Raw genomic sequence first — 1,153,433 nt, 5'->3', positions numbered from 1 at the left:
TGGAATTCTATCACCTCCACTAGCTTTGTTTGTAGTGATGCTTTCTAAGACCCACTTTACTTCACATTCTAAGATGTCTGGTTCTAGATTAGTGATCACATCATCATGACTATCTGGGTCGTGAAGATCTTTTTTGTACAGTTCTTCCGTGTATTCTTGCCACCTCTTCTTAATATCTTCTATAAGCAGTTGTATCTTTTGAATTTTGAACCATTTAAATGTACTACTACTCAAAAAATTAAAAGAGAAAACTTAAAGTTAGTATGGAAAAGCAAAAAAAAAAAAAAAAAAAAAAAACCTTTATGAATGAGTTTCCCTAGTGGTTCAGTGGTAAAGAGTCAGCCTGCCAATGCAGGAGGCATGGGTTTGATCCCCAGTCCAAGAAGACTCCACATGCCCGGCAGCAACTAAGCCCATGTGCCAAAACTACTGAGCCTGTGCCCGGGAGCCAAGCTACCGAACCCACATGCTACAACTCCCGAAGCCTGGGTGCCCTAGAGCCCGTGCTCTGCAGAAGGGAAGCCGCTGCAATGAGAAGCCCTCATACCGCAGCTAGAGAGTAGCCCCCGCTCACTGCAGCTGGAGCAAAGCCCATGCAGCAACAAAGACCCGCACAACCAAAAGTAAATAAGAAAATAAATCAAGTTTTTTTAAAAGACCTGGCTCACATTTAAGAAAAGAACTTTATAAACTGACTGGTCGCTGTTTTTATAACCATGCTCTTAATCTAGCAACCTCTTTTCCTTCAACTACTATCCTCTGATTATGGAAAAGCTTTTTGTCATCTGGAAACTTCACAGATTGAGCAGAGCAAGGTCTTGTGTGCTGACATCAGCCTGCTTATAGCAAACACCCCTGCTGGCCTTGAAAAACTAATTTCCCCTCAAAAGGGTTCCCAAACAATGTTACTTAATACCTTGTAAGAAAGTTACAAAGACAAATAATGAGCCCTATTCTTTGTGTTTTCATTTTGGAAAACAGACTAGGGTATAGAATCGGCTTGATTCCAAGCCTCGTAAAACAGTCTAATATTGGGTCTGCAGGGAAGAAGATTCAGTCATCCTTCTGGGTTCAGCTAGGCTGGAGCCTCAGCAGGCTCTCAGTGGTCACTTTGTAGGTCTGTATGCAAGAGGAAAACAAAGCCAACAAACCCAGAGTTGCCTACCAATTACTCAGGACTAGTCCTTGCTTACAGATTTCCCCGTAGCTCAAATGGTAAAGAATCTACCTGCGAGGCAGGAGACCAGGGTTCAGTCCCTGGGTTGGGGAGTTCCTCTGGAGAAGGGAATGGCAATCCACTTCAGTATTCTTGCGTGGAGAATTCCATGGACAGAGAAGCCTGGTGGGCTACAGTCTGTGGGGTTGCAAAGAGTTGGACACGACTGAGTGACTAACACAGTCCTTGTTCTTTTTCTCAGATTTAGTGGCTATTTCTGACCGTTCCTAAAACCAAAGCAGCCAATGTCATCATTGGGGATATACAGATAAAAACTGACAATCCAAAGCAGCCAGATGGATGGACCTAGAGATTATCATACTAAGAGAAGTCAGAAAGAGACAAATACCATATGATATTACTTACTTGTGGAATCCAAAATATGACACAAAAGAACATATCTATGAAACAGAATCAGACTCACAGACATAGAGAACAGACTTGTGGCTGCCAAGGAGGGGAAGAGTGAAAGTTTTGGATCAGCAGAAGCAAACTAGTATATATAGGTTGGGTAAACAATAAGGCCCTACTATGCACAGGGAACTATTTTCAATATCTCGTGATAAACTGGAATGGAAAAGAATAATATATATTAATATATTTTATGTAATATATATATATTCCAGGTTCAGTTCAGTTCAGTTCAGTCGCTCAGTCATGTCAGACTCTTTGCAACCCCATGAATCGCAGCACGCCAGGCCTCCCTGTCCATCACCATCTCCCGGAGTTCACTCAGACTCATGTCCATCGAGTCCGTGATGCCATCCAGCCATCCCATCCTCGGTCGTCCCCTTCTCCTCCTGCCCCCAATCCCTCCCAGCATCAGAGTTTTTTCCAATGAGTCAGCTCTTCACATGAGGTGGCCAAAGTACTGGAGTTTCAGCTTCAGCATCATTCCCTCCAAAGAAATCCCAGGGTTGACCTCTTTCAGAATGGACTGGTTAGATCTCCTTGCAGTCCAAGGGACTCTTAAGTGTCTTCTCCAACACCACAGTTCAAAAGCATCAATTCTTCAGCGCTCAGCCTTCTTCACAGTCCAACTCTCACATCCATACATGACCACAGGAAAAACCATAGCCTTGACTAGCCAGACCTTAGTCGGCAAAGTAATGTCCCTGCTTTTGAATATGCTATCTAGGTTGGTCATAACTTTTCTTCCAAGGAGTAAGCATCTTTTAATTTCATGGCTTAATTTAATTTTAAAATCATCTGCGGTGATTTTAGAGCCCGAAAAAATAAAGTCTGACACTGTTTCCACTGTTTCCCGTCTATTTGCCATGAAGTGATGGGACCAGATGCCATGATCTTTGTTTTCTGAATGTTGAGCTTTAAGCCAACTTTTTCACTCTCCTCTTTCACTTTCATCAAGAGGCTTTTTAGTTCCTCTTCACTTTCTGCCATAAGGGTGGTGTCATCTGCACATCTGAGTTGATTGATATTTCTCCCGGCAATCTTGATTCCAGCTTGTGTTGCTTCCAGTCCTGCGTTTCTCATGATGTACTGTGCATAGAAGTTAAATAAGCAGGGTGACAATATACAGCCTTGATGTACACCTTTTCCTATTTGGAACCAGTCTGTTGTTCCATGTCCAGTTCTAACTGTTGCTTCCTGACCTGCATACAGATTTCTCAAGAGGCAGATCAGGTGGTCTGGTATTCCCATCTCTTTCAGAATTTTCTACAGTTTATTGTGATCCACACAGTCAAAGGCTTTGGCATAGTCAATAAAGCAGAAATAGATGTTTTTCTGGAACTCTCTTGCTTTTTCCATGATCCAGCGGATGTTGGCAATTTGATCTCTGGTTCCTCTGCCTTTTCTAAAACCAGCTTGAACAACAGGAAGTTCACGGTTCACGTATTGCTGAAGCCTGGCTTGGAGAATTTTGAGCATTACTTTACTAGCATGTGAGATGAATGCAATTGTGCAGTAGTTTGAGCATTCTTTGGCATTGCCTTTCTTTGGGATTGGAATGAAAACTGACCTTTTCCAGCCCTGTGGTCACTGCTGAGTTTTCCAAATTTGCTGGCATATTGAGTGCAGCGCTTTCACAGTGTCATCTTTCAGGATTTGAAACAGCTCGACTGGAATTCCATCACCTCCACTAGCTTTGTTCGTAATGATGCTTTCTAAGGCCCACTTGACTTCACATTCCAGGATGTCTGGCTCTAGATGAGTGATCACACCATCATGATTATCTGGGTTGTGAAGATCTTTTTTGTACAGTTCTTCCGTGTATTCTTGCCACCTGTTTTTAATATCTTCTGCTTCTGTTAGGTCCATACCATTTCTGTCCTTAATCGAGCCCATCTTTGCATGAAATGTTCCCTTGGTATCTCTAATTTTCTTGAAGAGATCTCTAGTCTTTCCCATTCTGTTCTTTTCCTCGATTTCTTTGCATTGATCTCTGAAGAAGGCTTTCTTATCTCTTCTTGCTATTCCTTGGAACTCTACATTCAGATGCTTATATCTTTCCTATTCTCCTTTGCTTTTTGCCTCTCTCCTTTTCACAGCTATTTGTAAGGCCTCCCCAGACAGCCATTTTGCTTTTTTTCATTTCTTTTCCATGGGCATGGTCTTGATCCCTGTCTCCTGTACAATGCCACGAACCTCATTCCATAGTTCATCAGGCACTCTATCTATCAGATCTAGTCCCTTAAATCTATTTCTCACTTCCACTGTATAATCATAGGGGATTTGATTTAGGTCATACCTGAATGGTCTAGCAGTTTTCCCTACTTTTCTTCAATTTGAGTCTGAATTTGGTAATAAGGAGTTCATATCTGAGCCACAGTCAGCTCCTGGTCTTGTTTTTGTTGACTGTATACAGCTTCTCCATCTTTGGCTGCAGAGAATATAATCAATCTGATTTCAGTGTTGACGATCTGGTGATGTGCATGTGTAGAGTCTTCTCTTTTGTTGTTGGAAGAGGGTGTTTGCTATGACCAGTGTGTGTATGTATATATAACTAAATAACTTGGCTGTATAGCACAAATTAACATTGTGAATAACTATATTTCAATAAAATTAAAAATAAATAAATAAAATGTTCATTACACACAAAAAAGCAATCAGCTGGAGACTGTATATTAGCAAGCACAAACGACAGAAGACAGAAACCCAGCATGGGCCAACAAATGGCAAATCATGCCCTGGGGTCAAAAATGGATCTAAGCACATGGGCTGAGAGAATGATGGTCTTCTCCTGGAGACATCCTTTCTCAGAACACAGAGCCCCTCAGATTCACGTATGTGTTTTTGATGATCCCTGCCATTGAGAGCACTGGAAGGGTCCCCTGTGGGAGCATACACCTTACAATGGGCAAATTTTAAGTGGTTTCAGCACTCTGAGGTGTCCAAAGTGCAGCCAACAGTTGCACCCCAAATCTTGGTGCACTTGGACCCACAAAGACCCCCATCCAAGTTAGGACACTCTGTCCTCACTTCTAATTCAGCCTTCAGACAGCCAGCTCCTCTCACTGACCACAACAAGGACAGTTGGTGTCATTTGTTGTCTTTAAGTGGATTTTAGTTCCATGTTTAAGCTATATATTTATGTGAACTCTCTTCATGCTCACCACCCAAAATTTACTTACTCAGTAATTTCTTTAGACCCGAGACTTAGAGACCATTGAATTCACATGGTTCAATTACTGAGTAATTCTTAAAATCTTATTACTAGAGTGTGACATATATATAAAATTAAATCTACAAAGGAAAAAAAAAAGATGCAGTGGTAATAAACTACTATTGAAATGGAATCGTAAAGCTAAATGTCAGACAATAGGGTATTGTAAATGATACCCTCCCAAAAAGGTTCTCTGATAGCCACAGCTAAGGAAAACATATGATAACAATAAATATGATTTCCACAACGCCGCAGTCCTTTCACCACTTGGTCCATGTGGGGATGATAAGCAATAGTTCTGCTCTGCATTTTGTGTTAAAAAAGAAATTCTTCTTCGCAAATAATAAATTTATAGCAAGAGACTGTCTTTGCAACTCAAGCTTCCATTTCTTTAATTTACTGCTTTTATGGATGTAAATTCTATTAGCCTACGCGTGGAAAGTTCGTTAGGGCAACTTGGGGTCGGTGGGAATTGTTGTTTCTTACAGTTTAAGAGGAAAACACACAATTCACCTTAGAGTCTTTTCAGCTCTCACAATATTCCTGGCCATTTCAACCCAATCTGTGAATTAACACTACTCAGTCAACACTGGATTAGGCAATGGTTCACAGTAATTCACTATATTTGGGTAAAGAAAGATCAATTTTTAAAAATGGCATACATGAATCTGTATATTATATCAGCTCTATATGTAGTTCAGATTACTATGCCCTTATTTACATTTCAGAAACTGTTCCATTCTTAAAACAATTTCAGTGTTAAAACAGATTCATTCGTCCAGTGTTTGAATGCAAACTGGATCCATATGATACCAGTGATATTCCATGTATATAGTTTATTTTACTTAAGCAAATACCTCAGTGATTTTTATAAATCAACAGTGCTCAGGCAATAAAATGTTTTCTTTTAAAAGAAAAGAATACATAATTACACAGTGAGACTAAATTATTTGAAAAATACCAGACTCAATCTCCCTGTCTATATTTCAAGGGTATGTTAATGACTCTGAACTAAAACAACCTAGACTGTTATCCATTTACTTTTCTACCTCTGCGTAGAGAACAGCTAGACTGGTGATACCTCTGAGCCAGACAGTGTTGGCCCCTGAGCTGACTGTCGTCACACTATGAGTGAAGCACAGAAATCAAGAGGAAGCATTTAGATATTAATACTTCTAGAGTTGGAGAAGGAAATGGCAACCCACTCCAGTATTCTTGCCTGGAGAATCCCATGGACAGAGGAGCCTGGTGGGCTACAGTCTATAGTGTCACAAAGAGTTGGACACGACTGAAGCTACTTAGCACGCACGCACACACTCTAGAGTAGTTTCGCAGGTAATTTTTTTTTTTGCCTATTAAATCTGACATTAGACATTAGAGGCTTGCATTTTGCTCTCTTTTGGAATATTTTTTAATTCAGTTTTTCTTGTAATACATTTTTGGTATATTTTACAAAAATATCAGTCATGACTGGCTGGAAATTCTCAAACTGGATCTTTGCCACACGTAGTTGGAAAAGCATTGTTTTAAACTACAGAGTGATCTGCATAGTCAGGTAACTGCCTTATGAGTTAAATGTGCAGTTTTCATATGGTATATGCATATATATATATATGTTTAAATGTGTATACACACAGGTTTTATCTATATGACAGAACAATCAACTCAGCAAAAACAAAGCTCAAAACCCTGTGAACTCATTTCCTCAGTCTTTCCAGATGTGCCACAGCTGAGTAGATTGTTCAGAAATAGGATGGTTTGACTAGATGATGAAAACAACTAGATTTGTGATGCCTTGATTCTTTTTGTTTCTTCCTCCCTCCCTCCCTCCCTTCTTCCCTCCCTTCTTTCTTTTCTATGTAGGGTCAGTATCATCATCGTCTCTCTCTTTAAAGAGTGAAATCAAGAGCCTGTGTTCCTATACGTCCATAAAGTATGTCAATAGTGTACGTCAATAACATTCACTGAGGTGGAAGAAGGAGGAAAAGACTGACTGCAGGGACATGTGAAGAAACAGAACTACATATGGGAAACACGGGTATGTTAGGATCCAGAGAAAAGCATCTACAACAAACGAAAGAAGCATTCCTCCACGAATCCCCCGGAGACTTTTCTTTTCTGAATTAAGCCACCTTTTACTAATATGTTTTAATTGTCTAGAAAAGAGATTTTCAATCTGAATTTTTGAAGAACCCTTCTTGGGCATTCACCCATGAAAATCCAAAGAAATTTCTTTTAAGTCACTAATAGACATTGCTTTAGACTCTCTTGGGAAGAGAACTGGGGAAGCCATTCGCTCTGCAGCTCTCTCACCCCTACTCTGCACCCTAGCTGAACTGCTGCAGACCACAGAACTTTTGTTGGACCCATGTCATTTCTCCTAGTTTCTGAGATATTGATGGTTAAAAATAGGACACCAAAACAACCACACTTCCTCCCATCACACTGCCCCTTTCTACGTACTCAAGACAATGCAGATTTGTTCTGCCTCACCTGTGTCTAATGTTAGACACATGCCCAAGAATCTCCGACAACTTTTGTGTTTCATTTCACAGTCAAGGAAATGTACTGGCCAGGCTCATGAGAGAACACAGAGAAATGAATCTAGATCCCTTAAGCTTTGCAATTCATTTTTCTTTGTCTGTTCTGAAAACTGAATTCCCTGGGTTGGAGTTTTATACTACAGTTTCGTTTTCTGCCCTTTTCTCTACTTTCCCCCCACTACTCCCCCAACACAGGGTCTTTGGCTCCAAATCAAAACAGCTTTCAAGTGGCCAGGACCAAGTTCCAAAGCTCCCATGTTTCCTAGAGATTTTCCTTCTTTCCCAGATTTTCCTAAGCCCCAGTCTTTGTAGGAGGGCATAACTCCAGGTGGGGCTTTGACTGTAAGTATTGTGCCTGGGCCCCCACCCTGACTGCAGAAGTTTATTTGAAGTATATACTCTTTGCCTGCTTCTTAACTTGAGGCCTGATAGTCTTACAATGTCATTTTTTTCCCCCTACTGTAATTCAAGAGACAGCTGTCTTTGGAATAAATTCCAAATAGTTGGTCTGGAAATGAACTTTGCCGTGGGTCCCTCCTCCATTCTGGCTGACATTTCCCCATTAATTTCTTTTTCTCTTTCATCCATTCATTGGCTGATGAGTCTATAAATACACCTCATCTGCTTTTACTTTGCTTTTTTAGAATAAACTGATACCAAACACACTGTCTTAATTACATCCACAGGCAAAAGCATAACAAGTTTAAATGTTGTCACAGTATAGTTTAAAAACTTGACATTGTTAATTATGCCAGCTGTGATATAACTGGCAAATGAAAATTCTCATTGGAATGTGTAAATGAGTAATTCAGCTGAAAAGGCATTTGTAACATTAATAAATGAAAATACCCAGAAACCTACTAAGCAAAAGAAGAGAACTGAACAGGAAACTGGCAAATGGATGAGTAAGGAAGCAGAAAAATATGGCCCCCATGTCTCTGGGTCACCACACTTCTGAAATTAGGCAAACCAGTCCTCCCAAATTCAAGTCAGACCAGAGAAACCATGGTCTCTGTTCCCTTAAGTGTCCACATTATAACGTGGCTCTTCATTCCTAAGTAACTGAATTCTAGCGGGACATCAGGAAGGCAGGCCCAGGACAGATCGGATTCATCCCCAGGAGACAGTACACTTTGAGATGCAGACCAAAAAAAAAAAAAAGATAAGATGAAAATCTTGGGAAGGTATTCCCAAAGGATCTGTCCTTTACCCAAGCCAGTGTCCCAAGCCATCTCCTTTGTGTGGTTATATTTCTTTCCTATTCTTTTTTGTTTGTTCAATTGCCTTCTATAAATTCACCTATGAAATTAGTATCTCTTTTTCTCTGCACCAGATGCAGAAAGGGGAGAAGGTCTCACCACCAGCCCAGAAGGAAAACTACTAATCTTTGATCTGGTTAAATAATTGTGGCTTATTGTATGAATTAACTATTTTTCACTCAAGTCAAATACCTTTCACATTATTGAACTCATCAGAATTTACTTCTTTTCAAAGTGTTCTGATATAAATAATGATCATAATAGCAAGAATCACTCATGTGTTGTTGATAGAAAATACTGGTTATGCTGGTGCGGCTGATAATTTTCAGATAACAGTAGCTCACTGCAAGAAATCTTTGTTTCCCTGATGTATTCTCACATAATATACATTCTTATTTTTGATAAAGAGTTTTGAAGAAATAAATATCCATTTTTGAATGGGAAATTAAAGTCCACGGAAAATTTTTCAGATATGAAATTATTATAATGCACCATTTTTCACACACAAAAAGACACAAGAAAATGGCAGTTAATATACTTTCAGTCACATGTGAAAACTAGCAGACATATCATAAGAGCTTTAAGTGAACCTAAAGAAGAAAAGACCTACAGATGGCCAAATGGCCTTGACATTGATGCAGAAGTGCAGGAAGAGTGATCATCAGATGTTACACTCTCCTCGAGGACAACTCAAAATGAACATGAGGAAACTGTAGAAAAATCAACCTATAAGATATTTCAGAGTAGCTGGAACCCGTTCATCACAATCTCTAAAAAAGATTGTGAGAGAATCTATTTTCTTTGAAATGAATATGTCCCTTCCTTGGGGGGCGGGGGGCGGTAGCGGTGGAAAAAGATATCTGAACTGGTAGTTCTTAAACTTCATTGCATCAGAATTACCTAGATGTATTTGTAAAAATACAGATTGTCGGCCCCACCCCAACTTTATGAGTCAGTAGTTCTGAAATGAAATCCAGTATTTCTGCCAAGTTCCAAGGTGATGCCAGTGATGCTGGTCTGGGTTCCTTACTGTGAGAAACACAGGTCAGTGTTAACTTGGTGCCATTTGCTGTCACTTAACTCTCTCCCAGACTCTTTGCAACTACTCCAAAGTAGATGTAACTACTTTGAGGTAGACATACAGATATTCCACAATGTTCATAAATTCAGCTCTCATATATCATGCACAAATGGTTATAAACTGCTAACTATATATGCAAACCACCCTCTTGTACATCAATTGATAAACAAACTTTTTGAGAGATGCTCTGCCTGCTATAGTTCAGTTTGGTTTAGCAATGCTGTCAGGCAGAGACACTGTGATGGGTTCACCAAACCGTTCTGCTTCTTTCCTGGGCAAAATGGGAAATGACATCTCTCATTCCTGTTGCGTCTAGATAGGATCTCATGAAAATTTATGGCCAATGAGATATGAGCAGATGTGATGTACATACTTACAGCCTTTAAAAAGACACTTGAGATGCTCCTTATTCTTACTCTTTGCATATCTATTGGCTGAATAAAACAGATTCAACAGAGGCCTCCCAAGGAGGCCCTAATGGGTAACAGAGCCACCTAGGGAAAATGCCAGGACCTTTGAGTCCCATCTTGAAGAACTGCTCAAGCAAGATCAACCCCATTTGATTCTATGTAAGTAAAAAAAAAAAAAAAAAAACGAACCAAGCCAGGAGATTTGGAAGTTCTTTGTAGCAACAGTTAACAGTAACCAACTATACCAACAAGTAACTTCTGTGGATGGAGCAATCCAAAGTTCAATATTTGTGCAGTTATTTGAATGGTTTTTTCAATTTATCATTATTTTCTATTAAAATGGTGAAAATAGAAAAATAAATATAATACTAGTATAGATACTAGATACTAGTAACTAATATGAAGATCACAAACTTAATATAATACAGAAAAGGATGAAAAATTACTCAGCATGTTAAAAAGGATCACTTTCTGACCTCAGCCAGATTCTCACTTAAACAGACAAACTACTTGCGCAGTTGCAAAGTAAAACAGAATCAAAGAACCTAGGTGAGATGTGATGTGAGAATTTAAATCATTAAAATATTGTGTCTAAGAAGTAAAACTTATATGGAAACAGGATCCCTCATCTATTAAATCCATTGTTTCACTATCTTACCATCAACTTGCATTTATGTTTTGAGGATCAAAAGTACAAAAGCACCTATTTCCTCATTTTTAAATATGAGAAAATTAAAAATCAGAGAGCTTGAAAAATTCCTTCAAAGTCATGTTAATAATTAATAGAACTAAAATTAATTCCAATATTTGGATCAGCCTACAGCCTAGCTTTTTTCATTATACCTTGCTGCCTCTCATCTCTGTAAAAATTTGGATGTCTGCCTATCTTTGAAGAAAATACATAAAATGACTTCATAGTGCCTCCTTTGAGCATTTTGATTCTATGATAAAGATATTCCCATAACTTCCTAATCTTGCTAATGTAAGCACTCTGTGAAAATGTCCCTCTGCTACTCAGGTGGATAAGTGCCCAGAGATATGGCTCTGGTTGGCTATGCCAGGCTGTCTCTATAAAACAACATTATTTCTATGAAGTGTTTATGCTCATTTAAAGTGGAAAATAAAGTTATAGCAACATCAATAGGTATCCTACAGTTTCATGCTCTACACTGTTGGCAGGAAACTTGGCTTCTGTCCCAGTATTCTGTCTCAACCACATCTCAGGAGGAAAGAATTCCTCCCATCACTCCTCAGCAGCCCCTTCTACTTAACTCAGACCCCTACAGATGACTGGTCAGGAAGACAAAGGCTTACAAAGAGAACTGGCAAACAAAAAGCTTGGAGACACCTTAGCTCTTGAAAAGACGAAAATTAACCATCATAATGGTGCTTTAAAGAATGTCATAAAAAGTGTCCTTTGTCACCAGTGCCATATCAAAGCAAATGTGAATGAAATACCTTAGCTGAAAAACATCATTTTTATTGACCATTCAACAACTTTGATTCACATAATATTTTGAGAGCCCACTTTCACAATAAATCAGTTCCACAGTGTCTTGGACACAATAAAATGTGTACGTACTGGTTAGAATTTTGCTTGTGAGTGGTACTGATGCAAAAATTAGCTTTAATAAAGTTACTAGCATCCATGTACCTTTGTATCCATAACTGCTTCCATACCTCTAGCTCTGCCAAGATTCTTGCTTCAGAGATATTTCCTGTAGGGTTCCCCTGCCCTCCTGTGCACAGTACTTCCCTACAACCTGCGCAGGGGCAAAAACAGGCACTGGGAGAACTTATTAGTTCGGTGGCCCTCCAGAGTCACTCAGAAGTTGGGGCCATATATTGTTCAGGGAATTAATGCCACAGGCAAGCCCAGTGGCCCACCTACTTCTCACAAGCCCCCTGGCCCACCTTGTTCACATCTTTGAGATGAGTCCAAGAGTGGAAAATGAAGCATGATGGTGGATGGGAATAAAGGAGAGTTCTTGGAGTGAGAATTTATATCAACACAATGGAAATCGACAAGCAAAAATCTTGCTGCTGAAATAACTCCTGACGAGCAAGTTGGATGCACCAAGAAGTGTGCTGGAGCTTTCAGCCACAGAGATCACGGGCACTATCAGGAATACCCAACAGGAAGTGGTGTAAATGTAGACCAATATTTCTCAAACTTTAACGTGCATCAAGTCACCTGGGATCATACTAAAATGCAGGTTCTGACTCAGCGGGTCTGGAGTGAGACCCAAGATGCTACCTTTCTAACAGACCTGAAGGTGATGATGCTTTGAGAAGCAAGGATACAACAAGTAAGAACACAAAGTCCAATTTCAGAACATATTAGCTATGAAACCTTGGGCTTCAGTCTTCTTATGTGTGAAAGGGAGATTATTGGGAGGATTAAATGACATGATATCGTCTACCTAGCATATAATGAGGACTCAGTGCATTGACTACCATCAATATTTTATTTTTACTCCTCTGAGTATTGGGACAGCTTCCAAGAAATGATGTTCATTGTCAACTTGTTTTTTTAATGGTGAGACCAAAACGTGCAGGGTGAAATGAAATGTATATATGCAGGGAGATTGGGTTGGTAGGTGGAGATGGTGGACTAAAAAGAAACCCTGGAGAGGAATAAAATGATAGATTTTATTCCTCCAATTTATTTCTGTACCTGCATTCATGCTTGCTGCTGCTGCTGCTAAGTCACTTCAGTCGTGTCCGACTCTGTGCGACCCCATAGACAGCAGCCCACTAGGCTCCTCTGTCTCTGGGATTCTCCAGGCAAGAATACTAGAGTGGGTTGCCATTTCCTTCTCCAATGCATGAAAGTGGAAAGTGAAAGCGAAGTCGCTTAGTCGTGCCCGACTCTTAGCGACCCCATGGACTGCAGCCTACCAGGCTCCTCCATGCATGGGATTTTCCAGGCAAGAGTACTGGAGTGGGGTGCCATTGCCTTCTCCGCATTCATGCTTAGATAGAAACTAACCCAGTAACAGGGGCTGCCCAGGTGGCACTATTGGTAAAGAACCTGCCTGCCTATGCAAGAGACATAAGAGACTCGGGTCTGATCCACGGGTCAGGAAGGTCCCTTAGAAGAGGGCACGCAACCCACTCCAGTATTCTTGCCTGGAAAATTCCATGGACAGAGGAGCCTAGCGGGCTACAGTCCATAGGGTTGCAAAGAGTTGGTTGGACATGACTGAAGTGACTGAGCATGATTTGCCAGTAGCAAATGCATCTCTATGAAACTACTTTAGGAGATGTATTCTTGGAGAAGATGAGGGACAAGCTTTGTGGTTTGTGTTTTTTATCCTAAAAGTAAAGGCTATGAAGTAAGACTACAGCTACCAAAATGCCAAATTGCTTTAATCTTCATATTCGTGTTTCTCACAGAACATTTCCACCGTGAGGGTAGCATAGCCTTCTCAACTGAATGAAACCAAGTAAACCAAATTATTTTGATGCATAATCCCCTGGAGGAGGGAACAGCAACCCACTCCAGTATCGTTGCCATAAAAATCCCATGGACAGGGGATGCTGGTGGGTTACAGTCCATAACAGTTGCCAAGAGTTGAACATACTGAAGCAACTGAGCACGCACATATACCCAGGGTACTATGCCAAAATTTTAGTCAAGTGCTTAACTCCTAAACCTGTCCTCAGTTCTCAGAAAGGCAGATAGTATGAGCTCATCTGTGGAAAAAAAAATATCAAAATGACCTCCAATTTAATTAGTATTTGGGAAGTGCTTCCTATGCCAGACTATGCACTAATCACTAGGCATATAAAAATAAATAAGACATGGTTCTTTCCCATAAACAGTTTTAATCTAGCTGCACATACATATATCAACAAAAGACATATACAAATATATATGAGTGAAGTCACTCAGTTGAGTCTGACTCTTTGTGACCCCATGGATGGTAGCCTACCAGGCTCCTCTGTCCATAGGATTTTCCAGGCAAGAGTACTGGAGTGGGTTGCCATTTCCTTCTCCAGGAGATCTTCCCAACCCAGGGACTGAACCCAGGTCTCCCACATTGTAGGCAGATGCTTTACCATCTGAGCCACCAGGGAAGAGCCCACATATCAACAAAAAATTATAATACATTTTAGTAAGTGTAACAGATACCCATTGAGTATTATGAGAGCACAGATGAAGGATATATAATATTGTAGTTGTATCCTGGTGGTCCAAGTCCAAACATAGCCCATGAGTATAATATATTAAGGCTTTTCAGCTTTGGTTGAGTTTGATTAGTTGACTACATTAAAATAAAGAAAAAGTTGTTCTCAATTTCCTCCCAACAAAAATCAGCCAAGCTGAGTAATAGATGTTCCTTTTAGATGAAACATACATTCTTGAGTTTATCACTGCCCTCATTGTTTCCTACAATCATGCACAGACTTCCTTCACTTACCTAATCAATCTGGCTCATATAGTGTGTTGAGTTTGACATATGAAGGGTTGGTAAAGAAGTATAGGGTTTCTTCTTAGAAGGATGGATAGGTGTGAAAAAGGTGAAAATGAGGGGGGAAAATATCTTAAAAAAATATTTGTCCACATATTTATCATTTGGATTGCTCTTCACCTTTCTCTGCAGATCCAAATTCCCATCTGGTATCATTTCCTTCTGCTCAAAGAAAAAGGGCATGTTTTAACATTTCTTATAGTGAAAGTCTCTTACCTTTTATTGACCTGAAAAGGTTTTTATTTTGCCTTCATTTAAAAAAAAAGTCTTTGCTGGGTATAGAATTCTAGGTTGGCAGTTTATTCTTCCAGTGCTTAAAAAAATAACAGTCCATTGCCTTTAGGCCTGCATGGTTTATGATGAGAAGTCTGCTATGGTTATTATTTTTATTCCTCTCTACATAACATGTCTTTTTCCCAGCTAGTTGCTATTTAGATTTTCTCTTTAGCATTGGTTTCAGAAATTTAATTATGATGTGCTTGAGTGTGGCTTTCTTTATGTTCCTTCTGTTTGGAGTTTGTTGAGGTTCTTGAATCTGTGGGTTTATATTTTTCACAAAATTTGGATAATTATCAGCCATCACTTCTTTTTTAAACTTTTAAATTTTATATTGGAATTGTTGTTCAGTCACCAAATCGTGTCTGACTCTTTGCTACCCCATGAACTGCAGCACACCAGGCTCCTCTGTCCTCCGCTCTCTCTCAGTGTTTTCTCAGATTCCTGTCCATTGAGTCGATGGTGCGATCTAACCATCTCACCCTCTAGTTGATTAACAATGTTGTCTTAGTTTCAGATGTGCAGCAAAGTGATTCAGTTACACATGGACATGTGTCCATTCTTTATCAAATTCAGCCATTATTTCCTCATATAATGTTTCCATTACCCCAACTGCCTCCAAGTAGTAAGCCGTGGCAATTGTCCGGTTCAACTTAGTTTTCTCCTTTGTAAAACAAGACCTTTTTAACCAGTTCTTAACCATTTTCAAGGCAAAGTTTTCATAACTGAGTTTAGTGGAGGTGGAGGACAGCTCAGGCTGAACTCTTTAAAGAATATAGACTATTAACAAATTGTGTTTATTGATCACCTACCACATGCCAAGATTTACGCTCAGAGTTTTAAATATATTATCTTTAATCCTTGCAACAATCCCATCTCACAGGTGAGAAAAAAAGAAAAATAAAACAGGTTAATAGCTTGTCAAATATTATATACCTAAAACTGGTGGAGAGAATCTGAACCCAAGTCTGGATAACTACATTTTGCAGGACCAAAGGTCTTTGAAGTTTTGCCTTTAAAGCTCCTTGGGTGATTCTAATGTGCATCCGGGGCCAAGAGCCATCTATTAGCAAAGTTAAAAGCAGGTTTGAGATATCTACCTTAATAACAAGTACCACCTTCCATTATGTTTCTCCTCCTCTGTTAACACCAATTCAGACCCACTGTGATTTTACTTATACTATACCCAACCCTGTAAGGGGATAGGAGGTAGGCAGAAGAGTAAAGCTTTAGTTTTGGGAAGAGGATGCATTAAAGTGGCAATATCTTCACGGATCCTCACAGTCCAATAAATGGTCAATTGCAGTATATAGTCTTCTTGGTGCTTTTTGAAACAACACAGATTGACTGAAAATATACTATTTATTAATGTTGGAGTAAATCGGCTTCATATTTTATGCAATTTAATTTTGGAGCATATTGATGGCATAAGGCAAGATTTTTACTATATTCATAGCAAACAACTGAAACCTAAGAAACCTTCTTAGGTTCTAGGAACCATGCTAAGCACTTCACTTGTATTACCTTGGTTAATTCTCACAATAATCTCATGAGGTAGGCACAGTGATTATTCCCACTTTACAGGAAACTGAGGCTCATATTTAAACAGCGGATTACTCAGAAATAAGGCCAAGCACTCTGGCTCCATAGGGACATATCTCAGACCTGCATCAGGCTGCTTGTTTCCTCACAATGGTGACCAGTGGGAGAGGTTCCTTATTTCTTTTTCAGCTGTAAATAGTGATATTAGGACAATCAAAAGTGTATAAAAGAATACTTCCCTACTGTCCTTTTAAAATGGGGACTAGAACAGAAAAGGAAACTCTTGATACCCTGAGCCCAAACTCTTACATTCTTCCGTCTATTGTAGGTAAAACCTCATTTTGGGCACATGGGTCACCGCTCAAAAGCAATGTGTGCCTTTATCTTTTTGATCTGTGTGTGGTCTTGGTAGTGTATGTGTGTTATGGGCCGTGCCACAAATCTGGCTCTCCCTTCATTGGCAAGGATTTTACTACACAGACCAGGTTAACAAAGAAAACTTGAAACAAAGAGGAACTTTCACTAGCAGCATTGTGTTCACAGCTAAATGGGCGACATGATGCATCACCCATTGATAAGAAATGATTATAAAACATTGTCTTTCAGTATGGGAATCACCAGCATCTACCTCAGAGATGAGTGCTTAATAGATCTAGGGAGGCAGGAAGCTGATAAGCACAAGTGTGTGTCCATATGAAGTTCTTTAATACGAAGCAAAATGCTTTCTGTAAAGCAGTTTTATCTGAGACACTCTTGATTATCCAGCAGGGTACCGGCTTCTGTGAACTTCCCCAAAGAACAAATAGGCATTTTTCCACCAGCATGTGAAATGACTTTCCATACTTCTAGAAGAAAAAAATAGGGGAAGGAGCTGCTTTCCTACTAATCAATCATAGCTTTTTTCCCCCCAGCATGATTGGTAGTGAAAACATTAACCATAAGAAAAATGAATAGATGACACTCTTGTTTAATTTAGATATAGTTCAACTTCCCTCAAACAAACAGAACTCTTTGATCAAGCTTATTTCAAAAATTGGAAAAATCCACGTATTATTCAACATGTACCCCAGCTCCATCTGGAGGAGCTAACAAAACCAGCAGAAAGGGAACCCTGATCCAGCATAATACCAAATCAGATATTAACCAAGAATAGTAGGTGATCAGCCTAATGTTTCTCTCATTTTTTTATTTAAGGAGGCTTCAACCCAGTGTAAAGATTCTTTAGTCTCTCAAACCCCGAAAGTAGTTCCTGCTCTGTCCCTGAGCATATTCAGTGTCAGGATTATAGAAGGGGTTTCCCCACTGGGCAGGAGAGTGGACTCAGTGATGCCAGATATTGAACAGCATGTGCTGAATTTGCTGATGATAAGACCCATCCAAGGACAGAGGGAAGCCTGGAAAGAGAGCTGCTGAAATAACCTGACACGTCTCCCTGTGGCCACTGGAGATAGGCTAGTTCCTTCTGAAGTGAGAATATCCTGCAGCCCCAGGGTACATGCCAGTGAACATGTGCTACATGGAAGAGCTGGTGGGGATGGGGTTTAAACTCCCCCAGAGACTGTACTGCAGCTTCTTTTCTTGCTCTCTGTGGTCTGCTGGCAAAGACCAAGTTCCTGGACTCCACTGATGCAACAACCTCTCCAGTAACACAAACTTTAAGTCCTGGTTTCCCACTCAATAACTGGGAGGTCTTTTCTGGGTCTCTATTCTATGGAGTCTGAGGCAAAGCAGTGTCCGCCCCCAGGAGAACACTGATGCTGCAGGCCCCAGAGAAGATGTCTCCACAGATGCTAGGCAGGATCCTACCTGCCTGCACCATTTTAACAGCAGGGATTTCCATGGCACTGTGTCCCACTTCCTACTGGAGATCAGGGCTTCCCTGGTGGCTCAGTGGTAAAGAATCTGTCTGCTAATGCAGGAGATGTGGGTTTGATCCCTGGTATGGGAAGATCCCCTGGAGAAGGAAATGGAAACCCACTCCAGTATTCTTTCCTGGAGAATTCCATGGACAGAGGAGCCTGGTGGGCTACAGTCCATGGGGGTCACAAAGAGTCAGCTCCAACTTTTCGAATGAGTATGAGCATAACTGGAGATCTGAGAAGACTGCCATCAGGATCAAATCAATTCAGATTTCCCAGTTTAAAATTTGCCAACCCCTTAATACAGTCATGCAAATATTTTCTTTTGGCCTGAAGTTTTTATAAACTCAAAATCATTACTAAAAGCCTAATAAGTGCTCTATTCCTCTAAACTGGAAGCTTGAGTTTTACAATTCATTCTATTATGAATGCAGGCTCTCCAAATCCTACCTGATCTCTCACTATGATCTGCAGAGAGCTTAGGACTTTGCTGCCGCCAGAGCACGGCTGGCAGCTGCAAGCAGAAGAGGACACAATTTATTCTCCTTTCCCTGTGCAGACAACACGCAGGACTGCAAGGAAAAGCAGTACGTGTCCAAGCCGATGATGAGAGCTTTCCTGTGCGTTTCATCAAAACTGAAGCCAAGTCCAAAGGGTTGTGTCAAGGAAATCACTTTAGACAGTGCCCTTTCAACATCTAAATGCCTGTGCTTTTAAAACACTGAATAGAATTGATGATTTTTTCCCCCCGAAGCTATTTGTTCTAAGTTCATAAGGAACACCAGAAAAACCATCTCTTTGCTCTTGTTTGTAAGAGGCGTTGGATGCAAAGGAAAGGCAGGAATCAGTCGGGGGGACGCACTGCTAGCAGACCAAATTGAGACAGCACAAAAGTAAATATGTTATGCTACTCTTTATTTCTGGCTGTCAGTGGTAGCAACTGGAAATAACAAAAATAAAATAAATTCAGTTGGTGGTGGTGAGAGTGGCTGAGGGCGGAGTGTGGAAGGAATTCTCTTTCAGATACTTTTCGATTGCTGAACAGAAACTGCTCAGAACACTGCTTCTGCCTGTCCTGGCCACCTCCTCTCTTATACAGGCAGGAGAGCGAGATGATTAAGGGAAAAGCCACTTCAGGCTTCAGAGAGACCTGAGTTCTAGGCTCGGCTCTGCTATCAGAGCTATTCATAGTTGTGCTTAAAACCTTGGACAGTAATAAAAATGTTAATACAAAACATTTCGGGAGGCTTCCCCGTGGCTCAGTGGTAAAGAGTCCACCTGTCAATGGAGGAGACACAGGTTAGATCCCTGGTCCAGGAAGATCCTACACGCAGAGGAGCAACTGGGCCCATGTGCCATGAGTATTGATCCTGTGCTCTAGATCCCAGGAACCGCAACTACTGAACCCTTGCACTGCAACTACAGAAGCCTGAGCAACCCAGAGCCTGTGCTACAAACAAGAGAAGCCGCTGAAAAGAGAAGCTCTCACACCACAAGAAAGAGTAGCCCCTGCTCTCCACAACTAGAGAAAAGCCTGCACAGCAATGAAGACATAAAATTCTTAAAAAAATAAACCTTTAGGGAATTCTCTGGTGGTCCAGTGGTTAGGACTCCACATTCCCACTTCAGGGGTCACAGGTTTGATCGCTAGTCGGGGAATTAAGATCCCATGTGCTGCACAGTGCTGCCAAAAAATGAATAAAATGAGATTAAAAAATAATTTAAAATGTTTTTTAAAATGTAGACCATAAACTTCTACATGGATGGTGTTAGTTAAATGAGATATTGTTTATACTAATCACCGGCCTGAAGCCCCTGGTGGCTCAGACGGTAAAGAATCTGCCTGCAGTGCAGGAGTCCTGGGTTTGACCCCTGGGTTGGGAAGATCCCCTGAAGGAAAGCATGGCAACCCACTCCAGTATTCTTGCCTGGTGAATCCCCATGGACTGAGGAGCCTGGCAGGCTACAGTCCATGGGGTCGCAAAGATGTGGACATGACTGAGTGACTAAGCACACAGGTCAACCACAGGCCTAGGGTATAGTAAGCAATCAAAAATGCCAGTTTTTATTTTTTGCTTTTCTTTTCTTCTCCTTTTAGCCCAGAGCCAAGAAGGTGGGACCAACAGAGAGGACTTGAAGAAATCATGTGGGTTTCTAGAAAAGAAACTCTCCATCCAGGGAGTCCTGTGTCTATATACTATTGTGCTACATTAACCAGTACTCACAGGCATAATAATGAGGTCATTGGGTACAACGAACATGTGGGGTATTACACAAAACCCATCCTTCTACAAAACCTGCTTGCTTCCAAACCTGTTCATTCTCTCCTGAGCGGGTTTAAGATTACTAGCAATATATCCATTGCGAACCCTTTTAGTTGACAGGTTCTGCTGCTGTGTCTTTAGGGTTTTGTCTCTGCAAGAATACAAGACTCTTTTATTTCAGCTGCAAGGGTGTTTGGGTAGCAGCCAGAGTCTGTAATATTTGGGGTCTTTAAGCCTTTATGCATCTGTTGTTTGGACATCACAACTGACTGCATTGACTTGGTTGAAATTACAACTCAATTTACACCCTATATTTTCCCTTTACTTATTCCACATCATACTGGTCTCGAGATTTAACAGTATTTTCTTGCCTTTCTGGCCTTCTCTCAAGACTTTATTTAATTTCTACAAGCCATATAACGGGGTCCTCGGCAGCCAAAAATAAGTCTTCAGCTGGACACTGTAACCAGGTTCTTTTCCTTGGCAAGAAGCTCTAGCAGCCTCCTCTTCTGTCCTGCAGGTAAAGAAAGACAGCTCCATTTTTAGAGTGAGGCAAAGGTGAGCTCAACAGGTGAAAGAAAGTCTACATTCATCAAAGTGGGAAGGGCAGTCCCCGCAAGAGAAAACTCTACTCCTGTAGGAACTTGATTCCTTAGGAAGCAATTAAGGCCAAGGCAATTGGCATCGAGTGTAGTTCCTGATGCTCACTTGTCACTTGATTTAAGGCAAGCCTGTTTGGGACTCAGTTTTCACATCTGTAGAATAATATTCTCTGGCATCCTTACCACAGAGCTTAAAGCAGTTTACCATATGTTATGTCTTTACTTCTCCTGTAGTCAGGCACAGAAACTCTGCTTCAGGACCTGAGAGGAAACAGAGGAGCGAAAACCTGCGGGGATCTGCCCACATGGCAATGGAGCTGGGACAGGAATTCACATTGTTTGTCTTAATGCTTAAGTGCTATTGTTTCCAGAAATGACTTTGCCACAAAACGGAATTCTTAACATAGAAATAAATCACCCTGCTTGAAAGTCACTTGAATTGAGGATTTAAATAAACTTAGGGGATTTGAAAACTCAATCTAATAGAAAACTCTAACGCTCAGCCAGGAAAAAATTTAAAAAAAAAAAGGTCCAACAGAGTTTCACACTGTAGAAATATTTCAATACTTGGGTCTACCACCTTGAAACACTGACTACTTAATCCTCACAATTACCTTGTGAAATACATTATTAGTCATTATTAGTTCCATTTTACAGCTGGAGGAACTAAGGAAGAGTGTTCAAATGGCTTCTCTGGGGCCTCAGAGGAAGTCAGTCCTGTCCAGGAGATATTCTTGTATTCGCTCTTTATCTCTCTTTCTTGTCCTCACGCAAATAGAGAAAACAGGCTGTCTGGAGAAGTCCTCACAGCTGAAATTGTTTCTTCAAACTAGAGGCACATTCACATCACACCAGCTTTTGGGTTACAGTAGCAGCTATAGGATTTCACCAATAGAAAAAAGAAATAAACATAAGCTCCATATTGGGAAAGCATCCTTGAAGCTGTTCCTTTAATTGGAGTCACTGGGCTGCCAAATACAGCCAGGAATTTGGGGGTATCCTCAGTCATTCGCAAACTAAGACACTCTCTTATTCCTGAACTAACTATGTATTTGTTAATTCTATTAAAAGCAGATAACTTCTTATGTGTTTCTTAACACAAAATATTGCCAGAGTTCCCATCAGTTTTTAAGATGTGGGGTATTTGTGTGTGGCGGTGAAGAGTGTGTGTGTGTGTGTGTGTGAGCATTAACTACATGTCAAGAAAAGTGCCTACTTGTTGGAAAATAGAAATAAAAATATTCCCTAAGGAATTTAAATTTTATGTAAGGAAACAAAACACAATAAAGTAGGCTCTGGTAAAACCTAAAGTTTAAATACCCGTTATTTTTCATTTTGCTGAACCCCACATTTCAACTTTTTGAATCCCAAGAAAACTTTTTTCAAGAAGCGCCTAATAATGACCCTCTATGTCATTCTTTCACATTTGAAAATTAATTTTTTAATCTTCCAATCAGTGTTCAGCTTTAGAATTTCCTACAGGGCTATTCATTGTACTTGAGCTCTCCTATAAAGTGATGATATTAAAATGCAAATATAAATGGCTTTGTTTACATTTGTATTCCATTATTTTAGGTTACAATTTAGGGGCTTTCAATGTGCCAGGCACTATGCTGTGCATTGAACATAAAGGAATCCAACGCAAGCTAGACTTGAGCGTACGGTGGGACAGAGGTAGGTAAACCGCTGATCACAGCTATAGTGAGGTGGATGTTGGTTGACAACACACAATATACGACCAGCGCCTGGAGATCAGCCACACTACCACATGGGGCGCATTGGGGCATGCTGGGGGAAGGGAGGCTTTATGGAGGAAGTGATGTGTGAGCGGCAAGCCCCCTAGAGGAGGATGAGGACTTTTCCAGGCAAAAGGAGAAGCATACGCAGAGGCGAAATGGCATGATTTGGGAGTCTCCTGGGGGTCTACTGATCAAGGGAAAAACCTCCTGAGAAGGTGGAGAAGTGGGGCAGCATTGTAGGGAGCTTTGCACAGCGAGCTGTCAGACAGCAGACTGCTTCAGCTAACAACATCTGCTGCCGACATCCTCTCCTCCCCACCGAACCTCACTGCTTGCAGTCTCCCAGACACCCCTAACTGCTCTCCTGTCTCCCCTTATTTTCCTGTCAAATAATGTAGGTGTCTGCTTCTAAATTCTCAAGCATATGATGGAAGACCTGAGCAACACCAGTGGGAAGACCAGATAAATAGCAGTAAGTTGGGTCCCCATTTTTGTCAGTCTCACAGCAAACAGCTTCCTCACACAACCATTTATAGTTTAAATCCCAAAGCCTGGTTGCTTAATGGGTATAAGTCATATTTTCAATAACTCTTCCTCTGTTGTCTACCATTTGGCTATTTTCACTGTTTGCTCACATTTATGCCCACAATGGGTTGTGTGGTTCCACTCTTTCAGCTACTGTTACTTCTTTTTTTCTCCATTAGTGAATTTATAAGATCCTAACAGCATAGCTTCAAAATGTATTATGTAAAAACCAATAAGATTAGAGGGAGAAACTGACAAACATCCAATCATAGTAGAAGACACTAACACATTCCTTTAGGACTAATAATTAATGGGTTAATAAGACTAAAAATGTTATGACAAGTAACAAATCTAACATAAAACTCTGACCTTCATACAAAGAATGTTCAGTATCTGACCCAAAAGAATGCCTCAACAAATACTTTTTTTAATAAGATCATTTACTTTTAAATATGTATGTATTTACTTACTTATGTTGGCCATACTGGGTCTCAGTTGTGGCACACAGGATCTTTAGCTGTGGCTTGTAAACCCTTAGCTGTGGCATGTGGGATCTAGTTCCCTGACCAGGAGCTGAACCCAGGCCCCCTGCATTTGGGAGTGCAGAGTCCACCACTGGACCACCAGGAAGTCCCTCAACAAATTCTGAGACAATTATATTATACAAATAATTTTCATGGACCACAATGCAATAAAATAAGAAATCAATCCAAAAAAACCAGCCAAACCTTCTATTTTGTCTCCTCATAGTACTGAAGATTTATTTTATAAATACTTATATAACACTATATGACATCAGCTTCTGTTACTTCTTAGGCTGATAAAGTTCCAATGGAGCACTGCAATAAAATTAGAAAATAATCTATGGACTTTCTGTTTTTGGTTTGACTTATTTCACAGAAAATCAAGACACTTGTTTTATTTTTATGAAAAAATAATAAAACTGTCAAAATGTTCTTTTTGGTGAACAATACTTTTAGCTAGTCTCCAAAATTGTTGGACAACTGTAATCCTGCTGAATTTCTTGAGCACTAGGACAAGTCCCTATAGCAAGCATAGCATTTTGAGTTTATTAGCAAGGGAGAGCACTGTCTAAAGATAATTGTGTTGTGACTAAAGACCTATCTTAGGCTAAAATCTTTAAATAAATAAGAGTCATAAGTATTTTTGTTTGAAGTTTTGTGGTGAAATAATCATTGGAAACTTATGTAGCTATGGCTTGATTGATACCTGTCTTAAAAATATTTTTAAAAGGCTAGGCATTTGCTAGATAATACAAAGTACACCTTAAAAATTCCATATTGGCTAAGGTTATATATATTCATTCAGCAAATGTTTGCTGAGTTGTTTCAATTGTACAGACACTGTCAGCTATACACGCTTGACAAGTCACTTTTTAAAAAAGTAATGGTTTTAATTATTCAAGCAGAACTTACAGTGACTACCATGGGCAAGGACAAAATCATAATATTATATTACTATGTACTGAGCTTTCCTGGTAGCTCAGCTGGTAAAGAATCTGCCTGCAACGCAGGAGACCCCAGTTTGATTCCTGGGTTGGGAAGTTCCCCTGGAGAAGGGATAGGCTACCCACTCCAGTTTTCTTGGGCTTCTCTGGTGGCTCAGACAGTAAAGATCCACCTGCAATGTGGGAGATCTGGTTTCAATGCCTGGGTTGGAAAGATTCCTTGGAGGAAGGGCGTGGTAACCCACTCCAGTATTCCTGCCTGGAGAAGCACAGCACATGTACTGAGCAGTTACTAAGTGTCAGCACTATACTAAGTGTTCAATGGAAATACCGCATTTAATCCTCTTGGTAACCATTTGGGGTAAGATTATTATCACCTCTTTTATAGGGAGAAATCTGAGGGAGAGATCAAGAAAATCTGTCAACGTTTATTAGAACTGACAACACACAGAGCCAAGTTTTGAACCCGGGAATGTCTAAATTCAAACACTGGTCTCTTAACCACCATCTCCCCATTGCCTTAGGTAATAAACATGCTAACTGGAGAGCTACTTATAGCAGATACTCATCCCTGTTTGGTAATATGGTAACATATCAGTTTACAGTTTGTTTTTACATATGTTAGAATTTGTAATCTAACAACAACATTTGAAGTAGGCAGTATTAATTACTCTTTTTAAGGGCTGAGTACACTGAGGCTCAAATAATTAAGGGACTTACCTAAAGTCATTTAACCACTAAAAGGAAGAAAGAAGACTGAAAAGCAGGTCTTCCTTTTGGTTTTAAATCCTATTATGCTCTGCTATAATAGGCAGAGAGAGAAGTGATGGAAATTTTGCTCTATACAAACATATGTGCTCAACAGATGAGGTATTACTATATCTCTTTGCACTGCTAAAATGATCACTTGAATGAAAACTCATCAATTTTTATTTTTTTACAAAAACTTAGTAGCAATTGAAACTGTTGCTGTGTGTGTGTCGCTAATTTGTGTCCGACCCTTTGCGGCTCCATGGACTGTAGCCCGCCAGACTCCTTTGCCCATGGAATTTTCCAGGCAAGAATACTGGAGTGAGGTGCCATTTCCTACTCCGGGGGGATCTTCTTGACCCAGGAATCCAAACCGATGTCTCCAATGTCTCCTGCATTGGCAGGCAGATTCTTTACTACCAGTGCCACCTTGTATCTCATTGTGCTGCTAAAATGATCATTTGAATTAAAACACATCAATTTTATTTTTTTACAGAAACTTGGTAAGTTGAAACTTTTAACAAGCCTAATAATAAAGGCCAAAAGGATCAAGTACTTATCAATTCTAATGAAAAGTTAAGCTTTCACTGATTATACAGTGGACTTTTCTTAGTTTGTTTATCTAATAAACTTTTGAAGACTAGAGACGTCTTTAAATTATAGATAATGATTTTAAATCTTCTTCATTGCAGGCAAAAAGCAACACCAACAAAAGAGGAGGAACTCTATCTACCTGTTTTAATCAGAAAGTGTGGGGGGGTGGGGGTGGGGGTGGGATTTCTTCTAAAATGAATTGCTAATGAAAACTCCAAACAGATAATGAGCCAGGAGACCTTTAGTTAGTTCTTGAAGTTGAAATTTTTACACTTAAAATGGAGAAGAAAGAGTAAAAATTTAGTCCTCCAAAGGATGCTTAGAGGATAATATCATTCAAAAAGTCGGTGCCAACAACAATTTATACACAGCATGAAGAGCAACAAATTCTGCTTCTGTGGTTTGTATCTGGAGAGCAAAACAAGTCAAAAGGAAAAATTCCAAAGAAGGTTCAAATTTATTCTCCAACCTCAGAGCCTAGTTCAGGTTTGCCTGTGTGGTTTTATTGCTTAGTTCACACACACAAATTAGCACTGGAGATCCTAAAAGCCAGCTTAGAAAAAAAAAGAAAGAAAATCTTTGGCTTCTGGTGCTGATGAAAGAAAACACTCTTTCTCAAAAATGTGATTATTTGGTTCCTCACAGTTCCACATGTGTGAAAAGAGAGAGGGGAGTTTCTTTAAAAGAACTTCCTTCGACCACATCTTAAAGAGTTGCTCTTTCCTCAGTGATGGGCAATCAGGGGCTTCTAAAAGCAAAGAAACATAATGGTATCTTTCAAATTAGTCAATAGGGAGCCTAGTGTCAAATTATGTATATAACCAGAATACTGTGAGGTTGCTTTCTGTAGTTACCTTTTTACAGGGGAAAAAATAACACAATAATTTACAATTCAAATCACTGGAATTTGAGTCACCTTTACTACAGTAAAATCTCATTGAAAAAAAATCTTGCTACAACATTCCCTCAAGAGTAAATTTTTATAGTTACAGCCAGATAAAATATGATTTGCTTGTAAGATGAAAGCTACTACTATGCCCTACCACCTGCATTACGTGTTACTGTGAGCTTATCTTGAAGTTCTATTGAAATAAGTATCAGAATAAGATCCATTGTCTAACCAAAGAAAACATTGACAAATCTAACAGTTTGAAAAAGGCTATGAGAAATGTAAGTTACAAAACGGAGAAGGCAATGGCACCCCACTCCAGTACTCTTGCCTGGGAAATCCCATGGACGGGGGAGCCTGGTGGGCTGCAGTCCATGGGGTCGCCAACTGTTGGGCACAACTGAACGACTTCACTTTCACTTTTCACTTTCATGCATTGGAGAAGGAAATGGCAACCCACTCCAGTGTTCTTGCCTGGAGAATCCCAGGGATGGGGGAGCCTGGTGGGCTGCCGTCTATGGGGTCGCACAGAGTCGGACACGACAGAAGTGACTTAGCAGCAGCTTAGCAGCAAGTTACAAAATGTGTATTTTGCTAAAGTCATTTAACACACTGATCAGGGAAGGGTGTGCAAATTGCCTAGAAGTCTAGGAGTTCAGTGTTCTGTGTTCAGCTCTGAGATGGGCAGATCCTTTCTGTTCTAGCATAAGCCTGTGGTCACTTGTGAACACACCAAGTGTATTAGTGTTTGAACTTTATCTAATACCTTTCAACACTTCAGGTGCCACTGCCAATCAAGCTAGTTGTTAAAAATACTTATTGACTCTTTTCTCAGTCAACTTGGTAAAGATCTTTTGTTGTTGTTTTGGCTTGGGTAATTTTGCATTTTGTGACATCCGTGGTGTTGCCTGAGTTTGAGATAGAAAATTTTAGAACTCATTTGTTTACTCCTTAAAAGAGTTTTTCAGTTCTTACTGTTTTATCTTAGCCTCCTTTTACATTTTGTAGATGAAAATTTTCCTCTTGACTTAACATTGTCAAATGATAGAACTTCTGTTATAATATATATGAGGATTTTGAAGCTGTTTCCTAAATTTTAAAGTATGATTTACATCCCTAAGAATGTACATTCTAAATGTTTTTTTTTAATTAAAAAACTCAGAAAAATCAACAGCTGCAAGATGCACCAATATGCCCATTTGAAGTCTTTTGAATAAATCCACTTTTTAGATGATTAAAATACCAAATCAAGTCCCTCTGGCTGAACCTTGTATGACCACCTACTCTGGGTAGATGTAATGAACTTGAGGTATTGGGGTACGACATCTGGCAAGGACTTGTGAATTACAATTTTCTTTTACAACTGAAAACCATATCCTGGTCAGGTCTCAGTGGGGTTTAATGCTTGTGTCAGAGCACGCAAGGTTTGTTTTGATCTGTTATGGGGTAACACACGTAGCTTTCAGTTCACACTAATAACATCCCCGTGTCTGGTATACACCGATCCAGAGGCTACTAATTAAAGGCTGGAATTAACCAAGCACAGTTTCACTACAAAACATGTGAAACTTATTAAAACTTAAAAGTGACTGCTGATTCTCAATACAGGCAGAACTAAAGAATGTGGGGGTCTTGTGAGGTTACTTCAGCAAGAATTTTAAAGCACATTCAAGATGCTTTGGGTCTGCGTATTCAGCACACAATGTGTTAACACAATAGAAAAATGTGCTAAACATTGAAATTACTGAAACCAAGGCATGAAAAGGATTCAGCAGGGAAACAGACCGTTTCCCTCACCAGGGTGAACCCCTACTCTGAGTCTTTGGTCTAACAAACAATTCTATATGCAGTTGTTGGAATAATTACCTTACCATTTTCTCATCAAAGAACTGTTTGCTGATTTGGAAATGAAAGGGGGAGGAGGAACCAGAGGATGATGACAGAGAGGAAGCGAGTAGCTAAGCTACATAAATCAGTATTGAAGACAGCAGCTTTATTTTGTCAAATATGGGTAATATACATACAGAAAAGTGCATATTTCATGAGTGTACACTTTCTGAGTTTTCACACACTGGATTTATCCACATAGCAAGTACTCAGATCAAGAAATCGACCATTCTCAGCACCCTTACAGAGTGTTTTAAACTGAGCAACGCACCTTCACCCACAGTGGCACTTAGGTCTTTCTCTTTATCATGATTGAAAGAATAGTGAATTCCTGAATCTGGAAAGCAATAGGGAATGACAGTAGCCAGCGCTGAGTTCCCTCTGCTTGTGGTTTTAACAGGGCTCCTGGGTCCCACCATGAGATGCATAATACGAATTGCTCAAGCTGGATCCAAGGAAGGCATGGAAGAGGAGGGAGACACTTCAGTTAAAGCTCTTTCTTTATGCATGCACGCGTGCTCAGTTACTCACTCATGTCCGATTCTCTGGAGCCTGTAGACTGTAGCCTGCCAGGTTTCTCTGTCCATGGGATTCTTCAGGCAAGAATACTGGAGTGGGTTGCCATTCCCTTCTCCAGGGGATCTTCCCAACCCAGGAATCAAACCGGTGTCACCTGCATTGGCTGGCGGATTCTTCACTACTCAACCATCTGGGGAGCACGTTTTCTTATGAAGCACTCTCAGAACTGAGGTTTATAAAAGCTGTGAAAGCGCTGTGGTTTAGGAGCTGAGGTCCCAGATTCTGAAATCAGAGATACCATCTCAGCTTACTTGAAGAAAGACCCAGTCCAAGTTATTTAATCTCTCTAAACCTCAGGGGTCTGATCAATAAAACAAAAATGTGCCTATTGCACTGAGTTTTTTGTTTTTTTTACCTTTTGGCTGCACTCCGAGGCAAGTGGGATCTTAGTTATCTGACCAGGGATGGAACCTGCACCCCCTGCATTAGAAGCTCGGAGTCTTAACCACTGGGCCGCCAGGGAATTCCCACTCTGAGTTATTGAGAGGATCAATTGAGAATCTCTACAGTTGCATGTGGACAGTCCTGAATGCAAAGAAGTAATCAAAAGATGACATTCATCATTCTTATTATTACAATGCCTGAAAAATTGATCTATCCATTGGAGAAGAGACCTCCTGACTTTCCCCTCTGTTGGGTATCAGTTCACCCTCTGCATGTGGCTTTTGTTATCTCTCAGCCTGTTAGAACCAAATTCAAGACTAAAGAGTGAGTGACCCCTATTGGTAAAAGAACCAGTGTATTTCATTCCATCCTTTCCTGTCTGGACTTGCTAAATCTTTAAACAAATACCTCTTATACTGGGTTTTCAAATTCTGGTATGCATAAACGTCACTGGATTTCTGGGGCATCATACCTAAATATTCTCTTTCAGTGGATCTGGGCAGGGCCCAGGAATCTGCATGTTAATCAGTATCCAGGCAATTCTGACATAGGTGGTCTCTGGGCCACCCTTTCAGAAACACAGCCCCTCTGAGTCTCAGGACCCCAAAGATTATAAAGAGCATCTGTTGAAGCAGAGGAACTTTCACTGATTCTATTTTCTACGCTGAGTAGACAGTATCCACAGTTGACACTCTCCAAACATTAAAGGAATTTTCCAAGGAATAAAAAGAAAATCTCCAAGTATGTGGGTTTCTGGCTTTCATTTCAGATAGATCATTTGCATATCATTAAAAGTTCTAAGCAGAAATGGGATGCTAATGCAATTTGTTGAGTCAAATCAATATAACTTTTAAAATTCATGGAAGCAAAAATAAGATTCCTGCTAATGTATAAATGTAACATTTTTCTCATTAAGTTTTTTTTTTATTCTTGAGCATATTTCTTGGCATCTGACAGTCTATTTTTTGGCATCTTCAGTTCCTCTTCTTTTTTCTAAAAATAAGTGTATCGGCACCATAGCTTGAGACATTTTTATTAAAAATTTCATTTTTACATACACACTTAGAGATGTATATATGTACGTACATATATATATACATACACATACATCGAGACAAGCGCAGTGCTTTGTTAAATAGATAATTCTTCCTAGCCTTCACGTTTTCCTTATTTTCCACTGTCACCATCATCATCACCTAATCCAGTGTATGTTAAATCATGTCCATATTGGCTTAAAAGATATGTATATTCCCTTAACTAAGTTCAGGTACAGTTCTTTCATGAAAACAATTTGATATTCTTAAGTCAGATTGCAGTCCAGATTAGAAATTTGGTTTTCTTTAGTTGCATTCAATAAGCACTTATATAGAACCTACCACGTGCCCAGTTCTATTAGGCAGGTTTGGTTATTTTCACAAGTTGATAGGGGAATGAAACACCCATCATAGCAGAGTAAGAGTTGGAATAAGGACAAGGTACCACTTTTCTCCACCAAAGAAGCCCTGGAGCACTGATCCTTCGACCCCCAAAGCATTTGACTTTGCTTTTATGGATCAGATCATTTTCATTTCCCTTCCTCCACACTCCACCCCCAAATTCCTGCCCAGAGAGCACAGTTGTTGGAAAGCCTTCCCTCATACAGCGCTAGTCTACCCAACCCTGGCCCAGGTTGTCTAACACTGTCAAATTTGCCTGCCTTTCTAAGAGGATCTGAGCCAATTCGTTTCTAATAAAGCACCTGCTGATGTGAAAAATGAGAGATGTGGGGCTAGATGAAAATATACCGACACCAGTACTTGTCCTCAGGAGAAGCAAGGATCATTCAGAGTACTTTTGTGTGTGTGTGTGTCATCCCAATTTTCCAGAATCAAGGTACTATTTTCATAATTGGAAAAAGTAACTTAGAAAAGGAATAAGGAAAGCGTATCTTAAACTGGGCTGTCCCACCATCAGAAAGTAGCATGGAGAGCCATTGTTACTGGTGCTATTATCAGATATGCTCATTTGTATTTCAGATTCAAATACATATTCAGTTCAAAATGTAGTCACTTTGAAAAAGGACCCTCAACAGCATTCACAATTGGCCTTTTTTTTGGATGTCAAGATTCCAGGCATGAGGAAGATTGAAGATGGTTTTGCTTTCTTCTTATTCCCCCCAAATTTTCTAAAATAAGCATGAATGACTTTTGTAATTAGAAACATACCAATAAATGCTATTATTTGGAAAGATGATTTTAGATTTGCTGAAGCCCATGGATATTTGCATGCATGCTAAGTCGCTTCAGTCATGTCCAACTCTTTGCAACTCTATGGATTGGAGCTTGCCAGGCTCCTCTGCCCATGGGATTCTCCAGGCAAGAATACTGGAGTGGGTTACCATGCCCTCCTCCAGAGGATCTTTCCAACCCAGGATCGAGCCCTCATCCCTTGAGTCTCCTGCATTGGTAAGTGGGTCTTTACCACTAGCGTCACCTGGTGTATTTAGGCTTTGTATTTCTACATGGGGGGAATTTGCTTAACTGCTTCCAGTGTGGTGGACAATTACTTAAAATAATATTCAATGAATTCATTTGCTTTAATGATTTTATAATAAGATATCTTATAAATATTCTTAATTGTTCTGCTGTGGGTATGAATTGAATCTAGGAAACTCCATAATTAAACAAAATTCAATCTCCTTTCAATATGGTGTTTTAAATAGGGAAGCATCAGATTTATAACGTGGGACTTGTGAAAATGTCTCATTACCTGGGATTATCATAATCCTGGAAATGACAAATTTTAAAATTTGTAGATTCATTTTAAGACCACAGAGAAGGCTGAAAGAAGGAGCCTATATTTATTGTGACCAGGTGTTCCTGGCCCTCTATCTTTAATAGCCGAGACCACATTGCTCTCTCCCCAGAGCACTGTTCAGGAAGGCATAAAAGATATGAACGTTGAAGAGGGCCTGGTAAACTCTTCACCCTAACTGCTCAAAGTGTACCTCGTTCTTGGGGTAGAACTTAGCAGCTTCCAACTAAAGGTGAGAAGTGCTGAGATTTCTGAAAACAGATGTTGCAGTCAGTAAACTCAGTGTATGTCTAAAACATCATCCCACTGGACCAGACAGGAGTATAAGAAATTGAATTCATTCGAACAAACAAATATGAGAAGGCAAACAGACACAAAAGACAAATGGCGGAATTGGCTAATCCTACCCTCAGTCTGAGTGGACTCATCATGGAAATCGTTTTTATTCTCATGTTTCCTCTTAGAGGCAATATTTAATATTGAAAAACAAGATTTAAGACATCTAATACTTTAAAATAATACCAATCAGAGAAAGGAGAAAGATGCAAACATCTGTCTGGTTTCATTTACAGGGTCCATGTTCGAAAGCCAAAAAAGGAGATTATATGTTTTAAATACAACCAAGGATGATTTTCTTCAGTGGAGCCTTCACTGAAAAGAAAGCTTTCCTATTATTTTATCCTGGAAGCAACTTTTTTTTTCATAAAGATTGAACTGATCTTTGAAAGTAATTATTTTAAGCATCAAAGCAATGAAATGTCCTCTAGCGAACAGCACATGGGCAGACCGTTCTCCAGCACTGAAACCCAGAGACCACGGTTGCCTTGCAAGGGTCTCCAATAACTTGCACAGTCCTTTGAGCTAGGTAGGCCCTCTCTGTGGTTCAGTTTGCACAGACTAGTACTTGAATGGCAGTGGAACATAGTAGTTAAGGGTTGACATCACTGTAGAGCCAGATACTTGGGCTCTGATCCCAGCTCCCCTATTTACTCTCTCATGACCTTGGGTGGTTTATTTCAATTCTTTCTGCCTCTGATTCCCTGTCTGTAGATAAGGATAATAATATTACTCTATCATAATACTATTGTAAGGTATCAATAAAGTTATTCCACAGAAAGTTCTTAGAGCAATGCCTAGAACACACTAAATTGGAAGTATTAAACTGTATTCCCAAATACAGTCAGTGTGAAACTACTCTATAACAGAGAAGTGAAGAAGGGAGAAAGAAGAATTGCCAAATAGTATTGTCAACATTGTTTCTGAAAAATTAGAAATTATATGCAAGTGCTTTCATGGTTTTGAGTTATGCTACAGTTGGGTGTTTCTTTTCTCTTACATCTGGGTGAAAGTTTCCAGGAAATATGAGGGGAGACTACTATATTATCATCTAAACTTTGCCATAAACAAAAACCAGTCTCTCACAAGACTGAGATTCAGTTTTTAACGAAACGGCAGTCACTTGTGAAACATTTTCACCTATAAAAGTAATGGTCCAAACCTGTTCTCAGTTTCACTTAGAACCCATTGTGTTAAGAAGTGAATCTCTTGGGGGAGCAAACATCAATTGCATGCTTGTAGAACAAGCATTTTTTAATCACACACAGCCAGTGGAAAATGGTACAGAAGAATGAGGAAGTAATCTAATGAACGGGAAGCACAATGACGAATCCAATTCAACAGATTTCTCAAAGGCCTTTCCAGCAGCTCTCACAGCAGCCAAATGAAGGGGAAGGTAACAGTGGATTATTACCTTTCACTCAACACTTCTCCCTCTGCCAAGAATTTTTTAAATGTCACAGGAATATAATTCACATGCTTCACAGATTGTGAACAATTTTTTCTAAACCTCCACCATGTATGTATCTAGCAGCACCCAAACTCCACATAATCTGAGCATGACAGCAAATGGCCAGCACACCAACAGTCCCACCATTCAAATGCACTGGGGGTCTGGTGGAGAGGGCTCCAGGGGGCTCTTGCCCACAGAGGAAGTAAACCCAACGCAGCTGGGGATGAGGCACGGCGAGCATAAAAGCAGCTCTGCCAAAATATTTGAAAAGCTGGGAGCCATAACAGAGAGACTCCCACTGATGCTCATTTTATCAGCTTTACTGGTTGTAGATGAGGAATGGTACTCTCAGGCATCACAGTGCCCATCATTCACAAGCTATGAACTTGCGAGAGTCAGGACCACCTCTTTTTAATCTTAAAACTCTGGATGGCCAGAGTTGAGTTTGACGCGGCTCCTGACACATCAGAATAAAGAAGATCCCTAACGTGGCTACAAATATTCATGAAGCAGCTATTGTATGTCAGGCCTGGAAGCATCAAGAAAGACTTCATTGTCAGGGTTTTAAGCTGAGATCTGAATAGAAAGTATGGAATATGAATGGAAATTTCCCTGGGGAAGGGGATTGGAGAGGTAACAGGTAGAAATGTTCCCAGCCATGGAACAGCACTTGACAGTGAGCATAAACGCCATGAGGCAGGAAGGAACTGGATATAGTAGGGGTATTTAATTATTAAATAATTGAGACATCATGAGTTGGCAACAGAGGAATATATTTCTGGAAACTGCCATATACATTGAGCACTAGAAAATCGGATACTGCAAGACAGATCAAGAAAAGTATTCAAACCCTAAACCATCACACCACTCACCATGGTGTAGGCAATTCTTTGAAACTAAAGCAACTCCTGCAGTATTTGTGAGTCTACCAAGAAGAGCCCATTGCCTCTCTCAGGCGCTGCCTGCCCCATCTCCCACCACACAGAATGAAAGAGAGAGTCCTACAGAAGAGTGTCTTCCAAAACCTTCATCTGATGCTCATTCAGGTCTCCCAGCAAAGCAAAGCAGGGTGGCAGCCGGCCCCACCGCATTTCCATTTTCTTCCCCCACACACTTCCTTCCCTGACTGCCTCCACCCACATCTCACTTAGACTTATGCAACTGCCAAAGCAAACAGAGATGCCTTAGAGAGAAAAAAAAAAAAAAGATGAGGAAGAATAAGGGGGAAAATAAATCCCTTCAGGATTTTTTGCACTTTGGGATTCACACAGCAAAACTATCTGAATGCCAACCTGACTCCTGTAGCTTTTCAAAGCACACAACAACCCGGTCATCCAGCTTAAGTGGTATAAAAAGTAGACCCACCAACTGATTGCATTCACAGTGTGTGGTCCAGAAAACCAATCCATTTGGAGGACAAAGCCCACACCTCTTCTTTGCAAGTTCATTAGGTTTCCTCACTTATTGTTTTCTCCAGGTAATGCCTGCAACCTAAGTAGGATCAGTAAAGTAAGTAGCCCTTGATAAAGTACAGGAAACATGGATGGGAGGGAGAAGATGGAGAGAGATGGGGTGGAGGGGAATTGGGGGAGGGGAACCTCCTTGATCCTAGGACCCAAGGGAAAGTGTGATCAGAGCCTTCAGATGCTGGAGTCCTCTCAACGGTATGGATAGCAGAGAGCTAAAAGTGACTAAATTGTTACACATAAATTAATAGAAAATCTCAGTTTATCAACACTCTTCGTTTTGAACCCGTAGAGACCTCTGACTAAAACACTCCCAATCTAACATGGAAATGGGGTAAGTGCCACCCAGCACACATGGGTTTTCCAATAATCTCAAATCTTTTTCTAGAGGCTGAGTGGGTATTTCATCTTGCCCACTTCTATGCACAGAATCACTCAGTGTTTATGACTGACTTTTAAAGGGGAATTCAGAACAAGCTATGCACTGTTTAAGCTTAGCCTTAGTTCTGTTTTGAGTTTCAAAGCAATCTTATTGTTCTTACCAAACAAAAAAGTTTTTGACTTGAGCAAAATAAATAAGGGTTACCTGAAAGGAAAAATAGATACCAGCTATAGAGCAAATTTTCTTCAGAAGATATCCTCTCTGTCCATAGTTCTTTTTTGTTATTATTATTAATTTGACTGCACAGGGTCTTAGTTTAAGCATGTGGGCTCTAGTTCCCTGTCCAGGGATCCAACCCAGGCCCCCTGCAGTGAGGGCTCAGAGTCTTAACCACTGGACAACAAGGGAAGTCCCTGTGTGTAGTTGTTAAAGGAGGAAAAGGCAAGGCCTGCTGGGTAATGCTTCCTTTTCATTTTATCCTCCCCTGAGTTTCCACAAGAGATAGAGCCAAGCTGCCAGGTTGTCCAACTTCAGAGCACCTAGTGTTTGTAAACCGCAGTGTGGAGGCCACAATGCGGAAGAGCTGTCACAAAGGTCTATCAAGGTGAGGGGTTGCAGAACATTCTAGAACATTAGCTGGATGTGCCTCAGCTTCCACACTTAACCAGTGCTTCTCCTCACCCCTCTCCAAAATTATTCTTTTTGTTATCGTTCCACGTGAGGGAGGAAATGGCAACCCACTCCAGTATTCTTGCCTGGGAAATCCCATGGACAGAAGAGCCTGGTGAGCGACGGCCCATGGGGTAGCAAAGAGCCAGACACGAATGAGTGATTAAACAAGGTAAACAAAGTACGTGGGGGAGGAAAAAGGGGGACTAGGAGAGGCAGGGCCAAGTGAAAAATGGGTTCATTAGAAACACACATTCAGCTAACCTGCTGAGCCATGAGGGCCCTGAAGAAGCCTAAAATCCATTCCTTCTTTGCCTCTCCTTCAAATGAAGTATTTCCCACGGAGTGCTGTTTCAGCCACCCTCTCTGTGAACATTCCATAAAGATTCACATGATGCTCAGAGCAGGTAACTACGGTTTGTTTCACAGTCGAGACCTTGAATTTCTAGTGTCAATGAGTTGGCCAAAAACTTCATTTGGGTCTCTCCAAAAGGCGTTATGGAATAGTTTCCTATCTCTCCTAAGTTTTTTCTCTTCAAAGAGGGACATCTCTAGGCAGCAGCTCAACTTCTATTGATAAAGTTAAACCAACCTTAGTGATACAGGGGAAAAGTGAAAGTGAAGTCCCTCAATCGTGTCCGACTCTTTGCAACCCCATGGACTGTAGACTACCAGGCTCCTCCATCCATGGAATTTTCCAGGCAAGAGTACTGGAGTGGGTTGCCATTTCCTTCTCCAGAGGATCTTCCTGACCCAGGAATCGAACCCAGGCCTCCCAAAATTGCAGGCAGATGCTTTACCATCTGAGCCACCAGGGAAGCCCGATATAGGGGGAACTGAACTTAAAGAGTTCAAACTAAACAAGATAAGGTAAGGTGCTTGGAAGGCTAATGGCTTGGCTTTTCGATGTTTAGTTCTCAGGCTATCCTCCCAGGAGTATCAGACTTCCAGGACACTTAATATGCTAGTGAAGGCCCACTGCCTCAGCAATGGGCTGTTTACTGTACAGGGAACCAGAGAAAAACAATTTTCCCTGGAAGCATCGGAGGATGCAAAGATATATTTATTAATGATATTCGATGGAGGTGGAGAAAGAGCTTTCTTTTTTTTTTTCCCTAGGAAAACTTTCTTTAGCACTACAAAATTAAAGGATTTTCTAACTCTGTCTTCTTTTCGACTTTCCCAGAGGAGGAAATTGTAAAGGCTGGCCCTTAAAAATAATATAGTAAAATCTAACTTTATTCCTCTAATCTCTTAATAATGCTGCAGCTGGCCATGATCTATTTAGCATAACACAAAAATAATGTATTTGTACCAAGCAATTTTGAAATGCTTTAAAACAGTGAAAGCTATTTGTTTGATTGATTAAGTTAAAGTGTTTACATAAAAGTGTCATATAGATATTTTGACATCAGTCATACAACACCACATCTGGTACTCCTAATTAAATTGTGTGAGAAAAGACGGTATTTTTTATTCAGTCACAACAATATGGCTAACGGGAAGTACAACTGTATTCGTCATGCCCAGAGTCTGGGATCTGCAGTATGGCATGTGGCTGCGAAAAGCCCCAGATTTGGATTTTGCAAAGCTTTCATAGCCTCCAACACATGTTTTGCCTGAACAAAGACTAAGAAACTGGGCCCCACCTCTGTGAGTCAACGGTTATTATTTTTTCTCCTTTGATTTAAACCTCTCCAAGCGCCATCAGTGAACTAAAATGTAATGAGAATTAGAATAAAGTTATCTTAAGGAATTGGTGCTCAGAGCCCAGGTAAGGCGCTTTGTTTTGTTAAGCTTTATTCATGCTGATTAGGAAATAAACCCAAGAAACTTTAATGGGGGGACAGGGGAGCGAAACTCTATTATTCATTTAGAGCAGGAGTTCATTTGTATCTATCTATGCTGAAGGGTGGAACCTGTACCTACCTTAAAAATGGTCTGTGCCTTACTGAAGCACTTGATTTAAACCACTGACATTTTTTTTCCTTCCAAAATTAAGATGAAATATTTTAAATATAACAAATAAAAGACAAAATGGCTTGGCTTGTTAAAGCATGCTTACTTTACTTTTAATATACAAATAATACTTCAAATCCTCTTCTTATTTTTTTAAGTTAAATTATGTCCACCCCATGTGCAGATTCAATTTACTGACTAAGTATACAACCAAATCTAGCCTCCCTGGGAACCATCCATTTGCTTAAGAAGGTGGAGGAGACACTGCTGTATTTTCTTAAAGAGATTCCTGGCATTTTTTTCCTCCTTCGTTTCTCCTTAAAGACTACCTTGAGAAATGTTGCCCAGCAGTAAAAGGAAAATGAGTTCAAGCTTCAAAATCAGGAAATTTGGGTAGTAAAAATGTAAGTTATAAAGTCAACGTTGATCGGAAAATAAACTGAGCTCTTTTAAATAAGTTAAGTGTCAGCCCTAAGAAGACCATCCGACTTCCTATAGAATTATTCATCCTTCCTCAGGCAAACGCCGCCTCCAAAAGGCTCTTAAGCTGCAAAAGGAGACATTGGGCCAAGATGGTAAAGCATTTGAATACGCATATGGGATACGCACTTATTTACCATGTACCATGTTCAATTTAAAAAAATAAACGTGGAGGCAGGAGCCATGAACAAATAGAAGGCACGGTTTCCTGTAATTGCTAGGAGGCTTAGGTAATGCTCTATGCGGTGTTTGATTTAAAATGTTAAAATATTAACAGAAGTTTTCTATAGCAGAGTGTTCCTATCACAGTGAAATGACTCATAAGAATGCTAAATTCAAACCAGATGGGCACAAACATTAACTAAAGAAAAAAAAAAAACTCAGATTTTTTAGGGGTCAGCATGGGTCTTCATAAAAATGAAGACCTTGTCTGGGTTAGTGAAAAATGAACTTTCAGTGATAAAAAAGAAAACAAGAGAAAATATTAGTGACTTTATTTTAATTAAACAAGCCACCGTCAATTAGAAGAACTAACATTTACAAAACTTTACATTGCCATTTTAATTTGAAAAAGATGACTATGGTTAATCATGAGACTTCAGATAAACAGGGACTTTAATGTCTCCTGTAAGGCCCAAGTCAGGGGCACATGAGTTCAGCTGTGTGCCATGCTAACACCAGACACGAATCTCTCTGCTTCCCACCAAGAAGTCACCCTCATTGAAGATTTGTGTGGTATAGAAACTTCCAACCGTCTGCCCATGGCATGATGCCAACCTGTGCTCTTCTTTCAGCAGACCACAAAGGAAAATTCTCATTGCCGGGTCAGACACCCCACCAAACCTCTTCTGCTCTCTTGTTGAAAAATATGTTCCCTTGCATTTCTTCCTTTTTGTTTTTTTCCTCCAGAGCTTTCTACCATTTGCAGACTGTCTGCAACATGTGCTATGTTTAAATGTGTACATACCCTACAAGAAGAAAAATATGTGGGCTCAGAATTAATATTGTTTTTGACTTATAGGGAAATTCCAGTTGTGTTTAACTTGGACTGTGGGATCCAGGAACTTTACTGAGAGGAGAAACGAATGTGTTTTGAGCAAAAAAATGTGTATGGGGAGTTCCCTACTGTTTTGTTGCTGGAATCTTGGACAACACAGGGAAAAATGACAAGCACATAATTCAGTCTGGCAGCCATACCACTTTGTGCTGGGAGCCTGTCAGTTCTTACTAGCTGAGTAAGGGCTGGGCTGCTTTGGTGCAAGGATGAGAGACCTCCCAGGAACAAGTAGGTACTTTCAGGAAATGGTGTTTCTCATTCAGTAGGTGGCCTTTCCTCTCCGGGTCTGTGTGAATCGATGCCCCGCGTGGTGTTGGGGGCACTGTGCTACACTGAGCTGTTTACCTTTTGGATGAAACCTAAAACCACAGACCTAACCATTTGTGGTCACCAGAGATCTTATGGCAGACTTTCTAAGAGCAGTTGTGTTAACTCCGGAATCCTGGCTGCAGTCCAACTAAAGTAATTACATTCTGCCTCCCGAAAATTCCCCCTGCAGTTTCAATTGAATATGATAGTCTCAACCCTCCACCTCCACGGCGTGGCTGGGCATGGTGGTTAGCATTCTGGGGAGGTGCAGCCTGTAATTCCCTGCTGGAAGAAGTGATTCCCAGGTCCTCACCAAGGTGTGATGACGCTTAATGAATTAGCGCTCATAAAAGCATGTGGACAACCTCAGTGTAAAAGTGATTCTAATACTCAAAGGAGCAGGAATGGTCACGTGCCCATTTGTCTGTAAGAGCTAGCGGTCAGTGTGCTATTAGACTCCTTTAATGGACATGGATTTGGGTGGACTCTGGGAGTTGGTGATGGACAGGGAGGCCCGGCGTGCTGCGGTTCATGGGGTCGCAAAGAGTCAGACACAACTGAGCGACTGAACTGAACTGAACTGAATGGAAGTACAAATTCAGGACAAGAGCAACAGAGTTCCCCTGCCTTCTGACCTAAAAATATCATATCTGGGTCAGTATATTCAATTCTGGAGATGCATGTAAGAGAGGCACCTTATCTAAGTGTAGCAAGTCTTCAGAAGCCCCCAGAATGAAGGGTCTAAAAATGATATTGCAATGTGCCTAAAAGAATAGGAGATGTTTAACCAAACCAAAAAAAGAAAAAAAAGAGGGAGAATGGGAGGGAGAGAGGAAGGAAGGGAGGGATAAAGGTAGAGTTGATATTCCAATTGCAAAAGGCACTTCCCTGGTAGCTTGGGCAGTAAAGAATCTGCCTTTGATGCAGGAGGCCTGGGTTCCATTCCTGGGTCAGGAAGATCCCCTGGAGAAGGGAATGGCAATCCACTCCAGTATTCTTGCCTGGGGAATCCCATGGACGGAGAAGCCTCATGGGCTACAGTCCACGGGGTCGCGAAGAGTTGGACACGATTGAATGACTAACACATACACATGGCCCCACAGAACAGAACCAGGGCCAGTGGCTTCTCACAGAGAAGCAGAGAAAAGCCTTTCCTCCCAGCCTTAGCCTAGAATATCTTTTCCCACTACCTATGGACATCAGTTCATCTCTTACTCATTCAACAACACTAAATATAGGTCTGTTGCCAGATGAAATTCATTCCACCAAAAATTCATCTAACACCAAACTCACTCAGTACTTACAATCTGTAGCACTAATTTGGCCCTTATCATGGGCTTTCAATGGATATCTTATTCATTCTAACTATCTTTCCTCATCAGTGTGTCTCTAAGTTTTATCACAGCAAGAAGCATTCGGTCAGTATATTTCTCCATATCTGTAGTAGTGGTAAACTAAGTACAGTCAACCTAGTTCTTCACAATAGCTACTTATTATGAGACTATGACATGTGTGCTAGGTATACAGAGATGAATGAGCAAACCAACCATCAAGGGTGAACTCCAACTCTATGCCATAAATTATTTTTTAAATAAAGAAAGAAAAAACATCAACTTGGAGGTTCAGGAAAGATTTTCAGGAGGAGGTGGACTTGGATGCAGCCCTTGACCAAAAGATGCCTTTTTAATAGGCCAAAGTGTCAGAGGGAATTTTGTCAGACATTTTAACAGGGAAACTACCTTAAAAGCAAGGACTGGAAGTGAGAAAACATGGGTTAGTTTCCTGGAAATAAGGTGCTTCTTCAAACAGGATGCGAGTGAAGGGAGAAGGAGGAAACAAAAGGAAAGGCTAGTTGGAAACATATTTTGGATCCGTCCATCCAGTGTTCAGTCGTGTCCAACTTTTGCAACCTCATGGACTGTAACCCAGCAGGCTTCTCTGTCCATGGGATTTTTCAGGCAAGAGTAACCCTCCTCCACAGAATCTTCCTGACCCAGGGAGTGAACCCTCATCTCCTGCATTGCAGGTGGATTCTTTACCACTTGAGCCATCAGGAAAGCCTCCATACTTTGGAAGACCATAAGAAATTAACTCAGTAAATAACATTGGGCTATTGAGGATTTTATCTTTGTTTTCATGGGGGAAATACTAAGATGAGACTTCTACTTTAAGGTATTGATATGATAGGGCTGTGTGAGATGGATTTCAGGGCTGAAGGCTGAAGTCTAAGCCAAGGTAATTACAAACCTAAATGGGCTATGGTGTAGAAGATGTGGGGGAGGGGAGAAGCAAAGGAGATAAAGAAGATCGATTTCACAGAACTTTAACAAGCTTACTATGGAGATATGAAAGGAGATCTCTAGGTTTGAAATTAGATGTTTGCTTTTTACAACAGAAATAAAGAAATCAGAAGGACCTGGTTTGCATAGGGAAATCATTAGTTTTCCACATATTAAGTTCAAGAACCTATACTGAATCCAGGTGAAGATTCTTAGCATATAGTCGGAAAGACAATACTAAGACCAAAGGAAAAGGGCACAGTAAGACAAATAGACACACAGAGATAAAGATATGGCCTCTATCCACATGCAGGAGTGGCCAAGTCACAGACTTACAGAAAAGAAGAATCCTCAAAAAGGAGAGGTGATCAGCCAGGTCAATACTGAGGTCAGATATGAAAAGATGGCATATGACTTAATAATTAGAAGGGCACCAGTGACCTTTAAGAGTAGATTTCAGAGATAATTAAAGGTGCAACATCTCTGGAGAAAGTAGAAATGTCTTTGGGGAGTGTATGGGGAGTTGTCTTTCCTGGTGGCTCAGACAGTGAAGAATCCACCTGCAATGCAGGAAACCTGGGTTCGATCTCTGGGTCAGGAAGAACCCCTGGAGGAAGGTGTAGCAATCCACACCAGTATGCTTGCCTGGAGAATCCCATGGACAGAAGAGCCTGGTGGGCTCCAGTCCACAGGGTTGAAAAGAGTGGGACATGACTGAAGTGACATAGCATGCATGCACCATAAAGCATATGATAAAAGTGATCAGCAAGAGATGGATTTTAAAATCCTGAGCATAGTAAGTGACCTTTGGAAGTTATCCAAAAGACACTGTACCTACCAAAAACAAAACAAAACACAAATGTAAAACACAGGCTAATGGTTTTCTTAGCAGTGCACTTCATCCTGTTAGTTCACTGAGAAGACAAGTAAGGGTTGATCTGGGTGTGGATCTGGTTATCCGGGAACCAAGAAGTACTGGTTGATAGCAGGCGCAATGTGAAATTAACTCCCAAGGATGGAATCCAACGAGGCTGGTGGTGAGTCTGGTCACATGATCAAGTTAAGTAGCATGAAGAAGAAGAAATCAGCAGACACATTCTCAGACATCTGCCCAGCACCCTGGGAAGCAGTAAGGGTACAGACATGGAGATGCGTGTATCTCTGAGAGAGTGTTCCAAGCGGAAGAGCGGCAAACACTTGCACTGATGATTATGTGCAAGAACGATAATCAAACTCAGACCCCACCACTTATTAGCCATGTCATCCTTAGTGAGTAGCTCAGCTTATTAGTTATATTATTCTAAGCAAGTAGTTTACCTTCTAAGCCCCAGTTTTTTAATCTGTAAAATGGGAGTGGCAACTTACCTCACAGGGTTTTTATGAGAATATCCATGTGCTTGGCTTAAAGTAAGTACCAAATGAAATTGATTTCATCAGCTTGCCATGTTCTCTTTAACTTGCTCCAGTCAGCACCCTTCTGATCTATCCCTTCCCCTCGGTTCTAGGTGACTCCATGGTGACTTACCAACCTCACCCTCTGTGAAGTCCACTCCCATCTCTAACAGGCTAATGGTGTGATGCACCCAGGGGAATACAGTAAGAATTATGAACCTCAGACCTACCAATTCTTGTTGAATTTCCCAGCCCTTTATCTCTGTCCCTCCAACCCACAGCAGAAGCTCAGATTAACAGCTGAGGGACCATACCTAAATTGGGATGGGGGAAGTGGATTCTCTCTCTAGCCGCTGGGCTTGGCTCCAAGATTTCTCTTTCCTCAGTGGAACACCTTAGGTATGAATCATTGCTCAGGACCATTTCCTCAGGGAAGTTGGTGAGGAAAGAACATGAGTAGCAAGCCCCTTAGAGCTGGCTATTGCCTAAGAATGGGAGAGGAGGAAGAGATCCATGCGTGGCAAGGGATCTGGGTCCCTCCACTTTATGCTTCTCTTGGGCTCAGAGACATTTCCTTTGCAAACAGTGCCATCTACACATCGGGCGGGTAAGAATAAAGTAGCTCACTACTTTACTTTGAGGAGACCACGGTGTATTTTGCCTTAAGGATAAATTCACTATTTTATCAACTTCACAATCTCTGCTTCACTTTCAATGCCATTTTTTTTCATTATCAAATAAAAAAATTTTAATTGAATGAAATCAAACTTTTCTATTTTTTTAGCATCAGTCATAACTTGTCCCAGTGATTAGGCAAATTACTCTCTCTAAATTTTAGGAAATTGTCTTTTTTCTGGAGATTATAGATAGCCCAAAGATACAACAATGTTTTATCAAGAGAAGACAGGGTGGTTGATGTAGAATAAAGGTCCTTCAAAGACGGTTCAAGACCAGGAAGAAAGATAACCCAAAGTTGCATTCTTTCTTATACCAATGCTTAAACAAGGCCAGCAGTAAACTTCTTAGAGAGACATGGGCAGGCTGGAAGGTCCCCTTATACCAAAACCTTCGCTTCACAGGTGAGAAGCATTAAAACTGAAATAAATTTTCTTAAGCTTCTTTATTAAAATAGATATGTAGGGAAAGATTAGGTATAAGACAACTTGTGTCATCCGAAGGGGTTAGTTCATTGAACCTGAGTTTTGTTGATCTACTAACTACAAACACAAACACACGAGGGACCAGCATACACCGAGCCCTTCAATGTGCAAAGGTATTTAATGACAATGAAAAGAGGATCTATCACACTGTTTGTCGTATCTCATTTCAGCCTCTTAGTATCCCTCTGAGAATGGTATCACTTATTTGCCTACAGTCACAAACTTAAAATGTTAAGTGAAATATATCTGGCTTCCAACTAAGCCCAATGTTTGTTTGTTTGTTGCTTTCCCATCAATCCTGGCTTTATATGTTAAAATTCCATTTATAATTTCATTTTAAGAATAGCTCACACCTTGAACCATGTAAGGGTCTTCACATGGCTTATCCTCAAAGAGCCATTACTTTTAACTTTTCTCATCTATTCCTGTCTGGGTACCACCAAATCCTTCCCCAAAAGGATCTACAAATCAGATCCAGGAGTGAGGAAAAGTGGACAGAGGGGAACTCATTCAACCTCACATTCCCCTACCAGATCAGGGCTCTACCTTTACCTACTTGGCCAAGGCAAAGATCATTTATCCTACTCCAAAATGAAGGTGAAACTTTTCATTCAAAAACCAGCTAAGTGTATCTTCTGGTATCTTTGAAAGAGAAGTTCAACCCAGAAATTCTCTAAGGTTTTCAGCTTCATTGGAGGCTGTCTCTTTTGTTGAGAACACAAAAGCAATGACAAAGAATGTCTTCTTCGAGGTGGCACAAATTGTTTTTAATGAAAATATACATCACAATATCCTCTGTGATTAGTGCACCCACTCATTCTTCAACAAATACTTCTTGAGTACTGTTTATGGATTAGACTCTATCAAACTTGCAATTTTGCCTCATAATTGAGATCTGAAATAAGCCATGATATAAGAACTCATCCCTCTCTAACTAGAAATGTAATCCTAGCATTAAGGTGTATGTTTCCATCCAGTATGGCAAATCGTTAGTCAGCCTTTTCATAAAAAAAGAAAAAAGGGATAAATTTTATTGTGGAAGCTGCTGCTGCTCCTGCTGCTAAGTCGCTTCAGTCATGTCTGACTCTGTGCGACCCCATAGACGGCAGCCTACCAGGCTCCCCCATCCCTGGGATTCTCCAGGCAAGAACACTGGAGTGAGTTGCCATTTCCTTCTCCAATGCATGAAAGTGAAAAGTGAAAGTGAAGTCGCTCAGTCGTGTCCAATTCCTATTTGATACTAGTTGAAGGAAGAGCATAGAACTTCTAACGAGATAACAATGTTCCAAGCATTTCTTGCTTCCCACACAAACATATATCTGGCCTCAAATATACAAACATGATCCTCCCACAGACTTCTGGCATTTCAGAGAAGGAAGCATGAAACAAGAAGGCCTCACCTCACGGTCTCTTTGTTTCCCAGCTAACATTCGGTAATGGGATCCTTTCTGATTTATTTTACTGGAAGCCCAATCAACTGCCCTCTAATGACATATATCCTTAAAACATAAAATAAAAAAAATATTTTCGTATTACTGCCTTAGATATAAAGAGCATCTTTCTTAGAAAAAGTTAGAGGTTTCTAACAGAGAAAGTGAAACTCCAATTATTAATTATTAATTAATTCACCCAATAGGACAGATGGTTTCTAAATAACAAAAGTAAAAATCAGATACTGTTGTTGGAACTGCTACAACTATTTTGAAAGTGAAAGTGTTAATCGCTCAGTTGTGTCTAACTCTGCAACCCCATGGACTATAGCCCATAAGGCTTCTCTGTCCATGGAATTCTCAAGGCAAGAATACTGGAGTGGATTGCCATTCCCTTCTCCAGGACAACTATTTTGGTTCGCAACAATTATGATCATACACATGTGCAAAGTACAAATACCAGAATGTTCATTGGTGTTAGAGAAAAGCTATACATGAGAAACTGTCTGAGTGTGTTTCCACAGGGAAATGGTTAAATAAATTAGGATACATCTACAAAATGGCAAATCAAGAGTTGCTTTAAAAAGAATGATTTAGGTCAAGGTAGGCTGATATGGAATGACCGACCATAATATATAAGCTCCTTCCATTCTAAGTTTAGTGTGCAGTATACCAGGCTGCCCATGTCAGTCAGGGTTTGACTTCAGGAAAGCAGAAGCCACGCTATGTATTTTAAGAAGGAGGGGCTTTCATAGAGTGACACGGAGGCTTATCCAACTGTTGGAAGGGCTGGGGGCGGGGGTCAGGGAGGCTATCACTGAAGATCTCAGAGAGCAGCACTATTGGCGGCCTCAGCCAGCACCAAAGCAAAAGCTTTTCCAAAAGCCACTTCCAATTTCATCAACGCTTAGAGTACCAACGCACGCAATAAGCAGGGGCTCACCTAGCAGCAGCTGTGAACCACTCATGTGTCCTCTGCACCCAGGTTTGCCTGAAACTACCTGTGGAGAGTAATGACCTTTCCCTCTTGTCTCCCTTCCAGACCTCACCCTTGGGCCTCACACTGACAGACTCAAGTCTAGAACAAATGGAGAAGGGAGTTCCGGAAAACGTGGTACAGAGGAGGCAAGGGAGGGGACAGCAAAGATGTGGGTTCTGCCTTTTACAATAGGAGCTGGCATATAAATCCTTTGACTAGTGGTCATAGGCATAACTGAAACACAATGTTACAACAAAAAAAATTAATTTATATACAGTTTCTCTAAACAACATCTTTAGGACATGTACCCAGTTTTCTCATGAAGGGAGGTGTCAGATCTCATAGAATTGAGAAGTCCAGAAACACTTCTAAGTTTCAAAAACTTTCATATCCTTTTCCAGAGTCCTAACAGTAGATAGAAGAATCTATAGAAAAGTCAAACTTTCTGTATAGATATGGAAATAAACCTGTCCACTGCTCATTTGGGCAAGAATCTGCCTGCAGTGCAGGAGACCCGGGTTTGGTCTCTGGGGTGGGAAGATCCCCTGGAGAAGGGAATGGCAACCCACTCCAGTATTCTTGCCTGAAGAGTTCCATGGACAGAGGAGTTTGGCAACAGTCCATGGGGTCGCAAAGAGTCGGACACGACTGGATGACTAACATTTCACTTCACTTTATGAATGATGTTTTCCTGCCATCGTCTAGTCCCTAAGGTAAGTGGTATTAGCCTCATTTCACAGATGGGGAAAATCAAGGGTGAGAACTTCCTCTACATCACACTGCAGCTGTTTTACAGAGCCTAGAACTGAACTCTGACACACTCTGAAATCCATGCTCTAAACCACTCTTTCTGAGGGGGAGAAATAATGTAAATCAAAAACTCTAAAATTTATGTTTTTTATGAAACGATTTAGGGAGCTGGGGCAGAGGGAGAAAAATGCCTCTTACTTGTTGAGGCACATATTTAATAAATCCTGGGTTTAAAGTAAAATATTTTATGCTTTTAAAAGTTTTCTAAGATATCTGAGCTATTGTTATTTAGGTGTCTATATTGCCAGTGGCAGCTAGTCACCCCATGAAAGATAGAATTCATAGTGCAGAAGAATTAAACTAATTTTTTCCTTAGCAACAAAGAAACAGAACTTCTCTAAATGCTTAAGCAATTATAAATACAGTTATAAATGTGGGCTCTGAAATTTCAAAAACAGTCAAAAACATGGACATTGAAGTCACTCAATTAAATATGATCACGCTGATAAGATTAAATTGTATAACAGAATAGTCCCTAGATGAGAAAAGACTTTCACTTACTGTACAGATTTGACTTACCCATTGAAACAATGACTTTATCTCTGCCCTGAGACAGTAAATTTATACTCAGTGGGAGACTTGCCTGGCCATCCAGTGGTTAAGACTCTGCGCTTCCATTACAGGAAACACTGGTTTGATCCCTGGTCAAGGAACTAAGATCCCACAAGCCGTAAGGCATAGCAAAAAAAAGAAAAAGTTGGGTAAAATCTTTAAACAAAAAAAATACTGATTTTAAAAATAGTAATAATAATAAAAACTCAGGGGAATGAGCAAGAAGGAAGAGAAGAGAAGCCCTTGGAAAGAGAGAAGTAGAGGGCTTCTAAGCAGAGTATAACAGTGTAGATTATTAAGGAAGAAAAAATAGATGAGGATGAAATGGTCGGATGGCATCACCGACTCATGTCAATGGACATGAGTTTGAGTAAAAGCCGGGAGTTGGTGATGGACAGGGGGACCTGGCATGCTGCAGTCCATGGGGTTGCAAAGAGTCGGACACGACTAAGTGACTGAACTGAACTCAGCATCTTTTTGCCCATCACCATCCCTGAAAGAGAAATCTGTATTACACTTCTTAGTCAACTGACCTTATAATACTGACTCCCCAACACTACTACCACCAGCCCTCACTCAGATTGGGGAATAAGTAGGAGTTTCTATAGATTATACTCCTTGGTGGCTCAGAGGTTAAAGCGTCTGCCTCCAATGCAGAAGACCTGAGTTCGATCCCTGGGTCGGGAAGATCCTCTGGAGAAGGAAATGGCAACCCACTCCAGTATTCTTGCCTGGAGAATCCCCTGGACGGAGGAGCCTGGTGGGCTACAGTCCACGGGGTCGCAAAGAGTCAGACACGACTGAGCGACTTCACCTTCGCCTTCACCTTCATACACACTGAAGATTAAACTGGGTAGCTCTTGGGGTGAAAGTGATGGAGCTGAGATCTTAGGGGAGTCTGAATTTCTCTGAGACTACAGAAGAGATGCAGGACAAAGTGGCTTCCCTTTATATAGAGGGATGGCTATGAGATGCTGAGTCTGTGGTTCGGGGGCAGGGGAGGTTACTGGCAGAAGTAAGTAGTGCCATAAGCCTGGCCAGAGCATCATGGTTGAAGAGGGAGATGGCAAAGCCTAGAACAAGACACCTGCATTGGACAACAGAGCGACAGTAAAGATGAAGTGCTCCCAGACTGCTGTCTATTCTTTTTGTTCTTACTTAAAACCAGGATTCTGGCCTAATAATAGAGCATGAAGGAAGAGACCTCCTAAACGACTGAGCACACATTTATGGCCAGTCTAACTCGTTACGGGTTGAAGCAGAATACATTTCTTTAAAAAAAAAAGGGGGGGGGGGCAAAAACTTCATTTATTTGGCTGCTTCAGACCTGAGTTGTAGCACTCAGGCTTAGTTGTTTCACAGCATGTAGGATCCTAGTTCCCTGATCAGGGATGGAACCTGCGTCCCCTGCTTTGCAAGGTAGACTTCCAACTCCCAGGACTTCCCTGGGAAATCCCAGAGAAGGGACTGGGAAGTCCCCAGAATAAGTTTCATATAGAAAAGTAAAGTAGGTTTCTGGATAAAGATGTTGTTGTTCAGTTGCTAAGTCGTGTCAAACTCTGCAACCCCATGGAGTGCAGATGGCAGTCCTTCACTATCCTTCACTATCTCCCAGAGTTTGCTCAAATTCTTGTCCACAGAGTCAGTGATTGTATCTAACCATCTCAGTCTCTGCTGCCCTCTTCTCCTATTGCCTTCAATCTGGTTAAAGAGAGCTTCTGGTTAAGATAGCAATGGCCATCTAAGGTCCAAGATAGTAGGGTGGGGAGACCCTGAACCCACCTCCTCCCATGGATACACCAAAGTCTACAGTTATATAAAGATCATTTCCCTTTGAAAAAGATCTGAAAACTAGGTGAACTGCTTCTTTACAACAAAGGATAGAAGGACCACAGTGAGACGGGTAGGAAAAGCAGACCTAGTCTCAGCAAAAATCGTATTCCCAGCATGCATGGCAATATGCATAGGAAGCGAATCTTACCAGTCTGGTGCTTCTCCCAAAAAACAGAGGAGCTAGTGCCCCATCAGGGCCCCCAGTCCCTGGGATCTGCACTAGAGAGACAAGCCCCCAAAATGTGAGGCTTAGAAAGCCAACAGGGCTGATGTCCAGGGACCCAAAATGACACAAGAAACTGGGATTCCCTTCCTACAGGGCTCATGCACACTCTCACTTGCCTCCAAGACCCAGTTAAAAAAAAAAAAAAAAAAAAGCAGAAGTTTGAAAAGTGTCCAGAGACTACTATATGAAGGAAATTGATTTGCTAATCTAAAAGAATATGCTGGAGGAGCAGAGGACAGGTGAAACTCTTCCTGGAGATGGAGGTATTGGTGGACAATACTACTGCATTCCCAGCTACCCTGCTAGCACCAGAATGCAGGTGGAAAAGCTCTTTAGAGCTTTGTCCCGTTACCGTCAGTAATGGCTTTAAGAAAACTTAGAAATAAGTTCACTGAATTTTAGTACTTGAAAGTATGGCTTTGTATCATCAAATCTGTACCCAATACTGATAAATTTGTAATCACTACTCAGTTCAGTTCAGTTCAGTCGCTCAGTCGTGTCCAACTCTTTGCGACCCCATGAATCGCAGCACGCCAGGCCTCCCTGTCCATCACCAACTCCCGGAGTTCACTCAGACTCACGTCCATCGAGTCAGTGATGCCATCCAGCCATCTCATCCTCTGTTGTCCCCTTGTCCTCCTGTCCCCAATCCCTCCCAGCATCAGAGTGTTTTCCAATGAGTAAATTCTTCTCATGAGGTGCTCAAAGTACTGGAGTTTCAGCTTTAGCCTCATTCCTTCCAAAGAAATCCCAGGGTTGATCTCCTTCAGAACAGACTGGTTGGATCTCCTTGCAGTCCAAGGGACTCTCAAGAGTCTTCTCCAACACCACAGTTCAAAAGCATCAATTCTTCGGTGCTTAGCTTTCTTCACAGTCCAACTCTCACATCCATGCATGACCACAGGAAAAACCATAGCCTTGACTAGACAGACCTTAGTCTGCAAAGTAATGTCTCTGCTTTTGAATATAGTATCTAGGTTGGTCATAACTTTTCTTCCAAGGAGTAAGCGTCTTTTAATTTCATGGCTGCAGTTACCACCTGCAGTGATTTTGGAGCCCCCAAAATAAAGTCTACACTGTTTCCACTGTTTCCCCATCTATTTGCCATGAAGTGATGGGACCAGATGCCATGATCTTCGTTTTCTGAATGTTGAGCTTTAAGCCAACTTTTTCACTCTCCTCTTTCACTTTCATCAAGAGGCTTTTTAGTTCCTCTTCACTTTCTGCCATAAGGGTGGTGTCATCTGCACATCTGAGGTTATTGATATTTCTCCCAGCAATCTTGATTCCAGCTTGTGTTTCTTCCAGTCCAGTGTTTCTCATGATGTACTCTGCATATAAGTTAAATAAGCAGGGTGACAATATACAATCTTGACGTACTCCTTTTCCTATTTGGAACCAGTCTGTTGTTCCATGTCCAGTTCTAACTGCTGCTTTCTGACCTGCATACAGATTTCTCAAGAGGCAGATCAGGTGGTCTGGTATTCCCATCTCTTTCAGAATTTTCCACTATCTCATAGCATCTGGCAGTTAATTGAAATATTTATTTATGTAGATTAGATTATTTTTCAAATGTCTCTCCACTCCATTGATGTTGGACTTGGACACATGACTGCTTTGGTCAGTGGAATGTGGGCTGCATGACAAGGCAACAGTTCCCAGCATAGGTTTTATAAGGCATCTCTAGTTTCCACACAACCCGCAGGAGCATCTGACTTCTGCCACGGGAAGAACATGTCTCCGACAGTAGACAAACACAAGGAACCATCTGTATCAGATGCAAGACAGACTGTGGTACTACCTTCCTCCAGTTTAACATCTTTCTTCAGCAATAATTCTTGGAACCAAGATAATTTATTTCATTATTCTAACTATTACTAATATACTATTACTGGTATACAGCTAGGGCCAATGAGAAAAAAACTGCCTAAGCAGAACAGGGAATGTTCTCTGTTGAGTAGCAGAACTTTACCTTACTTTTGTTTGAATTCCTCTCTCTGTCTCACTAATTAATTATTTCTGTTGACTAGAGTAGAAAGCCCAGTCCATACCACTGGCCTTTTCTGGTTGGAGGCAGTGGTTGGCAAAGGTTGAACCCCCAATTTAAGGAGAAGTTCCATCATAGGATGGGGCTTTCCTGGTGGCTCAGACAGTAAAGAACCTGCCTGAAATTCAGGAGACCCAGGTTTGATCCTGGGTCGGGAAGATCCATTCGCTCTGGAGAAGGGAATGGCTACCCACTCCAGTACTCTTGCCTGGAGTTTTCCATGGACAGAGGAGCCTGGTGGGCTGCAGTCCAAGGGGTTGCAAAGAGTCAGACACAACTCAGTAACTAACATTTTCACTTTCCATCAAAGGATGTTGAGCCAGAGTCTCTGCTAACAACCTGAAATCTATGACGTGTTTTGTTTTAGAATGTAGCAGAAGTGGGTCTAGAAGAACTTTAGAAAGAATAACAATGAAAACGCACAAGGGAAATCCAACAGTACATCTTTCCTTTCTTTCTATTTAAAATAATAGCAACTATCTTTACTGTGCTTTTGCTGAGGCAAGAATAAGCTCTGTGTTCAGCAGACTTTGCAAATTAGCTTTTGCACATTGCCTTTCTCAGTCTTTAGGGAAAAGAGCTTCTCCCCCATGACACGAAATTCTGAACTCATACCTAGGCCATAAATAATTATGGAAAAATGTAAACTGATGAGTTATACTTAGAATATAGTAGGCATTCAATAAATATCTATTAATATGAATGATAGTATTTCCATATTTACTAACATGCTTTTGTTTAATCTTTGCAGTAGATATGACTGGCGAACTAATAAGGCTCAGAGAAATTAAGCAGCTTCTTGAAAATCACACACTATTTGTTGGAGCATCAACTTGAAGCCAGATCTGATACCAAAGCTAGTACTAGACCATGATACTTCTTTGCTGAATGAACTGAATAAACTCCCAGACTCTCCAACATCTCCAGCTCCCCTGTGAAGTTGGAAAGAATCCCTTAGTTTGTTTTAGCCATTTAGAAGCAATTAGGTACATTTTCTCTCTGCACTTTCTCCCCTTAAAAGTCTTAAACATCCCTGTGGACACTACAACAATATTGCTCTCATGATTAACTGTTTGCTAGAACAATAGCCTGGTCCCTTTTTGTGTGTTTCAGGCAATTCCTCAATGGTCTTCATATTACTTTTTACGGTTTGCCATTTGAAATATCTTGGAAGACTGAAAATAAAACTGCTTTTCCCACAGACTAGTTTCTGTTTCCACTTGGTAAACTCTAACACTCCTTTCTCCTCAGATTTCGAATTCAAGTGAAGTTAACATGGCTTTGCTTTGGGCCTCTATTTTCATTCTGTGCATCAAGATCAATGAGCTTGTGAAAACCTGCCCACCTCAGGGAAGAGTGATACAAAGACTCCTAAAGCCAACTATGCTTGAATCTGTTTCAAATGCCACATGCAAAATTATTTCCCCCCAACAGGTCCTGGTGACACTTGAGACCTCTGTCACTGCAAACATCAGGTCTGGGGCATAATGCCTTTGACTAGGATTTCTCCTCTCCTACAGTTCCTACCTGTCTTTCTCTCCACTCAACTTTCTGATGTATTAGTTGCTCAGTCATATCCAACTCTTGCAAACCCATGGACTGTAGACAACCAGTTTCCTCTGTCCATGGAATTCTCCAGGCAAGAATTCTGGAGTGGGTACTCATTCCCTTCTCCAGGGGCTGTTCCCAACCCAGGGATCAAATCTGAGTCTCCTGCATTACAGGCAGATTCTTTACCATCTGAATCATCAACTTCCAGAAGGTTTTCCCCAAACCACTTCGCAACCCAAATGATAGAACTTCCTGTAGGAACCCAACATGAGCTCACCCTCTAGGACTTCCCCAGGATTCCTCCTCCCCCTCTGTCCAGGGTGCCTCCAAGAATGATTATTTTTTGCAAGATATAACTCTGTGTCAATGCTAGAAGTTAAGTAGGCTCTAAAATAATGATTGTGATCAGTATTTGTGATTAAGAAGTCAATGTCTATCAGATACTGTATGCAAAAGAAGGAAAAAAGTGTCATTTAAGAAGAGCAAAGAGACATCCTTGAAGGCAGATCTTGGATCTTCAAATAGAACAAAATTACAAGCAAGCAATATTGATCCCAGAAGCTAATCTTGTAACCCTGCTCACAGGTTCTAGTGACCACGTGTGCACCTTTCACCTTGAGTCTTGAATATTCCCAGTTACTTTTTTGACATGTGCCTCTGGAACTTTGTTGTCTCTTATAAATACCCTTCTGATCACTGACCCCAACTTTGCTTCTGTTTCAAAGGCAGTTTGGGCATTTGACTTCAATCTGCCCTATAGTCTTCATCTGTCTCCATGCTTTGTCTGACTGCTTACCAACAAGGAGAATATTCAAGAAGAGATATTGAAGGTTTTGTTCAGACTTCTGCTCAAGACAATGGCTTGTTTAGTTAAGGGATAATGTCTCTTCCAAATGTGACGCCAACAACTAAATTCTAAGAATCATCTCCTACTTTGAAACCTTCAGGTTTAGGGGTGGCATGGAGTCTGAGATGGATGTGACATTCTGATTCTAAACCATATCCATCTATTTCTTTCTAAAATTTTTTATTGAAGTATAGTTGATTTACAACATTGTGCCAATCTCTGCTGTACAGCAAAGTGACTCAATTATACACATATAGACATTCTTTTATTTCTTAATTTTGATTAAGTCGTACATGTTTGTGTGCATATCTTTATTATAGATGTATTCATTGGAATACAAACATTTATTTATGTCGCTTTAAAAAAAAACCACAATGTGTCACACTGCATTTCTATGAATGAGTTTCTTTCACAAAGGTATTAAATCTTGAAAAATATTCCCCTGAGTTTTACTGAGCAAAAGTATGACACATAACCACTAAACCTCATACTAAGAAAAAGTTAGCTTAAATAAGAAATTGAAAAATCTGCCTGCAAATAATACTGTAAAAGTTTACAGTCCATCCTAACCATCAAGGATACTTTCCATAACTTTAGGGTTTGATAGTAAAATATATACACACACATACGTATGTTTCTAATAACAAAGCACTAAAGTAAAATAAACCTGCTTGTCCAAATACGGTTGCGTTTCAGTCAAAGTTTTGCTTAATATTTTGAGAAGAGCTTTCAGAAGGTAAATATTCTCAGCCTTGGATCTGATATCAGATGTTCATGGTGCCATCTACCGGCCATTTGACTGAGAGGCCTGGATTTGGCAAGCTGCAGTTTCCACAGCATAAAGCAACTTTCGTATATGCACAGCACCAATATGGTCGCCCGATTTTACTTAAAATGCCCAGCTGTGCGGATTTCCTTCTTCACAGAAAAGACACCCAAATTGTTGAGAGTCACCAGAATGGTTAGGCATCTCGTTTTTGAATAGCAGTGTTTCTAACAAAACAAAGTTTAAGCTGACTTCTGCACTAGAACCATAGATGACCGTCTATGCCTTGCTCGGTCTGAGCATCGTCGTGAGGAGAGGGAGTTGACCTGGCCAAGTGTGTCTTCACGGAAACACCCTCTCAGGAGCACAGAATGTTCCCAGTAGAGTCAAGCTGATGAGAAAAGTGGAGGTGGTAGGTGTAAGTGCTAAAATGATCATCTCTCGGTAAAGAGAGAGCAGTGGACAGACCTTGGTCCTCCCTTCAGAGATCATGAGATTACCGCAGGCAACAGGGGACGACTCATCTTTGCCAGTGACTTTCTGAGCAAATTCACTCTTGAGGTCCAGTCCTGGAGGGCAGGTCCAGCGTTTTCTTCCTTTGTCGCCTCCCCCACTGAGTGCCTGCTCTTCTCGTGGCCTCTGTATACTTTTCAGAAGCTAACTTTGTCCTCCTCTTTCATGATTTCTGTGTCTCAGGCGCGGAAGGTCTTTGCGGATAATCCACACATCACTAATGAACCCAATTATCATCCTGCCTGGCCCCTAGTAGAGCTGCTCTGAGTTGGAAGCTCCCAGAGGCCTGAATGCTATTGAATGTACACCCACGGCAGCCACAGCAGGCAGGCTTCAGAGCTTTCCCAGCTCTTCAGTAAGCCTGGGACTGAGCAGCCTGGTCCTTTCACACAAATCAGGAAGTATCCTGTAGGTCTCTGTACGGAGACCACCTAATCAGACTCCTGAAGTCTTTTTTTGCTGTTGTTAAAGAATCTGTGAAGAAAGTGTTTTCCAGAAATTAAATTCCAAACCTGATGTATATTTTGAAGCTAGAATTCAAGATTCTGAGAGGAGGATAGGGTCCCTCTTGAATCAAATGTCAACTTGCCCCCTTTTAAATGCTATGCTTCCCAGGTGGCGCTAGTGGTAAAGAACCCGCCTGCCAGTGCAGGAGACATAAGAGTCGTGGGTTTGATCCCTGGGTTGGGAAGATGCCCTGGAGCAGGGCATGGCAACCCACTCTCGTATTCTTTCCTGGAGAATCCCATGGACAGAGGAGCCTGGTGGGCTACGATCCACAGGGTTGAAAAGAGTCAGACATGACTAAAGTGACTTAGCACAAATCCTATGGCTGAGGTCTCTAAAAAAGACAATGTGGAAAGTTTGGTAGAAATTAGGAATCAAAGACAATTTCTTCATCCTTTCACATCAAACACAGGTCTACCTGCATGTCCTAAAAATACTGAAAAGAGTTAACATAATAATATTGGATGCATATTGATGATTTTAGCAATCACCCCATCCTGAGAAACAAAAATGGAACCTTGAATGGATCCAAGTGTTTATAAGAGCACAAAGTATTAAATCCCAGACTACAACAAGAGTTTAAAACAACAGGTTCTACAAGCATGAGTGATTTTTAAAATAAAGGTTGTACCCAAACATTGCTTTATTTTCAAAGGCTAGTCTCACTTCATTTGGCACACTAAAGGAGCTTGGAAATAAAATGGTTGTTTTTGAAAGAAAATCTAAAGACATTCTTCTAAAATCCAACTGATATTCAGAAGATAAATGTAATGTTCAGGAGATAAATGGAAGATTTATTACTGGAAAGAAAACAGTTGTTTTTCTACCTACAATATCTGGGTTGTACATACAAGAAATCTTTTAGGAAGGGATAAGTCTTCAATAATTTAACTAAAAATGGTGGGATACTTCCCTGGCAGTCCAGTGGTTAAGACTCTGCACTTTCATTGCAGTGGCTGCTGCTGCTGCTAAGTCGCTTCAGTCGTGTCCGACTCTGTGTGACCCCACAGACGGCAGCCCACCAGGCTCCCTGTCCCTGGGAATCTCCAGGCAAGAACACTGGAGTGGGTTGCCATTTCCTTCTCCATCATTGCAGTGGGCAAGGGCTCAGTTCTTGGTTGGGGAACTAAGATCCTGCATGCTGCACAGCATGGCCAAAAAAAACAAATTTTTTTTTCAAATGGAAGTATACAAAATAGATTTGTATGCACAGAGAAAGAAAACAAGATAAAATAGTGACATCACTGACACTTTGGTAGGGGAAGCACACTGACTGAAACTGCCCTCCCTGGCCAGGCACCATAGTAACTATTGGCATGAGTTGTTTTACAACAGGAGGTCCTGGTAAGGGAAACGGAACTAATAAGCCACCACCAACCAGAAGAGTTCAGGACAGATCAAAAGGAGACACCACCGTGTCTGACCACATCCCAGAATCCCTCTCTCTGGCATCCATCTTGGCCGAGTGATGTGTGTACCACCAGGAAGGACACTTGAGTCAGAATGACTGGCCAAAGACTATCTGGAAATTAATCCCATCACCAGAAAAACCAAGACTGCGAGCCACGCTGCAGAGCAGTTCTGGGTTGCCTTACCCTACTGCTTGCTGCCTGGGCACCCTTTCCCAATAAAAGCTCTTGCTTTGTCAGCTCATTGTCTCCTCAGACAATTCATTTCCAAGTGCTAGACAAGAGCCCACTTTCAGGCCCTGGAAGGGGTCCCCTTCCTGCAACACATTCAGAGCCCAAATCCAGCTGATATAATTTGCGAATTTTCAATTTGATTTATTTGCAGAGAGATAATCTCTGTTTTTTTTGAGGATCAGTCTCTTGTTTCAAGTTTTCTAAATAAAACTACCAACTTGAAAGTGCTATTTTTACTATCGAAAGGAACCTGGATTATTCTAGAAGAGCACCCAAAACATGGCACACCCAAGAAAAACAGTCTCTATTGAATTAGAATCTCAATCATACTTGCAAAGACAATGGTGAGATTATCTGGCACCACAGAGAAACTGAGGTCATGTATTTTCAGCACATAAACTCCTAACTATCCCAAGCGTTGTGCCTCTCTCTCTTTTGAAAGAAATGTACCACACAGTGTGAATTTCCTTTGATCAATCCTGTTATTTTCCAAGGATCTACCTATACTTCAACAGATACAAACATGGTGTGCTCAATTCAAAGAAAGAAAGAAAAAGAAAAGGGTGAGGAAGAGAGGGAGAGAAGAGAACATTCAGAGAAAAGAGAGATGCAGAAAAGAGAGAGGGAGAAGGAGAAACAAGGAGAGATCAGAGGGGCTAGAGGAGGAGGCAGAGGATAAGACAGTGATGGGCAGAGATACGAAATCCAAAGAGGGAGGTGGGAAAGGTGGGAGAAGCAGGAAGGAGGGAGTACAGCACAAGGAAAGTGAGAAAGGTAAAAGAAAAAAAAAGCAAGAGAGAAAGGGTAGAAAAAGAGAGACAGGGAGAAAAAATTCCCATGGAATAGAGGAGAATGAGGGATTCCCAGGTGGCTCAGAGACCAACTGCCAATGCAGGAGACATAGGAGACAGAGATGTGAGTTTGATCCCTGGGTCGGGAAGATCCCCTGGAGAAGAGAATGGCAACCCCCTCCAGTATTCTTGCCTGGAGAATTCCTTGAACAGAGGAGCCTGGTGGGCTACAGTCTGAGGAGCTGGACAAGACTGAAAACAGGAGTACTTACACGCATTCTCTCTCTCTCTCTCTCTCTTTGAATGAGAGAGTCAAAGAAATGTAGTAACAGATGGATCCCTGGAGAGGCTGAGGAACAAAGATAATGACCTGGTTACCTAGCTGGTTAGAAACTCAGCAGGTCCGAGATGGAAGGAATATTATAGGACATCTCGTCCAACCCTTCAGAGTACACATTCGGAAATAGAGGGCAGGGGAAGTTAAATTACTAAACGTAAGTCACATACCTACATATCATTGTTGAAAATAAGTCACAGAAACAAAACAAACGGGCACTGCAGCTTTAGGATCATCATATAAACGCTTGAGCAGCTTCCTTGAGCTTCAGACGGCTGTTGGATTAGTCTTGAGAAATGGAACCGAGCATCCGCAGCGGAGGGTGGTCCGCGTGCCGAGAGGATGCAGAGGCAATCGTGATCCAGCCTCCTCTGAGGTCATCACTCGGCTCGAAGTGAATTCCCAGCGCAACCGACAGCTCCATAATCAAATAGAAGTATCAAAAACCAAGAGCAATAATAACAAAACTCTAATCCCTCTGGTATTTAGAGGAAGATAGGAGCTTGAACTCTAAGGTCAGACTGCCTCCGTGTGAATCCTCACTGAGCCCCTGTCCTGTGACTTTAGCGAACATTTTCTTTACCTCAGTCCCCTAGTCGGAAAATTCAGGTAATCACAGTATTTGCCAGCTCAGTGTTGCTATGAGGATTAATTAAAACAATCCGCGGAGCGTGCTGATGACAATACCTGGCACACCAAACACAAACGGTTTGGGATTCTTGTTGGACAGTTTCAGCTTCAGCGCCACCCAGCTGTATTTAAAGTATGGAACTGACTACTTCATTTTTGTAAAATACCTGGTTATGAAAACTCCTTTGGCATTTATTTTGAATGAATGAGGAGGGTGAGTACTAGGCTGGCATCAAGCCACTTTAAACCTCTTTCTTAGAAGACCTCTGAGGTGAGATTTTCCAAGCACTAGTTACCTAGTTTTGAGACTTCAATGTCCAATGTTATCCATTATGAAGGATAAACCTAATTCAGCATTTGACTTGATTGGCTGCAGACCTGCTGAAGGTGATTTGCTTTGAAATGAAAATGTAAACAAAGGCAGGACTTCTTAATTACAAACATTAATGTTGATCTGTTGCTTTTACTATTAAAATAGCCTTCTATCCATTTCGGCTGAGGTGCTGATCCCTTGGTGACCACCTCCACATCTTTAATGCCACTTCTGAGTGCTCTCTTATTACAGGAAGTGGGGCAAATCAGTGGGGAGGCTGATTGGAATCCCCTTTAGAGGCAAGTGGATAAAAATGAGATTAGGGAATGTGAGCGCATCTCTAAATCACTGCACTTGCCCAGACCAACTGTATTTAAATGTGGCTTCTCCTCCAGTCCAAAAGAGTGAGCAGTGATTCAGGAAAGAAGAGACCCAAACTGAGGTAAGGTATTGTCAGTCGCTTCACACACACACACACACACACACACACACACACACACACACACACACACACACACACACACACAGAGTATGCGTGACTTTCCTCAGATGAAGTGGTATTTTCCCTTTGTAACTTCTCCAGATGTTCTAGCTGTCCAATAACAATACTTCCTATTTATGGTGTACAGTTTTGGGTACTGGGCTGAAGTTTAAATGTGTAATTTCATTTGAGCATTGTAACAGATCTGTGATACGGATAGTGTTGCCCCTTTAAAGATGAGGAAATGAAAGCTCTGAGGATAAAAATATTAATAATAATAATTACTTTTTAAAAACACTAACATGTGCTAGATGGTTTTACACACACTGCTTCATCTAATCTTTAATGATTTTGTGAGACAGATTTTTGTCCCTGTTTTAAAGGTGAGGAGAATGTAGCTCATGATTATTTATAATAGCTACCACTATTACATACTAATTATGTACTGTATGTACTGTGATAATCACTGTCTCACATTTTTTTATATATTGTCTTTTAAATGTTTATGTATTTATTATTTTGGCTGCACTGGGTCTTCACTGCTGCTCGTGAGAGTCCTCTAGTTGTAGAGAGTAGGGGCTACTCTTCTTGTTGTGGTAGCTTCTCTGGCTGTGGAGAATAGACTCCAGAGCTTGAGGCCTCAGTAGTTGGGGCGCACAGGCTTAGTTGCCCCAAGGCATATGGAATCTTTCCGGATCCTAAATGGAACCTGTGTCCCCTGCATTGGCAGGCAGATTCTTAACCACTGGACCACCACCAGGGAAGTTCCCACAGTATCTTTTTAATTCTTACAACCCAGTAATGTAAATCTTATCATCAGTTCAGTTCAGCTGCTCAGTCGTGTCCAACTGTTTGCAACCCCATGGACTGCAGCATGCTAGACTTAATGATGGTACAGCAAGGCAGATGATTTGCTCAATATCATTCAACTAAGACAAGATGAAGCCAGGATTTTAACCAAGATTTAGGTAATTCTAAAGCCTAAATTCCATACTTAACCTATGCCATGCACTATCCCTACTTCATTGCTTTTCTAATTTTGCACTTATTTCCCCCATATTTCCATTTAATGTAATGTAAATGGCATTATAAAAGAAACTTCAGAGCTGGAAAACATGGATTCAAAACCAATTTGAAGGGGCTCCCACTGTCTAAATCTGGGACAATTTGAGCATCAAAATAAAAAATGACAGTAATGGATTATGATCCTTTTGATAAGAATTCATGAGTCCACGCTGATATGAATAAATAAATAAAGAGAAAGTTCTTCCTGAAAGTAGAAAAACTGTCAATAAATATAGAAAGAATGATGGAATTAGAAAACCACCATAGTGGCAATCACCACAGTAATAATTAACTCTCGTGAGAAACATCAGCAGATGTCAAAACTAGCGGGTGGAAGTGGAGTGAGGAATATAGTCTCAAAGTATCTCCCTACAAAGTATTTATTAATACAAGAGGGAAAATACTTTTACAATAGAGACACAAGGCAGACACCATAGTCTTAATCAAGAGGTCAAAGCTAATACCACCAGTCACAGGACACACACCACGTGACTCTCAATAAAATACAATAAAGAGAAAGCAGCATACATGATATCATAGCCAAAAATGCACCCTGGGGCCTAATCAGGAGAAAACATCAGAAAAATACAAATAGATGGACAGTTTACAAAATGACACGTGTATAATTCTTTAAAATGTCAAGATCATGAAAAGATTGATGACATGTTCCAGAATAAAGAGACGGAAAACACAACTGCGGATAACATGTGGCCCTGGATTAGAGTCTTTGTTATTCAAGACATCACTGGGGAAACTGGCAACATTTAAATGGCGTCTTTAGGTGAAGAACATACATTTCTTTTTACGTTTCTTGCAAATTTTCTTTAAGTTTGAAATCTGTCAAACAAAGTGAAAAGTGAAAGTGAAAATGAAGTCACTCAGTCGTGTCCGACTCTTTGTGACCCCGTGGACTGTAGCCTACCAAGCTCCTCTGTCCATGGGATTCTCCAGGCAAGAATACTGGAGTGGGTTGCCATTTCCTTCTCCAGGGGATCTTCCCGACCCAGGGATTGAACCTTGGTATTCTGGTATTCTTTAAAAAATTCAACCACTTTCCATGTGACCTTGGGCAAACCAGTGAACTTCCCCGAGTTTGTTTTTTGTTCTGTAAAAGTGGGAAGTAATTCAATAGTTTCATTGAGGCCACAAGTGAGATGGTATATGAAAAATATTGGGCATTTATCAAGGGAATCTATAAATACTTGTTTCCTTTTTTGGCCTGTAATACTTTGAACTTGACCTTTTAGGGGTGAGGGTTGAGAAGAAGAGCATGGCTTATGCTTTGTTTTACAAGGTGAACAAGTCACAGCATTAGAAACATTCCAGAAGTTCCAAGTCTGATGCTCCACCTTGGATGACCTTATCTGCTTGGGAACTATCATTCCATTGGAAAGTGCTTCCAAAATCGGGGTCCTTAGGTGTATTCTGGGAGACCCAGAGAGTTTTTTGGAGTAAATTTTGTGTTTTCATTTAAATTAATGTAAACTAATTAATTAAAATTAATATAATCTTATCAGCATGAGCTGATCATAGTTAATTAAGTGACTTTGAGTGCCCACGTTTGCAATTGTCTTTCAGATTTCAAGCCCACATTTACAACAGTGCTTACAACTGTTTAGAAACCAAACAGTCCCACTTTTGTTATCACAGGCTAGTGAGAAAAAGAAATGGGTTCTATCGGTAATTTATGAATTCACACCAAGTGAAGGCTGCTGCTAGCAAATACAGAGCACCATGTGACTACAAAAGAGATGTAAAGACATCTTATTTCCATCTATCCAACAAATTGTTCTCCTATAAACAATAAACACAATAAATTAGTAAATGACATACTGCTAGAAATTGATGTGTTATCGAAAAAGAAAAAATAGAGCAAACTGAAGAGAATCAGAAGCACTGGCTCAGGATCAGGGAGCGGTGTCAGGTTCAGTATTAAATTTACTGGCCTGGTACTTCCCTGGTGGTCCAGTGGCTAAGACTCCACACTTCCAGGGCAGGAGGCCTAGATTCAATCCCTGGTCAAGGAACCAGATCCCACATGCCACAACTAAGACCCCACAAAACCAAATAACCCTGAAGTCGTCAAAAGAGACCCTAAGATAGGTGAGAAGTGGCAAGATTCTGGGTCTCTTTGGAAAGTAGAACCAACTGAATTTGCTTAGAGATTGGAAAGGGATGTGAGAGAAAGAGAAGACTCATTGATGACTCCGAGGTTATCAACCTGAAAGTTGGATTTTCCCATCACTGAAAGAGACAAGGCTGAAAGTAGAGCAGTTTTAGAAAGGCGTACTGAGTTTCAGATGCCCGTTATGTATCCAAAAGGATATATGAATATGAAGCTCAGATCTGGCTAGCAATGAAAGTGGGGTGTCCTCGGTATAGAGAGCCCTAAGTCTACAAAGTGATAAAAAGGGAATATAAGCAAATAGAGAAGAATGCAAAAGAATGAGCCCAATGCTTGGGGAGAGAAGATCTACAAAAGAAATTTAGAAGAAATATTCAGGGCCGTGCCATGCTCAGTCACTCAGTCATTCAGCTCTTTTGAAACCCCAGGGACTGTAGCCCACCAGGCTCTTCTGTCCAGGGAATTTTCAGTCAAGAATACTGGAGTTGGGACAGGGGATCTTCCTGACCCGGGATCGAACCCGCGTCTCTTGTGTCTTCTTCACTGGCAGGCAGATTCTTTACCATTGTGCTACCAGGAAGGCCAATATCCAGTGAGGCAAGCAAATAATCATAAGATGTCTTGGAAGGCAGATGAAGACAAGGATTATTGATCCAGTTCTTCACTCACCTGTAATAGGACTATACGCCCATACTGTTTGCCATGTAGCTTTATAATGCCTGCAGGTGAGGGTACTTCCCACCTCCCCTGGGCCTGGGTACATGACTTATTTCCAACGGGTGTGAATGAAGCAGAGGCTTGAAGTGCGCTTGCGTGGTTTTTTCTATGTCTTGCATTCCTGGCATTTCCCATGAGAAGAACACGTTCTAGGTGGCTGCTGGTTGAATGAAAATCAAAGACTGGTGGAGCACACTTGAACCCAACCTATACCCCAGATCTGCACTATCTAACTTGCAGGTCTGTGAGCACAGGAAATAAATGTACTCTTGCAAGCCACTGACTTTGTGATACATCACTGAAGTGATCACTGACTATCATGACCACAGAGAAGTCCCCAGGAACACTTGTACAACCCAAAGAGACTTGTGTGATTTAGATAAATGATGTGACATTTCTTGCACCTGCATGATATGGTGTAAATTCATTCCTGCCAGTGTGTGTGATTGTGTGTGTGTGTGTGTTCTAATATTTCTCAGTTGATGTTCACGGCCAGGCCCAGGAACTGCTATACTAGGTGACCTCCAAGGTGTTTTCCAAATTCTCAAACTTCATGATTCAACATGATCCAGCTTGTGCCATTTATTCACTGTGTTATGTGTAGCCCCTCCATTCTGACAGCTTCTGCTTTAAGTCAGGCAGAGGTCACTGTGTGCCCCTATGCTTTGGTGCCATTACTTCTGAGATCCTTGGCAATCAGCAAATTCAAGAGGCCCCCAACTTTTTAGAGGTTTATGCACAGCCTTTAGATGATGAGGAAGGAGGTGCATACGAAGATGGAAGGGGGTGTGGCATGAGTTACTGCAGGATTCAGGGAGGAGCAGGGAAGATGGTTGGCACCGCACGATCCTGGGTTTCCAGGTCAAATGACTGCTTGTAATAAGTTGGGAGCGGGGAAATAGGTCAAATTTTGATTAATAGTACAAACGTGGAAAATAAAAATACCATATTGGAAATATTGGATAGACATTAGGAACTTCCCTGGCTGTCCAGGGATTAGGACTCCATGCTTCCAGTGCAGGAGATACGGGTTCAATTCATGGTCAGGGAACTAAGATCCTGTGTGCCAGGTGGCATGGCCAAAAATAAGTGCCGCCTCAATGGTCATATAGTGGTCTGTACCCTGTATTGCGGATAGATATGATCACTTACTAGATACTTGGTTGGTTTGTCACTTCAATAGAAGAACTTAGAGGAAAAATGAAACTATGTGGAATATTTGAAAGTCTCACCATCACAGATATTCCATTGATATACTGGAAATTCCTAGACAGGGCCTGACCTTAAATGTAGATAGATATTGGGAAAATAACTGCTGTGATATCTGTCTCTCTCTTTTTAAACAAGCTCCCTGTAACTTTTGGTGAGCAGATGAAGTTAGTGGGAGATAAATTCCACCTTTTGGGAAACTCTTAAGCACTTTTAAAGTTGCAGTTCATTTAAATAAGGCATCAACATAGAAAGGCAACTAGTATTCACATGAGCCTGGAGAGAATTCTTCCTATCTAAAGAGACTGAAGTTAGATTGTATTAGAAAGGCATTTCCCTCTTTATCTTTAGAGATTTTGGAATTCCTTCTTTTATTATTATTTCCTTCTCTTTCCCTCCTGGAAGGCTCATCTCTTCCGACTTTTTGACTGATCCATCTCAGCCTACTCCAAAGCAAGACAACTTAGGTTTACATAGATCACAGACTAAATTTCATTGTTCAACTACTGTAAGAGAGGCATAAGTATCCTAGAAGCACTGCTAACTTTTCTTAAACATTTTTAGTATCTTTCTTAGGTAACTTTTCATTGTAATCCAAGTGGTGTCTGGGTGTGCGTGTGTGTGTAGGCACGTCTGGAACTAAAAATATTATATATATATATATATTCATTTTTATTTTTTGGCTGAACTGTAAGGCTTGTGGGATCTTAGTTCCCTGACCAGGGACTGAACTTGAGCCCCCACTGCAGTGGAAGCTCAGAGTCTTAACCACTGGACCACCAGGGAAGTCCCAGTGACAACATATTTTTAAAACATAAAACAACTTTCTTCAAAAATATACCTGCTATTAAGTGACTCTAGGAGGCCATATGCGTATTTCAGCTTTGAGGTATTTGTTCATCAAGATATTTTTAAAGGCTGGCTACATTGACAGGAATATAGTCATTTGACAATATAATCTCTGTTTGGTTCATCAATCTCAGTTAAATAAACCAATTTAAGCTAAATAAAATTATGGTGCAAACATACAATGGAAAGTATTCCTGACTCAGCCGCTGTTAAAAAGAATTATTTAGCTCACCTCCAGGATACATTAATAAGTGAAAAAAGACAGATGCAACAGTGTACAGTGTGCTACCATTTATATGAGAGGAAAAAAGAATATATATGTATATGTTTATAAAAGCACAAAATATTTCTGAAAGGACACATAGGAAACTTTGACTGTGGTGGGTAGAGAGAGTGTGGCTGGGGGAAGAGGAATGGAAGGATAGAAACCTAAGCGTGCCTGTCTTTGGATTTATCATGCATATGACACCCACTCAACGAAAAGGCAAAATAATCAGAAAGAAGTCTCCGGGTCCCCTTTTGAGTTGTCATGTGGTAGAGTGCTCTGGTGCACTGGTGGCTCTAGTGGTAAAGAATCCACCTGCCAATGCAGGAGATCCAGGTTCAATCCCGGGGTAGGGAAGTTCCCCTGGAGAAGGAAATGGCAACTCCAGTCTTCTTGCCTGGAGAATCCCACTGACAGAGGAGCCTGGCAGGCTACAGCCCCTGGGGGTACAAGGAGTTGGACACGACTGAGCAACTGAGCACTGTGGAAGCACAAAGGCTCTGTTGACAGAAGGCCAAACTTTGCGGTGAGCCAGGTTGATTTGAATCCACATGTTAACTGAGAGACTTCCTGTAGGTCCCTTAACTTCCCTGAAGTTCTCTCCTCTGTGAAATGGCAGAAATGGTAACTACTTTAGGGAAGGAATGGAAAAACATAGTAGGCACTCAGAAAACCCTAACTCCAATTCCCTCCTAGCATGTAGGAAGGGACTTGCTTTGCTTATAATGACGTCCTTAATCATTTTTAAAGAGCTAATTGATTGCAGCCTGTCCCTTTTCATCCCTGCCACATTCAAAGGTTATAAAAAAGCCTTTAATGAGGAATGCCTCCCTGTGCCACAGGGAACAGACCTTGGTGCCTCAAAATCAAGATCCCGATTGAGGCATTACCGTGAGAGAAAAGGTGGGTTTGAAGGCAAAAGAGGGAAAGAAACTTTTACTACTTGTCTTGGTACATGAAATTTCACCATTAAACTTCTCTTTTATATCCCAGTGGCTAGTAAATCCCTAGCAGCCTTGGTATAGATGATACTTAAACCTCATCTGCTAACACTTTGCAGGGAATTAGTTTAAGCAATTAAAATCTTTTCCTTCCCCAAACACCGCCACCCATAAAACAGAGGACCAATGAAAGGGGAGGCCGAGGAGCCCCTAGCCCAGCACCAACTGCAAGTTAATTTTAAAAGTACCTTGCCTCAAGACCCTTTACCACCATCTGCTGGAAAACTGGAGGTATGAACTATCCAGGTTCATTGGAGACAATGGCACTCCAGGAATTGGGAGCCACAAAGCCTGCACAAATGGTAGCTCTAATAGCAAAGAATCTGCCTGCGAGGCAGGAAACCAGGGTTCGATCCCTGGCTTGGAAAGTTCCTCTGGAGAAGAGATGGCAATCCACTCCAGTATTCTTGCCTGGAGAAATATATGGACAGAGAAGCCTAACGGGCTACAGTCCGTGGGGTCACAAAGAGTCAGACACGACTGAGAGACTAACAACAGTCCAGAAACCTGCACGACGGTGAGCGACACCTCAAAACAAGCTTCATAGTATTGCCAAGGCACAACTCTTGCAGCACACACAATTGATGAGTGGCTGTCACCTTTAGGCATGGGTCTTAACATGAATTCTTCTCCGCAAGGACTCTCCTTGTGCACTGATGGTACTGGATTAAACATTGCTCCCTTTTCCCAGAGCCTCTAGACTGAGAATATCATTTTAAAGACCCTTCATCAGTCCATGACCTTCCCAGGTGAAAAAGTTTTTAAGGAGTGTGAATGCATCTTTCCATCATTGTTTGAGGCAGCACCATAAATTGTGACAGTCAAGTGAGGGCCAATGGAATGCAGCATCACACGCAAGCTCTGTGGATGGGAAACGGATCTGTCTAGGTGCCATCAAAGCATGGAACTGGCCATTAGTAACTCTGCTGAGGTCTCGGGTGCTGGGGAGCAGGAGGAGGAGAGCAGGGGGAAGTCCTGTGGGGCTCACATAGCCGGCCAGCTCCTCATCTCAAAGACAGAAATGAGGTTTGGCTGCATTTCAGCCCACTGATTGCTTTATTTCAAATTACCCTAACTACTTAGCATGGTAAATTAAGTTGAAACCCCCAAAAGTTTGCAGAGGATGTCATCTAATCTGATTAAAAGGAATATTCCCATCACAAGCAAGGGAGGAAATGGAAATTACGCTGAGTGCACTGCTATTAAATAATTTGCATAGACTTGCATATGCTCTACATCAGAAAAGCATATGCTCTTTAGATTTAACGAAATAATTTTCCTTCTCTAAAGACTGTTATAGTCTCTGTCCTTCCCTATCTGTCTTTTTCTTTTCTCATCTGTCTCTTCCTGAATGTTAAAATTATTTCATGGGAAGAGTACATGGTTATGCACAAATTACATGAAATATGCTAATAACCTTCCTGCTGGCAGGGCTGGGAGGTCTTGAAACTGCACTGTCAAACTTCCCATGTACCCTCCCCATTTCCCCAACTCCATCCTATCCCTTCATATAATTAAAGGCTCCCTTTACAGCCCTTAAAAGGTTGACTTAATTCATTTGGGGCTTCCATTGACGGGGGAGGGTGGTTATAACCAATCCTTTGACTCTACTTTCCAAGTCATGTTTTCCTAACCCTTAAGGAACAGCACCTAAATCAAAATGAAAATGAAAGGGAAAATCTCCAGCATGCTCATGTCATCTCTCTCTGTTGAGTCTATGATGCTGCCACTGTGGTTGCAAGTGTACAATAATCATCCTTGAAAGATTGCTGTACCTGCTCCGCTTTTCAAGGTTCAAAGCCCTTGATGAACGCTGGCTGCTTAACATTAAAGTGTCACCCCCATCTTTATCAATGGAGACAAGGAAGCCCAGATAGGTGAACATGATGCCTTAGTGGTGGTGGGGGGTGGAGGATGGGGGATGAAATCTATCTATTTTTGTATTCTCCGTGGATACGCACTAGTTTGGGGTAATATTTTAGCAGATCTCATGTTCAGTTGTAATGTAGCCAACAGAGGAATTCTAGTGAATTCCCCAACAAAATTACATTAGGATCAAATGTGATCGTTATAAACACTATCCAGATGTTGAGGATGGACTGGATATAACTCTTTAAGCCCCAAATTACAGTATAATAAATGCAAGCATGGGGATCTGCCAATACATCTGAATTTCGTGTCGGAAACCAGGTCTGACCTTAATTTAACTCTATAAGGAACTAAGAGTTTCCCCACTTGGATAGTTAGGATGAATCCAAAGATCTCCAAGTGCTATATTGTCACAAGTTTTATCACTTACTTGAAGAATGACTGTATCAGATTCTGGAGTCAGGCCAATCTTAGTGCAAGCGTTTTATTAACACATTTAGAAAGGAAACAGAATTGCAAATATAGAAATAACCATTGAGGTTATGAAGCAAACCTGTGAAATGAAATACAATGTAATATTAAAAATACATTTGTCCTTGGTAAATCTCACAGAGTTAAGATACTATAATAAGCACTAAAACATTTTATTATATAAACCAGGGTTGCAAACTAGCAGGGCTCACAGAGAAAGATGAAATTTAGCAAGGAAAAACTTTATTCTTTGTCCCTGAATTTTTCTTCTATATTCAGGGCTGATATAAATGGATAACTTTGTATTGTAGCTCAAGATCAGTACTGAATGTATCTTAATTAGAATGTTGGCGGTTATAGGGAAGATGAACATTTTAAATATTCTAATGTTGATATTTTTTAAAAAGCAGGCACTCTGGGAAGCTAGAATTCATAGACTAACCAAGCTGTTAAGCAGTAAACTATAGCATACTTACTAGCTGCATATTGTTGTGTTAATTTTTGCTGAAAGAAACAGAAAGTATTGGGCTGGCCAAAAAGTTCATTCATGGTTTTCCCTTAAGCTGTAACAAAACACCCAAGTGAACTTTTTGGCCAACCCATTTAAAAAACAAAAATGATTTAGGGAGTGCCAAGTATGCATCAATTTCTTAAAGAAATGTTTTTTGTCTGGATATATCAAACCATAGATTGGTCTCCTCCTGCAGAAACTTAAAATATAGTGCCAAAGACATGAGATTTGCAGCCCCCTAAATTCAGAAGTCAAATCCCAAACAAAATAATAGATGAGACAAGTAGAGTACAGCACTGAAGGGCACTGGGTGTCTCCTACCACCAGCTTGCCAAACAACAACACAAAAGCTATTTGTAGCAGTCAAAACATATTGATAAACACATGAAATCAGCTACCAAAAAAAACGTGCAACCTACAGCATTATAATTGTTAAATATAAGACTATTTTTTAAAAATCATACATTTGTTTGCAGCAAGAAATTAAAGATCTATGGTAAAGAATCTGCTTGCAATGTGGGAGACCTGGGTTCAATCCCTGAGTTGGAAAGATCCCCTGGAGAGGGGAACAGAAACCCACTCCAGTATTCTGGCCTGGAGAATCCCATGGGCAGAGGAGCCTGGCAAGCTACAGTCCATGGGGTTGAAGAGCGTCGGACATGACTGAGTGACTTTAACTTTCACCATCATATTTACATGGTCCGTCACCTCTCCCTCTGCTCCTTCTCAACCTTTGTCCTCAACAATTTTCTCACTCAGTGTATGACTCTGGGGCAGACAAAGTGTACAAAGGCGTTTCAAGAAGGGAAGGGTGGCTGAGAAAGAAGGACTTGGATGGGCCAGCACCATGGGCTTCAAAATATTCTCAACAGAACCATCTAAATGTCCATAGATAGATGAATGGATAAACAATTTGCGGTATATCCATACAATAGAATATTATTCAGCCATTAAAATCAAAGTCTGACACATGCTACAACCTTGAAAACATTATGCTAAGTGAAAGAAGCCAGTCACAGAAGAATGAACACTGTGTAATTCCATGTGTATGGGGTACACTTAGAACAAGCAAATTCGCAGAGACAGAAAGTCAAATAATGGTTACTGGAGGCTGAGAGGAGGGTGGAATGGGGAGTTTTTGTTTATGGGGACAGAGTTTCTGTTTCGGATGGTGGAAAAGCTTCTGGAAATGGATTGCGGTAATGGTTGCACCACAGCTTGAATGTACTTAAGACCAACTGAACTGTACACTAAAAAATGGATTAATTGGTAAATTTTATGTTATGTATATTCACCATTAAAGAAAAGATAGTCTCAGGGAAAAGACAATGGAAGCCAAGCTGCCTGGCAGAGTGTCTGGAGTACACAAGGGAAAGATGAGTGGGTGCTGGTAGAACAGGATTGCAGAAAATAGACTTCCTCCCAGGGTCAGGGGTAGAAAACGGGAGGGTGGAGGGAATTTACAAGTGTCTGACCGTCCTAAAGGCAATATTCAATCAAAAAACAAAGCAACCACTGCACCAAGCATCTTCTGGGCAAGGATGCCAGTTTTTCACTCCTGTCATCAGCCATCAATGTGATGTTAGAAATAAAATAAATGTTTACTATGGGGTTTCTCAAAATCACTGCAGATGGTGATTGCAGCCATAAAATTAAAAGACACTTACTCCTTGGAAGAAAAGTTATGAGCAACCTAGATAGTATATTCAAAAGCAGAGACATTACTTTGCCGACTAAGGTCCGTCTGGTCAAGGCTATGGTTTTCCAGTAGTCATGTATGGATGTGAGAGGCGGACTGTGAAGAAGGCTGAGCACCGAAGAATTGATGCTTTTGAACTGTGGTGTTGGAGAAGACTCTTGAGAGTCCCTTGGACTGTAAGGAGATCCAACCAGTCCATTCTGAAGGAGATCAGCCCTGGGATTTCTTTGGAAGGAATGAGGCTAAAGCTGAAACTCCAGTACTTTGGGCACCTCATGTGAAGAGTTGACTCATTGGAAAAGACTTTGATGCTGGGAGGGATTGAGGGCAGGAGAAGAAGGGGACGACCGAGGATGAGATGGCTGGATGGCATCACTGACTCGATGGACGCGAATCTGAGTGACCTCCGGGAGTTGGTGATGGACAGGGAGGTCTGGCGTGCTGCAATTCATGGGGTTGCAAAGAGTCGGACACGACTGAGCGACTGAACCGAACTGAACTGATGGGGTTTCTATTTCTAAGCTTATGCTACCAGAAACCGGAGCTAGAACTTGGGGAGTAGAGGAGAGAGAAGAGGAGATATGTAACAACAGGACAACTACCACCATTTATAGTAAACTTACTGCGTCCTACATAGGCACTGGAAGTGTTTTACATGCATTTTCTTATTTAATCCTCTCAAGCATCTGTGAGGTAGGAATTATATTTATCCCCATGTTACAGATGCAGAAACAGAGGCATAAAGAGGTTAGGTCTCTGGCAGGTAGACAAGTGGAAGAGCCAGCTGGTCATCTGGTTCCAATTTAGGGTCTCTGCCCTCAAGGCATAAAAAAGGGTAGACCAGTAATCCTCAAACTGGAACTCTTTTTCAAACATACAGGGTTCAGAGAGACATAAAGCTGTGAAAGTAAATGAGGATAAGGTAAAAAAAACTCATATATGTATTTGAGTGGAAAATGAAGGAAGAGCATGCAATGGGGCCTGAGGATTTGTTAGAGATGGGGGAAAATACCAAGAGTGTGAATGGCACCAAGTCAAAAGAAAAGAAGGTTTCAAGAATGTCAGTAATATCAAAGGCTCCAGAGAAAGATGGAACAAGATTAGGCTCGTACCACGAGGTGAGAGTGCTGTAGCAATCCACCCCAAACCTCAGGCTTTAGAAAACAAAGCTTTGCTCAAGATACATGCCCCTCACTGGATGGCTGGGAATTCCTCTCCACACTGATGTTCTTTCTCCAGGACCTGGCAGTCACCATCTGAAGCACTGCCCTTTGCATGGGAGAGAGGATAGGAGGGTGGCTGACTAAGGCCTAGCTCATAAAAGATTTCACATGTAAATGCACGTGTCGTTTCTGCTCATATCTCACTGGTGGAAGCCAGCAATTTGGCCAAATCCAAATGCAGGGGGTGGGGAAGTGAAGTTTTACCGTGAGCCTAAAAGAGATCAGAAATACTTGGTGGACAGCACTGCTAACTACCCATGAGGAGTCTCAGTTACAATACATCCCCAAATGTTTACAGTGCTCCCCAGATTAAAAACTTTTCTTACCTCTGTCATCTCACAGGAGACCCACAAATCAAGATATGTTTTATTATTTCCATTTTAAAGCCAAGGAAACAGGTTTAAAGAAATTAAGTTACTTAATTACCAATGTCACATACTACTAAGTGGCTCCTCAGTCCTTGGGAGTCTCCAGGCAAGCATACTGGAGTGGGTTGCCATTTCCTCCTCCAGGGGATCTTCCTGACCCAGGGATCGAACCTAAGTCTTCTGCGTCTCCTGAACTGGCAGGCAAATTCTTTATCACTGTGCCACCTGGAAAGCCCTTAAGACCAAATAGCAAGGCTGGGAATTGAACTCTAGTTTCCTGATACTTAGTCTAGTCTAGGGCTGTTTCCTGGATGCCTCTAGGCACATGGATGGGGGCAGATGCCAGATTCTGGTGGTTGAGAAATTAGTTGGAAGTGAAGAAATGGAAGAGCGTACACACTAAGATGCTTGGATTTGATCTTGCAGCCATGGGAAGTTTCCTAGCTGGAGAGTGACATATTGAAAGGAATGTTTTAAAAGCTTAATTTACAGCCCTTCCAGTATAACCCAGACAGGCAGTCACACGCTCCAGGAAGGATTAATTGTTTCAGCCTTTCAGGAAAGTGAGTTGGCAATATAGATCAGGAATCTTTTAAGAAAAGTTCATTCTCTTCTAAAACTCTTCTATAAGAATATATCAGATAAGGATTAGTAGGCCCATTATTATTACAGAGAAGCATTTTAATCACACACACAAAAAAATATTTCAGAAAAAATTTAAACACCCAAACATAGGCAAGTAAGAAAATGTAGTTAACCCACAAGATAGAATATGAGGCTACCTTTCAAAACATTTTGTGGTGTAGGGAAAATCCCCATAATGTAAAGTTAAAAAAACAGAATATAAAACTGTACAGTGTTGAGACAGTTATGAAGATATAGACACATATATTCTTTGGGTGGTTGGTTTATGGATGATTATATTTCATGTAGACTTCATTGGGTTTCCTAATTTTCTACAATACTTGCGTTACTTTTATGAGAAAAAAATAAGAAATTGATAACTACATAAGGTAATTAGAAGACAGTAGAAACAATGAAAAATCTAGCCTTTTATGGAGGCACAGGGCAAGAGGAGAAGTTTGTTATTGTGTTGTTTTATTTTAACTGAAAGATGTTACACTGTCTGTGAGGTCCAGAGGCACCACTGGAAAGCCTAGTTATTAACCACAGCAGGAATAGAGCTGCAGGAAAGACAATTTAATTACATACCATGGCTTCATCTAGCTGCCCCTCTTTTTTTAACTTTTTATTTTATGTTGGAGTATAACCAATTAACAATGTTGTGACAGTTTTGGGTGGACAGCAAAGGGACTCAGCTGTACATATACATGGATCTGTTTTCCCCGAAACTTTCTTCCACCCATGCTTTAGCAGTCCCTCTTTTTATACAGAGGAAGAGAATAGAATTAATCTTGACCTTAGTCAGAATGCTACATTTGTGTGGCCAGTTGTCACTCCCCTACAGTTTAGAAAAAGATTGTACTGAGAAGAGACCTGGGCTCTGAACTGAGTCATGAACTCCTAATACCTAGGGATCTCAATGGTTTCCTCATTTGTTAACAAGCACAGGGTTAAAACAGATGATCTTTAAAACATTTTTCAGCTTTAAGTCTTAAGACTATTTTAGTCCATATTAATTCATGTTAATGAAATCAACCTATAAGAATATTTGTGTGAAACATTTTCAGATAGACCGTCCAGCAAATAAAAGTAAACTGAAATGCTTTTCTATATGTGCCAGTACTCTAGGTGCCATATTAAATTTAAGAGTACTTTCTCCATCATCTAACATTCCCAAAAATGGTTCATTAACTTAAAAGTTAGCTGTGAGACTTTTGAAAAGCTTTACAATGGAATTATCCTCTGTTTCCCTCCAAGACTAAAGTGTGAAGTGAAAGTCATTCAGTCATGTCTGACTCTTTGAGGCTCCATGGACTATACAGTCCATGGAATTCTCCAGACCAGAATACTGGAGTGGGTAGCCTTTCCTTTCTCCAAGGGAATCTTCCCAACCCAGGGATTGAACCCAGGTCTCCCGCATTGCAGGCAGATTCTTTACCAGGGAAGCCCAAGAATACTGCAGTGGGTAGCCTGTCCCTTCTCCAGTGGATCTTCCCAACCCAGGAATCTAATTGGGAAAAGAGCCCAATTAGAGGTGAAAGATGTGGGAGACCTCTTAACACACAGACAAGAACACACCATAAAGGACTCTTTTTTGGTATTACCTACTTTGCTTTGATAGACAGTTAGCTTGTATTTTTCTTTTGGACACCAATACCATTAACTGAGAAATTTGGGGGAAATTTGCAAATATAAAACACAACTCAATTTCACCAAGGAGGGAGACGTAAGGGCTTCCCTGGTGGCTCAGATGGTAAAGAATCCACCTGCAGAGCCAGAGACCTGGGTTCGATCCCTGGATTGGGAAGATCCCCTGGAGGAGGGCATGGCAACCCACTGCAGTATTCTTGCCTGTAGAATCCCATGGACAGAGGGCTCTGCTGGGCTGCAGCTCATGGGGTAACAGAGTTGGACACGACTGAGCGACTAACACAGCACAGCACAGGGGGACACAAAATAGACCCAACTCATCTTAATCTCCAGATAAAGAACAAAAGCCTTCATTCAATAAGTACAGAAAGTATTTTACAGCAGGATTCAGCAAACTTTTTCTTAAAAGGCCAGATAGTAAATAATTTGGGATTTTCCGGCTAGAGAAGGGTCTCATTCGTAAATATTCAATTCTGCCTTTGTTTTACAAAAGCTTCCACAGACAATAATGCACATGAATGAGTGGGTGTGGCTATGTTTCAGTAAAACTTTATTCGTAAAAACAGATGGCCAGCCAATTGGCTTGACCCTGCTGTAAAGCACATCTTCTCTTTATGCATCCAGTTAAGCTTAAAAGATGAGGATAAAAAGGAAGAGGAAGAAAAATATAGTAAGCAGAAAAACTGAGATGAAAAGGGAAGAGCCAAGTGGAGAGGCAGAGAGAGAATGCAAGAAGAGTAGTGATTTGAGCCTAAGGAGGAAATTAAAATAATATCCATATAGAAAAAGAGGTCAGTGTAGAAAAAACAAAACATAACATTTTTAAGAGGGAAAAGGAAGAGAGAAAGACAAAGTGAAAAAGATAAGAAAAACAGCACAGAAGTAGGAAATCTATTTCAACTATTGTCAGTGGACAAATTTTCCACAAAGAAAAATGCCAGGAGTCATTTATAAACAAAAACACAACTAAACTTGATGGGATTTTTTCCCCCTAAGAAGTAAGTAAAGAATGTTTCACTCAGAGCTTGAAGTTTTAATTAATAAAAAAAAATTTTTTAACATTATATGCAAGAAAACCAGACCGAAGGAATACAGAGAAAAAGGAGGTGCAAAAGTGTATCAAACGGGGACAGGACAGGGTGGTGAGAGTCAGGAAAAAAAAAAAAGTGTAAACTTTCCCTGTCCTCTCAGTCTCTGCTCTCTGTAATTTAAAGTGCCAAATTTGATCTGCAACCCTCTGGTCTTGCTGGAGATTTCCCGGAAAAAAATTTTTGCTGGCACATGCCCAGCACAGCCCCTTCACTCATCCTAAACCCAAGCAGTTCCAGCCTACCACCGACTTGCCTTTCCAGAAACGGCTCAATGTCAAATTCCTTCCTGGCACTATGAACTCAGAGTGTAAACTGGTCTTAAATGACAAGGGTGGAAAATCAACCCTGGGCTGATTTCCTCATTCACTGGTCACACCTTAGCATTTCCTTTCAGTTAAGAATCACACCAAAAGGACCTCCAGACCTAGGGGTCCTCTGGATCTTTAGTTCTAACGACTAGAGTATACTCTTCAGGTCTGACCTTTCAAACTTCAAAACTGGAGAGGTACATGTGAGAAAAGAGAATAAAGAACTCATGACCACTGGGCAGAATTACACTTAAACCATCTTGATTAAGTGAGGGGCCTCCCACTCTCATACTCCCACTCTTCGACCCCTTCCATTCCTTTCTCTAGCCTGGTGGGCTGCAGTCCATGGGGTCGCTAAGAGTTGGACAGGACTGAGCGCCTTCACTTTAACGTTTCACTTTGATGCATTGGAGAAGGAAATGACAACCCAGTCCAGTGTTCTTGCCTGGAGAATCCCAGGGACGGGGGAGCCTGGTGGGCTGCCGTCTATGGGGTCGCACAGTCAGACGCGACTGAAGCGGCTTAGCAGCAGCAGCACACTCTTTCTCTCTCCTCAAGAGAGACAATTCAACAGCCTCTTCTCAATCCAAACCTGGCTTTAAATAACACTCACATTCAGGAAGTTCTTCTTTACATTTAGCCCAAATTCCTTCTGCTTCAGTTAAAACCCACTTCGTCAGTGGAGATTCAGAACAGCTGGTTCCCATTCTCTTTCTGGTGATTCTTCTTAAAGATTCATAGGCTTATAAAGGACAACCATACCAATTTCACCCAAGGCATACAGCTTCCCTGAGTATTTTCCATGAATATTTCATTATATTTATCAATAACCAATTGCCCAATAATCAATAACTGTGGAGACGTTACTCACTGAGCAAAGTTCTACAGATGAATAAAGACAACAGTCGCTATCCAATTACTCAAGGGACTCCTGCATTAGTAAATATCTATGCTTTTGTGAAGACGATACTAGTTTGAAGTTCAGACAGAACAAAGACTAAACCTAGAGCAGAGTGCTTATGTCTGCATAGGAAAGCATGTAGGAATGACCAATCTTTGGCCAACTGCCTACCGCTCTGCTCAAGAATATCACCTCTTTGTGTGAGCAAGATGAAGCATTTAAGAATTTTGAAAGATAGTACCCAACGTTGGTCTCCCACTGTAATTTTACCTCCCTGCCTCTCATCACATAGTATAGTTTCTTCTCTAAAGGATTAAAACAACAAAAAAATAAAAACAAACATAAAAATAAAACCCTGGAGCAATACAAAAGATCTTCAGCTGACTTTTGGGAGCAAACAACATATGTTCTTGAACATCTGTGTTCTTCCTAAGCTTTTTTTTTTTTTTTTTTTCCCATTATTGTCAAGAGAAAAGAAGTTTAGTGGAATGTTTCTCCACAGAGGCACAAGTCTGTAATACTCCCTGTTGATTACATATAAAAGACACAAAATATTAGTTTATTAAAAGCAGCTTCAACCATTGCTGTACAAAGCAGTTCTCTGATGGAACAGATTTATGAAGTAACAGCTGAAAGGTATGCAGATCACAAGATACATGACAAATGTACTTTATTACCCGGATCAGAAATACCATATGTACTAGCAGTTACTGTACAGTGATACACAACACCCAACTAAGACTATTTAAAGGTTTTGCTGATATTGAAAACTATAAAGACACAATGTGAGAGTGAGAAAGTGTTTCATAAGATAGCATAATGCCAAGACAAGTCATCGCTTTAGAAAATTAAATATACTCTGCATATTATAAACTTAATGTATTATAAAACAATGTCATTCTTTAAATTAAAATGTGAAGGATTTCACCCTATTCATTGTTTAAAGCAGATGTTTTAACGTTTTTCCATACTTTAAAGCAGAACTTGGAATGAATACCAGACTTAACGACATTAACAAATTTAAGAAGATTTCAGATTGTTATTTCCACCAAAAAGATACTTAAGTCTGCAATCATGGGGCGCCAAAAAACTAAAAAAGGGCTAAATAAGTACAGTACATTTCAAAGTGAACAACTTCCTGTAAGGCACTCCTTGGCTGGAAGACTTACCCAGCTTTCCACTGAAATTCCAAGTACAATATTTGGGTCCATTCTGCCACATTCCAACCAAGTGGCTGTCCAGCATTACCCCAACAGGACAGTCCTCCCAAGGCTACTTGTTTCACCTCCCAACAAACATCTTAGAAGGCTCTTCCTTAAGACTGAGTCGAAACCAGTCTCTAAAGCGTACCATCAGAGACATTCATTCTACACACCAGACAGTCTTGATCACAGTTTAATAGTTGCATAGCTTTGGGCAAGTTTACTTACCTCTCCAAAGTTGGTTCCTCCTCTGCAAACAGGGATTATAAGAGTATTGATCTCACAGTATTGACTTAGGGATTAAATGAAATAGTATAAGTAAAAAATTTAACACATTAAGCAATCTCTAAATGTTGGCTGTTATTACTAATATCTTAGGAAATGAGGCTTCCCAGGTGGTTCATGGGTAAGAATCTTCCTGCCAATGTAGGAGATGCCCGTTTGATCCCTGGGTTAGGAAGATGCCTAGGAGGAGGAAATGGCAACTCACTCCAGTATTCTTGCCTGGGAAATCCCATGGACAGAGGAGCCTGGTGGGCTACAGTCCATGGGGTTGCAGTCAGACACAACTAAGCACACACACACCTTTTATTCCTGCTCTAAAATATGTGCAGGAGATTCCTGGCATTCAACTGTGTAAACTTTAGAGGGGGTTGTAAGCAGGCACAAAGCTGGCCTTGGCCTTCCTGCTACCTGATGGGACCCCACGAACAACAGAGTGTCCTTAAACTGGCCTGAGGACTTAACAGTTCCCTAATACCCCTCATGGACAGAAGAGTTTGGCAGGTTACAGTCCATGGGGTCTCAAAAGAATCAGACATAATTTAGCAACTAAACAACAATCCCCCTAAACATTTTGTTAAACTGGTATGCACCTAATGCAATGGAGTTTTTATATTCTGGCAAATGCAGAGGGAAAGCATGATATTTTGTGCTTGGCGTGAATGTGAATGTGAATCACTCTGCCAAGTGGCATCAGAAGTCAGTCTCTCAGCTCGTAAGCTTAGTCAGCAACCCACCATCTGCATCTCAGTTGTAGTATTTAAATAGGTGGGAATTCCCTAAAGTCTCTTTAGATTCCTCCTATTTGTTCTATTTGTGGCTACCACTTCACTTCACTACTCCTACACACTACCTTCACCATCAACACACTCCAGATATTTAACACACATTTCAGATATTTAAAACAAGTCATTTATAGCCGATTACTACTTTCTCTAACTCCTAAAAATCATATTCCAGATATATTGACCCAAATTTTGAAAATATCCACATCTCCTCATAAGCAAATATATTCTGCTACCTATTTATTCTAGGCAGCATGTAAACTAGTAAAGGGAAGATGTATATAAAATGACATTAGAGGAAGAGATGTAGTCAAAACCACTGATTCTTAAAGCTTCAACTGCAGTTTACATTTCTTCTCTGATTAGCAGCTTGAGTACCAATGAATGTGTGCTATACCATTAGGATGGGGTCAACCCATTTTAAGGGTGTGCTACTAAAGGAATGCCACTAAAGGAACGCCAGTCTGGTTTGGGCCTGGAGATTTGAGATTTGAGAAGAGGTCTATACATCATTTCTCTATTGAAATCTGCTCTTTATCTGATCTTGAGTATCCCCAATGGACTGAACCAAAAGTATTCTATCCTAAAACTACTTTTTTTCTTAGCAAGTTTGCACACCCTTAAGAGGCAGAATGGCATTATAAGAGGATAGGCTCTGGTGCTTGACTGTCTGAATTTGAGTCCCAGCTATATGGCCTGTCTGCTTCAGTTTCCACTGGTGTATATAGAGATAACAGGATTGCTGAGAAGATTAAATGAGTTAATACTTGAAAGATTTTAGTGTTTGGGATCACATGTACACCCGTGGTGGATTCATGTCAATGTATGGCAAAACCAATATAGTATTGTAAAGTAAAAATAAAAATTTTAAATAAATAAATAAATAACAGAAAAAAAAAAAAAAAGATTTTAGGACTAAATGGAACAACAGACTGGTTCCAAATAGGAAAAGGAGTACGTCAAGGCTGTATCTTGTCACCCTGCTTACTCAACTTATATGCACAGTACATCATGAGAAACGCTGGGCTGGAAGAAGCACAAGCTGGAATCAAGATTCCTGGGAGAAATATCAATAACCTCAGATATGCAGATGACACCACCCTTATGGCAGAAAGTGAAGAGGAACTAAAAAGCCTCTTGATGAAAGTGAAAGAGGAGAGTGAAAAAGTTAGCTTAAAGCTCAACATTCAGAAAACAAAGATCATGGCATCTGGTCCCATCACTTCATGGGAAATAGATGGGGAAACAGAGGAAACAGTGTCAGACTTTTGGAGGGGGGGGGGGGCTCCAAAATCACTGCAGATGGTGATTGCAGCCATGAAATTAAGACACTTACTCCTTGGAAGGAAAGTTATGACCAACCTAAATAGCATATTCAAAAGCAAAGACATTACTTTGCAGACTAAGGTCCATCTAGTCAAGGCTATGGTTTTTCCTGTGGTCGTGTATGGATGTGAGAGTTGGACTGTGAAGAAAGCTGAGCACCGAAGAATTGATGCTTTTGAACCGTGGTGTTGGAGAAGACTCTTGAGAGTCCCTTGGACCGCAAGGAGATCCAACCAGTCCATTCTGAAGGAGATCAGCCCTGGGATTTCTTTGTAGGGAATGATGCTGAAGCTGAAACTCCAGTACTTTTGGGCACCTCATGCGAAGAGTTGACCGATTGGAAGACTCTGATGCTGGGAGGGATTGGGGGCAGGAGGAGAAGGGGACAACAGAGGATGAGATGGCTGGATGGCATCACTGACTCGATGGACACGAGTCTGAGTGAACTCCGGGAGTTGGTGATGGACAGGGAGGCCTGGCGTGCTGCGATTCATGGGGTCGCAAAGAGTCGGACATGACTGAGCGACTGAACTGAACTGAAGACTAAATGACTAAGGCCTGATATGGAATCAATAAATGAAAGCAATTTTTATTGTCATTAGATAATATTTTAAACTTGATTTTTTAAAAAACAAAAACAAAATGTCACATTAAATCCCTAACGTGATTTAGCCCACTCAATCTCATTCCAAAAAAAGGTTTGGTGCTTAGCTTGAGCTCCACCTGGTGGTTTTACAGAATTATCTGAAAGACATCAGTCAAAGAGATGACAAAAAGCTAGGCTAAATCATTTAAGGGATTAGAGGACTAATTTACAACCTTCAGGAAAAGCAATAAAGAAGTGATCATATGCTGTACTTATTTCAGAATGCTACAGTTCCCACCAAAAGTAGGTAGCAAAAATCCTGCTGACCACACAATTCAGGAACTCAGTGACCTTAGAGGCACCCATCACAAACTCTGCCAGCTTTTGATAGCCAACTTGTCAGAGGACACAGGACTCTTGAGAATTCTCAAATACATCTTTATATTATTTTGGTTCTGTTAACATTTATGTTAAATCCTGACTATACAAACTTGATGAGTAGACAAACATTAAGTGAATAGCCTAACATCACTGAAAGGTCCTGGATGAAAAAAAAGATACTGTCTACCATTGGGAGTCCAACTGGAGATTATCAGTCTCAAAAAACATGAACAAATACTTAGCACTGGCCTCTAACCTCCAACTTAAAGAAAATCTGCCCAAAAACATACCTGACAATGCTACTGAATTTTAAATAAACACCAAGTGTGTAACACCCTTGATGTAGACAATTCCTATGATGGGTGAAAAGAGCAAACAACTTAGCTGGTATATTTATGCTGATATTGTCATGGCTTAAATAGACAATGTTTGCGACTTTTTATTTCATGAATTAACATTATGTATTTCCTGTTCCTCACAAACTCTGTTGTTCAAAATTACACCAAAAGGCAAAAAAAGGCCATGAACTTTTTTGAACTTTTCAACTCACATCTTCTATTAGCTTAAGTATTTAAAAATAATCCACTTTTTGGTGAACTAACCACTAAGTAGATTGAGAAGTTTATTATATAAAATAATCCTAAGACTTTACTAGTGTTAAATTTCAGCTTCACCTCTCCTAAAAGATTTGGGTTGTGTCCTTTTCATTTCTATATTGTGTCCCAGCCTAGCAACATGCCCAGTACAACATTTGTGTCATGATTAAGTGATTATTCTAATAGGTCTCACTTTTAACTTGGTTTTCCTAAGAATCTAACAGCCTCTTCTGAGTTCACCCATGAGGGCGAACACCTTGCCTTGTTCCCTGGGTCCCTAACACCTGGAAGTCTGCTAGATTTCTACACGACCACACAGGCAGACCTCATTTTATATGCTTTGCATATAATTTTTTTTTTAACAAACTGAAGGTTTGTGGCAACCCTCTGTCAAATAAGCCTATCAGCGCCATTTTCCCAACAGCATTATTTTAAGTTATATATCTTTTTTTTTAACATAAAAGGCTGCTGCAAAATAGACTAATATAAACATAATTTTTACATGCACTAGGAAACCAAACAACTCATGTGGTTCTCTTTATTGTGGTGGTTTGGAATAATGTGCAGTATCTCCAAGATATGCTGTCCTAAGCTAATATTTTCTTTGAATCTTCAAGAATGTAGCACTTCCCAAACTGATGTGACCATGTAATGTATTTTTTTCACAACACATCCAGAAAATCTGAGAACTATACTCTGAGAATAATATGAAAACTGAAGAACATTAAACTAGTTCCCAGGATGTTTAAATCTTCTGAAAAGATGGAACACACTAATTTGTACATGTTAATATTCTACCTAAAAATTTAAGATTTTTAAAAATTGAAGTGAAGAATCTGGTCTTCTCTACTACTAGGAAACCTTAAGGATATATGAAAGAACAGATCTTTAGGATCTGATGTATCTTTTACTCTGAATTATACAAAATCAAAACTCCAAATAAGTACTGATTATATGATCCACTGACATATTTTTCAAGTGATACAATTTACTTTAAATCTGAGTTATCTTAAATTTGTCAGCATGATGTCATATTTTACTTTTTCTAAGACCGAACGATTACAACTGCATTAACGCTTGAGAGAATTCTGATGTCTGATAATCGCCGCATATAGGACAACATTCAATTGAAATATCAAGTGTACTTTTACTCATCAAATATTTTATTCAAGTTACCAAATTTGAGGAGTTATGTTGGGCTTGAAGAAAAGGGCCAAGTTGAAAAATGGAAATAAACTTTTCATTTGGTGGAAGCTGAAATCCATGTATACATTCTAATCAAAGACCTGTCCCATGTTGCATTTTTCAAGTTTTTAGAGTCTACCAGGTCAAACCCTTTGCTGCCTTCATGGCTTTTACTTTGCTTTTTCCCTTCTTTCTCTCTCGCTTTGCTTTCAGCCTTTTCCTTTGCCTCTGGTTCATCCATATGGGGTACTGCCCATGCTGGTCTAGAAGAGTCTTTTTGTTTCTCTTAATATCAGTCTCCATTTTCATGTCATCTGAATAAAAAATGGGAAAACTATTAATACTCGCAAATGAAGAAACAGCCCCATGATAAAGCACATTAATGTAATGAGGACATTGAATTTAAAAGTGGCATGCAACTACAAAAGCAAAAAAAACACACATCCTGTATTTGTGCAATGCTCTTTGACTAATACTCAAAGAACTCCTTACAGCACATTCAAGAGAATCACACACATGCCATGTGTTCCCACAACCATGAAAGACATAAAACATCTGTGAGGAACTAGAAACATCATCTATTTAATCACTGAGAAACTTTCTTAAGAAGGTTGATATGCAATCCAATCAAAAAATAGGCAAAGACTGAAAGAGACGTTTTTCCAAAGAGATACACATGACCAATAAGCACATGAAAAGATGTTCACATCGCTAATTATTAGAGAAATGCAGATCAAAACTACAGTGAGGTACCACCTCACACTGGTCAGAATGGTCATCATTAAAAAGTCTACAAATAACAATGCTAGAGGGTGTGTGGAGAAAAGGGAGCCCTCCTACATTGGTGGTAGGAATGTAGGTTGGTGCAGGCACTGTGGAAAACAGCATGGAGGTTCCTCAGAAAACTAAGAATAAGAATTACCATATAATCCAGCAATCCACTCCTGGGCATATGTCCAGACAAAACTATAATTCAAAAAGATACAAGCACCTCTATGTTTGTAGCAGCACTATTTACAGTAGCCAAGACATGGAAAGAACCTAAATGTCCATCAGCAGATGAATGGATAAAAAAGATGTGGTACATATATACAACTGAAAACTACTCAGCCACAAAAAAAGAATGAAATAATGCCATTTGCAGCAATATGGATGCAACCAGAGATTATCATACTAAGTGAAGTGTCAGATGGAGAAAGCCATATACGATATCACTCATGAGTGAACTCTAAAATATGACAAAAATGAATCTATCTATAAAACAGAAACAGAATCAGAGCTATTGAGAATAAACTGGTGGTTGCCAAGGGGGAGGGCAGTGAGAGAGGGCTAGATCGGGAATCTGGGATTAGCAGATACAAACACATATATATAGAATGGGTAACCAACAAGGTCCTACTGTATAGCATAGAGGATTATATTCAACATCCTGTGATAAACCACAAAGGAAAAGAATATGAATAAGAATGTATATATATATAACCTTTTTGCTATATAGCAGTAATTAACATGGCAACTAAACTATACTTCAACTATACTTCAGTAAAAAATAAATTAAAAACAAAGAGAACACTGTTACAATTATCCTTTTATGATAGTAAAAGTTAAATAGGAAACATTTAGGAGATATGGATTTGAATTACTGCCTTAGGGCTAAGTAAATGGTTCTGAAAACATGTGAGTTAAAAGAACACTTCTCAGATTAGTTGCTTTCTTGAGCTAACTAAAATAGTTGTGTCAATAAGAAGTACACTCAACCTTCTAACAGACAGGCCTTAAGAAGAACATAAACTATTAGGAATGACTGGTCACTTTCAATGAAGTGTACCTAGAAGAGGTACAGTAGCAAGCAGCAAGCTTCTGATGACAGAGCAGACCTGATACTCTGGGGCTGCCATACTTCTTTACCCAGGTCACACTCAAGGTATCCAGCTCTTCTAACAGGAAGCTCAGCACAGCAATGCTGTGGTCCATCTTTCATCAACCTTATCTGTTGTGGAGGACATGTCCAGAATGTCCTCCTCTGGGAACTCACCAGGGTGTACAGGTCTTCTGTGAACTGTGCTACCTGACATTAGTTCATTTGTCTGGTTTACTGTCTGTCTCCTCCAATGTGATGTGAATCTCATTAGGATGGAGACCATTTCTGTTATTCATCATTGTTGCCTCAAGACCTAGAACAGTGCCTGATATACATTAGCCATTCAATAACTGGTCAGTGAATGTTTATTCTGGGTGCTGTTCTAGGTTCTGTTCCAGTGGTCCAAATAAGCTTTGCCCTCATGGACTTCTCAATGGTCTGCTGAGGAGAGAATAACAAAGCAAACTTCAGCCTGTGGTTAGAGCCTTTTCAAAGAGAAGTGTTGGAATGAGATTAAGTAGGACGAGGCAGGCTGTGGTAAACACATGGAAAGATAATGAGGAGATTTAAGCATGGGAATGACATAATTGACTTATATCCTGAAAAGATCATACTGGGTGATGTGACAAAAACGAATCAGAAACGAGCAAATGCTGAGACAGAAGTAAAATGGCTACTACTGTGGTTCAGGCAAGAGACAACTGTCATTAAAGTAAAAGCGTGAAAGCAGAAGAAAAATGGATAGATTCTGAATGTATTTTGGGGATAGTCAAGATGTGCTGATGGTTTACAGGTGGGTGATAAAACAAAGAGAGACCAGGGATAATGACTACTATATAGAGACATTATATACATATATCAAACATAATATACATATAATATATATACATATTATATATACATATTATATAATGACACATTATATACAGCCTCCAACTTCAGACTATATTCAAACACAGAGCACCCAGAATCTGTCAAAATCAAATACAGGGAAACAGATCTTTAAGGTAGTAAGGACAGAGGACTCTCAGAATGGAACCTAGATCATGCAAAGGGTAAAATGAGGAGACCTACTTCTATCCTGCCTAGTTCTTGATGCCTGTGTACCCTTCCAACAACTGTGTGTCTGGGTTTGTCTATTCCCATAGTACTGTCTATTTCTGAGACACGTAGGCTATTGTAATGGCTTCCCTAGTGGCTCAGACAATAAAGCATCTGCCCACAATGTGGGCAGACCTGGGTTCAATACCTGGATTAGATCCCTGGGTTGGGAAGATCCCCTGGAGAAGGAAATGGCAACCCACTCCAGTACCCTTGCCTGGAAAATCCAATGGACAGGAGAGCCTGGTAGGCTACAGTCCAAGGGATCGCAAAGAGTCAGATCTAACTAAGTGACTTCACTTCACCTAGGCTATTGTATAGGCTCTGAATAATCCAAAACATGCTTACTCACATGAACTGGCTTTAAAATAGCTAAACACAGAATCTCCAGTAGCACCTACAAAGAATTATGTGGCATGGAAGGTTTGTAGAGGAGCAAGTGTGAGAAAATGGAAGATAGTTGAAAAGGAAAAAGTCACAAAGGGAAGTTTGATATAATTAAAAAGAAATTTTTTTAAACATAATCTCACCTGTTTCATCCTTCACCACACACTGCGTTTTCTCTTGACAATGTTTGGGTTCTACCACAGTTGCTATCTCTTGAACGTCTTTCATTAAAACATCACCATCTATTTTAAGAATATTTTTAAGTCTGCTGAGCTCCTTTGGGGCGTTCTTTTTTCTCTTTTCAGCACGCATCTTCCTTTTCCACTTACTCCGTAAACTTTTAGCCATATTTTACCTGGAAAGTTCACAAAATTACATTTTCAAAAGCAACTATTTACTATTAAAAAAAAAAAGGCAAATCTTTGGAAAACCAAGTCAAAAGGTATCTCTGCACCACATGAACAATTGGAAAGAAAACTCTTCACTCTGTTCATGGATTATGATGGCATAATGTGCAAATTATGCGAGGATCAATAAGGCATATACAGCCACTAAATAACAATTAAAAACACCAAATCCAACAGCCACTAAATAACACAAATAGCAAACCAAACTCCCTGTGGCCACTGGCACACTGTACTGTATGTCAGCCAATTCTGAAAGCTCCTGTAGTTTCCACACGAGATGTAGAAATTTAACCATACATGATGTAGAAATTTAATTTCCTCCAAAACACGAAGAGCACCGTTGCCTTACATTCATGTAACAACTTATAAAATATTTTATAAATCTTTTAACTGCATCTTGATTTCCCCCAAACCTACAGGTGATCTTACCCACCCCAATTTTCCTCATTATCCACCCTTGTAAGTCAATCTAGGTTATTTCAAGGGATTCCCTTGTAGCTCAGCTGATAGAGAGTCTGCCTGCAATGAAGGAGACACGGGTTTGATCCCTGGCTCAGGAAGATCCCCTGGAGAAGGAAATGGCAACCCACTCCAGTATTCTTGCCTGGAGAATCCCAAGGACAGAGGAGCATGGCAGTCTACAGTCCATGGGGTTGCAAGAATAGGACATGACTTAGTGACTAAACCAGCAGGTATTTCAAACTTGTATATTTCTATTCTTGATATCTCTCCACCCCTTAGTCCCAGCCTGTCCCCCATAGAGTAGTCAAAGTGAGCTTTTAAAAACTTGAAGGGCATATACAGTCTTTCTTGAAATTAACGATTTTCTGCCTCACATATTCAAGATCTACAAGGTTATTTGTGACCTGGCTCCTGCCTCCTTCAACTTCTATCTGCTATGCTCCACCCCTCCACAATTACATCTGAAAACAGCCCAATCAATGACAACCAAGGGACAGTGTGGGAATGTGATGAGAGCTGGGAAGTGATTGCAGGGGATTATTAAGAATTTAGAGGGAAACTTGTAGGTATGACCTACAACATCATCTTAATTGTGCCGACAGATTTACATTTGAATGTGTATATACAAAATATTCTATACACTTTAAATATGTGCAGTTTGTTGTGGTAATCACACATCAATAAAGCAGTTAAGTGACATTTGGGAAAGAAAAAAAAAAGAGAGAGAAATGTCCAAATGACGTTGAGTTCAGTATCTTTACATTTACCCTTCTTTTGCCTAGGAACTAATCCTTCAGTACCTCGGAAAGAGTTTTTCTGACCTCTGTAAGCTCGCCTCCTTTTATTCTCTACATTATTCTTTTCTTTCCTTCTTAATACGTTTTAAAATCTAAAATTAAGTTCATTTTCTGTCATTCCCGGTGGTCTGTGGGCTCCACGAAGGCAGTGGATAAATAGATCTTGTTCACTGCTGGATCCCCCAATGCCTAGCGCTGTGCACATAGTAAAGCTTAAGCAAACACTCGTTGAACGGATGACTGGCGGAGTTATCATCTCTGGAAGCCAGCACTCACAAACTAACTCTGTCTTCCTGTGTACAACTCAAGCCCTGCGAGGGGCTGGAAGAAAAAGGTTACGGAACACAACTCTGAGAGGCGAGGTTAACCTGAGCTGAGTTGAAGGAGGAATCCACTTCCCACAGAGCAATGGGAAGCCCGACCAGAGCCGCCAAGACAACGCGAGACCTAGGAGAGGCCTGCCTTTCTGGACAGGGCTCAAGCTTGCCCAGAGAGGGACAAGGTTTGAGAGGAGACTCTCCATTGGCGGCGGAATCAAGTACCACGGCCCATGCCTCACTGAAGCCATGCGGTAAAGAACCCACCTGCGAAAACCAAGGAATTCATATAACGCACGATGCTCACGCCGCCGGATTCCTCTGCACTTCCGCTTTCCGGCCAACCCGCTCCTTTGGCCCGCCCCTCCCGGGTGGCGCGCTGCTTGCCGGGAGCAAAAATGTCCCGGATGTCTTAGGTGGAGTCTTCTGGGGTTCCAAGCTGACGCGCTTCCTGATCTTTGGGTAAGTTGCGTACCTGGAGCTGGGCCCCTCCCAGATAGATTCTGAAGTTGGTTTAGGGGAGTGCGACGGAGTGCGCGAGTCAAGGGTTCTTGACACAAGCTAGTCCTGCGTCCTGAGCGTGAGCGGGATAGCCCTGAGACTAACCCACGGACGGATAACCGCCAGACGACTTTGCCCGTCAAGTAGGGAGCTCAGTGCCGACCTTTAGGTTTCCTGTCACGCCTCCCCGTTCGCAGGACCTTCACCACTGTCACCTGTTCTTCTAGATGCCAAATTAAGATCATCTTTATTTGCTGCCCTTAAACTTCCCCATCCCAGCTGATGGCTTCATCGTTGTACACGTCAAAACATGTCAAACTATATCCTTTAAATACGAGCAATACATTGTATGTCAGTTATACTTCAAAGCTGTTACCAAAAACAAAAACCCCCTTTTCACCCCAAATACAAGTTCAAAGGGTAAAATGATCAAACAAATTCAGTTCAACTCATGTGTACCTGACTAATCACTTACTGTATACCAGACACTGTGCTTAGCCTAGGACGCTTGGCATAGGTGGTGGTCACATTGATCACAACCACCACCAGTTCTTTTTGATTGCGTTACATGTGTTTGATAGTATTGGCTTTGGAACCATACAGGTCTGTGGTATTTATGCTTCTAACACTTCTTGTGAGTGACATGAATATCTCAGAGCCTGGACTTCCTTATTTATAGAATGAAACACAACCTAATAATCCAAGGTAGGGGATATAAGAGTTCAGCAAATGGCCACTCTTATCATTTTTAGATAATAAATTCAAACGTGCACAGGACTATTTGCAAGCAGTATTTTCTAGAGATTTACAACATATACCGTTTTAAAACCAGGAAATAAATTCTATAATCATAGCCTAGTAAACTCCTGTCCGGTTACTTGTAAGAGTTCTAAGAATTTATGGGTACCTTTTTTTCTTTAAATTTGCACCCTTGAAGAAACTGTGCATCATATGGAAGTTACTAAACTCCATATGAATACAGCAAGGTTTTTTTTTTTATGGAAGAGAAGCTGGAAAAAGCTCATAACATATGGTATTTTTTAAAAAAAACCTTGAAAAACTTGCTTTCTTTAGAGATTAAATGCCTTTACAACAACTGAATTTCTATTATAAAGTTAACTATATATTCGATCTTAGCCACCTCTCCCAAAAATAATGTTCACATTGCATTTTAAATTAGAGCTCACTTTCTGACAGTCCAAATTGACAGCATGTTGCTTAAAATACCAGGCCAAGACTTTTGAATAGATACTTGGCACAAAAAAGATTTGTAAAAAAGCCTATCTGTTATCAAAATGTCCTGGTGTTAAATATATGCCATAATTCTGCACAACTGGTTCTTTAAAAGGTTGAATCCTAGATTGCATTGGGTTTCCCTGGTGGCTTGGCTGGTAAAGAATCCGCCCACAATGTGAGAGACCTGGGTTTGATCCCTGGGTTGGGAAGATCCCCTGGAAAGGGAGCAGCTACCAGCTTCAGCATTCTGGTCTGGAAAATTCCATGGATTATCCACAGAGTCACAGGGACAGACATGACTGAAAGACTTTCACTTACACTAGACTGCATTGAGGGAAAAAATTTTTTTAACATGTTCCTCATCAGTTCATAGAAGAGCAGTTCCAACAGAAGAGTTAAATGGCCTTGGTATATTTAAAAATCCTTAATTCATTCCCTCATTCATATATTTCGGTATGAATTCTGTGACGGGCACTGTGTTCGCTATACAAAGATGCTGCTGCTGCTGCTAAGTCTCTTCAGTCGTGTCCGACTCTGTGAGACCCCATAGATGGCAGCCCACTAGGCTCCTCTGTCCCTGGGATTCTCCAGGCAAGAGTACTGGAGCGGGTTGCCATTTCCTTCTCCAGTGCAGGAAAGTGAAAAGTGAAAGTGAAGTTGCTCACTCGTGCCCGACCCTTAGCGACCCCATGGACTGTAGCCCACCAGGCTCCTCTGTCTATGGGATTTTCCAGGTAAGAGTATTGGAGTGGGGTGCCATTGCCCTCTTTGATACAAAGATGATGGGAACCAAACTCCTGTCTTTAGGAAACTATAACCCCTGATGTGATAATGCTTAAGGATCAAACTGGACATTGCTTCAGCTCCATTACAGAACCAGAAGGAGCCTATGGGATGGAAGGCACTTGAATACCTGGCAAGCAGAATGGTTTCCCATCTCAAAGCCATGCTACACCACCTAATGTTGCCTCTACAGTCAAACCTCACCCACGGAACTCTTGCTCAGTCATTTAGGAAGGACTAGGAAGACTAATCGGAGAAGGCAATGAAACCACACTCCAGTACTCTAGCCTGGAAAATCCCATGGATGGAGGAGCCTGGTGGGCTGCAGTCCATGGGGTCACTAACAGTCAGACACGACTGAGCGACTTCACTTTCACTTTTCACTTTCACGCATTGGAGAAGGAAATGGCAACCCACTCCAGTGTTCTTGCCTGGAGAATCCCAGGGACGGGGATACTGGGGGGATGCTGTCTATGGGGTCACACAGAGTCGGACACAACTGAAGCAACTTAGCAGCAGGAAGACTAATCGGAGAAGGCAATGGCAACCCACTCTAGTACTCTTGCCTGGAAAATCCCATGGATGGAGGAGCCTGGTAGGTTGCAGTTCATGGGGTCTCTAAGAGTCAAACACGACTGAGCAACTTCACTTTCACTTTTCACTTTCATGCATTGGAGAAGGAAATGGCAACCCACTCCAGTGTTCTTGCCTGGAGAATCCCAGGGACGGGGGAGCCTGGTGGGCTGCCATCTCTGGGGTCGCACAGAGTCGGACACGACTGAAGCGACTTAGCAGCAGCAGGAAGACTAATGGGATTCAGACGGTAACTCCTTGTTGCCCAGGCACTAGTTGACAGGGATTTCAAAACAAAGATTTACAAAGAGAACAAGCAGAAAGAACCTAACTTCCCAGCTGCTCCAAAAAGACCCACAACCGACTGCCTACACCACTAATCCCAAGAAGTGGATCAAGTGGATAAAATCCAGGTGTGAGATCTGGAGAAAAAAAATGAATGTGGGCAGAAGGGCCTATTGCACTTTTTCTCCCCAAATTATATTCAATAAAGAGTTCTCAGATACAGTTCTTTCCTATTTTCCTCCTACTTCCCTGCTGTACTTTGTACATTCAGGTGCCTGTCACTTTGTCAAAGTCCTGCTGATTCTACTTTCTTATTCTTTGTGCAGTCTGCTTATTTTCACCTTTACTTACAGTAATAAACTGAGGTTGCATATGCCCTTTTATCCAACAATTCTACTGCTAGGTATATTCCCTACCTAGGCAGACTCTCATATCTCTGCACATTGGGGGAAATACAGGGATGTACATGGCAGTACTGATTGTGATAGTAAAAAAAGGAGCCATATATAATTCATTGATGCAATAATATATGAATGATAGAGTGCCTGATGAACTATGGATGGACGTACATGACACTGTACAGGAGACAGGAATAAAGACCATCCCCAAGAAAAAGAAATGCAAAAAAAGCAAAATGGCCATCTGAGGAGGCCTTACAAGTAGCTGTGAAAAGAAGGGAAGTGAAAAGCAAAGGAGAAAAGGAAAGATATACCCATTTGAATGCAGAGTGCCAAAGAATAGCAAGGAGAAATAAGAAAGCCTTCCTCAGTGATCAATGAAAAGAAATAGAGGAAAACAATAGAATGGGAAAGACTAGAGATCTCTTCAAGAAAACTAGAGATACCAAGGGAACATTTCATGCAAAGATGGGCTCAATAAAGGACAGAAATGGTAGGGACCTAACAGAAGCAGAAGATATTAAGAGGTGGCAAGAATACACAGAACTGTACAAAAAGATCTTCATGACCAAGATAATTATGATGGTGTGATCACTCACCTAGAGCCAGACATCCTGGAATGTGAAGTCAAGTGGGTTTTAGGAAGCATCACTACGAACAAAGCTAGTGGAGGTGATGGAATTCCAGTTGAGCTGTTTCAAATCCTCAAAGATGACGCTGTGAAGGTGCTGCACTCAATATGCCAGCAAATTTGGAAAGCTCAGCAGTGGCCACAGGACTGGAAAAGGTCAGTGTTCACTCCAATCCCAAAGAAAGGCAATGCCAAAGAATGCTCAAACTACCACACAACTGCACTCATCTCACACGCTAGTAAAGTAATGCTTAAAATTCTCCAAGCCAGGCTTCAGCAATACATGAACCATGACCTTCCAGATGTTCAAGCTGGTTTTAGAAAAGGCAGAGGAACCAGAGATCAAATTGCCAACATCCACTGGATCATGGAAAAAGTGAAGAGAGTTCCAGAAAAACAACTATTTCTGCTTTATTGACTATGCCAAAGCCTTGACTGTATGGTTCGAAATTAACTGTGGAAAATTCTGAGAGATGGGAATTCCTGACCTGCCTCTTGAGAAACTGCTATGCAGGTCAGGAAGCAACAGTTAGAACTGGACATAGAACAACAGACTGGTTCCAAATAGGAAAAGGAGTACGTCAAGGCTGTATATTGTCCCCCTGTTTATTTAACTTCTATGCATAGTACATCTTGAGAAACGCGGGGCTGGAAGAAGCACAAGCTGGAATCAAGACTGCCGGGAGAAATATCAATAACCTCAGATATGCAGATGACACCACCCTTAATGCCGAAAGTGAAGAACTAAAGAGCCTCTTGATGAAAGTGAAAGAGGAGAGTGAAAAAGTTGGCTTAAAACTCATCATTCAGAAAACTAAGATCATGGCATCTGGTCCCATCACTTCATGGCAAATAGATGGGGAACAGTGGAAACAATCACTGACTTTATTTTTCTGGGCTCCAAAATCACTGCAGATGGTGATTGCAGCCATGATTAAGATACTTACTCCTTGGAAGGAAAGTTATGACCAACCTAGATAGCATATTCAAAAGCAGAGAATTTACTTTGCCAACAAAGGTCTGTCTAGTCAAGGCTATGGTTTTCCCAGTGGTCATGTATGGATGTGAGAGTTGGACTATAAAGCAAGCTGAGCACTGAAGAATTGATGCTTTTGAACTGTGGTGTTGGAGAAGACTCTTGAGAGTCCCTTGGACTGCAAGGAGATCCAACCAGTCCATCCTAAAGGAGATCAGTCCTTGGTGTTCATTGGAAGGACTGATGTTGAAGCTGAAACTCCAATACTTTAGCCACCTGATGTGAAGAGCTGACTCATTTGAAAGACCCTGATGCTGGGAAAGATTGAGGGCAGGAGGAGATGGGGACGACAGAGGATGAGATGGTTGGATGGCATCACCGACTTGATGGACGTGGGTTTGGGTAGACTCCGAGAGTTGGTGATGGACAGGGGGAGGCCTGGCGTGCTGCAGTTCACGGAGTCACAGAGTTGGACACAACTGAGCAACTGAACTGAACTGATGGTTGTTTTCACAAAATATAACTACACCAGTTGTTAAAACTGTTATTCCTGAACCAAACAATGATTTGCTGGGTAAAAAGAAAAAAGATGACCTTGTTACAGAGTGAAGAAAATGGTATTGTTACAGAGTGAAGTAAGTCAGAAAAACAAGTATTATTTTAATACATATATATGCAATCTATATGGTACTGGTACTGCTGAACCTATCAGCAGGGCAGGAATAAAGATGCACACATAGAGAATGCACTTGTGCAAACAATGGGGAAAGAGAGGGTGGGATGAATTGAGAGTAGTGCTGACATACACATTCCCATGTGTAAAAGAGATAGCTAGTAGGAAGCTGCTGTGTAACACGGGGAGCTCAGCTCAGTGCTCTGGGATGACCTACAGGGGTGGGAGGGAGGCTCAAGAGGGAGGGGATATATATATAGTTAGAGAAACCAACACAACATTGTAAAACAATTATCCTCCAATTAAAAATAAAAACGGACAACAACAAAAAATAAAAAATAAAAACGGTATTGTTTTACATTTTTAAAATGTCATTATCTGCATTTGCTTATTTATTATCTTTAGTCACAATTCAGTACATTCTCCCTTTGGACCGACAATAACAATAATAACAGCAGCTGACATTAATAAACACTTAGTTTATATGACATACTCATCTCACTTAATCCTTACAACAATCAATCAAGAAGGTGATGTTTTTCCTATCATAAAGATGAGGTAAAGACCTAAGGAAGGAAGGATAAGTAACGTGCAAGGTCAAATCACCAGTTGATTACACAGTAAGAATTCCAATCTAGATTCTCTTACCTACGATGCTATGTTAACTTGAGTATAGCATTATGCAACTGGATATTCAATAATTAATTGATAGTGATGGGAGTCAAATTTACATCTAAAACTCACCAAAGGCTGTATCCATATACTACTAGTATATTTCAGTTTAGTAGCTGGGAAACAATGCTTAGTGAGTGTTACAAACTGAGTTGTACCCGCTGAAAATTCAGATAATAAAGTCTGTCTTAATCTATTTGGGCAGCCAAAACAAAACACTATAGAGGCTGGGTGGTTTATAAACAACAAAAATTTACTTCTCACAGTTCTAAAGGCTGGGAAGTCCAAGATCAAGGTACAGGCATATTCAGTGTCTAGTTTAAAGGTCCTCTTCCTGGTTCATAGACTGTCTTTTCATCATTAGCTCATGGAGCAGAAAGGGTGAGGGGTGTCTGTGGGCTCTCTTATAAAAAGAACACTAATCCCACTTGTGAGAACTCCATCCTCATGACCTAAGCACATCCCAAAAGCCCTACCTCCTCATAGCATCCCAGGGGGCATTAGGTTTCAACAAATTTTTTAGTGAATGCAAACATTTACGACCAGTGCAAAGTCCCAATTCCTGGTACCTCAGAATGTGACTGTATTTGGAGACAGAATCTTTATTGAGGTCATTAAAGTAAAATGAAGTCATTAGGGTGAGCCCTAGTCCAATATGACTGGTATCCTTACAAGAAGAGGAAATCTGAATACAGACAAGTACAGAGAGAAGTCCATGTAAAGACACATGGAGATGACCATCATTCAGGCAAGAGAGAGACCTCAGAAGAAATCAACCCTACCTTGACCTCACACTTCCAACCTCCAAAACTTTAGAAAATAAATTTCTGTTTAATCCATGCAATCGGTGGTACTTTGTTATGGCACCCTAGCAAATGAATGCTGTCAGGAATTTGCTAAAGTTATATTGGTCACTGGTATACTGCTATAATTTTTAAATGAAACCTGTACTTTAAAAACTAAGAACATTAACTTTTATGTCAAAATACCTGACTTAAGCACACTTTTAATTTTTAATGCATCATACTGTAATGAAATGTAATTAACATTTTAATATAATTTTATTGTAATACTGAATAATTCCCTGTAATTTATCTTTCATACTTTTTCCTTTCTAAATAAGATTAAAATCTAGTCAAAGGAGATTTATACTTTATAATACACAGCATACAAATAAGATCTTAAAAGTATTTAACAATTATATCTCAAACTTTATTACTTAATGAATCAGTTTCTATATACTGCTTTCAATCACTTTTTATTGACTGCTTCCAAAACCCGTAACAGGTGCAAGAAGAGATTGATGATATCCAAGTAGAGGTTGATGGCAGCTAATACATACTCTTCAGGTGACAGCCTGTGCATCAGTGAGTGTGTGTCATAGATGATGAATCCGCAGAAAAGAAGGGCTCCCCCAGCGGCCAAGACCAACTCCACTGTCTCACTGTAAAAAAACAACTAAAGGCAAGAGATTACTGTAATAATTTTATATTTAAAGAACAGCATTAAGAATACTTAAGTTACTTATACTCTACATACATACTTAATAATTCTGTACAACTTTGAATACAAATGTTAAAAGTAGAAAAAGGCAGGGCAGGTCCACTTGTGTTGGATGAATGGGTGAAGGGAGGAACCAATGAATAACCTCCTTTCTATTAAATTACTCACCTGACTTTGAACAGTACCATTCCAAACATAAATTATTTAAAATCTATTTCTTACTCAGAATTACATGTGCCACTTGAAGATTAGCAATTGCAAGTGAGGACCTCTTTCTATTTCATTTAACTCATTTGTTCATCTTTCTTTCAACCAATACATAAGACCTTGATTTTTAAAATATCATTTAAAAATCATTCTACATACAAATGTTCCAGATAATTATAACCAAGTGTCCTACCATAACATGTCTCTTATAGCTTTTTGAGATTATTTATATTTCAAGTTACCATTCTAAAACAACTTACCCTCAAGATTCCTGACAAACACAAAATCCACAAACCAGCAAACAGTCTATAAAAACAAAAATTTTAATAATTTAGAATATTGTTCCTAACCAAAAACCTTTGTAAACTCATTTAGCATTTTCTGAATAAATAAATCCATCCTGATATTTGGCAAAGAATCACTGAAATGTAAGAATTCCTAAATGTACAATGAATATTATAGAATACCCAGAAATTGAGAGAACAGCTATCTATTCAACATTTGCTTTTATGGTGTATGAAACTAATTAAGAGTATGATTTTTAAAGTTTTCAATTGGAATATAAAGAAAATATTGACATAAGCAAAATATCATTAGAAATATCATTTAATTAAGAGAGCTATAAAACTTCTTAAAAATATATAAATTTACCAATGAAGCATAATTGCATCTTTAACCAAATAACAAATTATTCTGTGAACACGCATATCCATTAGAGTTCCCAATGTACAGTTTTATTCTGATGTATTAGAGAACTTAATTTATGCACATAAATTTGCCACTGCTATAATTTTATGAGTTATCAGTCATTATATATAAAATAAAATTATATATTATATATGTAAGATATAATTATATGACAAGGACATCTAGGAAGTCAGTCCTATTATCTTATGAGACTTGGAAGCCTGAATATACATCTGCTGCCTCAGGCCACAAGAAGTACACTGAACAAATTTATGCTCCCTCCTTAAATAAAAATGAGACAAATATACCAAACAACAGTTTTCAAACAACAAGCAGCACAGGACAATGACTCCTGAGATAAGGGAAACAAAGAAGGTGAGCTCTACAAATGACCCAGCTAGAGTTCCCAGGCAACAGTGCAGGGACAGGAATCCATATACAGCTTTGTGGTTTCCTTGAGTTGAAGAGACGAGAATTCAGAGGTGAGAGAAGCTAAAGTGGTAGACTCTGAAGGTCCAAGTTCTAGAGAAAAAAAGAGTTATACAGAGAGTTCTGGTGGCATGCAGAGGGTTCTCCTCCAGTCTTTAGCTGAGTACTTATCAATGCATATTTGTGAGGAAGTACCAAAGTCTGGAGAAAGAACCACCAGAGAGAACCAGGCAGAAAAATCCTCAGACACACTAAAGCCAGGAATAGTTTTGATTCACACCAGCCAGAGTGGAAAGACCTGAGACATGGGGCTTTGAGTAATCCTCAGAAGGATACTATCTCAAGAATGGGGCCAAATTAGCCCTAAACTAAAAGCTGTTCTGAATCCAGCTAACAGAGCTTAAAAACAAACCTCAAAAGATTCAGACAATTTCCAAAGAACTTAATTGCTTCCTAGAAGAACAGAACCTAACACATATGCAAAACAGGAAGCAAAAAAAAAAAATATATATATATATATATATATATGTGTGTGTGTGTGTGTATATATATATATATATATAGCTTCTCCTTAAACTCCATTCTAATACAACTGTTTATGCATCCTGCACAATTGTCAGTATTGGCTGACCAATTAATATTTTATCCCAGTAGAGACTTCTGATAATCTGGTTGTTGTTCAATTGCTAAGTCATGTCCAACTCCTTGTGACCCCATAGACTGCAGCACACCAGACCTCCCAGTCCCTTCACTATCTCCACTATCTGGAGTACCAGGAAAAAAGAGGGAGGAAAGAAAGTTTTACAAGACTAGACTGCTTGTTAATTTTTACTGCTTTAACAGGAAAAAAGAACAGAAAATGTTTGGGTGATTATATGCCAAAAGAAAGCCATTGTGAGCTTAGGAAAGATTCTATGAATTCTTACCAAGGTGAGGGCAACACAGTACCATCATCCTAATATAAAAAGGGTCATTCCTTATATTATTTTGAAGAAGGATACAGGTCAAACAGGATACAGGATCAAAAAGATTTAAAGTTCATGCAGGCTTCTCTAGCACCTGGGTCACAATTACCTTGCTTTTGCCACAAAGATGTGGATGGTAACATTTCTAACAGTTAATGTTAAGATCTAAATAATTCAGGTAAATTTCATACCATTTATAAAGCATGCAAGCCTACAGCCTCTCTAGAAAGCTTAAATTTTAGGGCATTCACTTCCCTTTCAATATAGAGGCAAAGCAAATAACTCAAAGCTACTTTCCATTTCCTATCATGTATGCTTCAGGAGAGTAAGGCCCTGGTACCCAAAGGGAGGACTTCTCATTACCTCCATTTTTAAAGTATCCAAAGCTAACAGTATAGCACCTCTCTCAAAACTAGGTAGTATTAAAGATACCTATCTATCATAGCCATGATAAATATATCACTTACCCTGCTCCAAATTTGCTGAAATCTCTCTTAGACTGTAAAGTATATACAGTCAAACCAAGAAATACTGCACAAGTCAGTATGAAAGCTTGCAGGACAACATACACATCATAGAAGGTAACTGTAAAATTACAAAACAATGATTAAAAATACATATAAACAATATAAAAGCTTTTTTTTCTGTCATATAATAGAAATGCCTTATTTTGTCCTATACTACTTCCCAATAAAAACAATTATGAAAAGATTCCTTATTCAGTCTTCAACTCTTATACAGTAAAACCACACCCATAGTGCAGTAAGCAGGCTCCAAAATATACAACATAAGATCACATCATTATGAAGTTAAAGAACTGGCTAGAAGACAATACACAGTTAGCTGGTTTAGGAGTTTAGGGAATATGGTGAAATGATTTTCACCCATTTCTATCCCAGCTACAGTTTATCACCATTTGTGGTGACTGTCAACTATGGCTTAAACAATCAATAGTGATGGTTCTGGGTCCTGTGGCTGGTTGGGAAATCCTAGGCAAGAAAAATATTGAGGCTGTCTGGGGCTGTCTGCCATTCACCAGCACTGTAGGGAATAGAAACCAACCACGAATTGCTTTATATCCAAGTCTGCATTATCCTGGAGTACGTTATTGGGGTTTACTGGATATATATCGAATTTACTTCAGAAATTTTAGAATGACCATCTAGACTGACTATAGCTATTGTAATAAAACTGCTCAACATTTTACAGAATACTGAATTATAACCTCTTAAAAGGTAATTGAGTGTTTTGAACTCAAATCCATTTAAGTAATTTTTAATTTGAGGGGGATAAATTATCGAAGTTCCTTCTGTTCCTAAGTAGACTTTTATTTATCCCATACAGGGTTAAGAAGATGAATGCAGAAAAGATAAAACATGAAATCACTTTTCCTGCTTCTCAGAAATTTCAGTGTAAGTTCGGGTGGATTCCATCTCTCTCCAACATCCTTTACAAATGGTGGGTGCCAGAGAGGACAGAGATAGACTTAATAACATAGTAGTAAGTAATAGATAATAACACTAATAATAAGTAAGTATTAATAATACTTCCTTTCCATGTTGAGAAATTTCAACCCTATTTAGTTTGGTGGTTATTAATTTTTTATATTCTGATTCTTTCATAAAAAGAAGAGATGAATTACCAAAAAACATATAGACAAAACAAAACCTAGCATGAAAAAGTTAAAAACAGTAATGACTAACAAGAGATAAATACATTAACAATAAGGACCACAATTTACTGCTATTGACAGTAACAGTAAATTCTGATCTTTTTTGGTACCCCAGATAAATAATTTTCAAACAATCAGAATTTTTATTGTTAATCACAAAATTTTTTACTTGAGATATTATTATATAGGGTACATCAAATAATTATAACAGATACTTTTAAATATTATATATATTTAACACAAAATACAAAAGAGAAATGACTATAGAGGATGTAATAAGGTACAGTTAAGTGCAGGCAATTTGAGATACTGAGCTCTTGTGATGAAAGAGCATGGTTCCAAACATGTTAGTTCTTTTAAGATCCCTTTAAACAAGGAAAAAGATTAGCTATAGTTGTCTTTTTTTATGTTTGACTGCGCTATGCAGCATGTGAGATTTTTAGTTCCCTGACCAGGGATTGAACCCATATCCTCTGCAGTGGAAGGGCAGAGTGATTAACCACTGGATTGCCAGGGAAGTATCTGATGTTGTCTTGTTGGATAAACAAAATGAATATTGTTCTCTGTTCCTATTGTTTTCCTAATTCTTTTCAACTTCCTCTAAACTCAGCTAAACTATAAAAACATTTACTTTTTGCTTATATTTTAGGAATTCTTCATTCTATTCCACATTTTTTAATATGACATTACATAATGTTAAGCTTTAGCCTCAAACACTTTTTTACCCAAAAGATTTATCCACTTTAAAAAGTTACGGTAATATACAGAAACACAATTATGGCTTACCAATGAAGGCCACAGTCAGAGATTCCAACAGTGTCTAAGAAAAAGAGACTGAAATTACATAGATGCATGTAAAATTTATACTGTTAAGTACATGTTCTGATTTCCAGGAATTCAAGGTGATTTCATACCCATGATCTCATTTTAGCTTCAGAGCAGCCTTTTGAAGTACATGGGACATATAATAAGCCCACCATAATAAAAATGAAACCTCAATGTAGTAAATGAAAATATTTAGATTCTTTTCTTTTTTTGACTGTGCTGCACAGTTTGTGGTATCTTAGTTCCCCAACCATAGGACAACAGGGTATTTCCATGAGAACAGATTCCAATTGTGATACCATTACTCCTTAAACTCAACTAGATTTTTCATATCTCTAACAGGGAGATTCTAGAAGTAATATAGAAAATTCTATTTTTCTCACTCTTTATAATGTAAATAAAGTTGAAACTGCAAATCACACGCATATTTAAAAAACCTCACTACCTCACACAAAAAAACATGGAAAGAATATAATATTTAGACAGTACTTTGGAGTGGCAGGACTGGTCTCCTTTAGGATGGACCGGCTGGATCTCCTTACAGTCCAAGGGACTCTCAAGAGTCTTCTCCAACACCACAGTTCAAAAGCATCAATTCTTCAGTGCTCAGCTTTCTTCACAGTCCGACTCTCACATCCATACATGACCAATGGAAAAACCATAGCCTTGACTAGACGGACCTTCGTCGGCAAAGTAATGTCTCTGCTTTTCAATATGCTGTCTATGTTGGTCCTAACTTTCCTTCTAAGGAGTAAGCGTCTTTTAATTTCATGGCTGCAATCACCATCTGCAGTGATTTTGGAGCCCCAAAAAATAGTCTGCCACTGTTTCCACTGTTTCCCCATCTATTTCCCATGAAGTGATGGGACCAGATGCCATGATCTTTGTTTTCTGAATGTTGAGCTTTAAGCCAACTTTTTCACTCTCCACTTTCACTTTCATCAAGAGGCTTTTTAGTTCCTCTTCACTTTCTGCCATAAGGGTGGTGTCATCTGCACATCTGAGGTTATTGATATTTCTCCTGGCAATCTTGATTCCAGCTTGTGCTTCTTCCAGCCCAGCGTTTCTCATGATGTACTGTGCATATAAGTTAAATAAGCAGGGTGACAAGATACAGCCTTGACGTACACCTTTTCCTATTTGGAACCAGTCTGTCGTTCCATGTCCAGTTCTACCAGTCCTGGGTGTTCACTGGAAGGACTGATGCTGAGGCTGAAACTCCAATGCTTTAGCCACCTCATGCGAAGAGTTGACTCATTGGAAAAGACCCTGATGTTGGGAAGGATTGGGGGCAGGAGAAGGGGACGACAGAGGATGAGATGGCTGGATGGCATCACCGACTCGACATTGAGTTTGGTTGAACTCCGGGAGCTGGTGATGGACAGGGAGGCCTGGCATGCTGCGATTCATGGGATCGCAAAGAGTTGAACACGACTGAGTGACTGAACTGAACTTGGTGTGGCAGAGTCTTGAAACTGTCTCCCAATATTCTTTTTTTCTTTCTTGGTAATAGAATTTTGCCTAAACATATACCCATTCAGATTAAGCATTACGTTTTCAGCTTCCCTTGCAGCTAGATCTGCAAGAATCTAGATCTAAAAGCTAGAATATAGTGTGACTATATTCTAGTCAATAGAATATGAATAGAGAGAATATAACTCTGAGAAGCAAAGAGGTTCGCTCTCTCCTTTCTCTTTTCATTTTTTAAATAGATAGAATGCAGGTATGGTAGTAAGCTATCTTATTCAATGCAACTTTAGAAATGTCTGAACTATAGCAGTGTCTAGGCCCCTACAACTTCACTAAACAGTCATTCAGATTTTCATATGAAAGAGACATACGCTGTCTTGTTTAAGCCATGTCAAAAGTAGCTGAACTCATATCCTAAATAAGAGTTAGGGATACTGAGCTTCATCCTCAAGCTTCTTTCCCCTTAATTACATCTTTGTTTTATTTGCTTACTCTAGTTAGATTTTATCTGATAGACAATTATCATAAAGGTAATGCCTTGATTTTTTAAACAACTCATTAATTTGGTTCTGCTATTGTTACATATATATATGCATTCAAATAAATAAATTTAAAATTCAGGAATAAATGTTAAGGGAACACATTGTCAAAGTACTTACAAATCCAAAAAGCAGGTATAGGTTAAGGGGATGCTTATGTCTGTTTACAGTCAAGGCTAAAATCAAACCCAAGGATCCAAGGGTCAACACCAAAATTAAGGCAGGACTGAAAGACAAAGAATTAAAAGCATTCTCAACTTTAAAAATACCATAAATAACATCCAATTTAATAATAAAATTTCTCTATGTGTTCATGAAAGTATAGGAAAAAAAAATTTGGAAGGACCTAAACCAATTGACCAAAGAAATTATTTTTCCATGGGGAAAATTTGAGGACTGTGAGATGGGAAGGAGCAGGAAGACAAAGAATCTTTCCCACAATGAATGTGGAAAATGTAACCTTTTTACTTCATGAATTTCTATTATATTGAATAATTTTTTCAATTAGCATACTGCCTTTCTTAAAAACTAAAACTCAAAAAAGAAAAACTATTAAATAATAAGCAAATTTTATACCTAACTACTTTTTTAGGGCATTTACTAGATAGCTGTAACTTACAGAATTTACTCCAAATAGCAAACTAATAGTTCAAGATTCCCCTTTTGTAAAGGGAAGATAGAAATTATCTACTTCAAAGAAAATATTCTTTACTTTCCCTTTTCTTTAATATAAAGTCTGTATTACTCTTACCCATGGAAATAATTATTTTGGAGGTCAAATCTTAAACAAATTTGGGAAGAACCATATGGAACTCCTCTGAAAGGTTTTCAGTGAAATTTTCCTAGCTGTGAACTAACACTAAGGTAAATTTAACTTTTCAAGCACTGTCTTAGGCTTTGGGGACAGGGCATAAGTCTAATAAAGATACACACAAAAATTTACATTCAATAAAAATTCTTAATGGAAATGAGGGGTTAACTCTATGAAACCAAGCTAAAAAGGTTAGTGGTAAATACCATATTGTAGATTATTTTTCTTGTAAAAATTTATTTACAAGAGTTAATTAATCTTTTTTACATTCTAACCTCAAAAATTAATAGAAAAAAACAAAACAAAACACTGTCTTTGCTCATCTTATGCCCTTTGAGTCACATGCAGTGGCTGAAAATGATTCAGAAGCAGGTCATTACCTTACCTTTCATGCACAAACGTCCGTATAGAATCAAAGTATAAAAAAATCGCTGATGTCACAGTAGTTAAGAGAACTTGCAAAGAAAGGATGCTGTAGACTTTTCTTAGAAAGGCTGAAAGAGGAAAAAGTTACACATGACTATTTTCTTAAGCATTTATCAGAGTATAGCAAGATCAGGTTTCTTCTTAGACACATTAAATTACTATGTAAATTCTTTCTTAATCTTAATCCAAATATCACAACTGTAACTAAAACTTTAAAAAAACCTCCTAGAAAATAAAAAATTTTGTTAACTATACTCCAGGAAGCATGAGCTTAAAAAAATTAAGTTAATGGGCCAGAATACAAACGTTTCCATCAAAATAAAACGAAACCATCAAATCCATATTTGTGCAACATACAACAAAGCAAAGGATTAAAACCAGAACATGTTTTAAATAATGAAGCTATCTTGAAAGTAAAAAGCAGGAATAAAAAGCATATGGTTAGATATAAAATTTTAAAAGAAATTTTAATTTCCAAGCAGTGCAAATGTTTCCCTAAAATGAAACTTCTCCATAAAAGGCAAATAATATATAAACTTACTTTCACTCACCTATTTTTATTTCTCACTTCTAGTACCTTTGCCTCTAGTTTCTATATAAGAAATTCTTACTTTCAAAATACTTTATTACCAACATCCGTAAATCAACTCCAAAGCGCAATGATCTAAAAGTATTTATAGAAGTCTTCTGATACATAAAAGACTTCCCAGGTGGCGCTAGTGGTAAAGGACACACCTGCTAATGCAGGAGATTAAGAGACATGGGTTCGATCCCTGACTCAGGAATCTCCTGCAGAAGGGCATGACAACCCACTCCAGTATTCTTGCCTGCAGAATGCCAGACAGAGGAGGCTGGTGGGCTACAGTCCATAGGGTCACCAAGAGTTCCTCATATTCCTGAAGGACCCTAAACAGACTTCTAAGCACTTTATTTTACAGTGATGTCTACTTGTCCTTCACTATTAGACTATGAAGACTCAAGAGCTCCCTAATAATAGGATAATAATATTCATTTTAAGCTTCCCATTTTAGGACACAACTCAGCATGAGTCCCTAGCACTCTGCCAGGGGATGGCACAGAATATTGTTTAATCGCTAACTCTGGTCCAACTCTCTGTGACCCTGTGGACTACAGCCTGCCAGGCCCCTCTGTCTGTGGGATTTTACAAACAAGAATACTGGAGTGGGTTGCCATTTCCCTCTCCAGGGGATTGTCCCAACCCAGGGATCAAACTCACATCTCATGCATCTCCTGCATTGGCAGGCAGATTCTTTACCTCTGAGCCATTTGGGAAGCCCTTGGCACAGAATAAATACTCGTTAAATTTTATTTGCTTTTAAATAAACTTATATTGAACTAATGAAAAGTAAATTTTGCCAGTCAGAGAAAAGGTGTTATTCTGACACAATAATGGAGCCACATAATTTCCATAGAGCACTGTTCTTAGGCAGCACCACCACTGTGGAATGATTTTTACCCAACAAAAGATGTGATACTGTCTCTTGACTCTCATGACAATATGCAGGCAATAAATGTTCTCTGAAAAAAATTCCTACTAAAGACCTCATTCCTCAAGGAATGATGAAGTACTTTGATGGCATATCTGCCAAATATCAAGTAGTAAAATAATATTTTGTAAGAATACGAGAATGTTCATAAATACTAAAGATTTAATCCTTAAAGGCCCTCCCATTACATCTTTTTTAAAATATAAGATTATCTGTTTATTTTCTGGTTGTGCTGGGTGTACAGTGCTGCAAGGGCTTTTCTCTATTTGCAGTGAGTGGGGGCTACTCTCTAGTTGCATGGGCTTCTCACTGCAGTGGCCACTCTCTAGGGCACACGGGCTTCAGGAGCTGTGGCTCCTGGGCTCTAGGGCACAGGCTCAAGAGTTGTGGCGCAGAGGCTTTAGTTGCTCCTCGGCATGTGGGATCTTCCAGGATCAGGATCAAACTGGTGTCCTCTGCATTTCAACATGGACTTTCAACCACTGGATGCCCAGGGAAGTCCTCTATACTCTTTAAAAATAGAACTTAAATCAAATCCTACAAAAAGTAACATTTGACACCCATTTTGAATAACTAATATTAAAAGTGGCAAAAGATATACATACACACCCACAGAAAAAAATAAAAGATCTGATAAGGAAACAAGTCAAACTGCAATCTTTCAGTTGTTGTTGTTTTGGGGTTTTTTTGTTTTTTTTTTTTGAGTCCTATTTCTGCCTTTCTACTTTTCTGCTTTCTACTTCTACTTCTCCCCTTTCTACTCAAACTTGACAGGCTGAAACATGAACTTTTCATTTCTCCCCAATCTGTAACCAGCACCAACCTCCCCCAAGCCAAAAATGTAGGAGTCACCTGATTCCCCTCTCTTTTCCCAATCCATCAACAACTACTGTACCTTCTACTTGCAGAGTCATCCACCTCTTTGGTCTCCTTTGCTACATTTCCAGTCAGTCTTATGATCTAGCACCTGCACTGTTACAGTAGCCTTCTAATTGGTCTGCATGCTTTCACTGGTCCCACCTATAGTCCCACAGCTGTTGACAGTTATCTTTTTGTAAAGTCATCCATATCATGTGACTCCCTGCTTAAATACTTTTAATGGTTTCCCTTCTGCTTACAATAAATTTTTGAAGTTTTTATGGGGCCTACAGGCCCTACATGACATGTGCATGCGTGCTCAGTCATGTCCGCCTCTTTGTGACCCCATAGACTGCAGCCCACCAGGCTCCTCTGTCCGTGGGCTTTCTCAGAAAAGAATTCTGGAGTGGGTTGCCATTTCCTTCTCCAGAGGACCTTTTGGACCCAGGGCTTGAACCTGTACCTCCTGTATCTCCTGCACTGGCAGATGGATTCTTTACCACTGAGCCAACTGGAAAGCCCGTGATTATCATAACTAGGTCATAAAAGACACGGTAGCTTCCTTAATGATCTCTCCTGGGTTGCATGCTCTTGAGAAGTCAGCTACCACGCCATGATGCTCAAGCAGCCAATGGAGAAGGTCACATGGCAAGGAATTAACACCTTGTATCAATATCTGCATGGGTGGGGTTTCCAGGAAGCAGATCTTCAACCCTGTCAAGTCTTCAGCTGACTGCAGTCTCAGCCCACACCTTGAGTGGACTCTCCTATGACACCCTGAGCCAGAACCACTTAGCTACACCTCTCCCAGATTTCTGATTCTCAGAAACTGTGTGAATAACTGTTTTAAGCTTCTAAAATTTGGAATAATTTTTAATAAACCAATAGATAATGAATACAACCTAGCTAGCTCCTTCTCAACAACACAACTGCCATCTCCTTTAAAAGTTCTTTCCTTGACCATTCCTTAACTAAAATAGCTACTAAGCTACTATTCTAGGCTCTAGTGTCTATTTCATCACTGTTTCTTTTCTTCAGAGACTTTAACACTGCTAGTAGTCTATTTATTTGCTTAACTCTTTAGGGTCTATCTCCCTTACCACTCCACACAAATAATAAATTTAGAGGACTCAAATATTATCTGATTACTGCTATATCCTTAATATCAGCAGGGAGCCCAATAAAGTTGTATAAACAAAAGAAAAATGTTCACCTTCACTAACCTGGCTAAAAAAATGTAGATTAAAACAAGATTACATTTTTTACCCACAACAAGAGGCAGTAAACTCTGGCTAAGGGCCAAACCCAGCACATCACCTGATTTTATAAGTAAAGTTTTCCTGGGCATAATCACAGCCATTTCTGTGTCCTCTATAGCTTCTTTTCTTGCCTGGATAACTCCACGGACAGAGGGGCCTGGCAAGCTACAATCCATGGGGTTGCAAAGAGTCAGACACAACTGAGTGACTAATTGTAACTGTATAGCTTCTTTTGCATGACAGTAGCAGAATTTTGTAACTGTGCCACAGAGTCCTTTATTATGACTCCACAAAGCTGAAAATATTTACTATCTGGCTCTTTGGAGAAAGTGTTTGCTAATCCCTGATCTACCATATTGCCAGATACTAAGAAGTTTGATGATCTCAGTGCCGGTGAGAGTGAAGTAAAAGGTACCCTCATGTATTGTTTGCTGGAGAGTCAACAGGTGCAGTCTCTTTGGGTAGCTGACAACATCAAATTTTAAATGCACATATTCTTTGGACCTATAATTTCATTGCTAAAAATTTATAAAACAATAATAGGAGAAATTCACAACCATATGGAAGAATGGCCCCTAAAGCTCTATTTGAAGGAGTAAAAAGAATGAAAAGTAACAATCTAAATACCTATCAAGAAAGGATGATTAAATAAATTATGGAACATACATACTATAGATGATCACCACAGTTAAAAATAATATGATAAAGCTATAAATATATGTACTGCTATTTTTCAATATGATACATTAAATAAAAATACAAAGTTGCAGAAATGTAAAATAATCATAACATTGTGCTTCTGAGTATAAAACAGTATGTCTTAGTGTTTCAAAAATACAAATATAGTAGACTGCTAAAACAGACTAGTTTAACAGACTATGTATATTACATCTGTAACAACTAATTATATAAACTAACTTAATGGTACTATAAAAGTGCTCAAGGTAGAGACTGTACTCAGCTTTCATTCTCACATCATTTTTCTGTAGCTTCATAATTTGTTGTTTTCTACCAATAAGCCTTGGCTATTTAAATATATAATATTCCAAAAGTATTTTCCAGAAGACGTACATATTACATTTTCAAAACAACCCCATTTTCCTTCATGTAAAAGCAGTGAGGAAATAAGTTTTGGAAGTCACAGTTGCTCCCCTTAAGACACTGGTTAGATCAGCAGGTTAATTTGCTTAAAAAATAGAGGTGGGGCATTTCCGTTTACCTTTTAATTCGTAAAAATTTTTGACAGACCAGATACCATTTTAAACTATAGATGCAGTCAGCTTAGTCACAGGTCCAATGACCATGACGCAGGGTTCCTTCCTGGTAATTTCTTGATAGGTGTGTGTTTTTTGTTCTACTGAGATCACACTGGGTGAATTCCTGGATGGGAGCTGTTACCAAAAAAGGAGCCATGATTATAATTTTCTAGGCTACAGTCCATGGGGTCGCAAAAACTCGGACACGACTGAGCGACTTCACTTTCACTTTCCTTTCAAATATATATCTAAAGCTGAGAATTTTCAGCCCCACACCCTATTCTCCTGAGAAGAAAGAAGGGCTGAAAATGGAGGTAATGATCAATCACGCCTTCATGAGGAAGCCACCATTAAACCCCAGGAGTACGGGGTATGCAGGGCTTCCAGACGGGCGAACACAGCCTCATACCAGGACACAGAAACTGCAAAGACAGACGAGGACATAGAATCAGCCCTTATATCAAAAACATAGCCTGCAATGCAGGAGACCTGGGTTCGATCCCTGGGTCAGGAAGATCCCCTGGAGAAGGAAATGGCAACCCACTCCAGTACGCTTGCCTGGAAAATCCCCATGGTCAGAGAAGCCTGGTAGACTACAGTCCATGGGATCGCAGAGTCGGACAAGACTGAGCGACTTCACTTTCATTTTCCTTTCAGATATACATCACAGTGATCATATAATAAACTTACTTTCACGGAAAAAAATAACCCAAGTTTCTCTTAACTGAAAGATGCCAAATTCAAGCTAGTGAGGTTTTCAACCCCTTCTCCACTGAAGACGATAGAATGGACTCAGTTTCACGTCTCTGGGCGTACCGCTGGGGAACCACCTCGCCTCTGCCTCTGAGCCCATGCGGAGGGAGAAAGCTCTTCTTCCCAGCCAGGGGCCGGAAGGAGGAGGGAAGGCTGCCCTCTGAACCCAAGAGACCGGCGGTATTCCCAGGGCCTGGTCGCGGAGAATGCTCGCCTCAGAAGCCGAAAACCAGCCCCCAGAGGCCGGCGACGCCGCGAGACCGCCAAGGGCGGGCCGGGAGGGACCCGGCGACGTACCCATTCGGATGTGCACGCTGGCGGAGGCCACGCAGCTGCCATAGTTGAAGTCGTCCTCGATGGAGGAGCAGGGGTAGCGGGGGTCAAGGTCCGCCATGTCCGCACAGCAACCCCCCCAGGCCCCCCGCGGAGCTAAGTTAACGACGCCACCACAACGGCCTCCAGGCCACTTCCTGAGGAAGCGATCCAGCCCCAACTAGCCGAGCGGCCGCGCCCGAGCCAAGCCCCAACCAATCGATGAGGTCGCCTCGAACGTTCAGTTAGTTCAGTTCCCTTCAGTTGCTCAGTCGTCTCCGACTGTTTGCGACCCCATGGACTGCAGCACGCCAGGTCTCCCTGTCCATCACCAACTCCCGGAGTTTACCCAAACCCATGTCCATTGAGTCGGTGATGCCATCCAAACATTTCATCCTCTGTCGTCCCCTTCTCCTCCTGCCCTCAATCTTTCCCAGCATCAGGATCTTTTCCAACGAATCAGTTCCTTTGCATCAGGTGGCCAAAGTACTGGAGTTTCAGCTTCAACATCAGTCCTTTCAATGAATATTCAGGACTGATTTCCTTTAGGATGGACCGGTTGGACCTCCTTGCAGTCCAAGGGACTCTCAAGAGTCTTCAACACCACAGTTCAAAAGCATCAGTTCTTCAGAGCTCAGCTTTCTTTGTAGTCCAACTCTCACATCCATACATGACTACTGGAAAAACCATAACTTTGACTAGACGGACCTTTGTTGGCAAAGTAATGTCTCTGCTTTTTTAAAATGTTTCAGTTAGGCTGGAAAAAGGAGTTTGCTTGAGGATGGGGGGGGAGAGAAAATGAGTTACATTTTCAGTGTCATGTGAAGTGAAAGCTTTCTCAGATTTTCCTCCATAAGTTTCTTAAATCCTCTGACCAGGAGAAGTTGCTAAAAGTGATAAAAATGAAGTCCCCTTTCATCCTTCCATTCAACAAATACCCATCTCATTCTTTCTTCTTGTAGTTTAGTTGCTCTTTGCGACCCCATGGACTGTAGCCTGCCAGGCTCCTCTGTTCATGGGATTTCCCAGGCAAGAATACCAGAGTGGGTTGCAATTTCCTTCTCCAGGGGATCTTCCCCACCCAGGAATGGCTCAAACCCGTGTCTCCTGCATTTGGCAGGTTGATTCTTTACCATTGAGCCACCAGGGAAGCCCCCATCTCATTCATTTACTCTGGCAATAATCACACTGAGGAGACACTTTTCATTAAATTATTATTTTTAAAAAATATTTATTTATTTGGCAGCACTGGGTCCTAGTTGCGGCATGTGAACTCGTGGTTTCAACATGTGAGAGCTAGTTCCCTGACCAGGGATCAAACCCAGGCCCTCTGCATTGGAAGTTCAGAATCTTAACCATTGGACCACCATGGAAGTCCCTACATTATTTTTACTGAAGTACAGTTGGTTTTAATTATACTACTTTCAATGATGGGCTTCTCTTGTGGCTCAACTGGTAAAGAATCTACCTGCAGTGTGGGACACCTGGGTTCAATCCCTGGGTTGGGAGATCTCCTGGAGAAGGGAAAGGCTACCCACTCCAGTAGTATGACCTTGAGAATTCCTATGGACTATAGAGTCGCAAAGAGTCGGACACGACTGAGTGACCTTCACTTCACTTTCAATAATAATCCCTAAAATTATCAATCACTTTCTAAAAACCCAGCTTTCTGAATAAGATAATGCTTAATACTGGCAAACATGTGCAGAGCCAACCAGAAAAGAGTGGAGTAATATAGGTAGGTTCTCAAGGGACCAACATCTGCAAAGCAGTAAGGGCACAAGGGGCAAAGCTCAGTTGGAGTAAGGGCACAGATAGCAAAGAATGAGGCACAATAAAGGCCAGATCACTGTATGCCAAATGTAGAATTTTGGAGAGAGTCATGACCACAGGCAGGGAAGAGGGGATGTTGCGCTCTACTAAAGAAAGAAATGATGGTGGCAAACACGATGGATCAAAGTGAATATTCCTGGTATTGCTGCTATTCCACTACAAAAACAACCTGTAGATATACCCAGAGTAATATCCCAGGATCCCCTGGATTTTATTTTTAACAAATTTACTTTGATCCCATGGACAGAGGAGCCTGGTGAGCTATAGTCCATGGGGTTGCAAAAGAGTCGGACATGACTGAGCGACTAACACTTTACTTTGATCCACCTACATTTGCCATCCTCACTTTAACCATAACACTCAAAAGACTTAGCAAGTAGAACTCAGCATAGTTGTGGAATTGTCTATTCTGAAATTAAATTCTTAAACTTGACTTTATTGGAAGCGTTTGTCTTTTTTTCATAATGACAAGCAAAAAGCTTATCTTTTTATGGTTTTATAAACATTTCAAAAACACATTACTCATTTTACTATCAGGTCATAATAGGATTTAGTATATAGAACTAACCAGATTGGACTGGGAATCCACTGTTTTATTGACTAAAAGTAGCATTTGATCTCCTACCTCTTACCAATTACAAAAAAAGGAAATTTCAGATGGATTTGGGACCTAAATGTGAAAGACAAAACAATAAGGCTTTGAGAAGATGATATATAGGAGAATATCTTTATGATCTGAGTAAAGAAAAGATTTCTGAAACCATGTATAAACTAGCAGTTAACCCCAAAGGAGAAGATTGACAAACTATATTAAAATGAAGAACTTTATAGTAGTCAAAGCATACTATAAGAGAATAAAAAGGAAGTCATAGAATGGGAGAAGATATTTACTACCCATGGAATGCACATAATGCTCCTTTCCAGAATATAAAAACAATTGTTACAAATCAAGAAATAAAAGAGAGAAAGAAATAGAAATAGTCAATAGAAAATAGACAATCAATAGAAAATAGACACACGCATGCACAATGACTAATAAACGTATAAAGATGCTTATCCTCACAACCATAATTTTTTTTTCCTTTCAGTCCATCCTTATCTGTAAGCAGAAGGTAGAGAGTGAAATACACAAGCATGTTCAGTTCAGTTCAGTCGCTCAGTCGTGTCCAACTCTTTGCGACCCCATGAACACACCAGGCCTCCCTGTCCATTACCAACTCCCAGAGTCTACCCAAACCCATGTCGGTGATGCCATCCAACCATCTCATCCTCTTTCGTCCCCTTCTCCTCCTGCCCTCAATCTTTCCCAGCATCAGGGTCTTTTCAAATGAGTCAGTTCTTCGCATCAGGTGGCCAAAGTACTGGAGTTTCAGCTTCAACATCAGTCCTTCCAATGAACACTCAGGACTGATCTCCTTTAGGATGGACTCCTTGCAGTCCAAGGAACTCTCAAGAGTCTTCTCCAACACCACACTTCAAAAGCATTAATTCTTCGGTGCTCAGCTTTCTTCACAGTCCAACTCTCACATCCATACATGACCACAGGAAAAACCAAAGCCTTGACTAGACGGACATTTGTTGGCAAAGTAATGTCTCTGCTTTTTAATATGCTCTCTAGGTTGGTCATAACTTTCCTTCCAAGGAGTAAGCGTCTTTTAATTTCATGGCTGCAGTCACCATCTGCAGTGATTTTGGAGCCCCCCAAAATAAAGTCAGCCATTGTTTCCACTGTTTCCCCATCTATTTGCCATGAAGTGATGGGACCAGATGCCATGATCTTAGTTTTCTGAATGTTGAGCTTTAAGCCAACTTTTTCACTCTCCTCTTTCACTTTCATCAAGAGGCTCTTTAGTTCTTCTTCACTTTCTGCCATAAGGGTGGTGTCATCTGCATGTAGCTGCTATGAAATACAAATTATGTAATTTTGGTTATTTCTCACATCAATTTGCATTTAAAACTGGCTTTGCACAATATAAAGATCGGTGGTAGGGACTTCCCTGGTGGTCCAGTGGTTAAGAACCTGCCTGCCAACGCAGGAGACACAGGTTCAAGAGGCAAGTAAGCTCCCGTGTGCCACAACAGCTGAAGTCCATACCCTATAGCCCTTGTTTGGCAACAAGAGAAGCCATCGCAATGAGAAGCCCAAGCTCCCACACAGCAACTAGAGAGTAGCCCCTGCTCACCAAAACTGGAAAAAGCCTGCTCACAGCCATGAAGACCTCATAAAAAGAAATAATAATAATCATAAAAATTCTTTTTAAAAAAAGATCAATAGTAAAATTTATGCTAATAGCTTTAAATGATATCTTAAAATTACATTAAATAGCAAGTTAAAAAATCATGGCAAGTCAAGAAACTGCAAAAGAAACGAAAAAGCTTTGTGTTTTAGCACTTTTAATGGGACTTCTCCCTGCATTTGAAACAAGGGGCCCCACATGTTTATTCTGCACTGGGCCCCACATATTATGTCGCTGGCTTTGCGAGTGCCACTGTAAACAGAGAACCGCTTTGGAAAACTGCCAGTGTCTACCAAAGCTGAACACACACAACAAGGTCTATGACTCAGCAATTCTACTCTGAGGTGGAGTACACACCCAACAGAAAAGCATGCATAGATTTGCAGAAGATGTCCAAAAATACACATAACAGCATTATTCATAATAGAGCAAAACTACAAACAACCCAACCATCCACTATTAGTAAAATGAACAAAACATTGTGGCATATTCATATAATTGCATGGTTTCTATAATGAAAATTTAAAAATCACTATTATTTGCAACATGAATGAACTTCACAAACATAAAGTTAAGCAAAAGAAACCAAATACAAAAGAATATATACTATGAGATTCTATGTAAAGTTAAAAAGCAAGCAAGAATAATCCATGGTCTTAAGACATCAGGAAATTATCTTTCAGGAGGAAGAAGGGATAATAATTGGGAGAAGGCACTTAGAAGGACTTCTGGAATTCTGATAATATTCTACTTTCTGGCTGATTACACATGTTTTCTTGTGATAATAGCAAGCTGCTTACACTAAGGGTTTGTGTACTGCTCTGTGTATTATACTAAAATTTTAAATTGTATTTTAAAAAGTGGAAAAAAAAAGTTATTTGCTACCTCTCAGTCTAGATAAGATAGTTATGACAATAAAGCGTTTACTTACAGATACGAAATCAATAACTCAGGATCCTTTATTTCTTTAAAGCTGCAATTTTAGAGAAGTACTTTGTAATAAAGTCACTAAAGAAATTTCAGTGGATTTATTCAGAATTGAAAGAGACATGTGTACCCCAATGTTAATCGAAACACTGTTTATAACAGCGAGGACATGGAAGCAATCTAGATGTCCATTGGCAGATGAATGGATAAGAAAGCTGTGGTACATAAACACAATGGAATACTACTCAGCTATTAAAAAGAATGCATTTGAATCAGTTCTAATGAGGTGGATGAAACTGGATCCTATTATATAGAGTGAAGTAAGTCAGAAAGAAAAACACGAATACAGCATATTAACGCGTATATATAGAATTTAGAAAGACGGTAATGATGACCCTATATGTGAGACAGCAAAAGAGACACAGATGTAAAGAACAGACTTTTGGACTCTGTGGGAGAAGAGGGTAGGATGATTTGAGAGAATAGCATTGAATCATGTATATTATCATATGTGAAACAGATCACCAGTCCAAGTTTGATGAGTGAGACAGGGTGCTCAAGGCCAGTACACTGGGATGACCCTGAGGGATGGGATGGGGAGGGAAGTGGGAGGGGGTTCAGGATAGGAAACATATGTACACCCATGGCTGATTCATGTCAATGTATGGCAAAAACCACTACAATATTGTAAAGTATTTAGCCTCCAATTAAATAAAATTTTAAAAGTAAATAAATAATAAAACAAAATTAAAAAGATATTTCGGTGGTTTTAAAGACCTATCTGCATCTCTCCTCTTCTCGCATCTTTCCTCTTCCTTCTGTCTCTTCATCTTTCTCCCCTCCTTTTCATTTGTTTGTTCTATCAACTCCAAGCTAAAATCTCTTCTAGATTATTCCCAGACTATAATAATTCTATCCTTATTCCTAGACTGAGAACATTTTTTTCCTTTTTTCTTCTAAATAATCTTTGGCATTTGACATTGAAGGAAGGAGGGACTTAACACTACTACTATCTTCAATTTTTTTTTTTTTAATAGAGTTTTATCTTTGGTGCAGAGGTTAAAGTGTCTGCCTGCAATGTGGGAGACCTGGGTTCGATCCCTGGGTCGGGAAGATCCCCTGGAGAAGGAAATGGCAACCCACTCCAGTATTCTTGCCTGGAGAATCCCATGGACAGAGGAGCTTGGTGGGCTACAGTCCATGGGTCGCAAAGTGTCGGACACAACTGAGCGACTTCACTTTCACTTTCACTTTATCTTTGACTCAAGTTTAGGGGCCAGAACAGTAGAGGTTCACAAATTTCAGGAATTACAGAAAAAGAGCATGGGCTTTTAGAGCTAAATAAATTTGAGTCTGAATCCTAGCTCACTCACTTACTAACTTTCAAGCAACCCAAACTTATATCTCCAGGCACAGAGTTTTTCTGCCCTAAGTTAAGAATTAGAACACTTAAACTGTGTTGCTGGAGTATTAAGATATGTCAAGTTGGAGACAACATAGAGAAAGCATTCAGCTCTGCGACAGTAGGTGCTCTACTGTCCCTCCCTCACTGAACCTAAATAGGTGGGATCTGATACTGAGGAATGGGAAGAAAGTCAGGAGGTAGAAAAAGCAAGCATTAACAATGGCCCGAGGTCAAAATAAACACAACCACCATGAAACAGACTTTAAAGAAACTTGAACAATAAAACTTTAGTATGTCATCGCAAGTCACTAAGGAAGTAATGTGATGAAATCTCTGTTTAAGGTAATTTGGAAACAAACTGGATTGGGAGAAAGCTGGGCTAGAGGCAGCACAGCTTTGAGGTTAAGTCTCAGTTTCCTCATCTGTAAGGTGCAGATGGCATTGATACCCACTTTAAGGAGTCCTTATGTGAATACTTATTGTTGTAGTGCTTAGTCACTAAGTCCTGTCCTATTCTTTGTGACCTCATGGACTGGAGCCCATCAGGCTCCTCTGTCCATGGGATTCTCCAGGCAATAACACAGGAGTGGGTTGCCATTTTCCTCCTCCAGGGGATCTTCTTGACCCAGGGATTGAACCCTCAACATCTCATGTGTCTCCCGTACTGCAGGCAGATGCTTTACCAGCCCATATATATATGTGTAGTATAATAAAAAATGTATTTTGTTTTTGTTACCGGTTCTTGGCACAGAGTTTCAAGAAGCCTTGGAATTTCTGTTCAGAGTATCCGTTGTTATTCACAGAGACCCCCTTTCCTCCATGTCTGAATGTATGCTAACTAACAAGGTGGCTTACAATGGGCCTTGAGAGAGCTCCAAGGAAGAGTCTGGCCATTCCGGAAAGAGAGGCTTGGAACTTTCAGCCGAACCCTCATAGATCTTGAATTCAATCAAGTGGTTGATGATTTAACCAATCATGCTTATGTGACGAAACCCTAGGTATAAACTTTGAAGCAGTGAGGCTCTGGGAGCATGTGCTGGGAGGATGATACACCTGGAGGCAGCAAGGAAGCTCAGGACCCTTCTAGACCTTGTCATGCTGTTCACCTCTACATCTTACTATTCATTTGCTCCCTTTATAATAAAATGGTCATCATGAGAATAGTACCTTCCTGACTTCTGTGAGTCATTCTAGTGAATTATCAAATTGGGACAAAGAGTGAATTCTGGGAATCCTCAAATACATAGCCAAATAGGCAGAAGAACAGGCAGCTTGGGGATACCTGAGACTTGAAACTGGCATCTGAAGTCATGCAGGACTGAGCCCTTAACTTAAAGGCCCTGTATTAACTCTGGGTAATTAGTGTCAGAAATGAAGGCCTTTGACCTTAACTTGTGAGGTCCACGCTAACTCTAGCAATGAATGTTAGAATTAGACTGATCAGTAAGACACTCAGTTGGGATAAGCATGTTGTAGTTGGAACACGGATGTAAATTACTGACACGGTGCCCAATACAGGCTATTGGTGCTCAATAAATGATAGCTGTAATTATTGGCAAGAGGCAAGGTCATTACTTTTTTCTTTCATTAGGCATTTATTGAGTAGTATGCAAAGTGCAAATTACCCAAAGATGACTAGAACTGCCCCACTACACCCCAACCCTCAACAAGCCCACAGGGAAATAACAACAACAAAAAAACATGATGATGGAAATAAGTGCTGAGTGTTATGGAACCAAAAAAGAACTGATTAACTTTAGGGAGATTATAAATGGCTTCACGGAGTAGCTTAGTTTGCTAGGGCTGCTGTAACAGATTACCACAAACTGGGGCTTAAAACAGTAGAAGTTTCTTGTCTCACAGTTCTGGAGGCCAATCAAGGTGTGCTCAGGGTTAATTCCTCTAGAGCAGGGGTCCCAACCCTTGGGGCTATGGACCAGTACTGATTCGTGGTCTGTTAGGAACGGGGCCACACAGCAGGAAGTGAATGGTGGGCAGGCAAGTGAGTGAAGTTTCATCTGTATTTACAGCTGCTCCCCATCACTCGCTGCACCAGATTCTCATAGGATCACGAACCCTACTGTGAATTGTGCATGTGAGTGAGTGAGATTGCAAGCTCCTTATGAGAATCATTTTGAAATTATCCCCCGCCACCCCAGTCCGTGGAAAAAATTGTTTTTCATGAAACTGGTCCCTGGCACCAAAAAGACTGGGGATCACTGCTCTGGAGGCTCGTAAAGAGAAATCTGTTCCGTGCCTCTGCATTGGTCCCTGGTATTTACCAACAACCCTTGGATTTTCCTGGCTTGTGGCTGTATCATTTCAGTCTCTGCCTTCATTGTCACTAGGCCCCCTACTTTCTGTATCTCTATGTCTAAATCTCCCTCTTCTTATAAGACACCAATCACTGGATTAAGGGGCTCACCTCATCTGGTATGACCCTGTCTTGACTGCATCTGCAAAGACTTTATTTCCGATTACAGTCACATTTAGAGGTATCAAGGTTTAAGATTTAAACACATATTTTGGGATTACACAAGTCAATTCACAACACAGAAGTGGTGATTTTTCTGTTGGTCTTATTGGATAAGTAGGGGTTCACCTGGCAGGAGATACTAAAAAACTGAAAAAATACAAACATGAAATAACTGGTAAAGACGAACTGAAAACAACACAGACACTTATGGGTGACATTACAGAAGCATACGATTTGAATATAGGCACAAAGCATGATGTCTGACACAGTAGATGCTGAGAAAATTCTTCTGAACAAATCAATCTAAATTATTAAGAGTTCCGTTGGCCTACTTCACCAGAAACAAGGAAATTGATTTTTCGGGAAGTGATCAGTTTGGGACACGCTGATTTGAGATGAAAGTACCCCCCCCCCAAAAAAAAATCACCAAAAACTGAAATGAAATAAATACTGGAGACAGGAGTGAGAAAGGAGTCTGCAGGATGGACCAGGACTGAAGACATAAATATGAGTGTGGTCTACATAGAGATAATAGATGAAAATGAGATTATATGAAATCTCTAAGACCTGGAACAAAAAGATCCAAGAATTCAGCCTGTGGGTACTATTACAGGCTACAGAAATGTCAGTTAGGAAAACAGAAGAAACCATCAAGAGTATACGAAGAAAATACCAAGCATCATCATATAGGGGAAAAAAGGCCAAAATTCAAGAAAGATGCTCTGATGAGGGACTGATGCTATGAAACTGTCAGAATAAGCACAGAAGCCATTTTATCTGGAAAATTACTAATATCTTTAGACCCAAATATGCTGGGTATTTCATATACAGACTTGTTATTGCTCTCATTATCAAGGCACCAGATTAAAATTCAAGCTTTTATTTTTCTTTCAAAAGTTCAGAACAATGAAATACATTCATAACAAAAGGAACTATGCCCACTGTGAAAGGCTAGGTGATGTGGATAACTAATTAATGGAGTGTTGTTAGGATGCGTACTCTGGAACCTGGGTGACATGATGTCATTTCTTATGTGAATTTATGTATAGAGAGTTTACTATGAACTGAAGTCTGTCATTCCCCCATCCCAATTTATATGTTGAAGGCCAAACCCCCAGTATGGCTGAGTTCAGAGAAGGAGTTTCTAAGGAAGTAATTAAGCTTAAATGAGGTCGTAAGTGTGTTGGAGAATGGAGGAGATGAAAAGTATCCACTGAGCTGAGAAGGCATCTTGAGACTGAAAAGTGAGTCAGGCAGCTTCACACAATTGATGGATGAGTTCATTACAGGGTAACTCACCCACAAGGTGGGATCAGTTGGACAACAATCTGAAAGTATTCAAAGCTGTACTCCACACAGTTGAGAGACCATTGAGACAGTTCTATAGGGCATGGGGGTAGATGCTTGGAAACAGCACGTGAACTCATAAATCAAGATTTATAAACAGGTAACTAGCCTTGTGGGCACAGAAAATAAGTCAGCAACAGTCCTCATCATTGTTTGGAGACTAACAGAGCATAGAGGCCATCTGGGCCTAATGATCACTAAACAATATCTATTAACTACAAAACTCTTGATGGCAGAAAAGAGAGTCACTACACAGTACAGCCCTAGGTAGGGTCAGTGGAAGGACAGGAGGAACTGCACAGGCCCAAGATGGCCCAGTTATACTAACCGTCATATAGGGTGGGGCCCTGATCAGATAGATTAATGTCTTTCTAAGAAGTGACACCAGAATGTCATCTCTCTCCCTTTCCCTCTTCCTCTCTGTGTATAAGCAAGAGCCCAGCAAAGGCTATCTATAAGCCAGGAGGAGCACTCTTACCAGAAATTGAACCCCTTGGACACGTTGATCTTGAACTTGTAGCCTGTGTAGCTGTGAGAAAATAAAGTTTCTGTTATTTAAACGACATAGTCTATGGTACTAAATGCCAGCTCAAACAGACTTCATAAAGGGATTCACTGGGGATAGTGAGGAAAAGGGAGCCACCTCTAGAGTGGGAAAAATAAACAAGATTTATGCTGTAACTTGACAAGGAAATTTTGGAAATCTCGAATGAGGCTGGGCTGGGGGCATTTTTTCAACAAATAGCCTCTAGGGTTCTTACATCCAGCAGCTGTTTTGCAGGAGTTGGGTTAGGATCTCTAAACTCTTTTCCAGTCTCAAATTGCAAACAATCTGAGCAGATATTTTACTGCAAGTGAAAAAATTTTGCCATGACCTCAGATTTTTTTCACGTTTGAGGTTCTTCTAAGGACAAATAAATGTTTCAGAAATAGAACATTAGCTAATATTGAAATTATCGTGAAAATCCCTTGACTGAAAACTATTCAATTATAAAATCAGACTTTTAGAAGTCAGTGGTGACTAGGCAAAAGTTATTACAGAAATATATTCTGGGATTAAAATACTATTAAAATGATTTTAAAATGAAATAGTCAAATAGGATAAATCATAAAAGTGTTGGAAGAGGGACTTATCTTCGTGGGTTCAGTGGCTAAGACTCTGTACTTCCAATGCAGGTGGTCTGGCTTTGGCCCCTGGTCAGGGAACTAGATCCCATCTGCTGCAACTAAAGATTACTCATACCACAACTAAGACCCAGTGCAGCCAAATAAACAAATAAATATTATTTTAAGTGCTGGAAGAAATTATTTTCTATAGTTGAGGGTCTTCTAATCACAGAAATAATACCTGCCAACTTTAATAAGTTTGGAAAACACAATGTAAGAGAATAAAATCCCCCAAATCCTTTCTGTCAACCCTAAAAGGATAATTGTTAAAATTTTAGTGTATATCATGTTGTGAAATAATAAATTTTTAGAAAAATGTTTTGATATTTTTTGAAAAGGCTGAGTTACATGACAATGTAAGCCTAATGTTCTTTAAAAATACAGAGAAAGAGAGAGAGAAATGAAACCTGGAGGACTAATTATTGCATGTTATTTTCATAAGGTCATTTTGATGAAAGCTCAAGAAACCACTGAACTTCCAGTTTTGAAAATTATCAAGTTAATATGCACTACAAACATTCCCACCCCATTACTGATCTTTACCCTATTCCTGAACCCTGGGGCACCTATGACCCTCTAGGATAAGGCTCAGGGATGGGATGAAGCTCAAACATGGGACAGATTAGTGATCTTTGTCTTAAAGTTCTGAAACCAGAAAATCCCCCATAACCCACAAGCCTGGGTGTCCTTTGAACATTCAACCCTAGAGATACTGAGCAAATAGCTGTCGCCAAGGTAGTTGTCTCATACATAGGAAGCGCTGCTATCTGCCTCACTCACTCTCTCTCTCACCTGTTGTTAGATTTCTGAGGTTTTGATGCCTGTGCTCACCTGGGGCCTCACCACTGATAACACCATGTACCTGTGCCACCGTCACTCTGGCCTTCAGGGTTTCCCTAGCATCTCTGTCTGCTCATCTGTGCAGCTCATTACTCTCTTACCTCCCGCTGCGGTGGAAACACTGTCTTCTTCTAACGTCCAAAACTTGAGGGAGAGGGTGGAGTTGGACAGCATTCTATGGCAAAGGGCTAGGTCACAGTGTGAGGCAGTTCAGAGGTTTCACCACAGTCCTCTCTTCACTAGAAAGCATGTATGCTGGCAGTAGGTCTGGGTCTGCCTGGATGTCACATGCACGTCTAGGACTTTATGTTACTTCCACCCCCACTGCCAGAATCATTCTTCGCTAACATTCACTTTCTCTCAGGGGCTCAGTGGTCTCTCTCTGCAATCCAGTTTCATGCTCATCTCACATTCCACAGATATAGCTGCATATGTCCATTTGAGCTCCAGTTTTGCACAGAGGTTAGAGGTTTTACAGGGCTTCAGCAAAATCAGGAAGTATTACCAAATGTCTGTCCAGTGAATCAATTAGGATGCATTTAGCTGCAAATGACAAGGTCCCTGGTATAAAAAGTGATCTAATAAGGGAATTTATGTCATATAAGTCCATGAGCAGGACATTCTCCAGGCATAGAACAAATGAGCTGGTTAATGACTTTATTAAGATCGTTCTCTCACCAGACCATCATCCCTAGGACTAACATCACTCTATCTCTGTGTGGTTGCAAAATGGTTCCAGAGACAACCAGAGCGGCCACCTGTCCTTATTTCAGGTCAAGAGTGGTCGAGAGAGAAATCTGAATGAGATTTTGGTCCCCCATGCCATAAATTGTTGGCAGCTCCAGTCACATGCCAGCCTAAATCTAAGTACAAGGACCAAAGCAATTTTAAATATGGGGGTCAGGGAAGAATATGGGAAGAGTATGCCAGGCAAGAGAATAGCAAGTACAAAGGAGGGCTCTAATGTGGGATTCTGCCTGCTGTGTTCAAGGACCAGCCAGGAATCAGTGTGGCTATGTAGAATGAACAAGGACACATGATCACAGGGTAACAGGGTGGAGGGGAGTGGGAGAGATAATGTAGCTCATAGGAAGAGTCTGATTTTTCTTCTGACTGAAAGTAGAAGCCATTGTTGGCTTCTGAACAGGGGAGAGACATAATCAGATTTGATTTAAAAGGATCAGGCTGGCTGCAGTGTTGAGGAAAGCCTGCAGGAAGCAATAGTGAAAACTACTTTCAGTTAGGAGACAACTACAGTGATCTGGACAAGACATCATGATGGCTCAAACTAGGGTGGCAGTTGTGAAAGTGGAAAAAATATATATTCTGAATTGAGTCAACAGGATCTGCTGGTGGACTGAACATGGGCTGTGAAGAAACAGAGGAGCCAAGGATGACTCTATAGTTTTTGGTTCAAGCAACTGGAAGGATGGTGTAATTTAGAGAAGGAACAGTATCGAATGGTAGGTTCAGGAGGCATGATCGAGGATTCAGTTTTGGACCTGAGTCTGAAGTCCAAGAGAGAGGTCTAGGCTAAACAAGTATATTTGGCAGACCTGGGTAGATAGTTGGTATTTAATGCCTCTGAACTGGCTGAGCTCACCAAGGGAGTGGGTGTCAATACAGAGAACTATGGACTGAGCCATGGGGTACTTACTAAGAGTTAAGAGAACATGGAAGCAACCAAGATGTCCATCAACAGATGAAACAATAAAGAATTGGTACATATATATACAATGGATAAAGAAGTTGTGGTACATATAAACAATGGATAGGGCTTCCCTGGTAGCTCAGCTGGTAAAGAATATGCCTGCAATGCAGGAGATCCTGTTTTAATTCCTGAGTCAGGAAGATCCCCTGAAGAAGGGATAGGCTACCCACTCGCGTATTTTTGGGCTTCCCTAGTGGCTCAGAAGGTAAAGAAGCAACCTGCAATGCAGGAGATATGGGTTCGATTCCTGGGTTGGGAAGATCTTCTGAAGGAGGGTATGGCAAGCCACTCCAGGACTCTTGCCTGGAGAATCCCCACGGACAGAGGAGCTTGGCAGGCTACAGTCCATAGGGTTGCACAGACTGAGCAACTAAGCAAAAGTATAGAGCCGATCCAGTAAACAGTGAGAAATTGCTGATTTTGTAGATCATGAGAACAGCTGTCTTTAATGCCTAGGAGTTCAGGAGAGGAGATAGGATCTATTGCCCAAGTGAAGGGATTAGATTTAGGAGCCTAGATAATTAATCCATGAAAAAGGTTGGCGAGAGGGGAGTGTACATTGCTACAGATGCTGGTAGGTAGGTAGGTATGTGGTAATGAGATTCTACGGAAGTTTTCTCCTGATGCATCAGTGCTCTCAAGCTCATTAGTTGAGCATGAGGATGGGAGAGAAGGTGACGGGATTGAGAAGAGAGATGGCATAAACCGGTTGCCAAGGAGTTCATCAGAGTAAAATAAAAGCACAGATGTGACTGTCTGGCAGCATAAAGAACCCACATGAGGCCAAGGCTTTGATTTTAAATTGTGTCCAACTAATAGGGTTTTTATTGCCCCTCCCCCTTCCAGCTACATTCAGGTGTATGTTGCTGCCGCTGCTAAGTCGCTTCAGTTGTGTCTGACTCTGTACAAGCAGCCCACCAGGCTCCCCCATCCCTGGGATTCTCCAGGCAAGAACACTGGAGTGGGTTGCCATTTCCTTCTCCAATGCAGGAAAGTGAAAAGTGAAAGTGAAGTTGCTTAGTTGTGTCCGACTCTTAGCGACCCCATGGACTGCAGCCTACCAGGCTCCTCTGTCCATAGGATTTTCCAGGCAAGAGTACTGGGGTGGGTTGCCATTGCCTTCTCCATCAGGTGAAGAATTTCCTGAATTTCCAAATTGGAAAACTGGATTCAATCGGGATGCTAGATTTGCCAAGGGAGTTCAACAAAGTGACGGGGGAGTAAGAGTAGAGAGAGCATGTGCAAGGGAGGGACTATAATAACAGTGTGAACTTTATGGCTAAAGAGAAAGGTGAGAACATCAAGAGGGTGGGGCCAGAGAAGAGGTGGCAAGATATTGGATTTGATATTCTGGTGAGGGTAGGGATTGTTGGGGTCAGAGTACTACAGGATAGGAGATGTAATCAGAGAACAGATTCTTGAAGTAGAATTTACAGACACGGTGCAATTATTGATAATGACAAGTTCTAGGGGATGAGTAAGTGGCTGAAATAGCGTGAAGGAGAAAATTACTGAGGGAGAAGACATATGAAGGAACTGAGAGTCCAGGGTACTAGAGATTATCATCTGTTCTACATATATTTTAAATCACCAAGGATTAAGAAGAAATTAGCATTGGAAAAAAACTACAGTAAGCAGGAGCTATCTAGTTGAAAAAGGAGGAGGAGAAATTGAGGTGGGGGAGAGCGGTGGATGATAGCAACAGCGAAGAGTAGTAGTCATACAACCTGATGAAATAAAAGTCAAAAGTCAAAGGCAGTTTTAAGAAATAGGGAAGGAGCGTGGTCTGATACTAACTGCCAATACTGAAAATAAAAGACATTTCACATAATCTATATCGATTTCCCATAATCCCGCTTTCACGTACAATTCTTGATTCTCTGTAAATTAGACGCTCTGGCAAAGCAGGCCTTGCAGACTGCTTCACTGAGCCATAGTAACTCCCTGGCTCCTTGGTGTATTTTAATTTGGCTCTTCGGTTCCAGCAATTCAAGAACTACTAGATACTTGACCGCCTCTACTAGCCACTGTTGCTGAGTTTATTCAGGTAATCCCTCAAGGAATATAGGGCTTCTTAAGTGTGTGCAGATTGACGGTACACAAACCCTTGCCCAAACGGTATATATATATTTTTTATGTTATTTATTTATTTATTTATTACCAATTTTCAAGTATATTTTGTGGAATACTTGAGCTGAGAACGACTTTGAAATTGAGGCAGCTACCAAACGATGGTGCATTATCACTGTTGACCCCTAGAGGGCGTCATTCCCAAAGAGACCAAATCAGAAAGGTTGCAAACAGATGCTGATCTTTTCCCGTGGAGGTTCAGTTCAGTTCAGTCGCTCAGTCGTGTCCGACTCTTTGCGACCCCATGAATTGCAGCACGCCAGGCCTCCCTGTCCATCACCAACTCCCGGAGTCCACTCAGCTCCACTGATCTCCAGTAGCATATTGGACACCTACTGACTTGCGGAGTTCCTCATTCAGTATCCTATTATTTTGCTGTTTCATACTGTTCATGGGGTTCTCAAGGCAAGAATACTGAAGTGGTTTGCCATTCCCTTCTCCAGGGGACCACATTCTGTCAGACCTCTCCACCATGACCCACTCTTCTTGGGTTGCTGCTCGGGCATGACTTGGATTCATTGAGTTAGACAAGGCTGTGGTCGTAGTGTGATTAGATTCACTAGTTTTCTGTGAGTGTGGTTTCAGTGTGTCTGCCCTCTGATGCCCTCCGTGGAGGTTCAGTGGTAAAGAAATCCTTGGCCAGTGCAGGAGACGCGGGTTGGGAAGATCCCCTGAAGAAGGAAATGGGGACCCACTGCAATATGCTTGCTGGGAAATCCAATGGACAGAGGAGACTGGCGGGCTACAGTTCATGGGGTCGCAGAGAATCGGACACGACTTAGCGACTAAACACGAATAAATTTTTCAATGGCCGTCGTCCACTCTTCGGTCCTTCAGGCTGGGATTTTTCTCACCATGTTCCAATGTTCCATGCTCTTTTTCTTTTTTTTGGCAGTAGCATTCGTATCAAGTCCATGGGGTCGCAAACAGTGGGACACGACTGAGCGACTAAGCACAGCATTCATATCATGCCTGCGGTGGGATATTATAGCAAAAATGGTAGAAGACTTCAGAACAATGTGTGATTTTACTTAAACTCCTTGTTGAAAGCTACAGGAAAATTCTGCGAAGCATTTTGAGGAAGGAAAAAGTGGTCGAACAGTATTTCATCAGGAAAATCCATGGACAAAAGACTGTAGTAAAACCAAATAGTTTGGAGAATGGACAACTTCATGAAGAAGACGGCCACAATTTCATCCCACTTCGTTCTCTCTTTTGTTTTTCTGTTGTCTGTATGCAGGTCCGTCTTTTCCAATAATCATTTCAGACAGGCCCATTTATCTAACTTGGGTAAAAGGTCGGAGGAAAATGTGCCAAACGTTTAGAGAGGTTGGTTGTCCTCAGCCGAGTGGGGCTATGAGTGATTATTTTCCACTTTCAATTTTTGTGGGTTTTTCCAAGTGTTTCCTCAAAGAAGAAGATCAAAAGATATAACTTTGTAAAAAGTCAGTACAGATCATCTCCCATCCATCCAGGCCAGGTCGAGGGGATGGCGGACTCTCCATCAGTTCTGCGCTTCTGGTCTTTCTCACCCCTCCCTCTTTTCTTGGCCTCTTCGGTCTCGCCTCAAAGCCGGAGGAACCGAAAGCCAACCAGCAAGGGAGAAGCTGGGACCTGGTGAGCCGCGGCGCACCAGACCGGGCGGCCGCAGGGGCCTCTCCGGGGAGCCGCGCAGTGCGTCACGGGGGGCCCGCCCTCGGCGCGGCCCGGGCTCCGGGCGGGCGGCCTCCTCGGCCGTCGTCGTGCTAGCAGGATTTCCGCGGTTGTGTAACGGCTCCGCATCCCTCCCAGGCGCGGTCCCTAGGCCCCCGCAGCGCAGCCATGGCCTGGACGGCGGGGGCGGCGGGGCGCGGTGGGACCCGCAGGGCGCTCTCGTCGCACACTCTGCTCTTCGACCTGCCGCCAGCGCTGCTGGGCGAGTTCTGCGCGGTCCTGGACAGCTGCGACGGCGCGCTCGGCTGGCGCGGCCTCGGTGAGCGCGGCGGGGGCGGCGGGGCGGCGGGGCGGCGGGGCGGCGGCGCGCGCTCCGTCAGACGGGCTGCGGCGCAGCGGGCCGGCCCTGGGTGCTCAGGGACCGCGAGGCCTCCCAGGCTCTGTTGCGGACATGCCCTTTCCTCATTCGCCCTGGGAGGGACGCAGATACTCCCGAGACCCACCCCAGAGCTCCCCCTTCGTCACAAAAACTTGGGGTGAGATTAAATGAGCGGAGCCCGTGGGGGAAACCAGCCACCCGCGTAAAACCATCTAACGTTTCGCCACGATTCCTGTCTTGCCTGGTTGGGAATATTTTAAAAAGACACGCCTGTGAAATGTCTCTTGTCATTGTAAAGGGACCACCAGAGTGTAATTTTCGTATGAAGATGTGTTTATACCTTTAAAATATTTATCAAGTAGTGTTTTCAATGCACTCCCCTTAATTACAATTCAGGTGAAATGCTAGAGTAAAAAATTATTTGTAACTAACGTGGCTTCCAGCGTTCTTAATTAAATATACCTTGCTTATTTACCCAATCTGGTGGAATGAAGGTTTAGGTTAGAGAATGGTTCTTGAATTTAGTAAGTTGCCTCCAAGACTCCATTTTATTCAGACTTCGGAAAGTTAAGCCATGGCCTATGGCCATGCGTTGAGTGTGATCAACAGAAATAATTCAGACAAAAATCTGTCAATACCTGCGTTTATGGTTCGATTTGATATTGCATGATGTCACATTTAATGTTAGTTGAAAATAAACACAAATATGTCAAAACAGTATAGCCTTAATTCTTTGAAATAGCTATCTATTTTTCTTACCCCAAATAGCAGAAAACAAAGGAGGAAAAAAATTTAATTTGTTGTTGATGAATAATATGGTCACACTTTATGAAATGTGGCATTATTGAGTTTCTAGTTGTATAAAGATTTTCTAGGTATTATAAGCTCTATAATTTTATATTATAGCCCTGCAGTAAAAAATCAGAAAACTCTGATTTCTGGAGACCGTGGACATTTCCAGTATGCATTTGAGAGTTAAGATCCCTCCCACACCATATCTTTTTGAAACGGATGATGGCATGTCAGTTTTTGCATCCCTTGGTTTCCTGGAGTTACCAAATTCGGAAGAGAAAAATGTCTGTAGTTCAGTCCATGGTTAAAGAATGTTAGAGCTGAGCAGGTATCATAAATGAGGGAAGTGGGTTGGTGTAGACCCACTTGAAACCCAAGGGAAGAACATGTCTCATCTAAAAGAGGCAGTTAGTACTCAGCCCCAGGCCACTGCTCCTTTTCAGGAAGTTCAGCTCAATGTTGCTGAATCTTGTCTCTCCCACTCCCCTCTCTCTTTCTCTCCCTCCTCATGAAACTCAGATATTCATTCATTATCTGGGTTGTCTCATAAACTCTTCCAGTATCCCTGTCAGGCCGGTGCTGTCATCATCAGTGTTTGAACAACTGAGGAAACTGGTGCAAGTTGGTTAAGTAACTTGTCCAGCCAACAAAGTAAAAAGTCCAAGGCCAGAAAGTGCAGAGCAAGAATTTGAAGCAGAGTATACAGAAAGGATAAAGTGTATGAGGACTGTTTATATTCTCTTCTGAATTTTTCTGTAAATTTAAAACTGTTCTAAACAATAAGGTCTATTTGAAATTAAAAAGAAATAAGACATGTAGACCTTGGAGTTTGATAACCTACCACTTCCCTCTATGACTTCCTCAGGGTCACAAACATTACTGTGTTCTTTCAGCTGCATCTCACAGCCTCCGTAAAGTACAGCCACTTCTGCCGTGAAAGAACCACTCAGTGAGCCATTTCAAACACATAGCCCTATTTTCCTAGCAGTGGAAATAAACGAAGGCCACCCAAATGAGAACAAGCAAAGGCTATTTATTCAAAGCAAGGGAGTCAGCCCCCATCGCTTGCATTTGACCGAGAGGCAAAGGCAAGCAGAGAAGTGGAAAAACTATAGCTCCAAAAGAGAAGGCTTCAGGTATGCCCCAAATGGAGGCTGTTGGCATGGGGAAGCTGCACATAGGCCACTAGAAGTGGGACATTATGTGTGATAAGGGTACATATTTGGCTTTCTCCAGTTGACTGTAAGTTGGAATTAGGGGCAAAAATTAGGAAAGCTGTCAGCTATTAATGAAGCCCTGGTCATTTGGGGCCAATTGCTGTAAGGGTTATTGTTTGGTTTCTGGAATAGTTGCTACTGATAGTAGTTTGACCTCCCAGACTGGTTACTCTAGATAGAACACTGGCTTCCTGGGCTAGCTGATGCACGTTGTAGGTCAGGGTTCTGTTTTATAGGTAGCCTAACCGTTGTTCCTTTGTAAATTTGTTCTCTCCTAGGGGGAGACTGTAAACTGTTATAGCTATAATTCATTGTGCAGGGGCCTATGCCCTTGACTGCCTGGACCATATTCTGAAATGAGACCAGGCATAGACCAGCTACTTCATGAATTGTTGGCTCAGCAGAAATGGAAGGCTGGATTGGTTCCTGGCTGTTGAGGGCAACTGCCCGTGTTCAATAGACCAAGTTTCCCCACTGGCACAGTGAAAGTAAGAAGTAAGGAGAGAGCTGCAGGGAGGGGAGACTTGACTTTGGAGGGCAGAGGGGAGAATGTCGGAGGACTGACTCAAGGAGATGGTTTCTATTATATATATAATTTAATTTATTTATTAATTTATTTTTGGCTGTGCAGAGTCTTCGTGGCTGCCAGGCTTTTCTCTAGTTGCGGCGAGTAGGGGCTACTCTCTAGGTGTGGTGTCCTGGCTGCTCTTGCTGCAGATCGCAGGCTCAACAGATCATGGGCTTCAGTAGGTGCGGCCCGTGGCTCACTAGTTGTGGCTCCCACGCTCCTGGATAAGGGATTGAACCCGTGTCTCCTGCATCTGCAGGCAGATTCTCTACCACCGAGCCTCCAGGGAAGCCCTGAGGAGACAGTATCTTTTATGCTCAGGACAGCTGAAAGCCTGAGGATGCAGAGGGTCCAAAATTCCATATAGAAAACAACTGTAATAGTGATAGGCAAGAGAAGAGAAAAGCAAAAGGGAAGATTAACTGAACTGAGTGTTGGTTCTCACTGGAACTGATCATGTTTGTTGATGGTGAATATCAAGCTGTATTTACAAAGGCAGTTCCAACAAAGGCCGATCTTATGGTGGCCTATATGATATGATCAATGTTTACTGATAAGGTAGACTGGACGTTGACAAATGGGAATCACTTGCAAAGTCTTTCAAAGCTGCAGATGCCCAGGTTCCACCCCTGCATAGGTCCAGCTTCTTTCTGTTTTCTGCCAAGCCCCAGGGTGAATCTGATGCACAGTCTGGTTTGGGAGTCATTTGCTTAGGCCAAATTCTCTTCTTTAACAGTATCTTAATATAGCAGTTATTTTACTGTAGTCTTTCACTACTCCACTTAATTCTTTCCATTTTTAAACACATCCTACACATTAATCTTTAAATCACTTTTACTTCATTGTTATTAAAATAGTGTAATCACAAGATAATTTATTCTGGTTGATGTTGATGATGTTATGGCTTTGTAATGAAAGTAGGAACTCAATTTATAAAATGAAAAAAAAATGCCATTTATCATATACTACTCAAAGACATCATATGTGCAGAGCCTCTGGTGACAACTGATTTCATTACATGGAACTAGTGTTTAAATTGTTTGGAGCAGCTTACTTTGCAAAACCTCTCAACACTTATGGTACAATGAGAGAAACCCTTCTTTCTTACAGATACTATGTAATAGGTTACATTCAACTTTCTTCCTCTCAACAAAGGAAAGAAAATTCCCATAGAAATTATTATTAATCTGTTTAAGACAAATTAACTGTAAAATCACATTAAATGTCCATTTGAATGTTTAGTAAAGATTTAAAGCAATAATATGATACTAATAGTTGCCACCATCTATTGAGCGCTTGCGCACGCATATTCAGTCGACTACTCAGTCATGTTGGACTCTTTGCGACACCGTGGACTATAGCCTGCCATGCTCCTCTGTCAATGGGATTTTTCCAGGCAAGAATACTAGGAGTGGGTTGCCATTGCCTACCCTAGAGGCACTTCCTGACTCAGGAATTCTTTTCCGCTGAGCCACCTGGGAAGCCCCTATTGAGTGCTTACTATTTGCCAGAGACTCTGTGCTAAGCACTGTCCCTGATTATTTCATTATTTATCACAAAAGCTCTCAGTTACTCGTATCTGAGAGGTATCATCCAGGTACTTGTCCTATTTCCATTCTGTAGACAGGAAAACTGACTCAGAGAATTTAGGTAATTTACCTCAAATCAGGGATTTCCCAGGTGGTGCTAATGGTAAAGAACCCTCCTGCCAATGCAAAAGATGTAAGAGACACGAGTTCAATCCCTGGTTTCGGAAGATCCCCTGGAGAAGGAAACGGCAACCCACTCCAGTATTCTTGCCTAGAAAATCTCGTGGACAGAGAACCCTGGTGGGCAGTAGTCCCTGCCATCCGCAGAGTCAGACATGACTGAAACGACTTAGCATGTACCTCAAATCATAGTCTAATGAGTTGCAGACTAGGATTCTAACCAGATGGTCAGATTCCAGAGTTTATGTTGTTTTTATTTAATTTTAAGTAGACTTGATTGCTTAGAGCAATTTTGAGTTTACAGAAAAATTTAGAAGATAGCACAAAGAGTCTTCATGTCTCTGTCCTTCCCATATACTCTGCACCCAGTTTCCCCTGTTATTAGCGTCTGACATTAGTATGGTACATTTGCTCTACTATTGATACACTATTATTAAATTGCATTCATACTTCATTCAGATTTCCTTCGTTTTTACCTAAAGTCTCTTCTGTTTTCCAGAATCCCACCCAGTATATCACATTTCATTTGGTTATCGTGTATCCTTTGGAGGCTTTTGGCAGTGATAATTTTTCTGACTTTTCTAGTTTTTGATGACCTTGACAGTTTTGAGGAGTACTGGTCACTACTGATCAGGACTGGTCTACTGTTTTGAAGAATGTCCCTCAACTAAGATTTGTCTGATACTGTTCTCATGACTAGACTGAGATTGTGGATTTCGGGGACCACAAGAGATAGAGTGCCCTTTTTATTACATCATATCAGGGGAGCACACTGTTTACAGGACTAATCCCTGTGGATGTTAACCATGGCTGGAGTAGAGTCTGTCAGGTTTCGACACTGTGAAACCACCTGCCCCACCCCCTTTCCATGTTATGCTCTTTGGAAGGAAGTCACTGTGGGGCCCAACTTAAGAAATAGAGTTAAGCTTCCCCTCCCTGAAGGTGGAGTAGAACCCATGTTCTTTGCCCACTATATCATTTCTCACATCTTACAGTGTTCTGTCTAGATCAGACTTTTAAGTTGCTACCTCTTTCTCTGTTCCCCTTTATGTAAAATTCCTCAAAAGGGCGCTTTATACTCCAGTTTTTCCATCCTCCCTTAAACCTGCTCCAGTCAGGTCTTCTCCCCACTGCCCCACTGCTCCATTGACGTTCCCTTTGTCCAAGGTCACTGTGGCTAAATCCAACAGTCAGTTCTCAGTGTTCGTCTTACTTGACACATTTGATCACTCCTTGCTCCTGAAAGCTTTGCTTCTAGAATACTACACTCTCTTCCTTCTCTTCTTACCTCGTATGCTCTGTCCTGATCTCTTAGGATACCACTGGGATCAGTCCATGGGCCTCTTCTCTGCTGTTTGTCTATCCTACCCACTGTCTTTGTCAGTACCATCTATGTGCTGATAGCTCCCAGATCTCTTGCCCGGGTCTCTGTCTTAAACATCAGCACCATCCATCTACTTGCCTACTTGACAGTCTTCTCCACAACAGTCCAGAAGTGTTCCACTCCTTCAGAGTTTTTCCCCGTCTCAGTGGCAACCCCATCCTTCATTTGTTCTGGCCAAAAGTTTAGTCTCCTGTGACGTCTTGCTTTCTCTCACAAACCACTTCCTGTCTCTCAGTAAATGCCATTGACTCTGCCTTCAGAATCTATCTAATTATCTGACCACTTCTTATTATCTCTGCCACCACAGCCATCCTGGGCCAAACCACCATCAGATCTCACCTGGATAATTCAGCAGTTTCCTAATTGGGCTCCTAGTCAGTCACCCTGCCTCACCTCGAGTTCCTTTCTTTATTTCTTTTTAAAATCGATTAATTGTTTACTTATTTTTGGCTGTGCTATGTTTCTAGAGTTGCGGCAAGTGGGAACTGCTCCTGGCTGTGGTGCTCTAGCTTCTCGTTGCGGTGGCTTCTTTTGTTGCAGAGCACAGGTTCTAGGTGCCTGGGCTTCAGTCATTGCAGCTTGCAAGCTCAGGAGTTGCAGCTCATGGACTGTAGAACATAGGCTTCAGTAGTTGTGGCATGTGGGCTTAGCTGCTCCAAGGTATGTGGAATCTTTCCAGATCAGGGATCAAACCTGCATCGGCAGGATCAAAGTCCCCTGCCTTGGCAGGTGGATTCTTATCCACTGTGCCACCAGGGAAGCCCCTTGAGTTTTTTTTCAACACAGCAGCCAGTAAGCTTGTTAAACATGTGAACTATCTTATGTGTGTGTGTGTGTGCGCTAAGTCACTTCAGTCATGACTGACTTTTTATGACCCTATGGACCGTAGCCCACCAGGCTCCTCAGTCCATGGAATTTTCCAGGCAAGAATACTGGAGTGGGTTGCCATGCCCTCCTCCAGGGGATCTTCCTGGCCCAGGGATCGAACCTGCATATCCTATGGCTCCTGCAGGAAGCCTAAAGTGTCTTATACCATTATCCTATTAAGAACCTTCCAGTAGCTTCCCATCTCATGCTAAGCTTCCCTTAGCATGCATGCATGCTAAGTTGCTTTAGTGGTGTCCAACTCTGTGCGACCCTATGGACTGTAGCCTGCTAGCTTCCCTATCCATGGGATTTTCCAGGCAAGAATACTGGAGTGGGTGGCCATGCCCTCCTCCAGGGGATCTTCCCAACCCAGAGACTGAATCCACATCTCAAATGTCTCCTCCATTGGCAGGCAAGTTCTTTACCACTAGTGCCACCTGGGAAGTCCCATCTCACAGTAAACACCAAAGCCCTACATTGCTTTTCTCATTTCCTTCTTCTTAATTGCTCAACTCCAAATTAATTGGCCTCCATGGACATTCAAGGAATTTTTTTCCTATAGGTAACCTTGAGTCTTCCTTCTTCACATCCTTCATGGATTTTGATGAACTATTATGTACCCTGACTATGCTTTTAAAATTCATACATGCTCCTATATGCTCCTTTGCTAAGTCACTTCAATAGACGGCAGCCCAACAGGCTCCCCCATCCCTGGAACCCTCCAGGCAAGGACACTGGAGTGGGTTGCCACTTCCTTCTCCAATGCATGAAACTGAAAAGTGAAAGTGCTGTTTTTCTCTATATCACTTATCATTCCTTGTATACTTTATATATATGCATATACATACATATATTTCTTTGTTTATTGTCCATCTAGAAATAAGCTTTATGAGGGCAGGGATTTTTTGTTTGCTTTGTTTCCTGCTTACTTCTCGAGCATCTAATATTGTACCTGGTATAGAGAAGACATTTCAGTAAATATCTGTTGATTGAATGAATTAAAGACTGTCTGTTAAATATCGAAAACCTTGTTGGGCAGAATCTTAAACAAAGCATTATACTAGATACAATGTCGTGGTCCCTGCTTGTAAGGATTTTCCAGTTTAACATAGGCAACAGACCAATATAGATCTATAGATTTTAACAAGAAGGAAGTATAGGAAAATCATACTGATCATTACCTGAGTGTGGAAGGATACAGCTTCTGAGTTCCAGACAGAAACACTGCTGTTGAAGGTGAAATGTTCTTCAATTATCTCCCCGAAGTCATTAATGTTAGATCCTTCCCTGGGTCAGGGATTGAGAGATCAGGACAGATGGAAGGATCCCTCATGCATAGGCCTTCCCATTTATGAAATATGAGTCCTACTCAGGTAGGAAATAAAAAGTACACATAAGTTTAAGTATGGACAAGTATTGTTTCTTGTAAAATGTATGAGTTAGTGGGTGTTAATGCTATCGTCTGGTAAGGGGAGTCAAGCTCACTTAATGCTTTTGAGTTTTGTTTTGCTTTTGGGAGGAATTAAAAATATCATTTCAATCTTAAAGTTTTTTTTTTTTTTGCCTAATTTGTTTGTGTGCTAGACTAGACTAGACTAGACTATTTGCTCAGTCGTGTCCGACTCTTTGAGACTCCGTGGTCTGTAGCCCACCAGGCTCTTCCATCCATGGGATCCTCCAGGCAAGAATACTGGAGTGGGTTGCTATTTCCTTCTCCAATTTGTTTGTGTGCTAGTGGGAAAAAAAAGAAAAAAGACATCTTTTCCTTTTCCCATTTTGTTATCTCAAAACAAACTTTGCAAGAATGTAGATAATTTCCTAGGGGTTTTGGCATGTGGTTACATGCAAATATAAAGATTCCAAATAGGGTATGTTGCATTATTCTAAAAAACCCCTTCAGAGACATATTTGCATGTGGAGAGTGATTTCTGCAGCTGAATTCCCCAGCGGTTAGCACTCCTAGATAGTTCTGCCCTTTCAAAACAGAGCCCTGACGACCTTTGAGCACTGAATAATAATTATCTTCAGATTAACTTCTTTCTGGACTTCTCAGGTACTTTTTGGCTTATATTATGCCAAGATGACTTTCAACCAAAAAAAAGAAATGCCTTGCAAAAAATGATTTAAAACAGTGTTTAACTACAGCATATTTTTCCAAATATATCTTTTTATTTAGAATGCTTTTCACTTTCACAACACTGTGGTCATTGAGAAATTCACTCTTCGTTTAGGACTGTTTAAATAAATAAATTTCTATGTTCTGGAACAAGTAAGGAAGGACTAGAGAAGACTTTGCATATTGAAGAACATAACAGGAATCAAGAATTTGTATTCTTGGGTACATGTATATGTACGTCTGAGTCCCTTCGCTTTTTTACCTGAAACTATTACAACATCATTAATCGGCTATGAAAAAGTGTAGCTGTTCAGTTGTCCAGCTCTTTGAGACCCCATGGACGGTAGCCTGACAGGCTCCTCTGTCTATGGAATTCTCGAGCCAAGAATACCAGGGTGGGTTGCCATTCCCTTCTCCAGGTAGTCTTCCCGACCCACAGATTGAATTTAGGTTGCCTGCATTGCAGGCAGATTCTTTGCCACCTGAGCCACCAGGGAGTCAGTCTCCTGTAGAAAATAAAAAGGTTTTAAAGAAATAAATTAATTAAAGAATTTGCATTCCTGTCACATCAAATTAATGTTGTCTTGCAGAATTTGATTTAAATGAATTATGCATTTTATGGATGCTAATAATATTCTTTTAGTAGTGTTTCTATTCCCAATGTGTCATCACTGGAGAAAAGCTATTAAGGTTATGCCATGAATCACCACTTACAGAAAGAGAATACATTTCATTTCCAGTCCTGGAAGCAACCCATGCTTTCAGGATTCACTGAGCTGGGTCAGTTTCAACACTGTCAACTATTTATTGTTAGAAAAACACCTTTAGCTTTCCTTAGACTTAATGCAAACTCAGAAACCTTTGCCCTAGGTCAGTGTTAGGGAACTGTAAGAACCTCAGCGCATTTGGCATCTGTTCATTCACCCTCCAGCTAAATCTCAACTCGAGGGAATCATGGCCTCTTGCACTTTTAAAAAGGAAATTCAGAAATTAACTGAAAGAAAAATAGGTAATAGAATTATATGGGAAAGCTGACATGCCCTGGAACTTGAAAAGTTAACTCCAGATTTCCTCAATAGTTATAAACTGTTGCTTTCCTACTATGAGAATTGTGAGCGATAAAAAGTTTATACCTTTTTATGTGCAAATACTGTCTATGAGACTCCTGCTGCTATTGGCACCAGATGGGTCTTCTGAAGACTAAAGCTTTCATCTCCTCATCACCTCCTCAGGAATCTTAAATTTGTCCCATTTACTTTCAGGATAAAGTTTTAAGTTACGCTAACACTCAGGGCCTCTGTCTGTCATTCAGCAAATATGCCCTGGACATGGACTATGTGCTAAGCACATTCCCACGAAGGTAATATGGACTTCATTGAGCTTACTCACCCTGTCTTTAACGTGAACCCTCTCCTGCAAGCATACTGGTCTCCTCTTGGCCCCTCATGTCCTTTTCTTCATTTCTGGAGCAGTTCTCCATCTGAGAGGCCTTAATCCCCCAACTGTTGCACAGTGAGCTGATGTCCCATGACCTCCTGCTTCTTCCTTCCCTGGCTCTGGCAGCCAGCATGGGCATCTTCTTTCTTCACCCCTGAGAAGTTGTGTGTAGGTCTTATCTCACACAGTTGAAGTGGAAAGAGAACTGTTTTATTAAGGAAAAAATAAAGTCCTGCTGTATGGTATATAAATAATGTTAATTTTTATGGTACCTGAGAGGCTTCCCTGTGGCTCAGTCAGTAAGGAGACTGCCTGCAATGCAGCAGACCTGGGCTCGATCCCTGGGCCAGGAAGATCCCCTGGAAAAGAAAATGGCAACCTACTCCAGTATTCTTGCCTGGAGAATCCCATGGACATAGGAGCCTGATGGGCTACAGTCCATGGGGATCATAAGGGTCAGACAATGACAGGGACTAAACCACACTTGGTGCATTATGCCTGATTCTTATGAATGTTAGCCAGTTGATTTACTAATAGACAAAGTGGAAATCTAAATTTTTCTTTTGCTGAAATTTGATATTTAGCATTCCCTTTTTGGAATGTTAATTTGGAGACTGGGAAGTGTTTTAAAGACTGAAAGTGTTTTAAAGTCCGTGCTTATATAAGGCAGGCCAGGGACTTCCTGGTGGTCCAGAGGCTAAGTTTCCGTGCTCCCAAAGCAGAGGACCGGGGTTCGATCCCTGGCCTGGGAACTAGATCCCCTGTGCCACAGCTAAGAGTTTGCATCCCACATGCAGTGAAGACTGATGATCCTGCTACAGTTAAGATTACGTGTAGCCAAATGAATACATAAAAATAATTTTTAAAAAATCAGCAGGCCAGTGAAGAACAACCAAATGTGGTATCTGTTTTTTGGGAGGGACTGTTTGTCAAAGGACATTAACTGATGAGCAATTTGAGATTGCTCAATGAGGCTGTGACTTGTCTGGAGTTGAACTGTAGGTTGGTGGCAGATCCGTCACTCAACCCACGTGTTCCTACATATATTCACTGGGCTACGATGATGTCTGAACTGGTGACTTTTCTCATTAAAAGAGAGTATAGCCCATGGGGCTCAGAGATCATTCTTTGGTCTTGTTTTCAGATTGGAACTTGAGTGATTTTTTTTTTTTCTCTCCAGGGTAGTATACTCTATCCAGTTATCCCTTAAGAATTGGCGTCTCTTTAGAAATACTAAATCTAATACTAATTTTAATCTTGACTCAGGCTCTGGAAACCGCTCCTCAAGGGAGCCCGTGGTGCCCCATCTTTAGTTAGGGACCTGTCTTCATGCTCCATGCACACTTGCTATGTGCAGTTACTGCACTGCTGACAGTCAGTAGATGCTCACCAGATGTTTGGATGACACTGATTTGTGGTATTGCTTCTAGGAACTTTTAGAAAGAGTTGAAGTGTTCATGTGATGAGTGAGTTGTGAGATGTGAGAGTTGGACCATAAAAAAGGCTGAGCACCAAAGAATCAGTGCTTTCTAATTGTGATACTGGAGAAGACTGTTGAGAGTCCCTTGGACAGTGAGGAGATCAAACTAGTCAGTCCTATAGGAAATCAACCTGAATATTCACTGGAAAGACTGATGCTGAAGCTGAAGCTCCAGTACCTTGGCCACGTGATGAACTGACTCATTGGAAAAGACCCTGATGCTGGAAAGATTGAGGGCAAGAGGAGAGGGGGCTACAGAGGATGAGATGGCTGGTTGGCATCACTGACTCAATGGACATGAGTCTGAGCAAACTCCAGGAGACAGTGAAGCACAGGGAAGCCTGGTGTGCTGCAGTCCATGGGGTTACAAAGAGTCGGACACGACTTAGTGACTGAACCACAAATGTTCATAAAATTGTGTCTCAATCAGATAGACAAATGACATCATCTAAAAACACATTAAAATAGAGTTAGCATGTCTTGCCAAATATTTTGCTTTGAAGGTACCTTTCTATTTTTTTTTTAGTGACATTTTGTCTCAAACTTTTATTGGCATTTGGATAGTCCCTGCTTCTCCATGAGACATCATCTGTTCAGAGATGTGAAGGGAAGATGTTCTTGCCAGAACCTAAAATATGGAAGAAGAGCAAGACGTTCTAACTAAATGAATGATGTTAGATATTGTGTAGTAACTCTTCCTCTCCCACCCCACCACTTAAGCTGAAGCATGCATGCATTCAGATTGAATGTTTCAACTTTATCTTCCTTTGTTTGATTGTACTCACTTCCTTTCACTCATTTCGGGTATAAGATGTGACCGAAATAAAACATTCAAGATAGGAACTTTGTATGTTATTAGTTGGGTTAGTCTAAATTATACTGCAGGTTAAAAAAAAAAAAAAAGCACAGCAGCTAAATCTCAGTGGTTAACCTAAGAGAGGGAGAAGGCAATGGCATCCCCTCCCCAGTACTCTTGCCTGGAAAATCCCATGGACGGAGGAGCCTGGTAGACTGCAGTCCATGGGATCGCTAAGACTCGGACACAACATTAGCAACTTCACTGTGACTTTTTCCCTTTCATGCACTGGAGAAGGAAATGGCAACCCACTCCAGGGTTCTTGCCTGGAGAATCCCAGGGATGGGGGAGCCTGGTGGGCTACCGTCTATGGGGTTGCAGAGTCGGACACGACTGAAGCGACTTAGCAGCAGCAGCAGCAGCAGCAACCTAAGAGAAGCTTCCTGTTTGCTTGTGGGAAGAGCACTGAGAGTCCAGGACAGCCACTGTCCATTGTGGCAGTGCAGCATCTCAGGGCACTCCTTTCTTGATATGTGCTTCTACCGTTGCTGCAGCAGGGCTGGGAGCCTGGAGAATTGCACCCTGGCTCTTCAGTGCTTCTGGCTGGAAGAGACACACAGGCATAACCACCAACCTAGAGCAGGAAACTCTTGTCCTCTGATGAGACTGAAGCTGGAAGTACTGGTGGGCACTAGGGCTATCTACCAGATCTGCTTTGTTTTCTCAGAAAGAGGGATAGCAGTGGTATCATTTAGGGCTTCCCACGTGGCACTAGTGGTAACAAACCCACCTGCCAAAGCAGGAGGCATAAGAGACGCTGGGTCAGGAGGATCCCCTGGAGGAGGGGGTGGCAACCCACTCCAGTATTCTCGCCTGGAGAATCTCGTGGACAGAAGAGCCTGGTGGGCTACAGTCCATGGGGTCCCAAGGAGTCAGACACAACTGAAGTGACTTAGCACAGCACAGTGGTATCATATTGTGATCTCTTTCAACTTTCAGGATTTGCTTATAATCTCAGCAGAAACATAAAACCGAAGGAAATTAACAGTCCCGCAAACCCGTGTCAGACTGAAAACATGGCGGAGGGATGCCATAGTACGCAGAAGATATTTACCTTTCTGATGTCTTGATTCAAATACTGTAACTCTTGTTTAGTCAGTTCAGTTCAGTCGCTCAGTCGTGTCCAACTCTTTGTGACCCCATAGTTCCTTAAGAAATTTTTAAAACCTGTGGAGTCTGAAGCAGACTGAAAACAAAGATAGTCACCTCGGGCTTACTGCTCTGCTCAGAGCTGAGAGCCTGTTCACCTTTTAAAAGGACATCAGCCTTTGGAGAACGTCTTTGGTGGCTGAGTCCTTCAGTGAGGTTGCCTCTGTTACTACTAGAGGGCAGCTTCCAAATTTGCATGTGTCAGAGGGAGAGGGGGCTGATTCCCACTGCCAGTTATGGTGAGGTGTTGAGGTTCCCCATGAGCACTTTCAGGTGGCAGTTGGATTTTGACCTATAGACCTGTATCTGACTTCCTGGAGTTTTAAGACTCTCTGGAGGATAAAGGTATGAAGGGTTGCTGCCATTACCATCACTGGCCATAAAACACATTGTTCATTTCAGTACTCAAGATGGTTGGACTAACCTGCGAGTACTGTCCCAGGGACGAGAAAACTACCTTTCCACCTGTCATTTGCTTGATTTCCCCACTCCTTTGCCTTAAAATACACTTTAAAATTTGGAATTTATGTGGAAAGTTTGTATAATTTTTTACCCAAAGAATCCTCTTATCTCATAGTGCCATAAAAAGTCATACTAAATCAACTATACTCCAATAAAACTTTCTTAAAAAGTCATATACTTTCATTTAAGATATTTATATGGGATCCTAAAAAAGTCATAGAGACTGTTTTAGAGTAATTAAAATCCTATTATCCACCAGAACATATTTCCCTGACCCTACTCAGACCCTACCCAGATAATAACTTTTAATTGTTCAAACATGTTCAGCAAGACAATCTAGAATAAAAATTTAAAACAGCATTTCATAAAAGTTTCAACAAATGAACCGAACTAGTGATATATTATCAGTGACCACACTGAAGAAAATGAGAAAGAAAAGAACTGACCTAAGTAACCTTGGAAAACACGCTCTTCCTGGAATAGTCAAGCTGAGGACAAAAACAAGTGTACACAAATGCTGTAATTTGGCTAGCTAATCTGTTCTTCACGGGGATTTGGGTTAGCCATTCTGAAAGTACTTTATGTACATAGTAGAAGGGAAGAAACAAGCAAAATAGTGTAGATAATGAGAGCAGTTTCTCACTGTGTGAGAATGAAAACTAGACATGAGACGGGACTAAAATGCACCAAATGGTATTGACTTGGATCAAAGGAATCAGTAGAAAAGCGTGGCTTTTCATGTGTGTACCGATAGAAAAATACAGATGTATGGGGAGAGAACCTACATGTATTATGTGTTTCCCAGCTCTGTTTGCTTAGAGGACCTCAGTTCAGTTCAGTTCAGTCGCTCAGTCGTGTCCCACACTTTGCGACACCATGAACTGCAGCACACCAGGCCTCCCTGTCCATCACCAACTCCCAGAGTCCACCCAAACCCATGTCCATTGAGTTGGTGATGCCATCCAACCATCTTATCCTCTGTTGTCCCCTTCTCCTCCTGCCCTCAATCTTTCCCAGCATCAGGGTCTTTTCTGATAAGTCAGCTCTTCACATCAGGTGGCCAAAGTATTGGAGTTTCAGCTTCAACATCAGTCCTTCCAATGAACACCCAGGACTGATCTCCTTTAGGATGGACTGGTTGGATCTCCTTGCAGTCCAACAGACTCTCAAGCGTCTTCTCCAACACCACAGTTCAAAAGCATCAATTCTTTGGTGCTCAGCTTTCTTTAGAGTCCAACTCTCACAGCCATACATGACTGCTGGAAAAACCATAGCCCTGACTAGACGGACCTTTGTTGACAAAGTAATGTCTCTCCTTTTAATATGCTGTCTAGGTTGGTCATAACTTTCCTAGCAACAGGGAATACCTCTAGCATCTAGTTATTGCTTTCTAAATACCATTATCCAAGAAAAGGAACTGGGACTCTTGGGAAGAGTAATTATCTTGAAGACTGGAGGAGAAAAAATGCAGAATGAACCTGGAGCAACTTGTATAGTCAGAAAATAAGGAACTGTTCCCAAAATGACAGGGCTTGTCAGAAGAATGCAGAAGCCAAACTGAATGGACAAAGCTGGAGCAATTTTAGCAGCAAAATAAATAATGATAGTATTGGACTTTAACTTGTAGAATAAAGTAAATATTCATGAGTCCACACTGATAATTACCTAAATAAATGGGGAAGAAGAGAACACTTTCTTACAGAATTACCAGTTAATGAACATAGATGGAAAAGCATGAAATAGAAGAAGACCATTAAGCAAATCTTGCAGTAATGATTATGATTAATAAGAACCACTGATAGTTGCAAATATTTGTAGGCAAAATCTGAGAAGCAAGATATTTCCATAGTCTCCAGTATCTCCCCCAACATAGTTATTAGTTTAAAATAATAATAATTTTATAGTGGAAAAACCTGAGACACTACCTTAGCCAGTGAATCAAGATTAATATAAGCAGTAATAAGACATGGGGATCACGAACCTCTTGATATTATGCACAGAGAAGTATACAAGTATTTCACTGTCTGAAAAACAAGGCAAGATTGAGGAACATCAGATTAATGGAAATCAGGGAGATATAATGAGTAATTGAAATGTGAGAAACTGGATAGGATCTTAGAACAGAAAAAAGACATCAATAGAAAAATGGGTGTAATTAGAATGAGGTTTGCAGCTTAGGCTTCCCTTGTGGCTCAGCTGGTAAAGAATGTGCTGCAATGCGGGAGACCTGGTTTCAATCCCTGGGTTGGGAAGATCCTCTGGAGAAGGGAAAGGCTACCCACGCCAGTATTCTGGCCTGGAGAATTCCATGGACTGGATAGTCCATGGGGTCGAAAAGAGTTGGACATGATTGAGTGACTTTTCATTTTCACTTGCAGCTTAGTAACCACTGGGTCTAATCATTGTCCTGTGGTTATATAAGGTCTTAACATTAGGGGAAGTTAAAGGAGTACATGCTAAAATTAGTTCAAAATGAAAATGTAAATAAAAGGTAATAAAATATACCAAGGACTCCAAAGTAAACTATTCTTTGGTTCTTCCTATTACAATTTCCACAGCGGAGCGGCTTTCAAGCAGCTGGCTGGATGTTCGTCACATTGAAAAATATGTAGACCAAGGTAAAAGTGGAACAAGAGAATTGCTTTGGTCCTGGGCTCAGAAAAACAAGACCATCGGTGACCTTTTACAGATCCTCCAGGAGATGGGACATCATCGGGCTATCCATTTAATTGCAAACTATGGTAAGCATTGATCCAGATGATATGGCTCTTGGTTCATTTTATATAAATTTTAACTTGTAAATATTGTATTTTATCCAAGACATTGACTGGTCATGTTGATATGTCAGTGATTCCTTACCTGCGGCTTTTACCTGAAGGGGAGTTTGCAGCTTCATCTTTTTGTGACACTTTCTTTTCTTATTGCCTAACTTATACAACAGACTCCTTTCCACCACTTTATAGTTGTTTTTTAAAATTTATTTACAAGCTATACTTCTTAAAATGTTCATTCTTACTTAGTTAAGAGAATCAGCTCTCTTTTCAAGGCTCTGAAACTGAGTCATAAACATGATCAGAACCACAATATGAGTAGAATGAAAATAATGCTATCATTTATTTTACCCTATGATAACAAGTTAAAAATAATTGCATTTCCCCCGTGTATTTTAGGGCTATCTTGGTGGCTCAGCGATAAAGAATTCTCCTGCAAATGCAGGAGACATGGGTTTGATCCCTGGGGCGGGAAGGTTCCCTGGAGGAGGAAATGGCCACCCACTCTAGTATTCTTGCCTGGAGAATCCCATGGGGAGAGGAGCCTGGTGAGCTACAGTCCATGGGGACACAAAGAGTTGGACATGACTTAGTGGCTAAACAGCAGCAACCATCTGTGTATTTTGGTGCAAATGATAACCTCCAGAATAACCCTGGAATTTCTCTGTTATCTTCACTGTTGAGTTTATGCCATGGCTTCTAACTGTGCTTTACCTGTTTACATCTATTTCACCATGTCCTGCTTCTTCCCTCTCTATGTCTTTTCTTTCTGATGCTGTGCTATTCCTTACATTTAGAGTTACCTGAGAAGTAAAATGTGTGAAGTTTTCCTTGTACAGTCTTTGTCAATAAAATAATCTCCTGATGTCCCTTGTTCTGTTTATTCCACTTTGGGTTCATTGACATCAACAAGAATGATCTTGAGTGATCTTGGATCTTAGGTTATGGACGCGGGACTCTTAGGTGGGAAACTCCTTTAGATCAGCAGCCTTATTCTTTGAATCTTTCATCCAGGCATATTTGTAGTTCTGTGTATTTGCACACATGCTGTTTGATAATATATTTAGTTCAGGCAAGCCACTATCTCATCACTTGAAGAAGCTTTGCACACATGAGAAGAAATCCTGAGAGATTTGTACCAGAAAACTGTAGCTTCAGACTGACTTTCATCTTGTAGGGTTTTCACATGAACTAGGGATTAGTTCCCATAGGTTTCTAGCATGATATTATCCTATTAGTGATATATGTATAACTTGGCTAATACCTTGTGTCTGCTGCTGCTGCTAAGTCGCTTCAGCCGTGTCCGACTCTGTGCGACCCCATAGACAGCAGCCCACCAGGCTCCCCCGTCCCTGGGATTCTCCAGGCAAGAACACTGGAGTGGGTTGCCATTTCCTTCTCCAATGCATGAAAGTGAAAAGTGAAAGTGAAGTTGCTCAGTTGTGTCCGACTCTTAGCGACCCCATGGACTGCAGCCCACCAGGCTCCTCCGCCCATGGGATTTTCCAGGCAAGAGTGCTGGAGTGGGGTGCCACTGCCTTCTCCGTACCTCGTGTCTATCGCACACTATTTCTTCACTGAGTTTTATACAGCAGAATGCTTCACTATGACACTGACTGATCTAGTAAAATGCCATTGAGTCTCTGGGAGCTGTAAAGTAATGCTTTTTCATTATTTGAGCCTTGTCCAGCCACCTTCACCACCCCTGCAACTTGTTCACAGCATAGATTCACACCAATATATTTTATACTTCAGTATATTTTATACTTTGGTTTTCTGGAATTAGTTGCAGAATGTCTTTTCACACTTTATGTTGTTTAATTATGCAATGGGGAATTATATGGACAAAAATTCCACATCTTTGGTTTGACTCCTAGGCTGTGGCACATGCAAAATTTCATTTTTTTTTTCTGAGTATATTTTTGATTCCTCCCTTGTTTTTGTTTATTTATTTTTGGCTGTGCTGGATCTCTGTTGCTCTAGTCGGGCTTTCTCTAGTTGCGGTGACCAGGGGCTGCTCTCTGGTTTTGGCTCACGGGCTTCTCACTTTGGTGGCTTCTTTTGCACGGCCTCTTGCGCAGGCTCCAAGTGCACAAGCGTCAGGAGTTGTAGCATGTGGACTCAGTAGTTGTGACTTGTGGGTGCTAGAGCATGGGCTCAGTGGTTGTGGCGCAAGGGCCCAGGTTCTCCGAGGCATGTGGGATCCCCCCAGACCAGGGATCAAACCTGTGTTCCCTGCATTGCACTGTGCCACCAGGGAAATCCCTTCATTTATTAAAATGTGAGATTAGTTGATTGGTGGAAAGACAATATACTGCCCTAATACCAGAAGATAGATAAATTTGACGTGATAAGGAGTGTTTTGTTCTGAATCCTTTGCTAGGGAAAATAACATTATTTAGTTGGAATTTATTGAGTAAATGCTTTAAATTATAATCTTATAAACATTAATTATATAGCTTATTAAAAGCAGCTAGGTGATGACTCCTGATATTTTTGGCCATATCAGGTCTTGGTCGAGGCATGTGGACTCTATAATTACAACTAAGCAATTATAGTCGTGGGCTTAGACACATGGGCTTAGTTGCCCGGTGGGCATATGGGGTCTCAGTTCCTTGACCAGGGATTGAATCCAAGTCTCCTGCACTGGAAGGTGGATTCTTAACCGCTGGATCACCAGGAAAGCCCCACTTTGGAAACATTTAAGCGTAATTTGCTACACTTGTGTTTCCTGTGACATCAACTCACTGAGTCAGGAGTTGGAGCTCCTAACTGAAAGTGCATAAAGAGTTAGTCTTTCTTTCTTGTTACCATGAACAGTTATCACTTATCCAAATAATCTATTTTTGTCTACTTTTCCTTAAAATTGTTTTATTTGGGGGAGTGATTTTCATGTTAGAGGGTTTTTTGGCATTGCATATTCCAATCTCCAGAGATCACTTTCTAGATTTGGGGTTTTTTTTGAGTAGTAAATTCCCTACATACCAAAGAGTTCCTTCCATTCCCAGAGTTCATTTGTAAATCCAGTTTGTTTGTAAGTCCAATAAAGTTGGCCTAGGTACCCAACTCACACTATCAGCTAAAAAGTATTGTACTTAATAGATTTATAATACTTTTCACACAAATAAAACATAAAAAGCAAACAAACACAAAAAATAAAGTATGTTTAATCTTATAGTATAGGACCTTGAAAGGTACAGCAGTCTAGTTCAGCAGCTGGCATATAGGGCCTGGCAGTGAGAGAACAGGCAAGAAGAGTCACTGACTGGAAGAGGGAGAGGAGGTAGGAGATGGTAGAGCTGAAGGATTGTTAGCAATAGGAAATGGACAGCAAGCTGCAATTAACACCTGAAATTGAGGGAACACGTTTGCATCTTTGGAAGTTCTCAACTTGAAGGCTGATATGTAGAGGACTTGACTGTGTTACAGTATTTCTTGTATTTCTTGTATTTCTTCGCAGGCATTGTTCCTGCAATTCAGGTGGCTGCCACTAGGTGGTGTCTTCACATCCATGAAACATGCCCTCAGATGTCAGGGCATAACCAAGTTGTTTAAGAAACTAGAATTTTTACTTGCTGTCATTATATTTCTGGCATGCATATCCTTACATGGGCTTCCCCTGTGGCTCAGTGGTAAAGAATCCACTGCAGTGCAGGAGACACAAGAGATGTGTGTTCAGTTCGTGGGTCAGGAAGATTCCCTGGAGGAGGACATGACGAACCACTCCAGTATTCTTACCTGGAGAATCCCACGGACAGAGGAGCCTGGCGGGCTACAGTCCATAGAGTCCCAAAGAGTCAGACATGACTGAAGTGACTTAGCATGCGTGCATATGTCCTTACATATCACATTGTGCATGTAAATCTCAATGATCATTGGTTGTCTTTTAATTTTCCTTTTTATAATTGTTTATTTTTTATGGCTGTGCTGGGTCTTGGTTGCTATGCGGGCTTTTCTCTAGTTGAGAGAGAGCTACTCTTTAGTTGCCGTGCACAGGCTTCTCACTGCAGTAGCTTCTCCTGTTGTGGAGCATGGACTCTAGGCACGTGGGTTTCAGCAGTTGCAGCACGTAGGCCCAGTGATTGTGGTGCACGGGCTTAGTGGGATCTTTCTGGACCAGAGATGGAACCAGTATCCCCTGCATTGGCAGGCGGACTCTACCTCTGAGCCACCAGCAAAGGCTGGTCTTTTAGTTTTGACATGAAATCCGCAGCTTTCTGCTGGCTTCTTAGGAGAACCATTTTGAATCTTCCGTTTTCTCCGACAATGAAGTCTTGTCTATTTATATGCAACAACAGGACAATGGCTTTTAGTGCCCTTGCAACCTGAACACTTCATATGTTATTCTATACAGCAATACCTTATTCAGAATGTTTGTTATTTATTTTTCTTGCCTAATTGTCCTGCTGGAAGCCTCTAGTATAACATTGAATAAAAGGTGGCCAGACAAGACCTTCTTTCTTGTTCCTGATCTAAGGGAAAAACATTTTCTTTCACCATTATGTATGATGTTCACTGCAGGTTTTTCACAGATGCCCTTTATCAAATTAAGGAAATTTTTTCTCTCTAGAGTTTTATCATGATAGCTTATTGAATTTTATGAGTTTTGTTCATTTTACGCATTGATTGATTTTCAGATATTAAGCTAGCCTTGGATTCCTGGGATGAATCCCACTTGGTCATAGTATCTCATCTTTCTTATTTGTTTCTGGATTTAATTTGCTAATATTTTGGTGAGCGTTTTTGCATCTATATTTATAAGGGTTATTGGTCTATAGTTTTCTTGTGCTGTTTTGTGTGGCATTGATTATTAGCCTCAAAGAGATTTGGGAGTTGTTTCCTCCTCTTCTATTTTGGAAAAATTAGTGAAGAACTGGTCTTAAGTCTTCTTTAAATGTTTGGTAGAGTTCACTTGTGAAGCCATTTGGACCTGGGCTTTTCCTTATGAGAAGTGTTAAAATATTAGTTAAATTTCTTCGCTTGTTACAGATCCATTCAGATTGCTTGTTTCTTCTTGACTTAGTTTTGGTAGTCTGTGTCTTTCTAGGAATCTGTCCATATCATTTATCTAGTTTTGGACAAATAGTTGTTCACAGTATTCCCTTATAATTCATTTTATTTCTGTAAGGTCAGTAGTTACGTCTTTTGTTCTTAATTATGATAATTTGAGTCTTCTTTTTTTCTTTTTTGGTCAGTCTAACTAATGGATTGTCAACTATGTTTATATTTTCAAAGAACCGACTTTGATTTCATCGATTTTTCTCTTTTGTTTTTCTATTCTGTTCTTCTGTTTCATTTATTTCCACTCCAATCTTAATTCTTCCTTTTTGCTTCCTTTGGTTTAGTTTTCTCTTCTTTTTTTATTCCCCAATGCAAAAGTTTAGGCTATTTATTTGATATCTTTCCTTTTTTTGAAGGAGAGCATTAACAGCAAAAAGATTTCCCTTTAAGCACTGCTTTTGCTGCATGCCATAAATCTTGGCATGTGGTGTTTTTGGTTTCATTTATCATAAAGTCTTTTCTAGTTTCCCTGTGATTTCTTCGACTCATTCATTATTTATGAATTTGGTGTTTAATGTTCATGTGTTTGTCAATTTCAAAAACTTCCTTTTGTTATTGCTTTCTACTTTACTTCCAGGTGGTCAGAGAATATACTTTGTATGATTTCATCCTTGCACGTTTATTGAGGCTCATTTTACTGCCTAAGGCATGATCTGTTCTGGAGAATGTTCAGTGTACAATTGCAAAGTATGAGTATATTGTGTTTTGGATGGAATGTTCTATAGAAGTCTGTCTGGTCTAAGGTTTGTAGTTTTGTTCAAGGTTTGTTATTGTGTTTTGTTGCTAGTCTTCTAAGCAAGATAATCTAAGAAACACTAGAATACAATCCAAGGAAAACTAGAAAATGAAATAAAACTTTTCCAAAGTCCGAATCAAAATGTCAGAAGTAACTGCAAAATGCTGCAGCTTAAATTTTTTGTAGGAAGCCACCACAGACTTCCTTAGTTCAGGCAGAACCATAACAGACAGAAGTAATAGTCCAGCTGGGGAGAGTGTGGGCATTTGTGGTTGGTCTCTCTCTCTCACATACACATACATACACACACACACATACCACACCCTTCTAATACCTTATGGCACAAGATAGGATAACAAGTAAACTAACCCAGAGGGATATAATCCCATAATTGTAAAAGTTTTAAATATATGTACAGAAAACTGATAATAGGGTTGCTTTCTTCTTGTCAGTTCTCACCTTCATACTTTAATATTTTTGATGATGTCTAAGAATAGTTTAAGATAGGTGCTGATGGACTTCCCTGGCAGTCCAGTGGTGGAAACTCCACACTTCTATTGCAAGGGGGCATGGGTTCCATCCCTGGTCAGGGAACTAAGATCCTGCGTGCCACATGTTTTTCGTTAAAAAAATAAAAAATACAAACAAAAAGATAGGTGCTCACATTTTAAGTGAAGAAAGGTATGTTTTTATATTTGATCATTAGAAAGCTCTTTCATATATGGAAATTTGTAACCATTCAATGGGAATGAAACTGAGCTTTAGAAATGAACCTTACTAGCAAGGTATTTATTTTCACAATGTAAGAAAGAAAAAAAAAATGTTTGTTAAGAACATAACAGCTATTATACCTAACTTCCCTTATTTCTCTTTCAGGAGCAACCTTGAGTCCTATAGAGCAGAGTCATCGGGGAAAAGAATTTCCAAACATGTTACAAAAGGTAGAATGTGTGTGCGTAGGTAATGACCCTTGAACCCTGTTGCATCTATAATTGAGTGTAAGGAGTGAAGTTATGAGGCAGAAAAAAAGCTGTTATTTGCAGCTACTTTTTTAAAGCGAGGAAAGCTTTCGTTCTCAATCTTCTTCACTTATTTGGGAATTCAGGAGATTGTGTGTTAGTCACCCAGTCATGTCTGACTCTGCAACCCCAGGGACTGTATAGCCCACCAGACTTCTCTGTCCATGGGATTCTCCAGGCCAGAGTACTGGAGTAACAGTTTGAAGAGTTGAGAGCTTTCTCCTCTCAGTGATGTGTCAGAGATGAGTCATAGAACATTTAAGAATACTGTGAGTTATGTATTTGTCTTAACTTAATTTTTAGTTTTCCTGTTCTAGTTGATGTTTTGCATGTTATTGTTAGTTTTCATTAAAGAAAATTAGAGATAATGAGTTTTATAGGACTAGAAGTCATTTAAAATTAACTATAAGTGACTGTGACATTGATGCTTGATTTTTTAGCTTTGGTGTGGAAGCCTGCATTGGTGTGGAAGCCTGAAATATATATGGCAGTGAATACTGTTGAATAGAATAAAATAACTTTGCATTCTACTAGCTTTCTTCTAAATTATATTCCACTTTCTTGCACTGTATAGTCCCAGGGGTAGCTTTGGATTTCTGTTGAGGTTCTATTCTTTCTAGACTTAAGAAATTGAATTACTTTCATATGTATTTCTTCTCTTAGGAAACAGCCAATGTCACAGTGGATAATGTTCTTATTCCTGAACGTAATGAAAAAGGTAAAAAAAAAACAAAAACAAACAAACTTTTCTGTAAATCATGCTTTCCTTTAAGTGAATTCATGAATTCCTTTAAGTGAAATTTAGACATATCCAGTAAACATGGTAACCATTAATATGCAGATTCAGGATAAATTTTTCATAGATATCAAAATATTCTCAATTTTGACTAATCCATTGTTCTGATGGATGATATGTTGCTATTATATTACAAATTCATTGTCCAATAAAGAGCATAATTGTGGTCTCACTTATAATTTCATGACATTTGCTTTTTTAATGTGTCATAAGAAGACATTTAAAAATTACGTTGAGTTTTGTGTAGTTCTAGAAATGTTCCTAGCACTTGTAGAGAAGTCTTTAGAGGGTATTGTAAAGCGGTCCTGGTGGTCACTATGAAAAACAGCTATTTGCCACATCAACTCTCCTATTCTGTCAGCTGAGAGAATAATTTCCTTCTGTCTGGGAATCAACCTGATAAACTTTAGTGGCTGTTTAAGGCTGCTTTGCCTCATCTTCGCCACCAAATCTGATGCTTCTTTGGTTCAAAACAGAATTTAGAAAGTTAGATTAGGTTATGGTTTTTTAAAAGTAAAAGTGTTAGTTGTTCAATTGTATCCAGCTATTTGCCACCCCATGGTCCAGTAGCCTGTCAGGCTCCTCTGTCAGTGGAATTCTCCAGACAGGAATATGGGAGTGAGATGACATTCCCTTCTCCAGGGGCTTCCCCAGGGATCAAACCCAAGTCTCCTGCATTGCAGGCAGATTCATCTAAACCACCCATGGTCTTTTAAGATTTTGCAAAAAGGTCCAAATGAAACATGTAATGTGTTAAGTATAGCCAGAATTGGTCTCTGCAGGATTTATTTAGGCTTTTCCCTTTGAATTTGCATTTGGTTACCTCTGAAATGTTTCCTCCCATTCTCTGCTTGAGATGATTTTCTTAAAGAGGTGAAGCATCTTCCCAATTTACTCTGGGGAAGTAAGTTGGATTTGGCTCATGAAAAATATTTCTACCAGTCATGCTTAGTGAATATTATTTAGTCATATTAAGATTTCAACTTCTCTCTCTATATATATATATATATATTTACTGGTTTTGGGTTCATCATGGGTCACCAGTAATCTGTTGATCTAATGATAAGGAAATAACCTTAGGAAAATTACCCTAACTAAGATGTCTGTCTGATCTCTTTGGAAAGGTAATAGAATCACAGTGTTATTGTCTGAGTATCTAAGAAATTATTTGCCCTGTGGGATGGCGGGAGCCGGGCCCAAGTGAGAGTACAGAGAGCTCACGATAGGCTCCTGGGATATCTCTACTGACTTTTCACTAGACTCTGATTTGTTTCTAATAGGGAAGTCTTAGTTCTTTATAATGATGGCTGATTGTTAAAAAGCAGAAAGATAACTTATCTTCTCCCTACTTTCCTTCCTAAGGAATATTGCTAAAATCCTCCATCAGCTTTCACAGCATCGTAGAAGGAACCAAAAATTTCCACAAAGACTTTTTAATCGGAGAAGGGGAAATTTTTGAGGTATACAGAGTGGAAATCCAAAACCGAACATATGCCATTAAATTATTTAAACAGGTATGGAAAGAATTACTATCTCAGGATATCGATTCCATTTATTTGCTCATATTTCATATTAAAATGTGTCATTTTTCATCAGCATTGAAAGGAGGTGTACTTGAGAATAAAGTTTCATAAATGGAAATAAGATATATGACCTCAGGCGACTGGAGAAATGACTAAGAAATGAATGCCTGTCTTGCAGGGATGTGGGAGTTAAATCCTTCCCCTCCCCAGGTGTAAGGCCTGAGAAAGACTTTTCTGAGAAGCCTTGTAGGGCCATTGGGACTTTGGTTAAGATGGTCAGATTGTGTCCGTCTGCTCCAGTTTTCCCTGCCCTCTCCAGGCCGCTTCACAGGTTAAACCATAGGCTGGTATTTGGTGCTACTAAATTGTCTTCAGTTACAGTCCAGGAGAGCAGGAAAGAGGAGGCTTCAAGAGCAGCAAGGCAACCGTCAGAGCAGGAGGTTGGAACACAGCTGAGAACAACCAGGAAAGCAGAAAGGGGTTGGGGATCTGACTCGGGAGTCAGGAGGAGATAGGTTCACACGTGTGCACCGAAACAGCTGGTCTTCATTGCTGGTCAGCAGCCAGTAAACTTTTACTAAACTTTTATGGGCTGGGTACTGGGCAGAGATGAATAAAGCATAGTTGTATCTTCTAGGAGTTCCCAGTCTTGTGGGGAAAACAGGTGAAGAAAAGATTAAGTAGTAGAGTGAGAAGTACCTTAGCAGAGATTTGCCCTAGAGGTCATGGGAGCACGTAGAAGATAGCCAGAGGAGAGGCCGGCGCCTCCAGCACCCGGAAGAGTGCCCGGCACAGAGTAACTGCTCAATAAACGTGTCTGCAGTAATCAAATGGAAAAATGGATGAAAGAAAGTGACCTCTCAGCTGGATTTTGAAGAACAAAGAGACTTTTGCCAGGCAGGGAGGGAAGATGGAAGATATAGCAGGTGCCAAGACCTATGGGGGCATGCATGGGAGCATATGTCTTTTCACAAATACCAGACTGGTAGAGCAGAATTTAGTGTGGGAGAGTTTAGTGTGAGTGTAGTGGCAGCAGATGATACTGGAAAGATAGGTCAAGTCCATCGGTGCTTTCTAAGTAGGGGAGTGAAAGGACTAGATTTGTGTTTTGAAATATCACTTTGATTACAGGCTGGGTGATGAACTGGAAATTGGCAGGGAAATTGGAGGAAAGACAGCAGGAATTAGACTAGAGGTGGAAAGACCTGGTAGAGGGTATTTCAGACGTGTAAACTGAAGTGGATAGGGCTGAAACCTGTCTTCTCCAGTCTAATGTTAGAATCACCAGGAAGGTTTTTTTTTTAAAGGGATATAATTGCTTTACAATGTTGTGTTAGTTTCTGCTATACAGTAGAGTGAATCAGCTGTGTGTGTATCAGCTGTGTGTGTACTAAGTCACTTCCGTCGTGTCTGACTCTTTGTACCATACCCTGCCAGGCTTCCCTGTCCATGGGGTTCTCCAGGCAAGAATGCTGAAGTGGGTTGTCATGCCCTCCTGCAGGGAATCTTCCTGACCCAGGGATCAAACCTGCGACTCTTGCATTGCAGGCAGATTCTTTACCACTGAGCCACTGGGGAAGCCCCTCCTTGTAGCCACAGCAAAGTAGCACTATCTCTTAGTATCACCTTCTTTATCTGCCTTTCCCAGTGGACTGGATGGTTTTCTTTAGAGAGCTCTTATGTATGTTTGTGTCTTAGTGCCTTGTTACAGGGCCTGCCCTATAGTATTTGTTCAATAAATGTTTGTTAGCTGAATTGAAAGAAACACATATGCTGTCTTTATGAATTTAGTTGCAATTCACTATTAGTAAAAAGATAGAAGGTAGCAAAGTTACCCAAGACCTAAAGGTTGAACAAAGTCCTATACACACATCAGGAAAAAAATGAGATAATTTAATGAAGCTTTAGTCACAGAGCCTTTTTTTTTTTTTTTTAATAAGAAATGTAGTTTTGCAACAGTTGGGACCTTAACTTCAGTAACCTTTCTTAGAGGGCCTGAGGCTGGGCAAGGTACTAGGTTAGATTCATCCGAATCACCTGGGATCTTACAGCACAGATTCAGATTGTGATTCAGTGGGTTCATGTAGTGACCTGAGATTCAGCATTTCCCACAAGCTCCCAGAGAAGCTGGTGTTCCTCCTGCACAGAACACACTTTGAGCAGCAAGACTGGTAGGGTAGCATGAGCACAAAAACTGACCCTTCACATTTTCAGGCTAAGAAAACTCGGACCCCAGGGAGGTCCAGTGACAATAAGTCACAAATAGTGAGTGTTAGAGGTGGGCCTGAGACCCAGTCCGCTTGGTTCTCAGTACCGTGGTTTTTTAAAAATATAAATTCCCATAATGTGGTCCTTGAAAATGATTTGTTAGCCAAGTTTATTGCTTCTGACTTCTTGGGTTAACTTAGAAAATAGCTTCCAGGATTCCTGTTGGCTTTCTCTTCCTTTGTTCCTAAGGACAGAGAACTCTAAAAACTCTGCCCTTTCTAGCAATTTACATATGGTAACTGGAACACACTTTAACCCTTTCATGGGAGAAGTTAGGCATTTGAGATTCAGAGACATGCAACGCTGTAAGATGCAGGAAGCCATCAAAGACAGTGCCAGGTGCAGAAGAAGTCCTCCAGATAATATTATTGAATTCATTAATTTGTCCATATGTCAGGCACTGGGCTAGCTTCTGAAGCTTTTTTGAAGTAAGGAGTAAAATTTTTCATTTTCCTGGTGGACCTATTTTTTCAAAATTAATACAAAGGTAAACTTAAACCAACAGCCAAGTGACCCAAGTCTTGAACGCTCAATTATTGAAATCACTTCTAAGTAGGATCACAACCTGGATTCTTTGAGATCAAGTGGGGAGTTTCTGTCATGAGGTTTTCTTTGACTACATAAAATATTTTCGAATTTATGTTAAGTGTATACAAAATATGGTGAAAGGGTTTAATATAAAATGCAGCAATCTGATACATTTCATGAAAAACTTCTAATTCAGAAGCAGCGGTTCTAAATCTGTTTTGGCGTTAATGGGTTTTTGAAAGGCTGATACAAGCTAAGGATTTTCTCCCCAGAAAAACGTTCATATGCGTTTATACCAAAAAGTATCTGATTTCATAGACCCTAGGTTAAGAGTACCAGAAATAGATCCTTTCCTTATATTTTTTTTCTTGTTTTTCTGTATTTAGGGGGAAAAGATGCAGTGTAAGAAACAATGGAAGAGGTTTTTGTCTGAGCTTGAAGTTTTGCTACTGTGAGTACATTGCTTGAAATTTCTCCCCCTGTGCCTGGTTTTCATCTCTGTTCATCTTTGATTCTACAGCACAGAGCTTGGCATGGTTGGCATTTAATAAATGTGGGTTGGAGGTTAGAACACTGGGTAAATTTTTGACATCTGCTTTAGTATATTCTTTGGAATACATTTAAAAATATACTATTTACATAATTCACTTGAGCCCATTTTAACAAGAAACTGTCACAAGGAAGTGGATTAAATCATGTGTGACTAACATGACTGAATGTAAAATCATTCTTAGAACATTAGAAGTGTATATATTTTACCATTGCTCCTCTTTCTTAAGAGACATTCCAGTCAAGAAACTGTTTCATCAATATAAACCTCTTCTGGAAGAGAGTTTAGACAAAGAAATCAAGTGCTTTTGATGTGCATATTATTTTCTGGGAATTCATTCATGAGCCTGAAAGTCCTTGGAGACAAACTGAAATGGCTTCATTTTCATATATATTCACATCTGCAGCTGTGCAGCCTGCTTCATCGAAGGCCCCTAACCCTATAGAGTTCAGTCATCACCCTTTACAATAGAAAATGTTCTTTTCAGATGTTTCCTAAACCAATATGTGAATTCAGGGGAGGGAGGTATTATCCTAAATCCTTCTCCTTTTATACCTAAGACCAGAAATCAAAATGTTAGAGGCTAAGCATAAAAACTTAATATATCATTTAGTCAACAAAAAAACTAAAACCAAAATTGTAATAAGAAAGTTTTTATATTTAAGCTTTATTTTTTTGCTTATGAATAAATAATAAATTCGGACACGCCAGAATTCCAAAAGGGAAGAAGGGTAAGCCAAGAAGAGATTTTCTTCCATGTTCTCATCCAGCCACCCAGCCACTTTTCCCAAAGGCAACAGTGTTATCAGTTTCCTATGTGTCTTTCCAGAAATGTTTTATTTGGGAGCATATATGTATTTTATTTTCTTACTTTCCTCTTCTCACACAGGAGGCCGCATGCACGCATTGTTCGCTTTGCTTATTTTAGTATTCCGTTGTGTGCTGTGGCTTCCCTGATAGCTCAGTTGGTAAAGAATCCGCCTGCAATGCTGGAGACTCCAGTTCAGCTCCTGGGTCGGGAAGATCCCCTGGAGAAGGGATAGGCTACCTACTCCAGTATTCTGGGGCTTCCCTTGTGGCTCATCTGGTAAAGAATCCGCCTGCAATAGGGGAGACCTAGGTTCGATCCCTGGGTTGGGAAAATCCCCTGGAGAAGGCTACCCACTCCAGTATTCTGTCCCGGAGAATTCCATGGACTGTATAGTCCGTGGGGTCGCAAAAACTCAGACATGACTGAGCGACTTTCATGTATACTTTTGTGTGCCTGTGTTATAATGTCATTAACCATTTTCCCATCAATGGATTTTTAGATTTTCCTAATCTTTTACTTAAAATAATGCTACAATGAGAAAACCTTGTATATTGTTATTTTATATGTGTTGAAGTGTATCTAAGAAAACTTCATATAAATAAATTCATAGGGTCATGTTCCATGCCACCAAATTGTCCTTCAGTAGAAACTATACTAGTTTACACTTAACACCAGTCATATATAAGAGTGCCTGGTTCCCCATATTCTAGCCAATATAGCATTTATTCTTTTATCTGTTTTTTTCTGATCTGCTAAGTGGACATGGTTTTTCAGTGTAGTTTAAATTTCTTTTTCTATGATGAATGAATCTTTTCACATGTAAAGAGATCTATTTCCTTTTCTATGAAATATCTGTTAATGTTCTTTGCCCATTTTTTATTAGACTGTTGGATTTTTTAAAATCTGTTTTTGATCGGAGGATAATTGCTTTACAATATTGTGTTGGTTTCTGCCATACATCAACATTAATCAGCCATACCTATACATATGTCCCTTCCCTCTTGAACTTCCCTCCCACCTCCCACCCCATGTGACTCCTCTAGGTTGTAACTAGAGGGAGGTCGAGCTCCCCGCATCATACAGCAAATTCCCGCTGGCCATCTATTTTAATATGGTAACGTGTATGTCTCAGTGCTGCTCTCTCAGTTTACCCCATCCTCTCCTTCCCCCACTGTGCCCACAAGTCTGTTCTCTATGTCTGCATCTCTGTTACTGCCCTACACCTAGGTTCATCAGTACCATTTTTCTAGGTATTCTTCACTTTCATATATGTGTTAATATACGATATTTGTGTTTATCTGTCTGACTGACTTCACTCAGTATAACAGGCTCTAGGTTCATCCACCTCACTGCAACCGACTCGAGTTCATTCCATTTTATGGCTGAGTAATATTCCATTGTATATAGGTACCACAACTTCTCTTTTTTTGGTGCCGTGACTTCTTTATTCATTCATCTAGATTGCTTCCATGTCCTGGCTGTTGTAAATAGTGCTGCAATGAATATTGGAGTACATGTATCTTTTAGAATTGGGGTTTGCTCAGGGTGTATGCCCAGTAGTGGGATTGCTGGGTCATATGGTAGTTTTATTCCTAGTTTTTAAAGAAATCTCCATACTGTTCTCCATAGAAACTGTGTCAATTTACATTCCCACTAACTAGACTGTTGGTATTTTTCTTAATGGTTTGTCAGAGTATTTCATATAGTAGAAAAAATTAGCCTTATTTTTATGTTTTAAGATACAAATAGTTATTTTCACCCCATTATCATTTGTCATTGCTTATTCTAGTTTTTTGCCATTTGGAGATGGTTCTTATGTAGTTGAATTTAATCTATATTTTCTTTTATGGATTCTAGGTTGTATAGTTTAAAGACCCCTCCAACTGAGAGGTTTTAAAATAATTTTGCCATTTTTTCAAGTACCTTTATATTTCCACTTATATACCTGACCCATTTGGATTTATTCTACTAAGGCATTTATGTATTACTTTTGAGAGAATTAACGACATATGGCATTGGATGTTTCTGGTATGCCATCAGTATCATTTATGTTGCTGATATTTCTTTAGTTTTAACCCTATACCGAGTGCTTCATGTGTATTCATTCTTTAATCCTCACAACAGGCCTGAGGCGAGTCCTGTTATTATCCTCATTTTGTAGATGAGGAAACTGAGGTAGATGCTACTTTTTTTTTTTTTTTTTGCAAGATCCAACTTATTTCCTAAGTCATACTCACCCTTTCTCTTCTTAGACTTTTACTGGTGAATAAGTCAGAGGCATTACAACATACTGTCTGGAATGGAATTAGGAGAGAAGTGCACAAACAACAGATAGTTTCAGTAAGTTAAATAATAAAGCAAGTACAGAGTGCTGAGGACTTCCCTGGTGGCTCAGTGGTTAAAAAATCTGCCTGCAATGCAGGAGACATGGATTCAATCCCTGGGGTGGGGAAATCCCCTGGAGAAGGAAGTGGCCACCTACTCCAGTATTCTTGCCTGGGAAATCCCATGGACAGAGGAGCCTGGTGGGCTATAGTCCATGGGCTCGCAAAGGAGCTGGACATGACCAAACATGGTCACACACACACAGAGTGGTGAGGGAGGAGGAAATGCTAACTTGGGGGTGGGGTGGGTGGCAGAGTAGACATCTTAGAAAAAGTAAAATCTATGCTAATACTTGAGCATGAGTGTTTTTTTGTTATAAAATTAAAGTGAAAGTGAAGTCGCTCAGTCATGCCCAACTCTTTGTGACCCCATGGACTGTAGCCTACCAGGCTCCTCCATCCGTGGGATTCTCCAGGCAAGAGTACTGGAATGGGGTGCCATTTCCTTCTCCAGGAGATCTTCCCAACCCAGGGATCAAACCCAGGTCTCCTGCATTGCAGGCAGATTCTTTACTGTCTGAGCCACCAGGAAAGCCCAAGAATATATATGTATGTATTATAAATTAAGGGAACTATTTAATGGATTGTGTATGTGTTTATGTACACACACACAAACACACATACACACATACATATACCCACACTCCCTTTCTTGAAGTAGGAACAGAGGGACTCAGAAGGGATATATGTGTGCTTAGTCGCTCAGTCATGTTCAACTGTTTGTGACCCTCGGAACTGTATAGCCTGTCAGCCTCCTCTGTCCATGGAATTCTCCAGGCAAGAATACTGGAGTGGGTTGCCATGCCCTCCTTCAGGGGATCTTCCCAACCCAGAAATCGAACCCAGGTTTCCTGCATTGCAGGCAGATTCTTTACTGTCTGAACCACCAGGAAAGCCCAAGAATATATATGTATGTATTATATAGATGTGTGTGTATGCACATATGTTTCATAGGTAAGCTTTATAATTGAAGAAATGAATAATAGGACTTTATATATAGCACTATTTTTTCTGTAAAAAATAGCTTTATTTGTTTTAATATCCCCAAATATGCCTTGAAAAGCTGGTGGACTACAGTTCATGGGGCCACAAAAGAGTCAGACACAACTTAGCAACTAAACAACAACAATAAAGCTTGCCTAAGACATAAAAGGTGTTCAGTAAATAATTGTTGAACTGAGTTCACAGTATGTGTGACTTTCACATGCTTTATATTTCATAGCTATTACAAGGGTTACATTGGTTTTCACTGTGATGACACACGCCTTCAAGAAATAGTTTAAAAAGGAACCTGAAAAATGTATACAATATGGACATAGAATTCTGTGATTTAAAAATCAGTGGTGTGTTTTTCAACATCAGATTTTACTAGTTACATGGATCTTAGGTAACAATACAAACTTCGTGAAGGCATTGGATGTCTCTTAATTGTGTGACTTGGTGCCTAGTACTTTAGTCCCTGACACAGTAGCATTCAGTAAAGGGATAAATGAAAACAGTCTTCCATACTCTTCTATTTTGGTGGTTTTACTTGCACATGTATACCAAAAGCAATGAAATGGATCATTTCAGTTGTGAAATTCCCTCTCCCTTGGCCACATTTATATTCTGCTTTATGCCTGTTCCACAGCCCACCTTACCACCCCCCAAACAGAGTGTTGTTCATTTCCTATTTGAATAACCAGTTTGATAGATTTAAAAAATCTTTTGTTTCAAGGTTCCGTCATCCGAACATACTGGAGTTGGCTGCATATTTTACAGAGAGTGAGAAGTTTTGCCTGGTTTATCCATATATGAGAAATGGATCACTCTTTGACAGATTACAGTGTGTAGTAAGTCATATCCATCACTCTGCCTGATATTCTGACCCTCTAAGCCCTGGGGGAGCTGCTGAAACCTTCTGAGAAAACCAGGAAGCCAACATGTGTTCATGTGAGGGGACGCCAACAGTGGGTTTCCCAAGGAAGTAGAGGACTTCTCCATGAATTAATTTCTTACTTTTAGAAGGTTGCATAAATACCCGAATTGTTGTGTGTTGTGCTAAATGGTGGCCAAAAGAGTTGCTGGGTCCTCACTCCTCGTTGGTACCATGTCTCAAATGAGTTTATGTCAATTACCATTATTTCTCAGGTGATTTTTATTTGCATAACTTTATGCAAAGTATCATTCAATATGAAGGGTAGACAGAAAAGTGATATCTATATCACTTAAAAAGAAGGAGGTTGAATAAATGCCATGGTTTCTCTTATGATGTTTTTGAAAGATAAGTTAAAAAACGGATTCCAAATTTGCAAAATTGCAATTAAGATGAGAATAAAAACAGATTATTCTCAATTACCCACACTGTTGTGCCAGAAATAATCTAAAAATCTTATACAATGAAATTTTAAGCATAGTTATCTTATTAGCCATATTTCAATTTATATGACATTAAAATTATTGGGTATTTTCATTGCCTATAAAGGGACCTAGAACCAGCATGGAAAACCCATCTTGAATTAAAAATAGGTTACGGTTAACTAAAATATTGATTCACTCACCTCTCCCCACTTTATCATTAGAGTTTATTCTGGCATACACCTAGGTAGTGAATACAAACATGGTTTTTACTCAGAAAATACAACGAAACCAACCACTGTTGTCTTTTCAGGGTAACACAGCCCCACTCTCTTGGCACATTCGAATCAGTGTATTAATCGGAACATCTAAAGCCATCCAGTACTTGCACAACACAGAACTGTGCTCTGTCGTCTGTGGCAGTATATCCAGGTAAATTATCCCAGAGCTCTAGGTTACACCTGAAGGCTCCTTTTTCATCATCAGTGGTAAGTCAAACTTCACCCTATTTTCTATCTGTAGTTTCCCTGATATATATCTGTATGTTAAGAATTCTCATGGAAGTACTTAAAATCTTAGCTTTTTAATGAAAACATGTCTATTGAATTTTAAAAGCTACATTTGTATAGCCAATGGAAGAGTTTATATTATTTTTAGGAATTATTGATGAGCAGTATAGGATAGACAGTTTTTTGTGTTTTATTAATTACCCTGCATAGCAAACTGTGAAACAATCTGCTGTATTCATTGTACTTAAAAAACAAACAAACTGAAGTCTAAGAAAAGATTAAGTGGCTTATACAGGGATTCTTCACAAGATTAACAGTAGTGATCGGCAGTTTAAGTTCTTTGTCCTTGAGTCTCCAGTGTCTTGCATTGCCACTGAGCCTGCTGCCTCCTAGCTGTACATATTCCCCTTGACAAGCCAAGCAGCACTCCGTGTCCCTTCTTGATCCATGAGAAGATGAGAAACAACATCTTCCATCTTTTCCCCTCTTCAGCAGGCATGAATCTTTCAGACAGAGAGTAGATACCCTCCAAACCTCCACACTGTGAATTCTTCCTGTGTGCCCTTCATGATGGACTTGTCCCAGAATAAATACACCTTTGCTGAATAGCAGGGAAGACTGGATTTAAAAGGCTCTGCCTCTTCTGAGCCATCATCTAGCATCTTTGAAAAAGCTTTTAGTGTGCTTTCCAGTTGAGCAGAAGAGGAACTGATTGCTTACTTTGTTTTTCTGGTGAAGTGAGCTTCATGTAAAAAGCCTCTAGATTTTGCTTCATCCTGTGGCAAAGGTGGGCTGGGGACACAACCACTAGGTAACTTCTCCTGCTGGGAAGATGAAACTGTTAGTCACTCAGTTGTGTCCCACTCTTTGTGAACCCAAGGTCTATAGCTTGGCAGGCTCCTCTGTCCATGGGATTTTCCAGGCAAGAATACTGGAGTGGGTAGCCATTCCCTTCTCCAGGGGATCTTCCTGGCCTAGGGATTGGACCTGGGTCTCCCACATTGCACGCAGATTATTTTATCATCTGAGCCACAAGGGAAGCCCCACTTTCTCCTGCTGCAGTGTGGTAATTCATCAACTGCCAGTGACTTTATAGAATCAACATATAATTGGTGCACCCTCAGGGGACCTGGGACACAGATGGATAGTGAAAGTCTCAGAAGTCAGTGGAATCAACCACTAAGGTTGGTTCTGGCGGGCCAAGGTGGCCACCTGCAACCTAAAACAATCCCTCTTCTACCCAGCTCGTAGCCCGCTCAGCACTATGAAAGTGAAAATGAAGTCACTTAGTCGTGTCCAGCTCTTTGCGACCCCATGGACACTAGGCTCCTCCGTCCATGGGATTTTCTAGGCAAGAGTACTGGAGTGGGTTGCCATTTCCTTCTCCAGGGAACTTCCCGACCCAGGGATCGAACCCAGGTCTCCCACATTATAGACAGATGCTTTCCGTCTGAGCCACCACTTGATCTTAGCCAAAAAGCCAAGAAGCTCAGCACTATAGGTGCTCAAATATATGTTCAAACTGAGTTGCTGTTGTTCAATCATCAACTCATGCCCAGCTCTTTGTGACCCCATGGACTGCAGCATGCCAGGCTTCTCTGTCCTTCTTCAGTTCAGTTTAGTTCAGTCACTCAGTCGTGTCCAACTCTGCAATTCCATGAATTGCAGCACGTCAGGCCTCCCTGTTTATCACCAACTCCTGGAGTTCACTCAGACTCATCTTGCAAAGAACACCCAGGACTGATCTCCTTTAGAATGGACTGGTTGCATCTCCTTGCAGTCCAAGGGACTCTCAAGAGTCTTCTCCAACACCACAGTTCAAAAGCATCAATTCTTCGGCGCTCAGCTTTCTTCACAGTCCAACTCTCACATCCATACATGACTACTGGAAAAACCATAGCCTTGACTAGACCGACCTTTGTTGACAAATAATGTCTCTGCTTTTTAATATAATATCTAGGTTGGTCATAACTTTTCTTCCAAGGAGTAAGCGTCTTTTAACTTCATGGCTGCAGTCACCATCTGCAGTGATTCTGGAGCTCCCGAAAATAAAGTCTGATGCTGTTTCCACTATTTCCCCATTTATTTCCCATGAAGTGATGGGACCAGATACCATGATCTTTGTTTTCTGAATGTTGAGCTTTAAGCCAACTTTTTCACTCTCCTCTTTCACTTTCATCAAGAGGCTTTTTAGTTCTTCTTCACTTTCTGCCATAAGGGTGGTGTCATCTGCATATCTGAGGTGATTGATATTTCTCCCTGCGATCTTGATTCCAGCTTGTGCTTCTTCCAGCCCAGCGTTTCTCATGATGTACTCTGCATAGAAGTTAAATAAGCAGGGTGACAGTATACAGCCTTGATGTACTCCTTTTCTTATGTGGAACCAGTCTGTTGTTCCATGTCCATTTCTAACTGTTGCTTCCTGACCTGCATATAGGTTTCTCTTACTGGGTAGATAAATAAATAAGTGGAATTTCTTCTTTTGTTTTAATTTCTTCATTTGGTGCTTGATAGGAGAAGGGGATAGGGAAGTCCACCGATCGGAGCCCAAGGGAACATTAGGGTGAAGGACGCAAATTCGAGCTCTGCCTGAGTCACAGGGCTTCCCCAGGGACACTGGGCGGGGAGATGTGCATGCACTCTTCCAGCATTCCTCTCCCACTCTTAGGTCTAAGCATAGGCTGTGACCCCGACTGCTGCTTTCTCAGGGTTGGCTAGTGTCTTCAGGCAGTTCCCAGGAAATAGGTGCAGTGGCAGAGAGGTGCCTGCAGGGGAATTTTTTGAGTGCTCTCAGGAAGAATAAGAGTAAGAGAGGAAGACAGAATTGGAGACTTGGAGTTGCTGAGCTGGGGTATTGTGGGCATGGCAGCCCACTTCAGTATTTTTGCCTGGGAAATCCCCTGGATAGAGGAGCCTGGTCGGCTACAGTCCATGGGGTTGCAAAAGTCAGACACGACTGAGTGACTAAACCACCACCACTACCAGAGGTCTTGGCCGATGCCATGGGGACTGCTCAATCTCGGATGGCCCTTCAAAGCTGTCCCTAGATGAGGCAAGACACGGATTTTTGCACCCCTGTACCCTACCAGCCATGAGTGGGGCTGTACAGGGGGTGAGGCAACTCCCTTCTGCCACTGGTGGTTCCCAGGTTGGGGCTTAGCTGGGAGCCATCAGCAGCCACCCCTCCCTCACAGGGGGTGTGTGCCTTCCTGGATCCTAAGGGAGGGTTGGGCCCATGGCCCTGCAGCCACTACAGTTCAGAAGAGCTGGCTGGCTGGCATTCTGCAAAACATCTCTAAATGATTTTCTTTCTTTTTTTTAATTAAATTTTTATTTTTACTTTATTTTACTTTACAATACTGTATTGGTTTTGCCATATATTGACATGAATCCGCCATGGGTGTACATGGGTTCCCAATCCTGATCCCCCCTCCCACCTCCCACCCCATATCATCTCTCTGGATCATCCCCGTGCACCAGCCCCAAGCATCCTGTATCCTGTATCGAACATAAGAAAAGTTATGACCAACCTAGATAGCATATTCAAAAGCAGAGACATTACTTTGCCGACTAAGGTCCGTCTAGTCAAAGCTATGGTTTTTCCAGTGATCATGTATGGATGTGAGAGCTGGACTGTGAAGAAGGCTGAGCGTGCCGAAGAATTGATGCTTTTGAACTGTGGTGTTGGAGAAGACTCTTGAGAGTCCCTTGGACTGCAAGGAGATCCAACCAGTCCATTCTGAAGGAGATCAGCCCTGGGATTTCTTTGGAAGGAATGATGCTGAAGCTGAAACTCCAGTACTTTGGCCACCTCATGCGAAGAGTTGACTCATTGGAAAAGACTCTGATGCTGGGAGGGATTAGGGGCAGGAGGAGAAAGGGATGACAGAGGATGAGATGGCTGGATGGCATCACTGACTCGATGGACGTGAGTCTGAGTGAACTCCGGGAGTTGGTGATGGACAGGGAGGCCTGGCGTGCTGCGATTCATGGGGTCGCAAAGAGTCGGACACGACTGAGCGACTGGACTGAACTGAACTGATAGATGCTTCAATGCCATTCTCCCACATCATCCCACCCTCTCCCTCTCCCTCTCCCTCAGAGTCCAAAAGTCCGTTCTATACATCTGTGTCTCCTTTGCTGTCTCACATTTCTTCCTGTCCTTTCCTCTTGGTTCAGTATCCACAATTGTTTAAATCAGACAGATCTGTTTTAAGAAGCCGACTTTTCACTTAAAAGTGTGATTCTGACCCAATTGCTTGCCTCTTTTAAGTCTCAGCTTGTTTCCTCTACAAATGCTAATGAAGGAGCCTGGCTGACTCAGTCAGTAGAGCATGAAACTCTTAATCTCAGGGTTGTGGGTTCGAGCCCCACATTGGGCAATCTCTTTTCTTGGGCTTCCCTGCTAGCTCAGTGGTAAAGAATCCTCCTTCAGTGCAGAGACTTAAGAGATCCAGGTTCGATCCCTGAGTTGGGAAGATCCCCTGGAGGTGGGCATGGCAACTCACTCCAGTATTCTTGCCAGGAGAATTCCACGGACAGAGGAGCCTGGTGGGCTACAGTCCAGAGGGTCACAAAGAGTCAAACATGACTGAGCACAGGAGCTTCTACCTCTTAAGGTTAAGTGGCATAAAGTATACGTGGTGCTTAGCAAAGAGGATGCACTCACTAAATGCTAGCTAGCTCCTGTGACAGTAGTCAGGAAGTGGTAGGAGTAGCAGAGGCTGAGATGTGACGGCCAGCCAGCTTTTTGCTTATCACTCTTTTACTTCTTGTCTTAGTCCATTTGGACTGCTCTGACAGAAATACTATAAACTGAGTGGCTTATAAGTGTTACATGTTTGTTTCTCAAAGCTCCAGAGGCTGGGAAGTCCAAGACCATGGCACTGGCCAATTCTCTGTCCCAGGCAAGTTCCCTTTCTGGTTCACAGGTGCTATCTTGTCTCTGGTGGAAGGTGTGAGGGGTCACTCTGGAGTCTCTTTTATGAGCGGAGCCCTTATGCCCTAATCACCTTCCAAAGGCCCAACATCCTAACCCCAGTACAATGGGAGTTAGGATTTCAATATATGAATTTCGGGGGACACAAGCTGGAATCAAGATTGCCTGGAGAAACATCAACAACCTCAGATATGCAGATGATACCACTCTAATGGCAGAAAGCAAAGAGGAACTAAAGACCTCTTGATGAGGGTGAAAGAGGAGGGTGAAAAAGCTGGCTTAAAACCCAACATTAAAAAAACTAAGATCATGGCATCTGGTCCCATCACTTCATGGCAAATAGATGGGGAAACAATGGAAACAGTGAGAGACTTTATTTTCTTGGGGTCCAGAATCACTGCAGATGGTGTCTGCAGTCGTGAAATTAAAAGATGCTTACTTCTTGGAAGGAAAGCTATGACAAACCTAGACAGTGTAATGAAAAGCAAAGACATCACTTTGCCGACAAAAGTCCATATGGTCAAAGCTATGGTCTTTCCAGTAGTTATGTATAGATGTGAGTTTGACCATAAAGAAGGCTGAGCACCGAAGAATCGATGCTCTTGAACTGTGGTGTTGGAGAAGACTCTTGAGAGTCCCTTGAACTGCAAGGAGATCAAACTAGTCAATCCTAAAGGACATTGACCCTGAATATTGATTGGAAGGACTGATGGTGAAGCTGATGCTTCAATACTTTGACCACCTGATGCAAAGAGCCAACTCATTAGAAAAGACCCTGATGCTGGGGAAGATTGAAGGCAGAAGCAGAGGGCAACAGAGGATGAAATGGTTGGATGGCATCACCGATTCAATGGACATGAACTTGGGCAAACTCCGGTTGATGGTGAGGGACAGGGAGGCCTGGCATGCTGCAGTTCATGGGGTTGCAAAGAGTTGGACATGACTTGGCGACTGAACAACAACAAGCATTCAGCCCATAGCACTTACCTCTATCATCAATTTATTGTGTTTGAAAAGTGGACCCGCAAACTAGCTCTATTTTAATAAAAATCATTTCTGTATTAGCATATGTTTATCAAACATTTTGAAAATCATCTTCCTTTTAGTTCACAAATATTTATGGAACATCTGCCATGTGCAAAGCATTGATTTATACCACAGTGGGGGAAAACATTAATAATCATAGTCTTGAACTGGAAGCTTCAACCTGGTGATCAGATAAGATAATGAAAACACAGAGAATATAATACATGGTACGACACTAAATATGCCCAATATGTGTTTGGTCTGAGAAGGTTAGTGCTAATTAGATAGTTCTAAGCCAGCTCTTATGACAGTGGGTTGGTTGAAGGAAGGGACAAGAATATTCCTGGTGGAAGGCAGTAATTTGTTCAGGGGACCAGAGTGAAGAATTGCAGGGTATATAATGAAAGCAAGAAGGGTTGGTTGGAGAAAAGAGGAAGAGATTGGAGAATAAGGAAAGAAGAGTGGATAAAAATAAGGAAGTGATGGGCTGAGGGTTGGATGATACTTTGAACACTTACTAGGTGGACAACATGGGTTTGATAAGCCAGGCTCTTACAATGGACTCTGAGGCTTCTTCTCTCTGGGATCTAAATGGGAACAGAAAGTTTCTGGAGTTTCTTAGGTGGTATCACAGTTTAAAAGGAGGCTGTTTCTTCCAGAATAGTATCTCAGATATTTGTCTAGATGTGCCAAGCTATGTGTGTATGTGTGTGTGTGTGTGTGTGCGCGCGCGTGCGCGCACTCAGTCATTTCAGTTGTGTCTCTTTATGACCCCGTGGACAGTAACCCACCTGGCTCTTCTGTCCATGGGATTTTTCCCTGCAAGAATACTGGAATGAGTTGCCATGCCCTCCTCCAGGGCCTCTTCCCCACCCAGAGACTGAACCCACGTCCCCTGCATTGCTGGCAGATACTTTACCACTGAGCTACCAGGGAAGCCGTGCCAAGCTATAATATCACTTAAATAACACTGTTAGACAGAATGCCTACCAGACAATATAGATATGAGTACCAAAAGAGATCTGATCAGAGAAGGGGAGAATTTCATGGATGGGCAGGATTTGAACTGGAAATGCAGCTGGCAGTGTATTTTATTTTATTTTTTTGTTGGTAAAGGGGCTGATGCTGACTGTTTCCTTTCTGGGTTTTCCAAAGGGTTCGAGGACTCAAACATAACCATCTTTAAATTACACCCACTCAGGCATGTGTCAAGGTGTGGAATGTGCAGGCTGTGGGCACTGATGTGAGAACTGTGGTTTCACAAAGGCTCGTCAGTATGTCCCTCTCTGTTCCAGGGCCAGTCAGCCCCCTCCACAGCCTCTGAACTCTAGGCCTTTCTGCCGAGCCTGCCAGGGAAGATGTTAATGAGTGCCAACTATAACAGTTGACTTTCCCTCTTTTCTTTGGTGATGTGCACACCTGTTCTTTAGAAACTGGAATGAGACCAGCTCATTTCATTCAGGGCACTGAACATCTGTCAGATGGTAATGCATTCAGTTCCCAGCAGTCTTGGCCAAACGTGAATTGGCTGAGCTGGATGACCCTCCTGAATTTCTTAAATGAATCCTTCACTTGGCTCTAATCTTGGGCCTCCCTGATTCTCAGTCCCTCTGTGTATAGCCATGTGCTTTCAGGAAGGTCTGAAATCCCTGCTTTTCTGACTTCATCATATTCATTTTCTCATTCTTTGCAAGGAAAGGCAGCTTCTAGGACAGATGTCATTTTCTTGTACAGCCTACTGGCTCAACAAAGGACATCTCAAACTGTGTTAAACAGTGACCTTTTCTGTGGGTAAGTCTGGGCTCTGTTTTTGTTGAAGTGAGACATGGAAAATACTGTTACCTTTGTTTTCTTTTCTGTATTTGGGCCTCAGACCAATGAGTCACAGAAGAGTTACCATACATCATTTGACATTTTAAACATTGCTTTTAATCATAAGAAGTAACATACAGTATATATAAAGTGGCAGTAAGTGAAAAAAGACACATTGAAATAGTAAACAATATACAATTATAACTTTGTAAAATTACAAATTCAGGAATTAAAAGAAAGTGAAACAGACCAAAATATAAATAAAACTTCACTAGATGGAGAGACTGTGGCTTTTCATTTAATGGCTTAGTTTTTTTTTTTTTACTTCTATTTGATGTTAAATTCTTATTTAAGGATTACATCTTCTTTTATAATAAAAATAAAATTTATTAGGGAAAAAATAACTTAGCATCAGACCTTTTTATATAAAACCAGGGAATCAGAAATTTCAAGGAGTCTTTAGTTAGTTAGTGGATAATATCCCAAAGTTTCATTTTAGTCACTCTATCTACAGAGAAGCTTGATAATCTCATACTTTGGTGGTTTTAAAAATAGTTTGAAAATGAAGATTGTAAGGAAGATCATCCTTCAGCAGCCTGGTGCCCAAGGTGTGAGCAGCACCTTTTGTCTGAGCAAAATGAAATGCCGTCACTGGGGATGACCTGGGAAGAGCACCAGAAATCTCTGTTCCCGCCCAGGTCCTGCCTCCCTCTCTTAGGCCATGGTTTCCTCACTTGTGCATCAGAGCCAGCCGAGATCATCTCAAGCTGGACCTCTTCTTGATTTCAAATTCTGTACAACTACACCTGCTTGGTTTTGCCCCATGCTCTAAGACTCACAAATCTAGGGGTTATTGCAGGAGAAGGACGTGACCCCATGTTTTTGTAAATCTTGACCAAGCCTTACTTACCCAGGCCAACTTGGAGCAAGGATGCACTCAGACAGGTTTCAGGAGGCACCTTCTGACACCTGCTCATCCTGGAGCAGGTCAGGCAAAGTCCTGACACGCCCATTCTCCAGAAACATCCCCAGTCCTGCCCCTGTCCTGCCCCCTGTCCTGACCCAGTCCTGCCCCTGTCCTGCCCCAGTCCTGCCCCTGTCCTGCCCCTGCCCTGCCCCCCTGTCTTGCCCGTGTCCTGATCCAGTCCTGACCCAGTCCTGCCCCTGTCCTGCCCAAGTCCTGCCCCTGTCCTGCCCCTGTCCTGCCCTGCCCCTGCCCTGCCCTGCCCCGCCCCTGCCCTGCCCCCTGTCCTGCCCCTGTCATGACCCAGTCCTGCCCCAGTCCTGCCCCTGTCCTGCCCCTGTCCTGCCCCTGCCCTGCCCCCCTGTCTTGCCCCTGTCCTGACCCAGTCCTGCCCCTGTCCTGCCCTAGTCCTGCCCCTGTTCTGCCCTAGTCCTGCCCCTGTCCTGCCCCTGTCCTGCCCCCTCTCCAGCAGCCACCCCAGTGACCTCATTGCTGCTCCTGTCTCTTGTCACTGGTTGAGGGTGTGGCCTTCGGATTCTGCCAGATCTGAGTGCAAAGGCCAGCTTTACCACTTTCCAGCTGTGTGAGCTTGGGTAAATCAGTTCCTTGGGGCACAGTCTCCTTGTCTGGAACTGGAACCTCTGCTCTTCTTCCCAGGGCTGTGAGGATGAAATAAGCTCATTTCTGTGAAGCACAGCCCAGGAGTTGGCAGTAAGTATAGTTCCTTTCACCTAATGGAGACTCGGGTATCTCATCTGACCTGTCCTTGGACCCTGGCACAGCACCTTGTTAGAGCTCTATTTGGATGCGGCTCTGATTGTTAGAACTTCCTCTGTATTAGACAGGAAGGGACGGGGCATTAGACCGGAAGGGGCGGGGTTAGGGTTAGGGTGAGTCTTCCAGTGACTCACCCATTTGCCGTTGTTTTGGCACTAGAATTACCTTCCTACAGCTAAAAGAAAGAAGAGAGAAAATTCACTTCATTTCTGCCTTATAATCAACAGGTTCTTAATCTTTTATGAGGGGCTGAATAAAAAGATTTTTTTTGGTTAACTACAAGTTGAAAGTGCACTGAGCAGAGAGGTAGGAGCACTAGGCTTTAGCATAAGCTATTTTGCATAGAATGGGTGATTTCAACCAGCTGGGCCTCATTTGCCTCATCTGAAAAAAAAGCAATTGTGCTTATAGAAGCGATGACAAATCAGTTTTGTCTCACATTCCATCTTGGATTGGTTGGTAATGAGTTCCCATGGGCAGAGTTGAAAGGGAATCTGGGGTGGGTACTTTCTGAAGTCAATTAGTGATGTCTGCCAAGAATATGGGAGGATGTCTTGGCAGCGATTGGGCCACATATTTGCCATATGCCGAGTGGTCCAAGGCTACGTATGGTTTCAGATTCTCTTCATTTACAAACTGATTATATCATCCGATGTTTATTTAGTATCTTCTATAGATTCAGCATTATGCTTATGCAAACAGAAGCTGGCCTCTCTGGGAGTGCCACGTGAAAGAGTACAGGCTGTACAGTAGGAACTTGGAGAAAAGGGCCACTGGAATTCAGATTAGTGAAAACTTTCTGGAGGGAATTAATCAAGCTGCATAGAGGAATTGGATAACAGTAAGTGGGAGGGAAGTACTTTTCAGGTAAGGGGAACACAAAGAAAGCCCCCTGTACAGCAGTAACCACAGTCTACCTGGGGCTTCCAAGGAGGTGCTAGTGGTCAAGAACCTGCCTGCCTGCCATTGCAGGAGACCCTGGTTCAATTCCTGGGTTGAGAAGTTCCCCTGGAGAAAGGATAGCCTACCCACCCCAGTATTCTTGGGCTTCCCTGCTGGTGATTCAGACGGTAAAGAATCTGTCAGCAATGCAGGAGACCTGGGTTCAATCCCTGGGCTGGGAATAGGCAACCCACTCAAGTATTCTTGCCTGGAGAATCCCCACGGACAGGAGCCTGGGGGACTACAGTCCATAGGGTCGCACAGAGTCAGACATGACTGAAGCAACTTAGCAAGCACATATGCATCCTGACCGCATTGATAAGTGTTAGCACATTCCTTGTGACTGATAGGCTGCAGAGACGTATTAGGGAACTCTGTGAAAGCCAGAGGACTGAGTTTACACATCATTGGTGTTATCATTGGTTTGACAGAGAAGAAAGCTGAGATTTACAGAGGTTAGTAACCTGCCTCGGTCACATGTCGATAGATGGAGGAGAGGAGATGGGGTTCCATGCTTGTGTGGGTCGAACAGCACGCTCATATTAGGTCATTAAGCCGAGACTCCTGGGAGCATGTTGGTTTCAACAGCAGAGACAGGGAAATGGGGCAGAAGAGGAGAACGTAATTAGCATGTGCAAATTTGGAAACGTGGATGTTGGGCTTCTAGTGAAAACTGCTGCAGGCAGCAGACTTTGCAGGGGGTGGGGAGGTAAGGCCTGGTGGTCTGCATTTGGAATCTTCACCTTGTGCAAGCAGAGAGTAAACAGTCTTCGAAGGAAGACGCTATCAGGGACACAGCCACAGAACACCCAAGGAGGAAGCCAAGCCCACATTTCAAAGCTATTTTCAAGAAGTCTGCTGGTTTAGTTAGCCCAAAAATGTCTTAGTAACTTGAACTCTTCAAAAAGAGCATGTTATAAAAACAAAATTCATTTCCAGATGGTGGAATTTGAGGAGGAAAAGGATTTAAAGAAAAGAATCTTGAAGAGTTGAAGTCTTTATTCTTGGCAAAAGACGCTCACATTTTTATTGGGGGAAACAAAGATGTTTTTGAATTACGGGATCACATAAAAGCATCTGAAAGCAGTAAACCTTCTTGTTATTTCCATCGTATCCCTCAGCGAGCTTAATTGTTTTCACATTTATGAACGATTTTAAATTGAAATGCGTTTTATCCCTGGCATTTTTCATCCCAGACATTCATTGTTGTTCATGTTGCCAAAGCGAGGTAATCTTGGGGAACATTTCTAATGTTTCCTACAAGATCATTTTGTCTTATGCTATGGCCGTGGGTCTCCTGCCAAGTGAAACAAACTCTCTTACTAGGGAGGTGGTCTCAGAAAAAAAGGAAGGAAGTGGCCATTTGCTTAAAAATGAATTTTTTTTAAAATGGAAATTGATCAGAGATGTATGGGCGTAGTGAGTGCATGGGGAATTTCCTTTGTGAGGGAATAGAAAGACTGAGTGGTTGGGAAGGGGATGGGGTACCGCAGAGGGACTCCTTCCTGTGACCATGTCACCCTTGCCAGAGGACCCAAGCTCCTGCCTTCACTCCCAAGACCTGATGTGTGTGGTGAGGCTGCTGGGCTCCAGCTCAGTGTTTAGCAGGGATAGAAAGCCTGCAGGGAATGCAAATGTTTATTTGACTGGTGGTTTAATTAACCATCAGTCTCCTCCCTCTCCATTTTCCCCTACCCTGCAAGAAAACTACTTTTGTTTTTCAAAAACATTTTAGATATAGTAATTCTTTTCCTTAGTTTTTTTTTCTATTTTCCTGCTAGTGCCTGCCTTCTAAAATATCCATATATGTTCATTTTTTCCCTAAGGGATGCCAAAGCAAATGTTACATAAATTAAAATTCCCCCTAGTAATTTTATTTACCGCTACTGTCTCTAAGCTCTAGTGTATACTTATATACATGGATACGTACATGCCTGCACACATACATACCAAACAATGTGTATATGTTTATCCGCATGGTCTTAAAATATCTGAGAATATTAGTTTAGTCAGGTTCTTCCAACACTTCTCTAGAACAATTTTGAAATAAAGCTGACGCATTGAAACTGATTAACCCAAGGATGTTCAGATCTTCAGGTTTATCCTGCAACCCCTGTACCTTTGTTACATCAAATTGATGTCTTTAAACTTCTAGAGTTATCCGGCCAGGTCCAGTGGTGTTTTCAGGTAAAGAGACGAGTATAGGATGGACAGTGGGCAGCCTGTATCCTCCAGAACAAATCTCAAGGCCCTCCCTGTGCATCCGGCACTCTTCTTAGGTTTTCTCATTTAACCCTCACAACAACCCTGTGAGGTCTGCATTATCAGATCTTTTTACCTACAAGGAAAGCAAGGCTTAGGGAAGTTGCGCTAGTTTGATCAGAGATGAAATTTCACATTGAAAGGAGGTCTACCCCTTCTTGACTAAGCCTTTACTCAAGAGAGCCTAGGACTTATTAGGTACCGATAAAGCAGAAACAAGCCATAATACTAAGTGCTGCCTAGGTCAATGAGAAAGATCGAGAAGGCTGTTTATGCCAAAAGGGGAGTAAGGGTTTCAGTTTTGTGTCATTTATGCTGGATATACTGCATGCTGATGTTGGCGGGGGGAGGATGTGTATGCTTTTTCCCAGTAATCTGCAGGTTTATATACAGAAACTGTGTCTTGCTACATCTGGTGAGGGAAGGCAAGATATCTGGTGAGGGGTGTCTTAATGCTTCAAACAGCAGTGACACAGACAGCAAGCTGTCCTATTGCCTCAGGCTGTCATTTAGAACCCAGTGGGGTGTTCTTTATCTCCGAACCCAATTAAGTGAAGTCTGGACTTTTCTGGAGTATTGCAAAGTACTCAGGGACTGGGCTACTAAGCACCAATAACTCTTCCTAAAATTAAAAATATATATCTTTAAAAACCAGTCATGCACTTACATGTCAAACATAAAATTTGCACTTAGATTCAGATCCTGCATTATAATCTAGGTGTATCATCTTGCTTTATATTTAAGGCCCAAGAACTTCAACTTTAAATTAGGAGACAAATGTAAGCAAAGAAAGCAGTTCTCATAACTTTGGAAGGGCTTAGGTACCCCAAAAGAATTGTCCTAGAGACCCCTAGCTACAGAGAGATGAACTAACATCCCCAGATTCAGAATACAAACTCACCACTTTGTGTGACTTTTCCCATCACCTTACTGAACCATGACTAGTCCTTCTGCCAGAAGAGTTCTCTAGAGAGCTGATGGTCTCTCTGCTACAGAAAGTAGCTTGTGGGAAAGACTAAAAGAAATAGGTTGTAGAAACACTAAGTCGAAGGTGTGGGCCATTGGGTGTTTCTTACCTGTTCCCTGGTGGCTCAGATGGTAAAGAATCCACCAGCAGTGCAGGAGATCTGGCTCGATCCCTGGGTCGGGAAGATCCCCTGGAGGAGGGCATGACAACCCACTTCAGTATTCTTGCCCGGAGGATCCCCATGGACGGAGGAGCCTAGCAGGCTACAGCCCATTGGGGTTGCGAAGAGTTGGACATGACTCAGGGGCTGCCGTCTCTGGGGTCACACAGAGTCGGACACGACTGAAGCGACTTAGCAGCAGCAGCAGCAGCAGCAGTGACTAAGCATAGCCTGCACAGCACCTGTTTGTTGCATTATATTGTTACATGATTTTAGTTACTTTAGGTTGTCTTTATTTTGTTAGTCTGTTTTTACTCCTATAGAAAGAATGTATTCAGTTGACCTGCAAGGTAGCTGAAGGCACTTTATGTCTGAATATTCTATTTGGGGTTGAAACAGGAGAAAGAGTTTGAGTAGAATTGATTGTTGAAGGGCCTTTTGGAATTCCCACTTTCCTAAAACAGAACATCCTTCTTCCTCAGCTGCCATTAACCTTTATTTAGAACAGAGTAAATCACTGAACTTAAAATTTATGTTATACACTAAAGTCTGCTGGTAAACAACTTGTCTTTTCACCAAATACCATTATTCAAAGTGTGAATGCAGTGCCCTGGAACAATTTCGCATTCTTATTGATGGCCTTTCACTGACCCAAAGTCATCTGTGGGTTTTATTGTGTAACATGCTGTGGTTACTCAGCGCCCCTCTGCCTAACTCTTAACAGAAGTATGAGTCACCAGCCGCTGCAAACTTCCCCAGTTTTTCTGAGGATCAAATAAATGGATTAGATTATGAGTATTGTTGCTGCTTCTTTCCCCTTTTGTACTTGGAAAAGACCTGTTCTTTACGGATTCTAAGTGTTTCACAAATTCAGCTTTTTGCATTCTCTTTTAAGTTATGGTTTAAGTTAAGTTTAGGTTCTTTAAAGCGGGGATGGAAGAAGAAGGGAGGATGAGATGCTTGACATTGAAAATCTGGCACTCAGATCTTTGCATTCCTCCTCTTATTGCTGAAATAAAGTGGGGGGGGGGCAGTGGTAAGGCAAGGGGTACAGAAGAGAGCCAGACTCTCAGAGTGGCAGAAGCTGGAGGGGTAGAAGCTTGGGTCCTGATAATGAGAGTTAATGAACCTCTCTGCCCACCTTACCTCCTGGCACATGTGGCAGACTCCTGCTTTAGGTACCCAGTGATCAGGGCATCTCCAGAAGCCCCAGCTTTGATCTGAATAAGTGAAGTGTACATCTGGGGAAGAAGTCATTCCAAATAGAACGTTTGTTCTAATCTAGAGCTAGAGCAAAGATAGGATCTGGCTCTAATGTATTGGCTTAGTGGTTCTAAGCCAAGCATTCCATAGCACAGCCCTGTGCATATCAGATACTTAATTACTATCTGATTAAAACTCATTTAATGTTCTTATTACATGTAAGTAGAACACAAGGAAAGCTGCTTTGGTTAACTTTAGTTTCTCCTATTGACAAAACATCAACTTCATCCACCAACTCCATATATAGACCTGTAAATTTGAAATACCTGCTGTCCCTAGGTCAGGTTTTTGTTTTAGGTTTTATATAATGCTTGGATTTATATTTTGAGAAAAAAATGAGAAAATCTCCTCTAAAAAGTTCATGGAAAGTAATGTATGACTATTTGGAATTGATCAAATATGAAAGCGAGCTTGTCCTGTTGTTTTCCACCAGAATACCTTTATGATGTTTTTGTCTTGTTTGCCTACAATCACAATTTCAGTGCAAACATACTTCTGGATGATCAGTTTCAACCCAAACTAACTGATTTTGCCATGGCACACTTCCGACCTCACCTAGAACCTCAAAGCTCTGCCATAAGCATGACCAGCAGCAGCAGTAAGCATGTGTGGTACATGCCAGAAGAGTATATCAGACAAGGCAAACTTTCCATTAAAACAGACATCTACAGCTTTGGAATTGTAAGTACCAACTACCAGTTAATGAAGGAGAAGAGTTTATCACCAAGAATGCTCTAAATTCTAAGAATTGTTTTAAAAACTTTAACTTTTAGACTTCTTGATTTCCTGTTACTCATTGTCTTATATCAATACATTAATTTTATGTAATCAAACAGTAAAACATAAAGTGATTAATTAGAATGAACTATATTCAGTACTGAGGTTAACTGAAAAAAGACACATGTACCCAGGGTTCATCACAGCACTGTTTACAATAGCTAGGACATGTAAGCAACCTAGGTGTCCGTTGACAAATGAACGGATAAAGATGTGGTACATACGGAACGTTAGTGTAATGGAATATTACTCAGCAGTAAAAAAGAATATATTTGAGTCAGTTCTAATGAGGTGGATGAACCTAGAGCCTATTATACAGAGTGAAGTAAGTCAGAAAGACAAAAACAAACATATATTAATGCATATATATGTAATCTAGAAAGATGGTTCTAATAAACCTATTTGCAAGGCAGCAAAGGAGACACAGACATAGAGAACAGGCTTTTGGACACAGTGGGGAAGGAAGGACGGGATGATTTAAGAGAATAACATTGAAACATACACATTACCATATGTAAAATAGGGGTGTGTGTGTGTGTGTGTGTGTGTGTGTGTTGGTCACTCAGTCGTGTCCGACTCTTTATGACCCCATGGACTGTAGCCTGCCAGGCTCCTCTGTCCATAGAATTCTCCAGGCAAGAATACTGGAGTGGGTTGCCATTCCCCTTTCCAGGATGCAAAATAGCCAGTGGGAATTTGCTGTATGACTCAGGGAACACAAATCCAATGCTCTGTGACAACCTAGAGGTGGGATGGGGTGGGAGGTGGGAGGGGGCTTCAAAAGGGAGAGGACTTATGTGTATCTATGGCTGATTCATATTGATACATGGCAGAAACCAACACAATACTGTAATTATCCCTCAATTAAAATTTTTTAAAAAGAGCCACGACTAATTACGAGTATGGCTCAGATGGTAAAGCATCTGCCTACAATGCGGGAGACCTGGGTTCAATCCTTGGGTCAGGAAGATCTGGAGAAGGAGATGGCAACCCACTCCAGTATTCTTGCCTGGAAAATCCCATGGACGGAGGAGCCTGTAGTCTACAGGACTGAGCAACTTCACTTTTTATAATATTTATAATATAATAATTATTGTGTATATTATTAATATTACGTAGCTGACTTTCTATATATTCCTTGTAGGTAATAATGGAAGTTCTGACAGGTTGTAAAGTGGTGTTAGATGAGCCAAAGCATATCCAGCTGGTAAGAGTTGTCTCCACCTCTGCCCCTACCTCTTGGTCACTTTTCTGATCGATTCTGAGTTCTAAATGATGAGCTTGTCTTCTTTTCTTCCTAGCGGGATCTTCTTATAGAACTGATGGAGAAAAGAGGCCTCGATTCATGTATCTCCTTTCTAGATAAGAAAGTACCTTCCTGTCCACAGAATTTTTCCGCCAAGCTGTTCTCTTTGGCAGGCCAGTGTGCTGCAACACGGGCGAAATTAAGACCATCGATGGATGAAGTGCGTATACATGTGATTTTGTTAAAAACAGTCTGTGGAACCATGGAAAATCTAAACTGGATAAACTGTGTATCTAAGTGATTATCAGTGTGACAACTGCAGCCCCCAACAGAGTCTTCTCGCCTAATAGACAGCTTTTCTAAATCAGAAAGTTTGGTACTCTGAGAAAGGGTGTCATTGGATAGAACCAGGGCAACCACAAAAAACTGATGAAAAGACATAAGTGAATAATTTGGAGAGAATAGTTTATTCAACATTCATTAAGAGATCTGGTCCAATAAAATGGGAATTCCCTGGTGGTTCAGTGGTTAGGACTCAGGCACATTCACTGCCAGGGCCTGGGTTCAGTCCCTGGTTGGGGAACTAAGATCCTACATGCCACATGGTGTGGCCAAATTTTTTTTTAAAACGCAGCATGTATTTCTCATTGATTTTTAAACTTACTTATCTGCCCATCAATTTAATCATCTAGGTATTTGTTTATAATAAACAAATAGTTATTTAGTACCTGCTCTCATGTGCCAGACTTTGGACTAGGTGCTGGTGATGCAACAGTGATCAGATAACTGAATTGCTGCTCTCAGCTCACAGTCCAAACGCAGAGTCAAGACTGATAAACATGGAATTTCAATGCAAGAAGATAGGCATCGTGATAGATGAGAACACAGGCCAGTATCAGAGCATAGAGTCAGAATATGTCCCAGCAAGCAAGTTTCGTGATGGAGGTGATAACTGAACTATAATCTGAAGAACAGGTTGGATTTAGGTGGCCTTAGGATGGAGGGATATTCCAGGCAGAGAGACTCTATGCCTGCAAAGGCTCCGAGGTGCAGTGGGTTCCATGGCACCGAGACTGTAGATAATCCTGCATCATGGAAGTACGGTGACAGAGAGGGAAATGCTGGACGGTTTTAAAATAACAGGAGGTTCCAGGTGATCGAGGAACATGAGTTCCATTCTAGGAATTTGGATTCCATCCTGAATCTGTTGTCGAGCCATGGAAAAGTTTTTAAACAAGGAGTTGACATAATCAGAATATAAAGACTATTGGCCTGGGAATCAGGAGAGCTGTGTTCTAGACCTGACACCACCAGTAAGAGCTATGTAACTAGCAGTTTTGAGCTCTGAATACATAGTGGAGAGAACATGAAATTGGGAGCCAGGAGACGTGGGGTTAAGCCACAGGTCTGCTCCTTACTGGCTTATGATAGTGATTTCCTTTTCTGAAAGGGACTCAGCCTTATCATCTATAAAGTGAGGATAATTATGTTTGTGTAGATTAAATGAGGTCATGTGTGTGAAAACACTTTGTAAATTATAAAGCTCTTTATATGTATTTTTAAAATTACATGTATGTGTGATGGTATGTTATTTTATATTAGGTTAATGGTTCTCAATTTAGCTGCGCATCCAAATCAACTGGGAAGCTTTTAAAATACAGATTCCTGGGCCCCTGTCTCCATATATTTTTTTCATGAGCATCTTTAGGTCGGTCTAAGGGATCTTTAAGAGAGATTTTTTAAGGTATTTTAAGAGAGCTTCCCTAGGTAGTTCTAGTATTTGAGAACTATGAATTGGGTTCACTCTTCCCTGACCCCTTCCAATCTTTCACATATTAAGGTTGAAATAAAAAATAATCAGAGATTTGTCCAAGGTCACAAAGTAGTTAGTGGCAAATCTTGGCCTAAAGTCAGTTCTCCTCTTTTTAAAAAAAATTTTATTTATTTACTTGTTTATCATTTTTGGCTGCACTGGGTCTTCATTTCTGCCCTTGGACTTTCGTTAGTTTCAGCAAGCAGGGGCTACTCTCTAATCGCGGTGCTTAGGTTTCTCACTGCAGTGGCTTCTCTTGTTGCAGAGCGTAGGCTCTAGAGTGTGCGGGCTTCAGTAGTTGTGGTACACAGGCTTAGTTGCCCCGCAGCATGTTATATCTTCCTGGACCAGGCACCAAACCCGTTTCCCCCTCATTGGCCGGCGGACTCCTAACCACTGGACCAGCAAGACACTCCAGATCTCTTGATGTTGAATTCAGTTCAGTGGCTTTTCTGCTTTACTTCAAGTCACTTAATTTAGTTATTAACATGAAGAATTTTAGCTAATCTTTAATTCCTTCTCATTTCAAATGCTATAAAGACAATGTGTTAGTTGCTAAGTTGTGTCCGACTCTTTGCAACCCCATGGACTGTAGCCTCTATCTATGGGATTCTCTAGGCAAGAATACTGGAGTGGGTTGCCATTCCCTTCTCCAGGGGAATCTTCCCAACTTAGGGATAAAATCCAGGTCTCCCACATTAGTTAAACTTATTTCATGAAAAAAAGAGAATATTCCTTAATAGGTAGACAGAAAAAAAGGTTAAAGGAGAGGTTATTGAGACTTCATTCAGTGTGTGTTTGTTTCTTGGTTATTCAGGTCCTAAATATTCTTGAAAGTACTCAGGCCAGCTTGTATTTTGCGGAAGATCCTCCCACATCCCTCAAGTCCTTCAGGAGTCCTTCTCCTCTGTTCTTCGATAATGTTCCAAGCATTCCAGTGGAAGATGATGAAAGCCAGAATAATCCATCGCCGCCTCATGATCCAAGTTTGAGAAAAGATAGAATGACTCAGAAGACTCCCTTTGAATGCAGCCAGTCTGAGGTCACATTCCTGGGCTTTGACAAAAGGACGGGGAGTAGGGGGAATGAGAACTCTCCCAGTGGGTCTGGGTCTCCTTTTGAGGAAAGCTGGTCTCCAAAGTGTGCAACTCCATCCCTGGACTTGAGAGCTCCCGGTGTGCATACGGACCCTTCTGCAGAAGCTCCAGGCCATTCCTTTAGGAGCAGGCCAGTGGAGACTAGCTGTTCCTCTGTATTTTCCTGGAATGAATGTGAACAGTACAAAAAGGCATCAGTTTCTGCCGAGGATAAAGAAGAAAGCAAGAATTGCTCAGGCACTGAGTAAGGTCTTATCTGCGGAAGCCACTGTCTTCATCAGTAGTGCTGGAGGATAGGGATGATACATTTGGCTGATGCCCATCAACAGTGTGACCAATCCCATTCCATTCCTTCCCTTCCAACTTGTAGAACAGAGCGGCTTAAACGTTTGTTTTAGTAGGATCATTGCCTCATGATCCAACCTGGGCTAAATTAAAACCATTCAGAATTACTTAAGATTGTGGACTATGACTTCAGACAAACAGAGCAGTCAAAACCTACTAGAAAGGATCTGGATTACAGTGTCTTCTCTGTCACATCCATGTGAGTCCTTAGAGCTTCCAATCTGCTTCCAAGTACGTTCAGTTCAGTTGGATCCCATTGTTTTGGTTTAGCCTGCCTGCAGAGGTTGCAGGAAATGTCTAATTTGTAAATGTTAATAGAAATCTTTTTAAAGAATTGCCTTTTTGCTTATTTTGATTGAATCTTAGTATGTTTCTTTCATCCCTGTTAAGTCTGCATATGTGAAAACGAACCAGTTTCACCCTTGGTCATTACATGCCCAAGATCTGTATTTCTGTATTTAAACTCTTAGTTTATTTCATACAATACAGTTGTTGACTAGTATTATAATTTTTTACATACTTAGAGACTATTATATCCTGAGTAGACGATGAAATTTTAATCAAATAATTCTTGTTCCTGAGAAACTGGCTGGTCATAAGGGCCTCAGTCAGCTTTTTGTTTGATTCCAACTCTATGCCTTTACTCCTAGTGTTTACCAGATCTCTCCCTTTTGAAATTCTAGCCAGTCTTCCAGGGCTCACCATAATTGCCTCCTACAGGAAGCTTTCCTAATCTTTCCAGCCAATATTACTTACTTTATCAGCATTTCTACAGCAATTTCTCTTTTTTTTTCCATTTTTAAAGATTTTTTTATTGAAGTATTGTTGATTTACAATGTTAGCTTCTGGTGTACAGCAAAGTGATTCAGTTATACATACATATAAATATATATATATATACACATATATATATATATACACACACATATTCTTTTTCATATTCTTTCCCACTGTGGTTTACTACAAGATATTGAATATGCTTCCCTGTGCCATACAGTAAGTGCATGTGTGCTAAGTTGCTTCAGTCGTGTCTGACTCTTTGTGACCCTATGGACTGTAGCCTGCCAGGCTCCTCTGTCCATGGGATTCTCCAGGCAAGAATACTGGAGTGGGTTGCCATGCCCTCCTCCAGGGCTATATGGTAGGACCTTGTTGTTTATGTTTTATATATCATGGTTTGTATCTACTAATCCCAAACTCCTAAACCTCCTTTCCTGTTTAATAATGATAAGTTTGTTTTCTGTGTCTGAGAGTCTGTTTATAGCTTGTAAATAAGTTTATTTGTATCATCTGTGACAATTTCTTTGCCTTTCTGTTTTACACCTGTCACTTTCTGAATCATATCAAAGTTACCTATGTTATCTTTTCTCTCTTACTAGATGATAAACTCCCTGTATTAGTTTCCTACTGCTATCACAACAGTAGGTTTGTGGGTTAAAACAACATGAATTAATTATTATACAGCTCTGGAGGTCAGAAGTCCTTGGCATTCCTTCTGGAGGATCTCGGGGAGAGTTCGTTCCTTTGCCTTTTCTAGCTTCAAAGTGCTATTTGCATTCTTTGGTTCATGCCTTCTTCCTCCATCCTCAAAGCCAGTATCTGTCAATCTTTAAATCTAGATCTGTCTTTCTGAGCTCTTCTTCATCACCTCTTCCTCTTACTTGGCCCTCCAAAAGATCCTTGTGATTGCATTGGGCCCACTCAAGTAATCCAGGAAAATCTCTGTATCTTAAGATCCTTTGTTTAATCACACCTGCAGTGTCCCATTTCTCCTATAAAGTTGTGTGTTCAGGATTAGGATACGGACATCTTTGGGACCATTACTCTGTTTATCATACTCCCTGACTGTGTAGGGTCCATCTCTTCTGGGCCTAGCATGTTATCCTATACAGAGCAGGTGTTTCCTTATATGTTAAATTGAGTGCCATTATCTCTGTGAACCCACATAATCAAAAATTCAGCTATAGTAAACATTCCTGAGTAAATTAACCAAGTAGGGATAATGAGTGTCTTTATGATGATGGACAGAAACACTCATGAAAACCATTTCCAGAGGATTTACAGAATCTCCCTCTCCAGGATATTTACTATATAAGGGCAGACTTCTAATTTTCTCTGTATCAAAGGAATAGGCCCATTTTTTTGTAATTTTATTTTTTTGATGAATCAGTACAGTTGGGTTAATGATCATCAGATTGGAGTCCAGATTCAAGAGCAATTATTCAAAGAAGGAAGTCATCAGAAATCAGGGTCAGGTTAACAGACCAAGGTCCAAAACATGGAGCTATGGTTCTGGGAAAAAAGGATCTTATGGCAGGAAGTGAGGTTCAAAACACAATAAGCTGTAGCCTGATTGACGAGTCAAATAAAAGTCTCAGGCAAGCAGCTGGGAGAGGCCGTCTCCGAGGGCTAGTCTGACACATCCTGACTGTCTTCCCCATCTGAGCATGAAGTATGTTCACGGTGCTCCCAAACTGCACCTATGCTGAGACTGCCGGGGGGAGGAGTTGCACTAGACTTCATTGATCTTGCTTCTTGTGATGACCTGGCCTAGTTTGAAAACTCTTTGGATTATACCCAACTGTTGATTCCTTGTTAATCACAGGAAGCTGTGAAAGTCTTTGACATTAGGCTTTATAAATAGCTAGCCATTCTGAGGTCAATTTAGCTTCTCTCATGTAGGCTGAATGTATTTTGGCTGAATCGGGCAAATAAGCTTGGAATCTCATGAAGCTGCCACTAATAATTCAAACAAGGTAAACAAGATAATAAAGAACTGACTCTTTGTTAAACTGCTCTTCACTTTGAATCTGAATCCCCCAGTACCTTCAAAGAGAAGTCATTAGGAAGTTCTGATTGACACCAGGCCCACACCGTTATTCAGCACATGTGTAATCTGTTGGTATGTTGTTGATTGGAGCTTGCTTAATTGACTTAAAGCAGCATTTGTCAAACTTTAGTGTGCAACAAAATGACATGGAAGGCTTGTTAAAAACACAGATTGCTAGCTCCCAATCTGTTGCATAGAAGTTTGTTTATCACCTTGCTTGGGTGTGACTATTTTGGACATCTTAAAAACCAAGTCAGATTAACTGGCAATAACCTAATTAACAATATGGTAAGCAGATACTACTGTGGTTAAAAATAACCAGAATTTTCTATTGGATGACCCAGTCCTCCTTACTAGATTTTCCTTCTAATGCGTGTGTTAACTGATAGGAATTAAATCTCCCATCCTGCTATAGGCAATAAGAGGATACTTTAGTGGCCTCAGGATACAAAGACTAAGACACATGAAGAAATCAGGAATGAGTCCCCAAGTGTTCCATATGATCAGTAAAGATAAATTAGTAAAGAATTTCATTCACCTTCATCTTTGTAATGTACCTTGGGCTATCTTCCAGGCAGATCCTATTTACTTGATAGATTCTTGTCCCATTTTATAGCCCCCAACACATGAAGAAAGTGTTTTCTTGTTTTTGAAGTTAGCTATGGGATTTTTGGCCTAGTCAATTTTATTGGCTTCTGGAGAATTGTTGTAATGATCTGTGACCCACTGCGTCATTGTGAAGTTTCATGGGATGGTAGAACAGCTTGTGTAAAACAGCTTTTATGACCTGAGATAGAGTGAGTCTAGGAAGTGAAAGTTACATGAGAAGCATTTGTGAAGCATTTGTGACGCATCTGCCAGAATCAAGGTACTGTGTTAGCTACTAGAGTACCTGGTAAGGAGCAAACATTTTATTAAGGATGAAAAGGCATCTGCCCAAGTTAACTGTTCTATTACAACATCTGTTATTTGAGCCACAAACTTTTGGAACCAAAAGTAAGGGCTGAAAGAGTAAGGAGGAGGCAGAGATTACTAGTACTGATGCCGTCTTCAGCAGGCTTCCAGTAAGAAATCTGAAGCGTCTACAAATGCTTCACCACACCATCACCCTACACTGGAACTGCCTGTTGACTTCTCTCTGCTCCATAAAACTGAAACTTCCCTGGGGGTAGAGGCTATATCCTGGTCTTTTTGGTATCCTTAATGGCTAGCACAGTACCTGACACATAATATGGCCCACCAAATGAATGACTGAATCGAATAATCCTTCAAACCTCTTCAGAATCATTGGTATCTAGTATCTCAACACTGTCATTTAGTTTGCACCCAAAGTCTGTCTTTCTAATATCTAGACTGTCATCAATCATTTGTTTAAATAGTTCCACTCCATCATTCTTGGTTGAAAGTCTAATTTCAAATATTAATATCTGAGGCATTGTTGAAAAGAAGAATTAAAAATTGTGTACACATCTTATAAATTTGCCTCATGGTGAAAAACATTCCTAAATCATGTCTGCTGCTGCTGCTGCTGCTAAGTTGCATCAGTCGTATCCGACTCTGTGCGACCCCATAGACGGCAGTCCAACCAACAGGCTCCTCTGTCCCTGGGATTCTCCAGGCAAGAACACTGGAGTGGGTTGCCATTTCCTTCTCCAGTCACGAAAGTGAAAAATGAAAGTGAAGTCGCTCAGTCATGTCTGACTCTTCGCGACCCCATGGACTGCAGCCCACCAGGCTCCTCCTTCCATGGGATTTTCCAGGCGAGAGTACTGGAGTGGGAATCATGTCTAGGCAATGATAAGCCAACATTTTGAATTTTGACAGAGAAGCTGATGTTTCTTGTATTTTGCTTCCATCTTTATGTCCCAACTTATTTAGGTATATTAATGGTCCATTGGATTGCAAGTATTTTCTTGGGAAGCACTTTTATTCTGAAGATGCCTCCCAAACCTTCATTGTTCACCAAACTTTCACTTAAGAACCTTCTTGTTGATGTCATCTGCCTTACTGCAATTTTTTATGGTCAGCTCTATAAATATAATTTGAACATCTCCATTGTTTTTCAGTGACTCCTTAATTTTGAAACTTTCTTGCAGACTAATGTTAATTGGGATGGAGTATAAGAAAGTAGGAAGAGTGTACTTGAAGGAGGGTCAGACTCAGTTAATATTTGGGTATGCGAGCTACAGTCACACGTCATCTAAACTACTGAGCTGTGTTCTGTTACTACAAGATCAAGGAAAATGAGGTTCAAAGAAGTTGACTCTCATCCTAAGTAACACTGATGATGGCCTGAGAATACAAAGTGAAAATTATTTAAGCCCAGGACGTATCTGCTCTGAAGAGGAATAACATATTAGAGAAATGCAAATCAAAACTACAATGATATACCACCTCATACCAGTCAGAATGACTATCATCAAAAAATCCACAGACAACAAATGCTGGAGAGGGTGTGGAGGAAAGGGAACCCTCCCACACTATTTATGGGAGTGGAGATTGGTACAGCCTTTCTAGAAGGCAGTATGCATCAAAACTTTAAATGGTTCTGTTTACCCATTGCTTTTACCCAGAAATTTGTTTAGGAATTAATTCTAATGAATAAAAACTTCACAAGTATGTAAACATGAGGGGAAATAGGTACTTTTTAATGTTTATGATATTAAAATACTGGAAACAGTGTACATATCCTTCAATAGAAGACAGGTTAAATAAATTATAGCGCAAGTCTATAATTGAGTTATCCACATCTGCCTAATTTAAAATTGTTGAGACCTATGTTTACTGCTATGGAAAATTTGTCCTTGAAATGTTAGTGAATGAAAAAGCAGACCACAGAATAGCATGTTTAATATGAGCCCATTTATAATACTAGATATTTTTAAATTGGATATGTTTCATAGAGAAATCTTTGCTAAAATGTTAGTAATGGTTTCTTTCTGGGCTGTGGGATTTGGGTGATCATTACTTTTTAGACTTTTATGTATTTGAAATTTTTATAATGAGTATGTATCACTTTTATTATCAGAAAACAATAAAGCTATTTTTATTTTGGAGAAAATATTCTCTACATTTCTACCTTTGTCTGACTCTTTGCTCAGCTGTGTCCTTGATAGCAACTGGCAACTGGTTATCTTGCTTTTATTCCAATGCCCTTTATTTTTTTTGTCTTCCAACCTCCATGATATGGACACTTCCATACAGATTTATCTGGTATCCTCAGAGTAACAAGTTTTTAAAGGCAAAAGGCAGCCCAAGAAGCGAAAACCAGATGAGCAGAAATACAGAAGAATGGAGAAGAGATCACAGTATATAACTGAGAATATCTGTAATTGAATATTAGTTGATTTTGGTAAAATCTTTAAAAGTTTCTTTTAACATCTATGCTTAATTCAAGAAACAACCTACAGTTAAAGATCTTTTCACCCTAAAGTATCCATATCCTAGTCTGGTGCCCTACTATCCATTTTTAGCCTACATAAACATTTTAACCTGCTGAACTTAGTAGACTCTAATTGTAGTTACCAACTGAAAATAAAACTTGCAAGAGTGCAGAGAAAGAATGACTGAACACAGAGCTTTGCTCCAGCAGGTAGACATGGAGGTTATGAAACAAGTCTAATGGGATCCACAGTAATGTATTCATCATAAAGGGAAAAAGCAAAATATACTCCAGGGTAAAATACCAATTCTAATGATTTCTGTTTGGGACAGTTGTGGACATAAGGAAGTTACAGAGTATATGAATATGATAAAAAAATTTCCTTAGTAAATCTAGCTATAAGATAAATGAGTGTTGACTTCTTAAGGGCATAACACAGCCACAAATTTTGGTCTTTTATATCAAATTAATGTGTTGGTGCTATTCTTGTGTTTCCTAGACGAGAAATGCCAGGCAACACCAATGGCGCCATCACTACAAAAATTTCAACAAAGGAAAGGAAACCAATACCTAAATACAGTGTAAAATGGAATCATTCTGAACAGCTCACTAGAGTGAGGTATAATTTTCTGGCGGTCTTCTTAGTCCCATTATTTACTGATGATGATTTCATGTCCTTCTGAAAGTGTACAGGGGGATTATAATGTACTTGCAGGACCATTAAGCACTGGATCTTGTGGGGTTTTTGAATGTTTATATCATAAGACTTTTAAAAGGGCTGCAATGACTTCAGCCAAGGGCACATATTAATCAATGACCTTTTATTGTTTGTATTTTATATACCTGGAGAAAAATGCGTGCTGCTTTTCCAGTATGCTTATAAACCCAGATACGCATGTTTATGCTAACTCACTGCCTGCAGCTCTAAGGCTCTTGCTGTGGTAGGCAGAGCACTCTCTGACATTTTCATTATGCATTTGTCTGGCAATTTGAAGAAGGAGAAATAATTCATGTGATTATCAGTATCCTGTTTTGGCCACTAAAATGTATTTCCTTAATAAAAAATCATCACCATATTTTAGGAGGCATGGTCTGACATGTGTTCATCTCTTCCCATTTCGTATCCTGGCATTTTTTGCTCTTGATTTCTATGGTCATGTGAGTGAACGAGGTAACATCGCTGCATCACAGTTAAAAGAGCTCATCGATTAGACTGAAGCTACACTTAAACTCCCCTTCAGCCACTATTCCCAAGGCCACATGCTGGACCCTATAACCCCCAAAGCTGCCAGGCACCAGAGAATCGCAGTACGTTGTCCTTGAGTTCATAGACTTGATCTGATCTCTCCATGTTGCCCTGCCTGTCCGTGACCATTCTCTTCCTCTTCCAATCTACTCCAAGTTTTTTCTTTGCATAGGCTGGGCCATGGGTTCACCTGTAATCAGTGATTGTGCTTGTGGAGAAATAGAATCTCTACTTTTTACCCACCACACTGACCGTATTACATTTAACTTAAATGATTATACATTTTCCCTTTTTTTCTCTTTCATCTGTAAAAGTGAGAATGGCTTCCTGTAGTATTACTCTCCTACTAGCTATTTCAAACAGATGGAGTTTAATATTGGGAACTGGCGACCAAAGAGTTGGAAAGCCTAGAAGTGCAGAAAGAGAAAAATGTGAAGTTATCCAGAGAGTAATACTACAGGAAGCCATTCTCACTCTTACAGATGAAAGAGAGAAAAAAAGGAAAATGTATAATTAAGAGCTCATGACCACTGACCTCTGAGGCTGCTGAGAACTTGCTACTGATGCTTCTGGAATAGTGTTGCCAAGGAGAAAAGCAGGAACTTGGACATGACCCTTGGCTACTGCCACTGCCAGGGGCCCTGTAAGAAGCAGGGAAAGAAAAAGTTTCTCCATTTCTTCTACATCCCATAATGAGAAGTTAGCTGCCAAGGGCATCTAGGATGTACAGTTTTGTCTGAAGTATAGTGGAAAGCACAGAAGGACAAGCATGGAGCTAAAAGCCAACAGACAAATTCTATTCTTCAGTCATTCAGCATTTATCCTCACCTTCGTACCCTATATTTAACTTTGCAGTGACAAAATCATACAAATAACAAACAAGTCAAGATGCTGTCATTCTCCCCAAAGAGGAGACCCAAGGTCTCATCAGTCATCATTTCTGTCTCTAGGTGATCTTAATTTTTCTTCCACCTGGATTTTCTGACTATACAGGCAATCATCCCCGACATTTCTTATATAGGAGAAAAGAGAGGGAAAATAAAAATTGATAAATAATACACAGATAAATACAAAACCAAGGAAATATGCTTGGCTGCTATGGTTTTTGTTTCTATTATTTGTCACAAGTCTGCAATTTGCGTGTATAATATGCTTTTTTAAAAAAAAGTCTCCTTCCACGCTCCTTTCGCCCTCAGCCAGCACCCTGGTGATCTGGGTTTCCTTCCCTGAGGGTGTGCACCAAACCTTCATTCCTGAAGGGTGTCAGTCTTCACCGGCCCTGCCTTTATTAGTGTGTGACGACTGCACGTGTACTTTTACTCCTGGATATGGAACTGTTAGCACACACAGCTTCCTGGATTCCCTACTCAGACCTCCCTACCCTTGTGCTCACCAATCTGATTCCCCTTGATAACTGCAATCAGTACCCAGAAACAGTATAATAATCTACTTCTTTCTTCTTGGTTCAGTGGAAGAAAGAGCCCCAAAAGCCAGTCCCTCAAATTCCAATTCAGTGAAACCATGGTTGTGTCCACATGGGATCATTTCTCACTTGAGATCTAGGACCTTTAAATTAGCAGAGCTCAGAGTCTTGGAAGAATGGATGGAAAGCCAAAAACATATGTGAGTGGGTATTTTTATTTTTCACAGCATTCTGGTCATTGAAAATGGAAAAAAAATTTAATCATCAATAAGTTAAAATGTATCATCAAGTTAAATCTAATACGTTCAATGTGGTGGGTAAAAAGAACATTAGTTAATTCTGTCACTTAATTAGGGTATGTACTGTTCATTTTGTCTAAGGTCGTGCTGTTGTAGTGTAGTCGATAAGCCATGTCTCACTCTCTTGCAACCCCGCGTGAAAAACACCTCACGGCAGCGGTAGGTCCACAAGCTCAGTGAGAGCCAGTATGAAATGAATCTGATACACACACGCCCCCCACAAACAAGTATATGCACGTGCAAATGCGCATGCATTTACTCACACTCAACACAACTTTCAGTGGCAATGAATTCACTTGCCAGGCTTCTATGTCCATGGGATTTCCCAGGCAAGAACACTGGAGTGGGTTGCCATTTGCTTCTCCAGGGAATCTTCCCGACCCAGGGATTAAACCTGCCTCTCCTGTATTGGCAGGCAGACTCTTTACCACTGAAAGCTGTGTTAAGCGTAGGTAAATGCGTGCACATACGCATGTGTATATGTGCTTGTCTGTGGAGTATGTGTGTGTGTGTGTCTCAGAGTGATCATTTTATACTAGCTGTTACTGAGCTTGTGGATCCACGAAGGCCTTGACGTGTTTTTCTCATAAACTACTGACAGCACACTTCTCCTTCATCCTTTCCCCGTGTAATTGATTTTTATGAAATAAAACCCAAAGTGTATTACGTTTGTATTTTTATAACACTCTCCAACCATTTGTAAATGACTTCATAGCATCGTGCTTCGGTGCCATCTTGTTTGTTTGATTTATTGATTTCACCTTTTGAAGAAGCTCCTGACTAACGTTCCATTTCTTCTCACTCTCAGTTCTCATCACGCCCCCTTTCAGCATTGACTCCAGCCTTTCTAGCCTTTTCACACGCAAGGCTCATTCCCCTGCAGGACTTTTACCCTAGTAGTTCCCCTGCCTGGAACTCTCTCCCCAGAATTTCTCCCTCTGTAACTACTTTCTATTACCTTTTACGTTGTGTCTGTTTTCTCCAATATATTTGTCAGTGCATGGCACTATATTATATATTTATTTGTTTATCATCAGGTTTCTCTAGTGTATAAAATCCAGGAAGTCAGAGACTTTCACTTGTTCACACCTAGATTCCTACCAACTTAGAAAACTTCCTATAACATTGCAGATGCTCCGTAAACATTTCTTAAATACAAGAATTGTCTTTAAAGAAATTGGTTGATTTACAATATTGTGTTAGTTTCAAGTATACAGCAAAGTGACTCAGTTATATATATATATATATATATATATATATACACACACAGATTCTTTTCCATTATAGTTTATTTCAAGATACTGACTATAGTTTCTTGTGCTATACAGCAGGACCTTGTTTAAGCTATATATAGTAATCTGTATTTGCTAATCCCACTAATTTGTTCCTACCTCCACTGGTAGCCACAAATTTGTTTTTTATGTCCGTGCATCTGTTTTTATTTTGTAAATAAATTCATTTGCCTTATTTCTTCAGTTCAGTTCAGTTCAGTCACTCAGTCATGTCTGACTCTTTGTGACCCCATGAACTGCAGTACGCCAGGCCTCCCTGTCCAACGTGAACTCCTGGAGTCCACCCAAACCCATGTCCATTGTGTGGGTGATGCCATCCAGCCCTCTCATCCTCTGTCATCCCCTTCTCCTCCCGCCCTCAATCTTTCCCAGCATCATGGTCTTTTCTAATGAGCCAGCTCTCTGCATCATGTGGGCAAAGTACTGGAGTTTCAGCTTCAACATCAGTCCCTCCAATCAACATCCAGGACTGATCTCCTTCAGGATGGACTCCTTGGATCTCCTTGCAGTGCAAGGGACTCTCAAGAGTCTTCTCCAACACTACCGTTAAAAAGCATCAATTCTTCTGCACTCAGCTTTCTTTACAGTCCAACTCTCACATTCATACATGACCACTGGAAAAACCATAGCCTTGACTAGACGGACCTTTGTTGGCAAAGTAATGTCTCTGCTTTTTAATGTGCTGTCTAGGTTGGTCATAACTACTTCCAAGGAGTAAGCGTCTTTTAATTTCTTGGCTGCAATCATCATTCACAGTGATTTTGGAGCCCAGAAAAATTAAGTCAGCCACAGTTTCCACTGTTTTCCCATCTATTTGCCATGAAGTGATGGGACCGGATGCCATGATCTTAGTTTTCTGAACGTTGAGCTTTAAGCCAACTTTTTCGCTCACCTCTTTCACTTTCATCTTTAGCTCTTCACTTTCTGCCATAAGGGTGGTGTCATCTGCATATCTGAGGTTATTGATATTTCTCCTGGCAATCTTGATTCCAGCTTGTGCTTCTTCCAGTTTCTCATTGTACTCTGCATATAAGTTAAATAAGCAGGGTGACAATACACAGCCTGGACATACTCCTTTTCCTATTTGGAACCAGTCTGTTGTTCCATGTCCAGTTCTTTTTTTTTTTTATTAAAAAAAAATTTTTTTTTCCATGTCCAGTTCTAACTGTTGCTTCCTGACCTGCATACAGGTTTCTCAAGAGGCAGGTCAGGTGGTCTGGTATTCCCATCTCTTTCAGAATTTTCCACAGTTTATTGTGATCCACACAGTCAAAGGCTTTGGCATAGTCAATAAAGCAGAGATAGATGTTTTTCTGGAACTCTCTTGCTTTTTCCATGATCCAGCGGATGTTGGCAATTTGATCTCTGGTTCCTTTGCCTTTTCTAAAACCAGCTTGAACATCTGGAAGTTCACGGTTCACATGTTGCTGAAACCTGGCTTGGAGAATTTTGAGCATTACTTTACTAGCGTGTGAGATGAGTGCAATTGTGTGGTAGTTTGAGCATTTTTTGGCATTACTTTTCTTTGGGATTGGAATGAAAACTGACCTTTTCCAGTCCTGTGGCCACTGCTGAGTTTTCCAAATTTGCTGACATATTGAGTGCAGCACTTTCACAACATCATCTTTTAAAATTTGAAATAGCTCAACTGGAATTTCATCATCTCCGCTAGCTTTGTTCATAGTGATGCTTCCTAAGGCCCACCTGACTTCACAGTCCACAGGTGAGTGGGAATAATTACACCTTTGTGATTATCTGGGCCGTGAAGATCTTTTTGTACAGTTCTTCTGTGTATTCTTGCCACCTCTTCTTAATATCTTCTGCTTCTGTTAGGTCCATACAATTTCTGTCCTTTATTGAGCCCATCTTTGGATGAAATGTTCCCTGGTATCTCTGATTTTCTTGGAGATCTCTAGTCTTTCCCATTCTATTGTTTTCCTCTATTTCGTTGCATTGATTGCTGAGGAAGATTCCACATAATAGTTGTCTTATAATTTTTAGTTTGATTATCCAATCTTTAAGTTCCTTTCAGACTTGTATTGATGGCCAGTTTGATGAGATTGCTTTCTCTTTTCAAAAACTGTTGATAAAAAGTGCTCTACAGGATAAGGCCAATTTCAGAACCACGTGGCACTCCACCAAGTACTTTCTTTGAGGTTAATGGCTTAAAACCCAACATCCAAAAAGATCATGGCATCTGGTCCCATCACTTCATGGCAAATAGATATGAAAACAGTGACAGATTTTATTTTCTTGGGCTCCAAAATCACTGCAGATGGTTACTGAAGCCATGAAATTAAAAGATGCTTGCTTCTTGGAAGAAAAGCTATGACAAACCTAGTGTGCTAGTCACTTAGTTGTGTCCAACTCTTTTTGACCCCATGGACTGTAGCCTGCCAAGCTCCTCTGTCCATGGAATTCTCCAGGCAAGAATACTGAAGTGGGTTGCCATTCCCTTCCCCAGGTGATATTCCCAACCCTGGAATCGAACTGGTGTCTCTTGCATTGGCTGACAGATTCTTCACCACTTAGCCACCTAGGGGAGTGTCTCCTTCATTGCAGTCAGATTCTTTACTCTCTGAACCAACAAATCTAGACAGTGTATTAAAAAGCAGTGACGTTACTTTGCTGACAAAGGTCTGTAGAGTCAAAGCTATGGTTTTTCCAATAGTCGTGTATGGATGTGAGAGTTGGACCATAAAGAAGGCTGAGTGCCAAAGAATTGGTGCTTTTTAACGGTGGTGTTTGAGAAGACTGTTTAGAGTCACTTGGACTACAAGGAGATCAAACCAGTCAATCCTAAAGGAAATCAACCCTAAATATTCATTGGAGGGACTGATGCTGAAGCTGAAGCTCCAATTCTTTGGCCACCGGATGCGAAGAGATGACTCATTAGAAAAGACCCTGACGCTGGGAAAGATTGAGGGCAGGAGGAGAAGGGAATGACAGAGGATGAGATGGCTGGATGGCATCACCGACTTGATGGACATGAGTCTGAGCAAGCTCTGGGAGATGGTGAAGGACAGGGAAGCCTAGGGTGCTGCAGTCCATGGGGTCGCAGAGAGTCAGACATGACTGAACAGCAACAAATGTCTTTCCAGTATTTTTCTTTTTTTGGCCACACCACATGGCAAGCAGAACTTCTCTGACCAGGGATCAAATCCATGCTCCCTGCAATGGAAGCATGGGGTCTTATACAGTGGACCGCCAAGGAAGTCCATCTGTCCATAATTTTTAAAAACTAGGAATAAAGTCAACCAACTCTGATTTCATGTCATATTTAAAAATACTTCTCCATCTTGAATGCAAGATCCAAAATTCTTTAAATAGAACAAGAGGAACTTACAAACTTGTCCCAAACTGTTTTTCCATCATTTATATCTCATCACTACCTGCTTGCTGTCTCCTTTCTATAGACTTTGTATCTTTTGTTCTAGTCCCACTAAATTTGTTATGATTCCTGAAGCATACCACATCCCTTCTCATCTCCGTGTCTGAGCACATGCATTCCAGCTATCTGGAATGCCCTCCTCTCTCCACCCCACCTCCAGCTTGGCGCATCTTTAGATACCATTCGTAACTTAGCTAAGTCACTTTCCCATGAATTGTTCTCAAACTGTCCTGAGTGATTAATTACCTACTCCTCTGGTCTCCTTCAGTAATTTAGATTTTTCCACTTTCATCTTTTGCTATTGTTTATAATCATAGCCACTTTTTTCAGTGTTAAGATGGTGACCTCCTCTAGGTATGAAGTTAGGTGCTCATTGCTATTTACTGAATAAATTAAAAACATAATGAAATATTTAGTTCAGTATTTGTTGCAGTTTAAAGAAAGCAGGTCACCCTCAATAGGACTGACTTCAGCAAGGTTGGCACTGACCATGGTGAGTTTTTTGGGATTTATCTTAGCCTTGACATCTCAGAGACCTGAATTCATCAGTCTCTTTGGACTGGACTTTCTCTCAGTGGCAGAACTGCATTGACCAGGTTCATGGAGGTTTATAAAAATCAGCATAATCCTCTCTACTTTCTAATGAAAAAATATAACTGTACAGAGAACTGAAATTCTCAAGGCACCCTATTAGTGCATTGTCCCCCTGCAGGCGAGTTATATTTGCAGCAATATGATATGGTCCAGGGGAATTTGTTGATCTTAAGTGTTTCTCAGTGAAGCAAGCTTGAGATTATCTCATGCACTAGAGAAATAGTCTCGCCAACGAAACTTCATGCTTAACCAAGACTGCCACCCCCTGGGCAGGGCCTGGGTGATCCCCTTCAACTTGTCTGCTAACTCTTATTTCCTGTGCAGCTGTGGTCAACCAACATTTCTTGGCCCAGACAGGTCTTAAAGAAATTTCATTAAATGTCTGATGACAAGGTTCTGTTTGTATTTGCGTTTCCATTCTTCCCATTTATATAATCATGGATACTCTCTTAGTTTGTTCCTGTTCTTATTTATTGTATACAGAATTAACTAATTTAACTCTATGGACAACTATATTTTCACCTCATTGGCAACCCTGTTTAATGACAGCAAGACCTAAAAAGGCTGAGTGACTAATCAAGGTCTTAGAACTTGCCAGTGGATGAGGCAGACATTCATCCCTGGTATTGTGGCTCTAATCTTTATGCTTTCTATCATTCTTTTCATGTGGAAATTCCCCTTAATTATGCAAGCAGGCCTAGTTCTTAGCCTTTTTTTACCTGATTAAACACATAGTTTTTTGAAAGGCTTAAAAACTCTGACACATGATTGACACTTCTGTGATTTCTCTGGAAATCATATCCCATGGAGGTGCAAGAATTATAACTAGAAGGATGTTCATTGCCACGTGGTTTACAATAGTAAGCAGCTGAAAAGAACCTAAATGTTCAACGACAGGAAATTTGTGAAATAAATTATAAAAGACCCTGATGCCGGGAAAGATTGAAGCCAGGCAGAGAAGGGGACAACAGAGGATGAGATGGTTGGATGGCATCACTGACTCAGTGGAGGTGAGTTTGAGCAAGCTCCAGGAGATGGTGAAGGACAGGAAAAGCCTGGGGTTCTGCAGTTCATGGGGTCGCAAAGAATCAGACATGACTGAGCAACTGAGCAACGATAGTTACTAACATTTTTATAAAGAATGTTCATCTTACAATGTTAAGTGGGAAAAGGCAGATTACTCAATACTATATAAAACAGGATCCTACTTAAAAAAAAAAAATAAATGTTTTGACTGTGCCCTGCAGCATGTGGGCTCTTAGTTCTCCAACCAGGGATTGAACCCATACCCTCTGCGTGGGAAACATGGAGTCCTAACCACTGGACTGTCAGGAAAGTCTCAGGATCCTATTTTTTGCAAAAAGCAACTATATGGACACATAATTGTAGAAAAAGGACTAGAAGAAAACTAACAAAAGTACTAAAAGAACATGGGTAGGATTATAATGATGGTTCTCCGTTTTTTTAATTTTTTCTACAATGCATATGTATTACTTTAATTTTTAAAATGATCGCCATTATTAAGTAGTTGAAAATTAATTTTTATAATCTTATTTGATGGGATTTGAACAGAAAAGAAAACCATATGCAATAATATATCAGTATTTTTATTATGTAGCTTTCTGTGTAAGAAAGCTGCTTTTATCTTTCTACTTCACATATTATTAATTTCCTGTAGTGATATTCCACTGGTGAAGCTCTTTAAACTTATTAATTGCCTGTATTTCTATCTGTATAAATGCAGACAAGTCTTTTGTTGTTGTTGTTCTTTAGGAAAAACTATTAAAAGATAGTGAGGATAATGACCCCCAAGCAAATAGTCATGGGACTCAGCTGAATTTGTTACAGTAATACAGTGATGTGATAACATTTTGTTTCTAATGTGGAGATAGTAGATTGTCTATGAAAGCTGCAGAATGTACTTCTTCCTAGACCATCCCCCGCAGATATTGCTTGATTGGAAGGGAGACCACAGGAGAACACAGGATAGACCAGCATGAAATATCCTCCCACTGATCCATCAGTCATGCTCTGTTTGTAGGTGAAGTGCAGCAGCAGTTGGATCAAGGAATGTTAATATTTCATCATAATTCAATTAAAATTTAATTCAATTTCTGAATTCAGAGGATTTAAAACCAGCATAATTAAAAGTAATAAAATGTACAGTCCTCTGATTCTCTTCTCTCTCATCCTCCTATCCTCATCTTCCCTCCAGGCTTTGTTTGCTCACTGCCCACCTCCCTCCCAGACAGCCCCACTTCTTTCTGATGGAATGTTCATTTGCTTGCAAAGAAATGTCTTTTTATTTTTAGCCTGCTCAAGATATTGTCACCCTTCCCATTATCTTCACAAAACCTGGCTCTCACAAAGAATACTGCTATGCTTCTTTTACAGTTTGGTCCAGGGAAGGGTGCTCATTCTTCCATGAACCAGACACCTCCAGGGCTGGGAGGAGGAGGTCCCACCCTTCCAGCTGCTCACTGCGGCTCTCAGCCCAAGGAGTCTTCATAGCTTTGGGTGCAGTGTGATCTGATTGGGCCCCTATGCACAGAAATGTCCCAGGCTTGGGGTCATTTTGAAATTCTTAACGGTCATCTTGAAATTCTTAACAATTGTTACGAGTGAATTATACTTCCTTCCAATTTATATTTTGAAATCCTAATCCTTAGTATCTCAACAATGTGCCTGTGTTTGAAAATAGGACCCTTTAATGAGGTCATTGGGGTAGGCCCTAATCCAGTATGATTGGCGTGAAAAGGAGATTCCGAATCTTATAAGATTCATTAAAAGAAGAGATAAGGACACGGGCACAAAGACTTCATAAAGACACAGGGAGAAAATAGCCATCTCCAAGCCAAGAAGAGGGGCTTCAAGATAAACTAAACCTGCCGGTATCTTGATCTCAAACATCTAGCCCCCAGAAACATGATAATATGTCAGTTGTTCAAGCCATTCAGTCTATAGTTCTCTGTTATAGCAACCTTAGCAAACTAACTTAACAGTTTCACCTTTTAATTTGTATTTTGTAAGTGAGGTCTGATGGAACAGGGGAGCCTATATCAGGGGCTCGGAACCTTGGCTCACATGGGGTTTCACCTCCCACTGCCTCCACACCCCTGGTTAGCTTCTTGCCTCCCAGTCTCCCCTTCCGTGACTGCCGGCATCCTGGGCCCCACCTTCCCTTTTCTGTCCTCTCCCCAGGGCAGTGACTGGGTCATGTCAGCAGAACAAACCCACCTGTGCCCCCCTGCTGCCCTCTGCCCATGGTGAGGGACAGGATGCAGGCACAGGCAGGGTGGGGCTGGGGGAACATTGCCTTGTGCCATCTTCAAGGAGGGTGGAAACACACCTCTCTCTAGACTGGAGGGGCCACAGTATGTGTTTGAATCTCTTGCCCATGCAAACCCAGGCACCGAGGATGGGGTTGTCCTTCTGCTCTGGGGTGGGGTGTTGGGCTGAGGGAAAGTGAAAAAGTAAAGTGAAAGTGTTAGTCCCTCAATCGTGTCCAACTCTTTGTAACTCCATGGACTGTAGTCCACCACGGTTAGGAAGATCCCCTGGAGAAGGAAATGGCTACCCCCTCCAGTATCTTGCCTGGAGAATCCCATGGACGGGGGGCTGAGGGAAGGGGAGACTGATTTTTTTTTTTTTGCCTCCAGCTGGAATGCAGCATCTCAAGTGGAATTCCAAAGCTAGTGGACCATGCCCTGAGTCATGGGACAGAGCAGCCACTGGGCATCTGTGAGGGTCTGCACACACTCTGCAGATATTCCCTGTGGCCAAGGAAGCAAGGCATGAAACAGTAAATAAAAGCAACATGACTGGTCAAGAGAGAGCGACTACAGAAAGGAGAGAGTTTTTAATATTTTGGCACTCAACACGACTGAGCGACTGACCTGAACTGAATTGAACTGAACATCACTGTATTTGAACAAAAGCTCCTACATTTTCATTTTGTACTGGCCCCTACAAATTACATAGCCCTGCTGAGCTGCATACAAAACGATCAGCACTTTTAGGGCTTGTACAGTCTGGCTATTTCACCCTTCTCCTCAATACTCTGACTTCTATTCACACAGTTCACTTCCTTGGCTAGCTTCCTTATCCCCACTGCTAGCTAGCCATCACGGTGTGGTAATCCATTACTAATGTGTGAACCCGTCTACACACTTAATTCTGGTCTAGGACTGCTCCTGCAGTCCATTCTCCTTCGCGTTATCCAACCGCTTCATGTCTCAACCTCGGAGTCCTGATTTAATCCATAAACTCTGAGGCAGATCAGTCAGCTGCATGTCATTGAACACGTTAGCGGCTGTATTTGAGCCCCAGTGGCCTCAACTGTAAAATAAGGAGAATGCTATTAACTTCATAGTTTTGCTGTGAGGTTAAATTAAAATAACACACACGATGCACTTAGCATGGTGCCTGGGACATGGGTGTTCACATGGAATGGCTAGCATCTTCCTCTGGGATCACACCTTCCTATCCTTCTGGCTCTCACCCGTCAAACCGGCCTCCAACACTAAGAATTCCTGACTCTCAACTTCTCCCTTTTCTGTCAAGTTTCTTATGATACCTGCGCTCATCCCCAGACTTCACTTCTCAAAAAATCTTGGCAGCCTTTTCATCCTTTTCTGCCATAGTTGATCTGCAAAGTGTCTGGTCTGTGACACACTGCCCGGCTCCTCAGCAGTTCCCTGTGATGGGCTTTCTCTGCACCTGTACCCAGATGTGCAGGGGAAGGTCCAGGGCAGCACCGCGCAGGCGCGCGCCCGCCGCCGCCGCTCCCGCTCCTTTGCTGTAGCTCCGCCCGGTTTCGGAGTCTCAGGTCGACCTAGCAGCACTTGTTAGAAGGCTTATCTCCAAGCTCCCTTTCCTTTCTGTCCTCTGACCTGAGCCACTGTCCTCAGTTCCTACTTCAGAAGGAAAAAGCCCACAGTGGGCTTGCCTCTGCCTCCGTCTTCTGACGGACAGCCCGCGTACCCTCTGCTCTCCATGGATCTTCTTGGCCTTTTCTTTCTGGGCTCTAGACCTCCTGTCTCTCCTGCATTAGCTGGTCTTTACCATCAGGCTCTTATTTCCCATGTCTGCCTCTCCTCAACATAGAAACTTGATTATGTAGATTTTTCCCGTGTTTAGGAGGGAAACCCCTTCTTGATCATGTCTTCTCTAGCTTCCTCTTTTTCTCAGCCAGGCTCTTTAATAAAGGAGATAGCACTGGCTCACTCCCTTCCTTTACTTCCTGTCTGTTCCTCAGCTCCTTGAAGAAACCGTTTGCCCTCCATTGCATGAAAATTTCTCTCTCTGAGACAGTTACCTTCTAAGGGCAATCAACAGTTAGTCTTCACCAGTCCTCTGATTCCTCTGCAGCGTCCGACATTGCCAAATTCTACTTCCTTCTGGAAGGGCTCACTCTCTCTCTCTCCGTCTCTCTCCCCTTCTCTCCTGGTTATATTTCTACCATTTTGACTCATCCCTCTCTTCTTTCCCTTCTTCTTCTCTTTCCCCCTCCTCCCTACTTCAGAAGGAAAAATAGAGAGACACCCTCCTTTCCTTCAGGTTTCCCCCACTCTGGGCTTCCACCTCCACCTTCTTTCCTCCTGTCACAGCCTCCCTTGATGAATTCACTTGCTCCCCTGACTGTAACCGCTCTGCATTTTCTGGTGAGCCCACAGTGCCAGGCCCCAGGCCCACTGCACCGAAGTAGCACAGCGGACTCAACATTGATCAGCCACTCCTCAGACCAGCTGAACGGACTGGGAGCAAATCGGTCAACCTCTGTAAGTCTCAGCTTCCTCATTTGTACGATGAGTAACATATTTCTTGAAGGGCTTATTGTGAGGATTCAAATAATGCAGAAACAGCACAGTTCCTGGCCCATATAAATGACTCAATAAATGCCAGTGACGCTGCTGTTGCTAATGGTGATGCTATTTAAGGGTAACTGTTATTCAAGCCTTGCTGAGTGTTTGTAAGATTCACCTACACCTGCTCTCTCCCACTGAAGAGACCGTGGACACTTCTTTTGCCCAACAGCACCTCTTTTTGTCTATAATCACAACATCTGGAGCTGCTGCCTGCTCTCTGCTTCTTCTCATGTCTAACCCACAAAGAGAGGGGTGCTCTATCTTGACTTCCTGACTTGAATAATCTCCTGTCTGACTTGGTCTTTCTGTGGGCTGCAGAATTTAAAAAGCCTGTTATTAAAACCCCATAGTCTCCCATACTATGTAAGGCCTAGTTAATACTGACATGCTCGATGTTTTTTGGTACGTTATTTGTTACAGCTCTGTTTGTACACATCAAGCACAGTGTGGGGGACCCTATCCAACAGGATAAAGGCCTGGTCCTGGCCTACTTTTCTACTTTATCCACCCTGCTATAAGAGCTCATGCTTCACCGAATGGAACCACGGACAGTTTCCAGAAGCTACCATACTGCTCCAGCTTCTCCATTCAAGTAGCTTGTCTCCGTTTCTACACTCCTTTGTACAACCACCCCTGACTCTCTCCCCAGCCCCTTGCCAAATTAGCTGTTTCCACTTTGTCTATCTGGACGCAGCTCTGGTTGGTTCTAGGAATGTCTGCCTTTCTCAGCCACGCTGAACTTCGCTTTTGATCATGTTTTTTCCCCAGAGCCTAGCTTGATGCCCGGCACACAGCACCATAACATCTATGCTGTGTTATGCTTAGTCGCTCAGCCCTGTCTGACTCTTTGTGACCCCATGGACTGAGGCTTGCCAGGCTCCTTGGTCCATGGGGATTCTCCAGGTAAGAGTACTGGAGTGGATTGCCCTGCCCTCCTCCAGAGGATCTTCCCAGTCCAGGGAATGAACCCAGGTCTCCCCCATTGCAGATGGATTCTTTACCATCTGAGTATACAGAGATCAAAGAGATCCATGAAAAACACTGGAGAAATGCTTCCTCAAAATCCCACTAGGGGTCACTTTCTGTACGTTTTAGAAAGAAACAGGGCAGGCACTTAGTAAATCAATTCTCTATGAAAAATTCAGCTTTGTGTTTAAATTTTAAAAGTCATTTGTTGTTTATTTAATGGAAACTGAAGCTCTGCCATGTACAAGCCTTGAAGCACTGTACGAAGGCCAGCTCTTTCTGGTTGTATGGATAATGTCAATATTCATGTTTGTATAAAAAACAAAATTGAACATGGCATTTAATTTTGCATATTAAAAATTCAGATCACTGAATTTATATGAGAGTTTCTTCCATATTTTTAGGTTGATATCCTTGGATAAGGTTAACATTTAGATAGTTCATTTCAAATATGTTTTTTTATAGATTATCTCAAAAGCCTGTTCTTCTAAACCTTTATTTCTTTACCAGACTTATTCTCATTTGATCTCAGTTGCAAAATTAATGGCATATTCCTACTGATTATCTTGATCTGCTTCATACCACAGAGATTTTAATAAGGGAAGCAAAAGAGGGGGAAACTGATTGTACTAGCAGTTAAGAGCCACTTGAATACAGTGCAAATACACTTATCATAGATATAATGCTTTAATATTTTAGTTACTCTCAAATATATTAATATTATACTTGACTGGCCTCCAAAAGAGCCCTGGTATCAAGATTTTGTTCTTAATGGAAAATATTGTTCTTAGCAACTCTGCAAATGTAATATCACAGCTCTTGGTCAAACATTGAATTTATATTGACTGTCAACCTTCTAGTACACAGAAGCATCAACAAATGATTACCATGAGGTGGTTGTATTGACCACAAGCACTGATGGATCACAGGGGAGGAATTAGCGGAAGGATGGTTGCTTAATATAACAGGAAGGACTGCAAGGAGTATTTCTGGTTAGCCTGGGGAAATTTCATGAAATGTCTTCATCTGCTAACAGAAGTTTCCTTCTCTAATGACTACATATGGATGTGGGTTATTTCTCCATACTGTCAGGGAAACTATCCTCTCAATACATTAAGTAAACATAACATGTAGTGTAAGTACATTTCATAGGGTGTGCTTATTCATTTCGGGAATGGTCATATCAATTTGTTTATATATATATATATATATACACACACATATATACACATACAGTTTCCTCCATTTATTTCTTCTTGGCTATGTGCTGGGTCTTTGTTACTATGCAGGCTTTTCTCTAGTTGCGGCAAGCAGGGACTACTCTTGGTTGCAGCTCACAGACTTCTCATCATGGTGGCTTCTCTTATTGTGGGGCGCAGCCTCTAGGTGCCCGGGCTTCAGTAGCTGCATTTTCTGGGCTCTAGAGCACAGATTCTGTGACTGGCGCACTAAGCGCGGCCGAGAGGAGCTGCCCCACGTCCGAGGTCAGAGGCAGATGCTGGGAGGACCCCATGCCCGAAGGGCGGTGGCCAAGAGGAGTTACCCCACGTCTGAGGTCAGGGGCAGCAGCCGAGAGTGCCAGGCTACTACGGCGCAGGAACGCCCAAGAGGAGCTGCCCTGTGTCCAGGTCAGGGGCAGCTAGGAGGAGCAACCCCATGTCCAAGGAGCAGTGGCTGCGCGGGCACAGGAGGGCCTAGAGGATCCATCCCACATTGAAGGTCAGGAAGGGCGGTGGTGAGGGGATACCCTTAGTCCAAGGTAAGGAGCAGCAGCTGTGCTTTGCTGGAGCAACGTGAAGAGATACCCCATGCCCAAGGTAAGAGAACCCAAGTAAGATGGTAGGTGTTGCAAGAGGGCATCAGAGGGCAGACACACTGAAACCATACTCACAGAAAACTAGTCAATCTAATCACACTAGGACCACAGCCTTGTCTAACTCAATGAAACTAAGCCATGCCCACCAGGCAACCCAAGATGGGCAGGTCATGGTGGAGAGGTCTGACAGAATGTGGTCCACTGGAGAAGGGAATGGCAAACCACTTCAATATTCTTGCCTTGAGAACCCCATGAACAGTATGAAAAGGCAAAATGATAGGCTACTGAAAGAGGAACTCCCCAGGTCATTAGGTGCCCAACACACTACTGGAGATCAGTGGAGAAATAACTCCAGAAAGAATGAAGGGATGGAGCCAAAGCAAAAACAATACCTAGCTGTGGATGTGACTGGTGTTAGAAGCAAGGTCCGGTGCTGTAAAGAGCAATATTGCATAGGAACCTGGAATGTCAGGTCCATGAATCAAGGCAAATTGGAAGTGGTCAGACAAGAGATGGCAAGAGTGAACGTCAACATTCTAGGAATCAGCGAACTAAAATGGACTGGAATGGGTGAATTTAACTCAGATGACCATTATATCTACTACTGAGGGCAGGAATCCCTCAGAAGAAATGGAGTAGCCATCATGGTCAACAAAAGAGTCCAAAATGCAGTATTTGGATGCAATCTCAAAGACGACAGAATGATCTCTGTCCATTTCCAAGGCTAACCATTCAATATCTTTTTGAAAGTGCTGCACTCAATATGCCAGCAAATTTGGAAAACTCAGCAGTGGCCACAGGACTGGAAAACGTCAGTTTTCATTCCAATCCCTAAGAAAGGCAACGCCAAAGCATGCTCAAACTACCGCACAATTGCACTCATCGCACGTGCTAGTAAAGTAATGCTCAAAATTCGCCAAGCCAGGCTTCAGCCATACGTGAACCGTGAACTTCCTGATGTTCAAGCTGGTTTAGAAAAGGCAGAGGAACCAGAGATCAAATTGCCAACATCCGCTGGATCATTGAAAAAGCAAGAGAGCTCCAGAAAAACATCTATTTCTGCTTTATTGACTATGCCAAAGCCTTTGACTGTGTGGATCACAATAAACTGTGGAAAATTCTGAAAGAGATGGGAATACCAGACCACCTGATCTGCCTCTTGAGAAACCTGTATGCAGGTCAGGAAGCAACAGTTAGAACTGGACATGGAACAACAGACTGGTTCCAAATAGGAAAAGGAGTACGTCAAGGCTGTATATTGTCACCCTGCTTATTTAACTTCTATGCAGAGTACATCATGAGAAACACTGGACTGGAGGAAGCACAAGCTGGAATCTAGATTGCCAGGAGAAATATCAATAACCTCAGATATGCAGATGACACCACCCTTATGAAAGAAAGTGAAGAGGAGCTAAAAAGCCTCTTGATGAAAGTGAAAGTGGAGAGTGAAAAAGTTGGCTTAAAGCTCAACATTCAGAAAATGAAAATCATGGCATCCGGTCCCATCACTTCATGGGAAATAGATGGGGAAACAGTGAAAACAGTGTCAGACTTTATTTTTTTGGGCTCCAAAATCACTGCAGATGGTGACTGCAGCCATGAAATTAAAAGACACTTACTCCCTGGAAGAAAAGTTATGACCTACCTAGATAGCATATTCAAAAGCAGAGACATTACTTTGCCGACTAAGTTCTGTCTAGTCAAGGCTATGGCTTTTCCAGTAGCCATGTATGGATGTGAGAGTTGGACTGTGAAGAAGGCTGAGCACCGAAGAATTGATGCTTTTGAACTGTGGTGTTGGAGAAGACTCTTGAGAGTCCCTTGGACTGCAAGGAGATCCAACCAGTCCATTCTGAAGGAGATCAGCCCTGGGATTTCTTTGGGAGGAATGATGCTAAAGCTGAAACTCCAGTACTTTGGCCACCTCATGCGAAGAGTTGACTCATTGGAAAAGACTCTGATGCTGGGAGGGATTGGGGGCAGGAGGAGAAGGGGAGGAAGAGGATGAGATGGCTGGATGGCATCATCTACTCGATGGACGTGAGTCTGAGTGAACTCCGGGAGTTGGTGATGGACAGGGAGGCTTGGTGTGCTGCGATTCATGGGGTTGCAAAGAGTTGGACACGACTGAGCGACTGAACTGAATTGAGAGCACAGGTTTAGTAGTTGTGGTGCACAGGCTCAGCCGCTCCGCTAGCACGTGGGATCTTCCCAGACCCCATGTCTCTTGCATTGACAGGCAGATTCCTTACTGCTGAACCACCAGGAAGCCCAGTCATGAGCTGATTTTGGAAAGAATTCTTGGAGTACCCTGACCTGCACGAATGCTTCTGGCAAGCTCTACTCCAGTTCCCCAATCCATGCGTTTTCTGAAATAATGGGAAGACATTGCTGTGTCCTCTGCCTGGAACCCCCTACCTGCTCACAATGAAATGAACTCTTCTTCCTCTGAACATTAACAGAAGGGTTGACCCCTTGGATTAGGTCCAACTTCTGTTTTCAAACATTCTCTGTTAGCTCTAAATACTTCTTTTTTGCAGCCCTTATCACTGTTGAAGTTTTGCATTACTTTCCTCATGTTCAAAGATAAACTGAGGCATATTAAACATTTTAAGAGTTTCCTCAAGGAAAAATTGGTTAGAATCAGGCAGCCACAAACTGGAAGTGGCTAGGAGAGCTCCATCTACAGGAGGTAGAGATTTTTTAAAAGGTGGAAGCAAAGTATGGGCTGGAAGAAGCACAAGCTGGAATCAAGATTGCTGGGAGAAGTATCAGTCACCTCAGATATGCAGATGACACCACCCTTATGGCAGAAAGTGAAGAGGAACTAAAAAGCCTCTTGATGAAAGTGCAAGAGGAGAATGAAAAAGTTGGCTTAAAGCTCAACATTCAGAAAACGAAGATCATGGCATCTGGTCCCATCACTTCATGGCAAATAGATGGGGAAACAGTGGCAACAGTGTGAGACTTTATTTTTTTGGGCTCCAAAATCACTGCAGATGGTGATTGCAGCCATGAAATTAAAAAAGACACTTACTCCTTGGAAGAAAAGTTATAACCAATCTAGACATCATATTGTAATGCAGAGACATTACATTGCCAGCAAAGGTCTGTCTGGTCAAGGCAATGGTTTTTCTTGTGGTCATGTATGGATGTGAGAGTTGGACTGTGAAGAAAGCTGAGTGCCAAATAATTGATGCTTTTGAACTGCGGTGTTGGAGAAGACTCTTGAGAGTCCCTTGGACTGCAAGGAGATCCAACCAGTCCATTCTGAAGGAGATCAGTCCTGAGTGTTCTTTGGCAGGAATGATGCTGAAGCTGAAACTCCAGTACTTTGGCCACCTCATGTGAAGAGTTGACTCATTGGAAAAGACTCTGATGCTGGGAGGGATTGGGGGCAGGAGGAGAAGGGGACGACAGAGGATGAGATGGCTGGATGGCATCACCGACTCGATGGACGTGAGTTTGAGTGAACTCTAGGAGTTGATGATGGACAGGGAGGCCTGGTGTGCTGCAGTTCGTGGGATCGCAAAGAGTTGGACACGACTGAGCAACTTAACTGAGCTGAAAGTATGGAAGTTATCGATTAGCTATAGCGTACAGAGTCGGACATGACTGAAGCGACTTAGCAGCAGCAGCAGCAGCAAGGCCTAGTTGGCTATTTGTGTTGGTTTGTCATTATGTTTCAATCTTTTATACTGAGGCATTTCTAGCTTAGATTTTTGTTTTTGTAGTCTGCCATGGCATGAGAATCCCCTCAATCTAATGTTTTCCTTGTTTAACTAAACACTGGTAATTATTTGATTAATCACTGACTTTCAAACTCAGCTGGAGTTCCAGGTATAACTTTACTCACCATTATCCAGCCATGTCTGGTGCAAAATAAGCATTCAATAAATATTTGTTAAGTAAACAAATGCACTTCATTTTAATTTGGCTACACAACCCCAGATTCTATTTCTAAGACCCTACGAGCCTAGCACTGTTGTCTGCAACTTCCTTTATTAAGGACTGAAGGATATAGAGCAGATTTACTCAGCAAAATAAAAAACTTCAGGTTCAGAAAACCAGGCATTTCCTTCACACTGTTGGCCTTACTGGTGCACCTCCAGGGCCTTGCCAGCTGCCATACTGCTACTGTGGTCTCACATACAATGCATCTCCCATCTCGTCCCGACTCTTTAGGAACCCAACCCTTTGTTCCCAGCCCCTTTCCAAACCACTTATCCAAAGAAGGCCTCCAAGGACGATGCCCTTTTCCAAATGATCTACAGCAGTTTTATCTACTTATGTTTAATATTTCTGATTCTTGCTAAGCTTTGCTCAGCCAAGAATTTCCCCAAAGCTGTTCACTCTCCCAGATGAAGTCTGCTACACTTTGCAAACAGTAAAAATTTTCCTTCCTACTGTCTGCACTCTATTTTGATGAGAAAACAGAAGCCTCCAAATCCTCAGTGAATTCAGAGTTGCATAGCTTGTCAGTGATAGATTTTAAATCAGATTTTTTTTTTTCTTTTTTGAGACTTCTGACTTTGAACCCAGTATACTCTCTGTACAGATCACTTTCATCTTCTAGCCTGGGAGTTCCTTGGGGGTGTGGAATTGTTACCTAGCTTAGCACAGTACCTGGAATAAAGTAAGATTATGCTCCATGACTGTTTGCTGAATGAACAAGCTGATCCACTGTCCCTCAGCCTTCTTTTAGACTTAAGCTACTTGGCTTATCCCTCTGGTGCCAGTGACCAACGGTGACCATTAGAGGTACATAAAGCACCCCAGAGGGGATGGTTGAAGTGTTGCAACCAAGTCAGAGTCAGAAACCTCAGAAACAGAAACGTTAAGGAGTACAAAGTGCAGCATTGTTAGATTTAGCGAATAAAAATACAAGACCTCTGAGAATACTTATATTTTAAAAGTATTCATTGTTCATGTGAAATTCAGTTTATCTGGGTGTTCTGTATTTCATCTGGCAACTCTGTTAAGTGCCATTGAACGTGGACTAAACTGATGCTCAAGAAATGACCTTGGTCCTTAGTAGGAATCTTTTGGGAGGAATTGGATGGGAAAAGTGTTGGTGAGCTTACCAAGGTCAAATGGACATGCTCATCACACGGGGATTGGCTAATTCGAGGTCAGCCAGTATTAAAAAAAGACTTTCTACCTGGAGTGATCAGGGTGACAGGCCTTTCCTCTGTCCCTGCCTGCTTTGTGATGGAAACAGATGGTAACAGTTGAAAGAGGATGTGCAACATCTTTATTTGTGGGCATAGACTGAGTAATAATTGTTTAACCCCGCATAGTGTGACAGTGGTAACTTGTATCCATTCACCTTCCCTTTTAACCCTGTGGTCTCTTACCCTGCATAACTATCCAATTCTCTTATATTTCAGAATCTGCCATTTTCCACATATTTTTTCCTATGACATATCCTCTCCCCTAAGACTCATTTTCTTTTTTTTTTTTTTTTTGGCCTCTCCTGAAATTTGACTTCTTAAGTGTATCTTTCTCTAATTAAAGTGGAGATATCCATTCTTAATCCAATTGTTAAACATGAAAACATTGAATAATTCAAGATGTTCATTTCAATACACATTTATTGAGAGCTTACTGTGTAGCAAAAGTTTCATCATTAAGAACCTCATAATCTAGTTAAGGAAATATAACATTAGAAACCAGAGGGGAAACCCTCGCTCTGAGAAGTGATTGATCCAGGTTGCCAGAGAACAACTGGCCCCTTTGAAAATCACTGTTCCCATGTTCCTATAAATTTACTTTTGGAAGAGTAAGAGAATTCATATGTTACAAGTGATCCATGAAATTGGGCAAGTTAACAGTAGGGTCTTCTTTAAGTTCCTTCATTTCTCAGAGAAAAAGTTGTTTGCTTCTTCTTTGATGTAGGAAGAACTGACAAAATCTAGCCTAGTTATTATTCTGGATATAGAAGTGATAGATATACATCCCCCCCCTCCCCCCAACCCCATACACACACTGCTGCATGGTTTCAGGAAGAATGGGCAATAGTGATAACCCGCTGGAGGAGGCGGCTTTTAAGAATCCTAGGATGTCAGTACTTCAAAGGGATCAATCATGTGATCCAACCTTCTTACTTACAAATATGATACCCAAGGCCCAGAGTTTAAAGACTTGTATAAGATGGTACACTAAGCTTGTGCCAGGGTTGGGATGTGAGTCCAAGTCTCCTGGATATGTCTAAGATTAATTTCTGAAGGACTAGATATGATGCTCTGAGATGTTTCACTAGTAACTACATTTTCCCTAGGAAACTCTTATAGGTCTTATCTTCTGTGACCATTTCCCCTCTAAACTGTCTCCTCCCTTTCCTGATACTCTTTCTCTGCTGCTGCTAGGTCACTTCAGTCGTGTCCAGCTCTGCTCGACCCCATAGATGGCAGCCCACCAGGCTCCCTGCTCCCTGGGATTCTCCAGGCAAGAACACTGGAGTGGGTTGCCATTTCCTTCTCCAATGCATGAAAGTGAAAAGTGAAAGTGAAGTCGCTCAGTCGTGTGTGACTCTTAGCAACCCCATGGACTGCAGCCCACCAGGCTCCTCCTGGGAGGAGGATTTTTCCAGGGATTTTCTCTCCATGGGATTTTCCAGGCAAGAGTACTGGAGTGGGGTGCCATTGCCTTCTCCAAAAAGGAATGTTCCTAAGAGTTCACTCCCTCACCTTCCCTCCCTGAACAGTCAATCAACTACCAGTGTTGCAGTTACCTTAAAAACCACCTCTTTGATTCACAAATATTTATCTTTAGTTCTGATCATCTTCCTGGAATCTATGTTTTCAGCTGTTATCGGAATATCTTTTCCCAGATGGTCTACAGATAATTAGTCCAAAACTGAAACCTCATCTCTTCCATCATTCCCCCGCAAACTGGGTTCTCTCTTCCTGTGTTTCATGCCTTAGGTAGTGACATCGTCATACTTAGCAGTCTCCTGGTCCCTCTCCCCCTCACTAACTGGTCACCAAGCCCTCTCATATCTGTCCCCTTAACGTTTCTTTACTCATCACATCCTCTCAGCCACACGACCCCAGCCTTAGTCTAGACCAGGAGACAAAGGTTAAAGTGTCTCCAGGAGAGAAGCCCATGAGATAGGACACGTGCCAGTAACAGGACAGTGAGGACTGGGATCCGCTGGAGACAACAGGCCTCATTTAAAGAAGGCCACGGAAAACAGTATAAGCAGATTTTCACCATAGGGAATACAATCCCAGTGTTGACATGTGTTCTCAATTTAGGAGAGGTCAACACTTGTAAATGGAATATTCTGATTTTTAAATTGGAGCAAATAACTTAATTTTTTAAGAAATCCCAAATATTGGATGGAAAACAAGCACTCCCTGTCCCCCGCCCTCATCCTTTATTCTTCCTGTGGCTCTGCATGCAGCTTGGTGCCTGACACACAGCAAGTGCTCAGCTGTTACTTAAGTGAGTGAAAATGGACAGAGTGGTCCTGGTAAGCAAGGTATTACTGAATGGTTTGCAGTTTAAATTTTCTCATTGTAATTACTGAATTGTTATGTGCCCATTTTATTGAATGAAACAATGTGGAAATGTCTTGAGAAAAGGTCAGGTTTTTTCGTGCTCCATTCCTATATCCTTTAGGTAACTGATGCTAACAGCTTCCTGTGTATTCAGCTACACTTTTCCCATGGTCTTAAAGCAGGTACTTAGATTTTTGTTCCTGTTTTTCAAAAACGTAGTAATACTTTACATATTACTCTGCAACACGCTGCTTTGGCTTAATTATGCAGCATTGCCAGCCGTCAGCTCAGTAACAATATATCTAACTTCATTCTTTTTAATAGCTGCATAATGTTCTTTAATATGATTTACCATAATTAATTCAACCATTTTTCTATTGATGAGCAATTAGATTGCTCCAGCTGCTTTTTAGCCTATGAAAAATGGTGCAATAACTATCCTTATAAATGGATACTTACACAGTGGTGCTTCTGTGCTTTCTATTTCAATGGGAGAGATTCTCCCAGTGGAATGGCTGTACTAAAGGATGCAGCTATGGATTTTAATAGGCACTCTGCAGTTACTTTCAATTCACATTCCCATGAAAAGCCTCTGGCAGGGTGGACAGGGAAAGTCCCATTGAGAAGATGTTAAATGAGCAAAAACTTAAAGATGGTAAAGGAATTTGTCACACAGATCCCTGGGAAAGACAACTCCAGCCAGAGAGAAGAGACAGTTCAAGGACTCTAAGGCTAAAACTCATCTGATGTGTTCAAGGAACAAGGATCATTCTCTGAGACAGAATGATCAGAGGGGAGCCTAAGAGGAGAGAATGTCAGCAAGATTGATGGGCAGGGCGTGGAGGAACTTCCAGGGTTTCACTCTCATCATGAGGGTGACGTGGAGCCATTGCAGGTTTTTAAGCAAAGGAGTGATACACCAAGACCTTTTATAAAAGGATCACTGTGGCTGCTGTGTTGCTCCTACAGGGAGCAAAACTGGAAGCAGGAGGCTAGTTAGAGGTGTTTGCAATAAGGTTGGGTAGAAAAAGAGGGCAGAGAAGGGAGCAGGATGAAAGCAGTGGCAACGTGCTGGATTTTAGGTGTGTGTTGTAAGTGGAGCCAATGGGATTTGCTGATGGGTGGGGTGTGGGGTATTTGGAGACAGAGAGGAGTTGGAGATGAATCCAAAGAGTTTGGCTAGAGCAACCAAAGGACGCAGCTGCCAACAACCAAGGTGGGAAAGTCTGAAGGTGGAACAGATTCAAGCAGGGAGAAAGATCAGGAATTCACATTTGGCCATGTTAAGTTACAAATGCCCATTAGAGACCTAAATGGAGGTGCTGAGATTTAATCACAGCTTATAGATGATATTTAAAGACTTGGATGGAGTCTAAACAGAGAGAAGACCAAAGACCAAGTGGTCAGGGAGAATAGGGGAGACCAGCAAGGGAGACAACTCAGAAGCAGCAGCCACAGCAGAGGGAGACACTCAAGAGGTTGTGATGTCCCCAGAACCAAAGGACAAAAATTTATCAAGGCAGGAGAGATCAAGTGCACCTAATAGGTCAGGTGAAAAGGCAACTGGGAACTGAGCAGAAAAGACCCTGATGCTGGAAAAGATTGAGGCCAGGAGGAGAAGGGGACGACAGAGGATGAGGTGGTTGGATGGCATCACTGACTCAATGGACACGAGTTTGAGTAAACTCTGGGAGATAGTGACGGGCAAGGAAGCCTGGTGTGCTGCAGTCCATGGGGTCACAAAGAGTCAGACACGACTTAGCAACTAAACAACAAGAAGACTGAGAAATAGCACTGCCACCACGCCCTACCCCCACCTCCCTGTAAGGATATTCACATCCTAATCCCAGAACCCTGAATATGTTACCTTACATGTTGGTGTGATTTTGTTAAGGACTTTGCAATGGAAAGATGGGCTTAGTGTAATCACAGGGTCCTTGTAAAAGGAGGCAGAGGGTCAGAGATGGAGGCAGAGAAGCATACGTGATGATGGAGGCAAAGGTTGAAGTGATGTGTAAGAAATGAGCTGTCCCCTCGAGTCTCCCAAAGGAAATCAGTCCTGATCGCCCATTTTGGACTTCAGTTCAGTTGCTCAGTTGTATCCAACTCTGACTCCATGGACTGCAGCATGCCAGGCTTCCCTGTCCATCACTGACTTCAGGAGCTTGCTCAAACTCATGTCCATTGAGTTGGTGATGCCATCCAACCATCTCATCCTCTGTTGTCCCCTTCTCCTCCTGCCTTCAATCTTTCCCAGCATCAGGGTCATTTCCAATGAGTCACTTTTTTTGCATCGGGTGGCCAGAGCATTGGAGCTTCAGCTGAAATGAGTGAGACTAAATCGTGCTGTTTTTAAGCCTCAGTTTTGTGCTTACCCCCATCATTTCACAGTTGTATGGTTTAGCAAAGAAATAGCAGGTGGAGATTTCTGAAGACCATTGTGCGAGATGTAAGAAAGTCGTTTTTCTCAAAATGTGAGGTCATGGTCAACTATTATGGGGAAGGTGTCAACCAACAATGATCTCTCCAAAACAAAGCCATCCAGAAAAGCAGTAAGGAGGCATTTACTTTCTCCCACATGTACTATTAATCTTAGACCCCTGAGTATAGAGTTCTTACAGCTTAATCCAGTAAGCTATGTGAAAAATAAGTAACCTCCATGCAATTTGAGTTATTTATCACTTACCGATGACATCAGCCTGTAGGTATCTATTATAAAGTTTTAAATCTACTCTGAAATCTCAGAGAAGTATGTGTACATTTTACAAATCTCACACAAACAAAAGAGAGGCAACAAATCAAGGAGTTTTATCCTGCTGCAGTGTGAGTCTGCATACAATCCCAGAGCATCCTGGGTACATGCACAAAAGTTGAGAACCCAGAGCTGTGCCTGAACACATAGCAGCAAAGAGCATGAGCGCTAGAGTCCCTGGGTCCAATCCTGGCTTGGCCACTTTTGACTTTAGTCAAGTCATTTTACCTCTCAGGAGCACTTTCCTCATAATTCATATGGTCTATTTGAGATTTTTAACACAAGATTTTAAATCCTAATACAACTACAAAATGAAATGGACATTTTCACGTTACCACTTCATAGGGCTGTCGTGAAGAGTAAATGAGCTAATTCACAAAAAACACTTTGTGGCTGACACATCATAAACACTCAGGATTAGCCATTGTTATTGTTTATCATTAAAGAAAGATAAAAATACATAAGTGTTCTGCTTTTTAAGTTTGAAAGAATTTTCTTTGCATTCTCCACATTCTCTGGGTTTTTTTTCCATCAAAAATGGTCTTTTGGAGATTTTATATCCTTTATGAAATCTGCCATTGAGAAAGTGAGGTGGTATTACAATAGTATGACTTGCTCTGTTTTCTAAAGTTAATTATTCTGGCTGCGCGGAGCCTTGTTGCCACGTGTAGGCTTTCTCTAGTTTCAGCGAGTGGGGACCACTCTTCGCTGCAGTGCTTGGGCCTCTCATCGTTGCCTTCTCTTGTTGTGGAGCGTGGGCTCTATAGTGCCCAGGCTTCAGTAGCCATGGTGCACAGGCTTAGTTGCCCCAGGGCATGGGGGATCTTCGTTCTTCAACTGGGAATCAAACCAGTGTCCCCTGCATTGGCAGGCAGTTCATAACAACTGGACCACTAGGGAAGTCCCCATGACTTGTTCTTAAAGGAGAATTTGAAAATTCTTTTCTTTCCTGTTCTGCATCTGCTTCCTTTATCCTGAGTTTGGTCTGTCTAGTCAAAGTTATGGTTTTCCAGTTGTCACGTATGGATGTGAGAGTTGGACTATAAAGAAAGCTGAGCGCAGAAGAATTGATGCTTTTGAACTATGGTGTTGGAGAAGACTCTTGAGAGTCCCTGGGACTGCAAGGAGATCCAACCAGTCCATCCTAAAGGAAACCAGTCCTGAATATTCATTGGAAGCACTGATGCTAAAGCTCAAGCTCCAAAACTTTGGTCACCTGATGCGAAGAACTGACTCATTGAAAAAGACCCTGATGCTGGGAAAGATCGAAGGCAGGAGGAGAAGGGGACGACAGAGGATGAGTTGGTTGGATGGCATCACCGACTCAATGGACAAGAGTTTGAGCAAGCTCCAAGTGTTGGTGATAGACAGGGAAGCCTAGCTTGCTGCAGTCCATGGGGTTGCAAAGAGTTGGACATGGCCGAGCAACGGAACTGAATTCCCTTTCTGCATCTTACTCCCTGTCTGTCTCTCAGACATTCCTTCCTTTTTTGTGCCTTATCACTGCAACCTAGTTCTTTATATCTTACTTTTCTCTTGTGCTTTATAAGCTTATGGGTTTTTTGTCCTTGGGCAGAGGTACATGTTGTATGTGAATTCACCTCACAAATGGAGGAAGTTTTCTAGCCATTTAAAATAAACCCAGGAAAACACACCTGCTAATCTGAAGGCAGCTTGATTTCTTAAACAAGGTGGCACCTATGGAATATTCAAATATGTTTCTATCCTGTGAAGTCAGTCTTCTATTGCTGATTATGAGTTGCATGGGCATAGTGCTTTTTACTTGTTCTCTGATTTGCTTTCATTTTGTTCAGTAATTCATCCCATAGCCAATATAACATTGTCTTATCAATGTCAATTTAATATTTGTGCCTCTATCTCTGTCAATCCATGTCTGAAACAACAAGCCTCCACGCTAATCTTTATTTATCTATTTGGCTGTGCTGGGTCTGAGATGTAGCATGTGGGACCTTGAGTTGCACCATGTGGGGACTAGTTCCCGGACTAGAAATTGAACCCAGGCCTTCTGCATTGGGAGCATGTAGCCTTAGCCACCAGGGAAGTACCACTCTAGACATTCTCTATCCTCTTACTCTTATTTTGCTCCTGGTTCTCATCGTCTCTCGATATTCATATTCACTTACTCTTGGACTGTCTCCTCTCGCTAGAATATAGAGGCGTGGTCTGTCTCATTCACTGTTCTTCTCTAGTACCCAGAACAGCGCATGTGTGCATGCTCAGTTGTGTCTGACTCTTTGTCAGACTGTAGTCCGCCTGGCTCCTCTATCCATGAAATTCTCCAGGCCGGAATACTAGAATGGGTTGCCATGCCCTCCTCCAGGGGATCTCCCTGACCCAGGGATCGAACCTGCGTCTCCTGCATTGGCAGGCGGATTCTTTACACTGAGTCACTGGGGAGCCCACCCAGAACAATAACTGTCCTGAAATCTATATCTACTGAATAAATGAGTTGTAATCTTTTTACGAATACTTCCCCAAATTTGCTGTTTTTATTTCACTTATTGTACAAGATTAGATCCATAGTTTTCATAAAAAGGCTCACAAATGAAGACCAATATAGCTGGCTAGGGCTGGACCCCCAGCAGCATCTCCCTGTGGTAACAGCTGAATGCTTTTGCTTTGGTGCTTACCTTACTCAGTGTGTGTTAGTTTGGAAAGAAGCATCTAAGGAGGCAATAACTTTTTACCAACATTTTCTCCTACAACTTAAAATCTCATATACTGAAACAGAAATAGAAGGGTATAGATTTAGCCCTACAAATATTTAAGCTTCAGCAAAAGCTTATATAATAATACAAACAAAATTGAATTGCAACTGGGGTGACTGGGGCCATTTCTTTGTAGAGTTTAGAGACAAGGGTTTAATGTCAAATTCAGTTAACTTCATTAGCATTTCTACTGAAATGCCCATATGGCAAAGAAGAGGGTTTAGATGCCTTATGGGATCTTGAGGTATTGCACAATCTGTCCCCAAAAAGGTGACGTTACTCTTAAGTTTTATCTTTTACCTCAAAAATTGATGCCAAATTTTCATTCTATATAGTGCATCATTACTTTTAAAAAATATTAGAACAGTGTATCAAATAATATTTTGTGAGACAATTGGACATGTCAAACAGACTTCTTTCCCCAGAGCTTTTTCTCTTGAGTCTTTTTGCCCATTTCTGGCATATCACCACTTACCTACCAGGAGTCTGGATTTCTGATCAGAGAACTATGGAACTAGATGTCAGCTCACTGTGAGTCTTTTTTTTTTTTTTCTTGTTTATTAAAGTGTAGCTGATTCACAACGTTGTGGTTGTTTCAAGTGTACAGAAAAGTGATTCATACACACACACGTGGGCTTCCTTGATGGCTCAGCGGGTAAAGAATCTACCTGCAAAGCAGGAGACACAGGTTCAATCCCTAGGTTGGGAAGATCCCCTGGAGGAGGAAAATGGAACCCCACTCCAGTATTCTTACCTGAAGAATCCTACAGACAGAGGAGTCTGGTGGGCAGCAGTCCATAGGGTCGCAAGGAACTGGACATGCCTGAGTGACTAAGCATGCACGCATACTTTTTCACATTCTTTTCTCTTACAGGTTATTATAAAATATCGAGTATGATTTCCCTTTTGGCTTCTTTAAATCCATTTTGGGACTGCACAACACCGTCACAACGCTTCAGCTTTCCAAACTCCTTTGAATCCATCTCCCAAAATGGTGTTCCAGCTCTGTGTCCCATTAACTGCAAATCTGCATACCTGAATTAAATAATAGAAGCTTTTGGTAAGGACCATTATTATTTTCTTATGGCTCTTGCTGTACTCGCCAAACACATCATCTAGTATGTGATGGGTATCATGTCAGGAAGGATAGGCTAGGTTCTGCTGACTTAAGAAAGAGCCCCATTGTCTTAGGGGATTAACACAACAAAGATTTCTTCTCATTTATTCAGGCCCTTCAGCAGGCCCATGGAACTGTCCAGAGCAGGTGTCCATTAGAGAATGGCTCTTTGTTGACTTCACACCCTCACGATCACCAAAGCAAGGAGAGTTGAGACCTAAAGTTAAATGCTTCCACCCTAAAGTGCACATTGCTATCATTTTATTGGTCAAAGCAAGTTAGATGGTTTCAATCAACTCCGAATAGGCCCTGCTGAGGGCCTGGAGAGAGAGGGGAAGGAGGTATCAGTGGACAGTAATACTTCCTGCCGCACAGATACATTTCTCATTTTGTTTTGTTTTGGCTGCACCCAGGAGCTTGCAGGATCTTAGTTTCCCAAGCAGGGATTGAACCCACACCCTTGGCATTGAAAGAATAGAGTCCTAACCACTGGACCACCAGGGAGTTCCCTGCATATCTCCTGACCGAATGAAATCTAGCACATTTTAAATTAGGATTTCTGCTCTGTATACAATTGTCAATCTCTTCGGTAATCCTATTATTTAATTCATTTCTTAATTCTGCTCTTCCCCTTTGGGCCCCAATTTAATAAACAAAACAGACAAAATGCTAATTTAAACATTCACCTGGATAAATTAATTTGAAGTGCTCTCCCATAACTGCGAAACCATCATTATCATGACTACATCTTAACTGCGTGCTTTACCTCATCATGTTAATTAAACAGGTCACTAAATCTTATTCCCTGCCTACTCTCCTAGTAAAATGTTTAGGTTTTATTAATGACAACTTCACAGTGTGTTAGCTGCCTTAATACCATCCAGGCACACTAAAACAAATGGATTTCCAATGTAACCAGAAAACACATCGTGGGTAACTTAAAAGAAAAAAGCCTTGCACGTGAGAAGTGATATGAATCACATGCTGAAATCCTTTGCTTGATGATGCAGGTTAATTGATTTTTTAACAAGCATTGCCTGGATTTCAAGGGGATATTGGAATGAAAGCTGGGTTTTTGTGAGACGAGTAGCCATGTTTTCAGAAGAAAATGGTTAAATTTCTCACTATGGCCTCCCAAAGTGCTGCAAGTCCTAGCTCCAGCCCAGCTCTCTCTGGCCTCATCTCCTACCCTCTCCCCCTACTCTTGACTTCAGCTAACAGTCCCTGTTAATCCTGGATCCATTTAGCTCTTTCCTGCCCTTTTCCCACTGATTTTTTTGAAAATCCAGGTCAGTTGTCTTGTAAAATGTCCCAGATGCCAGACTGACTGTGTGCATGTTATGGCCTGTTGTTGTGCAGCCCTAGAGCTAAGAATAGTTTTTACATTTAAAAAGGTTTTTTAAAAGAAGAAAATAAAGAAAAAAGGAAGGGGAGGGGATGAGAGGGAAGAAGGGGAAAAGAGGAACTATGTGATGGAGACACTATGTGCCCTTGAAAAACTGATGCCTGACAGAATGAAAATCACAATCACAGAAAACTAACCAGTTTGATCACACGGACCACAGACTTGTCTAACTCAGTGAAGCTAAGAGCCATGCCATGTAGGGCCACCTAAGACGAACAGGTCATGGTGGAGAGTTCTGACAAAATGTAGTCCACTGGAGACCAGTGGAGAAGGGAACAGCAAACCACTTTAGTATTCTTGCCTTGAGAAACCCATGAACAGTATAAAAAGGCAAAAAGACAGGACACTGAAAGATGAACTCTCCACATCAGTGGGTGCCCAATATGCTACTGGAGAACAGTGGAGAAATAACACCGGAAAGAATGAAGAGACGGACCCAAAGCAAGAACAACATCCAGTTGTGGATGTGACTGGTGATGGAAGTAAAGTCTGATGCAATATTATAAAAAGCAATATTGCATAGGAACCTGGAATATTAGGTCCATGAATGAAGGCAAATTGGAAGTGGTCGAACAGGAGATGAAAAGAGTGAACGTTGACATTTTAGGTATCAGCAAACTAAAATGGACAGGAATGGGTGAATTTAACTCAGATGACCATTATATCTACTACTGTGGGCAAGAATCCCTTAGAAGAAATGGAATCGCCCTCATAGTCAACCAAAGAGTCTGAAATGTGGTACTTGGATGCAATCTCAAAAATGACAGAATGATCTCTGTTCGTTTCCAAGGCAACCCAGTCAATATCACAGTAATCCAAGTCTATGCTCCAAGCAGGAATGGTTCTATGAAGACCTCCTAGAACTAACACCCAAAAAAGATGTCCTTTTCATTATAGGAGACTGGAATGCAAAAGTTGGAAGTCAAGAGATACCTGTAGTAACAGGCAAATTTGACCTTGGAGTACAAAATGAAGCAGGTCAAAGGCTAACAGAGTTTTGCCAAGAGAATGCTCTGGTCATAGCAAACACTGTCTTCCAACAACACAAGAGAAGATTCTACATATAGACATCACCAGATGGTCAATACTGAAATCATATTGATTATATTCTTTGCAGCCAAAGATGGAGAAGCTCTATACAGTCAGCAAAAACAAGACTGGGAGCTGACTGTGGCTCAGATCATGAATTCCTTATTGGCAAATTCATACTTAAATGGAAAAAAGCAGGGAAAACCACTAGACCATTCAGGTATGACCTAAATCAAATCCCTTACAATTATACAGTGGGAGTGAGAACTAGATTCAAGGGATTAGTTCTGATAGACAGAGTGCCCAGTGAACCATGGACGGAGTTTCATGACATTGTATAGGAGGCAGTGATCAAGACCATCCCCAAGAGAAAGAAATGCCAACGGCAAAATGGTTGTCTGAGGAGGCCTTACACAGAGCAATGAAAATAAGAGAAGCTAAAGGCAAAGGAGAAAATGAAAGATATACCCATTTGAATCTAGAGTTCCAAATAATAGCAAGGAGAAATAGGAAAGCCTTCCTTAGTGATCAATGCAAAGAAATAGAGGAAAACAATAGAATGGGAAAGACTAGAGATCTCTTCAAGAAAATTAGAAATACCAAGAGAACATTTCATGCAAAATGGGCACAATAAAGGACAGAAATGGTATGGACCTAACAGAAGCAGAAGATATTAAGAAGGGGTGGCAACAATACACAAAAGAGCTGTACAAAAAAAGATCTTCATGATCCAAATAATCACGATGGTGTAATCACTCACCTAGAGATAGACATCCTGAAATGTGAAGTCAAGTGGGCCTTAGGAAGCATCACTATGAACAAAGTTACTGGAGGCGATGGAATTCCAGTTGAGCTATTTCAAATCCTAAAAGACGATGCTGTGAAAGTGCTGCACTCAATATGCCAGCAAATTTGGAAAACTCAGCAGTGGCCACAGGACTGGAAAAGCTCAGTTTTTATTCCAGTCCCAAAGAAAGGCAATGCTAAAGAATGCACAAACTACTGCACAATTGCACTCATCTCACACACTAGCAAAGTAGTGCTCAAAATTCTCCAAGCCAAACTTCAATGGTACGTGAAGCGTGAACTTCCTGATGTTCAAGCTGGATTTAGAAAAGGCAGAGGAATGAGAGATCAAATTGCCAACATCTGTTGGATCATTGAAAAAGCGAGAGAGTTCCAGAAAAACATCTGCTTTATTGACTATGCCAAAGCCTTTGACTGTGTGGGTCACAACAAACTGTGGAAAATTCTGAAAGAGATGGGAATACCAGACCACCTAACCTGCCTCTTGAGAAACCTGTATGCAGGTCAGGAAGCAATAGTTAGAACTGGACACGGAACAACAGACTGGTTCCAATTTGGGAAAGGAGTATGTCAAGGCTGTATATTGTCACCCTGCTTATTTGACTTATATGCAGAGTACATCATGAGAAATGCTGGACTGGAGGAAGCACAAGCTGGAATCAAGATTGCCAGGAGAAATATCAATAATCTCAGATATGCAGATGACACCACCCTTATGGCAGAAAGCGAAGAAGAACTAAAGAGCCTCTTGATGAGATTGAAAGAGGAGAGTGAAAAAGTTGACTTAAAAGCCAACAGTCAGAAAACTAAGGTCATGACATCTGGTCCCATCATTTCATGGCAAATAGATGGGGAAACAATGGAAACAGTAACAGAGTTTATTTTGGGGGGCTCCAAAATCACTGCAGATGGTGACTGCAGCCATGAAATTAAAAGATGCTTGCTCCTTGGAAAAAAAGTTATGACCAACCTAGACAGCATATTAAAATGCAGAGACATTACTTTACCAAAGAAGGTCCATCTAGACTAAGCTATGGTTTTTCCAGTAGTCATGTATGGATGTGAGAGTTGGACTATAAAGAAAGCTGAGCACAGAAGAATTGATGCTTTTGAACTGTGGTGCTGGAGAAGACTCTTGAGAGTCCCTTGGACTGAAAGGAGATCCAACCAGTCCATCGTAAAGGAAACCAGTCCTCAATATTCATTGGACTCAGGCTGAAGCTGAAACTCCAATACTTTGGCGACCTGATGTGAAGAACTGACACACTGGAAAAGACCCTGATGCTGGGAAAGATTGAAGGTGGGAGGAGAAGGGGACCACAGAGGATGAGATGGTTGGATGGCATAACTGACTCAATGGACATGAGTTTGAGTAAACCCTGGGAGTTGGTGATGGACGGGGAGGCCAGGTGTGCTGCAGTCCATGGGGTCGCAAAGAGTTGGACACAACTGAGTGACTGAACTGAACTGAACTGAGAGGTATTTACTTTCTCGCCTTTGTTCTAGATCTTTTGTTTCCACCCGGTATTATTCAGTTTGTACCTCAGTTCCTTGGATTTGGGGCAAATGGAAAATTAGTTCTAGAACTTTGCTGCCCAGTATGACAGTTGCCACCCTCATGTGGCTATTGAGCACTTGACATGTGGCTCTGTTAAACTGAGGTGTGCTATAAGGGTAAAATACATATCACATTTCAAGGATTTGTGATAAAGAGTGTGAAATATTTCATTAATGATCTTTATGTTGATTGCCACAGTGAAAAAATAATATTCTGGATATATTGGATTAGATAAAAGACATCATTAAAATTAATACCACCTATTTCTTTTTTTAATGTGGCCACCAAAAGCTCCTGCATTGCCTATGTGCTTCACATTATATTTGCATTGGACAGTGCTGGTCTAGAAACTTGATTAAAGTAAGGTTAAGTATTTTTGACAAGAATACTCATAGCTGATCTTATGTACTTCATATTGCATCACAGCATGAGACACATACCATTCGTCCCATTATTATTGACACTAAGTTTGATAACTTGATTAAGGGGTGACTGACAAGTATCTCCACTGTAAAGGTCTATTTTCCCCTTCACAATTTGTAATTTCTTACAGCCATTGGGCGATCAGTTTCCTAGTGGATTTGCACATAGTGGTTTTAGTATTCTTGGGTCATCTTTGCTTGAGTTAGTTATTACACTAAAGGTTGCAACATCATGTTTTGTATTTTTGGAATTTCTTCTTACATTTCTTTTATTTTTTATTACTTTTTCAAAACAGATGGCTTTTTTACTGAAGTATGGTTGTCTTAGTTTCTGGTGTACAGCAGAGTGATTCATATATATGTATATTCTTTTTCAAAGTCTTTTCCATTATAGATTATTACAAGATAGTGAATATTCTTCCCTCTGCCATATAGTAGATCCTTCTTGTTTATTTTATTTGTTTTATATATAATACTGTGTATCCGTTAATTCCAAACTCCTAGTTTATCCCTCCCCCTCCCCTTTCCCCTTTGGAAACCATAAATTTGTTTTCTATGTCTATATTTCTCTTTTGTAAAAAGTTCCTTTGTATCATTTTTAAAAGGTTCTATATATAAGTGATATCATATGGTATTTGTTTTTCTCTGAGTTCAGTTCAGTTCAGTTGCTCAGTCGTGTCCAACTCTTTGCAACCCCATGAATCACAACACGCCAGGTCTCCCTGTCCATCACCAACTCCCGGAGTTCACTCAGACTCACGTCCATTGAGTCGGTGATGCCGTCCAGCCATCTCATCCTCTGTCGTCCCCTTCTCCTCCTGCCCCCAATCCCTCCCAGCATCAGAGTCTTTTCCAGTGAGTCGGCTCTTCGCAGGTTCATCACGTTGCTGCAAATGTCATTATTTCACTCTTTTTCATGGTAGAGTAATATTCCATCCATATGGAAATGTCCATATATATGGATATACATTTTTTGAGTGGTTCCTTGCCTTCTGGTACAGGAAATACTAGGGCCACCTTGTACTTCCCTGTCCCAGAGGTGGAATCAGTCACTTCTCAAGAAGCCTCCACTTCTTTTAGTAAGAAATGGTATTCCAAAATCAAGATGAGGGTGGTAGATGTGATCAGAGTCACTGGGATGACATTACTTTCAGACCCTTTCAGAAGACAGAGCTAGGAAATACACTGAAGAATCTCAAGGTCATATTGATATTTCTAGCTCAGGTATAATGCTGTAGTTTTCGTAACTTTTTTTAATTCTATGTTTCTACTTCTTTTCACGTACACTAAAAACCTTCATTTGATAACACTGAGGACATTTACTTGTTTGCTTTATCATACAATGCATATTGTATCAATTAAAAACAATATTAAAATTAGCTACAGTGTGTGGTAAAATTTTATGTTACTTTGCAGGTCTTTTGTCCTCAGAACATAACCTACTATGGGGATATAGTCATGATAACTTAAAGTATTTATTCCAAGTATTCAAAAGTATATATTCTTGAAGTAACTTTTTCCCTGAGAGGTTATGTTATACAACTGATAGTTTCCTTTGTTTCTGTTTGTGTTCAATTTTAGGTTTGGATTTTGTTTATTTTTGAATATGTGAAACATTTACATGATTCAGAAGTCAAAACCATTATAAAAAGTTAGAGATCTTGTTCCCGTCTTTTTCTCCTTTACCCTGTTTCCACTCTATCTGTGGGTAACTATTTTCATTAAATTCTGGTTTATGTTTCCTGTCTTTGCTTGTTTTTGCAAAAACAAGCCTATGCAAATGCAGAAAACTATTTGCCTTGTTTTATGTCTTGTTTTTTTCTTACTGAACATAATATCCTGGGAAATCTCCCTATCAGTTCAAAAAGGTATTCCTCATTCTTTCTTTTGTGATATTACCAAAGAATACTCCATTGTGCATATGTACCATAGTTTATTCACAGGTCTTTTACTGATGCACATTTCTGCTCTTTCCTGTCCTTTGCTGCTACAGAAGTTATACAGTGAATGACCTTATGCCTATATTGTCTTATATTTGAGGAACTGTAGCTTCATGGTACATTTGGAGAAGGAAATGGCAATCCACTCCAGGACTATTGCCTGGAAAATCCCATGGACAGAGGAGCCTGGTAGGCTACAGTCCATGGGGTTGCCAAGAGTCAGACACGACTGAGCGACTTCAGAGAGAGAGAGAGAGCTTCATGGTATATTCAGGAGTCATTATTGTAGAAACATCCCAGTGATTCTGATACACAGAGAGGTTTAAGTATTGTTACTTACTGTAGTTCAGTTGGTAAAGAATCTGCCTGCAGTGCAGGAGACCCAGGTTCGATTCCTGGGTTGGGAAGATCCCCTGGAGAAGGAAATAGCAGCCCACTCCAGTATCCTTGCCTGGAAAATCTCATGGACAGAGGGCTGCAGTGCATGGGGTCGCAAAGAGTCGGGCATGACTGAGCGACTAACACTGTATACTGTAAAAATGGTTTCCAGGAGTCTAGAATTGTTAACATTTTAAAAATGAGGAATCAACAGGTAAAGAAGTCTTGACTTAAGAAAAAAAAAAAGCACAACATGAGAGTTGCAAGTTTAGTTTTATTTGGGGCAAAATGAGGACTGCAGCCCAAGAGACAGCACCTCAAATAGCTCTGAGAAACTGCTCCAGAGAGGCAGGGGAGAAGGTCAGTATATGTGTGATATGGTAAAGGGGGAGTATATGCAAACAAGCACATATTTTTCCAGAAGGTTTCTGTGAGTCTCGTGAAGCTTTCTGCTAGTCCCGATGAATAGTCGTCACCATGAAGGATTTAGTACTTTCCTAGATATGAGAAGGTACAAGAATTGGGCTCATAAAATCGGCTCCTGATAACATCTAACCAGCTGAAGACCTGGCTGCCAGTTTTCCCCTGAACCCACGTCTCCTGCACTGGCAAGAGCATTCTTTACTGCCTGAGCCATCAGGGAAGCCCACTTAAAACCTGTTTTGCCAATTTTTCCCTGAGCACAGAGTGCCTCATTTTTGCTCTAACTCCTTTCATGGGGAGTTGAAAATCAGCAGCTGCAGATTGTAGCGGTATATCTACAAGTGCCAATTTATAGCTGACAGAAGTAAAGTTCTCATCATCCTGAATCCTATCCTACACTGCCTGCTGCTGCTGCTGCTAAGTCGCTTCAGTCGTGTCCGACTCTGCGTGACCCCATAGACAGCAGCTCACCAGGCTCCCCTGTCCCTGGGATTCTCCAGGCAAGAACACTGGAGTGGGTTGCCATTTCCTTCTCCAATGCATGAAAGTGAAAAGTGAAAGGGAAGTCGCTCAGTCATTCTGACCTTCAGCGACCCCATGGACTGCAGCCTTCCAGGCTGCTCAATCCATGGGATTTTCCAGGCAAGAGTACTGGAGTGGGGTGCCATTGCCTTCTCCCTATACTGCCTAGTAGAATGCAATTGAGTTATAGAAACAGAAGCTTAGTATCTGGGGTCTTGTGCCCAAATCATCGTGTTGGTAAAAAAGTTATCTTATGAATAAACACATATGTGACCCACATTTGGGCAGTGGATACCTTTCAGTTTGGATACCTGAGTCAGGGGAGCCAAGGGGCATCCAATCCTGGCATCTAATAGGCAGTTGTTTGCACAGGTTTGAAGGTGAGACTCGGGGTCATTAGCATGGAGGTGACAGTAGGTGAAAGATGACTGAGGGAAGGATTACAGAGTGAGAAGCTGCTCAGGATGGAACCCTGGGGAACACCGTTACTTCAGAGGCCAGTAGAGGAACCCAAAGAAGCTATAAATGGCCAGAGAAATAGTAGGAACACCTGCGAAGATGAGTTACAAAAGCCTAGGAAGCAGAGTGTTACAAGAATAGTTGAAAAGTTATTTATGTTAAATACTGTTGAGAGGTGAGGCAAGACAAAGGCAGCACTGTATCCACTGGATTTAGCAACAAAGAGATGAGTGGTAAAACGTTTGTCAGGACAGATTCCATGTTGTGGTGTAGCTATCCTGAGTGTTAAGGAAGGCACTGAGCATCATACAGACATCCTTGGAAACACTGATGCAACAGAGCGTTTCTAAAAGCAACAAAAGTTGACACTTGTACCCAAAGGAAAAGAAAATCAACTCTAGCATTTTCTCCCATAAGTTTTTTTTAAAGAACAAAATAACCTTATTGAAGTATAAAGTATATTTGATTTACAAAGCTGTGTTAGTTTCATGTGTATGGTCCTATAAATTAAAAACTTTGGTGGGGGCAGTGATTTATCTATATTAGAATCTATACAATAAGATGCTTTTGGATTTAGCAAATAATGTATGCTTACTTTAGGTTTACTATTGAGTAATTTCATAATAGTATCAAAATAGTAATGTAATCGTATATTTTATGCTGTTCCTCAAAAAGTACCATGATTTTCAAACTTATGGGAACCATGGCTCCAGAATAACTTTTAAATCACCTCTTTCTCTTCTACTTGCCTTCCCCTATTCTTGTTTATACCCTGGGCTATAACTTCTTTTGCTCCACTGTGAGGCTTCCCCGGTAGCTCAGCGGTAAAGAATCTGCCTGCAATGCAGGTTCGATTCCTGGGTCAGGAAGATCCCCTGGAGGCGGGCATGGCAGTCCACTCCAGTATTCTTGCCTGGAGTACAGTCCTTAGGGTCGCACAGAGTCGACACCACTGAAGCGACTTAGCACGCACTAGCAGATGGCAGCTCAGCCTAAAGTTTGGGAGGCCAGGGTATACTCACAGAGGAAATGAGGAGCATTGTGAAAGTTATTGAATCCACTGCTTTCCAAATCTGGCTGAGCATCAAAACGAACAACTTGAGACGTGCGTTAAGTCCCAGCCCTAGATCCCGATACAATGGGTATGGAATGAGGCCTAGAGATCTGTACCTTGAATAAAGTGCCTTTGATCTTACAAATTCAACTTCTGAATAAAAAACAAGAGGCCCAAAGTAGTCACGCCTAGGCGGGTCTCCTGGCTGGAGATTCACGGCTTTGAGCTTTGGGTGTTGGCGGAAGGGCATTTGGATTTTTGTTTTCCAGTCGTTGGGAAGGGCTTGCTTTTCCTAGCTCTTAAGGCTTCCTTGGTGGCTCAGAGGTTAAAGCGTCTGCCCCCAATGCGGGAGACCTGGGTTTGATCCTCTGGAGAAGGAAATGGCAACCCAATCCAGTATTCTTGCCTGGAGAATCCCCTGGACGGAGGAGCCTGGTAGGCTACAGTCCACGGGGAGGCAAAGAGTCGGACACGACTGAGCGACTTCACCTTCACCTTAGGTTCAGTAGATTGACCTTCCCTCGAGTTTCTCTCTAGGCAGGAGACGCGGTGAGTTAGCGGCTCTGCAGGTGCTATTTATGCCGCGGCCTAAACAGCTAGTTTCCTCCCAGCACCAGGCGGAGCAGGGAGTTTGACTGTGCAGCGGGGTGGGAGAGTGCCCCGCCCCCTGCCCCGCCCCTGCCCCGCCCCTGCCCCTGCCCCGCCCCTGCCCCTGCCCCGCCCCTGCCCCTGCCCCGCCCCTGCCCCTGCCCCGCCCCTGCCCCTGCCCCGCCCCTGCCCCTGCCCCGCCCCCTCAGAATTTCGGCGTTCCATCCTATCCCGTTCCCTCCGCTGGGAACTTGAGGCGGAGCTTCGCGCAAACTAGCTTCCGGGGGAGGAGGTACATTTGTGAAAGCGCATGGCCTTTATCTTTTAAAACAAGTTTCAGGCGTACAGCATTATAGCTCAGTGTCTGTGTATACTAAAGCATGATCATCACCACAAGTTTAGTTGCCATCCATCTCCATACGGTTAACTCAAGTCACACATTTAGCCCACCCCCGGGAAGCCGAAGGTCCTACAGTCGCGGAGCTGATTGGCTGACCATGGGCGTCTCGCAGGCCGGGGTTTTCCGGAATTGGGGTCGAGCTCGGGACAATGGACTATGGCCTCGTCGAGTCAGCCCTTGCTGGAGCTGCAGGGACCACTGCTCCCACCCAAGGACATGGTGGAAGAGGAAGACGAATATTTAAGGGAGGACGCGGAGGAGGACGAAGACACGGTGTTTCTAGACGCAGAGGAGCTTTGCAGTGGGGGCGTAAATGCTGGTAGCCTCCCTGGGCTGCTCCGTGGTGAGGAAATAACTCGCTCCTCGGGGGTGGGATCGGCGGATTAATGAATTGTTTCTATTATGGCCTCCTCCAAAGTACTGCACTCCATCGCTGCTAACAGAATTCCTTTGGAATCGCCTAAGTGCTTCGTCCTGTTTAGAATAAAATAACAATAATAGCAGAGACTTGAGCAAATACTTTATGTTAAGCTTGGGCTTCACGTGAATCTCATTAATGTTCACAACTTTTTGAGGTAGTTTTATAAACAAGGAAACAGTGGGTGTCCAGCCAGTATTAACACCCCGAATCAGGGCTTTTAACTATTTCTTTCCTGGAGTCGAATATGTGGTTGCTGTTCAGCTGCTTAAACACACATACACGTGAAACACCACAAGCACTGTTGACTCATTAACCTGTTGTGATCTGTATTTATCTTGTCTAGTTTCCTGTCCTAAGAATTACACCTATTGTGTGTTCCTGGTGACTGATGTTTAAGAATGTTTGAATGTTCAGACCAGTTGCTGTCCAGTAGAATTTTCTGTGATGGGATTGCTGTAAATTCGAACTGTCCTATACAATAGCTGCTAGCCATGAGTGGTTATTGAAAACTTCAAATGCAGCTAGTGTACCAGAGGAGCTGAATCTAAAGTTTTAATTTTAATTAAATAGTCACAGGTGAGTAGGCAGCACAAGTTTAGACAGAAAATGTTTAAGTTTTTGTGGAGGGTTTAGTTATTCATCCTGCAAGTGTTATCGACTGGCTAAGGTGTTCCAAGCGAGATAAGTTTGTTGTTGGGGTACCCTGGAGAGATTAGATGATGAGGTTGCTGTCTTAATGGAGCTTCCCCTCTAAGTGCATTAAATAGGTATTTTACAAATAATCGCAGCTGTGTATGCTAAGTTGCTTCAGTCATGTCCGACTCTTTGCAACCCTATGGATTATAGCCCACCAGACACCTCTGTCCATGGGATTCTCCAATCAAGAATACTGGAGTGGGTTGCCACACCATCCTCCAGGGGATCTTCCCCATGATCCAGGGATTGAACCGTTGTCTCTTGTGTCTCTTGCATTGGCAGGCAGGTTCTTTACCACTAGCACCACCTGGGAAGTAACTATAATATCAGTGCTTAATAGAAATTGTATGAAGTGCCATGAGGTTATATTTATGAGATTCAGGGAAGGTTTTCTGAGGGAGTGACAGTTAATCTGAGTTCTGTAGTAAATGTGGTAAACAGTAAGGAAGAAAATATTTAAGGCAGATGCAACAGCTTTTGCAAAGACTAGTAGGAGGGACCTTGACTTTTTTTTTTTTTTTTTGATTGGAGGATAATTGCTGTACAGAATTTTGTGGTTTTCTGTCATACATCTACAAGAATCAGCCATAGGTACACCCATATCTCTTCCCTCCCAAACCTCCCTCTCGTCTCCCTCTGGATCCCACGCTTCCAGGTTGTCACAGAGTCCTGTTTGAGCCACACAGCAAATTCCCACTAGCTATCTATTTTACATATGGTATTGTAAGTTTCCATGTTACTCTCTCCATACATCTCATACTCTTCCTCCTCCCCTGCCCACATGTCCATAGGTCTGTTCTCTATGTCTGGTTCTCCATTGCTGCCCTGAAAATAAATTCATGAGTACCATCTTTTTAGATTCCACATATATGCATCAGTATATGATATTTATTTTTCTCTTTCTGACTTCACTCTGGAAAATAGGCTCTAACTTCATCCATCTCATTAGAACTGACTCAAATGCGTTCCTTTTTATGGCTGAGTAGTATTCCATTATATATATGTAATGTACCACAGCTTCGTTATCCATTCATCTGTCGATGGACATCTAGGTTGCTTTCATGTTCTAGCTATTGTAAACAGTGCTGCAGTGAACACTGGGGTACATGTGTCTTTTTGACCCTGACATTTTTTTTAGATACTCCTTGGAGGTCAGTATTGGCTGAGATCAGAGTAGCAGAGAGGCAACCTCTTTTAGGAGAGGAACAACAGACTTGCCAGGTACCAGGCCTCCCTCCTGGAATACAATGACAAATAAGACATTATCTTATTCTAGAAAGCTTACAGTGTAGTAGCTGCTGCTGCTAAGTCGCTTCAGTTGTGTCCAACTCTGTGGGACCCCACAGACGGCAGCCCACCAGGCTCCTCCATCCCTGGGATTCTCCAGGCAAGAACACTGGAGTGGGTTGCCATTTCCTTCTCCAATGCATGCATGCATGCTAAGTAGCTTCAGTCGTGTCCAACTCTGTGTGACCCCATGGACAGCAGCCCACCAGGCTACTCTGTCCACAGGATTCTCTAGGCAAGAATGCTGCAGTGGGTTGCCATGTCCTTTTCCAACAGTGTAGTAGAGGAAGACAGATAAACAGGTAAGTGGAATATAGACACTGCAATAGACACCTGTACAGGGAACCGTCCCGGGATTAAAGAGAGTAGTGGAGTTGACAAAACATTGGGAAAGATTTTAAATTATCCTAAATTAACATTTCCTTTTTTTTTTTTTTTTTTTAAAGTTTCTGTGTTTGATGAAAACACTCAGGAGAAATGTGACGTGTTTGGACGTTTTCCATTAACTGATGCTTGGTGGCGAGTGAAGGTACAGGTAAAGCCAGTAGGATCAAGGAACTATCGGGTTCAAGGATTTCCATCTTACTTTTTACAGTCAGATATGTCACCACCAAATCAAATCCACATCTGTTCCCTCTTTCTTAAAGAGTGTAATGTCTCCAGTGAGCAAAGAATTAAGTTTTTTACATGGTTAAATAATAAATCAAGGCATAAAGACCTCAATTTTGAAAATCTTATGGAAAACTTAAGAACATGGCAAGAGGAAATTGAAGGGAATAGTCAAAAACAGTCTACGCAGAAAACACAAGAGTCATCACCAGGTCATGAGATGCTGCTTCCTCTGGAATTCACATGTAAGTGATTTTATCATGGAGTTTTAGTGTAATTGAGATACTGGATGACTAGTATGTTTTAAATATCACCACTACAGTACCTTACTATAGTATTCTTTTTTAAAATCGGGTTTGATGAAAATGTATTTGTATTGCTTTTGAAGTATGTTATTAACATTGCTGGTTTCTCATCTATAATCTGAAGATATGGGGTGAGATGGGAGAAGGAAATGGCAACCCACTCCAGTATTCTTGCCTGGAGAGTTCATGGACAGAGGAACCCGGTGGGGTACAGTCCATGGGGTCACAAAAAGTTGGACACAACTGAGTGACTAACGTGGCGTGAGATGATCTTTAAATACCTTTCAGTTACTGTCTTGCTCTAAAAGTGTGATTCTAGGTGTCTCTCTCTAACTTTTGTGTCCATAGGATTACCTTGAGTTGTTAAGAAAAAGTTCAGTTGTCGATTATTCTGTTTAAAAAGGCGGAGAAGAAAGGCAGGAAAAGAACAATCCATTTTGGAAAGATTTCAGTTCAAAATGATTTAAAATAACTTTTAAATATGGTTTGTTATCTGGAATTCACATATATGGAATGTTTTATTTCTTAATTCTATCAAATGAATTTGGCAGTAAGTACATCATTGAATGACTTCCAGGATGAAAGAATCATGACTATAGTAAGAAAAAAGATTATAAAGTTTAATATGTAAATAGTTTTTAATGCTTAGCTTTGAATTTATCTATATATCATTTAGTCGGAAATTTTATTCTGTTGCAAGTAGGAGGAAACAAAAGTCTAAGAGGTAGTTATGTAAGCATTTGAAGAACATAAATTTTGACGTTGAACACAAGGAAAGCCATCTTGGTACAAAAACAGTTGTTATAATACAATCAGTTTTCTCCTGCTTAAAGTAAATGTGTTACTCTCTCTTTGATTGGAATTTCTTTAACTAGTTGTGCTAAATGAGAAAGTCCATCAAATCAGTTGTTTTATGAGCTCATTTGTTAGCTTGGATTTGTTCTTTTCTGATATCCTGTAGTTCCATTTAAAATGGTGATGAGAGCTTTGCAGTTTCCAAAAATAATGGAATTCCTTCCAGTTCTTCTGCCCCGACACTTCAAACAGCTCATAACCTCAAATTCTATAGAGGTGTTGGAAGAGATAGAAGAGATTTTAGGTACACAGCCATGGAAACTTGGATTTCGTAAAGTAAGTAAGACTTTCGCTTAGCTTTTTGTAATCTTATACAAGGATATCTTTTTGTAATCTTATACAAGGATATCTCAAACTTGACAATTTTACATCTTCTTCAAAGGAAAGAAATTTGTATGACCTCAATGTTGATGTATTCTCCTTTCAGTGTTACAACTAAATATAAACTTTTTATACCTATCCTCTTATACAATAAATTTTCAAAGGAAAACAAAATAACAAAATAAATGATATTCATATCATCAGTACTTTAGTTACATAATTTAATTTCATGACTTTTTTGGTAACTAAATTGCTGTTGCACCTTGAGTGTAGATCTCACTGAAGACCCAAGTTCTTAAGAGTTTGGCAAGTCCATTCTGCTATGTAGCACAATTCCTCACTTTCTTATTTGAACTTTCAAAAGCCTTCATTATTCATATGGTACATCATGATGTCATTTGATTTTTTTTCTTTGGCACAATAATGTCATTTACAATTTCTTTGGCACTTCTGTTTTTGTTATTAGATGCCAGGAGTAGTAAAGCGATACTGTGAAGCTCCAGAGGTGTTGAAAACCAAATGTGGCACTTAAATCAGTACTTGGTTATGAGTGGTTTTCCAAATGAAAATACAGTTTAAAGATTCTGATATAATTCGTGGGTTTCCCAAGAATGTTTACAGATTCCATCGCTCTTGAGAAATACTGGAATAATGAATTTATTCCCTCTGTAAAATGACTATGATTTTAATATGCTCGGAAGAAAAAAAAGACTCTGGAGCACTATTATCTATATTTATTCAGGACAAAGGCAGAGCAGTGAACCTTCTGCGGCTCAGGTGGGAAAAGGAGGCTTGGAGTCCCCTGTTCAGCATGTAAACCACCACCCAGAGTAAAGATTTTTATTGAGGTTTTATGTTCGTTTGCTAGGACTGCTGTAACAAGTAGCATAGACTGGGTGGTGTAAACCATAGAACTTCTATTTTCTCACAGTTCTGGAGTCTGTAAATCCAAATCCAATCAAGATGTTAGCAGGGTTGGTTTCTTCTGAGGCCTCTCTCGTTAGCTCATGAGCAGCTATCTTCCTGTGTCTTCACACCACCTTTCCTCTGTGCTTGTCTGGGTCCTAAAGTCTTCTTATAAAGACACCTGTCATCTTGGATTAGGGCCTATCCCATGTCTCATTTTAACTTAATTATCTTTTTAAAGACCCTGTCTCCAAATATGGTCACATTCAGGGTTCTGGGTGTTAGAATTTCAACATAAGAATTTTGTGGGGTACACATTTCAGCTCGTAAGTTGTTTGGAGGGTTCCAGGGGTGATGTCTCCATGAAAAAAAAAAAAATGGAGCTAGTAGATGACCTACTGAGTGGGTCATGATGAAGGAGGTTCTACACCTTTTCAGTAGAGTTTGGGCAGAATTGTTGATAGGCACACGGAGAACTAAACAAGTCAAGAAAATGAGGCCATCATTAACTCCACAGTACACACAAGAGTTCCATACAAAATTCATGTAATCACAAAACATTATGTCACTGAATCGTGGATCCCATTTATACTGATTTAACCAAAATCAGTTTTCAAAATGGTACTGTAACTTTTTCAAAGATGGGAGAAGTGTGTGTTCAGGTGATAGTATAAAAGAGCAAGTTCCATGAAGAAAGACTTTCCAAAGTAAGGAGTTAACACGAATTATCTAATTTTTTTTAAAAAATTAAAGAACAGTATAAACAATAGAAGAGAGATAAATTTTGGAAGAAATAGCTGAAAGTGTTGGAGGTGTTGCCTTTAGAAGTCATGGAAAGGGTAAGTCAAGGGATTCATATATTTTGTGATAAGGCTTTTAGTGTTATTTGACTTTTAAAACTGTATATGTATTGCTTTGAGAAAATATAATTTTAATTAGAGCATTATATAGATCTCTAATCACAGTAAAATTAACTTAAAAAATAGTGATGTGTCAGATACACAGTTTTTCTCCTCCAAATTTCATTGAAACACATGTCTTCTGGAACTTAGAAATTATTAATAAATGCCATAGTTTTCACTGTAATTCTCATAAATTATCAGTCTTTATCACGCTTATAAAACAACATGACCTTTATTTTCTTAAAGATAACCTACAGAGAACTGAAGCTTTTGCGATGTGAAGCAAGTTGGACGTCGTTTAGTCAATGCAAGTCTCTTTTCCAGTTGATGACGGATTTGGAGAAGAATGCATTAATAATATATTCTCAACTGAAGCAGATATGTAGAGAGCAGGGGCACACGTGTGTTGAAGAAGCTGACTTAACTTTTCAACTGTCAGACCTCATGTCTTTTCACGATGCTTGGCAGTCTCTGAAGTTCTTGAAAGATATTGGTGTGGTGACGTATGAGAAGGGCTGTGTCTTTCTTGATGACCTTTACCAGGCTGAGAGAGGCATTGCCTCTTCAGTCTGTGACTTGATGACCAGGCCCCCATGGCAGTTACAGGTTGATGTCAAAAAGGTGCTTGCATCTATTCGCACCCCAAGACCTGAGAATTCAGGAAGTGATGATACACTGAATAAAAGTAAACCCAATGAAACAAGATTAGAAGATCTTGTGGATATTTTGGACACGCAAGACAGAGGTGACCATATTTGGGATGATAGTGAAAATGAAGTGAATGCAGAAATGAGTGAGGGTCAGCTGGATCAAGACCAGATGACTGCTCTGGACATGATTTGCTCCAATGCTGTGACAGTCATAAGTGGGAAAGGTGGCTGTGGGAAGACCACAATTGTTAGCCAGCTTTTTAAGCATATAGAGTTGTTGGAAGAAAGAGAAGTGAAAAAAGCTTGTGAAGATTTTGAACAAGACTGGAATGTACCAGAAGAATGGATCACCTTCACTGAGCAAAGTCAGCAGAAACAGGACAAGGCTATAGAAGTTTTACTTACGGCACCTACAGGGAAAGCAGCTGGCTTACTGAGACAGAAAACTGGTTTTAACGCTTATACACTTTGTCAGGTAAAACCTTTTACATTTTTTCTCTACATAAAACATTTAAAGACGGACTTAATGATTTAATTTTTCATTTCTTCCTGAAAACAATTAGTGGGCATTTATAGAATGTTTTCTAGACCCTTGCCTTGTGGTAGCTAATCATTAGATCAGAGATTCCCCAACCTCCAGGCTATCTGATTAGCCACAGCATTTGATTAGAAGTAAAGTGTGAGGTAAATGTAATGCCCTTGAATCTTGGATCATCTTGAAACCATCACAACCTCCTCCTGCCCCCATCTGTCCGTGAAAAAATTGTCATCTGTCCATGAAAAAATTGTCTTCCATGAAAACAGTCCCTGGTGCCAAAAAGGGTGGAGACTGCTATTTTAACTCAATGCGACTCAAACAGCCAGTCTATAAACTGTTACTGTTTACAGGGAAATAGGTGTTCATGCTCTCACTGCGCTGCTTCCTTCTTTAAGAAAGTCTTATTATGAAAAAAAGAGTCAACTCAAGTGTATGCTTAATGCTGTAGTTGGTTTTGATTCTGGCATATGGCCCCCTTTCTCACTGGGACTGGTTACAAACACGTCAGAGTCCACATTTTGTGGAATGAAAGCTCCGTAAAAGTGAAAACACTTGGGTCATCTGGTTTAGTGCTTTATCTCCTCTGCCTACAACAGTGCCTGGCAAATAGCAGTTGCATAATCAGCATTTCAAATGAATTAAGATGCTTGAAAAAAATAGCTGTGACTGTAGTTAAGCGTTATGAAGTTTCAAAGTTATAAAGAGTTGGAGAGTTTCCTTTAGCCCTGACCTGGCATTTTATAGATCAAGGCACTTAGTCCTTGGAAGATTTCTGAAGGAAAAAAGAATTGGAGTCTAATGGATGATGAAGCTCAGGTAAGAAGAAGGTTTTATTTAAGAGAAAGGCCTTCCCAGAGGCATTGAGGCAAGTCATCAAGTGGGTGTAGAGATTTTGAGGGCACTTTGTTGAATGGAATGAAGTGTGTGTAAAATAATGGAAATTGCACTTGGTTTATACTGGGAATTTGAGCTTTAAAGTTTGTATTTTCTTGTTTCATAAAGTCCTTGACAAAGGAGTAAAGTGGGAAGATGATGTTATCTGCATTTTACAGAAGAGCCAGTAGAAATTTGAGGGTGTTAAACAGTTGGCCCCAAACTTAACCAAGGGCAGAGCTCGCCCTGGGATTCACATGTGTAACCTCCCAGCTTGCTACTCTTTCCGCTGTGCGGTGATTCCCTTATTTACTACAGACTTTGAACACCTAACAAACAAGCCTGGACTTGATTACTGGGGAGTCATTTAGGTTCCCAGGCAAAAGAGTGGAATGAAGAAAGCAGTTCTGAGGAAGGCTGCCTAGAATCATGGGATTCCCTGCTGGCTCAGATGGTAAAGAATCCACCTGCAATGCAGGAGACCCGGTTGTGATCCCTGGGTCAAGAAGATCCCTTTGTAGACCCACATGCCATCTCAGAAATGACTTTTGCATTACATTTATCACATGAGTGAGCACAGTGCTAGAGGAGTTCAATGTAGCTCATTGGTGGGAGAATCTTCTGATCAGTTTATGACCTCCTAGAAGAGGGGAGGCCAGAGAAGGATCGTTACTGAATTTCATCTTATGTTCCAACTCTGATCAATTAGTAGTATCTTAATATTGGGTTGGAATGCTGGGAGGACATTTCTGAAGCTATATTTAGGCTCAGGAGAGCCCTGAGGTGGTTGTTATATCATTTATTTATCATTCTTGGGCTAGGGGTACCAGCAGATAATGCAAGTAATTTTTTAGTGACAATGAGCATACACACACACACACACACACATTGCGCATGTATATATATAAACAACATAGAAACATTTTTTGAATGATATACACCAAAATATTTAACATTCTCTGGTTGTAAATTTTTTTTGATAGTAAATATTTTTACCTCTGTTAGGGTTTTTTGTTTTTAGTTGTCTTGTTGGTTGTAGTGGTGGTAGTTTTTCAGTGTTGAGGAAGTACTTGAAGAAAAAATAATATTTTTATAGTTAGTTCAGGCAGGCAGCACTTTATTTCCAGAATGGAGTATTCTAGTTGCGAGAAGAGTGAGGCTTAAGTGTTTGGGCTATCTCAGAAGGCCAAGAGAAGGTTTGATTACGGTTGAAAAGAACAGGGAGCTCAGTCTGGTCAGGAGCGGTAAGAAAACCGTTGGGACTCTGGTGGTGGAAGAGTGCTGTTTGTTGAATTAAACACATTAAGTGCTTCCTAGTGAGTACTAGGAAGCAATTTTTTTGAACTATTTCCTCTATCTTTCCATCGTATAACTTTTGTGTTCTCTATTTCTTTCATCTTTTCCCCCATGTTATTGTACCTATATCCTCCCCATCCCTTCCCCATTTAAGAGTTTTATTTTAAAAGATCATGTTAAACTTTTTTGATTTTTTTTTTTTTGGTGAATTTTTTAACCTGAATTTAGAAATGTCATACTTTGCTTGTAGGTCAATTATAGTTTCTATTTATGGAAGGAAAAAATAAAGACCAAGAACAGGCCGTGGAAATTTTCTTCGGTTAGAGTTCTGGTTGTGGATGAAGGGAGTTTGGTCTCTGTAGCAATCTTCAAGTCGGTTTTAAATTTATTGTGTGAGCACTCCAAACTTTCTAAACTTATTGTCCTTGGTAAGTTAAAATATTGTTGGAATCCTAATTGTTTGGTTCAAATCATTGTGATTAGTAGGTTGTTTTGGGGTTTTCCAGGTGGTTCATTGGTAAAGAATCCACCTGCCAATGCAGGAGTCTCACCAGAGACATGGGTTCAATCCCTGGGTTGGGAAGATCCCCTGGAGAAGGAAATGGCAACCCACTCTGGTATTCTTGCCTGGAAAATCCCATAGACAGAGGAGTCTGGCAGGCTACTGTCCGTAGGGTCGCAAAAAGAGCCGGACATGACTGAGCATGCATACACACACCACACACACACACACAGTAGCTTGTTTATACCATTTCAGTGTTTTAATATCCATATCCTACAGGCGAGAAGGCATTTCTCAGAGCCCACACTAAAGGCACACTGAGTTCAATTTGACCACCTCCATCAGCTCAGTGGCTTCTTGTTTTGGTTAATTATTAGCAAGCTAGGTTGTGAATGAAATAGAGTTGTGAGGGGTTACAGTAATTACCTAAATGATGACTATTAAAATAGTAAAATTGTCACAGACTCAGAGTAAATCAGGACGTAGATCATTTGGAAATAATAATAAGTCTGAACGATAGACCACTTAAAAGTAATTTTATGATTTTAAGCTAATAGTGCAAATGAAACCTCACTAGCTTAAGTCCTTTCCAATTCCGGTGAGATTTAGTTAGATTCTATTGGGTAGTACTGATGTGTAGACTATATGATTTAATGGAGGAGAAAATAAAATTGCAATGAGAGAATCAATATATTTATAAGTAATTGTTTTAGGTATTTGAGAATATTGTATAAGCAGTTGATTCCATTAATAGTTAAAGCATTCTCTCAGTTTCCCAGAAAATAGTTTCTCTTTTCTCTAGGATTTGCTTGTTTGTTTAAAGTAAAAAGATGTGTAATAGAGCAGAACATTATCATTACATTACTGAAATTTATCTATTATCAAATGCACTGGATTTATTTCACATTTTAATGTTAATTTTATTTATTTGAGGCCATAGATTTTTCCATGTTTAGAAAGACATTGAGCAGGATTGAATAAATGACTAAATTATAGATACCTAAGACCTGTTTTTTTCTGTACATGTTGGTGAAAATATATACCCCAACACATATCTGTAAACATGAAAAAAGTTCAATTCACATTTTACCTTACCATGTTATCACTGTTTTTATACTTTATATTGTTTAATTGGAATGGCTTTTGTTGTTGAATATTTTTGAAGACTTAATATTCTTAAGTAATTTTAAACAAAGATTTTTTTTTTCTTTTTTTCTCAGAGTAAGTCTTTATAGCATTTATCAGTAGGGAGAAATAAAAGTAATTTCTAAATTTCAAGATCCTAGTTACTTAAAACCTACTGACTGTATCTACTTTTCCCCCTCTTCAGGTGATGTTAGACAGTTACCCAGCATTGAACCTGGTAACTTGCTGAAAGATCTTTTCGAAACTCTTAAATCAAGGAATTGTGCTATTGAACTAAAGACAAACCATAGAGCAGAATCTGAACTAATTGTGGACAATGCTACAAGGTATATTATGGCTAAAATTCTGCGTTTTCTTTCTGTTGTATTGGAAATAAAGGAAAAATACAGGCTTTTGAATTAAGGTGATTCGGTGCAGTGTGTTTACTATACTCTTTTAGCAAAACTTTTCTATCCTTCAGTATATGTATATCTTTTGTCCCACAGTTAGAAAAGCAAAATTAATATTTTTCATTATTGGCACAACACAAATTGTTGTTGAAGTTTAAGAATAAATATGTTTTCTTAATTTTAAAAGTATATTTGTGAAATAAAATTGCATCAAGCTTAGATACCAGAATAAACCCAAGCGGAACAGAGAATTGGAAATGAGTTCATTAGAGTTCAAGGGCCAACTGGGGAATACATTCCCTGTAATTTTTATAAGGGGAGAGCCCAAAGCATAGAAAGATGTTTTACTCCTTGATGAATCCTGGTGGTACCTGTGGCATATGACTTTAAGAGTAGGAAAGAATCCTTCTGTTCCTGTAATCTCTGCATAAGCCTTTAGAGTGATCCTCTGTAATAGATGTGATGGGGCTACAGAATATTAAGAAACTGTTTTATTCCGTGGGCCACAATTTATCTTTGTTTCTGACTCTTTCAAGGTGCTATTTTCCTCTATGTTTGGTGTTTTTTATTTTTATTTTTCCAGGTTTCGTTTCCCTCTTATTGGCTGTAGTGCATCCTTTATTTCTGTATCTGCATGGCATTATTTTCGGTTCTACTTTGTTACTAGCCATTGCTTAGGAAATTCTTGGGATCATGGGGCAATCAACTGAATGGCAGAGGATGATAGTTGATTGGCGTAAAAATACAGCATGGGTCCTGAACTGTTGCTATGATCACAAATTTAGCTTGAAACTTCATTGTCTTAGGTCTTTGTGCAACACTTTTTGGACCTCTGTCCTGCCATTGGACCTGGTATGTATCCATCTGGGGCTTAGGATCTGGAACTAGATTTTTGACTGTACTTGAGGACCAAAAATGACTTACTAATTAATGTAGAATTAAATTGAAAGGTAGATTTTGCTCAAAGAAGTCCTTTTTTTTTTTTTTTTAAAGAGTGCTTTCTTTATCATGATTTGTTTTCTGTCAGAAGAGTTCCTACTTTTTTAAATGATAGATTGAAAACTTGATAGCTTATATGGAGGTCTTTGCAGCTCTCTGGTTCAGATATTCAGCAGGACAGGATATTGCATTAGACTACAAGATGCTGTTTTTGTTGTCTAAACATTGTCTTGCTTGGATGTCAGCAAAAACCATCTCCCTGTCCCTGTCTACCCTGGAGAGAACAGAGAGGAAGAGAAAGAATGGATAGGAATAGTGTAGATGATATAGATTCATATTGAGACAGTAAGAAAAATAATGTAGTTGCTGTATAATATTCTTTACCTATCGCTCTTCTGCCCCCACATAAAGGCAACCTCAGTTTTGGAATATTGGTAGATGATTGGTTATTGTAAAGTCTAGAAATCTTTGGGAGAATATGAAGCACATTAGATGTCTTAGAACTCTATTTTCTCTGAAACCTAGGAATTCCTTTTAGTAACTTTTTCAATATCTTTTGGGCTGTGCTCCTTTCATCATTTCCTCTTGGTCATCATCACCCTGTGATTAATGACAGATGAGTCCCAGTGATACCATGAACAGAGATAGAAGTGTTACATGTCCTGGGTCAGAAGCAGAACAGGAAATCCATGGTGATTCTCAGCACCCCAAATTAAACCTGGGATAGTACAGCAGGGCCAGCCTTCTCCTCTCTCCTTTCTTCTCTTTCCACCATTTTGGGAAGGGTTGAAGATGACACACAATAGGGTTCTAGACCTTTGATAGCTAGGCTGAGGTTGGTCTTTATGGGGAGTCAGTTTTCTAACAGATAGCCAAGGAGGGACTCTAGTGTGATAATGCCTCTGGCCCTTACTATGTTTTCTGTTATGGCTTGCTAATCTTGGGGTGTACAAGAATAAAAAATGATTGAGAAGGGAACAGAAGCAAAGAGAAGATGTGGATACTTGGTTCAGTTGAGAAGATGAGCCCATAGGTATGATATATAATAGACGGAAGGAGAAAAGGAGTGTGATGTATATGTATGGAAAAGCCCCTGAAGAGTCTAAATTAAACAGAAATATGGAGCCCATTGGGTCCAAATTTCCATCCTAGCTCTTCTGCTTTCTACCTCTGTGATCTTGGACATCCCCACTGTAGTTAACTAGGCATCATGCTGCTTTATCTATGAAATGAGGATAATACCTACCTTGTGTGGTTCTTTTGTGGTTTGGAGAAAAGTAGATCAAGTTCTCAGAATGTTGCTTGGTAAATTTTTTCTAATACTTTAAATGTGCTAGGAGTAGGGGACTGATGGATAAATGTAACAATGTGGTCTTGGCTAAGTCTGTTTTGAAACTCCTTTAGTATTTATAATGCATGTATGGGTGGCCTTTTCACCCTGTTTATGACCTATTCACGGATATTATTATAATGACATTATCTCTGCTCGTATGTGAAGACACATTTTTGGATGCTAATATTCTTGGTGTATTATTTTATCTTTATTTAAGAATCTCAAGACGCCAGTTTCCAACATTTGATGCAGAGTTGAATATCTCTGATAATCTGACATTCCCTGTCTCAGTACAAGATAAATCATTTATTTTTGTCAGACTCCCAGAAGAAGATGCCAGTTCTCAGTCCTCAAAAAGTAACCATCAGTCTTGTAAGTATAAACCTTTATGTTTATAGGGTTAAATATTTCAGTTTTATAATTCAGTTATTAAATAACTACTTGTAGTTTTATTTGATAGTAATATAAATATTGCTAGTAAAACATTAGGCACTGAAAATAAATTTATTTAATGTATTAATTTAATAAATTTATTAATCATCAAAAGCAGATTACTTTTGAATTTTGTAAAAAAGTAAGCTCATGCATACTAAAGGACTTAGTAAATATTTGTTGAGTATATAAGTGGATGTAGATGATTAGTTTGCTGTGCTCAGTTGCTCAGTCATGTCTGACTCTTTGTGACCCTATGGACTGTAGCCTGCCAGGCTTCCTCTGCCCATGGGATTCTCTAGGCAAGAATACTGGAGTGGGTTGCCATTTCCTCCTCCAGGGGATCTTCCTGACCCAGGGCCGAAGATGATTAGTTTACAATAAAGCAAGAGCCCTGGTAATCGCAAGTTTATTCTTAATGAATGAAGCTTTTTTTTTAAACAGCAATTGGAAACATTTGTTGAGGGCATTTGTGAAACAAAAGTGATGGCTGTCAAACTGTTGCTAAGCTGAGTTCCTAACAGTTCTGTTTCTAATAAAGTGGACAAACGTCACTTCTAATTAGGAGTATTAGGATAACAGCATGATAGGATTGAGAAAATGCCTGGGACAAGGGACTCTTCTCCCTGTATGAGTCGTGTCTCATCACTCCACCATTGGTAAAATGGGGGTCACAGTGACAGTATGGAACAGTTGTGGAAGTTGAGGGCATTTGTCAGTTTTGAGGAGCTATGTAAATGTTATTTTTTTGTAAATCAGTTCAGTCCAACTCTTTGTATCCGACTCTTTTCGACCCCATGGACTGCAGCACGCCAGGCCTCCCTGTCTATCACCAACTCCCGGAGTTTACTCAGACTCATGTCCATTGAGTCGGTGATGCCATCCAACTGTCTCATCCTCTGTCATCACCTTCTTCTCCTGCCCTCAATCTTTCCCAGCATCAGGGTCTTTTCCAGGGAGTCAGGTCTTCACATCAGGTGGCCAAAGTATTGGGAGTTTCAGCTTCAACATCTGTCCTTCCAGTGAACACTCAGGACTGATTTCCTTTAGGATGAACTGGTTGGATCATGTAAATGTTTTTTTTTTTTTGTAAATAATAGATATTAAGTTATTACTCCAAATGAATTTATTTAAATAGATTATACCTTTGAATCTTTATATTATAAACTTACTTAGCAAGCGTTTAAAAATAGTGTAGTGGTTTACTCAAAATTGAATTGGTGAAGATTTAAATGGTTATTATTGAGAATTTATTGTAGTTGCCATAGTTCTTCAAATTATGCGCTTCTTACTTAGCAGCTTTCACTCAGCATGTGACATTAATTGACATCCAGCTTTGTATGTAAGCCTCTCCTCTTCTGTGTGTGTCCCATCTTAGTTCCCTTGGGTTAGTGTTCATTCACACGTTACAATATTCTTTTTTTCAATGAGATCATGTGATAATGGGATTCTATATATTTGTGTTTGGTGATTTTTTTTTATTATAGAAATGATTTATATTCTTTAACAGAAGTCAAATGATACAGAAGTGTTTGAAATAAAAATTAATATTTCCTTCAATCATTCCCACTCCTCTTCCCCAGAGTCAACTCCCATAAAAGTTACATCCATAGGAAGAGCTTGGTGTTTATCTTTATAAAACTTAATTATATCCATGTGTACGTGCTAAGTCACTTCAGTCATGTCTGACTCTGCAACCCTATGGACTGTAGCCTGCCAGGCTGCCCTGTCCATGGGATTCTCCTGGCAAGAATAGTGGAGTGGGTTGCCATGCATACAGAGACCAATTTAGTTTTATATAAATTGGATTATAAGCTGTGTATTGTTTTTTGGCTTGTTTTTTATTCTACACGTTGTGAATAATTGCCTGGAAAATCCCATGGACGGAGGAGCCTGGTAGGCTGCAGTCCATGAGGTCGCTAAGAGTTGGACACAACTGAGCGACTTCACTTTCACTTTTCACTTTCATGCATCGGAGAAGGAAATGGCAACCCACTCCAGTGTTCTTGCCTGGAGAATCCCAGGGACAGAGGAGCCTGGTAGGAGGCCGTCTATGGGGTCGCACAGAGTTGGACACGACTGAAGCGACTTAGCAGCAGCAGCAGCAGTGAATAATTTAGATAATGTTTATCCTCACCAGAGCTTAGTTCATAGTAGATATTAGTACAATTGAAGAAAATGAGACAGCTATGGTTAAGAACTTTCTTTCTCTGCTGTTCCATTTAGATCTACCTGAAATAAGTTTAGTTTTATTTCTGGCACCCATTCTTTACATTAATGAGAATGTACTTTAAAAAGTTTCAGAATGGTAGCAGAGCTTAGCTGATGCTGTTTCTCTATCTTAATTATATCTTAATTATAAACTTCAGCTGGAAAATGAGTCTCTTCTTTAAGAGAATTGAATAAATACTCCTTAGAGAGGCATATAGTACTTGTTCATGAATAATTAAGTATTATTACTTAATACTTAAGTAATAAGTATTTCTTAATAAATTACCCAGTTATTCCCATTATTGCAAGATACAAAGCCCTGAGACAGGCTTCGTAGCTGGGCTGGAATTCCAATGATGTTAAAATGAGAAAAAATGCATATCTTAGAATCAAGGAAATACAGTGTGTATATTGATCTGGAAGATGTAGGGAGAGTGAACAAATCAGGGAGCAGAACAGCATGATTCTGTACGTGTGAAACCTTTGCAAGCAGGGCTTGGCTGGAGGTGAGCTGAGTGTTGGCCATGTTTTACTGATAACCCTTTCTTCATATGAAAAATGAAGGGCTCTGTGAGCAACTAATTCGGTTTTCCTAGAGCAAGGCTTACAAGTACTGGGCTTTTTCATTCCCTTTTGATTTATCTATGAGGGAAAGACCTAAAAGCCTGAGATGTTTTTTCCCCAATTTTTATATCTTGTCCTTTTCTTGAGAAATGTTCCCTGATTTGTAACATTGCTAAGAGAGATGAGAGGAAGCCAGCTTCTCAGGCTGTGAGGAAGGACAAGTTGTAAGTGGACATTATCACTGTCAGTGATCTGAGTGCTAAAAGAGGGAGGCTGGCCACCCTACCCTGTTGGAAAACTTATTTTACTTTCAAGGGCCTCAGTTTCACTTTCGTAGCAAGGATGTAATCAGTGGTGAGAGTTAAACTATTTAATAGCTGGCAGAGTCTGGTCACTATTGGAATAGATGCCCCTCCTGTGTCAGGGTTAACCTATTAGTTGTTGAATCATGGGGAGATCTGGGGATTCTGGAGGAGGCAAAGACATGGGTGGGGTTTGAGAGAGGGCTTTGTGGTGTTTGGGGAGTAGCTGTTTTCTAGTCTAGATATTATAAAAACATCTCCCTATTTTATACAGGTCTGTATCAGCTAAACGTCAGCTCTGGGTATAATAATACATGCATTATATGCATATTGTGATGATTAAATTAAAGATGAAATCACAGATGCAAAGCATATAGATTCTCAAACTACAACTGATGACCACTAGTGCCACCAGAGCTTAAAACAGAAGTCGTACGTTAGTAATTCTGTTACATGTTTTGTCCTAGAAACCATCAATAAATATGCAGTGATGATACTACAAATTAGGAGCTGTCTGGGCTAGTGGCTGAGAAAGAATGGCTGGAAGACATGCCTTCATTCTGGTTTTTTTCCTTCTGGCTGATGAAGCAAATAAGGTTGATGCTCCTGTGGTGAACCTGTATCCTGTTTGATGAGAGCCCTTAGCAGGAATTCTGAATTAGTTTCCCCTCAGTCAGTCTCTCCCATCAGGAAGCTTCCATAAGCCTGTTATTCGTACCCACCAGAGGGCAGACAGAATGAAAACCACACTCATAGGAAACTAATCAAACTGATCACATGAACCATAGACTTGTCTAACTCAATGAAACTGTGAGCCATGCCGTGTAGGGCAGCCCAAGACGGACAAGGGTGGAGAGTTCTGACAAAAAGTGGTCCACTGGAGAAGGGAATGGCAAACCACTTCAGTATTCTTGCCTGGAGAACCCCATGAACAGTATGAAAAGGCAAAAAGATAGGACAGTGAAAGAGGAACTCCCCAGGTTGGTGGGTGTCCAGTATGCTACTGGAGATCAGTGGAGAAATAACTCCAGAAAGAATGAAGGGATGGAGCCAAAGCAAAAACAATACCCAGTTGTGGATGTGACTGGTGATAGAAGTAAAGTCCAATGCTGTAAAGAGCAATATTGCATAGTACTCTGGAATGTTAGGTCCATGAATCAAAGCAGATTGGAAGTAGTTAAATAGGAGATGGCAAAAGTGAACATTGACATTTTAGGAATCAGCGAACTAAAATGGACTGGAATGGGTGAATTTAAGTCAGATGACCATTATATCTACTACTGTGGGCAAGAATCCCTTAGAAGAAATGGAATAGCCCTCATAGTCAAACAAAGAGTCCGAAATGTAGTACTTGGATGCAGTCTCAAAAACGACAGAATGATCTCTGTTTGTTTCCAAGGCAAGCCATTCAAGTCTATGCCCCAACCAGGAATGATTCTATGAAGACCTCCTAGAACTAACATCCAAAAAAGATGTCCTTTTCATTATAGGAGACTGGAATGCAAAAGTCGGAAGTCAAGAGATACCTGTAATAACAGGCAAATTTGACCTTGGAGTACAAAATGAAGCAGGTCAAAGGCTAACAGTTTTGCCAAGAAAATGCTCTGGTCATAGTAAACACCATCTTCCAACAACACAAGAGAAGATTCTACATGTGGACATCACCAGATGGTCAATACTGAAATCAGATTGATTATATTCTTTGCAGCCAAAGATGGAGAAGCTCTATACAGACAGCAAAAACAAGACCGGGAGCTGACTATGGCTCAGATCATGAATTCCTTATTGGCAAATTCAGACTTAAATGGAAGAAAGTAGGGAAAACCACTAGACCATTCAGGTATGACCTTAATCAAATCCCTCACAATTATACAGTAGAAGTGAGAACTAGATTCAAGGGATTAGTTCTGATAGACAGAGTGCCCAGTGAACTATGGACGGAGTTTCATGACATTGTATAGGAGGCAGTGATCAAGACCATCCCCAAGAAAAAGAAATGCAAAAAGGCAAAATGGTTGTCTGAGGAGGCCTTACAAATAGCTGAGAAAAGAGAAGCAAAAGGTAAAGGAGAAAAGGAAAGATATACCCATTTGAATGCAGAGTTCCAAAGAATTGCAAGGGGGAATAAGAAAGCCTTCCTCAGTGATCAATGCAAAGAAATAGAGGAAGACAATAGAATGGGAAAGACTAGACATCTCTTCAAGAAAATTATAGATACCAAGGGAACATTTCATGCAAAGATGGGCAGAATAAAGGACAGAAATGGTATGGACCTAACAGAAGCAGAAGATATTAACAAGTGGTGGCAAGAATACACAGAAGAACTATACAAAAAAGATCTTCATGACCCAGATAACCATGATGGTGTGATCACTCACCTAGACCCAGACATCCTGGAATGTGAAGTCAAGTGGGCCTTAGGAAGCGTCACTACGAACAAAGCTAGTGGAAGCAGTGGAATTCCAGTTGAGCTATTTCAAATCCTAAAAGATGATGCTGTGAAAGTGCTGCACTCAATATGCCAGCAAATTTGGAAAACTCAGCAGTGGCCACAAGACTGAAAAAGGTCAGTTTTCATTCCAATCCCAAAAAAGGGCAAGGCCAAAAAATGTTCAAACTACTGCACAATTGCACTCATCTCACACGCTAGCAAAGTAATGCTCAAAATTCTCAAAGCAAGGCTTCAATAGTATGTGAACTGTGAACATCCAGATGTTCAAGCTGGATTTAGTGAAGGCAGAGGAACCAGAGATCAAATTGCCAACATCTGCCAGATCATCAAAAAAGCAAGAGAGTTCCAGAAAAACATCTACTCTTGCTTCATTGACTATGCCAAAGCTTTTGACTGTGTGTTCAGTTCAGTTCAGTCACTCAGTCATGTCCAGCTCTTTGCAACCCCATGAATCTCAGCACACCAGGCCTCCCTGTCCATCACCAAATCCTGGAGTTCACCCAGACCCATGTCCATCAAGTCCATGATGCCATCCAACCTCACAACAAATTATGGAGAATTCTTAAAGAGATGGGAATACCAGACCATCTAACCTGCCTCATGAGAAATCTGAATGCAAGTCAAGAAGTAACAGTTAGAACTGGACATGAAACAACAGACTGGTTCCAAATAGGGAAAGGAGTACGTCAAGGCTGTATATTGTCACCCTGCTTATTTAACTTGTATGCAGAGTACATCATTCAAAATGCGGGCTGGATGAAGCACAAGCTGGAATCAAGATTGCCAGGAGAAATATGAATAACCTCAAATATGCAGATGACACTACCCTTATGGCAGAAAGCGAAGAAGAGCTAAAGAGCCTCTTGAAAGTAAAAGAGGAGAGTGAGAAAGTTGGCTTAAAACTCAACATTCAAAAAACTAAGATCATGGCATCTGGTCCCATCACTTCATGGCAAATAGATGGGGAAACAATGGAAACAGTGACAGATTTTATTTTCTTGGGCTCCAAAATCACTGTAGATGGTGAGTGCAGTCATGAAATTCAAAGACACTTGCTCTTTGGAAGAAAAGTTATGACCAACCTAGACAGCATATTAAAAAGCAGAGATACTACTTAGCCAACAAAGGTCCGTCTAGTCAAAGCTATGGTTTTTCTAGTAGTCATGTATGGATGTGAGAGTTGGACTATAAAGCAAGCTGAGTGCTGAAGAATTGATGCTTTTGAACTGTGGTGTTGAAGAAGACTCTTTAGTCCCTTGGACTGAAAGGAGATCCAACCAGTCCATCCTAAAGGAGATCAGTCCTGAATATTCATTGGAAGGACTAATGCTGAAGCTGAAACTCCAATACTTTGGCCACCTGATGGAAAGAACTGACTCACTGGAAAAGACCCTGATGCTGGGAAAGATTGAAGGCGGGAGGAGAAGGGGATGACAGAGGATAAGATGGTTGGATTGCATTACTGACTCAATGGACATGAGTTTGAGTAAGCTCCGGGAGTTGGTGATGGACAGGGAGGCCTGGTGTCCTGTAGTCCATGGGGTCACAAAGAGTCAGACACAACTCAGGGACTGAACTGACTGATTGAAACAGTGTTATAATTCAGTGCTTTTCTGTGTTAACCTTTTTCTCTTGAATTATCAGATTTATATTCTGCAGTTAGTACTTTACTCCAAGAAAAGGACCTAGAAGATGTGAAAACATCACAATTTATTGCCTTTAGAAGGTAAAGCATTTACAATATTTTATTGTTTTTAAAAGTGGAACTTTTAAATTTCATACGTTATTAATCTAGATGCTGTTGAAATGGGAGACTCTAGTAGTTCATCACTGTGAATCCTCTCTTATTTTGAGGTCCTTCTTTGGTAGACCCAGCAGAAGGCAGCTTTTAAAGAGGGCTGTTCATTCATACGTTCATTCATTTATTGGTCACACTGCACAGTTTGTGGGATATTAAATCCCTGACTAGGGATAGAACCCAGGCCCGTGGCAGTGAGAGTACTGAGTCCCAACCACTGGACCACCAGAGAATTCCCTAAAGAGGGCTCTTTCTACCAAATATTATATTTGGTAACTAATAGGAAATCTGAATGGAAGAAATACTTTTATATTTAAATCAAAATTACCAAATACCTTTTCCTGAGGAAAGTTCTGGAAACTTTTGATAGAACCCCATATATCATAATTGTTGGTAATAGAAATCTACATGAAAGAGATTCCATTAAAGTGACCCTTGCATTTTCCTGTGTTGTAGGCAGGACTGTGACGTGATCAACGCCTGCTGTTGCAAGCACTACACAGGACGTCTAATCAAGTAAGGACAGTGCTTCCTGGATTCACTGTACTTTTGTTTGTTTATCATTGTAGTTGCATATTTAAAAATCTTTATTCTCCATTGTTAAGTCAGCTGATTTCTTCAATTAAGTATGATATAGATCCTTAGGAATTTTTGGTAATCAGCGTAATGAGAAAAATAAGGAATAAAATTGTCCTTGTGGTTTCCTACTTCTAGCCTCTGCAAACTGAGCTTTGAGAATTTATGGCAATTTTTCAAATTAGATATGTGTGGAATGTATTCAGGAACCTTAGCAACAGGATGCCTGCAGAGAGCACCTTAGGTGAACATCTGTCAGGGAAATAAGTGAATAGAAAAGCCATGCTGTTCACACGTAGGACAGGCTACATAACTTCTCTTGCATGTATCAACAGGGCTTCCCTTGTGGCTCAGCTGGTAAAGAATCCACCTGCAATGCAGGAGACCCCAGTTTGATTCCTGGGTTGGGAAGATCTCCTGGAGAAGGGAAAGGCTACCCACTCCAGTATTCTGGCCTTGAGAATTCCGTGGATTGTGTTAATCCTGCTGCTGCTGCTAAGTCACTTCAGTCGTGTCTGACTCTGTGCGACCCCATAGACAGCAGCCCACCAGGCTCCCCCGGCCCTGGGATTCTCCAGGCAAGAACACTGGAGTGGGTTGCCATTTCTCCAACGCGTGAAAGTGAAAAGTGAAAGTGAAGTTGCTCAGTCGTGCCCGACTCGTAGCGACCCCATGGGATCACAAAGAGTTGGACACAACTGAGTGACTTTCACTTAATAATAATAATACCATTTATTAAGTGTAGAGAATCCAGAAATGTGTAAGTTACTGAAGGATCTCCTTGTCTATTGAGGAAAGACAGAAAATACCATGATAGGTACCCCAACAAAGGGTTAAAAAGCACACGATTGGGGCCATCGAGTCTGGGTCTCAGTCTTGAACAGGCAGTTTCACCCTTCCATGTAAGTAAGAGCATACTTAGAATTTCCCTCATAAAGTCGTAGTAAGGATGAAATGAAATAACATGCCTAAAGCACTTACCAATTTGCTGCTATTATTCTGATATAGTGTCATAATTATTATACTAGAAATATGTATAAATGTGTGAGACTTGAATTGGAGTAGTGATAACAGATTGAAGAGGAGAGGATGAATTTAAAAGGGAGAGTCGATAAGATTTTTGGTAACTTTTGGAATGTGAAGGGAAAGACAGACATCAGCCTTTATGCCAAAATTTCTAGCTTGAAAAAAGTCAGCTGGGAAATGTTGAGTTTGAGGTGCTGCAGTGAGTGTAGGTAATCAGACCACAACCGTGGCAGCCTCCTGATTTCTTGGTGACCTTGGGAGAACAAAAGTGATAAAAAGAGTCTGTGGAAATTATTTTGAGAATTGGATCAGATCTGAGTGGGAGTCAGTGCATAAAAACAATGAAATTGTGGTTTTCCAAATTCTCATACTGTATTCTTATTTTCTATCCCAGAAACCATCAGAATAGACTTGAATTTGGAGTTGGTGATAAAATTTGTTGTACCAAGAATGCATATCTCTCAGAGTTACTCCCTGAAAATACCTTCAACAGTCAACAAAATAATGAATTAAAAGCTAGTGGTGAAGACTTTAATGGTGGTACTCCTGGTTTTGCTAAAAATAAGCATGACTTTGAAAGTGGTACTCGACTCTGCAATGGAGAAATATTTTTTATAACAGCGGTAGGTGATAACAGAAAAATAGTACCTTTTTACCTATGAGGGATAGATTTGGTTTTCTTTTTATTGCCTGAGGATTGATTCAGAATCTAATCATATGAGAGCTGATATTTTTCTTCCATAATTTTTTGTTAAGAACTTTTGGCTTTGTATCCGTGAGGAATCTTGATTTGTAGTTTTCCAGTGACATCTTTTCTGATTTTATGAGGCCAACTAATTCTGGCCTCATAAAATTAGTTGGGAAATGTTCCTTTCTCTTACATTTTCTGGGAGACGTTGTGAAGAAACACATTTTTAATAAGTTTGAAGTGCTCAAGTAACAAAACCAAGGGACAAGTGACACACTTATGTTTTACATAAGCAGCATTTCCTTGGTTGCTGCTTAAATACAGAAGCTATAGAAGTGGTCTCCTTGAATTTGCCCTCATTGTATAAACACCTTTGTAAACTTAAAGTTTATTCTTAAAATTCGTAAAGAAAAGTGAACTCTTTGCCAGAAATATATGCAGACTTATACAGTCACTGCAAGAAGTAAAATGTATACTCTTCAGAGCAAGAACAGCAATACAGACCGTTCTCCAAAGAGTCAAATGAAGGTTAAATTTCAACGACCAAAAACTTCCACTTATGTTTATTAAAATATTTGGGTGTGTCTGTATTCAGTTGGTGCTCAAGCATAGATTTTAAGCCCTTTGAAATTCTTAACAATGATTCATGCTGTTTATAAGGTGGCATTTTATGTTCAATCCCAAATAGACCTTTGCAGAGTACGTATTTGAAAACATAAAGCGCAGTTATTTGTTTTGGTGACAGGATAAAACTGATGTAACTTTTGGAAAGAAAAGATTTTTGACCATTAATAATATGGCTGGCCTGGAAGTAACTGTGGATTTTGGGAAACTAATGCAGTATTGTCACATAAAACATGCATGGGCAAGAACGATTCATACTTTTCAGGTAAGAGTGGACTTTTATAAAGTGATTTAAATAGCTTTTCAAGACGGAGTACATTGCATTGTTTTCTTCCTAGTTTTTATTGCTTTTATTATTTTTTAAATTAATAAACAAAATACACAGTAGCACAGAAACTACTGTATAGACGCTAACGTTTTGCTTGTTCTGCTTCAGAGCTCTCTCTATTTTCCAGATCTAAGACACTGTAGTTAAAGCCTCATTCTGCAGGTGTTCCTCCTCCTTCTCCCAGGGGGAGGGATCAGGACTGGGAGGACTGAATTTCCCGCTTGCTCTGTCTCCAGTGTCACTTGGCATGGCACTCTTACTTCAGTTCAGTTCAGTCGCTCAGTGGTGTCCGACTCATTGCGACCCCATGAATCGCAGCACGCTAGGCCTCCCTGTCCATCACCATGTCCTGGAGTTCACTCAGACTCATGTCCATCGAGTCGGTGATGCCATCCAACCATCTCATTCTCTGTCATCCCCTTCTCCTCCTGCTCCCAATCCCTCCCAGCATCAGGGTCTTTTCCATTGAGTCAACCCTTCGCATGAGGTGGCCAAAGTATTGGAGTTTCAGCTTCAGCATCAATCCTTCCAATGAACACCCAGGACTGATCTCCTATAGAATGGACTGGTTGGATCTCCTTGCAGTCCAAGGGACTCTCAACAGTCTTCTCCAACACCACAGTTCAAAAGCTTCAATTCTTCGGCGCTCAGCTTTCTTCACAATCCAACTCTCACATCCATACATGACCACTGGAAAAACCATTGCCTTGACTAGATGGACCTTTGCTGGCAAAATGACGTCTCTGCTTTTTAATATGCTGTCTAGGTTGGTCATAATTTTCCTTCCAAGGAGTAAGCGTCTTTTAATTTCATGGCTGCAGTCACCATCTGCAGTGATTTTGGAGCCCAGAAAAACAAAGTCAGCCACTGTTTCCACTGTTTTCCCATCTATCTGCCATGAAGTGATGGGACCAGATGCCATGATCTTCGTTTTCTGAATGTTGAGCTTTAAGCCAACTTTTTCACTCTCCTCTTTCACTTTCATCAAGAGGCTTTTAGTTTCTCTTCACTTTCTGCCATAAGGGTGGTATCATCTGCATATCTGAGGTTATTGATATTTCTCCCGGCAACCTTGATTCCAGCTAGTGCTTCTTCCAGCCCAGCATTTCTCATGATGTACTCTGCATATAAGTTAAATAAGCAGGGTGACAGTATACAGCCTTGACATACTCTTTTTCCTATTTGGAACCAGTCTGTTGTTCCATGTCCAGTTCTAACTGTTGCTTCCTGACCTGCATACAGGTTTCTCAAGAGACAGGTCAGGAGGTCTGGTATTCCCATCTCTTTCAGAATTTTCCACAGTTTATTGTGATCCACACAGTCAAAGGCTTTGGCATAGTCAAGAAAGCAGAAATAGATGTTTTTCTGGAACTCTCTTGTTTTTTTGATGATCCAGTGGATGTTGGCAATTTGATCTCTTGTTCCTCTGCCTTTTCTAAAACCAGCTTGAACATCTGGAAGTTCTGTAGAAGCCATATTAAGGAGTTAGGACTTTTTTGAGAGCCCAGGGAGCCATTAATGGGTTTTAAGCAAAATCTGATGTGGCTGGGTTTGCACTTAACAGATGTGGCTGCTTGGAGGACAGTGTGTTGCAGTAATGTGGGTACAGGGAGACTGATTATGAAGCTGTTAAATTTTTCTCAGTGAGACTTATAGGATACTTAAGAACTCAGCTAAGTTTAGGTAGACATTTACCTGTTTAGGAAAACACAATATAAAGTACAAGGGCAGGGTGGTGGTTCTGTATATCTGGCAAATGTATTTAGTTTTTGTAGAAATAAGGATCATTTAAATTCATTTCTGAGATTCAGCAGCATTGGAAGGAAATGTTTATCAAACTTTTGGGCTTCCCTTGTAGCTCAGTCGGTAAAGAATCTGCCTGCAGTGCAGGAGACCCGGGTTCGATCCCTAAATTGGGAAGATCCCCTGGAGAAGGAAATGGCAGCCCACTCCAGTATTCTTGCCTGGAAAGTCTCATGGACACAGGAGCCTGGTAGGCTGCAGTCCAGGGGGTCATGAAGAGTCAGGCACAACTGAGCAACTAACACTAAGCCATGATCTGAAGTGTTGATTCAAATGCTCTGTGTCCAGGAAGGTGGAAGTGTTTGGTGTGTACAGGGTTTGTTTTTAAGTGCAAATCTGTATTTTCTACATGCTTCATCTTGTTCTTTGTCTTTCCACAATTCCTCTTTCAGCAGAGGAATGTGGGAGCTTTGGGAGAGAGAATGGTTCCAGCCCTTTCTTAGTCTACATTGGCCACTGAAAACATAGGGATTAAGGATAGCCACAGTTCGATATTGTTTTCTTGAAATTGTTGTCTCACAGTTACTTGGTGACATTGGGCATTTTTCTGGCCTATACAGTTCTTGGTTGGCTAAACCCCCAAATCAAAGGTTTGTTGTTCTATTTTGTTTATTTTGATAAACGTACCAATAATAAATGGTTCAACATCAGAAAAATACGGAAAATGGAAGAAAAAAAACAATCCATAGGTTTCACAGACTGGTTGCATTTTTGGTAGAATTTCCTTCCTGTCTTATTTATCTTGTTTTTGTTACATATTCATGTTCACTTTGTATTTTTTAGATCAGAATAATTTTATTTTGTGTTACATGGTTATGATCATTTTTATACATATGTCTCTAGTTTTTAAAAATCTTGTTATATTGTAAAGCATCTTTGATATTTGCAACATATATAGATACTTGATGTAGAAAAATATGTTCACCTTATATTTATTTATCTGTTGTCCTGTTACTGGATATTTCAGGTGTGTGCTTTTGTTCTATAAGTAACATACATAAAGCCCATACAGCCATTCCAAATCCTTTTATTAGGGACGGTTTAGCACTGCATGCATTTTGAAGTGTATTGCTGGGTTTCTGTAAACCAGTTGTGGGTCTCTGACACCTACACTTAGCAGCATAATTGGAAAATGGGAATTCTGGGATAATTAACAAAATGAATCCCACCTCAGGGGGATTCATCTGAGTACTCTGGCCGGGTTGAATGTGCTTGAGAGCACTTGGAGGACTTGTCTCCTTTCTACCTTTGTCGACTGTCCGGGAAGGAAACCCACTGTGCGGTAGTAAGACTGCCCCATGCACTCTTTCCTCTCAGGGGTCGGAGGAGAAGACAGTCGTGTACGTGGTGGGGAAGGCAGGCCGCCAGCACTGGCAGCACGTGTACACCGCCGTGACCCGGGGCCGCTGCAGAGTGTACGTCATCGCAGAGGAGTCTCAGCTTCGGAGTGCCATCATGAGAAAGAGCGTTCCTAGGAAAACTCGTTTAAAACATTTTCTGCAAAACAAACTTTCCAGGAGCTGTACGTCTCCAGCAGAGTTTGCTTCCTCATCAAAGAACCCTGAAGACAGCAGGGGACCCAGCACACAGCCGTCAGCATCTCCACTCTCTACAGTCACAGCTGACATGGTGACAAATGACAGCCGTGGAAGTGGGGACCCTGTGGCTGATGACACGCTGCTTGCCTTTGCTGAAGGATGGGAATTATCTTCACATGATGAAGTGGATGCAACTAAGGATCCGTCACAACTGAGAGGGTCCAAAAGAACATGTTGCTTGCATGATGCTGAAAGTCCAAGCAAAATTCTTATGGTAGGACTGAGATTCAGGTTTTATTTAAATACTGCTGGCCTCAGTGTGCTTATAAATGACTGTGTGTTCTTATTACTGCTACACAGTGCTGCAGAACTCACAGAGCAACTGTTGCTCTCACGTCTGTCAGGTTTCCATTCTGCTTCTATATCCAGTTGAATCTTAGTTTGATCTTGGTTGGATGTTGCTCCCTCTGCTTGAGGCTGGCACTCTGGATAGTGTTGATGGATTGATGAGTGGGGCTGGCACGCCAGGAGGATCTTCCTAATCTTCCGTCACCTTCTTTGCTCATCTTCCTCATCACCTTCCCCTCCCTTCCATAGGTGTGGTCTCACTTTGTTCCCCACAGCTCCCTTGAAGTGGCTGGTCCCAGTCATCTTGCCAACTTCAGAGGTCTTTCCTTAGGTCTCATTCTGGACTTTTCCCCCTGACAGTCCGTATTTTTAACTGCAATTGCTATTTCCATGTTTCCTTCTCTTGGTTTCAGTGTTCCCTGATTTAATACTTCCCCTCTGCCTCTGGCTCATCTTCCCTTCATTTCTTCACTCCTTTTCTTCTCCTTCTCAGACCAGAGACATCTTTCCAAGGTTCAGTTCTCTTTTCCCTTGAGAACTGATCTTGTTCTCAGTTTTAGCTGTTTAGCTTCGGCATTGTGGTTTGTTCAGCAAATAGTTTTCAGCTGTCAACTACATTCCAGGCACTGGGAATTCATGCCTAGGTGGCCCGTGGTGGAGATGGACAGGCTGTGTAAGAAACTTGGTGTTTCAGTAAGTGTTTCACCAAGTTAAGTGTTTCACTGAGTGCTGTTAATGCTGAAAGTGAAAGTGAAGTCACTCAGTCGTGCCCGACTCTTTGCAACCCCGTGAACTGCAGCCTACCAGGCTTCTCCGTCCATGGGATTCTCCAGGCAAGAGTACTGGAGTGGGTTAATGAACCACCCTCCTAACCACCCCCGCCCTCAAAATCTATGTATTTGTTCCTAGAGATTGACTTTCTGGAGCCTCAGCCCAGCCTCTTCCTCTCTTTCCTAATTTCTCCATTTTAAACATTTTTCCGTTTTCCCAGTTGAAATCTTGGAGTCTCTAGATTTGCATTACTTTCACCCTTTACCTCCAGATAGTTGCTGGGTTTATTGCAAAATATGTCTCCTGGGGATTTCTTCCATCTCATTATGTCTGTGCTGTTTTAGATCTTGACCTTCTTGGATGATTGCTGACCTGGCTGCCTTCCCTCCTCTTGTTCCCATTCTGCTGATGTACCCTACACCTTGTTACCAGATGCACCCCCTAAGTGCTGAGGCTCATCCCTTTGTTCAGAAGCCTTCAGCGGCTCCTTAGGACCTGCTGTGTAAATTCCACGTGCTGTAGCTCAGCATTTGAGGCTTTTCTCTGTTTGATTCCATCTTTCCCAACATCATTTCTTTTCCCACTATTCCTTTTTTTGGTTTGTTTTTTTGCTTTTGTTTTTGTCACTCTAATCTCTGCCACATTCAACCAAACTTATTCTTGTCTCTTCCTTTTGGATTTTGTTCTGCAACTTGGCTTGGATGCCTCCTTCTCTCTGCCTCCCCTCATTCAGCATTTAGAAAAAAAAATGGTAGCTCTTCTGTTGGTCACTGATCTAAGTGATCTAGAGGGGAAAAAAGCAGGTTCTTGGCTTCATGGCCATTACGTTGTACCATTTGTTCAAAGGCAACCCATACCAGAGAAAATAAAAATTCCAGAGTAAGAAAGATCCTATAAAGAAGATACAGGTGATGAGGTAGGCAGTGGTCAGGAGGGGTTAAAGGGGCAGGAGGTGGTCCTGGGCTATGATGGTCTGGTAAGTCCTCTCTGAGGAGGTGATGTTTGAGTTGAGCACTAAAAGATGCAAATAAGCCAGCCAGGTGGGGCTCCAAGGAAGAGTGTCCCAGACAGAGGGTGTAGAAGATGCAAGGCCTGAAGAGGAATGACTTCATTAGAAGAGGAAGAGAGACCTGTGTGCCTAGTGAGTGAGAAAGAGTATGTGATGTTAAAGAGAGAGGCAGAACCACGGAAGGCAACTAGGATTTCATTCTACTTACAGTGGGAATCCATTGCTGGGCTTTTAGCAAAGGTGTAATACCATCTAATGTATGCTTGACAACCACCCCTCCAGCTGCGGTGGAGAGTGACCTGGGGAAAGGAAGGTGGAAGCGAGAAGACCAGTCATCCCAGGGAGAACAGTGAAAGAGCAGGGAGGGGGATGGAAAGTGGTTGGATTTTTTTTTTTCCTTTAATTTGGCTGTACCATACAGTATGTGGGATCTCAGTTCCCACAGGGAGCAGAGAACAGACTCGTGGCCCCTGCATTGGAAGTGCTGAGTCTTAACCATTGGACTGCTTGGGAAGTCCCCAGTGGTTGGAGTCTTGATACCCATTGAAGATGGGGTCTGTCTGACTTGTTGATTGGATGTGAGGGAGTAAAACAAACAGTAACCCAGGATGATGCCTCGATTTCTGCCTGAAGCAACTTGGTGAATTGTATTGCCGTTTCTTGAGATAGGAAAGACATGAGGACAACTGGGTTTGGGGAAATGAAGAGATCTCTTTTGACATGTTGTGTTTAGGTTATCAATTAGACATATATGTGGATTTATTGAGAAAGGCAGTGGCTGGTAGAGAAGTTTAGAGCCTCAGGGTAGGTCAGGAAGTTGTTCAGTCGTTGAGTCACGTCTGACTCTTTGGCAACCCCATAGACTGTAGCCCGCCAGGCTCCTCTGTCCATGGGATTTCCCAGGCAAGAATACTGGAGTGGGTTGCTATTTCCTTCTCCAGGTGACCTTTCTGACCCAGGGATTGAACCCATGTCTCCTGCATTGGCAGGTGGATTCTTGACCACCGAGCCACCAGGAAAGCCCAGAATGTCCAGTTAGGAGTCATTAGCATATAATGGTGGACTAACTTGAGGAGACACCACAGGTAGAAGAGACTTTGAGGCTTTTTTTGGTTGGATACTCCTGACTTTCAGAGATCTGGCGGAGGAGACTGAAAAGAAGTGTGAGTGAGAGAGAAGGGAGACTGGTGGGGGGGAGGGGACGAAAGCCTGCCCAGAGCGACTTGGGCAGGGACTAGGAGGTGAGGAGTAAAGGGCAAGTAGGGGCAGGGCTCTAGAGGGAAGCTGCTATGAAGAGGAGCAGAGAGGTAGGTGGTGTGTGGATGGAGGACTCATGGCCAAGGAAGGATTTATTGGCTTATTTATTGTGGGAGGAATAGGAAGTTTGTTACTTCCTGGTTCAACGGAAGACAGGAAATTTGTGATTGAGAGAGGGGATCATTGCAGGCATGGAGCCCTGAAGTGGGTGAGATGGGGACAGTCCAGAGCATGAGCAGGCAGGGCTGGCAACAGGGGCTCCTCCTTCCATTGTACTTGAAGGGAAGGAGTGCAGTGCGTTGTTGGGCTGTGTGGAGGGAAGGTGAGGCAGTTCTTGTCGGGTTGCCTTCTCCCATCCTTTCTCTTTCCCTCGCAGAGTCCAGCTCCGTTTCTGGTTTGTTCCTGAAGTGGCTGTGGCACAGTGCGTCTCCTGTGCTGCGCTGGGAGCCGCCGTCTGCTTGACTCTTGAGGACACATGTTTGATTCACATGATTGCTCATCACATGATAACACTGTAAAAATGCACAGCGATTAAAATATAAACTGAGTATGGCAGGGAAGCCTCTTTTAAAACAAAGAAATCAGACCTCCAGTGTCTTCTTTCAGGTTCAGGCTCAAAGCCGTACTTGTTCTGGTAGTGCTCCCTCCTTGCTTTAAGAATTCCTTTGAGAATCACTTTTAGAGACAGTAAGAGATCCTTTTGAATGTTTATCAGGGAAGCAAACTTCTACTGAGACCTCTTTTGGTGTTTAGAAATAATCCAAAATCATTTGTTTCCTAGTTTTAGAAGTTAGACGATCCAAGTCGGTGATGCTGTTTTGTGTAAAAAAAGATGGGATTCTAAATTAGCTCCAAGTGTAGTTCTTACACAAGCGTAAGAATTGCTTTATGTGCCAGCAGCAGACTTGTTAAGGGTGAGTCTTTAGGCTTCCAGCATGGTGACAGTTATAAGAAGGGGCTGCTGTGGGAACTCAGAGGAGAAAGTGTTAATGTAACCTGCCTTTACCAGGCTGAGCTCTAAAGGAAACTTCTCTACTTCTGAGCCCACATGGATGTGAGATCTTCAAAAATTCTCAAACAGGGTGCCCCACAAAAGGGTCTCAAAGGCATATTAGACAACAACAGGTATGGAATAGCGTGGGTGGAACACGGCATACAAATGAAAAGTTGAGCTGAGGACACTTGGGAAAGAGACCAAGGCTCTCCTAAAGACATTGTATATCTACTGATTGCAGTGGAGAGCACTGGAAGCATTTTAAAAGCTCTGTGAATTGAAATTTATGAAGCTGACTTTGCAGTTCAGTGGATATGGTTAGGGAGAGACTAGGGGCTGAGTTCCCAGCAAAAAGATGATTTCAGTAGGTTGGGCAAAATGACTAGGTTCTAAAGAGGTAGTAGAGATGCTAAGGGATAGAGTCAGTGGACATAATGGACAGTTGTATGTAAGGCTGAGCCTCAGGATGATTCCTAGGCTTCGGCCTTGGACATCTGGGTGGCTCCAAATAACATTAACCAGAATTGGGAAAAGAGGCCAAAGGACAGGTTTTGTGTGGAAAGTGATGAAAGTGGACATAGCAGAAAAAATATTTTTTTCTTCTTCTTCAAAGTAGTAAGATCACTGCTGATACTTTCATTCTGTGCGCATGCTCAGTCGCTAAGTTGTGTCCAACTCTTTGCGGCCCCATGGACTGTATCCTGCCAGGCTCCTCTGTCCCTGGGATTTTCCAGGCAAGACTACTGGAGTGGGTTGCCATTTCCTTTTCCAGGGAGTCTTCCTGACCCAGGGATCAAACCCAAGTCTCCTCAGTCTCCTGCTTTGGCAGGTGGATTCATCACCACTGAGCCACCTGGGAAGCCTTTGTTTCATTCTGTACTCGAGATCAACTCGGCTGAGATCGAATTTCCGTCTCAGCTAAAAATACTTAAGAAAACAAAACAAAACTGTGTTAACCTCATACAGAGACCCTGGGATAAATAAAGCATTTAACCTGGAGCAGAAAGCAGGCAATTCCAAGGAAAGAAAGAATCTTTTTCTACAAGTTTCTGCTTTTTATTTCTTAGCACCAATGTTGGAGGGAGGAATTACGGTTTGTATGATGGTGCAAAGAGAAATTGGCAGCACTATTTATCTTCAGTTTTGAGCTTGCCAAGGCTTCTAAGCTGTGGGGGAGGGTAGCGTCACAAAAGGTCTGTGAACACAGAGAGTGACGGTAGGGGCTGCCCAGCGCTGGCTGTTAGCACTGCACGATGGCCGCAGCACCAACAAAGTTGTCTCCGTGAAAAGGATCAGTTTCTCACATGCTTTGCCAGACGTATGTGGCATTTGCAAGAATCCCTAGAAACGAGGAAACTAGAATTCAAGCATCAGGACTGATAAACTAAGGACTTCTCATGTTTTATAATAATATACTTACAGGTGCATCGAGATGTGTCATTTGTAAAAGATCGAATTCAATGACAAGGGCTGCCCACATTCTCATCCTTCATATTCACATTGCTGCCTGAGAGCCAAGTCTTTAAATTCTACACATACCAATGACTGAAATGCCCAAGCCCCTCCCTCCTAGATGAAAACGTTTGCTTTTTCATCGATTCATAGCTCTGAGTTTTTAAAAGAATCTTCAAAGAAAATTTGACCTGTTGTTTTCTTCTTCTTCTTTTGCCTAACCTCCCACCACTGAACAAAAAAAGTGGGGGGACAAAAACGAACCTTAAAAACATATATGTAAAATACTGCTAAATTTTATCTGTTTAAAGCATTGCTTTCCAGAATTTTTTGAAAGCAAATGACATTTTCACTTTAAAAAAAAAGTTAGGAAAGATGTCCTGTAGTCCCTGAATAAAGATAGTCCTTGTATTCCTCAGGGTTCCTTAGAGAGACAGAACCAATAGGGTGTGTGTCTATATCTGTCTATCTAATCTGTCTAATCTATCTTTTGGGATTTATTTCAAGGAGTTGGCTCATGCCATTGTGAGGGCTGGTGATGTTAGAGTCCAAAATGCGCAGGTAGGCTGGCTGAGAGGACACTCAGAGAAGAGTTAATTTCATGGTGCTCTACAGCAGAATCCCTTCTTCCTTGGGGGAGATCAATTTTTTCTGTTTAGGCTTTGACTGGATAAAGCCCACCTATGTACACTTTGGAGGGTAACCCATTTTACTTAGTCTACTGATTTAACTGTTAGTCTCAAGAAACATGTAGAACAGTATTTGGCCAAATATTTGGGTACTGTGGCTTAGCCACATTGACACATAAAATTAACTACCACAGTTCTCTAAACTGAGCAGATTTAGCAAGATGAATGAATTGAATTTTATTTTTCTCTTTCTCTGCAGTGAAGCTTTTTTGTGACTGTACTGGTCCATTGACTAGTGCTTGGGAATCCTAATAGTGCCAAGAGTTGCAGCGTTTCAGCTTAACCACACCTATGGCTGGCATCATGGACGGGCATCCTGGGCAGTCGGTCATACAGGGCTTCCTGCTTAGAAGGAACCCTATGCTTGCAATGTTCTCTGCTTGTCATCTCGAAATTCCTAATTTTTGGACAAGGGGCCCACATTTTAATTTTTTTTAAATTATGTGTTTATTTGTCTGTGTCAGGTCTTTGTTGCTGTGTGCGAGCTTTCTCTAGCTGTGGCAAGCGGGGGCTGCTCCGTGTTGCCATGCCTGGGCTTCTCGTGTTCTCTGGTTGCAGACCACAGGCTCTAGGCACGTGGGCTTCAGTAGCTGTGGCTCACAGGCATAGTTGCCCTGTGGCATCTTCCCAGACCATAGCTCGCACCCGTGTCCTCTGCACTGGTGGGTGGATTCCCATCCACTATACTACCAGGGAAGTCCACCCACATTTTACTTCTGCACTGCCAAATTATGTCGTGGACCCTGTCCACACTTTTAGAAGTTAGATATATGTACTTATTCAGCAAATAGTCACTTCTGTATGCCAGTCTTGGAGGTGGGGACTGGGGTTTTCACAGTAAGCCTAAGCAGAATGACAACTGATTGTTCTGGTGTGCTCAAGAAGTGGGAAAATGTATGAAGTTCCTGAGAAGCAGTCAGAGGGAATAGAAGTACATAGGGTAGACCAACTACATTTCTATAAAACTAATGGTATTTTTATTGTTCCAACAGGTGGAAGAATCATCTCCACAAGTATCTTCTAAGCTTCAGAATCTGAGACTAAATAGTTTAACCCCCAGGCAACTTTTCAAATCCACAAATAATCAAGAAACTTAGTTTTACTTCAGATTGCTCAAAGTAATTATCTGTTTTTTCCATTCAATACAAAATGAAATCATGGCTTCAAAGGATTAAGACAAAAGAGGACGTCTGTTAATGAGTTCTATTTTAAGTATTTGTATTAGCAGCTGTTTTCAATTTATTCATCAAAGAAAATCTTAATGATACTGACCTCTGTCATCAGGAGAACTGGTAGCACTGGTCATATATGACGGAAAGATATGTTATATATGTATTTTTTAAAAACTCTGTACTTCCGTGTTCAGTTGCTCCGTTGTGTCTGACTCTTTGCAGCCCCATGGACTGTATATCCTGCTAGGCTCTTCTGCCCGTGGAATTTTAAAAGTGTTTTAAAATTGTTTTATTTTTAGAATAATGCCTTATTAACTTCCATCATCATTGTGGGTGATCTTTGCTAATGGGTTGAAGCAATGGTAAAGATAAACTAATTACATCTCTTAAATTGTTAGCACAGATTCTAGGGTATTTTGTGTAAACTGGTCACCTCACAAGGGTGCCACTTGCTCTATCACTGCTGCCTGGTTCTCGCAGGTACACTTTCCTAGAAATTCCTTCTGAGCAGGAATTTCATTGGTCTTTGTATAATTTAAGACATAATATGCATCATGTTGGTTTAATACTTCTATATTGCAATATTACCACTGTAGCATTAACATGTCTATCATGTCACACAGTTATTATTATTGTTTTAAAAATATTCCACTTTGAAGATATTTTTTCTCTCAGAGTGATTCAATTTTTTTTTGAGAGTTTTCTATATTTCCCTTCTCCAATGGAATTATACAATATATGGTCCCTTGTTACTGACTTCTTTGACTTAGAATAATGTTTTCAGACTTCATCCACATTTTAACATGTAACCGTGCTTCATCTCTCTCTCAAGATTAAAAAAAGATGATGTGCAAAGAACTAGCATTATTTCTGTTATTGGCTATGTATGTCTTGGATAATTCATTCAAGAAGTATCACTCCATCCAACTTGATGAAGCCTATATCCCTTGTGTACTGAAGGAAAAACTGGTGGTGTGTATTGATGCCGTATTTCCAGGTGAGACCGTGCTAGATTGAGCTGATGTTGTGAGATCAGGAACCATGGCTGAATTTTTGCAAGTGGCTCTAGTAGAGCTGCTAATAACCCTTCTTGCTTTCAGTAGTGCAGAGAGGCAAATCCCTTCATTTCTTTTTATTACCAAATATTCCATTGTTTGGATGTGGTACATTGAATTTATCCATTCATTAGTGGATGGACATTTGGGTTGTTTCCTCTGTTTGGCTATCATAAATAACGCTGAGTACAAGGTTTTGTACAGGTATATATGTCCACTTCTTTAAAGTATATACCTTGGTGTGGAATAGCTGGGTCATATGGTAACTCTGTTTAGCTTTTTGAGGAACTGCTAGACTTTTTCAAAGCAGCTGTACTGTTTTATGTTGACACCAGCTGGGTATGAGGGTTCCAGTTTCTTCATTCTGTCCAACATTCACTGTTACCTGGCTTTAATTGGAGCCATCCTAGTGGATGTGAAGTGACGTATCACTGTAGTTTTGATTTGCATTTCCCTTACGACTAATGATGTTGATCATCTTTCCATGTGCTCACTGGCCATGTGTATGTCTTCTTCAGGGATGTGTCTGTTCAGGTCCTTTGTCCACTTACAAATTGGGTTATTTTTCTTTTTATTATCTAGTATGAGTTCTTTATATATTCTGTATACCAGTATCTTATTAGAAACATTATTTGCCCAAAATTCCCCATTTTGTAGATCTTATTTTCACTTTATGGTATCCTTTGAAACACAAGTTTTTAACTGTGATATTGTCTAATGTATGTATTTTTGTTGTCGTTATTTGTGCTTTTGGTGCTATATCTGGGAAACCATTGCTTATCCATTATGAAGATTTCTGTTTTTTTCTTCTATGAGTTAAATAGTTCTAGGTCTTACATTTAACTCTGATTCATTTTGAATTTTTTTATATGGCGGAGTAAGAGCCCACCATAAAAAAAAAATGTGTCTCTTGTAAAAGTCTTTTTTAAAAGTCTGTTTTGTCTGATACAAGTATTGCTACTCTGACTTTTTCTTCCTTTTCCCATTTGCGTGGCGTGTCTTTTCCCACCCTCTCACTGCCAGTCTGTATGTGACTTCTGATCTAAAGTGCATCTCTTGTAGGCAGCATATATTCAGGCCTTGTTTTTGTAGCCATTCGGGCAGTCTGTGTCTTCTGATGGAGCACTTGGTCCCGTTACACTCGGTAAGTGTTGATGTGTGTGTTTTGTTGCTGTTTTGTTAGTTGTTTCAGATGTTTTAGTAGGTCTTTTTTTCCCTCCTTCTTTTGTTTTCTTATGATTTGATGACTATTTTTAGTGTTATTATGGACTGCTTTTTCTTTTTTGCGTGTATATCTAGTATTCAGTTTGGGTTTGCTGTTACCATAAGATTTCCATAGAGCAGGGTGTATATAAGTGTGATTGTTTTAAGTGGCTGATCTCTTCATTTCAAATGCATTTTAAATACTCCTGCTTGCATTTGCACTCCTCCCCTCATGACTACTGTTTTTTGAGACTGTAGTTTACACCTGATTGTTTTTTGCGTCCTTTACCTGTTTATTATAGACACAGGTGCTATTACTGTTTTTGTCTTTTAATCTCTCTACTGGCTTTGTGTGTGGATACTTTCCTACCTTTACTGTATCTTTGCCTTTACTGGTAGATTGTTTCCTTCCATAATTTTCTTGTTTCTGGTTCTGGCCTTTTCTTTTTTGCCTAGAGAAGTTCCATTAACATTTGTAGTGAAGCTGGTTTTGTTGGTGCTGAATTCTTTTAGCTTTTGCTTGTCTGTAAAGTTTTTGATTTGTCCATCAAATCTCGATGAAAATCTTGCTGGGTAGGATATTCTTGGTTGTAGCTTCTGCCCTTTTATCACTTTACATATATTGTACCACTCCCTTCCAGCCTGTAGTTGCTGCTGAAAAATCAGCTTACGGGCTTATGGGCTTATGGGAATTCCCCTGTATATTATTTGTTGCTTTTCCCTTGCTGCTTTTAGTATTCACTCTAATTTTTGGCATTTTGATTGCAGTGTGTCTTGGGTTTGGTTCTCTTTGGGTTAATCCTGTATGAAGCTTTGTGTTTCCTGGATATGGGGTGACTCTTTCCTTCCCCAGGTTAGGAAGGTTTTCAGCTTTTATCTCTTCAAATATCTTCTTCAAGTCCTTTCTCTCGTCTCCTTCTGGCACCCCTATAATGCAAATATTGTTGTGTTTAATGTTGTCCCAGAGCTGTCTTAAACTGTCCTTGCTTTTTTTCTTTCTTTTTTTCTGATCAGCAGCAGTATTTCTACTGCTGTCTCCCAGCTCTCTCATACACTCTGCTGTGTCGTTTAGCCTAGTATTGATTCTTTCTAGTGTGTTTTTCATGTTAGTTGTTATATTCATCTCTGGTTGTTCATTATATTTTCTTAGTTAAAAAGTAACTTCTTGCTCTGTGCATCCATTCTTCTCCCAAGTTCTTGGATCATCTTTACAGTCATTACTCTTTACTGTTTCTTGAGTAGATCACGTATCTCTTCTTCTGGAGTTTTATCTTGTTACTTTGTCTTGAATGTAGTCCTCTGATGCCTTGTTCTGTCTGTTGCTATTTATATTTTTATGCATGTCATAGGTTAGTTATATTCCTCAGCCTGGGAGAAGTGGCACTGTGTAGATGTCCTGTGTGTCCCAGCAGTGAACTCCCCTTGTCACTGAAGCGGTATTCTCTTGGGGTTCCCTTAGAGGGTTGCCTGAATCTTTCTTTTGTGGCTGGCTACATGGGTGGTATGGTAGGCTTGGTTGGTTCCTAGTCTGGTTGTTTGCCTGGCCTTGCCTTGTGTGTATGCTGCTGGCTGCTCTTTAGCTGGGCTTGGTCACAGAGTGGCTGGTCTTGGAACCCTAGGGGACCCTGAGGCTAGTGCTGGCTCACTGGTGGGCTGAGTCAGGGTCCCAAAGACTCTGGGGCTATAGGTGCCCACTGACAGGTGAAGCCAGATCCTGGGAGTAGTGCCAAGCTACTAGCAGTTAAGAGATGTTTTCTGGAGTTCGGCTGTAGGACCCAGAGATCCTAGAATGCATTTTAGATTGTTGTTGTTGGTGGGTCCGTTCCAGACTGTTAATCATGGGGTCCAGACTGGAGGGTTGCGTTTGCCTACTAGTGAGCAGGACAAGGGCCCAGCTAGTCCCAGGGTGGAGTCTGGCCTGTGTTGCAGGATCATAGTTGTCTTCTTTCTGGTGTCTGCACCCTGGTGGGAGAGGCTGGTCTAGAGCACCAGTTTGTGGCCTGAAGGAATAGGGCCACACAGCAGGAGGTGAGTGGTGGGTGAGCAAGCAAAGCTTGAATTACTGCCTGGGCTCCACTTCCAGTCAGGTCAGCAGCAGCATAATAAATGTAATGTGCTTGAGTCATCTCAAACCTGCCCCTGTCTGTGGAAAAACTGTCTTCCGTGAAACCTGTCCCTGGTGAGAGAAAGATTGGGGACCGCTGATCTAGGGGCTTGTGTGGGCTTCCTGTCAGGTTGGGCTGATGCCTGCCCACTGGTGTGTGGAGGTGAATACTGGCCCTTGGTGTGCAGGGCCATGTCTAGGTATATGTCTAGAGGTGGAGTCAGGGTGTCTTTAGGCAGACTGTGCTGTGTCCCTGCCCAGTTAGTTTCTTGGCCTGAGGTGTCCCCAGCACTGGAGCCTGTAGTCTGTTGGGTAGGGCCGAGTCTTGGTGCTGATGACCCAGAACATCAGCCACCAGGAGTGTTCATGCAGTTGAATGCTTCCCAACGTCTGACACGTGTCTGTGTCCACAGCTCTCCTCTCCAGGAGTCTACAGAGCCAGCACGTAGGTCTGGCTCAGGCTCCTGTCAGATTACTGCTTTCACTCTAGATCCTGGTGTGTGTGAGATTTTGCGTGTGCCCTTTGAGAGTGAAGTCTCTATTTCCCAGTCCTGTGAGGCTTCTGCAGTTCCGGCCTTGTTGTTTAGTCGCTAAGTCGTGTCTGACTCTTGGACTCCATGGACTGTAGCCTGCCAGGTTCTTCTGTTCATGGGATTTCCAAGGCAAGAATACTGGAGTGGGTTGCCATTTCCTTCTCCAGGGGGTCTTTCTGACCCAGGGATTGAAACCGTGTCTCTTGACTAGGCAGGCGGATTCTTTACCCTCTAACCCCTCAGCACCAGCCTGCTGGCCTTCAAAGCCAAATGCTCTGGGGGCTTGTCTTCCCAGTGCTGGACCCCCGGGCTGGGGAGCCTTATGTAGGGGATCAGAGCTCTCATTCTTGTGGGAGAACCTCTGCATTATAATTATTCTCCAGTTCATGGGTCATCCACCAGGGGGATATGTGATTTGATCATATTGCCGAGCCTCTCCTCCTTTCTTGTTACGGTCCCTTCTGATCTCTTTTGGTAGGTTCTAGTCTTTTCCGTCAGTGGTTGTTCTGCAGATAGTTGTAACTTTGGTGCTTGTGAGAGAAGGTGAGTGCAGGGTCTTCTACTCTGCCATCTTCCACACCTACTCTGTACTTTCATTACATTTATTCCTAAGTATTTTATCTTTGATCCTTTGAGAATATAATTATTTTCTTAATTTGTTTTTGTTCATTAATATATATAGAAATTCAGTTGATTTTTATATATTGATCTTGTATCTTGCAACCTTGCTAAAACTCATTTATTTGAATAGGTTTTTTTAGCAGATTCCTTAAGATTTTGGTATATACAAGATTGTATCATCTGCAAGTAGAGTTTGTTTTACTTCCTTTCCAATTTAGTTGCCTTTATTTCATTTCCTGGTTATGCTGCCCTGGCTAGAACCTCTGGTACCTTGTTAAGTAGAAGTGGCAAGAATGGACATCCTGCCTTGTTTCTGTGAATTTACAAAGCCTGCTAGGCAACTTGCAAAAATGAAAACGTTGGGACTATAAGGTATAGTTTTCTTTTTTTTAATATATAAATTTTAATCCTGCTAATAGTTTTTGAAAATATATTTTATGGAGTACATACAGTGTTCTCAGGGGGTAGATATGATCCTTAAGTTAGATTCAAGATCAAGCTTTGTTACCTAGTGTAAATGTATCATTAGTCTTAGAGGTGTTACCTGTTTGCCAGCTGTTTCAGCATTTTTACATATGTGTCCCACTTCTCCTCATGAAAGTGTTGGAATGTATATATGACCCTCAGTATCACAGGAGGGAAGACTGACTCAAGAAAGTAAGTTTCATACTCCCAGTGAGTATCAGAGCTGGAATTCAAACCCAGATCAAATATCAAAACCATAGTTCTTCTCTTCCATGATGCTTTTCAAGTTTATGGCAAAACCTTCCTCCTTTAGAAAATTATGCAATCATTAGTGTTGAGTAGGACTCAGTATAGAACACTAAAATATATCCAAAGCACCAAAAAAGAAGGTCATTTTTTTTTTTTTTTTGGCTTTTTAAAATCACTGTTTATTCCATTTGGTAGAGGGTTTTTTTTATTCCCATACAAATATTTGCAACAGTTTTGAATTCCCCAAAACCATACATAGACGATAAATACCATGCTATTAAAGTATTAAATTTGTACAAAAATACTTTACAGTTTAATACTTGTTTGTTACAAATAAAAATACATATTTAAGTGACTCATGATCTTTTTCTTAACATGATTCTGCTTTATACTTTCTTGCCCTGGCGGTTCTGAAATATGATTGAAATAATATATTTCTTTGCACAGAAACAAAAGGTGAACTTTTTCCTTAAACAAAGGACACAGTGTTCAGATGCTTTACTTAAGCAGTTGTTTTAATTATTGACCAAAATAAAAATGTTTGGAAAATAATTTTTCAGTATGGAGATTCTACAATCAATATACAGATCTATTTTTTTTTAATATTCACCAAATAACAGTTATTAGTGTAACTATTCAAAATATCTGAACAAATGAAAACAGTTGCTGACAGACATTAAAAGCAACTGTCACAGTTTATTGCTTTGGGGGATGGTAATAATTGGCAATGCATTTTGTGAAAATGTATTTACAATTTCAATCAGTGGCATGGCTCAGAACAAAAGACAGTCCAGAGTCATTTACGTACATGTGCTGTACACCCCTCAGTATAACCAGTTTTCAAAACATGTCAAGCAGTATGAGTTTCATTTGCCTATCCTTAAGATAAACCTCATTTTAATAGACTCTTCATTCTCTCTTAAATTCTTAGTCTTGAATTTTAAAAATAAGATAATTTAACTAATTCTCAGTGTTACTAAACACCCTAATTCATTACCAGAGAGTTTTCAGCTATTAAAAAATGTGTCCTTAAAAAAAAAAAACAACCCAAAAAACAGGTCACAAGACATATCCTGTTTGATGATTTGTTGCATAGGGAATAGCATACATCTTAGTTAAAATCATTCCTATACTTGGGCAAAACATGTACCACCACCTATTATGGTCTCCTACGTGCACCGTTGCTGAAACGTCGTAAGATAATTTTATACCTGTACCCCTCCCATAGCAGCAGTCCCAGCAGCTCACCAGACTAGTTCTAGCAGAGCCAGCTTTATGAAAAGCCTTGTCAGTTAAATTCTTACATGAATAACTTTGTAGTAAGAAACTGATTTCAAAGTGAATTAAGGAAATTAGAGAATATTTTCAAACAGACATTTCTCTTTTTAAAAAGGAACAGGAAGATGGACTTGTGAACAAATGTCCTCTGATGTTAACTGTAGAGAGGGGTGGCCTGTTTTTCTTTTTCTCTACCATTGGGTTTGGCAGGGGATTGCCTGGCATATACCATAATGATCACCAACAAAGAAACCTCTTCAACTTGAAAAGGGAAGTGAACATGAGCCATGAGAGATTTAAAAGACCCCTGTGCTTGCAGTTAATGCCACGTGATTATCTGTGCTTCAGATGTCACAGAAATCTTAATGGGATTTTTTTTTTTTTTTTAGCACCATGTAGATATCGTCTTTTGTCCCGCTTTATAAAAAGCGTTGCTATAGTGTATTAGTGGGTTCTCGTATCTCCAAATTACCACCGTGGCTCGGCTGCTGGAAAAAAGCACTGTTCTGCTCGCTCCATTCTCCTCCTGGTAGAGTGTGTTCTAAGGACTTCTGTGAAGCCAGGGGGTTTCTACTAATCACCAGGTCCAGCTTATTACCAGATTCCGCTATGAGGGGTACAACAAGGCAGCAGTCAAAGTCTCTTGTTCGGACATGGTTAACCTGAAATGGCAAGAAGCACCATGGTGAATTATTGTTATAATTCCCAAAACCCAGAGTAACATTTCAGATAAAACAGGTTGAGAAGAGTCTCGAAAGTGCTTAAATGAGCACTCTGTACAGAGAGTCTATCCCAGCCCTGAGCACACTATAAGAGGGGCATAAGCTTACGTATTTTCTGCTACTAAACTGTAAGGCCCTGGATGGCAGGGAGCAGGGACACATGTAACATCCCCCAGCTGAGCAAATAGCCTTACTCATGGCAGGTGCTCCAAAGTGCTGTCATCCCCAATTTACAGACGAGGAAAGTGAGGCACATAATGGTTAGGAGAAGTGCCTAAGACCAGCAGTTGGTAAGTGGTCCAGAGAGGATGTTGGTGAGTGGTCCAGCAAAGATGTGACCTCAGGCAGTCTGGCTGATTCCGAAGTTTGTGCTGTGCTTTGTTTTTTGTTTTCTTTCTGTTTAAACATTTTTGGCCGCACCCTGCAGCATGTGGGAGCTTAGCTCCCAGACCGGGCACTGAACCCATGCTCCCTGCATTGCAAGGCAGAGTCTTAACCAGTGGGCTGCTGGGGAAGTCCCCCACAACTCGTGCTCTTGATGATACTGAACCACCTCTCTCAGCAGTTCTCATGATCCTAGCCCCTTTGGAGCTTGTACGTGTGCTCATCTTTCACGTTTCCTTATTCTTCCCACCCCCACTGCAAGTTTAAAAACCATCTCTCCATGCTGCTTCCTCCCAGGCCTTGACTTTTCATTCTCTCTCCCATCTTCTCAGTTTGGGACCTGACCATTATATCGTATTGTTGTTGTTTAGTTGCTAAGTCATGTCCGACTCTCTTGTGACCCCATGGACTGTAGCCTGCCAGGCTCCTCTGTCTATGAGATTTCCCAGGTAAGAATACTGGGGTGGCTTGCCATTTCCTTCTCCAGGGGATCTTCCCGACCCAGGGATTGAACCTGTGTCTCTTGCATTGGCAGGCAGATTCTTTACCGCTGAGCAACCAGGGAAGCCTTATATTGTATAAATGATCCCAGTTGTTCAACATAGGAATGGTGTTTTGAGTGCTCATCCCCTTTAGCCACTCTTGACACCTACTCATCCTGAAAACTCCTTCCTTGGCTCTGATGACACCACATTGCTCTGACCTTCGTACCATTTTAACTGCTCACTTTCAGCCCTTTCCCACCTTTACTTCATCCTATCCTTTAAATTTTGTTTTCCTTAGAGTTCTGTCTTTAGTTCTCTTACTAGAAATCCACCCTAGGCAACTTTAACCAAATCCATGTGTTCAGTATTCCTAATCTTTAGTTTTGGCTCTAACATCTCTCTTAAGCAACAAATGTAGACTGTAAGCTGCCTTACAGACTGCTCCACCAGGATGCACAGAAGGCATTAAAGGCTCAGGTCTGGTACAAACGTCTTACCCTTACCCCCTGGTCTCCTTTCCTGTGATCCTCCCTTTCTTCACCCTACAGCAGTCCACCTGTGACATAATTGTATTGTCTTTCTGAATTATGAAATGTGTCATTCTGCTTAAGAAATTAATATACCTCCAGAATAAAGTCTTAAAAGCTTGGCATTCAATGCCCTTCACAATTCTGAGTCCAGTCTGCTTCTATAGCCTCAGCTTCCACAAAAGTAGGTATGTCTCTAATTTACAGACGTCAAATCATTTGTCCATCATTATTTACTCAACAAATAATGGAGTATCTATGAAAAATCAAAGTGTTCCATATTCTTAGAACAAGTCTAATTGTTATATTGCCATGGTAAAAAGATCATCAGAATTGGTTTTAAAACTGTCTAATGAATCAGTGTAAACTTGCTTTGGAGAACACGTGTCTAAAAGCCAACCATCAGAGCAGCCTCATGCTTTGAAAGTCAGCTATTTAGGGACAAACTCTATTTGAATACATGTTCAAGACTGATGGCGACCCTTCTCCTGTTCCTGCAAAATGCTCTTCCTGAAAACTGGACATAAGATCTAGGAATTTGCTTTCCTCAGTAAAACCAAACCTGATCATGATATTACTCCATTAAGTAAATATGGTTCAGCTTTTGAATTTTAGATGCTGTGTGAGATGAGATATCAAACACTGCAAAATGGGAAATGGGAGAATAAGGTACCAGCATGGCAGTACACCCCAGTTTTCTTGCCTGGAGGACCCCATGGACAGAGGGGCCTGGTGGGCTGTAGTCCACAGGGGTGCAGAGAGACTGACATGAAGCAACAGCAAGCACACATGCCTATTCTCAAGTTTAGAATCTGCTGGGGAATGTATTCAGGGAAACACGCTGTTTCGGTAACTGGTAAATTCTACTAAGGGAAAAAGTGTCTGTCCTCTCTAGGAGGGCCTCTGATCTGGTCTTGAGGCAAAGGAGGATGTGTGAGCACTGGTCAAATAAGACTTTAAAGAGTTAGATAAAATTTAATCTGAGGTCTTACCTGTAAGAGCCTATCATAGGGCTTTAGGCCACCAAGATCTCCTGGCCCAGCGGGGCGAATATTTTTGACATAGACTCCTTTCTCCAGCAAGCCATCTGCTACACTGAATCCGAAGTCCTCCATGTCAGAGCCCTTGTACAGGGTCACCTAGAAGTGAGAAAATGTTGGGGGGGGGGGGCGGTATTTAGGTAGGTTGAGGACTTTTGCCTGTAAAACTTCTTGACGAACCATCTTTTCAAACTAATTTCAGTAACATAATAGATTTGTAACAGATTAGGCAGCTCCCCCCAGTCTTGGCTAGTGGTAAAGAATCCACCTGCCAATGCAGGAGACTTGGGTTCAATCCCTGGGTCAGGAAGGTCCCCGGAGGAGGAAATGGCAACCCACTCTATTGCCTGGAAAACCGCATGGACAGAGGAGCCTGGCGGGCTATAGTCCATGGGGTCACAAAGAAGCAGCCATGACTGAGCATAGCACACAAACACATACCAATCGTGAAGATTTTTCTATTCTTCAAGAACATCCTTGGAATTTCCAAAGTCCGATTCAGAACTGGAAAAGGAGGTGTTTGTGTTTTTTTTTAACTTGCAATCATCAGGTGTATACAGGTGAGAATTTCCCAGGGGCACGTTCATGTCTCTGTTCCGGAGCAACCCCAGGTGTTGGGAGAAGCCAGAGTTAGCCCTTTGCAGCTGGATATTAGGACTAAGCCAAAGACCTTTCCTTCCTGCTCACCATGCCTGGTGCTGTGCTGGGTACAGTGCTCAGCATATTCTCTGCCTCTAAGCAAGAGCCAGGAAGCCCATCACTGTATTTTCCCTGCTATATCAGTGCTTCAGTACTGCAGGCAAAAAATATTGTGAAAGGGAGAGAGGCAAAGATGGCAGAGTAGAAAGACCCCGAGCTCACTTCCTCTCGTGAGCACACCAAAATCACACCTATCTGGGGAACAACTATTGACGAAAAAGACTAGAACCTACCAGGAAATACCTGCAACTAAAGGCAAAGAAGGAACCAGAATGAGATGGGAGGGGGCGGGTAGGGTGGACTGGTCATATAATCAAATCCCATCCCCCCTGGGTGGGCAACCCACAAACGAGAATAATTATACTGCAGAGGTTCTTCTACAGGAGTGAGCATTCTGAGCCCCATAGTCTGGCTCCCCAGCCCAAGGTTCAACATCAGAAAGATAAGCCCCAGAGCATTTGGCTTTGAAACCAAGTGGGGCTCAACTGCAGGAGCCCCACTGGATTGAGGGGAACATAGACTTCACTCTCATGCACACAAAAATCTCATGCACACCAAGGGTGCCCACAAAATCTCATGCATACCAAGACCCAGGACAAAAGCATGCGTTTGACAGAAGGCTAAGCCAGACCTGCCTACTGGTCTTGGAAGGTTTCCTGGAGAGGCAGAAGCTTGGCTCACTCTGGGTACATAGACATGGATGGCGGACACACTGGGGAATATTCAGCCACGTGAATACTCCTGGCGGCTGCTGTACTGAGTCATTAGCACCAAGACCTGGCCTCACCCACAGGCTATGGGTTCCTAGGCTGGGACACGTGCATGCTTGGTCACTCAGTCATGGCCAGTTCTTTGCAACCTGATGGACTGTAGCAGCCAGGTTCCTCTCTCCATGGAGTTTTCCAGGCAAGAACTCTGAAGTGGGTTGCCGTTTCCTCCTCCAGATCTTCCCGATCCAGGGATCGAACCCATGTCTCCTGTGTCTTGCATTGGCAGGTGGACTCTTTACCACTAGTGCCACCTGGGAAGTCCCCAGACTGGGATGCTTCAGGGCAAACAATGACCTGGGCAGGGACACAGCCCTGCCCATTAGCAGGCAGGCTGCCTAACTTCTTAAGCCCCACAGCCACCTCTGGACTCACCCCAAGACAGGGCCCTTCCCACTGGAGAGCCAAGACCCAGGTCCACTCACCAGTGGACAGGCTTATGCCTTTCTCTTCAGGAAGCCTGCACAAGCCTCCAGATCAGCCTTACCCACCAGGGGACAGACACTAGAAGCCTGAAAACTATGATCCCACAATGCAAGCTGGACCCTACCCTGGTGCCAGCTGAGCCCTGGCCCTGCCCACCAACAGGCAAATGCACCCTTCTGGATACCACGAACTTCATACCCAACTGTATTGGGAAACTCCCCACCCTCCCTCTGACCCCCTAAATCACTGATCTGAAATGAGCTCTGAGACCCCTGGGCCCTCCAGCCAGACTCTAGGAACCAGCTCTGCCTGCTAGTAGTCCAGCACTAACCCCAGTATCTGACTTCACCTGTCAGTAGGTGGGCAACAGCCCAAGTCTTTGGGACCCTGTGTCTGCCCACCAGTGAGCCAGCACCACCTCCAAGACCTCCCAGGGTTACACAACCAACCAACTGGTAACCTGGCTTGACTAAGCAGTACTAGCAGCATCTGCATAGAGCAGGGCATGTCAACCAACCAAGCCTACTAGACTGCCTGCATAATCAGCCCACCACAAAGAAGGACCCTTGCAGCCCTCTTAGGGGAACCCGTAGAGCATTTAGCTTCAGTGATGAAAGAGGAGACACAGCTGGGACGCATAGGACATCTCCTACAGAGGGCCACTTGTCCAGGGTTGAGAAATATAACTAATCTACAATAGACATAAAAATAGAAACAGCAATTGAGACAAAATGAGGTGGCAGAAGATTGTGTTCTAGATCAAGGAATAAAATTCCAGGAGGAGAACTAAATGAAGTGGAGAAAGATGATCTATCTGAGAAAGAGTTCAGAGTAATGATCTTAAAGATGATCAAAGAACTTGGGAGCAGAATAGCTGCAGAGTGAGAAGTTAGAAGTTTTCAATAAACAATTAGAGAATACAGAGAACCACCCAGCAGATGAAGTATATAATAACTAGAATGAAAAATCCACTAGAAGGAATTAATAACAGACATTTAAAGAATAGTTAACACCTATTCTTCTGAAACTATTCCACAAAATTACAGAGGAAGAAACAATTCCAAACACATTCTGTGAGGCCACCATCACCCTGATACCAAAACCAGACAAAGATATCACACAAAAAAGAAAAATACAGGCAGATTTCACTGGTGAACATAGATGCAAAAACTTATCAACAAAATATTGGCAAACTCAATACACTAAAAGGATCATACACCATGATCAAGTGGGACTTGAAGGATTTTTCAGTATCCACAAATCAATCAGTGTGACATATTACATTAACAGGATAAAAAGCATATGATTATCTCAGCAGGTGCAGAAAACACTTTTGATAAAAATTCAACATTCAAAGAAAAAAACTTAGAAATAAAAATCAACATCCATTTATGATTTTAAAAGTCTTCAGAAAATGGGCATAGATGGACTCTACCTCAACATAATAAAAGCAATATATGACAAACCCATGGCTAACATCATATTCAATGGTGAAAAGCTAACAGCATTCCCTCTAAGAACAGGAACTAAACAAGAATGCCTACTCTTGCCACTTTTATTCAACATAGTTTTGGAAGTCCTAGCAATCAGAGAAGAAAAACAAAGGGAATGCCAATTGGAAAGGAAAAAGTAAAACTCACTGTCTGCATGTAACATGATATTATACATAGAAAAATCCTAAAAGTGACATTAGAAAAGTACTAGAGCTCATCAATGACTTTGATAAAATTGCAGGATTCAAAATTAACATACAGAAATCTGTTTTATTTCTGTATACTAACAACTATCAGAAAGAGATATTAAGGAAACAATCCCATTTACCATCACATCAAAAAGGAATAAAATACCTAGGAATAAACTTACCGATGGAGGCAAAAAACCTGTACTCTGAAAACTATAAGACACCGCTCAGAGAAACTGAGGAGGACACAAATAGATGGAAGTGGGCCATGTTCTTGGCTTGGAGGAATCAATACTGTGAAAATGACCACAGTACCCAAGGCAATCTGCCAATTTAATACGATTCCTATCGAATTACCAATGGCACTTTTCACAGAACCAGAAGAAAACAATTAAAATTTGTATGGAAACACAAAAGACCAAAAATAGTTAAAACAAGCTCCGGAGGAAAACACAGGCAAAACACTAACATAAATCACAGCAGGATCCTCTATGACCCACCTCCCAGAGTAATGGAAATAAAAGCAAACATAAACAAATGGGACCTAATTAAAAGCTTTTGCACAATGAAGGAAACTATAAGCAAGGTGAAAAGACAGCCTTCTGAATGGGAGAAAATAATAGCAAATGAAGCAACTGACAAAGAATCTCAAAAATATACAAGCAACTCCTGCAGCTCAATTCCAGAAAAATAAATGACCCAATCAAAAATGGGTCAAAGAACTAAACAGACATTTTTCCAAAGAAGACATACAGATGGCTAACAAACACATGAAAAGATGCTCAATATCACTCATTATCAGAGAAATGCAAATCAAAACCACAGTGAGGTACCATCTCATGCCTGTCAGAATGGCTGCGATCCAAAAGTCTACAAGCAATAAATGCTGGAGAGGGTGTGGAGAAAAGGGAACCCTCTTACACTGTTAGCGGGAATGCAAAAACTAGTACAGCCACTATGGAGAACAGTGTGGAGATTCCTTAAAAAACTGGAAATAGAACTGCCATACAACCCAGCAATCCCACTGCTGGGCATACACACCGAGGAAACCAGAATTGAAAGAGACACGTGTACCCCAATGTTCATCACAGCACTGTTTACAATAGCCAGGACGGGGAAGCAACCTAGATGCCCATCGGCAAATGAATGGATAAGAAAGCTGTGGTACATATACATAATGGAATATTACTCAGCCATTAAAAAGAGTGCATTTGAATCAGTTCTGATAAGGTGGATGAAACTGGAGCCTATTATACAGAGTGAAGTAAGTCAGAAAAACACCAGTACAGTATACTAAAGGATATATATGGAATTTAGAAAGATGGTAATGATGACCCTTATATGCGAGACAGTAAAAGAGACACAGATGTAAAGAACAGTCTTTTGGACTCTGTAGGAGAAGGCAAGGGTGGGATGATTTGAGAGGGTAGTGTTGAAACGTGTATATTATCATATGTGAAGCGGATCACCAGTCCAGGTTTGATGCATGAGACAGGGTGCTCAGGGCTGGTGCACAGGGATGACCCTTGGAGATGGGATGGGGAGGGAGGTGAGAGGGGGTTTCAGGATGGGGAACACATGTGCGCCCATGGCTGATTCATGTCAATCTATGGCAAAAATCACTACAATATTGTAAAGTAATTAGCCTCCAATTAAAATAAATAATTAAAAAAACAAGCTTGGGGAAGAAGAATGGAATTGGAAGAATCATGCTCCCTGGCTTCAGACTATACTATCAAAACAGTTTAGTACTGGCACAAAAACAGACAGATATATCAATGGAATGGGATAGAATGCCCCAAGATAAACCCATGCGCTTATGGTAATCTATGACAAAGGAGGCCAGAACAATGGAGAAAAGACCATCTCTTCAATAAGTGGTGCTGGGAAAAGAATGAAATTAGAACGTTTTCTAACACCATATACAAAAACATAATTAATTAAAGGCCTAAATGTAAGACTGGATACTATAAAACTCCTCGAGGAAAACAGGCAGAACATGCTTTGATATATAAATCACAGCAATATTTTTTTTTTATATGTCTCTTAGAGTAGAAACAAAAGCAAAAATAAACCAAATAGAACATAATTAAACCTCAAAGCTTTTGCACAGCAAAGGAAACCATAAACAAAATGAGAAGAAAACCTGCAGGAGAAAATATTTGCAAACAATGCAACCAACAAGAGATTAATTTCCAAAATATATAAACAGCTTATAGAGCTCAATATAAAAAAGAAACAACCCAATCAAAAACCAGGCAGAAAACCTAAATAGACATCTCTCCAAAGACAATATACAGATGGCCTACAGGCACATGAAAAGAAGTTCGATATTGCTTATTTTTAAGAAATGCAAATTGAAGCTACAATGAGGTATCGCCTCACACCAGTCAGAATGGCCATGATCAGAAAGTCTGCAAATAACAAAAGCTGGAAAACACTAGGGAGTTTCCTCAGAAAACTAAAGACAGAATTACCATATGATCCTGCAATCCTACTCCTGGGCATGTATCTGGACAAAGCTATAATTCGAAAAGATACACACACCCCAGAGTTCACAGGAGCACTACAATGGCCAAGACATGGGAGCAATCTCAATGTCTGTTGAAAGATGAATGGATAAAGAAGTGGCACGTATATACAATGGAATATCACTCAGCCGTTAAAATGAATGAAATAATGCCATTTGTAGCAATATGGATGGACCTAGAGATGATCATATTAAGTAAGTCAGAAAAAACCAAATGCCATGTGATAGCACTTAATGTGGAATCCAGAAAAACTGAAACAAATGAACTTATTTATGAAACAGATAAGACTCACAGACACAGAAAACAAACTTGTGGTCACCAAAGGGGAAGTTACTGTAAGAAGAGGTGATAAATTAGGAGTTTGGGAAACAGATACATACTACTATATATAAAATAGCTCAACAACAAGGACCTATTTTATAGCACAGAAATTATATTCAGTATTTTATAGTAGCCTATAATGGAAAAGAATCCGAAAGAGAATATATATATATACATATAACTGAATCACCTGGCTGTACACTTGAAACATTGTAAGTGAACTACAGTTCATTTTTTAAAGAAGTCTTAGAAGACCTAGAAGTACTCCTTTAAGGAACACCCGCCCCTGGGGCCCGGCTTGAGTAGCTCCCTCACTCCCTCTCTTGGGTTTGGTTTCGCAACTCCAGCCATTCACCCTTCTCAGCTATGGGCCTCAGCCTGTTCTCTCTGCATTAAGGCCAGTGCCACCAGCTAAAGTTTTCCCCAACCCCCAGGCCTCCTGACCACCCACAAGAGATAGTCTGAGGTTCACACGTCCATCAAATGTGTACTGAGTCTTTCCATGTTCTGAGCACAGTTCCAAGTGCTGAGAAACAGCAGTGAGAGAGAGAGAGGGGCAGAGAGAAGAGGTTGCCTTCCAGAGGGAAACGCATTCATGTGTCATGTCCACCGAGACCCACTGTGCTGGACACCAGCCAGTGTGCTCAGCAAGTCACACTCATTTAACAACGTGACTGCTTTTTTCAGTAAGGTTTGCTGCACACCCTCTGCAACAACCAGTGCACATATCAAGCAATGATTGCGGTTTGCTTTTTAACTCTGATTATTTTAAAATGCCCTGGAAGAGGAAATAGCAACCCACTCCAGGCGTCTTGTCTGAAAAATTTCATGAACACAACAGTCAGGTGGTCTACAGTCCATGGGATTGCAAAGAATTTGGCATGCCTGAGCGACTGAGCACATTTTAAAATGTATATTTCTTTTAACACACATCATACCCGAAATACATTCTTGCAAAGGAATAAAACAGTTTAGAGGTATATAGGGCAAAATGTGAAGATTAATACTCTCCAAGCAGGAGAGTATTATTATTCTAAACCCAGTTATTTCACTTCAGAGAAGTATGGAATGCTGAAGGAAATACAAAGTGGTCATTTGTGGATTTTCATGTCACTGGGCAGAGAACTAATATATCAAGCTGGCGGGGTCAAGTCTAATCACAGGCAGCCTTGGTGGTTTCTGCTGTGTTGGAGGTGAGGAAATTCAAGCTCGCCCACAGTTACAGAGGTACTGAATAGTGGGGGCACCTCTGTCTGACTCCAGTCACTCAACTATTATATTCTAATGCCACTCAAGTGCCTCATTTCATAGATTCTAAGATGTAGTGTTTTTTTTTTCTTCATGTTTTCAGTTCTCTGAAATCAGGCCGTGTTTTATAGGCAGAGGTATATTCAGTTCAGTTCAGTCGCTCAGTCGTGTCCGACTCTTTGCGACCCCATGAATCGCAGCACGCCCTATGAAATAGGGTATAGCAACATCTCACCCCACCTGCCTATTTCCCACAATACACTAGAAGGGAAGGGGCCAGAATTTTGTTACATCTTTGCTTTATGAGAAAAAAACAAAACAAAACAAAACAAAAAACAGCCCTGTCTTGCCAGTTAGAGGGTGATTGGTCCTGAACAGATGTATCGCCATCTCTCAGACTGGTGTGAAGCTGCAGTGTCTTAAACCCCACTCTGAACTGACGTCTGCCAAGTTCTGAGCGCACTGAAATTTGCTCTCCGTGGTACTTCACACGTCAGAGGGGCTAGTACATGTTCTGAAAAGGAAATGAGGGGACTAATACTACTTCATTTAACATTGTGTTTCTTACCCATCTTGCAGGATTGTTAGGGTCAAGTCAGATATCATCGCTGGTAAACTCATGATGGCTGTGCTTTATTGCTGTATCTTTTTTTCACTGCTACATCCTCAGTCCTTCAAATAGTACCTAGCACACCGTAAGGTTCACCTGGCCCTTACGATGTGCTAGATGGGTAAGAAACACAATTTTAAATGAAGCAGTGTATGTGAAGTTTTAAGACCTGAAATAACCTGACATATGTGGAAAGATCACTTTCGTGGCACTCACTCACACAATCAGAAAGTCCTACCTGACTACAGAAGAGGTGTGCGAGTGTGTTAGCAAAACCCAGTCCCCACATTTGACATGTACCTTCATGACGCATGCGTGCTCAGTTGCCAAGTCATGTCCTGATTCTTGTGACCCCGTGGACTATAGCCCATGAGGCTCCTCTGTCTGTGGGATTACCCAGGCAGGAATACAGGAGCGGGTCAGATGATCCATGGGGAGAGAATGAATCCATGAATGAGAATATCCATGAATGAAAGAATGATCCATTAATGAGAGAACATCCCCTCACCCAAAGCGAAAGTCATCAGGAGGGGAGGATATGTTTTTGTTGGTAACCTGGGCTCAGATAAAGGCCTGAGGGGAGATGTTGGAGACGTCCACTTCCCAAGTTCCTTGAGGGGGGCAAGGATCCTTGGTTTATTCACTGATATATCCCAAATGCCTTAAATGGTACCTGCTACATTGTAGAGCTAGTATTTTGTTGAACAGATGAAGTGACTGGTTCTGACATACCACGTGGTTGAGTTTGGAGACTAGTCAGAACTGGCCATGATGTGCTCTGTGTGTGAACGGAGAGGGATTTAATTCTGAGGGTCAGGCCACACCCTGCCTCCGTGGCCCCAGGGCCATGCTGGAAATGAGCAAAGGCAAAAAGCTGTAGGGTGGCTGGGACTGGGCAGGACAAAGCTCCACAGTGACATCATGTGACCTATGACATTGGAGCCAGGTCTGTCTGCCCTCCCTTTGAGCAGAGGAAGCCCCAGTCTTGTACAGGGAGTAGGGTGGGCTGTGTGTGCCAAGTCGCTTCAGTCGTGTCTGACTCTGCACCCTCATGGCCCGTAGCCCACCAGGCTCCTCTGACCACGGGATTCTCCAGGCAAGAATACTGGAGTGGGTTGCCATGCCCTCCTCCAGGGGATCTTCCCCATCCAGCGACTGAACCTCCATCTCTGACATCTCCTGCATTGGTAGGTGGGTTCTTTACTATGAGCACCATCAGGGAAGCTCCAGGGTGGGATGTAGGGTTCTCCAACTTGAGATGCAGGATTTCTTGCTAATAAAGCTGTGGGACTTGTGTGAGTAGATTGAAAAGCAAACCAGATGCTACTTTTTCTACCAAGTTTGTGGAACAGATCATATGGTTTGTACAAGAAAGGCAAAATGAATGCCAATTCTTTCCTTTCATTTTTAAAACAGAGAATTAGTGGACTAAATATTTCCAGTGGTGTCCCAAGGAGGTTTTTTCCAGTGGGGAGGGGAGTGACCTTTTAAAAGTACATTATCAATATGAATCTATGGGTCTTTTTATATATAATGTGTTACAATCAACTGCAACATTCTTTTGCAAGCTCAAATTTCCTCATTTTTGGCCAAGTGGAGTCCTTCATGTTGATGTCGTGTTGATATCATGATATGACCCACTTGCTCTGATAACTTCTCTGCTTTTTGGCACAAGATATCACAGACTAATAGAAGCAACAGTTAGAACACCAGACATGGAACAACAGGCTGGTTCCAAATTGAGAAAGGAGTACATCAAGGCTGTATATTGTCATCCTGCTTATTTAACTTATATGCAGAGTACCTCATGCAAAATGCTGGCTGGCTGAACCACAAGCTGGTATCAAGATTGACCATAAAGAAAGCTGAGCTCCGAAGAATTGATGCTTTTGAAATATGTTGTTGGAGAAGACTCTTGAGAGTCCCTTGGACTGCAAGGAGGTCAAACCAGTCAATCCTTAAAGAAATAAGTCCTGAATATTCATTGGAAGGACTGATGCTGAAGCTGAAACTCCACTACTTCGGCCACGTTTTATGAAGAACTGACTCAATGGAAAAGACCCTGATGCTGGGAAAGATTGAGACCATGAAGAGAAGGGGATGACAGAGGATGAGATAGTTGGATGGCATCACTGACTCAATGGACATGGAGTCCACTGAGTTTGAGCAAACTCAAACAATGAAGTTTGAGCAAGCTCCGGGAGTTGGTGATGGAAGCTTGGCATGCTGCAGTCTATGGGGTCACAAACAGCCAGGCACGACTGTGCGATGAACTGAGCTGATCATAGACTCGAGCTTCCTGGTGGCTCAGCAATAAAGAATCCACCTGCAGTGCAGGAGACGGGGGTTCAGTCCCTTTGTAGGGAAGATCCCCTGGAGGAGGGCATGGCAACTCACTCCGGTATTCCTTCCTGGAGAATCCCATGGACAGAAGAGCCTGGTAGGCTACAGTCCAGAGGATCGCCAAGAGTCAGACACGACTGAAGCAACCGAACACACACGGACCTCATAGACTCGCCGTGGATATTTCCTGCCTCAAAACACTTCAGGTTTATTTCTAGGCCCTTCCATCTTCATGTTCTTTCATCGAAGGTAGGAAGGGGAGGAGTAGGGGGAGACGGGTGTGAAGGAGGAGGGGGTGGAGGTGACAAACAGCTAACATGCTTGGTGACCGTCTGTTACTCTTGGGACTGGTTTACTAGTGTATGAAGGGTCTCTACCCAAGGCCCCAGCTTTTGCACCGCTCTTTGGCTCTGTCTCTGGGATCTCTCGTCCTTCTGCTCCCTTTCCACGCTTGTTCCGAGTCATGGTCTCTCCACTGACAAGCAGCTCACCCATGAGGGATGGTGGCGCACCGTAGTTATCTCTGTTGCATTAGTAATTAAGTATAGGCTTGGAGAGCAGTCCTGTGGACCCTCTGGCTGGTTGCTAAGTGGGCTGGCATTTTCTCTGCAAGCCTAGCCACGCTCTTCAGTCATATCTGACTATGAGAGTCACAAAGCCTATGTTTGCAATGGACATCAGGAAGCCCACTTCAGTCTTAGCTCTGAGACATGTTTCTCAACACAGTGAACTGGAATCCCTGCAAGGGGGAAACATTTGTTGCAGACCTAGAATAACAGTAAAGTTCTTCATTGCTCAACTGGCCTGTGATTCTCGGGTGTCTGCTCCATAGTATGGAACCCACAAGGGGCAAAAGCGTAAGTGTCACTAAACACTGCCAACACCAGGCAGTGGGGATACACTAACCGCAACAGTAGAGATGGATGTCGACTAGTGCCAGGTTAGCAGATTAGCTCATTAACTGTAAAGTCACAGTTGCTGGCTAAGAGGCTTGGCTCTCCTGAACCTTAGACTTGATATATCTCTATGGCAAACTCCTCAGGATGAGAGACTAATATATGGTTTAAATATGAAAGTAATCTGTTTCTCTAGAAAGATTCCCTAAGGTTAGAGGAGACTGAATTTTAATAGCCAGTTCTATGATTCTCTTAGAAGTAGCAAACAACAAAATGAAGCTTTAAAATGATTCAGATGTAAGACTCCAGGAATCAATAATTCACAGAAATAGGACACACAGCTGGCTGGTCTCAAAATCAGCTGCAATAAATTGTGCCATGTGGCTGCTGCTCTCCTGCTTAGCTGCAGACGGGTAGCGGTTACTTCTGATGTATTTCCTGTCCAAAAATAATTCTAAGGATTGCAAGGTTTAAGTTGCATTTCCTGTCCCCCACAGATGAACCCCTTAACCAGGCACTTTCCGATATATGATTGCTTTGATCTCCCAGCAACTCTGTGTGGCAGAAGCATGCCTTTCCCACTAACGAGGACACTGACCTTTGAACTTGACGAATGGACTTGTCCAGGTGGAATACAATAAGCCTGAGGATTTCAGTATTAGAGTATCTGACCTCATCTGCTGTGTTCCTTCCACTGAATCATGATTTTTTTTTTTTTTCTTGACACATACTCTCCTAGCTGGTCAGGCAATTCTTATCCATTTCCAACTGCCCAACAAACTAAAGATGAATCGTTTATCATGTCTGCTGTATTTCTTCTCATCAGAGCTCTTCTGTGGTTTTCCCCCAGCATCTGTGCAAACTGCTCCCAGCTGCTCTAGCTCTTCACGCTCCAGCTCTTCGTGCTCCACCCTCACCCAGGAAAATCAAGATTTTTCCTGTAAGGTCTCTATTCTGTGCCGGGCTACCTGGGGGGAATCTGGATTATGAACACAATGCTAGACTTTTCTGTTCCAAAAGGGCCAACGAGCCTCTTGAAACAACACTCTGGGTAAGGAGTTCTACAAAACTCACTTCAATTTTAACCACTTGTCAATACACGCTGCAACTGCCTCTAACCCTCCTGAGAACGGAAGCCTTAACAGGAGGTGCAGGACTTCACCATAATTCAAGTTGAGCTTTCATTGGTATTTCTAAGCAAGTTCATCTGCAGGTCTGAATAATGTCCTTGAGGCAAAGATCAGAAACTTAATGCTTGTGTTTTCAGTTTTGAGTCCCATGAAAAGCCTTGGCAGCAGAGCCAGGTCTCTGCACTTGGATTTTAAGGGCAAGTGTGTCTAGTGTCTTGGCCATGTCATGGTGAGTGATCGCCACCCCAGAAGCAGTTCCTATGCCCTGGCAGCCTCCCTATGACTCAGCCCTTTGCTTGATGGCCTTTAAGGACCAAACCAACACCTACTTCAGAGACAGTTCCAGTTTGCCCACAAACCACCGGGTACTTGGGTTTATTCTTCCAGACACCACTGGGGTAGCCCTGTTCCTTTAAACTTGACAATTCAAGGCATGAATTGACTTTGAGGACAATCCTATACTACCAGCGGGGCTGGAAGAAAATAATAAAGTATGGATTTTCTAGTTAGTTACCATCAGCTCTGCCCCTGGGCCTTCCCACTTGCCCAGCCAGCACCAAGTCAGCCCAGCTTGAACAAAGACCATTCCTGCATGTCAACTCAGGACGGCCTGCTGGCCTCCCCACACCCACCCCTGCTCTCTGGCTCCTGCGCCCTCTCTGGCTTGGCTCCCCGCCAGCTCTCGACTCAAGCTCCCAGTTCTCAATTCCACCAGCAGCTCACCGACCTCCATAACCTACAGACCCATGTGGGCAAAATGTCGTTGCATATGTTGAGGGCAGGGAGTTCCCCACACCACCAAACAACTCTGCAACATTAGATGGCTATCCTACAGTTCAACTCAATTCTGAAATTATCCACACAGAGACCGTGTCAGATCCCACAGGTTAAGGGTTCCATCCTACAATATTACCCGACCCCTACTCCACCATTTCAGACAATGGTCTTCAGACCCAGGTCATCACTCATACCTTTGCCCAACCGGCTGTATCTCAGAGGTTCTAGCAGCCTCCTCCTTGGGTTTGAGTAATCTACCAGAGTGGCTCACAGAACTTACCAGATCACCAGTTTATTACAAGATGGTATAATTCAGGAACACCAGATGGAAGAGATACTTTGGGGGCAGATTTTGTGGAAAGGTTGTAGAACCTCTACGTTCTCTTCAGGCTCTGATTGCAACCCTCCCCAACCCCATCCCTACATCCCATGTGCTCACCAACCTGGACGCTCCTGGAGACCCATCCTTTTGGGGCTTTACAGAGGCTTCGCTACACAGGAATAAGCCATTGGCCATTGGTGACTGATTTCACCTGCAAACTCTCTCCCTGGAGGTCAGTGGTGGGACTGAAACCTCCAAACCTCTAATCACAGGGCTGGCTCCACTGGCAATCAACCTCCACCCTTAAGTGCATCTAAAAAGCACCTCATTCAGTTCAGTTCAGTAGCTCAGTCATGTCCCACTCTTTGAGACCCCATGGACTGCAGCACACCAGGCCTCCCTGTCCATCACCAACTTCCAGAGTTTACTCATACTTATGTCCATTGAGTCGGTAACGCCACTCAACCACCTCATCCTCTGTCATCCTCTTCTCCTTCTGCCTTCAATCTTTTCCAGAGTCAGGGTCTTTTCCAATGAGTCAGTTCTTCACATCAGGTGGCCAAAGTATTGGAGTTTCAGCTTCAGCATCAGTGCTTCCAATGAATATTCAGGACTGATTTCCTTTAGGATGGACTGGTTGGATCTCCTTGTTGTCCAAGGGACCCTCAAGAGTCTTCTCCAACACCATGGTTCAAAAGCATCAATTATTTGGCGCTCAGCTTTCTTTATAGTCCAACTCTCAGCAGTGGCCACAGGACTGGAAAAGGTCAGTTTTCACGCCAATCCCAAAAATGTCAATGCCAAAGAATGCTCAAATACCACACAATTGCACTCATCTCACACACTAGTAAAAGAATGCTCAAAATTCTCCAAGCCACGCTTCAGCAATACGTAAACTGTGAACTTCCAGATGTTCAAGCTGGTTTTAGAAAAGGCAGAGGAACCAGAGATTAAATTGCCAACATCCTCTGGATCATCGAAAAGCAAGAGAGTTCCAGAAAACATCTATTTCTGCTTTATTGACTATGCCAAAGCCTTTGACTGTGTGGATCACAATAAACTGTGGAAAATTCTGAAAGAGATGGGAATACCAGACCACCTGTATGCACGTCAGGAAGCAACAGTTAGAACTGAACAAGGAACAACAGACTGGTTCCAAATAGGAAAAGGAGTACATCAAGGCTGTATATTGTCACCTTGCTTACTTAAGTTATATGCAGAGTACATCATGAGAAACTCTGGGCTGGAAGAAGCATAGGCTGGAATCAAGATTGCCGGGAGAAATATCAATAACCTCAGATATGCAGATGACACCACCGTTATGGCAGAAAGTGACAAAAGAACTAAAGAGCCTCTTGATGAAGGTGAAAGAGGAGAATGAAAAAGTTGGCTTAAAATTCCACATTCAGAAAACTAAGATCATGGCATCTTGTCCCATCATTTCATGGCAAATAGATGGGGAAACAGTGGAAACGGTGGTTGACTTTGTTTTTTGGGGCTCCAAAATCACTGCAGATGGTGACTGCAGCCATGAAATTAAAAGACACTTACTCCTTGGAAAGAAAATTATGACCAACCTCAGTTCAGTTCCGTCGCTCAGTCGTGTCCGACTCTTTGTGACCCCATGAATCGCAGCACGCCAGCACTCCCGGAGTTCACTCAGACTCACGTCCATCGAGTCAGTGATGCCATCCAGCCATCTCATCCTCTGTTGTCCCCTTCTCTTCCTGCCCCCAATCCCTCCCAGCATCAGAGTCTTTTCCAATGAGTCAACTCTTTGCATGAGGTGGCCAATGTATTGGAGTTTCAGCTTTAGCATCATTCCTTCCAAAGAAATCCCAGGACTGATCTCCTTCAGAATGGACTGGTTGGACTCCTTGCAGTCCAAGGACTCTCAAGAGTCTTCTCCAACACCACAGTTCAAAAGCATCAATTCTTCGGTGCTCTGGTTTCTTCACAATCCAACTCTCACATCCATACATGGCTACTGGAAAAACCATAGCCTTGACTAGACGGACCTTAGTCAGCAAAGTAATATCTCTGCTTTTGTCAGCAAAGATCCATTTAGTCAAGGCTATGGTTTTTCCAGTGGTCATGTATGGATGTGAGAGTTGGACTATAAAGAAAGCTGAGTGCTGATGCTTTTGAACCGTGGTGTTGGAAAAGACTCTTGAGGGTCCCTTGGACTGTAAGGAGATCCAACCAGTCCATCCTAAAGGAGATCAGTCCTGGGCGTTCACTGGAAGGACTGATGTTGAAGCTGAAACTCCAATACTTTGGCCACCTCATGCGAAGAGCTGACTCATTTGAAAAGACCCTGATGCTGGGAAAGATTGAGGGCAGGAGGAGAAGGGGACGACAGAGGATGAGATGATTGGATGGCATTACCGACTCAATGGACATGAATTTGGGTAAACTCTGGAAGTTGGTGATGGACAGGGAAGCCTGGCATGCTGCGGTTCATGGGGTTGCAGAGTCGGACATGACTGAGCGACTGAACTGAACTGAACTCACATCCATACATGACTCCTGGAAAAACCATAGCTCCGACTAGATGGACATTTGTTGGCAAAGTTACCACCTACCAAACTTTCACTGCGCTGAGCACTAACAGTGCTGGTTTAATTTCCTCATTCCAAGCAATGCTGTGGTATGGCACTACACAGGTCCTCAAATAAGAATGAACTTCGTGCTTTATCTAAGGGGAAGAAAGAGAGCAGCTCTAGGCTAAACCACTATCAATGAGATCCTCACTGCTCAATAGACATGCAATGGAGCAGAAGAATGTTGGAGGAAGAGCTTCAGCAGGCTTCTTTCCAAGGGCCTGGAGAGAAACACAGTAACCCTCAGGGAGTCACCTTATTTGTAAGTGAACATTCCATAGATAACAGAATACAATCTATTAACAAATGCATTTGATCACAAAAGAGACAAGCAAAGCCATCAGAAGAAGAATGATCCCCAAGCCAGGGCTAGACTTAAGGGAAGTTATTTCTGAAGAGGGATGGTAGTGGGTCCTTGACAGAAATGAGAGATCAAAGACTGGGAAATCAGGCACACTGGAACACTGCCTAACAAGCCTGCCTAAGGGTCATCTGAATCTAAGGTACTGCATCTCTGTTTGACTTAGCATTTCTATGGCTCAGAGCTCAGCCTCCGTAAAAGTGGATGGCAACTTGAAGAGAAGTGATAGGATGCAAATAGAGTTCTGTCCCTTAGAAGAGATAAGTTCAAAGGCTTTGCTTTTATTTCACTGTAAGTCATTGAGCAGCTTTCATTTTAACTAGGAAATCTTATTCTGACATTCTTTTTCTCCTCCTCCTTGGACTGATAAATATATATTATTTTATCTTCCCTTTGAACAAACGTTTTTATCCTGCTGTCATTCCTCATTAATGAGCTAAAAAACTTTCCTTTTTCCCCCAAGAGCCAATCATTTATATATAATTTTGTTTTTTACATTTTTGAGAAGTATGTCTTAGAATTAGACAAGGGAACCTGATGGAAACAATCCATTTTAAGGGCTGGATGGCATTGCTCACATAAAATGTACAACCTAAATTCCAACCCTTATTCTACAATTCCACATTGATTGTCAGCTGCCCCTGGTTTTACAGGGAGAGAATATGCCTGTCACACTGACATAATACACGTCCACTTCTCTTTGTAAAGAGCATGTTATTCCAGTGGACAGCTCCATCTGTGGAGGCTCTAAGACGGCTGCCTGAATCATCTTCAAGGCTAGGATTCTGAGGAGCTCTCAATTCCTGGGTTTCTGTCACTGCAGAGTTGAGGTAAGACTGAAAGTGACTTCACCTGGGAAATGCTATTTGTGAACTCTCTCGTGATAATGAGTGATCCAGCCCCTTTCTTGGTAAGGGAGCAAACTGAGGTTCAGAAAAGTGACGTGACTCATGACTGGCAGGTTGTGGCCAAACCTTGGCCTGACAGTTCATTTAATCTTGAGTACCAACTGCAAATATTTGGTGAAGAGTCACATTCAAAATAAGATATGTATTTCCATTTCATATTTCCTCCTAGGGTTCAGCCTGTTCCTGACTTGAGAATATTGAAAAAGACGTGGGTACTAAAAACACCCAAAATGACACTACTTCCAAGAAGTAAAACAACTCTATCATGTAAAGAAGAACAAAAGTACACTCTCAAAACACTCCAATATATTGGAATTGCAAAGTGAACTTGGCTGGGAGAAAAGCTGATGGTAGCAAATGCAGCTATAAGAATAAAGGGGTTCCTTGTGAGTGACTCCAATGTTCAAGAGTCGAGCCATCCACAGCTATAAATAGATTCTGGAAAATAATTTTAAAAATCTTTCTGTAAAAAACAAAACAGTTGCATACAATAAAGGAATACAATCTTATTGAAAACCACAAACAATAGGACAAAAGGAAATGATTTTTTTTAAAGTTCAAATGCTCTGAATGTGAATCTACAGAAAAAAGATTTTTTTTGCCTTAAAATATGCAAAGAGAAGTGAAGCTAGAATTTATCTCAGAAATATGTTAAGCAGACATTAAAGAATATTTAAGCTTCAGAAGGAAAAGAGGGGTTTATCAATGAACTGCAGCTAAGATCACAAGCTCCTATCTGCAAAGAGAAAAAAAAATCTATGATAAGCTATAATATGATACAAAGCAGAAAAATTTAGAAGCTCCAGGGTTAACAATGCAAACTCATTTCCTCTTTGCTCAGCCACTCAGCTGTTGCCTTCGATCTCCCTGACACGAAATAACCACCTCCTGCTAGCAAAACCTACAGGAGTGATTCCCAATCTTTAGGTGCAAAAGAATCCACTAAGAGGTTGCTAAAATGTTGATTTTTTTTGCCTCAACTCCCAGAAAATGCTGACCAGGTAAGTCTGGGTTGGGCTTAGGAACCCACATTTAACAGGCACCCCATGTGATGATGGTAAATGTCATTGGAGGCTCACATGCCAAACTCTTCTCTAAGGCTGGAGTCTCTATACTTGTAGTTACTACCCATTAATAAGTCTTGAAATCAGCTCAATATGACAGCATTTGAAAAGAAAAAAAAACAGAAAATATTAGTGTATATTGTGCAGTCAATTTTTGGATTCATTTATTCAATACCTATTAGAGTGGCCAAAAAGTTTGTTGAATTTTTACATAAGATCTTACAGAAAAACCCAAATGAACTTTTTGGCCTACCCAATATGTAAGTGTGAGTGTATGTGTATACTGAGTTGTGAGGGAAGATGTATTTTGGATAACATCTCAGCCAAAAAAGTCTGAGAGACACCAGCATCACTTCCCTGTGACGCCCTAACTGTCCCTCCTCCGCAATCTAAGCACCAGATCATCACTCCAGCTCCAATGTCTTCCTCCAACCACAGGGCCAAAAGGGGAAGTGAGGCTTTGTTCTATGTTTATTCTCAAGTGTCAGGAAGGATAACTAGTCTCTGGGGTTCAGGAATGAAGGACAGAAGACTTGTTAGGATATGGAAGACCCTTGGATGCAGTAGATGTGTGAAATTAAAAAAAATGTAGCCTCTCACCTGAGCTCAGCATTTTCGAAAGGTCTGAAGGAAGAAAAGGGATTGGCAAGGAGGACTGGGTGGAAAATGCGGGGCAGATAATAGTTGAAACTCAAGAAATCGGAAGATTTAGCCCACACTTTATTCTTTTTGTATGAGGATTATGCTAGTAACCCATCAGCAGGAGGTGGTGTGGCTTTTGTGTTTTGTTTGTTCTCCCCAGGAATGGGGATGGATACTGGCCCATTCATTCCTATCCTCTTGATGCAGCTTCTAGTGACAGTAAGAGTCTGAAGGTACCGGCTTGGACACAGACAGAGCCACAGCTTGTTCTCATGGAGACAGCTTTCACCAAGTGGCACACAGCCCCGAGAAAGATGGCAACTGGAAAATAACACCACATGTTTTCAGAACGGGGTGCTATTGACCCTGCCCAGCCTCTTTACTCTGGTCTCTGCAGCCCCTTAGAAATTTCTCCACTAGGTCAGTGGAGAAAAGTCCACCCAAGGGGCTCAATGAGAATCAGCCTTCATTCCGCTCGGAAGCCATGCATGCGGTCTGACTTCGGGTTATTTTCAACTTGAGGAAGGGATGCTTTTCCCTTTCTCTGGCCCCATCTCCACACCACCCCCCAGAGAGTGCCTTTTCCTACTTCTATGAAGGTTTGGTCCAGGCTAATAGCACCCTGGGCTTCCCTGCTGGCTCAGAGTAAAGACTCTGCCTATCAGTGTAGGAGACGCAGGTTTGATTCCTGGGTCGGGAAGATCCCCTGGAGAAGGAAATGGCAATGGACTCCGGTATTCTTGCCTGGGGAAATCCCATGGACAGAGCAGCCTGGCTTGCTATAGTCCAAGCACCCCAGTGGGAAGATAATTCAATTCCATCAACAAGGCACTTGCTTTTTCATGTGTCAGGTAATCTTCACTCAAAGGGTGCCCACAATCAAGACACAAATACAATTACCAGTCTCTGCTCTGAGGAAAGTGACTCTTCTAATCACCATTTCTCCTTTCAAGTGTTTTGAAACTGGAGTGTCGGTTTAGCAGCAAACGTGAATGGAGTGTCAGGGTAACTGAATTCACACACACGTGCACACACACGCACACACGCACACACACGTGCACACACACAAACACGCACATGCACACACACAAAGGTACCAGAGATGTGAGCATCCACCACTCCTACAATTCCATACCATCAGGCTGCAGGCTCCTCTGCTACAGTCTCACTTCACCAGCTCATTTCAGGTGTCTTATAATGCCCAGGATACCATCTACTTCTGAGCACCTTATTTTGTTGGCACCAATTTGGAAGAAGAGTGAAGCCACATGGGAAATGCACTTAGTGCCACGATAGAGGGAAATGACTAAAGAGAAGGAAAAAAGCAGCAGCCCAGTCGCTAGGCCAAGTGGGTCTAGCACAGTCTGTGATCTGTAGTCTCTCAATTCACCCACTGCCACACAAATGTCCAACCAGTCCATCCACTGCCACTCACTGTGCTAAGTGCATGATGCCTTTAAAAAGAGAGCTCTATTTTCAGCACATTTTTAAAAACATCAGCTATAACAACTTGCATAGCCAATTTACTGTCATGATCTTTGCCGACTGCTTTCAGTACAGGAGGGATGGGGAGACAAGCCTTTTGCATTGCTGGGCTACCAAGGAATCTTCCTTTGAAGAGACTGCTTCACTCCAGAAGGAAAAACGGCTCTCTTCTACACTTGCTATTTCTCTAGCCTGTTGTTTAATCACTCAGTCATGTCTGACTCTTTGCAGTCCCATGGACTGTAGCCTGCCAGGGCCCTTTATCCATGGGGATTCTCCAGGCAAGCATGCTAGAGTGGGTTGTCATTTCCTCCTCCAGGGGATCTTCCTGACCCAGGGATTGAATCTTCTTCCTTGGCAGGAGGGTTCTTCACCACTGAGCCACCTAGGAAGCCCTTCCCTGTCCTGTAGACGGGGAAAATAAATGCTAAGACATGCTATTGTGAGGGGCTAAAACAGAGAAAAAATACAGCACACAGCAGGCACTCATTGTTACCCTTTCCCTTTGGTGCTGAAGGAAGGTGAGTTACCCAGAACACTTGTTTTCCTGGGCAGCAGACTTTTAGAGAAGACGGGAAGGCAGTGTTCCTAAATAACTGAGGGAATCAGGAGGGGCCAGCCCTCCTCACGGTACAGCAGAATTAGCAGTGACTATGCAGCTTCTGCGATTTAATCACCAAGGGAGTCCTTACAGCCTCCTAATGGTGTTTGTCAATTAGCCAATTAGGATATGTGACAGGTGGTGAAGCCTGATGTTTACCAGACAGACACATCAATTCAGGGTAACTGGATAAACTAACTTGTGGCAACAGGCTAAAGCTGGGTCCCCACCCTAAAATATCAGAAATGTCTTGACTTTTCTGTAAAGTCTGTAATGCCTCTTAATGCGCAAGGCTGTAGTCATGCTGGCATATTTGCACTCTCTCAGTACACTGCAATCTTCAACATCCTTCTGTGTATGTCTCTTTCTGTGCTTTGGAATGCTTTCCCATCCTCCACCTTCCTGCAGAGTCAACACCTACATCTAGGAAGCATTTCTCATTCCTCTGTAGTGGGTTAGTGTCAGTCACTCAGTCGTGTCCAACTCTGAGGCCCCAAGGACTGTAACCCCTACAATTCCCCTGTCTGTGGAATTCTCCAGGCCAGCACACTGGAGTGGGCTGCCATTTCCTTCTCCAGGGGATCTTCCCAATGCAGGATCGAATCTGGGTCTCTTGCACTGCAGGCAGATTCTTTACTGTCTGAGCTACCAGGGAAGCCCTTAGTGGGTTAGGGTGCCCCCCATCTCCAAAGACAGTCTAGTCTTGTGTCTGTCACTGTACTAATCCCACTCTCTTCCCACTATTTCCTGGACTGTCTTCCCATTAGACAATGTGCTCCTTGGAGATTTACAATCCATTCTGTAAGTAAATAAATGCACAATCTATGTACTGAATGAATGAATCAATGAGTAATGAAAGAATGAACCCAGGAATGGAACATGAATTCAGAATCCAACCTCCCACACAATCCTTTCTTTCACCATATCCTTTGTCGGCAGCAAAACAGCTACTTTCAATAGGTGGGTAGGGAGATGAGTTGGTGATGGACAGGGAGGCCTGGCATGCTGCAATTCATGGGGTCGCAAAGAGTCAGACACGACTGAGCGACTGATCTGAACTGAACTGAACTGAGGGAGACTAAAGTCTTTAGAGGAAAAGGAGAGTAGTTGGCCTGTTACCCCTTCTTAACCTGACATTTATTTGCTCTTCTGGGTAAGACAAATAACTTATCTCTAGTTAACAGATTATTAACGACAGATCTTCTCTGTGAGAAGAATGGAGTGAGACTGTTACTAACTATACCTCCTTATGTATTAACTACAACAAAAAGCGAATTCTACAAAAGAAAACCAGAGAAACCTCCCTTCCATTGATTTCGTTGGCCCTGGGCTCCACAGATACTGTCACCTACACCTGCCTTGTTTCAACTCTGCCAGCAACTTGAATTCAGTTATGTTTGCAACTGTGAGTTTTCATCCATAAACGAAAGTGAGGCAACCGCCTTAGCAGAGATGAAACATAACCAGGCCTTATCTTGTCCTGACCAGGACATCTAAATTATGTCTCAAAGAGAAGTTTATACTCCCTGAATAACATAACCGTCTACTGAGAAGTCTGTAATTGATGATTAATCCTTCCAACATCACCTCGGAAACCCCTTTTCAGTGTAGCTAGGAGTGGACAGCATTTAGAAAATCTTTCCCCCTTCCAATCAAGTTGAAATAATAGAGCTTCTGCAGGAAGATTTTGGCCATAAATACATTTGTGATCAATTCACTACTTGAAAGCCAATGTTCTCTGTTTTATGAGATCACCTCTTAAAGATCATGTTTTGAGAACCATCGGTCTCTGATGATCTGCCCTTAAGCTCTGGCTTCTTTCCTCAGCTGAACCCACATTTAGAGTGTCATGATCATGCTCAAATCAGGGCACTCATGCTGAGCAGAATGGCTATGAAACATAACCCCCAAGGGAAGAGAAGAGAGTTTCCTGACCTTGTGCAGCTCCACAGGAGTTGGGGACATGATCTCCTTTATTTCCTGCTTCATTTTTCTCAGGGTGACAGATTTCCTGCCCACATCTGAGGGCAGAGTGTTGCTGCGAGTGGTCTGGCTATAGTGTGGCCGGGAGCTGCTCCGTTCCTGGAAGCTGGCCTGTCGCCCCAGCTGACTGCGAGATGAAGGGGCCTCGTGATTCAAACTCATCGTGCTCCCCGACATGATCGTTGCCTGCGGCAGTGACAATTTTCAAAAACAATTAAGCCATCGAGTAAGAGGAAGATTTGGCTGCTCAACGTGAAGCACATTTCTCCTTCTGCTCAGTCAAAATACAGTCTCTTCAGGGCATAGCCAAAGGCTGGAGAATGGAGGTACTGACTGCACCATGAAAGTCTGGGAAAATGCTTCGCAAGTGACATTTACAATGCACATAACAAATCCAATTTAAGTACTTAAGCCATTGAGTTTATTTAAGCAAATACCACCCCTGGCAGTTTGGAGGCACACTGAAGAGCTCTACCATCTGCTTACTGCAAACTACATTTTTAAGCAGAAACTTTCCACTGAGTGGGCTCTAAAGATGGGATTTATCAGGCAACCTTCAATATATCTTACAGAAATGAACTAAGAACTTCTTATTGGAGATCAGGCAGCCCCTATTGGCAATGGCACCTCCAGCCCCACCTACAGGTAACAACAGGCTGAAATGAGGCTACTGTACAAAAGCGAGGGCTCCTACTCAATGTTGCCTTCCTAGCCTTGGTGTACTGTCTTCCCTTTGGCCATGTGGCCAGCCTGGGAACTAAGCAGATGAGTTAGGTCTCCACATCACTTGGTGTAGGTCATTGTTTCTTAGAAATGACCCATGTGTAAGATCCTCAAAGAGGTTAAGGAATAATCATATATCGTGCTACTGGAATCAACACTTTGCCCAAAAGCAATGGGACTTGAATTTTACCAGTGAATTGAGAAGTGCTCAAATATATTGTCCCTGCATAATACACAACAAATGGCAAGATTAGCTCTCAAAAATGACTGAGTCTCACCAGTGGAACAAGAGAAAAAGGCATTTGAAAACAATATCATGTTGGGAATGTTCATTTCTCATGGTTGGAGGATGCTAAAATTCTGCAACTATGCCTGTAGCCAGCTCTGTATTCTTCCATATAACGGTTATATAATGGTATACCAGCATCAGTGAATCTGCCCCAAAATAAATTCCACATGCCATATGACTGGTGGTGATCTAGTGGTTTATACTGATACTGATGCTAAAGGAAACAGAAGTGTAATGTGAGTCCTTTGAATGTATGCACACATTTAACAACTTTATGAGTTAAATGCTGTAATTCCTCCTAATTTACAGGAGAGAAATCTAAGGCACAAAGAGACTGACCTACTTGAGGTCCCATAGGTGGTAAATGAGCCAAGTGCACCATCTAAAATTACTGATCAGGAGGGAACCCTGCAAAGTGAGTAGAGTTTTCATTTGTTACCTCACTGCTGCTGCCAAGTCGCTTCAGTCGTGTGCGACTCTGTGCGACCCCACAGACGGCAGCCCACCAGGCTCCCCCGTCCCTGGGATTCTCCAGGCAAGGACACTGGAGTGGGTTGCCATTTCCTTCTCCAATGCATGAAAGTGAAAAGTGAAAGTGAAGTTGCTCAGTCGTGTCCGACTCTTAGCGACCCCATGGACTGCAGCCCACCAGGCTTCTCTCTCCATGGGATTTTCCAGGGAAGAGTACTGGAGTGGGGTGCCATTGCCTTCTCCATGTTACCTCACTAGGATGTTATAATTCCAAGCTTCACCTGGTGTTCGGCGATATACATGACACTAACAAGATTTCTAAATGACAGCCAAGTATTGGCACACAGATACGTAGAAAAGAAACAAAATGTGAACTTACCAATATCTTGACTACAGGTTATCTTACTGATAATTTTGAAATAAAGAAGTTAGAGTGTTAATATGTGCTAAGTACCATATATGTGTGTGTATATGTAGAATACCATTAAATACTTACAATAAGTCTATATGATAAAGTATTATACTTATTATACCTCCTCATTTCACTTAGGAAGGGGATGCCTGGATCAATGAAGCAACTTGCCCAAGAGTCTGGGATTGCAGCCCTACCAATGTCTCCAAAACCTTTAATCTTGCCTACTAGGCTATATTCGGAGAAGGCAATGGCACCCCACTCCAGTACTCTTGCTTGGATAATCCATGGACGGAGGAGCCTGGTAGGCTGCAGTCCATAGGGTCGCTAAGAGTCGGACACGACTGAGCGACTTCACTTTCACTTTTCACTTTCATGCACTGGAGAAGGAAATGGCAACCCACTCCAGTGTTCTTGCCTGGAGAATCCCAGGGACGGGGGAGCCTGGTGGGCTGCCGTCCGTGGGATCGCACAGAGTCGGACACGACTGAAGCGACTTAGCAGCAGCAGCAGCAGGCTATATTGATTCTCAGTCAAGTATGAAGTTGAAACATTTAAAATTGGCTTTTTTAGTAAATAAAAAAAGCTTAGTATTTATCCAGTGTGAATTAACCATATTATGGTTTATTTCAGATAAAGTTCCTTTAATTGAAACCTTTTTATTACTAGCTTGTTGGTCACATGGGCCATCCTTTTATTTTATGGTGCTTAACTCATATATCATTCCTTGTTTAATCTGCTGTTACTGAAAGCATTCAACGATTATTTTCTTGCTGTGGTGAGCATCCACCTATTGTTTTTACCTACTTAGGCTAGTTATTTGCTTTGTTAACATTTATTTTTTATACTCATTTTTCATTAGACTGGCAGGAAGCACATTGGAAATCAAATACTCACTACAGCGGGAGACAACGGTTCTACTTTGATAAGCCTTAGCCATAACAGAAGTTATAATCTGATCTAGAAATGGTTCTGATGGAAGCAATGACATAGTATCAAAAGGTCTTCAGATAAAATTTTCAAAAGATGAATTGATTGCTTTGTTTAAAGTGAATATCAACTGAATTAGTAACATCCCTACAGGAATATTAAAATTAAAACACAAACACAAAACTAAAAAAAAGTAATTACTTAAAGTTCCTTAAGACTTGTTTTTGCTTCACGAGTATGTACCACTGATTTTCATTTTGCACAATTTGTAATTTATGCATTTTCAAAATCATCAGTGAGATTACTGATATGCATACAGCTTAGAAGTATGTCCAAAAGTTCTCTATTTGACATTTAGTTAAACCTTCTTCTTATGTTATACTAAGGAAAAAATAGTTAAGACAGTATTCATCACTGAAAGAAGTAGCAAAAAAATAATTTCTATTGAGCATTCATTAAGTGCCATGTTCTGTGTTGTGTCATGTAAGCATTAGTCATTATAATCCCTGTATTTTAAAGAAGAAATAACTGATAAAAGAGATTAAGTAACTTGTCTAAAATCTTAGTTTGAACTTCTCTCTCTTGTTAAAACTGTACATTTTTCAGTACTAAAGCTGAACCTAAATTATTGCTAGCAATGGGGAAAGTGACTAGTATAATTTTCATTTTCATTTCAATTGTAATCATTTTTTATCTTAGCTAATCTACACTTGTTACATTTATAGTGTGCTTTAACTTTTAATGCTAGATATAAATTTCATATGCAGGAACCTAGCTCCAATAATATTTTTTGCATAGTAGCACTTGAAATCAAGGGATCAGAGTTCATTCAAACTAATAAGTGAATATTCCTTGTGCTAAGTGTGAATAAGACTCTAATTTATGGATTTGTCAATCATTCTTTCTAGTTGAAAATGTTATTTCTCTTTGACTATTAAATTCAACCCATTTTTTTTCCCTGGATATATAATTTCAAGGGCCATACCTGTCTGAAGTGATGTTAGAAAAAAATCTATTGGCTGTCGCAACATAAATTCTATACTGATGGATGTTGTTTTCATCAGGTAACTCAATTTCTGGGTGAAAACACAACCTGACTGTATTACTTTTTACATCATCTTCACTTTGTTAATACCTAATGTAGAAGAGGCTATGAGAAGAAAAATGGGTTCTTCAAATGAGATTTCAAAATGAAAAATACAAAAGGCATATGAGCCAAAACATGCTTTTAAAAGCAGTACTATGTTAAGAAAAAATGTGAACTGAGATCTTTATTCAATTTGGTACAGTGCTGATCATTCTCCATACAGGAAGTGGTAAAAGTTTAAATAAGCTACCTGATACTTAAGCATTCTATATTTTTTGAAAGTTGCATGAAAACGAATCAATTGCTAACATCTTGATTTATTTACATTTTGTAGGATTATCCATCTCCAGGTCCTTTAACTGTGCTCTGAAATAGAAATTCATGCCAGGTAATACCATGATGTTTACAAATTCCAACTAATATTTTCCTTTATAATTCTCTTTGCAGATTCACAAACATTAGAGGCACATAAAATACCCACACATGCAACTGAGAAGCAAAATAATATAAAGATGAGTCATCATTTTAGAGCTGCAAGAGTTCCACCCAGTTAGGCCATTCACATTCCTTATGGTGACTTGGGGACCTCATATGACATCCAAATAAAAACGAGACTTTTGCCACTTTCTTTTTTTACAGCTCAGAAAATTTAAAAGAACATAAAAGGAAACAGTCCAGGACTTCCCAGACCAAAGTGTGAATACTGTCAGCAAATTTACGGCTTTGATTAAAGAACTCACCAGGAGTTCTGCTATTATACTCCATCTCTCTGCAAGTCCTTGAATTCACACTAAGTTAGCACAGAAGCAGGATTTGCAATTAACAGCAACGTACTCTGTAATATTTTGGCTGCTGATCAGACTGGCCTTTTTTACCAGCCGCATTGTCATCTACTTTAAGGGCAAAATGAAGTAAAATCAAATTTCCTCTTATGTTCCTCTTCACGATCAAATTAACGTCTCTACCAGGTACAAATGAAAACATGCCAAAGAAACCTTTCTAAAGCAAATCAGAGAATGAGAGACGCCACTGCTGAGACTGAGCTCGCCTGAGCGATCCGGTGGCAAACAGAGACAGTCAGGGTTAGCAAGGAGCGATGGCAGAGAAGCCACAGGTCAGTAAGCTCAGGGTGGGGGCAGAAATGGGGAAAGAAATACTTTTGACTGCATTGGATAAAATCAAATCACTGTCCGAAAGGCAAGGGGGCAGGGAAGGCAGCTTCACAAGCAAAAATATAAACAGAAAGGGTAGCTACCAAGAGATTCATGTTTCTCAAAGACACACGCCTGTCAGCTTTCTCCTGTGGAAAGGGGTTAAAGCTTTTAAATGAACTGGTGTGACCAATGCCAACTCAAAAGGACCAAAAAAAAGGAATGTAGAAACAATGAGAGTAAGTGGCAGGACCAAGGCTACCTCGAGTTCTCTCAGAATCCCGGATTGTCCACAGGTTTCCAGATCCTCCAGCGCTTGGGACCAGAAGTTCTCCTCTTGCTCGGCCTCGGTACTGTCGGGAGCCCCTGTGAAGCTGCTGTCCAAAAGCACCGTCTTGGTTAAGAACTTGCCAGACATATATGTATATATCCGTTCATATACGTGTGTGTGTGTGTTCAGTCACTCAGTCATATCCAACGCTTTGCAATCCTATGGACTGTAGCCCGCCAGGCTCCTCTGTCCATGGGATCCTCCAGGCAAGAATACTGCAGTGGGATGCCATTTTCTTTTCCAGGGCATCTTCCCAACCACAGGAACTGATCCTGAATCTCCTGTGGGCAGATTCTTTACCACTGCACCATTTGGGAAGTCAAATACATACGTGTGTGTGTGTGTGCACATGTGTGTCAAGCTGTGCTAAACTGCTTCAGTTGTGTCCAATTCTTTGCGACCCCATGAGCTGTAGACTGCCAGGCTCCTCTGTCCATGGGATTCTCTAGGAACGAATACCAGAGGGGGTGACCATGCCCTCCTCCAGGGGATCTTCCTGACCAGGGACTGAACCCTCGTCTCATGTCTTCTGCGTTGGCAGGTGGGTTCTTTACCCTAGCACCACCTGGGAAGCCTCTCTCTCTATATATATATATTTGGGTCCAGAATCTCCCTCCCCTTCATCTCACACACAAAATAGAGATTCATTTTGGATGTGGCTTTCTTTCAGTTGTGGCCTCCAAGTCAGGCCAGTTCTAACAGAAAGACACTGTAGGAAATTCAAAATGTCTCAAAGACTGGAAGGACCATGGTCTTACTAACTGAATTCACAGATATTGCTGAGTGAGCTGCGTCAACATGGCATCAGTGGGGATATCTTTCAGCTACTCTATCTGAAGGGAAGGAGAAATCAAACTTTTCCTTGAGAGAGAAAAACATGTTTTCCCTATTCATTATAAGCATCAGTAGAGATCAGTTAAATGTTATCAGATTTATGAGTTTCCTTAAAATATTTTGGTAAGGAGCACACTGCTAAAATAGACTCTCAGTTAAAAATATTGGGGAGGGAGGAAGAAGGGGGGTTCAGGATGGGGAACACGTGTCTACCTGTGGTGGATTCATGTCGACGTATGGCAAAATACAATATTGTAAAGTAATTAACCTCCAATTAAAATAAATAAATTTATATTAAAAGATATTTTAATGCAGAAGTATTGTCCTCCTAATAAAGTATTTAAGTCTTCAGTTTGCAAAAAAAAAAAACCAAATCGAATCCTCAGTTGAAAAAAAATTTTTTTTCATGTAATTTTATGTGAAGCTGGGCTTCTGTGGTGGCTCAGATGGTAAAGAACCCACCTGCAATGCATGAGATCCGAGTTCGATCCCTCAGTCGGGAAGATCCCCTGGAGAAGGAAATGGCAACCCACCCCAGTATTCTTGCCTGGAGAATCCCATGGAGAGAAGAGCCTGACAGGCTACAGTCCATGGGGTTGCAAAGAGTCGGATACAACTGAGCGACTCACACACACACACACACAGCTACACACACACACAGTGTGAAAGCACCTTCTAAATGAAAGGAGCGGGAACCAGCCACAGAGTGAGGATATGGCTCATAGAAGTAGGCTTTCCCCATGTGCTACTGCTGTTCTCATTTGGGGAAACTTGTGTGTGGCAGAGCCCAGATTCCTGCTGGGCAGGCTCAAGTCTTTGAATCAGCCATGGGGCCAGCATGGACGGTGACAGTGGCTTCATGAACCCTTCCAACGTGAGCAGGAGGTGCTACAGGAAGTACAGAAGTTCACATCTGGCCCAAATGACCCGGAAGCAGTTGGGACAGGGCAGCACTTGGTGAAAACCTTACCCACTGATGGTGGACCGGTCCCACTCTTCATTACTTAGTCCCACATCTGGGTAAGTCTGGCTTCGAGGCTTAGTGACTGGGGACAAACTGCCTCTTGGTTTGGGACTTCTCCAGTCATAGGTGTTGAAGTTGTAGCCTGAGGCCTGAAAGCCAGTGCCTGCAACAAAAACAAGGCATTCATTATCTAGTAACTTGTCTTTTTTCTGTAGTTTCCATTTGTTTATTTAAGGGGTCTGACTTTAACTGAATTTGGGATCATTAAGGCCATCAAGGCAACACTTAATTCTTACATTAAAGACACACTCATGTCTAATCCCAATTGATTATATACAGGGCTCCTGCCCTCCCCTGTGCAGCTGAGAAATCTGCTAGGAGGGGGGATATATAAAAATCTGTATCCAGCCCTTTCTAGAGCAAGCTCCAGGAGGTCAGAACCCTGATTTGCCTGCCCAGATACCCTGTGTCCACCTGCAGGGTGCAAGAGGGCTTCTTACCCAAGTCTGTCTTTCTGGGAGTGGAATCTGCCACCAGAGGTGGGGTCTAGATCCAAGGAGTCACCAAGGGGTGCTGGTTGCAGGGTGTGGACTGAGCACAGAAAAACTGGCTGGGGCCCACAGATGTTAGGCATGGGCCTGAGGATTACTTCATCTGCATTGTTAGTAGAGGGGTCAATTAACTACAGCAACAACGATACTAAACCCAGAGCAGGCGTTAACTATGCACCCAGAGCTTCATTAAGTCCTTTACTCAGGGCTTCCCTGGTGGCTCAGTGGTAAAGAATCTGCCTGCCAGTGCAGGAGATGTGGGTTCAATCCCTGATCTGGGAAGATCCCACATGCCATAGCGCAACTGATCTCGTGCGCCATAACTATTGTGCTTTGCCCTAGAGCCCGTGCTCTGCAACAAGAGAAGCTACCACAATGAGAAGCCTGTGCACCGCAGCTAGAGTGTAGCCCCTATTTTGCCACAACTAGAGAAGAGCCTGTGCAGCAATGAAAACCCAGCATAGCCAAAAATAAATAAACAAACAAAATGATTCAAAGTCCTTTATTTGTATCACCTTATTGATTCTGCATAATTAATTTTCTTTGAAGGTAGGTACTGTAATTATTTTCATTTGAGGACCTAGTTGGTACTTGCAAACCTTCCCAGGGGTTCCAGTCCTAATTCCACAGGCAGGTCTTCCTAAAACGACCTCGCTGAGAAAGCTCCGGGGGGGAGAGGGGGGATGTCTAAGATCAGTCAAGGCTCCCTTCTCACTTCCCAATTCACAATTGTTTTCCTGCCCCTTTACAAGTGAGAGGCATATTTCTCATCCATATCAAATCTTTGAACGAGCTTGACCCTGGGATATAAAAGCTCCCAGCCATCAGTCAAGAGATAGATAATTACGGAAAGGCTCGGTCCTGAGGGAAGGTCTTGGAGCGGAGCCTTATTTCAACCAGGCACCGACTCAGTGCAAAGCTTTTAACTCCTCTCATCCATCTATCTCCCTGTGTCTCAGAATTAGAATTCAGAAGGACAGTTGTCAGAGTAAGGAGGTGCGCACATTCTGATGTTTATTTGGCCTGCAAAACAAAGACTGACTTCCTTTCTGACAGGGAGTTAAGTCTGATTAGCTTGATGAGAAAGTGAGGAATGGCTCTGACAATCAGGTTACATAATAGACAATTTCCCACAAATCTGAGCTAAACCTGTGGCTTCATAGTTTGACAAGAATATATTTAAAGCATATTTACCATAGACTAGAAATTACATTTTTTTGTTAAGTATCATAATTTGGGGAGGGAAAAGTTAGGATGACAACCTTTAAGTGTGAGGTAGGGTCTGCAGTGTTTCAAAAATTTTCAGGGGGCTTCAAATGGGAGAGCAGGGGCTGATTGGCAGGTCTGAGTCTACGTTAGTGCTGTAACCACCATACGTGACTTCAGACATCACATGAGGTTGTGACTCATTACATGTGTGTTTGCTTATGTGTGTGTGTGTGCTCTGTGTTCAGTCGCCAAGTCATGTCTGACTCTTTGTGATCCCATGGACTGTAGCCGGCCAGGCTCATGGGATTTTCCACTCCAGAATACTGGAGTGGGTTGCCATTTCCTCCTCCAGGGGATCTTCCTGGCCCAGGGATTGAACTCGCATCTCCTGTGTTTCCTGCACTGGCAGGTGGATTCTTTACCACTGAGCCACCTGGGAAGCCCACATATGTGTACTGGGTTGCAATATAATACTTATTTCTTACTGTGGTTAAAGCACAGCATCTAGCAAACAGGCCTAGAGCCACAATTTCACATTCATTTAAATGACCCAACAACCTGAGGTGGCTATCTCCCTGCCATTTCTTTGCTTCACCTTCCCCCTTCACTTTCCCTCTACTTGTTTAGTACTATAATGCTATCCTTACTATTAGTTAGAGCCCAGAGAAAGCGGGACGTCCCAGGATAATGCTTTTTGATCAAGAGGATTTAACCTCCATCACACAGGGGAAAGCCCACAGCCGCATCATGGAAATACCCGACGCATCTCCTGTTTTAGGACACCAGGCATCAGAAGTCCTCAGTGCAGAGGCAATATTTACAGTTCCATATCTCATTTTCTTTCTTGGGTAACTGCAAGTGTGGCTAGACATTCGGGGAGAAGTTTTGCATGATGAATGTTCAGTTTTCTGTCCAAAGTGTTGAATTATGGGAACCCTTGAGTCTCTTCTTAAAGGGGAGTGATGGGGCAACACTACATTTCACCTGGCTCCCTCTGCCAGGCTATCCATCTTCTGAAGCAAATAAACTAACGCCCAAATATGTGACATCACTTAAAAAGAGTTAGGGGAAGTAAGTCCACACCTCACTTCCCCTCAAGGCTTTAAATTTGCTAAGAGCAAAATGCTAAATGGTGGTGTCCTCCCAGGGGCATCCTTCTCTGATAGGCATTAACCTGTAATGACCATTCAGTTCCCAAGGGAAATTCCAACCTGTTTTAAACTGAGCAGATTAACTTTCTGATTTTTCTTCCGATTGATGTAAGTAGTTCTTGGTGACTTGAGCAAGACTGTAAGGATGGGCTTGAGCAGATATGAAGCATCATTACTAGGAAAATGCCTCTCCCCACAAAAAGGCATGTCTGTCTATATCAAGGAAGACTTGTCTTAAGAAGTACTATTAAAGGATTATCATGCTACAATGAAGCAGGGCATGAAAAGAGGATATACAATTCAAATATTTGGGGCTTGGGTATAAACTTAGAAGACCTGGTCTGGTCCATGTGAAGCTAGCACAAAGAATGAAGTAAGAAAAACCCAGGTTCAAATCCCAGCTTTGCCACTTGCTTGCTCTGCAGTCTTGGCCAATTTGCCTTCGTGTAAAACATGGATAGTGACACATGCTTCACTAGGTTGATATGAAAATTAAAGAGAATAATACACATAAACACTCATGGACATGCCTGGAACACAATGAGGTTTTAATGAAACCTCATTCAATGTCCATTACTTTTATTATTTACTAGGCAACTCAAATTTGTCAAGGTCTCAGTCTCATTATAAAACAGGGAAAGAAGGAAATAAGCATTTCTGACTTAGTAAATGTTCCAGGGGCTTCCCAGGTAGACTAGCGGTAAAGAACTCGTCTGCTAATGCAGGAGACATAAGAGACATGGGTTCAATCCCTGGGTCAGGAAGATCCCCTGGAGGAGGACATGGCAACCCACTCCAGTATTCTTGCCTGGAGAATCCCATGGACAGAGGAGCTTGGTGGGCTACAGTCCATGGGGTTGCAAAGAGTTGGACATGACTGGAGTGACTTAGCCAGCACGCATGCACCAGCACCTCTAAGGCTTGTCAGGTGCTGCAGGAGGAGCTGAAATACGAAGATAATAAAACCAGGTTCTTGTCTTCAAAAAAATGCACAGTTTAGTATAGCTTTGGGAGAAAGAGGAAGAGAAACAGGCAGAGATAGAAAGTGAGAGTTCTATTAGCATGTAAGAAGTGTTACCCTTTCCATCTGAACACACTGATAGAAAAGAATAGAGATCTCTCTGGGGATCAGAAAGTAGGTCATGAAGGGGGCCAGTGGAACGGTGACATACGAGCTGGGACTTAAGAGGCTAAGCAGGCATTCACCAGTGGAAGCACAAGGGAAGCTGAGCAGGAGGAGAAGCTGAGCAGGAGGACTGAGGAGGTACCCTCACGGCAAACCTCGCTGCCTAGCCTTATGTTCCGCCAGTGGCTGCCCGCTTCACTCTCAAGGCGTGAGCAGTAGTCCAGGGATCTTCCGGTCCCTCTAACCATCTGTACTTATTCCTCCCCAGAGGATGAGCATCGATTTACCCAATTGGCCCAGCTCTGGAAAAGAGCCCTGGGAATGTAACCTTGTGCCCTTTCCGGCTCTCCTCGGACTCATTCTCTCCCACTGCTGTAGCACCATGAGGTAAGTCAACCTGAGTTCCACTCCTGAGGCTCACTGAGCTCAAACGTGGCAGGAGGCCAAGACTGCAGCTATGGCTGTGGCAGACTACTAGTTGCCTGTCAAACATCCACTCTTCCTTTCATCTTTTTACCAGTTTTGAGGGGGCATATTTTGGGGGTGCTCAGGGGAAGACTTATTTCCTAGCTTCTCTTGAAGTTAAGTGTTAATTTAACTATGTAAAAGTTCTGGCCAATGACATGTAAATGAAACTTCTGGAAGGGCTCCTTACAACCCTCTTTTCTGCTGCCCAGAATGTAGATGGAATGTAGATGAAATAGCTGCAGCCCCAACAACTATCTTGGGCCATGGAGTTAACCCAGGGATGGAAACCAAGTGCTCGGCATATTAGAGAAGAAATATTTAAGAGCATGGGTCCTTCATGACACTGTGGAGTTATATACTAGCTCTGAAATGCCTATTTCTTTATGATTTAAGTCACTCTGATATCAGGGTTTTTAGTTCTATTCAACTAAGTCAAATCCAACTGACAAGCTGGGGTTACAGTTTGCTTCATAGATCTGAAAAGTGAAAGTGTTAGTCAGTCAATTGTGTTCAATTCTTTGTGACCCTGTGACCCTGTGACTCACAAAGGGTCACCCTTTGTGACTCTTGTCCATGGGATTTCCCAGGCAGGAATACAGGAATGGGTAGTCATTCCTGTCTCAAGGGGATCTTCCCGACCAAGGGATTGAACCCGGGTCTCCTGCATTGCAAACAGATTCTTTACTGTCTGAGTGCCCGGGAAAGCACTCGTAGATCTGACTTCCCCCTTATTAAAGTCCCAGCATCAGACTCGGGGTGGGGTAGAGAAATAGGAATCCTGAGTCTGGCTGTATGTTCAATCCAGCTTTTCTAACAACTCCCGACATTGCCAAAAAAAAAAAAAACAAAACAAAAAAACCCAAAAACTAAAAAGTTGATATTTTAATCCACTGCTGACTCCAGTTTTTATTTCCCAACAGATTTAGAACTGATAAAGGCATCAAATCCCTTATGATTATACAGTGGAAGTGAGAAATAGATTTAAGGGCCTAGATCTGATAGATAATGAGGTTCGTGACACTGTACAGGAGACAGGGATCAAGACCATCCCCATGGAAAAGAAATGCAAAAAGCAAAATGGCTCTCTGGGGAAGCCTTACAAATAGCTGCGGAAACAAGAGAAGTGAAAAGCCAAGGAGAAAAGGAAAGATATAAGCATGTGAATGCAGAGTTCCAAAGAATAGCAAGAAGAGATAAGAAAGCCTTCTTCAGCGATCAATGCAAAGAAATAGAGGAAAAGAACAGAATGGGAAAGACTAGAGATCGCTTCAAGAAAATTAGAGATGCCAAGGGAACATTTCATGCAAAGATGGGCTCGATACAGGACAGAAATGGTATGGACCTAACAGAAGCAGAGGATATTAAGAAGAGGTGGCAAGAACACACAGAAGAACTATACAAAAAACATCTTCACGACCCGGATAATTACGATGGTGTGATCACTCATCTAGAGCCAGACATCTTGGAATGTGAAGTCAAATGGACCTTAGAAAGCATCACTACAAACAAAGCTAGAGGAGGTGATGGAATTTCAATTGAGCTGTTTCAAATCCTAAAAGATGATATTGTGAAAGTGCTGCACTCAGTAGGCCAACAAATTTGGAAAACTCAGCAGTGGCTGGAAAAGGTCAGATTTCATTCTAATCCCAAAGAAAGGCAATGCCAAAGAATGCTCAAACTACCGCACAATTGCACTCATCTCACATGCTAGTAAAGTAATGCTCAAAATTCTCCAAGCTAGGCTTCAGCAATATGTGAACCAAGACCTTCCAGATGTTCAAGCTGGTTTTAGAAAAGGCAGAGGAACCAGAGATCAAATTGCCAACATCCACTGGATCATGGAAAAAGCAAGAGAGTTCCAGAAAAACATCTATTTCTGTTTGACTGACTATGCCAAAGCCTTTGACTGACTATGCCAAAGCCTTTGACTGTGTGGATCACAATAAACTGTGGAAAATTCTGAAAGAGATGGGAATACCAGACCACCTGACCTGCCTCTTGAGAAATCTGTATGCAGGTCAGGAAGCAACAGTTAGAACTGGACATGGAACAACAGACTGGTTCCAAATAGGAAAAGGAGTACGTCAAGGACGTATATTGTCACCCTGCTTATTTAACTTACACGCAGAGTACATCATGAGAAACGCTGGACTGGAAGAAACACAAGCCAGAATCAACATTGCCGGGAGAAATATCAATAACCTCAGATATGCAGATGACACCACCCTTATGGCAGAAAGTGAAGAGGAAGTAAAAAGCCTCTTGATGAAAGTGAAAGAGGAGAGTGAAAAAGTTGGCTTAAAGCTCAACATTCAGAAAAGGAAGATCATGGCATCCGGTCCCATCACTTCATGGCAAATAGATGGGGAAACAGTGGAAACAGTGTCAGACTTTATTTTCTGGGGCTCCAAAATCACTGCAGATGGTGACTGCAGCCATGAAATTAAAAGACACTTACTTCTTGGAAGAAAAGTTATGACCAACCTAGAGAGTATATTCAAAAGCAGAGACATTACTTTGCTGACTAAGGTCCGTCTAGTCAAGGCTATGGTTTTCCAGTGGTCATGTATGGATGTGAGAGCTGGACTGTGAAGAAGGCTGAGCACCGAAGAATTGATGTTTTTGAACTGTGGTGTTGGAGAAGACTCTTGAGAGTCCCTCGGACTGCAAGGAGACCCAACCAGTCCATTCTGAAGGAGATCAGCCCTGGGATTTCTTTGGAAGGAATGATGCTAAAGCTGAAACTCCAGTCCTTTGCCACCTCATGCGAAGAGTTGACTCATTGGAAAAGACTCTGATGCTGGGAGGGATTGGGGCCAGGAGAAGGGGACGACAGAGGATGAGATGGCTGGATGGCATCACTGACTCGATGGACAAGAGTCTGAGTGAACTCCAGGAGTTGGTGATGGACAGGGAGGCCTGGCGTGCTGCGATTCATGGGGTCGCAAAGAGACAGACACGACTGAGCGACTGAACTGAACTGAACTGAACTGCTTAACATTGAAACATCTAGTGCTGTCAAGGTACTAAAAACCAAAGCTTGCTTAGAGAAGAGTGAAAAATTCAAGATGTAGAGTACAAGATAGTGCAAGGGACTATCAGGAGACGAAATCCATAAAACAGTTGGGGACTAGATTGAAAATAACTCGGTGTTTTAAATTAAGGATTTTTGGCTCATCTAAAACAGGGAATCATCAAAAGGCTTTTTTTTTGTTTGTTTCTTTGTTTCTTTGTTTTTAGAGGGGGCATTGTTTGAGCGGTGGCTGCGCGGGTGAAGGAAGGCCGAGAGGAGCCACTCCACGTTCAAGGTCAGGAGGGGCGGCAGTGAGGAGATACCCCTCGTTCAAGGTAAGGAGCAGTGGTTGCACTTTGCTGGAGCAGCTGTGAAGAGATACCCCATGTCCAAGGTAAGAGAAACCCAAGTAAGACTAGGTGTTGCAAGAGGGCATCAGAGCGCACACACAGTGAAATCATAATCACAGAAAACTAGTCAATCTGATCACATGGACCACAGCCTTGTTGAACTCAATGAAACTAAGCCATGCCCTGTGGGGCCACCCAAAATGGGCGGGTCATGGTGGAGAGGTCTGACAGAATGTGGTCCACTGGAGAAGGGAATGGCAAACCACTTCAGTATTCTTGCCTTGAGAACCCCATGAACACCATGAAAAGGCAAAATGATAGGATACCAAAAGAGGAACTCCTCAGGTTGGTAGGTGCCCAATATGCTACTGGAGATCAGTGGAGAAATAACTCCAGAAAGAATGAAGGGATGGAGCCAAAGCAAAAACAACACCCAGTTATGGATGTGACTGGTGATAGAAGCAAGATCTGATGCTGTAAAGAGCAATATTGCAGAGGAACCTGGAATGTTAGGTCCATCAGTTCAGTTCAGTTCAGTTGCTCAGTCATGTTCGACTCTTTGGGACCCCATGATCACAGCATGCCAGGCCTCCCTGTCCATCACCATCTCCCGGAGTTCACTCAGACTCACGTCCATCGAGTCAGTGATGCCATCCAGCCATCTCATCCTCGGTCGTCCCCTTCTCCTCCTGCCTCTAATCCCTCCCATCATCACAGTCTTTTCCAATGAGTCAACTCTTTGCATGAGGTGGCCAAAGTACTGGAGTTTCAGCTTTAGCATCATTCCTTCCAAAGAAATCCCAGGGCTGATCTCCTTCAGAATGGACTGGTTGGGTCTCCTTGCAGTCCGAGGGACTCTCAAGAGTCTTCTCCAACACCACAGTTCAAAAACATCAATTCTTCGGTGCTCAGCCTTCTTCACAGTCCAGCTCTCACATCCATACATGACCACTGGAAAAACCATAGCCTTGACTAGACGGACCTTAGTCGGCAAAGTAATGTCTCTGCTTTTGAATATGTTGTCTGAGTTGGTCATAACTTTTCTTCCAAGGAGTAAGCATCTTTTAATTTCATGGCTGCAGTCACCATCTGCAGTGATTCTGGAGCCCCAGAAAATAAAGTCTGACACCGTTTCCACTGTTTCCCCATCTATTTGCCATGAAGTGATGGGACCAGATGCCATGATCTTCGTTTTCTGAATGTTGAGCTTTAGGCCAACTTTTTCACTCTCCTCTTTCACTTTCATCAAGAGGCTTTTTAGCTCCTCTTCACTTTCTGCCATAAGGGTGGTGTCATCTGCATATCTGAGGTTATTGATATTTCTCCCGGCAATCTTGATTCCAGCTTGTGTTTTTTCCAGTCCAGCGTTTCTCATGATGTACTCTGCAGATAAGTTAAATAAACAGGGTGACAATATACAGCCTTGATGTACTCCTTTTCCTATTTGGAACGAGTCTGTTGTTCCATGTCCAGTTCTAACTATTGCTTCCTGACCTGCATACAGATTTCTCAAGAAGCAGGTCAGGTGGTCTGGTATTCCCATCTCTTTCAGAATTTTCCACAGTTTATTGTGATCCACACAGTCAAAGACTTTGGCACAGTCAAGAAAGCAGAAATAGATGTTTTTCTGGAACTCTCTTGCTTTTGATGATCCAGTGGATGTTGGCAATTTGATCTCTGGTTCCTCTGCCTTTTCTAAAACCAGCTTGAACGTCAGGGAGTTCACAGTTCACGTATTGCTGAAGCCTAGCTTCGAGAATTTTCAGCATTACTTTACTAGCACGTGAGATGAGTGCAATTGTGTGGTAGTTTGAGCATTCTTTGGCATTGCCTTTCTTTGGGATTGGAATGAAAACTGACCTTTTCCAGTCCTGTGGCCACTGCTGAGTTTTCCAAATTTGTTGGCCTACTGAGTGCAGCACTTTCACAATATCAACTTTTAGGATTTGAAACAGCTCAACTGGAATTCCCTCACCTCCACTAGCTTTGTTCATAGTGATGCTTTCTAAGGCCCACTTGACTTCACATTCCATGATGTCTGGTTCTAGATTAGTGATCACATCATCAGGACTATCTGGGTCGTGAAGATGTTTTTGTACAGTTCTTCCATGTATTCTTGCCACCTCTTCTTAATATCTTCTGCTTCTGTTAGGTCCAGACCATTTCTGTCCTGTATCGAGCCCATCTTTGCATGAAATGTTCCCTTGGCATCTCTAATTTTCTTGAAGAGATCTCTAGTCTTTCTCAATCTGTTGTTTTCCTCTGTTTCATGAAGGTCCATGAATCAAGGCAAATTGGAAGTGGTCAAACAGGAGATGCCAAGATTGAACGTCACATTCTAGGAGTCAGTGAACTAAAATGGACTGGAATGGGTGAATTTAACTCAGATGACCATTATATCTACTACTGTGGGCAGGAATCCCTTAGAAGAAATGGAGTAGCCATCATGGTCAACAAAAGAGTCTGAAATGCAGTACTTGGATGCAATCTAAAAAATGACAGAATGATCTCTGTTTGTTTCCAAGGCAAACCACTCAATATCACAGTAATCCAAGTCTATGCCCCAACCAGCAATGCTGAAGAAGCCGAAGTTGAACAGTTCTATGAAGACCTACAAGACCTTTTAGAACTAACACCCAAAAAAGATGTCCTTTTCATTATAGGGGACTGGAATGCAGAAGTAGGAAGTCAAGAAACACCTGGAGTAACAGGTAAATTTGGCCTTGGAATATGGAATGAAGCAGGGCAAAGACTAATAGAGTTTTGCCAAGAGAATGCAGTGGTCATAACAAACACCCTCCTCCAACAACACAAGAGAAGACTCTACACAAGGACATCACCAGATGGTCAACACCAAAATCAGATTGATTATATTCTTTGCAGATAAAGATGGAGAAGCTCTATACAGTCAGCAAAAACAAGACTGGGAGCTGACTGTGGCTCAGATCATGAACTTCTTATTGCCAAATTCAGACTTAAATTGAAGAAAGTAGGGAAAACCACTAGACCATTCAGGTATGACCTAAATCAAATCCCTTATGATTATACAGTGGAAGTGAGAAATAGATTTAAGGGCCTAGATCTGATAGATAGAGTGCCTGATGAGCTATGGAATGAGGTTCGTGACACTGTACAGGAGACAGGGATCAAGACCATCCCCATGGAAAAGAAATGCAAAAAAGCAAAATGGCTGTCTGGGGAGGGCTTACAAATAGCTGTGAAAAGAAGAGAAGCGAAAAGCAAAGGAGAAAAGGAAAGATATAAGCATGTGAATGCAGAGTTCCAAAGAATAGCAAGGAGAGATAAGAAAGCCTTCCTCAGCGATCAATGTAAAGAAACAGAATGGGAAAAACTAGAGATTTCTTCAAGAAAATTAGAGATGCCAAGGGAACATTTCATGCAAAGATGGGCTTGATAAAGGACAGAAATGGTATGGACCTAACAGAAGCAGAAGATATTAAGAAGAGGTTGCAAGAATACACGGAAGAACTATACAAAAAACATCTTCACGACCAAGATAATCATGATGGTCTGGTTACTCACCTAGAGCCAGACATCCTGGAATGTGAAGTCAAATGGACCTTAGAAAGTATCACTACAAACAAAGCTAGTGGAGGTGATGGAATTCCAATTGAGCTATTTCAAATCCTGAAAGATGATATTGTGAAAGTGCTGCACTCAGTAGGCCAACAAGTTTGGAAAACTCAGCAGTGGCCACAGGACTGGAAAAGGTCAGTTTTCATTCCAATCCCTAAGAAAGGCAATGCCAAAGAATGCTCAAACTACTGCACAATTGCACTCATCTCACGTGCTAGTAAAGTAATGCTCAAAATTCTCCAAGCCAGGCTTCAGCAATACATGAACCATGACCTTCCAGATGTTCAAGCTGGTTTTAGAAAAGGCAGAGGAACCAGAGATCAAATTGCCAACATCCACTGGATCATCGAAAAAGCAAGAGAGTTCCAGAAAAATATCTACTTCTGCTTTCTTGACTGTGCCAAAGTCTTTGACTGTGTGGATCACAATAAATTGTGGAAAATTCTGAAAGAGATGGGAATACCAGACCACCTGACCTGCCTCTTGAGAAATCTGTATGCAGGTCAGGAAGCAACAGTTAGAACTGGACACGGATCAACAGACTCGTTCCATATAGGAAAATGAGTATGTCAAGGCTGTATATTGTCACCCTGCTTATTTAACTTATATGCAGAGTACATCATGAGAAACGCTGGACTGGAAGAAGCACAGGGTGGAATCAAGATTGCTGGGAGAAATATCAATAACCTCAGATATGCAGATGATACCACCCTTATGGCAGAAAGTGAAGAGGAGCTAAAAAGCCTCTTGATGAAAGTGAAAGAGGAGAGTGAAACAGTTGGCTTAAAGCTCAACATTGAGAAAACGAAGATCATGGCATCTGGTCCCATCACTTCATGGCAAATAGATGGGGAAACAGTGGAAACAGTAACAGACTTTATTTTTTGGGGCTCCAAAATCACTGCAGATGGTGACTGCAGCCATGAAATTAAAAGACGCTTACTCCTTGGAAGAAAAGTTATGACCAGCTCAGACAACATATTCAAAAGCAGAGACGTTACTTTGCCAACAAAGGTCCGTCTAGTCAAGGATATGGTTTTTCCAGTGGACAGATGTATTTGAGAGTTGGACTGTGAAGAAAGCTGAGCGCCGAAGAATTGACGCTTTTGAACTGCGGTGTTGGAGAAGACTCTTAAGAGTCCCCTGGACTGCAAGGAGATCCAACCAGTCCATTCTAAAGATCCGTCTTGGGTGTTCTTTGGAAGGAATGATGCTAAAGCTGAAACTCTAGTACTTTGGCCACCTCATGCAAAGAGTTGACTCATTGGAAAAGACTCTGATGCTGGGAGGGATTGGGGGCAGGAGGAGAAGGGGATGACCGAGGATGAGATGGCTGGATGGCATCACTGACTCGATGGATGTGAGTCTGCATGTACTCCGGTGTTAGTGATGGACAGGGAGGTCTGGCGTGCTGTAATTCATGGGGTGGCAAACAGTCGGATACGACTGAGCGACTGAACTAACTGAACTGATTGATTTAGTTTTTCTAAAGCTCACTGATAGTAATACAGAATGGTAAGATGCTCACAGTCAGATGATCGAGGAAATAACTGTTTCAAGCCTGATGAAGGCTTTATAACAAAGGCAATGGCAGTGAATGGAGAGACGAATAAAACAGAGCAGGACCCTATGGTTTTTGGTGCACCCCTCCCACCTCACTCCCATGTCCTCTGCCTGTCTTTTGTCTGTGGAAAACTGTAGTCAAAGAATAAGTTTAATCAGAGAAATGAGAATCTGCAGAAACAAAGGAAAACAGTCAAAGGAGACCAAACAATAATAATGTAGTCATTAAGCATCAATCTTTTGGCCCTCATTCTTCCTTATGGTCCAATTCTCATATCCATACATGGTTACTGGATTTGAACTGCGGTGCTGGAGAAGACTCTTGAGAGCCCCTTGGACAGCGAGGAGATCAAATCAGTCAATACTAAAGGAAATCAACCCTGAATATTCCTTGGAAGGACTGCTGCTGCAGTTGAAGCTCCAATACTTTGGCTATCTGACACAAACCCAACTCACTGGAAAAGACCCTGATGTTGGGAAAGATTGAGGGCAAGAGGAGAAGGGGACAACAGAGGATGAGATGGTTAGATGGCATCACTGACTCAATAGACATGAGCTTGAGCAAACTCCGGGAGACAGTGAAGGATAGGAAAGCCTGCCATGTTGCAGTCCACAGGGTTGCAAAGAGTCAGATGTGACTAAGTGACTGAACAACAACATTAAGCACAGTCAAGGACCTTTAGTTTCTTCTCAAGGGCTATAGATCATACTCTGAGCCATATCTTGTGAGCTGTCTTATAGATACTGAAACCCCCATCAGATGGAAGAAGTTAACTACATGACGACCAGACTATACCCATGACATAAGCTGCCACAATTCTGAGAATTGGCCTCAAAGAAATGGAAACAATCTGGGCCTGGAACTGAAGACTGACCACCTAATACAACCAAGAGGACACTGGTCAGATGGCCGATGACCAACCTGAAGATGACAGTCAGAGCCGACTGTGCCGCTTCTGCATGTAGCAGCCTCCCTCTGGCTGAAAGTTCTGGTCCCACTGGTTGTCAGTGGAGGGGAGTTGGCCTTTAGACAGATGCTCACCCTCACCCCCTCCAGTTGCCAGCATCTGACATAAAGCAAACTTTCCTTTCCATCAACCCGGCCTGTTTATTGGCTTTGGAGTGGTGAGCAGCTGGACCCCACATTTGTGAAAACAGTAAGAGATGTCAAGATAGTAGCAGGCAGGAAGATGTGGGGCTACCTGCCTTCCCACGCTGTTTCCAACAGTGCGAGAAAGATAACCCTCTATCTTGTTTAGACACTGTCCTGCTATTTTCTTTTCTATGTAAGTGAATCTACTCCTTAACTGATGCAGGCAGGTGATGACAGCATAAGTTGAAATAGAGACTATCTCAGGGAAATTAGGTTTGGGTAAAGGCAGGCTGGTTTCCATAGCTGAGAAGATGTTAATAGGCTCTGAGGAATACACGTTTACACCGGACGCCAAACTTAAAAGCCATGACAAGAATAAAATGAATGAGGCAGCCCCAGTGTCAGAAAAATCAATTGCCAGAAGTATAATTAGCCCTTGTTTTTATTGAGTGATGATGTAAGCACATAAAATTAACAGGGATGATACTGCAAACTAGTTTTAAACTGCAAAATCGCTTAAAAAATGGAAAGATAGAAGTAATTAAGAATGCATTTCCTAAGTAATTATTCTTTTTATTTAGAACTGGAAACCGTTTTCATTTTTCTTTTTTCCCCCCCTCTCCCTTTTGCCCTTCCTTCCTTGCTTCTTTCACATCCAGGTTTCAGTATCTGATCTTATACTTGGCATCGTAATACGAAGGATGTTATGGACTGAATTGTGTCCCCCCAGCTCATAAGTTGATGCCCTAATGGGACTTTATTTGGAAACTGGGCCTTTACAGTGGTAAGTAAGGTTAAATGAGACCCTGAGGGTGGGAGCATGGTCCCACGGGATGAGTGTCCTTATGAGGAAACGTGGACACACACAGGAATGCACGGACACACAGGAAAGGCCGTGTGAGGGCTCAGTGAGAAGGTGGCCATCTGCAGACCAAGCACAGAGGGGCCCCAGGAGAGAGCAAACCTGCCAACACCTGAGCAAGGACTTAAAAAATGAACTGCTGTTGCTTAAGCCACCAGTGTGTGGTGCTTTGTTATAGCAGCCCAAGCAAAGTAACACAAGGTATAAAATTCAGTTTGGGCAGCAGTCCCCAATCTTTTTGGCACCAAGGACCAGTTTCATGGTAGACAGTTTTGCCATGGATGGGGAGGGGGGCAGGGATGGTTTCCTGATGATTCAAGCACATTATATTTATTGTGCACTTTATTTTTATTATTATTATATTAGCTCCACCTCAGATCATTAGGCATTAGATCCTGGAGGTCAGGGACCCCTGTGGTCTAGCAGATAAGACTCCATGCTTTCACTACAGAGGGCACTGGTTTCATCCCTGGTCAGGGAACCAAGATCTTGCCTGCCTTGAGGTGTGGCCAAAAGACAAAAAAAATCAGTCTAGATTTTTTTCATTAAGAGTTTAATTTTAGGTGTTTAATTTTAGTGTTTTAAGAGTTTAATTTTATTCACTTGCATGATGAAAAGTAGGTCTTCACAAATGTAGGTACTTTTGAATGTTGATGGAATTTTGGTATAATAGTTTTTATTTTGGGGCTTCCCTGGCAGCTCAGAGGTTAAAGCGTCTGCCTGCAGTGTGGGAGACCTGGGTTCGATCCCTGGGTTGGGAAGATCCCCTGGAGAAGGAAATGACAGCCCACTTCAGCATTCTTGCCTGGAGAATCCCATGGACGGAGGAGCCTGGTGGGCTACAGTCCACCGGGTTGCAAAGAGTCGGACACGACTGAGTTTTTATTTTTAGTGCATCTACACCTCAGAGAAATTTGTAAAGTTTGGATACTCCAATATTATACAACTTTGTTTTTAATACCACAATACTGTGCAGATAAATATCTTCAATTTGTAGCTATTAATTCACATTCCTATTAATTTAGGAAAGTGAACTAAGCAATGTTGGTTCTTATTCATAAAGTTTAAAATCAGAAAAAGGTTTTGAGGATCAGTCTTCAATTCTACAATTTTGTGATTGTAGCTCCTGCCATTAATTTGATTTTTGGAAGCCAATTTTAGCATAGAAGAGTCAGCCAGATAATTTCCTGACAAATTTATTTCCTACAGCCCCCATTTTGTTAAAAATGAGAAAATCCAATCATACTTTTGTGTAACTATTTGCAACTGCACGTGCCAAGAAATGTTCAAAGTGTTTAGACGAAACTGGAGTGAACTCTGGCTCACTCTCCAATGCTAGAAAGGCAGGGCAAGAATAGTTCTACCTTCTCTTAGAAATCACCTCAAAACAAAAATGGATGGCAAATAACAGAATGTAAACTCTATCTTCAGCAAACCTAGATACATAGGGAACCATAATACATAGGGAAACTTAACTAAGTTCAGGGAAAGGCAAATGAGCGGTGGTGTTAAGAAGCCAAGTTTCTCTGACCAAAAACTTTTTTTTTTTTGGCCACACTACACACAGCATGTGGGATCTTACTTCTCAGACCAGGGACTGAACCCGCAGAACGTGCAGTGGAAGCACGGAGTCCTAACCACTGTACTGCCAGGGAGGTCCCTGTCCAGAGATGTTGGAGAAAGTCCAGTCCTCCAAAGCAGGGGCCCCGGCATGAGGCAAAACAATGTTTTGTTTGGAACACTAGAATGGTTGCAATGACTGGTGGACAGAAAGTGCCCTAGAGCCCATTTGGCACCAAGGAAAAGCCAGGAAGGTGGGCTGAGAGTACCTCCAGACGAGCCACGGACTGCAGGAGGCAATCTTAGTGAGGCAGGGTGGCAGAGAGAAATTCTGCATTGTGATTGGCCTGAAGGTGCTGCCCTCTGCTGGCAGAGAAAGAATGCACTCATCACAGGAACTGTGAACTGGGGGTAAATTTTGCATCCTTCCAATTCATGAAGGAGACCTTCATGTAGGAGACCTGGGTTCGATCTCTGGGTTGGGAAGATTCCCTGGAGAAGGGAAAGGATACCCACTCCAGTATTATGGTCTGGAGAATTCCATGGGCTTGCAAAGAGTCGGACACGAGTGAACGATTTTCACTTTCACTTTTCACTTTCAATTCATAAAGTCACTGCATTTAAAGATAAGCAATAATTTAAAGGGAACTACTATAAGGTGGTAAAGCGTCTGTCTACAATGCGGGAGACCTGGGTTCGATCCCTGGGTCAGTAAGACCCACTGGAGAAGGAAATGGCAATCCACTCCAGTACTATTGCCTGGAAAATCCCATGGACAGAGGAGCCTGGTGGGCTACAGTCCATGGGGTCGCAAAGAGTCGGACATGACTGAGCAACTTCACTCACTTACTTACTTACTATAAGACATATACTAAGTTAATATTACAAAAGGAGAGAGGGAATAGAAAAACAAAGAAATAACAGATGAAGGATACTCGTGAGAAAAAGACTGTTATAGAGCAACTGATAAATATGACCAAATATATTATCACAAAATTTAAAAAAATACATGTCTCTGTAAAACAAGAGATGATAGACATGAGAGCTCAGGAAAAACTGGGCAAGGCAAGATCACTGAAGGAGATGAAACATGAGTTCATAGAGATAAGGAAACAAATGGAAAAGAAAAATGCCCCTTCTCTTCCCTCAATGGAGAAAATCCTGCTGAGTTTCCTGCTCTGTGCTACTCAAGTACCATTTTATGTTCCCTAACTAGACAGCATATTGAAAAGCAGAGACATTACTTTGCCAACAGAGGTCCGTCTAGTCAAGGCTATGATTTTTCCAGTGGTCATGTATGGATGTGAGAGTTGGACTGTGACAAAGCTGAGAGCCAAAGAATTGATGCTTTTGAACTGCGGTGTTGGAGAAGACTCTTGAGAGTCCCTTGGACTGCAAGGAGATTCAACCAGTCCATCCTAAAGGAGATCAGTCCTGGGTGTTCTATGGAAGGAATGATGCTAAAGCTGAAACTCCAGTACTTTGGCCACCTCATGCGAAGAGTTGGCTCATTGGAAAAGACTCTGATGCTGGGAGGGATTGGGGGCAGGAGGAGAAGGGGACGACAGAGGATGAGATGGCTGGATGGCATCACTGACTCGATGGACGTGAGTCTGAGTGAACTCTGGGAGTTGGTGATGGACAGGGAGGCCTGGCGTGCTGCGACTCATGGGGTCGCAAAGAGTCAGACACGACTGAGCGACTGAATTGAACTGAACTGAACTACATTCAAGGAAAGTTGGACTCTCTGACTGTACATGCTGGTGTTTTTTCCTGACAAATCACCATCATCTTTTAATGAAACTATAAGATAGTATGGAGATAAATGAATCATAAGCAGAACAAAATCTAAGAAGAACAGAATAAAATTAATTAAATTAAAAGCAAAGACTTATTTTTAAAAAACCAGAGTGAAATTAAATAAATGCAAGAACCAGTTCCTTGTACAAAAGAAAAGCTAAGTAAAAATAAACCACTACCTATATAATCATGGGGAAAAAGAATAAAAGGACAGATACACTGGATACAGAACCATATTGGGAATATAATTATAGAAACCAAGGAAAAATGACAAGACCCAAACAAGAGACTATGTAATTATAAGCAAATACATTTGAAAAACTGAATGAAATGGAGTTGCTTTCTTTTTTCTGAGAGAATACAAATGATCAAAATGACCTCTAAAAGGATCTAGCAACCCCACTTCTGGGTATATGTCAGAAGGAAACAGAATCTGTATAGAAGAAATGGCTTTACTCCTATGTCATTGGATTCTTATTCACAATAGCCAAGATACGGAAACAACCAAAGTGCCTGCCAATGAATGAATGGATAAAATGTGGGATATATGTATATATACAAGGGAAATCCCTTAGCCATGACAAAGAAGAAAATCCCGCCATTTGCGACAACATGGATGAACTTGGAGGAAATTATGCTAGTGAAATAAGCCAGAGAGAAAAAGACAAATACTGTATGAGCTCACTTATCTGTGAAATAAAAAAATAAAGCCAAACTCTTAGAAACAGAGAGTAGAATGTGGTTGCCAGGGATTGGGGGGGTGGGAGAAATGGAGAGATACAGGTCTAAGGATGAAAACTTTCATTTATAAGATGGATAATTTCTGGGGATCAGAACTGGCATAGTGCTATATTGTATATGTGATGTAAAGAAAGTAAACCTTAAGCCTCTCACCAAACACACACACACACACACACACACACACACACACACACACACACACACAGGAACTATGTGAGGTGAGAGATGTGGTAGTCAACTTGGTGGTAATCATTTCAGAATATACATAGATATCAAGTCATTATATTGCACACCTTAAATACATATAATTTTGTCAATTATACCTCATTAACGCTAAAAAAAAAAAATGAACTCAAATGACAGAACTATCTAAAGAATATGTAGAACAGGATAAGACTGCCTGACTTAAGCGTCAAGAAATACAGACGTCACAAGAGTCTCACTATCTAGGAGTATGACAGAGCCCAGGTTCCACCTTTTTGTCAGTTCCTCTTGTATTGATTGACCTTTGCAAATTCTAAGGAAAGCAATTATAGGCTTTTCTTAGAGTTTGCAGAAAGAATAAAGGGCTATAAGGGGCCCATAAGCATAAACTCTTGATAAGGCAAAAGGACATGAATATAAGGGTTAAGAGAATGGGCTGTGAAAGAAGCTGGTCCCCAGAGGCAGGTCAGAAACAGTCTGCATCAATAGAATTGAGAGTCATCCCACTGTGAGACTCCTTTAAACTCACTCTTTTCTCTACCAGCTTTGATTACGCCATCCTTTTTCCCTTTTCATTAATTAAGTAAAAATTCACACTGTTGGTACTTGTTAACTGTCTGGTCCTTCAGCTGGGTAACGTCTTCCACAAGAATCAGGAAGCTGTCTCTTCGTGCAACCTTATACCCATCATGTACCTTCTATTATACCAGTCATTACATATTTGCTGAATGAATGCATGCGGCAAGCTTGCCATTTTTGGACTAGAAGCAGAGACCAATAAGAAAGGTGCCCACAGAGAAAAGAATTCCTGGCCTGTGGAGGAAGATGTGTGTGATGGAGGTACAATATCCTATTGGTAATGGGACAACTGTTATAGACTTGAAGGTAAAAGTCTTCCTGAGATATGGTCTGCCGAGAGGCTGCGCAGACAGGATGGAGAGAGAACATCTCACAATATGCTATATCATGGGGGGAAAAGGTCTGCTTCTATACCTTCCTTTAAAAAGTCAATTTCACAAGCATTATCTGGAGAGATCAGGTTTCAGCTCAATATCACAAGGAAAGGGGGAAAAAGACAGACTTTGAGATCTTGGTAAACAACAAGCTCAAGATGAGCAACAAACAGGGGACTTCCCTGGGGGTCCAGTGGTTAAGACTCTGCACTCCCAGTGCAGGGGCACAGCTTTGATCCCTGGGCAGGGAACTAAGATCCCACATGCTACAAGGGGTGGCCCCCCAAAAAATGAGTGACAGGAAGTGATCGCCAGAATTCTTATGCTGAGGTAGACTGTGCTGATGGGCTCTACAGTCTCCAGGGATGAAGCTGACAGGCTTGAGTTACTTGAGTGGCTCTGGACTGCCAGACCGTAGTATGACTTTCCTTTCTGAGCACTACACTTGTACAGAGTTAAACTTGAACATCGTCAGAAGAGAGGCTCCCAGGATGATAAAGATGTTCAAAAGTAAGTCACGTGAGGAACAGTGAAAGGAACCGGGGCTATTTTGCTCCGAGAAGGAGAAGTTCAAAAGAGGCACGAGGGCTGTCTTTGAGCAGCTGAGGGGCTGTCAAGTGGAGAAGGCTTTAGTTCAGAATGACCTTGAGGGCAGAACTGGAACTAATAGGCCGAAGCTACATGCTGACACATTTCAGCTCAATACAAGTGAGAACGCAAGCCGTCAGCTCTTGGTACAGGGAGCTGGGAGAGCTGCCTTAGCAGTTAGGGAGCAAGCTGTCACTGCAGGCCCTGCAGGCCATGCCGTGTGACGGCGGGCAGCCAGGCTGCATAGACCATCAAGGGCTGCCCCGGGTGTCAGACCAGCTGACTTCAAATTCGCTCCCAACATCGAAATCCTGTGGTTTCAGCTTCCATGTTCCTTACGAGAATCACTTGAAATGAGTGACGTAAAAGTGCTTTATAAACTCTAAAGCATTATTATTAATTTTTCTTCATCTTGTAAGATGTCAGTTCTAATTGCCATTTTCTCTATATCTCTGTTCTCTCGCTTCAAACCTGTAATGATTTTTAACTTATAAATGCCAAATTTCTTATTGTGATGACTACTATTCCCCATCTAGGATTTCAAATTTTCAAAATCTCTCCTAAATAATAAATGGTTCTTCATCTTTTATAAATGAGGGACAAGCCTTACATTCCACATGCTAAACCTGGGCCTGATCTTATTGTGTGTAAGGATAGAGTAGCTAAGTTCTCACACATCACTTAGGGGCAGAGCTCCTTATAATCAATAGCTCACTGAAATCTGTGCAACAAAAAGTTTCCACATTAGTAAATAAACAATAAACAAACACATTAATAAATAAACTTCAGTCTACACTGACAGAATTTGAGTTGGGTCCTTTATCCAGAGTGCTCTCTGGGATCTCATGAACTCACCGGGAGTAATAATCTGTTATTTGATGGCATAGCTAACTTTTCACAAGGTATTTGGACTTGGAAAAGTTACTTGCCAGATAAATGAAAGCCCCAATCCTCTTTTGGGTCTTATTTTTTCCACCCAACTCCAATGTCATCTCTAACAAGTAATGACTTGAAAACTTTGAAATATCATTTCTTTTCTGTCTTCTCCACCCTTCAAAGGATTTAACAGAAAGTGACATAAGCAGAAGTGGGCTGAGAGGAAAAAACTAGAATCAGGAAGACAGCAAACTGGATACAGATTCTCCTCAAAAGTAGTTACCTAATGTACAAAGCAACTCCCTCATCCACACATGTGTTCTCCAAACCATTTATCTATTTGAGCAGAAAAGGAGGCTGGAATTTATACAGAGCATTAGAGAGACGGTAAGGTCGCAAAGAGTCGGACAGACCTGAATGATTAGCGCAACACACACACAAAGCTTAGATGAGAATACAGAGAGTTTTTGATTCACTTCTCTTTGGATGCTAAGTATCATTGAGAAGGAAACATATTTTTAAAAGAAGCCTTTATGGACTTCCCTGGTGGTCCAGAGGCTAAGGCTCTGCACTCCCAACGGAAGTAGCAAGGGTTCAACCCTTGGTGAGATAACTAGATCCCACATGTCGCAACTACAGATCCCGTGTGCCATAACTAAGACCCGGCACAGCCAAATAAATACATAAATATTAAAAAAATAAATTAGGTAAGTGTTTATATTCTGTCTTCTAACGCTTTTTGGTACTCAGAATCTGTTCTGAGGTTTAAATTTTCATACAGGTTACACTTCATCACATGAAGATGAGGTTTGTGAAGAAAAACTACTATATATGTTTGCATACTATGATTAGGGCTTCCCTCGTGGCTCAGCTGGCAAAGAATCTGCCTGCAATGCAGGAGACCTGGGTTCATTCCCTGCGTTGGGAAGATTCCCCTTGAGAAGGGAATGGCTACCCACTCCAGTATTCTGGCCTGGAGAATCCCATGGACTGTATAGTCCATGGGGTTGCAAAGAGTTGAACACGACTGAGCAACTTTCACTTTTCATACTAGGATTAACAGTATAGAAAACTCTAAGGATGAGTACTGGAGGAAACCCCTACAAGTTGCTATGAAAAGTCAGGAAGAGGCAGGAATAAATGGGGTCACAAATCTTTGGCTCATCTCCTTGCATGCCTCCAGCATTCTCTATTCCATCTTTGTGCAGAGGTTGCTGAAAAAGTAAGAAAATGCAGCTGGTCTTCACTGACCCAACATATCGTGTGGTTTGCCTCATATTAATCTATGCTTGAAGAACAAGCCCTGGATCGAACACTTGGACAGCAGTAGATCTAACGGGGGTCTCCTAGCGTTGAATAGATGATCATAACTGTTTAGCATTAAAGAGGAGGAAATTCAAGGCCACGATATTCAATGTGTTTGCTATGTTTGCATTCATGTAGACACAAGTAGAATATTCTTTTCTTAGAGCAAAAGGTGGATCTTTGAGAAACATGAGCTTCACCAATGATAAATCTCCGGTTCCCCATGGCTAGGACATACCTTGATTCCCATAGCTGCTTTCTATTCCAGAGCCATCCCATGAATCCACGGCACTGTCCACGCTGGGCACAGTGGAGGGGTATGTGTCACTGAGTTTGCTTGGCTTCTGTGCTGGAGATGGGTCCTCCACATCTCCCAGGTCACTCAAGTGGCTGGCAACAGGGAATTTCTTGGGACTTGATGCTGATTGGGCTTTAAGGAAAAGAGCTTAAGTATCAGAGTAAATATAAATACAAAGATATGCCAACACCCCCTGGCTGAAGAGTCATTTCCCCAGAAATACACACGTAGATATTTGCACATTCTTTTAGGGAAGGAAATGCACTGGAAATCCTTAATTGTGGCTCTTGATCCACTCACCATCTGTCTGCTTCTTAATTTTCAAGGTGACAGTCTCTCCCGCCATCTGTAACAAATGGATGGCTTCACTCAGAGGCTTCCCCTTTAAGCTGCTGCTGTTGATGGCTAGGATCCGGTCTCCTATGTGGATCGCACCAGTTCTGAAACACCAAATAACAATAGGAAAGGCAGAAATAATCCCTGAATGCTACTGAATGCAAATTCCCTGACATGCTTCATATATCCACAACAGTAAAGACTTGGCAAGGGTCTCTCGATGCCACTCCTTGCTGTCTCCTGGGCAATGTTATAAGATGACTGCTTCTGTTGTGAATTACTTTTCAGTTTCAAATACAGTTAAAAAAAATGTTTTAATTAGTTTTTAAAAAAGACTTGTGTGTTTTTAAATTCCAAGAAAGTAGAGTTAGCTGATAACACTCTGCAAAATCCCAAGGAAACAAACAATATTGGTCAGTCAACATAGTGATGTTTAACATGGAGCAGTCCTTCTTTCTACAGACTTAGAAATGTTGAACACAATCAGTGTCCCAGCTTACTGGAAGCAAAGCTTAGACAAAAGACCCTGGTGGCGATTCCAAGGATTGAAAAGGTGGAACTCAGGAATCAATACATTTTTTTTTCCCCTGTGGCCATGTCACGTGGCTTGCAGGATCTTAGATCCCAGTTCGCAGGGATTGAAACTGTGCCCCCGGTAGTGAAAGTGCAGAGTCCTAACCACGGAACTCCCAGAAAGGTCCCAGGAACCAATTTGTTTGATGGCAATTCTGTCACCTACCAGCCGTGTGACTTGGGCACTTTATTTTCACCTGTCTAGGTGTCAGTTTCCTCATCACTACAATGAAGAAAATCATCTCACAGGGAAGCTCTGAGGACTAAATAGGAAAACACATGTAAAGGCATTAACGTTCTGCTTGAAATGTGGAAAAAGAAAATTAATTTACTGATCAGCAGAGAAACCTTTAATGTTTCCCCTTCTCTTCCCATCCTCACTCAATTCTGAACTAGCAGACTGGAAGTTATAATTCTGATGTTCACTATATCTATCTTTGTTTGGAAGCACAGGTAGGGAAGGAACAGACTCAAAGCAGTCAAACTCAGGAAAGGTTCAGTTTTATTTTTTGGCCACCATGCAGCATGTGGGATCCTAGTTCCCCAATCAGGGATCAAACCCACGTCCCTTGCAGTTGGAGCTTGAAGTCTTAACCACTGGACTACCAGGGAAGTCCCCCTAGGAAAGGTTTACGCTTTCAGATCTCTTGGGCTGAAGGACATAGAGTGGGAATCCCATGTGCTAGCCTCTGTGGTGCTGGTTCACTTTAAACACACGAGTGAAGGAAGCCAACTCACAGGCTGCTCGTGCCTGAGTGATCTGACCCCAGCTTGCTCTGGGGGTGGTGGGCATCGTTGGTGACACTGGGTCACACAGATTATAAGGGGCTGCCTAACGAGTCTACTGATGCATCTACTCTTGAGAAATACTTTTTTCCTGAAAAAAAAAATCAATTCATTCTTTCATAAAGAGTCTCCAGGGAGTTCCCTGGCAGTCCAATGGTAGGACTCACGCTTTCACTGCTGTGGCCTGGGTTCAACCCCTGGTTGGGGAACTAAGATCTGACCAAAACAAATCTCCAGTTTACGGAAGAGCCATACTGTAAGCCATAGAACACTTGACTAGGAGGTTGCCAAACCAGGTCAATATTAATCATTCCCTCTTGTCTCTCTTAACAGATGAAACCTAGGACGGGGGGATGGCTGGAGGGTACCATGTCACAGGTGTCTCTGTCAACATCAGAATGCAAAATTTCATCAGACCAAATGCTAACCACTCCAGTATTTTTGCCTGGAGAATCCCAGGGACAGAGGAGCGTAGTGGGCAGCCATCTATGGGGTCGCACAGAGTCGGACACGACTGCAGTGACTTAGCAGCAGCAGCAGCAGCAGCAGCAGCAGCAGCAGCAGCAGCAGCAGCAGCAGCAGCAGCAGCAGCAGCAGCAGCAGTGCCCTCACCTACCAGATGAGGATGCTGGATGAGCTGATTTCTGAGGTGCCTTGCAGCTCCAAAATTCTGTGCTGCTGCACCTCTATTTTGCAAACCATTGTCTTCAAGTGTCAGCAGAAGCAACGTATGTGTACACCTGAGCTAGGTTACTGGAGGATAGATCTGGTTATGGCGTTTGGAATATGTCCCTCAACATTGTCTTGGAAAGAAAGAAGTGTGAGAGGTGGTGGTGGGATGCATGCAGACAGAAGCAAACTGCCAAAGGGACCAATGGGCATTCCAAACTTCAAGATCTTCTTAAGTCCCCACACTGCTGTCTGAGATCTTTGAAGATGAAGCTTATGCCAGTCATTCTCTCAGCAGCTAAGCCGAGTACCTGTCAGGTAACAGAGGCTCTGTAAACACTGGCTGAATTGAATCAGACAAGCCTTTTAACCTCCTTGAACTTTAGTCTCCTCCTCAAAATGGACACAAGATAAATTTACCTCTAGTCGACTGTGGTCAGTTTATACGTTTCTGGAGACTAATATCAAGGCTAAGCCCAGCACACTTTTTAACTGCTTACAAGATGCCCTTCAAGTCAGAGCTCTGCCTGAGAGTTCTCAAACTCTAAAATCAGTCCTTTGTGCCGATTTTAAAAAGTCAACAGATAAACAAGCAGGAGAGGGAAGCATGTTTTTATGCGGCGGTGAGGAAGGAAACCCATTTCAGACACAGGTAATTGTAGCAGTTGATTCAAACGGTACCTTTCAGCTAATCCCCCTTTAGTGAGGCTTGAAATGATTATAGGATCAAACGGCTCTTCAGTTCCTGAAATTGTGATGCCAAGAGGCCCCCCGTAGCGCTTCAGCTCCACGGTGTAAATAATTGCTCCGGAACTTTCTTGTTCATCTGCAATAAATGCCAATGAATCATAATTGGTTTCTTTGGAAGAAGCACAGTAAAAAGACACGTATCTTCATACATGAAATAAATTCAAAACATCATCATCAAAGCATTATGTCTCAGAAAATAATTATTTTGGGAAGTAGCATTTCCTTACTTGGCTGTAAATTCTAATATAGGGGTGCTGCTGTCATCAAGGGTCTAGGAAGGGGTTCTCTGCCTAATGACTTATGTTTTAAACCTGTGAGAGAGCTACCCAGCTGGCACTTTAATATGGTGTTCCTGCCTTGCACAGTGCTTGCCTAGTGTTTTGTGAGTGTGTCATAAATATCTGGGCACTGAACACATAGCTAAGGAGGCAACATGGGTGGAGAGAGTCATGCAGTAAACAAAGAGATTGGGCCATGCAATCCCTGTTTTCAGGCTTTACAAGCAAGCTAACTCTCAATAGAGGAAAGTTGATTTTACTCATGGTTAGAGCAAACTTTAATATATGCATGGTTAAGTGGGGCTTGGAAATCTGCAGCCCCTTATCTCTTTTCATTGACTGTGTCTTAAAATGCAAATATTCACAAATACACAGATATTCAAACAGAGGGTTTTTAAAAAATTGTTTGTTGTAGCTGATTTACAATGTTGTGTTCATCTCAGTTGTACAGCAGTGATTCAGTTAAACATATATCCACTCTTTTTTAGATTCTTTTCCCAAAATACAGGTTTGAATGATTTTTCTCCCCTCTGTTCTTGAGACTAGAAGTCATGTAAATAACATTTCAGTAGTATATACCATGTTACCACACTGTAGTGACCTAATTTTTACCATTTAATGTTAGTATGAAGGAAAATATTTGTGAGTATGGTCTGCTTGAAGCCTTGGCTTGAAAGATATCATGGGACACCTTCAACATGGTTGGGTGTTTTGACAGCATCAAGGTTGCAAATATGAAGTCTCAGAATTCAGAGGGTTTTATTTGCTGATGACATGCTGAAACAAAACATTCTGAGTATTTCTTGTTTTATTCCTTGGGCCTGGGAGCTGTGAATGGTTAAGGAGTTGTTCATTGCTGTACCAAAGGATACAATGAAATGGTTCAGTAGACACTTTAACAAAATAGTCAGCTTTTATAGTCAGGCTGTATCCCAGTGAAGCATTAACACAGTCACATTTCTGCAATGAGCAGCTGTTCATTTATGATATGAGGCCCTAAAATAGGAGGAATAGAAAAGCTTGAATTAACAATTCAATTATCTGTGTGTGCAGTGAAGAATTACAATGAATATAAAATAGAAAGGTCTGTAGAGAAATGTAGGAAGCGATGTGGACTCTCCAGCCAGCACTGTCTTCACTTGTGGCCAGTTTAGGAGTTTGGGGATGTACCCATCACCTCTACTTCCTCACTGCTCCATCTACTCAGAAGAAACTCTATACAAAGAGAATAAAAACCATCTCCCACACGGCAATGCTTAAATCAACACCTAGGGTATAAACATCTTCAACGTTAGACTCAAATTTATACTGGCAGCTGAGAATCCTCCACATCAAGCCTTCAACAGCTCTATTTGGTGGTTTACACACTTCTTCCAGGGTTCTATTTTACTTGTGGTCTATAGGCTGGTGATGGCCTGCCAAGCAGCTGCTGAGAGAAACACCAGGATCCAGAGTAACCAAAAATGGAGGCAGAGTCACAGGTCTAACTTTTTCTACACTGTGACATATCATTACCCATCAGAGCTGGGTTTTACATAAACGATTAGGGTATTACTGGAAGAGTACACGTACTTTGCAGTCTCTGCCAACAACTATATTCTGCATAAAATTCTAGGTGAGTCATTTGATTAGTAAACCTTGGTACAGTAAATGCTACCGAGGAGGCACTCTGATGTGCCTGCCAGTGGGAAGATCTGGCCGTTTTACTGCCCTTCTTCCTTACAGGGTAAGCATGAACACTGGCATGTCAATGGGCACCAAGCATTCTGGATCTCAGCTCTTTACGGGAGTTGTGGGAAATGCCAGTTACCAAGTACATGGAACCCAGCTGCCCAGAGCCCAGAAATCTGTGTGGTTTCCATTGAAACTTCAGTCCAGATGAAACCAACTGCTGGCCTGTAGGAAGCTGAGCTGGGTGCAGTCCCACTCTCTAGGAGGTTGGAGAGAAACTGACTCCAGTTAGCTTGTTCTTCAGTTAACCCAGTTATCTGAACCCACGTAATAGCGAGTACCCTGTGTTATTTCTGGACAATTTTGCAACTTGTAAAACTAAGATGACAAAATAACACCAGGAAAGGAGTAACCATGTTTAGGACAGTTTCAGGCCACTTTATGTAGGGGGACACTTTTAATCAGGCAGCTGAGGTGTTTCAATAACAAAAGGCACTTATTAGGGTACTCAATGAGTTTAAATAGTGATGAGATGCAAGTCAAGAAAATGGCAGTATATTAATGAAGATGTGATGCTATATTTAGACAATGTCAAGAATGTAGCTGATTTCTGATTTATTCAACAAATAAACCCTTGGAAACAAAAGCTTGAAAGATTTAAGAAACATTACAACCAAACGCAATGAATACATCTTTTTGGATTCTAATTTAGACAACTGTTTTTAGAAAAACTTTTCTATCCATGTATATGAAAATCAGGGAGACAGGAACATTGAGTAAAGACTGGCTCCAAATTGGGAAAGGAGTTCGTCAAGGCTGTATATTGTCACCCTGCTTATTTAACTTATATGCAGAGTACTCCATGCGAAATGCTGGGCTGGATGAAGCACAAGCTGGAATCAAGACGGCTGGGAGAAATATCAGTTATGCAGATGATACCACATTCACGGCAGAAAGCAAAGAACTCAAGAGCGTTTTGATGAAGCCTCTTGATGAAGGTGAAAGAGGAGAGTGAAAAACCTGGCTTAAAACTCAGCATTAAAAAAACTAAGATCATGGCATCCCGTCCCATCACTTCATGGCAAATAGATGGGGAAACAATGGAAACAATGAGAGACTTTTATTTTGGGGGTCTCCAAAATCACTGCAGATGGTGACTGCAGCCATGAAATTCAAAGACGCTTGCTCCTTGGAAGAAAAGCTATGATCAACTTAGAGAGCATATTAAAAAGCTGAGACATTACTTTGCTGACAAAGGTGTGGCTAGTCAAATCTATGGTTTTTCCAGTGGTCATGTATGGATGTGAGAGTCAAACTATAAAGAAAGCTGAGCATCGAAGAATTGATGCTTTTGAACTGTGGTGTTGTAGAAGACTTTTGAGAGTCCCTTGGACTAAAAAGGAGCTCCAACCCAGTCAATCCTAAAGGAACTCAGTCCTGAATATTCATTGGAAGGACTGATGCTGAAGCTGAAACTCCAATACTTTGGCTACCTGATGCGAAGAATTGACTCATTGGAAAAGACCTCGATGCTGGGAAAGACTGAAGGCAGGAAGAGAAGGGGACCACAGAGGATGAGATGGTTGGGTGGCATCACTGATGCAATGGACATGAGTTTGAGTAAGCCCCAGGAGTTGGTGATGGACAGGGAAGCCTGGAATGCTGCAGTCCATGGGGTCACAAAGAGGCGGACATGACTGAGCAACTGAACTGAAAAATTATTGCTATTGTGATGATACTAAGTTATGAATTTTAGAAGTCTTTTACAAGAGTATTGTTTAGGCATACATTAATAATATTTGCAACATGCAATGATATGATGTCTAAAATTTCTTCAAAATAATTCAGTGTATGGGTGGGATGAGGAAATTAGGGTGGGAGTAGATCTAAAGCAAGGTTGATTCCAAGTTAATAGCTATTAATGCTACGTGAGGTAGGATGGTTCATTACACAGTCTTTATTTTTAAAATATATTTTCATATTAATTTTTAATTTACTTTTAAAACTTTTTATTTTATATTGAATTATAGCTTATTAACAATGCTGTGATAGTTTCAGACGGACAACAAATTGGACTCAGGCATACATATACATGTATCCATTCTTCTCCCCGAAACTCCCCTCCCATCCAGGCCCATCCAATTAAGGTTTTGGTGGCACAACAGTAAAGAATCTGCCTGCCAATGTAGGAGACACTGGTTCGATCCCTGGGGAAGGAAGATCTCCTGACAATCCACTCTGGTATTCCTGCCTGGAAAATCCTATGGACAGAGGAACCTGGTGGACTACAGTCCCCAGGGTCACAAAGAGTCAGACACGACCTAGTGACTAAACAGCAGCAACCAGATCCTATGAGCCACCTGCCCACCAAGCAGGGTGCCACGTGCTCTTCAGGAGGCCCCATCTCAGCTCTGCCCAGTTGCTGATAGCAATGGCTTTTCCCTAAATTGTTTTCCTACTTAAGATCCAGTCTTTGTCCTTCTCTGCCACATCTATTTTCACCAGCCCTGTCAACACTGAATTCTTTCTTTTTCCTTCTCAGAATATTCTGAAAGCGATAAATCTGAATATGTGGCTCTCTCTTCCTTAAAGCTTTCCATTAGTTCCCTGATTACTGAAGAATAAAATGCAACCTCTTGGCATGAACAGGGCTGAAGCCTCTATGTGTTCTGCCATCCTTTCCCATTCCAATCCAATCTAATTCTCTCCCCAATGGTCCCTTTGAAAAGCACTTGTCTTGCATCTTTAATCTTACACATGTTACTCCTTGGGCACAGACATCTTCCCTCCTCTGGAGAATTTTATTCTCACTTTCTACAAACTTTTAGGCTCTTTATTTTGTATTGGGGTATAGCTGATTAACAATGTTATGACAGTTTCAGGTGAACAACAAAGGAACTCAACCATACGTATACATGTATCTATTCTCCCCCAAATTTCCCTCCCGTCCAGGCAGCCACAAACATCGAACAGAGTTCCATGTGCTATACAGTAGGTCCTTGTTGGCTATCCATTTTAAACATAACAGTGTGTACATGTCCATTCCAAACTCCCCAATTATCCTTTCTTTCCATCCCCCCCACCCCTAGCAACCATGTTAGTTCTCTTAAGTCCGTGAGTCTCTTTGTTTTGTGAGTAAGTTCATTAGTATCATCTCTTTTTAGATTGCACATATAAGGGGTGTCATATGATATTTCTCCTTTCCTGACTCACTTCACTCAGTATGACAATCTCTAGGTCCATCCCGTGTTGCTGCAAATGACATTATTTCATTCCTTTTATTTTTTTTTTTAATTTTTTTTTTATTTTTATTTTTTTTTCTTTATGAGTATTAACATTTTATTTTATTTATTTATTTTTTTAAATTGTGCATTCAAACATGAACCCCTCCTGCGATTCAATTCACATGATAGTATACATGTTAGAATGGCATTCTCCCAAATCATCCCACCTCTCCCTCTCCCTCTGAGTCCAAAAGTCCGTTATACACATCTGTGTCTCTTTCCCTGTCTTGCATACAGGGTCGTCATTGCCATCTTCCTAAATTCCATATATATGTGTTAGTATACTGTATTGGTGTTTTTCTTTCTGGCTTACTTCACTCATATTTCATTCCTTTTAATAGCTGCCTACCCTCACTTTAGAACATGGCTTAGCTGTCGTATCTTTCTGCAAACCTTCCAGGCTCTTTAGCTGAGACTAGAGACCTTTTCCATGAGATCCTACAGCCCTTAAGTATTCTTGCAGTGTTCCCATACTTCTTTATAATTTTTTTTTGCCTCCTCTCTTCCCACTGAGAAGAAAAATTGAATTTAAATTCTTCCTAATTAAAGAAATTAAACAGAAAGGAATAAGGTTCAGTCAGGTTGAGCTTTGGAGGGTCACACACCATTGTAATGTAATATTTAAGATTCTTTGCTCCCTGAAAACCAACTTAAAAAAAATCAAATATAGCTCATTTACAATGTTATGTTAGTTTCAGGTATATAGCAAAGTGATTCAGTTATACATACATATATACCTTTTTTGTTCAGATTCTTTTCCTTTCTACCTGAGAACCAATTTTTGCCCCCATTGGGAACTCATGGTCTAGTATATACTTTCCACTCTGGGTTGTAATTCTCTCTCTACATGTCTCCTTCATCAGAATAGGATCACCTTGAAAATTCATGTTTGCTTTTTTTTTACTGGAATATAATTGTTTTACAATGCTGTGTTAGTTTCTGCTGTACAATGAAGTGGATCAGCTATATGTATATATATAGCCCCTCTCTCTTGTGCTTCCCTCCCACCCTCACCTCCCCACCCATCTAGGTCCTCACAGAGCACTGAGCTGAGCTATCTGTGCTACATAGCAGGTTCCCACGAGCCATCTATTTTACACACGGAAGCAACCTAAATGTCTACTGACAGACGAGTGGGTAAAGAAGACGTGGTGCGTGTATGTGATGGAATATTACTTAGCCATAGAAAGGAAAGAAACTGGGTCACTTGTAGAGACGTGGATGGACCCAGAGTCTGTCATACAGAGCGAAGGAAAGCTGAAAGAGAAGACCAAGTATCATATGTTAACATATACGTGCTGGATCTAGAGACCCACTACAGAAGAACCCACATGCAGGACAGGAATAACGACGCAGATGAAGAGGACACAGCAGGGGAAGGAAGGATGGGCTGAGCTGGGAGATCAGGACTGACATATACACCAGCACGTGTAAAGTATTTTTCGTCCTCACGTGCCCAGAGCCTAGAACTATGCTTAGCATCACAGAGACTCCAGTAAGTGCCTGAACAAATGAGCAAAAGGACAAATACCCGTTAGCAGCCAGTTACAGGTTCCTAGCCTTGTGAGTCACCCTTCTGGCTGCTCCAAGGTCTAGTTTCCTTCTCCAAGGTGATGCAAACGCAATCAAGCTCATTCAAAGAGTGAGAATAAAGCCTGCGCTGCTGGAGTTAGCTGCAGGCTGCACTTCCAAATCCATCTGCCTTCTCGGGCAGCGGCCCAACTGGCAGCTGTACAGCCCTGCAGCTTGCGAAGAGGGTGATAACTGCCATTTATGCTCAGACCATTTTGGAGGTGGAAACCCTCCAAGATGCTCTCTCCTTGAGGCTGTTCCAGCTAAGAAAGGAGCAACTGGAGTGTTAAACCAGAACAGAAACTTTCTGAGAAGGAAGAATGTAGATCACCAGGAAGTTGCAAAGAGAGCCTAAACAGATGTTAATGATATTATAAACGGCTTCTATATCACAACAGAAGGTTTACCACTATTAATGAAAGACGTGAAAGGGGGCCAGCCAACTTGTTTGTTCTGCTCAGCTCCCTAGTTAAGGAAATTAATGGGACCATGGAACAGATGCAAAATTGCAGCATTACTTATCTGCAATGTTATTCCCGGGCTTCTTGAGTGCCGTCTGTTTAACAAAACGAGCACTATCTAGCTTGAATTCATCATGGCATCTGCTTATGTGGCCAAACAGGAGTCTTGGATTTGGGAGAGGGCCTTTGGAATGCATAAATATACAGGTCAAGCAAAGTTCACTTCAACTAAAAATGATGGAATTCATGTCATTGAGTATGGCTATATTTCTTGGAGGGGGACAGACCTGAGAAAATGAAGCATTTAAAAAATATCCTCTACAGCTGCCTGTACTGGTTTTTCTAGTAGTCATTTATGGATGGGAGAGCTGGACCATTAAGTAGGCTGAGTGCTGAAGAATTGACGCTTTTGAACTTGGTGCTTGGGAAGAATGTTGAGAGTCCTTTGGATAGTAAGGAGATCAAACCAGCAAATCCCAAAGGAAATCACCTCTGAATATTCATTGGAAGGACTGATGCAGAAGCTGAAGCTCCAATCCTTTGGCTGGTTGATACAAAGAGCCGATTCATTAGAAAAGACCTTAGTGCTGGGAAAGGTTTAGGGCAGGAGGAGAAGGGGATGACAGAAGATGAGATGGTTGGATGGCATCACCAACTCAATGGACATGAGTCTGAGCAAGCTCCAAGAGATGGTGATGGACAGGGAAGCCTGGCGTGCTGCAGTCCATGGTACTGCAAAGAGCTGGACATGACTGAGCGACTGAACGACAACAATAATTGTGGAATTAAATGACGAAATCTGAAAAAGATTCATTTGTGAAACAACGGATTATGACAAGATTGCCATTGAATGCAATGAGAAAAGGTCAATCTTTTCCATAAATAGTGCTGGTTAACTTAGAGATTCACATGAAAAAACAAACACTGTTCCAGGATAGGGAAACCTGGCGTCCATGAGGTCACAAAATGTTGGACGTGACTTAGCCACTGAACAACAGCTGCGTGACTGTTGTGTAGTCATGTGACCTGGCCTTATCAAAATAACGTTCCAAGGAATTGGTGAGTGTTTAAGAGTAGAATTTTAATTTCTTTGTTTATTTATTTGGCTGTGACTGGTCTTAGTTGTGGCGTGTGAGCTCTAGAGCACGTGGGCTCAGGAGTTAGGGTATGTGAGCTTAGCTGCTCTGTTGCACGTGGGATCTTAGTTCCCCAACCAGGGATTGAAACTGCATCCCCTGCAAGGCAAGGCATATTCTTAGCCACTGGACTATGAGGGGAGTTTGCTAAATTTCTTTATGTAAGTGATCATTTATAAGTCTCCAAATTAGGTTGTCTCATGACAGTGCTTCTCAAAGTATAGTTTTGGGACCAGTAATTTCAGCATTATTTGAGAATTTGTTAGCAATACCAATTGTCAGTTTTATCCCAGACCTGTAGGAATCTGAAACTTTGAGAGAGTGGGACCCGGTCACCGGTATTTCAGCAAGTCCTCTGGGTGATTGTGATGTTGACTTCAGTTTGAAAGCCATTACTGCTTTGAGATAAAGCAGAAACAAGGGAAGAGTATTAAAAAAAAAATCTATCAGGAGTTTTTTTCCTGCAGCCAGCCTCTTGCTCTACCACTGTTCCTTGCACAGCCAGGATCATTCTTGGTTGCTTATGATGGGGCATTCTGTTATTACAATCTACACTTGATGGGAAAAAAGCTGCTGAAAATTACTTTGCTGGCTTAACACTGATGAACTGAAAAAGTGAAAAATGAAAGGCCAAATCTTTGAAAGGCAGATTTAACTGGTACTAAGGCTATATTTGCATAAAACTCTATTTGGAAATGTGAAAAAGTCATTTGCTTTGGATAGGACAAGTTGCAGCCTGGAAATGTTTCTCTATGCAGATTAGAGCTGGTGAAGGGAAAATACTGAATTTATGGTCTCTAGAAACATGCTGTATGTTAGAAGTGAGGTGCTTTACATCAAGAGAGATATCATTAGCAGCTATGAGTTTGACTGGTACAAAGGCAGTGACACAAAGCAGACCCTTATAAATTATCTGGGAGGGATTTGGAAGCCCCCATCTATTTCTTGCTACAATTTCCCCCAAATTCTCTCTCAGAGCTCTAAACTCTCCCCTCTTCATACACATTTGGATCTAGATGCAGACAAGGCTATAGATTTTCTTTCAAAGGGGTTATTGCATCTTTGAGGTCTTGGTAATTAGGTAACAGCCGTTGTTTTAATGCTCAGACCCAGAAAATCACCCATTGGCTCTGTGTTCCATCGCTCAGTTGTGTCTGCATCTTTGCGACCTCACTGACTTTATCTTGCCAGGCTTCTCTGTCCATAAGATTTTCTAGGCAAGAATACTGGAGTGGGTTGCCATTTCCTATTGTGCTTAAATATATCACCTCCTTTGATCCCTAGAACAGTCATGTGAAGGAGACATTCAATAGATGTTATGGATGAGGACACTAATACTCAGAGAAATTAATTTTCCCAAGTTCGCCAGCTTGTCACTTGTGAAGTCAGTCTAGTGTTCTTAGTCATTATATTCTACAGCTTCCCCCATCCTGGGCTAGAAACAGAGTTAATCCGGACTCTCCTAAATGCATCTTCAATACTTCAGTAAGTGATTGCAACCGCTGGTCACTGACAAAATACTATGGCCTCATTCCTCTACTCTTTTGTCTTTTAATAGCTTCCCATTGGCTTCTGGGGTAAAATTCAAATTCCTTTTTTAAAAAAAAATTAACCTTAATAATTAACCTAATGTACTACTTCAACATATAATCTACCTAAATAAATTATTACTGATATATTCTATATTTTTTGTACTAAGTCTTGAAAAATTCAGTATGGAATTCTCCAGGCAAGAATACTGGAGTGAGTGTCCATTTCCTCCTCCAGGGGATCTTCCTGATCCAGGTACTGAATCCACAACTCCTGTGTCGGCAGGCGGATTCTTTACCAGTGAGCCACCTGGGAAGCCCATTTTACATTTACAGTGTCTCAATTTGGATGCTAAATTTTCCACACTTAATAGGTGAAATGTAGTCCAATGGGAAAAAAATTGTGTTTAATGGAATGATATTTTATCTTGCTTTCATTTTAAAATTTAAACTAGGTTAGAAGGACCATAATGATCTGGTTTCAGTATATCTGTCTCCTCGCCTACTACTGAGTCCTTACACAAACTTTCTGCTTTAGGTGTATGTGCTACTAGGATGTGCCATGCTCTCTGACTTCCTTTGGTTCCTACTCTTCCTCTTGTTAATTGTTAATAACACGTCCCAAATACCTTCGAGATCAGGATTGCTAGAAACATTTACGTGAGCTCCCCAGTCTCAAATGGGTGCCTTCATATTCTCTTACCATTCTGTATGCACACGTAGAACATTCATCATACTGCTAATTACTTTCTTCTGTTTGTCTATAAGGTGGTAACTGATTTAAGGGCAGAGATTGTGTCCTTTTTAATCTAAGGACTGCCAGTCCCTAGTACCTTACAGACACTAGATAAATGCCAATGGCATGACTGAATGAGAAATGAACGCTTTAACAATGTTTGAAAATAGCTCTGTCATCTCCCTGGGTAAAGTGCAAGGCAGAACAACGAAACTGGTGCAGCTGGAAGACACTCTTACATTTTGAAGCAACATCTGTTAAACTCAAGTGCAGTATTACTAGTTTAGGAAACCAAGTTATATCAAGTACGACTATAAATCTTCTGTAACTGATGACAGAACCAAGGATGGAGAGGAGCAGACAGTTAAGGAAAGAACTGGGGACTTCCTTGGTGTACAGTGGATAGAAATCTGCCTGCCAGTGCAGGGGAAGTGTGTTCGATCCCTGGTCTGGGAAGATTTTGCGTGTTGCGGGCAACTAAAGCCTGTATACCACAACTACTGGAGGCCTTGAGCTCTAGGACCCCTGAGAGCTACAACTAATGAGCCCCTGTGCCACAGCTACTGAAGTCCATGCCCCAGAGCCTGTGCTTTGCAACAAGAGAAGCCACTGGCATGAGCAGCTTGTGCACCACAACCAAGAGTAGCCCCCGATCACTGCACCTAGAGAAAGCCCACATGCAGCAACGAAGATCCTGCTCAACCGAGTAAAACAAGGTAAATAAATAAACAAAAAGAGAACTGGAAGACTCTGGAAGTCTACGGGTATAGGAAGTCCAATATTCGTGTAAGTAATATTTTAGAGAGTGAAGAATATATACTGCATATTACCATTCTGATTCTAATTCAAATATTGAGACAAAGGATTGAGACAAATATTGAGACAATTTAAATCACCAGCTTAATTTCAATTAAGCACAGTGTCAAACTTTCAAAATCAGTGACTATTGTCATGAATAGTGCTTATTTTCCACTCATTTATATCTTGACCTAGGATCAGAACTAATGTGGGGAAACGCATTTCAGAATATAATAATAATAATAAAATAGTCCCATGTTATTGAATACTGACTGTGCCAGTAAGTCTCTCAACAAGCCAGAGCAGCACCCCGAGGGGGGTATTATTTTGCACATATTACTGAAAGTACAACCAAATCTCAGGCAGGTTAAGTAATTTGCCCAGACTCATGCAGCTCGAATGCAGTAGAACTGAACTTTAAACACAGGTCTGATTTAAAAGTGTGCTCTTTATGACTATGTAGTAGGCCTTGAACTAGTCGACATCCAAGTTTTGCATTGAATAATCCCCTCCTTGCTTTGCTCTGAATAAAAAAGAACTTGGTTACTCAAATTATACTTGTATTCTCATGGTGGAAAAGGATATGGAAACACTCAAATTCTTCCAAATCAATGATCAGATGATAATGTTCAGTTAGTGGTCTGTTATAAAAATGTGAGTATAGGTTTCAGTACGCTGACTTGAGAAAATCTAGTTTGGGTAAATATCTCTTAACACCTATATTTACAGTCTTATTTTGGTTAGATGAATGGTTTTCAATGAAAGATTTTAAGATTTAAAAAATTGAAAACACTTATAAATTTTTAAAAAGTACCTAACAAGTATGATCCTTACCATAGTATTAGGCATAAGGATTGTAGGGGGAAAGAGCTAAAAGGGGGGAAAATGAGCCAAAGGAAAGAAGCAACTGAAGTAAGATGCGGATCTCCAAGTGCTCAGCTGTCTCTGAAACTTCTCAGCGTGTGTCTGCACTGCCTGGCTTTGGAACTGGGAACTCTGCCAGCCACAAACATCATACATATTCATCTCTGGCTTGGCTTTTGCACTCTGCAAGGAACGTAGCTAAGATCTGCTTAGCTTGGCAAATCATGTGAAATGGGTTTCTCCACAGGGTTTTGCCTCTTCACTAGGACAGAACCCAGCCTGATGCTGAAGGCTTTATCCTTCTTTTAAAACAAATCCTTCCCCAAAAGTACCATTGAGGTATGCTTGTTAGGAAAGAAATGCAAATGTTGGTGAGGAAAATCAGCTGCTTGTGAAATAACTAGAAGAAATCCATGCATATTTTTAAAGGTTCATTATAAAATATATTTGGATATAATTATCCTTACCAGTGGTACTGATGGATGTAACTACCAACTTGTTTTGGCTCTAAATAGTAATCACAAACACATGGCCTGATGTGACCGTGAACTCTGGATCTAGAGAATTAGATTCCAGGAGATTGCAGGACATTGACAACTGCTCGTTATTGGTTGGGATGAAATTATTCAGTAGAAACTCTCTTAACCATCTCCCTTTAACCAATTTACTGGATTCATTGTGACTCTCCATCCTCTGTGTAAAATATACCGACCAACGCCATTGAATGATTCAGGATAATGCTTCCCTTCGTATCAATAGCACCCCATGTACCTCTGTTTCTGCTACCAACTGAGTCAAAGTGAAATGAAGTGAAGTCACTCAGTCGTGTCCGACTCTTTCCGACCCCAGGCTGCTCCCAAGGGATTTTCCACGCAAGAGTACTGGAGTGGGTTGCCATTTCCTTCTCCAGAGGATTTTCTCCACCCGGGGAAGATCGAACCTGGGTCTTCCGCATTGTAGGCAGACACTTTACCATCTGAGCCATATATGTATACAACTGAGTCAAAAGCTTAACATTTAGAGTCAATTAGGTTTATTCCCAAGCCTGTTTCTGCCGGTTTCACTTGTTATTTCAACTGTATAATTTGATGAATCTTATATAACCTATGAAATATGAGTATATTGGAACTATGAAAAAGTCAAATGCTTTGGAAAGATTCAATAAGGGGGATTATTAGGCAAAATAATAATTAAATAGAGGGAAAACTTGAAAACATTAGGGAGATAAAAATCTAGTTGGAGTAAGCATTCAGATTGCTTTAAGTTATTTAAATTCTCACTGTATTAAAGCAAAATAACACAACCCCCCCCTCCAAACCCAGAAATCTTAAACTGTGTATTGTAGGTATGACTTAGGTAAACAAGTTGAAAAATTTATAACTATAGTCAGCAGAAAGTGTTGGCTTCACCCATAAGATTGGTACATTTTTAAATCAAATGTTTATATTATAGATATATGTCACTTTTTAGAAATCCCCATGTTAGTTGACTCTTGTTTTGATTAGCTTGGGTTCTTATCCAAATCAGATAAAAGGGCATCTGCAGGGGGCTACTCAGATTACTGAGTCTTGGCCACAGCAGCATCAAAATGAAGTTTAATAGAAATGATAGTCTCAGTCCCCACCTGGGGTTAGCGCTTAGGGACTGCGTTTTAACAAGGTCTTCAGGTGATCTGAGGCCTTCTCAAGTTTGAGAAGCCCTGCACCTCTGTATTCACACATTACTGGAAGCACTAAAATGGATATAGCCCTTTAAGAAAGCAACATGGCACAAGACTCATCAGGAATCATAAAAATTCCCTTTTTATTTTGACTCAGCCATCCTACTATTTAGGAATATTTCCTAAAGAAATAATTCAAAAGAAGAAAAGTTGAATAAAGATATCTACACATGAAAATATCCATTATTGCGCCACCTACAGTAATGAAACAAATGGGAGCAATCTAAGTGAGAAGAAAAGGTAAATAAATTATGGGCAGTAAATTAAAATAACAGCTGTTAAGGATTTGTAAAGTGGTACCATGTATATATAGCTACATAAAAAATAGAACATGCACTGAAGTTATTATTATGTAATATAACATCAACTAGCAAATGACTACTTCTATTCTATCAGGGTGGTATCAGGTGATGATTTACTTTTCATCTTTAAAAATTATTTTAATACAGCTGTAACATTTATATAATGTAAATATCTTAATTATATCATTAAAAAACCCTATTATTTAAAATTCAAACTACACTCTTAACGCCCAATTTAAAGACCCTCTTAACTATAGAAAACACTGCTGCAATGTCACTAGCCAGCTGTTGTATGTAAAACACCAAGATCTAATATCTTTGGTGACAGATGGGCAGTTAGAGAGATCAGTCTTAACTGCGGCGATCAATACCTGAATTATCTTCATCTTTGCGGATTTTGAGCTTCACCAGGTCTTCACACTGCTGGAGGATCTGAACTGCATCTTCCATGGAACAGTTGTCCAGTCGGATGTTATCTATGGCGAGTAACTTATCCCCAAGTTCCAAGGTTCCTGTTCTGTTAGTAAAGGCATAGCAAATGCATGCTTAATGATGAACACTTAACTAGGTTATTTAAAAGGCATTCAACATAAAGTAGCATTATGGTAGTCTTTAGGGGAAATATGATTCTTCAACTTTGAAAAAATGCATTTTATTGATATATCCCCTTTCTGCAGTCTTATTTTGGATGGCTGCTGTGACATTCAATTGCAGATTATTAAGAAACATTTTTATTTACTTTCTTTAATTAGAATCGGACAACCATTTAAGTGTCACTCAGGAATTCTGAGGTTCCCAGGAAGGTGTGTAATGAGCCTGGGTTTACACGGCCCAGGTGTCCTTACGCTTCTTTGCGTTGTTGCACCACCTTTGGTCCTTGGCAGTCCAGATATAGGAGAGGGTAGAGGGAGTGGGGGGAGTCAGGTGGGATGGACTTAGGGGAGGTCAGGGTTTTGGTGTCTCTGCATTTCCACCTGCACCAGGGAACTCACTGTGGCTGCAGTGGGGAGAAAAGGTGAACTGGAAAATGGACAGGGGGTCTCATACTGGTTAGGGACTGCTGCAGGTCTTGAAAGTTTTTAAGGTCTATCATGAGATGAGAAAAACAATGAGAATGTATATTTGCTCATAGGTGGTTCTATATGTATATGCACACATATTTGTAAGGAAGGTTATGTTTTGGTAAGAACCATCCTTTATGCATTAAATCTATGACCTTGATTGCTAACAGCTTCCTAGTCTCCATTCATCCTTTCCTTCTTCTGGGTCATCCCCTAAAGATGCACATGCCAGACTCCCTGGGCACCACCCCTCCTCCCCTCCAGGGCTGGAAAATCACAACCAGAGCAAGGTGGAAAGGACAAGCAGATATGCTTCTCCAGCCCTGTGTTGCCTGCCTCCCTGCCAACTGCTGTATGAGAAACAAACTATTTATGAGTTTCCTTATCACACTATCTGAACCTATACCTTTATACCTAAAGTAATGCCCTTCCTACTTTTTGAGTACTAAAATGTTCCTCTAATGAAATGACTGTAACAATAGATGAGATCTGTAAAATCCTTAACTGAAAAACAAAAAGAAAGTTAATAGTCTTACATCAATATTTCTAATCAATTAAAAACATTTTGATCTGTGAAATTACAAGTTTGAGAGTCTTTGATTTTCAAGGTCAATGGATCAAATAGGAGACATACACATTGTTTGAGGCTCAATGGAGGATACTGGCTTGACTAGGGAGGACGTTATAGGATCTAGTGAAACTCTCCCCCAAATCTATTATTTGCATTGAGAGGACTCTCATAATTGGGGCCACTTTCATTTTTTCAGCTGGAAGAGTGAAGGGTGGAAGATGATCAGTGAAGGAATGTCGATGTTGGACTCATGAAAGACCCTAAAAAGCATCTTTAGGTGATGGTTATCTGCACTAGGTGCAAAAATAAAGTGACATTGAGGAAAAGCTCTACATGCCATTGACATTAGGGATGTCAAATATGATCAATTAGTTGTGGCTGCCTGGAAAATACTGAGAGTACCATGGCCCATTAACAAGGTTGTCCCTTGTGTGGAAGAAGTCATTCCTGCTGTAATTAAGAAATACCCTGGGATGAACCAGTAAATCCATCTTTCTTACCTGTGTGCCACACTGCCTTTCTTGATATCTGATATAACCAGGGGGTCTCCTGGTTTTCTACTGGATGGTGCTGTAATAATGAGGATAGAACAGTCACACCTTTATATTCATGATTCACCCATTACTGTACAAGTCTCATTTTATAGCAACCGTTAGTGCAAGCTCAATTTGTATGCAAAGCAAAGAGAATCAGTAAATGAATTTTAAAATATGCACATTATCCCTTCTTGATATAAAAATATGTTTGTGTTAAAGTACTTAGAAACTTGAAAATGCGAGCAAAGTTATTTTAAATTTGCAACTGGAGAAAGCAAGTGAAAAGCTGTCCATCAGGATTAAATCCGTTTCATTCTGTGATTCTCAGCAGAGTGAAGAGTGAAGAGTCCAACAGTACAGTATTAAAAGCAATTAGGGGCTCCCCATGGACAGGGGAGCCTGGTGGGCTGCAGTCCAAGGGGCTGCGAAGAGTCGGACACAACTGAGCGACTTCACTTTCACTTTTCACTTTCATGCATTGGAGAAGGAAATGGCAACCCACTCCAGTGTTCTTGCCTGGAGAATCCCAGGGACAGGGGAGCCTGGTGGGTTGCCGTCCATGGGGTCACACAGAGTCGGACACGACTGAAGTGACTTAGCAGCAGCAGCAGCTTGATGATACTTACATGTAATCCCTTCTCCCACCACTTTTTTCACTCCTCACCAGTGAGGAGATGCCACTCTTTTATGGGACCCTGTCATACTACTCAAGTGTACTGTGTGGAAAGTGGGTGAGAATCACTGATGTAAATTTTTTTTTCCCCAGAAGGAAATCTTCTGCTAGACAGACTGTAAATCCTAAAGTTTTGTTCACAAATTCATACCTAGAGTGCTCCGAAAATGTTCAGAAACGTGAACTGATTCTACATATGTTTATATACATTCATAGTCTAAACATGTACTTTTATTGAGTTTAAAACTGTTATTCTGCACAGGGGTCAGTTACGGGCTTATAACCTTTCTTATGAATATTTCCATTTGGTGATAATGAAATAATAATAAGGAAAAGTAATCAGGAATTAGTCTTAGAATTAATCCTCAAAATGAATTATAGTACATGTAAGAACAAAAGTATCATCTTGACCCAGAAAATTTACATTTAATTTAGGAATTCGATGATTAAAATGAACCATACCAACATTTGTAAACAACAATATGCCTCCAAGAGGAGATGTTTTGCCAACACTGAAGCCTGGAGTGATTTCCTTTTAAGGATCATTAAAAGGCCCCTAAAGTAAGATTTTATTATAAACAGTCTGATCATCCCATAATGATCATAGAACCATATTATATCCCATAATCCCATATGAATCCCAGGAAAACGTTTATGCACAAGAACAGATGGTTTAATATCTCAACACATCATTGCAAGAAAAAGCAAACACATATACCAATACCTTACCCACTGTCTGAGTTAGTCCACAGTAAATGTTAATGGGACTTCATCCAATCATTATTCTTAGCTTCTAGCAAAGAATGCAAAACATTCTGTTCACTATAATTAATTCATGATTTAAACCTCTACTCAACGATTTGCTATAATTTCACCAGAGAAATATAAACACTCAGCAGTTTTACTCATGTTATATTTCAGAACAGCAAATTGTTCTGGGCATAGAGCACAAAAACAAAAACTTTGACCAGTAAATACAGCTTTCCTACCATCTGCCAATGAATTTACACAGTATTTTCCCAAGCTTTAGTGACCATCAAAGAGTATCTGATATTTCCTTTGGTTTTTAAAAAAATTCATGGTCCATTGAAATGGGCTAAAACAAAACAATAGTATAGGCAACAAAATACATCAAACTCATCTCTGTCATCGTTCTAACAGAGGAAAATAACACTGACCTCTGGACAAACCCACACAGCTTTGCAGAGAGGTTTGAAACTTCAAATGATCTACAGACATTGGAGAAGGCAATGGCACCCCACTCCAGTACTCTTGCCTGGAAAATCCCATGGACGGAGGAGCCTAGAAGGCTGCAGTCCATGGGGTCGCTAGGAGTCAGACACGACTAAGCGACTTCACTTTCACTTTTTACTTTCATGCACTGGAGAAGGAAATGGCAACCCACTCCAGCGTTCTTGCCTAGAGAATCCCAGGGACGGCGGAGCCTGGTAGGCTGCTGTCTCTGGGGTCACACAGAGTCGAGTACGACTGAAGCGACTTAGCAGCAGCAGCAGCATGTATGGCAGCCATTTCACGTTTACTACCTTCTTCTGTTTCTCTTTTAATCAAGTTCCAACTTGAGGTTTGAAAGGTTCATCAGAGTGGATGGCCACTGGAGTGATGAAACTGAACCCAGAAGTGGGTCCAAATCTGTAAGAGCCCCTGACACTGTCACTCCCATGCTTACTGTGCCCGTTTAAAGGTGGCCATGCATTTGGGCTTTGAGGGCTCAGCCATGGTTTGCACACCCTAGCACCACGTTTTTTCTTTTTAAAAACTTTTATTGAAGTACAGTTGATTTACAATGTTGTATTAATTTCTGCTATACAGCAAAGTGATTCAGTTATACATATATGCACATTTTTTCTTAATATTCCTTTCCATATGGCTTATCACAGGTTGTTGAATATTGTTCCCTGGGCTATACAGTAGGACCTAGTTTATTCATCCTATATATGAAAGCTTACATCTGCTAACCCCAGCCTCCCATTCTATCCCTTCCCCAGCCCTCTCCTCACTCAGCAACGACCAGTCTGTTCTCTATGTCCCTGAGTCTGTTTCTGTTTCATAATAGGTTCATTTGTATCATATTCTAGATTCTATATATAAAGTGATATTGGGCTTTCCAGGTGGCACTAGTGTTAAAGAACCTGCCTGCCAAAGTGGGTTAGGCTTAAGACATGCTGGTTCGATCTCTGGGTGGGGAAGGTTCCCTGGAGAAGGGAATGGCAATCAATTCCAGTATTCTTGCCTGGAGAATCCCATGGACAGAGGAGCCTGGCGGGGTACAGTTCATAAGGTCACACAGAGTCGGACATGACTGAAGCGACTTAGCACGGCACATGAAGTGATATCATATCGGTTCAGTTCAGTCCCTCAGTTGTGTCCAGCTCTTTATGATCCCATGGACTGCAGCATGCCAAGCTTCCCTGTCCATCACCAACTCCCAGAACTTGCTCAAACTCATGTCCATTGAGTCAGTGACGCCATCCAACAATCTCATCTGTCTTTCTTGGCCCATGGAAGCCAACCAAAATCTAAGCTTTTACAAGGTTATGAATCAAAATACTAAGGACAGCCAGTCACGAGCAGCCAACTAGGTTTTATAGCCAATCAAACCATTTCCTTTCTTTGCCTCTATTCTTCCTGTATATGTCTATCTCTGGACTCCTGTTCGGAAAGCATTCCTAACTACTTCTGGTTTGACACTGTAACATATGAATCAAGTTTTTGCTCAAATAGACTTAAAAAAATTTTAATATGCCTTATTTTATCTTTTAACACTTCCCTCTTGCATCCTTGAAGCCCTTGCCTCCTGAATCCAATTCTCCCTCCTTCTGGCTTTACTCTTTTGGTGATTGGTACACAGAGGAGCCCGGAGGGCTACAGTCCATGGGGTCACAGAATAGTCAGACATGGCTTAGGGACTAGACAACAACAACCCATTCTCTAATAGCTTCCCGAGGAAGAGCGCAGGGGAGGAGAGTATTTTGAATCCTTCATAGTTGTCTTTGCTTTACTTTCAAATTTGCTAGATGGTGAATTCTAGGCTAGAAATTCCTTTTCTGCAGAACTTTGAAGGCACTCTTCCATTGGTTTCTAGACTCCAGAGTTGCTATGGGTTGAGAGGCCTGCTGTCATTTTGGCTGTTGTTGTTGTTCAGTCGCTCAGTTATGTCCAACTCTTTGTAACCCATGGACTGAAGCATGCCAGGCTGGACAATAAAAAAGGCTGAGCACCAGGCTTTCCTGTCCTTCATTATCTCCCAGAGTGTGCTCAACCTTTATTACTGTCCAGCTCTCACATCCCTACATAACTACTGGAAAAACCATCAGTTCAGTTCAGTCGCTTAGTCGTGCCCGACTCTTTGCGACCCTATGAACTGCAGCATGCCAGGCTTCCCTGTCCATCACCAACTCCCAGAGTTCACCCAAACCCATGTCCATTGAGTCAGTGATGCCATCCAGCCATCTCATCTTCTGTCAGCCCCTTCTCCTCCTGCCCTCAATCTTTCCCAGCATCACGGTCTTTTCAAATGAGTCAGCTCTTCGCATGAGGTGGCGAAAGTATTGGAGTTTCAGCTTCAGCATCAGTCCTTCCAATGAACACCCAGGACTGATCTCCTTTAGAATGGACTGGTTGGATCTCCTTGTAGTCCAGGGGACTCTCAAGAGTCTTCTCCAACACCACAGTTCAAAAGCATCGATTCTTCGGCGCTCAGCTTTCTTTATAGTCCAACTCTCACATCCATACATGACCACTGGAAAAACCATAGCCTTGACTAGACGGACCTTTGTTGACAAAGTAATGTCTCTGCTTTTCAATATGCTATCTAGGTTGGTCATAACTTTCCTTCCAAGGAGTAAGCGTCTTTTAATTTCATGGCTGCAATCACCATCTGCAGTGATTTTGGAACCCAGAAAAACAAAGTCAGCCACTGTTTCCACTGTTTCCCCATCTATTTGCCATGAAATCATGGGGTTGGATGCCATGATCTTTGTTTTCTGAATGTTGAGCTTTAAGCCAACTTTTTCACTCTCCACTTTCACTTTCATCAAGAGGCTCTTTAGTTCTTCTTCACTTTCTGCCATAAGGGTGGTGTCATCTGCATATCTGAGGTTATTGATATTTCTCCCGGCAATCTTGATTCCAGCTTGTGCTTCTTCCAGCCCAGCGTTTCTCATGATGTACTCTGCATATAAGTTAAATAAGCTGGGTGACAATATACAGCTTTGACGTACTCCTTTCCAAGTTTGGAACCACTCCATTGTTCCATGTCCAGTTCTAACTGTTACTTCTTGACCTACATACAGGTTTCCCAGGAGGCAGGCAAGGTGGTCTGGTATTCCCATCTCTTTATTTATTGTGTTCTGATACACTGTGCGAAAACATCCCCCACCCCCAACCCCTGACCCTGGAAGCCTGTAGGATTGTCTTTTTCTCCCAGTGTTTTCAAATCTCATGATGACATGCCTTGGTGTGGGTCTGTTTTCATCCATCTTTCTGGAAACTTGTATCCACCAATTCTAGAAAACTTATGATAATATTTCCTTTTTTTTTTCCTTCAATTTTTGGCCACATCACTGGGTATATGGGATCTTAACTCCCTGACCAGGGATCAAACCTACACTCCCTAAAGTGGAAGTGCAGAATCTGAACCGCTAGACCGCCAGGGTAGTCTCTGACAGTATATCCTTGTACTTTTGTCTCCTCTTTCTTTTCGTAATGCCCATTATTTGGATATTGTGTTATTTGGGCTCATTTTGTATAATTTTCCTGTCCTTCATTATTTGCTGTTTCGTCCTAATTTCTAGAAATCTTCAACATTATTATCCAATATTTCTGTTGAACTTCTTTATCTCTGCCATATTCTTACTTTTTAAGAGCTGTTTGTTCCCTGTCTAGTGGCTACTGATTAACAGCATTCAGTGCCCCCCATCCATGGATACAGATGATGTTAATGAGTGTTTTTTTGTTTTCTTTTTTAAAGTTTTCTTCTTCTTGCATGTGCTGTTTCTGTGTTTCCTCTTTGTTTTTGGTGATAGTCTTGCATCTTAGATTCTTTCTTCCAAGTGTTTGTGTTTTCCTTAGCTGTCTGCTCACATTACAGATGTGGCCCTGCACAGTGGCTGTTTGAAAGCCTGGTGCTCCAGAGTGGGGCTCCTGGAGTAACAGTCACTCTAGAGTCCTGGCCAGATTGTCTCTTTGGGTCAGATGGCCTTGGTTCTTCCTTCTGCTCAGAGGGGATTAAGCCTGGCTACCTGGCTTCTTAGAGCTTCAGGGAGAAGAATAGCAGCCTCTGCATTCAGTGTTTCACTGGATCTCTGCCTTCAGAGCAGGACTGGGACACTCAGCTATGCCTCTCCATCCAGAGACCCTCCCGTTCACGTTTTCAAGAGGATAAAACTGGGCTTGCCAGGAATGGGAGGGATGGTTGGTGGTTCTGAGTCGGGGAAGGCATCTAAGGGACTCATTCATTCTTTTCATTTTTTAAGACTTTTTTTTTTTTGATGTGGACCATTTTAAAAGTCTTTATTGAATTTGTTACCATACTGTTTCTGTTTTATGCTTTGGTTTTTTGGCCGCAAGGTATGTGGAATCTTAGCTCCCTGACCAGGGACTCGACCTGCACCCTTTGCACCGGAAGGAGACGTCTTAAGCATTGGACCACCAGGGAAGTCCTGGGACTCACTGATTCTTGACAGAGGTTCAGTCAGTCCCCTTGTCTTCTTAGCTCTCCCATCCTGATTCCACCACTCAGACTTGTCGGGAGTTCAGAATGCAAGTCAGGTTCATTGTCAGCTTTTCCTTCTGCTTCTTTAATCTTTTTCCATCTTCTTTGCCACTTTCAAATTTGGTTGTTGTTATTCTCTATTTTTCATTTCCCCTCCACCTTATGGGTTTTTGCCTCTTGAAAAAGCTTACAGTGCCATTTTAAAATGAAGATATGGGGTAGGAACACAGCTAAATGCATGTGGTCAAGTTCTCATCTATTGACTCCTCAAGTTTTAAAATCACTGGTTGTCTGTCACTGTCAGAAAGAAACTGGTTTTTACAGTGACTGTGGCTTCTTCTCAAACAGTTGTTGGAAGAGGTAGAAAATGATAGTTCCTATCTTTTGTTTAAAATACTTTTTCTGTATCTGAAGATAGGTGAAATATCTTGAAGTCCGAAGCTAATTAAACGTGAATCATTCCAAGAGCATTCTATAATGTCTAGTCATTCATGGGACTTACTCTGCTAGTCAAAGGACTTCATACAAAGGGCCTGATAAACTGTCCAAACTACAATGGAGATGAAATCACACACACACACACACACACACACACTCACACAATCATTCAGTTTTACTTTCATTATAATCATATATTCAAATACATTAAAATATATACTACCTAACAAGTAAAACAAGTTGTTTGATTGGAGATGGAGCAGTGAGGAGAATTTTTAGCAAAATTGGCCAAAAAACATGAACTTTCTCTTCTAAATACATTTGAAATTTAAGGTAAAAATGACAGATTTATTGTGCTTGTTAGAAAGGCTGCTTTATGATTTTACAAAAAATAAAGCAAGCCTTTGCTCCTACAAACACTCCAGTCACCTAAAAAGGAAAGTTGACAAATTAACTGTGCTCCCCAAATGCTGTCTTTTGCTTTTGTGATTTAGGATCCAGGAAGATTCATCAATCAGAGGGCGACAGGGATGAGTGGTAGTCTGACAGCACAGCCAATGTGAAGTCAAACAGAAAGGGTTTAAATCCCTGTTTGGCCTTTTATTAGCTCTGGGTCTTTGGGCAGGTTATCTGGCTGAGTCTTACCTTCCTCTTTGTAAAATGGGCACAGATGTTATAAGGCCACTTTCAGGATGAAATGAAAAAACACACATAAACTATGTACTGCCATGCCTGGTCCAAAGCAGATAAAACTCTTATGCAATAAAACCTCAAAAGAAAACATCCATACCAAAAGGTCTTTACTGACAACCAGACGTGGCAGAGACAACCAGAGATCTCTGACTTGAAGGGCAGGTGCGCTGTATTGAAATCTGGTTTCTGATTGGCTGAGGTGTCAGAGCTTCGGGATGCTGCTTTGGGTCCCAAACTGCGCCCTTCTGCTAGGCTGTTCTGCTTTATTTGCCATTATAAATGACTCCATATTATAGCAATAACATCAATAAAAGTAATGCCTGATGCTAATGTGCTATGAATGTCTCATCAGGAACTTAAGAAAATTAGTCTGAAACTGCTCACCATATCCAAACTCAGAGGGACTCATTTCTCAGTCAATTAGGTATGAAGAGTGAGCCTTCAGCCAAGTGAGAAGGGTCTGAAGGCATGTCTCCCAAGAAGGAGGCCTGCTTCCCACTACTCAGAGCTTTCACAAGATGCAGATACAGGAAGAGGACTTTGTATAAAGATAGTGAGAAACACCCATGAACCCCTGCAGTGCCTTAGTTTTCCTACCATGCCTACGTAACTGTACGACAGGACCGTCCTTTGATTTCCTATTCAGGTAGGATAATTATGATCAGCACTAAATTTTGTGAGGTAGTGATTTGTTTAAAATATTTCATGAGGTTCTATGAGGAAAAGAAATATTGATTATTATAATAAGTAACATTCATTACGGTTCACAATGTATTCTGGGTACCTTACATGTAGCAACTTATTTAATCTTCACAATAATGCTACAGAGAATGTACTGAGTACTCCCTGTTATAGACAAAGAAACTCAGTACAGAGAGGTCAAGAGGGCTGGAAAGTGGGGCACTTGGGGCTCTGAGTCCTTGCTAGTCATCATTTTCTACATTCTCGCTTTTTCAGTTCACGCAGTAGCCTTGGCATATACGTCTGCATCCCTCATCTCCCTCAGAGGCTCCTGTCCTGGAGTGCACACGGGTTAGAACAACACTGTGTCCAGACAGACTCCTCATTCACCCCCTCAACAAAGACAGGAGTTAAACAAGCACCTTGTGTGTGCCAGGAACTGTGCTAGACCCTCAAGAATTTGCTATTCCATAACAAGGAAATGGATCCCGTTTTTTCCTTTAGCAAATTCTGCTTTCTCAACTGGCAAAATCTGAGTATTTTCTACAGGAAGACACAAACTCAGGATGGTGATGATTTGTTGTGTAAATGGAGCTGGAGCTCTGGAAGGGCTGATAGGCATTCTCCATCCAGGAATAGCACAGGACTTTAGCTTCCATGAATAGCTTTAGTTCACCACTGTTAACCGTGAATAGCTTTAGCTCACAGCTGCTAAAATTCAGGAAGTTCTTGTGTGGGTTTTGGGTTTTTTTCCATGACTGGTATTAAAATCAGTTTTAGTAAGAAGTAATAATTAGTACATATATAACATCATCATAAAGTATAATTTTATATGATTCTCTATGTAAAAAAAAATATTTTGTAGGTGTGTGTACATGGCCACACCTGAAACAAACTGAACATGAAAAGTACTGACTTAAAAAAAGAATTTATCACAGGATTAGTTTTTGAAGGGATACTCTCCTTTATAGTTAAATTATATTTTAATGTATATTAACTTTTAAGAATAAATCTACTGTAAGTTGCCACATGATCCTGCAGTCCTACTCTTGGGCATGTATCTGGGCAAAACTCTAATTCGAAAAGATACATCCCTATGTTCATAGCAGCACTAATAACCAAGACATGGAAACAACCTCAATGACCATTGATGGATGAATGGATAAAGAGGATGTGGCGTATATACACAATGGGATATTGCTGCTGCTGCTAAGTCGCTTGGGTCGTGTCTGACTCTGTGCGACCCCATAGACGGCAGCCCACCAGGCTCCCCCATCCCTGGGATTCTCCAGGCAAGAACACTGGGGTGGGTTGCCATTTCCTTCTCCAGTGCAGGAAAGTGAAAAGTGAAAGTGAAGTCGTTCAGTTGTGTCCGACTCTTTGCAACCCCATGGACTGCAGCCTACCAGGCTCCCCTGCCCATGAATACTACTCAACCATAAATAAGAACAAAATAATGCCATTTGCAGCTACATGGATGGACCTAGACCTTATCATATTAAGTGCAGTAAGTCAGAAAGAGAAAGCAAATACCACATGATATCTCTCATATGTAGAATCTAAAATACGACACAAATGAACTTATCGATGAAACAGACTCAAAAATGTGGAGAACATACTTGTGCTTGCCAAGGGCAGTGGGGGCTGGGGGAGGGGTGGATGGGGAGTTTGGGATTAGCAGGTGCAGACTATTACATACAGAATGGGTAAACAACAAGGCACTGCTGTATAGCACTGGACACTATATTCAATACCCTGTGATAAACCATAACGGAAAAGAAAAATTAATTAAGTTGCTCTTCAGAAAAAGAATAAATCTACTGCATTAAAAAAGACCATTCTCTTCAGTAAAATTTGAGAGCAAAATAGAGAGTAAAATAACAGTGTGTCAAAACACGCGGTAACAGAAGCTTCCGAGGAGTAGGTGTCTTCTGTATGTACACCAGTAGTGAGCACTTCTAAGACTCGAAACAGCCTGGGCCTCAGCACTCAGTGTCTTTGCTGAATGAAGGAGGGGAGGAAAGACCGTGGTGAAGGCAGGGCCTCAGCATGCAGCCAGCAAGCTATACACTGCCCAGCTCCCAGGAGTACCACTTTCATGGCTAATTAGATGGACTGAATGAATGGAATGGAATAAACACAATAAATGAGAGCAGGGTTAAAGTTACATGTGGGTTGCAGAAGCCACCCACAGCCCCAGGTATTTTTAGAGTAGTAAGTTCTGATGAACTCTCTCTCATTCTCAGCAAGCACAGCTGTTGACAGACAACGGCACACCATCTTTGCTTCGTAATGAATAAACTGAGGGGTTAGTGACCCAAGGAAAAGCACAAATGACTTTAGCGGCACCTAGAACAGGTCTGGAGTCTCCGAAATCCTCTTTCATCTTTCTGCTTATGCTACAGAGACACAACACATACATCAGTCCTCCTTTTCTCTCCATTTAAGGGGACTGGGGGAGATATAGGCCCCCATATATATGGCTTATTGGTCTTAACATTGATTCCGTATTACAGTAGCGCTATTTCTGGTGCTGCGTGCATTAGGTATGGGTGATTTATCACTTATTAAGAAGGCTTCCTTTTAAGTGTTAAATTTATACTGTTAGCATTGACTTGGACAGATCCCATTTCATGCGGCCATTTGAGAGCTCTTTGTTTTTGCCTTAGCCACTGATGTAAACGCTATCTGACAGAGCACAGTGAGGTGCCTTTATCGAACCCCATCACACTCTCCGGTGCGGACACCCCTTGGTCACATATGTTGCTTCTAAGTCTCCTTTGGTCTTCATGACATAATCATTCCCTTCATTTTCTTGGAGCATTTATGGATGGACTTAGCTTATGGATATTAAAAGCACAGAAACCTCAATTTCCATTCTATAGAATTCCAGTGGGGCTGAAATTTTTGAAGTTGTTTTACCAAAGCAGTTATAAATCTAGAGTCTGAGAAAAAGAGGGAATTAAACACATTTATATGTTCTGCTTTTCTTTTTGGCTTGGTTACCCAGGCACCTTGTGCTATGGAGGAATTCAGGAAGTTACTGAAGAAAACGACAAGATTTTATTCTTGCAAATGGATTATAGATACATAGTGGACAGATGGAAAGATAGTCTCAATAGATTATTGTGAAAACAATCTGCAATATACTAAAATATAGAGAGCCTCTATGCCTTCATATGCTCATGTAATTATTCATGTGGTGTGTGTGAGTCACATATTATTGGGTACTTACTGTTTGCCAGGGGCTACATCAGGTATATAAATATGTTATTTTATTTAATACTTTGAATAATTTACAAAATTAGGGTATTTTGCAGATATCCTTATTTCCATTCAATAGGGGAAGAAATCTAAGACTGAAGAAACCTAGCAGCTTGCCCCATTCACACGGCTATTAAGTTTTGGCGAGTGAGTGACTGGCTCCACGCTTTTGCATCATTAGGTGAAACTTGGCAATGATGCTTAAGATGCTGGCCACACCTGTAAACCATTTGACAAGACAACTTTCTAATGTCTCCTTAAAATTCTAAATTTAAAAAAAAGTCACGTCTACTTACAGCTTATGGTTATTCCAAGTTCCACATTGTGTTTCTTAGGGAGCTTTACGTGAAATGTTCCACTACTGGGGATGACAGACTCTGTAATTTCAAAACAAGAAAGAAGGTGTTTATAGAAGATGAGGAAGAATGGAGCCGCAATCAATGATAAGGCATCAGGAATACTTGTATCGTCATCATCTGTAGTTAAAGCTGTGAGAACCGATGTAAAATCCTGATAAACTAAGCTTCTGGTAAAGAACAGACATCCTACCCACAGGCAACAGTGTGTAATTCACAGTAACAATCGAGTTCAGTATCTCTTAAGTGTGATTCAGATAGCATCTCATCAAATTTACCTAGAAAGCAAGTTAAAAATATAGATTTCTGAAACATCCCAGATCTATGGAATCAGAATTGCTGAAGATAAAGACTAGAAATCTACATTTCAAACGTATTCTCCAGGTAATTCTTAGGTATAGTAAAGTTGAGGATCTCTTTTTTCCCCAACTTTATTTTTTCCGGAGTTTATTATTGAGCAGATTTTATTCTCTGGGCTCCAAAATCACTGCAGATAGTGACGGCAGCCATGAAATTAAGACACGCTTGCTCCTGGGAAGAAAAGTCATGACAAACCTAGACAGCATATCACAAAGCAGAGACATCACTTTGCGACAAAGGTCACTATAGTCAAAACTGTGGTTTTTCTAGCAGTTCATGCATGGATGTGGGAGTTGGACCATAAAAAAGGTGGAGCGCCAAAGAATTGATGCTTTCGAATGGTGGTGTTGGAGAAGACTATTGAGAATCCCTTGGACAGCAAGGAGATCAAACCAGTCAATCAGTCCTAAAGGAAATCAACCCTGAATATTCATTGGAAGGACTGGCGCTAAAGCTGAAGCTCCAATACTTTGGTTGCCTGATGCGAACAGCCAACTTGTTGGAAAAGACCTTGATCCTGGGAAAGATTGAGGGCAAGAGGAGAAGGGGGTGACAGAAGATGAGATAGTTGTATAGCATCACTGACTCAATGGACATGAGTTTGAGCAAACTCTGAGAGATAGTGAAGGACAGGGAAGCTTGATGTGCTGCAGTTTATGGGGCTGCAAAGAGTTGGACATGACTTAGTGACTGAATGACAACAATTATTCAGCAGGTTTTTTGTTTGTTTTTCCATTCAGGGCTGGCAGTAGTAGATTTCAGGAAAGACTTCAGTTAGCTGTGATGGCTATTGACATGGAGGAGGTGGGAGGTACCTTAATTTGTGTTGGTTTTTTTTTTTTTTTTTTGGTACCTTAATTTGTAAGGTCAATGGGTAAAAAGAACACTTAAAGGTGCAGTAGTAGGATTGATATGCAAAATATCTCACAACCAGAATGGTCTTGACCACAACCAACTGGACTGAATGCTGAGCACAGAGTTGAAACAGGGGGACCCAAGAGGTCCCAGCTGCACCAAAGATGACCCTACTTTCTGGATCATGTGGTGGATTCAGAGAAGAGGAGGAGAATAGGGAGTGCCGGAACAGAGCGAAGGTGAGTTCAGATGTTGGCCAAGCAACAGAGAAGTGAGCTAGCCTAGCAGTAGAGAGGAAAGCACTGTGTACTACTTGACTCTCAACCCTGTAAAGAGCTACTGTGATTTGACCAGGACTGACTAATTTTTGAAAAGCAAAGAATCGCTACATATTCTTAAATATATTCTTAAAATTCCTTCAACAGTCTGGGAAGCCTTCAATTAGAGATAAGGTTAAAGTGGAAATAGCCTCTGAAGAGATAATATCTATTCATACTAAGTAGCTAATGACTATAATCCTTTCTGGAAGTTTTAGAAAAAGGTGGGAAGGGCTAGCCAGGAGCAAAGGAAACATAAGCATTAGGAGAAGTTTGTGGGATGGCTCAGTGAAGTCACTTTTTTCTGCTTGATTCTGCCCCAAGGTGGCTCCCCAGCCTGCACACACACAATTAGCTACAGCTGCTGTGATGTGGGTAGAACTACAAGGTCCTCAGGCCCGAGTCCAATTTGTTAATCACATATTTAACACATTTTGAGTCTCTGTAGAGCTGAAAGTTGGGATGGCTCCATAGAAACCCAGTAATTCCTTCCTGGTTCTGCCTTAACTTGATCTTCCTGGTCTTCTCTACTTTCCCATGAGGAATCTGGGCAGTAAACCTTTTACAAAAACTTGATCTTCCAACTCAGAATAATCAGCATAGACAAACTGGAGAAGACAGTAAAATTTTGATTTCTCTGGGCCCTCTGGGCTTCTAGAAATTCATGTGTGAAGAAGGTTCCCCAAACAGCCCTGGTCAGTTTCAGCTGGGGCCACTTGATAAAAGCAAGCCTGCCCTTTCTGGGCCCTTCCTCTCCTCCCAGGTCTTTCCTCATGTCCCAGGCAGCACCGGAGGGAATCTGTTGCCTTGTCCCACTTCCTCCCTCTCTTCTTAATGCTCCTGGTGGGTCAGCTGTGGCCCAGGCAGTGTCATAGACCCTGAGCTCCTATCTTTGGCCTTGCTGTTGTCCTCAGTGAAGACTCAACTAAGAGGTGCCAGGAAGGAACAACATCCATTTATTTGCTTATTTATTCAAGAGGAATTTGTATCCTTCCCATTTCCCATCTGAGGTAGAGAAAATGATTTAGGTGTGTCCAACTCTTTGCAACCCCATGGACTGTACAGTTCATGGAGTTCTCCAGGCCAGAACACAAGTGGGTAGCCGTTCCGTTCTCCAGCGGTTCTTCCCAACCCAGGGACTGAACCCAGGTCTCCTGCACTGCAGGTGGATTCTTTACCGCCAGAGCCACCAGGGAAGCCTGTAGATTTCAAGATGACCGGCCAGTTTGAATATACTGGGGCAGAAAAAGAAATGCAGTTAAGTATCAATAGCAACCATTGAGGTGTGCTTTACTCTCTTACTTTGGGTGCTACAAGTATCACCAATATTTATTTCTAAAAGATTTCTCAATCTCTTCCTTTCATCACTTTCCTGAGTGTCTATGAAGGCTAATTGTTATCTTCCTCCCACCACCAAAGGAGAAAGTTTAAGAATCTAGAATTAGCATGCAGACTGGGGGCAAAGAGGCCATTTGGAAGAAGCTCATTTAGAAGAAGCTCAAATGCCCCAACAGCCAGGCTGCTATTGGAAGAAGAAGAAAGAAACAAATGTACCTGAGGAGATGTGTAAGGTCTTAGAGAGAGCCAGTGACTGGCTTCACAGCTCCTGGTTCTAGCCCTCTCGGGGACTGCCTACATTCCTTGTCCTCAAAGGCTGTGAAACACCTGTATGCTTCTAGGAAACACCTTTTCCCGTCTAAATTAGCTTGTGTGCATCTTCTGTGGCTTGCAACTGAAAGATCTCTTATGAACACATTGATCCAGTAGAGGAAATACGATGGGAGCCAAACAGACAGCCCCTATCTAAGTGTTCATGAGTATAACAGGAACAGATTAATCTATTACTTGGATAAAGTATACCAAGTGGTTCATAAGTAAATGTCCTAGAAGCTTCACTATTTATAAAACTCACTTCATGTATGTTTGTTTTAGTGTTGCTGGTTTTATGAAAACATTCTCTGTGAAAGGAGTTGTTGTTCAGTCTCTAAGTAGTATCTGACTCCTTGCAGCCCCACGGACTGCAGCACACTGGGCTTCCCATCCTTCACTGTCTCCCAGAGTTTGCTCAGATTCATGTCCACTGAGTTAGTGAAGCTATCTAACCATCTCATCCTCTGCCGCCCCCCTCTCCTTTTGCCCTCAATCCTTCCCAGCATCAGGATCTTTTCCAGTGAGTTGGCTCTTTGCATCAGGTGACCAAAGTACTGGAGCTTCAGCATCAATCTTTCCAATGAATATTCAGGGTTGATTTCTTTTAGGATTGTCTGGTTTGATCTCCTTGCAGTCCAAGGGACTTTCAAGAGTCTTCTCCAGCACCACAGTTCAAAAGCATCAATTCTTTGCCACTCAGTCTTCTTTACGGTCCAACTCTCATGTACATCCATACATGACTACTGGAAAAACCACAGCTTTGACTGCATGGACCTTTGCTGGCAAAGTGATGTCTCTGTTCTGTGAAAGGGGTGGGGAATATAATGTTTGTACATATGTGTCCATGCATGTCTACAACATCTTGCCCAAGATGCTATACAGTGAGTCTTTAATTCATAAGGGTGGAAAACACAGATCTAAATTAGTTACTATAGCAACATTTCGCTTTAAATTTTTAATGCAGGGAATCTTGACCAAGATTAATATTGTTAATGACATGGGAGGAGACGTTATCACTTCCTGGAAAACAGTAATAGATGACTTTTGACTACATAAGATTTGAAATATTTATAATGATGAACAAATATCAACAAATGAATCTCTTTGATCAAGCTGTGGCTTCATTTTAATCTTTAAACGTCAACATGATTTATTTTCTATTTAGTAATTTTTCCCCCCATACAATTATTTGGCTGTTAAAGTGAAGGCACATTTAATTTGGGGTTTCTTAAGGAAACACTAATAAAGAAGAAAAAGAGCCAATATTTGGAGAAACAATAGGTTTAGAATAAGTAAACAGGATGTTTATTTTCTTAGACTCCTATGTGGTTATTTTGTGCTTCCCTGGTTTTGCTTTATCTTTGTTAATACTATAATTAAAAACACATTTGGGTAAACAAAGACCTCCTTCTTTCCAATTGGTCTGCTTTTTCTGCCTGAAGCGTTGATTATTGGCACAGTAAGATAACTACCACATCATAATTCATCAACCGGGACACCTTGTGAGATTCGAAAAAATAAAGGGACTATAAGGTGGGTAAATGTGAATGTTTAAGTCCCACTCACTCAGAGAAAAACACTGGGGACTCTAGTAATGATGGCAAACATCATTTGATAGAATTTTTCATTGAGGCGTCTTTCAAAGACAAAACTGTATTTTCTTCAACAAAATAATTTCAGCATTAAAATAGAAACTTCAAGAATTCATGATAGTGTACACTGGTATTTAAAAGATAGTACTGAAAAAGGCAAACTGTAAATTGTGCATATGATTATAGCTTTACAAAATTATATGTATGGTAAAGGACTTTCGTAAAGACATATAAAAATTTTGTTTATTAGAGTGATGGGATTATAAGCAACTTTAGCATAAGAAAAATTCCTTTAATGTCACTACAATTTTTTTGGATGGTGGTGCCCATGTAAAGAGATAGATTTAGGCAAAAGTGTAGTCACAATCAAGTTTTTTAACCACTGTCTGCGTCACTTAGGATGTTTATAAAACAGATGTAGGTAGTCTCTGAGATCTACTAGTTTGGGAATTAGTATCTGGGTATATATCTGAGGAAGAACTGGAAATGGATGGTGGTTCACATCCAGACAATCAGAAGTGAATCCAAAAGGGCACAGCTCATATCTCATGCAGTGATATCTTACAAATATTCAAGTTATCAAATGGCTAAAAAAGATGATCTGGATTCCAGCAGTTTCAATACATACCAGTAGATTGGTAATGAGTAGTTAGAGTGTTTTATTGAGGTTCTGATGCTGTGTCTAGGCTCAACAGAAATCAACTAGTGATGTTTGCCACGAGCAATGGAGGAGGGAATGAAGGGATAGAAAAATATTTTTCCTGGCCCTATTTTACATCATTTCTATTCATTTGAAATGGGTTGATTTCTGGGACAATGGAAGACAGGGGAGATGGCCTTCGGTCCATTTTTCCAGTCCCCTATTTAGCAAGCTGGAATTAAGCAGAGTGGGTTTAATAGTTGCTCAGTCACTGTCAGACTCTGCCACTCCAAGGACTGCAGCACATTAGGCTCCTCTGTCCTCCATTGTCTCCTGGAGTTGGTCAAACTCATGTCCACTGAGTCGGTGATGCCATCCAACCATCTCATCTTCTGTTATTCCCTTCTCCTCCTGCCTTCAATCTTTCCCAGCATCAGGGTCTTTTCCAATGAGTTGGCTCTTTGCACCAGGTGGCCACAGTACTGGAGCTTCAGCTTCAGCATCAGTCCTTCCAATGAATATTTATAGTTCCTGTTTTTTAGGAGCTTAAACCTAAGACCTAAATACTTTAATTAACATATATATACACTTATATTTGTATATACATTATATATATAATGGATTAGACATATATAATGGATTAAATAAATAATGAACAAATATTGAGGATACACATAAAATAAAGACACATGTATAGCACAAGTAAATACTTAGTGGATACTGCTATGGAGAAAGTCAGGTGTGCTGGCCATTCCACTACTGGAATGTAGTGAGTAGATGCTGCTCAACATCCCACAGTGTGCAGGATAAGCATCTCCATTCAACAAACAATGTCAGCAGGGCAGAAGCTCAGAAATCCTGCTCTTTCATGCTGGGAACCTTAATATCTCTTTGAAGAGGCAGTGTAATATGAAATAGAAAAAGACAAGTGCAAGTCAACAGACCCAGGATCTACCTAACATTCACTTTGCTCTATGACCTTGAGTTTCCGCCCTTGAGTCTCAATTTTCCCTTCACAAATAAATGAAGGTATTGGATTATAATAGTTTTCCCATCATAAATGTTCTACGATTATAGTAAATACATTTTGGGGCCACTGGACAGCCTTATTTGAAAACTGGACCCTCAGTGTATCCGACTGATCCTTACAAGGTCTTTTACTGACTGTTGGCCACTATGGACAAAGAAAGGGAAGATGCTACACCTAGGCTGCGCCAATGGATGCTCTCTCTTGAGAATTAGAAATTAAAACTGGCTGGTCCTGGCTGGGCACGTTAGCAAGGATGAGGCAATTACGTACAATCAGAAAAACTTGAGAAAACCAGAGAAAACTTGTACAAAGGGAGCAGACATGAAGAAACAGAGAGCAGGAACCTCAGAGATGCAATGGGTATGAAATCAATCTTGGTGCAAATTGAAGTTTCTGATCCTAGTCCCTCAGGAGAGCCAACTGTACTTCATTCATTCATCAACCAAATATTGGCCGAGAGCTTCCTAATTCCAAGCACTATTTTGCATGCTGTGGTATATTCTTGAACAAAAGGCACAAAGTCTCAGATATCACAGATATTTCTACTGGAGAGGACAAGACAATAATAATACTTGTGTACAACATAACAGTAAGTATGTTATGTATACGACATAACATCAGGGTATGAGAAGGGCTAAGAAGAGCTACAAATCTGGGCAAGGGGACTGAGTGTGATAAATGTGGAAGGCTTCTTTGAGCAATTGATGTTTCAGCAAAGATCTAAGTGAAGTGAACAAACCACCCAAACATGCTGGGGAAGAGCTGCCCAGGCAGAGGAACAGCAGCTGCAGAGATTCTTTGATGGGACTGTGCTTGGGTATCAGCAGCAGCCAGTTCACATGCCTTCCTCATCCCAAGTCCTGCCCCTCTTCTGAGAGATTTCACCAAGTAGTGCTCCTCCCATCACACTGCATGCCCAACACCCAGACCTCTGGGTTGAATAACTGCCCCCATTCTGCTTTGCTTTAGCAACTCACTACCCTGGAACTTTGCTTTACGTCTGAAATCCTAAACTCTAATATGCCATTTGACCTCAGTCTCCCAGCTGTTAGCTCTCACATCCCCTTTCTCTCACTCCCCCACTTTCTTCTCCCTGAAGACTCCTAATTCCTTAACTGCTCCCTTTCCGTCTGGTCTTTCATGCTGATCCTATATTGATTTCTGTGCCTCTCTAACCTATTATACATTCTCTCAAGCACAAGCAGTATATGTAGTGCTTAGAACGTGGCCTTTGGAGCTGCACTGCCTGTGTTAAAATCCCAGCCCCACCATTAACGTAAGCCTCTGTTTACTGGGGATGTAGGAATATTTGTGTGGCCAAAAAGTTCATTCGGATTTTTCTACTATAATATGGAACAAAAACTCAAATTTTTTGGCCGGCCCAATAGTAACCTTCTCCATTGCTGTTTTAAGGACTATGAGCTAATGCACACACAGGAAAGTAACAAACCATAGAGTAAGCATTTGATAAATATCATGATAAATTTTCATGTGATTACCATAATTATCTCTCTGCTCTTTCTGCAATGATTTGAAACTCTGTGTACGTGCTCCTTCTTTGAAACTTCCCTGGAAATAGTCTCTGGATCAATATAATCATCTACTATCTCTGTTTTCATTCTTGAGCAGCTGAGGTCTCCTGACAAAAAACTACTTGACCACGAAGACTGATGTTGCTATAGACTGAGAGCTTCTGGATTCTGCTTGGTCTACCACCCAGCTTGAAAATCCCTTTACATGAATCTGGTTGGTTATCTCATTCATTTCCCCATTAGCTATTCTGAACCTTCATTGTTCTTTTTAGCTCCCCAAGGTGCTGACCCTTTCACCCTTGCTTGACAGTTCTTACATGATCTTCCTAAGCACAGCTAAAATGTAATTATATTCTCACATCCTTCTCTTCACATTCCTAGGCAAAGGTCTTCTACTTTCTGCCTTAGACAAATTACCTACCTATGCTCTGGATAACTTCCCTTCTCATCCCTTTGGAAACTTGTAACTACCACTTATCTCTTTTTTCTCTCACTTATTTTGGGCCCCAAACATGCTCAAGTCTCTCCAATCATAACAAAACAAAATAAAACCCATCTGAACTTGGAATCCCCTCTATCTCCTTTCATCTACAGCTAAATGTCTTCTTTTTTTTCCTTTAATTTATTTTTTACTTTTTGGCTGCACTGCATGGCCTGTAGGATCTCAGGCCCCCGACCAGGACTGAACCCATGCCCTCTGCAATGGAAGTGTAGATTCTTAACCACCGGACTGACAGGGAAGTAGTGAAGTGAAAGTCGCTCAGTCGTGTTTGACTCTTTGTGACCCCATGGACTATATAAGTCTCCAGGCCAGAATACTGGAGTGGATAGCCTTTCCCTTTTCCAAGGGATCTTCCCAACCCAGGGATCAAACCCAGCTCTCCTGCATTTCAGGCAGATTCTTTGCCAGCTGAGCCATAAGGGAAGCCCAGTCCCTATAGCTAAATCCCTTGATGTTGCCAAATGTCCCCTGGGGCGAAACTGATCTTGACTGAGAACCACTGATTAGAAGATAGGACTATAAATTAGAGCACAAGGTATGTAACTAAATGCTGCAGAAGTTCTCAAAAGATGAGCCCACAATGGCCTCCTGTCCTTTTCCTCTATTCACTGCATCTGTCCTGCCAATCCGTCTTCCAAAACCCACTTTTTCAGCAGACAACAAGCATAGCTTGTCTGTACTTCCCTACCCTTTCTTTCCTCACCCCTCAGCTCCCTGCAATCTGACTTCTGTCCCCTAATTCCTTGAAACGTCTCTGCCATGACTTTCTTCCTAATTGCAGAACCCAGTGGACATTTTCTTTCTTGCCTCTGTTGCGTGAATTCTCCATAGCCTTTTTATGCTATCGACCATGACTTTTGCCTTGAAACTCTTGCTTTGGTTTCCAAAATGCCAGCATTTTTGGTTCTCTTCTTACTTCTCCTATATCATTTTCATTACCTCCTTTACTAGCATCCTTTCCCTTTAAATCTCAGTATTCCTCAGACAGAATTCCCACCTCAGTCCCCCTCTTATCGCTACGCTTTCCTTAGTGGTGTCCTTTATTCCAATGACTTTAACCATCACCACTGTGTTGGTCACTCCCTCAGTCCTGCTCTTTAGCACAGACCCCAGTCCTAGGCTCTGGGAGGTATAGCCTGCAGTCTCTGGGCACTTCCTTCTGCACCCCAGTGGCAAAACACTTCTAGCAAGTCTGTTCTTACCTTCTGCAGTTCTTTCTCATGTCTAACTGGCTCCAAGGTCCTTGAATATGTCAAGCCTTTCAATTGTTTCTTTCAATGATCTGAACATGGCACAGTGCCTAGCACTTAGTAGCTGGTTTATGGGAACTGTCTTTTGAGTAAGTAACGGATGTGCTTGTTCTCTTTTCCCCACTAGGATGAGTAGGATGTGTCTACTCATGTTTAAAATAGAACTCTCTTTGTAATCCCCAAATTTCTATGCTTCAAGTCTTCTCAGTTAAAAAAAGATCATCATCTACTCAACCGTTCACACCCTCGTAACTCAGAATCATTAGGATCTTCCCTTTTCCTCATCGTCCATATCTGATCTGTTATGCAAGCTCTGCTTCAAGCCACGTCCTAAATTCCACTCTCTATCACCATTTCTAGCACTACCACTTTGGATGCTGTCCAAGCGATCATCATTCCTTACCTGTTCAATGGCTAAACCTTTTGTTTGTTCTGATTTTGCTACTGTCCCCCCTGCACTTCATAAAGATCTCTCCAAAACATCCATCAGGTTATCTCACTCCCCTCCATAAAATGCTCCACGACTTTATTACACTTGGACTATAATCTAAAAGTTTACCAAGGCACTACATCATTACTTGGCCCCTTCTGACCTCTCCTAATCCATCTCCAAAACCAAATCTGATTCCTATCCCCAATCCCTTGTATGCTCCAGCATGAGCCTTTTTTGCCTTTTGCTGTCGCTCCTACCCACCAAGGTCATTATTCTGGCTCAGGTTTCACACTGGCTGCTCCTTCTGCCTGCAATGTTCTTGCTGCACCTTCTCGACCTTCAAATCTCTGCTCAAATGTCTCTTCCTTAGAGAGTCACCCTATGAGAATAAACCCCCTACCGTCATTCTCTAACTCCCATTCTGCTTTATTTCGCTCAGAGTATGACCGCCAACTAAATTTATATTAAAAACCTGAACTTCTGTCCTGCTGTTTGCCTTCCCTGTCTTCTGCTGCATCTCTGTTGTACAGTAGAATAACTGGCCTATGATAACCATTCAGCAAATACTTGTTGGCATAATGCGATCCCTACGCCCAAAGGCATATCTTTATTGATTGCTAATGGTTATTAGGTCTGTGAGATGGTATTAACACTTCACTAAGAGAAGACAACTTTCTTAAATGAGAACTAGCACCTACCTCTAAAACCCATATACCTATTAGCTACTGACAAACACCTCCTCCATGACTAAACATAAACACCCTTGCTGTTTTTGATGTTAAGTTCACCCTCTCTTTCCTATGGCAAGTTCTGATGACTATGGAAATAGTCTTGAATAAAGTCTTCTTTGACATTTTTAACAAGTGTCTGGTGGCAACGTCTCTTTAACACCAGAGACCAAATATTTACCTACTTGGCCTACATAAATTCATCTATGTTCCCTACAGAACTTTCTTTTTTTTTTTTTGCAGTAGGAAGAGTCAAAGAGAGGCATTTCCTGTCCTCATGACTGAAGACTATGGTTTCTCTAGCATATATGGGAAATGTCAGGAAGAATACAGCCTACATGATTTTTTTTTAAATCACCTTTACAGAAGCTATTACTTATTCATTTTGTCACATTTATTTTCAATTGTTCTTGTGGTGACATTTTAATGAATAATACAAAAGCAATGCACAATTCAAAAGGACACCCCAAGCCTCCTAAACAAAAACATATTCAGTATATAAAAAATGATCATTCCTCCCACATTCTCTGCCATATAGTCCACTTAATTCACATGCAGTCCACTCCCAACTATGAAGCTGACTTGAGATTATACGATCATACCTGCAACATCAAATTCAATTTCCAGCGTGACCTTGCTTGTGATTGAAGAGTCTCGGAGGAGCTGATTGGCTTCCTCAAAGGTGCTGTCTTCAGTTGGGATTCCATTAATGGCCAGCACTCTGTCTCCAATTTGAAGCACCCCACACCTAAATTTAGAACCAGACATTACAGGCTTCAGACAGAGTGAATGATTTTCAAGTTGACATTGCCAAGATCCTTTCAATATAGCATTTGTTCTTATTCATTCAATGCTGTGGGGCATCCTCTTAGGTCAACTGCAATGTCCTACATTCTTTTTTTCTATATAAAAATATAGTTGATTTATTACCCTGTGTTACTTTCAGGTATACAGCAAAGTGACTCAGTTATATGCAAGTCCTACATTCTTGTATTTCATGGCTACCAATGTGAACAAAGGAATCTTGAACTATCCCAGAAAAGTATTGAATAATTTAGCACCGTGATATTATTATAATCTGATGTGAACCAATATACAGTAATGATGAATGTGCATTGCCCCATGGCAGAGAAATTATCATGAAGTTTTGACTTCAGAGAATTTTTTTTTTTTTTGTAATGGATTTTTTTCCTTTTTAATTAATTTAGCCTCTAGTCCCTGATGGACAAAAATCTGCTAAAGGCACCACCCAGGCTCACTATCTTTCTCAAACGTGATCAAGAACATAAAATTTTATTGTCAGAACAGGGAGTTCATCCCGTCTTGCATTTCCTGCATTGAGCACTGTTCCATAATTTATTAGCCAGTCAAAGATAGCCAGCAAGAAATGCAGGGCAGAAAATGATGCCGTGAAAGAAAGGATCTCACCTCTCGGCTGGGCTGTCAGCTTCAATATAGGAAATCAGAGGTGGAGAGGAGAGGGTCTCTGTAGCAAACACACTGCCCTGCAGTTGAATCCCAAATCCTGTGACAGGATCCGCGGTCAGCACAACCTCTGTGGTTTCTGTGTGAACAACCTGCCCAGCCAAGCCCACGGTGCTAGAGGCTAATGACACTGGAGGAACAAACACACACAGCAGAAATGACTTTAAACTGGAACAGGCACCAGGAAGGCCAGTGTTTCTGAAACAGATCATGTCTCTGAAACAAAAAAAAGCTCACTGTTAATGGTGGGACATGAGGTTTTGGCCTTTAAGCAAAAGTTTAACTAGAGCTGAATGGGGTAAATGAATCTCCCAATACCTGTCACATCTAAGTCATAGCATCAGTGTAGCCCCCTCCTCACACCCACCCCTGATATCAAGGACAGCTGGGCAATTGTAGGAAGAGCATGGTCTTGGGCTCAGGGTACCTGGGATCGAGTCCTGGCTCAACCACTAAGAAACCAGCTGGGTGACCTTGGGACTAAGTTGTTAATCTCTTTCCTATCTAGGAGAAAGGGGGTTGGGCTAACTGATCTAACTTTCCCCCTCTACTTTAGATATTTGTACCTAAGTTCCTAACTTTTTACAAAAAACTTGACCTTCAGCTTTGAAGAAACAATTGATCTAGTCTGGCTCCTGAGGGGGTAAGGATGTACTGGTCATCAAGCCTCATCTATCATTAGTTTGGTGTGATGGAGTCATTTAAATGACTTTCTACATTTCCACTTTTCTAATACATGGTCCTATTTCAGCATTTATCAGTTTTTTATTTTCCTTCTTGTCTCTTCCCTAGACTCTTGAGTTCCTTAAAGATCGGAATCAGATCTTTTCCCCTCAATTCCAGTGCCTGGAATTTCCATGGCTAAAGCCATGTGGGATGAATCCAGTTCCATAACATCAATATTTTCCTTTTTGGAATCAGCCCTTAGTCTGCTGAGTTAAGGCACGAGATGCTGGTCCTTCAGGACCCCGATTTTTCTATCGTGTGGATCATTCCAGCATTCAGGCTGACACTGCAGAGGATGGTGAGATGTATCCTTTTCCCATTAGGAGTAAGGAATATCTACTTCTTCTTAAGAGGCACTGTCACTGTTCTTTCCCAGCAGGATTAATGTCACTGAGGTTAAAGTGGCCTGCTTTAGGGGGTGAAAGTAGCCTCCAACCCTCATCTTTCTACAGATGGTGGCTTACAATCCACAAACTATCAAATGTCAATTGAGATCATGATTTCCAGTGTGGCTGTGTTAATACCAACTGTACTCTGAGTGCTCTCCAGATAACACATTTTGTTTATTGGTGGCACAAAACCAGTAGAAGATACCATTTCATGTCAGTAAAAATCTAGAGGGTTGCATTTCTTTCCAGTTAGTACTCATAGCAGGTGGGAATATAATATTAGAACATTACCCTTGGGCAGATGATCGGCACTCCGTCTTCTGAGTGAAGATTTTTGGACTTCAACAAGTATACTTTATTTTACATGGAACTTTCTATAGGTCCACATTAATATTTTTCCCATTTACCATCCCAATTTGGCATAGATTTTTGGACTATTCAACTGGAGTTAAAAGTCATTTTTGAATTGTTAAGTCAGCTGATTACCATTTCCACTAAGAAAGAATCAAGAAGGAATAGGTCAATTTAATAGTAATGGGGGATTAGTTTAGATATAGCAAAGACTTTCTGAGGGAAAAGACATGCTATATTTTTCTGAAACAGAAGACGGTTGAGGAATTTCATTTTCTAGAAGGTTTTGAAAACAGAAATAAGTATTAATTCATATGGGTATCATGAAATCTATAACCTCTACCTGGAGGCAAGCTGAGATGATAGAAATTATGAGGACATTTAATTTAGAATTAAAAATGTATTAAACATTGGTTTTATAATTTTATGAAGAGTATATTAAATAACCTAGGATTTTACCATTAACTCTGAAAGTCCTCTGACATACTAGAATCTGCTCTTTGAAATAGTACAATTTCATTGGAAATTGCATGTACTGATTCACACATATTAAAGTCTTGAAAATGACCAACAGAGATAAAGAAGAAAAACTACCGACTTAAAGATGATAGGCAAAAAAAAAAAAAAAAACCCAACTAATATTACTTGGAGGAGAAAAAGATGTTTGATTATCCTGCTTCATTAATGTGGTCAAAAAGCAAGAGAAAATAAAAGTTATTTATGAGTTATAACCTGGTAGTTTAAACTTCTGTATAATGCATTCTCTCCCTCCAGCAGCAAAGCAGCAAATACTCCTGCCAGGCACTGGCTCTGGTCTGTGGTGTGCCTGCTTCTACTCACAAGTGAAGATGGAAATGACCACACTGCTGACATGCTGTGTTTGAACACTGCTAACGCGTGTGTGCCAAGGTTGTGTTCAGGATTTACATCTGTTCTGTCCTCTTCTCACTCCTTTCTGGAGGGTTCTGCAGGAGTTCATCCTGTGTTTTTGTCAATCCTTGTTTTTCCTACTGTAAAGGAAAGGCCAAGTAATGGGAGGCCAAAGATGACTTCTTAGCTCTGAAGTTTAAAAATCTGCCAAATGTCTCCTTAATTTAGACAGCTGTGAAATTTGTTGTCAGATACAAAAAGCATCTGAAAAGTACAAAGAGAAATGGACCTCAAAGATTCTCTTTTTAAAAAGAGAAAGCACAAACACAGTCCCCCTACTATCACAAATTATGTAGTAGAATTTCCCTCATTTGGGGAAGTTGCAGGGGTCAGTGGATGTGAACTACAATGGTTAAGCCCCACCCTGGGAAGGCCACCTTCATGATCATGATATCTCCTCTGCCAGGTAATTATCAAAGATCTATTCATATGCTGTGCTTACAATTATTGGATTTTGTAATTGAAGACCTATATCTCACTAAGTGTTCCACATTAGAGTCCACATTGTACATCACATGATCTAGTTGAGGAGACAGTCGGAGCGGTCAACAGCTCCCTCCTCCAAATAGGGGTAGGGCAGCTCTTAAGCTGACCCCTTCGAGAGCTCTGTGCATGGTCATTTTAAAAGCTTACCATGAGCTGCCTTTGAATTCCGGTTGTTTTTCGGGGGCTGGTGGCAGGCACAAAAATTATTAGGTTGTTTCATTCTCTTCCTTTCAGCTCTTTTCAGTGGTGCCCTCCCTAGTAGTAAGTGATGACCACAGAAGAGGCAAGGGTCATTCTGAGAGCGTGTTCTAAGGTCTACCCTTTGCTGCAGTTCAGGCAGACTGGAAACAGGAAAGCGTCTACACTGGCCCTGTGTACCGGAGCAGGAAGCTGGGGGGAATAGCCAGATCCACTGCTCAGTCATGCCCCGCCATCACAGGGGGTGATGGGCTTCTGGGAGGGGCCTTGATCCTCTGTGGCAGAACAAGGGGCAGCTCGCACTGTGGGGGAAAGGTCAGGAAGAATACGGAAGAGGTGACAAGTGGGTTCCCTCTGTGACATGGCTCTGCCACCCTCCCAGGGCTTTGTGACACTGTTGGAGGCCGATGTGGGGGGTACTTAACACCCTGTGACACAAACATGACTTTCCTCTTTTAATCCCTGTAACAGGCTGTAACAGGCTTCCTGTATTTTCCTCCTTGGTCAGTAACAGAGAATGTTTTAATATTTATGTGAGAAAATGTCATTCTTTTCTGGCCATGACCTTCCTTTGTATTAGAAACATAAGTAAGAGTTTTTTTTTTTCTTTCTGTTTTGCTCTGGCCTCAACTGATCACCAATACAGCTAAGAGATTTTTATTATATTTGTTGTGACATTACCATGATTCACCATCCATACAAATGGCCTGGTTGCTATAGGAACGTAAGTATTAGAAAAGGGGCAGTAAATGGTGGCACCAAATAAAGACATAAATAAAGTGGTGGAAATAAACCTTAGTATAGCGAGAGTGGCAATAAAACTTTTATTATCTGTTATTTGGGAAAAACCTTTACCTCTAACGTGACCATACCAAGATCAAGCAAAACATAAAGAGAGAGACAGAGAAAGAAAACCAAAACAACTAAATCCTCAGTTTTCTTCTGATTTTGGAAAATTAACATTAGTTTTGTAGGTCTTTCTGAAGTGGAAATAAAAGCTTATAGCTTTCTGAATCTCCTTGTTTGATTAAAATATAAAATGTCTGATTTCCTGAGATATACATGAATTCTGGTAGATATATGGTCAGTGGTGCTCTAGTGGCTAATGTCTACAGCGACTGCTAAGAACAGATTTCTAGAACCAGGTTTCTGCTGATACTTCTATTATGCTGGAGAATAATGTGCTGTTTTAAGAGAGAATTTATCACTAGGTTACGGGTACTGGTGACAGTGTGGCCTTGGCCTTGTTTCCTCCTACAAAATTCAAGATGTATAAATATCAACCTGCAATAGCCAAACAGATTATCATTTGTTTGTCATCACTAATGTCCTTAATCAACCTAGCAGTCTTACCTAACACAAACAAATGTTTAGCCATTAAAGCAGAAGCGCAAACATGAATGCATTTGTTTTAATTGCTCTTCCTGTTGAGGGCTGTTAGCCTGCTTTCTCAGTAAGCGGTGCTGCACATGAAGCCATTTTATGTAAAAATTTCATCTACAGATATCCACTACAAATCCTGATTCATTACATGGGAAGATTCAACTTATATATTATGCCTAAATGGAAATGCGGTGAAATATGCCTAAGTCTTGGAGCAGTGTTAATATTTCAAATTTAGGCATCATAATAGCAAACACATAAACTATTCAAAATAGCTAACAATTAAATAGTGCTTTATATTTACTACATATTATTGTAGCATATATATATATCATATTATATATTGCATATATATAATTATAATACTTATTTCATTGGGTAATTGTGAATATTATATGAGAATATATCATTATTCATACATACATATGAACATATCATATATATATATGGATATATAGTCTAGAACTTCCAGATGTTCAAGCTGATTTTAGAAAAGGCAGAGGAACCAGAGATGATATTGCCAACATCCTCTGGATCATCGAAAAAGCAATAGAGTTTCAGAAAAACATCTATTTCTGCTTTATTGACTACGCCAATGCCTTTGACTATGTGGATCACAATAAACTGTGGAAAATTCTGAAAGAGATGGGAATACCAGACCACCTGACCTGCCTCCTGAGAAATCTGTATGCAGGTCAGGAAGCAACAGTTAGAACTGGACATGGAACAACAGACTGGTTCCAAATAGGAAAAGGAGTACGTCAAGGCTGTATATTGTCACCCTGCTTATTTAACTTATATGTAGAGTACATCATGAGAAACGCTGGGCTGAATGAAGCACATGCTAGAATCAAGATTGCTGGGAGAAATATCAATAACCTCAGATATGCAGATGACACCATCCTTACGGCAGAAAGTGAAGCAGAATTAAACAGCCTTTTGATGAAAGTGAAAGAGGAGAGCAAAAACATTGGCTTAAAGCTCAACATTCAGAAAAGTAAGATCATGGCATCCGGTCCCATCACTTCATGGCAAATAGATGGAGAAACAGTGGAAACAGTTGCTGACTTTATTTTTGGGCTCCAAAATCACTGCAGATGGTGACTGTAGCCATGAAATTAAAAGACGCTTACTCCTTGGAAGAAAAGTTATGACCAACCTATACAGCATATGAAAAAGCAGAGATAGTACTTGGCCAACAAAAGTCTGTCTAGTCAAGGCTATGGTTTTTCCAGTGCTCATGTATGGATGTGAGAGTTGGACTATAAAGAAAGCTGAGCACTGAAGAATTGTTGCTTTTGAACTGTGGTGTTGGAGAAGACTCTTGAGAGTCCTTGGACTATAAGGAGATCCAACCAGTCCATTCTAGAGGAGATCAGTCCTGAGTGTTCATTGGAAGGATTGATGTTGAAGCTGAAACTCCAATACTATGGCCACCTGATGAGAAGAGCTGACTCATTTGAAAAGACCGTGATGCTGGGAAAGACTGAGGGCAGGAGAGGGGGACGACAGAGGATGAGATGGTTGGATGGCATCATCGACTCAATGGACATGAGTTTGTTTGGACTCCGGGAGTTGGTGAGGGACAGGAGGCCTGGTGTGCTGTGGTCCATGGGGTCACAAAGAGTCAGACATGACTGAGTGACTGAACTGAACTGGACTGCGAATATATTTCCTGTCCTATATGTCTCTTTTGGTGGTGGCAAGAATATATATATATATATACACACACATATACATTTTCATATAATCTTCACAGTTACCCAATGGGGTATGTACTATAGTTAGCCTCACTCTGTTGCTAAGAAAGCCAAAGTACAGAAAGCTTAAAACTCTTGCTCAAGGTCCTACTGCTACGAAGTAATGACACCGGGATGAGAAGAATCTGGGCTCATCACCAGTTCACTATGCTGCCTTCAACTTGTTTCTTTCAAGAGTAAATAATTTACCCTCTAGTGTTAGCTAAGAAATATCTAGAAGCTCCTTGTTCGCATTTTGACCAAACTCAATCTTCCTTCCATTTACCTATATTAAAGATGACAAATCTTATACTTGAAGGGATATGCACATCAAAACCAGGAATACACCACAGCAGTGGTTAGCCATGGTTTCCTTTGTAAGGAAACCTTTGCGTCCCTGTAACATGAAGAGACCATCTCCCAGTATGGGTGATGGCCGGTCTCCCACACTGCTGGTGGTGCTGGGAGGCCTCGCCACAGACCCACTTTTGAAGATGACTCTCTGGCAAATAAGCTGAAGAACCAATAGATCCAACCACCTCTCTTCAAAGGAATGTTTTCTCTTTAACACCAGTCTTGAAGAACTTGGGTTTAGCTATCTTTAGGTAGCTACAGAGTGTTCCTTACTTTATCTCTATAGTAAACACAAGAAGAGATCCCATCTTCTTTGAGTTGTTTTATGGGATCACAATCATGGCCACCAGAAAAAAAAAATACAAGAAACACTTACTTCTCTCTACACTGGTTAGACCTGGCTGGAAAACTAGGTGTTCTCTTTCTTTAAAACTTACACGATTATGATGAGAGATTATGTTCTGCCCTCCCACTCCCACAAAAGAAAAATTCAGGAGTGATGTGTTTCTTCCCTTTTCCCCTAAGACATTAGATCACCCTTTCTTCTCTACATGGACAAGCAGCTATCCAGAAGCAGGCTGCCAACCACATCTTCCTAGTCTTGCCTAGTCTATAACACGCTTGGCTGTCCCAGAAGATCATGGTTCTAAGAGTTGTAGTTGAAATTCCTAGTCTTTAGGATACCTGTTGTAAAGATAAGCATCCTTTCCATCTTCCTGACACTTGAGTGGGTAACAGATATCTTTTAGGGCAGTGCTTATCAGTGGAGCAGGTTCCTTGGGAAAGTATTAGAATCATGAGGTGTGAAATACAGATTGAAAAGGCACATTTAAGGGGAATAAGCTATAGTTTGAAAGGCATGTTTAAACTTATTATCATCTTTTTTGCAGGGGTGGTTCACGAAATATGAAATTTATAATGCTGCTGCTCCTGCTAAGTCACTTCAGTCATGTCCGACTCTGTATGACCCCATAGACGGCAGCCCACCAGGCTTCCCCGTCCCTGGGATTCTCCATGCAAGAACACTGGAGTGGGGTGCCATTTCCTTCTCCAAAGCATGAAAGTGAAAAGTGAAAGTGAAGTCGCTCAGTCATATCCGACTCTTAACGACCCCAAGGACTGCAGCCTACCAGGCTCCTCCATCCATGGAATTTTCCAGGCTAGAGTACTGGAGTGGGTTGCCATTGCCTTCTCTGGAAATTTATAATAATCCTACACAAATATATGGGACTCATATTTACCCAAAGGGGATACAGTTTTCAAAGTGAATAGGTGGACCCAGCTTTAGTCAATTAGAAACAAAGAACAGTGGCTTCATGTTCAAATGTACCCAGAATATAAGGAAGGAGTCTTAAAGAAAAAAATTATATCTTTGATTTTATCAGATCAAGAGAGAAAGAAAAAAAATTCAAATAAAACGTTGTAGGGAAAAGTAGTACAAACTAACTAACCTAGTCTGAAATTGTATTTGATGCAATTGCTATGTCGATAAGGGATAGATATCATTTCAATGGTCTTTGGTACAGGGCAGTGAGCTACTTATCTCCTTGTAAAACACTCCTCCTATAGGTTTCCTTCCATTCAAGATGCCAATGGACCCACAGGTGTTTTCAGGCCAAAAGACACTGGTTAACATTTCACTTACGTGAGCTTTTGAAGTCTTTCTTCTTCAGTCTCCTCCTCATCATGGTCCCACGTGGGCTAGTGGAGTAGAGGCTTCGAGGCAAAGTCCCCATGTTCAGGGAACTCAGGCTGTATGCGCTCATGGAGGTGGGAGAGAAGGATGAAGACACCAAAGCTGCTGTAAGAGAGTGAAGACTTGGCATAGAGCATTCTCAGGGGGCGTGTGAGCCTGCCACACCTGTCAACCAGTAACACTCCAGAGAGACACACAAGGTGCACAGCAATGGCTAGTAGGTAGCTCCAACCAATCAGAGACCAAGTCTCAGGAGCCATGGAGACAGTGGTTTAGAATGAATCTGTGCTATAAGAGCCCAGAAATGCCTGAGGAGCAGCATCGATCCCCGTAAGTACAATGCAACACAGAGAGGCTCTACGAGTTTTGCTTTAGACAAAAAAAGAAAACATTAAAGCAAGTTTCTCCATAAACAACAACTCAATGCTTTGGATACATAATCTCATTTTCATAGACAGCTTCTGGCATGAATTTCACAAGTGGTTCCATACACACAAATAAGGTCTGAGAACATTATCTTCTATATAAGATTCTGCATTGCTATTTCCCGACCACACATAAAGCATTCTGAACATTTACATCCTCTCTTAACAACAAATGCTTTCTGATGGAAAAGACAGACTTAAGAGATGACAGAAATGAGAAGTTGCTACTACTACAAAAAAAAAAGGACACCACACCCATGAAACCAAATATGGTATGAATCAGATGAAGAAGGCATGAGAAGAGTATAATTTAAGTAAAAGACCAGGAGGAGAAAGCCTGGAACATTACGAGGGCTGTTTGGAGGAGGCGCTTTCATGAATGCCAGGGCCGGCGCTCTGCAATGGTCAGGGTGGTACGAATTATAGTGATGGTAGGTGTGAAGGCTGCAGTGGTTGCTGGCCCAGGAGTCCCAGGGAAGTTGCCTGTCGCTCCTCTGAATTTTCACTGCCCACATGAAGTGATGATGAGAAATAAGAAAAAACAAACAAAGAACCAAAAAAGAGGAAAAAGTAACTGAACTGCACAAATAAAAAGTAACAACAACAACAAAAAAATGAAGGCTGCTTGCACCAAAAAAAAAGAAAAAAAAACTGGCTTTGCCCTTTTCTCAGTGGTCAGCAAAACCTATGATTAACACCAGGGATGGTAACTTTTCATCTTCCCAACAATAATGCATGTCTTTCCCCAGCCCATTTTTTTCTCCTTTTAAGATGACTACTGAATCAATTTCTAATCTCCTCCTGTGCTTCAAAGCAGAGATTAAAACATTTTTTTTTAAACTTAAAAGTCAACCCCACAAGATCTATGGCACAAGATTAGTAATTAGAGATTTGCAAATCTTGGCCAGTTAGTAGCTCTTGTTTTGAGAAAAAGAAAAGAATGAAAGATAAATCATACTGGCTCCTGATTCAAAGGATGTACTAGTCACACATCATAATTTACTGCTCTGACATTTTAATTACACTACTATTCATCACTTGAACTACAATAAACTACTCTATCAGGATCTTATCCATACCCTAATAAGAAGATGCAAGTGTCAATATACTTTACAAATTGGGGGGTATTTTTAAAAGCTGTGTTTATATTTGAAAGAAGGCATTTATTTATTAAAAATATTTCAAATATTCTTGTATTCTTTAAGATGCCACAAAATTTTAATAAAGCTAATTTCAAAATTCTGGTGTCCTCTTTATGGTTTAAAAAATGTATATCATACTTCCATTCTAACTTCAATATTGTTTAGATTTGATTTTCTACTCAGGGGTCTGAAAATATGAGCACTTTTATGTTTGTTACTATATGATCTGAAAATTTTCATTTAAATGAAAGAATGAAAAATTAAATATGGATGTTTATCTCTATTGTCATGATTCTAAGATTAGGTGCCTTACGTATGAATGAATTTGCAGTATTTAGTCATGGAATGAGGTCAGATACTCTGTAAGTATTTAAAGGAGAGCTCTTTGGGTAAGAGTTTGAATTACACGAGTGACAGCAGCCTCATTGACCACATCTCAGCCTTTTTGGAATGAGACAGATCATGGAACAAAAGCACTAACATGAACAGGTCACCACGGGCTGAGGCCACCTGTATTTCTGTTCCGGTTCCAACCCATCTTCTCTATCTGACCTTGACCGGTTACTCAACCTCTCTAAGCCACAGTTTCCTCATTATGTCAAGTAGAGATCACAAAAGCATCTATCCCAGAGGCCAACTGTTGAGAATATGTACCTAAGGTGCTTAGCATGGTGCTGGCACACAGAATAAAAACTAGCGACAGTTTATTTAATAACATCGATACCATCTACTATCTATCTACTTGCCAATGAGTACTTTTTCTTTTTTTTTTTTTTTTAAGGAAACAGGTATATCTCTCACTCGACAAATTTCATTCTCTGGACACAAGTTAAGAGACTGAGAAATCTGTGGCACACTTGCATGTCCACCATCGTTTTGTGGTCCTGAACACACGGTCCTTTGCTTCTATATACTTCAGTTTCTAGTTTTGGGGCTTATCTCCCTCTCCACTCGTCTACTTTCAAGCTACCAAGCTACCACCTCCTTTGCCTCGACCACTGCCAAATCTTCAGACTTGGCTCCCTGGTTCATCTCTTACATACTTACCTTCCAGGATGCATAGAACAGAATAATATTTTAAATACATAAATCAGATGATGCAACTCCCATTTAAGGTATTTCAGTGGGCTACAATAACAAAGAGAATCAAATGTGAGCCCTACTTCTCTCTCTAGCTTCACCCCTTCTCACACTTCCTACTTCTAATATTCTTCTCCTACTTGTTTACATGGCTGGCTCAGGTGCCAAGTCATTCTGACCTCCCTGGATGAAGTAGTTGTCGCTCCTATGTTATCCCATTGCTTTTTTATTAATATATTCTTCATAGTTGAAAGGGCTTTATTTGTTTAATACACTTTTAATGCTCATCTCTCTATACTGGAATGTGAACCCCATGAGAATAGGGATCTGCTTTGCTTGCCTTGCTCACTAGAAGCACTGTGGCAACTGAACAGAGCCTGGCATATGATGACTGATGAATGAATCAGTGAATGGACACATGCATGAGTGAATGAGAATATCAGCCAGAGGGTTCATGTACACACTGTAGCAGCATTTTCCTTGTGATAAAGAGCATTTCGAGGCGAGTCTCTATCGCCATCCTCATTTTACTTTTGGGTGTACTAGAAGACTTTTTAGCAAGATGCAGTCAGTGTTGGGTCTGGCTAATCTACAGCCATAGCCACTTATTGAGCTCTGTAAAGTATCATGTGTTTCAAATTATGTACAGTGAGTAATGGTTAGACAGCATCACTGATTCAATGGAATGAATCTGAGAAAACTCTGAGAGATAGTGGAGAACAGAGGAGCCTTGCATGCTACAGTCCATGGGGTTGCAAACTGTCTGACATGAGTTAGTGACTGAACAACACAGTGTGTGAACTTCACAATCCTCCACTCATTTTTTGACCCAGTTCTTTATGGAGTGCTGTTAAAAGTACTGGGCAGTTTTGAGTGCTGTCAAACCAAACTGATAACTCAGTAAGGAAGATTCTGACCACCTATGTATGTCTGGCTCTGTGACATCTGTGGCAGGTTAAATGTAAGTCATTTAATTCAAGGGATTAGATCTGCAAGACAGAGTGCCTGAAGAACTATGGATGGAGGTTCGTGACATTGCACAGGAAGCAACGATCAAGACCATCCCTAAGAAAAAGAATTGCAAAAAGGTGAAATGGTTGTCTGAGGAGGCTTTACAAGTAGCTGAGGAAAGAAGAGAAGCTAAAGGCAAAGGAGAAAAGGAACAATATACCTATTTGAATGCAGAGTTCCAAAGAATAGCAAGGAGAGATAAGAAAGCCTTCCTCATGATCAGTGCAAAGAAATAGAGGATAACAATAGAATGGGAAAGACTAGAGATCTCTTCAAGAAAATTAGAGACACCAATATTTCATGCAAAGATGGGCACAGTAAAGGACGGAAATGGTATGGATCTAACAGAAGCAGAAGATATTAAAAAGAAGTGGCAAGAATACACAGAAGAACTGTACAAAAAAGATCTTCATGACCCAGATAATCACGATGGTGTGATCACTCACCTAGAGCCAGACATCCTGGAATGTGAAGTCAAGTGGGCCTTAGAAAGCATCACTATCAACAAAGCTAGTGGAGGTGATGGAATTCCAGTTGAGCTATTTCAAATCTTAAAAGACAATGCTGTTAAAGTGATGCACTCAATATGACAGCAAATTTGAGAATCTCAGCAGTGGCCACAGGACTGGAAAAGGTCAGTTTTCATTCCAATCCCAAAGAAAGGCAATGCCGAAGAATGCTCAAACTACTGCACAACTGCACTCATCTCACATGCTAGCAAAGTAATGCTCAAAATCCTCCAAGTCAGGTGTCAACAGTAGGTGAACTGTGAACTTCCCGATATTCAAGCTGGATTTAGAAAAGGCAGAGGAACCAGAGATCAAATTGCCAACATCCGCTGGATCATCAAAAAAGCAAGAGAGTTCCAGAAAAATATCTACTTTTGCCTTATTGACTATGCCAAAGCCTTTGACTGTGTGAGTCACAACAAACTGGAAAATTCTGAAAAGATGGGAATACCAGATCACCTGACCTGCCTCTTGATAAATCTGTATGCAGGTCAGGAAGCAACAGTTAGAACTGGACATGGAACAACAGACTGGTTCCAAGTTGGAAAAGAAGTACATCAAGGCTGTATATTGTCACCTTGCTTGTTTAATTTAAATGCAGAGTACATCATGCTAAATGCCGGGCTGGATGAAGCACAAACTGGAATCAAGATTGCTGGAAGAAATATTGAAAACCTCAGGTATGCAGATGACACCACCCTTATGGCAGAAAGTGAAGAAGAAAAGAGCCTCTTGATGAAAGTGAAAGAGGAGGGTGAAAAAGTTGGCTTAAAGCTCAACATTCAGGAAACTAAGATCATGGCATCCAGCCCCATTACTTCGTGGCAAACAGATGGGGAAACAATGAAAACAGTGAGAGACTTTATATTTTTTGGCTCCAAAATCACTACAGATGGTGACTGAAGCCATGAAATTAAAAGATGCTTGCTCTTTGGAAGAAAAGCTATGACCAACCTAGACAGCATATTGAAAAGCAGAAACATTACTTTGCCAACCAAGGTCCATCTAGTGAAAACTATTGTTTTTCCAGTAGTCACGTATGGATGTGAGAGTTGGACTATAATGAAAGCTGAGCGCCAAAGAATTAATGCTTTTGAACTGTGGTGTTGGAGAAGACTCTTGAGAGTCCCTTGGACTGTAAGAAGATCCAACAGTCCACCCTAAAGGAAATCAGTCCTGAATATTCCTTGGCAGGACTGATGTGGAAGCTGAAACTCCAATACTTTGGCTATCTGATGTGAAGAACTGAATCATTTGAAAAGACCCTGATGCTGGGAAAGATTGAAGGCAGGAGAAGGGGATGACAGAGAGTGAGATGGTTGGATGGCATCACTGACTTCATCAGTTTGACTGAGCTCTGGGTGTTGGTGATGGACAGGTAAGCCTGGCATGCTGCAGTCCAGGGGGTTGCAAAAAGTCATACACGAATGAGCAACTGAACTGACCTGAACTGAAATGTAGGTCATAATACTTACTTTGACTTGAACTATTATTGGAGACTAAATCTTCATATACATAAAATAATTAAGAGACAAAAATTATATAATTAATGCACAAAACTGCCTGCCATGTATAATTAATTTAAAGGGCATTCACCAAACAATATAGGCCAGAGAAGATAGCTGTAGCCTATTTTGAACGTGCACTCTAAATCTATTCTGTTTTATGGTGATGTATTTTATACTCATATGTTAGGCAAGGATTTCAGTTTAAAAATAAGATGTCACATTTTTGACATACTCTTTCATTTTGAAAAAAAAATTCATTTACATTCTCCCCCTTAATGGTCCCCATAATATTAATTACAGTCAACTTTCACTGAGTCCTCACTATATACCAGGCACTGTGCTAAGTGACTTTTACATGGACTATCTCAGATAATATTCATAATACATCTATGAGGTATGTACTATAATAACACCCATTTTACAGATGAAGAAACTGAGGCATAGAAAAGTTGAGTAACTTGCTAAGTTCCCAAGTGGTGGAGCCAGAATTAAAGTTCTGAGAGTCTGACTCTGAGTCCCTGCCCTCAGCCACCACACTGTACTTGCCTCTTCCTATGTATGTTCCTAAGTCCTTTGTTACAGATAAATAAACAGTAAGGAAAATATAATGTTTTTTCTATCATTCCATGGTGACATTGCTGTTGAAATCTTGAGGTATCTGACATGGGAGGTACTTTGTTCTCTTCTCTAACTATACCTTCTTATCTAGTCCAGGAGTTCAAAGGTATAGGCAATAGGTACGCTGTTGGTTGCTCAGAAATGGTGGTTCTCCTGGTACTGAATTATAGAACCTCAAGACTCTGCTCACATTTTGTTTTCCAAAGTCTTTTCCAAAGTTTCCTCCAAGTAAGACTGTCTCACAAAGACCCTCAGGGGCATAATTTCTGACCTTAAAAACTCATTCATATGGCTTTTTGAATGCTGCTATTTCCCAGCAAAAGGCACAGCAAGTCTATTCCTGGTTGATGTGTCCATTTCTATATTTCCCTGAAAATACTATTGTGAATTCTTTCTTCCTCAGTAAAATCTGTGAAATGTTTTATTTCCATCTACCCATGGGATGAGAGATTTCTGTTTAAGCATCAGAAATCTTGAAAACAAAAAAAACAACTAGAACTTATGGAAAAAGGTAAAACTATATAACAATTCTACATCTCAAAACAGAAGTTTGAGAATCATAAACATTATAACAATTTTGGGGTATATTTTCTCTTCTTAATTGGGATTTAATTATGTTTAAGACCCATTATTTGTTTCCTTTTGGAAATACAAGTCTGATTTTAACATAAAATGTAGGGAGATACTTGCATGTTAGATAAAGAAGATAGTGAACAATTTTCAACAATAGTGGATGACAGGGTCAGAAGCGGGAGTTAGAATTACTAAAATTACCAGCCCTTCACTCCTCTGCAAAACCACAAATGACATCAGCTTTTCCGCAGTGAAGAAAAAAAAAGTTAGTTCTTGGTCTCCATCCCCTTTATATATAAATTCATCTTCTCGGACTGTCTTGGCAGATAAAAACATTTAATATTTCATGAGTGGAAACTATTTGAACTAGGATTTGTTTACATGGCAAATAAAAGGCAGGGAAAATGAGGTTGCTAAAAACAATGACATTTTTATAGGGTCTGTTCACATTTCTGATTCTGATACTAGAATTTACCAAGCAGAATCTCATGCTGAAAAAGCACTAGACAGTGCGTACTGTTATGCCTGTTGGGCTCCAAATCCAGTGGCACCTTCAGATTAATTTAGAAGAAACTTAACAGCTTTGGAAATCTCCCTTCTCAGTCAGTGAGCAGGGAAGGCCCGCACATCCTCCTGACAGGAACAGAACAGTCCCATGAATCGTACCCCCTTATCATTTCTATTCAAACGAGGCAGAATTTCTGTTCATAACCTGCCTCAGCTGCCTCATTTCTCCAACTCCAATGTGTAAAATTAAAATCTGATAAAGGGAATGCTGTATTGGAGATTTTCATTAGCTCCAGAGCTGTCTAAGCTCCATTTAATTAAAAAAGGTTGCATCCAGCTGACTCATTCAATATGAAAATTATTTCGTGCCTGTTTTTTTCAAACTGTGGGAAAGTGCAGTGTCTTTTAGAAGGTTGGAGACATAGGAAACAACCTCCTCAGAAGAAAAACTTTGGTTCCAGAGAAAATTCCGTCTCTCTAAACATAAAGAAATGTGTTCCTCACCTCTAGGGAGCCTGATAGTACTAGTGGGGCTTCAGAAGTTGGTTTCAAGGAATAAAAAAGGAGAGTGCTTGATTTAAGGAAGAGGAGCAAGGGACAGGTTAGAACAAAGACCCCACTGGAGAGTTGTTCTTCATTTGATTTTGGGCTCAAAGTCCTTTTTCTTGCACTGGGTTTTATTTAAGGATGCCTAGGTGGGACAGTGTATAAACACTCAGCAAAAGATCTGTAAGCTTCAAGACAGTGAAAATTCAAGATTCCCTCAGGTGAAACTTGTTACTACATAATCCTAGTCAAATATTCTGACACTCCTAGAAGAAATATTTGGTCAGAAGTTTGTTCTCCACCCTACGGAAAACAACTACTCTGAAAAACAGACAAAATCTCTCATGAAACTGTTTTCCCCCTGAAATATTTGAAGGATCTGGCATGAATGCCCACTTCATAACTATTTTTAAACAATGGGAGTTTTAGTATTTGCTTTTACGGAAGTTCAATGCAAATCACAGGAAGTCAAATTATTTCCTTTCTTTCCACACTCAATTTGTCCCAAAGGCTTAAAAAAAAAACAACAGTACAAACAGGAAAATTCCATTTCAAACAGTGTTTCCTCAATTTGGGGATTTCAGGTAAAACACCTGTGGCTTGGTCAAAGGGATTGGGAAGATGAAGCGGAGTAAACAAAGATCGCCTTTGTTTGAAAAGAAATGATAGAGGCAGACTTAAACTTGGCCTCTCTCTGCTTTCTAACTCTGCTGGAGAAGCAATCATTGCAAGGGGAAAACAACAGAGGTTTATCTGGATGGATCCTCTCACCATGGTCCGGTCCCTTCAGGGCCAGGCGGGTCTGATGATGGGGAAGAATCTCAAGCTTGACCTGGTCGGTGGTGTTGGCTAGGAATTGGGTTGCTTCTGCGAGCGTGCAGTACTCCATGCTGGTGCCGTCGATGGACAGGATGTGATCACCCACGTGCAGAGCACCACACCTATGAAAAGGAGAAGATGATGGCGCACCTTCCTCTTTGGATTATGACTTTCACGTCCTCATACTTAAAACTTCACACAGTTTTCATTTACTTAAGGGAAAAAGGAAACGCTTGAAACACTACAGGTAGTGTCATGGGAAACACTACCTGTCAAATATTAACTATCTTGGGTATGAAAAGAAATGTAAAACCTTGTAGAAAATACAGAAAAACTCAAGGAAAGTTTTTTCCTCGTCCTTTATAAAACATATATTATTTTGGGGGTGGCAGTGAGCAAGTGAGGAGAGGATAGGGAAATGTTTTCCTTTGACTTTTTTTCTGTGACTTTTTTTCCCCCGAGTTTTTATATCTATAAATATGAGTTGGTAAATATTCAGAATGTAAAGATGGGACTCGAAGAATGGGAATTGGGTCATTTACAACTGTTTTCTTGGGAGAATAACTTGGGAGAAAGATTCAGCTAGTGCTTGCTCGCAATCTTCTCACACATGCTCCCAGATCACCAGTTCTTGATTATTTTGTTATTCTGGAGATAAACATTTATTAGTGCAAAAGCTCTCAAAGATGATGGAAATGAGGCAGTCATCAAAGTGTAATCAAAGGAAGCCTCTGTGGTGAGTGAGGAGGAAGCTGGGGAGGAGGAGGGGCGGGCTGCTGCACCTTGCTGAACTCAAGAGGCTGAGTGAGTGGAGAACAGCACACACAGCAGTCAGCATCTCGAGGTGTCAGTCAAGTGGACTGCTGCTTAAACTGCTTACCCTCTGCAGCAGGAGAGAAACAGAGGGAGAACGTGAAAGCATTCTGCACCATTGAACGGGAGGGCATCCCTGAATCCATTACCATCGCTGTCAAAGGCCTGAATGGAGCTACGAGCACAGTGGAGCTGTAGACTGGCCACTACAGGGGTGGCTGCAGAGCATCAGAGTCAGTTCTTCAGGAAGGGGAGAAGAGGGCTGGAGACATGCCGGGAGACGGCGTTGTGGTAGATCTAAACACTTGCACGATGACCACAGTCTACTTCTCAGGACAAAAGCATTCCAAGTCATCCCTCCCATCTAAAAATAAAATTCCACTTGGGTGCACCTGGAGGGCTTCAGCTACGGGAGGTGGGGTTTCTTACCAGGAGCGGTTAAATAATTTATTAGGTGGTAAGGTAGTTTCCCTCCCCCCCATTTGTAAAGCTATCAGAAGAATTCTGAATAAAAGACTAGCATTTTTATGTCATGAGAATGAACGATGTTTTGGGGGACCCTTGAATATAGCAAATCTCTTAAGATTAACATATGACAGTGGAGGGCCTTTCTTTAAAGACTGTATCATTTTTCAAATGTTGTTTTACTTCCTGAAGAAAAAAGGAATAAGATTGTATGGTGGCAGGATTTAATTGTTCACAATTCAAGAAACCACAGGACTTCTCTGCATGGAGCACAATAAAGATCTGCTTAGCTCCCCTCAACCAAAAATGGGCTATTACTCTAGGACACAGTAGGTGAATGTACATAGTTGCTTGACTTTTTCTCATTTCTAAAGGCCATACCAAACATCTGGGTGAAGCAACATTACTTCACGGGGTGGCTGATAAGGAAGGTACAATTTTAAGCTCTAGAATACTAACTTGTTTTGTATATGAAGCTGGTATAAACTGGCAGAAGAGCTGTTTTGCTTCACCTGTGTGTGCATGTGTGTAGGTATTACGTATGTATGTTTACATATATGAATATATCTCTACAGAGTTTAACATGCATGCAATTTGGGAAAGTAGGCACTTTCTGTGACACTCACCTGTCTGCAATACTTGCAGATTTGATTTTGTCTATGACAATGACCTGCTTGTTACAGCACATTGAGGTAGTTAGGGCCACCCCAAGGCTGGCACCCGGAGTTTTGGCAACTTCAACTAGCAGTGGTCCGGATGCTGTTGCCACAGAATCTATGGAAGAAAATTTCAGAAAACAAAACAGAATAAATAAGCAAACAGACACGGAAAAAAGGTGGAGAAGGTTCAGTCTGGTGTTGATCTGTTAACGTTATTGTGAAAACTTTAGATTTCCCTCCATTTAACGTCTCCACGTCCAGTGAGTGGTAACTTCTGAGGGCATCTTTTAGGATGCCTGTTCTATCCAGCTTGTATTACAGTAATATGTGCATGGGTTTACCTCTTCAATTAAAATTTTAGCTTCACATCAGTTGGGATAATATCTTATGGTTCTTTATGCCGTCTACATTGATATGTGTGTGCATGCTAAATTGCTTGATAATAGTGCCTGACAAATACTGGGTCTCCGAAGAAAGGTTTTAAAAATTAATTAACTTAACAAATATCTTAGCACCTTCTATGGATGGATGGATAGATGGATGGATGGGTGGGTGGGTGGGAAGGAAGGGTGAATAGACAATGTCTCTAAGTAGGCAAGTAGTAGGAAGGCATATGCTTCCCAAGTGGCACAGCGGCAGAGTCCGCCTGTCAGTGCAGGAGACACAGAGATGCAGATTTGACCCCTGGGTGGGAAGATCTCCTGGAGTAGGAAATGGTAAACTGCTCCAGTATTCTTGTCTGGAAAATTCCATGGACAGAGGAGCTTGGCGGGCTATAGTCCATGGAGCTGCAAAGAGTTGGACACAACTGAGTGACTAAGCACACACATACGAAGGAAGGCATACACCAAGTTAAATTCGTGAATCCTCCGGGATGTCCTTATTCTGGATCTGATATAGGGTCGTCTCTCCCTCAGGTGCATGCTTTATTTTTAGCTTGGAACACTCTTCATTCCTTCAACTGGTCCTCACCCTTGGGGGTATAAACTTCAATTCCCCTGGGAAGCCTCTCCTGACTTGTGATCTGGTGAGAACCTTTTCTCCTGTTATTTTCCTGCTTTGTTGCACAAACCTCATTCTTTCTTAATGGCTAGTGTGGATGGCATTCCTCTGATCTCTGCCGGACAGCAAGCTTGCTGTAAGGACAGAGCCTGTGTTCTGTCCACCACAGCCTCCTCAGTGCCTGGCATAGAGACTTGGGCATATGTAGTTGCTGAATGAATGTATGGATAAATGAGACAATGCATGATGCTAGTTAGAGCTCAGAAGAGGATGAGATCATATGGGAAAGAGCCTTGGATGTGGATGTATAATACCTGTACTTCTTCTTTTCACAATATTTTGGTCATGGTAACATAGCCCAGTTATGAACACTAAGTCTGCTCGCTTACCTAGAAAGTGTTATCTTTACCTCAGCATTTACTACAATGGGAATCAATGTGTAGTTAAAGCATTTTACAAAGTGCTGTACACATAGAATATTATTATTGCATATTATGACTGCAAGCCTTTGAATTATCTCATTTTTTAAGACTGTATATTTTCAGTAGTATTTTTATGACTTTCTCCTACTCTGGGGTTTGGTACTAATACAGCTTTGTCTTCCTGAAAGTATATCTTCATATCAACAAGCCAGCACTCAGATATGGGGAACTAGAAAACGTATTCCTATAGTGAAGCTCAGACAGTATGTGCTGACTCTGGAAGCTGGAGGACCCCTGGGACAGAGTCATCTTCAGTCCCAGATGAAGCAAGATAGTTAAGTAAGGTAAAGATGAGAACAGTCATGCCAACCACATTCATACTCCAGGCCTAAGGATTCTTGTATGCACTGTGTTTCTTAAATATCTAGTCCTAGAAAAAGTTAAGAGGCCACTTGGGCCTATATTTCCTCCTGTCAATTCCAGGGGAGAGTCTCACTAATAATAGCTGGGAGGAGCCAAGGGTCTTAGTCCACTAAGAAGACTTTGTGATTCTGAGGTGTGCTGGCTATAATTTTCCCATGAGTCTAACTCTATGGTGGGGGCTACTCTCTGGTTCTGCTCACCCTGCTGTGTTAACAGCCTGACCTCGGGCCATTAACAGCATCTGGCTTCTCTTCTCCCTTGTTTCCTGGTTCGTTTCTCTCCAGTGCCTCTCTTAGTCATATGCCTTCCTCTCACCTTGGAGTTTATAGAGAGCAGTCCCCAGGCCAATCTGAAACAGTGGTTTGCACCTCTCCTGCCTCACTGGGACCTCCTAGTAAAGAATTCTGGTCAGTCCTTGTCGCCCCTGTTTGAGTTATCCTTCCATCATGAATACAGGTGGTTCTTCTGCTTCTCAGCTCTACTAGTCAAAGTGCTATTGCCAAAACAAGGGCACATAATCTGATGCCTGTGGCTCCACTCCCAGGATTGTTGTTCTTCTCTTCTTGGAGTTTGCCCCCTTGCAATGTCTCTTCCTGTTCAGGCTGAACCTCACATGAGCTCTGGCCTAGCGGAGTCTTTTCTCACATTATCTTTACAGAGGAGGATTAACCTTTAGGAGGACTAACTTTAGAAGGACAGATATCCCAAAGACTTGATGGATTTTAACAGACAGGTTTGTAAGGAGACAATCACTCATATTCTTCCACATGCTTTTCTGTCTAAATATAAATTCATGGGGCTTCCCAGATGAAAGTAGTACACTTTTCTGTTACTTATAACCTAACCTCTAACAAATGACAGAAACTGAGAACTGTTTCTTGGTATCCCATTTTTCCTTCTTCCTTAGTAATAACCTCTCTAAGTTTTAGCTGACTGGATGGCCGCCCAGCTAAGGACAACACTTCCCAGCCTCCTTTCTGGTGAGGCACAGCCATGTGACAAAGCTCCAGCCAACAGGAAGCGAGCAGAAGTGAGACCTGATACATTCTTAAAAAGAATGGTGGTGCCCTCCTCTGTTTCATTTTCCCCTTCTTCACACTGCATTGTGGGCCCAGAACTGGTGACCATCTTCCACCATCAGACATGGGCATGGTGCCACCAGAGAGAGGACCTTAGATTCCTGAATTCATATCTCCAGAGACTATTTACTCTCCCGAGAAATAAACTATCATGTTTAAGCTCGTAGGGTAAGTGTGAATTTTTGTTGCCAGCTGAATCTTTATTCTGACAGGCCTTTTCACTTGAGTCTATTCCCCCAAAAATACCTTTCCTGAATTTTTATTCTAAGAAGCTACTATTAATAGCTATTTGCAGACATACATTTTATAAAGCCACAATCAACCATGACCCAGTACACACACTAGGTTTTCATGTTTCTTAAAAGTATTATATCAGGATTAAAGATCAGTTTGTACAGAGGTTATCAGCAGAGGTAAAAGTTATTTAAATATAAACTCTTACAGTGCTATTCTTTTTTCCTGGCCTACATATTTGTCAAGGTGTTAAAAATTATATTTTTGTTAAGGTTCTAATGCTGAAGCTGAAACTCCAGTACTTTGGCCACCTCATGCGAAGAGTTGGCTCATTGGAAAAGACTCTGATGCTGGGAGGGATTGGGGGCAGGAGGAGAAGGGGACGACCGAGGATGAGATGGCTGGATGGCATCACTGACTCGATGGACGCAAGTCTGAGTGAACTCCGGGAGTTGGTGATGGACAAGGAGGCCTGGCGTGCTGTGATTCATGGGGTCGCAAAGAGTCGGACATGACTGAGTGACTGAACTGAACTGAACTGAATGTTTCAGTTACAGTGAAGAATTAATATTAATTTTTTTCTCATAGGAAGAAATGATAGGAATGGGAACATTAAGAAACATGGCAAAAGGGTATCATATTCTCTGCCATCATTAATTTAGAGGGGGAGAGAGACTGTACTCACAGCTGTTCTGGTGCACCTCTGGAATGGAAACTATTAGTAGAAATAAGTCTCTCTTTACGTAGTACTTGCCCCATTAAGGCTTTGAAGGAACAATAAATGAAATATTTCCATTTAGGGCAGCCTAGTGTGCAAGGAATTATTATTTTTTAAAATTTAAAATGGAACGCTGCAGAACTCGGAAAAGAGAACCATAAACTCATGGTTAAAGGAAGAAGCAGCGTGATTCTAAGCTGGGCTCAGGTCTGGGGGCCTGGAGGTGTGGTCCTAGTTACCATGTGGTCCAAGCCATCACCTCCCCTGGACCTCATTTTCTTCTGTAAAATTAGGGGACTTCAGTAAAAGCTCCTTAATCCTGACAATCTATGTCTCTTCAGAGAAATAGCAATGTTAGGCAAGGAATAGCCTACTGGGAATCAAAAATTAGAGAAACTTAATAAACTTTATGAAAATATACAATCAGTTCAGTTCAGTTCAGTTCAGTCACTCAGTTGTGTCCGACTCTTTGCGACCCCATGAGTCGCAGCACGCCAAGCCTCCCTGTCCATCACCATCTCCCGGAGTTCACTCAGACTCACGTCCATCGAGTCAGTGATGCCATCCAGCCATCTCATCCTCAGTCGTCCCCTTCTCCTCCTGCCCCTAATCCCTCCCAGCATCAGAGTCTTTTCCAATGAGTCAACTCTTCCCATGAACTGGCCAAAGTACTGGAGTTTCAGCTTCAGCATCATTCCCTCCAAAGAAATCCTAGGGCTGATCTCCTTCAGAATGGACTGGTTGGATCTCCTTGCAGTCCAAGGGACTCTCAAGAGTCTTCTCCAACACCACAGTTCAAAAGCATCGATCCTTCGGCGCTCAGCTTTCTTCACAGTCCAACTCTCACATCCGTACATGACCACAGGAAAAACCATAGCCTTGACTAGACGGACCTTTGTTGGCAAAGTAACATCTCTGCTTTTGAATATGCTATCTAGGTTGGTCATAACTTTTCTTCCAAGGAGTAAGCATCTTTTAATTTCATGGCTGCAGTCACCATCTGCAGTGATTTTGGAGCTCCAAAAAAAATAAAGTCTGACACGGTTTCCACTGATTCCCCATCTATTTCCCATGAAGTGATGGGACCAGATGCCATGATCTTCATTTTCTGAATGTTGAGCTTTAAGCCAACTTTTTCACTCTCCACTTTCACTTTCATCAAGAGGCTTTTGAGTTCCTCTTTACTTTCTGCCATAAGGGTGGTAGCTAAATTTCAATTCCAGTATCTTACTAATGAGACTTCCCAGGTAGTGCTAGTGGTAACGAGCCTGTCTGCCAATGCAGGAGATGCAAGTGACATGGGTTCGATCCCTGCTTTGGGAAGATCCCCTGGAGGAGGGCACGGCAACCCACTCCAGTACTCTTGCCTGGAGAATCCCATGGACAGAGGCGCCTGGCAGGCTACAGTCCAGGGGGTCACAGAGAGTCGGACACGACAGAGGAGACTTAGCATAGCACATCCTACTAATGGGTAGAAGAGGGGAGCTACAAGACATGAACGTGATTCCAGATGATTATCGTTTATCAAGATGGGATGCAAAATCTCAGACCCTTAAATATTTTGATGACAATGATAACATCCTCTAAAGACCAAGTTCGAGGGCTTGTCCCTCACTGCATAGTATGAAGGACTTCTTAGGGCACAGCCTTTAACTTTCTATCAAAATTGTGTCATACTGAGTTCCGAACTTCTGCAGGAAAAAAAATGATGAGGGGAAGAAAGTGCTTATCTTATGTAAAGATGATCCTAGATTGTTGATAACAGTTTAAGGAATATGAGCTCAGCCCTCTGGTCTCTCTCTTTAGCAGCCCAGAATTTTACTTCACCATGATCACTCTCAAATTCATGTGTCCAGCACACATTCGGGCTTCCTTTGTGGCTCAGCTGGTAAAGAATCTGCCTGCAATGTGGGAGACCTGGGTTTGATCCTTGGGTTGGGAAGATCCCCTGGAGAAGGGAAAGGCTACCCACTCCAGTATTCTGGCCTGGAGAATTGCATGGACTGTATAGTCCACGGGGTTGCAATGAGTCGGACACGACTGAACAACTTTCATTCACTAGTTCACATCCTTCACTGACACCTTGAACAATTCCCGAATGTCTCATGAGCCCACCAGACACAACATACCCAAACTGGCTGGCAAGTCCACCCCACTCCACCGGTTCTTCTCCAGGTCCCCTCCTAGTGAATGGCTCATATTCTATTCCATTATGGAAACCAGAAATTCAGGAGTTGTCCCCAACTCCATCTTTGCCTCACTCTCACAGATCTCTCTTGATTCTAGTTCCTAAACAGATCTCAATTTCATTCTTTCTTTCCATCTCCACAATCACCATTTCCATCCAAGTACCATTGTCTGATATATCCTAACCCTCCCATGGCGCCCACCTTCCCCAATCCAGATCCATTTTTTTAAAAAAGTGCAGATCTCATCATGCTAGCCTATGCTTTAAAACCCCTCAACAGCTGTTTTTATAACAGGGTAAGATATATTATCATCATCTTCAAGGACCTACAGGACCTGGCTCCTGCTTACCTCGCCTGTTTTCTTTACCGCCATGCTGTTCTTGTTCTCTCTGCTCCACCTTCCTACTCCTCTTGCAATTCTTCAAAAACATTGCATACTTTCCTGCCTCTGGTCCCTTAGATATAATATTCCATCTGGAATTCTCCAACTCCTGGTCCCTGCATCATCTGCTTCTTTACCACTGCTTTGCTTTGCTCAAATGTCACTTGTGCAGGAAGCCTGCCCCACCCTGCAAACCATGTCAACCTGCCTGCTATATGCTTTAATAGCATCCCTATGCTTTCCCTTCACTGCACATCTAATAAATGTGACTCAATAATTAGTCATTCAATTACCTCTTTGCTCTTTGATGAATAATGTAAGCTCCATGCTGTAGGGGTTGTGTATGTCTTGCTTATGACTGTGACTCTCTACAGTATCTATATAGCATCTATGTACACAGTAGGTGCTCAATGTGATCTGTGGATGGAATGAGTGAAAGAATGAAGGCCTATTATTTTATTCAAGAAGCAATGCTAGCAATGTCATGATGGAGACATTTAAGTCACATTCTTGTGCTTGAGAGTTCTTAGTGTGGTTGAAATCATGTTAACCCCATGATTAAATCCTTTGAATAGCTGTTTTTGTAACAGAGTGCCTATTCATACCCGGATGATGTTGATGAGGTGGGATATTTATCCTTTGTCTAAATTCTAACCTGCATAATGATCTGTATTCAATGCCTCATAATATTGGACTGAGAAGTGTTTGAATTTATCTGATAGCAAAAGAATTAGAGAACAGCCTACTGGAAGAAAGGTAACCCACCTTCTTCCAGATGGAACTTGAACATATTGGTCATTTCCCATCTATAAGTGCGTAGTATAGCAAACTCTGGGAGTTGGTGATGTACAGGGAAGCCTGGAGTGCTGCAGTCCATGGGGTTGCAAAGAGTTGGACATGACTGAGCGACTGAACAGCAACATAGCAGCTAGAAATGGCCAAGTAAATGAGCTACCCCTAGGATTAAGAGCTCTTAAAAGAGACTGGCATCACTCAGGGATGAATGGTTCTGGAGCTTCAAAGGAGGGTATCCTTATTTGTACATATCTCCACTCAACTTCTTTCCACAAAAGTCTGGAGGCTGCTTGCTTTAAACAAACAAAGAAACAAATTTAATATAAAGGAGCAATCAGGAAGAGTAAAAAGACCTATGAACACCTTGCCCACAAGGGTTAATAGAGATGCTTTGACTGAATTACAAAAATGACTTTACATTACAGGGAAATCCACAGAGATAGAAAGCAGATTGGTAGCTGCCAGGGATTGGGGGCAGACGGGACTAGACAGTGACTGTTTAGAACCAGGCAGAGCTGATAGTAGCATGACACTGTGAATGTACTAAACGCTAGTAAATTTTAGACTTTAAAGTGGTTAATTATACATTATATGAATTTTGTTACAATTAAAAAATATGATTAAACTTCCTGGAAACCACGGTCAATCCTGCACTGCTGGTAAAGAGGAAGTCTTCTAGTCCCAACAGTGGAAATAAAGATTATTGTAGCAGGGAGCTCTAAAAGATATCTTTTCCGTGGAGTTTTGTAAGTGTTAGTTGCTCAGTCATTTCTGATTCTTTGAGACCCCATGGACTGTAGCTTGCCAGTCTCCTGTGTAGATGGAATTCTCCAGGCAAGAATACTGAAGTGGGTAGCCATTCCCTTCTCCAGGGGATCCTCCCCACCCAAGGACTGAACCTGGGTCTCCTGCATTGCAGGCAGATTCTTTGCCATAGAGCCACCAGGGAAGCCCATATATATTAATAGGTGGTGCTGATATAATGGGGTGATGTCCTCAATGTATTTTCATAATGGCTGTTTCTTGAGGCACATGATTAAAAAGCAAATCAGTGATGCTGTCTCTATAATGAGACAAGATAATGTGATGGTCCACTTGATCAAAAGACAGACCCCAGGGCAGACAGATTGGCTGTCTCTCTAGGGACCTACCTAAATAGCCATCTTTTATCTTACTTCAGGTTTCCAGCAAAAGCCGGATACTAGATAATTCAAATGGTCCTCTGAGAGGAGACCCTAGTATGCTGGCTTTCATATAAATGACTTAGACCAGATCCAAATGCTCTGGCCATCAGATGAGTCAGAGGAAGGATTCATGTAGTCTCAGGAGGCTGGGGAAACCTAACTAACTCTTGCCAAGATAGAAGATCACCCACTTCATATTCCCACACAACTGGGCTTTCTAAGTCTGCAGGTTACATCATCATTCCTGCAACAACATGAATTTTAAAATACATTTATTGAGTATATTTTATATTCCAGGAACCTCAGAAGGCACTGGGGACTCAAACATGAAAATATATTATCTCTTCTTTCACATAACCCCTTGGGGTCCATGCCAATAAGACAGAGGGGTGGGCTAGAACTTTTGGATTCCACTATGGAAATTTATTCTGATGAACCTCATGAAGTTTCTACTTTTTCTTAAACTACAGGACACATAATGTTTGAAATTCTCCCAAGCCCTATGAAAACTTTAATACAGTAAGAGTCAAAATGCTTATAAAATACTGGGTTATCTAATAGGATATGGTTTCCAGCTTTCTAGGAAGATTTACTCGACTATGTCAACAAGTATATCAGGTATGACACCACTCACATAAGGTGGTTGAAACTTCCTGTCCATAGGACTGTCCAGAGAAAGGCAATTATTACCAAGGATCTGTGGTACAGGGCTTCCCTGGTGGCTCAGATAATTAAAAATCTGCCTGCTGTGTGGGAGACCTGGGTTCAGTCCCTGTGTTGGGAAGATAGCCTGGAGAAGGAATTGGCAAGCCACTCCAGTATTCTTGCCTGGAGAATCCCATGGAGAGAAGAACCTGGCGGGCAAGAGTCCACGGGGTTGAAAAGAGCTGGACATGACTGGGTCACACACACACACACACACACACACACACACACACACACACACACACACACGCATTTATGGTACAAGTCAAAGGAATGGCGATGGTATGGGACCTATGGGGGTGGTGAGCGCGTGGTGAGCTGGAACGCTCAAGATAAGCTTCTTAGTTGAGAAGCTGAATGCTTCTCAGCTGCCTTCATCTTAATGGGCTCTAGGAAAACAAAACTATTTTAAGTGAGTACTCCTTTCCAGAATTACCCATGTGGCAGTTACTCTCCGCATCACAGAAGAGGATCTACAAATGCTCACATTTAATTGATCATTAGCCTTTTCTAGCAATTGCTTTCCATAATACATATTTCCACACAGCAACGTCAGGAAGCTCATACTGCCTTGTGGTATTAAGCCTCGTTTCCTAGCTGCCATCCTGTTCCATCCACAGACGGTCTGATGAAAAGCTGGAGTCCAAAAGCCCTGGCTTTATTCCAAGATGTCTAATAAGATGCATAGGAAGAATAAAAGCGCGCAGACAGGGTAGATGAATGGGGCACCCTTATTAAAGAAAGTGCAAGAGAAAAAAATGGACTGTGTCAAAATGAGAAAAACTAACAGAAGAAAAATCAGGAAGAAATAATCAAGAGCCCATCCCTTGACAGAAGATTAGTTTATTCTGCTGAAGTGAAGCATGGCTGAGAAAAATGGATCATGTAGATATAAATTATTCATGGTTAAAGACGTCTCAGTCATTAAGATATTTACACCCTGAGTGAAGCCCTGGCACGCTGTGTTGATTTATGGGCTACATAATTACATACGATACGCTGATGACTGTTTGCATGGGAAACACTTTGGATTTTTTATTTTGTTAATCAGTTTTCCCACTTTGAGCCCAGCATTTCAATCAGAGCTCCAGGCTTGATTAGAACCTCCCAGGGGTGACAGAAAGACTGTGCTTGGTAACAGTAGTTTTGTCGGCTGTACATTCCTTCAGATAAAAAGTACCTTTGGGGGGCTTTTCAAATTACCCATTAGTTAAAAGTATTTTTATCAGTGATATCCTCTTCAACTAATGCTACTAATAATTTCAACCCTTTTCAGATGAGCAAAACTCTAATAAATATTTCTTAACTTAAAAAATTGCTGGTTTAGTTTTGTCAATTGAAATTCACTATTCAGAAAATACACCCATACAACAAAAAGTATACCTTCTGTATTCAAATGAGCTTTATCTGAAATCCTAAGTTTTTCTGGGAAAGTTAAAGGGACCGTCTTGAATGCAGTTACTGTACTGAAAGAAGAGTCCAAACAACGCAAGTGGAATTCAATAATATACCCATGTTAACCTGAGTTTGGCTAAAGCATGGTTGATGATTACTTTCATTCTCTGCAGCAGCCTCTCCCTAGTAATTTTATTAACTTTGGAATATCTTGACACTGCCCCTTCCATTTTATGGGACTCATCTTTCTTCTGCACCTTGATTATTGGCCTATACTGCTTTTAAATTTTTTACTGAAGTATAATAAACATAGGGCTTCCCAGGTGGCACTGTGGTAAAAGATTTGCCTGCCAATGCAGATGATGCAAGAGAAGCGGGTTTGATCCCTGGGTTGAGAAGATTCCCTAGAGTAGAAAATGGCAACCTGCTCCAGTATTCTTGCCTTGGAGATTTCATGGAAAGAGAAGCCCGGTGGACTAGAGGCCATGGGGTTGCAAAGAGTCGGACACGACTGAGGGTCTGAACACACAGCACACATGACAAACATATGGAGAAATTCATCAGTCTTAAGTTTGAAGCCTGATAGATTTTCATAAACTGAACAGATCTGTGTAACCAGACCTAGAAACAGCACAATACCAGCATCAAAGAATCCCTGCATCACATGTTCCTTTAAATCACCTCCCTGACCCACAGGTAGCCACCATCTTGACATCGAGCAGCATAGGTTAGTGTGTATATGTGTTAGCTCAGTTGTGTCCGATGCTTTGCGACACCATGGACCCTGCCAGGCTCCTCTGTCCCTGGGATTCTCCAGGCAAGAATACTGGAGTGGGTTGCCATGCTCTCCTCCAGGGGATCTTCCCAACCCAGGGATCGAACCCACAGCTCTTAATGGCTCCTGCACTGGCTGGTGGATTCTTTACCACTAGCGCCACCTGGGAAGCCCTCTTTTACAAATTGCACAAATCTCTCTGTTTCCAACTTTCTGTTAGGTTGTCTGGCTTATTGGTTTGTGGGAATTAAAAAAAAAAACCAAAATCTGATATGAGTCTTTTTCTCGATATTTATTGTACAAATATATCTTCCCTCTCTATAACTTACCATTTCAGATTCTTAATGGAGTCTTTTTATGAAGAGAAGTTCTTATTCTTTTTTTTCCTTACGGTTATTACTTCGTGTTCTCTTTAAGAAATCTTTGCTTGTTGTAAAGTCATGATGATGTTCTCCCAGACTTTTTTTTTTTAACCAGATTTACTATTTAATTTTCACATTTAGATCAGCAATCTATCTGGAATTGATTTCTGTGTATGGTGTGGGATAAGGAGAGTCACCATATATTTTTTCCACCTGGATATAGCTCACCCATCATCATTTTTTGAAAAGATTGCTTTTCCTCAGTGTGTTACAAAGTCACTTGTGTCATAAATTAGATGACTACGTACCTACAGTGCTGTTTCTGCTCTGTTTCATTGATCAATCTATCTGTCCTTATGGCAGGATGATGCTGTCTTAATTACTTCAGCTTGTTAATAGATCTTGGTACCTTGTAGTATAAGCTCTCTGGTTACTTTTCTTTAAGACTGTCTTGGCTTTTCTTGGTCTTTTATAGAGTGATGTATTATTATGTATTTAGTTCAAGGGAAAATAGAACACATTAGTTAAATAAGTGAGAGAGTTAAGGCTCCTGGCTAAGTGAGTAATAACATATGAAATAATTACATTAGAATTTACATGGTGGGTTTCAGTATTAAAATTGATAGTCTGACTTAGTTTTTATAGATATTTAAGAATACTAACAACATCTCTTTTTTTTAAGAATACTAACAACATCTTCCAATTTAAATTTCTAGGGCTCAGTACTTCCCTAGTGGTCCAGTGGCTAAGATTCCATGCTCCCAATGCAGAGGGCCCAGGTTTGATTCCTGATCAAGGAACTAGATCCCACATGCTGCAACTAAGACACCCAGTGCAGCCAAATAAATAAATAACTATTTAAAAAAACTTCCCAGGGCTCTAATTTTATCCTACAGAGAAAAATGATAAAGAGTTTTTATACTTTTAAAAAGAGGGTGAGAAAAATCAGGTCACACAATTCCTTACAGAGATTTTGAGCTTAGGCTCAGTGACCTTGGACACGCCTTGTAAACAAGGTTGTACCCCTTTCCTGCACAAGCTCTGGACATTTCCATTGTCAGTACCAATGTGAGGATTTTTTTTTTAAGAGCATAATCCTGTCTACCAGGAGCAAGCTTTCAGGAAACTCAAAAGGTTTACATCCTACTTGCTGTAAAAAGCATAAACAGCCAGGCATTTAAGTGACTAATACCAATGGGAAAATAGAAACATTAGTCACAAAGTGAAAAATCCTTTGGCCTGGTTATTTAAATGATTTGGCATATATACATGGCTACTGCACAATCATCATATTCCATATCATCATTTTCTAGAAAGCCTGATTTCTCCTCCATCTAAAAATAGTCAGTGTCAGGTTTTTCTGAGTTGGATAAGTGATCTTCACAGAAAATGGGATGAGCCTCCACGAGGCTGTGCTGAGGTAGAGAAACTACTTAAGTAGGAGTAAGTGCCTGCAAGATAAATAAAGAATTCTTACTACTAAGGGTTCTTAATCTCCCAAGACTGGGAGGGAACTGTCAGTCAGGAAGAGTTAATGGCTTAATGACAAGACTCAGGGTCTCCTTGGCATCCTGTGCTGGGTTTGGCTTTATGGTTACATTTGAAAAAAGCATTCTAGTTCTCTAGGAACAGATCTGAAATAGACAAATGAATACAAAGTATGCAGACATCCTAAAAGCCAATTTACTTGTAAGGTGCCAAAAATAATGGACTATACAGTCCATGGAATTCTCCAGGCCAGAATACTGGAGTGGGTAGCCTTTCCCTTCTCTAGGGGATCTTCCCAACCCAGGGATCAAACCCAGGTCTCCCTCATTACAGGTGAATTCCCTACCAGCTGAACCAAAAGGAAGCCCAGAAATATTTAAAGCACCTGTATTTCTTGACTGACCTTGAGCTTGACAGGAAGGAAATGCAATATTAAAAAAAAAAAAACAAACCCTACATGGGTAAATGTACAGGTCTAAAGAAATGGTTAGATTTAAAAAATGAAAAATAACTTGATTACTGTGTATTAAAATGACCAATGCCATGTCAATGAAGAAGCAAAGAAAGCCTGATCAGGGCATCAACAGAGCAGAGGCACTAAGAGGGTCCCCAGCTTGGGGCAACGTGACCACTGGATGGAAATACTAGTCTCACTGTCCAGTGTCTTGAATCCTGTAGGTCCTCAATAATACTCATTTATTAGTCATAAAGCAAATGAAATTCTAAATAGAAAATGTGACATATGGTTGGAAGGGATACAAAATAAGTAGGATGTCAGAATCAGGATCTAAAAAAGTTTAGACAGGTTGGAATGATGGGTGGATATTTAGAAATTATTTTTAACAGGATGTATGATGATGTGCCTAATGTTTTTGCTGTAAGTTACAGTTGACAAGGTGATTTCACGTATCTCATCTTGTTTTGTTTATCACAACAGCTCTCTGGTACAGGCCTGGGCATTTTAAATACTCTCCAAGTGATTCCATCATGCAGTTGGAAGAGGGTGCGGGGCTCTTGTTTGGGGATATAGGCTTGATGGGCAGGAAGATATTGGTTATCAGAGGTGTTCAAGCAGAGCTTGGCAAGAAAAGTCCTGAAGAAATTCTAGCATTAGATAGGTGTTCAAACACATGATGCTGAGATTCAATTACTGTGGGGTTGTCAACTTTAAAGAACAGTGTCTTCTGGGAGCCTTACATGCCTTCAGAAGCATGTTTTGAACATTATTTTTTACCTTTTGGGTTACATAGTATCTCCTGTAGGCATGCCTTTCTTGACAAAGGATGGCATTTGAAAGTGATAAAAAAAAAGAAAGTGATAAATAGCACTTCACACCACTATAAGACATACTCTTATTAACAGAAATTGAAACAACTCCTGAAATATTTTGAAATATGAGAGTAGAAAACTTCCCTAAACCAGTACAAACAGCAGGAAGTGGAGCTCACTCTTTTTGTGGGAAATTAAGGATTTAATGGAGCCCAAGTAGTTTCTGGACACATCTATAGAATCAGGGAAGGTGAGAGTTTTTGCCAAAGGCAAGAGCTAACAGACTGCTCCATTTTAAACCTTTCATCATGGAACCCCAACTTCGACGATGGCGCCACGTCATTCACAGAATCTTTGTTATATTAAAAAGTGAACACAGACCCTGCTTTGGGAGGACACCTGTGGCCTTTTCCTGGACTGTCTATTCCTCCTCTCACTTGGGAGACAAGCTAGAGCCTAACACTTCTGCTTCTCTACAGAAATCTGGGCTGCCGATATAGCACCCAGGAATCTCTGATGATGTCTGTCAATATCTTCAAGATATTAAAGAAAAAAGATGTAGGAGTGGACTGTGAAAAAAACGGGACAAATGAACTTACTTACAAAACAGAAACAGAGTCACTGATGTCGAAAACAAATCTATGGTTCCCAGGGGAAGAGTCGGGGGAAGGATAAATTGGAAGATTGAGGCTGATATATACACACTCTTGTATATGAAATAGATAACTAATGAGAACCTACTGTATAGCACAGGGAATTCTTTTCCATAACTCTGTAATGACCTATAAGGGAAAAGAATATTTAAAAAGTGGATATGTATAACTGATTCACTTTTTTATACACCTGAAACTAACACAAAATTGTAAATAAATTATATTCCAATAAAAAAACAAAAACAAGAAAATAAACACTGTGTTTAAAATGAAAAAAGTAGGAGCATTTCTGAAACATTATGTCTCACTCCTTTAGTCTGAGTAACTTTACCTGAATTCAAATCAATAAAAATGCCTGAATGATTAAACACCAGTAGATAATTAATTCAGGGTCTCACTTTCTTCTCTCATATTCAGAACTCTCTTAGGCACCTACTGTTAAATATTTGATGTTCTGGGATTTTTAGTGGAGGGGGTTCAATTATGAATTTGGGCCTAAAACAATTTATAATTTAAATGGTAAGATTTCATCTTTAAAGTATTCCCTGTGAAACTTTTATCTTTGAAAGAATATTCACTGAGTCTTACATTTCAATTTCAGAATCTTAAGTTTAGAATAAAACAAAGACATGTTCCATTAGTTTTTCTGTTTCTTTCAGAACTTGCATCCATTCTTAAACCATTTATTGTTTCATAGATTGGCTATAATTAACCTCAATCCTCTGTGGGTACACTAACAGACTTAAGAGGTTGATCCTAGATTTGGGATGGATGGGCGTGTTCTCTTAGTCATGTTGACTCTTAGCGTGCCAGGCTCCTCTGTCCATGGGATTTTCCAGTCGAGAACACTGGAGTGGGTTGCCATGCCCTCCTCCAGGGGATCTTCTTAACCCAGGGATTGAACCCAAATATCCCTCACTGCAGGCAGACTTTAACGTCTGATCCATCCTAGGTTTAACATGATATTATCTATGTTATTTGGAGCAATTACTGTAATCTCTTTGAGACATTACTTCATTTATGAAGAATAAGGATAATAGTGTACATGTCACAGAGTTGCTATGACAGAGTTAATAAAATATACAAAGTACCTTGTACAACTTTTGGCAGAAACTAACCACATGAATTGTTAGTTCTCTCCTCCTCTACAATTTCTTGGGTTAAATCCAGGACATGCTGATGTCATTAGTATCTATGCTGACTAATTAATTTCCTGGTAGATGTTGAGAAAATTACTTTTTTTACTTGACCAGAAAAACCTAGACAAAAGACTCTTAAATAAAAAAAAATTAAATGATGATTAACATGCCTCCAAAACGTTTAGTGTTTGCATCTATGTAAGATACAGTGATGTCCTCAAGAGAATGTTCTAACAGAAAGAGGAAGGAGGACAGGATGAGGGAGCTAGACAGCTGTGTAGTGTATCCCTAGTTAGATTTTCAACTATTGTTCCACTTGCTTAGCTTTAAGTGTTGTAAATAATTTCAATATTAACTCTCTCTGCAATTTCAGATTATCCACACTACACTACTTATGGGTTGAGTTTTATAATCTATAACTAATGAATCTATATCTTGGACAAGGTACTAAAAAAACTATACATGGAGGCTTTCAATGACAAAAATTATAAAAAATTAAACGAATTTTCATTTTTTTCACAGGTGGCATATACAATATTCCTGCCAAATGATATCTTCAACTTGATTGATCAGCCTCAAATCTATCTTAGACCGCCCCCCCAACCACCACCATATGCTTTCCCAAGTGTGAGAATTCTGCTGGAAAGTCTGCCAAGCCTTTACTATAATTCTGTTTGGATAAAAAGGCTTAAGTGAAGCTGATTTCCACAGGTGAATGCACCACTCAGCACAAAACTGTCTTTTAAGGAGCTCAAAAGATGTGTTCAAGTTATGGAAATCACCTCTGAGGAGGAGGAGGTCCTAGGGTCACCCACTGCACGTGTCCACAGGGTGAGACATCTCAAATAATCTGTCTGCAGTAGATCCTCAGAGGGTCCTAAGAAGTAGGCAACCAACAGCAATGAACCAAATCATATAAGGCAAAAGGGCTGGTAGGACTTTACATGGGTGCAGCTGAAATCTTACTCGAGTTCTTGTGAATTAATGATAACCACTCCTTCCTACTCTCCGAGAGAATGTGCGTGTGGCTTAGCAGGCTTTTTTTTACCTCTTGAGAGGCACAAACTTAAGCCAGAATGAAAGTCTCCAGTGAGTCAGGTCTCAGTACTCTGCTGGTTCAAACATATGATGCTTATGCTTATCTGAAACCATGCCCTCGTTTTGAAGAGAATTTTCCTTGTACCAGTGTTTACAAGGATGAGGCCTCTGTGAATGGTCTGGGAATGACAGGGTTTGGACAATGAGTCTGGATGATATAATTGACTTACACTCCCAACTAGGAACAACAGTTGTAACTAAAGAGAAGCTGCAGGTCCTCAAATGAGCTACAAAATACCAAGCTTTCAACCAACCACCATACCATAGCAGGGCAGCTTTCAAAATCCATATATTAGGGACTTTAGTCATGAAGTCGCATATTTGCTGCTTGGTGAAAACAAGGGTTTTCTAAAATAGAGAAGAGCTGGGCACACGGTGATAAAGGCCACTTTGTCCTCTGATCCCAGTATTTCCTAATCATCAAAGACCTGGAGAGAAATAATTTGTTTCTTGTATACCAGTGCACCTTCTTTGGGGGTGTCTGGTAAATTCCCTACAGTCTGGATCTCCAGACTAATGTTTACTGTTAGACTCTGCAGTGGTGGTATTCTGGAATCACTGAAAATGGCTAATGAAACTCTGGGCAAGAAAATTAACTGTGGCTACGGGCCAGTGATTCATAGAAAGCCCTTCCATGTAGCTCTGTGGGACTCAGGCACCCTGATGCTTTTACTGATAACTGGAGGAAATACTTCTTGAAGGGAAGGGAAAGGAAGGGAAGAGGGTGGGGAGGGGAGGGGAGAGGAGAGACAAGAGAAGGGAAGGAAAGAAGAAATAAGATGAACAGAAGAGCACTGCAAATTGGTTGCTTAAGGCTTTATTGCATCTTTTACTACTACTTTTGGAGTTCTGCAGAGCAGAGTAAATATTTACCATCAACTTAGTGAACTCAGTGGACATACCAGTTTTAAGCTGTCTGCCTTTCATTCCATCAGCAAATATTTAATGCGCACTTTTCTGTGCCTCCGATGTTGAAGCTGAAACTCCGATACTTTGGCCACCTGATGCGAAGAGCTGACTCATTTGAAAACACCCTGATGCTGGGAAAGATTGAGAGCAGGAGGAGAAGGGGACGACAGAGGATGAGATGGCTGAATGGCATCACTGTCTCGATGGACGTGAGTCTGAGTGAACTCCAGGAGTTGGTGATGGACAGGGAGGCCTGGCGTGCTGCGATTCATGGGGTCACAAAGAGTTGGACATGACTTGAGCGACTGAACTGAACTGAACTTTCTGTGCCTCGTGCATATACGGTACATACAGTGGTTATAATATATACATTATCTCCCTTTCCCTGCTGCCCTTATAGTTTAGTGAAGGAGATAGCGGATTAGCTCACCAACAAATTAGCATTTTAATAGTGATAATTACTGTGAAAGGAAAGTAAGAGTTCCCTGGGTAAGTGAAACAGGGAGACCTAAATTAGAGAGATTGTCAGAGAAGTTTTCTCTGAGGTAGTGACGTTAAAGGATATGTACAAAACAGCTGGATAAAGAATGTGTGTTTGTTCATGTGATGGGGTTGGAGAATCACTTCTGAGGCAGAGAGAACAGAACTTGAAAAGTCCCTGAGGGCAGGAGCTTGGTAGGTGGGAGGAGCTAGGAAAGAAAAAATAAGAGTCTTGGGAATGAGAGAAGGGAGCTCCTAAGAACCCATGGAGAATGGAGATGGGGGAGGCAGCTCTGGAAACAGCAGGCAGGGCTTCATGGGCACTGTATAGAGTTTAATTTTATCTGAGATTTAGTGGATGACATGGGATGAGAGTAATATGATTCCATGAGTGCTATGTAAAGGTCTCTTGGGCTTCTCTGTGAGCATGGAGAATGGAATGGGAGTGAGGGGTGGAGCCAGGCATATGCTGGGAGGTGGCTGGGAGAGAGGGTGGCTCTGGGTGTGAGAAGTGAGGACAAGTGCAGAGAAAGTAAAAATGCAGACAAGGAGGGTGGCTGGAAAGAGGAGAGGTACGCTCTGTAGAAGAGCTAGGTATAAGTGGGGTGAGGAAAAACAAAGGATGACCTAGTCTCTCAATTTGAGAGCTGCTCCAGTGGAGGCACTAATGCCTGAGATGAGGAAGATGGGAGGGGAACAGGCTAAGGGGAGAAGTCAAGGTCAGTTCTAAACATTTAGCTTTAAGAATTATCATATAAATGTTGCATTAGGACTGCTCTGATGGAACAGACTTGTGGTTGCCAAGGGGGAGGCAGGGAGGGAAGGACTGGGAGTTTGGAATTAGTAGATACAAACTATGATGTATAGAATGGATAAACAACAGGTCCTATTGTATAGCACAGATAATTATATTCAATATCCTATGATAAACCATAATGGAAAAGAATATGGGAAAAAATACATATAATGTATATATATATATATATATATATATATATGTCTTAATCACTGCCATACAGCAGAAATCAACACAGCACTGTAAATCAACTATTGTTTTAGTTTAGTCACTCAGTTGTGTCTGACTCTTTGCAACCCTCTGGACTGTAGTCCTCCAGGCTCCCCTGTCCATGGGATTTTCCAGGCAAGAATACTAGAGTGAGTTGCCATTTCCTTCTCCAGGAGATCTTCCTGACCCAGGGATCAAACTGGTGTCTCCTGCATTGGCAGTCAGAGATTTTACCACTGAGCCAACAGGGATACTTCAATTGAAAGAAAAAAAAGAAAAGAAAAGACTGTTCTGGTTCAGTTGCTTTAAGCAAAGGTTCTAGAATCATTCATAACAGTTTGAATTCTGGCTCTGCTCTTTTCTACCTGGGCAAGTTCTTTTATTTTCTGATTCCTGAAATAGGGATACCTATGCCTATCTTTTATGGTAAGAATACAATGAGATAATGTTTATAAAGTTGCCTTGCACATAATAGGTACTTAGACAATGGCAGTTACTATTAATGCAGTTTGCTAATAGCATCATATTATGTTAGAGAAAAGGATGAATTTTGACTCTGACATTTACAAACTCTGTCTCCAGGCAAATAAGGAACCTTACATTTCTAATTTTTAAAACAGCCTTTTACTCTCTTCTCCTACAACATAGTAAATATAAAAACAACAATTTCTACTCTAAAATCTTTGATTTAGTCTTGATCTTATAGTCCCACTGACAGGTTATAAGAAGCTTTGGAATCAAAGATTCGTTTTTTTTGGTACCATGAGGAAGAGAAGATCAGGAATGTTTGCAGTCTGTGACCACAGGAGCTCTGTGAAAAAACAGCACTGTCTGTGTAGGAAGAATCAATATTGTGAACATGACTATACTACCAAATGCAATCTACAGATTCAATGTAATTCCTATCAAATTACCAACGGCATTTTGCACAGAACTAAAACAAAAAATTTCACAATTCATATGGAGGCACAAAACACCCTGAATAGCCAAAGCAAGACTGAGAAAGAATGAAACTGGAGGAATCAACCTTCCTGACTTAAGACTATGCTACAAAGCTAGTCATCTAGACAGTATGGTACTGGCACAAAAACAGAAACACAGACCAAGGGAACAAAATAGAAAGCCCAGAAATAAACCCATGCACCTATGGGTACCTTATTTTTGATAAAGGAGGCAGGAATATACAATGGGGCAAAGACAGTCTCTTCAATAAATGGTGCTGGGAAAACTGGACAGCTACATGCAAAAGAATGAAATTAGGACACTTCCTAACACCATACACAAAGATAAACTCAAAATGGATTAAAGACCTAAATGTAAGACCAGAAACTATAAAACAGTTAGAGAAAAACATAGGAAGAAGACTTGATGACATAAATCAAAGTAAGATCCTTTATGACCCACTTCCTAGAGTAATGGAAATAAAAACAAAAGTAAACAAGTGGGACCTAATCAAACTTAAAAACTTTTGCACAGCAAAGGAAACTATAAGCAAGGTGAAAAGACAACCCTCAGAATGGGAGAAATAATAGCAAATGAAACAACTGACAAAGGATTAATTTCCAAAATATACAAGCAGCTCATACAACTCAATGCCAGAAAAACAAACAACCCAATCAAAAAGTGGGGAAAAGGACCTAAACAGACATTTCTCCAACGAAGACATACAGATGGCTAACAAACACATGAAAAGATGTTCAACATTGCTCATTATTAGAGAAATGCAAATCAAAACTACAGTGAGATATCACCTCACACTGATCACAAAGGCCATCATCAAAAAGTATACAAACAATAAATGCTGGTAAGGGTGTGGAGAAAGGGGAACACTCTTGCACTGTTGGTGGGAATGTAAATTGATGCAGCCACTATGCAAGACGGTATGGAGATTCCTTAAAGAAAACTAGGAATAAAAACACCATATGACCCAGTAATCCCAGGCCTAGGCTTATACCCTGAGGAAACCAAAAATTGAAAAAGACACATGTATCTCATTGTTCATTGCAGCACTATTTACAACAGCTAAAACATGGAAGCAGCCTAGATGTCCATCAACAGATGAATGGATAAAAAAGTTGTGGTACATATTAGTCAGTACATATTAGTGGAATATTGGTCAGCCACAAAAAGGAATGCATTTGAGTCAGTTCTAATGAGTGTGGATGAACCTAGAACCTGTTATACAGAGTGAAGTAAGTCAGAAAGAGAAATACCAATGACTGATTCATGTTGAGGTTTGACAGAAAACAACAAAATTCTGTACAGCAATTATACTTCAATAAAAAAATAAATTAAAAAAAAAGAAAAATAAAAACCCTAAAAAGCTCCTAAAAACAGCTCTGACAAGAGAAGAGGGAACTGTGGGGAAGGCCTGATTTAAGTTCAGTCTCATGTACGTTCACTGGGAAGCAAGAAAAAATGCCCAAGATGTTCAAACATTAACGACAAAGGTCTTATCTAATTTTCTGGAACTATAACCTTCAATATTAAACATTAAATGTGTGATGACCACGAAACCAATAAAACCCTTCATGTTTTTTAAGACTGCATTTTGATGTGTTTGATTAAATTGCAAATGAATTCACTAGCCTTGTGTGAACTGACCTATCATAGAAGTCATAGATTCTTGTAATCAGAAAGTGCCAGACTCCTGTGATCAACATAATCCTTTCAGGTTTTCACAAAAAAACAATAGGAATCTTGGTTTCCTTCCAGGTAAGAGAAGGATAAAATAGGATCACAGCAGAGAAGTACACTATAAAATAAAAGTGCTCTAAATATATAAGAAATTATTTTGAACATTATTAATTTAGGAGAATGATAATCTCAACATCAAATATTCTTCATTATTTGTTTATTCATTTATTCAGTTCGCCAAGAAATAAAGAGTGTCTTCCATTTACTGCAGAGGATACAGTATGGGTATGAAATAGACCCTGTCCTTAAGGAGTTTATAACCTCATAGAGGAGGACAGTCACGTCTACAAATAACTAGATGACCACACTGATGGGTAAAGACTGAGGTGTATGAACAAGACATTATGGGAGTTAAGATGATAGAGAGTTGCTCTCAGCTGGGCTTACCAGGTCTGGTTTCAAGAAACAGAATCAAATCTGAAAGGCTGTAAATAGGAGACTGAGAAAGCTTACATAAAAACAACAACAGGACTTCCCTGATGGTACAGGGGATAAGAATTCACCTGCCAAAGCAAGGGACATGAGTTTGATCCCTGGTCTGGGAGATTTCACATGCTGTGGAGCAACTAAGCTTATGCACCACAATCACTGAGTCTGACCTGTAGAGCTCATGAGTCACATTTTCTGAAGCCTGTGCTCTGAAGCAAGACAAACCACCTCAATGAAGAGTAGCCACCACTTGTAGCAACTCAAGAAAATGTGTGCACAGTAACATAGACCTAGTGTAACAGTAAATAAATAGACAGTAATAAAGACGATGATATTAGAAGCATGTTTTAAAATTTCTATGTGTTCTAGGAATGTGCCAAGTACTTTGAATATCCTAACAACTTTAAACACCACTGTAACCATGAGAAGACGTCACCATGACTAATCCCAACTTAATTGATGGGAAAACTGAGACTTAGAAAGGTCATACATCTAGGAGGTTGACAGCCAGACTCAAGTCTGGGCTCTTTAACCACCATACTATAATGTGTCCAGGTAGGGTGAAAGTCACGAGGAAAAGCACATACATGGCAAAACACTGCTCACAAATCATCCAGTGTCCAAGGAGGCTGATGCACGTGGATTTCCAGGAATACAACAAAAAGCCAAACTAGAACGACTGGTCTGGAAAAGCTTGGGTAGAGTCTTAGTGTCAGATTAAAGACTTTGGATTTTATTCTATAGTGTGGGGAGACGTCCACACAGAGATGGTGGTGGAAATTGTAGGAATAGATGGCAATGCTGTAAGAGAGTATTTTTAAAGACAGGAAAAGTAAAGTGGTTGAGGGAAAAATTTTGCGATCGTCCCCTGCAAGTTACTTGTTTTAAAATAAAGCAGTTCTTTAGGATGTGTGGTCTGTTCAGTAGTTAATTATTGGGTGTTTCTTGTGAATTACTCCATTAGACGTCACAGCAATTTCAAGTGGGACTAATGCCAGGATATGGTGCTCCCACCGAGATGAGGTAGAAGCCTACTGGCTTTTCCTTCTTTTTTTCCTTCCTTTTCCTTTCTTATTTTGCTGCTACCAACACATCTGGTGATGAGAACTAGATGCTACAAAAAGAGGATGCTGGGTACTGGTACTTTCTCAGGAAACTTATATTAAGAGTTTGACCTCAATCTGCTTCTGAGAATGCATAGTATAGAAATTCTTCAATCACCTTAAAGTGAACCAGAGGATCCTTACCAAAGTGCTCTGATCTTCTGACTTCATAAAGACAGATCAAGAGGTTTCTACCATGATGCAGTGGTTAAGAAGCCTGTCATTTAAGATCCAGGGGGCAGAAGGACTTAACAGTGAGTGTCATTACATAAGCAACGACACCATGTTGAGTGACAGGAGTAGGGCATCTGCTAGCCATTTTCAGTGTCGAAACTACAGAGACCACTAGAAATATACAAGTGATTTAGTCTTTCGATATTACGATTGTTGAGGTCAACTTGACACTTTAATACCTTCTGGTATACCACAAACAATTCTAAAAACAAAATAACTCAAGTAATAATTCTTCTATGAACCAGGCACTGAACAAAGATAACTAACATATGGAGAAAAGAGGTAGAAGAGTTTCATGCTTAAAAAGGAAATCAATGGTCTCTGTTTCTTTGGATGTTATATCCTGTAGTTGTAGACTATAATGGTTAATGGAAGGTCTAAAGAAGGGTAATTTTCCCCAGTGAAAGACTGATTCTTTTCCCTTATAGGTTATGACAACATATTGAGTATAGTTCACTGTACTATATAGTAGGCCCTTGTTGGCTATCTATTTTGTATACAGTAGTGTGTATATGTGAATTCCAAAGAATCCCCAAAAGAATCTGAGCTTATATATTTATACATATATAGGCTTCCCAAATAGCACCAGTGGTAAAGAACCCATCTGCCAATGTGGGAGACATAAGAGATGCTGGTTTGATCCCTCATTCAGGAAGATTCCCTGGAGGAGGACATGGCAACCCACTCCAGCATTCTTGCCTGTAGAATCCCACTGACAGAGGAGCCTGGCAGGCTACAGTCCATAAGGTTGCAGAGAGTTGAACAAGACTGAAGCAACTTAACTCTCATGCATATATACATATATGTGTGTGTGTATGTATATATGTATATAACAGAATATACAGTTTTATATATATATATATATATAAACACCACATATAAAAAAGTTTCAGTTTTATACCTGAAACTAACACAACACTGTAAATTAACCATATTTCAATAAAATTTCTTTTTAAAAAAGGTTAAGTTCATTTTACAAAGAGGAATATACAGTTAGTATTCAACCACAGAGAAAAGTAAGCTTGACTAGTACTTTGGTAGTACTCTAAAAAGATGGCCTAGAACTGCCCTTACGGTCAGTTGAAGTGCTTGTCTGCTACTCTTCTGAAAAGGAAATGCAATTCTAGTCTACCTAATACATGCACATGACTTCAAAGAAACTTACCATTCTATGAGAGATTTCCCCTGATGGGGTTCAGTCAGTTTTTCATCTTTTAAAATACACTAAATTAAAGGGCTAATTTTCCCCCTTCAGGGATGTGTTTAATTTTAAAAGTATAATATGCAATCTGAAAGTGAGGGAATTTTAACCAACTTTTCATTAATTTATTAAATGTCTCAGAATGCCAGTATCAAGATCCTTGCAGATAATGATTTCAGAGCAGCATGTTGGCCTTATGCCTACGCTGGGAATGATGGAAAATAATCTCTGGGAAATTTGTAACTGGCAGTAGGACTGCTGTGTTTGACATAACTAACAAAGGAAATGACCAACTTTTCTTTTAGAATAGTGGTTTAAGTTTTAATCATTTTGTGTGCTAAGTTGCTTCAGTTGGGTTTGACTCTTTGTGACCCTATGGATCATAGTCCACCAGGCTCCTCTGTCCATGGGATTCTCCAAGAATTCTCCAGGCAAGGATACTGGAGTGGGTTGCCATTCCCTTCTCCAGGAGATCTTCCCAACCCAGGGATTGAACCTACGTCTCCTGCACTGGCAGGCAGGTTCTTTATCACTAGTGCCACCTGTGAAGTGAAATGAAGTGGCTCAGTCGTGTCTGACTCTTTGCGATCCCATGGACTGTAGCCTACTGGGCTCCTCCATACATGCAATTTTCCAGACAAGAATATTGGAGTGGGTTGCCATTTCCTTCTCCAGGTGATCTTCACAACCCAGGGATCGAACCTGGGTCTCCTGCATTGCAGGCAGACGCTGTACTGTCTGAGCCACCAGGGAAGCCAATTTAATTCAGTTTAAACAAGAGTTAAATGTTATTTTAAACTATTTTTATTTATAATATTTTATTTTGATTACATCAATAAAAAAAGGTTAACTTCTGAAATCTTTTAAGAGACACTAGTACATTCAAAGAGCCATTGGAGCTGGAAAGACCTTTGAAACGATGTAGTCTAAGTCCCCTCATTTTACAAATGGCTCAAAAGACTGAAAAGACCCTTCTGATTCTATCACATGGATATCACCTAAAATATTGTTAAATGGGCCCTTGAGGAAAAGATAAATAATAACTTACTATTCCATGTCCCTCCCACTCTGATATCACTATTCATGCTCTTCATACCAAATGTAATACTAACCTTCTAGAAGTAGCCCCTGAATGATATTCCAAAGTACTCTATTCTTATGCTAGTGTTACTCAGGTATTGTCAATGAGTACCTCTTACACTCAAATCAGATTATCTAAATTGCTTCAAAAGAAGCCCAATACCCAAGAAATGTACCATATGATTCCTGTTACAGACAGTTCAAGAATTAGGAGAATACATTTAAGGCTTAGGAAGTTAAGACAGGAGTCAAACTGGCAGAAAAGATGTGGCAGCAACTGAGGGGAGGCACAGTGTGGATTCTGGTGATGATGGTTGCTGTTTTCTATTTCTTGACCTGGCTAGAAAATATATAAGTGAAAATTCAGCAAGCTGTACAAGTAAAATCTTAGCACTTTTTAAATTTGTGTATTACTATACTATGAAAGTAAATTAAAAACAAATCTATTCATTTAAAATAAAAAATCTAGTTTTTAAAGCTTAGGGTAACTTTATCCTTACCTACTTCTTCTATTTCCCAAATAGGACAAGTGGCCCTGAATTCAAATATGTAAAAGTGAGTGAGGTTAGTAGGAATAAGAGGATTCTGCAAAAATTCATTTTTTAGATAAAAATGGAAAAAGTATAAGAAAATCTATTTTTAATCATAGAAAAGTAACATTCTTAATACACTGCTGCTGCCACTTAAAAGTTAGACTTCTTTTATATAGGAAACTCCCTGGGCTTTTGTTTATTATATTTTCTATGAATAGGAGAAGGTTTCTGTGAATAGGTACTGGGGACTCACAAGGAAGTATGTGGATCATAAATACTTTTAAGGCCCTTGAAAAATCCAGTTTCTAGTAAATTGAGATCATCTGGAAGAAACTGATTTGCCCCTAGAAAATACAAATAGTGGTCAATTTACTCTTGGTACTTATGACTGAGAAGTGACTAGTGGAAGTTATATATCTTGATCTTCATATTCTGGAAAAATGAAATGCAAAGCACAGCCAAGATTTAGAGGGGTAACACCAATAAACCTATACAACTTTTTGGATGCAACAAAAGTAATCATCTCTTCTGAAGACTCATAACATTCAAATCCACCCTGATGAAACAATCACTTGAAAATCATTAATATTATTTTATGTTTGCTTAGGTATTTCCAAGAAAAAAGTAACATCTTTCTCAGTATTCTTGATTTTGCATGCTGATTTAGTCCAAGGAAATAGAAGGAAAAATTTGAAGCCAAGCAGAGAAATAGTCGAAAGTCATGAGCTACAGGAACTCAGAAAAATACCACAGGTAGGTTAAGAGGTTTTGTGACTTAAAGATTCATAATGTCATTTGGTAAGGTAAGATGATATCATGAAATAACTTCATTTTACACCTACAAGATAAACACTGATATTTCTATACACACCCACTTACTGATGATTAGTTGTAAGAACAGATAAACTAAACTCTTACTTCCTCCTAGACCCCGTCTTATCAGTCTTACTGCAATAAATTTTCTGGAAAATTTTATCACCAACTAAATTCAACTTTAATTGATAAAACTGATAGCTTTAACAGCTTTCCCAAATATACTACTGAATATGCTAAAATTTTTGAGCTGAGATTTACTAAAAAATATATCTGATTAATATCAATGAGTCAGAGGGATGATCAATATCTCTGCACACCCACACATGCACGTGTTTCCTACAAAATAACTTGTGTATTTTTAGTGGCATATAAATAAATACAATCAATATTTATATTTATGATTATAAACATCACCTGCTTCCTGAGTTATAATGTGACATCATTTTAATAGTATATAAATAAATGGAAGTGTTAAAAGTAAAATTAGAGCATCAAGAATGTTCTGAGTGGCAACTGAAAGGGTGCTTCATATGATTCATCCAGGAAACATACATTCAGTTTACCATGGGATCCCACTACATACCCATCAGATAATTACTATAAAACAGACTGAGAATACCATGTGTTGGTGAGGATGTGAAATTAATGAAAATTTTCATATGTTGTTAGTAGGAATAAAATATTTAACATTTGACTGTGTCTTTGAATGGGCATCTATTACTTTCATCAACTCAACATTATCTGCTTTGGGGAAGTGCCATTTTTTGACTCATTCTGTTCAACATATCATTCCATCCTCCCCTACCAAAGAGCAGTTCAGTTGCTCAGTCATGTCCGACTCTTTGAGACCCCATGGACTGCAGCACACCAGGCCTCCCAATTTTTTTCCAAGTATCCTAAAAATACTAGAATTTTTTCTCAAAAACAAAAAATGAGAATGGTAAGCTATTTTTAATGGTACTTTGACTTTCAGATAGTTTGAAAGAAATACCAGTTGGACCTCTCAAAGTAAGTAGCAGGCTATGCTGTATGAGCCGCTCATTTCACTCCTTTTAAGGAGAAAGAATGACAAAAGCTGCAAAAACAAACAACAGCAACAAAAAAAACATGTTGCAAAAACAGGGGAAGTTTTTTGTTTTTATAAAAGGAAAGGTTGGTTAGTATTTGATGAACAGCCATTCTCACTGAAAGTATCTCATAGTCTGATTTTCTAACGGGCAATTTTTACTTCTTTCCACAAATTCTCATTCTTAATTATCTGACCATATCTATGCCTAATGCCATCTTAACGTAATTAGTAAAACAGAAATAGAAAAAGAAAGAAAGAAAAAACAGAGAAAAAGGAGAACAGTAGAGAAATACCAGGAAAAATCTAAGTAAGACAATTAGAATAGTGAAAAGTATTGACATGGGAAAAACAGAGTAGAATGCAAAAAAAGAAAGGGGTGGCTAGAAAGGGAAGGAGGGAGAAAGAGAATGGAGAACAGAATGAGAGAGGAAAGGACGGAGGAAAGAACGTCAGCAGGCGCAAGAGAGGTGAACAGAAAAGAGAAAAAGGAATTTATATAGAAATTTAAAAAAATCAAAATCAAATTTTGCTCACCTGCTATATAAAGTTAGCAAAACTTAGAAGAATAATATAATAAGTGTATTATATGAGTAAAAAATTTTCTCCTCTAAAATGTCTTTTTATGACAATAAGAACTCTTATGCTAAGACTTTCAGTTCAAAAGTCCTATGCTGAAATCTGGTCTGAAACTAGATATAAACAGACTGGCTAGCCCAGATGTGGAGTCCAGTTATATTTAACAACTTAGGGTATGATTTTAAAAATTAGTGGACATGTGATGGAATCTTTATTAAATAATTCAGCGATATTAGGTAACTTTAGAAAAAATGAATATTTAAATTCTAAGAAAAATACTAGATCTAAGTTTAAAAAAGAAACTTACATATGTCAGAAAGGGCATATAAACAACTAAAAAGAATTTTTACAAAACACTGATCAGAACCAGCATCCTTAAAAGATACGTAGCTACACAAACCAATTAAAAAAAAAACTCTGATAGGAAAAAGAAAACTAAGCATGCCTCCAATAGAAAAAAGGAATACAGAACATAAGCAAAACAAAAATGGCTAGTGTTCATGTGAAAAAAACATTTACTCGCACTAGAAAATTTTTTAAAGTAAATTAAAATATAAATGCAATCTTTTACTTAAATTAAAAAAATTAAAAACATATTATTCAAAGTTGTATCTGGTGCTCTGATGAGATAGGTACATTTAAAACACTGCTGGCAGTAATATAAAATAGTATAATCTTTATGGAAGACAACCAGAATTATCTATCAAATATTTTAAAAAGGAATATGCCCTTTTGGGTAAAAGAATATTAATTCCAGTTATTTATAATAGCATTCTGTTGGGAAATGGTTATGTAAATAAAGGCTTTATTTTTGGGTATGGTATAAAGTAAGAAATTAATTGAATTTTTTCCCATGCGGCTGACTAATTGACCCAGTATCACTGACTGACTAGCTCAGTCGTTCCCCACTAATGTAAGTCTATACTTCTGCAGTGGTCTGCGACATTGGACTCTCTTCCATTGGTTTATGTATTACCCCATGTAAATATTACACAGACTTAATGGCACAATTTTAGAATGAGTCTTGATGTTGGATGCAACAAGTTTCTCTACTTTTATATTGCTTCAAAAACATTTTGGCTATTTTCCTCCCTCCACTTTTCTTATTCCATACACATTTTAGAAATAGCTCTTAAAAGTCCTCCGAAGATCCTTCTGAGATTTTGAACAGAATTTATGGATGCATTTGAGAGAAATGATATATTTTTAGATATTAAAACTTCCCACTCAAGATTAGGACACAGGTCCTTATTAAGTATTGTTTTACATATATGAATATCTGTATCCATATCAATGTTTATATCTAATGGGAACATTCAACTTCTGCTGTGTTTATTTATATGCTAAGTCACCTCAATTGTGTTCAACTCTTTGCAACCCTGTGAACTGCAGCCCGCCAGGCTCCTCTGTCCACAGGATTCTCCAGGCAAGAATACTGGAGTGGGTTGCCATGCCCACCTCCAGGGGATCCTCCTGACCCAGGGACTGAACTCGCATTTCTTATGTCTCCTGCCTCAGTAGACAGGTTCTTTACCACTAGAGCCACCTGGGAAGTGAGGTGTATGAATCTAAAATCTGTCATACAGAAAGAAGTAAGTCAGAAGGAAAAAAACAAATGTTGTATGTTACATTTATATGGCATCTAGAAAACGGTACTGATCAACCTATCTGCATGGCAGGAATAGAGACACAGATGTAGAGAAAGGACTTGTGGGCACAACAGGGGAAGGAGAAGGCGGGGCAAACAGAGAATAGCACGGAAACATACACGGCCAAATGCGAAACAGCTCGCCAGTGGGAAACTGAAGCATAACACAGGGGGCTCAGCTTGGTGCTCTGTGATGACCTGGAAGGGGCAGGAGGAAGGCTCAAGAGGGAGGGGATGTATGTACAGTTACAGCTTTATCACATTGCTGTACAGCAGAAAGCAACATAACATTGCAAAGCAATTATCCTCCAGTTGAAAATAAAATTTAAGAACAGGAGGATAATTGCTTTACAATATTGTGTTACTTTCTGCTGTGATCACACTTTCTGAGTGTTTGTTTGGCATGTACCTGTTTACTATCTCTCCTTCTTGTCAATGTCAAGATTCATAAAGGCAGAAACCAGGTCTGTTTTGTTTATTTCTATAGTCTTTGTACTTGTCACTGAGCTTAAATATTTAACAAAGAAATATTTGTAGATTGAATGAGTTAAACATGTCAAATTTTGCTTCAATTTTTAACATTAATAATACACTGGATCATCACTTAAAATGTATGTTATTTGTATAATTTTATTTTATCTTCTTAACTGCCTTTCAAAATAGGCATTGCTGGTCTCCATTTGACAAAGAAGGTAACTTAAGGCACAGGGAAATAAGCTAACATGGTTAAACTAATAGCTAGAAATCAGTAGAACTGAAAACAGAACCCAAATTGTCTAACTCAAAAGACATATAAAATAAAAAGAGGAAGAAAAGAGGAAGAAAGAGAAAATAAGGGAAAGGAAGAACAGAGGGAGGAGAGCTCATTCATCCCTGACCTTTCCATCTCAAGAGCATATCACACCACTTACTCTGAGAACTCTTTAACTCTCAAACTTTACATCTTTTAGGAAGCCTCATACCTCATACATTTCAGGCCAGTAGACAGATTGAGAACACTTTCAAGCAACATTCTTCTACATGAATCATACAGAGTGGGAAATAAAGGAGTTTGCAGTTACAGAGTAAGTCTCTTTTGCTCAGCTACATTTTACCAACATGGAACTTGCTAGTTAAGTCAGGCACACAATCAAGTCTGAAAATTTTAAGAAGTATTTACAGCATGATTTAAGTTTCAGTTTCAGGTTCCAATTCATTATCTCATAATTTCTCTGCCTTAGTCAACATTACACAAAACTTTGACACTCTCTTCCTATTGAAAAGGCATGTGAGAATACCTTTCCAGTTTTACTATAGTTGACAGGGTAGAAATAGAATTACTTTTTATTGGAATCATTATTTCAGGAAAGGATACTATACTCAACTTCTCATTTTAGTCAAGGATGTGATATGTCCCCTTTCCTTTCTTTGTCCCTAAGTCTGATGATAAAATGGTAATTTCTATTAATTCTGATTAGCTGGCTTCACATTCCGAAGTTACAAGAAGGAAAGGAACCTCCTACTGTTTCCAGTCTCCATGTAGTAAAAGAAAAAGTACCCACCCCTAAGTTAATAATACTGTTTTTATGAATTGCAGAGAGAAAATACTTTCCGGCCAAAGGGTAATCTATGTATAAGAGCTGATTGCTAGGTGAAGCATGCTGACAGAATGAGGTGCTTTTATAGATTCTATCGACACGAGAACTCTAAATTGCTGAGAAGTGACCCTCACCTTTTCCTGAACTCAAACAGAGGACTAATACAGCATTGATGAAATTCTGTCTGCTACAGGAGGACATAACAGTTCATTCTTAATCCAAGTGGCTTATCAGGAATGGACAGTGGCACGATGTGGACTTTGAGATCCCAACCTCAGTATCTAACATACCCATGACCGAGACATCATATTCAATCAGCAGCGTTGCTTCTTGCCCACACTGTTTGAGAATACTCATGGCCTCAGCATGCGTGGTTCCAAGAAGTCGAATTCCATCCACACTGAGCAACCTGTCACCAGGTTTGATTGTGCCCTCTCTGAAGGGAGAATAAAGAAACAGTCATTAATTTAGCATTGTGGGGCTTAACATTAATAGTCACTTAGCCAAAGTGGCTCTTCCACACAGTCTACCATCCACACCCTTTGCATTTCCGTCCAAGCATCAAGTGTGACATTAACAGAAGGAACGCTGAACAGAAAACTGCCTCAATATTAAAATCAGTAATAAGAAAATAACAACACAATAGCAGGTACCCAAGTCACCCACGATGAACTCCTGGGGTGCAAGAGTAATAAAGGCACATTTTCTCTTTTCTAGGCTTTTTTTTTTTTTTTGCCAAAATGTCTAAAATTGATTTATTAAAGCCAAAGAAATAGCACTCACCTATTTTCCCAAAGCTTGGTGAGCAGAAAAGTCTGCTGATTCCATTCGATTTATCACCAGTGAACCCAAGCTGGAGAAAGAACGCTGGTGAAAAATTTCCCTAGTCTCTGCATTTTCCTACTGATTTATAAGGCCATTTGATGATCATTAAATTGATTCAGTCTCACATTCCCTGGAAAAGGCAGGCAAATACTATTCTCCCTTCTGTAGACACAGACACTCAAGGCAGTGGGAGAAGATGCCTCAGCACAATACTGAGACCACTAAAGTGCAGCCAGAGAGGCTTCCAGGTTATAACCCTCTGGTGAGGGAGAGTCAACAAAGAAGAGAAAATCAAATGTGGGGATTACAAGTTTAGGCTTTGGGAAGAATAACAATGATGTCTTAAACATCTTTCACCGAGGCAACTGTCCATGTAATGTAAGTCTAAAATTTTATCTTAAAATTTTTGGTTTCCTTTGTGTGTGTTAGTTGCTCGACCATGTCTGACTCTATAGCCTGCCAGGCTCCTCTGTCCATGGGATTCTCCAGGCAAGAACACTGGAGTGGGCTGCCATTTCCTTCTCCAGGGGATCTTTCTGACCCAAGGATCAAACTTGGGTCTCCTGCATTGCAGGCAGACCATCTGAGCCCCCAGGGTTTCCTTTAGTTTTACATTAATTTGGTAAAATGTTCACAAACTAGTAGCCTACTCTTGACATTTCTGCCAACCCCAACTCACAATGTTAATAACAAATGGAAGTATTCTTATTTGCTCCAGGAAGAATAATTCACAAGAAAAGCATGAGAAGAAGAAAAAACAACAACAACAACAACAAAATACTTTGTATTATCCTCCACAAAGGCAAATAACATTAGCAGAGGGGAGAACCCAAGTGTCTTCATATTTTCTTATTGTATACTAAACTTTAAGTTTTTTAAAAAAGTGAGCTAAGAGTATGAGCTTTGAAGGAAATAAATCTAAATTCCTATCCTAGCTGGCAAGTCATTTAAGCATATGGTTCCTCAGTTTAGTCATCTGTAAATGTGGATAAAAATATCTCATTTAGTGAATAGTTGTGAGGATAAAATAAGATAATGTCTGTTAAGTACTTAGCACAGTTCTTGGCCCATGGTAATCACTCAACAAGCAGTATTTACTATTATTATTGCTATATCTAGTGTTTATGAAATGTTTTAAAAAATCAAGTCTAGGCTGAAACATTCTGTGCAGAGTTGGGGGTAATCAGTGCATTTTCCTCTTCTCCTTTCCTATCCAGTGGCAGGAGTTGTGTTCCCTACCATTATGGAGCAGACTTTTGTTGTGGGAAGTTAATACGAAGATAAGTATCTCTTGAGACATCTAAGCTGTGTGTTCATTTGGGACTTCTCCATCCAAAAGGTTTATGTAGGAAATCTTCAAATTAGCAAGGAAGAAACACTAACACCAACAATATTCCTTCCCTTTTACTAAAAGTCACGTCTACTTTTGACATTCATAGTCATCATCAAGGCATAATAATCATGACAAGGATGTTGGCAATAGTAAGAGTCAGAACCCCATCATGTATCTTCCCAGGTTAGGACATTAGCAATTGGAAAGGATACATCTCAAGGACCTGCTGTAAAAGGACCAGATGCTTTTTATTAAATACCTCCAGTATGACAGGCCCCCTGCAATGCACCATAAATCTCTAATCCTTAATAAAATGAAAAACCTTGAAAGTAGGCATTATCCTCTACATTTTACATCTGGAGGGAAGTGAGCAGAGAACTGTTCAGTCACACGCCAAACATAGGGTGGTAAGCGCTGAATCTGAGGTCAAACTTACTTTCTTCTGATTCTTCAGCCTGAACGCTCTTGTTTTCACATTCCAACATATTTATTTAATATCTATCTGTTACTATGAAAATTTTAATTCATCAGGTTCTCTGCTAAAGTCCCCAGCTTCATTTAGTCCATTTGGATAGTGACACAGAAAGAAGTTTACCTGTCAGCAGGCCCTCCTGGACGAACACAGGTTATTACAACTGGACGAGATTTATTTCTATCGTCATGTGCTCCCCCTAGCAAAGAAAAGGAATACAGCTTTAAAAAGCACTCTTTATTGCTGCCATTAAAAAATTCACTTACAAAATGCCAGTGGAGAAACTAAAACACATTTTATTGTTGTGTGAAGGAACATATATGCTTTCTCTCTGGCACATAATAAAAATCTTATTCATTTTATATAGAATATATTGTTGATGTCAACATTCCCCCACTTCTAAATAAATATGTGGCTGTAATTACGGGTGAGCTATAAAATGCTTAACAGCTAGTATGACAAGAGCATCAAGTAATTACAAATAGTAGTCCAGTTAGAGCAGTTGTTGGTTATGGACAAAGTGTAGGTGGGTACACCTGGTGCCAACCAACCTGGGCTATAATATAGGTGAGTCTACAATGTGAAATGAAGCAAAAACTAAAGGAAAAGAAAAAAAATCCAAATATTAAAAAAATTCAAGTGGCTAAAGTGGCCTCCATTAAAAATGGGGTGTTCAAAATAAGTATTAGTGCATTCTAAAAGCACTGCCTTTTTAGCACCTCCTACATTTTATATGTGTTGATGTAACATTTCATATCTTTTTATTTTGTGTATCCCTTAACTAATCTTTGTAGTTATAGCTAATTTTACTATTTCTGTCTTTAACCTTCATATTCACTTTATAAGTGGCTGATCCACCACCTTTACCATATATTTGACTTTACCAGTGAGATTTTTTTCTTTCATATATTTTCTAATCTAGGGCCTTTATATTCATGTATTTAGGGCCTTTTTCTAATTAGCTTACAGATGTCTCTTTAACATTTCTTGTAGGGCCAGTTTAGTGGTAATGAACTACTTTTGCTTTTGCTTGTCGGGGAAACTCTCTCTCCTTCAATTCTGACAGTTAACCTTGCCAGGTAGAATATTTTTGGAAGTTTTTTCCTTTTAGCACCTTGAATATGTTACTTCCTTCAGGCCTGCATATTTTCTGCTGAAAAATCAACTAATAGTCTTATGGGAGTTCCCTTGTATATAATGAGTGGTCTTTCTCTTTCTGTTGTTAAGATACTCTCTTTAACTTTTGACAATTTAATTATAATGATCTTGGTGTGAATCTCTTTGGGTTCATTGAGATTCTTTATGCTTTCTGGACCTGGATGTCTGTTACCTTCCCCCAGTTAGAAAAATTTTTAGTGACCCTTTTCTTCAAATAATTTTTTTGTCCCTTTCTCTTTCTCTCTTCTCTTTCTGGACCCCTAGAATGTCAAAGCTGCTGCTGCTGCTAAGTCGCTTCAGTCGTGCCCGACTCTGTGCGACCCTACAGACGTTAATGCTAGTATGCTTTCTGTTCCACAAGTTCATTAAATTATCCTCATTTTTTAAAATTTCTTTTTCTATTCTGTTTGAGTGACTTCTACTGTTGTCTTCCAGGTCACCTACCTCTTCTTCTGTTTCCTCTAGTTTGCCATTCAGTCTCCCTAGTGTATTTTCAGTTCAGTTATTGCATTCTTCAACTCTGTGACTTCTGTTTGGTTCCTTATTACGTGCTCTTCCTCTTTGCTGAAGTTCTCTCTGTGTTCTTCATTCTGCCCCTGAGTTTGGTGAGCATCTTTATGTCCATTACTTTGAACTCTTTATCAGGTGTATTACTTCTCTCCATTTCATTAGGTTTTTTTTTTTTTTTCTGAAGTTTTACCTTCTTCCTTCATTTAGAATATTTTCTTCTGTTTCCTCATTTTGCTTGACTCTCTCTGTTTCTATTATTATGCAAAACAGCTATCTCCTCAGTCCTGAAGGACAATCTCTGTCTTGATATGGCCCTCTTATCCTTTTTGGGGAAGCAGGAATTCAGCTACTTCTCCAGTTCTTCTCAGAGTAAACTATTTTATATGTAATCATATATTTGCTGTATTTGTGGGAGGAAGTGAGTTCAGGATCTTCTTACCCTGCCATCTTAAACCATCTTCTATCCATTTCCACTTTTTTCACTATTGTTTGTCTGACTTGATTTCCTCATACATCACCTTCCTGGCCACCCATCCGGATGGTCTCTAGTTTGCCAGTATTTGATAAATATTAGTGTTACCATTAAGAACTTCTTCTTTAATATCTGCCTGGTTGAACAGACTGACATTTCCCATATTTGGTACAGGTAGAGAGGTTGACCTAAAGAACCTAGCCTAAGAGAAAAATTAAAAGGCATTCATAGTTCCTGATGAAAGCAAATGTTTCCTTTATGTTCATTTCTATTACAAGTGATTTATTCAGTCTGATTGATTGGTAAAAGCTCCATTTCAGTATTTTTTTAAAAAATTCAGTTTGATGGCTTCTTTGAGCCCCCTTACTTAAAATAGGAAATTCACGACTTTCTCAGAAGAAAATTTTTAATGAAAATTATGACAACAAATTACAGCACATGCTTAACCATATTTATATAAATACCATCATGTAACTTCTTTTCTGCAAGGTAATTATAAAAAGATAGGTTTACTTTCCTTTGAAGGATTTTGATTCAGAAAAAGATAAAGGCTAAAGACAGCAAGAAACTTTTCCACTAATTTGATTCAAATGTCCAAATACAAGTATGTTAACTGTGGATACATGTCAAAATGTGAGAGAGGTAACTGTAAGTTACTTGATATGTGACATTTTATCATTATTTGAAATAATCAGCCAAGTTTAGTTTGTGATTCACTTAGGTGCTAGATGTTTGGAGCTATAAAGCAAAATAAAGACCATTCAGAGCCCACTGGTATTTTAGATCTTAGCTGCTCATTAACATCAACCACCTGGCATGCTTTATTAAAAATATCAATGCCAGGGACACAATGTAGACCAAATCTGAATTTGGGCTCCATATGTTAAATGAGTACACATAGCTACAGTTTTTACAGTTGAAAATGACTAGAGAAATTGCCTCATCCAAAGTGAAAAGCAAATTAGTAGTAGAGTGATTTTTCCTGTTTTTTTTTTTTAATTTATCACAAAATGTTACCTATTTTTAAAAATTTTTATTGGATTAGAATTGATTTGCAAAGTTGTGTTAGTTTTTGCTGTACATCAAAGTGAATCAATTATACATATATCCAGTCTTTTTTTATATACTTTTCCAGTATAGGTCATTTCAGAGTACTAAGTAGAGGTTTCTGTGCTATACAGTGAAACTGAAAGTGTTCGTCACTCAATTTTCAACTCTTTGTGACCCCATGGACTGTAGCCCACCAGGCTCCTCTGTCCACGGAATTAAAAAATTCCATGGCAAGAATACTGGAGTGGGTTGCCATTTCCTTCTCCAGGGGATCCTCCCAACCCAGGGATTCTCCCAACCCAGGAATCAAACTCAGGTCTCCTGCATTGCAGGCAGATTCTTTACTTTCTAAGCCCATCAGGAAAGCCCTACTGTGCTACACAGTAAGTCCTATGTAAAATAGGTCACTAATACTTTGACATATAGGTAACAATACTCTGGCCACCTGATGCCCAGAGCCAACTCATTGGAAAAGACCCTGATGCTGGGAAAGATTGAAAGCAGGAGGAGAAGGGGACAACAGACGATGAGATAGTTGGATGGCATCACCAATTCACGCACATGAGTTTGAGCAAGCTCTGGGAGATGATGAAGGATAGGGAAGCCTGGTGTGCTGCAGTCCATGAGGTTGCAAAGAGTCAGACATGACTGAGCAACTGAACAACATTTTCCATATACTAGTGTGTATATATCAATCCCAATCTCCCAGTTTACCTCTCCTCCTTCCTTATGCCCTTGTAACCATAAGTTTGTTTTCTACATCTGTGACTCTATTTCTGTTTTGTAAATAAGTTCACTGATTTTCTTCCTGTTAATCTAAACCATCTTCTGCTTGGTGGCAAAGGAATTAACAGAAATTTAACTCTCCATGATTTAGGCTGGAACAACATTTTTTATTTTATGGGTGTAAGGTTCTATTGTTTATACGGTCAAGGTTTTTGAATCATGACATACAGCATGAGAAAGGTAATTCAATTTATCAGCTAAAGGCCTGGCTTACTGTTAAAAGACCCATCCTAAGTGAGTAAGAAGAAATTCTCTAGCACTAAATGAACCTGCTTCATCTGCATTATCTCCCTCTCCTTCCTTCTTGAAATGTCCTGGTATTCCCCACTGATCTAAGTTAAGCTCATATCCCTCCTATGCCATCATGTCTTATCTGCCATGACAGCATTTATCCACAGTACTTTTTCATTCTGCAACTCTCTTTGTGATTAACCAATAACTCTTAAGGGATGGGTACCTTTTGAGCATGGAAGACCCTCCAGATGGGCCTCAAATTGGTTTCAAATATAAGTTCTTTATTTATGCTCATTAAACATTTTGCAAAATTTGACAAATTTTTGTGTTCAACCAATACACTAAGGGAGTTATTAAAACCTACAAAAATTTGGTACTCATATACTAAAAGGCTTCCTTAGTGGCTCAGACAGTAAAGAATTTGCCTGCAATGCAGGAGAACCTGGGTTTGATACCTGGGTCGGGAAGATCCCTGGAGAAGAGAATGGCTATGCATTCCAGTATTCTTGCATGGAGAATTCCATGGACAGAGGAGCCTGATGTCCACACAAATCTAGGCATCATTCTTCCATTTATTAAATGCCTACGATGCACTAGGTAGGTGTCTAGGCTCATATTTTAAAAACTCTTACAAAGCATGAACGCACAGATATTTGAAATTCCTGCAAACGGTGGGAAGGACATCTGTTACCATCATACCATCAGTTGTCTTGAGGTGACTTCAGATTGAAATTGCTTGTATTCTTTTTAGTTCTTAAACGATAAATCACTGTTGGTTTAGCTCTTTCATTAGCAATTTGATTTGTTATTGATTAACCAGACAGCAACTAGTGATGAGTATCTGCACCAGCAGTATTTTTTACTGCAGCATTTCAATAATTAGACATGCAAGCATGTGATTCAAGTGTACCTCTCTTCCATGCTTATATTGAAAAACTAGATTTGAATATACCACCCTCCAAGCTAAAATTACTTGTATACTGACTTTTCATTACATTCATCTAATTTTTTACACAGAAATTTGAAAATGGCTAAGGTAAATGATCTTGGGGTTTGTGGCTCCACTTAAATGTAGGACTGGGTCAGTAAAGTATAAAACTATTGGTCTAAATCACTTAGTGGGATCCTAGTTGCCTGTTTTCTCTAAATACTCATGTGGGCATTATATCAACTTATGCCTTAAAATTCACTGGACTATAATTCCCTGTGGATCAGGGTTCTGTCTCATGACTTCACAGTACTCTGCCCTATGCCGACATGTTGACATGTCCTTAATGAATATTTGATTGATTGATTTGCTACATGACTGACACAGAATTGAACCTATGCCTAAAGCTTAGTCATCTAAGGCAAGTTTGTATAATGAATACATGTCTTTCATTCCTTGAGGCATGTCTGATTCTTAAGATAGTTAGTTAATTTTAATTAATGTCAAAAATGTTGATAGAGTTTTGCTGCTGGTGAAGTACCAAATGTAATAGGTAAAAACAAAAACAAAAAAATAAGGAAACATTAAAGAAAATTCCTGATGCTTACCTAGTTTCCTATTGAACCTCACTGTCATACTAGAAATTGTGAGTTGTTAATGCATGTATAGACTTTAAGGATGAAATTGCTAATAATAAAAGAAAATATTAAAAGCCAGCATTGTAGCTCAGAATTAATGGTCCTGTAGACAAACTGTGGACAAAATTTCACCTGAAATATTTATTATTAATATCATTCAAAAATAAGATGGACTAAAAAAAAAAATTAAAAAAAAAATAAGATGGACTGTACCTAGGTGCTCAAGGGATTAGATTATCTGCAATTCCTTTTTAGGAAACTACAGTAACAAAATGCATTTTAGGAAAAATTAATTTAAACAAAGTTCTTGAACCCTAGTGTATTCAATCAAATCAAGCAATATTCACCAACATTTTTGACTCGATGATAAATGATACAGAAAAATATATAAGGGAAGCAAAAGACATGTTGACAACTGGCAAAGCAGCAGGATGACTATGAACTGACAAGGTTTACAAACAGTGACTTCTTACTGCGTATTAATGAACTGAAATAAATTAGCTAGATCATTCGGACTCCATTTTGATTCCCAATTATTGCGTTATTTCTTTAAAGAAAAATGGATGCAAAATTATAAGGTAACATTGTGTGTGTGTGTGTATTAGTTGCTCAGTTGTGTCTGAATCTTTGTGACCCCATGGACTGTAGCCCACCAGGCTCCTCTATCCATGGAATTCTCCAGGCAAGAATACTGGAGTGGGTTGCCATCTCCTTCTCCAAGGGCTCTCCCTGACCCAGGGATCAAACCTGGGTCTCCTGCACTGCAGGCAGATTCTTTGCCATCTGAGCCACCAGAGAAGACATAGACAAGGTAACTATGTCATATGTCATATGTCAAGGTAACTTTAGACACTGAAAACATCAGGTTTTTTGAAATTACTTTCTCATTTACCCCCAACAGTTCAGTGACAAATTCTCCAAGAATATCTGATGGTTCTATTTTCTAACTGCCACCTACCTCGTATTACAAAACCGAAGGTATTTCCTTCTTTGTGTAACGTGACTTCCACCGTTCGGAAAATAACACTCGATCCTTGAACAGCTGAAAACAGGAAAAAGAGAGGGAAATAAGTCTTATTTCATAATAACATTTCTAGATTTCTAGATAAAACACAACAGATTTTTTGTTGCAAATAATTCTTATTGAGTTATTAAACAGTTAAAAAATCTGTTTTTAGAGAAAATATCAGAACAAAATTGGAATGACATACAAATATCATAAAATAGTCATCTGTATAAATGACTTATATAATTAAGGTCCAGGTGGAATCAAAACCAGAGATACTTCCTTTCCTCCTGTGTAGCCAGTTTTTAGAGCATAATATTCACATTGTTAAAAATCTATATAACAAGACAGACAATCTTCATGTGATAAATAGAATTGTTTCCCCTTTGTATTATGCAAAAGTTATACAAAATTTTTGTAAAACTTACAAAATAATTAATGTTTTATGTTTATTTTTTATTACTTACAACGTTTTATAGAAAGAACACATCTGAATACCATTCTAATTGGTGATGACAACTGGATAACACTCATAAAACATAACTGTTCTTGAGTAACTAATAATTATCTTTTTTGCAGCTAGCACAAGAAGAAAAGTATTAGTCTCAGACTGCCATTAATAGGTTAAGCTGATGCAAATTGATTTTCTGACATGATGCATAGCAATTAAACAAAGACATCAATAACCCAAATGAAACTTGGAGAGTAAAAGAATTTTGAAGTACATTCAAAATATTACTAACTAATAAAATAAAGATCTACTTAATTTTACTTGATACCATCATGCTTAGGTTATGTTTGCCTGGTTATTGGTCTCGTTTCACAAAATGAAATTGCACTGCCAAGTTGCTATCTCTAATTACATTATACACAGTATGAGGAGATAAGTTATATCATGAGCTTCCCTGGTGGCTCAGAAGATAAAGAGTCCATCTGCAATGCAGGAGAACTCAGTTTGATCCCTGGGTCAGGAATAACCTCTGGAGAAGGGAATGGCTCCTCACTCCACTATCAACAAGAAACTTACAGACAAAATTTAAAGGCATCTTTGAAAAGAACATTTCTTTCCACTCATAAGAATAAAACATAATTTTAACGAAGCATTAATTACAATTACTTTTTAATTATCATAAATTATGAATCCTTAGAGGAGTGGACACGATTATGAACAGCACACAGTTAAATTCACAAAACTGGACACATGCAGCTGGAACACAAAGTACAATAAGAACTTGGATTTGCTGAAAGTCAATATAAACTTACAGCTGAATAAAACGTTTTCGTATACTGCTGATTTAATTAAATGTCATATTCTTGCTATCAGGGGGATTTCAGTTTATTCTAACCAGCTAGGAGCAGTGCATACAAATAGTCAAAAGAATTGAGATACAGTTTTAATTAAATTAAAAAAAAAAAAACTGAGTTCAAAACGAATGTTTTCTTATTTCCATGACCCAACAAGCCACTTGAAGAAATTGGTTAAGAACATGATCTTTCTGTTCCTATTAAGGAAGAAATAGGGAGAAATAAGGGAGAAATAATTAATGAGCATCTACGGAATGTTTTCTCTGTGCCAGAAACTCTGAAAGTGGTTTACAAATTGTATTTAATTTAATCATTAAATCAACTTTCAATTATATACAACCAAATTCTAATTCTGGGCCACCTGTCCTTGTTGGCTGAATATCTGTTCTGGGGAAGCAAAGCACTGTAATTTTAATTTCGCATGAAGTAAATCTTGCTGACCACAAAATCTTACAATCAAATCTAAAGTCAATATGAAGACTTTAGGGATTATCTACAGCTTTAGATTATCCACACTATTGCTCTTCATCACGGGCAAAGAAAAATGGGAATCCTGACTACATTTTAATATACTTAATGAAATAGATTTGGTCTTTATAATTTACATTTGTGTGACTCGCTCTTTGTGACTGAAGTTTCATATTCAGCACCAGACATCTGTTTGGCCATGTGAATTCTATTCATAACTTCACATGTGCATGTGGACACAGAGATGCAATTAAGGGGCTTACCCAAAGAATCAAACTGAGCACATAAAAGGCCGAGGTAGAACCAATTTTATAATGCAACAATACTCCTCAGTATTTTAGTTGTTCTGATGCCCCTTGTTTCTATACGTGCATATGTATGTATTTCTATATCATAAAGTGACACTCTATTTTGTTATGGTACGTTTGGTTTTTCTAAATTATATACTACTCCCCCGCCTCCCCAACACCTACACCTATAGGAGAAAGGAGTTGTGCACTTTCCTACCTCATTTCGTTGGTTTTGCATTGCTAACTTGCTTTGGCCAATGCAGTGTTAGGGGATGTGAGCAACGTCTGCAAATGTGCTCCTGTGGTTCAGCTTGTCTTGTTTGCCTTCTGCAGCTGGCACAGGAAGGGCTTCCCTTGGGCAGCTGATGCTCCCTCAGACTACACCCCCTAATGAACCACATGGAGAAGACCTGGGATGACCCCTGTCCCCCCAACCATATCAACATCATCACCATTGTCATCATCATCTAGTCTTTCTCTCTCTCTTCGAATTAGACATGAGAAGTAATCAGGCTGTCACAGGGACATGCCTTAACACATTTATTTGAATTATGGAAGGACTCCTTCTGATAAAAAAGCTAGCCTGATTTAACTGATGGTTTAGTGGCGAGGACTGCCTTTGACAATAAAGTTCCATGGCTGACATTTTTCATAAAACAAATGAGATAAATCTATTGCTCTAAGATTTGAATGGATGTGGTATTTAAAGATGTATAAAATAATCCTCATGCCAAAATTATATGCTGTCTAACTACTAAAGCTTATCATAAAGAATTTTAGGTGTTAACTAAAAAGTGGATGAGAATTAGGTAATATTTCAAAATTCTTTAAGGGTTATGGGAAAAAAAATTTGAAGGCACTCCTCTAGACCAACTTTGAACATACAAATGCCCAAGATACAGTCTGGTAACATTCTCTCTAAATACAGCCTCGACATACCACATAATTCTAAGCTTATGGAGGTCGACTATTTCATTGTCATTAAGAAACTGAGTATCAGAAAAGGGGAGTTGCTTACCCAGGGTCACAGTTCCATTTTTCTTCCATCTGCTCTCTCTCTCTCTGTATCGCTTTCTCTCTTTCTCCCTCTCTTTCATACACACACAGACACACACACACACACACACACAGACACACACACACACACACACACACACAGGGTCACAGTTCCATTTTTCTTCCATCTGCTCTCTCTCTCTCTCTGTATCGCTTTCTCTCTTTCTCCCTCTCTTTCATACACACACACACACACACACACACACACACACACACTCTCTCTCTCTCTCTCTCTCTCTCTCTCTCTCTCTCATACGGACCTTTCTCCAGTTCCTGCTGGACTATGGGGCTGGCTAAGCCTCAGATTGCTGTGATTCTTAAGAGAGTTACAGTCTTGGCCTTGGGTGGCCTATCTTTCAGCAGGCAGCTCTCTCCCTGGGGTCTGGCTTGTGCCTGCTCTAGCTGTCTGAGTTCAGTGAAAGGGAGCCTTATTAATCCCTTCGACCTCCCTGAACGCAAAGATCTTATTAATTTATCTAAACATAATAGAAAGAGACAGAGATAATCCTTGGCGAATAGACCTCTGCTATCTGATTTCTACTAAAAACTCCACACTTTTGTGTTTAAAAATATTTTCTCTTTTTCCATCAGCTTTATTGTGTGAGGGAGAAAAGGCAGGTATAATCACCAAGTCAGGAGAGGTTTTAATCCCTGGATATTTCTGATGTCCACCCTCTCCTCTTTAACTCTATTAATGCTATATTTATTCAGAGTATCACCTCTCTTTTGGAAAACTGTAATAGCTTGGGGGCTCATAGCTTCCATTTGACCTCTTAAAATAAGTCTAAAAACTCTCATCTAGGGGGTTCTCCTGGTGGTCCAGTGGTTAAGACTCCACGCTTCCACTGCTGGGGGCATGGGTTTGATACCTGGTTGGGAAACTAAGATCCCACGTGCCGTGTGGCATAGCCAAAACATAATAATAAACCAAAACCAAAACTCTGATCTGAGGATGCTGCTCCTTGGCCTTAAAACCTTAAAAAAAAGGCCCCTTGTTGTCCACCGTTCACGGCTTACAAGGCCCTCCTTCACTTTGTTCCTGTTTACCTCACTGACCTCGTCCCTCTGAGGCCCTCTCTTTCCTTTTGTGTTCCAGTAATTCCAAACTGGAGATTCAACCTGTGAACTAGACTATCTTCATACTTCCTTGCCATATGCTATGCCTGGAATGTTAGTCTTCCTACTGGACCTGCATAAATGCCTTCTAATCTACTGTGAAATCCCTAGCTCTGGACAACCCAAAATGCTCAGCAAATCTCCACAACTGCCTTATCCTGAGAGCAATACTAAGAGTTCCTCTTAGGAACAGGTTGTGTTTAATTGATATGCATGTACACAGTGGAATAAAAATGCTTAATCAGAGAGCATTAACTCTAGATATTTGACTCCTCTTAACTCCTAGGCAGTGGTTTAAGATAGTGATTTCAAAACAAACTGACTTTAAGTTCAAGAAAACATAGTACTTTCAGTGTAAAAATAACAACAACAACAATAATAATGGTAATATGGCTAAGATACATTATGGCTTACGGAGTCTGTGCTTATGATCTAAATACATGGTCACAGCCTTGAAATCTTACAAAAATTCTACATCCATTACCGTCATTTTGTAGCTGAGGAACCTATAGCTCAGTGAACTTGTTAATAATTTTCCCAAGGTCACAAAGCTAGAAGGGGACAAAACTGACACTTAACCAGTGACACAGTTCAAGCTCTCAACACTATTTTACTGCCGGCTCTTACCGAAAACAAAAACTCTGTAGCAAAGTTTTAGAACTCAGATTCCAATTGATTTTGTTATAAAGTCACCATGAGATTTTCGGTGTTAGATTTTATGTTAAGAATAAGAACTGGTGATTGGTGTGTATTATACATTCACTCTCTGAGTGCTATCTCCTAATCCCAAAGCCTCAAACATCATCTCTAGTCCCATTACTCTTAAATTTACTTTTCTACTCTAGATCTTTCTCACAAATGCCAAACTGTATCTCCAGCATTTTCTTGACATTTTCTCTTAGCATGTCAAATAGGCACCTCAGCTGTAGTATTTTAAACAATGAACTTCTTAAAAAAATTTTTTTAAAATATTATTTATTTAGTTTGGCCATGCTGCACAGCTTGTGCAATCTGAGTTTCGCCAGTTAGGTATTGAACCTGGGCACCCTGCATTGGAAGCACAGAGGCCTAATCACTGGACCACAAGGCAATTCCCTCCAGCAATGAACTTCTGATCTTCTCCTCACAAGACAGCTCTGCCCACATTCTTATACACCCCCATTAATGGCAACTCCATCCTTCAGTTGCTCAGGCTTAAAACCTTCCGATGGTCCTTGACTTTTCTCTTTCTGCAGGTGCTCAGTTGTGTCTGACTCTTGGTGACCCCATGGACTGTAGCCCACCAGGCTTGTCTGTCCATGGGGATTCTCCAGGCAAGAATACAGGGGATCTTCCCAGCCTAGGGATTGAACCAGGGTCTCCTGCATTGCAGGCAGATTCTTTACCAGCTGAGCTACCAGAGAAGCCCCCTCTTTCTGCATAACCCACATTAAATTCATCAGGAAATCCTGTTGGTTCTGTCTCCAAAATAGATGGGGAATCTGAGTGCCTTTCACCATTTCTTCCATCATCCTTCACCTGGATCGCTGCAGTAGTCCTCCAAATGGTCTCCCAAGCTTCTACCTTTGACTCTGCAGTCTATTCTCAACACAGCAGCCAGAGGAATCTTTGAAAACGTTAATCAGAGCATGCCACTCCTCTGCCCAAACCATACAATGCTTTCCTGCACCATTCAGAGCAACACTCAAGGTCCCTCCATTGGCCTACGTGGATGCTCCACCCTTTACGCTTCTTACCGCCTCCCCCACTTCTCTTCCTGCTTACTCTGTTCCAGCCACACTGTCCTTCTTTATGTTTCTAGAACTAGGCCAGATTATTGGCCAGATTATTATTCTAATCTGGCCAAACAAAAGGCCAGATTATTCCTGTCTTTTGATTTTAGCACTGGCATTTTCTTCTTTCTGGAACTCTTTTAACTAGGAAAACCATACAGCTAATTTCCTCACCTCCTTCCAGTCACCGATTAATATCACTTTCTCAATGAAACTGTTCCTAACCACTCTACTTCACATTGCCAATGACACTCCCCACCCACACTCCCAACCCCTTTCCTTGCTTTATTTTTTTTCCCCCACAGCATTCATGACCCATAACATTCATACTACATACAGCTGATCCTTGAACAACATAGTCTGAACAGTGTGGGTCCATGTACCTGTGGATTTTTTCAATAGTAAATCCTATAGTACTGCACTATACCTCTTTGGTTCAATCTAGGTTATGGAAGAACCTTGGTTTTGGATGAGTCATATATATGGAGGGTCAAATATAAGTTGTGCATTGATTTTCGACTGCAAGGAGGACTGGCACTTCTAACCCCCTCACTGTTCAATTGTAATTAACTTATTTATTGTGGTTTTATTTTATTTTCTGTCTTCCTCTAGTAGTAGCAGTAGTGCTAGTCTCCTCAGCCGTGTTTGACTCTTTGCGATCCCATGGCCTGGGGCTTGCCAGACTCCTCTGTCCATGGAATTCTCCAGGCAAGAATACTGGAGTTGGCTGCTATTTCCTCCTCCAGAGGATCTTCCCAACCCAGGGATGGAACCTGGGTCTCCTGCACTGAGGCAGATTCTTTACCATCTGCAGCATCAGGGAAGTCCCTTCTAGAGTGTAAATTCTACTGACATTCATTGAGGGACAAGCTGGAACATGGTAATGCTCAGTAAGTCATCACTAAACAAATGAATTATCACCAGTTATTAATAATCAATCTCAGTTCTCAGTAATACAGAAGAGCAAAGCTCTGACTTTGGGGCCTACTAATTTGGGAAAACGTATTTAACTTAAGCATCTGTAAAATGAGAATAATAATGATAATAATGCCTACCTTATAGTTTTGATTGATTTGTATATGCATTATTTACCAAACATTTTTATATTGCCAGGTACTGTCCTAAATGCTTTACAAACGCTAACTCTTTTAATCCTCATAACAGATCCATGAGTAATATCATAGGTTACTAAAATCATCCCCATTTTTCAGATGTGCAAAGTGAAACAAAAGAAGCTTAAGTAACTTTCTCAAAGGCATGCAGCTAGTAAAAACTGGAGCTAGGAATTGACTGTCTATTTGAACTAAAGTTCAGCTCAGATGGCTTTAATGAAACACGAGTCCTAGATAATTTCATCATCATTTATGCTCTTTAACATTCTTCCAGAGTAGGCAACAGAAAATCAGATAATTTTTTAAATATTAAGAAAGTATGCTCTGCCGTTCCTGTAATAAGACAACGATAGCAAAAGAGAAAAAAAAAAGGAGAACCAAGAGTTTGAGGCAAAAACATGGTGCAGCTGTTCTGCCTCAGGCCATGATGACTTACAGACTGGCGGCAGCTCATACTCCACCTCCAGGACCACTCTTTCCCCGACATTCTTCAGCAGGCTGATGATCTCATCGTGGCGGAATTTGGCCAGGTTGATGCCATTCACTGCTTTGATGTAGTCACCCACATCCAACTGATCACTTCTGCAAAACAAGAGTCGCTTCAGTGGAGCTCTCCTCCTCACGGGCCAGTCTGATCGTATTTCCCACTTTGCTATCATGGGTAAACTGCAAGCCCGGAAGGACGACACAGCAGGGTCCCTGCCTCCTAGGATGCGGCTGGTTCTAAGGGCAGGAGTGCAGCTGAGGGTGGATGAGACGCTCAGGGATCCCTCTCACTCGTGCAGACTGTATGCTTTCCAAGTCCTCTACTGCATCTGCTGCCATCTCTGACTTTTCTCCCTAAGCCTTTAGCTCTTTTATTTTTAAAGAGCATCAAAAAGTGAAATAAAGAGAAAATTATCTTTAGTTGCTCTGCCCCTAAAGAGTCGGTTCTCCTGGGGCAGATTATCTGTATCCTGGACACACTAGAAGTTTTCCTTTCTTCTTATTCCCTTTCAGTGTTGCTGCTTGCCTTTTGGACATTTCACCACTTTCGGTATCTTCACTAGAAGTATGTCCAGGGCCATATAGAAGGTCATTTTATTTTGCTATTTATTACTTATAGCAGGACTGATTTCAAAAAGTATCAGTGAAGAAGAAATTACAGTGAAATCACAGGGATTCAGTAACAGACTCCTCCCTCCTCACCATCATAATAGAACTGTGGCTACTTTGGGGCGTTTAGTCAAACTCTACCTCTAAACCAAGAGCAGGCAGCAAGACCAATGACAGGACTTAAGCCAATAATATGTTCTCCCCAAATAAGAATAACGAATTCATTTGCTTTACATTAGCCCAGCTCCAATCATCCTCTCTTCAGAACCTCCATAATCCTCTCTAGTCTACGGTACACATGGGCACTCTTAACTCAGGTTTACTGACTGACACTTTTTTGGCAACTTAACTGTCTCATGCACTGTGACAACTCTTATTGCTTTTTACTATTGTTGTTGCTTTTTACTATTACACAATGTGATTATTGCTCCCAAACTTTTCATGTTTTTTTTTTTTAAAATACCTTATTTCCCTCAGTAGATTATAAACCCCCAAGGGCAGGTATCTTATCTTGACTTATTTTGGTTTACTACCTGTGAAATGGTAGTGGCTTAAACAATAAATATTTGGTGATCAATAATACTACAACTGGCAGAGTGTTACTTTTAATTATAGGATCAATACATGTGTGAACGACTTTCTCACCCTCTCCCTTGCCAGTCATGCTTGCTTTAAGGGCTACATACAAAGAAACTTTGGAGACACACGAAGTTCCAGCATCACAAATTGGCTATGACTGTTAAAAATTCAAGGAGGCTATGGTAGAAAGAAATCTCTTAAAAACCATATTGGAAAATAACATAAAAATAATATGTGTGCATGTATGTGTGCGTGTGCTCAGTTCTGTCTGACTCCTTGTGATCCCATGGACTATAGCCCACCAGGTTCCTCTGTCCATGAAAATTTCCATGTAAGAATACTGGAGCAGATTGCCATTTCTTTCTCTAGGGGATCTTCCCGACTCAGGGATTGAACCCATATCTCTTGTGACTCCTGCATCAGCAGGCAGATTCATTACTACTGCACCATCCGGGAAGCCCTGTATATATATTCATATGTATAACTGAATCACTTTGATGTACAGCAGAAATTAACACATTTAAAATTACCTATACTTAAATTTTTTTTTAAATGCACCCCCGCCCCCGCCACAAACCCTGAAGGAAGACGACTAAGTTGCTTGTGTTGACATCAACTTGGTTTTACAAACAGTACTGCAGATCATGGAGCAATCAATTGGCTTGAGCTTATAACCTGTACAAGTAGGTTGATCATTGAAAATGACCACTATTTCAGGTGGCACTTAATAAGGTAAGAACTCTAAAACTTAATTTGGGATTCTGTGGACACGAATAATGGTGTCCAGGATTTAAGGGACATTAACCTTACTGCCATGAAATTAAAAGATGCTTACTCCTTGGAAGAAAAGTTATGACCAACCTAGATAGCATATTCAAAAGCAGAGACATTACTTTGCTGACTAAGGTCCGTCTAGTCAAGACTATGGTTTTCCAGTAGTCATGTATGGATGTGAGAGCTGGACTGTGAAGAAGGCTGAGCATGGAAGAATTGATGTTTTTGAACTGTGGTGTTGGAGAAGACTCTTGAGAGTCCCTTGGACTGCAAGAAGACCCAACCAGTCCATTCTGAAGATCAGCCCTGGGATTTCTTTGGAAGGAATGATGCTAAAGCTGAAACTCCAGTACTTTGGCCACCTCATGGGAAGAGTTGACTCATTGGAAAAGACTCTGATGCTGGGAGGGATTGCGGGCAGGAGGAGAAGGGGACGACCGAGGATGAGATGGCTGGATGGCATCACCGACTCGATGGATGTGAGTCTGAGCGAACTCCGGGAGATGGTGATGGACAGGGAGGCCTGGCGTGCTGCGATTCATGGGGTTGCAAAGAGTGGGACACGACTGAGTGACTGCACTGGACTGAACTGAACCTCACTCTGAATGAAACCGCACCATTCCACCCTTTCTTTCTGACGCAGATTTCGATTCTGTCCACAAAGCAAGCCCACCCCTGGCCAGCGCCCAGGATGCTCTGTCGCCATCAGGAACCAGTGCAAGCTGCAGTCCAGTAGGAACAAGGACAAAACCAGCCCTTCTCAGCTAAGCCTTCTGCCCTTCTGGAAATCATCTCTTTGTCCCGATGAAAGGGAAACCTCACAAGTAGAAAAGCTGAGAGTATGTAGGACAAGTAAATTGTTACTGAGACGCTTGGAGCTGGGCCTCTCTTGCTGTCTGGGCTCATCATGTGGTAGTTTCCCCTGTCCACAGAATATGGGTCACCTACTCCCAGTCAGATGACTGGACTGTCTCACTCCCACTGCAGTAGGGGCACATTTGAGGACTAAATCCATTCAGGTGGCTGTTTTTTGTTTGTTTGTTTGTTTGTTTTTAAGATTTTTTTTTAATGTGGTCCATTAAAAAAATCTTTACTGAATGTATTACAATATTGTTTTTGTTTTATGCTTTGGTTTTCTGGCCACAAGGCATGTGGGATCTTAGCTCCTCGACCAGGGATCAAACCTGCACCCTTTGCACTGGCAGGTAAAGTCTTCACCACTGTGCTGCCAGAGAAGTCCAGACACAAGCATTTTAAAATTAATACCTTAGGAGGACTTGAGTGCTCTTGAGATGACACAAGAGCTCCCTGGTGACTTTGGCATGGGCCAGAAAAGCCATCATTCTGAAATCTGCCTCCTCCCCACCCTCCGTGCTTCCACCTGGCAGATGGCAGTGTCATTTATCTATTAGTGACCTTTTCTGATGGAGCTTTAAGTTCTGAATTAATTATACCTTCATTCCTTTTTCTACATTTCCCTGCCACGCAGTTACCTAGCAGCGATTCCTCCTTGCCGCAGATTAGATACTCTGGGTTTGCCATCCTTGTCAATTCCGCCCGAGACCGTCAGCCCAAGGGTAGTGCCTTCCTTCTTCATCAGTTCAACCACAGTGGAGCCCTTGAATTCCTCTGTTAAAAGAAAATAATCTGCTTTAGTAACTGACAGCAGAAGCACAAGGGGTAGTCTTTGTGGGTGGTGAGGTGATTCCTCCCCATAAACACTCTGCACTTTTTCTTTTGTGGGAAAAGTTCTGCGGCCTCTTTTCCATTGCAATTTGTGGAATGCCTTGTAAAGATGAGCATGCAAATAAAGCGGAGCCGCAATTCCTCTAAAGGTTATTAAAATGGGTACCAGTGGAGTGCTTCGTTCTAGATTCACAATAAATAGTCTGACATGGCTTATGTACAAGGATAATATTCGCCCTTTGTTTCCTGTCATTCTGAAGTGACTTTCTCTCGTGTTTCTCCTTGTAACTCTGAAGGGAGCAATTGCGAGTCATAAGGTAAAGGGGCTGGAATGGAATTTTAAATAATAATACAGTGCAGCAGCAGACTCCAAGTTTGTGATACCTTGTAGCTGAGGAAGATGAATGACATAAGAGAAGAGCTTTCTACAAGTTCAAGGAAAATATTATTGACTCTAGTTTTTCTTTTTTTTTTTTTTTTGGTCTTTCAGAAAACAAAGTACAATAGCATTATTTTACAACTTACATCATTTCTTACAAAATGTGTCACACTATATTAAGGCAAGGTTGGTCCTCAGAATCCCCAGGGGATTCTGTTAATTCTCATTCTCTCCTGAAATTTTTAAATGCTACCAATCTTTTGGGGGTCATATCTACAAACCAAGTATGCATGCATGCTCAGTTGGTCCCACTCTTTGTGACCCTAGGGACTGCAGCCCCACCTGGCTCCTCTGTCCATGGGATTTCCTAGGTTAAGAATACTGGAGCGGGTTGCAATTTCCTACTCCAGGGGATCTTCCTGAACCAGGGATTGAACCTGTGTCTCTTGCATCTCCTGCACTGGCAGGTGGATTCTTTACCACTGTGCCACCAGGGAAGCCCCACACACCAAGAGAGAAGCCAAATCTTTTGATTGAAGGCACCACAGAAAGAAAACTTGACTCTCCTTGCTTTCAGAAATAGAAATGCCTTAACAGTTACCCATCCAGAGGTTAACTATGACAAGCATTGTTTCAAAATTCTGTTTGTTATCCCCAACTCTGCATACACTCTCTGGGTAGGAATGGGGAAACTCAACAGTTTTCCAACTCTTCCTGAATCAGGTTATGAATTTCAGGGGTTATGAACTCCTAGGATATCAGAGATTCTCATGTTAAAATGCAAGAATAGGCTTTCCTTTTCAAAGTCAAAAAAGCGAAAAGTATTTGCACACCTCTGCCCTTTTCTTAACTACATATGTCAGTGTTAATTATCATTTCAAAATTTTATGAGTGCATATCATAAAGGTTTTTGAATTATTGCTGCTGGCCTCCCATCCAATTAGCCAATAAAAAAGTCAAATTGTGTTAGGGAAAGAAATAATTTCTCATCTTGTCTAGTGAGAACAGAGTACCTGGGAAAAGAAGACAGGGACAGGCCACTGATTTCGATGTATTAATGTCAGTCTAGGCTGGGGATTGCCAGCCTTGCATACTTCTCTTTTCATGGCAGTTTCAGGACACTGCATACCTGAGTTGTTGCTGATTTAAAACAGAACCCAAGGAAGAGCCTATGAGTGTGAGTGATGTCAGCTGCATTTACTACCTTTTGAATGAGAGATCAAACAATGATTGAAATTCAAGAAGTAAAATTCTCTGGGTGCTGAAGAAGTGATGCTTTTGAACTGTGGTGCTGGAGAAGATTGAGAGTTTCTTGGACAGCAAGGAGATCAAACCAGTCAATCCTAAAGGAAATCAACCCTGAATATTCACTGGAAGGACTGATGCTGAAGCTGAAGCTCGAATACTTTGGCACCTGATGCAAAGAGCAGACTCGCTGGAAAAGACCCTGACGCTGAGGAGGGCAAGAGGAGAAGGGCGTGACAGAGGACGCAGTGGATGGACTGCATCAGCAATGCAATGGACGTGAGTTTGAGCAAACTCTGGGAGATGGTGGAGGAGAGGGAAGCCTGGCGTGCTGCAGTTCACGGGATGACAGAGTTGGACAGGACTCAGCGACTGAACAAGAAGTAAAATTCTTGTTGAGTATATAAAAGCACAGGGCTTTTTACATCGTTGACCAGGTGCATTTGTAACAAAAGTCCATGACAGTGTGCAGTTCACATGCCCCCTCAACACAGAACAAAGCCACCCTCTCTGCACTCCATAAAGGAATACACAGGCACAACTGATAGCTGAAGAGGTCAGCTTAACAAGCAACCCCTGTAAGTCCTCCTTGGCAAAAGGCTAGGTAAAAATAAGGTTAACAATGAAAGAATGAAAATTACAAAATAGATGATGGCTATTCACATTACAGAGACATAATGTGTTCAACAACTCTGCCCAACGAAAGAATTTTTCGCATTTTCTTTAACTATGTAGATTGATTCCCTTTGGTTAAGCAGTTCATTACAGAGCTGTACTTGAGGAGTTGGGAGCCTTGGTTTTTAAGGGTATGTCTTAAAGGTCAATTAGAAATACATAGAGAAGCAAGTCTTAAAACAGTAACAAGCAAGTGAGAATTAAGTTTCAATTAATAAGAACTTCACTCCTACTCAGGTTTTCAAGAGTGTACTTTCTGGATAACATGGGATATAGGACATGAAAAGAAAGTGAAAGTTGCTCAGTCGTGTCTGACCCTTTGCAACTCCATGGACCTTCCAAAGGATCTTCCCAACCCAGGAATTGAACTGGGGTCTCCTGCATTGCAGGTGGATTCTTTACCAACTGAGATATCAGGGAAGCCCCATAGATTCAGCCTTATAAGATGCGGATGATGCAATTTTCTCCAGAAGGTATCTAGGTCCTTCCCAGACCTCTGGCTGAATCTGAGAATCTAGAAAAGCTAAATTCAATGAGTTTAATTTGATCTCCGTTAAAATACAAATCCATCGGGTTACTTTTAAAACTAATAATAGTCAATTACCCTCTTGTTTAAAAAGATTTCAAACCTTTCCCCAATAGTTAGTTCTAATAACACGAAAGAAAACATTAATGTACTGTACCACTTAACTGAGTAATTTGTGTACTCACCGATTCTAGCATTTACTAAGTGCTTACTATGAACTAGACGATGAAACTCAAAGATGGAAAAAGTCAGAGGTTCTTAAAGCGCAGCCACACAGGCAAATGAATCAGAGAGCACCACGCCACAGTGTGGGTTGTGGGGGAGGCGGCCACAGAGGAGGTGGTCTTGGCAACAATGTGAAATGAAGATTTGCTGTTCCAAATATAACATCAATTTCACAATTTTGTCTTCTGTGTAATCCGTCTGTATTTATCGATTAGGATTAGCAGAGTAGAACAGACCAAAGGGGGAATCTAAATTAGGCAAAACTCAGGAGTAAGGATAGAATATTGTCGCAAGAAAATGTGCTGAATCACAAGAATATTAACTGCCAATAAATATCTCCAGACCCTGCAGGACTGACTAAATCATTTATGGGTGTTTCCGAAAGGGAGAGGAGAAAAGCAGCAGTGCGGAGAGGGAGGAACAGGCTTCTTGAGTTGGCTTTCTGCTAACCTGCAAGCTCCACTACACTAATCAATCATTTTATGTCTTTTTTGGTATTTAATGTTTGCATAATGACCTAATGGCGAGGAGAAATGAAGAGAGATGCATTCATTTGCATGAGTTCCCTTGTATAGCAAGGTTTACTGAACAAAACTCACAGTGAAACACATCAGTATATACTGACAATTTCTTTCTTTGTGATTTAAATTGCAAATGTCCCTCCCCAAATTAAGAGGACTCTAGTAAAGATGGCAGTCTCTCCATATTAGCAAGCAGCTCAGGGAACAGATGATGCTCAACTGGCGAGGAATGAGCCGGTTGTGGATTTGACATTTTCTGCAATCACCATGTTTAATTATCTTAGAAAAGAAATTGCAGGTTTACATGTATACCAGTACACACTCAACCAATAAGAATCTCACTGCTAGAATGAAATTTAGTTGTTTGCTGTTTTTCTTTGGGCTTGTAATTCAATCCTCTTTAAACTCTGGAAAGTTTTAAGAGAAGTAACAGTGATACCTGGCAAAAACAAGAGAAGTATGAAAAATTCTTGCAAATGAATAAGAAAATTCAATAACATAGGTGGTTAAAAATTAATATGCAGAAAACCATAGCCTTTTACAAACAAACACCAACTAGTTAATGTTCTTGGAAAAGAAAAAAACTCCATTTACAATAGCCAAAAAACTAAAATCCCTAAGGAAAAAAAAAAAGAAAAATAGACACGATCTCTGTGAAGAAAACTTTAAAACACTTCTGAGGGAATACAAGACCAGAACAAAAGAAAAGGTATCCCATTCATTCATTCATTCACTTGGTAAAAACTGAGCACTTACTATGTACCAGGCACTGTTTGGAGATACAGAACTCAACCAAACAGAGAAAATCTCAGATATCAAGGAACTGATATTCCATAACCCAATGTAAACAATACGCCAATTCTCCCTAAATTATAAAGTTCACAATATCAATAAAAACGCCAATAGGATTTGTGGGCACAAGGTGTATTTTACATTATTGCAAAAATGGAACATGCATCCATGCAAAGTTTCTGGGAAAAATGATATTCCTAAAGTCCACCAGCTGGCTGTTTAATGTTGTTATGAAAGAACAGAAAGCGCCTTCACAGGAAGGCAGGCTACTGAAAGAGATGCTGGGTTATGACTAGATGTTACACCACCAAAGGTATCGCCCCTGAGAGAGATTAAAGAAGAAAGAAAGAAAAGACGTATCAAAGGTATAGGGCCTACAGAACTCAGATCAGACCATCTTAATGCTTTGTAGTATGAAGATTGCAAAGTTTTGCATAGAATAAACACACAGCATAATCATCTTGTTTTGTTCTGTGAACTCTTGGTATCCAGAAATTCTTGCCTCATCGATTATTTTAAAAGTACAATTAGGCTTAACAGCAGGAAAAGAGAGTTACTTGTAATTTTTAGAAGGTCCCTAAAATTCAGGGGCTAAATGATCAGGCAATTGCAAGGTGAACAACTGTAATAACACTTGCTGAAAGCAGGGAGATGGACAAAAAATGGCAATTACAACAAAGAGTGATGACAAGAGTAAGCGTAGGGTCACCATGGTGCAGCCTGGGAGGATACATCACCAGACTGGATAAGTCGTGCTCTGGACAGTTCCTCAGAGGAGTTATTTCTGAGTAGGGTCTTGAAGGCAGCCTCATCTCAGCAAATGGAAGGGCAGAGTTAAAGGCAGAGGAACAAGAAATGGCAGATGATGACATAGGATTTGGGATGCGCAGTTCAATTTGCACTTTTTCAATTCTGGATGCATGTTAGAAGCATCTGGGGAGCTTGGAAATACCAGTGTGTGGACCCACCCCAGACCAAATCAATCTGAACACCACCTCCCGGTGGTGGTTCAGTCGCTCAGTCATGTCGGACTCTTTGTGACCCCATGGACTGTAGCCCGCCAGGCTTCTCTGTCCATAGGATTTCCCAGGCAAGAATACTGGAGTGGGCTGCCAGTCTCTTCTCCAGGGGATCTTCCCAATCCAGGGATCGAAGTCAAAAGTTTTAACTGTGAGACATTTAATTGAATCTTTTAAATAAATATGTATTTATTTATTAACTTATTTATGTGGCTTCATCGGGTCTCAGTTGCGGCATGCAGGATCTTCGTTGCATCCTTTGGGATCTTTTTCATTGTGACACGCAGGTTCCAGAGCACGTGGGCTCAGTAGCTGTGGCACTTGGGTTTACTTGCAGCACGTGGAATATTAGCCCCTGACCAGGGGTTGAACCCACATCCCCTGCACTGTTAAGGTGGATTCTTAACCACTGGACCAGCAGGGAAATATCTTCAGCGAATCTTAACTGTAAGAGTCAGATGTAGTTGCAAGAAATAATGCAGAGAAGCCCCTGATCCCCTTTACCTTGTTTTCCTCTGATGGTAACATCTTGTAGAACTATAATACTTATATTATATATAAATAAGATATTTATCTTGATGAAGTCAAGATACAGGCATTTCCATCACCACAAGGGTCCCACATATTATCCTTTATAGATCACCCACTACGCTCTTACTCCAGTGCTTTTTAAAAACTCCTCACCCTATTCTCTGTGTTTATAACTTTGCCATTTTAAGAATGTTAAATAAATGCAGTCACACAGTGTAAAACTTTGTGGTTGACTTTTTACACTCAGGATAATTTTCTGGTCAGTTATCCAAGTTGTGCATAGCAAGGGCTCCTTTTGCTTGTTAAGCAGTGTCCCATGGTATAGACATACAAAGTTGGTATCACCGCCAACCTGTTGAAGGACATTTTGGTTGTTTACAGTTTGGGGCTACTGTGAATGAAGCTGCTACAAACATTCATATATGAGTTTCTGTGTGGACATAATTACTCATTTATCAGGGATAAATGCCCAGGAGTACAAGTGCTAAGCCATACAGTAGTTGCATATTTAGTTTTCTAATGAGCTGTCAAATTGTTTCCAAGATAGCAGTACCATTTTGCATTCCCACCAGCAGCTTGTGAATGACCCACTGGCATTCTCACCAGTACTTGACTGTTCCTGTTTTTATTTTAGCCATACTGATATGTGTGAGATATTTAATTGAATCTTTTAAATAAATATGTATTTACTTAAATAAATACATGGTTGTCAGTGATACCTAATTATGGTTTTAATTCTTGGGTAAGTTGAGCCATTTCTCTAATGGGAAATGTGGAAATTTGTGTGTGTGTACTTATTTGCCAGTTGCATATCCTCTTTGGTGAAATGTCTTTTCAAGTCTTTTGCCCATTTTCTAATTAGATTGTTCGCTTTCTTATGGTTGAGTTTTGAGTTTCTTATATACTTTAGATACTCGTCCCCAATTGAATATGTGGTTTGCAAATATATTCTTTCAGTCTGTAGATTTTATTTCATTCTCCTAGCAAGGTCTTCTGCAGAGCCAACAGTTTTAATTGTGATAAAGTCTAACTGATCAGTTTTTCTCTTTATGGGTCACGCTGCTGTCAAGTTTTAAGAATTCTTTGCTGGGCCTTAGATCCTGGAAATTTCTCTTATTTCTTTTACAGTTTCTAAAAGTTCTTACAAGTTCTATAATATTATCTAATAACCATAATATTTACATTTAAGTCTGTTATCCACTTTAAGTTAATTTTTTTACATAAGATATGAGATTTAGTCACGGTTCATATAACTTGGGGGGCGGGGAGTGGGATGGGTGTTCAATTACTCCAGCACCATTTGTTGAACAGGCTATCTTATCCACCAAATTGCTTTTGAACCTTGTGAAAAATCAGTCTGTCACTGATTCAGTGGATATGAGTTTGAGCAAACTCCAGGATATAGTAAAGGAGGGAAGCCTGGCGTGCTGCAGTCCATGGGGTCACAAAGAGTTGGGCACGACTGAGCAAATGAACATCAACCACAGTCCCTTCACAGATACCATGCAGCCTTCATTACTATATCTATACAATAAGTCTTGAAACTGCGTAGGCTGATTGCTTCTATTTTATTGTTTATAAAAATTATTTCAGTTCTTCTAGCTCCTTTGCCTTTCCCTATAAATATTAGACTGCTGCTGCTGCTGCTGCTGCTGCTAAGTCGCTTCAGTTGTGTCCGACTCTGTGCAACCCCATAGAAGGCAGCCCATCAGGCTACCCCATCCCTGGGATTCTCCAGGCAAGAACTCTGCAGTGGGTTGCCATTTCCTTCTCCAATGCATGAAAGTGAAAAGTGAAAGTGAAGTCGCCCAGTCATGTCCGACTCTTAGCAACCCCATGGACTGCAGCCTACCAGGCTCCTCCATCCATGGGATTCTCCATGCAAGAGTACTGCAGTGGGTTGCCACTGCTCTCTCCAAAATATTAGACTAATCTTGTCTATATCTATAGGAACTTTTGCTGGTATTTTGATAGGATTTGGATTAAAGCTGTCTATCAATTTGGAAAGAATAGACATCTTTACTATGTTGAGTCTTTTGATCCATAAACACAACATGCCTTTTTAACTATGTAGAAACTTCTATGATTTCTTTCATCAGCATTTTGTAGTTTTTAGCATACAAGCCCTATACATGTTTTGTTAGTTTTACACCAAAGTATTTTATTTTGGGTGTAAAATTGAAAATAGTATTGCATTATTAATTTTGATGTACATATGTCCATAGCTAGTATACAGATATGCAATTGATTTTTATATATCTACCTCATACATTGTGGCCTTGTTGAACTCACTTAAGAGTTCTAGGAATTTTTTTGTAGATTAGTTAGAGTTTTCTATGTAGACAATCATGTCATCTGCAAGAAAGGATAGTTTTTATTTGTTTCCAATCTATATGCCTTTTATTTCCCTTCCTTGCCTAAAGCACAGGCTAGAACTTCCAGTACTCTGTTGAATAAGAGTAATGAAAATAGATATTCTTGCTTTGTTCCTTATCTTAAGGGAAAAGAATTCAGTATTCCATCAAGTATTATATTACCTGTAGGTTTTCTGTAGATTTTCAAGTTGAGGAAATTCCCTTCTATTCCTTTCTTTTTTTTTTACTGAGAGTTTTTATCATGAGCTTAAATTTTGCCACATTCTTTTTGCACTGATATGATGATGTGATTTTTCTTCTTTGGTCTGAAAATATCCTGAATTACATTGATTGATTTTCTAATATTGATCCAATCTTGCATTCCTGAAATACACTCCATTTGCTCACAGTATGTAATTCTTTTTTTTTTAATATTGCTGAATTTCACTTGCCAATATTTTGCTAAAGACTTTTTTGCACCTATTAAAGTGAAGGTTGCTCAGTTGTGTCCAACTCTTTGCTGCCCCATGGAATTCTCCAGGCCAGAATACTGAAGTGGGTAGCCTTTCCCTTCTCCAGGGGAATCTTCCCAACCCAGGGATCAAACCCAGGTCTTCTGCATTGCAGGGAGATTCTTATCAACTGAGCTATGAGGGAAGAATTTATATTCATGAGAAATACCATCTGTAGTTTCTTTTTTTCCCCCTTTGGTTTCGGTATCAGTGTAATAATACTAGCTTCATAAAATGAATTGAGAAATGCATCCTTTCCTCTTCTATTTTTCTGGAAGAGATTGTGTAGGATTGCTGTTTATTCTTTTTTAAAACATTTGGTATAATTTTCAATGAAGCCATCTGTGTCTGGAGTTTTTAAATTACAAGTTCATTTCCCTTAATAGTTAAAGGACTGCTCAAATGATCTATTTGAGGTTCGGTGAGTTGAGGCAGTTTGTACTCATCAAGGAATTGGTCCCTTTCAATTAGATGAAGATCCTTACAGGTGGGGAACTGGGCAACGGGATCTTTTTTAAAACCTCCACAGGTAATTCTAACATGCAGTCAAGATTGAGAAACACTTGTTTAGGTTTAGCCTGTTATTAGCGTAAAGCAGTAGATTTTGTGATGACAACATGAACTTGGGAAAAAGACAGATTTGGGTCAAGGAGAACCATTAGAAGGTCACTGCAGGACTCTAAGATATTAATAACTTAGGCTAGGCTGTGTCAGGGCTGCCCAGGTAGTGCTGGTGATAAAGAACCCGCCTGCCATTGCAGGAGACATAAGAGACCTGGGTTTGATCCCTGGATCAGGAAGATCCCCTGGAGGAGGGCATGGCAACCCACTCCAGTATTCTTGCCTGGAGAATCCCCATGGGCAGAGGAGCCTGGTGGGCTACAGTCCATAGGGCTGCAGAGAGTCGAACACAACTGAAGTGATTTAGCACTCAGGTTGTGCCAACAAATGCAAAAATGAACAATGGTTCAAATACAAAGGAAGCTTATTTCACTCACATAGAAGCCTGAGCGGGGTGGGTGTTCCCAATCATCAGCCTTCTCTGCTTCACATGGAGATTTGGGGATCTGTGCTTTCTTCCATTTTGTGCCTCCGTCATCCCCCAGGGCTCTGGTTCCCAAACTGTGCACAAGGCGCCCCATGGTTCCAGTGAACTCACAGAACCATGGTGAACTATCTTTACAATGCGAGGGAATTACAGCCATACTTGGTATCAGTTGGATACAATACCACCTACTAGCTACAGGCAGTTTTGGTCAACATTAGCACACAGCCCTGCTTTTCTTGATAGCCTATCTTTCCAATGCTTTTTTCTTTTTTTTGGTGGCGGTTTCTGTGACAAGAAAGGAAGTTCCATGTGGCACGATGTGGAACAGGAAATGAACCTGTCAATGTTTCATTTGATTTGAAGGTTTGAGAAACTGTGCACCGCCCAACAAACACATATCATTACTAAGTACTTGTGGTTCTTTAAATTTATACATGGTAATGGTTAGGAGATACTATGAATTATATTGCTTGGACCTAGCTACTAATAAGTGGAGCTACTGATATTTCATTTGACCTAGAAGTGCAGTGAAAAAACTGAGATGTCAAGGACTCTGTGAACAAAGAGAGTTTGGAAACTTTTGCCTTAGGATTGTATCTTGTCTGCATTTCCCTGGGGGAAGGAGACAAATGACTCTCTTAACAGCCACCACTGGCCTGCTTCTGTTCACATCCCAAGGGCAAGAACTGGTTCCATATCTACACCTAATTGCAAGGGAAGCTAAGAACTGGAGTGTGGACAGATGTTAAAGCAAAAAGGGAGGCATGGACTTGAGGGGATGGGTGGGTAACATGAGAGAAACTGCAATCCATCAGTAGCTGTGTGGATGGCACTAACTCCAGATACACTGTGATAAATTTCCCTGAGTTAGGCACACATTAGTGTGTGGGGAGCGAGGAACTGGGAGGGAGGGTGGATCTCAAGGTTTCCACCTTGTTTGATTTGGGGCTGTTGACACCAGTCACTAAAAGGGAATTAAGGAAAGAGGAAGTTTGTGTTGCTGAGAATGATTGGAGAAGGTGAAGTCACATGATATAATGCTAGTTACAGAGAACTGAAATGAAATTTAAGTACCAGGGAAACCCTAGTCTTAGAATGGTTTTTGTCACATTCCAAACAGAGGGTTTGTAAGACCCTCACCTTGGAGTTGTATCACAAAAAGAGAAAAGGCATTTTAAAAGCAATCACTGGGGCTTCCCTGGTGGGCCAGTGGCTAAGACTTTATGCTCCTCCTGTAGGGGGCCCGAGTTCGATCCCTAGGTGAGGGAACTAAATCCTGAATGCTGCAACTGAAGATCAATTAAAGACCCTGCATGCCACAACTAAGATCGGACACAGCCAAAATGAATGAATAAATAAATAAAATGTTTAAAAACCTAAAAAGAGAAAAGTAACCATCATGGGCACATTCAGCAAAATGCGCCCTGGTGGAGCTCTTTGTCAGTCATTCAGTCGTGTCTGACTCTTTGAAATCCCATGGACTGTAGTGCGCCAGTAGCCACTCCCTTCTCCAGAGGATTTTCCCAACCCAGGGACTGAACCAGGGTATCCTGCACTGTAGGCAGACTCTTTACTGTCTGAGATACCAGAGAGCTCTTTACTTACTGAACTTCCATTCACTAGCAGATTTTAAAAATTATATCATAAACAGTAAGATAGAAATGCTATTGATGAAAACTTAATACACAAAGTCACAAACTTTCAGATGTTAGTGACAGAGATGGTGTTTTCTTCCCACCTGTGTGTCCGGTGCCTAGAATGGCACCTGGCAATGTGGTAGGTGCTTCCTGGGAGCTGCTGAATGAATGGGTACATCAGTCCCAACACAGGGAATTATGACCTGGAGATGAGCATCAGCTTGTGGCAAACAACTCTTGCTGGGTGGTGCCAAGGCAGAATGATAAAGCAGGAGGACACAATTAATTCCCTAAGCTTCTTTGGTTGATTGTTTTTTTACCATTGCCTTCATAAGGGGGATTGAAGCTCACACCAGAATACTATTGGAGAGAATATTATTGCTCACAATACAGTGTTATCTGTATATTACTTTCAGTGGTGCCACTGGGAAGTTTATCCCCCTCAGGAAATAAACAGATGCTTTTTCCAATACTCATTTCATCCCCTGGTTCAGCAAAGCTGCTGGGCTCAAAGCTGGGTTTCTGTGATGAATGGCTGCATTTTCTATCTCAGTTCTTGCCACCCAGACTAGTAGGGAAAGGTCTTCTGGCACTTTCCACCTTTGTTTAGTGACATGAGGGATGTACCAGAATTTTTCTCATCCCCTGGGAATCTGAACATAAGTCAAATTCATGGCAGGGATGTACAACACATAAATACTACCTTTCACAAATATTCATGTGAAATAAAATTATGATCTGTATTTATCTCCCAGGGTGACGGGGTGGGCTAGATTAATATCTGCATGTTTCTCAGGCCACCTCTAGAGAAAGAGGACACACAAATCTGCAGTACCAACCACAAAAATCTGAGACCCCTGAAAGTACATGATGCATAACCAGCGTTTTTATAAAATAGATAAAGCAGACATGTGGATTCTTGGTGTAAGTGATTTAAATATGTCTCTTGAAGCATTTAGAAAAAATATCACTGCTTGTAAATTACTGCAATACTAGGATTCTTTCAGCTTTCTATTTTCCTAAAATCGATGATTTAACTGTCAAAATTTGCTACTAAGTTTCCCAGTGTCACAATTTATAAGTTATTTAATTGTTTTGGGGGGAGGGAGTCTTAGCTTCCTTGTCTGAAGCAAGGATAATAAAAGTATCTACCTTCAGGTGAAGAAAAAGGAACCCTTCTACACTATTGGTGGGAATGTAAATTGGTGCAGCTACTATGGAGAACAGTATGGAGGTTCCTTAAAAAACCAAAAATACAGCTACCATATGATCCTGCTGTTACACTTGTGGGCATGTACCCAGAGTAAACTAATTAAAAAAGATCCATGCACCCCAGTGTTCAACTGCAGGACTGTTTACAGTAGCCAAGACATGGCAACAATCTAAATGTCCATTGGTGGACGAATGGATAAAGAAGATGTGGTATATATATTTTATATATACACACACACACAGATATATGCACAGAAGGGCTTCCCTGGTGGCTCATATGGTAAGAATCCACTTGCAAGGCGGGAGATCTGGGTTAGACCCCTGGGTTGGGAAGATCCCCTGGAGGAGGGCATGTATTCTCCAGTATTCTTGCCTGGAGAATCCCCATGGACAGAGGAGCCTGGTGGGCTACAGTTCATGGGGTCACAAAGAGTCAGATGTGACTGAGCGACTAAGCACAGCACAGCATATGCATATAAAATAGTATTATTACCCAGCTATAAAAAGAATGCACTAATGAAATTTGCAGAAATATGGATAGACTTAGAGATTATGTATTAAGTGAAGCAGCCAAAAACAAATATATAATAACACTTATATATGGAATCTAAAAGAATGAAACAAATGAACTTATTTATAAAATAGAAATAGACTCACAGACATAGAAAACAAACTTATGGTTCAGTTCAGTTCAGTTCGGTCGCTCAGTTGTGTCTGACTCTTTGCAATCACATGAATCGCAACACGCCGGGCCTCCCTGTCCATCACCAACTCCCGGAGTTTGAAATGCAAAAAAGCAAAATGGCGGTCTCAGATCAGTTCAGTCGCTCAGTCGTGTCCGACTCTTTGCGACCCCATGAATTGCAGCACGCCAGGCCTCCCTGTCTATCACCAACTCCCGATGTTCACTCAGAGTTGCATCCATCGACTCAGTGATGCCATCCAGCCATCTCATCCTCGGTCGTCCCCTTCTCCTCCTGCCCTCAATCCCTCCCAGCATCAGTCTTTTCCAATGAGTAAACTCTTCGCATGAGGTGGCCAGAGTACTGGAGTTTCAGCTTTAGTATCATTCCTTCCAAAGAAATCCCAGGGCTGATCTCCTTCAGAATGTACTGGTTGGATCTCCTTGCAGTCCAAGGGACTCTCAAGAGTCTTCTCCAACACCACAGTTCAAACGCATCAATTCTTCGGCGCTCAGCTTTCTTCACAGTCCAATTCTCACATCCATACATGACCACTGGAAAAAGCATAGCCTTGACTAGATGGACTTTAGTCGGCAAAGTAATGTCTCTGCTTTTGAATATGCTATCTAGGTTGGTCATAACTTTTCTTCCAAGGAGTAAGCGTCTTTTAATTTCATGGCTGCAGTCACCATCTGCAGTGATTTTGGAGCCCAAAAAAATAAAGTCTGACACTGTTTCCACTGTTTCCCCATCTATTTGCCATGAAGTGATGGGACCAGATGCCATGATCTTCGTTTTCTGAATCTTGAGCTTTAAGCCAACTTTTTCACTCTCCACTTTCACTTTCATCAAGAGGCGTTTTAGGTCCTCTTCACTTTCTGCCATAAGGGTGGTGTCATCTGTATATCTGAGGTTATTGATATTTCTCCCGGCAATCTTGATTCCAGCTTGTGTTGCTTCCAGTCCCGCGTTTCTCATGATGTACCCTGCATATAAGTTAAATAAGCAGGGTGACAATATACAGCCTTGACGTACTCCTTTTCCTATTTGGAACCAGTCTGTTGTTCCATGTTCATTTCTAACTGTTGCTTCCTGACCTGCATACAGATTTCTCAAGAGGCAGGTCAGGTGGTCTGGTATTCCCATCTCTCTCAGAATTTTCCACAGTTTATTGTGATCCACACAGTCAAAGGCTTTGGCATAGTCAATAAAGCAGAAACAGATGTTTTTTTGGAACTCTCTTGCTTTTTCCATGAATAGCTGTCTGGGGAGACCTTGCAAATAGCTGTGAAAAGAAGAGAAGCGAAAAGCGAAGGAGAAAAGCAAAGATCTGAATGCAGAGTTCCAAAGAATAGCAAGAAGAGATAAGAAAGCCTTCCTCAGTGATCAATGCAAAGAAATAGAGGAAAAGAACAGAATGGGAAAGACGAGATCTCTTCAAGAAAATTAGAGATACCAAGGGAACATTTCATGCAAAGACGGGCTCGATAAAGGACAGAAAACTTACGGTTACCAAAGGGGAATATATAGGGAGGGATAAATTAGGAGGATGGGATTAACTACATACTACTGTAGATGAAATAGATAACCAATCATATTTTGTAATAACATGTAAGGGAAAAATCTGGAAAATATGAATCACTTTGCTGTACACCTGAAACTAACACAACACTGCATTCAATTATACTTTATTTTAATTAAAATATATACATATTTTGGAGAAGGCAATGGCACCCCACTCCAGTACTCTTGCCTGGAAAATCCCATGGAGGGAGGAGCTTGGTAGGCTGCAGTCCATGGGGTCACACAGAGTCGGACACGACTGAGTGACTTCATTTTCACTTTTCACTTCCATGCATTGGAGAAGGAAATGGCAACCCACTCCAGTGTTCTTGCCTAGAGAATCCCAGGGACGGGGAACTTGGTGGGCTGCCGTCTATGGGGTTGCACAGAGTCGGACACGACTGAAGCGACTTAGCAGCAGCAGTAGCATATATATATTTATCTTCAAACAAAGTTGTATAATTTTTGCTATAAAACATTTACTGCTTTTCATACACCATTCTCTGTTCTTGCTTTTAGATCAAGCATAAGAATTTGTTTTCAGAATATGAGTCAAGCGCATGGTTTCCAGAGAACTGTGAGGTGGTGTCCAGGATCACTGAGACTTGTACATTCCTGTGCACATGAGTGCCCGGGCACACACACACCTGGCCCAGACAAGCACACACACCACACCACCACATTCATCAGAAGCAGGCCCTGGAAACAAGACAATGCTCTAAACTATACTTCAATTTAAAAAAAAAATGACCTACCCTTAGGGTGCTGTGAAGATAAAGTAATAAAATTCTCATTAGGAACTTACTATAGTACTTGCCACATAGTGTTCAATATATAAGCTAGTCGTGGTATTACTGTTATCATCATTATTATTATTTGGTTATAGGAAAAATTTCAGGTACGCAGGTTGCTAATCTTCTTCTGTATTTTGATTGTTATGAAGAGAAGACAAAACAATTAGCAGCAGTACTTAACCACTGGTTGAAACATAGATTCCTTTGAGAATCTAATGAAAGCCATGGGTTCTCTTCTCAGAAAAATTGTGGCTACCATTTCAGGGGAATTCATGGATACCCTAAACTCCATCCATGTACTCTACTTAAGAAATCCTGAAGATCTGAAGTTAGATTAGATTTGAGCAAGGTGAAAATCAAAGAACACCCTCTGGCGGACATTTTATGATCTGTGTGCATTTCAGGTAGGGGTCATGAAACAGCAAATAATGTCAAACCTATCAGTGATATGTTCCTATTGAGTCATTTAAAAATCAAGATGAAACCATATTCAATTTTTCAGAAACAGGAGATGACTTGTCTCAGTGAAACTCCCCTTACTCCTGAGTGGGATGGCCTGAGAGGTAGACATTTATATCTGAGAATCCATAAAGACAAGCAAAAGGCACTGGCCAGGAAAGCCAATAACTGCACTTGTCTCAGGAGCCCTAGGCAATTTTTCTTCAGGAAAACTTCCCCATCTGTGACTTTTTACTTGCAGGTGGTTGTACTCAAATTTTGAAAGTTGCTGACATGATTGAAACCGAGATTCTACAAGTGAAACTAAGCAACTGGCATGGCTAAATTTGAAATCACTCTGATCTTCAATGTTTTCCTAGAGAAGCTAACTTCATTTCCACAGCTACCTGTGGATCATTTTGGTCCAAAAACATTTTGTGAGGATCTGTTATTTTCAGACTCTGCTAGGGGTTAGCATTCCCAAGACCCCATAACCACAGCCTCTACCTTTCTGTAGCTTATATTCTAAATGTCTAAGAGACAAATGTCTATACTAATAATTTCAGTGAAATGTGGCTGGTGCACAGCATGGCCTAGGAGCCTGAAGAATAACAAACAGTTCAACCTTTGGTCCAGGGCAAACTCCCTGCAGGCTATGAATGTGTATTTGGAGACTTAATTTCTTTCTTTAGGTGAAAATAGCTTGCAAATACTACTAGCATTTCGGTCTACTAATTGGAGACATGGGGGTATCAGAATTTGCTTAGTACATTAATGAGATATTGTTGGGGGAGAGTCTTTCATTTTTGCATGTCTCTTAGAATATTGGCTAGTATCTACATTGAATAACTATTTAGATATGAAAAACCAGAGCTCCCATGCTAGGATTAGAGTGATTAGATGGTCTGGTCTACTGAACAACAGGGGATGCGAAGTATGTCTTGTCTAGCTGTGTGAGTGAGAAGAAACACTTGCAAGCAAAGGAAAACAATGAAGTTAAAAAAGATACATGCACCCCTATGTTCATAGCAGCACTATTTACAATAGCCAAGACAGCCAACCAATCTTAAGTGTCCATAGACAGATGAATGGATAAAGAAGATAAGGTATATATTAATAGATACAAAGGAATATTACTCAGCCATTAAAAAGAATGAAATAATGCCATCTGCAGCAACATGGGTGGGTCAAGAGATTATCACACTAAGCAAAATAAGTCAGAGAAAGACAAATACCGTATGATATCACTTATATGTGGAATCTAAAATATGATACAAATCAACATACCTACAAAACAAAAACAGATTCACAGACATAGAGCACAGTCAAATGGTCGCCAAGGTGGCAGGAGGCAGTAGGGAAGGGAAGGAATGGGAGTTTGGGACTAGCAGAGGCAAACTCTTATATAATATAGGATGGATAAACAAGATCCTACAGGATAGCTGCTGCTGCTGCTAAGTCACTTCAGTCATGTCCAACTCTGTGCGACCCCACAGATGGCAGCCCACTAGGCTCCACCATCCCTGGGATTCTCCAGGCAAGAACACTGGAGTGAGTTGCCGTTTCCTTCTCCAATGCATGAAAGTGAAAAGTGAAAGGGAAGTCGCTCAGTAAGTGTCCGACTCTTCGTGACCCCATGGACTGCAGCCTACCAGGCTCCTTCGCCCATGGGATTTTCCAGGCAAGAGTACTGGAGTGGGGTGCCATTGCCTTCTCCGACAGTATAGCACAGGGAACTATGTTCATGACCCTGTGACAAACCATAACGGGAAAGGATATGAAAAAGAATGTAGATATATGTATAACTGAGTCACTTTGTTGTACAGAGGAAATTAACACAGCATTGTAAATACTTAATAAAATTTAAAAACAAAAATATAAAAGGACCAACAAAGGGAAATCCTGAGACAGACAGACACCAGGTGAGGCTGCACTGGCAGCTAGTGAGAGTGAGTCAGGGGCTTAGCTAGTGCCCAACACTGGGAGCTAAACATGGCTTAGAGGCACTGCTTCTCCAAAGACAACTGAAAGAACCATGATTGTGGGAGGCACTCTGCCTGAAAAAGAAATGAAGGGAGGATAAGTTTCAACAGGAAATCAGACTTCTTAAATACTCAGGACAAAATGGGACTTAGAGCTACATTTACTTGGCCTCCTTTTCCCACGGAGATGTCCCCGTGAATCTTCCAGGAGTGAGAGCAGGATTGAAGAGAAAACTTAAAACGAAGAAATCTCTGACACTATTCAAGATTATCTACCCTTTTAAAGCAGTTAGTACTTTTCAAAATGGTTCACATATGTCTTCTAATTTAACCTTCAGGATAACCTTGTAAACAGGACAACACTTTCATTTTATAGATTAAGAAACTTGAGACTTGAAGATTGGTTTAAGTAGAAGTTTGCTTCTGTTTTAGGTGCATGAGATTGCCTTCTTATAAAACTGACTGCTATACATGTTCAGACAGTCATAAACTAATAGCTACACTAATGGACAAAGAATGTGTAGATGAAACACCACTGAGAAAAGATCTGAAAAATAAGGCCGGCCTCTGGCTGACTCCAAGCCACCAGGGCAACAGTAAATCAGTAAATCTGTCCCTCTCATTTTGTTACAGATGTCAGGGGCATTTACATGACTTTCTCTTGTTTTATGAGATTTGATCCATTTCAAATAAAGGAACAGATGGAAAACTAACAGAGCAGTCACTGCAGATAACCAAGAGGCAAGGCATCAGGGGAGCCCTGTGGACTCTCCATGGAGAAGCCAGGCAGCCTGCTGCAGTCAGCTTCCGTTATGAGAGCCGCACTGCGGCCCCACCGGACCAGAACTGGAGGAGGCTGTGCTGCCCACGTCAAGGACACCTCGCTCGTCCTACACCCACATCCTCCCTTTCAGCTTCCTTTATTCTGACAAGCAGGGTGTCTCTCTTGGCCCAGCGCTTTTCCTTCCTGCCCTCCTTGAGAAACAACCATATCCTTGTCCCAGTGGAAAGGCTCTCTATCAGGGTGAGCAGAAAGGCAATGAGCAGACAAACCAGTTATTATTTCCTTCGCTCAGTGCCTACTTGTATCAGTACATCAACTGCCATATGTAACACCACCTTATCCAAGTATCTTGTAGCCTCAATCTGAGTATGAAATGTTTTAGTCCTTTCTACCCCGCCATCTATCCCTCCCCTCATCCCTCCCTTTCTCCGTTCATCCATCCATCTATCCCTTTCTCCATTTGCCCTTCCCTTCATTCACCCATCCACCCCTCCACTGGAAAATCCACTGATGATTTGCTACTAGGCATCTTGCCACCAGGCAGTAAACAAGACAAGACTTAATCCTGGCCCTCAAGGAACTTATATTTTAGTAGGAAATACAGATCCTAAGCATTTCAAAATCATAACAAATATGATTAGTGAAACAAAGAGTGAGGGTTCTAGTCTGAGGCTAACTAGGGAACAACTGCTTGAAAAATATTGGCAACTAGTTCATTATGTCCTGGAAAAGCCAGCCATATTGCCTTGGGCACGTTGCATTTAGTTTACTTCTAAAGAGAGAATTAAACTAAATGGTTTTAGAAGTACCATATTTCATCGACTTCACTGCCATCACTTTTAAGGAACATTGCTGTTTTATTCACCACTAAGAAATGCTGCCAATTAAATTACAACATAATGCTCTCTTTTCACTAAGTTAAAAAAATTTTTTTTATAATTATAAAGGAACTCAAAGTACATACATAAGAAGGAAAATGTACATTAAATAAGTTAGTTAAGGGATTCCTACATCTTCTTCACATTCACTCCTAAACTAGCGTCGCAGAAGCCCTTACTTGCCATATGACACTGTCCTCTGGACATCAAGAACACTGATGATGCAGCTAGCCGGGAGAGGCTCTGCTATTGTCTCTTGGTTTTTCCTCCAAGCTGCTGAGACCCTTCCTTGATCTTTCCCCAAAGTGTCAACAGAATGGTTTAGACAGCAATGCAAGTTCCTACCTGAAATGGTTCTTAAATGATGTACTGCCTGAAACTTCAGTGGGCTGCATTTATCCAATCATATTATCAGGAATTACAACCAAGTAAGAGCAATGCACAGGCAACAATGACTGCAGGTTCAAGACCAACTCTAAGGTACATCCTGGTTTCACAGTAGTTAAAATGAGGGAAGGCATCCTTTAAATAAATGAAATACACTGTTTCTCTAAATTCACTTTCAGCTGAAGCTCTTAGGTACCCACGGAGGAGAACACACAGACACAGTTATAACTAAATTCCTTGTCCTAACTTCAGCTCCTCTTTTCTGTTTTCTCTTCTCTTCCTCCAAGTAAAATTTTGTTTCCAAAGAGGTTTCTTTACCGGGAAAAAACAGATGTGAAGCCCCATCAGGTGGCAGGCGTGGCCACTCCCAACTCTGGCATTCTGTAAGGCTGTAATAATAACACAGAGGTAAAGCTACTCACTCGTAAGTTTCCAGGACATTCACTACCACAGGCTTCTTTCCAGCCTTGGGAGAGGTCCTAGTGAGGTGTTCACATGGTCACATGGTCTTGTAAAATTTTTAAAATATACTTTTGTATTTTTCTCCTTAAAGAGTTGCCTTCCCTCAAATTGTATAAGCTTTGTACCAGAAAACCTAGATTTTTCTTTGATCACAGCACTTTACATCTGTATACCACTTGAAGAGGTGCCTAGTAGAGTTACATATTTTCTCATTTGATTCTTACAGAAATCCAGGATCTCAAAGATGAAAACACTGAAGCTTTTTGAGAATAGATGATTTGCCTAAGGATATCCTATCAGGCAAACCATTTTGCTAGAACTTAAAGCCAGGTGCTCTCACTATGAATGAAGTCGTCTTCTTCATACACCACCTTGGTTAACAAGGGTTGCCTTGGCTCGGCAAGTTGCCAAAGTGATTCTGGCCAAAATAAAGTTCCAAATTCTAACAAAAATTCTTGTTTTTTTTTTTTTTCCTTCTCGAATATAAGTATGAAACATAAAACTACATGTGGTTCACGCAGATTGTGAAGTCACTTTTAAACAATGGGAAAATAATATTTTCTGATTTGTAGTGAGTTACTGACCTGCCATTCAGGTATGACCTAAATCAAATCCCTTATGATTACACAGTGGAAGTGAGAAATAGATTTAAGGGACTAGATCTGAAAGATAGAGTGCCTGATGAACTATGGACGGAGGTTCGTGACATTTTACAGGAGACAGGGATCAAGACCATCCCCATGGAAAAGAAATGCAAGAAAGCAAAATGGCTGTCTGAGGAGGCCTTACAAATAGCTGTGAAAAGAAGAGAGGTAAAAAGCAAAGGAGAAAAGGAAAGATAAAAGCATCTGAATGCAGAGTTCCAAAGAATGGCAAGAGATAAGAAAGCCTTCCTCAGTGATCAATGCAAAGAAATAGAGGAAAACAAGAGAATGGGAAAGACTAGAGATCTCTTCAAGAAAATTCGAGATGCCAAGGGAACATTTCATGCAAAGATGGGCTCGATAAAGGACAGAAATGGTCTGGACCTAACAGAAGCAGAAGATATTAAGAAGAGGTGGCAAGAATACACAGAAGAACTGTACAAAAAAGATCTTCATGACCAAGATAATGACGATGGTGTGATCACTCACCTAGAGCCAGACATCCTGGAATGTGAAGTCAAGTGGGCCTTAGAAAGCATCACTATGAACAAAGCTAGTGGAGGTGATGGAATTCCAGTTGAGCTATTTCAAATCCTGAAAGATGATGCTGTGAAAGTACTGCACTCAATATGCCAGCAAATTTGGAAAACTTAGCAGTGGCCACAGGAATGGAAAAGGTCAGTTTTCATTCCAATCCCAAAGAAAGGCAATGCCAAAGGATGCTCAAACTACCGCACAATTGCACTCATCTCACATGCTAGGAAAGGAATGCTCAAAATTCTCCAAGCCAGGCTTCAGCAATATGCGAACCGTGAACTTCCTGATGTTCAAGCTGGTTTTAGAAAAGGCAGAGGAACCAGAGATCAAATTGCCAACATCCGCTGGATCATGGAAAAAGCAAGAGAGTTCCAGAAAAACATCTATTTCGGCTTTATTGACTATGCCAAAGCCTTTGACTGTGTGGATCACAATAAACTGTGGAAAATTCTGAAAGAGATGGGAATACCAGACTACCTGACCTGCCTCTTGAGAAACCTATATGCAGGTCAGGAAGCAACAGTTAGAACTGGACATGAACAACAGACTGGTTCCAAATAGGAAAAGGAGTATGTCAAGGCTGTATATTTTCACCCTGCTTATTTAACTTATATGCAAAGTACATCATGAGAAACGCTGGGCTAGAAGAAGCACAAGCTGGAATCAAGATTGCCAGGAGAAATATCAATAACCTCAGATATGCAGATGACACCACCCTTCTGTCAGAAAGTGAAGAGGAACTAAAGAGCCTCTTGATGAAAGTGAAAGTGGAGAGTGAAAAAGTTGGCTTAAAGCTCAACATTCAGAAAATGAAGATCATGGCATCTGGTCCCATCACTTCATGGCAAATAGATGGGGAAACAGTGGAAACAGTGTCAGATTTTATTTTTTTGGGCTCCAAAATCACTACAGATGGTGACTGCAGCCATGAAATTAAAAGACGCTTACTCCTTGGAAGAAAAGTTATGACCAACCTAGATAGCATATTGAAAAGCAGAGACATTACTTTACCAACAAAGGTCCGTCTAATCAAGGCTATGGTTTTTCCTGTGGTGATGTATGGATGTGAGAGTTGGACTGTGGAGAAAGCTGAGTGCCGAAGAATTGATGCTTTTGAACTGTGGTGTTGGAGAAGACTCTTGAGAGTCCCTTGGACTGCAAGGAGATCCGACCAGTCCATTCTGAAGGAGATCAGCCCTGGGATTTCTTTGGGAGGAATGATGTTAAAGCTGAAACTCCAGTACTCTGGCCACCTCATGCGAAGAGTTGACTCATTGGAAAAGACTCTGATGCTGGGAGGGATTGGGGGCAGGAGGAGAAGGGGACGACCGAGGATGAGATGGCTGGATGGCATCACAGACTCGATGGACGTGAGTCTGAGTGAAGTCCAGGAGTTGGTGATGGACAGGGAGGCCTGGCGTGCTGCGATTCATGGGGTCGCAAAGAGCTGGACACGACTGAGCGACTGAACTGAACTGAACTGAGTGACCTGCCAGACCCTCATTTCAAAGGCCATACCAGTCCCAGAAAATAACACCTTCGTGTGGAAGCTGATGAGAAATGCACCCCGCTGAATTCTGAAAGAAAAAGCTTGCTCTTCTTTTGTTGCTGTTTTGTTTGATCTTTGTTCCACTCAGTGATATACACACACAGAGGAAAATATTTTTCTCATATCTGAAATCTGGATATATAATTCCTGAAAAAATATTACTCCTGTCTTTTCTTCCTCCACTGCATATTCCTCTTTAACAGATTCATCATGTGGTCAGAAAACAATACCCACACATGTTATCAAGTATGAATATGGCAGAGGACAGTTTCCTTTTAAAAGCATACTGCCCTACCAATGCCTTTAAAATCTATTAAGGAATATCTCACCAAGCCCAGGAGAGCATTACAATAATTGGTTCTCTTACCCAGGTGAAAAAGAACATATCTGTCAACTAAAGAAGTGCAGAAGCAATTAACACCTCAACACTCTCCCAGGAAATTGCTTAAATTAAAGAAATAACAGGGATACATCATGGTTATTGTATTTCTAATATTTAGTTACTCACATGGCTGTAGAGTGCCTTACTCCCCCTCCCCTCCCCAGCACAACAGGGCCAGGTACTGTTGTCAGGGTGGCTCAGGATGTTCTCGGGTGCTTGCACGTGTAGCTCACGTGGTTCTTTGGTCATATTTCTCAGAGGCTGATGCAGAAATCGGACTGATGCAACTCACATGCAAGGCTATGCACGTCTTAAATCAATACATTCTCAGGCATAAAAAACAGGTTTCTGGGTTCTGTGCTGCCCCAGTGGAACTGACTTATTTGTCCTCTTCCATAGCTGGGCTACTAAACAGAAAGTTTATATTGGAAGGAAAGTTATGACCAACCTAGACAGCATATTAAAAAGCAGAAACATTAATTACTTTGCCAACAAAGGTCTGTCTAGTCAAGGCTATGGTTTTTCCAGTGGTCATGTATGGATGTGAGAGTTGGACTGTGAAGAAAGCTGAGTGCCGAAGAATTGATGCTTTTGAACTGTGGTGTTGCAGAAGACTCTTGAGAGTCCCTTGGACTGCAAGGAGATCCAACCAGCCCATCCTAAAGGGGATCAGTCCTGGGTGTTCATTGGAAGGACTGATGCTGAAGCTGAAACTCCCATACTTTGGCCACCTCATGCAAAGAGTTGACTCATTGGAAAAGACCTCAATGCTGGGAAAGATTGAGGACAGGAGGAGAAGGGGACGACAGAGGATGAGATGGCTGGATGGCATCACCGACTCGATGGACATGATTTTGGGTAAACTCTGGGAGTTGGTGATGGACAGGGAGGCCTGGCGTGCTGCGATTCATGGCGTCGCAAAGAGTCGGACATGACTGAGCGACTGAACTGACTGATTGACATGGCAAACAGTGGAGGCTGAGTTGGGGTGTGAATCAGATCGGTAAAAACCCTTGTTTGTCAGCAGCAAGGTCTACAGACAGCCTAGAAGTTCAATCCATCATTTCTTCCTCTTCTCAATAATGTTACTCTGCCTTTATTGAGTGCAGTCTAGGTATACAAACCTGATGAGGGTTTTGAGACACCCAGATACTGAGAGCCAGGTCTGCACCTCTGCAAATCTCAGTCAAGGTAAAATGTATTTCTTTCCTTCCTCCCCACCCCACCCTTAAAGCTTGGCTCTTGTAAAAAGGACCAAAGCCAACTCTCAGAATTCTCAGAAAAAATCAAACAGGATGTTCCAGTTCCCGTTTACAAAGGGGAAGTCAGGTAAACATGTAAAAGACACAAAGGAAAACACCTATCCTTCTGAAACTACTCCCCAAAACTGCAGAGGAAGGAACACTGTTAAACTCATTCATGAGGCCACCATTGCCCTGATACCAAAAACCAGACAAAGATACCACAGAAAAGAAAATTACAGGCCAGTATCATTGATGAACATAGACAGAAAAATCCTCACCAAAATACTAGCCAGTTGAATCTGACATGTAGTGTTATGATTAGAAGGATCATATGCCACAATCAAGTGGGATTTATCCCAGGGATGCAAGGACTTTTCAATTTCTGTAAATCAGTGGGTATATGACATCATTAAATTAAAAAATAAAACCCATATGATCATCTCAACAGATGAAGAAAATGCTTTTGATAAAATCAACATCCATTTATGGTAAGACAGCATGCAAGGAGAAGAGCAGCAACCAACCCAGGAAGATGCTGAAGGAGCCTCTGCAGGAGGAGAGCAGTTAGTTCACCGTGTCTGGGGCCTGAATCAGATCACAGATGATATTAAAGGTCATCTGGTTCAAGACCTACCTCATTTGATTTTCTTTACAGCCACCATCCAGTCTGGAGTAGCCCCCGTGTGAGAAACGAATCCTCTCAGAAAGCACCTATGTCTTCTTCAGGCAGTCTGAATGAATACTAACTACATATATTAGGGACCTCATTGGTACCAAGCCTGACTTAGTTTGCTGTGTCAGACAGACGCTAAGGTAGTCATTCATGATGCCTGACTTATTTTTTTTTAAGAAACCAGTTTGCTTTTATTTAAATTAAAAAAAATGTTTTATTAAAAAATTATTTATTTTATTTATTTAGCTATTTTTAGCTGTGCTAGGCCTTTGGTGCTATGTGTGGGCTTTCTCTATCGCCGCAAATGGGTTTCTCATTGCAGCAGCTTCTCTTGTTGCAGAGAACTGTCTCCTGGGCACTTGGGCTTCACCAGTTGCTGCAGGTGGGCTCAGCAGTTGCGGTGTACGGGTTTAGCTGCCCTGCGCCTTGTGGGATCTTCTTGGACCAGGGATGGAACCTGGGTTCCCTGCATTGGCAGGTGGATTCTTAACCACTAGAACACCAAGGAAGTCCATGATACCTAACTTCTGACCATGAGACCTTGCATATCCCCCTTTTGTGAGAGTGGGTGTGGCCTGTGCCTTGTATCTAACCAGTAGAATATGGCAAAGGTGCTGGGATGTATGTGATTACATGTATGTGACTATGCACATAGGATGTAGCAACCATTCTTGCTGGAGACTTTCCTGCTTTGTGGGTTTTCGAAAAGCAGGCATCTGTGTTAGGGTTGAAGGTCTTTGGCTGAGAGCCAGCAAGAAGCTAAAGCCCTGAACTGAAGTCTGCCAACACTCTGTGTGAGCTTGAAAGCAGACCCTTCCCCAATCAAGTCTTAGATGAGGCTGCAGCCCTGGCTGACAGCCTGGTTGAGCTCTGTGAGCCCCTAAAAAGGAGAACCGGAGAAGCTGTGCCTTGATTACTAACCCACAGAGACTATGAGATCATGAACGGTATTGTTTTCAAGCTGTGAAATTTGCAATAGTAAGGTCACACAGCAGTAGATAACTAATACAGATGCTTTATGGGTATTAACTCATTTAGTCCTCATTGCTGTCTCATTTCACACAATGGGAAAACTGATACATGAAGCATGAAACATAAGCAACCAGCCAAAGTTTACAGAGCAGGGCCAAAACTGGCCCTGAACAGTTCTGGCAGGGCCAGAACTCAAATAACTAAATACCGAAGTAGCTACGTTACCAACCAATAAGGTATACTGCCTTTCTGTACTTCTTAGAAACTTCTACTTCAAGTTGCTTCCAAATCTGATTTCTATCAATTATCCCTATAGCATGAGTGAAAAATCCAAACGCAATGGCAAACCAGATACACTAAATGAATGAACAGGTTGTATGCAACCTGTGATCAGCAGGGTGTGACATGAAACAGACTGAAGATCAACAGAGGCTGCCCCATGTTATTCACTGGCCAGGTGCATCTAGGCTGCCTTCAACCAGTGGGAGGGTGCTAGCTCGCGACCTCAGACATATGAGTTCTTATTATGCTTCTGAGTTCTGAGAACATATGAACCCCTTTTCCATCACTTCAGTTCAGTTCAGTCATTCAGTTGTGTCCTACTCTTTGTGATCCCATGGATGGCAGCATGCCAGGCTTCCCTGTCCATCACCAACTCCTGGAACTTGCTCACACTCATGTCCATTGAGTTGGTGATGCCATCCATCCAGCCATTCATCTTTTGTCATCCCCTTCTCCTTCTGCCTTCAATCTTTCCCATTATCAGGGTCTTTTCCAATGAGTCAGTTCTTTGCATCAAGTGGCCAAAGTATTGGAGTTTCAGCTTCAGCATCAGTCCTTCCAAGGAATATTCAGGACTGATATCCTTTAGGATGGACTGGTTTGATCTCCTGGCAGTCCAAAGAACTCTCAAGAGTCTTTTCCAACACTACAGTTCAAAATCATTAATTCTTTGGTGCTCAGCTTTATGGCTTCCAATATTAGAAACAAGTGATGATTCCTGTTTCTAATCTTCTATTTTCTCCTTTAAATGAACAGCAATACCCTCACATCTTTGTTCTCTCTTGAAGATGGTCTTGTTGACACAAGGATAAATATGTACAAGTGTGTTGACTCTGTAGTATCAGCTGAAAACTCCTACTATTTATCTCCTTTATTCCTTGTGCATAGAGAGCAGAAGAGTCCTTGTTACCATAATTACGACCACTTTTTTCTGGCCTCCTAGAAAGAACAGTTCTTGAATATGCTTTACTAGAACATGGACAAGTTTTATCATGCAAGAACTATAGTGAACAGAAGATGGTAAGGTCAGCTGGAAGAATTTTTCCAAGTTCTCTAGGCCATAACAAGAAGAAGCTGGGGAGGAAGTCTACTTCTAGTAGAAACTGGTGTAAAGTTACTTTTAGCATGGTGAAATGCTGAGCTACCCAATTTCAATGATGCATCTCCAGTAGCTTCTAAGTAGAACAGTCTAACTAGAATGGATAGAATTTAATGTAAGAGGAAACTTATGCTAAATCTAAGTAAAGTGATATTAAAATAACCCCTTAGGTGTTAAAAATATATTTGAGTTTCTAGAGTCTAGTAAATTACCTCTCAGAGAATTAAAAAATATGCAGATATAATAAAGAAACAAAGATAAAAATGAAAGACATGCCAAAAGACTGGGAACAGGTAAGCATCTAGATTTCTACAATGAAGGGCTTGGAAATTCTAGATCTCTCAGATTGATGGCAGGTCCTGGCAAAATTTTAGAAAGGATTATTATACCACAAGGAAAAGGCATGCAAACTAACATTATACAGGCATACCTCATTTTATTGCGCTTTGCTTTATTAAGATTTTACAAACTGAAGATTTGTGGTAAACCTATATCAAGATTTTTAGCACCATTTCCCCAACAGCATTTGCTCATTTCATGCCTCTGTATCACATTTTGGTAATTCTTGAAATACTTTAAACTTTTCATCATTACTATGTTTGTTGTGATGATCTGTGATCAGTGATCTTTGATGTTACTATTGCCATTGTTTTGGGGTGCCAAGAACTGTGCCCATATAAGATGGTGAACTTAATAAATACTGTGTCTTCTGACTGTTCCACTTACTAGCCCTCTCTCTCCCTCTCTTTTGGCTTCTGAATTCCCTAAAACATACAATAATATTGAAATAAGGCCAATTAATAGAATTAGAATAGCTTCTAAGTGCTCAGGTGAAAGGATTCACATATCTATTGCTTTAAATCAAAAGACGGTTATGGCTGATTTGCATTGTTGTATGGAAGAAATCAATACAACATTGTAATTATCCTCTAATAGAAAATACTCTGTGATTAAAAAAATCAAAAGATAGACATGATTGGAGACTTTCCTGGTGGTTCAGGGGCTAAGACTCCATGCTCCTAATGCACAGGGGCTGGGTTTCATCCCTGGTTAAGGAACTAGATCCTACATGCCACAGTTAAGAGTTTGCATACTGCAACTAAGACCCAGTTCAGCCAAAAAAAGAAAAAGAAAAAAAGTTTAAAAGAAATATAGACAAGATTGGGCTTCCCTGGTGGCTCAGAGGTAAAGAATCAGCCTGAAATGCAGGAGTCGCAAGAGATGCAGGTTTCATGCATGGGCTGGGAAGATCCTGGAGATCTTGCCTGCAGAATCCTATGGACAGAGGAGCCTGGCAAGCTACAGTCCATAGTGTTGAAAAGAGTTGAAAACAACTGAAGTGACTTAGCATGTACACACACACACATAGATATGATTAAGCTTAGTGAGGAAGGCATGCCAAAAGTGGAGACAGGCCAAACACTAGGCCTCTTGTGCCAAAGAAGAATGTAACGGAAAAGTTCTTGAAGGAAATTAAAGGTGCTACTCCAGTGAACACACAAATAATAAGGAAACCAAACAGCCTTCGAGTTCATCTGGAGAAAGTTGTAGTGGTCTGTACAGAAGATCAAATCAGACACAACATTCCCTTAAGCCAAAGCCTAACCTGGAGCAAGGCCCTAACTCTCTTCAATTTTATGAAGGCTGAGAGAGGTGAGGAAGCTGCAAAAGAAACGTTTAAAGCTGGCAGAGGTTGGTTCATGAGGTTTAAGGAAAGGAGCATCTCCAAAACATAAAAATTCAAGGTGAAGCAGCAAGGGCTAACAAAGAAGCAGCAGGAAGTTATCCAGAAGATCTAACATAATTAATAAAGGTGGCTACACTAAACAGCTGAGCACTGAAGAACTGATGCATTTGAACTGTGGTGCTGGAGAAGACTCTTGAGAGTCCCTTGGACTGCAAGGAGATCCAACCAGTCCATTCTAAAGGAGATCAGTCCTGGGTGTTTTTTGGAAGGAATGATGCTAAAGCTGAAATTCCAGTACTTTGGCAACTTCATGCGAAGAGTTGACTCATTGGAAAAGACTCTGATGCTGGAAGGGATTGGGGGCAGGAGGAGAAGGGGACGACAGAGGATGAGACGGCTGGATGGCATCACTGACTTGATGGACGTGAGTCTGAGTGAACTCCAGGAGATGGTGATGGACAGGGAGGCCTGGTGTGCTGCGATTCATGGGGTTGCAAAGAGTTGGACACAACTGAGCAACTGAACTGAACTTAATACTAAACAACAGATTTGCAGTATAGATGAAACAGCCTTCTATTGGAAGAAGACTTCCTACCATCTAGGACTTGCATAGCTAGAGAGGAGAAACCAAGGCCTGGCTTCAAAGCTTCAAAGGGCAGGCTGATTCTCTTGTTCAGGGTTAATTCAGCTGATGACTTTAAATTGAAGCCAATTTTCACTTACCATTTCCCAAATCCTAGGGCCTTCATAATGGAACAAAACCTAGATGACAGCAAATTTGTTGACAACTTGGTTATACTGAATATATTAAGCCCACTGTGGAGAGGCACTACTCAGAAAAAAGACTCCTTTCAAAACATGACTGCTCAATGACAATGCATCTGGTCACTAAAAAGCTCTGATGGAGACGCATGATGGGATTCATGTTGTTTCCATGCCTGCTAACACAACATCCATTCTGTAGCCCGAAGATCAAGGAGTAACTTTTACTTTTGAGTCTTTTTATTTAAGAAATACATTCTGTAATGTAATAGCTGTGGAAGAGAGTGATTTCTTTGATGGATCTGGGCAAAGTAACTTGAAAACCTTTGGAAAGAATTCACCATTCTAGATGCCTTAAATAATGTTCCTGACCCATGAGAAGAGGTGCAAAAGATCAATACTACCGAGTCTGGAAGAAGTTGATTCCAACCCTCATGGATGACTTTGAGGGGTTCAAGACTTTAGTGGAAGAAGTAACTACAGATGTGGTGGAAACAGCAAGAAAAACAGAATTAGAGGTGGAGACTGAAGATGTCACTGAATTGCTATAAACTCTGATAAAACTTTCATGAATGAGGAGTTGTTTCTTATGGATGAGCGAAGAAAGTGGCTTCTTGAGATGGAATCTAGTTAGGGTGAAGATGCTACGAAGATTGCTGAAATGACAACAAAGCACTTAGTATATTATATAAACTTAGTTGATGAAGCAGAGGCAGAGTATGAGAGAGGATTAACTCCAATCCTGAAAGTTCTACTGTGGATAATATGCTATCAAACAGCACTGCATGTTATGAAGGAATCATTTATGGAAGGAAAAGTCAGTTGATGTGGCAAAACGTCATTGTGTTATTTTAAGAAACTGCCACAACCACTTCAGCCCTCAACTGCCAACATCCTGATCAGTTAGCAAGCATCAACATGGAGGCAAGATCCTCCACGAGCAAAAGGATTACAACTTGCTGGAGACTCAGATGATGGTTAGTATTTTTTAGCAGTAAAGTATTTCTAAATTAAGATAGGTACATCATTTAAAAAAGATGTAATGCCATGGCACACCTAACAGACTACAGTAAAGTATAAACATAGCTTTTATATACAATGGGAAACAAAATGTTCATATGATTCACTTTATTGTGATATTCACTTTACTAAAGTGGTCTGGAATAGAACCTGTACTGTCTCCAAGAGATACCAACATATAAACACAATATAATGTGAATACATATTTGAGTATTTCAGTGAGCTTTGAAAAAGAACTCTTCTGATATCCTGCAGACAGTACAGAGTTCTGTGAACTAAAAGTCTGTGGCTTTGAAGCTCACAGAGGATGATATCCAGTGATATCCTGAAAATCACTGTTGATGGAGGAGCATCAAGGCTTCTGGTCTGGGTGCTGCAGAGCTCTGTCCTTGGTACTGCTATGCTCAAAATTCTCAACAGTATTAGGTGCTTGTAAAATGTATGGCCAATTCACTGCTAAAAAGAGTGGTAAATATAGGTGATGTGCAGGAATAGAAACGATTTCCACTATGTTGGAAAGACGAGCTGAATCATTTGAGACCTGGCTACAAGAGCAGAAAGATGAGGGGCTTTGGATTAAAGTAATGTAAACTCAGATATTAGCTTGGTTGTTGGATAAACTTGGGCAAGTTACATGAGCCTCATGAGACTTCAGTTCTTCTCCCATAGAGTTGGCATCATTAAGTATCTCTTTTGAACAAATAAGACTGGTACACAACAGATGCTCAATAACTGTTAGTATCCCTCCTCTGTTCCTCTTCTCAAATCTTCCTAGCTGAATATAAGCAAAATACATGTATAGACAACTGAACAAAGGGTACCATGTTGCTCAGTGTTACATGAAGTTCTGTGTTGAAGGGAGGAAGCCTAGCTCCTGAGAGAAATTCATGAGAACAAGGACTAATTAACTGCAAGTTCAATGTAAACAAACATCATTTGTTCATTAAAAAATACAATCTTAATTGTCATTAATTGAGTAGAATACCAGATCGGGCAAGGTCCTGATCTTCCTGTATTCTGTGCCCTTCAACTGGAAGAAGAATTCAGTTTTCACTGCCACATGCTAGAGAGACTCCCAGGGTGTGAAAAATATTACACAAAAGGCCAGGGTGAAGGGAGGAACGTGGTTTACCTGGTTAAACAACAATGATGACTCAGGGAAGAACTGATAGGTACATTCAAGTGTTTGAAAGACTTTTGGAGAAGTTCAGAAGAATTAGAAGAGCCACTGGGTAGAGGTACAAGGTAAAATGCTGGCATAAGGACTATTTCCTAACAGGTAGAGATTTTAACACATTATTGACCAGAGACATATTAATATTGTCAGCCTTAGTTTCCATAAAAATCCCCCAGTCAACAATGTGTTAAAAAGCTACCTTTAGTAGATGGTAAATATCCTGTCACTAAAATCATGAAGCAGGAGGAGTTAGATGTGAAGTTTCCTATATTGAAAGAAGAAAATAAAAGGAAAGATGTGCGTGAACATGTGAGTGACTGTGCTAGGTTTTGGTGTTTGGAACAGAAAGGGCATGATGCCTCATCATTCCATCTTAGTATTTTGTAAGGTTTGATGCATAACGGTGATCAGATCCTAAAGTAGGTAATTAAGAAGTCTTTAATATAACAATCATGGGCCACACCCAGTTATGAACACTTCTGGGTGGAAGAATTTTTAATAAAGAAACATTTTCTTGACTATAAGGAACTCTGACATTAATTCCAGGTGGTACAGTGGCAAAAAATCTGACTGCCAACGCAGGAGATGCAGGTGCGATCCCTAGGTCAGGAAGATCCTCTGGAGAAGGAAATGGCAACCCGCTGCAGTATTCTTGCCTGGAAAATCACTTGGACACAGGAGGCTGATGGGCTACAGTCCATGGGGGTCACAAAGAGTAGGACACAACTGAGCAACTGAGCATGCATTCATACAACCTTAAATTAGAGATAAGTCTAAAACACAGGAAAATAATTGCAGAGCAACTTGAAACAGGATGAGCTAACGTGCCAAAAGGTTTAATAAAAACACATAATACTCTGGGTGTTCATAAAAAGAAGTGCTTATGAAAGGCCATAGGGGAGATGGAATATGATATGTGTGGATGACATGGGGTATCAGCATCAGATGTGTGAGTTCATTTGATCCCTTTTTGATTTGAAGAAGTCAGGGTTTTAAGAGAGAAGAGGTTTCTGTTTAGTTAGGGATCTACAGGGCTGCAGGGTAATCCTGGACTTCGCCTAAGGCAATCCACTCTTCCAGTCTTTGAAATGACACCTCCTCCTCCTCCTCTACAAGCCTGTACCATCTCCTTCCTCTCTGTGATGACCTCACCTATTATTTCAAGAAGAGAACAGAGCCATGAGAAGAGGCTTTATGTGTCTTCTTAGCAGGAATCTGCAATAATCCTCCTACCTTCGTGCCCCTGGATTCATCTGCCTTTCCTCCTGTTGACAACTCTGCTGCATGCTGGGCGGCACCCCCGTGAACTTCTTCAAAGAAGATGCTTTGGCTTTCATCTCCTCTGCTTCCTGTATCAATTTCTCTCATTCCACTACTTAATCACATCAGCACACAAACACACTGTATGCTCTCCCATATTTAAAAAGAGAGTCTCCCCAGATCACTTGTCCCCTCCAGCGACTGTCCCATTCTCCTGGTCCTCTGGATAGAGGAGTTTTTTGAAAACTTGGAAGTATTGTCCACAGTCTTTGACTCTGCACTCAGGTCCTATTCTCACCTCCGCCCACTCAAAGCAGGCTTTTGCTCCCATCATTTCACTGAAACTTCTCTATTTAGGGTCACTAAAGACTTTCTTCAAACAGAATCCTATGGCCAGTTCTCAGTGCTCATCCTATTCCTCTACCATCAACACCTGACTCATTTCTTTCTCCCTCCTTAGTCCCATGTGGTCCTTAACTTGGATCCCAGGGCACCACATTCTCCTGCTTCTCCTTGCACTGTCTCTGTTTCTTCAAGTCTTCTGCTGAAATTTCCTTCACGACTGACTTCTGAAGGTTGAACTTCCCCAGGCTCAGACCTTGAACCTCATCTCCATCTATCTGTACTACCAAGATGATATCTATGCCTCATCCACAAGGGTGGCCATACAAACAGCTCCAAAATTTGCAGGCTTCCCAGGTGGCACTAGTGGTAGAGAGCCTGCCTGCCAATAAAAAGGATGCAAGACCTGGGTTTGATCCCTGGGTCGGGAAGATCCCCTGGAGAAAGAAATGGCAACCCACTCCAGTATTCTTGCCTGGGAAATCCCATGGTCAGAGGAGCCTGGCGGGCCTCAGTCCACGAGCTTGTAAGAGTCAGACACGACTTAGCGACAAAACCAGCATCACCACCACCACTGAGCTTTACTCTGAATTCCCCACTCCCTGTTTCCACTGATCCATTTCTTTCTCAGTGGGTTGTCGTCTTAGTAAATGGCATCACTAATTACCCACTTAAGAGCAAAAACCATGGATTCATCCCAGACTTCTCTTTTCCTCTCATATTTCACAACTAATTTGTCAGTAAGGTCTTTGGACTCTTTCTTCAAAATATGACCATTTTTTCTACCTCAAGCTCTTACCTTGGCTACAAGTCCTACAGAACCTACTTTTGTCTCTCTCTCCAACCTCTCTCTCACCACTCTCAGCAGTGCTTTCCCTCTCTGGCCATGCTCGCCTTCTCTCAGGTTCCTGAACAAGAAAAGCTTGTTCTGACCTCAGGGCCTTTGTACTTACTGGTCTTTTTGGCGTAGAATCCCCTTCCTCCAGATCATTATGGGTTCATCCTTCATTTCAGACTCACACAATTGTTATTGCCTAATTGAGGCTAAATAACAACAACTGATTGAGGCTATCCTAGACTTTCTTTTCAAACACATGTCTTTCTGTCCAGCATTCTCTTCCTTATACAGTAAAGTGAAAGTGAGAGTTGCTCAGTCATGTCCAACTCTTTGCGATCCCCTCCAGGCTAGAACACTAGAGTGGGTAGCCTTTCCCTTCTCCAGGGGATCTTCCCAACCCAGGGATCGAACCCAGGTCTCCAGCATTGCAGGAGGATTCTTCACCAGCTGAGCCACCAGGGAAGCCCAAGACTACTAGAGTGGGTAGCCTATCCCTTCTCCAGGGACTGGGGTCTCCTGCATTGCAGGCGGATTCTTTACCAGCTGAGCTACAAGGGAAGCCCCCTTACACAGTAAGTCCCCTACATACGAATCTTCAAGTTTCGAACTTTCAAAGATGTGAATGTGTGTTCCATCGGTGTCAGGCATGAGTGATGTTGCAGCTTGCTCTCCGTCTCCTATTGTTGACAGTCCTTCAGCTCTGTCATCTCCCACCTCATCTCCCTCCTCCAGGCAGTAGCTCTTCTTGCCTGTTCATCAATACCAGCCCCTGTATGCCAGCTGTTGTATAGCACTACTGTACTTTTCAAGGCACTGAACTGTAAGATTAAAAATGCTTTCATTATGCTTTGTGCATGCGTGTTTTCTATATATTATTTGTGTGAAAAGTATTATAAACTTATGTACAGTACTATATGCCTGTTAGTTGGATACCTAGGTTAGCTTTGTTGGACTTATGAACAAAATGGACTTTCAACTGGAACCTGTGCGTATGTGGGGGATTTACTGTACTAGTATTTCACGTTATTGCACCTAGCACAGCCTGATCTTATGTTAGGCAATGAATGTTTGTTGAGTGTCTGTCTCCCCCACTAGCATGCCAACTCCAGAAGGACAGAAGCATGTAGGATATTGCGAGCTTCCGGAACACTACCAAACACATACAAAAAAATAAGAGAAGATCATTTGGTTAAAATGGACTTAGGGAGCAAGTAAAAGATTGGCTGGAGGGAAAGAAAAAAATTGATACAGTGAAATAGGCAAGGGTGAAATGCGTGGAATCAAAGCATAAGCAGTTTACATTCTATGTAGAAGGCAGCAAAGCACCAATGGTGCAATCAAACTTCTAAAGAGAAAAAGATCTGCCAGGTGCTATCAAGTATTCCTCCCCTTCCCAATTTCAAAGCAGAAATAATATCAGTTTACCACCTAGCTCAGTAAGAGTCCTTAGAAATGTGCAAGGATGTTTAATAATAAGAGAACTGAAAATGTACATATTGAGCCCATGGCTCAGAGTCATTCTTAACTCACTGAATCAGATAATGGGAGATATATATGATCTGACTTTAGAAATCTCTTCGCAAGATGAAATGCTCTGCTGCAGAACAAAGCGACTCATTTCATCCATTCAGTGCTGTCTTAAAACTTTGTGGTATCCTAAAGTTTTAGAAGGGAAACATGAAGCAGAGAGTCATGGTGCTACTAGCTTAAAAACAAGTATTTAAAAACCTGCTTGGCCAATTTCAATTTCTTTCCTTGAAAATCACAAATGTATAGAATAAATTACAGCACAGCCTACGGCATAGTATCAGTTTGCCTCAGTTTCTGCTAGCCCTCAGTTACTTAGAGAGACAATGGCATGACCTTTGCCTCTACTTGCTGACCCAACTGTAATCACGGGACTATCAGTGATGACTGAGATGGATTCTGCAACTTGGACAGGCAGAGCCCACTCCTACCCAAGGCTCCTGCTCACCTGACATTTTCTTATGTTACTTGAAAGCAGAGGCTCAACTGGCCACTAGGAGTCAAAGTCTTTTCACCTCATTTTCATTAAGAATTCTCCTCATCACCTTCTCTTTTTGCTCACTGCTCAGGACTCTGGTGGAAATTCATTGTTATCTAAATGAATTTTGGATAAGATTTTATTTGATCCACTACTTTCTAGCCCTGTGACCTTGGCCATGTTAGTTTAGCTCTCTGAACTTGCTTCCTCATCTATTACGAGGGAAATGAAGAAAATTCCTGGGGATGTTGTAGAATAAATGTAACATTATTTGATAAATGGTTAGGTCCATACCTGCAGCATGGCATGAAATGAATGATAACAAGTATTTTTCTAATTATCTGTGGTTTCCTTCATTCTCTCTTTCTAGATTAGGTTACTCTTGTGATCACTGCATTCATGTTATTCCCTAGGCTTTGGGTTAATATTATTCAATCTCCTCTCTATCAGTATTTATTGTCATTTTATAGCAAAAGCCCCATATGCCTTCCACTCCCGTCCAAATGCCCCATTGTTGCACTATAAATCAACAACCACTCATCAATATACTGACAAACTGGGGTTCTCAATGTCATTTCTTTGGAGAAGAATCTCACTCCAAGCCAGAGTTTCCCGAAGGATATTGCATATACACATTGATGGATGTATTTGAGGGAACAAACAAACCTTTAAAAAAACAAGTTTGCAGAGACGTGCACGGACCTAGAGTATGTCATACACAATGAAGTACGTCAGAAAGAGGAAAACAAATCTTTTATTTTAATGCATATATGTAGAATCCAGAAAAATGATACTGATGAACCTACTTGCAAATCAGAAATAGAGACACAGACACAGAGAACAAGATCCCAAGCAGGGAAAGCAGGGAAGTAGGAGGAATCGAGAGATTGGGACTGACACATACGCACTATTGACACTATATAAAATAGAGAATTAATGAGAACCTACTGTATAGCACACAGAACTCTATTCAATGCTCTGTGGTGACCTAAACAGGAAGGAAATCCCAAAAAGAGCGGGACACGTGTATCTGCACAGCTGATTCACCTTCCTGCAGAGTAGCAACTAAAGCAGCTAACCGCCAGTGAAGACTAATTTAAAACCGATATTAGAAAAATGCAGTTAGCATATCAAACTCAACATCATAAAGCTAAGGGAAAAAGTGAATCAATTTACACTCACTTAAAATCATGTTAATTATAGTCAAGGTAGAACACAGATAGATAACAAACGGGAAGACAACATGGGAGTGACTGAAACTGGGAAGTTGTTCTCAGTCATGTCAGCCTGATGGATAAGAAGGGGGGTATTAACAGGCCCGGATGCTTTCTGTTCTATAGTAAACTATGTAAGACGGTCCTTCTATTTCCCTAGTGCAGGGACTTCCCTGATAGTCCAGTGGTTGAGATTCCACACTCCCCCTGCAGGGAGCATGAGGCGACCCCTGCTCAGGGAACTGAGATTCCCTAAAGAGTGCACAGTGCAGCCAGCGGGGGGCAAAATATATATATATATATATGATTTCTTTCCCTAGTGTCAATCAATCCACACAACTTTCTTTTCTCTCTCTCTCTGTTGGTTTAATGTTGTGTTACAACACAGGTGTACAACATAGGTGATTGAGTTATACATATACATATATTCATTCTATTTCAGATTGTTTACACATATAGATTACTACAGATTACTGAGGAGCATTCCCTGTGCTATATAGTAAGTCTTTGCTGGTTATCTATTTTATCCTCCCAGTCTAACTCTCTCAAGCAACTTAATTTAAAAACCCCCGAATAGAAGGTCTCCCTAACTTGGAGAGCAGGAGAATTCATTTTTCTTCAGTGCCTAGGAGACAGAAAAGACTTTCTCCTTGTGTACATCTCCTTGAGTCTCCTGGTAAAATGTTTTCAGACACTGGAGGTTGTGCTGGCTCGTCAGACTCACTCTGATTACTGTGTGTACCCAGAGCACGACATTGACCAACAGTTACCACTTCTGTAACACAGGGGGACTCGGGGAAGATCCAAGCACAGGACTAATTCATTACGCATCATTTACAGTAAACTGCAGGCTGGGAGAATGATTGTTTAAAAATCATTTGCTGCTGATGTACCACTTCATTATATTTCACCCGTGTTTACGAAGGCGGGAGAGAGGTTCGAACATAATAGACTGTCATTTCTCTGAATTGCTAATGAAAGCCGCAGTGCTGAACACACAAATCAAGCTGCTCATTTTTTGCCCAGCGCAATTTGAAAACTCAGTATGTACCACCAGCCACAGAGCAAAGTGGATCAGCTCTCTGGGGGAAAATCCTTCATGTGTACCTGCCATAAGAAGTAATAAGTTCTGCTTTGCATCACTCTATTTATAGACTTCAGTTATTTTCACATATTTTTTGGCCTTTTTTCTATAGCAGCATGCAATCTCAAATGAATCAGTCTCATCTTGTCAATTTCACCGTTAAATTGGGCTTAAATATTCTCTTTAGGTGTTAGAGGATTGCAGGGACATTTTCTGTTCAAACAGGAACAAATGAGACTGAGGCAACATCTTTGGTCTCTAAAATTCTCTAGCTTCTAACTGACCTATATTTCATTCATTAGTCTTAGGCAGCAGATGACTTCCTTAGAAATGCCATATTTGGTGCAGCCCCAAGGCCTGGGTGAATAGCTGTTGCTTGGTGTATGATGAATCAGAAAATATACGGTAAATGGAGACTATGTTGATTTTTTTTTTTTTTTTGGTAGCAAAGTATATTAGTCGTGAGGTAACTAACTCAGCACAAGGAAAACCTTCCTGCTGATCTTTGCCTGCTCATTAATTCCACAATTGCTTACTATTTGCTAAGCACTGCTCTATGCACTGGAGACAATAGTAGTAAACAGGACATATAAAGAACCTGACCGAGGGTATCTTACGTTTTAGTGTGAGAATGAGAAAAAAATAAATGTATCAGTCAGTTTCAGATAGTGATAAGTACTATGGAAAATTAAATGAACGGAGGCATGAGCAGAATCTCTGACATATTTGTAATGCTGCCAAGAGTCTTGATTTTATGATCTTAGAAAGTTGTCTCTAAAGAAGTGATATAGCCTTGACAATTTCTTAAATATTCAGTAATTACAACACTCGTATCACTGTTTTGAGTTTGGTCTTGATGCTGCTCTGGCAGGACACTCTCTATACTGCGGTCCCCACAGTCCTCACTTGGGCCCACTGGGATGTCTTGGAGGATGTGGGGACAGCCTGACTGAGCAGCTGAGGAGCTTGCCTCTTGGCATATTCCCATATGGGTGATCCCCTCAAGAAGAGCAGAGTTTGATTCAGCATCTTTGGGCAACATCTGCAGCACCCTAGCACCATTTTTTAAAATAATTTATTTATTTATCATTAATTTCTTTTTTGGTTATGCTGTGTGGCATGCAGGATCTTATTAACAGTCCCCCAATCAGGGATCAAACTCATGCCCCCTTAGTGAAAGTACAGAGTCTTAACTACTGGATAGCTAGGGAAGTCCCTCATGCCTTTTTTTCCTTTAAGTTTTAATTTTTGAAATAATTTTAAAATTGTATGAGAGCTGCAGGAACACTGTAAAGCACTCACTCCTTGATATCCTTCATGCACACACACACACAGAGACATTTCTCTCTCTCTCTCTCTCTTTTTTTTTTTTTTTTGCATTGAGTGTACATTGCAAATACCTCCATTCCCTTGGTTTTACTGAGATGTAACCGACAAAGCCATAAACCATTTAAAGTGTACAATGTGACCATTTGATGGGCATATGTACTGTGTAGCGCCATGCTTTGTATGACATGACACACTTGCTTGAGTCAACTGACTGGTTTCCCATTAGTGAGACATGCTCCATTTCTTGGAGCGGCTCAATGGTGGAACTAGACAGAGAACTAGGCCTGAAAATCAGAGGAAATGCCCTTCACCCACCTGAACAGTATTAGAGCCATAAAATCCTAGTGTAAATGTCACTCTATATATCTGCTCTAATAATGAAAATTTAGACCAATGAAGCGTCAAATTGTATGTTAACAAAGAGGAAAATGCTGAACAGAGAGGGCAGAACTTTAAAAATTCCTGTCCTTCCCTCTTAATTCAAGGTTGCCAGCTTCTGTGTGTGGGGCTAAGGGCACTGTATTATTTTCTACACTTTGATTTTTCAGTAGGTGTTGATGCTTCCTTGGAGAAGGCAATGGCGCCCCACTCCGTACTCTTGCCTGGAGAATCCCATGGACGGAGGAGCCTGGTAGGCTGCAGTCCATGGGGTCGCTAAGAGTCAGACACAACTGAGTGACTTCACTTTCACTTTTCACCTTCATGCACTGGAGGAGGAAATGGCAACCCATTCCAGTGTTCTTGCCTGGAGAATCCCAGGGACGGGGGAGCCTGGTGGGCTGCCGTCTATGGGGTCGCACAGTCAGACACGACTGAAGCGACTTAGCAGCAGCAGCAGCAGCAGCAGCGATACTTCCTGGATATATTCGAAACAGTGTATGTGTACACATCTTGGGCTGATTAACATTTCAGACTCTCAGTCTGTATACCCTCTGCAAATACTCAAATGTGAGATACAAGAAAGATATATCATCTTTATCCTATTATGACCAAATTGATAAATGTCTTTTCTCATACTCTAGGAGACAAAAAAATTCTCACACAAAATTTTGAGGTCTCATTTTGGCTACAGAGTTAAGATAATTTTCCTGGGGCATCAAGAGTTTGGAAGTGCAGTAGATATGAACCCTTGACTTCTTCCTGCTTTTGTGAATTGCCCCAAAGTCTTTGCCATGAAAAAAATAAGCAAAGAAAGCCATCCTACCTGGAAAAAGGAGGTCAATCAAATAAATAATATATTAACTTTAGGCTTTCAGGTCTAGTGTGGTATCCTGTCTTTTCATGAACATTAGATAGACATGATTAAATAAGCCACAAATTATTGTAAAATGTGTTAAAACAAGAGGCTGCAATAATTTGGACAAACCCTCCATGTGGTCAAACTTTGATTTACCAGTAATCTTTCAAACAAAGAAGATTAGACTGACAGATTTTTTTAAATAACCATAGATGTGGAATAGAATCTGCTAGTTCAAAATACTTATCTTCTCTTTGAAAAAGAATATGAGTAGAAATAAGGTTAAAATTTTTTTAACAGAATGTTAAATTTTTAATCTAGATTCAAACTTTAGTGTCATAGAGACAGTAATGTCATTTCTTTTCCACTATTATCATTACTGAAAATTTTATAAAACCTTATGAAAGACCAAAAAAATCTTTTTTTACTCATTATGCCATAAGAGACATGATTAAAATGACAAGTTCCCAAATAACATGAAAAATGCATTTCCCCTTTATCCAAAGCAAATGCATTTTGCTCCTAAGAGATGTTTAATCTATTCTCTTTTTTGAGAAGAGATAGCAGAGGGATGAAAGGATTTACAGTTCGAATTGTCATTTAATGAAAGACACATATTTGACTTGTGATTATAAAATAATTGCTGTAACAATTTTGAGTTTAGACAGCAGTAGTGAATTTTGATATGAATGAAAAACAAATTATATTTCTGTTAACATTCAAGGTTACTTCTCTGGGTCAGAATTATGAAAAGTTACGCTTTATTATGCCATGGGAATAGTGGAACCAATGTTAAGAAATCTTCTCTATGTGTATGTGTACAAATATTTATTCCAGGAAGCATTCGGTTTCTATAGAATTAGTTTAAAAGAACAGCTTAATCTTTCATAAAAACTTTTATAAAGAACTTTAATATGCTTTCTACTACCTTATTCTCTTCCTCCAGCCTCTCCACCAGAGAGAGTGCTCACATGAATGGCTAAATTCAATCACCATCATTGGCTCACTGGGACGAAATGTGAGGAAAGGCCACAGTTCCTTTATAGTTTCAAACGCCTTCTGAGCGTTTGCTTACTCCCTAGCAACTGGGGCACCAAAATGGCCACAGGACTGCACTTGCCCTGAGAAATGCCTTTTACTGAGAAGATCCAGGGGCTAGTAGGGGATCCAAGCCTCTCTAAAGGTCTCTTTCAGTTCGCTGGTACATTTTTTGTCTAGACACATCTTTCCTTGCCACTAGGGTGGTAATGATACTCTTGAGGGAAGTAAGGTTGGGAGGTGAGCACAGAAGAACAAAGGCTGTAAACTTGCACTTTGCTCTGTTGACCTTAATTTATCAGGAGGACATCTTGGGATTTTTCCAGCAAATGATAAAGAGGGTGCATTTTCCAGGTCTCTGTGCATTTCTCTCTTTTGCAGTCTCTCTCTCTCACGAGAACAAGAATTAACAAGTATTTTTAAGTAAGACAGTAAAAGTTTAGAACTCCAATTGTCAGAACTCAGTCAAGAAGCAGTTTCCAAGAAGTTCCTAAATTTTCTCCTTAAGATGTAACAGGAAGTCATAATCACCTATTAACCACTTTGGTTTCTTAGCCTTCTGGCTGGTGAACTCCCTTTTCTTTTGAACTGTTCTAAATAATTGAGGATGTTGAAGACATCCAACCCTTTTGGCTGATACCTTTTAAGAAAGAACAAAAGTGTGTTTGTTCATATTCAAACTCCAGGAAAATAACCCCTGATGCTACTAAAAAAAAAAAAAAAAAGTTCCTTGATTTCAGTGACTTTAAGATTGATATAAGGGACTTCCCTAGGGAGTCCAGTGGTTTAGACTCTGTGCTTCCAATGCAGAAGGTGTAGGTTCCATTCCAGGTTGGGGAACTAAGATCCCATGTGCTGTGTGGCACAGCCAGAAAATAAAAACAAACAAAAAAACCTATCAATTAAAAAAAAAAACCTGACATAAGGAAGAACAAAAGGAAAAAAATCTATTACGAAGAATCACTGTGTGTCATGAACTAAGGATTGTAATTAACAACTTCTGTGTACCTAACATGTAACTTTAAAAACTACTTACAATTTTAAGGTAAAGCCTGGCCCATAAACCTGTGTTGTAATTTAGTATGTAACACTGGAATACCCATGAAAGGAAAATATGAGACTAGTTCAGGGCTTCCCTTGTGGCTTGGATGGTAAAGAATCTACCTGCAATGCAGAAGAGCCTGGTTTGATCCCTGTCTCTGGAAGACCCCCTGGAGAAGGGAATGGCTACCCACTCCAGCATTCTAGCCCAGAGAATCCCATGAACAGATAAGCCTGACGGGCTACAGTCCATGGGATCACAAAGAGTCAGACACAGCCGAATGACCAAGCACGCATACACACAGTCAGTGCTTTTGTTTAGTACCGTATAAAGTGGAAAGGACAGTGGGAAGTCTCTTTATTCCTTCCAGCAGAGGATTACTGAGTACCATCTAATTAGAGAAGCCGAAAAGGAAGTGATGGATAACTGGCATTCTTAAATTTCAAACTTTCAGGACTTCCTTATTGCTGACAAGGAGAAAGCAGAGAAGATGGCCTATAGCTGATTGCAGTAGTTTTTCTAAACATGACTAGCACTAAGAATTAAATTTTGTAGGTTGGAATAGAAGAAATCTCAGCACTGAGTGAAGCCATATAATTAGATGTTTCAAATTACTTTAGAATCTTCAAAGCACACAAACAAGGATATGGATCATTCACAATATGCCTCTTTATAAGCCACATACTTTCATAATAAATCAAAGTCTTCATAATAAGAAAAAATAACCACACATAATTCTTATAAATAATAATCATTAACAGGGAAGAAACTGGACTTGTCTGGCTCTTTGCTCAAGTAGAAAGTTCTCCCTTTACTGACAGATTTGCCAAAGCATCCAATTTAATGTTCGAAACACTGCTTTGTTTTATCTTGAGTTGTCAAACTACTGCACTCTAAAATCCTGCCACTAAACTTTAGCTGTACTCAATTTACTTGTATTTAATACAGACAGGCATTATTTTTGATACTAAATGTACTATACTTTTGATACTAAATGTACTTATGTTTTTAACACTTCTCTTAAGGACAGTTGCTACCATAAGAGGTTTTCCATGAATCACCTAATTCAGATAAAGATTGAATAATATTTTCAATTTCCTTCCTACATTTATTTTAGAATGTATGTCACTCACGAATTCAAAATTTCAAACTATGGAAGTTTGGAGGTAAAGACATTGAATATATTTTTTCAAAATGTTTTGTGGAGGAAAAAAGGTATTATATATTGTATTACAAGAAACCTCATCACAGCTTCCTAAAGAAACAAAGTCCCAGAATTTTACAAGAATTGCTCAGTGGAAGTAAATCCAAGTTCAAAGAGACAAGAAGAAAGGAGTAATTTGTTATTCAGCATATATATGATCTGCCACAGCAATTTTGAACCACTTTGTTCTGCTGGGTTTGCCTTAGTAAAGGGATAGATGCTGCTGTGAGAATCATTCCCTGAAAACAGAGGTGAAAGTAAGTCAATGAGTGAGAGCTGATATAAATTCAAGTCATTTTACAAAGGATTTGCACACAAGATGAATTTTCACAAGTTGGCAAGCTTTTCCAGAATCTTGCTTTCATGAATGTTATTTGAACAAGTTGTATAGAATGCAGTCTCCATTCTATGAGATAGCATTGCTTTTTTTTTTTTTTTTAAACCAAGTTGGAACTATTCAGGTCACCAAATAACAGGGATCAAAAGTAAAACAGCTGAAAAATCCAACAGTCTGGTCTAACCTGGGATGCTCTGTCTCCTCACAGCCAATGCTCCATCAGGCGGCTTTGTCTGGCTGGCGGATTTAGTGTAGGGACTCTCATCTGCAAAGGTACAATGAAGGCTTTGGTTAATTTCCATCCAGTCTCTACTGTAGTGAAGGTCTTTCAATGGATTGCAATCCTTCTGCCAGAGACAGATGGTATGGTATGGTAGAAAGAGTCTGTAGACCTGGGTCCTAACCTGGGTTTAGCCGTGGGACTTGGTCAAGTCATTTAAATATGCTCTGAACATCAGTTTCCTCCCTTATGAAAGAGGGATATGCATTCGCACCCATCTCTGAGGATTGTCAGGATAAAGCAATAATGCACATGAAGGCATAGAATGGTAAGAAGTTTGTAAAAAGAGTACACAGATAATTTGCCTGTCACCTATATTCATTGATAAATGAATATCAGTAACAGGAAGACAAGGAAGGAATAAAATGGCTCAATGGGCACTAAGAATAAGCTAGTAGAACAAAGGAAAGGAAAAGAAATATTATATTTCAGAGAAGCAGATGACAGAATATTAGTATTGCAGGGGAATAAAGACACACAGAATTAGTGGGTTCCTACTGAAATGATGAATGGGCATCCAGTGGAAAATAAAGGGAAAGGGACATTCAGGGTAAGACCACAGAAGCTAGGTTAAGAATAGAGAGGGAAAGACGGTTTGGGAAAAGAAGACACATATTGCAATGAGCTGGTTTGCCCTCTTAGAAAGAGATGAAAATAACCTGGAGAACCAGAGAAAGAGCAACTGAAGAGACAGAAGGACTAAAGCTCAGTGGATCTGTGACAGTTAGTCAAGAAGCTGAATGAGCAAAACACTAGGTGAAAAAACCATACAAGTGATGGATCCATCAAATTCTAAGTAAAATGATTTTTTTTTAATCTAGGAAGAGATTTAGTCTGACTTGGAATATAGGAATTATGATCCAGGATGGCAAATATTAGGGCGAAATAGAAAGGAAATATTCTTTTTAGTCGGCATAGGACATTTGCATAGAGTAAAAGAGATGTCTGAGTGACATTAAACATTTTCAGGCATAGAATATACACAGCCTGAGCAGATATAATGTTCAATAATTGCCTAGTAGCTCTACTCAAGCTAGATGACCCAAAGGTTACTTCTGGCCATACTATCGGGTTGCTTTGTTGTTGTTGTAACAAGAAATCATTAAAGGCTTAAAAATATCATTATATTAGATATGCAAACTATTAAATATAACAAGGATTTAATTCAGCAACAAGCTTTTATCATCTGAAAACATTAACTCTCCCAACTATAGTTCATGTTGCAAAATTGAGGAACTCCATTCCTCTTTAGGATGTACTTCTGGTTGAAATGATTCATGATTTCTTCACAACACTAACAAGGTCTTTGTAAGCAATGACAAAAAGGAAAGATTAACACTACTGTAAGCTGCAATTAACTTAAAAAATGGCAGTCATGCTGTTTCATGTTTATATTCCATTTGTCACACAATTCTTTTTATTCTTCCAACCATAAAGACAAACTACCAACGTTCAGATACCAGTACAATCAACAGTATCACTTTTGCTTATGAAGCAATATCCTAGATCTCTGACTCTTCTCTTTGTAAATGCGATTTTGAGGATAAACACAAACCACAAAACAAAATGCCTGCCTTATATTACAAAGTCTTTGCCATTCCATGCCCACCTGAGTATCTGAACTCTTTTCTCACAATATTGATTTAATAACCAGGCCATATGCTTAACCAAACTTACTATATGCTAAAATATGGATTCTTTATAAAACCAATTTAAAAATGTATTTCTTTTTATTATCTAAAGCTTTGAAACCATGTATTTGATTACAGAGCACTGAGTCAGGAGATACAGATCAGAGCAATCAGTTTCAGGAACAGCATCTTGGAAGCCTAAAGGCTTTCTCAAGTTTTCAATTTGTCTAGACTCTAGCCAATTAAAGTCTTGAGTTGAATCCAGTGTTGGATTTTCCTACAGGGCAGTAAGAGATCTGACCAGGAGACTCTGGGGTGCTTTGTATTTGACGCTATATTTTAAGGAGCCATGTCTTTAGAAATTTACCTAGTTTGCATTATAGAAGTAGTCAACCCTGGCAAAACTGTTTTCTTACTTATATTGGAGAACCATTTCCTTGATTTAGAGCTGAAATAGTCTAGTTATATACACCCTTAAAAGGCTGAAACTGAATTATAGATGGCCACCTGGCCAGCCTCTGCTAATCCATTCCCCAGCCCCTGACCGCACTCGTGTTAAGACCGTCCTTACTGAGCACAGATGGAAGTAAACAATTACCCAGAAGCCAAAATTTGCATTGGTTGAAGGATCAGACCAAAATAAGTTCGATATTATCTAAGAATAGGTTTCTGAAGTCAGTCAGGATGAAGGCAATAATTCCTAATGAGGCAGAATCTTGGCAACCTTCATCAGGAGAGCTAAGGTGAGCACAGCAACAGAGCAGCATGGCACCTTTTAACATTTATTTTTAAAGAAACTTTTCCTAGGAACATCTGTTGAATTTAAACCCCTAGGAGGGAGCATAGGTCTTTTATACAAACCTACCCATCAGAGAATGGGCATCAGTTCTCTTGATGTGATTTATTCCAAATCAAATCTTGACTCAAACTTTGAAAATAGAAATGGAGGGAAGACATTGAATGAATCAGTGGCTGATGCCTCCGTAATATTAGGTTGGTACAAATGTAATTGTGGCTTCAGACTGTGAATTTTAAATCATTAGTACTAGGTTCAAACACATATTTATTAATCAAAATAGGAACCATTACAATCAAAACATTTTTGCTGAAGAGAAATAAGTTTGCCTATTCTTATAGTGTAAAAATCGGTGTCCTGGCATTCCAGAACTCTTGGAAAGCATTTTCTGCCTCTTGCTGGCTGTGGAAGCATTTTCCCTGCCAAATGCTGTCAAGATGCTAGAAGAAGTGGTAGTCAGTTGCCAAGAGGTCAGGTGAATATAGTCGAATAGGCAAACCATCGTAGACTAATTTGTTCAACTTTTGAAGGGTTGCTTGCGTGACGTGCAGTTGGGCACTATAGTGGAGAAGAATTGGGCCCATTCTGTTAACCAATTCTGGCTGCAGGCATTGCAGTTTTTGGTGCATCTAACTGATTTGCTGAGTATACTTCTCAGATGTAATGGTTTTGCTGGGATTCAGAACACTGCAGTGGATCAGACTGGCAGCAGATCACTGAATAGTGACCATGACCTTTTTTTTGGTGCAAGTTTGGCTTTCAGAAGTGCTTCTTCTTGGTCCATCCATTGAGCTAATCATTGCCAGTTGTTCTGTAAAATCCATTTTTCATTGCATGTCACAATTCAATCAAGAAATGGTTTGTTGTTGTAAAGGATAAGAGAAAAAAAATTTTTTGTCTAACATCATTTCCATAGTTTAATAAGTCATTAGCACAAAAACATAAGCAAGAAATGCACATTAAAAGGATGTATAATATAACCACATTTAAGAATGGATTGTAATATCAAACAGCAAAGTTCAACAATGCAAAACCGCAATTACTTTTGTACAAACCAAATACAATGGAATATTACTCAGCCATAAAAAGAAAAGAAATAGTGCCATTTGCAGAGATGAGGATGGACCTGGAAATTTTCATACAGAGTGAAGTCAAACAAAGATAAATATAATCTGATATCACCTTTGTGGAATCTAAGATAGGGCACAAATGAGTCTATCTACAAAACAGAAGTAGACTCACAGACTTGTGGTTGCCAATGTGGGGGAATGGAGAGACGGACTGGGAGTTTGGGGTTATTACATTTAGAACGGATAAACAATAAGATCTTACTGTATAGCACAGGAAACTATATCCAGTCTCCTGGGATAAACCATAATGGAAAAGAATATAAAATAAGAATGTTCATATGTTTATAAATGAGTCACTTGGCTGTACAACAGAAATTAGAGCAACACTGTAAATCAACTATACTTCCATTTAAAATGTAAAAAATAAAATAAACGCCAATACAATTAATTCACTGTTGCTCAGTAAAGGGCTCAAAAGTTTCAGTTAATTACAAGATCTGTGTTAATACTTTTCGTTTATCAGGAAGACACTAAATAGGCTTTCAAGTTCCAACTAATTCCATAAGTGAACTAAAAAATAGGTGAAATAACAAAAAAGGAGTCAATCTATAGATAGTTCTAGGACAGTGCGCATCCCATAGTATGCATTCACTGAACATTTGCTGATAGACAAGTAAATTGTGTTTAACTTTTCAAATTAGAGCATTTATTGTAAACAAGCAACCTGAAGAAAGTCAAACACTTGTTATTAACTAACCTCCCTCCTCGCTCTGATTTCTTTTTCTAGGTTTACACCTATTCGTTTTAAAGCCATATCACCATCTACTAGTTATTAAGTATTGCCTTATTGCATGTTCAAAATTTGTGACTATTTATATAAATGATATTGAAATATATTTCCTTTAATTTCCATTCAGACTACAGAAGGTTTATTGAGTAACCTTTAACATAATGCCTTTAAACAAAAGAATTCCAGTTTTTATACCAGACTCCCCACCTTGACTTTATGGTTATTAACAAGGGATCCTTATGGAAAGTCGCTACAGGACAAAGGAGGCATTCAGCGAGTGAGTCAACGTGGCAAGTAATCATCAAGGGCATCACAGGGAATCAGAACTGTCGGCCTTTTAAAATGACATCATAGCAGCTAGATAATCACTGTCACATATGATGGCTGCCCACTGTCACTGGTCATAACAAGAAAGAGCATGGGTCCCCTTTATGGTGACACCCCAAGAGGCTAGGGAAAATGCCCTCCATTAAATGGAGAATGGACACTGTGACAGAGACAGAAAGGGCTTAATCAAGTATACACTTAAAACAGAAGTTGAACAATAGGGGGACCATCTGTCCCTCCCATTCCTCCTAATTCGACCAGTCTCCTTATGTACTAAACACAGGAGGGGCAAACACAGATCATTTGTTTTGATTACATGTTCCAAGTGAAGCTGGTATTTACAAACTTGGCAAGCAAACAGCAGGCACCCAAGAAGCAGGGCTTCATTCTGCATTATGACCAAAGCTCAGGTTGGAGCTGGGAGAATCCTATCTTGAGGAATGGACTCATGTCCCCTCATGTTCTTGTAACCTTGAACGGTTGCCTAGCATCAAATATCACCCGTGTGTAATCAGGCTAGTCCTTGTCTCCATCTTCTGCCTCTCCCATTCTGAGTCTGGGCTTCTTCCCAGAGGAAACAGATATGACTACGGTTTTAAGAATCTCTAGCTGTGTTCAGGGCTTTGTTGAAAAAAAAAAATTAATTTCCTTTGGCTGAGACTAATCAGCCTATGCTAAACAATTTCTAACAACTAATTACGCACAATCGAGGCACCTGCTAAGCCAGCAGATCCCTCAACTTCTTGATTAGGAAAAAAAAAAAAGAGGCATTTTGTGCAATTACACATTATGACCATTTCCTAGCAGCAGGGAGACAGCCAGCTCATGCCACAATGTTCACGTACATTGTTAAGAGCAGGGGAGAAAACTGTTTTTCGTGATTGAACAACATGACTTCCACTGTGAAGGAAATAGTGTGTCCATAGAATTCGATTACATTTCACAAATTTTAGTGCTTACTATGTGCAAGGGCTTCCCGGGTAGCTCGGCAGATAAAGAATCTTCCTGCAATGCAGGAGACCTCGGTTTGATTCCTGGGTCAGGAAGTTCCCCTGGAAAAGGGATAGGGTACCCACTCACTCCAGTATTCTTGGGCTTCCTTGGTAGCTCAGACAGTAAAAAATCCGCCTGCAATGTGGGAGACCTGGGTTCGATCCCTGGGTTAGGAATATCCCCTGGAAGAGGGCATGGCAATCCACTCCAGTATTCTTGCCTGGAGAATCCCTATGGACAGAGGAGCCTGGTGGGCTACAGTCCATGGGGTCTCAAAGAGTTGACTACAACTAAGTGACTAAGAACAGTACATGTGCAAACTAAGAAAGTGGATATAAGACAATGAGACTTTAAGTAGAATCGTGATGGAGGAATCCTTATTACTTCCCAGGATTGAGACTGGAGACTGCTTCATTAGCTGAGGAGAGAAATAGGCAAGGGCTTACAGTACTGGTGGAGGTGGGAACAGGAGGAGAAAGGAAGCTACACTGTGATGAATTAATGCAGAATTTTGCAATCAGAAAAATCAAGAAACAAGCAATGTAAATTGCCAGTTAACCTGGAAGTTTTGTGTGGTGTGGAACCATAATCTTTTCAGTATTGGGGTTCTGTGAATATCTTACTCCAGCCCAGCAGGAATATATTACAGGTTGGCTGTTTCTCTCTTTCTCTTTTTTAAAGTTTAATCAACATGGTCTTGATAGAAAAGATAAAATAGTATAAGGAAGAAAAATTACAGCACCATGCATCTAAAACAGGACAAAAAAAATAAAAAGCTAACAAAACATATTTTAAAAATTTGCCTGGTGCCTCGGATAGCAAAGAATCTGCCTGCTAATGCAGGAGACCTGGGTTCGATGCCTGGGTTGGGAAGATCCCTGGAAGAAGGGAATGGCAACCCACTCCAGTATTCTTGCCTGGAGAATCCCATGGACAGAGGAGCCTGGTGGGCTATAGTCCAGCGGATCACAAAGGGTCAGATATGTCTGAGTGACTAACACATACACACACACACAAATCTATAAAAAAATTTTTTTAAAGAAATCATTCATCACATTCAATTGGGTTATATTAAATAGGCATACATTGTTAACATTGTTAACATTTGAAAATCAGTTACTGCAATTTAGAAAATTTCACAGAATGAAGGAGATAAAGAGAACTACTATCACAAAAGATTCAGAAAAAGCATTTGATAAAATTCAACATATATTCATGACAAAGAAGCGTCTTTACTCTTGAAAAGTTGATAAACTGTGGCCCTAAGACAGTGCAGCTCATCCTTGTTATAAAATGGGAGTACATTGCACAGAGCTGCAGACATTTATTTGCACTTCATCTCTGGTTGTTTTTTGGCTCCATCGTCAGTTTTGTAGTAGAAACCGAGATTGACAATGGAGCCAAAAAGCAGCCAGAGATAATACGTTTCTCTCTTTTTGACATCAGACCTCTAGTTCAGTTTGCTGCCTTGCTGGTTTGATGGCTTACTCTAAAATTTAAGCAAGATTTCCTGAGGGCTGGCTGTCACAAGGTTTTGATCATAGAACTTAATTCTGTCTTTCTCCACTTACCAAAATAAGGTGTAACTACAAGCACAGGGTCCTGCATAATTTAAAGAAATGCAAACAGAATCATATGGCCAAATATCCTTCTGCAATCTGAAACAGTTCTTACTTCCGGATCAAAATGACCCTGTTTTTCTAGGGCAAATGAAATGTACACCCTTAATCTCCCCTAGAGTCAGAGGATTCTGGGTGCTACATAGGCTTTAGCGCTATTGCTTTGGCATGAATTCTAGAGAATGAATTGACTTCATTTCCTTCCCTAATGGGATAAAGTGATCCACACAACTAGGTTTAAAGCAGAAGGGAGCAAGCATGATCTGAGCTTGAAGGTAGGAGGCAGAAGGTAGCGTGCTTTTCCATTACAGTCTCTTTCCTATTATGAGATGATTTCCTCTCTCCAACCTTCTATTTCCTCCTCTCTTCGGTCATTTGTTTTGCATCTGAATGGCATCATTGTCTATCCTTGACTCAGCAGGTTTCCTTACACCTAGGTACTTTATATTCTTATAGGGGATCAGGTCTTTTGATTTTGAACATTAAAAAAAAGAGTCATTCAACAGAACAAATTCATTTTAAAACGAATGTCTGGTGGTTTCTTCACAATGACAGAATGTCCTCTAAAATTATATTAATCACAGTCACATCACCATCTCAGGAATTCAATATTACAGCTAAAAAGAATACCAACCATACACCCGTATTGCTACTGGCCTGTCTTATAAGACAGTCTGTCTCCTTCACTGCTCCATTATCCAACACCTTGTTACTCAAAATGAGGGTCACAGATGAGGGCATTGGCATTACCTAGGAGCTTATCAGAAATGGAGACTCTCAGACCTCATTCAGACCTATGCAATCAGAGCCTACATTTAATGAAATCTCCAGATGATCTCTACACACGTTAAAGTTTGGTATTTTGTGCTAAGTCGCTTCAGTCATGTCTGACTCCTTGTGACCCTATGGACTGTAGCCTGCGAGGCTCCACAGTCCTTGAAATTCTTCAGGCAAGAATACTGGAGTGGGTTGCCATTTCCTTCTCCATGGGATCTTCCTGACCAGGGATTAAACCTGATGGGTTCTTTACCACTAGCCGAAGTTTGGAAAGATCTCTTCTAATTGATTTGACCAACAGCAAAGGCACAGGTAGTGAGGCTCCATCTGTGCTGTTACCTGACTGCGTCACTGGCAGCCCACAAAGAAGCTGGCAAAATGGCTTCAATATTATCCCTAGACCCCAAATACCAGAATTATCAAACTGCTTATGGAATGAATTCCTCAAATGAAAATGAAAACTGCTCCAGGGCTATGGTTTTGAGTGATCTTCTCCAGATCCACTTTAAACTCTTTAACAGTCCTAACATGGCTGATTTACAGGGGTATCTGGATACATCTAAGGTCAGATTACCTGGAGAAGTTGATTGATTGTAATAATAATAATTAGTTAATTTACACCTTAAAATGGAGACAGAAAATAGTAATGAGCTCCTAGCCCCTAGCTAGTAAAGAACAGCTGAAAATGAAAACTCATATCCCACCTTGAAGCAGGGACATGGAAGAAGAACCTTCTACGGTGGTGCTTGTTTAGTCACTAAGTCGTGTCCGACTCTTTGTGACCCTATGACCTGTAGCCCATCAGGTTCCTCTTTACATGGGATTTCCCAGGCAAGAATACTGGAGTGGGTTGCCATTTCCTTCTCCAGGGGATCTTCCTGACCCAGGGATCGAAACTGCTTGGCTGGTGGATTCTTTACTGCTGAGCCACCAGGGGAGCTCCATTTTCCAAGGCACTATCTCCTTAAACTCTTTTTACTTCAGACACAAAGTCACTTCCTTACATCTGCAAAGAAGGCCTCCAGCACAGAGCCTGACCTGTGATCTTCACTTGGGAGTAAATAGGATCACAGTGGCCCCCCAGCATCTGGTTAACCTTGTGGAGTGGTCTGTGCTAACTGTGCTCTTCCATGATGCCTGCGGGGTTTTTGGAAGAGTCATATCTGGAGCCAGGTTAATTTGTAAATCCTCTCTGAAATTAATGAGCATGAAATTGCACATTTCCTGCCTCTGGCGTTCCTATTGCTCATCTGTCTGAATCACAAATGATAACTCCTATCCTTCTTCCTAGAATTGTTTCCAGCAAGGACAGATGAACAAGAGTCACAGATTGGCCTCATCACTATAAATTTCTAGAGGAATGGACTCTATGCCATTTTCATTACCATATCAGATCCCAATTTAAAACTTAAAAATTGAGTACAGCTTCTATAATTTCTATATGTGAAGAAGCCTATCTGCTTTAAATCCTTGGCTTGACCATCAGATTACGCCAGCTGACATTCTGCATACCTCAACATTATGAAATACACATAGGTTCAGTAAGTTCTAAGCATTAGAATAATAATCTGGATGTGTGTTTGTGTGTGTGTGTTAGTTGCTCAATCATGTCTGATTCTTTGTGATGCCATGAACTGTAGCCTGCCAGTCTCCTCTGTCTATGGGATTTCCCAGGTGAGGATACTGGAGTGGGTTGCCATGTCCTTCTCCAGGGGATCTTCCTGATCCAGGGATCGAATCTTGGTCTCCTCCACCTCTATTTTGCCCCTTCTCTAGGCCCTTTTTTTTGCATTTCTAATGTAAACCACAGAGAAAAAGATGGAGCTTTTTGTAAAATCAGGTCTCTCCAAGAATTTTTCTTTTACATGATATAACTGCAAATGTTTCTACATTTAGAAATCTTCAGTATGGTGGTTTCTGGAATGGGGCCAAGATTGATGGGAAAATGAGAGGAAGCAAAATGCAATCTGAATGACTTTATTCTAAGAGATCTGAATTTGTGCCAGTGTGTGACTAAATGCTGGGTGTCATTAGAAGACTAAGAATGAGTCACATTTGTCTGTGGAGTGAAGCATTCTTGTCTAGGTTTGATTATCATGAAAATAGCCTTTCAAGCCTTCACCTGCTGCCCTGACAATCAGGAACATGACAAAATTTTAACTAAGGTAACTTTCCAACCTGGTTCAGTGGCTCAGTATTTTTCTTTCTTTCTCTTCTTTTCCATTAACCAAGCGTTGTGTAAACAGAAACAAATGTCAACTGCTGGAAAATTACTTTATACAAATAAATGATCAGATACTGCTACTACTGCTGACAAATTCCTAATGAAACTGGAAAAATAAATATTGCCACCACTGTCCAGACTCAGTTTCCAATACAGAAGCTGAAAATCTGTCTCTTTATCTAGCACGCTTGAGTGATAGTTTGGAGCTTGGAGCACAGACTCTTTCCCCAGGGTCATTGATCTGACTGCAGAACGAGGACCATGCATTGTCAAAAACCCCTGTGTGACCACCAACTCCTTCCTTCATGGACTGACGTGTGCAGTGGTCTTAGAATGAATACTCCAAAGAATATTCCAATATGCTGAGGGAAAGCAACATTTTTTTTACTGAGATTCTACTTTCATTAACAATCAAAACACTAAGAGACAAGACTTTGTGGCAATGGAGAAAATGGATTAAGCCAGAAGCTATCAGAGCACAAAGTAGAGGGAAGGAAAAGCAAACCTCAGATTGAAGCCCTGGGTTGTACATGAGGGACACAAATAACATGAAGAAAAAAGCAAACTTGAGTCAACCAGAAGTTTATATCAATAATACTGATACTCCTATACACAATGATGGCGAATACTTACTGAGGATTCCCTGTGTGACGGCACAAACCTAAGTCCTTTATATGTGTATCTATCTTTTTTCATCTCAACCACTCAATAATATATAAAATTGCAAAAAAAAAAAGATAAATTCATTTTACAAAAGCAGTCCTGGTTTTAAGGAAGAATTGGCCAGGCTAATGGTAGATTCCATGGTGAATTCTAAGTGGCATAGCTATTATATTGCTGCTGAACGATGCGGCTATACATATACATGCCTAACACTGTGCTTAGTACTTCGTTTACATTGTCAGTACTTATGACAATGTAATTGCACAGGTATAGGTAGAATTAATGCTTCTGAAAATTTGAGGATATGGAGGTTTAGAGAGATGAAATAAGGTGTCTACATGTTCCCAGGAAGCAAAGGGTAGAAATAAAGCTTTAACTTACATGCTCTTTACCACAATGATATATTATTCATTCAAACTCGATTCACATCTTTTTTTTTTTTTTTACAGTGTTTGTGTGTGTGTGTGTGTGTGTGTGTGTGTGTGTAAAGAAAGGCGCATTTTCATATAGTGGTCACTACTGGATGTACTCTGGTTGACTATATACCACTGATACAGGGTAGGGACTTGGAACTATATTTGAAGAGTTCCTAAAATTTCAGTTGAGAAAACAATGTATCATTTCTAGAAGTTTTAAAATCTGCTTCCTTCTCATGAATTCTTGGTTTACTTTATGAGATTCAGTTTTCTTTTCCAGAACATAAACAAATCACTTGAAAGAATGCCTTTTAGCCAAGAAGTTCTAAGCATTTTAGGAGATGAAATTTGGCTGAATTTCTCTCTCAAACTCCTTCTCTATGCCCACCATGCTCACTGAGAGAGTATTTATTATGAACTGGCTCCTACAAGTGGCTTATCACCTCAAAATGAATCAGTAGTGGGACCCTTTCTTTTCTCCTTTAGTATTCCAGACAACATGTTCAGAGCCTGCTGCTTACAGTATTTCAAGCCTTTCATTAGTGTTCATGCAGCTAGAGGGGTAGCATAGGTCTTAGACCAGGTGACATGGAGCAATGCAATGAAGAAATGGTGGGATAACTTGTGTGGCTGGCAATGGAGATGACTGCATCTGTCTTTCTTCTCCCTCTGGCTCTTACAGCCCACCTCTACAAATAGCTGGGCTCCAGAGTAGGGAGGCTGCAATCTCTGTTCTCAGACTCAGGAGAGGATCTGTGCATCAGCGTCATCGGGCAGATAGGTTCAGACTCTTTCCTAAACTAAATTTCACAGAGAACTTTTGGAAACCAGATGAGTACCCATTGGCCATTCTTTCCAAGACTGTCATCTCTTTCAGCTTTGGCTCATTTCAGGACCTATCTTTGGGCTCCCTTTTTGTTAGGTTTTTCATTTTGAAAATTCCCAGATTTAAGTCAAGTTTCTAGGTGTGAGCTAGTGTTGCTATAAACTATTTTAGAACCAACACCTTTTTCCACCCAGGGTCAGGAGTGAGAATCACATTTAGATGCCTTGGGAATAACATATTTCACACATATGCCTTGAGTTGTCACATATTTTGCTTTATTAATTCATTGCTAGGTCAAGCAATAGCAGATGACTGCTTATCAAACAGATGACATGTTTTTAATGCATGATTAAAGCAGGATTTATCATGCCTGCCAGAAGCCAGGAAGCCTGTGATTTTCATTATTTAAAGCTGTACTTTAGAGACTCTCTGGTTTTACCTTGAGAGGTGGCGATTACACAGACAAAACCTTACCAGGGTGTTACACGAGAGATAGCTTTTGCATGGAAAACACAAAACCTATTTTTAATACACTAGAATTTTACTATAAAGCAATTTTTGTAGTTCATACAGCACTGCCACTTATTAGTTATGTTGTCTTGGACAAGTCCCTTCTCTGTGAGCTTCAGTTTCCTCACTGATCAAATGGAAATAGTACCTATTTCATAGAATTGCTGTGAGGACTGAATAAAATTATGTAAACAAAGCACCAGGACTAGTTGATTTCAAGAGGGGGTGGTTACATCCCTTTCATCTGGTGAATGAAGCAGCAGAGTGATAGACCAGGGTTACCAAGGATCCCACAGCAACAGTTCTTTATCGTTTGAGCCACCAGGGAAGCCCTGGTGAATTGATGCTTTTAAATTGTGGTCCTGGCGAAGACTCTTGAGAGTCCCTTGGACTGCAAGGAGATCAAACCAGTCAATACTAAAGAAAATCAACCTTGAACATTCATTGGAAGGACTGATGCAGAAGTTGAAGCTCCAATACAGTGGCCACCTGATGCAAAGAGCTGACTCACTGGAAAAGACCCTGATGCTGGGAAAGATTGAGGGTGGGAGAAGAGGGTGACAAAGAATGAGATGGTTGGATAACATCATCGACTCAATGGACATGAGTTTGAGCAAATTCTGGGCAATAGTGAAGGACAGGGAAGCCTGGTGTGCTGCAGTTCATGGGATCACAAAGAGTTGGATATGACTGAGTGATTGAACAACAACAGTTCAGTTCAGTCTCTCAGTTGTGTCTGACTCTTTGCGACCCATGGACTTCAGCACACCAGGCCTCCCTGTTCATCACCAACTCCTGGAGTTTACCCAAACTCATGTCCATCAAATCAGTGATGCCATCTAACCATCTCATCCTCTGTTGTCCCCTTCTCCTCCCGCCTTCAATCCTTCCCAGCATCAGGGTCTTTTCAAATGAGTCAGTTCTTTGCATTAGGTGGCCAAAGTATAGGAGTTTCAGCTTCAACATCAATCCTTCCAATGAATATTCAGGACCGATCTCCTTTAGGATGGCCTGGTTGGATCTCCTTGCAGTCCAAGAGACTCTCAAGAGTCTTCTCTAACACCACAGTTCAAAAGCATCAATTCAACACAGAACAACAACACAGAAACAAACACATGTTCTCATGACATTACTTACTGCACCATCTTGCAATAATCAATCTGCTTATCTCTAAAGGGTGAACTTCTTTAGGTGCGAATTTTCTTCCACAGTCACAGATATTATTATCCCCATTTTTACAGATGAGAAAACTGAATCTCAGGAAAGTTAAAAATCTCAGGCTAAACAGCTAATAAATGGCACAGACATGAGTCTACCTGACAGGAAAGACCATTCTTTTCCCATTAGTGTCCCACTGCCTCAATAAAAAAAGTCTCCATGACAAACAGACCTTAGTGGAGAGGAAAGTCTGTTATTGGGCCCCAACAAACTAATCTGAGTGTTGCTCAAACCTGTCCTTCCAACCTTCTATCACAATAAAGATGTGAACATTTGACGTATCTTTTTTCCAAGGCCTTGAGCTACTATGTGCTGAATTTCTGGTTGGAGAAATTCACTGATATTAAGTGGTCTATTATGAGACAATTTGTCAGTGGCAAAATAAAAATTAAAACCTAGGTACCTAGATTTAATAGCCCAAAGATTATCAAATTATCTTCATTTGTTTCCGAGACCAATTATTCAGACATGCAATTTCCTCATGAATTACTTGCTTGTCTAACTCTCCTTGGGTTATGTCTACTTCATCAGCTTCACGACTTTTCCCCATAAATCTTGCCTGAGCAAAGATTCAGCTTTCATAGTTAATTAGGACAAACAAGGAAAATGCAATTCAACTCTACAAAATGTGAATGTTTAATTTTGAACTGATTTTGTAGCATTATACTCAGTAGGACTCTTCCAATTTTCCAATTAAAGAGTTACTGACATGTACAAACATCTAGAATAAAAGAAACCTTTCCTTCCATCACTGTTTGTCAGCTTCATTATTGAATTTTGGGTCTGCTTTGGGACACTCCAATTATGAAAGTAATCATGTAAAACTATATTGGATTCTATTAGCAATAAGACCTTAGAGGAGTTCATTTATGAAAACTGAAACTTTCTCTGACTCACTCTCATCTATCATGTAATTCACCTTAAGGTATTTTAAAATCACACTGTCAAAGCTTTAGAAGGGTACTCCTAAGCATTTAACTTTGAGCCACAGTATATTTTGAAACAGAGATGTTTTATGAAATTGAATACTGACAGGCAAATCACTCAGCATTTTTCAATGTAAACATTGTTTACATTTTCCAGATCAGTGTACATCAATGCTACATGAGAAAAGCACAAAGAGCTACAAACACATGCATATACATACACACACATACACATACATACTTCATAGATATATTCATCTGTATATAGGTATCTATTTACGAGCACTACTAGGAATAAGGACACGTAATAACAAGAGATGCGAAAGGACCCCCAACCTAATGACATCCCTCCTTTCCTGTTCTGCAGGGCAAAATATTCAATACAGTAGGGAGAAGTTGGAGATCACTATCTTTACCCCAGTGACTTCTTATTTAGCCTTGCAGTAGAATGACAGGAAGCTTAGAATTGATGGCAAGGCCCAAGATGGAAAAGCTTTTGTAATATTCCAGAAACTTAAATCTTCAGAAAATATATGCAAACTTTTGCTTTAATTTATATAATTCATAGACTTTGAAATTCTATTTTTAGGATTGCTACATTCTAGCAAAAGATGCTTTCAGAGAAACTGTTATTTCTCTTGGAGACAGCCTACAAGTATATAACAAAGGTGGACAGCATGTAGAAGAACAGAAGAGCTAAACAGAAGAGCTACGTGAGAAATGAGTTGATCTCAGGGCTCACAAGTGAGTAATGCAAGCACAATGTAGCAGGCATTGTAGAGGTGGGCGTGGTTACCAATGGACAAGCACTATCCACACAGTCATTGCAAAAGGAAGTAGCTTAGAAAGGTTATGCATGTGTGTAGATCTATTGCACAATTTGGGTACTGATTTCAAGCACAGCCTGCCTTCACATTTCTTCACTGTACAACAGCAGCTTTTATTGGCTTCTAGTTTGCTCAAGACAAGCTTAACAGAACATTTGATATTTATTGTGATAGAAAGTGCAAACAACACGTAACGGCTATTCTGGGCACCATAAAGCTCAGATATTTGCTTCTTTGACAATTAGGGATGTATTGCAAGCATTTGTGCATTATCTGAAAAACACTCCATTTATGCAAACAGATATAATAAAACTGAAATATATAAGCAGTGCTGGTGCTTACTCCTGGCAGCATCTTTCCTGTAAGAAACAATTTCAAGGGACACTTTAAAAAATTCCAAGTATTAGAAATTTTAGCTAAAAATCTATTCGGTCAGAAAATTCTTTGTTAAACCAAGTAGAAAGCTTTTCAACCTTTCTTAAATATCTATAAACTTAATTGAAAGAAAAAAGACTACTTGGAGAAGTACCAGAAAGCTTCAAGCAATTTGCATAATTAAAACATCTTTTTCTCGTTTCCTTTATCTTTTATTCTTCTGACCTCAGAAATTCCTTTTTGTATTGCATATTTTTGCATAATTGAGATGATATAAAGCAAAGGCTAAACCCTTATCCTATTAGCCCTCAGAATCATTTGAGGGCTAGCTGTGCTGTGAATAACTCTACCAAACTTCAGGACTGAATACACATCCTCTAAATGAGGATACACACCTTCCTCTTATCACGATTGTGAATCGCGAGTCTATTACTAATTTTATAAATAGAAAGAAGACTTCATTGGCCACATTTTCTTTTCCCGCCATAAGCAAAGATAAGCCAATTGGAAATAGGTGAGAGAAGCAATTCTCTATTTTTCATCTAAAACTTTTCTTCTTAAAGTTTATAGTGGGGGTGGGGAGTACAATGCTTTCATTCCATGCACATACACATACATACTTCATAGATATATTCATCTGTATATAGGTATCTATTTACGAGCACTACTAGGAATAAGGACACGATGTTTCTTGGCTAACAGAACTGCAAACAATTCGAACAGAGGAATGGGAACTCTTTTGTAGAGAGGAGAGTTAAGGTGGCTCAGCAGTAAAGAACCACTCTGCCCACGCAGGAGACATAGGAAACGTGGGTTCGATCCCTGGGTCAGGAAGATCCCCTGGAGAAGGACATGGCAACCCACTCCAGTATTCTTGCTGGGACAATCCCATGGACAGAGGAGCCTGGTAGGGTTGCAAAGAGTTGGATGCAACTGAAGAGAATGACCATAACATACAACGTGGAGAAGCAGAAAACACTACAGACGTTCAGATCAGTTCAGTCGCTCAGTCATGTCCGACGCTTTGCGACCCCATGAACCGTAGCGGGCCAGGCCTCCCTGTCCATTACCAACTCCCCAGGCATTATGTTCAAAAAATGTTTGGTTTCTGCATTTACTTTGGACAAGTTATAGAAGCCTTGATTTTATCGTCCCTTAAACCAGGATAACAATATCTATTTTTCAAACTTATGAGAATTAATTGGGAGAACATGCATGTAAAGACCTTGGTATATATCTCATGCTCAATAAAATCAGTTTCTCATGCCATTGGCCTGGTATGTTTTCATGGACCTCTTGGGCATTCAATACATGTTACTTGATCTTACTTGGTAGAAATCAAAATAATGTGAATAGAGTTTTTAAAAACCTAAATTTTTTTCATATGTTTTTATTTTTTGATGTGGAAAAGACAGAACCCAATAACAGAAAACAAAACCACTGCTGTTCACACATAATTGAATTAATTAGAGATGAGCTCTGAGAGCACTAAAAACGGCTCCTTAAAAGCTTAGCTAAATAATCCGAAAAATACATAAGAAACCTATTAAGTATAAAACATGTCTTTAAAATGTTATAGGGTAAATCCTCCCAGAGGCATAACTCAGTCCCCTAAACCAGACACATCAGGTGGGCAAATGCCAATTCTTTTATGGTACTAAGATACCATTTATTAAATTACTACTTTCAGAGCACTCTGGTGGCTTGGAACTAATGCTCCTTGTAAAGGTTTAAGTTAGAATGAGGGCGATGATTTGTTCATCTGATCTTTTATGCATAATTATCACAAACTGCACAAATCGGGCTTGTATTTGTTGCATTAAAGTACCTCCAATGACACTGCTCTGCACACAGCCCAACTCTGAGACACACACTCTGTCTACATACGGGAAGTTTCCAACTTGTTACAATTCAGTTCAAAATTTTTATTAAGTGGATGAGAAACAGTCCAATAGCAAAGAATCCACAGCTTTTAAAGAATGAATATGCACTAGACTCCTTGCTTCACATGATAAATAACGACAAAGGACAGGGTGAAATTCTTATGCAATTTGGCAACAACTGTGGGAAAAAAATAACTTTTAAATTTCTTTCTATAAAACTTTATTTTCAAAAGTGAAATATGGCAAAAAGCTAGTACTCTTGGGTATTATAAATCATTTCTCTCTCAGCTAGGAAAAGAGATCTGCTGGAAGGCTGCCCAGGCACACAGATATGTTCTTTTCCTTGAATCACTATTAGGGGCAATTACTTTTCATTGGCTTTAGGTTTACTTTGCACAAGCATTTAAAAAATGCTTCTGCATCCTGGAGTTTAAAACTATAGAATTAGCACACACTTAAAATGGGTACAGGTAGCATTCACTTCCGGTCGGAAGGTTCTCCAGAAATATGTCTTAAGACATATTAGCGTTGATATTATTTTAAAAATAATCCCTGATCTCTTTATTCTTGACATTTTTGGCACCATTACTGGAGTCACTCTGTTCTCTTGGCTTTGGATATAGCAGTTGGTCTTGGTTTCCCCCTACCTCAGTGACCACACCTTCTCAGCCTCTATCGGTGCCTCCGTCTTTTTTATTCTTCCTTCTTTCAGATCTTGAAATATAGATATGACCCTCTTTGACTTATCTCCACCCTCTCTCCTTAACTCATCCATTTCTAAAATGCTAATGACTCCCACATTTATATCTGCAGCCGTGACCTCCCGTGAGCTCCAGATTCATAATACACAGCTGTCTATCTGGTATCTCTGCTTGAATATCAGAAAGGTATTTTAATTTTAACTTGTCCAAAACAGAATGATTGATCCCCCTCACCCCAATCCTATAACATCCCTGTTCAACCAAGTACTCAGGCCAGAAACCTCTGAATTATCTTGGATTTCCTCTTGCCCTTCCATTCTACCTTGAATCTCTAAGAAAATGCTTCTGGTTCATTTTTTGACTGTTTCCCCAGTTCATTTAGTTCTTACCACCTACACTGCTACCACTCTGGTCTAAGCCACCATCACCACTCTGCACTATGCAAACAGACCCTGTAACTTGCCTTTCTACCATCCACATGGCTGCCAGAATTTTTAACCTCCTCCCCACCAATATCACATTACTCTTTGGCTTTAAAGTTATCCAGAGGCTTCCCACTATACTTAGAGAACTATCCAGACACCTGAGCATGGTGTCAGGAATAATCTGCCCTCTGCCATATTTCCCACCTTGTCTTGTATATTTCTCCTGTCCACTCTGGCCACGTGGGCACTCCTCCTGCTCCTCAACCATACGAAGGTCATTCTCACCTTAGAGCTTTTCCTTTTGCTATTCCTTCTAACTGTAACATGATTCCACCAGGTCTTTGAACAACTAGTCCCTTCTTCTTCTGATCTTGCTAAAGTGTCATCTCTTCATTCCTGAGCATCCTTTCCCAAGTCCTCTCTTCAAGTTACTCTCTATCCATTAACTTATTCTTATTTTCCTCCCAACATCTAAAATTATCTGAAATGTCTATTTATGTGCTTTTCTGATACCTGTTTCCTCCACTAGAATATAAACTCCGTAAGAACCAGGGGCCTTGCATATATTGTCTATATGTCTTGGCACATAGTGGATATGCGATAAATTAGTGGTGAATGAATATTCTGAATGCATTCCTGGCCATCACATGTATCTAATGTAGTAGAGATATACCATATACTAGATTCAAACATAACAACTAAAATTCTTTATAATAGTTTAAACTAATAAAATCATGCTCCTGGGTGAGAGAGGTCAAGAACTGGGAAGGGTCTTAGAAATTATAATGAACCCTCTAATTTTACAATGTCATGAGGCTTAGAAAGGGGCAGTGAGCCAAAAACAGTTCACAAAGTGAAAGAGAGGCAGAGTCAGGCCTGGTCAGGATCACCTACAGCATCAAATACAGCTGGTTGCCCTTATTATATAGCACACATGGGTGATTTTATAGACTCAATGACTATACAAAGAAGCCCAAAATCCAGCACCAAAGTGCAATTCATTATGCACAGCAAGTAAAAATACCATTTTGAATCATAAGTTTGATTTATCTTAAATGAATATGTTAGTATTCACAATAAATGGCAACCCTTTAATTAATAGTATGCTTGCATTAAAATCGTCAGAACATGGAAACAACTTATATGTTCAATGGCAGATAAATGGATAAAGAAGATGCAGTACATATATAGAAAGATATATTACTTGGTCATAAAAAGGAACAAAACTGGGTCATTTTAGAGATGTGGATGAACCTAACATCTGTCATACAGAGGGAAGTAAGTCAGAAAGAGAAGAATATTGAAATTAATGCATATATATAGAACCTAGAAACAGGACACAGATGAACGTATTTCAAGGGGAGGAATAGAGACACAGACAGAACAGATATGTGGACACAGGAGGAAGGGAGGGTGGGATGAATCAGGAGACGAGGATTTGCATATATACACTATGTGAGTTAGTCACAGTCGTGTCCGACTCTTTGCAACCCCATGGACTGCAGCCCGCAAAGCTCCTTTGTCCCTGGAATTCTCTAGGCAAGAATACTGCAGTGGGTTGCCATGCCCTCCTCCAGGGGATCTTCCCAACCCAAGGACTGAACCCAGGTCTCCTGCATTGCAGGTGGATTCTGTACCATCTGAGCCACCCAGGAAGCCCATGACCACGTGTAAATTAGCTAGTGGGAAGCTGCTGTGAAGCACAGGGAGCTCAGCTCAGTGCTCTGTGATGACCAAGGGGAGTGTGACGGAGCTGGGGTGGGACAAAAGTTCAAGAGGGAGGGGATATATGTATACAGATAGCTGATTCACTTCATTGTACAGTAGAAACTAACATACTGTAAAGCAACTGTACTCCAATAGAAAAGAATTTAGAAAGTTTTTCAGGGACAACCGAATGACACATATCTCTTAAAAATATAACCAGTAAAGTTTTAACTAACTTTTATAGTTTTTCTCCAAAGCTGTCCATAAACATCACTTTCAAAATCTGCATAACTGCATTTCATTAACTATGTCTCTAATATGTATATAATGTACATAATATGTATATAATATGTCCCTATTGCATGCCCAGGGAGCCCCTGGAAGTTGAGAGAGGCCTGGACTACTTTAAATATTTGAGACAATAGGTATTTTTTTCAATAAAGAAATATTTAGATGAAGCTACCAAAATTATGGAATATTTTAAATAATTACATTATACATATTAACATATTAAACCCCAAAAGAGTGCCTTATTATTACAGAATTTTTTAAAAATAATTCTTATTCTTCATGTACTGGAGGCTCCAGGATCTACTGTAGGGAAGAAGTGAAGTGAAGTCGCTCAGTCGTGTCCAACTCTTTGCGACCCCGTGGCCTGTAGCCCACTAGGCTCCTCCGTCCATGGGATTCTCCAGGCAAGAGTACTGGAGTGGGTTGCCATTTCCTTCTCCAGGGGATCTTCCCAACCCAGGGATCAAACCCACGTCTCCTGCATCACAGGCAGACGCTTTAACCTCTGAGCCACCAGGGAAGCACACATTTTTAAACTGTAAGGGAACACCTACTTCTTGCAATGCTGTCTGTGACTCTCTTTTTTGCTAAGAAACTTCAGTCGTGTCCGACTCTGTGCGACCCCATAGACGGCAGCCCACCAGGCTCTGCCGTCCCTGGGATTCTCCAGGCAAGAACACTGGAGTGGGTTGCCATTTTCTTCTCCAGTGCAGAAAAGTGAAAAGTGAAAGTGAAGTCGCTCAGTCGTGTCGACTCTTCGCGACCCCATGGACTGCAGCCTACCAGGCTCCTCCGTCCATGGCATTTTCCAGGCAAGAGTACTGGAGTGGGGTGCCATTGCCTTCTCCACTGTGACTCTCTAGGACATATTTATTCAAATAATGTTTATTCAAACATCCAAGGTTACAGTTATCTTTGATGGTGGAATCTGGGCCAAGTGATCCTCTTAGCACCCAGGGTGGATTTTGTGTATCTGATTTCCTTTGCTTTCTACCTTCATGCTAACTGTAAGCAAGTGGTGTGAGGATGTGACAGGCCTGGGTCCTGGGACCCTCTGCCACAGTGCTGCAATGCTTGCGCCTGGACACACCTCTCCTTGAGCAAAAAAGTACAAAGAAACGACATGGGGCTAAAGATAACTGTAAACATGCTGCAGTTAGGGCACATTCTGGACCGAAGACACAGAGAGACCAAAAAACCTAATGCCACTTCTGAAGAGTCGGGAGCAAAAGCAGGTACCACACATGCCCCTTGCATACATCACCCCTAAGCCACCCCTCAGGCCCAGTCCCTGACACACCCCTATCCTCAACCCATATAAGGAACAAGCTTACCCTGCCTTGGGGAGTAAGCAAACAAGGGGCCCTGTTATTTGTCCTTGCTCTCCTTTCCTGCAGCAGGGGCCTCAATAAAGCCAGACAGAATTTCCTGCCTGACCTCTGATCAGTTTCTATAGATTAAGGAGGCCAAGAACGCTGGTCAGTAACAGGGAGAGAATGGCAGGTGATGGGAGAGAGCTTAGCCATCAAAAGGCAGCTGACATCTAGTGCACGAAAAGTTGAGGGACGGACAGAATCTTTCTGGTCTCAGAACTTGAAAACCAATCAACCAAACAAGTAAAAATAACTGACATGACTCTTTTCATCTCTCTCAATCCACTGTCTCTCTGATACTCAGGAGGAAAAATGAGTAGCTGTTTGGGATTAGTGGTTACTGTGGCCTAATCCTGAATAAGGACAATCTTCCCTGGCTGTGGCCATATCCTAACTTGTAAATTCCAGCCACAAATGGAAATGAAAGCAAAATATCTATTTATTAGGATGAATCCCAAAGGATTTTACTGGCATTGCAGAAGTGTGTTCTGAAAGGTCTACAGGGTTCTGAGAGGCAATTGTAAGAGAAAGAAACAAAATTCATGTCCTCAATTGTTAGGGAGCAATTTGACAAGCAATAGGTACAAATGTGTGTGTGTGTCCATCTGTCCATCCGCCTGTCTTTCTGGGGAGGATGGAGAGATGCATAGCCTAAAGTCTGATTCAACTTCAGAAAACCAGCTCTATGGGGGGCTAGGATAACTCAGCTCTAATTATCCAAAAAGACCCCATCTCAGGTCTGGCTCTTCCTTCCACATAGCCAAAGGGGGAAAAAAAAATGCTGGTAAATTACTGTGTTGGTGGTTCTATTCATCTTTTTTTAGTGACATTACCATCGAATAAGCTTTAGTTCTTAATTGTTTTTACAAGAATGATGTTTAATCGAAGCTAATGATGTCAGGGTACTTGAATCACCGTATGAATTAATTTAGCAGTATGAATGCTTCATCACATCCTCTCTCTGTTTCTCTCAGTATTAATTAGAATCATTTCCCAAAGAAAATGAAAATCTCAGGGATGGCCTATATATTCCACTTTTCAACCCATGGTGGGCATATTACAAGAGTCTGATAGATAACAGAAAGACTGGTTTGGGTTAGAAAAGAGTTTCTAAGATTTGCCCCAATCTGAGATATTATACATACTTGATTTTAACACATTATAGCCAAAATCCATTAGAAAAATGGGCCTGTGATATCAAGAATTCATACACAAAAAAGGAAATATGGGAAAAAAGGAAAAAAAGGAAAGTGGCTCTTAAAAGTAAGAAAAGGGAAAAAAAAGGAAGAAAAGATGTTCACTCATAAGAGACGGAAATTAAGGCCACACAAAGCGTCATTTTTTTTTTCATTTCTAAGATTAGCAAAAGTCTACAAGTTGGATGACATACATATTGGTGAGGTTATGGGGAAACAGGTACTGTCATATATTATAGGTAGCAATATGAACCAGGATAACCTTTAGGGAGAACAATCTGGCAATACGGATCAACAATACAAATGCATACAGTCTTTGACCCAGATTTCCATTACTGTGATTTATCTTACAAATATGGGACTTCCCTGGTGGCTCAGACAGTAAAGCATCTGCCTACAATGTGGGAGACCTGGGTTCAATCCCTGGGTTGGGAAGATCTCCTGAAGAAGGAAATGGCAACCCACTCCAGTATTCTTGCTTGGAAAAATCCCATAGACGGAGGAGCCTGGTAGGCTACAATCCATGGGGTTGCAAAGAGTTGGACACGACTGAGCGACTTCACTTTCACTTCACTATCTTACAAATATACTTACACATGTATGAAATAACACAGGACAAGTTATATCCATTATAGCAATTTCATAAGAGCAAAATATTGGAAACAACTCAAAAGTTCATGAAGACTAGAAACAACTCACATATTCACAAATGAAGGGTTGGTTAAATAAATTAGAATCTCTTTCTACAACAGAACATCATGCAAGCTATAAAACAAAGAATGATGAACCACCTTTGTGCCAATATGGAAAGATGCTCAAGATTTATTTTTTCAGTGGAAAAAAAAGGCAACATACAGAAGAATGTGCATAGAATGCTACATTTTGTTTTAAAAAGGAAAGTTATGAATATGAATTTATATTTGCATAAAGAACATCTGGAGGAATTCTAAGAAGTAGATAAATGTGGTTTTCATTTTGTGTACACAGTGGTGAGAACTGACTGGCTAGGGGTTGCGGAAGAGAATAAATCTTTTCATTTTATACCTTTTTATTTGTTCTATGTATTGAACCATCTGGTTGTACCAGAATCCAGCTTATCTCAATCTACCTCTTCAAAAAATAAGTAAAATAAAGCATTAGTGATTAGGATGTCACAATTTCTGGATTTTCCAAAACCACAGGGCATATATATTCCTGAACATACTGAAATTTTTCTCTGGCAGCTTTCTTTTCCAAGGAAGTCTAATAAATATTAAAATATAAACATTGAAAGATTACATGAATGCATGTGCAAGATGAAACACTTTCAAGGATCCATTAATGCATGTAGTGAATTAAATTTCTTGAGAATTAGCATTGATTAAATGTCCTACTTATGAAATAATTATGAACTGAAGCTTATCAGATGGAAAATGCTGAAAAAAGACAAGCACTACTATCACCTCTAAGTATAAGACAAAGAATGAAAACAGTAGCTATTGCTTTCACATATTATCTTAGACAAATAAAGGATCTGTCTATTTTTACAGGTTTCTAATATGAAGAAGTTACCCTATTGCTTAAAATACCTCTTACCCTGCTGCTGCTGCTGCTGCTAAGTCGCTTCAGTCATGTCTGACTCTGTGTGACCCCAATAACAGCAGCCCACCAGGCTCTTCTGTCCCTGGGATTCTCCAGGCAAGAATACTGGAGTGGGTTGCCATTTCCTATTACTCTTAAAAATGATGTTCAGGCAGATGTGAACCAAGGGTATTTAAAATACTCAGATTCAAGTATAAATGGCATTTCCTCTCAGTTTGTTGTTGTTGCAGCTACTTGAAGCCTTGCCTGGATAATTAAAATTAAAGAAATCTAGGTATCAAAATTAAGACATAAGACAAAATAAGATAAACTAATCTGTACACATTAAATTCAAAGGAAACATTATGATTAGAGAAACAGCTCAGGGCACATAATACATATAGTATTAAAATATAAAAGCCATATTTTTCTTCTAAAAGAGAATATAACACAGGAAGCTCCTCTCAGTACTCTGAGATGACCTAGAAGGGTGGCATGAGGGGGCAGAAGGGAGGCTCAGGCAGGAGGGGATATATGAATACATACAGCTGATTCACTTTATTGTACAGCAGAAAGTAACACAACATTATAAAGCAATTATACTCCAATAATAACATAAAATATTGCTTCATTAATTGTGACAAAGATACCACAATAAAGTAAGACATTAACAACAGGAAAAACTGGGTGTAGGGTATACACAGACTCTCTGTACCATCGTTATAATTTTTCCATAAATTTAAAACTACTCTAAAATTAAAGTTTAATTTCAAAATAAAATTCTCATGTTAAAAAAAAGGCAACCAGAAAGTCACATAAGGTATTTTTAGTTGGGCACCTAATGTTCGCAACTTTAAAATGACACACTGAGAATGGGTACTAGCTCAGTGGACCGAACGGGCTAGTGAAGAGGAGGAAGTGGACATCAGCAGTGGCAGTCATTAAGAGGCGGTGATCCTTGGTCTCCCCGAATCACAGGACACATGAGGGGACTCTTGCTTTCTTCCTGGGGGCACCCTGGACAAAAATAGCAGCTCCCGGTATTTGTACCCAAGGCACTTGCCATGCTTTGGGCAACATAAAGAATAATAAATGAACAATGCAGGTGAAATCAATGAAGATGATAAAATGGCCAAACACACAAATTTTTTCATGTTTATCTGCCTATACAAGAAGACCAAAAAGAGAAAGAAAACGAGATTTGAGGGGAAGTATGTAGGATAACCTTCTCAAAATGGTTACAAAAAGTAGATGACTGGATACTGTCGACCTGATTTTATTCTCCAGTGAGAGCACACATTCAAAGAGAATTCTACATGTACAGAGGATTAAAAAAGAATGAGATTTAAGAAATACTGGCTTAGTACTACACGGTTTTGATTATCAAAGAAGAGTAATTCATTATTTGGGGCAAAAATTACTATCTCTTACAAACCTCTAACACAAACAATTCTTATTTAGAAGGCATTTACAATTTCAGTGTAATTTTACGTTGGTTTTTTTTCATTCGATGAACTGATATTATCAACCCTTAGTACAGATAATACACAGTGACATATGCTCAGAAGCACATAGCTTAAGGTAGCACAGGCAGAACGTAGCGGAACAGAGATCCAAACCCCGATCACAGCCTGGATTCTGTGCTCCATAGACCCTCAAGAGTAAGTGCAAAGAATCCTTAAAAAATAAAGCATTCACTTTTCCTCTAGAGTAATCAGCCAGGGACTAAAGGTACTGATGTTTCTGATGGTCTTCGCTAATGGTTTGCTGAGAGAGTTCTCAAAAATCGGTTCAGTGATAGTTACAAGCTACACTGATACACCACCACCACCACGGACCCTCAATTCCCTGTACCCAAAAGGTCAATTGGATTTTGATCCATGAGTTGAGCCAGAAACTGATTTTCCTTTGATTCTAATTCCCAAGTAGGTGGCCCTGAAATCCTGGCAAAGCTTTGCTCTTACCTTCTGGACATCCCACTTTGATATCGGACAGGTGTTAACAATTAGACATGTTCAAAGAACAATAAACAATTAAGGAGTCTGCAGGTTTGATTTTATACTCCAGTAATAGCTCTCTGAGGATACTGTGCCTTTCATGAGAGCAAGAACAAAAATAAGATATTCAGGAAGCTGCGGGCCAGAGCTTTTAAAAACATTGGTCTTCCCTGACCTGTCCCACCCTCTACCCCTGCCAAAAGAATCTTTGAGTCTATGGTTGGGAAGAGTGGCATAGGGGCGTCTTCTTCATCCCAAATTAAGAGGCAGGATGTAGAAACTCTTTTCAAGTCTGGAAGGTGGAGCTTGAGATTACTCACTAAAGAGCACAAACCTCTTCCTGCTCAAAACTCTCTAACTGGCTCAAAGATAACACACTCCAAAAGCCCCAAGGTTAGCAAGCAAATAATGAGTTGAATTAAAGTTCCAAAGAGATTGTTGTGTAAAGAAAAGTTTTAGCTTATCTTTGGAAAAATATTTTATAAACTGCAGGGCGTAGTGACTGCATTGAAATCCTTTTCTGTATTGTAGTAAAAGACAAATAATGTAAAATTTATCATCTAAATCATTTTTAAGCAGACAGTTTAGTGATATCAAACACATTCATAATGTTGTACAACCATTATCACCACCTGTCTTAACGAATTTGTCCATCTTATAAAACCAAAATTTTATACTCATTAAATAATACCTTCCATTCCATTCTCCCTTCAGAACCTGGTAACCTCTATTCTATGTTCTTTCTCCATGAACTTGACTCTTTTAGGTACCTGAAATAAGTAGAGATATACAGTATTTCATATTTGTCCCCTTGTGCCTGGCTTATCTCACTTAGCATGATGTCTTCAAGCTTCACCCATGTTGTAGAATATAGTTACAATTCCATTCCCTTCCATGGCTGAGTAATATTTCATTGCAAGCATTCACCACATTCTGTTTACCCATTCATCTGTTGATGAACATTTGGATTGTGCTCACCTTCTGGTTTCTGTGAATAATGCTACTATGAACACTGTACAAGGATCTGTTCGAATCCTTGCTTTCAGTTCTTTCAGGTATACATGTAAGACTGGAATTGCTGGATCATATGGCAATTCTATCTTTAATTTTATGAGGAACCCGTAAACTATTTTCCACAGTGATTGCATCATTGTATATTCCTACTAATAATGCACAGAAGTTCCAACTTTTCCACATCCTTGCCAATATTTGATACTTATTATTTTCCATTGTTTTGTGTTTGCTTTTGAATAATAGCCATCCTAATGGGTATGAAGTGATTCGGTTCAGTCGCGTCCGACTCTTTCCAACCCCATGGGCTGCAGCATGCCAGGCTTTCCCGTCCATCACCAACTCCTGGAGCTTGCTCAAACTCATGTCCATTGAGTCGGTGATGCCATCCAACCATCTTATTCTCTGTTGTCCCCTTCTCCTCATGGTCTCAATCTTTCCCAGCATCAGGGTCTTTTCAAATGAGTCAGCTCTTCGCATCAGGTGGCCAAAGCGTTGGAGTTTCAGCTTCAGCATCAGTCCTTCCAATGAATATTCAGGATTGATTTTCTTTAGGATTGACTGGTTTGATCTCCTTGCAGTCCAAGGGACTCTCAAGAGTCTTGTTCAACAACACTGTTCAAAAGCATCAATTCTTTGGTGCTCAGCTTTCTTTATAGTCCAACTCTCACATCTATACATGCTGCTGCTGCTGCTAAGTCGCTTCAGTCGTGTCCGACTCTATGCGACCCCAGAGACGGCAGCCCACCAGGCTCCCCCGTCCCTGGGATTCTCCAGGCAAGAACACTGGAGTGGGTTGCCATTTCCTTCTCCAATGCATGAAAGAGAAAAGTGAAAGTGAAGTTGCTCAGTCATGTCCGACTTAGCGACCCCATGGACTGCAGCCCACCAGGCCCCTCCGTCCATGAGATTTTCCAGGCAAGAGTACTGGAGTGGGGTGCCACTGCCTTCTCCCACATCTATACATGGACTACTGGAAAAAACCACAGCTTTGACTAGATGGACCTTTGTTGGAAAAGCAACATCTCTGCTTTTCAATATGCTGTCTAGGTTTGTCATAGCTTTTCTTCCAAGGAGCAACTGTCTTTTAATTTCATGGCTGCAGTCACTGTCTGCAGTGATTTTGAGCCCAAGAAAATAAAGTCAGCCACTGTTTCCACTGTTTCCCCATCTATCTGCCATGAGGACTGGATGCCATGATTTTAGTTTTTTTTTTTTTTTTTTGAATGTGAAGTGAAATGTCTCTATAATTTCACTCCTTGATGACTAATGATGTTGAGTATCTTTTATCTTCTGTTGTGCATATCTGCCTTGTCTATGTTGTCTTTGGAAAAATTTTATTTACGCTCTTTGCCCACTTTTGAATTGGGTTGTTTTTGTTGTTGTAGAGTTGTAGTAGATCTTATATATTTTGGAATATATTCTTTATCAGATATATGATTTGAAAATATTTTCTCCCACTCTGTGGGTTGCCTTATCACTCTGTCTACAATGTCCTACAAATTTTTAAATTTGGATGAAATCCAATTTATCTATTTTTCTCTTTTGATGCCTGGCTTTTGATGTCCTATTCAAGAAATCATGGTAGGGATTCCAGTTGACTAACCTCCAATAGCATCTTTAGGTAGCATTCTTGGGTTACTCTATAAGTCACTTACAATAAATTGATTTATTCCCAAATAAATTCCAATTATGTTGTGATAGGTTAAAAAGCAATAGATGCATGGGTGACTTCATATTGGTTTCCAATCACCCTTAAGAGTCAAACTCTGTGACATGAGTCTACTTTTAGGACTCGATCCCTACCTCACTTCTTTAGTCTCATCCTCCCTTGTCATCTAACTTCAGTAATCTGGAATTTCCTGTCTCTGGAATATCCCATATATGCCTGGTGTCCTACTTTACTGGTGTCTTGTGTCTTGAAGGATGCCTTGTGTCATCCTTCAAGTCTTAAGTCAGTCAGCACTTTTAGGAAGTTTCATGATCTGCCTCCATTTCCACCCAATATTCATCTGGCTAGAAGGTTAATATGCTGGTTTTGAGATCCTACAATATCCCATATGATGTCTTTTACAGAATTATTACTTATTTAGCTGTCTCACACTCTTGATCCACAAGGACAGCAACTCTATCTATAATTTATTATTATCACTATACCCTTAGTATTTAGAATGATTCCTGGCACATTATATGCTCTGTAAATATCTGATGAATTAATGAATAAAGCAGACTAATAGCTTTTCCAAACCAGTGTTCTATTTCTAGCAGTAGTTAAATGCTCTCATGGGAAGGTATATAATTTAGAGATACATCCTAAATTTTCCAGATTTCTATTTCTGAAAAGTTTATTTAACAGACCATTAATCAAGGTACTATTCTAAGCACTTTATAAATATTAATTCAACTAATCTTCATAACAGCCTGATGAGGTAGGTCCCATTATTATCTGTAGTTTTCAGGGAATGACACAAGAGCACAGAAATGTTAAGTAACTTGCCCATGGTCACACAGCTACTAACTGGGCTTGAGCCCAGTTAGAATTGGTCAGCTTGTACCATCTCTTGACTGTGATGAGTTCCACCTAATGTGAAACAATATATATCTGAACATTTCGGACTTACAAGGAAGGTCAAGTTCATAATATTTAGGATGTTCTAAACTTTGCTCATACTCCCCTCAGATTTAGGGTCAATTTATCTCTGAGGAGTCCCACGTTTCCTAACTGGGGCTCACAAACCTTTCATCCCTTAAATCTTTGAACTTCCTTTCTCAGAACCTGAGCTCACTTCCTCATTCCCTCCAGAGGCCCAGCTGATGGAAGCACTGAGCATTTCAAGTACAGATAGACCATACTCGTTCTCAGAATTAAAAATAAAACTTTTCACTTGGTTTCTGATACTTCTGTATTTTAAATTTGACTAATGTATTTAAATAACAATCTAAAATGACCCTTAGATCCTTTTCTCAATTTTAGCTGGTAGAAGCTCAGCTTATTACCCTAAGGAATATTAGAACTATTTTTTTTTGTTTTGTTTTTCAGTTGCCTTCAATGAAAGTAATCCAGCCACATTATTATTAATATTACGGAGCAAGGTATCTCTTTAAGCACAGTTCCTTCCTTTTCCCCTTCTTTCCCTCATTCATTCAGTCATTCAATCATTCAGTACTGTCAAGGTGCCAGGTGCTACGCTAGATGAAGGAAACAGAACTTTTTCCCTCAGTATTGTCCCATTTTAAAAGGTTTGTTTGGATTTCCCTGGCGATCCAGTGATTAAGACTCGGCATTGCCTATGCAGTGTGTGCAGGTTTGATATCTGGTCAGGGAAGTGAGTTCCCACATGCCTAGCTGTGTGGTTGAAAGATCAAACAAACAAGGAGAAAAAAAATACCCTCCATTGAAAAAAAATTAAAAGGTGTGTTCAATATCAAGGAAATTAAGCCATTATATGATTTGAGATACTAGAAAAAATTATAAGAAAATGATTTCAATTGGATCCTCTTTTTCCATACTCATATTTGCCTTTCAAAAGGCTAGAATACAGTGACATAGAAGTCAATCTCATTACCTTAGTTTGAATAATGAAACAAAACACCTCATTTCAGAAAGTACAAAAATATATAACAAAATGATTTAAGTCAAAGTTTATATTAGGTACCATAGTTGTGAATTAATCCCCTAAAAGAGAGAAAAAAATTAGAAGTACAGTAACATTTTAAGGCAAGATGGATGCATTAGAGATTTACCGTTAGATAAATTGCAAAATATCTCTTGCATCTGAATAATAAATATAATTTATTGATTCTCTCTGAATGTATTAGAGAAATAAAGCCTGTAAAATAATCATTTATACTAAGGACACACAGTAAAGAATCAAAATTATTCTCTGCAGCAAGCACTAGGCTAATGGCTAATAGCACATACATTCATTTTCATACCTCTTGCCCTTTTAAATATATGTCTAAGGGATGACAGTCGTTATTATTTAGTTTTCCTCATGTGGAATTTCTCATATTATGCAGTGAATCTTTAAAAGTTATATGAAAAGTACATTTTTCTTTCAGGAATTCTCATTCATGGTTAAGAATGCTAGTGGGTATATTTCATTTAGCATGGACAACATTTCCAGCTTAACTTGTTCCAGAGAATGTAACATTTGCAGCTAATTTCCAACATAACATTTAGAAATAGCTCAAAGTGAAAACCCATTATTGTGTTTTTTTGCCATGTTTAAAAGCCAAATGCAAATAAAAACCAAGACAAGACTATATTTTACTTTTAGAGCATGTATTTCAGGTCCTATTCCAGAAAAATCAGTTTGTTGTAGGTGGTAAGCTTGTAATGTTATTCTTTGCTTAAAACACATGGCAGGAAGGTCTCAGGGAGGAGAAGACACATGTTCACATCTGTCATGACCCTGTACTTATAAATCTGCCATTTGAAGACAGGTCTTCAAAGGGCCAGATGGTGGCCATGTTCCCCAAGTCACATATATTACACTAGTTTCATTTTTTGTTAACCAATATAGCTCAGAAGTTGTCTTTTATGTATCTTATAATCCTTTCATTGTGGATGGCTTACTATATATTTTACCCAAAACGAAACTAACCCCCTGATCTGACTCATGCATCAGATTTGCAAATGGACAGATTTTCAGAGATGTACTTTGCCATATGAATTGATGACCAGAAAGATTGAGGGCAAGTGTAGAAGGGGGCGACAGAGGATGAGATGGTTGGATGGCATCACTGACTCAATGGACATGAGTTTAAGCAAAGTCTGGGAGATAGTGAAGGACAGGAAGCCTTGTGTGCTGTACTTAATGGGGTCACAAAGAGTCAGATACAACTTAGTGACTGAACAACAACAAGGTCTTATAACATTCTTTTATGAATAAGTATATTATAAATTACTATTATATATTTTCAAAGGGACTCAACAAAGTGATAAAATATTTATAAATTTAGACTGAAATATACTCGTACGCAGTTACATAAGGAAAAACATAATTGGTATTAGCGATTTTTTAATATAATTACCCTCTGATTATCTGCATAAAATGAAGAAACTCAAAATGATGGAATTAATCTTAAAGCTTGAGTCTATGTAAGCAATTCTCTAAATGTTAGAGTTTGATGGAAAATGATACTGAGATAGAAAAATTTTGCAAGCATAAATTTTAAATGGACCTGCTAGAAAAGAATAATTTTAAGATAACCTATCGAATTTGAGGAGTCAGGGATTATTTAGATAAGAATTCTGCCAAAAATATACATAGCATAAAGAGTATACAGAGACATTTACAAGTTTATCTTCCAAACACAGATATCTGTTTCATGTCTACTAAGAATCTCAGATACCGAAAGTTCTTGAGTAAGCGAGCAAATGCTGTGACTCAAAGGACAAGGAGCAGCCCCATCTCTGGGGTGGATGGTTCCAGGCAGAGGCCAGAGCAAGCACATTAGACTCAAATATATAAGAAAGCTATACTTATTTTTAAACTACATGCTAAAAGAGTCAAATAAAAGTTCAATTACAAATTAATATAAGTAAGGTGCATATATACTGTGTTCTAACAACATATGTGTGTGTGGGGGGGGGCACAGTTGTATCCAACTCTTTTGTGATCCCATGATCCCACCAGGCTTCTCTGTCCATGGAATTTTGCAGGCAAGAATACTGAACTGCATTGCCACTTCCTACTTCAGGGGATCTTCCTAACTCAGGACTTGAACCCATGTCTCTTATGTCTCCTACATGGGAGGTGAATTCTTTACCACTAGCGCCGCCTGAAGTCCACAACATACATGTACAAACGTGTATACATATGTAATTACACACACATACATGTATATACTGAATGGAGGTACATAATAGTATTTCTATTAAGAAAGTTGAGGCTATATTTCTTCATTGTTTGCATATAAGCCAGTAGAAGCTAGGTGTAGCTGGGTAACCCATACCTTACAAACATTTGCTTATGGTTTGCCCTAATTTATTGGCCTTGCCCTTACTCCTCTCAGCCTCTCTCTCTGCCACTGGCTTACATTCTGTCCTTCCCTCCTGGGAGCTAGAGGAGGTGAGAAGGTGTTCCTGTCTCAATTCAAAGCAGGTATAGCCAACATCACAACACATTTCACTGTTGTGAAATGAGCCTAGAATCCTGATGAGCGAGAGATGTGCTTCTTTCCAGAGGTGACTCTGCAGGTGGAAGAAAGAAAGGACACTGTGTGGGAACACCCCAGGGCTCAGCACGGATGCTGTTTTGCCAGAAGTCGTGCTCCTATGCTCTCTGACCGTCTCCGCTTGATCCAAGTAATTCATTTGCATGGTTATTAAGCTTCAAATGTCACTGCACACCATGCCTTTCTATTTCCTGGTCACAGACCAGGCCCTTGCTCAATCTGCCACTGGCTGTTGAGCCATTATCTGTGCTACAGAGCAGGAGGACAGCTGTACTTTTTCCTTTGATGAAGAACACCTAGATGTTCTTCCTCATCCCTCGAGGCAGCTCAATGCCCGCCTTAGGAAGACTGTAATACTATTGGCTCTTCATCAAATGGTTTCTCTATGGCAGAAAGCAGTGTCTAACCTTACGCTCTAACCTAGGAAGGAGACTGCAACCCTGAAATTCAACACAATGACCAAAGTTTGCCAAATCTGTGTCTTGGACCACCAGGCTCCTAACTGGGTTTCCTGGATCTTCTTCAATCATCAGAATTCTGCATGTAAAACAAAAGGGAAATACCAGGCCATTTGCTTAGTCACTCATTATTTCAACAAAAATTCACAATATTTTCTGAACAGCTCCCGAGTGTCTTACAAGAGTTAATGTGACATAGCAGGGTTCACGGTGTTGTCAAGAAGGGGTGAATCAGATAGGTGGCGGTAGTGAACAAGTGATGCTTCTGTCTTATTAGCAACCATTTCTCCCTTTTTTAGCACCTCTTTATATAGATGAACCAGGCTTCTCAGGTAGCTCAGACAGGAAAGAATCTGTCTGCAATGTGGGAGACCTGGGTTCGATCCCTGGGTGGGGAAGATCCCATGGAGAAGGGAATGGATCCACTCCAGTATTCTTGCCTGAAGAAGTCCATGGACAGAGGAGCCAGAGGGGCTACAGTCCATGGGGTCACAAAGTGTCGGACATGACGGAGTGACTAACACACAAACACACAGATAGATTTGGATATATAGATATATAAATAGATATGAATATATATGTCTATCTATTTCTCTATCTAATTAGGTGCTAATTTCAACATTTGAGTGTTTAGACCTCTTTGTGCCCCAGAGTTCTAAGGGCAATGATAGACTCTCTGACAAATCACAACACGAGTGTCAGATGGTAAGAAAGCAACCCTGAAGCAGCTGGGGGAGTGCACATCCACCTGGAACCTCCCTCTTCTTCACTGTTCTTCAATGTCCCTTCACCTTCAAATGTTACCTCTTCAGGGAAGGCTTTCCTTCTCAGAAGGATTACTTGGTACCTTTACTTTGTTCTTAACAGATTGTGAGCTCTGACACTAGAGAACATGGCTTGGTCATATTTGTATCTTTTAGTGCACAGCAGATTAGCACACAGTTAGACTGGATAAACAGTATACCTTTAGTGAAAATTCCTTGAATGCCTCTATATTCCCAGCCCTACATTGAAGGCAGGTGGGGTTCAAATAAGAGTGGAAGGCTGGCCCTGCCCTTGTGGAATCTGCCAGGATAACAATCACATTCAGAGAACCAGCCTTCAGAAAGAAACCTAATATATATATATATATTTTTTTCCTCATTTTTCCCTTCCCCTCCCCATTACCCTTTTCCCTTCTCCAGCATTTTAGCTTAGCTATAACCTCCTGTTAGAGCTTCACATAAACATTCTCCGGTCAGTTATCAGAAAGCTTGGCCAATTTAGGTTCAGTTTCTCTGTTATATATTCTTAAAACACCTTGCATTTCTCTTTTATAGAAATCAGTGCTTCTCAACCAGGGGTGAGTGGCTCTGCTCACCCTTTCCCAAGATGTATGATGACATCTGGAGATATTTTTGATTGTGAGAGGTGGCCTGTGGCATGTAGTGGGTAAGGACAGGGATGCTGTGACAGAGGGCCGCTCCCCACAACAAAGAACTGTCTGGCGCAAATAGCAGTGCTGAGTTTGAGAAGTTCTTATATAAATCTTCAGAGTTTAGAACTATTGATCTGTTTTTGTCATTATTTGATGAATGTATTTTTCCCAGTTGCACCATAAGTTCCAAGAAGCAGGGACTAAGTCTGTTGTGCACCATTATATTCCCAAAGACTCACAAGTAGTAGAGGCTCAGCAATCAATTATTGAATGTTGTCTTTAAAGAAATGTCAACTCTACTCTCTGAAACAGAATACAATAATCAAGCGATTTCTCCTTTCCTGCAAGGACGTATGCTAGCAAGACAAATGCAATTCTCTGTACTCAATGATCATTTTCTAGGAAAACAGTTGTCAACTGCATGGTTGTATTTTAGTTTAACTGAGGAGGTTCTGTTCTAAAATGAAAATATTCCATATGAAAATATTGGTTTTAATGTATTAGGAAATTCTTGGGAAGTTGACAAGATGTACAGAATGTTTGACTCCAGCTACAGTAATAAGCCCTCATACTTTATAATACACAGGACTGACAAGCCTTAATGGCACAAATAGCAGGAAACCTAATGTGTGATGGCTAGCATGGTGTAGAGTTAGCACAGTGACATCACCAAAAAAACCCTGAAGAAGGGCAGAAATAGAGATGCAGATGCAGAAAATGGACGTGTAGACACGAGGTAGGGGAAAGATGGGGGTGGTGGGATGAATTGGGAGATTTGGATTGATATATACATATATACCTCCAATTTTAAAATAGATAGCTAGTGGAAACCTGTAGTATAGCAAAGAGAGCTTGGCTCGGTGCTCTGGGGTGACCTAGATGGTGGGATCAGGGGTGAGAGGGAAGCTCAAGAGGGAAGGGATATATGTATACATATAGCCGACTCACTTTTTCGTACAGCAGAAACCAACACTGTAAAGCAACTATACCTCATGACTAGATAAATAAACATTCATATTTGCTAATATACAGGGGCTCATTATACATATGTTCTTTTGTGTCTTTAAAAATATTTGCAGAAAAAATCATCTTGCCTCTTTTAATCTGTTGCATAGTATTTCATAACATAGTATTTAGTAGTATTTCATAATATGCATTACAATATTTTATTTAACTGATCCTCTTAATAAACACATAGATTATTACTTTTGTCCTTATTAAAAAATATCACTGAAGTAAATGCTAATACAGCCTCCTATACTTCCCATCTCCTACCTAAGAACAGTAAGCTTGCATTCTACTGAATTGAATCTGCAGTGCCTGGAAGTTCTAAAGCCTTTCATTATAATACTGAGTCATAATATTTGCTTTGCAGCTTTACCTCAAGTGAACATTAAAATGTGACTTTTATATAGAAGTCAATTTCTGGAAGAATTACCATGTAAAAACATCAGGGAAAGAAGCCAATTAATTATTAAAGCAAATCTAAAACAATGTACCAAGATACACTGTTTTTATAAAAATAAAAAGTAACTAGTTTATAGACATGTGAAGTGAAGTGAAAGTCACTCAGTCATGTTCGACTCTTTGCGAACCCATGGACTATACAGTCCATAGAATTCTCCAGGCCAGAATACTAGAGTGGGCAGCCTTTCCTTTCTCTAGGGGATCTTCCCAACCCAGGGATTGAACCCAGGTTTTCCACATTGCAGGCGGATTCTTTACCAGCTGAGCTATCAGGGAATCCCAATATATATCAGGGAATATATATGTAAACATATATATATATATATATACACACACACACACACACACATATATATATATTTCGGGGAATGTCTCAGGGAATCCTAGTTTATAGACCTAGACCATCCTTAAAAACGTGCCACAAAGGCACTCTGGGCTTATTTTCATTCAGAGATGTTTACCTTCTCCATGAGGCAGTGAATTCTTTAAATAAACACAGAACGTGCATTTGAAAGCATGCATTCATCTGTTAGATTTTCCTGTTGAAATTTTTCTATAAAAAAGTTCAAGACTTTGTTTAAAATGATACAAGTTTAATTTGACTTTAAAAAGATTTTCCTCTTGAAAATTCCTGCGTATCTGGTTCTACCAAATATAAAACATGGGAAACTTTAAGCACCTTTTCTTTTTTTTTTTTTTTTAATCCAGCAACTCCAACATACAAGGCCCTTTTTGGCTAGGTACTCAAGAAGATGTAAAAAATTCAGAGTTCTCGTCATCAAATCCCAACCTAGAATCTCTCCTATTTTTCCTTTGCTCTTGCTCTCAAGGAGCTTATTAAACTCTTGTGGGACAGAACATGGACTTTTGAACTCAATTTGTGCAAAAATAACGTTTTTGAGTGAAAGAACAGATCTCCTCTGACCAGTAAGAAAACTAAGGCTTATAGAGGTTAGTTTAAAAAGCATCTTAAAATAAAGGATATCTTTCCGGGTCTTTTAAGGGAATACACTGAAAACTGCGTCATTCTATCATTACAAGTCTGCACAGTCCAAAGGAGTCAAGACCTTGGAATGGTTTGGTTACTATCTCATGAATCACAGAGCAGGACCTGCTTCTGCCTCTCATGGTACTTTTGTACACTGCACTCATTGTACCCAGGAATCAAACTGGGGTCTCCTGTACTGCAGGTGGACTCTTTACCAACTTAGCTATCAAGGAAGCCCCACTGTACTTTCAGATGTGAAAAAAGACATTCTCCAACAGATGGAAGTCACTATGGGAGGAGAAATGTCTGCTTTTAGCATTTTATTGGAATTGCCATGCAGAGAAGAAAAAGCCGAAAAACATTCCTGCAAAATCAAGTTTCCATGTCATTCAGTTCAGTTGCTCAATTGTGTCTGACTGCGACCTCATGGAATGCTGCACGCCAGGCCTCCCTGTCCATCACCAACTCCCGGAGTTTACCTAAACTCTTGTCCATTGAGTCAGTGATGCCATCCAACCATCTCATCCTCTGTCGTCCCCTTCTCCTCCCGCCTTCAATCTTTCCCAGCATCAGGGTCTTTTCAAATGAGTCAGCTCTTCACATCAGGTGGCCAAAGTATTGGAGTTTCAGCTTCAACATCAGTCCTTGCAATGAACACTCAGGACTGATTTCCTTTAGGATGAACTGGTTGGATCTCCTTCTTGTTCAAGGGACTCTCAAGAGTCTTCTCCAACACCACAGTTCAAAAGCATCAATTCTTCGGTGCTCAGCTTTCTTTATAGTCCAACTCTCACATCCATACATGACTACTGGAAAAACCATAGCCTTAACTAGATGGAACTTTGTTGACAAAGCAATGTCTCTGCTTTTTAATATGTTGTCTAGGTTGGTCATAGCTTTCCTTCCAAGAAGCAAGGGTCTTTTAATTTCATGGCTGCAGTCACCATCTGCAGTGATTTTGGAGCCCAGAAAAATAAAGTCTACCACTATTTCCACTGTTTCCCCATCTATTTGTCATGAAGTGATGGGACTGGATGTCATCACCTAAATTTCCATATACATTGGCTGAATTTACTGGGATAACTTTGAAAGTAGTAGACAAAGAAAGTGAAACTTCCTATTACGGTAATGATAGTAAGAGAGGTGGCAAAGCTAGTGTTCCCTTGGGTGTGGGCTGGATTGGAAAATCATTGCGTCTGGGAAGACTTTTTAATTCGTTTTTGTTCCCCACAAAATATCTTGTCCTTTTTTAGGTGCTTAATAAGTATTTGTTCATTGACTTTTGCTTACTGCTTGGATAAAAGAGATATTACAGGTAATATTCAAACATAACATGAAAATTTAATAATGAGAAAAAGAAACAGTACCTATACACAACCTGACTACAATAGCAATACTAAAGAAGGGCTTCCCTGGTGGCTCAGATGGTAAAGAATCCTTCTGCAATGCGGGAGACCTGGGTTTGATCCCTGGGTTGGGAATATCCCCGGGAGAAGGAAATGGCAACCCATTTCAGTATTCTTGCCTGGAGAATCCCCACGGACAGAGGAGCCTGGCGGGCTAAAGTCCATGGGGTCACAGAGTTGCACCGTGACTGAGAACACACATATTGTGTAGCTCTGTGTGTCTTTTGTTGTTGTTTTCCTTTCAGTAAACATTAGAAAGAGGCAAACTCTCTCTTAATACGAAGCCATCTATTGTGGCCACCTGACTTTCTACGTAACACACACAAAAAAGGACAAATGACACTCTTCTTGTCCCCGTGAGGCTGGTGACACACCATAGCACGGCGGTTCCACCATGTGAACTGGCTGAATCAGAAATTCCCATCCGAGCAGAGGACTGTCACTGGTGTGTTTTAAGATGACAGAACTAGAGGAAAAGTGGAACGAACAGGGATTAACACTGAAGACGGGCCAATGCCCGGTTAGTATCTCACATGTATCATTTCTATCTCATTCTTGTATAATCTTATGAGGTAGGTCATCTTTCCTGGAGAAATTCAACACGGAAAATGACATATGAAGTACTGCACAGGGGCAGTAAGTCTCCTGTCTCCTACGAGGCCCTCTGAGGTAGCATTCAACTCCTTGGCAATTTAACCCTGGTTCTCCTTCAGCCCCTCTGTCTTGAAGGTCTAGAAACTTGCTTTGTTAGCTCACCCAGCATGGCCCCACTTCTCAGAGGTGAGAAGACTGTTTCTAAACTGAGAAGACTGGTATATATTGAGATGGATGTATATATAATGAGAAAGCTGTCCTGAGTGTAAGAATATTCACTGTAAGCCAAACTACATGGGAAACAAAACATATACAGCAGGTTGCTTGGTAAGGAGGGAATGAAACAAAAGGAACTATATCTAAACGATAGCAATGCTGTTGATAGGAGCCCTTGCAACGGGAACAGCGTGACAACACTCCTCTATGTTAGGAATGATCTAAGTATTGGAGTTGGACCATTCGAAACAATTATCTAAGATTTCCTCTCCTCCCTGAAACTGAAAGTCATCCTGTTGTGTCCAAGTCTTTGAAACTCCATGGATAGTCCATGGAATTCTCCAGGCCAGAATACTGGAGTGGGTAGCCTTTCCTTTCTCCAGGGGATCTTCCCAACCCAGGGATCGAACCCAGCTCTCCCCCACTGCAGGCAGATTCTTTACCAGCTGAGCCACAAGGGAAGCCCAAGAATACTGAAGTGGGTAGCCTATCCCTTCTCCAGCAGATCTTCCTGACCCAGGAATCGAACCGGGGTCCCTGCATTACAGGCAGATTCTTTACCAACTGAGCTATCAGGGAAGACCATCTCCTCCCCAGACGGTGCCAATATTTCCTTCTGTGATCCTCCTTTCTGGTCTGCTTCCAGTGAGAATCAAATCCTGTTCTTATGAATACTTTCCTTATAGATATATATTAATATATCTTTATAGATATATATTATTACATTTGATCAGGCTGCAGTAAAGTCTTGCTTTTTAAGTAGTTATTTGGTCTCATCTTGAGGAAGTGGTTTTTAAGCTTTTTGAATCATAAACTCCTTTAAGAGTGTTTTGAAAGATAAAGAGTTTCTTTCCAGAAAAAGCCATGTTCACAAATATACATTATTTCCAGAAGTCTAGAAACTCATGCTTCAATTCAAGGTTTAAAATCATTGCTTAAGATAAATTTGCACAGTGCTCTGATCCATTACATATTGACATCAGGTGTAACAGTCAGAGTTCCTGGCATCGATGATCCTTATGAATTGGTATCAATTTCACTTCATAAATAAGAAAAAGCTCAGAGAGGTGCAATGACTTGCTCTAGGGCCAGTAAAGGGCAGATTAAGGAATTTATCAATGTCTACAGTAGGTATAAGACTACCTGTTTAAGATTACTCTTTATAAGTGAAAATCACATCTCAAATTCAAAAAATCAAAAAGGGGGGAGTAGAGAAAGAGGGAAATGGGAAATTTTATAAATTTTGAGCATCTAAACAGGGTCACATGTTGTTTCTTTTAAACAGTAAAGACTAGATTAAGTTATGATTATCCCCATTTTATTGAAGAGTAGAAATTACCTGAAGTTAATAACTTGCTCACATTTTCTTAGCTATAAGAAATGGATGCAACTAGAATTTGAACAGGAAGCTGTGTTTCAGAGGCTGTGCTATTATCTACCCTGTGTTACGTCTGGTCACAGCCTGAGCATCACTGGCTTCATCCATCTCTACTGGGCATCTCAGAGTGAAGTTGCCAGCAGAGTTGAGGATTACTATCTTGAAGGAACTCTGAACCTTCAAGTTCAAGACAGTCCGAGGCCAGGGTGACCCTCAAATGATGGGACGTAGGAGATGCATATGCTTTCATTCAGTATTTCAAAAAGATGTGAAATGGTTTATATTTTACTTCAGAAATGGTCCATCTCTGCATTTTCCTTTTGGATTGTGTTACATTTTGATTAGGCAACAAAGACTTCTATTCCTCTAGTAATAAGTAGTGATTAATCACAATCACCTGTCACACTTAATTTAGCATTCAATTCCATGAAAAGATCGTGTACACGCTCCAAGGTGAAATTTACATTTTAATGTTCACAGATAAAGAAGTATAGCAGTATATGTTACATTTTTTTCCCACTATGAAAATAATTTTTGGGAATTTAGACCATTAAATAATCATTCCTTTTATGAGACTAGCTCTAAAGATACACATAAATTTTGAAATCTATAGTATTACTTAGCAATTTTAGTGCTTTAGTTTTGCAGCCAATCATGGAAGACTTGCTTTTATAGCTTTCTCTGCAGAGTCATCTTAATTATAGGGAAATTCTTTTACAAATGGCTATCCATTTACAGTGCTTCAGCTGGAATCAAACATTGGTTTTATTGGAAATGATGAAAAATTACTCTTCCTGGGACACACAGTTAAGAATTATGATTGGAAGTGAACTGTATTCTTTTAGCTTTAGGAAAATTTAAAATATCCTATTATTTCCTTCTAAACAGTTTATCCCAAGAAGGTGTAGTAAAGCATAAACCTTAAAGATTCTAGAAAAGTTTTCAAGGGGAAAGGTATCATACCAGTTATGTGATTCAATCAACACATTTAACTAATACATGCGTTTCACCCAACTCACAGCAAATAGGGAGCAAGCCTGGATTAGAAGTCCGTCTATGGACTGCCATTGTACCCTTTCAGTCTCACTCTGCTTTGAATGTTATTTTCTTCTTCTTCTGTTAGCCAAATAGCTCACAGGGCTGGAAATGTGCTCTAGTCCTAAGGACAGGAACTTCTTTGAGTCTCTGTTCATATTAATAACACTCATGACACCCTGGCACCATGTTACATATTCACTTGGCTATTGTCTTTCTCCTAGAAAGAATATAAGTTCCATGAAGCTAAACAATCTGTGGGCTCATATCTCCAAAGAAGACATACGGATGGCTAACAAACACATGAAAAGATGCTCAACATCACTCATTATTAGAGAAATGCAAATCAAAACCACAATGAGGTACCACTTCACACCAGTCAGAATGGCTGCGATCCAAAAATCTGCAAGCAATAAATGCTGGAGAGGGTGTGGAGAAAAGGGAACCCTCCTACACTGTTGGTGGGAATGCAAACTAGTACAGCCACTATGGAGAACAGTGTGGAGATTCCTTAAAAAATTGCAAATAGAACTACCTTATGACCCAGCAATTCCACTGCTGGGCATACACACCGAGGAAACCAGAATTGAAAGAGACACATGTACCCCAATGTTCATCGCAGCACTGTTTATAATAGCCAGGACATGGAAACAACCTAGATGTCCATCAGCAGATGAATGGATAAGAAAGCTGTGGTACATATACACAATGGAGTATTACTCAGCCGTTAAAAAGAATACATTTGAATCAGTTCTGATGAGATGGATGAAACTGGAGCCGATTATACAGAGTGAAGTAAGCCAGAAAGAAAAACACCAATACAGTATACTAACACACATATATGGAATTTAGAAAGATGGCAATGATGACCCTGTATGCAAGACAGCAAAAAAGACATAGATGTGTATAGCGGACTTTTGGACTCAGAGGGAGAGGGAGAGGGTGGGATGATTTGGGAGAATGGCATTGAAACATGTATACTATCATGTAAGAATCGAATCGCCAGTGTATGTCCGATGCAGGATACAGCATGCTTGGGGCTGGTGCACGGGGATGACCCAGAGGGATGTTGTGGGGAAGGAGGTCGGGGGGGGGGGGTTCATGTTTGGGATCGCATGTACACCCGTGGTGGATTCATGTCAATGTATGGCAAAACCAATACAGTATTGTAAAGTAAAATAAAGTAAAAAAAAAAAAAAAAAAGAGAGAGAATCTGTGGGCTGTAATAGTGTCTGGTATATAGTGCATGTAGGCATGCTAAGTCGCTTCAGTCATGTCCAACTTTTTGTGATCCCAAGGACTATAGCTCATCAGGCTTCTGTGTCCAAGGGCTTCTCCAGGCAAGAATACTAGAGTGGGTTGCCATATCCTCCTCCAGGAGATCTTCCTGATCCAGAGATCAAACCCTTATCTCCTGTGGCTCCTACACTGCAGGCAGATTCTTTACTGCTGAGGCTGAGTCATCAAGGAAGCCCGTGGTATAAATAGCAGGATTCAATAAATATCTGATAAAGGAAGTTTTGAATTTAACTTTGAATTTCTCCCATAGCTCATATTTTATTCTCTAAGAGACTATGTTTACTTTACCTAGAATTAAAAAAAGAAATATCTTAATATCTTCTAGGTATAAGATTTCTTAAATAAGAAGTCATAGAAGAAAAAAAATGATAAATTCTTCTACACTTAAATTGTGTTTTGATGACAAATGGAATACTAACAATGGAATATTCTTCAGCCTTTAAAAAGGAGATTTTGACACACGCTACAACATAGATGAACCTTGAAGATATTGTGCTAAGTGAAAACAGGTCCAGCACAACAAGACACATATTGTATGGTTTTACTGTAGGAGGCACATAGTCAAATCCATAGAGACAGAAAGTAGAATGACTCTTGCCAGGGGCTGGTAGAAGTGGAGGATAGAAAGTAATTGTTTAATAGGTTATGGAGTTTCAGTTTGAGAAGATGAAAAACGTTCTGGAAATGAACTGCAGTAATGGTTGAACAACAGTTCCCTAGTGGCTCAGTGGTAAAGAAGCTGCCTGTCAATGCAGGAGATGGTAATGGCAACCCACTCCAGTATTCATATCTTAAGCTGTTATGCAATTTCCCAAAGCAAGTGTCTATCATATGATATATATCAATGATATCTTTCAGAGAAGTACAGGGGCTTCAGACAATCCCCAATATTGTATATTTTAAGCTGGGTGGTGGGCATGTGGATGTCTTATTATTCTTTAAAACATAAATATCTACTCTGCATACTTGTACTTCACACAGACTATTTATTAACAATTAAATAAATGTAATTAATGACAATATGCAGTACCCAAAGCATACAGCTTAACTATCTTTCATCCATTTTGGTCCAAAAATTTTGTTAAAAATTTTATGTCTCTCTCCTTGCTAGGTTCTTAGGCTTTCTTCTTTTTTTAATTTCCAAAAGAAAAGATACAGAGCTTAAAAAAGTAATTTTACTCAACTTAAAGATCTCAACTTTTATTTTGTCCATTAAAAAGACTGAGCCCCCTGGGAGCCAATCTGCCATGAAGACAGTGAAATCCTCCACTGATCTTAAATTGTTATACAATTTCCCCACATAAGTGTCTATCATATGATAACACAAGAGAGAGAGAAATGGAAAATCATAAATAAATAGAGAATAAAACTTCAAGTTTCAGGGCATTACTGGGACAGATAACTAAGCCAGCATAACTCTGATATAATAAATTACTTGAACTGCTTAAAAGAGTGGGCTACATAAATCTCCATTTTACTAGAGGAGCTGCAGAATCCAAATGTACCATAAAGAGTAAAAAATCTCTTGTGAGTGCTAACTGAAACTCCACATCAGATCTGAAGAGCTGAGGGCCATTTAGATATATGCCATAAGCTTACATACACAAACACCAAGAGCAACCTTTTCCTCTTGGTGCATGAATGTAGCTGTCCATGTGAAAGTAGAGTTATTTGTGTTACAGCTGGACGTGGGAGCGATGGTAAGATGTTAGCAAGAGTGAGGGCCAAGAGATAAAAAAAAAAAAAAAAAACAACACATGAGAACTACCAAGAAATGCCCTATTTTACATTTTCTTCTACCAGGGTAAACAAATTATTCTGGGTACACTGACAATGTGTCACACAACTATTTAGTTCATATTCATCATTGTATTTAATACTCAGATGACATCCTTGATAGGTATTACTTTTCCTATTTTATATACGGAGGGAAGGAGGGAAAGAGAGAAAGAAACTTCCCAGAGAGACAGTGCGGGTAAACGGGCCCGCTGGAATGCAAACCCAGTTCATCTCACTCAAAGTCCAGTACTTTGGCCATTATACTCTTTACGACTGCCTTAAAATATAGTTTCTAAAAAAGAGAGAAAAAATAATTAGTAAGATAAGAATCAAGCAGCCAGGTTAATAGCTCTCCCCTCCACTTTAAAGGTTTTTCCTATCTTTTGGGCCATCTTCCCACTAATCTACCAGTTCTTTTCTAAGATGAACCAAGGAAATAAAATATGAAACCAATCTGTCAATTTATATTTAAGATGTCTTAGGACCCCTCCCTTCCCTCCCCTCTTTTGTCTGTCTTTCTCTTCTTTCCTTCCTCCCTTCTTCCTTTCCTTCCTTCTTTCTTTTCTTTCTGTCTCAACTGTATTCCTATATCTTTATTTACAACTCACATAAAGCGCAGGTGGTATAGTGCTGGTCCAGAGTGGGAGCTTTGGAGTAAGAATGTCTGGTGACAAGTCCAGGGGCAATACTTATAGCTTTGTGCCCTTGGCATTTTACATAACTTCTCTGTGCCTTAATTTCTTTGTGAAATGGGGATAATGTCTCATAGTGTGTGACTGCGAGGATTACATATATAATGCATCTAAAGTACTGAGTGGTTTCTGGCACATTAGGTATTACTATTAGCAGTAAATAAACATATTCACACATACATATGTATTGCATCAGTTCAGTTCAATTCAGTTGCTCAGTTGTGTCCAACTCTTTGTAGCCCCATGGGCTGCAGCACTCCAGGCTTCCCTGTCCATCACCAGCTGCTGAAGCTTGTTCAAACTCACGTCCATTGAGTTGGTGATGCCATCCAATTGCATAGATACTAATAAATGACTATGACTATGACCGATATACTAATGATATATACAACTATTTGTATTATTACAATTATTTATTAAATATTATAATTATATAGACAATAACAATTATTGTATGCAATATGGTTATGTCACTAGTATATTAGTTACAGTCATAGCTGGCATTTATAGCATTCATATTACTTGTTAGTACTTACTATAGTATTTATTGATATTTATACTCTTATAATGTACTAACTGTTGAGGATACCACTATCAGTGTACTCAGGCCTTGGGGGAGAAGGCAGGAGCACAGAGACAAGATCTCTGGGCTGAAAAGGATTAGGAAGACTTTCTGGAGGAGGCTTGAACTGGGTATCGAAGTGGGAGTGGGAGACAGATACACAAAGAAGGCGTGTGTGTTGGGGAGTGTGGGTATTTCAGGCAAGAGAGAATGGCATTAGGGAAACTGCACAGCACAAAACAGCAAACTGTACAGGGTGGTCTGAGGGCAGGACAGCAGTGTCATGGGACCAATCACAGTGCAGCAATCGAAGAGGAGACCAAACTGAGGTGGGTCCACAGGGACGGGGTAGCAAGGAGAAAATGACTCTTTCAAGCAGGCAGGCTGTGAAGAGATTACGTACTCGTTCTAGGAGTTAGGACCATAGAAAAGACGGAGTCATCATCCAGTATAAAATGTCCACTTGAACTGTGATCCAATTCTTCATTTTTAAATGTTTGTATTTTCTAGTTAGGAAAGTCTATAGCTTCAAAGATAAAGAAAACATCTGCACCAGTTATTCACACTGCCTTTTTTCTATTAAAAATCGCTACATATGAGAATGAGCAAAATCTGTTTCCTCATGACACAAGGAACCGGGTGAATTTTGTACAAGCATACTTATATCAGTAAGAATTAAAGCAGAAGTTGGGACAAACTCTAAGGAAACAGAATTAAAGGGCACCATTCTTTTTCCTGTCAATCCTGAACTACCAGTAACTTGAATATGTGATGTGCCTTTCCACACACCCATGGGCCTCTCTCTAGAATGCTAGCCCTTCACTCTTTCTGGCCTGATCTCTCCTATTTGGCCTTCAAAATTCAGTTGCAAGGTCATTTTCTCTGAGAGCCTTCTCCAATCTTCCAACCTGCTTTTGCTGCATATTCTTTTCATCTCAGACATAATGCATTCTTTTATCTTAGTACTAGCCACACTGAAGTACAATTATTCTTGAATTACCAATAAACTATAATGTTCTTGAAGGCAGGCATTATGGTTCTTTAGATCAGAGACCCTTAATTCCAACTACATTACTCAGAGCATATTTGTCACCAAATAAATTCTAATAGTTTGTAGATTCACCCTCAGACAGGCATAGTTTGAAAAATAAATTTATCACTCTTAGAATAACAAGAGACTTTAAATAACAGATTCCTTGTTTTTCCACCTCAAAACTATTAATAGATTATGTGGCAAAATGCCCTGAGACACCCAAGGTAGGACAGAAATTCCAGACAATATTTCTCAAAGTTGCTGTGGGGAGTATTAAGAATTTTTTCTTTCTTCTGTCCACTGAAGCTCTACTTTGGCTTTCCAATCAGACTACCTTCAAATCAATAGTTATGATTTTTCATTATTGTGAAAGGACAACTCTCTCATCCACGAAATAGTCTGTTACAAGCACTGCTGGGTCATTTTCTCTACATATGAGCACTAAAAACTAAAAGAGGGGACTATTCAAGGGATAAATGATTCAAGTGAAAGAAGCCATGGAAAGCTTTGCCATTAATCTTTCAAGAGAACCTTCTCTCTGATTCTCTCAAAGCACATTTTCCATGCAAAGGGAAAAAAAAATTACTTGAATTTCAAGGCAAAAACAGACAATATATTGCCAGGAAATAGTTGCAAATCCCATTGGGAGGAAAAGGTCCTTATATTGGATTGACCAAAAGGTTCATTTGAGATTTTCCATAACATCTTATGGAAAAATCTGAATGAGCTTTTTGGCCAACCCAATACTATAAGAATGGAAGACCATTACAGCGAATTGTGCAATGAAAAAAGCCAGTGCAAAGAGAGGCAATAACTGTATTTTAGAGGATCATCCACATTTCTGTACTGTACCTAAGATATGCTAGAGAAGGCTGAGTGCATATAGCAGATACAGTCCCATCTCCCCCCTCCTTTTAGACATACACAGCTTTATCTGACACATTAAGGTAGGAATCTTCTAGGGTTGTTTGTCAGTTTTGTTCAGTTCACTTAACTATGTCAGGTTCTGTGAAACAGTAACAACTGAGAGTGTTGATGCCTCAGAGAACTAACTCAGAAACAGACACTGCAGTCAGACGTGTGAGTTCAAAGAACTGCACAGGTCCTGCCACCAGCTGGTGGGGGCTCTGAGAAAACTGCGAAATATGTGAGGTGAGTCTTACATGTGAAATATGTAAAGTGAGTTAACATAGAAGTGACTCATACACAGTAATGTGTGAGGTGAGCCTTACATGATGAGCCTAAATGAGGTCCACTGACTGAAGAGGTGGTGGGCACGGGTCTCTGAGAGGTTGCCCCAAAGTCATCATCAGTTGAGAATTTTGCAAGACCTAAAAGGATTCCCAGGGGTTTCCCAGGTGGTGCTAGTAGTAAAGAAGAAGCCTACCAATGCAGGAGACATAAGAAAGGCAGGTTCGATCCTGGGTCAGGAAGATCCCCTGGAGGAGGGCATGGCAACCCACTCCAGTATTCTTGCCTAGAGAATCCCATGGACAGAGAAGCCTGGTGGGCTACAGTCCATAGGGCTGCAGAGTCAGACAGAACTGAAGCAACTTAGCACACATGCAAGCAAAAGGATTCTCAAAGGTGTTGTGTTATGAGCCATCTCTCTCCCTCATTTCAGACATACCTTAGAAGGTCCTCAGTCTCTTCAAGCCCTGGCAATGTGTAGATCGTGTTCAGGTTGATCTGATGAAGAGGAAGTAAATAGTACCACTCTCTAGTCTGAGTGAGAAAATCATAAACTAGATTAATGACAACGACAAAGATGCTGGGGAGGGCAGCAGTCTCTATACTGTAGATAGGACGGGTATAGCCCACAACTGGAAGAAAAAAAATCATGGAGTCATAGGTGACACACGATAGAAGCAGAGCAGCAGTACTCCATCCGCTGTGTCATCCTTCAACAAGGGGCGACTTTGCGCCCTCAGTGCCAGCTTACAAGGGGGGCTGACAATGGCAGACAAGACATCAAGCCAGTCTAGCAGGGAGGAGACCAGGCAGTGAACAGGGTCTAATAAAGCAGTGCAATGCTGCCCTGGGTAATGCTGCAGGTGCTAAAAGACCCAAGAGGAGCAACTAAGGAGAGAGAGAAAAGTGAGGTCAGAATGCAGAGTTTACCACAAGAAGGGGAGGGGAAGGAGGAGAGAACTCCAGCGAGAGGAAAGAGCGGGTGAAAGGTCCAAAGGCAAGAAGCGGCGAGGCAGTTCACGATGGGACAAGGAGCGCAGCGTGTGGGCAAGTGTGTGTGTGAGTGCGATGCATGTGAGTGTGTCTGGGGTGTGTGTATACGTATGTGTGTGAGTGGTGTGCATGTGTGTGTGCATATGGTGTGGTGTGTGCATGATGTATAGCATGTGTATGTTTTGTGGTGTGTCTGGGGTGTGTGTGTACGTATGTGTGTGAATGGTGTGCATGTGTGGTGTGTGCATATGGTGTGGTGTGGGTATGATGTATAGTATGTATATGTTTTGTGGTGTGTCTGGGGTGTGTGTGTACGTACGTGTGTGGGGGCAGTAGAGATGAAGACCTGAAGCTAGACTGGTAGCTCCCGCAGCACACACACGACAGAGGCAGATTTGTGCTTTCAAAGATGCTTCTAGCTGCAGGGTGGAGAATAGGCTGGAGGGGACCAGGCAAGGCCCAGAGCATGGTTAGGAATCTAAGTAATCTGAAAACCAGCATTTAGAAATCATCAAGATTGATTCTGAAGTCCATCTGGAAGAATACATGAAAGAGAACAAGCATGACTCCTTCTAAGCCCTCCACCCTCCATTCTAGTCAAGACACAAAGTCCATTTTAATTCATTTGAATCAGTTCTGATGAGATGGATGAAACTGGAGCCAATTATACAGAGTGAAGTAAGCCAGAAAGAAAAACACCAATACAGTATACTAACACATATATATGGAATTTAGGAAGATGGCAATGACGACCCTGTATGCAAGACAGGAAAAAAGACACAGATGTGTATAATGGACTTTTGGACTCAGAGGGAGAGGGAGAGGGTGGGATGATTTGGGAGAATGGGAATTCTAACATGTATACTATCATGTAAGAATTGAATCGCCAGTCCATGTCTGATGTAGGGTGCAGCATGTTTGGGGCTGGTGCATGGGGATGACCCAGAGAGATGTTGTGGGGAGGGAGGTGGGAGGGAGGGTCATGTTTGGGAACGCATGTAAGAATTAAAGATTTTAAATTTAAAAAAAAAAGAAAAAAAAACTACTGTAATTAAAATAGAGTGATGAAAGTGCTGAAATGGTATAGACAGATGAATGGAACAAAAAGTCAAGAAATAGCCTAAGTATAAATGGGAATTAGGTTATTGTTAAGATGGCAAGTAGCATCCTTTTAAAAAATAATTAGAAAAAATAATAAAAATAATCAGGCTTCCACCATATCTAACAACCAAATAGATTCTAGGTAAAGATTTAAAAATAGGTACAGAATTAAAAAAGGTAAAAATAATTACTAAGCAATTCACAAGAAAAGCAAACGCTAAATAAACACAGATACCAATTTTTACCTAGCAGATTGGCAGTAATTTCAAAAGCTCATAATATCCACAAACAGCGAGATTATAGGGAAATAAAGATGCTTCTACTCCACTGGTGAGAATATACAAAATTGGTACGTCTTTTCTGGAAGATGATTTAACAGTATAAAACAAATACTTGAAAATATACCACTTTACCTAAACACTCTATTCCTAGGAATTTATCCTAAGGAAATAATTGAATAACCACACAAACCTGTATACAATGGTGGCAACTGCAACATTTTGAATAATAAAGATATTGTTGCTGTTTAGTGGCTAAGTCATGTCCTACTCTTTTGCGACCCCATAGACTATAGCCCGCCAGGCTCCTCTGTCTGTGGGGTTCCCCAAGTAAGAATACTGGAGCCGGCTGCCCTTCCCTTCTCCAGGGGATCTTCCCAACCTAGGGATCCCAACCTGTCTCCTGCATTGCAGGTGGACTCTTTACCACTGAGCTATCAGGGAAGCCCAGTGAAGATATTAATGACCACTAAAATGTGATGAGTGAGACAATGAATTCTGTAAAGGTAAAGAATTATTTTAATGACATGAAAAAATGACATTCATAATATATTGGCAATAAACAAGGTTGTGGTACTGTGTGGATATTATAATTCTATTATGTATTTGTATATAGAAAGGAGAAATTTACATAGACTCACTAACAGTTGCTTTCTCTGGTTTTGGGATTATGGTTGGTTTCTGTTTTTGTCTTAGGTGTTTTATGAAAATTTCTTGCCAAGAGTATATATTACTTTTATTATCATGAAAAGTACAAACTCTATTTCCCTTTGCAAAGAAGTGTCAAGAACAGCACTGAGGGTGGAGTTAATAACTCAAGAGGAGAGCAAGTGCCTGTATCACATTCCCAGCCATTGACAAGGGCCAGCTAGACGCTGTTTCCTCTCTGCATCCAAGGAGAAACACTGACACAGAACAACTCTTTCTACCACAGAACCTCAAAAGAAGAATGAAAATCCTTGTCACGAAAACCAGCAGCATTACTGAATAAATTACAATATATTTTGCACTTCAATTGCATAGATAATGTAGATACTCAAACCACAGTTTCAGAAGCAATCCCCACATCATGTCTGCCCATTTATCAAACCATGTCAAATACCATAGCCAGTACAACTTAGCTTTGAGGAACATGGTTTTTTCTGGTGTAGGACTATGTCCCATTCATAGGAATCCTCACGTTACTTTGTTTTTTTCACTTATGAAACAATAAGAAGTTGAGAAGTTGTTTCATGTACTAACTTTACATATCAAGCACTAATATGGTAGATATCTTTTTCATAAAAATCTAAGACTGAAATCAATAAATATCACCTTGCTTTTGTAACACAATATTCTTTTGTATACATAAACAAGGTTCCAACAAACCATGCTCAGTGGAGAAGCAGGCATTTTTATTATTATTATTCCTATTTATATAGAAAAAACTTCCTATCAGAGTTTATTTTTCCAAGGGTTTCTCAATCAGCCACAATTCAGCTTCACACCCAGTATTGCTTTCATAGTGGCATTTTTTTTTTTGGCTGTGCCCCATGGCATGTGAGATCAGCTCCCCAGCCAGGGATCGAGTCCATGCTGCCAGCAATGGAGAGTCTAAACCACTGGACTGCCGGGGAAGTCCGTGGTGTCTTTTCAGCTTCAAATATGAATGACTGTTTTTCAATGAGAAATACTGGAGTTGACCAATTTTATTTTTCTGCCTCGTATATAATATAGAATTGAATACTTCTGGAGATGTCAAGTTCAGTCTTCTCATCATATTGACAAAGAAACTAAACCCCAGGGAGACCAAGCAACTCTTCTCACATCTCAAGGGTCATTAGCAGGATGGGAGCCAGACCTCAGTCCCCTTTCTCTATTATAAGTGCTCACTGCGCTGCAGAGAGAGTCTGAGCACCCTATAGCCATCGCAAAGTACAGACTGCGCCACACACACTTAGTCCCACAATAAGCTTGAGAGGAATGATGCTGATGTCGGTTAATACCATTCTCATTGCATAAAGGGGTAATTGTCACTTGGAGAATTCAAGTGACTGTGGAACACTTTTAGCCACAAAGCCCAAGGCTTTATGCCAAGGCCAGAACTTTCTCCCTCTGAAATCAAGACTGGGATGTGTTTTTTTCTAGTTAACTCTCAATTTGAAGGAATCCACTGCTGAAAAAGCTTTGGAAACTTAAATTTATATAGCAATCTGATAAAAACACTCACATACTGTAAGAGTTATTTCCCAAGGAAGAATATCTTTTAGATCATATATCTTCTCAAAGCATCAGCTTTCTACAGATAAATTAAAAACTGAAGTCAGAGAATAATGAAAGCTTACCCCTGTTTAGTTTAGCAAGAAATTCAAGAGGGCTCTGATCCAGGTTAACCTTTGTATCATTAATTTCAGGAAGCTCACAGCTTAAATGGAAATCATCAATGTAAGCTTCTAGGGCTTCGGAGGCAGAAGAATATGGCTTTTCTTTGTATTGGATGGAGCCATCAACATTAAAAGCAATACTGTTGAGGACTAAAGATGTTGGAACAGAAGATTCAGAAGTGCTAAAGTGATGTTTCTTAACTGACTTTGCCATTGCTTTCTCAAATGGGCTGCAAGGTCCATTCATTCTCCAAAAATCTCTAGACATAAAAAAAGGTATACATGATTTCAGTTAATACAGGAATGGGCGATAATTCTCATAGAATCCTTGCTAATCTTTGTATCCTATATATTTGCTTTTTTACAAATGAAATTATTTTTTATTCCTCTTTATGTTGTATGAACAGTACACTCTCAAGCAATGCTTGTTGATTGACAGTTTCACTGCCATGGCCACAAGTGTGAACTGGACTTTAGAAACAGGAGGGAACTAAGGAGCGAAGCCTTGTTGGGTAAAGCACAAAACAGAGGGCTTGCCTTCCTGTGCTTTTAGTTTTCCTCAACTGTGTAAGTAGTTCTGGAATCTTGAGATAAATTTATGCACCACATGAAGACACGACAAGCCTTCAGAATCACGAGAGAGTCTTCATTCCATACACTTGTTCCCACCACATTGATGAGGCAGGGAAAGCCCCATGTGAAGACAAGAAGATAGCCACAGTGGGCCCTGGCACAACAGTGACGGCAGAGACCAGGGAACAAGAGGACGTGAGTGCAGAAAGGAGTAGGATTTAGTGTGGGCATTGGGCCCTGTGACCTTGTCACTCTGACCTCAGTGCAAGATTTTAGCAGCTGCGGACCTCTTTATTATCATCTTGCATGAACCATGTACTCTCTACAATAACTATTAAAAACAGTACCCTCATTTTCAAAACAAGATTATAGTAATACATGGAGAATAAGTATCTTGTTCAAAGCTAAAGGGAAACAACAGCCAAGGTTAATAGCCAAGGTTGAACCTCAGCAGTCAGATTCCCCGGTTGAACTTAACCACTGCACTTGACTACCAGACCATTGCCCCACATGTGCCGAAACGGCCTGTGTAACCTGTAATGTAACTTGTAATCTCTAAATGTCAGCCACATCTAAAGTGCCAGCAAGGTCTACCAAGGTTGGGTGTCTAAATTCTGAGGTCTCTTATTTCTCTAAAATGCTTACACAGTAGTCACTGGTGTGTGCAAGGGGAAATGCTGTTTATTTGATAATAGTATATATGTAAGTGTCAAAGAGAGAGTACTCACTTTTTGAGTCTTTGAAATTCAAGTGGATATGCTGAATTTTCAGAATGTTACATTATATGACATCATAATCCTTACAATTTTCACCTGTGGAATGTTTTTCTAGTTTCCTCTAACGTAATGGAGTTAAATAGAAGCCTTTGACAACTGGAATAAAACTATGGATCATCTTCCCACAAAAATGCATGTTAGTAAAAACAAACACAATGGGTTCTAGGATTCCAGAAGCTCACGCATGCCCCTGCCCCCATGAATGCTAAATTAAGAACTTCCATCTAAAGAAAGTGATTGGTGAGGAAAGAAATGGAGGGAAGGAAGGACAGCTAGGAAAAGAATGATCAGAAGATCCTTACCAGGGGTGGAACAAGCTAACCTCATATTACACATTCTTGGAGATACAATGATAAAAAATCTTTTGACTTTAAAGGCCCAGCTCAAAATGCTCTTTCTTTGTAAACCATGGTAAAGGTCACCTTCCTCCTTCACCTCCTCCTCTGGATTGAAACAAAGTGAAAGTGTTAGTTGTTCAGTCATGTTTGACTCTTTGTGACCCCATGGACTGTAGCCCACGAGGCTCCTCTGCCCATGGGATTCTCCAGGCAAGAATACTAGAGTGCGTTCCCCTTCCCTTCTCCAGGGTATCTTCGTGACTCAGAGATCAAACCGGTGTCTCCTGCATCACACGCAGATTCTTTACCATCTGAGCCATTAGGGAAGCCCCTCCCCTGGATTTGTCAGTATCAGTGGACTTTCTAGGTGGTGCTAGAGATAAAGAACCCGCCTGAAATGCTAGACAGCATGTTAAAAAGCAGAGACATTACTTTGCCAACAAAGGTCCGTCTAGTCAAGGCTATGGTTTTCCAGTGGTCATGTATGGATATGAGAGTTGGACTATAAAGAAAGCTGAGCACCGAAGAATTGATGCTTTGGAACTGTGGTGTTGGAGAAGACTCTTGAGAGTCCCTTGGACTGCAAGGAGATCCAACCAGTCCATCTTAAAGGAGATCAGTCCTGAGTGTTCACTGGAAGGACTGATGTTGAAACTGAAACTCCAATACTTTGGCCACCTGATGCGAAGAACTGACTCATTTGAAAAGACCCTGATGCTGGGAAAGATTGAAGGCAGGAGGAGAAGGGGACAACAGAGGATGAGATGGCTGGATGGCATCACCGACTCAATGGACATGAGTTTGGGTAAACTCCAGGAGTTGGTGATGGACAGGGAGGTCTGGCCTGCTGCGGTCCATGGAGTTGCAAAGAGTCGGACACGACTGAGCGACTGAACTGAACTGAAATGCAAGAGACTTTAGAGGTGTGGGTTTGATCCCTGGGTGGGAACATCCCCTGCAGAAGGACATGGCAACCCACTCCAGTATCCTTACCTGGAGAATCCCATGGATAGAGGAGCCTGGTGGGCTACAATCCTTGGGGTTGCAAAAAAGTTGGACATGACTGAAATGACTTAGCACACAGCACAATTATTTACCATTACAGACAATGGGCTTTAGAAGGAGGAAATGGGGGTTAATCTCAATTCTATCCTTTACGAGTTTATGCCTCCATCCTTTCTCTCAGATATCATTTTAAATTTTAAATTCTGCTTAATAACACTTAGCCCATGGGGTGGCTTTTTTTTTTTTTTTTTGATCTTCTGCTGTTTGTACCAGGACGGCAACATCAAGGGTAATATGTTGAAATAATTTCAAAACAACTGGAAAAAGTTGCTGCCCTTCACTTGCATCCATACCCCTCAGCGTGCCTTCTTGCTACTCCAGTTCTAACCCTTTACTCCCAAAAGCCCTCAGACCTTTCCATGATCCAGCAACTGAAAGAGTACTGCCTCGCCCTCCAGGACTCTGCTCCAGGCTATGGTTCATGCCCAATCTATTTGGTTAGTGTCTGGACATACAGAATGCTACATGTTTTGAATTTGACCTCTAAGAAGCTGTTTTTCCTTTCCTCATCCTTGGTGCTTGGCCTCTCCACTCTCATGTACATTGTGATTTGACTTACATGATAGCTGGGTGTCTTCTTCCTTCTCTAAGTTTAAGCAAAATAAGCAACGGGTGGTAACCCCGGTTTTCCAGCCCATCACAGTTGCTCGATAGGTGACTGTTGAATTGAATTTCAGTCAAAATGTTCCTTTCACTATAAAGCATTCCTGTGTGACTACTGCAGTTGTGAAAACACTCTGAAAGATGGAGTCCTTTGGGTTTATTAGTGGCTACTGAGATGCAACAAAACAGGTGAATAGAATAATATATTTAAATCAAGGATTTAATGCGAGAAGGTCTAAAATGCACCAAGAGCAAGAAGTTAATGAGAGAGCCGGTGAGATTGTTACCCATGCTGGGTTCACTTACGGCAGCTCCTTCGCACCAGACTGTTCAATATGTACTAACAGTTCAAGAGCCAGTTCCAACTAGACATTTAAAGGCCTTTTTTGGTATCATCTAATTTCCTGAATAACACTGTAAAGGAAAGTTGATAACTAAGTATTTCTAAAATAAGATATAGGAAAATTCAATGTATAAAATATGTTGATGACTAATAAATGAACACTATAAATCTGAGTTTATTTTGTGACCTTCCTGTTACAATATACATGGCAATGCATAGATTCATTCTCTTGGTTTCTCATCATTATAGACTCATAGAAGTCAAGCAAAGAAAGGGATGATCATTCTTGTTTAAAAAGCAAGAATACCATATGCAATAATTAAGAAAAAAGAATCAATACATTTCCTAACCATAAATCAAAGAAAATGCAGGTTGTTCAGATATTTCCCCTGGCAATGTCATGTTTGAATTTGGCCTGGCTTGATTCTCTTTGATAGTATTTTAAAAATGTATTCAATCCATAAAATCCTCGGAGTGCATCCATCTACCACCAGGCAACTGATTCCAAAATAACAGAGAAGATTATGCATAAGAGGAGTAAAAAAAAGTCATCAGCTCTGTCTCCCTTATCATTTTAGGTTAGACTAGACTCAGTCAAAGCAGTGAATCCCTCAAGCCAGAGCAGAGAGAAAGGTCCAGAGATTTGCACAAAGTTCAGTTTCCCTCTATCATTAGCTCAATTAAACACACCATTATTGATCGCCATTGTGCAAGGGGACACACTTAGCACTGGATAGGGATACAGTGATGGGCTAGATGTTCTCTCCCTCACAAGGAGCTTGAAGTCCAGCAGGAAAGATAAAAGCAGCGCATAAATGAGTATCACCCAAGGAAGGGCACACTAACTGCCATCGACTGCCCCCAAGGGCAGCTGGAACATAGAGAAGAGAGAAATGGCTTCTGTCTGGTGAAACAGAGGGAAGTTTCCTTTCAGACACAGTATTTAAAACCAGGACTTACAAAAGAGGTAGGTTTCAGGCCCATGGAAATGAGGAAAAGGGATATGCTAAGAAGAAAGAATAACAAAATCAAAAGACATCGAATAGAAAAACCACATACACAACTTAGATGGAGAGGTAGATCCAAATTTCTTGGGTTGTCAGATGGTGACAGGAAAGGCTGGAGATACTGTATCTCCAGTGAGTTTTAGGGTTAGGTGTTACATCAATTTCAAAGAAAAGGAACACTGAGCCTTAGAAAGCTTGTAGAGAGCTCTCAGGGAATACTTCTAACACATCTTCATTTGGGCTTCCCTTGTGGCTCAGCTGGTAAAGAATCTGCCTGCAATTCGGGAGACCTGGGTTTGGTCCCTGGGCTGGGAAGATCCCCTGGAGAAAGGAAAGGCTACCCACTCCATTTTTCTGGCCTAGAGAATTCCATGGGCTGTATAGTTCATGGGGTCACAAAGAGTCGGACACGACTGAGTGACTTTCACCTCACTTTCACAGGGAATACACGTAGTGAGTAAGAGACCTGAGACTTAAAGCTTCAGAGCTCATATTCTTCCCATCACATCCCGGCATTTCCTCTTTGAATGTTTTTCCCCCAACATCTGAGCGAAACCAGTATAGACTCTCCTGGCCACTCCTTTCCTGCACCCCATCGTAGTCAGCTTCACATCCAAGTGAGAGTACCCCATACCACCTGTGCAGCACCCAGAAATTGGTACCCCAGCTTATGTCATTCACAGACTGATGCTTTTACAGGTCTGCTTGGGTCCTCTAGCCAACAGGATATCTCAATGGCCAAGGTCCACCTATGGATCTCAAGATGATGAGGGAGATAAGAAGCAACAGGGCAGAAATATGCCTTAATTTTGTGGGGTTCCTCCAAGAAATTAAGTAATCCAAAAGCACATTTTACAAGAGATATTATCTTATCAGTTGTCAGTCTTCTTCGGAGGAAATTTTGAGCCCTCAAAGAGCAAGCCATGAACACGCTGTTTTGGAATATGAATTTTAGCAAAAGAGAGTGATGCAACTTCAGCTTTCTCAGTAGAAGGAAGCTAATGGAGATACCTCAAACATTATCTTAATTGCTGGGCAGTATGACAATATCCTTCACTGAAGGATAGTTTACACAAACTGTCACTTAGATCATAGGCTGATCTTAACCACTGAGAAAGAATTCAAGAAGAAACCAATATTTGAAACACATAGAAAGATATTAAAGATATCATATTACATATTAAAGATATTCTCTTTAAGATTAGTCTGCTAGCAACTTGGTGCATAATATGTAGTGGATACCAACATATACTGGTGTGTTCCCTGGGTCTTGCAGTTTTGAGTATGTAATATTTTACAGCAACAGATTTTTAAAAAATCTTTCATTTATTAATTTTTCTGGCCTTGCTACATGACACTTGGGATCTTAGTTCCCTGACCAGGGATGGAAACTTGTGCCCCCTGTAGTGGAAGCTCAGAGTCTTAAGCACTACACCGCCAGGAAGTCCCAGAGTAACAGCTTATCACAGTACTGTATAAAACTCTTCTATAAACCCAGCTGGCAATCCCCTATGCACCTGAGGATTAAATGCCTCCCTCAAACGCTGCCTCCTCCTCCTCATTTATTCAACAAATATCTAATGTAAATATAGGAAGGTGATATAGAGCAGAGGTCAGGAGTCAGGCTTGGGTACCACATGGACTAGTTTCAAAACCAGCTGCGTGACTTTGAACAAAATACTTAACTTCTCTGTTCCTACACTTCCTCATCTCTAAAACATGGTCATAATACCTGACTCACAGCACTGTTACAATGATTACAGGGGACAATATGGGTGATGCTTAGAACAATGCCTAATTCCATGGAAAGTGCTCAGGAAACATACTTGGCAGTTTTTATTTTTATTACTGCCCAGTTTATGTTAGCATATATTATCTACATGTGTTAGATCCTCCGGCTACTACTGCTAGAACATTCATTTCCCATCGGGATGCATATATTTTGTGGTTTTCTTGGATTCCACCCTTTCCAGACAGAGTGGTGTAGCAACTCTGGAGTATTAAGCACCATAAAAAGGAACCTAGAATTTCACTCAATATATCCATTAATCTCCTTAAATTCACAGTCCATAAATGAAAGGATTATCCTAAAGCAGGATTGATACTTAACTCATTTCACATTCTAGAATCTTCTGTAGAGCCCAGGAAAGTCAGAGGCTGGAGGAGAGGCATCAGCAAAATTTAAATTATTTCCTAAATCTAAAGCTTTAAGCGCTATTGTGTTCTGCTCTAGGGACTGTTTTTCTTCCTACGTCATTTAGCTCCCCACACCAAACATTTTCAATTTCTCTTTATTTCCAAATCAGAATGCTCACAATTATTGTTCTTTTTAAAAAGCATGGATATGAGATCTTCAGCAAAAATAGCTGCCACAAGACTTTAAAAGATGTTATTCACTTTAATACACCATGACTAATTGGGGGAAAACAGCAACAAGCACATTAGGATTGTATCCGTAGGCCTATAACCATTGCCTGGCTCTCTGGCAACACGCTAAGCAGAATTCTATAATACTGGGTAATGAACAAAAAAATTCCTTTGCTTGGTAGAACCCTCTATGGACACAATTTTAAGGAGGAGGGAGGAGAGCTTTTACTCACTCTTTCTAAAGTAAATAATATCATCCATCACTTCTGAATACAATGTTTTTTAAAGAAAAAGTATTAGAATCAGGACAGAAGCACATGGGGCTTCCCCAATCCATTTCCCACTACAATGTGCATTGTATTTTAAGAGTTTTATAGCAAAGGTTGTGGTATCTGGAACTGACTGTGGGAAAAATTAAAATACTAAGAAGCAAAAGGAGTTTTGGGTAGCATGTTCAAACTGAATGGAAGAGAAGTATTTCATTTGTGGGGAAAAGTGAAAATTTTTCTTAATGAAAAGTCAAATGATATGAAGCAAGTCTTTAAGTCACTACTCTAATATGCAAGTCCTAAAGTAGGGGATCTGGAGGAAATCAGGGGAACAGGGGAGAGAGTTCTTTGCCTTCTTGAATATCATGAAGCAGATATTCATAGCAGAAGAGAGAAAACACGAGTTTGAAAATGAACTGACATTGGGCAGGTAGTGTTGGGTTGTCAGTGAGTAAAGTCAACAATAAGTGGAGACTTTGCACACCTGGGCTTCCCAGGTGGTGCAGTGGTTAAGAATTCACCTGCCAATGCAGGAGACATGGGTTTGATCCCTGGGTTGGGAAGATCCCCTGGAGTAGGAAACAGCAACCCACTCCAGTATACACTTGCCTGGAAAATTCCATGAACAAAGGAGCCTGGTGGACTACAGTCCATGGGGTCACAGAGTGGGAAACGACTGATACTAAATACTTTACTTTGCACAGTGGATGCTGGGAAAGCTTCTCACCTACGAGCTGGGGTCCATGTCCACATGCTCTCCCTGAGGCTCTCCCTCTCTGGGACGAGAGCTGATTTGACTCACCAGAAGTCTTACTTCTCTTCTTAGAATGTGATGGAAGATTTCCACTCCACTGCCACTTTTTAATTCATTTTTTTAAACTGGAGTATAGTTGCTTTACAATGTTGTATTGGTTTCTGCGGTACAGCAAAGTGAATCAGTTATATGTGTACATATATCCTCTCTTTTTTGGATTTGTTTTCCCTTTAAGGTCACCACACAGCATTAAGTAGAGTTCCCTGTGCTCTGCAGTAGGTTCTCACTAATTAATATATAGCGGTGTATATATACACCAATCCCAATCTCCCAATTCATCCCACTCCACTACCAGCCCACCCCCAGGCCCCAGCATCCATACATCTATTCTCTATGTCTGTGAGGGGGAGATATGCTTTATAAATTACGATGGAGTCAAATCTGGTGACACCGAACTGCCAAGAAGAGAAGCTGAATTTGCTTGGCAAACATGGGAGCACAACAATGGTGTGATGAACAAAACATCAACTGTGTTACACAGGATGGAGAAGGGGGGGATGTGGAGGTCGCCAGGCATTTGGCAGGTGACGAGAGGGTTAGATGATGATGTGTGTGCCATAATGACGCAATAAAACGGAAAGAGACTCATAAAATATTATTTTATATTGGCATATAGTTGATTAACAATGTGGCATTAGTTTCAGGTGTACAGCGAATTGATTCAGTTATACATAGATATGTATCTATTCTTTTTCAAATTCTTTTCCCATTTAGGTTATTACAGAATACTGAGCAGAATTCCGTGTGCTGTACAGTAGGGCCTTATTGATTATCTATTTTACATACAGCAGCGTGTACATGTCAATTATAAACTCCCATTCTATCCCTCCTGCCTCGCACCTTAACCATAGGTTCATTCAGAAAGAGATGTTTTGAAGGCAGATTTTGAAAGTAATGGACTGGATTAGTCCCCAGGGATAAACAAGAGGGAAAACTTAAGTATTTTAAGTCTGAGGGGGTAGTGCCACTAAAGCAATGGTGAACATTAGAAAAAGCATTCTCTGAGGAATAAAGGAAAAAATCTAATTTAATCATGTTGTTTTTTTACATCCTTACCTTATTTCAAATCAATTTAAAGTATTGTAAGCAGGGTGATGGAGAAAACACGGGATGCTTAAGTCTCCCATCAAGATTTAACAAATGCTTACATGTTGTCAAACCTGCATCAGATATTTTTAAAGAAATAAAGTGTTGCAAATACAGCTACAGTCCCACATCTCCATTTCATTTTCCTCCCTCCTCCCCCAGAGGCAACCACTGTCCTCAAGTGAGTGTTGTTATCCTTCAGCTTTGGAGGTTTTTATACTTTTCCTATAATTGTTTGTTCCTATAATATATAGTATTGTTTTGTGTGCCTTAAAATATCACATAAAATCATTCTGCATATTTCTTTGCAACTTGAATTTTTTCTCACTATTATGCCTTGAACATGTATTCATGCTGATACAATTAGTCTTGGTTTACTGATATATCATAGTGGAAGGAAAATAAATACACTATAGGTCAGGTGAGAGACTGGACTTGTGGGTGTTGATTCAAAGCCTATATACTACAGGGAATAATTGAATGATGAATACGGATTTGTTTTTCAGGCTAGGGGGAGGCATCCACGAGATTTAGTCCTTTGGTGCAATGGTCCCATATTTCCTTTATCTTTGAAAGCCCCATAACATTAATCATGATGTAACACTCAACAAAAGTTTGTTAAATGAATAAATGGATGAATAAACAACTTTTTTTTTGGCTACAGAACATGTAATGCTCAGCTTGGAAACTAGCAACCACATGCAGAATCTGAGCTTTAAGTGAATTTTATTTGCCAACACAGTATTTTTTAAACAGAAGTAATATGTCATCCTTCAGAAAGTGGACAGAATGAAAAGCACAATCACAGAAAATTAATCAAACTCATCAGAGACCACAGCCTTGTCAAACTCAATGAAATTATGAGCCATGCTATGTAGGGCCACCCAAGATGGACGGGTCATGGTGGAGAGTTCTGACAAAATGTGGTCCACTGGAGATGGAAATGGCAATCTACTTCAGTATTCTGGCCTTAAGAACCCTATGAACAGTATGAAAAGGTAAAAAGATAGGACACTGAAAGATGAACTCCCCAGCTCAGGAGGTGCCCAACATGCTACTAGAGAAGAGTGGAGAAATAACTCAAGAAAGAATGAAGAGAAGGAGCTAAAGCAAAAACACCACCCAGCTGTGGATGTGACTGGTGATGAAAGTAAAGTTTGATGCTGTAAAAGGCAATATTGCATAGGAACCTGGAATGTTAGGTCCATGAATCAAGGCAAATTGGAAGTGGTCAAACAGGAGATGGCAAGAGTGAACAATGACATTTTAGTAATCAGAGAACTAAAATGTACTGAAATGGGCAAATTTAATTCAGATGACCATTATATCTACTACTGTGGGCAAGAATCCCACAAAAGAAGAAATGGAGTAGCCCTCAGTGTCAACAAAAGAGTCTGAAATGCAGTTCTTGGGTGCAGTCTCAAAAATGACAGAATGATGTTTGTTTCCAAGGCAAACCATTCAATATCACAGTAATCCAAGTCTATGCCCCAACCAGTAATGCTGAAGAAGCTGAAGTTGAATGGTTCTATGAAGACCTACAAGACCTTCTAAAACTAACACCCCAAAAATATGTCCTTTTCATCACAGAGGACTTGAATGCAAAAGTAGGAAGTTAAGAGATACCTGGAATAACAGGCAAATTTGGCCCTGGAGTACAAAATGAAGCAAGGCAAAGACTAACAGAGTTTTGACAAGAGAACACACTGGTCATAGCAAACACCCACTTCCAACAACACAAGAGATGACTCTACATTGACATCACCAGATGGTCAATACCGAAATCACAATGATTACATTCTTTGCAGCCAAAGATGGAGAAACTCTTTACAGTCAGCAAAAACAAGACTGGGAGCTGACTGTGGCTCAGATCATGAACTCCTTATTGCCAAATTCAGACTTATATTGAAGAAAGTAGAGAAAACCACTAGACCATTCAGGTATGACTGAAATCAAATCCCTTATGATTAAACAGTGGAAGTGACAAATAGATTCAAGGCATTAGATCTGATAGACAAAGTGCCTGAAGAACTATGGACAGAGGTTCATGACACTGTACAGGAGGCAGGGATCAAGACCATCCCCAAGAAAAAGAAATGCAAAAAAGGCAAAATAGTTGTCTGAAGAGGCCTCACAAATAGCTGAGGAAAGAAGAGAAGCAAAAGGCAAAGAAGAAAAGGAAAGATATACCTATTCGAATGCAAAGTTCCAAAGAATAGCAGGGAGAGATAAGAAAGCCTTCCTCAGCGATCAATGCAAAGAAATAGAGGAAAACAATAGAATGGAAAAGACTAGAGATGTCTTCAAGAAAATTAGAGAAACCAAGGGAACATTTCACGCAAAGATGGGCACAATAAAGGACAGAAATTGTATGGACCTAACAGAAACAGAAGATATTAAGACGAGGTGGCAACAATACAAAGAAGAACTATACAAAAAAGATGTTAATGAACCAGATAACCATGATGGTGTGATCATTCACCTAGAGCCTGACATCTTGGAATGTGAAGTCAAGTGGGCCTTAGAAAGCATCACTACAAAGTTAGTGGAGGTGATGGAATTCCACTTAAGCTATTTCAAATCCTAAAAGATGATGCTGTTAAAGTTCTGCACTGAATATGCCAGCAAATTTGGAAAACTCAGCAGTGGCCACAACACTGGAAAAGGTCAGTTTTCATTCCAATCCCAAAGAAGGGCAAGGCCAAAGAATGTTCAACTACTGCACAATTGCACTTATCTCACACGCTAGCAGAGTAATGCTCAAAATTTTCCAAGCCAGGCTTCAACAATATATGAACCATGAACTTCCAGATGTTCAAGCTGGATTTAGAAAATGCAGAGGAACCAGAGATCAAATTGCCAACACCCGTGGATCATCAAAAAAACAAGAGAATTCCAGAAAAACATCTATTTCTGCTTTATTGATTGCACCAAAGCCTTTGACTGTGTGGATCACAACAAACTGCGGAAAATTCTTAAAGAGGTAGGAATACCAGACTCACCTGACCTGCCTCCTGAGAAATCTGTATGCAGGTTAAGAAGCAACAGTAGGAACCAGACATGGAACAATAGACTGGTTCCAAATTGGGAAAGGAGTACGTCAAGGCTATATATTGTCACCCTGCTTATTTAACTTATACATCATGTGAAATGCTGGGCTGGATGAAGCACAAGCTGGAGTCAAGATTGCTGGGAGAAATATCAGTAACCTCAGACATGCAGATGATATCATCATTATGGAAAAAAGTGAGGAGTAACTGAAGAGCCTCGATGAAAGTGAAGGAGGAGAGTGATAAAGCTGGCTTAAAACTCAGTATTCACAAAACGAAGATCATGGCATTGGTCCCATCACTTGGTAGCAAATAGATGAGGAAACAATGGAAACAGTGATAGACTTTATTTTCTTGGGCTCTAAAATCACTGCAGATGGTGACTGAAGCCATGAAATTCAAAGACACTTGCTCCTTGGAAGAAAAGCTATGACAAACCTAGACAGCATATTAAAAAGCAGAGACATTACTTTGCCAACAAAGGTCAGTCTAATCAGAGCTATGGTTTTTCCAGCAGTCATATATGGATGTGAGAGTTGGACTGTGAAGAAAGCTGAGTGCCAAAGAATTGATGCTGTTGAACTGTGGTGTTGGAGAAGACTCTTGAGAGTCCCTTGGACTGCAAGGAGATCCAACCCAGTCCATCCTAAAGAAAATCAGTCCTGAACATTCATTGGAAGAACTGATGCTGAAGCTGAAGCTCCAATATTTTGGCCACTTTATGTGAAGAACTGACTCATTTGAAAAGACCTTGATGCTGGGAAAGACTGAAGGCAGGAGGAGAAGGGGACAACAGAGGATAAGATGGTTGGATGGCATCATGGACTTGATGGACATAAGTTTGATCAAGCTCTGGGAGCTGGTGATGTACAGGGAATTCTGGCATGCTGCAGTCCATGGGGTTGCAAATAGTTGGATATAACTGAGCGACTGAAGTGAACTGAACATTTTTAAATTGGGAGGTTTCCTATTAAAAACCAGATTCCTGGATTTTATCACAAAATCTAAATATGTGTCAATACCAGGCTTATGCTCCTGCCTGGCAACAATCAAGATGCGGAGCTACAACCACCCTTTAAACAGACCATATATTTCCGAAGTGACACCACAACTTCCTTCCCACTGCTGTGACACCAAGGCCAACTGTCAGCTACCCACAGATTATTGCCTGCACTGTTGCTTCCCTTTCCTTTGGAAATTTTTCATTGTATCCTAGCCTCTAAGAAAGAGAGAAAAATACAGATGGACTAGAGGCCACAGTGTTTCATACAAAACTGAAGAAAACATACCTCCTTGAAAAGACTGTGTCCTTAGGTGTTTAACATGTAAATAGTGCGTCCAGGTCAGTCGAGGTCTTTGGGGATGGCACTTACTTATTTATTAAATAGAGATTAAATACTAAATATGAGATTCCTGGCTCTTGTCCTTTCAGTTGCAGCTCTCTTTACTCAGATTCTTTTAGGATGCAGTATTTACGAAAGAAACTTTGTTTAGCTTTTTAGTATTTAGTCTCAAGCAGTTTTTAATCCCAAGCAGAAACTCCTAATAATTTGAAAATCCTCCTAATCTCTATTTTCTCTACTAGAATAATCCAATAAGTCATTGACTTATTAGGTCATTGGGTCAATAACCCAAATAGGCATGACTCTGGCAGAACTTAAGAGCACATCTAATATTTCTAAAAATTGAAATTGTAGTTTGATTTAAAATGAGAAAATATGGGAGTGGTTCACTTTAACTCTAGCCTAGCATTGCCAGTTGTAGGGAATTAATCGAAAGGTTAGATTTGCTTTATCAAGCTGTCACCTTTAAACGACGTAAGACAACTCTCTAATGAAAATTTATCCAACAAAGATGTATCACCAGCAAGGGTCCTGAGAAGAAAGACAATGAGCTGTAAGCATGAAGTGTGATCCCTCAGAGAAGGTCCTCTTAGACTTCAAGAAGACCCCCAGGCAAAGAGAAACATTTCTGTCTTTTGGAGTTGCTTTGGGGCCCAGTCCCAATAGCTGAACAGAAAACAGCATTAGACAATGTGATGAGGACACGTAGGCTGTGTTTTTAAGAGGGCATCCTTGGGGCCAAAAATCGAAGTTTTACTCTAATCTGTTTAAATGAAATAAGTCTTTTTAGGTTCTTCATAGCAATAGAAGATTATTTTTATTGAGTTATTGGTCTGTAATTAGAAGGTTTTTTTCCCCAGGCTTAAAACTAAAGGACTTCTAACTGTTTGGAGAAGTAAACTCTGAAAGCTGTGCGTGTGTGCTTCAATAATGTCTGACTCTTTGTGACCCTCTGAGTGTAGCCTGCCAGGCTCCTCTGTTCATGGGATTCTCCAGGCAAGAATGCTGCAGTGGGTTGCCATGCCTTCCTCCAGGGAATCTTCTGGATCCAGGGATTGAACCTTCGTCTCTTAAGTCTCGTGCATTGGCAGGCAAGTTCTTTACCATGAGGGCCCCAGGAAAGTCCTTCTAAAAGGGGCACCATCCCTCATTCTCTGCTAGATGGATCTGACCAGGTTTATTACCAGCTAAAGCAAGTTTCTTTTTCACTGCATTTAAATATTCCCCCTACCCCACACAAATATGTACCAAACTGCCAAGGCAATTAATAAAATCTTCTTAGATGGATAAGAGAAAGACAATACACAAAGCATGATAGCCACAGTCTTCCAGGTAATAGGAGGGACTCTATTTTACATGATTTTAAAGTTTAGTCTTTATTATTTGAAAAAGCTATTTGTTTGGGGGATTTAACTTAACAGAAGCAAAGATACTTGAAATTTCATAATAGTTTACAGTCTTCTCTCACCCTTAGAAGGTAATTCCTACCTGATAAGCCTGTAGGAAGGCAAATTCTCAAGTTTAAAACGTACTTATTAGTGAAATTAATGGTATACAATGATTTCAATAGTTAACAAACAATATGCGTGATTAAGAATGTCAATTGACATGTTAATGCAAAAAAACAAAAATGAAAACAAAAACCCTCAGAGAGGTAGAGACAAACTGAATCAATAAGAACAACGGAAACAATGCACGAGATTCCTGCTACCATTAATTAGCAAACTACTTTAAGAACTTAAAGCAATCTATGCTGACTGTAGATCTGGAAGAGGGCTCCCTTAGCAGCTTGGAACCATCCTCATAAACATGAAAAAATGCCTAGAAAGTAAAGTATGGTACTGAATAAGCTTGAAGTCTTATATTCTTGTAATCTGTACTTTTACAGATCCTCAGGACTGCATATGGAGATGATAAACCATCAACTTAAAATCCCTGTTTAAAAAGTAGTGCCTCCACTCTTTGCTTGGTTTCCCTCTGCTCTAATGATACTGTCCTCTTGATGAACTTTATGTGCCAAGCACATTCTTACGTCAGGGCTCTTGCATTTGCTGTTCTTTCTGTGCAGAACACTCTTCCTCCAGACAGTCACGTGGCTTTCAGGTCTCAGCTCAGATGCCATCTCATCAGAGACCATCCCTGATGAGATGACATCCCCACCTCAAATAGCGCTGTCCCCCTTTAGCTTCTGCATAACACTGAGAATCTACATTTATTAGTGTATCGGTTTATTATCTGACTTTACCATTAAGAGTTAGGCTCCACAGTTTAAGAGAGACAGTTGTTCTGCTCATTGTGGTGTGAACCTCTACCACGCAGCTTTATCTGACATTTGAATGCTCAATAAATATTCGTGAAGGAATGAATGAAGCTGTCACTGCACATTCCTTTCTCAAAACAACTTTGTTCTATTTCCTTCAAAACGGAACATTTAAAAGCTACACTTCCACATGCATGTAATACAGTGTCACACAGTTCTTGAGGATGTGAATATTAAGGTACTATTTCCATTTTTCATTTACCAGACTCAGAATAGATTTTGATTTAACACAAACTGTATATATGTACACTGCATTCAATCTAAGAGAACAATTCTTTTTCCTTTCAAGTGGTTGTTCATTCTGGCAGTGTATCTAGTATGTCCTCTAAACATGGACATTTAAAAGATATATTTCTTGAACGACCCATTTTTGTACCATGTACCCACTAGAGATTCAATAATATTAACTCCTGGTGAATTGTTGCCATGTAATTCTCCTGTAAACTCTTTCCAGTGGAAAAGAAAAAGAAGTTATACTTGGATTTTAGAGCATAAAAATGGCCTTTCACAACACAAACTCCCCAAATATATCTCAAGTTAACACACTGGTTCTATACACAAAATAAACAAAGGATTGTTTTTCTATTAAAAGATTCTGTTTGCTGAACAAAGATAGCCATCAGAATAAACTGATGTTCATGCTTCTTTAGAGAGAAAAACTAAACTATCTATAGCTTTCTAAGATTCTCATACTGGTGACTACACTGCTTATGATTCAACAGCCTCAGCCCAACTCTCCTCTGGTGAACTGTTGGCCCTCGTTGAGGATAAGGAATCAATAATGTATCCTCATTAGAATTTTCCTCAGATATCTTGAAACCTTAGAGATAAACAACAAGAACTAGTGTATAGCACAGGGAACTATATTCAATATCCTGTAACAAACTGTAATGGAAAAGAATATGGAAAAGTATACACACACACACACACACACACATATATATGTATAACAGAATCATGTTGCCGTACAACAAAAGCTAACATGACTTGTAAATCAACTATACTTCAATTAAAAGTAAACCAGAAAATATTTCTAGCATTCATACCCTACAATAATAGCTAAATATTAAATATTGAAATCAATATCATAACATACTACCCACTAAAATGATGTGCCTACACAGTTAAATAATTGCTAGCATCTTAATATTAAAAAAAAACTATCAAGTTGTTTCTATGTTACAGAAAAACACTTAATGTTGTCTGAGGCAAGGAAGAAAAATAATTATATCCCTGAGTTATCCTCTTATTGATATTTTAAGTCAAGGACCTATTCCTCAGCTAATGACCCAGTTTCAACTGATTATCATGAATCCAGGGTCTATTACTAAAACTATGTACATTGTACAATTATAACATTCCAAATGCTAACATTTCATAAGAACATGACACCAGACCATATTTATATAAAATTTTACATAGCACTTTCACATCCAATTTTCATAAGTCATTTTCACTCTACTATTTCATACCAACACATTTCTGCTTTAGAGGGAGACAGGTAGACAGAGACTAAGAATTTACTATCAATTAAATCTCATGTATTTATATATTTATAGATTGCCTGATATGTTCCAGGCATTTTTCCAAGTGCTGAGGATACCAAGAGGAGTAAGACATGGGCTGTGCCCATTACAGTAGTGACTGTTTAAGTATGAGGGGAAAAATGTATTTTTGCACAGCATCAATTAAATTTGTGTGCACAAATTTGTATATGTATATATGTATATTCAAGTATATGCATTATATATATAAATTATACATATCCATTATATATAAACAAATATATATTACAGATTACACAAACATATATCTTCTGATCTGAGTCATTAGTTATACTCTGGACACATGTTAAGTACACAAGTTGTAATGAATGTTATAACTTTCAGGAAGATAAAGGTTTAAATATTCAGATATATGGTGGCTTTACTAGAAGCCCAGAAATATGCTCAAGTGTCCAGCTGTGATGAAAGATCTATGACATTATAGAAACTGAAGAATATTTGAGGAAAAATGGCTTCTATAGAGTAATCAGGAAGCAGAATTATCTTTTAAGAGTAGAGAGCAATCTATGCAGCGGATTTAACTTCCTGTGTTAAATGTCAGTCCACCAGAGAGGTCAAAGTTCTGCCCCTAAAGATCTGAGTCATAAGCAGATTTTGCTCATCTAGACTTTCGAATGAAAAAGGTCAAATGCGGGAGTGGTGAAACCACCAGAGTCCCTAGAAGTTAGTATCTCAAAGCAGAGACTACGTCTCTTCTAAACAAACAAATACTAGCCCTGAAAGTGAAGTTCTGTAAAAATGAAACCCTGGTGAGATTCTGGAAAATAGGGGAAATGGCAAAGAAACCCAAACCAACCATTCCCACTACAATTTTTCAGTTTGATTTGGGGATAGCGCAGTCCAGAAAATTCGTCATCAGTTCAGTTCAGTTCAGTTCAGTTCAGTCGCTCAGTTGTGTCCGACTCTTTGCGACCCCATGAATCGCAGCACGCCAGGCCTCCCTGTCCATCACCAACTCCTGGAGTTCACTCATAGTGTTCATTATAATCTCAGATGGATTTTATTTGAATATGAGACACTATATAACATACATTTTTCACTCAGCATTGTCTAAAATTTCACCAAAGTGATGGAAAAGACAACTGAAATATTTTCTTTTCCCCACACTAATATTTTTCTGAGTCCTCATTTAAGTTTAAGCATCATATAAAGCACCCTCTCAAGGTTTTACAATGACCAGCTTCCTATTTATACAATTACCCATCCACTGTTTCTATCACTCTGCTCTTAAAGATATTTTAAGGAAAATGATTAATTCATCCTCAAATTAATATTTAGTACTTCATATAACTATTCTAAGATTTGACCATATGTATCAGTTGAACAGGGAAATTTATGACATATAAGGTTCAGTTCAGTTCAGTTCAGTCACTCAGTTGTGTCTGACTCTTTGTGACCCCATGAATCGCAGCACGTCAGGCCTCCCTGTCCATCACCATCTCCCAGAGTTCACTCAGACTCACATCCATCGAGTCAGTGATGCCATCCAGCCATCTGATCCTCTCATCTCGTTTTCCTCCACCCCCAATCCCTCCCAGCATCACAGTCTTTTCAATGAGTTAACTCTTCACATGAGGTGGCCAAAGTACTGGAATTTCAGCTTTAGCATCATACCTTCCAAAGAACACCCAGGGCTGATCTCCTATAGAATGGACTGGTTGGATCTCCTTGCAGTCCAAGGGACTCTCAAGAGTCTTCTCCAACACCACAGTTCAAAAGCATCAATTCTTCGGCGCTCAGCCTTCTTCACAGTCCAACTCTCACATCCATACATGACCACAGGAAAAACCATAGCCTTGACTAGACGGGCCTTTGTTGGCAAAGTAACATCTCTGCTTTTGAATATGCTATCTAGGTTGGTCATAACTTTTCTTCCAAGGAGTAAGCGTCTTTTAATTTCATGGCTGCAATCACCATCTGCACTGATTTTGGAGCCCCCCAAAATAAAGTCTGACACTGTTTCCACTGTTTCCCCATCTATTTGCCATGAAGTGATGGGACCAGATGCCATGATCTTCGTTTTCTGAATGTTGAGATTTAAGCCAACTTTTTCACTCTCCTCTTTCACTATCATCAAGAGGCTTTTTAGTTCCTCTTCACTCTCTGCCATAAGGGTTCAGATGAAGCAAAATCTTTTCTTTCTCATCAGTAACAATGCAGCCTTTCCCACTCTGGGCTCAGTGAGAGAAGTAAGCCCTAATATTCGAAGGACCCCTGCACATGTAGAATGACACTAATTGTGTATCATCCTTGTAAGGATTAAGAAAATAAACACTCAAAATATATTCTGTCTTCTGTGATTCAGATGAGGAGCTAGGCTGAGAAAGATCCAGATTCACTCCATTCAAAATGTTTTTCTGGAGAGGTTTCCCTTCTAATCACAGCTGACCAATATCTTCTCATCTTGATGGCCCCTTTGTTACTTTTCAGTTGACTGTCTGCTGAAGTCAGGAAACTTCCTTCCTTCCTCTTCCTCTCCCTCTTCTTTACCAGGTTCTCTGCCCAGTTCCCCACTCTACTCTCCCATCAAAAGTTTGGACAAGTTAAACACAGTTTGGAGGGTATCCTGCATAAACTGTTTAACTCTGGAATCTTTTCAGAGAAACATATTCGCTTGAAGTTGGGGGAAGGATTTTAGCAAGTTCCTGTGAAAAATTCTGACTGAGAACTGAGGTTCTTATGTATTGTCATCTGAGTTATAATGTCCCCAGAAAGAAGAAGAGAAGTACAAGTTTCTTTAGATAGTTGGGTGAATTATTTCATGATGATTTCCCCACATTTTATAGTATACAGGCCTGCCTCTTCCTAAAATTTGGTTAAAACAAACCAAAAAACAAACAAACCAAAACCTATTTTACTTATGTATTTATTATTGAGGGAACACTGGTTTATAATATTATATAAGTTTTATGTGTATAGTATTTTGACTTCAGTGTGCTCATACCAAACATTAGTTTCCATCTATTACCATACTATTGATCCTCTTTACCCATCTCACCCTCCTTCCTTCCCTCTGATAACTACTATTCTGTTCCCTGGATTTACGTGTTTGTTTTTGCTGGGTTTGTTTTTGCTGGGTTTGTTTTGTCCATTTGCTTTGTTGTTGTTTGTTTTGTATACATCACATAAGTGAAATAATATGGTATGTTTCTCCATTGGACTCATTTCACTTAGCATAATACTTTTTAGGTCTATTCAAGTTGTTGTAAATGGCAGATTTTATCTTTTTATAACTGAGTAATATTAAGACTCAACATTCAAAAAATGAATATCATGGCATCCGGTCTCATCACTTCAGTGCATATAGATGGGAAAACAATGGAAACAGTGACAGACTTTATTTTCTTGGGCTCCAAAATCACTGCAAATGGTGACTGCAGCCATGAAATTCGAAGATACTTGTTCCTTGGAAGAAAAGCTATGACAAACCTAGACAGCAGATTCAAAAGCAGAGACAATACTTTGCCAACAAAGGTCTGTCTAGTCAAAGCTATGGTTTTTCCAGTAGTCATGTATGGATGTGAGAGCTGGACTATAAAGAAACCTGAATGCTGAAGAATTGATGTTTTTGAACTGTGGTGTTGGAGAAGACTCTTGAGAGTCCCTTGGACTACAAAGAGATGAAACCAGTCAATCCTAAAAGAACTCAATCCTGAATATACATTGGAAGGACTGATGCTGAAGCTGAAACTCCAACACTTTGGCCACCTGATGCGAAGAGCTGACTCACTGGAAAAGACCTTGATGCTGAGAAAGATTGAAGGAGGGAGGAGAAAGGGACGACAGAGGATGAGATGGTTGGATAGCATCACCAACTCAATGGACATGAGTTTGAGCAAGCTCCAGGCGATGGTGCAGGACAGTGAAGCCTGGCACATTACAGCCCATTGGTTCTGAACAGCAACAAATATTCCAGTGTGTGTGTGTGTGTGTGTGTGTGTGTGTGTGTGTGTGTGTGCACCCTAAGTCACTCAGTCATGTGTGACTCTTTGCAACCCCATGGACTATAGCCCACCAGGCTTCTCTGTCCCTGGGATTCTCCAGGTAAGAATACTGGAGTGGGTAGCCATTCCCTTCTTCAGGGGATCTTCCCGACTCAGGGATCAAACCCGAGTCTCCTTGCACTACAGGCAGATTCTTTACTGTCTGAGCCACCAGGGAAACCACACACACACACACACACACACACACACACACACACACCACATCTTCTTTATCCTTTCATCCATTGATGGCTGCTTAGGTTGTTACTGTATCTTGGCTGTTATAAATAATGCTGCAATGAACACAGGAGCACATATATCTTTCTGAATTAGAGATTTTGTTTTCTTTTGATAAATACCCAGTAATGGGATTGCTGGATCATATGGCAGCTCTATTTTTGATTTTTTAAGAAACCTCCATACTGTTTTCTATAGTGGCTGCACCAGTTTACATCCCCACCAAGAGTATGCAAAGGTTCCCTTTTCTTCACTTCCTCTCCAACACCTGTCATTTCTTGCCTCAAAAGCCTCTTTACAATTATTCCATCATTTCCCTAATGTTGAAAAAGATCTCAGGATAATACCTTTTTCTCCAAGAATTATTATAATTCTGTCCCATGTGTCTGCGTCTTTTCTATCAGGCCATTTGCTGTATGACTTTCTTGGCACGTTAATTCCTTCCCTGTGGGCTCTCCTTTCAAAGTGGGAAACCACCTTATATTTCATTCACAGTGCAAAACTATGACTCATTTTCTTCACAAAAACAAAGAAAAATGGTAAGTCTGGGTCCCTCAATCTACTACCTTGCACTAAAGAGTCAGTTTTTCATTGTTGATTACTGCTCTCCCCTTGCTCTATCACACTGAGACGAGCTAAGACTTTGTGCCGTGTTCATTATCTTTTTTGCCTTTGATTCCATGAACAAGAACTATCTATGAGTCAAGCTGTACACTCTTGGATTACAGCCCATGCTATTAACACTTTTTCAAAGGGTATGCTATAATACCACTGTCAGAATCAATGTGGATAAGAATGCATGTCTGACAGATCAAATTGTAATTCTAAATGGTGCAGCATCCCCTTTCCTGTTAACCTTTATCAAGGTAACTTGATAATGTCTTGAGCTCAATTAGAATTATGCCCATAGGTTCTCTGGACTAAAAGCTGATCATATGCCACTGTTTCATTATCAAGATATATTTACTGATTTTTGCTATAAAGAATTTAGCATAAGCTATAATAATATATATTATTTGGCAGATATTCTCTCCTATATAAATGAAAAACTGAATCTCTACCCCACAGTTCACTCGTTCAGCATTCCGAGGAAGGGCATACTTTGTAAAGAACTCAATTTGCCAGATTCCTCAGGAAGTTGTTGCTGTTGTTGTTTAGTCACTGAGTTGTATCCGATTCTCTTGCTATCGCATGGACTGCAGTCTGCCAGGTTGCCATTTCCTGCTCCAGGGTGATCTTCCGGAGCCAAGGACTGAACCCACATTTCCTGCATCGGCAGGCAGATTCTTTACCATTGAGCCACCAGGGGACCCCAGAGGAAGTAGTTACAGTCAAAACTAGACCATGTCTGAAGGTCTTCTGCCTCTTTCACTCTCTGGGTGGGCCAGTTTATAATAGTGCCTTTTCAATGCTATGGATCAAATCATTTATCTTGTGCTCATGACGCAGATCCTATATTGACTTGAAATGATTTGACAGATTCAAACCACAGACAGCTCTGCACTTTGGAGGGGGAAGGAGATGGGGAGGGAGTCTCATCCCTGAGCTACAGACATTCCCGCATTCTCTTTCCCTGTGAAAGTGGGAGGAATATGTTTAGGAAAGAATTTGTCAGACTCCTAAGTTTTGGTAACAGGACACAAACTGTTTTCTACACTTCTAAACTCTGTATCATATTGGTCTAATTTTACAAATGAAATTTTACACCTGAAGCAACTCTCATGGGCTTCAGAAGATTCATCTTCCAGTACCTGCCAACAGGGTATCTGAAACAACTAGTTTTGAAAGCTGCTATCACTGGTGCTCGTATGCTTGCTGTCTTCCAACCTTTACTGAGTAAACAAAAGTTTTCCAGACTCTGGTATCTGTAGTGTTAGTGTTTCTTGAGGAAGTGTTAGTTGCTCAGCTGTGTCCGACTCTTTGAGACCCCATGGACTGTAGTGTGCCAGACTCCTCTGTCCATGGGATTCTCCAGGCAAGAATACTGAAATGGGTTTCCATTTCCTTCTCCTGGGGATATTTCCAACCCAGGGATCAAACCCAGGTCTCCCGCATTGCAGACAGATTCTTTACTATCTGAGCCACCAGGAAAGCCCCAACTTGAGGAAAGGGCTCATCATTAAATAAACTGGGGAAAAACTGGGCTAAACAAAATTATTTAGCTCTATTTTCTATCAAACTTCTAAGTCTCTTTAATATGCTAGTATAATTTTGAATCTATGAAAGAACAGATTTACAGTTTATTGTATTTTCCAAGACAATTTACCTTGAACTCATTAACATCGAGCGTAATTATTTTCCTGAAGAACAAAGATTGGGAAACTCTCCAGAAATCAACATGTCTTGACACTACTAACCGCATTTCCTGAAGAAATTACTTCCCTGAATTATGATATAATATGATGCCCTTGCCTTTTATAGTGAGTCAATAAGAGAAAGAGTTTTTAAAATAAGCTTTCTTTTTGCCATAACATAATTACAGCATCTATCACACCTTAGATAAACATTCATAGTGTTCATCCCTTCCAGAATTTGTTGCCAGCCACTGATTATATCTACAGATTTTTTAATGGGCAATGAGACTAATAAACAAAAAGAGCTTTCCCCACCTTCGAATGCTAGGAAGCTCAAACTCAAATGCACCTAATCTTATAACATATTCTAGGTTGCTGAGAATTTTTCTTTTTAAATAATGTTTAATGTCTTTGTATTATAATTGGGTATCTTGATGCTTGGCTTATATAATTATAACTGGGTTAATAAATTCTACCCTAATAAATGCAGTGCAGAATATCAAGTGTGAAGATTTAATTCAGATAAATTGTACAGAATATCTTGTTCAGTATCTCAGTCATGGTAAACAGGGTAGCCATGATTATTATCTATGTTAATATCACTTTTGCCTTTCTCTTGTTAATGTTAATGGTAGAGAAGAGTAAAACATAAAAAGTAAAATTACCTTTCTTATTATTTCTCATCCTCACTCCCAAACCTCAATAGGAAACATTTTTTTTTATTGTTTCAGTTTCCAAATTTCTGAAACTACCAAAATGAATGTTACCATTTCTTCATTTATCATTTTTAAACAGTGTTTGTTAATGTTGTCTATAAAACAGGGAAATTTGCATGGTGCACTTCCTCCTCCTCTCATATTGGTAGTTCTTGTATTAACTATATTTATGAAGTATAAATAGTGTATTCTTCGTCTTTGGTTTTTTAAAATATTTTATTGTACAAACAGAAAGTACAAGATGAAAAATTGAACAGCTACATGAGTTTTCACAAAGTAAACACACCCATGTAACCACTGCCCAGATTAAGACACAGACCTGTACCAGTGTCCCATAAATTTCCCTCTTGTCTCCACCATCTTGATTTCTATCCTCATTGCTTGATTCTGAGTGTTTTTAAACTTTTTAATAAATTAATCATATATTTTTTGTGTTTAGTCTCTTTCACTCAAAATTATGCTAGTGAAATCCATCCCCTTTATTGAATATATTAATAGTTGTAGTGCTGTATTTTTTATTATGTACAGAATGCCATTAAATATCATAATATATTTATCCATCAAGTGTTAAGGGATATCTGGGCTGTTTCCAGCCCTATACTAGTGTAAATACAGCTACAATAACCATTCTTGTGGAAATCTTTTGAATCATATATATTACGTATTTTTGTTGGGTATTAAACTAGGAGTGGAATTGCTGGGTTAGATGATATATAAAAGTTATACCTTAGTAGACATTACCAGTTTTCCAAAAGTGGTTGTACCAGCTTATACTTCCTTGAGAACTGCATGAAAGTTTCAATTGCCTCATGCAGGCCAACATTCGATAGTTCCAGTCTTTTTAATTGTGGGCTTTTCCCCCCTTAATATGTCAACTTCACATAATACCTTAAAATATATTCCATATAAACTGAGGAAATTAGCAGCCCTACACTTCCATTTTTCTTTCTTCCACAAACCTCCAAGCCTATTAAGTATATAATTATCTTTATATTATAAAAGTTTAATTTACATTCTCTTCTCTAATTATAACTTTATTTGTGCTTTCTCTGTACAGCTAGACTATAAAAATTTAAAACCCAATAAATGACAATTACAAAATTACGATTATATAAATATTATTCACTAGCCAAATGAAATAATGTGATGGATCCCTACAGCAGGGAATGCAGTTCTATGTTACTAAATCTGTGCTACTCAATTGAATGGAGAATCTTCCAAGTATAAAGGTCAAGGTCACTCTCCAACAACTGTTGAAAATATGACAGATTTTACTTTGCTTCATATTTGGGTTCTTAGTTTATTTGTCCAGCTTTTGTACTGTTTAGGGCTTCTAACTGCCTTTCTTTTTCTTGCTGACAAAAGAAAAAGATGTGTGTGTGCATGCGTGTGTGTGTGTGTGTGTGTGTGCGCGCGCATGCACGTGCTCAGTTACTGCCTTTGACTCTTTGCGACCCCATGGACTGCAGCCCACCAGGTTCTTCTGTCCATGGGATTCTCCAGGCAAGAACACTGGAGTGGGTGCCATTTCCTCTCCATATATACATGCATACATACATATACATACAAATATATACATACACACACACATATATCTACACACCTATATATATTTCATCATTAATTTTATCCAATTTATGCATTAATAATAGTAAGAAATCCATTCTTTGGAAGATGTTTTTCTTCAGGACCTCTGATTCTGGTGATACGTCCTAATTTGAATTGACTGCTCTCCACTACATAACTGCCATTCTAGGAAATGTTTCTACTGTACTCTTAAATTAGATACACTGCTTTTCTACTTTTACACTTTCCTCTTTCCTAGGTGTCCTCTCTCTATCTCTCCATGTGTATATGTGAAGTCACTTAGTCGTGTCTGACTCTTTGAGACTCCTTAAAGACTGTAGCCTGCCAGGTTCCTCCATCCATGGGATTTTCCAAGCAAGAGTACTGGAGTGGGTTGCCATTTCCTTTTCCAGGTAATCTTCTCGACCCAGGGATCGAATCTGGGTCTCCCACATTGTAGGTAGACGCTTTACCATCTGAGCCACAAGGGAAGCTTGAGCCACAAGGGAAGCTTGAGTACCATGTGTATATGTGTGTGTGTATATACACACACACACATATATTTATATAGACACACATAAATATATGTACATATTTTTTCTCTGCTTAAATATCTCAGCATGTTTTTTCTAAAAGGGCTCAGTAACTTTTTTCTAAAAGGGCATGTAGGATATAAATCATCTGAGTCATTGTATGTCTAAATATGTCTTTATTTTATGCTCACCCTTGATTGACAGTTCTGGGCTTAAAAGCATACCTTTTCAGAACTTTGAAAGCATTAAGAAAAATTCTAGAATCTAGTGTTGATAATGGGAGAAGGCAATGGCACCCCACTCCAGTACTCTTGCCTGGAAAATCCCGTGGACGGAGGAACCTGGAAGGCTGCAGTCTATGGGGTCGCTAAGAGTCGGACACGACTCAGTGATTTCACTTTCACTTTTCACTTTCATGCATTGGAGAAGGAAATGGCAACCCACTCCAGTATTCTTGCCTGGAGAATCCCAGGGATGGGGGAGCCTGGTGGGCTGCCGTCTATGGGGTCTCACAGAGTTGGACACGACTGAAGCGACTTAGCAGTACACAGTTTGATAAGAGCTTTTAAGATATAGTTTAAAAATAACAATTGACTCAACTACTTGTGGCCTCCTGTATCAATCACATTCCCCAGAACACCATACAGCCTCAATAGGTCTTGGTCTGCTAGCTCCAAGCTGAGCACCACTGCTAATTTAGGATTTCCACTGCATTATTTTGTTTAGTGGACCACTGATCAAGTGCACCCCCCAACTCCTGCTGTCTCGCTGGTCCACATTAGCATAAGCTATTAGAAGAGATGCCCAGATAGGGAGCTAATTCCTCCCCTCCCCTCCACTATCCTCCCCTCCCCACTAAGCAGAATGTGATTATTTAACAAGAGCATGGTTAAAAATCAGGGTTTTAAAGTTGTGCTGTTTTAACTCCGTGGAGCAGACTACTTCTCTGGGCATCATCAGCTCTTCCCATTACGCCTTCTTCCCTCTGTTACCTTTCTCCTTTAAATTCTGACATAGACTCACAAATGGTAAAGGATTCCACCCTCATTTGTGTTCTGTCAGAAGTCTGTTGCCCCAACCCCCAGTTAGGGGTAGTTGCATGTGAAGCCAGCTTGTACTGCAGGTTAAATTTTCAAGTTTTGCAAGCCAGTTGTTAAGCACATCTATTATTAAACATTATTTTATATAAATTTACAGTTAGATTATATTAGAAACAAAATAAATGCTCAAACTTCATCACTTCTAATAATTGCTTAATTATTATTTTACAGCATTTTATTATCTGTACTCTTGAGCTCTAGTGTATCAATATGGTGGAAACGCTATACAATGCTGTGCACATTTCTCCCCAATTCCGTAGTCAGTGACATCACATGGTTGTTGAGTCACTCAGTCATATCTGACTCTTTGTGACCCTGTGGACTGCAGCATGCCAGGCTTTCCTGTCCTTCACCATCTCCCAGAGCTTGCTCAAACTCATGTCCATTGAGCCCAACCATCTCGTCATTTGTCACATTAATAGCTTAAAGTTGGCTATGGTGTGTTTACACCATGGAGATTGGCAAATGCAATAAATCAGAGCTTCCCCATAAGCCCCAGAAATCCAGTTGTTAAACATTTACCAACACACAACTGATAGGTACCTCTACTCTATGTATTCATAAAGCATGTATAGACATCTTTCCTTATATTTTGCAAATGGGATTGTGATTATCTGTGAATACAACCATCAGACTGTGAATTCCTTGAAATTAGTGTATATGCTTTACTTGTCATTATATCCCCAGCAAGTACAGAGTATTTGGTGCAAAGAAAATGCCCTGTTGAAGGGATAGTGTTAATTTCTAAAGGTATCTGGGATTAACCAATCTCACATGTTCATTTTGGACTTGGCATGTTTCAAGTAATTCTTTCCCCTTCTTTGATTTTTGAAAATATTTTTTCAAGTTTTCATATCACATGAAGAAGTAAGCCATAGGACCACTCCAAGAAGCTTTCAGCATCCTCTAATACCTGCTGATTTTCCAGTTTCCCTCCTAACAAGAGGGGTGTTCCACACCCTCCTCCTTCCCCTCCTCCTCTGGAAGCCTACTCTCAGCAAGCTGGAGGAAGTTTCTGGCAGGACGCCAGGAACAGCACCTGGGAGCTGGAGGCTGAAGGACAAACTGTTGTTAAATTCTGCATGACAGAAAACCCAACCAAATTCAGTCTGGGGAATATCTAGGACCCCACAGAGTTTCTGATTGAATTGAATCTTTCCTGTTCTATAAAGCAAGGTGACCTCATACAGATCAAAAGTGAGCTCATTTATTGCCTTTGTATTTAAATACTTAGTTGGTAAATTTGGTCCCTAAACTGTTGAAGACTCAGTTATAAAGTCTCAATCAAGACAGTCTTCAAGAGTATTAATTCCTAATGATATTTTTATGTTGATGATGTTTATTTGTTTTAGATATATGCCTCCAAAATGTTAAAATCTGATAAGGATTGGAGACTCAAATCACACCGACCAAAAGCTTTCCCTCCGCTGTATCCCAAATGTCAACATGAAAGCAAAAAGGACGGTTCTAAAAATGGACGCAATGGATATCAAGGGGCCAGAGAGTCTCAGAAGTTTCTGAAAGATGGAAAGTAGATAAACCAGAGCAGAAATTATAATCCAGAACAAATACAAGAAAATTGGAAGAGAAGATACGCTTCCTTGTAGTGGAGGCACAGATACATTCCAGATTAGCGTTGATTTGGGAGATCAAGAAGAAGGGGGTAGAAAATAATGTGGTTTTTTTTTTTTGAAGGATGAAGCACCTGGGAAGGTTAACCCTACTACCCTTTAATCACTCTCCATTTAGTATCGTTCCCTAATCTAAAACTATAAAACCAATCTTTTGAGATGTTCATAAATCTTTAGTGATGATGACCCTCAGTGTAAAACCCTCCCCATTTTGGCATTAACTTAGTGAGAAATATGCAGGTATAACATGCCTAACTAACCTCATTGTCTGTTCCTGGCCCAAGGCCTTCAGGTAAACCCTGCCGGTTTTCACATCCTGTCATTCTGAAGAAGGAAAGGTTGATTGAAGAACTGTATCTATATAACTCACACTAGCTACTTGTATTCTCAACTTAGTTCTCTGTTAAGAAATGTAAGCTAACAACCACTGATGTTTAAGGGCTAACTAACTAGAAGAAAGAAGTAATTCAAGAACAAAAGATACATTTTTAAACATTTTAATCGTTAACCTCAAAAATACTCAGGAAGATATTACATACATAAAACAAGACTAGCTATAATGATACAGAGGCCAAAAATATGCAGAATTGTTAGAATATAAAAATATGACACCAAAATAAATATTCACTAATAGAAAAAATTGAGGAAGTAAAGGCAGATGTTTGAAAAAAGTAGGTACCCAGAAGATCAATTGAAAAGACACAGCAGAAGGATTGGGAGAGCAAAGAGAAAGAAACTACAATGTATATGATTGATGTAAATTCCTGAAACAAAAGAATGTTTTCAGATTGAAAGGATCCATGGAATCCTAAGCAGGATAAACAAATCCTCTTGAAATTGATCAGTGAAACAAAATAATTCAGTGGAAATCCTAAATTAGCAGTGGTGCTCAGCTTGGAGCTAGCGGACCAAGACCTATTGAGGCTGTATGGTGTTCTGGGGAATGCGATTGATGCAGGAGGCCACAAGTAGTTGAGTCAATTGTCATTTTTAAACTATATCTTAAAAGTTCTTATCAAACTGTGTACTGCTAAGTCGCTTCAGTCGTGTCCAACTCTGTGAGACCCCATAGACGGCAGCCCACCAGGCTCCCCCATCCCTGGGATTCTCCAGGCAAGAATACTGGAGTGGGTTGCCATTTCCTTCTCCAATGCATGAAAGTGAAAAGTCAAAGTGAAGTTGCTCAGTCGTGTCAGACTCTTAGCGACCCCATAGACTGCAGCCTTCCAGGCTCCTCCGTCCACGGGATTTTCCAGGCAAGAGTACTGGAGTGGGATGCCACTGCCTTCTCCAAAACTGTGTACACTCAACTGTTATCACCCATATATTAGGCTTCTTTTGATTCCAAATGATTGGAAAAAAACATGGCTATAATTTGCTCAGGTGTTGGGGGAAATTATTGGCTAGTATAATGTAAGAAGGGGCTTCCCCGGTGGCTCAGTGGTAAAGAATATGCCTGCCAATGTAGGAGACGCAGGGTGGATCTCTGGGTCAGGAAGATCCTCTGGAGAAGGAAATGGCAATCCACTCCAGTATTCTTGCCTGGAAAAACTCCATGGACAGAGAAGCCTGGCGGGCTGTAGTCCGTGGGGTCACAAAGAATTGGAGACAACTTAGTGACTAAGCAACAATGTAAGGGAAGAAGTCTAGGGCAGAGCTCAGAGCTTACTTAAGGCAGTTCTTGAGCAGAGGGGCTCAGGTGATGATGCTGGGACCTGGTATCTCTTTCTGTTGGCTCCACTTCCATTCCAGATAGCCTCTGCTTTCAAAATCACAGGGATGGGACTCTTGCTCAGTATCTCCCTCCCAGCAGCTGAACAAAACCCCAGGTCTGTTTTTGGTGAAAGCATGTCTGATTCCCAAGGACCAGCATGATGTCCCTATGGAACCTAAATGGTTAGGCTGGTGGCTCCCAAATCACCTGCACAGTAGGGCCACCTGGGGAATCTTGAAAAATTCCTAAGCAGAGACCACATCTCCAGTCAATTAAATCACAAGCTCTGGGGTTGATGCAGGTGTCATTATTTTTTAAGCTCCCAGGTGATTCCAAGGCAGAGACAAATTCAGAAACCCCTGAACTGGGAGCTCATAAGAACATGAATGTTTCAAATCCCCTTCTAATTTATTAAGAAAGTCGAGTTAGGTTAATTTCCTTAGTGTCTACCTCAAAAGCTTTCTTCCTGTGCTGCACCATGTCTATGACAGAGGCATTCATTGCTCTCACTGGCCCAGTCTGGGGCCTCCTGTATCCTCCACCTGCATGCGGCTCTCACTCCCTCCTCTCAACTTGCCTTGCCTTGCTCTGGAATCATCTCTCCTCTGATCTGCATCTTCAAGTTTCACCTCTCTGCTGGCTCTTTCCTTTAAAATAAAAAAATAAATGTTCACATCTCTATCTCATCATACCCTTCCGTATTCCCTGTGGCCTCAGCTTCCACTACCAGAGGCTGCTGCCCAGCTGCAGCATAGCTTTCACTGTGCCCCTTTGAAGAGTGGTGGGTACTCACAGTCTTTGAGGGTGCCTGAAACCCTTATAATCCAATGTGGACTTCATTACTCTGCTGAAACTGTTCTCTCAAAGGTCAGCAACCACCCACTTAAAAAGCTGAACGGCTGTTCATCTGTTACTCTCTTTCTCAATAAACGCTGCTCTCTCTCTCCCTGTTTGAAATATTATCCTTGCTTTGCTTTTTGGATATTATGGCACATAAACTCTGCTTTCCTCACTGTTTTACTTTCTGCCTTTGAGAACATACATGGGGGGTGTATTCCAAACACATTTCCGCCACCTTTGTTAGCTTTAAAATGCCTTTGAGAACAAATGTGGGGTATATGGATCCTGAACAGTTTCTCAGGAGATATGTGTCAGGAGATTTTAAAGTGAAAATATACTAAGGCAACAATTTAGAACACAAGAGAAATTCTTTTTTTTTTTCTGTCATCTCTAATTCCTCTTTCATTTTTTAATTGAAGTATAGCTGATTTACAAAGTTGTATTAGTTTCAAGCATACAGCAAAGTGATTCAGTTATACATAAATAAACATCTTTTTTCCAGATTCTTTTTCCTTATAGGTTTTTATGAAATATTGTGTGTAGTTCCCTGTGCTATATAGTAGGTCCTTGTTGGTTACCTATTTTACATATAATACTGTGTATATGTTATTCCTCAATTCCTAATATATTCCTCCCTCCTCTTCCCCTTTGGTAACCATAAGTTTATTTCCTATTTCTGTGGGTCTGTTTCTGTTTTGTATATAATTTCATTTGTGTCATTTGATTCCACACTCACACTTCTAGGCATATATTTAGTGCAAAATATAATTCAAAAAGATACATGCACCCCAATGTACACTGCAGTACTATTTACAATAGCTAAGACAAGGAAGCCACCTAAATATCCATCAACAGATGAATGGATAAAGAAGATGTGGTATATTCATTGTATATAATAGACTATTAGCCATAAAAAAATGAAATAATGTCATTTGCAGCAGCACGGATAGATTAAGAGATTATCATACTAAGTGAGGTAAGCCAGACAGAGAAAGACAAGTATATGATACCACTTATATGTGGAATCTAAAAAAATGGTACCAAAAAATTCTTTAAAGATACCTATTACCATCATTTGTTAGAGTGAGTCAATAATATTTTCTTATGGAAATGGTGTGCTAATATGCACAAGTAGGTAGAATTTTCAGAAGTAAATGTTGGCAAAAATATGTTTATAGACAGTATATCTTAAACTCTTATTAAAAAGCACATAAAACAGAATAAATTATAAATTAACTTGCCATGCACCCCCCTATTATAACACTGGCAACATATTTTTAGTGACAATATTAGGTTTTACCTTTCCTCCTAATTCATCTTTGCTTTGAAAATTAGGTAGAAAATTTAACTCAGTATGAATTTTAGTTACTGTGCTTTCCTACATATGTTCAGCTATTAGTAACCTAGTTTGAATTATTAATAAGAATTAATAATAGTAATTAATATAACAAATCTTTCTCATTTTCTAATAGCCAGAGAAGCTTTGTCTGAATTTAGGTGGTCACCACTGACTTGAGAAATATAAGACCATTTTGTTTCAACTGCTTTTGTAATGGCAAGGTCAAAGTTTCTCTGCATTTGGAAAGTGAAGTAACATCCTTCAGTTCAGTTCAGTTAAGTCACTCAGTCGTGTCCGACTCTTTGTGACCCCATGAATCGCAGCACGCCAGACCTCCCTGCCCATCACCAATTCCCGGAGTTCACTCAGACTCGCGTCCATCGAGTCCATGATGCCATCCAGCCATCTCATCCGCTGTCATCCCCTTCTTCTCCTGTCCCCAATCCCTCCCAGCATCAGAGTCTTTTCCAATGAGCCAACTCTTCGCATGAGGTGGCCAGAAGCTAAATGTACATGGCTTTTCTTTGAGATATATGAGGTATTGAAACTTTAATAAAGCAATTGCCAAAGAAATTTTGCAACAATATATTTTCTTCTGTAGATTTAATAAGGCAAAGATGATTAATTTTTAGGTGAACATATAATTCTCATGTATATGAGCAGAATAATGCCAAGAAACTGAACAAAAGAGATGAAAAGAATCTAAACGTTGACTTCTCCCTTATATTCCTAGAAATTTTCAGAATACATATTTGCCTTTTCTCAAATAAACTAAATTATGTTTTCTGCAAGAAAAAAGTGAATTTACTAAGACAAAATTTCAAAATCAATTAGCAGTAGAAAATTAAACAATTTTCTTATGGCTAACATATGACTTTTAATTTATAGATGAGGAAACAGATTCAGTGAGGAGGTTCAATTCTTTTTTTTTTTTTCCTGCCACACAGACAAAAAATAGAAGAGCTGGATCAGGGTCACAGGTCTTCCCACTTCCAAGTCAACTCTATTGTCCCTATATTGAATACTGAGGGATTAGCGGTGTGTTACCTTGGTTGATTTTCTGTTAATATTCTAGGTGACTAGGTATATGGCTCCCATCCTCTCCTACATTAGAAAAAGAGGAGCAAAGAAAAAATATTGGGTCTCATTTTCTCAAGGTGAGAATGTCTATTCTAAATTGGACTTCCTTTCCCCAGTAACGGATCAGTTTTTCCTTCCTGAACACACATGATCATATCAGAAGGGTCTGGACTCCTACTTCTTCATAGGAGGTTATATGAAGACCAATTACTCCATCATAAGGATGGGTGATTCCTGGAAGGAGAAAAAGAATTTCTAGTATGCAATTCCCATCCAGAAAGTGGGGAAGAAATAAAACTGCAACTATGATAAGTCTAGCTAGTTTTACAAAAGAAAAGATTCAGACCATGAAGAATAAGATGGTCCAAGCGGCTGTTCCATGTAAACTCCCTCAGAGCACTGGTGGCAGAATTGTCCTATTTAACTGGGGTCTCCCCACTTGTGAGAGAAATATGCCCTGTGCCCTAGCAACAGATGACACTTCTACAAAATGAGGCAATCTGATTTTCTGCAACAACTTTGAAGGGCATGGAACTTTTAAAAATGTATAGGCTGGAATGATGAATGAGCAAACCAGCTTTGATGGTATGAAATTAAGAGATAGAGGCCAAGGAGAAAAGATACGTTTTCAGGTGAGATGTGAAAAGGGATGGAAAGTTAATGAGGTAGAGAGAGAGACAGTCAAGCTGTTCCAGATGGCAGGATCTGACAGAGGAGGCCAGTGCGGGTTAGCAGGAGAAATGAAGATGGGGAGATGGCAGAAATAAGGTCCAGGAGAGAGACTATTCTTAACCCGGATGATAATCAATTCTGAATCATATCATAGAGTGGATAAGGAGCTATCAGAGGAGAATGCCGGAGGAGCTGGGAGATTAGACACAGACAGATGGCAAGGTGCAGAGGGACCTGAACAGAAAATTTGAAGACATCAAAAGAAGAACAATCACACTCAGAACAACGACACTGAACGCAGTGGCTGATACAGAATCTTTAGATTAAAGAATATTGCAGCAGGGAGCACAGGGAATATTTTTCCTCTTCCATTAAAACCAAAAATAACTCGATGTATTGTTGAAGTTGATGGAGATTACACACAGAAGATGAATTTCTGAACAGAAAAAGTTTTAAACACTGGATGAGTGTCGAAGAGTTTAAAAAGACTCAGAGGTCACTTGAATAGTCCTCTGAAAGATTACCAGACACAGGGTGAGATTGTTCATCTTGGAGAGAATTAAGAAGAAGATTGCTGGCTGTCTAAGATGGTTGTTTCACTTCCCTCAGGAGACAAGTCCTAGATTAATGTCTGACCTTCCCTTTCAAGCACGATGATTCCATGGCTGGAGGAAGTATAAGGAGCAAAGACTGAGAGGAAGAGCCTTTAAATTCTGTTTGGTGCCAGTGATCAAGTCAGGCCCATGAGCGCTCAGGCAGGAGAAGAGTCGAAAGGCTACCGAGGTTGGGGGCATAAATCAGGAAGGAGAAAGAAAGTGTGCACAGCAGGGGGCAGTGGGGTGCCAGCCACAAACTCAGACACCCCACTGGGACTCAGGTCAGTGGAGCTGCCTGGAGCAAGCTGATGGGAAAGAGACAGGCAAAGTTCACTTTATTCTATGCCACATGCATGTGTGGGACGAGAGAGGAAGAGGAGGCAAGAACATAAGACGACACTTAGGCCAGCTATGGTGAAAGATCTTGACATCTACACTAAAGTGAAGGCAGAGATTTGGGGACACGAGACCTGAGCCAGTACAGAGAAGATGAGGAGATGAAGTGAATGGAGACCAAAAACAAAAGGTGACCAGAGCCACGTGTTCCCTGAGGAGTATCAGTAAACATGTGTTGGCTGATGTTGACTTCAGCAGACAGAAGAAAATGTGTGAAGAAAAATGCCACTGCCTGTGGAGCACTGAAGCTCTGATCTCTGAGCTAAAAACGCTGGCACCTGAGAAAGAAACAGGGTCACAGCAGTCAGCGCTACAGAAAATGGTTCTTTGCCTCAGGAAAGTGAAAAAGTGAAAGTGTCAGCCACTCAGTCGTGTCTGACTCTTTGTGAGCCCATGGACTGTAGGCCAACCAGGCTCCTCTGTCCATGGAATTCTCCAGGCAAGAACCCTGGAGTGGGTAGCCATTCGCTTCTCCAGGGGATCCTCCTGACCCAGGGCTTGAACCCAGGTGGCCTGCATTGCAGGCAGATCCTTTACCATCTGAGCCACCATGGAAGAAGCCCTAGGAGGCCAGCCCATCTTAAGGAGAAGGAAAGGATACAGTCATGACCTGAGAAAAAGAATAAAGGCTGTAGAAGCTGTGCAGATATACTCCCTTCTCCAAGAACACGTTCACTTCTCTTAAGGTCCTGTATGTAGCCCCTGGCAAAGAAAGCAGGAGTCACAAAGGTAAGCAGTTGTGAAGATAGGTGCCAAGAAGCCTAGCTCTACTTGCTTGAGAGAGGCCCTTCGTCAGGTGTGGCTGGAAAGCTGAGAAAATGTTATTTCTGGATTTGGCTCCAAGGCCGAGTAATCAGTAGGCAGTCTCAGTGTGGAGGAAACATAGAGGCAGAAGACAGCATCTCTTCTCTAGATTTCAATATTAGACATAAAAGAACACTTTGGACAGTTTTAGTCTCTTAATGATCCAAAGTTCCTATCTTAATGGCAGGGGCAGCCTTTTGAAAAAAGATTATTTTCTTGTTCTTTTATTATTATTATTTTTTAAATTTTCCTGCTCTTGAGCTACCCTAGTAGGAGGCCCATAAGGCAAACAAATCAAAACAGTCACCCGAAGCCTTAATAAGAAAACAGACTCAATTCCCAAGTCTGAAAAGTACTAAGTTCACCTAAAATAAGTTGTACCATAAACCTGCAGGTCATGCCTCTATGAAGGATGAACAAAGGATTTGCCTGTAAATGTGTATTTTACAGATTTTTAAAAATCATTTCACAGAAAAGAACAATTTATTTATTGTTAAAAATATATTGATTTAAAAATGCTTTCTACCCTTAGAAAGTGGCCCAGCCCAGGATTTTAGTGCCAAAAATGGCAGTGCCTGGCACACACAGTAGACACTCAATAGCTATTTGTTTAATGGATAATAGATGGATGCCTGAAGAAATCTAGAACACAAGTAAAATATTAAGAATGTACACGTGTGTAGAAAATAGTTTGCCTTTAATTGCATCCTTTTCTCCTCAATAAAATTTAAAAGATACTATAATTACCATATTGTTTTTTCTAGTATGTGGCATCAACCACAAATAGCAAGGTAGTTTCAGAAACACAGAGCAAATCTTCACTGACCCACCTAGGAGCTGGGTGAGGTTCAAGTCACAAGGGGTTCAATAAAGAACTGAAAGCATTTGCCAAAAATTCACAGAAAATTTGAAAATGCTACCACTGTGAACTAGGCGAATCTGATTCCTTTTAACAGACAGGTTGCAGGGCACCGTGGCAAATATCTGGAGGAGGTGCATTAGGGGCAGCCTTCAGTGGGCATAAAGAGATATGTGTGTTTGGGGGTTGAGGGTGAGGGTGTGGGAGCTGTGTGGGGAGACAAGGCAGGAAAGAAACTTCATTCAAGTACATATCCACATGCTACTCCTGCCTCCACCCCCAGCACACAAAGAAGGGCCATTTAAGATTACAATCACATGGAGTTCTTGGTTTCATGACTACAGCCTAAGAAAAATAGCAAGACAGGTAGGGGTGGGTTGCTGGAACTCAATGCACCCGTTTGGAAGAATAGGAAGCACTGGCGGACTTGAACTTTGACAGGATGATAAGGAGATGACGAGGTAGCTGGTATATTACTCAGACCCATTCCTGGCCAACACTTGAACATCCAGGTAAATGCCCAAAGGATACAAATAACAGCAGATTGACTCCACACAGAGATTTTATTTCATTCGTCAATTGGCAGTCTTCAGCCAAATGCCAAAAAGAAAAGAACACACACAAAGATTTAGGGGGAAAAAAAACGGAAATAGCAACTGCAAAGAAGTATCAATACTTTCCTCATTTATCTAGATTTCTAGCAACTCTCTTAGTAAACATTTAAATCTCCTTTCTTTAATGGAGATCAATGCTTCTGTAAGACATAGGAAACTGGACAAAGTTTAAAAACATCTGTAAGAACTAAAAATTGCTTAGGTTCATCCTGGTATATAGGATTTGAAAAAGAATCTCCAATATACATGAATAGAAAATACCAATTGTTTCATGATTATAATGTAATGAAGGCATCAACTTTTCAACATCAAGACGAGTAAATGCTGAAATCAGCTAAGAAAAGAACTTTTTAGAATAAGAGAGCGCTCTTATTTAGAATAAGAGAGCTTATTTTAGAATAAGAGAGCTTGGTCCTAGCCCAAACCATCATATAAAAGAGAGTCTTTTAACAGTTTTTCATAAACAGAAATGGCACATTTGCACCAAGTGCCTAAAGTCAGAACAGAATTTACTACCCCATGCTAACAGCCTAATTTAAAATGGATAGTCTTTCCTATATTTTCCCCAAAGTACCTTTTAAAGGACTTGCTCTGCTATCCAAACAACTTGCAAATGCATCCAGTAAGTTGTGCTATAGTATTTATTCTTTCCTGTTATTGACTCAAGACCTATTTCTCACTATTTGCTTTGTGCTCATTCTTCTGCCAAATAAAATATTAATTGCATTTTTAGCTGCACTGCTGGTGATCAAAGAACTCTGATACGTCAAGCTAAACTGATAGAAATAGCATCCATTAACATATTTATAGGTTCAGAGTTCCTAGAGCATAATTACATCCATTAATTACTTGACAGTACTCTTCTGTTACATGCTGAAAAAGAAAGGCATTTGCAGATACACACTTTTAATCAGTGAAGTTTTTTCAAATAATAAATTCTCTCTAAAGAAGATACTATCTAATGGAAATAAGGCAAAAAGGCTCACACCTCTATCTGTACCTAAGGCAAGATTTTTAAAAGCAACATTCACTAACTTTGCAAAAGAATGCACACAAAGTAAATGAGCTGACACAGAGAGAGTGATTTCAAAGAAAAGCATATTTAAAATATTACGGAGAGATGTAATTAATATTTTAGAGTTCTAAGAAAGACAATCACAAGCCAGGAATTCTTGAAGAGAGGATACAAAGCAATGATTTTTTACTTTCAAATAAACTTCTTCAAATAGCACATAGGATCAAAGTATGTCAAATTACCTACATTTCTGAACATGAAATCCTAAAAAAAATTTAATAAATTAAAGCTGTCCTGGGAAAAAGCTCATGATATGTTGGAAATTAACAGAATAAACAATGATTCCGTGAATTCGCCAGCTGTGCGGGTCCTGAAGCTGCCAGCTGCATTTAACACATGTGTCATGGAAAGGACAGCGACACACACGTGAATTCTCATGCCCAGTTAATCAGCATGCGAAATGACAGGTCCCCATGATAACTTCAGCACCGGACACAAACACATTTTCTTTCCAGCAATGAATGAAGTCACTATGAAAAAAACCCGTATACACACACACGTACATACACCAGTTGGGTTCATGATTTCAGCACGCACACAATCAGGATCTAAGAACAGAAAGCAAAGCCCAGTCTACCTGTCCATATCTGTCTATCTGTACATATTCCAGAGTTCTTTGTTGCCTGACAATCAATTGTAAAGGCAGTTATATTTGAAAGTAAAAATGAAAACAAAACCCATTAACCTGAGTTTATAGGCTACTGCAACAGACTTGAGGAGTGAATAGCAAGGAAATTACAGTACCTTTAGTAAGTCGCCTCAGAATTTGACAACGGCATTTAAAAGAGACAGCTATCATTCTTGCTCACTGCTTGCCGTGGAAAAGAGTACTCAGGGCTGTGCTCTGGTGGCTGCAGCAGCAGCATATGAATTCCTTGCGCACATACCAGGAGAAAGGTAGTCCCAGCGGGGAGTGACAAAGCTTAATTCCTCTTGGCTGATGCAGAGGTCCCCTACATGTCATCTGGCAAAGCTGTGTCATTCACAACTCCGAGTACCCCTGCCCGCCACAGCCTCCTCCCTCCTTGCACCATCACAATGGCTTAGAAAGTGAGGCTGTTTCGATAGCAACAAAGCACCAAATTGTAGAAAGCAGGGACGACGCGGGGAGAGGAGCCATGCCATAAATCTAATACTCAACACTGAGCAATGCCTACAGTTTTAGGCAAAGGGCTCCGTTTTCCAGCCAGTTCAGCCCCCAACTCCTTTCCCTTTCCGCCTCAGCATCAAGTCAGTGTGCTTAGGGGGTGTCATGTAACTGGAAATGCAAGTAAAATGCTTGCACTCTTACTTTAGGGTGGAACGTATGTTTCATATACTATGTTCTTGTAACAACAAAAAAGAAAGGCAAAGGAAGCAGGCAGGCCATCCCTGGGATGCAGGAGAGAGTAGTATTTCTGCCTAGAGAAGAGAAACAGCCCTGTGACAGGGTCAGAAAGAAAGGACTATGTGGCACTTTACTAATCTATGGGGCTCAAGCCAGCCTAGATGGAGAGAGGAAATGCAAGAAGGGCTCATACAAGGCGATCGCCAGGCAGATGGAGTCCCAGCCCCTTTAATCACGCTTTCCAAAAAAGGACTTGGCTGGAGAGCAACGCAGTCAAGATAGTTTCTAAAGATACCAGGAACAAAAGGAAACAAGGCCAACTATTTCTATTTTTAAAGTACCTTATTATCCCATTTGCCAAACAACCCTCCCCCAAGCCCATTCTTCTCGTTATGCAAATAAAACAGTCTTGTGGCAGAGAAGATATTGGGGAGTATCTGCTTCAGTGGAGTGCAGAGCAAATGAACAGACCCATTCACAAAATGACAAGAAGGCGGAGCACAGTTCCTCTGCCAGCACCAGCCTACTCACTATACAGTCAATACAAACTAACATTTGGTATGGAATTTTAATTCAAGAACCTTGATGAACATTCAGAAAACAAAGGGAAAAAAATCATAGCTGGCCAGGAACTCAGTCAATTAGTCAAAACAAAAAGATATATCACTGCCCAAACTATTTGATTAGTATTTCTAAAACTATATAAATTATTCATGCAGTCTTATTCTCTACTCTAGAGCTGCTAAAAAAAAACAAAAACCCACTTTCAAGCTGGTTTCTAAAATAACTCCCAATAATCCAAATTGAAAGAGCTTTTTCCTCTCCATTCATAAATGCCATAATAAGTCAGTTTCAACCAACTGAAACTGAAATGCATGTGCTTCCTACTTGGCATCCAGTAGACTAGTTTAATAAGTACCTACTTTAAAGGCCTTTGACATTCTCTTACCAAGGATGGTCTAGCTAGAGCAGTCAGCTACCACTAATCAATAGGAAAGTATATTAAATGGATTGTATTGCAGAATCAAATTTTTATAACTGTTCCAATGAGCATAAATCTGTTTTTGAATTTCAACCCATCTCATTTTTGTCTCTATTAGGTCATTCCCTAGTAATAGTTTAGCCTCCTTGATTATTTTTTCTTTCAATAGAGATGTACTTTAGTGGTAGAGAACTGTGTTATTAGTGAAAATGAGATAAACATTTATAGTTAGCTCTTTAAAAAGATCCTTCCCCAAATTTGTCTCTTCAAAGCCAGGCACTCAGAATATGCAGCTGTCAAATAGCATTAGTAAAACCTTGCCAGTGGAACATCACGACTCCAGCCCATTTTATTAATGTCTATTCAAATAAAACTCAAAATCATACAGAAATCTCTTGCCCCCTGCTATTATGCCTACTCAGATCTAATTTGCTTTTTCCTTAAGGCTAAAATAATCAAATATTTCCTCTTTTACTAGAACGTTCAATTTTTTTTTTTTAAACGGCTCTGTGCTCTGGCCCTAGAAAGATCTTCGGAACTGCTAAAACATTGTTTTCTGGCAGGAGAAATAACCCATACTAGAGCCATAAATGGCTTCCTAGGTGGCGCCAGTGGTAAAGAATGTGCTGGCCAATGCCAACGCAGGAGACGTAGGAGGCACAGGTTCGATCCCTGGGTCTGGAAGATTCCCTGGAGAAGGAAATGGCAATCCATTCTAGTATTCTTGCCTGGAAAATTCTATGCACAGAGAAGCCTGTCAGGCTACTGTCCACAGGGCCACAAAGAGTCAGACACAGACTGAGCGACTAGCACACACACGGCTCAAATTAGTTTTTTTTGTCTCTTTGTATATCTTGCTTGCTAATCCCGCTGAGCTTATGCTCAAAGCTCTAGGAATCTTACAGAAATAGAGCCATCCTGGAGGAAGCCTTTGCCAGGGAATGAAGGGATCTGCCATGTGTGGCATCTCTAGTCCTCAGAGATTTCCCTGGGAGTCATTCCCAGCTCAGTCTACTTGCCCTAAGTCCCTCCTTCACCTGTCAGCTACTTTGAGTCCAGCCTCAGATCCGGAACAAATGCTGGCAAAATGCCTCCCATTAGTGTGAATTTTTAATTTTTTTTTTAGTCTCTAAATTTACTGACCTGCACGCAAAGGTCCCAAGTGGCTCAAGGCAGCTGGCAGAACTAGACCGTAGCCTCCTGCCATAAGCCACTGCTGGGGTGGAGGAACCTCCCTTTCTCAGTCACAGACTAATGTCAGCAGGTGTCTCTGGAGCCCCATAATCAACCGCATTCCTTATGGTGACTCAGACTTAACAACACGCTCTTAGAGGGTCCACAAGTGAGGACTATGGAAATATAAAACCAGGCAAAATTATACAAAATATATCTCTGATTAAGTTTCAAGGTGATCTGCAGAAGAGTCCTTTCATGATGTTTACTCCTCTTTGAATACTCCTATTTCAATATATGAAATGCTCCTCTTTACTTCTATTTACTCCTATTTCAATATACGAAAATATGAGCTTGCTGGATTCAGGGTTGAATATTATCTTAAAATGATAATGCATATATATAAGAAATATAATTTCATATATATATATAACAGATTACTAAGTACACCTACACATAGTGTATCATTACAGTAACTCTGTTACAGGTTTTTGTTCCAGATAAGGAACTTAGTTCTCAGAGAAAGGATTTTTCATCACAGTTACTCAGCTAGCAAGTGGCAAAGAAAAGGAAGGAATCCAAGACTTCTCAACCTGGATGAATATGCCTTCTACTGTTTGCTTTTTCACTGTGTCCCTTTTGCATTGATAGAAAATGTGATCCCTATTACAGGGGTTACAATTCAATTAATAGAAAACTTTTAAGTGCAATTACATTTTATGCTAGAAGGCTAAAGTCCATCACTTCTTCCATCTCCCCTTTTCCCCTGCCTGTGCCCACACAGGCGAAAAGCAAAGGAGAAAAGGAAAGATATAAACATCTGAATGCAGAGTTCCAAAGAATAGCAAGAAGAGGTAAGAAAGCCTTCCTCAGCGATCAATGCAAAGAAATAGATGAAAACAACAGATTGGGAAAGACTAGAGATTTCTTCAAGAAAATTAGATATACCAAGGGAACATTTCATGCAAAGATGAGCTCGATAAAGGACAGAAATGGTCTGGACCTAACAGGAGCAGAAGATATTAAGAAGAGGTGGCAAGAATACACAGAAGAACTGTATAAAAAAGATCTTCATGACCAAGATAATCACGATGGTGTGATCACTCACCTAGAGCCAGACATCCTGGAATGTGAAGTCAAGTGGGCCTTAGAAAGCATCACAACAAAGCTAGTGGAGGTGATGGAATTCCAGCTGAGTTCTTTCAAATCCTGAAAGATGATGCTGTGAAAGTGCTGCACTCAATATGCCAGCACATTTGGAAAACTCAGCAGTGGCCACAGGACTGGAAAAGGTCCGTTTTCATTCCAATCCCAAAGAAAGGCAATGCCAAAGAATGCTCAAACTACCACACAATTGCACTCATCTCACACGCTAGTAAAGTAATGCTCAAAATTCTCTAAGCCAGGCTTCAGCACTACATGAACCATGAACTTCCAGATGTTCAAGTTGGTTTTAGAAAATGCAGAGGAACCAGAGATCAAATTGCCAACATCTGCTGGATCACGGAAAAAGCAAGAGAGTTCCAGAAAAACATCTATTTCTGCTTTATTGACTATGCCAAAGTCTTTGACTGTGTGGATCACAATAAACTGTGGAAAATTCTGAAAGAGATGGGAATAACAGACCACTTGACCTGCCTCTTGAGAAACCTGTATGCAGGTCAGAAAGCAAAAGTTAGAACTGGACATGGAACAACAGACTGGTTCCAAATAGGAAAAGGAGTATATCAAGCCTTATATTGTCACCCTGCTTATTTAACTTAAATACAGAGTACATCATGAGAAACACTGGACTGGAAGAAGCACAAGCTGGAATCAAGATTGCTGGGAGAAATATCAATAACTTCAGATATGCAGATGACACCACCCTTATGGCAGAAGGTGAGAAGTGAAGTGAAGTGAAGTCTCTCAGTCATGTCCGACTCTGTGACCCCACAGACTGTAGCCTACCAGGCTTCTCAGTCCATGGGATTTTCCAGGCAAGAGTACTGGAGTGGGTTGCCATTTCCTTCTCCAGGGGATCTTCCCAACCCAGGGATTGAACCCAGGTCTCCTGCATTGCAGGCAGACGCTTTACTCACTGAGCCACCAGGGAGGGCAGAAGGTGAAGAGGAACTAAGAAGCATCTTGATAAAAGTGAGAGTGGAGAGTGAAAAAGTTGGCCTAAAGCTCAACATTCAGAAAATGAAGATCATGGCGTCTGGTCCCATCACTTCATGGCAAATAGATGGGGAAACAGTGTCAGACTTCATTTTTGGTGGCTACAAAATCACTGCAGATGGTGACTGCAGCCATGAAATTCAAAGATGCTTACTCCTTGGAAGAAAAGTTATGACCAACCTAGACAGCATATCGAAGAGCAAAGACATTACTTTGCCAACAAAGGTCCGTCTAGACAAGGCTATGGTTTTTCCAGTGGTCATGTATGGATATGAGAGTTGGACTGTGAAGAAGGCTGAGTGCTGAAGAATTGATGCTTTTGAACTGTGGTGCTGGAGAAAACTTTTGAGAGTCCCTTGGCCTGCAAGGAGATCCAACCAGTCCATTCTGAAGGAGATCAGCCCTGGGATTAGATCAGCCCTGGGATTTCTTTGGAAGGAATGATGCTGAAGCTGAAGCTCCAGTACTTCGGCCACCTCATGGGAAGAGTTGACTCATTGGAAAAGACTCTGATGCTGGGAGGGATTGGGGGCAGGAGGAGAAGGGGATGACAGAGGATGAGCTGGCTGGATGGCATCACTGACTCGATGGACATGAGTTTTAGTGAACTCTGGGAGTTGGTGATGGACAGAGGCCTGGTGTGCTGCGATTCATGGGGTCACAAAGAGTCAGATATGACTTAGTGACTGAACTGAACTGAACTGTGCCCACACCCCTCTAAAGCACAGGTGATGTGTCCAGAACCACAGAGACTAGAAGGAACCAGAAACCAGAGGCAGTTAAGACAAGTACTTCCAGGATTCACACCAAGCCTTTACCACAGGAGTCCATCGTGACTGGACATTTTGTCCATCCTGATTGGTTGCTGTCTTTGTCATGCTCGTTTTTAAATATTACGAATATCACTGCCAATGACAGTGTGATACCAATTTCATCCTAGGATAGGGGAGGGAAGTGAGGACAAAATAACCTTTCATACTGGCTCAAGCATTCCAAGATCTTCTCAAAACCATTCCACAGCACCATCAGTAGGTGGGAACAACCTGCCGTTCACACACATACACACACATACAAATCTTATTCTGCTAATTTTTTCATCTCTTTAATTTTTCTCCATTAAGTTCATTCTTCTATATAGTATCTCCACTCCAGGAATAAACACTGCTGTTTGCAGATTCTGATTCTTAGCAAGAAAGAGTCATCATAAAACATAATTTCCTGCCGTATACCTACACCTGGGGAACTCATTTAAAAATAAAAAACATAACAATGGGGTTAACTTCACAAATCAACACCACACTATTTTACTTCATTAGAATCAATTTGACTAAAGTACTGAAATAATTTGTACCTTCTTCTTTGTTTCAATTTATTTCGTAACACACTCTGTTACAAAACACACTTGATAGACTTCATTTGATTATTTCACTTCAAAATGGTAAGCATGTTTAGGTCATTATTTAAACAGCACAGGACATCCTGAATTGACTAGTACTGAATACACTGATTTTTTTCCATCACAGTTAATAACTATTAGGCATTTCCAAGTGTTCAGGGTCTTAGAACACAGTGTTTATGGAGGTCTTCAAATGTGGCCAGAATGCCCTTTTTAGCTTCTTATGGTCAATCTCACTGACTCATTGTAAGCTTATTATAATCTGCTGCCATAGGTAACTAATGAGAACCTATTGTATAGCACAAAGGGGGAAAAAAGGTATAATATGTTTGTAGGACATATATTAAGTTAATCCTAAAAACACATTCCAACATATATTAGGTACAGACAAATACTTTGATTTGATTCCACTTACACGAGGTACCGAGAATAGTCGAATTCATAGAGTCAGAAAGTACACTGGTAGGTGCCAGGCGCTGGGGGTGGGGGTAGGGAAGGATAAGAGACAATTCACGTTTAATGAGGACAGAGTTTCAATTTGGGAAGGTGAAACATTTGGGAAAGTTGTACAACAGTGTGAATGCACTTAGTGCCCCTAAATTGGACAGTTAAACATGGTTAAAATAGTATGTTTTATATTATGTGACTTTTACCACAATAAATTTTTTTTAAAGCAACGATGAGCCTCAAACATGTTAGAAGCCTGTGACCACTGCTTGCCACTTAGTTCATGGAGTGTGTCAAGATAAACCCAAGTAACAGGATCCGGATGCACACAGAAGGTGCCACCGCCCTGCTGCAGCGAAGGGAGACTATGAGAAGGCAGAATGAGACCTAATTTGCTGACAGCAGTGCAGAGGGTGTAATTGCCCAAGACAGGATTTATTAGGCATTTTTAACAAATATTTTATGAGAAAACATTTTTGTAGAAGTAATGATGCCCTTTAGGAAGTGTCATTAGGACATACTCTTGCAAATCTGAGGTGATTAAAAAGCACTTAGTGGCTCTGAGCCTCTGGAGTGTTGTGATACTAAAGAGAGGGTATAATCCACACTCCGTGCTTCTGTCGTCCAGGCTTTAATGCCCTTCCTGGTGCCAGGGGAAGAAGGTGGCTTCCACTTAACATGAGAAGGCCAGGAAAGCTCCCACTAGGGTAAGGACTTGGACATTCGTCAGCTAAAAGCATCTGGTGGAAAATGTTAAAGCACGGAATATATAGAAAATGAGAAATGCCATACAAGAGGAAACCTGCTAGAAAGCATCCTCCTCAGCCCAGGTTAAATCCAACTATTTGCTGGGGCATTATATAGAGAGAGCTTCCCTGGTGACTCAGTGGTAAAGAATCAGCCTGCAATGCAGGAGCCACAGGAGGTATGGGTTCGATCCCTGGGTCGGAAGGATCCTCTGGGGGAGGGCAGGACAACCCACTCCAGTAGGGCTGAGAATCCCCATGGACAGAAGAGCCTGGCAGACTGCAGTCCATAGCGTTGCAAAGAGTTGGACACGACTGAAGCGACTTACACGCATGCACGTATGTAGAGAGAAGGCAGTACAGTGGCCAAAAGCCCAGGCTTTAGAATCAAATTGCCTGACTGTGAATCCTGCTTTCACCACTAAGTAGCTGTATGACCTTGAGCAAGTTTCTTTCCCTTTCTGTTCTTCATTTGTAAAGTGGTGAAAATCATTTCTAGGTTGTTTTAATGTTTGTGTTATTTATATAAAGTGACTTGAACACAGAAAGTAAAAGGTTTTATAAGTCACTAGGAGTTTGGTAGAGAACACAATCTTATAATCTGGCCGTTGGTTACCGAGCCCAGTTTCTCTAGATGGGCTGGGGATTCACAGCTAAAATGATCCACTTTCCATGAAGTCTTCCAGAATCACAATGCCAGAAAGTGATCTCTTCCCCTCAACTCTCACAGCCTTTTCTTGCTCTCATGCCCCCACATTCTGTCAGAGCATTTTGGTCTTTTTCTTCAGCATTTCGCCTATTCCCAGGACTCTAGTAATCACCTCTAACTTTTAACACCAAATCTCCATCTTAAGCCCCAAGTTGCTCTCTTATTTCAAAACCAACTTCCCTGATCCTTGCCTCCCAGATCTATGGACACCCTTTATCACTATCTCAAACTAGACTTGAACCAGATCTAGCTCCTTATTTTATCCCTAACAAGATGCTTGCTCCTCCTCCATGAACTCCTGGCATCACCACCTTCTTCCTCCATGATCCACTCCTTTCAAGGCCACCTTTAAAATCCTTCCTGATACATTCCCATTCTGATTGGCTGGTATCTTAGTCCAAATCTGGATGGTCACTGTATGCAGGAGTTTTCTCTCACAGACATTTATCAATAGTTTTGTTCTGGGCACTGGGGCACTGGGCCCCATGCGGGAATACTTCCTAACTTATCCCAGAATCAGTAGCCAATACTTGTTTTGATTTTTATTAATAACTGAATAGTTGTTTAGGGGCTTCCCTGGTGGTTCAGACTATGAAGAATCTGCTTGCAATTCAGGAGACCCAGGTTCAATCCCTGGTCTGGAGAAGGGAATGGCTACCCACTCCAGTACGCTTGCTTGGAGAATTCCGTGGACAGAGGAGCCTGGTGGGCTACAGTCCATGAGGTCACAAAGAGTAGGACACAACTGAGTGACTTAACATTTTCAGTTCAATAGTTCTTCAAGTTTTGTAGTGCCAGTCAAATTTTGTTCTTTTTAGGTTTAAATTAAAGGGGACTTTCATATAAATAATCTCATGATTAGGATAACATGCAACCCATGTTATGTCAAATATTGGTAGCTAGCAATTTACATGTGTACGACTAATGATTGTTAAATGAGGTGGAAAATTTAACTGAAGGGAAACCATTAATTTGAATGAACACAGAATCAGACAGTTTTTGGGTTTAGAGATGATCTTACCTAATATAGCATTGTGTTTTAAGAGGTCAGGCTGATTTTGGTTTACTTTCTTTAACTATAAATGAGGATAATCACCTGGAAGATAGGTATTAATACATTATTTGCAGAATAAAGAAAAGTGGGAAATCCAATAGGGAGAAGTTCTTTACTTTTTAAATTGGAGTGCAATTGCTTACAGTGTTGTGTTAGTTTCTGCTGTGCAATGAATGAATCAGCTATATGTATACACATATCCCCTCCCTTTTGAGTCTCTCTGCCACCCGCCTCATCCCACCCCTCTAGGTCATCACAGAGCATGCTGAGCTCCCTGAGCTATACAGCAGCTTCCCACTAGCTAGCCATTGGACACGTGGCAGTATATATGTGCCAATTTGTCCTAGTTATTAAAATAAAAAGACTAACTGTAGGAGCACAGACTAAAGTGATTTAAAGGAATGTTCATATCCCACATCCCCAGGATGTGTTCATAAGTTTATGTGTTACTGACAAGGCAAGATACACAACTAATCCAACATCTACCTGTAAGGAGTGGTACATACACAGAAACCAACTCAGAATAAGGGAAGAAATGAAATTGTTGCGGGACAAAGTGGTTATTCTCAGTACACCCTCTACACCCAATCTTTAGCTTTATTTTTTCTGAAATCTAAGCACCATCTAATACATTATTTTAATTATTTATTAATCTGCCTTTCTGTACCTGGGGATACTTTTTCTTCTTCTTTTTTTTTAATGAGGGCGGGGTTTTTTTGGTCTGTTTTTTTGTATTACCTCAAAGTGTGAATAGCACATGGCCAATGTTAAATAAATTTTGTGTTAAATAACTAAATTTGGGGAGATTTCTCTTCTAGTGGACTTCTTTTATAAGCAATTCTACTTCTAAAGCTCTTCTACAAAAGATGAAGTTAACAAATTACTTTTTTAAAAAAGTCTCAGGTTGAACTTTTTAAAGTTCACATTCTTTCAAACAACATGTTTCTTGAAGACTGCTTGTTTGCAGACGAAAAAAAAAAAAGAGATGCACCATGTACCCTCCTTTTCAGAACACATCTCAGCATTATTGCTGGTGCTTCTGACAAGATGATTCATAAAGACCGTGTTCTTTTCCAAATATGAAGAAACATACAACCAAGCTAGTTTTTCACTCAAGTCAGAGGCAGCAAGAGTAACACAGGAAAAGGCAAAGTAAAAGATGCTAAAATTTAAAAGAATTCTATCTTTGGCTTGACTCTGTGAGTAAAGAAAGTAGTAAACACATACTCATCCTGATAGTAGATTGTGGGGTAACAAGCATGATTATCGCCTGTCAAGGATATAATGCATCTCTAAAGTAACAGGATGCATCTGTTTAAAAGTTTCTATTTGCAGTGACAGATGGCGAGAAAACTTTGAAATTCCATCTTCAACAGAGCTTTGTACTATAACAATTAACCTCCAAACTGACCTTGTTGTTGTTTTAGCTGCTATTTTACCTTCTTTCCGTTACTGAAGTGCAGCTGATTTACAGTGCTGTGTTAGTTTCAGATGCACAGCAAAGTGACTCCATTTTCTGTGCAAATATATTTTTTCAGACTACTTTCCACTATAAGTTATTATAAGATAGTGAATATCACTCCCTGCGTTATACAGGAAATCCTTTTTCCTATCTATTTTGTTATAGTAGTTTGTGTGTTCATAGCAGCACTATTTACACAACCAATCATGAAAACAACCTAAGTGCCCATCAAAGGGTTATTGGTTTAAGAATATGTGGTTGTGTGCGCAAGAGTGTGTGTGTGTGTGTGTGTGTGTGTGTGTGTGTGTGTGTGTGTGTGTGTGTATGGGACTTCCCAGGTGGCTCAGTGGGTAAAGAATCATCTGAAACGCAAGAGATGTGGGTTTGACCTCCAGGTGGAGAAGATGCCCTGGAGGAGGGCATGGCGACCTGCTCCAGTATTCTTGCCTGGAGAATGGACAGAAGAGCCTGGCGAGCTACAGTCCATGGGGTTGCAAAGAGTCAGACATGACTGAAGTGACTGAGCATGCGTGTACTTGTGTGTGTGTGTTCAGTTACTTCAGTCATGTCCAACTCTGTGCGATCCTATGGACTATGGCGCAACAAGCTTCTCTGTCCATGGGATTCTCCAGGCAAGAATACCACAGAGGGTTGCCATTCTCTTCTCCAGGGGATCTTCCCGACCCAGGCATCAAACCTGAGTCTCTTGTGTCTCCTGCATTGGCAGGTGGGTTAGTGTCTGTGTGTGTGTGTGTGTGTGTGTGTGTGTGTGCATGATGGCGTATTAACCGTGACAAAGAATGAAATGTTGCCATTTACAGCAACTGAATGGACTAAAAGAATATAAGAAGTGAACTCAGACAGAGGGACAAAAATGTCATATCACTCATTTGTGGAATCTAAAAAATTATACAAATGAATCTACATAAAAAACAGGAGCAGGCTCAAAGACAGATGGTAAACTTGTGGTTCGGTTCAGTTCAGTTCAGTCGCTCAGTGGTATCCGACTCTTTGCGACCCCATGAATGGCCGCACGCCAGGCCTCCCTGTCCATCACCAACTCCCGGAGTTCACTCAGACTCACGTCCATCGAGTCCGTGATGCCATCCAGCCATCTCATCCTCGGTCGTCCCCTTCTCCTCCTGCTCCCAATCCCTCCCAGCATCAAAGTCTTTTCCAATGAGTCAACTCTTCACATGAGGTGGCCAAAGTACTGGAGTTTCAGCTGTAGTGTCATTCCTTCCAAAGAAATCCCAGGGCTGATATCTTTCAGAATGGACTGGCCGGATCTCCTTGCAGTCCAAGGGACTCTCAAGAGTCTTCTCCAACACCACAGTTCAAAAGCATCAATTCTTCAGCACTCAGCCTTCTTCACAGTCCAACTCTCACATCCATACATGACCACAGGAAAAACCATAGCCTTGACTAGATGGACCTTAGTCGGCAAAGTAATGTCTCTGCTTTTGAATATGCTATCTAGGTTGGTCATAACTTTTCTTCCAAGGAGTAAGCTTCTTTTAATTTCATGGCTGCAATCACCATCTGCAGTGATTTTGGAGCCCCCCAAAATAAAGTCTGACACTGTTTCCACTGTTTCCCTGTCTATTTTTCATGGAGTGATGGGACCGGATGCCATGATCTTCGTTTTCTGAATGTTGAGCTTTAAGCCAATTTTTTCACTCTCCTCTTTTACTTTCATCAAGAGGCTTTTTATTTCCTCTTCACTTTCTGCCATAAGGGTGGTGTCATCTGCATATCTGAGGTTATTGATACTTCTCCTGGCAATCTTGATTCCAGCTTGTGTTTCTACCAGTCCAGCATTTCTCCTGATGTACTCTGCATGTAAGTTAAATAAGCAGGGTGACAATATACAGCCTTGATGTACTCCTTTCCTATTTGGAACCAGTCTGTTGTTCCATGTCCAGTTCTAACTGTTGCTTCCTGGCCTGCATACAGATTTCTCAAGAGGCAGGTTAGGTGGTCTGGTATTCGCATTTCTTCCAGAATTTTCCACAGTTTATTGTGATCCACACAGTCAAAGACTTTGGCATAGTCAATAAAGCAGAAATAGATGTTTTTCTGGAACTCTCTTGCTTTTTCCATGATCCAGCGGATGTTGGCAATTTGATCTCTGGTTCCTCTGCCTTTTCTAAAACCAGCTTGAACATCTGGAAGTTCACGGTTCACGTACTGCGGAAGCCTGGCTTGGAGAATTTTGAGCATTACTTTACTAGCATGTGAGATGAGTGCAATTGTGCGATAGTTTGAGCATTCTTTGGCATTGCCTTTCTTTGGGATCGGAATGAAAACTGACCTTTTCCAGTCCTGTGGCCATTGCTGAGTTTTCCAAATTGCTGGCATATTGAGTGCAGCACTTTCACAGCATCATCTTTCAGGATTTGAAATAGTTCCACTGGAATTCCATCACTTCCACTAGCTTTGTTCATAGTGATGCTTTCTGAGGCCCACTTGAGTTCACCTTCCAAGATGTCTGGCTCTAGATGAGTGATCACACCATCGTGATTATCCGGGTCGTGAAGATCCTTTTTGTACAGTTCTTCTGTGTATGCTTGCCATCTCTTCTTAATATCTTCTGCTTCTGTTAGGTCCATACCATTTCTGTCCTTTATCGAGCCCATCTTTGCATGAAATGTTCCCTTGATATCTCTAATTTTCTTGAAGAGATCTCTAGTCTTTCCCATTCTGTTCCTTTCCTCTATTTCTTTGCACTGATCGCTGAAGAAGGCTTTCTTATCTCTTCTTGCTATTCTTTGGAACTCTGCATTCAGATGCTTATATCTTTCCTTTTCTCCTTTGCTTTTCGCTTCTCTTCTTTTCACAGCTATTTGTAAGGCTTCCCCAGACAGCCATTTTGCTTTTTTGCATTTCTTTTACATGGGGATGGTCTTGATCCCTGTCTCCTGTACAATGTCACGAACCTCATTCCATAGTTCATCAGGCACTGTATCTATCAGATCTAGGCTCTTAAATCTATTTCTCACTTCCACTGTATAATCATAAGGGATTTGATTTAGGTCATACCTGAATGGTCTAGTGGTTTTCCCTGCTTTCTTCAATTAAGTCTGAATTTGGTAATAAGGAGTTCATGATCTGAGCCACAGTCAGCTCCTGGTCTTGTTTTTGTTGACTGTATAGAGCTTCTCCATCTTTTGCTGCAGAGAATATAATCAATCTGATTTTGGTGTTGACCATCTGGTGATGTCCATGTGTAGAGTCTTCTCTTGTGTTGTTGGAAGAGGGTGTTTGCTATGACCGGTGCATTTTCTTGGCAAAACTCTATTAGTCTTTGCCCTTCTTCATTCTGCATTCCAAGGCCAAATTTGCCTGTTACTCCAGGTGTTTTTGACTTCCTACTTTTGCATTCCAGTCCCCTATAATGAAAAGGACATCTATTTTGCGTGTTAGTTCTAAAAGGTCTTGTAGGTCTTCATAGAATGGTTCAACTTCAGCTTCTTCAGCGTTACTGGTTGGGGCATAGACTTGGATTACTGTGATACTGAATGGTTTGCCTTGGAAACGAACAGAGATCATTCTGTCATTTTTGAGACTGCATCCAAGTACTGCATTTCAGACTCTTTTGTTGAGCATGATGGCTACTCCATTTCTTCTGAGGGATTCCTGCCCACAGTAGCAGATATAATGGTCATCTGAGTTAAATTCACCCATTCCAGTCCATTTTAGTTCACTGATTCCTAGAATGTTGACATTCACTCTTGCTATCTCCTGTTTGCCCACTTCCAATTTGCCTTGATTCATAGACCTGACATTCCAGGTTCCTATGCAATATTGCTCTTTACAGCATCAGACCTTGCTTCTATCACCATTCACATCCACAGCTGGGTATTGTTTTTGCTTTGGCAAAACTTGTGGTTACCAAAGGAGAAAGGGAAAGGATAAATTTGGGGTATGGAATTATTTTGATGGCTTTCAATTTGTGGATATTGGAGTTAAAGTTTTGATAGTGAGAATGTATTACTTTGAAAACAAACTACAGCAAAAGGCTCCTCAATTCTAAGACACTTGACTCATCCAAATAAAATTGACTGAGAATATTTTAAGACATCTTATAGCTACATAAAAATCTCAATAATTTTAATGAACTGAGGGAAAAGTAAGCCTGGATATAAATGCCATATCTAATATGATAAAATGAACAAATGTTTCACTCCTTCAAACAATAAGTACTGTGGGTCCTTAAAACACATACTATCAGATAACAAAGGTCACCACCCATTAGAATAATACTTTAATTAAAAAACATGGAATGATGACAGGAGTATTAAAAAAAACCACAGGAAACAGGATGGCAGAATCAGGAGGCACCCTAAGGAGTCAGAAGTCTCAGGCTGAAGTTCTGATGCAGACCTGACTGGCCACTTCTTGGATAAAAGGTGATCCTAAACACCTCTCTCATACTGACCACCATGATGAGCCCTGTGAGTGCAGAGGTGAAACAGACACAGCATCTTTGCCACAAACCTACATTCATGGTGATAAATTCCAACTTAGGATACACAGTCCAGAATTTCAACGAACAGACTATGTAAGCACTTTACAAAAGCATTTACAAAATGTCACAGAGCCTTATAAACTCCTCTGGCCTATGCAGCACCAAGAGCCCCTTCCCCCTTTAAAGAAGAGTAATACTCCGAATTTCTTTTGAGGACCCACTCTTTGTCCATGTGATGGGAGTGCAGCACACACTCCCTCCAACAGTCCCCTCAGGGCTGACCACATAAACTGGTTCAAAATTAGGCAGTCATATAAACCAAGTTGATGAAATGCAATCCTAGGATTTTTGCTAAAACTGTAAGAAAGAAGATACTCCCAGTCAACCAAGAATGGTAGGTATGTGCCCAGAGCCGCCGTCTCGTCACGACTTTGGGAGAAGCTCTCATTCAACCAAGCCAGCCATGACCGAGGAAAAGAGAATCAAGAGATGGAGAGTAACAGAGCCCTGCAGAGTTTGTTAGAACAGCTGGAGCCATCCTCTCTTGAAACCATAAACCCTGAACTTTTTGGAGATATGTGCCAATACTGCTTGCCTTTTGCTAATTTAGCTTGACTTGGGTTACTGTCACTTGGGATCAAAAATGTCTTGACTAAGTAAACGTCTTTCTGAGCTTCAGATACTTGACCTGTAAAACAAGGAGGTTGTCTCTCTCAAATACCTTACAATTCTGCCACTCCTATTACAACACTGCATCACCTATCTTACAGGGTTACTGAGGTGATCAAATGAGATAGTGTCTAGGAAAGTATGTTGTCAGTTAAAAGAGTATGAGGGTTTTTGAAAATAATAATATTCGTGTGTGTGTGTGTGTTGGAAAAACGTTAGGCTCTGGAATCTATCCATCTATAACACAGTTATGTAAGAAGCACAGGGCTTCCCTGGTGGCTCAGTGGTAAAGAATCTGCCTGCCAATGTAGGAGACGTGGGTTTAATCCCTGGGTCAGGAAGATCCCCTGGAGAAGGCAATGGCAACCCACTCCAGCATTCTTGCCTGGGAAATCCCACAGACAAACAATCCATGGGGTTGCAAAGAGTTAGACACAATTTAGAGACTAAATGACAATAACAAAAAGGAGTACAGACTCAGAAAACAAAGGTGAGACAGGTCTTGCTCTCCAAGGAAATGATGGTTTATTAAATACAAAGGTTTATACTAACCACATCCTGTCTTCCTAAGTTCATTACCACACTTCTTGTTTAAAAAAATAGTGTCCATTATTTTTGACATTTTTTCCTTGTAAAAATAACATTAAAGGGCTCCTTGGGGATGTTTTGCAAACACTTTCAATCACTGATCACTGACCCAGGAGAAAAAAAAAGTCAAGGTGTTTCTTTAGGAGGAATCAGCCTTCTAATAATTCCTGATGGGACAAACGGGCTTTACAAAGATGGAAGTGGGCTTCCCTGGTGACTCAATGGTAAACAATCTCCCTGCAATGCAGGAGACCAGGGTTCAATCCTTGGGTCAGGAAGATCTTCCAGAGAAAGGAATGGTAACCCACTCCAGTATTCTTGTCTGGAGAACCCCATGGACAGAGGAGCCTAGTAGGCTATAGTCCTTGGGGTCACAAAGAGTCACACATGACTGAGTGGCTAATACTTTTACTTTTCAAAGATGGAAGGAAATGAACAAAAATAGAAAAGAAGTCTGTTAGAGGGTCATTCTAAATTTGATCTCTTTCTCTCTTCAGGCATCCTAACATTCATGAGGATGAATGATAAAATAATAAAATTAACATAAAATTAGAAAAATTAAAAGATCCAGTTTTGTGAGTCCCCTGCAGAGGAGGATCAGCTTGTGCTCTGGATGCTGTATGGGGCAAGGATCTGCTGGAATGGACCAGAAACGGGTGTGCAGGGTTCAGGCAGGCTGGTTGGAACTCAACAGTTGACCAAATAGGCCAGCAGCCTAGAGAAGACCTTGGCCCGGCCCATCATAAGATAGGGAGGATTAACTTGCAGGGGCCCCTCAAAGTTCTCTATGGCTCATGACAAAGCCTGTGCCGATGGTAATGCAAGGATATTGCCTAAGCATCCAGGGATAGGAGTACAAGTAAAGAGTCACCAAGAAACCAGGGATGTAGGGACAGACCATGGGGGAGCCAAAGTCAAGGAAAAGTGGGGAGGGGGTTAGGGGAGCGTGAGTCTGGCTTATAATTCAGGGAACCCCTTATGTCAACTGGTCATGACAACTGCTGTCCTCTTCTTCATCATCATCGTCATTATCAGCAGCAGCGGCAGCATGGTAAGCATTTCCATGCAACTCCCTACATGCTGGCTATGGCCCAAGCCTAGACTTACGTGTCCTTACTGAACCCTCATAAAAAGTCAGTGCGGGGAGGGCAGGGGGGACTACGATAATCCCCTCTGGCAGTTGAGGGAGTTTCTTCTCTATTTACCCACTGCACTTTGGAGCAATGATGGTGAATAGGTCTGGCCAACTCTCCAGGGTACTGAAAGCTTCTGGAGGACAGACGCAGGCTTTTCATTTTTGAGGATTGCGAGGTCTAGCACTTGAAGAACAGTAAATTCTTTTTTAAAAAAACCCTTAATTTATTTTTCTGGCCAATTCTCTGCAAGGCATGTGGAATCTTAGTTTCCTGACCAGGGATCAAACACGTGCCCCCTGTATTAGAAACGCGGAGTCTTAACTTCTGGATCACCAGGGAAGTTACCACAGAACAACAAATTCTTGATAAATGATTTTTTCCTGAATGAAAAAATGAATGAATGAAGGGGGACATGCGAGGAAAGAACCAGGAGAACCAGCATGTTCTATTTTGAAGTGCATGGTCAATAGACATGGGGATCTTAGAGGCTGAAGACTAACCAGAAGAGTGGCTGCTCTCAGATTTGTGTGCCCAGAGAGCGGCTCTAATGGGGGCACCTCAGTCCAGGAAGTGGGGTTTCATCAGAAGATTCTGTTTTCCTAGCTAGCTCTGGACACTTTCTTTCTTTGGGCCCTTCTTGTACTAGAGAAGCCGAATAAATGGACACTTCAGGGAACATCATAGTAACCAAGAGCTGGGGGCAGGCACTGCGAGTATCTGACATGAAGCATTCCAATGGCCTGGGGCTTTCTGGTGTCAGGTCACCTGAAGGGTCAGGATGCTTCTGGAGCATCTCTTGGCTAAGAAGGCTCTGGAAAGCTGGGTCAAGGCAAGGGCCTCTCTCCCCATTTCTCAGACTTTGTGTTCCCAAAGGCTTCCTATATCTCTGCCTCCCCTCTCAGCAAACTTTTTGGGTGTACCAACTCCCAGTGTCTTGGGAGTTTTCTTAGAAAGTTTTAGAAACACACCCTGGCTTCAGGATACACAGCCGAAGGACTTTACAGGCCAGCAGATTCCAAATGCACCCAGTCCACTCTGGGCTCAGATCTTAAAATTATCCTGAGGGACCACAGGACAACAGCCTCACATACGAGGCACATGCCAGGGGATCTAAGGTGTTGTTCCCGAACCCTCATGCCCTAAGCTTTTCAAAACATCTATTATCTGCTGATTTTCCAGGTAGTGCGGTTCAATATAAACTTAATGCAAGCTTGAAATGCAAGATCACTTATAATTTCTTCCTTTCCAGTAGCCACAGTAAGAAAAGATAAACAGATGAAATAAATTCATAAAACATGAATTAATAATATATTTTATTTAACCTAATCGATCTCAATACTATTATTTATCATGTAATCAATATAAAAAATTATCCATGAGAGTTTTACATTTTTCCACATATTTAGATCTTGAAATCTGATGTGTATATCACACAACACATCTCAACTTGGAGAATCTCTATTTCAGGTATCTACTAGCCATGTGTCACTATCACATTGCATAGCATATGCCGAATGCACACTATTGTAACAATTATGAAAACAATTTTCATGAGATACAACATTTCGTTGTGTGACAAATCCCGTTTCTTGTCCTCTACCGCATCTCTTATCCTGGTAAATGACACATCACCCCCAGTCCAGCCGCCTCGCTGTCATCCTGGACTTATTCATTCAGTCCCACACCCTATTGCCCACCAATTCCTTCACATGCTAATGGCTACTGCCTCCCTTTACAACCACGTCATGTCTTGCTCTAAACTCTGCATTTGTCCCAGTGTTAACTGTGCATTAGACTTCTGTATTCTCATCTCACACTCCCTTGATCCACCTTTCTGATTTTGCTTTTAAAGCAAAATCCCCCATTAGAGCCCTCTGCTAATTCTTTTCAATCCCTGTAGCGTTGCTAAGGATCTTCGTGAAAGGATCTGCAGCCTGCTTCTCTAGCCCTGTCTCACCACTCCTGTTTGTAAAGCTCCAGCCACACAGAACAACAAGGAGAACCAGAACATCCCAGTCTGCCCTGAAATCCATGCCTTTGCTCCCTGTACCACTCTTGCCCGGGATGCTGTGAATTGTCATTAGTTTACCTGTTAATCTCCTCTACTGCTCTGAGAACTCCTTAAGGAAGAGATGGGTCTTGCTGGTCTTTGACTCTGTAACACTGAACAAGTAACTGAACACTGAAGGCACACAATGAATGAATGGAGGAATGAAAAGCTAAATTCAAGAAACTGTAGTTTGAGATGTGACTTCATCATTGTCTAGTTACATAACCACAGACAAGTGACTAAACCTCTCCAAACATCAGATTCCTCACCTATAAAATCGGAATTATAATGTTTGTCCTACTAATTGCACATGCCTATAAATTGCTATATAAATTATCATATATAAATCTATATAGTTTGTAAAAATACTTATATAATTTATATGTACTTATGTATAAAATGAATATATACATGTGCGTGCATGCGCGAGTGCATGTTCAGTCGCTTCAGTCATGTCCACCTCTTTGCGACCCCATGGACTGTGGCCTGCCAAGGCTCCTCTGTGCATGCGATTCTCCAGGCAAGAATACTGGAGTGGGTTGCCATGCCCTCCTCCAGGGGATCTTCCTGACCCAGGGACTGAACCTGTGTCTCCTGTGTCTCCTGCTTTGCAGGCAGGTTCTTTACTGCTGAGCCACCAGGGAAGCCACATACATCTATTTATCTATCTATCTATATATCTATAGGTTTCCCAGGTGGTACATCTGAAACATATATATATATATATATATATTTTAGAGAGAGAGAGAGTGGCCTGGCAAATCTCTAAAGCCATTCCCTTCCTCCTTCCTTTTCCAAAAAAGGCTAAGATTTTGTCCAAAAAAGTTAATCAACACCAGTTATAAAAGCATTAACCATCTGGACCACTTAGCTGTTACAGACAATTTTCTTCAGGTCAAGAGATTTCTCAATATAACTCTCAGCTGTAAACTGTGAATTAAGTCAAAAGAAGTGTTCAGATACAGAATGCAGTCTACATGAAAAATACTAATTGAAGAAAGAGATGGGGATATCTTTAAATACAAGTCCCGAACTCAAGATGTTTAGTATTGAGTATAATAAAAACATTCATTGAATGACATACATTGTCTTATGATAAGCATGTTGATATAAAAGATAGAAAACAGACAAAAGCAGACAGGGGTATCTGCCTTGAAGAGTTTAAGATCATGATCCAAATAAATGAATCAAGAAAGAGTTCTCAACAGTATATATCTACTTACCCATAGTGAAGTAAATATAACTGGGGTTTTGAGTCTTTTAGGCAGGCTTCATGGAAGAAGCAAGGTTTGGAAGACAGCACGCAATTTGCATTTGTAGTTAGAAAAAATAAATCACTACATGCTGGATCAGAAATGCAATATACACAAAAGTTAACTGAAAATGGATTAAAGACTTGAATGTAATACCTGAAACCATAAAATTCCTAGAAGACAACAGAGGTAGTGACCTCCCTGACACTGGTTTTAGTGATGTTTTGTGGATCTCAATCCCAGACAAGGGAAACAAAAGCAAAAGTAAACAGATGCGACCACATGAAACTAAAAGGAAAGGAAAGGTTTGCACAGCGAAGGAAACCGTTTTTCAAACAGAAAAAGCAACCTACTGAGCGGGAGAAGTTATTTGCAAAAGATATATTCAAATAGTCATTAATACCAAAAATATATAAAGAACTCATGTAACTTAATAACAACAACAACAGCCCACTTAAAAAATGAGCAGAAGATCTGAATAGACATTTTTCCAAAGAAGATACACAGATAGTCGGAAGGCACGTGAAAGCATGCTCAACATCACAATTATCAGGGAAATTCAAATCAAAACCACAATGAGATATCACCTCACATCTGTTCAAATAGATACTATTGAAAAGACAGGAAATAAATATTGGAGAGGGTGCAGAAAAAGAAATTCTTGTGTACTGTTGCTAAGAATGTAAATTGGTGCAGCCACTATGGAAAAAAGACTATGGGGACTCTCCAAAACATTAAGACGAGAACTACTATATGGTCCAGTGATTCCACTTCTGCAAATTTGTCTAAAAAAACATGAAAACACTAATTCAAAATATACACATCCTATGCATCCCTATGCTCACTGTAGTATTATTTACAACAGCCAAGATATGAAACAACCTAAGTGCCCATGATGAATGAATGGATAAAGAGGATGTAGAATATATACAAAACAGAATACCACTCAGCCATAAAAAGAATGAAATCCTGCCTTTGCTACAACATGGATGGATCTTGAAGATAGTCAGTGAAATAAGTCAGATGAAGAAGGACAAATATCATATGATTTTACAAAACAAATGAACACATAAAGTAAAACAAAATAAATCCATAGATACAGAGATGAGATTAGTGGTTACCAGAGGGAAAAGGGATTAGGGGGGCAAGCAAAATGGTTGAAGGGAGTCAGCTGTATGGTGAGGCGTGGTAACTAGACTTGAGCTGGTTATCACTTTGGAGTGTATACAGATTTCAAATTGTAATTCTGTACATTTGAAACTTACATAATTAAAAAATGCAATACAGTGGAGTCGATTTATGTTACAAATTTAACTAACATCATTACAGCAACTTTGAGTTCTCACCCTCTCCCTCCCTTCCTCTCTTTGTCTCTCATTCTACAGGAGTTCTCAGTTCTTGTTTGATTCTCATCAGGTGAACACTTTACCATATTGAAGATGATTCTGTATTTGATTATAATCTAGCCCCTATGTTTTGGCTGGCTATTTTATCTGGGCAGCCCAAGAAATAAAAGATTGGTCAGGGGAAATTTTGAGTTTATGAGATTTTTGCCTCACCTTCTAAGTTCATTTTTTTAAATTTAAAAACAAATTTTGCCTTATAAGGAAAATAGTCTATTTTACTTAGTGGGATTTGACCATTTTCTTTCCTTTTGGAGTACAATTGATTTACAATGTTGCTTAGTTTCTGCTGTATAGCAGAGTGAACCAGTCATATCCACTCTTTTGGATTCTACTCTGATATAGGTCATTACAGAGTATTGAGTAGAGTTCCCTGTACTACACAGTAGGTTCATATTAGCAACCTATTTTGTGACTTCTCTGGTGGCTCAGATGGTAAAGCATCTGCCTACAATGTGGGAGACACGGGTTCAATCCCTGGGTCAGGCAGATCTCCTGGAGAAGGCAGTGGCAACCCACTCCAGTATTCTTGCCTGGAGAATCCCATGGATGGAGGAGCCTGGTAGGCTACAGTCCATGGGGTTGCAAAGAGTCGAACACGACTGAATATCTTCACTTCACTTCATATATATACAGTAGTGTGTATATGCCAAGCCCTATTTCCCATTTTATCTCTCCCCTGCCCCACCCTCCACTTTTCCCCTTGGTAACATTTTAGAACTAACTTCACATGCTCAGCTCCAGGGCAACTACTACTAAAACTGCACTTTCTAAACCAAATCTGAAAATGTCATTTCTGACCGTAAGGGCCTTCTTTAAGCAACAGGCATTCAGTTGCTTGCATCTGTGGTCCTGGCTAAATAAGGACACAAACTAGTAGAAACATTAGGTTTGTGAAAATCCTATAATGTATGGTTAGGCCCAAAAGGAGAAAGTATCAAATGGACACTCTAGATTTTTCTTTCATAAAAAAATCAAAAAAGCCTAAATATTTAATCAAAAATAAAATAGGAAAAGTTTACTTTCAAGTCCTTACAAGATTTAAGAGAATATATACACTTTCAAAAGGTAGTTACATCCATCAACTTCTGCCTTTCCCAATGGTTTTTAATGGCTGTAAAATCAAGACTGGAATTCTACAATGCCCCAGAATGCCCTTGCTCACTCATTCTTTCATATTTTTGGTTGTGAGTTCCAACGGTCAATAAAAGTTCTCTTTCCTGGCATCTTTTAAATTCCAAATTTACCCTCCTCTTGGCTTCATATCTCAGAAGTGATATGAAGTTAAAGTGAAATAAAATATAGTTTTACCTCAGAAGTGACAGTAAAGCTAGTCCCCAGTAAGAAAAGGTTTTCTGCAGACCTGCTCTCTGAACTTGTCTGGAGAGGGAATTACAGCTTAATTGACCAAAAGGGAGCCACAGGAGGAGGAAATATTTCGCAGAAGCATAAGTTAATGGATGTGCACCAACTAAGTCCTGCCGCTTACGGGAAGCATCACAAACTGGTGAGCTGATGGAAATGCAAAGTTGTAAAGCCACAGCCAAATCTAAGGGGCATCTTCTAAGCAGGAAATTAGAGACTCATTGATATAATTCACGGCATATGACAGCTCTGGATAAATTCACACCCTGTCCTTTCCCTCTCTCCCTCCCTCTGCTTTCCATTATCAGTCTCTCAGCAGGGTTTGGATTTCGACTTTGGCAGCAATAGACAGAACTGGAAACGAGTGTGCATTGCAAATCAGCATATGCCCTCATGTCATAATCTCATCCTTGTACATCAGACACAGATTCCATGTATACTGCTGCACTTAGTCAATTCTCTGTCATTACAGCTATAATTTCTCACCTATTTCAGGAGTTTATTTTGTGTAAACTTTCAGAAAGCCTCACTTGTTTGAGGAGGTTCAGATGAAACAAAAATCTGAGTAGAGAGCTAAGTGGGTGCTTTCTTCTCTGGCACTGCAATCTCACTCTCATTCCACCCCTTCCACTGCTCAGATGATGTCAGTCAGGGATCAACTTGTGGAGAGACAAAACGCAAGGCCATCTATCACCATTACTTAGAAATCTCATCTAGCAAAGGATTTACGATCTGCTCGTTTCAGAGGAGATTAAAAATACTCCAAAGATTGAATAAAGCACGTCTGGTGATGCATAAAAATGAGATGGATTTCAAAAAAGACCCAGGGCTGACAGCACTTGGTCAGAAATGCCACATTGCCATGCCAACATGGACAGGGTTTTTCTGGGACAGCTAGGCACCACAGCTGAGAAGTATTTGAAGAGTGGCCAGTTCCCAGAGCACTGCAGAGGCAGTCAGAACAGCATAGCGGTTAAGAGTTGCCGGCTTTAGAAACAGATTGCCAGGGTTTGAATAAGGGTATGACTGGGACCATTTATTAAGTAGCCCCAATGTGCCTAGTTATTCATAGGATTATTATAAGGATTAAATGACTTAAGGCTTATACCTAGAAGCCCCTAGAACAGTATCCAACATATAGTAAAGCTATATGCGTGTGCTGTACAAAGTCGCTTCAGTCATGTCCAACTCTTTGCAGCCCTATGGCAGGCCTCCCAGGTGCCTCCGTCCATGGGGATTCTCACCAGTCAAGAATACTGGAGTGGGTTTCCATGGCCCCCTCCAGGGATTTTTCTGACCCAAAAATCGAACCCGTGCCTCCTGTGGCTCCTGCATTGCACGCGGATTCTTTACCACTGAGCCACGGGGGAAGTCATAAATATCTGCAAAACCAGTAGTAGCCTAACTCACAAGATTTCAGAAAGGGTAAAAGGAGTTACTGTGAATCAAGTCTTTAGAGCAGTGCTTAGTATATGTACTAAGAGCCTTTGCTATTATTCTTTAAAAATATATTTTATTGAAGTACAGCTGGTTTACACTGCTGTGCTAATGTTGTGTTAATGTTTTCTGCTGCACACCGAAGTGGTTTGGTTATATATGTATATATAATATACATATATTTTTTCATATTCTTTTCCATTATGGTTTATCCCAGGATATTGAATACAGTTTCCTATGCTATACCTTAGGACCTCGTTGCTTTTCCATCCCATGTATAATAGTTTGCATCTGCTAATTCCCAACTCCCACTCCTGCCCTCCTCCACCATCCTCCTTGGCAACCACAAAACTGTTCTCTAGGTCTGTGAGTCTGTTTCTGTTTTGTACATAAGTTCATTTGTGCCACGTCTTAGGTTCCACATATAAATGATACCACATGGTATTTGTCTTTCTGACTTTCTTCACTTAATAGATAATCTCTAAGTCCATCCACGTTGCTGCAAGTTAGTCATTGCTATTACAGATGTTGCTGTTAGAATCATAACAATAATCAGTAGTAGTACTACTGCTGCTGCTGCTGCTAAGTCGCTTCAGTTGTGTCCGACTCTGTGTGACCCCATAGATGGCAGCCCACAAACGTGGTATGTCTCCCATCCCAAGAGTCATGTCTTCAGCTTACCAATCACAGGCTGACATCTCAACTCAGGTTGAGACAAACTGGCAACTCAAGGGTCACACACGACATGTAGGTACACCCGTTTTGCCTCAACTTTGTAGAACTCTGAATGAGCTCCACACTTTTGAAGTTTCTGCAGTTCAATTAAAATTATGGATTTGGGCAGAACCTTTTAAACCAACTAATATTCCATTGAAAATTAAGAAAAAATAAAGTGGCAAATTGAGAACTTATTAGATTAAAAAATTGTTCATTGTTCTACGCAAATAGATTCTTCCCTAGTTTAAAAATGTCTGGAAATGTTTTACTTTCTTCAAAAAGAATATACGTTTTCCTTGCAAAAAAAAAAAAAAAAAAGAATTTGTGGCTCTTCTTGGAAGAACGAGAGGTCATCCTACACTGGCTCTGCACTCCTGCTGACTCTCAGCTGGGGCTGAGCAAGAGTGGCCCCTCAGATGTTTGGTGCATAAATGACGCAGCTTACCCCAGTCCACCCCCCAACCAGGTTGCCTTCTTTCAGTGTTATCTGGCTGGTTCTGTGCGCACTTGTGTTTGCTGCCCCTGCCACCCTCCAATCTCTTCTAGGACTCCTTGGGTACCATGCTCTCATAAAGACTGCTCCGCAGTCACCCGGATGAGGGCCCAGGTCCCTGGTGATGCCAGCCCTGAGCAGATAGCATCTGATTGATCTCACCCGCCTGTCCTGAGCACACCTCGCTGCTTTCACCTTTCTGAATGTAGTGGGGAGGGGGGCAGGTCTGGCTGTCCTATTCTCCGCCTGTACTTCTCCCCGCTGTGCCCCATGCACCCCCTCATCCCCTCTGCCATCACCCCCTGCCTTCCCTTCACAGCTGATCAAGTGAAGGCTGGATGATTATCCCTTCTCTTCTGTGCTTTTATCTTTTTTGTTTAGTTTTAATTAATTAAAAAGTTTCTAAATTTACATTTTTATAGGGTATTGTAATTAAAAATAAATTGTATACTTGAAAAAAAAAAGATCGGCGGGAGGGAAAGATGGCGGAGGAATAGGACGGGAAGATCACGTTCTCCCTCACAAATTCCTCAAAAGAACATTTCAACGCCGAGCAAACTCCACAAAACAACTTCTGTAGGCTGGCAGAGGACATCAGGCAACCAGAAAAGCAGACCATTCTCTTCAAAACGGGTAGGAAAAAATATAAAAGACGAAAAAGGAGACAAAGGAGGTGGGGAGGGAGCTCCGTCCCGGGAAGGGAAGCCCGTCCCGGGAAGGGAATTTTAAGAAGAGAGGTTTCCAAACACCAGGAAACACTCTCCCTGCCGAGTCTGTGGCGAGCCTTGGAAACACAGAGGGCAACATAACAGGAAGGAAAAATAGATAAATAATTAAAACCAAGAGATTACAAGCCCACCAGTAACTCCCCCAGCGGAAAAGCAGCACAGACGCCTGCATCCGCCATTGGGAAGTGGGGGCAGGGCAGGGACGCGCGGGAGGCGCGGGCTGCAGAGCTTTGTAAGAATCGGGCAGGAATGCCCCACGCGCAACCAGAACGATCTAACTTGGGCTAGCAAACCAGACTGTGGGATAGCTACCACGCGAAAAGCTCGAACATAAGACACTGCCAGGACTGAGCACAGAACAAAGGACAGAGCGGAAAAAGCCGGCTGCAGACCATTCCCCGCCGGGGAAAGGCAGCCAGAGCCGTAAGGACTGGAAAGGGGCAATTGCAGACCCGGAGAGACTTTACTTACCTAACTGCAAGCAGGCTCCTTTGCTAAGACTTCTGGGGGTGCTGGACAGTCACAGTCTGCTTCACGGGGTGCGCCAGCGGTCCACCCAGAAAGCTGAGCAGCAGCGGCGGAAAAGGTGACAAGCTGCGGCGATTGCGCTCGCCAAACTCCTGAGCTACTCGGACCTGGGAAGGGCACAAAGCGCAGTCCCAGCCGCATTTGTGCCTCTGAGGGCTGCCTGAGGGCCGAACCTGAGCGGCTTGGACCGGGGAAGTGCACGCAGCCTAGGGCCGGCCCCAGACGGTTCCCGGCTGAGCATCGTAGAGCCGGAGCGGTTTGTGCGCCGCGAGAAAGGACAGGTCAAGCGGGGCAGAGATACTGTGTACACACGACAGTGCTATTTGTTTGCAGCATCCCCCCTCCCCACAGCGCGACTGAACTAGTGAGCCTAAAAACCAGCAAACAGAAGAAGTTAAACAGAGGAAACCACCTTGGAAGTGAGCCCACACGGCCCATAACATCAGAGAAGAGCCAGATATATTTTTAATTTTTTAATATTTTTAAAATCTTTTTTTTTTCTGCCTTTTGCTTTTTTTTTCTTTTTTTCTGAGCTTTTTTTTTAATTGTTAAGTCTTCTATTTCTCCTCTAATTTTTATTTCTATAACCTAGTATTACTATTTTTTTAAAAAAAAAAAAGACTTTTTTTTTTTTTTAAGGCAAACACCATATATACTCTTTGGATGGTTTTTGGTGTTTTGGTTTTTTTGTTTGTTTGTTTGTTTTTTAATAATTCTTTTTTTCTTTCTTCCTTTTTCCTTCTGCTTTTCTTTAATATTGTATCTTTGAAAATCCAACCTCTACTCCAGATTTTTAATCTTTGTTGTCAATTTTGTACATTTAAAAACCCAAACTTCACTACCCAAGTTTACCTGAGAGCGAGATTACTGGCTTGTCCACTCTCTCCTCCTCTGGCCTCTCCTTTTTCTCCACCAGGTGGCCTCTGTCTCTTTTCTCCCCCATCTCTTCTCTATCCAACTCTGTGAATCTCTGTGTGTTCCAGACGGTAGAGAACACCTAAGGAACTGGTTACTGGCAGGATTTGTCTCTCTCCTACTCATTCCTCTCTCTTATCCTCCTGGTCACCTCTGTCTACTTCCTCCCTCTCCTCTTCCCCGTATAACTCTGTAAATACCTCTGAGCAGTCCAGACTATAGAGCGCACATTAGGAAGAGACTACTGGCTAGCTTGCTCTCTCCTCTCTTGATCTCACCGCATCTCATTCCAGTTACCTCTAACTACCCCCTCCATCTTCTCTTCTCCTTGTAACTCAGTGAACCTCTCTGAGTGTCCCTCAAGGTGGAGAAACTTTTCATCTTTAACCTAGATGTTTTATCATCGGTGCTGTATAGATGGAGAAGTCTAGAGGCTACTGTAAAAATAAAACTGAAAACCAGAAGCAGGAAGCTTAAACCCAAAGCCTGAAAACATTAGAGAACTCTTGAATTCAGGGAACATTAAGCAATAGGAGCTCATCAAATGCCTTCATACCTACACTGAAACCAAGCTCTACCCAAGGGCCAACAAGTTCCAAAACAAGACATACCACGCAAATTCTCCAGCAACACAGGAACACTCCCTGAGCCTCAATATACAGGCAGCTCAAAATTATCCCAAAACCTTTGATGTCTCATAACCCATTACGGGTCACTCCACTGCACTCCAGAGAGAAGAAACCCAGCTCCACCCACCAAAACTCCAACACAAGCCTCCCTAACCAGGAAACCTTGACAAGCCACTGATAGAACCCCACCCAAAGTGAGGAAGCTCCATAATAAAGAGAACTCCACAAATTATCAGAATATAAAAAGGCCACCCCAAACGCAGCAATATAACCAAGATGAAGAGACAGAGGAATACTCAGCAGGTAAAGGAACAGGAGAGTTGCCCACCAAACCAAACAAAAGAGGAAGAAGTAGGGAATCTACCAGAGAAGGAATTCCGAATATTGATAGTGAAAATGATCCAAAATCTTGAAATCAAAATGGAAACACAGATAAATAGCCTAGAGACAAGGATTGAGAAGATGCAAGAAAGGTTTAACAAGGACCTAGAAGAAATAAAAAGAGTCAAAATATAATGAATAACACAATAAATGAGATCAGAAACACTCTGGAGGCAACAAATAGTAGAATAACGGAGGCAGAAGATAGGATTAGTGAAATAGAAGATAGAATGGTAGAAATAAATGAATCAGAGAGGAAACAAGAAAAACGAACTAAAAGAAACGAGGACAATCTCAGAGACCTCCAGGACAATATGAAACGCTCCAACATTCGAATTATAGGAGTCCCAGAAGAAGAAGACAGAAAGAAAGATCATGAGAAAATCCTTGAGGAGATAATAGTTGAAAACTTCCCTAAAATGGGGAAGGAAATAATCACCCAAGTCCAAGAAACACAGAGAGTCCCAAATAGGATAAACCCAAGGCGAAACACCCCAAGACACATATTAATCAAATTAACAAAGATCAAACACAAAGAACAAATATTAAAAGCAGCAAGGGAAAAACAACAAATAACACACAAGGGGATTCCCATAAGGATAACAGCTGATCTGTCAATAGAAACTCTTCAGGCCAGGAGGGAATGGCAAGACATACTTAAAGTGATGAAAGACAATAACCTACAGCCCAGATTACTGTACCCAGCAAGGATCTCATTCAAATACGAAGGAGAAATCAAAAGCTTTACAGACAAGCAAAAGCTGAGAGAATTCAGCACCACCAAACCAGCTCTCCAACAAATTCTAAAGGATATCCTCTAGACAGGAAACACGAAAGGGTGTATAAACCCGAACCCAAAACAATAAAGTAAATGGCAACGGGATCATACTTATCAATAATTACCTTAAACGTAAATGGGTTGAACGCCCCAACCAAAAGACAAAGACTGGCCGAATGGATACAAAAACAAGACCCCTCTATATGCTGCTTACAAGAGACCCACCTCAAAACAAGGGACACATACAGACTGAAAGTGAAGGGCTGGAAAAGATATACCACGCGAATAGAGACCAAAAGAAAGCAGGAGTGGCAATACTCATATCCGATAAAATAGTCTTTAAAACAAAGGCTGTGAAAAGAGACAAAGAAGGCCACTACATAATGATCAAAGGAACAATCCAAGAAGAAGATATAACAATTATAAATATATATGCACCCAATATAGGAGCACCACAATATGTAAGACAAATGCTAACAAGTATGAAAGGGGAAATCAACAATAACACAATAATAGTGGGAGACTTTAATACCCCACTCACACCTATGGACAGATCAACTAAACAGAAAATTAACAAAGAAACGCAAACTTTAAATGATACATTAGATCAGTTAGACCTAATTGATATCTATAGGACATTTCACCCCAAAACAACGAATTTCACCTTTTTTCAAGTGCTCATGGAACCTTCTCCAGGATAGACCACATCCTGGGCCATAAATCTAAACCTGATAAATTCAAAAAATCGAAATCATTCCAAGCATCTTTTCTGACCATAATGCATTAAGATTAGATCTCAATTACAGGAGAAAAACTATTAAAAATTCCAACATATGGAGGTTGAACAACACACTTCTGAATAACCAACAAATCACAGAAGAAATCAAAAAGAAATCAAAATATGCATAGAAACTAATGAAAATGAAAACACAACAACCCAAAACCTGTGGGACACTATAAAAGCAGTGCTAAGAGGAAAGTTCATAGCAATACAGGCATACCTCAAGAAGCAAGAAAAAGTCAAATAAACAACCTAACTCTACAACTAAAGCAACTAGAAAAGGAAGAGTTGGAGAACCCCAGAGTTAGTAGAAGGAAAGAAATCTTAAAAATTAGGGCAGAAATAAATGCAAAAGAAACAAAAGAGACCATAGCAAAAATCAACAAAGCCAAAAGCTGGTTCTTTGAAAGGATAAATAAAATTGACAAACCATTAGCCAGACTCATCAAGAAGCAAAGAGAGAAAAATCAAATCAATAAAATTAGAAATGAAAATGGAGAGATCACAACAGACAACACAGAAATACAAAGGATCATAAGAGACTACTATCAGCAGTTGTATGCCAATAAAATGGACACCGTGGAAGAAATGGACAAATTCTTAGAAAAGTACAATTTTCCAAAACTGAACCAGGAAGAAATAGAAAATCTTAACAGACCCATCACAAGCACGGAAATTGATACTGTAATCAGAAATCTTCCAGCAAACAAAAGCCCAGGTCCAGATGGCTTCACAGCTGAATTCTACCAAAAATTTCGAGAAGAGCTAACACCTATCCTACTCAAACTCTTCCAGAAAATTGCAGAGGAAGGTAAACTTCCAAACTCATTCTATGAGGCCACCATCACCCTAATACCAAAACCTGACAAAGATGTCACAAAAAAGAAAACTACAGGCCAATATCTCTGATGAACATAGATGAAAAAATCCTCAACAAAATTCTAGCAATCAGAATCCAACAACACATTAAAAAGATCATACACCATGACCAAGTGGGCTTTATCCCAGGGATGCAAGGATTCTTCAATATCCGCAAATCAATCAATGTAATTCACCACATTAACAAATTGAAAATAAAAACCATATGATTATCTCAATAGATGCAGAGAAGGCCTTTGACAAAATTCAACATCCATTTATGATAAAAACTCTCCAGAAAGCAGGAATAGAAGGAACATACCTCAACATAATAAAAGCTATCTATGACAAACCCACAGCAAACATTATCCTCAATGGGGAAAAATTGAAAGCATTTCCCCTAAAGTCAGGAACAAGACAAGGGTGTCCACTTTCACCGCTACTATTCAACATAGTTCTGGAAGTTTTGGCCACAGCAATCAGAGCAGAAAAAGAAATAAAAGGAATCCAAATTGGAAAAGAAGAAGTAAAACTCTCACTGTTTGCAGATGACATGATCCTCTACATGGAAAACCCTAAAGACTCCACCAGAAAATTACTAGAGCTCATCAATGAATATAGTAAAGTTGCAGGATATAAAATCAACACACAGAAATCCCTTGCATTCCTATACACGAATAATGAGAAAGTAGAAAAGAAATTAAGGAAACAATTCCATTCACCATTGCAACAAAAAGAATAAAATACTTAGGAGTATATCTACCTAAAGAAACTAAAGACCTATATATAGAAAACTATAAAACACTGATGAAAGAAATCAAAGAGGACACTAATAGATGGAGAAATATACCATGTTCATGGATTGGAAGAATCAATATAGTGAAAATGAGTATACTACCCAAAGCAATTTACAAATTCAATGCAATCCCTATCAAGCTACCAGCCACATTTTCACAGAACTAGAACAAATAATTTCAAGATTTGTATGGAAATACAAAAACCTCGAATAGCCAAAGCAATCTTGAGAAAGAAGAATGGAACTGGAGGAATCAACTTGCCTGACTTCAGGCTCTACTACAAAGCCACAGTCATCAAGACAGTATGGTACTGACACAAAGACAGACATATAGATCAATGGAACAAAATAGAAAGCCCAGAGATAAATCCACACACATATGGACACCTTATCTTTGACAAAGGAGGCAAGAATATACAATGGAGTAAAGACAATCTCTTTAACAAGTGGTGCTGGGAAAACTGGTCAACCACTTGTAAAAGAATGAAACTAGATCACTTTCTAACACCGCACACAAAAATAAACTCAAAATGGATTAAAGATCTAAATGTAAGATCAGAAACTATAAAACTCCTAGAGGAGAACATAGGCAAAACACTCTCAGACATAAATCACAGCAGGATCCTCTATGATCCACCTCCCAGAATGCTGGAAATAAAAGCAAAAATAAACAAATGGGATCTAATTAAAATTAAAAGCTTCTGCACAACAAAGGAAAATATAAGCAAGGTGAAAAGACAGCCTTCTGAATGGGAGAAAATAATAGCTAATGAAGCAACTGACAAACAACTAATCTCAAAAATATACAAGCAACTTCTGCAGCTCAACTCCAGAAAAATAAACGACCCTATCAAAAATGGGCCAAAGAACTAAATAGACATTTCTCCAAAGAAGACATACGGATGGCTAACAAACACATGAAAAGATGCTCAACATCACTCATTATTAGAGAAATGCAAATCAAAACCACAATGAGGTACCACTTCACACCAGTCAGAATGGCTGCGATCCAAAAATCTGCAAGCAATAAATGCTGGAGAGGGTGTGGAGAAAAGGGAACCCTCCTACACTGTTGGTGGGAATGCAAACTAGTACAGCCACTATGGAGAACAGTGTGGAGATTCCTTAAAAATTGCAAATAGAACTACCTTATGACCCAGCAATCCCACTGCTGGGCATACACACCAAGGAAACCAGAATTGAAAGAGACACATGTACCCCAATGTTCATCGCAGCACTGTTTATAATAGCCAGGACATGGAAACAACCTAGATGTCCATCAGCAGATGAATGGATAAGAAAGCTGTGGTACATATACACAATGGAGTATTACTCAGCGGTTAAAAAGAATTCATTTGAATCAGTTCTGATGAGATGGATGAAACTGGAGCCGATTATACAGAGTGAAGTAAGCCAGAAAGAAAAACACCAATACAGTATACTAACACATATATATGGAATTTAGGAAGATGGCAATGACGACCCTGTATGCAAGACAGGGAAAGAGACACAGGTGTGTATAACGGACTTTTGGACTCAGAGGGAGAGGGAGAGGGTGGGATGATTTGGGAGAATGACATTCTAACATGTATACTATCATGTGAATTGAATCGCCAGTCTATGTCTGACGCAGGATGCAGCATGCTTGGGGCTGGTGCATGAGGATGACCCAGAAAGATGTTATGGGGAGGGAGGTGGGAGGGGGGTTCATGTTTGGGAATGCATGTAAGAATTAAAGATTTTAAAATGTAAAAAATAAAAAACTAAAAATAAAAAAAATTTAAAAAAAAAACTAACCCCCCCAAAAAATAAATAAATAAAAAAAAAAAAAAACTAAAAAAAAAAAAAAAAAAAAGAATGTTCCTTATGACCTTTACTCCATCTGAGAATCTACTTAAAGTTAGGGAAACTTTCCCCAGTAAAATACACACAAATTAATATGCTCACACCACATGATAATTCCAGAGGGATCATGGACCGCCTAAAAGTTTTCCCCCTACTCATGGGAAAACTTCCAGTTCTAAGGGTTTACTCATGGACAAGAAAAGTCCACCAATCCTCACTCTTCCTTAGATGACTACTGTGTGCTCCAGGGGGTTGGGTGCTAATGTATTTAAAATAAGGTAAGCTATGCAGATGCATAGACTGAAGGATATGCTTAGCAAAGGAGAAGGCGACAGCACCCCACTCCAGTGTTCTTGCCTGGAGAATCCCATGGACGGAGGAGCCTGGTGGGCTGCAGTCCATGGGGTCTCGAAGAGTCGGACACGACTGAGCGACTTCACTTTCACTTTTCACTTTCATGCATTGGAGGAGGAAATGGCAACCCACTCCAGTGTTCTTGCCTGGAGAATCCCAGGGACGGCGGAGCCTGATGGGCTGCCGTCTATGGGGCAGCACAGAGTCGGACACGACTAAAGCGACTTAGCAGCAGCAGCATGCTTAGGAAAATTAAATGCTTTGAATTGATGGTGAGTTTAGTGGTTGATTTGATTTCAGTCAAATCTGACATCTTTAAAATAAAATCATCATATGAGCTTGCTGTCTCATTTCACCGCCTAAACACGTCTCAGCTCCATCCCCTTTTCTCCACGTCCTGTCTTCTCACTGCCAGGGTCACTGCTAGCCCAAAGGGTAGCACTGTGTGCATCACAGAACCACAGCTCTTCTTCAAGACATTTTACTGCCATCTGCTGGGGGAAAGTGCCATACTAACTACGTACTATTCACCACGTATGAGAATGGCACTACCTGAACAAGGGGTCCTGAAGTTCTGTAAAGCTGCATGAGAGTTTCCAGCATGATCTGTGTTGTAAGCCTCCCTAACTTGTGTTGGTTATTATTACCCCAAGGCTGTTTGTTACCTTAGTGGGGCAGCAAAGAGGAGTGCTGATGAGCTGTGTTGTTCTAAGATTTTTTTTAAAACATTATTTTGACTCCATTTTGACTTTTGGACTCCATGAAAAGCTGCAAAAATAAAACAGACTTTCCATGAGTCCCAGACTTCCCCAAAAGAGTTTTGGTTTTATAGCCATACACAGCAGGGTGTCAATCATGGTTCCAACAAGATTTTGGCAGATGAGCACAGGTCACAGTCAATGCCCAATGTGCATATGTTGTTATCATTTGGTAGCACTGGTTTCCTTAACTATTAATAAGGATAGTATAAAATCTAGTATAAGAGAAAGTAGCTAAGTCGTGTCTGACTCTTTGCGACCCCATGGACTAAAACAGTCCATGGACTTCTCCAGGCAAGAATACTGGAGTGGGTAGCCGTTCCTTTCTGCAGGGTATCTTCCCAACCCAGGGATCAAACCCAGGTCTCCCCCATTGCAGGCATATTCTTCACCAGCTGAGCCACAAGGGAAGCCCAGTATAAAGATTATATTAAATTTCATAGAAAGTATTCAGCATACTGCTTGACATACAGAAACATTTATTGTTGATACTGGTGGTGATATAACCTATTGTTACTATTTCTGTGGTCTAATGTTCTCCCCTAACCCACAGTTCTCTAGCATACTGTCATTCCAGTTTTCTAGGTATAAAACCACAAGTAATCATTACTACGGAGAAGGAAATGGCAACCCACTCCAGTTTCTTGTCTGGAAAATCGCATGGACAGAGGAGCCTGGTGGGCTACAGTCCATGGGGTCACAAAGAGTCTGACATGACTGAGCAACTAACACACACACACACACACAATCATTACTAATGAGATGTTTTCATACCCCAGGAGGTAGATGACATGACATGTGACCAATTTTTGGATGATTGTACTTAGCATGACAATGACCAGGACATACCCAGAAGCTAAAGGCAGAACCAGCTCCAGGCTAGGGGTATGACTAATAGGGACCTTCTACTTTTCGATCTCATCTGAGAGTTGACATCCCTCTGGAGCTCTGAAGTCTTATTGGCTATTACTGTTGCTGTTTTAATTTCATAACAGAAAGTCAACTCTTGTTAGAATAAGAGAGAAAGGCACCTCGCAGTCATCCATCCCTACCCAAGCCATAAAGTCCCACTGCAGTGAGGGGTGTTAGACTCAATAGGAGGAATGGGCAGCTTAAAAGATTGGTTCCAGGAAAAGGCTCTGATCTCTGGAAGCGGGGGTGGGGACAGGTCACAGGTGAAGAGGAGCCTTGCTCTTAGAAGGGAAGACACTCCTTAAGCATTCCCAAACTGCTGACACGGCATGTGATCTAAGCTTTTCCTTTAGAGCATCTGTTTACACAAATTCTGACCAGGTGGCCAACTCTTTTCCTCTGCTCTCAGCAATAGTATGCAGGACAGAGAACACCTGTTCTGGAAATGGACTGATTAGCCGGAGGTTGGCACACACAGCATGGGCTAGGGGCCACACGTGTGGAAGAGATCCTGCCACCTTGTCAGCATTTGGCTGCAACTCCTCCTCTTGGCTCTAGTTCACGTCCACCGCTGATGGGGATTGATCCATGAGCATAAATCTGAATGACCCTGCTAGGCATGTGAGAGGTTATTTCCATCTCAAACTGCTACTGTGTGCTCCTACTAGTCTAAAAGCAAATGTTTCAAATGCTGGAGAGACTACTGGAGGTACAAAAGGAGCATGATGATCCTTGTTTGTAGGGAGTTTCTTAGACGGTTACTGAAAATGATAGAAAGCAATGCACGTACTTTTAATGAACACCTTTTCTGCAATGTAATTTACATTTGCAGGATCACTTGAAACAAGCAGCAGTAATTCAGTGGGATACATGTTACATTGGTGCCACCACTAGAAAGTTGTAGAAGCAAAAAGGAAGAAAGAAATTAGGGACACGAGTAGAAACTGGGAACGTTTCCCAGAGGATGTGGAATTGGAGCTGGATCTTCCAGGCTAAGGGATTCTCTGGTGGCTCAGATGGTAGAGTATGCCTGCACTGCGGGAGACCTGGGTTTGATCCCTGCGTTGGGAAGATCTCCTGGAGACTCCCTTAGCTTCAAGGCTAAGTAGAAGTTGGTCCATGAAGGAGAAGGCGGCAAATACTTAAGGTAGAAGAAACAGCACACAAATTAAAGAACTCAGTGAAGAGTTCGAAACTATAATTTAGCTAGTGAATTTTGGAGAAGCTAAGGATAAGCAAACACACAGAGCCCCATTTTATTACGAAGACACTGCACCACAATAGCTCCCCGCTGTGGGACTCTACAAATTTCGGTTACTTCCATGTCTCAGAAATGGTTCCTTGACTCGTTGTACATACAGAAATAGACGTCTACCCTATTCAATTTCCTAAACCTACAGAAAATTGCATGCCCCTAGTCATTTAAAAATTTTCTTCTCTGAGTAAAAGAAATTTAGAATACTAATCTAAATACTATTATGGCAGGAGTAACTAAAAAAAAGAAAGTCTGCAAGTTCTTTATTCCCAATAGTCATAAAGGTCAGACACCAAAAGAACATAAAAAGAAAAAATAAATAAATAAAAGGATAATTACAGAAATGTAGATCTAAGCGGGATATTGAACCTTAAACAAACCATTTTTTATGACATCTCAAATATCTTCATCTAGAACAGGTAATGAGCTATGTGTCAGTAGAGAAAGCTGTTAACAAAACACAGCCACCTGGTCCTCAGCCTTGGACTCACCAGGGCTCACTTTTGGTGGCAGGCATGCGTGCTAGGTCGCTTCAGTCATGTTCAACTCTTTGCAGCCCTATGGACTATAGTCCACCAGTCTCCTCTGTCCATGGGATGCTCCAGGCAAGAATCCTGGAGTGGGTTGCTGTTCCCTTCTCCACGGGACCTTCCCAGTGCAGGGATCAAACTCCCATCTCTTATGTCTCCTGCATTGGCAGGTGGCTTCTTTACCACTAGCGCCACCTGGGAGGCCTCACTTTTGGTAGCGGCAATCATAAATTAAAGACCTTACTTTAGGTTGTGTGGTGAATTGCTGGGAAGTGTGCTATCAGCCTGCACTGAACTAAGTGGAAGGTGAGGATGAAAGGCATGCATCTTTCTTTGTCTACTGAAAGCCCTGATTTTGATCTAACTTCCTGGAGAGAGGGTGTAAGTGAAGGAGGAAAGGAACAGGCTGAGCTGACTCCATCTTGAAAAAGAAGGACGCTCCATCTTACATTCCCAGTGAACTCTGGACTATACGCCACTTGCGTTTTCAGTGAACTTTGGACTCTGTGCCTGGTAGCCATGGAGATAATATACCTACAACTGAACAGACCTCCTGGACTGATAAACACCAGATTCCATACCAAGATCTCCCATCTCCAGAAAGAATGTAATAATCCCCTATGCGGTTAATCACCTTCGTAACCTTTATGGTACCCGCTGGTGTAGGCTACAATGTATAACTAGCTGACCCTTCTGATTATGAATCATGGCTGTAACCTGATTGTATTTCCCTTTAACATTTTCCAGGTTAGGTTTAAGGAATTTGGGGACGGGGGCTTGAGCGCGTACACTTAAAGTACACAAGGTTTTCACAAAAATCGGTCGGGGTCCCTGGCTAAAGAGGAAACTCTGCCTCGGGCCCGCTGGTGTAATAAACTGCACTCCACTATCCACACTGTCCTTCTGAGTGGATTTTGCTTCCTGGAGCGTTTGGCTATAACATAAGGACTATGAAAAGCAATGGGTTTGCAGATATTTTAAGTGACTTATTCTCTTTATAAGAAAAGTACTGACCCTTTTCAAACTACATTTCATGTTGACAGTGCCGACAAATTAATCAGCAGGCAAATCAAGATCCCTCAGTAAAAGGAGGTGGAATAAAAATAAAAGCTTATTGATGCACACACAAGGTGAGAAATCCAAACAATCTAATTGAGAATACAGTAAAAATTAAGTCCTCCCCCAGGTCCTTTCTCCAGAAGCAACTACCTTTGAAAAGAGCTCTTTGGCACCTTTTGTGTTTCCCTATTTCCGTTCCCCTCTAACTCTGAGAGAATCTAATTATAGGAATAAGATCACTAGGCAATTTAAACTAACTTCTGATTTATGCTCTCCTAAATGCACACCATGCATTAGGCTAAATCCACTCTTTTCCTAGATAAAAAGAAGAAAGAATGAAGAATTAAGTAGTTAAAGAATGACTACCCCCAGCAGCCGCCTAGGCATCCTACAGGCAGATCATGCAGACGAGATACCATCTGAAGATAGAGTCAGCCAGTCTGCACACAATCAAGGATGCAGAACCCAACCTCCTTTCTCAATGATGCACAGAGATTCTCCCCTCTGCCACTTCAACCCTTTTCTCTTTAGTAACTGCGTTGGCTGAGCAGAATCTTTGGAGTTGATCTCAGGACACGAGTTTACCTGCTCCCCAGATTGCCAGCTTTTCTGATTAAAGCAACTTTCCTTTCTCCTGACACTTGCCTCTTGAATTATTGGCTTTTGAGCGGTGAGCAACTGAACCTGGGTTTGGTAACACTGTTATCAGTTTATGGACTACTTCTGGAAAGACATACAGGACATACATAAACATAAATAGATACAGGAGCTTTGGGCTGCCCATAAGAATATTTCTTCATCTCCTGCCTTTACTGCTTTCTTCTTCATCTGGATTCCTCCTATTATCCATAAAGCAGTGCCCCACAGTTAAGTACACAATTCACCTCAATTGTTAAATATTAGCCTTGTCTCCTTGAGGGCAATGGCTTTTACACTCACATCAGAGTGTCAGACACACAGTAGGTGTTCAATAAATACCTGCTGATTAATTACACCTCCTTAAATTAACCTCATGCTAGCTTAAATGGTGCATCTCCTGTAAACCTTTAATAGAACCCATTCACATAGCTGTTACATAGTTACTTTTGCAATAGCTATCTACTTAATTGGTCATCAGTCTCTCTTTAGAACTCCCTTGCTACTAGTACTTGAAAAAAATTATTACTATGGATGCTGGTATTACAGCGAATGCAATCATTCAAAAATCTAAATCTCCAGACATTCAAGTGTTACAATGGTCCTGCAATACAAATTCCAACTCCATTTGGAGAAGTCTGGGTTGTAAATAGATGGAGAAGAGGGGGTACAGATTCCACCAGCAGTACCCCAACAAGGGTATTACTTTTGCCATTTCTACCTATTTACACCAGACTGTATACTCAGTCAGATTAAATTTTAAATGCTGGCAGTATTACGTCCATGATATTCCATTAAAAGGAGACCACCAGGCTCATTTAATTTACTCTTCAAGGGAATGATCTGATCAAGTACCTGAAGAGCCATATATGGAGGATCATGACATTGTACAGGAGGCAGGGATCAAGACCATCCCCAAGAAAAAGAAATGCAAAAAGGCAAAATGGTTGTCTGAGGAGACCTTACAAATAGCTGTGAAAAGAAGAGAAGTGAAACGCAAAGGAGAACAGGAAACATATACCCATCTGAATGCAGAGTTCCAAAGAACAGCAAGGAGAGATAAGAAAGCCTTTCTCAGCGATCAATGCAAAGAAATAGAGGAAAACAAGAGAATGGGAAAGACTAGAGATCTCTTCAAGAAAATTAGAGACACCAAGGGAATGTTTCATGCAAAGATGGGCACAAGAAAGGACAGAAATGGTATGGACCTAACAGAAGCAGAAGATATTAAGAAGAGGTGGCAAGAATACACAGAAGAACTATACAAAAAAGATCTTCATTACCCAGATAATCACAATGGTGTGATCACTCACCCAGAGCCAGACATCCAGGAATGCGAAGTCAAGTGGGCCTTAGAAAGCATCACTATGAACAAAGCTAGTGGAGGTGATAGAATTCCAGTTGAGCTGTTTCAAATCCTGAAAGATGATGCTGTGAAAGTTCTGCACTCAATATGCCAGCAAATTTGGAAAACTTAGAAGTGGCCACAGAACTGGAAAAGTTCAGTTTTCATTTCAATCCCAAAGAAAGGCAATGCCAAAGAATGCTCAAACTACCGCACAATTGAACTCATCTCACACACTAGTAAAGTAATGCTCAAAATTCTCCAAGACAGGCTTCAAAAGTACGTGAACCAAAAACTTCCAAATATTCAAGCTGGATTTAGAAAAGGCAGAGGAACCAGGTTGGCTCATCAAAAAAGCAAGAGAGTTCCAGAAAAACATCTCTTTCTGCTGTATTGACTATACCAAAGCCTTCGTATGGATCACAACAAACTGTGGAAAATTCTTCAAGAGATGAGAATACCAGACCACCTGACCTGCCTCCTGAGAAATCTGTATGCAGGTCAGGAAGCAACTCTTAGAACCGGACATGGAACAACAGACTGGTTCCAAATCACCCTGCGTATTTAACTTATGTGCAGAGTACATCATGAGAAACGCTGGGCTGGAAGAAGCACAAGCTGGAATCAAGATTCCTGGGAGAACTATCAATAACCTCAGATATGCAGATGACACCACCCTTATGGCAGAAAGTGAAGAACTAAAGAGTCTCTTGATAAAAGTGAAAGAGGAGAGTGAAAAAGTTGGCTTAAAACTCAACATTCAGAAAATGAAGGTCATGGCATCCGGTCCCATCACCTCATGGCAAATAGATGGGGAGATAATGGAAACAGTGACAGACTTTATTTTTTTGGCCTCCAAAATCATGATGGTGACTGCAGCCATGAAATTCAAAGACGCTTGCTCCTTGGAAGAAAAGTTATGACCAACCTGGACGGCCTACTAAAAAGCAGAGACATTACTTTGCCAACAAAGGTCTGTCTAGTCAAAGCTATGGTTTTTCCAGTGGTCATGTATGGATGTGAGAGTTGGACTAGAAAGAAAGCTGAGCATCAAAGAATTGATGCTTCTGAATTGTGGGGTTGGAGGAGCCTCTTGAGAGTACCTTGGACAGCAAGGAGATCCAACCATTCCATCCGAAAGCAATTCAGTCCAGAATATTCATGGGAAGGACTGATGCTGAAGCTGAAACTCCAATACTTTGGCCACCTGATGTGAAGAGCTGACTCATTTGAAAAGCCCTTGATACTGGGAAAGACTGATGGCAGGATGGTTGGATGGCATCACCGACTCAATGGACATGAGTCTGAGCAAACTCCAGGAGGCCTGGCGTGCTGCAATCCATGGGATTGTAAAGAGTTGGACATGACTGAGGGACTGAACTGAACCGAACCAGGATCATTTAATTGACTCTTCAAGGGAATGAATCTCAGATACTCTGCCCAGGAAAGACTGAATGCCTCTTTTCACTGCGATTCAATATTTTCATCTAATAATGCTCTGGAGTTATGCTATCCTCCCCTAACTTGGGATCTCTTGTGCTAAATTCACTTATTTTGTTCTCTTGACAGCTTCCAATCACAGTTTAAATATCCAGAGTGCTGCTTTCAGGGTAGCAATTTTTGATCCTATTTTTAATGACAACAAAAGTTCTATGAAGGAGTTTATGTATATGGCTCACTCTGTGCATTTTACAAGCCTAAAGAAAATTAGATTTCAGAGAAGGTACATATCCAATTACTTGGAAATGAGTTACAACAAAGTGGCCGTAAGAGCCAGTGTAATAAAGACAACCTCAATTAAAAGTCACCATAACAAAGCAAAAAAAAGGAGACATAATACAATGCACATTAATAGCTTATTCAAAAGCTAAATACAGAGTGGGTGGTGGAAAACGGAAGTTTCTTTCATGTAGAAGTTAATGAATCATTCTATTTAACAAGAGGTGGACTAGGAAAGGGTAAGGGTCTCTTCTATAATCAATAGGAAGCGGCAGTTAGAATTCAAGGAAGAAAACAACTCCCAGTTACCTTGTGAAAAATTATTTCAGACAAAATCTTGTTAACCTCAATCAGTTGTAAAGAAACACTGAGATGAATGAAGTGAGCCCATGCATACACTTATACCCTCATTCTGGTTACATAAATATTTATTGTGCCACAAACTAAGCTCCTGAGAGACTGAGGTCCTACCAGAAACCTTAGGGGAGTGGACACAATTACACAGCAATGTGGTGACTTCAGGGGCAGGAGGCCTCACAGTCTGGAGGTGGTGGTGGGGATGGAGAGGCGGGGAGGGAGGTAGAAAGAAAGGAACAGTCCAGGTTTCCAGACTTGAGCAAAGATATGGAACCTTGACAGAGGTTGGCCTTCCTGGATTACGAATGCAATTCAGTTAGTTTTAAGCTTGCTGGCTCGATTTCTGTGTGTGTGTGTGTGTGTGTGTGTGAGTGTGTGTGCGTGTGTGTGCACACGTGCACATGCTTGCAATGGGGAGAGCAGAGTCCTCTCTTAGAGTGGATTTCTAAGGCTGTGCCAAAGAATCGGAACTTGCTCTTGAAAGTCATGAACTTCAGGAAGACTTTTAAGCCACCACAGTGGCATGATCACACTTGCATTAAAAAGACAATCAGGTGGCACCAGATGGAGGGGTGGAGGCGTGGGAAGAGAAGGCGAGGCAGCGATCCCTATGGCAGGTAATGAGGACCTGAATAGGAGCAGGGCCTGGGTGGGGGAGAAACAAAGTGGAGTTCAAGGAATATCAATGATAGAGGATCAAAGGGACACTGATGGTTGAGGAGAGAGGCAGAAAGAAGAGCCTAGGATGACACCCAGAGTTTTGGCATGAGTGATTGCTGGAGGGTAGAGCCACTCACGGGATAGGCAATAAACCAGGAGAAACAACCCAAACAACAGGACACATATGTAAATGAGGAGTATCAATTTCAAAGAGAAGCCACGGGCTGGGTGATATTCTGCCTATTAGACATTAATATGCTATAGTCTATGATAAAATCATGTTGCAGGAGAAGGGAATGAGTAGTTATTGTTGAGTAAGTACAGAATTTATGTTTAGAGTGATGAAAAACTTCTTAAAACGGAAGGTAACAATGGTTACACAACACTGTGAACGCATGTAATGCCACTGAATGGTACACTTAAACTGGTTTAAAAACAAAACAAAAACTAAACCACGTGACACAGGTATGAGAAGTACACGCGTGTCAATGAAAGGAAACAGATCTAAAGCTGATCCCAATTCAGAAGGCAGTAGATGGCAACCATACATCAGTACCAAAGAAACAGGCGGTAAAATTGGCTAACTCCTCTAAAATAGTCAATTTAAATACATTGCACAAACATCGAAATAAACTCCTGTTTAATAAGCATAACATATAAAACAAAGAACATAAACTATCTAGAAAAACACTTAGGTGAATATTTAATCTGGGGATAGGGAAACATTTTCAAAGCATAAAAGCAATGGAAGAAATTAGAAAGAAAAAAATCAATAAATGTTCATATTTAAAAATATTAATGTTAAAATAAATAAAAGGTAAATCAGAATGGTGAGGAATTTAACATCAATGTGAAAAAAAGGTTACTCTTACTCCATAAGAATTCACGAGGATCAATAAAAAAGTCATACCATTCACCCAAGAGACTCCTTAGCCAAGTCCCTGTTGAGTGAATTCACGAATGAATGAATGTATCATTGCTGAGTAACAGAATTACAACTTTTAGGTAGTTAGAATAGGAAAGAGTCCAGAATGGCAGTGGCTAAAAGGCAAGGAAGGGAAAAGCCTGCGAAAACAGAACAAAGGAAGGTCTGAGGACCGGAGTGAGGCCCTCAGGTAGAACAATCAGCACTCTTGGCTACTCCAGTTTACTTAGGGCAGGCCCAGGGGGAGGAAAAGACATAAAAAGAGGAGGCAAAGGGCCAGGGGTCTCTCCCTCTCTCTCCAGCGCGTGCGCACTCTCTGTGTCTCTCTCTCTCTCTTTTCACAACTTTTGGGTCGAAATGCCCTCACGCCTCAAGCATGTATTTTCCTTTATTTTCTAAATAAAACTGATCAATCCGAGAACTATAACACGGACTGTCCAAGAGCTGTGACCTGCCAAGGGCTTAACGTCTGTCACTTCAAATTTTTGTTGAGACGAGACAGAACCAAGGAGAATACACTCCCCTGACACAACCGTGCTTACCTTTCTTTTTTCTCCTAAGATCCGAAGTTGCTCTTACATGACTTTTCCATTCAGAATACCTACAATAAAAGCTATAAAAAAACAGCATCCTTCCATACAATTAGCCTACTGCACTGAAAACTAATGTTATAAATAAACTGTGAGATACTACATAGGATTTAAAACTAATGAAAACATCTGTTTCAGATTCATATTTAACTTTTCGATTGGGGAAAAATGAAAACACACTGAACTACCACTTGAAAGGTGGTTCCCATGCATGCATGAGACTGTTCATGCTCTGACAACTCTGGAACCTTCTCTCTGTCCCAAAGTCCGCATGTTTTTAGAGATGGCCAACATCAGAGCCTGCTTGCTGTGGTTTCTAAGCTGCAGCTGCTGCTCTGAGCACGTCCCAGATTTAGCCATCTCAGGAATTATTTATTACTTCTGCAAGTTTACACACTTATTTTGATGTGTTAAAACATACCATGTAAATAGCAATGTGGATAAAACTCACTTATACTTTCCAACATCTGATTTAAAAGAGTAAACATCATTTTTCTCTGAGAAGCAGCAACCTATGATTTTATGGCCAACTTCATGACTGATTTTTTTAAAAGTGTGCAAATTTGTTCTGGCCTATTTAGAGCAATTGATATTGTCTTTAATAACCCTCTCGGGCACTTCAAATACTATTTATTTTAAAAAGAGGTAGGCTTTTTTGACTCATTTCTCCTTCACAAAGTTGTATAATAGTGAATATACCCATAATCAACCACTCCTAAAATTTCTTTCAGTGCCCTGAACTGAATGCTATCCATTGAAAATCCCTGCATTTTTGCTAAAACAGTCTTCCATCAGTTTTAACATGGTTCCACCTCAATTTATACTATAGTGTTATCTTTCCAGGTCTGGCTTATTCCCTTAGTGTAATGCCTTCCAAGTTCATCCACGATGTTACAAATGGCAGCATTTCCTTCTTTCTCATGGCTGCATAGTATTCCATATATAAGATGCACATATCCTCCTATTTATCTATTCTATACACTGAACAACAAAATACATGCTGTGCTTGGCCGCTCAGTCATGCCCAACTCTGCGACCCCTGGACTGCAGCTCTGCAGGCCATTCATCCACTGGTGGACATTTGTTTCCACACCTAGGCTCTCACGAATAATGCTACAATCAATAGAGGAACACAGGTGTCTCTTTTAGATCATATGTTTGCTTCCTTTGGATATGTACCCAGAAGTGGGATTGCTGGACCATGAGCCAGTTTTAATTTCTTGCGGAAACTATACTGTTCTCCATAGTCACTGGACCAGTTTACATTCTCACCAACAGGGTCCAACACTGCAAGATGTCACTTATATGTGGAGTCTTAAAGAAAAAGTCAAATTTCTGGAAATAGAGAGTAGGAAGGTGATTGCCAGGGATTGGAGTGAGGGAAACTGGGAGAGGTTGGTAAAGGGGTACCAACTTTCAGTTTTAAGAGAATGTCTGAGGATCTAAGCTTTAATATGGTGCCAGCTGAATTTAAATGCTTTTATCCCAAAAGGGGGAGGGTATAAATATTCCAGGTGATAGAAATGTTAATTAATTCGATGGAGGGAATCTCGTCACAATATACTGGATGTCAAATCATCATGTTGTATAGCTTAAATATCTTACAGCTTTATTTGTTGGTTATACCTCAATATAACTAAAAATAGAAAAGAAACAATGGCTAGAGAGAAGCAATGGCTATTAGTATAACAGTCCGCATTCTGAGAAAGTTGCTAACAGTTTAAAGGGCATGTTTTCAGGATCCCTGTTACTGGTTTTTAAAGCGTATTCTTCCCCATCCATGCAGCAAATTAAAACAAACTAATCTGAAAGAGGCCTATGCTGTTACAAGGAACAGGTATACAGGACAGCAGCGGAGGGCAGTGAGAAGACAGCACAGAATGGCTAGCTTTTCTCACTGATACAGAAATAGTGCAGACTGTGGTGACTACACACAGTAGGACCGGTGAACAGTTTTTAAGGAAAACCAACAATGACATACTTTTTCATCTTAAGACGTTGTAACAGTTTTTAAAGTTCCTTTGATAATGATTGATGCTTTTGAACTGTGGGGTTGGAGAAGGCTCTTGAGAGTCCCTTGGACTGCAAGATCAAACCAGTCAATCCTAAAGGAAATCAGTCCTGAATATTTATTGGAAGGACTGATACTGAAGCTGAGGCTCCAATACTTTGGCCACCTGATGCAAAGAACTGACTCATTAGAAAAGACTGATATTGGGAAGGATTGAGGGCAGGAGGAGAAGGGGACAACAGAGGCTGAGATGGCTGGATGGCATCACCGACTCAATGGACATGAGTTTGAGCAAGCTCCAGGAGTTGGTGATGGACACAGGGAAGCCTAGTATGCTGCAGTCCATGGGGTCACAAACATTTGGACATGACTGAGCGAATGAACTGAATTTGGTAACGATAGTCACAGGTACAAAGATACGATTTGATACCATTATACTTTAGGGCAGTAATATTACTCTGTGTGTGTGTGTGTGTGTGTGTGTGTGCACGCACACACGCTCAGTCATGTCTGACTCTTCGCAACCTCAGGGACTATAGGCAGGCAAGAACACTGAAGTGGGTTGCCATTTCCAGGAGATATTCCTGATCCAGGGATCAAACCCACATCTCTTACATTGGCAGGTGGATTCTTTAACACTGCGCCACCTGGAAAGCCCATAATATTATTACTTCTTTGAAATATTAAGATAAATTAGATTTTATATAGCCCTCAAACCTAAACTCATGTTTTATATGTTCATTTAACATTCTTATCCTTTTAATATTTTGTATTAAAAGAAACAATGTTAGGCAGAACAGAAGAATAGACGAATATGCTTATGGATATAAAAAGATAAACTTGTAGCCTGGCCACAACGAAAATATATGAAGTTAGGTTATGTTTATGCTTAGATTACATGTGTATACTTAAAAATTTATATGACTATATATCTTAAAATTTCACAAATTAAAGTCTATATATACTCTTTCACTCTGACTGTGGTAAACTACATTTAGTTGTACTTGACTCCCTCTACTGGCTGATAATATTTTGATGAAAAAACATCTGTCAAGATTCTGACAGATAAAATAGTTATAATTTGTAAAATATGACAAATGAATAACATTACCATGAAACATGAATTTAATAGCTAGAGGGAAATTAAAAGATAATATAACATCAAGAATTAGAACACACACACACAAATAATAAAAAACCTCCTAGGGGCAATAACTATACAGTAAATAAAAGGAAATATTCGAAATAAACTATTTTCAAACAACTTTTAGAGTCTAACTGAGTATTTGGTAATTATATTCAAGGAAAAATAACTTCTTTAAAAACTGAAGTAGAGTCCACTCTGAAGGAGATCAGCCCTGGGATTTCTTTGGAAGGAATGATGCTAAAGCTGAAACTCCAGTACTTTGCCACCTCATGCCAAGAGTTGACTCATTGGAAAAGACTCTGATGCTGGGAGGGATTGGGGGCAGGAGGAGAAGGGGACGACCGAGGATGAGATGGCTGGATGGCATCACGGACTCGATGGACGCGAGTCTGAGTGAACTCCGGGAGTTGGTGATGGACAGGGAGGCCTGGCGTGCTGCGATTCATGGGGTCGCAAAGAGTCGGACACGACTGAGTGACTGAACTGAACTGAGAGTTGATTTACAATGTCATGTTAGGTGTACAGCACAGTGATTCAGTTATACATATATATGTATATCTGTAAATACGCGTGTATATATGTACACATACACAGATATATATATATATATATATATATATTATTTTCCAGATTCTTTTCCTTACAGGTTATTAAAAATATTGTTCCCTGTGCTATGTTAAAAATATAGTTCACTGTGCTATACAGTAAGCTCTTGTTGGTTATCTGTTTTTATATATGATAATGCATGCATGATTAATTGCTTAGTCATGTCCAACTCTTTGTGACCCCATGGACTGCAGCCCACCAGGCTCCTCTGTCCATGGAATTCTCCAGGGAAGAATACTGGAGTGGGTTGCCATGGCCTCCTCCAGGGGATCTTCCCAACCCAGGGATTGAATCCAGGTCTCCCACATTGCAGGCAAATTCTTTACCATCTGAGCCACTAGGAAAGCCCAAGAATACTGGAATGGGTAGCCTATCCCTTCTCCAGAGGAGCTTCCTGACCCAGGAATCGAACCACGGTCTCCTGCATTGAGGGTGGATTCTTTACCAACTGAGCTACCAGGGAAGCCCATATGTATACATCAATCCCGCCTCCTAATTTATCCGTTTCCACCCCACCTTCTCCTTTGGCAATCATGAGTTTGTTTTCTATGTCTCTGGGTCTATCCTGTTAAGGACAAATAGCTTTTTTAAGCAAATGAAAAATGAATGTCTTAAGATCTGGTCAGACCTACAAGAAAAAAAAAGTTTCTCCTCATTTTGTTTTTATCATAGTGACTTGAAAATATTTTAAAGTATATTTATAAAATTGTTGATGATTCAGAAGGAAGGAACATTCATGTACTGTTGATGACTGATTCTAGACCAAAGTGATCTTCAAAGGTACCCCATGGATTGACTGAAGTTAATCTCTTGTCTACAGATCCCAAACCAAGAGCACCAAAAACTAAGCATTGTTTTTAACCCTTTTGGTGGCAAAATTTGACTTGAGCTAATAAGAGGCAATGTAAGTCTTTATTAGTCCCTAATAAAGGGACTAAGTGTGAATATCCACATTTCTCACTGCAAAAGTATTAACATACTTGATTGGGAAAGGAGTACGTCAAGGCTGTATATTGTCACCCTGCTTATTTAACTTATATGCAGAGTACATCATGAGAAATGCTGGGCTGGATGAAGCACAAGCTGGAATCAAGATTGCCAGGAGAAATATCAATAACCTCAGATATGCAGATGACACCATGTTTATGGCAGAAAGCAAAGCGGAAATCAAGAGCCTCTTGATTAAAGCGAAAGAGGAGAGTGAAAAAACTGGCTTAAAACTCAGCATTCAAAAAACTAAGATCATGGCATCCGGTCCCATCACTTCATGGCAAATAGATGGGGAGACAATGGAAATAGTGACAGACTTTATTTTCTTGGGCTCCAAAATCACTGCAGATGGTGACTGCAGCCATGATATTCAAAGACGCTTGCTCCTTGGAAGGAAAGTTATGGCCAACAGAGACATTACTTTGCCAACAAAGGTTGGTCTAGTCAAAGCTATGGTTTTTCCAGTAGTCATGTATGGATGTGAGGTTGGACTATAAACAAAGCTGAGAGCTGAAGAATTGATGCTTTTGAACTGTGGTGTTGGAGGAGACTCTTGAGAGCCCCTTGGACTACAAGGAGATCCAACCAGTCCATCCTAAAGGAGATCAGTCCTGAGTGTTCACTGGAAGGACTGATGCTGAAGCTGAAGCTGAAGCTCCAATACTTTGGCTACCTGATGCAAAGAACTGACTCACTGGAAAAGACCCTGATGCTGGGAAAGACTGAAGGCAAGAGGAGAAGGGGATGACAGAGGATGAGATGGAAAAAAGCTGAGACATTACTTTGCTGACAAAGGTCCATATAGTCAGAGCTACAATCAACCTAGACAGTGCATTAAAAAGCAGAGACATGACTCTGGTTGGATGGCATCACCAACTTGATGGACATGAGTTTGAGCAAGCTCCAGGAGTCGGCGATGGACAGGCAAGCCTGGTGTGCTGTAGTCCATGGGACTGTAAAGAGCAGGACACAACTGAGCAACTGAACTGAACTGAACTCAACTTGACTCCAGGCAGTTACTCCAGAATAAACCTAGGCAATGGGCATATTTGATAACATGCAGGTAATTCAGGGGCCACTGCATTACCTTCTAAAGACTGGTAATTCAAAACACATCTTCCTCATGGGTTTCTGATGAGGGATTGTGAATGTATAACAAAACAAAACTAAAAGGAGCAAATAACAATATGCACAAAGGACCAAAAACTCCACAGCACAAGTGCAGAAGAGGCACTGAGTGTAATAAGGAATATAATACAACACATAATTTCCTTAATAAAACAGAGTCAGTTAGTTTATAGTGAGTTGCTATTTTTTTAAAATGTCTGCTATTTGCCCAATATTTCACTACTCATTTTATATAAATTATCTCTTACTTTAAAATAACTATGTAAAGTAAAAATTTTACTCTCATTTTACAGATGGGAATACTGAGGCTTAACGTAGTCAAACAATGGATGCGACGATCATAGCTATTAGGTGGCAGAACCAGGATCTGACCTCAGTTCATCCTGACTTTCATGACTGCACTTTTACAACTACAGCACCATCAAAAAAGGATTAAAAAGGGATTTGAGTCTAGATCCTGTTAAGAATACCTAAGGGAACTGATCACACTTAAGGAGTGAGGAGTATATGTTCCACCTCAGTAAAGTGCTTTTAAAAATAGAAGAGGGTCAAATTATGTCTTAAGAGAGAAGAGGAAAAGCTCAATAAAGTAAATAAAATACTCTCACTCTTTGGGTGATTGTAAACCAGCCCTGGGAACTCTTAGAATAATAAACAGTCTTTTAAAGAAATAAGTAGAGCCTCTATGTCCAAGACATTTCTAGCTGAGAGGTATGGTTTTCCTTTCCTTCCTCTGGTTTTCCTTTCCACTGGAAATAAGCAGGTCAAACATGATTCTTTTTTCATCTTCTGTAAGTCTGTCTTATTCTTATAGGAAGTTAATATTTATTTGCTGAAACACATGAATGTCGTAGATGGGTATTTCCAAGCCTAATCAGTTTGTTTCCAAACCTTTACGAGAACTTTTGCACCTCTATAAATAAAATGCAGAAAAACCAATGCACTTACCTTGAGAATTTATTGTTGCTATAGTCCCAGAGTTAATGACCTCAAATACAAAGAAGCAATTCACCCCACTCTCCCTGTCATACACTTTTCAAGTCCTTATGATTAAAGAGAATTTTAACATAAATAATGCATGATCAATAACACAGTACACCAAATTACATTTTAAATATTCATGCAATTCTTTTACAAAATAAAACCACAAGTTGCAATTCAAACTAAGGCTTCTGAAGAGGAAGGGATACAATATATGAACAAGTCTAAACAGTTCTAAAATGAATTTACAGGAGAATCTACCATAGCTTTCTGTCCTTTTAGATCACTTCAGCATAGTTTACGATAGTAGTACAAAGGACATAAGTTTCTGAAAATCCTAGATAATATGGTGTGTTTGGCTCAGATATGGTAGATTTGTCTCTAAAAGCAATCTGTTGTGACTTTATAGAGGATATCTTTTTCTTCATTCTTCAAACATAGTGTTATCATTTACTAGACCAGTATAGAAATAGCTTTGGGTATTGATTTAGAGCTCAGATGGATAACCTCCTCTGGAGCTTGCTTGCTCTGATTCCTGCTTTAAGAACATGTCTTTTCAAAATGTTTGGTTAAACGTGTATTTAGCAGGAAAAGAAGAATATAGGCTCTTAATGAAGGGTATTCCTAAAAGCTTCCATTTAAAAGTAAAAAGCAAACTCCCTAAAGATGGATTCAAAATTGATGCATCTCAGTTATTAGTAAGTGCATGTCCTTGAGAAACACAATTTTATAAATGTCTATATAAAAAGCTAGAGATTTCTAAGAATTTATGAGCATAATTAAATGATCAAGAAGGTTTTCTGAGCAGGGTAAATCTTATCTCATCATAGATCAACAAAAGCTTTTGACATCAAGAAAATTAAAATTTGGCTAAGCCTTGAAATACATCAATAAAACAAAATTCACTGTGCTCCTAAGATACTAAAAGCCTAAAATATGATAGGTAAAAACACATATTTATATTCAATGTTGGGGGGTTTTCTTACAATAATTGAGCTTACCCTGCTGCAAACCTTGGTAAATTTATAAGTCTTATAAATTGAATGACTGTAAATCCAAGGGCATTACACAAGTAATGGATAAAATAAAAATCCACCTACCAAAAATGCCCTTTTGGAACTAGAACTGGCCTATTTGAATCTGCTTCAATTGGTTATACATGAGAAAGTATAACAAATAACATACTGGTTTATGGACTGAGTTTGAGAAAACTCAAAATTATCTGTCAACCTACACAGCAAGGAATCAAAGATCCTTAGTGGGTAAATCAAAGCTGGACCAGTAGCTGCTATGAACAGAAAAAAATCTTAAGTGGTTTAGGACTAGCATCATTTTTAAAAATAAATATTCATGTAAAAATGGGGACTTCCCAGGTGGCACAGTGGTAAAGAACCTGCCTGCCAATGAAGAAGTCTCAAGAGATTCTGGTTTGATCCCTGGGTTGGGAAGATCCCCTGAAGGAGGGCATGGCAACCCACTCTGGTATTTTTGCCTGGAAAATTCGAAGGGCATAGGAGCCTGGAGGGCTATATAGTCCATGGGGTCACAAAGTGCTGGACATGACTGAGCATGCATGCACACGTAAAAATATCACATTAGTGAAAAATCAACTGAATTGAGTTATCCAAGAACCATAGTTTATTTTTTATCTTAGCGTCAGGTTTTCTTTTTAAAAAGTAATGTTTTTTTAAAATATGGGTGCTTTCAAACTTTGAAATTTAGTACAATCCTATCCATCTCTTACTTCACAAGCAATGAAATGTACTGTATCCAAGCAGTCTGATTTCTGGCCACAATTGTCATTTTTTCATTTTAAGTTAACCTTGGTACTTACTAACTGGGAAAATATTTTATATTAATAAAATCATCATGCAGAAAATGGTACTTTTGGTAAAAGAAAATGGACATTCTTCATGGCTAAAACCTACTAACATCATTAGCCCATAAGAGTTGGACAAGTGGCAAAACCTAAATTTTCAGCATAATACACATTTGGACTTTGAATACAAGGACACTAAAAGAATAATTGAGGTCAGATAGCATATTGAGCATATTGATATGACAGAGATTCTGTTTCCTCTAGGATATCTTTCCATTTCAAACTTGAATTTTGAGGAAACATGTTATTGATACAGCTCAGTTATATTTCCTGGTTATTTGGGCATGAACAAATAAAACCAGCACAAACAAAAGGAGGGTATAGTGATGGAGAAATGCAATGAGTAATAGAAACATGCTTTTACAGACACTGAATTCAAGTTATGGTCTCAGCCCTTGCTACCATATTATGTGAACTGGGGTGGATCACTTTACTCCTAAGACACAGTTTCATCATCCGAACAATATTGGTCTTAATAAGGTTCTTAGAGTAAATGAGATGATAGCATATAGGAAGTCCTTTACTCTGGCACTTGCTCTGTAGTCCCTAGCATGTGTCACTGTGTAGAGTAATTGAGTTTTGCTTGTTTGTCTTCATCTCTAGCTTGACTGCTTGCTGAGGGCACTCTTTTTCATCTCTATATTCCTAGGACATTATCAGCAGATGATTCAATAAAAAAAAATGGTGGCTGGTGTGTGCTGAGAGAACACTACATATTCAAAAAGTTGAAAGTACTTTCATAGACCACTTTTCTTATCTTTATTTTAAGCCTTCGAAGCAGAAAAGACAGAAAATAAACCAGCAGCCTAATTTTTCTTCCACTAAAATAACCTAACTCTGTTCTACTAAAAATTTCCTTCCCTAATTTTTGTCTTTATGACAGTCAATCCTCTTACTGTCTCAAAGGGGAATGAGACAGGAGTCACTACTCACCTACTCACAGTCGAAGCAGAAAGTAGCTAAGAAATTAAGTAGGAATTATTTCTTATGATTCAAATGTTTAGCAACTGGTCTTGTTCCTCAGGATACATTTGTTGATCACCTACTCTGTGTCAGATAGTGTTAGGTACTATGGATTCAGTGATAAGTATGGCGATCTAGGCTCAAGTAATTTAAAATCTAAGGATGCACTGAGGTAGACTATAGTCTGCCTAAGAATCACTTGGGGTACTTGTAAAAAATGCAGATTCTTGGGTTCTTTTTCAGAACAATGGAATCAGAAGTTAGCAAGCTTGTCTCCTGAACTCCCCCTCAGTGCCTTTGCCCAAAGCCCCCTTCCCCTGCCCCTGTGCTGCAGGGCTCATCCAAAATATCTATCACTTTTATCACCTTCCCACTCACTCTTCATTGGCTCAGAGGTTAAAGTGTCTGCCTGCAATGCGGGAGACCTGGGTTTGATCCCTGGGTTGGGAAGATCCCCTGGAGAAAGAAATTGCAACCCACTCCAGTATTCTTGCCTGGAGAACCCCATGGACGGAGGTGCCTGGTGGGCTACAGTCCATAGGGTCGCAAAAAGTCGGACATGACTGAGCAAGCGACTTAACTCACTGTTCATTGTTCCACTCCAAGGCCTACCTCCTCCAGGAATCTTTCCTGATTATTCCTGTCCCCCAAGAATTAATTATAGAGTTAATTTCTTCTCTTTCTGACTCTTTGTTTACTTTGAAACCATTCTATCCATTACAAGCTGACCATGCTGATGTGTAATTTATTATTCTACTCCTCCGCTTCCTTTAGTGGTCCACAGGCTCTGTCCACAAACCTAAGTCCCACTCATCTCTTCTTCCCAGGACCTAGCACAGAAACTGCATGCAATGGATGGTAAGAGAACACTTACTGAATTATAAAATGGAACAACTGAAAGACAGGTTCCAATTGAAACATACTGGACAATTGAAAGATATCCCTGATAGATATGTCTGGGACTGTCCTTCATCAGAGACTGGCAGGCATGAAAAAATTCACTGAAATTCATCCTGTTGCCAGCTCAGTGACCCTAGACAGTCAAATTCCCCCAACTACAGGGTTGTTTTGACAAGACCTAGAATAGTATTGTTATTTTAGAATTCCCTACAAGATGTCTTTAGTTGCAATTTCTGAGTTCAGGACTCAGTATTCCAAACCAGTGTGAAAATATATCTTTGTTTCTTTCTCTAAATCTACCCAATGGATCAGTTTGGTGTGATTTAAATCTAATGATGACTTTTTTAGAAAAGAAAATTAGTAACTTAAGGATTTGTGTTTTTAGGATGTGAAGTGCTTGAAGTAAACATTTTCTATTCACCCTATATTTGTTTAAAATGACAATTTAACTCTCTGAAATACTATGAGCACAAGAGGCTAGAAGAATTAAGGGAAACACATAAGCAGAGAAATCAGTAAAGAATATCAACTGGCTTAATTATCGATCTGACTATCACATGCGTCCTTCACACCTTTCATTTTCTATTCTGTTACTATAAAATTTATGTCAGACTCTAACCTAATACATCACATAATCTTAGTTTGTTTGTAATTGTACCAAATAATGTCTTCAAAGGAGATGAGCATAAAATGTTTACTTCTTTTCTAGTTATGGTAATTATTAAACAGTCACTGCATTTTTCATGCATGGTTTACAGTGAGCATTATTTTATTCAGTATACTATGAGAAAATTGTACATCAAGCTTTATTTGATGAGCAATTATTTATATGACTTCTTCAAGTGTTTCTTCTTCTATATTCACTTGATAAACAGTGTTATCAATCTTCCAGGTGATTAAGTAAGAAAACAGAGAGTGAGCCTACATTCTTCCCTTACCATCCGTCCATCCATGCATACCACCAACCTCACCCATCAGTTAAACTGAGGTTTCATATTTCACAATCCATAAATATCTCACCTAACTCCCAGCTCTCTCCTATGCCTACTTCTGTTGCTCCAGTGCAGGCCTTCCTGTCTCTCTCTCCTCCCTCCTCACCTGTGGCCAGTGATCTTTCTAATTTCCCAGCTAAAAAGTCTTCAATTCCTTTTAATTGACAAGGGCATGAAAATCTGAACTCTTCAGCAAGGTACACAGAATCTTTTATGATCTGCCTCCCAGGCGAAATTCATACTTGACCCTAGTCCCTCAGACAGCGCTCATTATACTTGCACTTTCTGGAACTTGTCACTTGGTCTCACTCCTCCTTAGACAGAGCACACGATCCCTGTCTCTAGAACCTTCTCGCTTAATGGACTGACAAACTCCTATTTTATCCATCAGATCTAAGCTTCAGCATGATCCCACACAGCAGTCTTATGACAGTAGTTTCTGCGTCTCTCTCTCCTCTAGATTAAACACCTTATGGCTATAAGTATGTCTTTTCATCTTTGTTGCCCTTAGGTCAAGAGGAGTGCCTGGCATAAGGAAGAAAACCGGTAAACACAGGTTGAATAAATGAACAGCAGTTTACTTCACCCAGACCTAAAACTGGTCCTGCTCACAGTTGTGCCAGAAACTATGAAAACACGAAAACATGTAGTAAGTGGGAATACAGGCAGGGTTATAAAGAGCTTATTTTACCCATCTCTCATCATCTCGGCTTCCCTGGTGGCTCAGAGGTTCAAGCGTCTGCCTCCAATGTGGGAAACCCGGGTTCAATCCCTGGGTCGGGAAGATCCCCTGGAGAAGGAAATGGCAACCCACTCCAGTATTCTTGCCTGGAGAATCCCATGGACAGAGGAGCTTGGTAGGCTACAGTCCACGGGGTCACAAAGAGTAGGACACGACTGAGTGACTTCACTTTCACTCATCATCTCTCTCCTCCTTGCCTGTCCTCACTGATTCCACTGTGGGAGCTTTGATGAAGACACTGTAGACCTTAGAGGCTTCAGAAGGGAAGAAACTGACCATTTGAAATGACTTAACAGGGTTTTCCCACAGAAGAACACTCAATAGGCCCAGTCAGTCTCTGGGTATCCCTGTGACCAAAAGGTACATTGTTCAGCTGGTCTGAAGATCTCACTCTCTCATCTATAATTCCTATCATTGATGATGATTTTGAGAAGGATTTATGTTTATTTTGTGGTAAGAAAGATTTGCTATTGCTGATATACAAGGCAAGTTTCCTTATCTAAAAAATGATGATAATCTACTTTTTTCCCCCTCTGCTATAAAATTCTAATATGATGAAATGAAACTACTTTGAGAAGAATTAAAAATATCAAATTTACTTTATTATTTTTACTCCCAGCTTATGTGAGTTTATTTAATTTGTATTTTTGTTCCCTTTGTTGAGTTTAACTGATTTGAGGAAAACAGGATTTTTGATCAGCAAGGAAGCAACTTAGATGTTTTCATTATTGGTTTTGTGACCTGGATATTTAATACAGCCTCCTGGAGACATAGAGATGCTCGGGTCACTTCTGATCTTGGAAATCAGGCTCCGAAGGAAGCTCGGGAATCTGCAGGTTTATACAAGCTCTGGGGGGCTCCCATAACCTACGAGGTGGAAAATCTGTTTCAGGATCACATCTTTGAGAAGGCTCACCTCTAAGTGGACGCATGTACGATGAACACAGACATTTGGATCCCAGACAGGTAAGATCTGGGAGGCTAAACATGCCTCCCCCACTCTTCAGGACTGCAATCCCAGGAGTCTGACTGGGAGGGATAGTGGAAGAAAGGTGACAGCCTCATAAACTCTACAGTCCCAGCTCTCAGGAGTCTGAGGTATTCTATTTCAGCTATTTTAACAGTCTTTCCTCCTAACCCTTCTCATAGCCAAACACACAGCCTAAGCAAGAAATCAATAAACTTCCCGAGAGCCCGTTTACTATTTAAATAGCTCTGTTTTTAAGACAGAATCAGAATATGTTCCAAGTTCCCAAATCCTTAGTCACAGTGATCTTTATAGAAACAGAACTTATCCTTACATCTGAAATGGTCTTTGTTACCCTATAAATACAAGTCCAGCAAGTTATAGAACACATGTACTTGGAACAGCCTGTTCTCACTCGACAATTTAGGACAGAATTTTACTTTTCTTGACTTTTTGTAGACAGAGGGCAGCATGCACAAGCCAACTGTACCAGCAAAAGCCTGTGTGTCAGTTTTACAGGAAACACTCTAAGACGTCTTTGCAAAATGGTCCTTTTCAACCTCTAAATATTGTTTCATTGTTTACTAATACAATGGGCTATATGACCCAGGGATGTGTTCATTTCTTTGGTTCATAAAATGTATGCATATAATGTCACTCTGGCCCTGGAAAGGGAATACACACAGATGTGATGACAAGCACCATGCCAGAAAAACCAGTAGCTAAAAATGATAACTAATCTTGCCGTACTCTGTCATTATGCAAATCCAAGAAATGTATTGCCAGAGTGATTTATGTCAGTGCAGTTGAAAGACAATTAAAAATGTAATCTTCAGCACATCATTTTAAAATTGCTTCTCTATGGCTGCCTCTGCCTTGTAAGGGTGATGCATATTCAACAGTAATTTTGTTGGTCTTTTCTTTAATTATAAATGATATTGCACTTAAATCCAATGTACGCAATTGACAAAATTAAATTAGTGGGCTTTAAAAGGTATTGATTTTAAAACCAAATAAGACGTCTTAGATGTCTATTTCCCACTTTTGTTTTGGTTAACAGTTATTCTTGGACTAGACAATAACAAATCCATGGTTCTCTAGTATAGGAGATGACTAGAAGGTGCTACCCTGTGTCCTGGGGAAGAAGTGTTCCTGGAGATAACAGTGCTGATGGAATCAGTGCTGATGGGGTCATAACAACATGGTTTGCATGGAGCTGTGCCTCTGACATCACACTTGGGTAACTGCTCTTCAATTTTCTTCAAATCCCCTGACTAGTTTCCAGTTACCATTCACACAACAGTCAATCTGCCAGGCTACAATGATGCTCTTCATTAATGTCAAAGGATTGCCACCATCCCAATGTCCCACTGATGCTGAGTTACCATAAGTCACTAAAACTGGAGAAATAAGATGAGGGAGGTCCTTCTCTGATGGTTGCCAAGGTTTTTCTAACTTGTTGAGCTTCAGAGCCCACTGTCATTCCCTCCTTCCACAGATAGAAAACAAAGAGCTAGTGTGGTTAATATTCTGGGGGAAATTGTCTAAGAATTTGGAAAAGAATCTTAAAATAATTGGAATTAAAATTCAAGATTCACCTAAGCTCTTGTTCTAAAGGAGAAAATTTTAAGCTGTTTTCTTGGAGCAATAGGTATTTCCATGATGATTTTTAAAGTTTGAAATACAGTTAGATAAACAAAATAAAACAGATCTCCTTCCTCCAGAAATTCTCAATGTTCTTTGTAAATCTATAAAAAGGGAGATGACATATGCAAGTGATTCCTAAATATCTTTTCCTCTTTCCTCATACAGAACTCTTGAGATCTAGAAGCCTGCAGAATAAATTTGGTAGACAGTACTACAGAGACATGGAGTGACTATATACTTTATTGCTTTATTAGGAAAGTTTTGACATTGAAAAGAAATGCCATTAATATTTATGCTAAGAAAATAGCATAAAGTGAGACTATCCTGAATGGGATATATGGTCCTAGCAGCATAAAATAAAATGGAGGGCTAAACATAACAGGAAGGCAATCATAAGACTGTTCCCCAACTTGAAGGCTATAATATTTAAGAAAGATTGGTATTACTTTGTTTTGCTCTAGAAGACAATGATAATAACAACAAAAACAGCAGCAGTAATAAAAGCAACAGGAACAATAGGAGTTGAGCGAAATTAGATGGAGAAAGATGGTTACACAATGTAAAAAGGAAATTTCTAGACATTTGCTGTTGTTCAGTCACTAAGTAATATCCGACTCCTTGCGACCTCATAGACCGCAGCACGCCAGGCCTCCCTGTCCATTGCCAACTCCCGGAGTTCACTCAAACTCATGTCCATTGAGTCAGTGATGCCATCCAGCCATCTCATCCTCTGTCGTCCCCTTCTCCTCCCGCCTTCAATCTTTCCCAGCATCAGAGTCTTTTCAAATGAATCAGTTCTTCACATGAGGTGGCCAAAGTATTGGAGTTTCAGCTTCAGCGTCAGTCCTTCCAATGAATATTCTGGACTGATTTCCTTTAGGATGGACTAGTTAGATCTCCTTGCTGTCCAAGGGACTCTCAAGAATCTCCTCCAACCCCACAGTTCAAAAGCATCAATTCTTCTGCGCTCAGCTTTCTTTGTAGTCCAACTCTCACATCCATACATGACTACTGGAAAAACCTAGCTTTGACTAGACGGACCTTTGTTGGCAAAGTAATGTCTCTGCTTTTTAATATGCTGTCTAGGTTGGTCGTAACTTTTCTTCCAAGGAGTAAGCACAAGGCTTTGGTTTTAGACATTGGATTCATCCAAAAGGGGAATAAATTCTGTTGGGAAGATGTGCCTCTGCTTTCCTTCCCAAAAGGTGTCCCAACAGACTGGATGTTGATGAATGATGGATACCATTTGAGCATGAAGCATATGCATTCTAAAAACCAACTAATTTTTATAATTCTTTGATTTCACTAATAGGAACTTATTGCAAAGTCCTGAGACATCACCACAATACAATCTAAGTAAACATGATTGTTTCAAGGGAGGACTCAAAATATATCATAATCCACCTTTTTCTACAGAACCATTTTCCCAAAGGCATACAGAGAAACCAGTACTAAAGAAAGAAACATCTGCAAACTTGAGTAACTGAGTTTCACACAAGTTAAATCACACCGACACTTCGCCATGAGGTTTTGGGTTTTGAAGAAACCTCTGGATTTATGTAAAAATGAAGACTCTGAAAATTCCTAGAGGCAGAGATGTTAAAATTAAAGAATTGGGAGGTTCAGATTTAGGTACAATTTATAGATATATAAAATGTAAAGCATGAGGAAATTTGCAGGTCACTCTAATTCAGTTTGTTCATTTCTTCATAAGGACACACACCTAGGGATACATAAAATGTCTTGTCCAATATCACACAGTAAATTAACAGCATAATTGAAATCATAATCTAGCTATGGATCTGTAGGACATGTACAGAAAGTTAAAGTTATTTTACCTATTCTCACATTAGAAAATAGCACATTAACAAATTAAGATGAACTTTCAGGCACTGCGAGGTGCTAAATTCTCTCATTTTGTCAAAATAGGTAGTGATTTATATGGTTTCTACGATAAATCTGTATCCTAGTTTCTAGAAAAGGAAACTCAATATAAAGAAATAATACAGAAGTAATTAATCATTTCAATTTTAATACTCTTTACTAATGATAAATGATAATATAGGATCAAAATCTCTCATTTTACAGGTGGAAAGGTAAATGATAGGACTCAGGTCAAACAACTAAAATGAGAAAAACTGGAATTCTAACCCGTCATGTCACTTGAAGACAAGTACAGTAGTTATTTCCATTTTGTCTGCCTGTTCCCACGATAATTTTTGTTTTTTGCCAATACTATCTTTGACATTTCATTGTTTTGAAGTACTTTCATTGAATCAATAAGGAGAAACAAAACAGGAAACCCTACATTTTTAAGATCCATTTGTCCTCAGGCAAATTGACCCTAAATCAAGTCTGGGGAGCCACAGGTCCTAGGGCAGCACAGCTTTTGGAAAACAAACAAATGAAAGAACATAATCAATTAAATTTTCACACATGGGAATCCCCCACCAAATAAGCGTTTCTCCCTTTTTTCAGGTTTGAGAATGCACACAAGAGTTCTGTACACACACCCTCTTTACCATGGAGGGTTTTTTTGAGGCTTTGGAAAGCCACACAATAGCAATGGATCTATGGGCAAAACAATCAGAGATCTTTTATACCAAGAAAAAGGAGAAACAGAGAAAGCAGTTTTCTGGGACAGCTTCAGCACTAGGAATTGAGCACAGCTACCCACTTTGGGGGTCATTCTGCAAACACACATCTGATGAATAAGATACAGTGGTTCCACAAAGTGAGCATTTATTTTATGAGGTCAGTGGGCTATAGATTAAGCTGTGATGTGGCAGGGAGAAGATGGGTTAGGAAACAGAAACAAGATGAAACCGGGAAGTGGCGCTTTGTAGAAATGATAGGGGCAGGAGAGCATCAAGCCTGTGTGTCCTAACACCGTGACTCCTCCAGTCCAAAGTCAGTCTGGGAGTCGAGCTAGTGCACAGTTACTTTCAGGAGGCTCTGGGAATTCACACTTGAGTAGTGAGAGAAGATGGCTGTACAGAGCTCTGCTAGGTTGGAAATCGCTTTTTGGAAAGCTTCGTCTGGATCTCCCACAGTCAGAGTTTCTCACACCCCTGAATAGGGAGGGTGCTGGCAGTCCTCTCTTAACACAAAGCAGCACTTTTTAGCAAACTGTCCCCATGATGGTTTCATGAAAGTGGGAGCAGATTGTGCCTCTGATACCCAGGGGAACAGCCCACTACGGTGACCTTCCCTCTGTCAGCTTCTGGGCAGGCGGCTCACAGGTGCTGAGCTGCACTGATGTTATACTGTTTCAGGCAACAGAGGCAGAGAGAAATTCGCCTCATCTCAGTTCCTTCTTTCTTCCTTGTCTTACATCATGCTTGTCAGTTGAGCAGAAAACATTTCAGTGAAAAGTTAGCTGGTGGCCTTCAGCTGTTTACCTTCAAACTGATCTCTCAATCACTCATTCAGGGGGCTTTGGTCATCTGATGTCCAAAATGGAGACAAGACTAACAGGCAGCTTCACTGTCTGAGGCTGGTGACCATGTGGTGCTCTGTACCCTAGAACTTTTCCTTTAGAAGTGATTTCCTCTTCCGATGCCCCTTAGTAATAGATAAGTAAAGCTATCGCCACTCTGGGTTTCCCACATCACCATTTGCTGCTTCCCCCCAAAATTCTGGGGAGTTGAGAGAATCTTGGCCTTCAGAAGTGGAAGGGACCATGTCAAAGCAGAGTCCTTCCATGACCCTGAGTCACCCACTGGGAGGACAGCAGGCATGTCCAGCTCCTGACTGCAAGTTACTCTTCCCCATACGTGTGTGTGGGCTCAGGCACTTCAGTCGTGTCCAACTCTTTGTGATCCTATGGGCTATAGCCCGCCAGGCTCCTCTGTCCATGGATTCTCCTGGCAAGAATACTGGAACGGGTTGCTATTTCCTTCTCCAGGGGATCTCTCCAACCCATGGATTGACCCTGCATCTCCTGTGATACAGGCAGATTCCTTACCGCTGAGACACTGGGGAAGCCCCACACTTCCCCATACCATGCACCTATTTCTCTCTGCTTTGTCACTGAATGGAAGTTCACCAATTAGGGATTCCTTTCAGAACAAGAAAATCTTTTAGAAGTACATTTTAAAAAGAAGTAATACATGAGTATTACATAATGTAGAGGCAAAGAAACTAATAAGTTTTAAAATATCAGCTGGAGCTAATCTTGGTATTTGCAGTTTTTTTTTTTTCTATTATCAGTTCAGTTCAGTCACTCAGTTGTGTCCACCTCCTTGCGACTTCATGGACTGCAGCATGTCAGGCTTCCCTGTCCATTACCAACTCCCAGAGCTTGCTCAAACTCATGTCCATTGACCGGTGATGCCATCCAAACATCTCATCCTCTGTTATCCTCTCCACCTGCCTTCAATTTTTGCCAGCATCAGGGTCTTTTCTAATGAGTCAGTTCTTTGTATCAGGTGGCCAAAGTATTGGAGCTTCAGCATCAGTCCTTCTAATGAATATTCACAACCAACTTCCTTTAGGATTGACTGTTTTCTTTTCTATTATACATATACATATATTTTTACTATACATACACACACACTCACACAACATGTATATGTACTGCTTTTACAGAAGGAAAATTTTTTCACTTAGTATATTACGAATATCTTTTCAAACTACTAAATTCTGTATGTGCGTATGTGTGTGTGTAAAAATTCACAGAATCAAGGAATGTTAGAGATGGAGAAGATGTACGAGATCATCTGTTCAAACCATGACTGTATATTCGTGTGACTTTGTGACTCCATGAACTAGCCCGCCTGACTCCTCTGTCCATGGAATTGTCCAGGGAGGAATACTGGAATGGTTTGCTATTCCCTTCTCCAGGGGATCTTCCTGATCCAGGGATCGAACCTGCATCTCCTGCATTGCAGGCAGATTCTTTACCACCTGAGCCACCAGGGAAACTCTCCCTATACATTCTAGTAATCTAGCTGGATCCAGCAATCCTTGGTATTTACCCAAAGGAGTTGAAAACTTATGGGTACATAAAAATCTGCACTCAGATGTTAGAGCAGCTTTATTTGTAACCGCCAAAACTTGGAAGCAAATAAGATGTCCTCTGTAGGTAAATGGATAAACTGTGGTCCATTCAAATAAACTAAAAAGAAAATGTGCTATCAAGCCATGAAGAGACATGGAGGAAACTTAAATGCATATTACTAAGTGATAAAGCCAGTCTGAAAAGGCTACCTACTACATGATTACAACTATAACATCCTAGAAGAACTATGGAGATATTTAGCTAAAACAGTAAAAAGTTGTTAGGGGTTGTGTGCAGGAGGAATGAAAAGGAGGAGTACAGACGATTTTAGGGCAGTGAAAGTACTCTACAGGTATCATAATAATGAATACACGGAATCACACATACGTCCAAACCCATAAAACGGATACAACCAAGAGTGAACCCTAAAGTAAACTATGGAGTTCGGATGATTATGATGTGGTCAGTGTGGGTTCATCAGTTTTAACAAATGCACCACTCTAGAGGGCGCTGCTGGTAATGGGGGAGGCTATGGATGTGTAGGGGAAGACAGACTATGAGAACTCTTGTGTACCTTTCTGTTAATGTTGCTGTGAACATAAAACTGTTCTAAAAAAGTCTTTTAAAAATGCTGGTAGATATCGTCTGTAGATGTATAACTCATTACTTTTTTGGGACTCAGTTTGAAAAAAACAAAATGCTCATCTAATTAAACCCTTTCTTTTAAGAAGAAGAAAACCGAGGCTCACAAATTGTGTTTTTCTAAGATCACAGAGTGCATAACTGGCATCATTAGGACCAGATCTCCTTGTTCCCATTTTGCACCACCTCTGCATCTCCTAGACACTGTGAATCACTAACCATCGATAGACAGAGACGTCTACGTGTGGGTGTTGTGTGTGCATGTGGTGAGGGTGACGATGGGGGAGCACACAGCACCCCAAAATATAGAGAAAAATGATCAACGTTTTCCATAAGAAAAACAAAAACTAAAGCTAACTTAATATTTATGACTAAATTTTCTCACACAGTTTTATCATTTTCTAAGGTGGCAGGTCCAATAAATTTCTACAAATGAATAAAAATCAAGCTATTACAGATACAAGTCAGTAGTCAGGATAACTATAACCACCATACTGTAGAAAATGTCAGATTATCATTCAGTGGATTGGATTTGGATTATCACCCAAAATATATTGACTTTATGAACTTCAGTCACTTTATCCGTAAAACAGAAACAACGGCCCTAAACACCTGAAAGAATGCAAGCCGTAACTCCAACATCCTTTATTCCTTGTCTGCCAGTCCTAGAGCAGCTTGAGTGAGCACCCGAAGTGACTGTACTCCCCACGGTCAGCCCATGACCCAGGCTGCTTCAATCTTGTGGTATGACCATCTCCACATGTGGCTTTCAAGTCAATACAGGAGGAGAAAATGAGCAAGAGGGTGGCACGTTGGTTCTTACCACCGGCCCAGCAGATCACAACAATTACCTGCTCCCCGATCAGTGTCTAGATCCAGTAACTGGCCCTACCCAACCGCCAGGGAGCCAGAAAATGTGAGGGTACACAAGGATATGGACAGAGCAGTAAAGCTCTCTCCTCTCCCGGCGAATGATGCCAAAACTGTTAGAAACCAACCAACTACACTGAACCACTATAATTTTTAGAAACCAACTAACTATATTGAGCGATTCTATAATTGTTAGAAACCAACTAACTATATTGAGCTATTTTTGTGCATATTCCTCAGCTTCACAAGTATAAATCTGTAGTATCCAACATATCATCATGATTGGTGTTTCTCTTTTTCAAACTGTGATCTGGGGGCATGAACGATAAATTTTCAAAAGCTTAAGCACCTATTTATAATTGGCCTGACCTCTAACAACCAATGAAGCAGACTATCATGGAGCTATAATATTTTATGCCCACAGAGGCACCAAAGTATATCGCAATCTTATAGAGAAACTATACTCTGTTCAGCAGAGTATTTTTAGCACAGTTCTCAAAGCATCACTGAGCTGGAAGAATCTGAGGCAGTAAAGTTAGCTTCATTACTAGCTTCATTTTGTCCACTAAGTAAAATCAGCTGGATCCTAAAATGAAGCGACACCAGTTATCAGAAGCAAAAGCAAATTTCCTCAAGAGACCCAACGTGCCCTTCAGGATACTGGCTGATAGCCTTGGCCTTTAGAATCTATTAAACATATACCATATGTAGTTTGGTGAACTGACCAACTCATTTATATTTCAATACTAACTTATGATTTATTACTAAATATAAAATGTAAACTATGTCTCCCTAAAGACTATAAATATAAAGAGTTCTCTAAAATACAGCTCAAGCCTCCCAAAGTACATGTATTCCTTTTTGGATTTCTCTCCATGTAGATCTCTTTTTTTTGAATTGGACTATAACTGCTTTACAAAGTTGTGTTAGTTTCTGCTGTACAGCCAAGTGAATCAGCTATATGTGTACATATACCCCCTCCCTCTTGAGCCTCTCCACCCATCCCACTCCTCTAGGTCATCACAAAGTACCGAGCTAAGCTCCGTGCTATAGAGCTGCTTCCCACTAGCTATTTATGTCACACATGGCAGTGTATGTATGTAAAGCACTAGCTACAATCACCAGGACATGGAAGCAACCTAAATGTCCAAGGATAGACGAACGGAGAGAGAAGATGTGGTACGTATATACAATGGAATATTACTCCACCTAGAGCTTAAAGCCAGAATTAGATGATTCTGTGCTTGTGTGTGTGCGTGCGTGTGGGTATCAAGGGAAAGCATACATCCACTCACAGTGGCAGAATAAAATATTACCTCAAATTTCAGTTTTCTGTAACAGGATTATAGATCTAAACCTTCACTGCTAACTGCAATGCATCTCAGTGGAAGAGGCGGGATAGACACCCCAGCCTCACTGACTTTGCCCAGTGGAATATGTCAGAAGTCATAGGATGACAGTTCAGAGGTGAGTCCATAAGATGCTCAATCCTCTTGCTCTTCCCCGCAATGGAAGAATATGACCCGGGTAGCTGCCAGGTGCAGAATGAGAGTCACATGGAGCAGATCTGACCCAATCTGCATCAGAAGTAGAGCTCCCCACCACACCATACAGCCAGGAGACAGAAATATAAATGGAGATTGTTGTAAGCACTGAAATGTTGGAATTGTCTAATATGCTGTGTTAGTGGAGAAAAACCTAACTGGTATAAATGAGGAAAACACAGAAATAGAATCTTTAAAAAATCTGTTTCCCAAACTACTTCTACAAATTCTCCACTCTTTAAACATATTAGACTCTTGAAAGACGGTAGAAAAATAATAGAAATACCTGGGAAATTAAGAATGATTATCTTGTGAGGATCTATAAGATCAAATATAGAAACTGAAACAGACAAAATGGGTATAGAGATGTGTATGTAAACTCTGAGGAGCTGCTGATATACTTAAAGAAACCCGGGGAAATTCTATATAAACAGAAGGCCAAGAAAAATGTTAACTTTTTAAGCAGTGCTGTTTAAACAAACAGAGATGTTCTTGACCTAAAAGTCCACACATTCAAACAGGTTGACTAATACTTACAGATGTTAGGACTCTGTAGAAGAGACTAGGAACCTGAAACATGAAAACACCACAAGAGACATACTGCCGAGAAAAAAAGATCCACCTTGAGGGCCGACTTGTAACAAAAATGAAATGGAGGAAGAGAATTCAGGTTTTCGTACCTGCATTCATACCTAAATTAATGGTGGCGTGAACACAGCAGGATTTCTTCTGTCTTACAAAAAAAGTTCAGAGCCAGTAAATGCAGGGCTAGATTGTCTCATCATAATGCTCCAGACCCAGGGTCTTTTTCATTTTGCCCCAGAATTCTCAGCACATAAATCTTCCTTTCAGCTCTCAAATGGCTTCCTGCTCTCCAGCCATCACATCCATAGTAAGGAAGCAGAAGAGAGGAAGAGATAGAGAAGATAATACCATTTCTTTGCAGGGCTCTTCCAAGACATGTCATGATACATTTTAGCTTCTGTCATATTATGTCAAGAAACGAAGATCAAGGCATCCAGTCCCATCACTCCATGGCAAACAGATGGGGAAACAACAGCAACAGTGACAGACTTCATTTTCTTGGGCTCCAAAATCACTGCTGATGGTGACTGCAGCCATTAAATTAAAAGACGTTTGTTCCTTGGAAGAAAAGTTATTACCATCCTAGACAGCATATTAAAATGCAGAGACATTTTTTGTTGGCAAAGGTCCATACAGTCAAAGTTATGGTTTTTCCAGTAGTCACGTATGGATGTGAGAGTTGCTCAGAAAGCTGAGTGCGGAAGAATTGATGCTTTTGAACTGTGGTGCTGGAGAAGACTCTTGAGAGTCCCCTGAACTGCAAGGATACCAAACCAGTCCATCCTAAAGGAGATCAGTCCTGAATATTCATTGGAAGGACTGATGCTGAAGCTTCAGCTCCAATACTTTGGCCCCCTGATTCAAAGAACTGACTCATTGGAAAAGACCCTGAAGCTGGGAAGGTTTGAAGCCAGGAGGAGAAGGGAGCAACCGAGGATGAGATGGTTGGATGGCATTGCCGACTCGGGCATGAGTTTGAGAAAGCTCTGGGAGTTGGTCATGGACTGGGAAGCCTGGTGCACTGCAGTTCATGGGGTTGCAAAGAGTAGGACATGACTGAGCAACTGAACTGAACTGAATATTAACTGGAGCTTAGATTCACAGGCAGCTTTAGAGAAATTCACCCAGGTTAAAGACAAACAAACAAACGAGAGCGGGGAGATCCGCTATTAAAGAAGGTGGGAAGGATGGATTTAGGGAAGCAGTAGCCTCTTTTACAGTTTTTGTTTCGTCAAGTTTACAACATATAGACAAGAAACATGGAGGACTTCAATAGTCTGCCCTAAGTCACAGGGCAAGCCAAGGACAGAAATTTCCAGAAATAACATAACAGCATTTAACTTCAAGAACTAAACAAAACACTGCAACACTAAGTTACAGTATCCCAGCATACATAAAACTAAGGTGATATCTATAAACTTTCTTCCCTCCCTCCTTCCTGTCTTGCTTCCTTGCCTCCCTCCCTTCCTTCCTTTCTTAATGCTGATTAACATCCAAAATCCAGTAATCTTTAACATTATCCAAAACATTTTACCAGTCAGATCAAAAAGGGCTGGTGAATTAACTGGATTAAGTAAAAGCTTTACTAATAAGGATCAAATGTAAAACATGGTGACTATAGTTGATAACACTGCATTGTATAACTGAAATTTACTGAGAGTAGAACTTAAATGTTTTCAGCACACACACAGATGGTGATAGACTTGTTAATTAACTCAACTGGAAGAATACTTTCACAATATACATACAGGAACTTTCCTTCACGTACACTTTAAATATCTTATAATTTTATATGTCAATTACACCTCTTTAAGATGGAGGGGGAAAGGAAAGAACGCTTTCTTCAAACAAAACATGTTCATCTTAATCACTAGCATTAATGACCTAAATTTGATGAAAATGAGGCACATAATATCATTTGTCTTCTGATATCATTTATCTGGAAGGGTTTTGGTTAACATTAAGATAAACCATATTAACATTAATCTTTTTCTGCATGTAGAATGCTTATTTTGAATGTGCAGAATAATTTATATATGTTATACTCAGCTTTTTCCTATAAATAGCCTGTGGCTTTTCTGTAATGACAATACAAAAGTAAACAGTGAGCATGCTATGGATATTTGATACGTGCCAGGTACCATGCTCTGAGTCTGATATTACTTATTTCACTTTATTTCCTTATCAAAAATAAACCTAGAAGGAGAGACTACTGTATTTGCCAAACTACGGAACAGAAATTTGAAGTGGGCAATTAGCTTATGGTCACACATTACTAAGTGATGAAGGTGAAACCAGAATACACATTTAAGTGACTCTGATTGTTAGACACAAGCTTCACCACTGCTCAACTGCAGCACATATCTTAACAAAAATGGTATACATTTTAGAGATAACTAGATAACTGCATATTTGCCTTTATTTTTATATTTTCTGTCTTACCATCTCACTAAATGAATATTCAGAAAAATCTGTCTCTAATTCATCACAAAACCACCATCCAGGAAAATAACTCATATATAATAGCCACAGGATAGTTATGGGATGATTGAATGAAATGTGAAATTATGGCTCAGATGGTAAAGAATCTGTCTGCAATGCAGGAGATCCAGGTACAAATCCTGCAGTCAGGAAGATCCCCTGGAGGAGGAAATGGAAGCCCACTCCAGTATGCTTGCCTGGAGACTTCCAAGGACAGAGGAGCCTGGGAGGTTACAGCCCATGGGGTCACAAATAGGCTGACACAACTGAGCGACTAACTTTCAGACTTTCACTTTCATCTACTTTCTAATACATGTTTACCATACTAATGCTTTTTGTTATTAAATAACATTTGAAGTCACAAACATTTTCCACACCATATCTAATTTCACCACTCTGAATTTTTATTATAAAATATCATCTATCACTAATGATTAGTGGTGGTTTTAGAATTTCATCAGTTCAGTTCAGTCGCTCAGTCATGTCCGACTCTCTGCAACCCCATGAATCGCAGAATGCCAGGCCTCCCTGTCCATCATCATCTCCTGGAGTTCACTCAAACTCACATCCATCGAGTTGGTGATGCCATCCAGCCATCTCATCCTCTGTCACCCCCTTTTCCTCCTGTCCCCAATCCCTCCCAGTAGCTATAATTATAAATGCCTTAATAGTTGAACTATCTGTACATAGTTTGCTGAAACATTTTAGAAGAATGAATGATTGGTAATGCATTATTTATGGTTTATGATTATATTTGAAAAAAGTGAAATTGAAAGTGTTACTCGCTCAGTTATGTCTGACTCTATGGGACCCTGTGGACTATAGCTCGCCAGGCTCCTCTGTCTATGGAATTCTCCAGGTCAGAATACTGGAGTGGGTAGCCATTCTCTTCTCCATGGGATTATCCTAATCCAGGAATTGAACCTGGGTCTCCCACATTGCAAGCAGATTCTTTACTGTCTGAGCCATCAGGGAAGTCCATGATTATATTGACATTTTCTGTTATTAAAGATCAGCAGCAATTTCCTGATGTTATAATACTTATAATTTTTTGTCCTAAAATAGATGATTACTTTCAAAAATATATGTAAGTTACACATCTTTTTCCCAAAAGTAGGTTACCCAAAGAAGATAGAAATTGCTAACCTAGAATATGCTTGTTCTTAACAACAAGGCTCAGACCTTAACTGGATGCTAGCCTAAGAATAAGATCCTATAAGGATCATCAAGAAAGAAGACATATATGTATGATTTCCTGTGTCCATGCACAGAGCACAGCACTGAGCTGATATGCAGAGAAGGTGGCTTCTTATTCCAAATTTGCAAAGAACTTATATATAACTTCTGTTTCTTTATGTGTCTTGAGTTGCCAGACCTATCATGGAAAATTTGGAAAATGAATGTCAAAATACAATATTCTGTACTCTTGAGAAGAAAAGGCACCAAATAAATGTGGAAAGCATGATTAACAATGTTAAAATTCATCATTTTTATCCTTGCTTAAATAAAAACAGGAGACTATAAGCCCATTCTTCCATCTCTGGGGTCAAAAGGAGCCCATGAGGTATTCTATACACATATCTTTCCCCTTAGGGAGAGTTCACTAGATATTTTCTCTGCTGGTGGATTTCATTACTTTAAGGAGAACCCACTGGATCACAGAAAACACAAGGGAGTTCCAGAAAAACATCTACTTCTGCTTTATTGACTATGCCAAAGCCTTTGACTGTGTGGATCACAAAAAACTCTGCAAAATTCTTAAAGAAATGAGAATATCAAACCACCTCACCTGCCTCCTGAGAAATCTGTATGCAGGTCAAGGAGCAACAGTTAGAACTGGACATAGAAAAGTCGACTAGTTCCAAATTGGGAAAGGAATATGTAAAGGCTGTATATTGTCACCCTGCTTATTTAACTTATATGCAGAGTACATCATGTGAAATGCTGGGCTGGATGAAGCTGGAACCAAGATTGCTGGGAGAAATATCAATAACCTCAGATAAGCAGATGACACCTCCCTTAATGCAGAAAGCAAAGAGGAACTGAAGAGCCTCTTGATGAAAGTAAAAGAGGAGAGTGAAAAAGCTGGCTTAAAACTCAACATGCCAAAAACTAAGATCATGGCATCTGGTCCCATCACTCCATCACAAATAGATGGGAAACAATGGAAACAGTGACAGACTTTATTTTCTGTCAAAATCACTGCAGATGGTGACTGCAGCCATGAAATTAAAAGACACTTGCTCCTTGGAAGAAAAGCTATGACCAACCTAGACAGCATATTAAAAAGAAGAGATATTACTTTGCCAACAAAGATCCATCTAGTCAAAGCTATGGTTTTTCCAGTAGTCATGTATGGATGTGAGAGTTGGACCATAAAGAAAGCTGAGTGCTGAAGAATTGATGCTTTTGAAGTGTGGTGTTGGAGAAGACTCTTGAGAGTTCCTAGTACTGCAAGGAGATCAAACCAATCAATCATAAAGGAAATCAGTCCTAAATATTTACTGGCAGGACTGATGCTAAAGTTGAAACTCCAATACTTTGGCCACTTGATGTGAAGAGCTGACTCATTGGACAAGTCCCTGATGCTGGGAAAAATTGAAGACAGAAGGAAAAGGGGACGACAGAGGATGAGATGGTTGGATGGCATCACCAACTCAATGGACATGAGTTTGAGCAAGCTTCGGGAGTTGGTGATGGACAGGAAGGCCTGTCGTGCTGCAGTCCATGGAATTGCAGAGTCAGACACAACTGAGCACTGAAATGATTGGATTGCCAAAGATAAAAAAGAATAGATTCTAATAGAATGGATAGCTAAAAGCAAGAAAGAATGAAATAGAATATAAGAAAAAGAGATCTTTGTTATAATGCCCATTAAAAAGATTAAAAATAAGAAACATTTCTGGACTATCATTAAGTGAGTATTGTAAGATATTGGACTCAGAAAACACTTTATTCTCATCATAATGATGATCATAGTCATTTGGAGTTTCCCGTGTCTTAAATTCAGTTTCATAGATCACGGATGACGATGCTGTAGCTGCATAAAATTACCTGTGCACGGTTTTGGATAAAAAATTCACTGTTATGGAGTATATTGTCCATTTAGACCCCATTTGTGGTCATTTGTAAAGTATTTGCCTTACTTAATAACTGGAATCCCTAATAAATAGGGTGGGAACATGTTACCTAAAAATTTATGAACAATTTATAGAGCATTTCTTTGTGCAATAAACTACAGTAGACAGGAAAATAATCAGGTCATAATAGAGAAAGAAAAACACAAATGGATTGCCATAAGCTAATAACAGCAATAGAATTTATTCATATTAGTGCATGAAATGTGTTAAGGAGCTTTTTATTTTTTAAACATATATGCAGGGGATTTCAGCTTTATAAGAATCCTGTTTTAATTCAAAGGATTAAGAAGCGTAATGTGGAAGAGAATGAAACATTCTTTTTAGCTGGTACTCGAAGTGTCATACCCAAACATGCCACTATCAAACAATTTAAAACACTAAAATACCATAAAAATGTACTTTAAGTATTCAGTGATTCTAAAATTATTAAGCATTGCGCTAGGGCTAAATTTTATCATGATGAAGAGTCATTTTCCTATCAACAGAAAAGAATTACAGCTATCTGCTTATTTATATGCTGCATAAATGTTTGCTGTGGAAAACACAACATGAAGAGAGAGGAATCTACTGTTTCTGTTTGTTTTTGTACAGTGCCAATCATTGCTAACTGCCCATGCAGTACCACTTCTCTCCTTCTTCCTTAACGTAGAACACTGCTTTTTCTGTAGAAATGGTATATTCAGGTGATAAACTGTATGTTTCCTATGTGACTAAGCTCTGGCTAGTAAGATGTGAGTGAAGTTTCTGAATGGGACTTCTGGTGAAAACTCCTTAAAAAGAGGGCTGATTTAGCTAGGATGTGACCCTTTCGTTTAATGTTCTTTCCTCCCTGGGACTTGGATGAGATGGATGTAGCTCTGACGGTTGTTTTGGGGCCACAGGGAACCACCACATGATAAAGATGTCCAAGCTGAAAAAATGAAAGCTGTCTGGATCCCACTGTAGGCGATGGTATCTTCATACATGAATCGCCAACTTCTAAAACAGTTTTCCTCTCATCATGGGGAGAATAAGAATTCTCCCAGTTAACCTTTTTAAAGCCTACTCTCGTTGGGTCTTTATAACCAGCTGCTGTGCTGTGCTCGGTTGTCTGACTCTGTGACCCTATGGACTGCAGCCCACCAGGCTCCTCTGTCCAGGAGATGTTCTAGGCAAGAATACTGGAGTGAGTTGCCAGTTCCTCCTTCAGGGGATCTTCCCAACCCAGGGATCGAACCCCCATCTCTTATGTCTCCTGCATTGGCCGGTTGGATTCTTTACCACTGTGCCACCTGGGGAGCCTTTAACTAGAAGCTGTATAAAATTTCTAACTAATTTATTAGGTAAAGTATGAATAAAATGGATACGACATCCCATGGAAAGAAGAGAGCCCTCTTCAAATTGTAACCAAAATAGCCTGTAGGGTTTTGATCTCACAGAACAATAGGTAAACATTTTATTCTAGGGGAAATCAAAGGAGAAAGAAGTAGCTTCTGTGACATTTCAGGGTTTAGCGTATTGAAAGCCATGGCACTATCACCGCAGGGCATCATTCTGGGCACAGATGCTTATTGCTATTTGCCAGGTTTTCTATATAAGCTGCAACTTGGAGAGGCACAAAGGCAATGTGTGGCCCATGCAGCAAAACAGCAAGAATCAAAGTTGCTTGGTTCGTAAATCCTGAGATCGGAAATGGTATATGCACTAATCTCTCAGAGGCCTAGGATAATAAAATTCCTGTTTTAATTACAGCAGCATACTTAAAGTGCCGTCATTAAGGTTGTGTCAGCAATTACTTTTTTACAACCTTATTTTCTAGAGAATAATAAAAACATGTGAGGGACTGATAGCTTGGCCTGAGAGGAGGCATTCCACTCTCCGCCTCCATGTCTTCTCTTGCTTCTGACAAATTGGAAGAGAGGCTGAGCCATGCTCCCTTGAAACTGCAAAGGAGAAAATTCTAAATGAACGGACCTCCAAGTTACTCTCCTTTGATTGTCTGAAACTCAGGTCCGTGAACTGCTGTCACGCTTCAGGACAACAACTGTGGTAACCAACGCTCCAAATGATTAGTGCTTAGGAATCAAAACCGCCTCTCTGAACTGTACTTTATAGAGGGAAACCAGAGTTATGAAATAGAAGTGCTCATTCTCTTGGTCCACAGATCTACGATGCAATGATTTGTGAGAAAAACAAAATAAGCAAGAGATAATAAGAACGGATCAATTCAGATCAATTGTGAAGAGAAAATGACTTCAGAAATGGAACTCCCCCTGGATGGGTGGAAATTAACATCTGAGTTTTGTGAAGGGTGGAAAGAGAGTTATAAATACACAGCAAAAAGGCAGTATTAGCAGATTCTCTACTCGGAAGAAACATCAGTAGAACTGAGGATTAAAGAAGAGTGAAATCTCTCTATAAGATTGATGGTATGTAAAGGCTGCCTTAGAAAGCATCACTACAAACAAAGCTAGTGGAGGTGATGGAATTCCAGTGGAGCTATTTCAAATCCTGAAAGATGATGCTGTGAAAGTGCTGCACTCAATATGCCAGCAAATTTGGAAAACTCAGCAGTGGCCACAGGACTGGAAAAGGTCAGTTTTCATTCCAATCCCAAAGAAAGGCAATGCCAAACAATGCTCAAACTGCAGTCATCTCACACACTAGTAAAGCAATGCTCAAAATTCTCCAAGCCAAGCTTCAGCAATACGTCAACTTCCAGTAGTTCAAGCTGGTTTTAGAAAAGGCAGAGGAACCAGAGATCAAATTGCCAACATCCACTGGATCATGGAAAAGCAAGGGAGTTCCAGAAAACATCTATCTCTGCTTTATTGACTATGCCAAAGCCTTTGACTGTGTGGATCACGATAAACTGTGGAAAATTCTGAAAGATACAGGAATACCAGACCACCTGACCTGCCTCTTGAGAAACCTGTATGCAGGTCAGGAAGTAACAGTTAGAACTGGACATGGAACAATAGACTGGTTCCAAATAGGTAAAGAAGTACGTAAAGACTGTATATCATCACCCTGCTTATTTAACTTAAATGCAGAGTACATCATGAGAAACGCTGGGCTGGAAGAAGCACAAGCGGAAATCAAGATCGCCAGGAGAAATATCAATAAACTCAGATATGCAGATGACACCATCCTTATGGCAGAAAATGAAGAAGAGCTAAAGAGCCTCTTGATAAAAGTGAAAGAGGAGTGTGAAAAAGTTGCCTTAAAGCTCAACATTCAGAAAACTAAGATCATGGCATCTGGTCCCATCACTTCATGGCAAATAGATGGGGAAACAGTGGAAACAGTGTCAGACTTTATTTTGGGGGGGCTCCAAAATCACTGCAGATGGTGACTGTAGCCATGAAATTCAAAGACACTTACTCCTTGGAAGAAAAGTTATGACCAACCTAGACAGCATATTCAAAAGCAGAGACATTACTTTGTCAACAAAGGTCCGTCTAGTCAAGGCTATGGTTTTTCCAGTGGTCATGTATGGATGTGAGAATTGGCCTATAAGGAAAGCTGAGCACTGAAGAATTGATGCTTTTGAACTGTGGTGTTGGAGAAGATTCTTGAGAGTCCCTTGGACTGCAAGGAGATCCAACCATCCATCCTAAAGGAGTCCTGGGTGATAATTGGAAGGACTGATGGTGAAGCTGAAATTCCAATACTTTGGCCACCTAATGCGAAGAGCTGACTCATTTGAAAAGACCCTGATGCTGGGAAAGATTGAGGGGAGGAAGAGGGGATGCCAGAGGATGAGATGGTTGGATGGCATCACCGACTCAATGGACATGGGTTTGGGTGGACTCTGGGAGTTGGTGATGGACAGGGAGGCCTGACGTGGTACAGTTCATGGGGTTGCAAAAGGTCGGACACGACTGAATGGCTGAACTGAATTGAACTAAATGGCTGCATATTATGTCAAGTTTCAATATTAATAAGTCTAAGTATAATAACTAAAATTTATGAGCATTAGCTGTGAACAGGTGTTTTGATAGCATTTTTACAGTATAAACTCATTGAATACTAGTGACAATCCTAGGAGGTAAGCACTTTTATTATTCCCATTTCACAGGTATGGAAACTGGAGTGAAGAAATGCTCAAACAGGTTGTCTTTGGAGCAGTGATAGGCAGGAAGAGGTGAACCCTTCTGCCATCCTTCCTGATTCTATTTAAGAGAACATAATTTCTGTGGATTGTGTACAACTCTACTAATAGTAAGCTTTACTATAGCAGACTTCCATGGTTTTATGAAAGAAAGATAAGCAGATTTTCAGATACTCATACAGATATTAAAAGCCATGCATTCACAATGTTGAAACGATAATAAGAATTCTCTGAGGCACAGAAAAGGGACTGGAAGGAGGAAGAATTCTAGACTAAAGTTAAAGGAGCAAAATCATTTGAAGAGACTGTGGAGTCAATACTAAAAACTCTCAGTAGCCCAGTGGCCATGTTGACAGGGGAGCCTAGAAGGATAACAGGCCCAGAGTCCAGATATAAATTTCTGACTTGCTCCATACTCCCTGGAGTCATTCTAAGAATCCTTTATGACAAAGGGGAAAACCTGATGAAACTTGGCGGGAAGATAAAAAGTTTAAGTGGCAGCAGGAGGGGAAAAAGATAGAATAGAGGCGATAAGAGAGGAGAAAGCCTGAGAACAAAGGTGGCAGGAAGGTGGAAAGTAAGGTGTCAGGGGAAAGAAACCATCAAGAAGGGGTCTGAGAAAACAGGCCACATAGGGAGGCTGCAGGGAGACAGGGGCAATCCATCATAAGTGGCGGGCCTTCCAGAAACAAAGGCTGCCATTAGCAAGACAAATCTTTTCATAATCCCATTTCTTATCAATTTCAGCATGAATCCATCCCCAGGGAATAGGCTTCAGCATTAAACAGTCACTCCAGGCTCTCCCCTCCCCTCTTGCCAGGAAGCAAAGCTGGTCCTTAGGATATGACACAGTTAAGTAAGAAGAGGGCTCTTGAGACAGACCTGCACACGGCACCCAGGAAAAGGACAGCGAAGGTGAACTCCATTCTAAGTATTTGAATTGCTACTCCCTGCTGCTAAAAATCCCTAGCAAGAAAAAGTTACATGAAAAATGTAAGGAGATACTGGGAAAGAGGTCTGCTAAGTAGATGAATTGGTATCATAAAGACGCATCAAAATTAGATGAGATCCATTATAGTGTTTAATGGGAAAGAAGTCTTCAAACTGAATATATATCAGTGTTTGCTTTGGCTTTCCCTTGCTTCTTAAGTATTTTTGGTGCTGTTGTTGAAACATTCACAAACATCTCAACATTCACAGAGTTTTGCAGACAGACTATTCATTAGGAATCTTCAGGTACATCAGCAAAGAAGTAGCAAAGACTAAGGTTTGAAGAACTGGCCACGATCACACTTACATCTCAGTGACTTACATAAAGCACAGAGCTACAACAAAGGTCAGTGTTCTTCCTTTTGGTACCAAAGGTTCCCAAGTCATTATCCTAAACTGCACAAGCCTCCTTGTCTGCCTAGCTTGCAGTCCATGGTGACTGACTGCCTCTTTCCTTTCCAGGTTCTGTGATACATTCTCTGTTTTACCTCTAGTGATTCCCAGGATACTCACCTCTCTTTCACACACTCTCTAGTTTCTCCAGCATAACTTCTATCTCCCGCTTCCTCTCCCTTCAACCTTGTATCCCTTTGAGATTATTATTAAAGGCTAACAATATTGCCACATCTCTTTGCTATGACTTGGACTTTTTTTACTCTTGTCCCTCCTTAGCTCCCAAATCACTGCAGATGGTGACTGCAGTCATGAAATTAAAAGACTCTTGCTCCTTGGAAGGAGAGCTATGACAGTGTATTAAAAGGCAGAGACATCACATTGCCGACAAAGGTCTGTATAGTGAGAGCTATGGTTTTTCCAGTAGTCAAGTATAGATATGAGAGTTGGATCACAAAAAAAGGCTGAGTGCTGAAGAACTGATGCTTTTGAACTGTGGTGCTGGAGAAGACTCTTTGAGAGTCCCTTGAACTGCAAGGAGGTCCAACCAGTCGATCCTAAAGAAAATCAATCAGGGACGTCCCTGCTGGTCCTGTGGTTAACACTTTGCCTTCCAATGCAGAGGGTGCAGGTTCAATCCCTGGTCAGGGAGCTAAAATCCCATATGCCCTATGGCCAAGAAACCAGGACATAAACAACATAAGCAATATTGTAACAAATTCAATAAAGACTTAATTTAAAAAAAAAGAAATCAGTCAACCCTGAATATTCACTGGAAGGACTACTGCTAAAGCTGAAGCTCCAATACTTTGGCCATCTGATTCGAAGAGCTGACTCACTGGAAAAGACCCTGATGCTGAGAAAGACTGAAGGTGAGAGAGAAGGGGATGACAGAGGATGAGATGATTCGATAGCATCACCCACTCAATGGCCATGAATTTAAGCAGACTCCAGGGGGTAATGGAGGACAGAGGAGCCTGGCAGGCAGCAGTCCATGGAGTCACAGAGTCGGACACAACGTAGCAACCGAACAACAGCAACAGATATTCAATAGGCATCACCATGTGCCAAGTGACATGTTAGGCATTCAGGATATCACAAGAAATAAGGCTGTCTGATTTTATGTCCTCATAAAATCTAAATTTTATATTTGAAATTTTAATTTTAAATGTGTAAATCTAGTTGAGAAGGCAGACACCAAATAGGTGATTATTTCACAAAGTTGTGATGACATACTGCAAAGGAGAAAGGTGGAGTGCAAAGAGAGTACCTAAAACCAGTTCAAAGAAATCAAGGAAAGTTTACTTGAGAAGAAGGACAGGACAGGGAATAGGTGGGTGAGGCGGATCCATTTCTGGTCCCCAGGGTTCCTTGGCTGGAAGGTCTCAAGACAGCAAGAAGCACAGATGTTTGAAGACTGGAAAGAAATGCAGAGAGGGACTTGGAGGAGAGGGAACAGAACAAGAGAAGAACTGGTGAGGCAGGCAGGGCTTGGAGCATGACAGCCTTGTAAGTTAAAGACCTGATGTGTTTTATTCCAAGAGAGGGCTTCCCTGATAGCTCAGTTGGTAAAGAATATGCCTGCAATGCAGGAGACACCAGTTCAATTCCTGGGTCAGGAAGATCCCCTGGAGAAGGGATAGGCTACCCACTCCAGTATTCATGGGCTTCCCTTGTGGTTCAGCCAGCAAAGAATCCGCCTGCAATGTGGGAGACCTGAGTTCAATCCCTGTGTTGGGAAGATCCCCTGGAGAAGGGAAAGGCTATCCACTCCAGTATTCTGTCCTGGAGAATTCCATGAACTGTATGGGGCTGCAAGGAGTCAGACACAACTGAGTAACTTTCACCTCACTATTCCAAGAGCAATGTGAAGCCACTGGAGGATTTTAAGCAGGAAGGAGAGGCAAGGTCCAATGTATGTTTTGAGAGAGCATTTTTGTGACATAGAGAAGATGGATCAAGAGAAGCAAGAGAGGACACAGGGGACAAGCAGGCTAAGAGATCACAGAGGCACTCCAGGCAAAAGACGAGGTTGCCAGCAGTGGGAATGAATGGAAATCTCAATTACGGAAAAAACAGGCAACTAATAAATGCCCTTGATGTTTCTCCTACTGCAATAACATGAAGGTGTTAAACTCATGTGGATGGAGGTCTAGCTTCCTACACTACCTCTCAGGCTTCCTAAAAAATCCATACTGCCAATTCCTCCTGCTCCTGTACATATTCAGGGTTCTTCTGCCTTTTGTTTTGCTCAAATGTTCCTCAAGAACTTTAATCCTGGACCAGGAGAGACTTCAATGTTTGTTCACAGATCGGCATGAGTAGTCAGTGTATTTCCAACGATTACAAACACTTTGCTTGGGTCACGATAAAATTCTGGGCTAAAGGGATCATTCTATTGAAGTCATCAAAGAAGTACACTGTCTACTGTAATACCTGTCAATGGGAAAACTAAGATTAGAAAGTAGATAATACAAATTATTATTAATGTCTACTGAGCTCTTAAAAATATGCCAGGTATTCTAGGTAGATAATCTAATTTAAGCTTCACAGAGCTCCTATAAAGTGGATCCTATATTTAATTTCCATTTTACAGATGACTAGACTGAGGCTTATAAAGTAAAGGAATTTGCACAAAGGCACAGAGAATGATGGAGCCAGTAATTCAATCCTGCAACTCATTTATCTATCTGCTAAGGTACTACACATCTCACAAGAGGAGGCTATTCCTTTTAAAGGAATCTATGGCTCCAAGTCCCATCGACCAGTTAAAAAGGTATTACTGGGATTTCCCATAATCTCAGAGAGTCTCACATTTGTCAAACCAACTATTGAGATTATCATAACTTGACTACTTCTTTGGATGAGTTCTCTTCCTGGAGAGGGAGTCATTTAATAGTCCCCTACTCAGTCCTCTCCCCAACCACCACTTTCTTGTCTGTAAACTCAACCTCATGTCAGTTTCTGAAACTCAGGGAAGAAAGATTTAAAGAACAATATTGGATCAGCTTTGGAAAAATCAACATCAAGTGAATCTTGCAACAAGCCTCTTGAGGCTCAGTCCTCTGAGCTTGCTGAAGCTCAGTCCTCCGAGCTAGTTTTTACCTGCTATCGGGGCTCTCATTTCTTCATATACAAGTTCTAGTAAACAGATTCCTTCCTGAGTTTCTTTCCCAGCAGCAAGTCCTGTATTCTTAGGATGGTGATCCTGTCTCTTCCAGTTGCCCTCTGCAGTACTGAGTCTGGCATTTTTATCTGAGCTCTTCTTGTAGACATCCCTGATGTGAATAAAAAGATCTTCAGATATTTCCAGTGTCCAGAAGCCCAGTGACTGGGTGTGGTCTGGTGAAGAGAGGTCCTAGTTACAACGCCTCATATGTTGGACCGCGAATGATGAATATAAATCTGTTTGTTGCCATAACCTCTGGTCTGTGTTCTGCCTGGCCTTCTTGTCCCTACCTCCACCCTATTGTGGGAAAGATCTAATCCCAGGACACGTTCCTCTGTTTTCTCTAGGCATCTAAGTTTAACTGGGTGGTCCCCAGCCTGTCAGTGCCTGTGAGGTGAAAGTGATAATGAATGGACAACAGTGTCAGCATCCATGTAAGGTCCTGACTTCAGCCCAGGGATGTCAGGCCTATAGCCATCCCAGCATCTCTCCCAGAATCTGAACTGTAGCCAGTAACAATTTCTGGCTGCTGGCCCAAGGCATAGAAGGGTTGAAACTTGAGTTCTAATGCCAAGAGTGCTTTTCACTCATTAAAAGCACTCATGGAAAAATCACTTAGCCTTCTGTTGATTCATCCCATTCGAAGACTTCAGGGCCAAAACATGGGGAGGTAAATGAAGATGGTGTTTGCATAAAGTTATAAAAGCTGTTAATATTTATTAAGCACTTATGTGCCAGACACTGTGCTAAATACTTTGAATAATTATCTCATTTAATTCTCACAACAATCCACTGAGTAGTTATTATAATTACCTTGATGTTAACATTTGAGGTAAGTTAGACTTGGAAAGAGAACTTGCCTAAGATCACAGAGCTAGGACATGAGTTAGGAGCCAGCCAAAGTCCTCATTCTCAGTTCTGGGTGGAAGGGTTCATACTTTCTCTCAGCACGGTTGCAGGTACTGAAGATACGGATATGGACACATATGTTTTAAATGTATGTAATTTTGAATTTCAAAGTTAAAAATGTAACTGAAGAATAAAAAACCAATTTGACTAAGTCTTCTGGAATCTATGAGAAAGGAAGATGAATGATGAATGGTGAAGAAAGCTGCTCAGAAAAACAGCCCCACTCTTCAACAAATCATTCACAGCTCTCTTTTTCAAGAAAGATGCAACACCTACTCTTACTAATAGGGATAAAGAGAATTATTCTAAATCAATTTATTCTCCTAGGTGCTTTTGTATGGTGTATCTATCAATAATGAAAATCTGATAGGATTTTTTTTTTTTTTTACTTAAGAAGTATTTAAAAATCCTTTATTTCAGAGAATTGTCTCCAGGGCCTGTCCATAAAAATATTTCTCCAGTTATGCTGTTCATTCTCTTTACCCATATCCATCTCCTATTTGAAAAATAAGATTTCCAAAACAGAAAAAACAACCTCTTTCTTATTTGCAAAGGAGAAATAGAGGCACAGATGTAGAGAACAAATAAATGGATACCAAGGGGTCAGGGCGGGGTTGGGAGGAATTGAAAGACAGGGAATGACACATACACGCTACTGACACTATGGATGGCTTCCCAGGGGGCTTCCCAGGGGGCTTCCCAGTGATGCAGAATCTGTCTGCCGATGCAGGACACATGGGTTCAGTCCCTGGGTCGGGAAGATGCCCCGGAGGAGGAAATAGCAACCCACTCCAGTATTCTTGCCTAGGAAATCCCATGGACAGAGGAACAGGGCGGGTTATAGTCCATGGAGTCATGGAAGAGTCAGGCAGGGCTTAACGAGTAAGCAACAACAATCAAACAGATAACTAATGAGAATAGGCTGAGTAATGAGTAAGCAACAGCAAACAAACAGATAACTAATGAGAACAGGCTGAGTAATGAGTAAGCAGCAACAATCAAACAGATAACTAATGAGAACAGGCTGCACAGCACAGGGAACTCTACTCCATGCGCTGTGGTGACCCGAATGGGGAGGAAGTCCAAAAGGGAAGGGATATATGTATATTTATGGCTGATTCATTTTACTGTATAAAGAAACTAACACAATATAGAGCATCTATATGCCAATAAAAATTAATTTCAAAAACCATAAAAAAAAAACAAAAAACACATGCCCAGGACAAACGTGAGGAGAAAGCAAAATTCATCACACAAGAAAGTTCAGTTCAGTTCAGTTCAGTCGCTCAGTCGTGTCCGACTCTTTGCGACCCCGTGAATCGCAGCACACCAGGCCTCCCTGTCCATCACCAACTCCTGGAGTTCACTCAGACTCACGTCCATCGAGTCTGTGATGCCATCCAGCCATCTCATCCTCTGTCGTCCCCTTCTCCTCCTGCCCCCAATCCCTCCCAGCATCAGAGTCTTTTCCAATGAGTCAACTCTTTGCATGAGGTGGCCAAAGTACTGGAGTTTCAGCTTTAGCATCAGTCCTTCCAAAGAAATCCCAAGGCTGATCTCCTTCAGAATAGACTGGTTGGATCTCCTTGCAGTCCAAAGGACTCTCAAGAGTCTTCTCCAACACCACAGTTCAAAAGCATCAATTCTTTGGCGCTCAGCCCTCTTCACAGTCTAACTCTCACATCCACATATGACCACAGGAAAATCCATAGCCTTGACTAGATGGACCTTAGTCGGCAAAGTGATGCCTCTGCTTTTGAATATGCTATCTAGGTTGGTCATAACTTTTCTTCCAAGGAGTAAGCTGTGGTTAAAAGATCAGATATACAAGACAGTCATATTAACATGGTATAGGGCCGGACCAGTCCTATCCAATAGAAATATGATATGAATTACATATGTAAATTTTCTATAGCCATATTTAATAATTTAAAAAACTAGTGAAGCTAATTTTAATGACATTTTATTTAACCCAATGTATCACAAGTTATCACTTAAACATGTGATCAGTCTAAAACTTATTGAGAATATAGCTCATATTAAAGATTATATATATACAGACATGTATATGTGTATATGATGCTAAGACTTGGAATCTGGTATGCATTTTCTACTGAGAGCACATTTCAATTTGCATTAACCACACTTTACGTATTCTGTAGTCACAAGTGGTGAGTGACCATGGTACTGGAGAGCACAAGAGCTGAACTGTGACAAATCTGAATATTTGAATTTCAGAGCATCATAGTTTCCAAACTTCAAAAAGCCAGCTAGTTCCCTCCTCATCTTTTTCTTTCCGGGCACTTATCCTTTCACTGTCCCCCATCATCTCTACCAACTCTGTACTCAGCTCATACTGGAGAGAACAATTTCTTGTCAACAGACCACAACACATAAATGTAAAATTATACACCACTGTACCTTTTCTCCCCTCTGTTTTATACAGTACCTAGGTTATTCCCCTACATTTGTATTATTTTACTTTCGTATATCTTGCATTTGATTTCTAAGGGCTGCCACTGCCAGCTTTTCAGTGGTTTTTCAGCTGAAAACTCCATGAAGAGTTTCCTCTATGAGAGTCTGGTCTTACTTTCTGATGGTAACTTCCTGTTCTCTATTGGCATTTTTACCGCAAGCCTCCTCAACTCATCTTTTCTTTCAAAAGAGGTGGGATGTTTGTTACAAGTGCAATAGTAATAAAATGGTTTCCTTAGGAAAAAGTGAGACGGGGGAGAAGAGCGAGACAAAGAAAGAACAGAATCCAAGTGAAAACAGACACCAGACAGAAATGTTTGGTTGAGATCATCAAAGAACTGGTATGAAGCTGCCTAAAGCAGATATCCTGCCCAGAAGGGCGTCCTGACAAACCCACCGAACCCTCCAGAAGTAAAACATACATTACAGGAGGAGAATTGGAAAGTCAAGAGAAAAATCACCACAGTAGTTCCAAGATCGTCTTGAAGAATGGTGAACGGAAAATGAGGTGAAAAATAGATTAAAACTATTTAAATAAATGGATAAATGGATAAATGGGCATGTCTGGTGTATCATGCCATACACTTTGTACCCAGAAAAATACAAAAACACTGCACTGTAAAATTGCTTCAAGTGAGAAATGGAACAGGAAAAAGAAATAATAGCATTTCAGGAACTGGCTGCATTTTCCCCAGATGATAACATAAGACTGAAAGCTGTGAGAAGAAAAGAGCAAATGAAACATGATGAAGCAATAAAACATAAACAGAGAATGTCAGTCCGACCTATAACTTGTATTTGGAAAATTAAAAAGAATGGTTAATTCAAGGCAGTCAGTGACTAGCACCATCCCTAAAATAACTTAAGAATCACCATCATATCTAAAAAAAGAGCAGGATGCACCAGAACAGACCAATTAACGTCTAGCTGACAAAGAACCTTTTCAACATACCATGGTGCCAGCAGCTTTTCCAGACTGGAACGTGCAAATAAACAGGCCAATAAGAGATGTCTACTTCTCAAGGCAAACAAACAGCCCCTGAAAACCCACTGACAGTAAACACGAAAGAGACCGGCTCTGAAGCTAGAATGCAGAGTCTGCATTTTATTCACTATTCACCCCAGGGCTTAGTGTAATGCTGGGCACACAGCAGGTACTCATTAAATACTTGCTGAAAATATTCCCAGGCAATGGCTATAGCTGCAGGATACGGGTAGGCACGGTTCTATCCCCAAATATGGTGAGGCAGGAAAAATTGTTGAGAACCGCTGGGTCAGTGGCAACCTCTCCCAAAGTGGAAGGGCTAAGGCTGAGTAGCAACAGGGGCCCTGCTATTATCTGAGGTGGTAGAAAGATCCAAAGAAACTTTACTATGGATGCCAATGAGCATAGGATCCCAGTGAGAGGACGAAGAAGCCTGGCGTGATACAGGCCACGGCGTCACAAAGAGTCGGACATGACTTAGCAACTGAGCAAGAACAAATGAGAATAGGGGTTGTGAGGAAGAACTCTACTGGGAAGCCAAGGTCTGACTGACTCATTCCATGAATCAGGAGCCAGAGACCTGGAAGATATGAATAAATCCATCAGCCGGTACAGACCAGGGACCATTCTCTCCATGGAGCAAGTTCCACAATACATGCAGATTCTTTTTGTAATCAGGCACTTGACCTTTACCAGGACTTAGACGTGTCTGGGATGTTGCACAAGCTCCCCAAAGTATGGGAAACAAGGAGGGGAAAAAAAGTTAACATTCTATAAAACCAGACAAAATTATGGCAGTGGTAAGGTTAGTGTGGCAACGAGTTAACCTATCTTCTATTCAAAACTACCAGTTCCCCACGGATTCCCACAAGGGCTGCAGGCATGGAAAGACTAAAAACTTTGGAGGACCTTTTCTTCTTGTGCAAGGAGGCATGTGGAAGGAGGCAAATTCTCATGACCAGTGGCCTCCGTACCTTCCAGTCACCAATACAGACATTTGAGCCGTGCAGACCTCCTTGCTGGGACTGATGATAACAGTTGTTTTTTTCTCAGAAGGTGCCTTCAGTGTTTTTCCATTGCTTCCTATGTTGGATTGAAATATTATCTTCATTCCATGGGCATATTCCCTAGAGATCTACCTGGCTTTTATTCTTCCAGATGGTGGTAGTGGAAAGTTACTGAAGTAAGCAGCGCAGTCAACTAATACACAAAGGAACACACAAAAACATTAAAAATGAGAGTAATTAAACTCTGCTTAACACTAATCTTACTTCAGATCCCCCTTTCTCCTCCGTTCTTCACCGATGCATTTATCAAGATGGTCCTCTATTCCTGAGGAAAAAATGGTCCATTCCTGTAAGAGAAGCCTTCTTCACCCTTCTCTAGTCACTCCATTCCCGGGGCACTGGTGCCTGGGAGGTTATAAAGCATGGTGCCCATCCCTCCTGGACAGCTTTTGCTGAGTTTCTGGTTGCTCTTGCTCCTAGACTGCTCAGGACGATCCCTGAGGGATCCTCAGGAGGATGTCTTGTCTGTCTTCCTAGGTTTGGCAGACTTCAATAATGACCATGTGTCTCCAGACCCTCTGGAGGCCTGGCCCCCCACCCTCTGTCTCTCCTGTCTGCACCACAGCCCAGCCCCCGGTGTCTCGGTCTGAGACATCCTGCTTAGACAACCCAGCACCACCCAGGCTCTGATACAATCTAAAGGTGATTTTCCCTCATCCTTTGAGTAACTCATTCATCATAATTTAGTCCCATACACAGAAAACCTACCCGATTATGTTACAAACAGTTCTATTACTGTAAACAATGACAAAATTTGGAGTACTGTATGGCTATGTTATCTACCACAGCAGCAGATTAACAAATCGGGCTACCAGTTCTAACAAAGTCACTTTGGAAATAAAAGGCAAACATAGGAAGTAGTGCATTGCAGGGCCCACCTGAACGGCAGGAACAAAGCATTTAGTGAATCACCTGACGACTGTAACTGAAGCACTGCTCCTTCACATGAGGTCCATAGATGCTGCTGCTGCTGCTGCTGCTGCTGCTGCTGCTGCTGCTGCTGCTGCTGCTGCTGCTAAGTCACTTCAGTCGTGTCCGACTCTGTGCAACCCTATAGATGGCCTCCTACCAGGCTCCTCTGTCCCTGGGATTCTCCAGGGAAGAACACTGGAGTGGGTTGCCATTTCCATCTCCAATGCACGAAAGTGAAAAGTGAAAGTGAAGTCGCTCAGTCATATCGGACTCTTAGCGACTCCATGGACTGCAGCCTACCGGGCTCCTCCGTCCATGGGATTTTCCAGGCAAGAGTACTGGAGTGGGGTGCCATCGCCTTCTCCGCCATAGATGGTGAATAACATCAAAGTTTCTACTGCTCCCAGGTGGCAAAGCTGCCAAAGTACCTCTACAGGAGGTCTGACTATAACATATATAGACTAGTCAATAGAAAGGACTGCTGCTTTACAGACTCAGCATTCAAGTAGTCAGTAAAGCCCAGCAGAAAATAAACAAATGACTTATGGATAATTTATATAATTGGTTTGGCTAAGACTGTAGATAAATCAAAGCTGAGAAAAGGCAAGTTTTGTGAGGTAAATGATAAAGGGGGAATCAGACAGAGTAAATGGTAAGAAAAAAGAGGCTGACCCACAAATGTATTCTGCTTATCAAAATAAGTAATTCAGACAAAGACAAATATCATAGGATATCACTTATATGTAGAATCTAAAAAAATAGATAAAAAAGAACTTATACACAAAACAGAATTAGACCCACAGAATAGAACAGAATAGAAAACAAATTAGAGTTACCAAAGGGAAAAGGAGGTAGGAGGGATAAATTAGGAGACTGGGATTAGATAACTAACAAGGATCTACTTGGAACGATACTCAGTATTTGTAGTGACCTATAAAGTAAATGAACCTGAAAAGAATACACACACACACACACACACACACACGTGTGTCACTTTGACATACACCTGAAAGTAACACAACATTGTAAATCAACTATATTTCAATAAAATATCAACACATTAAAAATAATAGATGTATTCAGTCATTTACCATTTATTCTGTGCCCAGCAGGCCCTAGGTATATCGTAGGCAGATTCTTTATCAGTTAAGCTACCAGGGAAGCCTAGGCGTTACACTAGGAGTTACAGAAATAAAAATGAATAAGATGATACTTTTGCTCTTGAGAACCTCACATTCCAGTGCTAACACAAACACATAAATAAAACATTTCGGTAGCTGGTAACTGCTCTAGTAGAATTATGCAAATTCCTTTACAGAGCAGAGAGATGTGATCAACTGCATGGAGCAGGTAGGAATAACCTGTCTTAAAAGGGAGTAAGACTTGACATGCAGAGAGAGGTACAGGGACATTTCAAAGCGTAAGAAAAGGCTGGAGACACCCAAGGGGGTCAAGACAGCAAAATGCCCTGAAAAGGACCATTTAGGAGAAGAACACAGAGGTGTCCCAGAAGACAGGGGAGGGCAGATGTTCAGTGACACACAGTAGGGCCAGAGGTGGCAAAGCTGGTGAGTGCTGGTGGCCTCCAGCTCTCAACCACACCCAAACACGTGGTGCGTTGGCTGCTGTAGAGTATATGGGAAGCTCACAATTTAAGAAAGTAACGTATTTACTTGAAGTTAGTTCTCAAATGTATGAGCTTAGAATAGTTCACAGAATAAAAATCAAATGAAGGGCCAGTTCAGTCATAAGAAAAGATAAATTCTGCACTGGTAGGACTTGTTAGGTTCAGTCACTCAGTTGTGTCTGACTCTTTGCAACCCCATAGACTGTAGCCCACCAGGCTTCTCTGTCCATGGGATTCCCCAGGCAAGAATACTGGAGTGGGTTGCCATTTCCTTCTTCAGAGCATCTTCCTAACTCAGGGATTGAACCCGTGTCTCCTGCACTGGCAGATATTTTTACCATTGAGTCACAAAGCCCACTGGTAGGATTTACTAGCTGTCAAAACTGAATTTTAAAAAAAGAGAAGGAAACATCAGAAATCTTGTTAGTTGAAAAATAACATAACACTGCTGAGAGCTTAGAAGAGAAATGCTGTAAGAGAAGCTAAAAAGTATTTAGAAATGAAAGAACATTTAAAAAGTCACTGTTTTTGAAACCTTTCTTGGACACATTATATAACCTTGTGACTGAAAATGTCAGCCAGACCAGCAGTATGATCATTGCCTGGAAACCTGTTAGAAATGTGGCATCCTGGGCTCCACCTCAGAGCCGCTGAGTCAGAATCTGCAGTTATTAAGATCCCAGGATGAATCACATGCACACTGACGGGTGAGAGGAATTGTTTTATAGAACTGGGGAAACTGTTCATACTACACAGAAGGCAGCGAAGCTACTGCTAAGACACTCAGTAGGGGCACGCCCTTCTCCACCTCTGCTCTTCAGCGCCCCCTTGTGGATGTCTCAGTTGAAATCCCACAGGTGTATCAGAGGTTTTCCTGGAATGCCTCAGAATTATCTACATCACTCATATGTCTACGGGTTTCCCTTGTGGCTCAGCTGGTAGAAAATCCACCTGCAATGCGGGAGACCCGGGTTTGATCCCTGGGTTGGGAAGATCCCCTGGAGAAGGGAAAGGGCTACCCACTCCAGTATTCTGGCCTGGAGAATTCCAGACTGTATAGTTCATGGGGTCGCAAAGGGTTGGACACGACTGAGTGACTTTCACTTTCACATGTCTACAGCCACTGCAGATGGTGACTGCAGCCATGAAATTAAAGGACGCTTACTCCTTAGAAGAAAAGTTATGACCAACCTAGATAGCATATTCAAAAGCAGGGACATTACTTTGCCGACTAAGGTCCATCTAGTCAAGGCTATGGTTTTTCCTGTGGTCACGTATGGATGTGAGAGTTGGACTGTGAAGAAGGCTGAGCGCCGAAGAATGGATGCTTTTGAACTGTGGTGTTGGAGAAGACTCTTGAGAGTCCCTTGGACTGCAAGGAGATCCAGCCAGTCCATTCTGAAGGAAATCAACCCTGGGATTTCTTTGGAAGGAATGATGCTGAAGCTGAAACTCCAGTACTTTGGCCACCTCATGCAAAGAGTTGACTCACTGGAAAAGACTCTGATGCTGGGAGGGTTTGGGGGCAGGAGGAGAAGGGGACGACCGAGGATGAGATGGCTGGATGGCATCACGGACTCGATGGACGTGAGTCTGAGCGAACTCCGGGAATTGGTGATGGACAGGGAGGCCTGGCGTGCTGCAATTCACTGGGTTGCAAAGAGTCGGATGCGACTGAGCGACTAAACTGAACTGAACAGAATTAATGACTGAGCTCAACTAGGTACCAAGGGAAAAAGAACATGATTATCTCATTAAAGTAATATCTATGCACTAAGGTGTGAAAGGCTAAATTGGGTAAACATTCTCAGTAAGTATTGACATTGTAAGGGTATGTGTTAATTCAAGCGGATTTCTAATTCATAATCAATGGGAAGAGTCTTTTTGAGCTGAGAATCCTTCAGGAATATATTGTTCCTATCTACTGCAGACTACTAACTAGCAGAACAAATTTTTAGAATTCGTTTATGGATCAAATACTGTTACAATAAATTAAACCATATTCTTCTGAGTTATGGAAATAATGGTGATGACAGCTAAGCAGACTAGCTAAGACTAAATTATATACTATGACAAAATAAGACAGCTTGTGTACATAGAACAGTAAACTGGGTTTAGGATTAGAGAAAATGAAAGAATGTCTTTAGGTAGGAGTGGAAAGAAGGGAACTGAGAAGGAAATTAACAGATTATATACTCAATAAAAAAAATCAAATTTAAGATGATATCTAGAAAAAAATATAAGGGATAAAAAAGGCTGAGGAAATAGAAGTTATGTACAGATTGTCTGGCCATATAAATTTTCTTGAAAATTGAAACTAGGAAAAAGGGGGGTTATCAAATGGTGGCATTTCTAATTTGAATAATAATCACAGCATTACTGCCTAGACAATCCAAGAGGCAACTGTGTACAGGGAAAGAGCAAACTTCAGCAGATGCTCCTAAAACCAGGCAAGCTCTATGTTCTTGACAGAGGTCCAACACTTAAATTATTTAAAGCAAATGTGAAGCAAAAGAAGCATCTCTTTCTGTAACTTCTCATTGGGTGACTAAACAGGTAGGCAAGGCTCAAGAGAAAAATAAAATTATTTCAAAAGGAACTTAATTTTGGACAATAGAGAACAGAATATTGTACAGTATCACAAACAGAATAAGAAAAGCTCTGCAGGTACAATTCTGTCTTGATTTGAGCAGAAGCTTATTCACAGAAAGAGCCAAGTTACTCAAACTTTCTGAGACTTGATTTCTTAATTTGAAAACTGACTTTAACCATGCCTACTTTTTTTAGGGTTGTCTCCGGGACTTCGTGAAAAGTGTAGATAGTTTTGCCCAGAAACAGTCAATAAATGTTTGATCTTTTCATTCTATAGAGAATGAAATTGAGTTACAATAATATTTTGAGGATAATAAGCTGTAATTCATATTCAATAAAAGTTCAAAAATTATCAAGAAGAGAGGAAGAGAAATTTATACATATTAACATTTACATGTAAGCAATTATATGTATAGAGCATCCCAGGTGGCGCTAGTAGTAAAGAACCTGTCTGTCAATGCAGGAGATACAAGAGATGAGGGCTTGATCCTGGGTTGGGAAGATCCCCTGGAGGAGGGCACGGCAATTCATTCCAGTATTCTTGCCTGGAGAATCCCATGGACAGAGGAACCTGGTGGACTACAGTCTATAGGGTCGCAAAGAGCTGGACACCACTGAGTCGACTTAATGTGCATGCACGCACGCATGTATATGTATATATCCGCTTCTTTGATATACATACTTATTTTTTCCTTTTTATTTTGCATTCTTATTCTACAACTTCTCCAATACACTAAGACATCATTATAAATTACTTGTACCAAGGCTATAAGCAGCAGAGCCAAACTGCCTGGGTACAAATCCTAGCATCACCATTTTTAAATGTAGGATCTTAGAAGACATATTTAACGCTATGTGCTCAGTTTCCTCATCTGTAAAATAAAGCTAAGCACAATCCCTGTGTCTTACATATTTCCTGTGGTATCTGTTCTTGCTTGGTTGTCTTGCTACCATCCCTACTCAATTAGCAGCAGTTCGTTCCTTTACCTCCCAGTTGCTGATGACATGTACTCCAAAGTATCATCAGTAATCAGCCAAAAGTTATGTCAAGAATATGGCGTGTGTAGCAACCTTATGATCCACAAAGACTTAAAGTCCAAGTCAATCTCTGTTGTGTAGAAAATTTTAATTTCTTTGCCTCCACTGACGAGCCCTGAGTCCACAAATGGTCTGCTGTTTCTTGGCTTGTATGGACTTCTCGTGTGTTTTTTCCTAGCCAGATTTTCCTGGGTATTTTGATACTCTATTTGATAGCTCTGATTTGTTTGCTACTATTTAATACCATTTTAAAACCTGATGGCTCAGCAGGTAGAGAATCTGTCTGCAATGCAGGAGACATAGGAGACATGGGTTTGATCCCTAGGTCGGGAAGATCCCCTGGAAGAAAACTGACAACCCACTCCAGTATTCTTGGCTGAAAAATCCCATGAACAGAGGAGCCTGGCTGGCTATAGCCCAAAGGGTTGCAGAGAGTCAGATGTGACTGAAGTACACACACACACATACACATTCATTATTTTAAAATAATTTTTAAATTATGGATAAATATATATTCTGTAAAATGTTTATCCCCTATAGAAGTATATCCATCAGCAGAGGTGATGACTCTTGTAGACTTAAGAGTGTGTATAAACTCCAGACTTTTCACTGTGCATAGATACAAAGATAGACAGACCACTACTGGAGCTCTACCACCTACAGCAGAGCTAACACATAGTAGACAATTAATAAATATCTGTTGGATAAACTAATTACTATACCAGCTGTCTCAGAGACTGCTAGTTGCTCATCAGTACCCCTTCTTTCCATTCTCCCTTCTTTTACAGAATCTCTGACTTTATCTGGGTATATCCATCGTAATATTTTAATTACATGCTTCTCTCTCTCATTATAATATAAGCTATTCAAGAACAAAAACTATGTCTCCTTCAATCTCATTGTCATAATTCCTACACAGTACCTGGCACCTACATGGCATAGAGCAAATGTGGGATGAACGACACCATTTTTGGTCCACTTGTTTTCCCAGATTGCTTAGTCAGCACACCTCATGGAAGAAACAAGTTCAAGCCTCCATGGTCCTTACCTTGTCATTCACCCCAGATTACTGGCTTTTTCCCAGCCGCATATTAGGCAACGGCTCACCTATGAGAAAACTGATGGGGCTCGCCCTGTTCTCTAACTGAATTTTCCATCAGCCATTTGCTCATTTTGGGTGGCGTTTCACCGACTCTTCCTAGATGCCAGTTTTGTAAACTTATAATCCTTTTTTATGGACTAGTACATGGTACAGTCAGATTTCCTGTGGAGGTAAACTCAGCAATGTGGCCACCTGAGGTCAGTGGGAATGACTCCATTACCCATCTGCTCCTCTCCAGCAGAATCCACGTGTGCATCTCCTAACTGGCCCTCTCTGCCTCTCTCACCCTTCCTGTTGGCTGAAATGCAGATACAGTGGTGGCGTGATATCTTGGATAAAGATAATGCCCTGGGATAAGAGAGCAGCAAGGTAGAAGGATCCTGGGTCCCTGTTGCCATAGACTGCTCCTGCCTAGAAGGGTACATGAGAGAGAAATAAATTTGTACCTTAGTTAATGTCTTAACTAATAGAAAAGCAGATGATCTCATGGGGTTACCCCTCTGTACTCCTCTCACTTCTCAGACAGACAACCAAGTACCAGTAGAGGTATTCTTTATGGATTCCACCACTGCCACAAAGCCAGTCCCAACAAAGCAGGGGTGATGTGGGGCAATTTATATGTCCATTGGCTATTCCACAGGGACTGTTCATGCCTTTTGCTCCCTAACGGGCAGAGATTATATCAGCTTACTTTCTTTTGTCCAGTGCTGTCGGACGAGATGAGTCCCACCTGTCAAGCACCAAGATTTGGGGAGAATTGTTCAACACCACGTGGCATGAGTTAAAGAATAGGCTTTATTGGGAAAATTAATGTAAGCCAAGGGTCTATGCTTTCGTCATCCCACAAAGAAGCAGGCTGCTGGAGGGGGGGTGGTGGTAGTGGTGTTGCCACAGCATGAGTCTGAGTTCCGGTGGAGGAATCTCGCTAGCCTGCAGCCTCCACTTTTTAGGACAAGCATGAGAAGCAGCCGCATCAGTGCTCAGGGCTCACTGTCAGGCAGCTGCAATGTAGGGTGTAGCTGCTTACATGAAGGGCCAGAGAAAGCCAAGCATCTGGATGGTACGGTGGAGCTATCTGGGGAAGGAAGAGTCAGGTCTTGCAGGAAGCTGAGCTTGGTATAACCTCACTCACCAAGAGGAAGAGGCAGCCCTTTCTCCTCCACCCAGCTGCCTTACTGTCCAGGAAACCCAGGGCCAACAGGGTCAAGCCAGGGCTGCCACTCTTTGTCCATTGCTAAGGTCACAGAGTTGCTTTTGAATAACGACTTTGAAAAAAATCTGTTAGATCTGATCAAAGTACCAAAATACCTACAGATAGTAAAGGGAATACAAATCTAAAATCACCCTTAAACGGCACATACTAAGAGCCATAGAATTTCATAAAATCAGCAGAAGACTTGTGAAACTGGGGTTCAGTCACCAAACTACAGATCTCAGAGAATATAAAATAAATTCTTTACAAGTGACTGTTAAAACAGCATAGGTAATGAGCTGCAATGCATCTCCTAAAGTAATAGGCAGACTGAATTAAATTAATAAAGACTAAAATATTCTAAGGTTGCTATAATTTCATTCTCTGTCACCTTCAGATGTTTATTATGATAGCTTGCTTTGCAGGGGGTAGCACTGATTTTAAGAAAGGTTTTAGGTTTAAAAAAAAAAAAACTCAGTGAGAAAGGGAGAAAAATTACAGGTGCAGCTTGTGGAACCCAGAGGTCTTATAATTAGACTTTGAGGCTGGAATGGCTGTCAACAATATTCCATCGTGGAACAATTTTTGCCTCTATGACTTCTAGCTGCAATGGAGAAGGAAAAACAGAAAAGAAAAAACAATTAAGAAAACTGAAGCGCATAGAGGAATCGGGGAGCAGGGAATCTAGGAGAGATGTGCCTGTGGATGTATGCACAAAAGTAGGGACAGAAGAGAAATGAACAGCAAAATGGGAAATTATTCTCTTTTCCCTTATTTTGTATTCCATAGCTCCTAGAACCCCCACCCTAGTTCACACACTTTGGAAATTAAAGGCAAAGGAATATTCAGGATTGTCTCTTCCAGAAGGGCAGGGTGGAGCCCACTGAAGAACTACTGATTGCTTGGTTTGGTGTTTTGCAATCCTGTGTGTGTGCTCACTCAGTCGTGTCTGACTCTTTGCAACCCCATGGACTGTAGGCCACCAGGTTCCTCTGTCCATGATGTTTTCCAGGCATGAATTCTGGAATGGCTTGCCATTTTTTCCTCCAGGATATCTTCCTGACCCAGGGATCAAACCCACTCTCCCCTGCATCTCCGGCAATGTCAGGTGGGTTCTGTGCCACTGAGTCAAGTGGCTCGAAAGTCACCTCCTCCTTGAGGCCCTTTCTCCCCACTGGGTTTGCTAAAGGGCAGGACACAGAGGACTTCTCTTTGCGATTCACAACTGGCTCTCAGGCAGAGGATCCCTGAAGGAGTACTGAATTAAATAAGAAGATAGATTTAGTGTAGTGTCTTCATTAACCCCACTGAGAAACAATTCACAGTTTGTTTAGTTAAAATGAATAAATTTAGATTTTGTACCAAGTCTGCCTCACTCATAAACTTGGCAAATTTGCTTTTAAGTTTCGCACGTAATCTGAGAGTGTTGACAACATGTGTCTCTGGCTTAAAGTCTCCATTAGGCTCTGAAAGTAAGCAGTGAAATCTAAAGTGACTTAAATTACCCTGCTGCAATTTCAAATAAAAGCAAAGCACAGAGCCATCAGAAGGAATGATCAGTAAGCAATGTCACAAATCCAAGAGGCCAACACAGTGGGTGCAGAGAGAGCCAGCACTGGACTCTCATTCTCACAGTCAGGCCCTCGATTTCTCAACAAGTCACTAATGAGACTGCTTCTAGTATAAAGGAAATGTTTATCCACATAACGAAGTCTGACATAACAATTTATTATGGTTAGACGCTTCCATTTAAGCGGCAATTGAGGCTATCGTTATAACAGCCTTGGCATGGAGTGAATGAAGTGGACTGGTTGGAGTAGTGAGTACTTTTATAAACACCTGCATAATCCTCCAACTGACAGCTGCATTAATCTACTATTTTCAGGGTGACTGAGTTCGTAAGTCTATTTTACATGTTTTCTAGTTTGAAATAAAATATTTAGTTTTATAGTAAATTAGACCCATGTTCTGATGGAGGACTAAATACTCTCAAAAATATCATAAACATTTCCCAAGGACGATATACATTTTTGTTCATTAGAAATCTTAAATACCTAGACAATAAGAATAGTTTTCATGATTCTGTCCCAACTTAAAGCCTTGGACACTCGGGCAACTGACATGTTTGATCTCACGATTCAATACAGATGCCCGTTTGTTGCTAGTCCGTCTAAATTGAATTATTTAGAAACAGTACTATGGGCCAGTGACAGTCCTTTCTGATATTTAAATTAAACCCATTTCTGTGATGCTATTATCAAACTGTCAGGTAATTAATTAAACACTGAGTGCTTTTTTACCTCAGTGGTCTGGGAAACTATTGGGAAATACACAGAGTATGAAAGTGGCCCTTAATTTCAAGATTATAATCCTATTGTAAAACAACACTTAATTGTTTAAAAATGAAAATATAGTGCCTCCAATCTGAAGCAATAAAGTCTACTTCAAAAAAATTTTCAGCCCAGAAAATCAGTCAATTAATACTTATTTACAATGTTAAAACAACAGCCATTTCCTTCTCCAGGGGATCTTCCCAATCCAGGAATTGAACCAGGGTCTCCAGCATTACAGGTGGATTGTTACCATCTGAACCACCAGGGAAGTAAAAAACAACAATGAAGAGCTATATTTCTAAGAGGAGTGGAAACTTCTCAGCAACGTATTTATGAATTTTTATAATCTAGCCCCAAACTACCATCCTAGTGTTGTTTCTCACTGAACCCCCACCTGCCTACTAGACTGTGCCTGGAGCCGAAAGAGAGCATTCCCTCCTTCCAAACTCAGGTTGCAAGTGTGTTTCTCATGCGCTTCTCTCCTGTTTCTATTCCTATCCAACATTACTGGATTTTTCAGTTTTTACATTGAAGTATAGTTGATTTGCAAATGTTGTGTTAGTTTCAGGAATATAGCAAAGAAACTCATTTATATATTATATATATTATTCAGTTATATATTATATATAATATATATACACGTTTTTTGATTCTTTTCCACCACAGATCATTACAAGATATTGAACATAGTTCTCTGTGCTATGCAGGAGGTTCCTGCTGTGTATCTATTCTATACGTAGTACTGTGTATCTCCATCCTTACTCACTGTAGTCAGATTACTAGCATTGACTAGTATCTGTGTTCTCCTCTTCTCTTTGGGCATCTGGCTGAAATACGTTTCCCTTGCACTTGGATGCGGCCGTAAGTCTGAGTCTCAGAAAACAAAATGTGAATGGAAGTGATGGGGACGCTTTTTTGGTCTGGCCCATAAGAACTTCTGTCTGCAAACCTCAGATTCTAAGGATCTGCAAGAAAGTAAAGCAACCTGTAGAAAGGATCCAGGGTCCCCAAATCACTGTGTGAAGCAGAGACACCTTTCGTCGCTGCTTTGGCTTGTCGGCCTATGATGTGAGTGAGAAATAAATCTCCTATTGTGTTAGGACGTAGGAGTGTAACAGCAGCCAACATTATTCACCTTAACAAATACACCTACTTATCTTTCAGTCATAGATGAAAGATTCCTCCTCTGCGAAGTCTTTTCCATCCCCTCAGGTGGAATTAATTACCTTCTTCCTTGTGTTCCCAGAGCATTTATTATGTATATTTATTATTTATTGGTGTCTAATTTATCAGCTAGCTTGCGAGCTCCCTGAGGGTAGATCCTGTTTTATTCATCTGGGAATCCTTAACACCTCGTTCAAAGTAGTCAAAAAATGTTTATTGAAAGTTCTTGAACAATGGATGATATCGGAGAGCATTGTTTAATTTTACTAGAATGTTTATTCATGAATTTGATTTAAAACGCAAAAGAAAACACTTTTATAGTTGGTGAGAAATTACAACTGTTGGATCCAACAGTGTATTCAATTTGCACTTGAATGCCATGCTTAAACAGTAACATTTCTTTGGATAAACGTGCTTCATTTATTCATCTCCTTTACCATGGGTAGCAATTCAACCACCAAATAAAGCTATCAAAATATGCTTCCTCTTACTCTAACTCTTAATTGCACCCTAGGGTTTAAGGGACAACAGGCCAGTAAATAACAACAATTGTTGCAATTTTTAGAGTAGTTTTTCTTTTCTCTTTGACAAACAAAAAGAGATCATTGGAAGGATACCTTTGGTACTCCTTCAAAAATAATCTAGCCAGAAATCATTTTAAAGGGCCTGCAAAATGAATGTTAATGTAAAACTGAAAACATGTAAAGGCTCAATTTATAGTCTAAAAAGTCAAAATTAAAACAAAACCCATCCATTTCCAAGTTCGTAAGTATTACGTGTCTGCCTCTCTCTCCAGGCTGCATTCCCATACTGCAGGATTTCTTGGAGATATAAATGGGATGGAGCAAAAGCTCACACATATGCAGACAGACAATATGACTGGATTCAATCCCTGGTTTAATTAATGAAAGAGACCAAATACTGTATCTCAGAGCAGATTCTACTGGCCCTCAGGACCCTGAGCAAGGGCAGACAGTCCACTCAGGGTAGGGTCTCACAGGATCCAAGAGCATAATTCTTCCTAAACCACTGCCCTTGAAAACTCAGGCACCTACCATTATCCCAGAAAGGTAAGCCTAACACACAGTTCTCTTGACTCTCAAACTCTCAGGCTGAAGACAGTCGCATCTGAGGATGCAAGTGAAGGCCAGAATGCAGTAAACGGAGGAAGGCCCAGACAGTCCTCAAAATAACCGTAGGGAGTCCATCTCCAGAGTCTGTCTCATTCTAAAATCTTTTTGTCTGCTTGGCTGCCATATGAGTCTGGGCTGAGGGTTATGATCAAAACTTCATTTCCCTACACACAAAACTATGCCACCGTTTATCAAGAGGTAAATAAGCATGATTTTCACATTTTCTAACTGTGATTTTTTTTAATGTGAAGTATTGAATACTTACACATTTTTTAAATGCAACTATATCTAATTTTTTCCATGCAACTATATCTAATTTTTTCCTAGGAGATATTGACTGATTTGTCTTCCCGTAGTGATGATTCTAGTAAAGCCAAAGAAAACTGGATCAAAAGTAAACATACGGGAACCTGTAATATTTATTAGGGAAGTTTCCTGTGAGAAAAAGCCCAGAGCAGGAATTCAGAGCACAATTGCTAATGATGTTTGCTAGTATTTAGAACATTAAAAAGGCCATGAAGAATCAAGACTTTCATATTTTTCAAAAAATATGAAATATCTTAAAATTGCTCCCTCTTTCATTGCATTATGTGACAAATAAGTAACTAGGATAAGTAATCAGGGCTCACTTTATTTCCAAAGGCAAAGAGGGCAAAGAACAAGAGGAACAATCATGTTCTGCATCCAGCCAAGTAATAATGATATATTGGTTTCTAATACAAGGCATACAGACTCACAGCAAGGCTTTTATGTTATTAAAAAAGAAAAAAAAAAAAACTAAAGAAATGTAGAGTGCAGAAACCATTATTTCATTAACACAAAAAGGGAGACCACCGCCATCTGCAGACTCCCTTGGTCTGCTCCCTGCTACCTGGGGGGCTCAATTTACATCAGCAGCATCACCTGCCCTGGGAGTGTCGAACATTCCTGTGGCTGGAGCTTCTGCCTTCTCTTTCTACTTACAGATATGGGGGCTGGCAGCCCACATAACAGCTGGGGAAACCCAACGTAACCTGCAAATGTGGGGGACTTAACTCCCCAAGGGGCAAACTCTGACCTACGTGATGGGAGGTGATGGGAGGGAAGGTAACTGTCCGGTTTCCCTTTTCAAACTGTGGTAACAAGCATGACACAAAATTTACCATCTTAGCCGTATTTACACCTACAGTTCAATAACATCAAGTATATCCACACTGCAACTTTTATTCACTCTAGAAATTTCTAGAGTGAATTCACCCAAGTATATTCACTCTAGAACTTTTTCATCTTGCAAAACTGAAAGTGTGTACCCATTTAGCAACTCCCCATTTCTCCTCCCCCTATCCCCTGGCAACCTCCATTCCTTCTAAGTTTGACAGCTTTCCATAGCTCACGTGTCTTTTCGTGACTCCCTTCAGTGCTTCTTTACCTCACTGGCCTGGCTTTGTATATCCCAAATAAATCACTAACACTTCAATCCTTGCTTCAGGTGAGTCTCTAGAAAATTCTGGCTAGAACACAGTGTTCTGCACACCTGAGAATTAAGTCAGTGGAGCAGTAAACCTATCTCTTGGAGATAAATCCACGACTTGGATATTAGGACTAGTCTAGAAAATTATATCATATAATAGCATAATATTTCATAAGTACTCTTTTGTAGTAAGTACCTTTTGGTTTTTAAAAAAATACCTTATTTATTTGGCTGTGCTAAATCTTAGTTGTAGCACGTGGGATTTTTGGTCTTTGTCGTGGCGTGTGAATTCTTATGATATGTGGGATCTACTTCCCTGACCAGGGATCAAACACAGGCTCCCTGCACTGGGAGCGTGGAATCTCAGCCACTGGACCACCAGGTAAGTCCCCAAAGTACCTCGTTTTTAATCTTAACTTTTTATTGTAGATATTACCCAGTTATGGTGGTAGCAGGGCTATAGAGGCGAGGCAGATGGCAGCAGTGTGATTAGCGTAGAGACCATTAACCATTACTGAGCTGCTTGGGCCAGATGCTCTGTATCATCTCATTTAATCCCACCTGTGGTGATGTAAGTCTTGTTATCACCGCAGGACAGATGCACAATGGAGGTTATCAAGAGGAACGGAGAACTCGGCTTGGGCCATGGAGCTAAGAAGTGGCAGAACTGGGGTTTGAAATGAAGCCTTTCTGCCCTAAGAGCCTGGCTCTTAACCATGTGTCATAGATACCACCTCTCTTTCAGTCAAATCAATCTGAGTCCTCCTATGTGCCAGGAACTTTGCTAACACTTTATGTTTATCTTCTTGTTGTTGAAGTCTCCAAAACAATTCTATGAAGGAAAAGCCTCAAAGATGCATAAAATTCTATCATTTTCCCAAACAAATCTAGGAAGAAAATAAACCTTTCTTGTATACTTTATTATAGGAATAAACACAGAAAATTTATGGAATTGTGAAGAATAATACATATTTACAAAATGTAGTTAGTTTAGAAAAATAAAAAGTAAGAAGTACTTCTAGAAATGGGAGTATTGTGAAATTAATTTGGAATAAATATCCACACACAATGAAGATTATGCACAATCAATATTTTGTCCATCCTTAATCTGATCTGGAACTTGTTTCAATGTTAGGGCCTCATCCTGTTAGTGAGTATCCTTTATTGTTTTCCCCAAATAGTCTGGGGCCCCTGTCTGTTACCATGATTCTGGAAAGATGCCAGATAGGTAGTATAATTCAGTGGAAGGTCTGAGCTCTACAGAACATCCCAAATTACCACCCTACTCAACCAAAAGCTTCTGGAGGACAGGTGTGTCCTCTTTATCTTGCTTTTTCCTTTGAAGTCTAGCACACAGCAAGGCTCATTAAATATCAGTAAGTTTTTAATGGAAAAAGGAGTTTTAAGAAATCAATCTCAAGGGTTTGGGGTATTTATAAGCTGAATTTTAAAGAAACCCTAGGGCACCCCACTCCAGTACTCTTGCCTGGAAAATCCCATGGATGGAGGAGCCTGGTGGGCTGCAGTCCATGGGGTCGCCAAGAGTTGGACACGACTGAGCGACTGCACTTTCACTTTTCACTTTCATACACTGGAGAAGGAAATGGCAACCCACTCCAGTGTTCTTGCTTGGAGAATCCCAGGGACAGGGGAGCCTGGTGGGCTGCCGTCTATGGGGTCGCACAGAGTTGGACACGACTGAGGCGACTTAGCAGTAGCAGCAGCAGGGCTAGAAGAGTCAAACCTCAGCTGCCTTAAGTCTTTGTGTTTCATTAAACAGCTGAACAAAAGTGAAGCAACCCATCTCAGCAGGAAAGAGCACAGATTTCTGAAGCTACACAGCCTGAGGGTGAGTCTCAGCTCTGCTACTTACTGGCCATGAAGTGACATTGGGCAGGTTTATTTCTTTAGTCTTTATTTTCCACTGCCTCAGTTACCTCATCTGTAATATAAGGGTAATTACAGTGCCCACCCTAGAGCGTTATTAAGAAAAATAAATGAGTTAATATTTGTATAGCAGCACTCAGCTCCGTGCCTATACAGAATAAATTAAAATAATATTAAAACTGGGTGAGGGAAAGTTACACCGCTTAAAATAACCTGGAGTTAAAACTCCCCTCCGGATCCTCCCCACCATTCTATGCAAAACAAAGAACTCTCTCACCTGAAGAAAAAAATGGACATTAAGGTTGATTACGCCCAGCTCCCAGCTGGTCCCAGCCTCTGGCCGATCTCAGAATTCCTTGTCCCAGCCATTAAAGAGATAACTAACCCGAACAACCTTGGAGAACAGGCTCCCTTAAGACAGTGGATTTCCACATATATGCCTATATATACTTAACTCTTTTCTTGGGTTAGTGTAGCAGCTCACTAATCTGACTGCTGCCCCTTCCCGCCTCATTAAAGGTGATCTGCTCCTGTAAAGTATTGGTTTCCTTTTTCTGAACCTCGCCTTCTCTAACTCCCTTACCCTACGCTGGGTCTCCATGCTTTTTGTTTTTTCTGTGATGGTCGCCTTCTAAATATTTTCAGAGCATGGTTTTGTGAACTTGGACAAAACTTCTCAGCCCTTTATACTGACTTGGTATGAGCTTTCAGTTCAGTCAGTTCAGTTGCTCAGTTGTGTCTGACTCTTTGTGACTCCATGGACTGCAGTATGAGCTTTACATAACATTAAATGTCAAAGTATAATTGTCAACAAGGAGATTCCAGACTGTAGGCAATTCACCTGGCCTGGAGGAAGCTTTCTACTAAACAACTGTGTTGACAGCTTTATTTCCGCCTGATCAGAACAGGCTGTAGGGCACCCCCATCCCTGGCCATAGTTGCTGACAGTGAAGAAAAGGGGGCTGGGGGCTGGAAGCTTGTCTTCTGTCTTCCATTCTAGTCTCATTTTCCTATTACTTGTTGTTAATACCATTACTAGTTTCCCCTTGTTTTTTTTTTTCCCACAATGTGTGCTGTGCAACTTAAGATCTGTAAGTAAACATCTGCTTAAATTTTTCAGTAGATAGAGGCAATATTTGGCTCAACATTTGGTTCCATTCAATTTCCCAAACACCACCAGCAACATTTTGCGCTGGGCATTATGCTGTGGAATCCAAGAGAAATGAGGCCATGTTCTCTTTCTGAGACAAACTGACATGGAAACACACAACTGTAAGGTAAATGTGTTGAGTGTCTCAACAAGAGATTAGACAATGCACAGTGGTTACATAGATTGAATCTGCCCTGGGGATTGGCTTTACTAAAACAGACTCACAGAGAATGAACTTATGGTTACCAGGGAGGGGAAGCGTGAAGGGAAGGGGTAGTTAGGGAGTTTGGGACTGACATGTACACACTACTGTATTTAGAATGGGTGACTAACAAGGACTTACTATATAGCCCAAGGAACTCTTCTCAATGTTATGTGACAGCCTGGATGAGAGGCGAGTTTGGGGGAGAATGCTGCTGCTGCTGCTGCTAAGTCGCTTCAGTCCTGTCCGACTCTGTGCGACCCCATAGGCGGCAGCCCAACAGGCTCCCCTGTCCCTGGGATTCTCCAGGCGAGCACACTGGAGTGGGTTGCCATTTCCTTCTCCAATGCATGAAAGTGAAAAGTGAAAGTGAAGTCATTCAGTCGTGTCTGACTCTTCATGACTCCATGGCCTGCAGCCTACCAGGCTCCTCCATCCATGGGATTTTCCAGGCAAGGGTACGGAGCGGGGTGCCATCGCCTTCTCCGTGGGGGAGAATGGGTATATAATATATATATATATGTGGCTCGATGGCTTTACTGTGCACCTGAAACTATCACAACGTTGTTAATTGGCTGTGTATGTGTTATTAGTCACTCAGTGTCTGACTCTTTGTGACCCCATGGACTGTAGCCCACCAGACTCCTGTCCATGGAATTCTCCAGGCAAGAATACTGGAGTGGGTTGCTGTTTTCTTCTCCAGGGTTAACTGGTTGTACTCCAATATAAAACAAAATATTTAAATAAATAATGTAACAAAAAACACTGGTCAATTTCATTTCATCATTCCTTGTATTTCATGCATTTTGTCTATGAGGCTGTTACCAGGGGCTCTTGAGCTGAAGTACAGAGAATAGTCACCGATCATCATAGTCTTGAACACTGTGTTTACAGATGCCATGCTCACACTGTTCGGTTACTGCAAATGCAAATAAAAGTCATGTGAGATACCTTTTAAAAAACTGTAGCTTTAAAATGAGTTCATTAGGTTTCTACTACTACACCAATCCTTGCTGTCCTCGAAACAGGACTGGGTACATTTCTTCCCTGTAGTGCCTCCATCACCAGATTTAGAAGTTGACCCCTCAACTACATAAAGGCCACTGACTGTAATTGGGCGGTCTCTCCAGATCAGTCAGCCTGGCGACCCACTCTTCTGCACCAGTCCAGTTCAGTTCAGTCGCTCAGTCGTGTCCGACTCTTTGCGACCCCATGAATCGCAGATGCCAGGCCTCCCTGTCCATCACCAATTCCCGGAGTTCACTCAGACTCACATCCATCGAGTCAGTGATGCCATCCAGCCATCTCATCCTTGGTCGTCCCCTTCTCCTCCTGCCCCCAATCCCTCCCAGCATCAGAGTCTTTTCCAATGAGTCAACTCTTCACATGAGGTGGCCAAAGTATTGGAGCTTCAGCTTTAGCATCATTCCCTCCAAAGAACACCCAGGGCTGATCTCCTCCAGAATGGACCGGTTGGATCTCCTTGCAGTCCAAGGGACTCTCAAGAGCCTTCTCCAACACCACAGTTCAAAAGCATCAATTCTTTGGCACTCAGCCTTCTTCACAGTCCAACTCTCACATCCACACATGACCACAGGAAAAACCATAGCCTTGACTAGATGGACCTTAGTCGGCAAAGTAATGTCTCTGCTTTTGAATATGCTATCTAGGTTGGTCATAACTTTTCTTCCAAGGAGTACGCGTCTTTTAATTTCATGGCTGCAAGCTTCCCTCAAATCAGCTCACTGTCTGCAGGCTTAGAGTGATGTCCCATCTCACCTCCCCGCTGTGCAGGCTATGTAGTCTTTAGAAATGAGCTCCACCTCAGAAACGCGTTCTGACATAAAATTACAAACAACTGTCAGGCTGACCACAGTCAAGGATAACTCCCCAGGACTCAGGTTGACAAGGTAAAAGAATGGAATGGAAGAAAACTAGATGCCTGCCAGCATGACTGTTAAATGTCAGCTATTTTGGAGTTTATCCCCACATGAGATATTTCTTTTGTGCTGTGAGGACGATCACTGAGAAAACATGACAACATAATAAAGCCACAGAAGACAACCCTGTCATTACTGCTGCAGGAAATAAAACACAGATTAATGTCACCAAAGCCCATGTCAGGAGGGATAATGATGATGTATACAAATGAATCTTCTCCTGGACAAAGGGCTTAAGTGCCACCTAAAGCTGAGCAATAATTATATACAGATCACCCACGACAATGCTATCTGCTAAGCATGTATTATGTTCTCACATTTTCCAAAAGTTTGTTTTATATTTTTCTCTGAAAATTCTCTAAAAGTCTTCCCACTTGTATTCAAGTGACATAAATTACAAAGTAGCACAGCAAAGCACTTATATTGCCTAACAAGGCAAATGCAGCCTGCCACAGGCAGCTATGGGACATCAAGCCTCTCCATTCTATTCCATGCGCCAAGAGGACTGTGCAGCTGTGAACAAGAGAGGCAGGAGTGATGTGGACCATGCAGAGAGGCCATTTGGCTGTCCAAATGAAAATGGCTTATAAACAATCATTTGGAAAATAGATTCCATTTGTGCTTCTGGCCACAGAAAAATTGGGCGGAGAGTGAAAACTAAACGGGAGAGAATCAGAGGCCACTAATACAAGGAATGGAAGATCCAGTGTAAACATTAAAGATGAAAGGAGCTGCAATCCCCTGATCTTGGCTCTAGGCCACAGCCATCTCACTATTAATTAGTAGACAATGTAGCTTGGCTAGAGCACCTCCATTCTGACAGTAGCCTACTGCAACCTCAATGGATGCCTTAGGAAAACTTCAGAGATGACCAAACAATGTTGTTAATAGTGACGGCTTAAATTATACTGAGATCTTTGACCAAAATTTAATGTAAGCTAAACTTTTCAGGGATGTGCTTTATTTTATAATAAGAATTTCACCTACAGTTCACAGCAAATGAATGGGTTATAATTACCAAAATGCCATCTAGTCATGAAAAAATTTTAGAAGTCTTATACACTTATTAAAACCAATTATTAGCAGTTCTTTGAAAGAATGAAGGGTGGGAAAGAAAATTTTGTTTTCTTTCTCCTTTCTTTATATTCTTCCTTGTTGGAGATGTAATCAGACACCAAGAAAGTCACTTGAATTTGAGCAAAGCCCTCTCTCTCTTGTCTTCTCTACAGAGTCACTACTATATTCACCTACCTGTTAGAAGGAGAGCAACTTACGTAGACTGCCAAACGTAACAATATGACTGATGGCAGCTAATGCTTAAGTGCTTCCTGTGTTCTAGACACTGTTCTAAGATCTTCACATGAATTAACTCATCTAATCTTTATAACACAGTACGAAGTAGGCTGTATTAAGATCCTTATTTGACAGAGAAGGAAACAAATATATGTATTAATTTTTTTTCTCATAAGTTACTTTCTTGAAACATCAATAGAGTACATGACTAGAAAAAAGATGGAGTTCTTTATCTCATTAAATATTCATCCATCACTGAAAGCACATTGGTCTTAACTGGCTGATGGGATAGGCCCTTGGTCACAGCCTATTCATCTGATCTGATGATGATACTTCATAGACTCAAACACTCTTAAAACTGAAAAAGATGCTGGAGTCATTTAGGGCAATATCCAATCCACTGCAAAACCATCCATTTGGAATGGCTTTCAAGCTCTCCTCTGGGCACCTCCAGCCCATCGTGTGGGTGAAATGCTCTGGATGTCACACTTCTGTCAATTCACAGCCCTGACACTCTTTGAAATGGCTTTTCTCAGTCAATCAAGGACTTCTCCCTTTGCAGTGTTACTCCATGCAGGTGAAATAGTCAAGAGCAATGTCAGAACTCATTTTCCTTTCATTTTAGTGTTTGTTTTATTTTAGGTAATAATTGCAAGATAATATCAGGTGCCATAAAGGGCTACTTTAGATGAAAGGTTAAAGGAATGGTTAAACATATACAAAATAATACCCTACTAAAAATATATGATGAATGATGCAGGATATATCAATTCTTCCTTTTAAAGTCACTCTATCCCTAAAGGAGTTTCTAAATACACTACTATATTCCTCAGACTACCTCCTGTTGTTTTAAATATGTTATATGTAATCCTGTTTTTTTTTAAATTTCATAACTTGTTCTTAAAAATAGAACATAGCTAAAATCAAGAGTTTGATATCACAGAATTACATATAATGTAAGGAAGGTGGCTGGTCTCCATTTGTGAGTTGGGAGACTGATCCTCATTCCTGGTGGTCATATTCTCCTTGCTTCCTCTGGCTGCTCCACTGGGGAATGTGCTAAGACTCCTTCACATTGCCTTAGTGAAAACACACTAAGAATTACGTTGAGTAGGAAGCTCTTGAAAAAGTGAAGTTGAAGCAGTTTTTCTTTTATAAATGGTGTGAAAACTCACTACTCCATTCTATTTGAGTGAAATAATTATACACTGGGTTTGAAGGAAGAGGCAGATGGAGAAGATAGGGGAGGTAGGAGAAAGTTGAGGGGGGGGGACAGGAAGAGGAGATGACTGCAGGAATAGGACCTCTTTAAGGGAATGGTGTGAAGGCATAGTTATCTTCAGAACTTTCAGACCACACAAGTATACTCACTCTTCTGGGGCTACTGGCCAGCTTTCTGAGCCCCTTTATCCATCCTTCTCTAGAATTCACTGCACTGTGGCTCTGGTTTTTTCCCTTACACTCTGAAAACATGCTCAAAAAAAAAACAACAAAAAAACCCAAAAACCACCTCAAGATCATCCATCGTTGTTCAATTCCTAAGCTGTACCCATCTCTTCGTGACCCCACGGACTGCAGCACACCAGGCTTCCCTATCCTTCACTATCACCTAAGTTTGCTCATCCATACTAAGATCATCCATACTAAGCCATAATTGATTGGTGACAACTGAAGTATTAGTACCATCAAAAGAACACTTTCCATAGGAGTTAAAGCCTTATATAGAGAGCCGAAGTGCCGGTCCTGAACTTAGTGTATCCATGAACAAGTGGAAAAGATATTTTGGATGTCAGTGGTCCTTTCCTTCAATTCCTGAAGCTCCCCTTGTATTTTGTATCAAAGCTCATCTAAGTTTCTCAGTTCTCTGTACATAGAATCTCTTTTCAGAAGGTGGCTGGCATTTTAGGTGGAACCGTCACTTGTTTTTCAGCGCTTTTGCTAGCACATAGCACACATACCTCCGTGAAATTATCTGCCCTATCATACTTCGAGTTCATATGTCTGTCTCGCCCACACCAGACTGCTAGCCCCTTAAGGGCAGAGACTGTGTTGGTCAACTTTAGATTCCCAGCACTTTGTATCAGGCCTGCCTGATCATCCATCCTTCCTACATGGCTGACTCATGAGGAATGAAACACGAGAAAAAGCTATGCATGGGCAGTCTTACATTTAAGGAGATGTAATAACAGTGAACTCCGGGAGTTGGTGATGGACAGGGAGGCCTGGCGTGCTGCAATTCATGGGGCTGCAAAGTGTCGGACACAACTGAGCGACTGAACTGAACTGAACTGAGTAACAGTACAGGAAGTTCTGACAATACCTTGCTGGGTATGGACAACACCTTGACTTAAAGATCAACAATCAAGGCCAAGACTGGTTAATCTTTTCATTAAAATATAAATTCGCTAATGGTATACTTGTGATTTTTATTTAATGGAGTTCCAACATACTCTAATACAGAGTTCATGCAAGCATATTCTCATCAACTGAAGTTTTGAGTAATACCTACTAAAGAATCTACCCGCCATCAAGCAAGCACTGACTGTGAAGAAGAGAATGAACGCGTGGATAAGGAAATCACTCTGGTTTCCCCTTTCCACTGCAATTTATTACCCATTAAAAATAGGTTGGGCTTAATCATCTTTAAGTTACAGGAGATGAAAAATTCTGTGGTTCAAGGATATAGTTTTAAGGCATTTAAATAAAAATTTGAAATGACTTAAAAGTGAACAGGACACCAATAACTAAAGGAAGATAAGCCTGATGATTGAGCAGTAGATCAGGTGACCTAATCGCTTTGATAATTACTCAAAAAATGACCAGAAGCACAAATACTAAAGAGTGAAAGTCAGTTTGGCATGGCTTGGCTTAAGTAACAACCGACAGTGGGGAAGTGGAATATCTTTTGAATATTGGTCTCTAATTTGACAAAAATACAATCAGTCATTTTAAATGAAAATCATTCTTGAAATCCATATGTTTGACTAATAAAAAGAACTTCAAAAAGATTTTTATAATTAATCAGAAGTGAAATACACTAATTGCAGTAAACACACTTCCCATATCAAAAGGAATGGTGGTTTTTAATTGAATTTCATTATGAAAAGTGCATGTATAAAAGCAAAATTAGTAAGTGAGTCTTAAAATTCTTATGTTCCTCAAGGACTAAAGGAACTCTCAAACAAAACCGTACCCTAAAAGTCACTGGCTCAAAGGCAGGTCATAACACATCTTTGCCTCAGTTTCTTCATCCATGAAACAGGAAACTCTCTGACAAAATTTGAAGTGATGTAGAATTTAGCAAGCAACTGCCTGAGGTGTGCTTGCGTTACGCCCCTTCACTAAACCTTTTGTGTGTGTGTTTCCAGGTAACAGGCATTAAAGCAGAGGTTTAAAGAATGGTCCAGTTTTTTGAGATTAATTTCTTTAATCCTGCTACCAATCTAATCATCTTCACATCTCAGAAAAGCCTTTGTACAGCTTTTGAATATAAATGGTTTAATTTGATTTGCTTTAAAAATTCAGTTTAAGCTAGTCTTATTGTTACGAAGAGACACGTTTAAATTCCAGATTTAAAAGTCCTTCACATTAACAAGGTATCTCCAGACACACTCCAAATCAGAAGAATTCAACCATCTCTGGGGGATAAGGAGCAGGGGAGATGGGGGGCGGGGGGGGGAGAAATTCCCAGAAGATGCATCTAAGGATAAGGGACTTGGAAAACAAACAAACAAACAAACAAACAAACGACTTTCATTCACAGCATCTGGGCTTAGATGTTGAAAGAGTTATTTCAATGGAAAGGTCTCAGACAAGATTAAAGACACTAGACTTTTCTGACAGATCTAATTAAGCCGTAGAAGCTGAAGAAGAATGCTGTACAACACCGTTTTTGCCTTCCCAGTAAGTGGTAGTCTCCATGTTAAAAAAATAGCTTTAATCAGTATAACTGACCTTTGACGGGATTAATAGCCTACCAGGCATGATTTCTCACAGTAGGCTGAAAAATTGCAACTAGCATGAGAGAAAACTACATAATCACTGAAGCAGAAGACAACAAATAATTTATACATGAGTCAATTGAGATGGAGCAGCCCTGCCAGGATGTCAGTTCGCCTCTCCTCAGCTTTATCCACCAGAGACGTAACATGCGTACATGTTTTGGTGCCGTGTGAGGTAATGTCTTAGAACAAGATAATAGCCTTGGGTTGTTCCCTTTGGAACGACACTGAGGTCCAATGACTCATTAGTGCTGTGCCTTGTTAAAACAACCACAGACCTCATAACAGGAAGAACACAGGGTTAAGAATCAACACAATTCCTGTCACACGCTTATATCCTGCAGGCTTATAAAAGGTAGAATCAATCCACTCCAGCAATGAGTAATAACTTTTATGTCCTTGAAGAAGCACTTTGAGAAATGCTGGAGTCACAGAACTATACATTCAGTGACACTGATTAAATGCTCTATTTGCTATATATTGTATTGAAGATGGAGGTGGGGCAGCACATTAATACTGCGTGCCCGGGCTTAGAGGAGAAAACCAGGTAACGGGGTCTTCATCAGGGAACGCCACTTGCAAACTGCCGGCACTTTCTAATGAACTTCGCTGAAATTAGTATTTTATATAATCTTGGTTTAGCAGGCATCCTCTTCCCCAAAAGAGATTTATTTTACGATCACGATCACTGACGTATTCGTCTACAAATGTACACTCATGTACAGTCACGTGCAGCTGGGGATGCTACCGATTTGGTAGGTTTGGACTTGCAACCTTGCCAACTGCTTCTATGGTAATAAAGATGAGACTCTGCCAGTGCAGGGGACGCTGCACCTGCGGGAATTGAGGAAGTCGGTGATGTGAGAGTTTCTGTGGCCTGGGGGACTGGCGAGCAGGCTGAGGGAGTGAAGGCAGGAACACTGGGTTCTTATTTCATCCTGGAGAAAGTTTTGTGCCTTTTCCATGCTCAGTATAAGGGTATACTATGGAAAACAAACAAGTCAGCTAGGCATTGTTTATATATAATACAGTTTATCCTTTTCTTGATACATGGGCATTTTATTGTGACCACAGACAAAGGCACTTCCATTAAAGAGTTTTCACATTACAGAGTGAGAAAAAAACTCGCAACCAGAGCTGTAGGACAGTGGTTCTCAAACTTTGTTATACATTAGAGCAGCCTGGGGACCTTTGGAAACATCCTGATATCCAGCCTCCATCCCAGACTGACTCAATCACAATCTCTGGCAATGTGACCCCGTTTCTAAACCTCCCCAGGTGATTCCAATGTGCAGCTGCATCTGAGAACCAATGGTGCAGGATTCTACAACAGCTCTTGGCTTGCCTGCAGCCAGCAGCTCTTGCTCAGAATCCCCTGGAGTCGTTGTTAAAACACAGATTGCTGGGCCCTACTCCCAGAAGTTTTGGCTTAGGAGGTCTGAGCTGGCTTTCCTAACAAGTTCCCAGGTGATGCTGGGCTGTTCGGGGACCATGCTTTGAGGATCACTGCGTCAGTGAAATAGATTCTCTGGCTGGAAAGGTGCTTTTATATCACCCTTTCTGTGAGTGTAGTCCTCAGGCCACTGTCATCGAATTCCCCTGGTGTGCCCATTGAGAATGCAGACTCTCAGGTCCCGCTCCAGATGTGCTAGGTCAGAATCACTCTGGATGAGACCCCAGAAACTTCACTGTACTACCTGCTCTTGTGATTGTGGTCAATGAAGTCCGAGAACCACATCTTTACTCCCTCTTCCTGTATGTATATGAAATGCTGTGCTTGGTCGCTCAGTCGTGTCCGACTTTTTGTGACCCCATGGACTACAGCCCACCAGGCTCCTCTGTCCATGGGGATTACCCAGGCAAGAATACTGGATTGGGTTGCCATGCCCTCCTCCAGGGGAGCTTCTCAACTCAGGGATCCAACCCACGTCTCCCGCATTGCAGGTGGATTCTTTACCACCTGAGCCACCAGGGAAGCCCATGCATATGAAATAGTTCTCCCCTAATAATCAAATGAATCAAGTATGGAAAGGCCATTGGGCCCCAACAGAGAAGTGGGAAAGAACGAATCCCCTGAGGTGTGATTTCTTCACTGCATTATTCACAGGTGTCATTTTCAGAACACAGCATCCGAGAAATTGACTCTGTCATAGAGAAAAGTCTCCAGCATGCTGAGCACCTCTTCATTATCTTTTTCTAAAATTATTATTTCATATTGGCACATAGTTGATTAACATGGCTGTGTTAGCTTCAGGTGTATAGCAAAGTGACTCAGTTGTATACATCCATGTATCTATTATTTTTCAACAGAATCATTCATTATTTTTCTGACTGCCGCAAACCTTTTGAATCTAAGAAGCAGAAAATCCTCCTTTCCAACAAGTTCATCATAACAACCAATAATTTTTTGCAGTATTACTTTACGTTTTCTTGGCTGCAAGTATTGCTTTCTCTGTGTCCATTCCTGAGCTCACAAAAAATAACAGAGTATTAGGAAAGGAGATATTTCCTTCCTGAACTCACCATCCTGACACTCTTGAGTTTAATTAGTGAGGGCTAAGAGGGCTGGATCGGAGAAGGCAATGGCACCCCACTCCAGTACTCTTGCCTGGAAAATCCCATGGATGGAGGAGCCTGGTAGGCTACAGTCCATGGGGTTGCTGAGAGTTGGACCCGACTGAGCCACTTCACTTTTCACTTTTATGCATTGGAAAAGGAAATGGCAACCCACTCCAGTGTTCTTGCCTGGAGAATCCCAGGGACGGCGGAGCCTGGTGGGCTGTGGTCTATGGGGTCGCACAGAGTCGGACACGACTGAAGCGACTTAGCAGCATCAGCAGCAGCCGCAAGAGGGCTGGATAATAGAACAGCTTCATTGTTTATAATTTAAAACTGCTCTGGTAACCTAGTTGAAGACTGGGTGTTAGAGCCATTCAAATGTGATACACACACACACACACATACACTGGAATATTCCTCAGCCATAAAGAATGAAAAATGCCATTTGCAGCAACATGAATGGACTTGGAGATTATCATACTGCTGCTGCTCCTGCTGCTGCTAAGTCGCTTCAGTCGTGTCCGACTCTGTGCGACCCCACAGACGGCAGCCCACCAGGCTCCCCCGTCCCTGGGATTCTCCAGGCAAGAACACTGGAGTGGGTTGCCATTTCCTTCTCCAGTGCATGAAAGTGAAAAGTGAAAGTGAAGTCGCTCAGTCGTGTCCAACTCTTAGCGACCCCATGGACTGCAGCCCACCAGGCTCCTCCATCCATGGGATTTTCCAGGCAAGAGTACTGGAGTGGGGTGCCATCGCCTTCTCCCGATTATCATACTAAGCAAAGTCAAATACAGAAAGACAAAATATGATATCATTTATGTGTAGAATCTAAAAAAAAGAGACAAATGAATTTATTTCCAAAACAATTTGGTTTTAACAAATACACACTGTTAATATAGTATAATATAATATATACAATAAACAACAAGGTCCTACTACATAGCACAGGGAATTATATTCAATACCTTACAATAACCTAAAATGTAAAAGAATCTGAAAAAAATATATATATATAAACATGTAATATATATAGCACAGCACCTAACACATAAGTGTTCCATAAATGGGAGCTTCTGTTTTTACTATGACATACTGGATGCTCAACAGATGTTTAACAAAACATCTATTCAAGCAAATAATCAAACCAGAGAGTACATCATAAAATAAGTCCCTCTCACTGTCTGTTGCTTTGTATTTGTAGAATAAATGAATAAACACATGACTAACCAAATAAACAACAGGAAAGGCAGTTTAGGTCAATCAAACTTCAAATTCAGACTAAGTTATTGCTCAGGGGATCTAAAATTTAAGAGTGCCTGGATGGAGAGTTTGATTCAGTATGAAGTACATTCACAGATGTGGTATGACATTTATTTTTATAGCTGGGTCAGGTCCAAGTTTACCGTGTGGAAGTGATTTTGCATTCCATGGGGCAAAGAGTTAACCAGGACAGAACAGCAAACAGCAGAGTGATGTCCGGAGGCGGCCCCACTGGTTCAGCCCAGGGGGGAGCTGAGGCAGGGCAACAGGAAGAGGGCCATCAGATGGCTAGAGAGAAGCAGGTGACCGAGCTATAAACACATGGAAATGAAGCTTGCAGAGATGAGCTGGATGGACCAGGGGTCTGCTTTCGCTTTACTAAGTGTTTGGGATTTCTTCCTTTATGTTAATAAACATAACAAGTTGTACCCTCTATCTCATGGTACCAGCATCCTTAATTTATCAGTCTATCCCACAGCACAAAACTCAGCAGCTGGCCTATGTGTTGTGGTGTACTACTCAGACATGTCGAAGACGCAACACCACAGGCCATTTCAGCTTTTAGAGTCCTAATCTCACACTTAAATTCAGAAAATGCGTATTTAAAGAAAATTCATTTTAATAATGAAACTTTTATTCTCATGATGACATTTTTCCAACCTGATACTCAAATCTAATACAGCAACACAATGCATCATTAAGTTTCAACTGTATTAAAATATACATATTGGGCCATAAGCATACAGACCTTGCACACACACACACACACACACACACACACACACACACACACACACATAACTCACACAGATGCAGCCACTTCTATACAAGCAAATAATCAACCCACAGAGTACATCATAAAATAAGTCCCTCTCACTGTCTGCTGTTTTGTATTTGTAGAGTAGATATTAAGACTGAATTAAATTTGGGACTCATTTTGGTCTAAAGAGCTTCAGATACAATCCGCTTTTAGCCACTCAGGGCCAGAGTTCCCCTCAAAGAACAGGTGAATTCTGAGACTCACTCAAATTTACTTAGAGGGTTTCACAACTTTGAAGACCTGGCTCTTGGAGGGGCTCTTGTGAACAAGGGTCATCTCAATGCTAAAAGGTTTTGGAAAAAAGTAACTCCTATAAGCCTGCAGTAAACAAGAAAAGTTATCTTACTAGCTCTGAATAGAACCCTAGTCTTTACTATTCAGGCCACATACAGCAAAGCTAGGATCTAGCACAGAGAGTAAGACCAGGAAGGAACATTGCAGGTGTCAAAACTGGTAGAAGGGTCTTCAGCTTATTCAGACAGGACCTACACATATAAATGACATGTAAAAATGCTTGAATGGCATTATAGAAATGATAATAATACTGGTGATAACTAAATTTGTTGTTTTTGTTTAGTTGCTAAGTCGTGTTTGACTCTGTGATCCTATGGACTGTAGCCTGTCAGGCTCCTTTGTCTATGGGATTTCCCAAGCAAGAATACTGGGGTGGGTTGCCATTTCCTTCTCCAGGGGATCTTTCTGACCTGGTTGCTGCATTGGCAGGCAGATTCTTATCACTGAGCCACCAGGGAAGCCCAATAACCAAACACCCGAGACTTATTAAGAGCTTAATATATTCTAGATACTGTGCAGGTATTTTAAAGGATTATCTCACTGATGCTCCAATAACCCCATGACATGGGCACTGCCTCATCATCCCCACGTTATGGTTTAGGGAACTGGGCTTAGTAACACTGAGTGAGTGGCCCGAAGTCATGTGCAAAGCTAGAATGTCACCCTGGGCCTGGGAAGTCCAGGGTTGGAACCCTCAGCCCTACCCTAGTTTGCCTCAGTGGAGAGCCCCTGAGCAGGGAACTCCTCCATGGCTCTCGATCTTAAATGATAAATCATGCAGCATGGAAGAACTGGCACATAATCAAGAAAGAATATTAAAGTGAGGTCCCAAAGGCCAGTGTGGGGAGCTAGAAGCCCAAATAAGCCAGACCTTTTGGCATATTATTGAAAATGACACAAAAGGACATTTTATTGATGGGATTCAAGATTGAGAACGTTCATCTGCAAGCGCAGCTGCAAGCCCCAGCTGAGCAGTCTGGAGGGCTAATGGGGTTAGGTCTTTAACAGAGGAATGAGAAACCACCAAGGGAATAATATATCCTAAGAGAGAAGGCTGCTGCCATGCAAAGGCTTAGTCTAAAAGGCTAACAGAGTCAGGTTAGAGAGACACCTGATTCTGAGTCATTAGTGTGTGTTACTCTCAGCCCCTAGGCTTGTGTCAGAACTCTGGGGACTGGAGACAGAACACCACTGCTTCTTTAAAGCCCCTTAGACTTTGAAGAGCAGTCCACTCTAACATCCATGTTACAAGGCATAGCACACGTGGGAGGAAAAGAGCTCTGTCCATTTGGGTGGATCCTTGAAGCCGACTAGAGATGCGAATGGGGGCTGAACACAGGGACAGCCATGCCTCAGAGCTTTCGGAGTGGGAGGAGACCCACAAAGCTATAAGATAGGTCCTAATCGCATGGCTGCTGGGAAAAAGAACTTCCTAGACCAAGTGAACAAAAGACTTCCAAAACAAACTGAAGAGTTGGTATGTGGAGGAGATTTAAGGGGAGAAGGAATTCTTGCAATTCTGTTGGTGGTGGCAGATACAAAATGAAATCATGACAGAGAGCCAGCCTAGAAATGACAATTTAATAGTTACCGAGGCCCTCATATACAGCCAGGTTTCTGGTACCTTGGAAAGCTCAGGTTGATTATATTAATATAAGGTCTGGTCTTGGAAAGAACAAAGAAAGGGACCAACTCATTGTTTGCCACTGTTCTTGCTTTTGTACAATGTTAAAAAAGTATCAAAATAAAAAATCAGCGCTGACCACCTTTTTTGCATTCATAGTACGGTCAAGTTTTCCACAGCCCTGCAGAGATTAACCACAATAGTTCCTGAATCCAAGAACCACTGTGGTTAACTCTGCAGTCATAGTAAACTTAAATGGTGTTAGAAAATGGGAGCTTAAAAATATATATATATTCAAAAACTAGACAACAGTATATCTGAGTTATCAGTGAGATAACTAGATGCTTAGAGTATGCTTCAGAGTCATCAATTATTCATAACCTTCTTGCCTCTACTTTGCCACCCATAAAGACAAAGATCAATATGATCATTAGCTTCATCCTCACAGTTTAAGGGATGTTCAACTGAACTATGTTTTCTTGTGAAAATGCTCTGAAAACTGAAGCTCTTGAAGCTTCCATGTCCCACATTTCTATCCACAGTTTGTATAAAAGGTACAGAAATAAAACTAACCCAACATGAAGTGACACAACTGAGTTAAAGGGAATGTGCTGAATGGTGATAAAATGAAGATTCACAAAGCACTCCACTTGCATGAGCAAAACCAAGATGGAATGTAACAAGGACATATTTTTCATTAACAAAAAGTATTTTAACTGCACAGGTATAAGAAAGTGGGGGATGGTACAGCTTTAACCTTGGAGCATTTGATGTAGGAAAAACCTTGGCAGTTTCATCTTACCATGAGCTGCATATGAGTCACCAGTAAGATCTGGATGCTAAAAGGAAATGGAACCAAAAGCTGCCCTAATGGTCTGTGAATCCTATAGAAGAGAGTAGGACTGTTCCTTCTCTTCAACTGGAAATCAACTTGTACCAATGCAGCTTCCATGAAGTGTTTGTAACATGATTTAGACACACTAGGGTTTAATGTGGAGAAGGCGATGGCACCCCACTCCAGTACTCCTGCCTGGAAAATCCCATGGATGGAGGAGCCTGGTGGGCTACAGTCCATGGGGTCGCTAAGAGTCAGACATGATTAAGTGACTTCATTTCACATTCATGCATTAGAGAAGGAAATGGCAACCCACTCCAGTGTTCTTGCCTGGAGAATCCCAGGGAAGGGGGAGCCTGGGGGGCTGCTGTCTATGGGGTTGCATAGAGTCGGACATGATTGAAGCGACGCAGCAGCAGCAGCAGCAGCAGCAGCAGCAGCAGCAGGGTTTAATGGCTTTTTAAGGACTAGTCTAGATTCATAATAATCATGAGCAACATTTTCCAGTAGGAGGAAAAAAAGTGCTCGAAGTCGCAAACAGTCAATTTACAAATATACTATGAAACTCAACTGATTCGCAAAGCACGGTTGGGTGGGAGAATGCAAGTACTTGGGGCTATGTCTCAGACACACAGCCACCCCTCCTGGGGGTGAGCCTCTCATTTCACAGGAGGCGCTTGCTCTCTCTCAAAAATTATTTGAAAAGATGGAAGTAAATTAACATATTGATTTCCCAGCACTCAAAAGGCCAGAAGCAGCACGCACTCGGTCATGTTTCAAATGATGGAATGTGAAATTAAATTAAAGGCTGCATCTGTGCTCAGTCCCTAATTGCCAGTCTAGTGAATGTTTTTAAGGAGCACAGAGAGGGGACAGAGAAATGAGAAGAGGAAGAAGCAAGCTGAGTGCATTAGACAGCCTGAAAAACACGAGCTGTAATACAAGGAAGGGAGGCCCATTTAAGAATTTCCATACACAAATTAAAGTTCTCAGTCTGCTCAGTTTAGTCGTTCAGTCATATCCAATTCTTTGTGACTCCATGGACTGCACACCAGGCTTCCCTGTCCATCACCAACTCCCGGAGCTTGCTCAAACTCAAGTCCATCGAGTCGGTGATGCCATCCAACCATCTCATCCTCTGTTGTCCCCTTCTCCTCTTGCCTTCAATCTTTCCCAGCATTGGAGTCTTTTCCAATGAGTCAGCTCTTCACATCAGGTGGCCAAAGTATTGGAGTTTCAGCTTCAGCCTCAGTCCTTCCAATGAACATTCAGGACTGATTTCCTTTAGGATTGCCTGGTTTGATCTCCTTGCAGTCTGTTAAATCTCCATAATTTTAAATACAAGAAAAATTGGTCATCAGTTGGCCTCTTTGACAATACAGGCAGAAGTTAGCCTTCCTCTGACATCATTTCAGGTATCTGAAGATCTTTAGATCTTTTATTCTCAGGAGAAATTAATATCTAGGTTTATTTTCTTAAATTATCACTTTCTTCATTACCCATTTTCAGGCTTACACCTGTTCCTAAACAACTCTCAGGTTAACTTTAATGTTTCTAATTAGTCTTAGGATGTAGTCTATTTATAAAATAGATTGCTAAATTAATGTTCAATTCCTCTGTGGCAATTCCCCTGTTGTCAACAGCTACAAACAAGTCCATACTGGATGGCTACTCTTCATTTGATGAATATATGCTCTGAACTGACAATAGGTATATTTAGTGATAAATATGATAAATTTCTATAATTATTTCTATTGGTACAAAATGTGAGCAAACTCCAGGAGCTAGTGAAGGACAGGGAAGTCTAGTGTGTTGCAGTCCATGAGGTCACAAAGAGTTGGACATGACTTAGTAACGGAAGAACAACAACAATAAAAATGGAAAAAAAAACCCAACAAAATGATTTCTCATGTTTTTTCTCCAGCTCTATTCTGCGGAATACTGATATCCTGATAGGTGTTACTAGGCAAAAGATAATTTCCAGTTGTCAAATCAATTTGAGAAACACTGGGATAAACAGTTTTCTTTACTGTGTGGCTTCTCAGAACCCTTCATATGATTCTGTGTTTGGAGGAGAGAGATTCAGTATTAACATTTCCAAAATAGAACATTTGTTACTCTCTCCAGGGACACGAGTATGCAGGGAAGCCCAGCCCAGGAACATGGCTCATCTCCCTCAGCCCACACAATTCTCTGCCCAAATCCATTTTCAAATCACATCTTAAAGATTCTCAAAACTAAGTGACAGTACAGCCAGTGGCCTCATGACCTCAGCAGCCAGATGCCCAAGGCTACAAACCAGAAAATGCTGCTCGGTTTCAAGATAGCGAGCTAGATAGAAGCAGACGAAACTACAGAAATCTGACTGAACTGTATATACTGTCACCTACATACGGACCCAATTCAGTCCCACTCAGTTTTTTGTATATTTAAAGAAATGCTTACTCTGGGGATTAGAAATAAAATCGTGCATTGACTATTTCCATCCTGAACTCTACAGGATGGAATACATAATTTTTCTCAGCTAGCAGTCAGAAGCATGCAATCCAATAAACCAAAATGTTTCAGTGACAGCTACTGCTATCATTTTAATTATCAAATTCCTAAGTGTAAGTTATATAGCATAATTCAAAGAGAATTATATCATTCACTCATTAATCAACAAAGGTTTAATAACTGCTCCTTGTGAAATAAGTAAAGTTCTATGCATGGGGGGAGGGTATAAAACAATAAGACATTAGTCCGTCTCTTGAGAAGCTTATAATAAAGAGATAGGATGCAGGGACATAACCAATTAAAATACAAAGCAATACATGCTATGAAGAGATATAAGTACAAAGTAGTTGGGAGCCATGAGAAATGGAAGAGGAGCAGAATATAATCCACATTATTATATGATTTAGAGTAGAGGAGGAGTCATCCCCAAATCATGCCAGTAAGGGAACACTTTCACTCACAGAATTGGCAAAAATAAAATTGTTGACTAATGGATATAGTGGTAATAAGAAAACAGCACTCCCCTACACTGTGGATGGCAATAAAAATTTGTACAAGCTCTTCAGACAGCATATTAGCAATACCTAGGAAAGTTAAAAATAAGCATCTCCTCAGCAAGTTATTTCATTACTAGGAATTTATTCTACATGAAAGTTCACATGTGAGCAAAACATATAGGTTCAAAGATATGCTATATCACTGTTTAGAATATCAAACAGATCAGAAACAAGCTAAGTGTCCCTCTCAATAGGAGACTGGCATACGGCACCTCCAAATGTTGGACTGCTTTGTGGCTGTCAGTAAGAACCTGGTGAACTTCCTTACTCTCAAAGTCAGATTTCTAGGGGTTATAGGAGTCTGCCAAGCAAACAAGATCCACTGCCCTCAATAATCACTTCACCCCACTCCACTGGCCTTCTCACTGCTCCTCAGGAAAAGGCACGTGGACCCCAACGTTCACTGCAGCATTATTTACAGTAGCCAAGACATGGAAGTAACCTACATGTCCATCAACAGATGAATGCCTAAAGAAGATGTGGTGCATGGATACAGCGGAATACTATGCAGCCGTGAAGAGAGTGAAACTATGCCGCTTGCAGCAGCAAGGCTGGACCGAGAGACTACCATACTAGGTGAAGTAAGTCAGACAAAGACAGATATCAAATGATAACACTTATATGTGGAGTCTTAAAACAAATTGATACACATGAATTTATTTACAAAACAGAAACAGACACACAAACTTAGAGAACAAACTTACAGATAAAGGGGAAAAGTGTGGGGATAAATTAGGAAATTAGGACTGACATAAACATTCAGTATAAAATAGATAACCATCAGGGTCCTACTTTATAGCACAGAGAATTATATTCAATACTTCAACCCATATTGGAAAAGAATCTGAAAAAAGACTATATATATACATTATATATATAATATCTATACACATAACTGAATCACTTTGCTGTACATCTGAAACCAACACAACATGGTAATTTAACTGTACTTCAATGAAAAAAATTAAAAATAAAAAACATGCCAGGGACCCTCCCATTCTGTGCCTGTGAACTGCCCTCCCTCTTCTTGGAACACTATCCCCCTAGATTTACTCACAGATTACTCCTCACCTCCTTCAAGACACTGAGCAAATCTCACCTTCTCAATGAGGTTCTCTTTAGCACCTCATTTGAAATGGAAATTCCTGCTCCCACAACTTTTCCTTTTCCTTTTTTCCCACAGTATTTATTCAGTTCCGTTCAGTTATTCAGTCGTGTCTGATTCTTTGCAACCCCACGAAGCACACCAGGCCTCCCTGTCCATCACCAACTCCCAGAGTTTAGTCAAACTCACGTCCATTGAGTTGGTGATGCCATCCAACCATTTCATCCTCTGCCATCCCCTTCTCCTTCTGCCTTCAATCTTTCCCAGCATCAGGGTCTTTTCCAAAAAGTCAATTCTTCACATCAGGTGGCCAAAGTATTGGAACTTCAGCTTAAATATCAGTCCTTCCAATGAATATTCAGGACTGATTTCCTTTAGAATGGGCTGGTTGGATCTCCTTGCAGTTCAAGGGACCCTCAAGAGTCTTCTCCAACACCACAGTTCAAAAGCATCAATTCTTTGGTGCTCAGCTTTCTTTATAATCCAACTCTCACATACATACATGACTACTGGAAAAACCATGGCTTTGACTAGACCAACCTTTGTTGGCAAAGTAATGTCTCTGCTCTTTAATATGCTGTCTAGGTTGGTCATAACTTTCCTTCCAAAGAGTAAGTGTCCTTTAATTTCATGGCTGCAGTCACCATCTGCAGCAATTTTGGAGCCCAGAAAAATAAAGTCTGTCCCTGTTTCCATTGTCTCCCCATCTATTTGTCATGAAGTGATGGGACCAGATGCCATGATCTTAGTTTTCTGAATGCTGAGCTTTAAGCCAACTTTTTCACTCTCCTCTTTCACTTTCATCAAGAGGCTTTTTAGTTCTTCTTCACTTTCTGCCATAAGGGTGGTGTTATCTGCATATCTGAGGTTATTGATAGTTCTCCCAGCAATCTTGATTCCAGCTTGTGCTTCATCCATCCCAGAGTTTCTCATGATGTAGTCTGCATATAAGTTAAATAAGCAGGGTGACAATATATAGCCTTGACGTACTCCTTTTCCTATCTGGAGCCAGTCTGTTATTTCATGTCCGGTTCTAACTGTTGCTACCTGATCTGCATACAGATTTATCAAGAAGTAGGTAAGGTGGTCTGGTATTCCCAACTCTTCATGAATTCTCCAGAGTTTGCTGTGGTCCACACAGTCAAAGGCTTTGACACAGTCAACAAAACAGAAATTGATGTTTTTCTGGAACTCTCTTGCTTTTTCAATGATCCAACGAACGTTGGCAATTTTTGTATTTATTACTTTCTATTATAACATACTAAAGAGTTCACTAAATTAAGTGTTTATTGTCTCTTTCTTCTAAAACATAACATACAAAGGCAGAAGTGTTTATTAGTTTTGTTCACTGATAGAACCTATGTGCCTTGCACATGTTGCACATAGTAGCTCATCAATAAATGTTTGTTGAATTTAAATGAACACACACAGACACCCACAAGCATACTGGCACACGTACATAAACATATACACTTATTAAGTGTATTAAGGAATACTATTAAGGAATAACATACTATTAAGGAATAACTTCCAAATTATGGTGTTAAGTGAAAAGCAAAATATGAAAGTGTATATATGTATGAAAGCCACTCAGTTGTATTCAACTCTTTGCAATCCCATGGACTATACATCAGTCCATGGAATTCTCCAGGCCAGAATACTGGAGTGGGTAGCCTTTTCCTTTTCCGATAAAAGTGTATAAGCGTACTTTTTTGTCCAAAAAAAAAAAAAAAAGAGGAAAAATATATCTGGTGTTCAGAATAACTCTGAAAAGTACAAAAAAAGTTCTGTTTGCCTTTTAGGAGAAAGATGGAAGAACTGAGGCTTAGAAAGGTAGGAAGTCTTACTTGGCACCTCACAACCTTTAATATGTTGCTTTCACCCCTCCTTCCTCTGTGCAATACAACATGACAGCCACAAGCCACTCACAGCTAATGAGCACTGAACGTGTGGCTAGTCCACGCTGAAACATACTCTAAGTGTAAAACACATGCCAAAGTTTGAAGAACTGTACAAAGAAAAAAAAAACAGAATGTAACATAGCTCATTAACAATTTTTATATTGATTGCATGTTGAAATGATACTAATTTGGATACACTGGTTTAATAAAATACATCATTAAATTTAACTTCACCTGTTTCTTCTGACTTTTAAAAATATGGCTATGAGAGTGAAAAGTGAACATGAAAGTCACTCAGTCATGTCCGACTCTTTGTGACCCCATGGACTATACAGTCCATGGAATTCTCTAGGCCATAATACTGGAGTGAGTAGCCTTTCCCTTCTCCAGGGGATCTTCCCAACCCAGGGATTGAACCCAGGTCTGCCACACTGCAGGTGGATTCTTTATCAGCTGAGCCACAAGGGAAGCCTTTTAAAAATATGGCTATAGTAAAATATAAAATCGTGTATCTGACTTGCATTTGTGGATCATATTATATTTCTATTGAACAGTACTACTCTCTCTCCAAAAACAAAGAATATAGATATCCACATCACACACACACACACACACACACACACACACACACACACACACACACTAACAAGAACTGTAAAGAGACTTTTAAATAGGGGTGCGTGTGTGGGTGCTCAGTCATGTCTGACTCTTTGAGACCCCATGGACTGTAGACCACCAGGCTTCTCTGTCAACAGAATTTTCCAGGCAAGAATACTGGATGGGTTGTTGTTTCCTACTCCAAGGGATCTTCTGACCCAGGGATCAAATCCATGTCTCTTGTATCTCCTGCATTGGCAGGCAGGTTCTTTACCACTGCACCACCTGGGAAGCTCTTGAGTGAGTCAGATCTGTAAAAAAAATCAGTTTTGCTCTTCTATTTAACTTCCCTGAGCCTTAGTTTTCTTCTGCATTGGCAGGCAGATTCTTTATCACTGAGCCACCAGGGATGTCTTTGAGCCTTAGTTTTCTTTGAGGATATGATCCCTTGCTCTGCAGGAGTATGGTAGAAATTAAGAAATAAGTAAAGTACTTGGTATAGTGCTGGGATTTGTGTATCCAGAGGAAAAGTTCATAAGCATTGTATGAAACCACGAGCCCTACCATCAAGCAGTGGGCCAGTTACCATATTTCTGCATTGTTGTGCAGATTGCATTTCCTCGGGGAAAGGAAAATTAAAGACACAATAAAGATTTACATCTTACACAGAAAAACACAAGCAGGAAATGAATGAAGGAATGAAGGGCTGAATTTTCAGTACATGATTAGTGCCATATTTCTATATGCAAATAGTTGCATAATATTCAGGAGGTGCCAAATTGCTCAACAGTGAAAATTGCAATGATAGGAAAGGGAAATTAGAATCGATGGACAGACAAGGAGCATATACCTTCATTCCAAACATGAGGGCGGGGTCTGACCTGGCTTCACCTCCAAGCAAGAGTTGATTTGAAAACAAGAGGAAGTGCTCTATAAAAGCCTGAGAGATTTTGGGCAGGGGACACATCAGCTGACGGAGTCCTTTTGAAAGCCTATCTCCCCAAAACATAGCAATTCACAGAGGACCAGAGAGAGAAACCAGAATACCCATTCAAGAGAAATGAAGCGCTATATTTGAAGATGCCTTGTTTAACATTTTTAAAAAAGTGATCATCAGATTTCAGGTGCCCAAGGACAGTTTGTCTTTTCTAGTTCAGGTCAACATGGCAGGTTTTCAAATTAAGCTGGACTTCACTATCTGCCAGATCAGAGGGCATGGAGGAGAATAATAAGCATCTCTTGAAATAAAAAGCTTGTGTAATGTAGTGTAGCATTTATGTTAGTGGCTGGATTTATTTTAAAGGCTTTCGGAATGATTTTAGTTCTGTATTCAAAGAAACATTAAGAGGTCACTTACATTTTTTTAGTTATACTTTACTGCATTTTATGGAGGAAATTTTATAATATTTGTGTGTTTGTGGAAACAAGAAGGCCCCGGGACATATTCCCCACGAATGTCACAGGTTAAGAGTGTCAGAGACTATTAGAGATGGGAAGGCTATTCAGTAAACTGAGGTCCTCAAGACAAAGCAGCTTAGAGATCATAATGACAGCTATCATAGAATCAGGGACTCTGGATTCAACATTCATTAGAGTGGCCTGAGCACACGGAGTGGAGGGGACATAAAGTCCTGACGCACTGAAATGTACAAGGTAAGACATTTGCATTTCATGCTCATTGCAGTGTGATGTTTTTGGAGACTTTCAAGTAGCACTGGCACAATCTGATTCACATGTTTAAAAGATCACTTTGGGCAAGTTCTGATAAAATGATGGTAGCAGTGGCAGCACAATTTTGGATCTCCCTAGATCCCCACATAAAAACAGAGTAACCAGTCAGCCAAGTCTAAACCCTCGAGTCTGTCATACAGAGTGAAGTAAGTCCGAAAGAGGAAAAAATACATCATATATTAACACATACATGTGGAACCTACAAGAATGCTACCATGAAAGTTAGTCACTCAGCCGTGTCTAACTCTCTGCGAGCCCATGGGGACTGCGGCCCACCAGGCTCCTCTATCCATGTGATTCTCCAGGCAAGAATACTGGAGTGGGTTGCCTTTTCCTTCTCCAGCGGATCTTCCCCGCCCAGGGATCAAACCTCGCTTCCTGCATTGAAGGCAGATTCTTTATTGTCTGAGCCACCAAGGAAGCCCAAAGAATAAGCGGCAGGTGGTAATGAAAGGGAAATTTGCTCACTCATGTCCGACTCTTTGCGACCCCTACAGTCTTTGGACTGTAGCCTGCCAGGCTCCTCTGTCCATGGGATTCTCCCGGCAAGAATACTGGAGTGGGTACCCTATCCCTTCTCCAGGGGATCTTCCTGACCCCAGGAATCAAACCAGGGTCTCCTGCATTGCAAGCAGATTCTTTACCAGCTGAGCTACCAGGCAACAGAAGAAGGGTACAGATGAATCTATTTCAGGTCAGGAATAGAGATGCAGATATAGAGAACAGATGTATGACACAGGATGGGGGTGGGGGGCACAAATTGGGAGACTGGAATTTATATATATACACTACCATGTGTAAAAGAGATGGCCACTGGGAACCTGCTGTATAGCACAAGGAGCTCACCTCAGTGCTCTGTGATGACCCAGAGGGGTAGGATGGTGGTGAGGCTGGGAGGGAGGCTCCAGAGGGAGGTGTATATGTGTGTATATATATGTGTGTATATATACAGTTGAGTTACATCATTGTATAGCAGAAACTAACACAACACTGCAAAGCAACGATGTGCAGGCATGTGTGCTAAGTCGCTTCAGTCATGTCCAGCTCTGCACAACCCTATGGACTGTAGCCTGCCAGGCTCCTCTGTCCATGGGATTCTCCCGGCAAGAATACTGGAGTGGGCTGACATGCCCTCCACCAGGGGATCTTCCCCACCCAGGGATCGAATTCGTGTCTCTTACGTCTCCTGCATTGGCGGGCAAGTTCTTTACCACTAGCGCCACCTGGGAAAGCCCAAACCTCTAATGACAACACTTACACAAAACTGGAAGACTATGTAGTTCACAGACTTCCAAATTCCAACCTGGTGAGGACAAACTGCCAGGAGACACAATATCAGTATCTGTGCAGGAGAAAGCAGAGAAGCAGCGAGGCCTCTGGTGATCTGACAACAGGAGGCCCCTAAAGAGCCAACAGGTTCACTTGAGAGTGCTGCAGACCAGTTCAATCATAGTGGCCGAAACTGCCCAGTCCAAGAGCCAGTGAGGCGAGGCCTGATTTGAGGCAAACTAGAGCCCATGACCTTCTAAATCTGATCCATCCAGGCATCCCATCCAGGACAGGATCCCAGACTCAGGAGAAACTACTGGGAGTGGAGTCAAACCCAAGCAGGAGAGAAACAGTGATGAAGGAAGCAGAAGATCCAGGTAAGCGGAAGGCATATTTTCTGAAGATGCACCCCACAAAACTCCCACACTACATGTTCTTATTTCATGGTGACCGTGACACCCCTCCCATCAAATGATTAGGTCTATGTCCCTTCCCCCCGAATCTGGGCAGAATTTTTGTGACAAACAAACAATAAAGGAGGGTAAAAAAGACTCCACCTGGCTTTCAAAGCAAGACCATAGCAATGCCATGCACTTTTACCTTACTCTTTGGGGATGCTCCTTCTTGGAACCCAGCTGCCATTTTGTGGGGAAGCCCAAACAAAGTCACGTGTATAGCCTGGCTGAAAACTGAGCTGATGTCCCAGCCAATAACAGGCTTGGGTCTTAGAAAGTATAGAGTGGCTGGGCTACCCCTCATGTGCTCTATCTGAATTCCTGGCCTGAAGAATCCAAAAGCATGGTGAAATGGTTATTTTCACTCTTGAGTTTTAGGGTGGTAAGTTACCTAGAAATTGTAACAGGGCATAGTTCAAATTAAAAAGTTTTATTTCATAGCCAAACTTTAAGGCATGTATATTGTTAAAAAGTCTTCTTTAATTTTGGTAAATTTATAAAATAAACTCAACGCCAGCAGAAGGGTTCCTCTTTCAAAAGAATAGTTTAATCGGTTAGTGCAGCATAATCAATTTTCCTTTGCTTTGGGTGGCATCTCATTAACAAATGCTTATAAAACCATGCCAGGAAGGTTTGTTTTTTCCACAAGAAGCAGCCAGACAGGTTAAATTTTCTTTTTTTCTTTATCTTTCTGTTGAAAATGGTAGAAATGGGGTCAAGCAGAATGACCACATAATTTATCATCCAAAATAGACAAATTTCTCAAAATAGCTTTCAGTTCAGTTCAGTTCAGTTGCTCAGTCATGTCCGACTCTTTGCGACCCCATGAACTGCAGCACACCAGGCCTCCCTGTCCATCACCAACTCCCAGAGTTCACTCAAACTCATGTCCATCGAGTCGGTGATGCCATCCAGCCATCTCATGTTGTCCCCTTCTCCTCCTGCCCCCAATCCCTCCCAGCATCAGAGTCTTTTCCAATGAGTCAACTCTTCGCATGAGGTGGCCAAAGTATTGGAGTTTCAGCTTCAGCAATATTCCTTCCAAAGAACACCCAGGACTGATCTCCTTTAGAATGGACAGGTTGGATCTCCTTGCAGTCCAAGGGACTCTCAAGAGTCTTCTCCAACACCACAGTTCAAAAGCATAGTGAGATATTAATTTACACACCAAAATATTTGCCCATATAAAATACAATTCAATGTTTTTTAGAATTACAGTCACAGGGTTCTGCAACCATTTGTTGCTGTTGTTCACTTACTAAGTCATGTCTGACTGTTAACGACCCCACGGACTGCAGCATGCCAGGCTTCCTTGCCTTTCACTACCTTCTGGAGTTTTCTCAAACTCATCTCTACTGAGTCAGTGATGCTATCTAGCTGTCTCATCTTCTATATTCCCTTTTCTTCCTGCCCTCAATCCTTCCCAGCATCAGGGTCTTTTCCAGTGAGTAGGCGCTTCACATCAGGTGGCGAAAGTATTGGAGCTTCAGCTTCAGCATCAGTCTTTCCAATGAATATTCAGGTTGATTTCTTTTAGGATTCACTGGTATGATCTCCTTGCTGTCTAAAGGCCTCTCAAGAGTCTTCTCCAGCACCACAGTTAGAAAGCATCAACTCTTTGGTGCTCAGCCTTTTATGGTCCAACTCTCACATCCATACATGACTACTGGAAAAACCATAGCTTTGACTAGACAGAGCTCCACTGGTAAAGTGATGACTCTGCTTTTTAATACACTGTCTAGGTCGGTCATAGTTTTTCTTCCAAGGAGCAAGCATCTTTTAATTTCATGGCTGCAGTCATTACTAAAAACTAATTTTAAAACATTTTCATCCCCTCAACTTAAGAAAATTTAAAAGTGAAAGGAGCACCAGTAAAAATTATACAAGGGCAATATGTATAAACTTGATCTATCCAGGGTCTGTCCAGGGCAAGTCAGATCATATTATCACCTGAAGTAGAGGGTATAAGTGTTAGGAAGAAATCCATATAACCTAATTCAAAACAGTAGCTTGCTTTAAGAAACATGATTTTAAAACAGATAAATAATTAGAAATGGAATTCTCTTCCCTTATAGCTCAGCTGGTAAAGAATCCTCCTGCAGTGTGGGAGACTTGGGTTTAATCCCTAGGTTGGAAAGATCCTCTGAAGAAGGGAAAGGCTATTCACTCCAGTACTCTGGCCTAAAGAATTCCATGGACTGTATAGTTCATGGGGTCACAGAGAGTCAGACACAACTGAGCAACTTTTACTTCACTTCCTTTCTGAGGCTAGGCATGGGGTGGGGAGAGTGTAAAAACTGTGGAACCATTTTGGAAAACTCTTTGGCAGGATCTATTAAAGTTGCACGTATGTATATACTATGAGTGAAGAAACAACTACTTGCTATATGATTTCATTTACATAAACTTAAGTAATCTACGACAGCACAGATCAGGACAGCAGTTAACTGTGGACAGGAGTTAGTGATGCAAGGGGGCATGAGGGGTACTCTGAGGTACTAAGAATGTTCTGTTTCTTGATTTGGGTCCTAATTACATGAATGTGTTCACTTCGCCAAGTGATCTCCAAATGGCTCAGATGGTAAAGAATCCACCTTTGATGTGGGAGACCTGGGTTCAATCCCTGGGTCAGGAAGATCCCCTGGAGGAGGGCACGGCAACTCACTCCAGTATTCTTGCCTGGAGAATCCCCATGGATGGAAGAGCCTGGTGGGCTACAGTCTACGAGGTCACAAAGAGTCAGACACAACTGAGTGACTAGGCACAGCACAGTTCACGTCGCCAAGATTCCGCAAGTTGAATGTTTATGATTTGTGTACTTTTCTACATGAATGCAGACTTCAATAAAAAGCTTACCCAAGGGACTTCCCTGGCAATCCAGTGGTTAAAACTTCACCTTTCAATGCTAGGTGGATGGGCTCAATCCCTGGTCAGGGAGCTAAGATCCACCAAAACCCCAACATAAAACAGAAACAATATTGTGAGAAATTAAATAAAGACTTAAAAAATGGTCCACATTAAAAAAAATCTTATTAAAAAAGCTTACTCAGAAATGGATAGATTTATGTTTGACAAAGAAATATTAAGAATATGGACTGAAACAGAATTTCCAAGCTCATTAATTGATAGCCACCTTCAAGACAGCAGTGAAGAAACTTAAGAGTTCAGGCAGCAATAACAAGGTGTTAATTTTCTCCTTAACACCTTTTCCTTGAACTAGAGGCACTGAAACTCCTAGGGAAACAGAGGTGGGAAAAGCAAAAGGTCTTCCCCTCACATAAAGGAATGTTTAAGTAAACACTGAAATAATTAACTACCTCTTAGGAATAATGGAAGCTTTTTGCTTTAGAGGTTTTAAATGCTTCTGCTAACAAGGATATACTTTAGAGTTGGAAGCAATATTTAAGGTTATTCAATCAATTTCTTTCGCTTTACAGTTAAGGGAACCGTACAGTTAAGGTCCAGAGGATTGACAGTACAGTTCAGTTCAGTTGCTCAGTCGTGTCCAACTCTGCGACTCCATGAACCGCAGCACGCCAGGCCTCCCTGTCCATCACCAACTCCCGGAGTTCACCCAAACCCATGTCCATCGATTCGGTGATGCCATCCAACCATCTCATCCTCTGTCGTCCCCTTCTCCTCCTGCTCTCAATCTTTCCCAGCACCAGGGTCTTTTCAAATGAGTCAGCTCTTCGCATAAGGTGGCCAAAGTATTGGAGTTTCAGCTTCAACATCAGTCCTTCCAATGAACACCCAGGACTGATCTTCTTTAGGATGGACTGGTTGGATCTCCTTGCAGTCCAAGGGACTCTCAAGAGCCTTTTCCAACACCACAGTTCAAAAGCATCAATTCTTCTGCGCTCAGCTTTCTTTATAGTCCAACTCTCACATCCATACATGACCACTGGAAAAACAATAACCTTGACTAGACGGACCTTTGTTGGCAAAGTAATGTCTCTGCTTTTGAATGTGCTGTCTGGGTTGGTCATAACTTTCCTTCCAAGGAGTGAGCGTCTTTTAATTTCATGGCTGCAGTCACCAGGATTTGCCCTAAACTGAGCAACTAGTTAGTGATAAAGCTGGTTTCATGACTCTGAGTTCTTGACTCATAAACTACTTCTCCTACTAGTAATGCTTATTTCTCTATGGCTTAACAGGTAGCAAACTCCTTTGGATCTAACTTAATCTGCACAAGAGACAACAAGTATCATGGTTTCCCTCTTCTACAGAGGAGAAAACTGGAGATGCTTAGAAAAGTTCGTATATCTTGACAAGGTTAAAAATTAATAAAACAGAAGAGACAGGATTTAAATTCATTCTAGCATCTGAGATTTAACCAAGGGACAATACTGCTTCCTTGAATTAACAATACATTACCATATTTCTGAGCTGGAGTGTAAATGAGTAAATAGGTGTATTGTTCCTTAATCATTATGTCTTGGGGAAAAAAAAAAACCAAACAAGTAAGTAGGTAGTTTATTTCCATGTTAAAATCTAGCTTTTCTCACTAATTCATATCTGAGGAAGACACATCCATTGGATCAAGGTTGTCTTCAGTAGGCACTCACATTTTCTCTTGATAGTCATTTCCAGATGAAGCGGCTGTGTTTGGTGTTCTAGAAGTTATCCAATATCCGAAGAGATGACCATGCATCACCTCTTTAATGACACATCTTTATGTCCTTAGCAACGTTCCTGACAATATACAACAGGCAGTGTTAAAGATTCACAGCCAACATATCAATTTTACTTCCCTGGTGGCTCAGAGGTTAAAGCGTCTGCCTCCAATGCGGGAGACCCAGGTTCGATCCCTGGGTCGGGAAGATCCCCTGGAGAAGGAAATGGCAATCCACTCCAGTATTCTTGCCTGGAGAATCCCATGGATGGAGAAGCCTAGTAGGTTACAGTCCACGGGGTCGCAAAGAGTCGGACACGACTGAGCGACTTCACCTTACCTTACCTTCTTAAGTAACCATGGATGCTTAAGATAAGGTACTCCAAGTGGAGTTTAATTAACTATTCATATCCTCAAGTGCTGAAAATGTACTATTTTGAGTTCAATACAAGTAAAAGTATAGTCAGATAAGATGCATTTGATTTGGCAAAAGATAGCTTGCTTTCAGGTTTGATTTCCCTCACATTCTCTCCAAATAGATAATGTGTAGTAGGGCTAAAACATTTAAGAAGTACAGGCTCATTCATTATGCATTGTAAAGTGTATTTCCTTTCAATTCATTCATGCGGCAAGACTAGCAAGGCTAACAGAACAGTAAGAACAAAAATTGTATTTTCCTTCCTGTCATAATTTCAAACCTATGAAATACAAATGGATATGGAGGGAAAGACAGGAAATATGCATGGAAGAAGGTCCCTAATTTAAGTCAATGATCCTTCTAATTTATTTAAGATGTAAGTAGATAATATGTAACATAAAAATAAAATATGACTGAGTATAAATGATCATTTCATTCTAACCATACCCCAAAGATGATAAATACATGGGGCACTTTCTTTCACTCCCATGGCTGACATCCCTGATCAGGGCTTGCCTTCTCATATAACACGCTCTCATAATCTTTCCTTTTTTGACCTTACAAACTTTTTCAATGCTACCACGTACTACTTATCATGTGTAAGGTGCTATAGTAACTGCTTTACATGTATCATCTCTTTTAACAGCCTCACAATATACCTAGTGATCTTCCCTGTAGCTCAGATGGTAAAGAATCTGCCTGCAACACAGGAGACCCGGGTTCGATCCCTGGGTTGGGAAGATCCTCTGGAGAAGGGAATGGCAATCCACTCCAGTATTCTTGCCTGGAGAATCCCACGGACAGAGGAGCCTGGCGGGCCACAGTTCATGGGGTCGCAAAGAGTCAGACACGACTGAGCGACTAACACTACCACTACTACTACTAATATACCTAGTGAGACAGGTATTCCCCTTCTACATGTGGACACTGAGAGTCTGATGCTAAGTCACAGAAGTGGAAGGGGCTGAGCTTGCATTCAAAGCCAAGTTCATTATATTTCTGTGCTTCATTACAGCCAGCTTCCACAAACTGAGTGGGGTTAGCACATAATATGTAAGTTAGATGTACCCACGGTTCTCTACGGGTACCTTCCTCCATAGCACTGCTAACAGTAGTCATAGACAAGATACTGCTTTGCTTTCTGAACGGAAGACCCTTTCCTCAAAGCTACACCGGCTTTAGACTTGTTTTTAAAGGCCACAAACAGCAAATGCTGGAGTTTCACTTGCAGCACTACTGTGCCTCCAACCTCCTCTGTGGTCTTTTTCTGCAGCGTCTCCTCTTGACTAAGGTAAACACCTTCTGTTCTTCCAGCTTGCCCGTATGTGCCATTCCTGTGTCTAGTCACTCTTCTCTGGCACTGCTTCCATTTGCCCACATCTCCCCAAAGCCCACAGAGTGTTTCTAGTGAGATCTGACCAGTCCAACTGCAGCAGGGCCTTCCCTCCCTTCCACACTCTGGCTCTCGTGATCACACCTGAGGACTGGTATTTAAACCAACTGCATAGCCCTGTGCTCTTAGGCCTTTTCATATTCTGCTAAGTCGGCATAGGCCTCAACTGTCAAAGGAGCTGGATAGGAGAAAAGGAAAGTAGAGAAAAGCTAAGTACTGGTTGAAGGAAGCAGGGTGTGGAGATGGAACTGCTTCCAGAAGAGGCTGAAGATTCCTGTATCAGGGTGTCCTGATTGTTATTGTTCAGTCGTGTTCGACTCTTTGACACCCCATGAACTGCAGCACGCCAGGTTTCTCTGTCCTTCACCATCTCCCAGAGTCTGCTCAAACTCACATCCATTGAGCTGGTGATGCCATCCAACCAACTCATCTGTTGTCCCCTTCTCCTCTTGCCTTCAATCCTTCCCAATATCAGAGTCTTTTCCTGATATTGACAGCTTCTGATATTGACAGTCGGCTCTTCACATCACATGGCCAAAGTACTGGAGCTTCAGAGCTTCAGCATCAGTACTTCTAGCGAATATTCAGGGTAGATTTCCTTTAGGATTGACTGGTTTGATCTCCTTGCTGACCAAGGGACTCTCAAGAGTGTTCTTCAGCACCACAATTTGAAAACAACAGTTCTTCAGCACTCAGCCTTTTTTATTGTCCTGCTCTCACATCCATACGTGACTACTGGAAAAGCCATAGTTTTGGCTACATGGACTTTTGCAGGCAAAGTGATGTCTCTGCTTTTTAATATGTTGCCTGGGTTTGTCATGGAGAAGGCAATGGCACCCCACTCCAGTACTCCTGCCTGGAAAATCCCATGGACAGAGGAGCCTGGTAGGCTGCAGTCCATGGGGTCGCTAAGAGTTGGATATGACTGAGCAACTTCCCTTTCACTATTCACTTTCATGCATTGGAGAAGGAAATGGCAACCCACTCCAGTGTTCTTGCCTGAAGAAGCCCAGGGACGGGGGAGCCTGGTGGGCTGCCGTCTCTGGCGTCGCACAGAGTTGGACACGACTGAAGCGACTTAGCAGCAGCAGCAGCAGCAGCAGGTCTGTCATTGCTTTTCTTCCAAGGAGAAAAGTGTATTTTAATTTCATGGCTGCAGTCACCATCCACAGTGATTTTGGAGCCCAAGAAAATAAAGTCTCTCACTGTTTCCATTGTTTCTCCATCTACTTGCCATGAAGTGATGGGACCAGTTGCCATGATCTTAGTTTTTTGAATGTTGAGCTTTAAGCCAGCTTTTTCACTCTCCTCTTTCACCTTCATCAAGAGGCTCTTTAATTCCTCTTCGCTTTCTACCATAAGGGTGGTGTCATCTACATATCTGAGGTTATTTGGCATTTCTCCAAATCTAGTGAAAGCAATATAGTCCAAACACTCTCTCCTACTTTGCCTGAAGTCCAATCAGCTGAAGATTTATTGACTTTAATAGGCAAACTAAGTGATTTCCCTGGTGGTCCAGTGGTTAAGATTCCATGCATTTTAATGCAGGGGGCATGGGTTCCATTCCTGGTCTGGAAACAAAATCCCACATACCACAACTAGCCAAATAAATAAATATTTTAAAAATAATAATAATAGGCAAACTAAACAAAAACAAAAGGAAAAGGCCTTCCCTGGTGGTCCACTGGTTAAGAATCCACCCTGCCATGCTGGGGACATGGGTTCAATCCCTGGCTGGGGAAATAAGATCCCACGTGCTGCAGGGCAACTAAGCCCGCACACTACAATGAAAGATCCCAAGGACACAACAAAGACCAGAGGCAGCCAAATAAATTTAATCCTGACATTTAAAGTCTAAAAAATATTTTTTAAAAAAGCATAACATGAAGCTCATTCACAATCCTGTGGGTTACCAAACAATCATACACGTTGGGAGTTTTAAAAAGAAAGCAATTTGACTTTAGCGAAGGACAGTACGCTGTGGTGCTGAGATGATAACTTTTGCGCTGGGATAAGCATTAGGGAGAAGGTAAAGGGACCGTGGGTTTGGGAATGGTTGATTGGAGTGGTGCGGAAAAAGCCAGAGTCCTCTCTGAAGGATGACCTTGTTTTGCAAAATAAAAGTCAGTACTGGTAGATAAACAGAGGGCAGAGGACTTTTGAAGTGGCACAGGAGACAAATGCCTGAGACACACAGAGGTCATAAGTACTTTGTTGGTGGGCAGACCTGGAAAGAATATCATGAGGGATGCCAAGCAGCAAGCAGGGGACAGCAGAAGACTGTGAACGGGGCTTCAGGAAGCAAGCTCCCCTTCACGGCCATTTAACCCAGGGCCAGCTAAGAAGCCGCTTTCTTCTCTCCTGACCCCCAGTGCAGATGTTTTGCATTTCTTATCACACATGGACAAGGGCCATGTCCTGTTTTTCTCAGCATCCCCACTGCCTCACCCAATAAGCACTCAAGAATGAATGTTTCTGGACAGTCTCCCCACCCAAGGTCCAGCCTTTGAGGTGCTACTGCTTGAGGCAGAGGTGTGAGAGCCTCCGTTGGCTGGCTCTCCAGGACATGCTGACTTCCAGGGGTCCTCACAAGACTAGCAAGAGGAGGAGCCCACAGCTTATGCCAAGCAAGGTCCCATTTAAACGGATTCACAGGGTTCCAAGGTCCGAATATGAGCACTGGTTTTGCTATCAAATTTACGCACAGTTTAACCGAATCACAATGGCAGTCTAATAATTCCACTTTCTTTCTGAAAAAGGGCACAGCTGACACCTCAGTTCTGATCTTTTAGATACATAAAAGAGGTAGGAGGGGGAGGAAACCCAAACAAAACAACAAGCTGTTATAAACCATGGATACAGCTAATTAGGTTTAATTTTACACACCAGCGACCTTGGATACCTAGGATTTGACCCCCCAATGGCCCTAGCTGACCCCAATTAATATCTGGCCACATACACACCTGTGATCTCTGTGAGTCAGCATATTAATAAGGCTTTACATGCATGCTAAATTCCAGACAGAAGGACTGGATTCAGTCCCAGGGAGGTGCTCTATTAATGATTAAAGGTGACACAAAGAAGTTTAAGAAATATTTTGATTCCAGAAGACACACACTGCAAAAACTATGGTTTGCCTTTTGTTAGTCTTACACAATTATTGAGCATGAACTCTTTCGTTCAAGAGTGTAGTTCTTATTCCTGCTACCAAAGTAAGATGCGCCATTCTGTACATTTTTATACAGTCCACAGGCAGAGTAAATTGCATAAATGAGAATAAGCATGGGTATCACAGGGATGGATGAGCTGCAAATAGTGTTTTGCTTGCCCATGAGCCACAGTGCTTATCATGGGAAGGGCACCTCAGTTTTTCTTTGCCCAACTGTCAGCTCATACAAGTTGGACTCCTGTGCCTGTCACTCCTCCCGAGGTTCCCGGGGTGGTAGATGACCCAGGACTGGTCGGTTGGAGAGTTCCATTCCTGATGGCCACAGGGACGAGCATGCAGCACAAGGCAGGCCAATGAAATCCCTTCAGGACTATTTAAGAAAGCAGAGCTGAGTGCCGGGACAACAGGATCCTGCTGTACCTGAAGTCAGGGCAGCCTCGTGACTATTTTATTCAGTAAACAGACTGATTTTAGAGGGGTGGGTCTAAAGCCAGTTTGAGATGGGTTTCTTAACTTTTTCCTTAAAATGTCTGAACAAGGTGAAGGTCACTCTACCGGAATTTTACATCTTATGATTTAATCTGTTTGAACAAGAGCATTTCATATGAATGGACTACACAGCCTTAAGATGCCTCCAATAATTCATACTCTTACTATTCAGAATCTGGTGTAATCCCATCCTCTTCAGTGTGGGCTGACCTTGTGACTCTCTTCTAATGAATAGAAGCAGGAATAATGGGTTGTTAGTTCCAAGATTAAGTTACAAAGACTATAGCTTTTGTCCAGCATGCCTTTTCATGCTCTCTCTCTGCTCACTTGCTCTAAGGGAAAGTAGCTGTCATTATGAGCTACCTAATAGATGGCCCACTTGGGAAAAAACTGATGTCTCCAGTCAATAGCCAGCATGGACCTGAGACCTAGACACAAGAATGAGCTTGGAAGAGGTTCCTCACCCAACCCAGTCTATGCCTCGATTACAGCTCCATGAGACACAGTGAGCCCAAGGACGCAGCTAAGTTACACAAGATTTACTGGAATTTTAATAAAATAAGTGTTTGTTGTTTTAAGCTGCTATGTTTGGGGATAATCTGTCATGCAGCCATAGATAAGTAATAGAATACAATTAACCCCAAATAGATTAAAATACTCATCCTTTGCCTCTTTATGTCTCCCATGACAACTCTCAATTTATAAAAAGTACTTTATCTAGAGGACCTTAAACAAATGCAGTTTCAATGGTTTTAAGTGCTCGGCATAATTCTGTTAGGTAGATAAAATACCATATTTGAGCACTAAGATTCTTTAAAAGATTGACAGTTGAAATTTCACTCTGGTGTAATCTGTTCAACAAATACATTTTGTGTACCTGTTATGTTGCAGGCACATTCATATAAATAAGACAGGGTAGCCTGTTTCAACAGAGCTCAGAGTTCGTTCAGAAAAGAAGAAAAGTCCAGAAGAATCAAGAGGAGTGCCATTACTCATTAACTGTGTGACACTGGACAGCCATTTAATTTTCCAGCTAATTTATCAACTCATAAAATTTCTAGAAGGATGACAAAGTAAAATGTACATAAAAGTATCACAAAATTCTAAAATAAAATAAAAGTATAATTACTGCAGTGGTTATTATCAAAACTGCAATATTCAGACTTTACTATAGAAATAGATTAGAATGATTCATAATTATTTTGTTGTTTACTAGCATGTGAAATTTCTTTTCTATTAACAACTTAAATATATCCTTAAATTTGTAATTTGCATTCTAAAGATGGCTTGGTCTTGATCATTCTTTCCAAAACCATGTAATGTGAATTACTTACTTCTCTCCTGAATTTAAACTTCTCAGATTTTCCTTTAAATTTATTCTCTGTGAGAAAATACTTACTGTAATTCTTTTAAAAACCTGAGTTAGAATGACAAAGAACTTGAAAATTCTAATCATTTTGGTTAACTAATGATTTTTGTAAGCAAAAAAGTTTCCATCCTATAAAAAAAGAGACAAAATTTTCTTTATGTTAAATTTAAACAATGTTTAGAGCTACTACTTAGAACCAATTAAATGTTCTCATTATTTTTATTGCCTTTCTTCACCAAACCTCCTCTGACATGCTCTGTGATTTATTAGATCAACATTTTGAGGTCACTAGAAAACACTTTATTTTTCAAATTTTCAATATACCTCTACACTTCGATTCATTATTCCAGTCCAAATAGCCAGTGCGTTAATAAAAATGCATTGGCAAGAATAATTGATTCCATTTTAGGGGAAAGATATCAACAATAAACTCTTTGGGCTGAGGCAATCAATGGTTATTGAATTCTAGACTCCAAGCTAATATTTCCAGCTACACGGGTCCTTGAGACTCAAGTTGGCCACTTTACTTGTAATGAACAAGGTCAAAATCATGAACTGAAATACTATGACATATAGAAAACATTACCTCAGAAAAATTTTAGCCTCAGGGCATCATAAACTGCCAAGTATCTTTCCAGCAGGCCTAAATACGAATACACACATCAAAGCTGAAAACAGATAAGTCCTTTGTAATCCACTATTCTAGTTGTCTAAATTTTGGTATGAAGTAAAATATAATTAAACATTTATTAAGTTCTATCTATGTGCTAGCCCAGGTGCAGAGGGAACACAAAGAGGAAATTTGATGTAGATAAAATATAATTGAAAGAAGTAGAAAAGGTGAGGTGAGGAATGATTTTGAGCTTTTCTGGATAAGATTTTAAAAGACTATGCCTTAAAAGAGAGAAGGAAGGTGGAACAAACATGTGGGCGGACGATAAGGTTACTGAGTAGAGTTTAGCAAATGCTGAAATCTGAGGTGATGGAGTAGCCAGATGACAGATGGCAATATGGATCTCATGCGTGACATCTCAACTACACAGAAGAGGAAGGCAGAGATGCCCAGGAAGAGTTTATAAGAAGGGGTTAAGCAAAAGAGCCAGGAAAGCAGGGAGCAGAAGTAGGTGATCAGAAAAGAGGAGTACCAGGAAAAAGATGGAACCACAGAAGCCAAAAGAGGAAACAAAATATATAGTGATGACCCACTGTCAAATGCCACAGAAAGATCAACAATGTTAAGAAATTTTAAAAGCTGCTAACTATACATTGACCGATACAATGAACATGAACTTGGGCAAACTCCGGGAGATGCTGAGGGACAGGGAGGCCTGGCGTGCTGCAGTCCATGGGGTCGCAAAGAGTCGGACATGACTGGGCAACTGAACAACAATAACAACCATACATTCAGGAGGTCACCAGCTATCTCTGCTGGATCACTTTCAGAGAAGTGGCAGATGTGGAAGCCAGAGGACCTGGAGGCATCTATCAGTCTAATATTAACTGAGCGCCTTTGTGCTTTAGGGATGACAACGTCCAAGGTGTATATATGGAAGTTTTCTTTTTGGTAAAAGATATTTGGGAGGTTGGGGGGAAGAGCAGAAGAAGAGTTAAGAGAACGGAGAAGTGGTCTACGTCTTTGGTTGAGAGTATGTTTTTGGAGGAAGAGAGCAGGTTGGGACTTCAGAAGAGAGGTACAACAGCAGAATAATTGCTTGGGGAAAGGGTAAGAGAGTGGCTAGAGACAAAGACTGATGACCAGCGGAGAAAGCCCAGCTGAGGCTGGAACTCACAATTCGTAATGCAGCCAACCTCCATGGCTGTAGACTGTTTTCCAATAACGTCAGTAACCTGGGAACAGGAGTGAAGACCACGGATGGCTTGGCGGCACTAAGGCCATGCCCTGGCAGGCATGTGAGGCTGTGGTCCAGGGGAGACAGGTACTCAAGGGGGCTGGTGATGACACAGGCAACTGGACCCTTAATGAAAGAATAAGAATTCAGCAACATTCTGACAGGTGGATTCTTTAGGAATTTAACAAGACTTCTGAAAAAGTAAATGATCTAAAAATAGAAAAACCTGATACTATTAAAAGTTATCCAGTGTCTGAATTCAAAATGACCGATTCATCACCTTAAAAATGATACACTTCCCTATAACTTTTATCTTTAAAATTTATACTTTGCTTTTGACATTAAAGAAATCTAAGTAAATAGGTAATTTCTGAGGTTTGCTGTTATATTTCAATGTAAGAGATCCCTATCAAGTTAAAATATTGTAATTTCTGATTAATTGGGAAACTTGCATTTAAAGGAAAAAAATTTAAGTAAAAAACAGGAAACTTCCAAATCAAAAAAGAATAAACAGCTAAATATTTGAGACATTTACAAAACTGTAAGGAAGATACTTCAATAAAGTCAAGCTCAAACTGGAAAATATAAATGACATAACCTGACACAGAGTTCCTTGATCACAGTTGTCAAGTATTAGAATATTATCCACTCTTAAAATTCATACCTTATAGTAAATAACTTCACTCTCCTTGATTACTATTTCCCATCAGCAAACTTGACAAGTGAGCATTTTATATAGGATGGATACGATTCACGTGTGACTTAGTAATAGACAAAATAAATAAAGAAGACTAGTTCTTATATAATTTTCTAACTCTCATGAATTCTAGGATTTATTTGCAACCCCTAAGAGAACTCTTTGTTTTTATGATAGATTTATATTCATATTCATATTTTTGATCATATAGATGCTTTGGTTTTGGACACTTGAACTTTTAATAATCTGCATTTTGGGTAGCATACACACCACATACATCCATGTTCAGATGACCAGATGTGTCCCAGCCCTTCTGCTCTCACTCCCGTGTTTTCGTGGGATCTCAAGGACCCAACCCTACGTTAGATCTGCTTGCTCACCTTGGTGATCACAAATTCTAATCCAAACATGCAGTGAATTATATACATTGTTTCCTAATTTTAGATTCAGTGGGAAAGAATACACACACGCACACACACACATACACCACAAAGTTACACTAGAATGTAATACAGCAAATTGTCCTGTTCAAAAGAACAACGGATTTCAAAATAATTGAATGAACAGGATTGAGAAGAAAATTTATCTTGTTACAAAAACAGCCATAACAGCAGTCGTTTCTGCTGTCTTTATAACCGAGGAGACTTGCAATTGTGCCCAACATAACCCAGGAGGTCATCGACCTGTCAAGAGGATAGAGGCTCCTATCACACGAGCATCCCCGAACAGAAACATGGCGGGGAAGCACACAGCATGGGAGTTGGGAGATGAGGCGCACCACTCTCAGCACATAGTAAACGCTTAATGAATATCAATGCAAAGAAATAGAGCAGAACAACAGAGTGGGAAAGACTAGAGATTTGTTCAAGAAAATTAGAGGTACCAAGGGAACATTTCATGCAAAGACGGGCTCGATACAGGGCAGAAATGGTATGGACCTAACAGAAGCAGAGGATATTAAGAAGAGAATACACAGAAGAACTGTACAAGAAAGATCTTCACGACCCAGATAATCATGAAGGTGTGATCACTCACCTAGAGCCAGACAACCTGGAATATGAAGTGGGCCTTAGAAAGCATCACTACGAACAAAGCTAGTGGAGGTGATGGAATTCCAGTTGAGCTATTTCAAATCCTGAAAGATGATGCTGTGAAAGTGCTGCACTCAATATGCCAGCAAATTTGGACAACTCAGCAGTGGCCACAGGACTGGAAAAGGTCCATTTTCATTCCAATCCCAAAGAAAAGCAATGCCAAAGAATGTTCAAACTACCACACAATTGCTTTCATCTCACACGCTAGTAAAGGAATGCTTAAAATTCTCCAAGCCAGGCATCAGCAATATGTGAACCGTGAACTTCCAGATGTTCAAGCTGGATTTAGAAAAGGCAGAGGAATCAGAGATCAAATTGCCAACATCCACTGGATCATCGAAAAAGCAAGAGAGTTCCAGAAAAACATCTATTTCTGCTTTATTGACTATGCCAAAGCCTTTGACTATGTGGATCAAAATAAACTGTGGAAGATTCTGAAAGAGATGGGAATACAGACCACCTAACCTGCCTCTTGAGAAATCTGTATGCAGGTCAGGAAGCAACAGTTAGAACTGGACATGGAACAACAGACTGGTTCCAAATAGGAAAAGGAGTATGTCAAGGCTGTATATTATCACCCTGCTTATTTAACTTCTATGCAGAGTACATCATGAGAAATGCTGGACTGGAAGAAACACAAGCTGGAATCAAGATTGCCGGGAGAAATATCAATAACCTCAGATATGCAGATGACACCACCCTTAGGCAGAAAGTGAGGAGGAACTAAAAACCCTCTTGATGAAAGTGAAAGTGGAGAGTGAAAAAGTTGGCTTAAAGCTCAACATTCAGAAAACAAAGATCATGGCATCTGGTCCCATCACTTCATGGGAAATAGATGGGTAAACAATGGAAACAGTGTCAGACTTTATTTTGGGGGGCTCCAAAATCTCTGCAGGTGGTGACTGCAGCCATGAAATTAAAAGACGCTTTCCTTGGAAGGAAAGGTATGACCAATCCAGACAGCAGATTCAAAAGCAGAGACATTACTTGGCCAACAAAGGTCCATCTAGTCAAGGCTACTGTTTTTCCAGTGGTCATGTATGGATGTGAGAGTTGGACTGTGAAGAAAGCTGAGTGCTGAAGAATTGATGCTTTTGAACTGTGCTATTGGAGAAGACTCTTGAGAGTCCCTTGGACTGCAAGGAGATCCAACCAGCCCATCCTAAAGGAGATCAGTCCTGGGTGTTCATTGGAAGGACTGATGCTGAAGCTGAAACTCCAATACTTTGGCCACCTCGTGAGAAGAGTTGACTCATTGGAAAAGACTCTGATGCTGGGAGGGATTGAGGGCAGGAGGAGAAGGGGACGACGGAGGATGAGATGGCTGGATGGCATCACGGACTCGATGGACATGAGTTTGGGTAAACTCTGGGAGTTGTGATGGACAGGGAGGCCTGGCGTGCTGCAATTCATGGGGTTGCAAAGAGTCGAACACGACTGAGAGACTGAACTGAACTGAACTGAATGAATCTTTGCTAATAACATCTAACAGCTCAGAGATTTAAGCTTGTTTCGTCTAGTTCTATGGAAAATTAGGATGATATTATCTGTCTCACAGAGCTGTGAGAAGTAAGATAAAGATAACTCATGCAAAGTGCTTAGCACACAGCCCAGCATGCACTAATCTCAGAAGACCAAGTCTCAAGAAGTGTGTAACAAATATGTGTTGAAAAAAGAAGGTAGGTCTATAAAATATTGTAAGGTACAAACATTTCATTTCCCCTTTTATTTTCTTTGTATTCAGATTCTCTTAAAAATCTGTCCTAAGAGCTGTGTTCTTTTATATCTGTCGTTAAGAGCCGTGTTCTTTTATGCTACATGGAGAAATAGGGGAAGGGCAGTATTGGAATTACGGATAGGGCAAATGCAATCTTTTCCCACCAAAGAATACTTTTTCTAAACTTCCTCATCATTTTGGATATGCAAATAAGTGACTATAAAGTAGTAAGAGGAGTATCTGTGGGTGGCTCATGGGAATCAGTCTGGACAGATACTCAAGCAAGGCCCAGCATGAGCCAGGCAGCCAGGCACTGTCCCAGGTGCTGGAATATAAGGCCTGGTACTCACAGGAAAGATACACAGGTAATCACAAAACGACAGACTAAGGGAGGCATCATTTGTATGTGTCCCAGATCTAACCTTTCAGATTGGGGTGGAGTGGAAATTCACTTGAAGATAGTATTTGAAGCAACAGGAAAGGTTTAGAGGGAAGATAAGGTTAAAAATACACCAAGTTCAGAGACTTAAATACTATGTCAGTTCTATTCTTAGCTATGTGTCCCCTCTCCTAAAGAGTGTTATTTCCTCTCTTTAAGGCTTAAAAAACAATTACTGAGCTAACTCCTATATTGTTAAGGATATTCATCATATGTAATATTAGAGGGCTGGACTAGAAGATCCCAGTAATTTTTCTTAGCTCTAGAGGTCCTTTTATGCCTGATCATCTTCCAAATGGTCCAAAATACACCATTACACAAAAACTTTGCGATTTTTAAGAAAGAAAGAGGTGCCTGTCCTTGTAAATCATGAAAACTTGATATTGGTAGATAAAACCAGCCGTAAACAACAGTTCTTAAGTGCTGGGAATTCCCCAACTCTATTCCAATAATGAAAGGCCACTGTAAATCCATAAGTGGAAATTTATAACCAGCAACCGAGCAACTGTATGTCTCACCCTAAATTTTGACAGCTGCTCCCAGAAAAGTGATCATGATTCAGGAAGGATGAAAGTCACTGAGCAATGTACGTTCTTATTCATATCTTCAAAATACTTGCAGAAATTATTTTTTCTACATGTTAATTTTTTTGCCAATCACGGTTTATAAAAACAAGTGTTAACCACAACAGCAACTGTTTGTAAAACTCTCCACTGTGGCTATTTGTTAACCTACTTCTCATTTTTAGAATCAGCAAGATGCCACTGTTGACTTCGCATTCTATATCAGTTACATTTTACGTGTAACCAGTGCGTATGACACGTGTCTAGTTTTATCTCAAAAATGGGGCTTCATAAATCAAATATTTTCCATACCTGCGAATTCATGAATCACATACTACTGCCAGCAGAAGAGCAACATGAAAACATAAGGCCAGGTCAGCAGTAATCAGAAGCACCTATTTTCACAATACTGAAAATAGGCATAATTTTTTGTTTGTTGGATAGACACATCTCCAGAAAAGCAATTCAGACGATCACCAGGAAACAAAGATTTTTAAAATTTTATACTGAATTTATTTCTAATTATAACAAATAGTCACTGATGTAAAAAAATAATATTCCAACAAGCAATATAAAATTCCCTGGTTATCTATTGCTAGTAAAATAATAAATAATAGAAACGTAAAGGGTGCAATTCTCCATAAAGTACAGAGACTGGCAATGCTATGGGCTATAACCCAAAGAACCTGTATGACTGCTCACTCTCCAGAAAAAATTTCTTTGACATATAATCTTTTCTATAAAATGCACAAGCCATTAAGAGTCTCTACTGTGGTGATTTTCAAGGATTTGGGAGAAGTGGGATATATTTTTGTCTTGCAGGGAAAAAAAAAAAGCAAGAAACTAAAAAACAAGCATACATTTTTTTTTTTAGTTTTTATTTTTTAATTTTAAAATCTTTAATTCTTACATGTGTTCCCAAACATGAACCCCCCTCCCACCTCCCTCCCCATAACATCTCTCCGGGTCATCCCCATGCACCAGCCCCAAGCATGCTGCATCCTGCGTCAGACATAGACTGGCGATTCAATTCTTACATGATAGTATACATGTTAGAATGCCATTCTCCCAAATCATCCCACCCTCTCTCTCTCCCTCTGAGTCCAAAAGTCCATTATACACAGCTGTGTCTTTTTTCCTGTCTTGCATACAGGGTCGTCATTGCCATCTTTCTAAATTCCATATATATGTGTTAGTATACTGTATTGGTGTTTTTCTTTTTGGCTTACTTCACTCTGTATAATCGGCTCCAGTTTCATCCATCTCATCAGAACTGATTCAAATGAATTCTTTTTAACCGCTGAGTAATACTCCATTGTATATATGTACCACAGCTTTCTTATCCATTCATCTGCTGATGGACATCTAGGTTGTTTCCATGTCCTGGCTATTATAAACAGTGCTGCGATGAACATTGGGGTACATATGTCTCTTTCAATTCTGGTTTCCTTGGTGTGTATGCCCAGCAGTGGGATTGCTGGGTCATAAGGTAGTTCTATTTGCAATTTTTAAGGAATCTCCACACTGTTCTCCATAGTGGCTGTACTAGTTTGCATTCCCACCAACAGTGTAGGAGGGTTCCCTTTTCTCCACACCCTCTCCAGCATTTATTGCTTGCAGATTTTTGGATCGCAGCCATTCTGACTGGTGTGAAGTGGTACCTCATTGTGGTTTTGATTTGCATTTCTCTGATAATGAGTAATGTTGAGCATCTTTTCATGTGTTTGTTAGCCATCCGTATGTCTTCTTTGGAGAAATGTCTATTTAGTTCTTTGGCCCATTTTTTGATTGGGTCGTTTATTTTTCTGGAATTGAGCTGCAGAAGTTGCTTGTATATTTTTGAGATTAGTTGTTTGTCAGTTGCTTCATTTGCTATGATTTTCTCCCATTCAGAAGGCTGTCTTTTCACCTTGCTTATATTTTCCTTTGTTGTGCAGAAGCTTTTGATTTTAATTAGATCCCATTTGTTTATTTTTGTTTTTATTTCCAGAATTCTGGGAGGTGGATCATAGAGGATCCTGCTGTGATTTATGTCGGAGAGTGTTTTGCCTATGTTCTCCTCTAGAAGTTTTATAGTTTCTGGTCTTACATTTAGATCTTTAATCCATTTTGAGTTTATTTTTGTGTGTGGTGTTAGAAAGTGATCTAGTTTCATTCTTTTACAAGTGGTTGACCAGTTTTCCCAGCACCACTTGTTAAAGAGATTGTCTTTACTCCATTGTATATTCTTGCCTCCTTTGTCAAAGATAAGGTGTCCATATGTGTGTGGATTTATCTCTGGGCTTTCTATTTTGTTCCATTGATCTATATGTCTGTCATTGTGCCAGTACCATACTGTTTTGATGACTGTGGCTTTGTAGTAGAGCCTGAAGTCAGGCAAGTTGATTCCTCCAGTTCCATTCTTATTTCTCAAGATTGCTTTGGCAATTCGAGGTTTTTTGTATTTCCATACAAATCTTGAAATTATTTGTTCTAGTTCTGTGAAAAATATGGCTGGTAGCTTGACAGGGATTGCATTGAATTTGTAAATTGCTTTGGGTAGTATACTCATTTTCACTATATTGATTCTTCCAATCCATGAACATGGTATATTTCTCCATCTATTAGTGTCCTCTTTGATTTCTTTCATCAGTGTTTTATAGTTTTCTATATATAGGTCTTTAGTTTCTTTAGGTAGATATATTCGTAAGTATTTTATTCTTTTCGTTGCAATGGTGAATGGAATTGTTTCCTTAATTTCTTTTTCTACTTTCTCATTATTAGTGTATAGGAATGCAAGGGATTTCTGTGTGTTGATTTTATATCCTGCAACTTTACTATATACATTTTAGTACCTTCTGATTATATGAGAAGTACACTTTTAGCTTAAGAAATGTGCTCTATATACGTTTAGAACAGCTGACACTAATCTAAAGGTAAATAAACCATGTTCTCATTCTTCCAAAACCCCACTGCCACTCTAAAGATGCCCTAACTTGACCTTCTAATAGAAGATTCTGATATATAGATGAAAGGCAACTGCAGCCCTATGTTTTTCAGCAAAATTAAAGTTTTCTCCAGTAACTAAGCCTCATTTCGCCATAGCTATATTTTACCTGTTAGTGAAATACTGCAAAAGCCTTTATATTCAGGCCTGGCTTGAGATCCAGGGGAAAATGCATCCGCAATTCTAAACAACTGATTTTACAAATGAAGGCAAAGGAAGCAGCTTATTCAGAAGATGCCAATGCAAGTGCCGTATGGAGAGAATAAATACATTTCTCACTGTGGTAGGTTTTGTGCCCTGACTCCGATGCAGATTACTCATGGTGGCTCTGTGTTTTCTTTCAGAGTCAGCCCAAACATCTAGTTCTCAGAGAAAGACCACCGGAGCTAAAACACTCACCCCCTTTTTACCACCTCTAACACTCTATCCCATGAAGTTTTGACTTTCTCCACTGTAGTAGACACGATTTTTTATTCAGATTGTTAGATTCCTGGTTTCAGGAAAGCAACAACTCTCTTTCTTCGGTATCACTCAAACTCTAGCACCTAGAATGACGCCTGACACGTGAGGAGTATCATCAAGCAAATTTGGTGAATGAATAAAAATGGTGGGGTGCTTACCACCAACTGTCTTCCTATTCTTGGCAGGACTGGGAAGTAAAGGAGAAAATTCAAGCATTACACTAGCGCTTATATTTGAAATATTACTTAATCTAAGTAAACAAATTTAAAATTATTTAATTATGATACTCTGTTTAGCCATAATATTTTGGATGCAATTCAAGCAGTTTCTAGAATAGAGGTCTTCAAAGGTATATTAATAAGTAAATCACTTCAAAGATATATTAGTAAGTTAACTGAAGTTCAATTCAATTTCCACATAACTATAGACATAAGTGCTGATATTCACTTCATATCCACTGATCCAAAGAGCTCAGTTCTATTGTTCAATGTTTCAGAAATGCTTCTTGGCTTTAAGCATATGTAATAGTTAATGAGAAATCAGAGTGGAATTCTAACACTTCAAATTAAAAGGCATATAATCAATTCTATTATATATTCTAAAATACCACTGGGAATGTCTCCCTCTTGCACCATGGTGAATCATTCTGTATTCCATATTTTACTTGATTTTTTTTCTGAGTTGGTACTCAATAAACACTTCCTAGCTGAACTGGTGCCTAGGACATTCCGCAGTGCAAAATAAACTCTCATTACTTATTTTGGGAGCTGCTAAAACAATACCAAAAACTTTACATATATTCATTCACACACCTATTCCTCCATCCTTCTAAAAAACAATTTCATAATTTTCAAGCAATTTACAGAATGATGCAACCATTATCACAATCTAATTTTTAAAACATTTCTATATAAGATGATGGGATATTCACTAAACTCATTGGGATAATCATTTCATGGCGTAAGTCAAATCATTATGCTGTACACCTTACACTTACATAGTGCTGCATGGCAACTGGGCTTCCCTAGTGGCTCAGTTGGTAAAGAATCCACCTGCAATGCGGGAGACCTCCGTTCGATCCTTGGGTTGGAAATATCCCTGGAGGGTGGCATGGCAACCCACTCCAGTGTTCTTGTCTGGAGAATCCCCATGGACAGAGGAGCTTGGCGGGCTATAGTCCATGGGGTTGCAAAAAGTCAGACATGACTGAGCGGCTAAGCACAACATGGCAGTTATATCTCAATAAAATTGGAAGAAAAAAATATTTTAATAAAATTTAAAAAAAAATTTTATCCTCCCATAAGGATATGCAGATTCCACGTGCCCATCTGCATCAGTACATGGTCTTTCAAGTCTAGCTTTTTCATTTAGCATATTTTGCAGTTCCTCCGTATTGTAGCATATACTAGTCCCTTCTCTTTCTAAAGTTATTTAGAATTTGCTTTCTCTCCAGGACATCACAACCAAATGTACAGCACTAACAAAAAATCCAGTGTTTGAATCCTAACACCTATTTTGAGTTGCATTTCCCTTTGCATAATCAACTTGCATTTAATGCTTTTACATCTGCAGTGTAAGAAATTAATCAAATGGGCAATCCATTCAGTACCCATTGTGAATTCCCTTATTAAGGTATCCACAGAACTGATTCCTCTATCTGTTGACCCTCTCTCTTACATGATGAGAATTGTATGTTTAATCCATTTTCCTGGTTTAGCTCCAAGAATATTCAGCACAAGACAACTGAAAGACTGCTTTCTTACTAAGTTCATCTTGTCCCATGACTTATCCACCAAATCTATATACCCTTTTCTTCCAAATCTCTTGAATCCTTTCCATAACTCCAGCTTCCACATTTCAAGCTGCTTCCTTACAGTTCTCCTCAGACATCTTGGCAATGCAAATTCAGTGTGTTGAATATATTTTTTTCTGTTCACACCTATATTTTCCTACAACTGCCACATCTACCCTTTTCTTTGTCTCCACCTCTAATCCCTTTTATACACTAATACCATACTAATCTCCCTAAAGTACATCTCTGTGCTGCTAAGTCACTTCAGTCGTGTCCAACTCTGTACGACACTATGGACAATATAGCCTGCCAAGCTCCTCTGTCAAAGGAATTCTCCAGGCAAGAATACTGGAGTGGGTTGCCATGCCCTCCTTCAGGGGATCTTCCTGACTCAAGGGTCATATCTGTGTCTCTTATGTCTCCTGCACTGGCAGTCAGGTTCTTTACCACTAGTGCCACCTGGGAAGCTCTATCACTACCCCTACCACAGTGCCCCGGTGCCTGCATAATGCATGTAAGCTTCTTAGTCTGCTGTGCTTTACTTAGAAACTGAGGCACAGGCAGATTTACTTGCCAAGTTCATTCCTCAGTGAAGAGAGAACTCCAGAATTCCAACTCAGGTAGTCTCACCCAGGTCCCACATCCTTAACCAGCAGGACACAGCTGCCTGGAGAAATAGGTATGGCCTCGGAGTAAGGAAAGGGTGTTATTTTTTGTCTCACATATACCTATATAAGTCCGGGGGCAGGGGTGGGCAGTGGATACATACACACAAGAGCATATGCATGTCCTTTTGGAGGGCTAATTGTCCTGTGCTTGGTATTCTAAAGCACCTAGTTCTAGGACATATACTGATGAAAAAGAACTGCCTTGTGTATGTCCAAGCCCTCGATTTATGCCACTGTAGATAGTGGTGGCAGAACCCCGGTGACATGTGGATAGGGAAGTCATGTGGCCCCCTCTCAAATGAGATTTAACTCTAAACAGGAAACGAGGACACAGAATGTTAAATGGATAGCAGTTTGTCTGCTAATTGAAATCAGGTCTTCTGCTCAAATCTGTCTATGGCTGTCTTCCTCCAGCTGCCTTGGCTGTGTGAAGCCCTAAGAGACACAGCTCTAAGTACTGCATCTAGACCCTTCAATGGTTCATCTTTGAGGGTCTCTGGCTCTTTGCACTGGGATGGAGGCCTTCATTTTACAAATAAGAAACTGAAGCAGCATAGAGATCTAAGAAATTGCTCTAAAGTCAGGGTTCCTTAGCCCCATTAAGAGAATTACTATTTTGGAGGGTAAGTGAGTGAAAGTCGCTCAGTCGTATCCAACTCTTTGCGATTCCATGGACCATACAGTCCATGAATTCTCCAGGCCAGAATACTGGAGTAGGTAGCCTTTCCCTTGTTCAGGGGATCTTTCCAACCCAGGAACTGAACCCAGATCTCCCACATTGCAGGTGGATTCTCTAGCAGCTGAACCACCAGGGAAGCCCAAGAATACTGGAATGGGTAGCCTATCCCTTCTCCAGCGGATCATCCCAACCCAGAAATCAAACCAGGGTCTCCTGCATTGCAGGTGGATTCTTTACCAGCTGAGCTACCAGGGAAGTCCATTTTTGGAGGGCAGGAACTTAAATTGAAAGACTCTAGTTTTTCTAACTCAGGCATCTATTTCTATTAAATGAAAATACCAAAAAATAGTTTCCAACTTAAAAAAAAATTACCCTTACTCTCAAACTAGAAATGAGCTGATCTGAGTTCCACTGTTATTTTGGTCCTTTCGAGCTATATGAACTTCAATGTGGGCAGCCCTAGAGACTCCACGGTCTGGACTCGTGACTGTAAAACTCTGAGAGGTCTCTTAATCTTTCATTCTCATCTCTTGTACAGGTTGACTTGATTCTCTCCTATTCCAGACTGTTTTTCCCCATGTGGTAGAGGGCACTGAGTTGAATTTACAAACCCCCAGGGGAGTGCTCTCATTGACCCAGCTTGGTTTACGTGTCCATTGCCAGACCCATCACCCATAATCAAGGCAATGGAATAATATACTTATGGCAGTTTTGATCAATCAATGCTGACCAAATTGGAGTGGAAACAGGGATATTTTAAATATGAGAACTACTCCTCTCAGGGGAGAATAAAAGAGTTTCAAGGCAGAAAAAATAGATATCTACTACATCATGGAGACACAAAGCACAGGATATATTTTTTATTAAATAAATGGGAGATTTGATGACCTTTAAGAAAAAATTTTAAAATGAAAGAAAAAAGAAAAAATTACCAAATGGATGTAGGTCCAATGCAAAACTCTTCTGGGTTTGTACAGTTAAAACAAAAATAGCATTGAAGGAATTACTCACCTCCACATACCATATGTTACATCGGCAAAAGAATAATGTGAAGAGAGGGAAGGAGTGAAATCTTATTGCATATTAAATCTAACAAGGTCTATGTTTATCTGGGTCAAGATAAAATTTTAAGCATATTAGTGTATTTGTTGGAATACTCAAACAACTTCACATAAAATTTACAGCTTGATTAAAAGAGACATAGGTGTATTCAATGACTTGCTTGATCTGGAAGTGAAAGTGTTCATACTGGAATGATTTAAATAGAAGCTCGAGGTTCACATAGCAAGGATGCTGAGAAAGGACTTCCTATATTAAAAAGCAGGCCTCCCTAACTAAACTCTAAGGATCCTTCCAATTCTAATATTCCTGATAGACATGCCATTTTAAGTCTCCTGAGGGGATACTCATTAACAGAAGTGACGGTATTTGCAAACCACAGAGAAAATGGGAGGTGATACAAAAAATATTTTTGGCTGATTTTTGAGTCAATGTCAATCACTGTTATTAGCATCATCTATAAATAAGATTCGGAGAAGGCAATGGCACCCCACTCCAGTACTCTTGCCTAGAAAATCCCCTGGACGGAGAAGCCTGGTAGGCTGCAGTCCATGGGGTCGCTAAGAGTCAGACACGACTGAGCAACTTCACTTTCTCTTTTTACCTTCATGCATTGAAGAAGGAAATGGCAACTCACTCCAGTGTTCTTGCCTGGAGAATCCCAGGGACGGGGGAGCCTGGCGGGCTAAGGTCCATGGATAGCAAAAGAGTTGAAAAGGACTCAGCAGTTAAACAACAACAATCAGTAAGACACCATGCTAATTTGACTTGCAGTATTATATTAGGAATTAGTTTTTGTTCAAGAGTTTAGTTTAAGATAAGACAACTCGCTGTTCAAAAGAATAAAGATACCTACAAGGGAAATTAGGATGTCAGTTCACGTGTAGATGGATCTGAGCCCTTAAATATCAGGAGAGTCATCAGAGATCCAAGAGAGTCTGGAATAAAGGATAGAGGCCACACTCTAAGAGTTCTGCCTTCTGGAAGGACCAGTGGAGGTGCGCATAAGTCACATACATTGTTTGCATCCTACTTTATTCATTTAAAAAGACTCAGGTGGACAAATGAATTCTTAGGTCCCATTCAATGCTAATATTCCTTTAAACTATTCCATGTGGGAAAAAATACAGTTTGAGATAATATAGTTGATGATACAAAACATCCCAGACAAATAGAACATGGTAGCCAATCAATTTTCAACCAACAAATGTACTAGAGATGGAAAGCAATTTTTAGGAAAGAAAAATAAGCAGTGTAGTCCATAAACAAGCAAGTTTACCCTGTTTCTGAAACATAATCAATGTTTCTGGTTTGGGAGTTTGTGAATCAAACTAAGTACAGCTAAGGTTTGAATCGTCCAGGATCTTACATCCAAAACCTACCAGTTCAAAGATTACTGTTTTTAACATAGAAAGAAATGGCTTTGATGCTTGGAAACCTTGGAGAAGTAAGGTTGACCAATGAAATGTGCTACCCTCTCTTCCCTTCCTTTCCGCACCCCCCCCCCAACCCCCTGTGATTGTGTGTTCAGCTTTTGCACACAGAAGAGCAGGGACAAGCCATCTGTCCAAAGCGTGTGTGAAAGTTCTCACTCTAGAGAATCCGAATCTGTCAATTCCAGGAAGCAGAGAGGATGTGGTTGCATGACTTTACAAAAACCAAACTTGTAAAGGAAACTAGTGAGAAGAAGTTACTTGAACTAATTACACCAATTCCTAAAAAGTCTCACACTACAAATACCCACTACCAAAATTGTTTTTTTCTCCACAAAAACAATGCAGGACATTTTAAAATGAAATAAAAGAAAGTGAACAGCTCTATAAAAATGCAGTTTGAACATCTCAGGCAATTTAAGGCCTTACTTGACTAACTCCAGACTTTAGATGCAGATATTATTTAATAAAGTGACTTTTATGGATGCACATCACAATTGTTGCTCAATATGCATTAGAATAGGCAAAAAACAACAAAAGAACAAAAAAATTGTTAATACAAATGACCTATTTTCAAAAGATCTAAACTACATTCCCATTCCCCCTCTTTCTTTGATTTTCCTGAAAGGACCTCATCTGGAAAGGTGAATGGGTCACTGAAGACTGCCCTGAGCAGCTTCACTGCACAGCTCTCACCTGCCCAGGTGAGTGAGGATGAAAGCAGAGAAGAGTGGTTAGCTTGGAGGAACTCCATGACTAATTCAAAGGCATTACAAGTGCAGAAAGGTGCCAGGGCCACAAGTGGAAGCGGCTCACATACTTTAATATTCAAAAGAGATAAACAAATTCTTCCTTTTTAAGTCATTCAATAACCCTGACCTGCCTGGATCCTGGCATGTCAGTATCGCTATCATGGATATGAATAGCACTTAGAGAATGCTTATAAAATGCACGTTATCTGTCTTAGAGCTTGAAAATTATCCAGTGTGGCTAAGTAAAAATATACTTAAAAATAGAGTCAGGATTTATATTTTGCATGATAACAATCAAAATATGATCTATCAGAGTCTTTAAAAAGGCAATACTATAACCAAGTATTTGGTGGAAAACAAATAAAAGCACCAAATATCATGAAATTTAATTTCAGGATCATTTTTTAGCTTTTTGTTGCATTAAGGTTTATAAAGCAGTTCTGTCATCAGTGCCAGGTCTTCTTAAGTGAAAATACCAAATGAATCATCTATGTGAGAATTTCAGAATAAATGGTGGTTTTGGGTAGATTAGATTATGTAAAAGATGAAGGAAGTCTGGGACTTACCAACATGTTCAGAATTTTGTAAGTTGATAAATACTCTACAAAACTCCTTGATATTCAGTAATAGACTATTAACTTAGAGGAAGAGGAATTGCCCTACTGACAATTCTTGCCAGAAAAACAATTTCCTCATGACAGAGGTGAATTTTTTGGTTGAAATCCTTCCCTAAGTACCTTTACCTGAATTATTTAAGAAAATAAAACAAAGTTTAAAACCACAGAGTTCTAGAACTTGAAAAATCTTAAGAAATTCACCTCCTGTTACATTTTATGAAATAAAACCCCAGAAAAGTATGGTGATTTTCCCAAAACAATGTTTTAGTTTAAACTCTAACTTAAGAATTATGAAAGGATGATGAATGAAGAAATCAGATTTTGAAAAGCTAAGCAAAGTCATCCTATGCACAGAGATATTCACTATATCAACATAAAATCAGGGAAGATTTAAAATCAGTCTATCATCATGATCACTGCTAAAACTCGGTTTTGATGGAGTTACAGAAAAATTATCCATTGTTAGAACAACTTCTCTTTCACAGCATCAGACCCTACTGACGTTTTAATTCAAGTTTTTGCATTTCATGAAATTATAAGCTGTGTTTTATCGAAGATAAAGGAAAGATGGTAAAATTTGAAACCAGAACCCTACAGTAGAAGAGACATTATCTGGGATAAAGTTAAACATCAGCAAAGACTTGAGGACGTACTAAAGGAAGGGCAGACTTACTGAGGAATTTTCTGGGAAGGTCTTTCTAGTTCAGTCAGTCATTATTCCTTGTGGTAGTCTGAACTACTGGATAAATGGACAAAACAGAGAGGTATGTTTCTTTCAAGAAACAAACATCACAGTGAGAAAAATAATAATGACACTTCTGGTTTACCAACAGCACCATTAACTAAGATGTGAACGTCATCAGTATATTTCACTAACTTGTAAATCTCAATATAAATAACTTTTCTAAGCCATCTAGGGAAATACAGGGCATAAAATTTTCAAATTGCGCCAAAGACTAATTAGAATAGATATGTTGCAAATGTAATTGAATCCAACCATATTACCTACTTCAGGACTGGTTTTAAGACAATCGTCTATTTTCCTACAACTGTGAAATATAAGGGGATCTCTCTCCTATCCCATTCAGAGAGGCCTTGAAACTGAAGCCAAGAGATGCAATGAGAGGTCATTATGTTATATGACAGGACTTCTTTAAAAGCCCTGGCTATTTGACATCTGATGAAACATCAAATCCCAAGTGTCAGAGCCCACTGTGACACCTTCTATTTATTACACAGCAGTTTGAAGTTGGGGATTCAATGTACATCAAACTCCACAAAGTTATATGTTACATACTGGGTACTTTTTGAGAGAGCATCAGGGAAAACATGTCAGTTTTGCATCTAAGGCAAATGACTTTTGATGTTCAGTATTTTATTCTTAAAATTTGTCTTTGACAAATCAGATTAAGACATGATTCTCTTTAACAAACTGCACTTAATGTATGATGACTACTGTCCTTGATGTATCATTTTCCAAAGTCTAGTTTAGGGATATTTCTTAGATATCTCCATAAATATTTCTCCTCAAAGGTACATTTTGTAAACTTATAAGTACTTTTGTTTTTCAATTCTTATCAAAACAAGCAAGCATTTGAGACTTGATTCTATCTGCACAAATACATCATAATACAAACCCAAGAAGGTGTGAATTTGACTCGGTATATATTGGTTGTAAGAATGTGCACCATGAACACCAAGGTAACTAAAAGTTTCTAAATTCCCTTTTTTTTCAGTCTCCAAGTTTTCAGAATTATGTATGAACACTGACAGCACTTTTTGATATGACACAAATCTTAGTTAAATGCAATGGAAACTAAGTTCAGGAAACATAGATCGTCACTACAATAGAATAGACTATCTATGTAAAAAAATAAAAGAAACATCTCCAAAACTCAGGAATTACTGCAGAAAAGCAACACAGCCATATTATTCAAGCAAATATCAAAGAATTGTAATTTTGCATTTTTATGCTTTTGCTACCACATTAATTTTCAAATCTCAACTTTCATCAGCCACAACAGGATTTTTGGCATTTAAAACTAACTCTCATGGATTTCAATATCACTGATACAGAATCTAAATTATCAGTGAACTCAACTCAAATTATCAGTGAAATCAACTCAAAAGTTGTGAATGGTATATATTCATGGTTAGACATCAAAAGGTCAGGACAAATTAGAACTGAAATACGAGTTTATACAGATTCTTATTCAAGAAGATAAAAATAACTTAAATTTTGTAAATGTGGAGCATGCATAACTGCCAATGTCTCCCATTTAAGATACCTCATAAATCATGTAGCTGCTGGCTCTCTCTGCACCTTTAGGCATTTCTGCGCACTTAAAAACTATTGGGACAAGTCCAAATCTCACAAGGAACTTACAGCAGCAATAAGTACAAGACAAAATTCCAGTTCTCTGCTATTTAGAAGCTCATTTACAAATACCTTAATATGGATATATTCTTTTTTCCTTAAGGTATCATTGCTTCTAGCTGACAGCAAGAGTTCCCTTAATAATAAAATTACAAACATGCATCAGAGAAAAGCATTTAAACTTCCTTCTACAAACAACACCTTGGATTAATCATAGATAACTGTCTACTAGAAGTCTGCATGATGAACAGTAATTATCAGCATCAACTTGAACAAGAACATTTATTTCTTCCAAATAAACTAGTCTCTCTTACTCAGAACAACAACAACAACCAAAAACAGTTATCTAAAAGCAACAATTACAACAGAACATATTCTAACCACCTACTACATTGACTTGCAAGATACTTTTTTGAATGACTCATTAAAATACTAACATTATAAATTAATTGCACTGAAAATATAACATCTTAGAGAAAAACCTGAATGAACCTTTTAGCCAATCCAATATTAACCTGTGTAGAGATCTGGACCCTTTATACTGTTTAGATGCTGATAGCTATCCTTGCAACAAATCAAGCAAAATGTAGCACTTCAGTACTTACAGAACAGCTCCCAGAGAACACCATCTGGAAAACCTTTTGCATTTAAGATTAAAGCTGCACGCAAGGTTTATTGTGAGCCCCAGCATGCGAGAAGGAACAGGAGGAGGGTGGAGGGTAAGCGCTTACTTCGAAAATGCTCTGAAGCGTAATAATACACATCCTCGTAGCCCTCGTGGTAATCCTCTTCTGGTCGGTACTTTTTCCCCTTTCTTCTCCTGGATCTTCTTATCTGCTTGACAAATCCCAGGAAGCGGTCCATCTCTCGCTCCCCGCACCACCTGGCTCAGCCAGCACAGGAGTGGAGCAACAGCCCAGCTGCTTGGGAGTCGGTGGAGCATGAATGCCCAGCACCGAACCTGGGGCTGGGGGACGCGCTACCCTTCCATCTGCCTCGGTGCCACCAGCAAGGCAGAGATTTTAGCCGCGGTGAGGAGGGAAAAATAACGGTATGAGTTTACCCTGACCAGATTTCTTACTTTGCTCAATAACCTTTCAAGTGTGTAATTTAGAAAGCATTTAAGAAAAAGAAAAAGAGAGAGAAAGTGAAATGATCATGAAAGACTAAGAGAAAAAAATCAAGGGCAAAGCGTTGAATTTCAAATCGCTTTAAAACAAAACAAAATAAAGTTCAACCAGCGATTCCGCTGAGACTCGAGGAGTCCCAGCGCTAGAATTTCACTATCCAATGTCTCCATCATCAGGGACGGGGGTGTAGGAGGAGAGAGGGGCGGGGAAACTTGTTAGTCAATGGACTGAACCAAAGCTGGAGACGGAAAATACTTTTTCTTACCTGCTCATCCCTCCCCAACTACCCGAGTCCAGCACCCAAGCACAGGCTTGGGAAAAGTCTTGGCAAACTATTGTTTCCATGGGGCTGATGGATTAACCCTTAGTTCTCTCCTGCATATCATATTAATGAGCTGCAAAGTGGTTTCATCCATATACACTGCCTCTTGCTGACAAAAGTGTGCAGTATGTGTTAATTGGAGCAGCAGGGAGAAAGCTCAGCAGCTGCTTTCAAATGACACATTTACCCACTGGGCATTAATGTATTCGAATCGCTGTTTGATCTAAATATTAAAATGCACTTCACAGAGAGGTTTCTCATAGGCTTAGTAACACCATACCATAATCAGCAAATAAAGGAAACTGCATGCTTTGGTGAAAGAAATACAAAACATCCAACTCTGCTTACTCTGAACTCAAATATAAATCTGGCTGGGTTTTTACACCTTTTTAAAAAATATGAAAATGAATGGGCTAAGTAGCAAATAAAATTTACTTCTTAGTGAAGATGTAAGGAGGGAAAGTTTTGAAAAATGCTCATACCCTATTTGTCCTTTGTTTCCATAATCTCAACCCTTTTTTGTGTGTGTTTGTTTAAGTATGACAATCAGAAACACCTCAGACTAGAAAGAAGAGGTACACTAAAGACTAGACAGGTCAGTGTTAATCAGGAATAATCTTTTTCTCTCCATTTTCTTTTTCAGATCTTTCAATGAAGGCGAATTTTTAACACCAGGAAAAATTTGATTTGTTTACACTATAATGAATCAAATCATGTCAGCATATTACCTACTAAATTAATAATATTCTGCAGCTCCATATTCCCAGAAATGTAATTTTTTAAAAAGCTCCTTACTGTATAAAGATCATTCAATATCTATGCAATATCAAGTCTGTAGGAACACCCCAGAGGGTCTTCCAGAGGAAAGTGACTGCACTTTGCATTATCTGTTCTTAGATTCACAAGCAATCTGTCTCACCTCTAGATTGTGACAGCTCTCTATTTTCAGATATTAATTACTAATGATGGAGTAGGGAGACATTTACTCAAAGAGGTAAAAATTAGTCAACCAAGAATATTTTGGCCCTAACATATGTAGTTAGATTTACAGTTAGACTCAGTGATTACATGGATCTCCCCTATTCCTAGAGATTTCCCTTTTTTATGCCCATGAAGAGAAATACAAACTTAATGATGCTGACATAAAGATACTATAAAAGGTTTTATGAACAACTTTAAACAAAAAAATCACCTGTCTGGTGTTTTCAAATCATTTATTATTCTGACACCCTCAACCAAAATAAACTAGAATGATTTAGAAATGGTGAGCTAACAATTTGAAGATCTGGAGTCAGGATCTTGAGTAGGTCACTAAATAAATGATAATAATGCATAACCTTTTCTTTCAGTTAATCCTAACCACCTTTATAAGGAGGTGATACCTCTATGGATTAGGAAAGAAGGTTCAAAGGTGTTTTATCCAAGATCACGCAGGTAACACTGCCAAGTATTATCTAGTACCAAGTATTTTATCATACAAATTCAGAGATTATCTTGAGCATCCAAGAAGTATTTTTCATTTAGTGATTCAATTTTTCTTTCTGTGTACTTGTGATATTGAAATCGAGTTTGAAAATAGTTGCTGACTTTTCTTTTTAATTGAGCTAAACATATATCCTGGGTTATATGACTATCAAATATACTTTCCCCCAGAGGCGGTATAGGCAATAAATTTTATACAACTACTTCTGACTTATTATAACTCCTAAATTTGTGGTGTCCACATTAGGCTTTATAGTTATTAGCTCCCAGTTCAGCCTGAAAGAACTGACAATACAGAATAGATGATACTTTAACAAAAGAACCTCTTTGCAGAAATCAATCTGAAAACACTCCGCTATCGCTGATTTTTAATTCTACTATTTAAAGAGACTGAGAGTTTCCCAAGCAATGATAAACACCCATTTTTTGAACAAGAACCAACACAAAGTAAAATTATCTACATATGAGACTGTTCTCATAAATACACAGAAATCATGCTTAAGCACCTTTCTATTATTTTCCTAGATTTGTAGGATTTTGAGAGGTTAACATTCTGGCATGTGATTATAACAAGATTATTACAGAAGATGAGATTTGGTGGAGCTACAGAAGAGTTTCAAGTTCAGCCATAGATTTGGAAGAGAGTGGTAGGAGGTGACAGCCCTATTAAAACAATCACAGATGCTTGGGAAGCAGGAATAGGGAATCCGCTTTATTTAGAGGAGGTCTACTTGGGTCACAGAAAATGAAGAAAGGGGGGAGTGAATGACATGAGGGCAAGGGAGCTCTGTGTATGTGTCACAGTCCAAAGGACAGAAGGCGAGACACCTGCTACCCTGCCTGGAGGCGGGGTGCTTGAAGTCAGGATCCCTTAATCCATCTTCCTCCAGCCCAGACCTCTGGGCCCAGAATTCTTCCCTCATTCTATCCTAAATATCCCATGCTTAGCAAACTAAAATCTAAAAGAACTGATGCTATGCAATAATGAACTAAGATTCCACAACAATTGGCAAATTAGTGAAGTTCAAATACATTCAGTTAAGTACAGGACTGTTTCTGTAGAGTCGCTCTTTCACCCCAGACCACAAACACGGCTAAGTGGTGCTATTCCCCAGTGACTGCACTCTACAGTCCGAGCAGATGGGAAGGTTTAGAGGTTGCAAATGGCAGTTCACAGAACAAGCAATCCCCACAAATGTGTTTGGTTTGGCTCACACTGGAGTTTTTTTTTTTTTTTTTTTAATGGGCTAACATCTAAAAGTTAGGAATTTCACGAAGACATTATTTTTTTCCTTGAAAAGTCAAAAGATCTGACAGCTCTGAATCCAGTTCCAACATTGCAACCATGGACTAAAACTGAGTCCATAAATAAATAAACGTGTGCTTTCCACTGAGCCACAGTCCCTCCCCTGGGCCCAGTTCACTCATCCAGTTACCATCTGCCCCCTGCAGGCATTTATACTTGTGAGCCTTGGTTGAGGTATTATCCTGCCAGTTCCAATGCACTAAGTTAAGAGAAATTTCAGCTCCCTTATATTTTCATGTAAAGAAAGCAGATTATTATGACAAATTGGTTTTAGTTGAACTAAATGTTCACTAAATTGTAAAATTAAATGTCTTAGACAAAAACTTGGGAAGATGGGAAAATAAAGCAGATTGAATTATTCAACAAAATGTGCTTCAACCGAGAATAGCAGATACATGTTGGCCAGTATTTTTTTAAACGCTAATTCTTTCCTTTCTAGGAAGTAGGTAATAGTTGCCATGGCTTTCCCACTCTTCTAAATTAGATTCTCCACTGTCTTTCAGGGAAAGAGGAAGAGATCAAATATTGAGATTAAGTCTTCTGACAGTGTTCCCTAGATCTCTGATTAGTTCGGGCCCTTCTGTGTTTATTTAGATTGAGTAGTGGTTAGAGTATTTTCTGAGTAGTAATATGGAACATCCAATCTACTAGAGAAATCTTTGAGACATTAAGTCAGTCTTGCTCTTATAGGTGCCACGGTATTTACGCATGATGCCCAACACTGTGGTAGACTCCCTGTTACCACAGGGGAGATGCTCAGACATACTGAAGGGGAGACAGGGAAAAGACACTGTTCCCTGGCAATAAACCTGTCAGACCCAACCCACTTTACTACAGCATGTGATTTGTGATATACTCCAATTAGTCTAAATGAAATTCATAGATCATGTAACTCATAAACATATAACTTCAACATTAAATACCTTAACCAATAATTTTACATTTAAATATCTATTTAATAATATTAAATTATAATAAATTATAAAATTAAATAATATATATTTAAATAATAGATATAAAATTAAATAATAGATATTAAATATATATTTAAATTAGATAATTAAATTTGAGGACACCAGAAGATGGCATTAGATCTTTGCTGCTGCTGCTGCTAAGTCGCTTCAGTTGTGTCCGACTGTGTGAGACCCCACAGATGGCAGCCCACCAGGCTCCCCCGTCCCTGGGATTCTCCAGGCAAGAACACTGGAGTGGGTTACCATTTCTCTCTCCAATGCATGAAAGTAAAAAATGAAAGGGAAGTCACTGAGTAGATCTTTGCACCAACTTCTAATAAACAATTTCAGACTTAAGAGATAATCAAAAGCCATTCCATACAATGTACATAAAATAAAAGGGTAGAGTCACAGGTAGACAGCACAGTAAAAATTAGTGTGTTAACTGTGTATTAAAATGGTGAAAAATATCTCATGTCAAAAAAAAAGAAAAAACAAATCACGGACTGGGAGAAGATATCCACACAAGGCACATCTCATAAGTGACTGTTACCCAAAATATACAAAGAGCACTTAAAACTCAACAATAAGAAGACAAACTACCCAGTTGAAAAACGAGGCTAAGACTTTAATAGACATGTCACCAAGGAAGATTTACAGCCGACACATAAACATACGAAAAGATGTTCCACATGATGTGGCATCAGGAATTGCAAACGAAATCAGTAATGAGATACCCACTACACCTACTAGAATGGACAAAATCCGGAACACTGACCGCGAAATGCCTGTGTGGATGTGCAACAGGAACATTCAGTCACTGCCGGCGGAAATGCAAAATGGCACAGCAACTCTGGATGACAGTTTGGCAGTTTCTTACCAAACTAAACATATTGTTAACAAACAATTCATCAATCACACTCCTTGGTATTCACCCAAAGAAGCTGAAAACTTCTGTCCACACAAAAATCCGTATTCAGATGTTTATGATAGCTTTATTCATAATTGCCTAAACTTGGGGTGCTAACTGGCCCTTCAGTAGTAAGTAAATAAATAAGCTTTGATACATTAGATAATGGAATTCGGCATCAAACAGAAATGAGCTATCCAGCCAGGATGAAATGGGGGAATTTTAAATTCATATTTAGATCTGCAAATGTATATTTAGTCCACAAAGAGTCGGACTGACTGAATTGAAAGAGGTCAATATGAGAAGGCTGCATATCATGACGATTCCAGTCATATGATTTTCTGGAAAAGGCAAAACTATGGAGACAGTAAAAAGATTAGCGGTTGCTAGAAGTTAGCAGGGAGGGAGGGATGAAAAGGCAGAACACACAGGGTTTCTGTTAAACTACTCTGAAGATATTACGGGCTTCCCTGGTGGCTCAGTGGTAAAGAACCCGCCTGCCAATGCAGGAGATGCAGGTTTGATCCCTGGGCAGGGAAGATCCCCTGGAGAAGGAAATGGCAACCCACTCCAGTATTCTTGCCTGGGAAATCCCAGGGACAGAGGAGCCTGGCAGGCTACAGTCCACGGGGTTGCAAAGAGTCAGGTACCGCTGAGTGAGCACACACACACAGACACACACAGACATACACACACAGAACAACACTCATGCCTCTGTATATAACATCATTAGCTTCTAGACTCAAATAATTACAAATAAGCCTTCATTTACAGGAATATTTATTCATACAGATATTTGAATGTTGTAAAGATGCGGGATATTTAGAAGAGTTTCCCCCTTTATCAATAAGGATTACTGAACCCCAAGCCCTCATCCACAGAATGCTGGTCTCCTTCCCCTTTTCTCAAACTTTGCCCATCATTATGACAATCCAAAATGTCCTTATGTTTCCAACAGGGACATCTTGCGTCTTCTTTCTGACAACCACAGAGCTAAATTATAAATTAACCAAGCAAATGAAGCCCTACTCCTAGAATTCTGACTCTGTGTGTAATACCTACCCCCAACCCCACCCTACCTTTGTTCTCCTTGTTTAAGATACTTTGAAGTGTGAAGGCTAATTTTATCACTCAGCTATTTCAGCAGTTGATATTCAAAGACAGGTAATATCCTAAGAAAAATGAACAGCATAATACTAATGCTTTGTGCCTTCTTGCTCTTTATGAATCTGTGCAAAATTTAAGAGAAACTAACTTCCAAAAGGAATGCGTCAAATTAAAAATAAGTTCTTCACAGCATTTCCAAGGAATTTAAATTATTATTTTGCCAGTGACTGCACTCAGATTTACTAGGAGAACACTGTCTGTTGGTATACTAGAATGAAGCCATTCTAGATAAAATCAACAAAGCTCTGCAATCAACCAGTGCTCTAGTTTGTACATTTATCTCAGTAATGAAAACACTTGTTTTCACTGTTAAAAAAAAAAAAATGACAAAACAATAGCTCATGGTTAAACCAGCACCAGAGCCTGAAGTAAAATGCTTTCAATGTACAAGTAAATGTTTTCTAAGCTCTCCTCAGGAGTAATATCTGTGGGTAGAGACACATCCACACAGAGATAGGCACTCACTGAGCAGATGCTCAGCAAATCCTTTTTTCCTTTTTGTATTAATGATAGTAATGTGAAGATGCCTTACTTAACAAAAGATAGGTAATCTAATTCCATATATTTTTTAAGAATTTAGATTCACAAAATTTTGATGTTTGAAAATATTTCAGACATCACTCCCAGCTTCTCTATTCCCCATGAACATTCAAACCTGAGGTTTCCATCAGATTCTCCAGAAATCCTACAAGGCCCATTCTTAGATTTATGTCTGTCTTTCTTTCTTTCTTTTGCCATGCCATGCAGCATGTAGGATTTTTAGTTCCTGACCAGGGATAGAACCCATGACCTCTGCGTTAGGAGTGAAGAGTCAACCACTGGACTGCCAGAGAAGTCCATGGACCTATGTCTTCTTGGCGCACCTCGGACCCTACCCTGGAGCAGAATAAATGATGTTTCTTCTACAGTCTGACTACTCTCTGCTTCTGCCTCTCTTAACATAACTCTTGCCTCCACAATCTCCCTCGACTCAGCAGTCTAGTTAGTTAATGCGTGGTATGTAAAATGGCATGCATATTTTTCTCATTTGATCTGCTATCATTGTTATATTTCAGGGAAAATTATAAATATACGTTTCATTTACCTATCACCTTTACCTCCCTTTGCTCTTGCTTCCTATAAGGCTGTTTTCAATTAACCCTTAATAATAATAATAATGAAGGAAAAGGAAGCCTAGTGTGCTGCAGTCCATGGGGTCGCAAAGAGTCAGACGCAACTGAGTGACTGAACAACAACAATATGGCAAAAACAAATTTAAATATCTATTGCACTGAGCCAGTCTCCAAGAGCTTCATGAACTCATTTAATCCTCATGACAATTTTAGGAAGTTAGTACTGTCATTTGCCCTTATTTGTAGATAAGAAAAGGAGATACAGAATAGTTAAGTAACTTGCTCTCTGTTGCACAGCTGATGGTGGCATATTTACTAGTTTTAAATGAAATCCATAGATCAGATAACCAGTACATACCATAGATCATATAACCATTATATAGATGATTTTATATATATATATATATAGTTCAGTTCAATCACTCAGTCATGTCTCTTGCGACCCCATGGTCCGCAGCATACCAGGCCTCTCTGTCCATCACCAACTCTCAGAGTTTACTCAAACTCATGTCCATTGAGTCGTGAGGATCTCCAACCATCTTATCCTCTGTCTTCCCTTCTCCTCCCACCTTCAATCTTTCCCAGGTTCAGGGTCTTTTCAAATGAGTCAGTTCTTCGCATTAGGTGGCCAAAGTACTGGAGTTTCAGCTTCAGCCTCAATCCTTCCGATGAATATTCAGGACTGACTTCCTTTAGGATGGACTGGTTGGTTGGATCTCCTTGTTGTCCAAGGGACTTTCAAGAATCTTCTCCAACACCACAGTTCAAAAGCATCAATTCTTCAGCACTCAGCTTTCTTTATAGTCCAACTCTTACATCCATACATGACTACTGGAAAAACTATAGCTTTGACTAGACAGACCTTTGTTGGCAAAGCAATGTCTCTGCTTTTTAATAATATATATAACTTTCTAATAATAAACCAGGCAGTTTAGAGTTTATGCTTTTTTAACTATCATGCTATGCTGTCTCTCAAGAGTTATACTACTTGAACAGTATCTTTAAATGACAATTATAAGAAATTGCTATAGCTAGTTGAATGTTGATGTCGCTCTAAACACTCAAATGAATGATCTTACAGATTTATTTAAATTTTACAGTGTGCTGGAAATGATCTATTTTGCAAATATATAAATGATGTAAAGTATGGTGAAAAACTTTAGATGTGAAATGAAGTTAAATATCTGCAAGCGGAATTGCATTTGTTTTTTCAAATTCCCTTAATGCAAAAGTTTGATGCCCCTGCCTAAATGTGTGTTGTTTTTTTTTTTGTACTTTTTTGTTCTCATTTGGGAGATCGTGTTATATGCTCAATGTCTGATGACCGGATGAAAGATGGAATGAAGAGTGAATAAATGGATGAATGAATAATTGATGAAGAATGGCTTAAGAGATAAGATTTGCCTAGCCTTGCTCACCGAGAGTGGGAGAGCTGTTACATAGTGGAAATATAGCCAAGTCCACATCCACTAGGCTAACAGAGCATGGAGAAGACAGAGATGGGAATGGAGGCATGAAAAACAAATTTCGACTTGCTGTCTTGACCTCCCTGTGATGCTCTAAGAAAATACAGCCAGTAAGTCACTGCCTCTTAAAGGGGAGACAGACTTGAATGAGAGACATGGAGCAGACCTAAGCCCACCACTGAAGCCAAGACCATCTGCTCTGCAGCCTGAAGCAGAGGGGCCAGACTGGAAAGTGAAAGTGAAAGTCGCTCAGTCATGTCCAGCTCTTTGTGACCCCATAACTACATATTCCATGGAATTCTCCAGGCCAGAATACTGGAGTGGGTAGCCTTTCCCCTGTCCAGGGGATCTTCCCAATTCAGGGATCTAACCCAGGTCTCCCACATTGCAGGCAGATTCTTTGCCAGCTGAGTCCAGAGGGAAGTGCAGGCTCTGCATACCTGTGAGCAGGAGAATAGAAATGACATTTATTGTAAACCACTGGATTTGCGTGGGGCTCATAATGAGGACTGGAAAAGGCAATGGCACCCCACTCCAGTACTCTTGCCTGGAAAATCCATGGATGGAGGAGCCTGGAAGGCTGTAGTTCATGGGGTCGCTAAGAGTCTGACACGACTGAGCAACTTCACTTTCACTTTTCACTTTCATGCATTGGAGAAGGAAATGGCAACCCACTCCAGTGTTCTTGCCTGGAGAATCCCAGGGATGGGGAAGCCTGGTGGGCTGCCGTCTATGGGGTCACACAGAGTTGGACACAACTGAAGTGACTTAGCAGCATCAGTGGGATAATGAGGATATATTGCTCCCCTGGTGGCTCAGAGGTTAAAATGTCTGACTCCAATGCAGGAGACCTGGATTTGATCCCTGGGTCGGGAAGATCCCCTGGAGAAGGAAATGGCAACCCACTCCAGTATTCTGGCCTGGAGAATCTCATGGACAGAGGAGCCTGGTAGGCTACAGTTCACGGGGTTGCAAAGAGTCGGACACGACTGGGCAACTTCACTTTCACTTTTTACTTTCATGCATTGCAGAAGGAAATGGCAACCCACTCCAGTGTTCTTGCCTGGAGAATCCCAGGGATGGGGAAACCTGGTGGGCTGCCGTCTACGGGGTCACACAGAGTCGGACACGACTGAAGTGACTTAGCAGCATCAGTGGCATAATGAGGATATATTAGAGTAGGTTGACTAGGGTACCATTGCCGACTTACCTAGTACAGTTCATGCTGCACTGCAAAGGCCTCATTTTAAAACCCATTTTTTCTAGACTGGTAGGACATAGAACAAGAGCCACACCTTACTAACGTTTAGATCTTTGGTCTCTGCAAGAGCACTGGTCACAGAGTAGATGTTCAATACATGTTTAAAGATGAAATGAATGGATGGAAGGAAGAGTCTTATATAATGTAGCAATTTTATTTCAGTTCTGATTGAAACCACTGGAGCGCCCACCCCCAGGCACTGAGTTGGCCCAAATAAACATTGGGGGAGCTTCAGAAATAGAACAGTGACCACCTAGAAAATGTCAAGGAATTTGTCCCAGATGATGACTGGCACTGATCATTGTTTCTGTTGCTCCAAGAAGGTTTATCTTGACACAATGCACCCACGAAGAGAATCCTATCTGGGTCCTCCAGAAATTAAGGTCAGGTTAAGAAAGATTCTTTCCAGTTTGAGAATTAGTAATGGGCTATCTGTTAGAAAAACTAAATTAGGCTTGATCTTAACTCTAAAGAAAAAAACATCAACCATTCCTTACATTCTTTAGACACTGAAATAAACCCATTTCTGCCTTTCTCTATTTTTAACCCCCAGTAGATGTTTTTGGAATTGGATGTTTCTGGAGTTCTGGATTATGAGAGAATAATTTCATAATCCATGTAACTCAAAGGCCAATCTAAGGAAAGAAATTCTGATCTACCTATTAAAGTTTCACTTATTCTAATTATTTCATGTCAGGAAATTTAGTCTCATGGCAAAAGCAAACTGTAAAATCTTGTCAGAAAAGGTTGGAATATGTTTTTGTACAAAAAATACATATATTTGAAAAAATAATGTAAATTGTTTTCTGTTGGATTATTTTTTCAAAAGAATTGTATGGAGTATAGAGTTTGTTGCTAACTCTTTCAAAATAACCAAATTAGTTTTGCAAGTGTGCATACTCTGACCTGTCTCTTGAGAAACCTATATGCAGGTGAGGAAACAACAGTTAGAACTGGACATGGAACAACAGATTGGTTCCAAATAGGAAAAGGAGTATATCAAAGATGTATACTGTCACCCTGTTTATTTAACTTATACGCAGAAAACATCATGAGAAATGCTGGGCTGGAAGAAACACAAGCTGGAATCAAGATTGCCGGGAGAAATATCAATTACCTCAGATATGCAGATGACACCACCCTTATGGCAGACAGTGAAGAGGAACTAAAAAGCCTCTTGATGAAAGTGAAAGAGGAGAGTGAAAAAGTTGGCTTAAAGCTCAACATTCAGAAAACGAAGATCATGGCATCTGGTCCTATCACTTCATGGCAAATAGATGGGGAAACAGTGTCAGACTTTATTTTGGGGGGCTCCAAAATCACTGCAGATGGTGATAGCAGCCATGAAATTGAAAGACTCTTACTCTTTGGAAGAAAAGTTATGACCAACCTAGATAGCATATTCAAAAGCAGAGACATTACTTTGCCAACAAAGGTCCATCTAATCAAGGCTATGGTTTTCCAGTGGTCATGTATGGATCTGAGAGTTGGACTGTGAAGAAAGCTGAGCACCGAAGAATTGATGCTTTTGAATCGTGGTGTTGGAGAAGACTCTTGGGAGTCTTGACAGTCTTGACTCTCTTGGACTGCAAGGAGATCCAACCAGTCCATTCTAAAGGAGATCAGCCCTGGGATTTCTTTGGAGGGAATGACGCTGAAGCTGAAACTCCAGTACTTTGGCCACCTCATGCAAAGAGCTGACGCATTGGAAAAGACTCTGTTGCTGGCAGGGACTGGGGGCAGGAGGAAAAGGGGACAACAGAGGGTGAGATGGCTAGATGGCATCACCGGCTCGATGGACGTGAGTTTGAGTGAACTCCGGGAGTTGGTGATGGACAGGGAGGCCTGATTCATGGGGTCGCAAAGAGTCGGATATGACTGAGCGACTGAACTGAACTGATACTATCTAGCATATGTCTAAATTAATTTTTTTCTGCACTGATTTTACCAACTGGTTATACAGTGCACCAAACAGGTATGTAGTATATTATGCTTTTTAAGTATTTCACTGCTGAACAATGAAGTCAGCAAAGCGATATAAACACAAAAGCATCTTTGTGCTATTTATAATTGGTCCTATAGCATTAAATTAAAGGAGAAGGCTGTTATGTTTATATTCTCCATGTACTATGACTCCACCAAGCTCCAGATTCACTTAACCATATCCAGCTTCCGACGAAGATGCATAATAGACATCTCTAAGGTAACACGGTCAGAAACTCTAAAGACAGTCCTCAACCCTGTATCTCTCATTCTAGCTCTCATCTTACTAATCAGTATTACTCTTCTAGTTGTCAGGCCAGAAACCAGAGTCATCCCTGATCTCTCCTTTAAACCTCCCATATCAAACTTATCAGCTATACCTTCAAAATATATCCCAAACTGATTAGCAGTGACAAACTATTACATATAGGATGGATAAACACCAAGGCTCTATCATATAACATGCTGCTGCTGCTGCTAAGTCGCTTCAGTCGTGTCCGACTCTGTGCGACCCCATAGACGGCAGCCCACCAGGCTCCCCCGTCCCTGGGATTCTCTAGGCAAGAACAGTGGAGTGGGTTGTCATTTCCTTCTCATATGCAGGAAAGTGAAAAGTGAAAGTGAAGTCGCTCAGTCGTGTCCGACTCTTTGCGACCCCATGGACTGCAGACCACCAGGCTCCTCTGTCCATGGGACTTTCCAGGCAAGAGTACTGGAGTGGGGTGCCATTGCCTTCTCCACCATATAGTATAGGTCACCCCAGATGCCCGCACTGTGATACAGCCCACTGTCACTTCTCCCTGTCAGAAATTACTTTGTTTCATAGTGTGCTTACTTATATGTGATCTGTTTTTTCTTTTCTAGAATATGATCACTCTGAGAGGAGAGACCTTGACCCTCATATGTGTGTGCATGCGTGCTCAGTCACTGCAGTCGTGTCTGACTGTTTGCAACCCTACAGACTGTAGCCTGCCAGGCTCCTCTGTCCGTGAGGATTCTCCAAGCAAGAATACTGGAGTGGGTCGCTATTTCCTTCTCCCTGGGATCTTTCCGAACCAGCGATCAAATGCAAGTCTACTATGTCTCAAGCTTTGGCACGTGGGTTCTTTACCACTAGCACCATCTAGGAAGCTTCTTACCCACATGAATGCTGCTCTACTTGCCAGTTGTGAACATTAACTGGCAATGCAGATGAACCATTAGCATTTGTTCAATGAATGAATCAGATTTAGTGTGACTGTTAATGGAAACATACTATTTAAATTATACAAGGATCTTTAAAGTGTTCTTCCTGAAAGTGTATTAAACACCAAAATATGCCACCAAGAATATGAAATAGAGCCAGTTCTAAAGACTGGTCAGAGCTGGCATGCATTAAGTAGCTAACATGTCATAGATGCTAAATATACTTTATAGAGTGAATAAATGAATTTTTAAAGCTATAGACACTCCAAAAGCCCATTTTAGCTAATGGTTTCAAGCTCTTCATTAACCTTATAATTAAAGCTAACATCAAGTAGGGGCTTCCCTTGTGGCTCACCTAGTAAAGAATCTGTGTGCAATGTGGGAGACCTAGGTTCGATACCTGGGTTGGGAAGATGCCCTGGAGAAGGGAAAGGCTACCCACTCCAGTATTCTGGCCTGGAGAATTCCATGAAGGATATAGTCCATGGGGTTGCAAAGATTCGGACACGACTGAGCAACTTGCACTTCACATCAATATCAAGTAGAACAATGGCTTTGAGTTTCCCTCTCCAGTTGCACACCCACTACTTAATAAATATTAAGTGTGTAATATGTATGGGGGAAATGATTGAGTGAATAAATACACAAACAGCCTTCACTAGTGGCTCAGCAGTAAAGAATCCACCTATAATGCAGGAGACATGGGTTCAATCCCTGGGTTGGGAAGATCCCCTGGAGAAGGAAATGGCAGCCCACTCCAGAATTCTTGCAAGGAAATCCCATGGACAGAGGTGTCTGTCAGGCTATAATCCATGAGGTCACAAAAGAATCAGACATGACTTAGCAACTAAACAACAACAAAATGTAAAAAGGAAGGAAACAGCCAAAGGTTCAATAATAAAAGTAAAGAAGAGAGGTAAGAACAAGGCTAATCCAAGTTGGATAAACAACTCCTTAAAAATAAACAACCTATAAGTACTTTGATCCATCCATCTGTTTTGGGTGGACAGGGCATGCTCATAGTTTCACTGAATTAGAAAAGGCTGTGGTCCATGTGATCAGATTGGTTAGTTTTCTGTGATTGTGGTTTTCATTCTGTCTACCCTCTGATGGAGAATGATAAGAGGCTTGTGGAAGCTTCCTGATGGGAGAGATTGACTGAGGGGGAAACTGGGTCTTGTTCTGATGGGTGCTGCTGTGCTCAGCAAATCTTTAATCCAATTTTCTGTTGATGGGTGGGGCTGTGTTCCCTCCCTGTTGTTTACCTGGGGCCAAACTATGGTGGAGGAAATGAAGATAATGGAGACCTCCTTCAAAAGGTCCCATGCCCGCACTGCTACACTCAGTGCCCCCAACTCTGCATCCGGCCACCGCTGACACATGCCTCCGCCGGAGACTCCTGAACAATCACGGGCAAGTCTGGATCAGTCTCTTGTGGGGTCACTGCTCCTTTCTCCTGGGTCCTGGTGTGAACAAAGTTCTGTCTGTGCCCTCTGAGAGTCTATTTCCCAGTCCTGTGTAAGACGGGTGGGTCATGGAGGAGAGTTCTGACAGAATGTGGTCCACTGGAGAAGGGAATGGCAAACCACTTCAGTATTCTTGCCTTCAGAACCCCATGAACAGAATGAAAAGGCAAAAAGATAGGACACTAAAAGATGAACTCCCCAGGTCGGTAGGTGCCCAATATGCTACCGGAGATCAGTGCAGAAATAACTCCAAAAAAGAATGAGGAGACGGAGCCAAAACAAAAACAACCACCATTTGTGGATGTGACTGGTGATGGAAGTAAAGTCCAATGCTGTAAAGAACAATATTGTATAGGAATCTGGAATGTTAGGTCCATGAATTGAGGTAAATTAGAAGTGATCAAATAGGAGATGGCAAGAGTGAACAATGACATTTTAGTAGTCAGCTAACTAAAATGGACTGGAATGGATGAATTTAACTCAGATGACCATTATACATCTACTACTGTGGGCAAGAATTCCTTTGAAGAAATAGAGTACCCCTTATAGCCAACAAGAGTCCAAAATGCAGTACTTGGATGCAATCTCAAAAACGACAGAATGATCTCTGTTTGTTTCCAAGGCAAACCATTCAATATCACAGTAATCCAAGTCTATGCCCCAACCAGTAATGCTGAAGAAGCTGAAGTTGAACAGTTCTATGAAGACCTACAAGACCTTCTAGAACTAACACCCAAAAAAGATGTCCTCTTTATCATAGGAGAATGAAATGCAAAAGTAGGAAGTCAAGAAATACCTGGAGTAACAGGCAAATTTGGCCTTGGAGTATAAAATGAAGCAGGTCAAAGGCTAACAGAGTTTTCCCAAGAGAATGCACTGGTCATAGCAAACACTCTCTTCCAACAACCCAAGAGAAGACTCTACACATGGACATCAGCAGATGGTCAATACCAAAATTAGATTGATTATATTCTTTGCAGACAAAGATGGAGAAGCTCTCTATAGTCAGCAAAAACAAGAGGAGCTAACTGTGACTCAGATCATGAACTCCTTATTGCCAAATTCAGACTTAAATTGAAGAAAGTAGGGAAAACCACTAGACCATTCAGGTATGACCTAAATCAAATCCCTTATGATTATACAGTGGAAGTGACAAATAGATTCAAGGATTAGATTTGAAGACAGAGTGCCTGAAGAACTATGGACAGAGGTTCCTGACATTGTACAGGAGGCATGGATCAAGACCATCCGCAAGAAAAAGAAATGCAAAAAGGCAAAATGGTTGTCTGAGGAGGCCTTACAAAGTAGAGAAGCCAAAGGCAAAGGAGAAAAGGAATGCAGAGTTCCAAAAAATAGCAAAGAGAGATAAGAAAGCCTTCCTTAGTGATCAATACAAAGAAATAGAGGAAAACAATAGAATGGGAAAGACTAGAGATCTCTTCAAAAAAATTAGAGATACCAAAGGAACATTTCATGCAAAGATGGGCATAATAAGGAACAGAAATGGTATGGACCTAACAGAAGCACAAGATATTAAGAGGTGCAAGAATACACAGAAGAACTGTACAAAAAAGTTCTTCATGACCCAGATAATCACGATGGTGTGACCACTTACCTAGAGCCAGACATCCTGTAATGCAAAGTCAATTAGGCCTTAGAAAGCATCACTATGAACAAAGCTAGTGGAGGTGATGGAATTCCAGTTGAGCTATTTCAAATCCTGAAAGATGATGCTGTGAAAGTGCTGCACTCAATATGCCAGCAAATTTGGAAAACTCAGCAGTGGCCACAGGACTGGAAAAGGTCAGTTTTCTTTCCAATCCCAAAGAAAGGCAATGCTAAAGAATGCTCTAACTACCACACAATTGCACTCATCTCAATTCAGTTCAGTTCAGTTGTTCAGTCGTGTCCGACTCTCCGAGACCCCATGAATCACAGCACGCCAGTCCTCCCTGTCCATCACCATCTCCTGGAGTTCACTTAAACTCATGTCCATTGAGTCGGTGATGCCATCTAGCCATCTTACACGCTAGTAAAGTAATGCTCAAAATTCTCTAAACCAGGCTTCAACAGTACGTGAACCATGAACTTCCAGATGTTCTAGCTGGATTTAGAAAAGGCAGAGGAACCAGAGATCAAATTGCCAACATCCGCTGGATCATTGAAAAAGCAAGAGAGTTCCAGAAAAACATCTATTTCCCTGGTGGCTCAGAGGTTAAAGCGTCTACCTCCAATGTTGGAGACCTGGATTTGATCCCTGTGTCAGGAAGATCCTCTGGAGAAGGAAATGGCAACCCACTCTAGTATTCTTGCCTGGAGAATCCCCTGGATGGAGGAGCCTGGTAGGCTACAGTCCACGGGGGCGCAAAGAGTCAGACACGACTGAGCGACTTCACTGACTTCACCTTCTGCTTCATTGACTACATCAAAGCCTTTGACTGTGTGGATCACAGCAAACTGTGGAAAATTCTTAAAGAGATGGGAATATCTGACCACCTTACCTGCCTCCTGAGAAATTTGTATGCAGGTGAAGAAGCAACAGTTAGAATTGGACATGGAACAACAGACTGCTTCCAAATAGGGAAAGGACCTGGTTAATTAACTTATATATAGAGTACATCATTAGAAACGCTGGGCTGGATGAAGCACAAACTGGAATCAAGATTGCCAGGAGAAATACCAACAACCTCAGATACGTAGATGATACCACCTTTATGGCAGAAAGCGAAGAAGAGCCTCCTGATGAAAGTGAAAGAGGGGAGTGAAAAAGTTGGCTTAAAACTCAACATTCAGAAAATGAAGATTATAGCATCTGGTCCCATCACTCCATGGCAAATAGATGGGGAAACAGTGGAAACAATGACAGACTTTATTTTGGGGGGCTCCAAAATCACTGCAGATGGTGACTGCAGCCATGAAATTAAAAGATGCGTGCTCCTTGGAAGGAAAGTTATGACCAACCTAGACAGCATATTAAAAAGCAGAAACATTACTTTGCCAACAAAGGTCCATCTAATCAGAGCTATGGTTTCTCCAGTGGTCATGTATGGATGTGAGAGTTGGACAATAAAGAAAGCAGAGTGCCAAAGAACTGATGCTTTTGAACTTTGGTGTTGGAGAAGACTCTTGAGAGTCTCTTGGACTGCAAGGAGATCCAAACCGTCTATTCTAAAGGAAATCAGTCCTGGAAGGACTGATGTTGAAGCTGAAACTCCAGTACTTTGGCCACCTAAAGCGAAGAACTGACTCATTGGAAAAGACCCTGATCCTGGGATAGATTGAAGGTGGGATAAGAAGGGGATGACAGAGGATGAGATGGTTGGATGGCATCACCGACTCAATGGACATGAGTCTGAGTAAACACTGAGAGTTGCTGATGCACAGGGAGGCCTGGCCTGCTGCCGTCCATGGGATCGTAAATAAGCGGACACAGCTGAGCAACCGAACTGAACTGAACTGAAGTATTTTGATAGCAAACCAGGCAGGCATGCTTGTAAATGACAGCTTGAATTAGGGGTCTAGGAAATGGCTTTAAGAGGAGAAGGTCAAGAAGCTAAGATGAATCACATGGCAAAGCACTTATAGGAAGGAAAAGAAGAGAAATTTAAATCACATTAGTCATCACCACTCAAAAGAGAAGTGAGACTATAGGAAACTATTTCAAATACCAAGAAAATGTTTCTTTAGCCAAATGAATTGATGAAGGAAAAAAAAAGCAACAACCCTAAGCTTTTTGAAAGGCAGTCCTCTGGTAGAATGAATCAACCAACCATGAAACATAACTAAACAAATAAATGTGTGCCATTTAAAAATAGACTTTCCTTGCTTTTAGTGGCCTGTAGCCTGGAAGGAAGAGAGAGAGAGAAAGAGAGAGAAGAGAAGGAAGACAAGGAAGAGGAGAAGAAACAGGAGGAGATGAGAAGGCAGAAGGAAGTATGAATGAATTTCCAGGCAATAGAAGCCATTGGTAATATATTGTTCAGAACCATCCACATAAAGCGTAAATAGATGACACGAATTCTCACATTACCTAAGAGGATTTCATAATCAGCACTATGCTTTCTTGATCATTTGAAAGTACCTAATTATATAAAAAGTATAACATTTTCCAGCTAGAAGAGATTCCTAGTCTAAATCCAACAACAATACATCTTCAGGGAAAATATGAATTCTGATACTCTGCAAATTTTTGAAACCCCTATAACATTCGGATGGCACGTGAAGGATTTTGAATTTGTTAATTATTTTAAATTTTTAACTCTCTAACACTTATTCCACACATAGTTATTGACTGAATATATTAATTCATTTTATGTGGTGGAAAAAACAGAAAAAAAAATCTTTAAAACCTTAAAGAATAAACTCAATTTTCCAAGCCTTTTGAATCCTAATATACTTGGAACCTCAGAATGACTGCCTGACATTTCATTTTGCAAGAAGTCTAAACAACCACAATAAATTTACAAATGCAGACATGCCACAGTTAAATTTCATTTCACGCTCAGTAAGCAAACATTATCAAACTGTAAGCACTGTCCTCCACTGTCTTTTTAACTCAGAATCTTGTAGCCAATGGATGGTCGACCTTGAAATATTTCACAGATGGATGAATTGGCTTAGTTTATTCATCAATTTGCAGTCTAGCAAACTGAGGCTATATGTATTACTGTTCAGGCAGGTGGCTCTACACTTTATTTAATAAACAACACAAATAATTAGCGATTAGACAGAATCAAATTAGAGACCTAATTAGGAATTATTCGAGAAAAGCCTTCTAAAGATAAAGAATATTTTTTTGTGTGTATGTTCCAAGATTTTAGAAACTTGATTCAGCTTTCTACTATTAATGGCAAATTTCTTTAAACAGTTTGCATTGATTTCAAAGAAAGCAAGAAAATACCTTCATTGAAGAAATCATCAGATTATACAGGAGTCAGAGATACCAAATGAGGGCTGAGTGCTATAGAGTGCTGGGTAACTACTGAATTTATTAGTGCTTTCCTTCATTTTTAGATTATATGTAAAAAGGAAGCTTTACTTAAACATATTTGGTTTCATAATACTGTCATTTCATTTGTCATCTGCATTTATCAGCTACTCAGTAAATGTAACAAAGATACAACATGAAAACACATAAAAAACCCACTCATAACATACTTTCTAATTTCAATGCCAAAATCCCATTTAGTATGTGAAAACCTTGTGTTGAATTTTTATTTATTAAATTTTAAAATTGTTACTGTGTAGCAATTTTCAATGACAAATTATCAAAAAGAAAATTATTCATGCAGATTTTACATCCTGGAAAAAATTCTCCTTTGACTAATCAAACATTGAATTTCACAGATACGAACTAAAGAAATTTTCTTTTCAGTTGTGATACACACTGTTCCCCAGTATGGAAGGTTTACCCTGTAGGGTCCAAGTGGTTAGTTTTAGTCATGATTTGCATCTGATCCTTGTGGACACTACAAGTCAGTTATTCATACCCATCTTGACTTTTCTTCACTGAGTAATATCCTATTCAAACTCTAGAGAATTGATATAGCTACTTTAGTGATAAAACTACAATTGAACTTTTCAAAGCCCACCTGCAGACGAACGTACGTAAGTGCTCTTTTGGTAATGCATTATTAAAGAAATGAAAAGAAGTGAAAAGGGTTAGTCACTCAGTCGTGGCCAACTCTGTAACCCCATGGACTGTAGCCCGCCAGGCTTCTCTGTTCATGGGGATTCTCCAGGCAAGAATATTGGAATGGGTTGCCATTCTCTTCTCCAGGGGATCTTCCCAACCTAGAGATCGAACCTGGGTCTCCCACATTGGAGGCAGAGTCTTTAGCATCTGAGCCACCAAGGAAATAAAATTCAATTGACTTGTATAGTAACGACTGTCAAAGTTTAAATGACAGAATATCTTCATCGATGCTACCATATGCCCTTTATACAAACTTGTAATCATCTGCTTACTTAACTATGAGTTCAAGGGCAAAACTGTCCTTTTTACTGCTGTCGGCTGAATGTCTAAGCATATATTATTCTCCTTGAAAGTGAAAATGTTAGTCACCCAGTTGTGTCTGACTCTTTGCGACCCCTTGGACTATAGGATGGGGATCCCGTGAGGATCCTCTGTCCATGGTCTTCTCTGTGTATTCTCCAGACAAGAATAGCGGAGTGGGTTGCCATTCTGTTCTCTAGAGGATCTTCCTGGCCCAGAGATCAAACCTGGGTCACCTGGGTCTCCCACATTGCAGGTGGATTCTTTACCATCTGAGCCATCTTTATTCATTGGTTCCTTCAACAAAGAATTTACCTAATGTTAATGGTGTGACAGTGGTGTTGAGTACTACTAATATCATAAAAAATAAAAATAGACAATGCACACATCTAATGAAACAATGAAGTGTACATGGAGAAGAGAGGGGTGACAAGTTTGTATAAAAAGTAAATGAAGAAAATTGGTAAGAAGGCCCTACACTGGTTATTCATATTCTTTATTTATATGTATACAGTAAGTGCTCTATATACAATTGTTTAAAGAATGAAGCAATTACTATTTAATTTGAACCCCATGAATCCACTGTATTATACTAAAGAAAAGTCAAATTTCATTATAAGGTATCATATCAGTGATTCCCCAATAGCTCAGCTGGTAAAGAATCCACCTGCAATGCGGGAGACATGGGTTTGATCCCTGAGTTGGGAAGATCCCCTGGAGGAGGAGATGGCCACCCACTCCATTATTCTTGCCTAGAAAATCCCATGGACAGAGAAGCCTGGGGGGCTACAGTCCAAAGGATCACAAAGAATCAGAGAGGACTGAGCTACTGAACACCATGCATATCACTAATTCTCATGAGGGTGGGTTTCATAAGAAAGGGAACTTATAATCACCTGGAAAGGAGTTTTTTCCAACTCCCAAAGACCCATCAAAACCCAGGTCAATGACCCCTTCCTCCAGGAAGGCTTGTCCTAGGCTCACCTATCCCCATCTCTTCCAAGGGATCTAGGTCTGGGAGTTATAGTGTCCTAAAGACCTTTACTCTACTAGTTGGGACCCTAACACGTTGGTAAGAGTGCTTAAACACAATGGAGGGTTTTGTTTTGTTTTTTCATATTAGGGTTTGAGCTGGTGGATGGTGGCTGGGGGTTAGGAGATTGTAGGTGGCAGGTAGCATTGCTATATAAAGTCACCCAGAGACCTGCATTCTTTCTATCTGAAATGTTATAGCTTGGCGTACTCTCTTTATGGCCAAGAGTTTGGCTAACCATTGCCTTGGCCAAGTCTCAGCCCAAAGGGGGAGAAAAATGGTAAAGTTTCCCTTGAAGAGCAGAACCAGTAAACTGCACATACTACTTCTGCCTGCTGCCATCAGTGTATGGCCATGGCTTATTGAACTCATATAACAGAAAGGTGGTTTCTCCAGCTGAGTACCCCTGTTCTTAGCTTAAGAACAGGGGTAATGGGAGTTCACCAAGGAATGGATCAATTGGTATTGGAGGATATCTGATCATCAACCCTCGCTTTAGTATATCATTATTATTCTCTGCTGTAATTGAGAACTTGTTTGGTCTTTGCAGGGGGCTGATTTCAAAAAGTCTGTTCAGCAAAGAACCTGTATTCTACTCATCTTTGTCACCCTGGTATCAAGCATGGGGCCTGGCCTCTAAGGAGCATTCAACTGCTGTGCATTAACTGTACTATAGGCTCTACTGAAATTTCATTTTTTTCTTACAATAACCTAGTCAGCAAGGTAAAATAAGCCCATTTTATAGGTGCTGATATTTATAAACAAGCCCATTTAAAGATTCAATACATAGTGGATTCAGTATTTGAAACCAAGCTTGTATGACTCTTCAAATCCCTAGTTGTTACAATGAAGCATGCTGGCATGTTTTAAGTCAACATCAGAACTTTAGGCCATTATTTTAAAATCCAGCCTCAAAATCTTTCACTAGCAATGTCAGAATTTTCAAGTGATTATTCTAATATCAACAGTCTTATTTTTATCCCACACCAATATTTTCTGAAGGACAAGTAACAAGAATTCTGATGGTTAAAGACTTTTGAATTTATTACATAATCTTGAAAACATTTGAAATTTTAAAAAACTAGATCCTTAGTCACTTAAGGTCATTACATATTGCTCTTACTTATCTCATGATTAAACTTGTCACCCTTTAATTCTGTCTAGAGAACTGTGGGGTTTATAATAATTTAAAAAAAATTTATTTTACTGTGGTAAAAACTTTTAATATGTGGTCTATCCTCTTAACAGATTTTTATTTCATTTTATCTATTTATTGGCCATGCCACACAGCAAGCAGGATCTTAAGTTCCTCGACCAGGGATTGAACTAGAGCCCCATGCATTGGATCCACAGAGTCTTAACTACTGGACTGCCAAGGAAGTACCCACTTAACAGATTTTTAAATGCACAGTGTAGTATTAGTAACTATGGGCAGTTACTGTAGTATTAGTAACTATACAGAATGCTGTCTAGCAGATCTCTACAGCCGATTCATCTTATATAACCGAACTTGTTGGCGGGAATGCAAAACAGTGCTGCTGCTATGGAAAACAGAATGGAGGACCTCCAGAAAATTAAAGATAAAACTGCCATATGATCCAGCAATCTGACTTTTGGATCTTTACTCAAAAAACTGAAATCAGGACCTCAAAGAGATAATTGCTCTCCCGTGTTCACTGCAACACTATTCACAATAGCCAAGTTGTGGAAATAACCCGAATTGACGGGTGATACAGAAAATTTACTGTATACATACAGAGGAATGTTATTCAGACTTTATAAAAAATGAAATCCTACAATAATAACCTCTAAACTTAAGCTAGGCACTAGATCTTTGAAGCAAGATGTGAATGAAGTAATATTTGCAAATATTGTTCCTCACAAACACTTCTTCAGAAAACAAATAGGATTTTATTCAAGGAGTTTGAGAACTGCCAAGTTAAACAAAATTAAACATGTTTTTCAACTGAAGGACTTCTTTGAACTTCTATGTCACTGCGCATTGTGACTCTCAGATATGAAGTAAACATTTCATCACACTATATTTTTTTTTCTCATGGACTACCTTACTTTATGTGGTTCTTAAACTATCTAGTCTCAAAAATTCTATACTCTCTTAACTATTATTGAGGACATCAAAGGGTATATGAGTTATATCTATTGATATTTACCATAATAAAATAAAATTGACAATTTGAAAGCATACTTATTAGTAATTTATTTTAAAATGACTTTCAATATAAGTAATATATTTTATAAAAATATCAATTTCTCAAAACAAAAAATCAGTGAGACTATTGGCACTGTTTTATACTTTTATAAATCAAATATGTAGCTTACTAAGAAATAGCTGCATTTTCATGTCAGATTCGGTATTTAATCTGTTGCAATATGTCGTCTGATCAAAGCATACAAAGAAAATCCAACTTCATATGGACATTCAGTTGGAAAGGAATTAGTATTTTAATAGCCTTTTCAGATAATTGTGAATATTTCTGATACTATACCAGAAATCAAGAAGGGGTAGTTTCTTAAAAATTAGCTGCAATGTGGAGTCTGAAACTTTGTCAATGAACTTTTTTGTACTCTGTTACATTAAAATTCATCAATCTAGGTGATATTTGAATGGGCTTTCACTTACATATGATTCTATAGCACCATGTTTCGGTCATTTAGAAAATAATGATTCAATGAATTATGTAGGTCTTGCAAACGCTGATGTATTTCATTATACCATATCAAAACATCAGAATAACTGTCACCACTCCACTCTTCCTAGAAAAGCCATCATTGGGAAATGACTAGCTCATGATGGTAGATACAAATGTCCCAAACTTCCAATTTTCACTTGAAAGCTCAAATTTTATCCTTGGCAACAAATACTATCTGTTGTTATATTTGAAGTGACAGGTTCATTTTGTTTATTTTCAAGAAAATACCTGCCAAATACCCAAGTCTGAATAACAATAGTCAGCTTGTCAGTTCTTTCAGTAAAATGTTACTTCATGGTAAAGTGGCTAGTTCAATTCACAACTCAGTCTGGCCACTACTTTATCTCAAGACGGCCATAGTATTGATACTTTTGTATGCAACAGAAGTGTTCTAAAAGAATCTTCCATTTTGTGACTCAGAGTATAAAAACATGCTTATTGTTTTACCAAAGGCACTCGTTTGTGAAACACACTTTTTATTTTTAATTGCAAGTATATGGTAGTGAAGAATAAATGACTGTTAGCACATTTTGAAGGGATTCCCTGGTGGCTCAGATGCATTTTGATGTCACTGACTTGGTACTTAAGCTCCAGAGGTATTATTCACCATCAACTAACAGCAAATAATGTAGACCCCCAGGGGTCTATGGACTATACTTTGAGAACGCTGCTAAACAGAATAACTGTCAAATAAAACTGAAAAGAGCCTTGATTTTGTTATTTCCTCCAAGTTCTAACAGAAGGTTTCCCCCAAATTTTAGTGCAATTTAAAACTGTAATCATTTCAGAAGTATAAATGCCAATAACTTGTCTTTTACATATACTCATCAAAAAAGCAAGAGAGTTCCAGAAATACATCTATTTCTGCTTTATTGACTATGCCAAAGCCTTTGACTGTGTGGATCACAATAAACTGTGGAAAATTCTGAAAGAGATGGGAATACCAGACCACCTGACCTGCCTCTTGAGAAACCTATATGCAGGTCAGAAAGCAACAGTTAGAACTGGACATGGAACAACAGACTGGTTCCAAATAGGAAAAGGAGTACATCAAGGCTGTATATTGTCACCCTGCTTATTTAACTCCTATGCAGAGTACATCATGAGAAACGCTGGGCAGGAAGAGGCACAAGCTGGAATCAAGATTGCCGGGAAAAATACCAATAACCTCAGATATGCAGATGACACCACCCCTTATGGCAGAAAGTGAAGAGGAACTAAAAAGCCTCTTGATGAAAGTAAAAGAGGAGAGTGAAAAAGTTGGCTTAAAGCTCAACATTCAGAAAACGAAGATCATGGCATCTGGTCCCATCACTTCATGGCAAATAGATGGGGAAACAGTGGACACAGTGTCAGACTTTATTTTTGGGGGCTCCAAAATCACTGCAGATGGTGATTGCAGCCATGAAATTCAAAGACACTTGCTCCTTGGAAGAAAAGTTATGACCATCCTAGATAGCATATTCAAAAGCAGAGACATTACTTTGCCAACAAAAGTCTGTCTAGTTAAGGCTATTGATTTTCCAGTGGTCATGTATGGATGTGAGAGTTGGACTGTGAAGAAGGCTGAGTGCGGAAGAATTGATGCTTTTGAACTGTGGTGTTGGAGAAGACTCTTGAGAGTCTCTTGGACTGCAAGGAGATCCAACCAGTCCATTCTGAAGGAGATCAGCCCTGGGATTTCTTGGACGGAATGATGCTGAAGCTGAAACTCCAGTACTTTGGCCACCTCATGCGAAGATTTGACTCACTGGAAAAGACTCTGATGCTGGGAGGGATTGGGGGCAGAAGGAGAAGGGGACGACAGAGGATGAGATGGCTGGATGGCATCACATGACTCGATGGATGTGAATCTGAGTGAACTCCAGGAGTTGGTGATGGACAGGGAGGCCTGGCGTGCTGCGATTCATGGGGTTGCAAAGAGTTTGACACGACTGAGCAACTGAACTGAACTGAACTGAAGTGAATGTAGTACATGTGAAAGAATCAACTTTTAATTTGTTTGTAACTGTCTCCACATGCATTGGTGGAAGAGGCCCTATGTTTGGCCACCTCAGTTAATAGATCTGCCTTTATTGGATTTTTTTGGTAGGTAATACCCAAACTGTGGTGTATGTGTCAAAACCTTGTTCTTTTGGTGATTTTAAGGCTAGGGTTCCTAATTCAGTTTTTTTCAGTTCATGAGCTCGGCTGGTGAAAAGTTTTACAAAATTTAAAAATGAAATAGAGCAATGTATACCATAAAGCAGTAGTGATATCCATGGGGTCACAAAGAGTTGGACATGACTAAGCACACCCACGCACCCCACTCCAGTACTCTTGCCTGGAAAATCCCATGGACGGAGGAGCCTGGTGGGCTGCAGTCCATGGGGTCGCGAAGAGTCAGACATGATTGAGCGACTTCACTTTCACTTTTCACTTTCATGCATTAGAGAAGGAAATGGCAACCCACTCCAGTGTTCTTGCCTGGAGAATCCCAGGGACGGGGGAGCCTGGTGTGGGCTGCCGTCTCTGGGGTCGCAGAGAGTCAGACACGACTGAAGTGATTTAGCAGCAGCAGCAGCAAGCACACCCACCTCCAGCCAGCACACATGGTGGATTGTGATAGAAACATCAATACTTAAAGATGTTAAGTAATCAACTTTTCAAATGTATTCTGTAAGTAATTACACTATATTATTATTAGGTTGGGCTTCCCTGGTGGCTCAAAAAGGTAAAGAATCTGCCTGCCAGTGCAGGAGTTGCAGACCCGATTCCTGGGTCAGGAAGATCCCCTGGAGAAGGGAATGGCTACTCTACTCCAGGATTTTTTCCTGGAGAATCCCATGGACAAAAGAGCCTGGTGGGCTACAGTCCATGGAGTCACAAAGAGTTGGACACTACTGAGCAACTAACACACACACACATATCCATTTTTAGGTTACTTATCCCACAGGGCAATGACAGCAAAAACACATGAATTAAACCATTCACTCAACACATATTTACTGAATAGCCGTTATGTACTAGGAACTGGGCTGGGCATGACAAAATATTTAATAAAGACGTTTTAAAATAACACACCTTGCTATATTGAAACTACTATGTTTGTTGTTGTTGTTTTAGTCACTAAGTCTTGTTGGACTCTTTGCAACCCCATGGACTGCAGCCTGTCAGGCTCCTCTGTCCATGGGATTTCACAGGCAAGAATACTGGAATGGGTTACCATTTCCTTGTCCAGGGGATCTTCCCAACCTAGATATCGAACCCACATTTCCTCCATTGGCAGGCGGATTCTTTACTGCTGAGTCACCAGGGAAGCCCTGAAACTATTATATTTCTTATAATACCATTATAAGTTAATTTCTGAGATGTATAGGTTCAAAATATCACACTAAACTGATACTTTTTAGTAGTCACTGTCAAAATTCAACCTAATCCTACTTGAGCATTTATAGTAAAATTATGAACTTGGTAGAAAAGAGTGAAATACACTAAGAACTTTTACTTGACATTGTTTTAAAAATTTATCAGATAATAAGTACTATAAAAATGGTGCTAAAGACTCTGCATTTCAGCCAAAATACAGAGTTACAGGTGATAAAAGGTCAATGATTATTGGCTTTTTTTCTTTGTAAAAGCCATGACTATTCAATTTAGAAGCACCATGATATAAATAACTGTGACTGTCTCCTAACTTTTTGCTTTTTGCCATAAGAAATAAAGAAATACAAATATTGTATTTTTTATAATTTTATAAGTTGGATTGGGAAAAGTTTAAACAAGTATCAGCCTACAGAAATAAAAACATTATTCTTGTCAATATAATTTAGCCAGTGTTATATTTTAATTTTTGGTACTGCTAACTAGTCTCCTAGTGAAATCAAGCTGATAGTAATTTAAAAATCTCTCTAATACACACTTATTCTTTTGTTTTTAGAAACAAATAAACCATTGAGATCATGAGTAACTCCACTCTCCTGAAAAAGTCTTGTGAAGTATGTGATCTCTCAGAGAATGTGGGACTGATTATGGGATACGGAGCCCCCACTCAAATGAGGGGGCCATCTGTATACATCTCATCAAGCTCATCAAGTATGTAACAAAAGATGGAGATTCTGCCTCAATCAGTTCATGGCCTGGGGGTAGGGGGTTGTGAGCATCACATCCCTGGACAACCACATTCATGCCAGGATGAACACCCAGATGATGAGCATTTCTTACCGTGGACCAGAGGCAGAATAGGGGCTAAGTGATGGTATCATGTCTATCGTGTGTGTGTGTGTGTGCACGAGCATGCATAGTATCCAGATAAATACGCCTTCTTGGAACCTCCCTGGCTTCCAAAGCAAGGGATGATGCAGGTTTGCTCCCTGGATGGGGAGCTAAGATCCCATGTACCTCAGCCAAAGAGCCAAAACATAAAACAGAAGCAGCATTGTAACAAATTCATGAAGACTTTAAAAGTAGTCCAAATTTTAAAAAAATCTTAAAAGAATGCCTTATTTTTCCTTTGGAAGAGCTGTTATTCAGAAGGCATCTTGCAGTTGGAATATGCAGATGGACTAGGAAGAAATGAATTAGACTGACCGTAAGTAACTTAAAAGCCTAGGAGCCATAAAGCACCATATGGAGAGGCCGATATATGATAGAGGGTGGCTTCATCACTCTGGTTCCCTACTTTCACCTATAATGCTTTACAGCTAACAAAATCTTACAGTTTCTCAGCATCCCTATGAAAGGTTCCAAAGGTCAGTATGCCATTCCATTTACAAAGCCAAAGCTAGTGATGCAGAAATAGGTCTCTTGCTGAAAATAGACCCGGTTACTACTTCCAGCAGAACCTGATGACTAACTGCATGACCTTGGGCAAATGACTTAACCTCTCTAGACTTGTTTTCTCATCTGTGAAATAAGAGGATCGAACAATATGATAGCTTATGTGACAGTTCTAAATCTGATTACATATCCTCAGATGTATAAATTTACACCTTGAATATTAAAACTTCCTAGGAAATTAAGGGAGTGTTGCAAAGAACTATTTTTTACAATTATGTGCTATTTGGTACATGTTGGTAATGGTTCTCAAGTTGCTATCTTCGTATCTGTTTGGGGAGATTAAAATTCCTTGAGGATGGTGATCTCTAGATTTCTATGTAGTTAATTGCCCAATAATGTCTAGTAAAGTGTTTCGCACATTAACATTTTCAGGATAAAAAATGATGATCATTTAAAGCTTCTCTTGCTAAAGTATCAGTTTATAAGAAAATTATACCTTCATTAAGATTCATCTTTCTTCTTCATCAGTATTTAGTACATGCTCTGGCATCTAACAACCACATGTATCAATCTTTATGGCAGACAAATTAGAATTCGCTTCTTTGACTGAAAAAGTTGAGACATTTAATAGACACAACACTGGAAATCAGGTATTTACTCAGTAAAAACCACCTGTGATACTTGGGGGCTTCCCTTGAGGCTCAGCTGGTAAAGAATCTGCCTGCAATGTGGGAGACCTGGGTTCAATCCCTGGGTCTGGAAGATCCCCTGGAGAAAGGAAAGGCTACCCACTCCAGTATTCTTGCCTGGAGAATTTCATGGATTGTATAATTGGATACAACAGAATGACTTTCACTTCAAAAAACTGGGGGCTTCCCTCATAGCTCAGTTGGTGAAGAATCTGCCTGCAATGTAGGAGACCCCAGTTTGATTCCTGGGTCAGGAAGATCCGCTGGAGAAAGCATAGGCTACCAACTCCAGTATTCTTGGGCTTCCCTGGTGGCTCAGCTGGTAAAGAATCCGCCTGCAATGCAGGAGACCTGGGTTCGATCATTTCTCTATACAATGCTTGCTAGACTTGAGGATCTTGACACTAACTTAGAGCAACTATGCAAGCTGGGACTCATGAGTCTTTACCCAGGACTCATGGGTAAAGAGTTCTGAAAGAATTCAGAACTGGGGTAAGAGCACAAGCCTCCCTCCCTTCTGGGCCCCAACTACCAACATGCATCCACGTGCTTCTTATTGCCATTGAGTGGACTAAATTTCTTAACATGTAGGAAAGAAAATGCAATGCCATTCTCAGCTCTGAAACAGACAGCCTGGTAATTCCCAAATGTAACCAGTTCTAATTGTGCTAACAGCTCTGTCCTTTCTACGAGAGAACATACAAACGGGCTCCAGCTGTCCTGAGGACCTAATGTTTCATTCTTTGCACAAGCTTGACAAGTTTTCAAATGTTAATAATATTAGCCATGATTTCCATAATGTAACCATAGCAGAGGCGCCCTGAGTCTGCCAGGATTTTAAAAAGGTGGGTGAGGCACATCCCTAAACACAAAGAGTTTCAAGGATAAGGCATTTTGATCGTCAACCAGAAAAATCTCACACATACAGAGAGGTGGGAAGTAGAGAAGCAAGAGCTTCTGGTTGAACTGGTAGTCTCAGAGAGGGGCTGCTTTCAGGTAATGCTCCAAAGAGAAGAGAAAGGTGAAGAAAGACAGCATGTGCTGCTGAGATGAGGCCCCAGGCCCAGAAAAGACCTCTCCCCAAGGGCTGCCTCACAGGATCAGTCCCTCTTTGAATGGCACCAGGCAGTTACTGCTCACCTCAAGACTCTGGGGCTTTTTGATTTGACATAACTCAGGGGATTTCATAGGACATTGACATTGCAAGAGTCTTTCACAGTTCAGCTTAAAAAAGGTCATCATTGTAAGTTTTCAAGGGCTTTATTAATTTTTCTAAAGGCCTCTCCTACTCCCTTGATACACAAATCATCTTCTTTGAAGCCCTTATATTATCACTATTTTTGTCTATCTTTCCTCTTCAGTTTTTAACTAGTTCAATTCTATGTTTAGATTTGAGCAGTTTATCCACATTTCTTTATCCATCTCATAAAACTCTGAAACTTTGATGAGATTTTCAATTTACACAGTTCTTCATTGTCTTAAAGAGTAATCAGCAACAGCAGACATTTACAGATCTCTTAAAAAGGGAGAGTGACTGAAAAAACTGGCCAAGCAAACGTAGACAGTGAATATAGGAGACGTGGTTTCATAAGCACAAATTTTACACGAGTTCCTAAGTAGATTTTTTCATGCTATAACCATTTTTGCTTTGCAATTCATTTAATAGGAATTTTTAACAGCATTATTGTTATTACTTTTCTCTGTATGATTTCACACACACAGCATACGAAGTTAAATACGGAGTCTGCTTATTAGGCATGATCATATTATTTAGTACAAATGGAATGAACTGCCTTTTCTCCATGGGAAGATAGTTTAATATAAAAATGCCTCCATCCTTATTTTCAGGGATTAGTTCTAGAGTCAACTTGTTTGCCATCCTCCTCTGCCACCTGAGACTTTAGGTCAGGCCTTTGCCTTTATCCCACAGTTTCTTCTGTAAAATGGGCATAATAATATTCATCATCTGTAAGGATTCTTACAATAATCAGCACCTATAAATGTCAGCTTTTACTCTGCTGCTGCTGCTGTTGTAATAAAATGATATGGATGCCCTTAGGATGACTAATAGCAAATTTCTTTTTTTCCCTTTTTAAGGAATAAAACTATATTTAAAAACATTACAAAGTATCCTTTGTCTCTGAAATTAAAATTTGGATTAAGAATTAAGGAACTAAACCTTTGGGACTTCCCTGGTGGTCCAGTGGCCAAGATTCTGTGCTCCCCAATGCAGGGGCCCATGTTCGATCCCTGGTGGGGGAATTATGATACTGCATGCAGCAACTAAGCCTGGGTATTGCAACTATTGAGCCCTCGTGATCTAGCGTCCGTGTGTCCCAACTAGAGAACCCCATGGGCTGCAATGAAGAGCCAGTGCAGCCAAAAAAAAAAACGAGAAAGAATTATATCTGCTGCAGCCAGCGCAGCAGGTAGGGATCGAAAGTAGTCGATGCACAGTTTAGGAAAAAAAAAAAAAACTAGACACAGAATTAAAGTTTTAAAGATGGGACCGGGGAACTCAAGACCTCTTGGGTCAAGAGCCTTGTTCCTCAGAACCACATCACTTTTATTTAGTGTCTCGGCAAGCAGAAAGTATCTGTTGTGCTACAATGAAGTCAGCCTCCTATGCCCACAGTCACGTCTCCCATTTCATTGATTATTTTAAACTATCTTCACGTGCAAGGGCTATCACCTAGCTGGAGGTCACGGACCTGTATATGCCTTTGGAAAACATCTTAGTGTGTGCACAAGCAGCGTTCTGAACTTGCGCTGACCCGGCATTCCAAGGTCCACACTATGTTTTTCCTTAGCTTAGCAGGACATGACAACCCCAACTGATCAACCCGATGTCCTTTTATTTGGGTTATGCTGTATTGCTATATTTTGCTTTTCTTCTTTTCCCATGGTGATTTTCTCCTGGCTTAGCCAGAGCAACAAGTGGCTGACTATTAACCCCTGCATATATCTTCCACTAATATTCAGTTTCTATAATTCCAAAGTACTTATAAAGAATTAGGCAACTTGAGAAGTTAGCAAAACGTTATTTTACGTTAATTGAGTCTAAGTCTTCAGTTCTGTTTCTACTTCAAATGCTACTGGAGTTAGGTAAAGTGTCATTTGGAGAAATCTTTGTACTACAGATATTAGATGAAAATGAAGCCACAGAAAAGAAAAAAAAAAAACACTGTATTACATTCTCTCCAAGGGACAAAATAACTTAAAAGTGAAGAAGCAATGATTTTCCTCTAAAGCTCAAAAATTTTAAACTCCACTGAACTAAATACAAATTGGGATAAAGGGGAGAATAATTCTCAAAGTTTGAATATATCATAAGCTCAATTTTTCTTTTCAAAACATTCACCTGGTTAGTCTGTGTTTGGCTTTGAAAATGCATAAAAGAGAGTCTCTATCTGCGGAATTCTCTAGGGAAGAATGCTGGAGTGGGTAGCCATTCCCTTCTCCAGGGAATCTTCCCAACCCAAGGATTAAACCTGGGTCTCCTGCATTGCAGGCTGATTCTTTACCATTTGAGCCACCAGGGAAGCCAAAAGAGAGTCTAGGTAGAGGGAACTCAACATATAAACAACATACATCCTAAATATATTCTAGCATTTTCAAAATGATTAGCATCTTATTTAATACATATGGCTTGCATTTCTCTCTTTGAGGTAAGCTTTTGGATATAAAGAGAAAAATCTGCCTTCATTGTATTGATACCTGCTGCATAGCAAAGCAAGAGTACCCAAACATAGTGACTTAAAACAACACACACTGTGGGTCTGAGTCTGAGTGAGGCTTAGCTTGGTCCTCTTTTCTGGGTCTCACAGGCTGCAATCAACATGTCAACTTGACTGAGCTTTCATCTGAAACTCAACTGGGGAAGGGTCTACTTCCAAGCCTACTCAGGTTGTTGGCGGAACGAAGCTCCTTGCAGCTGTAAGACTGAGAGTTTCAGTCTCCTGCTGGATGTCAGCTGGTGGCTGCCCTCTGCCTGCAGAAGCTGCTTGTAGATCTTGGCTACCCCAGGTTCCCCAATGTGCCTGCTTGCCCCCTCAAAACCAGGAAAGGAGAGAGAAGGGCCTCAGCATGACAGACACTGCAGTTTTACATCACATAATCACATACAAGTCATCACATTATGTCCTGTCACTTTTTCCCTGTTCTATTGATTGGAAGCAAATCACCATCCACAGTCAAGGTTTCGACCACAGAGTGCATGAGCACCCGCACGCAAGGGCATGGAGAACCTCAAGAATCTGTCTGCAGGACGTCCCTGGTGATGCATCCAGTGGTCGAGAAACCGCCTGCCAGTGCAGAGACACAGGTTTGACCCTGGTCCGGGAAGATCCCACACGCCACGCAGCAATAAAGCGTGTGTGTGACAACTACTGAGCCAGTGCTCTAGAGGCCATGTTCCATAAAAAGGGAGGCTGCTGCAACGAGAAGCCCACACGCTGCAATGAAGAGTACCCCCACCTCGCTGCAACCAGAACAAGTCCTCACACAGCAACAAAGACCCAGCACAGCCATAAATAAATACATAAATTCAATGCATTCTATTAAAAAAAGGATCTGCACTCATGTATTTTAATGTTTAGTAGATTCGTTTTTAGTGGAAAAGAAGGATGACAACATTGATTTTCTTAAGCCTAAAATGTCTACATTCCACATTTTCTCTTTGTCCTCTCAATAATTGAGAAGTGGCCTTTTTGATGTATTATTTTGAAATGATGGTGAACACTAGCTATACATTTGCCTATAATTCAAATTTTAAAACAGATTCCTTTTCGTAAAAACGTGTCTTTCTTGGCCTAGCACAGAACAAGTGTGTCAGGTTCTAGAACTGCTGTTGCTTAGACTTCTAGTTTTTTCAGCACTTGCTCAGCGGCTGGAGGCTAGCTGCTGAGAAGAGAGTACGACACAGTCTTTTCAAGGATCTTTCACTGGGAAATCCTTCAGCCTGTACTAGAAAGAAGAGACATCACTATCAAATACTGGGCTTACTGTGCACTCCTATGCCTCTGAATTCAAGATGGACCAGATATTTGTCCTAAGATGACATAATTTATCAGCAATATGGTGAGATGGTGACTTCACCTTAGTTCCCCACTCTTCCTACAGGCTTAAACAAATTCAAGGTAGTCCTTGTGAATTGAAGATGACATGATCATGATTATGGATGATGCTGAATGTGACAGTAAAGGGTTAAAGAGACTGCCAAAGGCTATATGGAAAAGAACTTATAAGCAGGCACGATACCTGGAATTCTTGACATTGAGTTCACCTTTTAAAATGTGAGGCCATGCCATCCGTTTTCTAATCTACGGACATGCGGTACTCATATAATATGATGTGGAGATTACTGGCATTATTAGTAACCAATACCTCACATCCCCATAGCTTTCACATTTTCAGAACATATTTATAACTATTATTTCACTTTAGTTTAGTGAACATGGAATCAAGGATGATTTATTTACCTCTATTGCTTTCCAGTCTGACTTTTATTATATGGAGTGAGTTTTATCTCTCTTTTACAATGGAAATTAAATTACCACCTTTTCTTTAAATATCAGCTCCAACTATTCGTCGCCTGAAGCAGCCTTCTGAGAGAGCCTTCTGGCCCCTGGTAGTGCGCTTTTCTGCCTTGTGTCTTTGCACAGAAGAGCTTTGCGTTGCCCTGTCTCTCACCCTGGACATTCAGTCGTTTTCAAGGATATTTTATACTTCATTTGCTGGATGGGAGGCTTCACCAAAGGAAGGGATTTCACTTGTTTTTAATTTTGGTTGGGGTTATGCTGTATGCCTCATAAACGTACTCCTGCTTATAGAAGCATTCAGCAAAGGGACCCGTGATCTCACACTTGGTTGCTGATGAAAGGATCTTCAGAAAACATTTCCCCTACTTGTCCTTCTGTCTCTGTGGTAGGCTGACAAAAGTGACCACCTTTTTCCCACCTTGGGTACTGATACTCATTTTACAAACTATTTGCAGTACTTTATTAATATTTTGAAGCACTAGCATATTTTCTATTAATAAAAGGTGATTTTTAAACTTTTTTTAAAAAATGACAGAATTTTTTCCCAAAATTTTATATGGAAATCTCAATATATAAGAGATCAAAGCCATTTACCTCTAAAGAAAGGGGATGGTGGTGGATGGGGAACAGGTCTAGCTTGCCTGCCACTCTGCCACCCCAGGACCTTCTCAGAGGCCTCAGGAAGCATCTGAAACTCTCTCTCCAAGGCAGTAATTGGGGCTGCTCTGGTGGCTCAGAAGGTAAAGACTCTGCCTGCAATGCAGAAGACCTAGGTTCAATCCCTGGGTTGGAAAGATCCCCTGGAGAAGAGACTGGCTACCCACTCCAGTATTCTTGACTGGGGAAGTCTATGGACAAAGGAGCCAGGCAGGCTACAGTCCATGCGGTCACAGAGAGTCAGACATGACTAAGCAATTAACACTTTCACACTTTTCACTTTCAAGGCAATAATAACTTCTGAGTCTCATTCCCACCAACTACTTGGGAGCTGGCCATGTAGCCAGGTTCAGACGTCCACAGCAAGTTGCTACCTATACAAGGTGACACTTGGCTCTAATTTTCCAGGAATGCTGATTAGTTCATGTTGATGTATTCGCATTAGCATTATGTTAATATTATTGATATTGTCAAGGACTTTGAGATATCTTACATTAGCAATTTCCCTCAAGAATGACAAGAGAAAGGATGAGCTGGCTGGGTCACCCCAAGTTAAAGACAGGACTAATCAAATTCCTTTCAAAATGTCATCTGTTGACCCAACCAACTTCATTGGACATATTTCAAAGTCATAACAGCTAACAATGCTCACAAACAATGTTTCAAAGCAAATACTTCATCACTCATTTACAGTTTTTAAAACTGAGACTCAGAGAAGTTAGACAACTTTGCTAAGGTCACACAGCCTGAAAATGGCACTGTTGGAATCTGAACCCAGGTCAGTCTCGAAACCCAGATTTACCTCTTAATTGCCAAGTTACTTAACCTCTGGAATGGCAAATAGATGGGGAAACAGTGGAAACTGTGTCAGACTTTAATTTTTTGGGCTCCAAAATCACTGCAGATGGTGATTGCAGCCATGAAATTAAAAGACGCTTACTCCTTGGAAGGAAAGTTATGACCAACCTAGACAGCATATTAAAAAGCAGAGACATACTTTGCCAACAAAGGTCCATCTAGTCAAGGCCATGGTTTTTCCAGTGGTCATGTATGGATGTGAGAGTTGGACTATAAAGAAAGCTGAGCGCAGAAGAATTGATGCTTTTGAACTGTGGTGTTGGAGAAGACTCTTGAGAGTCCCTTGGACTGCAAGAAGATCCAACCAGTCCATTCTAAAGGAGATCAATCCTAGGTGTTCACTGGAAGGACTGATGTTGAAGCTGAAACTCCAATACTTTGGCCACCTGATGCAAAGAGCCAACTCATTTGAAAAGACTCTGATGCTGGAAAAGATTGAGGCAGGAGAAGGGGACAACAGAGAATGAGATGGTTGGATGGCATCACTGACTTAATGGACATGAGTTTGGGTAAACTCTGGAAGTTGCGGATGGACAGGGAGGCCTGGCGTGCTGCAGTTCATGTGGTTACAGAGTTGGACACGCCTGAGCAACTGAACTGAACTATCCTTTGGAAGCCTGTTTCCTCGCCTGGAAAATCAGGAAACCAAAAAAACCCATCACATAGGCCACAGAGAAAGCTAAATGAGTTAACTTGTAAATGGTGATCACAAAAGTCCCTGGAATAATTGTACAGTATATATTCTTAACCAGGGTTGTCATTTATTAATAAATTTAAGTTATGAAGGGCTTCTCTGGTAGCTCAGATGGTGAAGAATCTGCCTGCAATGCGGGAGACCCTAGTTTGATTCCTGGCTTGGGAAGATCAGCGAAGGGATAGGCTACCCACTCCAGTATTCTGGCCTAGAGAATTCCATGGACTTGTACAGTCCATGGGGTCGCAAAGAAGTCAGACAGGACTAGTGACTTTCACTTGAGCTATGAGCCAGGCCTCTATAGTAGTTCTGTGCTTCCCTGTATTTTATCTAGAGTTGTATATGAAGAAATCCTGGCTTCTGCAAAAGATCAGGACAAGCTGTGAACTGAGACGAGTTACCTCTGAGACTTGCTTTGTGTATACTTACGACCTGTACATTCCTACCAAATTAGTTTCATGCTTAGAAAATACCAAGAGGTCACTTAGCTCATCTTCACGCTGTGGCCTGGTCTCTTCTGAAATTATCTACCTCAGTTGGAAATATCTCCAGAGAAAGAGGTTTTATGGCTTCCTATGGTAACAGATTCAAATGTCAGACGTGGACAGACCCACAGCCACGAGCACCATGCTGTATGCTTCTCTGGGGCATGAGGTCAAGAATACCTAAAATCTTCCTCTAGACACCCAGGCCATTTTACAAAGGGGCTTCCTGAATTTCAGCTGGTATCCCTCCTTCTAAATCAATGCCTAGTCCATTCTTCCTTTCATCGGTCCTTGGAATTAATGAATATATCTATTAAAAAACTGTATCATCCGTTTACAGGAAAAAAAAGTTATGTTCCCTTCAGAACTGCAGAGCTCAGTAAGGAAGTGATTTACTGCAAGCTGAGCTCTGTTAAGGGAGCAAACTGGGGGTGTTCTGGGTGAGGGTGAGGGGTGAGTACTGAACTGGTAAGAGTGAGGTGTTAAGAAAACCTCTAGCCTGGGAATAATAAGAAACAGATTATGCAGAAGGCAATGGCACCCCACTCTGGTACTCTTGCCTAGAAAACCCCATGGATAGAAGAGCCTGGCAGGCTGCAGTCCATGGGATCGCGAAGAGTTGGACACAACTGAGCGACTTCACTTTCAGTTTTCACTTTCATGCATTGGAGAAGGAAATGGCAACCCACTCCAGTGTTCTTGCCTGGAGAATCCCAGGGACAGGGGAGCCTAGTGGGCTGCCATCTATGGGGTTGCAGACAGTCGGACACGAATGAAGTGACTTAGCAGTAGCAGCAGCAGCAGGCCGATAAAAAGTGCGTAAGGCTTTACACACTGACCGTTTATCTGGCCTTAGGCAGACCCATAAAAAGGGGATGATGATAACTATGCTGCTTATTTTAAAGGCGTGTTGTGACAATCAATTGGGATCATGTTAAGCAAAGCGTGTCAGTGACTATAAGATACTGTGTAACAGGTGGTTCCTGGCGGGGTTGGAGAGGGGAGGACTTGGACACCACCAGGCAAAGTCTCTGACCCACAATCCCAGCAGCATGACCACAGGTGCCTCAACTTTCTGAGCTCCTTCCACCTTTGCAGAAGAGGGTTTGCGTCAAGAGGTGGTCCTCTGCAGGCTTTCAAAGCGAGGACCTGGCTTACAGAGACAGGGAGATGGAACCTAGCCAACTAAGGGCCGAACTTGACCCAGGAATGCCCAGTGCTCCTTAAACCTGGGGTCTTCGCTGCACAGAGCAGCCAGCTTCCCTGGCTGCTACTGCGAGTGCTGGTATCAAGGACGGTGTTTGCGTGGGTCTCGGCTAGGACAAGACTGTTTATTTTACAGGTGCCCCTAGTCAGGGCTCTGAGGCTGGGTGTACACCCCATAGTGGTTCCTCTGAATATTTGACCCTTGCCATCCGCCTCTTTATTCTGGACCGAGAGCAGCGCTGCTTTCCTTCTCTTCAGAAGCATCACCACTACTGTCAACCACTCTTTGCTGGGCTAGATGTGAGACCCTTAAAACCCCCATCTCCCCACCCCACCCCTGCTCCAGAGGGATCCAGGGTGTCCTCACATCAGTCCTTTTCCAGTGTCCCTTTCTGCTGGCGAAGCAGGTCTCTCTCTGGTGTCACTGGGCCCAAGCTTCCACTTCTTCTCTCCTCCTCCTCCTCCGTTCACATCCATCCTCCCTGCCTTCACCAGGAACCTGCACCCTCCCAAACCCTAGTGGGAACCCTCACCCTCCCAAACCCTAGTGGGAACCCTCACCATCAACCTTAGACTTAGGATTCCTGTCGTCATGATTACTGGCATTTGAAAACCACCCTGAAGTTGGATACTGTGTACAGCTATGTAAAACAAGTCACATTATTACTTTCCTTTAAAATAAAAAAAGAGTTCAATAATTGAGTGTAGAGAGAAAAGCCTTAATAGATAATGATAGACAAAGTGTATCAAAGGCTTACTATGTGCACAGCATCAGATAACAGTTTAAAAGGATTATATCCGTTAATCCTCCATACAGACCAATGAGTTAGGCATTACTCTTATTAGCTCCACTTAACAAATGATTACACTGAGTCTTTAGAGACATTCTATCGCTCTACTTTACACATTTGGTAAGTGTAGAATCAGGATTTAAATCATATATTGCACTGCCTCTGTGAAATAATTAAGCAATGGCTTTCTACTGCTAACTGACAGCTTAGTATATGCATGAGAAAACAGTGACTCTGAATTAATACAGATGTATGATAAAGCAAGATAAAGGGATAATAATCCAAAGGGGAAAATGAAATTAAAGATCTTCCTTGGGATCAAGGAAAACCAAGGTTTCATTAAACAGCAATTAATACTAGTCAAATTAGCAACCAGTATGTTAGCATTTCTTTATATCTTGTTCTCCACTGCATTTGCTTCAAGTCAGCTTTGAAATACTTGAGGTTTGCTGATGATTCATCTCTTTTTAGCAGGAGCATACAATTGGCTAGACCATGTGCTCAGGCTCTTCAGTCGTGTCCTCCTCTTTGCGACCCCACGGACTGTAGCCCATCAGGCTCTTCTGTCCATGGGATTTTTCATGCAAGAATATTGGAATGGGTTGCCATTTCCTCCTCCAGGGGATCTTTCCAACCCAGTGATCGAACCTGCGTCTCCTGTGTTTCCTGCATTGGCAGGTGGATTCTTTACCATTGAGTCACTGGGTACACATAGGTAATAAAAAGAGCTCTTTTACCTAAGCCTGCTACTGCTATTGGTAAGGAGTTGAGACACCAAGAAAATGACAAACACCATCCCGGTGTGTCTAGGATCTGCGTGCCCATCCAAGATACAATGAGTAACTATTCCTCATGGCCAACATCACACACTTCTAAATGCTTGAAAGAGCCCAGACCTAGGAGCAAGAAGACCTCACATCCTCCAGAAAATGCCTGCCTCCCCGAAGCCTTCTCTGGCTTCCAGATCTGGGTCTTCATACGCGCAGCCCTATTATACAAGCCTGTCCCTAGATAATGGGAGCTTTCAGGCAGAAACACAGTGGCAATTACATTAGCGTGCATCTTCAATACATCTTTTAAAAATCTTGGAGTAAAAACGTCTTCAGAAGGAATCCCACAACCACCTTCTCTGAAATTGATTTCACTAAATTTGGAGATAAATTACAACAAGTATACTTTTTCTAAATATTTATTTATTTGACTATGCTGAGTCTTTGTTGCAGCATGCAGGATCTAATTCCCTGATCAGGGATTGAACCCAGACACCCTGCATTGGGAGCTTTTTATCTTGGCCACTAGACCACCAGGGAAGTCCCAACAAGTATACTATTTTTAAACACGTGTACTTTTTACTTTTAACTGTAAACAATGAAATAATGAGAACTCCTTCATTAGGAAGATGAGACACAGGCATTGATAAAAACGCCTCCATTAATATCGTGGATTAATGGCCAGCAGGAGTCCTTCCTCTGTGTTCACCCTTCCAGATTTGAAATGAGAAATACCATTAATAGGCCTCATTTGCAGGCTGGCAGTGGGTGGCTCCTCTAAAAGGATGAATGATGATTAGTTCACCTGAAGAGGAGAATGTTTATGGCTCACAGTTGGGAAGCTAGACCATTAAAGCGGTCCACTGCTCTTTCAAAGAAAGGAAGGGTACATTCATGTTGTCCTTCTCTTCAAAGCCCACCCTTTAAATGAGGGTTATAGAGGAGGAAATGCATGCTTTTATCCAAATGGTAACTGATGTCAAACAACCTAATATGGAATCCATTCCATTTGTACCAAATCATCAGAATCGGACACTTTCATTTATTTCCCTAGACTCATTTATTCATGGCTTTGCCTTTTCCAAGAAAAAGTTAGTAATGCCTTTATTCTCTCATCAAATTAAATTAATACATATTTACCTAGTACCTACCATGAGCCATACCACACCAACAGGATACAAAGGTAAATAAGGCATTGTTCTAATCTTCAAAATCTCACTCTAGAATAAGAGGGAGATTTACAGAAGAGTTGCACTAACAAAGGTAGCGAAAACCATACAGAGGAAGGACAAAGAAGCAACTGATTGATGCTACTTGGATGAGTCAAGCAAGGTTTCCGAGCAAAGAATGACTGAGCCAATCGTTGATGGGTACTTTGTACTTTCCGAAAAGAAGGGCATTCCCACAACAGGCACCAAGGTCCAGAGGCCCAGTATAATTAGTCCAGCATGTTATATGTGCAGGAAGAGTATAAATAGGAAGGAAGGTTTGGAAGGTAAAGTAACAGAAGCACATATATCAGAGTTCATGTCTGATCTTGCAAGCAGTGAATAGTCACAAACCAATGTGTGTTTCAGAAAAATCACTGATGAGCAGCGTGCAGAGGGAGCTGGAGAAGGGTGGTAGGGAGCCCGTGAGGAACCTACGATAGTAGTCCAGACAGGCAGCAAGCCAGGCAGGCAGAGGGTAGGAACTAGGGCAGGAGCGGCAGGGTGGAGAAGAAAGGTCAAATGTTTTCTGAAGGAAGAATAAACAGGTGCGCATCCATTGATAGACTTGAGTTCTTTGAGAAAAGGATTACAGAATCTGCTACCAAGTCCAAGCTCAGCCTGCTCGCTGCAAGATAGGTCAGTAAACCGAGAGATGAGGTGTTGAGGCAAGGAATATGAGTTTATGCAGACAGAGAATATGATAGACTAGTGTCTCCAAAGGACAAAAAAAAAAAACCATCTTATCAGTGTCTGGATGCCAGCTTCTTTAATAGAACAGAGAGGGAGAGGAGGTGAGGATGTAAAAAGGCCTTTTGTCTTGCAAAATAGGAAGGGATGTTAATTTCTTCTTTTCTGTAGCCATTCACAGGTGGGCAGGGTTCCCTGAAGCAGGCCATTAGGTATGATCATAATACAAAAGGCTTTCCAGGTGGCTCTAGTAATAAAGATGGAGAAGGAAATGGCAACCCACTCCAGTACTCTTGCCTGGAGAATCCCATGGATGTGACAGTCCCTGGGATCGCGAAGAGTCGGACATGACTGAGCGACTTCGCTTTTGCTTTCTAGTGGTAAAGAACCTGCCTGTCAATGCAGGAGACATAAGAGACATAGGTTCAGGTTCCATCCCTGGGTTGGGAAGACCTCCTGGAAGAGGGCATGGCAACCCACTCCAGCATTCTTGCCTGGCGTATCCCACGGACAGAGGAGCCTGGAGGGTTACAGTCCACGGGGTCGCAAAGAGTCGGGCACAACTGGAGCAACTTAGCATGCACGCACATAATTACAAAAGCAACCGAAAACCAAGGTTAAAGTCAAAGAAACAGATCCAACATGGAGTCAGAATTGGCTCTTCCTTGTTACAAATCCCACAGGAGAACAGTATTAGGAGAAAGAAAATGAGTTCATCCTTTCCAGAACAGCAATGGGTGAAGTAGAAGAAATACTCTTCATTCATTCATCTATCCCCGGGTACTGTTTATGTTTCTATGTAGTTTAGAGTACTAATTTTAAAACCTTTAAAAAATACTCCAAGTGTTTCAAAGTGAGAAAGCTCGGTGGGTGATGGGTAAAATCGTTAGCAGATAGAGAGATGAGGTTAGAACATCAGGATTACATTAACGAGACAGGACTGCCTGCCCAGAGCAAAGGCAGGAGATGCCCTCTCCGATCAGACAAGACTCCAGCCAGGAGCAAAGGTGTGACATGCTCACTCATGCATGGAGACAAATCAACTTAGACATAATAAAGCCAAAGGATTTGATTAGGAATGTTTGGGATCAGTGACTAGGTTAAAATAACAGGAAAGAAAAGCACAAGGACAGAACATCACATGATACGTGGGAGGGAGGGGGGCAGGGTATACTTTGGTTTGGGTTGATAAAAATAGGTGAGAGAGTCAGGTGATTCTTCCTGGTTTGGTAATGGCTGTGATCGAGCAAATAAGAAAATAGAAGAGGTTTAAAAAAAGAGAAGCCAAATGAATAAGAAAGGATGGCCGAAGAGGCATAAGGATAACGGAACTGTCAGAGTAAAATATTGGGGTCGTGGATAAGGGCAGCCTCCTAAGTATAAAGGTCAATTTTAAACTTAGCAGTGAAAAAGACATTTTAAAGGGCAAGTCAGAGCACAGGCAGAAACGATGAGCTGCCTGGGTCACAAATACAACTAGAATTCTGGCACAGACTTCAGCATTTTCTAGCCCAGGAATGAAATCAAGACACTAAGAGCTGGCCATTGCAGTAATAAGCATTACTTGTAATATGACCATTGCTCTGAAAGAACATTAGACTAATTTGGATTTAACTCCCAATAGGCTCATATTTAAGGTAAAAATACAAAAGGAAACAGAGAAAAATGGGAAAAAATGAACAGAAAGACTCCTCCCCTTCACTGCCGGTAATTAACAGACAAGTGGAATAAGCTAGTAAGGAAATAGCCAAATCAGTGATTCTAGAATCTCTTATGTACCTATTATAGAGAACATTGTGGGCAGGTAATTTAAGTAACCAGGCCCAGTTGTCTTGCTCCTATGTTACCAGTTTATGAGGTCAAACTCTAACAGATACAATTCTAGAGGAAGCCTCAATTCTATGGGATAAGAATTTTTTAAAGGATTTAATCCTGCTAGTTAATTATATATAATATTCACCTATGAGTTTAAATATGTCTGCATACACACACTAACGTCTCAGTCCATGCATATATGTATGAGACTATATGAAGACTCACAGTCATAGAAGAAACGCCTGAAAAATTCAACTCTGTCAATTCCGTTTCAGCAGCTGTGCAGTATGAGAAACAATGAAGAGATATATCCCCAAAGGGACAAGCTTGGGCTTCAAAAGTCAAAAGAAGAAAATAAGAATTCACAGCACAGTGGATTTCTGAACAACATAGATGGTAGTCAGCTAAGTGACAGCTTACTTAAGAGAATGGCTATCCTACTTTCAGACTGGGAGGGGGACATAAAGTGCACCTCAACATGTGTAAATTTCACACTTGCTCTGTATGAGACTCAATGCCAAGTGCTTCAGATCCACAGAGGGTAAGATGAATTCCCATTCATTGGCGCTCTGTACCAATCTCATCTCTTATCTCTACAGTATTACCACTCAGAGCTGAGAGTGTGTTCAACAGATATTCTAGCTAGCAAATATAACCCATAAGGTTGCAAATTCAATACAATTTAATCCATGACCAAAACAGAAAATTCATTTAATTTGTTGTTATTGTTGTTCAGTCACAAAGTCATCTCTAATTATTTGTGACCCCTTGGACTGTAGCATGCCAGGCATCTCTGTCCATGGGGTTCTCAGGCAAGAATACTGGAGTAGGATGTTGCCATTTCCTCTTGTAGAGTCTGTTTCCAACCCAGGGATTGAACTTGCTTCTCCTGCATTGGCAGATGGATTCATACCACTGAGTCACCAGGGAAGCCCTCATTTAATTTAGATACAGGCATTTTCAGAACTAAAATGGACTGGAATGGTTAAGTTTAACTCAGATGACCATTATATCTACTACTGTGGGCAAAAATCCTTCAGAAGAAATGAAGTAGCCATCACAGTCAATGAAAGAGTCGAAAATGCAGTATTTGGATGCAATCTCAAAAACGACAGGATGATCTCTGTTCGTTCCCAAGACAAACCATTCAATATTATGGTAATCTAAGTCTATGCCCCAACCAGTAATGCTGAAGAAGCTGAAGTTGAACAGTTCTATGAAGACCTACAAGACCTTCTAGAACTAACACCCAAAAAAGATGTCCTCTTCATCATAGGGGACTGAAATGCAAAAGTAGGGAGTAACCTGGAGTAACAGGCAAATTTGGCCTTAGAGAACAAAACGGCAGGTCAAAGGCTAACAGAGCTTTTCCAAGGGAACTCACTGGTCATAGCAAACACGCTCTTCCAACAACACAGAAGATTCTACACATGGACATCACCAGATGGTCAATACCGAAATCAGACTGATTATATTCTTTGCAGCCAAAGATGGAGAAGCTCTCTGCAGTCAGCAAAAACAAGACCGGGAGCTGACTGTGCCTCAGATCATGAACGCCTTATCGCCAAATTCAGACTTAAATTGAAGAAAGTAGGAAAACCACTAAACCATTCAGATATGACCTAAATCAAATCCCTTATGATTATACAGTGGAAGTGACAAATGGATTCAAGGGATCAGATCTGATAAGAGTGCCTGAGAATGATAGATGGAGGTTCCTGACATTGTACAGGAGACAGGAATCAAGACCATCCCCAAGAAAAAGAAATGCAAAAGAGCAAAATGGCTGTCTGAGGAGGCCTTACAAATAGCTGAGAAAAGAGGAGAAGAAAGGCAAAGGAGAAAAGAAAAGATATACCCATTTGAATGCAGATTTCCAAAGAATAGCAAGGAGAGATAAGAAAGCCTTCCTCAGGGATCCTTGTAAAGAAATAGAGGGAAACAATAGAATGGGAAAGACTAGAGATCTCTTCAAGAAAATTAGAGATACCAAGGGAACATTTCATGCAAAGATGGGCCCAATAAAGGACAGAAATGTATGGACCTACGAGAAGAGACGATATTAAGAAGAGGTGGCAAGAATACACGGAACGGTACAAAAAAGATCTTCATGACCCAGATGATCACGATGGTATGATCACTCACCTAGAGCCAGACATCCTGGAATGAGAAGTCAAGTGGGCCTTAGGAAGCTTCACTATGAATAAAGCTAGTGAAGGTGATGGAATTCCAGCTGAGTTCTTTCAAATCCTGAAAGATGATGCTGTGAAAGTGCTGCACTCAATATGCCAGCAAATTTGGAAAACTCAGCAGTGACCACAGCACTGGAAAAGGTCAGTTTTCATTCCAATCCCAAAGAAAGACAATGCCAAAGAATGTTCAGACTATTGCACAATTGCACTCATCTCACAAGCCAGCAAAGTAATGCTCAAAATTCTCCAAGCCAGACTTCAGCAGTATGTGAACCATGAACTTCCAGATGTTCAAACTGGATTTAGAAAAGGCAGAGGAACCAGGGATCAAATTGCCAACATCCTCTGGATCATCGAAAAAGCAAGAGAGTCCCAAATCTACTTTTGTTTTATTGACTACACCAAAGCCTTTGACTGTGTGGATCACAACAAACTGTGGAAAATTCTTAAAGAGATGGGAATACCTGACCACCTTACCTGCCTCCTGATAAATCTGTATGCAGGTCAAGAAGCAACAGTTAGAACTGGACATGGAACAACAGACTGGTTCCAAACCAGGTAAGAAGTACATCAAGGCTGTATATTGTCACTCTACCTGTTTAACTTCTATGCAGAGTACATCATGCGAAATGCCAGGCTGGATGAAACATAAGCTGGAATCAAGATTGGGAGAAATATCAATAACCTCAGATACACAGGTGATACCACCCTTATGGCAGAAAGTGAAGAAGAACTAAAGAGCTTATGATGAAAGTGAAAGAGGAGAATGAAAAAGCTGGCTTAAAATTCACCATTCAGAATACTAGCATCATGGAATCCAGTCCCATCACTTCATGGCACATAGATAGGGAGACAATGGAAACAGTGAGAGACCTTTTTTTTTGGCTCCAAAATCACTGCAGATGGTGATTGCAGCCATGAAATTAAAAGACACTTGCTCCTTGGAAGAAAAGCTATGACCAACCTAGACAGCATATTAAAAAGCAGAGACATTACTTTGCCAACAAATACCTATCTAGTCAAAGCTATGGTTTTTCCAGTAGTCATGTATGGATGCGAGAGTTGGGCTATAAAGAAAGCTGAGCACAAGCTGCTCTGTAGATGAGGCGGAGGTAAAGTTTTTCCTCACTGATTGGCCGACATTTTTCTTGCCAGTGACGTTATCGTTCATCTTCTAAAGTGACATCATTTTACAACATTAGGGTATAGTATTACCTCTAAAAGAATCTTAAGGTTTTTCATGTCATTGAGAAATCTGTTTATATTGACATCTATTGAACACCTACTATGTGTCAGACATAACAGGAGTTTCCAAGCCCTCTGATTGGTCATTTGGGCTGCCTGAGGAGTGTTCAAGACCAGGTCAACCTAGGGTTTTTCAGTGCCTGACTGACAACACTGCATAGAAGCGTGTACAGACAAGTTCAGTGAATCTTTTTTATTTTAACTGTCTGGTCATTTGTCCACTTTTTGTAACTATCTAACTATCTAATATATATATATATATATATATATATATATATATATATACACATACATATGTGTACATATATATGTATATATATAAACATTCTTTTAAAATTTTAAAGAATTGTCGAGTAAAACACAGGTGTGCTAAGTCACTTCAGTAGTGTCCATCTCTCTGGGACCCTATGGAACATCGCCCGCCAGGCTTCTCTGTCCATGGGATTCCCCAGGCAAGAATATTGGAGTGGGCTCCAGTGCCCTCCTCCAGAGGATGTTCCCGACTCAGGGATTAAACCTGTGGGACTCAGGGATCGAACTTTCTTATGTCTCCTGCATTTACAGGAGGGTTCTTTACCACTAGTGCCACCTATTTTAGAAAGCAATGAATAATTTTTTAATGTAAGTATATACCAAGCGTTGCATGGGCTCTACTTCCATTTGAAAAAGCATTTGCAGCCTTTCTGAAATTCAAGTTTAACTGAGCATCCTGTATTTTATTTGCAAAATCTGGTGGAGCTGAGCTCTTCAGGATATGAGAGAAATGTTCAGAGTTGGGGTGGGAGGCAAAAAGGAACCCAAACTGAAGACCTTTCTGAATGGCTGCATATTGTAGAGGCTTCCCATGTGTTTGTTCCTCCTCCTCTTTCTCTTCTTCTCTTGCCCTTCTGCTGGGCCTTGAAGAAATACCAAGAAGTTTACGTCCCTGTCCTCTGTGAGCATACTACTGCTAAAACAAATAAAGTCATATAATGAAATATGACATGTGCTGAGGCCAAAGAGGAGGATAAAAACCATAATTCAAAAAGATACTGCACCCCAATGTTCATTGCAGTACTATTTACCATAGCCAGGACATGCAAGCAACCTAAAGGTTCATCAAGATCTGGCATATATATTTACAATGGAATATTGCTGTTAAGTCACTTCAGTTGTGTCCGACTCTGTGCAACCCCATAGATGACCACCCACCAGGCTCCCCCGTCCCTGGGATTCTCCAGGCAAGAACACTGGAGAGGGTTGCCGTTTCCTTCTCCAATGCATGAAAGTGAAAAGTGAAAGTGAAGTAGTTCAGTCATGTTAGACTCTTCGCGACTCCATGGACTGCAGCCCACCAGGCTCCTCCGCTCATGAGATTTTCCAGGTAAGAGTACTGGAGTAGGGTGCCATTGCCTTCTCTGACAATGGAACACTACTCGGCCATAAAAAGGAACAAAATTGGGTCATTTGCAGTGACATGGATGGACCTAGAGTCTGTCATACAGAATGAAGTAAGTCAGAAGACAAAAAACAAATAATTGTATATTAAAGCACATATATGGAATCTAGAAAAAGGGTACAGATCAACGTATTTTCAGGGCAGGAACAGAAATGCAGACATAGACCATTCCACATTCTACATGTGGATACAGAGGGGGAAAGGAGAGGGTGAGATGAATCGAGAGAGTAACACTGACCCGTATACACTCCCATGTGTGAAACAGATGGCTAGTGGGAAGCTGCTGAATAACACAGGGAGCTCAGCTTGATGCTCCGTGATGGGTGGGATGAGGAGGGTGAGGGGGAGATTAAGAGGAAGGAGATTACATGTATACATATAGTTGATTCACTTTGCAGAAACTAACGCAACATTGTAAAGCAATTATACTCTAATAAAATAATAAAATTAAATTTAAAAAAAAAGAGAGATGAAGCCTGGTTAAACATGCAGCCTTATCTAGTAAGCAAACATTCCTTAAAATATTTCCAACACACAAAGATGTGAGATAAAGTAGGGCTCCACCTGGAGCACTGTCAGTACCCTTAACATCCCTCAAGATATATTTTGAGGTTTACCCTCTATTCCCTAAATTATTTTCTACAGGTATCAGCTCAGTCTCATATCTTTGGACTCAGTTAAGCTGGGTTTAAATATCAAATCTCAACTAGCATTTCATAAAATAAGTCCATCAAGGTGGCCATAGTTAACCAGGCCTCAGAAACTGGGGAGCCATCCCCGCAACCCAAGGACACCCTCATTACTTCTGGGGAACATCTTGGGGTGAACATTCTCTTTTCAAAGACACCAGGCACAAGGCTTATATTCCCCTATTCTGCAAAACACATTTGCAAAGGTTACGTAGGCAAAAGTATTAAACACACACGTTGAAAACACAGATTTTATTTTTTAAATAGGTATAAAAGTTTCCTATAATCTTCATGAAAGTGAAGGTGTTAGTCGTTCAGTCGTGTTTGACTCTTTGCAACCTTGTGGACTGTAGCCCGCCAGGCTCCTCTGTCCACGGGATTTCCCAGGCAAGAATACTGGAGTGGGTTGCCATTCCCTTCTCCAGAAGATCTTCCCGATCCATGGATCGAACCTAGGTCTCCCCCACTGCAGGCAAATTCTCTACCACCTGAGCCACATAAGCCTAGTCATCTTTGCCAAAATAACATCATCAGTGATTTTTCTACTTTTGCCCCTATACCACTCCCAACATAGAGATTAATTTCAAGTGATTTGTTATTAGTCCCCTCACTGAAAAGAGGTATATTTTAAAACTTTTTTCTAAAAATAAAAATACATGCCCACAATAGAAAAGTTTTTAAATGAATTGTTTGGAAAAATAAACATCTAGAATGCTTGCTGATAACATATTTTTTACTAGCTTATATATATATATAACTTATACAATATATAGTTACTTACAATCTTATCCTAATAAAATTTTGAACATGCACTACTGAATATGTGTTACACATACAATTTTATATTTAAAGACTATTCCATAATTCATCACTTGTCTACATATTAGTAAGTGTTTCTGATCAAGACTTCCTAAGTTGGACCTCAATATCTCCAATTAACCTTGTGTGGCTGTTAGCATTCCCTGCCTTGGTTTCCTCTGGTTGTGATGAGTCATAAATGCATTAATAATAAGTATAGCACTTATATACTACCTACCACATTATGAATTCTGAATGACATTAGCTATGAATATTTTTGTAATTATGGTAAAATTATTTTGTATATCACTTGAAGGCAAGAAGCTAGAAAAATCAGAACAAAAGAGTGTAAATAAAATAGAAAAATTCCAGTAGAACTGATTCCAATTTCTCTGATATTACCAGAAATGAAATTTTGTATAGATTTCCAACATTTGGCACATAACAGATACCCAATTATGCTACTGAGTGAATTAATCAGTGAATCATAGACCAGTGGCTTTTGGCTCAGGGACACAGATCATATTTTCATTTGTTTCTATGTGTAAGATGTTTCTCTAGAAACTAAATATACATATATATATAAAGCCACCAACTTCTTATGTCTTTGAAATCAAGGAATCAGTCTGTAGAACTACTTGATAAAATAAAACAAAGGCTGTTAAAGTGGTTGAAATATCATAAATTTGTATTTGGGAAGAGATTCTTTCATTGTCAAACAAAAGTCCTTATAAAACTGTTACAAAATACCAAGTAATAGTGGAAGAGGGGGGGAAATTCCTAAACCAACTTCTAAAATGTGAGCTACTATTTCTGAATTGATAACAAAATGTTTAAATATGAAAAAGATTCTATTATAATAGTATCATAAAGAATAAAATACTTAAACATAATAAAGGAGGCAAAAGACTTGTACACTAACAATAAGAAACATTCCTGAAACAAATTAAAGACACAAACAAGCAGAAAAACCTCCCACTTAATGCATAATAAGATTTAATATTATTAAGATAATACTACTACCTGAAGTAATCTTCAGATTTAATGCAATCCCTCTCAATATCCCAGCAGTGTTTCTTTCAGAAATAGAACAATCTATCTAAAACTTTGTATGGAATTTCAAGTGATTCCCAAATAGTGAAAACAATCTTGAAAAAGAAGAATAAAATGATAGGTCTCATATTTTCTAATTTCAAAATGTATTACAAAACTGTAGTAACCAAAATAGTGTGATACAAGAACAATAGCAAACATGAAAAATAATGGAACAGAAACAGCCCAGAAAAAAACTCTTTCGTATATTGTCATATGATTTTCAACAACAGTATCATGCTCATTCAATGGGGGAAAGGACAGACTTATCAACAAGTGGTACTGGAAAAATTGGATAGTCACATGCAAAAGAATGATGCTGAACTCTTACCTTATAAAAATTAACTCAAGTTGGATCAAAGACCTAAACATATGTGCTAAAACTATAAAATCCTTAAAAGAAAACATAGAGGAAAATCTTCATGACATTGGATTTGGAAATGGTTTCTTGGCAATGCCACCAAAAGCACAGGCAATAAATGACAAAATAAATAAACTGGACTAGTTCAAAATTTTAAACTTCTGCACAGAAAGGATATAATCAACAGAGTGAGAGGCAAATTATAAAACAGGAGACAATATTTGCAAAGCAAGTATCTGATAAAGGGTGAGTATCCGATAAAGGGTGAATATCCAGAATATATAAAGAATTCCTACCACTCAACAACAAAAAATAACCTGCTTTTAAAATGGGCAAAGGGCTTGAATAGACCTTTCTACAAAGAAGGTATACGAATGGCCAACAAGCAAATGAAATGATATTCAATATCACTATTAATGAAGTGTGAATTAAAACCACAATGAAATGGCACCTCATGTCCATCAGGATGGCTCCTATCAAACACTCCCCAAAATACCAAATGCTAAGGATCTAAAGAAACTGGAACCCTTATGCACTGTTGGAAATAAAAAATGATACAGCCTCTATGGAAAACAGTATGGTGATTCCTCAAAAAGTTAAACATAGAATTATCACATGATTCAGTAATTCAACTTCTGGGTATATGTCCCAAAGAATTAAAAGTTGGATCTTGAAGAGATGCCTGTACAATCATGTTCATAGCAGCTGTATTTACAATAACCAAAACATGGAAGAAACCTAAGTACCTATCAATAGATGAATGGATAAACAAAATGTGGTAAATACAGGAATGGAATATTACTGAGTCAAAGAAGGACGGAAATTTTGACACAAACTAAAACATGGATGAACTCTAAGGAAATTATGTTAAATGAAATAAGCCAGTCAGGAATTCCCTGGTGGTCTTGTGGTTAGGAATCTATGCTTCCATTCCTAGGGGCTTGCAAGCAATGTGGCATGATCAAAAATAAATAAATAAATAAATAAAAGATAGAAGCCAGTCACAAAAGACAAATGCCAAATACTATATGATTTCAACTATATGAACTACCTAGAGTAGTCAAATTCACAGACAGAAAATAGAACTTATGGTTGTTGAGGGCTGGAAAGGGAGAAGGGAATGGGAAGTTATTGTTTAACTGTTTTAGTTCTTCAAGATGAAAAGAATTATGGAGACTGATTGCAAAACAATGTGAATGTACTTAACACTACAAAGCCCTACACTAAAAAGGGTTCAGATGACATGGAGTTTGGGATGGACATGTACAAACTACTATATTTAAAATGGATAACCAACAGGACCTGCTGTATAGCATGGTTCCCTGGTGGCTCAGTGTTAAAGAATATGCCTGTAATGCAGGAGACACAGGTTCGATTCCTGGGTTGGGAAGATCCCCTGGAGAAAGAAATGGCAACCCACTCTAGTATTCTTGCCTGGGAAATCCCATGGACAGAGCAGACATGACTCAGTGACTAAACAGAGGCTGTGTAGCACAGGAATCTCTGCTCAAATTTAGGTGGTAGCCTGGGTGAGAGGGAAGTCTGGAGGAGAATGAATATATGTAAATGCACGGCTGCATCCCTTTGCTATTCACCTGAAACTATTACAACATTGTTAATCTGGCTATACCCCAATACAAAACAAAAAGGTTTTTTTTTTTTTTTCAAGTTCAGATGACAAACTTTATGTTATATCATGGCATATTTTACCACAATTAAAAAGAAATACATGATTAAAAAATTTTAAGAATAAATACAGAAATATTTCATGATATATTCTTTCTGACTTTAAATTTTAGGTTTCACTTCTCTCTTAAATCATTGTGCAAGTATAAGTTCTGTTTTCCTAACAAAACCATAATTTCCATGGGGTCATGTACTGGGTCCCCTGATTTGGGCCCACAGTAGATTTATAATAAATCTTTGGTAGTTGGCACTAACAAAATTAACATAATAATGTTTGGTTAATCTTCTGTTGAGCCTCAAACATTAATATCCTCTACACTTGTTGAGAGTAATCAGCAGGCAAAGGAGAATTTCCATTCTGCAGGAACATCTATTTCAAAAGACAGAAAATCCTGGACAAGAGAAACTTCATTTAATTCTCTTAATGAAGTGCCCAGAGGACGGCTGGCACTTAATAAAGTCCTTACCTTTTAGGTCTTCAAGGAGGGAATGGTTTGGTATTGAGATACTCTATGCCTCTCCTATAGGAACTATCTGCTTTCATAAGCTGGACTATTCATTGCTGTCCAAATTTGCAACACACATTTTGCTTCTGAACCTTTATTCACACTGTTTATTTCTCCTGCTTAGCGTCCTCTTGCCTCAACCGAGCAATGCTCACGTCTCATTCCCTGCAGGAAGTATTCCTTGTGATAAACAGTTTGGAGTCTGCTATCTTCGGTGATTGCTACCATCTATAATTCTCACTTGCTAGGATTTCAAAAAGTCTATTATTTATATAGTCCTCTTGTCTCAATAAGACCTAGACACCAGTTCTGAACAGTCTATCTGACTGTCTTTTTGATATTTCCACTTGAGTATCTCAAAGTCACCTCCATATCGATATGCCCGCAAATTGAATTCAAGATTTTAATCCCACAACTAGGGCCTCTTCCGGTTTTCTTGGTCTTGATGAATGGCCCCGTGATACAAGCCAGAAATCTACAAGTCATCTTCATCACCTACTTTTCTCTCATTCTCAAGATGGGCCTCTCCTGGAATAAAGGTATCTCCTACTTATCTCTGCATCTACCAGCTTCTTGCTATCTCCACCACCAACCTAATCCAGCATGGTTTTAATAGGTTTTATTATTATTTAGGTATGGTAAAGCCAACAGATGTCGACACAACGGCCATTGAAAGACTGTTTCTTCTCAGCGAATCCTAAGAGAGGAAGTACGTGTCACAACGTGGGTTGGGGGGGGGGCACCCAGGCAATCACAGGGGTCCGTCTTGAGGCAGAAGGAGAGGCAGGAACTGTGGGCAAGAGCCTCTACACTGGTTTCCATGGGAAGGAAAGGGTAAGGCAGGATCAGCCAGTTTATCATCAGCTCATCTGAATAAGCTCAGCAAGCACTGGGGGTACCGGCTGTGTCTGACACCTGGCCTTGGGGTGATTAGGGCAGATGGACAGCGGGCCATGGAGTGAAGGCCCAAGAAAGAAGGTGGTTGGTGGTGCGGACTTAATCAGCTGCTCCCAAAGGGGAACTGACCAGCTTCTAAGCCAAAGCCTTAAACAGGGTCAAGACAGCATTTAAACTTTATTACAAGTATATCACCCTGGACCGTTTACTGTAACAGCCTCCTAAAGGTCTCCCATCCATCATTCCCTTCCATTTCTATAACTTCCCCACCCTCCCCTAAAATCCTTCAGAGGTTCCTACTTTCTCAGAATAAAGATAGAATCCTCTAACATGGTTTATGAACCCCTGAACACCCTGCGGTTCTCACCTCCCTAGGCCCAGTTCCACTCTGCTTCCTCTCACTGTACACTTAGTCCTTATCTGCCTGTTGTCTACCTTGTCATTTGTTCCACAAAAAGGTACTTTCCTGCTGAGAAGACATCGGTTGCAGGAAATCTAATGAACATCCTACATCAATTCCAGTTCTGAGACTTATTTTTACTTGGCGTATTAAACTCTTATTCAGTATTAATTAATCACATGCTGCTATCCTTTACACATACTTAGCTGCATCACTATATGAACCCTGAAGGTAAAATCGCTGGATTTATTGCCATAGAAAGAGTAGGTTTCAGGTATACATCTGAAATCTGATTACTGAATCTTGCAATGAAAATAGTCTGCTCAGAAAATCCTTGTTTCCAGGAACTTCCAAGCTAATAGAGGCACAAGTTTTGCTTGAGGATGTGTCTGACGACTCCACCAGGCTGAAGAACATTCTCAGGATCTGATTGCAGCATGTTAGAAACTCATTTCAAGATGAAATTTTTCCTACAGCATTTAAATCGTGGAAAGAGGATATGAGAATGTGCTTTAATTTCTTTTTATTGATGCATTATCATCATTTTAAATAAAACATTTATTGAAGAGGCAGCAAATCAGTTTATTTGATCCTTGGATTTGTCATAATTTCTCCCACTAACTTGAATATTTTGATTCATTTTACCAGCAGACAGAACCAGTCAATAACTGGTAAGATTTACTTTATATATGACTTCCAAAGTCCATGATGCCAAAAACATCACTTTCAATCCATATGAATGAATGGGCTTTGTGGAAAGACACAGGAAGCATAGTTGAAAATCAAGTTCTTTTGTTAAAAAAAAAAAAAAAAAGTTCTTTTGTAATAACCCTAAACGAGCTCTCTTTATCTCTGAATCTTTGTTTCTCCTTTCTTTCTTTCTTTCCCTTTTCTCTCTCTGTCTCTCTCCTGACTCCCTCACCTCCTGCTCTCTTGACTCTCCCGTTCTTTTAGCTGGTCTGTCACTCAGTTATCCAATAAGAGTTTAATGATCATTTTCTCTATGTGGACACAACACTAGGCGCTGGGGATGAAACAGTGAATAAGACAGAAAAGAGTCCTGTGGCTAGGAAGCTCACAGTCCAAACAAGTGACCCACCATTGGACAATTACAGTCTAGCATGGGAGATGCTATGGCAGGAAAAGTGTAGGGCACTATGAAACCACCTAGGAAGGAAAATAACCTGAACCCAGGAGTCACAGAGGGCTTTCTCAAAGAAGTGACATCTTAGACTATGACATCAAAGAATCAGCCAGAGGGCCATTCCAGGTAAATTTCCATTTAAATAGAAAGGATGCTGACAAAGAGTCTAATGGTAAGTATTCTGGAGTCCATTGGCTCTTGTCTTTGGCCTGCCTAGTTTCTCCCAACTCCCATCCAACCTGCAAACAGTTGCCAAATCCATCTTCCTAAGGCACCACTCAATGTCACATCTCACCTCCAGGATATCTGTGGTGCTCAAGACAGCATCTCACCTACCCTGCATCACCAGTCCCACCTCATCTCCTGGGATAAGCCTCCCACCTTTTACAGACGCCACCAGAGAATACCCAGCGCTGGGAACACTGATACTGGCTCCTTCCTGCTAAGAAGCTCTGAAGCGCTTCTTCTATCTGGTCATTTCTTACATGAACAGAAAGCTTATCGCTCACCTTCACCTTCTCAGTGAAGCCTTTACGGATCCCTCCAGCCTGCACTGACTCCCCTTTCTCTAAACATCTACTGTGCCCCTTTTTTTGAAACCTCCTTTTTTACCCAACACCACAGTTTGTGTTTTTTCATGTCCCTAATGATATTACAAATGCTTTTAGATCTTAAAAATCCTTGTATTACCTCTCCTCCTCACCACCCTCTCTGTTAATACTGTTAAGCTCAGAACATCTCCTGAAGTGAATACAAATGAAGACATATTTTTACCCAGTTCCCAAAAGGCAGGTGTGTGGGCTTGCCCCTAGAACAAACAGACCTACAAGAAACAAAACATCCCTATTTACAGTCCCAGTTCCAACATCTACCAGGTGGCCTTTGCCTTCCAAAGGTGGAGGATAGTGCCCTGGATCAGCAGTACCAGCCCTGCCCCAGCACGAATGGGCCACTATCATCACTCGGCAGTGTCTGAGTCCCTGCTCAGGCACCCAGAAGTCTAGGCACTCACCCCTTCCTCATCCTGTTCGCTTCAGTCCCTCAGTATTCAGGGAGGGGGTCAACGCTGATAGCTTGAGGCCCTTGGGAAAAGATGAAAAACGGTCTTCAGCTAAGAAGCTCTAAATGTCCATTAAAACTCTTGCCATTCTGACCACAAACAAACACAGTCACTCTCTCTTCTTTATTTTCAAGGATCAGCTACATTTTGGCTAGCAGATGTGGTCTAGCAGAGAAAGAAATCAACTAGAAGCCCAGCTTTCCAAGCTCAATTCTGACTCTGCTAGTCTCCAGCTTAATAATTCTGGTCTAGTTTTCTAACATCTCTGTGTCACGATTTTCTCATCTGCAAGAGGAAGGAGATGGGTCCACATAGTATTTCAAGTCCCTTTTCAGTCTCTATTGAGATACATTCTATCCCCCAGGGCATTTATAGATAAGCAGAGCAGTAACTGATTAAAGACAGAAGCACCAGACGGCGTAAGGGGAGACAAAAGAGGAGATGAATCATATCACGAGCCCCAGGGATGAACATGAGTTTGGAAAACTATTGTGAGGGGAGGTTAACAGCTCATTCTGGGTACACATTTTCTCTCTAGAAAGTTAGCTGGTAACTCAAGCACTTTGCAGTTCAATCATTCAGCCCTCCTTGTGAACACAGATCTGGGTTCTTGAGAGTTGACTGTACAATTTTCAAGATCTCAGAACAGTTATACTCACAGTCAGGATAGCCCGCTGTCAGATGATGAAACTGTACTATAAGACTTAGTAAAATATCACCCTACTGGATTTGCAGGTAGCAAGGTTTTTATGTGGTTTTGTTGTTTGTTTTCTTTTTTACTGAGGTATAATGGTCGTAAAAGACTCGGACACAACTTCAGCTCAGTTCAGTTCAGTTCAGTTCAGTCACTCAGTCGTGTCCGACTCTTTGCGACCCCATGAATCGCAGCACGCAGGCCTCCCTGTCCATCACCAACTCCCGGAGTTCACTCAGACTCACGTCCATCGAGTCAGTGATGCCATCCAGCCCTCTCATCCTCACTAAAAACAACAGTGGATGTAACATTATACTAATTTTAGGTGTACAATGCAATGATCGCTATTTGCATATGTTGTGAAATGAGCACCATAATAAATTAAGTTAACATCCATCACCCTACATGTAGTTTTTGTTTTAACACTTCATAAGAATGGATTTCAACTTTGTATCTTGAAATCACAGATCCTGATGCAGTTTTAGCCTGAGATGGGAAAGGGATATACCAGACATAAAATATTTTCAGTGAAACCAAAGGGCATTTTCAGGAATATTTAGAGGTGCCTCTTGGATGCTTAGGACATCAGGAATATCCCTTCAAGTGTTACTGAATAGAGTTAGCAGACAAAGAAATTCAGAACACGTTTTCTTAAAAGCACATCTTTCTGATATAAAAATATGTAAATATATTTATTTACTATTTTCAGATAGGAGCAGTCAGTAAATCATATTGCTTTCCTTCCTTCCTCCCTTCTTTCCTCCTTTCTTTTCTTCTCTTTTCATTTAACGAGAAAAGGAAAATCTGACCTCTCTCTGAGTAATGTCTCTCCTTCTGGACTTCCTAGCTTTATAATTTCTCTCCCTGACTTCTTTAATATCTCTGAAGCTTGATTTGCAACTAACAATGTAGGTGAAGTATCTAGCGTGATACCTGGGATCTTATATTGACTTATTTATTCATATTGACCTCATGCCAAAAGCAATTTGAGGGACTACCCGGCCAATAGTAAGTGCTAAAGAAATGTTAATTTCCTTCCTCTCCTCCCTGGAGATCCAACCAGTCCATCCTAAAGGAGATCAGTGCTCCGTGTTCACTGGAAGGACTGATGTTGAAGCTGAATCTCCAATACTTTGGCCACCTGATGCAAAGAGCTGACTCATTTGAAAAGACCCTGATGCTGGAAAAGATTGAGGGCAGGAGGAGAAGGGGATGACAGAGGATGAGATGGTTGGATGGCATCACTAGCTCAATGGACATGGGTTTGGGTAGACTCCGGGAGTTGGTGATGGACAGGGAGGCCTGGTGTGCTGCGGTTCATGGGGTTGCAAAGAGTCAGACACGACTGAGCGACTGAACTGAACTCCCTCTATTTAAATCACTCCTAATTTTGTTGAGAGGGAAGGATAAACTGAGAAGCAAGAAGAATTTTGGAATAAAGGGTATGGAGATAAACTATTAGTGATACAGCCTTTCCCCATCTGAGAGAACGACACCCTTTCACAAGCAAGACACAGCACATCTGCAGTGGAAACAGGAGGCTACACATCAAAGTAGGAACATTGGCAAGTGCCTCTGTCTCTGAGAAAAGAGGAAGTTTGGGGCAGGAGGATGTTTTCAAGGCTAGAACAGCTGTCCATCCACGAGCTCAGCTGCCCAAAGCCAAAATATAGTTTTATTATAATTACATTTGAAATTTAGACAGCCTTTTAATACTTCAAACAGCTAACCAAATCATCATCGCGCAGGGCCCCCCAGTCGTCCTGCAGATTTGACCAGCTGGGCCCTTCTGGAAGTGACTGTGATGCAGCAGAAATCAGAAGCTGCAGATGAAGAGTGCTTCGGCACACCAACTTCAACACTCTGGACTGTTTCTCTATACATAACGTGGGCTAATTTAAGTTCCATTTCAGCTCTAGAATCAATGCCATGGAAATGGGGTAACATCACCAAGTACTCACTGGTACTTAGCTAAGTAGGATCTTGGATCCTTTTTCCTTGTTCTCTGAATTGTTGTCTTTTTATACAATTTCTCTTCCTCATGTTAAACAAGCAAACTGTGAAAAGACTAAGCAGTCTTCCTTTAATCCCAGGGTATCTGCATTTTTCAGGGTGAAAGTGCGTCTTCACAGAATCATATTTGTAAACTACACAGAAAACCAAACCAGCTGCAGCCACCCTGGAAAAATTTATGGATGTTGCTTCAAAAATAAAAAATAGGGCTACCATATGACCCTGCAATCTCACTCCCGGGCCTCCATCTGGAAAAGAGGAAAACCCTAATGAGAAAAGATACACGAACCCCAATGTGTATAGCAGCACTATTTATAATAGCCAAGACATGGAAACAACCTAAATGTCCATCAACAGACGAATGGATGAAGAAGATGTGGTGCGCATATACTGTGGAATACTGCTCAGCCACGAAAAGAATGAAATAATGCCCCTGCAGCAACACGGATGGACCCAGAGATGATCGTACTAACTGAAGTGAGTCAGACCCAGGAAGACAAATACCATATGCTATCACTTCTATGGAATTTAAAATGTGATAAAGTGAACTTATTTATAAAACAGACTCACAGAGATAGGAAACAAATTTATGGTTACCAAAGGGTAAGGTGGGGGGGGGCATAAATTAGGATTTGGGGATTAACAGATATACATTATTATATACAAAATAAGTAAACAATAAGCACCTACTGTATAGGAGAAAAAAATGGCAACCCACTCCAGTATTCTTGCCTAGAGAATCCTATGGACAGAGGAGCCTGGTGGGCTGCTGTCCACAGGGTCACACAGAGTCGGACACAATTGAAGCGACTTAGCAGCAGCAGCAGCATAGCACAAGGAGCTGTGTTCAAATCCTACAGTAAACCTTAATGTAAATGAATATATACATATATTTATACATATAACTGAATCTTTCTGCTGTATTCTAGAAACTAACAAAACATTGTAAATCAAATATACTTCATAAAAAAAAAAACCTATCATGATAGGTCACACCATTCATAATTCTTCACAACTAACATTCCTTTTCCTCATCACATCATCATGCATTAGAGTCATACCTCTAAACAGATGGGATACAATTTTGAATTAAAAAATTCAGTTGCAGTTTTTTTAGGGGGAAAGTCTTCCATAAATAGACCCAGTAACTTCAGTTGAGAAGGACTAGGTCAAGACTCCGAAAAGGTTTGTCTGTGGAAACACAAATTCATTCTTCCATTTTTGGACACCTTTTTGTACCTGCTTTAGTGATGAAAATTATGTCTCACATTAGCTGTGCCAGGGATTCTCGAAAGTAAGCTTGATGCCTCTCCAAAATTGCAGTATGATTAGCTTTAAATCAGGAAAGAGGCCAAGACTTACTTATCAAGCTAAGTTAGCAGCCTTCCTAAGAAGTTAAATTGGAGGTAAAGGAAAAAGAAAAATGTCATTTAGAATGAGACCACAGTCTAAAACCACCTCTTAATACCTTTCAAGGTTAGGCAGAATTTTTAATCACCCCAAATGATAATTAAATTTAAAATGCTTATGTACACAAACATAACACAGTATTGCACACCTTGAAATAAATTTGGATATTTTTCCAATCAGTGTAAATATATATAAATTTTATAACTGTTTAGTTTGCTTAAATGTATTTTTCCAAACACCAATTAGAGATAGCAACTCTAATGATCTTGAAATATTTACTTGATATGTTATTAATAGGAAATCTGGACCAATTCCCATGTATTTCAACTAATGACAAAAGATATAAAGTGACCTCATTTATAATTCAAAGCCTGAAGTCACTGCAAGTAAAACAATTTGCTGTTAAATATTGCAAATCATTAGTGCTATCAGCATATATGTCTTTGGAGAATAGCTTCACATCCTAACACAAACCAACCTCCATTTATTGCAAACATAAGTAAGTAAAACACGCCATGCTGGCAGAATACATCTTACCCCTCCCATCCAGCCACTCTTCTTGTTAAAGTTCCCCCTTGATAAATAGGAAAAGTAACAGATGATTAAGATGCTATTGGCTCAGAGTTTGGATCTCATGGGTCAAATACGGGGGCAGGGGGGGCTTTTTCTTCTGATTGGGAGCATTCTCAAGATACCATGAGAGAACTCTCTACATGAACAACAGGTAAAGGAAATTTCTCAATCTTTCCATTGCTGTGGAGCTCATGTTCTTTGAAGATGCTCAAATACTTCTGTAAATATCTCCAAATCTTTCTTACATGGGGCAAGGTGTCTTTCCTTAAGACTTTATCATTACCTGTCAGCTGCCAGTGACACCTTTGATACTTGGCTTCTTTGCTAAACTAAATGTGAAAGTCGTTCCCACAGTGAATTATAGAGTAACTGGCAGTGCGAACTGGATGACTGAACTTCATTTTTGAAATTTATCTTTCTTTTTCTCCTTACATAATCAAAAGCTCAAGTATCCGAGGGAGCCATTTTAACAACTCTGCTCTTAAGTAATAATTAAAGCTGCTGCTACACAGGAGTTTTATGTCTTTATAAATGTCAGCTCAATTCTAACGAATCCCAGCTTCTCGCCACCACGTCCATGAATATATAAAATTCTGAATATATAAAATTTTGAAATGTCTTTTCGCCATCTACACACTTATAAATCATGAGCCAAAGTTAAAACCCCAATCAAGTGTGTACCTTTGATAAATTCCTGAGCTAACAATTACTGGCATGCATTCTAACTCCAGAGTTCTTCTCCAATTATTGAGAATAAATATGATGCTGAGCATGCAGAAAGACTTCAACATCTGAAGTTCGACTGCACTTATTCTATAAGAATATAATTTGAGAATTCATGAATATGATTAGCTCCTCTCATTGGAAATTTAAAAATATACATTCAAATCTATCATTTCTAAATAGATATTAAAAATAGGTTATTTTTCTGACTCATGTAATTACTAAAACATGTCTGACTCTATTAGAATTAATAAATAATGATAAACCATTTCAAACTCTTTGGATTGACAGGGATAAGAAAGAAAATAAAGTGAGAAAATCCATAAAGCAAAGGCTTATTGAGTGCTTGCTGGACGCTAGATATACACTGGGGATAAAAATACAAATAAGGTATACTTGGACCCTTGATGTGCAATGTTCTGAGAACAGACTGTAATAAAATGGAAATGTGCACTGAGATAGAAAGCATGGATGAATATTTTATATTAGTTACTCCAGGAACAGTATGAAGGAGGGCTCTGTGAGAATTAGCCTTTACTAAGCATTGATTGGACACCAGGTTCTTTAATTCCACTGTTTCATGGAATCTGCACAATAATCCTATATATCACTGTCTCCATTTCTTGGCTAAGGAAAGGAGAAAAAGAAAAAATAAATGATTTGGCAAACTCACATTGTTAATAACTGGTAAGACTGGAATTTAAATCCTGCCTGGGTCACACTTCAGTTCAGTTCAGTTGCTCAGTTGTCTCCGACTCTTTGTGACCCCATGAACCGCAGCACACCAGGCTTCCCTGTCCATCACAACTCCCAGAGTTTACTTAAACGCATGTCCATCAAGTCAGTGATGCCATCCAACCATCTCATCCTCTGTCGTCCCCTTCTCCTCCCGCCTTCAATCTTTCCCAACATCAGGGTCTTTTCAAATGAGTCTCTTCTTCGCATCAGGTGGCCAAAGTATTGGAGCTTCAGCTTCAGCATCAGTCCTTCCAATGAATATTCAAGACTGACTGGTTTGATCTCCTTGTGGTCCACGGGACTCTCAAGAATCTTCTTCAGCACAGTTCAAAAACATCAATTCTTTGGTGCTCAGCTTTCGTTACAGTCCAACTCTCACATACATACATGACTACTGGAAAAACCATAGCTTTGACTAGATGGACCTTTGTTGTTAAAGTAATGTCTCTGCTTTTTAATATGCTTTCTAGGTTGGTTGTAGCTTTTCTTCCAAGGAGCAAGTGTCTTTTAATTTCACAGCTGTGGTCACCATCTGCAGTGATTTTGGAGCCCAAGAAAATAAAGTCTCTCACTGTTTCCATTCTTTCTCCAGCTATTTGCCATGGAGTCATGGGACCAGATGCCATGATCTTAGTTTTCTGAACGGTGAATTTGGCCAGCTTTTTCACTCTCCTCTTTCACTTTCATCAAGAGGCTCTTTAGTTCCTCTTCACTTTCTGCCAAAAGGGTGGTGTCATCTGCATATCTGAGGTTATTGATATTTCTCTCAGCCATCTTGATTCCAGCTTGTGCTTCATCCAGCCCAGCGTTTCTCATGATAGACTCTGCATAGAAGTTAAATAAGCAGGGTGAAAAATATACATCTTTGACGTACTCCTTTCCCAATTTGGAACTAGTCTGTTGTTCCATGTCCAGTTCTAACTGCTGCTTCTTGACCTGCATACAGATTTCTCAGGAGGCAGATAAGGTGGTCAGGTATTCCCATCTCTTTAAGAATTTTCAAAAAAAAAAAAAAAGAATTTTCCACAGTTTGTTGTGATCTACACAGTGAAAGGCTTTGGCATAATCAATAAAGCAGAAGTAGATGTTTTTCTGGAATTTTTTTGCTTTTTTGATGATCCAGAGGACATTGGCAATTTGATCTCTGGTTCCTCTGCCTTTTCTAAATCCAGCTTGAACATCTGGAAGTTCGCAGTTCATGTATTGTTGAAGCCTGGCTTGGAGACTCTTGAGCATTACTTTGCTGGTGTGTGAGATGAGTGCAATTGTGTGATAGTTTGAACATTCCTTGGCATTGCCCTTATTTGGGACTGGAATGAAAACTGATCTTTTCCAGTCTCCAATCTTTCCAATGGCATGAACGTGCTGTGAAAAATGCAAAATGAAATATGAACAACCTATGTACAGCCTGACCAATACATGGATGCCGCTACAAATTAAAACTCATAGGGCTGATGCAAGAAGGAATCTGTGAGATGGCGCCAAAGACAGGAACATGACTATCCCTATGACCCAGGGGGCCGGCAACATGGAGAAACTTCAACATGTTCTCTTATGGACTTCATTCCCACAGCACTTTGTGAAAAGAAATTACTTGTTCTTAAATTACAGTGACCCTCTTTGTCAACATCGCCACTCTCTGAAGTGACGCTTTCAGGCTATTCTTCCTTTTCCATCTGCTTTTTTTTTTTAGGGTGTGCTGTGAGGGTGGTAGCAGGGAAGAAGGCTGGGGAGAAATCACATTGGTTATCAAATGTCTCGACTTCCCTGGAGGCTCAGATGGTAAAAACGTCTGCCTACAATGCAGGAAACCTGAGTTCGATTCCTGGGTAGGGAAGATTCCCTGGAGAAGGAAATGGCAACCCACTCTAGTACTCTTGCCTGGAAAATCCCATGGATGGAGCAGCCTGGTAGGCTATAGTCCATGGGGTCACAAAGAGTTGGACACGACTGAGTGGCTTTACTACTACTATTAAATGTCTGAAACTATGTTTCTAAGCTATTAAGACTGAGTTGGAAATACTAAGCTTTATCAGCTGCTACTGTACACAAGGCACATCATATAACTGGTCATATGCTATTAGTCACTTTCATGCACAGCCCTATCTTCTGGGAATGAAACTACTCTCTAAGCAAGTTGATTTTTAGAAAAGACAGCTTTACAAGTGTTAAATCTGAAACCAAATGGAGCAAAAATACATCTTGGCATAGTTTGTTCTGTATGACTCTGTATTATCAAGTGAGAGATTCAATATTCCCACTTTATAGGTAAGAAAACTAAGGGCATGAAGAGAAATGACAAGTATGCTTTCACAGACTTTGGGAATGTCAGATTTGGTTCTTGAATCCAAGCCTGCTGACACACATTACTTAATGCTTTATCTTCCTTCTTTAGAAAGTTCTTTTTTTATTTACTAGTATATTTTTGAAGGCTAAAACATTTACAAATCAATGAGAAAAAGCCAGTATTTCACCATGTTGCTACAAGAATATCACAGATTATGTTATTTTAAGGTAGCAAAAGAAAAACCTGAGGTTCTTATCATCTCCAGTGCTGATTACTAAATACCAACACAGAAAACAGTGTTTTGATGACATGAATAGAACTAGCTGGAATCTGCTCTCCAAAATGGGTTCCATAAAACAACTCCCTTATTGTTCCAATATGTTTGTGAAACGTGAAATATCTTATTCTCGTCACGCAGATTCCTAGTGCACTCTGGTATATAAAAGTTTGATAAGTCTTATAATGTAAAAGAACCTGTTTGACATTATTTAATTCAGAGTGCTTCAGATAATGAAAGCAAAACAATAGAAGTGGTTCAGTCTCAGTGATTGAAAGCCCGGAAAGTTTTATAACATTTCTAGATTCAACTCCAAACAATTAGTTAAATCAAAAGTCAAACCAAAGATGGATTTTATAGGGTTTCCATTTACTATACTTTGTCACATAAAAACAGTGCCTACTCTGAGCCGGGTGTTCTCCAAGGCCAGGGGTAGCAAGGCAGCTGAAACTAGGGTGTCAATCACAATGAATTTATAGTAAGCGGCTGACTAAAGCATGGTGTTCAAAAATACTGCATGGCTGTGCCTAGTTTGCAAGAGAAAAAGTACCATGATTGACTTGTAGTGTCTGCCACAGACACAGAAGTGAAGAATGGAGGCATGTGGCCATATATTGTTCATTCACAAACTAGGGAGTGGAGACACCTAAATGAACAAACTGGGACATCCCTGGCGGTCCAGTGGCTAAGACTCCGTGCTCCCAGTACAGGAAGCCTGGGTTCAATCCCTGGCCAGGGAACTAGATCCCCCATGCTGCAACTAAAGATGCTGCTTGCTGCAACTAAGACCCAACACAGCCAAATAAATAAATATTTTCAAATCAATAAATGAATGAACTGTGGCTCCTGACTTCAAGAAGCTCATCTGGGGTAGGGAAGAAGCAGTACATCATCATCAAATTTCAACACAGATAAGAATAAGAATGAGTGAGGGCATGCTTAGTCCTGTCCAACTCTTTGCAACTCTAGGAACTGCAGCCCACCAGGATCCTCTGTGCCCACTGTCCATGGGATTCTCCCTGCAAGAATACCAAAATGGGTTGCCATTTCTTCCTCCAGGGCATTTTCCCAACCTAAGGATTGAATCAACGTCTCCTGTGTCTCCTGAGCTGCAGGCAGATTCTTTACCCCTAAGCCACCAGGGTAACTCCAGGAATAAGACCAGAAGACTATAATAGAAAGAGGAGAGAAGTGATCAGCTGGCTTCAAAGATTAAGGGCTACCTGATCTGCATCTTGAAAGATAAGTGCAAATTCATCAAGTGTGCAGACAGGATGGAGTATCCAAGGTGACACTATAGTTTGAGGCAATAGTAACATGAAAAATAGGGGGTGGGGAGGGGTGGAATCACAGCACACTCACGGGGCTCTTGGCCATTCATCGTAGCTGAAGCACGGGGATTATGGAGGGTGCACTTCCCAGCTTTCTTTTGATCATATTTTCTAGGGTAACCCTTGAAACAATTTTCATCGTGTGCTTTCTGTTTGTTTTTTATAAATACATGTTTTTCACTATCAGTACTGTGAAGTTATTCAGCCTGGTAAAGGAAAGAATGCTCTGTTTCATGAACCAACATGGTTAAGAGAGGATTACTATATATACAAGAGATATTTTTTATTCTAATTTTCAAAATGACCAGTATGCTCTTAACTACAACAAAGTTCCACATATTTCAGAATACATATGGTACCCTTACTGCTTCTTTGTGATAATTTACTTTCATCACCATGGTTAAGTTTTATGACTCTGATCTTTGTATGTTTAAGAAGTTAGGATGAATATGAATTGACTTTATGTCATGTCTCAGAACCTCTATTAAAAATATAAATCATTCAAATTGACATTTTTTCCATGGCATTTTGTCTCTTCTGCAGATTGTAACTGTTAGCAGCCTTCCCACGGATGGAATACTAGATAACAATGTCCACTTTTCTCCTTGGAAACATTTCATTTTCTTATAGAGAAAGGTGAACGTAAAACAAAATATAGCGAGACAGCAAAAGAGACACAGATGTAAAGAACAGACTTTTGGACTCTGCGGGAGAAGGCGAGGGTGGGATCATTTGAGAGAATAGCATTGAAACATGCATATTATCATATGTGAAACAGATCACCAGTCCAGGTTCAATGCATGAGACAAGGTGCCCAGGGCTGGTGCACTGGGACGACCTGAGGGGTGGGATGTGGAGGGAGGTGGGAGGGGGTTTCAGGAGGGGGAACACATGTACACCCATGGCAGATTCATGTCAATGTATGGCAAAAACCCCTACAATGTTGTAAAGTAATTAGCCTCCAATTAAAATAAATAAATTAAGTTTAAAAAATGGTCAAGAGCCCACTTTTGAAAGGGTCTTGAGACCATCATCTGATACAGGTCGCGGTAAGTTTCTTTCAGAGTTGCAGTTAAGGGCAGTCATCCCTTTACATTTAAAACAAAGTCCTTGACTCTAAGCAGACATGACTTGAAGCAAATTTAAACATGAAAAATGACCTCGTGGCATATAGGGGTATACAAGGGAAGTACTGATGGAAATGGAGGAAAAGCTTGTCCCTGGAACAAATATCTAGGACTTTAGTGTTAATTCAGTTGTCGTTTTTGTTGCTGTTGGTTTCAGAGAGATTCAGTATATCAGAGCTATTCCTTGAAAGAATGAGATAACAGAGCCCACTGACAAATTAACAGCATAACCATCATGAGTGACCATTTCTACCTCATCTTTCTATTACCCAATTCCTGGAACTTGTGCAAATATATAATTTCCCCTAACAATTTCTATTATACCCTGCACACCTTTGCACCACCACTTTGTTTGGGAATATGAGGCTTATTTAGAATAGGCATTCACCACTGTTATAGATAAATAAGCCAGAAGCAGAACAACTTTTGACTCCAGGATATGAAATGCGACAAATTACCTGGAAATAACAAAATGAGGCTGTAAAGACTAGGATAAATATTCCTGGCATTTTCTGAAAAATGCCAGTGTTAGCCATCACAGATGGCTACAGGCCAGTTAGTTCCTTTGGCCTCATTGTAGGATCCATGGTTTCCTTTTAGGAGGCAGGTTTTATTGTTGCCAAATACATGTAAGTCTGTTCTGAACCATTATTCAAATTTAATATTCATTTTTGCTTACAGATATATTCAATGCGTGAATTAATAAAAGATAATACAAGAGGAAAAAAGGCTCTGAATGAAACAATTTTCTCAGACTTAGCAACAATCCATCTACATAGAGTAACAAAAAATAGTAACAACAAAAAAATCCTTATCTTACTGAGCTATCGAATTCTGTTCTCTGTTGGAGGCCCATCAACGCATTTAGCAAAAACAACCAGAATCCTATAAGTATTGGTAATTACAACTATATTAACCCCTGAAAATGGTTTTGACAAGATCAGTGCCAATGTAGGCAACTCCTAAAACCAGCACCCTGTGGGTGATGCAGGCCTCAGTCAATGTCCTGAGAATGCTGATTTGCAAGTGGCACCTGGTTGGATTTGGGAGAGAATACTTGGGTCTTAGATCTCCTGAACGCCACATTAATATAATCCCACTCAATCACGAACAAACTTTAGACGGAAACAAACAAACTTTCCATCTAAAGGTCCCCAATCACCACCCATCTGCTGCCAGTCTTGATGTCCTCAAGATGGCAAGGCTATGTTAGACATAGGAACTTTGATGACCCACGTGCGTGGGCTGGGATCACCACCCTCCTTTGGGAAGTCACTCTTCAATGTTTAACTCACAAACTTTCCAAAAACTATATTTGAATGTAAGGTCCTCATATCCTTAGTCTGGAATCTAAAACAGAGCTTGTAAGGATAAATAATTTATTGGAAGAGCCAGGGCTTCTAGGGTGCAACTTGCTCAAAACCCTGGGCTTTGGAGCCTGCCAGAGCTGGGTTTATGCTTTTGTTCATCACTGACGGGCTGTGTGAATGACTCAGCACGGTCTCCTCTCCTGGGACAGTGATTCCTCTCTCTCAGAGCTGTCATAAAGATTAAACGTGAATCTCAGCCCAACTACCAAACACACGCTCGCCCTTAGCACATACCTCTCTTAGCATCTCCATAGCTGAATTGTTTCTTTGTTTAAATAGGCTGTCCATCCCCTGATTCTGAGCTCCCTTCTTGCTGGTGTCCTGACTGGGCCACAGCTGCACCCTGGCCCAGGTGCACTGCTTGGTTTATAGCAGACTCAACCTATGCTTTACATGAAAGGAAGAGGAGGCAATTGTCAGTGCTTCTCCAACTATAATATGCACATGAGTTACCTGGGGCTCTTGTTAAAAACCATATTCTCATGAATCACCAACCAGAAAGTGTGAAAGTGTTAGTCGCTCTGTTGTGCCTGACTCTTTGCAACCTCGTGGACTGTAGTCCACCAGGCTCCTCTATCCACGGGATTTCCCAGGCAAGAATACTGGGGTGGTTAGCTGTTTCCTTCTCCTGAGGATCTTCCTAACCCAGGGACTGAATCCAGGTCTCCCACATTGTAGGCAGATTATTTACTGTCTGAGCCACCAGGGAAGGTAAGCCTCAAAACATTTCATTTCTGACAAGCATCCAGAGAGATGCATGCTGCCAGGATAGCACTTGGAGTAACTAAGTGCTAGTTTCTTCTCCTGTCCTTTCTTTTTGGACCCCACAATATTCCGTGAAGTGGCAACAGGGAGTTATTTGTGAGCAGCTCTTTGATGGCTGTTACCCTTAGCCAAGGGTTTTCCAGGTGGCGCCAGTGGTAAAGAACCTGCCTGCCAATGCAGGAGACAAGGGAGACGCAGGTTCAATCCCTGGGTCAAGAAGATCCCCTGGAGGAGGGTATGGCAATCCACTCCAGTATTCTTGTCTGGAGAATCCCAAGGACAGTGGGGCCCAGCAGGCTATGGTCCATAGGGTCGCACAGAGTCGGACATGACTGAAGCGACTTAGCACACACCCTTAGCACAACAGCATCCTTTGCCGGATGCAAACACAGAGGATGGGGACACACAGGATTATACTGTGTGGGGATTATTTGCTGATATATCGCTACCTTATTAGGACAAGCTATTAAGTGAACTCGTGTTAATTGTCAGAAAATAAAAAGCTCCTTAAGGAACAATGAACAGTTTCACTATACTTCTAGAGGGCGACACTATATAATAATGTGTTAGTACAAGGTGGAGAAGGAAATGGCAACCCACTCCAGTGTTCTTGCCTGGAGAATCCCAGGGCGGGGGAGCCTGGTGGGCTGCCGTCTAGGGTCACACAGAGTCGGACACGGCTGAAGCGACTTAGCAGCAGCAGCAGCAGTATAAGGCACAAATTTACAAATATGTGACATTTAATACCGTGGACTTCAAACAGGTGTCATTCCCTCCACCACAGTTACGTTAACAGAATGAGTATTTATAAATAAAATAGGCCAGAAATGCACACAGCCACATTTGCAAAGGAAGCTGTCATCCAATTACCACATGGCGCCATCTGCTGGACAGATCCTACCGTGCAGGGTAAAAAAATGCAGGGTAACCCGCTGGGAATAATAAAAGATTTCTGCAGCTTTTCAATGAGATTTATGCAAATCAAAGCAACTTCCTATTGTCTTGCACTATTTTATTCGGAGAGAATATTGTACAGCATCTATGTCCTTTTGCTTAGAAAAGTAGAACAGTTTTAAAAAGATATGCCTATTGATACAGGACTAAAGATTGAATCCAGAAATCCTCAATGTGGTCAGGGAGAAGAAAGAACTGCTTCCTTATTTCAAAGAAAATCTGGTTTTCTTGGAACCACTGGAGTTCAAATGACTCTTAATCAACAAAATACTAGTGCACATTATTTTTCAGCACCCCCAGCAAGAAATAGATATACAAATAGAAAATATAAATCCTATTCGAGTTCACCGTGGACACAAGTTCCCCTTGAGCCTTAACACTGATCAAATTCTTTAGCACAAATGACAAGAAAGGAATGATGGGAAAGATGGGAGGCTTAGGCAAGACTTTCGTATTGACATCTTTCAAGGAAAATGCAACTTGCTGAATCAGAGTAGTAATATAATTTTGAAAGGACCTAACAACTTCCTGTCCGATATACACTCAGCCTAGTTGCGAGAGCTGATCACGTAGGACTCAGGTAGTCTTCCATTTTAAAGAATTAAGCAGATGAGTTTAACTGGACATATTAAAGAATAATGATTAGTGCTGTGAAATATATACTTTGGAATGTTAAGAGAAAATATACGTAACCAGGTCCTTTTAAGCAAATTTCTATAGAGGATCTCAAAGGGTATTACTGGCTTTCATTCAATGACCCTCAGAATGGCTCTACTGAGGTTTTCCAAAGATTCAGAAGTGGAAACTATGAATAAAATATGGATCAATAAAGTATCTTACAGGTCCTTTAGAGGAACATTAAGTGAATTGCCTGAGGTCACAAAGTCCTAACAGTGAGGGGGAAAAAAAAAAAAACAAAAAACCCTGGGACTCAGATTCTAGCTGAAAACATCTAAAGCACTTTTTCCTGTAGAATTCTTCTTGGGGGACAATCCCATAACTAATTTAAATAGCTTTCTGGGGTACATTAATTATGTATGCTATTTGTATGCCAGGCCTCTGCAAAGGAGAAAATGGCTTCCTTGCTACTCATAAATGGACTGCTTTCCTCTTAGTGAGACGAAAGCGCTCCAAAAGGCTCTTGAAAGGAAACAGCAGCGAGGCCAGGAGGGGTGGGAGCTCACGTGGAGCACAGATTTTTCATGCAGCTGTCTTGTCTCATCTTGTGGGACTGCCTCAGTAGTCGGGAAAACTGACCTTTCTATCCAACTCTCAAGGCTCCTCCGCCACCCCCACCTGGGCCTTCACCATCCTCAGCGGGTGGATTCCCAACTATACATTTTCACAAACTAAGCACTGCCAGAAGGCCCAGCTGCACTGGAAGGGAAGCGGCACTACATTCCATCTCTCCAAATGGTTAAGGCAGCAAACCCTTCCCTGTTTGCATCCATACGAATTTCCAATACGTGGCAGTTTCAAGAATGCTGAACCAGAGTTTTGTGAGCACACTCTCACAGGGTAAGATGATGAAACTTAGGATATGGAGCGCTATGGCTTGAAAGACTGAAATTCCAAAACAAACACATTCTAAGCTTGTTAGGAAAAGTATTCCTGATGGAAACAGGGCCTCTGATAAAGCTTAGAAAATTTAGGAGAATGTTATTTTAAGTGCTTAAGTCTAGAACTCTACCCACTAGACTGAAACAAAAGCTAACTAAAACTTTCTCTCCTTTCTAGCCAAATTAAATCACTTCCTGTCCCCAAGCGCATCTCTGTAGTTTCAAGCCCCACTGTAACTGTTCTTGCCGTTCATTCTCTCAGTCACTCATTCCAGCACACGTGCACTGAACAAAATTAATATTTAATATTAAGGCCACCTTTGAGTCAGGCACGGTTCCAGGTGGTAAGACAAGAGCAGTGTCCAAGATAAATATGTCCCTGGACTCATGGAGTTGACATCTAGGAGGGTGGGACAGACAGTAAATAATAAACCAATAAATCTACCAGGGATGAATTACTTAGGGAAGAAAGATAAAGCAAAGTACGGAGACAGAATGATGAGACAGGTGTGTCTATGTCATCAGGGAAAGCCTTTCTGGTAAAGTGACATCTAAACAGAGCTCTGGAGGAAGTGAAGGAGAGAAAGGTATAGTTACCTGGAGGGGCATCCCAGGTAGGGGGAAATCGAAGCTGAGAACTGTTCTCAGCAAGTTCAAGCAACAGTTAGGAGGCTGCTGGTGCCCCCTGATAGAGGATGGAGAATGAGGGGGAAAGGCGACAGAGGCAGCGGGGAGGTAGCTCAGGTAAGTGCTCCTCACACATTCTGTGGCAAAGAACCACTGGTGTGTTTCTTGTAATCCATGGCAGAGCAAGAATTTTATCAAGTACAGTTAAAATGCCACAGCAACATCTACTGCAGTATAAGCTTCTGAATCTGTGTCCTCACAGATCCACTGCTCTTCTCAGATCAGCAATGATGGGGGCGGTGGGGGGGACACTGTACAGCATTGGGAGGCCGGGGTCAGTGCTGTGAATTATATTCTGAGCAGCTGTACCACCACTAGAAGGTTGGTTTTCATTGGAATATTATTGCTTTACAATGTTGCTTCTGGTGTATAACAAAGTAACTCCACCATATCTATACATGTATCCCTCCTTCTTGAGCCTCCTTCCCACAACCTCCATCACACTCATCGACTAGGTCATCAGAGAGCGACGAGCTGAGCTCTCTGTGTTACATATCAGCTTCACACTAGCTATCTGTTTTATAGACGGTAGTGTGTTTATGCTAATTCTAGTCTCCCAATTCGTCCCCATCCTTCCCTTCCCCCATGGTGTCCACAAATCTCTTCCCTATGTCTGCGTGAATGGTCATCATCGAAAAATCCACTGAAAGGTTTCAGAGAGCCCTCTGCGCCCTTCTGCATCCGCAGTGCCATGTGGTAGGAACTCACTCAGTAACAAGAACCATATTCACCACTCACAGAGAACAGCTTCAACCAGGAGCCCTGTGAGCACTCGACAGTCATGCGTTAACCCCATCTTGTGTCTTCTCCTCCAACCCCACCCAGAGAAATCGCTTTCAGTGGAAATTCTTCTCTTTTTCTTGGTCTACTCTGCATGGCACTCACCTGCACAATATTAGGATCTTCTGAGCACATGCCATATCTCTCCCTATAGTCTGCAAGCCCTTAAATATCAGAGACTGCTTCATAAATCTCATACATGTCATGTTAACCTGACACTCAATACATGAGCTCAAATTGAACTCTAAACTAGATCTACAAAGATCAGTCATCAACATGATATGACCATATGAAACAATCTTTTAAAGACCTGTCTACAGCATTTTAGAGATTGCTGACATTTTTCAAGTTCCCTGTAACTCTGCAGATCAAATCCAGAAAATCAATACTGGTTCAAAACTTCTGTGTTCAATAGTTCTAATCTCTTGTTTATAGCATATTTCTTGAAATACATGAGATATATTGGTTGGAACTTGTTACCATCTTAGTGTTATATAGATATCTTTTGTAATGAAACTGGTGTAATGTAGTCTGACCTGCAGGGCTAAGAATTTAAATGCTCCCTTAAAAACTCAGCAACCAGGAAAGAGCATTGTTTTTATATGTCACAGACCTGTATCTACTTTCCAAATTAGAAGTAATGATGTGCTGTGGTTCATGTGTAGGGAAATAATTAAACATCTGGATTAGGGAACTATAAGATTAAAAACCCAGTAGCAAGTTGAAAATTCAGCTTTCACTATTTTAGCTCAAAGAAGCAGAGCAGGATTATCTCTCTAAAACCCAATATGAAAAAGTATATGATGATTCTAACTTTATTTTTACTATACAGAAACAGAGTCATTTGTACATTCTTGAGCATTTGAGTCTTTGGACTGAATCACCATTTGCAATGAAATTCCTGATTCAAAAAAGAAAACACCATTCCCAATCAGAGAATGTTATTATTTTTCTCAAATTTAGAACATTCTCTCTTACAAAAGAGGACAATCTTTTAAAGAGGAGGAGGACAGTAAGGACTATCTAAACAGAGCAGTAGATCTTTAATTTTTTTCAGGAACACATTTAAAAAAAATACACTTTTATTTTGTATTGAGGTATAGCCAATTAATAAACAGTGTTGCGATAGGTGCAGGTAAACAGCAAAGGGACTCAGCCGTACATATACATGCTTCCATTCTCCCCCAAACCCCCCTCCCACCCAGGCTAGAGCAGCAGATCTTTGCTGTAGCTTTTCTGCATGGCAGAGATGTCTTCATTCCTAGCTGTAAAGGGATCTTATTACCCCGGTACATAGAGTTTTAAAAGGTCTTAGTCCTTTCAGGCTGCTATGACAAAGTACCACAAGGCTGGATGACTTATAAACAATATAAATGTTTTCCTCACTGTTGTGGAGGCTGCAAAGTCCAAGATCTGGCCCAGGCAGCTCTGGAGTCTAGTGAGAGCCTACTTCCTGGTTTACAGACGGCACCTGTATGCTCTGTCTTCACAAGGCAGAAGGGATGGAGGCTCTCTCAGGCCTTATTTATGAGAGCTCCAATCCCCTTCATGAGGGTTCCACCTTCATTACCTAAATAACCTCCCAGTGGTTCTATTTCTCAATACTGCCATCTTGAGGGTTAAGGATTTCAACACATGAATTTTGGGAAGATACAAACACTCGGTGTACAGTAGTCAGCAACATAGTCTATACTGTATCTGTTCATCCACCCATCCACCTATAGATCCATACATCCACCCACCCATCCAGCCATTTGCCCATCCATCCACTCACTCACATCTCTTTATCAATTGATCACTTGATTTCTCTCTTTTTATATTCTTCAGAGTGAAAAAAAATAAAGTTTTCTTCCCCAGATTCTAAGATTCAAAACAAAACATTAGGCATATCTTTATGCTTTTCTTTCTATATATTCCTGGATGATCGTCTTTCTTTCTTCAGCAATTTTGCTATTTCTGCCTTTCCCTATCTCACTTTTCTCTTTAACCTAAATCTAATCTTTTTCTTCACTGTATAACTCCCCATTTCTTTCTGTCAGCTTGCAGAAGCAAATTTAAATGAACACCATAGCTTTTGCTTAGGGATCTTTGTAAAGCAAGAACAGAATGAGGACTCAAGAATTTCCTTTGCTGGGTCTTCTATCGGAAGCCCCTCTCCCCCTGGGGTGGTGGCTTTATTTGCTGCCCGAAGTAGACTTCTAACTTGGCGGCTTTTCTGCCAGTATTTCACTCAGAAAAAAACATATGAAATAACCTAAAGCCATATGAAAAATATCTATAAGAAATAAGAGAAAAAAACTGTCCCTCCTAAATCATTGGAAAAAGAAAAGGCAGTTACTTCATATTATGCATTAAAAATCCATGACCAGAATTTGACCTTCCAAGACAGACACTGCTGCCCCTTAAACTGAGATGACCGAATATCAGAAAAGCTTCAAACACTGAACTAGCATCATTGCTTTCATTATAAATTTAACCATGTAAAGTTTAAGCATTTAGGGGTTTTCTTTGGGCAGGGCTGGAGTAGGCAAAGGGCACACAAGAGCTTCTAAATACAGTTGTTACATGAAAAGATGTTCAACATCGCTAATTATTAGAGAAATGCAAATCAAAACTACCAGGAGGTATCACCTCACACCAGTCAGAATGTCCATCGTCAAAAAGGCTGCAAGTAATAAATGCTGGAGAAAGTATGTGATACAGGGAATCTTTTACACTGTTGGTGGGAAGGTAAAATGGTGCAGCCATTATGGACAGCAACACGGAGTTTCATCTAAAAAACTAAAAACAGAGCTACCATACGACTCAGCAATCCCACTCCTGGGCATATACTAGAGAAAACCACAATTTGAAAAGATGAATGTATCCCAACGTTCACAGCAGCGCTACTTACAATAGCCAAGACACGGAAGTAACCTAAATGTCCATCAGTAGATGAATGGATAAAGAAGACGTGGTACATGCATACAATGGAATACTGCTCAGCCAGAAAGAGAATGAAATAATGCCATTCGCAGCAACAGGGACGGACCCAGGGAGTCTCATACTAAGTGAGGTGTTAGACACAGAAAACAAATGTCACTTCTATGTGAAATCCTTAAAATAATGATATAAATGAATTTATTTACAAAAGAAAATAGACTCACAGATACAGAAAACAAACTTATGGTTACCAAAAGGGAAAGAGCAGGGGGTGAGATAAATAAGGAGTTTGGAAATAAAATATATGCACTACTATATATGAAACAGATAACCAACAAAGACCTAATGTATAGCACAGGGGATTATATTCAGTATCTTCTAATAACCTATAATGGAACAGAATATAAAAGAGAATATATGTACATATATATGAATATGAATCACTTTGTTACACATGTGAAACTATCACAACATTTAATCAACCATGTCTCAATAATTTTTTTAATATACTTGTTTGTTTTCTTAAACTGTTTGGTGGCTTTTGTTATTTATACCTTACACATAAGGTATTCTGTTTTTTTATACCTTATATATATATATAATTATCTTGTCTATGTTTAGTATATGGGGCTTCTATGGTGGATCAGCAGTAAACAATCCACCTGCCAATGCAGGCGATGTGGGTTTGATCCCTGGATTGAGAAGATTCCCTGGAGAAGGAAATGGCAACCCATTCCACTATTCTTGCCTGGGAAATCCAATAGACAGAGGAGCCTGGCAGGCTATAGTCCATGGAGGCATAAGAGTCAGACATGACTTAGTAACTAAACCACCACCACCATGATCAATATACATTAAAAACAAAATCATCAAAGCCCATTCTTTGAAAATGCTTCATATATATATATAGTGTTATCTCTTTAGAAAACACTAAAGAACTTTATTCATGGCAGAGATACTTCACAACTTTTTGTAGAGCTATTAGATAATTAATTTAAGACACCTAGCACATTGCTTTGCATACAGCAGGTACTCAATGAACCACCCTGATGTCAAAAAAAGATTGATAAACAGGAAACAAAATTCTACTGTAGGAATACACGCAGAATTTCAACAGGTGAATTTGAGGAATTACAAGCATTCAGAGGAGAGCAATGGTAAAGTATGGAATTAGTTAACACTTTACATTAAACATAACTTTTCTAAAGACATGTGGGAAAATGTATGTGATTGATCAGAATGGCCAGGAAGGGATAGGGGAGAAATCTGTGCTGGTAAGTTGTGAAGGAGCAGAAGCCACAAGCTGAGAGAGAGAAGGAGAGAGTTCCTTTTAGATATATTATCCAAGTGAGGAAGATAAACAGTTGGGGAGAAGACTCACTGAAGCATTTCTTGGCAAGCATTTTATATGTCATCTTAATGAATCTTCTCAAAACTATGAAAAGTAGATGGTATCATCCTGTCCATACAGACGAAGAAATCACTCTTCTGTGAGTTTAGAAAAGCTATCCCCAGAGACACAAAATTATAGCAGGGATTTCAATCCAAATATATTTGACACCAAACCTTACAGGTTTAAACCATGCCACCTCGAGTAGAGAAAAGTCAAGAGAATGTAACGGAGGTGGAGGGAAGAGAGGGCAATCATCTGCCCCTGGAATGGTGAAACTAACACAGAAATTAAACAAAAATCTCATTTGAGTCCTTTCTTCAGCAGTTATTATGGAGATCAGAAAGCTAAAATCATCTTTTAAAGCAGAGGTCAAACTAGTGTTCAGAATATGTGATGCTATGAGTCCGTCTGACACACTGGACATATGAAAATTACCAGGAGTGGCTGTAATATACCTTAAAGGGCTAAGCAATTTCAGGCTGAAACACTGGGCTAAAAGGTACCACTTGCCATTTACAAAATTATCCTGAAGTGAGGAGTCTGGAAGGTTTCCATTATGATTCTAACATGGAATATGGGATCCTGAGACCTAGATCAGTAACTTGAACTTTCATGTATGACTGGCAGGCGTTGCACAAGTCTGACGCTTCAGACATACGATGGAGACTCTACTTATATCTCTTGTACATGTACATCTATTTCTATAGCATATTACAGTTATTTATGTACATATCTTATCATCCTAACTAGGTTTTACACTGTTTAGCAAAGGCTATGTCTTATTCACGTTGTATGCCCTGACAGCCTGGCATACTGACCCGTACATAACGGATGCTCAATATTTAATTGAATCAACTCCCTACCATATCAGGAAGCACAACTGCTAAGTGGAAAGGCAACTATGGTTTCTGTCAGGGGAAATACCATTTCACTGATCTAGAATTCTTTAAAAGATTGACATCAGTTTGTGGCCAAGGAGAACCACTGGACATACTTCTCCAACTGGATTGTATGGTAATTGAGAAAATGTTTTGTCAAGGGGAGAAAAGTGTTTCAAAACTACAAACAAGAAGGAAGGAAAAGTGTATAATTTCCCTAAACAAAAAGGAGTTAACCACAAATAGTCTGTTGCAGATGACCTTATTTAATCTTTTTAAGATATAAATCATCTGGCTGATGAAACCACAACATATTTCAGACTAGAGATAAGAAGTCAAGCTGATGGACATAAATGGCAAAGAAAACGGCAGAGATGAGTGGAAAGAACAGTGACAGACACACACTGAAGACAAGGGCCAACTAAGGATTAAATACAGAAATAACATATAGGATGACCAACTTGGAGACTCAGAGCCATTGGCAACAGTTCTGGAAAACAAGGAAGGCCCTAAATTCAGGCATTTTCTAAACATACAGACCAAAACCTTCCAAGTATTATCAAACAGTATTTGGGAAAGCAGGGGGTATTATTTTCCCTTTGCACTAAATCCAGATTCTGGGACTGTGCCTAAAGAGAGACAGACATACCAAGTCAGAAAGGATCCAAAGATAGACACCTCGGCAGGACACTCAACCTCCACACTATTGACATTGTAGAAAAACAGTTCTCTGTTGTTAGGATGTGGGTGCTGTCCATGGTACTGCAGAATGTTTAGCACAATCGCTTCCCTGGTGGCTCAGCCAGTTAAGAATCTGCCTGCAATGAGGGAAACTCAGGTTCGAACTCTGGGTCAGAAAGATCCCCTGGAGAAAGGAATGGCAACCCATTTTGCCTGGAGAATTCCATGGACAAAGGAGCCTGGCAGGCTACAGTCCATGGGGTTGGACGTAACTGAGCAACTAACACTTCACTTTTCACTGACCTCTACTGGATGCCAGCAGCACATTCCCAGTTGTGACCACCAAAAGTATCTCTAGACATTGACAAATGTTCCCTGGGCAGCTAAGCTTGATATAAGAACCACTGCTCTAAAGTGATCCTGGGAGTCCCCAGCTGGAGAAGAAATCTGGTAAGTATATGACAGAAATAAACATTTGATGAGAGAAGGTAAATACACACGTTTGCTAAACTCCAGGACCCCAGGTGTAGCTGAAGGAAGGCACTTATAAGTGCATTTTAAATCATAGAATTATTACTATATAGGGTGAAACTTGTAAATTTAATTTCACCCCAGGAAATGGACCAGATCTGACAAAAACAGGTTGGAGAAATCTTTGGCAAAGTCAGGTATAGCAGATCCCAAAGTTTTATTTTTAATCTTAATCTTTTAGAGGGCAATGCTGTTCCTTCACAAATAATTTCTTGATGCAAAGACAGACAGAATACCAGCGTAGCTAATCTGTTACTCAGCTATTAGCTGATTTCTTCAGTTTTGATACTGTGTTCTGTTGATTCTTGGTTTCACCAAATGCATTTGATGAAACTACAGAAGTTATTTCTCATGTAAGGCTAGCCAAGCTTGGGCACACATATGCAGATGAAAAAGAGACAGTGATTGGGTTCATGCTTCTCACAGCATCATTGACAAGTGCTGTCAGACTGGAAAGATGGGTACTTGACCAACAGATGCAAACTCTTCATAAATGTCAGGACTTACAGTCATGGCTTCATATGTTGCCATTTCATGAAGAGTCACTCCATTTCCAAAGACTACACTTCAATCTGGTGTCCTTGCCATTATTGCTTTTTGACCTTGTTTAGCTGTGCTGAACTACTGCACTTCACTGAGATCCTTAACAGCAGAGCTTACCCAGCAGTGGAGAATGTAGGGTTTGTATTCAAAATCTGGTTTTTACCATTTATGGTTTGTGTGATCTTAACCACAACACTTAACCTTCTGAGACCCATTTTTTTTTAATGTGCAAAATGCAAGTATAATGCAAGTATAATGACCGTTCTCTCAGCACTGGTGTGATGATTAAATAAGGTGCAAGGTTAGAGACCCACAGCTGGACTCGTCATAGGTGGTGGAAGGATGGTTTGCTGGGCAGTAGGGACTGGAAGGCAGACTGTTGAAGGATGAGACAATGTCATAATTCCATGCTTTTTTTTTCTTTTTTAAAAAATGACCTCCTTGTGAAAACCTGTGATAACTGTTTCAGAACACTTTCTATTTTTCCCTGTAGCTAATATATAAACATTACCTACTCTTGGCATCTATTTTGACAAGGGGCAAAAGCACAACCAGCAAGATACCTTGTAAAATCCCTATCGATTAAGGTTTAAGAAAGCAGATCTAGAGTCAGACTGCCTGGGCCCACATGCCAGCACTACCACTTATTAACCACATGGCCCCTCTGTGCCATGTAGTTTTTCAATCTGTAAAATCAGATAATAAAGTTACCTGCCTCATAGCGTTGTTATAAGGTATTAAATGAATTAATAACTATAAGGTACTTAAAAGAGTTCCTGGCAAGTGATAAGTACTCAATAAGCACTGGCACCATCATCATCATCATTTGTTCTCAGGATCACACTTTGTCAAGAGACAGATACTGATGGGCAGGGGACCCCGACCCCCATCCTAAAGTGTAAAGACTAGAGTTAAGCTCCTCTATTTCATTTCTTCACATAATATTCTCCCTATCTCCACATTATGCCAGGTAGGGGTTTTGCTAAGAGAGACTTGAAATTAAAGTAAGATTGAACGATGTTGTGTTACAGCAAGGGATTTTTCTTGACCTACGTACATTGCTATGGAATTTAACACACTAGCCTTCAGGTAGACCTGAACACTCATCAGCTGTTTCTAGTTTTGCTTTTTGGCACCGTTAGAATGATGCAATCTTCTGAGCTGTGGGCAGCAAGACTTCTATTTATCTTCTTCTAATGTATTCCATTTCATACATAACTATCATGATTTCAAGCTGACCAGCACCTTCCAAACGCTCTCATTATGTTTGGGAAATCTGCAGCCTAATGGATTGATTTTATCATTTTATCAGAATCTAGTAAAGTCAAGTTCCCAGAGCTTCCTTGCAGCTAGGAAACAGGTGTTTGGACAAGGTTTTGCCAGCCAGTCTGTGCTCCTGACTCTGGTTTGGAAACAAACAACTTGAGGGGATGAGCTCTGGGAGGAGGCCATTGTGCTAGCTTTGATGGCAACAGAGGCATCCACGATCAGGGGTAGCCAGCCCGGGGGTTCCCCCTGGTCCTCAGGGGGCAGCAGAAGCAGGCATGGTTTCAGTATAGTTCCTGTAAGCTCAAAGCCAACTCTTCTTATGGTTATGCTTCAGCCTCCATCACGATTCTTTGAGTTATCTAATATCCTTATCATAAAATCCTTTTCTGGTTAACCAGCCCAAGTTGGTTTGTATTGTTTCTCCCTGAAAATCTTGACTGAAGAGCTACATGTACTATGAAAGGGAACACAGGCACCAACCTACATCAGGAATATATATAAAACACCTGGTGTTTTTAAATGGTGGTTGATATAATTATGTCTACCATAAATATGCAATTTTTCCTCCAATGTTTTCAAAAAGTACTGCTTCTACAGAGCAAAAAAAGCCTTTGCTTTGGCCTTTGCAGTTAATAATGCTTTGTTATTATACTATTGAGTTTATCTTATCACTGATTTTTTTTTTCAGTAGACCCCTTCTTCCTTGATCATCTCTGTGGTCTAGGCTGATATGACTCAAAGACTAGGACCACTGTTTGGAGCACCTAGAGATGTCTTGGCTTCCTCACAAGGTGGCTGTCTCAGGGTAATCAGACTTGTTAGTTTTCAGCTCAAGTACCCAATAAATGAGGGGGAAGCTGTACTAATTTTTATGACCCATCTTGGAAACCACATAGTGTTAATTCTGGCATACCCTACTAACCAAAGGACTCACAAGTCTGCCCAGATTAAGAGGAGGGAAATCCAATTCACCTCCAGATAAAGGAGTGGCAATGAAAGGTGCTATTGCATCATCTTTGGAAAAGAAAATGTGACACGGAGATGCTGGCAAAATGGATTTAAAACCCAAATGTTAATTCCAAAGATGTCTAGGAGTCAGAGTCCGACATTTAGACTGCTGGAGTACTTTGAGGCTTGATTGTATCATAATACTCTGTATCTGGTATAGGTCTCATAAGCTGACTTTCTCAATTTTACTTTCTATCTTTCATCCATCAGTACAAAATTTGACTATGGAATAACCATCTAGAAGAAATCTGGTGACTACTTACCTCCTGAACATTAAAATCTCTCCCTAATAGTCCAAATTAATATATGGTTTGTGTTTCTTCCAGCTTCTCATAAGTCCCTGGTGCTATGATTCCTCTGCAAAATAAAGATCTCTTTAAAAATCTTGTGTTTGCTTTCAGAGCAATGTCATGAATATAAAATCTTTTTGATGATAAAAGGATTTTTATGATGCTCATGTATTTCCTCTAGTTTTATAAATGGAAGATGGTGTTGATAATGGCATGATAATTTATATCACACTCACTGCACAGATCATTGCAGCTGGGTTTTCCATTGAAATATTCAATTACATTTCTCTACATTCTAACACCACTGTCAAAAGATGCAGTGAAATCTTTCCTGACTCTCTTCTAGGCAAAAACAGATTCTGCAAGGAAAAGTCACTTAAGATTCTTGAAGGACATTTCTTCTCATCAGTATGTGATCCAGGGGAGATATATGCTATTTCAAGATACATGTTCATCAGTTATTCTCTTAGCAAATTTTAAAGTTTTCATCCTCTGATGGTAAAGGTAAAAACTGAGAGCAATTACTCTTAAGGTACCAAGCCAGAAGAAAATATACCCAGTGTCTTTTTTAATGGAATGTACAATTGTTCCTCAAGGCCAGAGCTTGGGTCTTTTCTACAAATACCCAGTTCACTTACGTAGTGTTTTTTTACCTAATGTCTGTTGACAAGAATTTTATGATTATACATTGCTTCCATGGATATACAGTTCATGCACCACAATGCTGGCTCTTTTATATTTGTCTAGGAATTTAAATTTTTAAACTTAAGATGACTGACTTTCCATGAACTGGTCATTATGTTTACATTCTAAGAATATTTACACTTCTTGCATGCATACTGTGTCTGTATGCTAACATCAAAGTCAAAATTGATACTAAGACACAGAATTGGTACTAAGACACATGAGGTCAGGACCATGTATACCTTATATATTCCCTGCACTGAGTTGAGCAGGTATTGAACAAAACATTTGTAAAATGATGCAATGATTGATTGAAATAAATGAAAGAACAAGGCATCCTTGGGTCTGAGATCACCTTGTCTTATTCATTCATCATCTCACGAACTCATCTCATTCTCAAAATAAAGTCAGTAATAGCCACATAGTTATAGAATGGAGCCTTAGTTTATTAAGAATTTAACTGGCTCATATCCTGGATTGTCATTACTAGGAAGGACTGAATTTTCACAAGCAAAGTATGTAAATTGAGCTCAATTTCTAGAAATGATTCTGGATTGGACCAGATAATGGGACGTGTGCAGGTATGTGCTCCTGTTAAGTGAACAGGAAGTGATAGGCATGTAGTTAGCTGGCTGCAAAATCCCATTTCCATGTACACTCCCCTGTGAGTGCCAGGATTCACCCACTCCACAGGCTGCTTTACAAACATTACACATCCACAGTAAAAATAAAACCCTGGCATCGGCGCTACTTAGTCAGTAATCAAATTCCACACACATTCAGAATTTTGCTAGTATGTACATTTTAATAATGAAGTTGTCTTAAGGGCTGTTGAGGGGGAGTAGAAGACTTCATTGCTTTACCAAAGTCTGCCAATTATCCCTTAACTTTGCGGCTTTACTAGGGTCAATTATCCATCATATTGTGGTGTTTTAACCGGTTACAAATTAAACAGGAAAAGTAACAAGAAAAGAAAACTTTCCTAGACTACCCTAATCCTGCCAAGCATAAAAATGAACTTAACTGAGAAAACTGCTGAGAGATTAATATATAAAATTTGTGTGCTATTAAAGAAACCACTATAGCAGCTAAGTTCTGGGAATACAGCCTCTGCAAAAGTGAAGGGAGACAGTAGTGAGATAAAATTTAGATATTTATTTTCTACCAATGTAAATGGGATTTTATTACTACAATTTCACTTAAGGTCACATATGCAAATCTCTAGTGTGTCAGTGAAGGAAAGATTTCAAGGGCTAGGTAATTTAAATTATAGTATTAGCTAAAAGGAAAAGGATGAGCATTTAAAGAAATCTGTAAGAGTGATAATGAGGATTAAATTGAAATAAAAACTAGGCTAGGTGATCTTGCTGTTTAAAGACAAAAATGTTTAGTTACGTTAGGAAAAAAAAGTCAAGAATAAGGAATTTTTATCCCAAGTATAATTCTTTTTCGTTTTCACTGTCATCACCATCATCATGGCCATCCTTTGCCAAATGTTTATTTGCTAGCAAGCACTTCATACACACTTTCTGTGAATCCTCAGAACAATGCTATAGTCAGGTTCTATTATTACCTACGGTTTACTGTTGAAGAAACCGAGGCTCAAACAATTTAACTAGCACAGATTACTTGCCTAAACATTGTAAGTGGCAGGTTAAAATTCTAGGCAGTCTGATTTTACATTTTCTCATAATTAAGATCTGTTTAGATATTTCTGACAATAGCTCTGATGGACGCAGTAGCTACAGACACAGCAAAGCTGTGAACTCACGAACCTCAAAACTTTACTAGAAATGTGACTAGTCTCAGGTCACTGAAACTTTCTGGTTTTCAAAGCCCTGTAGAAGGCGGTAGAACTAGACTAGAGATTTGCATCTGGGTGGCATGAGCTGCTAGGGAGGGACTGCACACTTACAGTGGGGTGGGGTCACAATGACTGTGGACCACTCTTATGGGCTTGTGGGCGGGGTGGCGGGCAGGGTCAGCCACAAGTTGTAAAGCCTGGAATAATTCCACTAGAGGAAAACTGTTCTGTGTTCTTCATGATTTTCCAAATGTTCCACCAGACATTCGATAAATTCTTCGTATAACAATCTGAGCCTACATGGTAAATCCTTCTTCACATGCAAACAAAAAGTATTTTTTTGTTTTGTGCTATTTTAACATACACTGATTTCTCTAGGAATGCAACGACAGTCTGTGTGGGTGACTGTGTACGGATGAGTGAAGGTGCTTCTCTTTGAACATCTTTAAAATTATAGTTCACCATCTGGGAAAATCATACACTATTGAGTATTGGTATTTGAGTTGCCAATTCAACACACCTGTACCCAAAGGCATTTCTGACTGCTGCACTCATGATACACCCTATGTACAGGTACAGGCATCCGACTACTTCATATGTTTCTAGAAGAGTCATGCTTAAGGAATTATATATTAATACTGATACATGTACATGTACTTGTAGAATTTTTATTATAAACATACTTTTATATATAAATTTTAATTGTATTTATATATAAATTTTATACATATATAATTTCTATACATATATAAATATTTTATTTTATTAGACATGTTTCATATATAAATATTTTATTTTATTAGACATATTTTTATTTTCCTTGATATTTCAATCAGGCTGTTATATTGATTTTTTAAAATTTTTGTGTTGGTTATATTGTTGGTGACGTTTTTAAGCCTAGGCCAGTAAGGCACTGTTACTAAATATTTGTCAAAAAGGGGCGCACTAGTTCTGAGAAGATGAAGAAATTCTGGACTAGGGATTTCTAAGGTCTCACTCAGCTTTAAGATTCTATTCTATCCTATTAAATAAAGCCATAGCCAGTGATTTTCTCTACAAAAGTGGCCATAGCCAAAATCAAAAGTAAATTACACACTCCCTCGTATTTTGCATTACTGTTCACAGAATACAGACTTATGTTTCTGGAAGTTCTCTAATTTGCACATTTTTTATGATGGAAGTGACTTTCCTAGTCTATGAAGCAGAAAATGACATTCCACATACACCCCCACAGATTCATTCTTCCCTTTGAACCCACACATAAAACATATCTGACAGAAAGTCAGCTGGATTAGAAAATGAAGTGAGACTGTGCTTACAAATTAATTTTAAATGAAAAAAATTTAGTAAATTAAGTAAAAGGATAACAACAGGAGCAACGGCTGACAAATGAGAGAAATGATGTGGAATTAAAGTAATTTGATTACTCTGCACTGTGGGCCAACATTATGAAAATATTCAGAGAATTACCGCAAAGTATCACCATCTTAACTAAAGAAGAGCTTAAAGTTTCCCAAGTGCTTTGCCATCTAGAATGTCACTTTGTCAAATAGTTATCAAATGAGAGCTCAGAACTTTTTTCAGAGGGGTATGATAGCCTTTCTAGCGCCTCTCCTCTCACTCAGGTTCACTGGCTAAACAAGATGAACAGAGCCCCCACTGAGCAGATGGGCAGAGCACCGTGCCGAGTACCACAAAGCGTGATGCGAAGGCAGGGGCTCCTGGCCTGCACATTCCTGCAGGACACACACAGCTAAATAAGTCTGAAACGAGGAAGACCAGGAAGCACGCTATAAGGGAGGAACAAAGCACTGACCTGGCCTGGGAGAAGGGGAGATTCGTTTCAACTAGGGAAATCTGAAAATGCTCCTTGGAGGATTTGAACTGAGCTTGAAGGGAAGAGAAGCTCTGTTAAACAAAAATGAGTAGGAGAAAGAGGTAGCCTAGACACAGGAAACAGCTTGAACCTAGGTCTGGGACAGGAGAGGATGTAGAGCAAATTGGACTGATGGTTCAGGGTGGGGAGTGACCCTGGAGAGGGTGGAAATAAGATAAATTTGAAATCCAAGTTGAAGAGTTGGGTCTGTATTCTATATATTCAACATTCATTAAGCAAACATTATAGAGCACCAACTATGTATCAGACTCTGTTTTAGGCAGTAGGGAAACAGCAGAAAACAGGAAGAAAACAATTCCTGACCTCACAGGGCTTACATAATTAGAGAAAATACAAATTAATTGGAGAGATAAATAAGAACAAATACATAGTATGTCACTGGGTACAAAGTCTTGTGGATTGGCACAGCCATTAGGGAGAACAGTATGGAAGTTCCTTAAAAAACGAAAAGTAGAGCTATCATGTGATCCTGCAATCCTACTGGGCATATAACTGGAGAAAACCCAAATTTGAAAGGATAAGCGCGTGCCAGTGTGTATCGCAGTGCTATTTACAACACCGGGGACACGGAAGCAACCCTAAAGGTCCAATGAGAGAAGAATGGACAAAGAAGATGTGATACAGATATACAACGGAACACAACTCAGTCGTGAAAAAGGAATGAAACAATGCCGTTTACAGAGACATCCATGGGCTCAGACATTGGCATACTGAGTGGAGTAAATCAAAGACAAGTATCATATGACATCACTTATTGATAGAATCTTTTAAAAAAATGGTACAAATGAACCTATTCACAGAACAAAAGCATAGTCACAGAGGCAGAAAACAAACTTATGGTTACCAAGAGGGAAAGGGGGTGGGGAGGAATAAATTAGGTCAGAATTGACATATACACACCTGTAGTTCAGTTGCTAAGTTCTGTCTTGACTCTTTGCCACCCGATGGACTGTAGCCCGCCAGGCTCCTCTGTCCACGGGGTTTCCCAAGCAGGAATACTGGAGTGGGTTGCCATTTTCCTTCTCCAGGGGATCTTCCCAACCCAGGGGTCGCACCTGCGTCTCCTGCATTAGCAGGCAGATTCTTTACCACTGAGGCACCAGGAAAGCCCTTTATACACACGACTACATAAAACAGACAACTAATAAGGATCTGCTGATTGGCACAGGGAATTCTACTCTGTAATAATGTATACTGGAGTAGGAAATGGCAACCCACTCCAGTATTCTTGCCTGGAGAATCCCATGGACAGAGGAGCCTTGCAGAACACAGTCCATGGGGTCACAAAGAGTCAGACACGACTGAGCAACTAAACAATGACGTATATGGGAAACGCGTCTTTAAAAAGTGGATATATGTGTATGTGTAACTCACTCACTTTGCTGTACACCTGAAATTAACACAACACTGTAAATCAACTATATCCCAATAAAATTTTTAAGAAAAGAATAACAGAAAAGTATTGTGAGGAAAAAATGAAGACGGGAAGAGGAATGGGATGTTGCCATTTTAGAATGTTCTGGGAAGGCTTCACTGAGAAGGTGGCATTTGAACAACAGCTTGTAGGAGATGAGAATGTATGTAATATGGACTTAAGACTAGATTGTGACCACTATACGCCAATCAGAATGGCGAAAATCCAGAACACCGACAACACGAGGATGTGGAGTGAGAGGACGCTGCACGCAGGCGCGCATGCTCAGTCGTGTCCGACTCTTTGCGATTGCATGGACTGGAGTCCGCCGGGCTCCGATGTCCATGGAATTTTCCAGACAAGAATACTGGAGTAGGTTGTCACTTCCTTCTCCAGGGAATCTTTCCAACTCAGGGATAGAACCCATGTCTCCTGTGTCTCCTGCATTGGCAGGCAGATTCTTTACCACTGAACCACCTGGAAAGCCCCTCACATTGCTGAAAGGAATACAAAATAATACAGTCACTTTGGAAAACAGTTTGGTAGTTTCTTACAAAAACTAAACATATTCTTAAGCATCTAAACCAGCAATTGCACTCCTTGGTATTTACCCAAAGAAAATTTATCGGGTATCCACACAAAAACCTGCCCGTAGCAATGTTACACATAATTGCCCAAACTTGGAAGTGACCAAGATATCCTTCAGTAGGTGGCTGGATAAGTAAACCGTGACACATTAGAGAATGGCATATTATTCAGCACCAAAAAGACATGAGCTATGAATCTAGGGGAAGACATGGGGAAACCTCAAATGGATATAATTAACTGAAAGAAGCCAGCTGGAAAAGGCTACATATTGCAGCCTCTGATCCCAACCATATGACCCTTTGGAAAAGGTAAAACAATGGAGACAATGAAAAGATTAGTGGTTTCTTCTAGGGACAGGGTAAGAGAGATGAGCAGGCAGAGTGAAAATACTCTGTGTGATACTATAATGATGAATACATGCCATTATACATTTGTCTAAACCTACAGAATGTATGCCAGCACAGTGAACCCTAAGGTAAACAAACTATGGGCTTTGAGTGATTGTGATGGTCAATGTAGGTTCATCCTTGGTTAAAAAAAAAAAAAGGACCAATTTGGTGACTAATGCTAATAATAGGATAAGCTATGCATACTTGGGAATGGTTATATGTGGGAAATCTTTGTTGTAAATTCAAAGTTTTGTTGTAAATTCAAACTGTCCTGAAAACACAAAGTCTTAGAAAGAAGGGAAAGAAGGAAGGGAGGGAGGGAGGGAGGAAAGAAAGAGAAAAATAAAGAAAGGTGAATGATTTACAGAAACCGATTTGTATCTGGGGATGATAACTCTAGAAGTAATATGACTTACTGGTTTGAGGGATGCATTGGAAGAGGCAGGTAACTAAAGGTAGAGAGATAAGCTGGGCAGTGCACTGGAGCCACGCTGTGTTCATTATTCCTAGCTACACAGTCGATGTGTAAAAATAAATGTACAAATGGTAAACAGCAAATCTGGTCAGCAGTTATCTTTGGGATGGAGGAAGAGAGAAGAAAAGGAAAGGAGAGAGGGAAAGTTGAAATAGGAAAGGGTTCTGAGGTGGCTTTTACAGATTTTGATGATTTCTTGCTCAAGCTGGTAGTGGGTGCACGGGTGTTTGTTACATCAATCTCTATTTCTACTTGCATATTTGAAATAGTTCACAAAAATAGAAAAAAAAATATAAGCAGAAGCTAGAAATAATTAAAAACAACTCATATATAATTACCATTTACTATGTCCTAAGCAGTAAGGGCTACACAGGAAATATCTCAATTAATTCACAGCCCAGCCTTATGAAAGGAATGTTACTACTATCTTTCATTTATAGGCGTGCTGTGTTAAGTTGCTTCAGTCGTGTCCAACTGTTTATGACCCTATAGACGGTAGCCCGCCAGACTCCTTTGTCCATGGGATTCTCCAGGCAAGAACACTGGCGAGGGTTGCCACGCCCTCCTCCAGGGGTTCTTGCTGACCCGGGGATTGAACCCGGGTCTCTTACTTCTGCATTGGCAGGCGTGTTCTCTACTATTAGCACCTCCTGGGAAGCCCCTTCATTTGTAGGTAAATGGGGCGCAGAGACTAGGAAATCTGGGCACACAACCAGCAAACTAAGCCACATGGGCTCCAAAACAAGGTTGTGCAAAGACAATATGAGGAACCACTGAACCAAACCGCCTCCCCGAAAATAAATAGAAGCTTGAGCTAAAGAAAACTGAACACGAGGAGGGCTGACAAAGACAGCAATAAAGTTGAGTCACTCTCAAGACACAATGGATTGAAGGACAACCTGTTACAACATTCACTCATTAACTTCTTTTCATTGTTCAACTTTCATTGCACATTTCCTGATGCTTATGTATCAGGTACTACTCTAGATGCAGCAATATAAGACAAGATAAGATCGTTTACAGCCTATTGAAATATGGTGTGATCAGTGCTATGATAAAGATAAGCACAGAGGTTTGGGAACCTGTGGGAGGCGTATCTAAAACCCAGATCTCAGAGCTGCATTCAGATGAGGAAGTGAAACTGATACAGCAAAGGTTGAGATGTCTGCTCACAGTAGGTGGAGGTGCATCCCCCAAGGTTTACTTGAAGAAATGCAGATGGTTCACACTGCAGGGGAGACAAAAGGGAGTATATTTGCAAAAGATGCAGCTGGAGCAATAAACAGGGGCCAGGCTATGGTTAGCCATGCCAAATTAGGAAGGAGTGAAGGATGGGGGTAATTAAGAGCAAATGAGGGTGCAAGGGAGGGGGCAGATGAACCCTGAGAATCTCACATTTTCCAGAGTTGGGCTTGATGAGATCATCTGCTAAGAGGAAGGGAGGTGGGGGGCAGGTAAAAGCTTTGGCATAGAGAAGGTCAGAAACAGCCATGTTAATTAACCTGACAGGAAATTAACAGGTGATCCGAAATTAATGCACCATGACAAAGCTGAGGATGCAGCGAAGGTGAAGTGCCTTGACGCTAAGTTCACGGGTCAGTGCACACACTGATCAGCACCACCGCTGGGAGATCCTGATCCATTCTCAGCCGCTTGGGAATGGGAACCAGAGAGGCTGCAGCAATAACCACGGATAAAGACAATCAGGGTAGGGCATGGTGGATTCCTGGACTAGTTTTTAAATTATTTATAAGGATGCAATGAGTCATAGCAGTAAGGAACACAGACTCTACTGCTTCCGAGTTTATAATGTAATTGGAATAAAGCAAAAGCAACCAATTTATAGTAGCTGAAGATTAGCGAAACGAATCCCAAAAGAATGTTGCACCCATTCCATAGGCAGACTTTTAACTGACCTGTACCATCCCATAGGTAGGCTTCTAAAAATTAAGCAGACTTCTGTTAATGCTTCTCAAGGTTCATTTATATGTGTTCCCTACAGATACGGCATCCAAGTAAGTGGTGAGATGAATGAAGAAATCTCTAGATCTTACCTGTGGCTCCACATTAGAAGACAGGTTTTCAAGCAGAATTTCTGTTATTCTTATGTTCTTTTCCTTTCCTGAAAATTACACATGTTCGACTAAGTGGGAAAAGGAGGACTAAAGGGAGTTTTCACTTCTCTTCCCCTCACTTATTAATTCCTGCAGGTATTGCTACAAATGGACTCTTTGATGACCAGTAAATAGAGTTAAAGAAAAAGGCCCTGTGGATTGAACAAGAGAGAAAGAGAAGCAGCAGCTTCTGGGTATAGTTACCCTCGGTAATCAGGGGGCAGCAGGGTAGAAATTCATTTTTTCTGGACACTAACATCAGAGGAGAGTTTTAAGCCTTAGTCTGTGAAGATGTGATCTGGGGTTCACAAGGGAAGTAAAGGGTAAAAGACTTAAGGCACTGCTGAAGAAGCTGAAGCTGCTAATTGGCTCTAATGATCTGAATGCAAATTAATAAATCTCTGTGCTAAAAATTACATGCATCTATAACTGTGACTTTTATAACTTAAGAGCTCTTTTTAACCCATTATACACTCTTTCCTTCATGGGACCTGATAGGGATGGAGAATGTTCAGTTTACTGCCTTTCCTCATCACATGCACTGTTGAGCTTTACAGCTTCTGAAGGTCTTGTTAAAAGGATCTAAGGACTGCAGGCATGAAACCCACAGACAGTTTCACAAAGGAAGGAGAAACAGTCAGGCACGAAGTTGTGGAAGGCTGAGCAGCTTGAAAATTCCCAGCCCAGTTGTCTACTCAAGAACCCTGGGACCCAGCCAGAAGAAAACATTGACACTGCAGTGTGTAGCTGGGCTGTTAGAAATAAGATGGTCAGACTGTATTTTCTTCAATAAAGGGTAGAGTCGTTGCCAGGATGAATGGAGATAATTGATAGGAAGGCCTGAGCATGCCTGGTACACAGCAGGCACTTAAAGTTTTGTCCTTTCATTCATCCATCCACTGAGTCTGAGAGACAGCATCTAATTCCTAATTCAAGTTCCCATTATTTCACCTCTTCCTCACTGTAGTCTTCTCTTTCCTGTGCACTTGTTCCTTTTCTTATCTGCCTTGTCCCTTCCTCCTCATCTTACACCCTCCATCACATGCAGAGGCACCATTTCACTTCTCTGGGGTCACATGGGAAGAACAGGTATTGAACCTCATCGTGAGACACCCACCAGAGACCTAAGCCTTGGACCCCATCCCCTGCACCCGCTGTGTAAACAGTCTGCCTTCGCTTCAAGGACCACACCTTTATCAACATAGATATTCAAGGACCTGAGTCAACACAGGACTAATATTAAGTGAGAGTGTCAACTATATCTGGAATGCTGGCAGCCAGGGCAGTGCACACGGGCAGGACATCTCCAAGATCGCCAGAGGACAACGGGATGCAACTGTACTTGGGATCCAATGAGGATGGTACAGGAGAAAAAGAAGTAAACGGACCCAGCAGACCTGAACCCAAACCCATTTTAGGCCATTAAATGGGTGATGATTCACTTGACTCCTTGAATCACTGCCCAACTTCTCTGTGCCTCTGTCTTTGTAAAGTGAAGTCACGGTGAGAATGAAATTAGTCAATACATCTCAAACCTTGAGAACACCGTCAGGAAAGTGTGTGTGCTCAGTGGCTTCAGTCGTGTCCGACTCTGCGGACTGAAGCCCGCCAGGCTCCTCTGTCCATGGGATTCTCCAAGCAAGAATACTGGGCTCCTCTGTCCATGGAATGTATTAAGCCTCAAATAAAGTATTACCTGACTTCCCTGTGGCTCAGACGGTAAAGCATCTGCCTACAACGCGGGAGACCTGGGTTCAATCCCTGGGTCAAGAAGATCTCCTGGAGAAGGAAATGGCAACCCACTCCAGTATTTTTGCCTGGAAAATCCCACGGACGGAGGAGGCTGGTAGGCTACAGTCTATGGGATCGCAAAGAGTCGGACACGACTGAGCGGCTTCACTTTAAAGTATTAACTACCATGACCACCACCATCATCATTTCATTTGAAGATAAGTCTGGAATTGTGATAATTAATATTAATTATAATAATAGGATTCTGTTTACATTTTGCTTCTTAGTTTCAGAAGCACCTTCCTTATGCTCCCATTCTGGCTCCCCAACAGCCCTGTGGAGTGGGAGGGTTATCATCTCTGCTTCACGGACAAGGAATCTGAGCTGCTTGACATAACTGTCCTCCTCTGCCATTCTCTGCGAAGTTCAGAGCTAAAGAACTCCTGGACTCTGGCTGCAGAAATGAGGAAGACAAACACATAAGCAAGGTAAGAGACTAAAACCGGGAGGAAGGGTCTTTCCCTCTCCCCCACGTGTTATGTGTACTCTGCCCTCTCTGCTTTATTCACTTCTGTTCTCTCCACTCCCTCCTCACGGCCACAGCCTCTGTCATCTCTCACTGGGATGACTGAAACTATGACTTGATGTTCATCCTGCCCCTCTAGTCCCTGCCCCTCCCAACCTTTCTCCACAGAAAACCCCACCATGTCCCTCTCCTTCAGGGGCTCCCCTTATCTGCCCAGACAGGCTCCTCCAGTCATGTCCCAGTGAATCCATGCATTCTCCGCACCCCTCTCAGCTCTCTGTTCACCCTGCTCTGTTTCACTGCTGGCTTTTGTTTCCACGCTAGGTTATAAATTCCTTGAGGGCATGGGCCATGACTTTTCATCTTCATTCTCCCACGACCCATCAAAATACCCAACCCATAGTAAATGCTCAGCAAATATCTGCTGAACAAACTGAAACGCAAATAAACACAAATAAAGGGAAATGGGGGTATAGCCCTGTCTGTATTTACTCAGTATGGCATCAGTGGACACATTCATGGAAAACTGCCTCCTTTGAGTAAAAACTGAATCTGATTAAATCCAGGGTTTCCGATCTTGGGGAAAGGACCCCAGGGTCTTCCTTTACTCTTTCAGTGACTGAATGCTCCCAACCAAACGGGCTTAGAGTCAGGGTAAACCTACATCCTAGTCTGCACACAAAAGCTCTGATTTGTAACTTTCATCCAACTAAAAATAGCAACTGTATCCCATTTCACTCTCAAAGATGTCCCCATACAAATGCTGTATTACAGGATGCGGAAAAGGGCAGACCTGGTTTGGGCTTGGTGGCTCAAACGCTAAAGTATCTGCGTGCAATGCCAGAGACCCGGGTTCAATCCTTGGGTCAAGAAGATTCCCTGGGGAAAGGAATGGCAACCCATTCCAGTAGTCTTGCCTGGAGAATTCCATGGACAGAGGAGCCTGGCAAGCTACAGTGCATGGGGTTACAAAGAGTCAGGCACGACTAAGTGACTAACACTTTCACTTTCACCTTCCTGATGCATGACTTCGGTCAACTTCTCTAAATTTCTCTAAATTTCCATCTGCAAAATGGGTATTTGTTTTATGGGACTGTGAAGATTAAACAAGATGATGCCTGCAAAGAAGTGAGCAACATAATGCCTGGCACCTGGCTCAAAGATATTAAAGCTGTATTATCACCTGATTGGAGAAGCTGATCACTCCAGTGTGCCTGCATTTACGAGCAGAAAAAAATGCAGTTACCAAACGTTAGCTCTCCAACACATTCCAACAAATTGAGTCAGGTTAGAGCAGCAGCAGAGCATGTATGAGTGCCTTTTGTGCAGCATTACAATAGTGCTTTTAAGAGCAGAGAAATGCGGAAAGCAGGGCAAAGTCTGCATGCTTGACCTGCGAATTTTGTTAATAATTTAAGTGAGACCACTTAGCACTTTTGCTTACTACAAAGAGCGGGGACCTGCACTCCCACTGTTGTATTAGAACTCTCATCAGCCACAAGGGAACAGAGAGCTGTTTGAAAAACTGCATCTCTCTAGCCTCTAATAATTATATAAAGCATATCACTGAGGATCTATAATTGGTAGAGACGGCTAAGACTAGAAAATGAGACTATTACCCTCTGGAATCATCTTATGATAAATGATACATTTATTTTAGAGAAATAAGAATCAAAACACATAGGAATAGGAAAGAAAGTTAATGCAGTTTAAAGTATTACTATTCAGCAGAGTTGACATCAATTGGAAATGAATAATCATGAAATGTAGAAGTTATAAGAAACGAAAGCTTTAAGAGACAAAAATTGTAAATGGATTATAAAAAGAGAAGTCTCAGGTTTTATGAAGATAAAACTTAGTCTTGAATACAAGGGCTGTACAATGAATATCTGATGTACAATTTCTTGGACTGAAAAGCAAGGCATAAAGAAACTAAATGCAAAATAGAAAATAAAAGAATATTACTTTTTCAGGTAACAGAATAATATTTTGAAATATAATCCTAAATATGCATCATCCCTGGCAATTCTTATTACTTCAAAGTCCTTTACTCAGCCGCGGCATTCACTGCTTAAAGAAGAGAGCAGGCCCAATCAATAAGAAGAAGCCACTGCCATCTTAGATTTTCAGTAGCCTTGTTTTAAAACAGGTCATGAAAACACTGATTTTGCCTTTAGTACCTAAAGGAGGTACTTTCCCTGGACTCCAAAGATATACTTTAAATATCAAAGCTAGCTTGAAGGACTTGGAATAAAAATCCACAATGAGTCTGGTAGATTTTGCCCACTGAGATCAACACCCCAGAAGACTGGACAGGAACTCTTTAAAAAGACTCAGCATCCAAAAGCAGAGGACACTTGTGGTCCCTGGTCAACTGAAACTCCCAGTGGTTCCAGGGCCAAATCAAGAAGGCTGCAACAGAGCAGAAATGCCAGATTCAGGCAGACAGAACTAGCCATTCCCACTTCCGTCCATACCAGTCCCCGTGGGCACCAGCAAGACATGGAGGAGAGCTGAGAATTCCCATGGGCGCTTGAAAGGCTCATGGAGGGGCAGGAGGGGATGGGGTTAAGCAGGGGGCCAATGTGCTATCCCATCCGGGTAGCCAGTGACAGAGAATTTGCAGCAACAGCTGTGCGTAGGCCAAAGCCAGGATTTCATGCAAGTATGGTGGAATCTCAGAGAGAAAACAGCATGAGGAGAAAGCCAAAGTGATGGCAAGGTTAGAGGAGAAGGAGCTTCAGGTACTGATTGTGCTAAGATCAGATCAGAGACATATCAGGAGCAGAGGCATGGCAGGGGCTGATGTCCAAAGATCAGGCAGGATGAGCCATCTCAGAGGAGGCAGGGAGAACGGGGGACAGCTGGGGAGCCAGCTGCTGCCCCTCCACCAAGGTCAGGAGGCTGCAGAGTCCACACTGCACTCTGATACCCAGATGCCTGATAGAAAAGGAGAAGAAATCGGAAAGACTAAGATTTTCCATGAAAGAAGAATGCGTTCACCTAAAAATGACCTTCTTACCTTAAATGGGCAAAATTATGAGGAAATGGAGACCAGTGCTACAGTTAGAGGAAACTGAAGTTATGGTATGTGACTCTTGATATAAAATCCCCACGTATGTCCAACTTATGGGAAATTAAATTGATGGCATCTTTCTGTTCAAAGTTAATGATGAAAAGATCCAACAAAGAGCAAAAGTTAGTTTCTCCTGCCATCCTAGAAAAACTCTCCATTTTAAAGTAAGGAATGGTAGGAAAAATTGTAGAAAAAGCACTGTGGGGTAGGGGGTGAGGAGCAGTGTAGTTAATATGTACTGAAGACCTTCTACAACCTGGTATCATAATATACGCTGTACTCGATCCTCACAACAACGACATGAGATGACACGGGCAACAGCATCCCTGTTTTATGGAAGAGTCCAAGGTTCACAGAAGTCAGTGACCGTGTACAAGGTCACACAGCTGATTAGGGGCAAAACTGGGATTCAAACCCAGCGGTTCCTAACTCCCCGAAGTCCAGGCTTTCTTTTCCTTGAAAGCAGAATCACACTTAATGATGTAAGCACCTGAAATCTAGAAGGGGAAAAGGCTGAGGAATAGAATTCCAGTGTGTGTTTCACAATATGTGCTGTGCACATGCCTACCACCAATTTAGATCACAGAATACCTAAAAACTGAACTTCCTGAATTATAATGAAGCTGATATTGGAAATGCGGTTACATTTTTTGCAGGGGTTACAGTTTGTCTGCTGCCTCCTCTTACCAGAGAACCTAAGTGCACCACAAGGTACTGTTAATACTTTAGCATGAATTCTTTCAAACTCAAATGAAAATACTCACTTAGTAGGTAAATCAGCTGAGAATTAACTCCATAACTAGGTAAAAGCCTTAATATAATATAGTTTTTAAAGAAAGGATGATCTTTAAGTCATATGTAACAGAGGCCTTCAAGCTAAAAATGTACGTAACAAATAGAACAAAATCACTAGTTTTAAAAAAGGAAAACTGTGCATTTGGAGGAATAAATTAACGATGATCTATATATCCTGGGTGGCTTCTACTCTGCAATTTCTGTTTCCTCCCCAAGCCTATTTACAATCTACCTCACCCCCCCCCTCCATATCATCTCCCTCTTCAGTCAAAAATTTTTTTCTTGAAAGTAAATCCAAGAGATTTCCCAATAAAAATTACTTTCATGTCCCACAGTTTAAGCTCTCCATATGATCTTAAGAGGTCAGACTCCTGAGCTTGGCTCCTATCTTGAGCGCTCATTCATCCTATCCTCCATCTACTCTGGAAAGGTGGGACCATTTTTGGTTGGTGGTAAACAGAAGCACAAATAAAAAGACAATAATAGCAACAATAATGACAAGGTAATAGTAATAGGAAAAACTAGTATCTATATACCATCATACAGCCAAAAGTGCTCTCCAACAGATATCTCATTTGATTGTGCCAACCATACTGTGAAGAGGCTCTGGCAAATGTTGCTGCTTTTGTTAATGACTCCTCTTACCACTCCACTTCCTCTATTGGATAGAACAACAGGAGGTTTCAACAGGTTCAAAGAGTTTCTTTGCAAGATCACACCCCTAAGTGAGAGCTGGAATGAGAAGTTCCCTGGGTTCTTTCTCCCCAGTGCTCAGGATCTCCAAGCATCACTCCTTAGATGTTAAATGAATTTCACATCTTGAAAGTTGGGGAATTGAGAAGCAAAACAATTAAAATTGTGATGTGTGAACCACTTGATCTTACCCTTTGTTTCTCAGGCTTTGTTAACCATGTAGGCCTAGGAGACTCAACTGCTTTGAAGACTTTGCCTTCTGGCTTTGCCTTAGGAGCAAAACATACTTTAATAAAGGTTGGCATTTCAAGTGCTAGCAGTACTTAGACATAATAAGGACTACTAAGGCACAGAAATGTTTGAGAAGGCTTAGAATTCAAATTATAATTACTAATGACAATATTTAAGTAATTATAAATGTAAAGTTGCTCATTCTAACTCAATGTTCTCATGGGTAAAATGAGACGGTATCTGTCTCCTGGATTGCTGTGAGGACTGAATGAAATCATGACCTAAAACGCTCAGAATATTGTCTGGAATACCAGGAGCCCATTAATATTAGCTAGTGGCATTATTATTTCTAAAGGTAGAATAATAAACTATGGGTATCTTCATCCAGGTATTTGTTTTTTCTAGAAGTCAAGGAGATTTACTTCTAATATTTAGCTGCCTTTTACCTAGTTAGAAAATTCTATATGCATTGTTACAGACTGAATGTCTATATCCTTCCCCAAATCCGTATGTTGAAATCCTAATTCTAAAGGTGAAAGTATTAGAAGGTGGGCCTGCGGAAGGTGATTAGGTGATGAGGATGGAACCCTCATAAATGGTTCTAGTGCTTTTATAAAAGAGAGTCCAGACAGCTCCCTTGCCCCTTTCATGACAGAGAGAAGACAGCCACCTATGAGAAATGGTTGTCATGAGACACCAAATCTGCTGGCATCTTGGTCTTGGACTTCCCAGCCTCCAGAGCTGCAAGAGGAATGTGTATTCTATATAAGCCATTCAGACTATGGTTTTTCGTTACAGCAACCCAAATGGACGAAGACGTATGTTCTGAAAGTGTGTCTGGACTATCATGTTTTACATATTGTTATTCTAAGACAAACATCTCTTAAGGAATTGACGGTAAGATATGATTATGAAGATTTTAAAAGTTTCTTTATAAACCTTTTATAAATGAATTTTATTAAAATTTTATAAACTTTTAAAAATGAATCTCAAAGTTCATTTTACTAAAAGCAACAGAGCAGTGCATCCCATGTTAAAGTACCTCTCTTTAACTGAAGATTTCTTTACCAATCAAGAGTATGTGAAGGTATTAATATTTATTCCCAGATGGCCCCCTATCAGAAGAAACAAAATGTTACTTTAATTAGAAGGAAATTTAATTTAGATAAGGATAGGCCTACCTCAGCAGTTCTCTGTCCTCTGTGTGCATTTGAATCATCTAGATTCTGGAGAGCATTTAACCAAGTCCTGCTCCTGAGGATTCTAATCCAACTGGTCAGAGGTGGGGCTCAAGAACTGAAACATTTTAAACCTATTCAAGAATGTGCAGCCAGGGTTGAGAATCATGGACCAAAATTCAATATCCAAGGTCCTATTTTGCTAATAGGAACAAAAATTTTGTGAGTCTCTGATGTTTTACTACTGAAAAACAGATTAGCTCTCTTCAGACTTCAAAAGACACATTCAAATAAATGAAGCCACATTTTGACCTGAAGAATACAATGTCCTACAAAGCTTAAAGACATTTGAAAAAATAGTGGGCTCATCTATAACCACATGGAGAAGGAAATGGCAACCCACCCCAGTGTTCTTGCCCAGAGAATCCTGCGGACAGAGGAGCCTGGTGGGCTGCCATCTATGGGGCTGCACAGAGTCAGACACGACTGAAGAGACAGCATGCATGCATAACCACAATGGGACGTTAATGAAGAAGTAATGCTAGAAAACACAGCTGATCTAGAGAAGTGAAACTCCAAGAAGGTACATGATCTGTCCCAGGGAACAAAGCCGGCAGCAGACTCTGGTACCGCACCTTGCTTCCTACCCTGCCACTGTTCCTCCACTGTATTATGTCTAGCTGTTTGTATGCACAAAGCATCCTTGTTTGTTTGTTTCACAGATTTTTGAAAAACTGTGATCCAATACTGAACATTATCTGCTGTATATGTTCAATTTTTAATATGCTTATATGTGCATCTGAAACTATCACAACATTGTCAAATGGCTATACTCTGAATAAAATACAAAGGTAAAAAACATGCTTATAAACTGCGCTAAATGGTCAATGACAGAAGCTAAAATATATCCTTAGCTTCTGATCAGAATAGATATATTTAGTAGGCTTCCAAATTTTAATAAGAGTGAGATCATGCTAATTTTCTTAAGTGTAATTTCATACTATCTGTATAACATTTAAAGCATTAATTTGTGACACCTTGGCTATATTCCTGAGTAGAGAATGTGTCATAATGTATCAGCATGTGTCATAATGTGCTAACCTGTCATATTTCACATCACTGAGCTTGGGACTGCATTTGTAGTAATATAACAATACTATTATAGACATGATCCTATGGACTGTAGCCCACCAGGATCTTCTGTCCATGGGATTTCCTGGGCAAGAATACCAGAGTGGGTTGCCATGCCCTTCTCCAGGGGATCATCGCCACCCAGGGATCAAATCCATGTCTCTTATGTCTCCTGCATTAAAGGCAGATTCTTTACCACTAGCACCACCTGGGAAGACCACAGCAATGATAATAACTGTCATCTGTCAAGTCCCTATTATATGCCATGCATGGTACTAAGGGTTTATGCAGCCTTTAAATTTATTATATACATTTCATAAATGGATAAACCAAGGCTCAGAAAATTTACAGTGCTCACAAGCATAGCCATTTGGCTGCAAACCAAGGATTCCAATCCAGATCAGTTTATCTCAAACGTAATATTTTATCCACAAATTTATACTGCTGTAATAACTGATTTAAAACATTCAAAGTTAAAGTTTGTTGAATATAAAATTAGACTAAAATTTTTTGATGAAATTGAATTTAAGCATAATTTAGGTTGAGAAAACCCCAACTGTCCGAGAAAACACTGATGATGAAGATGAACACTGATGAATCCTGAATGTAAGACAGTTGAAGAAGCCCTCATTGGTCCAAGTGACAGAAAAATGACACCGGGTTCAGAAGTGACACACCTGTAACGAAATACCACTCTCTGCTCTGTACCAAGAGTGAGCACCAGGGATTATAAAATCAGAAACACAGGCAGAGAGAAAGCATTTTTAAATGCAAATAATTCAGATGATTATAACTGGAATACAAATGAGTTTATTATACATGTTAATGGGTTAACCATCTTAAGACCCCCCCAAAAAATTATCTGACTAAAGATAAATCTTAGCAGGAGGGCAGGGAATGTAACAGGGTAACAGATGTGCTATGTCTAGAAAGAACTGCATCAATGCAGGAATTGAAACTACGGCTGTGGGTCTTGCCTCTTACAGGATTACCAGTGGTTGTTCAATGACTTTATGATGTGTTTCCTAGAGACTTAAATAACATCACAGAGAGCAGGCGGATTTCAAGGGAAGAGAGTAAACAAGAAAAGTGTTGCTATATTTTCATGTTGATCTAAAAATTATATAGTTGGTTTTCTAGTAGCAGTTTTATGATCATTATAAGCTGCCTAGAAGTCTGTTTTAATGCAATACAAGTAGGAGGACCTCAAAGCATGGTAAAGCTTTTATATTTCGCCATAAAGGTTGAGTTCTACATTTGGAAGCAACTGGCAAAAGTTCCAACCATTTTTTTTTTAGATAATGCCATATTGATTCAAAATTTATACAGGGGTTCTCACCACCTTACTAAGAAATAGGCTGCAGTTATGACTCAATGGTCCAGAACCACTCAAGGACTTAATGTAAATGTTACATATCAAGGACCTGGCGGGGCTATCAGACCTGGAAAAGTGTTCCTGTCTGAGTGATCACAAAGTCACATATGCTTCTAGGAGGATGGGAAGGTGGAGGGCCTGGCAGTGCCCTGGAATCAATGAGGGGAGATTTATCTCCCACCAGAAGTATACACTGGAAGGGTGTGGGGCAGTGTGCTGAAGTTAGGATGCTGCCTGAAGGGTTGGCTGCCGAAAACAGAAATGGGGCAGCTGAGTCCCCCACATCCCAGGGCCTGGAACTCGGGATGACGTGACTTTGGTATTTCCCCAGAGGTCACAGAGCTAGCTGTGCTCCCAAGTGAGGGTGAGAATACATACCATTCCCCCATGGCTCAGCGCAAGAGAATCTGCCTGCGATGCAGGAGATCGAGGTTTGATCCCTGGGTTAGGAAGATTCCCTGGAGAAGGGCTTGGCAACCCACTCCAGTATTCTTGCCTGGGAAATCCCATGAATAGAGGAGCCTGAAGGGCTATAGTCCATAGGGTCGCAGAGTTGGACATGACTGAGAAACTCACCAAGAATCAACTGGATCAGCACGCAGACAATGCTTTGATACAGAGATTTTCTTTCCTTATCTCAGATGAGAATGTGTCTTGAGAGAGAGCTAAGAAGTGAGGAGATCCCTTTGGGAAAGATGCCAAAGCAAACTCTTCCCCATTGATGTGGAAAAGGAATTGGAAGCTTCCCGAGAAGACTCCTCCACATTCCCTGAGAAAATAGTACTTGGAAAAGCAGAACGTGATACACGTCCAGTGGGAGACTGCGGGGAAGTCCACTTGAAACCACACGGGGCAGGTGGCGGTTGCCTTCCTCACTGAACGGGCAGAGGAAATGCAGCTCAGAGAATAGATGGCAAGGACCTGTGAAGGCCCGGGCAACTCTGGCACAAGGACGCAGCGGCAGTGACCCTGGGGCAGCACGCCCACTGTGAAGCTCAAATGGCAGCTGCGATGGCAGAAAGCAGCATCAGGGCAAGCAATGGGCAAGAGACTGGGTCCAGAGACGACGGGAGAGACAGGAGAGATGGTGACAGGGTGGTGACAGCCTGGCCATCTGGCACATCCGAAAGTCACGCTATTGTACAGCCCAGAAGCGACAGCTAGAGGCTCCCTGGCCTGGCCCCACCCCGGCCCCAGCCACCATCATCGTTCACCTGGATGGCACCATAGTCTCCTATCTCATCCCTTCCCCCTCAGTGTTGCCTCACTGTAACTGCCAGGGAGATCCTTTTTTAAACTGTATTAGGAGATAATTTTAGACTCACAACAAAGTTTCAAAAATAATAAAAAGAGATTCTGTGTCTCCCTTCCCCCAATCTTCCCAGAGTATATTATTAAGCAAGGAACACTGACATGGGTGCAGTATCATTAACTCAACTATAGACCTTATGAGGCTCTTCACCACATTTTTTCATGCATTCACTTTTTTTTTTTACTGTTTGGTTCTGTGAAACATTATAACACAAATAAGTTTGTGCAACCACATTATAATCAGGATACAGAACTCTCCCTTCACAATAAGAAAAAAAGCCTGTGCTGCTCCTTCACAATCACACCCTCCCCAATCCTCAGCCTCCCAACCATCGACCCATTCTCCGTCACTATCATTTTGCCATTTAGAAGACGTTATATCAATGGAATCATAGGCTATAACACCTTTTGAGTTCAGCTTTTTATCAGTCAGCATAAGGTGGCGCTAGTAGTAAAGAACCCACCTGCCAGTGCAGGTAGATGTAAGAGACAAGGGTTCGATCCCTGGGTAGGGAGGATTCCCTGGAGGAGGAAATGGCAACCCACTCCAGTATTCTTGCCTGGAGAATCCCATGGACAGAGGAGCCTGGTGGGCTACAGTCCATGGAGTCGTAGAGTCAGACATGACTGAAGCGACTAAGCATAACAACCTTAATTAAGCTCCATCCAAGTTGTGTGGATTTAACAGTTCTTTCTTTTTCCTCTTGAGTAGTACTTCATTATCTCTATGTACCAAAGCTTGTTTTCCATTCACTCACTGAGCACTGAGGGACATTTGGGTTGTTGCCAGTTTGCTGCTATGAACATTTTCTGCTGTGAAAATTTAGCTGCTATGCAGCTGCACAGGTTTTTGTGCAAACTCAAGTTCTCACTTCTCTCGGATAAATACCCAGAAGCGTGATTGCAGGGTTAAATGGTAAGTGTATGTCAACCTTTATTGGGAACCGCTAAGCTATTTTCACGATCATTTTAAATGAAACGTCATGCTATATCATTTCTTGTTCAAAACCCTCCAGGGGCTTTTCCAGTTAAAAGCCGAAGTCCATTCAGTCCTTTCAAACACCTTACAGAATCTGGTCCCTATTACCTCTCTCACCTCATTTCTTGTGGCTTGACTGCTCATTCTGCTCGGCCACATGAGCCTCCTTTCTATTCGTCTCATCAGCCACGCTCCTTCCAACTTGAGCCTTCTGCCTGGACCACTTGTCCCTCAGAAGTCCATGTGCCTTCCTTGCTCATTCTCAAGGCCCGGCCTTTATTTTATCCAGAAAGAACATGTTGCTTTCTTTAAAAAAAAAAAAAAAAAAACTGAGGCACAGTTGATTTACAATGTTGTATTAGTTTCTGTTGTATGGCAAAGCAATTTTTTTTTCCCCCAGATTCTTTTCCATTATAGACTATTACAAGGCACTCAATATAGTTCCCTGTGCTATACACTAGGTCCTTATTGCTGATCTATTTACAATATTTTGTATCTGCCAAACCCAAACTCCTAATTTATCCCTCCCCTGCCCTCCCCTTTCTTTGGTAACCTGAGTTTGTTTCTACGTCTCTGAGGCCTTCTGTTTTGTAAATAAGTTCATTTATAGCATTTGTTTAGAGTCCACACAGAAAGTATGTTGATGTGTCTTTCTCTGCCTAACTTACTTCACTTAACATGACCATCTCTTTTCAGAAGGTCTATTCAGAGAGAACACTTGAAAGTCTTTCTCCAGTCTTTTCTGGGAGTGTCTACTGAGGCTCATGGAGAAAAACCCTTAAGAGAGTGTGCACTCCCACCACTGCCGCCCCTAAGGCCTCCACATCCTCTCACTCTTCCATAGTCAAATCACGGCCCAGCGCTGGGCTGTGTCTGCTGCAGGTAAGCCAGCGTTTGCATCGTGTCTCTTTGGCAGCAACCTGTTTCCTTAGATGTGGGGTCAGCTGCAACCAACTCTCCAACAAGTTAGAAAAACATGAGCTTGGGGTTTGAAGTGCTTTTTAAATTTTTTTCACTGTGAAGACAGGAAGATGCTCTTTCCAGCTGACCACCAACCCAGGAGAGAGGCCACGTGCTTCATACTCATGGTGTGCAGAGCAGGCCTCTAGGATCACTGGTCCGGGCCACATTCCCCTGCCTTTGCCTTCCCAGGTCCTCATAGGCCCAGCCCTGCCCTGATTCCTAGGCTAATTCTGAAAATGGCAAGAGTTTGATCAGAAGACAGAGACTGCCATCCAGACCCGGATCTGAGAATTAAACGGTGCTCTCAATCTGCCTCCACAGGGCACAAGCAGGAAGCATCCACGGGGCCTCCCAGTGGCTATTTTCAAGGCATTGTGTTGAGACACCTTTTTATTTCTAGAATCTTCCTGGATATACAGGCCATTAACCTAGGTTCCCTCTGGGACTTGGAACCCTAGTCACTGTGATTGCACCCCTCTGCCCCTTCCCTTGTGCCTCCCAGGTGGCGTTAGTGGGAAAGAACCCGCCTGCCAATACAGGAGACATAAGAGATGTGGGTTCAATTCCTGGGTCAGAAAGATCCTCTGGAGGAGGGCATGGCAAACCACTCTAATATTCTTGCCTGGAGAAACTTATGGACAGAGGAGCCTGGCAGGCTGTAGTCCATAGGGTCACACAGAGTCGGACACGACTGAAGCAACTAAGCCCAGCACAACCCTTCTTGGGGTCTTGCTGTCATCCTCCAGCCAGTGGCTGTGATTCTGCTGGGAAGAAACAGGGTTTCCTGATGTGGCTCAGCTGTGCTGATTCTGCCTGCTGAGAGGGCACTGCAGCCATGATGCACCCCATCTGCCAGATGATCTACCCGTGGACCACAGACTGCTAAGCACACCCCTTCTTGTTTTGAATGACCTTAGATGACTAAAAAAAATCTTTTATTGAGATATACTCGATGTACAAAAATACATAAGTTTCAGGTGTACAACACAGTGATTTACAATTTTTAAAGGTTATACTTCATTTACAGTTAGGATAAAATACTAGCTATCTTTCCTGTGCTGTACTATATAAACAGTCCGTACCTCAGTCTCCTACTACTATCTCCTTCCTCCTTCCCTCCCTCCACTGGAAACCACTAGTTTATTCTGTTTATCTGTGAGTCTGTTTCAGTTTTGCTGTAGTCACTATCTTATTTGATTTTATTTTTTAGATTCCACATATTTCACTGTATGTGATAACATACAGCATTCATCTTCTCTGATTTGTTTCACTAAGCATGATGCCCATCAGGTCCATCCACATTCAACACTCCCATATTCTTCAGACACATCTTTGGGTTATTCAGGTGCCTGACAGCATGCTCACAGCCTTATTGTGTCTGAATTCTCTGCTTCTGCCTGAGCCCTCACTGCAGGCTCCCCTGAGCACCACTGATAAGCAAAAATGAGTCTTGCTTACCAATGACTGCCATAGTCAAGGATTTGTCCTCAAAGGTAAAGGTAGCCTAGACCTGCCACTACCTCCCATGGTTCATATCAGTGTGCTACTGGTTTATTTCATATGAATGTTCATTTGTCAGAACAAAAGGAGGTTATACACGTCTTGTAGTATCCTGCTGTTCCTAGTGTCTTAATTCTAATGTTAATACATCTTTGTTACTAGTTTAGCCCAAAGATTAAATGTATTGAAATTCAAACTGACTGTAGCTACTTCTGGCATCTAACAGGAAAGCCAAAATTCATATCTTTGAGAAAAAAGCCATGTGCTATCCTCTGATCTTTTGCAGTTTCAGAACTTACGGAGAAGTGAGGGATGGGACAGATGAGACAGAGGTGAGGAGACATGACCGAGAAGGGAGAGGGAAGGCTGAAATTCCAAAGCCGCTGCCAGTTCCGCTGCACTGGTAAAGGCGGATGGCCATTTTGCGTGGTGAGATAGTAATGACTCCTTAGACAGACAGAGGCAGGCATGGAGCCAAACTGTGGGCTGTGCTACACTGCACTGCATAAAAGGTGAGAAAAACTGAATTTGAAGTGGAGAGAGAACTGGAGTGGCATGTGGGTGGGCAAGAGTGACCTGTGAGAATGTTCTCTCTTCCGGAGTGGATGAGGGACATTTAGGAATAGGAAAGTCTAAAGCCAAGTCTAGGTTACTCAGCCACACAAAAGAACGAAGTAACGCTACTTGCAGCAACATGGGTGGGCCTAGAGATGGTCACACTAAGTGAAGCAAGTCAGACAGAGACAAATATCATACGGCACCACTTATATATGGAATCTTAAAGAAAATAATACAAATAAACTTATTTATGAAACAGAAATAGAGTCACAGAGAGAGAAAACAAACGTATGGTTACCAAAGCGGAAAAGTCCTGGGGGGAAGGGATAAATTAGGAGATTGGGATTAGCATACACACATGATCATATATAAGATAGATAAACAACAAGGACTTACTGTATAGCACAGGGAAATCTACTCAATATTCTGTAATAATCTATATGGGATAAGAATCTGAAAAAGAATATATGTGTATGTATAACTGATCATTTTGCTATATACTTGAAATTAACACAACACTGTACATCAAGTACACTCCAATATAAAACAAAAGTAAATATATACAAACAAATTCAATTCCAGTTAATTTGCATTGTGATGGTGTAACTGCTCACTTTCCCCCACTGCCTCAAGCTTTCAGTAGACTGTTAAACCTAAAAATGTCTTGTCTGAGTAACTGGCAGGGAAATCTAGAGGTGAAAAAGTCACGTATAGGTCGATATGAAGCAGAGGGAAGAAAAGAGCAAAGGCAAGCAAGCCTTCCACGGGAACCAAAGCTCAAAAAGCTAGAATGACTACGAGAATTTATCTGAAAAAACAAAAAGTCTTTCTGGGGTCTGGGTTCCCCCTGGGATGTAGAAGAGAGGATTTAACTCAGTGTTTTTGAATCCTAACAAAGAAGCTTAGCTGTCACCTGCAATGTGCTTCTGCATGTGAGGAGACACCTCCCCACATCTTCTGTGGGTGGCTGTGGTGTAAGATCAGGCTTCCCAGGTGGCACAGTGGTAAAGAATTCACCTGCCAATGCAGGAGACGCGGATTTGATCCCTGGGTCAGGAAGATTCCTTAGAGTAGGAAATGGCAACCCACTCCACACTCCAGTATCCTTGCCAGGAAAAGTGCATGGACAGGGGAGCATGGTGGGCCACATACAGTCCACGGGATCACAAAGAGTCGAATACAAGTGAGTACCCACAAGCACATGGTATAAAATCAGGTCCAGGTGATAGGAAGGAAGACGTAAAGGGGTTAAAATTCTGCCACAAAGAACTGCTTTGGCAGACTGGAGAGAAAGTCAGGAAGTTGTTTTTAGAATCCAGAGAGTTCCAAGTTAACCAGCTGTAACAAATTCTTCATTCTAAGTTAAGTGTCATGAAACAAGGATTAGGAAGATGGCTTGGCAGTTTTCTGGTTCCACAATTTCAAAAACCATGTCCAAGATAAGGGAACAATAATTAGGATGTGTCAAGGAAATTTCCAGACCCTTCCTAAATCCTGCTTCCACAGCAGAGGAAGCTGCTCAGACTGAGAGGCAGGGTAGAATGATGGTTAGTGCACAAGCGCATGCTGGCTTGCCTGAATCCAAATACTCAGTCATTTGCCAGCTGCGAGACCCTCCTAGTCTACAGTGAGTCTACTACTCATAAGTCTCTGTGTCCACTTTTTCCCTATACCATGTGAACGATAATCAGTTCAATTCAGTTCAGTCGCTCAGTCATGTCCAACGCTTTGCGATCCCATGAATCACAGCACACCAGGCCTCCCTGTCCATCACCAACTCCCGGAGTCCACTCAGACTCACGTCCATCAAGTCAGTGATGCCATCCAGCCATCTCATCCTCTGTCGTCCCCTTTTCCTCCTGCCCCAATCCCTCCCAGCATCAGAGTCTTTTCCAATGAGTCAACTCTTCGCATGAGGTGGCCAAAGTACTGGAGTTTCAGCTTTAGCATCATTCCTTCCAAAGAAATCCCAGGGCTGATCTCCTTCAGAATGGACTGGTTGGATCTCCTTGCAGTTCAAGGGGCTCTCCAACACCACAGTTCAAAAGCATCAATTCTTCGGCGCTCAGCCTTCTTCACATAATAAATGGTACTAAATTCATGGCGTTGTGGGAGGATGTCATGAACTAACACATGTAAAGTATTTAGATTAGAAGCAGGTATCCAGAAGGTACTCAATATGTGTTTGTTCCCTTAATAATAAGAAGGAAAGAGCTCCTCAAAAGCACTGGAAACTCCAGCCCTGAAAGCTAGGAATCATGTCCCTCCATTTAGCAAGAAAAGTTAGGATCAAAGCCTAAGACTCTTGGAGCCGTCTATAAAAGTGAAGGTCAAAGCACAACAGCTTGTAGCATTTCTGCCTCTTCTTGATTAGCTCTGGCAATACAGAAAGCTGACACTGGATTAACACCTGCACCTGTTTATATACCATGTAGGTAAGAAAAATGCATTCCGTTCAATTTGATTAAGACCACGATACAGCCAAGGTGGGCCAGCAGCTTCAGAACACTTGCCTCAGAGACTAGCACACTCACAAGCGGGAGATGGCATTTGAGATCAAACTGTGCAGTGCTGCCTCCATACAGATGTTTTCACAAAGAGGTGACAAAGTGACAATAAACCTGGTAATGTGAACAGATCCAGTTATACCAACACAGGGGAAATTAATACTCTGCCTCAGAATAGTGCTAGACCAGTGATTTCTTTTTGTGACTTATAGTACCTCATTTTCTTGACTTTGATCCTGAAATACTTTTTATATTGTTCTGTTGGTGACATCGGTGTGAATCCAAACACATGCACACACATCAGTCAGGGCTTTGTAAATCCCAGTAATAATAATCACCTGCCACAAAATGCTAGGATTCATTTTTCTATAAAAGCCAAATCCTTTGCAAAGCAAAGGAAAACCATCAATACTGACAAGAATATACTGCCAAGCCCCTGTGCTGTAAAATCTCAAACAAACAATATTTTGGAAGCTAAGGGGGGTAAATCATGTTTATTTATCACCGTTATCACCTAACTGCTTGTCCAAATGCTAACCGTTCCATAATCCCTGAAAATCCTACAAAGTGAAGGAATTTTAAAGACAATTTGACTCATGTTAAACTAAGGCAAGAACTAAGGTTCAAAATCAGTTCCAAATTCAGAGCCTGTGCTGTGCGCATGACACTAATATCCTAAGACACAGATTCCCCAGCCTTCCTCAATAACTGGTTACAGTTTGTGACATTTTTTTATTTAATGATGCTCACTTTAAAGAAATGTTTCCCAATATTTAATCTAAACCCCTTTCTTCTCCTCAGGTTTACACAATTCCTATTATTTATGTCTTCAACGGGGAGAGAGAACGTTGGTCAATGTCTTCCTTAATAGCAATTCTTTAATCATGATTACATTGCCTCTCCTCCAGACTAAATGCATCTAACTCCTCTAACCTTTCGTTAAAGGCCCGATTTTCCTACCTATTGATAAATGCATGTGCTCTTCTCTGGACTCATTCCAAGCTCTTAAAGTTGTCTCAATATGCCTATTATACACACACACACAATTGCTGCTGTTTAGACACTCAGTCATGACTCTTTTGCAACCCTATGGACTATAGCCCACCAGGCTCCACTGTCCCTGGTATTTCCCAGGCAAGAAAACAGGACTGGACTACCATTTCCTTCTCCAGGGATACAATCTGTGTCTCCTGCACTGCAGGCGGATTCTTTACCACTGAGCCACCAGGGAAGGTATATATACTCTCTATATAACAGATAATATATAATGATATTATGTTATATAATATCACTATCCATATATAGTAATATATAATGATATTATGTTATATATCTATATAATGTATATGATACATGCATATATACACGTACACACACATACATATATGTATGTGTATTTATATACACACACCCTCCTCCTAACACACACACTCCTCCTAAAGTGAAGAACCTATGCCAAGTACACCTGAAATAATCCTTCCCAGTTCTTTTTTTTCATACGAGAAAGAATGAGATTTGATTCATAATTTTAATAAAAGCTTTATCTTGTTAGGATATTCGAGATCAACTTACAAACCATGATCATCACAGATCTCTTGTTACGACCCTCTTTCCTAGTCCAGCTTGTACTCAATGTGGTGTGTTTATTACCAGCAATTACAATCTACCTTGAAATTACTCTCTACAAGCATGCCAAATGCTCTGGTGCCTAGAGGGGAAATAGAGCATGCTGGTAGGTGTTGGGTTGCTGAGCAGGGGCGTTTATGTAAGGCCTCAACACCCAGCATCCTGACAGTGGCTTAGGGTGATAGCGGCAGGGCACAGTATGCATGTAACAGCATCATCCTTTGAGCAGAGGCGTGTGGCAGAGAAAGGTAGCAGGTTATCTTGTTTCTCTGTGGTTGTATTCCTGTACCTCTCTTTGGAGTAACTCACTCCAGCTTCCCAATTTATGTCCATAATGGTCCTTCAAGGTTTTATTTTCTTCTCAGTGGATCACTCCTTTAATATACCCTTGCCTGAATGTGACCTCTATTTTCCTTGACATTAGCAAACCCACAGAAAGTTGCAGGAAGGAATTTAGAGGCCCCTGCCCCTCAGTGAAGGCTTAAAGGCAGATTTCTTCTTCACTGGTCCATGACACACCCAGCGAAGTGTTGCTGGCAGGAAAGAATCTACTCCTGTAGACATCATGGAAAAGAAGCTATGTTCCTGTCCCAGGGGACTCTAACCCACAAGTCCCCACCCGCCAGTTCACAGACCAGGGAGTGGTCCGTGCCAATTAGGAACTGGGCCACACAGCAGGAGGTGAGCAGCACACCGCGAGCAAGGCTTCATCTGTATTTACAGTCACTCCCCATTGCTGGCATTGCTGCTGAGCTCTGCCTCCTGTTAGGTCAGCAGCAGCATTAGATTCTCATACGAGAGGAAACCCTACGGTGAACTGCACATGCGAGGGATCTTGACTGCAGGCTCTCGATGAGAAGCATCTTGAAATCATCCCCACCCTGACCCCAGTCTTGTGGAAAAATTGTCTTCCATGAAACCAGTCCCTGGTGCCAAAAAGGTTGGGGCCCACTGCTCTAACTCGGTGCAATGCATTCTGTGCTGCAGGCTAGATTATAAAAGTTACTGGCCCTGTACTGTCCAGCCCATCCCACACCTACTGTGAGTGCTGCTGTGAAAAGTCCCTGGGCCTCTGAAAACTCTTGTGTTCCAAGGAGAACAAAGGAAGAAGTAGAAATAGCTGCAATTACATTTTCCAGCCGGACCAATCTGCGCATGTGATTTTAGGGCAGGCACTTCCAGTCTGAGAATGTCCTCTTAAATGCTGGTAATACGTAGAGGAGGGAGTTAGAGTTGGGAGAAGAGAAGAGACAAGTGAAGTAGGAATCGATGGTTCCACATTAGAGTCATGGGAAAGTTAAATCACACCTATTGGGTATGATCAGGTTTGTCTGCATATAACAGGAACCTCAAATATGTAGCTTAAATAAGTCAGAAATTTACTTCCGATATAGACAAGGAAAATAAAGTCAGCCTTTCGTATCCACACGGGTTTTGCATCCTTGTATTCAACCAACTGAGCATCCTTGTATATATGGGACTTGAGCATCCACAGATTTTGGTATCTGTGAGGTGCTGGCACCAGTGCCCCATGGATACCGATGGAAGATCCTAAATACATAGGTGATATATACTGCCATGTAAGCTCCAAAACTGACAGAAACCCTGAATCTTATATTTCTACATGGCATTCATCTTGGAAGTCCAAGGTGGCTGTGAAATTCCAGATACTACATTCCAAGCAGAAAGAGGACCAAGAAGTCGGTCAGTTCAGTCGCTCAGTCGTGTCCGACTCTTTGCGACCTCATGGACTGCAGCACACTAGGCTTCCCTGTCCATCACCAACTCCCGGAGCTTACTCAAATTCATGTGCATCGAGTCGGTGATGCCATCCAACCATCTCATCCTCTGTTGTCCCTTTCTCCTCCTGCCTTCAATCTTTCCCAGCATCAGGGTCTTTTCCAATGAGTCAGTTCTTCACATCAGGTGGCCAAAGTATTGGAGCTTCAGCTTCAGCATCAGTCCTTCCAACGAATATTCATGACTGATTTTCTTTAGGATTGATTGGTTGGATCTCCTTGCAGTCCAAGAGACTCTCAAGTCTTCTCCAACACCACAGTTCAAAAACATCAGTTCTTTGGTGCTCAGCTTTCTTTATAGTCATACATCTCACTTGAGTCAGTCTGCCTAACAGAGCCTTCCTGAAAGCCAGTCCAACCATGCAGCTGATTCTCACCAACCACCGAAGGGGTTCTGGGAAACAAAGGTGTTTAATCCAGGCACATTGCCAGTTGGAGGAAAAAAACTAGGGTTTTTTGTGAGTGAAGTTAGAATAGATACTGGGTAGATAACTATCAGTTTGTAACAAGATAACTAGACAAAACACATCTCCTCTTGACTTAAGCGATACATATTTAAAAGCATTTCCCTGAATTTCACATTTCTCTCAGAGCAGTGGAAACCCAGGGATGAAAACACATCAGGATATTTAACTCAGCTGCATGGAAATTTATCACTCACATCTCTTCAGAGTATTTTTAACTTGGAAATGAAAGGAAATCTTGATTATATAAGTAAAATAACAGAACTTGATCATGTCAGAGGGAGCTATTCAAATTGGAATGCAGAGCTTTGTTTTGAAAACAAAAACCATCTATTAGAGGGGGAGTTAATTCACCACAAGAATGAAACCAGTAAACATCTGCAATTTCGCTTGATGAGGGAAGAGAATAAAAAGCTTAGTTATTTTAAGCGATAGACAAAAGATGAAGTGAAAGCAGAATGAGCCTAAGACTTGTCACTCTTGCTTACAAAAGGGCTGGCTTCGCTCAACCATGTGTGGGACACATCTGGTGGAGAGAGAGACCCTAAATATTTCACTAGGTTATCCTTATGGTTCCTGATACCCTGTGGCTATAGTCAACATGCTCTCTGAATAGAAGATCAGATTATATGGCTTGACAGGGGACTTCTTTCTTTCATGGCAACTTATGGAATAGTCTCATATATGTAAGATGGTACACATTTAAGAGATTGCTTTTTTGGCAAAGACTAAGAGCATCTGATCTCACGGCTATCTCAAGAAAGCTGGGGCTTACTCTAAACTTGATAAACCTCTCCTGACCTTTACAATCAGCCACTGAGATTCTTTGTTAGTGTTAGTTGCTCAGTCGTGTCCGACTCTTTGCAACCCCATGGACTGTAGCCGCCAGGCTCCTCTGTCCATCAGATTCTCCAGGCAAGAATACTGGAGTGCCGTTCCCTTCTCCAGTATCCATTCTAACTTCAGTCACAAAAAAATAATTAGGCTCACATGTCTAGCACAATTTGATCACAGTAATACACTGTGAGGGTAGATGAGGATACCGGTATTAGTAGCTGCTGCTAAGTCACTTCAGTCGTGTCCAACTCTGTGCGACCCCAGAGATGGCAGCCCACCAGGCTCCCCCATCCCTGGGATTCTCCAGGCAAGAACACTGGAGTGGGTTGCCATTTCCTTCTCCAATGCATGAAAGGGAAAAGTGAAAGTGAAGTCGCTCAGTCGTATCCGACTCTTAGCGACCCCATGGACTGCAGCCTACCAGGCTCCTCCGTCCATAGGATTTTCCAGGCAAGAGTACTGGAGTGGGGTATTAGTAAAGCCATGGATAAAAAACATCCACTCCTTCACAATGTGAAGTGCTTCCGGGTGCTGACCCAGAAGAAACAGTTGGCCTGAGGGATGCATAAGGCAAGAGTTCTAGGAAAGTACAGGGATATGGGAAGAGCATTAGCTTCAAAGTTCAGGTCAGGGAACACCCTGGTGGTCCAGTGGCTAAGAGTTCATGCTCTCAATGAGCTCTCTTGAGCTCAGTTAGAGCTCAAGGCTGAAATCACCAGGGAAGGCTGTTTTGGAATGTTGCAAAAGAGACACAGGGAAAGAAGGAGAGTGAACTGGATTTTCAGTACCAATCACCTAACACAGAAAATAGGAACAGTCACTGGGAAAATTCACTTAGAAATCATTTAATATCTTTGGATACAGACATAGAAATATTTTTGTTGTTGTTTTAAGAGTGTATACATCATGATGAAATATAAAGATCCTAAAATATACTGTTTTTACTGCCTTTTGAATTATTTAACAGTAAAGATACATGTTCTGTCTAACTTGCTCATTTCTTCAACACTCAGAATCGAGCACTAGGGAAAGCTTCACGTCTATGTGAAAAATTAATTGCTACATGTTATTTTTCCAAGCATGAAGTTCTGATCTGTTTACCTTCAAACACTATTTGTACAAATAAATAAGTTAGTTTTTAGAGCCGATGCAGAAGGAGAGTACAGAATTAAGTTACTAAAGCCTGAAACGAGGCCAAAATGCCCATTAAAATCTCTTCTTGTTAATTCACATTTAATGACTGGGAAACCCTTTGCCTATTACTATGCTATGCAAATCAACACGTAAAAAAAGCATGAAAAAAAATTAAGAGCCCCGTACCACAATCCATAGTTATCATTTATTTTGACAACTCTAGCTCTATTTTAATTATTCATTATAGTACTTTATGGCAGAGAGTAAATGTGTAGCAGTATATTTTTTTAAGTTAAAAAGTCTATGTACTGCAAACCTCAGGAGTTCTTTTTCCCATTAAATGTTTTCTATAGTCAGGAAAGAGACTGCCTTTTTAGCAAACTTCCAAGGTTACTTAGTGACAGAGTAGAATAAATTATGTCCTATTATTTACCTACTTCTGCAATTTGGAGATTTTTAAAGATAAAAACCTTTTTTTAATCTCTAAAGAAAATATGTATTGTGGACCTCACTTAATTAGCTTTTCAAGATTGAAGGGGAGGCTTCCCAGGTGGCACTAGTAAAAAATCCACCTGCCAATACAGGAAGCTTAAGAGATGCAGTTCCATCCATGGGTTGGGATGATCCCCTAGAGGAGGAAATGGCAAACCACTCCAGTATTCTTGCCAGGAGAATTTCATGGACAGAGGAGCCTGGTGGGCTACAGTCCATGGGGTCACAGAGAGTCAGACATGACTGAGCATTTGAGCACCTTAAAGTGAAGGCAGGGAAGAAAACCACAGAGAACTAATAAAAAGCTTCAAGGAAATACTAAATCTTTCCCTTAAAATTGAATTTAAATCAACATAGACAGGAAGGCTTACAATTATAGTTTTGTTTTGTTTTTTCCCAAAATAATATGAAGGGAGAGAATGGTAACAGACAATAATGAGTTTGGGATCAAGGATCATTAGATAACACCAAGGACACCTGCCTTTGCCATGTTCAAGGATAATTTATGGATTGCTGCTTTTCAGTGAGGGAAGGGAGGAGAGGTGGGAAGTGGAGCTATTCTCTCCCTTGACCCAATCAAAGAAACAAAGATTGACACAGTGGTGCTGTCTCTGCACCTGTTAACACTTTAGGAAACTGGATATTTCTTCTGCTGGGAGGTACCAGCTCTTCAAGAAAGTGACTTGATGATGCATCAGAGGGAGTATTCAATGAAAGGTTCATACTCTTTATATTACATATATATCGAGCCTGGCCACAGCTAAAAAGCTGTTGCTAAATATTGTAGCTCCAGAAATGAACAGCAGGGAGGGGAAACACTTTCCTTCCTGCTATATAGGCTAGAGGGCACTGCGGTATAATCTTTGCAGATATGTCTTCAACCTTTGTCTAACCCAGACTTTTGCACACCAGTTACTGAACAAATACTTCAAATTACTGCATGGTGGTCCTGCCTACTGGCCAACACTTAAGTTGAACAGTGATACCCTCTTGAAGTGAGCAGCAGTGCTTAATTGAGTATTTCAGTATATCTTCTTATTCTGTTATATAAAATAGCATGGGAAAAAATGGAAATCATGACAGCATTAGTTTTAATGATAAGAAGCAAGGCTCTAAGGTGGAAAACTAGCTGATGTGAGAACTGGTTGATGTTATTAATTAAACAATTAAAGAACCTGTAATGAAATGCTGGAAATTTCTATCCTAAGATAGTGCCTAAAAATATACCTAACTAGAGACATCACCATATATTTAGGTCTTTGTGTATGGAGCCCCATACCCTTAAATTTAGAAAACTTGTTAAAATGTACTCTTAGTATTTTTCATCTTTTTAATGGAAAAGCAAAAGGGAGTTTAGGAGCTAGGTCACTCCTGCAGTGCACTTAGAGAAATGTCAACTCCCCCTTAAGGTCCTCAGATACAGCAAATGTTATCGAGTCTTCATAAATGTTGACCCTGCAGAAGCATGTGTGATACTTCACAAAGTGTGTAGCATTGAGGTGTTCAGTAAATGCTTTCAAAATAGCCTTATCTAGGAAAACTGGACCCTCTCTTTTTCTTCTTTTCTTTCAAATTCTAGATGAAATGGCCCCATTCATTTTTATGCTAAAGGAACAAAAGTGTGGAAAGCTGCCTTGTTAAATTGTAAAAATGTTCTCTGTAGGAAGCTTCTGCTCCAAGCTCCACACTTTAGGTCTGTGGATGTTTGTGTTTGTGAGATGTGAACGCTTAGATACAGAAATGATAGATGCCACAGAAATACCCAGGTAGGTAGCTGAGCAAAGCAGGAAGCCCTAGGGGAGGATGCTAGGCAAGGGAGACTCTTCTTTGCTAAGACAACCAGAACCCTGTTGTTAGTAGTGTATGGTTTATGCAAGCAAATGACAGTGAAGTTAAGGTTGAAATGTGTTTTAGTAGGAAATAATTGCAAGTTAAAGGTTTCATGAGCAGAGGAAAACAACCACACACTGACCCTAAATGTCTATCAAGGATTCAACCTTTAGAAGTCTTTTTCTTAAATTGCCAGCTGATTAGAGGGTCTTATTATAGCTCTTATTAAGTATACATGCTACTGTATAGCCATTCTAAAGTGATGGACTAAGTTTAGAATACTCAGAAATGCTCAGGGAATTTCTTAAGAGAATTTCTGAGATTTAGAACTTATTTTTTCAGCTTTTACAAGTTATCCTAAAAGCTACAGGGTTCTGGATTTCTATCACAATGTATTAGGATGAAGATATTCTTTTATATGTTTAAGACATTTTAGAGGGACATTTTTCTACACAAAATTTGAGATTAGTGGTTAGTAAAAAAGGTGGTCAGCCTTTAACATGTAAAATAAAATAAGACTGAATTAAATCATTGAAAAAGAAAAGGATTCTCAATGGGGAATCTGGCTGGAATATCTTGGCATTCATATAGAAACAAAGAGGACTTCCCTGGTGGACCAGTGTTTAAGACCTTACATCCTGAGTGGCGAGTGTGTGTTGGGTCCGCGTTCTGGGAGCTAAGATCCCACATGCCTCGTCACCAAAAAAACCAAAACATAAAACAGAAGCAATAATGCAACAAATTCAATAAAGACTTTAAAAAAATAGAAACAATTTTCAAAGGTAAAATACAAACAATTTAAAAATCAAGCTATAAGGAGACCAGATTTCCCATTTCTAGTTTGTTTTTCTGTGATACAATTCTTCTTTATTACCTTCAGTAATAAAGGTTTATTTTATTATTTATTATTTTTATTTTTAATTTATTATATATATAAATAGAGTATTTATAAATTTATTATTATTTTATTTATTACCTTCAGAAGCAAATTGCCAGTACACAGAATGTATGTAGTAGAGTATCTCTGCCACCACAATTGAGGATGCTGGCCTCTCAAGCACATGCACTCTGGGACCAGATCTTCCCTAAAGGCGCCAAGCTGTTGCTAGGTAAGGCAGGAAGGGCAAGGAGAAAACACAGACTGCAAATAACCAATGTGGGAGGAAGCAAGGGTAAATTCATTTGATGTTTATTGAGCACGTACTAGGCTGGGCCCTGTTAGTGGCTAAGATCTAACTATTAAGGCATACTTTCTGTTTATGGAAAGCTCCCAGTTGACTTTAACTTATGATCTTGAAATAATTTTGGACTTTGGGAAGAGTCTTAAAAGCTGTACAAATGATTCCAATATCCCTTTCACCCAGCTTGCCCTAATGTTAATATCCCATATAATCTTCATACCAATTATTTGGTTTAAATTTTAAAAAAATTGACCTTGGTACAATACTATGAATTAACTGACACACTTTATTTATAATTTACCGGTGTTTCCACTGGTGCTCTTCTGTGAGAGGAGCCCGGGTTACATTTGCTCATCATCACGTCTCTCTGGTCTCCTGCAATCTACAACAATTTCTCGGTCTTTCCTTGCCTTTCATGATGTTGACAGTTCTGTTAGTTGACTTCTGAACAGTCATAATGGAATGCACAAATTGTTTGAGGGAACTATGTTTTTGCCTGAGGGTGGGGAGACTTCGTAGAAAGATGACATTTGACCTAGTATGGAAAAATAAAGTAGGACTTTGCCGATTTATTATTTATATTTCATCTGTTCAACTCAACATATAGTAATGGGAAGACTCTTCGGCATTGTGAATATGGCCTTGAACAAGACAGAAATGGTCTCTGCTCTTCTGCATTTTCTGAGGTATTAAATGAATCATGACAAGAGCATTGAAATTACAAAGTGGAGGGAAGGAGGATGGGGACCATTCAGCAAATGGATTTCACTTCATCTAAGGGGCAAGGGGAGATTCCCTAGAGGAAATGGCAGGCAGTAAGCTGAGATCTATTCAGACCGTAGCCAGTTAAGGGAGGACGAGAGTGTTCCAGAAAGGGGCAATAGCCTCTGCAAATGTCTGGAGTCAGGAGTACTTGTAATTTTAATTAAAACGAGTTGAGGAAGTACAGTAACTTCAAATGTGGCTTCACTGACACACACAATGGAAGGTAGTGGTGTGAAGAAGAGGCGCTCAAGGAGACTGGGAAGAGTAACTGCTGGTTACATATGAGATGAGAAATTTCAAATAAAAATAAGGCAGTAAGAGAAGACAGAGGTAGAAAAGTAAAGGATAATGGGACTGCTATATCAAACACAAAATAAAAAGCTCCATTAATTTTTTGTTTTCAGAGCTATTTGGGAAGAGGATGGCTGGTGAACAGAGAAGGGAGAAAGGCCAAGTCAATGTAAGTCTAGCAGATACAAAGGATCAAGAGACACTGAGGGTCAAGAACAATGTTGGATTACCCTTCAAGATGGCAAAGACTAGGGCATCAGCAAAAGCAGAGTAACAAAAGTAAGAAGAAAATTTTGGGAAAAATAAAGAGATTTATTATTTTCCCAAAAAGGCATCAACATCATGGGACATTGTAAGCACTCTGTTAAACTTCCTTCAACTTATTCTAACAGCTCAGCAATGTTATTATTTTGAATTGCATCACATAGAAAATGTCAGGGTTTATGGTTTCTAAATGTCCTGATCTTGACTAAAAATATAGATTCTGATGATACCCAATAGCAAAACCCACAAGAACATGAGACAGATAAAAGAGTTCAGAACACAGGTTGGCAGGAGGCATCCAGAGACTGATACACAGGGTACGGTGGGCAGACAAAAAGCCAGTGATGATCAGAAGCAAGGCTAACCAAAGAAGAAGAAAAAGTCCAGGAAAATCTCAGTCATTGAAATCAGAGAGGGAGAGGACTTCAAGGAGGCACAACAGAGAGTTTCAAGGCAGGAGGAACATTGAAAGGATCCATGTCAACTGGTCCTTAGCAGGTTAGCTGTCATGGGTGACCTTTGTTAGAATGGTTTCAGCATAGTCATATACAGGCACAAGACACTGTACTAAAACAAGCTGAGGAGGAATTTGATCTGAAGAAAGAGTGCTCTGTCTTGAAAACTCTCTCCCAGAGAGTTTTCCTAAGAGGCAAAGGCATGAGATAAGAGGGCACTGAATAAACAGTGGAAGAGGCATTTTTTCTGGAGGACACCATGTTCCTAGACCAAAGGGAAGGAGTGAGCCAAGAAAGGGTCTGACTGAAAGAGGTCTGCACATCTGCAGGGGTCCTTGGGTGAGTAGTGAAGACAGTAACTTTCAGCCATGAAGATACCTTTATTGTATGTCTAAGAGAGGTAGACAGGGGCTTTTCTGGTGGCCCAGTGGCTAAGACTCCATGCTCCCAATGCAGGGGGCTGGGGTCAATCCCTGGTCAGGGAAACAGATCCCATGTGTTGCACTGCACAACCAAAAAAGAAAAAGAAAAAAAAAAAATAAGAGAAGTAGATGCAAGATATCTGCCTGGACACCAGCCCCTCCAAAATCCGCCCTGAAAACAAATCCCAGATTTAAGAGGACCCAAAGGAAGTCTGTAGCACCTGCAAGACTGCCTCTGCCCCTCAGTGGAGTTGATAACTTTAAACGTCATTCATCACAGGTGCTAACTTAGAGCCCAGCACCAAACACCCTTCTTCCTTTTTAGCACATTCCTTGATATTTTTGCTATTTCCCTTTCTTTTAATTGTTTGCTAATACTGTCCACGGGTTTCTATTTAAAAAAATTTTTTTTGCTAACTTAATGCTTTTAATCTGCTTTCCTTCATTCCTTGTCTCAGTCCATGTTCGTATTCCTTTCTCTATTTGACTACTTTGCCTGTCGGTACACGCTGATGCCTTAGCTTCTGCTACTTCCCTCACCTCCACTTCAAATGACCTCTCTCAAACCAGCCACCACACCTCACACCAGCTGCCACACCCTTCCAGTGTCCTCTGTGAAGTTGGAGAGGAGGTCACCTGCTGGGGGACAGAGAGATGACGGGGGTGGGGGGGGCACGTAGCTTGCTGTGAATGCTAAATCCAGGTTGGTTCAACAAATGGGGCATTCACCTGCTCAGTACTGATAAGGATTTTGAAAACTGTTCCATATGCAAAACTGGTTTCAACCTAAAATGTGTTTACAGAACAGCTCAACAGGGATGTTTCAGCATCAGCTCACATGGGCAATTTAAGGTTGAGGGCTCACATGGCCCTCGACCTTGTTGCCAGCAGTCAGTTCTGTCTCCGCACTCTACTCTTTCACTTCATCCTTTCTTAAACCCACTTAGGATATGTTGAGTGCCTACTGAATGCATTTTTTGGATCATGCAAGTAATATACTTGCATGAGAGAACTACTATCGTGGAGGTGGCAACAGAGTGTGTGGGAACAAGGTTAAAGTGTTCTTCCAAACATCTTTTGGCTCCCTTTGTTTTTTTCTATCCCCTCCCCTACCTTCTCTTTCTCTTTACTCCAGACTGTCTGTTCTAATTTAAACTACCATCTCTAGTTACCTGACCAAAAATAACAAAATGGTTCTAAGCTATTTCCATAACTGTCAAATCTCCTGAAAATGGGATCAAAGACTTTCCATAAACAGCTAGCATCCAAAATATCTCATCTCCACCACTTCAACTTCTCATAGCACCCAAGCAAATCATAATCTCTCACCAGCAATTTAATAAGTCTTCTTTTTTCAAAAAAGATGATTTTAATGTGGACCGCTTTTAAAGTCTTTATTGACTTTGTTACAATACTGCTTCTGTTTTATATTTTGCTTTTCTGGCCGTGAGGCACATGGGATCTTAGTTCTCTGACTAGGGATCAAACCCATACCTCCTCTCCGGAAGGTGAAGTCTTAACCACTGGACCACCAGGGAGGTCCCCAAAGTGCTCTTTCAATGCGCTGCCAAGGCTGAAGGGCACTATTACTAGTATGACTGATTCAGGTAGAACATGGAGTTCCAAACAAAGAAGCACTTGAATTATGAATCTCTCTTGCTCGAAAGCAATACTCAGGCCGAGGATCCAGCTCTCCCACCTCTTCTTGCCATTCACTGGCCTTGTTTCCTCTGTCTTATTGGCCAGTTTGCTGACAGATCCATCACCAGCCCTAACCCCCAGTTCTCACTCTCTCTCTGCCTGAAGAGGAAGCAGGGCTCAGGGCCATCCAGACACCTGTTTCCCTCTTCAGGGTTGGATCTTCCCTTTCCTTTCTTCTCCTGGTTTATATCAAGTGTGATTTCATATTTTGGTAATGACATGGGCATATAAAACTTCCAGTTCAACCAGTCTCAGAGCCAGAAGCCAGAACACTGAGAACCCAAGACATATGAAAACCAAAAGCCCATTGCAAAAATGTTCCAGCAAGAACTGTGGAATGCATCTTACATTCTTTCCACCTAAAGAACCTATGAAATTGTGTCTGAGGGTAAACACTAACTCAGGCCTCTCCTATTTAGCATCTGGCTTTTAACCTCAGGAAATATTCTGAAGGAAAGAAAAGGTGTGAAAATGAAAGACATTAAACTTGAAATAAAGAGATTGAGAATCAAAGACCTAGAGATCAAAAAGTAAACCAAAGAAATCTTCGAAGTTTAACTTTCAAGATCAGTGATTCTTAAACTGTATTCTTCAGAGATGCTTTAAGAACTAAGTGATTGTTAGGTCTCTAACTCCACTTAACCAGAGCAGCAACATTTTTATTTCTTTCACATGTCAGACTTCAACCTGAAGGACCAGTTCTGCAGCTTGTAAAAAAAGTTTAAAAATCTTATTTCAAACTGCATCTCTTCATGCATTCATCCATTCAACAAACATCTATTGAGCATTTATGTGGCAGGCACTGTGCTAAGGCGTGGAGACACAAAAATAAGTTACATATGACTGCTGTCCCCCAGAAGTTCTTCCTGGAGATGGGAAGATAGACAAAGGATGCAAAAATCGGGGCAGAATGTGACTGGGTGCTATGAGGGGGGGAAACAGGGGACATTGAGATTAAACTAAACAGATGCCGTAACATCTGGAAACTGGCTTGGAAATTGACTTTGAAACTCTGCTTAGATATATCCAGTGGTGGGTAATTCTACAAGGTAGCCAATTCTATTTTTACCACTTGTAATTATTAGCAATTTTCCTCTTTAGGGTTGAAATCTATGTTCCCGTGGCTTCAATCCATCGGCTCTAGTTCTATCTCTAAGTCTACATAGATGGGTCTGTTAACCTTTTCCACAAAATTGCCTTTAAAGATTTGAGTTCAGTCATCACCCCCTTTTCTGGACTCTCCGCTCTCTAGGTATACAGCCTCCATTTATACCAATTGTATTACAGCTTCATGTGAAAAAAAGGGAGAGAATTTGGGGAGAATGAGGACTCGATGAAATCATTTTTCTCTACGTGAAAACTTTGTTTTCTGGGGGATAGCTTTAAGAGCGGTCCTGGTACTATCATGGAACAAGAAAAAATATGTAAACTGAAATTAGACATAATAAAATGTGACTGCAGACTGTGAATGCTCATTTTTCTTAATAATTAACATTCAAAATTAATGGAAATCTACACGGCTGAGCGACTGAACTGAACTGAACAGCATGACAAAAAACATATAAGAACATACATTAAAATGGTTTACTGATGTTAAGTTACAACACATGACACGTTTAAGGTATTGGCCATCATCAAAATGCACAGCTCAATATGCTGTTGAAAAGCAGAATGAACATAAGAGTACCAACAGTTCCCATCAATGCCTTCATGAGCATCTGAGTTCTGCTGCTTGAGATAACTATGTCTTGGATTTTCACCAAATAAACCTATACCAGGAAGTAATCTAGGAAGATCAATCTACAACAAACAAGAAAGTAATATTACCTACTTTTGTAGATTTCATAGCCAGAATCTATTTTTCATTAAAATTTTACTTTTATTTTTAATTACTTTTTAACTATTGAAACCTTTAGAAAATCATCATGCTTAAAAAAAAAAATTCCAACCTGTTCTACATATGTAATTTTATAAAGTATTTTGGTATTTCTTTCTCTTTTTAACCTCAATCTCTGTGCATGATAATTTTGCTAGCTAATGAATTAAGCTTTGAAGGCCAGCGTGAAATCTAACACACACATAACTTTACCTCCATGAAAAAATTTATCAGTTAAAACGTTTTGAAGATAAATTTTCTGTGAACACAGGCTGCATAAGAAGTATCTTTCACTGTTAACATAAAATTTAAGTACCACCTGCTTCCAAGGGAATTGAAGTAGTATATAGGCCTGTTTAAATAAAAAGCATATGTAGATATTACTATGGTGTATATTAAATTTGACTTTGATCTTTCTGGCAGTCTGGGCAAAAAGGAAAACATGAAAGAATACTTAATTGTACTTGATGCTTCTGATAAGATCAAATATTCAAGGGATTTTTTTTTTTAAGGAAAAAAACAAACATTTTTACTATTAAATTCCAGAGTTTATCAAGATGTATTAATCAAGGAAATTTAAACAAGGAACACTTAGTAATACCACGTCTTCAACAAAAATACACAGTAAAAGGCTGGAAAACAATCCCAATAATCTCATGTGTGACATAGATGTGTAAAATCTGATGGCATAGTATTAATGCCATTTAGTGAGGGTGTTTTAATGGAGAATGAACTCCCCTGGTGGCTCAGTGGTAAAGAACCCACCCAACAATACAGGAGACGTTGGTTCGATCCCTGGGTTGGGAAGTCCCCTGAAGAAGGAAATGGCAACCCATCTAGTAATCTTGCTTGGGAAATCCCACAGACCTAGGAGCCTGGCAGGCTACAGTCCATGAGGGTGTGAAAGAGTTGGACACGACTTAGAGACTAAATAACAACAGATCAATTGATATTGAAATCTAGTCTACTAAGCAGATAATTTCTTTTCATTCTTGTCATCAAAAAGGCATTTAAATACTGGTTTTGAAGCAGAGACAGACTAACAGACATAGAGAACAGACCTACGGTTGCCAAGGGTTGGAAAGGTGGAGGAGGGATGGATTGGGAGTTTGGGGTTAGCAGGCACAAACTATTATACATAGAATGGATAAACAACAAGGTCCTACTGTATAGCACAGGGAACTGTATTCAGTATCCAGAGATAGCCCATAATGGAAAATAACATTAGGAAGAATGTATAACTGAATCACTTTGCTGTACCACAGAAATTAATATAACATAAATCAACTATACTTCAATTTTAAGAAAGAAAGATAAATATTGGTTTTGAAGGATCATCATCAGGCTGGGTGCGATAATGATAATAGCCAAGACTTACATGCTGTACGTCATGGTACACTCATGCTAAGTCATTAAATTCTCATAACAATCCTAAGAGACTGGTATTATTACTGCCACCTCTGTTTAACCAATGAGGAATGGTTTATGGACTACAGAAGGACACTATTAGAAATAAGGAGATCTTTTCTTTATCTCTAAATTTTAACCATTTTTCTCATTGTGCAAATAGCAAATTCTGGGATTGTAAGTGCTTTTAATTTGATCTATGATATCTATCTCAAAGACTGTGGGAGGCAAATAATCAATAATGCTGGCTTCAGGCATGATAAGCTAAATCCTTCTTCACTACTTAGCTCTTTTGGGATTTCTTTGTTTGTTTTTAACAATACTGGTAAAGGTTATAAATATTCTTGAACAGGCATTTTCCTTTTGATTGATTCAATTTATTATGTCTAGAAACAATTCTTGACCTTTATTTTCTTTGCACCACATTCAACAGATGAGGTTCACATATGACATATTCCCAAAACTCAACATATTTTTGACAAAACCAAATCTGATAAAATAAACTGAAAGTATGATAGCATTTTTGCTATGGTATTTATAAAAGTATTTTATAGGCATATGGGTCAAGAAACTGCAATTTTCAAGACCTCAAAATTTTGTCATTTTATGCAGAAGAAAATGAATAGTTACTACTATTTCAAAGTATATATTGATTCAATGTGAGGTTATTTTCCCAAAGCTATTCTACAGGTAAGTTGATTAAACAAAAGGTATACATTGAAGAATAAACATAAAAAAATAGTGTCTTGTTTTTTCAAATCACATAGAACTTACAGATTTTTAAACTGTAATGAGTATAAATCATGTTTTTGCAAATAACACTTGCATCATTTTTCCTGCTGTTCTGCTAATAATTGTGATGTAGACATTAATATACCAAGCAATTATCAAAACTTTTACCGGTACAACAACAATAACCACAGAGGATTGGCAACTCATGTTCTACTTGTTTCTATGCTACTCTTTTTCTTCTACCCAAGAAAGAACATCATAAAGCAATTAGCAGTATCATAGGCATAAATCAGAATCTAAATAAAAAAGACAATCATTAGAAAATCCTGGGATCTGTTACGGCATCGTTGATCAGTTGGTATATCATATCACAGTGTGTAAGGCATGTCTGTATTAAAAACTGCCCTTGGAGAGGGCTGCCCAGCCCAGCTTCTCCTCCATGAGAAGTTTGGTGGCTCGCAGACTGCATAATGATCATGACCCCACGACCTGAAAGCCGAGGAAGCTGCATGCACCTTGGCTTGAGAAAAACAAATACCAGGGCGCTGATGGTGGATCTAATCAGAAAGCTAAATCAAAATCAGATTAAAGCTGAGAAAGAAAACAAGCCTTCCTATTTTATGAGAGACATAAAGCATGCCTCTGGATGTCCCAGTTTGTATCTCCCAATTTACCCCATCTTCGGGAAATTCATTTCCTAAACTCCAGGCCCTCTACATGAAGTCCCATTGGAACAAGACCAGCACCTTGCCTTTGAGATGCCCATCCTGACATGTTCCAAGTAAACTGTCTTAGCCACTGTAAGGAATAAACATCCTAAAGAAATTCACTGATTGAGAAAAAATACTGTCATTTTCTTTTTGGCAAAATCTTACTTATTTGGCAAAGGCTTACTAACTGGAGTAACACCCTGAGAATCAGACTAGCTTAATTGCCTGTGCGTCCCGAGGAAGGAGCTCTAGTGAGAAAGTGTATGGATTTTCCAGACAAAGCCATCTGGAGATGGAAGAGGGGGGTTGTCTAGACAAGAAGACAGCTAGCTCTTGGAAAGAAAAACAAAGAGTCTGTTGTGGAAAAGGGGAGTGAGACAGAAAAAGGGTGAGATCACACAGAGCCCATGTTCTCTGCAGGCCCGGGATGTGGGTGGGCATTAAACAGTACAGCAGCCTGGATAGAGCTCTCATCCTGGCACCGTGTGCCAACCAGGCAGGTGCCCAAGATCTCCCAACCGGGAAGCTTCTTCGTATGGGGTTTTCAGTGAATGAGGAAGATATTAAATGGGGTGAATTAGGGTGGGGTTGACGTCTCGTATGCTGGATAACTAGCGAGGCAAGCTGCAAGCCTGACTTTTCCTCAGGATTGTTTCCTGCTGCTCCATAAACAAAGCTGACAAGTTAACGGTGTGGGCCAGACGCTGGGCTTGGCATGGAGGGTGAGACCAAGTCTAAGCCCGTCTACCCTCCGGTGGTCCTGCACCTATTAACACTCAATCAAAACTGGAAGCAGGGATTCCCTGGCCACCCAGTGCTGAAGACTCAGTGCTTCCGCTGCAAAGGCTGCCGGTTTGATCCCTGGTCAGGGGAACTGAGATCCTACAAGTCCCCTGGTAAGGCCAAAAGCAAAAACAACAAAAACTGGGAGCAAAGTGTGAAGAAGGATACAGAACACTCTTCCCACAGAAGCCCTTTGTGAAGGATCAATGTTGCCAGAAGGCACCTGGCAAATACTTGAGGGTAGGCAGGAAGGGTAGGTGGTTGGGGACCTACTGAGCTTTGGCTGAACACCGTGGCACCCCAGGCATGTGCACACAATGGGTACCTGCTCTACCTATTAAACCATGTTATAAGAAAGCCTCATAAAAAAGGAAAATGGTAAATGAAATGATCTTTTAAATTCACAACTAAAAGACAAAGTGTCCTATGTGATGTTTTAGGACATGACCCCCACAAATGACAAAGGGATATCTGTATGGCTGCCCTCTCAGGGTCTGGGATGTCCCTATTTGGAGAATTTGAGAGCCAGCATCTGTGTATTCACACTCCCCTCCACCCACACACAGTTTAGACCTAATCAGGTCGAGGCATGTAGAGCTCACGTCCCCTGGGAGGTACTGATTTTGTACAGACAACAGTCTCAGCACCTTCCAGCAACCCCCCTTGGTAGCTGCCCGTGTACTAGAAAGTGCCTTTCATGTTTAAAATATCCCACCTTCAAACAAAAAAGTATTAGAAGTGTTATGTTTTTTAACAGGCAAAAATACACATACTTCAAAATCTCACATTCCAACAAGTTTCTTAGGTGATTTTTTAAAAAAATAGAGTGCTTAAAAATCTTTATTTCTTTCATTTTACAAAAATGTTAAGGGAGCCACCATCAGAAAAAAGTCAAGAAAATCTAGGAAATGAAGATTTGGGTAAAGAAAAAATTCTTAACATTAAATAGAGTTTCTTCTACATGCCCTTTGGCCTAGGATCAAATGGTATTTACTTTACATGGAAGCCTGATATTGTGAAGAGATAATTTATATCACCTTTGCTGTGTTAAAATTAACTCTGTTCAGCACAAGATAGGAAGATAGCACACAGCGCTAGGAATATATCTTTATAAAATATATCAGCATAGGCTTTGGTTTGTTTGTTTGGTTAAAGCTAGAAAGTATATTTTCCTTACAAATGTTCCAAGTTTCAAGATTTATTTTCAAGAGATATGAAACATGTCTAGAGGATTTACAAAATTTAATGTAGAGAGGGATTTCTGGGAGTCTACAATAATCTTCAAATTGCATCCCATATATTTAAAGAATACTTTTGAGTTCATCTCCTGTTTTATTTATGCTTATTTTTAACCTTTCTATACTTTATCAGCATAGCCCTAATTCATGACACACTCACAAGTTGCCATTCTGATCAATTAAAAAACAACAAAGCTCAGTAATCAATAATCTCTATGCTATCCTAACACATGGTTTCAAATACAGTACCTCCTGCAAAGCAAAGAGTTTCCCAATATTGTGAAGGCACTTTCCTTATTCCAGAAAAGGACTGTTGAGTAACAGGAGAGTAAAAAAATATCATCAAATAGGATCTACTCTTAATTGCTTATGGTAAAACTATGCCATGATGCCTATTGAGCATAAATCAGGGCTTATAATTGTATATTTTCATGATAATTAAAGTATGACATTAATTGATAAACGTAAGGTAAAGACATGATTTCCTTTATCACATGCCAAGTGCACTGCTTTAATCATTATTTATCCAACACCTAAAATCTGCCAGAGGGGAAATTTACTGCATTAATTTCAATCACAAGACATTTTAAAGAATGTTCTGAGCCACATTTAATACATCATTTCAATTTCCCCTGTTTTCTCAGAATAATTCTTCTTAAATCAGATATTCTAGGAAACATTAAACTGGACCAATTAAGTCATTTTATATAATGTTCCCTCTGGTGTTTGTAATTTTCAGAATAATTACTCATCTCTCTCTTTATATCTCTGAATCAAAACTACTTAGTTTAACTGTATTAGTCAGGGTTCTCCAGAGAAACAAAACAAAAAGGATGTGCACAGACAGATAGACCCCTCTATAGACAGAAAAAAAAACCTGTGACAAGTAATTGGCTAACACAGTTGTACTGTTAGTCACAAGACCTGAGGTGAGTCATCAAGCTGCAGACCTTGGAGAGCTGATGGTGTAGTTCTAGTCTGAACCCAAAGACCTGAAAACCAGGAGAATCAAGGGTACAGCTCCAGGCCAGAAGGCCAGCAGACTCAAGATGCCGGAAGAACATCCAAAGTTTCCACCCTCAGTCTGAGCCTGAAGAAAAGGAAAAACCCGCCTTCCATGTCAAGGGCAGTCAAGCAGGACGAATTCTCTCTTACTCATACTCATGGGAGGATTGGCCATTTTTTCTATTCAGGCCCTCAACTGATTTGATGCAGCCCACCCAGAGTAGGGAAGGCAGTCTGTTTTACTCAGTCTATGGATTTAAATGCTAACCTAAGCCAAAACACCAACACAGAACCATCCAGATTCATGCTTGACCAGACATCTGGGCACCCTGGTGGCCATACAAATTGTATGGTCACCCATACAAATTGACATAAAATTAATCATCAGACCAAACAATGATGTCCCACGAATGCTACCTTTTATTCTGTTCAGTTCAGTTCAGTCACTCAGTCGTGTCCGACTCTTTGCAACCCCATGAACCACAGCACAGAGTCCACCCAAACCCATGTCTATCGAGTCGGTGATGCCATCCAACCATCTCATCCTCTGTTGTCCCCTTCTCCTCCTGCCCTCAATCTTTCCCAGCATCAGGGTCTTTTCAAATGAGTCAGCTCTTCACATCAGGTGGCCAAAGTATTGGAGTTTCAACTTCAACATCAGTCCTTCCAATGAACACCCAGGACTGATCTCCTTTAGGATGGACTGGTTGGATCTCCTTGCAGTCCAAGGGACTCTCAAGAGTCTTCTCCAACACCACAGTTCAAAAGCATCAATTCTTCGGCACTCAGCTTTCTTTATAGTCCAACTCTCGCATCCATACATGACCACTGGAAAACCCATAGCCTTGACTAGACAGACCTTTGTTGGCAAAGTAATGTCTCTGCTTTTAAATATGCTGTCTAGGTTGGTCATAACTTTCCTTTCAAGGAGTAAGCCTTTTAATTTCATGGCTGCAGTTACCATCTGCAGTGATTTTTGGAGCCCAGAAAAACAGTCAGCTACTGTTTCCACTGTTTCCCCACCTATTTGCCATGAAGTGATGGGTCCGGATGCCATGATCTTAGTTTTCTGAATGTTGAGCTTTAAGCCAACTTTTTCACTCTACTCTTTCACTTTCATCAAGAGGATCTTTAGTTCTTCTTCACTTTCTGCCACAAGGGAGGTGTCATTTGCATATCTGAGATTATTGATATATTTTCCCCCAATTCTCCCAAATTTTGGAGTTTTGGAGGACTGCAATGTTTCCAAACAACAGTTATTCTAAATTATTCAGAAAAACCTTCCTTTCTCATATTTTTAAAGTTCCATATTATTTATGTTAGCTGCCTCTCACAATAAAGTAGTGATATCCTCAAGACAAACTAAAAGAAAGTGTTAAGCCTAGATTTAAATACCAATCTTCATTTGGAAACTTGTCCCAAGCTTCCAGGATATCATTAAAGATATCAGGTAAAGACATTTTATAAAAATGTAAAATGAAGAGTAAGAATACATGAATAAATTAATACAAATGTCACCGAATCTTATCATTTAACCCTTTAGAGCCTTATAACAACCTCACAATGTATACAAAAAAATGAACCACAAATACTGAACATCCATCATGAATAGTTCATAAATGGGTGAAGCCACACAGTCATTTGAGCTTCAGGCTCACTAGGGGCTGAACCTCTGTCATCACTATGATTCATGATCTGACTTTTTACAGTTTCAGAAAAGCAGCTTTGTTTGGTTCCCCCATGCTGTAATGTGTACAATGGAATGGACTCACATGAATCTGATGAGAAAGAAACCCATTTAAATCCTAAATCATCAACTATTTACGTGTAAGGTATCGTTTGACCCAAGAACTAGAGACATCTCACTATGGAACGGGTCTTTGCTGGTGGCTGGGGGCTGGGGGGGGGTTGGGGGTGGGTATTCACTTGAAAGCCAAGTTGGCAATTGGCAGTTGGCCTGGTGAGAACAGAAGAGAGCACAGATTATGCTGTTCCTTAGGGAAGCTGAGCTGAGTAGCGGAGCCCTCTCTACCCTGGGGACATATTTTTGTGGAAAGAGCAGGATGACTCACAATAATCAGAACGCCGGCCCTCTGGGCAGCGCTGGAGAAAACCTGCAGAGTTTCTCCCTGCAAGCCCCTTTTCTTTTCTAGACTGCACAGGAACTTGTCCACACTTCTTACCTCATTCTCCTTCATTCTGGCTTACGTAATAGACTGTTGTCTGTTTCCTAATAATATCAAGGGAGGCACCTCAATGACACCAGTGTAATGAAGCAAGAATTTGGTCTGGGGCTTGATTTCACCCTCAGAGAATTACCTCAATTATTCATTCCAATGAGAGGATAAGGACAGCAAGTAAACCAGAAATATGTGTCACCGTGCATAATATTGATATACCTCTCCACCAGACGAGGATGGAGGAGGCAGTAGACATTAAAATAAGGAAAAAGACTGGATGTGTTAAGGAACTATTAACAGATTTTTTTAAGTCTTATATACAAAAACACCTTAAGTAAAATCTACCTTGGTAAAGCTAAAATATTTCTGGGTGAAAATATTTATTTGTACCTTGGAGATACTACATAAACTTACTCAAATAACGTCAATTAACCAGAAATATTAGATGAGCAAGCAATTATCAGTAATATAAATCCAATGGAGATGATATTTTATAGATATATAAAGAAATTTTATATAAATGGGTTATTTGCTTGTACATTCAATTTTGGCAATTATAAATCAATTCGAATCATAAAGCCCATAAAGATTATCAAAAATTAGGATGAAGCAAGAAAAAAATTAAGTTATCCCAAAATGCCAAAATTTTTTCAAAATTTATTTCCTTTTTATATATTTGGCTGTACCTGGTCTCAGTTGCAGCCCTCAGGATCTTTGCTGCAGCATATGGGATCTAGTCCCCTTACCAGGGATCAAACCCAGGCCGTCTGCATTGGGAGCTCAGAGTCTTAACCACTGGACCACCAGGGAAGCCCCCAAAATGCCAAATTTTATTTGACTTAGATTAAAATTAATGTTTCAGTTGTCCTGGAACTGTCAACGCATGTTCTCCTCCATCTGTATTAATGCAGGATGTCAGTAATTTACTCTTCACCTCTCTGGTGTCCCCACTCTGCTGTTTACCCGGCTTCATGTCTCCCAGCCCACTACTGTCATCACCCCTGCGCATTCACCCTTGGCCCTTCTCCCTCAACAGTAGGATCACTTGATTACACCCAAACCTCTCTCTCCCCCAAGTAGCTGAATTAGCTCAAGAAAAACCCACTAACACGGTAACAAGGCACATGTTATATCCGTGTCCCCAAAGCTCAAAAGGCACTCAGCACCATCTGGTGACTCTCAGAGATACCAAGAAAATTTGTCCTGAGCGAAAAGTCCCTTTAGGGAAACAATGGAATAAACTCAAAGACTAAGAAGGCCTGTTGGTGTCTAGATCAGAATCATCTCCCTATCACTGATCACTCAGTATTTTCATGGTTTTAGGGCAAAAAATTATATTAATTCATAAATATTTTACTCATTGGTGAGCATGAATAGCCTCTTCACAGCTTATCAGTGTCCATGAGGGTTACCTGCTCCCCTGCTGAGACTCCCACTTATTCTGGGTTTAACAGTTTCCACCTCTCCAACACCCCTGTCCCATCATCAAACAATGGGAATTCAACAGTGGGCTCCATTCATGTGGCATAAGGCACAAAAGGACTCCTCAGAATGCACTGTGGCATACTGTTACTTGGGGCGAGGATGCATCCTATCATCCCCTTTCATTTGGTATGGCACAACCCAGCCTCTGAACACCAGCACCCAGACTGATAGGAAATGAGGGGAATGAGATGCCCTGATGTTACCATGAAAGGCAGGTGACACGTGCAGCTTCGCTACCAATCATGAGACATCACTTGCCACCCTGAGGGAAATGAGAGATGAGTTCGGAAGTCTTTCAGCTCATACGACCATTTATAAGAGCAAAGAAAACACTGCCAGAGCCTCCCACCTGATATGTCATCCTGAAAGACAGGCAAAATATCCAGGAAAACCATTTCCCATAAATCCAGGATGTGTCAGCTGCCTAAAGCCCCATGCAAGACTTCACACACAAGACTGACAAAGGGGACTGCTCCTAGCTCCTGGCTCTGGGCCCCTGGTTATTGACACGTTGATACATAAGAACAAGACAATCCCAGAAAGACCATCTGAAGGAACCTGGGCTGCCTCCCAGCCAGGCTTCTGAGTAATTCCTTCCCATCTTCATTTCTAATTCCTACCTACACCTATGTGTTCACCCCCAGGCCCTGTGCACTTCTACCTCCCAGTGCTACTGACCTGGCCACACTGCAGACTCCCTGGGTGACTCCCACCTCTAATCACACCCCATCACTTGTTTGTCCCCTTTGGGGCAGGAGATAACCAGGACCGAAAATGCAAATTATCAATTTGAACCTGCTTAAAACTAGACAGAGAGACCAGAAGCTCAATCTGGGGGCACTTCAACATTTGAAGGATCAGTTCTAGAGATCTAAAGGTATTATTTTTTCCTCAGCTCTCTTCAACAGGTCCTTATGATTTCAGGTTATCTTTAGTTTCTTCCCCTGTCACTATCAAGTAGCTACAGAGGCTCCTGCTAATTTTTCCACTTGCCTACCATCTGAAAGAAAAGAGAATTAGAAAAAGGACCACTGCTTCCAAGAACTGCTGCTGCTGCTAAGTTGCTTCAGTCACGTCCGACTCTGTGCGACCCCATAGAAGGCAGCCCACCAGGCTCCACGCTTCCAAGAAGAGAAGTACAGAAAATTATTAACCTGAAATAAATAAACTGTGTTCATTTCAAAAGTGTTTACTTTCCCCTATCTTTTTAGAAAGGATGTAGCTAGTTTATATTTCATTTGGAAACCAACTGTTTATAAGGAAAACCAAGGACTGTGAAATTCTCTTTGGGAAAGAATGTAAAAGACCAATTAATAAATACACAGAACAATCAGCAGTAACCACTTTTTTAATATACCCAGTTTCCCTGCCTCTGGAATACATCAGTAACCCTAGAACAATGTACATAGTGCTAAGCTTGTACTGGGGGGAAAAAAAGGAGGAAGCATCCATTTCTTTTGCCCTTTTTTCTCCTCTATAAAATCAGAACTCCATGGCCCTGTGTCATATTAAAATAAAAAACAATAGCAGCAATTTACATTCTAAACTTGTGAGAGAATTTCACAATGTACCTATCTGATGTCTAATTTTCATCTCAAGTTTCCAAATGTTGGGTGTACAACACAAGGTTTGGGAATAGAAAAGTGTTGCAGAGACTGCAATTGTTCTCAACATACCTCTTTTCTTTGTTTTTCTTTAAAAGCAGATTACCATATTGTTATGGGTGGCAATGTAACTGAGTTTTTAAAAATCTATAATTCCCAAACTCCCTTTATGAAGGAAAATATAAAGATTTGAACAAATGTCATTGACAGGCTTCCGGAAAATGCTGTTCAAAGGGTTGACAGCCTTCATCTTTCTCCCTCCTGCTCTCTGGAAAGTGGACATGATGGCCAGAACTCCAGCAGCTATCTTGTGAATGGAGGTGACCTTGAAAATGGAAAGCCTGGCCTAAGAAGAATGGAACAAAATAATAGAAACAGTTGAGCCACTGATTTTGTGTGTGTGTGTGTGTGTGTGTGTGTGTGTGTGTGTGTATCACAGAAGTCCTGAGTCAGTATGGGTTAAGAGGCCAGACTCTGGATGCAGAAAAGACCAGGTTGGAACCCTGTCCACTCTCTGAGAAACCTTGGGGAGATTCCTTACCCTGCCTAAGCTTCAGCTCATCTATAAAATGGAAACAATTGTATCTGTACTTCATGAGCTTTTGAAAGGATTAAAGGAGATAAATGTTTTGCATGCTGATGCCTGGAACCTAGAAAGCACTGAAACAATGTTAGTTCCTACTGTAATCAAGTCTATCTGTCACAGTCACCATAAGGTAAAGAGCCTGATAAACTGGAGGCACATAATAAACATTTGCTGAATGAACTATCCATTAAAACAAATTCCATTTAAAATCTAGGGGAAATCCCTGGAAAATAAATTGAGCCCGTATTACAGGTAAAGTTATACACATATGTCTGTGTAATTTATCCAGAGGTGCACCATAAGCCAGCAGAGACGATCACATTTTCTGATTTTTTTTGCCTTTTTCTAGGTGACAGACTTGGTATTGTTAGGTAGTTATAATAGGAGACAGGAGTCCAGAATGGCGGTGCCTAAAAGATATGGGAGGGAAAAGCCCGTGAAAATAGAGAACAAAGGAAGGTCCAAGGACCAGAGTGAGGACCTCAGATAGAACAAACACTCTTGGCTAGCCCAATTTACACAGGGCAGGCCCAGGGGGAGGAAAAAACATATAAGAAGAGGAGCCAAAGGGCCAGGGGTCTCTCTCTCTCTCCAGGGCGCTGGCATGCTGCCCCACTCTCTTCTCTTCGTGTCTTTGGGTTGACATGCCCTCACGCCTCAAGGATGGATTTTTCTGCTATTTTCTAAATAAAATAGAGCTGTAACAAGAAGCTGTAACATTGATCTGTCTAAGAGCTATAACACGGTCTGTTCAAGACCTGAGAGCTATAACATGGTCTGTCCAAGACCCGAGAGCTATAACACGGTCTGTCTGAGAGCTATGCCACGCCGAGGGCTCTAATGTCCGTAGCCTCAAATTTTTGCTTGGAGGAAATAGAACCGAGGAGAAAATATTCGCCTGACAGTATGAAGATGTGCTTGGCTGATTTGAACAGTGATCTTGGGACTTTCCTGGCGATCCAATGGTTAAGACTCTGAGTCCCCACTGTACCCACTGCAGGGCTTATGTTCAATCACTGGTCAGGGAACTAAGATCCCATGTGCCTAGTGGTGCGGTCAAAAACAAAATGATAGGGCATTTATGTGAACAAGGTTCGCCTCTTGTCAAACAAAGCAATTTAAAAAGAGAAAACAGGTATCTCGTATTTGTCAGGCGAGTGTACGCTCCTCGGTTCTGTGTCATCACAACAAAGATGTGGAATGACGGACATTAAAGTCCTCGGCGTGTCACAGCTGTCGGGTCTTGGACAGACCGTGTTATAGCTCTTAGGCAAATCAGTGTTACAGCTCCTTGTTACAGCTCTATTTTATGTATATAATAGCAGGAAAATCTATCCTCAAGGCGTGAGGGCATGTCGACCCAAAGACGGGAAGAGAAGAGCGCCCCAGCACGCAGGAGAGAGAGCCAGAGAGAGAGAACCCCGGCCATTTGGCTCCTCTTTTTCATGTCTTTTCCTCCCCCTGGGTCTGCCCTGTGTAAACTGGGCTAGCCAGGAGTGTTGTCTGTTCTATCTGAGGTCCTCACTCTGGTCCTCGGACCTTCCTTTGTTCTATTTTTGCGGGCTTTTCTCTTCTTTGTCTTTTAGCCACCGCCATTCAGGACTCCTGTTTCCTTTTCTAACTACCCACCATATTGAACTGAGAGAATGCTGAGACATACCACAAAGCAAATGATGCCAGCTCAGAAGAGAAGCTGTATAAAAGTCAATACAACAACATAAGAAGTTTCCCCTTCAAAATATAAGTAAATGCTACTATAACTGACATTATTTTAAAAGAAATGGTGAGACTCTTACTTTTCTAACAGGTTTGGGGCACTTGAGAAGGTAAGTAAATAAATCCACAGAATGCTATGAGTTCAAGAAACAAAGAAACCATGCCAGAAGAATTTTTAAATCACCACCCCATACACAAAAGCAAAGATGTTAAAAAAAAAAAAAAAAAGCTAAGTAAAGATCTACACGAACACAGTGATGCCTCAAGTGACACAAAATGTAACAGTACCAATGAAATGGGTTTAGGACAGATCACCAAAGCCAAAGTACCCAAACTTAACATCAGTTTGGTCAGGAACGGCACTCAGGAAATAATTATTTTGAAAAAGGAAGTATGCATGGCCTGTGGGAAGTATAATGCGATGTCCTTCTTATATCGCAAAGTAGAGTGAACGAATACACACTGAGGTTTCATTTGTCTGGGTCATTAGAGAGGGTAAGGATGTCCTGGATGTCCTAAAACCATAGGATTATAGTTAAATCTGTCTGAGAAATTTTCTGAACTATATGAATAGACGGCATGAAGGTAGGAATTATGAATGAATAAACTGACTAAAAGTATTAGACACTTTAATATTGGAACAATGATAACAGGTATTCTAAGAAGTAAACTGATAGACTCCTTAACACAGGCGACTAAAGCAGCATTTCAAAGGCATGCTCCCTTCCTCAAGGTCAGCAAAGTCATTACCCCACCAAGCACTTCAGGAGGAGTCACCGAGGGGGTTTTGTTTAAAATTCTCAGTGTTATACAGTGTTACCAGTCCTCTGACAATAACTTCAGTCTTTTACACATAACAATGTTCTCCACCACCTAAGGAGATTGCTACTTTAATTTTTTTTTCCTTATTCCAAATGGCCCATTAGTGAAATAAAGGCCTATTCAATACTTGCAAGAACCCCCATGGCTCCAAGCTAAGCTATTGCCTAAAATCAAACTTTTAAAATAAGCCTGCTGCTCTCAGTTCTCCTTTATTTCCTCACAGGGTTGAAGTTCAGTTGAGAAACCTGAGTTTGGGTTCGGCCTCTCCCGCTTACCAGCACTGAAGTCGCATGTCCTCACCCTGCTTGTCTGGTCCCATGTTTTCCATCTGCAAGATGGGAGGGTTTGATTAAATGGTCTTTGAAGTTCTTCCCAAAGACACTGTCAAGCTCTTCTACGTGATTTTAGATGTGCATTTGCATATTTGATTGGTAGACCTTGAGGTTATCTACTTTCAGACATAAGAAGGCAATGCTTTTAGGTGTGAAGTCTCTTCCTGTGTTCTCTGAATAACCGATTTTTTTTTTTTTAACATGGAATATTGAGTCAAAGTGCATTTCACTCGGTTACATTTTTCCATTAGAAATATGCTTGCCATTAAAATCACACAGCACTAATATTATCACAAACCATACCACTAAAGCAAAGAAAAAAATAAATTCATGAAGGCACAGTTGGATATGAACTATTTAATCCAATCATGATGTTTCTGTAAATCTGTTTAGATGGCTCGCCATTTATTTGCTCATTCATTCATTCACTCATTATTTATTGAGTGTGTACCATGTGTTAGGTGCTGTGCTAAATTTTATATTTATAATAGTTTTATATTTAGCACAGCACTTAGACACATGGTACACATTCAATAAAATTTTTAAATCCTTCTAAGGCATAGATATCACCCAACTCATTACATTATGTTAAAGTCTCTGAGCTTTCTTGACATCAGAAGACCCTCACTATATGCTAATATCCTCCAGGGGAGAAAGAATTGGTTTATCCCCTCAGACTTCTTACCTTACAGAACCTCAACTATTCATCCCCATAACTGGACTTCTGTTATACATGTCTCTTTTATGCCATGATCCTTTCAGAAATTGTTAATGATTCTGGTTCCAATGAACACTTCTTCCAATAAATGCGTGTAGTAAGGTTAGCATGTGTCAAGTGGCATGTTGGGTGTCAGACACACACAGCGAACACAGCAGTGGGGTAACCATGCTGTAGACTGATCACTGAGCAGATGCTGATGAAAAGTGTGTAAGGTGAGCAGATACTGATGAAAAGTGTGTAAGATCAGTAAGATGTGTCCCTATGTTCTTGGCCATTCTCATCACTATTACTATTTATTTATGTGACTGTCCTGCGGCTTTGAGTTCTTGAAAAACAGTAGGAACTCGTAAATACTTTCTAAATGAAAACGTTCATTTAGAAAGGTCTAAATTTCTGTTTCTGATCACAAGGATATTGCTAACTCCAAAGAAGGTGGCTGCCACCAGTAAAGAACAAATGAGCACTCATTATCAAAACATCTTCAGACATTTCTGTGGACATCTGCCTCATAGGCGTGGTTGCCTTCTAGTACACATCCTCCCCTTCCCCTTTCCTAATGGAGCCATGATTTAGTTCAAGTCTCCCCCTCTCAATGTGGCCCATAGTTCTCAGAGGAAGCCGATCCTATCCCAGATCCAAGGCTGAGTCTAGACAACGTACTCTTTCCGTGGTCATCTCAATGACCTTGGCGTTGATGGTTCAGAAGTAAGCATATACCTAAGTCAACCAGTCAGACCGAAGGAAATGATTTTTAGTCTATGGCCAGAGAAGTAGTCCTTTCTTCCACTATAATTAGGGCCAACTGCTGCAGTGGCACCCCACTCCAGTGCTCTTGCCTGGAAAATCCCATGGATGAAGGAGCCTGGTGGGCTGCAGTCCATGGGGTCGCTAAGAGCCAGACAGGACTGGGCGACTTCACTTTCACTTCTCACTTTCACGCATTGGAGAAGGAAATGGCAACCCACTCCAGTGTTCTTGCCTGGAGAATCCCAGGGTCGGGGGAGCCTGGTGGGCTGCCATCTATGGGGTCACACAGAGTCGGACACGACTGAGGTGACTTAGCAGCAGCAGCAGCTGCCAGTGGCGGCAATTATCTCGTAACCATGGTGGGAGCTAGCTTTAGAAAAAGGGTGACATGGAGACCAGAGTAGATCTGCGATATTAGAAAAATGAAGACAGAACTGTCCAACTTCTGGCTTCCAGTGTGATTATATATCTGTTTATTATTTACAGCATTTTAAGTGGAGTTTTTCGTTGCCTATAGTTAAAAGTATCTTGATAAAATCCTCTGGAAGCTATTTGTTGAACTCCACATTATGGGAAAAGAAATGTGCTTTTAGAATACAAGAATGCATTTAAATTTAAATTCTGACCAGAAGGGCAGAATATCTGCTCCAAGACCCAGCTAGAGAATGAAGAATCCATGTTTATTGCTGTAAAGTCCAAACAACATTTACTATTAATAATTTATAAGGTTCTTTTCCCTCTGTCAAAATTTGATATTTAATACCCTTGATGTTTCGTATAAAGTTTCTTCTGTGAATTGAAAAGGACTTCCTTTAAGTTAAAAGCAACATAAAGCAATATTCATTGGATAATTCATTCATTCATAGAGGCAAAAAATTAACAATAAAAAACTCAAAGATGAAAAACTTCTATAAGAATCATGGTCATAGAATCACAGGTGGAAGTAAACCTTACAAGAGTGTCTAGATGAATGCCTTTCAAACTTTTCCACTGAAAACCACAAGGGAAATGTTTATGAGAATGGAAATCGTGCCTAAAGTGGCCTGTCAAAAGTGTGGAATATCTTCGATACTTTTTAATCTTTAAAAAGCAAAGGGATTTTGTATTCTAGGGCAGAATATTATTCACATATAGTCTTTCCCAACCCCTTAGTGAGATTAATAGCCCAGCAAGATGAGCACTGTCTTTGCTCTGTCTGTAGGCTGTCCTCACTGACACACCACTGTGTATCCCCACGGGCAGATGGTAAGTTTACCCAGCCATTACTCTCATGTCACACATCAGAGAACGGAGGCCAAGAGAGGTTAAATAACTTGACCAAAGGTCTTACGATATTACTAGCAGAGCTGAAAACAGACTCAAGCTCACTGTAACTTCCAAGGCCAAATGCTTCTTTTGATCTTTGTAAGAAAATAAGAACAAATATAAATTAGAAGTTTAGCAACAGGTGTTCCGGAATTCATGAGACTGTGGGTCACATGCTGAAATGCCCACCTCAGTGACTTTGCACTTGCTCTGCTTTTTCTCTAGAAGACTCTTCTCACTCCCTCCATGGCTGGGTGCCTCCCAGCATCTCTATCTCAGCTCATACCTTGTTGTTATTGTTTAGTTGCTAAGTCATGTCTGACTCTTTTGTGACCCCATGGACTGTAGTTCACCAGGCTCCTCTGTCCATGGGATTTCCCAGGCAAGCATACTGAAGTGGATGACCATTTCCTTCTCCAGGGGATGTTCCCGACCCAGGGATCAAACCTATGTCTTCTGCATTGGCAGGTGGATTCTTTACCACTGAGCCACCCGGGAAGCCCCAGCTGAGATGCTACTATTTTACAAAAGAAGCCTTCCCTGACCACCCTATCTAAAGTAGTCCTCCCACCTCCAGCTATGCTCTGCCATATCAACCTGATTTGGTTCTTTCATAGAACATATCACAATATGAAATTACGTATGTATTTGTTCCCTTTCTGGTTCCCTCCCTCTTGAACATAAGCTCCACAAAGAACAGACCTTTTCTGTATTGTTAACACCAGAATTGGGAGTTTTCACATAGAAGATGTTCGAGAAATACTTTTAAATTGTAAATAAGTACCCTGTGCTGTCCTCTCTCTTTTTCCAAGCTGCCGCTATCCTACAACAACTTTCCTCCTTCGTCTTTGGCTTTTCAAGTATTACCCATACTAAGGTGAGGTGAAGTCGCTCAGTCGTGTTCGACTCTTTGTGACCCCGTGGACTGTAACCTACTAGGCTTCTCTGTCCATGGGATTCTCCAGGCAAGAATACTGGAATGGATTGCCATTTCCTTCTCCAGGGGATCTTCCCGACCCAGGGATCGAACCCAGGTCTCCCGCATTGAAGGCAGAGGCTTTAACCTCTGAACCACCAGGGAAGCCCAAGCACAATCCAAATCTTACTTCTTTCAGGAAGCCTCCCTTAGATCTATTTACCCAACTAGCTAGTGAGTACATGGAGAATAGGAAACTTGTCTTATTCATGTTTATACACCCAGATCCTAACATAGGAAGACCTTTGATTCTAGCCCTTCCCTCCCATCGCCTGCTCATTTGCCTTTCTCATCTCAGTGCATTTTTTTCTGGTTCTAGAAGACCATGTCAAGGTTATCCTACACATGACTAACTGTATTTTCCATTATGCCAATTCTGTTCCTTAAACACTTCAATGCAAATTTTAATTCTGTCATTTCATTTGGATTTCCCCCCATGTGTTCTTTTCCTCCTGTCATCCAGGTTCTCTTTTTTACCTCAAAGTATTCTTTCGTTGGGGCTTTCTGCACTGTTAGTGAGCTTCTGTTTCTTTGTAGTTGATGAGGATGTCTAAGTTATTTAAAATAGCATGCTATTTCCTGTAATAAATTATACTCAGAAGTACTCTCTTCTTCTGATCCTTCAGCTTGATGCCTCTTCTGCTTAGCCTGCACTGTTATTCTGTAGGGCCCAGACTTAGAAGTTCCCCTGTTTTCATCCTTAGAAGGAGGGGAGGTCTAGTCAGATTCATATATTGACCAAACAGGTTATTCAGAGAGCTCTTATCCCTATCTCTGTCTGGCAGGGAAGAGGTCTAATCCTGGATGTAAAGCAAAGGGAGGTTTGGTGTGTTGGATCTCTCCTGGCTCCAAGAATCTAGCCTAATTTAGCTCCAATGGACCCACGTGGGATATACCCCCAATTCTTATCAAATGATGGATTTGAGAAGAACTGGAAAAGCCACAACCACCAATGTGTATGCAGTGACATATTTCCTAAGACGCAATGCACTCTTCCTCCCGCCCCCTCTATGCTGTGTTTCACTCTGCTGCTTTCTAAATGGATTGCCTTCACATGGATACTGAAAGCGACGGGAACAGAATTTTAGCCTCTTCACAGGAAACGAAGTAAAAGAATAAAAGCAAGAGACCAAGAACTGAACCTTACCATTTGCAAAAATTAAGGACGGAGGAAGAGAGGGAGAGAGAAGCAGCAGTCCAAGAGCTAAATGACAGCCATGTAATGTCACAGAGATGACCTGAGGCAGAAGGAAAGCTGAAATACTGTGAAGACGTGACCATCAGCGTCAGCGATTGCATCAGGGAAAAAGAATGAATACTGCATGACCGGGAGGTCCTAACGTCCTTGGACTGTTCAGAGGGATAATAAAGAGGATCACTCTGGCAGGTAATTAAGCAATGAATAAAACGATGAAGAAAGGAAAGCCAGGGCATGCTTGCTGAGAAAGATTGACAGTGAAATACAGGAGAGAAATAGGGAGTAGGTGTCTATTTCAATGTTGTAGGAGAGATGTTAAAATCTGTGAGCACTATTTAAATCTCTAAGTAAAAATAATTGGTGTGATTGCCCTTTTTGCATTGGGGAAGACTAGCTCAGGTTTAGAAAACGTAAGAGGAGCCACGAGTACACTCTCTTTTAAAATAAAGGGTCACAAGTGGGATGAGGGGAAAGAATGCAATTCCAGAAATTAGAAATCTGAGAAAAGTAGGTAAAATGTATATAAGGGAAAGCTCCGTGACTTTTCGAACACAGCATCCAATAATTTCTCCCTTAATTCTGCTAAATACCATGGAATTTGGGGACCTCTCTTTTTAGAATTTTGTAGAACTGTTACATGGCTCCAATACCAACTACAGGTTATTCTGTAGGCTTCTTGCCAAATTCTGAAGGCTTCTTATAACTAAATAGAACACTGAACTTGTATGACTTGATGGCGAGAAATTACCATACTCACTGAACACAAAGATTATAACAGAAGAAAAAGTGAAATTCCTTTGAACAGTGTTTAAAATGTATGCATTTTATAGGTAAGGAAAAGCCATTAAATACTACCTTTCATCTCTCACACTGAGAGCATCAAAGAGCTATGCTTTTCAACCACCATCCAGCAAGACTAAGCGGCAACACAAAGGATCTGGGCCACCAGCAAATTCGGTAAAGGCGTTGGAACCCAAGAACCAGGAGTACTGTGCCTCTCAGCTATGATCTACAACCCCAAAGACAGCCCCAAGAAGATCCCACCCATCCAGGAACAGCAAAAGCACAAACCAGCAGGCAATCACTCCATTAGTCTAACCATCTATTAGCCTCTTTTTCTTCATGTGTCATTTGAGAAAGGTAGCAAATTGGAAACTCATACACTCTAAGAACTAATTCCTGCCCTGGAAAAGAATCCTCAATCCATCAACTGCTTAACTATTTTAACTTCTAAAAAGGGATTCATTCAAGTAAGCCAGACAGAGAAAGACCAATATCATACGATGCATAAATGTGAAATCTTAAAAAAAAAAACAAACAGTGAAAGTATATACAAAACAGAAATAGACCCACAGATGTAGAAAACAAAGTTGTGGTTGCCAAAGTGCAAAGTGGGGGATAAATTAGGAGTTTGGAATTAACATATACACACTACTATATTTAAAATAGATAACCAACAAAGAGCTACTATATAGCACAGGGAAGTATACTTGCTATTTTGCAGTAACCAATAAGGGAAAAGAACCTGAAAAAACATATATATGTATAACTGAATCACTTTGCTGTATACCTGAAACTAGCACAACATTGTAAATCAAATACATACTTCAGTACTAAAAAAAAAAAAAAAAAAAAAAGTAAAAAAAAATGAGATGCACTCATACAAGTAATTTTTGAGGACTCCTATGTTTCAGCTGTAAGACTGGAGCAAACAAATCACTTCGTTATGTGAGCAGAAGGATAAAGATCATATATACTAAGAAACAATATCCAAGGTATTAGGCTCAAGGGGCTAAAATCAGAGGGAGAGAAAAGACTCACAGGTTATCAATGTGCTTAAGTGACAGTAAACCCACCTAGGGATGACGTTATTCTTATAGGTGGCAACTGCCTTTTTTAAGAATCTTTCCTATAACATCTTTCAGCCTCTAATCTAATTTTTCTCCTGGATACTGAGCTTGTCAGCTGAGCCTAACTTTCCATAGCAAAGTACCTTTCGATGATCTGATCTAACCTTTTTCTTAAGTACAGTCAACATAAATGGAGGCTGACATCATTTTTCCAAGTCTTATGTCAATATGAAAGCACGACCAAGAGTGTACCTCTTCCCAGAGGAGCTGTAGAGGAGTTTGGGATCATCAACATGTTAATTCTCCAGAGAAATCTACAGTATAAGATGAGCTCACTTGTGCGTAATTAAACTAAAAATAAATTCTGTCATATTATATGGAAATGACTGCTGACATTTTCCCCACACATAACTCTAGTCTGAGGATAAAATCAGCCTAGCATTTTGTTGATTTTGAAATTCATTTATCCTACTAAATGCATAACATCAATTATTTAACTCCTTCTTCTACACATTTTAACCAGGGTGTACATCTTAGTTTCTGCATATTCAGTCCTTTTAACAGAAATTAATTCAAAAGTTAATAGGCCTACTATGGCTAGCTGCTATAACAGGCTCTGAGGACCTCATAAGGAAACATAAGGAAGAAGTTCTCTGCCTTCATGGAACTTACATGGAGCTTACATTTTAGTGGATGGATACACAAATGCACCATCTACGAAGATAGTGCAGCAATGCTTTCATCACAGTGAAATCTGCTTTCTTAGCTTTGGAAATATCTGAATACTGAAGTGAGGTCAGTCAGCAACTTTTACTGTGCACAGTATTAAACCACAGCCTACATCTAAATTTTAGCAGATTTGTGTGATAGTCAGTGGGCTTTTTTTCCCCCCATAGCACGTTGTTCTCCCTTGCATAAGCTCCCTTTAATGGAGGTTATTTTTTCCCAGTCTTAACCTCACCAACCCTCCCCCCGCAACATTACTCATTCTCCCAAAGTGTACTAAATATTCTCTTGCAGATTGTATGCTCATATGAGAGGACCTTGTTTTGAAGGGTACTTTCTCGGCTTTGATCTTGTCTTTTACAAGATCTCCAAAGTCTCCTTAATGTGGCATAAAGTGTGATCACTTCTTATCTTTTCAGGTCACTTCATACAACTCACTTTAGAGTCCACAATAACACGCATGCTCCATCTTACCCCCAAAGCCCTTGCTCATGCTTTACGTGCCACCTGGAATAGGCTTTGGCCACATTCTTTCTGGGGCAAACACTTTTTCATCCTTGAATACTTAGTTCAGACTCTGTCTTCTCCAAGAAACTGTCTCTGAGCCTTATATCTGGGCTCCCCAGGAGTCCTTAAAGTTCTCTGCTCTGGCAGAGTACACAAGAAAGAATTGTATTAACTGAACTTGCCACACTGTATTATAATCATCTGGCAGCAGATCTAAATGGAGAGATGAAGTCCTGGTCATGTTTGTGAACTTATGTCTTGCACAGTGCCCTCCATATGCCAGATACTAAAAGACATATTTGCCCAATAAACACTTCAGTGAATTTAAAAACACGCTTCAATAAAATTCTTTAACAGGAAAAACAGCAAGTGACAAAAACTTATAAAATTATCAAGATCCCTAAACTAAAGAATGTTTCTTCACTTGGTCCCAATGTTTTCCTTCTTTTTCAACACAAGCTGTCTATTTATGAAGCTCTGGGTTTTAACTAGATATTAAACCCAAGTAAACGCTTGTTTAAACTTGAAAAATCCTACAGGGATCGTGGAAGTTGATAGAGGAAACACAGTAAGCAACTGAACAAATATCTGTTATGAGATTTACCCTCTGCCCAGGAGACACCAGGAAGAACCTCATTAGCAAAGATCTTCCTTCACCTATGAGGTAATGAAAAGGGAATTGCCAAAGCCCTCAAGGCAAGGAACCGGTGACATCAACCTTATCCTGAGCAATCTGAATCTATCTGCAATGCCATGTCCTCCAGAACGGGCCTGGATGAGAAATGGGAGTTAGCCACGTTTTCATTCATGGTTTTTTCCCACCCTGAGCAGGTGCCCTTCTAACAAAAAGATGAACTTGCACTTTGGTTATGGAGATCCCCTTCCCAGGCAGGCTTTATTTTTTTTTCTTTTTGCCTCTTTCAGTTGCTACTTTCTTATTTTTGGGCCAGCTACCTTTTTAGTAAAATTCCTAAGCCAAATAGGTTTTGAATTTCTGTCTGTTGTACAATAATGTATAATAAAGAATGTTATATAATTTTTGTTCAGTCGCTCAATTGTGTCCGACTCTTTGCAACCCCATGGACTGCAGCACACCAGGCTTCCCTGTCCTTCATCATCTCCTGGAGTTTGCTGAAATTCATGTCCATTGAGTTGATGATGCCATCCAACCATCTCATCCTCTGTCGCCCCCTTCTCTTCCTGCCCTCAATCTTTTCCAGCATCAGAGTCTTTTCCAATATATAATGAAGAATGCTTTTGTCCTGATTTCCTGGAAGGGAGCTTCCAAACTCAGAACTACCCAAGTGACAGGAGTATCTCTGTTATTCATAGTAGATTCTCAGGCCATGCCTGAATTTATGCTAATGAAGCAACTCTAGGTGGGCTCCTAGTTTCTGGATGGAGGCCAGCAGTGCTAGAAAGACCATCCATGAGATTACAAGGATGGGACTTCAAGCCCTGTGATAAAAAACTTGACCTCTGGGGAGGGAAGTGGGGCTAAGGATTCAATCCAATCATATGGCCAATGATTCAGTAAGCCATGCCTATGGAATAAAAAGCCCAATATAATCTCTGGACCTAAGGTTCTGGTGAGATTTCTGGTAGATGGAAAAACTGATGTGTCTGGAAGGCACTGTCCTGATCCTAAGAAGAGAACACTTGAAAGCTCCCTCTGGACCCTGCTCTGTAAGTCTCTTCATTTGGCTGGTTCTGCTTGTTTAGTTCAGTCATTCAGTCCTGTCCAACTCTTTGCGACCCCATAGACTGCAGCACACTAGGCCTCCCTGTCCATCACCACTCTCCAGGCTTACTCAAACTCATATCCATCGAGTCGGTGATACCATCCAACCATCTCATGCTCTGTTGTCCCCTTCTCCTCTTTCCTTCAATCTTCCCCAGCATCAGGGTCTTTTCCAATGAGTCAGCTCTTCACATCAGATGGCCAAAGTACTGGAGCTTCAGCTTCCGCATCAGTTCTTCCAATGAATATTCAGGATTGATTTCCTTTAGGATTGACTGCTTTGATCTCCTTGCAGTCCAGGGGACCCTCTGATTTGTATCCTTTATAATACAACTGTAACTATAAACAATAGTGCTTTCCTCAGTTCTGTGGGTCATTCTAGTGAATCATCAAACCTGAAGGGGTTATAGGAACCCCTGAATTTATAGTCCGCTGATCATAAGTCAAGGAGGCCCAGAGAAACCCAGAACTTGCAACTGGCATCTGAAGTGAAGTCAGCCTTGCTGGGAACTCTGCCCTTGACCTGTGGAATCTCCAGGAGGTAGTGGTGCTATGATACTGTTCTCCTATGGTAACTACACAAGTACTATGTTGATTCAGCATGAATTAAAAAAAAAAAAAAAATGTCAGGTCAAGAGTCAGGGGAGCCGGGTACAGGATCAAACCTGTCATTTAATAGCTCTGTGCTCTTTTTCTCCTTTCATTCTCCTTAGAATGAAAGGGCTGGACTCAGTAGTGGCTTCTGCTATTTCCTATCTCTCACTGTTGCCATTAGGCCTCAGTTTGGGGGAGAAGACAAGGACTGCTTTTTCATCTGGATGATTTTCTCTGCAGCCCCCTATTATTAGCAACAGTTCACAAATAGGTTTGAGGCCATTGTATTTGCTGGTAATTCACAGGCTTATTTCTGAAGTAACTGTAAAAATGATTTCCCCACAGTTCAAAAAGGAGGCAAAGTACAATGATAGGTTACAACAGAATGCTCAGAGAAAGGAACTGCACAGGTTAAGAGATATAAGGAGTGAAGATGGTGATGAGTGAGGTGGGATGAGCTAAGCCACTGAGAGATGGTAGGACCACGGGATGGATGACAGGAAAAGGAATAGGGGGAAACTGGATAGCACCGGATGCTACCATAATCCCCAAAAGTGCTTGTTGGTCACAGAGACGATAATGAAGATCAGGTGATATAAGAGAAAGGCTTTGAAATGGTGAGAAATTGCAGGGGAACAATAGTTGAAACCAGATGTCGCATACAATAGTTGGTAGACACAAGAGGTTATTAAGCCCTTGAAATGTCACTACTCTGGACTTAGATGAGCTGGAATGTGTGAAACGAAGACCAGGTTTCAAAGATTTAGTATGAATTTAAAAATGGAATACATATCATTAAAATTTTTCATATTGGCTATTAATACATGTTAAAATGATAATTGGGAGATATATTAGACTAAAATAAATAAAATTAATACTTTTAATTGTCTTAATGTGGCTAAAGGAACATCTTCAATGACATCTGGGGACTAGCATTGTATTTCTATTGGAAGCGCTTACAGACATGTTTAGATGTGTCTGAGGGGTATATGAAGGATTCTAAGTGTTTAGTATCAATTCCGATGAATCTGGAGAAATGAAAGAAAGCACAGCCATCATTAGAGAAGTCTGCTAAAGAAGCAATGTCTTCATGGGAAAGCCAATATTCAATATCAGGAAGGAAGTAAAGGGTTATTTGAAAGAAAGGATGTGACAGAATGTAACATAGGTGTTACCTGGTGCCAAGGTAAGGATCATATTGCAACATATAAATGTATCACATCAACACCCTTTACACTTTACCCTTACACAGCGTGTGCAGGTGTGCTCAGCCGCTCAATCATGCCCAACTCTGCGATCCCATGGACTGTAGCCCGCCAGGCTCCTCTGCCCATGGAATTCTCCAGGTAAGAATACTGGAGTGGGTTTCTATCCCACTCTGCGGGGGATCTTCCCAACCCAGGGACTGATCCTGAGTTTCCTGCATTGCAGGTAGATTCTTTACAGTCTGAGCCACCAGGGGAGCCCCAGCCTTACACAGTGCTGTGTCAATTCTATTTCAGTTTTTTTTTAAAAAAAGAGAGAGAGAGAGAGAGAAAAGAAAAATAGGTATAGTTCACGTGTCAGGGGCAGGTTGGTAAATTAAATCACAAGAGAGGTAGGGACTTTGACATTCACCTACCCCCAGGCTGATTCCAAAGCTGACAGCATTTCCCTTAGTTAAGCCCAACTTCTTTTTGGAAAGCAAGGTGGATGAATAAGTCATCCAACTATAATACAGTTAATCAGCAAGCATTTATTAAGGATTTAACACATCCTAGGCTCTAGAGATCTAAAAATGAGTAAGTTCCTGCCCACAAATTGTTCTCAGTTTAGTAGGATAAACAATAATATAAAAATAGATAAATTCCAATATGTGCTGTGCTTAGTTGCTCAGTCATGTCCAATTCTTTGTGACCCCATGGACTGTAGCCCACCAAGCTCCTCTGTCCATGGGTATTCTCCAGGCAATAATACTGGAGAGGGTTGCCATTTCTTCCTCCAGGGGGTTTTCCCAACCCAGGGATCGAACCCAGGTCTCCTGCACTGCAGGCAGATTCTTTACCATCTGAGCCACCAGTGAAGTCCAACTCCAATACAAATCGTGGCAAACAGAATAATTGTTTGTAAACTAAGCCCTGGGGTCAAAGCTGACAGTGAGATATACACAGCTTAAGGCCTGCGTGCTGTTTCCATTGGGTCATGTGTGGTAGGAAGCGTCCATTCAGCACAGTTTCAATTCTAGCAACAAAAGGGTCATGCCTTCTTTTACTTAAAAACATTAAACCTTTTGATTGGGGGGAAAATGTTTTTCCCATACTACTTTTACAAATATAAAGGAAAATAACTGATAGTTTACAAATGTACTCAACTGTTTCTCATTTAAACTATAATTATCCTTCATTCAAAAAAATTTAAAAACACCAGCTTATATCCTGCAATATTATTTTTAGAAGTCTTTCTATAAAACAAAATATGCACACAACTGCTACCTGCTTTCACTATCGTAAGATGCCAGATGGTTACAAAAGAGAATATTTCTTTCATTTTCCTAACTTTTAAAAAATAAAATACAGTACGTTTGGTACAGTTAGTTTTTAAAAGGTGTAATGTGAAACAGCAAAATCTCCTTAGCATAAACAAATCAGCCTGTGTTGACCTTTCTGGTTCTTCTCATTGTCAAACGTACCACAGTCAAGGTGAAGATAACTTTGGTAACAACTGCTGTGCATTGGGTGGGGTGGGGGTGGCACACATACATGTGTGTTTGGGGCAAGAACTGACCATCTCTGGGGCTCAATCACTGTGGTTAGAACAAGTCCATGATGGAGCAGAGCCAATGGGTGTTAGAATCCGAATAAACTGGATCCAAATCTTATCTCTATGGCTTACTAAATTTAGAATCTTGGGAATGTGAACAACTTCTCAGAATTTCAGTTTTATCACCAAGATAATGGAGCTCATATGCTTCACACCCAGAGCAGTGTGAAAATTAAATGAATAATCTGCTACATAGGAAGGCGCTCAGTGTCAGTTCTCCAATGCTTCTTTCCTACAAACTCCACTGCCCCTTCAGACCTGGTCATGGCCATCTACCTCAAAAGAAGGACAAAACTGTATCAATCAGCAGAGTAGCTATTCATCTCCTAAAGGTATCAGTGCATCAGTGAAAGCGGTCAACCACATCCTGTGTATTAAAATGAAAGAACATGGTTCTAAAATAAAACTGTTATTAATTTCTATAAAAATTAACTGCTTAAGGATTTTCTAGCAAAATTAATCCAAGCTAACTGAATAGTCCTTGAAGAGCAGGAAAATCATGAGGGCCATCACAGACTATTGATTCAGTTTCTACGAAGTTGAAAAGCAAATTATAGAAAGTTGTGATGAGAATCTCCCTATCAGCATGAATAAAGGCTCATAAACTTCACTCACTGAATTCCAACAGTCTAAAATTCAATAGAAGAACTACGTCTTAAAATAACCCTAAGACGATGTGTTTTATCAGAAAAATAGCCTACCTTAAGTCATCTGTAAAAAGAAATAAGATATAAACTTATTTTTTATTGAGCAAAGCTTTTCACTTTTTGATAGCAAAGTCTTTTGTTTTTTAATTTGAGTAAGTATACTTTCCACAAAAAAGTTCCTAGGGAAAATAATAATCCATTTGATTAAAATAAATCACAATGCTGAGCACAGTCTCCAGTGATTAGAACACTTAATGAATGAGCAGGAAATGGCAAGAAGAAAAAGCAAGTATGCCTTAACAGCATGTTACAAGGCCATACATCAATTCATGTAATTTTTTTTTAAGTCATTTAGAGCAGGTAGATATTTTTAAACTAACTATATGAGCGAGAAGGCTCAGAGATGGTGAGTGATTTGCCCAGGGTCACACTGCCTACGTGGACCAGAACTCACATCAACTGATTTATTTGCTCTCCTTTAAACACTTTGTGTTGGAACCCCATGGAAGTTATTCAGTTTCCCAGGCCACACAGGAAGCCTCTCAATAACATTCTTGACATGTGGTTATTTGCTCTCTATTTAATAGTTCCAATGACTCACTCTTTTCATAAGGTCACTGTTGCCATTTCTGAAATCTCTCTACCAGTGATCTAAATCGTCTCCCCAGTTATTTTTAGCCTTTGTCCCTGAGCCACACAGCATAAATCTAATCCCTTCTCCACAAAGGGGGTGTCCTCTAGAACTTTCTGTATATCAAAACTAAACACCGCTGGGACTTCCCTGGTGGTTCAGTGGTTCATTCCGTTTCTGATGCAAGAGGCACAGGTTCGATCCCTGGATGGCGAACTAAGATCCCATATGCTGAGCAGCCAAAAAATGAAACAAAAAAGCTGAACATTACTTACTCCCATCTGGTTTTACCATGAGGTGCTGCTATGGGTGCCATCAAGGTACGATGTCAGAAAATCCTTGCTCATTTCTACCTTCCCATCTCCTGCCACCTTTCTATTTTCATTTCCTAATATCCCTGAGGTGTTTAAAATGGAATCATGCATAGACTGACAAATGAAGCCATGTACAATTAAAAGGCAACCAGTATCAATAACTATGCTCATCCTGAATTATTGATATTCCTGAAATATGTGGTGCTCTTGCATGGAAGATTATTTATAATTTCTCTCTGTCAGCATCAACAGTTATCATATCTCTTCATCTTTCACATTCAAAGAGAGAATCATCCAATCACATACACAATAAGCATTTACTGAATATCAACTACATGTCACATCCTGTGCCTTGATCTATGACAAGCACTACCCATAGAAAAATTGGTACTAACCTAAAAAAGGCTAATAGTATTATTATTATCATACAACTTTCACTGAGCCACTTACTGTGTACTAAGCACAGTTTCAAATTAATTTACAACACAATGACCTGTGTGCTAAGCACAGATAAGTGAAACTGTCCCAATGACATAGGGCAAATAGTGGCTCCAAGGGCATGGGGTAAGAATTTCAAAGAAAGTAATTTCTCTTTCTTTTCCCAGTCTTTTTTTTTTTTCCTTTCTTTCAGTTTTTCCGTTATTTCTCAGCTGCCTAAAAGTGAAGTCACTCAGTCACATCCAACTCTTTGCGGCACCGTGGACTGAAGCCTACCAGGCTCCTCTGTCCATGGGATTTCCCAGGCAAGAATACTGGAGTGGGTTGCCATTTCCTTCTCCAGGGGATCTTCCCAACCCAGGGACTGAACCCAGGTTTCCTGCAGGCAGACACTTTACTGTCTGAGCCACCAGGGACTAAGGAAGAAGTGAAGGTCAGTCATGTCCAACTCTTTGTGAGCCCATGGACTATTCTATCCACGGAATTTGCCAGGCCAGAATACTGGAGTGGGTAGCCTTTCCCTTCACCAGGGGATCTTCCCAACCCAGGGATTGAACCCAGGTCTCCCACATTATAGGTGTATTCCTTACCGACTGAGCCACATGGAAAGCCCACAAGGAAAGGAATGGGGCAGAGAACAGGGAGTTAGGGTTTTCACAGCAAGAGGCCCAGCATGTACAAAGGCGCCAAGCTGGGGAGGCTGGTGGCTTCCAGGAACAAGTACCAGGCTGAGGGAGAGGGAAGGGAGAGAAATACTGCCAAGGAAGAACTTTCTGATGGGAGGGTCTCTGAGTGACATGAGGAACCACAGTATATTTAGCAACATAACTAATATTCACTAATTGATTCCCTCTATTTAACTATTGTAAGCACTAAAGGCATCTTTATTGTCTATGCTTTATTGTCTATGTAATGCTAAAAGGTAGGATTACAAATATTTAGAATTTATCTATAGTCTTCTTTTCTGTGAAATTGCTTCAGTTCATAATAAACGCAAAAGGAAAGAAAGGTAGCAAGCATCTCCCTGATTAAATTTGTAAAAGGGAAGCAGCATTATAAAATGCATTTACAGATTATCCCACTTGTGAAATTTCATTTGATAGATATCACCATCTTCTTAATCTTTGGACTGTGAAATGTTTAAAAGGTCTTTTGGCTTGTGTGTTTTGGGTTTTGAATTAAAAAGGATCTTCAGTGGTCCCTTAAAAATGTAGTGTAACTAAAAATCTGCAAAATCAGTGGAAGAATTTCATTCCATACACACACACACACACACACACACACAATCATATAGCTGCAATATTGGCCTTCAAGTTCCCTTTGTACCATCTGAAGAAGAGAGCTGGATCCTGACTAATGTCCTCGTGTGCGTTAGTTGCTCAGTCGTGTCCAACTCTTTGTGACTCCTTGGACTGTAGCCCGCCAGGCTCCTCTGTCCATGGGATTCTCCAGGCACGAATACTGCAGTGGGTTGCCATTTCCTTCTCCAATATCCTCATAGGCTAATCATTTTTTAAAAGTTCACTTTGACTCATGTCAGCCGATACTGTTAAAAAGCTATCATCCCTAGTATTTCCCTGATGCCCTGAGATGATCAATAACTCCAGCTCCTAGGATCTTCAGGAGTCAATGTTACCTTACTACAGATTCTTCTGTGCAGACTGCCAGTGGCGGGGCCTTCTGATGCCTTTCTCTATGTGGTTGATAGAAAGGACCTTGAGAGGCTTTTGTACTGTGAAACCGCGCACGCTCTTTAGCAGAGGCGACTCATTTACCCTTCCGGCTTTCGATCTGTTAGATCAAGAGGTTAGACAATGCAATCTCTAAGGTCCTCTCTGCTCTCATGTGCAATGATTGTGTGAACTGTGGCCGACTTGGTTTCCTCCTTGATAGACGTGGAGTGTGACAGAGAGCTTGACCTCGAGGCTACCATTAAAAAGTCTAAGCCATGTAAAAGGCTATGTCCTTTTAGGCAGGTGTGACATACAGGCTAGAAATTCACACTGATCAAGTGATTCATTTAGTCACAAGACTTTACATTTTTAATGGGCCATTTTGCTAAAGAGGGGCCAGTCTACCCATTGGAAGCAATGAAGACAAAGGAGGGGTACAACTCTGAGCCTTAGCATGCAGTCTGATTCTGATCTAGAGCACTCTGATCTACGTCCTGTGTGTGGCGGGTGGGAGAGAAAAGGTCTTTCTACTTCCTTCCCTCCAAGAATTCTCATGGAGCCATTCTATTTAGATTTCTCACTCTTTGCTCGCCTGTCTCTCTCCCTCTATTTACCACCTTGCCCAAGAAAATTCTACATAATCTCTCTTATTATTTAGAGCAATTCAGTTCTCTCCATGCTCCTCTTATAACCCAGTTTTAAAAAATGCAAACCCAGTGGAGAGCCTTTCCTTAAAAATAATCACAAAGTCTTACATAGTGTCACGGTTTTAAATAATGACATTTTTACCATTACAGATATCTTCAAATATGTGCCCTAAATGATGGACATCAACTCTAAACAAAAGTTAGCCTAGGCTGTATTATAATATCATGACTTCCAAAAGGGACATCACAAGTGTATTACTTATTATAATCTTATACATTAATACAGTTATTCTCAAACTTGAGCATGTATCCAAATCAACTAAAAAGCTTGGCAAAACAGATTTCTGGGCCTCATCTCCAGGGTCTTGGTTTTGGATCGTTTGGAAATTTGCATTTCATACTTGTTCTGTGCATTGCTAATACTGTCCCTTTAAACATCCCTGCTTTAACGCAAGTTCTCATCCCCTCCACCTGAGAAGAGCAGAAGTGCATCAGAGTGCTTTTAGGAACATAATGGCTAGAGCTTTCTGCCAAAGGTGTAGGTAGCAAATACTTTCACCTGTCCCCTTTCAGCCCACGTAGAGTGATGAATCATGCTATTCCCACAGATTCTAGCCTATTTCCTCTAAGATCTACTGAGCGAGGGCTGGTATGGTCTCACATTAATCATCCTGCCCAGACCCCTGTCATCACAGTAAGGATATGCTCAAGGCTTACATTATAAATGTGAAACTGTAGAAGATGACGTTTATTTCCATCCCCATAGTTTTCCCTTAATCACGGTGATTGTTGCTGATTACTCCTGAATGCTGGTGGGAGAGAATATGTAAAGAATGAAAATTTTGAAGGAGATGAAAACAGTTGATATGGCACACGATGCTTCATGTGTTTAGTGTGTAAACATGATAATAATTTTTGTATTCTTTTGAGCAGGTGACAGATGGGTGACTTCAGGCATAGAAAGGATTGATGCTCTGATTTGATGGGCGCTCCCACGACATCATTGACAAGGCTTTGTGAACAAGAATCACAATCAAAATCTTAGCTACTGTTCAGCATCAACTACTCAGCATCTTCTTACCAGTGAGATTTCTCCTGAAATCAGATGTTTCTACAAGATTCCTTAAATCTACCAACCTAATCAATAACCATGTATAATACAGAAACTCACACAACACAGTGACAGGCTCTTTAAGAAAACATTTGTGGCTGAAATTAAAGAATCACCTTAATGGTTCAGTGTAGAAAGCGAAGCTTCTCCTATAGTATCTCTTTCCTGACTCCTCTGTCATGCAGGACCTCATTGGTTATATAAGAATGGCCAGTAAAACTCTTGTTCAAAGTTCACCCCAGAGTATCAGATCACATCAAGATATACAAGCCCCTCTCATCACAGCAAAAAAAAAAAAAAACCCCAAACCCTTAAAACTAAAAATCAGATGCTGTGCTTATTTCCAAATGGGTGCGTACTAAGTCACTTCAGTTGTGTCTGACTCTGCAACTCCACAGACTATAGCCTGCCAGGCTCCTCTGTCCATGGGGTTTCTCCAGGCAAGAATACTGGAATGGGTTGCCATACCCTCCTCCAGGGGATCTTCCCAACCCAGGGATCGAACCCACGTCTCTTACATCTCCTGCATTGGCAGGTGGGTTCTTTACTACTAGCGCCACCTGGGAAGCTCCTTATTCCCAAGGCTAGGGTTTAAAGGTTTACATTAAATGTGATTTTTTTTTTTTGTATGGAGAAGTCTCATTTTTTTACTCTTACCAACCTGTTCTTAGAGACGCTAGAAATTCAGCTGGCATGAGAATTAAATAGATCTTTTTTATTAATTTTAAAATAACAGATGTATCTTTTTAGTCACAGATAAATTTTTCATGGGTGATAGCTTGAAATCTCTGTCTGATTTACTGGGAAAAGAGGAGGAGGGGGCTAAGGCAGCATCATGAGGTGATTTTTCATGAAAACAGAAAACCTGTATGGCTCAGCTGATGAACATGGAGAGTAGATTAATGTTGATTACTTGGCACACACTAAAAGACTGATTTATAGAATGTATGTTTCTCAGATATTAGAAGTATTTTAACACTTTAAATGGCCATTATATATCCTTCTGGGGGAGAGTGAATGTCTAAATCTGTCTTAAATAATATTTAGTCAATTCCTCTGACACTGGGTTTGTTGGATACCTGTTTGTTCTTTCTTCTCTTGTTCTTCTCTACTTTGTTTAGCTCAATGATCTGGGGCATAACTCTACTTAAGAACTCGTGACATGGAAACTTATTATTCAATCATCAAATCTTATTGGGTAGGGACTGTCTTATAAACAGTGTCATACAGAAGGATAACCAAGATGGATATGTGATAGAACCTGCCTTAAAGGTGAATATAGTTCAGAGGGGGAGACAGACATATGACTAGATGAGTTACTGTAAAACTAATGAACAAATCCCTATACTGGGAAGGGTAGGTAAGCAGAGATTCACTTCCTAGGGATATGAAGGTGACTTCAAATGGAGGCTTTGGCTGAGCTGAGTTTCCAAGGATGTATTGGCAAATGGAAGAAGAGAAAGGGAGAGAAAGGGAAAACATTCATACAGGTTCTATCTTTCCTCCAATTTGCATAAAGGACAAATTCCTAACTTCCTAAGACAGGAAGTCAGAACTACAGGACTTCACTTTACATTTACTTTCACTTCCATTTTTAGCCAGTGTCACAGAATGTCTCTAATAAATGACTAAAGATGTGTTGCAGCTAAAAGCATAAACTAGAAGCACATAGCTGACCTGAAAGGGAGAGAAGAGTAAGAAGAAAATTAATGCTGCCCCTACAGTTCAGCATTGTTTGTCCTTTTCTTTAAACCGAATTAATCTGATTAAACTAGCTTAAACATCAAACAGCAATTGCTTACATTTGGTTGAAAACGTTTTATATGAGGGTTTTGGCTCTTTAAGAACATTATATTAAGACATAATTTCAAGTACCCTATATCATATTTTAAATTATTAATTATAAAAAGCTGTTAGAAAAAAGTATGTATATTAAACTAGCTGTACTAGTTACAGGAGAAAAAAAGCTTAAGACTTTCAGCAAAGAAGTAAGGAAACCAAAAAGATTAGCAGATCATCCTGGGGCAAGACTCATAAAGCCATTTTCCTCCAGTTTTACTCTGAACTACTAGGCTGAGATGTCAAATGAGAGGTCTATGTACAATCAGCTCAGAAAGTGACGTGAATGCAAACCTATTGCTAAGACACAACTTAGAAAGCCCAACAGCTAACGGTCACAGTGAACTGATAAAAGTTAAAGATGAATGGAAAATGTATCCTTTTCTTTTAAAACTTTTTCTGAAAGAATGTTTGTCTTATTAAATTTCAGCTGTCTTAATGACAAATTGTATATCTTATTCTAAACATTAGACAGGAAAGTGTATTAACACTAACCATCCTCACTTCGATGAGCCGTGGGTCCCACCAACCTAGTGTTTCATGCTTTACTCCGCAAAAATTGGCTGTACAAATCCAAGGCCATGAAATAAACAGACGTCAAGAGTTCCTCTTTCCTTTACATTTTTCTTTCCTACTGTTTGTCTTTCTCTATTCAAAGTTTCATCAAAACATTATCAAAACCTTTCTGACCCCGCTAATGCAGCGGCTCAAAACCAAATTTAATATCCCTACTGCACTACATAGCTTTAGATACGAAGAAAAGGGACTTTCAAAACAGCCAATAGTTCTCAAAACTAATATTTCCCAGTACTTGCTGGAAAAAAATTTTGATATATTAACTTTCATATACTTTCAATGAGATTGTGTCTTAGACCCTCAAAAACATTTTCCTTTCTTTAGTCAAAATAGTTTTCTTGACTCAGAAATAAAATGTCTATCCAATCTTAATTTATTACTTGATTTTAACATTTATATCTATGAAAAGTCACAGCTTTAAAAAAACTCCTGTAAGAATTAAAGATTTTAAAATTAAAAAAATAAAAAACTAAAAAAAAAGGAAAAATAAATAAATAAAAACAAAATATTTTCTAGGCAAAAAAAACCCTTTTCTAACTGTGAAATCAATTTAGTTCTAACCCATATTAATCAATAAATAATACAGAAAAGCATAAAATAGAAAAGAACAGAATAGAAATTAATATGCTGCATGTAGCCAGTGAAAATACTGGCTTCTGGAGTTTTCAGTCATGTTTGTGCACATGTATCTATATCAATCATGAGGTAAGCTGGCTCGTGGCCCAAATTGAAAAAACAATGTTCCAAGACATGCTGATGTCTAATTGTATTACATTTATGAGGAAGAGCTACTGTATAGCGCAGGGAACCATACTCAGTGATCTGTGGTGACCTAAATGGAAAGGAAATCTAAAGAGGAAGGGATATATGTATACATATATCTGATTCACTTTACAGTAGAAACTAACACAATATTGTAAAGCAACTATACTCCATAAAATTTTTAAAGTATTTAATTTAATACATATTTTAATAATTTAATACATAATTTAATACAGATGAGCATATGGCCATTTATTCTATGTCTCAGAAACAGTGAGTAGTGTGTAGCTTGGCCACTGAGCTCATCCTGCAAGATGAAAGAAGATGCTACTAAAGAAACTGTTGATAATATGTTGACATTGAAGACTAATAACATTGGCTCCTAAAAGAATACGTTGCAAATATCTGAGTATCTCTGGCTTTCATTCTGCATTTATGAAGAAAAATTTATACAGGCCCCATGACAGACCCAGGGAAGGACACTATGAACAAAAAAAAGCCATAGTCACTGCTGTCATGGAGCTTATAATAAGCAAATATTAAGCAAGTAAACACACAAATAAGGTAAAAGTATAGCTTTAAGGACTTCCCTGGTAGTTCAGTGGTTAAAAAAAAAAAAAATCTGCCTGCCAATGCAGGAGACATGAGTTCGAATCCTGGGTGGGGAAGATCCTCTGAAGAAGGAAATGGCAACCTACTCAGTATTTTTGCCTAGGAAATCCCATGGACAGAGGAGCCTGATGGTGTACAGTCCATGGAGTCGCAGAGTCAGACACAACTGAGTGACTAAACAACAATAACAAAAGCTGTTAAATGCTATGACGTGTGGAAAAAGGGTAATGCATAAGCCTCACCTTCATAAATATATAAATTAATATATTATAATTGGGTAATATCAATTATTAACATCATGATATAAACAATAGTATATCTTATGCTAATTTAATCCTATTTTTACAGATGGCCAATAAGCAAAAGAAAAGATGCTCAATATCACTAATTATTAAAGAAATGTAAATCAAATCTACAGTAAGGTGTCACCTCACACCAGTCAGAATGTGTATGTGCTCATTCATGTCTGACTCTGCAATCCCAGGGAATGTAGCCTGCCAGGTTCCTCCGCCCATGGGATTTTCCAGGCAAGAATACTGGAATGTGTTGCCATTTCCTCCTCTAGGAGATCTTCCCGACCCAGGGATCGAACCTGCATCTCCTGCTTTTACAGGTGGATTCTTTACCATTGAGCCACCTGGGAAGCCCCTGTTCAGAATGGTTAGCATTAAAATATCTACAAATAAATGCTAGAGAGGATGTGGAGAAAAGGGAACCCTCCTACACTGTTGATGGGAATGCAAATTGGGGCAGCCACTATGGAAAACAGTATGGGAATTCCTCAAGAAACTAAAAATAGAGTTGCCGTATGATCCGACAATCCCACTCTTGGGCACATACCCAAACAAGACTATAATTCAAAAAGATACATGCACCCCTATGTTCACAGCAGCGCTACTCACAACAGCCAAGACATGGAAACCACCTAAATGTGCACTGAGAGATGCATGGATAAAAAAGATATGCTACAGACATACAGTGGAATACTACTCAATTCTAAAAAAGAAAAACAATATAATGCCATTTGTAGCAACATAGATGCTACATAGAGAGATTATCATATAAAGTCAGAGAAAGACAAATACCATATGACATCACTCATATGGGGAATCTAAAGTATGGCACAAATGAACCTATCTACAAAACAGAAGGTTTCCCCGATGGCTCAGTGGAAAGAATCTGTGGGCACACAGACTCAGACCTAGAGAACATATTTGCCAAAGGGGAACAGAGGTGGGGGATGGATGACCTGAGAGTCTGGGGTTAGCAGATGTAAGATATTATAAATAGAATGGATAAACAACAAAGCCTTACTGTATATCATGAGAAACTATTATATCCAATATCCTGGAATAAACCATAATGGAAAAAAAATATAAAAAAGAATCCATATATGTGTAAAAGTGAGTCACCTGGCTGTATAGCAGAAATTAACACATTATAAATCAACTATACTTCAATAAATAATTTTAAAATATAATGATTTTTATATTAACAATATTTAAGTGGCATTAACTTCATTGAGGAAATGGTATTCCAACTGAGATTTTGAGAGTGAACAGTAAACTACATTCAGCCCTGTGCAGTAAAAGCTGGGGGAGGGAGAAGAACATTCCAGGCAGAGGAAACAGCAGGCACAAAGGTCCTGTGGCAGGAGACAGCAGGGTGCATTTCCAGCAACTGAACAGATGACAATGTGGCTTGGCAGAAACCACAGTGAGGAGTATCTATGACATAGGTTGTAGGTGTCCACACAGGAAATTGTGGTCATGTTAAAGATTTTTATCTTAACAAGGGGATATCAACTTTCTGTTTTGACATGATTACTCCGGCTGCGACATGAATGTTGCATGGATAGTAGCTGTGATGAACAAGAACGAATATGAGAAAACCAGTCTGGAGATTAGTCTATAATAGCAATCCCTATTGTAGTCCATATGGAAGATTTTGCTGCCTTAGCCTAGAGTGTTGAGACAGGTGCTCTCATGGTGAAGTGAAGCTTTTAGAGGATGAAATAAACAGGTGACGGAGTAGACTTGAAAGGGTAAGTCAAAGGGAAGTGCAGTCAGGATACCTAGGAGGAATCTCTCGTTTAGAGACCTGGGTGGGCAGTGGTGATGTGGAAGAGGATTTTACACTGAGACATGGACATGCCCTAGACGCAAAGGGAGATGTTTGGATGCGAGGTCTGGTCTTCAGAGAAAAGGCACGGGCTGAGGGTTTTGACTTTGGAATCAACAGCACAGTGCAGGTAACTGACGATAGATAGGGACACAGACGAGATGATTTAGAAAAAAAAAAGCATGAAGTGAGAAGAGATGAGAGGGAAAGGGAAGGACAGAGAGGGAAAGAGAAGAGGAAAGAAGCACTGCGGCTGAACCTTGAGGATGAGCAGCGGGCAGAGCAGACAGAAAGTGGGAAGGAAAACCATGTGGCAAAGTCAAAGGAAGGAGCAGTTCAAAGAGGGAGTGGCTGTCGGGTGGAAAGCTGTTGAGAGAGTCAATAAGATGAGGACTGAAAGAGTCCTTTAGATCTCAGACACCGAGGGCATCAGAGATCTCAGTGCTCAAGAAAGCACTGATTTTCTCTTTTATAAATGTAGAGAGTTTCAAAGCTTGAGATTATGAATGAAAATCACAGACAGTATTATTTATCAATGGCCTATTAATAGGACCCAATAAATGCATGAACAACGATCTCCTTTTACAACAGAAGTATAAGTAACATCCCCAGAATCTGTTCATTTTTTTCTGTGATTAATCACATCCTCTTGCCCTTCACTATGGTGAACTGGGACTTAAAAACAATAGGAATGGCAGATAAACATTTGCTTTCTCATTTTAATACAAGCATAATATTTCATCTCAGTGGAGTTCAAATTTCTCTGACTCAATATAGTCAACATCTTTCACGACCACAATTCAATCTGATTTGACATCTCCTTAAAGCCATTCTTTCTCTGCTGCTGGATGAGTGATTTCATAAACTGCATACATGATCCAGGCCCTAAAAGAAAGAAAGGAACATGATTCTGATGGGTAAACATCTGCCATTTTTAGTTCAGTTTATTGTGCACCCTTGCGAAGTGATTCCAGTTTATGAGCAGAGTTGCATGAGGACTTTTATAAATATTCTGCATAGCTCCACTCTGCCACACATAGAAATTTAAATTCCAAAGCTGGTTGAGCATAGCTGCAACCCAAATCAGAAAAGGTAAGATTATACTGGGGGATGCTCACAAAGCATAGAAAGTGTACCACATCTCCAAAGAAATCATCCAGCCAGCAACAAATGGAAAATGGCATTTCTTGAGAATGTCTTTTAATCTAAAAAAAAATCCAACATAATCATGTATTCATTGATTTGTTTTGTCAATATTTATCAAGTGTCTACCATGTGTTGAACACTAAACCACAGCGTGAACAAATAGATATGTTCCATGTGAGTCAAGGCTCTGAGGGAAAGAACTAGTCAGGGGTTGGAACGTGGTGATGGTGTCACTGCATGCCATGTTATACACTCAGGACTTACAACCGCACCGGGCCCTGAGGAAGCTCCATAAAGATGATCTCATTCGAACCTCAAAGTCACTCTCTGAATTGCGCAATAATGTCCTTATTCCCATGTTTAGATAAGAAAAGTAACAGAGAGGTAGTGTGAGCCTGATTGTCTGGGGGCATAAATCATAAGGCTCGCAACAGTTAGCCTGAGATCAAGAAAACAAATTCTGCTCAGTAGAACAAGAGAGGAAGCAGGGTTTTGGAAGTGCCATCACTAAAGCACAGTCATGATTTTGTCACTACCTTAATGCTCTCAGGTATAAGTGGTTTCTTAGGAAGACTCTCCTTTCTCCCCGAGGATGACAGATTAAAAAGGCAGTACTATATTAGGGAGAAAGTAAGAAGGAAATAGGAAGGCAAGAAAAAGAATAAACAAAAGTGAATAACACTGGGTGATCCTGTACCAGCTACTATATGACAGACCAAAAAGGGAGAGTCTCACATGCAAACACACACATCCACACACAATACACACATATATACACACACACAAATACACATGTACATACACATATAAACATACACACATATAAACACACACATACATGTATACACAGAAACATACACACAAATACACATTTGTAAAAACATACACATAAATATTCAAACATATACACAGATACATACATACACACATATATATACAAGCACAGGCCACTTCCCACCTAGGAAGTGAGGATCCTCTAGTAAAACTTTACACTTAAGATCTGGTCTCTTGCTCAGTAGATTCTTCCCATGCCCAATCTGTTAAAAAATATTGTCAAAATCCATCTCGTCTGCAGCTGTCACAACACCTCTCGCTCAGAATCCTCTGCTGACTTGATGCATGGGGTTCACATTTCTCTTACGGGATTTTCACATCTATTCCTCACATGGGCTTTGCCTTTATCACCTCTCCTACTTCATTCACCATGATCTCCACTTCTGCCTGGTCCATCTAAATCCCCCCAGTCTCATCTCTTCCATCTCCTAATTCTTTCCTCTTGACATATCTACTCACTTCCTTCTGCCAAGAACCAATCCTCAGCTCTTATCTGCCACTCTCACCAAGGTTAAATGGCTGCGGTCTTCAGCTGTATTTGGGAAAACAAATTCATTCCAACCTAATGGTACAGAGAAGCAAGCTTCAAACTCTTTCAGATACACAATTCTGTGGTCAGTGAAATTCCTCCCAGAATCTAACTATTTGGGACTAGAGCACTAAGGGAAGGGTGGATGACTGGGGCATACAAAGGGACTGGAACCCCATTCTTGCCTCAACCCCAGCAGCTCTCCAGATGGCTTTGGGGTACAGAGATCATCAACCAGTGCCAAAAGCACCATCTAATTATTGGAAGCATTTCACAAGTCAAATCAAACATTCAGAACACCTAAAGTGCTTGAAGAGCACTTAGAAGCCTGCTTTATAAAGCAGTCATATCAACCATTCATTATGGAAACAAATATTAAAATGCCTACCATGTGCCAGGCATTGATTTTAGCACTTGGGCTCCATACATGAAAACAAAGATCCCCTGCCCTGGAGGAGTTACAGTCTAGCCAGGGGAGACATACATTTAGGAACACATAATTAATGTGCAAATTATATTATTGATGAGACAGTGATAAGTGATATGAGGGGTGGGGGAAGGGCACACCAGGGAGAAAAGGAGATTGGGAGTTCCAGACAGCAGGGCAAGAGAGACAGGCATATTGCAGTTATAAAGAGGGCCTCCTTGATAAAGTGCCATTCAAGCAATGCCCCTGAGGAGGGAGGGGAGTTAGCTGGGTAGACATCTGAGGGAAGGAGTGCAATAACTGGCATTTATTGGTACCTTTTACTGAACCACTTACAATATGCCAGGCAATTGCTAAATTGGTTTGCACTGCACACTCATATTATATATAAGACTATCAGAGGCTGGTAGCATTATTATTTGCATGGATACTGTGATTTGGAGAAGCAGAATTACCTGGAGGACTTGTTAAAAACACAGATTGCTGAACCTGATCACCAGAGTTTCCAACTGAACAAAACTGGGGTTCAGCCTGAGAATTTGCCCTTCTAACAATCTCTCATTAATGCTGTTGGTTCCTGCAGCATACTTCAAAAACCACTGATTTAAAGGAATGAGGTAATCTCTGCAAGACCTGTTTCCAAATCCCTATGTGTGTGTGTGTGTGTTAGTCACTCAGGCATGTCCGACTCTTTGTGACCCTATGGATTGTAGCCCACCAGGCTCCTCTGTCCGTTATTCTCCAGGCAATAATACTGAAGTAAGTTGCCATTCCCTTCTCCAGTGGATGTTCCCAATCCAGGGATCAAACCCAAGTCTCCTGCACTGCAGGCAGATTCTTTACCACTGAGCCACCAGGGAAGCCCCCAGATCTCCATATTCTGGTCTAAATTATACACCTTCTCTTTCAAACAACAATACCTTTACCCAAAAGTTTTCATTTATAATCAAATTAAACTTTAAAAGCAAAATGCATATTATAGTATATATCGTGTGCTTGCTCACTCAGTCACGTCCAACTCTTTGCGACCCCATGGACTATAGCCCACCAGGCTCCTCTGTCCATGGGATTCTCCAGGTAAGCATATTGGAGTGGGTTGCCATTTCCTGTTCCAGGGAACCTTCCTGACCCAGGGATCAAACCCAGGTCTCCTGCATTGCAGGCAGATTCTTTACCATCTGAGCTACCAGGGAAGCCCATAGTATATATTCTATATTTATAAGTACAGTTTTTTTTTTAAAAAAAGGACCAATTGGTAATAAAATAAAAAAACTCTATAAGAGCAAGAATAATATCTGATTCATTGCAATATTCTCAGCACGCAGAAGAATATCTGGCACATATCAGGTACTTAATAAACAACTTTTGAGTGAATCAATGCTATTATGTATGCTACATTTTGTAACTTTTTTACAGTAATTTTAGGTTTACAGTAGTTTTGAAGACAGGATAAAGAATTCCCATATACCCTTCAAGCAGCTTCTCCTAATGATAACATCTTTTTTTTTTTAATTTTATTTTTTTATTTTTTAAATTTTAAAATCTTTAATTCTTACATGCATTCCCAAACATGAACCCCCCTCCCACCACATTTCTCAAAACTAAGAAATTAACACTTATAGAGTACTAATAACTAACCTTCCGTTTCAGATTTTAACAGTTTTTCCTCTAATGTTCTTTTCCACTCCAGGATAACATGTGGCATCTAGTCATTATGTTTGGTCTGTGACAGTTTTTTAGTCTTTCCTTATTTTTCATGACCTTGACACTTTTGAGACAAATTAGTCAAACACATTGTAGAATGTCCCTTAATCTGAGAATCTTCTTTTTCCCCCCATGAATAGACTGGGGTTATGGATTTGGAGGAAAAACACGACAGAAGTAAAATGCTCTTCCCATTTCATCCTACCAGTGATAGAGGATATAAATATCAACAGGACTTACCACTGGCGATGTTGAACCTGATCACTTGGTTAAGGTGGTGTCCGGCTGGTTTCGCCACTGAAAAGTTCCTACTTTTTCTTTCCATAATTTTAGAAGGTGAGTCATTAAGTCCACATTCAAATGACAGAGAACTGAGCTCCACCTCTTGGAGGGAGGCATATGAAGGTGTTTGTGGACATATGTAAAAACCACCACAGTAACTAACAAGTACTTGGGGTGGTTGAGATAGTTTGAGACTATGTACATATCCTCTTTCTCCTTTAATTTTCTCCCTAACTAATCATATTTTTCTTGCCTCGGTCCTAAGATTAGCCATCTCTCCTTTGCTTAAACAATGGTATTCAGAAACTAACTGGTCATAGGCATGCTTGTTGCTACTGGGATGTCACAGCTTCTAGCAACTCTGCGAATGAGCTATGCGATATGTTCACATATACTAACCATGTGTCCACACATGACTATTTATTTCTGCATCTATATGCATATATATTAAAGTGAACGTGAGTCCCCACTGACATATCCAGCCCTCATCTATCACCACAGGGTTGTTCTAGCCTTCCTCTTTTGCTGCTCTCTTCTCTCTCTGACAGTGAGAAACCTGGTATCATGAGATGAATTGCAACGTGCCCCCAAATTCCTATGTTGAGTCCCTAACCCCCAGCATCTCAGACTGTAATAACCACGTTTGGAGACAGGATCTTTAAAGAGGTAGCAAAACTAGAACAAGGACGTTAGGGTGGGCCCTGATCCAATACAACCTGTGTCCTTCCAAGAAGAGAAAATTTAAATACAGATATGCACAGAAGGAAGACAATGTGAAGACGCAAAGAGAAGACAGCCATCTGCAAGCCAGTGGGTGAGACCTGATACATATCCTTTCCTCATGGCCCCTGGAAGGAACTGACTCTGCCAACAGCTTCATCTCAGTCTTCTAGAAATTACAATTAAATCATCAATGTTGATGTACTATTAGGTAGAGTCCATACTATTAAGATTTCCTTAGTTTTAACCTAATGTCCCTTTTCTGTTCCAGAACTCTATCCAGTTTAACACACTGCACTGAGTCATCATTTCTCCTTGATCCATCCTTGGCTGTGACAGTTTCCTTGATGGTCTTTATTTTTGATGACCTTGACAGTTTTAAGGACTCCTGGTCAGATTTGTTGTAGAATTTCCCTAAATTGGGATCTGTCTGGTGTTTTCTTCTCATGATTAGACTGGGGTTTGGGATTTGGAGAGGGCTCAGGTGGTAAAGAATCTGCCTGAGATAAAGGAGACCTAGGTTTGGTCCCTGGGTTGGAAAGATCCCCTGGAGAAGGGAAAGACACCGTACTCCAGTATTCTGGCCTGGAGAATCCCCATGGACAGACGAGCTTGGCGGGCTATAATCCATGGGGTTGCAAAGAGTCAGATACAACTGAGGGACTAACACTTTGGAATTTGGAGAAGGAAGATCAGAGGATATAAAATGTCATTTCACCACATTATATCAAAGGTGCATACAATTAACCTGACTAACCACTATTGATATTTACTTTGATCACATGGCTGAGGTAATGTTCTCATAATCCTCCACTGTACAGTTACCCTTTTGCATGCTGCCCTCTTCCATAATGTGTTCTTCAGAAGAAGTCCCTTTTAGCAGGCTACATTCACGAGTAGAGTGCTTCATTTCACCTCCCTGAGGGTGGAATATCTTTGTAAATTACTTCGTATTTCTCTGTAGGGACCATTTATCTCTTGCTCTCCGTTTATTTATTCACTCATTTATTTATATTAGTGTATACTCATGAATATTTATTTCATACTTTGGATTATAATCCAACACTTTATTCTGTTGCTCTAATCATACCAGCTTTGGGCACGAGGAGCTCTTTCAGTTGGTTCCCATGTTCCTCTGAAATAGTCCATCACTGTGAGTTTGTTAGTTTAACACTTCCTTACTTTCAGGCACTATAAGATGATCCAAGGTCAGATGGGGAAAAAATGGAAACAGTGACACTTTATTTTCTTGGGCTCCAAAATCACCATGGATGGTGACTGCTGCCATGAAATTAAAAGACATTTGCTCCTTGGAAGAAAAGCTATGACAAACCTAGACAGAATATTAAAAAGCAGAGACATCACTTTGCAGACAAAGGTCCATAGAGTCAAAGCTATGGTTTTTCCAGTAGTCAAGTGAAAGTTGAACCATAAAAAAGGCTGAGCACCGAAGAATTGATGCTTTCAAACCATGGTGCTGAAGAAGACTTTTGAGAGTTTCATTAACTGAAAGGAGATCAAACCAGTCAATCCTAAAGGGAGTCAATTCTGAATATTCATTGGAAGGACTAATGCTGAAGCTGAAGCTCCAATACTTTGGCCATCTGATGCAAAGAGATGACTCATTGGAAAAGACCCTGACACTCAGAAAGATTGAAGGCAGGGGGAGAAGGGGACGACAGAGGATGAGATGGTTGGATGGCATCACCGATTCAATGGACACGAATTTGAGCAAACTCTAGGGAGTTAGTGAAAGACAGGGAAGCCTGGAGTGCTGCAGTCCATGGTGTCACAACGAGTTGGACATAACTGAGCAACTAAACAACAACAAGAAGGTCATTATGTATATTTTCTGAAATAGTCTTAGAATCAGTTATTTCTCCATTGACTCCGGATATCTTTCATTAGAAAATGGTATTAAGAACCAAGATCTGGGGCTTCTCTGATATCTCAATGGTTAAAAAAAAAAAAAAACTGCCTGCCAATGCAGGAGACATGGATTCAATCCCTGATTTAGGAAGATCCCACATACCTTGGAGCAACTAAGCCCATGCACCACAACTACTGAGACCTGTGCTCTAGAGTCCAGGAGTGGCAACTACTGAAGCCCGGGTGCCTTAGACCCCACGCTCTATAACGAGAGAAGTCATTGCAATAAGAAGCCCATAGACCGCAATTGGACAGGAGCCCCTGATTACCACAACTAGAGAAATGTCCACACAGTAACAAAAACCCAGCAAGGCCAAAAATAAATAAATAAATAACATTTTTTAAAAAGGGAACCAAGATTTGGGTGCTAGGTGTGTACTGCATTTTGATCTAAAAATTCATCATGAGTAATTTTCCCATGTAAATACACACTTTAAATGATCTTTTTCTGAAAGGCATCATATTCTACTTTATGGATAAATCATAATGTATTATCATCTAATCATCCATATTTGCACTATTTCTATACATTTTGATATTGTAAACAAAATTGGGATAAACCTTCTGGTATCAAAATCAGCATACTCAGGACTAATTATTTCTTTAGGATAAATTCCTAGAATTAGAAATTATGGGTTTGAGGCTTTTGAGGCATATTGTGAAGGAGGCTTCCACAGTCTGATCTGCAGACAATGACTGCTCATTGGTCCATACTCTCTAACACCAGGTATTAACATCTATCATTATTTTTTGTCACTTTCTATTTAATGGACAGAACTTTCTTTGTAGTTATAAATGATTCCTATCCAGGATGAGCAATGTTTTAAACATTTGCCATCTGAATTTCCTTTTAAAATTTTTTTCTGTTCAAGTACTTTGCCCACTTTTCTGTTGGATTGATTTTTAAATTGTTATCTAACAGTGTTTGTATATTAAAGAAATTAACTCTTTACCTGTTTTATATATACATATATATGTATATATTTAACTATCTTTTATCAGCTTGTCATTTGTCTTCTAATTTGGCTTATGGCCAAATTTCTTTTAAACAATAAATTTCCATATTCTGTATTCTATAATTTAAGCAAATTTATAGATTTTTGAGGGGCCTAAGCTACATTTACATTTTTGTAATTTTGTTTTGTAAAATGCATTTTACATTACAATTTTGCTCATGGACTAAAAATGTGTTTGCTTTCACATCTTTGCATTATATGAGCCAATGTGAAAAAGAGCTGATGATGTATTATTGATTCTGACATAGTCATGAAAGCAAATATTATGCTTCTATTAAAACTTATATTTTATGACAAGTTTGTCAGGTTTAATTTATGACTCATGCACATTTCTGGCTCAGTAGCCACAAATTATCTCTTCTTGAATCTTTATGATATAGTACACTTTTTGCCAGAGCATTTTTCAAATATCTTGATACAGTCTAACAACAACAACAACAAAAATAGGAAAACATACACCAAAAATTGATATGTAAAAAGTATCATTTTTAAAGATAATTTTCAATAGATATGTATATGCGTATAGTACCTAATTCCATCTCCTCATTTCTCATGGTAGTTTCATATTTTTATAAATATATTTTTCTCATTTTAAGAAAATGATATAACATAGATATTCTCTATGTCATACAGAATATAAAATTACTTCTCTAATTTTCTGGCTAAATGAAATATGCACACACACACAAAAATGGATCTGATGAACCATCTTCTTCATAGTTGCATTAGTGAAATTTCAAATGAGAAGAGACAAAATATATGTCCCTAGGGATTAGCTACAATGGTAGGGTGAGGAAGAACTGGCTAAAACTGTCCTGATCACGTGCATGCCATGTGGGAAGATCTGTGGTATGTTCAGGAAATGAAGGAAAAGCAGGCAGGGTCAGGCCACACAGGCCAGCTGGTCTTGTTAAGGATTTCCATCCTTAACCTTAAAGCAAACGGAAGCACGTGTAAGTGACTCGTTCAAATTTATTGTTTTGCAAGATCCTCTGAATGACATAGAGCATGGATTGAAGGGCAGTAGAAATCCCTGAAGCCCAGGACTGAGGCCCTTCAGTGGTCCAGGCAATATATGATGGTGGCGTGACTTGCAGTGGCTAGGGGCTGGCGTGGGAAGGAGGATAAATATGAAGAGACGGAGCTGGAACTGGGCGGAGTTGGAATACACAATCACCCGGCACTTAGTGACTGACTAGAAACGGAATGAAGGAGCTGGGTGGATGGTAGAGCCTCATCAGACAGAAAATAGCAAGAGAGGAAGTATGGTAAGAAGATCAGTATTGGGACTTTTAGCTTTGCAGTCTCTCTGAGATACCCAAGAAGATGTGTTGTCACTAGAGATCAGAAACAAGGTCTGAACTGAGACGGTACAATGAGCAGGATGAACATGTAGACCATCACAGAATACAAGACTGTGGACAGAACTGCTTAGGAAGAGCACAAACCAGAGATAAGGGCATCATTTTGACCCTCAGGAAATATTTGAAAATGTCTGAAGATATGTTTGGTTGTCATGAATGGAGGTACCGAGTGAAGAGAGGTCTGCTGCTGCTGCTGCTAAGTCGCTTCAGTCGTGACCGACTCTATGCAACCCTAGGATGCTGCTAGACAGCCTGCAACGAATGCACAAGGCAGGCCTTCGCAGCAATGACTGCCAAATCAAAATCTCAATGGTGTTCAGGCTGAGAAACCTTGACATAAAGTGTGATGACAGGAGGGCTTTAGGAACTCCCCCTGAAGACCATGATGCGTCAGGAATAGAGACTGAGGTAGGGAGCCGCACAACCAGAAGGAACTCCAGGGGTGTCCGGTGCCCTGAACACCACCAGTGCTAAATGCCAATACTGAAAAATGAACTGTTATATATAGTGGTGCAGAGTCTTATTCATACAGAGAATATTTTTTATAATCTCCCCTAAACTATTTTCAAACCTCTGCTATAATTCAACAAGCCACAACATAGGCACACACAGAGAAAGAGATGGAATTTTGCCTCACTTCTCATTAATCCCAGCCTTAGTCAACTTCCTACATTTTTCTATTTCTCAGGATAATCACTATTTCAGGGGTGGAGGGGTGAAGGAGGCAGGGAATTTGGGTAGGAGAAAGAAAGGATGAATAACTTTATATGGGGAAAAAAAGGAAGCCTGGTCCTACAGATACGAAGCATTCCAAGTGACTGTTACTTGGAATTCTGTATGCGTCTTCCCACAATGTTATGAGAAGTAGTTAAGTTGGAGGAAAAACCACAAAAGCCTGTTTTGCCTGTGATATCTTTTGATACTGCTGACAGTCAAGTTGTAGAAGACCTGAGCTTGGGGGGTTTAGGAGGTTTGGGAAAAATGTCAGCTGACTTCCCCTTTCCCGGGAATACCTTTAATCCCAGTATTTTTCAGCTCATTTGTTTATCAGAGAGTTCTTAAACACGTGTGTAGGACCTGTCTAGTGTCCATGCCCCTCACTGAATTATAAGCTTCATGAGAGTCCACCCCACACCCACTCTAGCCACTGCTAAGTGCTAAGAAACTACCATTACTGCCTGGCATCCTAAGGATAATAATTGATTATGGACTGAGTGATGAAAAAATGAATGAATATATTTCTATTTCTTAAAATGACATTTACCCTAATGTATTTCAAAAGGATGACTTTTAAGCAGAATTACTGTACAAACTTTTTAGAAAATAGCCTCACATCATGAAAAATGATGTTTCAAGGCAGAAAGGTCACCCATAAGTAGGCCAGTCCTGCCTGAGAACCTATCCTTGGGGTCAGCCTCATTCAAATGGTATATATATTTATAGTCACAGTTTTCTTCTTCCCGCTTAGATATTAAAACATGTATTTTTGCCATAGCCATGATAATAGTGATGCAAGCATAGGAGGAAACAGTCTATTTTTAATAATAAAAGGAAATCTTCAGGAGTGGTGACTTTTTGAAATGTATGGAAACCTACTAACAGGATTAATGTATTATCGTAAACAATTTTATGCAAAGAAACTTCCACACTGGACTTCAAAGGGGAACGGAATTGAGATGGGAAAAGTGGGCCAGGTGGGGAGGACTTTTCTGATGAGGAAAAGGTAGTCAGAGGGGAGCGTTTTGCAGTGAACTCAAGCATAAGGTCTTTGCAATGAGCTTTTCTTATAGCTAAATGATGCCATTTAGACCAAAGCATGATATTAGAGAATGAAAGCAGCTTGTCTGCAGAAAATAGGCAGGAAGAACAGGGCACCCCAGCTCTTTGCCATCAGGAACTGGGAAGGTTTGCCATCAAGATGTCAGTTAAAGGAATTTGGGGGGAGTTTTTTAGTTACTCAGTCATGTCTGACTCTTTGTATGTCTGACCCCATGGACTATAGCCCACAAGGCTCCTCTGTCCATGGGATTTCCCAGGCAAGAATACTGGAATGGGTTGCCATTCCCTTCTCCAGGGGATCTTCCCAACCTAGGGATCAAACCCACATCTCCTGCACTAGCAGGCAGATTCTTTATCGCTGAGCTACCAGGAAAGCTCAGCTAAAGGAGACAACAGATTTAAAAAAAAAATGCAAATACACACTTTAATGAGCCAATAACTGTGTATGAGTCTGGGACTTTGGAATATTTAAAGGACTAATACAAAAGTCCATATGAAAACAAAAATGAGAAAACAGTAAAACTCTGATTAAACAGTAAATAAGGTTTAGTCAATGGTACACAATTTATTCTGGAGTTTGCATTTTATTAAGTGTTGCTTTGAATTTAATACCATTTGGTTTATAACTTGTAAATAGTAATTAGTATGTATACTGTATATTTTAATAATTACTCACACACACACACAGGCACAAGCATAACATAAAGAAGTGCTCCATCCCACTCCACAATCCACATCTAGAGACATCTCTTGTGGTTGATCTTGGGAGCCATAAGCGCTAATGTCCCCAACTAGAAATACAACAATAATTAAAAATAACAATGATAAAGAGTTAACAGTTATTGGGTACACACTATGTATTACAAACGTTATATCTACTTCATCTCTTCCTCACAACAAACCCATGATAGAGACAGATATGATCATTGGGCTGATTTTACAGATGAAGAACAAGATAGTAAGTAGTTAAGTAACTTACCAAGATTGTAAGCTTCAGAGCTACAATTTAAAATACACATTCTTCTTAAAATTCTAAAAGGAATAAAAACCAGACAATAGGAATTCACAGAACTTTGGGGGAGCACACTAACCTTCCCACTCCCCCTTTTGAGTCTCTATTTCCATTTCACTCTCAATACTCCTTGTTCTTACCTTCTGTGTCTACATACTTTTCTAGAATAACTTCATCATTTCCCTGGCTGTTGTTTTACCTTGGATTCGAGGGTTCCTAACTGTAGATCCAGCCCAGACAGCCCTCCTGTACAGACACAGCCAAGCAGATTATCTCCACGTAGATATCATTCTGCTAACTCAAGCTAAACACAACAATCACTGAACTCAGTTCCTCCAGCTCACCCCCAAGTCTACCTTTCTTAATATGCTGCTTCTTGCCTCAGGCCATGACCTAGCCTTCTTTCAGTGCCTAAGACTGGAACCTGGGAGTAACCCTGGATTCCCCTCTTCTGCCTCATACCCTATGTATACATACGTGTTAGTAACTCAGTTGTGTCCAACTCTTTGTGACCCAGTGGACTGTAGCCCATCAGGCTCCTCTGTCCATGGGATTCTCCAGGCAAGAAGACTGGAGTGGGTTGCCATGCCCTCCTCCAGGGTATCTTCCCGACCCAGGGATCAAACCCACATCTTTTGTGTCTTCTGCATTAGCAAGCAGATTCTTTACCACTAGTACCACCTGGGAAACCCTCTTTTACTCATCGATCTAATCTGTAAGTGCCCAGAAAGCAGAGGACATGTGCTCCATAATGTGATTGGTATGCGTATCAGCTCATTAGGGCTGCCATAACAGAATAAACAACAGAAAGGTACTTTCTCACAGTTCTGGAAGTTCAAGATCAAGCTGGTGGCTGTGTTTGTTTGCGTGTTTTTTCTGACCTCTTTCTTCGGCTTGGAGCTGGGTGCCTTCTCCCTGTGTCCTCGCGTGCTCTTTTCTCTATGACGTACTTTCTAGATGTCTCTGTGTGTCCAAATAACCTCATCTTATAAGAACACCAGTCAAACCGGGGTAGGACCCACTGGCAGGGCCTCATTTTAACTTAATCACTTCTTTGAAGGTCCTATCTCTAAATGCAATGATAGAGTGAGGTACAGAGGCTTAGTGCTTCAACATATGAATGAGGTGGGGATACAATTCAGCCCCTAACATTGTTCCATAATCAACTCACAGCCAGTATTGTTTCTCCTATAGTGGTAACCACTATCCCCACTCCCACACTATTGTGAAGCAAATGCCCAGACACCATATCCTTTCATCAGTAAATATTCTTTCAATGTCTTTGGATGAAGATAACATATTTTTCTCTCTGGGACAAATGAAATAAGTCCTATTTGGCTCCCAGATAATTCCTTAACCTCTTCTCAGGTTTTGAGAAGCAATGATCTTTTAATCAAAGATTTTCTCCTTTTGAAAAACTTTTCCCTTTATAATAATCATTTACAAAAAAAAACTTTGTTAAATCTTCACTACATTAGATTGGTTATTGTTCATTCACTCAGTCGTGCCCAACTCTTTGCAACCCCATGGACTGCAGCACGCCATGGTTCCCTGTCCTTCACCATCTCCCGGAGTTTGCTCAAACTCATGTCCATTGAGTCGGTGATGCTACCCAACCATCTCATCCTCTGTTGCCCCCTTCTCCTCCTGCCCTTAATCTTTCCCAGCATCAGGGTCTTTTCCACTGAGTCCACTGTTTACATCGGGTGGCCAATGTATTGGAACTTCAACTTCAGCATCAGTCCTTCCAGTGAATATTCAGGATTGATTTCCTTTAGCATTGACTGGTCTATATCCTAAAGATGGAAGAGGAGGACTCTACAAATGGTTTTGGTTCAGGTTTAATTCTTCTACTTGCTGCTTAGGCTACTGAAAAATGAACTGTGTGTGTATGTATTTGTGTGTGTCTTTAAAGTACGATGCCTTAAATAAAGCTAACAGATTTTTAAGGTACCTTTTGAGAATCCAAGGAAGCTCTCCATGCATCATCAGTGAGATCCAAGAAACCAGGCTATTTTCTCTTCTCGTTATGGCTGCTCTTTAGAGCATCTCCACTCTCCTAACAGCTATCATGGCAACATTCTCCTCTATCAGGATGAGAAAGCGGAGAGGCTCATCCTCTTAATGCATGAATGAACCAGCGAAGACTTCTGAATAACAGATCTCCCCCGAGTTTGGATGACACCCTTGCAAAATACAGCTTCTGCCAGGCCGTCTGCTCTCAAAGTGATGCCTTCTCCATATTGGCACATCCATAACGTGATGATAAAATAAAGGGTAGATGAAAGAGATGGACTTTATCCTTCGTTTGTAACTTGACATGTTTTGTTCTTGAATAGCAAGTTGTAAAATGACAATGAATAACATGAGCATTGAAAAAATACACGGAAGACACAGGATTTTCACAGCTGAAAGACAATACTGTCCTTGCAAATGTTTGTGGGGAGTAGAGGGAATAAAAGAATTGCTGTAGTCCAAATGTAAACTATATATATACAATACCAAAAGTTCTACTCAGCAGAAATTCTTAAAACTGGAGCAAATGGCCTTGGGAAGAGTTCTGCAAATGAAAAGTGTAAGTATACTAAAAGTGATTTTTTAAAATAAAAGGTAGCTTTAGAACAGTTTTAGACTTACAGAAAAATTGTGCAGATAGTACAGTGAGTTCCTATAACCTCAGTGTTTCTGACACTATTAACAACCTCCACATGCATTTGCTGTAACTGATGACGATTGTTGCTGTTCACTGGCTAAGTCCCATCCAGCTCTTTGCGACCCCATGTACTGCAGCAGGCAAGGCTTCTCTGTCCTTCACTACCTCCCGGAGTTTGTTCAAACTCATATCCATTGAGTCAGTGATGCCACCCAACCATCCCATTCACTGTCACCCCCTTCTCCTCCTGCCCTCAGTCTTTCAATATTGATACATTATTAGTAACTGATGTTCAAGCTGGTTTTAGAAAAGGCAGAGGAACCAGAGATCAAATTGCCAACAACTGCTGGATCATTGAAAAAGCAAGAGAGTTCCAGAAAAACATCTATTTCTGCTGTATGGACTATGCCAAAGCCTTTGACTGTGTGGATCACAATAAATTGTGGAAAATTCTGAAAGAGATGAGAATACCAGACCACCTGACTTGCCTCTTTAGAAACCTGTATGCAGGTCAGGAAGAAACAGTTAGAACTGGACATGGAGCAACAGACTGGTTCCAAATAGGAAAAGGAGTATGTTAAAGCTGTATATTGTCACCCTGCTAATTTAACTTATATGCAGAGTACATCATGAGAAAGGCTGGGCTGGAAGAAGCACAAGCTGGAATCAAGACTGCCAGGAGAAATATCAATAACCTCAGATATGCAGATGACACCACTCTTATGGCAGAAAGTGAAGAGGAACTAAAAGCCTCTTGATGAAAGTGAAAGAGGAGAGTGAAAAAGTTGGCTCAAAGCTCAACATTCAGAAGACTAAGATCATGGCATCCAGTCCCATCACTTCATGGCAAATAAATGGGGAAACAGTGGAAACAGTGGCTGACTTTATTTTTGGGGGCTCCAAAATCAGTGCAGATGGTGACTACAGCCAGTAACTGAATTCCCTATTTTATCTAAATTTCTTTTGTTTTTAAATAGTATCCTTTTCTATTTCAGGATTCCATGCAAGATAACACATTTCATTTAGTTGTCATGTTTCCTTAGGTTCCTCTTGGCTCTAACAATTTCTTAGACTTTTCTTGTTTATTTACTTTTTAAAATATATATATATTTATTTATTTTTGGCTGCATCGGGTCTTAGCTGCAGTAGGCGAGATCTTTCCATTACTGCGTGTAAGCTTCTTCCTAGTTGTGGAAAGTGGGCTCAGTTGTCCTGGAGCATGTGGGATCTTAGTTCCCTGATCAGGGATTGAACTTGTGTTCCCTGCATCGGAAGATGGATTCTTAACCACTGGACCCCAGGCAAGCCCCAATCTCTCTTGTTTTTAAGAGTACTCACTTTTGTATGCTGTCTTTCAGTTCAGATTTGTCTGATGATTAGACTAGGTTTGCGGGGTGTGGGGATGAAATCCACACAAGTAAAATGCCACTTTCATTACATTCTATGAAGAGTATATATTTAATATCAACACCACTTATGCCTGATGCTATCAATCTTGATCACCTGGCTGAAGTATATTTGTAAAGAACCACTATAAAGTTACCTTTCCATATTGTACTTTTTAGAACAAAGTCACTTCACACAGCCCTCACTTAAGGAGTGGAGAGTTATGCCCCACCTTCTCAAGGGCAAAGTAACAACATCAATATTTGGAATTGTGCAGATGAGACAGTCTCTTCTCTCCCATTTACTTATTTTTTACATGGCTGGACACGACTGAGCGACTGAACTGAACTGAACTGAACTGATGCCACCGTTTGCTTATGCATCAACCTACTGAAACATGTCTTTGCTGTTTTGTTGTTTCTTTTCTAATATATACACTTAAGACTTTGAATTTTTTCTTTAAATACTGCTTTTGTGGCATCCTATAAATTTTGACAAGTTGTATTTCCACTTTCAGTTTGTTGAAAATATTTTTGAATTTATGTAGTGAATTATTCAATCCAGGTGTTATTTATGAGCACTGTTTAATCTCCAAATATGTTGGGATTTTCAAATATCTATTGCTGATTCCTAGTTTAATTCTCATTATACACTTCATAAGGTTTCTACATTTCTAATGCGTTAAGATTCTTTATGGCTCAGAATGTGATCCATTTTGGCGAATGCTCCATGCAAGCTTGAGAAGAACATGGATTCTGTTCTTGTTGGATGGAGTACTCCACAATTAGATTAAGTTGACTGTGAGTGCTACTCGAGTCAACTATAGCCTTACTAATTTTTGCCTCTTTGATCTACCAACTATTAAAAGAGGGTTGCTGAAGTCTACAGCTACAGCAGTGAATTATCTATTATATTTCTCTTTGCAGTCCCATCAGTTTTTGTCTCATGTATTTGATGCTCTGTTATTAGGTGCACAGATGTTTAAGACTGTTATGTCTCCCTGGAGAATTAACACTTTTATCATTCTTGAATGTCTTTCTTTATCCCATATAATTCTCTCGGTACTGAAGTCTTCTCTGTCTGAAATTAAGGTAGTAATTCTTTCTTCTGATTAGTGTTAACACAGTATATCTTTCTCCATCCTTTTACTTTAACTTGAGGCTTTCTATTAAAAATGCGTTCCTTGTAGACAACAGAGAGTAGCATTTATTTTTTAAAATCTACTCTGGCTTCTGTGGTGGCTCAGTTGGTAAAGAATCCGTCAGCAATGCAGGAGACCCCAGTTCTATCCCTGGGTCAGGAAGAGCCCCTGGAGAAGGAAATAGCAACCCACTCCAGCATTCCTGCCTGGAGAGTCCCATGGACAGAGACTACAGTAGCCCCTGGGGGGCTACAGTCCACGGTGTTGCAAGAGTTGGACATAATTTAGCAACTAAACCGCCACCACTGATAATCTAATTGGTTACTAGATATATTTAAACCACTCATATTTAAATTTATTTTTTATATGGCTGGATCAATATCTACTATGTTTATAATTGTTTTCTACATGTTTTCCTTTTTTCCCCTTATTCTGCCTTCTATTATTTTAATTGAGCATCTTATATGATATTTTATCTTCTCAATGAGTATATCAATTATGCTTCTTAAAATCTTTCTAGTGGTTGCCTAGAACTTGCAATATGCATTTCAAGCTAATCCAAACCAGCTTCAAGCAACACTGTGCCACTTCATGTGTAGTGCTTATACTTTATAACAGAGTACAGATATCCCTCAGTGTCCACAAGGGATTAGTTCCAGGACCTCTATGCAAAATCCATGCTCAAGTCCCTCATATAAAATGGTGTAGTTCAGTTGGCCCTCCATGTCTTTGGGTGCTGCATCCACAGATACTGAGAGCCAGCCATATTGCCATTTAATCCGTTCTGTCTCTTAGGATATTGTGGTCATTCATTTCATTTATCCACATGCTGTAATCATCAAACACATCATTACCAGTATGCATTTAAACAAATAATTTTCTTTTAGAACAACTAGAAAACAAAAATATTTTATTTTTACCTTCATTTACTTCTCCTCTGACATATTTTCCTTAAGCAAATCCAAGTTTCTAAACTTTCTTTTCTTTTCTTCTGAAGAACTTATTTTCACGAAGAGCTGGGCATCTGGTAATAAATATCCTCAGTTTTGTTGCCTGAGAAAGACTTTATTTATCCTCTACTTTTGAAGGTCAATTTCTCTGGATATAGAATTTAAAACTGACTTTTTTTTCTTTCAATACTTTTAAATATTTCACTCCACTGGCATGGTTTCTGATAAGAAGTCCTCTATAATTCTTATTCTTCTAATAGGTAAGGTTCCCCCTGACTCAACTCACCCCTATGATTTCTTTCAAGGTTTTCTCTTTGTTTCAGTTTCCTACAGTTTGAATATCATATACCTAAGTATATAGATTTTTGGTTTTGTTTTCAGTTTTTTATAGTTTTTTGGCCACAATGATCAGCAAGCAGGATCTTAGTTTCCTACCAGGGTTTGACCACATGCCCCCTGCTACGGAAGTGCAGAGTCTTCACCACTGAACTACCAGGGAAGTCCCATAGATTTTTGGTATTTATATTACTTGATGATTGTTGGGCTCTTTTTGAGGTTAGGTGTCTGTCTTTAATTTTAGAAAGTTATTAGTCATTATTACTTCAAATATTGCCATTGTTCCACTTTTTTTCCTCCTTGTGAAATTCCAATTACATAAAGGTTTCACTTTCAGAAATTGTCATTAAATGTTCTGTTTTGTTTTTTTTTTCCCATTATCTTTTCCCTTTGCCTTTCAGTTTGAGAAGCTTCTTCTGACTTATCTCCAAACTCACTGAGACTTTCCCAGGCCATGTCCAGTCTACTGATGAGCCCATCACAGGTATTGCTGATTTCTGTGACTGCATTTCTGATTTCTGGCATTTCCTCTTGATTCTTTCTTACATTTTCATTTGTTAACACACATTTCGCACTTGTCCTGTATGTTACCTACCTTTTCTGCTAGAGTCCTTAACGTACGAATCATGGTTATTTTAAATTTCTTGTCTCATCATTCCAAACCCTGCATCATGCCTGAGGCTGGTTCTGATGCTTTGCTTGCTTTCTCTGGACTGTGTTTTCCCTTGCCTTTTAGCGTATTTTGAATATTCTGTTGAAAGCCAGGCATCATATATGGAATAACAGGAACTAAGGTAAACAGAACTTCAGGGTGAGGTATTATATGAAGCTGGCCAGGAGTTGGGCTTTGTTTATTGTTTGTTGTAGATATAGGTGCCGGAAGCTTCAAATTTCTCCTGTATCCTTGTTTGTCTTTCCTGTTATCTTTGGGCTGTCCTAAGAAGCACGCCTTGGGTACAGTCTGCATCCCACAGCTCTTTCAGCTGTCATCTATTGTTATTACAGGGGAACCCTGTGGCTGCAGTAGTATAGAATGGAAATGGGAAGCAGTCTAGAATCTTATGATTACATCTCAGTCATCTGGTAGGCTTGTGTTGCTGTGCTGTGACCTTTACCAGTGTGTCTTAGATTTTTCCTTCCTGCCTTAGGTGATAGAGAAAAGCTAGGGAGGGCCTGAGTCAGAAAATGTCCTCTCCTTAGGTGGTATAAGACTGCTAAAGTCACTTCCCCTAGAGGGTAGACCTTTATTATAGAGAATGTTCTGCGAGTATTTCACAGTGGTTACTTTTCTCCTCCTCTTGCCAGAAAAAGCAAAGTATCTTGCTTGACTCTTCACCATGAGACCCTGATTAGGGTTTTAGAGGCAAAATCCAAGTGTGAGATCCCCTCTAAAACTGTTATGCCCAGGAGTTTCTCAGTGTAAAGCTGAACTACATTTAGCTCCTATAATTCAGCAAAACTACTATTTAAGCAATTCCTCCACTTCCCTGGTGGCTTAGACGGTAAAGCGTCTGTCTACAATGTGGGAGACCTGGGTTTGAGCCCTGGGTCGGGAAGATCCCCTGGAGAAGGAAATGGCAACCCACTCCAGTACTATTGCTTGGAAAATCCCGCGGACAGAGGAGCCTGGTGGGCTGCAGCCCATGGGGTCGCATAGAGTCGGAACGACTGCGCGACTTCACTTTCCAGTTGATGGCTCCCACTGCTTCAGCTGCAGGCTACCAAAGCTTAGCTGTGACTGTCAGGTGTACTTGCTGCTCCCAATTTTGCGGTGGTATTTGCCTTGCAACTGCTGATGGGGCTAAGGGAAAAATCATCGACTTTCAGTTTGTTCATGTTTTGTTCATTGTAAGGATAGAAGCAAAGACTTCCAAGCTCCTTATGTTGTCTTTTCATATTTACATTTTAAATTTCATTTTTATAGAGAACAGAAGGTATCTGAGAACTCAAAACAAGCTTAGTATAGTACCAGAGACTTTGAAAGATAAAAATCCATTCATTCAATGACACTTATTAAGCATTTATTATGATGCTAGGCCATGTGCTGGACAGCAGGGATAGAGTAATGAAGATGACAGCTATGGTCCCTGACTTCACAAAACTTATATTCTAGTAAGAAAGACAGAAAAAGGATATACACATGAAAACTGTAACCTCAGCCTTTAAGAAGCTAATCACACTGACAAAACAAAAGGTAATAGGCATACAGATTATATGTTGCAGGACACTGTAATAAGGTAGTTCAGCAAAGAAGAGGAACTGTGTGAGTTGAAGCATTCTGGGGCTTGAGCAGAAGATAGAAAATACGTAGCATTAAGGTTCTGAAGAAGTGTCACTTTGATAAAGGGCACAGCTATAGGAAAGACTTGGAGCAGTAATGAGAATATCATGTTCCAGTGCAGCTAACACAATATAACACAATAACATGTTCCACTACAGCTTGGCTGTGGAGTAGTAGGAAAGAACAGCAGAAAAATGGGCTGACACCAGACTCAGAAAAGTTGTTCAACAAGAACCATGAGAATCTTGTATTAAAACTTTAGACAGTGAGTGGAACAGGAAAAAAAAAATGCTGTCTAGCATTCATATAGACACCGAGGTTCTGCCACTGAACAGTCACAGACCCTTGGGCAACATCACTTGGCTCTGAGTACGTCTTCATCCTTAGTTTTCAAAAAAATGTTGACTCACTGAGTGCTCTTCCCATTTAAATACCCTGAAGTTCTCTGTGGGAATGTCTTCCACATCAATCCAAATAGGGAGGAGTCCAGTCTCTGGATAAGTCCATCAGTGCAGGAAGCTCACTACTCTTTGCGGCAGCCAACTCAACAGAACAAGCATTGGACAGTTACATTGATCAAATGCTTTTGCTCATAATAAGGTGAAATCTGCCTTTCCATAATCCACTCTGTTTAAAGTTTAAAACTCTGGAGCAGTTGTGTCCAAAAGAACTTTTTGCAATAATAAAATATTCTATATCTGCTCAATTCAGTAGCCACTGGGCACTTGGAATGTGGCCACTATGATGGGAGAACTGAACTTTTTTCTTATTTTATTTGAAATAGACACATGTGGCCAGCAGCTATAGTATTGGATTACCTACCTTAAAGCATTCCAGAATAAGCTTATTTCTTCCACTTGACAGTTCCACAAATATGTATAATAGTTCATTATTGGCTTGTTTCCTGAGTTTTCGTTCTCTAATCACCCTGAGGTGCTCTAACCATTGTTCACATGGCATATCTTGTAGCCTCCATGCTCTCTGCTTTTTTTAAACTGGAGTATAATTGCTTTACAATGCTGTGCTAGTTTCTGCTGAGTAACATCCCATGTTCTTACTGACACATTCTAATTCACTCACACTCAGGTCAGGTCTACAGATGGTTTCCAAAAACCATGAAACACCACCTGAATTTACATATAAATCTCTTATGTATGCAAGTGCATTTTTGATAGGACAATTTCCTAGCTGCCTTCAGATTCTTAAAGAAATCCCTGACCCCCTCAACAGGGGCTGGGGTAGGAGAGGAAGATAAATAAGAAAATGGGACACAATGATGCTATTAAAGGTAGCTCAAACATATCACAAGACTCTTAAGAGCTTGAGAGGAAAGCAAACCTCAGGACCCCTCTAGAGCCCAGTCCTACTTCTATTTAAATACCACCTAGAAGGTTTCACACAAAAGTTGCTTCAATTTCTTTCTAAAACACAGCCCATCTTTCTTCTTCTATAAACATGGTAACATGTAATTTTTATAAATCTATGTGTCATATAAAACTATGTTATTTTCAGGAGAACTACAGTTTAAAGTACTTTTTTAAGAAAAGCATTCTTTAACACTCCCCTCCCCCTGCCACAAAAAAAAAAAAAAAAAAAAACCCACACAGACACCATCTAGCTCGTTCAGAATCTTGGAATACTTTTAAAATTTCTGACTGATGAGACAACTTTTTAAAAAAGGAAAACACTTTAAAAACCTTCTTCCAGTCTGTTAAAGACATCTGTAATTCCCTTGATTCAGATGCTGCTGCCTCCATATAGAAGGTTGTATTTTGAAAAGATTTCTGAATTCTGAATGAATTCACCTTACTAAATCAAAGGACCTATAGTCTGTCAAAGTAATCTGACCTCTATTGGTCTAAATCAAAACATCACAGCTATGCCAGTATTTATCCTATTTTTGAAGAACTCCAGGAAAGCTATTCTGTACCTTAAATAGCAATTCCATTCCAATGCCATTCATAAAAGATGAAATGTAATATAAGACTAAAATAACTTTGTAGGTAGATATTGCTTCTTACCAAAAGTATGTATCAAGTAAAAGTACATCATCTATTTGAACAGCTGTAGTTTCTCTTTACTAGCATCCAAATTTAATCCTGGCTTTAAAATTATATAAGGAGACCCTTTGGCATAGAGCTAATCAATGAATATAGTAAAGTTGCAGGATATAAAATCAACACAGAAATCCCTTGCATTCCTATACACGAATAATGAGAAAGTAGAAAAGAAATTAAGGAAACAATTCCATTCACCATTGCAACGAAAGAATAAAATACTTAGAATATATCTACCTAAAGAAACTAAAGACCTATATATAGAAAACTATAAAACACTGATGAAAGAAATCGAGGACACTAATAGATGGAGAAATATACCATGTTCATGGATTGGAAGAATCAATATAGTGAAAATGAGTATACTACCCAAAGCAATTTACAAATTCAATGCAATCCCTATCAAGCTACCAGCCACATTTTCACAGAACTAGAACAAATAATTTCAAGATTTGTATGGAAATACAAAAAACCTCGAATAGCCAAAGCAATCTTGAGAAAGAAGAATGGAACTGGAGGAATCAACTTGCCTGACTTCAGGCTCTACTACAAAGCCACAGTCATCAAGACAGTATGGTACTGGCACAAAGACAGACATATAGATCAATGGAACAAAATAGAAAGCCCAGAGATAAATCCACACACATATGGACACCTTATCTTTGACAAAGGAGGCAAGAATATACAATGGAGTAAGACAATCTCTTTAACAAGTGGTGCTGGAAAACTGGTCAACCACTTGTAAAAAGAATGAAACTAGATCACTTTCAACTCCTAGAGAGAACATAGGCAAAACACTCTCAGACATAAATCACAGCAGGATCCTCTATGATCCACCTCCAGAATTCTGGAAATAAAAGCAAAAATAAACAAATGGGCTCTAATTAAAATTAAGCTTCTGTAGCAAATGAAGCAACTGACAAACAACTAATCTCAAAAATATACAAGCAACTTCTGCAGCTCAACTCCAGAAAATAAACGACCCAATCAAAAAATGAATAGACATTTCTCCAAAGAAGACATACGGATGGCTAACAAACACATGAAAAGATGCTCAACATCACTCATTATTAGAGAAATGCAAATCAAAACCACAATGAGGTACCAGTCAGAATGGCTGCGATCCAAAAATCTGCAAGCAATAAATGCTGGAGAGGGTGTGGAGAAAAGGAACCCTCCTACACTGTTGGTGGGAATGCAAACTAGTACAGCCACTATGGAGAACAGTGTGGAGATTCGCAAAATAGAACTACCTTATGACCCAGCAATCCCACTGCTGGGCATACACCGAAACCAGAATTGAAAGAGACATGTACCCCAATGTTCATCGCAGCACTGTTTATAATAGCCAGGACATGGAAACAACCTAGATGTCCATCAGCAGATGAATGGATAAGAAAGCTGTGGTACATATACACAATGGAGTATTACTCAGCCGTTAAAAGAATTCATTTGAATCAGTTCTGTTGAGATGGATGAAACTGGAGCCGATTATACAGAGTGAAGTACAGTATACTAACACATATATGGAATTTAGGAAGATGTATATAACGGACTTTTGGACTCAGAGGGAGAGGGAGAGGGTGGGATGATTTGGGAGAATGACATTCTAACATGTATACTATCATGTGAATTGAATCGCCAGTCTATGTCTGACGCAGGATGTTATGTGGGGATCATAAAAGTCCACAGTTTCCCTGGATTCCAGGCTTTGGGGGAATACTTTCTTTCTCCCTTCTCTTCATTTCTTTCTCTCTCTTTTTAAAATGTTAAATAAGCAATTGCAATGATTATAATATAAACATTCTAAATGAACAAGTGAAAAAGAAAATCCCATCCTGACATTATCTATAAGGTTACTTCTTGTTTTATTAGATTTTTTTTCCATTTTCCCAGCTTTTATTCAATAATCTAATCTTGTCAAATAAATTGAAATACAATCTTACCACATATATAAGGTACATTTATGGTGAGACCTCATTCCTGATTCATTCAATAAATAACTGAGCATCTACTAAGTGCCACCATTTCTAGGAACATTATATGTTTACGTCTACATGGAAGGTTATAACAGCTGACTAGAATACAGAGCAAGAAATATGTCAATTTATCTCCTTGAAATTAGATCTTGCCGCACAAACTTTAGAACGTTTATTTTTGTCTTTCTAGTTCTAAAGAAAGAAATCATCATGATATATGCACAAAAGTCCCCCTAGATCATCTCGACTGGCAGAACCTGGAGTCAGTCTGACCACTGGAGTCTGGAGTTGGCACTTAAGAACTCTGCTGTGACTGTCTTTGAACCCTCCACTCAGATGTCTGTTTAACTAGTAAAGACCAAACACAGAACCCTCTCACCCCCTACAACACTGCCTCCCTAGACCACAGGCCCATGACTCCCCAATCATATCACTAAAATGTTCACTAGCCCATCACTCTATACCACTCTTGACCTCTCTTTACTCTCAACCCAAAAGTTAGAAAGATACTGTTATTCTTTTTTTTTTTTTTTTACATTTCTCCAGTAAAGATGGGTTCACTCGAAATCAGTGGAGAATTGTAATGAGGGGTTTGCAACCATGAAGAGTCATGTGCAAGTCTCCACACAGCAAGGAAAGGAGAGCACTTTTTTGTTTGTTTGTTTATGGGGTATTTTTATTTTATAATTTTTACTGGAGTATAGTTTCTTTACAGTGTTATGTTACTAATAGTTTCTGCTTGCCTGACTACCTGCTAAGTCACTTTAGTCATGTCCGATTTTTTACGACGCTATGGACCGTAGCCCGCCAGGCTCTTCTGTCCATGGGAATTCTCCAGGCAAGAATACTGGAGTGGGCTGCTGTGCTCTCCTCCAGGGAATCTTCCCCACCCAGGGATGGAACCTGTGTCTCTATGTCTCCAGCTTGGGCAGGCAGATTCTTTACCACTAGCGCCACCTGAGTGAAAGTCATTCAGTCATGGACAACTCTTCGTGACTCCATGGACAGTAGCCCACCAGACTTCTCTGTTCATGGAATTCTTCAGGCAAGAATATGGGAGTAGGTTACCATTTCCTTCTCCAAGCGCCACCTGGGAAGCCACTAATTGTTTCTACTGTACAGCAGGGTGGATCAGCTATGCGTATACATGTATCCCCTCTGTTTTTGGATGCCCTTCCCATTTAGGTAACCATAGAGAATGGAGTAGAGTTCCCTCCAGAAAGATACATTTAAAACTTAGGTCAGGTTACTCTCCAACATGCCTCAAATACTTCACACTCAAAAAAAGAAAAAAAAAGCTAAAATCCTGACTCCGACCCACAAAGTTGCCTAATTCCCTCAGATCTTTACTCAAATGTCACCTTTTCTACTATGTGACCCATTTAAATCTCAATCCCTTCTCCTAACACACCTGCATTTGTATCTCCTTGTCTCCTGTATTATTTTTCCTTAAAACTTACAAGTATCTAATGTACACTGGATTTTACGTAATTCATTTGAATTTGTTGACTTATTTATCTAGACCTTCCCCATCTAAAATGTAAGCTTCATGAAGGCAGAGATTTGAATATATAGAGCCCTTACTAGCATTCAGTAAAAAATTAGTTTTTAAATTTACTGAACAGGTTCATACACAGGATGGAGTGAAAAGGCATGTAAAAATGACCATAATTTCAACATTGTCTAAATTCACACCCTCATTTAAGCTGGCATTATTCTCTGGAATTTTTTTAAATAGAAATACAGCTTTTCTTATAAAACAATCAAAATACTCATCATAAAAAAATCAAAATGAAGACTTAGCAGGGTGTCTGGCACATGGTAAGCACTCAACAAATGTTTGCTCTTATTAATTTTTATTACACACTTGTCTTAGGATAAATTCTTGGAAGTACAATCGCTAGTCATAAAGAAAGGCATATATATTAAGTGCCTAATAAAACTTAATCATCGGGGGCTCTCATTTGCTATAGCCTCTTCCAAGACATGAGAAGGGTCATCAAAATATATGCACATGGCCATATGTTTACGTAAAATTTGTAAATATAAGATACTTGAACTGCATCTGTTATGACTGCTGTTGCTTTCAACTTTCCCACTTTCCCTTTCACCAAGTCGCCCCTTATACTGAGTGGCTATCTCGTAGCCACTGGCATTTTCAGAATCCAATAAGGGCAAACTGAGTTGGCAATTATATTTCAGTTTTGTTTACTGGTATTTACATGAGGACTTTGAAGTCACCTCCAAAGACAGTTAGTGACAGCTATTCCAAACAAGAAATAGCGAGGAATATGCCTATTGCTCATCATTCCAACTCATCCTCTAGGGCCAAAGGTCACATATCATGATGAGAATGCTTCTAGTCAAGCCTAGAAGTATAAGGATAACAAGAGAAGGAACAAGATTTGAAAGTTACAGCGCCAGGAGCTAATCTGTAGAAAATTATTTCAATCATCAGGCATCTAAAATCAAAGCAAAATATTCGATTCCATTTTCAGTGCCTAGGCTAAATAGAAGCAATTTCCTGTTGAGAATATACTCAATAATGGTGTATCAATCATTAGTACAAAAAACCCATAGCAGTACTACAAACAGCATGCATGTGTGCATGTGAACGTTCACATTCTATGCATCCTAACTATTAATAACAAGACATTTTCATCTACCATTCCAGAAGACTTAATTATCTCTCCTATGCCTTTGTAGAAAATACAAAACCACTGTCATCTGAAAAGACAATCAAAGAGTAAACAACATAATAGAGAAATAAATTATTATAGAAGAATGTCAGGAAGCTCATTACTAAAAATGTTAATAAACATAACACATAAATTCCATTCAAGGGTGAAATACAGAGACCAGTTAGGAAGCTATTTCAGTGGTCTAGGAGAGACAAGATGGAGGTTTAGATCAGGGCACTAGCAGGAGAGGAGGCGAGAAGGTGCAAATACCTTTTGGGTTTTAATAGTCAACAGTCATATATGGTGATGACTTCTGAGGCAGTCCAAGGAAAGCTGTCATAAGCTAAGTCTACGAATCAGACTGAGTCAAGTTTGCCACTTGGTGATGAATTTTGTGATGTTTTGGTATTCACCAACTTTACAAAAATTAGTTGTGATTTCTTTCTTGTTAAAACTAAATGTTTACTTTCATACGCAATGCTGTATTCATAACTTTAGAATCCTTTTTTTAAGGATTTCTTCTCCCCTTTTCCCAATGTACAAGCCTCAGGCTCTACAAAGCCTCTATCTGCCCCCGGTCACAGAGTATGTACATTGTAAATTTTGATACAGGCTGATCAATTTCCCACTGGAAAGATTATACCAATTGACACCCCAGGTTTCCTTAAAATTGTGTGAATGTCAGCTATTATCATTCTTTCTAAATGTGGCCAATCTGAGAGATGATTATTTACGATCTTTGGTTATGAGGGATGCTGAACTTATTTATTTCTATTAATATATGCATATTCCTCATTTGTAAATCTTTCCTTACAGGTTGCCTTAGGGTCTAGCCCTTTGCCATTTTTCTGTTAGAAAACTTGTCTTTGTCACTTGACTGGCACACAAACAATCATTAAGTGTCAACTACTGTTACTATGTATGTATTTACACCGTTTATCTCGCATATATTAAGTTGGCCAAAAAGTTCATTCAGACTTTCTGTAACATCATATGGGAAAACCTGAAAGAACTTGTTGGCCAATCCAATACATATCATTTAAACACTTTACCTCTAAATGCCTTGTTTCTCCAACTAGATAATACATTATTAATAAGTAGGAGAAGTTCTTAATGGGAAGACTTATAATTACAGTATATTACAAATTATATTTTCTATTTCATATCCCTAACCTAGCACCGACCAAAATAGTTTAAATGAGCAATATTTAAACACAATCTAAACTCCTTACACCACCATCACCACTTCTTTCTACAGTTTAAACAGCTAAATCCATTCAAAATCAATAGGAGTCAAATACAAATGCCTCACTGAATCTGTCATACATCTGGCCAAGAAAAAAGAGAATGTTTCATTTTCTAGCTTTTAAACGAACATCTGAAGATTTGTGTCTTCATTATTTCCACCTACCCTTGCTTTTCTTGAACTCTCCTGTACCACCTCCATATTCTTAGTTTTTCTCTTTTGTCCAGTCCTTAGATTTTTAAAACTCACATACATACATTCAAGTTTATGAACCTTGGGAGCTAGTAAGAAATTTGAAAAACAAATTCTATGTACTGAACTGAATATAAATGGTAGCTAATTCTGACCCCACTGAATATAAATTGTAGCTAATTTTAACACACTTATATGATTGAAAGTACCAATTGACACTGCTTTCTTTTTCAGAAACAGAAGCAGGTTGCTAATTACAAGGTGTATCAATAGGCAGCTCCCAGAGAAAGATTCCTCAATTTTGGTGCAATTATGAAAAAACAAAATATAGACATTAGAATTCTTAAGTCTGCCATGTTCAAGACTGGGTCAAATTTTCATCAAGATATATCAGCAAGCCTACAAAATCTAAAATTTTCAGGGTAAAATTATTCTAAGAGTTCTGAATATCCATTAAGTTCTCTAACATATCTTTACAATTTTTTTAAATGTAAAATAGGGACTTCTCCGGCAGTCCAGTGGTTAAGACTCCATACTTCCAATGCAGAGCACGAGGGTTCAATCCATGGTCTGGGAACTAAGATCCCACATGCTGCGTGGTGTGGCCAAAAAATTTAAAAAAAATAAATAAATAAAATATAAAAGGAATACAGCAGAAAAGAACACAAGTGGTTAAGTATATAGCTTGATGAATTTTTACAAAATGAATCCTTCAGCTCATCAATTCCCAGGTTATGAAGCAGAGCACTACTGGAAGCTAAGAAGCCCCTACTTAGCTCACTACAAGTCACTATATCTCCCCAAAGTTCACCTCTATTCTGACCTTTAACACCAGAGATTATTTTTGCCTATGTTTGAACATAGTGGGAATTATCCAATAAACACATTTTTGTATCTGGTTTCTTTTTTCTCATAATTATGTTGCTGCATGTAACAATAATAGCCCAAACACTCAATGTTTTAAAATAAGTCATTAATGAACGCCTTCCTCAGTCACTATAGTTAGTTCCAGAGTTGGGGCTCTTCTGTTAATAAAGAGTTCCATTTTAGACTTTAATTCCAAATCCAGAAATTATCTCAGCAGGAGTTAATAAACAGATTCAATCCAAGGAGCGGGTGGTGTTAGGAGGATTTTTTGATCAGGTAGAGTACATACTCACACATACAAGAAAGGATCTTCTTTTCATTACACTGAAAAAAGTAATAATAAAGTACGGGCATCCCTGGTGGCTCAGAGGGTAAAGCGTCTGCCTGAAATGCAGGAGACCTGGGTTTGATCCCTGGGTCAGGAAGATCCCCTGGAGAAGGAAATGGCAACCCACTCCAATATTCTTGCCTGGAGAATCCCATGGACAGAGAAGCCTGGTAGACTACAGTCCATGGGATCACAAAGAGTTGGACACGACTGAGTGACTTCACTTCACTTCACACTCTAAAATATTTTAAAGTTTGTCTTAAAAGCACTTCTACAGAAATAAACTATTTTGATTGTAGATCAAATCAATGCAGGTATATCAAAATTATGTACTTTTGATTTGCCTGTTCTAGACTGTATAATCTGAAATTGATCCCTCTCTTCCCCATAAGCCTCTGTCTTTGGGCAATCATGTCAACAGCTCCAAACTGGTCTTAATTTTCCTAAGGAGGCAATGCTACCGTATAAGATACTGTGTCCTTGTGCACACTTCAGCATTTCCTTCATCTGTCTCAGAGCAGCTGTTTTCTATTTTTCCCCTCAAACTTTAAAGACTACTAGATTAAAGCCAAAAAGAGAAGTCTCTGCCTCAAAAGCAAAGATAAAAAGCAAACAAAAACAACTAAAGAAAAAACAAAAATGCTTGTAAAAAATGCTGCATTTCCACCAGCTTGTTCATTTTTCTCTTGTGCAATGACATTTTCATTTTCTCTTACTTGATCTGACTTCTAACCAAGTTCATTCTTAAATTACAGGCAGCTAAGCCTTTGAAAATTTTATCTGCAGCTTTCAGGATCCACGGGGACAAATGGCAAAGTGGTGGACCATGACACGGCCACAGCCTGAGCTGCAGAGGCCAGCCGGGCTCAGTGCCTTGGGCAGCACGCCTCCGCCCTCTGTGCTAGGTCAGGAGCTTTATACCATCTGGGTGGTCGCCCCGGGATATATGATTTGCTAAACCTGCTGGGATCCCATGTGTGACTCTTCCCAAGAATTAAAGAGAAAATACACTGCTCTCCCTAAACAGCAATAAATCTCAAATATTTTGATTCCCATGACCCCGCCTGAGGATTCACACAACATCCCCCAAACCATAAAGCCTCTCTTCTATTAACAATAAAAAGAGCAAAACAAAATAATGACTTGTCATCTTGCAGGTACCATCACCACTGGGCAATTCTGGAATTATTTTTGCTTTGTGTGTGTGTGTGAATTCATACATTTAGGGAAGGTGGAAAGATACTCAATGAGTGGACTCAGGAGTATAACATAGTTTACATGGCAAAAGCCCACACTAGCCAGCAGTAAAGGTCAGCTAGAGCTCTACAGCTTCTGTCTTCTCGAGCTCATCCAAACATCTCGCAGTGCCTCCAAAGGTTTCAAATCTCAGTCTTGAGAGGTACTGCTATCAGCTGAACTGTATCTCCCCAGAGGATATGGTCCTGTACCTATGAATGCGAATGTGATCTTATTTAAAATGTGACCTATTTGGAAATAGGGTGTTTGCAAATGTAATCAAATTAAGGTGAAGTCATCAGGGTGAGCCCTGATGGCTCATTTGGTAAAGAATCGCCTACAAGGCAGGAGACCCAGGTTCAATTCCTGGGTTGGGAAGATCCCCTGGAGAAGGTACAGGCTACCCACTCCAGTATTCTTGGGCTCCCCTTGTGGCTCAGTTGGTAAAGAATCCGCCTGCAATGCAGGAGACCTGGGTTTGACCCCTGGGTAGGGAAGATTCCCTGGAGAAGGGAAAGGCTATCCACTCCAGTATTCTGGCCTAGAGAATTCCATGGACTGTACAGTCCATGGGGTCGCAAAGAGTCGCAAAGAGTTGGACATGACTGAGCAACTTTCACTTCACTTCACTTAACCCAGTATGACAAGTGTCCTTATAAGAGGAAAAAAGCCCTGTGAAAATAGAGACACAGGAGAGATCTCCACGGGATACAGAGGCAGGCAGCAGTAAGCCCAGAAAGACAAGGATCGAAGTGCAACATGGGAAGTTAGGACAAGGCAAAAAAGGATGCCACCTAGCATCTCAGAGGGACAACAGCCCTCTTGGCTCTTGATTTTGGACTTTCAATCCACCTTGAACTCTGAGGATAAATTCATGTTGTTTAAGCACCTAGCTTACAGTACACTGTTGTGGCAGCTCAACAGTCAGGCTGAGTGATAGTCACCATCTAGTATAATCCACTAGATTTGCTCAATTCTCAGTTCTCTCTGATGAGATGGAATACTAAAAATAGTTCATCTGTTTGCTTTAGAAAAATCATCTTGTACTTCTATTTGAACGGGAGTGATGAGCATTCTATAAATTCACCACACTTCAATCATAACTAACGTACACTGGGTAGTTACTAGGCAGGCCCTCTTCTCAGAATTAATACGCATTACCTCCTCTATGAAACAAAAATATTGTTATCCTTACTATATAAATGAGGGAACTCAGACCAGAAGGAGTTCACTTGCCCAGGGTCACACAATTAGAAAGCAGGAGCAGCACAGTTTGAGAAGCGTGGCAGTCCACTCCAGCACACTTCCTTGCCGGCATGCAATAGCGTCTCTGGCACTGATGAAGTTTTGACTATTCAGCTTATCCAGGCCACTGTTTCTGCTTGGTACCTTTCATCTTCCTCCATTCTTCCTGCCATGCTCTCCATTACCCTGTTTTGGGCTTTGGCCAAATCCCCACTAGACAATGTAAAAGACCCATACACAGCAGAGCTCAATTCTTCCTCAAATGTGCTATTTCCTACTGTTTTCTAGGGCAGAGAGGTTAAGTATTTTGATGTAAAAGGCCTTCTATTCCAATTGAATTATAGTAAACAAAGCTCCTATTTATGTCAACCAAGCACTTACACAGAGAAGGTGACAATGTCAGCATGCCTTCCTTTCACATGCTTAATGTTTATAATACTTAATCAGAAGTTGGCCTTGACTAGAGTGGCTTTCCCAAAGATCCACAAGCCGCAAGTGGTTCTGTCCTCTCTCTAAATCCCCTTAACATTTAGCACTTCTTATGATGTTTATCAGAAACCACCCTCCATTACAATTGTTTGTATTCATGTGTTACTTTCTTTTTTTGCATAAATTCCTTGATGCCAAAGCCACATTTTAGGTTTGTCTTTCCCACAGCAACCTTCTTGGTGTTTTGCATAAAGCAGGCCCTCAAAATACATTTGTTGAGTGAATATCTGGATATATATATAAAGGCCATAGTCGTAGGCTAGTGATTTGACTATAATAATATGCTGAATTCTAGACATAGATTGATTATTCAATTCACTGAAAATGACATAAAGGAATTTCCCCTCAAGAATCAGTTACTACCTATTACAAAACCTGTGACTTAGATTTAAGGTTAAAAAGCAGAAAAGAAAAATGTAGCTTTGATGCAAGGTCCTAAGATAATCCATCTTTGGTTAGAGGTAAGAAGATAAAGACTCTATTTAAAAGGATAAACAAACAAACAAAAAAAAAAAACTATAATTTTTCAAAGATAAAGGAAGCACATACTTCAATTGGTAAAGATATTCTAACAGCATATTTGCAGAAAGGACTCTGTTCTGCCATATGAAGTCCTTTCCATTTGCCTAGATGGTGAGATGGCCTACTCAAAAAGAGGATAACTTCCAAATAAGGAAGTAAAGGGCCCAGATTTCAGGTTTCCTAACTCTCAGTCTTAGAATTCGCATGTCTGGGCTACACTGTGTTATTCTGGGGGTAGGCACTCCTTTTACCTTTGGGAAAACTGGATTCTAGTTACAGCTCCACTATATAATAATAAAAGAGCTACCATTCATTGAAAATTTACAAAGTATACTTTTATGCTATATTATTTAACTAGGACAATAATCCTGTGACTATTGAGGAAATAGGTCAAAGATGTTACTTTATAGGTGGCAGAGGTTCATTTAAGAGATGGCAGTTCTAGGTCTCAAATCCACTTCCTTCTATCTCCAAACTCTATATTCTTTGTCAGCTTCTACGTGGTAGCAACAGGTAACTGCCTACCTGACAGCCCTTCTCCACCTCTTTCTGACTTTGTGTGTGATGGTGACATCCCAACTAAAAGTATTTGGCCTCTAAGATGACAACCAATGATTCCCCCCTTTAGTGCTTGTCTGGACCCTCCCGTTGAGTGTGGGTTGGACCTACTGATACTTTAAGTAAGTAGAACAGAGCAAAAGTGATGTCACTTCCAAATTAGGTAAAGAAAGGACTGGGGCTTCCATTTGGGGCCACCCTCTCTCCTCCCTTATTCTCTCTGAGGGAAGCCAACTGCCATGTTGTGACCTGACCTGTGGAAAGGATCTCATAGCAGGCAACAGAGCAACCCTGAGCAACAGCTGGGGAAAAACCGGGACCAGCAGATCACAACTCATTAGGGACTGAATCCCGCCAACCATCCAGGTGACTCAGTAGGAGAGAATCCTCCTGCCAATGCAGGAGACACAGGTTTGCTTCCTGGGAGATCCCCTGGAGAAGGAAAGGGCAACCCCACATCGGCATTCTTGCCTGAAAAATCCCATGGACAGAGGATCCTGGTGGTTACAGTCCATGGGGTCTCAGAGAGTTGGACACAACTAACTAAACAACAAACGACAGTAACAACCACGTGCGTGAGCTCAGAGGTAGCTTCTCCCCGAGTCGAGTCTTCACGAAATGAAGCCCCAGCCCCAAAGGATGGCTTTAAGAGAATAAGACAAGATCCTGACCCACAGAAACAATAACACATGTCTGTGATTTCAGCTTTTGAAACAGGATAATTTTCTGTGCAATGACGGATAACTAACACCATTTCTTTGAAGTTGGTACAGGTTACATGACCTATGACATGTAGGAGAAGTCCAAGGAATGAGACTACAGGCAAAGCTACTATTTCCCTGATAAAAAGGGATGAACTCAGCAGTCATGAGTTTTTGACACTTGACTTTGTCCCTTAGAAATTGGAGCCATCATCTTGTAATCATGAGTACAAAACCTACGTGCTAAGAAAGGTAGAGAAGGAAGAGAGGGAAGATCCAGGCCCCTTAAGGCATCATGGAGCTGTCATACCAACACTGGAATGCCTTCCTCTTGACATTTTGTGGCAAAAGAAAAAGAAACATTCTTTGAGTGCTGTTCTTTACAGTGAAATGCAATTCTAACTAATTTAATCATTTTCAGCTTTGGCTGGATGTTCAATTCTCTCTATAAAATTGGAGGTTAATGACAGCCTCCCTTTCTACCCAGACAGGTGTGTTGAAGTGCTTTGTTCTCAAAAAAAACATAAAATAAAAACAAAGCATTATTGCTATTTTTTGAAAAAAATCTAAAATATTATTAACATTTAATGTCAAGACCACGAATAAAATTACTGACAATAAACAGATATGTTTAATTAATTAACTTTTAGCAGTATTTTTAGTTTACTATTGTTTTTGAAAATAAATCTGTAGGTAATTATTTTAATAATTGGATCATAAAAATTTATTAATGTAACTCAACAATAAAACCAATATAAAGTGTTAAAGCTCTCCCATATGTGATATACAATTTTGATGAAGTGGTTTCTACGTTTCCAAAACAGTTCACAAGAAAATCAGAAATATAAGCCCAATAAGTAGCCAATTAAATTCGATACTTAATACATCACCAGCCAGTATCATCAATGTAACTGACAGCATATTGCGCACAAAATGATGAAACAGTATTGCCCTGGGCTACTGCTATCCAGGGTATACTTAAGGATGCTACCCAGAAGTATCCTGGTGTCTTTGTTTTTGCACAATGGGGTGTCTATTTCCAAATCAGACTCCAAACAGGAAGCATTTCTTCCCACCAAGGGAGATTTAAAACCCACCTTCTATCTTTGCAGCATACAGAAGACATCGATTACAGCAAAGAAAACACAGATGGGGATGTTCAGGCTAGAGTTACAGCATTACATGACCACAGCCAGCAATTTGCAGAACCAACTCATGAGAAGCAAAGTCACACTTAGAAATTCACAGATAAATCAAGACTGCACTTAAGGACTGTATTTCAAGGCCATAAGCAAAGAGGAAGAAAACACAGTTATAATGAGCCTACAGCAAAAAGCAGACTTCTCAGCAGATGCAAAAGCATAGGAAAAATTTAGTTTGGACTCAAATTATTTCTATCTCCCCACTCTTATCAGGGCTCCTTACCTACTGCTACTGCTACTGCTGCTAAGTCACTTCAGTCATGTCTGACTCTATGCAACCCCAGAGAGGGCAGCCCACCAGGCTCCGTGTCCCTGGGATTCTCCAGGGAAGACCACTGGAATGGGCTAGGACCAATGTAAAAAACCATTATGTAGCATATAAAATGTACCACACTTAAGAACATGCAGACAGCTATAAAACAGTCATAATATGTAGTGAGTTCAACTGTTCTCAATGAATCCTCAAATTGTGTTCATAAAGCATCAGAATTAAAATGATGCTAACAGTACCTAACATTTATTGAGTGCTTACTGTGTGCCAAGTTTTGTTCTAAGTGCTTTAAATGGACCAATTCATTTAATCCTCACATCTCTATGAGTTAAATGTTTTGGTATCATCCCCAATTTATGGATGAAGAAACTAAGTCACTTTTCCATAAACTAGGAGGTACTATCGTTTTTCCAATAGTCATGTACGAATTTGAGAACTGGACTTTAAAGAAGGCTTAAGTACTGAAGGATTGATACTTTTGAACCACATGTGGTGCTGGAGAAGACTCTTGAGAGCCCCTTGGATAGCAAGGAGATCCAACCAGTCAATCCTAAAGGAAATTAACCCTGAATATTCATTGGAAGGACTAATGCTGAAAGTGAAGCTCCAATACTTTGGCCATCTGATAGGAAGAACTGACTCACTGGAAAAGACCCTGATGCTGGGAAAGACTGATGATGGTGGGAGGAGAAGGAGGTGACAGAGAATAAGATGGCTGGATAGCATCACCAGTACAACGGACATGAGTATGAGCAAACTCGGAGAGATGGTGAAGGACAGGGAAGCCTGGCATGCTCCAATCCACAGGGTCACAAAGAGTCAGACACAACTTAGCAACTGAACAACAACAACAAGGAGGTGAAAGAGCTGTGTAAATAATCTCACTCTAAATTGCACTAAAAAAATACATTCAAATTTTATTATCTATTGACTCAGTTCAGTTCAGTCACTCAGTCATGTCTGACTCTTTGCGACCCCATAAATCGCAGCACGCCAGGCCTCCCTGTCCATCACCAACTCCCGGAGTTCACTCAGACTCACGTCCATCGAGTCAGTGATGCCATCCAGCCATCTCATCCTCTGTCGTCCCCTTCTCCTCCTGCCCCCAATCCCTCCCAGCATCAGAGTCTTTTCCAATGAGTCAACTCTTCCCATGGTGGCCAAAGTACTGGAGTTTCAGCTTTAGCATCATTCCTTCCAAAGAAATCCCAGGGCTGATTGACTAGATCAGACTTAATCTGGCTACTGGAGTCAAGAGACTGTTCTCTAGTGTGGGTAAACTAAGTAAGCAACCCATCTTGTAGTAATATGACTAATACGACTTAAGTTTGGGTATGCTAACCATGTATTCTGATTATCTAATGCTGGGAAATAAAATATCTCAAACCACCCCAAACTTAGTGGCTTAAAACTACAACAACCATTTTATTTTTGTTCATGAATCCACAGTCTGGGCAGCAAGTGTCTCTGATGCACAAATCAATATCAACCAGGGGTAGCTGAAAGGCTAATGGGGTAGGAGGCTGCATGCTTGAATCATCTGAAAAGCCACTCACTCAGTCAGTAGATCACTGTCATCAGAGAACACCTTAACTTGGGCAGTCAACCAACATACCTTTACATTTCCTTACTTCAGGATGGCTGAATTCCAAGAGTAAGCATGCCAAAAGAAGAAAGTGGAAGCCCATGGCATGTTTATGACTTAGCTTCAGAAGTCACGTGGTATCACTTCCAACTACTTGTCAAGGCAATCGTAAATTCAGCTCAAGTTCAAAGCGAGAAGACACAGACCCTACCACTCGATGGAAAGGGTGCCAAAGTCATACTGTAAGACCAGCTGGTGGCAGGAGATATATTGTGGCAGCCATCTTTGGAAAATATCATCTGTCACAACAAGGCAATTACAGCTTTCCAAAAGCTAAACAGACCTACACAATAAATGAATTAAATAAGTGATGTCAACAACATCCTAATTAAATACCTCACAAGTTATTTTTAAAATAAATTTTCACTGCTTAAATTTCCTACTATAAAGCTCCAAGACATTTCCATTTAAAACTTAAGGGTATGTGATCCAATTTCAACCTTCTGGGAACCTAATCTGAGGTTAAATCACTCTTCTAATGGTAAAAAGGAAACAGGACTGGTATCATGAAAGATTAGAATTTTTCTATCACATTAAACTGAACGAATGTATACTGCCACTCAGGTTTCAAAGATAAAACGTCATTTTCAAGTAACACCCACTACCTCTGAAACATTTCATCCTGCCCTAAAAAACACCATAAATCAAAATCTCAGATCACTTTACCAAAATGGCATGCCATTTAGAGATCCTTCACTGAGGACACAGAAAACAACTCCAACACTAATTCCTGCGCCTCTGCTCAATGATCAGCAGCAGTTACTGATTTCATTCTGATTACAAGTGCTCAGCCATTTTCGTGTCTAAAATTCAGGGTCATCTTTTTAAATGTGCTGCTTACTTTTTCTCTTCATCATTGCTTTGCCCTTGAGACATACTGTTCTCCAGCCTGAGATGCCCTTCCCCCGTCTGACCTCAATCTTATATGTTACTTAACTCGATTGGAAATCTTGATTTCTGCACTCCTTCTGAATCCACATCCAGAGTTACACTTATGTTAACAAAATTCAGATCTGAAAATGATATGGAGACATAAGGAAATTCCAAGAAGCTCAGAGACGTCCTATAAATACAAAGAGACATACAAGAGTTTTCCCTATTTAGGGTCTGCCAGGCAAATAAAGGGTTCAGCAAGGGTATTTGAGCTTTCTGGCTTAACAGGATAAAGCTTACCAGGGTCAGAAGAAGGTGAAATAAACTGGAATAGAGCTGAACTCCTGGCTGTTTTCTACAAAAGAGTGAGGAATAAGAACCCAGAAGGTAGCATCTCAAGGTGAGCAGGTAGGAGAGGAGAGACATAGGACTTATTGTCTCCTCTTGCCAGAATATAAGTTCTATGAAGACAAGGGGAGTTGTTGGTTTGTTCACAGTGATACCTCCAGCACCTGAAACAACTCAATCAGTATTTGTTGAACGAATGAATGGTATTGATAGATGGTAGTAATTCTGGAGATTCATTTCACTTAGAGATGGGAATCCAAGTTTTTCCTCTCTCGATGGCTGACTTTGCCCTTTAGACCTCTGCCCACTTATCAGCCTACTCATTCTCCCCGCTCACAGGTCTCAACCATTGTAGATGCTAACCTTCTCCTGTCTGGAGAAGAGAGCTGGAGTGCAGGGCTGTGTCTCCTCATTACTGATATCTGCCAACATAGAAAATCTATCCAGGTGAACTCAATATGTCGTCCTTGTGGTCCAGCTACAAGAATCCCCACCCCTTCTGGAAAGGGGCTCTACCTGGAGCACATTAAGCTGACTTTCCATTTACACGGTTGAGAGGCCACAGAGTAGACCCAACGCTTAGTACTCACGCTCTTGACGGCCCCACCAAAAATGAGCAAGGAAGAGGTTTTCTCTTCATTTAAAGTCTTCTTTTTAGAAGACTGCCCCTTTTCTCTGCCAGTTTTGATGCCACCTCTGCTTTCAGAATTGCCAGCCAAGGGCACTGCAGTGTATAAGGCCACAAGATGGGCTTTTTCTCTTCTTTTATGCTCTCAGTAAATCCACCCTGATTTCCAAGCCGACCTCAGCCACTAAGTTGCGACCTATGGCCAAGTCATTTAACCCCCAGGGCCTCTGTTTCTTCATTTATAAAAGCAGAGATCGGAAACAGATAAACTTAAGTCTCCTCTAAGTCACAAATTCTTCAAATCAATAAGTAATTAAGAAAGGAGTCCACACCATAATCTTTCTGCTGGTGTAGAATAGTGGAGCTAATTAACTCTTTCTTGTAATCTAATGGTGCCACTTAGTTCTCTGCCCAATATACAACCAATGTTTACTAGGCACACACCAGATGCACAGTGTGGGGCTACCTCTCTGATGTTCCAGAACTTGTATGTTTGAATGACAACTACTTGACTTTTGATCCATGTTTGGGGGGCTTCCCTGGTGACTCAGACGGTAAAGAATCTGCCTGCAATGCAGGAGACCTGGTTTCAACCCCTGGGTTAGGGAAGATCCCTGGAGAAGAAAATGGCAACCCACTCCAGTATTCTTGCCTGGAGAATTCCATGGACAGAGGAGGCTAGTAGCCGATAGCCCATTGGGTGGCAAAGAGTAGGATACAACTGACTGATACTTTCACTTTCACTTTGGGAACTTTAGGTTCCTGTCCCAAATTCTGATATAGTGTATGGTTTGTTCATTGATCCAGTTATTCGAGAGACAGTTAGTTAAGAAGCTGAGTGCTTATCGGTTAACTCTCAATAAAGGACTGATTTGAAAATTTTATAAGGGAAGAGCTGACTTTTTGAGATTTTCTTAATTTTATGAACTCGAATAATGGATGGGCAAGGTATCTGGTGACCACAACCTTCATTCAAAAATATTTCCAGAAACTAAAAGCCATTATTACTATCACCTGCTGAACACTTATGATGAACCAGTGCTTTATATTCTACCTTTAAAACAGTCTTCTAAAAAAGGTATAACCAGTCCCATAGAACAGACAGCAAAAGAGACAAGAGGCTGGAGAAGACTGTCATGTGAATCACAAATTCCGGACTCTCAAGACATCATTTCCAAGGATCACAGCAATTTTCAACCAGTGTTCTAACATTTCTAAATTTCTGTGTTAATGTGATACTCTTGCATGTAAACTTGCCACAGTTTCACAATTAAAATACAAACTTATTCATTGGTGTAGTCACTCATTCATGTCTGGATTCTTCATGACTCCTGGATTGTAGCCCACCAGGCTCCTCTGTCCACAGAATTTCCCAGGCAAAAGTACTGGAGTGGGTAGCCACGCCCTTCTCCAAGGGATCTTCCTGACCCAGGGTTCGAACCTAGATCTCCAGCACTGCAGGCAGATTCTCTAACATCTGAGTCACCAGGGAGAGCTTCTTCTCTTGAGTGACAAATTGCGGCACAGTAGGAGAAGTTTTTACCAAATGAAAGCGGTCAGGTTTTTTGCCTTGTTGAAAAGTATCAGACCTGAGATCTGTCACACTGAAGATCACTGCGTCCTTGGGAAAGAGCCATGAAAAATCTCTTCCAAGCAATTAAAGGGTGTCTGATCCGTTTGCCATCAGGGTTCAGAATAAGATCCATCTGTTTGTGCCCTAATACAAATGGCCTGATAGCAAAATTATCCTCACTTCCTCAGATGAATACATCTAAATAGGTTATTAATCATCATTATACAGAAAACCTTTATCTCACACTCAGAGACTTATTTATTTTTTAAGTTTATTACGGTCAGATTAAAATATAGCATTTCTAAAGTTAAGCTTTAAATTGGTTTTGGAATGACAATAAACTCTGTCACTATACAAGGAAGAAAAATAATGGAAGGTATTAGTTTGTTAGTGGGAAATGGAATCCCTGGCTCCAGCATGATCTGGCTGACAGCACCAAAACCTTTTTAATGGAATTTTAGTTACAACTGGAGAAATAAATACAATCAGCTCTATCGATTGTGGCAATGTGGGAGGCGGGGAAGAAAAGGATAAACGATGTTAAAGGAATTGCTAATTCCAAGGGAAAATGATAAAACTGCAAGTACACAGATGTTTGATAAGATTTCATAAAATTAAATAAGTGAAAGTGTTACTGCTAGTTCTAAAATCATTCTATTATGCCTACTCCTGACTAGTAAAGGCATGATCCATAGCAAGATTGAGAGAAATACTGCCTCAGATTCTGAAAAGTTAGAAACCCAGGGAGATGGGAGCTGTTTTTGAAGTTCTGAGGAGACGTGGTTACAAGTGTAAAAGTAATGTATAAAATACTTATATGCTTAGGTTCCAGCTCTAGGCCAGGTGTGAAAACATAGAGTAACAGAAGCCTATCAACATGAAGAAGCTCATTAACCACTGGAAAGGAGAATCGGAAAGCAAAGGACGCTAACAGCTGTACACTATTCTGCGCACCAAGAACTGCGCTAGGTGCTTTGCAGCCATGAGCCCGTGTAACCCTTACCACACCCTGTAGAGCTATTCTCATGTCACACTATTTTCCCAGCATCCTTCCCACTTCACGTAGGGCTCACCAAAAGCTCAGAAATAGAAATGTGCACTAGAAAATGTTTAGTCATGATTAGAGATGTGGCTTCAATTCCAAATTAAAGAGAATAATGGAGGAAACAAATATTTCTTCCATATACTTGGATGATGGAAAAGCAAGAAGCTGTATATAACATCAAGGGCCAAAGTGAAAAATGAAATTATTAGTCAAAATACTTTATTTCCTGAAAATTATTATTTCTGGAGAGAGTACAGAAAAAAAAGAAAGTCAGCTTGGGCACAACTGACTGTTTCAATAAAGGGCAACATAGTCACAAATTCATATTGTGAGACCAAATGATTTATTAATAGCCATGTTGAAATACAGCCAGTTAGATATTCAATGGTGATATAAATGCTGTGCCAGAACAATTTCTTCTACCTAAAACGATACTTAATGATAATAAGTATACTTTAATCAATATTAACTACATCAGTGAAAACACTGGAATTTGTCAAACTGATCTTTTTTTTTTAACTCTCTAGGGTGTATTCAGCCAGGGCCCATGTCAATCTGGATTCCAGTTTACCAGCACTAATGGGAGATCCTGGCCTCAATTTCAGCAGTTTCATGAAAGAGAAAATGCTTTCACAGAACAGCATATTCAGATCCCATCCAAAATATGCTTTAAATGGACAGAAACTTCATGGTAGTAGTGAGATGCTTTTAGCCATATTCAAATTCCCAAGAATATTGTGGGCATGTTTTCTTAATAGTGTTGACAGCACTCAGCTGAATCTTGAATCCCATCCTCACTAAGGGCTGTGGTCTGCTAATGCAGATACCCAGGACCAACGGCAGAGATGGAAGGCAGGGTTCATGTTCAGCAAAACCTGTAAATCTCTTCTAAAACTGAATCTGGTCAGTGTGCTGCACAATTCTTAGAGAAGCAGTAATTCTATTGATTTCAAGATAATTCAGTAACAGAAACTGAACAAGCAAGATGTGTTTAGAAACTGCATCCCTCACTGAAAGTTTAAAACCTGCCCGCTAGAATACTAATTTTAATGGATTTTTTAAAGAAAAAAAATCTTTGTTTTTGTTTGACTTTTTAATGCAATTTCAATTTCAGTGTGTTTGGATATATGTCAATTCAGGGAGAAAGTGAGATCAAACAGGCAGTTGGCTCTTTCAGAGACATTACCAACAAGTCCCAATTAAACAGCTTGGTAAGCCTATTCAATGAATGTTTAAGATAAGACATGTACTATAAATGAACTAGACCTAATACACACCTATAGAACACTCCACCCAGCAACAGTTGAATACATACTCTTCTCAAGCGCACGAAGAATATTCTCCAGGATGGACCATAGGATAGGCCATAAAACAAACCTACAAACATATGTAAAAGAACTGAAATTATGCAAAGGATGCTTTCTGGCCGCAATCACGTGAAACTAAAAATCGATAAGAAAGAAATCTGGAGAATTCAAAACTATGTGGAAATCAAAAACCACTTCCAAATAACCAATGGATCACAGAAGAAATCACAAAGGAAATTAGAAAATACTTTGAAATAAAATTGAATTGAAAATACAACATACCAAAAACTTAGGAGATGCAACAGAAGCATAATAGAGATATTACGTGACACAGCAAGTTCACTCCTAGACATATACCCAAAACAAAACATTTGTGTACAAGTGCTTGTAGTTGAAGGATCAGGGATAGAAAGTGACTATTAATGAGTGTGGGTTTTCTTCGGGGGCAATGAAATGCTCAAAAATTGACTCCAGTAATGTTCGTACAACTCTGAATATACTAAAAGAGATTGAATTGTATACTTTAAATGAGTGAATTGGGTATGTAAAGTAGACCTCATTAAGTCTGTTAAAAATGTGAATTAATGGTCTAAAACTCACAATTAAAAAAGAAAGAGAGATATCTTACTGCATACAGAGGTTTTAGAGGCCAGCCACCACCTCAGCCAAAGCAGGGGGACTGAGACCCTCTGGTTGCCTCAAGGTTACCTAATGGGCCTTGGAGTCTCTAGAAAGAACCTACTGAATCACCCCTTCCACACCACCATTACCCACTCCGCCAATAGCTCACTTGGTACTTGAACGAAGAGCAGAGCCCAAACCAAACTCACTGATACCCCTGCCCAGGACCACAGAAAAAAAAAAAAATTGGCATGAGGTAAAGGAACTGGTTGCTGATAGAGATTGGCCCATCCTGGAAGACACAGCAGAGTGAAATTAGAGCTTTACCTAAAACCATATCCCACTGTTTCCATTTTCCTCTGAGTATTTTGGAATTGTATGGACATCTCTCACCTCACTCCCTTTAAATGAAATTCCACCTACTGAAAGAAGTTCTTACACCTCATTTACCTCTCACATCTCATTCCAAACCTGAGAAAAACCTTCATTTCCACCAAGTCCTGCTAAAGCTTTTTCACTTAAAAGGAAGAAGGAAGAACCAGCACTGATGTCATATCTCATGAATTGTGGTTAACAGTTCGCCAAGCAGCTTCCAACGGAAGACCTTGGCAATCCTGGAACAGAGAGACTAACAGAGAGAAACATGTACTCCTTAAATCTTGACTGTTCTCCAGTAATGGAGTTCTGCCTTTACTCAAGAAGGGTTTCATTGTTTTGTATTGTTTTGCTTTAAATGAAACCTTTGAAAAAAAAAAAATATCTACAGTACAAGAGTGGCACTGCCAAAGAATTTAATGCAAAATCCTCCTCTGGAGTATTTTTACAACAAGCCATGCAGTACATAGAGCATAACTGTTTATTGCTCACACTAAGATTCAAGATGTCATCTCTGTTAAACAAGAATGGGCAGAATAAAAAAAGTGGGTAGTAAAAGAAAAAGCACAGCAGAAGAAATTTAATTCACACCAGAGACAACATAAAACAGACTTTACACAACAGGAAATGGAAGGAAGAACAGACTTGAGAAAGTACTCAAAAGGAAAAAAGAAACTGAAAAGGATGAGTCTGCAGGTAACCATTCTGAGGGTCTGATCAGAAAACCTGCCTATGAATAACAGATATTCTTAAAGGAATTAAGGAATTAAACAGAGAAGGGAAAAGGAACATACCCTGTATTTTGACTTGATTTTTCTCTTGGAGGAAAATAATTCTGAAAGGTTAAGCCATTTTCCAAAGGCCACATATATAATCTGTGCAGCTGGGATATAAATCCAGATGTATATGATCCCTAAATGTATGTGTTTTGTTAATCACAGCATCCGAAAGATGCTAAAAGAAAATTTTCAAAACCTGGGAAAGGAGTTGCAATTGCTATGTGCTCAGAAAGTTATTTTTAAGAATCTAGAAGTCATATCCATCATTTATAAAACTGCAATACTTCTAAAAGCAAGACAGAGTTTGGAGTCTCTTCTGCAATAATAAATGGAGAAAGCAGTGGAGTAATCTCTACAATGGTGCTATCCAGAATAGTATTTTAAATTAAGGGAAAGCAAAAAAACAAACATTTTTATGTAGTTGCTCAGTGGCACTAGTAACTTTTCAAGTGTTCAACAGCCATATATGGTTACTGGCTATTATACTGGACATCACAGATACATACCATTTCCATCACTGCAGAAAGTCATATCGGACAGGCTAGATCACAGAGTTTTAAATAAAAGTTCTTAACCAAGTAATTGTATAAGGAAGTTGGAATTTCTGTTTCAAGGATAGAGAAGATATTTTTTAGTTCTATACAAATCTCAGAAAATATACTACCCTGTACCTTTCTGAGAAAAATGCTTGCATATGCAACCCTGCAGACGAGTCTCATTTACAATTCCAGACCACAAATCCCACATGGACTTGAACTGTGGGATTCAATTCAATTGGCTGAATTTCCACTACCTATCCCTGAGAACTTCATTTCATACATTATTCTTTCTTTTTTTCTCCCCAACATCATTTTTTTAATTGAAGGAAGATTACAATGTTGTGTTGGTTTCTGCCATACAATAACACAAGTCAGCCATAATTATATATATATCATCTCCTTCTTGAGCCTCCCACCCCTCCCTCCATCCCAACCCTCTAGGTCAGCACAGATTGCCATGCTGGGCTTCCTGTGTTATACAGCAACTTCTCACCAGCTATCTATTTATACATGGTAGCACTTCACACATTCTTTTTTTAAATTAATTAATTTATTTTAATTGGAGGCTAATTACTTCACAATATTGTGGTGGTTTTTGCCATACATCAACATGAATCACAGTCTTCTTTCAAACTTGACTTCTTCATCCTCTTCCCTGTCCATCTCTCACTTTCCAATCCCCACAGCTCCTTCTTAACCAAAGACCTTCACCTCATTCCTCAAAGAGCAAATAAAGCAGCTGAACATGAACCCGCCTGTGTCAGGTTCATGAGCATTTGTAAATCAAGAGGAGCCCCAGCTTCTAACAAAGACCAGCCCCTTCGACTGCACCTCAGTTTCTTGCACCTTTCAGAGACTGTACTTGGGCCATTCTTCCTCTCTCCTCAGAAGCAATCAGTCTTCCTCTCCACGAGGTCATGCCCACCAGCATAAAAACATGCACAAAACTTTTTATTAAAGGATGGCTGGACCCTAAGAACCTCCAGCTATAATCCCGTTTTTCTCTGCTCCCCTCATTCCAGTCTCAGTTCAAAGGACATCTCCTCAAGGTGCCTCTCACTGACCACCCTTTCCAAAGCTGCCCACACCTACATCCACAGTTTCTATCACACTGGGATGTTTTCTTCATAACACATACATCAGTAGGAAAAACTGTTCTAAGACGGCAGACCTTGTCTGCCTTGTTCATACCGCTCATCTGCAATGGAGCAAAAAATAATAAAGTAATGGTAATTACTGTGCCATGGTCTGAGTATGAGTCATTTTATTCAATTTTCACAGCCTTGAGGAACATCCTATTAATGTCTCATTTTACAGCTCAGAAGACTAAGACCCAGGAAGGTGGTGTAAGTTGCCCAAGGGCACACAACTAGTAAGACCTAAAGCCAGAGTCAAACCTAAGCAGGCTATCCCTATGGCCCTTGCTCTCAACCAATATATTTCACTGGCTCCTCCTTACAACAGATACTCTAAATACACTTTTTTTGTCTGTTCATTGAATGAATATTTTAGTCAAGTCATCAAGAAACAAAACAAAACTCTCTTTCAAGAATAAGCGGATTAAGGAAGTGAATAAAGGTTACAAAGATAATGATGACTTGACCACCAATAAAGAAAAGTGTAATACAGAGCTCGCTATATAATAAATGCATATATGGGGGCAAAAAGGGAAGGCTAAAAGAAAAAACTGCAAAAAAGGATTCATAGTAAAAACAGCAAAGATAAAAATATTGAGAGATCAAGATATAATTATAAATGATGGCTCCATCTACTCACAATATTTAATTGTGTTTGCATTGAGAGATGTCTTAATAATAAGAGGTTTGATCACAGGTACTATACCGGACACTCGCTCCCCTAAATGTTTGCCCTGTACTTTCCTGCACCCATAACTTTTCTCATGCCATTTTAAGTTCAATGCCCCAACTTTTCTTCCTCCCTCCCATTACATTTTTCAGACTCAAAGAGTTCTCTCCTTTTTGATGTCAAAATCTTTGCTACATACAACACACAGGGCAGAAACCTACATGACAGCACATATATTTACATGTATTAGTCTACCTTTTCCCAAGTTTAGTGTTCCTTCAAACTAGCCTGGGACCTTTGGGGAAGGCAACTCTGTCTTGTACTTTTCTTTTTTCCCCCAGAGAAAGAGAAATACCACAGTATTTTATAAATAAATTAGGTGAACAGGAGAAGGCAAGAAGAATACTATACGTATTCAATTATCCAATACTTAGTGGCAGTTTCATACAAAAAACAATACCATGTTTCTATGGAAAATAAAATGTATGGGAATTAGCAATATTTTCCCTAAGTCTTTATTTCTTTGCTAGTCCAGTTAATAGGAATTAGATATTGGCCATTACTAATATGATCACTTTGATCACTTTCCATTATTATGTATCTGCTAATATGTCTAATCATTTTTATTGACTTCCAACACCTCCTTAAAATTGTTATCCCTTTGGAGAGCCTTTAATCAACTACGAACAAAAATCTGAACTGTATTTTCCTATGAACTTCCATGAGAGCTCTGCACACACAGAGATCGGTCTGCCTCCGTATCTGCAGCAGTTCTAGTAAAGTCTATTTTAAAAGTCAGCATGTTCATAAGGACAATTCAACATTAGACAATCAATTCAAATACAACTGAAAGAACTTGTTATAATTCTTCACTATATTCCAGCTTATAAATTTTAGGTATTCTGCCTTAGACTCTGAATTTTACCCAGGCTTGTAACATACAGTTTCAAGATTAAGCAAATAAAAACAACACAAAAACAAGATGTCAAATTTAATTTGAATTTTATATAAACAACAAAAAATTTTAGTATAATTATGATGCTTGGGGTATACTTATACTTTTTAAATATTCCAGAGGCTATATTTATGTTAAAACATTATTTGTTTTTTATCTGAAATTGCGATTTAACTGGCTGTTTTGTATTTTATTGGGCAACTCTACCCTAAAGAATAAAAAGTCAGACTTTCTGTATTTCTGGAACCATCTTCATTTAGCACTGATGTCATATGCATCTCTGTAGAGATGCTTTCCGGCTAATCCAATCTCTCTGCCTCTTGCTTATCCTTGTTCTGTTCCTACTGGAGATATTTCAAATGAGTTCTGATTACCTCTTCAGATTTTGCTGTAGCTCAGCTCTTTGCTTTAAAAGGGCCAAGTCACCACCAGTATTTCCCAACATGAATTATACTGAAGGCTGATGAGCTATCGAAATTCTCTTCCGCAGGCTCCACGAGTGAGAGAGAGAAGAAAAAATAATCACAATACATCTGAAGTCATGGAGGAGAGAGAGGAAGCAGATGTGAGGCAATAAGTATTTTCTATAAGACTGGGGTTGGAGAACTCCAATCAGTCCATTCAACCAGTGTTGACAAGAGGTCACGGGCTCACAGACCCAGACAGGCTTTGTTTGACCCACAAAGTTTGATCCTTGGGATTTTTTTTTTTTTTTAAGAATTATCAATTACTCACTCAAACTTAATAATGAGAATATTACCCCAAAACTCGCTCTGTGGTTTTTTCTTGAAAAAGAAGGCCTAGCAATTCTGGTCTTGTATTCCTAAATGATAAGCAGAGACCAGAGCCAAGAGGCCACCCAGAATCCCCAAAGATTCCACTCACTATTACCCTACCTGCATCCTCCTATACATACAAACTGCTGTGGGGTGTGTGACCCTTTCAAACCAACCCTTCACTTCTCACAAGCACATGCAACCAACCATTCTGGATCCTATTTCCATCTGCAGAGATTCCATGAGCTAACTAGATATCTCACACCTAGTAGGTCCTCTGTCCCTACAGTCATTTGCATGACATCCTAGCTGGATAAAGAGTATGTTTGCCCAGGGACTTCCCTGGTGGTCCATTGGTTAAGACTCCATGCTTCCACTGCAAGGGGCAAGGGTTTGATCCCTGGTCAGGGAACTAAGATCCCATATGCCATATGATGGGATTTAAAGAGAGAGAGAGAGAGAGAGAGAGAGAGAGAGAGAGAGAGAGAATATGTTTGCCCAGATGTAAAACAAAGCTGATTACAAACCAAGATAGAGAGCTCTGCACAAGAGACGGGGGAAAATACCCTGGAAAAAATATGTAGCAAGTTATAAATCAACAGAGAAATGTGAGTTTTAGAATCTAGAAACCCTAAGTCCTTCATATTAAATGAACAGTATCAGATTCAAATTCAATTGAACTATATGTAGTACTCTCAGTTATCATTAGAGCAAGGATAAATGCAACCAGTCCTCCTTATTTAAATTAACTGCAGCACAACTGTTTTTTTTTTTTTCTTGCTCAAAATGGTGTTTGCAAACTGTACAATCTGTCAGGTTGAAGACAACCTGAAGCAAAGCATTTATCAGCAAGTCTTCATGTTGAAATTCACTGACCCAAATATTACAAAGAAGATAAACTAAAAACTGCCATAGACTACACCAGTAGAATAATTGGTAAACACTGAACACCAGTAACAGAACAGACTGGAAAAGAGAAGCCTGGTAGAGTGCATTATTTCACATTTATTTGGCAAACCTCCTAAGCTTGCAACCTCACAAGGACTCTGTCACCCAAGATGCTCAATAGGAGATGATACTGACATTTTTCAGAAGTCAATTCCTATACCAAAATAAATTAAAACTCTCTAATAGGCTTCCCTGGTAGCTCAGTTGGTAAAGAATCCACCTGCAATGCAGGAGACCCTGGTTTAGCCCCTGGATGGGGAAGATCCCTCGGAGAAGCAAGAAAGGCTATACAAGGCTATACACTCCAGTACTCTGGCCTGGAGAATTCCATGGCCTGTATAGTCCACGGGGTCGCAAAGAGTCGGACATGACTGAGCAACTTTTACTCACTCACTCAATTGGTTTAACAACACAAATAGTTTTCTTTTATTCAGTTCAGTTCAGTTCAGTTCAGTCGCTCAGTCGTGTCCGACTCTTTGCGACCCCATGAATCGCAGCACGCCAGGCCTCCCTGTCCATCACCAACTCCCAGAGTTCACTCAGACTCACATCCATCGAGTCGGTGATGCCATCCAGCCATCTCATCTTCTGTCATCCCCTTCTCCTCCTGCCCCCAATCCCTCCCAGCATCAGAGTCTTGTCTTTTATTAGCATAGCCTTATATGAATAATTAGGTTCATGATTCAGGATGTAGTATGTGTAGTTTTATCTCATTTTTAGATAGTCACACAATCCTTTTTAAGATAACCCAGACAAACCTTTTCTCTGGGCAACAGATTTTCTTCTTTCCTTTTTTAAAATTAGTTTCTTTTGCCTTTGCTTTCTTTCCTTTTTCCTTAACATTTAACTCCATCTCTAAAGCAAAAAGTCCTTTGTCCCTATCAGGGTTATATCAATTACAGTTGGCTTTTCACTCTCAGGAAAGAACGCCTGGGGAAGAGAGAGTCAGTCCTGACTCACGCCTCCACCCTGCCCATCAGCACCTTGGTTTCTCCACACCACTTGCTCTCTGCTTTCCCTGGCTGAGCACTGGCAGATGGTAAGCCTCTCTGTGTACTGTGTCCTAGGAGGACGTGCCAGTTGTCTGGAAGGTCTGGAAAGGCAGCACCTGCCTTCTTCCCCCTCTAAGGTAATGGGCTACAATCCTATACATGCAACATGAAAGCAAAATATAAGTGGAAAACCACCTTTCTGGACTTCCGGCTGCATCATTCTAATCTCTGCCTCCACCTTCATGACATCTTCTCGCCATGTGACTGCCCTCCTCTCTCTGTCATAAAGACAGTCACGATGGCAAATAGAGTTCACCTGGATAATCCAGGGTAATCTCCCCATCTCAAAATCCTTAATCACATCCACAAACTCTCTGTTGAAACAGAGTAGCATTTACAAATCACAAAAAGTAGGACTTGATGTCTTGGGGTGGCCATTATTCAACCTACTACAAGATGAGCACAGTGCTACATGGAAAAGGTCTTAATTGGCTGAGAAGCACTAGCCAGCTACATGCTGTCTTTCAATTAGATAGTGTACTGGAGATACTACATTCTTACTAAACAAGCCCCAGTTGTAAAAGTCACCCTTTAGCACTTAGCAGCTCAAAGGGTCAAGATTCTTAATCTGGAAAATCACCTGAATGGCAAAGTGAGTTGAACTAAATTAAGAAATTGTTCAGTGGGCAAAACTATACCTCTCAGAACTTGATAAGGACCCTGTTCAGAAGGTACTTCATGAAGAGGACAAAGGTCTACTGTTACAAAACTAATATGCCTGGCTAAACAGAGAATATAATATGTTGAAATGTGATCCACCCAGGATGCTCTGGTTTGGATGGAAATGAAAGAACAGGGGAGAAAACAAAATATACTTTCTGGGACACCACATGAAAACCCACAAGTTAAATGTGGAGCATTGCATGAGATCAAAACCTACTATAAATAATTCTTAAGTTTAAAGGGAAAGAATAAAAATATTACAGAACTGGGAAAGAAATTCAGTGTTGAGAAAACAATGAAGATAGAGTATAAATAATTTGATCAAGTTTTATCTAAGATAGGTCACAGTCCTATGGACAAACATTTGAAATGTGAGTAACTGGAAAGAGAGATGAATTTAATATCTTATCACAGGATTCAAAGCAATGGGGGAAAATTATCTTCAAGTGAACCCATGGAAGCATTTTTAAAGGCTGTAAGCTAGACTTGCTGCATTAACTTCAAAAGAAGACAAATAAAATATCAACTTATTTTCATCACTGGGGGCAGGAAATACGAAAGTAAGAAGTTTTACTTCCTTATGAATATCTGACCTAGGCAGTCTTTTCGCAAGTAGGATGGGGGAAATATTCTTAACGGCTTACTTCTCTCTTCCCTGTTGGCACCTCAGAGAAATACTCAGATATTTCAGATACCAAGTTTTCATCCCTTCTTCTACATCTAATCTGAATTTTCAGGTTAGAGTCTGGTGATAACATCAGATAGAAGGTCTTCATAAATATAATGTTGAAAACACAAGCACTATGAGCTGAAAAGTCCTGAAATACAAAGACAGTCAGGGAATTATCGGAAATTCACAACAATGATAATATTACTTGACTTTACTGAGTGCTTATTATTAGCCAGGGCTTCCCTGGTGGCTCAGATGTCAACGAATCTGCCTGCAATGCAGGAGACCTGGGTTTGATCCCTGGGTTGGAAAGATCCCCGGAGAAGGAAATTGCAACCCACTCCAGTATTCTTGCCTGGAGAATTCCATGGACAGAGGAGCCTGGGCGGCTATAGTCCATGGGGTCACAAAGAATCAGACACGACTGAGCGACTAACACTACTATTATCCAGGCACTGTGCTAACTTGGATGATTTCTTTAAGTCCTCACAAAAATCTTACCAGGGAAGTACCATGTGCATGGAAACTTTGCAGCCGACAAGCATATAAAGTCATGATCCCAAGACTAGAAATAGCAGAGTGAAGATTCGAATGCTGAGTCTAACTCCAGATGGAATTCCCTCTTTCTGCTGCTGTCTGATGGCACAATTCTCTTTCTGAATGCTCACTGAGCACCTGCCACTGCCCGAGACAACACCCAGATGAAGATACTCCTCCGGCCTCCCTGGGATTAGGTACTTAAGAGTAAACCCAGTTAAGGAAACCGCCACACAAAATGATTATGCAGCTTGCCCATGGCCACACAGTTAGTAAACGTGTTGATCTATCACAGGTAGATCGACATTTCAACACAGGAAGGGAAATTCTAAAGGTAGCGTCATTGCTAAGTGCACCAACAATAAAGACTTAGTGATTTTTGTCACATTTCCTAAAACTTTCTCAGACCAAGTACAGAAAAGGAACCCACACAGCTAATCTGACTGGTGAGGAATGACTACTTTAAAGCTCCATCTCCCCTCACTTCTAGCCTCACATCCACAGGCCAGTTCCATGGCTTTCCAAAGGTGAGGATTAAGTAGCGGTGTCACTTTTAATACATTTTGAAGGGGAAAACGGTGTCCGGTTTTCTAACGACTCATGTACTAAGCATAAATAAACATGAGAAAAAAAATAGAAAAAGGCACCTATAAACAGTCAGAAAAAATGCAAGCACCAAAGGCAAGTCAAAAATCACTTTCCCACCACTGCCTGTGTTCAGTCATGTAGGCACCAACTTTTTAAAAAAGCTACACTGCCAGCCTTCATCTGAGGAGTCTTTCAGGTATATTGAAGAGGCTGCTGGCTGGCACAAACCTGAAGACAGAGGGAGGAAGAGAGGAAATAATTTGGTCCACAGCAGAGCTAAGCAACAAGTAAACCAAAAGGGGCGTGTGTGTGTGTGTGTGTGTGTGTGTGTGTGTGTTGTTTTTCCATTTTCCATGAGAAATTTCATGAAGACAATCTATTGCCTTGGTTTGTAGATCCAAATTTAAGCAAGGGGAATGTTTCCTCCAGTTCCTAGGAATCCAGAGCTAGGATGAGGGATGAGCAATCAGTGCTCACCTTTACAACTTCCTTTTAATGTCCATAATGGGAGGGAGAGCATGGTTGTGATAGGCTGGAGGATGGGGGGGCCGGGGGGAGGCAAAAAGCACCTCAAATTACTAACTAGGTAGCAATTATGATTTTCTTCTTGTCTCTCTCTCTCTCTCTCTCTCTCTCACACACACACACACACACACACACGAAGGACAATAGGACACTCTGTACCAGTGTTCAATACAATTACAAGCATGCCTCAGTTTATTTTTTGTGGGTTTTTTAAAATTAATTTTTATTGGACTATATTTGCTTTATATTGCAGTGTTAGTTCCTACGATACAGCAAAGTAAATCAGCTATACTTATACATATATCCCCTCTTTTTTGGATTTCCTTCCCATTTAGATCACCAAAGAGCACTGAGTATTCTCTGGGCTACACAGGAAGTTCTCATTAGCTGTCTATTGTGTACAGAGTACCAACAGTGGATACAGGCCAATCCTAATCTCATCCCACCGCTCCTTACTCCCGTGGTATCCACACGTTTGTTCTCTGTGTCTGTGTCTCTACTGCTTTGCAAATAAAACCATGCCTCCTTTCATTACATTTCACTCTATTGCCTTTTCCTTACAAATTGAAAGTCTATGGCAACCCTGTTGGGTCAGTCTCCCGGCACCATTTTTCCAACACGTTTGTTCACTTTATGTCTCTGTCACATTTTGGAGACTCCTGCAGTGTTTCAAACTTTTTCATCATGGTGATATTTTTACAGCGATATGTGATCAGTGATTTTGGATGTCACCCCTGTAATTATTTGGGGGCACCATAAATCACGCCCACATAAGATGGCAAACAACGGATAAACGTGTGTGTGCTGGCTGCTCCACCGTGAGCCACTCCCCCTTCTCTCCCCCTCGCCTCAGGCCTCCCTGTTCCCTGAGACACAACAATCCTGAAGGAAGGCCATTTAACAACCCTGCAACATCCTCTGAATATTCAAGTGAACGGAGGAGTCACATATCTTTCACTTTAAATCAAAAGCTAGACACAGTTAAGCTCAGTGAGGAAAGCATGTCAAATGCTGACATGGGCTGAGAAAATCAGCCTCTTGTGCTAGCTTATGAATGCAGAGGAAAAGCCCTTGAAGAAGGAAATGAAAAGTGCTATTCCAGGGAACACATAGATGATAAGAAAGCAAAACAGCCTCAGTGCTGATTAGAGAAAGTTTTAGTGATCTGGACAGAAGATCAAATCAGCCACCAACATTCCCTTAAGCCAAATCGTATTCAAGAGCAAAGCCCTAAGTCTTTTCAGTTCTACTAAGGCTAAGAGAAATGAGGAAGCTGATGAAGAAAAATCTGAAGCTGGCAGAGGCTGATTCCTCAGGTTTAAGAGGGGGAAAAAAGCTGTCTCCATAACATCAAAGTACAAGGTGTTGATGTATAAGTCGAAAACAAGATACAAAAATCTGCAGGAGGTTTTTCAGAAGATGTGAGTTAAGTAACAAAGGTGGCTACATTAAACAACAAATTTTCCATGTAGACAAAATAGCCTTATATTGGAAGAAGACGCCATCTAGGACTTTTATAGCTAAAGAAGAGAAGTCAATGCTTGGCTTCAAAGCTTCACAGGACAGGCTAACTCTCTTGTTAGGGGCTAACGCAGCTGGTGACGTTAACTTGAAGTCAATGCTCATTTACCACTGAGAAAAATCCTAGGGTCCTTAAGAATTATGCTAAATCTACTCTGCCTGTGCTCTATAAATGAAACAACAAAGCCTGGATGACGGCACATCTGTTTACAAAATGATTTAATGAATATTTTAAGCCTACTATTGAGACCTACTTCTCAGAAAGAACAAATTTCTTCTAAAATAGAACTGCACATTGACAAAGCACCTGGTCACCCAAGAGCTCTGATGGGAATGTACAATGAGATTAATGTTGTTTTCAGCTCTGTTAACAAAAAGCATCTATTCTGCAGCCCATGGATCAAGGAGTAACTTCAATTCTCAAGTCTTAAGAAATGCATTCCACAAGGCTATATGGCTGCCACAGACAGTGATTCTTCTGGTGGATCTGGGCAAATTCCATTGAAAAACTTCTGGAAAGGATTCACCAGTCTAGGTGCCATGAAGAACATTTGTGATTCATAGGAAGAGGTAAAAATATCAGCATAAACATTTGACTTCGGGTGAAGTTGATTCCAGCCCTCATGGTTGACTCAGGGGTTCAAGACTTCAGTGGAGGAAACAGCTGCACATATGGAGGAAACAGAGAACTAGAATCAGAAGCAGAGTCTGAAGATGGGATTACAATGCTGCAATCTCATGATAAAACATATGAGGAGTTGCCAGTGGCTTCTTGGGATGGAATCTACTCCTGGTGAAGATGCTATGAAGATTGCTAAAATGACAACGAAAGATTTAGGGTAATACATAAACTTAGCTAATAAAACAGAGGCGGGGCTTGAGAGGATTGACTCGAATTTTCAAAGTTCTACTACGGGTAAAGTACAATCAAACAGCATTGCATGTTACAGAGAAATCATTTGTGAAAAAACAAGTCAATCAACACAGCAAATATCATTGTTGTCTTCTTTAAGAAACTGCCACAGCCACCCAAATTTTCAGCAACCACCACCCTCATCAGTCAGCAGTCATCAACATGGAGGCAAAAAGATAATGCCATCTCCCAAGGCTCAGATGATGGTTGAAATTTTTTAGCAATAAAGTACTTTTAAACTAAGGCATATACATTGTTATTTTAGACATAATGCTATTGCACACTTAACAGAGTACAGTATACTGTAACTTTTATATGCACTGAGAAACCAAAAAAATTCACGTGACTAGCTCTACTGCAATATCCATTTTACTGTGGGGGTCTGGAACTGAACACACAACAGCTCCAAGGAATGCCTGTATCCTCCCAAATGCAGAACAACAAGATTTATATGGGAGAAGAAAAGAAATCTATTCAGCATTTATTCAGAAAAGTAATATGCAAAATTTGTGTGGCCAGTAAGAAACAACCTATCTTCCTCTTTCATAACTTTTAATAATCCACTACATTTCTTATATGCAAGTGTGGGTGCTCAGTCAGTCATATCCAACTCTTTTCGACCCCATAGAATGCAGCCAGCCAAGCTCCTCTGTCCATGGAATTTTCCAGGCAAGAATACTGGAGTGGGTAGCCATTCCCTACTTGAGGGAATCTCCCCAACCCAGGAATTGAACCCATGTCTCTTGCATTGGCTGGGGATTCTTTAGCACTCAGCCACCAGGGAGCCCTTCTTATTTGAGTAGAAAAGCAATACAAAGAGGTACCCTTCTCTCCCCCAAAAAAGAGTGAGGCAAAATTAAAAACAGCGACAAGCGAAGATAATATTGTTGTCCAGACTTGGGCATGTGATGATTTTCATAAATATGCAATAGTTAAAAGCTTATTAGACAGATGTGTTCACTCATACCCCTTGTTGCTCCTGTTACTATCATTAGTCACATCTTTCCTTTTTGATGCCTTCCCCACCAACATCCCTGGCACCACAGGAAAATTAAGGTCATAGTATAATAGAAGTTTTGCCACGTAAACCAAAGATAGGATTTTCTTGCACAATCAATGCCTTTGAAATCTATACTATAAGCTCATGGGGATGTAACTGTAGTCAACAATCATTAAGTTTTACAAACAGCTATGTCCCAGCCCTACAATGTGGATTAACATCTCAGAAATAACACTGCCTCTATAAGGATAAGGTAAACAAGAAAAAGTCAAATCATGGTATATTCAGCCATGGAAAATGAAATAGGAGCCCACAGAGTTTCTGCAGAAATAACAATTCTTGAATAAAACATCTGCATCGTATACAGCTTCAGAAAGAATCAATTATATTAAAGGCTTCTGTGACGTAGGATAATATGACAAATGACAGAATATCATCAAATTCTTCCACATTCATTGAAAAGATACTGCCAGTCTAAATGCTGACAACATCCACTGCCTCTTCACATATGGTAGAAAAAGGGGAGGATGAGGCACACTGTCTCGTTAATGCTCACGTTAAGGCTCAGAATATAGCTTCACACGTAGAAAACTGTATAAAAGTAAAAGAACATCTGCAGAAATAGCCAGATCTCTGGGGGGGGGGGGGGGGGAAATGTGGAGTTTAGATAGGCAAGTCCCAAATGTATTCACCATATTGCATATAAAGACTTACATTAAAGCCTTTCAAAAATAAGGCTAGGAATTCATTTAACAGAAGGCCACTCAATACTATTTACATCCTGCTTACTTTCAAAAACGAATTTGATTTAATGTACAATAAAAGATGGGCTTCCCTGGTGGCTCAGATTGTAAAGAATTAGCCTGCCAATGCAGGACACAAGAGATGTGGGTTCGATCCCTGGATCCCCTGGAGGAGGACATGGCAACCCAGTGCTCTTGCCTGGAGAATCCCATGGACAGAGGAGCCTGGCGGACTTCAGTCCATAGGACTGCAGAGGAGTTGGACACAGCTAAAGTGACTTAGCACCCACGCACAATAAAAGACACATCCAATCCAAGCAGATAAAACAGCAATTTAGCACAGTGGCTAGGAGCCCAGACTCTGGAGGTAGAGATGATGGGACCTGAGCCCCAGCACTGCAACTTACTAGCTCTGTGACCTTAAACAAGCTACTTCACATCCCTAAGCCTCAATTTTCTTCCCTGTAAAACAAAAAGAATACCATCAGATTTCACAGGGCTATGTTTGAAATAACACACATAACATACATAAAGTGCTAGCACCAAGCTAGGATTCAAATAGTAAGTAATTAAGAAACTACAGATGTTGTATTTTGCACGTAATTATAATAAAAGCTTCTAGAAGACTCTCTGAACTGCCAGGTTGTCCTTATTAACTAAAAAAGAAAAAATCTATATTTTTCACTGACAAATATGTGAATGCCATATAGCTATAAAAGTTAATGAAACTGACACCTTCCTGTCTCCAAGAAAAGAAGCATTCCACCTTGACACAGAGGTGGCCTAGAAGAAAACTTGCAAACAGGATATAAAATGTGGTTTAAGAATTCATTTTGCATTAAGATTTCATCTGTGTTTGAACGGTCTAAGCAGTTGAGACACTAGAGTTTTATACATAAAACAGCAGTGATTTTGGTCTGAAATATTTTAAGAGCAGGAACTACCTAGCAGCCGGCTACTCTAATCAAGATTTCTATTTTTAAAAACTGCATCCTCTTGTGTCCCTAGACTGACTTAGCTAGAAACTGTTTGCCTTGAGAAGCAAGAAAAAAGTAATTTGTTTGGTATTGTAACTCTAATTACTGAAGACTTGACCAAGGGGATTGTTTAGCTTTCTTTTTGAGAGTAATTAGCCCCTGGATTCACCTGCCTTGTTAAAAACATGGACAAAGATGCTTATCTTTCACTTAACTTGGACAGGAGGGCAGGTACACAGCTCTTCTAAAAGCTACGTGGGATGTATTTGGTGCTGTTAAAATTCAGTGTAGCTAGAAAGCACTACTTTTGATTTATATTATTGAGGATTGGAATTCAACACACAAAGAGCGTATTCTTACCCACCATCATTCTCAGAATGGTTTTATATGACACAGACTCTTTAGACACATAAACAGCTTGTGATTCATGCTCAATTATAGTTGGCCCCAAAATGGTTCTGCCTGTGAATTAACTGACCACAGATGGATTGCTCAATGCTGTCAATGTCCTTCACGGCTTCTCAACATATGACTGAAATGGATGACAATCTGTTGATTCTCAGTCAAGACAGACACAGGACTCAACGAAGGCTTCTGAGATGGCTGTACATCCTGAATGTGGACCCAGAGAACAGGATCTGGAATTGGGGATAACCGAATGCCACCCTTTTAAAAAAGTTTCTTCTAAACTTTGAATCCATTCTAAAGAAATTCTAGTTGAGGGACCAATAGCAAGATCTACCACTTGGAAAAGAATTTCAAAAGTTCTCCTGATACCCTCAGGCACTAGCTACTTCTCTTTCAACTTTCAAATAACCTCCCCATTGAGCTTTTACTAACAGGAGAGGCGTAAGTAAAGCAAGGAAGCATGTTGAACCAACACTTCAAACTGTTTTCCAATTGTCTGGTGTCAACCTAGACAAAGCTTCCATGGGCATGCCGCAGCACTATCTCCAAACCTCCCTTTTCCATAACAAAATACAGACAAGCATACACATACACACTAAAACTCGTGGATTATGTGAAGCTAAGAGTACAGGTAATATAAAAGAAAAAAAACAGGACTCAACACGGTGACCGTGGATTACATGAATGAGCCAGAACACAACAAATTAAACTTAATTTTACATTCCTAGGTTAAAAAATTGACTGCACAAGTATAGGATTTGACCTAATAGCCATCAGTGTTAAGAAAAAAAATAACAATGATAGAAGTGTTTCAGTTCTTAAAGCTAGATATGAGTTAACAGTATTACAGCCTCCCCCAAAAGTTAAAGCAATCTGAAATTACATTTTAAACAAGAAGTGCCTAAAGCGAGAAAATGCAACAATCCCTTTCTATTATGAAAGCTATAACCACACTAGGAATTGACGATTTCAGTTAGGGGTGCCAGATTTGAGAAAGCCATTGACAAGCTGGAATATACCTGGGGAAGGAGCTAACAATGTTAAGGTGTTTCAAAACCAGACAGGAGTAAGGACTGAAGGAATGAAGATACTAGCCAGACCAAACACCGTTGGAAGAACAGGCTAGCGGTGGTGTGTTCATCTCCTCATTAGAACTCACCTATCAGTAAGAGCTGAGTGCAGAAATGGGAATGTGGGCTCCATACCACCACTCCTAAGCCTCTTGTCCTGGCCACAGCTGAATACCGTTATGTCTTGGGCTCACCTACTTCTAGGGGAACATCAAAACCAAATCGACCAAAGTGCCTTACATTCGCCACTTTCCCTAAGTTGCCTCCTAAACTTAGGCCTCTGTACTCAAATAACGGGGCTTCCATGGTGGCTCAAACAATAAGGAATCTGCCTGCCTTGAGGAAGACCCCAGTTTGATCTTTCTCTGGGAAGATCCCCCAGAGAAGAGCATGGCAACCCATTCCAGTATTCGTGCCTGGAGAATCCCATGGAGAGGAGCCTGGCAGGCTACAGTATGGGGTTGCAAAAAGTTGGACATGACTAAGCGGCTAACACTCTCACTTTAACTCACTCAGATACCACTTCAGCTACCTGCTACTCCCCTGAAACTTAGAGGCTAAGATAATCTTTTTTCTCATTATAGTCCAGTTTAGACTAAGCTTAGCTGGACCTTGTTAATGGTCTCCAGGCGGCTGCATTCAGCTGACAGACTGGCTGAGGACTGGACTCGGCTAAGATGACCTGGGCTTCTCTCCTTCCATCTTTCTCCCTTCTCCCCATGGAGGGTAAAGGGTTCTCTCTCCACTTGGCCTTTCCAGGTAGTCTCTCCAGCAAGAAAGCCAGATTTCTTTAATGGTATCTTAGGGCTTTCACAAGAGTAAAAGCTTAGTCCCAGAACTGGCACTGCCTCACTAAGGCCACATTTCCTTGGTTAAAGCAAGTCACAGACTCAGATCAAAATCAAGGGAAGAGTCCAGCGGCTGAGTCAAAGCTTCCAATGCAGGAGACATGGGTTTGATCCCTGGTCGGGGAACTAAGATCCCATGTGCCACATGGCATGGCCAAACAACAGTAACAACAAGACTCTTGAAAAAGAAATTCAAGAGAAGGAGAATATGTAAGGACAGGACACGGGGAGGCAGGGTTCACTGGAGCCACTAATGATGCAGACCACCACGGCTATTATCTCCCCGGCGACTTCAGCAGGCATTCTCTGCCCTGCCAATGACCACACAACCCCCACCCTCCTATGCCCTCAACTGTGGCCTCGGGACTTCAGAAACTAGCTAACCCCCCATATCCTCAGCCTCTTTGCAGAACAGTCATTTTCATTTCCTTGCTTTCACCTCCTTATCTGAATCGAAACCTGAACTGAAACTATGTCCTACTTTGGGATGAGAACTTAACATGACACGATCTATCTAAATCCTGAACAGCCATTTATGTATGAGTGGCAGTATCCTCATTTTGCAGAGAGGAAGCTGAGACTCAGAGATGGTCAGGCAAAGGGGAAGGAGGAGAACCAGGAGCCAGAAGGAGCCGTGAGAGTATTCTTATCACAACTGCACTGCCTGGCCCGGCTATGCTAGTCTCTTCCCATGTCCCTTCCCCAAGACCCTGGTATTTGCAGGCATGCAATTCCCAGCATGTCCCTATATACTAGGACCAAAAGATAAGCCTCCCAGAAAGAAATGTGCATCAAATCCATTACAGGACTCCGATGGAATGATGAAGAAATGTGTCTCATAACAATCATTTTGGAAAACAATTTTCCTTTGAAATATGCTGAATAAATGTAACAGTTTTGTAAATAGAAACTAATTTATGTCTAAGAGAAACATTTTCACCTTTGTGAGAAAACCTATTATTTTTCAATCTACATTTCATAGAAGGGAAAACAGGTAGCTAAAGCATTAGTCAGGTAACATTATAAATTACCACATCATGTAATTTGGGATAACATTTGCTGGGCAAAGAAAATATCAGGTGCGGCACAGAATAAATATTGCTTTGTCTGATTTTCAAAGACAGAGTAGACTTCACATTTCCAAACACAAAAGCATATATAAAAAGAGGCATTTTTGTTGCAGAAGGATGTCAAAAATTATTCTTGGTTTTGAGTCAGAGCAATGGGATTACAAATGCTTTTTATTATCTTCAAATAGCTTATCTATCTTTTCTATATTTTTAAAGATGAAAATATATTATGTGTGTAATAAAACATCAAAAACAATAGGATTAGGGGATGTAGTCCAATCAGCATGCTCAGTTGTGTCCAACTCTTTGCAACTCTATAGACTGTAGATGGCCAGGCTCTTCTGTCCATGCAATTTCCCTGGCAAGAAAACTGGAATGGATTGTCACTTCCTTCTCCAGGAAATCTTCCTGACCCAGGGATGGAACCCACATCTCCTGCATCTCCGACTTTGCAGGCAGATTCTTTATCACCAGGCCATTGAGGAAGCCTTATATATTCTAATAACTTCTCAGTAATTTACTGACCAAATTCTTAATTATTCCATCTATCTACTGCTCAGTTATTTGGCCTCAACTTCCTAGAAAACTGAGAATTAAGAAGAAAGCAAAAAAGCCACTGGACAGCCCAAAGACACGTATGTGACAAATCCAGTCTTCACACACATTCCTGGGCCTGCTGAGTCCATCTGATTATTTTACAAAAAATTATCATAAACTTAAATATCTGATGATGAAATCTCTTACAGAATTGGGGAATTAATTAAGGAGGGATAGACAGTAGATGTGTGTGCCCAGCATCCATTCCATCTGGCATCCAATGTGTACCATCCCCTCTATCTAATTGAATTTGAGTCCTTCCTCCAGGGATATCCTCTGATAACCATGGTAGTACTAGAATTTCCCGTTTCCCTTCCACGTGGTTGTACCATATCCAAACCAAGAAGCACGTAGAATTCCTTGGGGACTGGTTTACAAGTTTGTTCTATCAGCACAAAGCTTGGGATTTCTACTAATAATTCTGAGCAAAGATGCTCTTCCTTTCTGATGGCCAACTGTGCAACACGAATGACCAGACGTAAAACCTGAAAATGATGCAATTATTTTGCACCGTGACGCAGGCCATTGCAAAGATAAATCACACACCCGGAGGCAGGAAAATGAAGCCAGATCTCTGATCAAACCACACCAGACACCAACTCAGCCTCCGCAATTTTTCGGTTTCAGGAGCCAATAAGAGTCCTCTATTGTTTAATTAAGTTAGTTTGTTTTGATTTTGTGTTAGTCATCACAGTCTTGGTTCGCCCTGGGGAGCCAGAGTTTACAGCTTTTGTCTCTGTATAACTATACAGACTTCCCTTTCCCTTCCGAAAGTATTCTGGTTTGAATAACCAGTTACGAGCTGTGTGCTGTCGCTCAGTCATGTCCAACTCTGAGACCCTATAGACTGCATAGACTGCAGCCCACGAGGCTCCTCTGTCCATGGGATTTTCCTGGCAAGAATACTGGAGCAGGTTGTCATTTCCTCTTCCAAGGGATCTTCCCCATCCAGGGATCGAACCTGCGTCTCCCTCATCTCCTGCACTGCAACAGATTCTTTACTGCTGAGCCGCCGAGGAAGCCCCATAACCACTTATACGGATGCCCAAATCATAATTGATATGAGGTGAGGGGAGAGTATCCAGCATTTAGGAGAGGACAGAACACTCACAGTGACACCTAAAAACAATAAAAACAAAGAATGCACAGAAAATAGGGACATCACGATTTAGCAGCAGTTTGAGCCATTCATAGAGAGGCAAATAAGCCCCCATGTTATCGATGGTCCTAGAGGCTTATCACAATAAAGTAGCATTTTCCCTAAATGTTCTAAAGATTTCCTTCAAGAACTATAGCAATCTCACGCAAAGGGGTCCTCTGGTTGGTTCATTCTATTTGAGAAAAGCTCCATTCTTTAACTCTCCTTGGAGAGTTAAAATATACATGAACATGGTACAGGTTCCAAATAATCCTCAAAAAAAAAGAAATTAATTTATTAATTTTGTTTACCCAGTACATATCCAATTTATTTGATCACAGAGCATTGCTTTTCAAAGACACCTATTCATATGCAATTCTGCTGACACCATTTTGGGAAAAGGTACAGTAAGTAATTAATGACTCTGAATCATCCAAAAGAAAGTTGTCAAATTACACTTAGTGTGTTTCTTTAGTCTAAAAAGTTTAAAAAGTATTTAGCATTCTAGAAAGATTTCCTTACAAGATGGTTAACATTTTTAAGAGTAAATAAAACCTCCCCTCTTCTGGTGACTCATTAAGAGTGGTGAATAACAGAATCTCTACTATGTAACTGAACAAGCACCTTCTAAGGTGCTATGACTTTTTGAAGGCTACAGGTCCTACTTACGTGGGAGAGAAAAAAGGAACAAAAACATGCATTCATACACATCGGTAATTATATTTAAGTAGAGTTCGCTGATCAAAAAATGTGTACATGATATTCTCCTGCACTGTTCAGATGTGTATTATCCCAGAGGTCAAATCAACCGTAATGACTTTACAAGGGACTTGAGAAATTGCAACCTTCGCTAGATAAATTCTTAGCACGCTTAGGGGGCTCTTTCATGCTGAAATATAAACATGTGCTCAGGAGAAATGTGCCAGGGCATATTTCACTGTCCTCAAGAGACATTCTCTTGACTCTGAGTAGAATAAAACAAAAAGCTTCAGAGATGCCCTAAAATCAATCTTGCTCACAGCAGACAGACTGGCATCTTCACTACAGCTCGGGTCTGGCGAATACTTAGAATTCAGCCAGGCCGCAGAGCTTTGGAGAATTGCTCTGAAAAGACTTCTGACAGGAATTCCACATTGGGTATCTGAAATTGAGAGAGTGAGGAGGGAGGGAGAATGCATGGCTTGACTAGAAGGTCAAATACCCAAAGCCTTGCAGAGAAGGAAACAAATAATCCTTGATGGAGGCCGTGGGCAAACAATTTGGCTTCAGGGCCGCAACCATGTTGTGATGGCGAGAGAGCGATTTCCCTTCGATTTCTAGAGGAGGAGGAATACATGATTCACGGTTCAGGAGGAGTCTTGGCAGCTGACAGCAGAACAGTTGGCATAAAATCAGAAAATGCTGCTGGGCCTCAGAAGCAACATCATCCCCACACGAGATGCAAAGACAATGCGGCATTAGCACAGAGCATGAAGCAGAAATGACCTGACGGTTAATTACGACGCGTTCTGGCTACCAGCACTCCCGGCCCTGGCTGGCCCTACCACCAGCACCACAGTTGCTGTGATCTGCTTCTATGGACCTCTCCAGAGGCTGAAGCAAGGATTTAAGGGCACAATAACATCTCAAATCCAGAACCACGTAACTATGGGTTACTAGGAAGTCAGAGGTCCTTCGTCCCATTTGTAGCACAGTACTTTCAATTGCCTATATATTTCTTTAAGAAGCACATGAAACCACCCCTTGAAAGAGAAACAGCACTTTGCTTCATAGCTCGTGTTTGTGTAAATGTGAGAAATTAGGTTGAAATGGTTCCTTCCTCTAAAGAAGACAGAAGAAATTTCGAACACTTGCAAAACACTTGAAGAGCACTGAGACAAAAACAGCGGATGACCTGAAATTCACTTACACACTCACACAGACACACAGACTGAACTACAATAGAAAGGATGACTGACAGGCAACTGACAGACTGACAGAGACACAGCCGCACAGACAGGCGAACAGAAAGAACTACTGCTGGCAGGTAGGTGGATAAACAGACCGGCAGGTAACCAAACACAAGGCGAGAAGCCACCGAACAAAGGAGCACTCTGAAATAGTCACTACTAGCCTGACCCTTTATACTTACATCAGGGGGGTTTTCATAAGCACTTAATGGAAGCTTCACACTGTCCTCTTGGGCAGAATAGGTATTATCTCATTCTAAAAGTTCAGAAGGCGATCCAAAGATACTAAGTGACTTGCTCACACACTCAGCAGTAGACAGAAATGGCTGGCTTGAGACTTGCATCTGGTTACTCCTGACCTGCTATCCTCTTCACCTTATTTTAACCAGAGAGAGAATTTTGGGGGGAGGAAAAAAAAAGGAATTAATGTCTAAACTTCCACTGAAAAGAACAAGTTAGCAACTGATGAAGAGGTTATCCGGACTACTCAGTTGGAAACAACTAATCAAAATGAAATAATGATACTGCCTTGTATCTGCAGAGGCGCTTTCATGCGTCATATTTTAAAGTGCTTTTGTATACCTCACGTCCTTTGCCTTTACAATATCCCCATAAAATATGCAGCAGAGGTGTAATTTTCCCCATTTTTGAGACGAAGAAACCCAGATGCTCAGATATTAAATCACTTGCTCAGGGTCACATGAAAGGTTAGGAAAGGAAGTAGAATGACTTGGACCGAGATCAGACGGCAGCTGGTCAATTCCATAAGACACTGTTTAGGACCTAAGCATATTAGTGTTGGTTTTTTCTGTTTTCCACTCTTGTCTTCAGTTCCCAATTGAGTCCTTACTATATGCACAGTTCTGTGCTAAATGCTCTGAGAAAAGCAAAGAAGACAAGGAATCTGCTTTCTAGGAATTTACAATTTAAGAGAGTGTTGACAGTTATTTGCACCCAAAATACCAGGAAGAATGTGTTCCATCAAAGATATGAACAAATTCAGCAGAAGGGAAAGATTATTCACAAATGGAAAAAACAGGGAGAGGCTCATGAACAGACGTAATGTGTCCCAGTTAGTCAGGAACAATCCTAGTTTATACTTGTCCTCTTAGCTTCCTTTTCCACCTTCAAAAGCCCTCATTTGTATGACAAATTACATGATCGGCCTTTTCATGAAGGTGGTGGCATTTAGGCTAGACCTTAAAGGATGGGTTATATTTTAATGGATGCAGATTTGGAAGAGAATATTATTAGAGGAGGATAACAAGAAAGTCAAAGACAGGGGCAGGAAACAAAAACACAGTCAACTTAGGACAATGGATAATCTAGACACTTGAAACAGTAAGTCAGCAGAACGTGAGGATTTAAGCTTGGCTAAGCAAGGTGCATATTCTGTGTTGTCCTGTCCAGCCTTGATCTTAGGAAAGCTCTGTGTCCCTGTGTCTCAGAGGTGGACACTCTCAGTAAGGATTCTGTCCCTACCCCAGGGGTAGAAGACCACCAATACCATTTTCCCTCCTCTTCCAGGCCCACACCACTAAAGAGGCCTTCTCAGTCTCCTGCCCTGGCTTCAGTCTGCTATGAGCACGCAGTGAAGCCTGTGGAGGAGAGCCTTCAAGTGGATGCATATCCTCACACTATTCCACATCTGGCCTTTAGCAATTAATGAACAATTTTGGCTGAATTCAGCTGACCTGTTCCATGACAGTGCTGCCTTCCTCCCTCTTGGATTCTGCAACAGAAAAGCCAAGGCCTTCATTCAGTCTCTCCTGGGGTGCAGGGGAGAGAGCTGCTTCTCTCGTGAATTTCAGATTGTTGCCCTGCAACCTCAGCCCTCTGATGGGTTCAAGAAAAGTTGTGATTTCGGATATTACTTCTTGGGTCAGGTACCCATACTAGGTGGAAGCCAGAAGTGTGAAACTCCTTTTTAAACCATGACCCAGGAAACTCTAGGAGGTCCACAGTGGGGCCTCAGGGCAGCTGAGGAAAAGGGTGGGGTGTACATGGGCCTCTGAACCCTCTATCCCTGTCTCAGTCAGTCAGTTGCCCTTTTCAAAACTAATTTTATACACTGAGCTTCTGCAGAAAGAGATATGCGACTGAAAACAGAAAGCCACTGATCTAGAGCATGACTTCAGCTGCACCAGGCAGGCTGTCCTCCCCATGACTCCCCCAGCTACTTGTTCCCCCAGCCCGAAACCTTTCTAAGGATAGAAAAGCTTGCACACCACACTCAGAAACAAGAGTTTAAAATGCAAATGCATCAAAAGAAAGTTGACTGACACTCACATTAAATGGTGCTGGTAAGAGGGGTTTTTTTCCCTAAGAACAGGTTTTAATAAGGAGTGCACATGCATGCTCAGTAGAGCCCAACTCTTTGTGACCCGACGGATGGTAGGCCACCAGACTCCTCTGTCTGTGGGATTTCCCAGGCAAGAATACTGGAGCGGGTTGCCATTTCCCTCTTCAGGGGATCTTCCCAACCCAGGAATCGAACCAACGTCACTTGCATCTCCTGCATTGCCAGGTGGATTCTTTACCACTGAGCCACCTGGGAGGCCCCTTAATAAGGAGAACAGAGCACACAATTGGTGAACCTGAAAAGGGGTAAAAAGGGGTCCTGAACTGGGGACAGAGAAACCATTTCAAAAATGAGGCTTCAGGCACAACAGGCCAACTGCCTACTAAAAATTCTGCCTATACCTGTCACACAGAATCACACTTGTATATAATCTACAAGAGAAGCGCACTGTCTGAGAATCTGGTGAGCAGCTACACAGTGCAAGCCACCATGGTGGGCACCTCAGGGGCCCCGGTGTGATGACAAGATGTAAATACAGACACTTCCTTCTCACCAGGTTGTCCTGGGAGCCAGCCACTGGCACTCAGCGGCTCCTCTGGCCCTGACAACGCAGAGCTGCAGTGCTGGAGAATTTTGAAATACGACGGAAGGAAGGGAAATATGTTAACGACATACACCCTGATAAACGGTCATTGCAAAGCCACTCCAAATAAGAGCAGGAGAAAAGGTAAGTGCTTCTCCAGAAAGTCCCTTCAGTTTCCAAGTGTCCCATGAATCATAAGGAAAATCTTCACAGCTGGAGAGGTAACGTCTAGAAAAAATGCTAATAGTACTGAATGCCGCTGCTATCGTTTCAAGAGAGGGTGACGAGGCCAGCAACAGCATTAATGATTTATCAAGTCAGGTCTCTGGTAGATATGTTAAAAAGGAGGATAAATGCAGAATAAATTCTCCTATAATCCTCAGATGTAATTACCAAACTAGAGACAGGTGGTTCGTGATAAAATGTGTGCACATAAAAGATTAATGTGGAGACTTGAAACGTGAGAAAATGTCATTATTTTCTGCAGAAATTTGGAGCTCTCAATCGATGCCTGAAAAGGTAAGTATTACAGGAAACAAATGTCAACCACCATACTCTTGATCTGAATTCATACTCAGTGATCTTAATTGCTATTTACTTATGTACCTTACTCTCACCTTACAATTAAAATATGAACCCCTCTGGCGGTTGGTTCTTTTTTTGGTAACTTCTTTTTGCACAAGTAAACAAAAGACTCTTTATACAGAAGTACTTGAAGGAAGAATGAATAAATCTAGAAGATAGTTCTCTACCCTAATACAGAGCCTACCACAACATTAGTGTACTTTCTGCAATGTCACGTGGAGAAAGTCTGGATTTAATAATTAATCTTGGTTTATTCCACAATGGGCTGATGAAATTTTGGTTTTCCAATGTTTCTATCCTTTTAAACCTATAAGTTAAGTCAGTCACTCACTCGTGTCCGACTCTCTGTGACCCCATGGACTGTAGCCCACCAGGCTCTTCTGTCCATGGGGATTCTCCAGGCAAGAATACTGGAGTGGGGTGCCATTCTATTCTCCAGGGGATCTTCGCAACCCAGGGATCAAACTCAGGCCTCCCACACTGTGGGGCACATTCTTTAATATCTGAGCCACCAGGGAAGCCTTATGGGTAACATTTAATGCCTAACAATGTTTAACTATCACAGACACTAAAAGAATCATCAACTGAAACTATCAGAAAATATTAACCTAGGAGCAGAAGCTTTTCAAAAGCACTTTTAAATCAAGACTAAATCCACATTAGTGGATTAAAACTTAATGTGCTTTTTTCTTTCCTTTTATCAACTAAAGTATACTGTATGTGTGCTTAGTCGCTCAGTTGTGTCTGACTCTTTGCGAACCTTTGGACTATACCATCCCAGTTTCCTCTGTCCATGGGATTTTTCAGACAAGAATACTGAAGTGGGTTGCCATTTCCTTCTCCAGGGATCTTCCCCACCCAAGGATCAAACCCACGTCTCCTGGGCCTCCTGCACTATAGGTGGATTCTTTACCCACTGACCCATCAGGAGGCTAACAAAGTATAATGGACATACAATAAACTGCATATAGTTAAAATGTATAATTTGATAAGTTTTTACTTCTGTGTACATCCAAGGAATCATCACCACCATCATGATAATAAACGTCACCCCTATAAATTTCCTCACAACTTTCCTGTTAATCCCTTCTACCCACTGAATCCCATTTCCCTGTTGCTAAACAAAAAACAATCTGCCTTTCTATTTCTCACGCTGAATATAAATGAGAACGCATATATGCACTATGTTTTGAGAGCCGAGGTAATTCTTTAGAGATTCATTCATGTTGTAGCATGTATTCATAGTTCATTTCTTGTTATTGCTGAGTAGTGTTCGCTGTATGCACAGTTTATCCATTTACTGTTGATCGATATTTGTGTTGTCTGGGGTTTTTTTCACTATTACAAATAAAGCTGATATGAATATTCAAGTATTCAAATATATACATGCTTTTATTTCTCTTGCACAAACACCTAAAAGTGGAATGACTAGATGATTTGGTAGGTAACATTTTACCTTTTAAGAAATTGCCAAATTGTTTCTCACAGTGTTTGTACCGTCTTACGAGCCCATCAGCGTACAGTAGAGTCCCAGTGTCTCCACTTCTGTGCCAACACCTGTATGGTTAGTCTTTTCATTTTTCACCTATTAGATGTGCATGGGTATCTCAATGTGGCTTTAATTTGCATTTCTCTAATGACTAATTATGCTGAGCATGTTTTTATGTGCCAAATTGCCATCCATATATCTTCTTTGCCTGAGTGTTTGAATCCTTTACCCATTTTTAAAAACTGGTTTACTTAGTGAGTTTTGAAAGTTCTTTAGATTCTGTATACAAAATCAGATATATTATGCCTTATAAATACTTCCTCTTAGTCTGTGGCTTGTCTTTCATTTACTAACAGTGTCTTTTGGAGAGCAAATTTTCTTTTTATTCTAAGGAAGTCCAATTTATTTGTCTTTAGATTATGCTTTTGGTGATGTATCTAGGAAATGTTTACCTAACCCAAAGTCACAAAGGATTTCTTCTATGTTTTCTGAAGTTTTCTATTTAGGCCTATGACACACTTTGTGTTAATATTTTATGATATCAGATGTAGGGACTTCCTTAGTGGTCCAGTTTTTAAGAATTCATGCTTGCTCTGCAGGGAACATGGGTTTGAACCCTGGTCAGGGAACTAAGATCCCAGATGCCTTGAAGTGCAGGCAGGAAGGAGAAAAAGATGTAGACTGAAGCACAAATTTTAAATATGGATATCTAATTTTTTTTAGCGCCATTTGTTGAAGACAGTCCTTTCTCCATGGAGTTGCCTATGCATCTTCATCCAAAAGAACTGTCCATGTACATGTGAATCTATTTCTGGATTTCCATTCTGTTCCACTCATTCATCTGTCTTGATACCAATACCACACTGCCTTGATTACTGTAGCTTTATAATAAATGCTGAAATCAGTTACCTAGTCATATAACTTTTTTTCATTATTCTAATTGTTTTTGGCTACTCTACGTCCTTTGCATGTCCATAGGAATTTTAGAATCAGTTTGTCAATTTCCACACACACACACACAAAAAATGTCTGCCAGAATTTTGATTGAGATTACAATGGGTCTATGTATCAGTTTGGGGAGAAGAAATCTAAGGCAGTGGAATCCAGAACTTCCACTCCCATCCCTTCCCATCAGTCTCCTGCCAGCAGTGGACTAGGGGCCAGAAAGCGAGTCTGAGATCAAACCAGAGGGTAAGGTGCCTCTGGCCAGTATGTCCCGATGGAGACCCAAGATCAGATCCCTCTTTCACCTTTTCTCTCCTTTCTCTTTGCTCTCCGTCCTTTAATTTTTCCTTTTTCCTTCTTCTTTATTTACTCTCATGAGGATATTATAGACAAGCTCCCTGACTTTCTTTTCCACTGTTAACCTCAGCACCTTTCAGCTATGGTTGGAAACCAAATCTTCACAGCCATTTCTCAACTCCCAGATTCCTGAAGCAAGCAAAAAGCCCTTTTGAGAAGATCTGCATTTGGAGAACACTGGATCCTCCCTGAACAAGTAGTTACGACTCATCAAACGTAATAATGTTTTCCTCCCATCTCTCATCATATTGCCTTTCTTAACTTTCCACCATTCTAGAGAATGATAAAACAAAGAGGCATAGCCGTGATAGCCCAAAAGACTAAGATATATGTGAAGATTCCTCCTAAGGAGGAAAATGTCTCAAAAGACGTCTGACTGGGGCTACACTGCGATGAGCAAAGGGGAGAGTAGAAAGACTAGCCCTGCAGCTGCAGTGAGTCGGGGGAGAAACAGCAAAAACCACTGGGAAAGCAAGGGGAGAGTGTTGAAACCAGAGCAATGGAAGAGACATGGAGGAGTAAGGAGGGCCATTCTGGCAGAGGCAGCATATCCGAAATAAAACCGACCAGTTCATTGTTCCCCATGGCCTTTGCCATTCACAGACCTATTTGTCAGTCCGGGGCTCCCTCTATAATAAAACCGCCATTTGAAACACTCTTACCATCTTATGTGTGCCTCAAGCACCCAGTCTGAATTATAAATTGTAGAGAGGAAAAGTATTATGACCCTCATCACTTCACTCATGAAATCTTTTGGATCTCTAGTATGTCCTAGGAACTCACAAAACATCAGAAATACAAATGGCCACTCACCCATCTTTAATTTTACTTAATTCCTGGTATAATTAGAGGAAGAAAATGATTGACACGCACGCATTTTTAACCAAAGGGTCATCACAATAATGTTCGTCATAAGTATTCCTCGTCAGTGGTTCTCCCACCAACAGTATTCAAACATTTGTTTCAATTTAAAGAAATTATAGCATCTTGCTCACTGCTATGTTTTTCTTAAATTTAGTCCAAGAGATTCCTCCAAAAGATGTGGTTGAGAACCTGTGCCAGTTTCTGAATGAGTCCATCTCTATTTGACTATGAGAAAGCATAAAACCCTTTCTATGAGAATAAGCAAAGAGAATAGTAATAAAGCCTGTGAAAAAATTTTTGCAACTCAAAAAACAGAAGACTACCACAAGAAACTGAGAACGTAAAGAATTCTAAATTCCATATTCATTTAATTTATAATTATTTTTTTCTTCTGGGCAAGCTTACAATCTATCCTTCTATTTCTATAGAAATATGAGCTAGAAGAAATGAATGTACATTACAAAGCTAGTTCTAGCACTTTTCAATGTTCATTACCTTTAGAGTCAATTCATCTTGAATTTCTAAAGCGGAACTGAAAGAAAAAAGTGAAAGTGTTAGCTGTTTAATTGTGTCCAACTCTTTGCAACTCCATGGACTGCAGCTTGACAGGTGCCTCTGTCTATGGAATTCTCCAGGCAAGAATACTGGACTAGGTATCCATTCCCTTCTGCAGGGGAATCTTCCTGATCCAGGGATGGAATCCTGGTCTCCTGTATTGCAATCAGATTCTTTACTGTCTGAGCCACTAGGGACTGAAGTGAAGTGAAGTTGATCAGTTGTGTCCGACTCTTTGCAATCCCTTGGACTGTTGCCCACCAGGCTCCTCCGTCCATGGGTTTTCCAGGCAAGAATACTGGAGTGGGTTGCCATTGCCTTCTCCACTAGGGACTAGCTCAGGTTTACTTCTCCCTAAGTTATGACCAACCTAGATAGCATATTCAAAAGCAGAGACATTACTTTGCCAACAAAGGTCCTTCTAGTCAAGGCTATGGTTTTTCCTGTGGTCGTGTATGGATGTGAGAGTTGGACTGTAAAGAAAGCTGAGAGCTGAAGAATTGATGGTTTTGAACTGTGGTGTTGGAGAAGACTCTTGAGAGTCCCTTGGACTGCAAGGAGATCCAACCAGTCCATTCTAAAGGAGATCAGCCCTGGGTGTTCTTTGGAAGGAAAGATGCTAAAGCTGAAACTCCAATACTTCGGCCACTTCATGCGAAGAGTTGACTCATTGGAAAAGACTCTGATGCTGGGAGGGATTGGGGGCAGGAGGAGAAGGGGACGACCAAGGATGAGATGGCTGGATGGCATCACCGACTCGATGGACGTGAGTCTGAGTGAACTCCGGGAGATGGTGATGGACAGGGAGGCCTGGCGTGCTGCGATTCATGGGGTCGCAGAGAGTCGAACACGACTGAGCGACTGAACTGAACTGAATTGAGGGGTTTAACTTGCAATTTCTATACCTGCCACCAGGTGGTATCTTGGGTTATGATGGCAAGGGTCAGTTTCCTGACCCTTATCCCAGGTGTGGATAAATGAAAGAACACATAACTCAGGCAATTATGCACATTCTATTAAAATAAATTATTGAAATGATAAGCATACATTATTAACTAGCTTCTAATTATTGTGTACAGCAGTGCTTTCTCAGCACTCTAATCTGAATTCTCAAAATACTCTTAACTACCCAGTGCTGTTCTTTTCCTTTTTTTTTTTTTTTTTTCCAGTTGGAAGAGTGAAAGAGCACAGTCACCATTCTTCAGCAGCCTGAATCTCTGGTCTGCTTTCCCAACTAGGAGGTTTACTTCCTACCTGGGCTGCTTCACTCTTGCCTAACTCCCTAAACACTCTCTCTAGTGCAATTTCATTTTCATTGAATTACTGGAGATTATTTATTGAAAACCTTTGATGCATTCTGACAACTATGCTCTTTGTTCAAAAAAACAGTGTCTTTTTAAAAGTTTCTGCTTAAAATACTGAAAAGTATCAAGAACAAAGTAAAAACCACCTCTAATCTCACCACCCAAGTATAACACCTTTAAAAGCTACTACAGTTTCCCCAGAGTTCACATGTTCCACATTTCCATCCCTTTTATATTTGATTTTTGTTTCAAGTTTGTTTCCCATTTGACTCTTTTGTGACTATTTCTAAGTGTGCCACTGTCTGCTGACTCCTCCACAAACGTTTTCTAAATGGAGTTAATAACTGCAAATCCCTCATAGGGCTGTTATGAAGATTAAATGAGTTAAAACACATCTGCCCTTAGAAAAATGCCAAGCCCCTGGTATGTGCTCAGTAAACATTAGCTCTTGTCACTATTTCTTTGACGCTGGCTCCTACATCTTTCAGCTCTCTGTAATCCTTCCTTCACCTAACGGCCTGTTTAGCTTGCTGTAATTTCATACGACCAACATCCCCTCAAGTGTTGCTAAAAGCAGGAAAGCATGTATGCTGAGATTGTCTCAAGTCTCACGGTCACTCTATCACAGAGGAAACAATTCCTCTGAAGCCTTAGAGAAAATGGTGATCCTTTTCTTTTGAATAACAGAATCTTTTAATAGAGTCCATTTTTATTTCCATTTTTATTTTTCTGATAAAATAATCTCCTCATAGGAACTGAGCTGCTTTCTGGCAAAATTTCTTGCAGATTTCCAGTAGTCACGTACAGATGTGAGAGCTGGACCGTAAAGAAGGATGAGTGCTAAAGAATTGATGCTTTTGAACTATGGTGTTGGAGACTCTTGAGTCCCTTGGACTGCAAGGAGATCCAACCAGTCAATCCTAAAGGAAATCAGCCCTGAATATTCCCTGGAAGGACTGATGCTGAAGTTGAAGTTCCAATACTTTGGCCACCTGATGCGAAGAACTGACTCACTGGAAAAGACCCTGATGCTGGGAAAGATTGATGGCAGGAGGAAAAGGGGATGACAGAGGATGAGATAGCTGGATGCCAACACTGATTCAATAGACATGAGTTTGAGCAAGCTCCGGGAGTTGGACAGGGAAGTGATGGACAGGAAGTGATGGACAGGGAAGCCTGGCGTGCTGCAGTCCATGGGGTCACAAGGTGTCAGACACAACTGAGCGACTGAACTGAATTGAACTCATCCAAATCTTTCTTAGAGACATATCCTTATCTAGACTGAGGAGAAAATGATCCAGAGCAGAAGAGGAGGAAGAAGACTGTTTTATCAGATAAGGATATCCAGTAGCCCCGGGGAACAGTAAAGGAGCCAGAATGTACATCTCTGGGCCTCCAGTGTGGATCCTATTCTTTGGAAAATGCCCCATTTTCTAAAACCTCTGCCTGATGTGGCAGGGGCTTCCCCAGTGGCTCAGCAGTAAAAAAAAAAAAAAAAAAAAGAATCCACCTGCAATGCAAGAACCACGGGAGATGCGGGTTTGACCCCTGGCTTGGGAAGATCCCCTGGAGAAGGGAATGGCAACCCACTCCAGTATTCTTGCTGGCAAAATCCCATGGACAGAGGAGCATGGTGGGTTACGGTTCATAGGGTCGTAAAGAGTCAGGCATGACTGGGCATGCACGCCCAGGTTTTGCTGTCTGATGTGGCAGCCACACCACATCCTGTCACCCTGCCTGGTCCTTAGCTTGTGGCAGTTGCCTGTTTAGGAAGCTAAAGTCAAAAATGTATCTCATGTGGCTGCTGAAATCCAAACGCTACTGTCCATCAGTCCATCCATCAATCCACTTATTTCATAAATATTTACTGAATATCTAATATATGCCAAGTGCTGTCCTAACTGCTACAGATACAATGGTACACCCAGCCAGACACTACTCTTAAGTGGAGCTCACAGTCTAACAGGGGAGATAAATACTAAGTAAATAGTCATGAAAATGACTGTGCAATTCTAATCACAGCATGCTATGACAGCACAGATCTCAGACGACCCCTAAGGAAATAAGGATGGAGCCACGGCCTGAAGGATGATTAAGAATTAACTAGGAAAGAGGGCAAGAAGATGTCCAGGGGGTAGAATTAGTTCCAAGCCAGAGCCAGACGTGCCCATGAGGTCAGTGTGGCTGCAGCATGGAAGGCCTAGTGGACCCGAGGCAGGAGAGGCCCATGCTCTGGATGTCTGCCTTGATCCTAAAATACAGTAAAATCCCTGGAGGCAACTACGCAAAGGGATCACCCGACAGACCTCCCTCTTCAAAGGGCCCTGGAGTCCAGTGAGTACAAGGAATCGGAAGAAGGATAATGCGGGGAGTCACACAGAGGCAACTTCTGTCTCCAGATGCTGCGTTCACAGGCTCGCCAGCCAGCCTGCACCCTGCCCTCACCGCCAAACGCTGCGCCCCTCAGTCACTTGCCTATTTTCTGGATCCAGTGAGAGGAAAAGGCTCTGGGGTATCCTTCAATCCAGATGCATCAAGGAAATGCTAACACAAAATCCCTCACTTTCTGCCACAGGGACTATATCCTTCCTCGTGGCTGCTTCCTCTTGTGAATGCAGATTTTCCCGTCTTATACCCTTCTAGTCACTCTGCTAGGAATCTGGGGGAGAACTGGAGTCTCTGCTTACACCAAGCACCAAACCCAGAGATTTTAAACGTTGCCTTCTAAAAACTGAACAGTTCAGTTAAAGAACCATATCTGAACAGAAGTACTTTTAAATAGATATTTTTAGTAGTCTTTTCACCAGCATATTTTGGATCAAATGGACACTCATAATTATGTCAGCAATTTTCAATATTCATATAAGTTGAAAGTGTTGTGAAAAGACTGCTGGAAAAGGAAACATCACCCAGACCCCTATTATCTGTGCTTACATGGAATATAGCTAGCTTGGTGGACAGGCATTTATGAATAATTTCTAAGAGATCTCATCATTCAATAGTTTCTACCTCTCTAATATCTTTAACTCAAAAGATTAAATGCTGTGACTTCCTCTCCCTTTTTCTCCACATCATTTTTTAATGTCAATAATTTAAGAAGTATAATAATATTTCCCAAAAGCAAAGATCAGGAGTACCCTTACTGTTTACTACATTCCTAGTAAGTGCACTTTTTACATTTTATATAACTAATACTTTACAAGTCAATTTTTAAAATAATTAGTCAATACCATTTGTGGGGAATATTGGCTATAGAACTTTCCCAGTTTTTCTGATTGTTATTTATTGCAGCACCCAAGATAGACAATCTCTGGGAAGTTTATAATGAGATTCATTGGTATTCTCATTTTATAAACATGAAATCTTGGCCTTAAATATTAAATAGATTTAACATAAAACGTAACCAAGGTCAAATAATGAACCTCCGACAAATTCAGAAGTAAAGTTGATATATTTTTATTACAAAGCCAAACTTCTGGCAACCACATAACACTGTTTTAACTTTTCCATCTATTTTCAAAATAAAAGTTCCACCAAAGCAGTACTGACGTCTGTCAGTAATGGTGACTAAAACTCGACTATTTATACTGCAGGCAATTTCTAGCAACCATGTTTCTATTTTTGTATTTTTCCATACCTTTTGTCTTTTTAAAGTGTTTATGTTCTTCAAATGTGAATTGGTTACGTCTTCATTTATGTATTTCCAGTAACAATAATATACCAAAAAAAAAAAAAAAACCCTTTTCCAGAATCTTACTATAAACCTTTCTTAGAACATCAAAAGATTATTGCTATAGCAAACTAAAAGTTATCAATCACAATATGCACAGGGACGTAAACCTTAAGGTAAGATATTAATATAAATACATCCCCCACCCAGCCCAGATTGAAAAACACTACCTCTTTGTGGCACCATAACGCAGGCAATGAGGAACATACAGAAAAGAACACAAATAACCATTTAACATTTTTAAAAAATATTCAAATGGCAAAAGTTTCCAATTTGGAGCTGTACTTTAAAGTCTTATTTTCTCTTTTTAATTCATAAAAACCTGTTCAGCTATTTCCCAAGTCTCCACAAGGAAGAAATATTAAAATGAAGCAGTCAGACCTCCAGTTTCACCAAATCTTTTAAAAACAGTAGATAAAGTAAAAAAATTCAAATTACTTTACTTCTAACTATGAAAACGTGATCAGTGCCAGGAAGAGTTTACTTACATATTTTAAACCCCTACCCATCATTTCCATTTCATGTGTTTTACCAGAAACACTCTCCTTAGGCCAAATGCATAAAGGCAAGTAGAATCAGATGTGATCCTGAATGGCTACCCATTCCAGTATTCATGCATAGAGAATTCCATGGACAGAGGAGCCTAGCGGGCTACAGCCCAGGGGTCATAAAGAGTTGGACACGACTAAGAAACTAACACTTTCACATCCCTCTTATTTAGGATGTCAGCTCAAGACTGCTGGAGCTTTGACAGAGAAGAAATAAAGACCATAACACACTTCTAGGACTTAGGAGCCTAATCACTAAAAGTCATTTGTCATTTGTTTTCAAGCAGTCGCCCTGTTAGCTCCGTTTTCTTGAGTCCTGAGTTGGAGGCAGCAGTAGAGATTACAGCTTAGTTGTTTTGGACACATCTAAATGGGCTCGATAAAGGACAGAAATGGTCTGGACCTAACAGAAGCAGAGGATATTAAGAAGAGGTGGCAACAATACACAGAAGAACTGTACAAAAAAGATCTCCAAGACCCAGATAATCATGATGGTGTGATCACTCATCTAGAGCCAGACATCCTGGACTGTGAAAGCAAGTGGGTCTTAGAAAGCATCACTACGAACAAAGCTAGTGGAGGTGACAGAATTCCAGTTGAGCTATTTCAAATCCTGAAAGATGATGCTGTGAAAGTGCTACACTCAACAGGCCAGCACATTTGGAAAACTCAGCAGTGGCCACAGGACTGGAAAAGGTCAGTTTTCATTCCAATCCCAAAGAAAGGCAATGCCAAACAATGCTCAAACTACTGCACAATTGCACTCATCTCACACGCTAGTAAAGGAATGCTCAAAATTCTCCAAGCCAGGCTTCAGCAATACGTGAACCGTGAACTTCCAGATGTTCAAGCTGGTTTTAGAAAAGGCAGAAGAACCAAAGATCAAATTGCCAACATCCGCTGGATCGTGGAAAAAGCAAGAGAGTTCCAGAAAAATATCTATTTCTGCTTTATTGACTATGTCAAAGCCTTTGACTGTGTGGATCACCATAAACTGTGGAAAATTCTGGAAGAGATGGGAATACCAGACCACCTGACCTGCCTCTTGAGAAATCTGTATGCAGGTCAGAAAGCAAAAGTTAGAACTGGACATGGAACAACAGACTGGTTTCAAATAGGAAAAGGAGTATGTCAAGGCTGTATATTGTCACCCTGCTTATTTAACTTCTATGCAGAGTACATCATGAGAAACGCTGGACTAGAAGAAACACAAGCTGGAATCAAGACTGCTGGGAGAAATATCAATAACCTCAGATATGCAGATGACACCACCCTTATGGCAGAAAGTGAAGAGGAACTAAAAACCCTTTGGATGAAAGTGAAAGTGGAGAGTGAAAAAGTTGGCTTAAAGCTCAATATTCAGAAAACGAAGATCATGGCATCTGGTCCCATCACTTCATAGGAAATAGATGGGGAAACAGTGGAAACAGTGTCAGACTTTATTTTTTTGGGCTCCAAAATCACTGTAGATGGTGACTGCAGCCATGAAATTAAAAGACGCTTGCTTCTTGGAAGAAAAGTTATGACCAACCTAGATAGCATATTCAAAAGCAGAGACATTACTTTGCTGACTAAGGTCTGTCTGGTCAAGGCTATGGTTTTTCCTGTGGTCATGTATGGATGCGAGAGTTAGACTGTGAAGAAGGCTGAGCACCGAAGGATTGATGCTTTTGAACTGTGGTGTTGGAGAAGACTCTTGAGAGTCCCTTGGACTGCAAGGAGATCCAACCAGTCCATTCTAAAGGAGATCAACCCTGGGATTTCTTTGGAAGGAATGATGCTAAAGCTGAAGCTCCGGTACTTTGGCCACCTCATGAGAAGAGTTGACTCACAGGAAAAAGACTCTGATGCTGGGAGGGATTGGGGGCAGGAGGAGAAGGGGACGACCAAGGATGAGATGGCTGGATGGCATCACTGACTCGATGGACGTGAGTCTGAGTGAACTCCGGGAGATGGTGATGGACACGGAGGCCTGGCGTGCTGCGATTCATGGGGTCGCAAAGAGTCGAACACGACTGAGCGACTGAACTGAACTTAACTGAATCACTCTGGAGAAGGAAATGGCAACCCACTCCAGTATTCTTGCCTGGAGAATCCCATGGACGGAGGAGCCTGTGGGCTACAGTCCACGGGGTCGCAAAGAGTCGGACACGACTAAGCGACTTCACTTTCACTTTCAATCACTCAGCCTGTGTAGAGAAAACAAGCAGGTATGTGCTCAATGAATATCTATGAAGGAATGAATGACCCTAGAGGAAGAATGTCACAAAGTTCCTGCTTGTTCTCCCAACAGAAGCTCCCGGACAGTCTGGGCCCCTAGAAGAGGGTTGCCCATTCCTTACTATCTGCTTTCGACAGAGACGAGAAGGCTACCAGCAGCCTTCGGATGGTGAAATCCAACTCTCCTTGACATTGTTTGAGCTTCATTCTCAGCATTTAGTACTGCTGACCACTGAGGAACATTCCCAAGGCAAACTCCTCTCAGCTTCTATGATAACTTCTGTGATGCTAAACTACACAGAATTCTCTTTGTGTCTTCTGCCTCAACTTCTGCTTCCTTCCCTGACTTTGCACTTCCTCACCTAAAGACCATCACACCTAAGGGTGTATCCTAGCCGTCTCACTGGATACCACCTTCCTCAAGTCATCTTCTCCATTCTCAAAACTTCAGTGATGACTTCTCCTGAGATGATCCCCCAAATCTCTATTTCTTGTCCTTATTACTGTCTTGGCCTCAAATCTCCTTTCCAAGGCCTTCCTCAAGCTCTCTACCACCTGAATACTTACTCTTCCCTTGAACTCATCATGTTTCCATTCTTGCCAAACCAACCCATCCTCCTGGCCTATCCCTGTTAATGCCCACAGACACCCAAGCTTAAAACCCTGGATCATCTCTGATTCCTTCCTTTCCTTTATCTACCAACCTCCAGGCAACTGCCTCACCCTAGACACTTTGTCTCTATGTGTCTTATCTCTCTTTTCACCTTGTCAAGAAAATCAACCCTGAATATTCATTAGAATGACACTTGATGCTGAAACTGAAGCTCCAATACTTTAGCCACCTAATGGGAAGAGCCAACTCATTAGAAAAGACCCTGATGCTGGGAAAGATTGAACGCAGGAGGAGAAGGGGATAACAGAAGAAGAGATGGTTGGATGGCTCAATGGACATGAGTTTGAGCAAGCTCCAGGAGATGGTGAAGGACAGGGAAGCCTGGCATCCAGCAGTCCACAGGGTCGCAAAGAGTCGGACATGACTAAACAGCAACAACAATCTGTTATACATGACTTCAGTCTTAATTTGTTTCTATTTACTGCTTTTGTTTGGGGCTTTCATTTTTTAACTGCTTTCCACTAGGATTTTAAGTCAACCTGACTACTGAATGTTCCCCAAATACACTCCCCTTTGCCTTGGGCCACGTGTATTCTCTGCCTGTGTATGCCTTGCCATCAACTCCGTGGGATGTTATCCTGTCCATTGTGGGTATATTTCAAACAGAACAGTCTCATGAAGCCTTTACCTGATCTCTGCAACCAACACTGGTATATTTCCCTTTGAAATCCATTTCTTTTTGTTGTTGTTTTTCCCACATCTCTCTTCTGACATCACATGCTGCTCACAAGACAGTACATTCCTCATGCCATCCCCTACCAGCCTGCAGGCTTTTTGAAGGCAGGAATCGTATTTTATTTATCTCTATTTTCTCTGCAGAAGCTTTGCAAAGACTCAGATTTCAGTATTTGTATATGTTTATATATGTGTGTTTATTATTTCCTCATCTTGTTCCAAAAAAAAGATTTGTAGTCACTCAATAAATATTGGTTGAAATAACTAACAAAACCTATTGCTTTAACACTCGGTTCAATTCAGTTCAGTAGCTCAGTAACCCTCTCCAATTCCTTCATCTTACCTACAATAAGTCATTCTTCAGTGCTGTGAAATATTTACTCAGTCTAATATTTCAAATCAGATTAATCTATAAGCAATTTTAGCTCCCAATCTTTCCCCCGCTACTTCTCCTTTCTGAACTATCTATATAGGAGTTCTCAACCTCAGCACTCTTGACATTTTGGACCAGACAATTCTTGCTGCGGAGAGGGACACTGTCCTGTGCACTGTAGGATATTCAGCAGCATCTCCAGCGTCCATCCACATAGATGCAGTGATAATCACACAGAACCCTGGACATTGCCAAATGTACCTTGGAGGATGCAAGGGGTAGTGAGAGGAGGGAGTTGCCTGTGGTTGAGAATCATCTCAACCAGCACTATGATACAGATAAATAATGAAAGGTACAAACACAAGCTACTTGTATGATTTTAAATATCCCTGAAGCTACATTAAAAAATAGCGACAAACTAAATTAGCTTTAGTTTTATATTTTATTTCACCCAAAATATTCAAAATATTATTTCAACACATAATCAATATTTTTAATTATGAATGAAGTATTTGATGTTCTTTTTTCTTACTAGTCCTCAAAATCTAGTATGTATTACTAGTCACATTTCGTTTACTTAACAGGAGTTTGCAATTAGCAGCCACCAAGTTGGACAGCTCAGACCTAGACAATTTTCCCTAGGCTGAGAACTCATTTTTTAAAGAATAATTTTTTTTTTCTTTCCTTGCCTCCTATTTACTCATAGCTATAATAAAATATAGCAAGTTTCAGGATCAGAAAATTTTAAAGGAGATGGATGGTAAGGGATCTGGGATAGGAAAACAGACGCAGAAGATAAGGAAGATCAAGAGATGTCTGTGAGACAATGTCACCCCTCCACTCGCTCTGTGCATCTGACCAGCAGGTCATACAGACATGTCAGTTTTTATCTGCGTTCCATAACCACAATCCCCAGCCCAGGAATAACACCTCTATTAGTAATAGCTCTATTATTATCTAACATATATCTCTGTGCCCTAAAGAAGGTGCTCTCGCAGTATTGATGAAATTCTGGTCTTTAATACTGACCTCTCTCAAGTTCCCCCGGGATCATGTGTTACAGAGGTAGGAGAAACTTCCTCCAAATCCCCTCATCATTAACCCTTTCATTCTACCAATGAAGCAACTAGAGTCTAGAAACGACCAGAAACGGGCTGAGACCTCAGAGCTCATTAATGGGCCATCTAAGCCAGCATCCAGGTCCAGAGCCAGGGTTTCAAGCTCTCTTGCCCAACCCCTTCCTTTCTGTGCTGTGTTCAATGAACAACTTTACTCACATTCTGGACCCTGGGTTTCTTCACGCCAACAACAGAAACAATGACATCTCCTTTGCTTTGTAAGAATTACCTCAAACAAATTAATACACTTGAAAATATCAAGCTCAGTGGTGTTGCATTTCTAAATGCTCGCTGAGTCTGAAAAGGTAGCACTTAATAGAGCCAGAAGGTAAGAAGCAGCTTGGAGATTTGTATCAATCCATTCTTTCCCCCTCAGGAGTATTATATCTAATCTATCAAGGCTGATGAATATATAATTTTTTTAAAAATAAAAGCTTTAAGGGAGAGATTATAAAACCTCTTTCAACAGTACATTCCAGTAAGGGATAACTCTTGTAATCCAAAAGTTTTCTTAGAGGTCTATATTTTTCAGTCAATGTTTCAGAAACTACAACAACAAAAAAAGAGTTTAATTATTAGCTTCAATCCACCTGGGCAAACACAATCTGCCAAAGGACGTGGGTCAATCCTAGAGGAAGGATTCCTTACTCCCTCACTGGGTTAGGATCACAGACTGCCTCTTGCACTCAGATTTACCATGGAAGAAAGATTAACTTCTATTTCCTAAATATTCCACTTCACTGGTTTGGCTAGTAGGAAGGCTAAGATATTATAAAACCAATTTTACCAAATTTTCTCTCTCTTAATAAAAGCACAACCTCAATCACTTGTGGAATATTGATTCTGCCATTGCTTGCAAGTGAGAAACAGCATGATTCCTTCAAATATGTAAAAAGCCTGATTCAATTATTCCTAGCCTCCCCCCACCCGCTGCAACTTCCCAGGTGCCTGCCAAGGCAGAACATGAGGGTTCAATTCCTGGATTGTGAAGATCCCCTGGAGAGGGAAGTGGTAACCCACTCCAGTATTCTTGCCTGGGAAATCCCACAGACAGAAGAGCCTGGTGGACCACAGTCCATGGGGTTGCAAAGAGCTGAACATGACTTAATGACTAAACCAGCACCACCAGCCTTTCCTCAGAACTCTTAGATATTAACTTTCTGGGTTCTGTAAAATGGTTGGGCACTTTATTAACACCTTGTACCAATATTCTGTTGTCTTTTGGTCTAATGTAAATTTATTCACAGTCTTTCTCCGGATAAAAGGAAAGATCACTCTTTTCTTCCATGCAGTTCCACAAGCTCCGGTTTCAAGCAGACTCTTTTATCTCTGGACATCTCTTTGAATTAGATACTTCCTGCCTAAGCTTCCCCTCAGCAGGGTGTTCACCGAGCAGTTTGGAATTCAGGCCCTCGAGTTAGGGAACAAAGTCTGAAGCTGCCTGTCCTTCAGGACACAATAGCACAGCCAGCTGTTTGCTTAGACGTTTGTCTGAGTCGTATTTTATCGGGCTATTAATAGTTTTAATGTTGTAATTAGATGTGCAAATGTACCCTGAGGTAAGTCTGGATGGGAACATCGTACAAATCAGGACTGACAATGATGGACACAGCTGCATGGTTGCCAGTGGTGAGGCATCTAAACAAGTGTTCATGGTGTATTTGCTGGAAAATGTGATCCTGTGGAGTGGAGAGGTTAGCAAGGGGACGCGAGGCTGCCGAGGGGACATCAAAAAATAACAGGAAAACAGGAGAGCGGAAATAATGAGATTCTGCTTGAAGACTGGAAATTCTCTTCCGTAACTAGCCTATATCTCACTCCTCTCTGATGTGTTATATATACAGATTTTTTAACTTGTGTGTGCTGTGCCTCCCTGCCCATAGAACGTAAGTTCTAAGAGACCGGGGACGTGCTATATTCTCACTAGAACACTGCCCAGTTTCTCCACGTACTTGGTTTAAAAATTTTTTTCTTTTTTTTTGCTAAAGAGATAAATGGATAAAAATAAACACATGTGGACACAGTGGGCAAAGGGGAGGGTGGGATGAATCGGGAGATTAGGTTTGACATAAATACATTACCATGTGTCAAACAGAGAGTTAGTGGGAACTTGCATAACACAGGGAGCTCAGCTCAGTGCTCTGTGATGACCTAGAGGGGTGGGATGGAGGGGGTGGGAGGGAGACTCAAGAGGGAGAGGGTATATGTAAACATACAGCTGAGTCACTTAGTTGCACAGCAGAAACTAACACAAAAGTGTAAAGCAATTATTCTATAATAAGTTAAAAAACAGATATGGATTATAATACATCGTGAAGAGAGTTGGTATAAGTACAACTTTTCTTTATCTAAAATTTTCATAAAAATCATTCCGTATTGACAACTGGATGATGTCAGGTTCAATCCCATCTTTTCACCATTGGAACTGGAAGCTTAGGCTGATTAAATGACTCATCCAAAGTCTAATTAACTAGCCTGGACACAGACAAAAAAGTTAGAAGCCAACTTTTGCAATTCATTATATTGTTTTGCTTCCGTCAGAGTCACCATCGTGAGAATTGATTGGGTCCCCTCCTACTTACCTGAAGTTCTCCTCAGGGAGTACAGTCATAATAACAGAGGCTAAAGATGGTTGCACTTTTGTACCTTCACAGCACTCTCATCTGTGGCATCGTAATTAAAGTTCTTTCATAAATCTGTGCCATGCTAAGTCGCTTCAGCCATGTCCAACTCTGTGCAACCCTATGGACGGTAGCCTGCCAGGCTCCTTCGTCCATGGGATTCTCCAGGCAAGGATACTGCAATGAATTGCCATCCCCTTCTCCAGGGGATCTTCTCAACCCAGGGATCAAACCTTCGTCTCTTACGTCTAACCTGCATTGGAAGGCGGGTTCTTTACCAATAGCACCACCTGGGAAGCCCCTTTTCATAAATCACTGGCCTCTAAAATCTTCCCTTCTTGTAACTCCAAATTACTAAACGTTCCAATCCAATCCTTCTAAGACCCTTTCTATGTAGCACTTCAAATCCCGAAGCTTTAACTGCTCTCCACAAGGTTTCCAAGTTGTCTCCTGACCACTTTCTGCCCCTATTCTCCTTCTAAATTTCACAAAAATATGATTCCAAAGACATAAACACACTAAATAAACATTATATCTATTTCCAGAGGCATGAAAATCCCACAACATTTATAGCAAGTATGTAAACCAGGATGGTTTGGGTGCTATGAGCACAAAATTGAGTACTGTACCAATGTTCTATGAATGAGAATAAAATATTCTAACACTGGTGCTATAAACAACATAATGTAATCTTCCTTTGGAGATTTAGAAGCTAATTCTCGTAGTGCCTGAAGGGCATTATTTTGAACACTGATTCTCCCTATACACTGCAGCAGAAAGAAAATATGATTATTTAAGCTCTTGGATTCTGAATAAACGGAACTTCATAGCACTGTGACAAAGAGGAATTATGGTGTTCTTCATATAAAGCAAAAGCAGACATAAAGAAAATGAGCCACATTTCAAGCAAAGATAGTTAAATATTTATCATTTCCTTACATGTAAAAGACTAAAAATCTAGGTGCTAAACTATTGAAGTATAATTGCATTTAGCATGGGTAATGACCAGAAATGTTTACTCAACCTTTTATTCTCAGGCAAAGGTTAAGTTATGAATTTTATTTCATTTTATAATTCAGTCTATCCATGGGACATTAAGTAGACTCTAGCAAGTTTGATCTGATTGCTAAATTAGATCAACTACAACTCTACACAGACTTTTCTTTAAGCAACTTTTCAACAGACGGAGGTTTAGTATGACTGAAGCTACTTGAAGCTATACACCTAAACTAAATAAACTGAAATTGACAAAAGCTATTTATCAACTTCAAATATTCAAGTTGATGACAAACAAACTCATCAATACATTTTGCATTGGCCTTCTGACATCTGTTAAGTGCTATCTGACCACCCAATACTAACCCAGCTAATGATGGAGAAACCAATGACATTTTAAGAGCTTTCTATATTGTTATTATTTACAAAAGAAGGACTTCTGAGGAGACTCACTGCAGAAGGCTAACAACAGAGAAAGAGAAGAAATTGAGGTGAGTCACTGAGAGAAACAGAAAGAGGGATGAGAGAGAACGCTGAAGGTTTTCCAGCCCATTCTGGTGATCCAGGCTCCATTCCCATCATCATATTTCATGAGACATCTCTGAATCCTCTTAATAAATTCTCTCTCACGTTTCAATTCCAGTGGGTGTCTCTGGCTTGGAATAAACACCTCTAACTATTAAAAGAGTATATACTCTATCCTTAGAGTTTCACAATGTACATTAATATAAAAGCATCAGACAACTTCCACAGTATTGCTGAAACTAAGGGCACCAGTTGAGCTTTTTGGATCTACTAACAACCCTTGTACTCCAAGGCTGAATTTGCCTGTTACTCCAGGTGTTTCTTGACTTCCTACTTTTGCATTCCAGTCCCCTGTAATGAAAAGGACATCTTTTTGGGTGTTAGTTCTAAAAGGTCTTGTAGGTCTTCAGAGAACCGTTTAACTTCAGCTTCTTCAGCGTTACTGGTTGGGGCATAGGCTTGGATTAATTGAATGATTTGCCTTGGAAATGAACAGAGATCATTCTGTTGTTTTTGAGATTGCATCCAAATACTGCATTTTGGACTCTTTCGTTGACCATGAGGGCTACTCCATTTCTTCTAAGGGATTCCTGCCTACAGTAGTAGATATAATGGTCATCTGAGTTAAATTCACCAATTCCAGTCCATTTTAGATTGCTGATTCCTAAAATGTCGATGTTCACTGTTGCCATCTCCTGTTTGACCACATCCAATTTGCCTTGACTCATGGACCTAACATTCCAGGTTCCTATGCAATATTGCTCTTTACAGCTTCAGACCTTGCTTCTATCACCAGTCACATCCATAACTGGCTATTGTTTTTGCTTTGGCTCCATCCCTTCATTCTTTCTGGAGTTATTTCTCCACTGATCTCCAGTAGCATATTGGGCACCTATCAACCTGGGGAGTTCCTCTTTCAGTATCCTATCATTTTGCCTTTTCATACTGTTCATGGGGTTCTCAAGGCAAGAATACTGAAGTGGTTTGCCATTCCCTTCTCCAGTGGACCACATTCTGTCAGACCTCTCCACCATGACCCACCCATCCTGGGTGGCCCCACAGGGCATGGCTTAGTTTCATTGAGTTAGACAAGGCTGTGGTCCGTGTGATCAGATTGACTAGTTTTCTGAGATTATAGTTTCAGTGTGTCTGCCTTCTGATGCCCTCTCTCAACACCTACCATCTCACTTGGGTTTCTCTTACTTTGGACGTGGGGTATCTCTTCACGGCTGCTCCAGGAAAGCACAGCTGATGGTGTGATCACTCACCTAGAGCCAGACATCCTGGACTGTGAAGTCAAGTGGGCCTTAGAAAGCATCACTATGAACAAAGCTAGTGGAGGTGATGGAATTCCAGTTGAGCTATTTCAAATCCTGAAAGATGATGCTGTGAAAGTGCTGCACTCAATAGGCCAGCACATTTGGAAAACTAAGCAGTGGCCACAGGACTGGAAAAGGTCAGTTTTCATTCCAATCCCAAAGAAAGGCAATGCCAAACAATGCTCAAACTACTGCACAATTGCACTCATCTCACACGCTAGTAAAGGAATGTTCAAAATTCTCCAAGCCAGGCTTCAACAATACGTGAACCATGAACTTCCAAATGTTCAAGCTGGTTTTAGAAAAGGCAGAAGAACCAAAGATCAAATTGCCAACAACTGCTGGATCATGGAAAAAGCAAGAGAGTTCCAGAAAAACATCTATTTCTGCTTTATTGACTATGTCAAAGCCTTTGACTGTGTGGATCACCATAAACTGTGGAAAATTCTGAAAGAGATGGGAATACCAGATCACCTGACCTGCCTCTTGAGAAATCTGTATGCAGGTCAGGAAGCAACAGTTAGAACTGGACATGAAACAACACACTGGTTCCAAATAGGAAAAGGAGTACATCAAGGCTGTATATTGTCACCCTGCTTATTTAACTTCTATGCAGAGAACATCAGGAGAAACGCTGGGCTGGAAGAAGCACAAGCTAGAATCAAGATTGCTGGGAGAAATATAAATAACCTCAGATATGCAGATGACACCACCCTTATGGCAGAAAGTGAAGAGAAACTAAAAACCCTTTGGATGAAAGTGAAAGAGGAGAGTGAAAAAGTTGGCTTAAAGCTCAACATTCAGAAAACAAAGATCATGGCATCTGGTCCCATCACTTCATGGGAAATAGATGGGGAAACAGTGGAAACAGTGTCAGACTTTATTTTTGGGGGCTCCAAAATCACTGCCGATGGTGATTGCAGCCATGAAATTAAAAGACATTTACTCCTTGGAAGGAAAGTTATGACCAACCTAGATAGCATATTGAAAAGCAGAGATATTACTTTGCTGACTAAGGTCCATCTAGTCAAGGCTATGGTTTTTCCAGCGGTCATGTATGAATGTGAGAGTTGGACTGTGAAGAACGCTGAGCGCTAAAGAATTGATGGTTTTGAACTGTGCTGTTGGAGAAGACTCTTGAGAGTCCCTTGGACTGCAAGGAGATCCAACCAGTCCATTCTATAGGAGATCAGTCCTGCGTGTTCTTAGGAAGGACTGATGCTAAAGTTGAAACTCCAAAACTTTGGCCACCTCATGTGAAGAGCTGACTCATTGGAAAAGACCCTGATGCTGGGAGGGATTGAGGGCAGGAGGAGAAGGGGACGACAGAGGATGAGATGGCTGCATGGCATCACCGACTTGATGGACATGGGTCTGAGTGAACTCCAGGAGTTGGTGATGGACAAGGAGGCCTGGCGTGCTGCGATTCATGGGGTCGCAAAGAGTCGGACATGACTGAGCGACTGAACTGAACTGAACAACCCTTGAGCTACTGCTCCACAAGCCTATTTCAGAAAACAATGATGGATAAGTTAGTATAAATGTATACAATGTGTTTTCTCAAAGACCATGGTATTTCACATTTAACTTCAAAATATGGTGATGAAAGGGAAGGTTGGAGGAAGAAACTCCAAAAATATCCACCATACAAGCAACTGCCCATTCCTTCTTAGCAAAGGCTGATTCTATACAAATCAAGATGGCATTTTCCCTCTCAGAATTAGATTGCTACAAATAAACATTTTATCTTACATGTTGACTTATATTGACTAAGAATATAATCAATCAGTGCTTCAATGTAATATAACCATATACTCACTACAAATTCATACTCCAACAGATCCTCAGGCCTTGTTATGCTCCACAGCCGTATGATCAAACTCATTCTCAAATCTCTATACACAGATAACAATAAAAAAGCCACAAGCCAGAGACACATATATACACTCTTAGCACTTATTCCCAAAACACTTTTTAAATGAAAAGCAGAGGTCTTGAAAACTTAAAGTTACAAACAATCTTACTGAAAATCAGGAGTTAGACAAGATTTATACTTGAATCAGGTGGAATTTACATTTTTAACTGTGCGGCAGTTCCCCAAAGCACAGCCAGTAGATACACCATTCGAATTCAATTACTGCTTAAATACCAGGCTTATTTCAGACATTTGAGAACCATGTTTAGATAAAAGGAAACAGGCTCTCGGTCTTTTATACAAGCCACATTCTACCAGACAGGGACATAAAAAAATAAATTCTAAATAGTGACTCTTCCATTATGAGTATATAAAATGAAAATAAATTTGTTTCAGACAGGTTAAAAGGCAGTCAGGCTAGCTGCACAGGCAAAGGAATTTGAGTTCTAACATTGGAAATGAATTCAGCACAGCTGGGCTCTCTAACTCTATTTAAACTACAGCCAACATGGGTGCTAGTCAAAAGTCAATTAAGGCTGACAGCTCCACTTCCAAAAAAGCACTACAACACTAGCTCTGGACCAATAGGAGGAATTCAAGAGAGTCTCACAATAATAATTATTTTTTCATAAAGATATCTATATTCAGAACTCTACGAGTGTGAAACATTATGGAGAAATCTCTTTACAAATAAATGAAGGCTAAGTATGAAAAAAAAATCTTACCAATTTTTCAGAGGATCCTTCTAGAGTGTACTACATACTTTCAGGGCTTCTTAACTAAGTGCTCAAAACCTGATTTGAACTCCTGGCAACTCATTATGAATGACAACTACTATATGGTGTCAAATGTCTTTGATGTGAAAGAAGTTTTAACATATGCATAACATCTGGTTGTGGTGTGCTTTAGGTTTATATTTGCTTTCATTAAGCTTTTCTCTTCTACCCAGTTTAGTCAACATTAAAAAAAAACAAACTAAGATCATGTCATCCAGTCCCATCACTTCATGGCAAATAGAAGGGGAAACAACAGATTTTACTTTCATGGACTCCAAAATCACTGCAGATGGTGACTGCAGCCATAAAATTAAAAGATGCTTACTCCTTGGAATAAAAGCTATGACAAACCTAGACAACATTTTAAAAAGCAGAGACATCACTTTGTTGACAAAGGTCTGTCTAGTCAAAGCTATGGTTTTTCCAGTAGTCGTATATGGATGTGAAAGCTGGACAATAAAGAAGGCAGAGCACTGGAGAATTGATGCTTTCGAATTGTGGTGCTGGAAAAGACTCTTGAGCATCCCTTGGACAGCAAGGAGATCAGACTAGTCAATCCTAAAGGAAATCAACCCTGAATATTCATTGGAAGGACTGACGCTGAAGCTGAAGCTCCAATACTGTGGCCACCTGATGCGAAGAGTCAACTCATTTGAAAACACCCTGATGCTAGGAAAGATTGAAGGCGAAAGGAGAAGGGGGAGGCAGAAGTAGAGATGGTTAGACAGCACCACCGACTCAATGGACATGAATTTGAGCAAACTCCAGGAGATAGTGAAGGACAGGGAAGTCTGGCCTGCTGCAGTCCATAGGGTTACAAAGAGTCGGACACAATTTTGCGACTGAACAACAGTTTAATCAACCAGCTGTTTTTTCTTACTCCTCTTCAGCACTCTGCCCACAGGACGGTTTCTCCCCCCTCCTTCCTTTCTAACTGACAGCCTCTTACACTGCCCTCAGCTTAGAAACCAGTGTTTCTGGTAAGAGCAAACAGATTGACTCATGGTTACAATCCATGATGTTTATGGCATCTGTGGGCCTCTTTTACATACTCCCTGGTTATTAGCCAAGTTCCAGATAACTGCAGAGTAATTGCAGCTCACACAGAGGCCATCCCACACTGCATTCTTCTCCAGCAAAGTGTATTATTTGAGCATCAATAGTGCATGGCCAGACCCCACTCTAGCAAGCTGAAATAGTCTTTGACTCCACGTAAGCAGAGAAAGGCTTCCCTGCTGGCTCAGTGGTAAAGAATCTACTTGCAACACAGGAGACATGGCTTGTGTCCCTGGGCAGGAAGATCCCCTGGAGGAGGGCATGGCGACCCACTCCATGATTCTTGCCCGGAGAATCCCCACGGACAAAGGAGCCTGGTGGCCTACTCCATCAGGTGGCAGAGTCAGACACACCTGAAGTGAATGAGCGTGCACGCAACTAGATAAAGACTCTGCCTCAACCTCAAACACAAAACACACCATTTATAAACTATGCTTCTTCGCCTGTCAGTTCACTTTCAAGGGAATCTTTCTGAGCCCTGTCCTAGGACCTGTCCCATGAAGACATAAATCTCTATTTTGATCAAAATCTCAGGAAATGAATAAACTGTTTGCTCTCAGAGAGAGTGTTTTGGAACTCAGTTTAGATGTCCCTTTCATAGGACCCCAGAAGTTGTTATCCATCTGTCCTTTTCAGGTTTAAAGAGAGAGATAAGAAACATGAATTCCACACTCCACCTTGGTAGGAATGTAAATTGGTGCAGTCACTGTGGAGAACAGTATGGAGGTTCCTTAAAAATACTGAAAATAGAGCTACCGTATGACCCTGCAATCCCATCCTTGGTCATATATCTGGAGAAATACAAGGTCCGAAAGGATACATGCACCGCAGCATTCATTGCAGCACTGTTTACAATAGTTAAGACAGAGAAGCAACCTAATGTCCATTAACAGATGAATGGATAAAGAAGTGGCACAAATACCCAATGAGCTATATTACTCAGCTATTAAAAAGAATGAAATAATGCCGTTTGCAGCAAAATGGGTAGACCTAGAGACCTGCCCTACTGAGTGAAGCTAAGCCACACAGAGAAGGAAATGTCCTACGACATTGCTTATATTTTGAATCTAAAAAAAAAAGATACAAATGAATTTATTTACAAAAAAAAAGAAACAGACTCACAGACTTATGATCACCAGTGGGGAAGGGCGAGGCAGAGGGATGGTTCGGGAGTTTGGGATTGATAGGTCCACACTGCCCTATTTAAAATAGATACCCAACAAGAACCTACTGTATAGAATAGGGAACTCTGCTCAATATTATGTAACAACCTAAATGGGAAGAAAACTTGAAAAAGAATAGATACAGACTCATGTATACATATAACTGAATCACTTTGCTGGATACCTGAAACTAACACAACACTGTTAATAAACTCTACTCCAATATAAAAGAAGAAGTTCAAAAAATAGAAACAACGTTAAACTTTTAAAAAGAAACATGAGTCCCAGTCCAACCACTTACTATCTATGTGCTCCTGGATAGGTAACTTATCTACTTCATCCCTAAGGTATCCTCCACTGTGGAATGGAAATGCCCAGTGATGGAGTTAATAAGAGACTTGAAATAATACTCAGAAAGAACTAGCATTCAAAATATGTTCAGTGAAGGCTGGTTACTATGATGGTTAATTTTATGTGTCAACTTGGCTTGGCCATGGTGCCCAGATATTTGGTCAAACATTCTGAATGTTTCCATGATGATGGTTTTTGGCTGAAAAAAAACATTGAAATTGGTGAACTTTAAGTAAAGCACCTTCCCCTGCATAATGTACGTGGGTGTCATTCACACAGTTGAAGGCCTTAACAGAACAAAGACTGACCTTCCCCAGCAAGAGGGAATTCTGCCAGCAGACTCCCTCTGGACTCAAACTGCAGCTCTTCACTGAACCTCCAGCTTACTAGCCTTAACCACCAGATTCTGGACTTGCAAAATCTCCAAAATCGTATGACACAATTCCGTAATAAATATCAGTATCTCTCTCTCTCTCTTCCCCACCAGTCCCCAACATCCCCCTCTTCTGTCATCATCTATATATGCGTGTATTGGTCGCTCAGTCATGTCTGAGTCTTTGCGACCCCATGGACTGTAGCCCACCAGGTTCTTCTGTCCATGGAATTCTCTAGGCAAGAATATTTGAATGGGTTGCCTTTCCCTTCTCCAGGATCATGCATATATGGAGAGCCCTGATATGATTACTATCATAATTATTTATAGTCATCATCACTATTACACTATTCAACCAAATACGGTGGTTATCCTATAATTTCAACTACAAAGGAGATAGGAAGGAAGAAACCCTTTATTACCTTGAACTTCTTCAAATCAAAAAAGGGCTGGATAATCCTCAGCAAAACCAGATATCCAAGTAAATGTCTCAAAGACGTTCTCCTAGCATCCAAGTATGATTTGGTATCAAAATGTCAGTGTGGACCCATTCCTAAGAATTGCAGATAAATCGTAACAACTTTCATATGCCTGTCTCATTTTTATAAGAAATTTTAAGGAAGAAAAGTGACAGCAAAGTAAGACCTGCAATTAGTAAATTAATCATTTTATATGTTTTATTGTTGAATTTATGTTACACTGTAAGCTCCTTCAGAGCATATCCAATGCCTGCATCTTTCTAGAAAAATGACAGTGATGTTAACAACATGATTATCCATTTATTACTGATTTCATAGGCATATGCTTCCATGATCTGGGCTTTGCTCATAAAACTATCATAAGATGAAACCCCTTTTTCTATGAAAGGTAATAAAATAAATCAGCTTTGTGTCTTTGCAGTACAGAATTGTTCACAATCTCTTTCCATATTTTTTTCTTTAGCAAAGGGTCAACGGATATGGAGAATGCAATGGCAACCCATCCAGTACTCTTGCCTGGAAAATCCCAGGGATGGAGGAGTGTGGTAGGCTGCAGTCCGTGGGGTCATGCAGAGTTGGACACGACTGAAGCAACTTAGCAGCAGCAGCAAAGGATATCTCCAAACCCTATAATTTTGTCCGATTTCAATTCACAGGATATAAATACTTTTATTTCTCTGCCAGGCATCTGCTTTCTTTCCTTGCTCGTTTCTCATGGTTTGTGTGTCCTAAATTTCCAGTCTCCTACCTGGTATTTGGCTTTAAATGTCTTTGTTTCTTCAATTATCAGAAACATAACTCTATGAGAAGGCCAGGTTGCAAGCACTTGGGAGGCCAGGGCTGAGAATAATTCAGTGGTAAGAACAATTATGGGGGGCATCAGGTTGGAACAGTGAAGTCTGACAGGCAGGGGGTGTATCATGACTGGGATTCGTGAGCATCCGAGTGAAGTCCAAGCAACGGGAGCTGGGACGGAGCAAAGGACAAAGGGTTAGACACTTAAATATGAGTGAAAAGGAAAGAGTCAGTGTTCAGAGGAATGGCCTGGACAGGAACAGAACACATCTTTCAGGCAAGTTGTAAAGAAACTGGCAGAGAAGAGCCTCTCAAGGGACAAATGGACTTGTCCACATGACAGCACAATTTGGAATGACGAAGGATCCCAGGGCAGGGCCATCTGCCCGCTGTCTTGGCTTTAAATGGCCTCACTAGTGTGGGGAGATAAAGGCTAGCAGGTGCGCTGTTCACTGACAGAGGCCAAGGCTGGCTCTGCAGGTGCGGGGACTGCCGCCGAGAGGGTGGTCCTCTGGGAGCCTTTGCAGGTCTACTGCCATCGCTACAACCAACGCAGCATAGATTCTTCTTTTGGTTTCCAGTCTTTTAAGGACTACGGATTAAATATTCATTTTTATTACACAGAATTATCTCCTGGAGCCTGCTGATGGGAGGGATGGCTAAACACTAGAAAAAAAAATCCTAAAATCTGCTAGGGAAATGTTAGAAGATCTGAAAATCCTCCCACTTTCACTAAAACTATAAGGGTCCGGTCTCCAAATATCTTCTTTCTTCTCAAAGGACAAGAGAGAGTTTTGACTAAGTTCTTAGTCAAGAGCAAAATAATCAGCCCCTCTTAAGAGAGATACAGCGGAAAGTGTGGAGGCATAAAGTTAGAGGGGTTTGTTTTTTTTTCGCTTGTTTACTCAAAGATCAAAAAAGAAGGTGTATCCCACAGCAAAAGGATGAAGAAGGTGACATGTGGCCTCCAAGCCACCCTGATTTTCTTTTATGCACCCACCACCATTAGAGTGTCACCTCCTTACTCCCTACCTCTTCTCCCAACAACCACAGAGAGAATCACGGTGTACCGTCTTTACTCAGAACTGTGTAAGGCCAAACAAAAACCCCATAATCTGGAAAAGAGTTTATAAATTCACTAATAGATTACTGTAAAGTTGGACATATTATTTAGTCATGCCTGCGATATTTGCATATGCAGAAGACACAAAACTCGAAGTTTAAAAAAAGGGGGAAAATCTAATATGGAATTTCAAACTGAATAGATTTTTTAAAAAGCCATTTGGAAGGCATTCAAAGGCATTTCTCAGCCACTGAATTGAAGCAACTTATTTAGAGCCCACAAATAAGACTGACCCTGTAAGCAACCTTTTATAATAGAGCGATGAATTTTAATCTTAAGAGATTTTCCCATTAATTCTGAATATTCAACTCTAAAAGAACTAGAAAAACACACTAACGCTTAGACAAAAGCTTAATGATGCTTTCAGTTTCTCCCCAGAGCTATTTCCATCAGTTTGTTCCTGGAGGGACGGGGGGTCCTACTGGAGGAGGAGAAACAAGTAAGGGCATTTCTTCAACCAGTTATATATCTCTGCAGAAGGAAGCCATGCCACATTCTCCTAAGTGATTTAACCTAAAGAACTTTTCTCCTAAATTTCACATGTAAATTGCTCCCATTTGAGAGAACAAGGATTTGTAGATACTAAAGAAGTAAATCAAAAATTAAGCGGCTTGGATTTACCCCTTATTGATCTGGTATTATTAAACCTCTCAACTATTTTCTTGCTCACATTCACCTTCTGCAGAAAATTAAAGTGATGACTGTTTTTTTTTTTCTTCATATAGCTTTTACTAAGTGACTGTACATTTCCCTTCAAAATCTTTGAAATAAAAAGCTCCTGTGAAAACTTAGTACAACTGTTATAATCATAATTACTGTAAAATTCCCGTTGATTCCCAGGATGTGTTATGTATCACAATTGCTCTTTATCTCATTCTGCTGTGTTCAAGCTGACACCAGCTACTTCTAATTCTCCTCTAGTGACTGTCACAACGTTTCTGTTTGAGAATTTAAACAGATTCTAATTCAGAGTCATGTTCTATACTATTCTACATTCTTTAAAAACCCTCAAAGAATTCTACAACACAATCCATGCCCTAAAGACATTATTTTTAAATGCTTTTTGCATGTACTAATCCAGAAAGAGAGTCTGAACTGGCCAACATCATAATTTTTACTGAGCCCTTCTTATGCACGGAGAGTTTTACATATGTTAGCTCATTTAATCCTCACAACAACCAGATGGTTATTAACCATAACCAGAGGATGGTATTGTAATTATCTCCACTTCAATCACTAGCAAACTGAGTCACAGAGGCATGAGAGACTTGCCTGGGACCACACAGCAATAAGTGGCAGGGCCAGAATGTGATGGAAGCAGGCCATAAAGAATCCACCTGCAATGCAGGAGACCTGGGTTTGATCCCTGGGTTGGGAAGGTCCCCTGGAGAAGGGAACAGCTACCTACTCCAGTATTCTGGCCTGGAGAATTCCATGGACTGTATAGTCCATGGGGTGGCAAAGAGTTGGACAGGACTGAGCGACTTTCACTTTCACTTTTCACGCCATCTCTAGGGTCTCTGCTATCAACCCTACCTTAGCTCTATCTATAGGAAAAATCAAACAGCATAGAGGAGATGGGGCCTGACTCACTTTGCTGTACAGCAGAAATTAACACAACAATGCAAATCACCTATGCTCCAATAAAAAGCAATTTTTCAAATTTTAAAAAGTAATTAGCACCTGAAAAATAAAAAAAATTATAAAGCTATGTAAGTAAATAAAATATGTTGTTTAGGAAAAAATCAAGACCTGTCTACACTGGGGAACATGAACCCTTTTATTAGATTTCTTTTTTCCTTTAATTAGCAAGCAAAATTGTGTTGATCCTGTGTCAGGGAGATAGAGGGGGATAAGGAAAGGGAGCAGGGAGAGAGAGAGAGACAGAGGTCCTACATAAATTTTTGCTGAGTTTTGAGGAAGCAGAAAAATCCAGATCACACGCTGCTTAGAACACAAATAAGTTAACAGGAAGGGCTGTGTTACTTGGGAAAACGTTCTTTCTGCTGTGTTACTCTTCCATCCCCACAGCCTGCCTGTTACAGGATGAAGACTTCCTGTAAGGGCCATCATGAAGGCCATGTCCTGATGTTTTAGTTCCCTGAGGTTAAAAGGAGTCCCCTGCCCACAGTGTGGGGGTCTGGGAGACCAGACTCTACACTGAGAGGAGAAAGCTGCAGAAGCCAGTGTGAGACTCCACAGAATTCCCAGGCCATTAAGGAATTAGCCTCACGTTACAACTCACGGTTGTAGCTCCATTAAGTAAAAGACAGAGAGGAAAATGGCCATGCTGGCTGTGGGCCAGTCCAGACCACTCTGTTTGGAGGCAGCGCTCACACATGACACTTCACACTGGCTGAGAGCTTTGCCCAGGATCACCAACACCAGACAGATGCTGGCAACGGCGCCAGGGCCAAGGAGAGGGATGCCTGGATACCCTGGTCGAGCCTGAAGCGTGGACTCCTTAGAAAGGGAACATGAGCCTGAAACACACACAACTAACTTCCCCAATTTTGGGATACACATTTTGATGTCTCAAGCACACTCCACCGGTGAGGCTGTCTTTACTCAGCTCTCCGGGAAGGAGAACATTCTGCAGAGAAGCGATGGAGGCAGAGGGGCAGCGGCTACCTGATCATCTAATGAATCTGGGAAGAACCTGGGCTCTCTTCACGGGGCTCTGCTTCCTGAATTCAGCTTCCGAGTCCAAGCCAGCAAGTCTTCACCTCCTGCCCTGCTGGAAGGGGCAGGAACATGTGCAGGATGGTGCTGAGAGCGTTGGCTGTATAGACAGAGGACCTCCATCCTTGGCGCTCCCCTCCATGATGGAATCTCATGTGAAAGAGCAAGTATCCAAGTCACAGGGGTTCTGGTCTACCCAAGACTCTTGGCACTGCTTCAGCTCACTAGCCCTGGCATGCTGCAGTCCATGGGGTAGCAAAGAGCCGGACACAAATTAGTGACCAAATAACAACAGCAACCTGGCTTTTTGCTCTATGACTAACTCTAACACAACTGAATTTCAGGCTAGTTTTAATAATTCTGAGCCCTGAGTTTTAAATTTTATGAAGCATTTACATAGGTCATAATAAATTCTGATACAACCAAAATACAGAATGTCCTGACCTTTCTCAACATTTTAAGCTGTCATTGATAATACTGATTCACAATTTTAAGTTAAATTTAAAATATCTTTATTTTTAATTCAAACCCAGTTTTCAAGCACAAAATATAAAAACAATGCCTAAACTTAGGGACTCTAAAACATTTCAAAACACAAATGAATTACATGAAATAAATCTGTAAGTATGGAACATAATTAAAGTTTACTTAGAATCACAGTAGTGGGATCCTTCACTATAGGAAATAATGCCTGAGTGGAAATTTAAATTCCCTCATCTTACTTTAAAAGAGGAAAAAGAAAAAACACACCATTATCCTAAATAGCCATTTTCAGAATTTTAATTATATTACTGCACTCTCTATGGCATGCAAAATAAAAAGACTAAAGAATTACAAGCCTGTTAAATTTGCATTTACCTAATCAAATTGACATTGTGTTGGACTTTTTGATCTGTTCAATGTAAGTTTTTACCTATTCAATACACAATTACTATTTACTACAGAAGTATTTTAATGAAAGTAGCATCTTACAGGCTTTTAACCATATCAGTAAAACCAAAGATGTTTTAGGAGCTCAATAAAATCACAAATTCTGATAGTTTTATTTAGGTCTATTAAATTCATAACATAGCTTGGACATAAATTCCTATTTTCCTATTTAAAGACAATATTGCAAACATATAATAAATAATGGCAATTAAGTTTACGTATATTTTTCTAACTTAAAAAGCAATATATTTTCATTGTAGAAAATCTAGAACACAGTGAAAAGTATAAAGAAAAAAATCCACAATCCAATTGCAAGAGAACTGTTAATATTTTGATGCACTTTCTTTTAAGCTTTTTTCTATTTATTTTTTACACAATTGACGTCAAAATATGTACAATTTAATATCTTACTTTTTATGCCTAACATTTAAAAGTCAGCATTTCCCATGTTATGGAAATCTTCTTTTTAAAAATCATTTGGCAAAAAGATTTTGTTCACTGCTGTGCCCTCAGCACCAAAGCACTGGCTGGCTATTTATCAGATAAATCAATCATCAAATGATTTATCCTACCATTTATAACTACATGACTTTAGCTCTGTATACTCAGGTTGCTCTGAATTTTTCACTATTATGGGTAATGCCATGTATCTTTTTGCATAAAGGTTTTCAGGATTTATTTACTTGGTATCAAATTCCAGAAGTTGAATTACTGGGTCAAATCTTATATAAACAATTTTAAGTCTTCTGATACCTATTATCAAATTGCTTTCTCCAAAGCTGTACCTTTGGAGTATCTATTTCAGCACTCTGTTTGAAAGGGCTTTCCTGCTCTAATAGGTAAAAAGTTATCTCGTGGTAATGCTACTGTCTTTACCAGTATTGACTATTTCTCCAAATATGTATTAAACATTTGTATTTCCTGTTCTCTGAGCTGCCCTAGCCGTATTATTTAACAATTTACTCAGTCATTCTGCATTTCTTGCACCAGTAGCTGTCTTCTGCTTCCTGGTGTTTCCTCTTCTGTCTTCTTTTGGACAAAGCTGGTTCTGTTAATCCTTTTCTCTAAACTTCAAAACATCTGTCATGTTCACACATAGACATACACACACCCTATTTGACAAAATTAAAATAATTTTAATTAAAAAGTAAAAATATTGTTGCTTATAACACAATATACACATATTGTAGAAAAAATATAGAAAATATAAACAGAAAGTCACAGATAAGCACTGTTCACATTTTAGTATACCCTTCCAAATTTTGCTCTCCATTTTTAAAAGAACATATGCACAAACAGTGTGTGCACACTGTTTTGCAATTGTTTTTTTACTTAACTCTATTTCACAAACAACTTACCATACCATCAAATGCCCTTCATGGTGTTTTTAATGCTAACAGAACACTATGGTAGGTATTAGGTATTTGAACTCATGCCTGTAATAGTCCATTGCAGGTTAAGAGCATGGACTACAAGGGCATATAGGCATGAGTTCAAACCTTGCCTCCAAAACCCCAATTATGAGACTCAGTTTTTTTGCCCTTTGTTTTTAAGCCCTTTGTTCATTGGTAAATGAGGATAACTATTTTCTATGGACCGTTATCTAAATTAAATAAAATAATACGATTTATAAAGCAACTTAACAGTAGGGTAATAATAGGTATTTAATAATTACTTATCAAATTAACAGGGCTTCCCTGGAGGCTCAGAGGGTAAAGCGTCTACCAGCAATGCAGGAGACCTGGGTTCGATCCCTGGGTGGGGAAGATCCCCTGGCAAAGCAAATGGCAACCCACTCCAGTACTCTTGCCTGGAAAACCCCATGGACGGAGAAACCTGGTGAGCTACAGTCCATGGAGTTGCAAAGAGCTGAACACAACTGAGCAACTTCACTTTCACTTTTCTTTTACTTTTCACTATCAAATTAATGAAGGATCAATTAAAACCTTCTTCTGTTTTAATTTCCATTTCTTTGCTAGTTTTGTATATTTGGATTTGTACTTGTGTGTGTGTGTGTGTGTGTGTGTGCATGTGTGAACATCTGCATGGGTGATTTGTCCTGTGCCAACTCTTCACATCTTCTTCATATTTCTACTGTAGTGTTTTTCTTCTTATGGCTTTAAATTCATTTGCTCATTTATTCACTCTCTCATTCTTCCAACAATGACTTATTAAAATCTACTATGTACTTATTTTATCAAGAATAGTAAAGTTTTGTCTTTTATGTTGCAAAAGGTTCTTTCTAGTGCACAGTTTGCCTTTTAATTTTGTTTATGGTAGGCTTTGATGTATAGAAATATTAAATTTTTATGCACTTAATTCTATTTCTTATTTTTTGTAACATGCTTAGAAATTCCTTCTCTACCCGAAAGGAATCCTTTATTATTTGGATTGAAAAACTCTTTTTTAAAAAAGTCTGAGGTCTGAAATGAAAAATATATATGTAATAATTGGTCTGATATAGAACCACCTTTATAAAATATTTGTTTTACCCTATAATTTGTTTTTCAAAAGCAGGCCTATTTACTCATATTTGTGTTTCTGGCAAGGAGCACAGCGTATTATGATACGTGATAGGTCGTCAACAAATGCTGAGCTTGCTCAATTAGATAAACTAGAGCAATCAGGAACCAAATGTCAGAATTGAAAGATTTTAATTACAGTGACCCTACAGTACTACAAAGAAAACATCAAGAAAGTTCAAAATCAAACACAGATGCTCTTCTGTTACTGAGAAGTTAACACCTGCTCTTAACAGTTTTTCAAGCCCCAAATATCACTACTAGTCTAGGGGGTAGCATTTCTCTAAGTGTGCACTGAACTATATTACCCTCCAACAGCGAGTCCTGTAAGCAAATAAATTTGGCAACCACTTCACATTGCTATACCCCTCCTCCTCAGCTCACCCACATACCACAGACACAATGAACTTCTGCACAAAAAACCTCAGAGAAACTCTGCAGGTACTCATTCTCAAAGGAGACAGAGAGGAAGCTGAGTCGAGTTTGTCCAGGGTACACAGACAGAAAAGAGGGAACCAGGGAAATAATGGGTCCTAGTCAGTATCCTGGAATTCAGGAGGATCCTGGACAAAGCACATACTGGCTGCTGCTGCTGCTGCTGCTGCTGCTGCTAAGTCGCTTCAGTCGTGTCCGACTCTGCGACCCCAGAGATGGCAGCCCACCAGGGTTTGCCATCCCTGGGATTCTCCAGGCAAGAACACTGGAGTGGGTTGTCATTTCCTTCTCCAATGCATGGAACTGAAAAGTGAAAGCACATACTGGGGACGCAGAAAAAGACCAATGACTGGAAGAGACCCAGGCAAGAGACACTGAAGGATGTTGTCAGGACACAGGCAGCGTAATGGAATGAGAAAAAAGGTAACATGGAAAAGTTTTTTAAAATGTCAAAAAAAGAAAGTAAACATGGAAGCACCCTGGAAAATCATGCAGCAGGACCCAAAAACAGGAAGCAGGGATGCAGTGAGAGCCTGAAGATGCAACAGAAGGATATGGCAGTCTTGTCAATCCCAACCAAGAGCTGGGCTGCACAACATGAAGCGGGATCCCTATGGATGCCAATCATTTGCTTCCAAGACAGCCTGATTATTCAACACTCATCACTAGGAGCAAGACAATGCACTTTGCAGTGGGATTTTTTTTTTTTTATTTTCCCCCTGATGATCTATCCGATATGGCAGAAGGAGTTATATGTGAAAGCTTGGTTGTAGCCAGTACCATGATCCTAATTTATTTCAGTGATGGGTATCATCCGCTTGGACTAGTACCCTGGCAGCAGTTTCCTTGAACCTGTTGTGATGGGACAGAGAGTACCAAGTAGAAGGAGCCATCAGTGGGGACTTTGACAACAAATCAAGCTCTACCAGGCAGGGTTCCCCGGGAGACTCGGAACCAGGCTAGACAATGAACAGTGTGGGGTCAAAAAGGTACACCTAGGAGTCAGTGGAACGGCAAGCCAGGCAGCTCCTTTGGCTGTAAATAATGCAAGGTCCCAGTGGCAGAAGAAGTCTGGGCTGGCAAAAGCAATCCCTCAGTTCCCAGGTTAGGTCAGCCACAACCTTGCCAGAGAGTGACTCTGCTGTTTCTGCTTTGTTCTTCTGTAACCATATAACTGAAGTATTAAAACAAAGTCTAAATCATCACACCTTTGCAGGTTCTCTACACTGAAGGATAAGAGTTTATTCGGAACATTTAGTTCATTATCTTGGTTTAATATATCTTGAAAGCCTTGAACTGAACAAAGCTATTCTTCAAATGAAGTCACTGACAGGAAGAGAACTGGAAATTGTGATTCAAGAGCTTGATGTCACACCAAACCACATATCAGCAATAAAATAAACGGAGGCATGTGGTTTTAAAATCAGTCCTTTCATCCAGATATGTATATTCTACAACAAGTTGCAGGTCCTTAAGCCTGATACAAATTAGTCTAGGTGAGCTTCTAGGTTATATTCATAATTACTTTTTCAAATATTTTAACCAATTGTTGCTGTTACCAAATATTTATTTTAGAGAAATTTGTGAATAACCCCCGTTCTCCTCTTGAGATACAGGGATCTCCAAATATCCTGGAACCCACTTTGAAAAACAATCCTCAGGTAAATGAATCATCCACAATTACAAGAAAATCTGGACTTGTCTTGTATGTGATCTTATAATTAGTACACTAGATTAGTACATTAGATTTTACTGACACATACTTTTAAACATAAGAGACGCAGTTTGATCCCTGGGTCAGGAAATCCCCTCGAGGAGGCACGGCAACCCACTCCAGTATTCTAGCCTGGAGAATCCCATGGGTAGAGGAGCCTGGTGAGCTACAGTTTATAGGGTCACACAGAGTCAGACATGACTGAAGTGACTTAGCATGCACACAATTTTACACCTATTCTTAAAATCTACTACAACCCTGCAGAGTAGATATTGTTATGGTCTTTTTACAAAGGAAGAAACTGAAATGTCAAATAATTTGTCTAAGACCAAAGAACCAGTTAATGTAGGAGTCAGTATTCAAATTCAATTCTAACTCTAAAAGCCAAAATCTCTAATTATCCTGCAGTATAATCATTTCCTAAATTGTTTTCCCACTATAGAAAGTAAAATTTTGATCACTGAATACTGTTCCTCATCCACTGCATATACCCCAACTCTAACTGACATGATAAGGAACTCGTGAGGGGCCTTTGATTCATTTGGGTGTCTCCCTTGAGTTAAATGGGCTCCCATTGAGGCTCAGCTGGTAAAGAATCCACCTGCAATGCAGGAGACCTGGGTTAGATCCCTGGGTTGGGAAGATCCCCTGGAGAAGGGAAAGGCTACCCACTCCAGTATTCTGGCCTGGAGAATTTCATGAACTGTATAGTCCATGGGGTTGCAAAGAGTCAGACATAACTGAGTGACTTTCACTTGAGTTAAATAGTCTGCAGGAGGTATAGCAATTTAGATTAGTCCATCAACAAGTGACTCCTGAATGCCTGAGACTTTTCATGCCAGGCATTACAAAAAATAATAATAATAAGGAAGGAAAAGAATTGATCATTACTCTGATATTTTAATGCTGGAGCATGAGGAGGGAAACCAAGCAAATACCTTGGGAATTTAGAAAGAGATAAAGTAAGATCTTGAGAGGATAAAGAATCACTGATACACAAGCAAATGACAGTTTTCATAGGAAAATTAGTTGCTAAAAAGGTCCTTTGTGGTGAGGAACAACTGCATTAAATCGGTTTCCTTACTGTAGGTATGATTTATGGTCATGATGAAATTGGAGATTATCTTCCATGCAATCAATCATACCTAAAGAAAAAATGTTGTATTACTAATAGTTAACAGTGCATGTACCTATGAAAACAGCTTAGAATTATATAGGGACTTCCCTGGCAGTCCAGTGGTTAAGATTCCATACTTCCACTGCAGGGGGCACGGTAAGACCCTGCATGCTGTGCAGTGCAACCAGAAAAAAAAAATGATGCTATATAATAACACTGTATTTTCCTAAATATATATATATATATATATATATATATATATATATATATATAAATTCCCTAATAGGTTTGCTATATAACTATGCAGCCCTTTGGTTTCAGTAATAAACAAGGAAATTGATTAAGTACTACTTCCTGTATTTCACATTAAGAAAAAAAACAAATGACATAATAAATTATTCAATTAAAGGCTGTTTTTTATTTTACTCCATTAGAGTACAATGAATTGGCTTAGAAAAAATAGGGCAAAAACACTAATCTTTACTGGCATGTTAATACACACTTGGTAAAACCAACTGGACTCATCTAGGGGTGGAAGGAAGTTATTTGAAAGATACTGTCTTCAGTTCTCTTTTAAGAATCAAGAATGAAAAAAACAGTATAAATGAGGAAATATGTAAACTACTCAGACTTGTTTTTTAAAAACATCTTGTCCTTGGCATAACTTCTTCAAATGCCACATATAACAAAAACAAAAAATATTTTTTCACTAAAAGCAATTGCATGATACAATCCAATGCTAAGTCCTAACATCAGATGGTAAAAAACACTCTACCCTTGACTTGAACATGGTGTTTGCCTCTAGAGAGAGGAGGACAAATAGACTTATTCCTTTCCTGCCATGATTTCTCACAATGCCAACTGACTTATTCATTCATTTTACAAGTGTTAAATATCCACACAGTGCCTTGCACCATGGTAGGGGGGATGGACACAAATATGACTATGGCAGAGCTGCTGACACAACAATCATCTTTTAGAACATCAGGAAAAAGATTTTCACTGGAAAACGTTACTCTGTCATTTTTCTGCTTTACAACACCAACTGTATCATCAACAGAGGTATATTCTAGCAGAAAAATATTTACAGCTTTAAGACATTAAAGAGCACTTTACAAGAGCCAGTTTACAGATTGCCAGTAATGGGAGGGAAACTCTCTCTCCTCATCTGCCATCCTCTTTCTTCTTCAACCCCAAAGGGGAGGCTGGGACTGATATGGCTGTTGTTGTAGTCGCCAAGTCACATCCTACTTTTTTGTGATCCTGTGGACTTAGCCTACCCGGCTCCTCGGTCCACGGGACTTCCCATGCAAGAATACTGGAGTGGACTGTCATTTCCTTCTCCAGGGGATCTTCCCGACCCATGGATCGAACCCATCTCCTCTGTGGATTCTTTACTACTGAGCCACCAGGAAATACCTTACGGTACTGAAATTTTTCCTGGTTCTCGTCCCCTAGAATCAAAATGCATGAAGCTCAAACACAAACCTGCAAGCAAAATGCAAATAGGAACGTAACTACTCCATCATCTGAAAACCATTCCTCTTGCCTTCTCAGTATCACTGCTTTGGCACCTCTACTCATTCAACAGGTATTTACTAAGCACCTACTGGGAGCCAAGTACTCTTCTGTGTGCTGGGGGTGGTGCAGTAAAAAAAACTCTGCCCTCAAAAGACACATGTATCCCATTCTTCATTGAAGCACTATTTACAATAGCTAGAACATGGAAGAAACCTAGATGTCCACCGACAAATGGATAAAGAAGTCGTGGTACATATACACAATGGAATATTACTCATTAATATTATAAAAAGGAACACATTTGAGTCAGTTCTGATGAGGTGGATGAACCTAGAACCTATTATACAGAGTGAAGTGAGTCAGAAAGAGAAAGATAAATAGCGTGTCCTAACGCACACATAGGAGAAGGCAATGGCACCCCACTCCAATACTCTTGCCTGGAAAATCCCATGGATGGAGTCGGGCACTACTGAGCAACTTCACTTTCACTTTTCACTTTCATGCATTGGAGAAGGAAATGGCAACCCACTCCAGTGTTCTTGCCTGGAGAATCCCAGGGACAGAGGAACCTAGTGGGCTGCCGTCTATGGGGTCGCACAGAGTTGGACACGACTAAAGAGACTTAGCAGCAGCAGCAACGCACATATATGGAACCTAGAAAAATGGTTTGAAGAATTTATTTACAGGGCAGCAATGGAGAAACAGACATAGAGAATAGACTTATGGACATGGGGAAAGGGGAGGAGAGGGTGAGATGAATGGAGAGAGTAACATGGAGACTTACATTATCATATGTAAAATAGATAGCCAATGGGAATTTGCTCAAAACAGGGGCTCTGTATCAACCTAGAGGGGTAGGATGGGGAGGGAGATAGGAGGGAGGTTCAAAAGGGAGGGGATATATGTATACCTATGGCTGATTCATGCTGAGGTTTGGCAGAAAACAACAAAATTCTGTAAAGCAATTATCCTTCAGTAAAAATAAATTATATAGTTAATTAATTAAAAAAAAAAAACAAAACCCTGCCCTCAAATGTGCTGGTCTCAGGATGGCTTTACAACAGTCTTAAGAACTAGTGAGTTTGGGTGATGTGAGTTAGGTCTATTCATATTTACCAAATTCAAATTAAAAGGGAATATTTTTAAACATAAGAGTACACAAGTACACATTCCATTAGCCGCCAGAATGAAGACGCTCATCACACGTCATGGAACCTCTGAAAACTACTGAGCGCTCACAAGAGCATGAGGGTGCAAGAGGCAGCTAATCTCTAAGCATTGCTACGGAAATAACAGCCTCTCGGAAAGGATCCTAGGGACCCCCAGAGGCCACCGGACCTCACTTTGAGATGTGCCAGTCTAGGGTATGGCCATGCGGCAGACATCACAATTGAAAGAGAGGATACAGGGCTGAAAACGAAGAAACACGAGGGACAATTTATGTGAATACTGAAATCACAAGAAGCATGCTAGAAGTAGGGCTGGAACAAGTAATAGTAAGCCAGGAGTTACTATGGTCAAAGACCACAGAGAGTGACTGCAACAAGGAGGAGCCACGGTTTTGTGTGGTCTCATGGCATGATACTCAAAATTCAGGATTTTTAGAAAGGAGGGAGGAATGGTCTGGAAGAAGCAAAGGAGGACAAAGAGGACCTTCTGCTCCTCCTCCAAGAGTGTGTGGGAGAAAACAGCCACCAACTGAGAGGGCACAGGGGAAGCTCAGACTGTGTCATCTTCTGTTCAAAAAGAGCAGTTTTCAGACATCTAGGGATGAAATTCCTAGGAACACTGCCTGAACCACTGAATCATCTTCTGTTCCTGCCTGTTATGGACTGAATGTCTGTGACTCCTCCCCATGCCCAACCGTGCCAATTCATGTGTTGAAACCCCTTACCCATAGCGTGACTGTAGCTGGAGACAGGACACCCAAGGAAGTCACTAACGGTAAACGAGATCGTAAGAGTGGGGCCCTGATCCAACAGGGTTAGTGTCCTTAAAGGAAGAAACAGTAGAGAACTCTCTCCACCCCAACCCCCTGACCATATTCTCACTTGAAAGCGAAAGTGAAAGTGAAGTCGTGTCCGACTCTTTGCGACCCCATGGACTGTAGCCTACCAGGCTTCTCCGTCCATGGGATTTTCCAGGCAAGAGTACTGGAGTGGGTTACCATTTCCTTCTCCAGGGGATCTTCCCAACCCAGGGATCGAACCCAGGTCTCTCGCATTAGAGGCAGGCACTTTAACCTCTGAGCCACCACTTGAAGGGAAGGCCACATGAGCACACACAAGTGAGGACGCAGCCACCAGAGGCACTAGAAGAGAGCTCTCACCAGAAACTGGCCAAGCTGACACCGTGATAAGGACTTGTTGCCTCCAGAATGAAGGAAATGCGTTTCTGTGTTTTAAGCCTCCCGGCCTGTGGTGTTTTGTTATGGCAGCTCAAACAGACTAATACACTGCCCTCCTTCCTTTTTTGTTGACAGTATAAGCAACAGAGGCTGAGAGGGTAAGGATTTTGAGTAAACGCAGTTCACTGAAGGCAGAGCCCAGATCACACTTGATAATTTTACATGACTGTTGGTGAAAAAACTAGGACTGCTTTTTGGTGGCAGGGTAAAGACAGACAGAGATAGACAGGGACAGAGATATATCTCAGCACTCAAATTCGCTAAGAAGCCAGATGAGGTGCTTTCTTACTTCTTAGAAGATGCGGCACTATAGGTGTCTGATTCCAACCTGGCAAATTTTCATTCTCTCAAATAAAATTATGAACAGGGTGGGTGGGAGGGGAGCGGGTAGTGAAATAGTTGGAGAAGGCAATGGCAACCCACTCCAGTACTCTTGCCTGGAAAATCCCACGGATGGAGGAGCCTGGTAGGCTGTAGTCCATGGGGTCGCTAAGAGTCGGACATGACTGAGCGACGACTTCCCTTTCACTTTTCACTTTCATGCATTGGAGAAGGAAATGGCAACCCACTCCAGTGTTCTTGCCTGGAGAATCCCAGGGACGGCGGAGCCTGGTGGGCTTCTGTCTATGGCGTCGCACAGAGTCGGACACGACTCAAGTGACTTAGCAGCAGTGAAATAGTTACCAAGAGACCAAATTTATATTCCCTTGTTTAAGGTTCTCATTTAATGAAAATATGCCCAGCACAGAAAATTATATATTTAAAAAGGAATGCTTGAATTCATCCAAAAGCCTAATTTTAAATGCCACTGTCTTTTAATGAACAAAGCTGACCCTTGAGAAGAGGGCAAGGTAGACATCCTTATGATGATCAAAGTTCAGGACATCTGTGCACACATCTGTCTTTTTCAATGGAACCTCTGAATACTGGGAACAAGAGAAACCCTAGCCAAGAGAAGGTTATCAAGGAGAACTATTCACAAGTTACATTCAGGATACACAAATTAATATCTATCACATTATTATCTGAGTGTTTACCTACATTAATTTCTATTCTTTTGCTGTTATTTTTCATGTGATAAGGTGAAAGCTATATTTACCAACCTTTTCTAAAATGATGCACTGTACCTAAAAAAAGATATAAATTCTAATAGTTTATGCTGTCAAAGTACAAAATTTTCATATTGTCTGCTATGTTTAACTGTGAAATGAACACTTTACCAGTAAAACATATGTATTTATTAATTCTAACACTAATTCATATAAAAAGTCGACTGTACCTAGTGATCTTTTCTAAAGATTTTTATTCAAAATACAAAGTAAATCTTTAAAATACATCAATATTTAACAGAAAATGCACACTGTAATTTCACAGCCAGCCATGAGAAGAAATATGTCAGTTTTCACTTTCACATGTTTGCTGATGAAATACAAAGGGCAGATTTCTAACAAAACTATTAGGTGAGAAAAGTTTGTGTACAAGGTAGGCTGAGAGAAGGTATGGTTTTACCAGTGGTCATGTATGGATGTGAGGCTTGGACTGTGAAGAAAGCCAAGCACCAAAGCATTGATGCTTTTGAACTGTGGTGTTGGAGAAGACTCTTGAGAGTCCCTTGGACTGCAAGGAGATCCAACCAGTCCATCCTAAAGGAGATCAGCCCTGGAATTTCTTTGGAGGGAATGATGCTGAAGCTGAAACTCCAGTACTTTGGCCACCTCACGGAAGAGTTGACTCATTGGAAAAGACTCTGATGTTGGGAGGGATTGGGGGCAGGAGGAGAAGGGGACGACAGAGGATGAGATGGCTGGATGGCATCACCAACTCGATGGATGTGACTTTGAGTGAACTCTGGGAGTTGGTGATAGACAGACAGGCCTGGCATGCTGCGATTCATGGGGTCGCAAAGAGATGAACACGACTGAGCGACTGAACTGAACTGACTGACTAATGCACTCTTAATGGAAAAGTCAGGTGTTTTCCATCTTCAGTAGGAAAGAGATCTTGAAGGCAAAGTGAAAGCAGCTACAGAAAATAAATTACATTTCATTGTTAGTTCAGTTCAGTCACTCAGTCATGTCCGACTCTTTGCGACCCCATGAAACGCAGCATGCCAGGCCTCCCTGTCCATCACCAACTCCCGGAATTCACCCAAACCCATGTCCATTGAGTTGGTGATGCCATCCAACCATCTTATCCTCTGTCGTCCCCTTCTCCTCCTGCCCTCAATCTTTCCCAGCATCAAGGTCTTTTCAAATGAGTCAGCTCTTCACATCAGGTGGCCAAAGTATTGGAGTTGCAGCTTCAACATCAGTCCTTCCAATGAACACCCAGGACTGGTCTCTTTTAGAATGGACTGGTTGGATGTCCTTGCAGTCCAAGGTACTCTCAAGAGTTTTCTCCAACACCACAGTGCAAACTCATCAATTCTTTGGCACTCACCTTTCTTTATAGTCTAACTCTCACATCCATAGATGACTACTGGAAAAATCATAGTAAGTCCATTTTCACATGTACATACATCCACCTTTCAGAATTCTGCTTCCCAACCCCAGCTACATAAACATATTCTAAACCAGCACTATTCAAAGTAAACCAGTACTAAACCAGTACTATCTACACAGTGCCAGTCAGGAAACTGCTTATTACCCTTCCACGGTTAGATGAATAGTAAAAATGAGGGTAGGTGCTTAGAAACTCCTGCAGAAATTTGGCATTGCTCCAACATCTAAGTCTGTGATGAATGGGCTCATCTTATTGAACAGGATGCCATGTGGACAGACTCAGGTAGAGTTTTATATGATGCAATCAGTCTAGTTCCACATAGACTGGGGGAAATCCAGCCCTTCACCATGAGCAGTCAGAGGTACTAATGTCAGTTCAGTTCACTTCAGTCACTCAGTCATGTTCAACTCTGCAACCACATGAACTGCAGCATGCCAGGCCTCCCTGTCCATCACCAACTCCTGGAATCTACCCAAACTCATGTCCATTGAGTCGGTGATGCCATCCAACCATCTGATCCTCTGTTGTCCCCTTCTCCTCCTGCCCTCAATCTTTCCCAGCATCAGAATCTTTTCAAATAAGTCAGCTCTTCACATCAGGTGGCCAAAGTATTGGAGTTTCAGCTTCAGTATCAGTCCTTCCACTGAATACCCAGGACTGATCTCCTTTAGGATGGACTGGTTGGATCTCCTTGCAGTCCAAGGGACTCTCAAGAGTCTTCTCCAACACCACAATTCAAAAGCATCAATTCTTCAGTGCTCAGCTTTCTTTATAGTCCAACTCTCATATCTATACATGACTACTGGAAAAACCATAGCCTTGACTAGACAGACCCTTGTTGGCAAAGTGACGTCTCTACTTTCTAATATGCTGTCTAGGTTGGTCATAACTTTCCTGCCAAGGAGTAAGCGTCTTTTAATTTCATGGCTGCAATCACCATCTGCAGTGATTCTGGAGCCCAAAAAAATGAAGTCTGACACTGTTTCCACTGTTTCCCCATCTATTTCTCATGAAGTGATGGGACCGGATGCCATGATCTCAGTTTTCTGAAAGTTGAGCTTTAAGCCAACTTTTTCACTCTCCTCTTTCACTTTCATCAAGAGGCTCTTTAGTTGTTCACTTTCTGCCATAAGGGTGGTGTCATCTGCATATCTGAGGTTATTGATATTTCTCCTGGCAATCTTGATTCCAGCTTGTGCTTCTTCCAGCCCAGTGTTTCTCATGATGTACTCTGCATAAAAGTTAAATAAGCAGGGTGACAATATACAGCCTTGACGCACTCCTTTTCCTATCTGGAACCAGTCTGTTGTTCCATGTCCAGTTCTAACTGTTGCTTCCTGACCTGCATACAGATTTCTCAAGAGGCAGGTCAGGTGGTCTGGTATTCCCATCTCTTTCAGAATTTTCCACAGTTTATGATGATCCACACAGTCAAAGGCTTTGGCATAGTCAATAAAGCAGAAATAGATGTTTTTCTGGAACTCTCTTGCTTTTTCCATGATCCAGCGGATGTTGGAATTTGATCTTTGGTTCCTCTGCCTTTTCAAAAACCAGCCTGAACATCTGGAAGCTCACAGTTCACATATTGCTAGCCTGGCTAGCGCGTTAGATGAGTTCACTGTAGATCAGCCTCATACTACCACCAGCTGCACTGCCAATACTGGGGCTTGCATTTAGGACCACAACGGCGCAAAAGAGACCAATGAGAATGGAGGACTTCATAAGAAAATGATGTGTTCATGCCCAAGAAAGACCAGATGACATCAGACTATTAAGACCAATGTTCCATGGGAGTTTAACCAGAGAATAAGTGATGATACTACTTTCCATAGCAGCAAGTACCACACTCATACACCAGAAGGAATTTTGTTCCAGGCAAATAATATCAAATGGCATGAAATATATGGTCATTTCAAAGATTGATTTTTTCAGTAGTTTTTGTTTATATTTCATTTGTAAAATCTGTTTGGGTTTTATGGTTGCATGAGAGTTATAAGCATCAGGAGTTTACATGTAGTCTTACATTAATACATATTTAAGTAACGTAACAGAAATAAAGTCTGCAGTGGAGGTCTGCAAGAATTTTCCCTTCCTTAAAAAGATTCCATGCACAATTTCAATTTGAGAAGTAATGGGGTCTTGGGCATTGCATTAAGGTCAGAAGCCTGGATGGGAGAACAGCAGAAATTGAATAGGGAGTGGTGGCAAGGTGCAGTCAGCATCTGCACTAAACATTTCCAAGCCCAGTGGGGAAAGAGGCTGCTTGGAAGAAATATGCAGCCTGTAAGCATGTATTGTAATTTAGTTACATCATTTGAGCTATTTTGTTATAAATGGGAGCCTAAGGGAGGAACTTCATAACAGGGTTGAACTTCATTTTGGGAGACTAAGAATTAAGAGAAATATCAATAACCTCAGATATGCAGATGACACCACCCTTATGGCAGAAAGTGAAGAGGAACTAAAAAGCCTCTTGATGAAAGTGAAAGACGTGAGTGAAAATGTTGGCTTAAAGCTCAACATTCAGAAAACGAAGATCATGGCATCTGGTCCCATCACTTCATGGGAAATAGATGGGGAAACAGCGGAAATAGTGTCAGACTTTATTTTTGGGGGCTCCAAAATCACTGCAGATGGTGACTGCAGCCATAAAATTAAAAGACGCTTACTCCTTGGAAGAAAAGTTATGACCAACCTAGATAGTATATTCAAAAGCAGAGACATTTACTTTGCTGGCTAAGGTCCATCTAGTCAAGGCTATGGTTTTTCCTGTGGTCATGTATGGATGTGAGTGTTGAACTGTGAAGAAGGCTGAGCGCTGAAGAATTGATGCTTTTGAACTGTGGTGTTGGAGAAGACTCTTGAGAGTCCCTTGGACTGCAAGGAGATCCAACCAGTCCATCCTAAAGGAGATCAGTCCTGGGTGTTCAGTGGAAGGACTGATACTGAAGCTGAAACTCCAATACTTTGGCCACCTCATGTGTAGAGTTGACTCATTGGAAAAGATCCTGATGCTGGGAGGGACTGGGGGCAGGAGGAGAAGGGGACAACAGATGGCTGGATGGCATCACCAGCTCGATGGACATTGAGTGAACTCCAGGAGTTGGTGATGGACAGCGAGGCCTGGTGTGTTGTGATTCACAGGGTTGCAAAGAGTCAGACACAACTGAGTGACTGAACTGAACTGAAGAATTAAGATTTCTTTAATGAAAGTTTCCGGTTTATGAAACAGAACTTAGGCAAAGAACGCCTCCATCCAGAAATGGCCAATTGATAGATGTGATTAAGAATGTCAGTCTTTCAACAACTTCTTCCCTTTTAATATAACCATGTAGTAATAATGGCTCTGACCCCGTAACAATTTTAGGAGGTCAGTATGCCAAGAATCGTCACTACTTTCAGATAAGGAAATGGAGGTTCAGAGGCACGGTCTGTGCCTAGCCCAGATAAATAAGAACATGGCCAAGAGAGGACTTTAATCCACTTTCCTAATTTTCAGTCCAGTATTAGAAGTATTTTTAAACTTGATTCACAGAGAATTTTGTTATTTTTAGAAAATAATAATTTTTTAAAACCTCATCCAATTCTGTAAGATAATAACTACCACTTTTCTCTTTTTTCAGTTAAAAAAATCATTTTAAATTCCAGATCAGTATTAGGAAATAAGTGGGCAGAATAATAATTATTTTTCCTTTAGGATTATACAGTATATGAATTTTACATGATTAGAAGAAAAACTAGTGCATATTAAACTATCATCATGACCCAGTCTGGCACCCAATCACTTTGGTGGTCCTCTATTTTTACGTTATTCTACCAGATTAGATTTATATTTTCCCCCTCCTTTTACATAGACTGTAAAGGAGGGAGTAAAGAAAGGCAACATGTTGTGGCAGGAATACCAGGCTTTGTATCAAGATGCTGGGTCTCAAGCCACAACTGTGAATCTAATCACTACCTCCCACCAGAGACCTATGACCTCTACATGTCCCTGCATTCACCTGCTCACCAAGTCCTCCTTCTGAGAATCTCTGCATGGCCTGGAACAAACAGGGCAGTAGCCTCCTACCTGATTCCCACCTCTCCAGTCCCTCCTTTTCCTAATCTTTCCTCTTTGCTACCTAGATGACCTTTCTAAGATGCAAATCTGATCCTTTCACTTCTCTGTTGGAAAGCCTTCAATTAACTTTTTATCCCTGGCTGGATACAATCTGAACTCTGCCACCTGGCATACACAGACCTTCCAAATCTGGCCATCTCTGGTCTCATCTTCTCCAACTCAGTTTCCCCACCTTGTCATGAAATACATATTCTTATTCTGCGGTCCATATGCATGCTCATGTTCTATACTTCAGCCCCTTAAGAAACCAGTAGTGGGGAGAGGGTGGGATGATTTGGGAGAATGGCATTGAAACAAGTACAATATCATATATGAAATGAATCACCAGTCCAGGTTCGATGCAGGATACAAGATGCTTGGGGCTGGTGCACTGGAATGAACCAGAGGGATGGTATGGGGAGGGAGGAGGGAGGGGGGCTCAGGATGGGGAACACGTGTACACCATGGTGGATTCATGTTGATGTATGGCAAAACCAATACAATATTGTAAAGTAATTAGCCTCCAATTAAAATAAATAAATTTAAATTTAAAAAAAGAAACCAGTAGTGGTTCTTAGAATATTTTGTCTCATAATGCCTTGGAACACACTATGCCCCCTGCCTGAAATATCTGTCCTCACCTCCCCTCCTAACCTGCACTCTTCCCCTTCCTTCAAGTCCTTTACCATCTCATCTGTGCCACAGCCTTTGAGAGCATTCCAAGAAGCTTCACTCTTCCCACCTGCACTCAGCACATCCAACCCCTCTTCTCTGCTCCCCTAGCATTAATCTGTACAGAAGGAGATAGGCTATCATATCCATGACTCTGTAACTATACTTAATAATCCCCTTGACAATGGGAACAATTATTCTTCTCATCCTCAGCACCCATCATGTAAGTCAGATGTCAATAAATGTTTTCTAAATGTACGATATGTGGCCTTGGGCACATTTGCCCCTATACCAGAGTTTCTTCTTTTTCATGAGGGTCAGACTAGAATATATCAAAGACCTTGGCCTCTTAAAGCTCTGGTTTTAGCACAGTTTTTCACAAAACACTGGGCTCTCTTTATATATGGTTTATGAAGTTTTTAGAGAATAAAAACATATCATTTCATCATCAGGACACCTTGAGATGTCAAGTTTACAGATCTATACCAAGATATCATAAAAAAAATAATACTGGATGCCATTACTGAGCCTTGAATTGTATACAAGGAACTGACAGAAATTCACCTACTCTTGTTAATTTCATTTACTCCTCCCATGATGTAGATGTTACCTGTCTTCATTTTAAACAAGAGAACACAAGGAACTTTGAGAAGTTAAAAGATCACAGAGCTAGGAGGCACTGAAATAGCTTTAAACTTACTGCTGTTTGACTTCAAATATCTTGTTCCCCACCACTTCGCTGGGTGAGGCGAAGGGATCTATCTAGGACACTAGCCTTGTCTCCATATTCTACTCAATAACTGATTTGGTGCTTAGCGTTTAATCACTGTTGAGAGGCAATAAGAAATTCAATCAGGAACATTTTAATCAGCAGAGGTACTTAAAGAACGTTAACTTTCCCATGAAACTGACAAAACACCCTTTGGCAACTAACCTGTCTAAACAAGTAGATGTCATGAATGCGGAATTTTGTACCAATAGCTTTTTATATTTACATTTAGGACACCTTTCCATTTAAGAAGAAATAAACTTTCTTAAAAGATAAAACATGAAGTTTTTTTTTTTTTTAAATTTTAAAATCTTTAATTCGTACATGCGTTCCCAAACATGAACCCCCTTCCCACCTCCCTCCCCATAACATCTCTCTGGGTCATCCCCATGCACCAGCCCCAAGCATGCTGTATCCTGCGTCAGACATAGACTGGCGATTCGATTCTTACATGATAGTATACATAAAACATGAAGTTTAAACTCAGGTTTTACTCTTGTGTTTGAACAGCATACTCTGTTAGACGTGTTACTTTGTATTACTACTCTTCTTGTATTTTGTATTACTAAACTACTACTGTAATTTAACTGAAAATAAGCTGATCAATTCCTAAATGCCTTAAATCATCAGCCATCACACAGCATTTAATACAACCATTTTAAAACTCATGATATTCAATTCTCAATATCCTTTGCCAAGTTAACTTGCTACTTTTTTCTTCATGAAAAGCCAAACAGGCTGCGACAGAACAAAGCATTATCTGAAGTCCCTTTGGCCACTTGGCCTTCTGATACATACCAGACTAAGAGTTTAGATGGATGGCTTTAATTAAATAAAATGCTGGCAAACTAGCAAATGCACAGTGGTTATTAACAATATAGTATTAAGAGTTTCCTAGTTCATCAGTTAGGAAAAGTACCTAATTCCTGTTCATTCTTGCCTTCATGGCAAACACTCTGAAAAAAAAAAAAGAAAACTATGTAATATTTCAAGTCCTGTGGGGGAAAGCCATTCATTTATATGAGTTTAAGTTTAATCAAATAATTCCACTTAGAAATATGTTGGCATGCCAATTCTTACAGTTACAGTTAGCAAACCTATCTAGCAAAGTCAGTTTGTCAAAAGTCCAAAATATAGTTTGGAAGCTTTTCCACAGTATATATAACTATAAAACTCTTCTTGTGAATTCTTAATGAAATATTTGGTGGCAGTTTATTAAAATTCAGTCCAAAAAACCCATAAGACATTATAATGTTAATATAATGCTAACAACTGTATCTTAGGAAATGTAACAATTTCTTTTTCAAATTATCTTCTTTTTAGAAACTGATGTCAGAAGTCTTGGCTTTGTCACTTTAGGCAACTTTTTTCATTCTCTGGGCATTAATTTGTCCCACTTCCAGAGGAAGTTATAATACCTACCTTACTGGCATGTATAAGGACTGTACCAAATAATGCTCATCAAATGTCAAACACACATGCTCGATGTATGGCAGACTCTCTGTACATTTTGATTTCTTCTCTTTTGCCCATGCCACTCCCTGATCAAAAATCAAATTTCAAATTGGACTTTTTTATTAAGCAGGTTATGTGGGGTAGGTAGTCCATCAGTCCTTCCAATGAACACCCAGGACTGATCTCCTTTAGGATGAACAGGTTGGACCACCTTGCAGGCCAAGGGACACTCAAGAGTCTTCTCCAACACCACAGTTCAAAAGCATCAGTTCTTTAGCACTCAGCTTTCTAGATCACCAGATCTAGATCACCAGATCTCCTTGTGATATGGAAAGTGAAACAAACCAAAGATGTAACAAAGGCACACTACCTAAGCCCAAAAGCCCCCTGTGCTTTCACGTGGATATTTTATAAAAAACTAATTCTTTATGTCCAAAATGATCCAAATACTCTCATCTGACAAGACAGAAGCAAAGCCCCAGACACAATCATTCCTACAAATGTTCAAAGAGAAGTTCTCAGGTTCACTTGTAGACCTTCAAAATTTAAGAGAAGCACGGAAAGGCAAGGGGGAAAGGAGCTATACAAATGCATGCATTTTCCTCTGGAGAATGTTATACACACACACACATGCACGCACACATGCACACACACACTTACTAACCAAATCCACACAAATCAGAAGGGAAGCTACAAGGCGAAAGAAAGGCTTCATTAATTACTGAGGCACCTATTCCTTTACATTGAGATTTTCCTTCATTCTTATTACAGCCGATCAGCTAATAGGTAGATTAAAACAAAGAATAAATTACTTTAATTTAATTTGATTGGAAGGAATATTCACTAGAACAGGTTTCAGAATCATTTCTCCTCTCCTAAAACAGTTACCCAAAGTGTATCAGGCAGTTTCCTAAAGGATTGGGTTTATCAGCTCAGGCGAAAAATCGGGGGGAGGACAGAGAAATGTGTCTTGAATTTTAATAGTACGTGGGTGAATTTTTACCATACATGGGTGAATCTTAACATGTCATTTTGGAAGTGACTGCATTTACTGCAACAACCCATATGTTACAGTTTCTCTGCTCAGCACTGCATGCAGTAGCAATAGTTCACTCAGTATCATTTTGACAGAGGCATTCAAGATGAACCCAAGTTATGAATGGTGTGTAGGGATGGCTTGAAATTAAAGAGATTGGCCAAACCTCTCTTTATGTGACAATACCAAGAGGCAGTTTCCCTAAATCTCTGAATTGAGATTAGCATTTTTTTCAAGAATAACGTTAAAAAATACATGTTCAAGTATGTGGTCCTTAAAGAAGCCAGCAGCCTGTATTAATCTGCATTAAGTTTCAGAAAGAGATTTAGCTAAATAAAATCTACAGGAAAAAATGTTATGCTAGAGTAGTCTCCATAATGGATTTTAGAATGTTTAAATGTAAATTGGAGTTGGGGGCGGGGGAAATGAGGAAAGAATAATGGTTCTATGAGCACAACTAACCTAAGAATTTAAAGATTCTAGAAATCGACTTTTTAGTCAATGTTATTCTCAGACAAAATTTTAAATGTATTTGTTTCCTCCATGCTCATTATTTTCCAAAGCAACCTGACAGTTTAATATTTCTGTTTATATTTAACAAGAACCTAACTCAACACTGTTTGAATCACTTAAAAAGAAAAAAGCTAAATACAATCTGATTTCAAATTCAAATATAAAACTGCTCATTATTTTACAATAAAATTCTTTCAAAAGGATATGATCATCTCAAGCAACGTCCTCTGATATTTGCATTAGAAATCATGTAGGCAGCTCAGCTCATTCAAATACACACACACCCATGCACACACACACAACTGAAACACAAACATCAGGTGAGAGATTTTAAAAGAAACAAAACACACGTATTTGCACATTTTCAATGAAGCAGGACCTCAAAAAGAAATGCCACAACCAAACAAAAACAATAGTAATTAGAAAAGCATCACATAATATATGCAAGAAGTAATAAACATTTCAAGTGAAAAAAGACACCAAGTAACAAACAGTCCCTGTTTTCCCCTACTGGAGAAGATAAGGCAGAATATCCAGTTTGACTTCCATTGTTATGTTGTGGAGGAAATTCAGTCTTATCTCCACCAAGCAGACAAGGGTGATTATCTTTCAAAGTTTATTTCTAAAAGACATACAGGTACATTTTGTCACAATCCAAAAATCTACCCATTTCAGCATTCTGATAAACCTTGCTGGCAGCACTGCCAGATACATTTAACACCAAGTGCCCTGACTTTTAGTTCACAGCCCAGGCACTCCATGCCTGACAGAAGGCTTCCATTAGTGCTTTTAGCTGGTTATAAATTGTTGGTACTACTGTTTGCACCTTTTAAGATACTATCCACGAAGGGGAAAAGCAGAGGTGTTTCTAAAGCAGGGGTGTCTTTTTGAGTGGATGAACAGTAAGTTCGGCCACCAGAATGTATGCTGGAAAATGAATGCATCTCTAATCTCGAAAAAGGAAGTGGTTAAAAAGGGATGAATTCCCTGAGTCATTAAATAGGATATAAACCAAAGACAGGTTGTGCCACCTAGAGAAAAACTGAAAAGCGTACATTCGTTCTTCAGTAGTAGGCATTATTTCCAAAGCTTGAAACTTTTGGCATAACCAATAACCAAACCACCCTCCATATCCACTCATCACTCAGCTAGCTTCAGCTCCACTGACCACTCTGCCTCCTCCACTCACCAGACCGCAACTCCCACCTGCTCTCCCCGCCCACCCACCCAAGCAGTTTCATTTAACCTCAGCACTGACGGCTGCACAGCCCTTGCGGACCCGGCATCCTGAAACCCTTCCAATCCTAAAGCATTTTCCTCGAAGCAGTGCAGGCCAGGGTGAGAGGAGCCGTGGAATAAAGCCTGTGGACCATGCTAGCCATCCTCCCGCTCGATGCTAACACAGCCGCGGCGCACACCCCTCTAGCCCCCGGGGGCTAGAGGAAATTCTGGTGCACTCAGTACATCATATCCAGGTTACCGAGCTGAACTCCCCAGCAGACCTCCGCACAATCCAAACACTGAAATGACCTCAACAGAACCGAGCCTTGAAGGTGGTCAAAGGCCTTCAACTTTCCTCCGCCGCAAGCCACTTAAAGCAACGTGCCCAGTACACTTGTCAGGCTGAAGCACAAAAGGTTTCCAGGCCACCTGGCACGGAGAGCCGCTTTTTACGAAGAAAATAGACAGCAATTATGAAAAGCCCGCAGTCCTGCGGTATAAACTTGACAGCTGGGATTGCGCTGGGGCATAACTCTCATCTCCGAGGTATCACTGCCAGCCCCGGACCCTTAGCCTTGGGGGGCAGCTTTCCCCCTCTCGCCCTTCCCCTGCGGAGGCATGCGGCAGCGCCCACTTTCCGCCCCCAAGCTCTTCTTCCTCTCCTTGCTGAATTCCCCAGCAACTTTGGGCTTGGCAGTACCATCAAAGCCCAGCCACAGGCCGGGACACCGCCAAGGCGGTCGCGGCAGCGAGGAGGAAAGTTTGAGAAGTCACTTCAAGCACCGCAGGACCGCCCCCCTCCCTGCTCAGCACCCAGCTCACAGACGGCCGCCCGGGGCTCCACGTGCGAGCCGGCCCAGGAGACGCTCTCCGGGTCCCCACAAGTCCTCTCCAGAAAGAAAATCTTGGCACAACCGAAAAGTTCCCTGTTGCAGCACCTCTTTCTTCCCTCTTCCCCCTACCCCCTCCACTCCACACCCTCCCCCCTCCCCATAAAAAATCTATAGAGTTCGCAAGCCGCCGCCCGGACTCGCCCGCGGCCCACGAGGGCGCGGCGCCCCTCCCCCGTCCTCCGCGGACAGGAGGGAGGGAGCCCGGGGAGAGGGAGGCACCGGGGCGGCCCCCGGCCCAGACCCCCTCCCCGGCCCTCCTGGCCCGATCGCCCCGCTCACCTCTCTCCTGCTCTTCCGCCTGCAAGCAGATGGGGATATTCTTCTTCCACCCCGGCATGGTGTCTGCTCCCGGCGCTTGCTCTTCGGCTCGCTCCTCCTCGCCCGCTCGCTCTCCGTCTCCCGGGCCGGCCGAGTCACCCCGCGCCTCCCCGCTCGCCCTCCCCGGCTGGCCGCGGCGCTCTCGGGACTGTTCAGCAGGGCTGGGGCGCCGAGGCGGCTCCCGGGCGCATCGAGGCGGCGCCGCGCGCCCCGCGCTCGCCGCAAACTCGCCGGCGGCTCCGGGTGGCGGGGGCCGAGCCGGGTGGGCCGGGCCGGGCAGAAGGGGCTGCAGCCGCGGTGGCCGCGGTGTGGCCGGGAGGCCGGGCCGGGGGCGGGGGCGCGTGCAGGCCGAGAGCGGGGACTGCAGAGCCCCCGGGAGGTGGGCGCGGGCGGAGGGAGTGGGCTCGCGCTGTCGCCTCTGTCCCCTCCTCCTCCTCCTTCTTCCCCTTCCTTGTCTCTCCGCCGCCAGCAGGTGGGATTCGGAGCCGCCGCCGCCGTCGCCGCCGCCGCTGCACAAAGCTCCGCGGGCGGCAGGACTGAGGCTGCAGGTTCCCCGGGCGCCTGGCGGCGGAGCCTCCCCCGAGACGCGCGCGAGGCGAGCGGGCACGGAGGGGGCGCGCGCGCTCACACCCTCCGCGCCCCGGGCGGCCGGCCTGCAAGGTACCGAGCCGGCGCCCAGCCGCGGCTGCCGAGCCCACGCCGCTCCTCCTCCCAAAACCCAAACCGGCGGCTCCACCGGCTCGAGCGACGACCTCGCTGAAGTAGGGGGCAGTGTCTCTCCCTCTAGTCCCTCCTCCCGCCGCTCTCCCCCCGCCCGTGCTGTCGCCCCCTCCCCCAAGTTGAGACTTTTCAGCTGCAGATTCGCTAACTTTGCCCTCAACTAAGAGAAATCGCAACTTTCGGATGGTCAGCGCCGGGCCCGGAATACATTTTCAGCTTGGGTGGGAAGGGTATGAATAGAGAATCTCTTTTGTTTTAAATGAAGCCGGGAGATTTAATCGCAGTCTCTTAAGTATCAGAAGGATTTTATGAACAGGTTTTACGATTAGTTTCTTCCCCTTGTCATAGGCTCATAGAATATCCTTGCAAGAATGAATTAGGGGGGAGGGGGCAGCTTTTCGATAGAGCCTGGAAGATTCTGCCCAGACTTGGGGCGCTGGCTTGTGATTTCAAAAGGATAGTGCTAGGAGGGGCTTCTGACAGTCTTTCTGATGCCACTTGGCAATTGTCTGTCCTGCAGGGTTAGGCCATCCATCTGCCCCGAGGCTGGGGTTCTGGCTAGATAACACCTAAGTCTTCACCTCCTGAGTGTCTGATGGGAACTGAAGAATTCGGGGTCCCTGAGGCAATAACTACTGGTTTGTAGTTGTCAGAGACCAACCATTGCACTGCTGAGACTCTTTCTGCCGAGCAGTTTATTTTGGCCTCTGAAGAAACTGCAGTTTGTCCTCCCAAATTGAGGACGTTGGCTCTCAACAGACTTCTCTCTCTCTCTCTCTCCTCCGAGACATAATAATACAGCCAGAGGAAGGTAATAACCACAAAAGACAGAAAGATAGAATCTTTTTTCCCCTGCCACTGCATAAGCAGTCTTATCAAGCTGGGATGTTTGCTCCTGCTGCTGCCCCTTGGCTGGGTGGCTGTCTGTCATTACAGAACTGCCAAGCTGCCAAAGACAAGTGGCTGTCACTCCTAAACAAAGGAGAGGCCCAGGCCCAGGCACCTCAATGAGTAATGGAATTGAAGGGCTAAAGAAGACCAGAGTCAAACCATCCCTGGGGTTATCAGTAGAAATCCTGTCTGAGCTGCTCAAATCTTCCTTCCAGACTCTTTGAGAAGTAAAATCCGGAAAATCAATATGAATGTTGCACCTGTCACCCTTAAACCACCGGCTCTCCATCCTGAAATTAACAAAATTCCTTGGGTAGTTTCCTCTTGTCCTACTCTTGTTTCAAGATGGAATCTCAGCAGTCTTATGTGAATAACAGCATTTGTCATGGATTTTCCCAAAGAGACAATGGTGAAGGAAATGGCAACCCACTCCACTATGCTTGCCTGAAAAATCCCGTGGACAGAGGAGCCTGGTGGGTGATAGTCCACAGGGTCACAAAGAGTCGGACACGACTTAGCAACTAAACAACAAAAGGGAAAGCCCTAACCAGAACTGCAAGTCTGTACACAGGCAAAGACTTAGGTTTTGACGACATAGAAATGACTACAGCGTTGGCATGCTTGCTTTTTGTTTTAATTGCATGTTATATAGCATTTTATATGTATGTGGTTGCTCTAACAAGCATAATTCCAGAAGACATACTCAATAAGGTAGGGACTAAACCATACTCTTATATTGCAATCAGCAGTGCGGTTATCCTGCCAAGATGAGTGATAGATTACAGTTGCTAGAGAGTTCCAGCTCACAACTGTTAAAATAATAGTATTTTAAATGAGGTAGACAAAATTCCTGCTATGTGTTAGACTCTGAGCTAAAAGCTAGAGATATAAGAGGGAATTGATATTTAGTAATGGAAGATCAAATTTATACATTTTCCTGTGTTTTAGGGATCAGATATTACTTCACAGATAATACAACTGAGACTAGCAAAGAAGCTCTTTAAGAATGGATTCGTATCTTCCCCCACCTCAAAGTACTAATTGTCTCAGCTTATATTCAACAATATCCAGTGCCTTGGATCATCTTTGTATGTACATCTAAGTCATCAGCTGGGCTGTAAACTCTGCTGGGGGAAGTAGGGCTTTTCTCTTTGCATCTCCAGAGCCAGTGATGGTAATGTCTCAGTCAGTGATGGTAGATGATGCTGGCATTTAACCTCACTTGGGCTACCTTCAGCGTGTTATCTAAGGAAAATAGGCCTTGACACTATGAAATCACTTGGTAATTTCAAACCAAAAAAAAAAAAAACAAACAAACAAACACTAAATCATTTAAGACTTGAGGCTGATATATTTGGTTCCATTGCCCAAAGCCACATCATATTGAAAGCATTATATTTAAAAACCTACTCGAAGGAAGTTGCAGTGTTATTGGGACCTTTATGGAAAAGATATCTACCAACCAGTAGGATATAAGATATATCCTTCTCCTTTTCTAAATTTGAAAATCAGACTTCAACTACAACTTTGGGTTGGCCATAAAGTTTATTTGGATTTTTCTGTACGATACTGTGGGAAAACATGAACGAACCTTTTGGCCAACCCAGTACAACTGCATTGCCTATTTCCAGACATCAGCTCATTTAAATTAAGAATTTTTGCTCCTTTTCTGAACATAATTTCTTCCAAGTTATCTATACACTTTCAGTAGCTTTGCAGTCTGCGTTTACAGAAATCAAAGGTGAATTTAAATTAATTGTTTTACCTTGACTGGTACACAGTTGAACTCACAGTCCATAAGACACATCCCTAAACATGGCCTCAGTTGATCCACTACTTTCCTGTTGGCAATTTTCAAAGTAAAGTGAAGAGACGTGTTCTCCCACTACTAGTGCGTCCCTCACCTGATAGAAAAGAAACACAACCTGTAAGCCAAAGGCTTTACTTCGACTGCTTAATCACCATTCCAAGCTTATGTGGATGCACTCAGTTCATTAAAGAAATTTGGAAATGCGTGTGACGGAGAGAGTGCACAGCTGCCCTTCTGTCTCCCTTGTACTCTGACAATTGAGCTTCCAGGCTCCTGCTCAGAGGGCCTTTCACACTAACAGAGTGTTATGACTTCTTGGGACTGAATTTCATGAGTTTGAGGAGTCCCCCAGGAGATGTAAAACCCCAGCTGTTATTTTGGATTGGCTCCAGGGCCTAAAAACAGCCACAATATATTTTTTTAATCGTGCATTGACTTTTACGAACACAAACGCTGCATGCTAAACAGCCACCTGAACGTTTCGATACTGCTACCAGAGTGCAGCGATTCTTTTCTATTGCATGCAGTGAATTTGAAAACTCTTTTAACACCTGCTATGCACTGCTAGTGGGTACTGAGGATTCTTTTAGATGTTGTTAACTCACTTTTAGCTGCAAAACCCTCTTTGAACATTTAAAATGAAAGAGGAAGCTTCCTTGGCTAGTTTATCTTCCTAGGGAAAGAAACAGGGCAGAAAGCATACAGAATGAATCCAAATGGGTTTTACTCTAAAATCTTCAATTAGGAGAACGTTACGGGGAAAGGGGAAATGGGCAAGAAGCAGCAGCTCTAACATGAGTAATTTAAGTAAGGCACACGTGAAAGCCAAATCAAAGTTCATTCACGAAAAACTTTAGAGTGTATTTTTAAATGACAGTATGGCCTTCCCTTGTAGCTCAGTCGGTAAAGAATCTACCTTCAGTGCGGGAGACTCGGGTTCAGTCCGTGGGTTGGGAAGATCACCTGGAGAAGGAAATGGCAACCCACTCCAGTATCCTTGCCTGGAAAATCTCATGGACACAGGAGCCTGGTGGGATGCAGTCCATGGGGTCGCAAAAAGTTGGCCACAACTGACCGACTAACACACTTATGGGGCTCAGCGGTCGGAACTATTAGTCGTTAATCTTATGTGTCACCTTGGCTAGACTACTGGATGCCCAGATATTTGGTCAAACATTATTTCAGGTATGGCTGAGTGTGTTTTGGATGAGGTTAATGTTTAAATCCATGGACTGAGTAAAGCAGATGGCCCTCATCTAATCAGCTGAAGGCCTGAATAGACAAAAAGGCTGACCATCCCCAGAGTAAGAGAGAATTCCCTCCCACCTGATGTTCTTTGAAGTAGGACATCAGATTTTTCCTGTCCTTGGACTCAGACTGAAACTTCACCTCTATCTGAATCTCAAGCCTCCCAGTCTTTGGACAGGAATTCCATCATTGGTTCTTCTGGTCCTCAGGCCTTTGGACTCAGACTGGAACTATAGCATCAGCTCTGCTGGGTCACCAGCTTGCTGACGGCACGTCTTGGGACTTGTCACCTTCCCTAAGTACATAAGCCACATCCTTAGACTAAATCTCTTTATAAACACACACATATAGAGATATACCCACAGGGACACACATACATGTACACAGACGCAGAAACACACACACGTACCCACATACATACACACACAGACACACACATACCCCCTACGATTCTGTTTCTCTGGAGAAACCTAATACAGAGATCTAGGTTCAACTCTTGCCTCTACCACATAATAGCTCTATAACTCAGGGCAATTTATTTAACCTCTGTGTTCCTGCATGTTTGAAATGTAATACCTATATGGCAACGTGATGGTGAGGATTAAATGAACTGGTACTTAGACACTTAGCACAGTACTTAAAATGTAGTTAATTGTAGTTGGAAAAATAGGATTACATTGGTTACAAAAGCAGTGATGGAAAGCAAACTCTTGAGATTTGTGGGCTAGGCTTCAAAAAGCACAAGAACTCTCTAAAATGGTATGTAAATTTTTGTATGTATGTTTATGAGTCCATCCTCCCACACCTCCTTGCCACACAGGCGCATACACACTTGGGGATACAATAACATCTATAGTTCCTATCAAGTTCTCACAGGAATGTCTAATCAAAAAAGAGAATAAAGGTCCCTGAAAAGAATGAGAAGACTCCGGAATAGAATTAACTTTTGGTTTTGCTAAAGAAAAGCACTGATTTAAAAGAGATTCTTCTTCCCTAAATTAGCTTTAGGATTATGACACTCAAACTCCCATCTTCTCTTTCCCTTTGCATTCAAACTTTTCACAAAGTCATCCATACTGCTGACACCCAAGTTTGCAGTTCTGATTCACTCCTAAACTAATTCCAATTTCTCTCTGAAAAAAGGCATGATCATCATTTCAGGCCCGTAGGGCGAAAACCAGAGGAACATTTGACTCCGTCCCAAATCCTAGTTGGTTAACAAGTTCTTTCAAATCTACCTTTGAAATTATTCTTGGATCTCTCTCCTTCCTTTCCATAAACATTGCCCTGATTCTTGCCATTATTATCGCTCATCTGGACAATCCCCATAGTCTCCTTCACGTTTACTTCTTCAGCCTCTCTTTGCTCCAAATAATACTGCTACCAACTTTGTGGTTTCCCTTTGAGTAAAATGACCTGCTTTCTTCCTGCCGTCTCAAGTCTTCCAACAATTCTTCATATCTATTTCAGCTTGTCTTCAGCCACAACTGCTCCCCACATATGCCTGCCCTTCCTTCCTTCCTTTCTCCTTTCCTTTCTTCCCTCCCTCCCCACTTCCTTTAACTGCCCCCAGTAGCCCTCTCTTCTTTGCATCACTTCCATTCACTAAATATATCATCTGCTTCCAAACTTTTATATCTTTGCTCATTAGAACTAAAGCATGTTGCGTTTCTGAGACTAAGAGAAGTTGCCTTACAACTAGTATGTGCTGTGGACATAATTTGAACCCAGGGGTATTGGGCCCTAGAGTTTAGTATCTTTCCACCCACCATGTAACTATGCATCTTCATTTTAACTCAAAGCAATATTGTTTATATCTTTCAAGGTCCATTCATATTCTACTTCTTCTTTGGATCTTGATTTCTCTGAGTTCCCAACCCCCTTGTACTATCATATTTTCCTGGTAATAGTGTTTATTTGCAAGTTATGTTGTATAAGTCTGATCTATCTTATTGTACTCTAAGTTTTTATAGGGAAGTATATGTTAGGCAAGTGGATTCTGGAGTAAAGTAGTCCAGGTTCAAATCCATCTGTGTGGTTCTTGGTAATTACTTTCTTCTCCCTGCCTTTGTTTCCTTATCTATAAAATAAAGATAATAATAAAACCAATCTCATATTGTTGTTGGATGGATTAAATATAGTGCCTATCAAGCATTTAGACCTGTACTTGGCATAAGGAAGAATCTAATAAATTTCCATTGTTATTATTATTATCATTATAGGGTGAGAAATGTGGTTTATTCTTGGCATTACTGCAAGCATCAAATATTGCACCTCGTAACATGCACCCAATGGATGCTTGCTGAAAGGATGAATATTAAAAATAGCTTTCATTTCCTAAATAAATCTCCAATGATCAAGAAGACCTGGACCATAAATGTGCCAGTAATGGAAATTTTACTTATTTCAACAAGGTTTGACAATATTTCTAGAGAAAACCTTTTAGGTCAGAATGGAGAGTAATGAATTTTTATTATTTTTACTATTATTATGAAAAAAGCCAACATATGTAATCGAATGGAGGACTAGACATAAATAAGCATTTCATCAAGAAAATTAAATAGATTTGTCCTACCTTCATGACAAAAATCTTCTAATAATAAATTCAGGTTTAGCCCCCTGAGTATCTAAAAAATTAGAGCAGTGAGGTGATTAAGGAAACTGCAGAGGGAAAATTAAGGTAGCTAGCTGAAAAAAAAAAAAAGGTAGCTAGCTACATCTAGCATAATTTGGGTAAGTGATAACTAAGATCTCCCTTGGTTAAAATTCATGGACTTAGGAAAGGAGTGAGAGCTGGACCATAAAGAAATCTGAACGCCAAAGAATTGATGCTTTTGAACTGTGGTGTTGGAGAAAACTCTTGAGAGTCCCTTGGACTGCATGGAGATCCAACCAGTCCATACTAAAGGAAATCATTCCTGAATATTCGTTGGAAAGACTGATGCTGAAGCTGAAGCTCCAATACTTTGGCCGCCTGATGTGAGAACTGACTCATTGGAAAAGACCTTGATGCTGGGAAAGAGTGAAAGCAGGAGGAGAAGGGAATGGTGGAGGATGAGATGGTTGGATGGCATCACCGACACAATGGACATAAGTTTGAGCTAGCTCCAGGAGCTGATGATGGACAGGGAAGCCTGGTGTGCTTCAGTCCCTGGGGTCACAAAGAGTTGGACATGACTGAACAACTGAACTGAACTGAGGAAAGGAGTAAATACCAAAACGAGAAAGAAATTATTTATCATGCTGGCAGGTGATAGATAAAAATAAAAGAAATGTAAGGAAAGTGTAGGTTGATCAAGAGGCAAGCTTTAACTTGTACATACTCTGGTGAATAGAGAATAGCAGTGGTTAGCAAACAGTGTGTGCCTGCATAGTCTAGTAGTTAGTGTACAGACTGATACAGTCATTTTAGAAAGTAATTTGACAACGTATAGGAAGTGCAAACTGCATATCATTTTGCCTTGTTAGGCAAACTTAGAACTCCGTCTTAAGGAAATTATCAAAGATGTGGACAAAGGTTTACACTCAAAGATGTTTATCATATTTTAATTTATGATGGCAAAAAAATCAAAGAGGTCCTGAATGTGCAATAATAAGAAATTGTTTACATAATTATATTGAATGCTGTATAGCTCTTAAATATCATTAATTTTTTTAAAAAAAGATCATTAATTTGAAAGGTAGCAATAAGTTCTAATGATATAAAGTTCAGCAAAAAAGAAGGTTGCATATACCATATTTTATAGATTCTTAGAAGCATGCGTGTGCTTAGTTGCTCATTCATGTCTAACTCTTTGCAACCTCGTGGGCTGTAGCCTGGGAGGCTCCTCTGTCCATGGAATCTTCCTGGCAAGAATACGGGAGTGGGTTGCCACTTCATATTCCAGGGAATCTTCCTAACCCAGGGATTAAACCCATGTCTCTTGTGTCTCCTGCATTGGCAGGCAGATTCTTTATCATTGAGCCCACAGGGAAGCCCTTTAAGATGCAGAATTTTTTTGTATTTTTACATATCTAGGATCATTGTGTTTCTTAAAGTTTCATTGCTTGTACATGTATATTAAAACTTACAGCTGGGGATACCAACTTAAAGGCATGTTCTAGAAACAATAGAACAGTTTCCAAAAAATTCTGCATCACCAATAGCCTAGCAGAAACAGAAGATAACTGTATAAAAAAATACAAATATTAAAAAGTCTGACTCACAGGGTGAATCATGAGTTGATGTTTGAATACTAAAAAGTTTTAGAATACCTAGCCAATCAATTTCACTTATTTTCATTCACGTAAGCTCAAAATATTTGAAAGAAACCTATGTCTAGAGGATTTTTTCAACAAATATAAAATAATAATCCTAAATCATTAAGCATTGCATCACATTATCAGCAATTTCTCTTGTTCCTTAATAGTACATAAAATAGATGTCCTTATAATAGGTGTGACCTACTAAATTAATGAAAAATAATACTTACATATAGTGTAAATCCAGCATTTTTAGAGGAGACAAGCTGTGTCAAAATATGTTCTCTCTGGATATTGGCATTAATCTATGAGTTTTATTCTCTTTTTATACATTTTTATTTTTTTCTAAAGGGCAATATTATATTTTAAATAGGGAAATATTAGTAAATACTATTTTAAAAAACAATGATGAAAGCAAATTGTTGGAGACAAAATTTTTTTTCCAGTTACTCTGGAATTGGAATATCTATCAGCAATTCTGTAGTAACTAAGCCAAAAAACTGAATTTGAGAAGTTTGGGTTTCATTTTCTCTTCTGCCAGCCTAGCCATTTACAAACAGTTTGAGTTTTCTAGAATTTTCCTATTCTCATGTGTAAGAAATACGCAATAATGCTCACTCACCAACTTCAAAGTAACAGGGAGTGAACATCCAGAATGAAACAAATAGATTATATCATAATTACAGTGAATCCTAGCAAAGAACACGAGCAAGGCATTTTGTGAAGGCAAATCGAGCTCTCCTTTAACTCATCGCTAAGCAGCAGCCGTCTCTCCACTAGCTGTGGGGTCCAGACCAGCCAATCTACTGAAATCCCCAGGAACACCAACCTCAGACCAGTTTCTGTCTGATGTACCAAAAGACATTAAAAAAAAAAAAAAAGCCCCTCAGGGATTTGTAAGCTTATTTATTTTTACAACCTGAAAATTTTAGTCTCAGTGTTGAATGCAAAGTGCCTGACACATATGTATTATGCATGTATGAGCATTTGTTTATATTCTCTTTGACTTTTAAAAATCTGTTCAATGAGCCTTTTTATTTCATACTTATTATATACGGTGTTTCATTAAGATCCATGGATAGAGTCGCTCCTAGTTTATATTTACATTATTTAAGCCCTGCAAGTGATATTTGCTACTGGTTATGTAAATGGAAAATAACTTCCGAGATTTATGACGTGATTTTCTTTCTTGTGCTTGGTGACTGGGTTGCCTCCTGATTTTTATTTATGCCCGGAATGAAAATCAGCCCTCCCTTTTGCCCACCCACAAAGTAGCCTAACCTTTAAGAAACAGCGTGACTGGAAATGAAGGCCGGGGTAGACGTAACTGCACTTAGCTCAGAATGACAATAGCTTCCTCCTAGAGACCATGGCTGCCGTCTATGGGGTCACACAGAGTCGGACACAACTGAAGTGACGCAGCAGCAGCAGCAGCAGCAGAAACCATGAGGCAGTTCAGTTTCCAAGAAGAAATACCAGCCTGCTTTCTGGAAGTGAAGGAGCAAGAAGTCCCAGAGCTTGACCTAGAAGCTACCCAAGCCCTGTACTTGCAGTCAGCCCTAGGGGACTTCAGAAAGGGCCTTTACTCTGGAAATGCTTACAGATGATTAAACGGCAGACAAAGGAAGCGTTTTAGATTCTGAAGGAGCAGTAGGCTAGGTGAGCACCAAAAAGTGGGACTGTCCACAGCCACCTTGAAGTCTAATGAGAAGTAGCAAATTGCAAATCAGTCTGTGGAACTGTTGTGTGTGAGAGAAGTATCTCCTCCTTGTGCTCCTTGTGAAAAGAGAAAAGTATAAAGAAGATAACGATGTTTCAAAACAGCTCCTCTCAGTTCACTGTTATTAAATGAACATTATTACATGATAATCCAAACGAAGCCAGAAACAACAAAGCAGAAGACTAAACCAAAACCAGAATGAAAACAGAACTACCCCTACGTGAAACGCCATGATGGCATCCGCTCAGGACCACAGCTGATCTTCTCAGCCCCAAAGCAAAGTGAATTTTATCAAGCCAGCAGCACCACTGAACTTGTAATTCCACAAAGTACAGTTGACACGCTGCTAGTGAAACTTCAACAAGACTATCATTTTGTTCATTAGTTCTATCTTAAACTCATCTCACACTTTCAATAACTAGTGTTTTATTCTTCCTAGTCATATTCAGAGCAGCCTGAAAGAAATTCTGCTCTGAGGCTGCCCCTAACTTTTGAAATTCTGATCTTTCTCAGTATCCACTTTTCCATCACTATTCTTTTTATCCCTGGAGACTTCCATATTGTCACTTCAAAACACAGACCTCCTCACCTCCTCTCTACCATCTCCAGACTACACCTGTCTCAATTGTGAGCTCTGCTTTCTAACTCACAATTGACAAATCTGATGAACAAATCCATGCTAATGTGCTAACGTACTATCAGTCACTACTGTGCAAATGAAAGCATCCTGGTTTCCTATCCTTTTTCCCTTCTAGGAATTTTTCCTGGGGCCTTTTAAAGAATGCCTTATTTCAGTAACATGGGGACAGACCTGGAGAATATCATACGAAGGGAAGTCAGTCAGAGAAAGACAAATATTATATGATATCATTTATATGTGGAATCCAAGCAAAATGACACAAATGAACTTATTTACAACAGAGAAACAGACTCACAGATATAGAAAACAAAGTTATGGTTACCAAAGAGAAAGAGGGAAGGGATAAATTGGAGTACGAAATTAATAGATGCACACTACTATACATAAAATATAAAAACAACAAGGATTTACTGTTTAGCACAGGGAACTGTATTCAGTATATAATAATAAACTGTTGTAGTGTAAAAGAATAAAAAAGAGTATAAATATATACATATATAATCAAATCATTTTTCTGTATAGCTGAAACTAACACAATATTGTTAATCAACTATACTTCAATAAAAAAAAAGATTGCCTCATCTCAAAGAGGTAGTGTTAGCAGTGGGAATTTTAGGTGAGATATGAGACTTATGGGGGAAAAACCAGAAAGCCCTTTGGTTATTCTTCAACTCACAACACAGAGGAATGGTGTCACAAGGGTTGTAGCTGATGCATTTGACTATTATATTATGGATGATTCTGCAACAGTTCTGTTTGGAGCTGTGGAGCTGTCGATTCAGCATGAGGTTAAATCCTAGAAAACCATGTAAAGTGACTTGCATTTTCATGTCTATAACAAAGGTTAAAACATTTGAACTCTCTATTTAATTGGTATATATTTAAACTTTTCTCACAATGGTAAAAGAAAGGCTTTAGGCATTAAGCTGCTGCTGTGTAGATCCTAAATGTCTGAAAAATTCATTAAAATAGCACTTTAATTTTGACAGAGTTGAACTACTGGGAAAATTAATTGATTGTTTCTCACGAGGTTTGGAGAAGTCATTAAGGTTTTTATGGTTTATGGAAAATTGAGAATTGAACCACACTGAAATCAATATGTTATCTGATGTACAGAGAAAATGACGCTTTAGATGAAAGAAAGCATAAGCAACTCCTTGGAGCTTTTTCTTCTTTTCTCCTGATTCGCCAAGCGTATTTACATAAAGCTTCTATATTTACTTGTATTCAAAGTCCTTAGTCAGTCATTTCATTGTGTTGCACATTGTGAAGCCAGAATAATGAAGTCTGAGAAATGAATCACTGCATTTTCTAATCTATTCTTTGCTGGCTATTTCCAAAAAAATATTAAGGGCACAATATAAAACACCAGAAATATTCACATAGGTCTCTGCACTTTGTAATGAATTTTAACAAGAAATTTTTAATCGGGCTTACATGATAGGGGCAATGGAAAATACTTCAAATATTCTGTATTGTGTTTATATGCATTTTGGAGAAGAATATCATGGTTTGTAGAAATAATGAGCAATGAATTGGATACTGGCTGATGCTCCAGGTAAGAGCTTAGGAGCTCATGCTGTAAGATTAAACTAGACTCAGAGACAAAAAAGGACTGGTAAGGGGAATATCACCATGTAATTTGTCTTTAGTTTATTTCATCTTTGAAATAGGTTCTCTCTGATATACATACCAATAATCCTGAAGGTAGGAGGGGGAAAGTGAGCCTTACTTTGTTTTTGCAAATACTGAACAGGTTGAGGATTTTAAGAATAGGTACTTCTACATTTATCTACTTCTACCGTCTCTGTTCCAGAAAGAAAATGATACTTTCCTGTTTGAATATTCAGTGATGCTTCTAAACTCCTCAAGCGTCAGACTGGCCCTTTCCTTCCTGAAGTCACTTCCAATTCACCGTGCTTCTTCACAGTCCTGTCCACAGTGGACCGTGGCAGCGTGTGATGTGGAAGGGAACTCGTAAGAGTGTGTTTAGTGATAAAACACTTGCTAGCATCCACCTTATCTCGGAAGCACTTAGCGAATAAAGTAGCCCTATAGGTAGTATATTGGTTATGTTGGTCATATTGGTTATGTTGGATACTTGAACACCAAGGTGGCTGCCTAGTAAGACTTTACCCTAGACCAAGTATTTTGAGATAATCAAGTAATTGCATAACATGTGTTCTCATTACATCAGCATTTGATACTTGACATGTTCAGTATTCCCTGGAGGAGGGAAAGGCTACCCGCTCCAGTATTCTGGCCTGGAGAATTCCAGTGGACTTGTGTAGTCCATGGAGTCACAAAGAGCTGGACATGACTGAGAGACTTTCACTTCACTTCACTTCATGTTCAGTATTCACTTATTTATAGTTTCATACTTTACCCAATTGAGTTAACCATTGTTTTCACTATTGGGAAATCAATAATCCCTAGGGAATATACCATGAATAGAAAACTCTTCAAATACCCTTTATTAAACTGTATTCTAAACTTCTTTCTTTGGCAGTTTTATTAATAAAGTCTATGGAAAATCATTAATTCATTAAGAAATAAGTGCCCATCCAAATGAAACCAGGGTGCCTGTTCATCTCATGGTTGTCAGTCTGGTGTATAGCCCTCTACCTGGTCTTCACACTGTCTACTTGTGAGTGACTAATCCCTGCCTTCTCCAGAGCCAATCTATCCTCTTATTTGTCCCCATGATAAGCATCTCTGAACGTGTTTGAACAACTTGCTCAGAGGAAGGCTTTCTGTCGTAGTAGAAGGCTAGCAATTTTTATTGTTTCAATGGATGCTCATGAGAATATAATTTATTAAACTTTATCTACTAAACCAAGAGTAAGAATTTCTCATTCATGTTTATACTACTGTTATAGATTTTTTAAGACATCAAAAAGGAAAAAAATCTTTTCAAAAGACTCATTATAGCATATACTCTCTAAAAGGGGAAAACTGTTAACCACAGTATAGATTGGGGTCAAGAGCTTTGTGTTGTTATGGTTTTCCCACCTGATCTGTTCAGTGATCCCAATCATTTAACATAAGGACCAACCAATGCTCTTTTCTGAGCAGTAATTTTTTTTTTTCTGCCTCTGAGTTTAATCCTACAGACTCTGAGACCACTGTGGTGTTTCTCTTTCTTCTCTTACTGAGATTGCACTTCCCACTCCTAGAAAGAGAACCTTTGGGTCAAGGTGGCATGATCTCTGTGAAGTTCACATTAAAACATACCTGAGGTATGTAAAATATTAACTTAATAACATCGTGACATAATCAGAGATTGATTTTTTGCATTTTGACCAACTAGCAAGCAGCTTGGCAAGTAGAAATTGCCTGGATATTATGGAGACAGAAGAAACCAGACGGGGAGATGGCCTTTGGAAGGCAGACTTCCTGTGAAAAGGTGGAGAGGGTCCCTGGACACCAGGCAGGGAGACACTGCCCAACTAGGAGACGCGGAGACAGCTGATGCTGAAGGGCCACTCCAGAGACTAATCCCATCCGTCACAATTCTGAGACTACTGTTTCCAAGCAGCTCTTTAAAGAAAACATCCAGTCTGCAGCAAAAAGGGCAAAATATATTCACTACAACATTACAACTTTCCTGAGAAGTGTTTTTCCCCCAGCTCTAGAGGTTTGGTTTTGTTTTGTTTTTGCAGCTTTGGAGTTGATTTCAATTCTGATAGCAATATCAGTAGACTGCCTGACTTCTAATCGGATAAAAATCATTGGTATTTGCCAGAACCCACATCAGGGGGAAAATCATCAACCTGCTCTCCCTTGCTCCACTCTGAAGGCACTGATGAGTAAGAAGTCTTCATACTCTCAGGCTCCTTCAAAGTGCAGACAGTGGCAAAGATGGAAAACACAGTAACCCTCATGGGTGGGCAGATAAACTTAAGGAATCAAGGACAACCAAGAGCTACCTCACACCAGTCCCATTTGAAATTCTTTCCTATAACAAGTCATCTTTTTTTTTTTATTGGAAAAACTTAGAGATGAAAAATAGAAATTTAAGAACAGCGAGTTCATATTAAATGTGTAAATATGGTAGAAAGAGTAACACAATAGTCAACAGGATAGAATCCAACAGAACTGCAGTGGAATCCCAGTTCCATCACATACTATCTATGCAAACTTGAGCAATCTTATCGAGACTCTGTTTTTCTGCTGTAAAACAGGGCTAGTAATAGTACTTATACTTTGGGGAATATAATAAGTACCCTATAAGTTAGCTGTCACTAATTTTTTAATTAGATGATATTCTACTAGAATTTACTTCCGTAATTTAAAGGTTTTAAACACTGCAGTTATAGAGAGAGCTACCATGGAACAGTTTAACAAATAAGTTATAATCAAGGAACCATATGTCTACAGGGTATTCAGTGCTGGGACAGTTGCTTTATGAATACAAAAGAAATCTGATTCCTTTTTTTTTTTTCCTTTATAAGATATACCTCTTTGTTAGAGAGATAAGACTAACTTGTGAATTTCTGTACTATTTATTTAAAAGCTCAGTTTTGGTACAGATGATTATGAAATTACATGTAAAACAATCATGCAACATAGTCCTTAGTCTCCCAAAGCCTCAAAACAATTATATGTAGGGATCAACTAATGTAACTAATGAAATCAAGGCGGAAGTTGCTGTGAAATAGTAGCCTATTCAGTTTTGCATTTCTTAATTTTAATTTCTTCATTGTATAAGCTGATAGTGAAAGTGAAAGTCGCTCAGTTGTGTCCAGCTCTTTGCAGCCCCAGGGACTATATAATCCATGGAATTCTCCAGGCCAGAATACTGGAGTGGATAGAATTTCCCTTCCCCAGGGGATCTTCCCAACCCAGGGACTGAACCCAGGTCTCCCGCATTGCAGGGAGATGCTTTACCAGCTGAGCCACAAGGGAAACAAGCTTATAGAGCACCGTTTAAACTTTGCAGTGGGCCATATGCAGACCTGTCCTACTGGGGCAGTGGATTCAGACTAAAAGGGGTAGACCCTTTCCATGTTTTGTGTATCAGCTAAGTCCTTCTTACTGGACAGAGACCTAACTAGCATAGATAGACAAGTTGGGAGAAGGTGATGCCCTTAGCCTGTTGGGGTTTCTATGTGCAGCCGAACCAAAGCAGTCAGGTAGGCAGCAGAAACATAGTTCCTTTGCACCTCTTCCTTATACATCCCTCAGACTCAACACTGCTACATGATGACATGCAGTATCTATTTAAAAGTGATTATGACTACCTCAAAACAATGACAAATATTGGGAGAGGGGTTTACCCTACTCCTAAGATGAAGAGGCAGAGGGGATTATAGAACTGAGACGCTGACACAGGCTTGCTTCTATGGGAACATTTTCTGTATTCCAGAATGAAGGCTAGAATTGCCTGACTCTAGGAGGTACCACCTGGGAGTTATTTGTTTCATGGTTCAAAAGTTTGTTTACTGAGTTTTTTTGTTCTGATAAGGATCTGAAAGTCAGTTTTACTTTGGAATGAATGGCAAGTCTAACTTGAATTTTTTATTATTTGAGTTGTGCTGCAAGAGGTCAAAAACGAGACTATCACTGATCCATGGAGAAACAGACAATTTTCTGTAAAATCGCTAAACTTAACTCTGGTTTAAAGTAATCTTCCTGGAACACAACACACACACACATATATAACTTACTCTATTTTTGTCTATATATTTTGCTTCACTCAACAAAAGTAAACAGGGGTGGGCAGTTTGAAGGAATCAATAATTCTTATCTAAGTCGGGTCAATTTTTCCATACCATTTTTACTTTGACAAATAATGTAACAGTCACTTCCAAGAGTTAAGAATACTACCTCCTTTGGTAAAGACAGTGTTGGAAGATGGGAAGTGGATACAGAGTAACTCAGGACTTCAGAAGAAGCCTGACTACAATAAGACATGTTTTCAATCCTGGCTGATGGAATTCATGTAACTATTTTGTCGCAATACCTTCTATAGATATGTCAAATCTGATTTAAAATATTTCATATCTAAACAAATCATATCTTATTTAGATGGGAAAACTACTTTAAGATTATTGGTGCTTGAGGTTTTAATATCCATGTGAAATACATTGTGATTTCTGTTAAAATAAGAACAATGAGGCATTCAGAATTTCTTACTACTATTTGAATAGAACATCGGATATTTGTGGATTAGTCTTCTGACACTCAGTGCAAGGACAGCATTTGGTTCATTTAAGCTCACAAGTGTCTGCACAGCATAATTAAAATTATATTTGAAAACTATTGTAGGGAAGAGGAGGGTAACACCAAATTTTTTAGAGAATAGCTATGGAATTCTTCACTTCTATTCTCAAAATAATACTCCATAATACTGTAATGGTTGGTCACATACATAAGATATACACACATATACATACACACACACAATTTGAAGTGATAGTATTGCCTTGCGAGATATCCATTAAAACAGTTTTTCAAATATGTTCTTTTCTTCAGTTTTATTTATTTAGTTTTTTATTTCACAATACTGTATTGGTTTTGCCATACATTGACATGAATCCACCATGGGTGTACATGTGTTCCCCATCCTGAATCAAATATGTTCTTTTAAATAATGTGTGTTGTGTTTAAACACTTATTTTCAGATTTATGCTTACATATATTGCTTACCTTTCCTTGAAGAAAAATAGATTGCATATTTAGGGAGGAATGTTGGTGAAGAGTGAGCTCCAACTTCATGTTTCAACTTTCCCTAAAATACTGTGTTCACATTGAGGATTTACTTTATAAGAAAGTGAAAATACTTTCAAAAGTCAAGCTATGCTTTTAAATATTAAATGTCACTTTTTGTAAGCATTTTTGGAAAGGGTGCTTCATTTAGCAGCTAAAAATTAGGAAAAACAGGCTAAGGTTAAGCCCATGACCATATTGTCATAAGACATGTTAGAAATGTTCACAACATCTTAAGTGAAAACAGACTGTCTGGTAATCTTCTGTTTTTCAGAGATCTTAATATTATATTTAAATAAAAGGAAGGATAAAATAAGGAGCAAAGATAACCATCTTTTAAAAACATAAAATTTCTCTTTTCTTGTTAGGGGTAGATCAATGAAGCTATGGTCAATAAAAAGGAAACTATCAGCAAAATATAATTTTCCCCAAATCCACATGTTTGATTTCATATTTCAGTTCAAAATACTTCCATATTTATTCTAAATTCTAGTCTCAATGTTGATCTTTTATAGGTGGTTTGAAACTACTAATTCTAAAAGGGAAATCAAACAGGCAGTCTACAATTTCAAAACTGTGAGAATATTTCTTGTAATAAAAATTTACATTGATTGTGAGTTATATTTGTTTTATTTGTTACTTTTTATTATTAAAACACTTTCATAAAGCTGTTATTACATCCATGCCCAGGAGGCAAGAGTTTAGCCCTCTGTTGAATTAGTTCATCTAAAGGTCAACATTTTCTAATGGAATGAGACTTTTGTCTTATTCTCATTTAGGACTACAACTATATGACCTTTAAGAGCCTTTCCTACACTGTAATCTCTGAAGATTTTATTATACCTTTCCTTAAAATTAATGGCAAAAATCTTTATCAGATTTGTTGTGACATTCATTTTTATACTAGCTTAAAGCAGAATATGAAAATATTTGTGTCAACTATGGCTTCCTCTTGACATAACACAGGTCTGCAACAATCTTGCAGGGGTCCCCAAACTCTGGGATCTAATTCCTGATGATCTGAGGTGGAGCTGATGTAAAAATAATAGAAATAAAAGGCCTAATAAACATAACATGCTTGAATCATCCCGAAACCATCCCCCTGCCCAGCCCATGCAACAATTGTCTTCCACGAAACCGGGCCCTAGTGCTGAAAAGTTTGGGGACCACTGCTCTATAGAATTTTCCTAGTGTCTTTGGGTTGCTGTATGAGAAAAGGGAACAGTAGAAAGATTTCTGCTGTGAGAATTATATTATTGAACCTAAGTCTTTTTCCTTTCTTTCTTTCCTCTGCTTGTGCTCCCTTCCTCCTGTTATTACCTCTGAGGTGTAACACGTGCTCAGCAAGACTTCACAACAGCATAAGTGAGCACATCTTAGCTCCTTTGTGATCAGCCAGTGAGCAGATGCACAGTTACTTATATCAGGCTGCTGTAGTCTAACTCCTGACTGACTCTCATTCAAAAGCTGTTGCTCAAGCCTCCCTGCTGGGTTTCCTCCTCGCATTCCTCCCTTTGCTCCCAGGTTTACTCAAACCTTCCTCCTGGGCTCCCAGCTCTACTTCTTTAGTTCAGATTCAAAGTCCAATCCTCACTCCAACCCCACCCCCAATGCTAACTCACTGGCTCTGCCCTCTCCTTAGTCTCCCCATCACTCCTGGACTTTCCATCCTCCCTGTCTCCTTACTTGCTGGAGAAAAATCTTTTAGGATTGTTTTTACAGTTGATCGCTTTTTGTAACTTGATTAAATTTCTGTCCTTTATCTATTAATACCTTCATAATTTCCCAATTTAGATTAGCATATAGCCCTTGCCTTTCTAGTGTCTGTAATTACATACCCATATTTATAGTCTAAAGAATGTTAGCTATATGTAAATGTATTGAATGTGTTACAGATACCCAAGTTTATAATGATACCTAAAAATACTCATTAGTCATCTTTGTAAACTGGTAACTAAAAGGAGGAAGAGAGACAGAATCAAGCATGTATCGTGCTCTTAGCATCCTTTTACTAAAAGAACCATGGTTAGCTCACAGAAACCAGAGTTGATGAAGTCAAGTTCATTTGTTTGTTTTAATGAATTGCAGTTAATAAATGCAGAAGGGACACTAGAATTTAAATATCACCACTTTGTGATCCTTAATGAAATCAAGAATCTGGGCAATGATCATCAATTGCTACTGTATACATCTAAACCCACAGGTGGAAAACTAATGGAGAAGTTTACATAAAAAATTTCTTAAGCTGATTATAACAGAACCCACTGATCCAGTTTAACAATACAAAAGGGAATCAATTATATACTCTGTGCCTCCTCGTGTGATGCAAAAAGTTATACAACACTAACTGTAAAATACTCATAAAAAATTGAATGCAATCCTTATCAAGGTTTCTAGATCTCTCAATTTTATAGAAAAAAACAGGAGACAGATATTGCAGGAAGACAGCAAAATTCAGAACGTGGGAAATTCTACAGGGCAAAATATCTTTCTTCAACAAATTGCAAGAAAAAAAAAGGAGAAGATATATGTATATTCCAAGGAACTTTAGAGACATATTAATGTGTAATATATCCTCCTGTATACATTAATGCAATAATGTATGTGCAATATTGGCTCCTGATTTAAACAAAGCATTGTAAACAAATGATCTCTTAGGCCAAAAAATCAAAGAAATCTGAAGACTAGGAATTTGATAATATTAGGGAATTATGATTAGTTTCTAGGTTTAATAAATGTAATTATTTCTTAAAGAAAGAATCCATATTTTAAAAAGATCGAAAATATTCATGAAAAAGTGGGCAGAAGACCTAAACAGACATTTCTCCAAAGAAGACATACAGATTGCCAACAAACACATGAAAAGTTGCCCAATGTTGCTCATTATTAAAGAAATGCAAATCAAAATTATAGTGAGGTATCACCTCACACCAGTCAGAATGACCATCATCAAAAAATCTACAAACAATAAATGCTGCAGAGGATGTGTGGAAAAGGGAACCCTCCTGCACTGTTGGTGGGAATGTAAAAATGATACAGCCATTATGGAAAACAGTATGGAGATTGCTTCAAAAACTGGGAATAAATCTACCATACGACCCAACAATCCCACTACCGGGCGTATACTCTGAGAAAACCACAATTCTAAAAGACCATGTGCTCCAGTGTTCATTGCAGCACTATTTGCAATAGCCAGGACATGGAAGCAACCTAGATGTCCATCAGCAGATGAGTGGCCAAAGTAGTTGCAGTACATTTATGTAATGGAATGTTACTCAGCCAGCTGACTCCGAATTTGAGTCAGTTGTAGTGAGGTGGATGAAATTAGAGCCTCTTATATAAAGTAGGTCAGAAAGAGGAAAAACAAATATTATATATTAGCACATATATGTGGAATCTAGAAAAATGGTACTGAGAAAAATGGTACTACTATTAATAGTAGAGAATAGACTTGTGGACACAGCAAAGCAAGATGAGGGTGGGAGAAGCTGAGAAAGTAACACTGACAGTATACACTGCCATGCGTAAAATAGACAGTTACTAGGAAGCTGGGAAACAACACAAGCAGCCCAACCTGTTGTTCTATGCTGACCTAGAGGGGTGGGATGGGGGAAGGGGAGGGAAGCTCAGGAGGGAGGGGATATATATTATGGGCTATAAAATTATGTATATAATTATGTAATCAACATATATTATATTATGTGATAAATATATATTATATTATGTAATAAATATAATATTAATCATGTAAGTAATATAGTTAATATAATATATGTAATTAATTATGTAATAAACATGTTATATATAATATTACTATATTATATAATATGGTAATTATTTAATAAATATGTATTATTTACAGATTAATAATAATATGTATTATTTACTGATTAAATCTTCTACCAATTAAATAAATAAAAATTTTAAGATTCTCTTCAAATACTAGGAATAAAAAAGCATATATTTTACCAAACTTAAATGCACATTAAAGAACTGAATGTGAGATTAAAAATAGAGAAATAAATAAAATATTCAGGGATAAAATGATTTAACTTGAACTGAATTTGTATAAAATAATCTAGGGGATGGGAGATGTGGAATGGGATATAAATGAAAGAAGACTGGCCATGAATTGACAATTGTTGAAGCTGGTGATGACTACATGGTTGCTCATTATACAATTCATACACTTTTGAATATGTTGTAAATGTATCATAATACAAAGTGGTGAAAGATTCAGTAACTAATACATTTCTCTGCAAATGCAAAAAGAGCTCTACTGTCGAGAAAGAAGTTGTTCTAGAAATTATACCTTATCAAAATGGAATCTATTCTGTAGGAGTGGAGGGATACTCTCAGCCCACCTTCTTCTCTCTTTCTTCCCAGAAAACCTCAGAAAATATGGTATTGTCTTTTGAAATGTAGACACTGAATGACAGGAGGTGGGAAGAAAGGCGTTCACCAGGAAAGCGGCAGGTTTATCTCGTGGTTTTGGAGAATCTCTGCTTTGTCCTCACCACTCTGGAGAGGGGTATGGAGTTTCAGGCTGAAGGCGATTTGTGCAGATCCAAGTCCCCTTCAATGCCAGGTGCAGCTCAGCAAATGTTCCCTGGACCTTGGAGGAACCACAGCCACAGGGCATGCTGGCAGTTCTGTGCTGGCACTGGGAGGGGTGAGTAAGCTGCCGCTGAAGGAGCTAGGATTAGAGGACACTGAGAACAAAGGAATTGGAGATTTCTAGGGAGTCTACCATCGACATCAAGAAGTTCAAACCATGACAAGTTTAGTTCTAATCCTGGCTAAAAATGAGAATGAAAGCTGGGTAGGTTGGGAATAAGATGCCACCACAAGACTTCTCAGGCCTGGCAGGACTGGGAAAGAGGACTCAGAGTCCCCTGCTGTATACTCAAACGTGCAGGAGGAGCTCCAGGGTCAGGAACATACAAAACTCTGCCAGGAGAGAGGAGGAGATGCAGTGGATAGCAGAGAGGCTGTGGTGCAATGATTATGCATCTCTTAGGAATATGACATCACACGTAACCACACTAATTCCAGGAAGTAGATACCGTTCAGTGATGGTGGCGATGAAATCCAAACCCTGCTCTGAACTCTACAATCTGAGTTCAAGATCTACCCTTTTTCTGCTGCATTCTCTGCCTCCCAGCTCATTGAACTGACTGGGTACGTGGAAGAGTCCTCTAACAAGCATCTCTTGTTCTAGCCACTTGGTGCAGTTCTTGTCTCTGTATCCCACACAACCCCTTGTTAAATGCCAAGCCCTTACATAGGGTCGCAAAGAAGCGAAAGAAGCTGCAAAGAAGTCTCCTGAAATGACTTAGCACACATGCATGTACTTAGAGGGCCGTGGAAGAGAGCCGACCTGGCACAGAGGGAAGAGTCGATGGGAATGCTTAGGACTCTAGAGGTAGACTCACCTGCGTTAAATCCTGCTTTATGTTTTCCCACCTCACTGGCTTCTGGCAAGTTTCCTGTCCTTTTGCAGTGCATTATTGTCTGTAAAATGAACAGGGTACTATCTACCTTGAAGGGTTGTTATGAAAATGAAATTTAAAATGGGCCATAAAATATACTATTAAAGTCACCAGGAACCCCACTCTTCCTTTTTTTAAAACTTTTTTTTGTGTCACTTGGGGTCCTGGGATAAATGGAAACAAGATACACTGAGAGGCAGCAGAATCTTGGGAGGTTTTATTAGCACATGGCATCCCCATACCAAGAAAGTCAGGTACTTGACCTGTCCAAACTTGACTGGGAACGAGTTGATTTTGCAAAAATTTTATGAGTCAAAATATTATAGTACCTTGCCCAGACTCTTCCCAGTTGCCCATCCCATCATCACAGAACTAAAGGAACTGGGAGGTAGTTTCTTGCTGATTGTGATCTTGTCCAAAGGACTTTTTGTTTTTCTAGCTAGTCTATAATTCTCAACATTGCCAATTGATTGGATTTCCAAGAAGCAAGTAGCCTAAGTGATACATATATTTTAAAAAATGAATTCCTTTGGGCTGGGGCAAGGGTATCATTCTAAAGCAATTAGCTGGAACACTGTGTCAAGTAAAGTCCAAGACTTACTTTTCCAAGGAGATCCAAAATTATGGAGGATTAAAGAATGATGTAACGTTGTAATGTATGAGGAGTTTATTTCCCTCACATATTGTAATAAAGTGAGAAGCCCAGGTTGAGGGATGGCTCTGCTTTGGGTGGGCTGTGGTGTGTGGACATCTATCGACTGCTATGGTGTGCAACTGATATACTGCAAAATTTTTGCTTGTCTATATAAAGGTTTTATGCTTTTTAATATTATTCCTCATATATAGCTCTGGATCACTAAATGCCAGCTCCTTTCTTCCTTCCATGTCATCTCTACCAAGTATGTTAAAGATGGCCAGCACCTTTGCTAATAAATTTATGACATTAAAAAAAAACTGTTAATTTGCAAATAATGTTTAACTCTGACACTTATAAATAGCCTTACTTTTCATTAGAACAATCTCTAGAGTTGTTACTGACTTGGAGCAATGGGTTTTTATACTTACCTGAATGATGTTTAATATATTAATAGAATTTTGTTATTGAATTTAATTTTAAATGTCTTATGAGGTTAGCTGCTGAAAACTCTAAATTTTGGCTGAGTTTTTAAAAAGTGACCAATAGTAAATATGCAGATTTTAAGGAACAGGGAAAAAAAATGTTCAACCTCAGAGTCTCTTTATCACTTTTTCAAGACTGTTTTTGATCAATAGCCATCCTATCAAGAATGAGTCCCCAGGAGAATGCTATAATTTTGTTCATTTCAAGCTAAGTCACTGGTGACATTTCTACTGTATTTGTTCTCTCCACTTTATGAATATTTTTTGGTTACCAAAAGAGCATTATAGAACCTTCCCTAACATTTATTTTTTAAAGTCTTTCTCTGGAACAATTAGCATTTTTCTTTTTCCTAGACTCACTGCACTGATTTTAGATCCATTGAACAGATTGTACTATGATTAAATTGGGTGGGTTCATACTACCATTCTTTAAATGGTAATACATCCTTATAGAATGTATTTTCCAATGTATACATGATCCCCAATATTCAGATGAATAAATAAACTCATCAATTATCTGGACTTTTTGTTTTTCCAACCCAAAATACCAAGTAAAGGCTCTTATCTTGAACACTGTTTTTTTCCCACCACTTACCTAGTAGTTTGTGTCTGTAGACAGAGCTTTTGACAATAAGGGAAATGAAAAACCAGCCTGAAAGGATCATCTAGTTTTCTTGAATTCTGGGCAATGTCCCAAGACTGAAATGAATTGTTCTCCGAGCTGTGGGGAGTAGATGTCTGAAATCGCTCCTTTACAAACTGCAGGAGGCTTGAGACTATGAAACGGCAAAATGTCAACTTGAAGGAAATTAAAGTTTTCAAATACTGAGCTTGACCTGAGAGAAAAGGTTGATTCCTGAGCAACCACTGTGGAGGAAACCACAGCCACAGGGGATCTAAGCGGGAATATTGTCTGGAGCCTAAAGTACCAGAGGCCCCCACACCCGCAGAATGCAAGAAAAAGAGGGAAAAGGACAAACAGGTCTCAGATTCAATGCTACTTGTAGCTGGTCATTTATATTCTAAATGCCATGGAGCCAATGAAGTGTGGTGAGCCTTGATTCTCATTGCTGATTCGGTCACGTATCACTATGTAAACCCGGGAATCTCAGCCTCTATAAGCCTGATCTGTAAAATGGGGGCTGAGAATAGAACCTAATCAGTGAGTGAGCACACAGCAAATGCCCAAAGATAGAACTCTTATTAATCCCATGAACTGCTGTGAAGAATATTTGAGATAAAAGACATGAAATTCCCACAAGGAACATCTAAGATAAAAGATTTGAAGTGCTGTAAAACTTACAGAAACGCTGGACTGGAAAAAACACAAGCTGGAATCAAGATTACCGGGAGAAATATCAATAACCTCAGATATGCAGATGACACCACCCTTATGGCAGAAAGTGAAGAGGAGCTAAAAAGCCTCTTGAGGAAAGTGAAAGAGGAGAGTGAAAAAGTTGGCTTAAAGCTCAACATTCAGAAAATGAAGATCATGGCATCCGGTCCCATCACTCCATGGGAAATAGATGGGGAAACAGTGGAAACAGTGTCAGACTTTATTTTCTTGGGCTCCAAAATCACTGCAGATGGTGACCGCAGCCATGAAATTAAAAGACGCTTACTCCTTGGAAGAAAAGTTATGACCAACCTAGATAGCATATTCAAAAGCAGAGACATTGCTTTGCCGACTAAGGTCTGTCTAGTCAAGGCTATGGTTTTTCCAGTGGTCATGTTTGGATGTGAGAGCTGGACTGTGAAGAAGGCTGAGCACCAAAGAATCGATGCTTTTGAACTGTGGTGTTGGAGAAGACTCTTGAGAGTCCCCTGGACTGCAAGGAGATCCAACCAGTCCATTCTGAAGGAGATCAGCCCTGGGATTTCTTTGGAAGGAATGATACTAAAGCTGAAGCTCCAGTACTTTGGCCACCTCATGCGAAGAGTTGACTCATTGGAAAAGACTTTCATGCTGGGAGGGATTGGGGGCAGGAGGAGAAGGGGACAACCGAGGATGAGATGGCTGGATGGCATCACCGACTCGATGGACATGAGTCTGAGTGAACTCCGGGAGTTGGTGATGGACAGGGAGGCCTGGCGTGCTGCGATTCATGGGGTTGCAAAGAGTTGGACATGACTGAGCGACTGAACTGAACTGAACTGAAGCAGATTCAAAATATTGCTAGTTTGTTTAATGTTTATTAGACCTACCTCAACAGCTCATCAGAGGTCTAGAAAAAAAAAGAATCTCAAACCATAATGGGAATGAGTACTCCTTCTGTACTGGTACCTAGAACTCATATTTTTAGAAATTTAGAGAAGAAAGTTATTTCTTTGTATGTACCTGATCAGATAGAGAGCTAACACTGTTGGCAGTCATGCTCCACACCTGAATGATTGCCTATTATTTTAATAAAGCACAGATCCATCCCTTGTCCTTGGAATTAAGAAATGCTGGGAAGGAGACAGCTGGAGAGTCACATTCCTTAGTTCTTCCTTATCCTGGATTAGATCCCATCCTTCCTAGGTTGTCTGGTCAGTATATGAACCACACTTTGAGCCATTCCAAAGGCTCATGATCTCCTTTCTTACATAAGCCTAGCCAGTTACAAAGACCAGCTTTCTGCCTCTGCAGAAATTGAATTTAGCATAGGGAGAACTGAAGCATTGGTTGAGATGGGTTGACTGAAAGTAAAATGAATTCTGCTACTTAAGAAATACTCTTTGGGTAATTCCCTGTCAGTCCAGTGGTGGGACTCTGCAGTCTCACTCCCAAGAGCCCAGGTTCAATCCCTGGTTGGGGAAGTAAGATGCCACAAGCCTCATGGTGCAACAAAAAGAAAGAAGGCAAGAAAAATTCTTGGGAGGAAAACATTAACTAAATATTGCTAATAACAAAGTGTCTTGTTTGCTGTGGGAGTGTAGAACAGAACAAGAAAAGAGGCTTATCAATTGGAAAGATGCTTTGAGTTCCTTCATAAAAGATGCTTTTAGAATCTGAGAACTTTTGCTTTTGCTACTTGATAGCAATTCTGTCAGAAGACAGACTTTTTCTCAAGGCCTGGCAGTATCATCAACTTACAGCCCAGGGAAAAGAGCATTAGAAACAAGTCCTGTGGATGAAATAACAAGTTATATACAGTTGGCAAAATACATGATATTTTAAAAAATATCCTTGACACTGGGCTCTACCTTTAGATGAAAGGAAATAAGCAATCAATAAGATTCTGTGACAGGAATTCTGAAAATATGCGAGAAATGTTTCTTTTTTCCCTTAAAATGGATAAGTTTTCATGTATATACTATGATTGACATCACTCACATTTATTGAATGACTCTCCATTCTACTCTCATTAATAAATAAAGAGATTTATTCTCTCCATATCTTTGTAAAACACCCATCTGCAAGTCCCTGGGGGAGTCTCAGCAAAGGGGCACAGCGTTTTTCCTTGTTTCAGTTTTATTTTTGGCTGCGCTGAGTCTTCCTCGCTGCACATGGGTTTTCTCTAGTTGCCGCGAGTGGGCGCTTCTCTTCATTGGAGCGCAAGGGCTTCTCATTGGAGGGGTTTCTCTTGTTGTGGCACACAGGCTTAGTTGCTCCAAGGCATGTGGAATCTTCTCAGACCAGGGATCGAACCCATGTCCCCTGCATTGGCAGGAGGATTCTTAACCACTGAACCACTGGGGAAGTCTGGGGTATAGTAGTTTAATCAACCTAATCCTCAAAAGTAACCCCCCAAACCTAAAGCTTCCTTTATGGCTTTTCTTGCCACAAATACAGTGCAGCCCAGCAATGCACAGCTCGGTTAGCTCACTGACTAAGTAACTGGAAAATGGCCCATATTCTGTATAGTGCCTTTTCCTAAAATCCTCCAAAGGGGGAGCCAGATGAAGGGTAGGGAAATGCGGGGCTGTGTGTAAGGAGGGCTCTGCCTCCTGCTTTTCCATCATTCCCCTTCTTCCTGCCAGGTCACAGGTGAGGATGGGTAGGTGGATAAAACCATTGACTAGAACATATTTGTATCTGTTCACAAAACACTAAGAAGAGTACACTTGATTATGAATTGCAGTAATTAGCAGTGAGCAGTTCAGTTGATGTTAATGTAACTGCTCTTCCAGGCAGAGGTCAACATTGCCTCATGAATGAGTGACTCAGCAAAGCAAAACTGTGAGTTGTCACTGCTGCAATCCAATGTGGCCCTCACCGAAGTGATCAAAATAAAGAGCTCAACAGGAAAGCAAGGCTGGAGAGTAATCTGGTGGTATAGCACAGGGATTACTATTATTTTATAAGATTTGTGGTACAAACTGCTCGTTGTTAACACAGATCCATTCTCCTCTCCTGAGCATGTCCCCTTCCCACCCCAAGACTGCATTTCCCTCTCTCCTTTGAGACCAGAGGCCAAATTTGTGAGTGTGTGGATTATGAGTTTGTGGCCATAGGACTCAGTTCTCCAAAATGGAATGTGAGTGGAAGTGCTGAGTACGACTCCTGCATCATTCACTTAGATTGAAACTGGTGTTCTGGACCTGACCTCTCTCACTCCTCCCAGTCTGCTGAGGACCCATCTTTGACCATGCAGCTGAAATCAGGACTCTTTTGGGGACCAGTGTGGTTGCAGGGGTAACAAAATGGGAGAGACATGAGTACCTGAGTAGATGTGCAGAGGAAAGCCAGCCTGGACTGCACTGCCCACTTCAGGACCTCCATGTGTGAGGGAAATAAATGCTGGTATTTTCTAATCCACTGTATTTCTGGATCTCTTTGATAAAGCATCTTGGACTTCACCCTGATGCAATACATTGTGCAATATATCTTTCCACAAAAATATAATAAAAATATTCATTGTTATAGCTGTATAACAAATTACCATAAACTTAGTGCCATAAAACAAGAGAAAGTTATGATCTCACAGATCTGTAGGTCATGCTTAGGTGAGTTGTCTGCTCAGGGTCCCTCCAGGCTGAAATCAGTGTGTTGGCTGGGGCTCCCATCTCATCTAAGGTTCATGGTCCCCTCTTTCAAGCTCCCGAGTTGTTAATAGAAAGCATTTCCTTACTGCTGCAGACTGAGGTTCCTGTTTTCTTGCTGGTTTTAGGGCAGGTCCATTCGGAGTTCCTGGAGCCTGTCTGCAGGTCCCTGCCACATGGCCCCTCCAGGTAGTTCACAGCACGGTTGTTGTTCCTTTCAAGCCATCAGGAGCTCATCTCTGACTTCTTTCTCAGATTCCTATGATCTGGAGAAAATTGCTTTTGAAGAACTTGCCAGGTACTTGCCTGGTGCTCCAGTGGTTAAGACTGTATGCTTCCAACAAAGGGTGGGGTGGGTTCAATGCCTGGTCAGGGAACTAAGATCCTACATGCCACATGGCCAAAAAAAAAAAAAAAGGAAAAAAAAGAACTTGCCTGATTAGGGCAGTCTCACCTTGATAACCTTCCTTTCACCATACTAGGTGATATAACACCTGAATAACAGGAGCAATATCTCATCAATTTCAAGTACTTAAAAACAATTTTTGTATTTTAAAAAATTTTTGTATTTTTGTGTATTGTATACACAATGGATCTGTTTGTAGGAAACCCATTCACTCCCTCAACAATAAAAGAAGTATTATACTATTTAATTAGCACATATTATTTACATATATAGGTAAAATGAACTTAAAATCTGAAATGTAAAGAATTTAATTTCATTAACATATTTAGATAAACAGCATTATGTAGCAGAAAATGCACAAGCATCAATGCCAAAGAGAAGAAAGACAGATCTGCCAACTTTGTGTGCTAGGGTTTAGTTTGAATTTCAAATTTTAACTCTATCTTGGACTTTTAACCTCTCAATAGCCATGTTTAATATGTTTACATTTATTGTAATATCTGTTATGTTTGGTCTTATATCATCTTGTTTGATATGATCATTTTTAATGTTTTCCTGCTTTTCATAATGTTTTGGGTTTTTTTGAAAATATAAATAAATTTTTGCCCACTTTTTTGTGATTTAGAATGTAGACATCTTGTTATTAATTATCCCAAGGATATGTTTAAATTTTTAATACCCTTTAAAATATATTTCTCTTATTTTTGAATTCAAAAAGGAATCAACATTTTGTATCATTTCTACATATGATAAGAAATTTTACTCAATTTACTCCTTATTCATTCCTACCTTTGTCAATATCGTTTTCTGCCCAGAATCTATACTATTATATAAAAGCTCTATCTACCCTCAAGGGAGTGGGTTATACAGGGTTTCTATACCAGAGAGTGGGAATTTCAGAATTCTAAGTACTAAGAATACTAGTATGTAGTATTAACATATATGTGATACATAATATAAAACTATAATATAATAATGCTTACTTAATAATTATGCTTACTATATGCCAGGAACTTACAAACTACTTTACATGTATTTTATCACTTAATCCTCAAAATAGTATTATGAGAGATAGTATTATATTCCCCATTTCACAGATTACAGAAGTAATTAAGGCTTAGACAGGTTAAGTAATTTGCTCAAAGTTATGCAACTAGTTAAGCGGCAGGAACTGGCTTATACCCAGCTCAGAGAGCATAGACTTTGGAATTGGACAGACCCGTTACATGCTCCTAGTGCCCTATAATTCTCCTTTATAGCACTTGTCACAGTGCCAATTAAATAATTATTGTGAAATAAGTTGGTTAGGTAGATTACAAATGTCATCAAAGCAACTGCATTTATTTTTGAGTGCATTCAGCAAGAACTAACAGGAAATCTGACTAATAACAGCTTAAACAAATAGAGATCCACTTTCCTCATCTAAAAAGAAGTGGCTACTGGTAATATTTCAGAGGCTCAACAATATCATGATGTCCCTTTGGCTCTCTTGGGCTTTACTTCATGGGTGACTGCAGCTCCAGCCATCACATCCAAAACAAAGCTGGAAGAAAGGAAAAGGGATGAAGCTAGCCATATCTGACTCACTTTAGTGGGAAAGCAAACTTACCATTCTGGAGCTTGGCCATAATTGGGTTGCTTACAACTCTAAGCTGCAAGGAAGCCTGAAAGAGTGAGATTTTGCACAGTCTACGCTGAGGAAGAAAGTTGTAGTGAATATTTTGTAAGCAAAAATACTTTCTGATATAGGCAGGGCCTGCATCTGTCTTATTTTGTCTTCTGCACCCAGTTCAGTGGTTTCTACACTGTAGGCTCTTAATTACTGTGCATGAATGTTTGCTAAATAATGCATCCAAGGACTTCCCTGGTGGAGTGGATAGGAATGTGCCTGCCAGTGCAGGAGACATGGGCTTCATCCCTGGTCCAGGAAGATTCCACATGCCATGGAGTAACTAAGCCCATGCACCACAATTACTGAGTCTGCACGCTGGTGAAGTCAACGTGCCCCAGAACCTGTGCTCTGCAGCAAGAGAAGCAACCGTGATGAGGAGCCTGCCCATGGAAATGAAGAGTAGCTCCCAGCCACCACAACTAGAGAAAGCCTGAGCAAAAGCAAGAGACCCAGCGCAGCCAAAAATGAATAAATAAGAACAAAAACAATGCATGTGAAATGCTTGGCTACGTGCTTAATGTAAACCGGATAGTTGGTTAACGATGACTACTAGTAACTATATTGTTCGTGAGTGCATGCTCAGTTGCTCAGTCATGTCCTACTCTTTGCGACCCCACGGACTGTAAGCCTGCCAGTGTCCTCTGTCGATGGGATTCTCCAGGCAAGAATACTGGAGTGGGTTGCCATTTCCTCCTCCAGGGGATCTTCCCATCACAGGGAACAAACCCATGTCTCCTGTGTCACCAGCACTCGTAGGCAAATTCTTTACCACTACGCCACCTGGGAAACCCCAACTACATAGTTTAGTAACCCCAAACTTATATATGTGAGCATCCTGATGGATGCTTTTCAACACCCCACTGATTGATTCAAGATAAGTGCCAACAGCTGATAGCTCTGTTGGGCACATTAGCCACAGGGGTTGGAAGGGGTCTGCTCTGGGTTGAGGAGTAAAGTGAAGTCTAAGTCACTCAGTCATGTCCAACTATTTGCGACCCCATGTACTATACATTACTTTGCCAACAAAGGTCTGTCTAGTCAAAGCTATGGTCTTTCCAGCAGTCATGTATGAATGTGAGAGTTGTACTATAAAGAAAGCTGAGCGCCAAAGAATTGATGCTTTTGAACTGTGGTGTTGGAGAAGACTCTTGAGAGTCCCTTGGACAGCAAGGAGACCTAATCAGTCAATCCTAAAGGAAATAAGTCCTGAATATTTTTTGGAAGCACTGATGCTGAAGCTGAAATTCTAATACTTTGGCTACCTGATGGGAAGAACTGACTCATTTGAAAAGACCCTGATGCTAGGAAAGACTGAAGGTGAAAGAAGAAGGGGCCGACAGAAGAATGAGATGTTCGGATGGCATCACCGACTCAGTGGACATGAGTTTGAATAAACTCTGGGAGTTGGTGATGGCCAGGGAAGCCTGGAGTACTGCAGGCCACAGGGTCGCAGAGTCGGACACGACTGAGCGACTGATCTGAATACAGTCCATGAATTCTGCAGGCCTGAACACTGGAGTGGGTAGCCGTTCCCTTTTCCAGGGGATCTTCCCAACCCAGGGATTGAACCTAGTGCTGGAAGAAGTCTGCTGTTTGGTGAGTAAGTGGGAAGCAATGAATCTCCTTCTAGCCCCATAATGCTTTGCAGGCTAAAAAGGCTGGCCGAAGGGGGATAGCCCTGTAGCCAATGTTCAGCTGCTGCTGCTTAAGCTCACTTTACGCAACTAGTGAAAGGGTGGTTACTAAAAGTGTTCTTTGGCTAAAACGAAAAAAAAAATCCCTGCCCTGATGGTCGCAAGACTTCTCTGTCTAAAGCTGAGGCCGAAAAAGCACCATGTTTTGGGCAACACTTCAGCAAACTTATTCGTTTTTGCCTTATTTCTGTATCTTTCCAACTGAGGACCGGATAATAAGGTATATTTAGACTGCCAGGTGAAATATACACTCTAGACTCTGCTCACTGTCTCAGAACTACAGGCTGAGCCCACTGATGTTGCAACAGTGCTGGGAATTGCCAATAAGCTGCTTCCCTCTTTCATTAACAGGCACTGTGTGACTTCGGTGAATATATTACTTTTCTAGAGCTGCCATAACAAAGTGCCACAGGCTGGTGCTTAAACCACAAAGATTAATACCTCATGGTTCTGGAGCTCAGAAGTTCAGGAAAGACGTCAGCAGGTTGATGCCTTCCGAGGGCTATCGGGAAGGGGCGTGTCCCAGGCTGCTCCCCTAGTTCCTGGCGTTTTGCTGACAGTATCTGGTGTTCCTTGCTTGGTCCTTGTTGGCTTGCAGGAGCATCACCTTGATCTCTGCCTCCGTCTTCACATGGTGTTCTCCCTGGGGGCCGTGGGCTCTGTGTTCAAATTTCCCCTTTACTGAATGTTACCTCATCTTAACTTGATCATCTGCAAAGTCCCTACTTTCAGATAAAATCAGTTTCACAGGTACTTGGAGTTAGGATTTGACATCTTTTTGTAGGAGACACAATTCTATCGAACACAATGAGAAACTCATATATATATATATGTTCCTTTGTTTAAACAACGACCAATAGTGATCTTTGGATCTCCTACAATGTTAAAATTACTTCCAAGATCCTGTGCAGGATCTATAAAGAATGATTCTATGACCTGGGTTTTTAGGATAACATTGACTCTATGTAATGTTTTTCTATAAAAGCAATTGATTAAACATAATTAAAAGAGATTTACGTTTTGTGCCCATATGAAATTTCACAGATAAATTAATGACCAAGTCAGGAAAATTAATGATTTTGATTACAGTTACGATTTGTGGTTTATAGCCTCTTTGTGTCAGACGCTGTATTGAGACTTTAACCGTAGTAATACCAGTCTGTATGTGCGTGTGTGTTAGTTGCTCAGCCATGTCCAACTTTTTGTGACCCCATGGGATTGTAGCCTGCCAGGCCCCTCTGTCCATGGAATTTTCCAGGCAAGGATACTGGAGTGGGCCATTCCCTTCTCCACGGGGTCTTCCCAATTCAGGGATCGAACCCTGGTTCTTCTGAATTACAAGCAGATTGTTTATCATCTGAGCCACAAGGGAAGCCCAGTAATCCTGTAATCTGGGTGTTAATAGGCTCATTTTATGGATGAAGAAACAGTCTCAGGATAGTTAGACAACATGCCTAAAGGTCAGGCCCAGCCTGGGAGGGGTGCCTAGAGAATACTAAGCAACCTGTATTTAATTTTCAAAACTGTTACAACATGATGCTTTTTTGGATTTCAGAAAATATGATCCCCATACATTTGTGGCTCAAATCAGCTGTACAAATTACAATGGCTGAACATGACAAAATGGGACTCTGGACAAACTAGACTTTTAATAAAAAGAGAAAAATGTGACTCACAGTGCTGAAATGGCACTTCATTGATTTACTGATATCAGTTCCATCAGATACACCCTGGTACACCTGAAGTGAGCCGGCAGTGTTCTATTTCTAACATTATTAAGAAAAATGTGGATTGGTGTTTCAAATAATTCTTCTAACTTTTAAAAATATTATTTTTACCCTTTGAGGGTACTTGTCGGTGAAAATTCAAGAGGCAAAAACTCAAGTCTTGCCTAAGTCACAACTAAGACACTTCAGAAAGAGACAGCCATTATTGAAAGTTCAGTAACAAAAGAGTTTAGGAAAGTGCCATTTGTTTTAAATTACTCTTGTGGTCTAGAAAATGTAGATTTCTCATCAAACCATTTAATTGAAGTCTTCTTAATACCCAGGTTAAGTTACATTAAAGAGAAGACAAAGAATCTCTTTAAATCACTTTGCAGTAATAGGATTTTGTGGTTAAGAACCTAATTTAAAACAAATGGGCTATTGGCTAGATTTAGACATTTTTGTCATACAAATTTCTGCTCCACATCTATTCGCAGTAATGGATTTGGATCTATTATAAAAATGGTCCATTGTTTTGGACATTGTACCCTCGTGTGAGTATAGTAACCAATGAGCAACTTTTGAAAGTATTTGCTATTTGAAAATGGCCTGTTTTTATGATGATAAAATGAAAGAATTTAGTGTAGATGTAAAATCAGCTTTAAGCCAGTACTACCCTTGAGCTTTTTTCTCCCCGGGAAGTTCAGATGAAAAAACCTCACATACTCATTCAGCATTTATGTGTTAAATCCCTGACATAAGCCAGGTGCAGTTCTAGGTGAGTAAGATGTATCAGTGGACAGACTGATCCCTGCCCTGTGGAGTTTACTTCTATTAAGGGGCAGGAGGCGGGGACAGGCATGGGCATGTGTGCTAAGTCACTTCACTCCCGTCTGACTCTTTGCGAGCCTATGGATTGTAGCCAGCCAGGCTCCTCTGCCCATCGGATTCTCCAGGCAAGAATACTGGAGTGGGTTGCCATGCCCTCTTGCAGAGTATCTTCCTCTCCCAGGGATAGAAACCATATCTGCGGCTACTGCGTTGCAGGGGAATTCTTTACTGCTGAGCCATCAGGGAAGCCCTGCAGGGACAGGCAACAAACAATAAAATAATAAGAAAGTCAGAAGTATCAGAATAAAAGTCTGACTAAAATAACCAGAATGAAAAGTGATATGGTGATAGCGAATGAGAAAATGAAAAAAATGACACCAAGACAAGAGGCACTGGGAAGGTTGATAAGTGACATTGTTTTAAATAGCTCGGTGGGGGCAGGCCTCACTGCGAGGGTGACAGTGGAGTCCCAGACTGGAAAAGTTGGAATCAGGGTTCCCGCTAGTTGAAACTGAGCAGAAACTGACGAAGTATCTGGTGCATGTATGTTATCAGCAGTGGTCCAGCTTTGGATGGCGTTGCTGGGCTCCTCCTGGATGAGGAACAATCTGGAGACAAATCACTTAGTCTCATATTTTGCCAAATGTATATAGAAATCACAGGCTTTCACATAGAGGTGGTGGAAACAGGGACGGAGATAAATGGTTTTGAGATGGTTTTATGTCACAGGAGCAAATTATTCGAATCAGTTCAAGACAAAGTGGGGATGTTGAAAATTCACCTTGAATCTTCTGTGGAAGTTGCCTATTGGAGATCAGACCGTCTCTCAAGAACTTAGCATTGCCAGATCATTTTTTGGCATTGGAGCAGATTTCTGTTTCTTTGGTTGAGCAGCAGGTAACAGAATTGATTTACATTGAAGGGACACACTGACTATTTAGTAAGAGGTTCTCAGGGAACAGAGACTCAGGTCATAGAAGACTCATGTCTCTTGTCTGACTCACTCTGGGGAGGATGATGGTGGAGGGGAATGGCAGGCAAGTGCTATTTTAACATCTCTCTCCCAAGCAAGCATAGTTGAATTTACATAAATTATTTGAAATTATTTAATGTGCTGACACTCTGTGCCTATCAGCCTCAGGTCTTGTATTTATCAGGTACTGTCAGTGTGCCTCCGTCTCTCTCTCTCTGCCTCTCAGAGACTGACCTTCACTTGCTTCTTTTCCACATGGCATTTGATCTTTGTTTACTGTGCAGTAGAGCTGTCCTTACTACGCCATGCAAACAAATATATCCCTGGTATATTTTTCTGTTGGTCTCTTGCATTTAGTTCGATAAAAATGAGTTCATTGAGTCAAGGAAAAAATTCATGCAAAACATTACAATTCAATTCTACACACCTAACTTCATATAGACAACATCCAAACTAAAACAACTGCTGGAGAGAGTGAAAAAATTTATAAGTTCACAATATCATGAAGCTGAAAGACCTTTAGTTTAATTATTAGGATTATTCTGATTACAAATACATAAACTTCTTGGGGGATAAGAAATAAGAAGATTAAGTTGTCTTTTTCTAAGCAACACATTACAAGCTTAACCAAGATTAGTCCAAACAACTAAGATAATACATTAAGATTCCACTTATTTAATTTAAATATTTCAAAAATTGAAGCTAACTCCTCGAAATATCCAAACTTAAAAAAAGGTTTTTGGTTTTTTTGGTGTTAATGATTGTTTTGTATGTTTAATTGCTTACATTCTAAATAACTTTTTTTTTTTTGGTGGGAAGGATATTAATAGTTGTAGGAAAAGTGACTGAAATTTAGCTTTTCTCTCCATAGAGTCTCTAAAGTGGAGAGTTTTTCAAATTTTTCCAAAGTAATTTCATGCCCCAAATTTTCATCCTGGCCTCCATGGGAATGCATTAACCCTTCTTCAGTAGACCTTTGAGAAATCTGTGGTTTACATATGGATAGCATGGAGACTTCCCTGACAGTCCATGCTCCCACTGCAGGGACCCAGGTTCAATCCCTGGTGAGGGAACTAAGATTCTGCAAGTCACAGGACAGGAAAAAACAAAAAGAATTAAGACTAAAGATGGGTAGCATCGACTTTATTCCAAATGAAAAAATAAAAGGTTTAAAATGGACTGCTTTCTCCTAGCTGACTGCCAAGTTTCTAATTTTCCACATTTTTTTTTCATGAACAGGATAACCCTTACTAATAACTAATTTCACATATATTTAGCATAAAGTAGTTAAGCCATTCCAATGGATTTAATACAGGGATTAGTTACTAAATAATTTAAAGACTATTTTTTAAAATGAAAATTTAGGAATGAAATAGCTTTCTAAACACGAGTCTGCTGATATAACCTGAAAAAAATTCCAAGCTGGGTATAACTCTCATGTGGGTAAAGGGAGTGAGTGGGGCATAATCTTACAGAGGAGCACTCACGGCACACAGAAATTCTTCAGAATCCACTGTTGAAAATAACCAAGGGGACCAGAGGTCTAGTAAAGTCTAGAGTGAAATCTGACTCAGGGAAACCAGTGCAAAGGCTGATAATCCACAACCAGGTTTGGAGAATCTGCCAAGCAGTCCTGCCTGCCAGGGAGTTATTTGCAAGAAGAACCATGGAACCTTGTGGATGAATTCACTCAAAGAAGATTGAGGTGTGCTCCCTTAGTCCAAGGACAGTGGGTCGTTGTTAGAGAGGAGGTTAGCAAGATCTACGTTGCTCAGATTCCCTGTGGTCCTTGCTGTATCTGGAGATCAGAGTCCAGGGAGGAAGAGTGTCTGATAAGAAGCTAATCACCAGCATCTTGTAAAATACAGGTTGGGCAGCGCGGCTCCATGGCCTGTAACAGGATACAACCTGAATGCAGGGGAGGGGGCGGGGTAAATTCCTCAGTTCAGCCTGAGGGCCGTTGGCACAGGTTGCAGTGGTTATTTGCCAGAAATGCCATTTGGGTCAGCCACCTGGGATCCCTTGGGCTGTGTTACCTGAGTAAAGAGCAAGCACCACGGCCACCTGGTTGCCGGGTACGACCTCAGCCTGACACCTGAGCAAGTACCTCTGGGGAAGAGGGAGCAGAGGCTCCCACGTGCAGCCAGGAGAATTAAATCCTGGGGTCCCTGAGGTCACACACCCTCTGAGGATTCCTAAGCTATCCCAGGAAGCCCGGGAGGGGGCTGAGCTTCCCATGGTTCATCTGTAAGGACCAGGCCAGATAGCTATTATTTTGTTAAAAATCCCTTGATTAAAAAAAAGTATATATATATATATATATATATATATATATATATAGAGAGAGAGAGAGAGAGAGAGAGGGCAGAAGGAGAAGGGGGCGACAGAGGATGAGATGGTTGGATGGCATCATTGACTCAGTGGACGAGAGTTTGAGCAAACTCCAGGGGATAGTGAAGGACAAGGGGGAAGCTGTTCATGGGGGAAGCTGCTGTTCATGGGGTCACAGAGTCGGACATGACTGAGTGAATGAACAACACAACTCCAAGGCTGGTGCGGCTGGGGAAATGCAGGTTACACATGCAAGCGCCTTTTATTCAAAAGCCCATTTCTTCTCACTGCTTTCTCCTCTCCATCCCCCACCCCCGCCGCCAACACAATCGCAGCGCTTTAAAAGTGACCATACTTCCTGAGCTTTCACCAAGGATATCAATAAAACCGAGAAAAGGCTTTTGCATTATTTAGTCTAGTTTGGGAGTCATCCTGTGTTTAAAAAACGAAGCAGAATGAAACAAGAAGGATCCATTAAGGTTAATCATTCTATACAGCCATTGTGTGAGAATGAACAACCTCATGGATTCATTCAGGGTCGGTTTCTTGGAGAAGCGAGGTGATATAAACACTAGAGAGGAATCTTGCTCTGTTCCAACCGGCGACTGTGAGCCTTCAGTCTCCTCTGTGTAATGTTAGCTCAGGCAGTCATTGTGCGTGTGCACAGGCACACACACACACACACACACACACACACACACACACACACACACACACACACACACCCCTCCATAGGGAGTTATCTAAAGTGGAGCAAGGTCATTGAACAGTACTTTCAGCAGTTCCCCAGGGTATAATCCACAGTTCCATTGCCCTCCTCAGGAGATGACAAAGTAAGTAATAGCCATGAAAACTCTAAGTGCCCATATCTGAATCTCTTGGGCATTGTGAAAAGGGAAGCAGGCCCATGATTCACTCAATTCAAACCATAAAAGCCGTACACCTACCAAGTGGGAGCTGGAAGCAGCTTGGCTTTCTGAGTCAGTCACCCAGGTTGAAATTCACGGTCTCCCCTGTGTGATTCTGGAAAAGAAACTTACCTTCTCTTCCTTATCTGTGAAATGGGAATAATGCTCCTGTGATGCTGTGAAGATGGAATCAGTTCAGTTCAGTCGCTCAGTCATGTCTGACTCTCTGCGACCCCATGAACCACAGCATACCAGGCCTCCCTGTCCATCACCAACTCCCGGAGTCCACCCAAACCCATGTCCATTAAGTCGGTGATGCCATCCAACCATCTCATTCTCTGTCGTCCCCTTCTCCTTCCTCCCTCAATCTTTCCCAGCATCAGGGTCTTTTCAAATGAGTCAGCTGTTCGCATCAGGTGGCCAAAGTACTGGAGTTTCAGCTTCAACATCAGACCTACCAATGAACACCCAGGACTGATCTCCTTTAGATGGAATAGATACGGAAATATATAGAAAGGTGTTTGGTATATGGAAAGCACTCAGTACACTAGGCTTGCAGTTCTGATTAGGAAGCCGGTGTCTCTCAACCATGAAGCTGGTGTGCAGTTACAGGAAATACAAGAACTCAGCAAAACCAAGTTACCACTGTCCCTAGAAGATCATTCTGGACTCACGCCACCCTCCTGTGTCCCAACCCTTGACCATTTTGTTTCCTTCTGCAACAGGGGATAAGTCATTGGCTCCTCCTACAGCAGCCAAGAGCTGCTGTCAAGGTCATGTTCACTGTGCTAAGTGTCTGGAAGCTGGGCCTCTTAGGAACTGGGCTCCCTTTCTGGAATCTTCCTGTCTTGGGTGCTGTCTCACCTGCTGCTGCTCTGGGGCTGGGGGTAGCTGTCATAGCTGCTTTCTCTTTGATGCTTCTTCCAGTCAGCGTCACTATCAAGTGCCAGCCACTACTGCTGCCAGCTCTGCACCTGGGGCTGGATTTTGAAAAGGCTTAGGAAGGAACAAGGAGGTATCTCCTCTGCCTTGTATTGGGCTGGCCTCTCCTGGGGCTGGGGTTTGGCACTGAGGCCCCTTCTCTGTTCTCGAGGAGGAAAAGGTGTATTTGTAATTAAACCAGAGGGTTTTCCCTGACAATCCAGTGGTTAAGACTCTGCACTCCCACTGCAGGGAGCACAGGTTCAATCCATGGTCAGAAAATTAAGATCCAGCATGGGGGAAAAAGGGACACATAATTAAAATCAAGAAAACTTTGAGATGTTTGCATGCCCTAATCCTCCCTTCCCTAATCTACCAGTTAAAATGCTTTGGAAATTATATCATTTAATCCAAGCAACACTAGAACATGGATATTATTTTCTCCATCTTATACATAACAAAGCTGATGGATAAAACTTTTCACAACTGGTTGGAGGCAGAGACAGGACACAAACCCAAATGTTTTGGCTCCAAAGCCCCTCTGCCTTCCCTAAATTTATAATTACACCCAAAATTCTTGGTAGACAAAGAGTTAGTTCTACAAATATAGCCCCAATTGCTTAATACATCCTAATCCATATAAAGTACTCAATTATGTTTGTTGAATAAATGAATGCATATGAATAAGTGTGGGCTTCCTGTATGGCTCAGACAGTAAAGAATCTGCCTGCAATGCAGGAGACCTGGATTTGATCCCTGGGTGGAAGATCCCCTGGAGAAGGGAATGGCTACCCACTCCAGAATTCTTGCCTGGAGAATTCCATGGACAGAGGAGCCTGGTGGGCTACAGAGCATGGGGTTGCAAAGAGTAGGACACAACTGAGCTACTTTCACTTATGAGTAAGTGTAAGCACAAGGCAATAATCAAAACTCAGTGATAAATAGGAGTTATAGAATTATGTTAGGCAGTTAGTCCTTTCAGTATTATTCATACAACAGCATACAGCAGCCAAGAGCTGCTGTCAAGGTTATGTTCACCACACTAAGTGCCTGGAAATTGGGAATCTGAGGAACAGGCATATTAAATATTGTTCAGTGTTATGCCCCCAGTTCAATAAACAATGGTCAGGTACAGAACATGGGGAACACGTTGTTTATAAATGATGGAGGCTCCAGTTAACTTTGCAGTGCACAGCAGAACAGTTGAGTGTTGGGCATGGGGGCCCACTCAGTCTAGGACACCATGTACATTAAACACCTGAGAGGAGATCAGTATGGCTTTGTGCAAGTCAGCCTGGACTGGAACCAACGGTGAGAACAAACAGGAATCGTAGCAGGCATGCCTGACAAGTGACTTCTGTGGTTAAACACGTTGATATTAAGCAGCGCATGAGAGCTGACACAGAGAATCAGCTAATGTGTTCAACTGTAGGGAGGAAATGAAATATACCTTGGAGGAAGGAGAAAGAAAAGCAGAAAAAAAAAAAAAAGCTCAGCGTGTATAAGGGGGGGAAAGTTAATAGATTGCTGTATGAATCAGGAAATGAAATTCTTCCCAAAAGGTCCTGTTCCTCTGTCTACACTACAAAGAATGGACAAATTGGCTGTTAAATTGTAGATTCAACTTTCTTTTTTTCTCCCTTTTTATTCTCCCTAATGAATTACTAGTTTGTAAAGATACCTTAACAACAACTTTAGAAAATACAAAATGTTTTTCTGCCATAAAATCTGCCATAAGAGTTGGATTACAGGCACAAAAGAGCTCAGGCAAAGATCCAGAAATCTTAGTAACATAATATTAAATTAAGAAACAAAACACCATACATCTCTGGTTATTGGCAACTGTATGTCTTAATATTTTACACTATTGTGTGATGTTGCAAACCATTCATAAATTTATCAGTCACTTGCTGCTGCTGTTAAGTTGCTTCAGTCATGTCCGACTCTGTGCGACCCCATAGATGGCAGCCCACTAGGTTCCTCCATTCCTGGGATTTTCCAGGCAAGAACACTGGAGTGGGGTGCCATTGCCTTCTCTGCATCAGTCACTTAGTATTTACTAAATCTTACTAAGTAAGTATAAAGCTGAGGACAATGTGGCACTGTCCTGGCTTCAAGGAGCTCATACCTATTAGGGGATATAATTATATTAATATATCTTATTACAATAAGATATATATAACTGCTCTGAAAGCACACTGCCTGGGAGATGGTTAGGGGCTGTAAGGTTTCCCCTTATAGGGAGAGGAGTCTACCTATGGGTTACATCTTGATTAATAAGTAACAAAAGAAGAGAGTGTGGCAGGTCCAAGCACAGGGAACAACTCTGTGAAGACTTGGCAGCCTGCTTGAATAGCATAAATTCTATAAGGGTAGATTCAGACAATATGAGGCATGGAGATTATATACTTGGGGGAATCCTTTTTAATAAAAATGGTAAAAATTTATAATATAAAATTATTTATTAAAGTGAAGATGTATTTAGAAAGAGACAACAGATGACAACTTATATCTGTAAAAGCTGACAGATACTGCAAAGCTCACAAAATCAAGGAAAACAATATTGAATAATATTCAATAATACCAAAGGAATATTATTGAATGAACTAGCTGTCTAACAGAACTCTGTAATATTTTTTCCTATCATTTTGGACGAGTTTACACTCTTTGATAGCCTCTTCATATGGCAACAATTTTGCAATATGGTATGTATTGAAAAAAAGAAAGATAATCCATTAACTTTCCTGTGATAGTTGATAAAATTTGATTTTTCTTATTATCAGTTTAGAAAAAATATGTTTCAAGTTTACAACTCTTTGTTGCTAATGCCATGTTAAATTTTTAGGAGTGTTTTCAAATTTGGGGAAACAGTGTCAAGATACTTTTATGTAAAGCTGTAAGATTTTGCATCTTTTTGGCTCATCTTCAGTTTTCTTTGAATTAATGATATTTATCATCTGGTTATTAATAATCTTTTCATTATGGTGATATATCATGTGTTTTATATCATCTTCCTCATTGCTAGTTATTTTGTGTCATCAGCAAGAAATTTAATATTTTTCCATTATATTCACATGCTTCACTCCACTTTAATTAATTAGATTATCAAACAATATCCATGAGACTTTTTATTACTTTGATTCAAAATTTATCTCTTTCTGTGAATTAGTTTTCAGTTTCACAATAATTTCTACAGATTTTACCACTCACTCAGTTTTATCATGTTTCATATTTCATTAATTTTATCTGCATATTTTATATTTCTTTATAAATAAATTGAATTATGATAAAAGGAAGTACCCGTCATATATATCCAAATCAGGAATCTGCAATTTCTCCCTAGTTTTATTGAAATGTTTATATAACAACTGCCAAACTACAACCAAACTGTCTTTTTGAGTCTTTTAAATTTAAGCAAACTTTTTGCATCTTACTTGTGTCCCTGTTGCAAATCCCAAACAGCTTCATAATGTGGATAACATAACAGTAGATCACACTATTATATCCGGACTGAAAAAAGTCCAAATTGGTTTTATGGGTTTAGAACTCTATTTAGATGAACCAGAAAGCATATAGCTTTTAGAAAGTGCCAAGGTAATCAATCACCTCAGGAATGGTGGGGCCAGTTTTTTCTCCAGCAGGATTAAGGAATGAGCTGCACATGACACATATTCTGCAAACTTACTAATGATCAGTAATAAGATCTTCAAACATTTTATAACAGCTGTGTCGTCACAATGTTTGTGATTTTGCCTAGTGGCAGGTTGCAACTGAACAGATTTGTTTTACTTTGTTAAATTAAGTCACACACAAATGCTTTTCAGGTGGTTAAGTAAAGTTAAATACAAATATGTAATATTTATTCCACACAAATATATTCTATTATATCCCAACTGAAACTAATGCCAAGTGAGTTTTTCCTTAGCTGAATCTCCAAAATGCTGATGGCCGTTCTAGTGCCAGTCAATACAAGGGATTGTTGATGGAAATAACTGATAAACCAACCAATGATAAGAATAAACTAGGAGTTTTATTTGAGCCAAACTGAAGACAGTAAGTGTTTGAATTGTGTTCTGCCAGACTACAAAATAGAGGAGGCTTAGAAAGGCAAACACTGCAAAATGATTAAGTCGTTTGCTAAGAATTAGGACTGAAGCTGACGAGAAGTAAGGGTGCTTGTTACAGGAAGGATTGGTTGGGGTGTAAATTGCCTGCATAGTTACAGGGGGAGAACTTGAGACCATAAGCTTGCAGCTGGCAGCTGCTTATAGATACTGTTTTGAGAATGACTGGTAGTATCCTTGAGTCTGATATAGTTCAGAAAATTTAAGTTCTCAGTGGTGCAGGAATGTGTCTGAAACCACAGTCACTATGGTCATCTGTCTCCATTCTGGATGCCTGAACCACAGTTATTCCATTCTTATTTTTAAACGTGTTCATTTTTTTTAATGGTTAAAGCAGCTGTACAATGCATGTTTGACCAGCCATAAGACAAGCTGTCCTGGTTAGCATCAAGTTGAAGTTAAACCAAAAATAAGCCAGACTGACTTGCCCATACCTCACTTTCACTTCTTCCCTGAGAAGGCCTGGGAATAGCAACATTCCCAAAGGAATGAGCACCCCCAGTGTGCAGATCTTGGTTTGTCAATACATTTGCAGGTTTGGAGCAGGGCCATTTTAAGATTGGAAATTTAAAATATTGTTATTTTAGAAAACAAGAGATTCCGAGGACGTGTCAAGATTCACACAGACAAACTTAAACGGGTGCCCACTGGCTAAATCTGGAACAACTTTAGATCAAAATAAAGCATGATAATAGCAGATTACTGCTTATTGAATAACGATTATGAATTCACACCAATATATGTTAACTAGTGAATGATAAATGGGGAGAAGAGAAAGCTCTTAGTTGGTAAAATACCAACTAATACATGAAGAAAGAATGAGCAAATTAGACACTCATCTTTGGGCAACCATTACAATAATAGCTCAAGTCATTAATGAATGCCAAAACTAATGGTTGAAATACGTGTGCACGTCCAGATTCTCTACATGAACAGATCCTGTTTCCAGGTGTTCTGTGCACATAGGGTGACAGCCTTTGGCTGTGATACCCTTCCTTACATTAATGGTGTTGCTATCTTGTACCCTTTACCTGAGATAAACTCTAGATTTGTAAGCATTGCCAAAATAAATAGATAAATAAATAAAACGAATGGTTGAAAGAACAGGAAATTCACATAGTCTTAAAATAATTCTCCATAAGACATTAATTGCAAAGGGGAAAGAGTAACTTTAGACTAGAGAAACCCAATAATCACCACCTCAATCATGATCAAAGTTAACATCAGCAGTAGTAGGACAAATGGAAATCATGTACTATCCAAGAGGATGCAATGAGAACACAGCATTACTTCTGTGATGTTCCTGCTAAAAATGCAAAAGCTGACTCTAGTCGTAAGGGAAATAGCAGATGAACCTAAGCTGAGGGAAATTTTACAGAATAACTAGCCTGTAATTTTCAAAAACATCAATGTCAAGAAAAGAGTAAGGAAGAGTTCCAGACTGAAGGAATCTAAAAAGATTTCAAAGGAAATGCAATACAAGGCAACTAATAAGGTATTAACTTCCAAAATATACAAACAGCTCATACAATTCAATATCAAAAAAAAAACCCCAACCAAATCGAAGAATGGGAGGAAGATGTAGATAGACGTTTCTCCAAAGAAGACATACAGATGGCCAACAAGCACACGAAAAGATGCTTAGTATCACTAATTATTAAAGAATTGCAAACCAAAACTACGATGAGGTATCACCTCACACCAGTCAGAATGACCATCTTCAAAAAGTCTGCAAATAGTAAATACTGGAGAGGGTGTGGAGAAAAGGGAACCCTCCTGCACTGTTGGTGGGAATGGAAACTGGTACAGGCACTGTGGAGAACAATGTGGAGGTTCCTTCAAAAACTAAGAACAGCATCACCCTATGATCCAGCATTTCCATTCCCCTGCACATATCCAGAAAAGACAAAAACTCTAATTCAAAAAGGTCCATGTACCCCAGTGTTCATAGCTGCACTCTTTACAATAGCCGAGACATGGAAACAATCTAAATATCCACCAACAGATGAATGGATAAAGATGTGGGGTGTGTGTGTGTGTGTGTGTGTGTGTGTGTGTGTGTGTATAGAATATTACCATCACTTACCATAAAAGGAATGAAATGATGCCATCTGGAGCAACATGGATGGACCTAGAGATTATCATATTAAGTGAAGTAAATCAAAGACAAGTCTCATATGATGTCACTTGTGTGGAATCTGTGACACAAATGAACTTACTTGCAGAACAGAAATAGACTCACAGACATAGAGCACAAACTTATGGTTACCAAAGGGGAAACGTGTAAGACAGGATAAATTGGGAGTACCAGCGTAACAGATACACACTACTATATATTAAGTAGATAAACAGCAAGGGCCTACTGTAGCACAGGAAACTATATTCAATATCTTTTATAACCTATGATGGAAAAGAATCTGTTAAAGAATAGATATATCTATATGTGTAGAACTGGGTCACTTTGCTGTCCACCCAAAACTAGCACAACATTGTGGATCAACGATACTTCAATTTGAAAAAAAGAGATTCCCTAGGGCTTCCCTGGTGGCTCAGTGGTAAAGAATCCGCCTGCCAATGCAGGAGACACAGGTTCCATCCCTGACCTGGGGAAGTCCCACATGCTATGAGGCAAATAAGCCCATGCACCAACACTACTAAGCCTCTGCTTAGAGCCCAGTAGCTGCAGCTGATGAGCCCATGTGCTGCAGCTATTGAACTCCACGCACCTAGAGCCTGTGCTCTACAATAAGAGAAGCCGCCGCAATGAGAAGCCCACACACCACAATCAGAGAAAAGTCATCACTCGCCGTGACTAGAGAAAAGTCTGCACAGCAATGAAGACCCAGCAAAGCCAAAGATAAATAGATACAATTTAAAAAGAGAGAGATTCCCAAAGAAAGTAAATGTGGTACATCGCCCCACATACTCTATAAAATCACATAATTGGCAATAGCCAAGTGTAGTTTTGAAATTTTGCTATCACTTTTAAATTATTAAAAATATCTACCCAATTACATGAACACGGAGCTATGACCCTGCCATGAACTCAAGAAACACCTGTACTTGTAGGGTCTTTATGCTTAAGCTTAATTAGCTTCATGATAAATTTGTATCTGCCTGTGAGTACATGAAGGTGGGATGCATTCCTAAAATAAAAGCACTAACTAAATCAATAGACATGGGTTATTATAGCATAAACTTGCGGGAGTATTTTCCCAGTATCATCTCCCAGCTGTTTGTCTTTATTTGTCTTCAGATCTCTTCAGTCATGATGTGTCTCCAACCTAAGCATCTTCCAGCTTAAATAATACATAGTTAATCCTCCTGGTCTGCACTAGTATTTATAGTGCTTCTCAAATGTCAGCGGACTTTCACTGAGCCCTAATTATCTGATGACTGCTACTCTTTTTTACCCTTGATCTCCTTGAGGATGTCTTGAATCTGCGTTTTATATTGTAAGATCTCCCTTGTATGTGGAAGTTAAAAAAAGCCAAACTCAGAATAGATTAGTGGTTGCCAGGGGCAGGGGAAATGAGAAGATGTTGGTCAAAAGGTTTGAACTTCCACTTATAAGTAGAATAAGTTCTAGGAATCTTATTATAGCACAGTGACTACTGTTAGCAATATTATGTTATCTACTTGAAAGTTGCTAACAGAATAGATCTTCAAAGCTCTCTCAATAATGACAACAACAAAAACAAAATGGTAATTATGTGAGGTCAAGGATGCGTCAACTAATCTTATTGCAGCTGTCATTCCACAATATACATATGTGTCAATTCATCACAAGGTATACCTTAAAAAAGTTTGCTTGAGATTTGCTAAAGAATAGATCTTAAATGTTCTCTCTCTCTCACACACACACATCGTAACATGTCAAGTGATGAGAAGCAAAGAAGATGCTTCCTCTCTAGCTGGGATGGCTTGGGAGGATGGTCCGGGGAAGTAGCAGACATGATTGACTGCCTGTATGACCATTTACTCCATAGCAGGCTTGCTGGTTGCTTCCCCTTAGAACTTCTTTCTTGGTAGCAAAGCCCTGGACAATGTCTCAGGCTAAAAATGACATTTGTCAGCCTCCTTTGCAATGTGAGAAGAAATCTTACTGGGACCTCGGGGCAGTCTCTTTAGAAGAGAGAGATTGGACCCTTCTATTGGTGGCTGAGAGGTTAAAGCATCTGCCTCCAATGCAGGAGACCTGGGTTCAATCCCTGGGTCAGGAAGATCCCCTGGAGAAGGAAATGGCAACCCACTCCAGTATTCTTGCCTGGAGAATCCCATGGACGGAGGAGCCTGGTAGGCTACAGTTCACGGGGTCGCAAAGAGTCGGACACGACTGAGCAACTTCACCTCACCTCACCTCACCTCACCTCATTTCATTTTTACCCTATTGCCTAGAGTGAAGATGTGGCTGGACTGTGGCCTGAAAGCCTCAGACAGAAGAGCAGAAAGTTTAGAAGGAGCTCAGACCCCCTTATCACTTTGTGGAGCTAATACAACTGTCCTGGATTGTCTGCTTTTGTATTTCTTTGTGTAATTAAACTACACTTGAGTTGATGAATGCCTGGGAAGCAATTTCATTTAAACCATGAGCAAGTGAAAAGTCAGAAAAAAGAGTCAAAAGTAAGGAGAAAAATCACCAAAAAGTGGTGACTTCAGAAACCAAGGGGATAGAACTTTAAGAAGGGATAATTGCTGGAAACAGTATGGAGTTTCCTTTAAAACTAAAAATAGAGCTACTATATATGATCCAGCATTCCCACTCTTGGACATATATCCTGCGAAAACTCTAATTTGAAAAGATATATGCACCCCTATGTTCATAGTAGCACTATTTACAATAGTCAAGACATAGACACAACCTAAATGTCCATCGGCAGATGAATGGATAAAGGTGACACAGTGTATAATTGCGGTGGAATATTACTCAGCCATAGAAAGAATGAAATAATGCCATTTACAGCAGCATGAATGGACCGAGAGATGATAATACTAAGTAAAGCAAGTCAGACAGAGCAGGATAAGTATCATGCGATATCACTTATACGTGGAATCTAAAAATTGATACAAATGAACTTATTTACAAAACAGACACAGTCCCACAGACTTCAAAACAAACTTATGATTACCAAAGGGGAAGTGGGGGAAGGATAAATTAGGAGTTTGGAACTGCAGATACAAACTACTGTATATAAAACAGATAAATAACAAAGACATATATATAACACAGGGAACTATACTCTATATCTTATAATAACCTACAAGGGAAAAGAATCTGAAAAAGAATATATATATATTTCTATATTATATTAACTATACTTCAATAAAAAGTGATTAAAAATTTTAGAGAGGATCATTTAGTAAATATTTAAGTTATTGCACTTTTGACTCTAAAAAGGAAGGGTAATTGCTATAGAGAAGAGACTGTGGGGTTTAGCAGTGTGGGGTTCATGGATGCCCTTGAAGAGCACTGCTCTAGTAAGTAAATGAGGTAGAGGCTTCTAACATTGGATCGAGGACCCTGGGAGTGTTGATTACTTTGGTGGTTCTCAAATCTTAGAGCAACTTTTTAAAAAAATTTATATTGGAGTATAGTTGACTTACAATGTTAGTTTCTGATATATAGTGCAGTGATTCAGTTATACATACACATGTATCCATTCTTTTTCAGGTCATTTTCCCATATAAGTTATTACATAATATTGAGTAATGTCCCTGTGCCATACAGTAGGTCCTTGTTGATTATCTATTTTATATACAGTGGTGTGCAACTTTGTTTTAAAAGAAAAAAATGACAGTTTGCCACACACCTTTTATAAATTCAGGGGCTGAGTCTCAGAAGGCTGCTTTTTAAACAAGGACTTGGGTAAGTCTGGTGTGAGTTGTTCATAAACCATACCTTAAGGAGCATGGAGGTACTCTCGCCATGAATTGTTTATGAAAGGAAGAAGGAGGGTAGCAAACTTGAAGACAGGCAAGGTTGATGGAAGGCATTTATGTTGGGGAAGACCCAAGCATTATTGAAAGGATGAAGGAGAGACAGAAATACAGAAGGTAACACAGGTGATCACTGGTAGCACAAGGTCCTGGAGAAGAACATAGCTGGGAAAGGACAACAGATTCTCCAAGGCATAAAAGAAACAGATAAGGAGGGTTAAGCTATCTACCCTAAACCACTTGCAGCTAGATTTTCTGTGCTTTCTCGTAGCCTGCTCTTTCTGCTTTCTCTGTCCAGCTGGAGGTAAGGACATTTCTCTTCTGGAAATCCTGAATGATTCTGTCCAATGGTCCACTCCTTAATAAACAAACAAAATGGATCAGATGACACAAGTAGAAACTAACAGAGGATTTTGATTCAATGGAAAAAAATTCCATTAACCCATTAGATTAAGATCCTTTTCATCTTTACAATAAGATGGGCTACCTCCAGAGGATGTGAATGTCTCATTTCAGGAGATTTCAAGCTGAGGCTGCAAAATAGTATAGCACAATTGATGTGCTGGATATGTGCTTGAACTAGACAAGCTTGCATTCTTCTTTGGCTCTGAGATTCTAGGATTTTGATAATATTGGACTGGAAGACCCTCCATAGGGGAGAGAAAAACATAAGTAGGGAAGAGAGCTGGGAATAAATCGGGAACTACAGACAGCATAAGAATACTGGGGTAGAATAAAAATAGAAGATAGAAGGACAGCATTCAAAGTAGGTTTTACCTTTTATATGATTTTTGCCTTAGGTTGGCTCAATATTTCCTTAACCCCCAGCTATGTGATGGTGCCAGAGTTTGATGTAAATTCCAAGTCAAAACTTGAAAGTGACTCAGGCTGTGTCTATGCCTCAGTCTTGCGGTGAAGAGAATTTTCAGTCCATCACTGAGGCCAATCCTGATGTTTTCAAGGTGAATGAATTATTACATAAGGCATGAAAAAGGTGATCAAATGCTGCTGGCTTCCAGACTCTCAGCTCTTTATGGGTATAAATGGCAGGAACAATTATTAACAGCCGCTGTATTAAATCTTGGCAGAGAGTAGAGATTATTTGGGGGAGGGAGAATTTTTTTTCTAAAAAATAAAGTAATTTATTTAGTGACTCATGTTGATTAATGTGTTGTTTTTTCCATGAGTCGAGTATGTAGGGTTGATTACTGCTAAGTAAAAGGCTAAATGCAAATAAGAGGTAAAAAATAAAAACAAAGAGGAGCTATGCTCATTGTGAAAGACAAAGCTGAGTATTAATAACTATATTAATTGACATGAATAATGCATCAAGAAAAAAGGCTGATTAATATAATGATAAACTGAAATTACATGATAGTCTCTTCAAAGCATTCTACAAATTTCACAGACACTCTTTTAGGCACATACCTCCCCAGAGCCATCAATTTCCAGTTCCAAATGGAAAAACAAGTGTAGGTAGATTGATGTTTGATGATAGACATGTAGATGATGAGTAGCAGAAATCCAAGCTCAGAAGAGTTCAACTGCTGTTCTGGCTAATCCTTTGATGTCAGTTTGTATCTTACACTCTTTTCAGAAAGGATTGTACCGTTAGAAGTATAGCAAACATTCGGCCGAAATGAGAGTGATGGAAATACTTGAAATGACTTCATAGCATCTGACTGACCAAAGGCGATGATTTCCTGGGGGAATGGCTTGTTGGGGTAGTGCTGGAAATGCTTAACTAGATTTCTCTCCCATCATTAATGGTGTGAAGCACAGGTACATAATGAGTATGGTTGGACCCAATCTATTTTATGCACCCATGCCTGACGTTAGAACAAGGGATTCAGTTGCTATTTTAGAATGTAATTCAAAGTCTTCAGTATACTCCTCTGTCTTGATGGATTTCAAATATCCCTAGAAACCTTGAGGGGGCCATTGATGAACTTCTTAGAGCAAATGAGTGTACCTTAGAACAAGTCCAATAAGTTCCTTTGTGGATTATAGACTGTTGTGCAGTGGTGGCTAATCAGCAGAGTTTGAAATAAGTGTACAGGAGACAAACTCATAAAATCAGCCCAGAAGAATATGGCCCCAAAACTTTACTGCTAGGCTAGGATAAAAAGCTATCCAATATCTAAAATAAATACTGTTTGGAAATAACTATGTCAGCAGTAGGCAAGAGAGAGGGGATCTAGAGTATGTATTAATATCTTTCTAATCTAGAAGACAGCGGTCTTACAGAGTGCAGAGTACATTCAGCATAGAATAGATTCTTTATTTGATTGGAAAGCAGGATATGCAAGGAAAAGTAACAAACACACATCAAACATACATATATACACACATACATATAGTATTATATTTTACCATTACCATTAGAAAGTAATGGCTCTGAAAGATTTTAAAAAGAAAGAGCCTATTGTTTTGATATTACCTTAAATCTTGAAGATTTGTTGTTGTTCAGACACTCAGTCATGTCCGATTCTTTGTGACCCCATGGACTGCAGCACACCAGACTTCCCTGTCCTTCACCATCTCCCGGAGCTTGCTCACACTCATGTCCATTGAGTCAGTGATGCCATTCAACCATCTCATCCTCTGTTGTCCCCTTCTCCTCCCGCCTTCAATCTTTCCCAGCATCAGGGTCTTTTCCAACGAGTCAGTTCTTTGCATCAGGTGGCCAAAGTATTGGAGCTTCAGCTTCAGCATCAGTCCTTCCAATGAATATTCAGGATTAATTTCCTTTAGGATTGACTGGTTGGATCGCCTTCCTTGTAGTCCAAGGGACTCTCAAGAGTCTTCTCCAACACCACAGTTCAAAAGCATAATTTCTTTGATACTCAGCCTTCTTTATGGCCCAACTCTCACTTCTATACATACTGGAAAACTATATAGACCTTGTCAGCAAAGCAATGTCTCTGCTTTTTAATATGCTGTCTATGTTTGTCATAGCTTTTCTTACAAGAAACAAGTGTCTTTTAATTCCATGGCTGCAGTTACCATCTGCAGTGATTTTGGAGCCCAAGAAAATAAAGTCTCTCACTGTTTCCATTGTTTCCCCATCTATTTGCCATGAAGTGATGGGACTAAGCCATGATCTTAGTTTTTTGAATGTTGAGTTTTAAGCCAACTTTTTCACTCTCCTCTTTCACTTTCATCAAGAGGCTCTTCGCTTTCTGCCATAAGGGTGGTATCATCTGCATATCTGAGGTTGTTGATATTTCTCCCCGCAATCCTGATTCCAGCTTGTGCTTCATCAGCCTGGCACTTTGCATGATGTACCCTGCATAGAAGTTAAATAACAGGGTGTCAATATACTGCTTTCCCAATTAACGTACCTCTTTCCCAATTTTGAACCAGTATGTTGTTCCATATCTGGTTCTCATTGTTGCTTCTTGACCTGCATACAGGTTTCTCAGGAGGCAGGTTAGGTGGTCTGGTATTCCCATCTCTTTCTGAATTTTCCACAGTTTGTTGTGATCCACAGAGTCAAAGGCTTTAACATAGTCAATGAAGCAGAAGTAGATGTTTTTCTGGAGTTCTCTAGCTTTTTCTATGATCCAACAGATGTTGGCAAATTGATCTCTGGTTCCTCTGCCTTTTCTAAATCCAGGTTGAACATCTTCATTTACGTGCTGTTGAAGCCTACCTTGGAGAATTTTGAGCGTTGCTTTGCGAGCATGTGAGATGAGTGCAATTGAATGGTAGTTTGAACATATTTTGGCATTGCCTTTCTTTGGGATTGAAATGAAAACTGACCTTTTCCAGTCCTGTGGCCACTGCTGAGTTTTTCAAATTTGCTGGCATATTGAGTACAGCACTTTCACAGCATTGTCTTATAGGATTTGAAATAGCTCAGCTGGAATTCCATTACCTCCACTAGTTTTGTTCGTAGTGATGCTTCCTAAGGCCCACTTGACTTCACACTCCAGGGTATATCTATATCTACATCTATATATGTCCTCAAAGCTAAATATGTGTTTCCCATCTTCTAATTCTATGTATATATGTGTGTGTGTGTGTAGTTAGGATTAGAAGATGGAAAGTTTGGAAGAAAAGCAGATTCGGCTTTATTTCCTTTCTCTGATCTTTCCAGATGAGGTTAAACACTCCAATTAAGTGCCTACACATCTTTTTTTTTTACCAAACATATATCACATTTTATTGCTACTGCTTCTTAAATTGTGATTTTCCTGTTAAACTCAAACGGTCTGAGGACACCATCCTCTCACTAACCACCCAGGAAAGACTGGAACATTTGAGTGCTCGATGCATATTTGTTAAGTTAATGAATGAACGGGCAATGGGAAGCCATCAGTGGCCTCTGCATTAGGGAGGCATGTGATTTAGGAGAGTCGTGGAGCAGTGAAATTGTAGGATACCTGGGCAATGAGACTGGGGCATTCCTTACCCATTTATCAGTGGCTGTGCTATAATCTCACTTGGATTTAAACCACTGATTATTATGGTGTCACTTTGGAGACTGTGGTATCTTGAGTCGAGAAAGCTGTAAGGCATACTGCTTCTAGCCCTTCCATCACTGGAGAATTTTATTGTGTTCCTACTTCGGTCTTAAAACTGCAGAGGAGGAAACTTTTTAAATTTTATTGATATATAATTGATTTACAACATTGTGATAATTTCTGCTGTACAGCAAAGTGATTCAGTTATGCCAATATACACATATCTTTTCCATATTCTTTTCTGTTATGGTTATCACAGGATATTGACTACAGTCCCCTGTGCAATACAGTAGGAACTTGCTGTTTATTCATCCTATATATGATGGATATATATTTTTGCATCTGCTAATCTTCAATTCCCAATTCATCCCTCCTCGACAACCCCTCTCCCTCACAGAGGAAGAAATTGAATCTTAAAGGAGTTTGTGGTTTTCATGAGGTTACACCGTTTGAAGGAGCAAAGCTGAAACTGGATCCCAAGTTCCCAAATTCCTATTCTTCCTGCTTGTCCTGCAGCTCTTTAGAAAGATCCATCTTGTATAGTTATTTAGGATGAATTTAAGGAGGAGATATTGTAATTAAGGAAGGGATTATCTCTAGATTGATATATTAAGGATTGTGTAAAGATAATTATATTGTGAATGAAAAGAAAGTAATGTCTCTGAGAGACTTTGAAAAGAAAGAGCTTATTGTTTTTTTATTAGGTTAAATCTTGAAGAGAGTAAAATGAGTGAAACTGCTAATTCCTGAGCATTCATCACGTGCTGATAAATGTGAGTCAAGAAGATGATGTTTTGCACCCAAACAATAATAACAGAAAGCATAACAATACCTAATAATAAATATGGAATTCTCTGCTGAGCAAAAGGTTTAGAATGGAGACTCTAGGAGAAGAAAAGTGGAGACAGGGGTTTCTGTAGGATGGGCAGAAATGCCAAGATATTTATTTAGAAAGGGTGAAAAAAGTGTCACTAATTGCTATTGTCAAAGATGCCCTGAATAACACAGCCCACTGACAAAGTATGAGTCCCCAAGTTAAATGTTAAACAGGTCCCCAAAGCTAAATATGTGTCCCCTAGGCAAATATTTATAGACGTCTACTGTCCAAAAGTAATGAAATACACATCTCTGAAATTTATTAACAATTTAATAAGTTTAATATAAATGTTTTAACAGTGCCTGATAACAGTTTCAGTCCAATTTATTAAACAAATATTTGTTGATCATATATTATGTGCTTGGCACTTAAATACTATCATTTTATCACCATCACCATTAATATTATTAGCATTATTTCATATTTGTTTAGGCAACTTAAAATAGACAATATAAAAAAGGTGCAAATAGATACTGTATTGGCTTTATTTCTAACAATGGAAAAAAATTTCTTCTGAATATTGGAAAATCAACAGTGGGCTGTTATATCTGTACCCTAAATCATATCAGGGTCCAGAGAAAAAAAAATTAAGCTACCACTTTCAAAGTGACACTGCCATTAAATCAGTTATTACCAGGAAAATACATTCTTGACATACCTCCCTGATAATTCTATCTGCCAAAAGGCAAGGAAAGCAGTGAAGGGGAAAAAATTGCTACTTTGGATCTAATCATAACCTCCATGAAAGAATTTGTCGATTAAGTGCTGGAACCTTGGGAAAATAAAATGATGCGGTATAATATTTTGTGATAGTCAGGGAGAAGAAAACTAGACATGTATCAGATTACATTTTATTCCATGATAATCATTATTTTTATTACAAACTAAGTGTTCAGAGCAGATAAATTTTAAAAATGTAGACAATTACAAAGGAATACATAGAGTAGTAATCTAGAGAAAACACCGTTAACATTTTGCTGTACACTCCTGACTTTTTAATACCTGCATTACGTTGCTCTTGTTATGCAATTTGTGTTATGCTTTACGTAAAATTTTATACCCTGCTTTCATCTATTAACAATACATCATAAACAGTTTCCCATTTTATTACATGTTCTACTGAGGCATTATTTTAATGTCTACATGATACACTATTAAAAGAAAATACTGAGTTAATTTTCTTCAGCCCTACGTACTAGACAGTTCATAATGAAGGCATTACTGGAGTCTCTGTTAACGCTCATGTCAGACATCATGTTAACACTTTTAGGATCTCTATTTATATTAAGATTTAGGGAAAATAATTAACTTGCCCAAGGCTCTGAAGGTAAGAATTTTAAGATTTAAATTTGAATCTAGCTCCTTTAAAACTGGGCTTCCCTGGTGGCTCAAATGGTAAAGAATCTGCCTGCAATGCAGGAGACCTGGGTTTGATCCCTGGGTTGGGAAGTTCCCCTGGAGAAGGGAAAGGCAACCTACTCCAGTATTCTTACCTGGAAAATTCCAGGGACAGAAGATCCTGCTGGGCTACTGTCCATAGGGTCACAGAGTCAGACACGACTGAGCACTGGGCTTTTAACAGCTACATTATGGTATTTCTCCTATTATAGAAATTTATCAAGATTGACTTACTCCAATCTCCTGTTGTTTAACTTCTAAAGGATTTCCAGTTTCAGGCAATTACAAATAATACTGTCTTTAACAACTTTGGTCATATAGTTTTGTAAATATCCATTGTTATTGCCTTAAGATAAAGCTATTAAGAAATAAAATTGCTGGATGAAAGAATATGAATGATCTAAAGATGCTTGATATAGTTAAAATACATTTGCCAATTTGATAAAAAATGTACTTTTGTTTAAATTTATATTTCTTAAATTACTTGTGGGGCTTTAGATTACTTTAAAAATACATGATAATGTTTTTGGCATAATTTCTACTGACTTTTACACTTTTATTATTGATTTACAAAAACTCTTTACATATTAATAATAGTTAATTTTTTCATAAAATTTTCAAGCTTTTCCTCTAAAAATTAGCCTTAAAATTTTATTTATGGTCTCTTTTTATGTTTGCAACTTTAAACTTTAGTAATATATCAGTATTTTCCACAATTGTTTTCTGTTTGTATTGTGATGAGAAAGGCTTTGCATTCTCTGAGTTCAGACAAATATTTAATCCTATTTTTGAGCAAATATAAAGACTTTCTTTTAAAAATTGAATCTAGTTTTTAGCTATGTCAATCTTACAAATTTTAAAATATGTGACCTGTAAATTAAATTATACACAGCACTCTAGGGTTGAAGAGAATTGATTTACATGTTCTGACTTCCTTGTACATTTTACTGTTTGTTAGTGGCTGGTGAAACATAATTAGGTTATATTGTTGTTTAGAGACAGATCATATTCACATCATTCATTTGTCTTTGAGAAACAAGCATTGCCTACAAAGCAACTCTAATTTTGTGCGGTTCAGAGTAGGTGTCTCAATAGATGACAGACCATTCTCTCTAGTAAAATCTTGTGCTTCATCTACTGGGACTGCCTTAAGAGGAAGTAAATAATTCCTGCTCCTCACATTATGATGTTTCTGTGGGTGTAATCTTTTTGACCTTTCACCTACCATTCTACATTTGCATATGTGACATACTTGGCATTTTTCTAAGTGATAAGTTACCTATTTCTCTGTGGTGGCACATGACAGCTCAGCATCGCTGTTATCCTACAGCATCCTCCATTTGTACCTTTATTTTCTTCCCATCACTCTGGAGGATGTGTCTTATGGAACCTCTTCCAGTAGAGCCCTTGATTTCCAGATTAAGTTCCTTCAAGTAAATTGAAAGAGGACTATTGGCCCTATCAGAGTCCTGCTTGTCATGGATGCCAGCAAGTGGGGTTGTGTTGGAAGCTGTGCTGCCTTGATGGGACCAGGCTGAACTGATGTAGTAATAAATAAAGGATCAAACTTTCTGGAATTTAATTTTTTAATACATCTGAAATTTACTCTGGGGTATAGTGTGAAATGGAAATCTACTCTTATGCTATTTTTTAACAAGTAATGATTTATTTTCACAATGATTCAAAATGCTACTTCTTTTGTATACTAAATTTATATGTTTATGTACACACAGATATATGTACACGTATGTATATACACGTGTCTGTTTCTGAGGTTTTCCTTCCCGTATTCTTTTCCATTAGTCAGTTTCTTTAGCCTCGTGTCACTCTCATATTGTTTTCATCATTAGTGTTAAGGCATATTTTAACATCAGATAGTGGCACTCCAAACCGTCTTTTGTGCCAGTAATCAATGCATTGCCTCTCAGCTCCAGATTCACCCTTCATCGAATGCTCTGGGAAAATGGAGCTGGCTCTTTTAAATATTTCTCTTGGTCCGCTGGCATGATAGCAGTCTTTGTCAGTAGAGGGCAGTAAAGAGACATGGCAAAAGAAGATGCCTGCCCTCAGTCCTGGAGTGCTTGCTTCCTTGACAGGCAGCAGGCAGGGCTTCTCTAATGCCCAGCTCTTGCAGGGCACAGCAGTGTGAGGTATCTAGCAGCCCACAGTTCCACCCCACCCCCCAACCCGCCTCCACTCTGCCAGCGCTCCTATTGGGCAGTTTTGTGATAAATAGATTTTAGTGAGCTATCTTACAGTGAACAGCTTTCCCCAACATCTAGAATGCAAATTTCAAGCGAGTTCCACTGGTGAAGTAACCACAATGACTTCTTTGCCATTCAGTGAGCCCCAACTGTGCCTTCAGCAAGGTCTAGACCTCAGCTCTTAAGAGATTCTTCCTTCTAATAGCCCTAAAATCCATGACTGCTTAGTATAGATGCTAATTTTATATTCTCAACTCTCTTTACTTCTCACTGGCTAAGCCCGCATTACTTCAACGAAGCCCCTTCTTAAAGTTAATAATTCTTATTATTAAATCTTCCCTGTTTGAATTATTGTTTTCTTTCTGTCTCCTGATTGGACCCTCAGCAATACCATTCTTTTTCCAAAACCTCATAAATTATCTTTTTATTTTTCCAGATGAATTTTAGGGTATGTAAAATTCAAGAAAAATCCTCTTAGATTTTCCATTATAATTACATTAATCTTATACATTAATTTGTGAAAGTTTATATATGTGTGTGCATATATATATATGTGTGTGTATATATATTATATATATGTGTGTGTGTACATATATATATATATATATATAATATATATATTGGCTGCACTGTCCAGGTTGTGGGATCTTAGTTCCCCTACCAGGGATCGAACCTATGCTCTTGGCAATGAAAGCATAGAATCTTAACCACTGGATCACCAGGGAATTCCCCACAGTTACCATATTTTTAATATTGAATATTGGTTTTCTTCTAGAGAAACCAGTTTTCCTCTGTTGTTCAGAAAAAGAAATTATTTTCTTTATTTAGGCCCTCCAGATTTTTTGTTAACTTCTAGATGTTTTGTTGACTGTTATTATGAATGTGATCATTTCCCCTTATATTTTCTATTTGGCTCAGAGGTAATGATTAACCTGATTGATCTCCTGAAATTTGGCTCTCACAGAACTGGCCTTCTGCAGAACTTTGTGGAACTTAGATAAAGCCAAATGTTAAAGTAATCAATTTTGGCATAATATGAGGAGATGGATCCATCACAAATCATATAAGCTCCAAATGCAAAACTTAAACACTTGTCATTGTTCTAGTCACTGTAGTTGCATAACAATTTATCCAACATTTAGTGCCATAAGACAACCATTTCTTACATTTACAGATTAAGAATCTGGGCAGGACAGAGTGTATATAGCTCCTCTCTGTCCCCTGAATGTCTGGGGCTCACTGGAAGATTTTAGATTGGAGACTGAAGTCATCTGAAGCCTTGTTAACTCACATGCCGCCACTGATGTTTGCTGTTGGTTGGGGGAGCCTCAGTTCTTTTCCATGCAGGTCTCTCCACGTGGCCTCTCCAGGTAGGCTAGTTTGGGCTTCCTCATGGCATCGTGGCTAATTTCCCCGATGCCAGCCTCTCAAACAGAAAGCACCAGTTGAAGTTGTGTCCTTTTGTCTCACTAGCCTTGAAAGTCATATAATATTCCTTCCTCTGTATCCTATTGGTTAGAGCAGTCACATGCATACTCTGGTTCAAGGAGAGGATGTGTGTCTCCATGCTCAGTTGTGTCCGACTCTTTGCTACCCCATGGACTGTAGCCCAGCAGGCTCCTCCATTCATGGGATTTTCCAGGCAAGAATACTGGAGTGGGTTGCCATTTCCTTCTTCTGGAGATCTTCCCGACCCAGGGATTGAACCCAGGTCTCCCACATTGCAGGCAGACGCTTTACTGTCTGAGCCACAAGGAGAGGATAGATAGACCCTACTCTTGGTGGAGTGTGGCAAGGTTCTACTAGAGCATGTGGGATCAGAAATATTGCTGTGGCCATTTTTGGGTAATAGAATCTTCCATTGTCCCCAAATAATATCTAAAGGATTGGTGCTTCCCAAACTGTGAACGCTGAAGTGGCCATGCAATGATGGAGAATAAGCTTCTGTTGTTCTCTTGATCATGCTTGGTGAGAGACTGGTGTTTCTCCAGTTAAGCATTTATAAGTCCTGTATCCCTGAGCCAGGAGCCCTCTCCTGGCATCTGACACCTGGTCTTATTAGACCTCTATGTGCTTTTTTGGAATGTGAAGGGCAATATTAAATTCACAGGCCATGCTACTGCTTCAGTCTCTATAATGTTTCCTCAATAAATGTTACAGAGGCCTGCTTGTGTGACCTCTGGCAATTTGCCTTTATTTGCCCCAAACTGGATTTCCCTGGTATCAGTTCAGTTCAGTTGCTCAGTTGTTTCTGACTCTTTGAGACCCCATGGACTGCAGCTCGCCAGGCTTCCCTGTCCATCACCAACTCTGGGAGCTTACTCAAACTCATGCCCATCAAGTTGGTGATGCCATACAACCATCTCACCCTCTGTCATCCCCTTCTTCTCCTGCCTTCAATCTTTCCCACCATCAGGGTCTTTTCCAATGAGTCAGCTCTTTCCATCAGGTGGCCAAAGTATTGGAGCTTCAGCTTCAGCATCATTCCTTCCAAAGAACACCCAGGACTGATCTCCTTTAGCATGGACTGGTTGGATCTCCTTGCAGTCCAAGGGACTCTCAAGAGTCTTCTCCAACACCACACTTCAAAAGCATCAATTCTTTGGCACTCAACTTTCTTTATAGTTCAACTCTCACATCCATACATGGCTACTGGCAAAACCATTGCTTTGACTAGATGGACCTTTGTTGGCAAAGTAATGTCTCTGCTTTTTAATATACTGTCTAGGTTGGTCATAGCTTTTCTTCCAAGGAGCAAGTATCGTTTAATTTCATGGCTGTAGTCACCATCTGCAGTGATTTTGGAGCACAAGAAAATAGTCTGTCACTGTTTCCATTTTTTTCCCTATCTATTTCCCATGAAGTGATGGGACTGGATGCCATAATCTTAGTTTTCTGAATGTTGAGTTTTAAGCCAACTTTTTCACTCTCCTCTTTGCTGGTATATAAAAATCTAATATTTTTATTTATTTATAGTTGCATTGCTAAACTTTTTACTGCTTCTAAAATATTTTCAGTTGATTCTCTTGCATTTTCTAGGTAACTGATTCTTCAAATAATGACAGATAAACTTTCTTGCTTTTTATTGTCTTACATTGGCCAAAATTTGTGGGGAAATGATAAATAAGAGTGCTGATAAAGGAAGTCTTTGTCTCTTTATTCCTTCTAAATAAGGAATCTCAATGTTTAGTCATTAAGCATGATACTGGTATTAATATTGTTGAGATCGATTTTTCGTTATAATTTTAAAGAATCACTTTCCTTATCCTCATTGGCTAAGGGTTTCTCTTTCCTTTTTTAAAAAATTAAAATGAAAGATTTCTGTGCAACATCTTTGGAGATTATTTTTCTTCTTTAACCTTTTGGTGTGGATGCTTTATATTAGTAAATTTTCTAACATTAAATCATGCTTGGAAAAAGCTTATTTGATCATATGCATTTTCCAGTATTAAATTCAATCAGTTACTAATAATTCTTTACAAATAGCTTTTGCAGCATTTCATTTATTTTTATAAAGTGTCCTCATGTCATTATTTCTTAAATCACTTATAATAACATTTTTGTTCCAAAATTATTTTATTTATTATTGCTATCTCCAAGAAGCTGAGATTTGTTTGAAATTCTGTTACTATAATTTTGATATTAAGAAAACAAGTTTGTTTGTAGAAAAGATATATATTATTTTAAAATGTCAGTCAAATTAGACCATGTTTACTACATTAAGAAATTAACTCCAGATCCCAGTGGTTTTAAACTACAGTTGTTTATTCTGGCCACACTACATGTTGAATGGCAGGTTAGTAGGGAACCAAGACTCAAACTGATGGAATGTCCACCATCTCCTGGTGCTGCCATCTCAAATTGGGGTTTCAGCCTTCCCTGTAACAGTGAAGAGCGATGGAGAACTCACTCTTTCTTTTTAAATCTTTGACCTTAAACAGCACATGTCACTTCTACTCTTAGGCTATTCATTAGAATTAGTCTCATGGCCCAGCCCAACCTCAAGGATATGTGATAAAGCAAATGGAAATTCAGAGGACAGTTATGCACCAAAATATCCATGAATCTAAATGTAAGATAGTCTCAGGATAGTATACAGAGATTGTAATGATATTAGATTGTTAGAATGAGTATTTGAAGAAATATTTTACTGTAAATGAGGAAGACAAATGGGAAGCATTTAGAAAGATCAATGTGACTATAGAGATTTTAAAATATGAAAAAATACTGGAATAACAAGGACTAGGATTATTCTCTCACCTGAAATAACAAAACAAATGGACAAAACACATGAAAAGGTTGTTTTCAAGGAAAAGGACATTAGGTGACTAAGGACAGTGATCCCTGAAAGATGAGTAAAATATAAGCCAAACTCCTACAATGCCCCCAGATTGCTGCCTTGAGATCACTTCCAGAGAGTCGTTCAGGAAAGTGGGACCCAGGTCAAGTCTGAAATGAGGAGACAGAGGTGAGAGTCTTAGAGATTTCAGGAGGCTATAATTCATATGACAGAGGAACAGAGCAAAGAAATCTCAGAGATTGAACTCTGGAGGTAAGCAGAGAGTTGCCCCACAGTATCTAGCAGAGTACTGACCAGTGCTCATAAATAAGGAAACTACCCGAGGCTGAGGAAAGAACCACTCAAAAGGATGAGAGGTAATTGTGCCCAGTAGTGACACAGGGCTGGGAATGGTACCTGTCACCATTAGCCATACCAGAAAGCTTCATCCTTCATAGAGCCTTGGTAGACTACTCAGCAGAGTTTGCTTCCATAGTGAGAAATAATTAGTCCTGGTCTAAATGCTGTTGATTTGATGTTGCTGTTGATCTGATGTTGCTGTTGATCTGATGTTGCTGTTGATCTGATGCTGCCTAACAAATCTTAAAAACAAGGCCCAAAGGACTGAACTCTTTCCAATAACTTAAGTGAAGTTGCTCAGTCGTGTCCGACTCTTTGGGACCCAGCGGACTGTAGCCCACCATGCTCCTCTGTCCATGGGATTTTCCAGGCAAGAGTACTGGAGTGGGTTGCCATTTCCTTCTCCAGAGGATCTTGCCGACCCAGGGATCAAACCCAGGTCTCCCGCATTGTAAGCAAGACGCTTTACCATCTGAGCCACCAGGGAAGTCTTTGTATCCTAAAACAAGACTCAGGAATATTTACAGGGATACAAAAATATCCAGTACCCACAAAGAAAAATTCATAATATCTGGCATCTAATAAATAATTACTAGCAATGAAAAAGCAAAAATCTATGAACAATGATGGGGAGAAAAATCAATAGATTGAAACTGAATCAGTACTGATGCAGATACTATAATTACCAAACAAAACATTAAAAAAGTTATTATAATTATATTCCATGAGTTCAGAAAATTAAATGAAGACAGGATAGGTATAAAAAATATCCAAATAAAATTTCTAGATGTGAAAACTGCAATGGCTGAGATGAAAAATATACTGGATGGATATTTGGGTAGATCAGACACCGTAGAAGAAAATTGTAGTGACTTATAAAACATAAAGCAATAGAAAGTATCTAAAATGAAACACAGAGACAAAAAAGATCTTCAAATGAACATAGCATCAGTGAGTTGTGAGGTAACTTCAAACAGCCTAATATACACGTCATTAGTGTCTATGTAGGAAAGAAGAGAGATGCAGAAACGGAAAAAAATTGAAAAAAATAATGGTCAAAAATTTTCCACTTTGATGAAAACTATTAATCCACAAATCCACGAAAACAAATCAACCCTAAGCACAAGAAACACAAAGATAACCGCACACCCTGATGCATTATGATTAATGTGCTCCAAATCTGTGGCAAAGAGAAAATCTTAAAAGCAACCTGAGGTAAAGACACATTTATATATGTGTCACATATTGGAGAAGGAAATGGCAACGCACTCCAGTGTTCTTGCCTGGAGAATCCCAGGGATGGGGGAGCCTGGTGGGCTGCTGTCTATGAGTCAGACACGACTGAAGCGACTTAGCAGCAGCAGAAGCACTTATGTAAGAACACAAAGATAAAGATGGCAGCAGCTTTCTTGTTGGAGACAATGTATGTGAAAACACAGTGGAGGAAAATCTTCAAGTAAACAGAAAACTTTCAACATTGAATTCTACATCCAACAAATATGTTTCAATAATGAAGATGAGATACAGACTTTTTCAATCATGCAAAAGCTGGAAGATTTCATCTCCAGTAGACTCACAGTACCAAAAACTGTTAAAGAAACACTTTAGGCAGAAAATAAAATGGACAGAAACATGGATTTACTCAAAAGAATAAAGAGTGCTGGTAATACTTAATTATTCTCATGGACACGCAAGGCTGGAACAGTTCCTTGCATCATATCTGGAAAAGATAAAATCAAGCCAAAGTAACTGTTCTTAACTTTTTTTTTCATCTTTTTCAATGTGATTCTTTAAAGGCAGAATGCTTTTCCCAGAAGCGACCTCCATACATACCCACAGACTTTAAAGTCACATGGACCAGAAGTGCAAGAAGAGAACTGCCATGATTGGCTTAAATTTAGGATTTACTCCAGAATCAAGTTGAGAGGAATGAGGAATGGACAGCTGAACTAAACTGAAAGTCTATCATAATGAAAAGAGGAAAATGGTTGTTAGGTAGGCAAAGTGCATTGTCTGCCTGAACATTTACGGAGAAACATCATTAAGTTCTTCTCTATAGCAACAGTTTAAATTTAGTAGATGTGGGACTTCCTTGGTAGTCCAGTGGCTAACACTCTACACTTTCAATGCAGAGAGTGTGGGTTTGAATCCTGGTCAGGGAAATAAGATCCCTCACGCCACATGATGTGGCCAAATATTTTTTAAATAAAAAAATATATAAAATTTAATAGATTTATAGAATTCCATAGAAAGGATGTACCATAATCCACTTACTCTAAGTCATAATCCCTGCTGTTAGACGTTTATATTGCTTTGAATTACGAATGGGCCTATGGTAAGTATCTTTCTAGACATAACTTTTTGTCCATAACTGATTATTTCCTTAAGAAAAATTATTTGCAAGGGAAGAGCCAGCTCAAAAGTGCATATCAGATGGTGCCTTATGACAAGATGATACGTTTATTTTCCAATCATCAGACTAGGACAGGTTCTGTCTCCCCGCTCCCTTACTATACTATCCATTAAACTTCTCCAGTATCACAGGTAAATGTGTCTTTTCATTGCTTTAATTTGTGCTACTTTGGTTACTAGTGAGGTAAACCACGTATGCCCATGTTTTGTCCACATTTATGTTTCCTCCTTTATGAACTTGCCTATTTAATAGCTTTGCCTCATAAAATGGTATTTTAATGCAAACGAACAAAAATATGAAAAGAACACACAATTTAAAACTCTTTTAAGAATGACATGGACCAAACTATAATGTTATCAGAAAGATAAACAGCCAGAAAGAATGAAAACTTATTAAAAAAATAACAAAGGGCATTCTTATTGGGTCTAGCTTGAAGAGAAAAATAAGAATATATTGATTTTACTCTATATTCTCTGTGATGGAGATAGATGGCCATACCAGAAATGTAGATTAGACACTGGGGGAAAAGAATTAAAATCCTACCTATGTTTAGAGTTATCAGAGAGAATTTATTTTCGAGTGAGCTTAACTTTCCAGGAGGTTAAATGAATTGAATAAATGTCAAGTACTAGTTCTATGGATTAGTTGACTGCTTTTTAAGGAAGTTTGCAGAATAGGAGAGTTTCTGGATATCTAGAAACTGGGAAATGTTGCCTTGAGTTTTACAAAAGGTTTTTTTTTTTTTTTTAAGGTAGAATTTGTATGATATACTAGTGATGAAGGAGATAATGTAGATTCTCACCTGATTAAATGAATGACCCCAAGTTTCCATGATATAATAGGGATAAAGGAAATATAGAGATTTCCATATGATTAGATAAGTGACCTTAAATCATGGTCTCTGGTAGAGTATAACACAACTCAGTTCTCAATTTATCCTGCTAAAAATATGGATGACAAGCTAAAATAATGAACTTTAATGAGAACACATGTGCTAATGGAAATAATCTGAATAGTATGAATTACTCATGTATAGGATTGAGGCTAGAAGTGTAAACTACAATCTGTCTTAGAAAAATGTATGCTTCTTATTCAATTTTAAGTTTAATGTGGCAGAGGTTATTTAAATAGCAAGAAAACCTTTTTTAAAAAGCTATTTTAGAGTTACAAATAAGCAATTTCACTATAGAATGGGAAAAGAACTTCAAGATTACCTTGTCTAAGCCTTCATTTTATAGTTGTCAAAACAGACATCAAGAGAGGTAACGTGTCTTTCCCAGGCTCCCAACAAATTAGCTGCATGATTTAATGGTACATCGTCTGTTATAGGTCTCTCTCTCTGTCTCTGTCTCTCTCTCTCTGTCCCTCTCTCTTTCCCTCCCTCTCTCTCTTTCTCTCTCTCTCAATTACCATCTTTCATAATCCACCTTTCAGGGAAAGGCTGAAGTTTCTTCTGTTAACACACTGTGCCTTTCCAGAGGAAAAGTATGATAAATGTCTTAGACTGAAACTTGGATTTCCATCTTCAGATTTCCAATTGCATTTAGGTTTTCTGTAGATGAGATCTAAATCAATGATGAGCCCTGCTGGTCTGACAGTTGATGTCACTTGATCTCATACCTATGACACACTTGGTTCTTCCCAAGGAGAAAGAACCCTGCCCTGGAAGCATCATTCCTGGCACATGCAGAGAAGGGGCTCTCCTGTCCGCATGGACCCCTCATCTGCCCTGCTCACCACGCTGGCCTCAGGTCCCATCACTCTGCCATCGTTCATTACGCTGCAGTGACTGGCTTTCATTCTCTTCCTCCAGCACACAAAGCCATCTTGGAAAAGCTTTCTTTGGATGTGCTGCTCAATTTGCCTCAGAGTTCTGTGACCAAATTTTTGTATAACTGGCCAGAGGACTCAGTTTCCCTGTGACCATCCCAGAGAAGCCTTCACTGATGATCCATTCTGAATTATCTGCTCACCTCTCTGGCTCTTTTTAATCTCATTTTCCTGTTTTATTTTTTATAATATTTATCACTATTTGAAATTGTGTTTTTAAAAAATATCTTCATATATTTATTCTTTGTCCTTCACATATTCTAAACATGGAAACTTCATCACAACAGGGTCCTTGAGCAATCGTTTTCTGCTAATTATGTGATATCTAAAAGAGTAGCTGGCTCGTGGAAATCAAAAATGCTTGAGAGATGAATGAATAAAGCTCTCACTTAGGCTCTCTGTCCAATTTCCTAAGTGAGAATCACAATACTCAGTTTTATTTGGGCCTCATATTTATGTGCATACAGGCGCATATCAGAATCAAGCAGAGTGGAGGAATTCCTCTTATTAAACTAGTTACCATTAAACTAGCATGTGCCATTGTACTTGAAATAGAATCCAGAATTTCAGAGCTTGAAGAACTTCAGGGATGATGTTCATGGTGGTGGATAACTGAAACCAAGAGAAGTAAAGTCATAGCTTGAAGTGACACAGATATTTCTGAATAAAGCAGAGACACAATCCAGGCTTACTGACTTCTGTTACCATTACCATACATTTCCTCCTGAACTATGATCCCTCTATAAGCTGTGAGAATAAATATGAATGAACAATAGAGGAGAAAGGTGTTTGGAAAGGATGGTGGATGGTTGGAGAAAGTCGGAAAAACAGTGTCTCCCACAGAATCAGGAAGTGGTGATATACACTACCTGTAGTCTAAAATGAGGGGAACAGCAATAGCCCATAAAATCAGGAAGCCCTGTTTAAAGCAGGATAAAAAAAAGGATAAAGCCCAGAAAGTAGGAAAGCCTAACACAGCACAGCTATTTCACCTCTAAAGGGTATGAGATATTTTACCTCCCAAAGGAGAGCATTAATCCTCTTATAAGCAAAGCGACTCAAAGCAAAGAAAAGAAGCTCTGAGGAGTTTTGTGGTTGCCCCATTACTTAGATAAATCAAATCAATTTTCTATGCTCAAGAAAGAGCTCCTCTTAGGAGAAATGTAATGCAAATGTAAGAAGTCATGATCTTCCACAACTGTCACATAAAATTCTATCTTTGTCAGGGTTATAAAGCTAGAGATAAACATGGATATAGAACTGAATTCATTCAATATGACTTCTGTGGAGAGAATGGTATTAGATAAGATAGATATATATACTATGTATAATAACACGATGCTGTAAAATTATTTCCAAGTAACTGGAGCTCTTCTCAAAAGTAATGTTCTCATGACTTGTATTATTGGCAGACACTCTCCAAGCTCAAAAATGATAAGACATGGAATCTTTTTGATACGATTTTGTAAAGATGCAGACTGTTTGTATTTCCGTTTATGTCATATTTTCATTAGCCATTGAGGGCTCTGACTGTTTTCAAAATGATGAACTCCAGTGTGTTACTTGTTTGCCACAATATTTTGGACAGAAACTAAGGAGGAGAAACTATATTGTTCAACATAAGGCTGGATATGAAGCAGCTCAGTTCTCTCACCCATCACGTGTGTAGGTGTGCGCTAAGCTGGGGATAGGGTAGTCACATAGATGGGGAGAGAACTTCTGACTTCCCTTTACATTACTTGGACTGGGAGTGTCCAGCCATGTTCGAAGGCCAGTGCGCTTTCCCATGTGGAAGGTGAGATGTAACAACACCAGACTTGGGATTTAGGCCCTTACTTATAATGTGACCCTGAACTCGTCACTTGAGTTTTAGGAGTTTCAGTTTCCTCGTCTGGAAATCGATAAGAACATGTTGCCCAGGCTCTATCAGAAGATTGTTTTGAGGATCAAAGGAAAGAATGTCCATAAAAGTGTCTCACAAACTACAAATTACTATGCTATTGCATTTATGGAGGTGGGAAGACTGGGCTGGGTGATACTAGAGGAAAGGTTAGGAATTCAGAAGCAAAGAGGCAATAGAACTGACAGGAAGCCCCATCAGTTTCATATTGTTGGTGGCAGGGCCCAGTGGCAAGGCAACGTAAGAATCAGGGGATTAGATATGTTTCATGATATTGTATGAAATGTAGCAACATTCAATTCATGAATCTCTTGGTTTCTTGCACACAACTGGCACACAGCACGGGTTACTTTAAGTAGGGAACAAGGTGGTAAGGAACTACTCCAAGGAGAAGTCTGGGAAGGGGGCATTTCAGCATAAGTAGAGTCTCCAGTCCTGCAGAGGGTCTCACAACAAAGGTGAGTGGGGAGTCGCCCTCTGCTCCAACAGAGCCTCTGGCAACATCCTCTGGATCAGCTCTCATCAGCAAAGAGTCAGGTCTCAGCAAAGAGCCTTCATTCAAGTTGCTGGGTATCACTTTAAGGAGTTTCTCAGTAGAGTGTAATAGTTATGCCCTGGAAGCCTTGTCTTTATCAGCTGTTTCTTCTGTTCCAGTTGTCAAACAAATTTCTAAGTAACTCAGATTCTAAGACAGTCATAATCCTACCACAAACATATCAAAACAACTAACACAGAAGTTCACCTGGGTTTCTGTGACTCCATTTTGAACTACTTAACATAGCTTAAATCCTATACGTTTCATACAAGATAAGTAGGAATCATAACCCAAAAGAACTCACAACATAACAACAATGCTATCTCACCTCCAGGTGTCTGTGGGTTTATAGGTATCAACCTATCTTCATCTCTGTCTTTCAAGAGAGCTAGAAGTAAGTCACCCCAGTAACAATGACCACCCTGGCCCAAATATTAGGTCATTTTATTATAATATTAAATATAAACTGTGGAAAATTCTGAAAGAGATGGGAATACCAGACCACCTGACTTGCCTGTTAAGAAATCTGTATGCAGGTCAGGAAGCAACAGTTAGAACTGGGCATGGAACAACAGACTGCTTCCAAATAGGAAAAGGAGTACGTCAAGGCTGTATGTTGTCACCCTGCTTATTTAACTTCTATGCAGAGTACATCATGAGAAACGCTGGACTGGAAGAAACACAAGCTAGAATCAAGATTGCTGGGAGAAATATCAATAACCTCAGATATGCAGATGGCACCACCCTTATGGCCGAAAGTGAAGAGGAACTCAAAAGCCTCTTGATGAAAGTGAAAGTGGAGAGTGGAAAAGTTGGCCTAAAGCTCAACATTCAGAAAACGAAGATCATGGCATCCGGTCCCATCACTTCATGGGAAATAGATGGGGAAACAGTGGAAACAGTGTCAGACTTTATGTTTTTGTGCTCCAAAATCACTGCAGATGGTGACTGCAGCCATGAAATTAAAAGACACTTACTCCTTGGAAGAAAAGTTATGACCAATCTAGATAGTATATTCAAAAGCAGAGACATTACTTTGCCAACTAAGGTCCGTCTAGTCAAGGCTACGGTTTTTCCTGCGGTCATGTATGGATGTGAGAGTTGGACTGTGAAGAAGGCTGAGCACCGAAGAATTGATGCTTTTGAACTGTGGTGCTGGAGAAGACTCTTGAGAGTCCCTTGGACTGCAGGGAGATCCAAACAGTCCATTCTGAAGGAGATCAGCCCTGGGTGTTCTTTTGGAAGGAATGATGCTGAAGCTGAAGCTCCAGGACTTTGGCCACCTCATGTGAAGAGTTGACTCATTGGAAAAGGCTCTGATGCTGGGAGGGATTGGGGGCAGGAGGAGAAGGGGATGACCGAGGATGAGATGGCTGGATGGCATCACTGACTCGATGGATGTGAGTCTGAGTGAACTCTGGGAGTTGGTGATGAACAGGGAGGCCTGGCGTGCTGCAATTCATGGGGTCGCAAAGAGTCGGACACGACTGAGCGACTGAACTGAACTGAACTGATACATTTTCACTGTATGAAAAAATATTATTTTCTGCTAAAAGCAAACCGAGTACCTTGGAGAAAGGCTGACTTCAGGGCTGGGGTAGGAAAAATAAAATGTGAACCTAGTATATCTTCTATGAGAAGGTAAGGAAGTGCTCAAAAATTATGGAATGCAGCAAAAGGGTACAGAGACAGTCTGAAGGGACCTCCATAGGGACCTCAGTTTCTGGGGAAGTTAAGCATCAAAATAATTAAGACTAATAATAAGTTATATTAAACATTGAAAACCCATGAATTCATACTGATAATAGACAAAGAGGAGAGAAGGGAGGAAAAATGCTAGAAATCTCATTACTGAGAAAAGTGATAAAACTAGAATATGGACTGGGGCTAAATAAAATTATCGTTGTTGCACTTGTTCAGTCATTCAGTTGTGTCCGACTCTTTGCGACCCCATGCGCTGCAGCGCGCCAGGCTTCCCTGGCCTTCACCATCTCCTGGAGCTTGCTCAAACTCATGTCCATTGAGTCCGTGATTCCATCCAACCATCTCATCCTCTGTCGTCCCCTTCCCCTCCTGCCTTCAGTCTTTCCCAGCATCAGGGCCTTTTCAAATGAGTTTGCTCTTCCAATCAGGTGGCCAAAGTATTGAAGCTTCAGTATTGGATAATGGAAAATTATCATATTCATGCTAAATTTCCAAAAATTGGTAAGTAAGTTGTGGTTAAGAATATATGGAAGAAAACACACTGGAATGTTGAAGGATAAAAGGGCATGGTATACACAACCTACACTCTGATAATTCAGAAATGTATACTATGTAAAGGGCTTCCCACTGGCACTCGTGGTAAAGAATCCGCCTGTCTACGCAGGAAACATAAGAGATGTGGGTTCTCTCCCTGGGTTGGGAAGATTCCCTGGAGGATCACATGGTAACCCACTCCAGGATTCTCACCTGGAGAATCCCATGGACTGAGGAGCCTGGTGGGCTACAGTCCACAGGGCTGTGAAGAGTCAGACACGGCTTTGGATGCATGCACACATGCTATATAAAAGAGCCTGAAGCCTTTTATTAGACAAACACAGGACATGATTTTGCTTCCTGGTTTTACCACTTATTAACTGTTTTAATTTTTCCTCTTTCTCTTTTTCCTTTTGCACTCAAAGTACAAAGGGACAGGTAAATTGGAGGCATAAAAGGTTTAGAGAGGCTATATAGAGAAATATTATCTTTAGATCAACCTTTTAGTTAAAGTATAACATTCTTACAGAAAAGTACACACGTAATAAGTGTATAACTCAATGAATTATCACAAAGTGAAAATATCCATGTGTCACAACATCCATGTCAAGAAATGGAACGTTACCAGCCCCACCAGCCCCTCTCACTACACCCACCAGTGTAATCACCATTCTGACTTGTAATAGCACAGTTTAGTGTTGCCTGTTTTTGAACTACCAACTTCTTTATCACATTATGTTCGTAAGTTCCATGTTGTATATATTTGTAGTTCATTTATTTTAACTGCTGTACAGCATTCCATTTATAAATAAACCACAATTTATTCCTTCAAGTACACTAATGATGTTTTCACTTTGGGACTATTATAAATAATGTGATTAAGAATATTACCAGACATGTCTTTTGGTACACATGTACATTTAATTTATTCATATATCTAGAAATGAAATTGCTGAATCATAGGATGCACATATATTCAGTTTTAAGAGATGCTGCCAAATAATTTTCTGAAGTAGCTAAACTAATTCACACTCTCTCCAATAGTACATGACAATTCCAGTTATTGCCAACATCCCTGCCAACACTTGGTATTCTCTGTGTTACATTTTTGCCATTTTGATGAGTGTATTAGTTTTCTAGCTATATAACAAATCACAAATTTTAGTATCTTAAAACAATACAAATTTATGATAATACTGTTTCTGTGCATTAGGAGTACAATTTAACTGAGTCACCTGTTCAGAATTTTATAAGGTTGCAGTTAAGATGTCAGCTGGGTTGCATTCTCATCTGTAGATTTGATTGGGCCAGAATCTGCTTCCAAACTCCCAAAGATTGTTGGCAATATATGTTTTCATCCCACTGTGTGACTGATAGCCCTGGGTTTTTGCTGGCTGTTGGCTGGAAGTTTTCTGGTCCTAAAAGTTGTCCGTAGTTCCTAGATGCTACCTTCAGTTCAGGTTTCTCTTATTTGACTACTTACTGAACCACAGTCACAACATTATCTCCAGTATGTTAATAGTCTTATATAGCATGAGTGACACCCCACCATCTTTGCCACATTTTATCAATTAGAAGTATATCACACATCTTGTTGGAGAAGGCAATGGCACCCTACTCCAGTACTCTTGCCTGGAGAATCCCATGGATGGAGGAGTCTGGTAGGCTACAGTCCATGAGGTCACGAAGAGTCGCACACGACTGAGTGACTTCAATTTTGCTTTTCACTTTCCTGCATTGGAGAAGGAAATGGCAACCCACTCCAGTGTTCTTGCCTGGAGAACTCCAGGGACGGCGGAGCCTGGTGGGCTGCCGTCTATGGGGTCGCACAGAGTCGGACACGACTATAGCAACTTGGCAGCAGCAGGAGCACACATCTTGTTTGCAGTCAAGGGGTTTCACAAAGGTGTAAATGTCAGGAGATAGAGATCATAGTATCTCACTGTAATTTCAGTTTACATTGGAAGACTATGTTCTCTCAGAACTAATAAGAACTTTCTATTTACTTGGAAATTTTGTCCTGAAATATCTTAATTATTTTTTCTCTCCATCTTGTGAATTAAATTCTCCATCTTGCTTTGCCAGTATGGGTATGGGCTCAATGTACAGACTTCAGCTTTCATGTCCTAGATAAAGACTAGCTTATATATAGGTTTGACATTCTGTCAGTTCAGGCATCCTTGCCATTTCAACTGGACACAAAGGACCAAGACCTGAGTCATAGTTCATGGTACTCCAGAGATTTTTGAATACGTTGCTAAAATATAAGAAATTCCTATTGCCTGGAAATGTGACTTGGCCTATTCTTTCTTGCTTACTTCCTCTGAGCAGCATGAAACATCACTCGACACTATTAAGCAGTGGCAATTTCTCCCTAGGGGAGATAGCATTTCAGGAGCGAACACTGTGATCTTTGAGATTTGTTTATCACTTCTCTTAACTCTATAGCATGTTGAAAACTTTCCTAGGAGGGGTGTATAGAGTAACTCTCAAACAACATTATAGTTAATGTGTTTGCTAAATTACAGATAATAATGAAACTGTCACCCTTGACCACAAAGAAAAAAGTAATTACTCCTTCAAAAGAAGGAACATATAAAACCACCCAACTAGATAAGAACTGAATTTTAAAATGTTTTATTCTCTGTAGAGAACACTGTCATAGATTAAATAATACAATCAACTATAATAATACACAATAGAGTGAGAAGTTTTAGATGAAATTATACCAAGGACATTTAAGAAAATAATGATGAGTGAACTTAAGGACTCAATACTTCTCTAAAGTAAGAAAGCACAAAACTCCTCTGACTTGGAGATTTTTTTTTTTTTTTTTACTCCTAATGAACTTCTAATCTTTGGGAACCTTATTAACAGAAACACATATCGTGAAATTGATGTCATTGGAAGTAAATGATGTCATTGGAAGTAAATTCCCCAAATATAGCAATATATTTTTAAGACAGTGACTGTATCTAACACAGAAAATGTTACAGGGATAATTCCACCTGAGGCTGTCTTTGAGTCATCTTTATAATAAGGCTAAAGAAAAATGCATTCAGATTTTAATTCTCTTGCAAGGAAGTAGGAAATGTATTACAACATATTCAGAACTCTGAAAGAAACGCCTGAAATTATTTATAATGGGTAAATTTCAACTCCGTAGAGCTGAGTTTGAATGTATGCGGAATAGGAAAATTTTTATTTCTTAAATTTAATTTTATAAGCAAAAGCCACAGGTTAACTGTTTATCAGTGTAACAAACTGGAGGGGTGGCATGAGTGGCGATTGAGTTCTATTATATTTATTTTAAAACTCAAGTAGCCAATCCAGTCTAGATATCTTTTTAGCATTTTACTTTCTTTTATGCAAAAAGGCCCTTGGAGATAATTTTTCAAAAATGTGTTCATTCTGTTCTGTTGGATATGCCAGAATCTTCCTTACCATACTGATAGAGCAAACAGTTTCGAATTAACTGAAAAAAAGTCATATCTCTGGGAAATAAAACAAATATAAAGTAACCAGGTAGAAATCTCTCTTCTAAGACAAAGGTCATTTTTATTAGCTCTGCCAGAGTGTACCAAGAGCTATGGCACCATGATGTGGTATCAAAAAATTGATTCTGGGAATTTGAAGCCTCTTATTTTGTAGTTGAAGATAAACGAATGTTGTAGACAACCCAATATGCCAGGATTATGTAAATTCGCATCTATTTTATACATTTATGTGTGTGTGCTCAGTCGTGTCCATCTCTTTGCAACCCTCAGGACTGTAGCCTGCCAGGCTCCTCTGTCCACGGGATTCTTCAGGAAAGAGTACTAAAGTGGATTCCCATTCCTTCTCCAAGGGCTTCCTGAGTCATAGATAGAACCTGCATCTTCTGCATAGGTGGGTGGATCCTTTACTACTGTGCCCTGGGAAGCCCCCTCTATTTATATCAAAATTGATATTCTCATCTAACCTTCTCAAGGATCTTTCCAAGATAAATACTATCTCCATTTGCTAGATGAAGACATCAAACCTGGCAAAGTCTCAGAGTCATACGATCAGTCAGTGCTAGAGCTAGAATTCAAACCCAGCTGTATGTTGTTCTAAGGCATCTTGCTTTCCTCTGTCCAGGAAGCTATCTTATTAATGTGCATCAGGTGAGGTCCCTGTGGAGTTAATCCTCCCCCACCCCCAACTTGACTGTGTGATTCATCATTTTATTACTAGTAGCCTCTGTGATTGGCTTAAATCAATGAGCATAAATTTCAGCATTGTTACCAAAGTGCACTCCAAGCAAGCTTACGTTCACCAGATCCCTGAGGCTGGACATGGCTAGCCAGAAGACATGCGCCAACCTGGCTTTGAGAATGCTCTTCCTTTCAGCTCCATTTCTATGACCCCTATTTAACCATGGTGGATACCAACCAGGTGTGACATAATAGAAAACAGATGGATTGTTCTCTGCCCCCACTGCTTAGCGCAGAACTCCTGAAACCTTCTAATTTCCTAGTGATCAGAGCCCTAGGAGCATCTTTTGCTCTAGTATTTGGTCTTCGATCCCAGCACCTGGCACTGTGATAGGAGTGATAGGGATGTTTTTTGTTGCCCAATAAGGTGACTCTGGGTGGGTTCTTGGATGAACACTGGTTACTTCAGCCTCACCCCTCCCCCATTCTCTTGAGACGTGAGAAAGGCTGAAAATGGAGTTAATGATCTATCATGCCTACACAGGGAAACCTCCATAAAACCCCCAGAAGTACAGAGTTCAGACAGATTCCCATTGGGTGAACATATCCACGCTGGGATGATCACACACCCCAACTCCCCGGGGATAAAAAGAAGCTTCTGTGCTCAGGACCTTCCTAGACTTCACCCTATGTATCGCTTCATCCTTAATCACATCCTTTAATAACCTGGCAAACGTGTTTCCCTGAGTTCTGTGCACCGCTGTAGCAAAGTAATTGAACCTGAGGAGGGGTCACTGAAACATTTGATCTGTAGCCACTCAGAAGCACAGGTGATAACCTAAGTTTTGACTGGCATCTGAAGTGGGGGCAGGGATGAGTCTTGTGGGACTGAGTCCTTCCCAGGGGTCTGATGGCAGCTCTGGGTAGATGGTGTCAGAATGGAGTTAGATTGCAGGACACCCAACTGGTGTCAGAGACTTGTTGCTGTGGGGAAAACCCTCTCACTTTTGGTGACTGGAGTGTCAGAAGTGAAGTGTCCTATGTGAGCGGTAAAAGAGATGCACAAGATGAGGAAACAGTAGGATAAAGGATGAAGAAACAGTAGGAAGAACTGCCTTTTTTCCTACATAGGAGGTGGAAAACTGAAGGCTTTTCTTTTATACTAGGTCTGTCACCTGGAGAAGGCGATGGCACCCCACTCCAGTACTCTTGCCTGGAAAATCCCATGAACGGAGGAGCCTGGTGGGCTGCAGTCCATAGGATCGCGAAGAGTTGGACACGACTGAGCGACTTCCCTTTCACTTTTCACTTTCATGCATTGGAGAAGGAAATGGCAACCCACTCCAGTGTTCTTGCCTGGAGAATCCCAGGGATCGGGGAGCCTGGGGGGCTGCCATCTCTGGGGTCACACAGAGTCAGACACGACTGAAGCGACTTAGCAGCAGCAGCAGCAGCAGGTCGGTCAGCAGTCATGAGAAGGTCATCACTTGGTCCAGATTCTCTCAACACTTTGTCCTCTCCCATCCATTCCTTCCAGAACCAGTGTTCAAAATGTAGGTAAGAGAGATTGCAGTGTTTTTAAGTTTTTTAAAAACATCTTTGGTGTTCAGCAGTTTGATTATGATATACCAAGATGTAGTTTGCTTTGTTATTTATATTGCTTTGGATTCACTGAGATTCCTAAGTCTGTGGATTTTTTTTTTTTTTTACCAGTTTCAGAAACTGCACAATTATTTCTTCAAATATTGCTACCGCCCTGTTCTCTTTTCTCCTTGTGGGATTCCAATCACATGTGGTTAGATCTTCTGGCCTAGTCCACATGTCTTATACTCTGTTATCCCTTTTTTTTTTTCTTTTTTAAAGTTCTTTGTGCATTTTTTTCTTTCGGGGGTGTGTGTGTGTATTTTTTTGTGGGGGGGATGTTTTTGGGTGTGGGGGCTTCATTTTGGTTATGTTCTATTTACCCCATCTTTTTGAGTTCCCTAACTTTGTCTTTTGTAGAATACAATAAGCTTTTAACAAAACCAAGCAACTTTACTGAGAAACAATTTACATATGATAAAATTGGCCCATTAATGTGAGATCAGCTTAGGAGAGAATGTAGCTTGAGAAGTGGATGCAGAACCAAGGCGCACTGATAGGCAGAGCTGAAAAGGCTGGATGAGCCAGTGAGACATGACCACTAACCCATCTCTGCGCCCATGTGCAGAGTCCACAAGTTTCTTATGCCTTTCCTGGTACTTTCATCCTTCTCACCCACCAAAACCTCCTTTCCAGATCCCTCTCTGTCAACGTTCTTAAATGACTAGCAAAACTGATCATTGGTTCACATTAACATATAATGTATTACCCTGTTCTGGGGTGTTTAGAACTCAACAGAAGATTCCGAGAGATGAACTAGCATAATCTCTATTTCCTCAAAGAGATTCATGGACTCTCTTTATTAGGCATGCATGTAAAAATGCAGATGCCTGGCCCTCATTCTGGACCTACCAAACCACAATCTTTACTTTCAGAAACTCTCCAGCTGTTTCTAATGGATCCTAGCCTTTGAAAATAAATGCCTTCACCCATTAGTATAAGTCTCAAGTATTGGGTAACAATACTCAATCTCTTGGGTTTTTTGTAGAAAAACCCAAACAAACTTTTTGGCCAACTCAATATCTACTTGTAGGTCTTTAAGCCCAGGGCAGACTGGCACTACGTAGCTGCAGAGATCTCGGCTTGGTCCTTCCCACTACACTGTGGTGCCCCAGCTGATTTCAGCTTCAAGCAAAACTAACCTAGTTTTAAGTAAATGAATATTTATATTTTATGCGCCCAAAATTCAGCTTCATATGGACTCCTGGGTGAGAGATATGGCAGCAAATGAAGACAGTCATTTTTACTCGAGTGGTGGATAGAATTTGAAACACCAGACATCTATTCTGGGCCAAAATAGATATGGAAAGAAGTTTGGAATTGATTAATTTAAAATGACACAATCCATTTCAAGCCATAGCAGAGAGCACTGATGCAGAGGCTCGAGGACATTGTGCCGATCATGAGCAGGGCTAGAGCAAGGCTGTTGACAGCTTTAAGCTCCAGAAGCTTCCCCTATGCTGCTGTTTCATTCAGTTCTTAACCCTTTCAGCCTAGAATTCCCTTAGGGCAGTGGTCCCCAACCTTTTTGGCACCAGGGACTGGTTTTGTGAAAGATAATTATTCCACAGACTGGAGGAGGGGGGTGGTTTCGGGAAGATTCAAGTGCATTATATTTATTGTGCACTGTATTTCAATTAAAAAAAATTATTTCTGGCTGCACTAGGTCATCGTTGCTTTGTGAGGACTTTCTCTAGTTGTGGTGAGCAAGGGTTAGTCTTTGTTGTGGTGCACGGCTCTAGCGGAGCAGGCTCAGAGACTGCAACTCATGGAGTCTAGAGCGCAAGCATTGGCAGCTGAATCATTAACCATTGAACCACCTGGGAAATCGCACTTCTGTTATTATTATATCATCTCCACTTCAGATCAGCAGGCATTAGATCCTGGAGGGTGGGGACACCTGCCTTAGGGAAAATGAAAACTCATCTTAGTCTGATATAAGCACTACCTCCTAAGTGCTGATCTATGTTTTGTGAGATATATTTGAAACATGCGTGAGGAGTGTCTGCATGCGATTGGAAGAGCTTTAAAAAGGCAAGATAGTATACTTACTCGATACTGAGTAAGGTCCTAAAAAACTAGACTCCCGTCAGCTTGTATTATCAGTCTTTCCTGAGAGTCAACCTCTTTGCTTCCTGTGTCTTAGTAAAATGGCTCTAAAATTTCTGAACAGACAATTCTGTTGCATTCCTTGCTAGTAAGCTAGCAGCTGAGAAATAATGGAAAGTTATTATTGCTATAATCTATTATTTATTTAAAATAATCATGGTCTATATAGTGTAAACACTGAAAAGTTAAAAAAAAAAAAAAAAGAGAATGCTTTCAATCTCCTAGAAGGAAAAATAGGATAATATATTTACGACCTCAGGATAGGAAAGAATTTCAATGAGGCACAAAAAACCTAACTGATAAAAAGAAAAGTGTAATAAATTGGATCACATCAAAATTTAAAACTTCAGCATGATAAAAGACACTATAAACAAAGTTAAAGGCAAGGGACAGACTGGGAGTAGCTATTTGCAGCACATAAAGCAAAGGTTTAGTACCCAGAATATATAGACAGCAGCAATCCAATAAGAAAAAGAAAGATAACCCAGTAGAAAATGCACAAAGGCTACGAACAAGAGATTCACAGATGAAGTTCAAATGACCAATAAACATGAAAAAAAAAAAAAACACTTAGACTCACTAGCATTAAGGATGCAATACAATTCATAAGATATGATTTCACATCCATCAAGTTAGAAAAAATAAAAGCATCTGACTAGATCAGATATGGTGCTGTAGTTGCAAACTATAGAAACCAACCACAGTTTAAACAGAAAAAGAATGTATTAAATCATTATAGCTAACATTTACCCACTGTTTTGTGTGTAGGTACAGTTCTAAGTGCTTTATATGTATTTGCTCATTTAATCTTCACAACAACCCTATAAAATTGGTGTCATTATTTCCCATACATTGTAGAATGGGAAGCGGAGACTGATGGCTTAGTTTGCCTGAGGTTACACAGAAAGAGAAGAAGAACTAAAGAGCCTCTTGATGAAAGTGAAAGAGGAGAGTGAAAAAGTTGGCTTAAAACTCAACATTCAGAAAACTAAGATCATGGCATCTGGTCCCATCACTTCACGGCAAATAGATGGGGAAACAGTGGAAACAGTGTCAGACTTTATTTCGGGGGGGGGGAGGTGTCCAAAATCACTGCAGATGGTGATTGCAGCCATGAAATTAAAAGACACTTACTCCTTGGAAGAAAAGTTATGACCAACCTAGACAGCATACTGAAAAGCAGAGACATTACTTTGTCAGCAAAGGTCCGTCTAGTCAAGGCTATGGTTTTTCCAGTGGTCATGTATGGATGTGAGAGTTGGACTATTAAGAAAGCTATATGCTGAAGAATTGATGCTTTTGAATTGTGGTGTTGGAGAAGACTCTTGAGAGTCCCTTGGACTGCAAGGAGATCCAGCCAGTCCATCCTAAAGGAAATCAGTCCTGAATATTCATTGGAAGGACTGATGCTGAAGCTGAAGCTCAAATACTTTGGCCACCTGATGCAAAGAACTGACTCATCTGACTCTGGGACCCTGACGCTGGGAAAGATTGAGGGCAGGAGGAGAAGGGGATGACAGAGGTTGAGATGGTTGGATGGCAGCACCGACTCAATGGACATGTGTTTGAGTAAACTCCAGGAGTTGGTGATGGACGGAGAGGCCTGGCTTGCTGCAGTTCATGCAGTCTCAAAGAGTCGGACAAGACTGAGCAACTAAACTGAACTGAACACAGCTAGTCTGTCAAGAAACAATGGTTTCAACATAGCAGCTTGTTTCTCAGGTCAACCCTGGTTAGAGGTAAGTTCATTTATCTATTAGAAAACACACCACTCCAGGTCACTGAAAACTCCACAGCCATTCAGAAATCCTAAATATCAACAACTATTCGTGTCACCAATACCAGGACACAGAATACCAATGTCACTGCTGCCTGTGGGAGTGAATTCCAAGGAGCATGTGTTTCTTGTAAAATCACTGGTTTTCTATTCATGATCTGGTGTGAGTAAGTCTGACCAACAATCTAGGGAGGGTGGGAAGGAGAGTCTTCTTCTTGATGGCTATAGTGGGAGGTAGAGACTCATAACTGGCGATTCTCCAAGTATAACAGGATCTTTAGGGTGCTGGGTAGCCAAAATGAATGACAGGTGTTCACTGCCCTGACACTCCATATCCCGGAGAAGATGAGAAACAAGAACACTGGGTGGAGCTGTAGATGGTACAACTGATGTGGAGAGGGTTTTGGTAATTGCACCCATGCAACAGCATGTATTTCTGGGGAAACTCCAGCACAAGACACAAGGCAAAATGTAAAAGATGTCAACAGCAGCATGTTTAAAACAGCAAACTATTAGAATCGACCAAAATTTCCATTAATGAAAAAGTAAATTGTGTTATGATATGAAATATACACAGCAATTCCAATGAATGACCTAGATCTATACTAATCAACATTAATAGTTCTACGTAACAGGATGGTAAACAAAAGTTTCAGAAATGATAAATACCATATGAAAACATTTATGTAAATTAAAAATAAATGAAGGGAGCGCATAAATGTAGTGAGTATTGTAGACAAAGAATGTCACCTGCTGTAACAGTAAGCCAAGTATGTTGTGGCTCTTGAGCCATCAGCCACTGAGGCATACTCTCCCCCACCAGATCCTGAGGGACTTAGGATAAACAACAACAACATCAAAAACAGCAAACAAACAAAAAAACCCAAGGAGGGTACTGGCCTCAGATAGCTGAGGTGCCTACCAAAGGAATGATTTCAATGAGCCCAGATTCTTGCATCTTCCTACATATAGAAAAGTGTTAAATTCATTAAGTTGAGATATCTGGTTTTCTTTAATTAACAGTAATCTTTTGACCAGTTTTTGTTTCAAAACTCCTTCATATCCCACGTCCCCCCTTACCTCTCCAGAGCAGTCCCTCAGGGCTATTCTGAGAGACTGCTTCCCAAGCTTAAGTCCTTAAAATGTCCACTAAATAATTCTCAATTGTAAGTTGGGTGTTTTTTGTCAGTGAACAGTATAAAACGTGAACTAAAGGATACACGTCACATGAATGATCAGTGAAGTAGAAATTGCCTCTGAGAAGGAAAAGAGGCGACTGGAACTGAGTAGGGGAGACAAAGGTAATTTTAGCTTCATTTGAAATACTTAATTTCCTTTATTAAATTTAAAAACTGAAGCTAAAATGTTTAACAGCACTTGTTAATTTTTGTTATTTAATAATATATGGGAATTGGTTAATTAATTTCTATATTTTAATAAATTTTAAAGGGGGCAAAATCATGGTTATTTAATTCTATTATTTGCATTTGTGACTAATTTAAAACAATTTTTCTAGAAATTGTTTATTCTGTTTCATAGGCTTCTCTTTTGGACAAACTAAGGGTACAACTTTGTTACGAATACTGAAACTATAGAATTCATTTGATTAGCATTCTGCTCTGATGACTACAGAGATATGTACATTTTCAGATTATTTAATATTAAATGTTCAAATATAATCTTTCTAGAGGGTATAAACTATATTTAACTTCTTTCTCTATGTATAATCTGCCAGAAGAGATTTGTCTGTTGCCTTCTGACTAATGAAGACAGAATCCATATAGTAATAGCCATTAAAACCATTTTTCTTTAATATGGAAAAACAACACTTTCAAAATTAGTTTTATTTCAATTGCAACAGCATCTAAATCAAACACCAATTCCCTGAAGGGTCTATTTAAAATAACAGAAAATTGAAAATTTTCTAAAATTTATATTCATAATATTCTTGAAGCTACAGTGTTAAAAAATAGATCTAAGCTGCCTATCATCTCCCTACATATTCTATTTTATTAATCAAGTCCTTTGAAAAATTCGAGATTTCAGCAGAATCAATAGTCCCTAAATACGGGAAAATTTAGTCAATTCCCACTTACTTTGAAACAGACAATATGTTATATGTCCAAGTTTAAGGCTCTTCAGGAAAGTTTATGTGGATATCTGCTCGATCCAACTTGAAGATTAACCTATTAATAGACTTCCAGGACCACAGAGGAATGGGGGAAATTTTGATCTTCCCAAGAGAGGCTTAGACTACCAAACTAATATTACTTCTGATTATGGGAAAAGATTATAGTTTTCAAGGCTCAAACTTCCTGAAAAGAAAACACAAAGTGATCATATTTAGTATCTATCTAGACTGGTGAAGAGATATTTACATAAAACATTTAAAACATGCCTTCAAGCTATATGAAAGTATTACATCAGAAGATGGGGAAGAAGTGTCCTCATCTTCATTGTTGCCCATTCTAGATTTAATTGTCTTAATTAATATAGTAAGAATTTAAGTTAAACATTTTTTAAAAATCATTGAGAGGAATGATAATGAAAAACTGTAAACAGAGATTAAGAGCTATTTCACTAACTCTCTTCTGGAAGGTTTATAGAAACAAGATTGAAATGCATGGCAAAAATCACCACAATATTGTAAAGTAATTAGCTTCCAATTAAAATTAATTAATTAAAAAAAGATTGATAGTTATCAGCTTGAGATGGCATAGACAACATAAAATGGTTTTTGGTGGCATAAGAAAATACACTGGAATGGAAAACAGTGATTATCATTCTGTTTGTTATGATAACCTCCAGTGATTACCTCTAGAGGATAAGAAGGGGAGGCCGAAGGGGAGAATATTTAGGAGGCTTCATCATTTGATAATACTCTATTTAAACTTGGCTAGTCGGAGAAGGCAACGGCACCTCACTCAAGTACTCTTTCCTGGAAAATCCCATGGACGGAGGAGCCTGGTAGGCTCCAGTCCATGGGGTCGCTAAGAGTTGGACACGACTGAACGGCTTCACTTTCACTTTTCACTTTCATGCACTGGAGAAGGAAATGGCAACCCACTCCAGTGTTCTTGCCTGGAGAATCCCAGGGACAGTGGAGCCTGGTGGGCTACCATCTCTGGGGTTGCACAGAGTCGGACACGACTGAAGCGACTTAGCAGCAGCAGCAGCAGTACGTCAATAGGTGTTATTTATACTATTCTTTATGTGTGTTGTTTGGAATATTTCATAATTACATTTAAAAGAAAGATGGTTCCAAAAGATCATGGAGTAATCTGGATGCTATACTTAGAGATTTAGACTGATGAGAACATTTAGAAGGTGACCCTGATATAAGGACGAGACTGGTATAAGAAAAGTTGAATGAACTAGGGGAAGTTTAGCCAAACAGAGAAGACCTGGGGGTCAGAGGGTTTCCTGGCCACAGCAAGGAACATGACAGATGATTGAAATATTTGACAGTACTATGCAAAAAGGAATCGTTTTGATTTACATGACCACAAAGGATTAAACAACACAAAGCAAAACACAGTTCAGATTTAGTAGAATCAGTATAATTAAGAGTTGTCCAGAGATGGAATGGTCCACAATTCCACACTGGCTGTGTAAAAGTTTGTCTTGGAGGAATGACTTAGCAGGACTGTAATCTTGTTAAATTCAAGCAAAGTCGAACTTCTCCACAGTTTTCCAGAAGAATTAGGTTTTTAAAAAAATGTTTTTAAAATTTGAATATTTTTAAAGTTATATAATTTTCTATCTAAGCAGTTCTTCCACTGGTGGGGAAGTTGATCAAAAACTAGTCATTCCTGTAGTACTAACAGCCTGGAAATGTAACTTGGCCACTGGCAAGATGCAAAGCGCCTGAGGACAAACGCCAAGATCTGAGGGAAAATGCTAGTCTATCCAAGTTAGATTATTCAAAAGTGTTGTTAGATGATATGAAGTGAAACAGAAGCTGGAGAACAAAATTAGTTGAGTTGTTGATCCCAGTAGATGACATAAAACCAAGCCCATTAGTTCCATCCATGTAAGCTAATGGGCTCTTCTTGCTCTTCTCAAACTTGTTTACCCAGCTAACTTGAACTTATCTAAAGGGCTCATGATAGGATGGAGTCACTATTTTGGAGAGAAGCTGAACAAATTGTCACTAAGAAGTGGAATGGCTATGTTAGAGCAGCTAATATGTATTTTATGATACTTATGAGCCTTGATGTCATCCAAAGCCTTCCAATTACCAGCTATATAACCTTGACAAAATTACTTATCTGAGCCTTAAATGACTTATCTCTAAAATAAAACATTAATTTTACATGCCTAGTATGTTAAAGGAAAAAATCATATGCAGTTGATCCTTGAATAATGCAGGTGTTGGGCACTGATCCTCTGTACACTTTAAAATCCATGTATAACTTAGAATCAGATCTTCATATCCTGTTTGTTTCCTCCTAGCCATCATTTGGCATCCACAGAGTCAACCAACCATGGATTGTGGAGTACTGTAGTATTTACAATTGAGAAAAATTCTGGTCTAAGTAGACTTATGTTCAAAGGCCAACATGTTGCATAGCAAGTACTCAATAAAGGGGTTCAAAAATAGAGTGGGGCAGGAAGAAATAACCGTATTTATTTCTATGTTCTTAATGCTGGATGTATAGTTGTTGTGCGTCGTACTCTGTCACGTCTGACTCTTTGCAACCCCCATGGACTGTAGCCCGCCAGACTCCTCCGTCCATGGGATTTTCCAGGCAAGAATACTGGAGTCAGTTGCCATTTCCTTCTCCAAGGGATCTTTTCAACCCAGGGATTGAACCCGTGTCTCTTTCGTCTGTTGCATTGCAGGCAGATTCTTTACTCGCTGAGCCCCTGGGGAAGCCCTGGATGTATACTAGGTGTTCAACCAATATTTGCAATAAATTAGCGCTGAAAAGACAGACAAAGGATGACAAATATGAGCCAGACAACTAAGCCACAAAAGACAGAAAAAATGGACAAAATAGCAGGAGTGCTGTGCAGAGACAGGCCTATTAGGGTGAGGGATGCATATAGAAAAGGAAATGTGTCATGTTCATGGAGAAGGTGCCCATCTATAGATGAAGGTGTGGCTACGGGGAAGAAGGGGAGGTTGGAGAAGTGAAGGTGACGATATTGCAGGGACATTTGAGTTTGTGAGCATGTCCAGTGGTCCCTTGACTCATTATAGATATGACAAGGAAGGATTAGAAAGAGGGTTTCAGATCAAGTTAGATACCATCAAAAATCCTGATGGACTGCATTATAAATTTGAAAGGGTTTCTATGCATTAGACATACTTGGTCTGGATGTAAAGGTTTACCATACTTCATGGCTGAAGGGCCACCAGAATGTAGAACTGGATTTCTGCCCAGCACTGCTGCCTGGGCGCATTATCTTCAGGTGTCAGAGGATTTCCTGGGGTTGAGTCTTCTGCCCCCTGACATTCTGTTTTTCATACTAAAGTCAGGCAGATCTGTTTGCTGAGCATTTGATTCAGGTATCAGCTTGAATGGGTCTATTTCAATCAGCATAAACAGTGTACATTTGCCTCCATTATACATGGTTTTCTCAGACATCATTTAGGGGCCCTTAGGGACGTGCCCACACATTTTAAAGGCAGCCGTAACCCCTAATACTACTTGTTCCCACATAGAGTAATTGGCCTAGGCTGAGATCAACTTCTAGAAGAATCACAGGGCGGAGGCCACCAGAGCTTAGATCTGCTTCTGAAAGAATGTTCTTTCCTCCAATAACGTATCATCAAAGCTAATGAAGAACCAGAGTAGGTAAGGTTTAGAACTGAAAGGATGAGATTTTCAATGACTGTGAGGTCACAGTCATATCTAGGTGCCAAGAAAACCCTTTGTTCCATGTAAAGAATTCCAAAGTATAGTCAAGTTCAGTTCAGGCCAGTTCAATTCAGTTCAGTCTCTTAGTCGTGTCTGACTTTTTGCGACCCCATGAATCTCAGCTAGTGGTTCTCAAATTTAAACAAGTATCAGATTTATCTGAAGGGCTTATTAAACACACATTGCTGGACTTGCCCACCAGAGTTTCTGATTAAGTAGGTCTGAGATGGAGCCTGAAATTGCAAATTTGTAACAGGTTCTGAAATGATGGTGCTAGTGCGGAAAATACACTTGGAGAACCATTGGCCTGGAGACATGAGAGGTAGATCACCAGAAAAACCTAGAAATCTCATAGCCACAAAAATCTTGGAACAAACTGGTATTCTTGATTCTGTAGAACATGTTAAAATAGCAGTCACTTTTTCAGAAATCATTGACTCATCTATTTTAGACAGAATAGGATGACCCAGCTGTAACACTGAACCGAGTATTCATTAAAATTCATGTGCATAAAGAAACCTTCCATTCCAGAAAGTCATAGAGTATCCCCTTTATGACTCATTGGAAGGCAGGGATGCTGGACCAGCTGAATAGTTGTCACCAAATACGCGAGTTGGTTGAGGTGTTTCTGCAAAGCTGTCATCACTTATTCTTTCTGCTTTGCCCAAAGCTGTAGATTGCATGAAAGTCTTACTTCTTCATGCTCATCAAAATATTATAGAGTTGGTCTATAACCAGCTCTCTAGATTAGTATTAATGAGAGTAATTGTCTCAGATGATATTGTCATCCTAAGCATTAGTAATCCTAACAGGACCCCACTGCACTAGCAGGAGTTGGTCTGAGGGACCACAATTAGTGTCTTTGATCTTGCAGAAATCCTTGGCTTTGAGCAATGAAAGTAATATGTCTGCTTTGCTGGAACCAGGTGCTAGATCCATTGTTTAGTCACACATTGGAACTAACTACACAAAGGTAATGACCCGCCGGCTCAGACAGTAAAGGATCTGCCAGCAATGCAAGAGACCCGGGTTCAATCCCTGGGTTGGGAAGATACTCTAGAGAAGGGAAAGGCTACCCACTCCAGTATTCTTGCCTGGAGAATCCTGTGGATAAAGGAGCCTGGTGGGCTATGGCCTACAGGGTCGTAAAGAGTCAGACATGACTGAGTGACTAACAGTTTCACACAAGGGTAGTTCCCCTGCTTCTTCATTTGTTGCCAACTTCAGACGGTTAAGCGTCTGTCTACAATGCGGGAGACCCGGGTTCGATCCCTGGGTCGAGAAGATCCCTTGGAGAAGGAAGTAGCAATCCATTCCAGTACTACTGAATGGAGAATCCTATGGACAGAGGACCTTGGTAGGCTACAGTCCATGGGGTCTATAAGAGTCAGACACGACTGAGTGACTTCACTTTCACTTTTTTTCACTTTAGATAACTTTTAGTGAATGAGGCAAAGTGAAATGGAGACCTAATGAAGGTATAAGTAGTGCTGGTGGCCAAATTTCCAGGTGAAGAAAAGGATATGAGGTGCAAGGATCTGTAGTTACTAATTTAACAAATGTTTATGTGCTAAAAGCTTTTCTGGGATTAGAAAACCTCAGCAAAAAAGCCAAGATTCCTGCCTTCAAGTTGCCAACATCTTTAAACTGGAGAGGGTGGACATAAAGGGGAATTTTCTTAATGGATAAAGGACTCCAAGGGGCTTCCTCAGTGGCTCAGTAGGGAAAGAATCCACCTGCAGTGTAGGAGACACAGGAGATACAGATTTGATCCCAGGGGGAAGATCCCCTGGAGGAGGGCATGGCAACCCACTTCAGTATTCTTGCCTGGATAACCCCTTGGACCGAGGAGCCTGGGAGGCTACAGTCCATGGGGTTGCATGGAGCTGGAAACGGGTGAAGGGACTGAGCACACAGCACACAAGGGACTCCATTTGTTTTTTGACATCTTGATAGGTTTTCCAACCTGCTGCTTCCAACATGGGGTAGGTAACAATGATTTGTTTACATAGTAAAGTCATTTGGTCAAGTTTCAAAGGTTCCTGGATAAGAGCATGATCCATGAAGCTACACGATGTCCTTGATTCTGTTGGACATATCCAGCTTCTACTAAATGTAGTAGGGAGCCACTTTTAAAATGACTGAGCGCAAAAATCTTATTTTCTGAAGAGATTCTGGACTCCGAAGAGATATGGGAAGTGGGACGGGGATGGTGGACAGGGCCCAGTAGTGGGTGCGTGGTGCAGGAGCACAAGATGGGGGATGCATATTCTTCAGTATGCAAGATCAGATTCTGAAGTAAAAATCTGGATCGAGGCAGTAGAAGGTTGTTATATGATGGAAGAGGACAAAGATTTATGCATGGGAATAAAATACACTGAGATATGTTCTGGATGATTTCCAGAGACCATCCAAGGCTAGCTTTTATAAGCTTTTAGTGCATTCTTACTTTGGGCAAGAAAGATCCCTTTAAAGAGGCCAGAATGAAGCAAATATCCTCTGCCACATAAACGAGAAATAAAAGCAAGCAGATGTGAAGTAGCAGACGAGAAAATAGGATTTAATTGCTTACTAAGAAATAGAATGAATGCATCAATATATTTATTGCACAATTAATATATGTGTATTACTCAAGGTTCTCCAGAGAAACAGAACCAACAGGGTGTATGTGTATAGAAAGAAATTTATTACAAGAAATTGGCTTACATGACTATGCAGACTGGGAAGTCCCAATATCTGCAGTCAGCAAAGTAGACATCTAGGACAGCCACTGGCACAATTGCAGCCCAAGTCTGACAGCCTGCACTAGGAGAGTTGATGGTGTAAATTCCAGTCCAAAGGCTGACAGGATAGAGATCTGAGAAGAGCTGATGTTTAAGTCCAAAGGCAGGAAGAGATCAATGCCCCAGCTTATGCAGTTAGGCAGTAGGAGTTCCCTCATGCTCCTGGGAGGGTCAGTCTTTTTTTCCTACTTAAGCCTTCAGCTGATTTGATGAGGCCCACCCACTGTAGGGAAGACAATCTGTTTTACTCAGCCTATTGATTGAAATGTTAATCACATCAAAAACAACCTCAGAGACACACCCAGAAAAATATTTGACCTAATATCTAGGCACCCAGTGACCCAGTCAAGTTGACACATAAAATTAATCATCAAAATATTCCAGGACTGTATTAAGTGCTTTACCTCACTTAATGCTCCCAACAATAAAGAATCCAGGAATTCCCTGGTAGTCCAGTGGTTAGGACTCAGCACTTTCAGTCCTGAGGCCCAGGTTCAATCCCTGCTTGAGGAAATAAAATCCTACAAGCCTTGTGGTGAGGCCAAAACAAATCCAGTAATTATTCTAATTTCTGTATTAGTTGGAGTAACACTAGGTACCATAAGAAATAGACTTAAAACTTGAAAGTGATTTAAATACCATAGAAGTTAATTTCTTGCTCATATATCAATACACAGGATTCCTGATCAGCAGGCAGCTCTTCTATCTTGTCGTTCCATCATTCTGTCAGTCCTCACTGTTATTATCTGCATCTAGCCAACAGAAGGGGGGAGGATGGGAAAATAAGGAAATAATCCACTTCTTATAAGCCTTGGCCCAGGAATGCTGCATGTCATTTTTACAAACATTCCTTTGGTGAGAATTAGTTACCTACCCACACTAGGATGTAAGAGCAGCAGAGAAATTTGTCCCTTCCTGGGGAAAACTCCATGCTCTGAACACAGTACTCAAACTTATGCTCATCTGGCTCTCTGCATAATCTGCTCCTCTAGTGCCAAATATCTGTGCTCACCCTTCTTTTTACCCGTAGGACATGCTTACTGCTCCCCAGAAAAGTTAAGCCTCAGTACCATCCACTTTCTACAGTCACCTCAACTCCACGATCTCTTGGGGATGCATGTTTCTCTTCACCAGGTCTCACGGTCTTCTTTAGGTCAGGCAGTCTACAAACTGAAAAAGAAAATGTGCAGCAGCAGAGCAGGGGTGAGATATATGCCATCGAAGCTCTCATTCGGATAAAAAAGAATGGAAAATACACAGCTTTCAGTACTGCTGTTCCGCCATTCTCTAGAGCAGGAATAAGCAAACTATAGCCAGTGGGCCAAATCTGAACTACTGCCTGCTTTTGTAAATAAAATATTATGGAAACATAGCCATGCCCAGTCATTTACATATTGTCTGCGGCTACATTATAATGGTAGAGCTGAATGGTTGTAACAGAGATAGTATGCCCTGAAAAGCCTAAATTATTTGCTCTCTGTATTTGTACAGAAAATGTTTGCTGACCGCTGCCCTAGGATCTAACAGTTGTCACCTGAATCACACTGGAAGAAGACGAAAGTGAGTGTGGAGAAGGCACAGTACTTCCTAGAGCCTTGCTCCAGAAACACCAGGCCTAAATTGCATTCACATTCCATCCTCACATGGCCTCATCTAGATGAGTGTGGAATAGAGAAATGTAGTCTGTGGCTTTGGGATTGGAATGAAAACTGACCTTTTCCAGTCCTGTGGCCACTGCTGAGTTTTCCAAATTTGCTGGCATATTGAGTGCAGCACTTTCACAGCATCATCTTTCAGGATTTGAAATAGCTCAACTGGAATGCCATCACCTCCACTAGCTTTGTTCGTAGTGATGCTTTCTAAGGCCCACTTGACTTCACATTCCAGGATGTCTGGCTCTAGGTGAGTGATCACACCATCGTGATTATCTGGGTCGTGAAGATCTTTTTTTGTATAATTCTTCTGTGTATTCTTGCCACCTCTTCTTAATATCTTCTGCTTCTATTAGGTCCAGACCATTTCTGTCCTTTATCGAGCCCATCTTTGCATAAAATGTTCCCTTGCTATCTCTTTCTTGAAGAGATCTCTAGTCTTTCCCATTCTGTTCTTTTCCTCTGTTACTTTGCATTGATCGCTGAGGAAAGCTTTTTCATCTCTTCTTGCTATTCTTTGGAACTCTGCATTCAGATGCTTATATCTTTCCTTTTCTCCTTTGGTTTTTGCTTCTCTTCTTTTCACAGCTATTTGTAAGGCCTCCCCAGACAGCCATTTTGCTTTCTTGCATTTCTTTTCCATGGGGTTGGACTTGATCCCTGTCTCCTGTACAATGTCACGAACCTCATTCCATAGTTCATCAGGCACTCTATCTATCAGATCTAGCCCCTTAAATTTATTTCTCACTTCCACTGTATAATCATAAGGGATTTGATTTAGGACATACCTGAATGGTCTAGTGGTTTTCCCCCCTTTCTTCAATTTAAGTCTGAATTTGGTAATAAGGAGTTCATGATCTGAGCCACAGCCAGCTCCCAGTCTTGTTTTTGCTGGCTGTATAGAGCTTCTCCATCTTTGGCTATAAAGAATATAATCAATCTGATTTTGGTGTGACCATCTGGTGATGTCCATGTGTAGAGTCTTCTCTTGTGTTGTTGGAAGAGGGTGTTTGCTATGACCAGTGTGTTCTCTTGGCAAAACTCTATTAGCCTTTGCCCTGCTTCATTCCATATTCCAAGGCCAAATTTGCCTGTTACTCCAGGTGTTTCTTGACTTCCTGCTTTTGAATTCCAGTCCCCTATAAGGAAAAGGACATCTTTTTTGGGTGTTAGTTCTAAAAGGTCTTGTAGGTCTTCATAGTACCGTTCAACTTCAGCTTGTTCTGCTTTATTGGCTGGGGCATAGACTTGGATTACTGTGATATTGATTTCCTTGGAAATGAACAGAGATCATTCTGTCATTTTTGAGATTGCATCCAAGTACTCCATTTCAGACTCTTTTGTTGACCATGATGGCTACTCCATTTCTTCTAAGGGATTCCTGCCCACTGTAGTAGATATAATGGTCATCTGAGTTAAATTCACCCATTCCAGTCCATTTTAGTTCAAAGAAAGGCAATGCCAAAGAATGCTCAAACTACCACACAATTGCACTCATCTCACACGCTAGTAAAGTAATGCTCAAAATTCTCCAAGCCAGGCTTCAGCAATACGTGAACCGTGAACTTCCAGATGTTCAAGCTGGTTTTAGAAAAGGCAGAGGAACCAGAGATCAAATTGCCAACATCCGCTGGATCGTGGAAAAGCAAGAGAGTTCCAGAAATACATCTATTTCTGCTTTATTGACTATGCCAAAGCCTTTGACTGTGTAGATCACAATAAACTGTGGAAAATTCTGAAAGAGATGGGAATACCAGACCACCTGACCGGCCTCTTGAGAAATCTGTATGCAGATCAGGAAGCAACAGTTAGAACTGGACATGGAACAACGGACTCCTTCCAAATAGGAAAAGGAGTATGTCAAGGCTGTGCATTGTCACCCTGCTTATTTAACTTCTATGCAGAGTACATCATGAGAAATGCTGGACTGGAAGAAACACAAGCTGGAATCAAGATTGCTGGGAGAAATATCAATAACCTCAGATATGCAGATGACACCACCCTTATGGCAGACAGTGAAGAGGAACTAAAAAGCCTCTTGATGAAAGTGAAAGAGGAGAGTGAAAAAGTTGGCTTAAAGCTCAACATTCAGAAAAGGAAGATCATGGCATCCGGTCCCATCACTTCATGGGAAATAGATGGGGAAACAGTGGAAACAGTGTCAGACTTTTATTTTGGGGGCTCCAAAATCACTGCAGATGGTGACTGCAGCCATGAAATTAAAAGACGCTTACTCCTTGGAAGAAAAGTTATGACCAACCTAGATAGCATATTGAAAAGCAGAGATATTACTTTGCCAACAAGGTCTGTCTAGTGAAGGCTGTGGTTTTTCCTGTGGTCATGTATGGATGTGAGAGTTGGACTGCGAAGAAAGCTGAATGCCGAATTGATGCTTTTGAAGTGTGATGTTGGAGAAGACTCTTGAGAGTCCCTTGGACTGCAAGGATATCCAACTAGTCCATTCTGAAGATCAGTCCTGGGTGTTCATTGGAAGGACTGATATTGAAGCTGAAACTCCAATTTTTTGGCCACCTCATGCAAAGAGTTGACTCATTGGAAAAGGCTCTGATGCTGGGAGGGATTGGGGACAGGAAGAGAAGGGGACGACAGAGGATGAGATGGCTGGATGGCATCACTGACTTGATGGACGTGAGTTTGAGTGAACTCCGGGAGTTGGTGATGGACAGGGAGGCCTGGCCTGCTGCAATTCATGGGATCACAAAGAGTCAGACACAACTGAGCGACTGAACTGAACTGAACTGAGTCTGTGGCTGGACAGCCGCTTTCCAACAACTCTGTTATACAAAGGGGGGTAAGAATGTTGGTGGAGAGCTGGTCAACCCCACGCTAATGCCCATCCTGTGGATTATTCTAAAATTAAACTTTTGGTAACTTGGGAAGAAGTCCAAAAGAGAAAGGACATATGTATACCTATGGTTGATTCATGTTGATGTATGGCAGAAGCCAACACAATATTGTAAAGCAATTATCCTTCAATTAAAAATAAATTTTTAAAAACGTTAGTAACTTGACTAATGACTTCAAATGTGTTTGGAGGTTTTATAACAAAATGGTTAACAATTCAGTCTCTAGAATCAGAAGGACATGGTTTTGAAGAGTAAATACTCAATAAATGTTATTAAAATATTCTTGCCTTCATGAAACAGTAGCTCTTGCTAGAGGTTAAAATTTACCTCCTAATCAGTAGCTTGGAATTTGTGAAATCCTGGTGTAGAGGTCTTTAAGTTCCCTTCCCATTCTGAAGGAGATCAGCCCTGGGATTTCTTTGGAAGGAATGATGCTAAAGCTGAAACTCCAGTACTTTGGCCACCTGATGCGAAGAGCTGACTTATTGGAAAAGACTCTGATGCTGGGTGGGTTGGGGGCAGGAGGAGAAGGGGATGACAGAGGATTAGATGGCTGGATGGCATCACCAACTCTATGGACATGAGTTTGGGTGAAGTCTGGGAGTTGGTGATGGACAGGGAGGCCTGGCGTGCTGCAGTTCATGGGGTCGCAAAGAGTCGGACACGACCAGAGCAAGTGAACTGAACTGAAGTTCCCGTCCAATTCAGGAATGCTTTCATTCCACATATTTTGCTGGAGCTGTACCCTGTACCTGAGACTGTGTGAGGTGGTGGAGAGACAGAGATTAACAAGACAATGCTCCGGCTCTTGAGATGTTTACAGTCTAAAGAGGAAAACTGACATGGTATCCGTGCCTTTTCTTAATACCTAGGGGTAGGAACACTGAACTGGAAAGATGCATAGAGTTAAGAGCCATGGTGATTCCTGCCTGTCTGACAGCTTTCAGGGTGAACTCCTAAGCACCTAGGCCCTGCTGGCTCTGCTGTGCTTAGGTCCTGCTGGGCTTACCTGTCAAATTCTCCCATCAGTTGGGTCTTTCTCTTGGAATATACCCTTTGTCTTTAGTTCTTGACTTCCTCTTTGTTTATGGTCTTTGTCCTCGGAATCTTTCACTCTAAGTTTATTTTCCATTCTTGTATCACCCCAACCTTATTCCTTTGTTTTTAAATTTAAAAGTGATTGACAATTGACACTTTCTTCTAGAAAGTTTGTGAAAACCCCCAATCTTTTTTATTTCAGAAAAACTAGTCTTTGGAACCCTGAGAGAGCCACGGATATGGTTTGTGGAATCTCAGTTTTTGGCAAACGTTGTTTATGTTTTTATTCCACTGATAAATTTAAAAATTAATGAAAGCATATTCTGACATCAAAATGATGACATTCTAACTGACTAGTTCCTTGTAAACCAAGTGCCTGAGCTTGTATTTGTATTTATGATTGTGTTTGCATCAGATGGCATCATGGAGTGCTGCCTGCCTGAAGGTTTCAATGTTATAACAGTAGAAGAAAGTGGTGAGAGCATTGGGTCATGAGAAATATGAGTGTGGATATAGAAAATCAAAAGAAGAAAATAACCTGTACTGTAGCATCTGGTATCATGTTTATTTTATAAGTGGATGTATTGTTTGGTTACTAATCTGGAAAATTCATTAACAATAAATATGTCATGAAGTATTCATTATTTCAATAACTGGAGTAAGTACCCATGCAGAGACCCATGTTTAATGTCACAATGTTAAAATTATCTTGAACAATTTACAGAACTGACACTCATGACAATTGTTCTAAGACCATTGTTCACTGGAAGAGTTTTGATTCTATAGGAAGATTGTTTATTCTGAATTAGGAAACAAAATCATACTTAGAGGAAAGTGTATTTTACCTTGCATTAGTATGTTTGAAGTCAAAATATGAAAGTCAATTATATATAAAACCTGACCTGAGGCTGCAACCTTGAATATTAAAGCCTACATTAGCAATGTAGTTGCAGAAACACAACCTCATATATCATATTAAATTAGTGCTGTTAATTTGAATTTTAATGATTTTACAGTTTTGTTAGTATGTAATTTGCAAACTTGCTTTTGTTTTTAGTTGGATAAAAGGTATGAGCACGTATTTCTTTTATATTCACATAAAATATGTGCATATTTTTTACATTATGATAAAATAGTGTAAGGCAGCATGGGGAGGGGTGTATCTGCAGGCATGCCTTTCCATTTACATTGAGAATACACATTATTCAAGTTTAGTAAACTGCATTAAACAACCAACACACTTAGGACCTCAGGAATCCCAGTCTTTGAATCAGCACAGACTGTGAATGAAAGTTTTAATGTAGTTGAGGAAAAATGGGCAGAATAAGGACAGTATTAAGAATATTCGTTGGAAGGACTGATGCTGAAGCTGACTTAGTGGAAAAGACCCTGATGCTGAGAAAGAATGAGGACAGGAGGAGAAGGGGATGGCAGGGGATGAGATGGTTAGATGGCATCATCAACTCAATGGACCTGAGTTTGAGCAAACTCCAGGAGAAAGTGAAGGACAGGGAAGCCTGGCATGCTGCAGTCCATGGGGTTGCAATGAGCCAGACATGACTGAGTGACTGAACAACAATAGAATAATATTCCACTTAAACAAATGTCTAATTGATGTTATTACTTTTTTGTAAGATTAAACTCGTTCTTATAAAATATTGGTGGTAACACATGGTTGGCTTATTTAATGCTTTACTTAACAAAATGTTACTATAAAATTGTACCAGTTCAGGATGTTTCAAAGTAATGAACCCCTGCTTGTCTTGGTCCTCTGCAGCCCACTGTAATCTCTGATCCTCTGTCTCCAGGGTTCTGACCCTGGGACCACTCACTCAGTTCAGAACTTTTGATCTTAGGTGGCTGCCTCAACCACACAGGAGCTTGTAAACCAGTGATTACAAGATAGTGGATTCCCTTGTAACTGAGACAGGTAGTTGGTCAGTTAATAGAAACAAATAAATTAAAACAGGTTACTTAAAGTATGATACACACATAGTGATTTTTTTTCTCACTTAATACAAATAATGTATGTTAATTCACCAGTATTTGAGATTTTTCTCTTGTTTTTAATTGAAGCATAGCTGGTTTGCAATGTTGTGCTAGTTTCCGGTGTATAGCAAAAAGATTCAGTTATATATCTATACATCTATATATACGTTTCCCTGAATATATGAATCTTTACATGCTAGTAAAGTATGTTCAAAATTCACCAAGCCACACTTCAGCAATACATGAACCGTGAACTTCCAGATGTTCAAGCTGGTTTCAGAAAAGGCAGGGGAACCAGAGATCAAACTGCCAACATCCATTGGATCATTGAAAAAGCAAGAGATTTCCAGAAAAACATCTATTTCTGCTTTATTGACTATGCCAAAGCCTTTGACTGTGTGGATCACAATAAACTGTGGAAAATTCTGAAAGAGATGGGAATACAGACCACCTGACCTGCCTCTTGAGAAACCTATATGCAGATCAGGAAGCAACAGTTAGAACTGGACATGGAAAAACAGACTGGTTCCAAATAGGAAAAGGAGTACGTCAAGGCTGTGTATTGTCACCCTGCTTACTTAACTTATATGCAGAGTACATCATGAGAAACGCTGGGCTGGAAGAAGCACAAGCTGGAATCAAGATTGCTGGGAGAAATATCAATAACCTCAGATATGCAGATGATACCACCCTTATGGCAGAAAGTGAAGAAGAACTAAAGAGACTCTTGATGAAAGTGAAAGAAGAGAGTGAAAAAGTTGGCTTAAAGTTCAACATTCAGAAAACTAAGATCATGGCATTTGGTCCCATGGCAAATAGATGGGGAAACAGTGGCTGACTTAATTTTGGGGGACTCCAAAATCACTGCAGATGGTGACTGCAGCTATGAAATTGAAAGACACTTACTCCTTGGAAGGAAAGTTATGACCAACCTAGATAGCATATTCAAAAGCAGAGACTTACTTTGCCAACAAATGTCCGTCTAGTCAAGGCTATGGTTTTTCCAGTGGTCATGTATGGATGTGAGAGTTGGACTATGAAGAAAGCTGAGCACCGAAGAATTGATGCTTTTGAACTGTGTTGTTGCAGAAGACTCTTGAGAGTCCCTTGGACTTCAAGGAGATCCAACCAGTTCAGTTCAGTTCAGACACTCAGTCGTGTCCGACTCTTTGCAACCCCATGAATCGCAGCACGCCAGGCCTCCCTGTCCATCACCAACTCCTGGAGTTCACTCAGACTCACGTCCATCGAGTCAGTGATGCCATCCAGCCATCTCATCCTCCGTTGTCCCCTTCTTCTCCTGCTCCCAATCCCTCCCAGCATCAGAGTCTTTTCCAATGAGTTAACTCTTCGCATAATGTGGCCAAAGTACTGGAGTTTCAGCTTCAGCATCATTCCCTCAAAAGAAATCCCAGGACTGACCTCCTTCAGAATGGACTGGTTGGATCTCCTTGCAGTCCAAGGGACTCTCAAGAGTCTTCTCCAACACCACATTCAAAAGCATTCTTTGGCGCTCTGCCTTCTTTACAGTCCAGCTCGCACATCCATACGTGACCACTGGAAAAACCATAGCCTTGACTAGATGGACCTTAGTCGGCAAAGTAATGTCTCTGCTTTTGAATATGCTATCTATATTGGTCATAACTTTTCTTCCAAGGAGTAAGCGTCTTTTAATTTCATGGCTGCAGTCACCATCTGGAGTGATTTTGGAGCCCCCAAAAATAAAGTCTGACACTGTTTCCACTGTTTCCCCATCTATTTCCCATGAAGTGATGGGACCGGATGCCATGATCTTCCTTTTCTGAATGTTGAGCTTTAAGCCAACTTTTTCACTCTCCTCTTTCACTTTCATCAAGAGGCTTTTTAGTTCCTCGTCACTGTCTGCCATAGGGTGGTGTCATCTGCATATCTGAGGTTATTGATATTTCTCCCAGCAATCTTGATTCCAGCTTGTGTTTCTTCCAGTCCAGCATTTCTCATGATGTACTCTGCATAGAAGTTAAATAAGCAGGGTGACAATACACAGCCTTGACATACTCCTTTTCCTATTTGGAACCAGTCTGTTGTTTGATGTCCAGTTCTAACTGTTGCTTCCTGATCTGCATACAGATTTCTCAAGAGGCAGGTCAGGTGGTCAGGTATTCCCATCTCTTTCAGAATTTTCCACAGTTTATTGTGATCCACACATTCAAAGGCTTTGGCATAGTCAATAAAGCAGAAATAGATGTATTTCTGGAACTCTCTTGCTTTTTCCATGATCCAGCGGATGTTGGCAATTTGATCTCTGGTTCCTCTGCCTTTTCTAAACCCAGCTTGAACATCTGGAAGTTCATGGTTCATGTATTGCTGAAGCCTGGCTTGGAGAATTTTGAGCATTACTTTACTAGCGTGAGATCCAACCAGTTCATCCTAAAGGAGATCAGTCCTGGGTGTTCATTGGAAGGACTGATGTTGAAGCTGAAATCCAATACTTTGGTCACCTGATGTGAAGAGCTGACTCATTTGAAAAGACTCAGATGCTGGGAAAGATTGAGGGCAGGAGGAGAAGGGTACAACAGAGGATGAGACGGTTGGATGGCATCATCAACTCAATGGACATGGGTCTGGGTAAACTCTGGCAGTTGGTGATGGACAGGGAGGCCTTGCGTGCTGCAGTTCATGGGGTCCCAAAGAGTCAGACACGACAGGGTGACTGAATTGAATTGAACAAGATATTGAAAACAGTTTCCTGTGCTATACAGTAGAATCTTGTTATTTATCTATTCTAAATATAATAGTGTGTATATATTAATCCTATGCTAATTCCCTCTCTTCCCTCTTTTCCCTTTGGCAACCATATATTATTTTTATATCTGTGAATCTATTTCTGTTTTGTAATGAGTTTTCTTGTGTCATTTTTTTCTTTTTTAAAACTGAAGTACAGTTGATTCACAATGTTGTGTTAGTTTCAGGTGTACAGCAAGAACTAAAGAGCCTCTTGATGAAAGTGAAAGAGGAGAGTGAAAAAGCTGGCTTAAAGCTCAACATTCAGAAAACGAAGATCATGGCATCTTAGTATATATAACATATATATGTTAACATATATACATACATAAAATATATCTTAACATATGTATACATAACATATATCTCAACATATATGTGTGTGTGTGTGTATATATATATATATATATATATATATTCTTTTCCATGTTCTTTTCCCCTGTAGTTATTACAAAACATTGAGCGAAGTTCTCTGGTTCTCTGTGCTATATAGTAGCTCATTGTTGGTTATCTATTTTATATATAGTGTATTATATTTTGGACTCCACATATAAGTGATATGATATTTGTCTTTCTCTGCTGACTTCATTTAGTATGATAATCTGTTCAGTTCAGTTCAGTTCAGTCACTCAGTCATGTCCAACTCTTTGCGACCCCATGAATTGCAGCACGCCAGGTCTCCCTGTCCATCAGCAACTCCCGGAGTTCACTCAGACTCATGTCCATCAAGTTGGTGTTGTCATCCAGCCATCTCATCCTCTCCGTCCATATCACCAATATTTTGATATGGAGTCCTCAAAAGTATGGTCCCATCACTTAGTGTATAAATATATCCGGTTTCAAATTCTTTAAAGTGGAGCAGGAATTTAAAGGTATTTTCCATTAAGCTGAGTGCAAAATAATGTCTGATTCCCTTATCCAGTTTTTAAAAAATAATGATGTCATGTCTATTTCAACAGGGTCTTTTCAGTGGCTTGGCTTTACTAATAGTTTCTAAATCTTCCATTTTTCCCCCTTAGAAATGACCCTTTTGTTGCCTATATTTTATTAACATCAGTTCAGTTCAGTTGCTTAGTCATGTCTGACTCTTTGCAACGTCATGAATTTCAGCACGCCAGGCCTCCCTGTCCATCACCAACTCCCAGAGTTCACCCAAACTCATGTCCATCGAGTCAGTGATGCCATCCAGCCATCTCATCCTCTGTCGTCCCCTTCTCCTCCTGCCCCCAATCCCTCCCAGCATCAGAGCCTTTTCCAATGAGTCAACTCTTCCCATGAGGTGGCCAAAGTACTGGAGTTTCAGCTTTAGCATCAGTCCTTCCAATGAACACCCAGGACTGATCTCCTTTAGGATGGACTGGTTGAATCTCCTTGCAGTCCAAGGGACTCTCAAGAGTCTTCTCCAACACCGCGGTTCAAAAACATCAATTCTTTGGCACTCAGCTTTGTTCACAGTCCAACTCTCACATCCATACATGACTACTGGAAAAACTATAGCCTTGACTAGACGGACCTTTGTTGGCAAAGTAATGTCTCTGCTTTTGAATATACTATCTAGGTT

General features: G+C 40.5%; 5 protein-coding genes and 3 non-coding genes across 33 annotated transcripts; 4 read left to right on the top strand and 4 right to left on the bottom strand.

Moving 5' to 3' along the window:
• Nucleotides 1-86,207: 86,207 nt before the first annotated feature.
• On the bottom strand, nucleotides 86,208-91,916 carry LLPH (LLP homolog, long-term synaptic facilitation factor). The gene is made up of 3 exons (XM_004006491.5): nucleotides 91,850-91,916; nucleotides 89,743-89,954; nucleotides 86,208-86,564 (listed from the first exon to the last, which is right to left on the bottom strand). The coding sequence occupies exons 2-3, from the start codon at nucleotides 89,945-89,947 to the stop codon at nucleotides 86,386-86,388; spliced, it is 384 nt and encodes a 127-aa protein (XP_004006540.1). The 5' UTR covers nucleotides 89,948-89,954; nucleotides 91,850-91,916; the 3' UTR covers nucleotides 86,208-86,385.
• A 6,075-nt stretch (nucleotides 91,917-97,991) lies between these two features.
• TMBIM4 (transmembrane BAX inhibitor motif containing 4) lies at nucleotides 97,992-113,950 on the bottom strand. Its single transcript, XM_015094766.4, has 7 exons — nucleotides 113,776-113,950; nucleotides 107,804-107,912; nucleotides 106,728-106,833; nucleotides 104,560-104,593; nucleotides 102,569-102,686; nucleotides 100,281-100,326; nucleotides 97,992-99,768 (listed from the first exon to the last, which is right to left on the bottom strand). The coding sequence occupies exons 1-7, from the start codon at nucleotides 113,870-113,872 to the stop codon at nucleotides 99,562-99,564; spliced, it is 717 nt and encodes a 238-aa protein (XP_014950252.2). The 5' UTR covers nucleotides 113,873-113,950; the 3' UTR covers nucleotides 97,992-99,561.
• A 17,594-nt stretch (nucleotides 113,951-131,544) lies between these two features.
• On the top strand, nucleotides 131,545-193,506 carry IRAK3 (interleukin 1 receptor associated kinase 3). Its single transcript, XM_027967477.3, has 12 exons — nucleotides 131,545-131,835; nucleotides 148,491-148,673; nucleotides 155,377-155,441; nucleotides 156,183-156,237; nucleotides 157,678-157,829; nucleotides 161,021-161,085; nucleotides 166,097-166,211; nucleotides 167,030-167,148; nucleotides 182,820-183,018; nucleotides 184,259-184,321; nucleotides 184,416-184,580; nucleotides 186,991-193,506. Exons 1-12 carry the CDS (start codon nucleotides 131,685-131,687, stop codon nucleotides 187,516-187,518), a joined length of 1,860 nt encoding a protein of 619 aa, XP_027823278.2. The 5' UTR covers nucleotides 131,545-131,684; the 3' UTR covers nucleotides 187,519-193,506.
• TRNAK-CUU (transfer RNA lysine (anticodon CUU)) lies at nucleotides 171,535-171,607 on the top strand. The gene has a single exon. It is a non-coding gene; the product is annotated as a tRNA-Lys (tRNA).
• Nucleotides 193,507-206,898: 13,392 nt separating the features above from the next.
• On the top strand, nucleotides 206,899-278,396 carry HELB (DNA helicase B). Of its 6 annotated transcripts, XM_042246963.2 has the most exons (14): nucleotides 206,899-207,852; nucleotides 238,660-238,748; nucleotides 238,861-239,067; nucleotides 240,089-240,258; nucleotides 242,358-243,236; nucleotides 245,719-245,896; nucleotides 247,301-247,442; nucleotides 249,995-250,149; nucleotides 257,383-257,464; nucleotides 257,993-258,052; nucleotides 259,533-259,761; nucleotides 260,572-260,715; nucleotides 263,899-264,393; nucleotides 271,632-272,666. In XM_042246963.2, the coding sequence occupies exons 3-14, from the start codon at nucleotides 238,950-238,952 to the stop codon at nucleotides 271,734-271,736; spliced, it is 2,757 nt and encodes a 918-aa protein (XP_042102897.1). In that variant the 5' UTR covers nucleotides 206,899-207,852; nucleotides 238,660-238,748; nucleotides 238,861-238,949; the 3' UTR covers nucleotides 271,737-272,666. The 6 variants fall into 6 exon arrangements, with proteins under 6 accessions (XP_042102897.1, XP_060268826.1, XP_060268825.1 ...); XM_060412843.1 differs by having other exon boundaries at nucleotides 263,899-272,666; XM_004006490.6 differs by lacking the exon at nucleotides 206,899-207,852 and adding an exon at nucleotides 235,925-236,152 and having other exon boundaries at nucleotides 238,660-239,067; nucleotides 271,632-278,396.
• A 142-nt stretch (nucleotides 278,397-278,538) lies between these two features.
• On the bottom strand, nucleotides 278,539-1,049,797 carry GRIP1 (glutamate receptor interacting protein 1). 21 transcript variants are annotated; one of them, XM_042246948.2, is made up of 24 exons: nucleotides 1,049,609-1,049,797; nucleotides 498,273-498,353; nucleotides 452,291-452,426; nucleotides 448,786-448,931; nucleotides 441,183-441,266; nucleotides 434,572-434,647; nucleotides 432,109-432,254; nucleotides 399,116-399,263; nucleotides 397,164-397,333; nucleotides 389,248-389,403; nucleotides 388,423-388,578; nucleotides 380,165-380,351; nucleotides 379,339-379,484; nucleotides 367,788-367,868; nucleotides 355,973-356,042; nucleotides 354,212-354,357; nucleotides 339,421-339,565; nucleotides 336,676-336,815; nucleotides 336,316-336,507; nucleotides 313,074-313,230; nucleotides 311,201-311,315; nucleotides 305,828-306,061; nucleotides 282,430-282,576; nucleotides 278,539-279,981 (listed from the first exon to the last, which is right to left on the bottom strand). In XM_042246948.2, exons 1-24 carry the CDS (start codon nucleotides 1,049,664-1,049,666, stop codon nucleotides 279,754-279,756), a joined length of 3,345 nt encoding a protein of 1,114 aa, XP_042102882.1. In that variant the 5' UTR covers nucleotides 1,049,667-1,049,797; the 3' UTR covers nucleotides 278,539-279,753. The 21 variants fall into 21 exon arrangements, with proteins under 21 accessions (XP_042102882.1, XP_060268813.1, XP_060268814.1 ...); XM_060412830.1 differs by having other exon boundaries at nucleotides 311,201-311,312; XM_060412831.1 differs by having other exon boundaries at nucleotides 388,423-388,575.
• LOC114114283 (U1 spliceosomal RNA) lies at nucleotides 382,867-383,031 on the bottom strand. Its single transcript, XR_003589111.2, has one exon. It is a non-coding gene; the product is annotated as a U1 spliceosomal RNA (small nuclear RNA).
• On the top strand, nucleotides 729,447-729,518 carry TRNAW-CCA (transfer RNA tryptophan (anticodon CCA)). The gene has a single exon. It is a non-coding gene; the product is annotated as a tRNA-Trp (tRNA).
• Nucleotides 1,049,798-1,153,433: the final 103,636 nt, after the last annotated feature.

The sequence above is a fragment of the Ovis aries genome, chromosome 3 (assembly GCF_016772045.2).
Source record: "Ovis aries strain OAR_USU_Benz2616 breed Rambouillet chromosome 3, ARS-UI_Ramb_v3.0, whole genome shotgun sequence".
Classification (NCBI taxonomy): domain Eukaryota; kingdom Metazoa; phylum Chordata; class Mammalia; order Artiodactyla; family Bovidae; genus Ovis; species Ovis aries.
The sequence above is the reverse complement of the archived record's forward strand: the minus strand, read 5'-3'. Positions and strand labels throughout refer to the sequence as shown.

Excerpts from the sequence above, each read along its gene's own strand:
- LLPH (XM_004006491.5), bottom strand. The coding sequence starts at position 89,947 with ATGGCTAAAAGTTTACGGAGTAAGTGGAAAAGGAAGATGCGTGCTGAA. Across the intron at positions 86,565-89,742 it reads TGTGGTGAAGGATGAAACAG|ATGACATGAAAATGGAGACT; the intron begins GTGAGATTATGT and ends TTTTTTATTCAG.
- TMBIM4 (XM_015094766.4), bottom strand. The coding sequence starts at position 113,872 with ATGGCGGACCTTGACCCCCGCTACCCCTGCTCCTCCATCGAGGACGAC. Across the intron at positions 106,834-107,803 it reads CGGACGTTTGTGCATGAAAG|TCCTGCCTTAATTTTGGTGT; the intron begins GTAAGGTAATGA and ends TTTGTCTTTCAG. Across the intron at positions 100,327-102,568 it reads TTCAGCAAATTTGGAGCAGG|ACTGTTTGCTGGTTTGTGGA; the intron begins GTAAGTGATATA and ends TTGTTTTTATAG.
- IRAK3 (XM_027967477.3), top strand. The coding sequence starts at position 131,685 with ATGGCCTGGACGGCGGGGGCGGCGGGGCGCGGTGGGACCCGCAGGGCG. Across the intron at positions 131,836-148,490 it reads GCTCGGCTGGCGCGGCCTCG|CGGAGCGGCTTTCAAGCAGC; the intron begins GTGAGCGCGGCG and ends CAATTTCCACAG. Across the intron at positions 148,674-155,376 it reads CCATTTAATTGCAAACTATG|GAGCAACCTTGAGTCCTATA; the intron begins GTAAGCATTGAT and ends TTTCTCTTTCAG.
- HELB (XM_060412841.1), top strand. The coding sequence starts at position 235,966 with ATGGCCTCGTCGAGTCAGCCCTTGCTGGAGCTGCAGGGACCACTGCTC. Across the intron at positions 247,443-249,994 it reads ATTGTGGACAATGCTACAAG|AATCTCAAGACGCCAGTTTC; the intron begins GTATATTATGGC and ends TCTTTATTTAAG. Across the intron at positions 250,150-257,382 it reads AAAAAGTAACCATCAGTCTT|ATTTATATTCTGCAGTTAGT; the intron begins GTAAGTATAAAC and ends TTGAATTATCAG.
- GRIP1 (XM_042246945.2), bottom strand. The coding sequence starts at position 756,197 with ATGGACCGCTTCCTGGGATTTGTCAAGCAGATAAGAAGATCCAGGAGA. Across the intron at positions 448,932-452,290 it reads CAAGGAGGAATCGCTGCTAG|AAGTGATCAGTTGGATGTGG; the intron begins GTAACTGCGTGG and ends CTTGTTTTGCAG. Across the intron at positions 336,508-336,675 it reads AATTAAGAAGCAGACAGATG|CCCAATCAGCATCAAGTCCC; the intron begins GTGAGTGGATCA and ends TTTTCCTTAAAG.